Source organism: Heliconius melpomene, chromosome 11 (assembly GCF_056956725.1).
Source record: "Heliconius melpomene rosina isolate 202511_hmr_F chromosome 11, ASM5695672v1, whole genome shotgun sequence".
Taxonomy (NCBI): Eukaryota; Metazoa; Arthropoda; class Insecta; order Lepidoptera; family Nymphalidae; genus Heliconius; species Heliconius melpomene.
Window position 1 is genome coordinate 6,475,558 of NC_140399.1, and position 1,063,778 is coordinate 7,539,335.

General features: G+C 32.3%; 42 protein-coding genes and 1 non-coding gene across 80 annotated transcripts; 21 read left to right on the forward strand and 22 right to left on the reverse strand.

Annotated features, from left to right (window-relative positions):
- Positions 1-16,299: 16,299 nt before the first annotated feature.
- LOC146534634 (uncharacterized) lies at positions 16,300-72,096 on the reverse strand. Of its 4 annotated transcripts, none has more exons than XM_085192480.1 (10): positions 71,886-72,096; positions 39,386-39,610; positions 20,779-23,728; positions 20,192-20,430; positions 19,954-20,030; positions 19,497-19,860; positions 19,262-19,392; positions 19,004-19,159; positions 18,357-18,508; positions 16,300-18,130 (listed from the first exon to the last, which is right to left on the reverse strand). In XM_085192480.1, the coding sequence occupies exons 2-10, from the start codon at positions 39,474-39,476 to the stop codon at positions 18,010-18,012; spliced, it is 4,281 nt and encodes a 1,426-aa protein (XP_085048606.1). In that variant the 5' UTR covers positions 39,477-39,610; positions 71,886-72,096; the 3' UTR covers positions 16,300-18,009. The 4 variants fall into 4 exon arrangements, with proteins under 4 accessions (XP_085048606.1, XP_085048605.1, XP_085048604.1 ...); XM_085192479.1 differs by having other exon boundaries at positions 19,010-19,159; positions 71,886-72,090; XM_085192478.1 differs by having other exon boundaries at positions 16,300-18,133; positions 19,010-19,159; positions 71,886-72,090.
- Positions 72,097-155,988: 83,892 nt separating this feature from the next.
- LOC146534635 (E3 ubiquitin-protein ligase LRSAM1-like) lies at positions 155,989-159,438 on the reverse strand. Its single transcript, XM_085192710.1, has one exon. It carries the CDS (start codon positions 159,203-159,205, stop codon positions 157,082-157,084), a length of 2,124 nt encoding a protein of 707 aa, XP_085048836.1. The 5' UTR covers positions 159,206-159,438; the 3' UTR covers positions 155,989-157,081.
- Positions 159,439-159,563: 125 nt separating this feature from the next.
- LOC146534636 (seminal metalloprotease 1-like) lies at positions 159,564-163,502 on the reverse strand. Its single transcript, XM_085192712.1, has 7 exons — positions 163,095-163,502; positions 162,655-162,870; positions 162,245-162,354; positions 161,737-161,944; positions 161,279-161,415; positions 161,012-161,192; positions 159,564-160,926 (listed from the first exon to the last, which is right to left on the reverse strand). Exons 1-7 carry the CDS (start codon positions 163,219-163,221, stop codon positions 160,865-160,867), a joined length of 1,041 nt encoding a protein of 346 aa, XP_085048838.1. The 5' UTR covers positions 163,222-163,502; the 3' UTR covers positions 159,564-160,864.
- A 12,263-nt stretch (positions 163,503-175,765) lies between these two features.
- Positions 175,766-182,574, reverse strand: LOC146534637 (zinc metalloproteinase nas-4-like). Of its 2 annotated transcripts, XM_085193419.1 has the most exons (7): positions 182,380-182,574; positions 182,101-182,172; positions 181,098-181,262; positions 180,429-180,538; positions 177,927-178,149; positions 177,169-177,305; positions 175,766-175,990 (listed from the first exon to the last, which is right to left on the reverse strand). In XM_085193419.1, the coding sequence occupies exons 2-7, from the start codon at positions 182,165-182,167 to the stop codon at positions 175,910-175,912; spliced, it is 783 nt and encodes a 260-aa protein (XP_085049545.1). In that variant the 5' UTR covers positions 182,168-182,172; positions 182,380-182,574; the 3' UTR covers positions 175,766-175,909. The 2 variants fall into 2 exon arrangements, with proteins under 2 accessions (XP_085049545.1, XP_085049544.1); XM_085193418.1 differs by lacking the exon at positions 182,380-182,574 and having other exon boundaries at positions 182,101-182,360.
- A 414-nt stretch (positions 182,575-182,988) lies between these two features.
- Positions 182,989-214,434, reverse strand: C3G (C3G guanyl-nucleotide exchange factor). Of its 7 annotated transcripts, none has more exons than XM_085192500.1 (28): positions 214,271-214,434; positions 203,188-203,356; positions 200,633-200,738; positions 200,366-200,474; positions 199,653-199,964; positions 199,182-199,323; positions 198,205-198,282; positions 197,426-197,553; positions 196,852-196,948; positions 196,632-196,739; positions 196,155-196,268; positions 194,965-195,075; positions 194,686-194,783; positions 193,241-193,264; positions 192,403-192,523; positions 191,952-192,056; positions 191,617-191,716; positions 191,345-191,443; positions 190,889-190,996; positions 190,489-190,693; positions 190,107-190,118; positions 189,342-189,501; positions 188,721-188,859; positions 188,142-188,399; positions 187,710-187,963; positions 187,186-187,317; positions 186,765-186,991; positions 182,989-186,403 (listed from the first exon to the last, which is right to left on the reverse strand). In XM_085192500.1, the coding sequence occupies exons 1-27, from the start codon at positions 214,305-214,307 to the stop codon at positions 186,766-186,768; spliced, it is 3,552 nt and encodes a 1,183-aa protein (XP_085048626.1). In that variant the 5' UTR covers positions 214,308-214,434; the 3' UTR covers positions 182,989-186,403; position 186,765. The 7 variants fall into 7 exon arrangements, with proteins under 7 accessions (XP_085048626.1, XP_085048622.1, XP_085048628.1 ...); XM_085192496.1 differs by lacking the exon at positions 214,271-214,434 and adding an exon at positions 206,955-208,038; XM_085192502.1 differs by lacking the exon at positions 214,271-214,434 and adding an exon at positions 204,371-204,649.
- Positions 214,435-214,784: 350 nt separating this feature from the next.
- hyx (cell division cycle 73 hyrax) lies at positions 214,785-221,902 on the forward strand. The gene is made up of 12 exons (XM_085192432.1): positions 214,785-215,121; positions 215,207-215,312; positions 215,390-215,509; positions 215,599-215,744; positions 215,827-216,052; positions 216,411-216,582; positions 216,705-216,836; positions 217,255-217,426; positions 218,138-218,255; positions 218,629-218,770; positions 219,169-219,310; positions 219,682-221,902. The coding sequence occupies exons 1-12, from the start codon at positions 214,991-214,993 to the stop codon at positions 219,716-219,718; spliced, it is 1,644 nt and encodes a 547-aa protein (XP_085048558.1). The 5' UTR covers positions 214,785-214,990; the 3' UTR covers positions 219,719-221,902.
- Positions 221,903-222,188: 286 nt separating this feature from the next.
- Positions 222,189-250,641, reverse strand: LOC146534640 (b(0,+)-type amino acid transporter 1-like). Of its 4 annotated transcripts, none has more exons than XM_085192431.1 (13): positions 250,482-250,641; positions 234,423-234,532; positions 233,499-233,595; positions 229,500-229,601; positions 229,130-229,236; positions 228,620-228,755; positions 228,054-228,179; positions 227,508-227,655; positions 226,665-226,892; positions 225,709-225,805; positions 224,959-225,108; positions 224,493-224,661; positions 222,189-224,040 (listed from the first exon to the last, which is right to left on the reverse strand). In XM_085192431.1, the coding sequence occupies exons 1-13, from the start codon at positions 250,519-250,521 to the stop codon at positions 223,973-223,975; spliced, it is 1,578 nt and encodes a 525-aa protein (XP_085048557.1). In that variant the 5' UTR covers positions 250,522-250,641; the 3' UTR covers positions 222,189-223,972. The 4 variants fall into 4 exon arrangements, with proteins under 4 accessions (XP_085048557.1, XP_085048556.1, XP_085048554.1 ...); XM_085192430.1 differs by having other exon boundaries at positions 234,417-234,532; XM_085192428.1 differs by lacking the exon at positions 250,482-250,641 and adding an exon at positions 240,515-241,004 and having other exon boundaries at positions 234,417-234,532.
- A 905-nt stretch (positions 250,642-251,546) lies between these two features.
- On the reverse strand, positions 251,547-254,481 carry Rab7 (RAS oncogene family member Rab7). Its single transcript, XM_085192439.1, has one exon. The coding sequence runs from the start codon at positions 254,012-254,014 to the stop codon at positions 253,388-253,390; it is 627 nt and encodes a 208-aa protein (XP_085048565.1). The 5' UTR covers positions 254,015-254,481; the 3' UTR covers positions 251,547-253,387.
- Positions 254,482-254,561: 80 nt separating this feature from the next.
- Positions 254,562-264,555, forward strand: LOC146534642 (serine/threonine-protein kinase GL21140). 2 transcript variants are annotated; one of them, XM_085192427.1, is made up of 14 exons: positions 254,562-254,705; positions 254,859-255,077; positions 255,396-255,495; positions 255,583-255,780; positions 256,266-256,379; positions 256,879-257,066; positions 258,206-258,301; positions 259,194-259,339; positions 260,143-260,261; positions 260,371-260,470; positions 260,768-260,913; positions 261,473-261,622; positions 261,922-262,164; positions 263,063-264,555. In XM_085192427.1, the coding sequence occupies exons 2-14, from the start codon at positions 254,860-254,862 to the stop codon at positions 263,114-263,116; spliced, it is 1,872 nt and encodes a 623-aa protein (XP_085048553.1). In that variant the 5' UTR covers positions 254,562-254,705; position 254,859; the 3' UTR covers positions 263,117-264,555. The 2 variants fall into 2 exon arrangements, with proteins under 2 accessions (XP_085048553.1, XP_085048552.1); XM_085192426.1 differs by having other exon boundaries at positions 254,572-254,767.
- A 567-nt stretch (positions 264,556-265,122) lies between these two features.
- Trmt6 (tRNA methyltransferase 6 non-catalytic subunit) lies at positions 265,123-266,834 on the reverse strand. Its single transcript, XM_085192434.1, has 2 exons — positions 265,394-266,834; positions 265,123-265,258 (listed from the first exon to the last, which is right to left on the reverse strand). Exons 1-2 carry the CDS (start codon positions 266,624-266,626, stop codon positions 265,178-265,180), a joined length of 1,314 nt encoding a protein of 437 aa, XP_085048560.1. The 5' UTR covers positions 266,627-266,834; the 3' UTR covers positions 265,123-265,177.
- A 953-nt stretch (positions 266,835-267,787) lies between these two features.
- Positions 267,788-271,035, forward strand: ScsbetaG (Succinyl-coenzyme A synthetase beta subunit, GDP-forming). The gene is made up of 4 exons (XM_085192435.1): positions 267,788-268,658; positions 269,107-269,262; positions 269,961-270,195; positions 270,398-271,035. The coding sequence occupies exons 1-4, from the start codon at positions 267,984-267,986 to the stop codon at positions 270,598-270,600; spliced, it is 1,269 nt and encodes a 422-aa protein (XP_085048561.1). The 5' UTR covers positions 267,788-267,983; the 3' UTR covers positions 270,601-271,035.
- Positions 271,036-272,680: 1,645 nt separating this feature from the next.
- On the reverse strand, positions 272,681-278,308 carry LOC146534645 (mitochondrial-processing peptidase subunit alpha). The gene is made up of 12 exons (XM_085192433.1): positions 278,071-278,308; positions 277,630-277,868; positions 277,353-277,432; positions 277,105-277,245; positions 276,592-276,729; positions 276,242-276,379; positions 275,741-275,872; positions 275,269-275,341; positions 274,824-274,956; positions 273,935-274,100; positions 273,383-273,515; positions 272,681-272,894 (listed from the first exon to the last, which is right to left on the reverse strand). The coding sequence occupies exons 1-12, from the start codon at positions 278,127-278,129 to the stop codon at positions 272,731-272,733; spliced, it is 1,596 nt and encodes a 531-aa protein (XP_085048559.1). The 5' UTR covers positions 278,130-278,308; the 3' UTR covers positions 272,681-272,730.
- A 276-nt stretch (positions 278,309-278,584) lies between these two features.
- Positions 278,585-282,189, forward strand: LOC146534646 (small ribosomal subunit protein uS7). Of its 2 annotated transcripts, XM_085192438.1 has the most exons (5): positions 278,585-278,811; positions 278,888-279,044; positions 279,130-279,249; positions 279,321-280,259; positions 281,461-282,189. In XM_085192438.1, exons 1-5 carry the CDS (start codon positions 278,630-278,632, stop codon positions 282,127-282,129), a joined length of 2,067 nt encoding a protein of 688 aa, XP_085048564.1. In that variant the 5' UTR covers positions 278,585-278,629; the 3' UTR covers positions 282,130-282,189. The 2 variants fall into 2 exon arrangements, with proteins under 2 accessions (XP_085048564.1, XP_085048563.1); XM_085192437.1 differs by lacking the exons at positions 278,585-278,811; positions 278,888-279,044; positions 279,130-279,249; positions 279,321-280,259 and adding an exon at positions 281,237-281,374 and having other exon boundaries at positions 281,461-282,185.
- A 1,462-nt stretch (positions 282,190-283,651) lies between these two features.
- cm (AP-3 complex subunit carmine) lies at positions 283,652-288,184 on the forward strand. The gene is made up of 10 exons (XM_085192440.1): positions 283,652-283,932; positions 284,067-284,154; positions 284,244-284,387; positions 284,468-284,527; positions 284,637-284,758; positions 285,273-285,432; positions 285,976-286,089; positions 286,278-286,467; positions 286,727-286,878; positions 287,144-288,184. The coding sequence occupies exons 1-10, from the start codon at positions 283,898-283,900 to the stop codon at positions 287,327-287,329; spliced, it is 1,251 nt and encodes a 416-aa protein (XP_085048566.1). The 5' UTR covers positions 283,652-283,897; the 3' UTR covers positions 287,330-288,184.
- Positions 288,185-290,290: 2,106 nt separating this feature from the next.
- On the reverse strand, positions 290,291-295,360 carry LOC146534648 (odorant receptor 4-like). The gene is made up of 9 exons (XM_085193048.1): positions 294,458-295,360; positions 293,944-294,096; positions 293,510-293,692; positions 292,242-292,425; positions 291,750-291,846; positions 291,273-291,374; positions 290,968-291,056; positions 290,825-290,891; positions 290,291-290,599 (listed from the first exon to the last, which is right to left on the reverse strand). The coding sequence occupies exons 1-9, from the start codon at positions 294,726-294,728 to the stop codon at positions 290,540-290,542; spliced, it is 1,206 nt and encodes a 401-aa protein (XP_085049174.1). The 5' UTR covers positions 294,729-295,360; the 3' UTR covers positions 290,291-290,539.
- A 5,487-nt stretch (positions 295,361-300,847) lies between these two features.
- Positions 300,848-347,689, forward strand: tyn (trynity). Of its 2 annotated transcripts, XM_085192774.1 has the most exons (17): positions 300,848-301,076; positions 316,225-316,263; positions 324,321-324,398; positions 325,292-325,424; positions 330,251-330,341; positions 332,159-332,326; positions 332,847-332,975; positions 333,582-333,710; positions 334,133-334,358; positions 343,014-343,136; positions 343,501-343,676; positions 344,074-344,207; positions 345,356-345,495; positions 345,619-345,700; positions 345,851-345,995; positions 346,839-347,052; positions 347,414-347,689. In XM_085192774.1, exons 3-17 carry the CDS (start codon positions 324,332-324,334, stop codon positions 347,563-347,565), a joined length of 2,109 nt encoding a protein of 702 aa, XP_085048900.1. In that variant the 5' UTR covers positions 300,848-301,076; positions 316,225-316,263; positions 324,321-324,331; the 3' UTR covers positions 347,566-347,689. The 2 variants fall into 2 exon arrangements, with proteins under 2 accessions (XP_085048900.1, XP_085048901.1); XM_085192775.1 differs by lacking the exon at positions 316,225-316,263.
- Positions 347,690-348,611: 922 nt separating this feature from the next.
- Positions 348,612-350,122, reverse strand: Lipt2 (Lipoyl(octanoyl) transferase 2). Its single transcript, XM_085192776.1, has 3 exons — positions 349,820-350,122; positions 349,469-349,681; positions 348,612-349,058 (listed from the first exon to the last, which is right to left on the reverse strand). Exons 1-3 carry the CDS (start codon positions 349,974-349,976, stop codon positions 348,712-348,714), a joined length of 717 nt encoding a protein of 238 aa, XP_085048902.1. The 5' UTR covers positions 349,977-350,122; the 3' UTR covers positions 348,612-348,711.
- A 5,023-nt stretch (positions 350,123-355,145) lies between these two features.
- On the forward strand, positions 355,146-609,896 carry sick (sickie). 9 transcript variants are annotated; one of them, XM_085192441.1, is made up of 34 exons: positions 355,146-355,211; positions 434,928-435,110; positions 454,948-455,258; positions 484,252-484,355; positions 490,966-491,065; positions 491,227-492,981; positions 501,314-501,488; positions 502,155-502,292; positions 503,158-503,211; positions 503,687-503,861; positions 504,261-504,353; positions 504,885-505,029; positions 506,660-506,773; positions 507,226-507,402; positions 507,855-507,881; positions 508,338-508,444; positions 508,692-508,820; positions 509,386-509,468; positions 509,793-509,867; positions 540,403-540,486; positions 591,177-591,305; positions 601,104-601,265; positions 601,665-601,899; positions 602,729-602,871; positions 603,201-603,356; positions 603,466-603,763; positions 603,873-604,521; positions 605,042-605,191; positions 605,951-606,138; positions 606,970-607,078; positions 607,400-607,592; positions 607,847-608,005; positions 608,312-608,395; positions 608,543-609,896. In XM_085192441.1, the coding sequence occupies exons 1-34, from the start codon at positions 355,161-355,163 to the stop codon at positions 608,663-608,665; spliced, it is 6,858 nt and encodes a 2,285-aa protein (XP_085048567.1). In that variant the 5' UTR covers positions 355,146-355,160; the 3' UTR covers positions 608,666-609,896. The 9 variants fall into 9 exon arrangements, with proteins under 9 accessions (XP_085048567.1, XP_085048569.1, XP_085048568.1 ...); XM_085192443.1 differs by having other exon boundaries at positions 504,885-504,960; XM_085192442.1 differs by lacking the exon at positions 507,855-507,881.
- On the forward strand, positions 412,027-412,097 carry TRNAA-AGC (transfer RNA alanine (anticodon AGC)). The gene has a single exon. It is a non-coding gene; the product is annotated as a tRNA-Ala (tRNA).
- On the reverse strand, positions 609,359-613,816 carry LOC146534653 (uncharacterized). The gene has a single exon (XM_085192451.1). The coding sequence runs from the start codon at positions 613,692-613,694 to the stop codon at positions 612,258-612,260; it is 1,437 nt and encodes a 478-aa protein (XP_085048577.1). The 5' UTR covers positions 613,695-613,816; the 3' UTR covers positions 609,359-612,257.
- Positions 613,817-614,473: 657 nt separating this feature from the next.
- Positions 614,474-775,465, forward strand: GABA-B-R1 (gamma-aminobutyric acid type B receptor subunit 1). Of its 2 annotated transcripts, none has more exons than XR_014878399.1 (16): positions 614,474-614,811; positions 700,010-700,633; positions 703,238-703,372; positions 706,125-706,295; positions 721,479-721,695; positions 733,421-733,589; positions 735,149-735,264; positions 735,339-735,466; positions 735,711-735,852; positions 740,405-740,555; positions 741,281-741,521; positions 743,939-744,146; positions 761,631-761,887; positions 765,938-766,075; positions 767,486-770,578; positions 771,427-775,465. XR_014878399.1 is itself a non-coding variant. In XM_085192452.1 (16 exons), exons 2-16 carry the CDS (start codon positions 700,025-700,027, stop codon positions 771,447-771,449), a joined length of 2,781 nt encoding a protein of 926 aa, XP_085048578.1. In that variant the 5' UTR covers positions 614,474-614,811; positions 700,010-700,024; the 3' UTR covers positions 771,450-775,465. The 2 variants fall into 2 exon arrangements, 1 of the variants encoding a protein (XP_085048578.1); XM_085192452.1 differs by having other exon boundaries at positions 767,486-767,561.
- LOC146534655 (uncharacterized) lies at positions 665,763-669,903 on the forward strand. Its single transcript, XM_085193289.1, has 3 exons — positions 665,763-665,805; positions 667,512-667,673; positions 669,575-669,903. Exons 1-3 carry the CDS (start codon positions 665,763-665,765, stop codon positions 669,901-669,903), a joined length of 534 nt encoding a protein of 177 aa, XP_085049415.1.
- An 11,071-nt stretch (positions 775,466-786,536) lies between the features above and the next one.
- On the reverse strand, positions 786,537-789,966 carry LOC146534656 (1-acyl-sn-glycerol-3-phosphate acyltransferase alpha-like). Its single transcript, XM_085193377.1, has 5 exons — positions 789,712-789,966; positions 788,917-789,050; positions 787,893-788,074; positions 787,240-787,408; positions 786,537-787,112 (listed from the first exon to the last, which is right to left on the reverse strand). Exons 1-5 carry the CDS (start codon positions 789,900-789,902, stop codon positions 786,928-786,930), a joined length of 861 nt encoding a protein of 286 aa, XP_085049503.1. The 5' UTR covers positions 789,903-789,966; the 3' UTR covers positions 786,537-786,927.
- A 16,373-nt stretch (positions 789,967-806,339) lies between these two features.
- Positions 806,340-808,621, forward strand: LOC146534657 (uncharacterized). Its single transcript, XM_085193094.1, has 2 exons — positions 806,340-806,838; positions 807,687-808,621. The coding sequence occupies exons 1-2, from the start codon at positions 806,652-806,654 to the stop codon at positions 807,728-807,730; spliced, it is 231 nt and encodes a 76-aa protein (XP_085049220.1). The 5' UTR covers positions 806,340-806,651; the 3' UTR covers positions 807,731-808,621.
- Positions 808,622-819,452: 10,831 nt separating this feature from the next.
- LOC146534658 (uncharacterized) lies at positions 819,453-821,487 on the forward strand. Its single transcript, XM_085193416.1, has 2 exons — positions 819,453-819,954; positions 820,803-821,487. The coding sequence occupies exons 1-2, from the start codon at positions 819,768-819,770 to the stop codon at positions 821,183-821,185; spliced, it is 570 nt and encodes a 189-aa protein (XP_085049542.1). The 5' UTR covers positions 819,453-819,767; the 3' UTR covers positions 821,186-821,487.
- An 11,076-nt stretch (positions 821,488-832,563) lies between these two features.
- On the forward strand, positions 832,564-834,582 carry LOC146534659 (uncharacterized). The gene is made up of 2 exons (XM_085193681.1): positions 832,564-833,065; positions 833,914-834,582. The coding sequence occupies exons 1-2, from the start codon at positions 832,879-832,881 to the stop codon at positions 834,294-834,296; spliced, it is 570 nt and encodes a 189-aa protein (XP_085049807.1). The 5' UTR covers positions 832,564-832,878; the 3' UTR covers positions 834,297-834,582.
- Positions 834,583-846,394: 11,812 nt separating this feature from the next.
- Positions 846,395-856,477, forward strand: LOC146534660 (1-acyl-sn-glycerol-3-phosphate acyltransferase alpha-like). Its single transcript, XM_085192950.1, has 5 exons — positions 846,395-846,599; positions 855,173-855,306; positions 855,551-855,729; positions 855,988-856,156; positions 856,239-856,477. Exons 1-5 carry the CDS (start codon positions 846,433-846,435, stop codon positions 856,403-856,405), a joined length of 816 nt encoding a protein of 271 aa, XP_085049076.1. The 5' UTR covers positions 846,395-846,432; the 3' UTR covers positions 856,406-856,477.
- Positions 856,478-886,329: 29,852 nt separating this feature from the next.
- On the forward strand, positions 886,330-890,409 carry LOC146534661 (1-acyl-sn-glycerol-3-phosphate acyltransferase alpha-like). The gene is made up of 5 exons (XM_085192947.1): positions 886,330-886,622; positions 887,447-887,580; positions 888,308-888,489; positions 888,784-888,952; positions 889,938-890,409. The coding sequence occupies exons 1-5, from the start codon at positions 886,432-886,434 to the stop codon at positions 890,123-890,125; spliced, it is 864 nt and encodes a 287-aa protein (XP_085049073.1). The 5' UTR covers positions 886,330-886,431; the 3' UTR covers positions 890,126-890,409.
- Positions 890,410-892,272: 1,863 nt separating this feature from the next.
- Positions 892,273-901,091, forward strand: LOC146534662 (1-acyl-sn-glycerol-3-phosphate acyltransferase beta-like). The gene is made up of 5 exons (XM_085192948.1): positions 892,273-893,113; positions 893,321-893,454; positions 895,233-895,414; positions 896,361-896,529; positions 899,178-901,091. The coding sequence occupies exons 1-5, from the start codon at positions 892,923-892,925 to the stop codon at positions 899,348-899,350; spliced, it is 849 nt and encodes a 282-aa protein (XP_085049074.1). The 5' UTR covers positions 892,273-892,922; the 3' UTR covers positions 899,351-901,091.
- A 2,486-nt stretch (positions 901,092-903,577) lies between these two features.
- On the reverse strand, positions 903,578-932,062 carry LOC146534663 (1-acyl-sn-glycerol-3-phosphate acyltransferase alpha-like). Its single transcript, XM_085192949.1, has 8 exons — positions 931,856-932,062; positions 928,323-928,437; positions 924,223-924,311; positions 922,977-923,110; positions 914,281-914,459; positions 907,240-907,405; positions 904,072-904,235; positions 903,578-903,709 (listed from the first exon to the last, which is right to left on the reverse strand). Exons 2-7 carry the CDS (start codon positions 928,410-928,412, stop codon positions 904,075-904,077), a joined length of 819 nt encoding a protein of 272 aa, XP_085049075.1. The 5' UTR covers positions 928,413-928,437; positions 931,856-932,062; the 3' UTR covers positions 903,578-903,709; positions 904,072-904,074.
- Positions 932,063-933,439: 1,377 nt separating this feature from the next.
- Positions 933,440-934,562, reverse strand: LOC146534664 (leucine-rich repeat-containing protein 57-like). The gene has a single exon (XM_085193537.1). The coding sequence runs from the start codon at positions 934,390-934,392 to the stop codon at positions 933,676-933,678; it is 717 nt and encodes a 238-aa protein (XP_085049663.1). The 5' UTR covers positions 934,393-934,562; the 3' UTR covers positions 933,440-933,675.
- Positions 934,563-935,448: 886 nt separating this feature from the next.
- On the forward strand, positions 935,449-945,265 carry Pcl (polycomb protein Pcl). 5 transcript variants are annotated; one of them, XM_085192957.1, is made up of 11 exons: positions 935,449-935,807; positions 936,721-936,933; positions 938,928-939,242; positions 939,419-939,567; positions 939,978-940,031; positions 940,142-940,224; positions 940,648-940,843; positions 941,071-941,238; positions 941,711-941,817; positions 942,584-943,484; positions 943,723-945,265. In XM_085192957.1, exons 1-11 carry the CDS (start codon positions 935,792-935,794, stop codon positions 944,110-944,112), a joined length of 2,592 nt encoding a protein of 863 aa, XP_085049083.1. In that variant the 5' UTR covers positions 935,449-935,791; the 3' UTR covers positions 944,113-945,265. The 5 variants fall into 5 exon arrangements, with proteins under 5 accessions (XP_085049083.1, XP_085049080.1, XP_085049082.1 ...); XM_085192954.1 differs by having other exon boundaries at positions 935,450-935,807; positions 939,978-940,073; XM_085192956.1 differs by having other exon boundaries at positions 935,450-935,807; positions 939,419-939,558; positions 939,978-940,073.
- A 2,479-nt stretch (positions 945,266-947,744) lies between these two features.
- LOC146534666 (homeotic protein female sterile-like) lies at positions 947,745-964,719 on the reverse strand. Of its 3 annotated transcripts, none has more exons than XM_085192951.1 (21): positions 964,569-964,719; positions 961,238-961,308; positions 960,982-961,129; positions 960,843-960,899; positions 960,581-960,751; positions 960,304-960,498; positions 959,833-960,138; positions 959,412-959,510; positions 959,167-959,316; positions 958,402-958,578; positions 958,038-958,285; positions 957,573-957,904; positions 956,593-956,904; positions 955,987-956,145; positions 955,780-955,902; positions 955,119-955,235; positions 951,463-951,530; positions 950,337-951,389; positions 950,121-950,263; positions 949,388-949,574; positions 947,745-948,825 (listed from the first exon to the last, which is right to left on the reverse strand). In XM_085192951.1, exons 3-21 carry the CDS (start codon positions 961,024-961,026, stop codon positions 948,760-948,762), a joined length of 4,008 nt encoding a protein of 1,335 aa, XP_085049077.1. In that variant the 5' UTR covers positions 961,027-961,129; positions 961,238-961,308; positions 964,569-964,719; the 3' UTR covers positions 947,745-948,759. The 3 variants fall into 3 exon arrangements, with proteins under 3 accessions (XP_085049077.1, XP_085049078.1, XP_085049079.1); XM_085192952.1 differs by having other exon boundaries at positions 960,843-960,903; XM_085192953.1 differs by having other exon boundaries at positions 960,843-960,923.
- Positions 964,720-966,545: 1,826 nt separating this feature from the next.
- LOC146534667 (high affinity copper uptake protein 1-like) lies at positions 966,546-969,517 on the forward strand. The gene is made up of 7 exons (XM_085192960.1): positions 966,546-966,873; positions 967,004-967,240; positions 967,323-967,397; positions 967,476-967,588; positions 967,672-967,791; positions 968,828-968,857; positions 968,935-969,517. The coding sequence occupies exons 2-7, from the start codon at positions 967,109-967,111 to the stop codon at positions 969,134-969,136; spliced, it is 672 nt and encodes a 223-aa protein (XP_085049086.1). The 5' UTR covers positions 966,546-966,873; positions 967,004-967,108; the 3' UTR covers positions 969,137-969,517.
- Positions 969,504-970,370, reverse strand: LOC146534668 (uncharacterized). The gene is made up of 2 exons (XM_085192961.1): positions 969,968-970,370; positions 969,504-969,895 (listed from the first exon to the last, which is right to left on the reverse strand). Exons 1-2 carry the CDS (start codon positions 970,210-970,212, stop codon positions 969,571-969,573), a joined length of 570 nt encoding a protein of 189 aa, XP_085049087.1. The 5' UTR covers positions 970,213-970,370; the 3' UTR covers positions 969,504-969,570.
- A 1,868-nt stretch (positions 970,371-972,238) lies between these two features.
- Coq4 (Coenzyme Q4) lies at positions 972,239-973,773 on the forward strand. The gene is made up of 3 exons (XM_085192973.1): positions 972,239-972,867; positions 972,944-973,106; positions 973,252-973,773. The coding sequence occupies exons 1-3, from the start codon at positions 972,373-972,375 to the stop codon at positions 973,332-973,334; spliced, it is 741 nt and encodes a 246-aa protein (XP_085049099.1). The 5' UTR covers positions 972,239-972,372; the 3' UTR covers positions 973,335-973,773.
- csul (protein arginine N-methyltransferase 5) lies at positions 973,385-976,893 on the reverse strand. Its single transcript, XM_085192962.1, has 9 exons — positions 976,490-976,893; positions 976,147-976,422; positions 975,890-976,069; positions 975,567-975,732; positions 975,105-975,287; positions 974,569-974,722; positions 974,254-974,492; positions 973,883-974,140; positions 973,385-973,598 (listed from the first exon to the last, which is right to left on the reverse strand). The coding sequence occupies exons 1-9, from the start codon at positions 976,891-976,893 to the stop codon at positions 973,443-973,445; spliced, it is 2,016 nt and encodes a 671-aa protein (XP_085049088.1). The 3' UTR covers positions 973,385-973,442.
- A 204-nt stretch (positions 976,894-977,097) lies between these two features.
- On the forward strand, positions 977,098-979,029 carry LOC146534671 (surfeit locus protein 6 homolog). The gene is made up of 4 exons (XM_085192971.1): positions 977,098-977,412; positions 977,602-977,964; positions 978,236-978,444; positions 978,817-979,029. The coding sequence occupies exons 1-4, from the start codon at positions 977,289-977,291 to the stop codon at positions 978,985-978,987; spliced, it is 867 nt and encodes a 288-aa protein (XP_085049097.1). The 5' UTR covers positions 977,098-977,288; the 3' UTR covers positions 978,988-979,029.
- Positions 979,030-979,687: 658 nt separating this feature from the next.
- LOC146534672 (uncharacterized) lies at positions 979,688-983,619 on the reverse strand. Of its 6 annotated transcripts, none has more exons than XM_085192965.1 (2): positions 983,460-983,619; positions 979,688-983,217 (listed from the first exon to the last, which is right to left on the reverse strand). In XM_085192965.1, the coding sequence occupies exon 2, from the start codon at positions 983,202-983,204 to the stop codon at positions 982,050-982,052; it is 1,155 nt and encodes a 384-aa protein (XP_085049091.1). In that variant the 5' UTR covers positions 983,205-983,217; positions 983,460-983,619; the 3' UTR covers positions 979,688-982,049. The 6 variants fall into 6 exon arrangements, with proteins under 6 accessions (XP_085049091.1, XP_085049094.1, XP_085049092.1 ...); XM_085192968.1 differs by having other exon boundaries at positions 983,422-983,517; XM_085192966.1 differs by having other exon boundaries at positions 983,352-983,471.
- Positions 983,620-984,167: 548 nt separating this feature from the next.
- On the forward strand, positions 984,168-986,195 carry mRpL51 (mitochondrial ribosomal protein L51). The gene is made up of 4 exons (XM_085192974.1): positions 984,168-984,385; positions 984,459-984,578; positions 984,892-985,036; positions 985,434-986,195. Exons 1-4 carry the CDS (start codon positions 984,324-984,326, stop codon positions 985,575-985,577), a joined length of 471 nt encoding a protein of 156 aa, XP_085049100.1. The 5' UTR covers positions 984,168-984,323; the 3' UTR covers positions 985,578-986,195.
- On the reverse strand, positions 985,665-1,001,577 carry LOC146534674 (glucose dehydrogenase [FAD, quinone]-like). 2 transcript variants are annotated; one of them, XM_085192963.1, is made up of 7 exons: positions 1,001,336-1,001,577; positions 991,739-992,658; positions 990,744-990,960; positions 989,579-989,780; positions 988,976-989,187; positions 986,847-986,996; positions 985,665-986,193 (listed from the first exon to the last, which is right to left on the reverse strand). In XM_085192963.1, the coding sequence occupies exons 2-7, from the start codon at positions 992,638-992,640 to the stop codon at positions 985,993-985,995; spliced, it is 1,884 nt and encodes a 627-aa protein (XP_085049089.1). In that variant the 5' UTR covers positions 992,641-992,658; positions 1,001,336-1,001,577; the 3' UTR covers positions 985,665-985,992. The 2 variants fall into 2 exon arrangements, with proteins under 2 accessions (XP_085049089.1, XP_085049090.1); XM_085192964.1 differs by lacking the exon at positions 1,001,336-1,001,577 and adding an exon at positions 999,309-999,496.
- Positions 1,001,578-1,004,949: 3,372 nt separating this feature from the next.
- Positions 1,004,950-1,028,141, reverse strand: LOC146534675 (uncharacterized). Its single transcript, XM_085193168.1, has 5 exons — positions 1,027,956-1,028,141; positions 1,011,682-1,011,847; positions 1,011,084-1,011,189; positions 1,009,385-1,009,568; positions 1,004,950-1,007,129 (listed from the first exon to the last, which is right to left on the reverse strand). Exons 2-5 carry the CDS (start codon positions 1,011,836-1,011,838, stop codon positions 1,007,025-1,007,027), a joined length of 552 nt encoding a protein of 183 aa, XP_085049294.1. The 5' UTR covers positions 1,011,839-1,011,847; positions 1,027,956-1,028,141; the 3' UTR covers positions 1,004,950-1,007,024.
- A 4,751-nt stretch (positions 1,028,142-1,032,892) lies between these two features.
- LOC146534676 (cytochrome P450 6j1-like) lies at positions 1,032,893-1,038,259 on the reverse strand. Its single transcript, XM_085193046.1, has 8 exons — positions 1,037,864-1,038,259; positions 1,036,939-1,037,094; positions 1,036,223-1,036,407; positions 1,035,986-1,036,146; positions 1,035,541-1,035,659; positions 1,034,660-1,034,765; positions 1,033,355-1,033,603; positions 1,032,893-1,033,139 (listed from the first exon to the last, which is right to left on the reverse strand). The coding sequence occupies exons 1-8, from the start codon at positions 1,038,227-1,038,229 to the stop codon at positions 1,032,982-1,032,984; spliced, it is 1,500 nt and encodes a 499-aa protein (XP_085049172.1). The 5' UTR covers positions 1,038,230-1,038,259; the 3' UTR covers positions 1,032,893-1,032,981.
- Positions 1,038,260-1,063,778: the final 25,519 nt, after the last annotated feature.

The following is a 1,063,778-nucleotide window of genomic DNA, read 5'->3' on the forward strand; positions in this document are numbered from 1 at the left end:
AATGTCCTATCGTGTCGGGAAAAATCTATATATATAAAATCGAAAGGTCACTCACTCATCACGAAATCTCAGAAACTACAAGTGCTAGGAATCTCAAATTTTGCATAGGAGTTATTTATAGGACGTAGGTGCTCGCTAAGACGGGAATTTGCAATATTCGATTTCTAAGGGGTTGTTTTTGGGGTCGAAAGTTTGTATGAAACTTTGTTACTACAAATGCTAGGAGTCTCAAATTTTGCATAGACGTCATTAGGACGTAGTCATGGAGACAGAAACTAATAATAACATAGTTCACGCGGGTGTAACCGCGAGCAGGCCGCTAGTTAATAAATAAAATTAAATTCAATAACACGTCAATTGAATCATATGAATAAATTTTAATACAATATTTAAAACTACATACTATAAACGTTTATTGTACCTATATAATATAATATTTATGTAGGCTTACTAAATTTCTCAGTTTGACAGGTTCATTGATAGTTTAGGGAAGTTTTCCCTTTCTTGTTTAAACAAACCTTCCTTTGTTGGTCCCTTATATAGAATAATTAATTTTAGTTTTCGATAACTAACTTATTTTATTGTGCTTTTGTTTGTAAATAACATAACAGTGTGTTTTAATTATTAGAAATTACATTTTAAGATATTGTCAAATGTCTCCAATGTCTGACATTCGGGAAGTATTATATTATCTTAATGTTATTATATATCAATTCTACATAATAATCTAAAAGTAAATTATCTAAATTAAGAGGCCAGAGGCACAAAGCTTGCTACATATTCATTTCTTCGCTCTGGTGTCGAAGCAAAACACGGCGTTAAGTTCCGCCACACAACACGTAATGCCTCCTGAATTCGGCGTATAAAGCCTGACACAATAATATCATAAATTTTTCAATAATTCATAAGATTCTATAATTAATCTATATTCATCTTTTCAAAATACGACAAGTCCTACATCATGAGAGGTGATTAATCGAGGTGACATAAAATAAAGAGGAAAATTTAATTAAAAGCCCAAATTGGCTATTTAGATAATGTTCCTCGTAGTTAGGGGGTCGTCTCTGCGGGATCAGGAGTGAGGTACTAATGAAATCGTTACACCTACCTCGTTAAATGTAAAAATAACAAAACTTATTTTGTTAAAATAGACCGTATATTATATATAAAGGTTTTCCAAGTTTGAATAATCTATTTATATAAAATGTATGAACATAACACTAACATATTATATCTTTGTTAAAAAAAACCGTCGTGGCCCAGGGGCTCAAGGTCGTGACTGTAACGCAACGGTTGTGAGTTCGGTCCCCACTCGAGTAAATGAAATAATTATCCAAATTTATATTTCCATTTCTTCGCTCTGGTTTCGAGGCAAACGCGGCGCTGAATTCCGCTACTCAACACACTATGCTTAATATAAGGTTCCCTCAACCTACCCTGCTGTGTGCGGAATACAGAGTGAAGCTGAAAAAAAAAAATCTAAATTACTTAGCTTTGCGAAAAAAATGTAGACAAGAATAAATTACCCTTTTGTCTACTTTAAAAGTATCCAAAATACACTGTAGACACGAAAAAAAAGAATATAAAAAACTCACATGTGTTTTTTTATAAAGTTAATTTCACATGCCTCCGTGACAATGCGTCCTCTTTGTATTCCTTGATTTATGCGGGACAGCGTGACAGCTAAAAGTAAATTTAAATAGTATGTGTAGTGCTAGTATACAGTTTTTGTTTTCTTTTTTTTTTAGTTTCACGTTTTGTTCCTAGCGGAGTAACTAGAGAGAATGGAGCGCAAAATGGAATATTTTTATCGTCGTCATGAAATTGTTAATTAATTATTGTAAATAATTTTTCTTTACAATTTTTAATTATTTAAAAAAACAAGAATTTATTGTTAAACCACTAAGAAAAAGAAAACAGTTTTTCAGCAACGTAAAACATAAATTTTACCGTGTACCGAGATTTACCCCAATTTAGTACTTGCTTTGCAAAATTTACAGCCTAACCAATGACGGCTTATTTGGCCTTTAAACCGCCGGTTGTAAATCAAAGCGAACGACCCATTCATCACGGCAGGCCTCAAGTCTCGTTGTCTGATTTTATATATTATTGCTGATATAAGGATATTTTGCAGGTGAAACATAGGCTTTACAGTTACCTAGAATTCTTAAAGTAGATATATTCTTTTAGTTGGAGTAATTTCAACTAAAAGAATATAAATAAAATAAATATATTCAGTATTATTATCTAATATATGATTTATATTAAATATTTTATTTTGATTTTCATTCAATTCTATATTACAGATTTTATGAATAATAACTTTACAAAAGCAATCACTTATTTGCACTTTTTCATAGGATTCGCGTATATTGTATGTCTAACAATAATAAAAACTAGCATTCAAATAATATTCATCTACATATATATAAAAAATCTCTGTTAAGGTATAATTTTCTCTCGCATTATAGAAAATTCGACTTCCACTTTTCTGTGTCCTACGTCCTACATCCTATTCAGGCATTTCAAGTCAGTGTTTAGTCAATTACATAATTCTGAAAAATAATAAAGAAATAAAAAAAAATAATTCAGGCCGGTCATTCAGGGAAAAGAAATATTTCATATTTTAATTTCTTCGCTCTGATGTCGACGTCGACGTAGTCCACCTCCAGACTTCGGCGAATACTTGAGAGCGGGGTGTCTTAACTCTACTCTCCCTCTGTCTACACTTACGGATGCATGATACGAGGTGAAACTGAAAAAAAAAAAATGAGTTTAATTATCATTATTCAGCTCACGCAAATGTGTTTCATACCGGTAAAGTATAAAATACAAAACATACCATTTACAAATGAGAAAGCATGATTTATGAGTTTCCGCCTGATTGGGGTGAAGTTGTTTAATATTTTATGGGCTCGTGTACTACCATGTACAGTATTCATAAAATATTATTATTTAATACACTGATAGGATCCACCTTATAGTAATTTACCAATTCATCAAAATTTTTCACAATGCAATTCTATCTAAATTAATATAAAATAAATATTGGTTTTCATATTTTATTTTATTAACTTCACGCTGTATCCCGCAAATAGCTGGGGACGCAGGGACCTGGTAACCTAATGTTAAAAAATCCATTTCTATAAAGAGTTACTTAGTTACATACGCCACTTTCTGCCGAATTCTCGATTCATTGCCTGTTGAGTGGCGGAACCTAACACCGCGCTTTATTCAATTCTATGCCGCCAAATTAAATATTTATTTCCAATGGAAGTCGAACCTTATCAATAATTATTAGTTTCGTTGTATTTAATTGCTTTTTTTTAAATTTCTTTATTAAGAATTGCACCTGAAATTAAAAATCTAGCTGTTTTTATATACTTGCCTCTTATAGTATCGTGAAGTATTTGGAATATTAGTTTTAGTAGGTAATACCACCACCAGTATTGCGGACCACTACCAAATTTCTAGCTAGTTTCTGGCAATTAATCAGTGTCGCTATGTACCGTTCTTGATGACCTCGAGGTTCAATTAATTCGTTACCTCTAACATGGGTAGTTTCAAATTCAACTAAAAGTAGTTTTGCTTTATTATTTTGCTTATACAAAGTATGGTTTTGAATGTCTTACATTTAGAATGTATTAAAATTGTGAGGTGAGGCGTTGAGTTCCGCCACTCAACACGCATTACCTCCAGATTTGGTGGAAAGTGGGGAACGGTGTATCTTAACATTAGTTTCCCTCTGCATACCCTGCTGTCCGGGGGAAAGAAGCGTGAAGCTGATTTATTTATTTAAAATTATGTAAACAGACCTATATACAAAAAAGTTGACCCCATTTTGGTGAAGTTCATAATATACGATAGGGCACGCTGGCTGTCGGTAAATTTCTCTTCAAGGAATATAAATAAATAGGTACAAAAACAGCTTCACGCTGTATATAGCAGGGTTGGCTGAGAGAACCTAGTGTTAATACACTCCGTTCCTCACTTTCCTCAATTTTTCGTGGTATTGCGTGTTAAGTGGCGGGGCTCAACGTCGGGTTAATAAATAATAATTCTTTCATATTAAAGGTAAAGAACACATTGCCTTCTGCTACAAAGTACCAATTCAATGTTTCTAAAAAGTGTGAAAAATGGATAACCTTACATGATTCTTTAGAAAGAATCCCATGGAAAATATCATACATTTTTTGCTTATTCTAAAGATGTTAAGAAATGAATGACTAAATTATCTATATTGAAAATCGGATAAGTAATTGCAGATTCAAGATTAAGATGAACAGAATATTTCTCTTTCTATATACGAAACGCATGGAACCTATAAATAAAAATGGTAAGTACAGGGATGTAACGTAGACTCGTTTAAGGGGATTCGAATGTTATTTGAATAAAAATGTGAACCAAAACGAATATCCATTATTGTTTTAATGCTGCTGGCATAGGAATATAGAGTATACGAGATATAAAATTGATAAAATATTTTTTAAGTTTCTTTAAAATCTTACTAATATTATAAATGCGGATGCGGATGGGTCCGAAAAGCTGAGGATCGAGTGTGGTGGCGAGAATTGGGGAAGGCCTATGTCCAACAGTGGACAAAAGATGGCTGTTGATGATGATGATGATGATTATAAATGTTGAAGTTTATGAGGATGGATGCTTGTTCCACTTTCACATAAAACTACTGAACGTAACATACTACAAATTTCATTTTTCATAATCTACAGACAGGCAGCTACCTGTAAAATTTTTAGAAAGTAATATTTTTACAATAATTGAATTATTCAGCAAGTTCAAACTCGATCGGGTACCTAAGCAATGCTAATAACTTAATATAATTTTTACGTCAAAGTGCCTTTTAGAATATTGAATAAATAATGAAGAAAATTGAATTTTTAACACAAATTGGTACACACTTCGAGCCCACCAAGGATCCGTCGCCCATAAAGAAATATTCCGAATTAATATGACCTTTTCGGATTTATTGAAAAGTTCGCACACGTACGCTCGATGCTCGACGCGAATATAGATATGGAAAGGAAAATATTATTCCTTTGAACGAGTAATTTTATGATTCCTGTAATTCTCTTTAGATATGAACATTATACTATGATCAAAGTATTATGTTATTTTGTGTACGAAGCGACCCTTGACATTCAATCAACGTTATTAATAAAAAAATCATATAATTAATATTCATTCACGCCGTATCCCGCATATAATAGAGCAACTACAGGGAACCTGGGAATCTAATATTAAAAGACTGTTCCCATTGAGACACTTTCATTCCCTACTTTCCGCCTAATTTAGAAAAAAGACGAGATGAATAGCAGAACTCAACACTGCTCTTTTGCTCTGTCACTGTCTCACAAATGAAAAAAGGAAAATATTAATAAATAATTCCTCTGAGAGGGAATCGAACCTACATTCATCACGTTAACAGTCACACGCTTGTGCCACTGTACCGCAACGGCTTCCATTTTAATGTATTTAGAGTTTAAATTTGCTTTTATATATACATGTATTTAAACACACTCTGTGATCGACGGTTGCCCTGCTATTAGGGATGCTAACGAGATATTAAGGTCGCTTCGTTAGTCACTACAAGAGGCATTCCAAGTTTAATGGTAATTATTCTCGTGAATTGTAGATTATATTGTACATGCAAATAAATCAATAAAAACAAATATGTGGAAAATAATATTTTGTTTATAAAAAATATTATCTTCACGCTATATCCCGCACACAGCAGGGTAGGCAGAGGAAACCTAGTGTTAAGACACTCCGTTCCCCACTTTCTACAGAATTCTGGAGGCTTTGCGTGTTAAGTGGCAGAACTCGCCGCGCTTTGCCTCGACACCAGAGCGAAGAAATGGAAATATAAACGTAAATAAATATTTCACTTCCTCGAGTGGGGATCGAACCCATAACTGTCGCGATACAGCTACACGCTTGCACCACTTCAGCCAGCCCTAAATAACAATTATCATCAAAATTGTTTTACTGTAATAGACAAAACAAAAATATAAACAAAACAACAGAATCTGTATTTAGTTGTTTGTTTTTGCTCTTTAACAGAATGAATAGGACGGGAAACAGTTCGTAGGGCTTAGTGTAAGCCTGCTCGCGTAGCGCTCACTTACAGAAAGATTTACCGAATTGCCAGCTTTCTATGTGCTGTGCATGAAATTAAACTTTAGACGGATGGTTATTTGGTATTTTGCAAATGGTAATTAGAGATTTCGTAAAGTATATTTAAATGTTTTTTTGCTGTTTAAATCTAAATTTGGGCTGGTCAGTTATGCTGGGGGGTTAAAAAAAGTTCAAAAAATACCAAAAAGCTGACAGAGTTCATTGTAACCTGGTTCACGTTACTCACTTACAAGCAGATTTACCAAATTGCCAGCCTGACTGTACCTACGTCATGTAGAAAATCGAGCTTAAAATAGCTGTACACTATCGCTGCTTTAATATTCTATAGACCACTTGTATAGAGCTTTTGTTGATATTGGTTCACTGGTCATTTATTTGACTACGAATTCTATAACATTTAAGGACTACTCTCTCGATTTGAATTTTACATATGTGGCAAGTAGGGTTTGTAAATAAATTTTCTTAATGTTTAAATATTATCTGCCCCATAAGCCTTCTCAGTTCAATGGGCAAAATATACGAACGTATCCTCCTCACTCGTCTCCAAGCCGCAGTCGTGGCCAATGACATAATCCCCCCCGAACAATTCGGCTTTAGAGCCAAACACTCCAGCATACACCAGGTACACCGCCTCACGGAATTCCTGTTATCCCGAGCCAAATTAATGCCATCAGCGGCAATCTTCTTAGACATTGCAAAAGCGTTTGATAAAGTCTGGCACAATGGCTTGATTTACAAGTTACAAAAGACTAACGTACCTGACAGACTCGTGCACATCATTCGAGACTACTTATCAAACCGCTCATTTAGATACAGGGTAGAAGGCACCCTTTCCTCCAGTAGGCCAGTTAGAGCTGGAGTCCCTCAGGGCTCCATACTATCCCCGCTTCTGTACAATTTGTACACTCACGACATCCCCAAAACCCCAGGTACAAACCTAGCCCTTTTCGCAGAGGACACCGCCGTCTATACGTCCGGCCGTGTATCAGTCTGCATAGCTAAAAGACTCCAAAAGTCCATGGACCGCATAGGTCAGTGGCTATTTCAATGGCGCATAGAGGTCAATCCCGATAAAAGTAACATCATTTACTTCCCCCTTCGTAGGACAGACTACCTGCCACATGTCCGCCTTTTAGGCAAAATAATTCCCGAGGCCAAACAGGCCAAATACTTAGGTGTCATTCTCGACAGTCAACTGTCCTTTAAAGCCCACATTACTTATGTTCGCCGCAAAGCGGCCTACGTCCTAAGTTGTTTGTATCCACTCATTTGTGCTAAAAGTAAACTCTCACTTAGAAATAAAATCCGACTCTATAAAGCATGCGTCAGACCCATTTTCGCCTACGCCTGTGTTGTGTTCGCACAGACAGACCTTAGCCGTTTACAAGTAATTCAAAACCGTTTCTTGCGTAATACTACCGGTGCCCCGTGGTACATGCGTAATACCGATCTCCATAGAGACGTCAAATTAGATTCAGTAAAAGAGCACTGTCGCAAGCTCTCTAGTAGTTATTTCACTAAAGCCGAATCGCATCCGAATCCGCTGGTGGTAAACTCGTGTAATTACGCCAAACGTCGCCCGTGGGATCGCCGTCGACCCCGGGATATCTTAACCGATGATGCTGACCCCATCACTAAAGCGAACGACCCTAAATTTGTAGGTAGGGCCACACACAATCGCACACATACACGCTACGCACACCGTCCCCGCCGGTGGAGACGAGGTCCCAGCTTTACTGTGGCCCAATCGCGCCTCGGCGCGAGAGGAGCCCGCACTCACTAATCCAATAGGGCATCAAGAGCCCTCCCCAGTAGGCTTTGGTCGAACCGATCGAAGCAAAGCCCCCCACTACGAACGGTGTTCGCAAGTCGCGGTCCGAGTCTCAAAGGAGACGCCCTTGCGCCACTGTGTTCTCTTTTGTTGGTACCTTCCACGGTAGCCATGCCAAGGTCAGAGCTCGTCTAGCTCGGCCTCCCCAAGTCCGGTGACGCTGTAGAGGCCGATATGGCCAACAGCATACTGCTCAATCGAAAAACGAAAAAAAACGAAAAAATATTATCTTAGTGTTTGTTTTATTATATCTCTCTAATATTCATATTCCACTAATGTGAGCGTCTATTATAAATATAAAAATAATTAATATCCATACCTATATTATAAATTCGAAAGTCTGTCTGTCTGTCTGTCTGTCTTTTACACAATCAGGGCCAAACCGCTAATTTAATTGTGATAAAATACACATATAGAGATACATGAGGGTCTCGGAATGAACATAGGATACTTTTTTTCTCATATTTATAATATTTTCGATATATACCAAATTTATTAAAATACTTATTAATTTGACTTGCAATTTATTCCGCCATGTTAATAACAACCGTCGCTATGCGACCGTTGCTAAGCAACGATTTGCAAAGAATGTTGTTGTTAGAAAACGTCACCCAAAATGAGCTTGCTTAACGCATCTCTCTATTGAAAACTGAAAATAATTTCATAAATATTTTTAATAAATATTCGTATAGTTCAAGCGGGCGTAGCTGCGTTCGGGTCCACTAGTAATTTATAAAATTTAATTAATAGCATAGAAACAAATCATTATCTTTACAATCTAAATACAAGTATTAGTATTTGGATGAAAATAGAAACATTGGAGTATATTTCAATTATTTATTCGTACCTAAGGTATAAACTACTATGCACCGAGCTGTTCTCAAAAGCGGGGATCATGCTGAAAATTTGTGCTGTAAATGGAAATACGGGCGCGCGTGAAGCTGAAGTTGGAAGATAAATAAAAAACAATTCTGTTTGAACCGTCGGGTCCGGATAATTGAAGTTTGGAAAGTTAAAATTAAATACATGTATCGTGCCGTAATTTTCACGTTATAGTTGCCAGTGCATAAGAGACGTTTCTGCTTTCTTTAAATATATTGTTCATTTTGTATGTAGTTTGTGGCTTAGGCATATAAATAATTTTTAATGTAAAAAAAAGCGGAGACCTATTATTATTAGAGATGTAAACCAATAAATTAACATATTAAGTATTAACTTTAGGTCTAAAAATTACTTTTATTTTGATATTTTATCACAACTATATCTTTTTGTAAGGTCGTCCGAAACTGTAAAATGTAAAAAAAATAGTTATGTTAAAAAAAGATTTTTTCGTTTGTATAAAAGTACAAACTAGAAAAAAAAAACTCTGTTACATTTTTTATACATTTTTGCACAACGTATGAAAGTACAAACGTAAAAGAATCACTTTTCGAATTAAATTTGTAAAAATATTGTACAATTTTATAAAAATCCGTGAATTGGGTCAAAGCGACGGGGACGGGTCAGGAAATTCTATAATAGACGATTATACTTTTACATTTTTTCAGGTTTATATTCTCCCTTTTGGAATAAAACTTATAACCAATTTTACTAACATATCGCAATATAAAAGTTTTATAGCTTATTATTGATCGATGGTTAAAAAAATGCGTTTTCTAAGTTTTTTTTCGTTTCGAGTTTTCCTGTTACAATACCTAAAGTTTTTTATACCAAATTAAGGTTTAGAACCAGAAAAGGAAAGGTATATTTACAAAATTCCCTAAGGTAGTTTGGATTTGGTGAAGAGATCGTCAATAAATCAACGGGTTCTTTTTTCTTTATTCAGTTCTATGTTCAAATATTCGTACTTTATATGAAATGAATTGGAAAATTAAAGTTACTGATATTAAAAAAATCTGAATATTTAATATTATTTTTATTGTAATACTTCCACATCTTTTTAAATTCACGCTATATCCTAGTGTTAAGACACTCCGTTCCTCACTTTCTGCTGAACTCTGGAGGTACTACGTGTTGAGTGGAAGCTATCTATAACAACATAAAATATTCAAATTCCTTATTTCACATTAAATATTTCAACGAAATCAAAGTAGGTATCAAATCTGCCAAAAATAAACAGATTATCAATTAATTTTTCCATAAAACATTAAAGACAGCGAAAGATAGGATTATTTTCGATGTAATTAATAACGGGATGGGGATTACGGTATTTCATAATTTTCGGTAAACGTTTAATTAATTTTGTGAGCTATTTTTCCTAAGTCCTATGAATAATTGAGCTTACCAGATTTGAGTATAATTAATTTGAAGGAAACGGGCGTTCTCTACTACCGCAACATACATTTTCCATCAAAGGGATTACTCGAGAAATTCTCTCAACACGGTCTGTAATTGAAAACTACATATGCGTAACCAGTTTAGAGGCTGAGAAATTAATTTTGTACGAGAATGTTTGTATTATGGAACTGTTTTGTATTAAATGCTTGTTATTTTGTTTGTTAATTTAATTTTATTTTATTGCATCTGATATCTGAGCAGTTAAAAATCAATAAGTGAAGAAATAGTATATTTTCAGAATTAATATAAAAAAGAAATAAATAAATGAATCGGCTTCATAGTATACGGTAGCCAGAGGAAACCTAGCATTAAGACATTCCTTTCTCCACTTTCAAGAACTCACTGAGTAGCGGAGAGAAGAGAAGTTAATGGAAATGCACATAAGATACATTAGATACATACACACAAACACACACATTTATTAACAAACTACTTAAAGGCCAGATCACGCCTCCGGTCCGAATATTATCATTCCATTAAGAGTTCTCGGCAGTGGATTGCTTAATGGTAATTATCATTTTGCACGTGATCGAATTTACTATGTGGCTAAATATTTACCAAATAAATCATTTAGTAAAAATTGTTAAAGCTCGCTTACCTAACTGAGACTCTTTTACTTAGATTTAAATAAAAAATCTGCCAAGTGCGAGTCGGATTCGCTCACAGAGAGTTCCGTACTAATTTTAGGATTGTAGGTCGACGAATAGTACAACTTATAAAAATTGCAAAATTAAGATTGCAGTTATAAGTCTAACAAAGTCGTTTAATTATTTAATTTCACCATTATTTTATTTCGACTTATGAACATGATCGATATCTTACTTGGATAATGGTTAGGTGGTTGTAGGTGATAGATAAGTAGACTGTAATTCCCCTGGGACTTTGTAAGAAAGGGGATTTTTATATAGACGCCCGCTATTTTAGCGAGAGTGAAAAGAATTAACTGAATATACCCGATAATATTATCATTTCTATTTTAATTTATAGTATCTTAATATACTTTCATATTCTGACACACAAAGGAGGCGTTGGGTTCTGCCAGTAATGTCTCCAAAATGGATCTAAAGTATTGAAAAGAGGGAAAATGCTTAAAAATAAAATGCTTAAATTTAATTTTATTATGAGATTTAAGTAGATTTAAGTAGATACCAGTTTCACGCTGTATCCTGCTCACGATAGGGTAGGCAGAGGGAAGACACCAGAGGTAAGAAATGTAAATATAAATGAAAATATAAATTATATAATTTATACTATTTACGTACCTATTATGTAAATTCCAATAAAGCCTCTTGAATTATAATTTTTTGATGAATTAAAAAAAAATGTGTTCCCCAGAGTACTCGGCATGAAATGTCAAAGGATCGTTCCGGAGTTATCGCTATTCAAATGTAAATGGTTTTTTTTATAATACGAATTTGCGCACGTCAACCTTTTAATGGAGGTAAATCGATCGGTGATTTGGGAAAAAAATATGATAAAGAAATATGATTTGTTGCATAGTAGAACTGACTAGTTTAAAGTTTAGTATGTTTCCATAGATCACAGCTTCAAATTCTGAATGGTTAAGTTTTAAGTAATTTTTTTTGAGGTTATCAAGGCCTTTTAGGACAGCGTGGCTCTGATTTTCACTGGACAGAATAATTATATGGGAATTATATGGTTATGCACGAGTCTGGAGGCATCGATCACGATGTCCATGGCCGGATAAGCGCTGCCTGGGCCAAATGGCGGGAGGTCACTGGTGTGGTCTGCGACCGCAGAATACCGCCCAAGCTCAAGGGGCTGATATACAAGAGCATCGTCCGACCGGTTCTTTTATACGGCAGCGAATGTTGGCCAGCACTATCTCGGCACACTCAGGAGCTTCACGTCACGGAAATGAAGATGCTGAGGTGGATGTGCGGCGTAACGCGCTAAAGAGAGTCGCTTGAGATGGTTTGGCCACGTTACGCGCCGGCCTAAGAACTATGTCGGACGCAAGTGCCTTGCTATACCAGTCCCTGGGGTGCGACCTCCCGGACGCCCAAGGAAGCGCTGGTTGGATGTCGTGATGCAGGACATGAGAGCCAATGGTCTAACCACCGAGGATGCAAAAGATCGTGCAAAGTGGAGTAGGTTGTGTATGAAGGCAGACCCTGGCAATAGCCGGGATTAATGCCAGGATGAAGAAGAAGAAGAAGAATAATTATATGGGAATAATTAAATAATTTTCCTCCCACTTTCCTTCCTAATCCTCTCACTGGTAGGCCAAGATGTGGTGTTGATGATGTAATGTACTGATGATTATTTTATTCCTATTCTTTTATTCCTATATTGGTGTAACAAACAACATTTATTTTTAGATTAAAATAAAAAAAGATCATTTTATGCTAAAAATGCCTTCATTTTGGAAAAGAGCAGTCAGTACTCATCAAAATGTTAGACCGATTTATTCCATACGTATGTATGTAGGAATCTGTTCAGAGCTACAATGTCACAAACAGACACACATCTGTTCCAGAGCTCATCTGTTTCAGACTTACAATGTCACAAACAGACACACACAATCATCGACGACAAATCTATAACACAAGGGATATTATAAGTTTTTTGCGTCGTTGGTTAAAAAATCATCTTCACCCTCAATAGAAAATACATCCGCAATCCACTTATAGGTTACGTTCATTGGCGAAAGTTAGTACTTGACATCGGGTGGTCCTTCAAAACGGTTGACCATTTTTTGTCAATTAAAAAAAAACTAGAAAATGGTACTTTTCAAAAGAATATAAATTTGAAAATTTTGAAAATTGAATTGAATCCTAAGATACGAAATATTTTAAAACCTAAATAAATTCAATGCCTACTTTCTTTTTATTTGCATTAATTTTGTTTTGTATTCTAATGATCTATAAATAAAACGTTTCATTTACTAAATGTGTTGATTCTGAAGAATTTCTGTAGGTTATGGCTCATTATCTCCATCCCTGATTATTATGACAAGGGTCCTCATCTCTAGAGTTATTTCGCCGCAGAGATTAATCGTGAACTCAGTATTTATTTAGTTTCTAAATGTAGAAATAAGTGTGTCTAAAATTTAATTATAAAACTTATTTGTATATTTAAACATTTTTATATATATGTTTCAAGTAATTTAAATATATAAGAAATATGTATAATTATTCAAATTCTTGATTTGGTTGACCAAACAGAGACGTTGTTTGACACTATCATTTCTCCCTCCTTCTTTATCTCGTCAACTGCTTGTAACTTCATGATGCATCTCGCATATGGCAGGGTAGGCAAAGGAGACCTGCTGTTAAGATTATCCGTTTTCATACGTTCCACTGCATGAAACTCAACGCCGCTTCGTTTTGTTATCAAAGTGGGGAAATGAAAATAATTCGTCCCCCTGAATAGGAATCGAACCCACGATAGTCGCGCTTGTAGTCAGAAACTGCTGCACGACGGGCGGCCTCAAGTACATTTTCTTCAACAATATAATTAAACTTAATTGTCATAACTTGAGATAGACTTTAAACAACAATAGTATATTATATCTGACTAGCGGCCCGCCCGCGGCTTTGCCTGCGTGAACTATTTATTATTAATTTCTGTCTCCATGAGTATCTAAGTCCTATAAGTGACGTCCATGCAAAATTTGAGACTCCTAGCATTTGTAATAACGAAGTTTCATACAAACTTTCAACCCCAAAAACAACCCCTTAGAAGTCGAATATTGCAAATTCCCGTCTTAGCGTGCACCTACATCCTATAAATAAATCCTATGCAAAATTTGAGATTCCTAGCACATGTAGTTTCTAAGATTTCGTGATGAGTGAGTGACCTTTCGATTTTATATATATAGATTAAAGAAAACTAATATTTACGTCATCAATATACGCAGTGTAAGTGTATTTTTTTTAAATATGTATCGATATTTTTATAACATTAATACTCTATAACAAAAACTTGTGTAAGCCAAAGAAATATATAAATGTAATTGTGGTCCATATCCTTTAACATACTAAAATTTTATGACATGAAATACCCAAATCACCCCGGATTTTATTGATCACAAGCTACAAACCCAAATGCGGATGAGACAGAAAGAGGATATTAAATAAATCAAAGGTATTTTATTGAAAAGATTCTCCGGGGAAATGGAATAATACTTAATTAGTATAGAATGATAAGCCTGAAGAAGAAATTTTGAAGAAGAAAATATGTAACGACAAATAAATGGTCAATGCTAATGTTTAATCTAAGTTTCGTCTAGTGAAAAAAAATTGCAAATATATAGCATACTAGCGGACGCGCGCAGCTTCGCTTGCGTATTTAGGGCTGAATTCCAAGAAACCACGAAAGATGTGTTCAATGAAATATTTTTAAGAGTCTAAATTTCAAATTTTATAAAAATCGGTGGCAATTTAATGATTTTTCCATACAAACTTTCAACCCCTTATTTGCATACTTAGAGGGAGAATTCTAGAAAACTATGAAATACGTATTCAATTAAATACTTTTAAAAATCTAAATTTCAAATTTTATAACAATCGGTGCCGATTTAATTTTTTTTCCATACAAACTTTCAACCCCTATTTCACCCCTTTAGGGTTAAAGTTTTTCAAAATCCCTTCTTAGTGGATGTCCAGATTACAAAAGCAAATATCTGTCCAAATTTTACGTTTCTACACACAGCGGTTACGGCTGTGCGTGCGTCTTACCTCAGTCAGTGAGGACAAGTCCTTTTATATATATAGATTATTGTTTTTAAGTGGTTTTTTATCATTTCTTTTGCCTTAACCTTTATACGATTAGAGAGAGAACCAATACGAGATGAGGATATTGAGAGAGAACGTAGGTTGCTGGCAGTAAGAAGCAATATGGTCGCACGCAAGTTTGCCCGTGGTTTTACCCGGGTGGTCTGTGGGCGACCTATACGCGTCGAGCCTACAACTCACTACGCGTAAAATTTAATAATGCCGTCAGATAGTTTTCAGTCAAGTCAGTACAAGAATATGTAAGAATACTTGCTGACGCACGGGTTGACGGATTCCACGCTAAAATATAATTACGAGCAAATATAATCAATATAAAGAGAGATTGGATACTAAATGGTGGTATTAGCATAGTATTTTATCTCATAAAAATTAAAAAATCAGCTTCACGCTGTATCCCGCACACAGCAGGGTAGACAGAGGGAACCTAGAGTTAGACACTTCGTTCCCAACTTGTTGCCGCATTCTGGAGACATTGCGTGTTGAGTGGCAGAACTGACGCTGCGCCGCGCCGCGAGACCAGACCGAAGAAATTTAAATATAAACGTAAAAAAATATTTCACTTCCTCGAGCGGGGATCGAAATCGTCACCGGCGTCACGACGACGGTCTCAAAAAAAATAATTTGTATATTAATATTTTTATAAGTAAACTCTTTAGAAGATTTTCTATCGGAAGCCAGGAGTAAGTGTTTAAAGAATTCACGTCGCAACGACAGTTTTCCCTGGCAAATACTTGTTCAACTATGTAGAACATTGAAGCTCGGTGTTTTGAGCTGACATAAAAAAGTTTTTCTAAGGCTTTCATTGTCTTACGAATATATGTATAATTTTACTATAAATTAACCAGTAGTAAATAAACGAGTGTTTTATAGACAGTGATATGACTAAAATTATAACATTACATTTTATACATTTGGTACAAACTTTGCTCTCTACTTTCCACCATAGGAGGAGGCATTTCAGGAGGCATTGCGTGTTAAGTGGAGGAATTCTTAATTACCTCGAATGGGGATCGAACCCACAACGCCACGACTGGCCTCAAATACATAATTATGTTCTTAATGAGCTTACTAATACTTCTTTACTTTGAACATTCAGTTTGATTTAATGTTGGCACAATAGAATCCTTCCATTTTATCAATTTTATCAATAAATTATATTATATTAATATCTTTTTTAGGAACATGTTTAAAAAGTGGAGAGTAAAACAAAACACATTTTTAAGTACTTTATATACTATATTCAGGATCTTACAAGTTTAATTTGTAACTAATTATATTAATAATTAAATTAAAAGTCTAAATGTACAAAAATGTTTATATACAAGAACTTTCATGCATATACATATCCTAGTCTAAATCTGTGGGTAAATGTTCGACATTTCAGAAATATTTAATAAATTGTGGAAAAATTTAACGACAAACGTGAAAATACACAAACACCTAAAACGATTCATGATTCACAATAATTTTAGCCTTACGCAGCTTCCCGCATTTAGCTAGGTCGGCAGAGGGAACCTTGTCTGTTCCCAATTATCCGCCGTAATCTCAACTCATTGCGTGTTCTGTGGCGTAACTCAACGCCGTGCTTAGCTTTATTACCACAGAAAATGAAAATATTAGATAACTCTTTTCAAAAAATGGGAATCGAACCCACAACCATCACGACGGCTTCAATCTATTAATATAATCATTGTATTTACAATAAATTGACAAACATTCAAGAATGAACCAAATTTGTTTCTACTTGTTATTTATTTGAATTATCTGACTTTATAAATAAATAACTTTGGAGAAACTCATTCATGAAAAAGGAAACGGAAACGGTTAAAAGAATATCATTATTTACTATAATCGATGTCGATAAAATTAAAGCTTGTTATATAAATGAGTACATCGTTTGATTACTTTGGGTGGCACGATAATGGCAGTAAGCCACCTTTAACACAGTAATCGTTGAGTATGAAATAAACATACGAATATAATAATTAATTTAAAAATAATTAATCTATAAAGAACGAAACGGAATCACCAGGCTCAATTTTTCTCCTTTGCCATTTTTGTCTTCATAAGCGAACAGCTAAAACAATTCCACTCTTAGTACCACTATAACACTTATGGTATATAAAATCTCTTTTGATAATTACGATTTTACTATCCACGCGTTACTAACTTCATCCTATAATTTGTGCCAAATTCGAATGCCACACAGACTAATTTTTACATGTAACTCTAACTCCCATACCAAAGAAAACGTATAATTTTCCATATAATATCTAGCTGAACATTTAACTTGGCACCACACTAAGGCGTTTAACGCTGACACTCTGACAATACTACGGGTTCTGAGCAAATATAGGTATGCAAAGATATCTACAGGATTCTGTATAAACTCACCTATTATCTTAGAATACGGTGAGCCTTAAACCTATCTATCTATTTACATCTCACAATCAGTCAAAGTTACTATTTTGGCAGATTATCTTAAATTTTATAATCTAAACATTAAATCTTTTGTTTATACAAGTTTAAATAATTGTTTAAATTCTTAAAATAGCCAATAAACGTATAGGCCTTGTAGACTAAGTTTAGATCTATCATTTTTATTTCAATACAATATCGAAAGCTAACAAAAATATTTGTTTGGCACTAAAATAATTTCCCCGAAATAGGCCGGTCTAGAAGCAGCTAAAATATAGATAGACCTAGAAAAATTATATAACTGTTTTAAAGTCGTATTCATGACAATGATCCAATGAGAGCTATTTCACAACCTGTTAATGGTGTAAACTGGGCCTTTTTGTTTAGAGATTGGGTCACCCAGTTTCTTATAATATCTATGAGATTCTAAATAATTAGTTACTATAATCGAGGTTTAAAGATGATATTGTCAAGGGGTTAAGTTAAAGTTATAATAATAGGAAAATTCTAGAAGTTGCTGTCGTAGTCCGAGCGGCGTCGTGAGTAGTGCGAGCGCGGGTACTCCCCCGTGTATCCGTATACTTGCGATCCTGCGCCAGTCTGGCCGTATACTTGTGAACCTCCATACCTGCTTCGAAATGTAAACAAAAATATATCTCAGTTAGTATTTAGATGATATTAAAGTAATATAAAATTAGTATAGGAAGGTATATATAGCAAAACAATAACATTATACTTAAAACTCAAGGTAAGCTATTTATTTCACTGTGCTTTTTCATTACATTAGTAAGTGCCAAATTAAAATAACATAATATCATGAAATCATACATATAAATATTATCAAATATTTTTACCCGTTTCCTGTAGTGCCATAAATTTGTGATCCTCGACCGGAGTCGGGAGTGTAGTGCTGCATGTATTTCTGCAGCTGTGGAGTCCATTCTGATCGCCATGAGTCTCCAGGATTAGGGTATGCTAGTTGTTCAATGAAAGCACTCGACATTCGCTGTAGAAAAATATATCTCTTGTGAGTTGAATTAAAAATGGCATATTTTATAATTTTAATTTATAAACCTCAAATGTTTTTTTTAACTTCGTGATCCATCCCGCACATTTAGGGTAGGCAGAAGGAACCTAGTATTAACACTGTCTAAATCGATTAAGACACTTTCGTTCCTCACTTTCTGCCTAATTCTCAAAACATTGAGTATTGAGTGGCGGAACTAAACGCCGCGATTTACTTTCGTATCCTCGAGTCGAAATCGAACCCACAATCTGTTACATTAACAGTCGTAATTGGTGCCCCTGCGCCGACTGGCTATATAATTTAAAATTATTTATTTGCATACGTAAATATTTCTTTTTCCACATAGTTTGCTAGTTAGAATTACTTATTTGCTTTAAATTATGTGCAATAAAAATATATAAATAGATAATTATGTTATGTTTTCATGCTATATGCATTATATTTGTATGATGAAAATGATTTTTTTACATGTACCTTTACCTTTCCTGAAGGTAAGTAGGGGAGATCACGCTCTTTCAGTTGGTGCATGTCATCAAATCCACCCATATGGCTTTTATCAAGTTCTCTTAACATATCTTCACTAAGAGGAATGGGCTGCTTAGTTTTTGTACTTTTTTGGCGATTTACAAGCTGAAAAAATATTTCAAATAATTAATATAAAACTTTAAAAATAGTAAAAGCTTTATAAGTAATGATAATTTAATTTTTAAAATAAAATACTTTCAAACATACCACTGTAACACCAAAAATAATGACGAATAATAAAGATGCTAAGGCTATTACAATAACAGCAATGCCCCATTGTGGTAGTAAAGACTCTTCATCTGGTTCTATAATAGTTGGTTCTTCGTGTTTTGGTACAACTGTAATTTTTATAAGTAAATTAAATTTAAAATAAAGCATTCAACATTCATTAAAATTTTCTTTTTATGAAAAACAACTGAATCGTTATTAAATATTTATTTACCAATGAATTCTGTGTATGCTGGATCCATTACAAATTTGCCTATTTCTAATTTTCCTGCAGATTTGTCAATAGTTTTCGTCATTTGTTCATTACTCTTTTTCATTCTTTCTTCATCAGGCTGGTCTCCTAGCATTACATCTGGGTCAAACGTATCTGCTTGTTGCTCCTCCATAACGGAACCAGCTCTTGCCTCATTAAGAGATTTGTGAAAAAATCGTTTTAATTGTTGTGTATCAACTCTATCTTCGACATTGTTTAGTTCAATAAAATAATCGACAAGTACAGAGCCTTGACTGAATCCGTCTATGCGAATACCTTTGTACCATTTGTTTAGTATATCAGATTTTGAGTAGACGGAATTGAGCTGTTGGTGTAAAAAATAACAACAATTATTGAAATTATTAAAATATATGTATTTACTATCTTTATTTTGCTTAATGCTATTTTATAACCTTACCTCTTCTTTTACCTCCTTAGCTAGCTTTTGCCACTCTTTCGTATGTTGATCTAAAAATTCTGGAATCCACGATACTCCTGTGGAAAGAACATGAAATTACTTATTTGGTTAAAAATTATATTGTTATTATTTAGGGTATATTATGATTTTAAAGAGCAGCGTCAGTCGCCAGTGTAATACTGGTTTTGCCACCCACTAGGCGGTTAATAAACCCTGATATTTAAAAGATATTAATTACCTGAAACAATTTTAATAGTTGCTGCTATGTCGCACTCTTGACGACATACACCAGGAGTGGTTGGTTGAGGAGGTGCTGGAGTCGTTGTTGACGTTGTAAATATTCGTCGAGTCGTTGGTTCGGTATTAAGTTCTGGTAGCGCTGAGGTGGATGTCGCGTTCCTTTGTTCTTCCAAAAGCCTTTCTATTGAAAATGGTGTAGTTGAAGGAGAAGGCCAACCAGTGAATTCAGTTGAAGCTCTGCAAATAATAAAATTATATCATAAACTTTGTACAAATAATGTCTATAGAAATTAATAAACTCTAACTATGGCATGCATAGTTATATATTCTTTGGGAATATATGAATGAAAAAGCTAGCTAGGCTCGCTCTTTGGGAAGCTAGCTGCTAGCTCTTTGGGAATGTAAGATTAAAGAAATGTTTAAAATATTTCATTGAGCAATATCTTAAACAAAAATTTATATATACACAAACTTAAAAAAACCGTAAAAAGTTAATTAAAATCTCATTAAATATAGAAGATATTTAAATAGTATATAATATGTATATAATTTTGTTTTTAGTAATTAATTCATTTCAAAAATTACCTCGTTGGCCAGCCTTTTTGAATTTTTGGAGTTACTGCTGGTGGACCTATGCTTGACTTTTGTGTAGTACTTTTTCTTGAAGACTTTCCGCCAGGCCGTGAAGGAAAGACCAATTTAAAGCCGCCAGAAGAAGCAGTAGAGGTAGGAGTTGTAGTAGTAGTCACAGTAGTAGATTGTTCGGAATGTTCAGAATTATTTAGATTGAATCCTGGTGGTAACAGATTTGATATGTCGGCAATTTTCAATTTAATTATTGGATTTTCGGCTTTATCCGATTGATTTTTATTTAAATTAAAACCTGGCGGAAGCAAGGCTGATATGTCAACAGGTTCTGCGTTTATAGGTATCTTAGGAAGTGTTTTAGTCTTTTCTGTGGTGGTTGTACTTGTTGTTGATGAAATGGGACCTGAAGTATTTAGCTTGAATCCTTTTGGCAGAAATGCAGAGATATCTAACTTTTCTACATTTTTGAAAATATTTGGCTTATTACTCTCTTCTGTCTCGTTAGTTATATCGGGCTTGTAACCAGGAGGTAAAAATTTGCTTATATCATCCTTTTGAACTTTTTTAAATATATCTTCTTGACTTCTTTCTTTCGGCCTATATTCCTTTGGAAGCAACGATTTGTCATCTAAAATAATAACTTTGTTTTTAGAACTTATACCAGAAGAACGGCCTTGTGTGATATTTATTATATTATCTTTAATTGTCGATGGTGGGGCTTGGGTAGTAGTGGTAGAAGTTGTAGTTGTAGTCGTAGTAGTAGTAGAACTAGTACGTTTATCTTTGTAAGACTGTCTTGGCTTGTATCCTGACGGTAGTAATCCTGATAGATCATCCATTACAGTTACTAGTTTTTTCTTCGGTTTAGGAGAAGTTGAAGTCATAACTCGTGGAGTAAATTTTTTGATTTGTACTGGCAATGGATCTGGTGATGATCTCTCGGTTGCAACCGAGAATTGTGTGCTTTTTAGTGTAAAAAGCTTTACAGGTTGTGGAGTAGTACTGGTTGTTGTAGAAGTGCTAGTTTGTTCGGTAGTAGATTCAGTTATCAATTCTATATTTTTATTTACTTTATTTAAGTTTCCTGATAGTACTGCACTCGAGAGTTCCGATTGTATACTGTCTAATTTATCGTTGATATTTTCAGTAGACGATGAACTATTTAAAATGTTACTAGCATCTTGCATTGGGTTTTGTGTGATATTTTCATCATCATCATCATCATCATCGTCATCATCATCAGTTAGTACTTGTTTCTTTTCTTCTTGCTCCACTGTCGGGAATGGTAAAAACCGAGCGCCTGATACACTCCTACTTGTTTGAACAGATGCAACAACAATCCAATTTTCTGTTGTGACAGGTACAGAATCATTGGTTTCATTAGAACTAGATGGTGTTACTTCAGTCTTTGGTGTCGGAGGATAAGTCACATCTGGGATAGAAATAGTTCCATTAACTACGCTTTTTGTAGTAACAACAGAAACGACTTCTTGTCCTAAAATTGACGGTGCTTCCACTGATGAGACGTCTTCTTTAGAAAATGTGAACTTTAAGCTGGGTGAGCCAGTGTCGTTGTCGTGACCTGGATCATTTTGATCTATAACAGTTGTATCAACAAATTGCTTAAAGTTATCGTCTTTGACCATTGTGTTATTAGGTTTCATCGCTAAAATCTCAAATGATTTTGTAACGTTACTTTTAATATCAACACTTTCTTTTTCTGGTTCTTCTGAAGCATCGTATTCATCGTATATGTCTGTAACTGGTTCTGCATTTGTCTTGGTAGGCTTCGGAGTAGTAGTATGTTTTACTTCAGTTTCTTCATCATCCTCATAGTATTCGACATACTCTTCTCCTTCTTCTTCTTCTGTACCTTCATGAGTATCGTCTTCATGAGTTTCATTATTATGAATAATATTTTCTGTTGTTGTAGAAGTAGAAGTAGATGTAATATTAGACCTTTGCGGTAAGGACTTAACGGACATAGCCATTACGGCAGTATCATTAGGTACATTGTCAGTATCCATGGAAGTTGCGTCTGGTTTGCTATCATCTGTTTCCGTAGTTTTATTAGATTTTATGACTTGTACATCAAAAGAATCTTGAGTATTTTTCATTAATTCTCTGAATGAACTCATATCGCTGATGTCGTCTTCAAGAAGAGGTTCTATATCTAAGAGTGATTTATATTCAGTCGAAGAAGCTTGATATATATTTGGATTATTTTTTGATGGATTAAAATGACTTTCTATATTGTATTTATTTACTGGCACATTCTGGACAGCTTTCTTTATATCTGCTGATGCAGAAAATCTTGAGTTATTTGGCTTTATGTTGACTTTCTGTCTACTTGCAAGCTTAGTAGGATTATAAGTTGTTACTTTAATATGATCAAAAAAGTCTTGATCATCATTCTCGATCTCATCATCATGAGAAATGTGTCCACTTTGTCCATTACTTTTGAGACTATTACCATCGAATGGAATATTTTTGAACCTATTATTTTGTAAGTAATCTATATCTGGATTATTTATTGTTATTTGACCTAAAAATGTTTCTGGTTTCGAAGGATCATTCTGGTAAGCTACAGAATGAATCTGTGAGGCATCAGGTCTCTTTGTAGAGGCAGGATGAACTAATTGAAAGTTGTAAGGTAATGCAGGCCTAAACCTTTGCCGCTGAGATGTAAATTCGGGTTGGTTGATATAATATTGTGGAGCAGATTGACTTCTGCCAGTTGGTAATTGAAAGGGCGACGGATTTTGATCATAATTAGGACTTGGAAATCTTAATCGTCCGTCATTATAAAGCGCTGGTTGTTGCGCAGTAGGTGTTACTCTAAAACTATCACCGTGTTCGAAAAAACTTGATGGTCGATTATTTGGATAAATAGGTGGTTGAACTTGAGCAAAGTTTCTTTCTGGTGTGTAATAGAAATCGTTCTCATCTGTAACAAAATAAAAAATATATATGTTAATTCAATGTTTAGTCAAATATATGAAAGTTAAGTTTATTATTAAGAAGATTCCAGTGATGATCTTATTATTTTTATTTTATAATTAAACTTATTTATTGTAACCACAAGCAATGTGCTCCATTAGCACTTATAATTTGGTGCCATTATATTGTCGGTAACCCACTAAGAATGAACGGAATTTATTCTAGTAATAATTACAAGCCGGTTGGTGAACAATACTAAAGATAGTTTGGAAGTGACAGAATCAAATATTTTAAGATTATGAGAGCAGTCGTGGATTGGCAGAAACTATTTCTTATATTCTTGCAGACAGCATGCTAAAATAGAGCAGCGGATGAGTTTAAATATTTATTAAACTCAAAATTCTAAATAATAGAATAAAATGGAAAAAACTTTAGTGCACACAAAAATACAGATAACAGAAAAAAAAATATATTTAATTATTCTTCTTTATGTTAGGCTTATTATGTTTCTTGTAAAATCTGCTATTTAAAAGACATTACAATATACTCGAATAATAATGTATTGACATAAGGGAAACATTGCCTTATTAGGCGCAGTTGAATGAATGTACGTTTTATATATAGTCTTTAGTTTTATAACTGTAAGTACATGAAAATATGACATAAATATTAATAAAAGTATCCATAAAAATTATATATAAAGTATATCACATTCACACATATATATAGTCAAAGTCAAATCTTCCACTTTAACCTCTCTCAGGTAAGGCCTCCTCCAAATCCAATTCTATTTATATAGTCATATTATTGTCTTAAAATATGAACAATGACTAACTACCCAGTGATCACTAAAAGCAATGCAAATTGCGGTATTTGGACTATAAACTCACTTAGCACTACAAAGCTGCGACAAATTGTACGACTATAGCAAACAGAACAATAATATAATGGATTTCACGATTTCGTTCCGTACGAATTTTCCTTTGTTAACAGACAATCTTAATTCAATTTTTTTCCATAATAAAGTTTTCCATTATTTTTCTTTTGAATGAAGGTTGATTATTATGTTTACAATTACTATAGCAATTTAAGGAAGGGAATGTTAATTATTTTATTTGCATGCATATTACATAAATGCATGAATAATATATAGTAATATGTTTAGTAATAAGTAATTTTCACACATTCCACGCATTGTGAATAAATAAATATTACTTTAAGTGTTAAAGTTTAAGATATTTCGTCGTTTCTTGTTTTTTGGACATTTTTAGAAACACTGCTTGGTGGACAATCAATGTATTTTTCACTCTTTCATTATTTCCGTATATACCACAAGATAGGCATATTAATTGTGTGCCAGAAATGACAATAATTAAATATAAGGACTTCCTCGACGATCCTCTTCTTCCCCTTCCCCTTCCCGGATCCCCTTCCTGATTATACAAACATAGCTTCACGCTTTATCCCTAGCGGGGTAGTCAGAGAGAATGGAGCGCCAAAAGTACGGTCTCTACATGTACCTCTTTCGCCTCGTCCACTGTCATTAACCTCTTCATACATGCCCTCCGGGAGGTCCTCATCATAGTATTCAAATATCTGTAAGCTGTACTATATAGGTAAATTTATGTACAAATGAACTATCAACGTACAACTACACAAATTATTTAATAAATCTATATAATATTTAAAATAATTATGATATATTCTGGGAGGATATCTTGTCTGTCACTTGTCTTAGTTGAGCACGTAATATCAAAGTTACACACATGTGGTTCCCTTGCTTTGATGTCTATTGTGGTTTTCCCTTCAAATCAAACTAGAACCGTCAACAACGCGATGGTTTTATACCTATAAAATAACTTCGCGTATGATGCTATATATCTGCTCAATTACGTTTTTTTTATTTTTAGGAAGTAGGCAGAGGGAACCTAGGAACCTAGTATTAAGATGCTTTATTCCCATTTTGTGTTCAATGTTAGAACTCGTCGCCTCTGTCCACCAAACCAATCAAACCCCATCACTAAAAACCGCATCAAAATCAAACCAGACGTTTTTTATACAAACACACACACACACAAAAACGCACACACAAACAAACATCATCTCACCCCAAACGCATACCATCTCTTTTACAGTAGGTAAAAAATGGAATGCTATTTTAGTATGACAATTATGATAGTAGTACTATTCATTGTGAGAGCGTGATCTCGACCTAAAACGCTTACTAGTGCTCTCAGTAAGCACAACTTAAACGTTCATCGTTGGAGTTTGACCTGCTAAAGAGTTAAGTTGAAGCTATTTTTTTTTAAAGTAAATATTTCATATTCACGTGTAATTTTAAATAAAAAATACGTGTAGGTTGGTGTAGAGTGTAGTAATTAATAAATGATAGATGCGGAATATTAATATTGATTCTTTGAATATTTGGTTTTTATCTTTTTTATTATTTATTTTTCCATTCTATTATATTTAAAATGGTAAAGGTAGAAGAAAGAACACCGTGAGATGGAAAATTAGCAGTAAATATAATTGTTAGAGAGGACAAATATTATATACTTATTAATGTTAGTGGTGTTTCAAATATAAAAAAAATAAATCATATCAATCAATCACGGTGTATCCTGCACAGGGTAGGCAGAGGACACCTAGTGTTAAAACACTTCGTTTACCATTTACCGCCGAATTCTCGAAGCATTGCATATTGAATGCCGAACTCAACGCCGAGCTTTATCTCAAAACCAGAATAAAGCAATAAAAATATAAATTTACATAGATATTTCATTTCTTCGAGTTGGGATCGAACCCACAACCAGTCACACACTTGTGCCCCTGCACCACGAGTGTCCTCTGAGTGACAGTTGAATAATCCTATATATGTCCTCATACTCTTTGTACACCTTACAAGAAATCCACAATTTTTCAAAGGAGTAATTCATTTTGCATTATCTTGAGTAGATACGGAAACAATGTATTACGTGTTCGTGTTATTTCCTGAGAGCGATACAAACAGACGTGATAAAACTGCTCTCAAGACTAACAGATTGCATTACCTTGAAATTGTTGTGATTGCATTTTGATTCCTATATATTGTGACGTAAGAGCTAAATACGAAAGTTATAATATATTAAAGGGACTCTTCTGCCTATTGTTGGCGTGTAGAAATAATAAAGCGATTTACATGCTATGAATATTCATAAAATAGATATGGCATAAACATATTTTAGTAACATGGTTCGGGATTGTTGTATAATTAAATGATTATTTAAGATAAGTGAATCGGGAATGGTCTGACTCTATTTTTTTCTTTTTTTAATGGAAAAAGGACAAGGCAAACGAGCGTTGGGGTCACCTGATGGTGATCACCGCCGCCCACGATCCCGTGCAGCACCAGAGGAGCTACAGGTGCGTTGCTGGCCTTTATATTATATAATAGAATCATTTCCTACAGTGATATTAATAGTAATAATAGGGGAGAGCGGGGCCAAAAGTTCCGATTTTTTTTTAACCTCAAATATTGCTACGAATACTTGATTTTAGTATTTACTAGCGACCCTCTTGCGGCTTCGCCCGCTTTTACTACTGGATTATTCATATAATGTAGGTTTGCAAAGCACTAAGATAATGTGAAAATTAATTAAACCCTAATGCAACCCGCATTTTCGTAGTTTCAATAAGGATTTTCCAATTGTTTTACACAGCAAGGATTTTTTAGTAGGTACCGTAATTTTATATCTGTGATACTAATCTTTTCAAGTACTTATTAAAATATATTTAAATTACTATTTTTAGATAGTTAAATGACATTAAATAATACATTCAACTCGAATTATCCAATACGTGCAAACGCATCTAAACCTTCGTTGCTATAAAGGCAGGCGGGTTTTTTTTTTTCGAGCTTGTGGTTAATGCTGAAGAGGGTATTCTGTCCCTGATGAAAAGCAAGCACTACGTGGCTGCCTGTGACGAAAATTAAATAGAATGTATCGGCCGGGAACTGAACCCGGGCTGCCCGCGTGGCAGGCGAGCATTCTACCACTGGACCACCGATGCGTGTAAGGCAGGCGGGCGCGGCGCACTCGCTTGTATAAGCATAACGTCGCGAGGCGCGTTTCGCAGCAAGGATTTTTTGATTATTGTAACAACTTCTAAAGTACTTATTAAAATGAAAAACAGAAAAGACAGTTTTGATCTACATTAAATGGCCAACGTAACTAATTTACTTATTTATATGCTGAGAGTAAGGGATAAGTGAAACTTGACTCGATACAGTTGATGTGTGAACGGCGTGATGTGTCAATAATTAAATGCGTTTTTCTCTAAAACTATTCGCAATTTCGAAATAGTTTAAAAAGCAAACTTTATCTTCGTTTAACGTAGAAATTTAATAAAGTATTTTAAAGGATAAAGATTAATACCATTATGGAAAAATATCCCTCACAATAAAAAATATATTGAAATTACTATTTTTAGACAGAAATATGATCACTACACGTTATTCTTAAAAGATACGAATATGCCATCGCGGACTTTTTTGTAGATCTTATTAAGAGGAACAATACTCCAGTACATTTTTTTCATATAGTATTTAACATTAAAGCAGCGCATGCGCCAAAGTGTCTCAGCGGGTAGGACTTTATACACATTTATCGTATTTATGTTAATTTACATAAGAATGTACAAATAATAAACTATATATAAACCTTCCCTGAGAAATACTCGACCTAATGGTGAAAACCGCATCCAAATCCGTTGGGTGGTTTAGAAGAAGAAGAGTTAGAAAGTTCAGACAGACACAAAAAGCGACTTTGTTTTATAAGATATAGGATACAATATAATCAAATTAAACTTACATATCTAGACTTGCAATTAAAACAGTAATTTGGGGTATTCTTTGTAAGACTTTTTTATTATGAATTTTTTTATGACTGAAGTCGGAAAGTAACAACTTACCCCGACTTGGGGCAAGTTGTTAACAGACCGGGGTAAATTGTTACCATATTTTTAAAGCTATTATTTGCAAAATAAAAAACAATAAATAATCGAAAAAAGCCTGTTTATTTAAGAAATAATCAACAGTATCGTAATAATTACCAGGCGCAAAAACAAATCTTTTTTAACCGACTTCTGTAAGAAAAGAAGATTATCAATTCGACTGTTTCTTTTTTTTATGTATGTTACTTCATAACTTTTGATTAGGTGAACCGATTTTGATGATTTTTTTTTTATTTGAAAGGTAGTGCTTCCCGTGTGGGAACCAATTTTTTTTTGGTCTATTTTTGACAATTTTGTCTATGAGAAAATCACATAAGTATTAAATTTGTATTGGTACGTGTGCGACAAAATGACGAATAACTCAATATCACGCCAACCGATTCTAATGATTCTTTTCTTATACACTTCAAGGATAGTTTGATAAAAGTTTAGTTAGGTTCTGATTATAAAATCCGGTCAAAATTGAGAAAATTTGTTTTTATTTTGGTAAATATTGCTTATACTGGAATAGTTACAAGGGAAAACTTTGTTAAAATTATTGTCAGAAGTAAGATTCCCCATCGTTGCATTTCTTTTCAACCAACCTTAAAAAAAGAAGTTTTCATTTTCAACCGACTTCAAAAAAAGAGAGGTTCCCAATTCGCCCGAATATTTTTTATGTATTTTCTTGTTAATATACCCAAATGTTAGTTTCCACAAAAATAATACCTAATTGAGTCAAGTTTTACATATCACAACAGATGCCACTCGTTAACAACCACTACCACCACAACCAACACTCGTTTAAGAAGTATCCTTTTAAGGTTACTTATCACTTAAAATCGTGAAAGAATTAATTTTGAACAAAAAAAAACCGAGCCGAAAAACAACGGAAGTAAAAAGTAAAAGATAATTTTACATAAAATAAAACTTATTTTGATTTTGTTAAACCAAAATAATAAACAAAAAATTTATACCTTTAGGTTTTTGCACTTAATATGTATATGTAATTCTTTGGTAACAGTTTTTATCTTATTCCTGCAATCTTTGAGAACTACATCCGCTGCTTTTTGCATCAACTCATATGGCATATAACCTCGAGTTGATTTCCGAGCATAAGTCCGCATGTTACTAAATTGCAATATTTTTTAGTATGAAAAATTACAATATTTACATCCCATTATTGGTACAAATGAATTGGCGAAAGTTTTTCGTCACAACAATAGGTCACAACATGCCCCAAACAAAGGGAACATCTAGCCCCAAAAACACGTGTTGAAAAAAAATTAAATACAAATAAGATATAGAAAACATAAATAATTTACAAATAGTGTTCCGAAATAGTAGGTAATATAATGTAAAAAAAACACTAACATACTCGAGGCTAATCGTTAAAATTTGTGAGATAGACCAAAAATATGAAATGCAAAAATATTTACAAACGTGCACCAACGACACCCGTGTGCTATTCCATTGGTTTCGGATGCCACTGGATTGTTCAATATGCTGGCCATGGGTGCGCTATCACATTGCATTTCACTATATGTTTACTAAATATTCCTATCACTTTTCTCCGCGAAATTATTTCCATCGGAACAACTTACCTCGGTAACTTTTAGCCCCGCTCTCCCCTAATTATTTATATGTTATTTTATGCACTACTAGCTATTTTTTTTATTTCCACATTATAGAAATATTACGGATTAGTTCGCAAATTTTACTTTAATAGATAGAAATAACAATTTTTATAATAGTATAAATAGGAACGTAAGTTTATTTAGTATGGTTATATTCCAAAATTACTCAATCGATTATCACTAAACTTTGTTCACATTTTTTTAGAGGTATTATGAAAGACCATAGGTTAGATACTTTTTATTTAAAAAAAAATAAGCGAGCAAAATAATAAAGCCGCATTTGAATCTCTAGTATTTTAATATACAAACATTTCTTGGACTAGAAACTAAAACTCATTCATTATCATGAAACTATTAATTTAAAGTAAAAATATGTTTAATTTAGGTCATTCTCTATATATAGGCAACGTTGGTTAAGCAACGGAATTGATGTAAGTTACTTATTTATACTTGAAGAAAATGTATTTAGAATCCTTGGCACGAAAATTTTGTGATAGTTGTCTTGTCTAAAAACTGGAAACTAAAGTTTTTTGGGCGCGGCGGCCTAAATGTAAATCATTAGAATTTATTCGTATATTATATTTTAAACGTAGGATAAATACTAGGTTAAATTAGATAAGGTATTTAATTATTGCGTACTTCATATATATTCATAGAATATACTTTTATTAAATTAGTGAATCAATTTTACATTTTTAAATATAAATTATAGATTATTAAGAAATCAATTTAGACTGTTTTAGTTTAAGCAAAATTAATAAATAAATATTGTAGAGTTTTAATTTTATATTAAACTCTCCGCGTACAATTCGAATCCCTAATTATCACTGGTATTTACTTACATCCAAAAATAACGAAACATAAAAGCATCGAAGCATTCCGCACACAGCAAGCAGCGAAACTAGTGCTACGACACTTTGTTCCCCTCTTTCTAGACCCGAATTTTCAAGACAACCCATACAGGGTTAGAAAAAAAGTATATATTTCAAATTATACTTTTTATCTCCACTATTAATTAGGGAGAAGTACACCTCAAAGCGCTGCTGAAGAGCTGAAGATCGAGCTCAGTGGCGTGTCATTGGAGAGGCTTATGTCCAGCAGTGGACGAGGACAGGCTGATGATGACATCTCAAAGATCCTGTCTCATACTGTATTATGACATTACATCGTACATTTCTTTAAAAAACCGATATCTCAGCATCGCTCGCGTTATAAGAACAAAAAATTACGTAACTTATCTCAATCAAACCTGACAGCTCTTACGATCTTTCCTTTGTTTTCGACTATTGTTCAATGGAGGTGTATATTTTGTAATGTCAGACAATTTTTCCCTATCCTTTTATATATGGTCCCATATTTTATTATTCATAGGTTGTCACAATCGTAAATTTTATATTTTCCGAATTCAGGTTGTAAAAATAATTTTACTTTTTCGTTTTAAGTACCTACTTACTTGGTTCTAATTTATATTGTTTTCATGATTTTTGCATTTTTTATCTAGTCTCTTATGTGCCTATAAAACGTTCCAGACCTTTAATTTTTTCTTTATTGTTATTATATTTTTTATTTCTTTAATATTGTATTAGATTAATATCCATAATCCAAAAAGAGCAAAATATCTTTCCTATTTTACGAGGAAATAAAATATCAAAAATAAAATATCTTTTCATTGATTAACATCTGTACAGTGTATCTTTATACGTATTATGTAAATTTGATATTACATTAGGCTTGTTGTTAATATATGTACACAAGCTATAGACTTCAAAGACACCTAAAGATTTCCCTCGGGCTGTGTTAAGTTACCTCGTTCTATGTGTCAGTGCAAAACTAATGAATGTTGGAGTTTACTGAACTTTTCTTTCCCAGAAAAAGTATACTTTTCTATTGTTGCCTTTGGGATTCTGAGTTTTCCGAGTTAAAGTTGGGTTAAAGTTTCTGGACAAGGAACAGAAAATAAAAAGTTAAAGTTGTAGATTTAGGAAGTGAATTTAAAAAAAAACATGGAACATATTCCCTAAAGTACTTTTAGCTGAGATTTTTTATTTCATTTATACAGTATTAGGCTAGAAGATACGAATAAATAAAATAAATTGAAAAAAAAAAAAAGATTAAAGCAAATGTTATCGAAAATTTTCAAGTAATTAATATAAAGGTGTGGTTTGTCGTAAATCGTACGTAATTAGGCCAACGTGTGTGGGGCAGCGTGTGCGTGACGTGTAGAAAGGGTTTAAAAGCTCTTTATAACATAAAGGCCGTTCTGAAAACCATTCGGGGGCGTGGATGTTGAAAATTGCTTATCATAAGCGTTTTGCAGGTTTGGATAACGTGACCAGACGTCCCGTTTTGAACAGGACCCTCCCGTTTTTCGCATTTGTCCCCAAGTGTCCTCCTGTGTCCCCAAACGTGGCATTGGGACGTACAAATGTCCCGTTTTTTGAAATTGCATGAAAACATGGTCGATCGAATGATATTTCGCCGCGATTATCGCGGTACGCCATTGTCAATAGATAATTGAATGGAATATTCCGCTAAAAAAAACGAGAGAACAATATTTTTTTATTTTTGTTGCAAGCCATACTCAAAAACCCAAATAAAAAAGCACTTTTGAATACATTAGTAAAAAAATAAAAAAAGGAAGTTAACATAAAAAATACCGATGTCCTGTTTTGAGCTGAAAAAAGAATGGTCACGTTAGGTTCGAACCTTTACGGCTAACAATGTTTTATTTAGACATGAATAATTATTATTGTAATTAGAGTTAAGATATGTACCGAATGTTGAAAGCTTAGGGGGTGGTAGCGGTTAACCTATAAAAGCTTTATTGACGACAGAAATGGAAGAGGTCTTAAAAATTATTTGGTTATAAAATTTGGGCCCAAATGTAAGTTTTAACAGGGTTTACTCCATTTCGATACTTTTAAATTTTTTCTTTAAGTTTTTTATAGTAATGTACAGTTCAGTTCTTAGTTTATGGTGTTCCGAAGGTACCAGTTCAGCACTAATCAATTCGCCAATGTCACGTAGTATTATTTACGTGTTTTTTATTTCGAATAGAACTTGTCGTGTTGTTTGACATGTTCTTTACGGAGAAGCATAAAATATTTACACCTGAGCACAACGAATACAAAAGGCTCTTAAGAGCATGAGGGATTAATTTCCTTTGTTCAGCCAAATAATGAGAACTTAGTAAAGCATACTGGGCTCTTCGTAAAAATGATTATTTCGCTACATTTATTGCGATAGTTCTTTTTGTATTTATTAAGCAAAAAATAATGATATTGGACTTACAAGACTTATAAGTCTGTAATATATATTATTTTCGTTAACTGAAAGACAACGCGACGGTCTCGAAAGGTGATTCGATCGGTTCTTTTACTAAACAACTCCATATTAATATTGAAAACATTTTATTAAAATCTATAGTTGTTATTTCGAATATTTCATTCAAAGTTGGTACAATATTAAAAGTTTGTTTCTCGGGGTATTGGAAGACAATTGTTCTTCAACTTAGCAATGGGTCTGTGGGTGGAACAATTGAGGTGAGTAGCAAGTTTTAATTTGATTAGTTTGTTAATTAGAAAGTAGACATGTAACGCCGATTTAACAGTTTTTTTTATTTTAGCTTCACGCGGTTTCCCGCATTTAGCAGGATAGGTAGAGAGAGTGTGTAAGGGACAAATGCTACAGGTTGTGGATTCGATTCTCACTTAAGAAAATGAAATATTAAATATTTTAAATTCGCTCTGGCAAAGTTCCACCACTCACACTCCAGAATTCGATTGAAAGTGGGGAACGAAGTGTTTTAACACTAGGTTACCTTTGCCAACCCTGCTGCATGCAAGATATTAGATATGACTTCAAGCTGATTTGATTTGATAAAAATAACAAATACGGGATCAAATTTAATAACTTTTTTATATAAATAGCATAATTTAAGTTTCACATCACGATAGGTAGAGGATTAAGTAGAGGGTAGAAAAATTTATGATATGACAAGGATTCGGGTGAGATTAAGGTGGGAAAGAACTCCACGTGCGGAACATAAAATTCATACTTTACTTGGGAAAAGTAAAATTAGGGCCGTCACATGCTAGAGATGGCAGTAAAACGTTTTCAGGTCACTATTGCTTTTTTTTTTGTATTATAAATATATGTACAATGAAATATCTGGTGGTACAAGCGTGTGAATGTTTTGGATTCAATACCAACTCGGGGATTCATTCTTCTCTCTGTTAAGTTGGACCACTTAACACACAATCCGTTGAAAATTCGACGGAAAATGAGAAACGGAATGTGTTAACACTAGATTTCTTTTCTCTCCTGCAATCTTGTCTGCAGTTCCAATTCATCTAAAAATTTATTATTGATATATTTCATCGACCACGTCTCGGTAAAAGGAGCACAGGCCGCCCTCCAACCTGGTGGACCGACGTCCTTAAGAAGACAGCGGGAATCCGCTGGATTCAAAGGGCGCAGGGCCGGACGGAGTGGCGAGAGTTAGGGGAGGCCTATGTCCAGCAGTGGTCGTTGAAAGGCTGAAGGGTAGATGGATGGATGGATATTTCATATCTCAGCGATAAGTTGAAAAATAAATTCTCAACATTTTTTAGTTTCACAATGAAAAAGGTTAAAATAAATCTGTCACGCAGGGCTAGAAGCTTCTTTGGGCCTCATAATCTTAAAAGACTAGTATATATTATGTATTTATTAATATTTTATTTTATTTATTAGTATTATGTAATATTTTTCTAAGATTATAATCTAACACCAACATAAAAAAAATATTATAAATAAATTGGTAAATATCGTGGTACTGGGGGCTATGTCATGTGTCTGTGACTGCCAACCCGATGGTTGTGTGGATGGGTTTGATCCCAATTGGGTCTTGAATTGAACCCATTAATACCATTTTTAAATTTTTTTCGTGCACCAAATTTATTGTAAACTAGTCTATTACTTAATTAATATACCTACTGGGAATCTCGCCCAAGCCTGGTAAATTTTCATTAAAACTTAATTAAAATTTGTAGTCTATATAGAATTACTAGATTTATGAACGTTAGTTAATATTTTGTACCATATTTAAATTGATTTATTTGTAATTAACGTTTTTAGAAGGCATTTTATCCTTAAAAATATATTTTCGACGGTGGAAAACTTCATAAATCTACATTATAGTGTAATGATTTTATATAAATAGTTTTTATATTTACGATAATTTGTTATAGAAAAATGTAAATCAACCTTTGTTTAATAAAAAGATATATTTGAAAATTTATACATAGAACTAGCGCGACGCTTGATGTGTTGAAAATTCTGATGCGCATTATTAGATTTGGAGCTGAAGAGGAAAGTGGTCCTCTAGAATAAAATATTGTATTATAATTTAAGATATACATTGTACAAGCCTAATGGTATCTAGCCCTGGAAGAAGTATAAGTTCTGTAAAAGTCCTGAGATATAAATTGTACAAGCCTAATGTTATTTAGCCCTGGAAGAAATATAAGTTCTGTAAAAGCCTCGAGGTGTTTGATTTCTTTACAATAGTAATTAAAACTAAACTAAAATGAGAATGCAAAGCTCTTAAAAGCGTTTTTAATCAAAGATTTAAATTTTAAATATTTTATGTACTATTATTACTTAGGCAGAGATTTGGAAATGCCAAAAGGGCACTTTTGGTAATATGAATGTGGAATTTCAATTTATGAACGCTTTTACGATTGTCTTGGCGTAGGGGCACAAGCGTTTAACTGTAAACGGGTTGTGTGTTTGATTTCCATTCAAGGAAATTAAATAGTTAATATTTTCATTTCGTCAAAAGTTCGGCGTTGAGCTCTGCCACCTAACATGCAATTGCTAGAAAATGGCGGCTTATAGTGAAGAAAGTGTTTATAATTTACGTTTCGTGCGTAGAGCTGAACTAGTATTTGATTATGTATTTGTCGATGTGGACGTGGGTGGCGTTCACAAACAGGTCTAAAATTAAGTGAATAATGTACGTTTTAATATAATTCGAATTGATAACCGTCGTTATACTATATGATTTATTAGGACGAAGGTATAGGTACCTATGTTTTTTAATATAAAAATTTCCATTACCATTACAAGGCATAGAGAACAAGGATTATTATTCTTAAATTGCTTAATTTTGCACGACGATGGCGTTTTGAAAATTCGACAGATACTGGGGAACGGAGAGTTTTAACACTAGGTTCTCTCTGCCTATCCTGCTATAAGCGGAATACAACGTAAAACAGAGAAAAATAATTTTTAATTTTAGAATTGAATATCAGATCTTAAGAATAAGCCACTCCACCTATAAATACCTGAATTACGTAAATAACTCATTATTAAAGGATAGATTAATCTACTTTGCCAGCTCTAGTTTGTTACGTGGTTGTTTTATTGAAACGGATTCGTAGTACGAGTATATGGAATCTAGAATCCTGATTTTGGCTTAGACAGTATAACCGGTCTGTACATAAATACCTGTTTGCTAAACTACCTACGTGTTGTTTATTTGCATTGAATTGGCTTAAGTAATATTATTATAGTAATATATTTATTGTTAACATATGGATTTTAGAATAGTGTGAAAAACCTCCAAAAAGAACGGAAAGTGGAGAAATAGTGACTTATCATAGACTTTGACCAGATAATTCTCTAAAATATGAGCTTTATTAGCTTCACGTTAAGTCTATAATTCTAAAAAAAAGTTGGGATGATATGTAATTTCAATTTGATATTTCTTATGAGTTTTAACTGTTTAATATACAGTAAAAAACCCAAAACACAAAAGGAATAAGGGCAGAGAAGAGCATGGACAACAAATGTCCGTAGTGTATTTTATTGACATTCCGTTCCCAACATTCCGCCGAATTCTGAAGGCATTGCATGTTGAATGGCGGAACTAAACACCGCGTCTTGTTACCTAAGCGAAAATATTAAAATAATAATATTATTAATTTCCCTGAGCGCGAATCGAACCCACAATAGTCACGTTTACAGTCAATAACACGCTCGTGGCCTTACGGCACCACTGCCTCGTGTCGCCCGCGTACAATACATATTTCCAAATATAATCTATTTATATATGAAAAGCTTACATTGAATTTGAATACTTCGTTAGATATTTCGCAAATAATAACGCCGTCGCTATTTACGTTACAACTTTATAATCACCCTTCATTTGAACGTCCTTTGATGAAAGCTCGATACTAATTGCTCTATAGATGTTCTCTCGAAGAATTATTTGCCTTCGTTACTTGTGTAGAATGAAAAACAAGTTCAGAGGCAATTGGTTTCAAAAAGATATGGAGTCGGTGTTACTGTTAATATTTTGTAACTATATTTTTTTTTGTGTCACGTACAGAGTGATGGTAGGCAGGCATAGGGAACCTAGTGGGTAAGACACTACGTTCTTTATTTTCCACCGAATTCTGAAGCCATTGTGTGTTGAGTGACAGAACTCAACGCCGCACTTTGCCTCAAAACAGAGCAAAGTAAATGAAAATATTAAATTTTTCATTTCCTCAAGTAGGCATCGAATCCAGACGTTTACAGTTTATAGACTCATTTTTTTAGATGTTTAAAGTAAAAAAAAACTCATTTACTATCTTTCTTATAATATGTATTTACCAGTGCTTTTAAATACATTTCTAGATTCAATTATTAATTCAGTCAAAATTAGTCCAAAGTTAGCACAAAAATTGTAACAGAAATATTCCAAAAGGCTTTAAAACTTCCATTTAAAATCTACAGATTTTAAAAACTCGTCTCCAACACTTCATCGAAGAGTTCGTGAATGCACCAATGTTTGTGAAGATATTTTTGAGAGAAGCATTTTAGTAAATATAGGAGATGAGTTTACATTTCACAAGGTGATACCGTTCTATTCGAGCTTAGTTCTTGAATAATAAATGTATTGCCAGTCGACGCCAGGCGACACGTGGGCGGCGGCCCACACTGCAGGCATGTATTTAATTTATCTACTGTATATAAAATGTTCTTTTCATTTGCCACTTTTATTTTCTTAATCTGTGTTTGTATTTATATTAATGAGGCTGTTCTGTTTTTTTAGTTTATTCTCTTATATAATTAGTATATACATGTACCAATCCAATAATTGTAATGTATTTCCACGCGACGTAGTTTGTTACGTCTTTCGTTTAAGTATTTTTGGGTAAGAGAATAGTAGGTAGTCTGTTGTTTATAATTTCTTTCGTTTAAGTTTTCTGTTGTTTGTGTCATTTATTTAAGTGTTTTTTTTAAAACAATAGGAAAATCCTTATTGGAACTACGAAAATGCGGGTTGCATTAGGGTTTAATTAATTTTCACATTATCTTAAGTGCTTTGCAAACATACATTATATGGAAAATTTAGTAGTTAAAGCGGGCGAAGCCGCGAGCGGGTCGCTAGTATTTGATAAGTTAAAGTGATTATATGAACAAAAACATTTGGGGTCAAGCGTGTGATTGTAAACGCGACGGTTGTACGATTCCCAGTTCATATGTCTTGATAGTAGATATTCTATATGCATTTTTTAATATTTAGGATATAAAAGAAATTAAATATTAACAACACCAATTTCTTTTTACGTTAATTCGGAACATTTTCATATTTATTACTTTTAAAGATAACTGAAAATGAGGTTATATTTCCAGTGATCTTTAAGAAAGGTTGTCTAAAAGAGAACTCGGATCCAGTTTATAAAATTGTTTGTTCCTTCAATTTTTTACTATTGTTAAAAATTGTATGCTGTACGTTGGAAATTTTATATTTGACAAACGCATCCAAAATACCTCTATCTACTTAAAATTAATTACATATTTGTAAATAGGTATTTTTAGCTTCAGATAAAAAATAACCAATTTTAAAAAAAATCGTTATTTTATATATTTTTCTAAAAAGACAGTATTTTTTTCAAAATCTAATAGTACATTCATATAAAAATAGGTTTTATACATTACCTATCCTAAAAAGTATGACAACTTAGCCTAAAAAAAACTGGAATTTAAAATGAAAATTTAAAATAAGTCAGCTAGAATCTTACCTTGACACTGACTCTCTTTTGTTATAAAGAGCAGAAAAGCAGCGATTGTTGCAAATCTCCAACGACGCCCCCCCATTTTGTCCCGCTTCATTCACCTTACCATTGATAATTTTCTAGGGAGATTTTTTATTCATAAGAATATTCAAATGACTATAGTCCACAGATTTTTCTTATATTTCATTTTTTGGCACAAGTTTTAATTATATTACGGCGTCGGCTTTACATCTGAAACAATGGAAATTAAAAAATTAACGTTTATTATTACTATTGAGGGCAGTCGTGGTGCAGGAGCACAACCGTGCGAGTGTAAATGCGACAGGTTGTGGGTTTGATTCTCGCTTGGGTCTGGGTCTTAACACCAAGTTCCCAGGCTCTGGTGTTGAGTGGCAGAAGTCAACGCCACTCAACACGCAACGCCTTCAAAATTAACACTAGGTACAATAGAAGAGGAAATAAGGCTACTATTTCATGAAAATCACCAGAATTTAACGTGTTACGTAAAGGAAGGCAATTATCGAGTTTTTATTAAGGTTCAAATTAAGTTGCTAAATGCGATGCGATCTCGATGTCATCTGTTTTTTTCTCGTATCACGCTAATTAAGAACTCGAGGGATGAATCTTTCATTCATCCCTTTGATGGGATTTTTTTTCTATTTGAAAGCAAAGGTAGCAAATAAAGGCAATGAGGAACGATCACATAAGAGCTGTTGATAAGTATAATGTGGGCGGAATAGATAGGTTTTATTTTAGTTTATGATGGGTCGCATATTCGATTTTGGTCTCATTTTGTTATTTGTTCTTAGCATTTCATTAAAGCTAATTAAATAGAAATAATTATATAGAGAAAAAATGATATTTGTTTATATAATATTGCAAGTTATTCATCTTATCTTAGTCCATCCATCTTAGTTTAAATTGTTTGATTAATTCAAAATGGAACGGGTAACTTACATATTATATAAAGAAACATATATATATATTTTTCTTTATTAAATTTTAATTTAATCCTTCAGTATTATAGTCAAGTTTAGAGAATTAATAATATTAACAGAAATATAAGTTTGTTTTCGTTTCCCGCTTCACGTTATATGGTAGGCAGAGGAAGTCTAGTATTGGGACACTTCATTCTCCACTTTATATTTAGAATATGTAACGGGATAAACATAAAAAAATATATTAAAAATTTCTCTCATCTTTTTCATTTACGCACATGAAAGGCAAGAAGTCAAAAAGTATATTGTTTTATTACCTGATATTAAAAAGAAACAATTGAGTATCGACAATAAAGAAATAAATTACATATATATGTATATATATATCTATCAAAGGAAATTGTGTTAGGACGAGAAGGCACATGAGGAAGGTATATGTACATTCATCTCATGATCCTTCCCAGTCATCTTGTTATCTTGTTATTTCCTCAAGTCGTGTCTGGATACATCCTTGCTAAATTAGTTTTCGACCACAAGCTGTTTTGTACGCGGATTTTATATATTGAACCTAAGTAATAGAATGGTGAACTAGGGTAGGTTCTTTCTGGTTATGAAAGTGGAAATTATGTAAGGTTTTTTGGAGTTAAGTTGGTTGGCACAAACATGTGACTAAGCGCGACGATTGTCGGTTCAGTTCTCATTCAGGGGAAAGAAATATTTTAAATTTACGTTTGGGGTGAAGCGGGGTGTCAGCTCCACCTCTCCCTCGAAAATTGGATAAAAGTGCAGAACGGAAGTGTCTTAACGGGAAGTGGAACGTCTTAACGCTAGGTTTCCGGGTTCCCTCTGCATACCCTAGTAGGTGCTAGATATAAGGAGATAGAGATTGAGGATGGAGACTTAAAATATAAATTTAAACAAGTCTATTACTTAGATTTTTTGTTTTATTTTTTAATTAAGCATTAGGGATATTTGGAATTCTATTTATAAACATACTAGCGGACCTGGACGCGGCTACGCCTGCTTGAAATATAAGAATATAATTTCTAGAGAAATATAATTTCAATCTAGATAAAATGCTAAAAGTGACTATTATATTTATTTTCATAAGAATGAATATCAAAATGATGCGGTAACGAACGCGGTTGCGTAGCGACGACGGTTGTTATTAACATGGCAGAATAAATTGCATGTCAAATTAGAAAGTATTTTAATTTATTAGTATATATGTGTAATGTAATGTTATATAGCCTATAGCACTTCTGAAGAATGCAGCTTTCATACAAAACAAAAACAATGAAAATCGGACCAGTAGATCCAGAGATCTTAGCGTTCAAACAAACAAACAAACAAACAAACAAACAAACTCTTCCGCTTTATTATATTAAGTATAGAAGTATAGATATACATACACATACTTAACCTTTAACTATGGACGTGATTTTTTTATAACATACATATGGACGTCGGGTCTGTCAGACCAGTGTATTTTTATTGGTCATAGTCCGGCTGTTTTTTAAAGGAAGAAGACAATTTTATGTTTTAGTTTACATGAATAGCCTCAAATCAAGCAAAATCAATATAAATAAAATTGCTTTTTATTAAAGTTTACGCATCACAACGATTTAAGTAACTTAAAGTCACAATTTCAGTCTTTGGCCACATGGGATGACTCTTGAGAAAATAATACTATAAAAAAAAGACAGATAATAAAATAAATATTTTTTTAACAAAATATAAAGTCTAACAAATAAAAAAAAATAAAGAAATTACATCTTATGTTATAAAATAAAAATTTTGACAACACCTCAAGATAAGGTATTATTGAACATCGATACACAATGGCTTTCAACATTGCAGGCAAACAGGACGATTGCAGTCAACATAAGTATGTGTTGTGTTTCTGTATATCTTTTTGGGGCAAAGTGTACATGTTTTTCAAGATCCCAAAACTATTTTTTTAGCTTCATGTTCAATAAATGATAGATCAGATCGCGAAACGCGAGTCAAAGTCATTCTCAATTCTTAGAGTAGTTTAGTATACGAAACGCGTCTTTTTATTTGATAAAGTGCTATTTTCTTTATAAAATGTTGTCGTCCAATTCTTTTGTTTGATGTTGATTATAAAGTACCGATATTTTTGTCCCTGACGTACTAGGTCGATCATTTTTTTCCATTTTATCATAAAAACTAAAAAAATTGAATCTTTTTAGGTAAATAATATTTATATTACTAAAATATATAACAAACAATGCCAAATAATATATGATATAAAACAATAAAAACATTTGAATACAAATAATACAATTAAAATATTAAAGTATATTTTGTAATATTATAAAAATATATGGCGTTTTGAAATCATTCATGTATGGGAAACATGGACGTCGGGTCTGACAGACCCAGGCCCCGTTTAGAAAGTTAAATACTCACGTGTTTTGAACCCAGAGACACAACCACTGCTATCTACATTCATTTTGTCATTAACACGAAAGGTACTGAGAGACTCAGTGGCGGAGGTCACCGAGAAGTGGCCGATTTGTAGAATTCGTAGAACTGTCTGGTCTGTCAGACCCGACGTCCATACTTAAAGGTTAAAATAATTATTAATATTAAGTACATATATGTTTTTTCATTAATACATTTCGTTATATTTATTTAAAATAGCATAACCTTGACATACATAACACTTAAATAGCTATGTAAACAGAAAGCAGCTCAGAAAAATATTGTAACATGTTACGAAAAAGTTCTGGAAATTTTCATAAAAGAATCCCTTCGAGCAAAACAAACAAAAATATGAGAAAGATTTCTAAAAAGTTTTAAGAAACTCCAGTAAGCTTTCTACTTGTATAAACATAAACACTATCCGCACATGTCCAAATAAAGGTAGCGAACGATTGAAACGGCGATTTAAAATATTTTTATATAGATTTTTTTTATCTATTTCTCCCAGTTTCTATATTTTTTTGTATATTTTAACAAACATTAAATGGTAGGTATATGCATGCATATTTAATAAATAAAAAGAGAGAGAAAGAGAACTCCATCCGAGTTAATATACTTCTTGTAATTGAATTATTTTAATATTAATCATACAAATATTTACCCTAAATGAAAATCGAACCCAACCACCAGTCTGACCACTGTAAAAACCACTAAGCCAACAATGCTGATTAATTATTAAAAATGTTCTATTGGAATTGAAATATATTGTTTAACCTTTTATAAATTATTCATTCTTAATTAACCTTGTTTAAAGTTAAGCGAAAATATTTAACTATAGTAAACAGAAAGAAAATTGAACTGTATTATTTTTAGTTCTGTACATACCAGTATTTAATGCAGTGAGCAGTTTTTTAGTTTCACGCATATAGCAAGTTAGGCAGAGGGAACATGGGAACCTATTGTGAAGATACTCCGTTCTCCAAGTTCCACCTAATTCTAGAGCGCGCTGAGTGGCGTAACTCAACCCCGCGCTTTTCATTATATTAAATATTTCATAACCTCCAGTGGTAATCCATCTCATAATCTGTACATTTACAACCTCACGCTTGTGCCCTTCGCTACGGCCTCTAATATCTAATCTAAGCGACCAAATGAGAATAGAATAATCGAACCTGTTACACCCTACATAGAAGGCAGTGCCGTTAAGTAAGCCAAAAATCATAAAAGCATATTACATAACAAAAATGTTGATAATTTATTTAGGTTCTACGTAACGGCGCGTAGTGAAACGTGACGCGGCCTACGTCAGTGAAAGCGCGTTACGGCCGGCCGAGCAGTTTCTAGATACGTTGTTTCTTTATGTCTGTAGTATTGTACTAAGAAATTCAAGGTTGGTAATACTTAGATGTAATAGCTGTATATGTTTTTTTTTTCTTCACGCTGTTAGCTAAGCGGTATTATTTAGCAGGATGGGCAGAAGGATAAGTGTTAAGATATTCCGTTCCCCGCTTTCAGCTGGATGAGGTATTGTGTGTTGAGTGGCGGAACTCAACGCCGCGCTTTACCAAGGTAAAGTTTACCAAGTTACCAGAGGGAGAAAATGTAAATATTAATAAATAATAATACTGAGTGGGGATCCAAACCCCAACCGTCGCGTCTATTCACGGTTGTGTGTGTTTAAGTAGTTTTTTCAGCTTCACGCTGTATCCCGCAGGGATCTAGAGTTAAAACACTCCGTTCCCCATTTTCTGCCGAGTTCTGGAGACATTGCGTGTTGAGTCGCAGAAGTCAACGCCGCGCTTTACCTCGACACCAGAGCGAAGAAATAGAAAGAATTCACTTCCTGGAGAGGGGATCGAATCCACAACCGTCGTCAGGACGGCCTCATTCTATTCACATCTAATTATATGATAAAATTATTCATTTATATAGAATAGCTATGTTTATGTTTTGTGGTTTCACATTAATTATTCCCATCACAATTGAGCTCGTTTAAATTAATATAACACGACAGGCAAAGGGTTGCTATTGTATGGTACGTTTGTCATATTTATCTCCAATGGTTGTCGCTTTTGTAATTCTTATCATTTATAGGTGAACGAAATTTATGAATTCAATTGTGTGTTTATCTTTTATCTTTTGGTTGGCATGATGTCTGTATTGAATAAATTTGTATTAATTATTTTTTTTATTTTTATGAAAGGAAATATTGTTGAAATAATTAATTCATATTTAATTGGAACGTAGTAATAACATTAGACTGTTTGTTTGTGGGCCTGAGCCCCACTCGGAGGAACGTATTATCTTAATTTTTCCACTCAGTGACGATAAAGAGCGGTGTTGAGTTTTCCCACTTAAGATTCAATGTCTCTTATTTAGGCGGAAAGTTGGGAACGGAGTGCCTCGACACTAGGTTTTCTTTGTAAATCAAAAAATCTAGACACAGTAGTCAAAATAATAAAGAAATAAAGGAAAAAAAATTAAATCTCTATGAAAAATAGGAAGAGTAAATAATTATTAACGTCTTTAAACTGACTGAAGTCACGCATCGATTTTCATCGCATTCCGTTAGCTAGAAAACTTCTTTCCTTATTGCCGCTATTCAATCACATATCGTTAGCTGCTGTCTCATTATCCGTTTACAAAAAATGCTTAATGTTCGTATAAAATGTATGGTGGTTTTTATATGGAACCATTTACCGGCTTCGACCGCAAATGGAAACAACTAAAAGGTATGTGTGGATGTGAAATAACGAAGAGGTGTATATACTATTATTATTAAGCTAAATACCTAAAGACTCATTAAAGCTAAACACCTAAAGACCAAAAGGTTCATACTCGTATAATGTATAGTCGTACTCGTATAGTCTTCCTTCATATTTCTATCGGGGCTATATGACACAAGATTTTTAAAATTTAAATCAGTAGTTCTGGAGAACGCGCGTTCAAACCAACAAACTCTTGAGCATTATAACAGTAAGTATAGATTTTAATTTTACTATAAATCATGCAATAATAATCTAATACCTGTAGGATAAAGAAAACTTAATGCTAAGGCACTCTGTTCATCGGTTTTCCTCTGAATTCCAGACCCTACGTATTTAGTAGAACTGAATGCCGCGATTTATAAGACAGCTAAAAGTTATTTCCACCCGTCAGGCATCGAATCCACAATCCTCTCTCGATGCTGGCACTTTGCCACGGTGGCCTCTATATACTTAAAATTATATATTGTCAATTATATTTTTTTTAGCAAAAAGAAAAAAAAACGAATTAAAAAATTCCTACATTTCTATAAAAAAATGTCCATCGATAAATATCAGTTATAACGGATTCTCTGTTTTGATTTCATAAATAAAAAAAAACAACGATTACAGTGTTCAAATACAAATAGAACGATTGAACTGATTTTATTGTGGCTTTCATTCAATTTTATTCTTCAAATACGAAATGTTTATTTTGTATTCCAAGTTTTTGTTTTTCGACAAACTTCAAATAGATTTTTTTGATATATTCATGGTAAACAAGACAATTATTCTGCCAAATATATGGAATGTATACAAATATTTTTACCTATATTATTCAGTCTAAAGCTAAAATATGTCTAAATCTGTTGAAAGAAATTATTCGGGTTCAAATTTAGTAAACATTTAAGACATTTACTATTTTAGACATTTAAGACATTTACTATTATAATTATAATAGATTATGAATATTTACATAACAAATTACAATTAAAACTATAATAAAGTATTAGTTTTGAGAATCGCTCTAATTATTACCGTAATATAAACGTTTAAAAGTGTTATTAATTTTGAAATCAGCTTAATGGCCGTACTTTTTGGGTAATATACATCTAAATTTGAACAAGTGAGTTTTATGCAATGATCTAATTGCAATACGCAAAATTTTTATACAACTTTTACTTGTACCGAGGCCGAACGAGTAAAGCGGCACAAGCGTGCGACTGTGAACGACAGGTTTACGTTCGATTCCCACTCGAGTAAATTAAATATTAAACAAATTCATTTTTTCGCTCTGGTAACGAGGTAAAAGACGGCGTTAAGTTGTGTTACGATTCTAGAATTAATCTTTTAATCCAAACACTAGTTCGCTTACTCCTTTTTTATAATTTCGCAAACCAACAAACGAGACAGCCCTAAAAGAGAATTATTTTCCTTTTTATATATGTTACATATCAATAATTCATAATATATGTAGCTGTAACAATAGTATGCTTCAACAGTTATGTAGGTAAATGAAATGTACATATTTCTTTGTTATCATAGAATTAATTTTGCATTATTTTAACGTTTTTTCTCTATATTATTCATTTTAATACGTTATTATAACACATTTTTAAAGCACTTAACCTCTAAATGAGATTTTATTATAATCATAAATACATATAACGTAATACCTTTCTTATTATGAAATTTTAGAGATTTGATTTAGTTTTTATTTGATTTAATTTTACAATGTTAATAATTTTAATGTCAATATTTATTTATAGACTGAGATCCCAGATCCCCCAGAACTACGTCATTTTAGGAAAGCTGAAATATAAAGGATCATTAGTCTAATATGTAATTAAGACTGCATGCATATTCTCTAAGCTTTCGATATTAAATAAAATTAAGTTTGACTGGGAAAAAATTTGAAAAAAATATTTAGTATAGAATTAAGAAATCCTATTTGAAAACTATAAATACTGAAATAAATTTATTTTTTTGCTAGAACTTAATTATCTTAGTTGATTAATTAGAGTTTTTGTGCCAATAACAAAATTTATTTTGTAATTGTGACTAAAATATACATTTTGTAACTTAGTTCTAGGACTTATAGGTTTATACTTATAACATTTTGTTCTCAGTCTGCCTGTCTGCTTATTTATCAAGACCAATTTTCTCAAGACCGTAGACCATAGAGAAAATGAAATTATTATCAACTATCAACGTCTACAGTCCCTTGAAGCACATCAAAATTAAAAACAACAAAAATAAACAAATTTCGAGCTAAATTCGATTTTAAACTCAAAACCTAATTTGCACTAATGATTTCAATGTTAAAAGACAATTTAATATAAATAAAAGAAATGTATGAACAAATCCTTAATTGCTAACAAAATGCAATTACTCAACAGTATTGCATACAAACGCAGGTCCAAGTACAGCCAGATTTAAAATGCCACAATAGTAGCGATTATGAAACGCTCTCACGGCCGATGTATTGTCGTGTGTGGTAGCTTTAACTCAATTAATATTCAATTTTGTCTACAAACTGCCATTTTATTTTTTATTTCTTTGTACTTGCTCTCGTGTTACAAGTGAAGTGTATTTTCTTAGGCTATTGTTTTTGATTTCAATTGTATGTATATACGAGTATATATTTCTATGCCCCTATTATATATTTTTTAGTAGGCTCAAGCTGTATCTCATATGTTGCAGCGTAGGCAGAGAGAACTGAGTGTTAAAACACTGAATTCTGGAGGCATTGTGTTGAGTGGTGGGACTTATCGTCGCACTTTGCCTCGACACCATGCCTAATATATATTTCTATGGTTAGGTATATTATATGCTTATATCATAAACATAAACAAGTGTAACTTAAAAATATATATATAGTAAAAGTGTAGTAAAAATCATCATCCACATTTAAAACAGTTGTGAAATTATTTAAAAAAAAAAAGTGTGGCATACTTTTTAAAACGATAAAACAATAAAACCCAATCCACAACAATTGTAAGGGATCAGATACGTCCCGATAGAGCCACCACGAACATCAAAGCTCACTTCGCTTTTACAAAACAATTCAAAATAATTGTAATACGTTTTAATTAAATTCCAAATACTAATCTAAAAAGAAAAATATTTCTCTTTGCCCGTATGAAATATATTTACATATTTTTTAAAAGGAACAAATAAAGAGAGAGAAAGAATAAAAACCCAGTTCCAGATGTTGTTAGACATTAGAAATAGAACAAAAGAGTTAGCAATTCTACGTTCATGCGGAATGGGTATTATGGCCGCTGGACGCAATTAGTATGGGCCATTACCACCCTCAAGGTTTTTAGCCAAGTTACGCGAAGGCCAGTGACATATTGGAAACATATCGAAGCGGTCGTGACTAAATGACATAAATATTTAGTACCAGATAGAGGCCGTCCGATTGTAACGCGATGGTTGTGGATTCGATCCCCACTCGATGAAGTGAAATATTTATTTACGTTTATATTTCCATTTCTTCTCTCTGGTGTCGAGGCAAAGCGCGGCGTTGAGTTCTGCCACTCAACACGTAATGCCTCCAGAATTCGGCAGAAAGTGGTGGTGGTCTTAACACTAGGTTCCCTCTGCCTACCCTGCTGTGTGCTTACAAAAGGTTAAAATTAAAAAAAAAAACGAATGGATGTCAAATGTGCGTTGGTTTTTTACCTAATAAATCATAATAAAACCAGTATACATTAAATAATCGATTAATTAAACATTTATTAGTTAAATAATAATTAATTATGTAATATTAGTCATAATTTAATGACAAATGGTATTGTTATTATTTATTATCCTTATAAATTATTATTTATTAGTTCTTTATAAAGGCTATGTTCTATACATAGGTTATTTACAATTTTAGTTGGTAGGTTATCGTGGTACAGGCGAAAAAGCAAGTGACTTTAACGAGAGTTGTAGATTCGATTCCCACACGGGAAAAGCAACTATTATTTATTAATATTTTCATTTCTTTACTTTGGTATCTTGAAATGCAATGCCTTGAAAATTGGGCGAAAACTGGCGAACGGAGTGTTTTAACATTAGGTTCCCTCTATCCTGCTTTATCTACGGTATAAAGCGTGAAAAGGAAAGAAAAAAAAAACAATATTAGCTGGATTTGTACTTGCAATTCAGCCATGAAATATAACAAGCATACAAACAACTAATGTCACATTATAACAATTTGTATCTACTGAACTCTTTCTTTATAGAGACTTCATGTACGAATGTTATTGAACAATAAAATTTAATTTTCACATATACACGAAACCGTTAACAGATTTATTAAGGTTATAGTTATATTTATATACTTGTAAAATTTAATTTAAGGGTCATTTTAAATGTAATATTAATTACATCAGTTTTATATATTTAATTCGTCTTTCATGTACAAATTGATTGATCTATTGTCATAAAAAGTAACTTTTCAAAGTATAGAGTCAACTCTACATATTTAATTTTATTTAACAAATGTTTAAAATAAAAAACTTTATTACTATTAAACTTTAGTAGTTTAGTAGTATAGTTTATTACTTTTAAGAGGCGGTCGTGGTGCAGCAGCACAAGGGTGTGACTGGAACGCGACGGTTGCAAGTTCGACCCCCCAATCGAGGAAATGAAATATTCATTTACATTTATATCTTCATTTTTCAATTCGTCGGGAAGTGGTGAACGGAGGAGTGTCGTTACACTAGGTTCCCTTTGATTTATTTATTTATTAATTAATATTAAAATTATGTACCTAACTGTAATACACGATATGCAGTATTATGTTCTGCGTATATGGTGGAATATGCCATATGATGGAAGTGGTACAATATTTGTTTCCTAGTTTCGAGATAGAACGAGAAAAAATGCTCTGTTAGCACTATCCATGCAGCCAGCAAGCTTCTAAAATACACTTAGACAGTTTAAACAATCAATACACTCTACCAAACTATATGGAATATAACTAATATGTATACATAGTAAACATATTAGAATTGTAAATTATTATTTCTTTATTTACTTTATAGGCCCCACGATTCCCAATTGAGGAGATAAAATATTCATTATTTTCATTTCTTCGCTCTGATGAAATTTAAAGTGAGTTCCGTCACTCAACACGTCATGAATGTGCTACAAAAGTCGGCGGAAAGTGGGAAGCGGAGTGTTTTAACTCTAGGATAGGTAGGGACCGAACCTGCTTAATGCGGGATAGGCAAAGGGCAGCGTGAAGCCGATTTTTTCTTTGTTTACTACTATAAATCTATCTAGATATCAACTGTTATTCGATCTTAGATTGGTACTTTGATGTATAAAATTCGATATCGTAAAACGATATCTTCAATGAAATAGGACTTCATACATCAGTGACGTGCGTTGTCACAGTGAAAAATTTTTGCTACAAAATTTATTATACTTTTCATGAAAAATGGCTGTCAGCAGCTTGAAGTATCCATTTTTGTTACTGTTTCAATACACGAGTAAAAAAATATAAAAGCACCTAAGCCCCAACAACTCTAATTCATCTGTATCGTATTGTACTGGTTTTGAAATTGAAATTCAAACATGGAAATATTTTACTACAATTTTAAATAAAAATCTAAACCTAGAATATATATTTGACTATGAGATATGTACTTATTAATAACTAAGTAATAAGGGAAAATTATATGGCCGAACAGCCTTAATAAAATGTCCTACTAATATGATAAATGTGAAAGGAGGATGAATGTTTGTTCCACTTTAACACAAAAACTACAGAACAGATTTATTACTTGTATAGCAGAATAACATATAGGCCATAATTTCCTTAGCTACACCAATACGACTTCGCCTGCTTAAATTTATTATTATATTATAGCCAGTCCAGATTCGTCCCGGTGCTTCGCCCTAGTGGCGTTTTTGTACGAATATGTTGAAAGTATTTCATTCCCTTATAGTCGCATGCTTGTAGATAATAAAGATAACAAAGAAAAAACGTTAAGATTTGTTTCAACATAAAAATAACAAACAAGCAATTAACCGATTGTTTTACACAAAAAAACTTTAGATTACCGATTAAAATTAGCTATTAAATACGAATTACCCCACAAAATCGGTATAATATAAGAAAACCGATAAAAACTATACATTAACGTGGCATACAGAGCATAAACCGTACATATCTTTTACCGTCATTAGATAAAGCCTAGCATGAAATGTATCTCGTTTCAATGAACACGAGTACCGGTAATTGGAGCGTAATATGTTTTATAGGTTTAAATAACCGATTGAGCTGTTGTTTCTTAGTAAATACCTAAGTTAGTACAATTAGTTCGAAATTAAGATTATTTAAATATAATAATTAAAGCATTAACATTATATATTTATTGCACTACTTGCCACATCGTAGGATATTTATTAGTTTAATTTCTTTGTGAGGTGGTGACGAGGTAAAGTGCGGCGTTAAGTTCCGCCACTCCACACGCAATGGCTCCAGAATTTGGCGGAAAATTGGGAGCAGAAGTCTTAACACTAGGTTCCTAGGGTCCCTCTGCCCTGTTATGTGCGGGATACAAGCTGATTTATTGTATTTTTCATTATATTTTAATTAATAAATATTATCATATACATAGGATAAATTATGAGAATTATAATAAAGCTATATTTTATATTTCTATGAATAAATAATATGGTAACATCCTTAATTAGTAAAAAACGTTAATGGATAGAATAAAATTAATTAACGACTTTAAAACGCGTTAGAGACATGTCGAAAGGTCATCTCTTACATAATGATTGGGGCCCCAAATCTTCACGCAGATATCCCCACTTTTCACTGTTGAGTTGAAAAGCTTGACGTCTCGCTTTCCTTGTTACTAGAATGCAGATATGAAAACATCAATAAATTATAATTAATTCCCCCGAATAGGATTCGAACCCGCAACTGTCTCACTCCGACGGCCTCTATTAATTATATTAATTAAGTCATAATCCTTATTAATATTCCACATACGAAGGTCAATCAGCACCAACTATGAGACAGGAGTGTGGTATGTTTGCCGCATTCCTCGTTGTTATTAGTAATAGGCTTACAGGGCAAACAAGGCGAATATCCTACGATAATACAATTGTTATATATTATAGTGGACTTCGTAGTAGAGTAGGCCTATTTGTATTGAAGCATTAAGAATAGGAGTTCGTGTATTGATTATGAATACTTTTATTTTGGTTAAAAAAGACAAGTGAAAATTAAAATATTTTAAACGTGATAGGTGATTAATATTATTGAAATCTATATTTTAAAGTATTATATGTAAATGATATCTGGTTAGATAAAGTACTTGGAAGCTGGACAAGTGAAATTTAAGATAGATTTCTGTTACGTGTTACTTTAACGTTTTAAATAATTATTAGTTAATATTGTTCCACGGATCAAAGGGATACTAAGAATTTATTTATATAAACCAACAAATAAAAACACAACCAGCTATTCCAAATTGAGTAAAATTTAGTATCTCTTAGTTTAGTATCTCTTAGTTAAAACTTAGAACTCTATATTTGGATAATATTTAAGTCATTGAAAAATTTATGAATACTGCCAATATACTTCCCTCTTAACAACCCAAGATAGATTTTGGTGTTAGCTAGCTATATTGAAACATCGAACAGCTGTGACCTTTTATAACTTGGGAGAACTTGCTCTAAGTTACAAGAGTAACATCATATAAAGATAGATTTTATATATATACTGAACTCACCTTGGCTATTTACTTTATTCTTACGTATGTATGTTGAAACTTCCGTTTTTACATCCGCTTCCGAATTAAACGTATAAATAAATGGCGTTGTACTTGATAAGAAATATAAAAAAAACAATATGAATATGAGTTTTTAATAAAAAAACATAATTGCACCGAAACGATAATGTTTTACAATTTTATTTGTAAAATTGTAAAGATTTCGTTAGAAAATAACATTACATATAAATTTAAATCTATTCTTATAATTAACTCCTTTCCATATAAGTTATGAAGAATTGAAGAAAGAAGAAATTTTTTTTAAATATCTTTCCATATCACCTAAAATATGTTTCCAAATTCATTAAAACTGAAAAATTATTAAGTATATCTGTGTACATAAAGTAAACATTCAGACATAATATATCACACACAAATTCTTTTCTCCATTCTCTTCTACAAGCATGTGATTATTGTATTACAAATACATCTATTAAGCTGACTAACGCAATGGTTAATACGATTACTCAACTAGTATTTGGCACGGTGAGGTCGGTGCAATTCACAACCTTGCCTCCCCACCTCCACCTCCACCTCCTCGCCCCTACACTTTCACTAACTCCGGCCTTCCTCGTTTATTTTGGATATTAAATAGTATTTTTATCATTAATGGAAAAAATATATATAAGAAAATGTACTACTTTTATAACTATTATGCATTAATATTATATTTTTATTAGTGTTATATAATAGAACCATTTCCGTAAATGGTTATTTCTGAAATTTTATGTGAGTGAGTTATTAATATTTAAACTCAGCATAAATTCCAAGTATCTATAAAACGTTCAAAGTTTATGAACTATTAACTATACGTAATAATAATTATTATTATTATCAAACTTGAATGACTTGTTTGTTTACATTTTAAACTAGAAATAAAACCATTTTATGTGATCCTTAAGTAACAGCATTTTAATATTTTAAACTGTTTTATATAAACGTATTTTCTCTATGTTTATTTAATACCAAAATAATTCCTTATCTTAAGTTTTACATAACTACGAGTATAATAAAGTAAAAGTGAAAATTAAATGAAAAGTAATAAAAATTTGGCTAAGCTAAACGCTGTATCCCGCATGTAGCAGTGTAGGCAAAGGGAACCCAGTGTTAAGACACTCCGTTCTCCATTGCCGCATTCTGTAAGCGTAGCGTGTTTATTGGCGGAACTTAACGCCGCGCATGAAGCATCCACTGGCCTGTATTCATATAATGAACTTATAAAATACAATACAATTACCAATGATTTCCTATCAAATCAATAAGAAAAAAAATCTTTATTACTGGCGTTTCGAGCGTGCCATAACAAAAATAAAACAATAAGAATAAACAGCCATAAAAGATGTACACACGAACCTGTACCCAAGTGTGAACCCCACAAACCGGTTTAAATTTGCACTCAGACGGAAGAATTTGAGCTAAATATCACTTGATCACCTTCCAAAGTCGGATCCATGACAGGCATCCTACAAATGCGTAGATGCTATACATATTCATTGTTATTGTTAGTTTCAATGACAATGGTATTTTATGGAAATTATAATATTATTGTTATATTAGATAGGTAAATGAGGCCGTCGTGGCACTGTGGAACAATCGCGGCGTTAAGTTCCGCCACTCAACACGCAATGTCTCCAGAATTCGGCGGAAAGGTTCCCTCCCCCTTAACATTAGGTTCCCTCTGCCTACCCTGCTGTGTGCGGGATATAGCGTGAAGCTGATTTTGATTTCATTTATATGTATTTTATATAACTATAACTATGTATGCATGTATATAAAATTAAGTTATTAGATTTCTACAGTCTCTTTCACTTAGAGTGACGTCACGTATTTTGCAATTTGACACCGAGAAATTATTAATTAATAATTTCAGCTACCAACAACAGTTTTAAAATATATTAATTATTTTTGTTCACACAAATTTTATATTTCAGTTATTTCTCATATATTTCATTATTATATTTTAAATGTGACCTTATACTGTGTCATACTTCGTCGACCTCCTCCCCCCCATTAACGTATGACGTCATTTATCAATGCCCCCTAATAATCATAATACGAAGTTATGTATTTTAAAACACACACTAAATAAATAACATAATATGTATATTTAGCATTGATAAATAAACAAGCAAAATTTCAAATAATATAATTGTGTTTGTCGATTGTTATCATCAATTCTATTATTACGACGTACTAATAAGGTAATTTAGTGCTGATTCGAAACTAACAATTAATTAGTAATTCAATGGCAATAATTTTTTTATTAACATTATTATTATTGTGCGTTACTCTGTATCCTGCATACAGAGGGGCAAACAGAGAGAACTAGTGTTGAGACACTTCGTTCCCCACTTTACGCCCAATTTTGGAGGCGTTCCGTGTCGAGTGGCGGAACACCAGAACGAAGAAAATGGCAATATTAAATACTAGTGGACCCGTGCGGCTAGGCCCGCTTGAATTATACAAAAGTGTATTTAAGAAAAAACGACCTTATAAATATATTCATTCTACATCAATTTACATCAAACTATCTATATATTCTACATTAAACTTAATTCTAAATCAATTAAGCCACTTCTGAGATTATCGATTACAAACGCACAGACAAACAGACAACATTTTTACAAATCATTTTTTTGGCTTTGTTTTTGGGTTAATAAAGGTTCCCAATAACATTTTTTTTTAATATCTTCCAAGTACAGACACCGACCCTCTTACGATTTTATTATATGTATAGATTTGCCTCAAGCGGCAATCGAACCCACAATCCGTCGCATTTACAGTCACACTTTATTACCAATATTTTCATTCTTCACTTTATACTAATTATTCGAGTCCGTAGCGTTAATTTGATAAATGTCCATTTGCATAATAGCGGTCATTCTAATAGGAGACATTGTAAGCTGTGACGTCACTGGTCCCACACTAATTTGCAATTCGCCAAATGCTAATGTCTCCCATTCGTATAACGACCCCCCCTTGTTTAAAGTCAAAGGAATAGCTTTAAGCTGTGACAACGGAATTGGATCGCGTCATTTGTATATTCAAAACCTAGCAAGTGTATTACTTAACTATGAAAGTTCATGCGAATATATAAATTAAATTTATTTGGCATATTTACATATATATAATAATAATAATAATATATGTAGAACAATTTATAACGATAATAACCGCATTAGTTACAAACTATATGTAACTGGAGTGAATGTAAGCGTGATAGGTTGTGGGTTCGATTCACGCTAAGAGAATTAAATGTTTATTTTTCTTTTAATTTCGTAACTCTGGTGTAGAGGTAATTCGCGGCGTTGAGCTCTGCCTCATAACACGAAATGCCTCAATAATTCTTCGGAAAGTTAGGAGCGGAGTGTCATAACACTACACTCTCTATGCCTACCCTCATACATGCGGGATACAGCGTGACATTCAAATATATGGATTTATTTTTAGTTTTAGAATTTCATTGAACTATCTAAAGTTATCGCAAGCTAAATAAAACAAACTTTAAGGATAAATATTGAATATAAGCTAGAAACGTATTTGATATGAAAACAGAATACGAAACAACTTGTGAAGGCTTTGTAAGGTGATGACATGTTGTAAGGGTTGCCAGGTTTTCGGAAAAGGTTAGAGGAGTTTCGATTTTTTTTACATTTTTCTGGTGTAATTGTAAATACAATTATTAACATTATATTGTTAACAATTACTAAAATAAAAAAAAATATGTTATAAACCACACATCGCCTACAAAAATGCTATACATTTCTTAATATTGAATATATATTTTTTATAATCTTATTATTTTACACAAAATTAATATTAAAACATAATATTTTTATTCTGGTAACCCTAAGTAGAGTACTCCCTTTGTTCTAAGTGAAACGTATCTCAGGAATCAGCCAAAGCTATACGATAAGACTTTTATCAGATGTGCGTCTTAAAGAATTGCCGCAGTAGCCCCACTTCCTTTATACAAAAGAAGAAGATTCAATTTAATTTATCTTACCTAATTTGTTTATACTATTACTATAATTATAGAATAAACACAGGCAATTAATTTGAGAGTAGTTTTATTGTTATATGACAATATTAAGATTAGTCTAGTGGCGTGCCATTGGAGAGGCCTATGTCCAGCAGTGGACGAGGACAGGCTGATGATGATCATGATGATGATGAAGATTAGTCTATAGTTCTATACTAATATTATAAAGCTATTAAAATGTTTAAATAACCTTTAGCAATCTCAGAAACTACTTGTTCGAATTTGAAAAGTTCCTCTTTTTTTCACAAATCTATTAATAACGGAAGGCTATTCACGTTAAAAATTTAGATGCTCCGTACTAGGTATACCTGAGGCCAGAACTGCCTTCCGTACTTAGAATTAGCCTTGTTACTAGAGCGAAGAAATGAAAATATTTATAAATAATGTTTCAACTCCCCAAATGGGAATCGAACCCAAAATCATTCCGTATACAGTTACACCCTTGTGCCACTGTGCTATAACGGCCTCATATATATACTCGTACATATAAATATTAAATGTATTTTTTGTAAATAAATTGTCCATATACATTTGTCATATTTGCATAATTACAATCATTAAATGTGTCATTATTCTCCCACGTATCTAACAATGATTTTTATTTTAAAATTAGCATAATTTTAAATGCTAAAATAAAAGTTTTAATCGTCTTCTACCGTCATTGAGTGCTTTAAAGTTTGAAACTGAACTTTAGTTCATTACCATTTGTTAGCGCTTAGATAAATGTTATTCTTCTTTAGTGAATACCTGGAAGGTATCCAAGCTGAGTAATCTTTTAAGATCGTAGTATTTTTAAATACTAAAATTTTATAATTTAACTTTATATTTACATTTAATTTGAATAATAAATATAACAAGAAAAGCTTTTAATTTTATAGTTTTTTTTAAGAAACAACACTTTTGCAAGAAAATGTTTTACTGAAATTTGAAATTCCAATTCAAAATATTGTAAATAGACTTTTATATCAACAAAGGACAGGAAAGCAGTTCTGCTGAGAATAAAGGAAGTAGTCATCTTTAAAATTGCTTTTAGTTTTAAAACAGTTCAGATTTCTACTTATTTTACAGTATCCGCAATAAAAGATAACCTTTGTAAGGAAATAATGAATGAAAATAAAAATAAAATAATAAAATGTGAGCAAGATTTACTAACTTCCACTACATGTTGCAACCAACTGATATTAATGACAACTAGTTCACCTTATTGCGTCATGTCGATTATGAATGTACTCTATGATTAATTATTATTAAGATTTTATTATTGCTTTTTTAAAAAGATTTTAAAATTATATTAAAAAATAATAAAAGGATAAAGAAAACATTTTTATACGATCAATTTTGTATACTTAATTATACAGCGACAAATTCAACAAATTAATGATAAAAATCTATTGGAATTTTTAAACCTCGTTACTCATAAACCTATATGACTAAACTAAAAGGAATTTAGAATTATAAATTCATATATTATAACTCTAGGTTCATCTTACTACAAGCAAGCTATGTAAAGCTACAATAAAAAAAAGAGTCTTAAACGTTTCTTTTAGTGTCATTGTTATATATCTCATATCAAAGAAGCTTCTATTTACACTTGAATATAAAAATAACATTTTAACACAAAAAAATCGGCCATAATAACCACTCTATGTACACATTACACATTCGATTCGTTTTCTAATATCATTCGCCACTAGTGAGAGTTTCACCGCTCGACTTATGTCAAGAAGTCAGACGAAGACATAGCAAACAACTAGTATAGCTATACTTTCAATTTCTCAGCACCAGTCGGCCTCGCACCACGCCTAGCGTTGCCACTCACATACCAAACATGGTCGTGAACAGAAACAGGTTTGCCAACTGCTATGCGCGAAATTATCTATACATAGGTACTTATAATCACATTATATAGAATGTTTGGTTTTAAACTGGGAAAATATGTTATTCAAAACAATATAGTGAATGGACTCTTTAATTATTATACAATTAAGTTATGAAAATTAGTCGTAGTGTTATTTTATTAGAGAAGAATTTATAAATTTAGAATATTCTTCTTTAATCTTCAATATCTTCAATATTTAGAATTAATTACGTTCTTCTTAGAGTAATATCACACTATAACAATAATATTGTCTTTATTTAATATAGCGCAGTCTAAACACTAGGTTCCTTCTGCCTACTCTGCTGAGTGCGTGATAAAGCGTGAATCTGATAAAAAAAATTAAGCATAGTAAAAGAAAATCAGATATAGAAGTATGTAAATATACTGTCATTAATTGAATTTAATATATGAATAAAATAGCTTAAAACTCAAATAATATTAACTATGAAGTGTCAGAACAAACTTGTGGAAGGAAATTGGGTCAGTCCTCATTCGAGGGACACCAATAACGTCCTCGAGTCTCAAGAGAGGAAACGTGATCAACGCTCATAAGTTTTTAAATTGTATCTGTGAAGTGAAGTGCTATTGTCTGATGCTAAAGGCTTTTTGTTTGAAATTGTAATTGGATATATTGAACGGACGGACGTGCTTAAGATATGGATTTGGTTGGTTTGTTTTGGTCTCATTTGTGGGAAGTAATATTTGTTATTGATAGTGTCGTTATTATTGAGATTTATTTTGTTTAAAGTAGAAATATCGCACTTATTCTTAGTGTTAAAAGTCAATTCCTGGAGTGGGATCAACCCATAAAAGCTTTTCCACTACTTTATTTAAAGAGTTATACATTTTTTTTATTAAGAGTAAATGAAAGTTTTAATATTGCTTTAAAATTCTTCCTAATTTGTTACTTAAATCTAAGTAAATTTATTTGAACATCGTTTCTATTAATAACATCATCATAATAAAAATCTTATAAAGTGTAAAAAAAGACGTTACATTGGAATTTCCTTTAGACAAGAAAATATGAGAAAGACAAGTCATTTTTAGCAGGGCCGAACCCATGAGTCATATTTTTGGATGCGGTTTTGGGTCTTAAGCAAAAAAGTTATAGTGACTCACATTATTTATATTTTAACATCAACTTAAAAGAAAAATAAATAATGGACAGGCCATTGTAAATTATTAGGTGCTGATTCATATATGTCATTTCAGGTTGTGAGCATTTCCCATTCTTTAATATGTTCACTAAAAATAGCTCTCTAAAGGAAAAAAAAGTGTAAATTACTAGCGACTTAAACGCGGCTTCGCCCGTTAGTTACTATTACGTTATAGCCAAATTATAGTTTGTTTTACATAAATTGTCCTAAGTGTTATTATGATGTTGAAGCTGTAAAGTTTCATCTAAATCCGTTCAGTAGTTTTTGCATGCAATTGGAACAAACATCCATCATCATAAATTTTCACATTTATAATATTAGTAGGATATATTTGATCTTAAAAAAATCAAGAAAATCACGAAAAGTAGTGCCTTTTAAGCACTTGTATCGATGAAATAGGAATGAAGAGGAAGGAATTTCAATATCTGAGCGTCCTTTCCAGGGATTGGCGTAAAAAGTACAAAATAAGATATTTTGTGCCGACGACGGCAGCCTTGTCACGTACAATGAGGACGTATTATATAACATTCCCTTACAAACGTTGCGTAAGTACTTACTTCAAGTTTCCGGATCCGTATTTTTATTTGGAAATTAGCTTTGGAGCAGGATACACTTGTATTGAAGACCACATTCCTGCCACTTGCGTTAAAAGATCAAACAACAAACCCACCAGTTATAAGATGAAAAGAATACAGAAGATATTACGTAATAGAATTTTAAATATAACTTTATATGAAACTTACTAGTACTTGTAAAATATTTGTTATCAAGATATTATTATGAGTCTGGCATTTCATTGCTCTGGTAACGACGTGAAACCCGGCGTTGAGTTCTACCACTCAACAGGAGAATTTGAGGAGGAGAATTCATAATGAGAATGGAGTGTCATAATACTAGATTCCCAGGTTCTCTCGACCTACCCTGATATATACGAGATACAGTGTGAAGCTAAAAAAAAATAAAATATTTTTTCACTATGAAAGCCTAGAATATGAAGTGTACATACATACGCAAGCACAAGTAAGATTATAATAAAATTGTGCTAGTATTTAAGTAGTCTAAAATGTTGTCAAACTAAGGAAATACTATATAAGTTATTTTCATTTTCTCATTTTATCAGTGCGATTTGACAAATAAAGCTTCACTAGAGAGTTGACAAGTTCTGCCACTAGAGAGCTGAGTGACTAATACGATAACAACAACGTAAATAAAAGTTTCAACGTAAATAAAAGTGAGCAATGCATCCTTAAAAGTTATCAATTTTCAAATAAAAGTTTGAAGTTGAAGTCAGATTTTACTCTCATCTCAAATTCGAAGCGCCATCGCAAACTCGATATGCATCGACGTCGATTCAAATGCATTTGTATTGTAAAAAATTCCCTTTGTCAATAACATTCCATTTCGAATAGACCGTGCCTTGTAGTTGTGCCAGTGTTATAAAAAGATGGCCTTTGACGTATACACTTTATTGTGTTACTAAAACTAAAATAGATATTTGTATTCCTATAAAAACATTATTGTGAAATGAGAGCCAAGTTCAATATTTAATAATGTGTCATTCTCGACTTAACCGATAAAATAATGTGAGATCTATCTAAGGTATCGACTTTTGTTCACTCGAGATATAATTCAATCTCCAAAGTTTTTATGTACAGGTTTTTATTAAATTTGCAAGTCAGTATACTTTCAGTTTACCAGTGATTGCTTAGGTATTATGAAGGATTCAAAAGGTGGTTGAAATGGTTCGTATTAAATACACATTGTCCGTCTTCAGCTCTCAACTTGGCTGGGCTTGCTGGCGCGTGTCTTGATTAAATAATTTTTAAATTTTTTGTAACTGTGATGTATGAAATTATGTTATAATTTCTTGATGTGCGTGATGGGCCCTATTACTACATTATCGCTTTAGGTCATAAAAAGATATTGTGCTATTATTGCTATTTGATTTTATAGATAATTCATTGGTGATTATTACTCTACTATTGAAGTCATGACTTTAGACTACGTAGATCGTCGTTATAGTAGAATTGGAATATAATAGGTATTTGATTATATAAGGCGGTTAAGGCAGCTTCACGCAGTATCCCGCAGAAAGCAGAGAAAACCTAATGTTAACACACTCCATTCCCCACTTTCAGCCAAATTTTTGAGATGTTGCGTTTTCAGTGACGAAACTCAGCGCTGCGAAGCAATTATTAGTATAGTTATTATATATGCTTATACAAACTACTCGTAACTTGTTTGTAAATACATATCTACATAAATTATTTCACTTTTTATGATGTAACCTAATAAAATTATTTAAATGCTCCAATTATACAAATATACGACATTTTGAATTAGCATAAACATATCTATTATGTTTCTAGGTGCACTCAATTAGATATAATTATTCTCGCAATAAGATATTTCTACATATTCTATGTATTTTATTGTTCCAAAAATCGCTACAATTACGCAATCCGTTGCAATCTGCCGTTTCGACACGCTATTGTTTCTATAGCGGTAAACGTGCGGCATAGTTCACATTGCTCACTCGTTGCTAACATGTCGATATAACCAGTAACTGTAAAGCTTTCGGTCGTTATTGTTATACAATGTTTAAAAATTAAATCGATTTCACGCTGTATCCCGCGAAACACGCTGCTATGTTGCTATGTTGCTGCTACGTGATAGGCAGAGAACCTAGTAATAAAACACTCCGTTCTCCCATTTATAGTGTTGAGCCTTCCTTTGCCTTTGCCAGAGTGAAGAAATGAAAATATAAATTTAAATAAATATTTCATTTTCTCGGCAGGGGATCGAACCCATGACCAGTCGAGTTTATTGTCACACACTTGTGTCCTATACCACGACTGGCCTCATACAATACTTTTACTTACAATAATTATATCATTCAATAGATCAAAGATATTGCTTGAATTGGTGGTGGTTGGTGATATTATATAATTAGATTACAGTAAAACAAATATTTAAAAAGTCTAAATAAATGCGACGATAGTGAGCTAGATTTTCACTCAAGCTATGGTAACAAGGCAGCGCAGCGTTAGGTTCCGTCACTCAACAGGAATTGGGGAAGGTAGCTTAACACTAGGTTCCCCTGCTTTATTCGGAATATTGTTTGAAGTTATACATAGATATTTGCATAATCATAATAATTTCAGGTTCCCACATCGCTATTATAATCATTTATATTATATACAGACAGTCTCCGAAGTATTTTAACAAAATGCAAATTTTAAAGAATATAATAAAAAGAAATAAGCCTGAACGGAAGTTGCATTAGTCCACACTATGGCTATGCCACATTCCTGAGCGGTCGAGGCGTCGCATTCTTGTCGTACCGTCTCGCCTTTTGGCCACCATTTTATTTATATAAACTTCTGTGAGCGCACTGTGAAATTACTTTTTTAATTTTAATCTGTGGAAAGAATTATAATACTAACTTCTTTTGTAATAAAGATAATATTTTTATAACAATATATTTTAAAATAAAATAAGAAATGAATATACGCGAATGTATAAATAATATATAAACATTTCTCGTATAGCGAATTCGTATCCATTAATTTAATCTCAAGTTAATTAATGTAATGTATCGAAGTTGTTTTCCTTTGATTCCCCACAGATAAAAATAGCTTTTCACGCTTCCTCCTTTAATTGATGAACAAGATGAATGAAAATTCCGTTTGTAATTGAAAATCACATTATGTGAGGTATATTTAAATAATATTATGTCGTGATTTTAATAGAAAATATTTACAAATAAAATATAGAAGCAGGCATATATATTAAATAAATAAAAATAAAGCTTCCTCCATTCCCTATTTTCCGCAGAATTCTGAAGGCATTTCGTGTTGAGAGGCGGTACTTAACGCCGCCCTTTGTGTCACCAGAGGCTCAATATGAAGCATAAAAATAATAATAATAATACCTTAAAAACCTAATACAAACTCGTTTCCATCACTGCGTATATGTAAAAACATATAGAAATATAATATGTAAATGTGTATTTAGCTTTGGCGTATTACATAAATGTATGTACGAGCACCTTTCAATTAAAATTCAAATGTGTCACAGAACCCTACATGAATATTAAAGTAAAGCTTAAAATTATATATGGACATAATTATAAATACGATACGAATACGTTAAAAAAAAATATTTTGGAGAAAGTAAACGGACAAGTTAGTTAGTTATTAGCATCTATTGATATTTGCATTAGAAATCTGCTAACAGTCACTTTCTCACAAACAACGCACTGTTGAGATTTTTCTTACAATTGGCTAAGAGTTTTCCTTTAGATTATTTAAATACGTCTAACTAAGTGTTAAATACGAATTATTGAGCACTTTTTACATTTTTTTTTTCAGCTTCACGCTGAATCCCGCTTGTAGAAGGATGGGTAGTGGCTAGTGTTAAAACACTTCACTCCCCACTTTCCGTCGAATTCTAAAGATATTGCGTATTGAGTGGTGGGATTCAACGTTGCACTTTATCCCGACACCAAAGGGAAAAATGAAAAATTTTCTTCGAGTTGGAATCGAACCGACAACCTGTCGCATTTACAGTCACACACTTCTGCCTCTGCGCTACGACTGGCCTCAAATATTATTATTGAATAGTAAGAAATAAATATTTAAAACAGCGTGAAGAAAACGTTCAATGATTTTATAGGCTACGCAGCTGGACCGAAACGAAATCGCCCCTCGTACCTCTTGGGGTATAGTTTAATATTTACAGTTGACCTTTTTACTGCCCCGGAAAACCCATTAAAGTGATTTCTGTTATGACTTTGGAATAATCAACTCGGGTCACCATTTGTTTGTTTAAATAATATATATTAATATTTTTTTTTACGTAATTTAACACGCAATAACTTCAGAATTGAGAAAGGGGGGAAGAGATTATTTTGACACTAGGTTCCCTCTGCCTAGGTACCCTACTGTGAGGGGAATACAGCGGGAAGCTAATTTTTTTTAATTTAAATTGAGATCTATCCTGTCTGTTTCCATTATTATTTTGATTTACATCCTCCTACTTTACTCATAAATTGCTAAATTGATTCAAGTATTTTCCATGTTAATCACGTCATTAATTATGCCATTTTTGGCTAATTGAGAGTTGTCATCAAAAATATTTACAAAAAGTCAAAACATTCGTTAGAGTTCTTTTGATGGCGACAATAGAAGACGAAACTTCGAGGTCGAATTTAAGCAAATTTTATTTTTAACATTACCCCAGTTCGTGTTTCGGGCATTTCAAGAACAAAACAAATAGGCACCTAAAAGGGACAATTATTAGGTACCCGTGTTACAATTTTTGTGACATTTTTTTTCTTTACAACTGTACGCTTCGCTACAAAAAGCTTAAAAAAAACGTGATATTTCACCAAAAAAACATACTGAACTTAAAGAGAAGAGTTTACTCTTAAATCAAAAACCCTATTCCAACGAGCGCTTAAAAGCACAAAGACTTATTGAGAAGATCACTCTTCAACTACTTTACATAATGAAATACGAAAGAATCTACTGGGGAATTAAAAAGTCCACGGCAATGTTTTCCAAAATAAATGAGATTTGCCTCCGAGTGGCGTTTATTGCCGTATCTTAAGAATGATAGCTCTATAGGCGGGTTAAAAAAAACTGTTACTGTCTTTGAACTTTGGCAGCCAGCCTTGAAGTCAAGCCAATTTTACTGCATCGTAGGCAGAACTTGAATGTATTTTGCAAACTTCGAATCGAATAAAGCCATTATGCTCGAAATGAGACTGCTTAAGAATATTATCATTATATTTTATTGATTTAAGTTTTTTTTTTCAGCTTCATGTATCCCTCAAGTTGCAGAGTAGGCAAAGAGTGCCTAGTGTTAGGACACTACACTTCACACTTTCTCCCGAATTCTGGAGGCATTGCGGGTTGAGGGGCGAAACTCAACGCCGCGCTTTTGTTTCCAAACAAAAACGAAAAAATAAAAATCCTTAATATTTCATATCTTCGAGTGGAAATCGAATCGAACCTGTCGTTAAATTTAATTTGCTTTTGAACGTATATGTCACCATAGTACTTTAGACTAACAGAAATTAAAATTATATACACGTCGCACTATTTTTAAATCACAATACAATAAATTGAAATTTTTACACGTTTTAATTTTATAACAAAGGCATCAATGGCATGGCCGTTTGAGCCTAGCAGAACTAGAAAGTTCCTGCAACCTTATAGGATAAAGCAAGGTTGCTACAACCAACGACCTTCCATATGAGTAAGAAGTAATTAATCATATTCAATTCACATCCTAGTCCTTCGTTCCTATTCACTCACAGAAAGTGGTTCACGTAACAAAGAACGGTAACCTAGTACGTGACCAGAAAAATTATATATACTCTTTATATTATTCTATTGTGGTAGACCCATTTGCCGGCTAATTGGTTCTGTAGGTTCCCGATTCGTGACTTCGTGGCACAGTACGTGCAAAAGCGACGGTTTGTGGGTTCGATTCCCATTCGAGGAAATTAATATTAAATGTTTTCATTAGCTCTGGCATCGAGGCGAACACTCAACACGGAATACCTCCAGGACTGGGCGGAAAGTGGTGAACGGAAGTATCTTATTTGGAAAGAAGTGTCTTAACATTAGGTTCCCAGGTTCCCCTTGCCTATACTGCCATATGCAGGATACTGCGTAAAGTTGAAAAAAAAGTAGAAAAAAACTGAAATCTGGAATATCTTCGTATTTGAAAGTGTGTAATTCATCATGATCATCCATCCGACTTGTTTTAGTTAGCGTTTTTAGCTCAGAGCCAGCACGCAATCGATCACCGTGCTAGATACCACGCCTAGAGATGAGATTTTTCTCGATGTGATTCATCTTTTATCGATTTTAATACGATAATTGTATACTATAAAAAATATTGCGCATTGCATATATATTTTTAGGGTTCCGTACCTCTTAAGGAAAAAAAGAATGCTTATAAGATCCCTTTCTTGTCCGTCGTTCCGTCCGTCTATGTGTTTTTCTGTCTGTCGGTCTGTTAAGAGCGTGTATCTCAGGAACGCTTAGAGATATCGAGTAAAAATTCAAATAATTAATCCCTACGGGACGTTTGTATATCAAATATTTTTTCTTTAAGTTATACGTCTTCAATGTTTTTTTTATTCCTTTACCTCAAGAATTCCTTTCGAAGTAAATATAGAAATGCATTTATATATGCATATTTGTTTATAATTCCATAGTCACACGCCTTTGTGGTTTATTACCACAATATTTAATAGTTAGGGCCAATGTTATATAGTATGTACCTACGTACTTAATTATTTAAACGTCCTTAAAAATAAACGTGAGTAATTTATATTATAAGTTACTATTTTTATTAATAACTTACAAATATATATTAATAATCTAATAATAAGCAAATCGATACATTCCTTAAATAGCATAGCTAAAATTGTAAACCAATTCAAGAGCGTTCAGTTTTCTTGTTACAATTTCACACCAAAACTGCTAACCGATTAATTTGTACACATTTTCTTATAGGTGTTAGAAAGGACGAACGATATTTAAAAAAAGATATATTTGTCTAAATTATTATATTTTGGATGTAATATAATCTCCTTTTCTTACAGAAGTTACGGTTACGGTTAATAAAAATAGAAGCGAGCGAAGCTGTGTTTGAAACATTGTATGTAGTTCCATTACTAAAGCAACCTATATATGTAAAAGTTGGCATTATGTTTATAAAATATATGTTAAAAGTATATAATATAAATATTTTATTCTCAACACATCTATTTTGTAAGCTTATGGGCAATTTATCAAAGTTACCTCTAACTTTAAAATATAGTATAACATTTTAAGTAAAATAAGTAACCTGCGGTAGACGGTATCGGTGCAGAATTCGAAATTTCACACATATTAATATTAGCTTCACGTTCTCGGCAGGTTGTAAATGTGCTGAGAGAGTCTTGCGTAAGAATCGTGAAACGCGTGGAGACGGATGCCGAGGAGATGACCTCGAGAGACCTCTGAGTCATCTTAACAATAGAATTGGACGCGTTGTTTACCAAATCAAAATCTAGAGAATACTATATTTGTCTGTTCTTTAAAAATAATATTATCTAATTTTGTTTTTCTTAGTTTATGTCATTCAGCGGCTCAAAATCTATACTAATATAATAAAGCGGAAGAGTTTGTTTGTTTGTTTGTTTGTTTGAACGGTAAGATCTCTGGATCTACTGGATCGATTTACTTTGTTTTTGTTTTGTATGAAAGCTGCATTCTTCAGAAGTGCTATAGGCTATATAATATTATATTACACATATATACTAATAAATTAAAATACTTTCTAATTTGACATGCAATTTATTCTGCCATGTTAATAACAACCGTCGTCGCTACGCGACCGCGTTCGTTGCCGCGTCATTTTGATATTCATCCTTATGAAAATAAATATAATAGTCACTTTTAGTATTTCATCTAGATTGAAATTATATTTCTATAGAAATTATATTCTTATATTTCAAGCAGGCGTAGCCGCGTCCGGGTCCGCTAGTTTATAATATAATCAAATAATATGTACAAAAATTATACATAAACTGTAAAAATGTTTGTAAAAATTAAAATAAAACTTCGTCTAAATCTGTTCAATAGTTTCTACATTAAAGTGGAAAAACATCCATCTTCACAAACATTCACATTTATATTAGTAGGATCGGATAGGATAGGAAAGGATATTTAAAATTCAGAAGCAAAGTGGAGAACGGAGTGTCTTGACCTGAGGTTATCTCCATCTATCTTGCTATATACGAGATAGAGAGTATCAATAGTAGATATTATAAGCTTTTACTTATTAACAACGTAATTAAAGTATTCGCTTAGAATGTGTCATGTCACATGTGTCATACACAATTAATAATTATTTTCATCTGGCCAAAAGGGTAGAGTCGCAAGTGAAAACTCGTTTTTAACAAAATTGTTTTCTGTTTTTTGTTTTTAAATAAGGGAACTGAAGTGGACGAATTGTTTTCATCAGTAATTTTAAAATAAGGTTTTACAAGATATTTAAATTAGTTTTGTTTATTATATAATAATAAATTATAAACATTATTACAAGTTATTTACTTTATATTTGCTTGTAAAGGCTATAACCACAGGACGTCTCTTTCGCAGCAATATCTTATGATTCTTAGCGGAGCGCGCTGTCGCAAAGAATTCCACAGTGGCTACGAAATGCAAATTGTCTCGACCGAGCCGGATCTAAGTTACGACTTTAGTTTTTGTTTAAAACTATAAACTTGGGTTTTCTTTTCAATAGAATTAGAATTTTATTAAATGACTGTATATTTACATGTAGGAAAGAAAAATATTGTTTTAGAAAATCCCTCTTTGATGGTTTCCAAGAGACGTGGGTTGAAATCCCGCTACATTCGATACGTTTTTTATAATACATATTAATGACTCTATAGTATGGTAAGAAGATTAATTAAAATAAGTAATAAAATAGATAATAAAAAGAGATAAATATCCTTTTCCATTGAAATTATTTATATTTCAATATACTTTTTTAAAAGTATAATTTAGTTTAGTTTTATATTATTAAATTATTATTTTTCATGGTCTTATGTATTTGCATACATATTTAGTGTTAGGCAGCGACCCGTACCGCCCGGGCTAGTCGTAACCTGAATACCACATTTGGTACAGACGATCGTCTAGACATCGTTGGAATCTAAAATTATATAGAACGATACTTGTACTTAGTTCTTTTGGTAAAAATATCTTGTTTGTATAATTATATGCTATTTTTTTAACTTCACGCTGTATATGTAGTAGAATAGGCAGAGGGAACATGGGAACCTAGTGTTAAGATACACCATTACCATTAAAACACTTTCTTTGCCCACTTTCTGCCGAATTCTGGAACATGCATGTTGAGTGAAGGAACTCAACGCCACGCTTTGCCTCGACACCAAAGCAAAGAAATAAAAATACCAAATATTTTATTTCCTCAGTGGAAATCGACCCCCACAACCTATTCCATTTACAATCACATGCCTGTGCTTTTCTCTGCCATGCCTGTGGGCTCTGTCTAATATAATAATAATGTTTCTATATATGTAAGTTAAGCTACGTAATTATGTTATCGCCTTGCAATAAAACTCTACATTACTTAATATATGTAAAAGAAACTATTTAAACTAAAACAGAATAAGTTAAGTAATTAGTTAAGAAAGAATAAGTAATTAATTAAAATGAAAGTAATATTTGTAGTGAATTTTAAAATGGCCCATTATTTTTTAATTTTATTCAGAATTTTTCATAGGTATTAAATTGATCCGATATATTTTTTCACCCTCAGTTGGCAAGTAATTTTTTTAATTGAGTCGAGATCGAACCTAGAACCACCGCGTTTTAAGTTACGACCTTTTTCCCCTTTTAAATTGATGGCGAAACCTTGGTTATATCACTTTTGGTACTAAAATTCAAAACGATAATATAAAACTAGTTCAACTGTATATGATTGTGCAAGATTTACGATATTATAAAACCAAAAAAAGCCTTACATAAATTAATGTCGTTCTTGTTATGTTTATTTTAATATTAATTATTTAATCGACGAATATTTACAACAATTTGGATTATATATATTTTTCTAGATATATATCAATAGTATGTGTACTAGAATGTTCGCTTAACGTTTCATCCATTGTAAATATACGATTTTCAGATATTTTATATTCTTTTTCTCTACTATATACGTTTAATATAATAATATAATAATATAATAATATAATCCGCTGGATTCAAAGGGCGCAGGACCGGACGGAGTGGCGAGAATTAGGGGAGGCCTATGTCCAACAGTGGACGATAAAAGGCTGATGGATGGATGATGGATGGATACGTTTAATAATGTTAATAATATGGCTTTATAGATAATTTAAGGGAAGAAGGTTTCGTATTTTATTACTCTCCCTTTCCCCCTATTTTCCTCCCCTCTATTTTCTCTTACGCAGCTTTTTGACGTCCATAAAGATTTACTTCTAATTTATATTTTTTTGATCTCCGATAAAATTCCTATATAAAAAGAAAGCTTCACTCAAGTAATTAAGTTCGTTAAGGGTTTGGGGCGTCGTATTCGCGATTGCCCTTCGCCTTTATGTCCACAGCCTATACTTTTGGCGCCTCTCAAGTTTCTTATTACAGGACGAAAATAAAATCAGCATTATTTTATTATTTTAGGATACATTTATCTTGCGTTTACATTTATTTTATTTTTCTATATTATTTGTCAATAAAATCTATTTTCATACTGTTTCATTAGAATTATTAAATGGTTGATAATATCTAAAAAAAAATACTAAGTCTTAGTTGTGCTTAAAGAATATTTAAAAATGTTATTTTCAAATAAAATACGAATTCAAGTTAAACATAAATAATAACATAAATTATATGTATATTTTTCATATAACAAATAAACACTAAAATAATTTCAATAAGATATAACAAAACTTACCAAGACAGCCAATGACAATCCAAATGAGGCGAAACAACACAAGCACAGACAGTCCACCAAGAATTAGGGTTAGGAAATTATATAAAATTAAATCACCAGGGTCAAACAAGCAGCACTAAAACAAAACGAGGACGGCACTGTACCCAAACGGGGACTCGAACAGGTGTCGTCAGCTACAAGGGTGTCGTAATCCTTGTACTCTCTGGTAATATTTACGTAATTTTTTTCAGGCTGTCAGATGATCGGAACGATGTAGTGTAACGCCGACGTAGAGAACCACTCCTGGTGAATGGACGCACCGCACTGCTGCCCGTAACGGCAAAAGGTCGTTCGTTACCCACATTCTCTTTCCGCGCAAGCCTCCCCAAGTTGAAAAGAGATAGATGACGTTTAAAAGCACGTTTCAATAAGAACAACAGAGACAGATATAGTATAGCTTCGCAGAAAACCCGAATTCTAGTCTTGATAGTTTTAAGTTAAGATCATGCTTCGCCTTTGTGAATTATTATAAAGATATTTATTATTGCACAAATATGTATGTGAAAAATAAAATAAATGTGTTGAAAACTTATTGTTTCTAACCATAGGGAAAAAGTGACAATGAGATTGCGGTCCCACGTTACTTTTTCTCTTTTAAATAAGGTAAACAAAGCCTCGTCGGGTGTTTTACTTGGTAGGTACGTGTTTAAATGACTCTTAGTCTTATGTCATCATTGCGTTCTATAAATAAATTGCATTAAATTATAGTGAATAATTTAGAGAATTAAATTGAAATAATTATATGAAAAGCTTCTGTAGAGTTGTATCCCGTGTAAAGGAGGGTAGGCAGAGTGTTAAAATAATCCGTTACCCACTTTCCGCTAAAGATTCGAGAAATAACACGTTGAATTGGTACTTCAAGCCACGTTTCGCCTCGATATCAAAGTGAAGAAATGAATATAATAAAATTTCATTTCCTCGAGTCAGAATCGAACCTAAAACCTGTCACGTTTACATTCACGCTTGTTCCTCTGAGCCAGGACTGGCCTCAATCTCCTTAATATATATGCATAATACCTATAGGCTTATTGACAAGATAATTGACCTATCTCAATAATGAGATGTGCCTAATTATGTACATATTATAACAATACAATATAATACCATCTATAATATGAAGACAAACATCGTTGTGCAAATATTTACTTAATACATGCTTAAGATATGTTATGTTTATATAAATAATGTTTGACGCGGAGAATATTGACACTATTAGGGGTTATGTCCTTAAATTTGAAGTGTATGTATAGAACTACAAGGCCGTCGTGGATTAGTGGCATAAGCGTGTGACTGTAAACAAGACGGTTCTGAGTTCGATTCCCATTATTAATATTTTAATTTCTTCGCTCCGGTAACGAAGTAAAGCGCGGAACTTACGAGTAGTTCCAACACTTAGCTCACAAAATTCGGAGGAAAGTGGGGAACCGAGTGCCTTAACACTAGGTTCCCTCTGTCTACCATGCTGTATGTGGAATACAGCGTAAAGCTGAGAGAGAGTATATAGATATATACCTATAAGATATAATAAAGATTTAAATTTTAAGTTATTTTAAGCGAAGTGAAGATTAGATGAAGAAAATTAAATTTTTTTTATCTTTCTTTGGAAATTTTATATTAAAGTTTGGCAGACACCTACGAATAACAAAAAGGCATAATAGATTTAATATGCAAAAATCTTACTGGTTATCACCATGTACAAATATATTAAATATAATTTTCTGTTTATTTAAAATTATTATAAATTAAAATTAAAATCAGCTTCACGCTGTATTCCGCACATAGGAGTTTTACAAGGAACCTTATGTTAAGGCACTCCGTTTTCCACTTTCCACCGAACTCTGGAGGATTTTCTCTATTATAATTATAAATTAGTTTTATATTATGATCGAAAACAATTTGCGTATTGAAGTTAAACAATAAAATAATTAGCATTCACTAGGCTTTTCCAATTACTATATATTGTTCGCGATAAATCAATATAAGGCTAAACAAACGATACAAGAATAAGAAAATTGTGTTAACCTACTTTGGCCCGGCCAGTGATTTGGACGAGGAATTGTTTCAATAGAACAATGTCATATATTTAATTAGATTACTTAAGTAAAATTAAATTAAAAGATTTTTTTAATTATTATTATTAGTATTTATTAATATTTTGATTTCTTCGCTCTGGCACCGAACTCGACTCCAAAACTTTGGCGGAAAGTGAGAGTGTTTTACCACTAAGTTCTCTCTGCTTACTCTGCTATATGCATGGTACAACGTGATGTTAAAAAAGTAAATAAAAAATGTATTTCTTATAATAATATATTTATTATGTTCCACATATACGTGGTAAGCAACACACCCTCTCTTAATGAGCAGTGCAGTGAACTAGATCATTATAACTAGAGTAAAATATTGTTGCAAAGTACTATTAAACTTAGAAAAATGTTCTATAATTTTATTTCCATTTTAATTTCGTTCTGGAAATATAGATTTTATAATGCGGCGTTAAGCTCCGCTTCAAGCGGAAGGTAGAGAATGGAACTCTTGTTTCAGAGTAACATGCTTTTTCTTGGTATAGGGGCATTTCTTGGTGGTTCACCACGTACCATATCTAGTGTCATCTTGGCCATAAAGGAACCAATCAAGTCCAAGGTTCCAAAGTAACAGGACCAACACTGACTTCTGTGGACATCCTGCATCAACCTCAAAGGCCAATCGGACTCCAATCCCTACTATTTTCTGCCTTGGAGGTAGTCAGCTAATAGCCGTTGAAGATAAGGGAGATGTACTTCTAAATTGTTCTCATAAGTCATAAAATTAAATTCATAGATATTTAAATAACTATGTGTGTATTGTAACTATTTTTAGAAAACGTATAAAAAATCCCCGTAGCGGGATTTGGACCCGAGCCGCTTGAACAGTTTTCTAGACAATTTTCTAGAAAATATATTTCTTTACAAAGTGTGGAAGAACACTTAAAAATGTTAAAAACTATGTTTTTAAATAATATAATTATGTTAACCTGAAATAATCCATATATTGTACCCGATCTATTCACTAGATGTCTATATATGACTGGCGTCTCAATCACTTTCCGCTGTCGGCGACGTGAGATCAATTTCTCTATAATGATATCAATTTCTAGTATATAATTCAATTTAATATCACTACATTGTTTTTTATATACATAAATATATATAATATATAACTAACTTCGTATAGGCCAGTCGTACTGTAAACGTAACAGATATAGGTTCAATGCCTGTTCGGAAAAAAATGTATTAATAATTTAATTTCATCAGTTTAGTAAAAAGGTAAAGGGTGACGTTTAGTTCCGCCACTAAGCACGCAGTACTTCGAAGATTCGGTAGAATATGGGAAACGTAACGGAATGTTTTAATAATAGGTTGCCAGGTTCCTTCTACTTACCTTGCTATATGCAAGATACAACGTAAAGCTGATAAGAGCATTTTTTTACATATGACAATTTTTCTCAATGCATATGCATAGGTCTATTTGTTAACCTACCACGATTACATACCAAATAAAGTCATTCATTAAAACATTTTATAGCCTTCATTAGAAAAAGAGATGACGATAAGATATTCCAAGAACTTAGTCGATCCTTTAACGACATTTATTACGATAAAAGAAAAGAACTCATCGCGAGTTTTTCCTTTCTTTTTAGTTTTCCTAATAATCAACAATATATTTTCCTCATTAAGATTGTTTTATTAGAGGAATAATGGTGTTATCTCAGTAAAGAAAATAGAACAGCACTTTTTTTAGCTTCCCGCTGTATTCCGCATATTGCAGGATAGGGACAAGAACCTAGTGTTAAAATACTTCATTCTCTACTTTCCGCCGAATTTCCGAGGCATTGCATGTTGAGTAGCGGAACTAAACGCCCCGCTTTTCCTTGTTACCAGAGCGTAGACATGAAAATATTAATAGAAAATAATTACCTCAAATGGGAATCGAACCCACACTAGTTGTGCCACACAACACAATTGCCTATAACAAGTTTATTTTACACAACGAAGCACCACGTCTTCTCAATTAGGGGGTCGCGGAGCCCTAGCCTACGTTAATTATCCAGTTTGTATCGGCTCCCACGTAAAATGTCAATCTTATTATTTTGTGCTCCCTCATTAGTGTTTTCTAAAGTGCTTTGTGGACTGGTTGGAAATTCTAATGAAGGGTACTACAGTGAGGGGCTCAGAAAAGGGTTTATTAGAAACAGTTTTCTTTGACTGTATTCATTGGGGGAAACTATGCCTCCTTCTTTGCACGGCGCCCTCTTATTAAGACTTAACTGATTTTTTCTTAGACTTTTGTATATTGCTGCTTTTTCAAACTTATTCATTTTTAAGACTGTGAAAATTAAATGTACACTTCTCCATTGAACAGTACATACTTAGATATACGAAGGTAAAACGCTGAAGCCGTCGTGATGCAGGGGCACAAGCGTGTGGCTGTAAAGTGATGGTTGTGGATTCGATTCCCAAAGGCGGAATGAATTATTGGAACGAAGTTCCTTATGGCAGGCTTGGACAGGATAGGGATTTCGCTGCGTGACCAAACTGAAAAAAATGTGATAGTAAAACCGTAAGAAAAATGCGTGGAATAAAACCGTTAAATGAGACGTGCGCAGGCGCGACAGTCGCATACACAGACGAGTAGTGTATAATACCTTTCTCTTTCTCCCTCTTTCTTTTTTTAGTTGATAATTTGAATTACGATGTTTTTTATTTTAAGTAATTTATTATTTCCTAAAATACTGAATTAATAATTAAACTAATCAGGAAAATTTAAGAGAAAAATCAAGATTTTTTTGCAATTTGTGTCGATTCTACATTAGCCGAAGGACTCGTCGTTCCTACCTGATGTCCCACGACACCACACCATTTTTTTTTTAATATTTTCATATCTTCTTTCTGGTACCAAGGTAAAACGCGTTAAGTTCCGACACTCGTCACACAATGCCTCCAGAATTCGGCAGAAAGTGGGGAGGGGGGGGAGTGTCTTAACACTAGGCTCCCCCTACCTACCCTGCGGAATATAGCATATAACTGAAAAAAAAAATCACACACGCAAATTTTCATCCCGAAACATAATAAAACAAAGGATGGAAACAGAAAGTAGAAGTGTAAAGTTCAAAAGGCAAATAGCGTTTCAAAATTGTTCCTGAAATTCAACAAGCTTTGTTTTTCAGAGTTAACTTTCTTATTTTAGCCCGACGAAATGATGGTTTAAGCATTCTCATTGTTTCACGTGCATGCATTATGAAAAGGTCCCTTTCTGTGGAATAGGAATGCTTAACCAAGGTGTCGACGGTTCTAAAGTTTAATGATGAAATTTTGCTCTAGTTTTTGCAGTTTGGCACTTCTTTTCGTAACTACTCTGGTCTGGAATATTCAAAATGTCTCGCATATTCTTATTTCGTAGTTACGTACAGGATAGTTTTAAGTAAATTTTAACTAAATTCAAACTTTTGCTGTACTTAAAAAAAGGTAAAGTGCGTTTTATATTATTATCGAATATATTACACTTAACGTAGGTTGGATTGAACCCACTACCATCGTCTTAAGTCTCAACAATTTGCCCTTAAATAAAATTAGATTTTATATTTTATCTATTTTTATGCTCTATACATAGTTATCAAAATAGTTTGTCATCTTTAAAGCATAATACCTATTATGGTAGAAAATCGTTTACGAAAACCCAAGTAGGTACGGAAGTAGTTAACCTCTGAAACCTATAAACACTTTTATAGGTTCCGGGTCATGATGTGAGGTTCCCCAATAAAAATGAGTCTTCGATCGTGCCATAACTCTAGTAGTTACGCCAAAGAGATATTAATATAAATTAAAATTACTAGTACTGATATTATAAATATCAACCATAGGAGAGTTATAGGTTTTAATGGAGTGAATCATAAGTTCCATAATAAAAATATTTAGAAAATTGCTACGAATTTGATTTTATAAAAAATTGTTATATGAACGATGTTAGACATAAAAATACTTTTTACCATTTATGGTAATTTTGTATAACAAATAATATCCATATTAATACTCGAATAGACCCAGAAAATATATATATTCCCGATTTTTAATCAGATATTGAATCTAGGAATTGGAAAAGAGCATAAAGCATTTAATTCTATATTTAAAAATACGATGGGTACTCTATGTTATGATACTTATATCTCGATATCGAGGCCCTCGTGGCGCAACGGCACAAGGGTGTAACTGTAACGCGACGGTTGTGGGTTCGATCCCCACTCGAGGAAGTTAAATATTTAGTAACGGAGTGTCTTAACACTAGGTTCTCTCTGCCTACCCTGCTGTGTGCGGGATACAGCGTGAAGCTGACTTGATTTGATTTTGTCCTTCATCCAATACCTGTCATAACTTAAAAGCAAAAACGGCAACATGCGTTTTTGCTTTACCTATAATAACGTTTCCTTTAACTTTGACTTTATTTTACTGCGTTTATTCAATCCATACCTATATTATAAATTCGAAAGTAACTCTGTCTGTCTGTCTGTCTGTCTTTTCCGCAATCAGGGCCAAACCGCTAATTTAATTGTGATAAAATACTCATATAGAAATACTTGAGGGTCTCGGGATGAACATAGGATACTTTTTTTCTCATATTTATAATATTTTCGATATATACCAATATATTAAGATACTTATTAATTTGACATGCAATTTATTCCGCCATGTTAATAACCACCGTCGCTATGCGACCGTTGCTAAGCAACCATTTGCAAAGTTTGTTCTTAGAAAACATCACCCAAAATGAGCTTGCTTAACGCAGCGGGCGGGCGTAGCCGCGTTCGGGTCCAGTAGTATCATATATACGCGTATTTGTTAGAAATGATGACGCGAAATGCTGGAAATATACGAAATATAATTAATATAGCAAAGTTAAAATTTCTCTGTGACCCAATTCTATGTCGTTGGGACCTCATTTGTACTAATAAATTATATTATAACAATATGCTCATAAGGATGGTAATATGTCTTTGGTAAAAATTTATGAGGTAAACTTCCATTTACACATAGATATTATGGCCCAAAATTTATACTCCATTGTTAAACTTCGCTTCGCTTCGCTTTATTGTAACATTAAGCCAGAACTAATTGCGTAGTGTGCAATTTGAATATTCCAAGCCTAAGGGAGTTACAAACTTGAACGAACCTAATGACAAAATTTACTAGTTGACATAACAATTATAATGAGTTAGAACAAATTTCTATGAAATTTATGAGAAATATAGAAAAAGACAATTTATATTATTTAGAGTTTTGAATTTTTTAATTACTTATATTAAAATAAACGATATACAGGCACCCCTCCCTACGCAGTAATTGTACCTGAGGTCACTTTCACTTACCACCTGTTCTTTGGGTTTTGCAGCACTTAGGCTAAGAGAACTTGGTGTCAAAACACTGCGTTCCCCACTTTCCACCTAAATTTGAGATTTTTTATTTATTTCTCATAGTTCATAGTCATGTCTCTCCAACATGTGTTTAAAATTAATTTTAGACCTAAAACTATTAACGGTTAGATTATTATTATCTTGGAACTGCTGGACGGATTTGAATGTGTTTTTATGAATACGTACGGCTGTGAGCTATGACTATGACAACGTATGGCTTAGTGGTCAGAGGACGGTTTCCAAGAGGCGCGGGTTCAAATCTCGCTACGTTTTTTTATATTTTTTCTAAATAAGTATCACATAATGATGTTGGATTACTTTTGTATCATTACGATAAATGATTTTTTCATTCAAATATCTCAATCATAGTTCTTACTGTTCTATTATATCACAGACAACTACTTTCAAAATCAGTTCACAATAAAAATAACCAAATACACGAGTTATGGCAATTCGTTTCGTAGAAGCAAACTTCGCACGTATTGTTGATGCAACAAAAGAGCTTTGTGACGTGCTCCGAGCGTTTAGAGGAATGTGGCCATTCAGCTCAACCACGCATCAATCATGCGCTTTTGTACGCCGCGTACATATCAGAACTCGCGTTCACCTTTGAATATTCGCTTCGCTTCGCTTAAAATTCGCAATAAGTTTCTTTTTTTTTTTAAAGAAATTATTTTTCATTTTGTCTTATAACTATGCTGTTTTAGAGTTTCGTATCTTTAAAGAAAATTTGGTAAAAATATATTGGATGACTTTGTTGTCCGTCTATCTGTCAAAAGCACTAATATCGACATTTCGTGCAGAAATAAACTTAAAATATTCTTAATTTCCGGTCCCATAGAGCACAGAAAAAATCGAGCTTCTAAGTCAACGCATTCAAAAGATTCAAGCGTTTATACATCGTTTTTACTTATTTTGTATTTAACCCGCCGCGTAATCAAAGGGTACTTCCCGTGGACGAACAATTATGGAATTAGGCAAGAACTGAGTACTTCCAGTACAAATAAAATAAAAACATCTAAATAGTGGAATTTTATAGAAATTTCATAGAAAAAAATATTACAAACTTATAATTGTAGTTAATTTCAACATTTGGACCGTTTATTTTGAAAGTGGTGTAAGACCATTTTTGAGAAAAATGAGCTATCACGTAATTCATGCTTAATTTAATGTAATTTTTTTATATATAACTAGTCCGAGTGTAATTTCTCAAAAAAAACCCATGTTTTGAACAACTTAAAATCGGTCGGTAAATGAAATTGCATAATCATCGATATACTAACCTTTAATTTTCTCGAAACAAAAGAAAATGGACTTACACCACTCTCAAAATAAACGGCCCATTTATAAATTGGTCCGACTCGCACTTAACCGGTTTTTTATTGTAACATACTGTTCTAATATTTAAAAAAGAAAATTTGAATTCGATTAAAAAAATTAATATGGTACCTAATTGCATATTTTTAACCATTTTCTTTCACCTTTGTTGAAATGATAGTATTTTATAGATCTTATTATAAAGGGTAAATAAACTCTTTGAATCGATATTTATTTTATTTCCTGCGAGTAAACTTCATCTGCATTCGCTTTGTGGCACGTGCTACGGCCGTTTATACGTGGATCTCTCAGCTGTACGTGGACTCAGCCAGCCATCAATCATTGTGTATACAGTAGGATTTGCTCCCTATATAGATATATGGAATGGATAATACAAATTTAAATTAAAAGGAAAATATATATTTTACTTTACCTTTATGTATGAATACATGTGTTTGTATTAAACAAATGTAAGGTACAATTTCTGAACAGAATTTAATTTGTATACAAAAAACTACAGTACAGTACAGTACAGTACAGTACAGTACAGTTAATTAATTTTATGATTTATGAGCAAGGTAGGCAGAAGGAACCTAGTGTTAATACACTCCGTTACCCATTTTACGCCGAATTACGGAGGCATTGCGTAATGAATGGGGGAATTCTTTGGCTTTGCCCCGGTACCAAGGAGAAAATGGAGATATAAAATATTTCATTTCCTCGAGTGGAATTCGAACCCACGACACCACTACTGGCCTTAATATACGTTATGATGCACTTTATAATAAAATGTAAAATTTACGAGTGCCAACTTGTTAAAAGTTAATACTGAAAACTGCGATGTCAGAAAGAAAAAGGCTTCCGGTAATATCCTTCTTTAAGTTTGTGAAGAATTTTAAAAGGTTTCTTCGTACTTTGACTTTGTGAGAGCTTAATGGTTTATTCCCTTATATGCAAACTTTAAATAGAACAAATCGTAAAATTTCTTTAAAAAGTCTAACATTTTTACGAATCTTCGTGTAAAAATTCTTTATATAATAAAATAAAACTTATTGTGTGTCTGTTATTTATACTATGATAGTATGATTTCTATATCTTTATATATAAAAAAATAAAACAACTATAGATTTTTGTCTAAATTTATATATATCTAAATTTATTAGGGACATGTGTGTTGATTTTCGGAAAAAAATATTATCATTTTACTCCGAGAAACTAACTGCTTGCAAACCTTATTCAAATTGTATGTAACTAATAAATGTGTCATATGACTCTGGCTATCAATTTTTCAGTTATACATACCCAAATCTAAAGCAGTCATGGCGCAGTGGCACAAGACTATAAACGCGACAGGTTGTGGGTTCAATTCCCACTCGAGAAAATGAAACATTTAATAATTTCATTTCTTCGCTCTGGTGTCAAAGAAAAGCGCGGCGTTGTATTCCACCACTCAACACGTATGCCTCTATAATTCGGCGGAAAGTAGGACACATATACTAGGCTTCCCTCTTCCTACCCTGCTACATGCGGGATAGAACGTGAACTTCAAAAAAATATAAAGTTTAAAATTTCCATCAAGAAACCCAACAAAAAACTACTTTCCACCAGTATTTGTTCATAAAATATCAGTTCTGAATGGAATAAGAGCTACGTAAATATCCTTAAGGCTTACATTTCCATTATCAACGTTATTGAAAGAGTCAACAACCGTACCCGAACTAGTTTAAGCTATCACAAAGGAACCTGTAAAGGTATATGCGTGGGTATCTACCGCATTATAGTAGTCGTTTAAATATATTATAATATGGAATACATGGTGTTTGAAATATATAAAACAAAAAATTTGATTATATATATAAAAATATAGATATTTCATGCTATAATACATTCAGAGGTAAGTGCCATTACGACTGCACTCACATAAGTGCATATTACCCGTTGGGATGTCCTACTTCGTGTAATTGGAGCATCAATATTCGATCGTACGAGCGCTGTGCATCATTTACCACCTCCTCCTCCTGTGCCGCCGGACCTTCATATTTCTGAACGTTTACCATTTATTCTCATTCATGACGCATAAAATCCATATGCTTCTACAATTAGATAGGTAATATTTTTAACGAGATCTGTAAAATACCTCGAGTATACCCAATAACTATGTAGTTCTAGTTCGAAGTACAAAAGATATGTTTTCTTTTAATATACCGAGTAAATATGTGGAGATGACAAAGAGAACCTTCGGATTTCCACATTCAGGCATTTGTGTGAATATATCTATCAAAATTCAAATTTCTAAAATATATTACACAAATCTATAATTGAATGTATCCTATCCTATATCTTATAAAACAAAGTCGCTTTTTGTGTCTGTCTGAACTTTCTAACTCTTCTTCTTCTAAACTACCCAACGGATTTGGATGCGGTTTTCACCATTAGGTCGAATATTTCTCAGGGAAGGTTTATATATAGTTTATTATTTGTACATTCTTATGTAAATTAACATAAATACGATAAATGTGTATAAAGTCCTACCCGCTGAGACACTTTGGCGCATGCGCTGCTTTAATGGTAAATACTACATGAAAAAAATGTACTGGAGTATTGTTCCTCTTAATAAGATCTACAAAAAAGTCCGCGAGAGCATATTTTTATCTTTTAAGGATAACGTGTAGTGATCATATTTCTGTCTAAAAATAGTAATTTCAATATATTTTTTATTGTGAGGGATATTTTTCCATAATGGTATTAATCCTTATCCTTTAAAATACTTTATTAAATTTCTACGTTAAACGAAGATAAAATTTGCTTTTTAAATTATTTCGAAATTGCGAATAGTTTTAGAGAAAAACGCATTTAATTATTGACACATCACGCCGTTCACACATCAACTGTATCGAGTCAAGTTTCACTTATCCCTTACTCTCAGCATATAAATAGTATATTAGTTACGTTGGCCATTTAATGTAGATCAAAACTGTCTTTTCTGTTTTTCATTTTAATAAGTACTTTAGAAGTTGTTACAATATCAAAAAATCCTTGCTGCGAAACGCGCCTCGCGACGTTATGCTTATACAAGCGAGTCCGCCGCGCCCGCCTGCCTTACACGCATCGGTGGTTCAGTGGTAGAATGCTCGCCTGCCACGCGGGCAGCCCGGGTTCAATTCCCGGCCGATGCATTCTATTTAATTTTCGTCACAGGCAGCCATGTAGTGCTTGCTTTTCATCAGGGACAGAATACCCTCTTCAGCATTAACCACAAGCTCGAAAAAAAAAAACCCGCCTGCCTTTATAGCAACGAAGATTTAGATGCGTTTGCACGTATTGGATAATTCGAGTTGAATGTATTATTTAATGTCATTTAACTATTTAAAAATAGTAATTTAAATATATTTTAATAAGTACTTGAAAAGATTAGTAGCACAGATTTAAAATTACGGTACCTACTAAAAAATCCTTGCTGTGTAAAACAATTGGAAAATCCTTATTGAAACTACGAAAATGCGGGTTGCATTAGGGTTTAATTTATTTTCACATTATCTTAAGTGCTTTGCAAACATACATTATATGAATAATCCAGTAGTAAAAGCGGGCGAAGCCGCAATAGGGTCGCTAGTATCTTATAAAACAAAGTCGCTTTTCGTGTCTGTCTGAACTTTCTAACTCTTCTTCTTCTAAACCACCCAACGGATTTTTATGCGGTTTTCACCATTAAGTCGAGTATTTCTCAGGGAAGGTTTATATATAGTTTATTATTTGTACATTCTTATGTAAATTAACATAAATACGATAAATGTGTCTAAACTCCTACCCGTTGAGACACTTTCGCGCATGCGCTGCTTTAATGGTAAGTACTACATGAAAATAATGTACTGGAGTATTGTTCCTCTTAATAAGATCTACAAAAAAGTCAGCGAAGGCATATTCATATCTTTTAAGAATAACGTGTAGTGATCATATTTCTGTCTAAAAATAGTAATTTCAATATATTTTTTATTGTGAGGGATATTTTTCCATAATGGTATTATTCCTTATCCTTTAAAATACTTTGTTAATTTTCTACGTTAAACGAAGATAAAATTTGCTGTTTACACTATTTCGAAATTGCGAATAGTTTTAGAGAAAAACGCATTTAATTATTGACACATCACGCCGTTGACTCATCAGCTGTGCCGACTCAAGTTTTACTTATCCCTTACTCTCAGCATATAAATAAGTATATTAGTTACGTTGGCCATTTAATGTAGATCAAAACTGTCTTTTACTGTTTTTTCATTTTAATAAGTACTTTAGAAGTTGTTACAATATCAAAACATCCTTGCTGCGAAACGCGCCCCGCGACGTTTTGCTTATACAAGCGCGTCATGAGCAGTCATCGGTTGTTCAGTGATAGAATGTTCGCCTGTCACGCGGGCGGCCCGGGTTCACTTCCCGGCCGATGCATTCTATTTAATTTTCCTCACAGGCAGCCACGTAGTGCTTGCTTTTCATCAGGGACAGAATACCCTCTTCAGTATTAACCACAAGCTCGAAAAAAAAACCCGCACGCTATAGAGGCATAGCAACGAAGATTTAGATGCGTTTGCACGTATTGGATAATTGGAGTTGAATGTATTATTTCAGCGCGATATATTTGGTTTCATATTTTTTATAGTAGTTATTAGTTGGTAGGCTTTTGTTTATAATTTCTTCCGTTTAAAAATAGTCATTTAAATATATTTTAATAACTACTTGAAAAGATTAGTAGCACAGATTTAAAATTACGGTATCTACTAAAAAATCCTTGCTGTGTAAAACAATTGGAAAATCCTTATTGACACTACGAAAATGCGGGTTGCATTAAGGTTTAATTAATTTTCACATTATCTTAAGTGCAAACATACATTATATGAATAATCCAGTAGTTAAAGCGGGCGAAGCCGCAAGGGGGTCGCTAGTTTGTATAATATATTTACATTGGAACCTACAGAAATTGAATAAGACCTCGCTTGCTGTAAGTCAATATTGGTGGAAAATTGTGTCGATCGTCGTCCAGTAATTTAATTGTTAGATTTGACTCGACAGGCCCTCGTCGCCCGCAGTAGGTACAAGAGTGCGCGCGTACACATGTACGTAATGCTGATTGACTCATATTTACCTTTGTTAACTGGATTGTGTTGAATTATTACAGAATTCCTCATCCCTCGGGAAATATATTGAAAATATATGAATAAATTATGCTTCCAATATATCTGTAGAGATATTATGAAATAATTTTATATGATTATTTTTAATATATTCTAGAGAATGTAAGATATCAATAGTTATTAATCACTAAGTATTTTTTTTACATTAACCTGTGAAGACTAGTAATATAGGTATTTATTTTATGAATCAAGAGTTAATCTTATATTTTAAAATTATGAACGTAAAGAAATCAGTTTGATTTACTAAACATAGTTAGTTCACTTTGTTTCACATTCTCGTCGCATCCCGTACAAAGCAGTGTAGCCAGATAGAACATAGAGTGTTAAGATACTCCGTCCCCCAATTTCTCCCGGATGGTGTGTTAAGAGGCGGTACACAACGCCGTGCTTTGCGTAGTCGCTAGAGCGGGAAATCAAAGTGTTAAATATTTCATTTCCTCGAGTGGGAATCGAATCCACAACCTATTGCGTTTACAGTCGCACCCTTATGCCGTGCGAGTGATCTCCAAGTAAAACATTATTTTATATTTTTCTTTTGCAGCTTTAAGTTTAGGCAATTTAACTATCTTAAAAATTTAAATTTATTAGAAGTTTATTCTATTCAAATGTTTTATTTATATTTTCACTTTCCTCACATGAATGTCATGAAAGAGTTCTAGGGCGAGCGCTCTTGAAGCCCACTCGAGGAGCGAGCAAGTTAAGGTTGACGCAAACGTAAGAGTCGTTTGTTTACGGCTCTTTTGTATAAATTCGTGTACTTTTTTCTAAGAGGACCGTTTTCGTAAAAAAATATATAAATATATATAGATAACAATGAACTTCTTATGCATATATAGGTCGTTGGTTGATTTTTTTGTAGTTTATATGAATCCGCCATTTAAGTCTCGAATTCGGGCGGTGAGTAAAGAATAAAGAATAACTTGACTCTAGATTTTCTCCGTCTACTGTTCTATGTACAGAATATGGCGTTAAGGTGCTTTATGTGAGATAAAAATATATAAAAAAAGATAACATACCGCTTAAGCATATTGTTATATTATAGTCAAATTATGCAAAATTCTTACATAAATCATAATTAATATGTCATTCAGGTGTATAAGCTATGTTACTGTCAAATATTCTTGCCAATCCATTCAGTAATTTTTGCTTTAAAGTGGAACAAACATCCATCCTTACAAACACATTTATTATTATATATTAGTAGAAAGTAGGATAAACTGTAAATTAAATTCTAGCTAGCTAGTATAATAGAAAATAAGAACTATACGAGTAGAATAAGAGTAACGATTCTTACAATTGTATTAAATGGAAGCTTTGCTATTTCGAAGCTCGAGTGAAATGTGTTAAGGAGTGCTACATATATAAATTGCACATTTCTTTGTTTCTATAAACAATATATCATTGTGCAGTACCCACTGCGCTTGCATTGCTTCCTTTGTACTTGTAAGCCCTGAGCGTGATAGAGTTATTTATTTCTACAGTTTAATATAGTTTCAAGATATATAGATATGTTACTGGAATATCCATCCATCACCCTTTCAACGTCCACTGCTGGACATAGGCCTCCCGTACTTCTCGCCACTCCGTCCGGTTCTGCGCCCTTTGAATCCAGCGGATTCCCGCTGTCTTCTTAAGGTCGTCGGTCCACCTGGTTGAAGGGCGGCCTGTGCTCCTTTTGCCGAGACGGGATCGCCATTCGAGGACCTTTCTTCCCTATCGGTTGTCGGCAACTGGAATATACTTACTGGATTTATTTTATGTATATTTAACATTGAATTAAAAAGGATTTGGTTGAAAACTGTTGTGTAGAATTTAGATTTAAACAGATATTAGTAAAGAAAAAACGGACACTAAATATTATTTTATTAATAAGAATCTCGGTGCGGCATGCGAACGTCACCAAATGGGCAACGGAGTGTCTTAACAGTTTTCCATGTTTTCTCTGTCAACTTTGCTAAGGGCTGGTTGCTGTAATCGATAGAAGCTATAATAATGATTAAATCAGGTTATAAGTTTATAAGGATTCAACTCTGCAACTTTTCACATTGTCGTATATAAAGTTCGGAAGGAGAACACCACGTGTGCGGATATATTTGAAAACTGAGTAAGCGGTTAAAAAAAAGGGTTTTTTTTATTCTTATTGTGTAGTATGTATATTGGAAAATCGTTATAAAAAATATTAAGAATAGTTAGAGGTATTAATAATTAAATTATAATATAGCTATAGGCTATGGCAATTCAAATATTTTAGCTGAGCTACAAATTTATTTAGCTTATAATTTTTTTTTATAATTTCTCACTAGTTTAATCCCTAAATATTATTCTTATAATATACTAGCGACCCTATTGCGGCTTCGCCCGCTTTTACTACTGGATTATTCATATAATGTATGTTTGCAAAGCACGTAAGATAATGTGAAAATTAATTAAACCCTAATGCAACCCGCATTTTCGTAGTTTCAATAAAGATTTTCCAATTGTTTTACACAGCAAGGATTTTTTAGTAGGTACCGTAATTTTAAATCTGTGCTACTAATCTTTTCAAGTACTTATTAAAATATATTTAAATATTTAAATTACTATTTTTAGATAGTTAAATGACATTAAATAATACATTCAACTCGAATTATCCAATACGTGCAAACGCATCTAAATCTTCGTTGCTATAAGGGCAGGCGGGTTTTTTTTTTTCGAGCTTGTGGTTAATGCTGAAGAGGGTATTCTGTCCCTGATGAAAAGCAAGCACTACGTGGCTGCCTGTGACGAAAATTAAATAGAATGCATCGGCCGGGAATTGAACCCGGGCTGCCCGCGTGGCAGGCGAGCATTCTACCACTGGACCACCGATGCGTGTAAGGCAGGCGGGCGCGGCCGACTCGCTTGTATAAGCATAACGTCGCGAGGCGCGTTTCGCAGCAAGGATTTTTTGATATTGTAACAACTTCTAAAGTACTTATTAAAATGAAAAACAGAAAAGACAGTTTTGATCTACATTAAATGGCCAACGTAACTAATATACTTATTTATATGCTGAGAGTACGGGATAAGTGAAACTTGACTCGATACAGTTGATGTGTGAACGGCGTGATGTGTCATTAATTAAATGCGTTTTTCTCTAAAACTATTCGCAATTTCGAAATAGTTTAAAAAGCAAATTTTATCTTCGTTTAACGTAGAAATTTAATAAAGTATTTTAAAGGATAAGGATTAATACCATTATGGAAAAATATCCCTCACAATAAAAAATATATTGAAATTACTTTTTAGACAGAAATATGATCACTACACGTTATTCTTAATAGATACGAATATGTCATCGCGGACTTTTTTGTAGATCTTATTAAGAGGAACAATACTCCAGTACATTTTTTTCATGTAGTATTTACCATTAAAGCAGCGCATGCGCCAAAGTGTCTCAGCGGGTAGGACTTTATACACATTTATCGTATTTATGTTAATTTACATAAGAATGTACAAATAATAAACTATATATAAACCTTCCCTGAGAAATACTCGACCTAATGGTGAAAACCGCATCCAAATCCGTTGGGTGGTTTAGAAGAAGAAGAGTTAGAAAGTTCAGACAGACACAAAAAGCGACTTTGTTTTATAAGATATAGGATAGGATTGTAACAGGTTCAATTACTATGAAATAAAATAAAACAAAAGCACGTGAAACCATTTAAACATAATCAGGTTTAAAATCACAACATAATTATTTTCGTAAATGACAATGACATTTCTCAATTAATACGTTTACCATATAATACTCATTAATAAATTATAATTAAGCTAATTATAATTTATCCACGAAATCAACCGAATGCACTAATTCTGATAATAAATAAAAAGAGTTCTAGAGAAATTATGCTGCTTACGATCCTTAGTATTTGTTATCTAAATAAATATTATAAAATAAAATTTAGGGCTTGCAACATTTACAATAGCATCAGAAAGAACTCGTCATTAATTCTCACGGCAACTCTTCAACGAGGGCACAGCATCACTACAAACTTGCAGATGCGAGTGTTTTACAATTTTCACACCACATTTCACGCTGTAATGGCTACTGAACAGGTCTCGTTAAAAGAACTGGGTCCGGAGGGAGACCCGCGCATTGCCTTACGATGTACCGCTGTATGTATTACGTCGTGCATATTGCTTGTAATTTGTGTAAATAAATATTCAAAGCCAGTTGGCGCATGTGGATCAAATGCGATTATAAACGCGACAGGTTGTAGGTTCAATTCCCTCTCAATAAAATTAAATACGTTTATTGTTTCGCTCTAGTAACGATTCAAAGCGCGGCGTTGGGTTCCGCCATTCCACACATAATAATTTTAGTTCGGAAAGTGGGGAACGGAAGTGTTTTAAAACTAGATTCCCTCCCCTACTCCCTATACGATATACGGTATACAGCTCTCACAATTCTTATTAAAGAGATTCCTCAAAATTAAATTATCATCTAAGCCTATTTTATATTCATTAATAATTAATTATTTATTAGCAATTTGACATTCGAGTTGAACAGTGGAATATTCGAGGTAAGAAACCACTTGTTCGTGTAAACACTTTGAAAGAGATGTATGTATGGGATTTGCCACATGAAATCTTGAATTTGCACTCAAAATGTATGCAAGCAGCCCGGCAAAGGGAACTCCGGCTAACAAAGTGATTAATATTCCAGTTATTGTGCTATGTGCAGTACGTACAGGTCTACTCGTATGCAGTGACGCGGGGGTGCCTGTGGGGGGCGAGCGAGGTGGGGGCTGTATACACAATGGGGGAAAATGAGAAACTTTCGTGAACAAATATTGAGCTGGAAATCTGAACGAAAGTTGACCAAAGTTTAATTTCAGTTTAGTTAATAAATATTACATACGTATGTTTATACTATTTGGTAATTTTGAGTAACAATTTTTAAATATTAAATGTGATAGTTAAGTATTTGTTTACCCCATCTAAGCCATATATTTATTTTAATAATTATAGAATATCATCAAATATTTGATATATTTGGTGTTTCTCTATATTTTTATTTATTCAAATATTTAAAAAAATCGTATATGTAGTGACCTGAAACACAAAAATCTATTATTAAGAAAAAAGTTAAGCAATTATTAAAGCATTAAAGATTAAATCCAAATGAAAAAGAAAAAGAACTATTTATAATAAGCACTTGAGTGAACAGCCACAAGCCTTTCATTTTCATTCACAAGTTAATAAAGCGGGTGAACTGTGGCCCGAACCAGCTTTACCGCTTCACCCATCACAAAGGCACAAAGCGGAGCAACACAAGCGCTGTATGAGATCACCAATAGTTTATATTAGACTAGCGGACGCTCGCAGCTTCGCTTGCGTATTTAAGGGTGAATTCTAATAACCCATGAAACATGTGTTCAATGAAATATTTTTAAGAGTCTAAAATTCAAATTTTATAAAAATCGGTGGCGATTTAAAGATTTTTCCATACAAACTTTCAACCCCTTACTTGCACCCTTAGGGGGTGAATTCTAGAAAACCATGAAACATATGTTCAATTAAATATTTTTAAGAATCTAAATATCAAATTTTATAAAAATCGGTAGCGATTTAAGAATTTTCCCATACAAACTTTCAACCCCTTATTTGCACCCTTAGGGAGTGGATTCTAGAAAACCATGAAACATGTATTTAATTATACGTTTAAGAGTCTGAATTTCAAATTTTATAAAAATTGGTGACGATTTAAAAAAAACCTATACAAACTTTCAACCCCTTATTTGCACCCTTAGGGGGAGAATTCTAGAAAACGATGAAACACGTATTCAATGAAATACTTTTAAAAACCTAAATTTCAAATTTTATAAAAATCAGTGCGGATTTAAATTTTTTTCCATACAAACTTTGAACCCCTATTTCACCCCTTTAGGGTTAAAATTTTTCAAAATCCCTTCTTAGTGGATGTCCAGATTACAAAAGTAAACATCTGTCCAAATTTAACGTTTCTCCCATCAGCGGTTACGGCTGTGCGTGCGTCTTACCTCAGTCAGTGAGGACAAGTCCTTTTATATATATAGATAACATTGTCTGTGCAGCACCGCACTTTACCAGCAATGCCTTTATGTTGTTCTGTTTATGTTTCAGCTTCAGCTAAACGCCACACCACCACCACCACCACCAATTATCACATTTTGCCATTTTAAATATCTATCTCGCGCGTCTATCTCCACCTGAAAGGCCAGCAACGCACCTGTAGCTCCTCTGGTGTTGCACGGGGTCGTGGGCGGCGGTGATCACCATCAGGTGACCCGAACGCTCGTTTGCCTTGTCCTTTTTCCATAAAATAAATAAATAAATAAATAAATACCGTGGGTTGATATTCCTGTATTTTATTTGATCAGACAAAGATTCTTTCACTAAAACCTCTGGTCAGTGCTGGCGCAGGGACACAAGCGTGTGTGTGACCACTTTGAAGGCACCAGATTGAAGAAATGAAAATATTAAATATTGAATTACCTCGAGTAAGAATCGAACCCTCTACCTATCGGGTTTACTTTGAATTTGCTTTTATAATACAAATCGTGTATAAGTATATTTTTATATTATACGAATATTTTCCACATATTATATATTATATAGAAAATAAGTAGAAATGTAAGCGTAAATGTTTTGTTGTGAGCTTAGACCGACATGTTAAACGTAATGGGTCGTTATTGTAGCCTCAGGCGTGAATTACTTCTACAGTTACATTGTTAGCCTTATTTATAACGACAGAGCGTGTGCGAATCTGTCCAAGCTTAATTACTGTGTATAACATATATTATAGCTTATTATATTATTTTTTTGTATCCCGCAAACAGCAGGGTAGGCAGAGGGAACCTAGCGTTAAAACACTCCGTTCCCCACTTTCCACCGAATTGAATTTTTGTTGGGGTTGGGTCGCGGATCTCTAACGGCTATTTATCCTATATGTTAGTTACGTAACAATGGAAAGTGAGTGGAAAAACATATTTTTTGTGTTTGCATCGAACATACCAAGTGTTTCTAATAAATATATTATATATTACAATAACAAAAGATTTTCGCGGCGTTGAGTTTCGCCATTCAACTTTATTTATCAATATCTCGAATATTACGTATGTGAATGTCTTAATACTAGGTAAGCATTGTCTCTTCTACGAGACCTTAAAGTACGAATATATCGTGCATATAATAGTAGCGTAGTACAATGGAAAGTGAGTGGAAAAACATATTTTTTGTGTTTGCATCGAACATACCAAGTGTTTCTAATAAATATATTATATATTACAATAACAAAAGATTTTCGCGGCGTTGAGTTTCGCCATTCAACTTTATTTATCAATATCTCGAATATTACGTATGTGAATGTCTTAATACTAGGTAAGCATTGTCTCTTCTACGAGACCTTAAAGTACGAATATATCGTGCATATAATAGTAGCGTAGTACAGCGGGAAAATAATATAAGAAAAAATAAAAAATCTCCTGTAAAATTTATTACATTATTATTTTGCATAAAATTTTCGATATTTAATTTATTTTATTTTATAAAAAACAAAAAAATTATGGACAAAATGTTTGAATCACCTGTTTTTAAAGACCTGCACTCGTTTAATTTTGCCGACATAGGCTATGGTGCAGTTTTGTGAATACGTCAATTATTTTTCGTTTTCAGTTTTAACTTTTAAGTTAACATCACACTATATTTTACGATGATATTGATCTGGTTTTTTACATATTTTATAAGAATCTTTCGAGAAGTAAATCAAAATAAAAATATTTTTTTATTATACTGTAAACAGAAAGAAAGGGTGCTAAAAACTATTTCCTTATAGCTGGTGACTTGTAAAAAATACATATATAATAATTGTAAATACTATATATGTTATTTAGTTAAAGTAAACCAAAAATAGATAGATACCTAATGCGTTAAACCTATATAAATAGCTAAATGAGCTTTTAAATTTTCGTTGTGTATAAGTTAAATTTATTTCTGCTCTCCGCTCAATACGAGATGTTGACGGAACTAAACGCCGTGCTTGCCAGAACTAGACTGCCGAACTATGTTACCTAACAAACTAACATATTTATAATTTTTTTACCAATTACTTAAATCCGACAGAATTATTTTTTAGTTCAATTAGTTTTACTATAATTTTGTATACAGTAAACTTAAAGGAACACCTAAGTATTACGACAATGTCGGCTCGATGGAAGTTCAGCTTTAAGCTCCACAGCCTGCAAGACCTGCAAATATTTCGCACTACGTGTAATTGGAGCATCAATATTCGCTGTTGTAAACATTTTGCATATTTCACGACTTAACAGAGTTCTGCTGGTACTGAAAATGGACAAACTTTTCTAGTAGTTTCCAACATTTTGTTTCGAAATATTAGTAAACTAAATAATATTATTTTATGTACTAAGAATGCCCTAATATGTAAAGATTATAGCCACTAGTTTAATAATGTGGGGCACAAGCGTGTATTGTACTCGACGGTTGTAGGTTCGATTCCCATTCGGGGGAATGAATATATTTATATTTATTAATATTCAGATACTAATATCATTGTTTTATTACAAAGATGTATGTTTAGTCTTAAATTATACAAGTAAATGCATAAAAAAATATTATTTCTATCAAATACAAGACATTTCTCGTATTTCTTACTAAGAAAGAATATCACCGAATATAAAGCCACGAGCTCTAGCTTCTGTAATTGTGTCCCAGTGAGAGTAAAAATATTTTAACCTTTTTCCTTTTCCGATTTCTCGGCGTAAAAAACTGTTTGTTCAATATCAACAGTCAACCTTGTCCTACTTCCGGATCAGTAAATTACTCACCCTCTATTTATACTAAGATATATATTGATTATTATATATACAAAATATACAAAAGCTCTGGAATCGATAAACTCGCACAATATTAGTTTAACATTTCAGGGGATATCTAAATAATATTTATGTCGAAATTATTGCTTACTTTTCCAGCATGGTGTAAACTTTAGTTTTTTTTCATCTTCACGATGTATTCCGCAGCAGGGTAAGCAGAGGGAACCTAGTGTTAAGACACTCCGTTCCCCATTGCCGATTTCTGGAGGCATTGTGTATTGAGTATATACTTATATGTTATAAACTTATATGTTACTAAAATATACTTATATGTTATAAAATTTTATAATGTACCTACTTAGAGTATATATTATGTAAAATAATATATTATATATTTTATAATATTCTTTAGTAACTATCTAAGGCATACAGTAATCCCAATATAGTGATAAATAACAAGCGCAAACGATACTGGGAAAACTACAACTTATATTAAACTACGAAATAAAATTTAAATTGCTTAGAGAAACAAATTGCTTTTTATATCCTCTAACTTTAACTTATTGCTTTAGAGTTGCAGAGCGTGAGTATGAAAAATCTTAATTGATTTTATACTGAAATGATCGCATATGTGATTTAACGTTTCAATTTTCAATTGAAATAAGTAATTTTTTTAGTAAAACTAAATCAAAGAACTAAATTATACAAATGAATAAAAAATTCTGTAAACTTCGTCTATACATATTATACTTACTTTCATAACTATATTACGCACACCTAGTTCTAAAGAGTGTTAATTCAAAAAAAAACTTTTCAGAAGAGGGTGTTATCAGACTGTAAAAGTTATATTTCCTACTATTTTATTATTTTGACATGAAAAAAAAATAAACATTTGGATAACAAAAGTTTTGGCAAACCAATATATCAGTCAAACGTATAGCTCAACGATATAGAGGCCAACGAAAACCAATGTCCAAAAAGCTATGAGTCTCAATAGGACCGAAAAAATCTTTTTTGAGTCCAAGAAAGATGTATCAACTAAACTTTAATTTAGTTTAATATACTAGAGTGGTTTAATTTTTTTTATCACATATTATTTCAGAAAACGTCTCGAGATACTTGCCAATTCGACTAACCTTTCAACGAATTATGAATTCTTACCTGCAAACCTCTCTATGTCCACGTAGCGTTTTATGAAATTTGAAATTCAGACTCTTAAAAGTATTTAATTGAACACGTGTTTCATGGTTTTCTAGAATTCTTCCCCTAAAGGTGCAAATAAGGGGTTTAAACTTTCTATGGGAAATTTTTTAAATCGCCACAGATTTTTATAAAATTTGAAATTTAGACTTAAAAATATTTCATTGAACACGTGTTTTACGGTTCATTATAATTCACTCCTAAGGGTTCAAATAAGCAGGCGACGCTGCGCGCGTCCGCTAGTCTAATATAAATCTAAGAAAAATAACAATATAAAAGGAGATACGAGTGAAGTATAATAATATGAAAGCTTTTAACATAAAATTTTAGGAAAGAAAGAAAATTGAAGGTTACTTATGTTTAATTTCAGCTTCAATATCAATCACGTCGTCTCATGTGCCAATAAACACGAAAAGGAAATTGAATTGAGGGGCGCATCATATATTCAAATTTCACGAAATGCCAATACTTCGTATTCCTTTGTCATTGCTCATGCGGTATTTTAGGGATTGAACGAGTAAAATATTAAAGATGTCGATTATATTAAGATGAACAATTGTTTTAAGAAATATTTTTAAATTTTTTTTAAAGTTGATGACAAGTCAAAATAGATATTTTTATAGCTATGATTCACAGAATAACATTAAATTTTAGTAAAATCTTGCATTACTGTGTTAAAAACACTCGCCGTGTTATATTCATATGAATTAATTGTCACACAAAATTAGTTTATAATTTATATTGCTATTATATAGAAAGATATAATTATGCACCTAAAGTGTAGGTAGGAAAGAAATACATTTCTTGGAAGAGAAGCGAAAGAGAGGCTTCCGTACCAGTTTCAAGATTGTAGGAAGTATAACTTAGAAAAACTGAGAAACTTAAGTTTGTATATTGACACGTTTTGTATGATTTTGAAGAACAATGGTTCCATATAAAAAAATAAAAAATATTTGATGTTAATTCAGTGCAAATGTTATTTTCAATTAACTCCGTCTGTACATTATAGTACATAAATTAATTTTTAACAAAAACAAAAACCGACTTCTAACAACGAACTAAAAAGTGAAAAATAATTTAACAAAGATTTTATAATTTTGAAGTCGGTGCCAAGTAAAACAAACAGGCTTAGTAATTAGATATTGTAGTAAGGTTGTTGTGGCAGTAGTTTGACACCGACTTCAAAATTATAAAATCTTTGTAAAATTATTTTTCACTTTTTAGTTCGTTGTTAGAAGTCGGTTTTTGTTTTTGTTAAAAATTAATTTATTTTATGATTTTATGTGATGGGTAGATCTTAAAATGATGCTTCTTAAACGAGTGGTGTTGGTGGTGGTAGTGGTTGTCAACGAGTGGTTGTGGTTGTCCCATGTAAAACTTCATTTAATTAGGTATTATTTTTGTGCAAAGTTACATTTTGGTATATTAACAAGAACATACATAAAAAGTATTCGGGCGAATTGGGAATCTCCCTTCTTTGAAGTTGGTTGAAAATGAACATCCTCTTTTTTGAGGTTGGTTGAAAAGAAATGCAATCATCAGGAATCTCCCTTCTGACATCAATTTAAAAAGTTTTTGCTTGTAACTATTACAGTATACTCGTAATCAATTTTTTACCAAAAAAAAAAAACTTTCTCAATTTTCTCCGGATTCCATAATTGAAACCTAACCAAACTTTCACCAAATTATCCTTAAAGTGTATCCTTTCAAATAAAAAAAGAATCATCAAAATCGGTTGGCGCGACATTGAGTTATTCGGCTATTAGTCGCGCACATACCTAATGCAATTTTAAGACTTATGTGATTTTCTCATGGATACCATTGTCAGACATGGACCAAAAAAAATCGGACCATTCGGGAAGCTATACCTTTCAAATAAAAAAAAAAAATCAAAATCGGTTCACCCAGTTAAAAGATATGAGGTAACAAACATAAAAAAAAAATAAAAAAAAAAAATACAGTCGAATTGATAACCTCCTTTTCTTACAGAAGTCGGTTAAAAATAATAATTATTCATTGATAATTGAATTCAATTTTTTTAGAAATATGCAATTTTTCATCAATGTTATCCGTAAAACTATTTTTAAAACCGACTTTACAGACAAACAGTTTATTTATATTATAATACAAACGTCATTCGTCCACATCTACGCTTCTGTAATAAAATATTTATTTCTTTGTAAACAATAATGTTTAAAGCTATAGTAAACTCTGAATCGCAGTTAATTTTCATTTCATGTACATTTCGCGTGTCCCTAATTACACTGATTGATGAACCTGAAGTCCTGAACTGAGGTAGTCCTCATGAATATTGAGAAGAGAGGACGCGTCACACTCTATTACACAAGCCAAATAACGTAGCAGAAATTGCTGGATTTGGTTTTACGCATTTCTTTATCTATATATATAAAATCGAAAGGTCACTCACTCATCACGAAATCTCAGAAACTACATGTGCTAGGAATCTCAAATTTTGCATAGGAGTTATTTATAGGACGTAGGTGCTCGCTAAGACAGGAATTTGCAATATTCGACTTCTAAGGGGTTGTTTTTGTATGAAACTTCGTTACTACAAATGCTAAGAGTCTCAAATTTTGCATAGACGACACTAGGACGTAGCCATGGAGACAGAAATGAATAATAACATAGTTCACGCGAGTGAAACCGCGAGCGGGCCGCTAGTAAGTTTATAAATTATATATTTTCTTAACTATGTGTTAAATTAAAATGTATTAAAGAAAATTAGTTAGTCAGCTTCACGCTGTATCCCGCACACAGCAGGGTAGGCTGAGGGAACCTAGTGTTAAGACACTCCCTTCCCCACTTTCAAGATTATTAATGTGAACATTTACTTTTGTGCTTATATATTCGTACATTATTGATTGATTCGATTGCCATTCGACGGAGAGATTTAACTTTTAAAGTGAGCCATTACGTGTTGCTACCTACTAAACAATTACCTATTTAAATTGAAAGTGATGTTTTTAACTACAAGTGAGAGTTGTTTTTGTGTTATATGTTGAATTTTTTATTAAAAAAAAATAAAAGTTACGATCGCTAGGATTAATTTTCTTAAAAATTACAAAATGTTGAAGCTACTATAAGTTACTAGTAAAATAAAAAACTACAATTAAAGGAGGTGAGCGTCAAAAAATAATAATAAAAGTTAAGTTAACTATTCTATAGAACCAACTACGAGTATAAAAATGTATATTAAGAAAATCGTTTTTTCCGGCCAATGATTTCATTTAATAATTTTCAATTCAGTTTAATTGAAACTGTCACCGTCATTTATTTAAATGTCAAATTAATTTATTGTTTGCAGACTGCGACTTCCATTCACAGAATCGAAACAAAACAAAGAAAAATAAAAACAATCTTTTAATTGATTTCATTGAATAAAATTAACACTCAATCGTATTTTGGCAATTTCAATAAATGAATGTGTAAGTAAAAAATATAATTCTTTTTTTTATTATCCATACCTATATTATAAATTCGGAAGTAACTCTGTCTGTCTGTCTGTCTGTCTGTCTGTCTTTTACGCAATCAGGGCAAAACCGCTAATTTAATTGTGATAAAATACTCGTATAGAGATACTTGAGGGTCTCGGGATGAACATAGGATACTTTTTTTCTCATATTTGTAATATTATCGGTATATACCAATATATTAAAATACTTATTAATTTGACATGCAATTTATACCGCCATGTTAATAACAACCGCTATGCGACCGTTGCTAAGCAACGATATGCAAAGTTTGTTGTTAGAAAACGTCACCCGAAATGAGCATCTCCCTATTGAAAATTGAAAATAATTTCATAAATATATTTAATAAATATTCGTATAGTTCAAGCGGGCGTAGCCGCGTTCGGGTCCACTAGTTTAAATATATTTTTTATTTCCATACAGCGTGAAGCTGAATTAGTATATTTAGTTAACAATAATCACTAAATATTACTTGTAGCTTAATTTTATATACATCGCAATTACAGTCACAGCGCATTGGAATAAACGTATGACTGAAAATTTGGCGGAAAGTGGAGAAAAGAGTGACAGTGTCTTAAAACTATTATTCCTCTGCCTAGATAGAGCTTGAAGCTTAAATAATAGTAATACTCACAGTTAATTAATTTGTTATTATATAACAGACAATGACGAAGGAACGTGCTGAGTTAGACCTCACTCAACAGCAGTAATCCATTCAATTAGCTCTATACCAGGGATTAACAGAATTATACGTTTTAATGGTAGTTTGAATCTCGTCTATTTTACGATAATCTTATTTGCTTCAAGCGAAATTTTATCACCTAGTTTCTTAATTAAATAAATAAGAAATAAACATGCAGCGCTAAGTTCCGCCATTCAAAATGCAATGCGTCGAATATTCTGTGTGTGAGTGTTTGAACTCTACGTTCCCTCTGCCTTTTCTCTACTATATACTGGATACAGTATGAAGCTTAATATATAAAGGATATACGTCCTATCCTATATCTTATAAAACAAAGTCGCTTTTCGTGTCTGTCTGTTGTTTCTAACTCTTCTTCTTCTAAACCACCCAACGGATTTTGATGCGGTCTTCACCATTAAGGCGGGTGTTTTTCGTAGAAGGTTTATATATAGTTTATTATTTGGACATTCTTATGTAAATTAACGTAAATACGATAAATGTGTATAAAGTCCTACCCGTTGAGACACTTTCGCGCATGCGCTGCTCTAATGGTAAGTACTACATGAAAAAAATGTACTGGAGTATTGTTTCTCTTAATAAGATCTATAAAAAAGTTCGCGAGAGCATATTCGTATCTTTTAAGAATAACGTGTAGTGATCATATTTCTGTCTAAAAATAATTATTTCAATATATTTTTTATTGTGAGGGATATTTTTCTATAATGGTATTAATCCTTATCCTTTAAAATACTTTATTAATTTTCTACGTTACACGAAGATAAAATTTGCTTTTTTCAATATTTCGAAATTGCGAATAGTTTTACAGAAAAACGCATTTAATTGTTGACACATCCCGCCGTTGACATATCAGCTGTATGTTACTCAAGTTTCACTTATCCCTTACTCTCAGTATATAAATAAGTACATTAGTTACGTTGGCCATTTAATGTAGACCAAAACTGTCTTTTACTGTTTTTCATTTTAATAAGTACTTTAGAAGTTGTTACAATATCAAAAAAATCCTTGCTGCGGCTCGGCGGCTCGCCACTCGCCATACGTCCGCCGCGCCCGCCTGCCTTACACGCATCGGTGGTTCAGTAGTAGAATGCTCGCCTGCCACGCGGGCGGCCCGGTTTCGATTCTCGGCCCATGCATTCTATTTAATTTTCCTCGCAGGCAGCCACGTCGTGCTTGCTTTTCATCAGGGACAGAATACCCCCTTCAGCATTAAACACAAGCTCGAAAAAAAAAACCCGGCTGCCTCTATAGCAACGAAGATTTAGTTAGATGCGTTTGCACGTATTGGATAATTGGAGTTGAATGTATTATTTCATCGCGATATATTTGGTTTCACATTTTTTGTAGTAGTTATTAGTAGGTAGGTTTTTGTTTATAATTTCTTCCGTTTAAAAATAGTCATTTAACTATCTAAAAATAGTCATTTAAATATATTTTAATAAGTTTTTGAAAAGATTAGTAGCACAGATTTAAAATTACGGTACCTACTAAAAATCCTTGCTGTGTAAAACAATTGGAAAATCGTTATTGAAACTACAAAAATGCGGGTTGCATTAGGGTTTAATTAATTTTCACATTATCTTAAGTGCTTTGCAAACATACATTACATGAATAATCCAGTAGTTAAAGCGGGCGAAGCCGCAAGGGGGTCGCTAGTATCTTATAAAACAAAGTCGCTTTTCGTGTCTGTCTGTTGTTTCTAACTCTTCTTCTTCTAAACCACCCAACGGATTTTGTTGCGGTTTTCACCATTAGGTCGAGTATTTTTCGTAGAAGGTTTATATATAGTTTATTATTTGTACATTCTTATGTAAATTAACATAAATACGAAAAATATGAATAAAGTCCTACCCGCTGAGACACTTTCGCGCATGCGCTGCTTTAATGGTAAGTACTACATGAAAAAAATGTACTGGAGTATTGTTCCTCTCAATGAGATCTACAAAAAAGTCCGCGAGAGCATATTTTTATCTTTTAAGGATAACGTGTAGTGATCATATTTCTGTCTAAAAATAATAATTTCAATATATTTTTTATTGTGAGGGATATTTTTCCATAATGGTATTAATCCTTATCCTTTAAAATACTTTATTAATTTTCTACGTTAAACGAAGATAAAATTTGCTTTTCACACAATTTCGAAATTGCGAATAGTTTAAGAGAAAAACGCATTTAATTGTTGACACATCACGTCGTTGACACTTCAGCAGTATCGACTCAAGTTTTACTTATCCCTTACTCTCAGCATATAAATAAGTATATTAGTTACGTTGGCCATTTAATGTAGATCAAAACTGTCTTTACTGTTTTTCATTTTAATAAGTACTTTAGAAGTTGTTACAATATCAAAAAATCCTTACTGCGAAACGGCTCGCCACTCGCCATGCGTCCGCCGCGCCCGCCTGCCTTACACGCATCGGTGGTTCAGTGGTAGAATGCTCGCCTGCCACGCGGGCGGCCCGTGTTTGATTCCCGGCCGATGCATTCTATTTAATTTTCCTCACAGGCAGCCACGTAGTGCTTGCTTTTCATCAGGGACAGAATACCCTCTTCAGCATTAACCACAAGCAAAAAAAAAACCCGCCTGCCTTTATAGCAACGAAGATTTAGATGCGTTTGCACGTATTGGATAATTAGAGTTGAATGTATTATTTCAGCGCGATATATTTTTTGTAGTAGTTATTAGTAGGTAGGCTTTTGTTTATAATTTCTTCCGTTTAAAAATAGTCATTTAACTATCTAAAAATAGTCATTTAAATATATTTTCATAAGTACTTGAAAAGATTAGTAGCACAGATTTAAAATTACGGTACCTACTAAAAAATCCTTGCTGTGTAAAACAATTGGAAAATCCTTATTGAAACTACGAAAATGCGGGTTGCATTGGGGTTTAATTAATTTTCACATTATATTAAGTGCTTTGCAAACATACATTATATGAATAATCCAGTAGTAAAAGCGGGCGAAGCCGCAAGGGGGTCGCTAGTATATATATAATATCTTATTTATCTTATTTATCTGCAATCCATTTCAAAATACATTTAAAATATAAATGTATAATTTGTATACTTCAACCATTTCCCGTTCCAGACCAGGCCAGGCTTTACGTGTCAGATGCATTAACGTCAGACCGGCGGTCAATTGATACATTGCCAAGCGGAAATTTAACACGAGCATCTCCCACTGCAGAGAGAGCAATTGCTCTATAGATAGATGGTCTCAAAAATTCGTTTAAGGTGTAGCTGACATGCAATTTAGGTTGTTTTTATACTTTTGGTTTGGTCCCGTACTTTTTAAAGAAGAAAGGAACCCTTATAAGATCAATTTGTTGTCTGTCTGTCTGTTAAGACCCTTTATCTCAAGAAAGCGTGGAGATATTGGGTTGAAATTCAAATCATATTCAAATATCTACGGCCCCATGATTTCCTGATATAAAAAAGATATTTCCATATTTACTTACAAAAAGATATGGCCGTTTTTATCGCAAACAATACGTATTTCGATACTATAAAAGGAATCAAAATTAATAGGGTACTTCCGGTTGACTTATAATTATGAAATTATTATTATATACATTTAATATAGGCTAGTGGTAGCACAGAAACTCAAAGCCGCATTTTACTTCGATACTAGAGCGAAAAAATAAAAATATAAATTTAAATAAATATTGTTTTTCCTCAAGTGAAAGTCGAACCTACAACCTGTCGAGCTTACAGTCATACTTTGAGCCCATGAACCACGACTGGCCTCTTAAATAAATCCATACCTATATTATAAATTCGAAAGTAACTCTGTCTGTCTGTCTGTCTGTCTGTCTGTCTTTTCCGCAATCAGGGCCAAACCGCTAATTTATTTGTGATAAAATACTCATATAGAGATACTTGAGGGTCCCGGGATGAACATAGGATACTTTTTTTTTCTCATATTTGTAATATTTTCGTTATATACCAATATATTAAAATAATTAATTTGACAAGGAATTTATTCCGCCATGTTAATAACAATCGTCGCTACGCGTTGCTAAGCAACAGCTTGCAAAGTTTGCTGTTTTAAGAAAACGTCACCCAAAGTGAGTTTGCTTAATGCATACATGGTGCGCGCCGATATAGATTTGTATACATTAACAAAAATTAGATGATTTCTATAATTTGATATTCATCCTTATGAAAATAAATATAATAGTCACTTTTAGCATTTCATCTAGATGGAAATTATAATTTACTGTATAACATTCTAATAAATAATTAAGATGTGACTGATTCCAAATGACCTAGCCTTCGGGCGGCATAATATGAGTATGACCGACGCGAACGGGCAGATGACTTTGATGATTTTGTAAATTTTTATAGATTTTCGAATTACTATTATTTTTTATGTAATTATTTGCTGCTTATAATTAATTTATCTCAGTTCGGTTATCTATACCGATGTTATACACTTAAAATATCGTAATTTTAATAATTTGGGATTTTATTTAATATTGTTCGCAAAAATTAATAATTATTTAATATAGAAAAATGTATAGTACGCGCGCACGGCATACTTTAGGTACTTTTTCTAATATTAAGAATTTCCTTTAGTTACTTTTACTTCTTTTGTTTGTTCATTTCGGTTACTCAGATATTTTTTCTAATAATAAATCTCCACTTATTATAATTTTTAACTTATTTTAATTATTTAGGCTTATATTTTCGCGGGCGTAGCCGCTTCCGGGCCCACTAGTTATTAATAAATGAATGCCCCCAGAACTCGGCAGAAAGTGGGGAACGGAGTGTCTTAACACTGCCTACCCAGCTGTGAGCAGGATACAGTGTGAAGTTGATTAATAATGATTAATTAATCCTCCTATATCTTATAAAACAAAGTCGCTTTTCGTGTCTGTCTGTTGCTTCTAACTCTTCTTCTTCTAAACCACCCAACGGATTTTGATGCGGTCTTCACCATTAAGTCGAGTGTTTTTCGTAGAAGGTTTATATATAGTTTATTATTTGTACATTTTTATGTAAATTAACATAAATACGATAAATGTGTATAAAGTCCTACCCGTTGAGACACTTTCGCGCATGCGCTGCTCTAATGGTAAGTACTACATGAAAAAAATGTACTGAAGTATTGTTCCTCTTAATAAGATCTACAAAAAAGTCTGCGAGAGCATATTCGTATCTTTTAAGAATAACGTGTAGTGATCATTTTTCTGTCTAAAAATAATAATTTCAATATATTTTTTATTGTGAGGGATATTTTTCCATAATGGTATTAATCCTTATCCTTTAAAATACTTTATTAATTTTCTACGTTAAACGAAGATAAAATTTGCTTTTTACACTATTTCGAAATTGCGAATAGTTTTACAGAAAAACGCATTTAATTGTTGACACATCCCGCCGTTGACACATCAGCTGTATGTTACTCAAGTTTCACTTATCCCTTACTTTCAGCATATAGATAAGTACATTAGTTACGTTGGCCATTTAATGTAGATGAAAACTGTCTTTTACTGTTTTTCATTTTAATAAGTACTTTAGAAGTTGTTACAATATCAAAAAATCCTTGCTGCGAAACGGCTCGCCACTCGCCATGCGTCCGCCGTGCCCGCTTGCCTTACACGCATCGGTGGTTCAGTGGTAGAATGCTCGCCTGCCACGCGGGCGGCCCGGGTTCTATTCCCGGCCCATGCATTCTATTTAATTTTCCTCACAGGCAGCCACGTCGTGCTTGCTTTTCATCAGGGACAGAAGCATTAACCACAAGCTCGAAAAAAAAACCCGGCTGCCTCTATAGCAACGAAGATTTAGATGCGTTTGCGCGTATTGGATAATTGGAGTTGAATGTATTATTTAAGCGCGATATATTTGGTTTCATATTTTTGTAGTAGTTATTAGTAGGTAGGTTTTTGTTTATAATTTCTTCCGTTTAAAAATATTCATTTAACTATCTAAAAATAGTCATTTAAATATATTTTAATAAGTACTTGAAAAGATTAGTAGCACAGATTTTAAATTACGGTACCTACTAAAAAATCCTTGCTGTGTAAAACAATTGGAAAATCCTTATTGAAACTACAAAAATGCGGGTTGCATTAGGGTTTAATTAATTTTCACATTATCTTAAGTGCTTTGCAAACATACATAACATGAATAATCCAGTAGTTAAAGCGGGCGAAGCCGCAAGAGGGTCGCTAGTAGTTAATAAATTTAAAGTAAATTTCAATGTAAAAAATAAACTTTTCAGTCGTGCGTAGATTATCGAATAGTTACTATGAATGAGTTGCGGTAGTTATGAGTTTTAACGACGCAACTTAGTACAACTCCTCTCGTAAACTAGTTAAAAAGTACTTTAACTCACATTTTTTCCCATTTCTTTTATGCCAAAGGTATTATATAAATATTTTATAAATAAAAATAGTGTTTAAAATATGAATTCTAGGTGTTTTTTTCAGCTACACGCTGTATTCCGCTTGTAGCAAGATAGACAGAGAAAGCCTAGTGCTAGCACACTCCACTCTGCGCGCTTTTCCTCGACAGCAAAGCAAAGAAATGAAAATAGTAAACATTTCATTTTCTCGAGTGGTAATGGAACCCATAACCTGTCAAATGCGCGCGCCCATGCGCCATGGCTGGCCTCAAGTAAATCTATGGATATAAAATATAAATAATAAATTTCGAAATCCAATATTAAGGTTTTCGATATTAAGAGCCCTATTAAATTTCTATGTTCCATAAACTTAAATACGTCTGTTGTTTATTTTAGCTTAAATTACTGTTTGTAATAACAATATCAATATTATATTTCGTTACTAGAATCGCTTTCACTCTGAAAGTTGTTATTTATTTTTGGAAAGGTGAATCATTATTAAAATTATCACAAAAGTGTGATTTTGTAAATGAATAGTGAATAGTTTAAATTAAAAAGTGTGACTGTGAACCTGACAGGTCATGGGTTCGATTACCTCTCGGGGGAATGTAATATTTACTGTTTTCATTTCTTCTTTCTAGCATCGAGGCAAAGCGCGGCGTTAAATTCCACCCCTCGACGTGCAATGCCTGTAGAATTCAGCAGAAATTGCTTAACACCCTCACCCTCCTCCAAAGAGCCTATTAATACAGAGTGAAGCTGACCTAAACTAATATATATATATATATATATATATATATATATATATATATATATATATATATATATATATATATAAATTAAATGACTACTAAAAACGTCCAATATTATTTTTACATATATATTAATGACACGATAATATTTTTGTACCATCAAATGGGCAGAGACGTTTTAGCCATTTATTTATACTTCGGCCTTCCGAAATGGCTTGCGGTGGACTACCGTATACTGCAGTATACAAATGAAAACGTAATATCATTTTTAAGACCAGTACTCCTATAGTTTGCTTCACGCTATATCCCGCACATAGCAGGATAGGCAGAGGAAATCTGGGAATTAGTGTTAAGACATTCCGTTCCCTACTTTCCGGCGAATTCTAAACGCATTGCGTGTTGAGTGGCGAAACTCAACGCCGCCCTTTATCTCGTTACTAGAGCGAAAAAATGAAAATATTAAATATTAGTTTTCCCCGAGTGGGAATCGAACTTCAAAATTCTAATTAAATATTAGTTTTCCCCGAGTGGGAATCGAACTTCAAAATTCTACTTCTTGCGATTATACCTCTACACATTCTTACTAAATACATTTATGAAACGACATATTAAGAAATAAATAAAAAAATGCCTTATATAACATATTAAAAAATAAATTCAATTTATATCAAAATCTATCTATATTTTATACTAGTTAAACAACAAATAAAAACAAGAAAACAATGAAAATTAAGTTAACATCATATAAAATTTGAACTCACATCCACCTGTACCTCGATATCGATGAAGTAACAATATTAAATAATTTTACGTGGTCGACCCACAGAAACTTTATAGCTCTAGAAAACCGTTCACGTGAAATTCATTACCAATTGACCATAGAGTTTGTAATATATTTTGGTTAACTGTATGTTTTTTAATTTAATTTTACATATTAGATAATAAACGTATATATTTAGGAATAGCTTTAAAAAGAGATACTTATAGCTTATCATTTTTTTTATCAGCTTCACGCTGAATCCCGCAGACTGCAGGGTAGGCAAGGAAACCTAGTGTTAAGTTTCCCATTTTTTCCGCCGATTTCTGGAGGCATGGTGTGATAAGAGGCCGAAATCAACTCCTCGAATTTTTCCACCTGGTACCAGAGTGAAGAAATGAAAATATTAATAAACCGTAAAATTTACATTCAGAAGTTGCACTACAATTTCCAATAGATTTATTTCAATCAATAAACCTATGCAATACCAATACAACTACAGTAGGTACAAATATAAGAAAAAATATCTCAATCATAGCCAGAAATAATTTTAATCTTTTATTCTAAAAGGAAAACATTTTATTTTTTCCATTTGTAATAATCCAGCAATTGTTTCAGCATTTCTCGAGGCGTTTTTAATCTAAAGCAACTTGTGCGAGTTCGTAGGTTTATTGTTAAATTAAAAGACTCTTTCTGTAGATAATGTTTATAATAATGTAAATTTGAGACAACATTCACCATTCATTGAGGTCGTCATGGTGCAGGGGCACAAATGTGTGACTGTAACGCAACGGTTGTAGGTTCGATGGGATGGAATATTTTCATTTCTTCGCTCTAACACCAAGACAAAAGCTCGGCGTTGAGTTACGTCAACATGCAATGTGAAAAAAAGTAGGGAAGGGAATGTATTTACACTAGCCCTGCGCCACGACGGCTTCAGTTCAGTTAAGCCATACCTTTAGTTGAGATAACATTAAAATAAGTTTTCATCCAAGCAAGCATATAAATGACATTAAAAGAGCAAAACCAAAAAATTAAATGTACAATAATTTCTTATGGGCTAAGCTAATTAAGAAGTTTACCCTCATTTCATGTAAATTTTCTTACTTCGAACTTGTCACTCGTTCTTTACTAAAGTTTTAAGTAATTCAATTTTAAGAGGAAACTTTTAATGACGAATTAGATTTCTAATTTTAAATTCGAGCGGAGAGCTCCCTAATAGTCGTTAGTGGGAATAATTAAATCTGAGTGGTTGCAGACGCAAGACCTCATTTGATTATTTCCAATAGAAAGGAACGATTTTACTACAAATTGACATATCAGAATTAAAGAACTTTTAATATTCTGGATACATCCAGAGATATAATATTATTTTGGGTGGCATATAGTTTCGAAGCTACAAGGCCAAACTGTATGCCCCGATTGGGGTAGTTTGGGGGGGCATGGTAGCAAATCAGATTCGCGAATCGCTGAAAGTAAACCAATTAAATTATATAATGTAATATTAAGGTAAAACTCATGTTAATAAAAACTCATAATTGCTTAAATGTAATAAGAGAGCCTCGCTCCTGTTTTTCCTTAATTAACATGTTTGTACCTACAGCATAAATATTCATATATTCAAAGTACGTAGAATATTTATACATAAAATTTACTGGTTTTTCCGTAACTATATATAAACAAAAACTGTTATTATCGTTGTAGGTGATTAAACTTTTATTCCGCACGTATAAGTGTAGGCAGACGGAACTTCGAAACCAAGTGTTAAAACTCTCCGTACTCACTAAGACACTTCCGTTTCCCACTCTCCGCTGTATTCTGGAAACATTATGTTTTAAATGGCTGAATTCAACCGCGCTTTGACTCTTTATCAGAGCATGGAAAATAAAAATAATATGTAAGTATCATCATTTCATTTTCTTACACTATGCAGGGACTAGTTCCACCACTAAACAAGCGATGCCTCCAGAAAACGACGGAAAATGAGGTACGGAGTGTCTTAACACTAGGTTCCCGTTTCCCATAGCACGAAGAACAAGGCGATAGTGATTTATTTTTATATTTTTTTATTAATATAAGTTCAATATTTTGAAATATATATATATATGCTAGTCGTTAACGCTAACCGGAATACATAACGTGGTTAGCCCTATATGAGCAAGGCTGTCGCTCTCATTACGTAAACCCTCTAACTATATTAAAATGTTCTGTGATTATTACCAATTACTGTTAATTCAAAATCTGTTTTTATATAAATTATAACATAGTTTATACATATAATCTATATATATATGTAGAAGCATCAGAAGGGGCCTCAAAGCGGTCTTGGCTATCACTATTCTTTTGTGGGCGTTGTAGCAACAGAGATGTTTAAATAAAAGTCACACTTATATTCCACAATGTCTTATTACTCATTTACATAACAGTTTTACAATAAATCTCACAAGATTAACAAAATTACAATAGATTAGGAGCCAATAGGTTAATTGGTGAACATCTCACGCCATAGCTGTCAACCAATGACGTCTGCTATAACTCGTGGCTACACCTACTACCCTATTCGGGGTTACCCGCTCCATTTTAAATATTCTTCTAATATAATCCATTACATAAATCAATTAAAATCAAAATGCAATAATTGCGAAATTATAATTAAAACTAATACATAGCAGCGCGCCGTCACGGCCGTCCTGCATCGTCACACGTCCTCGTGTGCATAGGTTCAATCTGTGAACAATAAACATAGTGCTTTGCAATACGTCCCGTTCGGTCTTCCTGACCACACAATATCTCCCCTTAGTGGATGTAACAGTGAACTCATAGTGATTACAATTTTATAAGTGTATTACAAATACTACGAAATGTTTCGTATAAGGCAAACATAACAATCTTACAAATGTCAATACCACATAGGCTAACAGTCACACAGACAAGTCATTGCCTCAACGGTTAGTAATTGCCACACAGGCCAGTCATTGCCACACAGGCCAGCCATTGCCACACAGGCTAGTACTTGCCACACAGGCTAGTCATTGCCACACAGGCTACTCGTCGCCACACAGGCTACTCGTCGCCACACAGGCTACTCGTCGCCACACAGGCCACTCGTCGCCACACAGGCTACTCGTCGCCACACAGGCCACTCGTCGCCACACAGGCCACTCGTCGCCACACAGGCCACTCGTCGCCACACAGGCCACTCGTCGCCACACAGGCCACTCGTCGCCACACAGGCCACTCGTCGCCACACAGGCTAGTCGTCGCCACACAGGCTAGTCGTCGCCACAAAGGCTAGTCGTCGCCACAAGGGCTAGTAGTTGCCACAAAGGCTAGTCGTTGCCACAAGAGCTAGTCGTTGCCACAAGGGCTAGTCGTTGCCATAAAAGCTAGTTTTTCTTTTTGCTTTTTTTTTTTTTTTTTGTTTGTTTAGTTTGTCTTAGCTTTGTTTGTTTGTCTTAGCCACACAGGCTACTACAGGGTAAAAGGGTATGTAACTATTTAACATGGCCGTCATCGGCACATTCTGACTTTATTTTGTTGCTTGCAATCTCCGGCACTACTACGTGCTATTAGAATTGAAAGCCAATTACTACGGGCTTACGGGCTCTTTTAAGAGTCTTGAAAATTTTGGGGCAAGCTTGGTTTGGTTACAGCACATAATCACCTACTTAATTCTTTAACTTTGCTTTACGTTTATCAAACTAAACCTTCTCAGAAGAAGCATTAGCTTCTTTTGCTCGTGTCGATTGCTCGATAATAAGATTCAAATCAAATTCATCCGTGGCTAACTACATTAAGATTAGAGGCATAGGAACCTTTACTACTAACAATTCTAAAGGACTCGCCCTGGTTATCCTACTCATAATAGCTGCGCTAATGGCTAGCTGTTTGTCAGGTAGTGCATCTTACCATGATTTATTATTATCTATCTCGATAGAGCTGACTTTATTAAAGAGCATTCGGCAACAGAGCCGAAACAAAATGAAAACTTCTCACCAGATTCATCTAAGAACTGATCCACAGCTAGTTGAATGGAGTAAACATTCCACCATCGTTCAACCCGTTCATCGCTTGCCTTGGTATCCATACTAATGCAGCGCATTGCGATGTGGCCGCATTCACCACACGTGAAGCAAGCTGGAGTAATCACCTTCATCTGTACGCCAGCTTCCTTTGACTGTCGAGATGAGGTAGTATCTGAAATCTCACAACGTGAATAAGAAATTGCTATTACAACTACTATTTCCACAACAATCACTGGATACGTGACCCTGCTTGTCACAGTTATAGCATCTCTGTGATGTTTCTATTAGTGGCTTTTTCACTTTCATAGTCGGAGTAGTCTTCTCACCAATCGGATGTCCTCTTTTTCTTTGAAACAGACTGGAGCGAGCATTTCATTCCCAAGGTGTGTTATCATTTATAACATCATTAATTTGGTTATAATCTTAGCTGGCAGCTATTCTGCATGACATTCAATAGACATTATTTCCATACATGTTTATCCTATAAATATTTCTGAACAGTGTAATAAGCTGCGCCCGGCATACGCAGATAAAGCAGTCGTCCCTCCTTGGACCACTTGGACATCAACAGTATCAAATCTAGTTGAGAACAGATCTTTTAATTGTGGCCATTTAATTCCGGGAAAAACTAGATTGAGCAAGCCTTGATGACGCCAATCCCTTAGGTGCCTGAGCATTATAAAAGGCTTGATCCCAGGTTTCTCCTTTTGCCAGTAAAACGGTGTCATCAGCAAAAGACACAATTTTTCAAAAGTTTATAGGTAAGTTCAATACTAAAAATAGTGTTGGTCCCAATATACTTCCCTGTGGAATGCCATATTTGATAGGAAGGTTTATGCTGGTATTTTATTCTATTTTAGTGCATTGCATTCTATCCGTGAGATAGCTTTCGAATAGTTTGTGTTCGTTACCTCTCACACCAATTTCAAAGTCAGTTCTTTTTAACGAATTTATAATTATTACAACTTCAATTTCATCAGTATCAAATAAAACGAACGACGATTTAATGTTATCTATTTGTGGTTTTCCACTGATATTGGGAGACGTTTTTTTTTTATCTTCTCGGCAAGATTTCCACCAATGCTAACGTAATATTTATTAACTAAGTCAACTGAATCCTGCGAGAACTTGAGTTTCGCATTAAATCAGAAGCGATATTCTTATTGTCACGAATACTTAACTTATTTTTTAATACTTTCGATAATTTCTTATTATTTGATTTTGCTCTCACAATCTCGAATTTGTCAAATTCTCTCTTAACTCTTTTTGTGTCTTGTTCATTGTAATTATCATATCACTGCCAAAATAAGTTTTTCTTGTAAACATATGTCACACCAAGTGCGAGCGTCGTGGTCTGCAGCATCAGAATTAAACTTTCGTTACATTATTTTTAAATGTCAGATATTAATGGCTCCCGTAAAATTTTGTTTCTGCATGTCAAAAATAGATTTTCAACTTCACATTTTTTTACAATTTTCACATCTTGTCAAATTTTAACACTTTGTCCTGTATTTTATTCCTTATTCGTTGCTGGTAATCCCACTTCTGATGTAGAAGCATCAGAAGGGGCCTCAAAGCGGTCTTGGCTATCACTATTCTTTTGTGGGCGTTGTAGCAACAGAGATGTTTAAATAAAAGTCACACTTATATTCCACAATGTCTTATTACTCATTTACATAACAGTTTTACAATAAATCTCACAAGATTAACAAAATTACAATAGATTAGGAGCCAATAGGTTAATTGGTGAACATCTCACGCCATAGCTGTCAACCAATGACGTCTGCTATAACTCGTGGCTACACCTACTACCCTATTCGGGGTTACCCGCTCCATTTTAAATATTCTTCTAATATAATCCATTACATAAATCAATTAAAATCAAAATGCAATAATTGCGAAATTATAATTAAAACTAATACATAGCAGCGCGCCGTCATATATATAAAAGGACTTGTCCTCACTGACTGAGGTAAGACGCACGCTCGTAGAAACGTGGTATTTGGAGAGATGTTTACTTTCGTAATCTGGACATCCACTAAGAAGGGCTTTTGGAAAATTTTTACCTTAGAGGGGTTAAATAGGGGTTGAAAGTTTGTATGGAAAAAATTTAAATCTTCACCGATTTTTATAAAATTGTAAATTCAGACTCTTACAAATATTTAATTGAACACGTGTTTATTAGAATTCACCACTAAGGGCGCAAATAAACAGTCGAAGCTGCGCGCGTCCGCTAGTAGTATATAATATCAAAATTTAAATAAATTTTACTATTTTATATAGCATTTTGAATTACTTAATAAAAGAAATATTAAATATAAAATTTGTGTTTGAGATAAAAGTTATTGCTGCATATAAGAATTCACGTTTAAAAGTCCACTGAGCAATTTGAGAGTAAAGTTGTGAATTGAATTTTAAGAGGGTTGATGGAGGCACGTTTTAAACACGTAACGTTGTGCAGGAATTTTCAATCAGCGTCATCGCTCTCCTGCCAGCAATAGTTGCCAAATGTATAGAATTTTCCAGAAAATTCTGAATATTATAAAAATATGAAAGCTACCTGTTTTTCCATCTAATGCACAAGAATGAATATTAAAATCATATTTTATTTAATTTTATAATCTAAACTCATGAATTATATACGAAATATTTTGTTAATTCATATTTCTCAATCTCATCACAGAGAGATTCTGGTAACTACTTTTTGTAATTTTCCATAATATTTGGTTGGAGTATGTACCATTGAACCTGGTGAGATCCAACTAGACAAACATAACTTTTTTGGTTGTGGTTATTCAACTCAAATCAAGCAATTATTATGTATTTTACACTTCAATAAAATCTACAACTTTATTATTATTGATAGCCCCAACACAAATCATGTTTCTAATTAATTAACAATGTAGGATAGGACTTACGGTATAAATCTAAATATTTCCATACAACTTGCTACACTCCTTTGCATCTATACAAGTATAACACCACGCAGACGACAGCTCACAGGATGAATATTCGAATTTGCATCGCAACCCCGCTAAATGAGCCTATCGGACACAAAGCGACCGACATTTTGCACTAAATCTCGAAAATTGATCACAATTTGAATGGGTTCTTGGTACATACATATATACACATGGCATATATACATAGCTTCACGCTTTATCCCTTGCAGAGTAATCAGAGAGAACTCTACATATCTCTTTCGCCTCGTCCACTGTCTTACATGCCCTTCGGGGGGTCCTGATGCTTTTTACATGACCTTCCTCCAGTATCATTGATACTGTATTTTCGAAGGTCAACCGAGGTCTCCCCCTACCTCTCTTACCGCTCACCTTTCTATCATTATGTAGGGTTCTTGGTATTATATTTAAATAATTTAAACAAAATCTAAACAGTAAATAATAAAACTAGCTGTCATAACAGTAACAGAAGCATGTAAACGTTACAGCATATACTATAACAAATGTAAACGCGACGGTCGTGGGTTCGATTCCCACTCGGGTGAATAAATTTCTTAATAATGTTAATTTCCGTCAGTCTCGTATTATATATGTAGTATATGTGCATAAGTAAGCAAGTTATTTGTTTAAAAATATATTTTTTATTATCTATATTTTAATCTGTTTAAGCTTTTACTTTTAGTACCGAAATAAAAAAAATGTCTTCTTATATAATATTATTAATACTATATTAATAATAGTCCACCGTTTAAAAGCAATTTCAACGTCGTATCGTTTAGGGCAGTGCTATTAAATTTCATTCTAAAGCTAATATTTATGGGAGTACGAGGATTGGCAATTTCCTTGATATGAAGCGGCGCGGAGTTGCTACCTTAGTTTGGTTAGATAATATTATAATGGATAGTAAACATTTTATAAAAGTTATAGTTTAAAATAGGATTTTTAGCTTAGATCTTCAGCTTCACGCTATATCTCGCTTTCAGCAGGGTAGGCAGAGGGAACCTAGTGTTACTCCGTTCTCCATTTTACGCCAAGTTTTGCGTATTAAGTGGTTGAACTCTACGCCAGGCTTTGTGCCTGGCTTTGGTCCAGAGCGAAGAAATGAAAATATTGATAAATAATACCACCAAGAGGGAATCGAACCCATTACAGCCACTCAAGATGACCTCTGCGCCACCACTGGCCTTATGGCACAGCTAAAAAAAATCAATAGATAGATATAATTGTATATCAAATTTTTAAAGATTGTAAGTTCCTTTAGTCGGTCCCTGACTGGTCCTCTATACACAATGTTTATTATATTTCTTAAGCAACAATAGGCTACAATTTTTATATTTTAACACAAAAGTTTTCTCTGGTGTCTTAAGTAGCTCGGGACGCTAAGTGCATTAGGTTGTTTTAAAAATAAATTGCACTTTGTATTTACGCAAGGAAAACTTTATAAAACTACCTACTTCCATTCTTGTATTCTTCCTCGCATACGTGTATTACAAGACTTGAATTATTTATGTTTTAAACTTTCTTTCACAATATATTGAAGCCAGTCGTGGAAGATGCACAAACCAAAGACTGTAACCGCAACAGGTTATGGGTTCGATTCCCATTCGAAGAAATATTTTTTTTATTTTGATTTCCTCGCCCTAGTAACGTGGCACTCATCAGGCAATGCCTCTAGAGTTCGACAGACAGCGTGAAAGAAACTTTCTTACTGGGAACTGACTGTCAATTTCTCTCTGCCTACCCTGCTATTTGCGGGATACAAACGTAAAGCTAAAAATTAGCTATACATGATAATAGAAAATAGTCGAATACTATCATCAATTACAATATTTTATAGGCTTTCAGTACAAACATATTTACACATTATGTATAAATTAATTTTTAACAAAAACAAAAACCGACTTCTAACAACGAACTAAAAAGTGAAAAATAATTATATAAAGATTTTATAATTTTGAAGTCGGTGCCAAGTAAAACAAACAGGCTTAGTAATTAGATATTGTAGTAAAGGTGTTGTAGCATTAGTTTGACACCGACTTCAAAATTATAAAATCTTTATATAATTATTTTTCACTTTTTAGTTCCTTGTTAGAAGTCGGTTTTTGTTTTTGTTAAAAATTAATTTATTTTACGATTTTTAGTGATGGGTAGATCTTAAAATGATGCTTCTTGAACGAGTGGCGATGGTGGTGGTAGTGGTTGTCAACGAGTGGTTGTGATTGTTCTATATAAAACTTCATTTAATTAGCTATTATTTTTGTGCAAAGTTACATTTTGGTATATTGATAAGAACAAACATAAAAAGTATTCGGGTGAATTCGGAATCTCCCTTTTTTGAAGTTGGTTGAAAATGAGAACATCCTCTTTTTTGAGATTGGTTGAAAAGAAATGCAACGATCAGGAATCTCACTTCTAACATCAATTTAAAAAGTTTTTGCTTGTAACTATTACAGTATAATCATTTTTTTTCAAACTTTCTCAATTTTCACCGGATTCCTTAATCGGAACCTAACCAAACTTTCACAAAATTATCCTTGAAGTGTATCCTTTCAAATAAAAAAAGAATCATCAAAATCGGTTAGCGCGACATTGAGTTATTCGTCTATTTGTCGCGCACATACCTAATGCAAATTTAAGACTTATGTGATTTTCTCATAGATACCATTGTCAGACATGGACCAAAAAAAAATGGGACCATTCGGGAAGCTTCACCTTTTAAATAAAAAAAAATTTTCAAAATCGGTCCACCCAGTCAAAAGTTATGAGGTAACAAACATAAAAAAAAAAAAAAAAAAAAAAAAAATACAGTCGAATTGATAACCTCCTTTTCTTACAGAAGTCGGTTAAAAAAGCATCCCAATATCGCTTAGTTAGTAAGAAAAAGATAAGATTTAAAGCATACATATTTAGAGTCAGTCAGTCAGTCAGTCAGTCAGTCAGTCAGTCAGTCAGTCAGTCAATAATTTAAGTCATAATTTAAAATTATACTAATCTATTAAATGACATTATTACCGTATTAAAAAGTTAACAGGATGAAACACTATTGTGATGTATTGAAGCGTGATTCAATTATATACTAATTTAATAAACCAAAGTGCACTGACCATGTAAGCTAATATTGGCTTAATGTTTGTGGGCCTTGCCAACTTTTAAATGTAACGCATAATAATTATAAAAGTTTATATAATTTTATAATTATTAACTTAGAGCATGCTTTTATTATAACTACGAATAATATTAAAATTTTATGCCTATTGCCTAGCATTAAGACAACTCTTTTCTCCACTTTTCGTAATATTTACTAGGAAATTAATATTAACCAATCAACGCATGTACAGTCAATCCCCCTCCCGTCCAGACTTCTACAGTCCTTTGGAGTACATAAATAATAAAAGTTCTAAATTAACACCATCAAAAGATTGCGAAAAAAGATTTAGAAAGAGAAACGTTTATGCTTCGCTTTTGCAACGTTTTGTATGAAATCGGCGAATAATCAAAAGCTATAGAGTAGCTCCCATTGAGCTAGAGTAATGAAATTTGGCAAGAATTTAACCTATTATTATAAATATGTTAGACAACCAGAAGTTTTTGAGTCCGAATCGTAATAGACCGGATATTTAATTAAAAACATTAGTTTTTTAATATGAAATTTTTTTTGGTTAAGAAAAATATAAAAATTTTACATATTTATTTTGAATATTTGATTATTTTTAGTACAATAACGACAATAACGATTTTGCTGTCAAAGCTTAATTCTGAATTAGGACAATAAAATGTCACATCCACTTAAAATATAAATAAATTTCACTTTAATTGGCGCTCTTCATAAAATATTTTAGGGCCGCAGACAGCCAAGAGTAATTATTGTCAATTACAGCATTTATATAAATTAAGAATTTTCTAAGGTTGTTCCTTAAAGTCTTATTCCTCCTTATTATTTGACTAGTTACACACCGTTTCCATTAAAAAATTTCTATATCCCACTTTTCGCCGAATTTTCGAGGCATTGTGTGTTGATATGCGGAACTTAACGCCACGCCTTACCTCGTTGCCAGAGCAAAGAAAATAAAAATATTAAATATTTAATTTCTCCGAGTGTGAATTGAACCCACTACCGTCGCGTGTGCAGTTACACGCTCTTGCCACTGCACAACGACGCCCTCAACGAAATATTACTTTAGCAAGCGTTATATGACAAAGAAATACTACGAAATAACAACTAGTATATATAGTTACTAGAGCGAAAAAATGAAAATATTAAATATTAGTTTTCCCCGAGTGGGAATCGAACTTCAAAATTCTACTTCTTGCGATTATACCTACACATATTCTCACTAAATACATTTATGAAACGACATATTAAGAAATAAATAAAAAAATGCTTTATATAACATATTAAAAAATAAATTCAGTTTATTATATCAAAACCTATCTATATTTTATACTAGTTAAACAATAAATAAAAACAAGAAAACTATGAAAATTAAGTTAACATCATATAAAATTTGAACTCACATCCACCTGTACCTCGATATCGATGAAATAACAATATTAAATAATTTTACGTGGTCGACCCACAGAAACTTTATAGCTCTAGAAAACCTTTCACGTGAAATTCACTGCCAATTGACCACAGAGTTTGTAATATGTATATTTTGATTAACTGTATGTTTTTTAATTTAATTTTACATATTAGATAATAAACATATATATTTAGGAATAGCTTTGAAAAGACATACTTACAGCTTATCATTTTTTTTTATCAGCTTCACGCTGAATCCCGCAGACAGCAGGGTAGGCAAGGAAACCTAGTGTTAAGTTTCCCATTTTTCCCGCTGATTTCTGGAGGCATAGTGTGATAAGAGGCAGAAATCAACTCCTCGAATTTTGCCACCTGGTACCAGAGTGAAGAAATAAAAATATTAATAAACCGTAAAATTTACATTCAGTAGCTGCACTACGATTTCCAATGGATTTATTTCAATCAATAAACCTATGCAATACCAATACAACTACAGTAGGTACAAATATAAGAAAAAATATCTCAATCATAGCCAGAAATAATTTTAATCTTTTATTCTAAAAGGAAAAACATTTTATTTTTTCCATTTGTAATAATCCAGCAATTGTTTCAGCATTTCTCGAGGCGTTTTTAATCTAAAGCAACTTGTGCGAGTTCGTAGGTTTATTGTTAAATTAAAAGACTCTTTCTGTAGATAATGTTTATAATAATGTAAATTTGGGACAACATTCACCATTCATTGGGGCCGTCATGGGGCATGGTTACAACGGTGTGACTGTAGCGCAACGGTTGTGGATTCGTTGGGATGGAATATTTTCATTTCTTCGCTCTAACACCAAGACAAAAGCTCGGCGTTGAGTTACGTCAACATGCAATGTGAAAAAAAATAGGGAAGGGAATGTATTTACACTAGCCCTGCGCCACGACGGCTTCAGTTCAGTTAAGCCATACCTTTAGTTGAGATAACATTAAAATAAGTTTTCATCCAAGCAAGCATATAAATGACATTTAAGAAGCAAAACCAAAAAATGAAATGTACGATAATTTCTTATGGACTAAGCTAATTAAGAAGTTTACCCTCATTTCATGTAAATTTTCTTACTTCGAACTTGTCACTCGTTCTTTACTAAAGTTTTAAGTAATTCAATTTTAAGAGGAAACTTTTAATGACGAATTAGATTTCTAATTTTAAATGCGAGCGGAGGGCTCCCTAATAGTCGTTAGTGGGAATAATTAATCAAATCAAATCAAATCAAAAACACTTTATTGCACAAAGAAGATTTAAATTACACAATTAAATTTGTAATTTAGATACAGTGCATAGGCGGCCTTATCACTGTAAGTGATTTCTTACAGGCAACCCTTTTTTTTAACAAAAACTAATAGTATGATACAATTGGTGGCGGTTAACTTTGCATAAAGATATTTTGTACTTTATTATATCAAACATATAAACATACGCTATTCATATATAAATACATACATACATAAATACATACATACATTCATAAATACATACATATATACATAAATACACACATAGATACCACATATACATTCATATAGAGATACAATACTTACATATACTTACATATACATATGCACAAAACAGATACATAGATTATAACGATAGGTAGTACTCCTTTAGCCGGCGCTTAAAGATACCAACTGATGTCGACTGCCTGATACACCTGGGTAACTCGTTCCATAATTTCGCCGTTTTTACGGTAAATGATTCACTGTAGCACTTGGTGCGACATAGTGGAACCTCCAATACGTTGTCATATCTTGAACGGAGATTGAAAGACTGAGAGTGGGAGCCCAGGAAAGTGAATCTTTGTTTGAGGTATGAAGGAGTTAAAGGAAGATACAAGATAGAGTATAAAAGGATAAGTGCATGATAATTGCGTCGATGCATGATGGTCAACCATTTAAGTTGAACTCGATGTTGAGTAATATGGTCATACTTCCGCAATCCAAAAATGAACCTAATTATTACATTTTGAAGACGTTCGAGCTTGTTTAGCAATTGCTGTGACAAATCTAGGTAACAGGAATCTGCGTAATCCAGAATGGGAAAGAGAATGGATTGAGCTAAAGATATTTTGGTTTTAAGCGGCAATAAATTTTTCCATCTCTTTACCCTCCCAATAGCAGCAAAAGCTTTTCGACTTAACTCTGCTATTTGAGGAACCCATGTCAAAGAACTATCCATCCTGATACCCAGATTCCTCACGCAAGTACCAAACTCCATCTTGCAATCATCAAGCATTACGGAAGGAAGGAGGGAGTAGTCAATTTTGGAGAGTTGCTTTGAGTTACCGAGGATGCACAGCTGAGACTTGGTAGGATTTATCGACAGACCAAATGATTTGCTCCAGGTACTAATAATGCTTAAGTTAAAATTGATATGCCGTATAGCAACAGCAATATCATCAACTGCCGTGGTCGTATAAATCTGCAAGTCATCAGCGTAAAGATGAAAGGACAATGTCAGCAGTGGAGTTAAGAAGTTTATAAATATAGAAAAAAGTAACGGAGAATTAAATCTGAGTGCTTGCAGACGCAAGACCTCATTTGATTAGTTCCAAGAGAAAGGAGCGATTTTACTACAAATTGACATATCAGAATTAAAGATCAAGAATATTTAGAGGATAAGCATGTATGAAATTAATGTCTATTGAATGTAATGCAGGATAGCTGCCAGCTAATGTAATAGATTGTACCAATGATTTTGAAAAGAGCAACTGTTGAGTTTCTTGCCGGCTCTTCTCAGCAGAACTGCCTTCCGAACCGGTGCTTTTTGTTCATATGTTCATTCGACGATTCAAAAGTGCTTATAATAATTGACTATTTGAATAAAGAATATTTTGAATTTTGAATTTGAATTTGAAAAAGAACTTTTAATATTCTGGATACATCCAGAGATATAATTTTATTTTGGGTAGCATATAGTTTCAAAGGTACAAGGCCAAACTGTATGCCCCGATTGGGGTAGTTTGGTGGGGTATGGTAGCAAATCAGATTCGCGAATCGCAGAAAATAAACTAATTAAATTGTATAATGTAATATTAAGGTAAAACTTCATGTTAATAAAAATCCGTAATTGCTTAAATGTAATAAGAGAGCCTCGCTCCTGTTTTTCCTTAATTAACATTTTTGTACCTACTGCATAAATATTCATATATTCAAAGTACGTAGAATATTTATACATTAAAATTTACTGGTTTTTCCGTAACTATACCCTATATAAAGAGAAACTGTTATTATCGTTGTAGGTGATTAAACTTTTATTACGAATTAGTATGGAATGAATTTAATATGTGAGTTTTACTTTTTATTTTTTTTAGCGTCACGCTATATTCCGCACATAGAATTGTAGGCAGAGGGAACCAAGTGTTAAGAAACTCCGTGGTCATTAAGACACTTCCGTTTCCCACTCTCTGCTCAATTCTGGAAACATTGTGTTTTAAATGGCTGAATTCAACCGCGCTTTGACTCTTTATCAGAACATGGAAAATAAAAATAAAATGTAAGTATCATCATTTCATTTTCTTACACTACGCAGGGACTAGTTCCACCACTAAACAAGCGATGCCTCCAGAAAACAACGGAAAATGAGGTACGGAGTGTTTTAACACTAGGTTCCCCTTTCCCACAGCACGAAGAACAAGGCGATAGTGATTTATTTTTATATTTTTTTATTAATATAAGTTCAATATTTTGATATATATATATATGCTAGTCGTTAACGCTAACCGGAATACATAACGTGGTTAGCCCTATATAAGCAAGGCTGTCGCTCTCATTACGTAAACCCTCTAACTATATTAAAATGTTCTGTGATTATTACCAATTATTGTTAATTCAAAATCTGTTTTTATATAAATTATAACATAGTTTATACATATAATCTATATATATATATAAAAGGACTTGTCCTCACTGACTGAGGTAAGACGCACGCTCGTAGAAATGTGGTATTTGGACAGATGTTTACTTTTGTAATCTGGACATCCACTAAGAAGGGCTTTTGAAAAATTTTAACCTTAGAGGGGTTAAATAGGGGTTGAAAGTTTGTATGGAAAAAAATTAAATCTTCACCGATTTTTATAAAATTGTAAATTCAGACTCTTACAAATATTTAATTGAACACGTGTTTATTAGAATTCACCACTAAGGGCGCAAATAAACAGTCGAAGCTGCGCGCGTCCGCTAGTAGTATATAATATCAAAATTTAAATAAATTTTACTATTTTATCCGTCATTTTGAATTACTTAATAAAAGAAATATTAAATATAAAATTTGTGTTGGATATAAAAGTTATTACTGCATATAAGAATTCACGTTTAAAAGTCCACTGAGCAATTTGAGAGTAAAGTTGTGAATTGAATTTTAAGAGGGTTGATGGAGGCACGTTTTAAACACGTAACGTTGTGCAGGAATTTTCAATCAGCGTCATCGCTCTCCAGCCAGCAATAGTTGCCAAATGTATAGAATTTTCCAGAAAATTCTGAATATTATAAAAATATGAAAGCTACCTGTTTTTCCATCTAATGCACAAGAATGAATATTAAAATCATATTTTATTTAATTTTATAAATATTTTTTTATTGAATTATATACGAAATATTTTGTTCATCCATATATCTCTATCTCGTCATTTTATTAGATAAACGGAGAAATTCTGGTAACTCAAATGGCAACGGTTGAACTTGGTGAGATCCAACTAGTCAAAAATTAAGTTATTAATTGTGGTTATTTAATTCAAATCAAGCAATAATTATGTATTTTACAACAGAAATCATGTTTCTAATTTATTAACAATATAGCATTAGGAATTATGGTATAAATCTAAATATTTCCATACAACTTGCTACACTCCTTTGCATCTATACAAGTATAACACCATGCAGATGACAGCTCACAGGATGAATATTCGAATTTGCATCGCAACCCCGCTAAATGAGCCGATCGGGAACAAAGCGACCGACATTTTGCACTAAATCTCGAAAATTGTTCACAATTTGAATGGGTTCTTGGTACATACATATATACACATGGCATATATACATAGCTTCACGCTTTATCCCTTGCAGAGTAAACAGAGAGAACGGAGCGCCAAACGCTACGGTCTCTACATATCTCTTTCGCCTCGTCCACTGTCATCAAACTCTCCATGCATGCCCTTCGGGAGGTCCTCAAGCGTTTTACGTGACTTTCCTCCAGTATCTTTGATACTATATTTTCGAAGGTCAACCAAGGTCTCCCCCTACATCTTTTACCGCTCACTTTTCCAACATTATTTAGGGTTTTTGGTATTATATTTAAATAATTTAATCGAAATCTAAGCAGTAAATAATAAACAATAATTAAATATGAAATTTACTGCCGTAGCAGTAACAGAAGCATTTAAACGTTACAGCATATACTAACAACTGTAAACGACGATCGTGGGTTCGATTCCCACTTGCGTGAATAAATTTCTTAATAATGTTATTTTCCGTGAGTCTCGTATTATATAAGTAGTATATGTGCATAAGTAAGCATATATACGTTTAAATTTTTTTTTTTTATTATCTATATTTTAATCTGTTTTAACTTGTACTTTTAGTATCTAAATAAAAAAAATAGTCTCCTCATATAATATTATTAATACTATATTAATAATAGTCCACCGTTTGAAAGCAATTTCAACGTCGTATCGTTTAGGGCAGTGGTATTAAATTTCGTTCTAAAGCTAATATTTATGGGAGTACGAGGATTGGCAATTTCCTTGATATGAAGCGGCGCGGAGTTGCTACCTTAGTTTGGTTAGATAATATTATAATGGATAGTAAACATTTTATAAAAGTTATAGTTTAAAATAGAATTTTTAGCTTAGATCTTCAACTTCACGCTATATCACGGTAGGCAGAGGGAACCTAGTGTTACTCCTTTCTCCATTTTACGCCAAGTTTTGCGTATTAAGTGGCTGAACTCTACGCCAGGCTTTGTGCCGGCTTTGGTCCAGAGCGAAGAAATGAAAATATTGATAAATAATACCACCAAGAGGGAATCGAACCCATTACAGCCACACAAGAATACTTACCTCTACTTACTTCCTTTAGTCGGTCCCTGACTGGTCCTCTATATAAAATGTTTATTATATTTCTTAAGCAACAATAGGCTACAATTTTTATATTTTAACACTAAAGTTTCCTCTGGTGTCTTAAGTAGCTCGGGACGCTAAGTGCATTAGGTTGTTTTAAAAATAAATTGCACTTTGTATTTACGTAAGGAAAACTTTATAAAAGTAGCTACTTCCATTCTTGTATTCTTCCTCGCATACGTGTATTACAAGACTTGAATTATTTATGTTTTAAACTTTCTTTCACAATATATTGAAGCCAGTCGTGGAAGATGCACAAACCAAAGACTGTAACCGCAACAGGTTATGGGTTCGATTCCCATTCGAAGAAATATTTTTTTTATTTTGATTTCCTCGCCCTAGTAACGTGGCACTCATCAGGCAATGCCTCTAGAGTTCGACAGACAGCGTGAAACAAAACTTTCTTACTGGGAACTGACTGTCAATTTCTCTCTGCCTACCCTGCTATTTGCGGGATACAAATGCGTAAAGCTAAAAATTAGCTATACATATATTACGTGATAATAGCAAATAGTCGAATACTATTATCGATTAAAATATTTTATAGGCTTTTAGTACAAACATATTTACACATTATGTAAAAAGCATCCCAATATCGCTTAGTTAGTAAGGAAAAGATAAGATAAGATTTAAAGCATACATATTTAGAGTCAGTCAGTCAATAATTTAAGTAATAATTTAAAATTATACTAATCTATTCAATGACATTATTACCGTATTAAAAAGTTAACAGGATGAAACACTATTGTGATGTATTGAAGTGTGATTCAATTATAGACTAATTTAATAAGCCAAAGTGCACTGACAATGTAAGTATATATATATTTTATAATTCTTTAAACTAAGAGCACACTTTTATTATAACTACGAATAATATTATTATTTTATGCCTATTGCCTAGCATTGACACAATCTTTTCTCCACTTTTCGTAAAGTTTACTAGGAAATTCGTATTAACCAATCAACGCATGTACAGTCGATCGCCGTCCCGTTCAGAATTCTGTAGTCCTTTGGACCACAGAAATAATAAAAGTTCTAAATTAACGCCATCAAAAGATTGCATTTTAGAAAGAGAAACGTTTATTCTTCGCTTTTGCAACGTTTTGTATGAAATCGACGGATAATCAAAAGCTATAGAGTAGTTACCATTGAACTAGAGTAAGTAAGTTTATAAGTTATACTTCCCGTTAACCTATTATCATAAATTTATTAGACAACCAGAAGTTTTTGAGTCCGAATCGTAATAGACCGGATTTTTAATTAAAAACATAAGTTTTTTAATATGAAACATTTTTTGTAAAGAAAAATATAAAAATTTTACATATTTATTATTCAAAAGATTATTCAAAATAATCACGTCAAAATAACGATTTTGCTGTCAAAGATTAATTCTGAACTAGGACAATAAAATGTCACATCCACTTAAAATATAAATAAATTTCACTTTAATTGGCGCTCTTCATAAAATATTTTAGGGCCGCAGACAGCCAAGAGTAATTATTGTCAATTACAGCATTTATATAAATTAAGAATTTGCTAAATTTATTCCTTAAAGTCTTAATCCTCCTTATTATTTAACTATTTACACTTAGACACACCGTTTCCATTAAAACACTTCTATACTCCACTTTTCGCCGAGTTTTCGAGGCATTGTGTGTTGAGATGCGGAACTTAACGCCACGCCTTACCTCGTTGCCAGAGCAAGGAAATAAAAATATTAAATATTTCATGCCGAGTATGAATTGAACTTACAACCGTCGCGAGTACAGTAGCACGCTCTTGCCACTGCACAACGACGCCCTCAACAAAATATTACTTTAGCAAACGCGTTATATGACAAAGAAATACTACGAAATAACAACTATTTCTTATTCTGAACTAATTTAATTTCAATAAACTTCTTTAAAACAAACTAACATAACATATACTAATAGTATTTTATAAATAAATACAATTAACGACGAGAACAAGAATTAAAATGAGACGTAATTCTGTTTGAACATAATTATTTTATCGCGCAGAAAGCTCCACGTGACTATAAAAGCGTAAATAATCCATACAAATGGCACAGTTTACATATAATTATGCCGCGAGAGTTTGTACGACTCAGTTAATTAGTATAGAACTCCGCATTGTGATGTCAAAATACATCAGTAGCCCGTCGACTGTCGAGCCCTCACAGTGCCCCCCTTTTTGCCCCCTTAAGTAAACAATAAATGAAATTGGGACAAGGTCAGGATTGATGTCGAACAAACAAATCTCATTGCGTAGGCCCAATATTGAATTCTTTTGAGAGTGATATACTTGGAAATATATATTTTTTATCTTCCCCTATCTCTCGTGTTTGGAGACGTAGCCAGAAAGTATTGTTGTTATAAATCAAGCTGTTTTCCACTTTCTGTTAATTTAGAGACATCGTTTAATACGTATAAACAAAGCTTCTAAAGAGAACTGCCAGACCAAAACGGAGATGACGAGACAAGCTGGACCATTACAAGCCTGACTGGTACTCAATAGCACGAAATAGACCAGAGTGGAATAAATGGAGGGAGGCGTTTGCACAACAATGAGACAATATAGGCTAGGGAGAGAGAGAGAAGTTCTTCACACGTCCTAACTTCGATTCTTACTTCACATACCGCTTACATCTTATTATCGGCTACCAATGTAATCGCAATACATTTTTGTATGTAACATCACTTAAGATAAGCAGTTTTTCCTTCCCGAGTAGACACAAAGCATTGGTATAAGGAAAGGAAAATATTTTAGAAAACGTATAAAACTGTGAACGTAGCGGGCCTCGAACCCGCATTTCGCAATATAATTTTTTTATACGTTTTCGAAAATATTTGACTTTTTCGAGAAACACCAACCTACATTCAAAATTTAAAGTTCCTTCCAAACAACGCCCTCATCGTCTTTGATATCTGCAAAAAGACCAAAGAAGGGAAATCGAGCCTTATAAGACAAACTGGAAAAACTTATATGAAAGCTTTCTTTTTTACAAACTAAACTAAATGTTACCACGAAACTTTGTCTGGGTTTATAGGAACTAATGTTGACATATTTGCTGCTTGTCGGTAATAAAAGCTTCTTCTTGATATTCTTCAAACAAAATTATATATATAATAAACTAAACGTTTTCTCTGTGTGTTATTAGGTAAACAATTATTTCTTATTTAAAGACTATATTATTCATATTTTAATCAATATTATAAAATTTAGAAACCAAATTCAATTGGTTTCGTTCGTATAGTTTAAAAAGTACATTGTTAAAAGAATAAAACGCTAAGAGAATTTAGTCTCGTGAATTTTAATTTTCATTTGAATTCGCCGTTCAACTAAAATTCAATAAAGTAACTATCCTTTCACAGAAACACTATTCCTTTCTCCTCAAGTGACCGTAAAACAGCATTGAGTGGGATTGGCACAATTTAATATTCTGCGCCAGTAATTCAGAATAGAATGACTGTTAAGAGACGATTGTAAACGTCTTTGTAGAAATGTCTTTTTGTATTCCAATATTTAAATACTTAAAAGTTTCCTTAAAAATTCGATAAAATTACATAATTATTTTTTTGTATTTTTGGTTTGGGATAATTTTAGAAACTGTGAAAGTATCGATTTTCATCCATTTTTGACTAGACTAGTACATAAAGGGATCTAGTAAAGCTTTAAGAAAAATAATCTTTTATACAAAAAACCTCATATATCAAATATACTGACATAGGAAAAACATACGCATATTCTTCAGAATTGATAGACGACAAGTATTTTTTCATCTGTTCTTAATACAATTCTTTATATTTACATATCTCGCTGAAATAAGCATCATAAAGAATATCAGGCCATTTTGCCAGTATTACTTTATAGGGAAACCAAGCTCTAGTTTTTATTTCCAACATCCATTCGAGAAGGATTTAAATACACAATTTTGAATTATATATTTTTTATTTTAGTTTCTATTTCTACTGGGTGCTTTATTTCCAACGGAATTTACAGTTTTTAGAATATTTTTCTTACTAACGTATAGTAGAAATTTAAATATTCCGTATAGATATCGTCCTAAAATAACACATCTATTATTGTAATCGTGATATATTTCATGATAATGGATGGATCTTGTGGGACCTGGTGTACTTACTATATATAGATTTAAGTATCTTCATCCACCTTCCAAAACGATACCCTCTGCCCTAAATTGACATTCGTATAAGAAATAAAAACTTACTAATGTGATTCATTAAGTTAAAATTTATAAGAATATTTCTCAATAAATAAAATAAATAGTATTGTATTGTACGGAGTTGGAATATGGAATAAATAATATATTAAGTCTAAGCAATAGCTTTTTTACATGTAAGTAATAAGTTTAAAAGAATCCATTGAACTATATTATTAATTAAATATAATACATAAATTAAACTTTTAAAAGCAAATCTAAAACTTAAAATAAAACGGCGATACTTTTGTTCGCTTCGGTAGTAATTTTAGTAAAAGCTTGGGCGGTTTAATTAAAAATTTCATGACCTCCTGTGGTTTCTTGCGACTTTTAAATGCTCTCTCATAATTACCTTTTGCAGGCTGTACCCACACTGCTCTGGCTACAGAAAACTCTATTATAGTATGCTATGTTAATTAATATGACTTTAAAAAGTTATATATTAGAATTTTATATCAATAAAATGTTTTTTTATGTATTTTGAATCATGTTTGTGAGTAAATCTCATTCTCTCTCATTTATTTCTTTTAATAAAAAATTACAATACTAAGTTAGCGTTACTTTATATTTACCATAAACTAGAATATTAAGACTAGCAATCTCATATGGCAACATTATACTTATTTAAAAAAATCTGAATTTGACCCGTAGTGGTGAAGCAGTACAAGGATGTGACTCTAACGCGACGATTGTGGGTTCGATTCCCACTCGAAAAAAAAAAATATATATTTTTCTATTTCTTCGCTCTAGGGTCGAGACAAAGCGCGCCGTTGAGTTTTGTCACTCAACACGCAATGCCTCTAGAATTCGGCAGAAAGTGGGGAACGGAGTATCATAACACTATGGGTTAAGTCAAAATAACTGATACTGGTACAATTATTAACAATTCCACATATTATATTCAATAGGCAAGTGTTATGGCTTGTGATAAACATTATATTTAGTTCATTGGACTGCTTAAACAAGCAGAATGAAGATTAAACATGAAAGGACAATCAATAGTAATTAAGCTATGCTCTAATAATATTCGTAATTAATGAACCAGAAATTGTTAAATTGTTATTATTAGACTATACGTACATAAATACTATTTTTTATGAAATACAAGTGCTAATATACTTATTTTTACACTATCATATAAAAGAAAAATTAAATTGAAATACATATTAAATCATATAAAACCAAATATCACTTAATTATATAATAATGTTATCTTATTTTCTTAATAGCTATCACTATCAACCACTTTACAGCTACCAAAAATTGCAAAATGTAAAATGCACCCTGATGCACACCAGGAAGTTGGAGATAATGCACCTACTCCTAGTTACGATGCTGCCATAGCAACACTTCCGCTGAGGAAATTGCGACTCCTCGTGCTCCCATAAATCAGGTATAAGGTAAAACTTAATATCATTGCTCCTAACGACACAACGCCGGTATCGCTTAAAAATATCTTGTTTCATATTTCCTCATGAAATTTGCTTTAATTTCTGTTAAGAAAATCGCCTGAACAGTTTATTTTCTAAAACATTTATTTTTATGCTTTAGTTTTATGCGGTAGGAGTACTTACGTGTAATTAACTTCATTTACGAAGATAGAACAAATGAGGCCGTCTTGACGCAGGGATAAATGGATTTGACTAAAGCGACAGTTGTGAGTTCGATCCTCGAGAATGAAATATTATTTACCTCTAATATTTTCATTTCTTCGCTCTGGCACAAAGACAAAAGCCCGGCGCAGCGTTGAGTTCCACTACTCAACACGCAATGCCTAGAAAATTCGGCAGAAATTGGGTGTACTAAGACTAGGTTCCCTCTGCCTACCCTGCTATATGTGAGAATCAGCGTGAAGATGATAAATGACAATAAATGAACTACGAAAATCTTGTGAAAGTGGTGGTAAGTAATAAAGTCTAAAAATATTTATATTATTTTCTTTATTTACTAACTAGTGGACCCGGACGCGGCTACGCCTGCTTCAACTATAAGAATATTTATTAAATATATTCATTAAATTATTTTCAATTTTCAATAGAATTAGTAAGAAAATATAAGTTTAATAATCAAAAAGAATAATAAGTAGATACACATTATTAGAAAAAATTATCTGAGTTATTGAAATTAACCAACAAAAGGATTAAAAGTAACTAAAGGATAGATATTCTTAATATTAGAAAAAGTACCTAAAGTTTTCCGTGCGTGCGTACATAGATATCGACTCTACGAAATAACTAAACATTTCTCTCTATTAAGCAGGATAATTTTAGCGGGCAATATCAAATAAAATAAGAAGAGAACCAAAGTGTAGCTTAAATTAATTATAAACAGCAAATAATTACATAAACATTTACAATAGTTCGAAAATGTATGAAAATTTATGAAACCGTCAACGTCATCTGCCCGTTCGCGTCGGTCATACTCATACTATGCCGCCCGAAGGCTAGGTCATTTGGAATCAGTGACATCTCCTTAATTATTTATTAGAATGTTATACAGTAAACTATAATTTCAATCTAGATAAAATGTTAATAGTGACTATTATATTTATTTTCATAAAGATGAATATCAAAATGTCGCGGTAACGGTTGCGTAGCGACGCGACGGTTGTTATTAACATGGCAGAATAAATTGCATGTCAAATTAGAAATTTAACCCTAATGCAACCCGCATTCTCGTAGTTTCAATAAGGATTTTCCAATTGTTTTACACAGCAAGGATTTTTTAATAGGTACCGTATTTTTAAATCTGTGCTACTAATCTTTTCAAGTACTTATTAAAATATATTTAAATGACTATTTTTAGATAGTTAAATGAGTATTTTTAAACGGAAGAAATTATAAAGAAAAGCTAAAGCTAGCCTACTAATAACTACTACAAAAAATATGAAACCAAATATATCGCGCTGAAATAATATATTCAACTCCAATTATCCAATACGTGCAAACGCATCTAAATCTTCGTTGCTATAAAGGCAGGCGGGTTTTATTTGCTTGTGGTTAATGCTGAAGAGGGTATTCTGTCCTTGATGAAAAGCAAGCACTACGTGGCTGCCTGTGAGGAAAATTAAATAGAATGCATCGGCCGGGAATCGAACCCGGGCCGCCTGCGTGGCAGGCGAGCATTCTACCACAGAACCACCGCATGGCAACTGGCGAGCCGTTTCGTACAACTTCTAAAGTACTTATTAAAATGAAAAACAGTAAAAGACAGTATTGATCTACATTAAATGGCCAACGTAACTAATATACTTATTTATATGCTGAGAGTAAGGGATAAGTAAAACTTGAGTCGATACAACTGAAGTGTCAACGGCGTGATGTGTCAACAATTAAATGCGTTTTTCTCTAAAACTATTCGCAATTTCGAAATAGTGTAAACAGCAAATTTTATCTTCGTTTAACATAGAAAATTAATAAAGTATTTTAAAGGATAAGGATTAATACCATTATGGAAAAATATCCCTCACAATAAAAAATATATTGAAATTACTATTTTTAGACAGAAATATGATCACTACACGTTATCCTTAAAAGATAAAAATATGCTGTCGCGGATTTTTTTGTAGACCTCATTAAGAGGAACAATACTCCAGTACATTATTTTCATGTAGTACTTACCATTAAAGCAGCGCATGCGCGAAAGTGTCTCAACGGGTAGGACTTTATACACATTTATCGTATTTATGTTAATTTACATAAGAATGTACAAATAATAAACTATATATAAACCTTCTACGAAAAACACTCCACCTAATGGTGAAAACCGCATCAGAATCCGATGAGTGGTTTAGAAGAAGAAGAGTTAGAAACAACAGACAGACACGAAAAGCGACTTTGTTTTATAAGATATAGGACTAGCGGACGCGCGCAGCTTCGCTTGCGTAATTAGGGGTGAATTCTAATAAACCACGAAATATGTGTTCAATGAAATATTTTTAAGAGTCTAAATTTCAAATTTTATAAAAATCGGTGGCGATTTAAAGATTTTTCCATACAAACTTTCAACCCCTTATTTGCACCCTTAGGGGGTGAATTCTAGAAAACCATGAAACATATGTTCAATTAAATATTTTTAAGAGTCTAAATATCAAATTTTATAAAAATCGGTGGCGATTTAAGAATTTTCCCATACAAACTTTCAACTCCTTATTTGCACCCTTAGGGGGTGAATTCTAGAAAACCATGAAACATGTGTTTAATTATATACGTTTAAGAGTAAGAATTTCAAATTTTATAAAAAATTTGTGACGATTTAAAAAAAACCTATACAAACTTTCAACCCCTTCTTTGCACCCTTAGGGGAAGAATTCTAGAAAACGATGAAACACGTGTTCAATTAAATACTTTTAAAAATCTAAATTTCAAATTTTATAAAAATCGGTGCCGATTTAAATTTTTTTCCATACAAACTTTGAACCCCTATTTCACCCCTTTAGGGTTAAAATTTTTCAAAATCCCTTCTTAGTGGATGTCCAGATTACGAAAGTAAACTTTTGTCCAAATTTGACGTTTCTATCATCAGCGGTTACGGCTGTGCGTGCGTCTTACCTCAGTCAGTGAGGATAAATCCTTTTATATATATAGATAGGATACACAAACGAATTCAGTGTATTTTTCTTCATGATAATAGCCTTCAAATTCTAATGATAAAGTTTATACAAAGATCATACATTCAAAATTACATGACGCCGAACGTTACATCCATTGATATATTTTTAATATCAAGTTGAACTAGGACGAACTGCTAGTGTTTTACAAAATTCCTATAAAGAATCATATAGAAGGCGAGTAATATGTCGCTTGCTGAAAAGCGTTACATTCCAATGGATGGGGAACTACAAAATATTCTTTAGCAATATATTGCATTTCTTGCATATTCTCCAATATCGTTTTGAGAATATATACGACTAGCGGACGCGCGCAGCTTCGCCGGCTTATTTGCACCTTTAGGGATGAATTCTAATAAACCATTAAACACGTGGTCAATGTTTTAAGTCTAAATTTCAAATTTTATAAAAATCGGTGTGGATTTATAAAATTTTTCATACAAACTTTCAACCCCTATTTCATACGTTTAGAGTTAAAATTTTACAAAATCCCTTCTTAGTGGATGTCCAGATTACGAAAGTAAACATCTGTCCAAATTTCACGTTTCTACGCACAGCGGTTACGGCTGTGCGTGCGTCTTACCTCAGTCAGTGAGGACAAGTCCTTTTATATACGACATTTAACTTTTCGTAAATGATTTCTACTTTCATATAAATAAAATATAATAAAAGTATTAGCTGAAGTATTTAGCTCAAAGTGGCTTGGTAAATTTTGTTCTGAGGCCTGAAGAGGAGGGAGTAAGGGATTTCAGGAGTAATTGATATCAATTAGGGAAACATCGCGGCTCTTCACAATGGACCACTTCTAAGAAAGTGTCCGCAAACCTCGCTCTCCGTCATCAAGATTGTCACCTCGATAAATTGTCTTTGAGAAATTTTACTAGAAGTTATTGTCCTCGTCCGGTGTCCTCGACGACGCCTTGCGAGTCGGAGCGATCATTCCTCTCAATTACCGTCTATTGTGCATCCGTCAAACTCATTGAATTTACTAAGTGTAAAACTGAAAATAATATATTTATTTATTGCTTTGTAAATTGTGATGTTTTAGGGTTACGTACGTCAAACAGTAAAAACGGAAGACTTATTTGATCACTCAGTAGTTCGTCTGTCCGTCCATCAAGACCCTTTATCTCGAGAACGCGTGAAGGTGTCAAGCTGAGTTTAATATCAAATATTTAGGTCTATATTCTTCAATGGGCACAGAAGAACGGAAAAAAATCATGCTTCTAAGTCAACCGAATCACACTTAACCGGGTATGAATATTATATGTCTACGATGGTACTATGAAGGATAACGAGAATAATATAAGGAGAGTAATAAGTAGGTACTTACTTATAATTTTCTTTTTACCAATTCCTATATAATTATGGATATATGTTCATAATATGTTTATATATATGCTATGCATATATATAAACATATGCACGATAAGATCGTGGTATACGAGCAGGTTTTATTTTGTGTACGTTCTTAAATTACCTAACTTCTATGGGAAAATACAACGATTTATCCGAAGAAAAGTCTTGATGTTTTAATTATCTATGTGAAATTTGTAGTAAACTGTCAGTAGAACTATTATATTAACTTGACTGCCCATAATCCTATCATATTTCATAAATTTAAAAATTAATGGTATATTTAATGACTTTTGGAACCCAATTCTCTATAAAGTATGCACAAAGCGAGCGTTGATACCGAAATGATGGAAATTTAGCGGCCAGTTGCCTTCGATGTGGGGCGGCAATTGAGAACTTTAACGACAGGACTTAGTGTAACGGAGCAGCAATGGTTTAGAAATCTCCCTTTTAACTGAAACTTTTGGTACAAAATGTGTTAATTTTACATTTTATATGAGTCTTCAATATAATGTTAAAAATAATATACATATACTTACATTATATAAATAAAGGCAAATTAGTAAAGTTGTTTTGTTGTAAGAGAATATTTTGCAACTCGTCCTCCATTGTAATGTGACGCTTTTCAGCAAGTAACATTACACATCTTTCAAATGGAAACCACGGAAAGTGGGGAACGGTAATATTTTAATGGGAACGGAGTGTCTTAATAATAGGTTCCCGGGACCCCTCTACCTACCCTACTTTGCGTTACGTGAAGCTACAAAAATTTTACTACTGTTATTAGAAAACATACTTTTTGTATAATAATTTTTCAGATTTGCTTATTTTAAAATAATTTTTGTAATTAAATATTTTATTTTTAGACTATTATAAAATAAATATTGTAAGAGACATATTAATTAACTATCATTAGAAATTTTCCTTAATATTATAGTACCGTCAGTTACTTGGCAAGTTTTCTCGATACTCATTACTCTCCGCGAATGGGGTTCACGGAAACTTTTCGTTCGAGCATAAATTAAACGTCAAATTTCTTAGCCACTTCGAGTGCTTCCGTGACAAACTTTTAGGATTACAAACGTAGGCAATAAACAACGGATACTTAACGGAATTGACTTCAGTAATGGTAGTATTGTATCGATTAATAATACGAGTACTTTGCTGTTAAAATATTTAAATAATAATATTAATAGAGGCCGTAGTGGCGTTGTAAATATTAAATATGCTTTTTATATTATTGAAATGAAAAAATACGTTTCCTAAATTATTTAAAATATTGGCATATAATATTTTTAATAACTTAGGAAACAATATTTTTCATTTCAACACTAAAACGAAACAGCAGACATACAAGCATTATGCAAATTACGAATGTGTAAATATTATGTAAAGCTATAAACAAATATACATGTATAAATCCCGCAAGGTAGGCAGAGGGAACTTAGTATTGAGTTACCACTCCGCTCCCCACTTTCCGCCGAATTCTGGAGGCATTGCATGTTGAGTAGCGAAACTTAACGCCGTGCTTTTGCCTCGAAAGCAGAGCGAAGAAATGAAAACATTAAATATTTCGTTTCCTCGTGTGGGAATCGAACTGTCGCATTGCTTGTGCCCCTACGCCACGACTGGACTCTTATACATGTAAAAGTTTAATGGAAATCTATATGAATGTTTCAAATAAAAACATTTCAAAGTAATTCATTATTTTTTAAGGGTGGTGGTACTTTAAGAATTTTAAAGTCAAACACAAAAAGGCACCGTCGTAATATCATTCCTCCAACTTCCTTCCATACTTATGGGGTTGCGCTAATTAAGAAGTTTCATTCCCCTTCCTTGTAGATATTGCTGATTCTAACTTATCACGAAAAGTTAGTTTTAATGAAAATGATAACTTTAACTTAGAATTAGATTCTTAATTTTAAGTTTGGGGGGAAAAGCCTCCTTAATGGTCATTTAGGAATAATATATCCAAAATTATACTTATACAACTAAAAGACTAAAACATTAATTTTATTCTTTAAATTTACTTGTTGACTATTTCTATATTTTATTCAATTGTTATATATTTTTTTCTATTACAGTTTTAAAGTTTATTTGACGTACCTATATTATAAAACTAGACGTTGTCCTGCTATCCTGTAAAAGAAGCATCGCTTTATACATGATATACGAAGACGTATAATTTAGATAATCTTAGAAAAACTTACGCCAAAACGAAGAAATAACAGTTCTGAAAGCGGATAAAAGTAATCACCGACCAGTATATTAAAAATATAATAATTGCTATGGTATTGAAAATATTATTGGATTTGATCACTTACCATCAGATGATGATGATGACTCATATGCTCATTTGTCTTGTCTTTTCTATAAAAAAATATTGCCTTGTGGATAAAGAATTTTTACTGTAATTTTAAGAATTTCATGGAGAAAAACACATTGGTACTGAGACGGATAAACGTGAAAATGAAAAAACAATGTTTTTATTAAGTAAATAAGTTAAAAATTCTTATCGGAAGTTAAGCAAAAGAAAATGTAAGACATTGAGGAAATAACAAGAATTCAATTACATTTTTTGTTTATGGCTCTTGTTTGGAGAGAGTACGGTGTTTTAGAAATTTAATCAGAACTGACAAGTGTCACTTATTTTCCACGAGATGTATTAGATAGAAAGTCGCTAAGAGTAAAGTGAAAGTAAAGAAATGAATATATGCTAATGTAATTTGCTACAAATATTTCACACTTTGAAAAATTGCGACATACAAAATGAACAAAAAAATCTTTTATTGTAATTTATCATCTTCACGCTCTATCCCGCGGGTAGGCAGAGAGGATCTAGTGTTCTTAACACTCCGTTCCTCACTTTCCGCTGAATTTTTCGAGGCATTACGTGTTAAGTTGCCTTGATGCCGGAGCGAAAAAATAAAAATATTATAAAATAATAATTAATTCCTCCGAGTGAGGATCGAACCCGCAACCGTAGGGTCACAGTCACACTCCTTTGTCACTGCGCCTCGACGGACTCATTTATTCTATCGTTATATTTTTCTCTGACTACAGTATTATAAATATTTAAGAAAATAAACTATTCAGGCGATTTTCTTGACAGAAATTAAAGCAAATTTCTTAAGGAAATATGAAACAAGATATTTTTAAGCGATACCGGCGTTGTGTCGTTGGGGGCAATGATATTAAGTTTTACCTTATACCTGATTTATGGGAGCACGAGGAGTCGCAATTTCCTCAGCGGAAGTGTTGTTATGGCAGCATCCTAACTAGGAGTAGGTGCCTTCTCTCCAACTTCCTGGTGTGCATCAGGGTGCATTTTACATTTTGCAATTTTACGTACGTACGTACATATTCTAATAATAACAATTTAACAATTTCTTTGTCATTAATTAATATTATTAGAGCTCAGCTTAATTACTAATGATTGTCCTGTATTACAATTTTACCTTAAATACTAATATATATATTATTAAATACTAATACAATAAAATTCTAATATACATTAGATAATATACATTATTCTAATATACATTAGAATTTTACAAGCCTTTACTCATAAAATGGGCGCAGGTTAAACCTGAAGAGAGATATTTTAATATAGCATACTAAAATAAAGTTTTCTGTAGTCAGAGCAGTGTGGATACAGCCTGCAAAAGGTAATTATGAGAGAGCATTTAAAAGTCGCAAGAAACCACAGGAGGTCATGAAATTTTTAATTAAACCCAAGCTTTTACTAAAATTACTACCGAAGCTTACAAAAGTATCGCCGTTTTGTTTTAACTTTTAGATTTGCTCTTAAAAGTTTGCGAAAAGTGAGGGAAGCCGCGTGTGGGTCGCTAGTTTTTTATATATCCAATAATTCATCAGCATTTTAAACCACCCTCCATCCAGACCTGTGTTCTTTGGGTCCAGCGGATCTTATATATAGGTATCAGATTATTTAATAAGAAATATTAACGTTTTCGCTCATGCGAGATTTGAATAGGCCCTGCAATATTAATGATCTGGTGAAGTTTTCAGTCAATTTCCTTTGCCATTGGAGAATGTTACAACTGTAAAATGTTCAGAACAACTTTTACATGTTTTCTAAGAAACTGAGGTAGAAAGTTGGTACAGCTAAGTTGTTCACTGGAACTTGACCGGTGAAACCAGCGTGAACTGCTAAGTGATATTTTAGAAACTTTGAAATCTATTACAGGTATTTTAAGACACTACAAATAAAGAAGACTAAAGAAACCTAAGACACTAGATTACCCATTTTCCTGCAACTTCTGGAGGCATTACGTGTTGAGTGAAGAAGCTCAACACCACACTTTTCCTCGAAACCAGAATGTAGAAATGAAAGAAATAAATTTAAATAAATATTTCATTTCCTCGAGTAGGGATCGAACCCACAAACAGACACGCTTACAGTCACACGTTTCTGTCCCTCTGACTGACTCCAGCATTACATTTATATTTCATATTATAATATATATATATATATATATATATATATATTTATATTATGTATATTATCAAAGCTAAAATCCATAATCAAATACCGAAACCCAAGATTTCACAAATTAGCAATAACTGTACCTACCTACTGTAATTAGATTCAAATTTAATCGTACAGCACACACAGTACGAGTTAGTTTACTAATTTGGCTAAACCCATTTGGAGTTTAGCTCAAATGTTAGTTTACGATAATACATTCGTACGAGAGTATTTAACAATAGAAATAGAAAAATCTTAGTATTCATATTACATGTAATAACTACGCAAAAATATGAACTTGTTTTACTTTACAATCTTTCTTTATTATGTGCATAATAAATACCGATAATTGTTTTTTACGACTACAAAATAAATTATTTTATTATTTTCATTTCTGCACGCTATTAAGACTAATAGCAGCGTTTAGTTCCGCCTCTCAATAATCAATGTCTCGTTTTCCGGCGGAATGTGGAGAATGAAATGTCTTATGTCCGTTTTGCTTCTATTACATTAATAAAAAAAATGTCATAAACCGATTTTTCTGTTTCGAAGATGGATTTAGATGAAACTTTATAGCAATATATATAATACATATAGGCTACAATTTATGTAAATAATTCGTAAAATTAATTGTAATTATAAACGCAAAGCCGCGTTTGGGTCGCTAGTTAAAAATAAATTCGCTTTCTGGGTTTATTTATATAAAACACGACGTTAGGTCTGACTCCCGACGTGAAATATATTTAAATAAATGGAAATTAGACTTCAGAATGATATTCATTTCACATACTCCACAAAAATATGTTACTTAACATTATGGTTTTTATTTTAAAGAATTTAGTTTAATAATAAAATAAATAACCAATTCTCTTATGTTAGATAATAATATTTAAGACCAGTACAGGGGCAAAAATTGTGACTGTAAACGCTAAATGTTGGGGGATCGATTACCATTGGAAGAAGAACATGCAATGGTTCCAGAATTTCCACCAGGTTCCCTCTGTCTACCCTGCTGTGTGCGGAATACTGCGTGATACAAAAAAAAGTACAAATAATTCTACATTTTTAATGTTAGATAAAACAAGCAATTAATCTTCTCTACAGCATTCCCTCTCTAATGAAGTGGTTACAATGCACTGCAGGCAGTTAGTCCTATAAAGCTCGAGCACGGACTTGTGGTTTCATTTATTAATGACACGTAGACGTATGTTTCATTAGATAGCTATTTAATTAAGAAATATAATTAATGGATTATATTATGGTTTTTATATTGTTAAATTTAATTTTATAACAATTTAAATAGGTTTTCTTTTTCTATTTGGTGTTACTGTCGTGTGCATTATATACATATACTCCTAGCTCAGCATCTACTGATAAATATATATAACTAGCGGACGCTCGCAGCTTCGCTTACGTATTTAGGGGTGAATTCTAATAAACTATGAAACATGTGTTCAATGAAATATTTTTAAGAGTCTAAATTTGAAATTTTATGAAAATCGGTGGCGTTTTAAAGATTTTTCCAAAAAAACTTTCAACCCCTTATTTGCACCCTTAGGGGATGAATTCTAGAAAACCATGAAACAAATGTTCAATTAAATATTTTTAAGAGTCTAAATTTCAAATTTTATAAAAATCGGTGGCGATTTAAGAATTTTTCCATACAAACTTTCAACCCCTTAGTTGCACCCTTATGGAAAGAATTCTAGAAAACCATGAAACACATGTTCAATTAAATACTTTTAAGAGTCTGAATTTCAAATTTTATAAGAATCGGTGCCGATTTAAATTTTTTTCCATACTAACTTTCAACCCCTATTTCACCCCTTTAGAGTTAAAATTTTTCATAATCCCTTCTTAGTGGATGTCCAGATTACGAAAGTAAACATCTGTCCAAATTCCACGTTTCTACCAACAGCTGTGCGTGCGTCTTACCTCAGTCAGTGAGGACAAGTCCTTTTATATACATAGACTAGCAGCCCGACCGCGACTTCGCATGCGCGAACTATGTTATTATTAATTTCTGTCTCCAGGAGTACCTACGTCCTATAAGTGACGTCCATGTAAAATTTGAGACTCCTAGCATTTGTAGTAACGAAGTTTCATACAAACTTTCGATCCCAAAAACAACCCCTTTGAAGTGGAATATTGCAGTTTCCCGTCTTAGCGAGCACCTACGTCTTATAAATAACTCCTATGCAAAATTTGAGATTCCTAGCACTTGTAGTTTCTGAGATTTCGTGATGAGTGAGTGACATTTCGATTTTATATATAAAGAAGATTATATTAGCATTACATGTATCAACTATGTCGTATATGAAGCATATTATGATTATATTGAATTAACAGTGATTGGTAATAATCACAGAACATATTAATATAATTAGAGGGTTTACGTAATGAGCGCGACAGCCCTGCTTAATCAAAGGGCTAACCGCATTATGTATTCCGGTTTACGTAATGACTAACATATATGGCAAAATATTTTACATATATTATTAAAAAATATCAGTTTCTCGCTGAATCCCGCACACAGCAGAGTTAAAGGAAACCCAGTGTTAAGGCATTTCGTTTGCCATTTTCCGCCGAATTCTGAAGGCATTGCGTGTTGAGTGGCGGAATTCAAAGCCTCGCTTTATATCGACAGCAGAGCGAAGGAATGGAAATATAATCGGGAATAAAAATATCTTAACACTAGGTTCCCTCTGCCTACCCTGATGTGTGCGGTATCATTTCTATCTCTTTCTATACATAGTTACGGAAAAATAAGTAAATTTTATGTATACATATTCTCTACGTACTTTGAATACATGAATATTTATGTTGTAGGTACAAAAATGTTAATTAAGGAAAAACAGGAGCGAGGCTCTCTTATTACATTTAAGCAATTACGGATTTTTATTAACATGAAATTCTACCTTAATATTACATTATATAATTTAATTGCTTTACTTTCAGCGATTCGCGAATCATTTTTGAAGGGTGTATGTACAAATTTATTGGAAAAATAAAATAATAAAAAATCCTATATATATTTAACGTCTTAGTCTCTCAATGTAAATGCATATATATTCTTTAAAAGCATAGAAGATTGTTTTGCAAAAGAAGAATTAATATAAAGAATATCCATTTGCACAATATTTTCCTTAAAAGTACCTACACGAACTATTTTAGCTATCTTTTTCTCCGCAATTTCCCTCTGTGTTGTAATTTATACTGCGCCTGATGTGCGTCAGAGAACGTATTACAGTAATTCATAATAATAGAAGATTAAAAAAAATTAAATGAAAGTTTTTCCCGTGCATTTGGGTCGAAATAATAAATATCCGCAAAATGTTATTATTAAGCCTAAAAATGGACCGTATTACGTATAGGAATTTTGAAGATATTTAAGGTCAGAAAGAAACCAGAAAAATAAATAATGAAGTCGCTTCTTTCTCTTGGAAGTAATCAAATGAGGTCTTGCGCCTGCAACCACTCAGATTTAATTATTCCCACTAACGACTATTAGGGAGCTCTCCGCTCGAATTTAAAATTAGAAATCTAATTCGTCATTAAAAGTTTCCTCTTAAAATTGAATTACTAAAACTTTAGTAAAGAACGAGTGACAAGATCGAAGTAAGAAGAAAATTTACATGAAATGAGGGTAAACTTCTTAATTAGCTTAGCCCATAAGAAATTATCGTACATTTGTTTTTTTTTGGTTTTGCTCTTTAAATATATGCTTGATTGAGTGAAACCTATACGTTCTGTTTTTAAAAAATATATTAAACGTTATTCTATAATTGGCAATTAACCTTATTTCTCTAAATTTTGCCACCCAGGCAATCAGTGGTACCCGCTGCACCACTACACCATAATAAAAAACGTGTGATAAACGCAACAGGTTGTGGCTTCAATCCCACTCAAATCAAATCCCCACCATATATTTAATATTTTTCTTTCTTCACTCTGGTAAACGAGGCAAAGCAGGGCTTGCTTTCCAGAATGCGAAAAGTAGCGAGCGGAGTGTGTTAACACTATGCTCCCTCTGCCTACCCTGCTATATGCGAAATAAAAAAAATACAATGAAAACCAAAGCAATAAGTTCCTTGTGACTTTCTTAAGTATTATAGTCAAAGAATCTTGATCTGATCATATAAAATGCAGGAATATGACAACCCACAGTATTTAAAATGGCAAATTGTGATAATTGGTGGTGGTGGTGGTGGTGTGGCGTTTAGCTGAAGCTGAAACATAAACAGAACAACATAAAGGCATTGCTGGTAGAGTGCGGTGCTGCACAGACAATGTTATCTAATATAAACTATTGGTGATCTCATACAGCGCTTGTGTTGCTCCGCTTTGTGCCTTTGTGATGGGTGAAGCGGTAAAGCTGGTTCGGGCCACAGTTCACCCGCTCTATTAACTTGTGAATGAAAATGAAAGGCTTGTGGCTGCTCATCTAAGTACTTGTTCTTTTTTTATCAAAAATATAATTAAATTCTAATTTAAGAATTATATTTGAACAATGGCTTTTTAAGTTATTTTTGTGTTTCAGGTAATTGTATTAACTTTTTTAAATTAGTTTTGTGCATGTGTTTTGGTTGCAATTGTTTTTTTTTTATAATATTGCAATACATCGATGCATTTTGGTACTTCTCTACAATGATTAAAAAAAAAATAGAATAGATGATGATATTATATTAAACATTGTTATACAAAATTAGTATAGTATACACGTATATTTTAAACTAAAATTAAACTTTGGTCAACTTTCGTTCAGATTTCCAGCTCAATATTTGTTCACGAAAGTTTCTCATTTTCCCCCATTGTGTATACAACCTCCGCCTCGCTCGCCCCCCACAGGCATACGTCACTGCATACGAGTAGACCTGTACGTACAGCACATAGCACAATAACTGGAATATTAATCACTTTGTTAGCCGGAGTTCCCTTTGCCGGGCTGCTTGCATACATTTTGAGTGCAAATTCAAGATTTCATGTGACAAATCACATATATAATTATGTACATCTGTTTCAAAGTGCTAGCAAGCTTATATGAATATGATAGAATCAAGTGGTTTCTTATTAATTTCTTGAATATTCTAAGATTTAACGAGAATATAACGTTGCTTATAAATAATAATTATTTATAACGCTAAATAAGCTTACAGGATAATAAATTTTGAGGAAGAACTGTGCCAATGTGAGAACTGTATTACGAGTAGGCAAGGGGAACCTAGTATTATGATATTCCCGCTTCACATTTTCCACTGAATTCTAAAAGTGTGTGTTTTGCTTTATTGCCAGAGCGAGGAAATGTGCATATTAAATATATAATTTCTTTGAGAGGGAATCGAACCTAGAACCTGTCGCGTTTACAATCGCATTTGAGCCACATGCGCCACAACTGGCCCTGGTTTTTTTAACTACACAATTACAAGCAATATGCACGACGTAATACACACAACCGTACATCGCAAGGCAATACGCGGGTCTCCCTGCGGACCCAGCTCTTTTAACGAGACCTGTACAGTAGCTATTAGAGCGTGAAATGTGGTGTGAAAATTGTAAAACACTCGCATCTGCAAGTTTGTAGTGCTGCTGTGCCCTCGTTGAAGAGTTGCCGTGAGAATTAATGATGTTGTTTTTTTATATAGCTTCACGGTGTACACGTAGCAAGGTAGGCAGAGGGAACCTGGGCTCCTAGTGTTAAGACATTCCGTTCCTTATAAGATCACTTCCGATTCTTATTTTCTGCTGAATTCTGGAGGAATCCCGTCGAATTCCTTGCTTGTAATAACAACGTGTTTTGTTTTTGAGGCTATTGATTTTTTTTTTATATTGTTAATATATCCTAGCACAGCTATCCTAACATATCATTTCTTTTGGATTTTGTTATTTAGTATAATAATTATTGGATGCGGTTGATTTCGTGGATAAGCTAATTATGATTTATTAATGAGTATTGTATGGTAACGTGTATTTGGTAATCGTGTTAATTAAGGAATGTTATGTCATTTACGGAAATACCACTGTTGTGATTTTAAACCTGATTAAGATTAAATGGTTTCGCGTGTTTTTATTTTATTTTATTTTACAATAATTGAATATATTAAAAAATAAATAACTTTTCTTCTTTTTTTTGCTCTATGCTGCCTTAAAAACGTACAGGAAGACTTATCCTATTACTCATCTCTTAAGATGAAACCTTGAGAAGTGTTAAGACACTCCGTTCCCCACTTTCCGCTTATTTCTCTGCTCTGTGTGCGGGATACAGCGTGAAGCTGTTTTTTTTTATTAATATTACTAGGTCGAATATGGTTTATATCAAAATTGCTAAGATCACTAATAATTTACTTATACCTCTTTCTATGATATTAATCACTTTTGAAAGTTTTGACTACTTACTGCTTTTTTATGATATAATATCGAACATTTTGTTGTTTCGTGTTAACGAAAAATTTGGAAGTTGAAATAAGAGCACTGTTAATGTGAAAACGTTATGCGCACCTGTCCCCAAATCAGCCCGGGCATAAACAGATTTTGAAAGGAAAATTTCATAATTATAATAATATAATATTCATTTTATAACATCTTTGTTCGTTTAGATGCTGAATTCTAAAGCTTTTCTTAGACGAAATTGAGGTTAGAAGAGACTATTGATTTTAGACGAGATTGACAAAAGTGAGATTTTGACATAGTCATTTTATAGAGAACTTTATAAAAACTTGAAAAATCAAACAAAGATCAATATTTAAGCAATTCATCTAGTGAGAAATAATTAAAAAATGTTATAGACTAAAAACATTTGTAACTTAGTTTAAAATATTTGTAATTCGATAGCTATATAACTTTATTAATAAAACTTTTAACATTTTCTATAATATTTTCCAATATAATTCCATACTTTCGAAACTGAATAAGAGAGTCAAAAGTTGTTCATTTTTTTAATAACCGCTTACATTCAGTTTTCAAATATATCCGCACAGGTGCTGTTCTTCCGAACTTTACATACGACGATGTGATAAGTTGCGGAGTTGAACCCTTATAAACTTGTAACCTGATTTAACAATTCTTGAATATTGGTTATATATTTTATTGATTATAGCTGCACGCAGTATCCCGCCCATAACAGGGTAGAAAGAGGGAACATGAAAACCTACTGTTAAAAAACTCCGTTCCCCATTAAATCAATCCAATGCGTGTTAAGTGGCGAAACTCAACACCGCGCTGTGTATCAGAAAATATATGCATTTCCTCGAGTGGGAATCGAACCTGCCATCGTCCCGTTTACAAACCACCACAATGATGTTTATTAATAAAATAATATTTAATGTCTGTTTTTTGCTTTATTTACCTATACACAACAGTTTCCAACCAAATTATTATTAGTTCAATGTTAAATATCCAAAAAATACAACCGGCAAGTATATTCTAGTAAAATATCTATATATCTTGATATATCTTGAAATTATATTAAAGTGTAGAAATAAATAACTCTATCACGCTCGGGACTTACAAGTACAAAGGAAGCAATGCAAGCGCAGTAGGTACTGACTGCACTATGAAATATTGTTTATAGAAACAAAGAAATGTGAAATTTACTCTACTTAACTTTGAAATAGCAAAGCTTTCATTTAATACAATTGTAAGAATCGTTACTCTTATTCTCCTCGTATAGTTCTTATTTTCTATTATACTAGCTAGCTATATTTAGAACTAGCTTTTTTTTATATGTACTAGCTAGCTGGCTGTTTAGTAAGAAATGAATTTGGAATTTATATCAGCTTCACGCTGCGTCGCACACAAGATAGACCGAGGGAACCTAATGTTAAGGTACCCCTTTCCCCATTTTTTGCCATTTTAATAAATATTTCATTATCGAGTAGGAATCGAATCCACAACCAGTCGTGTTTACTGCGACTAACGAACGGTTTCCGATTCGTACAAACATAAAGACATTAATTATACATTAATAATATGTAGTTTATTTGAGAGTTTGGAACCCTAACCGTAATAGTTAACTAAACATCTTGTATAGAGCAACATCTGGTATCAACACTGAACTGTACCCAATTAGAGGAACCTGATACCCAGACCCTCACATACCCAATTTAAATTCCTTTTAACTAAAATCGATGGATGTCACTGTCCCTTCTTCTCAAGTGACCGTAAAAGAGTATTATACAGATTTAGTTATTCGCAAATGTAAATTCCTATATCGGAAGCTTATTAGGCAACCATCTGGTACAGTTAAAATATATTATCATTTTATTTTTTAGTATGTTATATTAAAAGGTCCTTTAATTTACTTGTTAATGTTTGCATCCTTAGCACTTCTTATTGTAGTCATTATGTACAAATTTAAAAACTAGTTTCATTTTAACAAAATTAAAAGGTAAATTATTTTAAAACGTTCATTTTCCTACTTTTTTCGAAAACGTATAAAGAAAATGAATAATAATGTAACAGGATTTGAACCCACGCCTCTTTAACACCGTCAAACCGCTAAGCTATATATTCTCATCAAGCTTGAGCTGTCTTTTCTTTAAACTATGAAATGAAATTATTTAAGTATAATTATTATTTAGCCTAGCTATCGTATAATTGAGCCAAAATTACACAATAAATATAAAATAAACGCATATACAACTAAGTAAATCCGTTGTTAAAGTTTATAAGGCCTTTAAAGTTAAAGTTTATATACAATTATATGGTTCACTTAAGTTTAAATGTACGTATAAGTCCTCCTAGGGCTTACTCCACTGTAGATACAAGTATCTGGAAATGGTCCAACAAATACAATATCCTCCTTGAGGCAGCGAGTTCCGCAACAATACTCTCTGGAAAATAAGAACATTGCATCATCCTCGAGATAAACCGCATCTTAAAATATATGGGCATCAAGTAAAACTATATATTTAATATTTATACTTATTTTTTTTTTATTTAGGCTTAATTGTTTTGTTTAAAATATTGCATTTATAATTTTTTAATACTGTAATAGACATTCGACCAGTTTTCAAAGTTAATTTATACCTTTATTTTGAAAGTAATAAAATTTCATGTTATTATAATATTATCAATTAAAATTTATTTAATAAAATTGGCAGGGGCACAAACGTGTGACTATAAACTGGATAGGGTGTGGGTTCGATTCCTACTCGAGAATTAAAAATAAATTTTATTAAAATATTTCCATTTTCTTCGCCCTGGTGACGAGGCAAAGCACGGCGTTGAATTGCGCTGTTTAACACTCAATAATTCGGCAGGAAGTCGGAAAGTGAATGTCTTAACACTAGGCTACCTCTGCCTACCCTGCTGCGTGCGGAATTCAGCGTTAAGCTGAAAGAGAAAAAAAAACGTTGAAGATCTTTACGTGGAAGATGAAAAAAAACACCTTCAATATTAAAAAAAACACTATTTTTTAACATAAGAAAATAGTTCATTGTTATCTATACATTTTTTTACGAAAACGGTCCACTTTACTTAGTAAAAAAGTACACGAATTTATACAAAAGAGCCGTAAACAAACGACTCTTACGTTTGCGCCAACCTTAACTTGCTCGCTCCTCGAGTGGGCTTCAAGAGCGCTCGCCCTAGAACTCTTTCATGACATTCATGTGACGAAAGTGAAAATATAAATAAAACATATATAAATTGAATAAATTTCGAAGAATTTTTTTTATAATCTGTTCATAGCTAAATACCACTCGAGGAAAAGAAATCTATATATATAAAATCGAAAAGTCACTCACTCATCACGAAATCTCAGAAACTACAACAGTTAGGAATCTCAAATTTTGCATAGGAGTTACTTATAGGACGTAGGTGCTCGCTAAGACGGGAATTTGCAATATTCGACTCCTAAGGGGATGAAATAGGGGTTGAAAGTTTGTATGGTTTTTTTTTAACTCAGGTGATTTAGTAACTCAGGGAAACTGATTTTTTATCTTTCAAAAAATATTAAGTTTGTTCATGTGCAATTGCTATATGAATAAAAAAATATAATACTTAATGACTAATAACTATTCACATCCTACATTCCCCACAATGCATTTAAAATTACCATATATAAATATTCCATAATATCTCCACAGATATATTGGAAGCACAATTTATTCATACATTTTCAATATATTTCCCGAGGGATGAGGAATTCTGTAATAATTCAACACAATCCAGTTAACAAAGGTAAATATGAGTCAATCAGCATTACGTACATGTGTACGCGCGCACTCTTGTACCGACTGCGGGCGACGAGGGCCTGTCGAGTCGAATCTAACAATTAAATTACTGGACGACGATCGACACAATTTTCCACCAATATTGACTTACAGCAAGCGAGGTCTTATTCAATTTCTGTAGGTTCCAATGTAAATATATTATACAAATACATTCAATTATGGATTTGTGTAATATATTTTGGAAATTTGAAATGAAAAATGTTTTTATTTTTGAGGCTCTCGTGGCTTAGGCACATCAGGGTGTGACGGTCACACCACGGTTATGGATTCAATCCCCACTCGAAAGAATGAACTATTAATTTCTTCGCTCTGTTCACCACTCAACACGCAATGCCTCCAAATATCGGCGGAAAATAGGGAACAGAGTATTTTACCACTATATTCCTGCAGCCAATCTGCTATATGGAATTATTGTTTTTATATACATAGATAGGAGTGAAATCTCTTGAAACCTCACTCAGGTCTCCATTTTTCGTCTCATTTTTATGCATTGAATTTTGATAGATATTTTCACACAAAACGTGTCGTTAAATTCCACAATCTAGCACGGAAAATCTATAAAACGGGCTGAATCCGAAGGTTCTCTTTGCGATCTCCACATATTTACTCGGTATATTAAAAGAAAACATATCTTTTGTACTTGTCTTCTTGTCTTTGTACTCTCTTGTCTTTGTACTCGAGGTATTTTACAGATCTCGTTAAAAATATTACCTATATAATCGTAGAAGCATATGGATTTCATGCGTTATGAATGAGAATAAATGGTAAACGTTCAGAAATATGAAGGTCCGGCGGCACAGGAGAAGGAGGTGGTAAATGATGCACAGCGCTCGTACGATCGAATATTGATGCTCCAATTACACGAAGTAGGACATCCCAACGGGTTATATGCACTTATGAGAGTGCAGTCGTAATGGCACTTACCTCTGAATGTATTATAACGTTAATATCTATATATTTTATGTATATAATCTTAAATTTTTATTTGATATATATAAGTAAAGTGAGTGTCAATATAAGTTAAGTTCTTCTTATTTCACTGGTGAAATGAAGAATATTTATAAAAAAGTAGGCTAGGGCTAGATACTATATGCATCAATAAAAATATTATTATATTTTTTTAAAAGTTGAAAAATAAAAATATTTGAAACATTTTTATAAAGTATTTTTTTGCACATAGTAAAGAAAATATTTTTTAGAAAACACATAAAAAATTGAACGTAGCATAATTTGAACACGCGTCTCTTGGAAACCGTCCAAGGGCTCACATGGTTATGGCTATGGCCTAGTGGTCAACTAGTTTTGACCACTAAGCCATACGTTCTCATCGAGCTGTTCATTTTTTTATACGATTATTATAATATTACGAGTATATTATATTATTATTGTTACTATCTATATTAATTAAAAAAACTTTTCTTTAAATCCACTACTTTCACACAATAACTACTGCACAGATTTAGATGAAAATTTTACAGTACTATAGCTTATCAGAATAATACATAAGCCAAAATTTACGTTAAGATTATAATATAGTTTAAGCAGGCGAAGCCATATTTTTACTCTAGTTTATTGTAAAATCAGATATATTTAAAATTACAACGCTTCTAAAACGAATGTTTCGAAGGGAACCATGATAATGTTTGTCGCTTTAAATGAACTGAGCCATTATGGCGGCAGTCCGGCTTCATCAGATAATTGGCCTCTTTGATGTAGCGCAGAGTATGAATAAGCTCGCTTAAACACGAACTCGAAAGGAATATAACTTAATTTTAATTTAATGTTAATATTTTAAAGTAAATTACTGAGAATTAGTAGTTAAGTAAATACTAAAGCATTAATGTTGGTGGTGGAACAAAGCAATAAATTAATCTATTATTTTCTGTTTTACACTTAATATATTCAATGAGGTTGACGGATGCACAATAGACGGTAATTGAGAGGAATGGTCGCTCCGACTCGCAAGGCGTCGTCGAGGACACCGGACGAGGACAATAACTTACAGTAAAATTTCTCAAAGACAATTTATCGAGGTGACAATCTTGATGACGGAGGGCGAGATTGGCGGACAATTTCTTAGAAGAGCTCCATTGTGAAGGGAGGCGATGTTTCCCTAATTGATATCAATTACTCCCGAAATCCCTTACTCCCTCCGCTTCAGGCCTCAGAACAAAATTTGCCAAGCCACTTTGAGCTAAATACTGCACCCATCTTTTATATTATTTATACGAAACGTATTCCAGAGGTTTGCGAATGTAAATGCGACAACTTGTGGGTTCGATTCTTACTCGAGGAAATAACATATTTAATATTTTCATTTCTCCGCCCTGATGTTCTAGGCAAAACGAAGGGTTGAGTGACAGTCACACCCTTGTGCCTCTCGTCCACGAATGACAGCCTCTAAATTGTTACATAAAGGGAAAGTAGTACTGAAATACGAGTAATAGTATAAAGTAAGCTTTAAAGAATTAACAAGGTTTTATTTAATTAAAACTTTAAACGTTTTATACGTGTATGCAGTAGTTATATAATGTAAACAGGCACCTTTAAGCCTTTTATCTTGTTTTCTTTCTAGAAAGCTTCGCCTCCTAAAAAATATTACAAGCTCATCGTTTGATATCAAGGTAATAATTTTATTATGTTTATAGAAATATTTTTAAACAGAAATAGACTTGCGTTTGATTGTATAGGAAATAAAGACGATGGCAATGAATACCATTCTCTCGTTGTGCGAATGAAGAATGTAGATTTAAAGAAATTTCCATCATATACGGATGGTGTAAAGCTGTGTTGCTAAAGATTCTAAGGTAAAATGGGGGAGGTATCAGGTTGTGCTATTCTAAGGAACACTCCCCAAATTTATGCAGTAAAAACAACGAGGCCCCCGCCCCGGCTTAACAGCTGAGTATCAACAAGGGTACTTGGTACTCGGCAGAGCCATACCAATAAGTAAGAGCAGTAATGCATACACAGTTACTTGTACGTTTTACAGTATGAGGAAATGTTAAAGTGTTTGTTTGTTTGTTAGTTGCAGAATTAGAGACGACTTACTCTAATCCTAAACTTAATACGGAACCCGATGATCGAACCGACTCGCACTTGACTGGTTTTTTGGAGTTTAGAGCCAATTCTAATCCCTTATTTTTTAATACCTATTTATTTTATATAAATAACAAATTTGGCTTTATCAAACATTATTAAGGTTCCTTGTTATAACTTGTATTGTTTATTACAACACCCTTATGAGCGTCGAATATGAGAATAACGCTAAGTTAAATATTTGCCAGTTATAGTAAACCTCCCTTCACGTCGTAAAATAAAATAGGTCCTCACCCGTGTTTTTATGGTATGTGTAAAATCGTTATTTAAAAGTTGATGTTAAAGTGCGCCATTGTGTCGTAGTCGGTAATAATATGGTGGATGAAATTTCAAATCGCTTAATAAATTTTAATTAGGCAAATATAACATTTTAAATTACCTACATATGTATTCAATTTATATATTTTTTAGCTTCACGCTGTTTACCGCAAACAGCAAGGTAGACAGAGGGAACCTTGTGTTAAGACACTCCATTCTCTATTTTCCAGAGAGGTGAGTTCCGGAACTCAACGCGGCGCTTTTCCTCGACGCCAGAGAGGGTAAATGAACCACACATCCCTCGTTTGGGGATCGAACCCAAAGCCTGCACGTTGACTGGCCTCACTAATTAAAAGAATTTTTATAATATTCACGAAACCTGTACGGTATATATATTCTCAAATTTTCTATTTCATGAAATTTCAATAGATTCCTACTCATTTAAATAAAAAATATTTACCTAGTTCGAATAGCGAGGAATATTTATATATTTATACCTGTCGAATATTGATGCCTCTCTGAAAAGCGATGCAAGAGCAAAACTTTTATCTTTGTTTTTCGCGTTTGCAGCGTTTCAGGCAGCTCAATAATTCCAGAGTCAATCTTTTTTAATTAACTGAAATATTACTTACAAATGCTTACTGAAAGTTAATTTGTTAAAAATACAAAGAGACAAATAAATAAAAATATTATTTAGCACAAAAAAGGTACAAATTAGTAAATGTAAGAACAGTTGTCCTAAGATTCGTATTTACTTTTTTCATAATAATATTATAAAAAAATTACAATTAAGTCGTATCAAAATTTAAGACAATTTTTAGACCAAACTTGTAAACTGTATACTTGTTTTTCCACCAATAATACTTAGTCGAACGGAAAGGCCGAGCGAACAGAAAGAATTGAAATAGACTCGTTCAGGTCTAGGGAGCGAAGCGAAGTAATTGTAAATTACAAAAGTCTTTGTTTTTGGAAATGTAAACCTATTTTATATAAAAGGAGTCCTTTCCGCCTAAGCATTACCCATTCATTCCTCTTTCGCGTTGAAAACCGTGCTTTAGTGATAAAAATATTAATTAAATAATGTATACAATAATGAATAGTGTTTTCCAATTCATTTTCCAATTATATTTCCTTAAAGCTGTTTATGTAAATAACAAGAGGAAACTAAGGCTTAAAATAAATCAAACAAAACTAGCATAAAACGATGAGGGCATTCGTATCAATTGTCATTACTATTTTAACAGCCTCTAATTGTATGATTGAAGGAAGATGATTCCTATTCCATTTGACGGGCCCTCACAAATTATGGCATACTTACTTAGTACCGGTGTAGCTAGATATACTTACTTATATAGCGTTATAGGTCCTATACTATAGAATATGGAACTATCAAGAGAATTAGTTAAATACTTGTATCCCGTTAAGCAGGACAGTACAGGTCTTCGGTGTGTCGATTTTTATTTGCTTGAAGTCTTAACCATTTATTAGTTTGTGTTATTTTTTCAATAACTAAAAAAGAAACTACCTAAATACTTTAAAAATATTTAAATTTACTTACCTCGACATCGATGGGACATCTGCATATTTCTTAAGGAACCTTAAAGCAGCTGTTAAAACCATTTTACATTTCTGTAGAGACTTCTTATTTATATTCCATAGATGGCGTTTACCTATAAATTGCTGTTACTTTACCATTACAACACTTAGGCCCAAAATCCTATTTTCCGATTGAATCAGCTATTACAATATCTAATATAAAAAAATATTAGAGGGTAGTTACGCGAAATAAATATCTTTCATTAGCTTTAGCTTATCAGTGTGAAAGAACTTGAACCGAGTAGTCTTTACTTTACAATCAGGCATAGTACCATTGAGTGACACTGGATGTTGTTCGTTTCTTAATATTCTCTATATTTAATTTAAAGGGACAAAAAATAATGCATATTTTTTTTTATGGAAAAAGGACAAGGCAAACGAGCGTTCGGATCACCTGATGGTAATCACCGCCACCCACGACTCCGTGCAACACCAGAGGAGCTGGTGCGTTGCCGGCCTTAGCCGCCGTTGTGGCATTAACAAGCGAAAATAAATGAAATAAAACCAAAAGATGTGCTCAAGCTATATATTTTTTAAACAGGTGGTAGGAAGGTATAATAAAAGGAATAAATATTTTATCAACTTACTTAATACTAATTATATTTTTATGGGTGCATCTTTAAATTATAATATTTTTTTAAAATAAAAAACAATGAAAATGAGTATATAATAATGGCCCCAGTAATTAATTTAAAAACAAACTTATTTGTAAACTCCTATAGAGTAAATTAAATAAAAACTAAAATATATAAAATTGTATAAACCAAAAGTAATTTACTTAATAAATAAAAACAATACCACATATTTTATCACAATCATTAATTAGAATTTAATGTAACAAATACATTACCAATTACATGTATTTTGATATAGACAGACTTTAACCTACAAAATAAAGGTAGACAATTCAAAAGGCACTTCTAAAACTATGACACTTGAAAAATCTTATGAAAAAGTCTCTATGAATATGAACAAGAGTTGGTTTCCATTAACATTAAATAAGAAATTTAATCAACTTTGCTAATCATAATAGAACTATTCAGTAATTAAATGGCAGTCCTCTTGACTTCTCTATTTCGTGGTGCATATTTTATCACATAAAGAGATACATAGCCTTTCCGTACATATAAAACGAAATATGAATAATATGAAATTATTAATTATTCTAAGAAACCACAATAAATAAATAATAATAGAAATTTTTTTTCCATTTCAATATAATCTAAAAATTATTGCACAATATTATTTAACCATGTCGCTGATAAAGTAAATAGACTATGGTTAGTTCTATGACATATATGACATATTTTACCTTATAAATACAACAATTAATTTATGACCAGTCATACACCATAGGTGCAAATCTTAATATTATACAATGTAAATATTTACATGTAACATTTTATAATTTTTAAAAAGTTATACATATAAAAGTCTTTTTTTGATATTTAAAAACATAAAGCTTAAATATTTAAAATTTAAAACATCAAGAGAAGTCAAATAGACAATTTCCAGATCATAAGAGAACTGGTACATTTTAAAAAATATTATTCATGTTGACTATCCAATTAACCAATGTTTTAAAACTTATTACAAATCATTAATTTATGACAATATAACTTTAATAGTTTTTTCTATATTTGTTCTACACATTGGGCAATCCTCTAAGTCCTTTTTAGAACAAGATAGGCAGCAACACATATGACCACATGGTACAAAAACTACTTCAGACTTGGTTTCCATACAAATAACACATTCACCCTCTGTATTTATTTCATCTTTTTCATCAATATTTAGAACACCAGAATAGTTTTCCTCATCAGATTCCACAGGTGGGGCAGTAGGACTTAAAACTTTTATATTTTGAAGCTCATCTGTCTCCAAATTTTGACTTTTTGTCTTAACATATAACATTAATGCTCTCAAGATACCCTCTCTGTCTGAGCTCAAAGATACACCAGCTTCTTTTAAATTTTCTTGAGTAATACTTAGTAGTGACTGACCTGAAAACAAATACTTTACTAAAAAGGGTAGGCAATGAATGACTTCTTCTTGTAAAAGATAATTAGCAAACACTGGATCGAGTTTTCTAATATTAAATAAAGATTTTGGAACAGAGTCTAGTAGTTTTTGATAACTTTTAATCCAAAAATCACTAGATCGATTGGCTTCATCCTCAGCTTCTTTCAAGGTGTCAATCAATTGTTTTCTTCTCTTACATTGTTGGTCTAATAGGTCATTTAGCAAATCCACTAATTTTAACCTTTGGTGTAGAAGCTCATTAAAATTGAAAGCAATTTGCATCTTTTTCTTTTCCTGCTCTATTATACTGAGCCTTGCTAAATGTGTAGAAATTAAGGATATTTCTTGGTTGAGACTCCAACTTTTTGCATCAACTTGATCTAGTAATGATGCAACAATAGCTCTTTGGATGTCTTGATCTTCTACAAGTTGTTGGACAAGAACTGAACGAGATTCATCTTTGGCATTTAAATGTTTAGCTAATTTTAATTCCCCTTCTAAATGTTGAGAGAGTAAATTTTGTTTAATATTATTCAAATCATCTCTATAATTATTCTTGTGTAGCTGCATAGAATAGTTATTTTCTAGTAACTTTTCCATTGCACATAATATATCAGCCTTTTTGACATTATCATAATTTTGTCTGGTAATCTCAAGTAAACGATTACGCTCAGCTTGTTCATAAGCAAGCTGTTGTTGTACGACTTCTGGTTCCAATCTGTCATTTTGAATGAAATTTTTGACTAAGCATTCAATTTCTTCTTCCTCTTGTTGTATTAATTTCATCATTTTCTGTCTTTCAATATCACGGTTTTCTTGTAACTTTGCTATTTCAGTGTCAAGTGTTTGTTGCTCCTGCAAAAATTTAGTTAAAAACTTTTCCCTTTGTTTTTGATTAGCTTTATGTATTTTATTTTCCTGCTCCACCATTGAAGCCTCTTGTTCTTCCCATGTTACACCTGCAAGTCTCCCGAAAATATTGTCATTTGTATTGGGTGCTTGTGTAGGGGATATATTTGAATCAACTGACGTTGGTTGTTTATAATCTACATTCATTTTCGAACATAAATATTTCATAATTTCTTGTGTTCCTTTAGAAGAGACTTCTGATGGAGGGAATATAAAGTTTTCACCATCTAACTCCAATGATATTAAATTAGTAGCTAAACATAATTCTAAGCAAAGTTTATTTAAATCTTTGTTTTCGTTAATCTTTAAGTATGTTAATGATTTTAATTTACCCAAAACTGGATTCAAAAGTTTTATTTTATTTTTTGACACATCTAAAATTTGCAACGATTCCAAAAATTTTATTTCATCTGGTAGAAATTCAAGATAGTTATTATGAAGATAGAGTTCTGTCAGGTTTGCTAAATATTTTATAGTATTAGGGATTCGACAAAAATTATTGCTACTTAAATTTAAAATTTTAATAAGTCTAAGATCTGACAACTGTCCTCCATCTTCCAGTGACTGTAGACAGTTGTTGTGTAAATATAAGTTATCTTTTCTAAACACTTTACAAATAGAATATATTCCAGAAGGCACTCGCCGAAGTTGACAGTCTGACAAATCAAAATCTGGTTCCGGAGATTCTCGCGCAAGGTATAATTTTCTTTCTAGTTTCGCTCGGACATCCTGAGAATTATTAGAATGTCTACCGAACAGAGACATTGTGCGTTGCAATCCTGATAATGCACAACCCATTAAATATTGAGTAAAAAATAATCACAGTATTAATAATTTTAAATCACTTCAATTTCAGTCTAGATGTCACCGTTTTAAAAAAATCATTGCGAATAATTTAACTGTTATCTCTTTATCATAGTCATATAACATTTTACATTAATCACATAATCGCTACCTCAATTTAAAAACAACAATGATGCACATCTACCTATTCATTCAATCCATTGTCATATTGTGTTTCTGTCAAAATCAATGTCAAAGGTTTCCACAGATAAACAAGATACGAAAAGTTACAGATATATTCAATTTAATAAGAGTTTATTAAACTGAAAAGTTAAACTAATTTTATAGGAACAATAAATCTTTACTCAAAAAATGCTTATGATAATTTTATTATCGTCTTAGAGTAATCGTGAAATGAATATTACAGGCAACTTCACATGGAGCTATTTAACATACAAAGCGTAGTAGACTTTATAGATTTTTTTTTATTTACAAAAAGAAAAACCATCTTACTACAAAACGTTATAAATAGATTAACAAAAATTGTACAATTTGTAATTATAGAATATCAATGTTACCGGCAATTTGTATAATTCAGGTACTCTACACAATGCCTTGGCAATGTATAAAACGCCTAAGACATCCAGGCAGCGAATGAAATGATATGAATGCCACACTAAAAAAGAAAAATGTAGAAAACTTTTTTTCTAATTTTTTCTCCCTCTTCTAAAAATCTGCCTTCCCGCACGTCTGCTCCTTCCTTACTCTCGTTTTTTACATACATTACTACCAGAGCATTCGGTATTGTATTACTTAGGCAAAGAATAAAAACATATTTAATTTATTAAATACGTGTTCTAGCCTAAAGCCTGTCTAACCTGTAGGTATAACAACTACATCTCGATAAAATAATACAGAATACTGAATTATATAGATGACCAGCGACATAAATAATAATTTAAAAATAAGTCTGGAAAATATAACGTATTCTTGAAGACTTCAACTTCACAACACATTTTTGAAGACAACCTAATGAGATATCACTCTCATATCGATAATTAAGACATTTTATGCCTCAATCCATTGATGCCTTTCTTTGTCAAGCCATACCAAATTGATTATATGGTTTTTATTTTCAAGTATTTGTTCTTATTATCAATTTTTTAATTCTAGTAAAGTTTTGGAAATTATTATTCTAAAGGTATAGGTCTAAAAACTATTTACTACATTTTTATCTATAATGAAATGACGGGGAGTTTCTATAAGTTTGTTTAAATGCATCACTATTGAACCATTTTTCGTTTCTTGGTATCTGTTCATCAAAAAAGGAAGTATGCTTAGGAAAGTTGTAGTTATTAAAAAAATCCTTATAAGTTTGGGGACTTTCGACATCTTCCGTAGAATAATCTTTAAAATTGTATAATTCTCTATTGTCGTCATCACTCTGTGACTGCTGGGCGCTTTTACGTGGTTCTTTTTTATGCGACATTGTAAAAAACTCTTCTTTTGAATCATCATCAAAATTTTCTGACACAACTTTTGTATTCTGGTTCTTATTTTGTATGATTAGTAAACCCTGATTTTTATTATCTATTTGTTGAGGTAATTTTGGTAAAATAAAAGGAATATATTCTTTTCTATTCCTTCTATCAAGTATTTCGTCATTGTTAATTATTATTTCTTCTCCAACTCCAGTTCCTTGAATAAGCGCTTGATGAGGTCTCTGTCTCGTTTTACTAAAATAATCAAACACAGTAAATTAAGGTGAGTCTTGGAATTGATTTGCTTCAGCCTTTGGCAATTTTATAATCACAGTTTTACCTTTTTGGTATCCTAGGCCATGGCCTTCAAAGGGCTTATTTTTTACTTTTTTCTTGGATACTTTTGGAATAGAGTCATTACTATCCGCTGGGAGATCTGAATCTACATCACAGTACATTTTGTTGAGTTTCTCGGTATCTTTATCGGACAACCCAATTCTTTGACCAATTTGGGCCCCAAGCTAAAAAATAATAAGCGAATTAATTATTTGTTGGAAAACAGAAATATACGGAAATCATATAGATTGTAAATAATTTAAGCATTCACCTGTTTAGGTACCAGTGTATCTTGCCCGTTTACAGAGAAAGCTTTTCGGCTATAATGAAGTACACTGTCGTAGTCGTAGCCAACGCCAAAGTCCGAAACCGAAAATGAATTGTATTTTCGAAAATTATGTCTCGCATCTGGAAATTACGTTGACAATAATTAGTCAACTTATTGAATATAAGAGCATCACATGGACTTAGGAATAGGGGGAACTGGTCGTCCGTGTCCATAGTACAAGGCTATACTGAGGATTACGTACCCCAGGAATTTTACTAGCAATTTGCATTGTAAATTAAAGAAAAAGCCATTAACGAATATATCTGACCAAAGTTAAAGTCCAGGCCCCTCCAAAAAAAATCTCTATCTGCCCGTGGCGTATCATCAGACAAAACTTAGAATATTATTTTGTCACAGATTAAAAAAATGTTCGTAATTCTATAAATAACACTTTTACTTACTTTTAACGATATTGGGCCATAATACGTCAATGTAATCGTCTCGGTCATGACTACTTTGCATATGATAGAAACCTAAAGTGTGCAACATTTCATGTACCACAGTTCCATGTCGAAAGCAGCCACGCCCCGCTGGATGGCGACTAGATAAATTCAAAATCTGATAACCTCCTTGGTATCCTACTTGAGAAAAACATCCTCTTCTGCTTCCCTAAAATAGTGATCAGAACAAAATTAAGATTAGATAATATTTTATGTATAAAAGTCTTGGTAAATAAGGAAATATATTTTTATTAATTTCACACTGTATCCTGCATTTAGCAGGGTACGCAGTTGGAACCCGGGAACTTAATATTAAGGCATTCCGTTTTTCTTTAAGACAGTTCGGACTTTCGGCACTTTTACTCAAAACGCAGTGTTTCGAGAATAATCTAGAAAGTAGGGAATGGAGTATCTTAGCACTAACTTCCCTCTCCCTATCATGATATATGCTATAAAAAATATTAAACACCTGTATAACGACTGCATCTCGATCTCCCTTTTTATAAGGAGTAAACTTCACACAGGAAACGCGAGCTAAATCATCTATACCATTCTGGATTGCCTGCATTTGATCACTTGCTAGAAACAGATGAAGAAATTTATACAAACAATAGAAAATAAATATAAATAAAAAAGGCTTTTATTATAGTAATATAACAATAGCTCTGGTTGGCACAGTCGTATTGACGACACTTGCGCGCTTAGGCGTTACTATTATGAAACAGTTTTTAATTTATGACATAAAATATATTTACTCAGGTAGCTCTAGCAAATTAAAACTGGTTACCAAAATATAGCTAAAACGATTTCTAAAAAGTGAAATCTCACTTTAGCGGTTTTTTGCGCGAATTTGAATTATACAATATAGAAATTACTCACAAAAGTGTTCAGCTTGTATGTAATATATAACTTCGTTGTTTGGCCACCGTTTTGTTGTATCGGCGATTCCATTTCGGGCCAGTCCCTCAGCAACACTAGCTACTATCATGCGTCGTTGCCGTTCATTTAGAACCAGATCGCCCTCAAATTTGCCGCTTTCTTCCCAAGCGTGGTCAGATATTGGTGCATCATCGTCGTAAACACTCGGAACGTTACCTTTTATAAATACTCTTATTTTAAAATCTTGAATATATTTAAATTTCTAGATCTGTTATTATTATATTGTAAAAAAATATTGTTATAATTTATATCATATTTAAAAGTAAAATACAAGGAAGCACCATAAAATTGCTTTTATGTTATTAAATGTATGCAATATTTTAAGGATTTTAATATAACGAAGATGCAAAAAAAAAGATAAATATAATAAAATGCCTCACTTTTGACACTCTGATCCAACCGCGAAGTTTCGTGTAAGAAATTACTAAAATCTTCCAATTCCGTTTGTGACATGGCCCAGCACATAACACACATACAATATAAACAAAGAAGAACGACCCACTTCATAATTAAAACGTCGATAAGTTAAAAGGTGAAAATGGAAAATAAACACATTAGTATTGTCCTCTCATAGGCGATGGCGTACACTTGGCGAAAAGTATGTCACTTTACGGTTCTACCACATTGTTGAACGTGAAGAGAGAACTTGCGAATTTAGATTTTTTTTGTGTCGCACTACAAAGATTTTATTAAACAAAACCCACCGAGGCGGGTCGGGAATTAATATAGTGTTAGATACGACCATTTCACAAGGTGTTGGTGTTGCTACTGCCGTGAGTTGCGACAGTCCGGGCGGCGAGCGCCACCCGTGCAAGAGTCAATTGCTAAATTTACCGTTGAACAGAGCCTTGGATACGTACAGTACTTGTATTGTTATACCCTTGTAACGTAATATGGACTTTTAAAAGATATTATCGAAAATAAAAGTTTTTATTATACTTATACAAAATATTATATAGATCTCATATAGAATATTGAAACTTAAAAAAAAACAAGAAGCGAGGCCAGGCGTAGCGCAGCGGTATAAGTGTGACTATAAACGCGACAGGTAGTGCGTTCGATTCCCACTCCAGGAAATGAAATATTTAATATTTTCATTTTTTCGCTCTAGTGTCGAGGCATAGCGCGGTGGTGAGTTCCACCTCTCAACACAGTGTCTCCAAAATTCGACGGGAACAGTGTTATTGCACAAGGTTCCCTCTGTCTACCGTGCTGTGCGCGGGATACAGCGTAATAAACAACTTTAGTAAATAGGCGTTTAATATACTTTATTATATAGAGTTACTAGCGGCCCGCCCGCGGCTCCGCCTGCGTGAACTACGTTATTATTAATTTCTGTCTCCATGAGAACCTACGTCCTATAAGTGACGTCCATGTTAAATTTGAGACTCCTAGCATTTGTAGTAACGAAATTTCATACAAACTTTCAACCCCAAAAACAACCCCTTAGAAGTCGAATATTGCAAATTCCTGTCTTAGCGAGCACCTACGTCCCATAAGTAACTCCTATGCAAAATTTGAGATCCCTAGCACATGTAGTTTCTGAGATTTCGTGATGAGTGAATGACCTTTCGATTTTATATATATAGATTACAAAACATATATACTTATAGTAAAGATTCATTTTAAATATACTTACAAACAAGTAAAATGGAATTTTATTTAACTTCGTTACGCTTTCACCGAAATTGGCATTGAAAAAAAATTGAACACAAGCTCAATATCTCCGAAAGTCGCAGATGATTGCAAAACATTATTATATTGTTAAAACTCACCTTGATTAAATTGAAAATATTGATCTTATTTTGCAGGTGTTTCTTATAACATTTTCTGTCTAACAATCCTGAATTGAGAATGCAATTTGGCTATCTTATATCCTACTAGCGGACGCGCGCAGCTTCGCCTGCTTATTTGCACCCTTAGGGATGAATTGTAATAAACCATGAAACACGTGGCACATGAAATATTTTTAAGTCTAAATTTAAAATTTTATAAAACTCGGTGGCGATTTAAAAATTTTTCCATACAAACTTTCAAACCCTTATTTGCATCCTTAGGGGATGAATTCTAGAAAACGATGAAACACGTGTTCAATTAAATATTTTTAAAAATCTAAATTTCAAATTTTATAAAAATCGGTGCCGAAATAAAAAATTTTCCGTATAAACTTTCAACCCCTATGTGAAATAGGGGTTTTACCCTTTAGGGTTAAAATTTTTCAAAATCCCTTCTTAGTGGATGTCCAGATTACGAATGTAAACATCTGTCCAAATTTCACGTTTCTACCATCAGCGGTTACGGCTGTGCATGCGCCTTACCTTTAAAAAGCGCGTCTATCTCCACCTCAAAGGCCGGCAACGCACCTGTAGCTCCTCTGGTGCTGCACGGGGTCGTGGGCGGCGGTGATCACCATCAGGCGACCCTAACGCTCGTTTGCCTTGTCCTTTTACCATAAAAAAAAAAAAAAGTCAGTGAGGGCAAGTCCTTTTATTAAACGGTTTATAAACGATTTTTATTTAGCTCACCCCGTTTGTTTATTTATTTATTTGTTTGGATCAAATTTAGTAATTTAAATTTAACCCTCTTCCCGTTAATCGATTGATTTGAAATTTGGTATACGCCTTTGATTCTGGTAATAATACAATTATCCATATTCAATATTATCGTGAATCCAAGATGGCCGCCGCTACAAGCCACTGCTACAAAATGGCGGATAATGTAGTTTTCAATCCCATCAATATGGGTATCAAAATAAAGGGCTTGGTAAGTATAATACAGTTTACTATACTAAATTACAATATGAATCTCCCACCCAAGTCATTTATTTATTATTTTATTTATATTCTTTATTGCACAAAAAAAAAATGTACAATAGGCGGGCTTAACGCTAAGAAGCATTTTCTACCAGCCAACCTGTCATGTGGGAGATCAAAATGAGTAGGTGTGCAAAAATTAAAAATTAAAAATAAAATGTAAATTATATAAAACATATATAAATATTTATGTGACCATAGATATTTTCAGAAAGTGAGTAGGTTACGAGTTATTTTATTTTGAAAATATAACAATATATACAAATTGGTACCCATGACTGTATCCATGAAATTATTTTTTAATGTACTAAAAGCTAAAAAATAATTTCATTATCGGTTATAACCGTTTAACTTATTTTTTTTTTATTTTTATATATAGATTATAATAGGTAAATGGTTTTATTCGTTAAGAGCTTTGGCTACTAATATTATGACTTCATTACGTAGAGTTTTTAATGAAAACATAAATTATGTTGCAAATTTGAACAAAAAATACGTTAGTACTTATTTATTGCAGAAATATAACACATATTAATATTAAACATTTACAAGAATTTTAATCGTCACTAGATTACCGATAGGCGAGTCTTATTGGCGGTAAAACGTTAGCTTAAACTTATTTGCAGTATAATAGATTTAATCTTTCTATATATCCCGCAGAAAAACCTTCCCTTTGGCCAATTATAACATCTGCCTAAAAGAAATCGAAAAAGAAAATCATGTAAATACATAGGACAAAGTTTAAATAGTATCGGAAAGTCAGTTAGCTAGTAATCTGTGTACGACAACATATAGATAAGCATTGTAATCCGCACACAGCAGGGTTGGCAAAGGGAACCTAGTGGTAAGACACTCCATCCCCCACTTTCCGCCGATTTTTTCCTAGCCATGTTCAGTGGTGAAACTCAATGCCGGGTTTCTGCCTTGGCGCTAGAGCGAAGAAACAAAAATATATTATTTTAAATAGGTAATGGTCTAAGCCTGAATGCAAATAAAACAATTGTTTCAATCTGGTATTTGAAAGAAATGGAGAAAGGACTGCAATATAAATAGTAAGATTTTAGAACAACTGAATGAAGTGATATATTTGGGAAGTATAAGTAGTAGTATAAGTAAACGTGGGTATTATAGAACAAGAACTAAAGAAATATGAATGCTGTGTAGATGCGATCTCTTCGTAGAATATGGGGAGTCAGCTTAGCTCATCGAATTCGCATTGAAGAGGTACACAGAATGGCAGGTACTAACGAGAATGTCACGGTGAGAATGAAGAAGAACGCGCTCAACTGGTTTAGGCACGTCGAACTAATGACTGATGAATGAATGGTAAAAAAGATTTAACAAATTTACTGTCAGTATCAAAGATAGATAGAGGAAGATCACGTAAAAAGCATGAGAATCCCCAAGAGGGCATGTATAAAGAGTTTCTTTCGAAGCGTTTGGGGCGAACTACCCTGCCAGGGCTGAATACAGCGTAAAGCTAAGTTAATAATTAATTGCCCCGAGTGGAGATCGAAACTACAACGATCGTGTTACAGTCACACCTTTGTGCCCCTGCACAATGACGGCCTCAATAAAGATACTTCCCATATTTAAGTGGTTGGAAATATTTATTTAATTAAGAATACTAAATTATTCTGCGATAAATAATTAATTAGATTACTTACCATTTTAGGCACAATCGTGTCTCGGCCATCTCTGCTAAAAGCTCTGCGATCGTAGTGCATGCAACTAAAATAGTCATAGTTTGTTACGTCATCTATGCCTCCTGGAGTATTTTTTTTGCGAAACTATTTGATAGACCTATCGATTTAAAGATAGATTTTTATATTATGTGTGTTCTTTTTAAATAACCCTTACTTAAATACGCACTTCACGCTGTAACCCGCACACAGCAGGGTAGGCAAAGTTTATCTAGTGGTAAGCTACTCCGTGTCCCATTTATCACTGAATTCTGGAGGCAAAGCGTGTCGGGTGACAGAATTCAACGCCGCGCTTTGTCTGTCGATGGAATAAAAATATTAAGCAACGCATTCTTCATTGAAATTTAATAGACTGGGAATCGAACCCACAACCTGTAGCGTTTACAGTCACACGCTTCTACCCCTGCGCCACGACAGGCCTCTAAATATTAAATACATATTAATTATTTAATAATAATTTTATAAAATAAATTTAATATAAAAAGTAAATAACCTTCTTGTATATTATCCCATATAATATCAACATAATCGTCTCTGTCAAGTCTTGCTTGAGTATGTTGGAAGCCAAGTGTATGTAGAAGTTCATGTAAAATAGATCCATGGCGAAAACAACCTCTGCCAGCGTCGTATTTATTAGACAAATTTATAAAATGCCTCTTGTTTAAATACCCAATATTGGAATAGCATTTAGAACCGTCTCCCTGTAAACTCATTTCGATTATAATAAAAGAAATGATGCATCTAAGTATATGTGTATGTACGTATATGATATACTCGTTGTATGATGCGCAAATCTTTAGAGTTCCTATATATTTTTAAGTAATAATAATTCTAATACTCGAGAAAATGACATATTTAATATTTTCATCTCCTCGGTCTGGAAACGAGGCAATGCGGCGTTCAGTATCGCCATTCAACGGCGGAAGGTGAACGGTTCACAGGACTCTTCTGCTTGCCCTGCTGTGTACGAGATACAATGTGAAGCTAAAAAAATACTTAAGAATTTTATAGATTTTTTTTTGGGGAACGGAATGTTTACACTAGATGAAAAAACGTGAAGCTGATTATTTATTAAATGGGGAGTGAGAAATTCACATATAATTTTCGATTTTTATTTCGACACATTTACACAAAGGAAATGAAAATATTAAACATGTAATTTTCTCAAATGGGAATCGAATCCACAATCGTCGCATTATTGTATACAATATGTTTATCTTTCACATGTACATTGTACATAAGTATATTATTAATTAAAAATAATTGTGTTTAAAAATTATATTATAACAAGGCTACGTAAAAAGAATATACCTTTATAACTACTATGTTTCCAGAGTAATATTCTGCAATTTCGTAGAAATTAAGGCATGACACAGAATTTATCTCTTCAATAGCCTGTGCGATGATATATGATTAAATACGGGATATCTTTGGTAGGCCACACCGATATAATCTATGGTTGTTCATCAAAATCATTATAATCTATATATATAAAATCGAAAGGTCACTCACTCATCACGAAATCTCAGAAACTACAAGTGCTAGGAATCTCAAATTTTGCATAGGAGTTACTTATTAAACGTAGGTGCTCGCTAAGACGGGAATTTGCAATATTCGATTTCTAAGGGGTTGTTTTTGGGGTTGAAAGTTTGTATGAAATTTCGTTACTACAAATGCTAGGAGTCGCAAATTTTGCATAGACGCCACTAGGACGTAGTCATGGAGACAAAAATTAATAATAACATAGTTCACGCGGGTGAAACCGCGAGCGGGCCGCTAGTTATCTATATATATAAAAGGACTTGTCCTCACTGACTGAGGTAAGACGCACGCACAGCCGTAACCGCTGTGCGTAGAAACGTGGAATTTGGACAGATGTTTGCTTTCGTAATCTGGACATCCACTAAGAAGGGATTTTGAAAAATTTTAATTCTAAAGGGGTGAAATAGGGGTTGAAAGTTTATATGAAAAAAAAATTAAAACGGCACCGATTCTTATAAAATTTGAAATTCAGACTCTTACAAGTATTTAATTGAACACATGTTTCATGGTTTTCTAGAATTCTTCCCCTAAGGGTGCAAATAAGGGGTTGAAAGTTTGTATGGAAAAATCTTTAAATCGCCACCGATTTTTATAAAATTTGAAATTTAGACTCTTAAAAATATTTCATTGAACACATGTTTCGTGGTTTATTAGAATTCACCCCAAATTACGCAAGCGAAGCTGCGCGCGTCCGCTAGTTATCTATATATATAAAAGGACTTGTCCTCACTGACTGAGATAAGACGCACGCACAGCCGTAACCGCTTATGGTAGAAACGTTAAATTTGGATAAAAGTTTACTTTCGTAATCTAGACATCCACTAAGAAGGGATTTTGAAAAATTTTAACCCTTAAGGTTCAAAGTTTGTTTGGAAAAACTCTTAAATCGCCACCGATTTTTATAAAATTTGAAATTTAGACTCCTAAAAATATTTAATTGAACATGTGTTTCATGATTTTCTAGAATTCACCCCCTAAGGGTGCAAATAAGGGGTTGAAAGTTTGTTTGGAAAAATCTTTAAAACGCCATCGATTTTTATAAAATTTGAAATTTAGACTCTTAAAAATATTTCATTGAACACATGTTTCATGGTTTATTAGAATTCACTCCTAAATACGTAAACGAAGCTGCGCGCGTCCGCTAGTAAAAAGATAAACTTACTTTAAGCAGCTTGTCATAATACAAATGAATTAAATGTATGAAAGTAGAACAAAAATAAAACACTAGAGCAGTGGTGGAGGTATTTTATTGCAAATCGTTACACGGTAAATTATGACTTAAAAATTACAAATAAATCAATTGCATACTTCTAACATTTTGTCCATATATTCTCTACGGTAGTTTTGCCAATATATTTTCAATTACAATCAGTTTACTCACACTCATACATTTTGTTGAGCTTCAGTATATCGCGTTCTGATAAACCACTTATTTGCCCTATTTCAACATTTTTCTGTACAAATAATAAATTTCATATTTTTCAATCTTTACAATTTCTGACAGCACCTGATTCATTCCATTAATAAACTGAAATGGGCATATCAGTTTTAAGAACCTACTATCTCAAATAAAAATAAAAAATAATAATACTGAAATACGCTCGGTGTTCCTTCAACCTTCCAGTTCTACCTTCAAAGGTCGTTATCAGGAGAAAACAATAGGCATCATATTCTTTCAAAAGTTATATAATTAATTCTTAATCTATGCTTTTACTTTCAGCCTGGACTCAAGCTAGATGCTAAGTAGCGTAGGTCAAAGGCAGGATTTTGAGATTTTCATTAGACTGTATTTGATATTTTTGTACAAAATGAAAATTTAGAATTTAAAAAATATATTTTAAGTTATGATTTTGAAAATGGTACAAAAGCAGCGTCGAAGTGTCATGGCATCGCACATAAGCGACGCCATGTTATCTGTTTCGTTGAATCGTTATATCGTTATGGTTAATTATTAAATTATAACAAACAGCCGTTTAGAGAGATTGATTGTGGACACGCTATACCTATTAAAAGTAATTGTAAAAGATGTGTAACTATAGTCGTCTAACATAATTGAAGTTTCTAAACATAAAGCAATTAAAAGTATATATCTACTGCAGCATATTGCGGTTGCCATTTTAGTATACTTATTTTAATTAAACTACTTTCCAATATAATAAGCAATAAAGACGGCAATTGTGTCTCTATTTTATTTTTAGTTTATCTATCTATATATATATATATATATATATATATATATATATATATATAAATATATATATATATATATATATATATATATAAATATATATATATATATATATATATATATATATATATATATATATATATATATATATAAAAGGACATGTCCACTCCACTGACTGAGGTACGACGCACGCATAGCCGAAACCGATGATGGTAGAAGGGTCATATTTGGACAAATGTTTACTTTCGTAATCTGGACATCCACTAAGAAGGGATTTTGAAAAATTTTAACCCTAAAGGGATGAAATACGGGTTGAAAGTTTGTATGGAATTTTTTTTAACTAACACTGGATATCGGATTTTATAAAATTTAATCGGATTTTTATAAAATTTGAAATTCAGACTCTTAAAAATATTTAATTGAATACGTGTTTCATAGATTTTTAGAATTCACCCCCTAAAGGGGCAAATAAGAGGTTGAAAGTCTGTACGGAAAAATCTTCAAATTGCCACCAATTTTTATAGCATTTGAAATTTAAACTCTTAAAAATATTTAATTGAACACGTGTTTCATGGTTTATTAGAATTCACCCCTAAATAAGCAAGCGAAGCTGCGCGCGTCCGCTAGTCTTATATAAATCGTATAATAGGAAAATGGTTTTATTCGTTAACGGCTTTGGCTATTATTATTATGACTTCATTACGTAAAGTTTTTAATGAAAACATAAATTATGATGCAAATATGAACACAACTACATTAGTACTTATTTATTGCAGAAATATAACACATTAATATTAAATATTCACAAGAATTTTAATCTTCACTAGAGCACTGATTGGTGAGTGTAATTGGCGGGAAAATGTTAGCTTAAACTTTTTTGCAATATAATAGATTTAATCTTTCGATATCTCCCTGAGAAAATTCTTCCCTTTGGCCAATTATAACATCTGGCTAAAAGCAATCGTAAAATCATGTAGGTACATGAGACAAAGATTTAAATAGTATTGGAAAGTTAGCTAGCTAGTAATCTGTGTAAATATAGATGTCTAAATATAGATAAGCATTGTAACCCGCACACAGCAGGGTAGGCAAAGGGAACCTAGTGGTAAGACACTCCATTCTCCACTTTCCGCCGATTTTTTCCTAGCCGTGTTCAATGTCGGAACAAGAAGAAGTAGTTTTAGAACAAGTCAATGAAGTGATATATTTGGGAAGTATGTTCAGTAGAGATGGATGATACGAAATGGATGGGCAAATGTAACAGATTTAATGGTGCCTTAGCCGCATTGACGTCAGCATAGCTGCACGTTTGGCCGTACATAATGCAGTGTTGGTAACACCGTGTCATACGGCAGCGAAACGTGGATATTAAAGAACAAGAACTAAGGAAAGATGAAAGCAGTGTAGATGCGACCTCTTCGTAGAATATGCGAATTCGCAAAGAAGAGATACACAAAATGGCAGGTACTAGCGAGAATGTCACGGTGAGAATGAAGAAGAATGTGCTTAGCAGGTTTAGACACGTCGAACGATTGAGTGATGAAAGAATGGTAAAAAAGATTTAACAAAATTACTGTGAGTATCAAAGATAGATAGAGGAAGATCATGTAAAAAGCATTAGAATCCCCCAGAGGGCATGTATAAAGAGGTTCATGCGAAACGTTTGGGGCTCAGGTCTCTCTGACTACCCTGCCAGGGCTGAATACAGCGTAAAGCTAAGTTAATAATTAATTGCCCCGAATGGAGATCGAAACTACAACGATCGTGTTACAGTTACACCTTTGTGCCCCTGCACCATGACGGGCTCAATAAAGATACTTCCCATATTTAAGTGGTTGGAAATATTTATTTAATTAAGAATACTAAATTATTCTGCGATAAATAATTAATTAGATTACTTACCATTTTAGGCACAACCGTGTCTCCGCCATTACTACTAAAAGCTTTACGACCGTAGTGCATGCAACTAATATAGTCATAGTTCGTTACGTCATCTATGCCTCCTGGAGTAATTTGTTTTGAGAAACTATGTAATCGACCTATCGATTTAAAGATAGATTTTTATATTTTGTGTGTTCTTTTTAAATAACTCTTATTTAAATAGAACGCTTCACGCTGTAACACACACACCAGGATAGGCAGAGTGTATCTCGTTAAGTTAGGCAGAGTTAAGCCACTCTATGCCCCATTTATAGCTGAATTCTGGAGGCAATGCGAGTCGGGTGGCGGAATTCAACGCCGCGCTGTCTGGCGACGGAATATTAATATTAAGCATTACATTTCTTTATTGAAATTTAATAGAGTGGGAATCGAACCCAAAAAATGTAGCGTTTACAGTCACACGCTTCTACCCCTGCGCCAAGACAGGCCTCTAAATACTAAATATATTCATTTTTTTAATAAAAAAATTATAAAATAAATTTAATTTAAATAGTACAAAACCTTCTTTTATATTATCCCATATAATATCAACATATTCATCTCTGTCAAATCTAGCTTGAGTATGATGGAAGCCAAGTGTATGTAGAAGTTCATGTAAAATAGATCCATGGCGAAAACAACCTCTGCCAGCCTCGTTTTTATTAGACAAATTTATAATCTGCCTCGTGTTTAAATACCCAATATTGGAATAGCATCCAGAACGGTTTCCCTGTATTATAATTAGGTATATTTCTATTATTCGATTATAATAAAAGAGATGATGCATCTAAGTATATGTGTATGTACGTATATGATATATAATACTCGTTGTATGATGCGCAAATCTTTAGTTCCTATATATCTCCTGTTCCTATATATTTTTAAGTAATAATAATTCTAATACTCGAGAAAATGACATATTTAATATTTTCATCTTCTGGGTCTGGTAACGAGGCAAAGCGCGGCGTTAAGTATCGCCATTCAACGCCGGAAGTTGAAGGTTCAGGTTCACAGGCCTCCTCTGCTTGCCCTGCTTTGTACGGGATACAATGTGAAGCTGAAAAAATACTTAAGAATTTTATAGATTTCTTTTTGGGGAACGGAGTGTATTTACACTAGATGAAGAACCTGATTGTTTGAACTGAAAGAAGCTGATTGTATATATTTAATGGAGAGTAAGAATTTACATACAACTTTAGATATTTTTGATACATTAGAACAGAGAAAATGACATATTTCATCTGTCATTTTCTCAAGTGGGAATCGAATCCACAATCGTCGCATTATTGTACACAATATCTTTTCCTTTCGCATGTACATTGTACATAAGTATATTATTAATTAAAAATAATTGTGTTTAAAATTATATAAAAACAAAGCTATATAAACAGAATATACCTTTATATATACTACGATTTTAGCGTTGAAGTCTGGAATTTCGTGGAAATTAAGGCATGACACAGAATTTATATCTTCAATAGCCTGTTTGATGGCTAGCGTTTGATAATCATCTGAATATATAAAATCAATGTAAATATTTGTTTTAAATATCTTTCTTTTTTTTTTCAAATTAATTAAATTCACACACAATAATAAAAAAAATATACGATGTATAAGCAAAATAATGGTAATTACATACCAAAATGCTCGTATATGATAAAATACGGGATATCTTTGGTAGGCCACACCGATACCATAAGTGGTAGTTTATCAAGTTCATTATAATTATTATAATCAATATTACGTCGTTGTGTAATGTCGAGAATAATATTCCCTTCAAATATATCTCCATTTTCATTAGCGCTACCTGTGTATAGAGTAAGTTTATTATTAATAGTTATTTTTTATATAGTTCATAATTGATAATCAGAAAGAGAGGTAAATGTTAAAAAAATAAGGCAAAACCAACGAATACCATATTTCTTCAGCTTCACGCTGTATCCCGCTTGTAGCAGAGCAGGATGGGAGAGTCCAGTGTTAAGACACTCCGATCCCCAGTGTCCGCCGAATTATGAAGGCTTTTTGTGTCAAGTGGCGAACTCAAGGCCGCGTTTTGACTTGACTGACATCAGAAAAATGAAAATATGAATTTCATTTCCACGAGTGGGAATCGAACCTGCAACGTTTACAGTGACATGCTCCTGCACCACGTCTGGCCATATAATAATTCTATGACTTGGCTATAATAATTTTTAAGAACATTAAAGCAAAATATTACTTATCGTGTTCTCTTCTGATATTGATGAACGTTTAAAAAATGTGTTAGACCATTTGACATCATTTATTGGAATAGGCACGTGCAACGCTACGCTAGCGTGATATAAAGCAAAAAACAAAGTAGGTTTCATATCTGGTACCTTAAAAATATAATGAAACGCAAGATTGTTTTAAAGAAAGTATAAACTTTAAAATATTCCCTAAAGTAGGTACAATAAACATGACTTAAGTCTGTAGTCTCATAAAAATCTAGAAAATTTATAAAATAAAATTATTCATTTATTTTATTTTATTATTTATTTATTTTATTTTACTTCACGCTGCATTCCGCACATTGCGGGGTAGGCGGTGGAAACCTGGACACCTGGGGTTAAGACCTCCGTTCTCAATAAGACAATTACGTTTTTCACTTTTAATTAAATCCTTTTTAACAAGAATCCAAATCCTTAAGTACATACTTCTTAAACCTAAAATACGCTTTAACCTTTCAGATGAAATAATTAAACATGAGAATGATTTCCCTTTATTTATAGCCACTTTCAGTTATTAAATATATATAAATGGGTACCTATATCTATAATAATAAAAAGATAAACTTACTTTAAGCAGCTTGTCATAATACAGATAAATTGAATGTATGAAAGTAGAACAAAAATAAAACACTAGAACAGTGGTGGAGGTATTTTATTGCAAATCGTTACACGGTAAATTATGATTTAAAAATTACAAATAAATCAATTGCATACTTCTCACATTTTGTCCATATATTTTCTACGGTTAGTTTTGCCAATAAACTTTCAATTACAATCAGTTTACTCACACTCATACATTTTGTTGAGCTTCAGTATATCGCGTTCTGATAAACCACATCTTTGCCCTATTTCAACATTTTTCTGTAAAAATAATAAATTTTATATTTTATTTTTCAATCTTTACAATTTCTGACAGCACCTGATTCATTCCATTAATAAACTGGTATGGGCTACTAAGTATTTATAAAATCATTTTCATTTATGATTTTAAAAATAGAACTATTGGCGTCGAATTGTCATGGCGACGCGTGCGTGGCGTGCGTGGAGTGCATGGCGTACGTGGCGTGCGTGGCGTGCGTGGCATGCGTGGCGTGGCATGTCATTGTAATACATGAAGACAATAGACAAATCATTTTAGTCATCTTCACGAGCAATCATCATTCTTATTGTCAAATTTAACTAACTATGCATATAAAGACTTAAAAATCTATCTCACAAAAAAATAGGATAGGATAATTATAAATTATTTTTCAATAATTTAAATTAAATACAATAATAGGTACATTATTTCTTAAGACAAATATTATTATATAGATAATATAATATCATTATCTGTTTCGTTGAATCGTTATGGTTAATTATTAAATTATAACAAACAGCCGTTTAGAGAGACTGATTGTGGACACGCTATACCTATTAAAAGTAATTGTAAAAGATGTGTAAATATAGTCGTCTAACATAATTGAAGTTTCTAAACATAAAACAATTAAAAGTATATAACTACTGCAGCATATTGCGGTTGCCATTTTAGTATACTTATTTTAATTTAGCTACTTTCCAATATAATAAGCAATAAAGACGGCAATTGTGTCTCTATTTTATTTGTATTGATTGTTTGTAGATTATAAAAGATAAAATAATGAAAAGTTAAGCAAAGAATGCAAAATTTTGCAACATAAGGTTGAAAACTTTTTTAAGCGTAAAGTTGAAAAATTAAGTTTTTTGATAATCTTCTAAAGCTTCACGCTATGTGTGGGACACGGCAGGGTGGGCAGAGAAAACCTTGTTTTGTTTGAAAGACACTCCGTACTCCATTTTCCGCCGAATTCTGTAGGCATTGCGTGTGCGGAGGCAAGTGGCGGAATTCAACGCCGCGCTTTGCCTCGACATCATACCAAAGAAATAAAAATATTAAATGTTTCATTTCCTAGAGTGGAGATCGAATCCACAACCTATTGTGTTTACAAACGTACGACTGACAGGGAGTCATACCGTACGTAGATTCATAGCGAGCTTATTTACTACTAATATGTTTTTACCTGTGAAGGAATGATCGTCTTTTCGCCATTTTTGGAAAATGCTCTGTCTGGGTAATGCATTACACTTGCGTAATCGTAAGGCACGCCGAAATCAGTTACAGTATCCGCTGTATATTTTGCAAAATTATATTCTTTGCCTGTGAAAATATCATAAAAATATGTCTTTCAATATTAACAATTATAATTTCAATAAAAAAAAATAAAAATAAAAATAATTTAAAAAGAATATTATAACAACACAATGGTTGTGCCAAAATAAAGTAGATTAGATTATTACTCGACAACGACGACGTCTATTATTATCTTTATTTACCCAATTTATGATGAAATTAATTTGTTAAAATACTAACAGAAACAGAACACTTATAAAATAGAATTTCACTTGTGGTACCAAATTTTACATGCCAGCTGAATAAAGCTTTAAATAATATCTGCAAAAAAATCTGCTACATGCTACATCCTGCATACTATAGGGTAGGTAGAGGGAACCTCCGTAAAAACTCCGTTTCCCACTTTCCGCCGAATTTTCACAGTATTGTGTAGTGACTCTCTCAACTCAACACCCCTCTTTTGTCTTGGTGCCTTTTGTATACTTGTACTTGAAAAAATTAAAATGTAAATAATTTATTGATTCATTCCCCCGAGTGGGAATGAAACTCACAACCGTCGCGTTACATTCACGCGCTTGTGGCCCTGCGCCATGACGGCCTCATACAATTTCAACTTGCCTTGTTGTGTAAAGTAGCAAATTCTATTACCTGATCTTATATTTTCCCAAATAATTTTAACAAAATCATCTCTATCGAAAGTACTTTGCATGTGATAAAAACCGAGTGTGTGAAGCATCTCATGCACAATTGTGCCGTGCTTAAAACAACTTTTGAACAAGTTTAATACTTGTTCACTTTCTTTTTCTCCATCATCTTTGTTGTCTTTGTTGAAAATAAATCCTACATTTGAGTAGCATCCATTTTCCGATCCCTGTAATCATTGTTATCTTAAAATAATAAAAGAATATGTAAAATTAGTTTAAAAATGTAAAAAAATCCTCTTTAATCTTTTGGTCCACCTGGCAAGAACCATATTGCTATTAGATCTAGACATGAAATTAGCTAATTATGATAGCACATACCTCAAATTGCTAGATTTTCTTACAAAAATACTAAACTAAACTGTGAGTATGTGTGTGTTTGTGTGTGTGTGTGTGTGATTGTAAAATTAAACTAATAAAAATATATCAATAAATACGCTGATTTATGAAACTCCTAGACGGATTTTACATATTCTTTTCTTTGTCCTTTCATGACGGAGGGTAGCTAGGTAGGTATAATTGATTTTGAAGATATGGACCGAGAAAACCCATAACTAATCGAATAATCTAGAACGAATAAGTAAAAATGAAAAAAAAAATTACAGTTCCGTACTTTTTAAGGAAAAAACCCTATAAGATCACATCCAGCATCGCGCAATGCCTCCAGAATTTAGCGGAAAGTGTGGAACTGACTCTCTTAATATTATTCCTCTGCCTAGCCTGCTGTGTGCGGGATACAGCGTGACGCTAGAAAAATAACAAAAAAGATATATATTATTTATACTCATTAGTAGTTGCCGCCTGCAATATCATTTGGATGGCTTTTATGGCCCTTGCCATGCAACTGCCATATACCACGCGTGAAGTAATTATATGCAATAGCTTATCATATTAACCTACTTATACTAAGGCGTTATATTAATATCTCTTATAGAGTAGATGGGCTGCTAGTTTTACATCAAGTATTCCGATATTCATATAAATTGAACATATGTGTTGGCGCTACTTAACAGCTTTAAAATAAAAAAAGTTGCATCAAAATATTAAAAAGTCATCTTTTACACTTAGATGTATATTTTTAACTTATATCCAATACTAGTGGACCCGGACGCGGCTACGCCTGCTTCAACTATAAGAATATTAATTAAATATATTCATGAAATTATTTTCAATTTTCAATAGAGTTAGTAAGAAAATATAAGCTTAAATAATCAAAAGAATAATAAGTAGATACACATTATTAGAAAAAAATATCTGAGTTATTGAAATGAACCAACAAAAGGATTAAAAGTAAATAAAGGATAGGTATTCTCAATATTAGAAAAAGTACCTAAAGTTTTCCGTGCGTGCGTAGGTACATAGATATCGACTCTACGAAATAACTAAACATTGCTCTCTATTAAGTAGGATAATTTTAGCGGGCAATATCAAATAAAATAAGAAGAGAACCAAAGTGTAGTTTAAATTAATTATAAACAGCAAATAATTACATAAACATTTACAATAGTTCGAAAATGTATGAAAATTTATAAAACCGTCAACGTCATCTGCCCGTTCGCGTCGGTCATACTATACCGCCCGTAGGCTAGGTCATTTCGAATCAGTGACATCTCCTTAATTATTTATTAGAATGTTATACAGCAAACTATAATTTCAATCTAGATAAAATGTTAAGAGTGACTATTATATTTATGTTCATAAGGATGAATATCAAAATGTCGCGGTAACGGTTGCGTAGCGACGCGACGGTTGTTATTAACATGGCAGAATAAATTGCATGTCAAATTAGAAAGTATTTTAAAATATATTAGTTTATATGTGTAATGTAATGTTATATAGCCTATAGCACTTCGGAAGAATGCAGCTTTCATACAAAACAAAAACAATGAAAATCGGACCAGTAGATCCAGAGATCTTAGCGTTCAAACAAACAAACAAACAAACAAACAAACAAACAAACAAACAAACAAACTCTTCCGCTTTATTATATTAGTATAGATACAGAAATGGCAATTTTTAATTTTGTTATACGTACTTATATAGTATGGCCAAGGAGTTGCGGCCGCTTTAAAGTTAGGCTTTCGATTTAATGCATATCACTCGAAAAGAAAATTATCAAAAGTAAAAAAGAATCCTAAAATCAATTCTTAGCAACCATCTACAGCTAACTTCAGCTGCCAGGACTCGTCGACCGAACTATCCGTTAATAAGTGTTTCTCTACGTAGCTGAACCTACTCTCTGAAGAGAGCAATATAAACGTCGCATACAGAACAGTTTGTTTACATAACATTAAGTTGTGATTATGTACTCCACAAAGTGCGGAAAATGCGTAAATATTAAAAAGTGAAAATAATTAATTATATTGAGACAAAGATAATTATATAAAAAAATTGTTAATTATATAAATATAAAGACAAAGAACATCTAATATTGGGCTAACAAACACACCTGTATCTTAACGAATTGTTCATCTTTATTTCCACTTTCACGAAATTTAATACACGACTTACTAGCTATGTCATTCATGCCATCCTCAATCATCTTCAACTGATCTTCATCTGAAAAAATTATATAAATGGTTTTGTAAAGATTTTAATGTAAGATTTTATAAATTTAATATTTATTTTAAAATCGGCTGCGCTACCTTATTTAAAAGAATAGATAAAAGAGAAAAATCAATAAAAATAAATTAGCTTCACGCTGTATCCCGCACACAGCACCCTGCTGTGTGAACCTAGTGTTAAGACACTACGTTCCCCATTTTCCGCCGAATTCACGAGGCATTGCGTGTTAAGTGGCGAAACTCAACGCCGCACTTTGCCTCCACATCGGGGCGAAAAAAGGAAAATGTAAATTTAAATAAATATTTAATTTCCTCGAGACAAAATCGTACAACCACCAGTCGCGTTTATAGTCACACGCTCGTGCCCTTGCACCTCGACTAACAAAAATTTGAATTGTAATTTTTATGTTCATTAGAATTATTGCAGACCAAATTTAATTTAAATAGTTACACCATACTCTTTTCCACATTAACCAAATTAAGTTGCCATAGCAAAAATAAAATAAATATTTATATATATTAAAAATAAAAATAAAAATAAAATAAATAATTACCAAAATCTTCTTTAACGATATGATATACAACAGTTTTATTAGGCCAGCGTGAGGTAGGGCTTATCAAGCCATTACGTATAAGTTCTGAGTCTCGCATAGCTTTGTGTTGTGACGGAGTCAACATAATATCACCTTCGAACAGTTCACCCAACTCGACATAAAAATCTGTAATGGTGCTTAAAATATAGTATATGCCTTTTAAGTTGCTTAAAGCTTATTGTTAGAATTTGTAATATATATGTCCTCTATATACCTTTATACATAGTGTTTTTGTCATCACCACTTTAAATGAAACCACAATTTTAACTACTCTATAAAAGCCTAATACAATTAAAACAAAATTGATTTTGTCAATAATGAAAAAGTGATTTTTTTAAACAAAATAATTAATAAAATTATCGCTGTAAAGTAGTAATTTTTTTAGTAGTAGAACGTAAACATACGTTATTGGTATCACTGTGTCACACGTAATACAGTGTGAAGAAACATCGTGAATTGAAAAAAAAATACTACGTCTAAACTGTTGACGTATCTTAATTATTTTTTTTAGGTATGGGTTTCAAATAATTTTCCCTATATTCTGCTCCCGTAAAAGGAGCGCAGACGCGTCCATTCTGTATATATATCTGTAGGTACTTTTTATGTAACGAAACTGAAGGATTGGAAATTTTATGTAACGTCCGTTAAATGAATAGAAAAAAATCATAATTAATATTAAAATCTAATAACTTATTATGTAAAGTCTTTTGTATATTCAAATTTATTTATAGACGAACTTTGTCAATAGTTAACAGAAACCTTAAAACCACCCAATCGTACATATTTTTGTCAACATCCTCCAAACACACTCTGTATATATGGAAAGCCTAATAGAGGTATGGTGGCAACGTTAAATATTTGAACATAATACTTAACTTCTACGGTTTGTGGTACACGATTAGATGTTATATTGGTAAAAAATCCATATTAAATTATAATATAAATATTTTAAAATTAAACATACCCAGAAATTCATTATCTATCCATATTTCTTCAACCTCCCTACTATAATCAACAGGAATAGCGTTCATCGGAACTATTAAAACAATAAATATACAGGGTAAAAAAAACATAATAACCGTATACATTCACAGAGTTCGCGTCTTAACAAATCAATTAAGATACGCAACATTGTTACTGCTTTTAAATACCAAACGATCGTGAAATCCACACATCACCTAATTAGATAGCTAATCTGGCGAAACAGAACTGAACACTATTTGTGATAGCAGTAATTACTTACTTCACAAGCACCCTGTAGCGCAACAAGAGGATGTCCTTATTCTCAATAGATAACCAACTTCACTTATATCTGTAAGTATGCATGTTCTGAATTCTTAATGCACTTGAACTGTTTCTGGAAGGTGGGGTGAATTTAGTTAACACGAAACATTGCTCGCCTTAAACACTTTAAGCTTTGCATAACCAATTTTTTTGTTTAAATGTTTCTTGGTTCCGCCACTCAACACGCAGAGCCTCCAAAATTCGGCGAAAAGTGGGAAGCAGTGTCTTAACAGCCTACCCTGCAATTTTTTCCAGTTATTTATATATTATTTAGTTCTAGATTATGACCATCTAGCAAATAAATATTTTTATTGCATCAATGTACGTACATACATTTTGAAATATAGCCATTACAATTTATTTTTATATATATAAAATTATCGTTTCAGTCATTAGTGAACAAGTGAAAGTTTGTCCACTAATGACTGTGACTAGCTAACCAATAAAACAGAAAAGTAAATGTCTTTAACATAGAATTACATATTTCCATAATAACAGAAACAACTATTAGTAGATTTTTTGAATTAGAATAATAACCAAAATAAACTCCAAGGATTAATAAAACAAATTATTTTCAGATTGTAAATAACGTGCTATATTTATATTACAAAATAATTACAAAGAAAATTTGACACACAAAATATAACTGTACAATACGCATGCAATTCAGATATAATGTTTATGCAAAATAAAAATAATAAAAAAAAATGTACAAATAAACGATTTTTAATGTATATATAAAAAAAATACTAAAACTGTATATGTAAACAATCGCATATAAAACGAAATAATAAAATCCATTTGATACAGTATGGCATTTCTTACAACATAATACTGAACTCGCTAATACAACAGTGTACGCCGTTCTACAGTGATATCTTCATATAAAATGCAATAAATATCGACATTGCTACCAAATAAACCACCAAAGTACCTATAAATACCAATTGCAACCGACGATTTCCACTATATAACGCAGTTGCACCACTACACTGTGATACGATGAAGACGTTCAAAAACATGGCTAGTATAGATACATATAAATTTACTGAGTAACTAATTTAGGCAGTCTTTAATATATTTCAATTATTTATATACCAAAACGTTACACAAATATATGAAACACTAAATAAATACAAACTATATCGGCCCGATTGCGTTACACTTAACAACTAATCATATTAATTGGCTACAGATTAACTAATTGTAAACATGATGATGTATAGAGGACAAGCCCAGCGGTAAGGTTACCAATGGACGCACGAATCAGGCCTACACGGAAAACAAAACAAAAATGGTAACACACCTACAAACTTAACTACAGATAGAAATTATTTTACAAATTACAATATCAGCACATACGTTTCAATAAAGCACTGTAAAATGTTTAAAATATTGGTCTAGTCATTTATTGCGTGGGATTACTGCGCCCCATACAGCCATAGAGACACACACCGACTACAGATCGTACACTGTGGAATACTATAATATAATTACAATATTAACTACGTCTAAACATTTCAAAGTATAGTGACAAACCTTGCATTATGTTATACGTACTTTAAATTTGTTAAGGCAAAAAATATGTGTTATTATATATAGAGTACCAATCAAATCGTGTAATATAGATTTAAATTATACAAGTAAAAGTATATTGCTTTTATTTTGTTAATATATTTTTTCGTAAACACAAGATTTGCCACACCTAAGACCAGCATGTAATTTTCGTTTATTCCATACATATTTTAAAAAAACACATCGACAAAACACAATCAGTAACGTATAACACGAGTACACCTGCCTCAGCAGACGTATGGGGTTTATATACGCTTAATGCTAATATTTGCCTAATATAATAATTTAATAATAATAATTTTATGATAATTAATACTAATTATTATTATTAATTTTTTATAATATTTTTTTATTCCATAATAATTTGTCTACGTATAAGAGGACGTCAACAGAGTAGTAAGCGGCACTCTAATGAGTGATCATTATCACAAACGTGCAGCAAATCTACGATCAAAAAATTATTGCTATTTTTTTAAAACTCGACCGTATTAAGGCAAATTAACTAAACCGCGTTCCTTCAGTGGCATTCTTCATTTATTTACAGTTTAGAAATTAATCACTGTACGAATGCGACTCTAAATAGGCTAAATCTAATTACAATATTATATGCAATTATAGACATTTGCTGCATCTTAAGCTTTTACATTAAAAATACTAAAATGACGAAAGTTTTGAAGACGACATTATAAACGATTTAAGATCTCAAAAGTATTCATACAATTCAGTAAACACATGCCGCCTTGTAGACGACATTTTATAGGAAAAATATAATTTCTGATATATCAAAAAAATATGTATCAAATTTTATTTAAGAATACGCGCAAAAGACTGCACCAATATATTTTAATGCGTAAATCATCAATATCTCAAAAACTACCGCATCAGCAAAGATCAGCAAGACCTTAGGAAGTAGCAGAATTTATAGTTCCATCATAAAAAGCATATTTTGCCACAATCAATGAATTTATTGAGATATTCCCTTTCGATAATTTACGGAACTTTTTATATTACTTAATACAAGTAATATAACAAGTGTGCGCATTCTTCTAATGTAATTTACATACTACTTTACATTTTATATTATTATTAATGATAAACTGAAAGAACGATATGAAACAAACGACTGAACGTAAAAAACGATTTTATTTTAATTTTTCTAATAAGTGGCTCAATTATAAAGCAACTCCAAACGATCGTAATAAATAAGGAAAAATTTCTTAATATTTCTAAGTCTTTCAAAATTATAAATTACTTCTAATTTTACATACTATGAAACGTCTTGTTATTCGTTGTAGCTATAGTCTTAATTATGGTTAATAATTATTATTATGATATCGACTACCTAATAAAAATTTCAAAAAACACGTCACTAAAAATAATTACTTAACATTAAAACTATTTGGTGTTGCAACGTCAATTCCAGATAATACAGAAATATTAAGAAATTTTCCATTTCTTTTGACGAACGGAAAACAAAAAAATAGCAACTACATAGTTGAAAAAAATATATATACGTATTTCTTCCAATATTTTTCTATCATGTCAAATTATTAGTGTACGAATAATATTTATCAAAAGTAAATACATATATCAAAAATCGCGACTACTACATGTTATTTATACTCGTTTGTATTTATTTCAATAATTACCTAAAAGAGTTTAAATCCCAAGACCAAATCGTAAATATCTCGCAAACCGAATGAATCGATTAGTTTCTGGTGTTTTAGAATCGATTCACCATACATTACCTAAGATTTCATACATCTACGCCTATCGCAACTCGCACTACAAATACAACTTGAAGTTTTTTTAATTCGATGTATAGAGATGTATTAGATTCGCCAAAGCTTATGACCTTTACGAACTTCGCCAGGGTCATGAAATTTGACTAATTAAGGTAATTTATTAAGCTTATTTCATAGAACGCTATACAACACCGACGAAACAACAACTAGAAGAATAGAATATCTAAGCATCGCCTGTTCTATTGTTATCTATGCAAGTCACGTGCTGATATGTATGACAGTATGGTAAGAATACTGATAAGAGTTATTTGGTTTCATATATTGTTTGTACGTAAAGCTAGGCTTGTTTATTGACCTATCATAATATAGTGTTATTGAAGATATAATGACAATATTCGGATTTTTTTTGTATTTCACGTTAAACAGTATAAAGATAGGTCCAAAGTCGAGCGTAAGCAAGCTAACGTAGCAGATCTCAATCGGATCGATCACAGCTGAAATCGAATTACCAATAAATACACTAAATATAATTAGGCCATTTTAGGACAGATAATCACAATATTTTTATCTAATTTAAACAATTCCTCGTCGATTAAATCTCCCATTTTTGTCGCGTCCTTTCTTCTTATTTTCTGTGTTTTTCTCTTTGGATAGACGTATTACCTGTAAATAGAAGAAAATATTGAATTTGTTATTGAACTAGGAAAAAATTACATTTTAATATTCGCAAATAAATGTTAACATTGCATATCATATTTTATCAACCGCTTATCCGAAATACTGTGTTCTTCCAACTAGCGCGTTCTATTAGAGTAGACCAATTGAATATTAAAAAAATCGAAGCATCATTCGTATGCATATTGCATGTACACTACATATTGTTACAAGACTACACTTTATGTTTAATTCCTATTTGTTATTAAAGATATATTCATGTATGAAATGACCATCATTTTCGTTTGAATAAATGTGTATGAAGTCAATCCCTATCTACTATAACGCATTTGCTTATTCGAACACCCACTTTACGTAGCGGCCGCAGTGGCGGCGGGCGAGGGCGCGGTTGCAGGTGCGGCAGGGGCAGGCGCAGGCGCGGGGGCAGCGGGCGGCGAAGGCGCGGACTGGTTGCGCGAGCGTCCACCACGAGGCTTGATCGTCTCCGATATCTGCCACATGGTCTCCTCGCTAAGCACGTCGTCGAACTCATTGAACATCGCCTGGATGCGCTCGTTCTTTTTGAATTTGTATTGCCTGTAATCAATATATTTTCTTTTATTTATTAATTTATTTATAAAATTTTACAAAATTATATTAGAAACAATTTGCATGATAATAACCGCATTAGTGAAACAATGTGTCGCATATTACAGTTAGTGATCAATATAAGACATAAGATACCAAACCACTATAAACAGATAACTAAGATATATTTTTTGCGAACTTACTCTTTGTGGAATCGCTTCATATTTTCCATTATGTTGTATTGTTGCCACCGTTTTGTGAAGTTGATGCTGCCATCGGATAGAAGATCTGGGTTACCGACGTGCACAAACGTTAGGTCTTGAAGAAATAGACCACTGCAAATATGAAAATATGAATATTTGAAACAACTGCCAAAATATATGAATATATAAATAATTATAATCAAGCTTTACATAACTTACCCTTCATTCATCAGTTTTCAAACTTTATATTTATAAATTAACTTTGCAAGTAAATTATAAAATTTATTCAGAACGGCACAGTGTGTGGATAATAAGGCGACGGTTATAAATTCGATTCCCACTTGAGGAAAAGAATTATTTTCATTTTCCCCACTCTGGTAACTGTCTCTTGTGGCTTTCTCAACACGAAATGTCTTTAAAAATTGAATAGAACATGGGAAACGTCGGGCTTTAACAACTTTTACATCGCAGTTATAAGCAGCTGAATCCAACATTAAAAATTACTATATTAAACAAAAACTTACATATAAGGTATACAGGGTGGCTGGGTATCGGCAAGCGCGTTCCTATACGCCCTGAAGGAGTGCGAGGAGTCGATGAGCGCGCAGTGCGCCCGCAACGCATCCGCAACGGCGCGCGGCCAACCCAGGCGCCGTACAGGAGGGCAATCCAGCGCAGACACCAGCGCGAGATACGAGTTGAAGTTGTTGAGCTTGCGGAGAGCCTTCATCACTTTTAGCACCTTGCTGGCGTACTTCTCACGTTCTCGAGCTTCGTACTGTAACGGTAAGAAGTATTTATATTTTATTAATTATTTAAATATTATATAATTTTGCAAATTTTAATTTCGATTATAAATTCCGAAACGGAATCCTTACCAATTTTCTCTATATTAAAAATATATCACTAAAAATAAATTAATAGTAAAGTACAAAAATTTTACATAATAAACCCACCTGTTCCAATATCCTTGACCTCGCCCAATAGCTCATCTTATTAAAATGCTCTGTAAACCTAGTCAGATTGGGCGAGCTCTCCTCAGATTGATCCCTTGGCCACGACAGCACCTCTGCGCTAGTTATACGCACGAAAAGAGCAGAGTCCAAGAGGGTCATCTGTTCCGCCAATTCACTGGCTTTGAAATCTAGGAGTGTATCGCGACGCAGCGACACTGTCCCGTAGCACGGGGTGTCGTATTCGTATCTGTTGTTTGTCTGTAAATGTTAAATTCAATAATTAATTCTAAAGCTAGGTAAATTGAAATGATAAGCTGTCCTCGTTCTTAGAGAACCTAATGTTAAAACATTCCGTTCTACATTTTCTTTCTAAAAGTCGATGGTTGAGTTGCGAAACTTAACACAATTGGTTTTGAAAATAACTAATTTCATTCTTTTCCATATATTTTTCTTGGGAATGAACCTAAAAGCATGATGTTTACACTCAGACGCTAAAATACTTATTTATGTTTCGATCATTTAAAAAAATAATAAAAATATTAACACTGTAACTTGTCCATTATTAAATAAACTACTTACGTTTTGGAAATGTAATTGTTTTTGTTTGTCGACGAGTATTTGTCTCAGAGCTTTTGATATAGGCAGTTCCTCTGCTTCAACTAGCCAGTAGATGAACTCCATAATTTCCTGCATTAGTTGTCGGTCTAATTCTGTCATCCTATATATATGAAAAAAAATTATTAAATATAATAACTTTCACATAAGCGAAACGGTTCTGATTATTGTATGTTTAATATTTTTCATTTTTCTTAGGGAGCACGACGACGTTTATATGTATAATATGTACTTATTGATACAAAAAAGCTGGGTCTGATTATTGTGTATGCTTTATGTGTGGCTGCAATGACCATTCGAAACTGTAGTGCTATAATCTCTCTGCTTACTCTAAAACGCGCAGAAGATGAAAAGAGAAAGAAGCCTTACATTTTTTTCCGCAAAGCAAGATAGGCAGAGGTTTCCTAGCACACACTATTACTTTACGACTTTCCGCCCAAATTTTGAGAAATTACGAGTCGAGTGACGGAACTCCGCGCAACGCTTTGTGGCATCGAATCTACAACCGTCTCGTACACAATCAACCACCGATCCACTGCGCCACAACAGCTTCACGATAGAAAAAGATATAAAAAAATATCTCACGTTAAATCAGCTACAACCCTCGTCAGCAGACTCAACGTGGATCTCAGCTCGTGCGGCCTCGGCCTGAAGTGGTTGGCGCGGCGCACCAACTTCTGCACGAGGTCGCTGGGAGACACCCACGTGCGGTACGTCGATAGGAACGCCTCTTGGTACGCAAAGTCTGTGTATATGAGTTTATTGTATATATTATTTTATTATTATATTTATTTACTTATAAGCTTATTGTGTGAACTGATGAAACGATTATGATAATGTAAATGGTTTTTTTTTGTTGCTATTAATAATCATAGTAAATACAGTTTTTATATTTTTTTAAAAAAGTATATGTTATTATTTTATAGTAAACAGTTCACACAACAATTAATTTAAGCCATTTAAATTGTATATTAGTAAATCTTTTGTTTGCAGCTAATCTTCTAAGCACAATACCAAACGAAATGTGTAACTAACTAGGCTGAAAAGCTGTGTACTTATTGCAATAGATATAATGTATATATTATAAATTTCAATTTATTAAATTATTTGCATATATTTATTTAATTTATCATGCTTATTGATTAATTGTTTAAGTGTACCAACGCTAGCAAACCGCGTGAATTAATATTTTGCAAGAAAATTTAGTATATCCCATATATTTAATAAAATAGTAAATACAATATAATAGTGTCTCTAATTTATATAAAGCGAAATCAGCTAAGCTTTAATAATATTAGTATTCAACCAGCTAGTGTCTGTCAGCCCCAACTCATATTATGATTCACTTACACTCGTCCGTTTCTGTAAAGTGAAAGCATGAAAGTTAAGTGTTAGAAGCGTTGTTTGACGCTATGTTTTTTACTTAATAGATAAAATTTAATAAAATTCTATAAATTACATAAAAATCGTCAAATAATATTAAATCATGCCTTTAATTCTCTAGTCACTAGTGTGTATAGAATTATTTTGACAGTGATATTTTTTTTTACTAAATTCACTCATTTACGTAATTCTGAATTTATATTAATAATATAAATTACAAATGACTTTAAGATAGTAAGATTGACATGCTTATGACAAAAATTACTTAGAATGGAAACCTTCTCCATTTTTGTTAAGATTACTAATATAGTATGCCCTTGACCCAAAATTGATATATTTTTATATATACCTTTGGTAGCTTTAGTGGCTAATACTATAAGGGCGTCGGGGTGTCCTCCGCGTACTTCTTTAACTTCTGTGTTTCCTTTGGCGGTTAACTTCAATATGAGCCAACTATTAACTTCAGTATGTAGGATAATGTCCTCGGAGTCAGACATGATAGTTGTGTTCGTGTCGTTTGTCGCTGGTGCAGGTTCTGTGCTACTCTCACTCCTCTGAAAAATAAATTTATAGTATAATGTAAACAACAAGAGATCTAAGGGAGAATTGTATTAGAAAATAGTATTTTGTAAACTATACATATACCACTACTATATATCACTTTCTACTTACTACTTTAAAAAGTAATTTCAATTCTAGAATATGTGTGTTCCTCTATAACATTTTTTAAAAACATAAATATATTGTACCTGTGAAGGCACTGGGGAGGGCACGGGCTGCACCAACCTAGATAGCTCTTCCTCATCTACAGGGAACTTGCCAGGCGAAGATAAACTAACATATAAATCATCTGAACTCTGTAAGAAAAATATTTTATATTTCATTAGCATTTACAATTCAACTCAACGCCGCACTTTGCCACGTTATAAGAGTAAGAAAATGGACATATATATTTCATTCCTCCCGAGTGAGAATCAAACCCACAACTATCCAGTTTACAGACGTACACGCTTGTGCCCCTGTGAGAGCGACGACAGCCTCAATATAATAAAGACATAATTTTTCTTTTTTTACATATTTACAATCTACCAATCGATTTTGAAATAGTACAGTCATTAAACAAGTATACCATTGAATTTTGAAACAAAATTTGAAATATACTATTTTCATAAATGTATAATTATTAAATAGTTCTAATAACTCACCACGTTATTCATAATAGACTCATCGGCCGAACTATTGTGAGATGACGGCCGCGGCGACGGCGGCGGTAATAACTCATTACTCGAATTCATTGATACATTCTGAAAATTAATAAATATTTTGTAGACATATAATGTATTTTTCTTATATTTTTACATTATAAAATTTCAAATGACAACAAACATTAACATAACAACCAGTATATTACATTATAGAGGCACCTAGTATTAAAACCTGTGTTTCTATTTGTTCAATATTAATAGGATATACATACCTGTTTGGTTTTATTCATCTTTGGTGGCAGTGCTGGTGGTTCAGGAGGCACCGGACTAGTTCTACTCGACGTCTTCATACTGACACTGTCTTCAGAACCACTACAAAAAATATATTTCCAGAGTAAGTTATGTGAAGATAACATAGTACCATACTATACATAAATTTTAGGTCATGATCAAAACCGAATAAGAGTAAAAATATAGTAAGAGTAACTCACAACCGTTGCGTTTACCATGCGCTATTGCCTCTGAGCCACTACAGCCTCTTCCTCAGACTTACATTGTTATTATGATAAATAAATGCGACATTAATAAATATTAATATTATTATTACCTTAAAGGTGGCGTGCTCAAATGTTGCACAGTGAGCGACGACGCCATCGTCCTCTGCACCTGATGGTGACCCACGCTTATCGTACCCGCGCTAGAATGCTGAGCACTGCAAAAAATAGCTAAAATTATGACATAAAACTATATATATGTTATTATTTTTTTTATTTTATAATTTATTAATAGATAGTACAACAACTTGTCTAGAAATAGATATGTGTGTTAATGAACACTCAGTATAAACTAACCTGATGTGCATGTCTATTAAGACATTGTCGTTTCTAAATTATTTCGGTTCTTGAGTTCAATAATATTTATTATGTCATATTTAACGATTCAACAACAAACCTATATTAAATTATACCAACAATATACAAATTATATTAACAAATATGACTATAGAAATAAGAAAAACACAATACAAAATATAAAAATTAATGATATTCAAGGTTTACCTCGTTAAATTATACGTGTGTATAGAATGCCGGAACATATCAGCCGGCGCTTCGGGATTTATAGGCGGATGAGCGTTCAGCGTGTGACTGCAGTTACCAAACATTTCCATGTATGCCATAACTGAAAATATCCCACAAATTCACTATCTAATTCACTTTAAACTACATTTGCTAAAAAAACGTATGTTATCTAAAAGGCGTAACAGGTACTTATGCCGCCAAATGAAATAGCCAAGGCGCTAAGTACACTCATCATCTCGTGTGATAATTAACTATGCGAAATTCCGTTTTGTTAATAACTGACACGAAATTAAGCGGCGTAAGGCATAAGTGAGAAGCAAGCTGTGTTTTGTATGAAAATGTACTGTGAAAGATTAAAAGCTTTTTGGTTCTTCTCCAAACAGTTCTAATCTTAGGAGTCGATTGTTGTCATTTATATATAGCATTTTGATATAAGAGAGCAAAATACAAAATAATTATGAAAAATAGCGTTATTATGCCTTCGAGTAGTCCCAAGTCAATATGGTGAATTCTAAAATTGAAAAGTTTTACAAGTGGAATGCTTATAAAAAGTTTATTAAAAATGACAGAAAAAGAAAATATAGATAAAAATTATGGAATGAAAAATGTAGGATTTTAGAACTTGACGTTATAATGACCTCTTATTGCGAATCTGGCTAATGTAATTAAATACTAAAATGTTAGGTGGCTGTTTTATTATATTGTATTTTAAATATTTGTTGCTAATAAAACAAACTATAACGATATTCAAATGCAAAACATAGCTATATTTAAATCGTAGATAGCGAGGCGTGGCGTTAGCATGCAATCCACTCACCGCTGTACGCGACGCTTTGAAACACTGCGGCGCCGCACCGACACAACAGACAAACATGCCGTTATAATCCCCATATTATATAATGTATAGAAAATGCAGCTTCACGCTTTTCCCCATATAGTATAAGTACACAGACGCAAAACATTCCCGTTCCTCATTCTCCACCCAATATTCATGACATTGTGTGTTGAGTATCGGAATTCAACGCCGCGCTTTGTCTACAAGAGTGGGGAGATGAAAATAATTTAAATTCGAGCCCCGCAGGGGGCGCCCTTGCGTCGTCGGCACTCCCCACAGGCAGCCACACAGTGCCTGCATATTTTCAGGGACAGAGTACCCTCTTCCCTACCCACCCGGTGTCGCTGTAAAGGCCAGTAAGGCTAACAGCATTAAAGTCATGTCCGAAAAAAAAAAATAATTTAAATATATTTTCCCCCTAGAGAGGATCATACCCAAAAACATCAAGTATACAGTCAGGCGCCCACTGTGTCACAACGGTCTCAATTCATAGAATATTAGAAACCAGATTAAAATGAATTTTATATAGATAAGGTTTGTTTCTTTCATTTATTAAAAATTTGTAAAATATATATAATAAATATTGAAAAATATATAGTAAAATTTAAAAGTATATTCTTTTAAATGATCAACCTTATCTACATATAATTGAATATTTATATCACCACTAAACAACACAATAGGGACATACATTCGTATAAAAAATGTCAACCGACAAACATCTTGGACTCATTGAAACGTCACATGGGAAGGCACTCATTATCTCAATATACTGTATATTAAATATTTCAAGTGCAGTCTTTAAACATTATCTTTTTTTGTGTAAAAGGTGCATTCTTCACATAAACATTCTGTTTAAAATACTACATGCACGAAATTCTATTGAGCATGAGACATTCATACAAGCATACACTGCATATATACACATATTGTCTTTATCCATAATAATGCATACACAGGTGTTTAATAAATTCAGTTCAGTCAATTTGAATAAAAATGTGCTAAATAAACCTTAGGAATTTCCCTGGCCTTGTGAAAGTTAATTAGGGTTTTATGAATATTACTAGTATTATTATTATTTTTTTTTATAATTATTAACACCAAAACCCATAAGTTATTTATAAGAAGGAAACTATGGTAGCCATGTAGAAACTATGAATAATAGTATCAAGGGAGGAAAATAAAAATTTGTTCATAGCTATGTCTTTAAACAGTTCTGGCATTTTTGTAACCCAGTAGTAAGTTAATATACATAATTATAACGAATATATATTTTTTTATATTTAATTCTATAAAAAAAATATTCTTATAAATAAGAATCTTCTTATAAATAAGACTTAGACTTAAATATTTAACTTATTGGCTTAATTTAAAAGCACATTAAACTAAAATCAAAACGGGTAAGTAGAAATTTATATAATACTGACTGTGTTTCTTTTTGAGCGGTAAAGGCGGCGGTCGCTGGTGATTGTGCTCCGCTAGAGTGTGCGGACGCGCATCGTGCAACGAGAATGGCGGCGTTTTTCTGTAAAAAATTGTAATTATTGTATATTTTTCGAATAGATTGAAATTTGTGTAATTTTTGTGAGTGGCGTGGTAGTTACAAAAATGCACCCTAAGGTTTTAATAATTTTCAAATTATTTATTTTTCATACTCGTTCGTAAAAAAATATAGCAACCAACCAAATTATACGTATAAGTCTCACCTAATCTCAACATTGGGGAAGTACTGTTGCATATCGGCGCGTATATTGCGTCGGGTCTTCACCGGCAGCTCGGGCGGCGTCTCGCTCTCGTCCGACGTGATGCTTGCCAATCTGACGGAATTAATTTTTTTGTAAGGCAAAATCATATTATCTTTAGTTTTACACTTTATCCCGCATAGAGCAGGAAAAGTAGAGGGAACTTAATAAAATAGAATTCAATCACGGCCCATGTTTTGATACCAGCGTGTACCAGCATGAAAATAATTTATTTCTCCGAGTGGGATTTGAAACCACAATTGTCGCATTGCGCTCGCCTCAGTTCAGAGGCTGCGCCACAACGGAATTGATTAAGTTCAAACAAGCTAGATATTTTGTTAGAATAGAGACAACATTGATTTGACTTGAAATTGCCTTTTATATCTACTTTTGAATTAATGCTCCCCAATGCTACAGTACTATTAATATTTATTAATATTTTATTTGTTCAATACAATATACTTAAATTATTTAGATATTTATAATTATTATATATTTTTGTGTTACATAATTCAACACATACCTTAACCAACAAATTAAAACTAAAATGTGACAAATAACAATAAAAAACATACAAATAGCAACATGCCATATGTGCATTAGTGACGTTTTCAAAACATTTAAATAATCAGTTCACAAAAAAAATAATTATAAAAAAAAATGATCATTTTTGTTTAATAAAGCACAATATAATTTGTATAAACTACATTTACTATTATTATAATAGTTATCGTTGTCCTTTTATAGAACACAGCTGCTTTATTGCTAGACTGCATCAGCCTCACTCTGTTCTATTACAGAAGATGGGAATAATTATTACATTTACACCACAGAAAAATGGCACTAATGTAAAATCTTAAAACTCATCATAAGAGGTCATCCGGGAATTACGTCACACGAATTTCATAATTTATTGATCTCTCGACCGTCCTTGTCGCAGCTAGTCACATTTGGGAGACCTTGCCTACTGTGACATGTATTTTGCACTTTAAAAATAATAAATTAAAACCGCAGTTCCGTAACTGTGATATCTATAAACAAAGGAGCCCAATCCGCTTGTCACATAATAATAAACTTAATCAACCCCTAAACGTGCGACGTAATTTCAGGACGACCCCCAACAAATCCCATAGTAAGGGGCACAGTGGACTCACTTGGAGCTGTGCGCGGCGGCCGCGTTCGCACTGAACATATTCATGTTCATGCGGCCCTCAACGCTCTGGAGAGTGCACTTCATTTCGCTCACATACTCTGTACTTTCAAAAGTACTGCAAACAATAACATCAAGCATCACATCGACCATACAAAATACTTAATGGGTGACAGTATTATTGTGATTTAGGGTGCTACTATGGATTTTGATTTTGGTTTCGACAGACAGATTTTTTTTGAAAAATTGCGTAAGAGTAGTTTCGGTTTAGTGTATTGTGGAAAATTTGTTTTTAAAGTTATTATTTAATACAGTGCTAGAAGAAAGAGATAAATCAAAATAAAAATAAACAAAAACATGCCAAATCAAAGAACCATAGTGCTTAGAAAAAAATGCAAACAAACAGTGAGTGTACAAAACAAAAAAAACAGAACACAAGTGTTGTAGTGTTGTGAAAACGTGACGATTTGAGTTATGTCACCTGTCCGTATGACTAGAGTAGTGGTGCGACGAGAACGTCGATGTGAAACTGTGTTCTGTAGATATCTCCGAGTGACCGACCGACACAAAACCGGACTCGTTGGAGAAGCTTGAAATAAAAAAAATCACAATAAATAGATAAAAAATCAAAGAGGGAAGAGAAATAGGTCAGTAAATAATACCTAAGGTCGAATGTTATACTAGGTAATACGAGTACTCACCGATTGTGGTTGGAGTGGCCGTGGACATTGTTCATATGAGACTCGTGAGACTCCACCGAGGTTCGCATTTCGCTCATATTATTACAACTGCATATACCTGAAAATATTTTTATTTATTTCTACATTAACCGTTGTGTTTATTTTAAATATAAATTTTAAGTACTACTTCTATCTTAAATATATTTTTAAAAAGAAAAAAAAATGTAAGCTGTCACAAATATATTTGTCACTATCATACCATGATCATAAGTAATTTAAGGACATTTTATAATTTTAAATATTACACGGGAAATGCATATATAATTATTAAGCTAATAATATCCTAACTTAAAGGATAATCAATTATTTTTTGAGGAAATAAAGACCTCACTGAAAAAATTAGATTCACGTTATTTCCCGCATAACAAGATAGGAAGGGGAAACCGCCAATTGTGTCTCATTACGAGAGCGAGGAAATAAAAATAATTCGAATAATCGATTGAACCCACAACCGTCAGACGATGTTTAAGGTCAGACGATGCGCTACGGCCTCAGTTAAGTAATATATTATTATATTTTCCTTGTATATAAATACCTAAGTCAGAGTTAGGCGCCGTCACGAACACATCGTGATTCATTGAATCATGTGTATTTCTGTCCTCGTCGTTGGACACATTGAGCATCGAGTCTAGAGAGCCGCTGCTATGAGACTGGAGAGATAGCCTGAAACATATTATTTCACTGTATCCCATATATAGCAGGGTAGACAGAGGAAACTTAGCGTTAAGACACTTCGTTTTACACTTCCTACCCAAATTTCGAGATATTGCGTGTTGAACAAGAGCGAGGAGATTAAAATAATATATTACCCCGATTAGAGATCGAACCCAAAACCCTTGTGTTTACAATCAGACCCTGTGCCGCTACAAAAGCTTGAAACAGAATTGACGTTCAGTGTAGTTAATACTGCAAAATAGTGTTTTCCTTATAACCGACATAAAATGGCATATCTATGTATAGAAACAAAGTGTATTTCTGTTAAGTATTATTTATTAATTTATATGTAACATAATTAAACCAAAATTTATAAAAATATAATAGGAATAAAAGAGTAAAATATTCGAATTTTATCATTCTATTAACAATAAGATATGTTAATAATTATTTTAAGTTTATTTATAATTATTATTTTAATTCATGTTCAAGTAAAGCATCCATACTGTAGTTATTTAAATAAGAATATCCAAATAGGCCACTAATATAAAATCAATATTAATCCACTGTACGAATGTTAACATAATAGTATCTACTTTCCCTAAAAAAGAGAAAGTGGTCATAAAGATATTAAAACGCGCTATTAACTTGTAATTATACCTGTCTATGGAGAGCCCTTGTAGGGAAGTGTCGTTGGACTTGCGCTTGGGCGGCAATGGCGGGGCCAACTCGATTTTCCTGCAATAAACTTTCACTTTTACCAAACATACTTGATATCCAAACTATAAAGAAAGTGAAATGAAATGTTTATATTCATTTTTAATATATTGCAGGTATATAGCAGCTTTTCACTAGATTACAAATGGATTCTAATGATTTTTTTAGATTAGAGATGTATTTATTATTTATTGACCAAGATTATGCATATGCAATCGATTATTTTACCGTTTCGATGTTGATGAAAGTTTAGAAACTAATGAAATAATAAATAAATATATTTGCTTTATCATTTTAAATAATATAAATGTAACTTTAATATGCATAAAACACATAACTTATTATGCAAATTTAAGATTTCTTTTATTAGTATTAATATTATTGGTAAATATTTATTATAACTTGAAGAAATTAAATTTCACATATGATATTATTTCACATTCATCGTTATGCTTTATATATTTATAATGATTTCCTTTATTACAACTAAAATGCTATTCAGATAAGCACCTCAGGTGAATGTAACACCTAAATTAAATAAACTATCATTTGTATCGGATGGCTAATTTGTTTCCACATTCATTAGTTTCATTCTTGAAATGTTACACACAGCATAATTAATTTAAATTTTGTAACATTACGTAAATCCATTGTTTATTTAATTATCGTCGCAATTCAAATGTTTAAAATACGCAAATATCTATTTCGTTTTGTAAATTACAATATTTAAAGTGGTAAATGATGTAGAGTTTAATGGCTCAACATTAGATTATCTCTGTCTGCCCATCACGCATATTTTCCTATTAATATTTTACGCCGCTATGTTAAAATATTAATAGGAAAATATGGGACGATAGTATGAATGCTCTCATAGTTTCTCATATAAGAATATTTAGCACTATATTAATAAGTTAACTTACTGGTTGGGCCTGGCGGGCTTGGGCGGTGGCGTGTCGGGCGCGTCCAGTACGGACTCGGACGAGTGGGAGGCGCGCACGCCGCTCGTCTCAGTGCCAGAGTCGCCCATCAACAACGACAATTCTTTGGGTGTTAGTGGTATATCTGGAATATATATAAGTTAGTTAAGATATTTCATTTAGTATTATCATTTTAATACTGTAAGTTATACTAAAGTTCCATCTTTACTAACTACAGTGTAAAATAAATCAATAATATTGTTAATGTAATTTGTAGTAAAGTCAAGAGCAAACTGCGCCATATATTGCAATATGTAGTATATTATATAAGGAATTTGTTTGTCATACGATTACAAATGTTTCACCCGAAAAGGAAACTAACGTAGCGTTATATGTAACATTGACATATACAACACAATATTATTATTTGCAGTCGATATTTACAATATAATTACACATATAAAACAAAAATACCTGGCAAAGAATTCCTCTGCGTTGATCTCGGCGAGACCAGAGCTGGTCGAGGGGACAGGGCGGGTCTGGTCATATGCTGTTGAGCTAAACTCGCGACCTCCTCCACCGCTGATGTCACACCCTTCACCACTGAGCTCACGTGTTCCGGGGACAATGCGGCTGTTGACACTTCAGTTTCTGTGTCATCTGCATCAGCTCGTAAGCTAACTACAGTTACTTCATCGCATAGCCGTATTAACATAGCTAGTGAAGAACATAGACGTTTGACAGCGCTGGTTAGTTGCGGCGACCGACTGCAGTATGGTTTTATTGCTGAAATTTAATTGTAAATCGTAATATTAACAACAATATCGCAATTACGACGGCGGCGTTGTGTTCCACCACTCAACACGCAATGCCTCCAGAATTCGGCAGTAAGTGGGGAACGGAAGTGACTTGATTGGAACGGAGTGTATTAACAATAGGCTCCTTGGTTCCCCCTGCCTACCTGGACACAGCTCAAAGTTTAAAAAAAAGAATATCGCAACTAAATAAATGCATTATTATATTTCTTCAGTTGCAATATTTCATAATTATAAATACATTTAGGTACAAACTACGAATTCGATTTACAAATTTAAATGCAGACGAGAACAATGCTACGTTTTTGTTTTATTTAACAAGAAAAACACAAAAAAAGATCGTGCACTGATAAAAATTGCATAATGTAGTACCTTTGTGTATATTTGCGATCGATTCGAAAACAATAGTGCCGTTGTCGGGCAACATTTCGAGCTTCCTTTTTGTAATGACATCAGAGAAATGTTTTAATCCAAATGTAACCTGAAATTATTAAAAAAAAATTATAAGCAAAAAGATAAATAATAAAAAAAAACATTAATCATTAAAGGTTTAAACTATTCCAGATTGATTTTTCATCTTTTTTTCTTGTAATCGGCAGTCGGTAATTTATAAACCAAGTTTCATAGGTAAAAACAGACCTCTTTGACTAGCCGTTCCAGTTCTTTGGCCGGCGTGATTTCACCTTCCTCCGTGACCGTTTTTGCGCCCATGTTCCGAGGTTTCGGACTAAGCGGGGAGTGAGATCTGAAAATAAACAATAATAATTTTCACATCGTTCTGTAAATATTAAGTTTTAAAAGTGAAATGTTAATGTTATTATTTAAATAGACGAGAAAACATAATGAATGCTAATTTATTACATGTTGCAATGATGACTAATTTCTAATATGTACAACATAATTTATAGTAAAAGTACTATGGCGTTTATAATAAAAGCGAGGCCAGTCGTGGTACAGGGGCACAACTATTAGATATTTGTGATATAATTAGATATTTAATATTTTCATGTCTTCTCACTCGTTTCGAGGTAAAGCACGCGTATAAGCAAATTATAAAAACAATCAGAACTCATTATAATGAACGAAATTGTAAATAATAAGAACTTATGTATAAAGATATCATATTATTTTTTATTATTCTTCCAAAATATATATAGACGCGTAGAGTTCCACAAAAAAAAAAAACAAAATTCATATCGCAACAAATGGTCAAACAATTACATAAAATATCACCCGAAATACGCCACTGATTGGAATGCCTAGTATATATTGCGAAAGAATACATACATTCTGTATGCGAGGCGGGTCGGCGCGAATAACAAAGCTAAGCTATATTTGATATTCAAAGTCCCGGTTCAGTTTTACTATACATACGCATGTTTAAATAAAGTACGAGTAAATAAAATTACATATTTATATAGAATAAGCTTTAACGTTGAGTGTGCTGTGAATTCATTTTTGTCATTAGTATAATTGTTACTTAAAAATCACTTAAATTAATGAACTATTAATTGATAACCTTATTTTTTTAACAATTAATACTAGTTAAAAATTAAGCCATTTTGAAAATTTACTAAAAAGCGAAATTGTAAACAATTGATCAGTTTCAAAGCTTCACGCTTTTTCCCGCTTTAGTAGGGTAGACAGAGGGAGTTAAGGGTGTCTTAAATTGCTTGCTCCCCATTTTCTGACGAATTCTGGAGGCATTGCATGTTGAGGGGCGTAACTCAACGCCATACTTTTCGACACACAAAGTGAAGAAATGAAAATATTAAATAAACTATTCTTAGTTGGTCCAAAATGTAAAATATACAGAAATATGATTGTAATGTAAATTATTTTAAAACGAGTAATTACATACACAAGTTTTAGAAAATAAACAAATACCGCTTTCCATTGTAGATTAGGCGTCGATGAAGTTTACTAGTGCGCTTGTTTATCCAAAAACCAACGGGTGATCGCACAACGTTCGCCATTTAAGACGGATGTAAAATCACATGTACCTAAACGAGATTCGAACCCACACTTACAACAAACACACTGGTCCACTTTCAAATGAACTCACGTCCAGAGCACAGTAAATAAAACGATACACAAACTGACAACGGCCCGGTGGCGGACATTAAAATGTAATCACTCGACATTGCACGCACAGAACTAATGAGATTTCAGCGGACAATGTCATTAATGCGCGCGACAGTCTAGCCGTGACTCACAACAACCGCTACTTTTAACGTATTAAATACTGCACTAAACGTTTGTACGACAGTACAAAGGTTGATGGAAACTCTTTTTTCTCTCTTTTCTCTCTTCAATGAAATCTCTTTTTATGAATGTACTTATAAAAAAAACTTATTATCGAGCTACAATTAAAGAAGTGATCGACTTTCTTGAATCGCTGCCACTAAGATAATAGACTTATGTATAAGCAACATTATTATCATCTCAGATAAGAGGCAATAGCTGACGGGTTGATTTCATTGCTATGTACACAACTGTGAAAGATAACGTGTTGCGATGACAAATACGGGCAAAAGTTGTACGATAGAACAATAGTCTACTTGTCATAGTACGTCATTTGTACCAAATATGTGTATTATTTTCAATAGAATTCAATGGGAAATTATAATTTGTTAAGAATTCATTTATAGGCAAATTACCCCTACAATTTTTGGATAATTAAATATGGTGATAAGAAATCATGTAACAAAGTATCTAATTAATAATTATAATAGTTACAATATCATTTATAAAGGCAGTAGCTTGTGTCAGTTTACCATAAATGGCCAAGGTTAATTATAATTAGTAATCATTAAAAACATTTATATGAAATAGATGACTAAGAATAAGGTCATTACAATTTTAGCAACTAGTAAGCAAGGCCTTAAACGCAAAATTTACATCAAAAAACGTCATCACCCTTATTATAGTCCAAGCGGCAGTGGACGGACGGACGTGCTAACTGTTACTAAAACAAGGCCTTAAACGCAAAATTTACAACAAAAAAATGTCATCTCCCTATATATATTATAGTTCAAGCGGCAGTGGACGGACAGATGTGCTAACTGTTACTAAAACAAGACCTTAAACGCAAAATTTAAACCGAAAAACGTCATCACTCATATTATAGTCCAAGCGGCAGTGGACGGACGGACGTGCTAACTGTCAGATAACGTGCCAGATAACGCACTGACCTGATATTGGTGGCTAGATGCGGCGGATGTTGAGGCTGCGCCGGCGAGCGCATGTTGGAGATGCGCTCGAGCAGGTCGTCCTTGAAGGAGCGCGCGCGGCGAGCTAGCTTGTTGGCGCCGCGCAGTGATCCCCGGTGCCCCGAACCCGCCTCGCCGCAAACCTCGTTTTCTGCAACCGTTTACGGGCATGTGTAATGATTAAAAAATAACTATCAAGTACTTTTTTTTGTATAAAAGTTAAGCAGGTTCATTAGATCGTTTCTATCTATTACTCAGTGGATATTAACTATAAGTAATTGGTGTGCTTGTCACTCATACTTTAAATGCATTTCTAGTTACACTGTAATAATTTTTTTAAATACAATTATATTAAACAATGAATTTTGTTCAATAATTGTAAGATATTACACTTCCTACTAAAATATTAATTACAGTGTAAAAAAATATTTCTTTATCTTTAGTTACCTATAGTTACCTATACACAAAATATTTCAAAATGTCCACTTCAAATAAATATTTAAAAATCAATTTAATTTCAATATAAATTTTGACAAAAATTGGTCCAAAGTGATTCCGCAAATCAAAAACAGGAAGTTTTACAAAAATGTCACAAAACCCACGCGAAAACCCATAATATAAACTCTATCTTTTAAATCACACACAGTTCACATCACCTAATTAGAATATATCACACCAAATATAGACATAAAATAGAAATAGTGTCACCGCTCTACTTTTGAATATTTTCTCTTATTTTAATCAAAGTGTTACAACTCTTGAATCACTTGTGGACACTTTATAACTTGGTAAGTCTAAGTCTGCTATAATAATAACGCTACAAATTATAATTAATTATCCAAAGGATTGTTGACGTAATAGCTACGTCCGACAAATACGCCCCGACCCAATACTTATTAGTTGTATATGATATCAGAGTCATTGTATTATCCTTCTACAATGCTAACATTAAATATTACAGTTATGAATTTGTTTTGTGAGGTAAAATAAAAGGTAAATTGTTTTTTTTTATGTTTAGGTTGAATCATTTAACAGTTATTTTTAATATCTACATACAAAAACGATACAAGGCTATATATAATATGTAAAAAATGACCAAATAGGTCAATCTTCCATAAAACTTTGATACATTTAACATAATTTTCATATATATAATTAAGTTTACCTGATTAGGATGCACTTATTAAGAGTTCGTCAATCAATGCACAATAGACAAACACAACTAACTTATGACATCACCAGAAACACAACATAAAAAAACAACACTTCCACTAAGCTTCTATTGCTATAAGAAGCGTAGGAGGACAGACAACAAGTAAACACAGCACAGCTTTATCAATGACGGTGGCGTTTAAAAATACACGCGAAGGCGACAGCAGGACGCGCCCAGTCCGCGGCGCGTGACGACCGAGACAGGAGTGAGGACCGAGGACTGAGGAGCTGAGGACAGCGCACCGTCCCGCGCCGGACGGACGCCGGGTCGTGCCCGCTTCCTGGGCCCGAGTGCGTCATACATATCGTAAACACAAACTAAAGCTGGTCGTCCACAACGTTTCATATGCAACGTAAACACCTTGAATCTGTTTCTATATTAAAAGTGTGGCAACGAAATGTTGAAGTTTGGTTACAATATTATTGTTCTCTTTTAGCTTCACCGCAAATAGCAGAGTCGCCAAGCAAGGGGAACCCTAGTGTTAAGGCACTCCGTTCCCTACTTTCCGCCAAAATTGTAGAGACATTGCTTGTTGAGTGGCGCAACTCATGAAAACAATATGATTCATACCCCCAAGTAGGAATCGAACCCACACAACCTATCGCGTTTACTATCGACACGCTTGTGCGCCACGGCTGGCCTCTTATATTATTTATTTAGAATTAATCTTACGATAAAATAGCACGATTTCTTTGAGATATGTAAAATATTTTTATTTTAACTACAATAAATAATAGGACCTAAAAAAAATATACCTACAATTTCATAACTACATCTAATTATATTAAACAATTTTCTCTCTCAAAGAAAGCTAGCGAGTGTGTATTGTAATTTATTAAGTTATATAATTTTTGAATGTCCGAAGTGCGCGTAACATGTTTCTATTTCATTGCTTAGGCTAACGTTAACAAATTTATTTTATTATAATATTAGCAAAATAAAGAAGTCCTTATTTATCTGAAAATATATTAGGATTTTTATCAAGGCATCCAAGTTAACCCTAATTTCCGAGTAAATTGATTTTGGAAACTTGTTTTCTTAAATACAGAATTCTCGGCAATAGGCTGGCATAAGATTCTGATTATGCAATAACATTTTTAGTACGTATAAGTAAATCATATTTCCTATCTTATAGCAATACTAAAAAAGTATTTATTTGTACAAAAATTCACCGTCCAAGTAACTATTACTGACGTAATTAAATGACTGTAATGAAAGTTTTGAAAAAGACTTATTAAATTCTTATTTCAAAATTCATTTTAAGGTTTAATATATTCTTATTACAAAATTCAAACATAACTTTAAGAATAATATAAATATACTATTTGTGTCATCCACCATATAAAAGGATAGATGAGATAACTTTAAGACAAACGAAATTTAAATGCAACAAAGCACCATATTTTTTTCTAATATTTAAAATATCTAATAATCAGTTAGATATAGCAAAGTATCTTTAAAAGGCATAGCTGAAATGGCGACGTAAATATTTGAAATAATATCATTTATAAAGTAAAAAAAAAAAACAAAGAACTATAAGAGATGTTTACACTTCGATATGTAGATTGACGCATGAGCATGTCTGGTATTCCATATTGCATATTAATTCAGTCGCAAAGTTGAATTCGCCGGACTCTGTTACGGTCTGGTTAAATACGGTAATAGGCACGAGCTCTCTATCTCTATCTACATATAATATACTCGTCCAGGGTGACAGCCAGTGCCACATCTCTAATAACATACATTTGTAGATTAGATATAGGAAATATTTTTACTCTTTGAGTCGGCACTTCCTATTTATGTCAAAGACCTCGAATAGAATGATAACTCATAGAATAGAATAGGAATAGAATGATAACTCATAAGGTCCTGCCACGTAATCATAATTATGTTATCCAAGATATAATCTATCTCTATGCTAAATATTAAAGAAACAACCAAATTATAAAACAAACGTAAATTTAGTAAATATTTAAGATTTCATTAACGGCCTTAACATTACAACAACAATAGATACGAATAGACAATAGATTGTTCCCGCGTCTCTTACGTTCTATTATACAATATCAACGACTCCATTATATACAACTCCACTAATAAATGCCTAGGAGAAAAACCGAAAGCACTTTACATTCTCTTCCGTTTGTGCAATGGAAATAATTTTAACATTTATCGATGTTGTAAAAATTGTTATTAATAATCATATAATAAACTAGCGGCCCGCTCGCGGTTTCACCCGCGTGAACTATTTTATTATTAATTTCTGTCTCCATGACTACGTCCTAGTGACGTCTGTGCAAAATTTGAGACTCCTAGCATTTGTAGTAACGAAGTTTCATACAAACTTTCGACCCCAAAAACAACCCCTTAGAAGTCGAATATTGCAAATTCCCGTCTTAGCGAGCACCTACGTCCTATAAGTAACTCCTATGCAAAATTTGAGATTCCTAGCACTTGTAGTTTCTGAGATTTCGTGATGAGTGAGTGACCTTTCGATTTTATATATATAGATTAATAATACGGTAAAATAGTATACCATTATTGCGGTTTTCACATCCATCCAAGTAAATTTTTCTGTAAACTCCAACACCGGGATTCGCTGTAGTTCGGGAAAATCGACGTTGTATTGGCCTTCTGCGAGCTTCTGCGACCGAATAAGAGTTTCTCACATCTCCTTTTCGAGCCACCTGGCAATCTTCGATCGGAGAAATAAAATGCTTCAATCTATCCTCCTGCATTAAATTTTGAAGACTTGATCCATTTCTCATTTTGTCCTTCGATATGTCTCGCTTACCATGTCTCAAGGTTAAATTATCAAAACTTTTACATGGCGTTAGAGAAACCACATTATTATTTCTTATATCATAAAGTTTTCTGGGATCGAAAACACTTATAGGCGGACATCGACTTACGATTAAATCGGTTCTTTTACATTTAGTATTGGAATTAGATTGTGATGTCGATGCCTCAGGTTTGTATCGGCCACGTTGTTTAATGTTAATAATATTTCTTTTGATAACATTATTCCCTCTTCCATCAAGGGCATGAATTACGTTGTTAGATTCTATAAAACTAATTGGACTCAGTCCCGTTTTATATACGTGATAGCTACGTTTGTTCCGTTTTTGATTCTGATTGTCATCGTGGATAAAACTCTCGTCGTAATGAGGCATGTCGGCACAATACATATTTAAAATCACACAGTCATTTTTATTACTTTATTAAATTGTTAAAAATACACTTTTCTGCTATTCAATAAGTAATTTGAAGTTAGACATTCAGAATATCTGGGAAAAAGGGAGTGCCTGTCCTTTAGAAATCTTCGAAAGTTCGCACAGCACTAGCGACAAGTTTCTCTCTGAATATGTTATTCCGCACTATCGTTACAGGGTATTATGAGACACTGAGGGTATCGTGACATTCAAAATCAGATTAACACATGACGATCATTCAAGAACCGAAATAGCAAAGACGTAAGGTACAATTAGGTCATTATTTATTTACAGTAAGCGTCGTACCGAGCTTTATGCGATCACATGATATTGTACTAACATTTCTCCAAATTATATTAAGAAATTGAATTTTTATATATAAAATCGGATAAAAACACGAATCCGCATGTAATCAATTAATATGTAGGTAAGACTAAGTGGAGAAATTTATACACAAAAGTAGGTATAGAAAGCTATTAGGTATACACCATAAACGATATAGTGAAACTCATGTTTATTTTAAAACATTAAATAAATTTTCTATGGGGTTTTTCTCTTTAATTTATAAGTAATAGATTATATATTATTTAACAAAATATTAATTAAATGCATAGAATGAAATAGAGACTCTCTACTTTACAAATCGTTGGACATGTTGCAGTATATTACGAAAATCCACAGTTTAGTCGGCACAGCATCGAGATAATTTGGTATTACAACGTGCACTTTGTGAAATATTCTAAAAATATCTAATAATTTTTCACAATAAAATTTCAATATCCCAATGAACAACTAATATGCACTGTAACAAGTCAATGAGGCATACTATTGACACAGGACGTCGGTCTTCAATTCGGGCGAAATATATACGCGTTAGAACGTGCGAACCAGTGCGAACGACAGCACAGACGCGACGGCACTGCGCCGGTCTGCCTAGAGCCGCTGCTGTCGCACCATCGAGAGTGAAAGTCACAAAACCAAGCATCTCCTCGGCTGCGCCTGCGCACCACACACCTGCCCTCACATATTCTAGTATAACTTAACCAATCCAAAACAATAATTAATTACATAACAACTGTAATAGAAGTATGCGTAATTTATTGTGCTCAATAAATGGAAATTGCAAAAATTTTAGCAAATGTGGCCAAAATCTGTTTTTGGTTATATTCTCGTAAATAATAAGTGCCAATATAATGTTAAAGATTTATATTCAATTCAATTTAAATTCAATTAAAATTGCATTTTCTCAAAAGTCTAATTGGTCACTTTGTTAGGTAAATTAAAAGTGTGCCAGACAACTGTGTCACTTGACCATTAACAGATAGTCAGGGTTACACGCAAGGCAGCCGTAACTGTATTAAACATGCAACATAATAAAAATGAAAAATAATTAGAATGATCAATTTTTGTTCTAAAACTATCTTTAAATTGATTTTAAGTATCTGTAGGTACGTATCATTTAATATACATAACAGCCAAAATATATTTATTTCATATTCCTTCATAGATAAAGAAATGTATCTGACCTTAAATATATACAAAAATCATTCGATACATGCATAGTCTGTGATGGTGATATTTTCTCAATTTCACGTCGTATCCCGCATATAGTATGGTAAGCAGAGTGAACTAAGTGTTAAGATATTCCGTTCTCCACTTTTCCGCCGAGTTTTCGAGGCATCGCGTGCTGAGGTCAAGCTCACCGCCCCGCTTTGGCCTTGGTACCAGAGCGAAAAATTAAAATATTAATAAATAATAATATATTACCGGAATTGATAATCGAACCCACCACCGTCGCGTTACAGTCACATTCTTGTGCCCCTGCCAGACGACAGCTTCATATAATAAGTATTATTATAGGGAATTAATTATTATTTCTAAATATTATCATTTATTCTTCTTTTTTTTATCATTATTGCCAAGGCAAAAGCCCGGCCTCGAAAGTGGGGAACGGAGTGTCTTAACGCTAGGTTCCATCTGCCTACCCTGATGTATGCGGGATGCAGCGTGAAGCTGATTGGATTTTTTGAATATATGATACAATAGACAAACAATAAACTATAAATCTCCTCAGCAAGGTTGCGGCGAACCATAAAATATCACCTAAAAACATTACAAGCGGATACAAATAGAAAGAAGTGAGTATTGAAGTAAATAATTTTCGATTGAAACTTTTTCTTCCGATTGCAGAAAGCACACACAGGCGCACACCGGCCACCGGCCACGGTCCAAGCAACTCACTTTCCAATAAACTAGCCCGATCGCGATACCTAATCTAACGGGATCGTATTACTCCTAACCTTCTACTTATCACGTCCAGCCATTGTATCTGGACATATTTCAATTACTTTACTATTCATACATTATAAAAAAATATAAATCTTATGAAGCATAAGCGGACTATTATTTGGTAAAATTGTCTTATTAATTAATATTAATTGGATTTTTTTATCATCAGAAGAATTAAAATATATTGAAAATACCCATAGGAAATATTAAATTCACATTTGTTATTAATTTTAATATAGATAATCTCATTTTTATGTATACAAATATATTAATGTCATGTGAAACCCAATTAAACATTACATATATACGACTTCTGTTTAAGAATTAAATTTCACATTTTCTTTCATAAATGCTAGTGGCCCGTCTAATCTATAAGACATATTAATACTGCTTTAGAAAAGTTGGTCAACAGGATGAGCACTTTCTGTTGACATCGACATGACAAAAAAACGAAGATGTGACGTGAAAACCCTCGCTAAATCTTAAAGAATTATATAACTCCTCAAGATTGAGCTGGGCTGCCAGGGCGTTATTAGGATGTTAGAAAACTGTATGTGTTGATGTTGAACATTGAAAAAAACTAAGAAAGCTCGTTTACGCGGCCGCTCCATGAAAATATGCCGCTTCTTAAGTACCTATTAAAATATTAACTTTAAAAAGTTTATGTGGCATAATTGAACTAAATTATTGCATACATTCCACCACTATCATTGTTTCCTTTGAAACTAAATCCTAACACACAAATTGTGCGGCATGAGGGATGGTCAATGTAAGTGAATGAAATACTACATGTGGATGGATATGGAATAACTCCAATTAGTTTTATAATTAAAATATAACAAAAACATCAACAATAGAACCATTTAATTTTTATTAATTTGTTACAACGTTTTCAAATCACGAGAACAACTGACCAAACAACCAACCAAAGGTCAAAATAATATAAAATCATTTAAGAGAGCCGCAATTCTGCACGCCAGCCAGCAAGCATGAGCTTAACGCCACATAGTACTAACTACTAAATCTATCAAAACGACGAATGATTTCGAGACGAGCTATTTGGACTGGTCGGGCCTTTCACTTTTGCTAGTAAAAACGACATTCAACAGATCCTTATGCCATGGACGGAGTCAAGGTAACCCAATCTAGCACCTGCACCAACAAATGTCTTAGCCATAAATCAAGATCCTCACGTGAACATCGCAACACCGCTTGCAATGTTTGCGCAAACGGACTATGTGAATAGCTTAGGGTAATTGAGGAAATAACAACTTGTGCACGGTGCAAATTGGTTCCCTATAACGGATCTTCAGCCTTAAGCTTTATGGTGGTCGAATATTTTTTTATAAAATGGTGTCATATTATTTCAGTGAAACGAGAATCAGATTTAAGACATATTTCATACTGTCTTCTTATGAATGAGGTTCACTCTGTATCCAGCACACAGCAGGGTAAGCAGACGGAACCTTGTGTTAACACACTCATCATCACAAACATCATTTTCCACTTTTGTGTTACAAACAAAATGTAATATTAAATCATATTCCATAATAGTGTTATTGTTTACAATACTACATTAGATAATAATTTTATATGGCAATATTCAGTATTCAAAATATCTAAAACTAGTTACATTTTCAAGCATTTGAGTAATAAGAAAATAAGACGCTGGGCACTTGAACTCTTGTCGACTGACGAGGTCCCGTTATTTTGCCTTAGCAGATAGGCCAGAGCATGCAGAGTTAGAAACTATCTGTACACCGGGGCTTTATATATTTTATTGATAACTTAGAATTGATATAGATATATTTTTAAAAAGTCTCCCGACTTTTTATTCATTTTTTCAATTGTATTTAAACAAATAGGTATTAAGGAATAATTGATATATGATATAAAAAAATATGTCCATTTTGCGTTTACGAAGTCGTTTATCATTTATGTTATTAAAATTTTAGTAGTAACAACTAACAAATAAATGAAAAATAAATAACGGAAACATTTTTATGTCCCATAATTAATTTTAAATAAAGATGCCTTAAGAAAATTTAATTAAAATTATTTTATATTCACCTGTATTATCCATATATTAAATCACGATTAAACTCAGCTTTTCATATCATTAAATGCAATAATACGAGTTCAAATTACTTACTAACTTAAACGTTGATTATAAACATAAAGTAAACAACATCTAATGAAAAGTCTACTAGACCTAAATATACGCTGGTCTCAAAGATCTGCTATGAAGAGACGCTGCTGGTCTCAAACGTGTGCTAACACGACCCTAACCTCGATCTGCCAAAATAAATCGGGAAACGAAAATAATATAAAATATATTCCTTTCATCAGAATCGAACCTATAGACTGTGTGTGTACAGTACTTTCCAAGTGTATAACAAATGACAATAAACATGGGAGTTTATGTAAAATATTATTTATAAATTATTAATATTTAAAATTTGCAGAATACTCGACCTCTTTTAGTAGAGAGCTGAACGACTCGAACGGCATTATACAAGCTGCTCGGTGGTTTTCAGCATTAACCGCAGGAATATTAATAAAATAAGTCGGACGGACTGCGCTCCGGAGCGAACTGAATAGCATACATAATATCGCGTCTTCAACCTCAGAAGTAATGTATGGTATTCTAAATAGTACTGTTATATATTGAGAACAAGTATTAGAGTTGTTTGTCGCAACGTAATAACTATAATAAAATAGGCACATTAAATATAGGTACAACAACATCAGTTTTCATTTTATTTAAAGAAAATTATTTTAGCGACATTAGAGTAGGCAGAGGGAACACAGTGTTAAGACACTCCATTTCCCACTTTCTATCCATTTTTTCGTGACATTACGTGTTGAACGGCGGAACACAACGCTGGGCTTTTGCCTTGGTGCTAGAGTGAAGAAATGAATATATTAATAAATAATAAATCATTCCCTCAAGCAGGGATTGAATCCACAACCATCACGTTACAGTCACACCCTCATGCCCCAGCCCCACGACATACTAGAACTTAAATATTCCAACTATTTCCTGTGCACAATATTTGACTCGCTTGAATGCTCAATTTGTTTAACAAAAAATAATAATTTTTTGTATGCAATAAAATATATTTGTCTATCTATCCATAAATAAAATTGGTCCAATTAATTTGTAAGAAAATTTTTATAGTAAATTTCTATTTTTTCCCCCTAAATAGGGTACCCCAAAACAAAAGCATATTAAAGTATGATATGCACACATAACATACATATGTATACAGGTGTATGGGTTATGTATGTTTCTATAGGGGTACGAGTGTTATTAGTCATGATTCAAGAAATATGTTCAGCTGTTTAGAAGATTATCATCCTACATTCTTTTGTGGTGGTTTGTTTACTTTTACAGCAATTAGTGTTGTAGTTTTAATTATCAACTATTATTTATTATATTGAAAACATAAATATATTATTGGATTATAGATTCAATATATATATGGATATTTAATTACTTTAAAAGTGGAATATAAACATAGACATAGTTAACAACTTAGTTCCAAGAAATCTACTCAGCAAATAATATTCCTGAAAAAATATTAAACAATTTAATGGAAGATTATAACTTGATTTATTTATATAACAATAATAGATAATTAAGCTGTCAGAGAACTTATGTCCATGTTAGTTTTGTTAGGTAAAATCGAAACAATACTTTTACTTCTTTTCTGTGGTGATATCATAATGATAATGTGTGTATTATTGTAAATTTAGAATAAAACAAATGCTTTTTATAAATCTAATTAAATTAGAGTTTAATAATGTTACACATAAAATAATGATACAAATTTTATTGATTAATTAAATTTCTTTCATTTAAAAAGTTAATGGATTAAAACTTTAAACACTAAAAAAAAATCCACATTATATCTTAAAGGTAAATGTAGCATACCTAACAATTTTAATATTAATATTTTTAAGTTAAATATTGTTGGCATTAAATATAAATAAGGACCAAAATAATTATTAATGAAATTATTTATTAGTCTTGTCAAAGCAGTTTTGTTTTGCTCGAGGTATATTGTTCATTAACGCAATATTTTTTTTAATTTTCACACTTTTCTAACAAAAAATAAATTAGTTTGAAAACATTAACTAAGAATTCTATTGCGTTATTTTACAATGAACGCTAATTTAAAGTGTAAAGCACAAAGGATTATAAACCTGTAACTTAATACACCTTTAGAAATTGTCACATATTTTAAAAAGTCCTAAATATTCAAATTTTATTAAGATTTGCTGTGAATAAATAGTATACTACTGAATATTAAATATTGAAATGGAATGTAAAAAACGCGTTACTTACCTTGTGTACATTTCTCTGACTTTGGAGTAGAAGTCATGATTTTCTTTATATCAGTTCTCTGTCATATTAACACAGTAATAGGATCTAAGGGAGTTATTTATAAAAAAATTAACAATAAATGCTAATAAAATAAGAATCGACCGGCAGCCATATTAGACACAATATTTTATTTTTAATCTGTCAAGTCTTTTTATGCTAAAACCATAGCTAATATAAAATTTCTATAATCTGAATAAAAAAATGTACGGTAACTAGAAAGAAACTAAAGCATTTTTTTATCTCTCGAATTAATTATATCTTTGAATAAATTGTTCATGTTAACTATTGTCATTAAAATACACAAAGTTATAACATTTTTTTTTTTAAATTTCTGTACCTTAATTATAATTATACTTATTTAAAATCATTAAGTAATGAGTTATAGTAAAAGCTATTAAAGTATAATAATAATGTATAGTTACAACAAATAAAACTTACCATTCACTTACTTATCTATAATTATGAATCGAATTCTAGAATAATTCTTTGACAGCTGCATTTAAACATGGAGTGTTTGACACGGTGCCAGAGTTGAATATTAGTGCATTATTATAAAACAATCATTTTAAATGACATTGTGTGCTTATGGGATTATGTTTGTGCAACAAATGAGTGTTCTTTAATATTTGTATATAACAATAAAAGTGCAGTTTCTCTCGGCGACAATAATACGACGTAATCATGGCGGACCCCCTTAGTTTACTTCGTCAGTACAACGTAAATAAAAAGGAAATTATAGAACGTGATAATCAAATAATATTTGGCGAATTTTCATGGCCCAAAAATGTTAAGACTAACTATCTTATGTGGGGGTAAGTAGTTTTTATATGTATATATTATGTGTATTTGATGTTTTTTTTTAGAATTTGTTATTATTGTAACTTTTTCGTTGTTTAGATCTGGAAAGGACGGTTGTGACAAGGAATATTACACGCTAGAATGTTTGCTGTTTATACTCAAAAACGTACCCCTGACTCATCCGATTTATGTTAAGCAAGCAGCTGTAAGTAAATTTTAATATTGTCATGAGGTTATGTTCTGAGAATGACACTTATACTATAATTTGACTTTCCTTCGCAGGCCGCAAATATTCCACCTGTTAGACGTCCTGACCGTAAGGAACTACTTGCTTATTTAAATGGCGAAACTGCCACTTGCGCTTCTATAGATAAAAGTGCTCCATTAGAAATATCAACTCAGGTGAAACTTTATTAAATAACACTGAAACATGGAAATAACTGAAAAATAAATTAAACGTAGAAATATATTGATATTTAAAACAATTGTAGGTTAAAAGAGCACATGATAATGATGGAGGAGAATCGGCAGCAAAAAAACCCCGCATTGAGGAGACTCATGTTCAAAAAGTACGAGAACAGTTGGCAGCTCGCCTTGACGCACCTAAGGAAGCTTCAGTTACAGTTGATAATATAAAGTAATTTATAAAAATTTTAATCATGACATAATATACTTTATACTTATTTTAAATCATAATATGCTGTAATGTGCCTTTTTAGATCACTCTCAGAGGCTATGTCAGTTGAAAAGATTGCTGCAATTAAAGCAAAACGATTAGCAAAAAAGAGAACAACAATTAAAAGTAATGATTATTCTGACACTTTAGGAGTTGTTGGTTCAGACCTTAGAGCAATATTAGACTATGATGTTGATCTAACCAAAGATATTATCAGTCGAGAGAGACAGTGGAGGACCAGGACTACAGTATTACAGAGCAATGGAAAGGTTTGCTATTTGGTTTAAGTATACTCGATTGACATAATTTTAGCATCAAAGTGTTAGTGTAATTTCTTACTATAGTGTTAAAAAAAGTTATGTGGCAGTTAAATGACATTTTCATTGTTTCATCACCTTTTTCACATAGCTGAGGAAACCTAGGGTGAAGACACTATATTCCTCACTTTCTATCTTATTTTTGAAACATTGTATGTTGTATAGCAGTACTCAACACCCACTTATTAAGAAATTAAAATTAGACTAGTACAAATTCAAAAATCTATACAAGCCAATCCTATTAGAAATTTCAATTGATTAGGCAATTTAATTTGATTAAAAAAAATATTTTAATATTTAATGTTTTTAGACTTTTGCGAAGAGTATTTTGGCCCTTTTGGGTAGTATAAGAGCAAGAGAAGAGGGAAGGCCCGGAGTACCTCGTCCTCAACCTGTAGTAATGCCCCCACCATCAAGCATCCCAGCGCAACAAACTCAGTATAACAGATACGATCAGGAAAGATTCATCAGGCAGAAAGAAGGTATAATTACAATTCAATTATTGTTTTTCTTTAGCTTCATATATTATTCTGCATACTCTGTTAGAATAAGGAGAGGGTTGAGATGACCTAGTGATGTATATGTACACACATTTATTTTTCAGAAACTGAGGGCTTCAAAATTGATACCATGGGTACCTATCACGGTATGACATTGAAGTCGGTGACAGAAGGCCCAAGTGCACCAGCTCCAGCCCGAGCTCCTCAGACACCAAACCACCCTCGACAAATGACTCGTAAGTTTGTTACTTATCCTTTCTTCTGAGTTATTTTTATAAAATCCCTTTTATTTAGAAAATATTTTAAGTGAAAGAAATGAAGGCCAAATTTTTTTACAAGTCTCCTGTACCCTCTGATATTAGCCAAAAGAACATGTGATTGTATCTTGTCAATTTGAAAATATATAGTAAAAAACAGTGTGTAGGGTGTTCTAGTAGTCATATTAATATTATGTTGTGACACAAACATACTAACATAAAACAATTTTTCTTGCTACATAGATTTGGACAACCAAATCTTCTTCATTGTAATGTTTTATCGAAGGTCCATGTCATTTCAGAAAATAAATTTTAATACTACTATTTTTTTATAAAACATACAACAGTGAAATTTAGAACTATTTTTAATAATAATAATTAACTTAATACAATACAGAAAACGGCCCCATCCCTGGTACTCCGGGCCGGCGTGAGCTGCTCCCTGTAGCGGCGGCGCGGCCCCCCTCGGGCGGCAAGCGCCCTTCCCGCACACCCATCATCATCATCCCCGCCGCCGCTACCTCGCTCATCACTATGTACAACGTCAAGGATATGCTGCAGGAACTCAAGTGGGTATTGTCTTTTTTGATTATTTTTATCTATATGTAAGAATTGGACAGTCGTGTTGCAGTGGCACAAGTGTGTGAGTGTAAACGCGACAGATTATATAGATTATTGCGATAGATTCGATTCCCACCCGAGGAAATTAAATATTTTCATTTTCTTCGCTCTTGTTGAGGCAAAGCGCGGCGTGGAGTTCCGTAACTCAACAGGTAACCTCCAAAATTCGGCGGAAAATGGGCAGCATCCATCTTAACATTAGGCTCCCTCCGCCTAGCTGTATGTGAAATACAGCATGTAGTTGACAAAAAATGTAATGTCCAAAGGCGGTTGTGATGCAATGACACAGTGGTCTGTATTTAAATGGGACGGTTGGGTTCGCTTCCTTGAATTGGAATGATTTAGTTTCATTTCCTCACTCTGGTAACAAGATGTCTCATATATTTCAGATATGTGACATTGTGTATTTATTATTCACATTTGTTCACACAAAATATTTACATATTATAGGCATATATATAAGATATAATCATATATATATGGCCCATATATAAGTTATTATTTTTAATCACTATTGTTTACTGCTGTTTATAGCTATAAATATGCTACAAAGTGAAACTGTGGTTACTACATAATGATGTTATATCATGGTTAACTAAATATACTATATTATTACTTAATTCTAGTAGAATCAATTATTATTATTAAATTTCTCTAAGGTTTGTACCAGTTGAACAGAAAAAAGCAGAAGGAGCTGCTCGTGAAAATGAAGTATTATTACAGAGAAGAAAAGGTCCAATGGGTGACCAAGTACCTAATAATGCTACCACAATGACAGTATGAATGTTAATTATTAATTATTTTTGACATGCATTCTCCTATTGTGTAACATAATCTCTTTTTTACCGTACAATCTCCTTTGTGTGTTCTCCATACAATGTGACATTGGCGAAGTGAATAGTGCTCAACTGGCACGCTCGAAGCGCCATAAATAAAGAACCGAACTGATGTATTTTAATGTACCTATTATAAGTCCCAGAATAGTTATTTTTAAGATATTTGTCTGTTTTTCTTCGCGTTTATGCATGATAATCTCAGAAATCGCTTAACAAATTGGTTAAGTTGAAGAAATCAGTTTTTACTATAATATTTTGTAGCATTAACATATTATATTTTTTTAAGATTTTCAATAAATATCCGTCCTTGCTAGGTACCATATCGTGTAGTGGATAATCCAGGGCGGTTGTCAGCCGCAGAGTGGGACCGAGTGGTCGCGGTGTTCGTGCAAGGACCCGCGTGGCAGTTCAAAGGCTGGCCTTGGGATGGCAATCCTGTTCAAATTTTTGCTAATAGTAAGTTCATTTCTGAGGCCGACGTAGCGTTGTTGGTTGTGGGTTCAATTCCCACTCGAAGTAATAAAGTATATACTTTCGTTGCTTGCACTGATACAGATAAAGCGCTGAGTTACCAATTTTCGACATGTTGAGTGTCGGATCCCAATGCCTTGCTTGAGCCAGAGCGGCGAATATAATAATATTCACCAATTTTTGAGGCATTGCGTGTTGAGTGGCGGAACCCAACGCCGTGCTGGTCTTATTACCAAAGCTAAAAAATGTAAATACTAGCTAGGCAGTGGGAACCTTGTGCTAAGACACTCTGTTCCCCTAATTTCTTGCAACTGCCTGTTGAGTGGCGGAAGTAAAGGGCGAGTGAGGTTTGCCTACTATATTTTTATGTTTGTTCTGTGCAGTCTGCGCGTTCCACCTGAAATTTGACGAGATGAAGCTGGATGGCAACGTGGCGCGCTGGGCCGTCACCGTGCTTAACCTCAGCCGCACCAAGCGCCACCTCGACCGCGCCGCGCTGCTCGCCTTCTGGGAGACCCTCGACAAGTATGTCATAGCAACCCTACTATTACTATGAAAATATAACGTCACTCGATCTAAAATCAAACCAAGTACAAGAGGCCATCGTGACGCGGCGTTAAGTTCCGCCACTCAACGCGCAATGCGGTCCGGTGGAGAATGGGAAACGAGTGCTGGCACTGGGTTCCGAGTCTGTCATGGAATAAAACGTGAAACTATGAAAAATGTAATTAATTAAACGTACATTTATCTTTTGAACAATTTGGCAATTGAACTCACAACCGTCGTGTTACAATCACACGCTTGTAACCCTCCGCCACGACGAATACACTTTTATATATATATTTTTATGTTTACCTCTTTTATAATTGTGTTTTAACTTTTTTTATTTGTTACAGGCACATGATGAAAAATAAACCTCACCTTAGGTTTTAAGTTTGTTGTAGAATTATAGAATTTATCCTATAGATTTATTATATACGTGTGAGTATCCAAACGCCTTAAACGCAATGAGAATCTAAGTCAATTTATACCATTTAAATAATATTTTGGCTGAACATAAGAATAATAATAATTATTACGATAATATAATAATCACTATTATATCATTTTACAATTAAACATCATTTTGTTCATGTCTATTGTATAAAAAAATACAATATTAATTTGTGTTCACTTTCTTAATTCTATATGTAGGTTTTATATTAGTTTGACCAATGACAATAATTTTCTTTTTGAAGCTTTCTTAAATTCGCCATATTAACCCTTCATTTTAGGTTAGTGAGAAGTAAGCCTGTGATAAATAACACTATATAATTAAAGTGTTCCGTAGATTCCGCTGTATTTATAATAAATATTCCTACTGCCTGTCGGGTTCATTAGATCTTTATACAATTCAAACAAGGGTTAATATTGTGATTCAAAATTATTATCATAGTTTAGATATAGAAGAGTATAATTATGCTTTATAACGCGACATAAGAAAAAGTTATATTTATTTTATAAGAAACGAAAGTGTGTAGCCGTCCCTTATGTTTCCTTATTTTTAAAATAGACCGCGTATAGTGAGAGTGTTGTTTTTGACTAAAACCTATCTTTTATCAGTGTATTAATTATTATTAAAATTACGACTATGTGATAAACATAACAACAACACAAGCATGTGACTCTAAACGCGACATGTTATGGGTTCGATTTCCCATTCGAGGAAATTAAATATTTAATATTTTTATTTCTTCGCTCTGATATCGAGGCGCAGCGCGATCAGAATTCGGCGAAAAGTGGGGAACGGAGTGACTTGTCACTAGGCTCCCTCTGTCTACATTGCTACATGCGGGATACAGCGTGAAGCTGAGAAAAAACTAGATTACACTATAAATAAAATCCATAAAATCTTATTAGATATTATTCTACATTCCTTGTAGTTAGCCATATTGTCAATGCCGAAACTAATTTATTAAGCAAAATATAACTGCCTGTACCGTCAGTCATTGAACGCATAGCAATAGTAATTACGACGATGCTTTACGGCCGAATGTCAATTGAGGTTGTTTATGTTATAAAATGATCCAAACAATAATATTTAAGGCTATTCGCGCGTTGGTACAGCGTGTTAATAGTAAACGCGATGGTTGGTGGGTTCGGTCACCATCCGGGGAAGTGAATTAATTTCATTTATCCACTTGGAAGAAAGTCTCTAGGTCTCTTCCTTGCTGTGCGTGTAGCTAATTAATTTATTGTGATCTTGTCATTTTAAATTTTGATCTATGATATGATTATGAAAAACTTTTATATAAATTGCTTGTATAGCTTCCACGTGAGAAGGGAAATAGTTCTCAAGTTTTCTAAGTGTCAAATTTCTATACCTACTATATTTATTGTTATTTCTTTAATATAATGCGTTATTAAAAATATATTTTCATATAAAAGACGATAGAAAAAATATTATAATACGTAATATTACAAAAAATGGATCGCAATCTCTATATCTGCTTACCACGAAACAATGCAAATCGAAAAAAAAATATAAATATAAGGCCTTATTGTCAGCTAATCATTAAAGTTTTGTATTCGTTCGGTAGAGTAGTCTATATTACCCTTCTTTGCATATCGCAGTCGGGTAAAAACAATAAGCTACTTTCAATATACATCGACGTTCTCAATTGGCGACCCCTCGTAACGAGTCTTAATCGAATAAATCATCTTTCAATTTTAGGACGTTGCTTATTATTGTATTTACTGTACTGTGTGTACACGTGCCTTTTTAATGTCACGTGTGAGGCAAATAAATTTTTTTATTTGTTTTTAATATTGTCAGAGCATAAATTGCTTAACGAATACTCAATGTTAAATATTTTCTAAAGGCAATATTTAAAATTTGTGGGACTTAAGCCATTTTTGCACTGAAAGTATATTTGAAATATAATTGAATGTATTTTAATAAAACACGTAGTAGCTTTTGTACATATAGTACATGCTACATATTTGAAGACCATATAAGTAATAAATTTAGGTTCCGAATATAAAATAAAAGCCAAAATATTTTGTTAAATGGTATAGAAATGTTCAAAGATCTGTGATCTTTGTTTATTGACAACAATAAATTGTTAAAGATTTTAATTTATATCTTTAATTTCCGAATTCCTTGACCGACTTTTTTGTAATTTTTGAACATTATTAAGAGTTTAAAAATAAATATTACATTTTTTATTTACTTGAGTGAGAATCGAACCCACAACCTGTCGCGTAAACAGTCGCACGCTTGTACCCCTACGCCACGACTACCGTCATAATAGTAATTACATCTCTAGTAATAAAATATAAACAAGGTATTTAACTTAAAAATAAATATTTTTAACAATTATTAATTACTTATCATTTAACGATATAAAATAAAACGCACAGCAACAATAGATTTCACATGTCTTTATTAAAATTTCATTTAATTCAATGGTAGTGTATAACAATAAATAAATCTGTCCTCTATTTAGAGATAAGTACATAGGTTATTTTATGTAAGTATAGGTTCGATTTCCGATATTTTAAACAGTAAGTAGTTACACAAAATAAAAACCATTAGGTTTACTTACCCATTGCTATCACATAGTTGTGTGTATTTGTGTGCCCAATTTAGAAGATATAGACAATAGACGTATATTATAGTAATTGATATATGTAGATATCTACTCTACAGAAATAGGTCAATAAAATGGGGGCAATTCATTTAATAGCTATTGGTTATTTTGGACATACTTATAAGCTTTTTTCCAACTTCGTACGTCAGTCGTCTACCCTAAAAATGGCAAAATTAAGTACGTTTTATGAATCATATTTTTCTAATACTTTAAAAGAAATACAGATGATCAACTTGACGTCCTAAATTACGAATAAGGTAACCTATAAAAATATCTCCTAATATAAAAAATAGATCAATAAAAACAACGTAGAAGACAGTTTCCTTTTGCCCCGGTAAGGAATGATAGGACCAATTTTTACCGATCGCAAACACCCGCTGTCCATTTGTTAATTGTTAGTTAGAAACCACACTTTAGTCTTTAATATGGGATAGTGTAACGAGCATTACTTCAATTTTTATTCATAATTAACCCCACAACCTATTAGGTAGGTACTCCATATAAATTCTATTAAAATTAGAATATTTTAAACTTTTAAAAATGCAAGCAATTATAAAACATTACATGTAAGATACCCATATAATTTTCAGTACCATCATATGTGGGGCCCCTTTAAATACCTTAAAAATAAGAAATAGATATAACATTTTGATAAATTCTATTCTCTCGTCTGTTTTATTGAAATTAATATATAAAATACTAAATTACATTTCGCTACCTATCCCTTGTAAGTAAATATATTGCAAAAGAAAGTACATAATAAAAATCGATTAACACAATCTAAGTAACTTACTTCTAAACTAAGGTTAACTACGAATGAAATGAAGTCTATAAACTATGAGTTTAGCACAATCACTCATAGTGACGCGAACAGGGCTTTGAGCCAAGAGATTTGCCACACTTCACAAATATTATGTTTTATAAATTTTATATAAACAATATAAATATTGGATATTTTTCAATATTTTTAACTTTATAGAAGAATTAATATTATATTGGCAGTCCTAATAACAACGATTTGGCTAAATCTCACTTCAAGTGCCCACAGGAATGATTCGTGCAAACTAATGAAATGAGAAGTGAACAATTTCTAAGCAAAAATAAAAAAAAAACTGAAGCCCCTTAGACTTCGATAAACATTTGGGAACACTGTTACACAATATTTTTGTATATTGTAAATAAAAAATTATCGTAGGTACATAATATTTTTCCATTTCATAAGATCTTTGTAGTCAAAAATTATAAAATAACAATACAAACTATTTTAATTCATAATATAAGTAAATTTCAATTTTGTAAACAATTATTATAAAATACACAAAGGAACCAACCTGTTACATCAGTCAAAAAATAATGAATTCATCAATACTTTGAGCCGGACTTTTAAAACATCTTGAATGATAGTTGATTATTCCTTATAGATAAGTATTTAGTTCTTACCATTTTATATGTAAGTCATATCATTCAATTTAAGACTCAATTACATAAAAATATATTATAAAGAGCCAATTTTGTTTTCAAATATTCTAAAATGCTTTTTTATAGTCCAGCGCGACTAATATTCGAAAGTGGTCGATGTTGGCACCACTTCCAGCACCATTTGCAAGAAAACAGTTATTTTATCTGAAAAAAAAAAGATTCCATAAAAATCTAAAGAACTAGTACTTATTAGCTACTGATCATTAAATATATTTATTGAGTTATGTTGATATATTTATTTCCCGAGGGGAAAACGAAACCACAACTATCGCGTTTTACAATCAGATACTATGTCACTAATTATTTTCTTCACGATGTTCGGAAAGCCTTAAAGGGTGGGCGGACACAAGTCGCGACCTTACGTAGTTACGTAAAGCTAAAGAAGAGACAGAGAGGGAAGAAAAGAGGTTTTGTGTTACTAAGTGGAAGAACTCGACGCTGTATAAATATAGAGGTCCTCATGGCGCAGTGGGGTAGAATCTAACTGTAAGCGCCACCCTACTGTATGGGAAATGATTAATTTGTATCACTTTCATATCGCAAAAAACACGACAACAGAGAGTATAAGAAATATAGAATAAAACAAATTGACATACCCATAAACGGCAAAGAATACCCCCACTTGACAAACGGCACGTACACCAGCAGGCCGGCCAGTATGAACGCGCCCGCGTACAGATACTCCCACTGTGGCTTGTCGACGATGGGCGCCACCACCAGGTACGTGGACACTATGAGCACCACGTACGGGATTATTATTGGCACCTGATAAATAAAGAGACATGTTAGAATTATCTTATATTGGATTCCCACTTTTAGGAACGAAATAGTTAACATTTTTATTTCCTTTCTCTTGTAACGAAACGAAAGATAGCAAAGAAAGAAAGCATAGTTGTTCCGCTCTGCACACTATTTCTGTCTGCAGAACAATTAATATTAAAAACTGTTTTTTTTAATTTAGATAATAATAAACCCAAGGCCCCCACAATTACCGCTCGTTCCTGCTTCTATGTGGAGGCGAGACGTAAAGTTAAAAAATAAGTAAAACAAATATAAACCCACCTTATATGGTCGCGGTGCATGCGGCTTGGTGTGCCTCATGACGATTAAGGCCAGCATGGCGCCTCCATAGAAAATCCATGCGGTGAACGAGAAGAAGTCGATCAGAGAGTCGATTGTGCCGTACAACACCATCGCCACAGCTATCAAGGACTGTAACAAACATTTTTAATTAAATTATCATTAGATTTACATATGGGCTAGTGACTGTAAACGACGGGTCGTGGGTTCGATTCTCACTCGAAGAAATAAAGTGGCGGTAGTTCCGCCACTTAAAACGCCAGGCTTGCAGAATTCGGCGAAAAGTTGTAAGCGGAGTGTCTTAACACTTAACACTAGACTCCCTCTGCCTAACTTGCTACATGTGGGATACAGCGTGAAGCGTGAGAAATGTAGACTATCCTGAATTGTCCATTTTCCGCCTAAATACGAAAAAACACGCGTCAGTCATTGTCACGGAGGTTGTATTAGGCATACACAGATATTTTGTGTTCTTACTACCAAGTAAGATCTCAAATCTTATTCTCTTTAATTGATTTACGGAATAATTAATATCTCGTACGTTATTATTTATTTTTATTTTTTTCACGAAAAAGAAAGAAAGCATCTTCTATCAGAGCGAAGAAATGAAAAAATTAAAATCACTCCACTAGTTGGGATCGAATCAACTATCTGAATTTATAGTCAGACGCAGTTCCATTGCGCCTAGACGGCCTCTGAACGTTACCATTTTAGAAAAGTATAAATATTTACGTGAAATATCAATCCTGGAGCTGGCGTAAAACGTCTGACATGTACATAAGACAGAATATCCAGCAAATGTCCTTCACGAGACGCGGCGAAGCATAATCTGGAAGAAAATCAAAACAATTTCGTTTCATATATGTATTTTTTTATTAACTTAATTGTTTAAAGTAATTATAATATAGTAGGTATGTTTTTTAAATATTTTTTCATAGATACCTACTCCATTTTATGTTTTTGTAGGTCCTAGTAGTATATGGTCGCATTAAAAAAAATAATATCGTAAATGAAATCACACGCAATTTTCAACCTTCACGCAAAACCGCGGTTCCGGGTGAAGTCCAATTTAATAAGTATTTATATTGGTGTATTGTTAATAATGATATGATTAGATTAAGCAATAATAAAAATAAAGATATTTTGTATTTAATCTTGAAAAATACCAAATAATAGTAAAAAAACATCGGTCATGTTAATCAACATTCATAATACGAATCTACATTCAAAGACGTCAATTAACAATGACGAATGTGTGCACCGATTTCAATTAGTAATGTGTGTAGTGTGTACAGATTTAATCGCATATTTCTAGCGATTTAATGTCAGTTGAACATAAATTGTTAACCCTAATTGCGGATGTCAACTAAATAATTAAAATATGAAATTCTTCAAATAGAATTTACCTAAAATATTAGGTATTATTTTCTTTACTAAACAAGATACCTGGGTAGTTTAGTTTGTGGAAATCCCAATAATAATAAGTATGTATACTTTTAAAAACGCTAAAATCAAATGTGCTTAGCCATCTACAACCTCAGGGCGGCTACGTCTCGTCATCTATACTGTATAATTGTAGTACCTAATACGAAATTGGACTAACAGCGCAACCTGTATATTTCGAATTTTATTATTAAATACATTATAAAAACAATATAATTTCAATAAAACAACAGTACGTGTATTACCTGCCAGCCACAAAGAGCGTGCCGTTGGCGGAACCGAAGGTGGATATGGTGACCGCGAGCGGCATGAGCCAGGCCATGGGGCCGAGCAGGCGGTTGCCGAACGTGACCGCCACTGCCTCGCTGTCCGCCATCTCGCTCACCGACATCACCGCCAGGTACGACACGTTCACCAGCGCGTAGCACAGCGTCACCAGCGGGATGCCGATTATTATGCTCAGTGGTAGGTTCCTTTCAACGTTTACATTTCATGAATATAGCAGACAAGCAAAAAGGTTCCGAAAGGTTCCAGTATTGAGACACAAAATCAAACATTGGGAAAACGAAAATATTGAAAATTTAATTAATTATAATCTAATGATCATGGAACTCATAAATATTAATTATACGTGTAAAGACACATAGTACTGACCCACCAGCGACGGTAGCATCGTTAGCAATTTAGTTACAAAATTTTTACATCAAAATTTTTGCACGTGAAAAAATGTGAAAGAAAAAAATACTTTTGGACTGATTCCAAAATGCGTAGGTTCAAAATTTCCAATTATACTACTTTCATTTTTATATATTTTGATTAACATAAAAAGAAAATATATGTATTATTTAGCCTTATTTAATGATATCATTAATTAATGATAAATATTCAGACAGTATTTTTGACATTGAAATACAAGTGGAAATTTGCATTTTGTAATGATAATGATGTTTTGCCAAGTGTGTTAAATTTGTAAATAATACAAAAATACAATTTGCATATACCCAGCCTAATATAATTGTATAATTACTACTAATATAATTATAAGTAAATGGAATATTAAAAAACATTATTATGAAATGGCAACTTACTTGGAAGGATTTTTAATTTCCTCAGTAACATAGTTCAGATTGTTCCAGCCGTCGTAAGCCCACAGTCCGGTGTAGAACGCCGTGGCGATGTTGCCCAGAGTCGCGGTGCTACTTGCGAAGTTGGGCTCCTGTAAATGTCGCGTATTACCTGCACCATACGGACACAACCTACTGTCAGTCTATTCACAATCTGCCTTTATTATTAGTACTATGATCGACAGTGATGTAGCGGGAAATGGTTTTACATAGGTTGTGACTTTGTTAACAATGTACGTAAATACTACATGCAACTAACAAGCTCTAAATATATTAGTAGTGAGATTTAATTATAGAAAATGAGACATGTGCTTTGGCTATTAAACTATAAGATATTATTAAGAATATTATATGGTAAAGAATAAAGTGTATTTAGGTATAATTATATTATTAGACATATTTACTTCGATTTGGTCTCGGCCAGTCCGGTCATCGCCTAACTGTTGTTGTTTAACAACGTAAAGATATGTGTGATGTTAATAATATAATACAAATAATGTTATTTATTACCTAATATCAATTTATACGCGCCCCCGCAGACTATGATCGCAATGGCTACCAATTTGGCCGCGGTGAAGATGTTTTGAACGTTTGTCGCCAAGTTTACACTGTAGCAGTTTACCGCCAGTATCATAACTAGAAAAAAAAACAGCTATTAATATTGTAAATAATGTTTAAAATATTGCTTTAAAGTCAAATAAATTTATTATCATTTAGCATTCAACAAAATACGACGAAATTAAATATTAAATATTTTCATTTCCTCGCTCTGGTAACGAGGCGCCGCGCGGCGTTGAGTTACGCCACTCTAAAAGCCTCTAGAATCCTGCGGAATATTGGGGAACGGAAGTGTCTTAAATGGGAACTGATGTGCTGTGTTCCCTCTGTTCACCTATATGTGGATTACAGCGTGGAGCTAATAATACAAATACTTAACGAGTCATTTGATATTTTTAAGAAAATCTAATATTATTGTATAAAAATATACTAACAAAATAAATTCATACAATTTTCACCCAATATATATATTTGAAATGATGAAAAAGAAAGTAAATCAAAAAATAAGTCAACATTACCAATGGATATGACCGCCACCAACTTGACCAGGGCGTCCGGTGGCTCACACTCCGACACGAATGGTTCCACCGCGTACTTTGCGAAGCTCAGGCAGATGATAGCCATTTGAGAAGGTTTTAATACCAATGTCGAAACCTATGGATTAATAAATTAGATGTATTTTTAAATATAATGATGTTTTATTATATTTTTTATATATATAAATGAAATGTAGGCTCTATCAAATATGGAATTGTAAACAAATGCATAAGGAAGCAATGGGTACAATTTTTTTAAAATTGATTGCAAGGGCACTAAGTGAAAAAAAACGAACCAAACAAAAAAAAAAGATTATTAAAAAAAAAGTTTTATATTTCGTCACATTTATATATGAAAATAAGAAAATAAGACGACTCTATGCCCTATATTTTATTCCGACACACCCATCCAAATTCTACATAAAATTAAAATTACCATATAATAAGTGAATTCAAAATCCTAACGATAAATAATTTTTTTAAGTAAATTACCCATGAAAACAGAAATGCAGGAGGTCCTCCAAATGCGTCCATGAAATACGCGTATTCAGCGCCGGAAGATGTATTCATCGTTCCTAGCTCCGCGTAAGCCAGAGCACCTGTCAGTAAGAAACAAATACTAAGTATAATATATTGTGTTATTTAGGCCCTCGTGGCGAAGGGACCCAAGAGTGCGACGATGGTTGTGGGTTCGATTCCCTTCCCGGAGGAAAAAAAATTATTATTTATTAATATTTTCATTCCTTCCTCCGTTGACTTCCGCCATTCAACACGCAATGCCTAGCGAATTCGAAAAGTGGGAAACGTGCCTTAACCTTACTTATCTTCCATACAGCATGAAGCTGAAAAAAAATGCACTTACCGAGCAACGAGAGCAGGCCGCATGCCATCCAAATGATGAAGCTTATGCCCACTGAGCCAGTGCGCTCCAAAAGCCCAGAGGGCGAGACGAATATTCCAGAACCTGTGACACCCAGTTTTTATTCAATATAGATATCGGCTTACGCATAAACGTAATTTAACTAAAATATTTAATTAAAAAAAATTAGGAGCATAAATGTTGTTTATTTTATTTTAAGTCAATAAAATCATTAATGTTTTACGCTAATTTTATATTAATCTATACTAATATAATAAAGCGGAAGAGTTTGTTTGTTTGTTTGTTTGTTTGTTTGTTTGTTTGTTTGAACGCTAAGATCTCTGGATCTACTGGTCCGATTTTCATTGTTTTTGTTTTGTATGAAAGCTGCATTCTTCAGAAGTGCTATAGGCTATATAACATTACATTACACATATATACTAATATATTTTAAAGTACATTCTAATTTGACATGCAATTTATTCTGCCATGTTAATAACAACCGTCGTTGCTACGCGACCGCTACCGCGACGTTTTGATATTCATCCTTATATCCTTATGAAAATAAATATAATAGTCACTTTTAGCATTTTATCTAGATTGAAATTATAGTTTACTGTATAACATACTAATAAGTAATTAAGGAGATGTCACTGATTCCAAATGACCTAGCCACCTAGCGGGCGGCACAGTATGACCGACGCGAACGGGCAGATGACGTTGACGGTTTTATAAATTTTCATACATTTTCGAACTTTATTTGTTGTTTATAATTAATTTAAAATACACTTTGATTCTCTTCTTATTTTATTTGATATTGCCCGCTAAAATTATCCTACTTAATAGAGAGAAATGTTTAGTTATTTCGTAGAGTTGATATCTATGTACGCACGTACGGAAAACTTTAGGTACTTTTTCTAATATTAAGAATACCTATCCTTTAGTTATTTTAATCCTTTTGTTAGTTCATTTCAATAACTCAGATAATTTTTTCTAATAATGTGTATCTACTTATTATTCTTTTTGATTATTTGAGCTTATATTTTCTTACTAATTCTATTGAGAATTGAAAATAATTTCATGAATATATTTAATAAATATTCTTATAGTTGAAGCAGGCGTAGCCGCGTCCGGGTCCACTAGTAGAAAATATATAAACATGTAGAATTAGTGTGTTTAGTAGTTCAGATAAAATAATTAGTGCTATGACCGTGCAAAACGCGCCGTTGAGTTCTGCCACTCAACACACAATGCCTCCAGAATTTGGCAGAAAGTGAGGAACGGAGTGTGTTAAGAAACACAAGGTTCCCTCTGCCTATCCTGTTGTGCGCAGGATATAGCATAAAGCTGATTTATTTTAATTATTATAACTTAATGACGTCAAAGTAACAATGTGGAATGAATTTACCAGCTGAATCTGATTGCTACTCGTGGGAATGTTTACAATAATGAGTATATGTATAAAAGGTACTCCCCGGTCGTTGCGTAATGACGTTAGAATTAAAGTATCTTGTCTTATTTGAAAGTAGCGGATAGTTGGATATGAAGAAAACTTCACTATACACATCCACAAGAAATGGTAAATGTATAAACATACAAAGGAACGCATGAATTTATAATATATGTCTTAAATGAATTAAGACATATATTATAAATTCATGCGTTTATAATTTTTTTTACAACTACTTTTTTTGTACTATTAGTAGATTGGCGAACAGCTAATAAAAAGTTTAAAATACGTAGTTTACAGAGAGAAAATGATAGTGTGGAATGTCAGTCACTACTCTCTGCCCATTTACTAGATCATTTTCTATTGATATAGGTACGAGTATCTAAAGTAAGCAAACTGAGCACTTTGCAAGGTGTTACATTCTATAATATTTACAAAAGGTATCGTCTTCGATTACAAACTTCTGCGTCATGTTTTAATATGATTCAGCTATAGGTACAATACATCTATTATGTTAAAATAAAAAATAAATTAATCAGCTTCACGCTGTATCCCGCACATAGCAGGGTAGGCAGAGGGAAACTTAGTGTTAAGATACTGTGACACACTCTCCGCCGAATTCTGAAGGCGAGAAGAAGCGAAAACAGCAAAGCAGAGCAAAGAAATTAATATATAAATTTAAATAAATATTTCATGTTCTCGAGTGGGATTCGAACCCACAACCAGTCGCTTTTACAAAACACACACTTTTGGCCACTTTGCATCTATGTAATGTCAAAACTTCAAAAGTTTTAAAATGTTATTAAGTTTGACACTTGTTTAAATATATTACTTACTAGTGGACCCGGACGCGGCTACGCCTGCTTCAACTATAAGAATATTTATTAAATATATTCATGAAATTATTTTCAATTCTCAATAGAATTAGTAAGAAAATATAAGCTCAAATAATCAAAAAGAATAATAAGTAGATACACATCATTAGAAAAAAATATCTGAGTTATTGAAATGAACTAACAAAAGGATTAAGAGTAACTAAAGGATAGGTATTCTTAATATTAGAAAAAGTACCTAAAGTTTTCCGTGCGTGCGTACATAGATATCGACTCTACGAAATAACTAAACATTTCTCTCTATTAAGTAGGATAATTTTAGCGGGCAATATCAAATAAAATAAGAAGAGAATCAAAGTGTATTTTAAATTAATTATAAACAACAAATAAAGTTCGAAAATGTATGAAAATTTATAAAACCGTCAACGTCATCTGCCCGTTCGCGTCGGTCATACTCATACTATACCACTCGTAGGCTAGGTCATTTGGAATCAGTGACATCTCCTTAATTATTTATTAGAATGTTATACAGTAAACTATAATTGCAATCTAGATAAAATGCTAAAAGTGACTATTATATTTATTTTCATAAGGATGAATATCAAAACGTCGCGGTAGCGGTCGCGTAGCAACGACGGTTGTTATTAACATGGCAGAATAAATTGCATGTCAAATTAGAATGTACTTTAAAATATATTAGTATATATGTGTAATGTAATGTTATATAGCCTATAGCACTTCTGAAGAATGCAGCTTTCATACAAAACAAAAACAATGAAAATCGGACCAGTAGATCCAGAGATCTTAGCGTTCAAACAAACAAACAAACAAACAAACAAACAAACAAACAAACAAACTCTTCCGCTTTATTATATTAGTATAGATTTGTAATAGACAAACGTGTTTGTAGACAGATAAATAATAATTTAAAAGTATAATTAGCAAATTAATTTAAAATTGAGTTATTTGCATTTTAAGTAAGATATTGCAAATGTTTATTCATTTTTGCTAAAGCATAAAATTTTAAATATTGCAGTTTAACGTGATAGGTATCTTCAAGGAATATTTTTTTCATTACATTTCACGTAGATTATATATTAAAAATAATAATAATATATATAGTTTTATTAAAATAATAATTTTTGTAGGACATTTGTGACACACTGTGTACTAAACTCATAAACGCTAAGTTAACGTTTATTCAATAGTAAAATATTGATAATTCATTACATTTAATATTTAAACACTTAACAAACTATCAAAGTTATAGCAATTCTAAGAACATCTCAGGTAACAAATAAATATTATAATGTATGTTAAGAATACAAAACCTATCATGTTTTATATTTGTTAGAATATAATAGATTTTTGTTCCGCTTCACGCTGTATCCCGCACACAGCGGGATCGGCAGACGGAACATAGTGTTAACACACTCCGTTCCCCACTTTCCGCCGAATTCTGGAGGCATTGCGTGTTGAGTGGCGGAACTAAACGCCGCAATTTTGCTTCAATATCAGAGCGAAGAAACGGAAATATCAATTTAAGAAATATTTCATTGCCTCGAGTGGGGATCGAACCCACAACCATCGCGTTACAGTCACTCCTGCGCCACGATGGCCTCAATGAAGATATTTTAAGCATAATAAATTAAGTTTCATTTGTCAGAATTATCACGTTCATTCATCTAAATTGTTCAAAACAAATGCAATTCTACATACCGATCATAGTACCAACAATTAGAGCCACCCCACTGAAGAGTCCCACCCGTCTCTTGAGGTGAACAGGGTCGTCCTGAGCTGCGTCCGACCCCTCCAGCTGCAAATAGATTCACGCAAACCACTCTTACCAGGAAAATGGTACAGAAAAAAGTACTAAAACTAAAATATTTATAATTTCATATTATAATTTCCCTAATGATACATTTTAAAGAATCGAAACAGCAATTTTCATTGAAGTTGTTGTTGAAATTGATTCGAAAGACTTAACCTTCGTATTTTTATAATGCCAATTTATTTTTCATTGAACGTACGAATATATCGTAATCAATCCTTCTGAAAGCAGACAGAAAATGTAAGCATTTTTAATGTATTTAAAATGTGCGATATATTTTCGTAGCACCCACACTTGCAATATAGCGCGTAACAACCCATATAATAAATAGTAATAAGCGAAGATCAGAGAAACTAATATTGTTAGGTACAACCCACATCGTTTTTTTTACATGGAATTTAAAATACAAAAAATAAAACATATACTTTAAGTTTGATTAAGTCTTTTTTATTATTTTAAAATGAATATAATGAATCAAATCAGCTTCACGCTCTATCCCGCATACAGCAGGATAGGCAGAGGGAACCTCGTGTCCCTCCGTTTCCAACTTTCCACCGAATTCTGGGCGACCTCAATTCAACTCAAAAGAAATGAAAACATAAATTAAATAAAAAAAAAGTCAATTCCTCGAGTGGGGATCGACCACACCAGTCCCGTTTACAGTCAGACTTTGGGTTCCTGTGCCATAACTGACCTTAGCGTAAAGCTGATTTGAAATATAATGAAGGAATCAGTTACACCATACACCCCACAGACCATGGACAATGGACAACTGAACACTTGTCATTAAAAGAGTAATTAACGACCTGTACCTTGTCTCCTGGGTTGGCGTTGCCGTCGGCGAGCGCTCCCGCCGCGCCGTCTTCGGCGTCGCAGTCGGCGGCGCACCCGCGCCACACCAGTCCGCCTTCGCGTGCGCTCCCTGCGCACACCATCATGTTACCATAACTACACATCACGACTGAGTGAACGTAACTTCCATGCCGTTACAATATTTACTCAAATATGTTATCGGTATTAAGTGACGAGTACATTAGATGCATTTAAATATTTTATTATGGTTTGTGAACGTCAATCAATGGGTTTGTTATGTTAATTAATCTATCTCTGACAATATAGTCAAATACATGGATTATGATGTTCTTTGAAGGCCATAACCACGTCGTCGTCAGACTACATTTAGCAAAATTATTGTTTTTCGCTGTCGAATTTACGTTTGTTTAATACTGTCGAGAATGTGTTACACACTTAAATATCTTCTTATTGAAATACAGTGACAATTGTAACGACTTGATAATTATAAATTCTAAATGCGATAATACGTACGTAAGCCGTTGAAAATGTTGGGAAAATACAATTCTCAAACACTTGCCAGAATATAAATTTTTCCAGATATCTTTATTTTGCGATAACTTTAATGTTAATTACCACACTACACTTTAACCGCTATACATGTAGTATGGCGGTTAAAGTATAACATGAACTTATTTTAGATTAAATTTTTAATAAAATAAAGTTATGTGAAAATTATTATTTTAGATTAAATTTTTAATAAAATAAAGTTATGTGAAAATTAAAGTTAAAAAGTTGAATTAATAGAAGCTGATACGCAGTTTTTAAATAATTTCAAATATTTGGCAGCAGCATCACGACGGATCAAGCCCCCATGACGTCACGAGGCCCGCGTCAAAAATAATCTGTGATCAAAATCGTCACGACATTTTACATACATTCCAGCATTTTTTAAATGTGAATTTACATGATTTCAGAAGTTATTTTTGTTTACAATGAATATCAATCAAGCTGTAATTTCGTTTGTCTTTTGCCAAGCGTAAAAGAATAGATTTAGTTACATAAGTTATAAAATGCTAACATTTTAAATGTAATATATTTTTAATTATTTTATTTTTTTATGATGTTACTAAGGTAAAACCTTAGAAAGTATAATATGCCTATATTGTTTTTGTCATGATAACATCTTATAAATCGATGAACACCGAATGCAAGCTCGATAAAGCATTACTCATTGTCACGTTCCACATGAGCCGAGCGAGCAAGCGAGAGAGCGGAACAGACGATAGAGAGGCACTATCGGCCTTAGCGTTCGGCTTGTGACGAATAAGTATATATCCCTAATTGTTATTTCTAATTAAATATCATATTGTGACTTATAATTAATCTGTATAATTTAAGCAAAAACTATTTAAATTAACGAGTGCAAAATGTTAATTTATCGAAAAAATAATAAATTTTAATTTAACTCCTTCCTTGTATTATACAAAGTAATTATAATTCAGTGATAATAATTCAATTAAATTTATATAGGTACGTATGCAAATTTTCATCAATGTCTTGATGACGTTATCACGTGACGTTGTTCGTGTACCGACTTTACAGACAACCAATATTTTTTACAGTTCGCAATCAATTGTCTACTAAAGTGGTAAATTTTCAAAATATGTAGAAACTATCTAACAAAGAAATATAAACCACAACACTAAGTCACAAAGATTTCTAAAGTAAGTTATATATATAAAACAAAAAAATATAATATATAAGAAGACATTACTAGGAAAAACGATAATTCTTATAGTTTAACTGGACTTAATCTGTAAGAAATAACAAAACGCCGCGTTAGCAATAGATTTTCAATACGATAATTATTTTTTTAAATTTTCTAGTAAATGAAAATTAAATATCTTGAGCATGTAAAGATGAACTATAATACTCCATTCCAGCACAATGACAAGAAATAAAAAAAATTAGCATTAGTAGTTATTTTTCAGTAGGTATGGATTCAGTTTTCGAATTATTGAAAATCGTGGCAAAGTATGTAAAAAATATAGTTTGGCGTTTACAGACGTCTGACTGTAAACGTGATGGTTGTAGGTGCAAACACTGCTTGGGGAGCACATTATATTTAAATTGTTCTAGTTTCAGCGGAAAAACAGCGACGTTGAGTTTTGCGAGAATGGGTAGCGGTGATTGGAGTGTTTTGGTTTTCTCTGTGCTTACCTGCTGCGTGTTCCAATGACAACAGATGATAAATGTAAGAAGCTTGGCAAGAGTCATAACTCATAAGTCCCAACAAACGAAGTTGCGGGCAGCACTAGTTTATTAATACAACACGTGTGGACTAAAAAAATTTCTATGAAAACTTTAAATAGTCAATATGTGAAAGCTTTTTACAAATAATATAGGTAGCTAACGAAAATATTTTATTCTTTTCTATTTGTATAAATTTGATATTTTAATTTATATTAAATCAATTACCTAACCCAATTGATGATGTCGTAATGTCGTATTAATATACTTATTCAGATAATTTAAAGGTGCACAATTATCTTGCTGCTTTGTGTTATAAAATACGTACTATAATTTAAATTAAGTTAGTTAATTGGATTAGTACATAAGAAATGTTCATATTTTACCGATTGCTACGGTTAGGTCATATAAGAAGCCTCTATATACACGCACGGCGCTACTCTAAATACTAATTGGGTCACCTTCATTCAGGGATGTCAAACAAACAAGGTTTGGCAAGACGACTTTTGTATTATTTTATAAGAATTTAGTACTTTTAATGTGAAATTGAAGTAAGAAATAAATGTTTGGCACAGAATAATATCGTTTATTTTAAGTAAAGTTCAACATATTTTAGTAGTAATTAATTAGTACCAGATAAATTGATGAGGTTATTTAGAATTTTCAACATATATTTCTTGTATGTAATAATATTTAATAACTGCATATATGAACAAAACAAACTCTAACACAATGAAATTGCCATTTAATTAGAATGATATAGAATTATTAGTTTTGTACTAATGGTTGTTTCTAGGAAACTAAAAATGGACACTGTAAATTGATAATATATGATTATATAATCACATATATATGTAGGTTTCTCTAATGACAGCGCCGGTCAAGTTCTCATTTGATGATACATACAAATACATATACGAGTAATGTAAGTCATCCAACACGCCGGATGCCACGTAACGAAAACATCACGTATACCGGAGTAAGTACTATTAATAGATACCACGTACGCATTTTATATGTATTTTATTATTTTATGAAAAGAGAAATTAAATTTTAGGTAGGAAGTACGAAAGAAAAGAAGAAAAAGCTTGAGAGTATTCAAAAAATCAGCTTCACGCTGTATCCCGCACACAGCAGGGTAGGAAGAGGGAACCTAGTGTTAAGGTATTCCGTTCCGCAATTTGATTATTCATTTATATTAAAGTTTTGATTCAGGCAGTTTGTTTATTAATTTCATAAAACGAATAAAATATATTACTGTTATAAAATATAGAAAAAGTTCATTAAATATGAGTTTAGTACATATTTCGAGATTTATACATTTTATTATTTTTTAAGTTAATTCGCTAATTTTGGTGAAATTATTATTATCCAGCTATTATCGTTTACTCTTAAGTCGAAGGTTCTCGCTGTATCCCGCATGTAGCAAGTTAGAGGGAAACTAGAGTTAAGACATTTCATTCTCCACTTTCCGTTACATTAATTAAGAAATAATAATTTATTCCCTAGAGTCAGGATCGAACAGTTCGCGTTACAGTCGTGTCCACTGCGCCAGCACGGCCTGCTTTCTATCTTATCTTTTTACTAGCATAATAAAATTAATAAAGTTTAGTTCTTATAAAAGTATGAATGTCAATATCTGTAATACTTTTGTCGGTTGTTATGTATTAATTCCTTTGACAATATGATAAACACTTATACAAAATATTAATCCGTAACACTTAATGAATGTGACATAGTCATGTGTAGAAAACATAGAGTTGACATTTTAAAAAAATACCCTACTATAAAATAATATTTTTATACTATTATATGACAAATATTGAATTGCTATATGCAAATATCCTTTTGTTATGTGTTTTAGTATCATCGTCAAGAATACAGATTTCCTATTTTGATTTACTTACGTAGTTATGTTGGCTCATGGCATGAGTACGGTCCAGGTAAACGTTTGATCAGCGTTCGGAGTATGTAACGCGAATCCACTCAAGTCATGGGAATCAAACATTATGTATTTTAGCATTAAATATTCTTTATATTATTTTTTAATCGACAAGAGCATGCGCTTCTGTTTGGTCGATTCACTAGTTAAGTTTAATTATATAAGAACATGAAATACTGTTCAAGTATTAATTAAAATAAATTTAAATTATTATTTTTAAAAAAGCCCACTCGCGCTCCCGTAAACTTGTCTACGTCGTTATTTAAGCAAAATATTACACGTGTTTTATATTTCTTGTTATAGAAATATCTACTTAGTTTGAATATTCCCATCCTCTTGTATTCAATAATAAACTTGATTGTTAAGTAATTAAGTTTCTTATTAATGAAATAAACGTATAATATGTGTTGTAATATAGGGGCCGACGTGGCCGGGCGGGTTCGATCCCCACTCGACTGAATAAATTATCATTTATTAATATCTTCATTTCGTCCCTTTGCCGCCGCCGACAAAAACCCAGCGTTAAGTTGCGCCGCTCAACACGCAATGCCCCGAAAAATTTGGCGGAAAGTGGGAAACGGAGTATCGTAACACTAGTTTCCATCTACCTCTCTGGGAATGTGAAGCATGCAGCGTGAAGCTGATACGTCACATTTTACGAAAACTGTAAACCAGAGTATTCTGAGATCTATCTATAGCGTTGCTTTATGTCCTAATGTTTTGTAATCACGTGCCCGGCACCAGAATAACACCCTCGCTACGTTGTTACATACGTACAGACGTAGGTACCTACGAAAAGTTTATACAATAAATCAAACAACCGTATGTCGTGAATTTTATTTTCCTTGTCGACTAAACATATAAAAACCCCAAATAGCATCATCTCTGCTCTAAATGCAAAGTAAATTTTTAGATTTTGTACTGTAATATGTAACTAAGTGTAAAAATAAATACTGTAGTGTAAATAAGGATAATTCTCATATTTTTTTTGAAAAGTAATATATCTGGAATATTTTAGTTAAAATTTAAGATTTTTGGTAATCAAAAGTATGTTATATAAAAATAATATTGTTTGAATTGTCTTAACACAGTTCTTCAGCTTTAAGCTTGCAACTAAAAAGGTAACTTATTTAATCATGATTTTATCGATACGTACTTATACTAGGCTACAGGAGAATTGTCTTTGAAAATTTTGAATTGGAATACTAAAGTTAAACAACTAACTTTAAACTATTATCTATTACAAATTAGAAATAATTTGACACTAACAACAAGAGCTGTAGGAATTTGGGCATCTAATTATAATAAGGTCAAGGGAAAGGCCGTGTGTTCTACAGCGTCTACGTCACGTCTACGAGCGTCTACAAATATATCCCAAGTATAAAATATGCAAAGAAATAATCAAAAGGATGTACAGAAGGTAGGCAATAGAAAATAATCAGAAATAAAAATAATCACGAATAACCATTAAGACTATACGAAATTTTCACATAACAATGACGATTCAGTTATTTTGTTCTTATGAAGTTTTCCACTATAGCGTTACTTTATTATCGTCGTTTTATTTTAAAAATATTTATAGATTTAAATTGTTTTAAATTATGTCTCACATCAGCAGATACAATATATGTTTATAAAATTTATAATAAACATCATTGAAAACTTGCGTAATGATTTGCCTAGTAGCATTAATTTAATATAATAATTAGTTTTGAAGGTAGCATATTTAAGTTTATTCAAATATGCTTGCTTCAAAAAAAAATTCTACTTATTACTTATTATATAAAACGTAGCTAACTGTTGTTTTTCATGATTAAACCTTAACTTAGTTCTCTTATCTCGCGATTATTTTTTTCAATGAAAGTTCATGAGAAATTTGTTAAGAATTATCGTAATATAAGATGAATAAACATAAACCTTCATCTCCATAAAGCAGTACAGGGGCGAGCGCACTGCTATGCAATTTGTCCGTGTTATCTGTACGTGCCTGCGCACGAGCCGAGCTACGCAGCAGTGCCGCGAGTTTGTCGCGCATCGCATCGCACATGGACCCCTCCACAGCGCCGGCCCAGAACCAAGGAACACTACCCCCAAAAGATCACCTGGATCTCTCCTCTTCAAATATTCAACGCCAACCGTATTAGTCCAGTAATAAAATCTCACTTCACTATCACAATTTATTTTCCTTGCATAATATCACACTATATCTTAAAATTATTTTTTCAATAACAATTAACCAATAACAAACATTATATAAAAATATCATAAACAGAATTAAACGTTAATTAAAATTAAATATTAAATTTGTGACGTTTGTGTTTATGATTATATTTTAGTGATTTTTTTATATATCTAAAGGCACTTTGATCTGACTCGTATAACATTAAAAGAGAAGAATGTCTGCAGTGAACGATGGCTCAGGGCGGACTGGCTATTCCCGGCGCGAGCCAACACGTGGGCGGAAAGCCGCCCGCCCCCGCCGATCAATGGATGAGATTCGACACCTGACCCCTAAAATCTACAAAGTAATTTCACTTATCAACCACTAAACAATACGTACGACGCAGTGTGACTCTACCTTCTGTTCCCGAAATAAAAAGCTGCGCATATACAAGAAGCAGAAAGATTTATGATGTTATTTGTTGGTAGTATATTTTTTATTAAACATTGTAGAGACAAATTGAAGAGCTTATAAAAACGTTGTAAAATGTAAATTAAATGGAAGCTGCCTGTTGTACCTAGTTAAGGATTTTTGTAAACAAGTAATTTCCAAATAAAATAAAATATTAAGAATATATCAATAATATTTTTTTAAAATTGAATGTCATTAAGAAATATAAGTATCTTAGTTAGAATGTATTTTGGTTCTAAAAAAATACTAAATAATATTATACTTGCTCTATCTATATATATAAAATCGAAAGGTCACTCACTCACGAAATCTCAGAAACTATAAGTGCTAGGAATCTGAAATTTTGCATAGGAGTTACTTATAGGACAGGTGCTCGCTAAAATTCATCAATCAAAGTAATTTATAATATTCGACTTCTAAGGGGTAGTTTTTGGGGTTGAAAGTTTGTATGAAACTTCGTTACTACAAATGCTAGGAGTCTCAAATTTTGCATGGACGTCACTTATAGGACGTAGGTACTCATGGCGACAGAAATTAATAATAACGTAATTCACGCAGGCGAAGCCGCGGGCGGGTCGCTAATATTATATAAGAATGTAACGCAGTATAATAAAATAATAATTACGAACGCCAAATTGACCAGTCATGAATTTACATTGCAATGCAATATGCATAGATATTTAGATCAAAAAGTTGATTAGATTGCATTTTTACTTGTAACGCAATTTAAAATTCAGCTTTATAGCATTTAGGTACCTATAAACATTTTAACAATATGAAATAAAATTGTTTTAGTACATGTAAAAAGCAATTTTCTCAAATAAGTTATATAAGATATTTAGTGGTTATTATTTATATTATTACATAGATATTAAAGAACTAAAAGAGTTTGAGGATAGTCATGGTGTAGGGGCACCAGTATGTGACTGTAAACGCGACTGGTTGTGAGTTCGATCCCAACTCGAGCAAGTGAAATATTTCAATATTTCAATATTTTCATTTCATCGCTCTGGTGTCGAGGTAAAGAGCGGCGTTGAGTTTCGCCACTCAACACGAAAAGCCTGCAGAATTTGGCGTAAAATAGAAACAGATTTTAAGTTGTCTCTGCCTACCCTGCTGAGACGCTAAAAAAGAAAAAAGAAAGGGATGCAAAAAGTATTTTCTCATTTTACTAACAGAAACTTATACTTAAGCGAAATATTTAGTGACAAAGTTATTGGACGAGGGTATTAACCTTGATTCTTATCCCTTAAATGCTAGACTTGGTGTCGCCGAAAAATGTTTCTCGTGCCCTTGAAATGACATTTAGGTACCTACATGGATTTTATTCTTATATATACTTTTCGAAAACTTCTGTTTTTATGTTGTTGAGAGGCCACCAATAAATGAAAATTAAAAAATACTAATATTATAAAAATAATAAAAGACAAAACCGAAAGTTTTCATAAGGTTAATGCATTATGATAATGAAGTTTTCGAAATTTTATCAGATATTGCATAGAATACATCTCACTATGAAATTTAAGGCCTATAAATTACATTATAAAAATAAATAAATCAGCTTCCGACTGTATCCCGGACACAGCAGGGTAGGCAGAGGGAACCTAGTGTTAATACACTTCATTCCCCACTTTCTGCCGAATTCTGGAGGCTTTGCGTGTTGAGTGGCAGATCTCAACGCCGCAAAATTACTTTGTATTATTTTCCATTATAACATACATAATAATTAATAACAATCAAAACAACAATATTAAATTATTATTGAATTCAAAAACCACCACATTCAAATCTCCGTACCAGTTTGACACGTGACAAAAGCTAAAAATAAAAAAAGCATATGATCGTGTTACGTCCATACATGTAGACGATTATGGCATTAGCGTATGACGGTAATTAAGAATTCAAGGAATTTGAATTTATCAATGTCATATAAAAATAATTTGCTTCACGCTGCATCCCGCAAATATAGTAAACACATACGGAACCTGGGAACCTAGCGTCCACTCCGTTCCATTAAGATACTTGCGTTCCCAACTTTCTGCAGAATTCTCGAGGCATTGCATGTTGAGTCGTGAAACCTAACGCCGCGCTGTTGCGCGTTCGTTACCAGAGTGAGAAAAGAAAATACTCAATATTTAATTTCCTCGAATGGGAATCGAACCCACGACGACAGTTTCGTCGCGTTTACAGACGCACTTATACCTTCGACTGGCCTCGAAAAAATAATAAACTTAAGATAATAAAATCAAAATTAACATAGCCATCGGTCAAATGTAAACAATTGTGTGTATTTTAAGTATTATTTTTTAAGATATTAGGTGCAGCTACGTACTCATGATGTACCTACCTAGCCAGTTATAATTAGAGATGACCGTCGTTTATTCTTAGATAACTAACTACGTCACAGGACATCACATAACACGTTCTTCTAAAAAGTCTACTTATCTTATGAAAGCGCCATTCAAATATGTGTATTTATCGTATTAGTTCAAAATTTAGTACGATAACTCTAATTACATATATGCCAATTATATTTAATGATTTTAGTAGCAAGACATGAACTGAAGCCTAGTTACAAAAACACTGGAGGCGTTGATAATTAGACTAAAATATTTATTGTATGCAAATAACCTTCAAAGGTGTCTATAACAAGAAACGAAAATTAAATGAGATTAGCTAAACAGTACATCTCAATATTTGAAATAGTAAATTTAGCAGTATCCATTTTGACGAAGTTAATGTTTCTATTGATTTGTTTGTTTCTTTTCAAGGTCGGCCAATTTTTTTCTCAATGAAGAGTCAAAGTACTTACGTCTACGTACGTCCGTTTGAAAAATGTATACGTAAAAATAATATGGATTGTCCAAGACTCATATTATATAAAGCCTATCGGTGACAAAATAACTTATTCAATTAAAAAAAAAAACAAAATTAATCAACTTTAATATTTAATAAAATGTAATGTAAAAATTACACCAATAAATTCTTAAAATGATATAAATTTATATTTATTATTTAATTTAAATAATTTGTCAGATATATTATCTATTTATCTGTGAGAGTAATAAAAAAAGAACATTTTCAAAGTCACTCGTAGGAGCGGGATTCGCTACGGACCAATCAATATGTTTCACGCATGCGTCAAAATGAGTTTAAAATATTTCTACAAATTGAAAAGCGTAGGCGGCAAATTGTACTACTTTTGAGTTGTGATTGAAAATATGTTACCGTATGTGATATTTAGTGTTAGATGTAATCAAAAATTGGTACTTGCGTAACGGACTTAAAGAATACCTAGGAAGAATACCTAGGTACCTATTATGTTTAGTAATATTCCCTTTACTGTTTTTCGCTTCACGCTGTATCCCACACATAGCAGTGTAGGTCGAGGGATTCTGGGAACCTAGTGTGAAGACATTCCTTTTTCATAAAAAACACTTACGTTTCCCACTTACTACCGGAATTTGGGGGCATTGCGTTGAGTGGCAGAACACAAGGACGAGCTTTTGCTTTTGTTTTGTTTTGTTTCGTCATCCGGTGACGGATATGAAAATATTAAATATTCCACTTCCTCGTGTAGGAATTGGACTCACTAGCTTGTCTCCCTGCGCCACAACTGGCCTCTGGTACTGTTTACGTTTTAGAAATTAAATATCTATTTAATTACCAACCTAAAACAAAATCTTTTAACTCACCGACGATAAATGTAAAATATATAAGCAGAATATAACTATTACTTTCATTAATATATTTCAATTAAGAAAAAAATGCTATGTGCTCTAACTCGGACCAAACATTCGATTGATTGATATTGCCAGTTCTTTGACAATGACATGAATTGTCTGTAAAGGCGAACGCTTATCCGATGCGCTTCACTCTCATAGATTTAGTTGTAAATCATTCATTGTTTTTACATTATTTCTTTGTTATATAATATTATAATATATTTTTAATAAGATTTTCTCAATAAAACTTGAAAACATAAGGCTTAACGCTTCTTCTAGTTGCTTTATATGTAGGCAATGTAGAGATAGAGTTTATACATGAACATGTAGATTATTTTACTTTTTATTTTGAACTAGTGGACCCGAACGTGGCTACGGCCGCTTGAACTATACCATCATTTATTAAATATAATAATGAAGTTATTTTCAATTTTCAATAGAGAGATGCGTTAAGCAAGCTCATTGTTATTACAAATATGAGAAAAAAAAGTATCCTATGTTCATCCCGTGACCCTCAAGTATCTCTATATGAGTATTTTATCACAATTAAATTAGCGGTTTGGCCCTGATTGCGGGCCTGAATTAAAAGACAGACAGACAGACAGAGTTACGTTCGAATTTATAATGTAGGTATGGATTACAATCTAGACACGTTTTACTTTTTTCCGGTCAGGGCCACAAAAATACGCGGCGCATAAAAATAATCAGGAGGAAATAAACTTTATTCGTCATAATATTTGTTAGAAATCGTTTGATAAAGCCGAAATCTAATCTTATCACTAATTTACAAGTATATTGGCTAAAATCGTTAGGTACATATTAACGTTTACATCTCTACGCTCGAAGTATACTTTCAGTATAGAACATCATTAGAATTATTATTATTAAATTATTAAATTGTGATTGTAAAGCGGCAGGTTGTGGGTTCGATTTCCACTCTAGGAAATGAAATATTTAATATATTTTATATTTTAATTTTTTCAACACAAGACGGAATGCCTTGTTTTGCTATTTAAGAGATACAGTGTGAAGCTAAATAAAAGATAAAAAAATACTATTGAATAAAAATACTATAAAAAAATACAATGTTTTTATGAGGAGAATGATCGAGTTTCTGGTCAAAGATCTAAGTACAATAAGTACCTTTACAATTAGTTAACAAAGTATAACGTGGATTATGTGACTTCAGTGATTTGGGTGGGATAAATTATCAAAAGTTACTTGACAATATTTCTTGTAAAAGGGTAGCAAAACTTGGGCATTATTGTATCGAAAAAATATTTCAAAGATCAAAACATTAAATATTTCATCTCGTCGAATAGGAATCGAACCAACAACCTGTCGCGTTTAAAGACACGCTGGCGCAGGGGCATAATAAAATTTTTGTGCGACCTCCCGTTGTGCATCACTATAAATGAAAGAAATTGTTTTGTTTTTAAAATCATCAGTTAAAAAACGACCAACGAAACGAACACGCTGTACGTTCCATGTCATCTTTTTAAGTTTCCGACATAGCTATAGGTGCTATATTAATTTCCCGAGTTAAAATATTTTGATTTTGGATAGGACTTCTGCGAATTCTTTATTCTTAAAAATTCTTCATTATTTTGACGGCCATTTTAGTAATACCTACGTGGACACTACTCACAGATTATCAAGGAGGCCTTATAGTACCTAACAATAGCCTGATAGACAAATATTAGACTAGAACTTACTCAAAAGTCTCCAAGCGGATGGAAAATATTAAAAATTGTACTTACATAGAGAATAGATTTAGATTAATAGATCATGTCGTATAAAATCGTATACCTTCGTAATCGTAACCTTTAATTAGATTAAAAAAAAAATCGTATTCTGTAAAAATTAAAAAAAAAACAATCTATTTGACAATTACACTGAAACAAATAATATTATTACAACGTACAAAAAGTTACAGTTTTTTATTATACAAAGTATCTGATTAATTATAATTAATTAAAATCAATTACACTTATAAGTCCACCAGCAATGAATCTACTTATGTAGAACGAACAATACCAATAAAATATCTTAATTAAAATAGACGGTAGCTATTTGGCGCCTACTTTATTCACAGCACGTCACTCATCCGTGGCATTTAGTCTCATTTAGTCTACAGAAGTCCACGCGTCATAGGTATCAAAATCAATATTTAAATACCAGGTACTATTTAAATATTAAATATTATGTATAAACAAACAATTTCTATCAAATACTTCTTCATGTGCACCTAGAAATGTAGCGTAACTAAGGATTATAAATATCTGTACGTTTATTTAGGTCACCTGTCTATTTCTATTTCATGTGGATTTACACGTATTTAAAATTACAAAATTCAATTAGAATTTCCTGAAACTGTAGATTATGTCTTCTTACTCTATATATATAAAATCCAAAGGTCACTCACTCATCACGAAATCTCAGAAACTACTTGTGCTAGGAATCTCAAATTTTGCATAGGAGTTACTTACAGAACTTAGGTGCTCGCTAAGACGGGAATTTGCAATATTCGACTTCTAAGGGGTTGTTTTTAGGGTTGAAAGTTTGTATGAAACTTCGTTACTACAAATGCTAGGAGTCTCAAATTTTACACGGACGTCACTTATACGTACGGACGTAGGTACTCATGGAGATAGAAATTAATAATAACGTAGTCCACGCACGCGAAGCCGCGGGCGGGCCGCTAGTGTTTTATATATACATATATATATTCTAGTATTATGAGAATAATGGCTGAATCCTAACAATGTATGCACTTTATTTTTTTGGCAACAGTATAACTGGCAAAGTAGTGGTAATAAATAAGTCATACCGTCAAAACAAAGAAGCAATATAACAATCATCATATTTTTATTATTTAAACTCTCAATCAATGCGTACCAACCAATAAATTCACCAGTACCTACATATATTTTCCAATGGTTGAATATATAAATGACTCATAACAAGAAAAGGAAGGACAATCACGTAGATCTATTCTAAGTATTTAGATAGTAAATACCAGGTATTATATATTTTAGTAACGATGATTTAAGTATTTATGATACAGGTAGAAACATTTAAGTATATAATACATATATCGTTATAGTACTAGGATCGAAATTCAACAGATGATGCAATATCTCCTTACAATTTCGCAGTACAGAAGTCGGAACAAATTCATTATACCAAGTTGGGTTAGGCGAACGACATCTACCCCATTGTAAAAAAATCATTAGTAGCGTAAAATTTAAATAGTATAAGTACTTTTATAATTTTTAATAAATTACCTTCATAATATACACATATACCTTTAAAATACACATATATACATTTTTTCCAATATCTAAACGAAGGTTAATAATTAAATACAAGTATGTATATCTTCATATACTACAAGTCGTATATGGTACAAGCCAATTTCAATAAAATCAATGAATGCATTGAAGCATACGAATGTGTGTCGACGTATTTTGATGCTTGATAGTTATTATAAATTTTGTATAGATAAATTTTGTATGTAATATATATTATTTTCGATAAATTTCTGTGGTTTCGCTTTATTACATTTTTTGATAAAACTGAAACGCTTTTATATCCAAGGTGATAGAATAAAAGAAATATTGCGGCTTATAAAACACCTGTATAATTCGTGGATGTTTTAGAACAAGACACAATAGGAGTCATATTTTTTTTACATTTATTAGTTATAAGAATAATTAGTTTTTAATTATAATAATAGAATTTCGAATTGATTGCATCGATGATCGATTTACCATATTTCCTCTTTTTAAGCTTTAGCTTAAAGCTGTTAATATATTCAAAGAACTTTTTTTTTAATAAGTATTCTAAAGGAAAGTATAATTTGTGAAATAAAACTATTTTTAACGGAATCATCGTAATTATGTATAATTTTGTATTAAATAAATCCATCCTGCCCAGGGTCGGCAGAGGGAACCTAGTGTTAAGACACTCCGTTTCCCATTTTCCTTTAGTAAAATTGTGAATTAGTTAATTTTGTATTAGAAAACTTGAAATACAAACGGCTAAAACTATAGAACTTATAATGTGAGTTGTGAAGCATAACTGAAAACCTTATTACGTTTTAGTATCAACTTGCCAACCTATATCTTTCTATTATAATTTTTAATTAATCCATTACCCTGCGATAAGTACAAAACGTCTCATTAAGTAGTCAGTGATAGTAAGGTGACAAGAGGCGTAAGGAAATTATTATTATTTGAAATTCTTAATTTTTATATGAAATTCTTGATTTTTATTAGAAATTCTTACTTCGGTTTTAAATGGTGGCTACGAAGTACGAACCTAATGAGTAAACAAATAAATATTTTTAAAATATTTATTGAAAACATGAGACCGTAATAAATATACGTAGCTTTATATTTATAAATAAATTGTGAGAATTATATCGAAAATCATCAAAGTAGATAATTCTTCACATTTCGATTAATGTAATTCTATAAAAAGAAATAAGAATAACTTTTTTGTGGTGTTCATTAATATTTCTAAGTATCCTTTAAAAGCGGGAAAATATGAAATGTTACACAAAGATGCTTTTTTATTAAAAATTTTAATATTTCAAATATATAACTATGGTTAATTAATCGGCCAAACACTCAAATGTTAGATAGAGTTCTTAGAAAGTGCTGAGCGAGTTTTTCCACATAATCAAAACATTCTATCGCAATAGTATGCAACTTCTGCATTCTCTTGTTTCAATAAAAAATTAGGTAATTTAATAATTGAAATTTAAATATTTAATTTTTCTTTTAGAATTTACTTACAAATTCTATATATATAAATCTTCTAATTTCTTCTTCTTTATTTACAAATTCTAAGTATAATAAAAAATATTTTACATCTGTATTTTATAGGTAGTTTTATGAAAATGTCTGCTTTCCCTATTTATGATTGAAAATAGATTTATATTATATTATAGGGCTTTATGATTGGCATTGAAGCAACTTCGCGATAATTTATCCCTTAGCATACATCACAAGGTCAACGAGGACACAGGGAATAAGAAAATCTAAAATGATCTCTACAAATCATTAAACTTTACTCATTAGATATATTTTAAATTGTAATATTATTATGAAAAATAAGATATAAACAGTATAATAATTATATATATATAACAATTACAGAAAAAATGGTGAAATTTCATGAGAATTTTCACTAAGTTGTTGCACGATGAGAAATGCAGTTATTGATTTAAGTATTTAATTTTCCGAAATTTATGTTATTTTGCTGCAAGAAAATGTATAAATAATATTATACGATATACGTATTATGATGTTATCATATATGAAAAGAGTAAAACAATGTGACATTAGCAATATCTTGCATGCTATTCTTAATTAGTGTAAATAAAAAAAAGAAAAGGATCTTGTACGTTTTGTAATATAGGTAATATTTCAAAAAAGAAATGCTGTACTTCCATACATTTCAATAAATATATGCATACAAAATTTAAAATTTTAATGAGGACCTACCAACTCGGACTTACCATTACATGCAATCCCAGGAGGCTGTTCATTGTAATGCATTTCTCGGAGCACCGTGATGCGTGTGAAGAATCGCGCCCTTTCATGTCACAAGCGAGACTGACTTCGCTACAGGCCTGCAGGCCGGCTGAAACGCTGGAGCTTCGTCCCCTTCCCACAGCCGCCCGCGCCCCGCCAGGCATGCGCACACTGCTTGTAATACCTATACCTTTAACAAAATCTACATGATAATATAATATGATATGTACTACCTTATACTGACATGAAGACTGAAGATTATTTGATCTGAATTTATATCTACAATTATTAAGTTTAAGAGCCATATTTCTTTAATAAGCTTTTCATAAATTTATACTTTTAGGAGTAGTCACCCTAACGTGACCAGACTCCAAGGAAAAAACGGGACGGTCCCGTATTTCGATTGTGTGTCCCGGTGTCCCGAAACATGCCACTGGGACGTACAATGGCCCCTGTTTTTCGGTTTCGTGATTATAGCAGTATGCGATTTTTCAAAAAAGAAAGTATTAAATTATTTATTAAAGGTGTACTTTAAAAAAAACGAAAACACCGTATTAGATATCGAGAAAAAATAAAAAAAAGAAAAAAGCGGGTGGCTTTAAAAAAAACGAAAGGTACTTTATACCTAGACACACGAAGCACACCTCTAATAAAAAGAACCGAAAGCCATCCTAGTTAGTGTCCCGTTTTGAGCTGACTGAAAAGTGGTCCCTTGAGCCATATCGATACTTTAATTTTTTAAAATATATTTTAGTTATCAGTCTCAGAGACAAAAATATGGTTATTAGTAGGTACATGCTTTACATTGTTTGCACATCACTTTAATTTTGCAAGGAAAGCTTCTTGTGTAATTTAATACACCCATTTAAAAATATTGGATATCAGGTAGCGGCGCCACATACTTACTTATTATATTGCAATTTATTACGTAGGCTTACGGTAACACCAGTAGAAAGAAACACCAATCGAATTAATAACCTCCTTTTTGAAGTCGGTTAATAAATATGAATATATTTGATACATTTAAGGTTCCATATAAAACAAGATTCTGTTGTTTATGTACTTTTATTAATTAATATAAAATTAAAAGCAACCATTATTACAGCATATCATATTATTTTATCTAGACCTTAGAATTTACCTTTTATTATATCTACTAATAACAATCAAAAAATTATATCCCATTATACCAAAGAAAAGATTGATATTAATATTTCCCAAACATTACAAGGCAAGAAGTTAGTTTAAAATATAATATTTTTTTAAGTTATTTTTTAATCAACATCATTCCAATTATAGGCCATAAATTAAATATTGTTTGCTTAAATTATTATTTTTTATTATTTTATTAAAACTGTGAAGCTCATCAGCGATAGCAGTTTAAGGACTCATACAATTCTAATTTTACTACTAATTTATAGTAGTAAATAATCATAATCCTGAATTTTCATGAATATACAATGGGATATAGGAAATATTTATTTAAATTTTTATGTTTTCTAATATTTTAAGCTTAAAGTATAACTGTAACATCACATATTAATAAGCAATGATGTACATGTATGTATTATACTACTATAATTTCATGAGATGAGTTAACAATAAAATAATAACATATGTAGCAAAATGTTTTGCAGTTTTATTTAAATAATAATAAGTGTATTACAAAATGCTGAGTACTAACCTAGCGTGTATCTAGATATATTTTCTGGGAGGCGAGAGCTGGACTTGAGGTTTGAACAGGTATGTTTGTGTAAAGATTTTAAAATTTTTCAAGGCAAATTTTTTGTTAGTAAAAATTCTGGGATAAGCACAAGACTATTATGGGATGAGAAAAAGCCACCATAGGGTGTAGGAATAGGGGGAGGGGTCACCCCTATTCCTACGCTCATGGTAGTAGTCTTTCAATTTATCTGCTGTATCATTATCTACTTATATCTAACAATAAAAAAAATTCAAATATATACAGAAATATAGTGTTTACTAAAGAAACAGTTGTTAATTTACTTGATTTATTACAATAACAAATGATTTTAAAACATTTTTTTAAGTTACTATCACTCCATAATGATCTAATTAAGAGTTTTATCAAAATTTTACTTTGACAATAAAACATGAGAAAATATAAATCAGCTAAAATTAAAACATCAAATATAACTCGGTAAAATATTGTAAGATATGTATATAATAGTTGCTACGAATTTTGCAGTCTTGCTGGCAAATTACACTTATGTATGTTATCTTTAATCCAGTAATATTTATTTTAAAATATGAGTCAGAAAGAAATACAAATTGTTGATTCATATGAATGCTATAAGCTTTAATTTTTTGCATTGACAATATTTATAAACTTTTTTTGTATTTAAAAATTTGAACTCAATAAATATAAGTATTTCAACAAAAAATAACTGTTTATAAAGATTATATTAAAACTAAATTAAAATGAAAATATGTTAAATTATAGAAATTAAAACTAAATATAGTTGTCAATTGGTCTTTGCTAGATTAATGAAATAAAATATATCACACAAACTAATTTAGCTAATAACTTTACACATATAATAACTTTACTCATAATTATGATTGGAGTATCTATTACATATAAAAAGTTTTCCTCTATTTAAACAGATCCAATTGTACTTTACATAATACAAACCAACTCTTTTTAGCAGTGACAGGTATCCTTATATAAGTGCTAACTTACAATAATGCAAGTGCATAAAAATCACCAAAACAAAAGTGAAATTATATCATGGCTATACAGATTTTTACATATGATTATAAATCAAACTAACTATTACTTAAATAAAAATTATACTCTATTGTTGTATTTTTTATATAAAATAAAGAGACACTAGTATATTGCCATTGTTTAAAAGTGAAGTGGAATTTAGCAAGCACAGTTATCTCCATCCCTGTTGCGGCCATTGTCATTAGCATTCAGCTTAATTTGATCTGGGAATTCATTATAGAGCTCTGCTTCAGTTTCTTGAGCCAATGCATTGCGTGCTATGGTCTGGAAAGCAAGTTCGACGTTCACTGCTTCTTTGGCACTTGTTTCAAAATAAGGAATGTCGTTTTTGCTTTGACACCATTGCTGTGCACGCTTTGCTGACACAGCACGGTTATCCAAATCCACTTTATTACCTAATATAACAAACGGAAAGTTTTCAGGATCGCGTGGTGATGCCTGTATCAAAAATTCGTCTCTCCAACTCTCCAAGGACTTGAACGTGTTAGGGGCAGTTACGTCAAAAACTAAGACGCAACAATCCGCCCCGCGGTAAAATGCTACCCCCAAAGATTGGAATCGCTCTTGTCCTGCTGTGTCCCAGATCTGCATTGTGACGATCCTGTCATCGACAATTACCTCTTTCGTGAGAAAATCAGCTCCTATTGTTGCCTTATATTGGTTGGAAAATTTCTTGTTGACAAACTGATTCATCAAAGATGTTTTTCCAACACCACTATCGCCAAGGATGATAACTTTTAGAAGAACTTTTTTACGTGAAGACATGATGTACAAAAATTTATATAATTATGATGAAAAATAAAAATAATAGTCACTCTTTGTCTGTAGGTACGTTTTGACATTAAACGGAATTGATAAATGCGTCACCTGTTTAAGATGTTGCCATTGGTAAAAAATTTAATCTTGTTAAACAACATCCAATAGTTGCATCATGCCTCGTAGCATTTATAATTAAATCTGAAACGTAAATAATACAGTAACTACTGGCTTTCTAGAATAATCTTTAGACATTTATTAAATTAAAATATATAAGCAGTTGTGAAATTGTCTATAATATTTTATTTTTATTTATCTACTACATTGAGCATTGAATACGGTAAACGAATAAAATTGTCATCAATCAAATTTTCACATCTAGTAAATTATTTTTTTATTGTTTGCTTGTTAACAATTTATTAAATATTATTATACTATACAATACCGTACTATTCCGTTACCTGTTGAAAAATAAAATAACTGAGTTTATGACGGACGAGGGTACGCCACAGGCTAGTAATGTCAATACTTCCATTACACATATATTATTTATTTATCTATATATTTTATATTATCTATAACCTGCGCTGATTTCCGCAGGTTTCCGTGTTTCATGAAATACTTTAATCATTGAATAAAATATTTCGTTAAACATATATTTCATAGTTTTCATAAATTTCATAAAATGAGAGACGATTAAGTAAGAAATATAATTATACTAAATAATATTTAATAGTTTCTATTAAGCACCGAAGAACAGATGTGAGGACAATATGAATTTTGTTGTTTGATTTTTGTTCGTTATCGAAATTATAAGTTTACAAAACTTTACTCAACTTTCCCAATGTTACAGAATGGAGAACAATTTAAGCCGTAGTGGGAGCCACTCAAGCTCCGTATGCGAATTAGAAAAGGATTTAAGCGATATGGAAATTATGAAATCTAGGACGAATCGACGTAACGTAATGACTCGATCTCAACCAGCACGTAAAGCAAAAAGGATCAGGTTTTTTCGAAATGGTGACAAATTTTATTCAGGAGTAATAATTCCAGTCTTGCCAGAACGATACAGGTGAGAAATTGTTAAACTAGTATACAAGAAATTGTCAGTAATTTAAAATTACTTTCACTTTTGTATATATGCAAATAGTACATATACACCAAATTTAATTCAATTCTGCATATTAATATATTTTGTTACACATTTATTATGACTAACTAGAAAATATTTAAAGCCTTAAACTAAATATAGTATAATAGTTCTGAAGATCCATTATTATTTTCAAATTTCTCATTCAAGTTTGTATTTTACATGAATAATTTTGCTAATTTATATAGTATGACTCATAGCTGCTAATGTAAATCTTATTAAGTTCAAATTATTTTACAGATCTTTTGATAGTTTAACTGCAGACTTAACTAGAGTGTTAGTTGATAATGTAACATTGCCCAGTGGTGTTAGAACAATATATTCTTTAGAAGGTAGAAAAGTAAGTATAAACACAAATGATGATTATTGTACAAATTATTATAATATGAAAGAAGCAACATTATTCTTTTTGATTTCTAATTAACAGATAGGAAAAGTGGATGATTTAGAAGATGGTCAGTCATATGTTTGCAGCGGGGTTGGTGAACCTTTTAAAAAGTTGGACTATGAAGCTAGTGCTGTGACACCTCAGTCATTTAGGCTAAGTGGGCCCGAGTCTCTGAGTGACAGTGCAAGTCCATCACCAGCAAGAGCTAATAATCGACCTGTGTCCCGATATTTGCAAGTGAGTAGTTTAATCTATATGTATATTTTTTTATTAAATAATTTTCCATACATTTCAAGAACTTCACATATAAATTTCCCTACTTGACTTTATTGACTAAAAAAGAAAACATTAGTCCAATTAGAATTGTTTAATTGAATTGTCTTAGATTCTACTACATAATTCTACTATATAATCTAAAGCAAACCTGTTCTTCATTGAAACATAAAAGTGAAATGTGTTGGATATGATTCAAACAATTATTAAAAAAATATTTTAATTAGATCATTCCTTAAATTCAAAAAATTCGAATTAAAAAAATCATTAAAAAAAAAATACAAATCTAAAATAAATAAATATATAATTTCTTTTTATGTGCATTTTCCCTAAAGCAAAACATAAACAAACCTAAAACAAAATTGTCTACCTCTGTCCAGAGTGTCTACCTCTTCATACCCTGCTCTGTATGGGATACAGCATGAAGCTAAAAATATATATAATTTCAGACTAATGGTAGCAATTCCACTGGCAATGGCTCACCAAGAGTGAGTCCAGCAGGTGATAATGTGATCCGGCCACGCATAGTTACTCTTATTAGAAATGGGGTGAAACCCCGCAAGGTAAATATGCACATTTAAATGATTTTAAAAATTGCTGTTAAGGCAGTGTGACTGCATTTTTACTGTTTGCACAATGAATGGAATCAAACCTCACTTGGGGAAATAAATTATTATCAATTTGGCTGTAGAAAGCTAAGCATCAAATTCCACAATGTCTTGAATTTGTTCAAAAATAGAGAATGGAGTGTAATGGTGCTTGTGGGGTATGGTAATGGTGTACGATTGTATACACGGCGGTTGTGTTTTCGGATCCCACACCAGTACTAAATATTTAATATCTTCATTTCTCCGCTATGGTACTGTAGGAATTGAGTTCCGTCCCTCAACACATAATGTCTTCAGAAATTTGGCGGAGAGTAAAAGTGGGGAATGAAAACGGAGTATAATAACATGAGACTTCCAGGTTTCCTCTGCCTACCCTGCTATGTGCGGGATACAGCTAAAATAAAATAAATAATAAATCTATTTTTTAAGTTATAAAAAACCATTATTCTTTCAGGTTTGCAGATTGCTATTGAACAAACGCAATAGTCCAACTCTGGAACACGCGCTTGCGGCGATCACTGAATGTATAAAATTGGATACTGGCTGTGTACGAAAAGTGTTCACGCAAACTGGCACACCAGTCACTGCTTTACACCAGTTTTTCGAAGAAGAAGATGTATTTTTTGCATATGGAAACGAAAGGTTTGTTTGTAATGATAAGATAATTTTAGGTCTTTTAAATCAGAATTAAAAGAAAGATGAATGTTGTGGAGGAAAGGAGGAGGGTGGTGGCTTTGTAGTAAATGAGGAATCAGATTCGCTGACCAAATCCACCATGAAAAGATACACAAATAGGCACATTAGTACCAGGGAGGATGTTAGTAAGAATGGAGGATGTGCTTAGGTGGGTTGGGCAGGTCAAGATAATGACTGATAAAAGAACAATAAAATATTTAAGAAGAAAATGTGTGAGAGAGAGGGGGGGAGACCTCAGTAAACCTTCAAGTACTCAGTATTTGTGATACTGGATACTCCACCCCAGTACATCAACCTCTCCATGTATGAAGAGGTTGATGACAGGGGATGAGGGAAAAGAGGTAGACAGAGAATGTAGCATTTAGCCCTAACAAAAAAGCATAAATTAAACAAAAGTAACAAAAAAGCGCACTTTGTTAATCTATTAAAAATGTGTGTGAATGTGGGCCATTTTAAACAATGGGTCATTTTTAAATGTAAATAAAATGAAGCTGTAATAATATCTTATCTTATATGTAATACAATTTTTTTTATGAGTAATCTTTTAATTCCACTTTTTTTTCCTATTACTAACTGAAATTACGTATTTAAATATCTCAAGAATATTAAGACATTTATTCTAATTATGAATATTATTTTTTTTCTGTTTTTCGTTTCTAGCTTTATGCCATATATAGTATAGTAGGTAGAAGGAACCTAGTGTCAAGACACTCTGTTCTCCTCCTTCGGTTTTTATTATTATGGAGAATGGAATGTCTTAACACTAAGTTCCCAGGTTCCCTCTGCGTACTCCATTATGTGCGGGATGCAGCGTTAATCTAAAAAAAACATTTATTTTTAGCCAGTCGTGGCGTAGGGGCACGAAGTGTGACTGTAAAACCGACTGGATGAGAGTTCGAAATTTATTTAAATTTATATTTCCATTTCTTCGCTCTGGTGTCAAGGCAAAGCGTGGCGTTGAGTTCCGCCATTCAACACGCAATGCCTCCAGAATTCGGCGGCCTACTGCGCGCGGGATACAGCGTGAAGCTGTTTTATTTTTTGTTTTCTTTTTTCATATTGTTATCATTAATTATTCTTTACAGAGTTAATCAAGAAGACTTCGAACTCGAATTTGAAGAGAGCAAGGCTGTTTTACAATGTAGAAAAAGTAAATGTAATGCAATATCTAGGAATTCAAGGTATTTTTTGTATTTAATGTTTAGATTATGTACATATAATAATTACCAGTTTATTGAAATAACTATTTCTTTTTGGTGAATGATTTGTGAGTTTAGTAGGTCAATAAGTACTTGTTTTAATAATTAATAATTTGTATTGTTAGATTTTAAAGTAATTCTTATCAATATAAATAAATTATATTATATAAAAATAATTTTATATAAAATATTGTTCTGAGAAAGCATTTAACAACACAATGCTTGAATTAGTAAAATTAATTGCTTTTTCCAAGAAAATGTAAAGGATATAGATAACTTGGTGGCTATCCTTCAATAATACAAACAATTGTATTATTGTATTAAATTTGTTATTCAATTGTAATTTTTATACTAACAAGAACAATTATTGGCTCTCTTGGTGGCTCTTCTCAGTGCTCGAAAATATTTTTTTCGGCCAACAAATTAACTTAGACAAACATACATATTACGACACGGAAATGAAAATCATATTAACATACACGTCTTTAGTGACAAAAAGGAATTAAAAATAATGACACAAGAGTAGCCTTGTACCAAAATATATTCAAGTGACTTCCACTAATAGAAAGCGAGAGTTGGGCGAATATTATAGTTCGGATAAATAGGTTAATAGACGTTCAAATAATAGACGTTGTTGTTTTGCAGAGGGAACCCAGTGTTCAGACACTACGTTCCTTTCCGTCGAATTCTGGATGCATTGCGTGTTTAATAGCGGAACTCAACGCCGCCTTTTGCTCGACACCAGAGCGTAATGAAAATATATTTTTTTAAATAAATATTTAATATCCTCTAGTGGGGATCGAACCCACAATCAGTCGGCATACAGTGACACTTTGTGCCCCTGCGTGTAGTGTATGTTGAATGTGACCTCCAGGAACGGTCCCAAGCCCCGCATGCCGGTGCGTCCGGCGGCGCGCGCAGCGGCGGAGGGCGGCGCGGCGGGCGACGGCGATGCGTGTCCGCTGGCCAGCCTGCTGCCGCAACCCCTACGGCTGAAGTACAGCGTTGGGAAGATTATAGGTATATACTTTTTATTTATTAAGTTGTGGTAGTACTTGCAGGTTTTAGAAAAAAAATAAAAAATTAAATCTAGCGAGATTTGAACCCGCGCCATTTGTGAACCGTTCAAGCGCTCTGACAACTAGGCCAACGTTTTTATCCAGTTTCTCATATTAAACCTAGTATTTACCTCATATGTATGAATCTGTTGCGTAATATCATATTTAGTATTTTAACAATATCTTAAAAGATTGTATGAAATGATGTAGGAATTTATTCCAAAAGTCACTTTCTTTAACCGTTACTTAAAATGTTAATGTTCTTATTAAAATAGAAGAATGTGTACTTCCACATCATACATAACACATTAATCATAGTCAATGATAATATTTAATCTTATTCATACTCAACGAAAGAACAATGACAGTCGTATGAATAATCATTAGACGTACATTATGTCTTCGAAAATAAAATAGTCAAGAAATTAAAAAATATATTTATATGGATACAACTTAATGTACTTTCTCTTTCAATCATTAGTAGGTATATTCCATTGAAGTAGAGATTGAATTAAAACCAATTTTTTTAAGCTTAGCAGGATAGGCAGTAAGAACCAAATCTTGGAACACTCTGTTCCCTACTTCGCCGAATTTTCGAGACTGCGTGTTAAGTGACGGGACTCTGATTTTGTCTTGTTACCAGAGCGAGAAAATGAAAATATTAAATTCCTCGAGTGGGAGTCGAACCCACAACCGTCTGCGTTGCCACAAATGGTCACTAAATATAAATTAAAAGATCCCATTAGAAATATTGCTTCTTTTCAGGTGACGGCAACTTCGCGGTTGTACGGATATGTAGGGACAAATCATCTGGAAAGGAATATGCTCTCAAAGTTATAGATAAAGCAAAATGTAAAGGCAAAGAACATTATGTTGAGGCTGAGGTAAGCCTATGACGTATATTATATACTAAATTATTTTAAAAAATATTATTATATGAACTATGAAGCCACAGACAGCCAATAAAAATTGTAACTTATTTCTTTTTCAAAGGTTCGCGTAATGCGAAAGCTGTGTCACCCTCGCATAGTGTCTCTCATAGAAGACCAGGACAGTCCTGAGTGGCTGTTCCTCATCATGGAACTCGTTGGCGGTAAGCTATAACCTTAACTAATAATCCATTGAATAACGATTCATTAAACCTCTCTAACTTTCACTTTTAATTTCGCCACTTCGATACACATAGTAATATAATGTAATATGAGATAGGCAAAGCTAAATGACAAAATATAGCTAAATTTTAAAGTGAAATGGTGATTTTCATATTTTTATTAAATAAGAACAACACTATTGGTAATTGTTAATTCAGACACATATTAAAATGTAAATTAATAAAAAAATACTTATTTTATGCCAGAAGTTTAAAGATAAAATCTACATATACTTTTAGGTGGAGATCTTTTCGATTGTATCGCGGCCGCTTCTAAATTTTCGGAGCCGCAAGCGCGCTTGCTAATAGGTCACCTAACATCAGCTATCGCATACCTACACTCGCTTTCTATCGTCCATCGAGACATCAAACCTGAAAACCTTTTGGTAAGACGTTTAACAACCGTTTATTCTTACTAAAAGAATAGCACAACCCTAGTAAAAACACCTTTTTCCAATAAATTTAGAATTTTACTCCTTAAAGATATATTATTGGTTTTAAATGCGCCCTGTTTATGTATATTGTTAAAATGTTTTTTAATAATGCTTTTTTATATCTCATTATGAGTAAGGAAGTCTGTTACATGAATTTGCTAATGTTAAATTTTTAAATTAAATTTGCTAAATAAGTATCTCTTTACTTGGTCTCTATTTAGTGACCCACAAATATAATTTGAAATATGAAATATTTTTAATAATAATAAAAATATGTTTACTTAATTTTATAATTGTATAATATTTGCCGCCGAATTATCGAGGCATTGTTTGTTTAGTGGTGGACTTAACATCACGCGTTGTCTTGTTACCAGAGTGAAGAAATGAAAATGTTAATACATAATTAATTCCCCCGAGTGGGAATCGAACTGACAACATTCGTGTTTACAGTGCATCTGTACAGCGCCCCTGCGCCACAACGGCTATGACTAATTAATTTGTGAATATATAGGTGGAAGTAGGTGCAGACGGCAGTATACGCGGCCTGAAGCTGGCCGACTTCGGTCTGGCGGTGGAGGTGTGGCGGCCGCTGCACGCCGTTTGCGGCACGCCCACTTACGTGGCGCCTGAGATACTGCTAGAGACTGGATATGGCCTTAAGGTTAGTTGCCTATATCTTATTCATTTTGCTTTGTGTTGTATCTGTCGTGTAGGGGGCGGTGTGGATATGAAGAGGGAACTTAGTGTTAAGATACTTTGTTCCTGATTTACTCTCCAATTGTTGAGGCAGCGTGTGTGTTGGGTGGTGAAATTTAACACCGTATTTTGTAATCTTATCAGAGTGAAGAAAGAAAAAAGTATGTTCAGGCAAGCGCTGTCCCGCTGTGTCACGACAGACTCAAAATTTAATAGTAGTTGGTTATAAATGTAGTATTTATAAATAAGTGATATTCCATTTAGATCGACGTGTGGGCCGCGGGCGTGATCCTATACATCCTGCTGTGCGGGTTCCCGCCGTTCTCGTCCCCGGACGGGGACCAGGAGAAGCTGTTCGACGCGATCCTGTCGGCGCGCCTGGAGTTCCCGGCGCCGCACTGGGAGCGCGTGTCGGCGGCCGCCATCGACCTGGTCGCCAACATGCTGCGCCCGCAACCCGAGCTACGCTTCGCCGCCGAGGACGTGTTCGACCACGCCTGGATGTCGGTACGTCTTATGTGGCTTTACTTCAGGGCTTCGATTAAATGAACGTCGATTCACCGAAATACCGCTTATCCGGATTACTATCCGTCAAACTCGCTCGTTTTTAGTCGCTTTTCGTCCTTCTTTCACATTCGTATTTTTATTTCAACTTGTTACATATACATTACGTGATACTTAACGTGACCATTTTTCGGTCGGCTCAAAACGGGACACTGTAGAATGGCTTAGAGGAGTGCTCTCGTTTTTTTTTAGAAAAGTGTTATCGTTTCTTTTTTTTTTAAGTATAATTGACACTTCAATAAATAATTTAATACTTCCGCATATTAAAAACTAGGTTACTATAATCACGGAGCCGACCGACCAAATTTACATGCCATTTCGAAAAACTACACATTTACTACGTCCCGGTCCCGGGCCCGACCCGACACCGGGACATACAAGTGAAAAACGAGACCTGTCTGGTCACATTAATAATACCTTATTTCTATAAGATCGATCGACTCAATTTGATTAACTTTATTAAACAACTAGCGGCCCGCTCGCGGTTTCGCCCGCGTGAACTATGTTATTATTAATTTCTGTCTCCATGACTAGGTCCTAGTGACGTCTATGCAAAATTTGAGACTCCTATCATTTGTAGTAACGAAGTTTCATACAAACTTTCGACCCCAAAAACAACCCCTTAGAAGTCGAATATTGCAAATTCCCGTCTTAGCGAGCACCTAAGCCCTATAAATAACTCCTATGCAAAATTTGAGATTTCTAACACTTGTAGTTTCTGAGATTTCATGATGAGTGAGTGACCTTTCGATTTTATATATATAGATTAAATAAAAAAAACTCTAAAATGAACTATCATTTACAAGTTATGATAGTTATTATAAAATTTGTTTTATTATAGGAGGACTATGATGAAATATGCGATCGTTCGTGGAACGGGGAGGACTCGACATAGCCACGTCACGCTACAAGCATCACGCCGGCTCACAGCTACGCAATCGCATGCCTTCTTATTGACACCAATACCAAAGTTATTCCATACTATATATAATTGTAAATTATCCATGCAACGCTGCACGTGTGTTCAATTAAAAAAAAACTTTCTTTCATACAAATTATTGTGCTGCAGTGCCAGTTGATGTTCCCATTTTGATACAATGTCTTTGGGGTATATAATAATATGTTGATAATAATCATTAAATGAATTCTCTATTTATTTTCTTTATGCAATCAATTATTATTCTTTAAGAGATTTAGCCTTAATTAGTATTTATGTGGCTGTAAAACCAGTTTTTATATAATATTATTTAGGTTTATTTTTTTATACGATTGGCCGAAAAAATATATGCATTTATATGATATAAAATAAAAACGATCTCCAATATTGCAATTGTAGGCCACTAATATATATTTCTTAACTGTGTTTATTTATGGCTTGAATTAGATTTATAGTCCTAAGTAGCTTACACGCAATTTCCTAGAGGCCTACAGCACCAGGAGTGAAACAATGTTGAGAAAATGGCTGCTGAAAGCTGTTTATGTAAGTTAAAAATATACCAGTATCATAATAATAGGGCTTAAAACTTAGCATGGGCTCTTATAAATGGTGCATATCTCCAATTTCATAAGTGTTAAAACTTAAAACATTTAAGTGCTATAATTTATGTTTACCTATTTTTAATTTTCTTAATGAATTGTTTGTTTATTTAAAGATCTTTGCACATGATTTAGTAGTAATTGTTGGTTAGATACAACATATAATTTAGTACAATCACCACCAGTCATAATATATAGAGTTTTTATTGTGGGCATTTGGTTTATTACTACAAAAAACAAGTTATATAAGAAATTGGCGATTTAAAGAGATATATGTATCAAAAAGACTTAAGAATACTCAAAAATATCCATAAGCACAAGAAAAAAATATATTCAACAATATATTTGTTTTAATTGAATATTGCTTAGTACTGCTTCATTTAAATCATTAGATAAATAATTGATTTTGCTTCAATACAATACGGCTTATAAGAAACAGTACAGTGGATTTATTCCTAGTGCCAAATTTTTTAATAATTTCATATAACTCCATTATAGTTATTCGTACACGTTTTCTTGTATATTACATTTCAATATTATAAATTCAGATGGTGTTAATTTTACTTTGCATTTTTGAACAGAGATCAGACTGAAACACATTCCTTTATTGTTATAATATTTAATGCTTGATGGATTTTTAAAGGCAGATTAAAATGTATAAAATACCAAATGCTTTGATATGCCTAAATGCTCTCTTTATTATTTGTTCATCGAACCTGTATGTTATTTTTTCCTGTGTTTTATTGAAGCGATCTAAAGATTTATTTGCTTTTATAATAAATTATTTATTAAAAAGAACTTTTTTGTTTGTTTTATTTTTTTAATAATCATTGCCAATTTTTTTAATGTTTTTTCCTTGCTTTTTTTTTGACCCCAAGAGACATTACTTTTGTAAACATTTTTCGAGATTTATATTTTGTTATATCTATTTTTTAAAAATATACAAATTGACTATATTTTGCTTTTTAAAAATAAAACTTTGTCATTAGTATTTAAAAATTTACATATTCATATAGAAATAATGACAACAGGCCAGTCATGATGGAGGGGGGCACAAGTTTGCAACTGTAAATGCGACAAGTCATAGGTTTAATTCCCACTTGAAGACATGAAATATGTAATATTTTCATTTCTTCACTCTGATATGCAGACAAGACAGTGTGAAGTTAAGAAAAGATAAGTATATAATAAAAAATATATAATATGCATGATATAAAAAAAGAGCTAAGATGTGTACTGCATAAAATTGTCATATTTGCTTGACTTGGACAGCTAGAGATAGTTATTTTACACAATTAAAAAAATGGCAGTTTTCAATATTATTTATAATTTGTATGATATTTGTATAATTAAAAAAGCTTATCACAGTGTGGGATATTAATTTTAATATGTTTTTATTTGTTACCTATATAAATATATTTCACTTTAGAATATATCCAGTTAACAAAAAGCCACTAGAACCACTCATCATCACATCTGGGTGTGTTCTTTCAGGAAGTATCTGTAACCATATAGTCAATTTTAGATTTTTATAGTAATTAATATTGCATATAATTAATGAGAAGTATAGGTTTATAACTAAATATTTTAAGGATATTTAATATTCTTAATACTTGAGAGATTTATATATGCTAACCTGATAATTTCTCATCCAATTACAAGTTAACTTCAGAGCAGCTACTTTACTCATAGTCTTGAGGGTCATATATAAATTTTGTAGAGGCTCAGCTACACCATAATAAACAACAAATGGCCTTCCAGGTTTGACAAAGTCTATAAGTTCCATTAATATATTATAAGGATCTTCCTTGCAGGCTATCACCAAAGAGTCAACCCTATTTGATAAAACTGCAGAAGCGTTAATGTTATCAAAATGCCATTTAGGTTTCTTTTTCCCATTTTCCATATTTTCTTCATCCTTTTCTGCATCATCACAGGTAATATGATTTGTATCATCAAGTTTAGGCATTTTACTTTCATGTTCTAAATTATCACAAGCTTTCCGTTTTAAATTTTTGACAGATGAATCTGAATCATTTGAATTAGTATCACAATCTTGATATGTTTGCCTTAAAACAGAATACACATTAACAGATATACATCTATTATACTGTTCAGGAGAGAAGTTCATGGCTAATAAGGCTTGTTTTTGTGACATATTACCTGGATGCATATGTATAAGTTTATTTTCGCCCTGTGGACCCATTGCACTTAATAAAGCAGCCGCAAGTAACCCATTAGAACCAGAGTCATAAAGTAAATGATTGCCTTCACTACTTATGTTTGACATTGTCATTATTTGTGATAATGTGTCTACACGAATGCCCTGCACTTTGCCTGGGTCTAACTTGTATAATACTTCTGAAATATTTCGCAAGTTTGGTTTTAAAATTTGTATATATTCAAAATATTTCTTTTCTTTTTTCTTTAAATATTTTTCTTGTGCAAATCCAGTTTTACTATTAAAAGTGTTTGAATTACTTATTAATGTTTCCACTATATCGGAAGCTCTTGCAGAGTCACTTTTAAGTTCATCAATTTCAATTGCAGATAGTTTTTGCGATCTACCATCGTCGTATATGTTTCTATTATCAGTACCTGAAGCCTTTAAATCAATTTCATCAATTAATTTAACTGTTTCCTTTGACAATTCTAAATCAAATTCTTTGTGTCTCCTTGTGCCTCTTGCGACCATACGAAATATAGAGAAGTACGGACAGTTCTCAATGCCGCTCAGATTTATTGTATCTTTTCCAAAGCTCACTGACGATGTCGGTTTGTTAAATTTGTGTAACTTTTTATAGTTTTGCTTTTGAATAATGATATATTCTCCAACTTTTATAACATTATCGTCAATATCGTTTGACATGTTTTCTTAAGTTTGGATACTAATTTGTAAAATTATTTGGGGTAAATGTTATTATTTATTAGCGTGAAATTTACTGTAAGGTTATCTCTGGTGTTTACTTTCCCAGACGTTTGTTTATTTTGAGGTTAGTACGCTTATGTTGTCAATTGTCGATGTCGTGGGTCGTGGGCCCAAGGGCACAGAATACATATACTTTTGACATATAGTACAAATACGAAACCCTGTGGACGATGAACCTTTTACTACTTTTTATACTGTCTCTTTACCGTACACTCTCCTTTGTGTGTTTTCCATTCAACGTGATATTGGCGAAGTGATTAGTGCTGAACTGGCACGCTCGGAACGCCATAATTAAAGAACAACAACAACAATGAACTTTTCTATTAGCCCAAGATCCCAGAGCCGCCAGACCAACGTCATTTTGGCAACGCTGAAATTTTGAGGTCTATTCGTCTAATATGTAGTTAAGACAGTATGCCTACTCGCTAACTCTTTCAGAGGTAGCGCCCAATAACGGTATATCTCTGTTTAAGAAGATGATTAAGTCGAACGTTATGGTATTAATTTTCTAATCTAATGTTTATTAATAAAAACTTGAAAGTTCATTTTATATGAATTTAGTTTTTGAATTTCCTACAACATTTTTTTTGTCAGTCCTTGAAAGTTATTTTTAAAAATAATAATTATCTTTTTAACAATAAAAATTGCTGCAATTGCTAGGTGTTAAATATATAATCCTCCATCCTTAGATTACCGTTAATGCGTTAAATAAGTTCTCCTGTATATTGAAAGAATCACTGAAGCTATGGTAGATAATATTAAAATTAATTTCATTTTCATGGGAAAATTCATGAATTAATAGTAACGGGACGTACTTGAATACACCGCTCCATATTTCTTTCTATTAACTCTGATCCTGTATTTCTATTAAATTTCATTTTTAATGCAATGAATAAATTTGCCTTAAAAAATAATTAATTTTGCTGACATTACACACTATATGATATACATATAGTGTAGTAGTCAGCAAAATTACTCTACAAATTATTTATAAATTACCTGCATAATTTCAATTCACTATGAAGATAATTATTAAATCGTTAATAATTTATCTGTACCTCTGTAATGTAACACGATAGAATGTCTTTTGTCAGTGTCAAGTCAAGCTGTCAAGCGTCAATTTTAAGTTAACTTTTGCTCATTCAAGTTCATACCAATTTATTGCAATTAATAGATATAAGATTGACATTTAACGTTTTTTTTTATTGTAATCAGTGGAAGTGACTTTTGATCTTTGCTTAAAAAAAATATTGTAATTTCAAAATTTATTTACTACATTTTTTCGAAGTAAATAACAATGTCTGTTATATCCAAAACTAGAAATTTAAAAGTATTTAGCGTGTTAACCACAAAATATTGTCCACGAATTGTTTCAAGAAGAAATTTAAATCTTCAAGAATATCATAGTAAGGATTTACTAAAGAAACATCAAGTATCTATTCAAAACTTCCGACTTATTGACTCTTCCTTAGATCCAAAGTCCTTATCAGATTTTAAAGCTGATGAATATGTTGTAAAAGCTCAAATTTTGGCTGGTGGTCGGGGAAAAGGCCACTTCGACAATGGATTCAAAGGTGGTGTTCATTTAACCAAAAATCCTAATGAAATACTAGGTTTAGCCAAAAATATGATTGGACACAAATTGATTACTAAACAAACCCCAAAAGATGGTATCCTTGTTGACAAAGTAATGGTAGCTGAGAGTGTAAATATAATACGTGAAACTTATCTGAGCATTGTGATGGAAAGAACCTACAATGGTGCAGCATTAGTAGCTTCACCAGCTGGTGGCATGGACATTGAGGCTGTTGCAGAAAAAACACCACATTTACTTAAAACAGTTCCCATAGATATACACGAAGGAATAACAGATAAAGTAGCTATAGAAATTGCTGAATTTCTAGAATTCAAAGGATCTTTAGTACAAAAATGTGCTGAAGAAATAAAAAAAATGTGGCAATTATTTTTAAAGGTATAAAATTATGTAATTGCTTTAAATTATGTAATTTGATTTACATAGTTCTTTTAAGGTATAGGACCTCTGTTGTGCAGTGCAGCAGCATCTGACTGTAAATGCCACAGTTGCGAGTTAGGTTCCCACTCAGGATATTTAATTACTTTGCTCTGGTAACAGATTTAACCATGGCATTTAATTTTACCATTCAATACCCAATGTCTTAAAAAATCTGGTGGTGCAATATAATGTTTTGACAGTAGTTTACCTTGCTATATGTGGATACAATGTGAAGTTTAAAAGATTTCTTTTGTTTTACCTTTACACCTTGCACATAGCAGGGTAGGCCTAATTAATCTGGGAACCTACACACCCTTCCTAATTCTGGAGGCATTATGTATTAAGTTTTTAGTCAAACACTTGTACCACTGTGCCACAAATGGCTTCATGTATTTCTATTTTATAGGTTGATGCTACTCAACTAGAAATTAATCCATTGGTGGAAACTGATGATGGAAGAGTGGTAGCAGTAGATGCAAAAATAAACTTTGATGACAATGCACAGTTTAGGCAAAAGGAGATATTTGCACTTGATGACACATCTGAAAGTGATCCAAGAGAAGTAATATTAACATTTATATATTTTTAGTTACTTAAATTACATTATATTTTATATTTTTCTTATTTACCATATTCTGATTATTTCTTGTGATAAGATATATCCATTCATATACATTTTAAAATATTATGTATGGACATTTATAAACATACTATCTTATCATAAATTTGAAGTGAACAAGGGCAAGTTTTTATCATTTACATTATGCAGCAAAATAATGATAGTTAGCAAAAGTTAAGATTGTTTATCTTATTGTGCGTAATTTCGTATCTTTGACAAACAACTAGTACTTGGCACTACATTTTTTGTATGAGCAAAGAATCTGCTAGGGATAAGACACAGATAAACAAAAACAAGATTATTATGAACTGTGAGCTGCAAATATGATTATATAGAAAATTATATTAAAAAAGGCCATCGTGGCGCACCAGAGTGATACTGTAACTTGGCAGGTGTCATATTGATTCCCACTCAAGGAAATTAATTATTTATTAATATTTTCATTTCTTCACTGGTACCAAGGTACAAAAGGCCCGGCATTGGGTCCTGTCACACAACACGCAATGTCACAAAAAAATTCTGCAGAAAGTGGAGAATGGAGTCTTTTAACACTCGGTTCCATCTGCCTATCCTGCTATGTGCGGGATACGGCGTGAATGTCATTAAATGAAAACGAATTTTGTATTTAAATATATTTTTAGAGAGAAGCAGCATCCCTTAACCTAACTTATATTGATATGGATGGCAGTATTGGGTGCATGGTCAATGGTGCAGGCCTGGCTATGGCCACCATGGATCTTATCATGTTAAGTGGTGGAAGACCCGCAAACTTTCTTGATCTTGGTGGCGGAGTAGGGCAGTCTCAAGTGTCTGCTGCTTTAAGAATCCTAGAATCAGATCCTAAAGTGAAATCTATATTTGTCAATGTATTTGCAGGTAAGCAATTTTTTGTATTTATCGAAAGGCAAAGTTATTTTGTTTAATATTAACATTTAATTTAATTTTAAAATAATGTTATAACAAAATTTAACTTTTTAATAAATTAATAATTGGATTCAGAATTATTTGTATTTTAAATTTTATGGTCTGGTGATTTTTTAAAAATAAACTTGAATATGTATTTCTTTTATTATTTCAGGTATTGTAAACTGTGCGACGGTAGCTAAAGGTATTGTGGCAGCATGTAAAGAGAACCCACCGAAACATCCACTTGTAATCAGATTGGAAGGCACTAATTCAATTGAAGCAAAGAAGATTCTTGAAGAATCTAAATTGCCTTTGAAAATTATCAATGATGCTGATGAAGCTGCTAAGACTGCTGTTAAACTGGCACAAAATTAAAATTACACTTTTTTAAAGTAATATAAAAATTAAAAAATACAAGTAAATCTTCCATTAAGTATTCTAGTTGAAAAATCAGTAAATATTTTATGACATAGTGCATCAATTCACAAATTTGTGCTGGAATTTCTTTTTTAATAAAATATACAGGGTTTAAATGCACAATAATGACATAAATAAATAATTAAACCTATCCAGTTTACTAATTATATTTATAGATAGTAGGCGGATGTAACTTTAAATATGAATAATATCATTTTAATTAATTCTTGGTCATGTAAGACTGACTATTCATTTTGTTTCATTATGATTTTAAGATTTAATTCCTTTTATATAAACTTACATGGTTTGATTTTCTTGCCATATTTTATATTTTCTTAGCTCTAGATCTAAGTGTTATTTGTACATAAATAAATGAATTATTATATAAATAAACTTTTATTTGCCCTTAAAAGTGAAATATGTAGATGTAGAAAGTTGAACTTCAGTGACTTGTATGGAAGTATTTCCCAAATTTTATTCAGATTTATTTACCAACAGTTTAAAAACTTTTAAAGTTTATTATTGTTTCTATCTTCTACAACTGGGTTTAGTATGCGTTGATTTAACTTGTATAAAGTGATATACCAAAATAATATTCATCAGTGAATTGTTATACATACTGGACCTTCATGAATGTTTTAGGTTCATATCTCATGGGGGGCTGTTTTTATTTATAATGTTAAATATTCGCCATAGCGAAATAATTCTAAATTATATCTTTCCTTAAATCCCTATATTAAATGTATACATTTTTTTATTATTATATATATAGTTTATTGTATTCAACATTTATTCTAACATGATGGTAAATAGTTCATATCCTATATCTTATAAAACAAAGTCGCTTTTCGTGTCTGTCTGAACTTTCTAACTCTTCTTCTAAACCACCCAACGGATTTTGATGCGGTTTTCACCATTAGGTCGAGTATTTCTCAGGGAAGGTTTATATATAGTTTATTATTTGTAAATTAACATAAATACGATAAATGTGTATAAAGTCCTACCCATTGAGACACTTTCGCGCATGCGCTGCTTTAATGGTACGTACTACATGAAAATAATGTACTGTTCCTCTTAATAAGATCTACACAAAAGTCCGCGACGGCATATTCGTATCTTTTAATAATAACGTGTAGTGATCATATTTCTGTCTAAAAATAGTAGTTTCAATATATTTTTTATTGTGAGGGATATTTTTCCATAATGGTATTAATCCTTATCCTTTAAAATACTTTATTAAATTTCTACATTAAACGAAGATAAAATTTGCTTTTTACACTATTTCGAAATTGCGAATAGTTTTAGAGAAAAACGCATTTAATTGTTAACACATCGAGTCAAGTATCACTTATCCCTTACTCTCAGCATATAAACTTACGCTGGCCATTGAATGTAGATCAAAACTGTCTTTTACTGTTTTTCATTTTAATAAGTACTTTAGAAGTTGTTACAATATCAAAAAATCCTTGCTGCGAAACAGCTCGCCACTCGCCATGCGTCCCGCGACGTTTTGCTTATACAGATAGTGTTCAGTGGTAGAATGCTCGCCTGCCACGCGGGCGGCCCGGTTTCGATTCCCGACCGATGCAATCTATTTAATTTTCCTCGCATGCAGCCACGTAGTGCTTGCTTTTCATCAGGGACAGAATACCCTCTTCAGCATTAACCACAAGCTCGAAAAAAAAAAACCCGCCTGCCTTTATAGCAACGAAGATTTAGATGCGTTTGCACGTATTGGATAGTTGGAGTTTAAAGTATTATTTCAGCGCGATATATTTGGTTTCATATTTTTTGTAGTAGTTATTAGTAGGTAGGTTTTTGTTTATAATTTCTTCCATTTAAAATTTAACTATCTAAAAATAGTCATTTAAATATATTTTAATAAGTACTTGGAAAGATTAGTAGCACAGATTTAAAAGTGCTTTGCAAACATACATTATATGAATAATCCAGTAGTAAAAGCGGGCGAAGCCGCAAGAGCCGCATTATCGTCCATCAATAAAATATTCTAAAACAACAAAAAATAAAACAAAATACATATATTCTAAATAAAATAATGTTATTTAATAATTAATACGAATCAAAATGCTACATCCGGAATAGCTTCATACGCCCAGGCGTCTCGGGCGCCATGCTGCCATGTATGTCAGCGAGGGAGGGCAGGTGCGCCAGCTTGCCGCGCGCCGCCACCGCCGGCGGCTTGCTGAGCATGCGACGCGCTACCCGGATTATATCTTCTGCTTGGATTTTTTCTACAAATATATTGTTATTTGTCAAACCCGGATAAAATATTTATGAAATTTGTAAAAAACACTTGCATGTCAAATTTGGGCATGTACACTCAAAATTGTTGTGTGGAAATTACAAGATTCGTAAAAAACTTAAAAGGTTTGGACAGAGACATCTGTCTCTACTTATAGATGTTATAATTTTTTACATCAGTATTATTACAAAGGCAATAAATGATAATTTGGCCAAATTACATACTAATTACTTAATAAATTATTAATACTTGTTAAGTGTTGTTTAGCTAAAATATTATCTATCTATATTGATTAGTTGAGTTGGACACCTATATTGCATGCACTTAGATTCCTAAGAAATAACAAAATAGTTTACCATATTGGAAAATATACAATTTGAAATGATTTGAGTCTCAATTATAGTACTTGATGTACATATTACTAAATTTAAGTGTATCTCTCATACTTATATAAAGGCGTATATATATTAGACTTACCAATTTCATTAATAAAGTAGGATGGTGGTTTTCTCTTGCCCGTCGCTAATACTTGTCGGCCGACATCTTCGAACACTACAGGCCTCGCTTCGAGATTCATTAACAGCATAGACTGTAGCTGCGTCTTAGCTCTCTAATAAATAAAGAAGTGTTTTATTTAGTTTCTTTTATTTTTTAAAGATATATATGTAAAGAAATTATAATATTTTAGACCTGAATAAACCTCGTCTACAATACTTATAGCAATGATTATATCGCACTAAGGCCAGTTTTGGCGCAGAGGCTCAAGCGTGCGACTGTAAAGGCGAGAGATTGTGGTTTCGATTCCCACTCGGGGCAATAAATTACTTTCATTTATTAATTCTAGTAAGACAAATAACGCCGATGCGATCCGCTACGCAGCTCCCAATGTATCGCAATTCTTCTCTCTGAAACTACACTGCTGTCTTCTTCCTCCTGGCATTAATCCCGGCTATTGCCAGGGTCTGCCTACTACACTGCTGTATACCACGTTAACTAAAAAAAAAACTATAATAACAAACAAATACCCACCCTCAGCTCGTTAGCGGACACGGAGCCGGCCATGGCGGCGAGCTCGCGCGCTACCACGAGCGCGGTATCGTGCAGGCGCGCGGGCGGCGCGGCCGCGTGCACGCACAGCAACCCCGTGTCGCCGTACGCGTGGTTGTACGCTGTTGCGTTGAACATCCAGTGGTATCTGTTGGAGTGAGGGGACTTGTGTTTTATATGTGTAGTTTAATGGAGTTTACATTTTTAAATAAATAATAGTTATAAATTTCAATGAGGCCAGTCGTGGCCCAGGGGCACAAAGTGTGACTGTAAAATTAATTGATTGTGGGTTCGTTCCCCATTCGAGGAAATTAAATACTCTAATGTCGTGGCAAAGTGCGGGGTTGATTTCCGCCACTCAACACGCACCGCCTTCAGAAGTCGGCGGAACGTGGGGGTCGAGGTGTCTTCCCACTAGGTTCCCTCTGCCTAACCTGTTGCGTGCGGAATACAGGGTGAAGCTGATAAAAAAACAATTAATAATGTACAAAAGCGGCGGGTCCTAATAATTGAGAATAATTAATTAATTGAATTGAGAATAATGTAAAACTATCACTTTTAAGTGTTCGTTTAAAATTAAAAAATATATTTTTAGTAAAGTTTTTCACAGAAGCGTGTATTTTTAAAATATTGTTTATTATATGTTATACCGCCGGTGGGCGAGTCCTTGATAGATTTTTTTATATTATTGCAATGTTATCAGTCCTTGATAAGTACGCAAAGTTTCAAATCGTTCCGACGTTTCAAAGTCGGTCAAAATCATGTTTAAAGTTTCCTTTAGTACAAAAAGTCTCAACGAAACAAAACTATCAACCTAAATAACAGAAAAAAATCTAACCAATACAATTAACAAAAAACACTAAACACCCACCTATTCAGCACATTAGTGTATAACCGCGTGTACATGCCCTTGCCGGGGCCGCCTGCGGAGAAGGAGCCGCCGCCGCCCATCATCATGTTGAGGACGCATGTCGCCACGAAGTCAGGGTCGCTGTGGGAACAGCCTGGCCAAATAACAATTAGTTTTTATAATATATTATTTCTAATACTGTTATACATAAGAAACGTTAATTTTACTTCACACTTTACCCCTAGTGAGGTAGCTATATAAAATAGACGCCAAACGCTACATGGAGTTAAACATGTTAGGCATTCTCACAATGACCCCTGCCAGCCCATTCATGAACTGCTACATTCCATTTGCAATGTTATCTCATATATCTCCGAGGCGACTTAATGCACACTGTATAGCAGGATAGGCAGAGAACCTAGTGCCACCAGAATTTAAATATATACCAAGAGTTTGTTGTACTTACTTTCTAACCCTATAACAATATGTGATAATTCGGGTAAATCTGAACCAGGATACAAAGGTATTTCACATTCTTCCTGAAAAAATAAATAGGTTTCTTTAGTACAACTAACTACACACACATTTTAGGAAGTACTAATACAAATTGAAAGATTTTATTAAATATTGAATATAATACATGTTAATTGAGGAATGTGAAAGACAAACACACATCACATTTTGATTAACAGGAGAGAAGTAACAATGGAAAATGTTGCAAACATACAAAAATTGTGAGTGTCTTAAGATTTTGATATTACTGTCTTTTTTTGGTAATTAAAAATTACTTCTAAAATAACTCCTTATTTTGAAGGTGTTTTAATTAACACATATTAATAGCTATTTAAAATAAATGTGTTATTCATCACAAGAAATATGAAATAAGGTGTGTTATCGGCAATAACATTTTTGGAGATTGATACAGGTTTTTATCTCACCTGGACTATTCCACCTGTATATTGAGCGAGAGATTTGTCTGTCTGCGGAGAAAAACTTCCTTCAGAATGCCAAGTTGGTTTCATATCAACAAAGTATTTTTGCACATACTCTACAAAAGGACCATGCTCTACCTGTAAAAATAATGTTATTTTATTATTATATTTTTATTTTATGATAATATACAAATATATTCTTTTATTTTACATTTGCCTATAATATATAATAATATTACTCATTTAATCCTATATTATTATTCTAACTACACATAGTAAAATTAAATGTTGAATCTAATCACTAAGCCAAATTTTACTTTCAATATCAATGCTGGTTATCCTACATTAAATGCAATAGTTATTAATTCTTTACTTCTTTACTCTTTAAATAACAATATTTAAGAAGTAAGCTTTATAATGTGCCATGATGATGAAGAAGAAGAAAAAGAATTATTTCTGTAGGCAAATTTTAAATAGATACATAAATAAAACATGTAATAAACTTACACCAACTGCTGCAACAACCATTTTATCTGGGGTGTAGTGGTTCTTTAAGTAGTTCAAGATGACATCTCTGTCTATCTTCATCAAATTCTCCGTTGGACATATTTTTGGTAGTCCCAGAGTATTTTGTTTATATGCAGCCTATAATTCATTAATATTTTAAAATTTTAAATTTATATTATTATTATTTATATATTCCATAATACTTTCTTTCTTGGGGCTGTCATGACGCATTGGCACAATGTATGTGACTGTAAATGAGACAGTTGTGGGTTCAATCCCATTCTAGATTTATAGTAACATAATCAAAACAAAATCAAACATCCAAATTAAATTTACATTAATATACATACAGCATGTATCATGTCCATCAAAATTGTTTCTTGTTCAGGCCTCATGGACAAAGTCTCAAGTTCAAATGCAACAGCTTGTCTCGCTCCTTCAATTTCATCTGTTGTCAACTGGGGTCTTAATGTCACTTCTGCTAAAACCTAACAGTAAATTTATTATAACACCTTTTTAATGTATATTAATATAATATTACTACTAATAAGCAATAAAAAAATAAGAAATATCCAACCGAGTTCTAAGTGTCAGTTTTATTTAGATAAAAACGGAAAACATACCTTTTTTATATAAATAAATATATAATAAACAAGATCATCATACTGCAGCCACATATTGACTGATTATAAATGTGACAGTTGTGACTTTCATTCTCTATCTGGGCAATGACATATATTTTTTTAATAAGACAAATTGATCTCTGCCATTTAAAACATATCTGGAAAATTAGTATGAAAGTGGGAAGTGGAGTATCTTAACACTAATATCCCTCTTCAAAAAAAACTAGTAAAATTTATTACCTGAGTAACAGCTTCCAGCCCTCTAGAATCAGCACTGGTAGCATAAACAGTAGTGTCTCTTGAACCTTGACAGTCACATATGCCTCCATGGCGTTCTAATTCTCTTAACATCACATCTCGAGTAGGATATTCATGAGTTGCCTAATAATATTTAATAATTTCAATATCAATTTAAATAATTTAATAATAGAACAATAATATTGTAATTTAAAAATAAATCATATATTATCAGTTTCAAACCAACTTACCCCAAAACTTAGTTTCTCTAGAAAATGACAAATTCCATTAGGGTATGCGACTTCATATCTTGGTCCAGAATCTATGACCACTGAAATTAAAAATGGAAATCCATTGTCATTTTCTAATTAATGTATTTCTCATTATACTTTCATACATAGTATTAGATAATTTTGAAATGTTACATCATTATATTTTTTGCCATGTGCTCAAACAATAAATCTTGTTTATTAAATTATAAGATACATTAAGGAAAGATATATATATATTTTTAATAATATAATTTACCTCCAGCAGTGCAGAATTGACCAAATTTCTTTTCTGATGCAACTCTTAGACCATTGCTCAGTACAGTCACTTCTGTAGTATAGTTTTCTGATTTTGAAGATGCATAAGTTACTGGTGGAAGATTGGGCATTGATTCTGACAGAGGAGGCAAAGGTGTGACACTACCTTTGGGAAGTGGCTGTTGTGGTTTATCAATATTTTGGCTAAAACTTCGGCTGCCATATTTGAATGAAGGTAAACTAAAAACATATTTAATATACTTCATTTTTGAAGAAAGGTTTTAAAGGTTTAACTTAACATTAAAATAACAATTAAAACTAGAAAATCAAATAGTGTTAATTGTGACAATGCCAATTTAATATAACTTTTTATAAGGTTCTGTAATTTTTTCATCTGAACTAACGTATGTATATAATAATTATTATTTATCATTATACTAACCCATTTTTCATAGAACACAACCTAGAAAATAGAATTTTCATGTCTGTTACATGAGCCATTACAACTTTTTACATATAAATTCAGTAATATTTATGCTAGAGAAAGACAATATAGCTATATGGTACAAATTGGATTTTCTCTCAATAGTAATGTAATTTTTATGTGTATATATTTTTTAAATTTTAATTTTTAAGACAAATAATGACAGAATCACAGTAAGTTCAAAGTAGAACAATTGACAATCAAGTTCAATGATTGCCATAGATAATAGAGGGACTACAACAGAACCACCACATAACACTTTTACCCAAAGGACTACAAGTTACAATATATCTTTAATTTGTATTATTTTTCATTGTTTTGATTTAATTAATCAAATATATTTTATGTAATCCATTTCACTAACAAATAATTTTCATATCGTTAAATGGAGTTTAATTTATTTTTATCTGACATTTCATCGACAGTGTTCTTGTTTACTATTTACATATTTTCTAATTCCCCAAGATATTGTGACTAAACTTTGTATGTTTTTTGTAATAATAAAATTAAGTGAACAATGACTTTTAAAACGTTTAAAATGGCTAAACGATTAGTTTCTACTATTAAGAGTGTACCCCGTGTTTGTGTAGTAGGCGCTGGACCAGCAGGTTTTTATGCAGCAATGCATTTAAAAAAAAAACTTAATACAGTAGAAATTGACATAATAGAGAAGTTACCTGTGCCATTTGGATTAGTACGGTAATATATTTCTTGTATATGTGATAAATTTGGTATTATATAGGCCTTAAGTTTGGCTTTATTTATTTTTTTAAAGATATGGTGTTGCTCCTGATCATCCAGAAGTCAAGAATGTTATTAATCAGTTTACTAAATTTGCTCTACAGCCAAATGTAAATTTTTATGGTAATATAACTTTGGGAAAAGATGTAAGCTTGAATCAACTAAGGCAGTATTATGATGCTGTTTTATTGGTATATTTTTTATACAAATATATTTATAAATTATTCTGAGTTGTTTACAAGTAAATAATTATAAAACATTGTTGAATGATTTCAGACATATGGAGCAGAAGAAGATAAAACTCTTGGTATTGAAAATGAAGATGCAACAAATATTATTGCAGCAAGAAATTTTGTAGGATGGTATAATGGGCACCCCCGTGACAGAAATCTTAAGGTATAAATAAAGAAAAAATCAATTACCACCAATACCTTAAATTGTTTTAAAGTTATTTATATGTTTTCTAGATTGATCTATCAGGACACACAGCTGCAATACTTGGACAAGGAAATGTTGCTTTGGATGTGGCTAGAATATTATTATCACCCTTAGATCAGTTAAGAAAAACAGATTTAACGGAATATGCGTTACAAGAGTTAGCAGATTCAAAAATTAAAGATCTTTTCCTTATAGGAAGAAGAGGGCCCCTACATGTTGCATTTACAATTAAAGAATTACGAGAACAGGTGAAACTTAAAAATTGTACTACTATTTGGAGAAAAGAAGACTTTTTTGGAGTTGAAGATGCTGTTAGTAAGTTACAAAGACCTAGAAAAAGACTAACAGAACTTATGCTATCATCACTTAATGAAAGTACACAACAAGCCAATAGTAATCATCCAAAATTTAGACCCATTTTTTATAGAAGTCCTCATAAATTTTTAATAAACAAGCAAAGATCTTTGATTGGTATTGAATTGTCATGTAATAAACTTATTGGTGATAGTATTGAAGAACAAAAATGTATTTCAACTGATGAAAAAGAACTATTAAATTGTAGTCTTGCATTTCGGAGCATAGGTTATAAAAGTATTAAAGTTGATGATGACTTGACCTTCTCTAATGGTGTGGTGGCTAATGATAAGGGTAGGATAATTGATAATAATGCCAGTGATAAAGCAAGACTGTATGTAGCAGGATGGCTAGGAACTGGTCCTGTCGGAGTAATATTACATACAATGGGTAATGCTTTTCAAGTTGCTAAATTAATGAGTGAAGACCTACAAAGAAATATTCAAAATGATTCCAAAGGTGGCTTTGAGCAGCTAAAGATAGAAGTTTTGAAAACAAGAAGTCCGGTTATTGATTGGAATGGTTGGGAAAAAATAGATGCATATGAAATTGAAGCAGGTAAAAAACTAGGAAAACCTAGAGAAAAATTAACTACAATAGAAAAAATGATAGAAGTAGCCTTGTCATAAGTAATTAATTGAAATAATATTTTATTTATTACATTTTTTGATTATGTATAAATATATAGAAAAATACAGTATAGTGGTTAATGTAAGCAGAAATTTTATATAGTTACTGTTGTAAATTTTATTTTTATTTTTATGAATGTTATTAAAAATATCAGTCTGACAATTTTTTTACTAGCAACCCACTTGGCATTTTAGGAAAAAGAAAAACTTCACGCTGTATCCCGCACACAGCAGAGTAGGCAGAGGGTATCTGGTGTTAAGATACTCCGTTCCTCACTTTCTGCCGAATTCTGGAGGTGTTGAGTGTTGGGTGGCAGAACTCAACGCCGCGCTTTGCTTCGACACCAGAGCGAAGAAATAAAAATGTAAACTTAAATATTTCACTTCCTCGAGTGGGGATCGAACCCACAAAGTCACGTCACACCATTGTACCGCTGCGCTACAACGGCGTCGACTTTGTGCAAAATTAGTGAAAACTATATTTAAACCAGTTAAGCAGTTTCTAAGATTGGTGTGGAAAAACGCACCGCGCCAAATTTAATAAAAAATATTTTGGTTTCTATTACATTGATATATGCAATAATATATTATCTCACATATCAGTTACAATTTTATTACATGGATCAATGTTATTAAATTTGAACAGACTGAAAAAACCTGCATAGAAACTTTTTATTATATTTTTGTATTTTTTTAAGATATTACAATTATAGATAAGATTATAAATTTCAACCTTAAAAGTCAACCAATTTTTTTATTGTGAGAATAAAGAAATGGTATGGTTGGCCTATTTCTACTACAATGTACGATACGCTACCACCGTGTATATTATAATAATTGATATTGATTTATTGATAAAATTTTAGTAACAATTTGCAAATTAAAATATTATATTATAATATTATTTTTTTATTATATTATAATATCATAATAATATTCAAAACTTTATCTTGTGCACTTTTCTTATTTATCTATAATATTTTTATTATAAACTGGCAATAATTGCGATATTGCCAACAACAAAATTCTACCCAATGCTAACTTCCTTTTTCTCGTGTTCTTTTGACAACGCGAGGTTATAATTTTCAGTTTGTGAAAAGGTATGTTAAATATTTACCATTTGGTGTCACAACTTACCCTTATTTATAATAAACAGTGTAAAGTGAAATTGTCTTTAATATTTTAGGTGTTCACAATGGTTGAGGAAAACTGGAACGAAGATGGCGTGGAAGCGGGCAGCATGGCTATCGACAGCATGCCATTGCCACAACCGGCTGACATTCCCGAAATCAAATTATTCGGAAGATGGAGCTGTTATGATGTCCAGGTCTCTGATATGTCCTTGCAAGATCATATTTCTGTTAAGGAAAAATTCGCGAAATATTTGCCACACTCTGCTGGTAGATACGCACACAAGCGATTCCGTAAGGCCCAATGTCCAATCGTTGAGCGTCTCACTAACTCTCTGATGATGCATGGCCGCAACAATGGCAAAAAGCTCATGGCTGTGCGTATTGTCAAACACGCTTTCGAGATCATCCATCTCCTGACAGGAGAAAACCCTCTCCAAGTTCTTGTGACAGCTATCATCAATTCTGGCCCTCGTGAAGATTCTACTAGAATCGGCCGTGCTGGTACAGTACGTCGTCAAGCCGTGGACGTTTCACCTCTACGTCGTGTGAACCAGGCTATCTGGCTGTTGTGCACAGGAGCACGAGAAGCAGCCTTCAGAAACATTAAGACCATTGCTGAATGTGTTGCTGATGAGCTCATTAACGCAGCAAAGGGTTCATCTAATTCTTATGCTATCAAGAAGAAAGACGAGTTGGAACGTGTTGCTAAATCCAACCGTTAAGTGTTTTTAAGAAAGGGACAAAATAAAAGTGTAAGAAAAAATTGTGTTTTATTTTATTTCAATAACTTTAATCTCTATTGTAGATTTTTTATTTGCTTAATGATTTAATACTTTTTTAAATATGTTTTATGATTGGTTGTTTTATTATTATAAGACAATTTTATTTAGTTATAAACATATGACATGTTTATAACTGTGTGCAGTGCAGTGCAAAGAAAATGATTTAAATCAATAAATAATAATCATTGAACTATATGTAATATTAACAACAAATCTGTAATATGATCATACATGTCATATAATCACATAAATTTATGAATACTTTGAAATTTGAATACTTACTAAGATAATTCTCAAATTTATATTTGTAATTCAGTTTTAGTGTTAAGATTAATTTTACATCTACATCATATTAAAAGAAAACAATATTTGGCTCAGCTCTTCATTACTAGGTGTTTTGAAAATGAGTGCTGAGTGTCAGTCGAGTACATTGCATTCAGAAAAGAATTAAGAATATCATCAATGTCAAAATGCCAGCCATATTTGGTTATTTACCTATAAAAATGAATGTTTCATTTTTGTTTTAAATGTGTAATTATAATTTTTTAATGATTATCTGTTCTAGCTTCTTGTTATACACCACACATAACAGAGTAGGCAGAGGGAACTCAGACTGTTGGTTGTTTGGACGATTTCCAAAGGCGAGGGTTCAAATCCCGCTACGTTAAAATTTTTATATGTTTTCTTAATAATTATATTAAGGAAAACAAGTGTTAAGACACTTCGTTCTCCATTTTCTGGAGCAATCGCGAATAGTGTGGCAGAACTCAACATTGCTCTTTGCTTCGACACCAGAACGAAAAAAGAAAATATTAAGTTATTTATATCCTGGGGATCAAACCCACCTGTCGCGTTTAAAGTTCCAACTGTGCCTCTGCGCCACGACTGGCCTCTGATATCAAAATGATATTTTTTAAGAGCAAGTACCATTTTGATACCACGGGCCAGTCTACTGTCTAGAGTGTCTAGTATACTAAAATTTAGGATTGATAATGTACTTATTTATTATTGAAATATAAGTACGCTATCCATAATAGTTTCGTTTAAGATTCCGTCTATGGTTACACTTCTAGTCCCTGTTTTTATGTGGGCATGGACGTAAGAATGAGGGAGCTGATGGTCTTTGACCCCACCTTCCCCAGAGTTTTTACTAGCCCAAAATTAAGCCCAAAAAATATGAAAAAAAATCCACTACACAATATCAATTCAAAAGTAAAGACAAGGCGCCGTCCTTGGGAAATATCTCTAGGTAAGGCTTCCCACCGTGAAACCAACTAGACGATACCATATTATTAGTGTAGTCACTAATAAAATCGCTTCCATGCATTCGATGGTTCTTGATTTCATTAAATTTTCTGCATTATTTTATTTTTGCATTTGAATTTATAAAAAGTTAAGGTTAAAATGGTAATACTACTGTATGCTACGTCAAAGTCAACGTAGACTTACAACTTTAATGAAAGTTTTACATTGACTGATTGACATATATCATCAATAAAGAAAAAACACCTATATTTTACAATTTCACTTTGTGTATTGTTTTTATGAGTGTTAGGATTTTAAATTTTAATGTAAACTCTATAGTTTAAAATACAAACGTGCTTTAGTTTACATAGGCTTTTGCAAAAATAATAGAGAAGGTTAGAAATGTATTAAATAAAAAAAACATCAAATAGAAGAAAGTTCTGTTCACATATTGTAACTTAAAATGATCCACAGTTTATTTATTATTAATCCTTCTGGGTAAGTTTCCAAGCAATAATATATCACTAATATGTAGTATACGCACATTATAGTGTTATACTTGCTTAGATTATACACAATATTCCTATGGAGATTTTGAATGAAATGATTGTATTATGTTTTATTTACCTTAGGGATGTTTTTCTTGAGAAGCATTGGCGCAGTGTGATTCCAAGATCAGTATGTGACTACTACTTAGAAGCTCAGAGGGCTTCACCCAATGTAAGTTTCTTAAATGTGTAAAATATTCAACTGCATCTTAAACTTTTATTCATAAATATTTTAATATATTTTATTTGTTTTAAATTTAGGATGTTCCTCCTGTACTAGCTGCACCTCATCATTACTTAATATCTATTCAAAGAGGAGGAGTGGCACTTGTGGCAGTTAGTAAACAAGAAGTTGCCCCTCTTTTTGTCATTGAATTCTTACACAGAGTTGTCGATACATTCCAGGTTAGACAAGTACAATTAAAATCATGTTTATTACTATTTACTTTGATGATTTAAGTAACAGAATAAAAAAAATGTTTCAGGACTATTTTTCAGACTGTACAGAAACTATTATTAAGGAAAATTATGTGGTGGTTTATGAGGTATGTTTCTTTCCTATTTTTCTCTTTCGAGTTTATATCAAAAACATTTTCTTATAAATTTAATAAATGTATAAAATAAGGGAACTAATATATAAATAATATATTTTAGCTACTTGATGAGATGTTGGATAATGGTTTCCCTCTAGCCACTGAAAGCAATATCCTCAAAGAGCTGATTAAACCTCCTAATATACTGAGGACTATTGCAAACACGGTCACTGGTAAATCAAAGTGAGTTCTACATATATTGTGTTTTGAATAAACATATGTTGCTGAATTCTAAATAATATCATGTCTCCACTTTAAAATTTTAAAAAAGATTTGAATTTAAATTGAAAGAGGACATTTGTTATCCAGGAATAATATAATTAAAATTATTAAATCAGTAAGATTTACACCCACTACCAGTGAGAACAAAGTTAAAGTCCGATGTGACAATGTCATCTATGTGATATCCTACAGGATTACATGTTAGGATACATGTTATTACAAACCAAGGCCCATCTATTGCCCATGATGCCAAGCCAGGGTATGAAAAAATCCTCCAAGTGGAAGTGAAACCCACAACTTGCGTTAACAATCAGGCAGAAGTTATGACAATTTGCCACAATGGCTTTGGTCTAATACAATATTATCTTAGTAATTTATATATGTTTTTTGAAATTGAACAATCCAATAAGAGAATTGTAATGTTTATCATCTCTATGTGGTTTTTAATTTTATTCTATCTACTACTACTTCTTAGTGTGTCTTCCATACTACCTTCTGGTCAGCTTTCTAATGTACCATGGAGACGATCTGGTGTAAAATATGCTAACAATGAAGCATATTTTGATGTTATTGAAGAAGTAGATGCTATTATTGATAAGAGTGGTGCAACAGTATCTGCAGAAATACAAGGCTATGTAAGTTTATACTATATAGGAATAATTTTATCACATATTTATAAATTTTATCATAATTTAGATTATTTTTCTTATTAGATCATGTAATCTGCCATAGTAGCTATGAGGTTGGTGGTAACAAAAGGTTTATATTAATATATATTTTTTTAGCGTCACCTGCACAGTCACAGAAAGGTAGGTAGAGGGAACCTAGTGTAGAGACACTTCTTTCCCCATTTTTCATAAAATTCTGAAGGCATTGTGTGTTGAGTGGTGAAGCTGAACGCCACACTTTGCCTCTACATCAGAACAAAGAAAATAGAAATATTAAATATTTCATTTCCTCAAGTGGGCATCAAACCGACAATGTGTTGCATTTAGAGTCACACTTTATGTCCGTGCACCATGACTGGCCTGGAATATAATATTTTAATAATGTTAATAATAAAGTCTGCTCCTTCATTCTCCCATATACATTTTGTTCTTCTTTTTCTGGCCATTTTTGAGATAATATGTTTTTATTAGAAATTATTCCTAAAGATAATTGTTGTAATTAATTTATAGATTGATTGCTGTATCAAGTTGAGTGGTATGCCAGACCTAACACTTACATTTGTTAATCCTCGTCTATTTGATGATGTATCTTTTCACCCTTGTGTAAGATTTAAGAGATGGGAGGTAAGTTGATGTTTTTTCCAAATTTAATTTACTTGCTTAATGAACATTGTAAATAAAAGATTTGAAATTTCTAAATGTTTCTTGTATTAATATCAGCTATATAACTGTAAGAAAAATCTTTAACCATATATATATATTTTTAATATTATGAAGTTAATATTTTTTAATAATAAATATTTAATTTTCAGTCTGAACGAATATTATCATTCATTCCGCCAGATGGTAACTTCCGTTTGATGTCCTATCATATTGGGTCACAGAGTGTTGTAGCTATTCCGATATATGTGCGACACAATCTTACGTTGAGGTCAAATGGCGATCAGGGAAGAATTGATTTAACTGTTGGACCTAAACAAACTATGGGAAGAACTTTAGAAAGTTTGTATATTTCGTTTGGTATCATTAATAATTATCAAGTAATAGTTTCTTACAAACGACACATTGAACCTAACTTAGGAAGTTTGCATAAAAAGATATATTTTCTAGATTTTATTAGTGATAAGGGTGGAAGACAAGATTAAGAATAAATTACTATAATTTTATTACAAAGTATTTTTTTGTATTAATATAATATACTATTGTTCAATAACCCTTAAAAAGTGAATTGCACATTCAAATTAATTGTTTTTTGTTTTAGATGTAGCTCTAGAAATTTGTATGCCGAAATGTGTTCTGAACTGTTCCCTGACAGCTAATCAGGGGAAATACTCATATGATCCAGTCAGTAAAGTACTGATGTGGGACATTGGACGCATTGAATTGCCTAAACTGCCTAATATTAGAGGAAGTGTGAGTTTTAGTTATTTGTAACATATTCAGAGCCGAAGCTAAAAAAGAAATAGCAAAATAGCGAAAGACACACGTACAATAGGCTTGCGACTGTGTCCTGAATTCGGCGGTAAAAATGGGAAGCAGAGTGTCTTAACACTAAGCTCTCTCTGCCTACCCATAAATAAATACAAATAAATGTTCCCAAAATAATATGAAATACACAATGATAATGTAAGAATCTTTACCATTATGTTACCCTAACATTATATTATCTTCTTTCCAGGTGTCAGTAACATCAGGCGCGGACACAAGTGGTGCCAACCCGAGTATCAACGTACATTTCACAATACCTCAGTTAGCAGTGAGTGGGCTCCGTGTCAGCCGCCTGGACATGTACGGAGCTAAATATAAACCGTTTAAAGGAGTCAAATATGTCACTAAAGCGGGAAAATTCCATGTTAGAATGTGATTAATGTTAATACTATAATACATATTGAAATTGAAACTATGTAAATGTAGAGAAAGAAAGTTTATTTAAGAAGAGGAAGAAAGTTTATATTATTTTTCATTTCTAGGTCATTAAATGTTTTTAGTAGATAAATTTTGTACTCAAATTATGAAGTTTTATGTCATAATAATTTTGATTTAAAATATATTATTATTTCATTTTAGTTAAGTTTGTATTAAAATGAATGGTAAAGTGCAATGAAAATATTTTACGTCGCTTTTGTAAAGAATTTGAAAATACGGAAAAAAGAATTAAAACATATTAATGTAAAAAAGATAAAACAGCTAATGTCACAAGTTTCAAATTTGTATAATTATGTAAATTTTTTGAAAAAGATAAAACATACATTTAATTTCAATTCTTATAAATGAATTATCAGAATTTTTTAACCTAAGTTCTTTAAGTCAACATCACTTTTTCTAGTAGACAGGGATATTACAAAAAAAAATAATCTAGTTTTTTTTTATAATTTTAAATATCCATTATCAACTGCTTTTCAAAACAAATGGTGATTATTTCTATTTGCAGGATTATAAGAGAGCACCATCTATTCATTATAATAACCGAATTGTTAAATATATTTAAGCTTGCATTAGCGTTATTATTAATTATTTTGTTATGGTAGGTATATGTAGTAAAATTGTTAATGCAAATGATAAGGGTGTTAATGTTTACTTTCACTAAAGCACCAGTTATTTTAAACAAGATCTGATTGTTTCGTTAAATTTTTTTTCATATTATCTTCATATATTGTACTTATATTATATATTATGTTCTATGTATAATAATATAATGATAAAACTTTTTTTTTATTTTTGTCTTTGTTTTTTTTACCCGTTTCCATCATGGACGTATTAAGAGATATTTTCTAGCAATTCTTTGTCTTTTTTTATTTTTAGGGTTAATTTGTTAGTCAAATTTCTGGAGTTCAAGGCTATCGTACAGCAGGCACGTCCCAAAATTGAATGGATTCTTTTATTAATAGTAGCGTACTTACAAATGACAAAGGGTGGTAGGTAAATGGAAGAAGCATATGAAAAGGATCATGTTTTCAGACAGCAATCATTTAATCGATAAAATTCTGTTATTGCGTTCCAACAATAAATTCTTAGAATCGTATTAAGATTCCAATAAAATCAATCGAAATAAAATGATAAAGGAATTTTAAGTACTATTGTTATTTAAAACCGAAATGTGAAAGTTCTACATAATTGTGCGTCTAAAGTTTCGTTACCGTTTAATGACACATGAAGTAGTGACCCAAAACGAGAAAGTGAGGGCAAATAGCGCGAGTTATCATTACAGCGCGAATTCATCGGTTCAAAAATAATGCTTGATTTTTTAGTCACGTCATACAGATAGTTAGCTATCTGTGGGCTGGGTCGCTTAGATAATATAAAATATTCAAGTTTAGCTACAACAGTTAACATATTGAGGCTAGTCGTGGCGCAGAGGCGCCAACGTATGCTTGTAAACGCGACAGGTTGTGGGTTCGATTTGCGCTCGGAAATAAAATATTTTATATTTTCTTTCCTTCGCACTGGTATCAAGGCAAAACGCGGCGTTAAGTTCTGCCACTCAACGCGCAATGCTTCCAGGAATCAGCGGAAATAAGGAAACTCTGACTACCCTGATATGTACGGGTAACAGCGTGAAACTAAAAATGATTGTCATATTTTCGTATTGAAATCTTGCTACCTTATTTTATATTTTTTTTAAAACATATTTTTTTAATTATATTGTAATTATCCTAACTATTAGTCAAAATAATTATTTTTATGTAAATATTGGCTGATTGTTTAAGTGGTGGTTGTCAAAATGGAAATTCTTATTTGTGTTATCTGTTTGGTGACTTCTGCGAAAAGCTTTTGCCTGAGGCCTAACAAGTAAAATATACTCTGGCATTTTCATTTTAGTCGCACGTAACATTACTTTATAATAGGATAAAATTAAAGTTACTTTTTGTTACAAGTTTTAAAAATTGTACTGAGAAATAAAACCGTACAGTACGACATTTAAATATTAAATTACGTTTGGAATTTTAAGTATAGAAGTTAAAGCTTGGATTTTTTTACAATTATCGAAATATAAAAAAAAACTGATTTACGGTTTTTATGCGCAAAATAATATTTATTAATATCATATTATATTATTTAATAAAATATTTACTTATAAACAGAGGAAATGCATGTCAACATTTAAAGTCGTCTCACACGTTTATCTCAGACATACATTTTTAGTATTCTATTTAAAAAGTAACTTATGACCTGTCACGCTTAGTTAAATTTTTGTAGTTGCGTTACGGTCAGTGCAGGAATAACAAATGTGATATTATTTTATTACAGCTAGAATGTCTTGCATTTTTGGAAAAACACAGAAAAATATTTATATATTTTTTAAAAATGTAAACTTGAGATAGATTTTGACCGATGTACGCGCGGTAATTTGTCATTGAGAATTTTCTGTAGGTGAGCGTTTCCTTAATTTATACGAATACAGCAGTTATAATATGTAGTTATACTCATACTTAGCTTCTTGCTGTATCCCGCAGGTTGTTAGTATATATTTGATTTTTTTTTATTTTTGATTATGTTCTTCTCCAGTTTACAATGCGCAAAAGTTCAAAAAGCTTAAAGGCATCAATCAGCACGACTCGTCGATCGTACTGTACATATGTGAAGAAAATATTATTATACGAGTATATATCTACTTCCCCATGTAGGTGCTTATTTAATTTTAAATAAAAGGAGGTTAAATCGAGTCAAGCGTAATGATAATAATCAAATGAAAAAAATCCGCTATGTGCTCAGGTATATATTTTAACATTGTGTGCAATTTATTGTCACTTTATTTTAATTGAATTAATTAAGCTGAGAGAAAGTAGAATGAGAACGATTGTAAGAGATTAAATCAAACTTTGATTTATTTTTTGAAATACTAAGTAAATTAAAAATGTTAGGGGCAACTACAGCAAAAAAATGAAGTTCAACAACTTAATTAAATTGTAGCTTAGGTAGGTAATAAAAAAGATGTCATGTTTTATTCATTTACTCACTATATAGATAGGTATATTGTACTAAGATTTTTTTTATTTGTGTTTTGAAACTTAATTATAATAATAATCATTGGACACACGTGGTAGGCTAAAGAATCTAATTTCTTTTATTTAAATTAATTATCGCTATACATAGTATAAAGTAGAGCGAAATAAGAATATGACCTGGTCAGTATCTGAAAAAAAAAGTAAAAAATTATACTCAAAATTTACAAAATACTCTATTGAATAAAAAACTTTGAAACTGTGTAATAAATGTAAATAAATAACTAACCATAGGTAACATTTGTAAATGTCAAATAATAAATATTTTCAGATTAACTTTATAATAATATGATTTACGAGAAAACAAGTTTTAAAAGCCATATTATATATTTGAATTAAAGACCTCAATCGCTTACCGACGAATAAGTCACGAGGGAAATGTTCGTAAATTTCATTGCGGTGAACGCAATAGGTTTCTGACACCTGCGAAAGTAACATGAAGAATGTATAAACCGTAGATGTTGAATAAAAAAGTAAGACATTCCTCATAAACACTTACCTCAGAATGAGAAACAGTAAAGCTCGTCGACAGCGAGGACTCATTTTATACCAGTCACTGCTGTACACCGCAGCAGCTATATTGCCATTCTAAAAAAATAACTAAATGATTGGCATTGGCAAAAATTCGGTGGAAAGTGGGGAACAGGTTACTTAGGTTCCCTCTGGCTACCTTGCTGCGGGTTGCGGGATACAGCGTAAAGCTGATCTGTTTTTTTATATTTAAAAAAGTAACTGAGTTAAGAAAAAATAGGTTTTTAATTTTATTTCGTGCAGTTACCGGTATATGAAGCATAATATACAAACCGCATGAAAAATGTCATCCGCATACCAGCACATTGCTCCGACTTGAATTAGAGCTGATCCAAGAAACAATTTATTGCTAATCGCCATAAACGGTTCTAGTAACTAAAATAGATATAGTATATTTATTATTATAGTCTAGACATCTAATTAGGTATCTATATCAAAATAAACAAAAGATTTAATAATTTTAAATGATATTTTAGATACATAAAGCTTTTAAATAAAATCGAAGTCAGTCGTACTAACTATTTACTTAAATTTATATTTTTTTCGCTCTGGTGACAAGGCAAAGCGCGGCGTTGAGAACACGCAATGCCTGCAGAATTAGCTTGATTATGGTGAACCCATTGCTGAGGCACTCCTCAACACTGGGTTCCCCCTGCCTACCCTGCTGTGTGCGGGATACAGAGTGAAGTAAAGTTAAATAAAAATATAGGTAGGTACCATATATTAATATATGTAATAGATTATACTTACCACGATTACGAAAACAACACAGCAAATGTTTATAGAGCTCATTACAATATTTATAAGATTACAAAGAGAGAAAGCATCTTCCAAATTGTTGCAATAGCTGGAATTAAATTTCGAATCAATTTTTTGTAGTCGACGATCAGAACAGGAACAATAAAGAATTTTAAATGATTTTTAATAGTTACAAGTTTTTCATTGTAGAGGCCATCGTTATACTAGTCACTGCTGTACAGGGCACACTCGAGGGAATGAATTATTGTTTATTAATATTTAAATTCTGTTTCGTTCCAAGTTCCGCCACTCAACCCGCACTATCTTGATAAATTGTGTGGAAAACGGAGTGTCTTATCACTAGATTCCCTCTGTCTGTCCCTGCTGTGTGCGAAGCTGATAAAATCTTTCTTAATTCGCCAGAAAATTATGCAAACTATTAAAATTTAAATCTAAAAGAAAAATAATAGCAATTAAAAGATTTCATAAGTGAAAACAAAATACCTTATAAGCCTTTGATGTAGTTTAATATTAGAGCGAATTTCCTCATAATTTTCCTCATCTGTTTGTTCTGTAGAGGCTAGCGATTCAAGACGCCGTTGTAGAATCCGCATTAGTAGGGCAATATGACTCGCCATACCAAAGAATAACATATCCGATGACACCATTATCCAAACACAAGTGACTCCTAAATAAGGAATAGTCCGGTTATTTTATGCCTATATATATTTTTAAGGTCATTGCAGTACAAGTTTGATGTAGTAAACATACGTGTTGTATAGGAGGAATAAGTTCTCATCGTACGTTTGAGACTTTTTAAAAAGGGGGTAAACTTTAGTATTAAAGCCGCTAGTTAAAGTGAGGTATCAGATGAAAGGGGATGATTTTCTGAAAAAGCTCGAAATCTCCAATTTTTGCAAGGAACCCTCGGTGGACGAGCCCGACTCGCGCTTGTACGGTTTTTTTAAACATTTTCTATAAAATCCGAAAAATGAAAATTTCATAGAAAAAAAAATCATTACAACTCGTGTCCGACTCGCGCTTACCGCTTACCGATTTTTTATTATCTATTTTCAATTATATGTTTTAAATAACAGTAGCTAACAATAAAAATTACCATTACAAAAATAACTACTTCCAATTCCATATGATCTAAATTACAGACAGCTAAACGATATTTGTTTTGAGTTCATCACATAATAATAGCCATACAAAAAGCTCCAGGCTATGTTTTTGTAACTACTGACCGAATAATTAATATATATATATGTATATATTATAATTTGCGTTTAGCAAATACTTGCGCTTGCGTGAATTTAATAATTATTTATAAAGAAGACTCATTCTGGTGTATCATTATCTACTTTCGTTCTAAGTTGCATGTCAATATAATTAAATGTATACTTTCATTTATTTATATTTAATCGTCGTGTCGTCCTTGAAAGTGGTTTTAGAACGAACATTTAAATTTATTATTAAAAACATGTTTATATATACTTTCCAATTTCTTTTAAGATATTAAGGATGGGGTGTTGTTTACTACGCGACTTGTAAATGCTAAAAAATATGTTAAATATTTTATTTTGTTAATTGAGTAGATACTTGAAAGGCGATGTAAATTGTTACATTTATTGTGTTGTTCTCATTCAATTCTCGCGAAATTGTATTTCTTTTTGAGAATAAATTCTTTGAACATGAATAATTTATTTATCTGCAAAATGAAGACGATATGAAATAAAAATAACAAAAAAAATCATATAATCATTTCTTACCGGCGAAAATTTCAAAGAGGTAAACGGCAACATGCGCAAATGGTTGGTGTTTGTCAAAGGGATACCACGACACCCACACGAACCCGACTTGCGCGTCCTGACCCTGCCATACTCGGTAGAAATAAACAATTATCGGCGTCAAATTGTAGAACCACACACCCAAAACATTTACAGAAAAATACCCTGAAATATATATTTTTTACTATTAACCAGGTAAAAAGAACCTAGTGAAAAGACACTTCGTTCTCCATTTTCCACCGAATTTTGGAAACATTACGTGTTGTGTTGCGGAAATCAACGAAGCGCTTTGCCTCGACACCAGAGTGAAAAAATAAAAATATAAATAAATATTTCATATCGAAGTGGGAGTCGAACCCACAATCCTCCACAATTAGGCTCAACAAAATATAGAAATATAGTTAAGTAACGTTTACAGCGATGGCTAATGCGTAGAGCAGTTAAACTTTTTTCCTTAATTCCAAGCGCGTCTCCGTCAAGAGGTGGCATCGGCCATATTCCAGTGAGTTCTTCAATTAGCTCTCCGAACACTTTGTTTTTATACCATAAAACAAATACTTTTGCAATACCTGAAATAATTCATAGTTTGTGTAGAAATATGTTAGGAATATTGTATTTAAAGATTGTTTTTTTATGGAAAAAGACAATTTAATCTATCGATTCAATAGAGTGTGACATAAGAATATTTGTATAATTTAGTATTTCAATTCAGTGAGCTGTTGCCATTTTGCTATTTAAAAAATCATTAAATATCTAAATAAAACAAAATCCAAAACATTAAAACCTACTCCAATACAAAATTTACGAATGGTAGCTGTAATTGTGTAAACAAATATAAAATTACCTAATCGATCACGTCCAATAATAAAAAAAACAGTCATAATAAATACTATAACAGTTAAAAATTCAATATTAAGTAAAAAATCTTACTCAAAGCGCCGTAGCCAAAGGTATGAAAGAGCGGAACGACATCTTCGACACGAGGCGAGCTGGCGAACGTGAGGACTATGTTAATAAATTCAGTAGAAACGTGACAGCAGATACCGCAGATGGACAGAGAGAAAATAAGTTTTTGGAGAAAGTAATCTGTGGCATTCCGTGGCTTATCAAAGGAGAGACCTATTCGTCTCATGCTGAAAGTGCTCAGCATCAGTGATTCATCAATTTCCATTTTGGCTGCTTTTTTTGTGGCTTCCTCCATTTTGAAGTATGGACAATGACGATATGGTTAGAATAACTAACAGTGGTATATTAAACTGTTGATATCTATCTATATAAAATTAAATCATTATTTTTTTGTTCGTGCATATGTAAATGACTAACAAATAGATGTTATATAAATCAAATTACTAATCTTATGACTTTTATGTCTATAGGTTTCGAAAATATTGTTCTTGGATGACAAAGGAAGTGCTTTTTATTTTTTTTTGTTTTAGTTCACTATGTAATGTACATATGACATCTATTTATGTATTTTTATATGTTTAAATTACTTTTTAATATTTTGTACCAAAACGTTATAAAGACTAATAAAATACTAAAAATAAAGTCGGAAAAGTCGGGAATTTTTCATCGTTGCCGTCGTATAATTTGAACTTTGACAAGGGGCGTTATTTAAAAGTTTAAAAAGTTACAAATTCTATTATTCAAAAGACAAGGTGTGATAGATTGAAACCGCCCAGTTTGTTTTAAAATATAGTAAAACTTTCAATATCGTATGACTGACTGAAGGTGTATTTAGACGTAAAAATAACTTAAAACCATGAATAAAGAATTGACTTCAGCTTTTTCTTTATGAAATTATTAATTTATGACATTGTAATAATTATTAATTATATAAAATTTATTTTAACTTAAAACAAAGCAAACATGATAAGAAAACATTGAAGTATTTAAATGTTTGTTCTAAATGATTTTACTTGCATGTCATCACAAATACACTACAAAGGTTTTATGGCTTTACATATTAACATTAAATTGATATTTTTAATTGTCCATTTTCAATTATAAGCGGCCATCGACACGGGTTGAAGTGATTTAAAAATTTCCCGCTAGAGAAACACCGCCATGTTTCGGCAAATTTAGCACGCAGCCGCGCTCCGTGGCGCACTTTACAGTTCGCCACCGTTACGCGACGATTAAGCTGCGCACGCGCACCAAGAGAGGTACCGCGCGCCGTCCCAGCGATTGCACCTTACACATGTCATTCGATTGTATTGATACGTATCTACTTGTATGGAAGTTCCATATACGAGTATAGCCTCAATACTAGTTCATTCAAAACAATATAAAGTGAATTCCTAAAGCTTTAAGTAAGCACTTTTATCATAATTCTATATCATGTCGCAATTTTTTGTAATTATTTTAATAATTGTAACATTGCGGATTGTCTATATATATAAAATCGAAAAGTCACTCACTCATCACGAAATCTCAGAAACTACATGTGCTAGGAATCTGAAATTTTGCATAGGAGTTATTTATAGGACGTAGGTGCTCGCTAAGACGGGAATTTGCAATATTCGACTTCTAAGGGGTTGTTTTTGGGGTTGAAAGTTTGTATGAAACTTCGTTACTACAAATGCTAGTCTCAAATTTTGCATGGACGTCACTTGTAGGACGTAGGTACTCATGGAGACAGAAATTAATAATACAATAGTTCACGCAGGCGAAGACACGGGCGGGCCGCTAGTAATTCTATATACCTAATGCCCCAATTTTTTAAAATTATTTTATTAATTGCTACATTGCGGATTATAATCAATAAAAATTGCTTTTAACATTATATTATGATGTTTACTATGTCATCACTAGACCAATCGAGGTATAGCGAGGTGTTGAGTTCCGCCATTCAACACGTAAAGAATTCGGCGGAAAACGGGAATCGGAGTGTTTTAATAAAAGGTTCACTCTACCTACCCTGCTACGTTAAAAAACATATATAAAAAATATTAAATGAAGAGATTTATTTATATGCAAATATATTTTTTCTACCAAAGCCGTAACAAACAAAATCCAATTATTTTCATGACTACGAAATTGCATTACATTGTACATTGCTACGTTCTACTATTGCTGTACTATGAATGTTATATTCAAATTTCTCTTTAGCAATTAACATTTATTTACTTGTTATTTGTTTTATTTGATTTGCTTGCGTCTTCAATTACGATATTCGATTTTATTTAGTTGCCTGACAGAAATCGGTTAAGTATATTTCAGACGCGAGTTCAGTCCAAAATAAAATTAATAATCGACGATCTCTCCAAGTAAAAGTGCTTCGTATTATCAGTGTTTGGACGGGCGACCCAGATCTGCTCGTCGAGCACGCAGTTCAAGCAAAAACGTCTTACAAATAAATGCAATATAAAAGGTGTGAAAAAAAGTAAATTAGTTCAGGTGTACAAAAATCTTCGAAGAATTCTATTGCGTATAGAAAATTGTAATATTTTCACAATATTTATGATTTTTAATAACTGAGTTGAAACATGTGCTTAATATGTATATAAAATATTATTGCATTTAATTTAAATGAAATTTTACTTGAAAATTTAATGAATTTCAATAATAAATAAAACTGACATTAAATAATTTTGTTTACGTATATAGTAAGTAAAATGAATATCCAGAACCTCATACTCATTTGCTAAGGCGCTTTGATCTTATCTTAATCTGATCTTTATCAATTTTTTTAGCCAGTAGATTTTTTCTAATTATATCTTTACCTAGAATATTTTGATGAGAACGGAGTGTCTTAGCACTAGGTGCCCAGGTTGCCTCTGTCTACCCTTCTATCCAGAATGCAGCGTGAAGCTAAAGAAAATCGTCACAATTTAGAAGCTATTCCTAATCATATTGTAAGGAAATAAACAAAAATATATAGAAAGCAAGATAAAGGAATATATTTTAATATGATTTTTTGAATACTTAAGTACTTACCTAGTATCCAAGAAGGAATGTAATCAAATATTATGGAAAAATAACATTTTCATTAAAATTATTTTTTTATTTAGTATGATAAGGAAAAAATAAAATATTTAAGTAGTCAAGAAACAGCTTCACCAAGCCGGTACAGGATGTAAATAGATTAATATTTTTCAAGCGGTATCATAAATACTATGCAGAGCGTATAACTTACAAGTTTTACTAGAATTACACTAACTTCTTATTATCCAGCATTGCCATTGGTTTGCGATCGTGTCGTTATGTTAAATGCCACAACGTTAACACAATAACCCACATGGCTAACATTAATATTGGAAAATTGCTTCTAAACATTAAGTAGGCTGACATCAGTGCTAATTTCGTCTCTATATCTGCATTTATGCTAATGGTCCTCAATTCAAATCAAATCTATTTATACGTTTATTGTAAAACTAGCGACCGTCTCGTGGTTTTGTCCGCTTGGACTATACAGTTGTAAAATAACTTCAAATCTATTTATACGTTTATAGTAAAAACTAGCGACTATGTCGCGGTTTTGTTTTGTTTTGTCAAGAATTGCTTGTGGTCTGATAAAATTATCATGTCAAAAACAATATACCTGTACATGGTAACCAAAGTTTTAGCTTATTCCATATAACAGCTATTTTGTAGCAATTTTGGCGAATAAAATATGTACTATTAATTGCTTAAAAAAAGGTTTAGTCATATAAAGTATTTAGAAATAAAACAATAAATATTGAAGGAAGCCAAAACACAATAGTGAAAACTGCATTTAGATCGGTTAAGCCGTTTCTAAGATCAGCGTATACAATATAATATTTTTTTTACTATACATTTTTACAGTACATAGTTTTGATTTTTTTATGCCATGGATGCTGTCACTTCACGTTGAACAGTATATGAGCTAATTTTAGATATCCTCCTATTGTAATAACTACGTTTTTCTGTGATATAACAAGCACAGAGCTTGGACCGGAATGTGCACAAACAGTCATGCACAACTATATGTGTGCATCTTTTGTGTGCTCACGAACGCAGACGGGTCGCCGTTTATTTTGCCCCCGGGAGTCTTCCATATGTGTTGAATACCTTATCCTATTTCATTATAAATATTTGGTACATCTAATTATATTGATTTAGTTAATATAATAATTTTGGAGTTATTATCATAATTTGGACAATTTTCATTAAAGCATATGATAAAAGAAATTGCAATTTATGCGAGTGTTCTCTTAGCATTTACATTTATTCATATTTCACAATAAAAATATGTTTTAATCCATCCTAAAGATTATATTAAATGAATAACAAAAAAAAAGAAGAATATAATCTAGCGGTAAGACATAATGAACGTTACGGTAAACGCAAAAAAAAACGACACTATCAACTTGCAGTGATAATGCAATAGAGTGAGAATAGCCCCACTAATTTTAAAAGATTAAAAAGCTGAGAAACAATTTAGTCTTTTCTGACACTGCCGCGCTATCAGCCTCATCTTATTGCTTTACTGTCACAGAGACGTACCAGCTCATTATACTTGCAATGACTTACAATCTGGCTTCTATACAAGCCTTCGTAGTAATTATTTTAGTTTAGACGCGAGTAATTGAATCCCATTCAAATAAAAACAGACTGAGAGTTGCCGCGTTGTAATTTAAGATTTTCATCTTGTATATAAGTGGATGAGAATTACGCGAATCCACACATTAACTTTCACTAGTATATCGTTCCGAACTTGGCCTTAAATCCTCTTTGGGAAACCGCAGGAAGTGAGACTAAAAAAACTTTTTCGTCTGGCAGTCTCACGTTTTATATTGTTTTTATTGCAGCACTAATGCTATTAAATAGTGATAGTACGCATATAGAAACTATAATTTTTGTTTGTATCATGGTTGGTATCTTTTTTAATGTTTTATTTTTTATGATTTTGGATTGGTTGGATTTGATTTCGATTTGTATGATTGTTGGGTGTGAAATGGGGCGTTTAGGAACTTATCGTTTCGTATCGTTTTTCCGTCAGGATTCATTCTGTGTATTTACATTTTTTTTAGAAAAATATTAATGTTCTTTCTTATTTTTTGGATATTTTTTTCTAAATACTCGTATATGTCAAATCATAGGAATAAAGAAACTTTTACAATTTAATAAATTTGTATTTGTAAAGTACGCAAGCAGGTACCGTAGCAAAAATATTTTCATTTCGAAAAACTCAACGCATTAGCTTATCATTCAGACAGGGAACTATTTTTTCTTAAACATAATTTCCTACAGCTACATAGAGATACCATAATGTTAAGATGAAAAAAATAGATGAACTATGTCAAAAAGAATATGACAGTCAACCGATTAAGATTCAAAAATTAATTTTAGATTTATTTCATCACTTTTAAAAATCTGACTACATAAAAGATTACAAAATAAAAAATACAAACTTATTAGTTTTCAATTTTATCAACAGTAATATAGAACCATTGCATCATTGAATGAAATAATTTTATAATAGAAAGGGCCTGTTCTTCAGCAAATCACTCGTAAATCTTCCCAGCGAGACAATTAAAATATTTTTTAATATTAAATACTTTTTACATATTATTTTTCATAATTAATGAAATTTATTAGTAACCAAGTCTACAACGTCGTCGTAGCGAATTTAAAATATTCTGTATTTATTTATAGCCATCTCTTTTAATTTGTTTCTTGATTGTTTGTAGTTAAAAGACATCGTGCTTGAAACTATTTTTCACAGCTTATTAATAATACATTTTTTAATATTTCCGAATTAAAATATTAAACAATTTCATACATTTAATTTCTTAATCTGAATTAAAAAAAAAACAAAATCATTTTTAAAATCATGCTATAGATATTATATCTTTTTCCAGAATCCATAAATAAAAGTAGACACTAACATAATGTAGTGTATAATTTAGAATTATGCAAATGACACTACGTTTTCCCTTAAAGGTTTATATTTCTTACGTCTGGACGAATTGGATTCGAGCAATTGCCTCCGATGCAGTGATCATAAAGCCTAATTAGGTCTATTTTTATCCATCATACTAGTTGAATACATCTACGGAATGTCGCGGTCGCTGCCGTGCTTCAGCATCGATAGCAAATCTAGATGACAGTCTCCGATCCCATGTCCTATTCAGGCTTTACCATCTCCAGATAGCAAATTGCAGTATTCAACTTCGGGCGTTTTATTGAAAATTCGATGTATCTGTTACAGAGGGTTTTACAAGATTAACAAATATAAAAGCTATGCGTTCGATTGAAGATCTAAAGTTGTGCAGGTTCCGCGCTGGCTGGAGTCCGTTATCCGGCGTCAGGTTACGGCCATGTCTATAAAAGACGGCTGCATCTTCATCACCGTTTCATTCTGTTTGAGACGCCCCGGCTGCGTGCCCCCGTGTGCGCGCCTGTCTCTTTAGCCTGTCGGACTCGCCAGTGCCGGTCTCGCGAGCTTTGCTATTTCCACTTGCTATTAGATAGATATAGGCTTTAGTGCTTGGGTTGAAGTCTTTATAATATATAATAGAACTCTATTGCGTGTATTTACTTGAACTTGCTCTTGTTATTGGTGTCCGTGACGTTTGAACAGGTATGTTTTGTGGTTTACTATTAGAATTAAGTTAATCTTAAGTTGCTATGAGAATTCTTGTAAGAATTGTATTGGTATTTTAAGTTAAAATACTTTTTTTTAATTCATTTTTTTTACATTCATCGAAAAAAGTATTTAGAAATATATATGTAGGTATATATTCCTATAATTATTGCTGATAGTACATATTAGTTCAATAATTTAATCTAATTTTGATTTAATTATTATTTAAAGGCATATATAATTTTAATAGGAACTTTCAGAGCATAAAATAAGAATTAAAGAAAATCTGTGATTTATTAATGACATGCTTGATAAATTAATAGCGATTACGATTATTATAATTATTATACAAGTGATTACTTTTAGGCCAACTATTTAATATAAATAAATTAAAACAACTTAATACATTAACGATATTGAACTTTCATTTTGAAATGGAAGAAGATCAAAGCTCATAAGAATAGCTTAGCCTTATTTTAGATAACTATTCTTACTAAAATAAAAAAAATATATAAACCTTATTCGCACGGTGCACTCCGCTCTACCCGGATAAGTAAACGTACATTATTGGGACGAAGATGGTAAAATGATTACTGTCATTACCGCAGAATTACGTGACGGGCTCGCCATTACATGCACTCTGGACTGTTATGCTGTCACGCTATTGTTGATTAGCCTTTCTGTAATAATAGAAAATGGGTTTGAGATTTTTCTTGGAGAAAGTAAAAGTTTTTTCATAATTTATATGTTAAAACTATAATTTAGATGTATGTGTACTTTCATTAGGGCTGGGTTAACCTGTTTGTCCAGTGGGGTCCACGATTAAGCCGGAGAGAGATTTGTATTTATTCCTGTTATAGATTTTTGTATGATTATCTTTTTAGTATCTTTATGATTCTGAGTCTCGGTATGACCTTTTAATTGCCTTCTCAAAATAAATGATGAAAATAAAATAAATGGTTAAATTGGTAGCGACAACTTCAATTACCCAAATCCTTATGAAATATTAAGGAGTTATATATAGTTATAGTTATATTTATGTTATAAAAAGGCAACTAATGTTATACAAAAGACTCCAGGTGCCTTAGAGTTGTCGTTGCTGTACAGCATTATATGTATTTTATTGCAAGTAATAATAGACGGAAAAGAAATTAATAATATAAGGACCTGTCCTTCGCAACAGGTTTAAAACAAGTTAGAAAGAACGTGTATTAGTTTAAAAAAAGGATCTCCATAGGTTCAGAACTGCCTTTTTTATTAAAGTTGCAAAAATATCTATAATCCGTATGTTTATCTAATTGATTCATATATCAAATATTTATTTAGCAAATACAATTAAGCGATGTTTTTTTATTAGTAAATTTTAGTTTTAAAGCCAATCCCAAAACTTGCTGTTGATAAGCTTTGAGAAGCATATATTATTATATTTATATGAATGTGGATTAAAAGGCGATCAAAATAAACCGTTCATTGCCCTCGAGGTATGTCAAAGACAGCAGTCATACGCGTGAACATAAAGACTCATAACCTGTTAGTTTTTTGCAGAAGTGCAGGTGGCCTTGACCGTATGCACGCCTAAATCACAGAGCGGCCCAGTTTTTAATAACTTAATAATAGATTTTAATCTGTAGTACTTCTGGAGCAAAAAGTACCATAAATTTTTATTACGCATTTAAATATAGTATATTTTAGCAAGATTCATTACTTTTAAATATTTAACGAGTTTTTACTTTTATTTTTTTTAAACACTAAATATGGAGCGATGCTTTTTACAGAACACCATTCAATGGTTATAATTTGAAGAACGTATTAGTCATGTTGGAACTCGTAAAGCGAATAATAATATACCATTTACTTTACATAGAGACGTAAAGCTTCATGTGTATCCACCTTTAGAAGTCCTTCTCGTTCGCTTCACAGTATGTTTATACTATGATTGATTGCCTTTCCAATGGTGCAATTTTCAGCAGCCCCATCTGAGGTTCTCGGCGAGTTGAGTGTCACCTGCCACTATAATTTATAGCTTGTTGTTACTGGATCTTTGTTCCTTAGTAAATATAAAATTACCCTAAGGCGTTTTTGCAGTGTCGTTAGATATAGATGCATGTTTTTTAAAATTTATTCGAGTAAATTATAAAAAGATAAGATTATTAGATTTTTTTTCTTTTTTGTTGTTTTACCTTCAGCCGGTAATAGGCTAGGCAGAGGGAGCCACACATATCCTGAATTTATAGGATTTATAGAAAAAGTCACCGCCGTAGTTTTCACTTTTTCTGTCATCTAAATTAACGTAATAGATTACAGAAAAAATTAAAAATAGCATAACACGATTTAAATAAAGTCTATTTACAAATTTTGTAAGCTTTTCATTTTAAATGTTTTGGTTGCTTAATTGTTAAATTATCTATTATTTTAAATGTTTTGGTTGCTAATTGCTAAATTTTCTTTTATTTTAAATGTATTTTGTTCATTGTATTAGTGGGTCGCATGAGTATGAGGAGGACTATAACGAATTCATTATGCTATACAACACTAGTGTTTCGACTGCTACGTGATACAAAACGTCAGTGAAAGTTATATTTTTGTAGTTTTGTCAAATGTAATTCCCGTTATAATTTATAAACTTCGATTACCACTCGAGGAAATGAAATATTGCGGCGGGACATTGAGTTCCATCACTCAAGACGTAAAAGCCTAAAAGGAGTGTTAAAAACACTAGATTCCCAGGTTCTGACTACCTACTCTGCTAAAAAAAGCAAACTTCAATAATCCATGTAAACTCATTAATATGTTAAACTTGGATCTGCTTTTTACCATAACGGTAACATTTTAACGTTAGGGTTTCAATTTCATTACAAATCTAAGCCGTGGACATTTATATACTTTTGATACTTATTATACATATATGTGTTATATGTTAACTTAGTATATTATACTAATATTATATACATGAATGTTTGTTTGAGACTCCTTAACGTCAAAACTATTCAACCGTTTATCATGAAACTTTGTATGTATATCCTTAGAGATATAAGAAATGACATAGGCTTAGGCTTAGGCCTTTGCCTACAATATAAAAATAAAGTTAACGAGCGAAGCCGCGTTTGAGTCTCTAGTATATTCTAACTAAACTTATTTTATTTAATGCGATTTATAACAATATGCAATATATATTTTCGTGTAAAATTAACTTCTAAAATTCTAAACCCCATAAACTTATTAAATTAGACATTTGATTTGACGTCTTCCTATGTACCTGGTGTTTGACCATGCGCGTCGTCACGACCTGAACGACCCACGCTCACGAAACGCGAAGTATTGTATCGCACAAACGAAAACGGCGGAATTTCAAAAAATTTCGTCTAACTGTTCATTGTTGGACACGCGGCCGCGATAGGAAATGAATGATGGAACGTACATATGACAGAACCATGTAGATATTTTTTTATTTTTATTCAAATTAAATTAGTTAGTGTCTTAACACTATGTTCCCTCTGGCTACCCTGCTGTGTGCGCTTCCTGCTGATTCCTGCTTACCTGATATTGATGACATGAATCATTTATTAGGACGAAACTTGTATTTAAAATGAAAAAAAAAAGAAATTAAAAAGAAATTATATATTGAAATTAGTTATATGTATGTATTTATAATATTAATGTTATCTAATATATTGCTTAGTCAATTTAGTTAGTGGAGTTATTTACAACTAGGTAGTTTTATTACGAAGAAAATATGCAATTCAATTGCTTTATTATATAATATAATACACTCATCTTGCAGATTGAAATGGTTCAAAATTACAGTAATTTATTCCTTCTTGCATTCTATTCTATGATTTACGGTGGTAGGCTTCATTTTTTTATGAACTTATATATAGAATATTTTTAGAAATTAGCTTCTGCAAATGTAAGTTAGTAATTCCATTTGATGATAAAATTATATAGCTTATTGGATTGCATTTGATATATCTTAGGTCGTAATATACATTAGGTTTATACTACTACACTACTTCTACTTTTTATTGATATATTTCTCAGATTTAATTTAAATCAGTAGTTTTTGAAAGTAATATGACACAAAATTCTACAATTTATTTATCGTGTATGTATTAATTTGAAATAGGCTTAGATATGTATGTCAGCTTGACAGTATTATCTTTTTATGTCAATTCGAAAAAGTTTAGATATTTGCTGTTTTTTATAAAGATATATTGATATATTATATTTAAAAAAAAAATACAGTCGAATTGATAACCTCCTTTTCTTACAGAAGTCGGTTAAAAAGTAATAAAAATTATAACAATATAAATAATCGCTAATAGAATAAACCAAGTAGTTTTAGATATGACGATGGCGGATAGCTCTATAAACATTGTCAAGTGAGTTATTGTGTGGACTGATTATACATACCGTATGTATGTAACGTTTTCTGACATTGTTTTTCTGAAATAGAGCCGATGATAAAAAAAATCATCAACAATAATAAAATTTAAATCAGAATAACCACTTTTAATGTGAAAAATTGAAAAATACAAATAAAATAACTAAAAACAAACTCAATTTTATCAAAGTAGGTAATACTGTAGTGGTAATATAACTTCGAAACTGTCACTGCTACTACTTTCACGTAATAAGGACAAAATAACGAAATACTAAATTTATAAGTTAAGTATGAAAATTAGGGCAAATAGTTTTTAAATAACTTTAAATTGTTATATATTCTAAACCGTTAATTAAAATGAACAATGATATGAAAGGTATTGCCATTATATTAGGCCATTGTATATTATATTTTATTGTTTATTTAGCAGAAACTAACTTAGTCGTTTTTTTTATTCTGACAATATGGCGTTTAGTTATTAATGTGGCGAATTTTGATTAGTGCCATCTTAAGGGTATTTTTTCCCATTTGATTGACGTAAGAATCATCAAAATCGGTTAAGCCATTTGGTCTCTACTACGTTATATATGAACAAATATACATATACACACACTGGTAAACATATTACCCTCCTTTGCGCAGTCGACTAAAATATTTACCTGCATATATATCCAACATCCATCCGTAATTATGTTAATTTGATTTTTTTATTATTATTTGTATTTTAAGATTAATAACATATAATCAAATAAATGTATAGTTATTTATTTTTTCCCACAATTACATATATTTCCTTCCAAGGCTATACTTATCGTTTAAAACGAGCAACTTACGGAATTGCAAAGGTTGTGAGTCGAGCTGGCACTGCCGGCAGAGAGGGCACTGGGTCGAGGGAAAGTAGTGGGGACGTACGGTGCATACCACAATTACATCCGCGCGTTATGTTGTATTCAGATTAAGGTCGCTCTCCAATGACACGGTGCTATGAGATTTAAACGTTGCTACTGTCTTATATAGGAATTTTGTCCTTTTTTGCTATAAAATAGTAGTTATATGGAAATAACCATCCATCAGCGTTTTAAGGTCCACTGCTGGATATAGGCCTCCCCCAATGTTCGCCATTGCTATGGAAATAACAGCAAAATTAATTTCACTTAACTTAACTTAGCTTTACGCTGTTTCCCTAGGGAGAGAGAACGGAGCGCCAAAACCTAAGATTTTGGACATACTTCTTTCGCCACATCCATTATCATCAACCTCTTCATAGATATGCTCTAAGGGGGTCCTCATGCTATGAAAAAAAATGGAACTTTTATAGCAGAGATAATCAATTGTAAAGGTAAATATATATATATGAAAATATAGGGGATAATGAAATTTTTACAGTTCGTAAAGCATTTGTTTGTGCGAAGTTGTTCTAACGACATGATGGCAGAACAGCTTTTACTAAATAATACATGTTAACATCTTCATAAAATGATGAATAGGCGTGTCAAACAATAACACAGGAATGCTTACAATGGCCTACGATGTAGACCGCTCTCACCTGAAAGGCCTAAGCAATCACAGGTATAGAGAATAGGCCCACTACACAGTTGTACCCACTTTCCAGAATAGATTATAGGTTGTACGAACTTTTATGCTTATATACCGAGTTAGCTTTTTCCAGAAATATACACATTCATTTATTACTGTGAGAATTAATATGGAATATGTAAAAGAAAATATTTTTCCAGTCACAAAATATAAAAATCTTTTTTAATATAGAAAAATTTATTAAACTCCATTTTAAAAAGAAATCGAACCATTCGCTACCATTTTCTCACTGGTTCTATAATTCACACTTTTTTTATACATGACGGTATCGGATTCCGAAGCAATTTACTATTATGGAAGGCTTCCTAGCAATCAATGTATTTTACTATATTATATATATTCTATATATAATATTATAAATATAGATTTCTAATACGAAACATTTTTATTTAAATTACTTTTATACTTAAAATTATTATTAACCCTTTTGGTAAACACAGCATCTATGATATTTTAATTAAAAAAATAGTTTGATTGATAAATCTTTTTTAACCATATATCTTCTATATATTTCTTCGTTCTAGTATCGAGGCAAAGCACGGCGTTGAGTTCTGCCACTCAACACGCAGTGCCTCCAGGATTCCGCAGAAAGTGGGGAACGGACTGTCTTAACAGTAGTTTCCCTCTGCCTACCCTGCTGTGTGCGGGATACAGCGTGAAGCTGATTTATTTGATTTATTTAACCATATATTTAGATTTACTTTATTATTATTCCATGGCAATCAGCCGGCAAAAGTGGTATCTATTAAAATAAAAGCAGCATTCTAAGTAAGGAAGTGTGACGCTACGGTTGCATAGCAGGCAGTGACGCGTAGCGTACCCTGAGAATGGTGTCTATAGAGTATATGCAGGAATATAGCCCTTATGTGATAAGCTATAAGAGCCAATGAGTTAGTTCCGAGTGCCCTCTGCTCCTGGCTCTGGCCAACTTGTAGGTAGAGCATGACCAAATTGACCGCCCTCCTACTATTACCTTATAGGAAGGTTGTTAATTATGTACTAGATGAATCTTTTATTTGCATTTTCTTGATTTTTTAATAAATATATGATTTAGATTAATTTTTATTGCGGAAATATTTTAATCTTTGAGGTGAATGTCGGGTTAGTTGAATATTTTTTTTATTTCAATAATGTAAATATTGAACAATATTAATTCTGTGCTTTAATTATATTACTTGGATAGTCGCCGTAAAGCAATATAAAAAATACATTTAAAATAATTGTCAATAAAAAGTGTTTATTCAGAGAGTCTTTTTGAAATAATGAAGAATTGTTAACTTCTCCTCTCCTTAGTTCACAATTAACTGTAGCTATACTAATAATTATTTAGAAAAGAAGTAAATCTAAAAGAAAAAAAAAGTTTGTTTGTATTGGATACGTTCTTGTATCATTGATTGCTTTGATATTAAAACTATATATAAAAACTTTTTTTATACATTGTAAACGATCTTAGAACGAGTTTGAGCAGAACATCGACAAATAATTCTCACTCAATGAACACAGATATTATAATAGACGTTTTTTTTTCTTTTTGCTTACATTTCTTCCTTGTAATATGAAACTATGTGGTTGTGAGACCGCATTTAGTTTTTATATTTATGAGAACATTGTACTGTGTTCATATTTCTTGTAAACATAATAACTAATTTTTATTATCGTTAATTAGAATTCTGAGCGCTTTCCTATTTGTTTATTATAGTTAATTTATTATAGCAGAAGTTTAGCAATATATTTTCTTACTATAAAATGAACTACTATTTTATAGAGACCACAGCCTCTATGTACACTTAAGGTTATTTATTGTCGAGACTTATTTTTTACTATTGTTGATTTTAAGGTAAGGAAAGCTTGTGTCTCTATAATAAAATATAATAAATTATTAATGTGTAGTCTTTTATACCATTTGAATTAACATCTTCTATTTAAAACGTTTAGTCCTAGCGACATAGAGTTTTAACACCTTAATAATATACAAACTTTGGACTTTAAATTAATTTGATCACGTCCACAGATTTGTATCTATTATAAAAGGAACGGCCTTTATTAGTTTTAACTTGATGATATTGTGCGAGTGGCAACGTGAGCGGGGTGCTGGTGCGGTAGAGTCGATGACCTCAGGATGTTCCCGCTCCTGATAGATCCGATTGCTGAGTAACAAGCCTTGTCATCTGCAATTACAAATGTAAGAAGTAATAAATGGTACTTTAAATTATATTAAATAATAAAATACTGTCAGTATTCTATTTAAAAATATAATACATAAAGTAAATGTGATATAAAATGTTTTATTGGATATATTGCGGCCGTCGTTGTGAGTTAGATCCCCACTGGGGGAAAAACCATTGAAAAGCTTTGAAACCAAGGCAAAAGCTCGGCGTTAAGTTCCGTCACTCACTGCCCCAATACGCAATGCCCTCGAAAATTCGGCGAAACGCAAATGGAATGTCTTAACACTCCCTTAGGTTCCCTCTGCCTACCCTGCTGATACAGCGTGAAGCAGAATTAATTGATCGAATATATTGAATCTCTTTAAAATAATATATAAGAAATTAATACAAACCATGTCAGTTACTCCAATACCAGAATGATAGTAATTTATGTAAACTAATCGTTTATACTTAATCATCCGTTAGACACAGAGGTAGGTCATTATAGTTTTGTTTATAAGCTTAGACTCTAAGAAAAGCTATAGCTGGTGTATAGGAAAGGGGCTATAAAAAGATCCAACGACGTCTTGTACCGAATGACAGAGACATTAGCCTTTAAAACAACTATGAACACTTTCCAGAATCTATTTAACTTAATATAAATTTAATGATTAGAAAATTTATTTTAAGTTAGTTAAGTTAAGTGTAATGGGTTAAAACTTTCTCATGTTTAATAAATAATATGCATAAATTTGACTACATTGAAGTTAATTGCGCCTTAAGTAATCTTTACGGTTTTATATTATGTGAACGTTAACTTGTACTCTCCATACAAAAGACATCAACGATATACTTATAAAATATTTTAAGTATTTTATTTTAAAAATTCAGCTTTATGCGGTATCCTGCACATAACAAGGTAGGCAGAGGGAACCTAGATTAATATACTCCCTTTGCATTGCGTGTTAAGTAGCGGAACTTAACGCCGGGCTTTTGCCTTAGGGCCAGAGCGAAGAAATGATTGATTAATAAATAATAATTATTTGCCCTGAGGGGAAATCGAACTAAGAACATCGAACCCTTGTGCGCTTGCGCCACAACGACCTATAATTGACAAAAAACTTATTTATCCTCATATTGCCAATTATATAAGACGTGCCTGTTATATAGAGATTTAAAATATAATTAGATAACAATGGTACTAAGATGAGGCGACGATAAAACCGTAATCATTTTAATTTTTTATCCTCTCCTCGTGGACAGTCCACTAATTCGTAATTACAAGCGTTAAATAGATGATAGCGTCGCAGTGACGAATGTTCGCAAGAATTCTAACGGGTTTTTATTAAAAAATTTAATGTATGGCGAATAATTAGGATAATTGGTTATATTAATATTAAATAGTGATTTTTAAGTGTAGGTCAAATTTTCTATTTAAATTATTTTTTTTAATTTGGTTAAAAGCATATAACTAAAATTGTATAAGGTAATTTTTTTTTTCTTTCCTCGCTCTGGTAACAAGGCAAAGTGCGGTGTTTGGTTTCGCCACTCAATACGCAATGCATCTAGGGTTTGGCAGAAAGCAGGGGACGAAAATGTCTTAATGGGAACACAGTGTTTTAACACTAGGTTGCCAGGTTCCCTTTGCGATGGGTGGGATACAATGTGAAGTTAAAAAAATCATATAAATAGAAATGTCGTTGTAACGTACTTTAAACGAGTTTGTCTGTAGCTTTGAATTCCAATTATAGTAGCAGAAGTATTATAAAATGCAATTGGATGACATCTCGATTTTCGTAATATGAGAAAAGTGGAGACCGACTGAATTTTAATAATAACGTAATTTATTTATCTAAATCTACCAGTCATATACAAATATTAAAATTGTTAAACTAAAGATATTTACATTTTATCTATGAAAAATTCATTTAAGCGCTATCACTGACTTAATTTATATTTACATGGATGACCTGCACAATTTTCTAAGTTTATTTTATTTTTTGTACATTTTTCGAAGCTTAGAACGAAGTGATAATAATAAATTTTGACATTTATTACCCTTAACTGCCACTTCTAATATCACTTGTAGAATTTATTTACCTATTAGCTTATACCTTTACATTCTTCAATTATTCATTCCATTCCCTTTGAGAAGGTGTTATTTAAAATTATTCTTCAAATAATAATTACATCCAGCCCTAGTCTAAGATATGTTAATTGCAATCATAACTTGCATCTAATTGTGCAGTAATTGTTGTGACTCGTATATAAAGTCTCATTTATTAGCTCTATTCCCATACTATTACAATAACGTGTGCACATTTCTTTTAGTATTGATATGGGAATGTTATATAATTGATGTCTAACTGTGCTTCAATATACAGTGGTAATTTATGTAAAATTTTAATTATATACTCAGAACTCATAGCTTTTTCATATTATTATAATGTTAAATATTATTGTTTCTTTAACTTTTCACTATATACCGCAAACAGCAAGATGGGCAAAAGGAAACCTAGTGTTAAGACGTTCTGTTCCCCATTTTTGCACAGAATTCTGTACGCATCACGCGTTTAGTGGCGAAACTCAACGCTACGCTTCGAAACCTAAGCAAAAAAAAAATGAAAATATGAAATATTTGATTTTCTCGAATGAGAATCGAATCCACGACCTGTCGCGTTTAAAGTCACCTGCATATGCCCCTCCACCACTACTGGCCTCATTTATATAAAGATTAAATAATTTATTTATATTTAATTTATTTTCTTTGCCAATAATTATTATTATATTTATATTAGTGTTTTTTTTATAAAATATTTATCTATATTTTTCCTTTGCGAAGTTCAACAAACGATTATGTTGATATAGATAATTATTCACAACTAGTGGTTAGAGTTGATACGTAATTGATGTAATAAAAACAGGTTTCATTCTTAAGTCATAGATAGAATCGTAAAACACAAGTGTACGTAACTGAGGAGTTGTGCATTTTAAATAATAAAAATGATAATAACCTTATTTGAACTTAGCTGGTAAATTTACTCGCTTTTTAATGAGGTTAGTATTCTACTCGTACATAGGAAAAATTACCTCTAAGAACAATAGAATATAGCTACATATTTATATCTTTTTGTGATTGTGGATTCGATTCCCTCTCGATAAAATGAAATATTTTATATTTTTCGAAGAATAGAGCAGCGTTGAATTCATCGATCAACATACAATGGCTCTACAATTCGGCATAAAATGGAGAGCAGAGTGTCTTAACACTAGGCTTCCTCTGTCTACCTTGCTACATGCGAGATACAACAGCATGATGCTAAAAAATGTTATATACAATATTTTTTTTCCATTTTTTTTATTTATAATGCAAAGAGAGCAACTATTATTATTAATTGCATGCTTTACTAAGAACTAATTGAGTTCACACTTAGTCTGCCTCATTGTCTACAGAAATTGTCGTCTCAGTGTAATTAATGAGATAGAGAAAGATAAAGATAAAGAAAAAAGATAAAGGTGTTCCATTTATAAAAACACTGTGACACTTGTCAGTTGTTGTCACGACTTCACTTGTCGTCGATGTCGATGTTTCTTTTTATTTCTAAAGGTCCTTGATTGCTTCATAATGCTATATTTTTTGCACGTGCTTATAATACTATTATACATTAATATAGATTAAGTTTTATTACTGTTTAAAAGTTTTTTACATTTTTAAATACCGTTTAAAAGTTAATAAGGATTGGTATGTTTTTAATTTAAAACTGATTTTGACTTTTATTTGTATAGTTTCGATATAGGCAATATCTTATTATGTTTTTGAATATTTTTAAAATACTTAGTAAATCCCAACTTACTTATATGTAAATTTATAGTTCAACTATTTTTAAAAGCTTAAATTACTGATAATTTTGTGGTTTTCGATGACCTAGTATACTTTAAGTGCTTTAAACTGTTCGTGTTTGTCAGTTTGAAGGCAATTTGGCGTTTGGCCCGTTATGTCTATTGTTTTGTGTAGGTTCAGTTTTATCGATTAGTTCCATATACATAGGTGTCAATTACAAAGTTAAAATTTGTTGTTAATAAATATATATTTTTTAAAGATTTTATTTACGCGACTGGTTCTGGGTTCGATTCCCGCTCGAGGAAAAACACGACGTTAAGTATCACCACTCAACACGCAATGCCTCCAGAATTTGACGGAAGACAGGGTACCGAGAAGTGTCTTAACACTAGGTTCCCTTTGCCGTGCTGTGTGCGGGATACAGCGTGTTTCTAATTTCACATACTGGATAAATTATTATTAGAAAACACAAATTTGGCCTATTAAATTGCCTTGTATGCCTTATCTGTATTATGAATTTTTCCTATTTACTCAGCCTGTTTACTTTACAATATACACTCAGAAAGGTTAATAACCCAGTTTTCCTTTCTCATGTATTGTTTGTCTTTCATTCAACGATTTATTCTCATGTAGCGGGCTTTGCATAATCTCCGTTACATTATGGAAAAGTATATAAAGAAAAAAAAATAGTTTATAATAGAAATTAAGAGTATTTAGGGCGGTATATATATTTTTTAATTTATAATAACCTAGAATAATATCGAATTTGCGAGTTAAATTATATTATCTATTCTATTTTCTAAGGTTTTATATACCTTATTGGTTAGACTCGGGAGAGTCGCGGGAGTCTTAGGAAGAGCGGAATGTGCGCACAAGGTCATTGCGCCCTGCGCGGTCATGCACGTACCCCTCCCGGCGGCATCCCCCTCGCCCCCCACACCCGCGCACCCACCCCGCGCACCACCACACACACACCACCACCACATTGTCTAGCCCGATCAGCGGGATAAAAGCGAACGAGCGAAAAGCCGATAGGAAATGTTTCAATGCGAAATATCTTTTTATTTTAGCTATCACGACCGCCGCCCGTGGTTGTGTACGCTCTAATCCCATTTTCTAAGCTGCAGAGCAAAAAGGCCGGGTCCTTGATTTATTTACAATGGTCGCCCTAACGACTGTTTATGGTGAGGCTTATGCGTCGGGCTCGCTTTATGTTCTGTACCATTAAGCATCAAAGATTGATAGTTGGATATTATGCTCTACTAATGTTCTGAACAACTTTCACATTAGCCCATTAAGTATCCTTAAAATGACAAAATATTTTTTATTTCATTTGCCTTTTGCTTTTTTACTGCTTGCTGTTTTTATGGTATATTAAAATTTTTCTAAGCGATTTGCATGTGATTATCTGTTATCGTCGAGTTAAATCAGTATATATTTAAATTCATACCGTTATATGTTTATTTTTGTTATAAAAATGGAATAACATATGTATAATGGCCGTAGCAATATACAAATATTATAATTGTATTTATAGACTACTAGTTGACCCGAACGCGGCTACGCCTGCTTGAACTATACAAATATTTATTAAATATATTTATGAAATTATTTTCAGTTTTCAATAGAGAGATGCGTTAAGCAATCTCATTTTTGGTGACGTTTTCTAACAACAAACTTTGCAAATGGTTGCTTAGCAACGGTCATATAGCGACGGTAGTATCCTATGTTCATTCGGAGACCTTCAAGTATCTCTATATGAGTGTTTTACCACAATTAGATTAGCGGTTTGGCCCTGATTACGTAAAAGACAGACGACAGACAGACAGACAGAGTGACTTTTGAATTTATAATATAGGCATGGGTTGTTGGTGATTGGTAAAATTCATTCAAATTATATTTTTTGTAAGAATAAATACAAATTATGTTTTTTAATCGAATTGGCTTAATACGAATAGACTTAAATACATATTTGGTTAAAAACATTTTTGAACCTGAAATTTTTTAAATAACACGATATACTCGTATATTTATTTTATAGAGTTAATCTATATATATAAAAGGACTTGTCCTCACTGACTGAGGTAAGACGCACGCACAGCCGTAACCGCTGATGGTAGAAACGTGGAATTTGGACAAAAGTTTACTTTCGTAATCTGGACATCCACTAAGAAGGAATTTTGAAAAATTTTAACCCTAAAGAGGTGAGATAGGGGTTGAAAGTTTGTATGGAAAATTTTTTAAATCGGCACCGATTTTTATAAAATTTGAAATTTAGATTTTTAAAAGTATTTAATTGAACACGTGTTTCATCGTTTTCTAGAATTCTCCCCCTAAGGGTGCAAATAAGGGGTTGAAAGTTTGTATGGAAAAATCTTTAAAACGCCACCGATTATTATAAAATTTTAAATTTAGATTCTTAAAAATTAAATATTTTATATATATTGAACACATATTTCGTGGTTTATTAGAATTCACTTCTAAATACGCAAGCGAAGCTGCGCGCGTCCGCTAGTTTATATATAAAACAAACTTGTTTCTATCTGCAAAATTGAACTGCACATTGAATCAATAGAAAGTACAGCTTTATTGACTTTTGCGTTCGAGAAAACATGCTCTACTTTTAATTCGAATGCTTAAATAGTCTACGATTGCCCAATGTTTTGTTGTAACAGTTGTTACTATAATGTGCATACGAGTATGCCCATTCTGTAGGAGAAAGTTTTCATTAATGTTGAAACTTATCGAAATTCTATTAGTGATTAATTATTTAATCAATTTAATATGTGAAAGTATGATTATTTGTGATTATTAATATCACGTTTCTACCTATTTGTCACTTCTTAACTGTATATTAAATAATGTCATGTAGAGGGAAACTGTGCTGTTGGTTTAAGTGGAAATATCTGTTGAGGCGGTCATGGCGCAGCGGCAAAAGGGTGTGACTGTAACGCGACGGACGTGGGTTCGATCCCCACTCGAGGAAGTGAAATATTTATTTATGTTTATATTTCTATTTCTTCGCGCTGGTGTCGAGGCAAAGCGCGGCGTTGAGTTGAAAGTGGGGAACGGAGTGTCGTAACACTAGGTTCCCTCTGCCTACCCTGCTGCGTGCGGGATACAGCGTGAAGCTAATTTTTTAATATGTTTTTTATATTTTTTTATTTTTTATTGTTACAGATATAATATTTTGAAAACCGTTCATCAACAGATTATTAAGTAAGTTAAAGCCAATATAACGATTTTTGTTAATATTTTCTACATCAATAATTTGCCATTGTGTCTATGTCTACAAGGCGAATCAAGTATGCTTAAAAAACAAGTGTAGATTTTTTAAAATTTAACTTGTTTGTTTGTTTATTTAAGCACGTTCTTTTATGTTTCTGTAGTTCGTTTAATCTTTTCATATTTCAAAATAGTTATAATCCAACCTTTAAAAATGGTTCCTGTGCGTGACAGTATTCCCTGTCAGTGAACGACGATGAACTTTGCCCTCGCTTGTTTCGCGACTTTAGATATTCGCTCTACGGCTCGACCAGTTGGCTGTCCAGACGTAGACATTATAAGACGAAATTGTCGACGATAATTTCTGTCTTATATAGTCACGTAGAATTGTAATAAAATGTTCTCACGTACACTCGTATATGTTCGTTTGACACTTTGTAATTTTTATAAATATTTTTGTTGAATGTCCATGTTATACTCGCTCTCTACTAGATTTAACCTAACTGGACTGTTTATCTACATGGAATAAACAGTTCCATCCATCCATCAGCCTTTCAACGTCCACTGCTGGACATAGGCCTCCCCTAATTCTCGCCACTCCGTCTGGTCCTGCGCCGTTTGAATCCAGCGGATTCCCGCTGTCTTTTTAAGGTCGTCGGTCCACCTGGTTGGAGGGCGGCCTGTGTTCCTTTTGCCAAGACGGGGTCGCCATTCGAGGACCTTTCTTCCTCATCGGTTGTCGGCCCTCCTGACAATATGGCTTGCCCATTGCCACTTCAGCTTGCAAATTTTGAGAGCTATGTCGATAACCCGCGTTCGTCTACGGATTTCATCATTACGAATTTTGTCGAATAAACAGTTCAGTTACGTTAAATAGAATAGAAAAAGAAAAAGAGTTGTTTCATCGAATCTAGCTCGTATTGGGAGAGTTCGGAAAGCAACGACAATTTTTTCCTGTCCAAACTATGTTGAAGAAGGCTCAGGGACACATAGTCAGCAATGCAGAAAACAAATGAGAACAATTCGTATAAGATCAAAATTAACCAACATATTTAAAGAATTGCTCAGCTAAATATTAGTGCTTGGGACACATGATGAGGAGAACCAATGGTTGTTAAGGTGGAAATGTTGGCGGAGAGCTGGATCAAAGATCCATTCAAGGTCAATGCAGGCGGCTGAGGCAGGCTTGTGGTCAGCTAGTGGGCGTAAAAATGGGTGTGATAATGATATTTTACCAGAATTCATTAGATTCTCCAACATGACAAACATTAAGTAGGATACTTGTTGTCTACTTTCCGCCGATTTTGTTCAATATTTTCTTCATTTTTATATTATTAGCCTAATAATATAAACAAAACAATTCATAACTATATTTATAATAAATTAAAACAAGAAATATATTAAATATAAATATTTATATAAACCAAAAAAAATATCTTGAAATAATTTATAACAAGTCATGCCCATTACAGCGAGTACAAGGTGGGCGGTGCGCGTAGCTTCCATCATGATTAATCGCGATCGAATTTGCACTTGTATGCTGTTGTTGAGATAGATAGATAGATATATTTGACGTTTGATGGCCAGTGAAAGTAAATATTGAAATAATTTTATTTTGTTTTTAAAAACTTTTATACTTTATGTATATGTCTTTGACACAGGGGTAACGATAGGTTGTGAGTTCAATTCTCATTCAAAGAAATGAAATATTTAATAATTTCCTTTCCTCGCTCTGGTAGCTCTGGTGGCAAAGCGCGGCATTTAGTTCCGCTAGTCAACACGTAACGCCTCTAGAATTCGGCGGAAAGTGTTTTAATGATAACTGAGTGGCTTAACGATAGGTTCCCTCTTCTTCCTACCCTGCTATGTGTGGGATCTAAAAGAATATATATAAATATTATAAATAAAATTAAATTAATAATGCATTATATTTTACAGTTATCAATAAACAAGTAGGTAGAGCTACCGTAGTAATTTTGATTTAGTAATTATTTCACTGATAATATCTATCTCATTGTCATGATTTCTCACGCACATTAATAGCGCACGAATTACGGCATCTACAGCAAAAATAGTTTTTGTAAGTTCGTTAACATTTATTATAAATTTCGCTATAGCAAAAGGGTAGTTTTGTTTGTTTTTATATCAGCCTTTCGTAAATATCAGTTTATAAGGATATACATATTTTTTATTCACGTACACATTTCTCGCAAGGTACCCAGAGGGTATCACAGTCTTAAGGTATTCCGTTCCCCATTTTCTGCTTAACTTTTGTAACATTATATGTTGAGTGGAAGAACTTACCGCCGCGCTGTGATGTCCAGAAACAATGCGACGCCGACTAAAATATATTTTTAGCAGATAATTGAGATAAAGAATTAAGTACTAGTAGTACATTTCCTTCACTTTTCCAAGTTTTTACTTTAAAAACTAATTTTAAGACTCTATCATATTCCTAGCACATTCACATATCAATATTGATATAACAAATAGTAACTAAAAATTCTTCTTTTATTTTTACCTTATAATATAAGAGGATATAAAACACTTTTTACGCCCCCAAGAAATCCCTAACCCATTTATAAGTGTCAGTACTATCACTGGTAGACTTTAAGCCACGTGTTAAGTACTGACAGCAACAAGCACTGCATTCCAGGCCTCGCCACAAGATAAACACGCGAGCTCATTGTATGAAATAAATAAGTCCTACACAATGCGAAAACTGGCTCTAAATATTCTTTGCTTATTCTGAACTTGCTGTGTTGTTTGTATGTTATAGTAGGGTCAACAAGTTGTGACCCTGAAGTTTTCATTGACTTAAGCGCTTTGTTCACTCGTAAAGGTGATATTCAAAAGTAAGAAAAATCCTAAAAATTAATTTGTGAATCCTTAACAATTATTTATAGGGTGGCCACAACTTGTTGGCCGTATTGTACACTTATAAATTCTTTAAAAAAAAAGTCCCTGGGGCGTCCCTTTTATGCGAGTGATTTGTATTGCAATAATATTTGTATGGAGATTTTACAAAACTCGTTATAAAATAGCAGGATATTTCGAATAAAGTATTACTAGTTGAAAAAATTAACCTACTTATCATATATATATATATATATAATTGGGTCAGACGCAACCTGCCTCATTCACATTGTCTCGCGGTAACATTATACCGTTATCTTTGAGTCATTGTGACGCTTCATGTGACTTCTGTAGGGCTTCCGCTCACGGCAGAGTATTCAGAGAGACCTGGTGTTGAGACACTCCGTTCCTCCCTTTTCGCCGAATTCTGGCCGATACTAAGTTGATTAAACACAAAAAGAAAAAAATAACAGAAAGAAAATCGCAATATTTGTGTAATATTACCACAGGTGTTTCTTTTCAAGCAACCCCTTAAATAAAAAGATAATATTCATTTAAGTTAGATAAATTTAATTATAAAATAATAAAGTTTTAATATCATTTTATATGGCTACTAAACAATAAGCATCAAGTAAATTGACCATAAGCTGTTTTATCTAGATGCACTTTGATCTCGGAAAATATCAAACTCGTAGAGCTAGAAATGTATGAATACAATCTTTACATAGAGGCAATTGAGTGTGTTCTTTGTTAAACACAAAGAATTTACACGGCTGACATACTCGTACATTAGAATATTTATTACTTTTAGCGTTAGTGGATATAGGTTGCCTTTATGTGTATCTTTTATAGCTGATATCTATTATTTTTGTCTATTGATTATTACTTTTTAATTTGGAATGATAAAAGTAATTAACCGATTAATGGAAAAAAGTAAAATATATTCTTCAAAAGATAATAAGTCTGGTATGTTGATATTATTTGACTCTTTGTTATAGAAAGTTTTTTTTTGACATTTTTCCAATTATTTTTTAGTGATAGAATTAAAATATTTAAATTTCATGATAATATATTTACATTTTCATTTTTAATTTTATCTAAGCAAATAAAGCAACTTATTTATATATTTACGAAAACCAAATCTTTTTAGATTTGATTTCGTTTTTGTTTTTCATAGAAAATTTAAAACCAATCCTAGTAAATTATGTTTAAGGATATATTTATAATCCCATCAGCTGAATGGCCGTGACCGCTACCGTTCTGTGTGCCACTGACCGCTAACACACGGCCGGCACCCGCGGCCGACGGTCACGGTCACTAATTGGGGAGTCATTTATCAATATAAGTTTATCTGGAATTTTTGGTTTTATTTAATTAAAGAGTTAAGAGAGGTCAAGGTTTTAATAAAATCTTGTTTTAGATTTTCCTTCTTCTTTTGAACACATAATTTATTGAAATCTATTGGAATAGGGGATTGTCTGTAAAATCGACAGTTTACATTTAAATTTTTTCGCTCTGGTGTCGAAGTAAAGCGCGGCGTTAAGTTCCGCCTCTCTACACGTAACGCTTCCAGAATTCAGCGAAAAGTGGGGAAGAGAGCGTCTTAATGCTAGGTTCTGAAGCTGATTTTAATTTTTTTTATATAATTGAATACAAAAAAAAGAATTTACGTTACAATGATAATGCGTAGGTATAGATTAAAAAAGATATTATAGAAATGCTAGTCTCTAATTTTAGGCAATTTGATCAAAAATAAATGCTCATTGTAAGTTCTATAACAAAAGAATTCGATGTGAAGCTAATTGTTGATAGATTTGACCTTTTAACTTGTACAATTTAGCTTTGAGGTATCATGTAGTTTTTTTAAACAGAATTTTATTTATTGTTATTGTAAGTATTGCCTTAGATAATGATTGAAACCCATCGTTGTGCAGGGGTACAATCATGCAAGCCGAAAGCGCCACAGGTTCTAGGTTCAATTCCCAGTTGAAGAAATGAAATGTTAAATATTTTCATTTTTTTCGCTTTGGTAACGAAGCAAAGCGCGGAAGAGTTCCGCAAAGTAGACGGAAAGTACTTTAATAGGAACGGAAGTATTTTAATAGGAACGGTGTAGGATCTTAAAACTAGGTACCCAGGTTCCCTGTGCCTAGCCTGCTGTGTGGAATACAGCAAAAATTATAATAAAAAAAACTTTGCGTATAATTTTTACAGCTTACAATAAGTCATCACTGATTCGTAACGCAGAAAGTCTTTAGTAACATTTACCAAATAACTTCGAAGTTGGTTTTACCGTTAAATTGGGTAATTTGAAAGCGCACCTACACGGTGGTTGCATATACGAGTACCTACGTTACGGCGTTTCTGTGTTTGTAAGGAACGTCGTGACATAACTGTGAAATAATAATTATTATTTAACTTCACTTAGATTACTTACTGGAACCAAATGACATTTCTCCAAATTGACTTCCCGTTGTACAAAGTGGTTCCATAGAATTCAAGACCAAGATTTAAGGAAGTAAAAAAAGATATTTTCATTTCTTCACTCTGGCATCAAGGCAAACGTTGAGTTGTGCCACTTAACACGTAATGTCTCGAAAAAATGGCAGAAAGTGGGGAACGTAGTGGTTCCCTCTGCCTGGTGTACGAAGGATATAGCGTGGAGCTCTCTCTCTCTCTCTTTCTCTCTCTAGATCTGTATTCCAAATATTAGTAACCTGATCCAATGCGATTTCTGAGATCTAGCACCTCTGGAAGTTACAAATACAATTTAAAAATAGTTTTTATACATACCTAACACGTTAATGACATCTCCATTAACGATTGTGCACTATATAACTGTTACTCACCATATGTGTATTATGTGAGACAAGTCATACTCGTTAATTGCGCTTTAATATTACGACGGTGACACGCCCTAGTTCATTTTTACCTTAACGGTATGTGAATCTGCTACAGTCGTTTATTTCGTAATATGGTGCTCGTAGGTACTTACTTGGTTCCGCATTGTTTACATTTGGATAACTATGTTAGATTGTCTAATGAGAAAATTAAAGATTAATTAATTATATTTTATTTTTCTAAGTTAAGAGAAATTAATGCCTTTTTTGTTTTGTAACAAAATGAACAAGAGAACTAAAATCTACTGCAAGCTTTATTTCTTATATTATTAAACTACAAGGAATATATAAAAAACGGTGAGAGACATCTTTTTCTTTTTTCTTTTTGATCTTTTTTCGGACACTAATTAAACAAAAAAAAGCTCTGTTATACATTTAGGGAGATTAGTAAGTCTTGTAACATTTTTGGAGCTAAAAAACAAAGAAAATAGATTGTATATGATTTGGATCAAAGGTTCCAAATGGGAGGATATTGCGGTTAAGACGGTTCGGTGATACGTTTAAAGATTGTGAAAAGTAACTGTTTTTTTATGTTCATCCTTACATTATAGTAGTAGGCTAAGATAAGATAGAATTAGATTAGATATAACATACGAAATATGGTAATTTAATTAATTTTCTGTATATTTCCGATGTTTTAAAAATTATATTTAGAAAATACAGTTTTTTTACAACAACTTTACCTATAAAAATATAAAGACAGTGGATACATATTTTATTTAAGAAATTATTTTAAAACAACGGTGGTTTTATAGCCAATTAGACATTTTACGATAATACTATTAAAATACACTCTCAATAACACAGATTAAAAGAGATTACGTTGCATTTTATGAAAGTGCTTGCACTCTACTTACGATAAACTCGTTATCAGTTTATTGAATGTGTTAAACCGCGCAGACATGGGTGTTGGGATAGAGGTGGCTGGTTATCCGAGCCCATCCCAGAATTGTCCTGTGCCCATCCCAGAAATTTTAGTAATTAAAAATTTTACCTCAAAACTTAAAAAAATCTGTTGAGGCCTGTGATGCAGTGTACGAGCGTGTTACTGTAAACACAACTGGTTGTGGGTTCGATATTTTTTATTTAATATTTTCATTGGTTCGCTCTAACCTCTTCTCGCAAAGCGAAAAGCGCGGCGTTGAGTTCCTTCACTAAACACGTAATGCCTCCAGAATTAGGCGGAAAGTGGGGAGCGGAGAGTCTTAACACTAAGCTCCTTATGCTTAACCTGCAACATGAAACGGAATGATATAATTCTTGATGTAGATGAAGGTCAAGATACCCAAGCAACAAGGAAAGCGGTGACACAAATTTTCATTATTTTTTTGCATTGCAATAACGCTTTCACTAGTCTTTTTGTAAGCTGTCCAATGATCATCCGTGAACGTGAAAGTAAGGCGATTGTCGTATTCTTTACATCGAGTACAGCTGGAATCATTCTTATACGTGTTTAATGAATCGAAAAGCTTTCGATTGCTTTTATAATGTTCTGCGAGCATCGGCGTGTGTAAAGATATTTTCTGGGCTTTGAACAGATATGGTCGTGTAAACGTTAGTTTTTCTACAATATTTTTTCAGTCTCACGCTACATTCCGTACACAACAGGGAAAGCAGAGAGCCTAGTGTTACGACACTACGTTTTTCATTTTTCGACATTTTTGGACGTTTATTCTGGAGGCAATGCATGTTGAGTGGTCACACTTTGTGTCACGCCTCGATTGGCGTCATTAATATCATTATTGTACTTAAATATGAAATTTTATGATAACTCTTAATTAGCGGTAACTATAAGATAAAAATCTTCTAAGATGCTTATAGAAAGACTATCATTATCGCTTAGTGTATCTGATAATGTTAATTTCAAAGGCCATGTCAGGTCTCTTATCGCTGACCGACTTTCGATTTTATTTCTTTATTATCTTTCATACTATTGTGTTTTTATATTTGAATAGAATGTGAATTTTTTTAAGTTTCATATCAAACAAAGATAAATGAGAATTGTTTTTTTCTTTGCTTATTTAGACATAATAAATCATTACATTTCTTCTAAAACTCACCACGCAATGCCAAATGCAAGAATTTGGCGGAAAGTGGGGAACTTAAGTGTCTTAATGGGAACGGAGTGTCTTAACACTAGGTTCCTAGGCACCCCTTGTCTACCCTGTCATGTTAGACATACAGCGTAAAGGAAAATATAAATGTCTAGAATTTTAAAGAATTTGATCTACATGATGTTTTTATAGTGGAGTTAGAAATACTATAAGATTTTTAACATTTTCTTATTTGTTACAGATATATACACCATGAGGAACAAAGTATTTGATCTGACGAGGCTAGCTTTGCTTTTGCTGCAGTCTTCATACGTTCTCAGTAAGTGTTCATTAATAAATTTAAATTATATTTATGAAGTTCTAAAATTGAGGTCTATCCTATCGACTGGTTGTTGGTTCGATTCCCACTCGAGGAAATTAAATATTTAATGTGTACCGCTCTGGTAAAGAGGCAAAAGCGCGACATTAAGTTCCTCCAAATAGGGAACGATGTTTCTGGTATATGCAGGATAGAATCTGAAATATGAAAAAAAAACATACTATTAATATAAAATGTTATTATGAAAATGTTTATCTTGGAGATATAACACTTTCTAGTAGTTAACAGCACTACAGTCAACATTACCATTAATAAGCCTTGTGAGACCATACATATATATATATAATATTACCGTACGTCCGTACGTCACTTAACACACAATAAACGAGAGAGCATGCAGGGAGCTATTTGCCAGCACTTCATTGTCAATGTGTGTAACGTAATTGTTTAGACAATACCATTGCACTCGAATCTGTGCTAGTCTTGTATTCCCAGAGAAACTTCCGTAAGCAGCCGTTATGTTCCCCATAGTGTGTGCTCTTCGTATTGTATGGTGTTTACGTATTTATGTATTTGTATTCTTGTTGGTATTCTAAGAAGGAAATTAAATAATTATAGTGATTTTGTTCTACATTCGGTTTCATATAGAAATTGAGTATGGTGCATTAGATTAGTTTCAAAAAGAGGGTATTTCTAATAATGATTATCTTTAAGTACTGCCGCTTTTGGTGCGTGAAGGTAATTATTAGGGATATCCGCCCTTTGAAATTACACTAATTTGCACCTTAACCATAAATATATTTTTAAGTTATACTTTTCTTTTTTTTGTTTTCACAACGAAGTATCATTAAGTTTTAGTAATTTCTTTTAAAAGAGATTATATTTTCTTTTAGGTCGACTGGCATTTGAAAAATTAACGGATGTGGATTTTGCGGGCACAGCGTACTATACCGTACGTAACTTGTCATTATACGAGTGTCATGGGTGGTGCCGAGAGGAGCCGGACTGCCAAGCTGCCGTTTTCAGGTTTGTCTAATTAAATTTGTTAATATAAAACTTTATGTAAAATCCAATATAATTGAATGTTTTTATTTTTTATTGAATCTAGCCACCGACCCCAATTAACGTTCATAAATATTTTTGATTGTCAGTTATAAAAATAAACGATAGCCAGATAAAATTGCAATTATTTCAACTTCTGCTTGAAAGTTGGACTCCAATCAAGAACATGACTTGTCATTCACAAGTAACTAGCAACGTATCGTAAATATTGCAGATCACGCTTAACCCAAATGTCTCAGATAACATCCGATTGACGCGAAGATTCACTAATCGCCAGCTATCTGAGGAAATCAGATGTAATGGCATGACCATTTGTGTCAGTGTCAAATGTGTGTCAGTCAGGCAGTTCAACCAAATCTCAAGTACTCGAAGCATTCCAATGATACGGTGCTGGGCCATAACAATGTAGACCCCGTCGCCACAAACCGTGTAAAAGCGGAAACCAACACTCGCTCCAAATTGGATAACAGTAAAAGTGTTCGCATACGTCTTCTATAGAATATTGCCATTGGACTATTTATTTGCATTTCATGTCTATTGGTGGTTTGGGCTCATATTCAATTTAAAATTATTATGCGATTTTCTAACGGATATTGATTGGTTAAGAAAGTTGATGGTACGATAGTAGAGTAGAAAATATATATAAGTGATTTGCAGGAAATTTGACGATAATAATGGTATTTGTTATTATTGATATTCGTTTAAAGTATTATTTTAAAAGAATACTTTAATCCTCCAGAATTAGTGGAGTGTCTTAACACTAAGCCCCTTCCACCGTGCTGCATGCAGGATACTGGCGTGAAGCTGAAAACAAAATTGAATCTTCTTCAGTAAAAAACTGTAAATTCATCTGTTTCGTCCATTACTTCATTTTCTATAATATAATTAAAAGATATGCAATACCACGGATTTACCAAGATATACAACAGTTATCCGCATCCCACTAAACCGATCTTAACGGTAACGGTATCAAAAATAAAACCAATTCAAGTAGATATTCAATTCAATTAAGCGACCAATCTATCCTCTTCTAATTTGGCATTGTGCTAATACAGCGTATCTCAAATCAAACTGTCCAAAGAAAAAGAGACCTGACAATAGAATAAGAGGAAGACGATATTAACAATTGGTAACTGTTCTACGGTGCCACCGTTCTGAGCCTTGTATCAACCATGGACGAGACGATCGTTGTTAGAATAACGCACTATCTACTTTATCTCACACGTTATAATGAACTTTAACTGTTATGCCAGAAATGCAGGGGATTTTAATTTATCCATACCTATATTATAAATTCGAAAGTAACTCTGTCTGTCTGTCTGTCTGTCTGTCTTTTACGCAATCAGGGCCAAACCGCTAATTTAATTGTGATAAAATACTCATATAGAGATACTTGAGGGTCCCGGGATGAACATATGATACTTTTTTTTCTCATATTTGTAATATTTTCGATATACATATATCAATATATTAAAATACTTATTAATTTGACATGCAATTTATTCCGCCATGTTTATAACAACCGCCGTTGCTAAGCAACGATTTGCAAAATTTGTTGTTATAAAACGTCACAAAAAATGAGCTTGCTTAACGCATCTCTCTATTGAAAACTGAAAATAATTTCATAAATATTCGTATAGTTCAAGCGGGCGTAGCCGCGCTCGGGTCCACTAGTTAAGAAATATAAACATTTTATTATGAGGCCAGTCGTAGCAGAGGCATAAAGTATGACTGTAAACACGATAGGTTGTGGGTTCGATTCCCATTCGAGGAAATTAAATATTTAATATTTTCATTTCTTTGCTCTGGTTTCGAGGCAAACCGCGGCGTTTAGTTCCGCTACTAACCACGCAACTAGGTTACCTCTGCCTATCCTGCGGGTACTACCTGTACGGGATACAGCATGACGCATTACATTCATTGCCTTTAAATTCCTCATTAAAAAGATAAATTACTTATTGATTTCTGAAATAGATATTGGATTAAGTTTATTTTTTATTACATTTACATTTAAATTCCATTACTACAATTGCCTTTTCTAATCTAAAGGAAAATTGATCTAAGTTATAGTCTATTATTTTAAAGGATCGTGACCTGCTGTACATTTCGCTGTCAGGGTTGATAGCATCAGAAAGATGTACGTGGTCAGATTTTATTGATTTCTTTTATATCTGATCGAAATTTTGTTCCGTTATTACATGATGTGGGTAACTAATTCTATGTTATAGATAAATGCTTAAAGTTCGGCACTCAACAGGCAGTGATTCTAGAATTTCGCGGAAAGTGGAGAGTGGAAGTGTTTTAATGGGAAGAGCGGAGTGCCTTAACACCAGGTTCCTAGGTTGCCTCTGCTTCTCCTAGTAGATCGTGAATCTCAAAAAAAACATATCCAATTACAATAAAAATTAAACTCGAGAGACTTGATCAATAAGTCATTTATTACAGGAAAGTAGTCATTAATTTACTTTCAAATCAAAATATATCGAAGTATTTAAAGTATAAGATAACATACACCGATGCGCGAGCTACTTGTACTTACTTTACTTACAATTTCACCGGTTCATCTTTGATTGATGCTATGCTCGGTGCTGGATCTGGCGCCGGTAATGATGGGTGATTTAATACATCTCGTAGAGTTGACTGACGACTGCTGTCTTTTATTAGTATGGATTAAGTACAGTTTTATTTGCATAGAAGTATATAAGTTAACACATGTTTCAATATTTAAATTATGTACTTATTAAATTACAATTTCTGTTTGTGATTTTAAAATGTTTTTGGTTTAAGGTTTATAAAGTTTAAAAAGATTAAAAAATGTGACGTTTTATATATTTTTATTAATAGATACTTTGTTAATTAAAATTAGAGGATTATGGTTAATTTTTGCATAATAACTTATGCCATGAAATATACCTGTAAAATATCATATAGCAAAGAATAGCAACAAAAATGCTAAATTTGAGAAGCGCACATGACGTTATCAGCAATTTTTTTTTTCGTTTTTTCTCTTGCTTTAAAATAAAAATGTTTTGATGAAATAACATAAATTATCAAAAATTCAGTGGAAAGTGGGGTACAATTTCTTAGCACTAGGTTCCCTCGGTCTACCCAGCTATATGCGGGAAGCTATATATATATATTGACTAAGTAAGTATACTGTTAGTAGAATAAGATTTATTAAGCTTGTTTCGAAATCTTATAATATTCACTATCATTAGTTTAAGTTCTTTGTGCATTAATCAAATTTCCACTGACACGTTAGTATTTTGTCTGTACTCGTAGGTACATAATCAAATTTGTTACTTATATATAATTTATAATTGACAAGTTGTTATAGTTGACGCTGTGTGAAGAATTTACTTTCTTAACATTTCAAATATTTACAAACCGCGGCGTTGAATTCCGCGGTAAAACATACTTTGGAATCGCCATTTTAATAACTCAATTCTCATATGATGTTGAGGAAATATGTAATTATAACTAACGTATTCCTCAATTATTGCTGTCACCGCCAATTTACAATAACTGTTATTTGATTTAAAAAATATAAATTGTAACTAATAATTACATGTAATGCTAATGATTACGAGAAATGTACTTTTTTTTGGAAATTATTAAAATTATCTCAATTCTCATTAATAATATTCTATGTTACATTTTATGTCGTTATCAGCTTCATGCTATAATTCGCATATAGAAGGGTCGGCACTTCCTGCACACAAGGCTAATGTATTGGTGCTAGAGTAAATAAATGAAAATATTAATAAACAATAAGTCATTCTCCGAGTGGGGAACGAAACCACAACTATCGCGTTACATTCACACCTTTCTACCCCTGCGCAACGAGGGGTTCCTGACGAACTTCTATTTATAAATATGTTATTAGGAATGCGATATACTATCTATATCGATTTAATTTATCCGAGTTAAGTAACACGTAAGAAACACGTTATTTCCCGTTTTGACTTATTTTAGTTACGATAGCAATTAAGCTGCAATATTTATATCCCTGGATAAAGATAGATTCGCTTTAAATATGGATTAGAATTCCTGTTAGGTTCTTAGATATAAAATAACAAAATATCAGGTCGAAACGGTAAACAGCCCGTTATGCACTCTGTAAGTGTAACGCGCGTCTAGTGTCATTAAGATGAATGCAACCCATTAATGTATAGCCTTTTAGTTAGAACAAATTGGAAATATATAGGAATTTTATGTTTTTAAGATGGTAAATTTTATTGGATCTGGTTTAAGCGAGGCTTTTGTATATTGCATATTAATTTTGTTCTATGTTAATTAAAAATGTTTTTATTTTTTTTGTATTATTCATTCATAATATTCCTAATATATAAATATTAAATAAGAAACTATTTAAGCGATCTAATTTAAAAAATATATATTAGTAAAAATAAAATTATTTTTAATCAGTATCTTCAATAATAAAATTGGTATCAAAAAAATATATTAGTGAAAAATTTACTAGTTTACTAGAATTTCTGTTAGTTTATTTTTCAATACGGTGACCGTTCCACTGCGGTAGCCGGTCCCACTTCCCGGTGCATTGCTCTCTATCTCGTCTAGTAAATGTTAAATGGCACTCTTCTAAATTATATCTTTTACAATCCAGAGATAAATTTCATATAATTTCTGCACTTAGTGGGTACTTTCTTGGATGTTTTAGATACGTCTTATAAAAGTTTATATATATACATTGAAAAAAATCTTTGAATTTACTATTTTCCCGTAGCATATATAAGTGAATCTAATTTTATAATATTTTTTTGTTTTAGTTTCGTTCTAAATCCCCTGACTCCAGTCCAAGAAACTCGTTGTCTGCTGCAAAATGATACGCAAGCTAACAACCCTATGGCCATACCACAGGTAAGTAATATTTGGAATAAACTCCCATTATCATACTGTATTTTATTAATATAACATCAAATATTAAATTAGTGGTGGCACAGCGGCATAAAGGTGTGACTGTAATGCGACGGTTATGGGTTCAATCCCCACTCGAGGAACAGAAATATTTATTTACGTTTATATTTCCATTTCCTCGCTCTGGTGTCGAGTTGAGTTTTGCCACTGCAATGCAATGCATCCAGAATTCGGCAGAAAGTGGGGAACGGAGTGTATTAACACTAAGTTCCCTCTGCCTAGCCTGCAGTGTGCGAGATATAACAGGAAGCTGAATGTAAGCAGAGCAGCTTAGATCTAGATATCTATTAGTTTACTCTAATATACAGGTAGATTTTTTGTATAAAAAAAATCTTATTTTGCTAAACTAAGCACTGTTGGGTAGCTTAAAGCTCTAAACGTACGTCCAGTTGGTGGGAAATTTATTATATACTATGAAAACATTATACAAGTAATTTTTTAATAGTTAGTTATTATAACGTGTTCGTTTTAGATTACATACTATGATAGACTATGAACCCATACAGTATATTGCATATAATATATATTATGCTGAGATACGGCAGTTCATGCCAATTAGCTGCTGTTGCCATGCCAAGATTATATTAACAATTCAGATTAAATCGGTTAACAAGTTTTAAGATCCCGGAAAAGGATTGCCTGTTTTGAAGATATATATATATATATATGTAATACGTACTACATTTGTATTCATTCTAAGCCATTTCTATGCGTTTCTTGCTATAGATAAATCTGTGGCACGCTGGCTGGTGATTTGCTCTAGTAATAATAATAATAATATATTTCTCAGTTTATCAAAAATCCAGAGGCCAGTCGTGGCGCAGCGAAGCGATAGGCTGTGGGTTCGATTCCCATTTGAGGAAAGGGAATTTCCTGCTGTTGTGTTCCACCACTCAATATACAACGACCTGAATTAGGCGGAAAATGGGGAGTAGAGTATCTGAGTCTTAAGGGTTCCTCTGCCTGCCCTGCTGCTGTACGGAATACAGCGTCAAGCTGAAAAAAAAATTCATAGACTAATCTACCTAATATATTTAAATTGTCTTTAAATTGTGCCAAGTGCAAGTAAATATATATACTTAAATAATGACTTCAATTTCATTTTGTAATTTAATCGTAACTACAAAAAACATGTTCATATAATAGTTCGTGTTTTTACCCAAGTTAATGTAAAACTCATTAACATCATATACTATTTCAAATTGCAGTAAAAAAGTAGTGAACACACACTTTCAGAACTAATGAGTGCGGTCCGCCGGTAAATCCTATGCTAAGTGATGCATCTCGACGTATTACATCTTTTGTTTATTTTATGCTAGATTAAGAAAAAAGGAGAGATGCACGCGTGGGTACTGGTTTTATTACGTGTCGTGGGTAACTTACGAAGCAGGTTTTCGCGTTGATATAAGATAACTTTTACAGCCTACTAAATATATTTAAACAATAAGCTGAGATAAAGTTTTTTTCTTTCTTTAGTTTCGCGTATCTATATAGGCATAGCGAGTCTAGTGTTAAGATACACCACTTCTCACATTCCGCAGAAATCTGGAGACATTACGTGTTGAGTAGCGGAACTTACCGCCACCAGAGTAAAGAAAGAAAATTCGAGCAGGAATCGAACCCACACCCTGTCGCGCTTACGGCCACACGCTTGTGCCCCTGCGAATTTTCATTTATATTTACAATGTTATTTTTTGGCACTTATACGGCCAAATACTTATAAGAGAATAATAAATATTTATATACTGTTTTTGTTACAGCGGTCCGTGAACACTTATTATATGGTGAAGCTACAAGTGAGATCAGAAAACTTATGCTTGAGGCCTTGGGCATTTGAAAGAGTGCCTGGCAAAGCGCTTCGAGGGTTCGACAATAGTATAATATATACTTCTACCAAGGAGGCCTGCCTTGCTTCTTGCCTCAGTGAGGTAAAAATCCAATTACTTGAAATTACTTTAATATTAATATATATAATATATAACGTTTCCCGATATATCTATTCAATTTAAATTTTATGTGTTCGTACTACTTAGAAAGATAAAGGAAAATGATACGGGTTTTATTAGGAACGGGGTACCAAGCGACGGGCAACTTTGTAAGTTTATGGAAAATCGATTGTAACTTTATGGGACCGCTTTAGTGCAATGAACTAACCCATTGTTTGCTTCTTTAATAACATATCTTATGTTGAAAGAATTAGAATGAACATTTTAGTACAAGATTCAAAGTTATTTAAGGGACCAATATGTCTTTAAAAAAGATACTGGACTAAAACGCATACCTACATATATAGATATTATTTGCAGAAAAAGGGTACAAAATACAATTTATTGCTCACGCTGTGAACCCTTTTCCACTTGACAGATTTGGCCCCGACTGTAAAAAGACAAAGATTTTTTAATTATAAATGCATTATAAGTTTTTAATCTTTATTATTTATGGTAACAGAAAAAATTCGCGTGCCGGTCCGCCGAGTACGAGTACGGGAGTATGAGATGCTCTCTTAGTGATTCTGATAGGAGGACATCTCAGCATATTGCTCCGCTAGTGGATACGCCAGGCACTGATTATTTTGAGGTATGTAATAAATCATATGTTAATAATACTGTAGGTATTATTTTTGATTGTTCATTTTTTTTTTAGCTTAACCTTGTATCCCGCTATAGCAGGGTAGGCAGAGGGAACCTAGTTCCGCTAGATTTAAAATACTTCCACTGAGTTCGAGGAATTGAGTGTTGAGTGGTGGAAATCAACGCCGTGCTTTGTTACTAGAGCGAGGGAATAAAAATGTGAAATATTTAATTCTTACGAGAGGCAATCGAAAACACAATATTTTATATAGCCTATAATTTATTGTACGTGAAAAGAAGTGCGTTTTAAGCATAGTTCTAAAAACGACGTATCTGTCAAATTATTATACGAGTAAATAATTTTTTAAAGTTCATCTACGCCGTTAAAGTCCATAGAACAGAATAGAAGTCTTTACTATGGGAAAATAGACAACATATTACCACGCGAACTACCTACTTTATTTCGTAGAAACAATAATAAAAGGCAGTGTTTAACCTTATTTTCTTGTAAAATAGGTTCCAAGAACGTTAACACATTCCACTAGCGGTGGTGTGAAAACAGTGTTTATTCACTATTATATATATTTTAAGTGATTTGTGTGTGGTCGTGCAGAACCTATGCCTGAAGGGGACGCAGGCGTGCAAGGGCCAGAGAGTATTTACTGCTCCTCGTATAGGAGTTGCTGAGGACAAAGTGGCGCAGTACGCTGGTCTACATTATTACACCGATAAGGAGCTCCAGGTAAGATATAGAGATAGCTTCGGTATTTATAGAAAGTTAATTAAGTGGAAACTATGGAATGTGACTTACTAAGTATTTGTATGGTATTTTAGTTTATTTTAAGTATAATATTGGCGCTGGTGGTTCGTAGTTAATGATTGTGAGTTTATAATCTATATTATGTTTGGGATAGTGGGTTCTTTAAGCATAATCCAAAAGGAGATAATAAGAGTTTAAGAGAGATAAAAAATATTGATTTGATATTAATCTGTTAAAAAAGTATTTTTTTTTACTTTTATTTATTAAAATTTCATATTAAGCAGTATGCCACTTTATTATGCTTGCAAACAATAAAAAAAAATGTTTTCATCCTTATTTTTTAAATCTTTTAAAAAATAAATTGAATAAAATTAACATAAACAAATTGCCTTGTTCCTTGCCAGGTGACATCAGAATCAGCATGTAGATTGGCTTGCGAGATCGAATCCGAATTCCTCTGCCGTTCGTTCTTATATCTGGGCGCGCCACACTCGGCCACGTACAACTGCCGATTATATCACCTCGACCACTTCACCTTACCAGATGGACCCTCAGCGTATTTGAACGCTGAACGACCCCTGATCGATGATGGGGAACCAATTGGGAAATATTTTGAAAACTTCTGCGAAAGTAAGTAACAATTGAATGTATTCGTGAAACTAACTTATATATGTGGAAATTAAATTAAATTTTATTAATATTAATCTAAAGCTATAGTTAGATAATATTTTAAAAGAAACTATTTATATATCATAGTATTTTTTATGAAACATGTTCATGGTATTTAAAGTTTTTATCTGTTCTAATTCCATTACACATATACTTAATGGCAAAATAATATCATAGAATCACTACCATAAAAACTAGTAGTACTTAATATTAGATATAATTACGTGGCCACTGGCGCCTGCGCATCCGCAGTTGCCCAGTAATAGTCGTTTGATCTATATGAGAAGATTTTAAAGTAAGATTCACACGATGTTCTGTACTTACAAATAGATTTAAAATTTTGTTATTATATAGATTTCTTCAACTCAAAATTTAACTCAAAATTTAGTAAAATTATTTAGTTTTTCTTATTTTCTAGTACTAAATATGCATCGAAAACTTTTAAAACGTTTATATTCGTTGTCCGTTTAATTTTTATCACTTATGTTTTACGGTATCGCTAATGAAATACAGATGCTATAAATAGTTCAAATTCTATTATACCGTAGTAGCAAAAATAGAAGCAAATCGAAGTCTAGTAAAGATAATAACACAGTCTGGGTAATAATATAAGTGAAGTAGAAAATTAATGTCTGAATACTTGTACGAAGGTATTATATTGCTAAATTATTTAACTGCTTGTCAGATTTTAATTGAAATATTTTTATTTAACTTGAAGTCTCACGTGTTTAATTCAAAATTTTAAATAGGTACAATAAAATAATAAAATGATTGTTCATAATTTTAACTGGTCTTCCAACAGGGGCTTTCGAACTTTGAGAGTCGGCAATATTGTTGAAACTAAATTAAAATTAGTTGTCATTTATTGAGTCGTTTTTGCCAAATCACTAAAGGTGGATATATAATACAAACTGTTTCGAAACTTAGATGGAAAATGGGAAACCGATTGTCTAAATACTAGGCTCCCTCCTCCTATTTTGCTAGATTGCTTAAATATAGATGACACTTCTATATGTGTATATAGACAAGAGCGTGTTAGTGATTCCCATCTACATCTAACACAGTCAGACCAATTAATAATTCCAGTGCGCAAATCCCGGATGTGGCATAGAACTACCTGCAATACGTGGCTTAAATTTATAACACCCGCTTTTGTTGGGGAAGTTATATATCCTTTTTCTAAAATGCTGTCTTACAACAATTGATCTAGTTGGAATGGGGGTATTCCAACGTGAACGTGATGATTGTGGGTTTTAATCCATTTCGGGGAAATATTTATATATAAGTTCCAAAATATCATTATCGTAGATCTCATTATTTAGTTTAATATGACATATTTAGTTTAGCGTATAACTTGAATGAGCTGTGCAAATGACAACTAGCCACAGATAATTAAAAAATTCTACGTAGAATTATAACTTGTCACTTTAAGTTGCTAGTAGTAGTACCTAATGGATATTATTTCTTAGATACTAAGAAATTACAGAGACAATCAAACTTAATAATTACGAAAGCATTTCTTAGATAAATCATAAATGTGTGCACGTACAAAAATTAGTTCCAGACCGACCACAGCAATGATACCACGGCTGACAATAGCGAGCACGGTGGTCCGCAATTAACGGTCCACGTTTGTGCACTACAGAAATTGTTTTCCAGTAGCACGAACCTGAGGTGAACTTAAATGAAATTGCATTTTAGATACTCTACAGGTACCTATGTAGAGGCAGTCGTGGCCTGGTTGTGGGTTCGATCCCCATTCGAGGAAGTGAAATATTTATTTACGTTTATATTTCCATTTCTTCGCTCTGGTGTCGAGGCAAAGCGCGGCGTTGAGTTCTGCCATTCAAGAAAGTGGGATACGGAGTGTGTTTACACCAGGTTCCCTCTGCCTACCCTGCTGTGTGCTGGTACAGCGTGAAGCTGATGTATTGTTAGGCGAGATACATTTTATAGCGTGTAACTTTTACAGTTGCTTTTTTATTGGAGAGCAAAAAAATTTAATTGATGACTTTTCCTTTTTGAGAGCTAACACTCTTTTAATTGAATAAATTAATTATTTAATTGCTATGACTCTTGATGTAGATAGAGGAAATTATGTAAAAATATGTCCATTATGTATGAGCCTTACGGTTATAAAACTGGAAGGTATATCTATATTTGTACTAGAATACTTAAGTGAGGTTAGGTTACCAGGACGGATATATATAAATATATAAGTGTATAATATACGTAATTCGTCCGGTGGTCTAGATTCAAATGTGATAATTGTTATATTTTTACTTATAACAGTAAATACTGTTGAAAAGGAACGTTGAGATAAGTGCTAATGACTTCATTAATTCACCGTAATCTCGCGGAAGTTACTGTTAAAGAAAGCAATTACATACTCACTTTACGGGTTTGTGGGAAACGTAAATTTTTGTTCGTTATAATTACATTGAGTGTTATAATTCTACGTTTTACCCACGACAGAATAGAAACGGGTTGTGTGTTTACGGTGAGAGTATGTTTGTTTGTTTGTGTTACCATTTATCTCCAAAACCATTTGTTCCATTTGTGGATTTTATTGGTGTATGGTCTTAGATAGGTGCTATGATAATAACTCACCAGGAGGTGCTGCAGTAAATTTTCATTTGTGCAGACCAACCAGACCTTTGCGTATAAATTCATTTTATTGGCCTTAGAAATTTAAATAAGTAATAATTTTATATTAATATTGAACTATTAATTTTCACAATATTTCTGACTAAAGGTACCATATAATGTGATATTTTCATATGAAATAAAAGAAATGTATAAGATATAAACATAGAATCAAATTATCCTTTTTGCATTTCCACGGTGGTCTGTATAGAATCCATTAGAACGTAATGACGCGTTGAAATGCACTTATGTATGTGTGTCCTACATCTATATACTAAGTATTATATATATAAGACACACATATAGAGGTCGTCGTGGCCTAGGCCACTGAACCCCTAGGGGTTCAGTGACGTTATTGTAACGCGACGTCTGTGGGTTCGATTCCCACTAGAAAGAAAGAAAACCAGGGCAAAAGCCCGGCGTTGAGTTCCGCCACTCGTCCGAAAGAGGGGAACGTAGTGTCTTAACACTAGGCTTCTATGTCATACATACAACGTAAAGCTGTATAGATCGGGAAATAGATAATGAGAATGTATAACCAGTTGTGTCTTGTCTAGGTAGATAAATGTTATTTATACAGTAAATAACAACTGAAATCATCGACTGTTTATCTTTTGATTTATGAAGGAATGCAGCTCGCTATATCGATATCGTAAATATGGTTGGATGGAGATAAACTCGGGTGAATCTCACGAACGAGGGTCAGGGTCATGGAGCTGGCAATCATGGGTTTGAGTAACGACGGACAATTTAAATTGAGGCGTTGCTATATAAATATGATTTTAATATACATTTTATAAATAAATCAGCTTCATGATGTACCCCGTACACAGCAGGGTACGGAGAGGAAACCCAGTGTTAACCTCCGTTCCTTTGTTTTCCCCCGTATTCTAGTGTGTGGCGGCGGAACTCAATCCCGCGCTTTACCTCGACACCAGAGCGAAGAAATAAAAAAATATAAGCATAAATATTTCTTCATGTGGGGATCGAACCTGCAACCAATTGCGCTATATTCACACTTGTGCCTCGGCACCACGATGGGCCTCTTAATGGATATTTTTACTATTTATAAATTCAATAGAGTATAATATTACATATATGAATAATGATAAAGCCTCATTTAAATAATACCGTTATCATGTTATGCTAATAGATATATGATATGGTTTAAAGCTTAAAAACGTTTGGGCATAAAATAAAAAAGAATTAGATATGTAAATAAAAAAAACATGTAAATTCTAAATATAGGAAGCGATTGGAGGTAGAACAGTTAGATGCCGCTACAAGAAAGCTTGGAAAGCTACTCCATTACGTGGGCCAAATGGAACGACATTTAGATTGCCATCTGTTGCTGAAGGCAGGCAGAGAATACTGAATAATATTATATATCAAATACTCTCAATACCGTTATGTTAGAATGTCATCCCTTATATGCAATTACGTTTATCGAACGATCTAAGTCATTTAAGGGTGTGACTGTAACGCAAGGGTTGTGAGTTCGACCCCAATTTGAGGGAATGAATTCTTATTTATTAATAGGACTTCGCTTTAGGACTAAGGCAAAAGCCAGGCCTAAATTCCCCCACTCAACACGCAATGTCCCGAAAAATATTGTGGAAAGTGGAGAATGGTCTACACTAGGTTCCCTCTGCCTACCCTGCGTGTACGGGATACAGCGTGAAAGCCAATTTAATATATTTGATTTTCCATCAAATATCCCACTTAATAAATTAAATAAACCTCGACAGCGTTCACAAATTGATCAAATTAAAGCTGAATAGACGCATCGCTAGCTATTATTACATGTCGACATAATTTCGTTATGTTTACAATGCACAATATGCTGAATCATGGCAAGAGTTGCATTTTGGTGCAAAAACTTCTATAGCTGGTCGCCGTCGCCGCTCGTGCGTGCCTTCTAACGGTGGTAACGTGGTGGTACACGAAATTGAAAATTAGTTTTTGCGGCGCCCGAGAGCTCGGATCCATCTTCGTCTTGCTCCAGTCCTAATTTGGCTATAATTGAATCGAAATGGATATAGAACGATCGACTTCATAGTTAATTTACATCGCGTGGATTGTAAGTGAATATACGATACGAGGTGGTATGCCAATATAGTTCATTGCTCGATGAAATATATTTATTTTTTTGTAAGAGAAACGGGACTTCCCTTTTTCAATTAACAGATTTGTTTATTCAATTATTGTAATAAGCACGTTTCATTTGCATACTGTATTCCGTATAATGACAGCCCAAATAATACGTGTAAAGATTAAGATTTTAATTTAAAATCTTTTTTATACCTTATCTTTTATTGGCTAGTCTTGGTGCAGTGGCACATGTAAATGTGGGTTCGATTCCGACTCGACGAAACGAAATATTTAATATTTTCATCGCACTTAACACGGAATGCCTCCGTGTTTTTCGGCGGAAAGTAGTTAGTGGAGTGTGTTAACACTAGGCTCCCTCTGCCTATCCTGCTACATGCAGCATATAAGGTAAAACTATAACAAAAAAAAATATCGACATATTCTGCACAAATTAACCATTAAAAATTATAAAACTTATTATTCATAGTTAACTAGCGCGCCTTTGCTTATGGCCTTGTCTGGCCTTGCAACCAGTAATACAGGTCAGTGTCCGCGCCATCCATCTCATGTATTACAACAATAACGACTATGTTACAGCCTCAATTATTGCATCATTTTATGTTAAATAATATGCTTACGACGTCCTTATCTGAGAAAAAATATACTATATAGATATTTAAGCGTTCAGGATTCTTACAAAAAAATAACTTCAATAGTAGAAAATATTAGTACGATAATTTAATATAATTTAAAAAATATATAAATAAACACGTGTGGTGGCAAAAAAGTCAAGATTTATTTAAAAAAATGTTTTTTTTTTTTAATTTTTAATTTCACACACTATAACAACAGACTATAAATAAATATTAAATCATAAAATGTGCCTAAAATATTGTCATTGGTATAGTCTGTGACGTTTATTGAAAGACAAAGATAGAGGCAGTCTTGGATCCCAGCAACATTTTATTAGCATTTTCTTAATACTACCCCTAGCACAGCTTTGATAGGTTAAATTGCCTTTTTACTTCAAACCATATATTTAGGTGTCTATATCGTGTGGTTGAAACATTTGTAGATTCTTTTTCAATTATGAAATCCGGTTGCATGGTAGACAACAGTAGACAAGTATTATACATTAGGTTATAATTACGTTTTTTAAGATGCTTTAGTACTTTAAAAATAGATTTTTACCTGAGCACTTATTGTAAATATAAGAAAAATAAAAGAAATGGCATATTATTGTAAAGATAGATAATTAACCGGTTTATTTCCGTTTGTTTGTGAAACAAGTTAATTTAACGGAAAATTAAATTATGGTAATAAAAACTGAATAAATTCAAGAGCTAAATATTTATTTGCAAATAATTTTATAATAGATCATAATTATATTATAGAGCATTACTTTCACAAATGAAATAAGTTCTTTTATTAGCTTGTCAAACTAGAATCGATATGCTTCAAATTATGGTTATAGTAGTAATATTCATTACGTAACAGTAGCTAACTGTAAAATAGTTTTCTCAAGCACCTCATGTTTATTTCTTTAAAAGGTTAAGTGAAATTCTATGGAAATTCAACAGTAAAGAAAGATCATTCATCATATTATTTTTGTTAATTCATTTAATATCATATACATATATTTAAACATTTTAATGGGATCCTAATTTCCATTTTCATACTCTCCTAGGTGTTCTACTCTAGATTCTGAACGCAGCTAAGTCTAAAAAATATACGAACTGATTATCTAGATTACAAAACGTCCCATATATATAGAGAGAATAGAATAACAGTTTTCCCAGTTAAATAATAGATCTATTAGACTTGAATGGTAGTCCGCAGTCCGTAATCGTAACATACCTAACGGCAAGCCATTTTAAGTGAACAAAAAGGGGAATTTTCTATTGTAAAACGATGATCGCTTCCATAAAAACGACAACTGACTCACTTTCAAATCGTAGGCGATTTCTAAAGTTTCTAAGAACGCCGAAAAAGATGATAACAAAACTATTAAGGCTCGAATGGACTATAATCATACGGAAGATGGCATTTTTTTTTAACGTAGCGAGCGGTCTATAAAGTATGACCTTATTGTTCATTCTTTGCGTTTCGCAGTATTTCTATACATAAAGTAAAAGTTCTTTTAAGTATTTTTTGCTTTGAAATCATCTACAAATATTATTTGTAGAGCTTATTGACTCGATCTAGGTAACATTTTTAGATTTTTTTCACTTAAAAATTGCCTTTATAAATATAAATATTACGTCCTATTGCAAGTCGTGCCTGGAAATTTTTGGTGCTAAACGGACATTTAGACGAAAAGCCATTTTGTGAGGTTTTAAATTTAATTCATAACAATCCTAAAGCTTAATGTTTAAATTAAGTTTGTTTTAAAATATTTCCGTGGGAAAAATTCATTTAAGCTACTGAAGCGTTACTAATATAAAACGGAGTGAAGTCATCGACATTTATCTAGAAAATACAAGCGTAAGAATAGGTTTTACGTGCGAAACGTCCAACATAAAAACAGTTTATAGCTTGGGGTGACTATTTGCTAGGAATTTAGCTGACAATAGTAACATATAGACGTTGAAGACATAAAAGGCAGTTCTTGTTACTTTACAATTAAATTAATTTTATACTTGCCCGATGTGTTCGTAGAATTAAACTGAAATAAGTTTTTGTTGAAGTTGTACAGTCGAAGAAGTTGGTAAAACTCTTATATAGAAGAGATCTGATATTGTAGCTTCCAGACATTGGAACTATATTTATTTTAATTTCGACTAATGTTCTGGAAAGCGTTATTTAAGTGGTAGCTATATTTTAGCTGGTATTATATGAAAACAACGAAGGCGACGGACCTTCGCGTGACCGGTCAACGGCCTAAATCGGTTCACGTCATTTTATTGGTGGCATGCCGTATACGAGACATTGGCACTCTGCTAACGAATCAATTCGGGATGCCTCACCGGCGCGGGCGTTCCGCTAAACGATTTTGTCATTAACACCCTTGCGTTTACTGTTCTACAACGGAAATATAGTTACAATGACGTTTTTTACAATATGCTTTTGTTTGTATTTATTTTTATTACTTTCTTACATATATTGAGGGTTCAGTATTATTTATTCTTATATTATACTAGCGGCCCGCTCGCGGCTTCGCCTGTGTGAACTGCGTTATTATTAATTTCTGTCTCCATGAGTATCTACGTCCTATCATTGACGTCCATGCAAAATTTGAGACTCCTAGCATTTGTAGTAACGAAGTTTCATACAAACTTTCAACCTCAAAAACAACCCCTTAGAAGTCGAATATTGCAAGTTCCCGTCTTAGTGAGCACCTACGTCCTATAAATAACTCCTATACAAAATTTGAGATTCCTAGCACATGTAGTTTCTGAAATTTCGTGATGAGTGAGTGACCTTTCGATTTTATATATATAATATAGATTTGCTTGCATCTAATCTAACATCAGTCTCCGTGTGAGGTATAATATATAATGATTTCCGCCGCCATGTCCATCGAAGGTTAAAATAATTCTTCCTAGCAACTGGCGACATGTAGTAAATCACAATTTAATAGTATGTTAAAATAGCATATAGCGTTCGTTAGTGCTAACCCATAGAGAACGTTAAAGCTCCTAAGTATTCACATGTGAATTGCGTGTGAAAAATCTAGAATTGCTCGAAGCGGCGAGCTTTGCTTCTCTTTGTAATTATAGTGGCCACGTTACACTTGGAACCATCCATAGCGGCAATCTTCCATCGATTATGATCCTATACGTCGAACGCATCCGTTTCAAACTAATCAAAGGTCTAAAAATATACTTTACTTGTAAGTATTGAGAAATGCAGTAGCTAATTGTCTTCTATTTGTTACAGAACCACCAGCCAGCCCCAGTGGGGAGCTGCCCGTGTCTATAGATCACCAGCAAGATACGAACATGTCCAGCAACTTAACGAGGAACGACGCTAACTGCGACAAGACGGGAACTTGCTACGATGGTAATTACATTTCTACATACTTCGTGTGCTAGCTATGGCGTTAGTTTAAGTAATTAATTGAAATTTGTTTTCGTTTTAACGCCTGTTATTGATGGTCATCGTAATGCAGTTTCACAAGGCTGTGAATGTAACGCGATGGTTGTGGGTTCGATCCCTACTCGATGAAAATTAAAAATTAAATTATTATTTATTAATATTTCTATTTCTTCGCTCTAGCACCAAAGCAAAAGCCCGCCGTTGATTTGACGAAAAGTAAGGAACGGAGTGTCTTAACACTATGTTCCCTCTGCCTACACTGGTGTGTACGGGTTACCGCGTGAAGCTGATATGATTTTTGATTTTAACTATTGATTTAATATTTTAGTGTCAGTACATTGCAAGGATACAAGGATCGCGGTGCAAGTGCGAACAAATAAACCATTCAATGGAAGAATCTACGCTTTGGGACGTTCCGAGACGTGCAACATCGATGTTGTTAATAGCGATCTATTCAGATTGGACCTGACTATGGCTGGGCAGGATTGTAACACGCAGAGCGTTGTAAGTAAATTTATTATCAGCTAAAAAAGATAAACGACTATAAAATTTTAGTATAAATTCATATTAGTATTTCTTAGTAGTATTACATTTAAATTTGCATAAAAATGAATGGAATCTTAAAATGGAAGGATTACTTTTTTAAACCTTTATTTAAATTTTTCTAGTCCTAAGTGTACTAATAATATGTATAAAAGTTTGAACGTAGCGGGATTTGAACCTGTGCCTTTTGGAAACAGTCCAAGCGGTTTGATCAATAAGCTATACGTTCTCATCAAACTACGTCGATTTTTATAAACTCGTTACAGCTTATTTATGTTGTTTTCTAAATAAGTAATTTTTCTTTCTCAAATATAGAATAACCCTATATAAAAAATTAAATATTTTCATATTATTATAGACTGGCGTATATTCCAACACGGTTGTGCTCCAACATCACAGCGTAGTTATGACGAAAGCAGACAAAATCTACAAGGTGAAGTGCACATACGATATGAGTTCGAAGAACATTACATTCGGAATGGTTCCCATCAGGTCGGTAACAGTAAATCCGCATAATAATATATGTTTTTAGGAAACCATGGCGGCCACGCAAATCAGCGACGAGATCTACGTGATAAAAATATAACTAAGCCAGCCAATATTTTCGTCGACTTAAGTTTTAACAGCACTTTTTCTAGATAGTTTTTATAACAGGTGCTTTCTAAAAAACCTTTTGTGGTTTTTTTTGCAAAGAAATTTTTAGTGCATTTCCGTTTTTGCCACAGTTAGATTTTAATTGGATTTAAAAACAATAAAAGAGTGTTTTAAAAAAATAAAAATATATATAATAAATTCGTAGTGTCACTAAATAATGTCAATATAACAATTCACATACCGACACACGCGTTCACTAATATAAAATTCTATTGACCCAATATCGTCTCTGAATTATACATACAGATAATAAAACAATTAGATTCCCCTCACTGGGTGCGGAATGTAAACGTGGTGTGCATTATAAACAACTTTTACTACTTTGTATGGATTTTTAATAGCCGCACTAGATGTGCGATTAAATCATGATTGCTGTCAATGATCCCGATATGGAAATTTCTAGATGCATTGTTTTAATGAAATGACGTGTTGAGTATAAATTATGTTATATTTTGAGGTCAGTAATGGCTCAGGGACTCGAGGAGTATCTGTAAAGGCGACTGGTCGTGGGTTCGGTCCCCACTCGAGAAAAAGAAATATTTATCTTAATTTGTATTTTCATTTCTTCGCTTTGAAGTTGAGGCAAAGCACGGCGTTGAGTTCGAGAGGAACGTAGTGTCTCAGCACTAGGTTCCCTCTGCCTACCCTGCTGTGTGCGGGATACAGCGTGAAGCTATTTTTTTTTCTTTAATCAACATATATGAATGACTAATGAGTAATAACTATACTTAAGCTTCTCTACTTTGTTGCTTTGTAGCTAGCGACGCTACATTGTAATTATAGCGTTAATTAGCATATTTAACGTATTAATAAACAACTCGTATAGTTTCATTTTCATCTTGTTGCAAAATATTTCATATTTTATAGCCTCATATTTCATGTTTCATTGAAATTTATTCACCTAGGAAAGTAGTTAAAATGTCGTGAAATCTAATTAAGATATATTAAGAAGCTAGCTTATAATATTTATTTTTTAATATTATCAGAGATCCGGAGATGATTTCCATCACTGCCGCCCCCGAGGCTCCTCCTCCACGCATCCGCATCCTGGACAGCCGCCAACGCGAGGTGGAAACGGTCCGTATTGGAGACCGTCTCACTTTCCGTATCGAGATTCCAGAAGACAGTAAGTTTATATTAAGTACTTTTACCTAACAAGTATGTTCTTAATTGTAGGAATATTTGTTTTGTTGATTTATAGTTCTTTTATTGTTTTTTTTATATTTAAACTTAATTATAACTTTTGCAGCTCCCTATGGAATCTTTGCGCGCAGCTGTGTTGCTATGGCCAAGGACTCGAAGAGCACATTCCAGATTATCGATGATGAAGGGTTTGTATATTGTTACAGTATGAATTTCCTAATATAACCTTAGTGCCACCGGGCCATAACGGTGGAATTGTATTTAATTTTACAAAGTATCTATGAGTACTTTAAATGTCTAAGTTAAATCAAATTAATACTTTTCCTACGTTTTGTTAGATGTCCAGTTGATCCATCAATATTCCCGGCCTTCATTCCCGATGGCAACGCGCTACAGTCAGTGTATGAGGCCTTCAGATTCACTGAGTCATATGGAGTTATATTCCAGTGCAATGTGAAATACTGTCTTGGACCTTGCGAGCCTGTAAGTGTTGACAAACTAAAGTATTACAATTAAGAAGTTAAAGTTTAAAATTAATCACGTAGTTTCTAAATATGAAAGAAAAGTACCTACTTTTATAGATATACCTACTCGTTATTATATATTTTTTTGTTTCTGTATCCCACACATAGCAGGATAGACAGAGGGAGCCTGGGAACGTAGTGTTAAAACACTCTGTTCCCATTATGACACTTCAGTTCTCCACTTTCAATCGAGTTCTTGAGCTCCAACGACACTGTGGAATAAATTTTGTAGTATAAAAAATATTATACTAACATTGAACTTTCGACTCTAAAGTGTTCAGCTATATTAACGGGTTCCAAGGTTATCATAGATTAAGCTCAATAAGGCTAGTCAACTTTAAACGCTTTTCCGTGCACAAATTGTAACGCCTGTAAAATTCTAATACGGTACTTAGTCACGCCGATTTAGTTAATATTCGCTGACTAAATTTAATGTAGAATTATTATTCTGGATATTTTTCTCATGTCACGGTGTTTTAGAATATTTAAGGTTCTAATATTATAATCATGCTGTTTTTCACTATATTTCAATAAAGTATCAGCCTGTATACTCATTTAAATATAGTTGGTGTATCATTTTTATTTACTTTCGTGCTTACGAAATTTATTGATATTTCCTATTTTTTTTTTATTTTAGTTATTCTTCTATCTTATTACAGCTAATACAAGCTTATTGATATGTGAAACTTTAAATAACATGTTCATAATCCGAAATTTATTGAGCTATCATTATTTTTTTTAAGTACACTAATCCTAATTTCAAAATTGTAAATTTAATAAATATTTTAATCCATTATCTTAGGCTGTATGCGAATGGGGCAGGGAGTCCATAGAGTCCTGGGGCAGAAAGAGGCGTTCGTTGCCTATCAACGAGACCGGCGAAGCTCACAGCCAAGAAGAAGACATGAATATCTCTCAAGAGATCCTCGTCCTCGACTTTGGTGATGAGAGACAAAGTACAGATTTCTTACGTTCTGACAAACCTGGTGGTACCGCCAGTGAAGCTAACTTTGGAGGTAAGATTTTATGAATTGACCCTAAATGTTTAAATACTCTATTCTACAGTAATATCCTTGTAATAAAATATATTTTGAATATATTTAAATTGATACTTTATAGCAGGTAATAAAAGTAAATTAAAGTAACAGTATAATAACTGTAATATTTAAACTCTATTATATACTATTTAACGATGAACGAACTACAACGCGGTGTAATTTAGTTTTTCAGATCCTATCTAGTTTATTTTTTTTTAATAGATGGAACATTTTTTGCCTGTTCGTAATTGGTAGCCTGTAGTTTTTCTTTTCATTGCCTTCTTTTCAGTGCATTGACGTTAAAATTTTATTTTTTAAAAATCACTTTGTTTTTTTGCAGAAAAAACCGTGACGATTGTGGAGCCGTGCCCAAGCAAGTCTTCTGTCCTGTTACTAGGAGTTGCTTGTGCTCTCTTGGTGCTGCTTTACATTGCCACTATCTTCTGCTACTACATGCGGAAATGGCTGGCACCACCTAAGCATATGTCATAATTTATGAACATCCTCAGGCTGAGTAGTTAAACATTGACAACGGAATTTCAACGTTCAAATCTTGATAAAAACGATATTGTATCCAAAAAATATGGCGCGAGTAATTTTGGTATTGAACATTTCGGTTAACATTTCGGTTGGTATTGAACATCATTTCATTTCGGTTAACGCTTTAAATAGTCATGAAGTTGACAACAGCCATTTTGAAAGACAACGTTTACACTACAAGAAGTAAGTTTTAAAAGGAAATTGTGATATAAATGACTGATTCGAAATTTCATAATGTTCACGTCATAATATCCGTCCATTAGTTTAGTATTTATATCGTGGTGAAGAGCCTTCATATTTAATGTAACCACCGCGTGTCTAGCATATGCATACCTGACGGTAATCGATTGCATTTGAAAGCATTTACTATTTTCTAAGTAGGTATACGACTGTAGGTACAACATACTAATATTAAAAATTAGATATTATACGATGATGCTTGTTATGAACATCAAATTAGATAAGGTACTTTTAGCGATAGGATAGAATTCAGAAATTGCATTTATTAAGCAATAAGTAGCTAGGTCAATTGGAATTATAATTGAGATTTCTTTTTTTGGAATAATCCCTGAAAATTATTTCTTTCTGTACCCCATATATTTGAAGGGAGTATTCTGAACAATGTTTCATTTATTGCTTTAGTTATTATAGATCGGCATACATTTAACTTAGGCATTAGCATTAAGTTGTCGTAATTCATGTTATTGTGCCCATTGATAACATTATTAAGGCATTTTAAATCTTCTTCGAAATTAAATTAAATATTCTTGTAAATATACTGTTGTGTCACTATAGGCGCTAACAGTTTTATTTCTCTTATATCTTGGTGAACTTTCAGTTGGGTTCTGTAGAAATATGACTTAAATTACATAGTATTTTGTTACATTTTATTGAAAAGCATTTGTTTCTCCTAACCCAACTTGAGATTTCTACTTTATTTATTTAGACTTACTGTAACATCTATTTATTTTTTATTACATTTAAATAAATGAAATAAATTTGTACAAATCAAATGATTGTTTTATTTGGTAACATATGTATAAAAACAAAATAACTATATAAATATCCTACAGTATATGATGAAATAATGTTGCACATTTATCCTAATTCCACCATCAATTTACTATAAATGTTACTAAGAATTTCTTGTTGGGCGTCTATTTCTATGTCTTCTGTCTCACAATTAAATACTTTTTGAAAATGTTTCACAAATATTGGAGTCATTTCGTCTATTGTACAGATTTTGCCGGTTTCATTTGTTAAGGAAGTTACACCTTTATCAGGAATACCACAAGGATCAATATGGGTGAACCAAGATAAGTCAGTGTTACAGTTCAATGAGATTCCATGAGTTGTGATGTACCTAGATGCATGTACACCTATTGCTGCTATTTTATTGTCCCCGACCCACACTCCTGTATGGGGTGATCTGTTTGCACTTATTCCTAAAAAAAATACATGATGATAATTGATTTAGCAAAATTTATATATTGGTAAATAAAAAAGTCAAGAACTGTCTTGCTACAGAGGAACAAGTACATGTGACTATAAACCACTCAAGGAAATAAAATAGTATATATTTTAAGCACACAATGGATCCAGAACTCTAGCAGGGTGGGATGAGTACCTAGTGTCAAGCCCTACAAACCCAATGGAATTTGAGCTATTGCAAGTTGAGTGACAGGACTTAATTCCGGACAGTGTATGTACTATAGTAGGAAAATGAATATTGTTTGCCTTCATTAATGGGGATCAAACTCACAACTATTTACAGCTTGTGTACCACTGCACTACACTCGTCTCTTATTATGATATGTATTAATTTCTATTGTTACTGTAAAAAATGAAAAGTTACCTAATTCTTCACACATATTTATTACAGTTGCTTCCAAACTACAAACATACCACTTAACGCTAGGTTTATAGTGTTTCAAATTAATAATAGGGTATGCAACAAGCTGTCCTGGTCCATGGAATGTGATAAGACCTCCTCTATTTGTTTTTCTGAATTCTGCACCTAGACCCCGAAGTCTTAGTATTTCATCATTGGGAGTATGGTCCCTTATACCTTAAAATGGATAAAAACTTATCATATATAATATACAAAGTGATAAAGTTTCTAAAAGAAAACATTTAATCATTAGATAACCAAGTAGAGTAGTAGTAGAATAGTAAATTATATAAATTTCATGAAATATATTCATACCTACAGTATAAACTGGTTTATGTTCAACCAGTAAAATAGTATCATAATTTGAAGATATTCCTTTTCCTATTGCATCTAAATGTTTTCGAGCTATGGTAGACTGGATTTTAAAAGCTGTGTCATAACCTAATAATCCTAACCTCCAAATTTTTACCATATTATTTTCAAATTTGTATCTTAATACTAACAACTATTATAGATTTTATTATATTACAATATCTTGTATAAACACTAAAAAATAAAACATTAATATTAAAATAAATAAAAAAGACTTTTATTAAATTTTATGTCAAAAATTTTGACAATCACATTGACGTTTATTAATACAAATAAAGGAATAAATCCAAATAAATTAATGAATTACTTTTAATAAATCTTTATTATATAAAATATATAATGTAAAAAAATATGAAAAACATAACTTATTATTATATATTTTATGAAATAATAAAACATTTAATTACTTATTAAATTACTGCCATCTACAATATATGAAAGGAACTACCACGTTTTACAACATACATGTACGTGGTCAGTGTCGCTATCAATCGTTACATGGCGTTGTAAATAAACTTCCTTCAAGTGGATTTTACCGTGTTAAAGTGTTAGGTTATAAAATAACATTTCAGCCGGCTTAGTTCCTCCTTGTTCCCTGTTCGTAGGGCGGTGTTTCGTTCATTACGTAAACAACTTATAACATAAACATTGGATTTATTATATGAAAATATCTCTAATTATTAAATAAATACAGTAATTTAATATTTTAAAACAATTCGCAAACAAAGTAATTTGAGTGGACTCTATCATTAAATGAAATTTTTCGTAATTAAACATAATATGATACTGTAGGCGCGCTTTATACTTTTGAAATATAAACCTTATGATATTAACGCTATCTTTCGTAAATGTCGTGCTTGGACAAAGTGTTAGTGAGGTCGGAGATGTGGAGTTCATTAAAGCGATGACAACAGGGGTAAGTTTTTATTTCCAAACATAAAATTATTTTAATTGCATTGTTTTAGATTTAGAGGATATTTAATTAAAGTTTTACTTTATTAACGTATAGTTTTCCAATTTTTTTTTCTCGAATAACTATTAAAAAATAAAAAATGGTTTCAATTAGTTATTCTTACTTAAATAAACGTGTTAGGCGTGGTGGGTGAGAACGCCGCAAGTCGCAACTTAAAAAATGATTTTTTACATTCGTTATTATGTACATTCGAGTCACTATAAATTTAGTATTAAACCCCAGACGACTACAGTAATCACAGAACTGAATACACTTGTGGAAATTTCTTATGAAATATTTTACATTTTAACGTAGAAAGTTTTTAAAGAGCACTTTTCTTATACTCCTTAGAAATATCTTTTAAATATAAAACATATACTAATGTGGGTAGGTCTAAAATAAATTGACAAATAGATATTTTCTTTTCCTATTTATTATTTTCTCGTAATGTATCTGTGATCAGATCTCTAGTACAGTTTGAAATTTTTGCTATAGTTTCTCGTTGTATCTCATCATCAACAGAGGGAACCTAGTGTTAAGGCACTGCGTTCCCTTTTTCCAGTTGAATTCTGGGGGCATTGTATGTTGAGTGGCGGAATTCAACGCCACGCTTCGCCTCGACAGCAGTCAAGAAATTAAAATATTACATGTTTCATTTCCTGGAATGGGGATCGAATTCACGACCTACCACCGCTTACACAGTGCACAGAATTCAATTATTCTTATATTTCTTTATAAAATATATACTAAAATATAATATTTCGCATGAACTTAACAATGAACTAATGTAATGTATGAACCCTGCTAATATACTAGATATGACATCCAGTAAAAGTGACATTAAAGTACGTACTTGGCGGTAACCCTTGTTTAGTTGAAGTACTTGAAGTGGTATCGACAGTATACCTAGAGAACCTGGGTAGTCTGTACAGTTTTTTAGGTAGGTATATGCTTAAAATGTATGAGTTAGCTTTATTCACTTATGAACATGGGGTATGTCTAGAAATATTTTCCAGGGAGGTGGGCTTGGGTTAGCTTTGAAGGGGGTTTCAGTGACTTTTTGTTTGAGGCTAATTTTTTTGGTAAAAATTCTGTTGTATTGGGTAATTATGGAATAATTTGACACCTGAATATAATTTCCATAATACTTATTTGCTATTAATGTTTGCTATCTTTAATAGCGTCACATGTTATTAAATCGTGCAATTAGGTAGATTTCTACCGTTCTGACATCCACTTTCCACCGAATTCTCGAGGTATAACGCAACGGCTCGTTATCATAACGAGGACAACATTCAATATTTTTTCCTCCAAGTGGAACCACAGGTTCCCTGCGCCACAACAATTTCAACTTGAAATCAATTAGAAAATCTATTTTATACCAATTTTCATAAAATAGATTACTAAATAAATATTTATTTATAAAAATAAATTTGCTTACTTAACACGAGGAGAGCAAGGGTTAAAACCACTAATAAGGTAAACAAGTGTCTAGTAGCTGAAGCAGGAAGGCCGGTGCTTCCGTCCGGGCTATTTATAGACGCTAGGGTGGTGGGGTGCGCGTACGCGATGTATCCTCACGAAAACTACTTACGTAATCTAACATCGTTGAGGAAATCATATTAAATAATAGTTTTATATTTATTTATGAAAATTAAAATGGCCAATAAAATGCCTAAAAATAAGTAAATCTTTGACTTCATTAGAATTTATTGGATTTTTATGTATGTAATATTAAGATACAAACAATGTTTTTTAGCTTCGCGCTGTCTCGCACTTAGCATAGTGTTAAGACACTCTGTTCTCATCAACTGTGTGACAATTTTCCTTGTTACCGAAGTGAAAATGAAAATATTGAATATCTCATTTGCTCGAGTGGGAATCGAACCCATAACCTGTTGCGCATACAATCCCACACTTGCGCCATTTAAATTGATCTTATATATTTAATAACTAACATAAATGGTTATGTGTTTATACATATATTTACAATAGAAGAAACGTTTATATTTTTTTAGGCAGAGACCGGTTGGAGATTAAATATGGTTTCATGTTCCATATTAAAAAACCGTTTAAAAAGAATATGATGCTTTTGCTCGTACAATCTCATTTGAGATTTCAATAAAATTATATAAGAATCACTAACATAAAAATATATTTGTTTCACTTTGTAATTGTAGTAAATGTCAAACATTTCAACTTATTTATTGTGTGAACGTAACATGAGTTAAATACGCCACTGCGGCGACTCTTGTAGGGCTTTGTACCAAGAAAGCACTCGAGCATAAAGTTAATAAGTAGGTCCTTGAGGCTTGTTGAGAATTTTCAGAGAGAATATTTAGAATATTTTCGGAGAATAATGAAATTAATATAACTCTTAAAATGCATTTTTTTAACTTGACGCTGTATTCCGCACATAGTAGGATGGGCAAAAGGAACCCTATTTTACGTAGAATTCTGAAGGCACTGCGTGTTGTGATTCTGCGTTTTGAGTCGGAAAACTCAACGCCGCAAATAAAAATGTTAAATAGTTCATTTCCTCGAGTGGGAATCGAACCCACTACCTGTCGCGTTTACAGTTAGGTACATACTTGTGCTTCTGCGCTACGATCGGCTTCTTAATATCATTACCTTTTTAAGTTTAATATTATTGAAGATTTTTATTTATTTAATTTCTACTTTCACTTTCTTTCTGTTAGGTAATTGGTATTGAACGCGATGTATTAAAAAATCTACTTTTGCGGAATTTGAAACCGAGACTACATCACAAGGGAATTGTTTATTCGTCTTTACTACAAATAAATATTATTTATAACAAACAAAAAAAAATGTATTTTTTTAAATAATATTTTGTCTGCGAGCTCGTTGCCATAGAGATGGCGCAGTAGGCTGCAGGCCGTGACAGGAATGACAACGCGTGGATCGATGTCGGTCCACACTTTTTATCACCGCCTTTGATCTCCTCTAAAGCCTTCTCGGACCGTATCCTTCGCGTTACCAAATTTTGAGAGATTTGCGGTTTCTTATTATGGGTTCCTTGTAAAAGGATCAACTTTGACTTGTAAAATCTCTCTCTCTCTCTACTCTTTACTCCCATTTACAAATTCTTAAAACCTTTACAAGTCTTGTAATTAACTTATAATTAAAGAGCAGGCCCAGACAGGCACTAAATTAGGACCAGGTAACATAATTAAGACTGTATTTTCAGCTTTAGTATTCACTAGAAGCAAACAAAAACTGTTACATAAAAATTTCTCCCCTAGCTAAGAAGCTAAAAATACTGGCAGTGCTTATTTTTTTACTGGGCTTTTTATACTGTTTCTTTAAATAAACGTTCCCGATTTCCGCTTTTCTTGGTTTAATTTGGCCGTTAAGTTTCTTTAATTATAATTAGGTTTACCTCTGTGCTGCTTGAGCAGACCAGACATTTTTCGTCTAAAACTGGTGTTACTTACTATATTTATATTTGGTAATAATTATAAAATTTTTCATTTTTCCATGTTTTTAGTATTACTTATAGAACTGATGTAATAGTTTAATTTATTATAATTAGATATAGCATTAGAATTAATATTTTAATTGCGATTTATTCGAGTAGAATGCCCTCCACCTGTTTCAATATTGAAATTATATTAGATACAGTTTAATATAAAAGGAAAAACTTAACGTGTTCTAATATATTTATGTATTTCGTTTTTATTGACTCAAAAGTAACGACGAAAGACATAATAGTCTCCGACACACATATACTGACAATACTGACAACAAAATGGATGGTTAAGTCAGTAACATCAGTTCTGTCGAGATGTAACTAATTAAGCCATAAAAACCCCGTTTCCTCGAGCAGTTCTGCTCCGGCCGGCGCGTGGCGGTCGCAGACCCAGTGAGTTATCGCCTTAGTTTAATTATTCATGAGCCCTCGGACAAGTTTCAGCAACTTTGAACTGGCATCTGGCGCTATGTTTTAATTCGCACTTGTTAAATTTTAAACACGATATTATTTGGTTAAAAGGATTTTTTTGATGTTTCAGTTGCTATATTTGGATGGTTACAGAACGAGTTTTTCCGCTCGACGATTGCAAGGCGAGGTTCGAGTCCCGTAGGGGGCGCCGCCGTCGATTTCCTTACAAGCTGCCACATAGGGCATTTCTTCAGGGACAGAGTCCATCCAGTCGAAAACGTCGGATTGAACCCACAACCAGTGGTGTGTACAGTTAGTTACACACTCGTACCCCTGTGCCAGAACTGATCTCATAATGTTACTATAGAAAATATTAAAGGACAGCATATTGTTACAGATGTGGCCGCCGCAAACGAGCGAGCGCCAGTGAGATGAGCTCTGCGGCCACCTGCCGCAGCTACTCATATGATGAAACCATACAGGTATGCCAAATCTAATAATAATACTATCGATGGTAAAAATTTTATTATTTCAAATCCTGAAATTTTAATACGAAATCTACGTCAATCAATGTTCTACAGGCACAAATATTGTGAGATTTTTTTAACATAAAATTTTCAAACATTTTTTTTCTGCTTTGCCTTATAGGATCCTTAAAGGCCAAATCTATCGCTTTGATAGTATATTTTGAACTAACAAGAGTAATCTAGTTTTTTTTGCCTCGATAGGCATGTACTGGAAATTTATTAAATTATTATAGAAATATTTTATATTGTAAGCATACTTGCATATAGTAAACCTACAATATAAACTTTCACACCACGTATGCCAGTCAAGTTTCATGCACAGCAGGTACAGGGTTAACTCTGAGCCTAATATGTAAATATATACAGCATGTTCAGCGATCGAAACTTAATGTGACAAGAGAATAGAATCCAGAAGATTATAGCAGTAAGAGCTTGTTTCGAGTGGAAGTAACAACACTGAAACATCAGGTTGTTATGCGCGATACATAATGCGATTGAGCGAATCTTTACTATTATCACCTGTATGGTTATAGAAATAAGGTAGTTTTTTCAGTTTGCATTATTATTATTGGGGTGAGATGAAATTTTTCAGGACAGGTCATAACGACACATTAGCCGAGGTGGGCTTTATTAATGTGGTACACAGGTTCTCGCTTACATACTATGGGTTTCTTGCCCCATACAGGTCAATGGAAATTGTATACAATTAACTGTTCATTATTCCGCCATAAACATGTGTCAGAGGACGGCGTTTAATGGCGTAATATGATTTAGCTAAACTCTCTTAATAGTGAGTATTCACTCGCTTTATCATGTTGTAGTGAGTGATGAAGCACTTAAAAAATCTATTAAATCTACAATTACATATTCATTTATTCTAGCTGATAGTACAAAATTCTCTATTGTAGTTGCAAGAAGCATGTTAATAAGTACTGGTACTAGTATTCCGAATAATTCACAATGCCCACCAAACATTTAGAAGCTTCCGGCGATGTTCCCCAACGTAGCGTCGCCAAGCCTTTATTTCGCAGATACAACCCATTATTTCCTAGATACGGTATTCCCTCGAGCGGGAACATTTATCAGCGTACGACCCACATAGCAACATCTGGTGATACCACCCCAATATTGGACGCGAAAGAGATTGTGGAATGAAGTTTAGCTGTTCACAGTACTTATGGTTGTTTACTGGTTTTTTGTTCATTCTAACATATGAAACGTAAGTTGTTTTGATATATAAAAGAACTCAACATTTTTTTTTATTATATCTCGATTTCTTTCTTTTGTAAGTTCTAATTTCTTTGGTTTAGGGTATATTAAATATTTATTTGATAAGACTAGTGGAAAGATTATATGATATACGAGCTCTCCGCCTGCGGCTTCGCCCGCTTGATCTACATGATTATTCATTTAATAAACAGAATTGACTGACAGTCAAATGTGTTGATGTTAATGAATAAGCTACGATATTAAAATAAGCTTCACGCTGTATCCCGCACACAGCAGGTAGGCAGAGGGAACCTAATGTTAAGACACTCCGTTCCCCGCATTCTGCCGAATTCTGGAGTCGCGTGTCGAGTGGCGGCGATCAACGCCGCGCTATTCCTCGACTCCAGAGCGAAAATATTATTTTAAAATTTCATTTCCTTGAGTAGAACCTACAACCAGTCCCGTTTTACTGTCACGCACTTGTACCTTGCGTCATGACGGGTCTCAAATATTTCTATACAATAAACTGAAATAAATGACTATTTCATCTGCCTATAGAAGTATATACATGTAGATATAGATTGGCTTAGTGATGTTGATTAGATTAGTAGAAGGGTAGGGCCTAATGTGAAGCGGGCACCATAGAGGCGCGGGCCAGAAAATCGAATTTTCTGCTCTATGCCTTCGGGTCTTTGTCGGGCTTTTCAGAGCGTGACGCAAACATAAACATTGACACACTTCCGCGTGTCACGCCTCACGGTGGAGAATACGTGAAGCACGTTTTATTTTACAAAATAAATATATTTTGTACTAGCGGACGCGCGCAGCTTCGCTTGCCTATTTAAGGGTGAATTATAATAACCCATGAAACATGTGTTCAATGAAATATTTTAAGTCTAAATTTCAAATTTTATAAAAATCGGTGGCGATTTAAAGATTTTTCCATACAAACTTTCAACCCCTTATTTGCCCCCTTAGAGGGAGAATTCTAGAAAATGAAGAAACACGTGTTCAATTAAATACTTTTAAAAATCTAAATTTCAAATTTTATAAAAATTGGTTCCGATTTAATTTTTTTTCCATATAAACTTTGAACCCCTATTTCACCCCTTTAGGGTTAAAATTATTCGAAATCCCTTCTTAGTGGATATCCAGATTACGAAAGTAAACTTTTGTCGAAATTTAACGTTTCTACCCTCAGCGGTTAAGGCTGTGCGTGCGTCTTACCTCAGTCAGTGAGGACAAGTCCTTTTATATATATAGATAGTAAAGAGTTGATTTGGTGCAGGTTAAACATGTTTCATGTGATAGTCGTACAGTGTTGTCATATTTTAGCCAGTCGTGGTGCAGGGGTACAAGCATGTGGCGCAGGTTGTGGGTTCGATTTCCACTTGAAGAAATGGTATCGAGGCAAAGCGCGGCGTTGAGATCCGCCACTCAATACCCAATGTCTATAGCCCTGCTACAGCGGGATACAGATGACGCTGAAAAAAAAACTGTAATATTTCTTCACATATTATAGGTATTGCAGGATAAGTGTCATTTAAAAAGGTCCTGATTACACCAATATAGCGATTTATGGCCTTATTTTTTATGTATAAAAAAAATAATAATAATAAAGTTAATGCTATAACAAGATAACATTGACACACATTCAAATCCAAAAACAAATAACAAACTTTGCCAGAAATTGAAAATGCTGATATTGTTCTTGCCGCCATGTTTAAAGAGTAAACAGGATATAGCAATTTCAGGAGCTGAATTAACGCAGTTTACATAGATTCGGGAGGGCCTTTTAATCCAAATTCAAATTTTCCGAAAGATAAAGCATTAAGGCCTTCCGAGCCTTCTGTGTTCTCTACTGTGATTATTTTAAAAACACGGGACTAAAAATAAACGAGAAAGTAAAGTTGTTAAATTTCACAGGTATTTTAGCTTGTTATTTTAATAAGCTTTTCGTTGTAGGTGAATAAAAAAAAGCTTTTTTTTAAAAAAAAGGGGAGCAGAGTGTTTTAGCACTAGGCTCCCTCTGCCTCTACTCTGCTAAATGCAGGATACAGCATGTACCTCAAAAAAAGATACAGAAAACTAATTGTAGCTATGGTGGTGTGACTGTGGACATGGTGTTAGTTCTGCGTTATGGTTTAATTTCGCTCAGACACACCCCATAACCTCTGTCTAGAGCGAATATGCGCCTCCAACACGTGTGCTCATTTTAGTTTGTTTTGTCTTTTATTTCAGTTGTTCTTGTTACAATCATTTTAATTGTAGTTGAAATACGATTTTAAAAGTTTATGAGCTTTCTTATTTGAGTTCTTATAGTTTCTAGCTAGAAATTTTACTCGCGTGCTAAATATTCCTACATATTTTTTCCACTTTTCACCGAATTCTGGAGACATTGCGTGTTCAATGGTGGAAACCAGATCGAGGAATTTAGAATATGAAATAATTAATTTCCTCGAGTGGGAATTGAACCAATAATCTGCTGCGTTTACGGTCACACTCTTGTGTTCCTACGCCACGATTGTCCTGTTTTCTCTATAATATATATAAAAAAAAATGTTTGATTGAATTGTGGGTAAAAGTAAGAAATCAATAAATATTCGTTGTAATTATTAAAATATAAATATTATAAAAGAATTGGATGTGCCATCTAGTGTTGAGGTGCAGTAATAAATTTCACGTTGATAGCGCATTACACTACTAGATGGCAGACTAATGAGTACCTAACTCCTAATAAAAACGCATTTGATTATTTTATTATTTGCCTTGTATAGTATATCTGAAAGAAAAATAATCATTGATCTATGGAGATGCTTTAATTCTAAAATCAGCTTCACGCTATATCCCGCACACAGCAGGATAGGCTGGGGGAATTCGGGAACCTAGTGTTAAAATACTTGCGTTCCCCTACTTTCCGCTGAATTTTAGACTGCGTGTTGAGTGACAGAACTGAACACCGCGCTTTGCCTTATTACCAGAGCGACAAAATTAAAATATTGCGTATTTAATTTCGTTGGGCGCGTGACGCTAAACAAAAAACAGAAAATACCAAAACGCTAAACAAAATGTATGTGTAAATACATGCCTCGTTACGTACTCGATACAGATAGCCAGAGCCAGGCCAGAGCGCTCATTGGCCGTTTGTCGCAATTAACAGGCGAAAGTTAATCTGGCCGCGTCGCGACGCCCTAAATCACCGGGCACGCTGCAATGTCACGCTGCAGTCCCACCAGCTACGATGCTCTGCCAATAAATAGTACTGCGATTCTAGATTTTGATATCCTGGAATTTTTTTTTAAATTTTTTTTGTGTACTATTTATTTCGTGTAATGGTATACACGAATTTATGTAACCTTAATTTATATTTTTTGAATGGCTTCTTATATTTTTTTCTATAAAGTGTCTTTTTTGAGACATTTATAAATAAATGAATTCCCATATTAATTATGTAGGAATATCAAATTTTGACACATGTAAATGTGTACTTTTAATATAAAAATTACCTTTATTAAAAAGGTTAAATGGTTTTTAATATAATAAAGTACTAAGATCTAAATTGTATAGAGAAATAATATTTTAAGATTCTCATCACTGGTTCCTCAAACTCAACATTTTTCTCTACATATTTCTCTACATTTTATTAATTTAGAAAATGCCTTATCAGGGGATCCCAAGTGACTGACGGCTACAGTTGAAGCTCGATTATTTAATTATAATTAAGTTTTATAAGTAGCTTATCATATAGTTATTATTCATTGTAAATAACGTGGAAATTTAGAAATGAAACACGTGTGCAATCTTATTACAGTCCAAAATTCATAAGAGGTGTATGACGTCATCGCCCTCAGGAGTTCCCGTATTCTTTCATCAAATCCCGAATAGCTCAGTGCGATTATTCACACGATGAGCAAGTGCTTCTCAAAGTTTTCAGAATCCTAAATGCTTATCAAGTGACTCATTTTGCTGTATAAAGAAAATGTAGTGTATGAAATATAAAGGAAGTCTATTTAAATCTCCTTTTGTTTTCATTCCGGTGTCAGATTCCAGAAAGATGGAAATCTTTCATAAAAAAAACTTCCATCGTTCACATTCACTTGTATATTTTATACTGAATACATATTTTTTTGTAATTTATATATTAAATTATTAATATTGTACATATTAACTTTATTAGACACTATTTTGTTTAATACTACTATTAGCTACTCGCTCGCGGCTTCGCCCGCTTCAACTATACAATTATTTATTTACTAATCTAAATAACCTTCGTGTTCTAATAACATTATCACTTTAAAGACAATATTTATATATTGAAATTTCAGCCAGATTAATTAAAAAATTGTAGAAATTTTATCGTAGAAAATACTTTAAGTTGATATATTTTTTTATTTATATATATAATTTTGGAAACATCCTGTTAGAAAGAAATTGTAGAATCCCCTCCTTACAATAGTAATCCCGAAAGTAGACGGTAATGTGATGATATATACAGCGTGTTAAGAAATTACAGCTGCAATAATTTTATATTTTTAACTGCTTTCGTCTTAATATATTTTTTGGTCACCAATTAATATATTAATTATTATTAATAAAATAATCATTATTATTAGAATAAAATTATTTGGTGATTTTCTTAGAAACGTCAATTAGCAAACAATACTTTTTAAAAGCTTTTTTTTTACTCTACATTTAAAAATGTCCTGTAGTTTTTGCATTTGTTCGTAAAGCACACGCACGATCGGTTTTCTAAATTACGCTTACCTGACACGTTTAAAATAATAAAATAAATAAAAACAAAAATATATTTTTAATATCAAATACAGTATTTTCCAAACATCCTGTATCGTTATAGACGATGCATCGATGCACCGGGAGGAGGGCAGCGCCCACTGCAAGCGCCTTAATCAAACCGAGCAATTTATGATCGTCGCACCACGCCTGAAGTGTTATTCTAAAAGAATTTGAGACTTTTCGTGTATTTATTTAAAAAATATATTAAATTAAATATTTATTTAAAGGTGTATTTGATATCTATATATTATTTAAAAGTTAATTATTAATTTCGTAAATGTACATAGAGATTAAGCTTCAACTTTCACTAAGGGAATTTAATATTTTTCGTTGACTGCAACAAATATGTTAAATAATAACATTGCGTTGCTTCAAAATAATACGAACATATTTTAATAGAAATTTCTGTTTATATTATTTTATTATGTATGTTTTATTATATAAATTATTATTAAAATAAAATATCACAAAACAATAATAAACGATATTAAAAAAATATATTCAAAAAATAAATCTACATTTTTTTATAATGTAAATTGTTGTAGAACGGCGCACCACAAACGTATTGTATCTTAACTTATAGGGCGGCGCCCCCATAGAAAGTGCTTACATTGGGACTTACACTTGTGGGCTGTCGATATATCCGGATATTACACTTTTACTTCTACTACAAACTAATTTTATATTTCCTCCTATATGGCATATGCTGCTGGGAAAAGGTTTAATAAAATACTAGTTAACGAGTATTTGCTAATATCGATTTAGTGGAATAAACTTTTATATATAGACGCCAGTCGTGACGACAGGTGCACTAGGGTGCACTGCACTGTAAAAACGACAGAATGTGGAATCTGGTGTTGAGTTACGCCACTCAATAACCAATGACTCCAAAATTAGGCGGAAAGTGGGGGGCAGAGTTTTTTCATATTTTCTCCCTCTGCCAATACTGCTACATGCAGTTAAGTAAAGTTCTTTTATAGATAAAAGAGTTTCTTTTATATTATAAGGGTAGCATATAAGACCAGTTTTCTTCACACAAAGTATAAAGAGACTGAAGTGTTAGAATTTGTATCCATTAGAACATGCAAAGCGCAAGTCATTTAGGGTGGAACACTCGCCGGGATGCACGCAGTAATTTATGCAGGCGACGATGCGTGTAATGGAGTGTGTCTCTATAATCAGTGAAAGTATATGTAATATTTTGAATTTTTAGTTTTTTAGTGGTTTTCATTATTTTATTTTATAACAAGTAACAGTTTAAAGTCAGAGTAACATATTAAAGTCTTTTTGATTAAAGTTTATAAGTTGTTTTAGTAGTTGGGCTTTCGATTCATGTTACATGTATTCGTTTTTGCTTAACTTTCCTATTTTAGATTCAGAGGGAACCTAATGTTAAGTTCTTTCCCCATTTTCCTCCAGGCATTGACGGCGTTTCCTTCGAAATATTTATATTTAAAAATAGTTATAGTAATATAACAGTTTATTAGCAAAAAGCTCCTCTTTGGTGGTTCTATAGGTGTTTAAATACAAATAGACATGTCACAATAAAAAACAATTTTAAATCGATTTGACATTTGTATGCTACTACAATGTAGATATACTTATTTGAACTTGCATTTTCCTTTATCCTAAAACTTAAAGCAGTTATCTAAAAGGATCAAAGAGATGGTTCTAGCGCTTTAGACGTCAATTCAACTTAACCAACTCTACCTGACTGAACCAGCAAAGAATTGAATAAAAAGTAGAAAAGGTTTTTACACACAAACCCGTATAGTCGAAAGCTGACAGCTTATTTCTCCAAAGAAGATATAGTGATAAAATAGGGAAAGTACTGTCTTAATACTAGGTTCCCTGTCCATGCGGGATTCAGCGTGATTTAGGATCAAAAAGAGATAAAGGATCAAAAAAAGAAAAATTAGCAGAATTTTAATCTGTTTAAGCTATCAATATTGTAGTACCTTTTTCTATCTTTTCCTGTTCTCATGCGTATAGTAGAGAAGGCGAACACAAACTAATAATTACTGCTTTCCAGTTCCTTACGAGACACTGCGTGTTTAGTAGCGAAAATCAACACCGCATTTTCCAGAGCCAAATGGAAATGTTTCATAACGTCGAATTTAAAATCGAACCTATACCTAACCTTCGCGTGAACAGACAAACGCTATACCACTGCGCCGTCGTGGTCTTAAGCAAATATAATTTTAACACAATAAATATATATCATAAATTTGACTATATTAAATTTCAGTTCATATGTAACATGTTCAATAAGCAAAACAAAGCTGGCGTCGTATGGGAAAATTTTGCGCCTACGTAATGAATTTTCCCTCTCCGTAATACCTATAATGGAGAAATGTGATAATGCGATATATTTAGCAGCGGGAGCTTATTTATTCAATTCTTTTAATATTATTACAAATTTTGAAATAAATGCTTACTTATCGTTTTTGGTTGGTGCTCTTAGATAAACAAATATATTTTATTTTAAGTTAAGTAAGTAATTTGCAACAAAATAATAGCCTGTTGAGGCCCGTCGTTGTCCAAGCATATGGGTGCGATAGGAAACGCGCAGAGGGAACTTGGGAACCTAGTGTTAAGATATTTTGTTCCCTTTCGAAACTTTCTGTTGAATTCTGGTGGCTTTGCGCTTCTCTTAATCTTATTACGAGAGCGAGGAAATAAAAATATTAAATATTTCATTTTCTCGAGTAGGAATCGAACTCACAACCTGTCGTACTTACAGTCGCCGATGCGCCACGATTGGCCTCAATTAACTTAGTTACAAATATATAACTTAGCTATGATAATCTCTTAAGGTCGTAGAGAAGTCAGGCAAGGCTTTGCCAATTCCTATTTCTATAAAACCTCCGTTGCAGACTATTTAAACTGGGATGTGTAACTACGATAAGTTCCTTAAGTGCTAGTGCTGGAACGTACTTACATTACAAATAGTCTAAAGTGCCAATTTTGGCAGAATTCATTTAAATTCTTTTGATTGTAGTAAGCACATAAATATAAAACGAATTACTAGTCGATCTCAATTCGTAGGAATGAATTAATGAACTCTGAATTTATTTATATTTTCATTTCTTCGCTTTAGTAACAAGGCAAAGCGCGGCGTTAAGCTCTGACACTTAAAACGGAATGTCTCCAGAATTCGGCGGAAAATGGAGAATGGAGTGTCTTAACACTACGTTTCCTCAGCATACCCTACTATGTGATACAGCGTAAATGCTCAATAATAATATGTTTAAATAAATACACACATAGCACCTATAGGTACTCTTCATACATTTCGAACTAATCTCATCATATATGCTAGCTTAGCTTTAAGGCTTATTATTAATGGATTTCACTTTCACCAGCACTGTAATCCAGTAAGAGACGAACAATATTAAACGTTACATGTTTATACATCTATTTTATAATTTAAGTTCATTTAAAACATGTAAAAATCATTGGCCATGACGTAAAGTAGAAAACCACTAAAGATTTTCACTACAAATTACATTAAAACACGAGAAACCATGTACAACAGAAGAAAAAATTTTAAACTTTCGAATACGGAAAATCATTTGAAGAAAGAAACAACAATCCAGACAGAGGTGTTAAATAGGTTAATAGACCTATAAAGTCAGTTAGACTTTCAAGACAGGAGTTGAAACTGCAAGTGCGCATCTCGGGCGTCGGGGGGTGGAGGCTGCTTGTTTTCCCGACGACGGCAGTGCGCCGCGCGCGCCCACCGCGTTCACCGGCACCCCCGAGACGGTCCAACCCTTATTTCTATAGTCCTTTATATACGCGATAATAATATACGTAATTGAGTGATTGTGGTATGTGAAACAGTGTTAGTGCTAGCTCTATAGTGTGGGTGTTAAAATTAAGGTTTTTGAAGCTTTGGGTAAAAAATACCTAAATTATTTGAGGATTTGTTGGAAAAGCGTGCACGCGGGATTATTTATGTGTCATATTTCTTTAACAGTTTTCCGGGTTTTCCTTTCATCTGAAATGGATTGGAACACGTTTATATTTTTTTCTCTTATAATTCTATTAATATATATTTTTTTGTTGTGTACAATAAAATTGTTGTTACTTATATATTGGTAAACATTTGTGTATGGTCCCGGCGTTGAGTGTCGGTACTTAACTCTGCAATGCCTCGAAAACTTAGTGCCTTAACTGTGATATGTTTTTTTAAATATTTATTTACTATTTTACTTTAAAAGCTCTGAAAAGCTTTTAAAAGCTTTTATATGAGTCACTGTGAATATTATTCATGCCATTTTATTGTCATTTTACTATTATTTAGCAGTTATGTTGTTGGCAACTGCCAGAACGAGCGTGTGTCGCGCCCGGCGTCAAGTCCTTATCTTGTTAAGATCCATATCATTTCATAAAGGCAAGTGGGCTTTAATTTTAAAACACGAATTATAAAGAAATAAATTTTAATTATTATTTAATTAATGCAATAAGCTTTGTATATTGTAAATATTTATCAATGGGCTACAAGTGTAGGAAGAGTACGAATAAAACTACAAGAGTACGAATACTAAATTCATCCTACCTTGAAAGAAACATTTATTTTTTTATTTTCTTGAATTCATCCGTTTCATTTTCTGAGAGAATATGTAGTCACTTTCCATTGCCTATAATGACAAAATATCCTTTTAAAGATGATATGTGCTGTTCGAAGAAATCTAAAACTACATTTAGTCTAAGCAGTTTAAATGTTAATCCCTTCGAAAGGAAAATCAACTGCACACATTATAATTTATATTAATAAATTTACAATTTAATAGAGACCGTAGTAGCGTAGAGCATAAACCTGTCGCGCGACAGTTGTAGGTTCATTCCCACCCGAGGAAATGAATTATTATCTATTAATATTTTCATATGAACCGCGGCGTTGAGTTCCGCCACTCAAAAACACACACAACCGAATAATAATTTTAAATACACAAACAGTATCTACAGTGTAACCAGAAGCATAACGATCGAATAACCACGTGTACAACGCCGTAACCCCCTTCTTCCATACCCATTTAAATAAACACCGCTATGTATGTGTTAATCACTTAATTTGTTTTACATACAAAAATATGAAAATTTATAGCTTATTTGATATTCTCAAGTGAAAATTGCGGGACGAGCCTCTGTAGAATTATTCTATGTAGACGTGACTGTGCCTATGTGAACGGAATAACAATACGGCAATATTTGCTCCCCTGAAAAATATATGTGTGTTTGTTACATGCACGTTCCCTCGTTACTCCTAAATCCGCTTATATAGTTTGTTTGATGAATATATGGGATTGGAAAGCTTTTTGTGCCGGTTTAAATGAGTTTTATTTTTTTATAACAGAAACTCATAATGGAAAGTAAACTACACTTTAGTTATATAGAAATAGTTTAATTAATTCGACTAATTTGATTAATTTGATAGGCCGTCGTACGCAGCGGCATAAGGGTGTGACTGTAACGCGACGGTTGTGGGTTCGATCCCCACTTGAGGAAGTGAAATATTTATTTACGTTTATATTCCCATTTCTTCGCTCTAGTGTCGAGGCAAAGCGCGGCGTTGAGTCCTGTCACTCAATAGGCAAAGCCTCCAGGGTTCGGCAGAAAGTGGGGAACGGAGTGCTTTAACACTAGATTCCCTCTGCCTACCATGCTGTGTGCGGGATACAACGTGAAGCTGATTTAATTTTAATTAATTTAGTAGTGAGTATTTGTGTAGTGTTTCGTTGTTTATTTATTCGTGGATGTTTTATGTGTTAATACACTTCAAAGTTTTACAAAACTATTAAACATTATTTTTATCGATTCCTAAGGAAAAACTTTTTCTAAAAGAAAATCTAGCAAAATAAAAAATGTTACAAATATATCAACGTCGCTGTGGTTGATTAATTATTCCAAAAGGTTTGGGTTCCAACTGTGTTGCTTCTACTGCTACCTTCGATTTCTTTTACATTACTCCGAACATTCAATTGCAAATTGCCATTCCTATCGTAAAAAGAAATTTGAGAGAAATAATTTTAGAAGGAGAATTTTTCTCTATTTATTTTTAAATTTCTCCCAGCTTGAAAATAAGGAAATACTAAAAGGATGAACACCTATTCTATGCTCATTTTATCTAATAATGCTTGTTTGCTTTAAAATAGCGTCGGATAGTAGAATAGACAATGTAATTGCATCAAGTTTTCTTTTGTCCAAGTTAATCGAAGTCTATTTAGTCTTCCGTTCATTTACTAAGCTTTCATTGCAGTCGGCGTTTCTATAGTAATATTTCTTTCCGTACAAAGAATTGTATTCTCCCAACCATCTTTTATAGTGGTAAATGAAGAATTTCTTGTTTCTGACGTTTCACGATAGTTCTTGTTTTGTATTTTATTAAGATTTCATAAACAGACTATATAGTAAAAACTGCGCTGAATGTTCATTCTGTAAGACAAATTAATATTACTCGTATAATATAATATTTTTAACAATATTTTTACACAAAAATTATAAAAATATATAAGGTAATTAATATTTATGCAACAGTTTGCTTGTGAAAAAATATGTGGCGGAGGGGCATGAAGTGCAAGTGCAAGTGCAAGTTTCGATCCCCATTCGGGGGAATGAATTATTATTTTTCCTAATATTTTTATTTCTTCTTATGGCACCAAGGCAAATGCCCGGCGTTGAGTTGCGCTACTCACACAATGCCATAAAAAATTCTGCGGCAAGTGTTGAACGGAGTGTCTTAACACTAGGTTTTGACCCACCCTGTTATGCGGGATACAGCGTGAATCGTTATTTTTTCTATGAATAATGTAAAGGATAACATAAAATAAACTTTTAACTTATTTCTATGTAAACCATATCTCTGACTACCTAATAAACAAACACAACAAATCTAATCGTGACAACGAAACAAAAACAAGAAAGAGTCAGGTTACGATCGGGGGGAGCTACATTTGTTTTTGATTAAACAAATTGTCCACGCAGTTTATAGCTCCCCAGTGCACGTCCTCGCTCTCATCTGAACTTTTATAATTTACTTTGATAAGACGTGTTTGTAGAAATAATTGCACAAAAAAATTATAACTTAAGGCAAGGTTATGTAAAAGTGCTCTTGAAAATCTTTTTACCGATTCCTATCTCATCCTTTGCTAATAATATTTAATTTCACATTAATACTTGAACGAAACAAGCATAGACCCTATACTACAAGTATAAATATTAAAAAAAATAGCTTCTTACTGTATTCCGTATGTAGGAGTAGGGTGAACAGACTGAGCGTAGTGTTAGGACACTCTGCTCTCCACTTTCCGCCGTTTACAAGAGACATTGCGTGTTGAGCTAAGAAAATGAAAGTGAAAAGTAGTTTATTTCTTCGAGTGGGAATCGAACCTACAATCTCTCACGTTTACACAACTAGCCTCAACAACTTTATTGACATTCATAAAAATATCAAAATCAAATTATTTTCCATAGTAATACTCAAAAATTCATATCAAATTGGAGTGGACATAGAGACCGATAACAAAAATGTAGTGTACGTTGTATACAAAACGAATGCGTCACGTTTTCGCCCGGTTCTAACCCTTTACTACATTTGTCACAGTCGCTTGAATCGCTTAAAACTTTTATATTCTGCTTGGTAAGCTGAAACCGCTTAGAAATAGGCTTACCTCAAAAGGATTCATGTAAAATGCTGTATAATTTTCATGGCCGCTTTTGTATTCATCAGTTTATCATATGAATATTTTCTTGTATCTTTCAAATATAAGATATATGATCTTTAAAAGTTTTGCCAGCCGTGGGGCAAGTGTGGCAGTTTTCAGGCCAATCGTGGGCCAAAGGCACCAGCATTCGGCAGTAAACGCGACGGTTGTAGTTTCGATTCCATGCGAGGAAATGAAAAATTTAATACGTGCATTTCTACGAGGCAAAGCGTGGCGTTGAGTAGAGCGGAAAATAGGGAATGGAGTGTCCCAACACTGGATTCCCAGATTCTCCTTGCTCTCCTGCTGGTATGTCTAGTATACTGTGTGAAACTAAAAAAAAAAAACAAAGGAATTATCTAAAACTAGCGGCCCGCTAGCGGTTTCACCCGCGTGAACTATGTTATTATTAATTTCTGTCTCCATGACTACGTCCTAGTGACGTCTATGCAAAATTTGAGACTCCTAGCATTTGTAGTAATGAAGTTTCATACAAAATTTCGACCCCAAAAACAATCCCTTAGAAATCGAATATTGCAAATTCCCGGCTTAGCGAGCACCTACGTCCTAAAAGTAACTCCTATGCAAAATTTGAGATTCCTAGCACTTGTAGTTTCTGAGATTTCGTGATGAGTGAGTGACCTTTCGATTTTATATATATAGATATAGATAATAATTACGAGAGATAAAATTTCGTGAAATTGAATCCAGAGACAATTTCTTAATATAATTATAACGTGCCTGCCCTTTTCGCTAATGCTGAATTCGACAATAAAAATAAAGGTATCGGTTAAATGGTTCGCAAAAGGACAGTCTGGGTCCCTCGGAACTTCGGTTCGAAATTGCCTTTGCACCTGACAAGCATACGGAAAATATAAAAAGGAACAGACGAACTCTAACAACGTAACATATGTTTTGGTTTCTTAGATAATAATAAGTATAACAAGTTACTAGCGGCTTGCGGCTTCGTCCGCCTAATCTATTGGAAATAATTAAGACTTTCGTATAAGAGACGATACAAAAGTAATTCTGAAAGCAGGTACAGTGAGTGGGTTACTAAATAAATAAATATATAAATATTTATTTATACAGAGAGTGGCTTACGTTGAAATAATTAATGTGGTGTACGGAACATAGCCGTTCTTAAAAAAGTTACTATCAAAAAATAAATAACATCAAAATTATTTAGATTTTCGATAATTGTTTTTTTGAATGAAATAATTTTTCTAGTCCAGACTTATAAAGCCTACAAAATATAATAAAATATTTTATACTTTGTATTGAGCTTCAATATGTTACACGATGAAGACGGTGCCAGTGAAAATGTATAGCGACAATATTTGTCGACCCTTAGCGAACGATCTAACTTTGTAAGCACGTATTGTGACAATTTATCTACGAGTATATTAATATCGATTTTCAAACTGGTACTTATTATATTTTCGGTATATGCCTTTTTTAATATTTATATTTCTATTTTTGTCATAAAAAAACATAAGTATTACAAATATATTTATTTATCCAGTGTGATATAAAATGACCTGTGGGTCACAGACACAGGTTTAAAATTTTTTTAACTATCTACGTCTACACACAACGCGGAAATTCTAATTAAAAAAAATATTTTAGCAATACATACTGTTTTGTAAAAGAACAATGTTTTTCAAATTAATAATTACGTGTTCATATAAACCAAGAATAAGTAAAATTTGGCAATGAAGGAAGTAAAACATTAATTTTCCAGAAACTGCTCAATTACTTAGGTAGAACCAATTAAGTACGATTTACAGTGCTAGTATAAAAACCACCTTCCTGCGTAAACGTGAAATGTGAAGTTAACAAGACCTGAACGAGAGGGGAGAAGCATAAAGTTTTCTTTGAAATATATTATTCTTTTTTTTAAGTTTTGTGCTTTTATTTGTGCTTGGTAGTAATAGATAATTACTACCAAAAAATCAAAAATTGAGTATGTTTTGTAATTATAAAATAATTATCACTTATTCTATTATATTTATTTTATAATAATTTATGTTTAAATATATATTACACTATAACCCCCAAATATTATAACCCCCAATATATAATACTAAATTATATACTAAATAATAAATGATATAACAGAAACTAAGAAAAATATCTTCTACCATAAACAAAACCGAAGGCCTAATATTCAGTAGAGCTACGAGGCACGAGCATTGCGAAACACTCCGTCATGAGGTCGCGTGAGGAGGCGGCATTAGAGGGAAAATGTCGTGAAAGTACAACCCTTTGGTGTTATTTATTGAGAGCAGCCGGCTCTAAGCTACCTTGAACGTTATAGATATATTATAGAGATATACCTATGGGAAGTATTGTGTATTGCTAGTGAACCTATGGAGGGCAATGGGGGCTAAATATTATGTCAATTTTGTTTGTTTCCTTTTGTTGATGTTACTGCCTTTTATATACGACTAGCGGATGCGCGCAGCTTCGCTTACTTATTTACGGGTGAATTCTAAGAAACCACGAAATATTTTTAAGAGTCTAAATTTCAAATTTTATAAAAATCGGTGGCGATTTAAAGATTTTTCCATACAAACTTTTAACACCTTATTTGCACCCTTAGGGGAAGAATTCTAGAAAACTATGAAACACGTATTCAATTAAATACTTTTAAAAATCTAAATTTCAAATTTTATAAATATCGGTGCTGATTGAAATTTTTTTCCATACAAACTTTCAACCCCTATTTCACTCCTTTAGGGTTAAAATTTTTCAAAATCCCTTCTTAGTGGATGTTCAGATTACGAAAGTAAACATCTGTCCAAATTTAACGTTTCTACGCACAGCGGTTACGGCTGTGCGCGCGTCTTACCTCAGTCAGTGAGGACAAGTCCTTTTATATATATATAGACAATGTACAAATAAGTAAATGGACATAGGTATGATTTTATTTTTCTGTTTTGCTTCTAAAGACAGAAGAGAGAAGAGGAACCCCACCAGAGATCTGAACTTAAAACCATCACTTAATAGCGAGTTTAGATTTTTAAGCTTCACAGAAAAATCTTGCATAAATTTAGTATTTAAAATTTACTTGAGACAAAATGTACTTGGAAATATGAAAAACAAGAATTTAATCTTGTACTTTACTTCGCTGAAGTTATTCATCAATAAATAATTAAGCGGAACTTATTAACCCGCAACATTTATATATTTTACTACAGAAATGTTGGTATTTTATAAGTGGAAATAAAAATGTAATAAAATTTTAATTAGTGCTTGAGTTTTAGTTAGAAATATTTTATGATAATTTTTCTGCTTTACCATGAAGGTTTCTCTGAAAAAATTTTTAATAGAAGCTGGTGTTGTGATATAAGGGTCTTTCTAAAGTAGAATATGAAACATAATTTAAAAATTAAAAAAATATATACCTGCTTATGCTTATGGAAGAGTTTGCCAAACATTATGATAAGCTTTATTCAATTTCATCTTTATTTAGATAGAAAATAGAGACAGACTCAATTTGACTTTCCGGGCTCTCTGTCTCTCTCTACTTACTTTGCAAATTACGACAGTAATAAAAAACTAAACATGTAATTTTTTTTGTAGAAATGTATAAAAATTTTTACGAAGCGGGATTTAAACCCTCACTTCTTGAAAACAACCCTTCTTTCCTAAGTGTGGAATAACACTTTAAAAATATTAACGAAATTCAAGTCACTTGTAGACATAAGATTAGGAACAGTAAATACGTCTGCACTGGCGATGCCGGCATATCGATTTACCATCAAGAAGCGACCCGTTAATTTTTAATGACAGTTCTACTCCCTAATTCTCTGTCATTATATCAACATTAACGACAAATGACAATATTTATCTAAGTTATTTATCTGTTCGAAATTCTTTATTAATATTTATATGACATTGTTTCCTTTTTTACTTTTATATATATACTAGTGGACCCGAACGTGGCTACGCCCGCTTGAACTTTAAGAATAATTAATAAATATATTTATGAAATTATTTTCATTTTTCAATAGAGAGATGCGTTAAGCAAGCTCATTTTGGGTGACGTTTTCTAACAACAAACTTTGCAAATCGTTGCTTAGCAACGACGGTTGTTATAAACATGGCGGAATAAATTGCATGTCAAATTAATAAGTATTTTAATATATTGGTATATATCGATAATATTACAAATATGAGGAAAAAAAAGTATCCTATGTTCATCCCGAGACCCTCAAGTATCTCTACATGAGTATTTTATCACAATTAAATTAGAGGTTTGGCCCTGATTGCGTAAAAGACAGACAGACAGAGTTACTTTCGAATTTATAATATAGGTATGGATGGGAAATATGCATATGTATGTACATCTAATAGATAGACTTTTTTCATTAACCTACTTACTTTGGTTTGTTAATTTAGTATAGAATTTTCAATAGGTAGGTTATTGGTGTTTTAGGGATGCCTTGAAGAAACATTCACCTTACGTCACCCTTATAAAATATTTTACAGGGGTATTGAAAATATATGATTAAAAGTAACATATTAAAATTGAAAATGAGGCATTGAATGACCAACACGCAATGTCTCGAAAATTGGGCTAAAAACGGTAAATTCCCTATTAGTTTAATAATTGTATCCTTTTTATCTGTCCTCTGAATGTAGGGTAAAGGATTTATCTAGTTTTATTTATTATAATCTATATACATTAAAACGATTACTTGTTTTCACTTTTTTTTAAATATTATGAATACACAGTAAAGATATTTTGCTTCTAGCGGCCGCTTTGACGATTATTTATGAGTTCTGATTTGGCGGACATCGGTCAGTCTGATCAGGGTTAATGTCTGTTGAGTTACTGCTGGGATTACTTGCCTTAGGAGCCTATCTCTGAAATTCAATGTAAGGATCTTTGTTTTCATACTATTTATTTTATACAATTATTCTTTTTAATTTGATATAGTAGAGGTTTTTTTTTATAATATATTATATGTATTTTTACATATAAGAACGTTATATGAGCGTTAAGTTTCATAACTTAAAGCTCCTTTCTCTATATTTTTAATTCATCTCAGTACAAACTTTTACTTCTTTTAACATTTTTTTTGCTATAGAATATTGTCTAATATTCTTGAGGCCAGTCGTGGCGCAGGGGCACAACGTGTGACTGTAAACACGACTGGTTGTGAGTTCGATCCCGACTCGAGGAAATGAACTGCCAACTCTGCTGTGTGCGGGATACAGCGTGAAGCAGATTGATTAATAGAATATTCCTCTTTTAATCAATATTTTTTGGTAACCAGCTCAAACCACCAATATTTTAAATTTTAAAATACTTTGAACGAAAAATTACACTTAAAAATTGGTTTTAAAAAAGTTAAACTTAAAAGCTTTCAATTTAACTGAAATTGTAAATAAAAACTCTTCACTCACTACAGCGTTGTACCATGTATCCATTTTGATATCCGTAATCCTCAACTTCCATTACGAGAATCATGTTATCTCTAACAGGTTAAAAGTTTTCCGTAGTCCGCGCGCGTAGTATAATTTACGGGCTGACGGGCACCGGTCAGGCGGATCCGGGGTAATACCTGTTGAGTTACCGTCCAGATATAGTGTATCGATTATTGTTCAGTCTATATATAGGGACTTCCCTATACATACGAGACAACCATATCTTCTAGACAACCTCTAGAGCGAAAAGAAGCTGTCATAGTTATGAGGTAGTGAATAAATTAATTTTTAACAAAAAGAAATACCGACTTCTAACAACGAACTAAAAAGTGAAAAATAATTATATAAAGATTTTATAATTTTGAATTCGGTGTCAAGCTAATGCTACAACACCTTTACTACAATATCTAATTACTAAGCCTGTTTGTTTTACAACATAAAAAAAACAATAAAAATAAATAAGTCGAATTAATAACCTCCTTTTCTTACAGAAGTCGGTTAAAAATATATATATTATACCTATATAATATTTTTCTAAGAGTATTATAATAAAATTTCAATAATGACAAATTAATGCAATTAATACTTAAATTTAATATTTTTTTAAACTTTAAACTATTTATATTTTTGTTTTTATTTAATATCAATATATTTCTTTGGCTGACAGACAGTATTTGGTTAGTAAGTACTAACAGCTAATGCACCAGTGATTTCTTAACTTTTACTTCTGAAAAGTCAATTTGTTATTCTCTGTCAGTTGTAAAGCAATTTCCTTAACGGACTGGACTTCAGTTCGAGAGGATTATCCATCTTCTTGAAGTTAGAAGTCTAATAGCTCGCTTAGACAAATTATCATATATTTTTCTCTTAAAAAACCGATTTTTCATTTATTTTTAAGTTTTCCGTCTTCAAAATAAAGTTATTTAATATATGCATACATACTGTAATATAATTTATGCAATGTCTACTTAGGTTTTTTTATTATATTTATCAAAATAAACAAAATATAAAGGCAGTGAATACACAAAATAATACACAAAAGTGAGTGGGGAACGGAGTGCGTTAACACTACGTTTCAACTACCTTGCTATATGCGAGATACGGCGTGAGGCTAATATTTAAAATATTCAAAAAATTTCATTACAATATATAATTAACGTTATAATGGTTCATAACCTCATTAGGCCATATTTTCATTATTGCCCCCAAAATGTTTTCCCCGACTTATTATCTCCTAATTTAATCAAAATCTCCTTACAGCTGGCAATTTTCCAGACAATATTCCATACTGGATTTGTTATCCACTTAAACAGGCTTATTTTATAATTAATGTGGAATCGATATTTATTATCCTATTATCGCTTTTGAAATTGTGATGAATAATTTGAATAATTCATATTTGCATATTTAAAAATAGTATAGTAGATATGTGTAGTTTAAATTAATTAGCCAAAACTCTATTCAACAGAATTAATCTATTAAATTATATTTTATCTGTAAAAATATTCATAGATAATTTGTTTGTTTGTTGTTTTGTTTGTACGCAAGCTTTTTATTTCAACAGTTGAGAACGATTTCTTTTTTTGATATTATTTTTTTATTTTGCAAAATATGGAAATAAACAACTTGTAAAAATCTTATTGGTAATTCTTAATATTTATTATGGCTTAGTAAATAAATACTAGCTTAATAGAATCTCTTTATTTTACATCTCTACCGTCTGTAGGTATATAGGTATTTACGGGCTGTACGCGACAGGCTGTGGATTCGATTCCCACTCGAGGAAGTGAAATGATTAATATTTTCATTTCTTCACTCTAGTGTCGAGGCAAAGCGCAATGCCTCCAAAATTCGGCGGAAAGTGAGGAACGGAGTGTCTTATCACTATGTTCCCTCTGCCTACCCTGCTGTATGCTGGATATAACGTGAAGCTAAAAAATAATAATCTAACTCTTTCAAAGCAAACATCACCAAATGTTACCATTGTAATTAATGCAACCAATCCCCACATCAAATTTTATTAATAAAATGAGGCGACACTATTAATTAATTCTGCACGGATGACTCCTATTCGCGTATTCCGACAGAGTTCTATCTGAGTACAAAAACACCCTATCGTAATACTTTTTCCGTTTACACGGTAGTCATTAAGGGAATGATCCGGTAGCTTGAACGGATAACTTATGGTCGGCTCTGGAATCTGCATATAAATAGGAATGAGGTTCATATCAGAGGGATTACGAAGGCACTTTCCGTACTCCGGCCGAGGGTAGCGTGGCACTGTGCCAGCTAGGGAGGGTCGAGCGTTAGAAAGTTCTTTTATTTCGTCATTTCAGTTTTAATAAGTTCTATTATTAATGTTTTATACAGCTAACCGTTTCATAAGGTAGACTAAGATATTGTTTTATCTTCACACATCTTTGAGGAAGAAGAACCTTTATAAATTTTTGTTTTACTTTCACGCTGTATCTTGCTTATAGGCATAGGGTAGGCAGAGGGAACCTGGGAACGTAGTGTTAAGTTGCTCTATACCGATTAAGACACTTCCGTTCTCCATTTTTCGCCTCGACTCGCCTTCGCCTCGGACTTACGATCTGTCGCGGTTTCACGAGGTTCGGAGTCACACGCCTTTATCAAATTATTTTATTTAGTTCGTCTAACTTTGGTCTAGTCAAGTCAGGTAGGGCCGCACTGCTTGCGTCTTCTCTCTATCTTTATCTTATGTAGTGAGCACTCACTTTCTGAGTATGAAGGAAACCAAGTTCCTTTTAGAAGTTGCTTTTAGGTCGACGTTTGTTACTTTATAAAGCGATTTCTGCTTAGAATTCCAGAATGGGGACACTTACAGTATAGAAATGGGAACACCAATACTTACGTTCAATAGCGTGAATATTTGCCATTCCAATAGTATCTACTACAAAAATGGTTTTTTTAGCTTAGTGCGGTATTCCGCGCCAAGCTAAAAAACCTAGTTACTCCTAACTAGGAGTTTACTGTTAAGGCACTCCGTTCCCGTTAAGACACTTCCGTTCCTACTTTCCGCCGAATTCTTGAGGCATTTCGTGTCGAGTGACGTAGCTCAACGCCTTCGCGCTTCGATACCAGAGGCAGGAAATGAATATGTTAAATATTTAAGTCCCCCGAGTGGGAAATGAACCCACAACTCTCGCGTTTCCAGTCACACGCTCATGCCCTTACGCCACGCTTGTCCTCAATCAATTATAACATATTACTTTAACAATTAAAATTAACTTTAATTAAATTGTAAAAGAAATAAGAACGTCATCTCATTAGACTTCACACAAGCACTAACCTTTACGTAAAAACTTTCCACCAAAGATGATAAGGAATTCCTTGTAATGGAACGAACGGGGCGGGAAGAAAAAATAATTATAGGGTGGTTTGTAGCAATTTCGCGCTTTTGCTCTTTTAGTAATGCTATTTTAAAAGTACACTGAATAGACTTTTCTAATCTTTTAACTTTTTTAAGGGTAGGTTTTATATGCAATTGTGTTATGTTTTTGATTTGTTAAATTTTCTTAGTGGGAATGGTGTGTCTTAACTCTAGTTCTATGTTCTCTCCGCCTACCTAGTTAAATGCGGAATATATTATGAGCTAAAACAAGTTATTAATTATATAACTATAATATTTATTTTGTTTTCCGTTTAAGAAATTTCTTAGGTAGTTAATTAAGAAATTCGTGTGTCAAAAAGATTGTACCGATTCTGATGTGTTGACGGCGTTGTAAAGTTGATAGCACGCTAAGTTGCTAATAACTCTACAATTTCGAAACTTCAAAAGCCATTATCATTTTTTTAATTATAGAGCACAAAAGAACAAAAAATACCTTTGTCTGTCATAAAGGTTAATTAATTTAATTATTATCAAGGGAAGGGTACAGAAAATTGATTTTTTTCTTTACTTTTGTGGTCCAAATATCTTATAATTAAGTTTTTCAAACATCTATTTTTAATCACATAAGGTCTGATCACTTAAAAACATTATAGACAAACTTATTGTTAACAATGGGGTAGTTTTAAGACCCTTAAATGGAAATTAAAATAGAGTTGAAATTTGGAACTTAACAATAAAAATATGTCAACTTCTAGTAAGTTTTTTTGGCTTCACACTGTATCCTGCACATAGCAAGGGAGCAGAGGGAACCTGGGATCCGTTCCCCACTTTTCACCGAATCCTTGGACATCACGTGTTAAATGAAAATATTAAATTTTTCTTTTCCTAGAGTGAGAATCGAATCCACAACCTGTCACGTGTACAGTCACAAACTTGTGCCACTAAGCCAATATTGGCCTCATTCATATTACTTTGCATATCTACAATGAATTCAAAAGTCAACAGTCCTGCATACATCTTAACACAAACCCAAGAGAATAAACTTGGCGTTTTTCTTATTACATTATCATATGAAAAGATTAGTAAAGCTTCGGTACCTTCACTTGGCAGAGAAACCGTCAACCCCCATACAATTAGACAATGATAAATGGATCATACAAAATCTCATCTAAATATTTAATCGAAAATTCCCCTACATGCATTTCTGCATAGGGTATGCATAGGGTGCAGCTCTGGGTGAATGGTGTTGCAAGAGGAAACTGTTGAAGTTGGTTAAGTGACTATAATTGAACTTGAGTTATATGACATTTATTATGTTTTGCTCCTTTAATAAATGTTTACAAAAGATAATATGAATAAAACAATGCAAGTTAGTTTTTTATTAGATTTTTTTAAGTGTGGTACCGCGCAACCCTCGTAGTGGCAAATAATAATACGTAGTGACAAGTAAGATTTTGCGAAGACGTTTTCTAAATTAATAAAAAGTATTTGGATATTTGGAGCTAATTGTTATAGAGTGGAAGTCGAAAGGTCTAGAAAGTTATTACTAGTTATTTACCTATTAACGAAATTTCATATTCCCTGATAGTAGGTACTTACCGGTGGTATGAGTACGCGTAGAGAAACTTCCAGGTCTTATAACATGAGGAAACTCTGGCTGCTTCCGGCTTTTAGGATATTAGAGAGAAACCAATATTCAATCATAAAATCACTAATAACTAAACGTTACGTGCCTAATAATAATATTCTAAATTCTAGTTTAGAGATATTTTAAATTTAAATAAGTACATCTAAGTAATTTTCATATTGGGTAAACTAAAATAATATAATTGTAATTTTCTTCTTGCTTCATAAATTATTCTACTATTTCCAATATTTTTCTATAGTACTAAAATGTCACACAGATATGTAAATATTCGCTTAACGTTATACCCCGCACACAGCAAGGTAGACTGAGAACGTAGTGTTAAGATACCGACAGAAGGAAGAAATGAAAATAAAAATTTCAATATTTTTTTTTTTTTTCGAATGGGGATCGAACCCACAACCAATCGTGTTTACATTCAAACATTTTGCTTACACTACATATTACTAAATATGTAAAATAATATTGTCAAAATAGTAATAATAGTTCTTCTAAAACAACTTACATATATTATACGATATATAAAGCTAGAAGACAGAACAGTATTCACCAAAGGCAGCATGTGTGCATCGTGCATACGTAATTACTTAAAACGAACGGAGAAAGTGCACAAAGTGACGGCACTCAATGGGGTGGTGTGGCACCACCGTAATAGGCGCTTATCGATGAAATACTCGTACTGCAAAAATAGAATTGTGTTGTGCTATAAAATTGACGTTATTTTTTATTAAAGTTTAAAGTTTTAGGTTGTGGTCTCGTATGATTGTTAACGCGACAGTTTAGGGTTCGATTCTCACTCGGGGGAGTTAAATATTTAATATCTCCATTTCCTGTTCTGGTTACAAGTTTTGACATGCAATGAAAGCCTCAACAATCTGTAGAAAGTGGAGAACGGAAGTGGGTTAATGGGAAACGGAGTATCTTAACACTAGATTCTCAAGTTCCCTCTGCCTACCCTGCCAGGGATACAGCATGACTAAAAAAAACTCTAATATTTCATTTCGTCGAGTAGAAATCCATAACCTGTCATGCATACACGTGGGCCTTAGTACCACGACTGCCTTTACCTTTCTAACCTTTATTATTAAAATAAAGTCATTTATCTATATATATACTAGCGACCCCCTTGCGGCTTCGCCCGCTTTTACTACTGGATTATTCATATGATGTATGTTTGCAAAGCACTTAAGATAATGTGAAAATTAATTAAACCCTAATGCAACCCGCATTTTCGTAGTTTCAATAAGTATTTTCCAATTGTTTTACTCGGCGAGGATTTTTTAGTAGGTACCGTAGTTTTAAATCTGTGCTACTAATCTTTTCAAGTACTTATTAAAATATATTTAAATGACTATTTTTTAACGGAAGAAATTATAAACAAAAACCTACCTACTAATAACTATCTAACTAACTACAAAAAATATGAAACCAAATATATCGCGCTGAAATAATACATTCAACTCCAATTATCCAATGCAAGTGCAAACGCATCTAAATCTTCGTTGCTATAGAGGCAGGCGGGTTATTTTTTTTCGTTTGTGGTTAATGCTGAAGAGGGTATTCTGTCCCTGATGAAAAGCAAGCACTGCGTGGCTGCCTGTGAGGAAAATTAAATAGAATGCATTGGCCGGGAATCGAACCCAGGCCGCCCGCGTGGCAGGCGAGCATTCTACCACTGAACCACCGATGACTGCTCATGACGCGCTTGTATAAGCAAAACGTCGCGGGGCGCGTTTCGCAGCAAGGATGTTTTGATATTGTAACAACTTCTAAAGTACTTATTAAAATTAAAAAACAGTAAAAGACAGTTTTGATCTACATTAAATGGCCAACGTAACTAATATACTTATTTATATGCTGAGAGTAAGGGATAAGTGAAACTTGAGTCGGCACAGCTGATGAGTCAACGGCGTGATGTGTCAACAATTAAATGCGTTTTTCTCTAAAACTATTCGCAACTTCGAAATAGTGTAAACAGCAAATTTTATCTTCGTTTAACGTAGAAAATTAATAAAGTATTTTAAAGGATAAGGATTAATACCATTATGGAAAAATATCCCTCACAATAAAAAATATCTTGAAATTACTATTTTTAGACAGAAATATGATCACTACACGTTATCCTTAAAAGATAAAAATATGCTCTCGCTGACTTTTTTGTAGATCTTATTAAGAGGAACAATACTCCAGTACATTTTTTTCATGTAGTACTTACCATTAAAGCAGCGCATGCGCGAAAGTGTCTCAACGGGTAGGACTTTAGACACATTTATCGTATTTATGTTAATTTACATAAGAATGTACAAATAATAAACTATATATAAACCTTCCCTAAGAAATACCCGACCTAATGGTGAAAACCGCATAAAAATCCGTTGGGTGGTTTAGAAGAAGAAGAGTTAGAAAGTTCAGACAGACACGAAAAGCGACTTTGTTTTATAAGATATAGGATAGGATATAGGATAGGATAGGATAAAATCGAAAGGTCACTCATTCATCACGAAATCTCAGAAACTACAAGTGCTAGGAATCTAAAATTTTGCATAGGAGTTACTTATAGGACGTAGGTGCTCGCTAAGACGGGAATTTGCAATATTCGATTTCTAAGGGGTTGTTTTTGGGGTCGAAAGTTTGTATGAAACTTCTTTACTAGAAATGCTAGGAGTCTCAAATTTTGCATAGACGTCACTAGGACGTAGTCATGGAGACAGAAATTAATAATAACATAGTTCACGCGGGTGAAACCGCGAGCGGGCCGCTAGTATTCTCATATATACCTACCCGCAAACTCACAATAAATAGAACGAAGATCAATAAACACTATGCAGGAATGCAAACTGCAGGGTGGGGGCCGCCCTGTAATCCGATGCAAATATTTCTTTCTAACAAAATATTGCAGTGTTAATACCAAGCTAGAATACCACACAATACCACCCCATACCACCCCATGTTTACTTTGTCCATTGGGTTTTATTAATTTCTTTTATTGGCCGCAAATGTTTATAAGGTGAATCAATATTGTCGATATTGATATTAGAGTATTAGAGAAGTTGTTTCAGTTTATTTATTCGGTTATTGATGTTTTTGAGTATTGGTCTCTTTGTTATGTTATTTTTTGTGGTTTTAGTGATATTAAAGTAAATAAAACCGGTCAAGTGCGAGTCGGATTCTCCTACCGAGGGCTTTGAACCAATTTCAGGATTGTATGCCAACGGGAAGTACCTACATAAAAGTTGACAAATTTAAATTTGCGGACGTATGCATTCATTTTTACATTATGGTTAGTCCGATTTGCTCTTGACCGGTTTTTTTCTAATCAAAATCCGTTTTTTTTCTAATCTTATCTTTTTTTCTAATAATATCTTTTGTATGTATATGGCGGTATATTAAATTTATATGTAGTCTATACATATTAACTATATTTTTTGCAAAATTAAAATGAAACAAAATTAAACATTTCGGCATTACAGTAAATTTATTTTATTATACAATTTCCTTGTATATAACTTTACTCCTGAATAATTTTCTAATTCAGCCTCTAAACCGTAGATTTTATTGCTTTCGGTTTCCCTAATGCCAAATGGCGACGTAAACTTCGCCTTCCTGACCTATTTAAAGGATATCGTCGTTTCAAATTCAGTTCCTTAAAATTTGTGTCCCTTTTCTACTTGATATATATGAGAGGGAGAGAAGACAGGTTTACAATAAGCCTGGTAAGTAATCTCATTTCGCACAAACTGGATTTTCAAGTATAAAATGAATTTAATATATTGCTTAGTATAAAAATATGCACTTAGTATAATTTTCTTGTCAAAAATCCAAATCGAGTCTAAAATCATCAATATTATTATTTAGAAAACTTTAATTTTTTGGGACAGAATTTTTTTTATTTAAATTTTAGAAATGAAAATAAACATTTTGGCTGAAAACACAAAATATTTTTCTGTTCCATAATAAATTTGACCTTAATCACTTTACCAACTGTGAAAGTTCAGTAGGGCTTTATGTGGAACGTCCATAAAAGGCTGTGCCTTTGAGGGTGTACTGCGAATGGGTCACAGGGCGCCTCTAAATCACTTAGAAGGAGAAGGAGGCAGTGAAAGTTTCTATTTCCACACAAATGGAAACGCAAGATAAAAAAAACATAGAATACAAGAATTAGATTGCTGAAATATTCTTATTATTTTACGTACATAGTACCTACTTACTATTAACTTATATAATAAGTACGGGTATAAATAAATAATTAAAGATATATCTATATATATAAAATCGAAAGGTCACTCACTCATCACGAAATCTCAGAAACTACAAGTGCTAGGAATCTCAAATTTTGCATAGGAGTTACTTATAGGACGTAGGTGCTCGCTAAGACGGGAATTTGCAATATTCGACATCTAAGGGGTTGTTTTTGGGGTCGAAAGTTTGTATGAAACTTCGTTACTACAAATGCTAGGAGTCTCAAATTTTGCATAACGTCACTAGGACGTAGTCATGGAGACAGAAATTAATAATAACATAGTTCACGCGGGTGAAACCGCGAGCGGGCCGCTAGTATTATTATATATGTTATGATTTATATGTACATTATAATGTACATATAAATCATAATATACACATATATAATATTACTCTCTATATTTAATGAAAGTATTAAGAAAAACGTACGCAAAGTTAACAGCCTTCGTGAGTTTCCATCAATTGGAATATCTATTCAATATGCAGACGGCACAAATCCCTTAGTTCATGCACCAAGAATTTGAACAAAGTTCAATTGCGAACTTCTCCATTGTGAAATACAGTGGCTAAATAAATATCTTTAGTTAAGTTAGAAATAGTGACTTTTTTAGTATAGGATATATGAATATTTTTTATTGACAATTAATAATTTTTGTGTGACAATTAATATTTAACAACAGCCTGTCGTATGTATGAAAATATTTACACTGTACCTACCTACTAACGCACAAATTTCAAGTTATCATCTAAAGAAATGTTTAATACAAGCTCTGAATCCAATATTTACTTGCAATCCTATAAAATTATATTATTTTGAAAATAGCAAAAAATATAGATTAAGTTATAATATAAAACGGTAGAGAATACTCTAAATATTGTTGTACGAGTATAGTAGAATTAAAGTTCGTACTTCTTGGATGGAAACCCGGACGCTTGAACCATTTAAATAATGCATTTATGTATATCTAACTGCCAGGATTAGCACCTATTTTCACCTTAATATTTTTGATAATGCTTTTTTTATACAAAAAATCTTTTTTTTTGTTGGTAATAATTGAGTTTTTTGGTGCAGGGGCACAAGGATGGGACTGTAACGCCAGGGTTATTGGTTCGATCCCCTCTCCCGGGAATAAATTATTATATATTATTATTTTCATTTCTTCGTTCTGGCACGAAGGTAAAAAGCTCGAGATCAGTCCCGCGTGAACGGAACGTGAACGGAGTTTCTTAACACTAGGTTCCCTCTGCCTACTAAATTGTACTGCACTTGTACCCTTTGTCAACGCAATGTGTAAACAATGTCACGACCGTAGTCGGTAAAGTTATACTGCCCTTACTTTTCGGGTAATTAGGTTACCTAGCCCCGCCAGCGGGACGCTCTCGGGAGTAATTTGTCAAAATTTCTTACCAACTTCGCTTGAAAGTTGTAGTTTATTTAGTTTTGCTCCTGTCGTAAAGACCAAAGAATAATATTAGTTATGATTTCACTTAATGTCATTTGAGCATACAATTTTGGAATAAAAGTTTGACAAAGAATTATACAAATACTATTTGTGTGGAAAAATAGTTTTTTTAGAAATTTAAAAATAAGCTTAGTAATTTCATTAAGAGCATTAAATATAAAGTAGCCAGATTTTTTTTTATTTATTAGAATATACTTTTATTAAACAAGTAAATAAATTTTACATTTTTAAGTATAAATTATTATAAAAAAATACATTTAAAAATATAAAAAACCACTCTTCCGAGGCCGGGACAAGGGTCCAAGCCATCGGTGGCTAGGGCTCCAAGTAAAACTGTCTTCTGCATCCGGTTCTTGATCCAACAGCTAAGCTATTATATTATTAGTGTCTTATTTATTATAACATTCAGATAAAATTTGCCGCTAATGCCCTAGATTACTACGGCATTAGTAGCATTAGCTACCCAATCCCTATCATAGATTCTTTAGTACATTCAATTATTATTGAGAGAAATAGAGTTACTTTTAAGTAAATTACTTTTACAATAGTTACTTTACTGTTACCCTTATTTTTACGATTAAATATTTCTGAGCTTATAATATTTCTATTTGGTTTTTATGCTATTTTATTACATTTATACATGTTATTTGCTTCTATATATTGTTTGGATTTATGAATAAATTCGGCTCCCAAACCGACAAGGGAATAGTTTAAATTCAGGAAGTGTATTGCATCGTACGGTAGATAGGTTTGTGATGCAAAACTTCATCCGGTCTCGAAACAGTCTAGAAATAGAAAACGCGTGAATGAAAAAGAAATACGTTTTTACCTTTCCTTGTTACTTTGTGCTTATTTAGTATGGCAATGTAAGTGTACTGTTGTTTCGCGTTTACACAGTTATATATCTCGGTTCTTTTATTATATTGATGATTGAGTGACGAAGCTCAACGTCTCGCTTTCGCCCTGTTACTATAGTGATAAAATGTAAATAATAATAAATGATAATTCGTTCCTCTGAATATGAATCGAACTCTCAACTGTCGCGCTTACAGAGACATTCAGCTCATAATGGCTTGTACCACTGTGCCAGAGCGGCCTCAGTAGTGATAATATACGGACTTAATTACCGCTTCCCTAAATTTCACATACCTCCTATAGATAGATAGTGCCCCATACCTATCTACATAGTGCCCCATGTGGCATTTACATCAAGTTCGTAATTAGATAACAATCGAGCTCGGCGACCAGAGGCATGTTCGTGCTCGAAACAACTAATGACCAATATGTAACTAGACCATTATCTCTTTCAAACTATTTGTTCATATTGTACGCTATTCCAACATCAATTCCGAATAATATATAATTAATATTAATTACTAGTACTATCAGTGATATAACAATGTAAGACGCCAATAATGACTAGTCCGAGACGATCTAAAAAGAGTGGCCAGTGTGTTCTACAACACTTAGACTGGGATTCTCCGTCAACGGCAACAGGCACAGTTAAAAGAAGACGATCCTCGTGTCCGGAGAATTCTTCAAAAAGAAACGTTGTGAGTGACGACGGTACTTTTGAATCTCATACTACGTCTGACTATGGCAGTGGCACATCAAGAACTCTCAGTGAAAGTGATAAATCTGACTCTCTCATTGAAGTAGAAGAAAGAATTTCGTGCATACTAAATGAAAACAGATCATCTCAGAGTAATTCTGAATCGGGTGATGTAGATATCATTATAGATAGTTTTTTAGAAAATCCTATTGATGAAGAGTTGTTAGCTCGAACTAATTTACTAAAATCTGATAGGAGTAATACTTTTATCAGAACTCCAGATGGTCAACTAGATAAGCAGCATTTACATTCCAATCAATCAACACAAAAAAGTAAAGAGAAGAAGTTAAAAACTCCCATTCCAATTAAAAAACTTAATAAATCTCTAGATGTTGTGAGAAATACTAAAAGTACAAACACTAAAGTGTTAAGCGACAAGTCTAGTGTTCTGCCTATATATAAGAGTAATGTTCGGGATTGCGATGTAGATTTAAGTAATAGCCAGAAGAGAAAAAATTCAAAATTAAAATTACCATTTTCACCTGCAAAATCTATGGAGAAACCAAAGCCCAATTTTTTCCAAAATAAAAATATTTCGCAAGAAGCTAAAACACCGCAATTGTTATCATCACCTGTACGAAGAACAATATCAAATGAATACGTTCGTTTAAAGTTTACAAACGATACGGTCGTGCGACGCACTATTGATGGCAGATCGATAAAGAAAATTACTCCAAAAATACAATCCATAATACCTGAAAGTCCGATAGACAATGAAGATCCCTTTTTGAATTTAAGTCCTAACAAAAAGTACACTGTAACAGTGAACAATAGAGTGAGATGTGATAAGGATAATTATGTTATCTTCGATCCAAGCACCGGATTTAAGCCTGATGAAGCACCTAGGCAGTCTCGAGTCCCGTGCAAAGCTTCTGAAAAATGTAAACTACCCCCAAAATCAACAGTAGGCGAAAAATCAACAGTAACATCAAAATCTGTGAGTGTAAGTGATACGGATAGTGGAATTTTATCACCAAATTCACCTTGTGAGACGAGTGAAAAAGTGAATCCTTATTATGTGAACGCTGCAGTTTTTAGTGACACAGCAAAAAGATATACATCGGACTTAGATATCAGAATACTCGATCCGGCCGTAGCGAAAAAAGCAACTGAGCAAATAAAGGTAAGTTTTAGAATAATGCTTATTTAATAATACATAAATTCAAATTCAATTCACATAACTTGATATTTTTTTTAGTTCTATGATAAGAATAAAAAAAATAGTATACACTGGCGCCATCTCTCGGGGAATAGTGAACAGCGCATAAAATATATTTCGTGTAGAAATATAAAAAGAAAATATTGAATCTAAAATATATTTATATATATATTTTTTTTAATATATTTAAAAAATAGTAAAACACTATTCTCTATGTCTATACTATTTTACGAATATTAGGGACGTAGTGGTTTATTTAAGTTGAAGCGCTTTCTATTGCTTTATTTGTGTACTAGCTCTGCTAGCCTTAGGTAGTCTCACTATGTTTCACTAGATGGCGCTAAGAACAAAATAAGACTAAATGAAATACGATCTATGAAAGCTTTTACCCTTTATAAATTCTCAATAATTTGTTTTAACGCTTCCCTTTCTCGTTTCATATATCTCTCTGCTAAGCTCATTATTCGGGAGCAATCGTGCAGTTAATTTCCAAATGGGCCCATTTAACGCAAATAACGAACAGCGGCCACGCACTGAGTTTTTGTATTATATTGATGGCATTTGCGTTTATACAAGCAATTACACTACATTACTGACAATTTTACTTTATTAAATATTAATTTGTTTGGAAAGTAAAATTAGTTTTTGATTATTTATCTTTTATTGATTGCTTGTAATTGTTCCTTACGAATGTGTAGAGTAGGTAACTTTAATAGAAGGTAAATTTAAGAATTCGTAAAAATATTCTAATAAGGGCTTCGACAAAATAATCGATTCGACAAAAAATCTACATTAACAAATGCATTTTGGTGTCGCCACGGCGAAAAACAATGGTCGTGAATGAACATGCAATGTGAAATATCTAATGATAAATTAAAATTTCTAAAAATACAAACCCTAGGTTCCATCTGCCCATTCACCCACGCTTTATCTAACAGGGTACGCAGAGAGAACCTAGTATTAACGCATCGTTCCTCATTCAGACACTTCCCTTTCCCTTCAGCTGAATTCTTGAGGCATTTGCCTGATCACCAGAGTGAAGAAATGATAATAAGAAACATTTTATTCCCCAAGTGGGAACCGTAGCCACAACCGTCACGTTTACAATCGCACGCTCGTGCTCCTGCGACGCGGCGGCCTCAAAAAGTATTTAAAACTAATAATAACTGTCAATGCTAATACAAAACCTATAAATGCACCTTTATTCATTCATTCGTTCGTTCATTCATTCATTCATTCTATTCATTCACGGTCTAAGAGACCAGGGCAATGAAAAGTTAACAAATTAAACGTCACATAAATAGATTGTTTCTGTGCAATAAAGTGTTGAATGCATGCAAGATTTCTAAATAATCGATTGCCACTCAAATCACATTCGATGCGAGTCGATGAGAACCCGAGCCTGATTATTGCGGGCCTGTGTTTTGAATGCCTGATATAAACGTGACTCTGGAGAAATGGAATCAGATCCAACACTTGCGATTTTGTTATGATAATACTATAGTGTCTTCTTATTACCTTAACTGAGACATGGTGGTGTTTGTGGATTGTGGAAATTTTTGTTAACCTTTAAGTATGGACGTCGGGTCTGACAGACCAGACAGTCCTACGAATTTTACAAATCGGCCACTTCTCGGTGACTTCCGCCACTAAGTCTCTCAGTACCTTTCGTATTAGTGACAAAATGAATGTAGATAGCAGTGGTTGTGTCTCTGGGTTCAAAACACGTGAGTATTTAACTTTCTAAACGGAGTCTGGGTCTGTCAGACCCGACGTCCATGTTTCTCATACATGAATGATTTCAAAACGCCATATATTTTTATAATATTACAAATATACTTTAATATTTTAATTGTATTATTTGTATTCAAATGTTTTTATTGTTATATATCATATATTATTTTGCATTGTTTGTTATATATTTTACTAATATAAATATTATTTACCTAAAAAAGATTAAATTTTTTTAGTTTTTATGATAAAATGGAAAAAAATGATCGACCTAGCACGTCAGGGACAAAAATATCGGTACTTTATAATCAATATCAAACAAAAGAATTGGACGACGAAATTTTATAAAGAAAATAGCACTTTATCAAATAAAAAGACGCGTTTCGTATACTAAACTACTCTAAGAATTGAGAATGACTTTGACTCGCGTTTCGCGATCTGATCTATCATTTATTGAACATGAAGCTAAAAAAATAGTTTTGGGTTCTTGAAAAACATGTACACTTTGCCCCCAAAAGATATATAGAAACACAACACATACTTATGTTGACTGCAATCGTCCTGTTAGCCTACAATTTTGAAAGCCATTGTGTATCGATGTTCAATTGTACCTTATCTTGAGGTGTTGTCAAAATTTTTATTTTATAACATAAGATGTAATTTCTTCATTTTATTTATTTCTTAGACTTTATATTTTGTTAAAAAAATATTTATTTTATTATCTGCCTTTTTTTTACAGTATTATTTTCTTAAGAGTCATCCCATGTGGCCAAAGACTGAAATTGTGACTTTAAGTTACTTAAATCGTTGTGATGCGTAAACTTTAATAAAAAGCGATTTTATTTATATTGATTTTGTTTGATTTGAGGCTATATAAAACATAAAATTGTCTTCTTCCTTTAAAAAACAGCCAGAATATGACCAATAAATACACTGGTCTGACAGACCCGACGTCCATATGTATGTTATAAAAAAATCACGTCCATAGTTAAAGGTTAATGGTGGGGTTTTTTTGACAATTTTTTATGGTTGTTTATAGCCTCTAATGAATGGAGAAATTGTTTATTGTTAGTTTAATTGTAGTTCGGTGATCTGGTCTGATTCTATGTTATCTTTGTTAATTTATTTTGAATAAGCTTGATATTAAAACTAAAAGCCCTCTCTCTACTTATCCATCCAGATTAAAAATAATATTTTATCAGAGAACCGGATTTAAATCCAAAATTATCAAACAAACATTATTTAACTATGCCAACATAATGTCTAAATGATAATAATCAAAAATTACAATTGAACAGTTTATAAAACTGAAAAAAATAACCAAAAACAGTTCCACTAATATTTAAGTGCTTCCACCCAGTAATGAGTACCCGCTGGAGGCAAACAGTCAACACTGGTGTTGAGGCGCGCCTCTAGAGGACCCTTGTCTAAACGCTTTACAGAGAGTGAGCACTGAAACGTTTACTTCCTTTACGTGTGAAACATTGTTGCTGACTGAAACTTTGTCTACGTACGTTATTGACGTTTGTAGACTATCTTAGTTTGTTTATATGTTGCATTTTTTAATAAATTTTAATATAAGAAAAATAGCATAATATAGCATTTAATTATAGGAAGTATTTTTTTTGTGTTTAGTAGTGTTGAGAGTGTAACGCGACGGTTGTGAGTTCGATCTCACTCGAAGTAATGAAATATTTATCTAAATTTATATTTCCATTACTTCGCTCTGCGAGTTAAGAGGCTAAACTAAATGCCGCGCTTTGCCCGACACCAAAGCAAAGAAATTAAAGTGTTAAATATTTCAGTTCCTCGAGTGGGAATCGAACCCACAACCTGTCGTGTTCACATTTACGTGACTGGCCTCAATTATATGATTTCTTTTATTTACAATCCTAGATAAGTTTAATTTATTGACTTTAAATTTAATTTAGGTCTTTAATGAGTGCGTCCTACCAATTATGACATACGGAGCCGAGACGTGGACACTGACAGTGCGATTGGTCCACCAGCTTAAAGTCGCTCAGCGTGCTATGGAAAGGGCTATGCTTGGAATATCTCTGAAGGATCGGATTCGAAATGAAGTTATCCGACAGAGAACCAATGCTATCGACATAGCCCAAAGGATTAGCAGGCTGAAGTAGCAATGGGCTGGTCACATTTGCCGCAGAACCGATGACCGTTGGGGTAAGCGCGTTCTACAGTGGAGACCACGCCTCGGCAAGCGTAATGTAGGACGTCCTCCAGCTAGATGGGGTGACGATATTCGCAAAGTAGCGGGCAGCGGCTGGCTGCGAAGAGCTGAAGATCGAGCTCAGTGGCGTGCCATTGGAGAGGCCTATGTCCAGCTGTGGACGAGGACAGGCTGATGATGATGATGATGATGATGAAATTTAATTAATTACAATAATCTAAATCGTCAAATAAATACAATTAATAGTAGCTAGGTATAGTATGGACATCCCTTGAAATATAAGAACACGACGCTTACGTTAGTGGTGAGAAACAACCCTTCCCCGATCTCGAGTCAAGGAGCCTTTCGAGAGCTCTACAGACTTAGGGGGTGTAAATTTAAAAATGATCATATTTCCAGAATATCACATTGAAATTTTAAATATAGAATATGCTTAGTAAGATTTTTTACTATCATAAAACTTTGAAAAAGTCTATCGATCAAGAACTTCTATATTTTGGCGTTAAGATATAAGTTAATGTTATAATTTAAAACTTTAAATAAATCAGCTTCCCGCTGTATCCCGCACATAGTAGGGTAGGCAGAGGGAACCTAGCGTTAAGACACTCCGTTAAGTTAGAAATGAAAGCGTAAAGAAATGAAAATATTAAATAATCCACTTCCTCGAGTGGAAATCGAACCAACAACTTGTAGCGTACACGCTGCGCCATTGCGCCATGACAGTTTTTATAATTTAATTAATCGTAAATTAATAATATGGGAAAACACAGTAATTGCAATTTTGAATTTTCACTGAAAAATTACGTATCGGTTTTAAGACCCGCAGGCGAAGCGGCGGTCACGGGTTTAACAAGCCGCTCACGCGCGGGGTGCGTAACCTAATTACGAACTGTTCGTTACTGATTGGACCGAGAGTTTAAGGGATATTTTCTTATTTTTTCTTATCCCAATATTACCCTAAAAATTTTTACCAATTTTACTAAACTTTTACAAGGAAGCTTTCTTTTTCGTAAACAAAAACAAATTAGGAAAGCATCAATTGGAACTAAACTTATACGTTGATTTTTTACCATGAATCTTTTTTGCCATATTTTAAGACACTCATATTAAAATGTATATAATTAAAATAAAATTGATTTTATTTTAATTATAAATTAAAATTGATTTGAGTTTCTATTAAACTACAAACAGGAAGTCCTACGTTTTTTTACTGACGTACGAAGCTGGGTAAATAATGGGAGCCTAGTGTTAAACCCCCACTTTCCGCCGAGTTATCTTAAAATAATAGAAAAAAACCAACCAAGGGAAAATTTAAAGTAAAAAAAAAATGGTGCAAGGAGCTTTCCAAGCACCGGCACCACCGCCGTTGTTGTAACGCCGCGCACGCTCTACACGTAACCTAATTACTGCCTGCAGACTTGTTACTGATTGAGACAGGGAATTGATAAATACTTTATAGTATTTAAATCTATCTTTCTATATCTATATGTTTATTTTTACATTTTTTTTAGTTTATTTTCCTCAAAAGAGGCCGAGACGTGAAGGTTGTGAGTTCGATCCCCACACGGGGGAATGAATTTTATTTATTAAAATTTTCATTTATTCGCTCTGGCAACGTGAAGCTGATTATTAAGAAAATACGCAATTCTTTTTCGGGATCAATCATTATAAAAAAATTGTACTAAAATAAAACATCAATTATAACTTATAGCCTGATATTATATCAAATATAATTTAATTTTAAAATAGTGACATATTACTATAACACTATTCATTCCGTATAATATTTAATGCACGCGCAGTTCCCTTTATAATTTGCGGTTTACAATATAGTTTGGCAACGCGAATCGGTAATAAACAACGAATTTAATATGTAACAGACATAATTAATGGTTATAATTAATAATGTATGCAACAAATAAAGGGTGTATGTGTAATTTTTACCTGTTATTTTTTCACAATTGGAAAACTCTCGAAAAATTTGCTATTTTCCGAAAAGAAAAACTATATTTGAGGATTATTCAATTTATTTCAATATATGTATGAATTTATAGTGGCTAAATAAAATATTTAAATAATAAATATAAATATTTCAAAGTTTATTTAACTGAGTGACGTACTAGGCTCTGTCTGTATGTATGCAATGTCTTACAATCAAAATATAAAGATGGGTTTTATGTTGTGGGAAAAAGGAAGGGTATGTGTAATCAAATTGTTTTTAAAAAGAAAGAACTGTACTTTCTTTTATTTTCCAAAATAAAAAAATATATAATACACTTCAATATTTAATTGTTAAAAATCATTGTTATAATATTCAAAGCCATTACTATTCGTTATATATTCTGTGGCGTCATCAATTTCCTTCCGGTCGAATCTTGGACCCTAAGTGCCTATTTCTCGATTCAGCGAGGGTGCATCCACCTCGATGTGAAACTTCCTCTGCAAACTCCCGCACAATATTGCGTTCAGAATAAAATATATGAAATTGAAATTATCTGTTGCTGAAACTGCTTTTAATTGAGATTAAAATAGAGTGAAATTTATGTATATTGATTTTAAATTATCCTTTGAAAATATAAAATGTAATTAAAACCTCGTTAAAAATTAATCATTTCCGCATATAGCAGAGTAGGCAGAGGGAACCTAACCTCAACTGTGGAATACAACAGGCAATGCCAGGCTTTTACCTAAGTGCCAGAGCGAAGAAATTAAAATTTTCATTAATAACAATTAATTCCCCCAATTGGGGATCGAACCCACAATCATCGTTTTACAGTGACAAACTTGTGCCCCTGTGCTACTATGGTAGCAACATATTATATATACTTTCTACCTATGTAATCTATCGTTGCCTAGTTGGAAAATTTCTATCAGAAACGTATAGATTCTGGGAACGATTTCGTATAATGAATTTAAAGTTTATAACTAAAATATTGGCGTACCCTGGTCTGATTACTGCATGAAATGAAGGTTTAGGTGCCGTTGTGTAAAACGAAATATCGCTAAGACATACAAAAAGTAGAGAACAAAGAGATATATCACAAGAAACTCTACCCTAAAAAAAATACAGGTAATTCTGATATGTTACAAAAAGCGTTTTTTTGCCGTAAAAAACCGCCGTAATTTTTTCCCAAACTGGCAGATACGAATGTCAAGCAGTTTTAAAATATTTCTATTCACTCCGCATTCAATATTTCACTGAAAAGCCAAAATAAATCTATGTTAGAGGTGAGAGTCGAAACTATGGGGCGTTGGTTAATAATGCATAGAGTTTACTTTGCGTATTTGTGTAGGGGACAATCTCATACTTTATTAATTTTGAAGACCTTATACTGTGTGCCGACTTTGCTTGTTTTTCTTTATTTATGATAGCTTCGTTAGTTCTTATCTTCATATGGGTATTAAAGTTCATAATTAAATGCGAACATGTATTTATTATAACTAGTGAACTAAACGCGGCTTTGCTAGCTTATACAAAATATTTACTTGCTTATACAAAATAATTGATTTTAAAGTTTCACCTAAAGCTGTTTAGGAGTTATTGCATGAAAATGGAATAAACATCTATCCTCACAAACTTTAACATTTATAACATTATACTATACTTGGATTATTAGGATATTTAAAAAATATTAATTTCTTTTACAAAGAAAATATTTTCTAAAATTGAATCAAACTCAACTAAGACAACATTTATTTCATAACCTCCTTATAAAATATATAAACATTATATCTTTAACATAAATAAATAAATAAATAATAGTAATATTTTCACAGTGACATATCTACCGCTACGACTGCCACGTGTGATCGACGCGGTGTATTTACGGAGTTCTCGACTGATATATGAAGCCGCACTTCCGGTGACTGTTAGTAAAATAGACACATTTTGTTTTTCTCTTCCTATTTTTCTGTTCGTCTCCCTCTTTTCGTTTTTTTTCGTGGAAAAATAGCAGGATGCGTTTTGGTAAACTGAATTGGATATTAAAAGTTTGTACAATTTTCTTTTAAATAGTTTAGTTGGTAAATGATAACATTGATAACGTTTATTTAATTACATCGAAAACACATAAATTTGCAGATTATTTATGTATTCGATTCCCATTCGAGGAAGTGAGATATTTAATATTTTCAATTCTTCACTCTGGTGTCGAGGCAATGCACAGTGTTGATTTCTACAACTTAACAAGCAATGCCTCCAGAATTCGCTGGGAAAGGGGAACGGAGTGTCTTAACACTATGTTACCGCTGCCTACTACAATGTTACCCTTATTAAATTTAGACTCTGGTAGCAATAATATTAATTAACTAATTATTTATTAATTTAAAAATTTAATTTAATAAAAATATTAAAAGTTTTACAAGTAAAAATACAGATACAATTTACGTTCAATACATTTTCAAATGTACGCAAAACACTTATAACGCCTCGTTTCTTCCGTTAATTGGATGTAGCGTAGTGCGGTTTATATCGACGAGCTTTTCAATAAGCTTTTCCGATTTGCATGATAGTTATACCTTTCCAAACACCTATATTATAAATATAGGTAAAATTATATTTTATTAAATGTATAGGATTCAATGATTATCTATGGAATGGAGTGCCTACTCAATAATTAAATTCTTGTTTGTTTTTTAAGATAAAATGTTTTATTATTTATAAAATGTATATTTGAAGTATATTATAAAAAATTTTACACGTTTTCTAAAATAATTATACATTGTTAGGTTATATTATAAATAATTATATATATAATCTTCTTCCTCTTGGCATTAATCCCGGCTATTGCCAGGGTGGCAGACCCTGGCAATAGCCGGGATTACTACTCAATCTACTCCACTTTGCACGGTCTTTTGCGTCCTCGGTGGTTAGACCATTGGCTCTAATGTCCTGCATCACGACACCCAACCAGCGCTTCTATGGGCGGCCGAGAGGTCTCACTCCAGGAACTGATATAGCGAGGATAATTATACATAAAACTGATTATTAATATTAATATCTCAATCTGAATTAATAATTAATTATAACGCAATGCACTCTTACAACCGACGCCGGCGTTAATTGTGTAATATTTCATACAAATCGTCCACGAATTTATCTAGATCCCTCTCGCGTTTGACGCGAGTGATAATTAGAATGATCGTGCTATTCTAGGCGTCCCTTACAAATGTAGCTAAAAATGGATGGAGCTTTCCGAATGCTTTTAAGTGTCAAGTAGTAAATGAAATGTCTGTTCCTGCATTTTAAGCATTTTAAAACTCTTTTTTCAGTATTTATATATATACTGCTTCACGCACGGTAACCCGCATATTTTGCAGGTATTGCGTGTTTAGTGCCAGAATTCAATATCGCGCTTTGCCTCGACCATAGCGAAGGAATTAGAATAATTAATCTATAAACAAATTATAATTCTTGTACTAGCAATCTTATATGTAAAGGTAGTTGTAGATAATATCAAATTCCTGAAACTGATTTTAAATAATATTTAAATTTAATGCTTAGGTAAGAAAAATGTACATTTTAATATTTTTTTTTATTATAGCCTAAATTATGTTGTAAGAACAACAATTACTCGCATTTATTTGTCGTCGGAATGGAGAGGGTGATGATTGGTATCATTATATTCTTCTGGACTTTTCTTTCGTTACAAAAATGGCCGAATCAGTCAAACGATATGGCCTTATTTAAAAGTAAAATAGTTTTTTTTCGTTTCACTTATATTTTATTTCTAAATTCGCTTTTGTAGTCATTTATATATATTTAATAATATAATTAAAAATTAAATACGTCTCATATTTCTTTCCTGTGTGATGATAATTTTAGTGAATTAATGTTAAAACCAGTTGTTTCATGTAGTTTAAAAGTCACAGCTTTTGAGAGCACAGCACTATTTTGGGCGCACGGAAATATATTCCTCGAAACGAAACTCTTTGAGGCTCTATTCAAGAAGTTTTTATTGGAAATATTATTGTTAGAAATACATTAACCGTTCTTTATATTACTTGCTTAACTTATATGATATTTTTTCCTATTTAGAGAAGTATGAATGGCAGCTAATGGTACTTAAAAACATATAATAAAATATTTTTAAATATTTATCGAGACCAGTCGTGGCGGATGGGCACAAGCGTATGACTGTGAACGTGACAGGTTGAGGGTTCGATTCCCACTCGAGGAAATTCAATATTTAATATTTTCACTCATTTCTCACTCTGTTGTTCAGGTAAAGCGCGGCGAAAAGTTCCACTACTCAATGAAAGTGAGAGGCGGAGTGTCTCAACACTAGGCTGCAAGCATTTAAATCTATACTAAAGTCTAACATAAAACAGGAAATGATAGTAACAGAATACATGGATTCTATAATATTATGTAAATATCTCTATTGTACTCATATACCCTCGTTCTAAGCTACGCTACAAATATGAGACGCGTTTGAAAATGTTAAGTAACAAGGGGATTGAATTTTAAATGAAGTTTGCGGCGGAACGTGTATGTACTCGAATTTTGATTAGCAGGTTAGCGTGTTAATGCTAGGAATGGTTATTAATGGGTGCTTTACAATAAATTATATATTTTTTTGTAAATTTGTATTTTTTAAATTATAATTGATAGTTTGAAGCAAGTAAAATCTTTAAAAACTCTATTTTATAACGGGAGATTTTAAATAAACATACTTATATATTTTTTAGTTAAATATTAACTTATTACTACAACTTACTTTTATTTCCTTTCAAATTTTAACTTGTATTAACTAAACAAATATCACTTATAATATTTTACTATACGACGAATAACTCTATCTTTTTGTAGACTACCAATACATAGAGTTTACCTTAATACAAAATAGAAATAAATTCTTATTGAGAGATCCTCTTTCAATACAAATTTCATAAGAGTATAAGATAGTAAAATGTTATAATTTATAGTATTAATAGAAAATATACATAATTTTGTAGCATATTACAAATCTCAACAGAGAGAGAGTGTTAAACAGAGAGTCTATCCATACATTCTCTCTCTCTTATATCACTACATACAAATAAAATGTATTTACTGCTAAGGTAGAGTCCACAAGATACATTGTCAATCTTATAAAAGAAAACATTAGCTACCCTCGACTTCGCGTAATTCAATACTATTTTCAAAGGGACATTCAGAATAGATGGGCCGTCGTTTCTAGAACTCGAATTTGTGGATCTTCCGTGAGGTTATTTAATTTGTTCCTTCATGTAGATACTCTCTCTCGTGATTGATGGATGTAGAGCATATGGTTTAACAAAGCGTTTGGTTTCTCTGAATTTTCGATTTATTTAATATGGAAGAAAAACTTGATGAGTTAGAGGTTTTTTTTTATATATATTTAATTAATTTAATTAACAGAGTTATTTATACATCAATAGATTTCAAATTTAAAAACATAATACATTATTTTTTTATCTTCTAAGCTCATGCAGACGTTATTTCAATCTTGATTAAATATAAATATTTTTTATCGGATAATTTTTGTATATATTGATGAACATCAGCTTCACGCTGTATCTCGCACACAGCAGGTTAGGCAGAGGGTATCTGAAAATGAAATTTTTTTTTTTTTTTAAATATTTCATTGTCATCACTGCGCCACGACTGGCTTGTATTTATTTTTATCTATGGCCTTATAATATAACTTTAATTATAAGAATTCAGTTCATACTTCTACGCACAGAAATAAACATTAAAAAAAATAATAATAATAAATTCTAAAATAATTTAAGAATAATAAAATAAAAACCACCATAATTTGGTAGTCACATCCAGCCAGTACCACCATCTGCATCCCCGCGGGAGAGGGCGCCATCGATCCGCCCCGTACGAGCCCCGTTACCGTGCAGTCGCGAGTAGTACGTACCGACGCGCGCCCGCCCGCCGCGAAGCCTCCGTTTAGGCGGGAATTGTTTACGTCACATGTTTATTTACTTAATTTTACCTGTAAAAGCAGTTTTTACCGGTTTTTTACTTGTAATTACTTGTAAAAGAAAATTATTATTTTTTGTATTAGAAGTGAAATTATTATGTGATTGTGATTAACTTTAATATAGTGGTAAATGTTGGATATTAATTAGGAACTGTATTGGTATTTGGTGGTTTGGCAATTTTATATTTATTATTTAATTATTTAGTTTAGTAATTTATATGTAATATTTTATTAGTTATATATAGTTTGTGTATTTCAGTATGATATAGTATGTATATTTATGTAATATTTGTTTTAAAATCCATGTAATATAAGTATATTATGAATTATGTATTTATATGTGTATTAAAATTATTTATGAATATAAATAATTGTTTTATTATTATTATTATTTATATATTAAGAAGTTACTAGGAACGATATTGGCCTTAGTAGGTACCTCTAGGTAGGAAGGTAGCTCTACCTTTCAAAATCGACCGGTGTTATTGTTTCCATAAATAAAATAAAGTTCTAAGGTTTATTTATGTTTCGAAAAGTTAGCGGTCTCTTTTGCTACGAAGTTCATTACAGTACGACTAATATTGTAAATAAATTTTGTTCTACGTCTGAAGGGAGGAATGGTTTATAAGGTTAAGTTTTTCCTACCCTACCCTACCCTAAGGCGACGTGTTTCAATTTGTGTTCTTGGTTTCCAAAATTGCTTACATTTTATACGTACGCACAGTTATAGAATTAATGTATTTATTTATTTATGCTTATCAAATAGCAGTATCTTATTCTTAAAAAAATAACCTAACTTAAACGAAAAATAACGAAAACATAAGAATTTAACAACCTACAATTCCTTAATTATCCCCAAAACTAAAATATATATTAGTATTATAATATAATTTGATATTCTCTTTTAAATTAGTGAATCAGGAAAGGCATTTCTCCATAAGTAACATGTCAGGGCGATTAATCTCCACGTTCCCTCTAATACTGTGCACGCGAGCCCGCACCGAATTACGAACAATATAATTTTATTTATTAATTTAATAGCATTAACTCGTATCTGCCTTCGTGCTTAAGTATCTTTGTCAGTTGCTATTTCTAAATTAATATGTAAATATAATATTATTATTGTTATTATTTTTCATATATTTTAGCATAACTTGTTTTTTCTAATCTATATATATAAAAGGACTTGTCCTCACTGACTGAGGTAAGACGCACGCACAGCCGTAACCGCTGTGCGTAGAAACGTGAAATTTGGACAGATGTTTACTTTCGTAATCTGGACATTCACTAAGAAGGGATTTTGAAAAATGTTAACCCTAAAGGGGTGAAATAGGGGTTGAAACTTTGTATGGAAAAATCTTTAAAACGCCACCGATTATTATAAAATTTGAAATTAAGACTCTTAAGAATATTTCATTGAACACATGTTTCGTGGTTTATTAGAATTCACCCCTAAATAAGCAAGCGAAGCTGCGCGCGTCCGCTAGTAAATGATATAGGTATAGTACTATATTTTTTCTAGAGTATTACAGTTTATTACATACTAGCGACCCTATTGCGGCTTCGCCCGCTTTAACTACTGGATTATTCATATAATGTATGTTTGCAAAGCACTTAAGATAATGTGAAAATTAATTAAACCCTAATGCAACCCGCATTTTCGTAGTTTCAATAAGGATTTTCCAATTGTTTTACACAGCAAGGATTTTTTAGTAGGTACCGTAATTTTAAACCTGTGCTACTAATCTTTTCAAGTACTTATTAAAATATATTTAAATTACTATTTTTAGATAGTTAAATGACATTAATTAATACATTCAACTCGAATTATCCAATACGTGCAAACGCATCTAAATCTTCGTTGCTATAAAGGCAGGCGGGTTTTTTTTTTTCGAGCTTGTGGTTAATGCTGAAGAAGGTATTCTGTCCCTGATGAAAAGCAAGCACTACGTGGCTGCCTGTGACTAAAATTAAATAGAATGCATCGGCCGGGAATTGAACCCGGGCTGCCCGCGTGGCACGCGAACATTCTACCACTGAACCACCGATGCGTGTAAGGCAGGCGGACGCGGCGGACTCGCTTGTATAAGCATAACGTCGCGAGGCGCGTTTCTCAGCAAGGATTTTTTGATATTGTAACAACTTCTAAAGTACTTATTAAAATGAAAAACAGAAAAGACAGTTTTGATCTACATTAAATGGCCAACGTAACTAATATACTTATTTATATGCTGAGAGTAAGGGATAAGTGAAACTTGACTCGATACAGTTGATGTGTGAACGGCGTCATGTGTCAATAATTAAATGCGTTTTTCTCTAAAACTATTCGCAATTTCGAAATAGTTTAAAAAGCAAATTTTATCTTCGTTTAACGTAGAAATTTAATAAAGTATTTTAAAGGATAAGGATTAATACCATTATGGAAAAATATCCCTCACAATAAAAAATATATTGAAATTACTATTTTTAGACTAAAATGATCACTACACGTTATTCTTAAAAGATAAAAATATGCCGTCGGGGACTTTTTTGTAGATCTTATTAAGAGGAACAATACTCCAGTACATTATTTTCATGTACGACTTACCATTAAAGTAGCGCATGCGCGAAAGTGTCTCAACGGGTAGGACTTTATACACATTTATCGTATTTATGTTAATTTACATAAGAATGTACAAATAATAAACTATATATAAACCTTCCCTGAGAAATACTCGACCTAATGGTGAAAGCCGCATAAAAATCCGTTGGGTGGTTTAGAAGAAGAAGAGTTAGAAAGTTCAGACAGACACGAAAAGCGACTTTGTTTTATAAGATATAGGATAGGATATAGAGAGAGATCATGTAAACCTAAAGGGCGTGGATTTAATTTAGACTGTGTTATGTTTCAAAGCACGGCGTTGTGTTCCGCCACTGAAAATACAATTCTTTTAGAATTCAGCGGAAAATGAGAAGTACTACCTTAACATTAAGTTCCTTCTGTTTACCCTGCTGTGAGCATTTAGTAGCAACGAATAGTCAATGTGGTATTCAAACACGTGGTAAAGTATGCTTAGCGATAGAAAACAGTAAAACAAAAATAAATTTATGGACACGTAATAAACGTCTTCTAGTAATTAACTAATTATAAAATAGGCCCGGAAGCTGGAGGAAGTTGTACTGTCATAATGAAAGAGTTTTATTAAGAGAATAAATTAAAAATATATAAGTTTAACAAATATCACGTAGGTTCTTTTAATATTCAAGAAAGTATTTTCTGTTGAAAAAAAGAAAAGTTAATGATAACTATAAATATACTAAATTACTGCTATTTAAATTCTTTGATAAAAATTCTCTGAAAATGCTACTAAATTACATCATCAAAATTTGTTACAAACATCTTTTTAAAGATCTGATACACTATATTAATTAAGAAAAAATGATTTAGATTTTTAACCTTGAATGGGAATCGAACCTACAATAACACGCAAAGAGTTACCAGTCACCTCTGGTTTTTAAGGTTCTTAAAATAATTTTATATTATTTATACGAATTAGCATAAAGAGGAAGTATTAGAATTATGTACTTCTTGGGCGGTGCTGACATAACCGAGGCGTTGAACGAATAACAATTTTATTATTCTCAATACCAAATGCTAATAACATTTATACAATGGATTACTTCTTGCAAATAAAATTTTATAACGAGTTTTTTTTATTAAATAAATCGTGATAAAGACATCTATGATCGAATGTGAAATCGATTTATAATCGATACGGGTTTTAACAGAACAAGCTTTTGTACTTATCTGTAGATAAATGATAAATATAAAAAAAAATACTTTAAGTATAAAAGATAAATATGAAAGGTGTGGTTGTGCTACAAAAAATGATGACTCAATTGTAAATTTGCGATATTTATCTAATGATTTATATTAATAGATAAAATTGGTAAAAGTAGGAAAATTATTGTGATATTATAGTTATTTACGTTTTGGTTTTGATGATAAAGATTTAGGTTATAATGGAATAATATCGAAAATAAATCATGTTCACGCTGTATCCCGCACACAGCAGAGGGAACCCAATGTTAAGACACTACGTTCCCCACTTTCAGCCGAATTCTGTAGGCATTGCGTGTTGAGTGGCAGAACTTAACGCCGCACTGTCTCGACACCAGAGCGAAGAAATGGAAATATAAACGTAAATAAATATTTCACTTCCTCGAGTGGAGATCGAACCCACAACCATCGCGTTACAGTACAAACCCTTTTTTATTAAATTAACCGATTATAAGCCTATTTAGCGTGTTAAAATTAAAATTACCAATGTAAGTAACGTAGCAATTAAGCTATACCTCACCACGTATCACACGTCAGACGTACTAAGCTGACCAGCAAATCCCCACTTTGAGTTAAATAATCAGGTACAGCCCTACCAGCATAGGGCTATTTGCATTTTAATGAGGTGCTGATTTGAAGCAATGCTTAACTAGCATAATTGCATATATTATGATTTATTTATACTTAGGGAAAAGGTTATTGCAAGTTTTATTCCGAATTTAGCGAGGTAGGCAAAGGGAACCTAGAATTAAGACTCTCTGTTCCCCATTTTCCGCAGAGAAGAAAGGAAAATATTAATAAATAATAATTTGTTCCCGAGAGTAAGAATCAAACGCACTACGGTCGTTTACAGTCACACGTTTGTACCACTGCGCCATGATGGCCTCAAATCAGTTATTCTGTTTATCTTTTAATATAGATATACGAGATATATAGTTCAGTTGTGTTATCAATTCTCTATATTTATTCCCGATTTAGAAAATTGAGGCTATCTTAAGTAGTTACCGCAAAATATATATGGAAGACCTGATTTATTTAAAAAATAACTTTATTATGTTTAATAAAAACTGCTTTGAAAAAAATATATGCATTAGAAATAGGTCTTTCTCTCGAGTTTTTTTTTGTGTAAAACAATTGGTAGCTCCTAAGATACTTTGCAACCCGTTGGATACTTATATTAAAGCTAGTTAATATTTACTTCCTCCTAATTCCATTATTTGTTACTTCTATATCACCTTTCATTTTTAAGTTATGTTGATCCTACTTACCCAGTAAACTCTGACAATAATTCATATTGGACCAAACCTACCGCATTGACTAAGCAGCTCTTTTTAAGGTAATCAATTAAAATCCTAATATCATAGGAGATAAAGATGATAATCGTAGAGCATTGTACATTTCTATGACAGTTATGTGGGAGCAAAAAGGGTTCCCTTGGGTTGAGAAACATAATTCGGTTCTTGACGCGACATCTTAATTAAACTTGCCGTGTCAGCACGCGGGTTACCGTTATATTGTATATCCAGTCAGCTCTTCTTATTATTTATGTCTATATATCTTTAAGATGTAAACAGACAGGTTGTGAGTTCGATTCCCACTCGAGGAAGTGGAATATTTAATAGTGCTTCACTGTGGTATCGAAGCAAAGTTCATCCAGAAATCGCCAAAAAATTTGGAACGGAGTGTCTCAGCACTTATTTCACTCTGTCTACCCTGCTGTAAAACAGATACAGCATGAAGCTAAAGTAAAGTAAAAAAGTATATCGTGAATTAATTAATTGTATACAGAATATTTTTCAATTTTCTTATTTGCTCGTATTGTTTATCTTAACGAATTATTCAATCATCTACACAGAAATTGCAAATATTGTAAAGGTATGATATGTAGCTAGATATTGTAGATAGAAAGATAGATAAGAGAACATAGAGGTAGATTGTAAATATTGTAAAAATAAGTAAATCTTTGATCATGACAGCTAAAACAAAAAATGTTTAAATATACATTATAGGTAAATATTAGCGCATCAGTTCTCCTAATTAACTTCCTAACATTAATTTGGATGTTTAGAATGCCTTTCAAACTTAGAGAGCCATCAAAGGGATCTCGACGGCTGTATATTTCCTGTTTATTTCCGAATACAATGAGATAGTGTAAAAATAACATGAGAGTAGATTGTCAAGTTCACGTATGGGGTACGCGGGCTATTTCTGTATGGGTGGTTATAGAAACATTACCTTTCTTTTCAACGTTGACATCTACCCAGTACGGGCAGGTTCGTTGAACTAGCTGACAGAGAAAGATCATTGAATTCCTTAAAAACATGCTCGATTGATACTAAAGTACGATCAAAATTATTTTGAAACATAATATTAATACATTTGATTTTTAATATAGTATTTATTGAATATAAAGTCTAAGGTTCGTATTTATAAGCCGCTCTCAACTCTGAGATCGATCTTGAGATGTCGTTTTTATTCATAAATGATATATCTATGAATAATGACGCAGTATCTCCAGAATTCTAACGGATCACATCGGAAAATGGAGAACGGAGTATCTCAACACTAGGATCCTTCTGCCTACCCTGCTGTGTGTGGGATTTAGCGATATAGTTATGAAGCTATTTATAAAAAATAAAGAAAGCGGCATCTCAATATCGATCTCAGACTTGAGAGCGATCTATAAATACGGGTCTAAGAACGAACACTGTAAAGTCTGTCTGTAAATATAACGAAATATTTTCTGGAAATATAACGAAAAAGTTTTCTTTTCTCCTCCCTAGCGGTCAACGCTATGGGATACCTATCATATATGTCATCTCCAATTCGTCATGTCATCGAAATGTAATAAGTTCCCCTCTTATCGAGAAGCTATTTACAAAGGCAAGGGGAAGAAGCTGAAAATAGAGGATCAAATGACTCGATTAATATACCTGAAGTTGTCTCTGTGCATAGTCAAATCTTCAAAATATATTTTTTATTTTATATTTACAAAAATATTACAAGTAAAATATTTATTGTAAGCATAATTAATAAATAAAAGTATTGTAAATATATAGGAAAAACCTATTAGACTGTTTGACTATAGATAAATTATTGTTTTATATAAGAACCAGTCAGCATTGAATATATTTGATTTCAGAAAATGGATAAAGCGATAATAATCACAACCTACGGATACAATTTAAATCATATAAAAGCAATAAAATTTTGAATATTATTCCATAGAAATTTTACTCAAATACAAAGTTAGCTTCCAACTTGTATTTATGGTAGTAATAATATGGTTATGTAGGACTGACCGCCTGCACCCTCACAGATAATATACGTACGACCCGGACGACATTGCGAATCTCACATGTAATAAATGAAACGTGTAAATCTAAGAAAAGCCTTTTATTGTTATATTTTTATCCGATTATATCAATTTATTATTTATATATATGTAAATATTTTACGGTCAATTGGTTCTACCTAAGATATTATTAGGAATGAAGTTTTGTAATTGTTTTAATAACGCAATTCCAATTTCAAATTAAAATCAAATCAAATCAGCTGTCACGCTGTCTCCCAGCAGTGTGACAGAGGGAACCTTCTGTTAAGATACACACGACACGAACTTTTTGAGACATTGCGTGTTTAATGGCGGAGCTTAACGCTGGCATTTGCAACCAAGGCAAAACCTTTGTGCCATACTTAACAACTTCATTTTCCCACAATCCCTTAGGCGTTTTTAATAAATGCTATAATATAATATATATTTACATTGTATAGATCTATTTCATAATTATGTGATTATAGGTTCACTTCAAAGCAAAGAAGCTAACCCTTCTAGCAATTGATTACCATTTTTTGAAAGGAAATACGTCGTAGCGGAGTAAGATGACAGTTAAATTGCTGGAAAGTTGGGTGCGTGCTAATAAATAGGAGGGGAGCTATAACTTTGAAGTAACTCTAATTTGAAATTAATATTCAAAAATTAATGCAAAATACTTTATTATTATAACAAAATTGTAATTTTTGTTATAGTAAGATTTGCAAGTAGTTTTTCTTCTCATCTAGGATGTCCTGTTTCTCACTTTCTTGTGGTATTTTTATTTCAATTGTAAGATTATTTCATCTCCTTAAATAGGTATCTCGTAGATAGCAGAGTAGGCAGAGGGAACATGGGAATTTAGTGCTTAAACACTCCGTTCCATTTCATTAAGACATTACCGTTCCCCAATTGCTCTTTGAAACACTTTGCCTCGTTACCAGAACCAGGAAATGTAAATATTCAATATTTCATTCCCCCGAGTGGGAATCGAATTCACAACCGTCGCGTTTACACACGCTTGAGCCTCTGTCTCAATTCGAACTCTTTCATGGATCTATTCAGTATGTAAGACATGTTTATATCTTACACCGAAAGAGTTCTCCTAACTTTCAGTTACCTAATTTTCCCTGAAGTGAACTTTTCTACGTTGCAATAAAGATCATTTTAGTAATTTGTAACGATAAGATAAGGGTACAATGTTTACCCACGCACAGCGATCGATCGGCCTTCGCGTGAAAATTGCAACCTGTAAGGCTGTGTTGCCAAACGGAATTACTGGAAATGATACTTGAGATTGGTAAAATGGATATATTTATTTCAATATATGTATTTTTTTTACATTAAATGTATTATTTAGAATTAGCCTAAAATATACTGTATTATTATGAAATATGAATATATATATTTAATATATTTGTATGTAAAATTATATCTATTATATATTTTAGATATTGCCTCATCACAAATTCAATTAAATTTGGTAGAGATCATTATATTAAAATAACATTTTAATAAGTGTATGGTGAAACAAAAGAAATTCATGGAGCGAAGATTCACTAAGTCGCATCGTACTACTATACCAACAAGTTTTAAAATCCCCGAACCCTACGAGTTTTACAATAAAGCTACACCTTTCGTGCAGCGTACTTTGCTATTTGTTGCCGACGAAAGTTCAGGACCGAAACCAAGTTGTAGTGCACCAGAAAACTTGGAAGCCATTCAAAATGTACCAGATGAACCGAATACATCAAAACCAAGCGAGGCGCAAGAAAAATCACCCAAGAAAACGTCATTTTTCTTTTCCCCCTCGAAAAGTTGTAAGATTCACGGCCGCAGCTTTTTCCGACTACAGACGAGCCCCAAAAAAAAAGCCGAAAGTGATGTGGCTTCGGAAAATAAAGCGGGGGCATCGGGGAGTCTAATAAGCTATGCCCCCGGCTGGTCTCTGAAGGGTGAACATCTTATGAAATGGCAAGCCTCTGGAAAAACAACTATTGAGGTAACATATAATATAATATTTTAATTTAGCAAAACATGTATATATTTAAATTTTGATTGAAATAGGTTAAAAGTAAAGAACTTATTGCATAGCATATTAGAGAAAGATGGAAAAAAATATAGGTTATAGGTTATTATTTTCCACAGTATCTATCAACACATCTAAATGCTTATTTACATTTAGTAATTTTTGTTTAATCTTATAAAGGAAAATAAAAAAAAAAACTCTTATTATTTTCAATTCTAACTTGAATGGCACACAGCCATAAATTTACAACAGAGATGATGATTATAAGAATATGGCAACATTTCCTTTTCTCTCCTAAACGTAAAAACCATCTTCAATGCCCACTTTTCATGTTTTTCAAGCGGAAACCATTTATCTTATAAAACATTTCGGATCCTTGCAAAGTAGAAAATTTCCGAATAAATCTATGTTAAGGGTGAATGGGGGTGTGGAGGCATTAGAAATACATAGATAAACTCAATTTACATGAACCAGGTATTTCGGAAAAGATTACACAAAATTCCCTTTGTTTTTTTGTTGTTTTGACAAGTATAGCAAATCTAAATTATTCTTTATTATTATAAAAATTAGCTATACAAAAGAATTAGTGCATTAAAAACTATCTATATATCACACGCCACCATACAATGATCGAGCATTACATACACCATTGCAGATGTAATAGTGCGTAAAGCGTTTTCGCCTATTACGAGACCCTTTGTCTCCAGCTGTCGGATGCTGAATAGATGGAGCCGAAAATGAGACAATCATTGAATGTGTTATTATGAAACTCTGTAGGTCTGATATACGAGGTAGTTCAAGGCTAAGTCCTTGATCTGGAAATGGAAAGGTCAATCGTAAATGTATAAAAAAAGTATTCTGTTTGTTCTGTTTCTTATTTAGCTTTTAGACGTGCCAGTTGAGCACGAAAAATTGATATCTTTATATATTATAGTCTATGTAAATTTAGACAAATAATTAAAAGTTTTATTGTGTTGTTTAATTATTATATTTGTATTTTTCTTAAAGAAAAACCATTTAACTTGTTTTTTATTCAAAGATTCAAAATCCACAATTCTTAAATCTGCATATAATTTTCCATAAACGTAGAATCTGTCCGCAAATATTAAAAGATTCATTCCGACATTTTCCTCCGCCGTAATATCGAATTAGCTGGCTCGCCACCCCCGCCTTTCTTTTCGTCAGTGAGACAGAAAAGTAGCAAGATTAGTATTGTAAATGCAATTTCACAGAAATAATGGATTCGTTTGGTATTTATTGGATCATTGTTATAGCATAGTAATTGTTGAATGATAGTTATTAAAACCAAATCAGCTTCACGCTCTATCCCGAATGTCTGGTACATTATGGTAGGCAGAGAGAGTCTAGTGCTAATACCCTCCGCTTCCCATTTTTCACCTGAATTCTGAAAACTAATTCCCACACTTTTCCTTGACTTGTGTGAGTGGGAATCGAACCCATAACCTGTCGCCAAGACTAGATTCTAAGAAGTAATTGATTATAATAGTTACTAAGACAAAATTTATATATTGGATATTATTATGATATATATATAGTATCTAAAATAGTATTATACAATAGGATTGCATACTCGTATTGGAATACGTTCGCTTTAATAACACTGTGGGGGGAAACACCGCACGCCGAAACTTTCCCATTGTGTTCTCAACAAGCCGAGCAAACCAAAGTACATTTTGCAAAATTAACTCAACGCAAGTTCTATTTTAGAGGTAGAACACCAATTTAGATGAAATATCTAATATATCGTTTACAGAACTCTACGTAACTCTTATTTTCCTATACAGAAAGACTAAAATATGATATATTATTTGTGTGTGGTCCTTGACAATTTTGAATGTGGATGAGGTATGGGATATGAGTGTTGATGACGCGTTTCACTAGTCCGGATTTGGGGGTTTATGATATCTATATATAATGAAATATTTATTTAAATTTATATTTTCATTTCTTCGCTCAGGTGTTGAGGTACACGGCGTTGAGTTCCGCCACTCAACACGCAATGCCTTCATAGTTCGGCGAAAAGTGGGCAATGAAGTGTCTTACCACTAGGTTTCCTCTGCTTACCTTACTATGTGCGGATGATTTTTAATTTAGCTGTAGGATTTTGAATGGCCGTCGAAATTAATTGCAAATTATTTTTTTATTACTACGGTACTAATAATTATTGAAAAGTTACGCCATTTCCACGCAAACATATTGGATCGACTCGACCATGTTTTCTAAAGTGTTTATTAAATTTTTTATTAAAAAATTAAACGTAATAAATTTAACTTTTTTCATATATGCTGTATAAACGGCATGCATCCTATCCTATATCTTATAAAACAAAGTCGCTTTTCGTGTCTGTCTGTTGTTTCTAACTCTTCTTCTTCTAAACCACCCAACGGATTTAGATGCGGTTTTCACCATTATATCGAGTATTTTTCGTAGAAGGTTTATATATAGTTTATTATTTGTACATTCTTATGTAAATTAACATAAATACGATAAATATGTATAAAGTCCTACCCGTTGAGACACTTTCGCGCATGCGCTGCTTTAATGGTAAGTACTACATGAAAAAAATGTACTAGAGTATTGTTCCTCTTAATAAGATCTACAAAAAAGTTCGCGACGGCATATTCATATCTTTTAAGAATAACGTGTAGTGATCGTTTTTCTGTCTAAAAATAATAATTTCAATATATTTTTTATTGTGAGGGATATTTTTCCATAATGGTATTAATCCTTATCCTTTAAAATACTTCATTAATTTTCTACGTTAAACGAAGATAAAATTTGCTTTTTACACAATTTCGAAATTGCGAATAGTGTTAGAGAAAAATGCATTTAATTGTTGACACATCCCGCCGTTGACACATCAGCTGTATGTTACTCAAGTATTACTTATCCCTTACTCTCAGCATATAAATAAGTATATTAGTTACGTTGGCCATTTAACGTAGATCAAAACTGTCTTTTACTATTTTTCATTTTAATTACTTATTAATACTTATTACTTTAGAAGTTGTTACAATATCAAAAAATTCTTGCTGCGAAACGGCTCGCCACTCGCCATGCGTTCGCCGCGCCCGCCTACCTTACACGCATCGGTGATTCAGTGGTAGAATGCTCGCCTAGCACGCGGGCGGCCCGGGTTCGATTCCCGGCCGATGCATTCTATTTAATTTTCCTCATAGGCAGCCACGTAGTGCTTGCTTTTCATCAGGGACAGAATAACCAGAAGCAAAAAAAAACCCGCCTGCCTTTATAGCAACGAAAATTTTGATGCGTTTTGCACTTATTGGATAATTGGAGTTGAATGTATTATTTCAGCGCGATATATTTTTTGTAGTAGCTATTAGTAGGTAGGCTTTTGTTTATAATTTCTTCCGTTTAAAAATAGTCATTTAAATATATTTTAATAAGTACTGGAAAAGATTAGTAGCACAGATTTCAAATTACGGTACCTACTAAAAAATCCTTGCTGTGTAAAACAATTGGAAAATCCTTATTGAAACTACGAAAATGCGGGTTGCATTAGGGTTTAATTAATTTTCACATTATCTTAAGTGCGTTGCAAAAGATACATTATATGAATAATCCAGTAGTAAAAGCGGGCGAAGCCGCAAGAGGGTCGCTAGTATTCTATATTACGCATATTTAAAGACTATATTTACATAGTGTTTTAAAGAATAATCCAACACTAATCTTCGGTATTGAATCCTGTCATCATATAGTTTGTAAATATACCTACATAAAATATTTGTGATATGACAAGTGTCCTAACACTAATGTTATTCTAATAAAGTAATCACGCACGAACAATTGTTTGTACTCGCATCAACTATTCACCCCATTCTCCAAATATATTTTTGAGACGCGTTCAAGGGGCGATTGATGAATAATAGTCATGTTCTCGTAGAAGTAAGATAAATTGGGGGGCATTTACAGAGAAATGTACTCTCTTTAATAAAACTGATGCGGTATGTATTGAATTATTATGATATTTCGGAGAAAATGTAAGTTATCGGAACGGGGGACGGAAGTGTCTTACCAGGAACAGAGTGTCTTAACACTAGACTCCCAATTTCCCAGGTTCCCTCTACCTTCTCTGTTATGTGCAAAATACAGAGGGAAGCTAAAAAAAAGTTTAAAGATTTATAGTTGTATGTTATTCTTTCTTACTTATCAGCTAAACGAAATTTTCTAATAAGTAGATAATGCACAAATACATAAATTTCATAGTAAAATTGACATTTGTAAGAAAATGTTGTTATGGAGATTAAAAGTGTCTTAATTGGAACGGAGTGTCTTAACACTAGCTTCCCAAGTTCCCTATGCCCACCTTCTTATGTACAGGATACAGCGTGAAGCTAAAAAAAAAGATTTCTTAAATAAATAAACAATATTCATTGCTCAATAAATGATTTAGGGCAACTTATTACCTGGCTAATTATAAAAAGGAAGTAGTTAGGGCGCTACGGAAGGAGGGGCCGCTCGCCTTCTGCTAGTGGCAGTAGGGTAGGGGTAGGGTAGAGGACAGAGGTACTCTTTGATTTTCTTGCCTCAATTACAAAGGCTTGTCTTTACAGTGCACACTCCATTGGTATTTCAAGGTAAATGTAATTTTCAAAACATTGTTAGCGACATGTGAATGTTGATGTTGATATAAATTGAATTATGATTTTTTTACTTGAAGCTCGGCGTTACTTATCCTATAACAACTATTCTGATATTTACTTATAGTATTTTTTTTGTAATTCTATTATATTATTTAATATAAAAGAGTATTAATTAAGTTATACGCCGTCGTGGCATAAGTGAGGATTCGATTCCCACTCGAATATGTTTGAATTGCTCTGGTACGCAGCGTTCAGTTTCCTGCTATATATGCAGTTTAAAGCAAGCATTTGCTTTGGTTCATTTCTGACAATGCTATCCATGAGAAAGTCACATAAGCTGTGCTGTGCTGTCACTGTGCGGTTTCGTAGGAATTTCCTTCCACACGCCACCGAACTGTGGAATAGCCTACCCGCGGCAGTGTTTCCAGGTCGGTACGATATGGGTACCTTCAAAAAGCGCGTCTATCTCCACCTCAAAGGCCGGCAACGCACCTGTAGCTCCTCTGGTGCTGCACGGGGTCGTGGGCGGCGGTGATCATCATCAGGTGACCCGAACGCTCGTTTGCCTTGTCCTTTTTCCATAAAAAAAAAAGCCTAAAATTTGCATTAAATATGTGTGCGACAAATGGACGAATATCTCAATACCACGATTTTGATTTTTTTTTATTGGAAAGGGTAGTTTAAGAAGCTTGAGAAGCTAAGTTCTGATTATTTAATTTTTTTTTTGTTTTGTTTGGTTTAAAAATTATATTCATCTTTTGCTCATACGAGAAATACCTAGAGATTAAACACTATTTTTATATATTTAAAAAAAAAACAATATATCGTAAAGCTATACGGTGACAAACTCACAAATGACGTCACCATCACGTTAAGGCCAGGGACACCGTATAAACTGTCTGGCATGTTCGGATTGTGGACAGGTGAGCTGGTGGTCCTCCCAAAATTACATTGGAATGCATCGCCACGGTTGAATAATGGTCGTGACAGACGTGCGGGGTTAAAGAGCTGTGAATTTGAAAATGTGAATTAATATCGATTAATATTCGTAGGTTATGTGTATTTAAGATATTATGGGAATAATATATGCTTATGAAATATATTTAAACATAAGAGACTGTTTGTAACTGTGTCAACTTTCTATTATTCTATTTTTTAGCAATTATATTGTAGAAATCTGCATTTTTTGATAAGAAATAATTCATTTACCTTCTACTTTATGATGGTCGATGAAAGCAAAGCTCAATGACGTGAGCCGAAAAATCGAATGAAACAAAATTACTACAAAAATTACCCTAGTGAAATTTAAAGCCCTAAACATAACGATATTTATTGTTTTTTCTTCATGCTATAATCCCACATAGGAGAGTTGGCAGAGGGAACCTGGGAACGGACGGTTAAGGCACTCCCCGTTCCCGTTAAGATGCGTTCGTTCCCCAGTTTCAACTCTATAATGATTTAATTCATATTAAACTCAAATATATACCTTATAAATAATATTTAACATATGGTGAGGGCTTTAGTGCAAGTTCCATTTAACACAGGATCGTGAACATCTTTTTACACGCGTTGAATTAATTTGAGTCGACGTATGCGCATGTTCACGAGAACAAGTTTAAGGAAAAATATTTTTAATTGTATAATTTATTTATAGGATATAAATTATATTAAAATCTAATTGTATAGGAACATAAAATATTTATTTAAATAAAAGCAAAAATTCAATAACAACTTTTCTTCTTTAATGTAGTATCTACTTTAATAGGGAAATAAAAATGAAATTATATCTCATAGATATTTTAAAGCCAATCAGCAAAAGCCGTCCAATTTTAAGAACATTGCGAGGGTGGCGGAGTTCAACGCCGCATTTTGATATTAGAGAGAAAAAAGCGAATAATTGATTCATGTTTAGTCCGAACCTTTGACCTTACTTCATGGCAGCCGCGATAAGAAAAAAACAATACTTGTTAACCTAAAAAATATATCAAAAAATACTATATCAACTTTTCCATACATAGCTGTAAATCTTACTAAAATGACAAAATAAAATTGACTAAAACGCGAGCATAAAATGACTAAATATTTTCTCCCTTTTTCATAAAAGAACAGCGAGTTCTAGTGTAATGGATGCAACAATTCGATACTAAAGTCTGTCCTTTCAGCTAACCGTTTATGAGGGGAAACCGCGAAAAATCCCTTGTTATTCTTACATTATGGCGAACAAAATGTACGTAGAAATGTATTTTTTTCCTTTGTTTCAAAGCAGTGAGTGATGAATGGAAAACAATAGTGGTTTCTTCTATGTGAAATATTTAGAGATATATTGTATTAGAAGAAATTTAAAGCTATTCAAATCAGCATCATTCTGTATCCCGCACACAACAGGGTAGGCAGAGGGAACCTAGTGCCTAGTGTTAAGACACTCTGTTCCCCACTTTTCGCCGAATTTTCCGTTGCTTTACAGTCAAATCTTTGTGCTCCTGGGCCACGAAAAGTTATTATGTAACTTTAATAGTGAAACAACCCGTTGGGTAACGTATTTCGATGTATAATGTGCATATAAAGGATATCATCAGATTAAATGAATGCATTTTGTTTAAAAACATATTTTAATAAACAATCATATACAGAATGCTCTTATTAAATTTTATTATAACTTTTAAAATTTATTTAAAATCTTATACCTTTACAGAATTTGCGAATACACACTATAATTTAAATGACCTCAACTCAAAAAGCTAAGGTAGAGAATGTTATAGATATTGAGAAAATATTCTAATTTTATAAGCATTTACATTTGTGAAACTTGACACTTTTCATTTTATTTCTGTAATATTTTAAGAAGCTTTAAATGAAAGAGACCCTGACGTGATGGGGTCAGGATTTCGATTCCCTGTTGGAGGAATGATTTTTTTCATTTCTCCGCTAAGGTAGAGAAAGTGCGGCGTTGATTTACGCCACTCATCTATCAATATCTCGAAAATTTAATGGAAAGGAGATAAATGGGGAACGAAGTATCTTAACATAAGAATCCCTTTGCCTACCTTGCTATTTGCGGGAAACCACTGCCTAATTTTTTTTTAATTAAATGATATTTAAAAAGGAATATATTTTAAATTAAATAATTTATTAACAAATCATAGATCTAAAATAAAATAAAATTTGAACGAAAGAAAGTTATAGTAACCATATTATTGTATTATATCAATTACGAGTATGTCGTCATTGCATGTAAAGAACATCATTTAATTCACTAGAATGGGGTTTTATTGCAGTGCAATGAATATTAACTGCATCCATTCACGAGCTATGCAGATTGTCTCATCGTAAGGAAGGTTCCTTGGAGCTGGCCTGTGAGTAATGGGGCACGTATTTGTTTATGTATATATATAACTTTATTAGTTTAATTAATACTGGTGTTTATTTTACGTCTGTACGTAATTTGTTTTTTTGTATATTTTTAAATGTATATTTTTATTTTTTTTAACCAATAATATTGATAATGAAGTGGTCGTAATAATCAGCTTCACGCTGTATCCCGTACACAGCAGGATAGACAGAGGGAACGTAGTGTTAAGATACGCCGATCCCCTTTTAATAATTTATTGTAGATTTTTATTACTTTTGTTTTATTTCTCTTTACTAATTTTTAAGACAAATATCATCTAATACGTGTATTGATTTACTTTATTTTGAAATTACTTTTTACATGAAGACTAATAATACCTAAATATAATCCAGCTCTAGCCTGATAACCTGATATCAAAAGAAAATTACAAGAATAAACATTTTCCACTATGTGGGACAAATCAATGTAAATCTATATAGAAATTTCTTATACGAACGTTACGCCTACATCGTTTATAATCTTAATTGTTTTGAGCCACCCAAATTATTTTGATTTATAACATTATGATTGTTGCAACTCGATTTAGAGGGGGCTTTGGGGAACCTTAAATTGAACGAAATGGAATATAAATTAAATCTGTCGTAAAGTAGAACAACGGGTCAACGAAGTGTGTTTGTTTGTATTCATTGACAATAAAACTAATGAAATCGAAGACAGAAGTAGAACAAGCGATAGAAAAATCATAATAGATTCATATGTTATGTTTGGCGTAGAATGCCCTAATTTTTTATTTATTTTAAAAAGTGCGTATTTTATTTACATTAATAAATTTAAAGATCTACGTAAATTTAAGCCGTAAATTACAATTTTAAATAGAACGCCAGTTATCGAGGCCAGTCGAATAAACGCGAGAGATTGTGGGTTCGATTCCTACTAGAGTGAATGAAATATTTAATATTTTCATTACTTCGCCGTGCTGTCGAGGCAAAACGCAATGCCTCCAGAATTCGGTGGATAATGGGGAAGGGAGTTTCTTAACACTAGGTTCACTCTCCTGCGGGATATATCATGAAGCGGAAAAAAAAGAAATCTGATATATCATTCTACTTTTACACTGTGAATTACAATTTTAAATGTATCGTGTGAAAAAAAATTATACTGTATAATTTAAAATAACGATTCTCATATATCTTTTGTTGAGATTTTCCATTATAATTCTGTAATTGGAAAGAGCATTGATCAGCACGTTGTATTGCGGTTTATACAGATATTAAAGTTTCAATTTTGTATACCTACCATATGAATTACTCTGAATATTCTACTATAGACTTCATAATTATTTATCTATTGTATTCTACAATAAAAATGTAATTAATTACTCGTGTTATAATTTATTTAAAAAAATATGTAAAATATTACATAATCAATAGGGTTCAGTGCATGAGGCTCAGCTATCGCCACAGTACTACAGGTGCAAATCGGTTGTCGAAAAACATTATAAACCAGTTTAGGCCAGAAGAAGGTGGAAGAACTTCCACGCTTTACGGCTGACGTCACATCTACACTGTTCTGTTCTGTTCTGTTCTTTCTATTATGGCGTTCCGAGACACATCTACACTATATGAACACTCATACAAATCCAAAGCTCAGCTTAGATCATCGTCATCACGTAATTCTTTGGATCGAAAGAAGTATTTAAATACTTTCCTTGTCCTCGAAATCTCTTTTTAATATATGGTAAGTGGATAAGGGATTAATACATATATGATCTCTCTCCTTATTGCTAAAAATACACTGCTAAATAACAACTGCGTTTCTTATATTTCATGAAGGTCAGAGTACTGAAAGATTTATGGCTGTATGGAGATATTTAACAAAAGTGGGTACAAATCTTAACGTTCAATTAGGCCAGCAGGACATTAATATTGCTGAAATATGGCATTAAGTTACACTGAGTTATGATGGTTGCACAACAGAGGAGATTAAAGTGTTGTAAGTTTAGTATGAAGATCTGAATGTAAATAAAGGAATTGGATTTTGATGTGGTAATCCTACAGCCACTATATTCTTCAATAGTCAGACACTATATATACAAATATTATAAGAAACAGGTCAAGTGCGAGTTGCGCAAGGTGCGAGGTGTTCCGTATTAATTTAAAGATTGTAGGTTAGAGGAAAGTACAATTTCTAATTAACTTGTGCGCCAATTAACTTTAAACATACTTATAATAATATTTATAACCAATTTTAGGAATAAATCCTCTATTTGTATTGCAAGTTCAACAAGTATAGGTCGATAAGAAGTGCTCTATATATTTTGTTTAGGCGCCGACGTTAATAGATACAATATGGATCGACTTAAAAGATTTTTTTGTGCTCCAAAAACCTGTAGACCTGGATATTTGATATTAATTTCTCAATATTACGAGTTTTTCATAAAAAGCGTATTAACAGACGGAAAGACATACAACATAGTGATGTATATATATTTATAAGGTTTACTTTTATTTTGAAATACGGAACCCAAATTAACAATAAATAAAAAAAATGAGAAGCGTATTGTGCACGTTTAATTTCATTTGTTCTTTTATCTTCAGAAATAGTACTAGAGCTTAATTCAGACTAGTTGAGTCAGTGCGTGACTCACCGATACCGCTTACTCGCAACATCGGGACGACCTATAGCGCTGTACCAGACGTGAATAAGCGAAAAAAATAAATTTCCAGACGACATGTGGCCAGATTTAATCCTATATTAGACGGAGAATAGTAAAAAAATGGAAAATCTTTTTTATTTTCTTACCGATATTAAGGTTTACGAGGCCGTCGTGTTTTTTTTAAGCATATTTTATTTTAGTTGTTTAATTATATTTTATACTAAAGGTCATAAATCAACAATATATTTAGTTGCTATAAACCTACTCGAGTGCTATCACCAACTCAATCACAAGAAACCGACTGCGGTAATAAAAGTCGAATTTATCATCAAACCTTAAGCATTAGGTTTAAAATTCTCATAAATTACGAATTAAGTCGATGTATTTAGGTAGCAGGTTACATCAACTAATACAAATACCCTACCAAAAATAAAAATATGTAGATATTGAATGTTAGTAGGTAAATGACTTACTACTTAACATACTTTTCTTATTAGTATAAAAAAAACAGAGTTCGACTTCTCCACTTTCTGCTCAATTTTCGAGACATCTTCTAAGTGGCGAATTTCTATATCTTCCAGAGTGGGGAAAATAAAAAAAAAAATAGCTATTCACCGATCGAACTCACAACCATCGTATTTACAATCTGTTGCGCCATGCCGGGCTCTTATTATAATTTATTACGTTTTGTTACTAAGACTTATTACTAATTATTTTACTCGATTTATCAAGCTCTTATCACAAACATATTACACAAAAAGAAATATATAAAAAAATACTTTTCATATAACTAAATCAGACTCGACTCCTAAGTTTAAAAAAAAATTAAAATACTAAACATAATATTTTAAGGTAATAAATATCAAGATTACCTATTCTATAAGCAGTAATGGTATTGGATTCGCCTATATAGTAGAAGTAGAGCGACGTCGGGCGCTCGTGGCGAAACGAATGTGCTTGAAATAGTTCCATGCACCTTTTTAATTCCGTACCTGCAACCTGGAGCCCGGAAACCTGGCAGAAAGTAGACTACGTGATATTTTTATATATTACTGCAACGTGGCCTAAATTATGGTTATTAATTAAATTATATATATTTTTAGTTATTTAGTTTTGAGGTTATTGTGGCGCAGTGGCTCAAGGGTGTGACTCTAGACGTGACATTTGTGGGTTCGATTCCCGTTGGGAGGAATGCATTATTATTTATTAATATTTTCATTTCCTCGTTGCTGCCAATATATAATAGCAATGCAAATCGCGGAGCCATGAGTACTTCCACTCAACACGCAGTGTCTAATCTGGAATAAAGTGGGACATTAGGTTCCCTCTGCCTACCCTGCTATAAGTAGAACACAGAATGAAACTTAGACATATTTTTAGTTTAATTATAAAAAATATATTATTACTTCACGTGGGGATGGAACCTACAACCAGTCGGGTTTAGAGTCACAAATTTCTACCCCTGCGCCATGACTGATCTCCTCTATATAGCCACTATAATATAAATTTGGCATCAAGACCAGGATGCAAATGACAATAAACTTATTTTGAAAAGGGGTATATAGGAATACTAGCGGACGCGCGCAGCTTCGCTTGCGTATTTAAGGGTGAATTCCAATAACCCATGAAACATGTGTTCAATGAAATATTTTTAAGAGTCTAAATATCAAATTTTATAAAAATCGGTGGCGATTTAAGAATTTTCCCATACAAACTTTCAACCCCTTATTTGCTATATTAGGGGGTGAATTCTAGAAAACCATGAAACATGTGTTTAATTATATACGTTTAAGACTCTGAATTTCAAATTTTATAAAAATTGGTGTCGATTTTAAAAAAACCTATACAAACTTTCAACCCCTTATTTGCACCCTTAGGGGGAGAATTCTAGAAAACGATGAAACACGTGTTCAATTAAATACTTTTAAAAATCTAAATTTCAAATTTTATAAAAATCGGTGAAGATTAATTTTTTTTTCCATACAAACTTTGAACCCCTATTTGACCCCTTTAGGGTTAAAATTTTTCAAAATCCCTTCTTAGTAGATGTCCGGATTACGAAAGTAAACATTTGTCCAAATTTCACGTTTCTGCCATCAGCGGTTACGGCTGTGCGTGCGTCTTACCTCAGTCAGTGAGGACAAGTCCTTTTATATATATAGATTGACAATTTTGCAGGGGTGATAGGGTTAAGTAATAAACGTCGTCATAAATGGATATAGGGCGAGGTGTCAAAATAAAATAGGTTAGATATAACCTGTCGCTTTATATAACTGATATTATCCAACGTAATATAAAATTACATTTTTTTAGGTTCACGCTGTATCCCCCACACAGCAGAGGAAGTAGTGGGAACCTAGTGTTAACACACTCAGTTCCCCATTTTTCACTGAATTCTGGAAGCATTGTGTGTTGAGTAACGTAACTCAACGCCGCTCTTTGACAATATAACATTTCTTCCAGTGGAGATCGAACCCACAACCTGTCGGGTTTACAGTCACACTTTGTGCCCTTGCATCACGACTGGCCTCCTAAAAATAAAATTACTGTTAATTATAATTAATTTTAATCTTAATTTAAAGAAAATTCTCTTAATTAAAATAAGGTTTTATCAGTTAGTTGAGCAACGTCCGCTTCTAATTAAATAAGCATATCTATAACTAATTAGTAAATAATAATTAAAGACAAAAGTTTATAAGTTTTTGCGTAATATATTTAAACTATTATCGACAGCATTAAAAATAGTTAGTTATACTTGCTCTATGTGTTCTTAGAATATTTTGTTTTACTTGGTAAATATTATAACGCGACTGTCATGGGTTCAATTCCCACTTTAACTACCACTACGGGTAAATTAATTATTATTTATTAATAATGTATTTTTAGCTCTGTAAACAAGGCAAAGCGCGGCGTTAAATTCCGCCACTCAACACGTAGTGCCTCGAATTCAGCGGAAAGTGGGAAACGGAATGTCTTACTAGTTTCACTCTGCCTAACCGCTATATGTGGGTAATAATTTGAAGCTGAACAAAAAATACAAGTTATAATATTCTAAGAATAGAATAAGACAGATATTTGCATACTTTTCTGTTTCATCTAATAAAGTAACTGTCACACGTGTCCCATACAAAAGGTCTAAAACGGTAGGTCAAGAGCTGGTTTCCCGGAGGTGAGGTTCTGACAAAAGGAATATTTTTTTAATTAATAGGTACGTGACACGGGTGAAAGGGTGTGAATGGCGCTTTGGTGGGAAAAAGAAATGCCAATTAAAACTATTTCTAGATTTGCATAGATTGTAGTGGAGTAAAAATATGTTTAAGAACTTATATATATTTTTGTAAGTTTTTATATGTTAGATATCCAATAATAGTAGAATTTTAACAGTATCATTTTTGGTTACAATTAAAAATATATATATATTTTAGCTATTATTTATTTCTTATAATATATCTATTAATATTTCCTTTAAATCACATTTTATTGATTAAAAACCGCTTAATTAGCGTAAAACACGCACTATTCTTCAATTTTCCTGTTATCCCTAACACTTCTCCCATTCAGACAAGGGCTTTTGTGGAACTTTGAGCTTTCCGCTTAGTCAAAGGAGCGCGAGCGCACCGGCCGCGCGTGCCGTACGAAACTAATATATGAGACGTTACATCAATAGACGCGAGTGGTTTTCATTAGTGATTGAGCAAAATCTATTTTTTTTAGTTCATATAAATATTTACAAAAAATTAACTATTATTTAATTTACGCATATTTTTTTGGTGATTTTCATGGTAGTGTTTATTATATAATAATCTAACATTATATATTTAAATCGATATTAATAATTTTAATGTCCGCTTCAAATTAAATGTTAATAAAAGTCTTTAAATAAATTAAAAACGGCAGGTCGTGAGTGCATTCGGACGATTTATTGTAACGTCTTTTGGGATCTTCTTTTTATTTTGTAGTGTAATACCAAACGGTTTTTAAATTAACAACTAACAAAATGCGTGCTCGTATAAATATTATGGATTTCTTGTGGTTTATTTTGTCTTTTGTATTGTATTGTGTAACTTATCATAAATAATTATACGTTCAAGATTCAAAACGAATTTTTAGATTTATTTCTTAGAAATTTTATTAATATACCGCACGTGGCAGTACTTAACGCCGCGCTTTGCCTTATCAAAGAAATGAAAATATTAAATATTTCAATTCCTCGAGTGGAAATCGAACCCACCACCTATCGCACTTATAGTCACACGCTTGCATCTCCGTGCTACAACCGGCCTCATAAGTTACGTATTATTAATATAATTTATGTTTTATTATCTTTTTTCATTTATTTAATTTTTCAAAATAGCTAATAATAAGACTAGAGAAAATTCATACTATACCATTTTCCGTCAAAACAGAGAGAAGAAGAAGAAATTTCTAAATTTAACTTCTAAATAATATACCTTAAAACATATTAAAATAATAACAAATATGTCATACAAATACAAACATTAGAAATGTAGTTGGAATATAGACACCGATCTTACCTACATCGAGATTGGAGACTATTTAAAGATGTCGACGGAAGCTACTACCGACCGTCGAGGACGGGCTTCTTCATACTTTTTATTTGACTTCTTAACTTCACATGATTTAGGTTTAGCTGTCCAGACTTAATAGATTTTCTTGATCTTAGTTAGTTATTAATTGAAGGAATATGTTAAACAACTTTATAAATAAGTTAAATTACTTTTGTATGTTAAATTTAAATTTAAATGACGCAAATAGCTATATTTGATAGAATTATTATTATGTCTCATTCATATTAATCATATTTCATTTTTTTTGTAAATGCGACAGACATGTGGGTTTGATTTCCACTTGAAGAAATTAAATAGTTCATGTATTCATTTCTTCGCCTTAGTGTAATAGGCAGAAAATGGGGAACGCAGTGTTTAACACTTACATTTATAATTGAGCACTTAAGACATGTTATTAAGATGTCTAGAAACTTAGATTTTTTTGCTGTTCAATGCAAAGTTTATTAGCAATCATTAATGATGTTTCATTTAACAATTTTCTGTTAAAATACGTTATTTACTCTAATTATCATGTATAGTGAAGTTATTGTAGTAACATTAGTATGTGTTGAAACATACCTCAAACATTCCCCGAATGAACTTGTAAATTATTACGCAACTAACGATATTAGATATAAATTTAAAAAAACTAATATATAATACAAAATAAATATACCTACATACTATCGACTATCGTTTTACAATTACAACATTTATTCCATTCTCTATATTTAGATACAAACAGAACTCATTAAAGAGATCTGAAGAACAATAAATTTGAAATTGTATCTAACAGAACTAAAATAGAATAGACTGTATAAGTAAATTTACGAACTCTCCTCTCCTCCTCCTCTCCTCTCCTACCTCTTGTGACGTTTGTATAATAATGTAGAACGTAATAAAACATGGATAAGTGTCTCGTAAATCCTTTTATGGTAATTTCACACTATCGCGTTTATCTAATCCTTAAAAGCTGCTTTGTTTCATTTAAATACCATAGCCCATGATAGAGTGTGGTAGCTCGTTTATATTTTATTTAAAATAGTTAATTTTGAAAGTAAAAGCGTAATTTTAAATAATAAATAATGATTTTTAATAAGTTCTATGCAATTTAGTTATATTACATTTTTTTATTTAACAATAAATTTTACTATAATATATTTAAAATTTCCTAAATTTTTGTTATTATTACTTAAAGTGATATAGTAGAGAAGTTACACATGAATGTGTTTATATCAATGTTTAGTGTGAAAATGCTCTCTTTCCACTTTTTGTTGGGTGGTAAGTTAGTGACATAGAACCTTTTTTTTAAAGAGATAATTATTAACTCCTTTAATTTCTGTAGTTCAGAATCACGATTTCGATGGTTTAAGAGTAGAAACTATTAAACCTGTTGGGTGAGATCTCAGTAGGTACACGTCATTGACTACCGAATTTGCAATATTAGAACAATTAGAAAAATCAAAATCAGCTTCACGCTGTATCCCGCACGCAGCAGGATAAACAGAGGGAACCTCTCAGACTCAACAAGTCAATTAAAATATAAACACAATTATAAACTTTTTAGGTTCCCTACACCCTAAACGTAAACGAGCTGTGGTAGTCTCGTTTTACGATTGTCACAAGTTCGTTGCTCCTGCGCACCTTCCGCGGTTATAAATACTCACGTCGAAGTTTTGACACGAGTAAACAAACACTGGTCGGATGTGTAACGTACCTTTTTTATGAGTTTTACGCATCGTTGCGCCATTTTAGCGGTAGCTTTAAATATGTTATATACCGAAATTAGTACTCTAAACGACTAAATTATTGGTTCTGATAACTAGGAGTAAGTTGAGATAGCCTAGTGTTAAGACACTCCGTTCTCCACTTATAATAAATACTTTCAAAATAAAAATTAATTAGTTCTTGCAGGTATTTTGCTTCACAAGTAAATATCAATTTCTGTTAATTATAACTAAGAAGAAAGTACAGATTATACAAAAAAATATTGGAATTTGAAAACTAGTAAGTGTCACTTTTAGCTTTGACTGCTTAAGACAGCTCAACGGAGTTCAAAGAGGTGCTAGAAACGCGTCCTCTTTGCTCTTCCTTTGACGGTTTTCTTTTTATAGAGACCATTTTCAACCAGTAATTCTATACACAACGTGAACGCTATATAAATAAAAGAAAAAGTTTTCTTTAGGGTTTTTTGTAGTTTTTATATGGAATTTTCGTTCTATGTAGAAATTTACTTTCGTTGATATAATAGCAACATTGCAGTTAAAACAAATATATCACTATCATTTACTTATATTTTTAAAACATAAGTTTATTAATACACTTTCTATATATATTAAGCCGATGAACAATTACTTCATAAATAATATTAATAATAATTAATTGTGGGAATATTGGTAATACTATTAAGATGAAAGATTCAAAATTACCTGACACCCCACGCAGCTTTCATAATTACTATACAAGCTTAAATATCACACAAGTACCGTGAGAGAAATCAGTGTTGTTGTAGATTAAGTAATCGAATTTAGTACTTTTATTTATTGCATCTAGATTTTTCTCTTCTTTTCTTTTAATAAAAAAAAGCGAAGTTGATGATGAAATGATAGATTAGACATGATGGCCTTGGTTCCATAGTAAACTAGGGGTCACTAGTTTTATTTAAAGCTGTTGCATAATTTGCTAGTTTAGGAAATTTTTCAATTGTACTTTACAAAACGAAAAATATTAGACATAATAAATAGATACTCGTATATAGTAAAATAATTATCTAATTAATTATCGTTCTATTGCACTAAAGCAATGTCACAGCCATTAACAAAAGAACTTTAAAACCAATGTTAACACGCCTAAACTCGTGAGTTAGAACTAATAAACAAAATAATTTTCCTCCCACTAAACGTTACTAAGTCATTGTTTTAAGCATCGCTAGTTCATTTCAATATAATCGTGAGTACAGCGCCTACACGAAAATTATGCATATGTAATTGTAGGCACAATAGGTGTTTTGCTATTACACTGAGGTATGGTATTTGATTACCTTTTGTTAGGAACTTGTTTCTACCTTTCATTTTGATTGGATTTTAATTTAATTGTGGGTGGTGGTTGTGGGTTCGAATCCCATTCGAGGATATGAAATATTCAATATTTTCATTTTTCACTCTGGTTTTGCGGCAAAACGCGGCGTTGAGTTCCGCCACTCAACACTCAATGAGTTACGATTTTAAAGCAAAATTGTAAAATTAATCTTTACATACAGCGTGCAGCTGATTAAAAAAATTATATTTAGCTTATTACATAAATTATAAAGCACCAGATATGGCAACTAAACTGTTCTACATGTACATACATTTTCACGCAAAACCTATTAAATCCCCATGCTTCCTCTGGGGGGTCTACTCCGTATCTCGTTCGCACGACTCATGACGCAGTCTCCCGTGGGCGGAGGCGCCGCCGATTGCTATAGTAAATATTCTTAGAAGACTCTATCGTATACGTTCCCATTCATTCGTGGACCATGACGCACGGTTATACTATAGCTGAGTGACGGATCCCTCTTAGACACTTAAACCACATAGAGATCAGCCAATATTGGTTGTAGTTTATCAAATAGTGTATAAATACTATTTAGAGTAAGCTAAGCTACTGATTGAAGTAAATAGATTTGTGATGGATGTGTGTAAGAGCCTGGAGTGGCACAGTGGCACAAGTGTTTGACTGTAAACGCGGAGGATGTGCATTGGATTACTATTCGGAGGAATGAATAATCATTTATTAGTATTTTCATTACCTCGAGTGGGAATAAAACCCACTACCTATCACGTTTACAGTCCCACACATGTGCGCCCTGCGACTGGCCTCAAAAAAAACTTAATCAAAAATATTAATTTTGCTCAGCAATTGAGATAACACCAGATTTTGTCTTCGATATTTATTTTTGGATTAAGAAAAATAGTGATAAAGATGTGCTTGTGACAAAATGATACCAACTTGCATACGAGCCCCCCGGTCTATACAGGGCTCGACTGATGACGTCACGCGACAGACGCGGTCCATTGTCCAGGTACAGTAAAATATTGTTTTGTTAAATCTTCCTTAATTCCTGTAACCTTTAATTATTATTATAATAACCTTTAATTATTTCATGTATGTATTCGTATCTGTATACTAAATATTCTTTGTACAATTTAACAATTTTACTGTTCTATACATTTGTATAAGTGTGTAACAATTTCTTTGATTAATTCTTCTTCTACTTTTAGAAATTAACACTTTTAATATATAGATATCGAGAGTGGCATAAACCTGCTCTCCTAGTTTCTTTTGAGGTCCTGAGCTCTCATATTAGGTGTTCTAAATATCTCTTAAAGATCAGCTGAACTAGGTTTCCATATCAGACCTACAAAAAAGAAACCATTTTGAGCATTATACGCCTAAGATTTTACAAGAAAAAAATTGTTGTGAATATTATAATTTTATACGGATTTTTTAAAATTATGTATTAAAATTAATATAAATGTATCATAGCATTTCAATAGCCTACTAAATATGTAATGAGATGCTTATTTTAAAAAAATGATTAATTTAATATTGACGGCATCAACCTTTCAGCGAATTTCCTTAGGCAACAAACCATTATTCTAGTTGGCAATTCGCCACGGTGACTTCACTAGACCTACTACTAATATAATATCGAGAATAATATAACGAAATTATTACTAAATATAATGAGAATTGAAATGCATTAATAGATTATTTTAAATTTGCAGTGATTTTCATAGTTTTGATTTTGGGAAATTTAATGTCTCATTCAGTATTATAATTTTCTAATTTTGTAGTATCAGTTAACCACTTTTATTTACAACTTCTAGGAAACTTCGTTCGAAATTGGAATTCGCGTTTAAAGCGGAGAACAAAGAGTCCAGACTCTTCTGTTCCCTCTACCTACCTATTCGGGAAAAAGCGTAAAAGGAAAAAGAGAAGAAACAATTCCTCTTTCTTCATTACAGCATATTAACATGGTTTTAACGGTGACGTATATTTCCAAATTCAATACGTTGCCGTTACACCGCCCGCCTAGCCCTAGAGATATTAAAAGCTTGCGACCTCATTTCCATTCCAGATTTGCGTTAACGTTAACGTTCGTTCATTTGTTTTGTATTTACGTTTGGCGTACGGTCTGTAAGCCCGTTTGTTTCATGTGCTAGTGTTAAATCGAATGAAATTAAAGATAAATTATGGCGTTCTTAATTTTAAAGTAGATTTTGACTTTTTACATATTCGAGTTTTCATAATCATCAGATATATGTATTTTCATACACTATACTATACATTTTTTTTATCTTTAACGGGGTAGGGAGGTTCATAGTCCTAGACAATTTTTTCCCCAATTTTTGTCTATTTTAGATAAACCTCATGCATTTTGGACAAAAAGACGCTTCGCCAAAGCAAACAAAGTAAATCTTTATTCACTTGATTGAAAATCGAACCCATAACCATCAAGATTACTACAAAACAAACCTAATTGTGCCATGTATGCTCTAAACTTTCAACAAACACTAAAGTTCAAATGGTATACGGAAGGAAGTAAATAGTACAAAGTGTGAACCGGTTTATAGTGACACTACTAGTGTTAGCACAAATTAGTCGTAAATTACAATTAATGAGGAGGAACTGCTAGAAGCGTTAAGTATCCACACGGTCTCTGTTATTTCCTTAACAGATTAAAATACTTGAGCATTAAAATATCTTGTTTGAACCATCCTTTGATTGAATGTGGGTGGATTTAGTTATGCACTAGCGATCCACTCGCGTCTTCGCTCGCTTGTACTGTACAATTATTTATTTTCTCACCTAAATTACTTTCGTCTAACCTAATAATATTACTATTTTATTTAAAAATATTATCCAAACATTGAAAACTTCAGCTAATTCAATAAACCCATTTTTTAGCAGTAATGACATTAATTAATGCAATAAATTATATTTCACTACAGTTATTTATTTATGAACCAATTTAATAAAACTAACACTAAATGTTATCCCTTCACTTATTCAGTTTTTAGTATTGTTGTTTGCAAAAATACAATAGTGAAAACAATACTTTAATTAAATTCTAAAATATATATAATTTTGGATTCTATTACTGTAATAAATGCTTTCAATCACAGATTTTCTCAAATATCTTCCATGTAAAGACAACAATGATGTACAGTTTTATTATATGTAGATATTGGTATAATAGATTATTCCTGATTTAATATTATGAAATTATCACGCTATTCGCCTTCAATTTGCTTAAGCTTCTATACCACCCTGAACCTATTACGATGTAATTATCTATGAATTTCCAAATAGCTTAACTGAAAGAAGCTATTAACATTATTGACACGGATGAAGTCAAATTTTACGTTCGAGAGAGAGTTTTCTCTGCTTAGTGAAGTATATATTTTATATAAGACTAATATAAATAACAAAACTAGTACAACACAATTATATCTTCGATATCGTAGCCACATAATTGATTAAATATTTTAGAAATAATTGTGAAAATACACTTTTAGTTAAGAACTTGTTTTACTTTAAAATAAATTCATCGATTTCGAAATTATTATATACAATCCACATATAAAAATTTTTTTTGAAAAGATTTAATCTTAATTAAGCCATTTAATTTAAAGATGTCATGTGCATAGATAACAGCGAAATTCGTTAGAATTCGGAGGTCAAAGACATGCAAGCCATTTATTGATTACCTACAAACGCTATGAGTTTAAATTGACCCAATTGTTCATATATAGACTAATTCCTATACCTAATTGTATTTAAATTCGTCTATTAAATCTGTTTGTCATTTTTATTATCTGTGATTTTGTCTCTATTAGAGCAATTTTGAACTTGTTCTTGAAATGAACTTGTTTCTCAGTATGCTTTAAATATGGTGGAAAAGCTAAATTTTTATTGTTGTTTTTCGCAAATACGATTATATCATGTTTTAAAATAGTTTTGCGTAGATAAATAGAAAAATATGTATTATTAAATATAGGTTATTTACTATATTTATATTGTAAATTTTCTTGAATTTCCATACATATTTATTTGTTTCTATATCAAAAACACACTTAGTTTCATAAAGAATTACCTGTAAATCCAAAGAAACATAAAAATATGATATCTATTTTAATTTCATATTTGAATTTGCATCATTTGAACGCGTGACAAGTTTTTTTTGTTTAACTTTAACAATAAAACATTAATATTCATTAAAAACACCGCCATTTAAGATATAAATGTCAGGTTTAAAACAGTGTATCGTGTAAAATTTTAATGAAAACAAGTAACAAAGCAAACATATTTAAATATAGCCCTTATACAGTTGCAATAAGAGCTACATTTTGGAAATATGAACGTACAGAGCACAGTTGATTCGCTTGGGAAATAAATGATGCTGCATGTTGGATATTGAGGACCATTTGTTTATTTTGGGCTGCCGTTTCAGTGGTGTATTTACAATACAATTAGATTGTTAACAAAAATAACGTATGCCTAAAGCAAATATTAATTATATTGTTAACATTTATGTAAAATATGCTTAAAATATATTGTGATTTTTCGTTTTAAAATATATTGTTAATGTCTGCTAGCAATCAGCTACACGCTGTATCCCCCAGGGTATGCAAAGAGAACCTAGTGTTAAAACACTTCATTCCCCATTTTTCGTGGGTTTTTGGAGGCATTGCGTTTTGAGTGGCGGAATTTAACACCGCGTTTTGCCTCGAAACCAGAGCGAAGTAATGAAAATACAAAATATTTCATTTCCTCGAGTGGGAATCGAACCCACAACCCATCATGACACGACTAGCCTCTATAATACTTTTTTTATAACAATTCAAAAAACTCTGGCTCTTTCTAAGAGAGGTCTGAGATACCATCTCGGAAGATACCATCTTCGGCATCTTAGAAATATTGTATAGGAAAATATTGTAAGCCGTTCAATAAAGCGATAAGATATTTGATTTGTTATGGTAATACACTCGAGTAACGTCCGTACTATAATATTTCGGCTGTTATTGTAATTTTGAAACGAAACGGTTAAAGTGTTTAATATTATCATAATTTATGTCATTCTTATAGTAATATTGATATTGAGTTTAAGAATTTTAAAATTTGAATATAATTTACTAATACTATAATTTGAATATAATCCTTATAATATATTTTAAAAAATAAATAAATCGGCTTCACTCTGTATCCCACGCAGATGCCTGCAGAATAGGCAGAGAGAACTTAGTGTTAAGACACTCCGTTCTCCACTTTTAAAATTCAGGAGAAATTATATTAAAGGCCACGTGTAAATGCGATAGGTTGTGGTTTCGATTCGCACTCGAGGAAATTAAATATTTAATATTGGCAGGAAGTATTATAATATTAGGTTACCTCTACCTTCCCTGTTGGAAAAAAAAGAAAAAAAAATGTTAACTTACTTTGTGTGCTATGCACAATGATATAGAAAGATTACATTGTATTAAATAGGTTCCCATAATGAGAAAAATCCGCGTGTCTAAGACAGACGTTTGCGGTAATTTCCCACAAGGCTTCTATTACGATATTTCCCTTAGGTGAAAATTATGTGGTTTATGAAAGTTACAATAATAAGGAAGAAATTGTTTTGCAACCACAATAAATCTTGGAATAAAGGTAAAGCTTATAGATAATAATATTAAAATATATATATTTTTTTTTATTTTTACGCATCTATCGGCTATGAGAGAGAAACAGAGAGCTAAAATGTATACCCTTAGCTATTATATCCAAATCTCATCACGGTAGTTTTAGACCTGTATTTATAAACCGATTTCAACTCTAAGATCGATCTTGAGATGCCGTTTTCATTCATAAATTTCATATTTGATGTTAGAATTGAGAGCGGTTTATATAAATACGATAAATACCTTTATTGGGAATGTTTCGAAACTTCGGCTTCGGTTGCGATAGGTTGGAACTTCCCATTGATATAATACCGCTGACTCCGAACTTTTCACGGTTCCGGCACTATCCAATCTGAGGTGGTGCGGAGCTACCTCGGTGAGCTGGTGCAAACAGGTATAAGCTGGTAGCGTGGATACCTCATCTCATCTTTCATCTCTATTATATAATTGAATAATGGGGCAAAAAATATTTCTGAAATTAAAGGAAAAATTCATAAACGAATATTCCGGGTTCAGTCCTATTAAATTATTTCCGTTATACCTCAGCTATAATATTAAGGTAACCCTTACAACTCTAGTATACCATTTTTTAAGGCTTGATCTCCATATGATTTCTAATAAAAATAAAGCATCAAATTCGTTCACAGCCAAATTAATTGTTACAGACGTTAAAATGAATATATTAAATTTAAAATTCTGATAGTTATTAATGGTACCCATCCTTCAATTAACGAGTGCGATGAATGAGTAAATGACTCCACAGTCCACACCGAGGTCTGAGTGGCTCCTGCACCGGCTCGCGGCGTCGCACTGTCGCGACTCCCCACTTGTCCCCATTCTTCTGCAAATTGACGCGAATATGACTTAATCCTTTTAAGAATTCATCTCGGTAGATTGCGCTCACTAAGTATGACCTCACGCGTGATAAGTGTTTATGCGTGAATATATAACAATATCCCATCAATTACCTCCTAAGTGACGATAATGGGGCAACAAAATAAAAACTAAAACTTGATACATTTTTCTTTTATGATTCAGTTTTTACGGACAATGGAATGCAAAGAAGCTCAAGAATGTATGAACTATTTATTTGTTATTTTTTTCATTTCTTCGCTCTGGCATCAAGGCAAAAGTTGGCCCCACTCAACATGCACTGCCTCTAAAAATTTGGCGGAAAGCGGGAACGGAGAGTTTTGATATTAGGTTCCCTCTACCTAACTTGCTGTGTGAGGGATACAGAGTGAAGCTGATTTAATTTAATCTTAGTTTTATGTACTAACTATAATACAACAAAGAATATGCCATTAATAACTTCGTAAGTGACGATAATGGGGCAGCAAAATAAAAACCTGATACATTTTTCTTTTATTCGTATGATTCAGTATTTTCAGACAATGGAGTGCAAAGAAGGCGTTTGATATTATATTGTATTTGCATTCTTTCTATAAAACTCTCATGCAGTTATTTACATGGGCCATGTCGTAAAACTTTAAGTAGCAATTTCACATCTTACGAGCTTCGTCTTATCTACCGCTCTTTGTGCGTCAAGATATCTTGGAGACCTTTGATACCTAACTACGGGCATGTCGCAGCTTATTTCTTAGAGATAATACTTTCAATAAGGAAAAAAATATAAAATCCTACAGGTAGCTATTGGATTTTCCCTCCCCATTGTCCTCTCGGAGAATAAAAGGAAACTATAATAAAAAAATGTGAAAGTTAATCAAAATAGTTTTTCATTGTTCGGTTAAGAAGTTGCACTGTTGTTTTAAATAAAGCTTTCGTAGATATTTAAAAAATGTTTATTATTAAAAACTTTTTTACAGTTTTACATATTGTATTATTAAACTAGTGGACGCCCGCAACTTCACACGCAAGTTTCAGCTTGTCAAGTTTCAAACTTCAAAGTCGTTGTCGTTATAAAGACAGCAATTTAAGAAAATCGGTCAAATACGAGTAGGGCTCGCCCATCGAGGGTTCCGTAAAAAAATAGTATAGAAAACATAATAATGAGACCTTTATTAGTACATTTTTTGATTTACTTATAATATTTAAAATTGTATGAAAAAACATAACAAAAAAAATCTTTTAATTAATTTTAGATTTACACGGACTGGGCGAACCACTATCTGGAGCGCGCTCGCTCGCGGCGCCGAGCAGGTACTTCCGGCGGAGGCCTGGCCCGCGATTGTGCGGACGGGTTATTGTTAGCTGATGTGCTGGAAGGCGTCACAGGTCAAAAGGTGCCACGAGCTCATCGTAAACCACGAAATCCTCAACAAATGGTAAGTTTTTAGTTTGTTTTTAATATTAGCATTATTTTCGTACCCACTATATATTTCTACTACTTAAAGATAACCCGCGAAAAAATTTTTTTATTAATTATTTAGTTTAACGATTTTGTTTTACGACAGTAAATTAACTAATTTTCTTTCATTTAAAAAATAAACTAAGAAAATAAAATATATTGATATATAAACACTATTTACAAGTAGAAATTTAACTAACAAACCAATTGTGTGTCACATCATTAGTGTTAATGCGGATAATGTTCATGACACTAATATAAAGAAAGTCTAATCGGTAGAGTGAAATCAAGTTGTTGACTAACCTAGGCGAGTACTTATTTATTTATTAGGTTTATTGTAATATCTACATTATAATATTTAAATATTTATTATAGAGCCTAATAGTTTTAGAATAATACATCTAATAGATCAATAATAAACAAGGCCAGTCGTGGCGCAGGAGCAGAAGCGTGTGACTATAAACATGACAGATTGTGGGTTCGATTCCCAGTTGAGAAAATGGAATATTTGATATTTATATTTATTTGCTCGGGAGCAAAGGCAAATCGCGGTGTTGAGTTCCACCACTCTACACGCAATCCTTACTGAAATGCTAAAAAAAAAAATGCAATATAGAACTTTAACGAATGCTTGTATCGTATCATAAATATTGAACACTAATTATATTTCTAAATAACCATTAAATCAATCGTTAACGTCAAACACAACTCATCTAAATATCCGTTTTGTTTGTTTATTATGAAATCTAAATCTAATCGAAAATGAAAGCAACACATGTATATTTATTTGACTTAAAATAGCTATCGGCTCACAAATCATATGGGCAGGTACATCTTTGCCCCGTATATGGTTGTACAGTAGGCAACATGGTAAAGTTAAAAAAATGTAATAGTGCTTAACCAATATGAACTATATTACTTCAGGAGAAAAGGCTAAAATAGCATAATATAATAAGATGGTTCTCGTATGTCAGTTCAGATACATTTATAGGATAGGTAGCCCACAAACCCGAATCCTGTAGTAAACCACGGCGCTTCCGGTATGAGTTTATGTTTGAGAAAGTGCTGATAAGATTTATTGGTGTAGGCAACATATTAGGTATAGTTAATGGATGTCGTTACAGACACTGGTACCAGAGAATAGTTGAAAAATCTTTATATTTTAATAATTTTATTGGTTTTTTACATATTACAGTTGTTTACGTTAGCTTTATGTATTTTTTTAGAAAAATCAGGTATCGCTGCATTCCGCACACAACAGGGTAGGCAGGGAACCTAGTATTAAGACCTAGTGTTAGTGTTGAGTGGCAGAACTCAACGCCGGGTTTTTGTCTTGGTGCCAGCGAAAATAGAAAATATTCATAAATAATAATCCATTCCCTCGAGTGGAGATCGAACCCACAATCATTGCGTTACAGTCACACTCTTGTGATAATACTGTACACAAAAAAAAAATAGTACTCTTTTAAATTCAAAATATATTGCCTTTTCTACAAGATGTTTAAAACCGCAACCTATAAGAATTAAACGTCATAAAGAGTCAAAGTTGGGAAAGGTTTGCGCTTCCATGTTTAAAGTTCAAAATTTCCATTAAGTATGCGAATACAAGAAGCCGCTACTATAAAAGTGCTCAGCATTTTTGTAATTTAATCTACCTGTGGCAAACCGAGGCATATAATGCGACCACATCCGCAAAGGGCATGGTCGTGTGGACCCCCTGATAGGTTTGAATACTATAGAAAAAAAGCGAAAAGCGACAAAGCGTAATCGACAATTTGATATCTATATATTAAACTAACTATTGATTCGCGGCTGCACTCTTCTATTTATTAAAATTTAATATTCGACGAAAGTTATGACCTAAGCAATGATGTGCATCATCCAAAGTTTTGAGAATTAGGTTGAACACATTAAATTATGTAGGTACCAGCATTAACTTAACTTCACGCTGTAACCCTAGTAGGGAGAAAGGAGCGACAAACGCTACCGTCTCTATACGTCCACTTTTATCGATTTCTTCGTACATGCTCTCCGGGGGATCCTCATGCTTTTTACGTGACCTTCCTCCAGTATCTTTGATACCACGTTTTCGAAGGTCAACCAAGGCCCACCTACCTGTCTTACCACGGAATATTCTATCTATTTATTATCAGTTTTGGATATTCAATTCAAGAATCTGTCATTATTTTCGTAGTTTCATCACAAACGGTTTAAAATATTTAATTAGTTAAGATCATAATGGATCGCGATTGTTATTAATCTATACTAGTTCGTAAGCCAACAGATTGTCATTGACTCGTAAACCAATTAATCATGACTCAATTCCATACTGAACACTGTATTGTGTGTATTGCGGTTGCGTGTATTTGTAGGTACCTATATAGTACCAGTACATGGATACAGATAAATAATTGACAAGCTCGCTTGCTCCAAATCGATTAATCTTAATAGGGGTGAATAGAGATTGAATGCCAAATATGATATGATATAGATAATAAATAATTTCAATTAAAATACAAAAATATAATTAAAAATAATTTAATTTAATTCTGTATATTTATTTTATAACGTCCTGAATTTTATTAAATTAAATAACAATTTATACTTTTGTCATGTTTATAATAGTGCATTCATACGTTGTAATGGGACAGAAAACTATTTGAAAAGTGATTCACCTGTTTGTCTGTATGTCTAGACATGGTGATAAAAAGTTAAATTTTAATTTGCTGTATTAATAAACCATAAAATAAAAAACTACACCAATATTGCTTGTATGTTAATCAAACAAAAACTTTTTACATTTTTGTTGTTCTTCCAAAATATTTTGCTAAGAATATTATAGATCTAAGAAGTCACCAAACTACATAAACTGGGAAAATTACAGAATGATATTGTATCATCACTTCTGAAAGAGAAGTATCCCAGAGCTCGAGTCAAGACTTTAATTTCGGTAATTATGCTAAATCCTTAATGGTGGTTTTGAATGATCTTCAAAGATGGTCTGATTTGTTGACGTTTTGTTATACAGACCAGAGACATTTCTACTCACTACAGTTCCATAGAAAACAAATATATCGAAGGACTATGATTAAAAAATAAATAAGAAGGTACTTTGAACTCATGAACGAATTGACCAGGCTTAGAGTTAATTTTTTTTGGCTCAAGATTGGACTTAATATAGGTGCGACACATATAACAGCAAGATCTCTATATAGTATTTAAAAAAAACTTGGCCAGTAGAACTAGAACTATCGTTAATTAATTACTAGAACGCAATATAAAGGTGGAACTAGTGGTATCATTTCGAAATTGGATAGTTAGAAAAATGAATTAAGAGAGTGGAGACGAGCGAGCTAAATGCACTTGGGTCGCAAGTCCCGCACGGCGCATCCAAGTCCTAAATAAATTCTACTCACTTTATAATAATTTCTACATTTACTTAAATACCCAATTTTATTTATTTTTAGACAAGATTTAAGAGGAAATTAAAATTTTAATTACCAAAACATAATACCTTAGTTAAAAAACAAAGAATTGTTTATTACTTCAATAAAAAAGTAGCTTTCCAAGTTTGAGTAATGGCCTGTAGGTGCTTACATAAAGTTCAATGTTCAAGTTTAAACAACATGTCAACTTATCGCTACTTTAACGACGTATTCTTAAGGCCATTCCATGTTGACTTATGATGAAGTAATGTAAACTGTGGGAAATATTCGAAGCCGTTTAAAATAGTTTGTTACTTTTGTTTTAAAAACTTTCTCGATTAAGAGTTATGAGGCTAGTGAAAACTGTTGTTAATTATAAAAAAATGAAATTCCAAAGCCAGGTTGATAAAAAGAATAAGAACCAAAAAAAACATTTTTAATACAAAAATATTTTTAATTATTTTGTCAACAAAATTCTTTATAAACAAATTCAATTTTAGTTTCATAGTATCGTATAGCTGGACAAAGTACAAATCATTGTTATTTCCTGATAAATGTATAATTAAATTGGAAATGTACAAAAAACCTCTTACTGGTTTAAGCGAAGCCTGGGCCTTCTACGTTGATGAAAAGATGATATTCTAAAAAATCATTTTCGAAATTCCATAGAAACTCTGTTAATCAAACTTCAAATATGGTGTTAATTTACTACTACAATAAAATCAATTTAAAAACTATTGAAAAAGATTGATAATAATACATCCTATTCCAAAGATGACTTTTACAAAACTTTGAGAACTTTATAAAAATCTTTTTAAGAAAAGGCTTCACATACAATAAATACTTAATTGTTTAGAACTATAAAAAAAACGGAAATAAATAATAAAAAAAATTGATGAAAGGACGGGTTTGATTATATTATTGGGCCGTTAAAACAGTAATATATAAATTAAGTTTTATGGCATATAACTTTTATTAACTTCAAAGGTAATTTTCATAATTAAAAAAAGCTTAACAAAAAAATTTGGACGTTACATATAATTTGTTAAATATAATATTCTATATGCTACTTTAATTATATTATCCCTATTATTTTCCTTAATATTCATCTCAAATTCTAAATGAATATCCTTGGTCTGGATCAATCATTTGAAATTACGTTTTGTTAGTTGTATATTTACAAATAACGTGTATGTGTACATATACACATATATATATTTATATGTTCTTTGAGAAACATTTGCATTTTCTTATTACGGTATTTAATGATTTATTGCAATAAAAATAAAAAATAAAAATTAAAATTGATATACTTAGATACATACGTCGTTTCGCTCTTACCACAAAAACGGTCAACGCACGACTGAATCGAGAAATTATATAAATAAATTATTGTTATCATTGAAAAATTAAAAATATAAATTATAATCAGAAAGCTATCAATAATAAATATATGAATAAACCCATCATAGGTTATAAATAAAATTAAAAAGTTAATTAACGAAAATAAATCAAGAATATAAATTAAGTGCTAATAAATAGATACATTTACATTTTACAGTCTCGTTCATTTCATTCTTTCACGTTTTAAAAGTCAAGTCAAGATTCGAATGTATCGCGTGTGTAACTTGTATGTCATTCGAGCGCTCGCCTCGCTCGCTTACGGTAGTGTTGTACTAATCGAACGATTATAAAACATTATTCGAGTTATCGATGTTTTTTTCGATTTAAACGTTCAAACGACGTTCGACTTATATGAATTTTTAAATTCATTTTGACAGTTGAATAGGCACGTGTTGTGATTTAGTGATTTTTTTTTAATTTTATTTATTAAAACTAGTGCTTTTGTAGTGAATACTTTAGGAAGTTTTTTTGTAAAGGATAAAAAATATGAGGTTAGTATTTGTTTTTTATTATTTTCTAGGTGTTACCTACGTTTTGGTGTCAACACCGTTGACTTTAATAAACTAATCTCGTCAATAGACTGGTGCCGTTAATTCTATGAACATCCATGTTTGATTTATGAAAGTGTTGGCGGATTTATTCTTTGATATAATATAATAGAAATACAGACACACTTCCTTAGTGTTTTTTAAGTCAATGGTTTGATGGACATCAGCTTTACTTATAAAAAAAGTAAATTTAAATCTTTCAATACCGACATATAAAATTTTAATTGTTTATAGTTTATTATAAACCCACATTAAATGTCGAAATATCATATAGTTTCACAGTGTAATTAAGCTATTATATTCTTTATGAATAGAAAAAGTAATATATTACACATAATAATCATTTCGTATTATTTAAACAAATAAATAAATCAGCTACACGCCCTATCCCGCACAAAGCAGGGTAGGCAGAGGGAACCTAGTGTTAAGCCTCCTCTTCCATTCCGACTTTTTTTTGCGCGATTGCGTGTTGAGTGGCAGAACTTAACGCCGCGCGTTGCCTCGATACCAGAGAGAAGAAATGGAAATATAAACGTAAATAAATATTTTAGTTTCTCGAGTGGAGATCAAACCCACAACCGTCGCGTTACAGCCACACCCTTGGGCCGCTGCGTCACGACGGCCTCGTATTATTTAAAATTATAAAACTAGATATCAAAAACGATTGACAGAGGATTATTTTCATTCATCTCATTCTTCATTCTCATTTTGCTTGTTTAATTAATTACCAAATAATCTGAACAACACTGATCCTTTATAATAATTTTCTTATATATAAAAAAAATATTATATATTTTTTACACAATTAAAAATTAAATTAGGATATTGAAATAATACCTTATATTTAATCCCGTCAAAAACAACTCATTAAATAATAATAAATATTTAGCCAGCGCATACTGCAACACTAACACAAACAAACTTAACAATGTATACTAGTAACATAAGTTGGCGCTATCCCACATAAATAAACCATCGTCTAATTTACAAGACGATGTATTTCCAATATTACGGAGCCAAGAAGAATACAAATGAAGAGTGGAAGACCGATTTGCCATGCATCAGATATAAATCGTGAGGCGTGAGGAGTGCAGCTGTAAAAATGATGATACGGTGCTCGTTTTGTTGTGCTAAGTGACTTTTCACACTTGTCCATTGGGTGGTCGCCTGTTGTTCTGATTGCAAGCCGACAGCCCGCACGTGATTTCCGAGAACGCTATTTGTTATATCTTTTGCTGTCAACCCGTTTTTTTTGCAATAATAAGATTAAGCATATTTTCGGGTATCTTCAGCACGTTTAAGATCTGATAAAATTCATTTAAATTTGGCTATATTTAGATATCAAAAAATATGGAAACGAAATCCTTCCTTCATTTCATACAGAATTACAAAGAAATATGAATTGGGATAAAAAATATATCTTGTAATATAATGAAAGCCTATCGTGCATCGTGTGAACAGCCATTATCACATGAGCAGGCGCCACATGCACGCTTCGTCGCCTTGAACTGTCGCCTCAAGTTGAGGAGAAACGGATTTAATGCCGGGAGCTTTACATACATACATGTCTTCATAATAATCGTAATTGCCAAAACCAGACCCGAACTAGGGCGCGGTGACTAATTCGTTTTTTTTAACTCATCTACGGAGACGACCAGCTCGACATGATGCCGTTAATTATGTTAATAACTGATTTTGATTTGCTAGTGCTGTGATGGTTGCCACTTGTCTTCTCTAAAGCGTTAATATGAAACAGTTTTTTGTAGTTGTTTTTTCATAATTTTATTTCACATATAGATAAAAAAATATCCTTTACAGTTTGCTAGTAAACAGCACAAATTTTAACTGCAAATATTAATTTAAGATGCTTAAAAATCATATAAAAATGTAAATAAAATGTTATCAGCGTATTTTGCAATTGACGACACCTTATCTTTCTTTTATTAATAAAATTTGTTTTATGTTGGTTGTAAGTTTCATTTTTATTGGTTGCTTGTGGCTTTTAAGATTTAATCAGTAGCATATAGCGGGCATGTCGTTTTAATACCATGAATCGTGATTCATGCCTCAAAATCATCTTGCTCAACGGATTGCTCATAGATTTTCATTGTCAATAACTTGTTTTTGTTCAATTCAATTACTTTGGGCCACAAGAAATTGTTCTACGAAATGTAGGGTAACTAGTGATGTGTCTACAACTAAATTATCTCTTTATTCGAAGAACGTGATGTCAGAATTACTAAATATAGATGATAACTATTACCAGGGCTGTCAACAAATTGAAAACAATTATGATTCAATATTTCATTATGAATGAACGGGTTAAATGTTTAATTATATAGTGTTTTCTTGGAAATCTTACAGCGGTTTTTGTTGTCATTCTATTATATTATTATAGCATATTTCCTCAAAATTAAATTTATGGTTTTGTACTATTAAAGCTTCGAAATCAAATTATATTTTTTTTTTCTTAGCAACCTAATGATTATCCATATGCTGCATATTCCGGTGTCATAATTTTTCATCCAGACTAAACAATGGATATGGAAATAAGTCTCTCATGTCTAGACATCTGACAGTCCCGACTATTAAAAAGTAATTTATCAACACATATCTTTCACTTCAGAGGCCGTCCTTGCTTAGTGGCACAAACGTGCGACTGTAAACCCGACGGTTGTGAGTTAAATTCCCACTGGGGGAAGTCAATTATTATTTTTTTCTGGTAGCTAGGTGTTGAATTTCACCATTGAAAATTTGGCGTAAAGTGGGGAAACGAGTATCTTAACACTACTTTTACATTTCCCTCTATCTACAATGATATTTGCAGGACAGCCTGAAGGTGAAAAAAAATCTTTCACTTAAGTAGCTACGTCGTTTATTTTTTTATAATCAGATTTTTCAATGGCAACATAGCCTCTCTTAATCGACATAACCGCGGTTTTGTTTTGGTACCAAAACAAAGAAATAAAAATATAATAATTTATTTCTTTTAGTGGGAATCGAACCTACAACCTTCACGTTACAGTCACACGCTTGTGCCCTGCGCCACGACGGTCTTTATAACAATATTCAATTATCTTCCTTTATACATTTATCGTATAACTTCAATTGTTTTTGATAGTGAACCAATTATGGTTTTAATTGATGCAACTTCCTATGCAATACGGCAACGGTGTCCTTTTTAACCAAATAGTTAAAAAAAAGATGTATTGTATATATCTATATTTATTAAAAATAATATTTATTTTTACTTTTTCCAATAATTCATATTACATTTTCAAACTTTATTCGTAAATGTTTTTGTAATAACTTCCAATAATTATTTAAAGTAACACGCTTGCATACGACGAAATATGTAATCGAACACGTATTGGATAGCCTTAAAGAACTAGACCAAGGCTGCAAGTCTTATTGTCTCGCAAATTTTCCCGTTTGAAATTATTGAGGCTATCAGGAGATGACTTGCATATGAGATCAGCGCGTTGGCGGACCGTCTATCCTGTCGCCACAGCAATTGTCACATCCTTAGGATCTATGGATCTATCCTTGTGTTTTTTGAATACGTCTAAGCTATTTCTGTACCGTTAGGGCGAAAAGTTTATGCGTTTGTTATAATTTTTTCTTTGCATCTCTAGTTTTTATATTTTGGGAATCGTTTAGAAGAGTGCCATTGAGATATACGTTAAAAACAGAAAGTTAATTTCCATGTATATATAAACATATTTATGAGGCCAGTCGTGATGCAGGGGCACAATTGCACGAGGATAAACACGACAGGGTTCGATTCCCACTTCAGGAATGAAATACACGCAATGCCGCCAGAATGCGGTGGATAGTGGGGAACGGAAGTGTCTTCACATTAGGTTTCCAGGTTCCCTTTGCCTACCTTAACGATAAAAAATAATTACATATTTATCATGATAGAATAAGGCATATGATTTTTTTGTATATGTTAGTTAACTATAGGTATATAGGTTACCTATAACCCAAAACAAACATTTACATTTATACAAAAGTTCGTTTACTGATTTGTCAACGCCCCATAAAGGCCTGAAGCGAGTCATGTTATTCGGGGAGCAAAGCTCCGTTAATGAAAGCCTCGTAATGTAAAAAAAACAAAGAATTTTGCGAAATGAAAAATTAAAGCTGCATCTAAATTTAGTTCAGGGCGATAAAATTTGAATATGAGTTCACATTTAGCAATTAGTTTAGTCATTATGTTACTAGATGTACCATTATTTGTATGCAATTATTGTTTTGCATCTGTTCTTGATTTTTGCAAGACCAAAGTTGTTGTTAATTGAAATATTGTTAAAAATTATCTTATAGCTAAACTCTCCATAGAGGCCTATGTCCAGCAGTGGACGAGGACAAGCTGATGATGATGATGATGATGATAGCTAAACTAAAGAGGAAAGCCATGTATATAAAATTGCATGGACTAAACTAAATATAAATAAAAACTAAATATAATATTTATTCTTTTAATACGTTCTTATTTATTCATATAACACACGCCTGTCGCCATAGATGCACCAAAATATTTTTAATATATTATTCTATTATACATTCATACATGCACAGCTTAAATCAACTACGGTACCCAATTTAGTGTTCATTGTAATTCTAAATTTGCTCTTTATATCGTTATTGTGGTATAAATATTAATAGATTTTTAATATTATGTTTCATACGCCTTATTCTTTTATTGGCCAATATAATTAATCTGTTTGACACACATATTAATGAATGTGGAACGTAATTTTATGCTTAATTAATATATATATATTTTTTTATAAAAGAATTTGCTTTACGTGCTTATGTAAGTTGTTAATAATATATGAGATATTCGGTTATAACGTGGCCTTGAACTTGTCATTAAATTAATGTCAATTTCGTTGAGCCTTGGGTTTTTTTTATATTTTTACATAACTAATAGCATTCAAAGAGAAACAAGACGAGAAAAGTTTTTAGAAAAACTTTTTAGAAAACATATAAAAACTTTTTAGAAAACATAAAAAATTTAACGCAACGGGGTTTGAACCCGCGCCTCTTGGAAACTTTTCTAAAACATATTTTTCTGTCCTGGTGCGTGGAATAACACCTTAAAAATGTAAAAAATAAATTCATTTTAAAAGTAATAACTTTCTCATATATCTTCCATGTACAGGCAGCGATCAGTTAGATTTTTAACAACTTTTTTTAGTATATGTTTAGATTCTTGTTTCATTCTAAATAATTGAGGTATACATATTATTAAAAATAACAATTTATTAAAATATTAAATATTAAAAATAATTATCCAAACAAATATTTACATTTGTTTGGATAATTATTTTCTATTTATTTGCTTTAATAATTTTACAATTATCCTTGGGTTTAGTACTCAATACACGTTGCACTTGCAGTGGCAGAGAATGTACCGCAAACAAGGCGGTGAAACTATGAAATGGGAACGAAACCATTCGCTTTATTGTTTTGGATTTCCGGGGGTCAATTACAATTTTTCCTTTGTTTATTGTTAGGCGACTTTCGGTCTTGTCACGAATTAGGGCTTATTGTTAAAAGTTTTCGATATTTTCATATTTTGAAGAAATTTAAATTATGAACCGTCGTATGTGTTTATTTATATTATGTTTGTATCCTATAACGATGTTTGGATAATAGATATAATTACACTTTAAAATATCACATTTCATCCACAATTATAAAATTTTTCAACAAATATTTTGTATTTTTTTTTTTATTTAATATTTAATATATATTTTACCTCTTTCTAGTAACGACGCAAACGAACAGAAATGTCTTAATGGGAATGGAATGTCTGAACACTAGGTTCCCATGTTCCCTATACCTACCCAGCGTACGGGATACAGCGTGGCACTAAAATAAATAAAACATTCACTTACGTTATATTTAATACGATCACAATTACTATGACAACAATTTTAAAAGAGCGCAACGGATTCCTTACATTTTGACGGTCGTAACGACTTTAATGCCTTTAAAAGCTATATGCCCACTACATTTACCAAAGTACCACTAACAGTTACAATTTTAATACCGCTTTCATAAGTACATATAGCACTACTTATGACTAATGTTTGTATATTTCTCACGACACTCGATCGAATACATTGTAATATTTCTAACAATTTTAAAGTGTTATTCCGCAGTTAGTAAAGAAAAATAATTATTTGGGAAACGTTTAAAAATTTGATTGTAGCGGGCTTTGAACCTGCGCCTCTTGGAACTCGTCCACAGGTGAAAACCGAGGGGCCCGGGTTCAAATCCCGCTACGTTAAAATGTTTATACATTTAATAAGCAAGTCCAAGTAATTGAGGCCGTTGTGGCACAGCGGCACAAGGGTGTGACTGTAACGCGACGGTTTTGGGTTCGATCCCCAATCGAGGAAGTGAAATATTTATTTACGTTTATATTACCATTTCTTCGCTCTGGTGTCCAAGCAAAGCTTGGCGTTGAGTTCTGCAAATTGGCAGAAAGTGGGGAACGGAGTGTCTCAACACTAGGTTCCCTCTGCCTACCATGCTCTCTGTGTGCGGGATACAGCATGAAGCTGATTTATTTATTTTATTTTTACTAAATAAGTATACATTGTAGTATACAATACAAGTCAGTCATTCAGATTTGTTCCGGTCATCGGGACCGCGCCTCGCCCGAAACGTAAGTGGGTTAATTTGTTTTACGACAGATTTACGAGTTTCAAAGAAGGGTGTTATTAATGGTGAGTGAATAAGAAAAGCAACCTTCGAATTCATTACATTTTCACCTTACTTATGGGACATGTTGAGGTAATTTGAGAGTGACAAAAATTTAAATAAATTCTAGTAATTTGTTAAGTAGTGGATTATGAACTGTCTGCAATATATATTTTTTAATTTAATTATACTGTTAACACACTCCGGTCCCCTGGAGCAATTCTGGAGCTGGACACCAGATCGAAGAAATGGAAGGATAAACGTAAATAAATACTTCACTTCCTCGAGTGGGGATCGAACCCACAGCCGTCGCGTTACAGTCACACTCTTGTGCCGCTGCGAAACAACGGAAATTAAATATTTAATACTTTAATTTATTTAGAAGATACGTAAAAAATTGCTTCAATTTAATCCCGAGTGAAGACAGAACTCGGCACCCATAGATATCTCTCATTCTTTTGCCAGCAAGTTAAAAACGACGCATTAGTTAACATTTAACTTGGCTTTCATTTCACATTTATGTTTTGTATGGGATAAATAATTTTAAATCGGTCACATGTTTAAGTGAAACTGCACATTAAAACAGTAACGAGTACATCACAAAGTAAAAATGCACATTTACTTAATGGAAAAATAAAAAAATGTATGTTAAAGGAAAACGAGAAAATTACAATAATAATTTTTCTTTTGTTACCATTATCAAAGGAACACATAATAACGGGTTATTATGCTCATATGTGATCGCGTGACCGCTTTAAATGTTATTCTGTTAAATTGATATCTTTTCACTTCCACCATGGAGGGGACTTATCTTGATTTATTACTAGCTTTAATAAGAAACAAAATTTTAGACGTCCACGCGTTTACGTGAAACAGGCGGTAAATCAAGGATTCATCTAGCTATGTTTATATTTAAAATCACGTTTATTCTTAATGGAATTTAAATATGTAATTTAAAGATTTTTAAACATGATGGCGATAGTTCGAATACTATTCGAATAACATAATATTTTTGTCATTATATTGAGAAAAAATATATATTTTCTCGAATAATTGATAAAATACGCAATAAAATGTACCTAGTATTTTAGGCAAGTAGAGCAAGTTGAAATTGTTTTATTTGCTAAAAATATATTTAAATGTTAATGACATATTTAAATTTTAATTAAATATTTTCAGTGAGAGTTTATTAAAAAAAAAATACTTAAAAATAACATTATAAATTCACTTTTAGTTTGTAAGATATGATATCACAACCAATTTACATAATAACATGTCTCATTGGCGAAAGTTAAAAATATATAGGACTGATAGCTTATCAGCTACAACTTGGTTATTAAAATTGACCAATTTTAAAGGTAATAACACCGATATGTCCAAGTTGAGTGTGAAATTACGAGGATAAGAGATTTCTTATAGGGTTGGGAAATTGTTAATATTTATTTATTTAGATATCGAGGTTATGGGTTCGATTTCCACTCGAGAAAATGTGATAATTAATATTTTCATTCTGGTATCGAGGCAAAACGCGGCGTTCTACCACCCAATGCAATGCCTCCGGAATTCGGCAGAAAATGGGGAGCGGAGTGTCTTAACACTAGGCTCTCCTACCCTGCTTTATGCGGGATATACCGTAAAGCTGAAAACACCTTCTTAAAACATTTAGTAAAGACCGACCATTTTACACGAGTTTAATTTTTAATGCGATTGCGTGTGTATGTGGTATGTAATATGCACGTTCGACTTTTATTAATAATATTAATATTAATATTAAATACAACCCTGATCAGAATGCTCGTAGGCCTCGACACACATCGGCCTCGTACGCCGTGACCTAAGCCTGAATAACGGGATGCACTTGACTTTCAGTGTTTATTATCCAAATTATAATGTTTTTGACATTATTGAGCTTACTTTAAATTTTAATGGCTTATTTTTTATTATTATTATATAATACTAGCGGACGTGCGCAGCTTCGCATGCGTATTTAGGGATGAATTCTAATAACCCATGAAACATGTGTTCAATTAAATACTTTTAAAAATCTAAATTTCAAATTTTATAAAAATCGGTGCCGATTTAAATTATTTTCCATACAAACTTTGAACCCCTATTTTACCCCTTTAGGGTTAACATTTTTCAAAATCCCTTCTTAGTGGATGTCCAGATTACGAAAGTAAACATCTGTCTAAATTTCACGTTTCTACCATCAGCAGTTACGGCTGTGCGTGCGTCTTACCTCAGTCAGTGAGGAGAAGTCCTTTTATATATATAGATTATGAAATTAATAACGATAATGTTAATAATATTTAAGATATACTTTTTTATTTTTAAAGAATAAAAGCCATTTTACAAATGACTTTACGTCATGCATTTACTTTACATTATCTGTAAAAGTCGTTTTAAACAAAGTGTAAATAGAAACAAAGAAAAATGTGTAGAATATTGTATTTAAATTTTATAAAATAATAATGTTAGACTACTAATTCTATTCTATTCTAAACGTCAATAAAATTATTTTTTTGTATTTTGTAATATACTAATATACTTTTATAATTATTCTTTTGTTGTGTTGAATTTTGAGGAAAAAACATTATGCAATATTATATGGGTAAAAATTAATGTATCTACAATTCAAAAGTTACTTTTTTTATAAAATTGGCAAAAAGGTTTAGAATTTAAATTTTATACTCCTGAGAAAGAAAACTGAGCGCAGGTTTCTTTATGAACGGCACGTGCCTGGTTTCCGATATGCTGCGTTTAGTGCCTATTTATGCCCTTTCCAACAATGGAAAGTTGTAAATAAAAATTCACCTGTGTAAAGAAACGTCAATTTTGTATTTTCTAAATTGAAATAGTTTTTTATTTTTAATTTAAATCAAAATATTTTACCTGATTAATCGTGTTAGTATAATACAGTGTTCGAAACGTGGCATTTCCAAAAATTTATAAATAAAAATGAGTAATAATCGAAAAAAAAATCAGCTTCGCGCTGTATATCGCAAATTAGCAGGGTAGGCAGAGGGAACCCAGTGTTAAGACAATCCGTTCCCCACTTTCCGCTGAATTCTTGAGGCATTACGTGTTGAATGGCGTAACTCAACACCGCGTTTTGCCTAAACACATTTTGTGTCCCTGCGCCATTACGACTGGCCTCTCGAGAAAATCAATTTACTTTTATTTCTTAATAGATATTGTAATTTAGCTTCTATATCTAGCGTATTTCCTTACATGTGGACTAAAAACGCCAAGCAATTAAAACTAATTGTTTTGTCGAGCACTAAATTGGCAAGTGTCCGCAAATGTTAGAGACATTTCAGATTTAAATGTCTACATGAATCTGACATTGCCGGATGATTTGGCCAATCTAACAATTGAATTTGTCCCGGTACCTACGTACCTAGTTAGTACGTAATTGTGCCTTTGTTAAACTAATGTAGCGTGGTCCGTTTCCTCGCGGGTCTGATGATGTGCAGGATACATACTTGCAAAGCCTGTAAGAATTGATATATTATATTTATTTACATGGTTATTTAGGTTGGCTAGATTGGTTCTTACGCGCTAGGCGTATATTTAATGTTGAAAATTTGAGGCTATTGTGACGCAGGGCACGAGTGCGACTGTAACGTGACGGTTGTGAGTTCCTTATCACCCGGGACAATGCTCTGCCACCACTCAGTGCCTCGAAAATTCGGCAGAAGGGGAACGGAGTGTTTTAACATTAGGTTCTCTCCCTACCCTGCTACATGCGAGTTATAGCGTGAAGCTGAAATAAATAGTCATTGAAAATATTTTTATAAATTTTAATTAATTATAAAAGTATATCCGTTTTTGGGTGTAAATAAGTTCTTTTAAGAAAGCTGAGATCTGATCTTATCTCGTTAAGTTACTTTGGGGCCACACTATTGTCATGTCGCGACGTCAGCTGTCAGACGCACACGAGAGACATGTAAAGTGCGATCCTAACTATAGATATTGATGTCAGCCGTGACAATATTTATTGTTAGCGTATAGAAAAATGACATTGTATTTAAAATTACGTAATTGCTTTTTTTACAATAAACTATCGAATAATTTCGATATGAAAATATTTGTTATACTGTCGTTGTTTACTTGTTGTTACTAGTACTAGTAAATTTCAGTACTAGTAAATTTCAGATTATTTTAAACAATTATATATTTCGGAAGCCTTCGTGGCGTAGGGGCACAAGCGTGCCACTGTAACGCGGCGGTTGTAGGTTCGATTCCCACTCACAAACAAAAACCGCGGCGTGAAATTCACTTAACACGTAATGCCTCAAATATTCGGCGGAAATTGGAGAACGGAATCTCTTAACACTAGATTCCCTCTGCCTACCTATACTGATGATACAGAGTGAATCTGAAAAAAAAATATTAAAAAAAAACATATCTCATATATATCACAGATTATAAAAAAAAACAAATATAATATTTTTGTTATTGTATCTGTGAAGGGCGTTCACCGATGAGGAAAACATATGGTCGTATTTACATTTTACGTTACAGGCTATATTGTTAACATCTTGACTCAAAAGCGGTCGAGTCAAGCCTGAGCCCGAGTGCCGGTGACCTATGAGATGTAGGCAAGCCTTTTAAGGGCCGACGCCGACCCTTGTGACGCAACGAAATGAACTAAATACTGCAGTATGGTATCACCTCGACGTCCATTTGGCATTGTGAGGATGAAGCCCTTTATTAGAACTCCAGTCATGCGTTGGCTATAGGTATTTTAAATTAGAACAAAGGAATTTTAAAATGTAATTTTCGAACAATTCTAAGCTATTAAGGCGTGTGAAGTATTGTTTATTTGAATGTAAGTTTAAGCATTAATTTGTTTTTAATTATATTTTCATAATTTTTTAAAGAAAACCTATAAATATAGACACCCTACTGTAATCTTTTTTTTCCGTACTTCTCCCAAAAATAGCTTCTTGGGTACATATTCGTACATATGTAGGTATTACTTTTAACCAAAATTTTTTTGTTTTGTTATGCTTAAGACAAGCATAAGTACTATTACAAATTTCTCTTTAGCTCTAAGTCTTCATGTAAATTTATTTACGTACCTAGTTAGATTGTAATCGATCGACTTGACAGAAATCGATCTTCATCGTAAAATATAAACGAAATGCACCGTCTTAAAAATCAAATACAAATAATTTAAATTTTATTGTTTTGAAACATAATTATTGCATTTTAAAATGTAAAACGTTTCTTTCTCACAACAAAATTTTTTCTTTACGCTTTCTTATAAACTGCCACATTAAGAAACTCATAATATTCTTAACTTTCAAAGAGTTTTGTTTTTTAGTATGAATACATTATAACATTATACCTCAAAGGCATTTGAATGATATTAATGAAATTTTATGTATCCATACAACCGTTGTTTAGTGAGGACGATGCACAAAAAATGTAAAAGAAAGGATCACAATTACTGCCACATTCAAAATGAACACAAAAGAAACTTATAAGAAATATACATTATTGAAATATTAACTTTAAATTTTCGTTGATTTTTTATGGAAGGTTTTGAACTTTTTATTATTAAAATTGCTTATTACGTGGACTTGTAACATACTTACTAAGTGCAGAAGAAGTATATAATTTATGAGTTTAATTATCTTTAACGTATTGCCTTTTAAGTAAGAACTGACCTAGTTCTAATTTAATAAGCTGTCTTGTTAAAGTTTTTTTACTTTACATACATACTTATTTTTCAGTCGTAAATTTAAATTTTATGTTATATTTTTAACGCATATGCGAGGACAGTCTTGGCCCAAGGCATATGCGTGCGACTATTAACGCTACAGGTTGTGGGTTTGATTCCCACTCGAGAAAATGAAATATTTAATATTTTAATTTCCTCCCTCTTGTAAAGAATCAAAACGCGTAGTTGAGTTTCGCTACTCTTCACACAGTGCCTCCAGAATTTAAAAAGAAGAATTTACGAAAAGAAACAGACGCGTGTTAATGGGAACACCTATCTTAACACTAGGTCCTCTCTTCCCTGCATTGTTTGCTATGTGCAAAATACGGCGTAAAGTAAAAAAAATAGTTATTAATACCGGTTTACTAATTACCATAGGAATAAAGCCATCAATTTTATACAATCTTGCAAAACCCTTACAAAATAAACTATCTTAATCTTTTACAATTTAAATATATAAATACATCAGACAATATGGAAATATCAGTTTTATCACCAATATAAGTTTAATTGTGTTTATTCGAGGGTCACCTAAGTGATAAACTCATTGTGCAGGCTTCGCACAGGTACGGCCGGTGCCCATATGGCACGCACGTCCCCTTCAATAGAATAAGTATGCGGTGCGCGTACGGTGCACGTCAAACGATTTTATACCGAATTACTTTCCATTTTAGAATTCGCGAATCGGACCTAGAAACAATGTAATGCGAATAATTATGTTAATTTTATATTATCTACTGTTATGTTATTATTTATAAAATATAAAGAAGAATATCATTCATGTTGAAGGTGTTCGAGGAAACTAAAAATTATTTTTTTTAATTTCGTTATTTAGTGTCGATCTACAGGCTAAGCGCGACGTTAAGCTCCGCCACGCAATGGCTCGTAAAATTCGGCGGAAAGTAGGGAACGTAGTGTCTTTACACTATTTTCGCCCTATCCAGCTATATGTGGGATATAGCGTGAAGCTAAAGAAAATTATTTTCCTACTGTTATATTGTTATTTGAAATATATTATCTAATATTATATTCATATTATAATGATTAATTATAACGTGATATAATTGTGATAATAAGTAATTATGAATCGAAGTCGTGCTCCGATTCCAGCATTAATGCGGAACAATGTCGGTTTAATACGTTGTATTAATAGTTTAATTATTAATAGTTTAATTATTATTATTTAATAGTTTAATTTATACGTTTTGCTGAAATTTTGTAAATAGAATATTATATTTACCTTACTACCTATCTATGTTGTAATTAGGTTCCATTGAAGCATTGAAGTTTCTATGATAAAGTTTTTTTTTTATCTTCACGCTCTGTACCTCACATAGCAGAAGACGTAGAGGGAACCTGGGAACCTAGTGTTAAGACACTTCCGTTTCCCATTTTTTGTTGAATTATCGAGGCATTGCGTGTTGAGTCTTAATTTTTATAATCGAAGGAATTGTTTCTTATAACCGAGCCCAATATATTTAAATTTAACAATTATTCTTTAAAAAATAATTTTGAGAAACTACAAAAATATTATTTCTTTCCAATTAGAAAAAAGAGTTCAATAACAGTTAAAAACTAAATATATTTCTAAGAAATTTAATATTTTGTTTTCAAAGAAATACGAACATAAAATAAGACTGAACGTGTTTAAACTGTAATTACTTCAGCCTTTTCGAACGAAGCGTGAAATAATTTCATATTATATCACATACTTAAATACGTGAGACAATGCTATTATAATTAATGAACTGTACTGATATTTTAATTTATTATTACTTAATTTATTAGTTATTAATTCAAATAGAAAAGGGACTATTTATGAAGTGTTCTCCGCTTATTCCGCTAACTATGAGACGTATAGTCAAAAAATATGTTATGTTTTCAAATACGTTCATAATTTGGGGGTAGTTCATGCTAATTTCTATGTTATAATATTATATTATTGAAACATGAATATTAACATTATTATTATCTACTTTCTTTCAGTTGGAAAACGTCCAGTGTTGTTTAGACTTCTTACACGCCCAAAAAGTCCAAGGATTGGAACAGGTGACCGCCGTTGATATTCGAGACGCGAAATTAAAAGCGGTTTTGGCATTATTTTTCGCGTTGAGCAGACACAAACAAGCTACAAAGCAAAGAGTGCCATCTAGCGGTAATGCTGCGAACGCAGGCAAGAGTTCCAGTGAGGATGTCTCTTTAAGTTCCGTCCAACGGATAACAGGTGGCAGCAGTTGCGATGAAATATTAACGGCGTGTGGCAATAGCGTCGAGATGACGACGTTAACAGCTAACAGGTATGTGGAAATCATATTCCTCAATTATGTTTTTGTCTTAGTTTTGCATATTAAATAAAACAAAAAGAGGAATTTACTTCAAAATATTTTACACTTTTTAACGCCATCTTAATCAATACGTTACATCGCTCATCAAAAAGTTCATTTTGTTCCATGTAGATGGCGCTGTATTCTTTTTTTTAATATAATTATAATTCATGTAGTAAATAAACCGTCCACTCTACTCTATCGTCTTGATTATTCTCTTTTCCTAAATATATATTAACTAGCGGACGCGCGCCGCTTCGCTTGCGTATTTAAGGGTGAATTTTGAATAACCCATGAAACATGTGTTCAATCAAATATTTTTAAGAGACTAAATTTCAAATTTTATAAAAATCGGTGACGATTTAAAGATTTTTCCATACAAACTTTCAACCCCTTATTGGCACCCTTAGGGGGTGAATTCTAGAAAACCATGAAACATGTGTTTAACTATATACCTTTAAGAGTCTAAATTTCAAATGTTATAAAAATTGGTGACGACTTAAAAAAAACCTATACAAACTTTCAACCCCTTATTTGCACCCTTAGGGGGAGAATTCTAGAAAACTATGAAACACGTGTTCAATTAAATACTTTTAAAAATCTAAATTTCAAATTTTATAAAAATCGGTGCCGATTTAAATTTTTTTCCATACAAACTTTGAACCCCTATTTCACCCCTTTAGGGTTAAAATTTTTCAAAATCCCTTCTTAGTGGATGTCCAGATTACGAAAGTAAACTTTTATCCAAATTTAAGGTTTCTACCATCAGCGGTTACGGCTGTGCGTGCGTCTTACCTCAGTCAGTGAGGACAAGTCCTTTTATATATATAGATTATTTAGTGTTTTTAATATTTTATTAGTTAATGTAATAGTTATTTATCTTTATATCGTTTTTTAACAATATTTTAACATTTGTGCTATGTAGTTTCCTACTGAAACATGTTTTTACGACCGAAAAACCTTGTTTTTTTGGAAAAAAACCGAAAATTTAACGATCTGTATCATATCAAAATGTATCATAGATGATTGTCAAAATTATTCGTGTTATTATTCGTGTCAAAATTAAATTATTTCGATTTAAAGTGCTATGATTTTATACAATACAACTGTAAAAATTTCTATTACGAACTACAATATTAATTGAATCCTTACTAGAACGAAAACCACCGAAAACTAAATCGAACTTTTGGTCCGACACAAGTGCTATGTTAAAGCTATTTTTAACGTAAGGCACAAAAATAGGACTTTAATGTTGTTAATATAAATTATCTATAAACGATTGGTGCTCACGGTGATTTCTCAACGAGGCATAACTCGTTGCGTTCGTATAATTAGTTAAGCAAGGGTTGACAACTAATTTATAAGCGATAGTGTTCAAAATAGATTTGTCATAAGTATTATTTATAGCCCTTTGGTTTTAAATGATAACAATTTATGTATGTTATAGAGAAAATATTACATATTATGAAAATGATACTTAGATTTTCTTATATGTTATGATTATTATTTTATAAATATAAATATTTTAATAAAGGTTTTAAAGGTATGTTTATAAAATGTTAGACTAGACAGTGTAACATATATATAAAAGTTAATATTTTTAATGCTAACATTAGTCCATAAAAGGACAGCCCTAAAAAAGCACGATAAATCCCGATCTATAAATACTCGCGTTCTCTAAGCTTATTTCGCTCGGAACACGGTTAAAATAAATATAAAACTACGTTATATCTGTCATAAACTATCTATATCCAAGCATTTTTTCTAATATTTTATATCAAAATTTTCCAAATAGAAATATAAATTCAAGATATACATATTTTTAAGTCTAAGCATATACCTATTAACTTCCAATATTAATTTATTTTAAATCACTTCTAAATTATGTAGGGCAGAGAATTTTGTAGGGCATGAAAATATCAAACTTGACCACAACAAAATAACAAACTTAAGCATTAGAAATATAAAGTTTGTACGTATAGAGTAACATTGATACTAAAAAAGCGATTTATCGCTTTTAGTTTTAATTAAATACGTTATACATATTATTTGTCCCAATAAAATTAAATAATATGGCCATATTAGTTTGTAATTCTTGTAAACTCCACTTCGACGTTCAGAACGACAATCTATTTTGGTCTAGCGCCCTCTATTGGCGAGTTGCCGAGCTATTGCTGAAGCGGATTTACTCACGATCTATGTTTGTAAACAAAGAGGTCTAAAGTGCAATATGAAACTTTTCTTGTTTAATTATATGCCTTATTACACAATGATTTAAGGTGTATATTTATTATGCAGATATTATAATATTTTAGCAAATGGAAGCCTGTCACAACAGTCGAGTTAACGCATCTCTTCACGTAAGCTTTTTATCAGAATTGCTTAACCCATTTCAAGCTAATGAGAATTTCTCATAAATTATGTTAAATAAAAAATATAAACGGGTTCGTCGCCTTTAGTCGCCACAAGCAGAGATTTTTGTGTGGCATTAACAAAGGCGTATTAAGTCGTTTTTAACTCTTGGGAATCAATTATTATTTATTAATAAAGTCATTTCTACCCTCTAATATTAAGGCAAAATGCGGAACGTGGGAAACGGAGTATCTAAACTACTTTATTCTCTCCGCCTTCTCTTCTATAATACAGAATATTTCGACTAAAATGATATGCAGTTGCTTACCCGCCATCGAGCCCCTATGCCCGGTCATTGCTTTGATTATGAACAGACAGACGGATGTCATGCCCGCCCAAAGCTCACGACAAAAGGCCTAACAAGCTATTGTTTGTCATTTTCCTCGCTTCAATGAACGGTTGTCTCACGACCTTTGTACTTAAAAGAAATATAAACAACTTTGAATGCGTTTAAAATTAAAATTAAAAATAAGTTTTTATTCATATTGCTGATTACTTAAGAACATGACAAACAAATAACCTAAAAAAAGGACAAAAAACGTCACAAAAAGTCTTTCACAATGTTTCTCCATAAAGAGGGTTTCTTGCTTCGTATGTTTGTTTTCTACTGAGATAACATTATTTTGGTTTTTACCCAAACATGTTTTGGTCGTTAAAGTGTTTTATTTTGTCCATAAATTACGCTCACGTTCTTTTAATTTGGCAAATAAATATACTTAATTATTGTTAATAATAGGCACGTAAAATTTAATACAGATATTTATACGTATTTATTGTTTTAATTAAATAAATCAGCTTTAGTAGTAGAATTTTTTGAGGCATCGAACTCACAACGGTTGCGTTACAGTTACTCTTGTGCCACTGCGCCCTTACAATCTAAATATATCTATTAATTATTTTATAATTATTTAAAATCTGTTTAATTCTTGCATATTATTTAAGAATTTATATAGTATTACAGTGTAATTGGCGACGACATCATTAAAAAAAAATCATAATTACATTTTGCCCACATTCAGTCGGTATACGCTTAAAACTCCCCTCTGCTCAGCAATTTAAAACCGCAACCTGTTTAGTACTTAAAACAGGTTGACTAAGTATTGTCAAGGAACTTGGTGTTTATACTTTTTAAATTTCCACGCGAAATTAAAAGAATTCTTCAATGTCTGGACCAGTTTCGATTTAGAATTCAGTTGGTTCTTATAGGTGAACAGAACTACACAATGGGTTCACTTTCCTTAGAAGGATATACCATGTAGGGAAGTCGTCGACTTGCAGTTGGAACTGGCATACCATAGCTACGAGTATAATACGTGAACTTTTAAGTGGTCTTATAATTAAATGTCATGTTGCATATATCGCTCAAATGCATCTCGACGTAAAGTGAAGTGGAAATATGGAAGTGGTTTAGCTCTTTGTTATATCTATATAGAATAATCTTTATATAATTGTGAGAATACGCTATCCATACCTATATTATAAATTCGAAAGTAACTCTGTCTGTCTGTCTGTCTGTCTGTCTGTCTGTCTGTCTTTTCCGCAATCAGGGCCAAACCGCTAATTTAATTGTGATAAAATACTCATATAGAGATACTTGAGGGTCCCGGGATGAACATAGGATACTTTTTTTTCTCATATTTGTAATATTTTCGATATATACCAATATATTAAAATAATTAATTTGACAAGGAATTTATTCCGCCATGTTAATAACAATCGTCGCTACGCGTTGCTAAGCAACAGCTTGCAAAGTTTGCTGATTTAAGAAAACGTCACCCACAGTAAGTTTGCTTAATGCATACATGGTGCGCGCCGATATAGATTTATACAAATTTCTTTATACAAATCATTAACAAAAATTAGAGGATTTCTATAATTTGATATTCATCCTTATGAAAATAAATATAATAGTCACTTTTAGCATTTCATCTAGATGGAAATTATAATTTACTGTATAACATTCTAATAAATAATTAAGATGTGACTGATTCCAAATGACCTAGCCTTCGGGCGGCATAATATGAGTATGACCGACGCGAACGGGCGGATGACTGATGATTTTGTAAATTTTTATAGATTTTCGAATTACTATTATTTTTTATGTAATTATTTGCTGCTTATAATTAATTTATCTCAGTTCGGTTATCTATACCGATGTTATACACTTAAAATATCGTAATTTTAATCATTTGAGATTTTATTTAATATTGTTCGCAAAAATTAATAATTATTTAATATAGAAAAATGTTTAGTACGCGCGCACAGCAAACTTTAGGTTTTTTTTTCTAATATTAAGAATTTCCTTTAGTTACTTTTACTTCTTTGGTTTGTTCATTTCGGTTACTCAGATATTTTTTCTAATAATAAATCTCCACTTATTATTATTTTTTAACTTATTTTAATGATTTAGGCTTATATTTTCGCGGGCGTAGCCGCGTCCGGGCCCACTAGTACAAATATAAAAGAAGAATATTGTGTCAGCTTTGTCTTAAAAGATTAAAACTAAAAATGAGGCCAGTCTGGTGCCGAGGCGAAGCGCGGCGTTAAGTTCTGCCATTCAACATGCAATGGCTGTAGAATTCAGAGGAAAGTGGGAAGGGGAATGTTGTAACACTAGGTTCCCTCTGCCTATCTCGATACTTGTGGGATACAGAATTAAGCTGAAAAAAAAGGAAAATATATATTTCTACACAAACAATAGAAGAATATTGTGTTTCCTTTGTCTGGAAACATATTAAAAGTAAAAATGTCTAAAATCTTTATGACATTATCAGCGGGCGGCACTCTCAAGCAATTCATTGTGTGCGTTAAAATGCAAATTTTTATTTTAGTGCACTGCATAATACTTTATCTTGATTATATTGACGCGTTTCGCCGTTATAAAAATGCGGTTGCCTAACGGTACAGTCGAGTTTGGAACATCCCTTATTGTATACACTTAGTTATGGCCAAACTCGTAATATCCTTTTGTTTAAATATAATTATAAAAAATATAAATAAAAATACAAGTGTGGTAAGTGAGGCTGGTTGTAGGTTCGATTCCCACTCGAGGAAGTGATTTATTTATTTACATGTATATTTTCATTTCAACACTCAAGGATTCGGCAGAAAATGTGGAACGGAACCAATTATTACCAATTATTAATTATTTTGAATGTCATATCAAAAAAATGTATTTCCTCTCGCGTTAACCTGAGATAGGTTTCAAGTTACATGGGGTGTTTTGAAAAACCAATTATCAAGTAGGGTCGAGATTAGACTCCTCGAGAGCAGCTGATTTGTAAAGGAGCTAATGGGGTGTTAACGTCGTTCGTCGGAGCTCTCTAACGGAAGAACGAAAGATCAATTTCGTTAAATATCTATTTTTGTGTTTATTTGGGACGTGTTTGTTGCAAACTCGTAGGGTTTGTGACAGTTGTATAAATAATCTTAGGCAATAAATAAACATATTATGTAAATAAATATAGCAAAATCCTATAATCTGTAGCTTATTTTAAAATTTATTCGTTTGACGAGGATAATTGATAGTTGTGATGTCACGGTATATGTACCGTCTATACCGAGGCCGTCGTGACTTAGTGGCACGTGTGACTGCAATGCTACGTTGGTGGGTTCGATCTCCAATCCAGGGACTCCATTATGTATTATTATTCTCATCTCTTCGCTCTGGTACCAAGGCAGAGAGTCGGGAACGAAGTGTCTTACGCCAGGTTCCCTCTTCCTACCCTGTTATATACGGGAAAATGCGTAAAGCTTGTTTCAATAACAACCAGCTATGATAATTTCTCATTAATTTAAACATGACTAAGAATTGATTAATCTAATGTATCTCTGTCTACTACTGAATTAGATTGGTGTCCCTTCATAAATGAGAGAGAGAGAGAGAGAGAGAGTGAGACGAAAAAAAAGTAAAGTTTAGAAATAGTAAAAAAAAAATGAAATGCGAAGTTAAAAGCAAATATTTGCCCTCAGGCCTTACGCCATGTTTGAGCTTCATGGTGACCGCTTCACATCGATGTATTCAGTCAACAAACGATCTATACAAAGTTAGAGCGTCCGTATTATGCAAACAGTTTGATATTATGCCAATAAATAGTTCACTAGTTCACTGGAAGCTCATCCATTTACGTTTGAAGTACATTTCTATTGTAATACGAATAATCATGATTTTTTAGACAATGATTTATGTAATTAATAAAGGAAAGTATTATGCTGTAAAATCGTTTATTCTATTAACAATTAACATTTTTTTGTTCATTTATTTCGGGTTTAGGTGAAAGAAATTATTTATTCAAGGTAACTCAGAAAATTAATATTTTTTTTATACTTGCTCAACAATTTACAATTAACAAATTTACAATTTCCGAAAACGTAATCATTGCTTATTTTCACTAATTTTGGTATTATTCCTACTCTTAACCTAAGAATTTCTTTACTAGTAAATTCAGACTTCAGTTTTTAAGCCTATTATTGCCAACCACTGTACCTACCAGTAAACACGCTGTCTTACTAGAATCCTATGCAGCTTAGCGAGACAGATATGAATCAGGCCGTTCCTTTCACTCACTAATCCCTTGAGCTATTTCGACATATTTTATTATTAGATAAATACAATTATTTAAAAAAAAATCTTTTGAGGCTGTTCCTGGCGAAGGAGCGCCAGCTCGTGATCGTAAGCGCAACAGATGGTAGGTTCGATTCGTAGTCGAAGAAATTGACAAAAGCTTTTACTTTTAGACAACTGTTTAATAATTCAGTTCAGTATAAATAAAAATGAAGTCGCCTGTACTTTGCTAATAGCGAACTGCCTGTTTTGTATACGACGACGTACCCATTTAGTTCTGTGTGCATTTCTTTCGCTTTGCGGTAGGTCTTTGTGAGCTTCCGCGTTACATAAAGGAGCTTTATTATGACAATATTTTTCATGGACCTCGTATTTGTTTACGATTGTACTTCTGTTCTTGAGCAGGATATTTACGATACTGGTATCAAAGCAATCTTTCCAATTTCTTATGGGTTTTATAAAAAAAAAATTTTCTTTTCTAAGTGTGGAATAACACTTCAGAAATGGTAAAAGCGTGTTAAAAAATTAAATTTTATTATTAAATTAAATTAAATATTAAATTAAATTAAATTTTATTCCTTTTTGTAATTAAATTATTATCTATTAAAATAGTTAAAGAATATAAACGTCAATGTTTCTTCTAAAAAAATTTCTATTGCAACGCTAGAAATTCGTTTACGATCTCTTATGCTTTGGCCCCACAAACCCCCACTTATTATTCTCCCTTTATGTCCTCATAAATAACTGGTTATGGGTTCAATGCTTCGTTAAGGTCTACTGTAATTCTGTTTGTTCATTATTAAAAAATGCAATTAATCTGTTCTTAAAAATATTAAACTTGAAACCAGAATATTACTGTAACAATGTTTATTTTTCATTTAATGCCTAAGTTTTTTGGAAATTATTTTTACAAGATTGGCTTGCTCTTCTAGTTTTTATTAATACATTACATTTTGAATTGAGGCCATCGTGGCTGCTTGCTTGGTGGGGGAATGAAAATTTAGGAAAGTTTATTAAATTGTGTAGTGCTATGAGGTGCAATAAAGAAAAACAAAGTACTTAGTAATACACGAGATATTATATAAATCTTTTTGAAGTTAGTAGCGTCCGATTTCCTTTTAAAAACAGCATATTTTTGTATGAGAATAATAAATAATAAATTAGCATAATTCAGCCATTGAAGGTATTCACATATGTACGTATCGAAGAACATCTATCTATATTTATAGTCTTCCGTTTGGCAAAGCAATAGATCTTACTACCCCAATAGAAATTTTGTACGTCGCATCTCGTATATAGATGTGAATTATATTTTTAAATAAAGAGAGAGAGAGAGAGAGAGAGTGAGATACTCATTGTAGTTACTTGATGAAATATGGATTCTTTTGTTAATTATAAACAAATTATATTGAAAAATTGTTTTGTTTAAAAGTATTATCTTGTTAGTTTTACCTCCCTATGCCTACCAAGGACGAGAGCAAAGGCTCATGATAATGATATGTTATTTCAATTTTTACGAATATCCGATAAACAAATCTGGTGGGCGGAGTGTCGTAACACTAGGTTCCCTCTGCCAACCTTGCTACATCCAAGATATAGGTATAGGTATTTAAAAAGAACACAAAGGTAAATGAACCATACGCCGCCATGAACGTACCGACGTTGATATTGATAGGCGATACATGAGCTATCATGACAGTTTAATTGAAGCATATTCTGAGGAGCATCTCGTTGCTCGTATTTCTTCCTCGCATCGATACGCAAACGAAGCGAACATTCGAAAGTTTTCGTTATAAATCACTGGTTACTTTTAGACTTACCACGAATTGTTTAATCTTTTACAAGCGAATAGGGAATTCGTCGATGCTTAACAGTTTCGGTTCGTTTCCGCGTTTACTCTCGTTATATAAATATTTGTACCGATTAACTCAGTAAGGCCACTAGTGGTGCAGGAGCACAAGGGTCTGACTTTAAATGGGTGACTGGTTCGACTGGTTGTGAGTTCGAATCCTACGAGGTAATGAAATATTTAGACTCGTCGTGTAAAATTTAAACTGTCAATATTCGTCTTACTTTTGTAAATCTTTTTGCACATTACGATTTGAAAATACTTAGTTGCAGTTAACTATGTTAAACTATTTATTACTATAATAAGCAAACACGCTTGACATAATAGTTTTTTTAAAAGCTTTTATTTATATTAAAAGTTTTATTTACTAAAAAAAAACAATTTTATAGCCGTAAGTTTCTTAAAAGTCTTTAGTAAAACAAAAGGCTACCGATGCATAAATTCAAACATATTAATTATAAAAAAATACTAAGAACACGGTAGCCACTATAGATGACACTATAACTTGGCATAGCTTGAGCAAGAACAAGCACTTTAGATCTGCAATTTCTATCTGCACTGCAGCAAATACTAGTCTAACTAACTTCCTTTGTTTACATCTAGCTTTTGTTTTTAGTTAGCAATGTATCTAATAAGCCTTTTCAATGAATCCTATAGGAAGAGGACTAGGCAAGAGGCATATGCAAAAGGCATATGCAAGAGGCAAAGGCATGAGGCATAGACAAGAGGCATAGACGAGAAATAGTATTCATGGCTAGGAGGCCTTGATTGTTAGTCGCGAATATTTTATAATAGCTTATACTTTATTTATGTTAACAATAATGTAAATATCAATTTAATGACAAATAAATTTTCTTTTTCTTAGTTCTTCTTAATAAGGCTTTGATTAAGTTAGTTTTAATTATAAATTTCAATTGAAATCTCTTGTGTTTCACAACATTGATTATTTATTATAAGTGTCACTCACTGACGCAAAAGCAACAGCAATTAAAACAAGAAAAACTAATAAAAAATATATTTGATTCTTGTTTTTTGCATCCAATCCTGCAATTTTAAATGCAAATTTATTTATAATACCTATATATAGTATATAGTATTAGCTAGCAATTTTCGAACTGTGTCCATATTCAAAGAGAGAGAGAGAGAGATCCCGATTCACTTTGAGGGAACTTTTTTCAATGTTGAACAACCAGCACACCCACCAGTAATCGTTAAATCTTAGGCAAATGGATAGTGTTAAGACAATCCGTTCCCATTAAAACACCCCCGTTCCCAACGTTCCACCAAATTCTTAAGGCATTGCGTATTGCTTATTTATTGCATTAAATTTGAAAAAAAAACATTTATACATTTAGATATAGAATTTGATCGTACTATCATAAACAGTTCGCCCAAAATAATAGCAGTCATTATCAATAATATGAATAGTGTGCGAGGATGGGGCGGACGTACCACCCTCTTATACAATACACAATTATATTTCCATGCGAGATAGAACCAGCAATATTTGATGTAAATAATTAAATAAATAGCATGTTTTAGTAGTTAATATAAATAATATTTTTTTAGAATAAATATTGGATTCATTAATAATACCAAATTAAAAGAAAATAAAGATACACCCTGGTTAAAGGTGGTTGAAGGCCCCACATGATCGAAAAGAAGATCCTTTATCAGCAGGAGATTGTTTACTTAAGCCCTCAGTGTAAATTATTTCACCGAGACCTGGCGTAGGGACTGATTTAACGAGATAAGCCGCGAACCCTTCTAAAGGTGGTGCATAATGTCATCCTACTAATGCAAGGGCTTCCCGGCACAGATGGCACCAGTTTTTGTTATACAGGATGCTAGGAACTGCTCTTTTGTCGTTTACATCTCTATTTGAAATAAAATTAATAATCGCCTAATGAATCAAAATACATATTTAACATATTTATAAAAAGAAATAATTTACAATTCAAATATGTATATTATTCAGTAACAATTAAAAACCTCGTTCCATAACGAGGCAAAATATTCGTGCCAAAAAATATACGTCAACATCAATTGTGTAATTACGAAAAAAATATTAATAATTATTATTTTTCCATTCGCCCCTAAGAAATTGTTTGAAATCTACAAGTATTTCCTGTTTCTTTTCAATACATCGATTAGTACTTAAACTCTCATTTGTTTAAATAATGGCCGCGCAGTTCAGCTGACGATGAAAGGTTCCAACGTCCACATCTTTTGTTTACACCCTGTGCACTCGAATATGGCATTAGCATTCTGCATCCCGGGCGATCACTCGGAAGGGGAAGGCCCTTTCTGTCGAACTCCCGTCTTTCATGTAGACGCGATGGTCGTGCGCGCACGCGGTGCTATGCGCTGAGCGCGTTCCCCGACTTCCCCGCGACTTACCAGTGCATGTGACGAATTGTGGTCTTTTTTTGTGTCGTGCGAAGCCCTATTTATATAAGTGAAACGTGCCTAGTCCTCCAGTTGAAGTGGTCGCAATGAGAGATGGTTTGATGTTTATTTTAATACGAGTTCAAGTTAATTCCAGTGTGTGTCGGGTCATTTTGTTTACGTTGTGGCGTGATTCACGTCAAGTTTTCTTGCTATGTTTGACGTTAATATTAACAAATTTCGGTTTGTTTAAACTTGAAATTGATTTTATGTACATTTTTAATATTATAGATATTATTTATTATTTTAAAAAATATCTATTTTGTTGTCATTGCATTCATAATATTTTAAAATATGGTGCGCTCTTTTTAGTTTTCAATTTTTTTTATTATTATTATCACTATTCCATTTATATGATTTTAAAATCTGTGAAAATGCTGATTTAACTATTATAAGATCTTTGCTAACTATATAAGATACTCAGTATAATCGAGGATATTTCAATATTAAACATTTTAAAAATTCTTTCGTTGCAATTAAAAAGTTTCATTTAAAATTCTATAAGACTGGTCGATATACAAAAGTAATAAATAGAATAAAAATAAAACAAAAACTACTGGTTGGAGCTTTTAATAAGATTTATTCGTTTATTTGTTGTGCGAACACTGAAGGACCAAAGCTTGTTTTGCAATATATAAAACCGTAGGTGTAAGAAACTCGTAGGTGTATTATAGTATGATCATGATTAACTGATTGCTTCCAATGAGGTTTTACAATTGGTTCTGTGAATGATATGTCTGAAATAATTAATTAGGATTTCTATTATCAAATAGTAGCTAAAGTTATTTATATTATGTACATAAATAATTATTTTTTATTTGCTTACTATATATATCTATTTGAAACTTTTTACAAAGCTTTATTTCTTCTATAGGTAAAACTAACGCCAATGATCTTCTCTACTGTGGGTACTTGCAAAATATCATTACTGAATTTGGGAATGTAATAGATTATTAAATTTATATTTAAATTTTAACTTACATTAAAATTGATTATGATTATTTTAATAATCCTATAGTTACTTTTAACTAGAAAATATAAATAAAATATCTGGAAGCTATAAAATTCTTCGGCTTATCAGCCCCTAGCCATTTTGAACGATATATGAAATTGAAAATTTAGCTTATTCACAAGGTTAAACGCGAGTTCAGACCACCTGTGGCACCGTTACATTCGCTATCGAATTAAATGTCTGCGATTAGGAAATATTGCAAGTATAGTAATTTTCTGTAGTCGTTTGGTATTTAATGTTTAATATGTATATTTGTAAACTGCATTACATATCTATTTTATATTAATTTATGACATCTGGTTTGAATTTGATAAGAAAAATCAAATACCAACATAATTTAATATTAGCAATTGACCTTTTCGAATTAAAATTAAAATATTTTTTACACAATTCCCATTACAAGCATTTTTGGATCGTCAAGTTACTTAAAAATGTCAGTAATGTCAGTTCTACAAATAGTTAACATCGGCTCTGAAGGTAGTTCTACTTTTCAAAATATAATTTACAATTTTTTAAAATATAAACATAATTAGGTTCCCGAGTGAACATTAACCGCACTTAGTTCCACACATAATAGTTTATTATTATAATAGTCTTGGTTTGAATAGTATGCTTTACTTAATAATAAATATTTTTACTTTAATTTTAATTTGTTCTAGTGGATTACTTGTAAAATTTTAATAGGCTTAGGTACTATATAATTCAGTATTGAGACTCTTTAAATATTGTAATAATCAGCTTCACGCTGTATCCCGCACACAGCAGGATAGGCAGAGAGAGACATAGTGTTAGTGAATTCTGGAGGCATTTCGTGTAGAGTGGCGGAACTTAACGCCGCGGCTTTGCCTCGATACCTCGAGTGTGGAATAATGTAGTTACACAAATAATTACTTTATCTAAATTTTATTTTTTACCGCTACTCGCATATATTCAAATGGAAATAATCTACTTAGATAAAGAGTATTAGTCATTATTTATGTCATTTGAGTCGACCACGTTTAATGAGTTTTTGTCCGATAACGATCGGATCTATGTGATTTATAGATTTGTGCAAGTGTCCCATTTATTTGATGTTTTCAATATAAATCGACTTTGTCCTAATGATGAATGGTTATCCATATAAACAATTCTAAGATCCATATTTTTAAATCGCACTCAAGTTTGAGATCGATCTTGAGATGCTGTTTTTATTCTGCTGATTTTCCACCTGATTCTTCCATCAACGGTTACGGCCATTCCATACAGATTCCATATAATCATTATCAGACTTAGTAATAATTAAATAATAAAAATTCCATTTTTATGGTAAATGAAACCCACAAACAGCAGGTTATCTAATAACACGGGAACACAACTTCGCTTTCACAACGCTTTATCAAATGCCATGCCAGATCTTATTTAAATACTCGGTTTTAATTAAATTCACGTGGAGCATATATTCCTACTCGTACATATACTTTTATTTTAATGTTGGTAATTTGGTATGTTATTTCAATGTTATCTGTATTTGTAAGTCAATATTATCTTTTTTGTTCTTAATGAGTTTCTTAATGATATAAGTAATTTTATTAAGATATGCAGGTATATTAGAATCTTATAACTTCTTGATATATACTAATTAAAAAAATGTTGTAAGGTAAAGCGCGGCGTTGAGTTGCGCCACTCAACACACAATGGCTGGAAATTTCGGCGGAAAGTAAGGAATGGAGTGTCTTAACACTAAGTTCCCTCCGAGTGTCTTGCTGTATGCGATATACAGCGTGTAGCTGAAAAAATATATAATGTTGTTTTAAGACAGTATTAGTGTTTTTCATAAGCGATAACTGAAGAACGATACGAACGATCTTAATACAAGGTTCTTCTTGCTTACATCATCTTACTCAGAGGACACAAGCAAATAAAAAAGGTAAATGATAAAGTTTAGTACTTTTAGTGAACAAACCTTTTAAATTATTTATGGAATATATTGTTAATCGTTATCTATAAACAAAAAGAACTATTTTGTTTTAATTTATAATTTTGACTAAAGTTAAAAGTTTTTTGTAATAACATATCTCGATCACTATTTAGAAAAAAGCTCAAAAAATGAGCTTGCCAAGTATTTTGCTGTTCTGTAAGAGATTTTTCATATGAAATGTGAAAGCTTACACTTGAATGATATACTTTGAGCTTAAAAGACGAAGCGACGCTTGCTATTATAGAAGAAAAAAAATCTTCTGTATATTTCTTGCTTTGTATATCTAAAGGAAAAAGTACTTAACGTAGGATTTCATATTTTTATGCATATGCATAATATTTTTATGCATATGCAAAAAAATCCCTGGATGGTTCAACTTTGATTGGAATTTGCGATTTCGAGAATTGTTACTATGTTAAACAGTTGGTTGGCACTAGCTAAACCTGTTTGTAGAGCCAGGAGACGTGGGTGCAACTGCAAAGTGAGTCTGGTCTATCGAAGCTATGCTTAGTACTCGTTTGCTTATAATATTTTACTTGTTTTTATATAAGCGCTTTAATAATAAATAATAGTATAAAAAAAATTAAAACCACGCTTTGGTAAAGAAATGAACTAAAATGTATTTTTTATTTACATTAAGGATGATGTAAAAAATATGCACCCCATGCTTTTTTGTGTTATTCATAATTTAGATGTAAATAATACATTGTATACCTAGGCTTTGAAAATGATCCTTTCGTTATGATTTCAATAGTTTTGAGAACTATTGATTGAATAAATAATATAATATTGAAACTTGACCAAAAAAGAGACAAAAAAATAATAATTTTGTTCATATGTATATAATTAATAAATTTTGTTTATATGTATATATTTTCTGTAGAAAATCGATATAATTTCAATATGTAGAAGTAACGCAAAACATTTTCTATATACGGGGCGCCGAGCGTACGTGTAGCGTGTCTCTTTATTGTTCCATAATATTTCTTTAGTAAACCACACTCTCATTTATAGTCAAGAATGAAATGTTTATGGCAGTTTTAAAAAAGTAGTCAACAAAAAGTTAAATGTATACTTTTGGTAGTTTAATTTTGAGGGGAGGGCGTGGGGGCCGCCACCCTAAGGATTCTGTACCCTCGTCGCACAGAACAATAGTTCACACGAAATAATCGATAAATACCATACTTCTAAAAACTGGCAAACGCTTTAGGGACAGTACTCATGGAATTATTACAAGAAATTGTAATTATGATATTTTCTATGACATATTTATATATTATATGCCAGCGTGGCACAATGGCACAAGTGTGGGATTGTCAACGCGAGGGTTGTGGGTTTGACTCTCATTTGGGAGAATGAAATATTTAATATTTTCGTTTCTTCGCTTTGGTAAACAGGCAAATCACAGTGATAAGTATCGCCAATGAACACACAATGCCTTGAGAATTCGGTAGAAAAAGAACACTGAAGTGTCTTAAAGGGGAAGTAGGGTCTTAACACTAGGCTTCCAGGTTCCCTCTACCAATCCTGCTATGTGCGGGATACAGCGTGAAGCTATAAAAAAAATTATTCGTATGTAGGTGTATTTTCTGTCTAACAAAACTGATTAGGTTATACTTAAACACTGTACATACAAAACTTGTGTTTACTATTTACGTAAATAGAAATGCATCAATGTCAATTAATTCTAATTGATATAAATGTGGTGGACGCGTTTTAATCTAATATACGAACGAATACGACCCACGCGACCGCACTATCTGACATAATGTGCGAAAGCACTGAGATATCAATGATTTGTTCATCGGAGAGCTTCTTTGTTTATTGTTTTTGTTTTCCTTGTTTGTACGTATTTTGTTTTTCAGTTTCACGCTTATCCCGCATAGAGCAGGATTGACCTCTGCCCATAAAAACAAACATAGTGTTAGGACACTCGGTTCTGCACTTTCCGTCGTATTTTCGAGGTTTTGTGTTTGAGTGATGGAACTCCAATGTCACCGTTGTACGTTACTAGTTGTAATAATAATAATGTTAGAAATGTCTGAATTTTTAAATATATATATATATATATAGAATAGGTAAGCTATACTAAAATTAGCAGAGTAGGAATGTTATAACCATTTTTATTTAAACATATATTATAAAGTATTTATAAAACAGAAGAAAAGTATACCTTTAACTTCAAAAGAAAATAAAGAAAAACGTTTTGAAAGTATTAGATAATGGTAATTTCCGAACATATTTTAAGCATACCACCCATTTTTCATTCTTAATTCAACCTGTTGGGTCATTTGTCTTGAGACTCGAGATCTATTACGGGGGCTTGAATAGCAAAAATAGGAGGAAAAATAGAAGGGGGAGTGTGTGATAAATCTGAATCAACGTTGCAAAGCGCTTATTCTTGCAGCAGTCAGGTAGCAGACCAACTTAATGAATATATATCGATTTTCTATTCTTTGAGTAAAATTAAACTTGGCTACTTTTTCTACTTAAAATATTTTCTTTTAAATTCTTCATACCTACCATAGATTTAAAATAAAAATTAAAACTTATAAAAATAATTATGGTGCAGTTGAATGGTTTTGGTTATGTGCATTTAAAATTTTTCATAAGGTATTTAAGAAACTTCATAAAGACGCATAGTTTATTAAAAAATGTATCATTCTCATTTAAAATTTATCATTCTCGTTTCTGGTAAGAAGCAGAGTGTTTTTGTACTAGGTTACATTTGCTTACCTTGCTTTGGGTAAAATGAAGATTTTTAAAACATGGCCAAAAAATAAACGTGAAAATTTTGGCTAATTATTAAATTTATATACCTAATAAATAAATAAAATAAGCTACTAATTTAAGATAAAAATAGGAAAATCAATTTAATACAGTGTACAATAGAGATTTTTCACAGTTAGAATTTCACACAAAAGACTTTACAACATTAACAGACTATATATAATGAAAAGAGATTTCGCGACATAACGGTGCAGTATAAGTTATAAGCGGATTACTACAATTTTTTTAAAAGTTTTTATTTTATTAATTTGACTTCCTTGATGCTAACTTGTAACTAATCTATATAATATATTAGGTTATATATGTTGTTATAGTATACATTTCATTTTCAAGATATTAAGTTCCGTCGCTCGATTCTCCTCCAGAATTCTGTGGAAAATAAGGAACGGAGTGTTTTAGCACCAGGTTCCCTCTGTCTACTCTGCTGTATGTAGGATATAGCGTGAAGATAACAACATACTTTTTATAAAGATAAATATACTGTAGGTGTAACTTCTTTTATTAGGTGATATTTCAATATATTCCCCTAGTCATCATCTTAAATTATGCAAGATTATTGCTATATATACCCTTTGTAACAAAAATGATTTCTCTTGTAATTTACACCACATTACACGAACAATCCCCGCAACGTACCCTCCCCAACTCTCCCCCTTTTCAGGCGGTCTATTGTATGGGCTTAATTAATTTGCTTCTATGGGAACAATCTTTACAATATTTGTTGAATCATCCGTTGAAATAAAAGGAGTGCTTAGCACTCCTTTTTGCGTTCGATAAATGTTACCAATTTTATTATAAGTACCTAATTGTTAAAATCTATTTTGCTTCAAATAAGCGAATATTTTTCTTTTACTAAAGCGGAGAGAATCTCTTTATATTTTGGGCTATATATATTAAGAAGTTTTAATTTACTAGAGGCCGTCGTGGCGCAGCGGCACAAGGGCGTGACTGTAACGCGACGGATGTGGATTCGATCCCCACTCGAGGAAGTAAAATATTTATTTACGTTTATATTTCCATTTCTTCGCTCTAGTGCCGAGGCAAAGCGCGGCGTTGAGTTCTTCTACTCAACACGCAAAGCCTTCAGAATTCGGCAGAAAGTGGGTAACGGAGTGTCTTAACACTAGGTTCCCTCTGCCTACTCTGCTGTTTGCGGGATACAGCGTGAAGCTGGTTTAATTTTTTTTAATAGCACGTATTTAATGCATGTACGTACATATTTAAATATAGTTATAAAGGGTTATTTTTACACTTTTAACCTTACTACTAGACCAAATGAAATCATTATATATGTTCAAATCGAATATCTTTACAAATGAACTTGTATAGATGCTATTTACATACAATACTCAATTCGTTGTATAATTTCGATGTTATATTGAATACAAATAACTAAACTAATGTTATACAGGATGCGTGTAGAATTGATTTATGCTAAGAGAAATATTAAATTTATTATCGGCTTTACGCTGTATCCCGCACACAGCAGCGTAGGAGGGAACTTAGAGTTAAGACACTCCCCTCTCCACTTTCTGCTGAATTTCTAGTGTGCATTGTGTTTTGAGAGACTTTTTGCTTTGGTGTCAGAGCGGGGAATATTAAAAAATAAAAATTTCACATCCTTAGGCCCCTGCACCATGACAGCCTCAAGATAAAATATCTGAGGAACATTTGACTCTAAGGATAGTACTTGATCACAACACGAGTAATGAAGTGCCTCTCGAAGCTCGACGCGTCGAACTTAAGGACATATTCGCACATAATATATATGCCTATACCTAACTTGATGTAACTATTAAATTTGTCCTAGAACAACAGTTATTCTTGGTTTTTTTTGCTAAAGGAATGTGCTCTAAACTAATTACGGGATTTTTTTTAAAAAATGGCTTACTTTCGAAAACGCGGTTTAGTCTTATTGGTTACGAAGCATCTTAAGGTTCCTAGGTTCCCTCTGCTTACCCTGCTCCGTGAGGGATGCTGCGTGAATCTAAAAATATGTTACTTAATTGATAATAGATAAATTGTTAATAATTTTGAATGGTATTATGTTTATTATTAATTTTATCATACAAAATGATTCTATTATATGTAATACGAAGTAAACATATTAATAAATAACAAGACAGTACCCGATATATATTAACTTTACTTGCCCTAAGGTCGAGGTAATACTTGCAAATAAGTATAGGTATTGCATTTGAAAGTAAATTTTACATTAGCATCTATTTCTGTACTCGGTATCGTAGTTTCAATGAGAATATGTTCGTGACATTTATTTATGATCTAAGCGAGCCAGTGAATTATTTCGTGATAGCAACTCTTATATTAGGCCTGTTACACACTAGTATTTCTATTTAATTCCCCTTTTTGTTTTTTTTTCTATTTATATTTTATTTAGGATGATTAAACTAATCTTATATTTATGTAACCATACAGTATACTGCTATAAAACTTTTGTTAATTTAATAAATATTAAGTATTAATAAAAATCTTTATCGATATACAGTAAGTTAAAAGTTATTTTTTATATCGAAATAATATAAGTTAAATCGCGTTAAATGTTCCTATCACTCCGGTGGACAGCCTTGAGAACAGAAACGACTCGGTCGCACTAAATCTGTCAACCGATCATTTACCTTTGGTCTTATTGGTTTCTGAGAGAACACTGGCTATTGTCGGTACTAATGGCGCAATAAATATGAATTACACATCTGTTGGGTATTTATACTAAAGCCGTAAATGAAATACCGTAAAGAATGATAGTACCGTAAATGAAATACCGTTAAAAAAGCAATTTTTTGTACCTCAAGGCTTAAGTTGACGTAATAAATTAAATAAATATATAATAATTGAATAATTAATGTATATAGTATAATGTGTAAAGTCGCACTTCTATTATTCATAGTAGGTACATGCTATAAGCTAGTATAATAATATTAATTCTTTTATTAATAGTTTTCATATTATTAACAATTTTTTTTTTGTATATTAAAAGCATTTGCACGAATCCATATACTCAATTCCACAAAATTATATATTGCTTAAAGTATATATTTAATCTGAAGATAAACAATTACAATTTTACTGATGTTTAAGTGCTAGCAATAAAGATCACCGTACACTGTATCTATTGTGATCTTGAAGTGGAGTATTATTCTTTGCCAATGTGCCTTGTCGGCACGTGCTTCTCCGAAATGTAATTCTCTGTCGAATACAAGCGGATAAGTCGTTCGAGGACCTTACATCGCATATTAAATGTTATGTAAATCTTAAAAGTAAACTTTATATTGAGGCCAGTCGTGGCAGGTTGTGGGTTCGATTCTCACTTTTTGCCACGAAGAAATAAAATATTTTTTTAATTCTTTGCCCTGTTGAGACTTCACACTAAAGACTCAATGCCTTCAGAGTCCAAAGAATAATGGGGAACGGAGTGTCTGCTATGTGCGATATGCAGTGTAAATAACTTTACATTATAAAGAAAAAAATAAATAATAATTATATATAACATTTATATATATATATTACTAGCGACCCGCTCGCGGTTTCACCCGCGTGAACTATGCTATTATTAATTTCTGTCTCCATGGCTACGTCCTAGTGACGTCTATGCAAAATTTGAGACTCCTAGCATTTGTTGTAACGAAGTTTCATACAAACTTTCGACCCCAAAAACAACCCCTTAGAAGTCGAATATTGCAAATTCCCGTCTTAGCGAGCACCTACGTCCTATAAGTAACTCCTATGCAAAATTTGAGATTTCTAGCATTTGTAGTTTCTGAGATTTCGTGATGAGTGAGTGACCTTTCGATTTTATATATATAGATATACTAGTGGGCCCGGACGCGGCTACGCCCGCGAAAATATAAGCCTAAATAATTAAAATAAGTTAAAAAAATAATAATAAGTGGAGATTTATTATTAGAAAAAATATTTGAGTAACCGAAATGAACAAACAAAAGAAGTAAAAGTAACTAAAGGAAATTCTTAATATTAGAAAAAGTACCTAAAGTTTGTTCATTTTTCTATATTAAATAATTATTAATTTTTGCGAACAATATTAAATAAAATCCCAAATGATTAAAATTACAATATTTTAAGTATATAACATCGGTATAGATAACCGAACTGAGATAAATTAATTATAAGCAGCAAATAATTACATAAAAAATAATAGTAATTCAAAAATATATAAAAATTTACAAAATTATCAAAGTCATCTGCCCGTTCGCGTCGGTCATACTATACCACTCGTAGGCTAGGTCATTTGGAATCAGTGACATCTTAATTATTTATTAGAATGTTATACAGTAAACTATAATTTCCATCAAGATGAAATGCTAAAAGTGACTATTATATTTATTTTCATAAGGATGAATATCAGATTATAGAAATCATCTAATTTTTGTTAATGTATACAAATCTATATCGGCGCGCGCCATGTATGCATTAAGCAAACTCACTTTGGGTGACGTTTTCTTAAAACAACAAACTTTGCAAGCCGTTGCTTAGCAACGTGTAGCGACGATTGTTATTAACATGGCGGAATAAATTGCTTGTCAAATTAATTATTTTAATATATTGGTATATATCGAAAATATCGCAAATATGAGAAAAAAAAAGTATCCTATGTTCATCCCGGGACCCTCAAGTATCTCTATATGAGTATTTTATTACAATTAAATTAGCGGTTTGGCCCTGATTGCGGAAAAGACAGACAGACAGACAGACAGACAGACAGACAGACAGACAGACAGACAGACAGAGTTACTTTCGAATTTATAATATAGGTATGGATAATAAAAATAATTACAATATATGTTATTGAGGTAAGAAAAATAAGAAATATTTCTTTAAATGTCTGAACGGTGCTTAATTAAACTACGGTTATTTATTTATTTTATTTTTGTTTAGTATTGCTTTGATATTTAAGATATACTTTTATATAATTATTTTTTTAACTTTTAAAATGAAAAAAATCAGATTTTTTATACAAAAAACATAATATTTAAAGTTACGTTTACCGCAACCGCACTTCCGAATTCCTTTTCTATATGCAACCGAATGACATCATCGAGTAAATGATTCAAGTTTAAACTTCTATGATTCAAATTTAAATTTAAACTATTTAAATCACCCAAATCTAGATTTAGTCCCGTTACCATTTCATATTCCCCTAGGATTTATCAGTTGTCATTTCGGGTAAGTGTACCGACTATCGACGTAGTACAGGCCAGAGCAGGCATGAGCTTAGGTGAGCTTCATGAATTATGTAGGTTCGTAATATATAACTTAAACTTTTGCAATTCTTTCTTCTATGTAACGCCTTGATGTTGTTTTTATACAATTATTGTCTGTTATTTTTGTATTTACTCGGTGTATTATTTATATAAGATTCAAATACTATGTAGGCGCTATGTAAGACGCAAGGGCGCTGTAATCGCGACTGGTTATGGGTTCGATCCCCACTCGAGGAAATAAAATAATCATTTAAATTTATATTTTTGCTCTGGTGTCGAGGCAAAGCGCGGCGTTAAGTTTCAAACATGCAATGCTTAATGTACCATAAGTAACGGATGCATGTACCTGGATTTTAATAAAGAAAATAAACAATACCAAATATTACTATCTTATATCATATACTAGCGGCCTGCTCGCGGTTTCACCCGCGTGAACTATGTTATTATTAATTTCTGTCTCCATGACAGACCTGACCATTCCGACACATGACCTAGTGATGTCTATGCAAAATTTGAGACTCCTAGCATTTGTAGTAACGAAGTTTCATACAAACTTTCAACCCCAAAAACAACCCCTTAGAAATCGAATATTGCAAATTCCCGTCTTAGCAAGCGCCTACGTCCTATAAGTAACTCCTATGCAAAATTTGAGATTCCTAGCACATGTAGTTTCTGAGATTTCGTGATGAGTGAGTGACCTTTCGATTTTATATATATAGATAGAATGAAACTTGATTAATTTTATCGCAGATGCAATATGTCAATAATATCTTGACTGTCTAGATATTTTTAACTTCTTTTTGTACAATTAAGTATATTAGTATTTATATTTATAAAACAAAACTCTACAATAGACAAGTATGCCTCAAAATCAAAATATCAAATAACGTAAAATCAAAGTCTACGCCGGGAAGTTTACCTTTGTATTGGCCTAAATACGGTTGGCTGAGCAGTGCTCGAGTGCGGCGTCGTGATAATTTCGATAATACTCTACTGTTTTACTATTCACTTCCAATAGGATAGCGTGTTTACACAATCAACGTTTAATAGTAGCTATTATCAAACAAAGTTTATTTGAAATATAGATTTTAGACTGTAGTACATGATTCTAAACATTAGCTTCACGCTGTATCCCGCACTTAGCAGGGTAGGTAGAGGGAACCTAGTGTTAGGACACTCCGTTCCTTATTTTCCACCAAAATTTGCGAAGTAATGAAAATGTAAATTTAAATAAATATTTAATTTCCTCGAGCGAAGATCGAACCCATTACCGATCCCTTTTACAGTCACACACATGTGCTCTTGCGCCACCACTGGCCTCATGATCATGGTATATCATAATTGTAATGATTAATTAATGTGAATTTGATTCCCGCTCTCGACAATATTTCCAAGTGTTTTTAAGTCTAATTAAAAGTCCAGTGTTTTACACATCCGAATTATATGCAATTCCTCTAATCTTTTAGAGTCGGAGAGTTGAAAGGAGTGGCTTATCATAAAGCCCTATTTAAAGTATTTAATTGTTGTCTATAGGTACATTAAGTTTACGATTATTAGGTTGAATTAATTAGAAGATACAATGTAACATACTATATGGAACAAAGATCAATGAACTGTAAGCTCGGTGTGTTATCGTTAATGTACCTTCTTTACGCCTTTAATTCTCGGTACGGGGACAATGTTCGTAATTATAGGTTCCCCTCGAACAACGACTATTAGCTAAATTGTTGATTGTTATACAACGTCTTGTTTTACGTCTAAGAATATGTTTTCTATTACTGGCGTTTATTTCCTTTATTGAAAACTAGCGGACGCGCGCAGCTTCGCTTACGTATTTAGGGGTGAATTCTAATAAACCATGAAACATGTGTTCAATGAAATATTTTTAAGTCTAAATTTCAAATTTTATAAAAATCGGTGGCGATTTAAGAATTTTTCCATACAAACTTTCAACCCCTTATTTGCACTCTTATTGAAAGAATTCTAGAAAACCATGAAACACGTGTTCAATTAAATACTTTTAAGAGTTTGAATTTCAAATTTTATAAGAATCGGTGTCGATTTAAATTTTTTTCCATACTAACTTTCAACCCCTATTTCGCCCCTTTAGGGTTGAAATTTTCTAAAATCCCTTCTTAGTGGATGTCCAGATTACTAAAGTAAACATCTGTCCAAATTTCACGTTTTTACTATCAGCGGTTACGGCTGTGCGTGCGTCTTACCTCAGTCAGTGAGGACAAGTCCTTTTATATATATAGATTATGTAATTTCAATTAAGGAACCTTTAGTTTTTATTTATATGATATACTAGCTTTATTTGCGGCTTCGCCCGCTTGGTCAAATGAAAATAACTAAATGTAATAGTTTTCATCATGCTCTCGGAATCTTTTCCCGTTTATGCAATAGCTTTCATTATTACTTCAATTTTATTTGTCGTAAGGTGATGTCATATTCTCCAGTAGTAGAAGTAGTCTCTGGATTTTAAATGGACAATCCAAATAAATATTTTTTCATAAATATTAATCCAAATATTTTTTCAATTTGGATCAGTAGTTGCTGAGATCACAGCGTCAAAAAATTCTACGTTTTGTAATATATATTAGTAATAATTATATAATAAAAAGCTCTGATATTTCTTTCTCTGTGGATTGCTGGTCAATTTGTATTTAAAAATCTACCAAAATATCAATCATAATATTTTTTATAGCGACATTAGGGTTATACTGATTCAGAATCGTCTGAATCGTTGCGAATACTTGAAGTTAAAAAAAAACGACATTATAGAAACTCAGTACATTCATCGAATGTTTTAATAACTCTCGCTTATAATACTTCAAATATGTCTAGACATTCTTTATAGATACCTCTTAGGTATTTCACGTCTTGACCGATCTGACCTTTGAAATTCCTTCGAAGTTCAATCGATGGTGAACGATGGCATTTGTGGGGTCGAGTTCTGTTTTAACTATTTAATGAATGAGCAGTAGCAGGAAAATTTTCAATACAATTAAATTTATTTAAAGGATTACAGTTTGTAAGGATGTATTCTCGTTACACTTTCACACAGAAACTACTGAAAGGATTTAGATGAAACTTAACAGTGCTATAGCTTATACATTAGAATAATTAGCTATTAGCTATTAGCTATCTGTGTTAACATTTAGTGCATTTTGGCTATAACCACGATTGGGTCACTAGTTGATAAGAGACCAAAAATATTGGCTAACATCGCCTAACATCATCGCCCTAACAAAATCAAAATTTATTTATGGAATGACATACAAATAATATCCAACATCAAACCAATCTCTTACAGTGACCATTTGTAAAATAATAACTAAAAGATTATTTACGTGACACAATGAAATATAATCAATTATAATAAAGTGAGTTTGATCACTGTGCCCGTCACTCTCCACGACACCCGTCATGGGCAATACGAACTCAGGTCAGGGGCACTCTCGTCAGAACAGCAAGAGTAGGAAATGTAGGAGTTTGCCGACCTCACCAGAAGTGAGAAGGTAAGTGGTCGTTATTTAAGTATAATCGTTCATTTAGTTTGTAATATTTATTTTATATATCCAAATTACTTTTTATATTATAGAAAAATATATATTTAAAGTATTTCTAAGCTGGGTAAAAATTATAGCGGATTTATCCACGTAAATGTCTCGTTAAGTTCCAATAGCATAATAATATTGAAGTGAAAATAGGAGCGACCATTTCACTTAGCCTGTGTTCTAAAATTGGCTAAACCTGATCCAAGTAACAGTTCGTCGATCTTTTACGATCATCTGTATCATAAATATCGTAAAAGAGAGATATCTTTGATCTTATACCAGGAAGATGTATCCTAAACAAGGATCTGCCTTTTGTTATGTAACACGTTATTTATTTTTTTACGTAAAAAAATTAAATAGTTTAATTAAAATAAATCTTTACAAAAAATTTAAATTTTGCTGATAACTTTTATGAACACAGCGAATTTGCAAAATTATTAAAAAAATTCAAAATCAGAGAGGCAGAGGGAACCTAGTGTTAAGACACTCCGTTCCCCACTTTCCGCCGAATCTGGAGGCATTGTGTGTTGAGTAGCGAAACCCAACGCGTTTTCCCTCGAAAAAATAAAAAAATATATTAATATAAATAATTATTTCATCTCCTCGAAAAATTCAATTATCATTATATCATTATTAGGTCCATAATATGTTATACGTACATATGGAGAACGTTACAGTACTTAATAGTATTTTGTACTAGCAATGCCTATCCCAAACACGACAGGTTTAATTTCCGAACCGGCCACCCCGGAAGTTACCGTCACGCTTACCCTTGTTGACGCCGATATTTGTTAAGATGAAAATAATATTAGTATGGCAAAAGGTATATGAACCATTTGAATATACGATCTATATATACTATAGAATATATTATACTAGCCACCTAGAATTCATACCTATAGATTTCAATATAATAATTCTCTCATAAAGACTTTATAAATTTTAAAAAGAAATTAAAAAAAGACTTTATAAAGAAATTAATTAAATATTTAATTTCTTCGAGTAGAAATCTAACAAACCTGACGTGTTTACAGTCAAACGCTTGTGCCCCTGCACTACGACTGGCCACTAATAAAGACTGATTTATGACTCTTTGGGCTTTCCATTTTTACATTTCACCTATTATAAAGATAAGATATAAATATATTCAAATATCCTTCTACCCTTGTGGTTCCCGTGTCACACGCGTGTCAAGTATCCATTACGCAGACTTGTCATATGACACACTGCGCGCGCGCCAGATGTTCATTGTTTAGATTTGCCCTTCTTTATTTGTATAAAGTTCCTTAATCACAAAGGAGATTGGATAAAAACAATGTGAGAAACATATAGAATCACATCATTATCAATCATTAAGGGTTTTTGATGTTTGAAAAACATAGGCCGGTGTTTATAAACCGCTCTCAAGATCGATCTCAGATTTGAGAGCGATTTATAAATACAGGCTTCAATTACACTTAATAAATTGAATGAAAAAAAAAACACCAACAGTGTTGAGAATTTTAACGTCATAAAACAAAAAAGTAAGCATTTTTACGACTGTGATAAAAAAATATTTCTCATTATGTTGTTAAAAATATTCTTAATTTTATTGTAATGCGAGATAATACATTAACTGGAGACTTATAACAGCTAGTGCCATCTCGTGAGGAGAGGCAGTACTAAGTTGGTACAAATTTAAACAGCGTATGCGCACAATACGTTTACTTTTTTATTGCAAATATTATAAAAAATAAATATATTACTAAACTATACTAAGATATTTTCTAATAGGTCAATTGCAGTTGATTGTATTGTATTGATAAGAAGCCTGAAGAAGATTGTAAATATATTCTAATCAAAATTAAAATTACATTAATTTTGTTAATTTTGTTAATCAAAACAATAAACATAATTAAAAAATAACGTTACTCATACTAAAAAAACCTTAAACTTGTTAAAAAAAGATTTACTACTGTAAAAAATAATAGGAAAACATTTATAGTGAAGTATTAGTATAAAAAAAATCTAATTATATTTCTGAGTGAATTCTAAACCCTCGTCTACCAATTTGCTAAGTAAAGCTGTCTGCACATTTCGGCTCCTTCTATATCAAAGTACGTAATTAGCTTATTGATAGTTAGCACACAAAGCTTTTAGGATGATTAAGGCTTATTTTAGATTAACATTTCGTTCATCTTAGTTGGATATCGGAATATCATTTGAATTTGTATATTGCAGGGTTTGGTAGAGGAAACTTAGTGTTAAGACACTCCATTCTTCACTTTCTGCCAGATTCTGGGGGTATTGTGTGTTGAGTGGTGGCAACTCCGCCCTTTCCCTACACCAGAGCGAAGAAATGAAAATATTCAATATTACATTTCCGCGAGTGAGAATCGAACTCATCAACCTGTATAAAATTCTTTGTTTATTTTATACTATCTACTTCATATGTGGAGATAAAAATATAAACCATATACGGTTTTGACGTGAATGACCTTAGTGTGATTTATTTATGATATAATTCTTTGATTACGGTACACAAAGAAATTAATCTTTCAAGTTGTAAAGGCTTTATGCATTTACATGAACCGAGTAAGCCCTTAAAGGGCATGAATTATATTACCTTATTCTAATCAGTGTAATTTTATCTATAGAGATAAAAGCTTAAAACTTAATAGTAGAAACATACATAAATCTAAACGTGACGATTGATTTAGTTGTCATGTCAAGAAAATAATATTAAAATCTTAAAAACATAAACGTGAGCCAAGTTAAATATTTAGTAATGTCTTCTCGACTTCATCAACAAAATAATGGGTAATCTATATGGGTGCCAAGTTCTGTGGTCACTCATTTTAAAAATGAAGTTCTAAATTTCACTCGACATTTTGTTACGTATAGGCTTTGGTACATTTGCAAGTTAGTGTACTTCCAGCTTGTACTCGACTTTGGTTGGGTGCCTGATGGCATTAATAGCATACAAATTTCATTTTTTTTATATCTTACAATTGCTATTTTTCACTCTCAGGCGCTTCTAATAAATACTAACTACATTTCATAATTGAAATTTATTGAATTACCAAGAGTACAAGAACTTATTTTGTATTTATATTTAACTATAGTATTCTATATTGATCCAGTTCCTTTGTCCGCAGACAAGTATCGGTGTTGCAGACGTCGATACCGCTGCCGGCGTCGGCGGCGGCGGTCCGACGCGCTCCACCGGACAAACGACCCCTGCCAGCTACCCCGATTCATGGTAAGAGTTTAATAACATATAATTATTTACTTAGGTCGTCGTAGTGCAGTGGGGAAGCTTAACAATAACGGTGGGTGTGGTTTGAATTCCCATTGCAAAAAATGATTAAATGTATTAAAATAAATTTTCTTTAATTAATTTTAATACATTTAATAAATTTATCTTATAAAATAAGGCGGTTACTGGTTCAGTTTAGTTCTTTGTTTATGTCGTTTCGAGCGTGCCAGTTGAGCTCTCATCACTACAATAATGTCAAGTTATACGGAGAACCCACTAAGGAGATTGTACGGTAAATAAGAGACAATATTACACAATAAGGACGACAAAATGATCATATAAGGGTTCCGTTTTTACCATTTAAGGTAAGAATTCCTAAAAATCATCTGAAAACACACATACAGCGTCAAAACAGTCAGCAACGTCTTCATAAAGAATATAAGAAAAAGATTGATATCTTACTGGGATCCCAGTAAGATCTCTGCCTAGGTACATGTAACTTAAATGTACTATACCTTCATCGCCCCATTGTTGGCTTTCTCTCACAGATAGATGAGAATAAATCTAAGTCAAGATAGCGAAAATAAATTTTCTACTTTAATCTGATAACGTTATTAATCGCTTACACAAAGTGTAGGGCAAATATTGTAGAAATTAGAATAAAACAGGAGAACATCGTGGTGCAGGGAGACTCTCATGGCGCAGGAGCACGAGCATGTGACTGTGGGTTCGATTCACATTTGAGGAAATTAAATATTTAATATTTTCATTTCTTGGATCTTGATTTGATCTGGTATCGAGGCAACAATCCGCGGCATTGAGGTCTGTCTTAATACGTGCAATACCTCCAGAACTTGGCGGAAAGTGAGGAACGGAGTGTCTTAACACTAGATCCCCACTACCTACCGGGTTCACTCGGGTTCAAGCGGGTTCTAGGTACACCCAGTGTGCGGGATACAGCGTGAACTGTCTTATATCTATATATATAAAATCGAAAGGTCACTCACTCATCACGAAATCTTCGAAACTACAAGTGCTAGGAATCTGAAATTTTGCATAGGAGTTACTTATAGGAGGTAGGTGCTCGCTAAGACGGGAATTTGTAATATTCGACTTCTAAGGGGTTGTTTTTGGGGTTGAAAGTTTTTGTATGAAACTTCGTTACTACAAATGCTAGGAGTCTCAAATTTTGCATAGACGTCACTTATAGGACGTAGGTACTCATGGAGACAGAAATTATTAATAACGTAGTTCACGCAGGCGAAGCCGCGGGCGGGCCGCTAGTGTAATTATATAGGTAAATAATGAAATTAGCCCTTTCACAAGCCGTCCTTGGAAATTCACAGGGTTCAACAAGAGTTAGTTTAGGATATGATTCACAAAGCGGGATTTGCACAGTGACAAATACAGAAACTACAAACAGACTCGCAAATACTGTTATACAGAGTGGACTGCACGTGTACTTTGATATTGTTACCAGCCAGCTGTGTTATTGTATTATAAACCTGGCTTTCGCAAAACTTGAACTGGTCTCTTAATTTACTATTGAGTTAAATTATTAATTATTATTGTTAAATGAGGTGTATTTAATAATGAGCGAGGATGTCTTGGTGCTGGGGCTAAGCGTACGATTGTAAAAGGAAAGTTAGTTGGTTCGATTATACGGTTCGAAATATGTTATATTTTAATTTTCTCGATCTGGTGTCGAGGCGAAGGTAAGTTAACCTCGAATGCCTCGAAATTTTGAAGCAATATGGGGAACGGAGTGTCATAACACTAGATACTTAAGTTCTCTTCTCTGCCTGCCCCGCACATAGTAGTGTAGGTAGAGGGAACCTAGAAATCTAGACTCAAGATACTCTGTCCCCGTTAAGACACTTCCGTTGCCACACATTCTCTTCTCTTTCTTTCAATTCTCGAGTCATTGCGTGTTAAGGCGAATCTCAACATGGAGCTTGGGATCGTTGTCACTGCGAGAAAATTATTATTAAAAACTTCATTCCCCCAAGTAGGAAGTGAACCCGCAATGGTCGATCTTTGTTCCTCTTCGCCACGACAGCTACAATTTCATTTTATTATTTATTAGATAAAAGTGATATATCGCTTAAGAAAATCCACTACATTTCATTGGTCTTAAAGTAGCCGCTTCAGAGCACTTAGTGATGAGACACAATTGAGTGAGATCGAGTGGGACCACATACCTAAAGCTTTATTCACTTAATAGATATCTATATCCATTAGTGTGTAATTTATATAATACTAGCGGACGCGCGCAGCTTCGTCTGCTTATTTTCACCCTTAGGGGTGAATTCTGATAAACCATGTAACACGTGTTCAATGAAATATTTTTAAGTCTCAATTTAAAATTTTATAAAAATCAGTGTCAATTTAATTTTTTTTCCATACAAACTTTCAACCCCTATTTCAGCCTTTTAGGGTTAAAATTTTTCAAAATCCCTTCTTAGTGGATGTCCAGATTACGAAAGTAAACATCTGTCCAAATTTCACTTTTCTACGCACAGTGGTTACGGCGGCGTCTTACTTCAGTCAATGAGGACAAGTCCTTTTATATATATAGATAGCAAATTATCTATGGATTTTCTCCTAAATGAAATCAAAAACAGTTTCACGCTCCTGCACACAGTAGGGTAGACAGAGGGAACCTACTGTTAAGACCGTTCCCAGTTTCCGCCAATTTTTTTTAAATATTCCTTATTTTTAAATAAATATTTCAATTCGATCCAACCCACAAACTTTATTAAACACTTTATTAAAAGCCTATTATAAAAAACTCTGGATATTTTATTTCACCCAATATTGTAGGAGTATATGTACCTGTAGCCAGAGAGCTATGTATACATACATATTGACAAAAAGAAAAATATTAAATATATATATATATATATATATATATATATATATATATATATTTCTGCTTCTTAAAATTAATTAACCGATAATAAATATTAACACAATCCTTGTTTACGATTACTTTATTCAGTTAACGTCCCTATAATCGTTTACTTACGATGTAAGCGGATGCAATGTCAGTCAATGTCCACTTCTCGTTGAGCGCGCTCCTGTAAGGCGATCGATATAATCAATTAGAGAAATAATAAATAGAGAATTTAAAAAAATGGTGTAATTTTGTTCTATGTGATAGTTTTGTTTATTAAAAAGTGGAGAAATTATTATTTTTTATTTATAATGTGGAAATAGTGACTCAGTGTCTTCCCGATGGAACAGATAAGCTTATTGTAAGTTTATTTTTAGATAACATGTGTGTTGGGTCTAACGCATTAAGTCATATTATCATTGTTGAATTATTTTATTGTTATTTTGTTGTTTTTGTTATATTTCAATTAATTTCAATAATTATTTGAGTTTATTTAATGTTGTTAAACTAAGAGGTTATTTTTTTTTAAATTTTTATGTGGGTAGTTGAAAAAATAATATAAATAGTTTTATGACAGCTCGACTATAATCAAATTATTATTTCTGAAAGTTGAGGCCATTCATGGTGCAGGGGCACAAGTGTGTTTACGCGACTGGTTGTGGGTTCGATCCCTATTCGAGGAAATTTCAATTCAAGACATTCAAGATTCAATGCCTCCAGAATTTAGCGGAAAATGGGGGACTGAGTGTTTTAACTAGGTTCCCTCTGCCTACCCTGCTATGTGCGGGATACTGCGTGAAGCTAATTTTTAAGATTCATAAAGTTCAAATATAAGGTAGGTACTAATTTCCTGCTTACACAGCCAATTGGGTTAAAATGGTTAGCGATGAGTCGCAGCTTTCTCCAAACGAATTCCTCACTCATTAACAATTGCATCCAATTATGAACCTATATCTACCTAGATGAGAATAAAAGTACTGTTTTGTATTTAACGAAAACATCTTTTACTTAATTTTACTTAATATTGAACAAAAAAAATATATTTTATTTTCTTTTCTAAATTCTAATAAAATTTACATTGTTTAATTATTATAATAATCTACATAAATATGTTTTTAACATTAATTTGTTTTTATCAGCTTCCCGCTGTATCCCGCACACAGCAGGGTAGACAGAGGGAACCTAGTGTTAAGACACTCCGTTCCCCACTTTCTGCCGAATTTTGCAGACTTTGCTTGTTGAGTGGCAGAACTCAACGCCGCGTTTTTAAATAGGAAAAAAAATACATTAATAGTGAAGCCATTTTCGGCGCTAGGGCACAAATATGCTTATACTGTAAACGAGACTTATTGTGGGTTCGATTCACACCTGAGAAAATTAAATATTTATTTAAATTTATATTTTAATTTCTTCGTTCTGATAATGGAGAACGGAGTGTCTCGAGTTTTTAAGCGAAGCCGCGTTTGAGTCTTTTTTTACTAATGACTATGATTTTCAGTACATATTCTAATAGCAGAAGTTTCGTTTGATATCGTAGGATAAGACTAAGAGATATCTATTCTAGTATCATTTTATTAGATGATCTAGCTTACAAGTGGATGTTGTTATAGTGATGGATGAATGGTGAATGAACGGATGTAGTGCGCTCTTGATTGAGATTATTCGCTGATGACGTAGGACTTCCTTTATAGTCACTGGCGTACACTCTTTGGATTATATCTTCTAGAAGTCAAGTGGGTATCTATATAAAATTGCACGTGTATAGCAGGGTAGGGAACCTGGTGTTACGATACTCCGTTCTGCCACTTTCCGTTGAATTTTCGTGGAGTGTTGCCAGAACAAATAAATAAATAATAGTTCATTAGGTCCCCCGAATCGAATCTACAACCGTCGCTTTACAGTCGTACGTGTTAGGATACTGGATGAAATGATGAATAAAGATTGTCTTTTATATATTTTATTTAGAACAACACATTACAATCACATTATACTTAGTTCAGCCATTTTGGAAACACAACACAGACAGCTTTTAATGTTGCCACTATAAACACTAACATAGGACTTGCCAAGTAAATATAAATGTACTTATAAACTAACAGTACGCTTGTGTCCCTGCGCCAGGGCGGCCTAACTACTAAGAAAAAAAAATCAGCTTCACGCTGTATCCCACACACAGCAGGGTAGTCAGAGGGAACCTAGTGTTAAGACACTCCGTTCCCCAGTTTCTGCCGAATTTTGGAGGCATTACGACACCAGAGCGAAGAAATGGAAATATAAACGTAAATAAATATTTCACTTCCTCGAGTGGGGATCGAATCCACAACCGTCGCTTTACAGTCACACCATTGTGCCATGACAGCCTCAATTGTAATTTATGCGATTGCAAAATATGCAAATATAAGCATAGTTATCGAGCTATTTAATATACACAGTATTGAGATCCTCTTAAGACGTTCATACATTTTGTATTTTCATATTGCTAAATTTAACATGAGTTTATTGACTAAGTTTGGGATTTTGATGCAATTACTTCTCGCTGCAAGCGTAACGACCTTCGTGCTTATTGCTTTAAGGGTCGCAGATTCAATAGTGGCTGAGGTCATGTAAATCGATAATTTTATAAAATTCTGATAACTAGGTCATGCTTATGTTATGTTAAAAAAACTTAATTTTTGTTAATTTAAAAATTAATTGCGATGATGCAAAGTAAAAAATATGACAATTTAAAAATAAATAGGTAGATAATCAAATTTAGATATATTTTTTTATTTATGAAATGCCTGGCTATGCCTATGCCTAGTACTAGAAAATATAACAAAAAAAAAAACAGTCGATTTGATAACCTCCTTTTCTTACAGAAGTCGGTTAAAAAATAAAACGAAATTGCTGTTAAATACTTTATTTATTTAATTGACTATTTAATTTCATCGCACATACGTGTAAAACACGAAAGCGTAATCAGCAAGGAATGTCTAATTGTAATATAATAACATAATTTTATTTTATAGTCTCCGATTTCATAATTTACATTACGGCAGTTTATGTAGTAATAAATAAACTGAATTATGTGTAATTTTTATTTATTCGTTCTGCTGTCAAGTCAGAGTGCGGCGTTGAGTTCCGCTACTCAATACGCAATGTCTCCAGAAATCCTCGGAAAATGGGCAACGTAGTGTCTAAACACTTGGTTCCTTTTGCCTACAACAAAAAAGTCACCTTTTTGTTTTGTCTTTGATCAAAATTTAATAAATTCATGAGCTTTCCCAAAATAAACAACTTGTTATTTCCAGTTAGGGAAATCAATAATGAAACTGTTTATGGGTCGTATCCCTATTGTGCCTCACATGTGCCGTATTGGGGTCCTGTGCTTATATGCATGACGTCAATTTATTATTACTTTTTAGACATTACACCGATCAATAAGGCCAACCAACGCTGCTTGGCCTCATATGGTCAGCTGTCTATACTTAAAAATAGTTGCTTTTGAAAGGGTCGCAAAGGGTCGTAGGGGTCAAAATAAGATTGTTTACGATAACACAGTATACTTTTTGTGACCTAACAATCAGTTTGTTGTGATAGTTGTGAGTGCCACCCGTGTTGTATAAAGGCACACTATTCTACTTATCATTTAAGTTCAGGGTACAGAAAATAATATTTAACAACCGATAACCTTTTACGCTGTCGTTGAAGATTTACTAATGACTATTTTCTTTACAGGAGGCAAAACTGGATTTTCAGCGAGCTCTAGTCGGTCGACGAGTCCTCTCGGTCAGGGAGCAGTCAGTTTTATACCACGGGTACCAGCATCTTCATCAGGGTAAGTATTTATTATTATTTCGTTTACATCTAACGTACAGTTTAAATATTAATGGAATCAATAAATAAACGAAAAATGACAATATTAAAAATAATGTTCTGAAATATAATTGTTATGGTGTTTACTTTTTAGAGAAATATAAAGTTTTAATCTTTTTTTAGGTCGAGGCCCAATTCGTCATTACTAGCTCCTGGGAGTAAAATTCCATCCACGTTAAGTCAATCCCAACAACACTCTCAAAATACAAGTAGTCAAAATGGCACACCTACAAAACAGTCAATGCTAGATAAATTAAAACTCTTTAACAAAGACAAAATAAGTAGTGAAAAACAAAGTAGTAAAAGTACCGCAGTGTCAAAGCGCACTAGTTCTTCCAGTGGATTTTCATCTGCAAAGAGTGAAAGGTCCGATTCTAGTTTAAGTCTTAATGAATCCGCCAATGCAACAAACACACATATCAAATCATCTAATTTAGTGGGTCCTAAGAGTGTGAGACAGCAGAATGATACCTTATCTAAAGATAAATCAGGTAAACATGTCAAGTCAAAGTTAGTTAATACAAAGGTATCAAAAGAATCTTCATCAATAAGTAAAACAAATATTAAATCAAGTAATAACGAAAAGACCAGAAACAGTCCAAAATTACCAGCAAGAGACAAGGAGTCAAAACTGGCAGCCCCTAAATCAGTTAGTAATACTAAATTAAATCAAATAGACGACCATTCAAGAAGTTCAAGAACAAAAATAGAACCAAAAATGGTAAAACTTTCAGGAAGTCAAATGAAACTTAGTGATCAACGTATGGACCCTAATGCAGAAAGTAAAGCATATGAAAATTCAAAACATCAGTCTAATCAAGCGCAATCTCCTTCACTTTCAAACGGCCCACAAGCACCATTGCAAAATCACACTGGGATTCCAAAACCAACGGCTGCTGTAAAAGGAACAACAAAAATGTCAAAAGACGAGAGACTTATTCTAAATAAAAGTACAAATAGTCAATTAAGCCCTATACAAAGCAACTCTAGTTTAAATTCTGCAAATAATATCAATGCTCTGCCATTCTCTAGGGAACAATCTAATGTAAGCAAAGAAGTATCTCAAAAACAAACATTAGCAGTTTCCCCGATGCCGGTCGTCAATTCTGGTAGTCAAAATCCAAATTCCCAAATGTCAGAAAGCTTCCATTCCAATTCCACACACAGCACTACCGGCCAACAGTCTAATTCCAGTGATGGCAGTGTCATATACCGTCCATCCAGCGAATCCGGCTCGGAGGTGTCAAAAGCGACTAATTTAACCACAAACAAGAGACTAGACATGAATGCGGCTTATATCAACGATGTTATCAACGAAGCAGAGATATCAGAAAAGGCAGCGGCACAAAAAAGGACAATCGATCGGTCTGCTCCAAAACCTATGTTTGATCCGAATAGAACATTAACAGAATACGAGAAAAACGATAGCCGTTCGAGTACTCCGTCGCATTGTCGCGATAATTCGCTTGGGGATGACGAGAACCCATTAATGAACGTCCTGCCTATGAGGCCATTGCTTCGCGGCTACAATAGTCATCTAACTTTGCCAATGAGAACGTCCGGCTTAACGCAGAAAAACGTACCAGGTTATACACATCACGCGAACACGGTGAAAGCTAATTTTGGAAGGGAAAACATGAGTTTGCGTGAGCGTATGAATTACGGGGCGGGGTTCTCCAACCCCGACTATTGTGACCTTGAAATCGCCTCCGGTTACATGTCCGACGGCGATTGCTTAAGGAGAATAAACGTAAGCGAGATGGACCGCGGCCGGAACAATGATATGATGGATGGATATATGTCTGAAGGTGGAGCCTCATTGTATGGTCGTAGGATGAATTACCAGCAACCTTCGCAGTTTCAACAGCTCGATGAAAGGTACGTTTTTATTGAAATAGTATTTTTTGTCTTTTCATTTCTTATATGAACATTATTATTGATAAAGCGCTTGTTTTCAAAATAGTTTTTCATAGGATACAATCCTTTAGGCGTTAGATTGGCATCCACAATAATTTCTTTTATATTTTACTGCAATGGCGACATATATTTAAATGTATAATAACAACAATAGGAAGAAAACGACGGCTATGTAAGTTCGTTAAGCGTAGGACTCGCTTATAATTGAAATTAAAACGGTCCCTGCAGGCATGAGATTCATTGCCGTAATGGGAACACAGGAGTAATGTTATTCGCTTTTGTGTTTTATGACCTAGGAATTTTATATTTTTAAACCAAAATTAATTCCTAAAGATATTTTGCAAATATCTTGCTAGGTTTTAAGTTACGATGACGTATATATGTATTTCATTTTATATCATTGCATGCAATCAACAAGTGGTTGAACCCGCCTCCCTTATTTTTCATTTATATTATGGTTGTGTGCATGATGCGCGTTGAAAGAATTTAATTACACTGTAATGACACATTATCTAATGCATTGCATCTCGTGGAATATTTAATTAAATCTGTAAGCTAGCTAACCCTATAAATGTACGTACGGTATATTTGTGGTTCAAAGAAAAATATATTGATATAATCGAATAAAGTTACTAGTTCTTTTAAACTAATCATTACTTTAAAACTTGTAGTTAAAGTAAATAATTAATTTAATTTCATCAATTATTATTAAATATTTGCCATATGAAATAATATGTCATGTCATTAATTATATTTGAGTTTTAAGTGTAATGTAACGTTCACAATAAAAGGTTGCCAATTTTAAAAACTATTTGATCCAAATTTTCAGTCATTTCCATTAAAATGGGGCGTATAAACAAATGATCCTGAAACTACTAATGTAATTTAGTGCGGTTATTGCGTTGACAGATTGTTAGTATTGAAACACTCGTGGTGTACCAATGGTCTCTCCGTGAGGACTCATATGGCGCACTCACACTGTCGCATCGCCAGGGGTGAGGGTGAGGTGGCCAAAATCGATACTCCTACGTCTCACCCCCCGCTCACTATTTACCACGCCTCGACCCTAACCACCCCCAACATCTACATACAATTTAGAACCTTATTCATTACAACATAAAAACCCACTTCCTACGTTAGATAATTACATTATAACATTTTTCTTTGTGATATATTTATAATCGTTACTGTAAGTTAGGTTTGTTTGTACAAAATATTAAACGAATTAAATTTATTCCTCGAATCGATCACTGCCGACGCGCAAGGATTATATAATATAAAATGTAAAATAGGACACTGAAAAGTAGGAAGCTAGCTATTAAAAGTAAAAAAAACGTAGATAGGAAGATTTAAGTGATTATGTAAATGGGTAGTGGAGCTGTTCTGCTGCGCGCGTACTCCGGCAGGCGCGGCGGGCGCGGCGGGTGCGGGCAGGGCGGGCGGCATTCGGCGCCGCGCACTACGAGTGTGCGGGCGCGCCGTATCACCCGCTCTGGAACCCACGTGACAAACTTTCCCGATTTTCTATACGGAAAATGTAAATCTGTTAACGGCATCGATCGTTCGGTCGCCAGACGCACGCTCGAGCTGCGATCACAGCTGGCGCCGCTCATCTGGACCGCGCGTAACAAAGACTTGACGAGAACAGATCGCGCCCCTCGCGACTCCTGTGAACTGTGGATTGTAGGTGTCATGCTGGACCCTAGTGTGCGCTGTGCCTTGCCGTTCTGAGCGGGAACTTTGACGGGAACTGTTCATTTGCTAAAATATTTTACTTATGCTATGATAATAATTTTGCAATTAGTGTAAGAATAAGTGTTGCCTTGCTATGTGTCTTCGCTTCGCTTTAGACGTGTTATTATATACAACGGTGCTTATACCTTTAGATTCGAAATCGTTTTGTATTGTAACGAAACCATTGAACTATATTTAGGAACTTTTATACTTACTGTTTTAACGGGATATGAGGAATAATTGGTAAGATATAATCATTATTATTAATTGTTATAAGCGTAAGGCAATAACCCTGTGAACATCTGGACAATTGCGAGCTCGAGGAGTTGCTTAGTGACATGTGTTAGCCAGTCCTAGCAAATTATTTTAATAGACTTAATTATGTCATATAGTCGCCTCATTGTTGTATATTAATCAAAGCAAAATCTTATTACATAAAACAGAGTATAACACAAACTGAGTATTTCAATCAGTAAGGGTCCATTGATCCATGGTTATTACTTCGGCATTTGCAGGGTTATGGGTTGGGGCGGAAATCCCTAACCTCGACTAGAAACTATTATAATAAAACTATTATTATTCAGCCTTTTTGTAACAAAAATGTATTTTTATAAAATCGCGTGTAAATTAATTAATGAATTACTCTTTAAATACTCATAAATTTACGTTTCGTGATGCATGCTTTAAAAAAATATGGTTTTTGAACGAGGCCGGGGGTAACCATTTAATAAAATGCTTCTCGGGCTTGGCTATTAAAACTTTGTTTGTGTTAGTGTGTAAGTGCATTGTGTTAACGTATGTGTGGGGCTAGCTGTTAGTGAATCATTGTTTGTTGAAGTTCTTCGCCTTCTGTGCTCTCGATCGATCTCCAATATTAAGTTAATTTCAAAGGACTATTATAGCATATACTTCATACTTTTAATCGATTGTCTTATAAATATTTGAAATAAACACGTCTGGTTTGTATAAATCAATTTTTAACAATATCTGGGGCACGATAATTATATTGAATTAAAAAGTGTTTTTTTATTTTGTATGGGTATAATATGGGTTCGTACGCTCTAACAGGGTTCTTTATCAGCTTTCGTATCCTCACAGGGTAAGCAAAGGGAACCTAGTGAACTGTGTAACTAGATAAATTATACAATACGGTCATAGTTGTTGAAAGTTTCGTCTCCGTATATACAATAGCAGTATGTTTACCAAATTAATTAGCGGTAGAGTTCCGTTTAATGATATTATGAAACTAACTATAAATAGGCGATAGAAGTAAATATAAGTACTTGCTATCATAAATCGTGTACTTTATAACTTAGAATTTGTTCTATTTAGTTTTAACGAATATCTATTGTATAGGTATATTTTTTATTTTCTTAAAGTATTTTCACGCTGTATCCCACGCGTGGGGAAGGGTAGGAAGAGGGAGCCCAGTGTCAAGACACTCGGCTCTCCATTTTCCGCCGAATTCTAGAGATATGGCATGTTTCGTTGTAATTATAATTTTAAATTATTTTCTTTCCTTTCTTATATTGTTATTAGAGTCAACTTAAAATTTAATAATAATAATCACTAAAAGACCACATTTATTAAAGGACAGATTACGGAGTGGAGTATGCTCAAGGTTTTACACAGAATGGGTTCTTTAATTCCGGAAGCTTTTCGTTCTGGTGAAACTACGGCGAAATTTTTACACTAAAGCCCACTGAGAGAATGGAATCATATTTTTAATAAAAAGGTTGAAATTGTAGAGGACAAATAAAAATCCGGTGTCGGATATTACAGAGACTGCTTGTTCGTCTGAAATATTAATGAAAAACTCGACTTTGAAATAAAATGAACGAGAAAATTGCGAATACTCTCATAGTGTTATTTTGAGTTATTACTTAAGCACCAAAACTTAAATACTGTTTTTAATTTTAATTTTTGAGTTATAATAATAGAAAATGTTTTAAGTAAACAAATGAATATTTAGTATCTTTTATAATATACTAACTAAGCTACTATTTAAAATACAGACAGGAAATTTCTCGTGTTCTAGATGTCCCTCATTTATTTAATATTTATCTTGCAAACAAAAAAAAGGAATTAATAACTTGAATTAAAAATCTAATAATAATGCTAGTAGATGCCTAGCCCTAACAATATAGAGACATTCTTTGAATATACTAACTGAGGGGACGTCGAATACACGCATAGCTACATACGTCACATATGCGTCGTGATGACGTCCATATACTGTTTATAATATCTTCTATAAAACAATTAGATTATAGAACGGCCATTGACTGTAGAATGTCATTACAAAAAATAATCACGCTGTATCCCGCATATAGCAGAGAGAACCTAGTGTTAAGATACTCCGTTACCCAGTTTCCGCCGAATTTTTCGAGGCATTGCGTGTTGATTAAAGAAATGAAAATGTTAAAAATAATTAATTGTTCTTCCCCCGAGTGGGGATTGAACCTACAACCGTCGCGTTATAGTGATAGTCTCGAGCCCCTACACCACGACGTTCTCAATTTAACGACCAACTCAATAAACCATTAAACAAAAACACCCAAATCCCATTGATAATGCGATAAAAATATTTCAGACGCCTCTCTGGAAAAATGGGGGTGCTAAGAATAATGAGATGCTCAGTTCACATAATGAGAGGCTCGAAGGAAACTACCAGTTCCTTTCAGATCTGTCATCATTAGTAAGGGCTCGAGGCGCACCATTTTCATTAAGACGCCAATGTTTCGTGGTACAAAGCTGTGGGGGGGATGTTTGGATTGACATCTTGTATATTGCTACATACGTGTTCAGGCATTATTGTTAGGAGATAATAGAGAAGTTTTGCCTTTTGTTATTTTTTATCACTTTGAACGTAAATAGTTTAGCCTTATTTTGTTGTTTTTGTTAAGATACTGGATGAAATGATGAATAAAGATTGTCTTTTATATATTTTATTTAGAACAATCACATACAATCACATTTTATATAGATCAGCCATTTTGGAACACAACTGACAGCTTAATGTTGCCATAGACAAATCCAATTAAAAACAGTAAATATAAATGAACTTACAAACTAACAGTTTTAATAAATTTTGTATTTTTGAGATAAAAAAACCTGATGGCCTAAAACTACAAAAATATTATAGAGCTCCTTGTACGGAATAGGATCAGATAAAAAATAATATTATACTTCTTAATGATTAATATTATTATCGTTTCGTCTGCTATCGTTTGATTTATTGAAGTAATGAAAGTCACAGTTTATTATAAAAAACTAATATAAAAATAATATATTTTAAAAAAATCTAATCATATTCTTGTAAGAAAAATTTAAAGCGGCATTGCAGTCTCTTACGTTTTATTTTTAGCTTTAGGTATATAGGTCAAATCTCCATCTTTAAAAAGTCGTTTAAGGTTTTCACTCGGTCGATTCAGGTACACTGTCCGCGGCAGTAGAAATAAAGGCGTCTTTACTCCTATTATATAACATTCCTTTAAGGAAAGGAAGCATTTTGGGACCGAATCGCGAAGGATGGATTTTTTAATTTCAGTTAATGGATGCCAGGCTCGCGCTTTTGCTTCGGATTATTGCCTTATTCTATAAAAATACGAAAAACTAATGTATATATTGTAGACGTGTATATTAGTTATACAATTTTCCTTTACATTGACAATATACATTTACATAATTATATTCCTATCAGTTGCAAAGAATTTAAATAGTCTTCATAGAGGTATAAAAGTTAGTTTAGTTCAGTATTTATTAATCTTTTGCATCTTCTTTATTTTCCTCTTAGACCCAAATCCCCCAAATTCAATGTTATACATTATATAACTCGTTAGACTGAAAAATATTTTTACAATATTAATATTAACATAATTGAAATTATATTAGTCCAGTTAGATTATACGAAGAAATATTTTATTTCTTAATTTTATTTAACAAAAATTGTTAAACATTTTAGATTGATATATAAAAGCTGGAACATGAACGAAGATCCTCATTTGTCAAACTGTAAGAAATAGTGAAAATACGTCTTAGCAAAAGTTTTTTCAATGTAATAAATATTTACTTATTGAAAATTGACGAATTCTACTTAATTAAATAAAATGTCATAAAATAGTTTTAACATTAAATTTAATTATTAATTTAAACATTTAACCTTAACACTATTAACCTCAAAGTGAAAATGGGCTCAGTTCTTCATATGAAAGCTTCATTGATCTTAAATGACATGCAATAAGAAGTGATTGATGATGGCTCTGAATACGTATATTATACGTTTTAATTGTATTTATTATACATTCTTTATGCCGTCTTGGCACAGTGGCAGTAGCGTGTGACAAGCGAGTTCGGTTGTGGGTTCGATCCCACTAGAGAATTAATTATTTAATATTTTTATTTCTTCCGTCAATTCCGTCTTTTTAACATACAGTGCTTCAAAAATTTGGAGGCTGGTAGGAAGTGGTGTGTTTTAACACTAGGTTCCCTTTGTTTTATGTCATATTTCATTATATATATTTTTAAATTATTATGACATTTGTCGTAAATGTTCAAACTATATGTCCTTTTACATTTTATTAAAATTAAAAAAATATTTATGTATACACATAAAATGTAACCTTCTAAAGGCCTTTTGACCTGATTGCATTATTCAAACTAGGTACAACGAGATTTTTATTGATATTTAAAACTGCTGATATTTAAAAAATAGACTTACTTAAGAGATCTCGACCGTGAGATTAGCACCCTGTAGAAACTAGGCCACAACGTGTTGCATGTAGGATGAACACCCTCTATCAGCCGTATCAATTGCCTTTGTTTTACCACCCCAGGCATAAAGCACCCTGTAGAAAGAACACTTTCATCCCCAACAAAACATACTTTTTAAAATTGAAAATAAACAAGGGAAGTCTTTTGCAAGGATGTAAACTCTATGTCAGTAAAGAATGCTTATATTTTAAAAAAGAGTAAGTCACAAAATGAACACCTCTAAAATAAGTAAAGAAAGGGATTGATCATTTTAGTAGGACTATAACGCCTTAACTTTTTGATATAAGATTTTTTTATTATTTTGATAAATAAAGGAAATATTGTTATAAGGTGTGCTCGTAAAATATAATTTCTAATATGAAATTCATATGCTCAAACATTATATTAACTACAATCGACCACCTTCTACGAAAGAGTCGACGTGGAATTCCACCACTGAATATGCGGAAAATGGCGAACGGAGTGTCTTAACACTAGGTTCCCTCTGCCTTAACACTAGGTTCCCTCTGCCTACCCTACCGCGTGAAGCTGATGTTATAATAAGTAATATACATAGTATCGCAGTACTTCATTAACTCAAGCGGCACAAGCTATTTGCATGATTAGGATCACTGTTACGCAATGGAAAATAAACCTACCGATCGTACTCTGGTAATAGAAATAGAAAAATAGTCAATACTCCTGGGGGTATCTATTCAAGACAATTTTTTATATTAATATTTTTTTTGGGATGGGCACAAGACTATTTTGGGGTAGGCCCAGGCCCACTCAGCTTTATCTATTATTTAAATTCTATAAGTTTTGTCTGCTATGTATTGAATAATGTATCTAAAAATATACAACAGCTTTAGCTTATTTGATTTTATTCACAGTAATGAGTCACTTGTTAGGGGTTAATATTTGCAGCCCTTTTTGTGAGGTTACTTACTCATCAAGTTTCCTTTAAAAATGATTCACAAATAAGAATAGGTTGCTATTTTAAGGATAACATAAAGCTAAATATTTACATAATAAAATAACTTGTAGTATGTAGTTTTCCTAAAAATAGTCGAAATCCTTCTTTTGCATGTAAACAACTAATAACTCAATTGAAGAAAGATTGAAGTGAAGTTACCTTTTCAAATACATTTAATAGAAAGGACCTATATATAACCTACATATATAAAGTAAATAAAGAAAATTTTACGCACAAATAAATAAAAGTAAAAGCTAAATTGAAATGGGAGGTTAATTTGCACAGACCACTGGTTCCAGTGAATGACGTCGAGATTAAATCGTTAGTCCGTACGACCCATAACCACGAGGTTGGCCATTTCTTTAATGGTTTTCCACGTGCGTATATGATGCTATTGGAAATGATCGTTTGATTTACAGAAAATAATTATTTTATTGAATAGAAAGAATTTAAGATATTTCGTGAAAATATCTATTTTAAATGGTTTTTTTTTCTTTAAAGCATATTTTTTTCGTCTTACATATTATTGATGGGAAGGTTTCTTTTTTTCTATAACCCTTGTTTTCTTCGGAGCTGTTTAATAGCCCATGATCCCAGAGGTCCTCACTTACAAGTTAGAGAGTATGCATACAGTCTTAACTACATATTAGACCTAATCCTCAAAATTTCAGCTTTGCTAAAATGACGTAGGTCTGGGGGCCCTGGGTTCTCAGTCCATAACAAATCTATCAAACAATTGTAGCAATAAAATCGACAAATAAAGTTATTATAAAATTTAAGTAATATATGTCATTTGTTTTTCCTCAACTTATGTAATAAAAATAATTTCAGACGTAGTGGTATACGTAGAGGCATGGAAGGCGGTAGCGGTGTGGTGTACCGAGTGGTTGGCCGGACACGCAGTAAGGCTGACTGCGGACAACAAACCGAAAGGCAACCGCCGACCTCCAGACAAGACACTACTTGGAAAAAATACACAGATTCTCCAGGAGTTGGAGCTCCACCGGTAAATTTAGTTTAAAATGTCTTAACACTAGATTCCCAAGTTCCTTCTGCCTACCCTGTTTTGTGCGGGATAAAGCGTGAAGCTAAAATTTACAAAAGAACTAAAAAAAACATTTGCTTCATCAACAACCACTGTTCCATTAGGACTACTATAGTTGTAAATACTACAATATTGTTATATTAAACTATACTTATGTAATGATTTTATATAAATAGTTTTTATATTTACGATAATTTGTTATAGAAAAATGTAAATCAACCTCTTTGTTTAATAAAAAGATATATTTGAAAATTTATACATAGAACTAGCGCGACGCTTGATGTGTTGAAAATTCTGATGCGCATTATTAGATTTGGAGCTGAAGAGGAAAGTGGTCCTCTAGAACAAAATATTGTATTATAATTTAAGATATACATTGTACAAGCCTAATGGTATCTAGCCTTGGAAGAAGTATAAGTTCTGTAAAAGTCCTGAGATATAAATTGTGCAAGCCTAATTGTATCTAGCCCTGGAAGAAGTATAAGTTCTGTAAAAGTCCTGAGATATAAATTGTACAAGCCTAATGGTATTTAGCCCTGGAAGAAATATAAGTTCTGTGAAAGCCTCGAGGTGTTTGATTTCTTTACAATAGAGACACATTTTTAAAGGTTTCTTGATTTATTACAGAATCAACCGGCACCAGCTCCACCGAGTCCATCGCACAGCAGAAAAGGTGAACGTCGAACTGGCCACCATTCTCCACAGCATCATAAAAGAGAGAAATTGACTGCTGCACAGCAACTTGGCATCGCTCCACATCCTCAGGTACCTACTCATAATGTCCCAATTTATTATAATTGGAATGCCCATTTTTCATTTATTACAAAAAACTCAGCTTCATTATATATCCCGCACGCAGCAGGTTATGCAGAGGGAACATAGTGTTAAAACAGTCCGTTCTCCACTTTTCGCTGTATTTGTCCGTTTTGCCTCGACACTAGAGCGAAGATATAGAAATATAAATTTAAATAAATATTTTATTTTCTGGATTGGGAATCGAACATGCAACCAGTCGCGGTTACAGTCATACCCTTATACCGCTACGCCACTACCTCTATTTACTCATATAATTCAAATCCACATTTTTCACTGATTCCTATAGTAATGTATTCTAAACATGATGCATTATCATCATTTTTGTTTTGTTTGAGCATGTGTTGCCATTTCCATCAATACTTTTTTTGCTCATTCATGCAGAAGGCTTTGTACGCGCACTAGAATTTCTAGCATTGTCATTTACATAGAATACCTACTACACTAGTTGCGTAACTAAAAGCACACGTTCTTTATAAGTAAATGGGAAATGTGACAGCTAAATGCTACCCCGAGTGATAATAATTATTTAGTAAGTTACTTAAATAGCTTTGTCCTACTAAAGCATTTTACGTCGTCTATGTAAATTTGGCAAAAGTAATTTTTAAAACACCTAAAAACACTGCGGAGTTGATTTTCGCCGGAATTTTTCATAAGTGGGGAACGAAAGTGTTTTAATGGGGACGGAGTGTCATAACATTAGGTTACCAGGTTCCCTCTACCTACCCTACTATGCGCGGGATACAGCGTGAACTTAAATGTAATTTTAATATAGTGAAGTTATGAATAATTTTAAACTCGTTTTACTCTGTTCCAGTACCCTGCTCCAAATCCATCCAGTCAGCATGCTTCACGGAGTGGCGGCTCTCAGGTATGAGAAAGCGTTTGCAAGTCATTATTTTAAAAAACTTTTCATATTTAAATTGGCTTTTTTAAATTCTACCATATATTGTAACTTCATAAAAATATAATTCATAAAATTTTGTAATGTATATTGGTTCCTGTAAACAGTCACAGGTATTTTACAAACATAAAATTTCGATTTATAGTAAACTACTGATAATACAGAGACCAGACGTGGATAAAGGCAAAAGCGTGTAACTGTGATTACGACAGGTTGTGGGTTCGATTCCCATTCCAGGAAATGAAATTTCCATTTATTCGCTCTTGTGGCAAACGTCGTGTTGAAATCCGTTACTCATCACGCAATGTCTTCAGAACTGGCTGGAAAATGGGAACGATACTGTCGTAATGTGTTCCCAGGTTCCCCTTCCCTATTATGTTAGGGATACAGAGTGCACCTAAGAAAAACTACTGTAAATAATTTATCATACCTTTGCCTTTAGTTACAATCGCCGAGTGGGCCGTCTTCACGTCCGTCAAGTGTGTCAAGCGGTGGGAACGGCAGCACGTGCTCTAATAAAGCTAAAGTGCCTCAGAGCTTTGGTTACGTGAAGAGACAAAATGGCGGGCAACCACCACCGCCGCCACCAGCAAACGGCCCACCACAGCATGGTCATGGTAAGCATTGAATGTATTAATTTTTTTTTTATTTAGTTAGTTTTTGTTTATAATTGTTTGATCATTTTGGTTGCCAAAAGACTAATAGAATAAAAAGATATTATAAGATATGTATTCTTTTTGTTGCATTTTATATAAATAGGGAAAAACCTATACCGGTTTACCGTAGCCCTACAATTACGAGTTTTGACAAGGAGTTTCACACAGGACAGCTTTCACGACAAATATAGGAAAAGATTCGGAAAATTTTTATTTATTCTTATATTATAGTTACTATTACTGTTACTGTTTACCTAAAATCTTGAAATTGATACGGAACCCTCAGTGGGCGATTCCGATTCGTACATGACACCGGTCAAGTTCAATGTTTATTTACTTATTATTTTTTGCTTGTTACAGCTGGACGAACCGCTCAAGTTTCAGCAGTGCCAAGAACTAAAGTTAAAGTATCGGGAGGAACACAGACCTGTACTCAAGACTTACAAATTCACAGTAAGAATTAATACTGATGATTCTTACTGTTACTTTATTATTATATAATAAAATTATACAATTAACATTTATATAATATGCCTCCACAATTCGGCAGAAAGTGGGGAACGGACTGTCTTAACAGTAGTTTCCCTCTGCCTACCCTGATGTGTGCGGGATACAGCGTGAAGCTGATTTATTTGATTTATTTTATTTACCTATATAAGGTTGTGGATTTTCACTGATTTGTGTTAATATGTTCTAATAATGTAGTGTTAGAATTTTTACAGTATTTTTGATATGTAGCTTATCTTACTTGGGAAAAAGCCTATATAAATGCTTACATTAAGGAGAAATAAAATTTATTATGTTATGTTTTTTTTTGCTTCGCATTGTATTCCGCATACAGTGTGACTAGTGTGGAGTGGTGGAACTTAACGCCGCGTTCTCTCTTTTTATTAGAGCGAAAAAGGGAAAAACGCAAAACCCGAATAGAAATCGAAATCACAACCGTTCCAAATGGGATACCTCAAAGTTCCCTTTTTTTTTCAGAAAACGGTATCGGCCCGAAGTCGTATTCCCTGGGTGGCACCGCCGCCGCCCAGCTCTCAGCATCAGTACGGGAAAGGTTACTGGGCTCACAATCACTTCCTAAGCCTGGCACGCACGAATTTGCCGCTTTGTTTCATCATCATAGGTTCGCTGGATTATATTATCTGTATCGTAGTATTCTCATTTTAACATTTCTTTTAAAAAATCGATTCGCTTTTTTTTAGAGATATATTAATTTAGATGGAAATTTATTTTTTAATTTTTTTTTGTGTTTATTTAAAAAAAAAAGTTGAATTTCGTGTTTCGATCCTATCTTTTTTTCATGATCATGCAAATCTCATTATTTTAAAATTAAATTATTAAAATGAATTTGCAAATTTCAATAAAATATATTTTCCGTGCTTTCTCCATAGTATTTATTTAGAAACTTAATGAGAATTCAATTGGACCTTATATTGTTTGCATGTTGAAATTTATTTAAAACTTTAGTAACATAATTATAATTAAATGTAATGTAATAATTAATTTGTTATTTTCTATTTATTGTTCTATGGGTAGGCAAATGTTTATTCTATTCTTTTTCTTTACTTTCACTTGCACTGCGCATTTTAAAGGCATTGCATGTTGGTGGAATGCTATCTAATCTTTTGTGTGACCACATAAATATTTTAGTAACATAAATTATACGTAAATACGTATGTTACATAATATTCACTCGGCCTTCGATTTCTGTGTTGGGTGGCGGAACTCAACTCCGCGTTTTGTCATCTTAGGAAAAATTTAAAAAATCATAAATCCGAATGAAAATCGAAAGCAGGGCCGTTTTCATCAAATCGTTTTTTCTAATTGGTCGTCTCAAAATTAATTTTAGTTTCAGTAAACAGTATTGGCCCGAAGTCCTATTCAATTAGTAACAAATATACCTTTATAATAAATAGTTTAAATACTGTTATACATTTCTTATATAAAACAAGTCTTAAATAGGAATTAATTTTATTGTTTGTGCATCTCGTGTGACATCATCACTTCGAGACCAGATCACATAGCTTAAGAGCCGCCAGTAATTAATGATTGTGTCAAACTCATATATAGTGTAAACAGAGCCGTACTCTGCACTTTAATTATGTGAATAAAAGAAAAAAATATATTTATTAATAAAAATACCAGATAAATATGTCATTATTTTATATTTTTTAATTTAATTCTGATACTTTAACTGTAAATATTTTACAAAAATATATATTTTTTAAATATATCTATACATTTATTCGAAACGCATTATTTTTTAAATGGAATGCAAAGTGGAGAATGGAGAAACGCAACTACATTATATACTCAATTTTCTATGCTGTTTGCCTGTTTGCTTATGAAATATGTAAATATATATCTAAGCATCAATTATAAAAATATAATGTTTGTATGTTGCATCGATGCGTTAATTAAATTCATTTATTAATGACTAACTACGTATCTGTAGCCTGTTAAATTTAAACGACGTCTTGTCATTTTCAGTATACTCGTAGGTTTAATGTAGAATAGTGCTTTTATAATTTCGAAATATTTAGTTTATATTAAAAACGAAATATGTAATTCCATTTTTATAGTAAAATTTTAAATTTGCATGTTTACATTTATTATCTATACAAGCTGTTGACATGACCACAAACAGTCTTATCATTCTTATGTTTATTTAGATATAAAATTTGTGGGTAAGTCAGGATCAGTTCAAATTCGGTTATCGTAGCGATCGTTAGTTTCAAGTGTATTTCTTGCAGGGCAACCCCAAGAGGTGGTATGAAAATTAGCGATGGAAGCCTTTCTGATACCCAAACGTATTCAGAAGTAAAATCCGACTATGGAATACCTTACGCACCGTGGTTGAGACACAGGTAAATTAATTGTATATTAATAAGAATGCGAGTTGATTGAATAACCCCCCATATTTATATGTTAAATTGTTTGTAGCATCTTCAATCATTCATCCCCCCCAGGTGTGCATTTTGTGTGCATTTTTATTGAGGTGACACAAAGTGTTTCACTATCATGCTTTCGCAGTCCTTTCCAGCCAGTTGTAGCTAGAGATATACTACTTACTATTAAAAAAAAAATTTTTTTTTGCATTAGTTAAATATCTGTTATTTGAATAAACAAAGTCGATATCACAGATAAATAAATTTATTTATAATAAGCTTCTTTGGTAAACATGAGCTCTAAGATAGAGTTGTTTAAATTTAAATATTAATTAAGTAAAATAAAATCGACATTTCAATCTCTAGCTACACCCAATCATATACAAGTAAACATAGGTACAACTGGTCGCATGTGTTGTATCGCATTTCAGCAACACGTACTCGGCGAGCGGGCGCCTCTCGGAGGGCGAGTCCATGGAGTCTCTCACGTCGCTCCACTCCGCGCAACACACCTCCCCTAACTCCCACCGCAGCTCCCTCACACACAATAAGCTCATCCTGCACCGTGACGCACAGACCTCCCGGCTCAACAGAAGCAACAGTATTAGGTAGGTACAACACTGGTTGTGGCGTAGCTTACTGTTGATTAGGTCCCCATTGAAATTTTGTATATAATAATAAAATTAAATAAAAGAAAGATTTCATATAACATGTTATTATATTACTAGCTAAATTTTCGTAATTTTGTATAACAAATAACTACAAAAAAGAAGAATTAAAATTTTAAAACGGTAAAACGGTCCTTGATTAATATATATGAAACATTAAAAAATATAAATGGGTAACTAAAATATAGTTAATTTTGAGTGTAGGTTCATATCCAAATGTGAGCTACGCCACTTCCATTACCATATTCATCATCAAATCGATTCCGTTATTTATTTATGTAGAATACTATCACTATGCTTTAAAGCTCTTCCTCCCTCATGCATATATGTAAGTAACATATAACCTATTATATGTAAATATTTGATATTATAATATTTTAATTAATTTTTAGCTATCTCAGAGATAGGACGTTCCCAAGGTATGCCACAAGGTTGACAAATATATGTATTGGCTTCAAAGTGGGCACGCTTCATTAACTGTTGCATGTAGGACAGTGGGCACGGCTTACTTAAAATATATCGAATTTGTCGTTAAAAATATATATTCGCTATTCATTATTTTGCAATGACGAAGGAGAGAAATCATTAAAATGATTATAATTATAGTTTATCATTAAAATTGATATCAACCATAAAATAACTTATTATTTGCAATTGTAATAATTATTAGGCTATTTTACGTTTTGAATATTATTTGCTTACGTCATTATTGCAAATTGTACAGTGTACGCTAAATGTTGATTATACCGTATAATAAATTTGGCTATCGTCTATTATATGAGTTAGGCTTCGTTATACGTATTGTATATTATATTATAAAAATGGTTTATATGTAGCTTATCTTTGTTTCATTACTAAGAATACATTGATTCCAGGTCTACGAAATCAGAGAAACTGTACCCGTCGATGCTGCAGAGATCTTCAGAGAGTGATTATGAGCCGTATTATTGTTTGCCGGTGCAGTACGGACCAGCAGGACAAGGTACGAATTTAATATTTTAGTTTTGTATTATTGTATTAAATAAAATAGAAAAAAGAGGTTATTTTTTGTTATTTTTACTTGTAGAACGTAGATATCCTTTAAAGGCTTATAACAAATTATATAATTTTGCAAATGTACCTTCCATAATTTTACAAAATTAATGAATAAACAGAAACTAGTAGTTTAGTTAATCCATTTGCATTAAATAAATTAAATAATTAATTTATACAAATAATTTTCAAAACAGGTCTGAACTACGGTGTATCGGAGCCACCGTCCCCGTCTCCGCGGTCGGCGTTGAGCCCCACGCACCAGCCCGGCAACGTGATGCACACGCCGCGCCACTCTCATCACTATCCTAAGAAAAATGATGAAGGTAGGATTATGATATAAAATAATATGCTTAGGAGTTCTTATTATGATGAATCCTATACAATTATGAAGTAATAAGCTAAAGCCTTATAAGGAAAGCGGAAATACTTTTCTAAATAATAATGGCGGTACAGTCACATATCAAAATTATTGATGCAAGTCATGTTAGTCTTATTAGGCTTTTAAACTATAATGTTTAGCTGTAAATTAAATAGAACTGCTTTTACTAGTACTGTTTATGTTATTTAAATTATTATTATAATTATATGACAAATATTAACATAAAGATTTTCTTACATTTTCCAAAGCATCTTCAATTAATTATAATATTTACATACAAAAGGTCAATAAATTATTGTAGGTTCTCTAATATACACTAACATAATGAAACGTACAATTAAAACTAAATATAAAAAAACACCAATATATAAATGCATCTATTAAAAGTCTTTATTACTTAATAAATATTTTACATAAATATTAATGAATCAATAAAGTCATGTGTCTATACTTTATTAATATTATATACTTTAAGTAGGTTACAAGTTAATTTCTTTCTTGTTTTCTAGTTCACGGTTCAACAGCGTCGTTGGTATCGACGGCGTCATCGCTAGCAGCTGGCGCCGGATCCGACGAGAGACAGGCACACGAGGTAAGTAGATGTAGATATTAAATTTGAATTAAATTTTTACTTAATTAATAAATTAAAATCTGTTGTGAAAGTTAATGGATTCAATTGTGGCTTTTTGTTTCTATGCAATGCTTTTTTTTTAAATAATATTCCATTTATTTTCTTTTAAATAAAGTCCTTCTTCTACTTTATTAATATATAGCTATTTATAAAGCTTCTTTATTCTTTGTAAATTTTCCTATCGAAAGGTGTAAAAAAGAAATAAAATCCATAATTTATTATTGACATAAAATTAATTACATATAAAAATTATAAATAAATATTTAAATTAACGTTACGGTTTAGGTGCGAAAGCTCAGACGAGAACTGGCGGATGCAAAGGAAAAGGTGCACACACTGACAACCCAGCTGACCACTAACGTGAGTACTTTCTAGTAATAATTTAGAAGGTTTCTACTATTACTGTCTACATATTTGTATTATATGAATTTGTTATTATATATTTCTAGGTATACCTTTAAGATTTTTATTGTTTATAGAAAATAAATAATTATATTTATTTGTAACATAGGTAAATAGTTTTTTTTTCAAATGCTAGTCTCAGTCGATTATAATATGATGTATATTTAAAATATAAATTAAAAAGTAATATCCAGCATCCAAATTTAAGCAAGATTCAATTACGATAATTAACTATTATTAATAAATTAATTTTTAACAAAAAGAAAAACCGACCGACCGAAATGAAAAATAATTTTACAAAGATTTTGTAATTTCGAAGTAGTGATTATGAGGTAACAAACTTCCTTAAAGGTAAAAATTCCTTTTCTTACAGAAGTCTGTTAAAAAATGTAATTGCACATTCCGCCGAATACCTAACGTAACTCAACACCGCGCTTTGTCTTGGCACCAGAGTGAAGAAATTAAAATATAAATCTAAATAAATATTTAGTTTCCTCGAGTGGAAATCGAAAGCACAACCTGTAGATTTTACAGACAAGCTTATATCACTGTCTTTTAATAAAAATGAATATTTTTATTAACACCTTTCCTATAATTTATTTATTTGAATTCTAATGAATTCGACGGCACATTGACCTATAAAAAACCGTATAAATAGTAAATAAAAACCCGTTGACTAAGATCACATTACTAATAGGGAGCGATAAACACCGTTGCTTCTATAAACAACGGAACATTATACGTTTTCGATAACAAATTATTAATATGTAGTCATGTTTACAAAATGTAATGGACAGACAGATGTTTTACGTGTCATCTAATAATATTTCTGATAAAGAAGCGAGCGCAGCTTTCTAGTAACTTCCTATAAATTAAATCATATGTTTTTTTTTATCAGCTTCACGCTGTATCCCGCACACAGCAGGGTAGGCAGAGGGAACCTAGTGTTAAGACACTCCGTTCCCCACGTTCATGGCTTTGAGTGTTGAGTAGCAGAACTCAACGCCGAGCTTTTGCCTCGACACCAGAACGAAGAAATGGAAGTATAAACGTAAATAAATATTTCACTTCCTTGAGTGGGGACCGAACCCACTACCGTCGCGTTACCGCCAATGCGCTACGACGGCCTCAAGTCATATGATTAAAATATAATCGGAATAAAATTCGTTTATATAAGTTATTTTTGCATCCAATAAAAATATTGTTTATGTATGAAGTTTTATATTATTCAGGGGGAGCAGGTTCGAATTTCGTTTGTGATTAGTGTAATGAGAATAATGTAAAGTTTCTAGATTTTTTTAGTTACTTTAAGCTACAAGCTTTGATAGCCTGTGCCTTTCTTTTTCCTGCGTTTTTTTATTAACCTGGTATTCGTAAAGTGTGAAGTTAACATAATCGGCCTATCATCGCTCGTGTCAATATTCAGGGTGGTTGGTTGGAGTTGGTTATCCAATATCCTTATTACCTCCTCATCTCTATAGGAAATGGCAATTTTGATGTGGTGGTTCGCTATATCAGTCACGGAACCTTCATTATATTAACCTGGAGAAAAAACCCGCTGATAGCATGCTCCTCGGAGTCAGAGGAGCGTGCCTGCTGTAGAGTGCTCTTGATGACCTTAGTTTGAATCATCACTACCGACCGATACCGATACCTCTCTTATAATGACGTAAATGACATTAGAATAAAAATAATTTAAAAGATATCGCCCTGGAGTTGAAGCATATTACATACATTTTCTTATCACAATCGATCTAAAAATACAATTTCTCATACATTACACCGTTGTTAAAGTTCATCATCAAGTTCATCACGAAAACCCAATTACATATAGAAGAGATGAACTGTCTCTAGATCAGATACAGCATGTTATGGGTTCGAGTCACACGGCCGAGTGCGGTCGCGCCATATCGGGTGGTAGGAATGTGTGGCAACAGCTAGCACTGTCTTTGACCTGACTGAAAATTATTTATGGGGAATGTACATGGGTTTTTATATATTTTTTTTATTGGGTTATGATATTTTTTAATGATTTTGTAATTTTTTGTGATATTTATGATAACGTTTGGTTTGTAAAGTCTAAATACTGAAATCGTACGATGAATGTTCAAAAATTTGTTGAATATCTTAGTTTGTTATGTTTTAATGGCGTGGACGATGAAACCCCATAAAAAGTATAGTATTAATGTAAAGATGAAAGAAATAATTATATTTATAATTATAATAATATATTACTTTAGATTTTGTTTGCCTCTGATTCTAACAAAAACGTACTTTTATTGCTTAAAGCTAAACTTTAATGGAAAGTGTATTAAAAGATTTTACCACGTTTGTAAAAACTAGTATGTAGTACTTACTCGAAAATACATTTCAAATTAAAACTGTTATTAACTAGATTAGCTAACCATTTTTCTTCATCGAGATATCAATTATTATACATTTATCTTTATTTATTAATCTAGCCTTATTTTAATAATAATTTTCTTCCGTATACGAAGAATTTCATGCAAAAGAGTACATTTGAATAATTATCTGTAATAGCGAAGTGTAAAAGCCGCTTAGCGTTTGCGGTGTGATAAAACAAAATGCTTTTCCTTACTCAGAAATAATGCATACAGCGGTACCATTCTCTGGCGCTTTTCTGAATTCCGCCATAAATAATTTTTAATCTGGCATTTTTCGCATTTTCCGCATTTCATAAAAAAGTTTAAAGTATTTTAAAGTGCACATATTTTTCGTAAAAGTACATAGCTATGTTAAAATTTAACTTGCATACTTAATTTATATTTTTATAGTCTTGAAATGTTGGGAAATTTATAGCTTTTATAAAAAAATCTGTTCACATGCAACTTAAATTTATGTATCGCTCTATTCATTTAGAAATTCGATATTGCCATGTTCATGGCGTATAAATAAATGATAATGTTACAGCTATTATAGATACTACGTGGATTTTTGAATAAAAATAATATTAAACCAGCTTAGGCGGAGAGAACCTAGTGTTAAAACACTCCGTCCCCCAATTTCCATTGAACTTTTCGTGGCATTGTGTGTTGAGTGGCGTATGCCAGAGCCAGAGCGAAGAATTTAAAAAAAATAATTGAATTCCTCAAGTGTAATTTTTGAATTAAATAAGCATTTGGAAATTCCGATTTTGTACTAAACTCATAAAAATAAACAGAACCAACGTGACAGTCTTTAATAAATCAATGCCCTAATCTTTAACGGGGAGACCGTAAAAACTCATGTTGAATGCGAAACCCTCGAGCTCGTAGTTTTTATCGTTTAGTCCTAATAACGTTTTGCTTTGAATTTGTTATATACGAGTATAGGGACTTTGAAACAAGTGGGTACTTTTATTGTTGAGTTTAAATTAACTATTTTTGTCAGTAGGGTGGATTATAGAAATTATAATAATTTGTTTTTACATAATAATATAATATCTTTTTTATTTTTGAGATTTATCCGAATAAATAAAAATATATAAAGATATTTTAGATCGTACCATCATTTTTATTGAACATTTTGATTATTTTAAACTCATCTAAGAAAGAAACATTTCCTACTAATGCATAAAGAATTCCAATCATGCATCACGGAACAGCAAATGACGTTCAATTAGACCTTGATTATTCTTTTATACCGTCATATTACTTTACTAGGACACAGGTAAAATGTAACTTTATCCATATCAGATACAAATATGGTAAATTAAGACTGTTGCCTATTACTATCCTATATATATTATTATAACTAACGTTTTGATGTTGCCGGTTCAGCTTCAAATCAGCTTTACGCTGTATCCCACAGAAAGCAAGGTAGGCAGAGGGAACCTAGTGTTAAGGCACTCCGTTCCCCACAACAGGACAGAATCAAAGTAATAAATTGATATTATATCATGACGGAATGAAACAGTTCCTAATTGTTAGGACGTGCGGTAGTCTACGTAGCGGGGCGTAGGTTGGAACTTGAAATATACTGAATGATTGATTTTAAATCTTATTTTAATTTCTCAGTTCTGGTAAAATGAATCCCTCTAACTTAATAACACCAGTCGTCGCACAGGGTTTAAGCGTTCGACTGTGAACGGGATAGATTGTAGGTTCGATTCCCACTCGACAAAATTAAATATTTAATATTTTTATTTCCTCGATCTGGTAACGATGTAAAAGTACAACGTTGAGTTCCACTACTGACACGCAATGCTTCTAGAATTTTGGTTCTCTCTGCCCACCCACAAAATAATTTTAGGATTTCTTAGGAAAGATTAAAAAACAAGCCTTATACATATACGGAAATTTACGAAATAATGTAAAACTTAAAAAAGATCATTTTCTGTAAACTATATAATATATCTTTATTTATAATTGACAAAATGTTTATTGATTTCATTAACGTATACATCCCTTTGTCTCCATCCCAAACAAAAGACAAAGAAGTGCACTTTTCAATAATATTAGCCGGTGTTGTTTTTGTACGTCTAAGTAATTTACTGTAAAAGCAGTGCCGCCATAAATAATTCAACACCAGAACTAAGCGCGGACATCAATCGTTGTTCTTACGATACCATTCTATTTAGGACGTTATAAGGGCAATTTTAATATATTGTTTTTATTTTCTTTCTTTTTCTTAATTAGAGAAACCAATAGTACAAAAAAATATATAAAAGTTATTGATGTTTTTGGAATAATCGATCGATTGAAAGTTTTGTGACATAATTGGATTATAAAGCATTTTAAAACATGTTTTAGACCAATAAAAATCTAATCAGTAATGTCAACTAGGGGTAGAAAATGGGCCTTAAAAATTATTATAAATTAATTGGGGTAACTACGAGACTTATTTTTTTTTGCTTCCAATTATTTATTTATTTAATTCACAGTCATTAAGAACGGTGTTTAGCATCCCCATCCACATAAAAAAACTTAATATAAAACTTATAACTTAATGTATAACTTATTTACTATTGAGGTCTAACTATTTACTTATGTCTATGAATTAATTTATATAACCCGTCGTAGTATATTTTATTGAAGCAATCGTATAGGAGGTTTCCATCAATTAGGTTCAATGGCAATATAATTTACGTTTCGATTTCTAGTTCTTCTCGTTTAGGTCAAATATTGAATGTTATATACTACTTATATATATATTTAATTTTTTTATAGGTTGTGGTTACAAAATAGTAAATATTATATGAAGAAATTATTTATAATGATAACAATATGTGTCTCCTGCTTAAAGGGAAGAGAAGGGAAGGTGTTGGAACCTTCTATGTACATAATTTTAACACAAATACGTAATGTCCACAAATGTTCGGAAGGAAAGTCGATAATGGATTTAAGTAGCAGTACCTGTTTTCTCCGTTTACTATTCGAATTTAAAGATATGCAGTAAGCTGGAGTTTAACTGGTTCCTGTTTCCTAAGCCTAAAACCTAGCGTTAAGACACTTCGTTCCCATTAAGACACTTCCGTTCCCACATTCCGTCGAATTCTGGAGGCAGCACACCGTCCCTAAACTTACACTATATAATTATAATAATTGGTAGTGCACAAAAACAATATATCTTACTGGCTATATCTACATATATATCTATATGTAAATTCGTAAGTAGTTCCTACAACCTCAGAAGGAGCATGCGTTGGCAATAATCCAATGTTAACAAAGGGATACACTGTTAACACTTGCACCTTGAGTTAAATTTTACGAGCCGTAGTAATTTGCAGTGTTGGCACTTAAAAGTGAAGTTTATCAATCAGTAAGTTGACATCAATCTTTGTTTTATTAACCACCGATGTGAAAAAGAGGTGTTATAGGTTTGACGTGTCTGTCTGTCTGTCTATGTCTAGCTCCTGAATCAATGAAACTATTTAAGTTCCCTTTTTTTAATTGTAAGCCATTTCTGGTGGTTATGTTTTAGGAAAATCAAATTAGTAATTTAAGAGGTACAAGTGCTTTGAAAAGAAGTAGTAAATAAATATTTATGTAATATTTTTGGTTAGGCGTTTTTTTTGAATTTTTTTTGGCTATATTATTTGTCACTTAAATATTTAACATTAAACACCAAGGTCTTGGCTTTTATACTAAACTTTACTGAATAGATATTCTCTTTGTTATTGCGACATTTAAGAAACTTTTTATTAGAACCTTATTGCTAATTTTATTCTATTAAATTCTGTATACAGAGTGTTAAGATATTCAAGGCTTTACTACTGTTGCAATTACAAAAAATAAACACTAATTGTTTACACTATAACATTTTTAAAGCTGTCGTCATTTCTTTGTATTTTAGTATAAAAAATCTTAGGTTTTTATGTACGCCGCGTGCGCACTAAGAGACGTTATCACAAGTAGCTCGAACTCTTGCCCCATAAATCCTCAAAAGTGGACTCGCTTACGCAATAAGAACGATGCGACATTTTTTTATATTTTTTTTAACTTGGCTTTATTTTTTACATACTTATGTTAAGTTTTTTTACTAATTTTCCTTCTTGTTTTCAAAATATTATGATTTTGATATATTTTCAAAACTTTTCATAAAAAAAATCTTATACTCTAATACTATTTTTTTCGTACATTTGCAGTACATATTACTAAACTGTAAAGTTAATTTTGTAAACAACAATAACGATTCTATTAAAATTAAGAAGCAATATCAGTACAATGAATCAATGAATACAAATCTTACATTAAATCGAATACAATTTGTAACAAACTAAAGTTATGAAAGGTCCCGTCCCCCTCATATGGGCCCTATAGACCGTAACTTATGCTTTTGATCAGCGTTCACTCCGGGTTACTCAGGGTTCCGTGACTCAGTTGTATTTAGTAGTTCACTTCACTATCGTCGCGCCAACCAGTTTGTTTTGAATCTCGTAGACGGACGGACGTACGCGCGGTACTCTACCTTCGTATCGAAGATATCGAATTATATAAACATACATATTATATAAATATACATAGTAAAACTTTTAACGTGGATTTCATTGTGTTGAGTGTAGTTCTGTGATGCGGAAGAGGTCAGCAGTGTCTCGTATAAACGTATTTGGTACTTATAAAGTGGTATAAGAAGGGCCCACTCCTGTTGCAAGTTATAGGAGTCTAACATGTTTGATTACAGTTTGTTTTGTTGCTAAGACATTTGTGTCATTGCTTATTATTTCGAATATTCGATTTTTTATTATAAATTTATTATTAATTAAGTTAATTTATTGAGAAATGTGAAAAATATGACTAGAAAACTTTGTTTTCGTACTAAAACTACTTACTTATCATAGCATTGTTTAATTATTATCAGTACACGAGTATGTTAAACTGATGTCATTCTAGATAAAATATTATTGAAATTACAGAAAAAATATCAAATATAACGTAGGGTTATCCATTAGCCGTGTTTTTCGACTGTGAAGGGCAGGTATTCGCATCCCCTTTTTTCTGACGTTTGTGGGACCTTTAGTCCTTTTTACGGGCAAAACTTATTCTACTGCCCCTTATTCTTTAATTTCATTGTTGTTCTGCCGGATTTTCGTCTTGTTACAAGGCCAGTTCCAAGTACTATTTATTTTTTTATATTTTTACTGCTACAAGATTTGAATTTACATGTATATTATACAAATCATTTAAAAATAATAAATTCAATTTTCGACTTTCTCACTAGATAATAGTACAATTGTATATTTCTCTTACTAAACTAATTGACAACTAGTGTACTTTCACATACGTTGATGAACCTACCATTCCCAACAACTATAGGGTGTCAAACAAATTAACGCAAACGTATTGGAAGCCAAGAAGCCCAGAAACTTGCTAATAACGAAAAACAAACTAAAAATAAACATCAAAGAAATCTGTTTATGGTTGCTTCTGGTTCAATTGGTGTCAAATGTTTGATATAAATTCTTTTGATGTGTTTTATAGTAGTAGGTGATAGGGCATCTAGCTAGTCGAAATTTTATTACGCTACTAGCAGCCGTTACGCGGCCTTGCCCGTGTACTAAATAAAAATTGAACAAAATATTTACATGGATTGTAGCCAATGTGGTATTTATTCTATATTACTGTAAAGTTTCATCAAAATCCGTTCAGTAATTTTTAAGTGAAATTAGAATAAACGTCCCTAATTTTCATATTTATGGTATCTCATGTCGAAATATTAAGCAATCTCTTTAATTACAGCCAGCGAGATTATCTGACGTAAACAGTTTATGAGCTTTCTCACATTTACTTTCTTTAGAATCCAACGTTTATTATGTGCATTAAAATACTGTGGAACTGTTATAATTTAATTAAATCTTCTTCACGCTCTAACCCGCACACAGCATGTTGGCAGAGGAAATCTAGAGTTAAGACACTCCGTTCTTCATTTTTCGGGACCTTGAATTCTGAAGTGAGGATCGAACCTACAACCATTCGCTCTTACAGTCACAACAGTGCCTCTGCACCACAACTGGCCTAACAATTAAAATTTGATGATGAATACATTAAAAAGTTGTTCTGGAAATAGATTATGTCAACGATGACCTTTTGTTGAGATCATTCAAAGTGCTGATAACATTTTTTCATATCTGGTTTATCGTGATTCGAGTCTACAATGCTCGAATAAAATAACAATGCTTCTAAGAAAATAATAGAATAGATTATTTTATTTGTATAGAAAACCAATACACTTTACAATATGAATGTTTCTATATAAATAATTGTAAAAATTAACTTCTACTACTTATACTTCTCTAAGTAAATGGTGGAATCATCAATGGGATTAATGGTAATTAAGACGTTTAAGAAGAAGAAAGTAAATTGGAGAGTATTAAAGATATTATAATAAACTAATTGTGAAACGTGTATATATAATAAACATGAGAAAGATTATATGTGATATAAATATGTATAAAAAACTTATTCACTTTTTCTTTTTTATCATATATATATGTAAATATGTCATACATATGTATGTATGTGTATATCTCTTTGTATATAATTCTTATTAAGACGCTGCAGTAAGTCGCATTAAGATCTTAGAATATTATATAAGAGTAGTGTCGTCATCTTGTCACCGTTGATGTCTTAAGTAAAATTAACAGGTTTTTCTTAAACGCTACAAAAATATATACATTTATAAATTATGTTTTCTATTAATAAGTATCCCTCATGAAGCAGGGTAGGTAGAGGGAACCTGGGAATCTAGTGTTAAAACACCTCGGTTCCCACTTTCCACCGAATTCTGGATACTTACGTGTTGAGTGTCGTAAGTAAAATTTACCAAATATTTTATGACTTAAGACAAGGCTACAAATATTGCACGTGGTCGTTCCAGATGAATATCATGAATAAATAGACTATGTAAATAGTAACCTACAATTTCATCATTTGGTCTATGTTTGTTCGCTCGTTGTTCGAATTATTCAAGAACATTATGTATGTATATACCCTTATCAATTAAACCAAGAATACCTGTAGAGCTTGATAACAGCTCCAGCGAGCTGTTATCTCTTATCACCAACATTAACTACTAAACACTCCTAGGTTATCAAATTATCATTCCTATTGTATATTCTTTTTATTTAGTTTATAATTGTCGTTTTGTTAATAGAGAAAATGTTATTAATTTAGTCGAGGCCGTCGTGGTGTAAGGGCACAAGGGTGTCACTGAAACGCGGTTGCGGGTTCGGTTTTCACTCGAGAAAATTAATTATTAGTTATTGATATTTTTATTTCTTAGCTCTGGCAACAAGACATGAGCTCAGCGTTGAGTCCCACCACTCAACACGTAACGCCTCGAAAAATTCGCCGAAAAATGGGGAACGGCGAGTTTTAACACTAGGTTCCTATTGCCTACCCATCTATATGTTTGAAATAGTTATTTTTACAAGTTTTGTTTTTATATAAACGATAGGAATATTCAGTATAAGTATAGCGTTTACTCGCAGTTAGAATACGCCATCTTCAATCAACCAAGCGCCTGTACAACGTTCTCAATTGAGGTTAATTTATACGGAGACGGAGAGATATGTAGCGAGCGCCCCTGTTGTCCAATAAGTTAAATGGCCTAGTGAATTTATATTACGTTTATAAATATTAAGAAATTATTTTAGATTTTTTTTTGATAGAAAATATTCATAGACGAGATAAAATTTTGAAGATGTTTTGAAACATTAATGTATTATATTGATTCGAAGATTTGGGGCCAGATGGGCCCTGGCGAGAGGGGCAATATGTGTGGGTTCGGTTTCTATTCGAGGATATGAAATGTTTAATATCTAGTGTCAAGACAAATCGCCGCGTTAATTTCCGCCACTTAACCCGCATTGCCTCCAGAATAAGACAGAAAGTGGAGAGCGCAGAGTTTTAACACTAGGAACCCCGTGTCCTGCTGTGATAAGAAAAAAAAACATATTGATTTACCATACTAACGTTTATTAGATGCTGCTTTTCTTGACTAATTGGACGTATTTGAACTAAAGTATACGACAACCAAATGACTATTATTTGTTCTAACGCCTACTGAACGACAAATTTACTTAAGACATTGTTACTTACGCGTTGCTACCACTGTAGTTTACGAGCAACCTTTCAAGTCTTAACCCTTTTGGGTGCAAATGAAAATAGCACGCTTGTTTACTGAACAAAGACAATGAACTCGTAAAAACTATATAAAACAAGAACTTCAGTTACTTTAGATTTCATAGCGACGTTTGTTTACACAGTGTTAAAGGTCGGGTCATACAACTGAGGTTTCTAGGATATGTAAATAAGAAATAAATTAAAATAAAGTCAGCTTCACGCCAGAGCGAGGAAATGAAAATATTATCTAACTAGCGGTCCGTCTGCGGCTTCGCCTGCGTAAACTACGTTATTATTAATTTCTGTTTCCATGAGTACCTACGTCCTATAAGTGACGTCCATGCAAAATTTGAGACTCCTAGCATTTGTAGTAACGAAGTTTCATACAAACTTTCAACCCCAAAAACACCCCCTTAGGAGTTGAATATTGCAAATTCCCGTCTTAGCGAGCACCTATGTCCTATAAATAACCTCCGTGCAAAATTTGAAACTTCTAGTTCTGGTAGGTTCTGAGATTTCGTGATGAGTAAGTGACCTTTCGATTAGAGATAAATAATAATTCATTCCCTGAGTGGGAAACGAACCCGTAACCGTTGCGTTACAGTCACACCCTTGTGCTCTTTCGCCGCGACGACCTCATAAATAAGAAATGTAGTAAATATTATATATAAAAGAGGAAATAAAAACACAGTTTCCGTTGACATTGGTAAAGTTTAATAAAAACATCCTCTATTCATCAATTATCTATAATATCGCGCTTGTATAACTCCGGAAAAACTCATAACCTAACGTTCTTGGTGTAACTTTCTAATCTTACCAATATTTAAAATAAAACACCTTGCGTGCACGAATGTACCAAACATATGGTATTTAGAACATTTTGTTAAATTTCATACAAATTCCATAATTTACGTAACGTTATTGAAATTGATATTTTATATTAGTTAACTTTTCAGAGATTTTTGATTTTTTTCTTGTTATTTTAATTGTCCAAGATATTTATTATTATATTCTATACTTTTAATAATAACATCTTGAAAATTCTGACGTTAAATAGTTTATTGTATTATATTATTTACCTCATATCATAGATTTTTTAAACAAGAACAAAAAAAAACTTATATACACCAATTTACCTATACATTACACAGAGTGTCTTGACACTAAGTTGACTTTGGGATGCTGCGTGAAACTGTTTTTTTTTGTATATTCTTACTCAATTGTAACTTATTATAGAGTCCATTACTAATATAACATGCATTGCAATGCAACGGGAATCACTTTCAGCTATTTGAAGCAATCAAATCTTGTATAGTTTTAACGTCCGCTATAGTTGTGATAGGTAGATGTTTTACGACAATCTATTATTAGAACATATCATACAGTCTAGCGGTTTATTAAGACAATGGCTGTGCAAATATTTCTTCTTATATTAGTATACTAGTGGACCCGAACGCGGCTACGCCCGCTTGAACTATATGAATATTTATTAAATATATTTATGAAATTATTTACAGTTTTCAATAGAGAGATGCGTTAAGCAAGCTCATTTTGGGTGACGTTTTCTAACAACAAACTTTGCAAATCGTTGCCTAGCAACGACGATTGTTATTAACATGGCGGAACAAATTGCATGTCAAATTAATAAGTATTTTAATATATTGGTATATATCGAAAATATTACAAATATGAGAAAAAAAAGTATCCTATGTTCATCCCGAGGCCCTCAAGTATCTCTATATGAGTATTTTATCACAATTAAATTAGCGGTTTGGCCCTGATTGTGTAAAAGACAGACAGACAGACAGAGTTACTTTCGAATTTATAATATAGGTATGGATAGGAAAGTTTCGTCGTATTAAATTTTTTTTACTGCAAAATATTTTAATCTTTCTAATATTTGGACATTTAACCTTGTTATTCATTTTTAAATTGTTAATTTTGATATTCTTGTTTATTTAATAATAAAGATTGTAAAACTTATAATAAAGACATAAAATGGAAGGTGTTTCGTCAAAGATATTTCAATTGTTTTCCTACTATAGATTTAATTGTTTACTGTTAATTAGTCGTGTAGCCCGCATACAGCAGGGTAGGCAGAGCGAACCTAGTGTTAAGACACTCCGTTCCCCAGTTTACGCCGAATTCTGGAGGCATTACGTTATGAGTGACAGAACTCAACGTCGCGCCTTGCACGAGCTAGTATAATTATTTAATATGTCACCAGGAAGTGCTTTGAATAACCATAATAAAATAAGGTCGATAATAATTCCATATGTAATAGTAAAACAATCGACATATAGAAATGCTCCGCTGAACAGAAATATAAGATTCGTATGTACATATACTATATATTTATATATTTATGTGTACACATACTTATCATAAACAATGGGGTCTTCACGTCCTAAAGGCTATTGTATCATTCCGACTTAGATTTCAATGACCAGTAATTTTTTTCCATTATTTTTTTAATGACACCAATCGTGGCGTAGGGGCACTGTAAACGTGACAGGTGTTGGATTCGATTCCCACTCGCGTAAATGAAATATTTATTATTTTTATTTTTTCACTCTAAAATTGCAATCTACCTACCTAGCTAACATAATTATTTTTTTATAAATATGTTGAATTTTAATAATTAAAATAAATTGTCAAAGTTCCCCCATATCTTAAACTTCACCAAATGATATCAAACGCTCGTGTCAATCTGTTATCAATGAATTCCATAACAAACTCGTAATACTCGAAAACCCGTTTCCAACTTGCGTCACCAACGGTCTACGTTGACCTTGAAAGGATACTTAATTTTACTACAAACGACCAAAATTTATGTCTTCCACTTTATATTCTTTGTAAATAGTATTCCGCATACTTAAATATGCAGATGGCATTTGGTCAAAATTTATATTCCGCTCGACACATGTTAACGTGCAAAAACACATAAAATTGGTGACATTAAATAATTCATACAATTGCTTTTATAAATATCTGTACTTATTCTAAAATATACCTATAATATTATGAGAAACCAACGAGAGGTTTTCCAAATAAGCTCAAATTAGCAGCACGCAGGTTCCGAGAACATCCTCACACGGCCCTTCCAACTGGTTTGGAAGTAAACAGATGATGTAGGTATCCTTAAGTAGTTTATCCATTATCCTGAGCATAGTGAAGTACGGAAGGAAGCTCTACAAGCGACCACGTGGTATCTAGGCGGGAAGTGCCAAGTAGTTCATCCACTTATATAAGATAAGCTGGTATCAGAGTCAGGTTACAGTAAGCATAATTAGAATTTTGCTTGTGAACTGTAGTAGGTAGGTGGTCTTAACTGAATCGGCTTAAAATTGTAGATAATGGTATGACGCGTGACGTGTGTCCGTCCGTTAACGTTTACAGCAATCTTAGAGGTATTTTATCATTTTGATATGTGATAACGTTCTATTGTTTTAATACTTACCTCGAAAATATGCGTTTTTTATTATCTTAGTTAGAAAAAAAGTTAATATTTTGTTTAAAGGGTTGAGAAAAAAAAAAATTTTTAGAAAACATGTAAAAATTTTGAAGAAGCGGTATTTCAACCAGCTCCTCTTGGAAACCGTCCAAACGCTCTGACCAACTAAGCCATAGGTTCTCATCGGGCTACATCGATAGGTGTTCACGAGGATGTCAGTAAATTAGAATTAGTATTTGATTTGGCATTCTGCATATACGTTCCAGTAGATTATTGGCTTGTGATTAGCATGACAATGGGGAATGGATGTCAGAGGTTACAGCGATGCCCTTAAAACCCAATGCCTCGTACATGAGATATTAGGCTCACAAGCCAAGCAGACAATGCCCCTACCCTACAGTATTAGTTTTATGAGCGATGTCTAGATTATTCGTTCATTCTTATGTCCCATTATTGATATAATAGATTGTTCGTTCGTTTGATTGTATCGATTCTTGTTATTGTTTACAGGAAAATTAACAATATTAACATATGTTTTAAATATTTTAAAATTTCAATAGTTATTTATAAATATGTTTTGTATGCTAGGAAGGCTCTAGTCAATTCAGTGATGCTTAAAAATTATTTGTGGGAGTTTAGGTATGGAATGTTAATTTTTATAAGATAATTTAGGCTCATAACAAACCAATACCGATAAAATTAAATATTTATTCAAATAAACATAAAACAAAAATATTAAATGCTTTCTTCAATATAAAAAAAATGTAATTTTAATCGGGACATTTTCTAAATAAATTTAAATGCCAAATGATGATAAAACCTTGAAAATTATTTTTTTATTGTTTTATTAAGCTAACTTACTTACTTGACCGCGTTTTTAAAATTTAAAATTTAAACATATGACGCTGTTCTCGTATCGAATGTCTAACCGTGCTCGCCGCATCGGCCATGTGCTCAACAGATGCGCTCCTTGAAACTACTAAATTGTTCCACTTTAGTTCCTCTATATGTTCCATCCATCCAGTCGTTCAACCTTTTAATTATTTTCAGACGAGTACTTTATTTATATAATGTTAATTAACTTTCATTTTTAATTTTGTAAATTAAATTTTATCCTAATATTAATTATCATTAGCACCAACCTTCTTTCACAATATATCCATACCAGAGCGAGAAAATAAAAATATTAATACTCATTTGCTCGAATGGGAACCGAACCCACAATCCGTTGCGCTTAAAGTCACTCTCTTATGCTTCTGCACTACGACTGGCCTCGCCAGCGTTCTTATTAATTTCTTCAAGTTTTTTCTTCATTACATACATATAATATGTACCAATAATTTATTTATTTTCCTCATAGCCAAAGGTCGTTTATAGTGTCTGATTAGATCATCATCACCCTTTTTGCGCATCACTCGTTTATTGTGATGCTCTGTCGCAACTTCAATGGAATATTTCCTCGCCACTATATAAATATTTAAATAAGTGATTCCTTTCGAATATATAAGTAATATAAGCCGCACCTATTTTATTTTAAATTATTTAAACAAAGTAATTTGAAATCGTACTACGTAACTCTAGTAAATTATTAGATTTGGTATGGCTGTATGTTTCGTACCTTCGGAACCTGTTCTTATACTTTCTATCGGAAGATATAAAATATGTATACTTGAACGATGACGCTGCCAATTTTGCTAATACAACTAAAACCCTTATATAATATTCTTATTCTTTTCTTATTAATAAGGTTTATAGTACTATATTTTTTTTTATTTTTATTACTTTTTTACATGTTCAATTAATAAGTGTATAAAATCAAAAACAAGTATTTTTTCAGTTCGTCACAATCTGTTATCATTATTTAAATAACATTTATCAAAGGTTAAAGATTTTTGTGTTAAAATTGATAATAATTAATTGATTAATTTTCTGTTGATATGGTTAATGTTATAATATTTTCATTTCTATTGCTAATAATAAGTACGATTTCTTACTTATTTCTTCACTGTGAATTAAGATTCTATCAAAGTAAGAAAAAACAGTTTCACGCTTTATCCCGCACATATAATGATAGTCAGAGGGAATCTAGTGTTAAGACATTCCGTTCCCGATTTCCCGCTGAATTCTGGTGACATTACGTGTTGAATGGCGGAACTTAACGCCCCGTTTCGCGTGGACACTAGAAGCGAAGAAATATAAATTTAAATAAATATTTCATTTCCTAGAGTGGGGTTCGAACCCACAATTGGAATGGGCACAAGTTTAAAGTCACACACTTGTGCCCTTATATATAAATAAATATTGTTTGATTTTAAAATAACTAAGCTTTCAAGCCAATTTAAATAATTTATTTATACCAATAAACAAAATTTCCAGACATATACCTTTCAAATGAATGAAATGAATCATTCTTTTTACCTTTTGTATTTGTTTTACACATACAAAAGACGTTAATAGTTCACTTATTTCTATTCTTAACCGATCCCTATATGAAAGTTGAGTATGAATAAAAACCTTTATGTATGCGTATATGGTCGTCTTTAAAGCGCTCTTTAAAAGGCTATTTAAAAAAATGCTGAAGTGAAATTACTTTTTTGTGTGGAACCTACTTAAATAGCATATAAAATATTATTATAGTAATTTAAAAAAATATTATACTACTATATGTAAAATATAAAATATATTATATCTATAAAATATATTTTAAAGTAAAAAAATTAAAAAAATTAACTTCTGGTAAAAACAAAAACTTTTAGAAGATCTTAAAGTCACTAATAGCAGATAGAAATGAACTGATTAATAATTTTATGTCACCCAATGCCTCCAGAATTTCGTGGAAAGGTTCCCAGGTTCCCTCTGCCTACCCTGCTACATGCGGGATACACAGTGAGGCAAACATATAAATTATTTCCAAATTATCATTATAAAGATAAATCCTATAAATCGTACATTATCAACTGCACTCAGCATAATGTTACTTTAAATTAGACCATAGTCCATTATCAGTTCTTGTTATTATTTATTTACTGAGAAGGCTATTAGGAAACATTACGAAATATCTGTGAAATGAAAATATTAAACTCACTTGTACTCTACATCCCGTACTACGATAAAACCAAGCTTCGAAACGTCTTCTTATATTGTTTTAGACCTTATTTTCTGCCCCCGAGGACCATTTTGAAGGTATCTCTTATTATGTCCATAGAACAGGTCGTTGCTCGGGAGCAAAAAGTCGTACTCTACTATTAGGTGGAGCGAGATGGATACATAAACATTTTTCTTTCTCTTCTTCTCTAAACCCTACCTATATGTAACCTATTGAAAATATTTTTAATTTATTTTCCTATATCTCTTAGTAAAACGATTTCGATATAATTATTGATTTTAAATCTATACATGTTTTTGCTCCCCCACAAAAAGGGAAACATATTGGACCCCGCATAATTTATTAGTCAACCCGTATTATACTATAACCACTATATAAAGGATTGAATATCATATTTATAAAATAGGATCAAATTTTTATGAAAAGAATATGAAACATAATAGATTTTCAATTGTCAACCCAATTTAGATAAATTAAATTTTAGTTGTAATAGTTAAAGCTTTAAATATATTATGTCAATAAATTAGCCTCACGCTATATCCCGCACTCAGTGGAGTAGGCAGAGAGAAACTAGTGTCAAGACACTCGATTCTCCATTTTCCGCCGAATTCTGGAGGCATTGCGCGTTGAGTAGCGGAATTCAACACCGCGATTTGCCTATAAAATATAAATTTTAATTAAATATGTCATTTCCTCAAGTGGGGATCGAACCCACAATTATTTAAATAGGAAACCTCTAAATTAACTATTAATTGGCGTCCAAAAGGGACAAGCCGAGTAAAATTAGTTTCAATTACTGAGCCTAACTTAGGCATAGTGCACTCAGAGTATAATTGTTTGTTACTTAAAATAGTATTTCTAAACATATACATAAGTTATGTATAGACTTACTCTGTGTGCATACCGAATCGACTATTGTTGTTTCTCTTACAAATGAATAATTCAAAACTCATAATTCTCAAGCTTAAAGCTTATTTATCACCGATGAATCACATTTCTATTGAAAAATATTTAAAGAGTAACGCACCGACCACTCTCTTTTTATAATTATCTAATTTTAAAACGTTGGCTTTGTTAAAGAAGTCAAATAACTTGAAAAATATTATTTTTAAAATCTTGAACTAAATTCGTCCAAAAGTAATTATTTCTTTATTATTTTTATAATATTTATACTTCTATATAAGTTTTATTAACTAAGAATAATAAAAATATGGTTAGGTTTTATTTGGAAACACAAAAAAATGATAATTCAAAAGCATTTTAATGTTATTTAATACTATGAAAAATTATATCGTAGTAACACAAGAAGTAAAAATTCGACTCGCTCGCCGCTTGAATACAAAAAAAACTTCATTGCGGTTATGAAGGTTGTTTTAGGGTAGAGTTATTGTTCCGTGTAAACAAAAATAAATGTCCCTTTTATGGTATCATAAATTTTAGTTCATTAGTCGTGGTACAAAATAGCTGTTGGTATTTACCCTGGTTTAAGATTTTTCATTTACAAGAATGTTCTTTAGTTTTTTTTTTGTTTTAGTAATAAATGCATAGTTATATCTTAAAGTAGTAAGTAAATCGAAGATAATTTTTTACTACAAATTGTTCAATTGCTTCAGATTTCTAAAAATTCTTTCTGTATGGCTAAAAGGAACTCTTGGAATCTTTGAAATTGATAATTTTTCACAGCAAAAGCTAAGAATTCCATAGTCTATCGTTTAAGAAACGCCTTCGCAGGGTACAACTGAGGTAAAACTATCAAAATTGTATCTAATAGTCAATATTTCTCGACGTAATATAGAAAGTGAATACGAATATATGTTCATATCTGATATAGTTATCAACATGAGTTAATTTAAGAATAATTACAAACATTTTGCACCATCACTCCCAAATACATATATACATATTTGATATATGAGTTTAGAAAGCTGACGTCGTACTCTAACTAGATAATAATACTATTCACATAGTCAATACAATAGTCTACTCTAGTGGCTAACCGACCAAATTAAATTATGCAGAATGAGTTCTAGGGGCTATACAATAGTTAAATTTACAAATTTATTTCTAAAAACGTATATAAATAGTAGGTACTGTAGTGTATTCACGGAATACCATCAGAATACCATCACGAAATAGATGAATCTATAATTTTTGTCGTCATTAAAATTTGATTAAATGTTTATAACAATTCATATTTTATTAAAATGTGAGTAATGTTATTTTTACCAGTAATTTAAATGAGCATTAATATTTTAGAATACGGCATTCAAGAAATAAAAAAATTATAGATCACGCGGGCGAAGCCTCTAGTGGGTCGCTAGTACTTAATATATTTAAAATAACATATTACAATAATTTATGGATTTATAGTATTTTTTTAATTTCATGTTATTTACAAAATGATCTTGAAAACATATGCCTTAACAGCTTTACTGCTTAGTGTCTATAAATAATAATTTTATTATTAGTCTATTTTAGTTGTTTCTACAAGTGCTTTTAATGAATCCGTTGCATTCATTGATCTTTTGATGATGTAACTAAAAATAATATATAGGGTTGTTTCGGTAGCAGAATTACAATCTATATTGATTAAGATTTATTATATCTTTCGTATGATAAGCCATGAATCCTAATTAAAGAACCCCTTATTTTTTTAAACTTATAAGTACCAAATATATGTTATAATATTTATTTATAAATATAGAATAAATGGCGAAATATCACAAGAAGCTACAAAAATGGTATTACAAATTCAGTGAGTGATTATAAAAAAATAGTGATAATGTTTGTTTAAAAAGTGTATTTAATATGGCGGTAACAACATCGCAAACAACTTACTACGGATCCCCGATCCACGATGGATTCGCAACTATCCGTGCCCCGAGAAGTCGAATAAAGATAAGGAATCTAGTTGAACCAAATAGTGTTTCTAATCTACCTCAAAGGCATTCGGAATATTTTACATTAAATAGAACAAGCAAGAATAATTTCCTAGAGAGCAGTTGTGGTGTGCAATATGCAACTGGCGAATCACAAAGTATATACGTAAATAGACCATCAAGAATTAGCTTTACTGAACCCATTTATGCCAAAGTAACTCCACCGCACTCTAAGAGCAACTCTCCAGTAAAATCTATTAATGGTCGACATGAAAGTCATTACGATTCAATAGACACAAAACCTCGCAGACGCTTAAAAAGCTTGGAACTGCCGAGAGAAACGGAATCAAATGAGAAAATGATTGTACCAACTTTAAGCAATGGAGGTCATTCTCATGAAACGTATGCAGTGAAGCAGGATGCAGCAGAGCTACACTCCATACGTACTACGGGTTCTTCCGTCGACTATCGAAAGAGAAGTAGCGATCGGGATAACTGTTCTGAATCTTCCTCATACCTTACTGACAATGATCGACCTATTTCCAGTTACAGCGACAACTCGACGATACCGTCAACTGACACAGAGGACGTTTTGAAAGAATTGCCAAATAAATCGAGATTTCATAAATCTCCTCAAAAATTCGCTACACTTAATATGAGAAGACCCAAATTTATCGATATTAAGCCACCAATTATTTCGGAAAATCCATTCTACGGGAGTCTGCATAGGAATAAAATTGGATATCATTCTGAACCAAATACTCCTATGAATGGCGACAACTATGATTTGAATAATACAAATAGTATTTCGAGCGACGTGCAACAGATACCTCGAATGCCATTGCAAAATAATCGAAATGGTTTTAAGAGATCAATAAGCGAAACGAACGGTTTCACAAAACGACTTAGTTACAGACATTCTTTTAGCGTAGACTACAAGCCACAACCGTTCACCAAGAAACCACATAAATGTTGCGAGTGTGTAACTGGAATACCAGCTGAAGAGGAACGAGATCCTTCACCTTCATCGAGAACATTGGGAACGCTGTACGAATCTCAAGATCCTAAAGTTGGATGTCAAACGATTCTTCGGCCCAAACCTCCTGTGCCTTGGTGGGAACTTGCCATCAAAAAGTCACGATACAAAAGTTGTCCTATACTAGAAGAGGTATGTACGAATTTTATTTGTATAAATTTATATCTAAACATGTTTATTTAATTTCGCAAAGGCATTGCGCGTAGTTGAGTTCCGCGCAATACCTTCAGAATTTGGCGGAGAATGGGGAATGGGGGTTTCTTAGCTCTAGTTTCCCTCTGTCTACCCTGCTATGGGATACAGCGTGAAGGAAAAAAAACATATTTTTTTTATAAATTATCATTATAATAATTACATTATATAGTTATAAAATTACGGCCTTTAGCTCTACCGTAAGAATACAATATATATTAAACACGAGTAATAAGCGAGTAATTGATTTCCGCTTGTAAAAAATGTAATTGATTCAGCTGTCGTAATCACTTAGTAGCTTATATTTATTGTATCTATATGTAATACTAGCGGCCCGCCCGCGGCTTCGTCTGCGTGAACTACGTTGTTATTAATTTCGGTCTCCATGAGTACCTACGTCCTATAAGTGACGTCCATGCAAAATTTGAGACTCCTAGCATTTGTAGTAACGAAGTTTCATACAAACTTTCAACCCCAAAAACAACCCCTTAGAAGTCGAATATTGCAAATTCCCGTCTGGGAAAAAAATTTGGGATTCCTAGCACATGTAGTTTCTGAGATTTCGTGATGAGTGAGTGACCTTTCGATTTTATATTTTCGATTTTACTCGTATGTTCACAGCTAATAAATAACTTAGGACGTTGATAATACTAATGGCGGTGTTCTAGTTCACAAACATTTTAATTTTTAATTCTTGTTAATTATTTATAGTAATAGGTTTTTTTTAGAATATTACGCTACATTACGTCAATTAAATGGAAATTCCCACTCGAGGCAATGTTATGTTTAATATTATTTAATTGAGCGAAAAGTGATAAGCGGAGTGTGTTAACACTAAACTCTCTGCCTACAGTGTTACATACGGGATCCAGCGTGCAGCTGCAAAAAAAATCTTAATATATGAAATTTGATTATATCAATTTACATGAAGATTTAGAAGATCTTATTTGAAAACGTTCTTTAGGATAGTTCCTACTTCTTCTTCCCCCTGGCATTAATCACGGCTATTGCCAGGGTCTGCCTTCCTATTCAACCTACTCCAGTTTGCACGGTCTTTTGCGTCCTCGGTGGTTAGACCAAATATTAGTACAGGTGAAATCATATCCGAGTGACATAATTTTCGCCTACTTTAAAACTTAATTGATTTTTAATCACCTCAATTAGTTTGCATGTTAACAGTTCATATTTTTTGTTTAGGAATGTGTGTAATTATAACGCGATAATATATTGGTTATTTTTCCACAAGCCATTATTCAAAAGCTTCCGGGCGTTCAACTCATTTGTTTTCTATTTGATTGTACTAGTAAAAAAATTATAATAGATAGGTACATGAAAATAATAGTAGCTTCAAAAATAATTAATGATAGGAAGTTTATAACAACCTAATATTTAGGCTATATTTTAAAAGTTTTTACAAAAATTTAAAGTTGAAAGAACTAAATTATCATCCTTCACGCGCGAATACAGCTATTTTAAAACAAAATGTATTTTACATAAATGTTTAAAAGTATTACATACTAGCGGCCCGCCCGCGGCTTCGCCTGCGTAAACTACTTTATTATTAATTTTTGTCTCCATGAGGAGTACCTATGTCCCATAAGTGACGTTTATGCAAAATTTGAGACTCCTAGCATTTGTAGTAACGAAGTTTCATACAAACTTCCAACTCCAAAAACAACCCCTTAGAAGTCGAATATTGCAAATTCCCATCTTAGCGAGCACCTACGTGCTATAAGTAACTCCTATGCAAAATTTCAGATTCCTAGCATTTGTAGTTTCTGAGATTTCGTGATGAGTGAGTGACCTTTCGAATTTATATATATAGATTAACTACATTTAGTGTGGAATATTAATTATTTAATAATTTATTAAAACTGTATCCGAACTTCAAATCACTTCCAATTTCGTTACAAAGTTGTTCTCGAAAACTTAATTCTAAACGACAGGTGCATTATTAACTGCTGGACTGAGATTTAACCGGAGCGCTCATATATAAAAACCCTTATAAGTTAGTAACAAAAAAAACAGCTACCTGGCCAGCTACCAAAGTAGTTCGCATCAGGTGATTTTAATCTTGATTCAGAAATATATTTTATACAATAAAATATTCTTTCCCACGGTAACAAAACTAATACAGAATAGTGTTGACAGAAATATTAAAAGCTATAAATAATGTGAAATAATAATTGATTGCTACATAATTTTTATTTATTAATAGTTTATTAAATTAAAAAAATAATTAAAACATTTTCACGCTCTGTATCTCGTACACAGCACAGTAGGCAAAGGGAAACTAGTTTGAAGTTACTCTGTTCCCCACTTTCCGCTGGATTCTGGAAGCATTGCTTGTCGTGTGACGGAACTTAACCCCGCGCTTTTGTCTTGATGACAGAGCGAAGAAATGGAAATATAAATATTTAATTTTCTGGAGTGGGGTTCGACCCAAAGCCAGTCACTTTGTGCCCCCTGCGTTAGGACAGCTCTCTTATTAATAATTAATTCTATTAATCCTATCCTATATCTTATAAAACAAAGTCGCTTTTCGTGTCTGTCTGAACTTTCTAACTCTTCTTCTTCTAAACCACCCAACGGATTTTTATGCGGTTTTCACCATTAGGTCGTGTATTTCTCAGGGAAGGTTTATATATAGTTTATTATTTGTACATTCTTATGTAAATTAACATAAATACGATAAATGTGTATAAAGTCCTACCCGTTGAGACACTTTCGCGCATGCGCTGCTTTAATGGTAAGTACTACATGAAAATAATGTACTGGACTATTATTCCTCTTAAAAAGATCTACAAAAAAGTCCGCGAGAGCATATTTTTATATTTTAAGGATAACGTGTAGTGATCATATTTCTGTCTAAAAATAGTAATTTCAATATATTTTTTATTGTGAGGGATATTTTTCCATAATGGTATTAATCCTTATCCTTTAAAATACTTTATTAATTTTCTACGTTAAACGAAGATAAAATTTGCTTTTTACACTATTTCGAAATTGCGAATAGTTTTAGAGAAAAACGCATTTAATTGTTGACACATCAGCTGTATGTTACTCAAGTTTCACTTATCCCTTACTCTCAGCATATAAATAAGTATATTAGTTACGTTGGCCATTTAATGTAGATCAAAACTGTCTTTTACTGTTTTTTCATTTTAATAAGTACTTTAGAAGTTGTTACAATATCAAAACATCCTTGCTGCGAAACGCGCCCCGCGACGTTTTGCTTATACAAGCGCGTCATGAGCAGTCATCGGTGGTTCCGTGGTAGAATGCTCGCCTGCCACGCGGGCGGCCCGGGTTCGATTCCCGGCCAATGCATTCTATTTAATTTTCCTCACAGGCAGCCCCGTAGTGCTTGCTTTTCATCAGGGACAGAATACCCTCTTCAGCATTAACCACAAGCTCGAAAAAAAAAACCCGCCCGCTATAGAGGCATAGCAACGAAGATTTAGATGCGTTTACACGTATTGGATAATTAGAGTTGTATGTATTATTTCAGCGCGATATATTTGGTTTCATATTTTTTGTAGTAGTTATTAGTAGGTAGGCTTTTGTTTTTAATTTCTTCCGTTTAAAAATAGTCATTTAACTATCTAAAAATAGTCATTTAAATATATTTTAATAAGTACTTGAAAAGATTAGTAGCAAAGATTTAAAATTACGGTACCTACTAAAAAAACTTTGCTGTGTAAAACAATTGGAAAATGCTTATTGAAACTACGAAAATGCGGGTTGCATTAGGGTTTAATTAATTTTCACATTATCTTAAGTGCTTTGCAAACATACATTATATGAATAATCCAGTAGTAAAAGCGGGCGAAGCCGCAAGGGGGTCGCTAGTAATATAATAAATAAATAAAAACATCATCTCCTAATATAAAATATAAAATATTTACTAAAAATATAAGTCCAAACGTGAGATAACTACCAGCCTCGCAAGTTCTGTAACATTGTCCAGCCCCGCTATAACAACGACACACTTTCCTAACATAGCTGCATCCGCCTATAGGTACCTCTTATATTTGTCTTCGGTTAAGGTCCTGCTACAGTTAGGGCTCCATCTGTGAATGCTATGATTGCTGTGGAGATGTAACTTGGAGATAGCTTCCATTTTTGTTATAAGATTATGAGATGAACTGCCTTTTAATATTGTATTTTCGTATTATATTATTGGGGCCGTGGTGCGACAGGTTGTGAGTTCCCACTCGAGGAAATGAAATATTTAATATTTGGTGGTTTCGCTCTGGTGTCAAGGTAAAGCGCGGCGTTAAGTTCTGTCACTCAACACGTAATGCCTTCAGAATTTGACGGAAAATGGGGGAAGGAGTGTCCCTGATACAGCTTGACGCTGAAAAAAAATTGTTTGGACATTTTTTATATATTAAAATGAATGATTGGGTAGATAAGTAATCTTTATTAAGGAATTAGGGCATCCATAATTTAATAACAATTTGAACCTCATATTCAATTTTATTTATATACAAATACATTCGAATTTAATAAGCAAATGCCAGCCACAATTAATCGTATAAAAAGCCAAATACTGTAGTAGTATTTTTAATTGAATTTTTATATTATTTCTAAACTAAAAAATACAAAATTTAGCTCGAACCTTGTTATATTAACGTTAGACAACATATTAATATATGAATATTTATGTCAACGAGTGCTCGAAACAATGCAACCAAAGAGGAAGAGGGCAGTTGAACAAATATTTCTTGTTAAGAATATAACAGCTACTCTCGGAGCACAATCGCTTAGTGGGTTCCATATCTACATTTTATTGTGAGAAAACGTATAAGTTTGATACAAAATTTCACTGTGTAAAGGAACAGAAGTTTTAAATGGTGCCAAACAGTTGTTTAAACAATAAAAAAATGTTTTTTTTTAAGCTTCATTCTATATGACGCAGAGAGAGCCTAGTGTAAAGACATTCTTTTCCCTTTCCATCGAATTCTGAAGGCATTGCTGTCTTTGCCTCGATGAAAATATTAAATATTTTATTTCCTCGAGTGGGAATCAAACAATTAGAATGTAACTATTATATTATAATAGGCAAAAATAAAAAAAACTGTGGTGACATTTTTTCACGGAAATTCTATTTTACGTTAAATTTTAACTACGGTTAACGCACTGTAACAACAGCTTTATATTGAACCAGGATACTATACTTTCTTTATTATTACTAGCTATTGTAACGGATCTACCTGCATGACTTGTACTAAAAGTAAATAGCTTTATTTGTTATAATACATGCATTGTTTAAGCGATGATTTGTATGAAGGAGGATTAGGTTCCTAGGTTCCCTCTGCGTACCCTGCGTGTGTGCTAAATATGAGAATTTCGTATTTAATAATAAGTTTTGCTAAGAACTTTAAAAGATTATTTTAAGTAACGTCAAAGAAAATCGTAATAGAATAAACATTTTCATAGACCATTTAGTGTACGACTAAAACCAAACAAATTAAAAAAATACATATACCTCTAGTGGGAATCGAACCAACAACCTAACACGTTAATTATTATTATTAAAATGAAATAATGGAAGTTAAATATAGTTAAAATTTCTACGTAATCTAACTATGGACACGTGTTGCGTGATGTCCATAGAGGTGGCCGTTAGGGCCCATTGTACTTTGTTTTAATGTATTAGTTAATTGTTTCGCCTTTTTGTTGTTTTCCTTTATTTTAGCGCATATTGCGTTAGTTCCTGAGTAATTATGTAATTTTGATTATGGTATATAATAACTTTATTTAATATTGGTAATATTACTTAAGATATATATAAAGAAAATATGTGGAATTATTTTTATTTTAGCTTAGTTTTTACAATTTTTTAAATTTTTGTATTTGTTCTAGGGATATGGTTGGTTTGTTTATTTTAAAATTTTTGTTCCAATTCCAAGCACATAATAGTCTTTCAAAGTAGTGTTTAGTCTTTTCTAGGTTAGACGTACAGCTGTGGAATCTATTACATAAAATTATACACATTCATTTTGCTTACAATACACCTGCTCTTATTTCGTTTTGAAAGCCAACACAAGTAAAATATTTTTTTAAAATACATATTATATTTAAAGCCAATAGTGGCGCAGGGGCCCTCGTGTGTCACTGTAAACGCGACAGATTGTAGGTTTGATTCCCATTCGAGGAAAAAAATATTTAATTTCAAAGGAAATTTTTCATTAATAACTCTACTATCGAGACAAAGGGCGCCGCAATGCCGTCTGAATTCAGCGGAAAGTGAGAGAGGATTGTCTTAACATTGGGTTCCCTGAAAAAAAAATATAATACATTACATATGTAATAAACAAAATATTTTTCTACGGAAAACATATTTGATATTTTGAATTAAACTAATCAAACCAGTCGTTTTTGATGTGCGGGTGGCACAGGTGCTGATGGTGAAGGTAATTATCCTACACCTGCTTCGCAACCTGTGCGGTTATTGTCACCCTACATAGCTATGTTTAATAGGGAACCTAAGTGGACCTGTACAGGCGAATAATCATATTTCCATATTCTTGAAGAGGCCAGTCGTGGCTCAGGGGCAAAACGCGACTGTTTGTGGGTTCGATCCCCAATCGAGGATATGGAATATTTATTTTAATTTATGTTTCCATTTCTCTGCTCTGGTGTCTGGGCAAGTTGCATTCCCCACTCCACGCGCAATGCGTCCAAAATTCGGCGAAAAGCGGGGAATCGTCGTCTCTTAACACTTTGCCTACCCTGCTTTGTGCGGGATAGAGCGTGAAGCTGATTTAATTATTTTTTCAAATTCTTAAATATCGATTACGGTAACAGGCAGATGGTAGAACAAACAAGTCTTGGTTAGGACTCTTAGACAACTTGCTCCATGTATTTATTCGCACAATCTTAGTAAAATTAATTAGGTACTTCATAGCCAACACCTGTAGAATAAAACGGAATATTTCTTTAACCGTATAAACGTATACAGGTGGTCACAGGTTCACTTTTTACTTGGCACGCGCATATGCAAGAGATCTATCAATGGAGTGGACGTTATAATTGGTGAAGAAGCAGGTGGAATACCCTAATAAGAGAATAGTTGTATTTTTAAATTAGTTTCACATTCAGAACGATCATTATGTACAATAAATTTTATTATGTTTATAGTTTTTTTTTCGTATATCTGCAGCCGCTTCTTCGAATGGTTAAGCTGGTAATGCTGGCAATTATAGTTTTTCCTGCTGTTTGTTTTTGTATAACATGAACATATCTTTATTTTAATTTACGACTTACACGCCAATATAAGTATGAAACTATATGAAAATCATATATTTAGTAGTCTATATGTTAGTGAATGTTAATAAAGCTGAAAAAAAAGTTTAATCAATAAAGTTAAGCTGTTTACGAGCCCTCTATCATAAGAAGCATTGACCAGACTCTTTAAGTATACTTAAAGGTATCGATCGATAAAACAAATAGTAAAATTGGTTTTCCCAGTAACGTTTATAACATTAATATGTATTAATTCAGGACCTGGGGAACACTCGCAAGCACGCGCTAACACGATGTTAGGGATTGGGGCCGTTGCCCTTTTTAATTTAGCAGAGTACTCCTGTGACGTAGCAAACAGAGGGTTGCCTGTCCAGCTGCACCCATTTCACTTGGACTTTGTATGACTCATTTGTCTTTTACAGTAAGGTGTAAGCTAATATAATTTAAATATTTACTTTGTTAAGAATTTGTTTAGCGTAATACTGCAATGAACGTGACTATAGACGACGGTTGTGAATTTAAATCTCAGTTTGAGGAATTTCTTCTATTATCTAGTAGTTTTTTTATTAAAATTGTGGCATTGAATGTAAGTTCCAATACGCAATTTCTCTAAATAGGTATGCCTTGCAATATGCAAAGAGAAACTATAGCTGATATAAAGTTAAATGAATAACAAGGTGCTATGGAATTCATTAATAATATCGAAGTGAGTTTTTTAGCTTTACACTGTATCCCTAATGTAGCAGGGTAGGAAGGGAAGTAGAAGGGAGCCTAGTGCTAAGACACTCCGTTCGTCACTTTCAGCCAAATTATGGAGGCATTGCGAGTTGATTGGTGGAACTCAACGCCGCGCGAACAAATGAAAAGTGAGAATCGAACCCACCCGCTTCCTTTAAAATCACAACATTCTCCTCCTCAACAATTTAAGTGCTTTATTTTTAGAAACATAATATTCTTCATGTCTCATATGAGTTCTTTCGGCTCCTCACACATCCTCCCACATGTTTGCTTCTGATATATTAATGAAGATGACAGATTCATAGCTGATGAAGTCATATTTAAAATTGAAATAAGTACTTACGTTACATCATTATTATATCGATGGGAAGCTCATGTTTACGATCTTTTTGACAGGTTATTACGTTTTTATCGCATCTCTATAGAAACCGGTTTCTCATATAGTAGAGGCTATTTAAATAATTATCGGTTCTGGAGTTACCGTTATCCGAAAAAACCTATTTGGATACATTATCTGTTTGTGGTCGGCTCTAATTTCGAAACTAGATTTCTACATATAAACGAGCTTAAAAAGGAAGTAATCTGTGATTGATCGATAAACAAGGCATTCGATTCAAGTTCTCAAAGTTTACGTCAATAAAGCGTAAAACAAAGCTAATGAAGTATATATTTAACGTTGTTAGCTATTACAGCAAATAGAGCACTTTTACTATGTGTAAGTATTAAAATAACTTAGAATGGTAGTCTAAAAGTTCAACTAATATTAACTTAATATCGTTGTAAATATGCTAACAAATCAATCACTCAACAATAATAAAAATATGAATATAATTAGAAGATAAGAAGATCTTTACAATTTCGATAATTAATTTATATTCTCTACTATATGAAATAAAATAAAAGTAAATTTTGTATTACTTACTCTTTTGAATGATATGAAAATCTACAAAACGAAAAAACAAACAGATTTCGCAGATTCACATTAAATAAACGATATGTTAAAGCTTGATGCGTTAGTTAATATTACGTTGAAAATAAAAATGAATACAAAAAATACTTAAGTAACACGTGATATAACGACGGAAACGGTTCATTTTTTGCTGTTGTTCCTGTTTGCGTGTGTTTACAAGTCAATCAAGTTCCTTTAAGAAGTTGTAATGCTATTCTTGAATGAAGATATCCAGACCATACCTATTCTGTATCCAGTATTTGCTTTGGTTATAATAGCAATTTATTTTCTCCATGATTAATAGGTTTTTTCTTTTGTTTCAGGCACATGTGGTCTCAGCCTTCGAGCAGAGCCTGTCAAATATGACGCAGAGATTGCAGCAACTAACTGCTACAGCCGAACGAAAGGTAAACCTCCTTTCCTTTCTTGTTATAATTTCAATGTTATTTTACATACGCTGGCATTGTACTGCTAGGGAAACCTGATTTATAAACAATAGAAATTCCAATTAAAGCACAAGGATCGGTTTCATCTTGAGGCCGTCGAGGTGCAGATGGTGTGGGTTCGATCCCCAGTCGAGGCAATAAATTATTCGTTCTGGCATTAAGCTCGACATTGAGTTCTGCACTCAACAGCCAATAGCTCAAGCTGATTTAAAATGACATCTTGACCTTTCTAATAATGAGATTAATTTATTATGTAAACGACATGTTTTGTATCTACGTCAGTTTAGTATAGAATGGGAGTGTTATCAGTTACAGAAAGTCTCACTAACGAATATTTCACTCCAATAATCACTGACAAGAGAGATATTGTAGAGAAAATCAGTATTAATATGGAACAACTGGTATGGTTGTCCGACTTAATAACTAAATCAAGACTAATTGAAGAATTAAAGCTTCTAGATAAGAGCAACTTGTTCTTGAAGGCAACAACCACGTTTACAATACCGGTACAATACCGGTTGAATGGTTGGATTTGATCACCGAGAATTCAGTTTGTGCGTGACGTATTTGTCATGGATAAAGTTTAACTTTGGTGTACTGAAATGTAAATTGAGCTATTATCTGTTCGTTTTATTGTGAAATATTATTATAATAATATATGATTTAAGTAATTTTCGATGTATGTTGATTTTAATAATTTAAAATTCGTGGTGCGTTCAGGAAGTGCTTAAATTCTGGCAGAATTTGAGCACTTCCCAACTTGCAAATTTTATAAACGAAAAAAAATGGAAATGTGAAATATCTTTTTACTACTTAAAAATAAAGTTTCAAATACGTGTGAATTTAATATGTTATTTAAATATAATTCCAATAATCCACATTGAGTAACTCTCCTAAATGCTTTCCCTATTTAATCTGTACCCAATAATTTATTTTGCTTATAATGACATAGTGGTTAGGAAATTGCATTAAGTTGCGTGAATACAGGTTCAGATCAAAGCTCATTTCACCGAGCACAGCTTTCCTAAACAGCTGTCTGCCTTGCTTGTATTATAGTATAGGGTGTGACAGCGACCGTAGTTGGCTCAGCCAGTAAGATATGAGCTCCTAATTAGCTTTGTTGGGAACTCTCTTATGATTTAATTAACTCTTTAGATATTGTGTAGAAAGTTCATTATTATAATACTATAGATAGTGTTTCCGTCTTCTGACTTTATAAATTGTATAAATATTATATAGAAATTGTTAATTAGTGTATTGAAATATTCAACAGGTGGTGCACTTTGCATTCATTGTATACCCATTTTTAAAGTTTTTTTGACTGAACGAAGAAGTTTAGTTAGTCGAGTTCAATAACTAACAAATTGTCCGAATAAATGTACTCGTATATTAAATACAAGAAAGAATTAAAAGAAAAATGTTGTAAGACAGCGTGAGAAGTCATGATAGAAACAGTTGGTGGAATTTAAAACGTTGCATTAATCATTGTAATTAAGTTTTATGGTAAATGTTTAAACTTTCAAAATGCAAATTACATCCCGGGAATAGAAATGAATGTCCATTATCTTTTTGGGCTTTTTTCTTTAAGTTTTAATTTAGTTCTTTTGCCATTCAAATTGCATGGAAATAGGTTTTGTGATAAATAAACAGAAATTATTAATAGTAACGAGTAATTTTATTTGACGAAAATCAGAAAATATACACATATTGAGTTGAGTAGCGGGACTCAACATTGAGCTTTGCCTTGTTACCAGAGCAACGAAAGGAAAATATTAATAAATTATTATTTTCTATTATTCATTCCCCCAATGGAAATCGAACCCATAAGCTTTACGTTTGCAGTCACACGCTTATGCCCCTGTGGCCTCAAATACATACATATGTATTATATATAAATATTCAACGTATAATATTTAATGCGCTCTCCTAACCTAATTCCAATCAATCACAGACCTTCTCCTCACATTGACTTTTCCTTATTTTATCAGTGAAAACATTGTGAATTTTGTTCGGCCCTCATCTTTCTTGGGTTTGAACGTATATATTTGATGAGTTTTAGAACTTCACACTTAAATTCTAGCTTCTGATCCAAATTGAACTCCCGGACAGCAGGTAATAGAGAATTGAAGAAGGATCTGTCCTCGTCTTCTCCAGAATGATGGAAATCGGGCAAGCTGGTGACTAGGTTTGGGGTATCAACGAATTCGATATTCGCTCTCTTCTCAGTTCTCTGCCTTTTAACACTGACTATAGTAGGTTCGTCGTCACTTTGACACGATAATTCAGTGTTTTTTGTTTTGCCAGTTATTTTGTCTTCGTCCGACGACTCATCGTCGGTCTGTTCGTTCGTCTGTCCCAGGTATCTACTGTTGAGGAATGTTAGGTGTTTCGCGTACATGTACTCTCGTTGGCCCGACTTCCGCTTCAGATTTCTGACGTAGGCGTCCCGGATGTTGCGCCATTTGCTATGCAACTTGCGAACTGAAACAATTATCACACGTTATAAGCATTGTTATAAATAATTCCTTGAAGTCGATTACACATTGCTTATAATGACATAGTGGTTAGGAAATTGCATTAAGTTGCGTGAATACAGGTTCAGATCAAAGCTCATTTCACCGAGCACAGCTTTCCTAAACAGCTGTCTGCCTTGCTTGTATTATAGTATAGGGTGTGACAGCGACCGTAGTTGGCTCAGCCAGTAAGATATGAGCTCCTAATTAGCTTTGTTGGGAACTCTCTTATAATTTAATTAACTCTTTAGATATTGTGTAGAAAGTTCATTATTATAATACAATAGATAGTGTTTCCGTCTTCTGACTTTATAAATTGTATAAATATTATATAGAAATTGTTAATTAGTGTATTGAAATATTCAACAGGTGGTGCACTTTGCATTCATTGTATACCCATTTTTAAAGTTTTTTTGACTGAACGAAGAAGTTTAGTTAGTCGAGTTCAATAACTAACAAATTGTCCGAATAAATGTACTCGTATATTAAATACAAGAAAGAATTAAAAGAAAAATGTTGTAAGACAGCGTGAGAAGTCATGATAGAAACAGTTGGTGGAATTTAAAACGTTGCATTAATCATTGTAATTAAGTTTTATGGTAAATGTTTAAACTTTCAAAATGCAAATTACATCCCGGGAATAGAAATGAATGTCCATTATCTTTTTGGGCTTTTTTCTTTAAGTTTTAATTTAGTTCTCTTTTGCCATTCAAATTGCATGGAAATAGGTTTTGTGATAAATAAACAGAAATTATTAATAGTAACGAGTAATTTTATTTGACGAAAATCAGAAAATATACACATATTGAGTTGAGTAGCGGGACTCAACATTGAGCTTTGCCTTGTTACCAGAGCAACGAAAGGAAAATATTAATAAATTATTATTTTCTATTATTCATTCCCCCAATGGAAATCGAACCCATAAGCTTTACGTTTGCAGTCACACGCTTATGCCCCTGTGGCCTCAAATACATACATATGTATTATATATAAATATTCAACGTATAATATTTAATGCGCTCTCCTAACCTAATTCCAATCAATCACAGACCTTCTCCTCACATTGACTTTTCCTTATTTTATCAGTGAAAACATTGTGAATTTTGTTCGGCCCTCATCTTTCTTGGGTTTGAACGTATATATTTGATGAGTTTTAGAACTTCACACTTAAATTCTAGCTTCTGATCCAAATTGAACTCCCGGACAGCAGGTAATAGAGAATTGAAGAAGGATCTGTCCTCGTCTTCTCCAGAATGATGGAAATCGGGCAAGCTGGTGACTAGGTTTGGGGTATCAACGAATTCGATATTCGCTCTCTTCTCAGTTCTCTGCCTTTTAACACTGACTATAGTAGGTTCGTCGTCACTTTGACACGATAATTCAGTGTTTTTTGTTTTGCCAGTTTTTTTGTCTTCGTCCGACGACTCATCGTCGGTCTGTTCGTTCGTCTGTCCCAGGTATCTACTGTTGAGGAATGTTAGGTGTTTCGCGTACATGTACTCTCGTTGGCCCGACTTCCGCTTCAGATTTCTGACGTAGGCGTCCCGGATGTTGCGCCATTTGCTATGCAACTTGCGAACTGAAACAATTATCACACGTTATAAGCATTGTTATAACTAATTCCTTGAAGTCGATTACACATTGCTTATAATGACATAGTGGTTAGGAAATTGCATTAAGTTGCGTGAATACAGGTTCAGATCAAAGCTCATTTCACCGAGCACAGCTTTCCTAAACAGCTGTCTGCCTTGCTTGTATTATAGTATAGGGTGTGACAGCGACCGTAGTTGGCTCAGCCAGTAAGATATGAGCTCCTAATTAGCTTTGTTGGGAACTCTCTTATAATTTAATTAACTCTTTAGATATTGTGTAGAAAGTTCATTATTATAATACAATAGATAGTGTTTCCGTCTTCTGACTTTATAAATTGTATAAATATTATATAGAAATTGTTAATTAGTGTATTGAAATATTCAACAGGTGGTGCACTTTGCATTCATTGTATACCCATTTTTAAAGTTTTTTTGACTGAACGAAGAAGTTTAGTTAGTCGAGTTCAATAACTAACAAATTGTCCGAATAAATGTACTCGTATATTAAATACAAGAAAGAATTAAAAGAAAAATGTTGTAAGACAGCGTGAGAAGTCATGATAGAAACAGTTGGTGGAATTTAAAACGTTGCATTAATCATTGTAATTAAGTTTTATGGTAAATGTTTAAACTTTCAAAATGCAAATTACATCCCGGGAATAGAAATGAATGTCCATTATCTTTTTGGGCTTTTTTCTTTAAGTTTTAATTTAGTTCTCTTTTGCCATTCAAATTGCATGGAAATAGGTTTTGTGATAAATAAACAGAAATTATTAATAGTAACGAGTAATTTTATTTGACGAAAATCAGAAAATATACACATATTGAGTTGAGTAGCGGGACTCAACATTGAGCTTTGCCTTGTTACCAGAGCAACGAAAGGAAAATATTAATAAATTATTATTTTCTATTATTCATTCCCCCAATGGAAATCGAACCCATAAGCTTTACGTTTGCAGTCACACGCTTATGCCCCTGTGGCCTCAAATACATACATATGTATTATATATAAATATTCAACGTATAATATTTAATGCGCTCTCCTAACCTAATTCCAATCAATCACAGACCTTCTCCTCACATTGACTTTTCCTTATTTTATCAGTGAAAACATTGTGAATTTTGTTCGGCCCTCATCTTTCTTGGGTTTGAACGTATATATTTGATGAGTTTTAGAACTTCACACTTAAATTCTAGCTTCTGATCCAAATTGAACTCCCGGACAGCAGGTAATAGAGAATTGAAGAAGGATCTGTCCTCGTCTTCTCCAGAATGATGGAAATCGGGCAAGCTGGTGACTAGGTTTGGGGTATCAACGAATTCGATATTCGCTCTCTTCTCAGTTCTCTGCCTTTTAACACTGACTATAGTAGGTTCGTCGTCACTTTGACACGATAATTCAGTGTTTTTTGTTTTGCCAGTTTTTTTGTCTTCGTCCGACGACTCATCGTCGGTCTGTTCGTTCGTCTGTCCCAGGTATCTACTGTTGAGGAATGTTAGGTGTTTCGCGTACATGTACTCTCGTTGGCCCGACTTCCGCTTCAGATTTCTGACGTAGGCGTCCCGGATGTTGCGCCATTTGCTATGCAACTTGCGAACTGAAACAATTATCACACGTTATAAGCATTGTTATAACTAATTCCTTGAAGTCGATTACACATTGCTTATAATGACATAGTGGTTAGGAAATTGCATTAAGTTGCGTGAATACAGGTTCAGATCAAAGCTCATTTCACCGAGCACAGCTTTCCTAAACAGCTGTCTGCCTTGCTTGTATTATAGTATAGGGTGTGACAGCGACCGTAGTTGGCTCAGCCAGTAAGATATGAGCTCCTAATTAGCTTTGTTGGGAACTCTCTTATAATTTAATTAACTCTTTAGATATTGTGTAGAAAGTTCATTATTATAATACAATAGATAGTGTTTCCGTCTTCTGACTTTATAAATTGTATAAATATTATATAGAAATTGTTAATTAGTGTATTGAAATATTCAACAGGTGGTGCACTTTGCATTCATTGTATACCCATTTTTAAAGTTTTTTTGACTGAACGAAGAAGTTTAGTTAGTCGAGTTCAATAACTAACAAATTGTCCGAATAAATGTACTCGTATATTAAATACAAGAAAGAATTAAAAGAAAAATGTTGTAAGACAGCGTGAGAAGTCATGATAGAAACAGTTGGTGGAATTTAAAACGTTGCATTAATCATTGTAATTAAGTTTTATGGTAAATGTTTAAACTTTCAAAATGCAAATTACATCCCGGGAATAGAAATGAATGTCCATTATCTTTTTGGGCTTTTTTCTTTAAGTTTTAATTTAGTTCTCTTTTGCCATTCAAATTGCATGGAAATAGGTTTTGTGATAAATAAACAGAAATTATTAATAGTAACGAGTAATTTTATTTGACGAAAATCAGAAAATATACACATATTGAGTTGAGTAGCGGGACTCAACATTGAGCTTTGCCTTGTTACCAGAGCAACGAAAGGAAAATATTAATAAATTATTATTTTCTATTATTCATTCCCCCAATGGAAATCGAACCCATAAGCTTTACGTTTGCAGTCACACGCTTATGCCCCTGTGGCCTCAAATACATACATATGTATTATATATAAATATTCAACGTATAATATTTAATGCGCTCTCCTAACCTAATTCCAATCAATCACAGACCTTCTCCTCACATTGACTTTTCCTTATTTTATCAGTGAAAACATTGTGAATTTTGTTCGGCCCTCATCTTTCTTGGGTTTGAACGTATATATTTGATGAGTTTTAGAACTTCACACTTAAATTCTAGCTTCTGATCCAAATTGAACTCCCGGACAGCAGGTAATAGAGAATTGAAGAAGGATCTGTCCTCGTCTTCTCCAGAATGATGGAAATCGGGCAAGCTGGTGACTAGGTTTGGGGTATCAACGAATTCGATATTCGCTCTCTTCTCAGTTCTCTGCCTTTTAACACTGACTATAGTAGGTTCGTCGTCACTTTGACACGATAATTCAGTGTTTTTTGTTTTGCCAGTTTTTTTGTCTTCGTCCGACGACTCATCGTCGGTCTGTTCGTTCGTCTGTCCCAGGTATCTACTGTTGAGGAATGTTAGGTGTTTCGCGTACATGTACTCTCGTTGGCCCGACTTCCGCTTCAGATTTCTGACGTAGGCGTCCCGGATGTTGCGCCATTTGCTATGCAACTTGCGAACTGAAACAATTATCACACGTTATAAGCATTGTTATAACTAATTCCTTGAAGTCGATTACACATTGCTTATAATGACATAGTGGTTAGGAAATTGCATTAAGTTGCGTGAATACAGGTTCAGATCAAAGCTCATTTCATCGAGCACAGCTTTCCTAAACAGCTGTCTGCCTTGCTTGTATTATAGTATAGGGTGTGACAGCGACCGTAGTTGGCTCAGCCAGTAAGATATGAGCTCCTAATTAGCTTTGTTGGGAACTCTCTTATAATTTAATTAACTCTTTAGATATTGTGTAGAAAGTTCATTATTATAATACAATAGATAGTGTTTCCGTCTTCTGACTTTATAAATTGTATAAATATTATATAGAAATTTTTAATTAGTGTATTGAAATATTCAACAGGTGGTGCACTTTGCATTCATTGTATACCCATTTTTAAAGTTTTTTTGACTGAACGAAGAAGTTTAGTTAGTCGAGTTCAATAACTAACAAATTGTCCGAATAAATGTACTCGTATATTAAATACAAGAAAGAATTAAAAGAAAAATGTTGTAAGACAGCGTGAGAAGTCATGATAGAAACAGTTGGTGGAATTTAAAACGTTGCATTAATCATTGTAATTAAGTTTTATGGTAAATGTTTAAACTTTCAAAATGCAAATTACATCCCGGGAATAGAAATGAATGTCCATTATCTTTTTGGGCTTTTTTCTTTAAGTTTTAATTTAGTTCTCTTTTGCCATTCAAATTGCATGGAAATAGGTTTTGTGATAAATAAACAGAAATTATTAATAGTAACGAGTAATTTTATTTGACGAAAATCAGAAAATATACACATATTGAGTTGAGTAGCGGGACTCAACATTGAGCTTTGCCTTGTTACCAGAGCAACGAAAGGAAAATATTAATAAATTATTATTTTCTATTATTCATTCCCCCAATGGAAATCGAACCCATAAGCTTTACGTTTGCAGTCACACGCTTATGCCCCTGTGCCCTCAAATACATACATATGTATTATATATAAATATTCAACGTATAATATTTAATGCGCTCTCCTAACCTAATTCCAATCAATCACAGACTTTCTCCTCACATTGACTTTTCCTTATTTTATCAATGAAAACATTGTGAATTTTGTTCGGCCTTCATCTTACTTGGGTTTGAACGTATATATTTGATGAGTTTTAGAACTTCACACCTAAATTCTAGCTTCTGATCCAAATTGAACCCCCGGACAGCAGGTAATAGAGAATTGAAGAAGGATTTGTCCTCGTCTTCTCCAGAATGATGGAAATCGGGCAAGCTGGTGACTAGGTTTGGGGTATCAACGAATTCGATATTCGCTCTCTTCTCAGTTCTCTGCCTTTTAACACTGACTATAGTAGGTTCGTCGTCACTTTGACACGATAGTTCAGTGTTTTTTGTTTTGCCAGTTATTTTGTCTTCGTCCGACGACTCATCGTCGGTCTGTTCGTTCGTCTGTCCCAGGTATCTACTGTTGAGGAATGTTAGGTGTTTCGCGTACATGTACTCTCGTTGGCCCGACTTCCGCTTCAGATTTCTGACGTAGGCGTCCCGGATGTTGCACCATTTGCTATGCAACTTGCGAACTGAAACAATTATCACACGTTATAAGCATTGTTATAACTAATTCCTTGAAGTCGATTAAGATTTTTTTAGTTACATAACTATTAATTAGATAATAATAGTAATCGAAGTATAGTTGTATTTTAATCTAAGCAAGTGTTGCATTACTAATTATAAGAGATAATAATTAAATTTCTTTACAGAAAGTCGTCTCCTTAATTGAAACTGCATGTAAAATAGAGTTTGAAAGGAAAAAAAGAATAGAATATTGAACAGAGACGAAAATAGTTAATGTAAACACAACATTAACATTCAAAATACTTTAAATAATAGTTTTTTATTAGTTGTTTAACATTTTATTGTTAATTAGCTACTAAATACAAGAAACTATTCTTAAAATGTCCCATTTCTGTCGCTTTTCCCTTTTTCTCGCAATACTCATAAACTACAGCTGTATAATGTGAAACACGTTTATATGACTCATATTAATTTTACGACGTAACCGTTTCTTGAAATACTTATGCCAGCATTCATTAACTTAATAGAAAAATTTATTTACCTGCTTTACTAACTTAAACTTTATATATAGAGGATATATATAATATTTTATTAGCAAAAGATATTTCTTTTGAACATCATTATTGCCCATACTGTTACTTATTAACATGGCGACAGAAGATCTAGATCAACTTGAGCTTGTTCCGCTATTGATGCTATAGATTTACCAGAGTAGAATAGACTGGTATCATCAGCATATAGTGTTAAGTCACCCTTCAAGCCTGCTTTATGGATGTCATTTATATACACCAGAAAAAGCAAGGGGCCGAGGACTGATCCTTGGGGAACGCCATAGGTTATCAGCTGGGGTGTACTTTGAACTCTATCTATTCTCACAATTTGGTATCTGTTTGAAAGGTACGATTCAAATATTTTATAAGCAGATCCTGCAATTCCTAGACTTTTTAACTTAGTTAAGAGTTTTTCATGGCTCACGGTGTCAAAAGCTTTTTTCAAGTCTATGAACACTCCTAAAGTTATTTTCTTATTATCTATGTTGATTTTGATTGTTGTAACTAAATCAATAGTAGCTGCAACGGTATTTGACTTCGGTCGGAAACCATACTGTTTTTCAAAGAGAATTTTTTTTGATTCAAGGAACTCATAAAGGCGATTATGCAAAATTTTTTCGAAAACTTTAGATAAAATCGGTAGTACAGATATAGGGCGATAATTTCCAGGGTCTAGTTTACTTCCTGTTTCATATATAGGATTAATTTTAGCAATTTTTAAAGAGTCTGGAAATTTTCCTTCTTCAAAGCAGCTGTTGATGCATTTTGTCAGTTTCTCAGCCAACAAGTCTTTTACACATTTAACCACCTTAGTACTAATTCCATCTATACCAGTACTTGTGTTTGAATTAAAGTTATTGATTATTTTAAGGACCTCGTTCAGAGTAGCAGGTTTTAGTTTACTTAATACGTTATCATCATTGAGTTGGGTATGGTTAAATGTATTACTTTGTTCCACATAAGATATATTATTTCGGTTTGTGATCGGGAATTTACTTGCCAGCTCAGCACCTATTTTCGAGAAAAAAGCGTTAAAACATTCGCATATTTGTTTTGTGTCAGTGATTTCACCTGTAGAGGTATTAAGCTTTAGAGGAATTTGGTTACTTTTTGTTTTATTGCTAGTTAAATTGTTTATGAGTTGCCACACCTTTAGAAGATTATTCTCACATTTTTTAAAAGCTTCGTAATAATGTTTACTTTTGGTGTTCTGAATAAATTCGTGCGTTGTACTTTGTTGCTGTAAAAAGTCGATTTTCAATTTTTCATTATTAATTATTCATATATTAGTAATAGATTTTATAAATATTCCAACAAAGAAAAGTTTTTTACAACTTATATGAATACTAGTGGGCCCGGACGCGGCTACACCCGCGGAAATATAAGCCTAAATAATTAAAATAAGTTAAAAAATAATAATAAGTGAGATTTATTATTAGAAAAAATATCTGAGTTACCGAAATGAACAAACAAAAGAAGTAAAAGTAACTAAAGGAAATTCTTATACATATATGATTGTTATCATAGATTGATTGATTTCTCGAAATATGGCGTTTCGAGCGTGCCAGTTGAGCACAATTCATTTCGCCAATGTCACGTTGTATGGAAAACACACGAAGGAAATTGACCGGTAATAAAAAAGATAAATATACACAATTATAGAATACATGTAAAAAAAAGAGATCCTGTGTATTGTTATCATATATAATGTTTTGTAATTGACATTTGACACTTGTCATTGATTTGGCGTTTAAAATATCCGTCTATGATTTGGTAGTTAAGTAATGGATTACTATAGAATTATGATTATATTTAATAGATTAATAAAGGTAATAGTAATTAAATAATAAATAATACATATATGATAATTACAATAAATAATATATTATAATTGATAATGGATACTTGTCTAGGATTTGTAGTTTGATACATCTGCCTATGATTTGCTGGCTGGTGATATAAAACAATGGAATTACGATAATATTTGACTTATAATATTATTGTAAATGTATTATATATCCTCGGCTATCTTAATTATAAATGTTAATAGATTTATCATCAATATAATCAAATATTACTGTGATTGCAAATGTGGTAAGTATAGTACAGGTAAATTATATGTAATTACACTGGGCTGGAGCAGTGAAAGGCGAGTGCAAAATGCAAATTACATCCCGGGAATAGAAATGAATGTCCATTATCTTTTTGGGCTTTTTTCTTTAAGTTTTAATTTAGTTCTCTTTTGCCATTCAAATTGCATGGAAATAGGTTTTGTGATAAATAAACAGAAATTATTAATAGTAACGAGTAATTTTATTTGACGAAAATCAGAAAATATACACATATTGAGTTGAGTAGCGGGACTCAACATTGAGCTTTGCCTTGTTACCAGAGCAACGAAAGGAAAATATTAATAAATTATTATTTTCTATTATTCATTCCCCCAATGGAAATCGAACCCATAAGCTTTACGTTTGCAGTCACACGCTTATGCCCCTGTGGCCTCAAATACATACATATGTATTATATATAAATATTCAACGTATAATATTTAATGCGCTCTCCTAACCTAATTCCAATCAATCACAGACCTTCTCCTCACATTGACTTTTCCTTATTTTATCAGTGAAAACATTGTGAATTTTGTTCGGCCCTCATCTTTCTTGGGTTTGAACGTATATATTTGATGAGTTTTAGAACTTCACACTTAAATTCTAGCTTCTGATCCAAATTGAACTCCCGGACAGCAGGTAATAGAGAATTGAAGAAGGATCTGTCCTCGTCTTCTCCAGAATGATGGAAATCGGGCAAGCTGGTGACTAGGTTTGGGGTATCAACGAATTCGATATTCGCTCTCTTCTCAGTTCTCGGCCTTTTAACACTGACTATAGTAGGTTCGTCGTCACTTTGACACGATAATTCAGTGTTTTTTGTTTTGCCAGTTATTTTGTCTTCGTCCGACGACTCATCGTCGGTCTGTTCGTTCGTCTGTCCCAGGTATCTACTGTTGAGGAATGTTAGGTGTTTCGCGTACATGTACTCTCGTTGGCCCGACTTCCGCTTCAGATTTCTGACGTAGGCGTCCCGGATGTTGCGCCATTTGCTATGCAACTTGCGAACTGAAACAATTATCACACGTTATAAGCATTGTTATAACTAATTCCTTGAAGTCGATTACACATTGCTTATAATGACATAGTGGTTAGGAAATTGCATTAAGTTGCGTGAATACAGGTTCAGATCAAAGCTCATTTCACCGAGCACAGCTTTCCTAAACAGGTGTCTGCCTTGCTTGTATTATAGTATAGGGTGTGACAGCGACCGTAGTTGGCTCAGCCAGTAAGATATGAGCTCCTAATTAGCTTTGTTGGGAACTCTCTTATAATTTAATTAACTCTTTAGATATTGTGTAGAAAGTTCATTATTATAATACAATAGATAGTGTTTCCGTCTTCTGACTTTATAAATTGTATAAATATTATATAGAAATTGTTAATTAGTGTATTGAAATATTCAACAGGTGGTGCACTTTGCATTCATTGTATACCCATTTTTAAAGTTTTTTTGACTGAACGAAGAAGTTTAGTTAGTCGAGTTCAATAACTAACAAATTGTCCGAATAAATGTACTCGTATATTAAATACAAGAAAGAATTAAAAGAAAAATGTTGTAAGACAGCGTGAGAAGTCATGATAGAAACAGTTGGTGGAATTTAAAACGTTGCATTAATCATTGTAATTAAGTTTTATGGTAAATGTTTAAACTTTCAAAATGCAAATTACATCCCGGGAATAGAAATGAATGTCCATTATCTTTTTGGGCTTTTTTCTTTAAGTTTTAATTTAGTTCTCTTTTGCCATTCAAATTGCATGGAAATAGGTTTTGTGATAAATAAACAGAAATTATTAATAGTAACGAGTAATTTTATTTGACGAAAATCAGAAAATATACACATATTGAGTTGAGTAGCGGGACTCAACATTGAGCTTTGCCTTGTTACCAGGGCAACGAAAGGAAAATATTAATAAATTATTATTTTCTATTATTCATTCCCCCAATGGAAATCGAACCCATAAGCTTTACATTTGCAGTCACACGCTTATGCCCCTGTGCCCTCAAATACATACATATGTATTATATATAAATATTCAACGTATAATATTTAATGCGCTCTCCTAACCTAATTCCAATCAATCACAGACTTTCTCCTCACATTGACTTTTCCTTATTTTATCAATGAAAACATTGTGAATTTTGTTCGGCCTTCATCTTACTTGGGTTTGAACGTATATATTTGATGAGTTTTAGAACTTCACACCTAAATTCTAGCTTCTGATCCAAATTGAACCCCCGGACAGCAGGTAATAGAGAATTGAAGAAGGATTTGTCCTCGTCTTCTCCAGAATGATGGAAATCGGGCAAGCTGGTGACTAGGTTTGGGGTATCAACGAATTCGATATTCGCTCTCTTCTCAGTTCTCTGCCTTTTAACACTGACTATAGTAGGTTCGTCGTCACTTTGACACGATAGTTCAGTGTTTTTTGTTTTGCCAGTTATTTTGTCTTCGTCCGACGACTCATCGTCGGTCTGTTCGTTCGTCTGTCCCAGGTATCTACTGTTGAGGAATGTTAGGTGTTTCGCGTACATGTACTCTCGTTGGCCCGACTTCCGCTTCAGATTTCTGACGTAGGCGTCCCGGATGTTGCACCATTTGCTATGCAACTTGCGAACTGAAACAATTATCACACGTTATAAGCATTGTTATAACTAATTCCTTGAAGTCGATTAAGATTTTTTTAGTTACATAACTATTAATTAGATAATAATAGTAATCGAAGTATAGTTGTATTTTAATCTAAGCAAGTGTTGCATTACTAATTATAAGAGATAATAATTAAATTTCTTTACAGAAAGTCGTCTCCTTAATTGAAACTGCATGTAAAATAGAGTTTGAAAGGAAAAAAAGAATAGAATATTGAACAGAGACGAAAATAGTTAATGTAAACACAACATTAACATTCAAAATACTTTAAATAATAGTTTTTTATTAGTTGTTTAACATTTTATTGTTAATTAGCTACTAAATACAAGAAACTATTCTTAAAATGTCCCATTTCTGTCGCTTTTCCCTTTTTCTCGCAATACTCATAAACTACAGCTGTATAATGTGAAACACGTTTATATGACTCATATTAATTTTACGACGTAACCGTTTCTTGAAATACTTATGCCAGCATTCATTAACTTAATAGAAAAATTTATTTACCTGCTTTACTAACTTAAACTTTATATATAGAGGATATATATAATATTTTATTAGCAAAAGATATTTCTTTTGAACATCATTATTGCCCATACTGTTACTTATTAACATGGCGACAGAAGATCTAGATCAACTTGAGCTTGTTCCGCTATTGATGCTATAGATTTACCAGAGTAGAATAGACTGGTATCATCAGCATATAGTGTTAAGTCACCCTTCAAGCCTGCTTTATGGATGTCATTTATATACACCAGAAAAAGCAAGGGGCCGAGGACTGATCCTTGGGGAACGCCATAGGTTATCAGCTGGGGTGTACTTTGAACTCTATCTATTCTCACAATTTGGTATCTGTTTGAAAGGTACGATTCAAATATTTTATAAGCAGATCCTGCAATTCCTAGACTTTTTAACTTAGTTAAGAGTTTTTCATGGCTCACGGTGTCAAAAGCTTTTTTCAAGTCTATGAACACTCCTAAAGTTATTTTCTTATTATCTATGTTGATTTTGATTGTTGTAACTAAATCAATAGTAGCTGCAACGGTATTTGACTTCGGTCGGAAACCATACTGTTTTTCAAAGAGAATTTTTTTTGATTCAAGGAACTCATAAAGGCGATTATGCAAAATTTTTTCGAAAACTTTAGATAAAATCGGTAGTACAGATATAGGGCGATAATTTCCAGGGTCTAGTTTACTTCCTGTTTCATATATAGGATTAATTTTAGCAATTTTTAAAGAGTCTGGAAATTTTCCTTCTTCAAAGCAGCTGTTGATGCATTTTGTCAGTTTCTCAGCCAACAAGTCTTTTACACATTTAACCACCTTAGTACTAATTCCATCTATACCAGTACTTGTGTTTGAATTAAAGTTATTGATTATTTTAAGGACCTCGTTCAGAGTAGCAGGTTTTAGTTTACTTAATACGTTATCATCATTGAGTTGGGTATGGTTAAATGTATTACTTTGTTCCACATAAGATATATTATTTCGGTTTGTGATCGGGAATTTACTTGCCAGCTCAGCACCTATTTTCGAGAAAAAAGCGTTAAAACATTCGCATATTTGTTTTGTGTCAGTGATTTCACCTGTAGAGGTATTAAGCTTTAGAGGAATTTGGTTACTTTTTGTTTTATTGCTAGTTAAATTGTTTATGAGTTGCCACATCTTTAGAAGATTATTCTCACATTTTTTAAAAGCTTCGTAATAATGTTTACTTTTGGTGTTCTGAATAAATTCGTGCGTTGTACTTTGTTGCTGTAAAAAGTCGATTTTCAATTTTTCATTATTAATTATTCATATATTAGTAATAGATTTTATAAATATTCCAACAAAGAAAAGTTTTTTACAACTTATATGAATACTAGTGGGCCCGGACGCGGCTACACCCGCGGAAATATAAGCCTAAATAATTAAAATAAGTTAAAAAATAATAATAAGTGAGATTTATTATTAGAAAAAATATCTGAGTTACCGAAATGAACAAACAAAAGAAGTAAAAGTAACTAAAGGAAATTCTTATACATATATGATTGTTATCATAGATTGATTGATTTCTCGAAATATGGCGTTTCGAGCGTGCCAGTTGAGCACAATTCATTTCGCCAATGTCACGTTGTATGGAAAACACACGAAGGAAATTGACCGGTAATAAAAAAGATAAATATACACAATTATAGAATACATGTAAAAAAAAGAGATCCTGTGTATTGTTATCATATATAATGTTTTGTAATTGACATTTGACACTTGTCATTGATTTGGCGTTTAAAATATCCGTCTATGATTTGGTAGTTAAGTAATGGATTACTATAGAATTATGATTATATTTAATAGATTAATAAAGGTAATAGTAATTAAATAATAAATAATACATATATGATAATTACAATAAATAATATATTATAATTGATAATGGATACTTGTCTAGGATTTGTAGTTTGATACATCTGCCTATGATTTGCTGGCTGGTGATATAAAACAATGGAATTACGATAATATTTGACTTATAATATTATTGTAAATGTATTATATATCCTCGGCTATCTTAATTATAAATGTTAATAGATTTATCATCAATATAATCAAATATTACTGTGATTGCAAATGTGGTAAGTATAGTACAGGTAAATTATATGTAATTACACTGGGCTGGAGCAGTGAAAGGCGAGTGCAAAATGCAAATTACATCCCGGGAATAGAAATGAATGTCCATTATCTTTTTGGGCTTTTTTCTTTAAGTTTTAATTTAGTTCTCTTTTGCCATTCAAATTGCATGGAAATAGGTTTTGTGATAAATAAACAGAAATTATTAATAGTAACGAGTAATTTTATTTGACGAAAATCAGAAAATATACACATATTGAGTTGAGTAGCGGGACTCAACATTGAGCTTTGCCTTGTTACCAGAGCAACGAAAGGAAAATATTAATAAATTATTATTTTCTATTATTCATTCCCCCAATGGAAATCGAACCCATAAGCTTTACGTTTGCAGTCACACGCTTATGCCCCTGTGGCCTCAAATACATACATATGTATTATATATAAATATTCAACGTATAATATTTAATGCGCTCTCCTAACCTAATTCCAATCAATCACAGACCTTCTCCTCACATTGACTTTTCCTTATTTTATCAGTGAAAACATTGTGAATTTTGTTCGGCCCTCATCTTTCTTGGGTTTGAACGTATATATTTGATGAGTTTTAGAACTTCACACTTAAATTCTAGCTTCTGATCCAAATTGAACTCCCGGACAGCAGGTAATAGAGAATTGAAGAAGGATCTGTCCTCGTCTTCTCCAGAATGATGGAAATCGGGCAAGCTGGTGACTAGGTTTGGGGTATCAACGAATTCGATATTCGCTCTCTTCTCAGTTCTCTGCCTTTTAACACTGACTATAGTAGGTTCGTCGTCACTTTGACACGATAATTCAGTGTTTTTTGTTTTGCCAGTTTTTTTGTCTTCGTCCGACGACTCATCGTCGGTCTGTTCGTTCGTCTGTCCCAGGTATCTACTGTTGAGGAATGTTAGGTGTTTCGCGTACATGTACTCTCGTTGGCCCGACTTCCGCTTCAGATTTCTGACGTAGGCGTCCCGGATGTTGCGCCATTTGCTATGCAACTTGCGAACTGAAACAATTATCACACGTTATAAGCATTGTTATAACTAATTCCTTGAAGTCGATTACACATTGCTTATAATGACATAGTGGTTAGGAAATTGCATTAAGTTGCGTGAATACAGGTTCAGATCAAAGCTCATTTCACCGAGCACAGCTTTCCTAAACAGCTGTCTGCCTTGCTTGTATTATAGTATAGGGTGTGACAGCGACCGTAGTTGGCTCAGCCAGTAAGATATGAGCTCCTAATTAGCTTTGTTGGGAACTCTCTTATAATTTAATTAACTCTTTAGATATTGTGTAGAAAGTTCATTATTATAATACAATAGATAGTGTTTCCGTCTTCTGACTTTATAAATTGTATAAATATTATATAGAAATTGTTAATTAGTGTATTGAAATATTCAACAGGTGGTGCACTTTGCATTCATTGTATACCCATTTTTAAAGTTTTTTTGACTGAACGAAGAAGTTTAGTTAGTCGAGTTCAATAACTAACAAATTGTCCGAATAAATGTACTCGTATATTAAATACAAGAAAGAATTAAAAGAAAAATGTTGTAAGACAGCGTGAGAAGTCATGATAGAAACAGTTGGTGGAATTTAAAACGTTGCATTAATCATTGTAATTAAGTTTTATGGTAAATGTTTAAACTTTCAAAATGCAAATTACATCCCGGGAATAGAAATGAATGTCCATTATCTTTTTGGGCTTTTTTCTTTAAGTTTTAATTTAGTTCTCTTTTGCCATTCAAATTGCATGGAAATAGGTTTTGTGATAAATAAACAGAAATTATTAATAGTAACGAGTAATTTTATTTGACGAAAATCAGAAAATATACACATATTGAGTTGAGTAGCGGGACTCAACATTGAGCTTTGCCTTGTTACCAGAGCAACGAAAGGAAAATATTAATAAATTATTATTTTCTATTATTCATTCCCCCAATGGAAATCGAACCCATAAGCTTTACATTTGCAGTCACACGCTTATGCCCCTGTGCCCTCAAATACATACATATGTATTATATATAAATATTCAACGTATAATATTTAATGCGCTCTCCTAACCTAATTCCAATCAATCACAGACTTTCTCCTCACATTGACTTTTCCTTATTTTATCAATGAAAACATTGTGAATTTTGTTCGGCCTTCATCTTACTTGGGTTTGAACGTATATATTTGATGAGTTTTAGAACTTCACACCTAAATTCTAGCTTCTGATCCAAATTGAACCCCCGGACAGCAGGTAATAGAGAATTGAAGAAGGATTTGTCCTCGTCTTCTCCAGAATGATGGAAATCGGGCAAGCTGGTGACTAGGTTTGGGGTATCAACGAATTCGATATTCGCTCTCTTCTCAGTTCTCTGCCTTTTAACACTGACTATAGTAGGTTCGTCGTCACTTTGACACGATAGTTCAGTGTTTTTTGTTTTGCCAGTTATTTTGTCTTCGTCCGACGACTCATCGTCGGTCTGTTCGTTCGTCTGTCCCAGGTATCTACTGTTGAGGAATGTTAGGTGTTTCGCGTACATGTACTCTCGTTGGCCCGACTTCCGCTTCAGATTTCTGACGTAGGCGTCCCGGATGTTGCACCATTTGCTATGCAACTTGCGAACTGAAACAATTATCACACGTTATAAGCATTGTTATAACTAATTCCTTGAAGTCGATTAAGATTTTTTTAGTTACATAACTATTAATTAGATAATAATAGTAATCGAAGTATAGTTGTATTTTAATCTAAGCAAGTGTTGCATTACTAATTATAAGAGATAATAATTAAATTTCTTTACAGAAAGTCGTCTCCTTAATTGAAACTGCATGTAAAATAGAGTTTGAAAGGAAAAAAAGAATAGAATATTGAACAGAGACGAAAATAGTTAATGTAAACACAACATTAACATTCAAAATACTTTAAATAATAGTTTTTTATTAGTTGTTTAACATTTTATTGTTAATTAGCTACTAAATACAAGAAACTATTCTTAAAATGTCCCATTTCTGTCGCTTTTCCCTTTTTCTCGCAATACTCATAAACTACAGCTGTATAATGTGAAACACGTTTATATGACTCATATTAATTTTACGACGTAACCGTTTCTTGAAATACTTATGCCAGCATTCATTAACTTAATAGAAAAATTTATTTACCTGCTTTACTAACTTAAACTTTATATATAGAGGATATATATAATATTTTATTAGCAAAAGATATTTCTTTTGAACATCATTATTGCCCATACTGTTACTTATTAACATGGCGACAGAAGATCTAGATCAACTTGAGCTTGTTCCGCTATTGATGCTATAGATTTACCAGAGTAGAATAGACTGGTATCATCAGCATATAGTGTTAAGTCACCCTTCAAGCCTGCTTTATGGATGTCATTTATATACACCAGAAAAAGCAAGGGGCCGAGGACTGATCCTTGGGGAACGCCATAGGTTATCAGCTGGGGTGTACTTTGAACTCTATCTATTCTCACAATTTGGTATCTGTTTGAAAGGTACGATTCAAATATTTTATAAGCAGATCCTGCAATTCCTAGACTTTTTAACTTAGTTAAGAGTTTTTCATGGCTCACGGTGTCAAAAGCTTTTTTCAAGTCTATGAACACTCCTAAAGTTATTTTCTTATTATCTATGTTGATTTTGATTGTTGTAACTAAATCAATAGTAGCTGCAACGGTATTTGACTTCGGTCGGAAACCATACTGTTTTTCAAAGAGAATTTTTTTTGATTCAAGGAACTCATAAAGGCGATTATGCAAAATTTTTTCGAAAACTTTAGATAAAATCGGTAGTACAGATATAGGGCGATAATTTCCAGGGTCTAGTTTACTTCCTGTTTCATATATAGGATTAATTTTAGCAATTTTTAAAGAGTCTGGAAATTTTCCTTCTTCAAAGCAGCTGTTGATGCATTTTGTCAGTTTCTCAGCCAACAAGTCTTTTACACATTTAACCACCTTAGTACTAATTCCATCTATACCAGTACTTGTGTTTGAATTAAAGTTATTGATTATTTTAAGGACCTCGTTCAGAGTAGCAGGTTTTAGTTTACTTAATACGTTATCATCATTGAGTTGGGTATGGTTAAATGTATTACTTTGTTCCACATAAGATATATTATTTCGGTTTGTGATCGGGAATTTACTTGCCAGCTCAGCACCTATTTTCGAGAAAAAAGCGTTAAAACATTCGCATATTTGTTTTGTGTCAGTGATTTCACCTGTAGAGGTATTAAGCTTTAGAGGAATTTGGTTACTTTTTGTTTTATTGCTAGTTAAATTGTTTATGAGTTGCCACATCTTTAGAAGATTATTCTCACATTTTTTAAAAGCTTCGTAATAATGTTTACTTTTGGTGTTCTGAATAAATTCGTGCGTTGTACTTTGTTGCTGTAAAAAGTCGATTTTCAATTTTTCATTATTAATTATTCATATATTAGTAATAGATTTTATAAATATTCCAACAAAGAAAAGTTTTTTACAACTTATATGAATACTAGTGGGCCCGGACGCGGCTACACCCGCGGAAATATAAGCCTAAATAATTAAAATAAGTTAAAAAATAATAATAAGTGAGATTTATTATTAGAAAAAATATCTGAGTTACCGAAATGAACAAACAAAAGAAGTAAAAGTAACTAAAGGAAATTCTTATACATATATGATTGTTATCATAGATTGATTGATTTCTCGAAATATGGCGTTTCGAGCGTGCCAGTTGAGCACAATTCATTTCGCCAATGTCACGTTGTATGGAAAACACACGAAGGAAATTGACCGGTAATAAAAAAGATAAATATACACAATTATAGAATACATGTAAAAAAAAGAGATCCTGTGTATTGTTATCATATATAATGTTTTGTAATTGACATTTGACACTTGTCATTGATTTGGCGTTTAAAATATCCGTCTATGATTTGGTAGTTAAGTAATGGATTACTATAGAATTATGATTATATTTAATAGATTAATAAAGGTAATAGTAATTAAATAATAAATAATACATATATGATAATTACAATAAATAATATATTATAATTGATAATGGATACTTGTCTAGGATTTGTAGTTTGATACATCTGCCTATGATTTGCTGGCTGGTGATATAAAACAATGGAATTACGATAATATTTGACTTATAATATTATTGTAAATGTATTATATATCCTCGGCTATCTTAATTATAAATGTTAATAGATTTATCATCAATATAATCAAATATTACTGTGATTGCAAATGTGGTAAGTATAGTACAGGTAAATTATATGTAATTACACTGGGCTGGAGCAGTGAAAGGCGAGTGCAAAATGCAAATTACATCCCGGGAATAGAAATGAATGTCCATTATCTTTTTGGGCTTTTTTCTTTAAGTTTTAATTTAGTTCTCTTTTGCCATTCAAATTGCATGGAAATAGGTTTTGTGATAAATAAACAGAAATTATTAATAGTAACGAGTAATTTTATTTGACGAAAATCAGAAAATATACACATATTGAGTTGAGTAGCGGGACTCAACATTGAGCTTTGCCTTGTTACCAGAGCAACGAAAGGAAAATATTAATAAATTATTATTTTCTATTATTCATTCCCCCAATGGAAATCGAACCCATAAGCTTTACGTTTGCAGTCACACGCTTATGCCCCTGTGGCCTCAAATACATACATATGTATTATATATAAATATTCAACGTATAATATTTAATGCGCTCTCCTAACCTAATTCCAATCAATCACAGACCTTCTCCTCACATTGACTTTTCCTTATTTTATCAGTGAAAACATTGTGAATTTTGTTCGGCCCTCATCTTTCTTGGGTTTGAACGTATATATTTGATGAGTTTTAGAACTTCACACTTAAATTCTAGCTTCTGATCCAAATTGAACTCCCGGACAGCAGGTAATAGAGAATTGAAGAAGGATCTGTCCTCGTCTTCTCCAGAATGATGGAAATCGGGCAAGCTGGTGACTAGGTTTGGGGTATCAACGAATTCGATATTCGCTCTCTTCTCAGTTCTCTGCCTTTTAACACTGACTATAGTAGGTTCGTCGTCACTTTGACACGATAATTCAGTGTTTTTTGTTTTGCCAGTTTTTTTGTCTTCGTCCGACGACTCATCGTCGGTCTGTTCGTTCGTCTGTCCCAGGTATCTACTGTTGAGGAATGTTAGGTGTTTCGCGTACATGTACTCTCGTTGGCCCGACTTCCGCTTCAGATTTCTGACGTAGGCGTCCCGGATGTTGCGCCATTTGCTATGCAACTTGCGAACTGAAACAATTATCACACGTTATAAGCATTGTTATAACTAATTCCTTGAAGTCGATTACACATTGCTTATAATGACATAGTGGTTAGGAAATTGCATTAAGTTGCGTGAATACAGGTTCAGATCAAAGCTCATTTCACCGAGCACAGCTTTCCTAAACAGCTGTCTGCCTTGCTTGTATTATAGTATAGGGTGTGACAGCGACCGTAGTTGGCTCAGCCAGTAAGATATGAGCTCCTAATTAGCTTTGTTGGGAACTCTCTTATAATTTAATTAACTCTTTAGATATTGTGTAGAAAGTTCATTATTATAATACAATAGATAGTGTTTCCGTCTTCTGACTTTATAAATTGTATAAATATTATATAGAAATTGTTAATTAGTGTATTGAAATATTCAACAGGTGGTGCACTTTGCATTCATTGTATACCCATTTTTAAAGTTTTTTTGACTGAACGAAGAAGTTTAGTTAGTCGAGTTCAATAACTAACAAATTGTCCGAATAAATGTACTCGTATATTAAATACAAGAAAGAATTAAAAGAAAAATGTTGTAAGACAGCGTGAGAAGTCATGATAGAAACAGTTGGTGGAATTTAAAACGTTGCATTAATCATTGTAATTAAGTTTTATGGTAAATGTTTAAACTTTCAAAATGCAAATTACATCCCGGGAATAGAAATGAATGTCCATTATCTTTTTGGGCTTTTTTCTTTAAGTTTTAATTTAGTTCTCTTTTGCCATTCAAATTGCATGGAAATAGGTTTTGTGATAAATAAACAGAAATTATTAATAGTAACGAGTAATTTTATTTGACGAAAATCAGAAAATATACACATATTGAGTTGAGTAGCGGGACTCAACATTGAGCTTTGCCTTGTTACCAGAGCAACGAAAGGAAAATATTAATAAATTATTATTTTCTATTATTCATTCCCCCAATGGAAATCGAACCCATAAGCTTTACGTTTGCAGTCACACGCTTATGCCCCTGTGGCCTCAAATACATACATATGTATTATATATAAATATTCAACGTATAATATTTAATGCGCTCTCCTAACCTAATTCCAATCAATCACAGACCTTCTCCTCACATTGACTTTTCCTTATTTTATCAGTGAAAACATTGTGAATTTTGTTCGGCCCTCATCTTTCTTGGGTTTGAACGTATATATTTGATGAGTTTTAGAACTTCACACTTAAATTCTAGCTTCTGATCCAAATTGAACTCCCGGACAGCAGGTAATAGAGAATTGAAGAAGGATCTGTCCTCGTCTTCTCCAGAATGATGGAAATCGGGCAAGCTGGTGACTAGGTTTGGGGTATCAACGAATTCGATATTCGCTCTCTTCTCAGTTCTCTGCCTTTTAACACTGACTATAGTAGGTTCGTCGTCACTTTGACACGATAATTCAGTGTTTTTTGTTTTGCCAGTTTTTTTGTCTTCGTCCGACGACTCATCGTCGGTCTGTTCGTTCGTCTGTCCCAGGTATCTACTGTTGAGGAATGTTAGGTGTTTCGCGTACATGTACTCTCGTTGGCCCGACTTCCGCTTCAGATTTCTGACGTAGGCGTCCCGGATGTTGCGCCATTTGCTATGCAACTTGCGAACTGAAACAATTATCACACGTTATAAGCATTGTTATAACTAATTCCTTGAAGTCGATTACACATTGCTTATAATGACATAGTGGTTAGGAAATTGCATTAAGTTGCGTGAATACAGGTTCAGATCAAAGCTCATTTCACCGAGCATAGCTTTCCTAAACAGCTGTCTGCCTTGCTTGTATTATAGTATAGGGTGTGACAGCGACCGTAGTTGGCTCAGCCAGTAAGATATGAGCTCCTAATTAGCTTTGTTGGGAACTCTCTTATAATTTAATTAACTCTTTAGATATTGTGTAGAAAGTTCATTATTATAATACAATAGATAGTGTTTCCGTCTTCTGACTTTATAAATTGTATAAATATTATATAGAAATTGTTAATTAGTGTATTGAAATATTCAACAGGTGGTGCACTTTGCATTCATTGTATACCCATTTTTAAAGTTTTTTTGACTGAACGAAGAAGTTTAGTTAGTCGAGTTCAATAACTAACAAATTGTCCGAATAAATGTACTCGTATATTAAATACAAGAAAGAATTAAAAGAAAAATGTTGTAAGACAGCGTGAGAAGTCATGATAGAAACAGTTGGTGGAATTTAAAACGTTGCATTAATCATTGTAATTAAGTTTTATGGTAAATGTTTAAACTTTCAAAATGCAAATTACATCCCGGGAATAGAAATGAATGTCCATTATCTTTTTGGGCTTTTTTCTTTAAGTTTTAATTTAGTTCTCTTTTGCCATTCAAATTGCATGGAAATAGGTTTTGTGATAAATAAACAGAAATTATTAATAGTAACGAGTAATTTTATTTGACGAAAATCAGAAAATATACACATATTGAGTTGAGTAGCGGGACTCAACATTGAGCTTTGCCTTGTTACCAGAGCAACGAAAGGAAAATATTAATAAATTATTATTTTCTATTATTCATTCCCCCAATGGAAATCGAACCCATAAGCTTTACGTTTGCAGTCACACGCTTATGCCCCTGTGGCCTCAAATACATACATATGTATTATATATAAATATTCAACGTATAATATTTAATGCGCTCTCCTAACCTAATTCCAATCAATCACAGACCTTCTCCTCACATTGACTTTTCCTTATTTTATCAGTGAAAACATTGTGAATTTTGTTCGGCCCTCATCTTTCTTGGGTTTGAACGTATATATTTGATGAGTTTTAGAACTTCACACTTAAATTCTAGCTTCTGATCCAAATTGAACTCCCGGACAGCAGGTAATAGAGAATTGAAGAAGGATCTGTCCTCGTCTTCTCCAGAATGATGGAAATCGGGCAAGCTGGTGACTAGGTTTGGGGTATCAACGAATTCGATATTCGCTCTCTTCTCAGTTCTCGGCCTTTTAACACTGACTATAGTAGGTTCGTCGTCACTTTGACACGATAATTCAGTGTTTTTTGTTTTGCCAGTTATTTTGTCTTCGTCCGACGACTCATCGTCGGTCTGTTCGTTCGTCTGTCCCAGGTATCTACTGTTGAGGAATGTTAGGTGTTTCGCGTACATGTACTCTCGTTGGCCCGACTTCCGCTTCAGATTTCTGACGTAGGCGTCCCGGATGTTGCGCCATTTGCTATGCAACTTGCGAACTGAAACAATTATCACACGTTATAAGCATTGTTATAACTAATTCCTTGAAGTCGATTACACATTGCTTATAATGACATAGTGGTTAGGAAATTGCATTAAGTTGCGTGAATACAGGTTCAGATCAAAGCTCATTTCACCGAGCACAGCTTTCCTAAACAGGTGTCTGCCTTGCTTGTATTATAGTATAGGGTGTGACAGCGACCGTAGTTGGCTCAGCCAGTAAGATATGAGCTCCTAATTAGCTTTGTTGGGAACTCTCTTATAATTTAATTAACTCTTTAGATATTGTGTAGAAAGTTCATTATTATAATACAATAGATAGTGTTTCCGTCTTCTGACTTTATAAATTGTATAAATATTATATAGAAATTGTTAATTAGTGTATTGAAATATTCAACAGGTGGTGCACTTTGCATTCATTGTATACCCATTTTTAAAGTTTTTTTGACTGAACGAAGAAGTTTAGTTAGTCGAGTTCAATAACTAACAAATTGTCCGAATAAATGTACTCGTATATTAAATACAAGAAAGAATTAAAAGAAAAATGTTGTAAGACAGCGTGAGAAGTCATGATAGAAACAGTTGGTGGAATTTAAAACGTTGCATTAATCATTGTAATTAAGTTTTATGGTAAATGTTTAAACTTTCAAAATGCAAATTACATCCCGGGAATAGAAATGAATGTCCATTATCTTTTTGGGCTTTTTTCTTTAAGTTTTAATTTAGTTCTCTTTTGCCATTCAAATTGCATGGAAATAGGTTTTGTGATAAATAAACAGAAATTATTAATAGTAACGAGTAATTTTATTTGACGAAAATCAGAAAATATACACATATTGAGTTGAGTAGCGGGACTCAACATTGAGCTTTGCCTTGTTACCAGAGCAACGAAAGGAAAATATTAATAAATTATTATTTTCTATTATTCATTCCCCCAATGGAAATCGAACCCATAAGCTTTACGTTTGCAGTCACACGCTTATGCCCCTGTGCCCTCAAATACATACATATGTATTATATATAAATATTCAACGTATAATATTTAATGCGCTCTCCTAACCTAATTCCAATCAATCACAGACTTTCTCCTCACATTGACTTTTCCTTATTTTATCAATGAAAACATTGTGAATTTTGTTCGGCCTTCATCTTACTTGGGTTTGAACGTATATATTTGATGAGTTTTAGAACTTCACACCTAAATTCTAGCTTCTGATCCAAATTGAACCCCCGGACAGCAGGTAATAGAGAATTGAAGAAGGATTTGTCCTCGTCTTCTCCAGAATGATGGAAATCGGGCAAGCTGGTGACTAGGTTTGGGGTATCAACGAATTCGATATTCGCTCTCTTCTCAGTTCTCTGCCTTTTAACACTGACTATAGTAGGTTCGTCGTCACTTTGACACGATAGTTCAGTGTTTTTTGTTTTGCCAGTTATTTTGTCTTCGTCCGACGACTCATCGTCGGTCTGTTCGTTCGTCTGTCCCAGGTATCTACTGTTGAGGAATGTTAGGTGTTTCGCGTACATGTACTCTCGTTGGCCCGACTTCCGCTTCAGATTTCTGACGTAGGCGTCCCGGATGTTGCACCATTTGCTATGCAACTTGCGAACTGAAACAATTATCACACGTTATAAGCATTGTTATAACTAATTCCTTGAAGTCGATTAAGATTTTTTTAGTTACATAACTATTAATTAGATAATAATAGTAATCGAAGTATAGTTGTATTTTAATCTAAGCAAGTGTTGCATTACTAATTATAAGAGATAATAATTAAATTTCTTTACAGAAAGTCGTCTCCTTAATTGAAACTGCATGTAAAATAGAGTTTGAAAGGAAAAAAAGAATAGAATATTGAACAGAGACGAAAATAGTTAATGTAAACACAACATTAACATTCAAAATACTTTAAATAATAGTTTTTTATTAGTTGTTTAACATTTTATTGTTAATTAGCTACTAAATACAAGAAACTATTCTTAAAATGTCCCATTTCTGTCGCTTTTCCCTTTTTCTCGCAATACTCATAAACTACAGCTGTATAATGTGAAACACGTTTATATGACTCATATTAATTTTACGACGTAACCGTTTCTTGAAATACTTATGCCAGCATTCATTAACTTAATAGAAAAATTTATTTACCTGCTTTACTAACTTAAACTTTATATATAGAGGATATATATAATATTTTATTAGCAAAAGATATTTCTTTTGAACATCATTATTGCCCATACTGTTACTTATTAACATGGCGACAGAAGATCTAGATCAACTTGAGCTTGTTCCGCTATTGATGCTATAGATTTACCAGAGTAGAATAGACTGGTATCATCAGCATATAGTGTTAAGTCACCCTTCAAGCCTGCTTTATGGATGTCATTTATATACACCAGAAAAAGCAAGGGGCCGAGGACTGATCCTTGGGGAACGCCATAGGTTATCAGCTGGGGTGTACTTTGAACTCTATCTATTCTCACAATTTGGTATCTGTTTGAAAGGTACGATTCAAATATTTTATAAGCAGATCCTGCAATTCCTAGACTTTTTAACTTAGTTAAGAGTTTTTCATGGCTCACGGTGTCAAAAGCTTTTTTCAAGTCTATGAACACTCCTAAAGTTATTTTCTTATTATCTATGTTGATTTTGATTGTTGTAACTAAATCAATAGTAGCTGCAACGGTATTTGACTTCGGTCGGAAACCATACTGTTTTTCAAAGAGAATTTTTTTTGATTCAAGGAACTCATAAAGGCGATTATGCAAAATTTTTTCGAAAACTTTAGATAAAATCGGTAGTACAGATATAGGGCGATAATTTCCAGGGTCTAGTTTACTTCCTGTTTCATATATAGGATTAATTTTAGCAATTTTTAAAGAGTCTGGAAATTTTCCTTCTTCAAAGCAGCTGTTGATGCATTTTGTCAGTTTCTCAGCCAACAAGTCTTTTACACATTTAACCACCTTAGTACTAATTCCATCTATACCAGTACTTGTGTTTGAATTAAAGTTATTGATTATTTTAAGGACCTCGTTCAGAGTAGCAGGTTTTAGTTTACTTAATACGTTATCATCATTGAGTTGGGTATGGTTAAATGTATTACTTTGTTCCACATAAGATATATTATTTCGGTTTGTGATCGGGAATTTACTTGCCAGCTCAGCACCTATTTTCGAGAAAAAAGCGTTAAAACATTCGCATATTTGTTTTGTGTCAGTGATTTCACCTGTAGAGGTATTAAGCTTTAGAGGAATTTGGTTACTTTTTGTTTTATTGCTAGTTAAATTGTTTATGAGTTGCCACATCTTTAGAAGATTATTCTCACATTTTTTAAAAGCTTCGTAATAATGTTTACTTTTGGTGTTCTGAATAAATTCGTGCGTTGTACTTTGTTGCTGTAAAAAGTCGATTTTCAATTTTTCATTATTAATTATTCATATATTAGTAATAGATTTTATAAATATTCCAACAAAGAAAAGTTTTTTACAACTTATATGAATACTAGTGGGCCCGGACGCGGCTACACCCGCGGAAATATAAGCCTAAATAATTAAAATAAGTTAAAAAATAATAATAAGTGAGATTTATTATTAGAAAAAATATCTGAGTTACCGAAATGAACAAACAAAAGAAGTAAAAGTAACTAAAGGAAATTCTTATACATATATGATTGTTATCATAGATTGATTGATTTCTCGAAATATGGCGTTTCGAGCGTGCCAGTTGAGCACAATTCATTTCGCCAATGTCACGTTGTATGGAAAACACACGAAGGAAATTGACCGGTAATAAAAAAGATAAATATACACAATTATAGAATACATGTAAAAAAAAGAGATCCTGTGTATTGTTATCATATATAATGTTTTGTAATTGACATTTGACACTTGTCATTGATTTGGCGTTTAAAATATCCGTCTATGATTTGGTAGTTAAGTAATGGATTACTATAGAATTATGATTATATTTAATAGATTAATAAAGGTAATAGTAATTAAATAATAAATAATACATATATGATAATTACAATAAATAATATATTATAATTGATAATGGATACTTGTCTAGGATTTGTAGTTTGATACATCTGCCTATGATTTGCTGGCTGGTGATATAAAACAATGGAATTACGATAATATTTGACTTATAATATTATTGTAAATGTATTATATATCCTCGGCTATCTTAATTATAAATGTTAATAGATTTATCATCAATATAATCAAATATTACTGTGATTGCAAATGTGGTAAGTATAGTACAGGTAAATTATATGTAATTACACTGGGCTGGAGCAGTGAAAGGCGAGTGCAAAATGCAAATTACATCCCGGGAATAGAAATGAATGTCCATTATCTTTTTGGGCTTTTTTCTTTAAGTTTTAATTTAGTTCTCTTTTGCCATTCAAATTGCATGGAAATAGGTTTTGTGATAAATAAACAGAAATTATTAATAGTAACGAGTAATTTTATTTGACGAAAATCAGAAAATATACACATATTGAGTTGAGTAGCGGGACTCAACATTGAGCTTTGCCTTGTTACCAGAGCAACGAAAGGAAAATATTAATAAATTATTATTTTCTATTATTCATTCCCCCAATGGAAATCGAACCCATAAGCTTTACGTTTGCAGTCACACGCTTATGCCCCTGTGGCCTCAAATACATACATATGTATTATATATAAATATTCAACGTATAATATTTAATGCGCTCTCCTAACCTAATTCCAATCAATCACAGACCTTCTCCTCACATTGACTTTTCCTTATTTTATCAGTGAAAACATTGTGAATTTTGTTCGGCCCTCATCTTTCTTGGGTTTGAACGTATATATTTGATGAGTTTTAGAACTTCACACTTAAATTCTAGCTTCTGATCCAAATTGAACTCCCGGACAGCAGGTATTAGAGAATTGAAGAAGGATCTGTCCTCGTCTTCTCCAGAATGATGGAAATCGGGCAAGCTGGTGACTAGGTTTGGGGTATCAACGAATTCGATATTCGCTCTCTTCTCAGTTCTCTGCCTTTTAACACTGACTATAGTAGGTTCGTCGTCACTTTGACACGATAATTCAGTGTTTTTTGTTTTGCCAGTTTTTTTGTCTTCGTCCGACGACTCATCGTCGGTCTGTTCGTTCGTCTGTCCCAGGTATCTACTGTTGAGGAATGTTAGGTGTTTCGCGTACATGTACTCTCGTTGGCCCGACTTCCGCTTCAGATTTCTGACGTAGGCGTCCCGGATGTTGCGCCATTTGCTATGCAACTTGCGAACTGAAACAATTATCACACGTTATAAGCATTGTTATAACTAATTCCTTGAAGTCGATTACACATTGCTTATAATGACATAGTGGTTAGGAAATTGCATTAAGTTGCGTGAATACAGGTTCAGATCAAAGCTCATTTCACCGAGCACAGCTTTCCTAAACAGCTGTCTGCCTTGCTTGTATTATAGTATAGGGTGTGACAGCGACCGTAGTTGGCTCAGCCAGTAAGATATGAGCTCCTAATTAGCTTTGTTGGGAACTCTCTTATAATTTAATTAACTCTTTAGATATTGTGTAGAAAGTTCATTATTATAATACAATAGATAGTGTTTCCGTCTTCTGACTTTATAAATTGTATAAATATTATATAGAAATTGTTAATTAGTGTATTGAAATATTCAACAGGTGGTGCACTTTGCATTCATTGTATACCCATTTTTAAAGTTTTTTTGACTGAACGAAGAAGTTTAGTTAGTCGAGTTCAATAACTAACAAATTGTCCGAATAAATGTACTCGTATATTAAATACAAGAAAGAATTAAAAGAAAAATGTTGTAAGACAGCGTGAGAAGTCATGATAGAAACAGTTGGTGGAATTTAAAACGTTGCATTAATCATTGTAATTAAGTTTTATGGTAAATGTTTAAACTTTCAAAATGCAAATTACATCCCGGGAATAGAAATGAATGTCCATTATCTTTTTGGGCTTTTTTCTTTAAGTTTTAATTTAGTTCTCTTTTGCCATTCAAATTGCATGGAAATAGGTTTTGTGATAAATAAACAGAAATTATTAATAGTAACGAGTAATTTTATTTGACGAAAATCAGAAAATATACACATATTGAGTTGAGTAGCGGGACTCAACATTGAGCTTTGCCTTGTTACCAGAGCAACGAAAGGAAAATATTAATAAATTATTATTTTCTATTATTCATTCCCCCAATGGAAATCGAACCCATAAGCTTTACGTTTGCAGTCACACGCTTATGCCCCTGTGGCCTCAAATACATACATATGTATTATATATAAATATTCAACGTATAATATTTAATGCGCTCTCCTAACCTAATTCCAATCAATCACAGACCTTCTCCTCACATTGACTTTTCCTTATTTTATCAGTGAAAACATTGTGAATTTTGTTCGGCCCTCATCTTTCTTGGGTTTGAACGTATATATTTGATGAGTTTTAGAACTTCACACTTAAATTCTAGCTTCTGATCCAAATTGAACTCCCGGACAGCAGGTAATAGAGAATTGAAGAAGGATCTGTCCTCGTCTTCTCCAGAATGATGGAAATCGGGCAAGCTGGTGACTAGGTTTGGGGTATCAACGAATTCGATATTCGCTCTCTTCTCAGTTCTCTGCCTTTTAACACTGACTATAGTAGGTTCGTCGTCACTTTGACACGATAATTCAGTGTTTTTTGTTTTGCCAGTTTTTTTGTCTTCGTCCGACGACTCATCGTCGGTCTGTTCGTTCGTCTGTCCCAGGTATCTACTGTTGAGGAATGTTAGGTGTTTCGCGTACATGTACTCTCGTTGGCCCGACTTCCGCTTCAGATTTCTGACGTAGGCGTCCCGGATGTTGCGCCATTTGCTATGCAACTTGCGAACTGAAACAATTATCACACGTTATAAGCATTGTTATAACTAATTCCTTGAAGTCGATTACACATTGCTTATAATGACATAGTGGTTAGGAAATTGCATTAAGTTGCGTGAATACAGGTTCAGATCAAAGCTCATTTCACCGAGCACAGCTTTCCTAAACAGCTGTCTGCCTTGCTTGTATTATAGTATAGGGTGTGACAGCGACCGTAGTTGGCTCAGCCAGTAAGATATGAGCTCCTAATTAGCTTTGTTGGGAACTCTCTTATAATTTAATTAACTCTTTAGATATTGTGTAGAAAGTTCATTATTATAATACAATAGATAGTGTTTCCGTCTTCTGACTTTATAAATTGTATAAATATTATATAGAAATTGTTAATTAGTGTATTGAAATATTCAACAGGTGGTGCACTTTGCATTCATTGTATACCCATTTTTAAAGTTTTTTTGACTGAACGAAGAAGTTTAGTTAGTCGAGTTCAATAACTAACAAATTGTCCGAATAAATGTACTCGTATATTAAATACAAGAAAGAATTAAAAGAAAAATGTTGTAAGACAGCGTGAGAAGTCATGATAGAAACAGTTGGTGGAATTTAAAACGTTGCATTAATCATTGTAATTAAGTTTTATGGTAAATGTTTAAACTTTCAAAATGCAAATTACATCCCGGGAATAGAAATGAATGTCCATTATCTTTTTGGGCTTTTTTCTTTAAGTTTTAATTTAGTTCTCTTTTGCCATTCAAATTGCATGGAAATAGGTTTTGTGATAAATAAACAGAAATTATTAATAGTAACGAGTAATTTTATTTGACGAAAATCAGAAAATATACACATATTGAGTTGAGTAGCGGGACTCAACATTGAGCTTTGCCTTGTTACCAGAGCAACGAAAGGAAAATATTAATAAATTATTATTTTCTATTATTCATTCCCCCAATGGAAATCGAACCCATAAGCTTTACGTTTGCAGTCACACGCTTATGCCCCTGTGGCCTCAAATACATACATATGTATTATATATAAATATTCAACGTATAATATTTAATGCGCTCTCCTAACCTAATTCCAATCAATCACAGACCTTCTCCTCACATTGACTTTTCCTTATTTTATCAGTGAAAACATTGTGAATTTTGTTCGGCCCTCATCTTTCTTGGGTTTGAACGTATATATTTGATGAGTTTTAGAACTTCACACTTAAATTCTAGCTTCTGATCCAAATTGAACTCCCGGACAGCAGGTAATAGAGAATTGAAGAAGGATCTGTCCTCGTCTTCTCCAGAATGATGGAAATCGGGCAAGCTGGTGACTAGGTTTGGGGTATCAACGAATTCGATATTCGCTCTCTTCTCAGTTCTCTGCCTTTTAACACTGACTATAGTAGGTTCGTCGTCACTTTGACACGATAATTCAGTGTTTTTTGTTTTGCCAGTTTTTTTGTCTTCGTCCGACGACTCATCGTCGGTCTGTTCGTTCGTCTGTCCCAGGTATCTACTGTTGAGGAATGTTAGGTGTTTCGCGTACATGTACTCTCGTTGGCCCGACTTCCGCTTCAGATTTCTGACGTAGGCGTCCCGGATGTTGCGCCATTTGCTATGCAACTTGCGAACTGAAACAATTATCACACGTTATAAGCATTGTTATAACTAATTCCTTGAAGTCGATTACACATTGCTTATAATGACATAGTGGTTAGGAAATTGCATTAAGTTGCGTGAATACAGGTTCAGATCAAAGCTCATTTCACCGAGCACAGCTTTCCTAAACAGCTGTCTGCCTTGCTTGTATTATAGTATAGGGTGTGACAGCGACCGTAGTTGGCTCAGCCAGTAAGATATGAGCTCCTAATTAGCTTTGTTGGGAACTCTCTTATAATTTAATTAACTCTTTAGATATTGTGTAGAAAGTTCATTATTATAATACAATAGATAGTGTTTCCGTCTTCTGACTTTATAAATTGTATAAATATTATATAGAAATTGTTAATTAGTGTATTGAAATATTCAACAGGTGGTGCACTTTGCATTCATTGTATACCCATTTTTAAAGTTTTTTTGACTGAACGAAGAAGTTTAGTTAGTCGAGTTCAATAACTAACAAATTGTCCGAATAAATGTACTCGTATATTAAATACAAGAAAGAATTAAAAGAAAAATGTTGTAAGACAGCGTGAGAAGTCATGATAGAAACAGTTGGTGGAATTTAAAACGTTGCATTAATCATTGTAATTAAGTTTTATGGTAAATGTTTAAACTTTCAAAATGCAAATTACATCCCGGGAATAGAAATGAATGTCCATTATCTTTTTGGGCTTTTTTCTTTAAGTTTTAATTTAGTTCTCTTTTGCCATTCAAATTGCATGGAAATAGGTTTTGTGATAAATAAACAGAAATTATTAATAGTAACGAGTAATTTTATTTGACGAAAATCAGAAAATATACACATATTGAGTTGAGTAGCGGGACTCAACATTGAGCTTTGCCTTGTTACCAGAGCAACGAAAGGAAAATATTAATAAATTATTATTTTCTATTATTCATTCCCCCAATGGAAATCGAACCCATAAGCTTTACGTTTGCAGTCACACGCTTATGCCCCTGTGGCCTCAAATACATACATATGTATTATATATAAATATTCAACGTATAATATTTAATGCGCTCTCCTAACCTAATTCCAATCAATCACAGACCTTCTCCTCACATTGACTTTTCCTTATTTTATCAGTGAAAACATTGTGAATTTTGTTCGGCCCTCATCTTTCTTGGGTTTGAACGTATATATTTGATGAGTTTTAGAACTTCACACTTAAATTCTAGCTTCTGATCCAAATTGAACTCCCGGACAGCAGGTAATAGAGAATTGAAGAAGGATCTGTCCTCGTCTTCTCCAGAATGATGGAAATCGGGCAAGCTGGTGACTAGGTTTGGGGTATCAACGAATTCGATATTCGCTCTCTTCTCAGTTCTCTGCCTTTTAACACTGACTATAGTAGGTTCGTCGTCACTTTGACACGATAATTCAGTGTTTTTTGTTTTGCCAGTTTTTTTGTCTTCGTCCGACGACTCATCGTCGGTCTGTTCGTTCGTCTGTCCCAGGTATCTACTGTTGAGGAATGTTAGGTGTTTCGCGTACATGTACTCTCGTTGGCCCGACTTCCGCTTCAGATTTCTGACGTAGGCGTCCCGGATGTTGCGCCATTTGCTATGCAACTTGCGAACTGAAACAATTATCACACGTTATAAGCATTGTTATAACTAATTCCTTGAAGTCGATTACACATTGCTTATAATGACATAGTGGTTAGGAAATTGCATTAAGTTGCGTGAATACAGGTTCAGATCAAAGCTCATTTCACCGAGCACAGCTTTCCTAAACAGCTGTCTGCCTTGCTTGTATTATAGTATAGGGTGTGACAGCGACCGTAGTTGGCTCAGCCAGTAAGATATGAGCTCCTAATTAGCTTTGTTGGGAACTCTCTTATAATTTAATTAACTCTTTAGATATTGTGTAGAAAGTTCATTATTATAATACAATAGATAGTGTTTCCGTCTTCTGACTTTATAAATTGTATAAATATTATATAGAAATTGTTAATTAGTGTATTGAAATATTCAACAGGTGGTGCACTTTGCATTCATTGTATACCCATTTTTAAAGTTTTTTTGACTGAACGAAGAAGTTTAGTTAGTCGAGTTCAATAACTAACAAATTGTCCGAATAAATGTACTCGTATATTAAATACAAGAAAGAATTAAAAGAAAAATGTTGTAAGACAGCGTGAGAAGTCATGATAGAAACAGTTGGTGGAATTTAAAACGTTGCATTAATCATTGTAATTAAGTTTTATGGTAAATGTTTAAACTTTCAAAATGCAAATTACATCCCGGGAATAGAAATGAATGTCCATTATCTTTTTGGGCTTTTTTCTTTAAGTTTTAATTTAGTTCTCTTTTGCCATTCAAATTGCATGGAAATAGGTTTTGTGATAAATAAACAGAAATTATTAATAGTAACGAGTAATTTTATTTGACGAAAATCAGAAAATATACACATATTGAGTTGAGTAGCGGGACTCAACATTGAGCTTTGCCTTGTTACCAGAGCAACGAAAGGAAAATATTAATAAATTATTATTTTCTATTATTCATTCCCCCAATGGAAATCGAACCCATAAGCTTTACGTTTGCAGTCACACGCTTATGCCCCTGTGGCCTCAAATACATACATATGTATTATATATAAATATTCAACGTATAATATTTAATGCGCTCTCCTAACCTAATTCCAATCAATCACAGACCTTCTCCTCACATTGACTTTTCCTTATTTTATCAGTGAAAACATTGTGAATTTTGTTCGGCCCTCATCTTTCTTGGGTTTGAACGTATATATTTGATGAGTTTTAGAACTTCACACTTAAATTCTAGCTTCTGATCCAAATTGAACTCCCGGACAGCAGGTAATAGAGAATTGAAGAAGGATCTGTCCTCGTCTTCTCCAGAATGATGGAAATCGGGCAAGCTGGTGACTAGGTTTGGGGTATCAACGAATTCGATATTCGCTCTCTTCTCAGTTCTCTGCCTTTTAACACTGACTATAGTAGGTTCGTCGTCACTTTGACACGATAATTCAGTGTTTTTTGTTTTGCCAGTTTTTTTGTCTTCGTCCGACGACTCATCGTCGGTCTGTTCGTTCGTCTGTCCCAGGTATCTACTGTTGAGGAATGTTAGGTGTTTCGCGTACATGTACTCTCGTTGGCCCGACTTCCGCTTCAGATTTCTGACGTAGGCGTCCCGGATGTTGCGCCATTTGCTATGCAACTTGCGAACTGAAACAATTATCACACGTTATAAGCATTGTTATAACTAATTCCTTGAAGTCGATTACACATTGCTTATAATGACATAGTGGTTAGGAAATTGCATTAAGTTGCGTGAATACAGGTTCAGATCAAAGCTCATTTCACCGAGCACAGCTTTCCTAAACAGCTGTCTGCCTTGCTTGTATTATAGTATAGGGTGTGACAGCGACCGTAGTTGGCTCAGCCAGTAAGATATGAGCTCCTAATTAGCTTTGTTGGGAACTCTCTTATAATTTAATTAACTCTTTAGATATTGTGTAGAAAGTTCATTATTATAATACAATAGATAGTGTTTCCGTCTTCTGACTTTATAAATTGTATAAATATTATATAGAAATTGTTAATTAGTGTATTGAAATATTCAACAGGTGGTGCACTTTGCATTCATTGTATACCCATTTTTAAAGTTTTTTTGACTGAACGAAGAAGTTTAGTTAGTCGAGTTCAATAACTAACAAATTGTCCGAATAAATGTACTCGTATATTAAATACAAGAAAGAATTAAAAGAAAAATGTTGTAAGACAGCGTGAGAAGTCATGATAGAAACAGTTGGTGGAATTTAAAACGTTGCATTAATCATTGTAATTAAGTTTTATGGTAAATGTTTAAACTTTCAAAATGCAAATTACATCCCGGGAATAGAAATGAATGTCCATTATCTTTTTGGGCTTTTTTCTTTAAGTTTTAATTTAGTTCTCTTTTGCCATTCAAATTGCATGGAAATAGGTTTTGTGATAAATAAACAGAAATTATTAATAGTAACGAGTAATTTTATTTGACGAAAATCAGAAAATATACACATATTGAGTTGAGTAGCGGGACTCAACATTGAGCTTTGCCTTGTTACCAGAGCAACGAAAGGAAAATATTAATAAATTATTATTTTCTATTATTCATTCCCCCAATGGAAATCGAACCCATAAGCTTTACGTTTGCAGTCACACGCTTATGCCCCTGTGGCCTCAAATACATACATATGTATTATATATAAATATTCAACGTATAATATTTAATGCGCTCTCCTAACCTAATTCCAATCAATCACAGACCTTCTCCTCACATTGACTTTTCCTTATTTTATCAGTGAAAACATTGTGAATTTTGTTCGGCCCTCATCTTTCTTGGGTTTGAACGTATATATTTGATGAGTTTTAGAACTTCACACTTAAATTCTAGCTTCTGATCCAAATTGAACTCCCGGACAGCAGGTAATAGAGAATTGAAGAAGGATCTGTCCTCGTCTTCTCCAGAATGATGGAAATCGGGCAAGCTGGTGACTAGGTTTGGGGTATCAACGAATTCGATATTCGCTCTCTTCTCAGTTCTCTGCCTTTTAACACTGACTATAGTAGGTTCGTCGTCACTTTGACACGATAATTCAGTGTTTTTTGTTTTGCCAGTTTTTTTGTCTTCGTCCGACGACTCATCGTCGGTCTGTTCGTTCGTCTGTCCCAGGTATCTACTGTTGAGGAATGTTAGGTGTTTCGCGTACATGTACTCTCGTTGGCCCGACTTCCGCTTCAGATTTCTGACGTAGGCGTCCCGGATGTTGCGCCATTTGCTATGCAACTTGCGAACTGAAACAATTATCACACGTTATAAGCATTGTTATAACTAATTCCTTGAAGTCGATTACACATTGCTTATAATGACATAGTGGTTAGGAAATTGCATTAAGTTGCGTGAATACAGGTTCAGATCAAAGCTCATTTCACCGAGCACAGCTTTCCTAAACAGCTGTCTGCCTTGCTTGTATTATAGTATAGGGTGTGACAGCGACCGTAGTTGGCTCAGCCAGTAAGATATGAGCTCCTAATTAGCTTTGTTGGGAACTCTCTTATAATTTAATTAACTCTTTAGATATTGTGTAGAAAGTTCATTATTATAATACAATAGATAGTGTTTCCGTCTTCTGACTTTATAAATTGTATAAATATTATATAGAAATTGTTAATTAGTGTATTGAAATATTCAACAGGTGGTGCACTTTGCATTCATTGTATACCCATTTTTAAAGTTTTTTTGACTGAACGAAGAAGTTTAGTTAGTCGAGTTCAATAACTAACAAATTGTCCGAATAAATGTACTCGTATATTAAATACAAGAAAGAATTAAAAGAAAAATGTTGTAAGACAGCGTGAGAAGTCATGATAGAAACAGTTGGTGGAATTTAAAACGTTGCATTAATCATTGTAATTAAGTTTTATGGTAAATGTTTAAACTTTCAAAATGCAAATTACATCCCGGGAATAGAAATGAATGTCCATTATCTTTTTGGGCTTTTTTCTTTAAGTTTTAATTTAGTTCTCTTTTGCCATTCAAATTGCATGGAAATAGGTTTTGTGATAAATAAACAGAAATTATTAATAGTAACGAGTAATTTTATTTGACGAAAATCAGAAAATATACACATATTGAGTTGAGTAGCGGGACTCAACATTGAGCTTTGCCTTGTTACCAGAGCAACGAAAGGAAAATATTAATAAATTATTATTTTCTATTATTCATTCCCCCAATGGAAATCGAACCCATAAGCTTTACGTTTGCAGTCACACGCTTATGCCCCTGTGGCCTCAAATACATACATATGTATTATATATAAATATTCAACGTATAATATTTAATGCGCTCTCCTAACCTAATTCCAATCAATCACAGACCTTCTCCTCACATTGACTTTTCCTTATTTTATCAGTGAAAACATTGTGAATTTTGTTCGGCCCTCATCTTTCTTGGGTTTGAACGTATATATTTGATGAGTTTTAGAACTTCACACTTAAATTCTAGCTTCTGATCCAAATTGAACTCCCGGACAGCAGGTAATAGAGAATTGAAGAAGGATCTGTCCTCGTCTTCTCCAGAATGATGGAAATCGGGCAAGCTGGTGACTAGGTTTGGGGTATCAACGAATTCGATATTCGCTCTCTTCTCAGTTCTCGGCCTTTTAACACTGACTATAGTAGGTTCGTCGTCACTTTGACACGATAATTCAGTGTTTTTTGTTTTGCCAGTTATTTTGTCTTCGTCCGACGACTCATCGTCGGTCTGTTCGTTCGTCTGTCCCAGGTATCTACTGTTGAGGAATGTTAGGTGTTTCGCGTACATGTACTCTCGTTGGCCCGACTTCCGCTTCAGATTTCTGACGTAGGCGTCCCGGATGTTGCGCCATTTGCTATGCAACTTGCGAACTGAAACAATTATCACACGTTATAAGCATTGTTATAACTAATTCCTTGAAGTCGATTACACATTGCTTATAATGACATAGTGGTTAGGAAATTGCATTAAGTTGCGTGAATACAGGTTCAGATCAAAGCTCATTTCACCGAGCACAGCTTTCCTAAACAGGTGTCTGCCTTGCTTGTATTATAGTATAGGGTGTGACAGCGACCGTAGTTGGCTCAGCCAGTAAGATATGAGCTCCTAATTAGCTTTGTTGGGAACTCTCTTATAATTTAATTAACTCTTTAGATATTGTGTAGAAAGTTCATTATTATAATACAATAGATAGTGTTTCCGTCTTCTGACTTTATAAATTGTATAAATATTATATAGAAATTGTTAATTAGTGTATTGAAATATTCAACAGGTGGTGCACTTTGCATTCATTGTATACCCATTTTTAAAGTTTTTTTGACTGAACGAAGAAGTTTAGTTAGTCGAGTTCAATAACTAACAAATTGTCCGAATAAATGTACTCGTATATTAAATACAAGAAAGAATTAAAAGAAAAATGTTGTAAGACAGCGTGAGAAGTCATGATAGAAACAGTTGGTGGAATTTAAAACGTTGCATTAATCATTGTAATTAAGTTTTATGGTAAATGTTTAAACTTTCAAAATGCAAATTACATCCCGGGAATAGAAATGAATGTCCATTATCTTTTTGGGCTTTTTTCTTTAAGTTTTAATTTAGTTCTCTTTTGCCATTCAAATTGCATGGAAATAGGTTTTGTGATAAATAAACAGAAATTATTAATAGTAACGAGTAATTTTATTTGACGAAAATCAGAAAATATACACATATTGAGTTGAGTAGCGGGACTCAACATTGAGCTTTGCCTTGTTACCAGAGCAACGAAAGGAAAATATTAATAAATTATTATTTTCTATTATTCATTCCCCCAATGGAAATCGAACCCATAAGCTTTACGTTTGCAGTCACACGCTTATGCCCCTGTGCCCTCAAATACATACATATGTATTATATATAAATATTCAACGTATAATATTTAATGCGCTCTCCTAACCTAATTCCAATCAATCACAGACCTTCTCCTCACATTGACTTTTCCTTATTTTATCAGTGAAAACATTGTGAATTTTGTTCGGCCCTCATCTTTCTTGGGTTTGAACGTATATATTTGATGAGTTTTAGAACTTCACACCTAAATTCTAGCTTCTGATCCAAATTGAACCCCCGGACAGCAGGTAATAGAGAATTGAAGAAGGATTTGTCCTCGTCTTCTCCAGAATGATGGAAATCGGGCAAGCTGGTGACTAGGTTTGGGGTATCAACGAATTCGATATTCGCTCTCTTCTCAGTTCTCTGCCTTTTAACACTGACTATAGTAGGTTCGTCGTCACTTTGACACGATAGTTCAGTGTTTTTTGTTTTGCCAGTTATTTTGTCTTCGTCCGACGACTCATCGTCGGTCTGTTCGTTCGTCTGTCCCAGGTATCTACTGTTGAGGAATGTTAGGTGTTTCGCGTACATGTACTCTCGTTGGCCCGACTTCCGCTTCAGATTTCTGACGTAGGCGTCCCGGATGTTGCACCATTTGCTATGCAACTTGCGAACTGAAACAATTATCACACGTTATAAGCATTGTTATAACTAATTCCTTGAAGTCGATTAAGATTTTTTTAGTTACATAACTATTAATTAGATAATAATAGTAATCGAAGTATAGTTGTATTTTAATCTAAGCAAGTGTTGCATTACTAATTATAAGAGATAATAATTAAATTTCTTTACAGAAAGTCGTCTCCTTAATTGAAACTGCATGTAAAATAGAGTTTGAAAGGAAAAAAAGAATAGAATATTGAACAGAGACGAAAATAGTTAATGTAAACACAACATTAACATTCAAAATACTTTAAATAATAGTTTTTTATTAGTTGTTTAACATTTTATTGTTAATTAGCTACTAAATACAAGAAACTATTCTTAAAATGTCCCATTTCTGTCGCTTTTCCCTTTTTCTCGCAATACTCATAAACTACAGCTGTATAATGTGAAACACGTTTATATGACTCATATTAATTTTACGACGTAACCGTTTCTTGAAATACTTATGCCAGCATTCATTAACTTAATAGAAAAATTTATTTACCTGCTTTACTAACTTAAACTTTATATATAGAGGATATATATAATATTTTATTAGCAAAAGATATTTCTTTTGAACATCATTATTGCCCATACTGTTACTTATTAACATGGCGACAGAAGATCTAGATCAACTTGAGCTTGTTCCGCTATTGATGCTATAGATTTACCAGAGTAGAATAGACTGGTATCATCAGCATATAGTGTTAAGTCACCCTTCAAGCCTGCTTTATGGATGTCATTTATATACACCAGAAAAAGCAAGGGGCCGAGGACTGATCCTTGGGGAACGCCATAGGTTATCAGCTGGGGTGTACTTTGAACTCTATCTATTCTCACAATTTGGTATCTGTTTGAAAGGTACGATTCAAATATTTTATAAGCAGATCCTGCAATTCCTAGACTTTTTAACTTAGTTAAGAGTTTTTCATGGCTCACGGTGTCAAAAGCTTTTTTCAAGTCTATGAACACTCCTAAAGTTATTTTCTTATTATCTATGTTGATTTTGATTGTTGTAACTAAATCAATAGTAGCTGCAACGGTATTTGACTTCGGTCGGAAACCATACTGTTTTTCAAAGAGAATTTTTTTTGATTCAAGGAACTCATAAAGGCGATTATGCAAAATTTTTTCGAAAACTTTAGATAAAATCGGTAGTACAGATATAGGGCGATAATTTCCAGGGTCTAGTTTACTTCCTGTTTCATATATAGGATTAATTTTAGCAATTTTTAAAGAGTCTGGAAATTTTCCTTCTTCAAAGCAGCTGTTGATGCATTTTGTCAGTTTCTCAGCCAACAAGTCTTTTACACATTTAACCACCTTAGTACTAATTCCATCTATACCAGTACTTGTGTTTGAATTAAAGTTATTGATTATTTTAAGGACCTCGTTCAGAGTAGCAGGTTTTAGTTTACTTAATACGTTATCATCATTGAGTTGGGTATGGTTAAATGTATTACTTTGTTCCACATAAGATATATTATTTCGGTTTGTGATCGGGAATTTACTTGCCAGCTCAGCACCTATTTTCGAGAAAAAAGCGTTAAAACATTCGCATATTTGTTTTGTGTCAGTGATTTCACCTGTAGAGGTATTAAGCTTTAGAGGAATTTGGTTACTTTTTGTTTTATTGCTAGTTAAATTGTTTATGAGTTGCCACATCTTTAGAAGATTATTCTCACATTTTTTAAAAGCTTCGTAATAATGTTTACTTTTGGTGTTCTGAATAAATTCGTGCGTTGTACTTTGTTGCTGTAAAAAGTCGATTTTCAATTTTTCATTATTAATTATTCATATATTAGTAATAGATTTTATAAATATTCCAACAAAGAAAAGTTTTTTACAACTTATATGAATACTAGTGGGCCCGGACGCGGCTACACCCGCGGAAATATAAGCCTAAATAATTAAAATAAGTTAAAAAATAATAATAAGTGAGATTTATTATTAGAAAAAATATCTGAGTTACCGAAATGAACAAACAAAAGAAGTAAAAGTAACTAAAGGAAATTCTTATACATATATGATTGTTATCATAGATTGATTGATTTCTCGAAATATGGCGTTTCGAGCGTGCCAGTTGAGCACAATTCATTTCGCCAATGTCACGTTGTATGGAAAACACACGAAGGAAATTGACCGGTAATAAAAAAGATAAATATACACAATTATAGAATACATGTAAAAAAAAGAGATCCTGTGTATTGTTATCATATATAATGTTTTGTAATTGACATTTGACACTTGTCATTGATTTGGCGTTTAAAATATCCGTCTATGATTTGGTAGTTAAGTAATGGATTACTATAGAATTATGATTATATTTAATAGATTAATAAAGGTAATAGTAATTAAATAATAAATAATACATATATGATAATTACAATAAATAATATATTATAATTGATAATGGATACTTGTCTAGGATTTGTAGTTTGATACATCTGCCTATGATTTGCTGGCTGGTGATATAAAACAATGGAATTACGATAATATTTGACTTATAATATTATTGTAAATGTATTATATATCCTCGGCTATCTTAATTATAAATGTTAATAGATTTATCATCAATATAATCAAATATTACTGTGATTGCAAATGTGGTAAGTATAGTACAGGTAAATTATATGTAATTACACTGGGCTGGAGCAGTGAAAGGCGAGTGTTAGTACTGTAAAGGGATCCCTTAAGCCTACAGATGTGGTCACAAGTCCACGGCACTGCTCCAAGCTTCAGATCATTTAAAAGGTAGAATAACATTACTTATAGCTACCAACTGCTTCTGATGTTTGATCGATACGACAATCCTATTATTCATTTAGACAATTATTCTAATTTATCATTATTTATTATATCTACTATCATGATTCTAACATCAGAAGTGGGATCAGCTCACTCTCACTCCCACTTTCAAGTGAAATGATATCCTGACACTTCAAAGTTTTAATGTTTTGTAATTGTGTAATATGTAAATTACAATGAAATCGTAGTAAAAGGAAGATAATAAAAAAGGAGATGGATTGACTTTGTTTGTGGCTAAATTGTCTGGCTCTATGTTTAAAGTTAAACAGTCAAATCATATTCGAAGTGATGGAATCAATCATACAACATTAATTTACTAAAGTTAATTTTTAATTCAATAATAAAAAAAGGTAAGTAATGTGTGATAGATCCTGCAGTAAGTTGTATAGGAAAAGATTATTAGTTACAGTTTGAAGTATACATGTTAACAATTGTAATTATATTATATTATTTTTATTGTTGAAATGGCATCTTACAAAAGCAATGTTAAAACTATACCTGAAGTATTATTAGTGTTATATAGTATTATTATAACTCATTAAGAAAAAAAGACATTATAAGAATTTTAATTCTAGTTGTTCTAAAGCACCTTAAAATTTTAAAGTAATTCAAAGAAACAACTATTATATTTATCATTTAAAATAAAACCCTCATAAGATTATTTATTATAGGAAGTCAGAACTAAAGTATCCATATGTTAACACATTCTCAATACCAGATTTACATGATATTTTAATGAATAGAAATGTTAAAATACTAATATTGAAATAGTGAAAGATTTATATTTATTGGAAACCATTTAGAATTTGCATTAATATTACTTCTATTTGGAAAAATTGTTACAACATAGCATTATATTTGTTTTAAAATCAGAAACATTAAGTATAGCGAATTTCAAGTAAAAATAAGAATAAATTTCCCTTTTCAATATGAATATTATTAATATTATATTTGAATTATATGATTGGTGACATTTAATTTTCATAAAGTTTAATTAATATTGATTTTATACATTTTTAATCTGAAAATATTACCAAATTATATAAAAGGTTTGCTGTACTATTAGGTTACTTAATTATTATTTGTTATTACAATACAACATGACAAAGTAAATTATGCTATGTCTTACATAATGGTTTAATCAGTTTGTGTGTAGTATTTCAGCAGTCTTTTTATTCAAAGAATATTATAATTTTTCAGATACTTTCTATCAACATACAGAAAGTATTTATTAAAAAATATTTTAATATCAACTTTTTAAATTATGACTTAAAATAATGTAATAATGTTAATTGTTGTCTTTAATTATGTTTTTCAGCTACTTTGAATTTCTGTAGTGACAAACTTAGATTATATTATTTATTCATATATATGTAATTCCACAGGGAATAATAAAAGTTTCAATACTAATTGTGGAATTTAATTAAAAGACATGTCACATATGCCTCAGATCCATAAATGATTTGTTAACTTTTTGGAGGCAATTTATTGGAGTTAGTAACTTATCTTATTTTTTTGTTTCTGTTATGTCTGCTACTAATATTACTATACAATATGAATATATTGTTGTTGAATATATTGTTGGACAAATAAAATATTTTGTTTATTTATTCTGTAAAGATAATAGTATAGTAAGTATATGAGATCAGAAATCCAAGTTCTTATTATTGAAGATTAAGTAATTCACAAATTGAGTAATTTTAAAGTTTTCTTAGCAAACAATAGAAAATGTTTTATTTTATTAAATATCTACTTCTGGTAATTTTATTAAATAAATTGTTTGTGAGACATCTAATAGACATTTAAATAAAATGAACAATTTCGGCCTTTAGTTACAATGAATTTATCATGAACCTTAAGTAATGTTTTTGTCAATAATATTTCATTTGACATGTGTTAGGTTTACTTATTTAAATGATGCTGCTTCAGTTAACCTCTCCATGTCTAGTAATATTAAACCAATAAGATGTTTTATAGGGTTCATCAAGGGACTTTCGTAAGTCACGATTTTGTTTTACGAACTGTCAGATTTAGTAAATTAATGGAAATGAACCGAAAATCTTATTTTAGTAGTAGAGCTTTGAGAGAGGTGTGGTTAAAGACATGTAATGGTAACTTGATGAAAAATGGTAAATAGAACAAACATATCAATTGTTTAGCCGGAATATCTAAGCATAGGCATATAGCATTACTTTCACAGACTTAAGTATCATATGTAATGAACCGTCAGGTTAGCCGAACGGATTGTGAGAAATTAGGCTTTTTCATTTCAAATACGACAGTCTTTTCTTCTCTTCTCTTTCTTTTTTTGTATATTCTGATAGTCAAATCAAATGAGTTACTTTTATGTCATATTTGTATATGAAGTAAATGAATTTATCCATTTATTATATACAAATCAATGTGTTAATTAATTAAAATCTTTTATTTTACTAGCTATAAATGAATTGAGATGAGAATGACGTATTATTTAGAGGTATTAAAATAATAAAAGTTATGCAATAGGAAATAAAATAGATCTATACAGTGTTGCTAATACGATTTAACGGAATTTATTAAATATATAAAATTCATGAATCTATTCAAAATACAAATTAAAGTGTCATTACTATTGAGTAAAATGATATGTTCTGGAAAATGTGTAGTTGAAATATTGCTGTTGAAAATGCCATATTATAAAAAATATTACATTTAAAGATTACACCATTGAACTGAATTTTTATTAAATATATTTTCATATATTGTGTTATTCATATATTATATTTCATATATTATGTTATTCTTATATTATATATCTTCTTCTTCTTCTTCTTCTTCTTAATGTGCTTCTCCAATTAGTGAAGGTTGGCAGTCAACTTCGCATACTTAGTCCTGTCCCTAGCCAAATGAATCAAATCTACGGCGGTTTTAATTCCAGTCCATTCCTTGATGTTCCTTAGAAATGACTTCTTTTTACCGCCGGTTTTCATATACATTGGTATTGTTATTGGTTATATATACATTGGTTGGTTTAACGACGTTACGCGCCGGCCTAAGAACTATGTTGGATGCAAGTGCCTTGCTATATCAGTTCCTGGAGTGAGACCTCCCGGATGCCCAAGGAAGCGCTGGTTCGATGTCGTGATGCAGGACATGAGAGCCAATGGTCTAACCATCAAGGACGCAAAAGACCGTGCAAAGTGGAGTAGATTGAGTAGGAGGTCAGACCCTGGCAATAGCCGGGATTAGTGCCAGGAGGAAGAAGAAGATATTATATATACATTATGTTTTCATATCTATACTAATATAATAAAGCGGAAGAGTTTGTTTGTTTGTTTGTTTGTTTGTTTGTTTGTTTGTTTGAACGCTAAGATCTCTGGATCTACTGGATCGATTCACTATGTTTTTGTTTTGTATGAAAGCTGCATTCTTCAGAAGTGCTATAGGCTATATAACATTACATTACACATATATACTAATAAATTAAAATACTTTCTAATTTGACATGCAATTTATTCTGCCATGTTAATAACAACCGTCGTCGCTACGCGACCGCGTTCGTTACCGCGTCATTTTGATATTCATCCTTATGAAAATAAATATAATAGTCACTTTTAGCATTTCATCTAGATTGAAATTATATTTCTATAGAAATTATATTCTTATATTTCAAGCAGGCGTAGCCGCGTCTGGGTCCGCTAGTAATATATAAATATTTTATTTATCCGCTGGTCGATCACATACTTGGCATTAGCTGGTCGCACTAGCAGCGGGTGAATGCAGTTGATGTGTCTATTTATGTGACTTATGTATTTTAATATATTTTATCTATCCGCTGGTCGATCACATACTTGGCATCGGCTGGTCGCACTGGCAGCGGGTGATTGCAGTTGATGTGTCTATTTATGTGACTTATGTATTATATACTTTATCTATCCGCTGGTCGGTCGCTTATTTTTTATTCGCATTTCGCATATAATTTATCATTATTTATTATATCTACTATCATGATTCTAACACGCGCGTACTATACATTTTTCTATATTAAATAATTATTAATTTTTGCGAACAATATTAAATAAAATCTCAAATGATTAAAATTACGATTTTTTAAGTGTATAACATCGGTGTAGATAACCGAACTGAGATAAATTAATTATAAGCAGCAAATAATTATATAAAAAATAATAGTAATTCGAAAATCTATAAAAATTTACAAAATCATCAAATTCATCTGCCCGTTCGCGTCGGTCATACTATACCACTCGTAGGCTAGGTCATTTGGAATCAGTGACATCTCCTTAATTATTTATTAGAATGTTATACAGTAAACTATAATTTCCATCTAGATGATATGCTAAAAGTGACTATTATATTTATTTTCATAAGGATGAATATCAAACTATAGAAATCATCTAATTTTTGTTAATGTATACAAATCTATATCGGCGCGCGCCATTTATGCATTAACCAAACTCACTTTGGGTGACGTTTTCTTAAAACAATAAACTTTGCAAGCCGTTGCTTAGCAACGCGTACCGACGATTGTTATTAACATGGCGGAATAAATTCCTTGTCAAATTAATTATTTTAATATATTGGTATATATCGAAAATATTACAAATATGAGAAAAAAAAAGTATCCTATGTTCATCCCGAGACCCTCAAGTATCTCTATATGAGTATTTTATCACAATGAAATTAGCAGTTTGGTCCTGATTGCGTAAAAGACAGACAGACAGACAGACAGACAGACAGACAGACAGACAGAGTTACTTTCGAATTTATAATATAGGTATGGATATTTCTGTCTTTTAATCAATTTTTTTTTAATCTTAATGTCGTAAGATCACTATTAAAAATTAACGTTTTAATATTAACATTAATATTATTTTGATTCATATATTTGTCACCAGGATTCAGAGCTAACAGAGTTGCGGCAAACCATCGAGCTTCTACGAAAACAGTCGATACAAGCAGGTTTGACGACGGCGCACATGCAGTCTATGGGCATACGTGCTGACGGAGTCAATGTTACGGGCGCCGTAAGTACATATTTCAAATTATTTTATATACTGTTAATTATAAACAGGCAGGGAACCAGGAGGGAACCTAATGTACACTTCGTTCCGTAGGCATCCGCCGAATTCAAGGCTTTTCGTGTTGAGTGGCGGAACTTAACGCCTCGCTTTTACTGGTACCAAGGCGAAGAAATGAAAATAGTAATAAATAATAATTTCCCAAATGGGAATTGAACCCATAACCAACATCATAAACTTTTATGTTGTTTCTTAGTTGATTCCACTTTCAATTGCACATAGAGACGTCATTTATTGTATAAATTTAATGTTAGTTTAATTTAATTAAACTTTGAGCCTAAATATTTAAAAAAAACTCTTAGTATTTTATTTCATTAATGATCTGTTAAGGTATTTAGAACGAATATTAGTTTTAAATTAACATATTAGTAATATAAATAAATTTGTGTCGCTTAATGTAATTACTAATATTGTTAATAGCTTTGTTTTAAAGCTTGTATCTTATAAATGCATATCATTTGACATAAAACAACCTTTCCCTACGAGTCGACCTTTACTTTTAATTCCATTGTTTTTGTTTATTTCAAATGAGATGCTATGCTACTATTATTACTATAATAAAACCATATATGTACATTTAAAATCAAAATTTCTTAAAAACATATGCTGAAATTGAAAGTTTCATTTATTTATATATTCTCATTAAAAAAACATGTCAAGGATGTTCGTTATAATCTATATATCTATATATATATATATATATATATATATAAAAGGACTTGGTCCTCACTGACTGAGGCAAGACGCACGCACAGCCGTAACCGCTGTGCGTAGAAACGTGAAATTTGGACAGATGTATACTTTCGTAATCTGGACATCCACTAAGAAGAGATTTTGAAAAATTTTAATCCTAAAGGGGTGAAATAGAGGTTGAAAGTTTGTATGGAAAAATTTTTAAATCGGCACCGATTTTTATAAAATTTGAAATTTAGACTCTTAAAAATATTTCACTGAACACATGTTTCGTGGTTTATTAGAATTCACTCCTAAATAAGCAAGCGAAGCTGCGCGCATCCGCTAGTCTATACATATAATATAATCGTAAGATAATTTTGTTTAAACTTTATCTTATTCTGTCACCTGCAATTAGGCTAGGTACATACGCTCGCGTCTAATATCGAGCCTTGTAATTAAATTAACGTTATGTAGGCCAACCATCAATCTTTGCGTAACATCATTAGACTTCGTAAAATGAGATCATGAAGAGCTGCTATAATTGATATTAAAAAATTAAATTACATTCACGCTGTATCCCGCACACAAGGGTACGCAGAGGGAACCTAGTGATAAGACATTCTGTTCCCCATTTTCTTAAGTGGTGGAAAGAGTAGTGGAGACGACGCGCTTTGCCTAGATATCAGAGCGAAGTAATGAAAATATAAGTTAAAATTAATATTTCATTGTCTTGAGTGGGAATCGAACTCACTGCCAATCGAACTTACAATCACTTCCTCGGTGCGATTGGACTCTTTAATTTAATTGTTGATGCTTCTTAAACTACAGAGACTTGCGTGTGTTAACTATAACAATAACTTGAAATATATTTTTAACTATCTATATATATAGAAATACAAAATAATAAACATGTCCAATTTACCTTTATAAATTATACAAAATAGTTTCTTTATTTAGTCTTAAGTACTTATTGACTTTACATCTAATGTATAATGTATGGGCTATAACATTTATTTCTTGCTTTCTATTACTTTACCATTTGTAACTGCCAATATTCACTTCATATAGAAAGAAAGTAAAAAGTCTATAACAGAATAATTTTATATATCTAAATTGTCTTAATATCTAAAATAGCAGAGCCGCGTTCGTGAGAAAACACAGTTAGACCATACATACACCTAGTACTAATCACACGCTTTTTAGCGATACATTAAATAGTACAGTACAGTTGTGAATGCACTCGTGAAAGTTCAATACAAACTTACATATGTATTTTATGTATGTAGGTTTTACATATATTGTGATTTTGATATAAATGTGAAATAAAATTTGTATTTTAATTAATATTTCGCGAAATTTCAATACTAATATTGTTTGAAACGAAGTCTTGGCGGCAATAGCACAAGCGTATGACTGCAGTATCGGTTTTCTTTTTTTTTTTATCTTTATTTAAAGGACTTGTCACATAAAAGTAACATGTCGTCCTGTAATAACTACTATACATGCACCTTATCTATATTAAAACTTAAACTCTGACATTGAACATAAAAAAAACCCCAAAAACTAAACTAACTAAACAAAAGACAACAACTAAACATAAAAAAAAAAAAAACTATTACAATTCAACAATTCTCTTATCCAAACCTAAATTTACTAATTTATACAAGCTAATAGCAGCATTAGAACTAGGGTAAACTAACATACTATTACAAATACCAACGTTCATAGTGTCATCAACAAATGTAAGTTTCCTCAAAGATTCGTTCCGAGCACATTTCATCAACATATGATATACATCTTCTTTTTTTTCCCCACATACCGTACACATTGGCGACGCAATTCCATTAATTGTAAAAGCAAAAAGATTGAGTGGAATGTGCCCGGACCGAATTCTAAAAGCTAGCACAAGAGTCTTTCTACTAAGATTACATGAATCAAACCAAGGAAAGCGAGAAGGCTCAGGACAGAAGGTTCTATACCAAACTCCTTTATCCCGCGATATCTCTCCATAATGCTGCACCCACATTTTACGCACATGAACTCTCAAAACCGGAAGCAAATCATTAAAAAATGGCGCTATGCTAAGGGGCACTCCGTCATATGCAGCCTCCCTTGCAAGGTTGTCCACGATTTCATTGCCTGCAATTCCTACATGGGACGGAATCCACTGAAGTATCACGTGTTTATTTACTTGTTTCAACTTCTGAATTATTTTCAAAATATTATAAGCTATCGGTGTGCCTCGAAAATTCGAGGTGCACCGAGCTACATGTTGAAGCGCACTTCTAGCATCGGTCAAAATAACAATTTTGTTGTGACCTATTGTACTAATATAGGAAAGTGCATATGCTATGGCAAACAACTCAATGTACATAATGGAAACACTAGTTTCAATTTTAAATTTGAAACATTTTTTCTGCTGTTGGTCTAAAATAGCTGCCCCCAAACCATTAACTCCTTTGGATCCATCTGTATAAATTTTGTAATAATCCTGGTATTTGGTGTTGATCAGTTCTAAGCACTTATATTTGCAGCTATTAAGTTCTACATATTTTTTTGATTCAATAATGCCATCAATGAAGCAGAATATATTATTTTCCAAATTTATATTTTGTACCCACGTATCAAGACTAAACATATCTAATTTGTTTGAAGAATGAATAGGTAAAGATTTGAAAAGGTTATAAATATCCACTAGTATAGGCTTCTTTTTAACCTTCCAATATCCATTACGAATACATTGAGAATATAACTGATTAACTAACTCAACATTTCTATTATTACGTAATGCCAGACTTCTAAGCCAAAATTTTCCTCCTAAAAATAACCTTCGAAGAGAGAGTGGATGTAAATAAAGTTCACTTTCCATGACATGCAAAGGAGTCGTTTTGATGAAGCCACCAATAATACGCATACTTTGATTTTGAATTTTGTCAATTTTATATAAATTTATTTTAGAGCTATTGTCGTACAGAAAACAGGCATAGTCTATACGGCTCCGAATCATAGAAACATACAATCTTCTTAAGTGCTTAGGATGAAGGCCCCAAACTGAACCTGCCAAAATTTTGAAAATATTCAAACATCTTTCTGATTTGAGTAAAATTTCATTAACATGTCTAGTCCATTTAAGACCTCTATCCAACCAAAGACCTAAATACCTTACACATTCGACTACTTGCAACTGATTTCCTTTCAACTCTAAATTAAGATTTACCGGATTTTTATTCTTTCCTTTTCTAAAAATGCAGACTTTAGTCTTTTTATTAGATATATTCAGACCTAAAGATTCTATTAAATTACTAAATTTGTCTAAAGCTAATTGTAATTTTGATGAACACTCCTCCAAAGACTTGTAAGAACAATACAAAACAAAATCATCAGCATACTGAGAGATCCAAACATTATCTATCTCTTGACATATAATCATCGTGACCACATTAAATAGCAACGGAGACAAAGGATCTCCTTGAGCAAGCCCACGACCTGCATTTCTTGAAATAGTACTATTATTAGAATAACGTATACTCAATTCTCTTGATTTCATAAATTCCCAGAGATAAGAACAGATTTTTGACCCAACACCAAGACTATCCAATTTTGCCAATAAAATTGTGATGTCAACATTATTGTACGCGTTCTCAATATCCACAAAACATCCCACAGTAAACAAATTGTTCCCAAATCCTAATTGTATTTGAGAAACCAAGCTAGTCAGACTATCCAGACATGAGTGGCCTCTTCTAAAACCTATAGTATTCCTAGAAAAACAGTCTGACTTTTCGAAAAACCATTCTAAGCGATTTTTTAACATTGTATGAAAAATTTTACACGGACACGATAAAAGAGCAATAGGTCTTACATCCAGGGATGTCTGTCGTCCAGGCTTAGGAATAGGTACTATAGAAGTCTTCCTCTACTGAACTGGGACATATCCAGAAGAAAGAAACATGTTATAAATTTTAATCAAAACCTGTTTCCCATTCAGAGGAAGGTGTTTAATCATAGAAAAAGAAATAGAATCCTCCCCAGGAGCAGTATCTTTATCTTTTATAGCTCTATTTAATTCATGTAAGGAAAATAAACCTTCGAGAGAAGGGTTATTGGAATTAAATGACGGACAACTTGGTAAAACATAGTCTGGAGTTAAACTACACAAAAGACTTTCAGCAGAGGCGTTATCAATATTAATTTTTGGTAAGCGATATCCTTTCAACCATCGCATTCGACGACACATTTCGCCCAGAGACAAAACTTCGTTTATACTATCGCAAAACTTTCTCCAAGCTTCTCTCTTAGCATTGCGGATAATTCTTCGTGCAGCAGAAATTTTGGATTGAAGAATACATAAATTATGAGGCGTAGGATTTTTCCTAAAAATAGCTAATGCAAGTCTCCGTTCTGCTATAGATCGAGATATGTCTACAGTCCAATATGGCTTAGGAACAAATTTTTTAAGTCGCATCGGGTCCTGACATATATTTACTAAAGGTATATATAAATTAGCAGCGGATTCAATAATATCGATGAATTGATTATATGCATCCTGAGGGCTAACTGCCAATATCAAGTGAGAAAAAACATGATGAAGAAAATTTTTATACTCATTCCAATTAGCTTTTTTAAAATTCCTCTTTTTGAGGAAAGTAGGACTATGATTATATTCATTATACAAGGAATGCTTTATGATAAGATGATCACTCCCGAGCGATTCATTTGAAACTTTCCAAGAAAATTTTAATGATATGTCACTTGTTGCAAATGTGATATCAGGAGATGACTTTTGAAGATTGCTATTAACCAATTTCATTCTTGTAGGAGAACCGTCATTTAGAGGTACGTAATTTTTCTCTAACATTACATCAAAAATCTGGCAACCCCTAGTGTCGGTCTTGTAAGACCAGTTACTATGATGAGCGTTAAAATCTCCAGCAATCAGAGTTTTATTATTAAAACAACTAAAAATGTAATCCCAGTCACTATCTGTAGTTCGCACAGATGATGGACAATAAACAGCGATAATGTTTTCAATTGAGAAGCAATTTAATAATTTTAGATGTAAAAGTTCGATTCCAGGATTTGAGCTACATATAAAAGAATCTATATATTTAATAGAAGAGTGTACCAAAATTGCTACTCCACCATATCCATCGTTTCTATCTTTGCGTATCGTATTATAGCCAGAAATTCTAATGACAATATTAGGATTTAGCCAAGTTTCACATAATATTGCGATATGTACTTTCTCTTGACAGAGAAATAGCTCTAACTCAGATAACTTTGGGCATATACTTTGACAATTCCATTGAATAATATTAACAGAACGGACAAAATCACTATCCATTTTGAAATAAATTTATAAAGTTAGACCACTGTGGTATATATTCTACAATTGAGTCAATAAGCCAGTTGTAAATAACCTTACCACACAATTTGAGTTTTTTTAAAAAATTAATTTTTCTCAGGAATATAATGTCCTTGATTTTTTTTAACAACTGGTGAACATCAAATTTATTAAATTTTTCTCTTTATTGGCCATTGATTTCATCGCGTGCCGGCATTTCTAAATCAATATCAGAGTCAAGTTCTACGGAAGAATCTTCATCCGATTGGACTCTTCCTTTATTTTCTTTGGGAGTTTTCCTCGCTTTCTTTATAGTCGAATTAGTGGGATTTAAATTAACGTCTTTTGTTTTATATACTTCAGCTGTAGTTTTTAACACTTCCGCGTACGTTGTACCAGTATTAGAGTAAGTTCTTCCAAATACATTATCATTAATATATTCATCTTGACGCACTTCATACTGAGGAGAAGGCTGTACATAAATTGTAAGAGCTTTTTTATAAGTACAATTATAATCGGCCATCAATTCCCTTATTCTCCTTTCCTTTTTATAATGAGGACAAATCTTTGCTAAAGCCATATGCTGACCTTTACAATTCACACATCTAAATTTTGTAGTTTCGCAATTATTATGAAATTGCCCACACTTAGGACATATGATCTTATTTCTTGAACATTCTTTATAATTATGACCAAAGCGCCAGCACTTAGAGCATTGCGTAACGGGAAAAACAAATGGATCTACTTTTATTCGAGTTCCAAACGTATATATGTATGGTGGCAAGGACGACCCCTTAAAACATATCCTTACACATTCACTATCCTCAAATCCATCATTGTCGTAGTTGCGGCGTTTTAAACGTTTCACATTTAAGATTTGAATAGGGCTTTCTAAATCTTCTAAAATATCCGATTCATCTATTCCTATATCAATATTTCTGATGACTCCATAAGAGGCACCAACTTCATAAGTTTTTTGGCATCTATACTCTTTATCAATAAAAAATCTGCACTGCATCAACTTCTCTGCGCTTTCGCTATTACTGAACTTTAACATTACTTTAAAGGCATTAATATATTTCACTTCAATAATATCTAAAATATTCTCCTGCTTGAGTATACGGGCTAGTCCTAATTGTTTAGGTAACTTCTCATTCTTCGATGTCATACTTATTTCGACTTCGTCCTTCGGTATTCTAACCATATCATCTGTGGATGCACTGCGCACTTTCACTTTTCCTCTTCTCCCAATTTCTGCCCAAACTTCTTCCTCATCTGGCACTCGACTTCTCTTCTCTGCTCGGCTACTTTCCATTTGTCCACAAAAAATTGAACTATTGTCGACACGGTTATTATTTACAGTTATCTCATCCAACAAAACATCCACTTCATCCCCTTGGTCTACGTGTAACGAATGAACACTATCCATAGCCACAAAGTAAATGAAACATCACAATCTATAAAGTAACAAATACGCGTACGCTTAGACAGAACCGATTCCAAACGACCGTCAACAACAAGCGAACGTAAGCCACTGCAGTATCGGTTGTGGGTTCGATTCCTACTTGGGGCAATCTATTATTATTTATTAATATTTTCATTTCTTCGCTCTAGTAATAAGGCAAAGTACACACACGCAATGCCTTGAAAATTCGGTGGAAAAACTGCAATCCTGTGAATATAGATATTAATAAATAAAAGTCCATTTCCCCAAATTCGAGTCGAATCCACAACCACCGTGTTTCTACTAACACTCTTGTGCCTTTGCGCAACAATGATCTTAATTTAATAGGTATTATTAAGAGAAATAATGTCATTTATATATATATATTTAAAACTATAACTATATTACAGGACTTTTAAAATATCATTTGCTTAGATATAGTTATTATTATTTTTTCTTGTCGGTCTGTCAAAACGTCGATAGTTGAGAGACATGACGTCCTGTTTGTAATGATTCGTTCGCGTGTAATTATTTTAATGGAGCATCTAATTTTATTCTCAACTGAACATCTAGAAGGATAACAAGCATTTACTGACTGAGTAGTAATTATGATATGTGCTGGTATAATTTATGGCTTTATTATTGTACCTATTAGTATTGATACAGAAACTACTTCAGCATTTTATAAGAGGTTAATGATATAAATAAATAATTTGAAGGGTGGAGAGCGTAGTGTCTTAGCACTAGGCATATCCTGCTTCAAGTGGGAAACGCTGAAAAAAATAATAAATTGAAAATATTACCAAAATATAATATAATATTTCATCCTATCCTATCCTATATCTTATAAAACAAAGTCGCTTTTCGTGTCTGTCTGAACTTTCTAACTCTTCTTCTTCTAAACCACCCAACGGATTTTTCTGCGGTTTTCACCATTAGGTCGAGTATTTCTCAGGGAAGGTTTATATATAGTTTATTATTTGTACATTCTTATGTAAATTAACATAAATACGATAAATGTGTCTACCCGTTGAGACACTTTCGCGCATGCGCTGCTTTAATAGTAAGTACTACATGAAAATAATGTACTGGAGTATTGTTTCTATTAATAAGATCTACAAAAAAGTCCGCGACAGCAAATTTTTATCTTTTGAGGATAACGTGTAGTGATCATATTTCTGTCTAAAAATAGTAATTTCAATATATTCTTTATTGTGAGGGATATTTTTCCATAATGGTATTAATCCTTATCCTTTAAAATATTTTATTAATTTTCTACGTTAAACGAAGATAAAAATTGCTTCTTACACTATTTCGAAATTGTGAATAGTTTTAGAGAAAAACGCATTTAATTGTTGACACATCACGCCGTTGACTCATCAGCTGTGCCGACTCAAGTTTTACTTATCCCTTACTCTCAGCATATAAATAAGTATATTAGTTACGTTGGCCATTTAATGTAGATCAACACTGTCTTTTACTGTTTTTTTTTAATTTTAATAAGTACTTTAGAAGTTGTTACAATATCAAACGCGCCCCGTGACGTTTTGCTTATACAAGCGCGTCATGAGCAGTCATCGGTGGTTCAGTGGTAGAATGCTCGCCTGCCACGTGGGCGGCCCGGGTCGGACTCCGGCCAATGCATTCTATTTAATTTTCCTCACAGGCAGCCACGTAGTGCTTGCTTTTCAACAGGGACAGAATACCCTGTTCAGCATTAACCACAAGCTCGAAAAAAAAACCCGCCCGCTATAGAGGCATAGCAACGAAGATTTAGATGCGTTTGCACGTTTTGGATAATTGGAGTTGAATGTATTATTTCAGCGCCATATATTTGGTTTCATATTTTTTGTAGTAGTTATTAGTAGGAAGGCTTTTGTTTATAATTTCTTCCGTTTGAAAATAGTCATTTAACTATCTAAAAATAGTCATTTAAATATATTTTAATAAGTACTTGAAAAAATTAGTTGCACAGATTTAAAATTACGGTACCTACTAAAAAATCCTTGCCGAGTAAATCAATTGGAAAATCTTTATTGAAACTACGAAAATGTACGCGGGTTGCATTAGGGTTTAATTAATTTTCACATTATCTTAAGTGCTTTGCAAACATACATTATATGAATAATCCAGTAGTAAAAGCGGGCGAAGCCGCAAGGGGGTCGCTAGTAAATATATATGACGGAAGTTGAATAACAACATGAAAACACTAATCCTATACAAAATTCTCAAATCTAAATCTCTCCGTATAAAATTAAATCAAATTCTCTCCAATCCACAGGAACCTAATACGACACAAACCCAGCAATCTTCACCGCAGCGGCTGGCCCAGGGCAACGGCGCGATCACGAGGCACCTATCAACTGACAGCGTGTCTAGCATTAACAGTTTAAGCAGTGGATCGTCTATGCCTCACGATAAGAAACATAAAAAGAAAGGATGGGTAAGTCATTCGTTTTGTTTCTATATACGTTCAATATTTTGTTTTCTAGTGCTTGTAAATTTTAAAAACAAAACAGAAAACATCCTAACAATGGTATCAATAATGCATTTATTCTCACGACTGTGTTTGTAAACTCTTACTGCTTGGAAATATTATTTAAAAGTTTCAATTCCGTCGGTTTTCATATTTTCTTTGATATTTTATTTATCCAGATTTACTTTTTAAATTATTTAAAGCTTTTAAATTAAAGCTAGGAATTAGTAACAAATGTTCTTGTTAAAATTACATGTTAGTCGCTGCAAGGTTTCCTCATACGTTTTTTCTATTAATATACAATACGACAGATTCAAATTTAATCTAAACTCAACCTCCATAATTGAATAAACAATTCCCTTACAGCTGCGCTCATCATTCACAAAAGCCTTCTCAAGAAACGCGAAGATATCTAAAACGGCGAAGCATTCCTCCCTCGGGCAGCTATCATCTCAGGACAGCTCGTCCGGCTCTCACCACTACGACGACCCGCACACTATACGCGAGGGAAGCAACGAGAACAGTCTAGAACATTCCCACGAAACTCTTGACAATAGCAAAGATAAAACAACATGCCCCCCAGCTGAGGAACAAACCAAAGGTGAATGTTACAAGCACTCGTATGCAATTATTCTGACTATTTTAGACGAATTAAGGATTTAGCTTGAGTTTATATTAATTAGTTAGTTATTTTTCCTTTTCATTATTAAAACTTTTCTTTTAAATGTTATAGTTATTTGAAAAAATCATTGACGTTACTAAGTACTCGAAGTAACGGGTTCAATCGTTATAATGTTTGATTAAATATCAGAATAAAGTGAGAGCATCTAATGAAAAATCTGATAACTTTCCATCTTGACTATAACAATAGGTTTTAAAGCAACGACTACAGCTTATTTTTCATGCGCTTGAAACTGCAAGCGATTTGTCAAAACAAAGTTAAAAAATATATAGAGCCTACAACAAAATAATTTAAATATAAGACACCGTTATAACAACTTTAGAAAATCTTAATTTTCAAAATTGCTTTGCCTTACGTAACGTAAATAACTTGCATCGCTACCGATGTCATACAAGTTGAAAGTGAAACTTTGTAACCAACTTACATATTTACTTAACAAACCAATAGAAAATATCACAAATACCTATTATGAATTAGTTTATCTTTTTAGCTTCATACTGTATACCACACACAGCAGTGATAAAACACTCCGTTCCTCATTTTTCTCCGTATTCTGGAGGTATTGTGTGCTGATTGGCGAAATTCAACGCCGTGCCTCGATGCTAGAGTGAAGAAATAAAAATATTATATATTTAATTTCCTCGAGTGGTAATTGAACCCACAACCTGTCGCGTTACATTCGGACGTTTGCTGCTTCGTCATGGAATTGACCTTGGAATCGTTTCTTAACTAATATTAATTGTTTCAGAAAAACCAGATCAGTCCGGATTAGTAGATGAGTTAAAGAGGCAGTTACGAGAAAAAGACTTAGTATTAACAGACATAAGGCTCGAAGCACTAAGTTCAGCTCATCAGTTAGAAAGTCTGAAGGATACTGTTATCAAAATGAGGGTATGTATTTTTTATTTATTTATATTATAATATTTTTTTTTTTTTTGGTTTTTATAATTTTATTGGCCAAAGTTCGTTTAAAATTTTAATAAAATATTTTATATTTATTTTCTTTTTGTTTGTTTATTTCATTTTAATGCTCTAACGATTACCTACATGAAACAAGTATACAGAAATGATATTAATACTGCAATATGATATATTTACATGTGTAACCTTTAATGCTTAACCACATTTGTATATCAACCATTATTATATTTATATACTTATTTTAAAAAACTTTACTACAAATAAGCAATATTTAAATTTTATGATATTTTTGCTACCAGAACGAAATGCTAAATTTGAAGCAAAACAACGAGCGGTTGCAGCGAATGGTGACTTCCAGGTCGTTAGCTGGCAGCCAAAGCTCGTTAGGTACTGGTGGTTCTGCAGTAGAAGATCCTAGGAGGTTTAGCCTTGCTGACCAGTCTACTATGCATCAGGTAAGAAGTAATAAAAATATATTTTGCGTCGGAATTATTAATTTATTATTTTATTTTAAATTGTGTACTTGTTTTAAAAAAAATGTCTAACACAACATTTTATTTCCAGGCCGCAATAGATATACACTCTCAGCCTCTAGACCTAGATTTTAATTGTATGACGTCGACTCCATCTAAAAAGGGATCACCAAAATCCAGCATCGTCGAGCCGATATACGGAAACAAAGCTGTATGTGAACTTAATGAAAACAGTGAAGCCTTACTAGGAGCTTTAAATGGCGCGAGTGACATATTTACAAATGGTCTCAGCGCTGGTGAACGGTTGAGTGGGGATTACGATATAAATACAGTTCTACCTCCACCTAAAAGTAGAGAATTGGCGATAGGCGAAAGTTATTCTGATATCGGTAAGCATGCTATTATTTTTGTGTTTTCTAATTTTTAAAGCATAATTCATATTTTAGTTTTTTAAAAATTTACAATATGTCGATGAATACTAAGAATTTTGTCTTTCAGGCGTAGCTGATAGTCAAGGTGACACGACAGATGGAAAGAAAATAGCAATAGCAGTGTATTTGGGGCAACCGGAAACATTCCAGAGATATTTTGAAGAGGTTCAAGATACGCTCACCGAATCTGAATGTCGATTTTATTCGAAACAAGCGTCCGCCTTCAACCATTTCGACAAACAGCCCAGTTTCGATTCACCCAGAATATCCCAAAACCACAGTCCAGAAATAGAAAACCAGGAATACCCTCAAAATATTAATAAGTCAAACACGAATAGCCTTAAAAGCAATAAATCTACGCACAGTAATTCATATAAGAACGTATATAATAGTGATTCGACAATAAATTGCAATGAGTTTACCATAGCTTTTACATATATATCGGGTAAGACGACATGGCAGAACTTGGACTATATAGTTAGGAAAACATTTAAAGACTATCTGTCTAGAATAGATCCGGGGACTAATCTTGGACTAAATACGGACTCTATAACGTCGTACCATTTGGGAGAAGCGACCAGGGGTCCTGAGATTGGGTTCCCTGAATTGTTGCCTTGTGGTTATATTATTGGAACTGTGAATACGTTGTACATTTGTTTGCAAGGAGTCGGGAGTTTGGCGTTTGATAGCCTTATACCAAAAAATATTGTATATAGGTAAGCGTTTTTTTAATTTTTGATTATTATTTTATTCTTTTTTTACATCTATATTTAAAATTTTCATGACAACATTATGCCTTCTCTATTCGTATGAAATTTTTGGAGTACCAGCTAGACAAAAAATTAAAAGATGTATTGATTTCCTTATTCCATAACTAAATTTTTCTACCAGTACAATTAAATATTTCTTGGAATTTGAAATATCTAACATATATTTTATATATTTCTATAGCACGTACAATAAAAAAATAAATATCAACATACAAAACTCGAATAAAAAATAGTTGCATTTCTTACTGGAGTTTTTCCCCTTTCCAATTCAAAACTAGGTAGATTTCTAGACGTGCATCACCAAAGGGAGGAAATGAAAATAATCCTTGGAAAATAAAAAAACAAGGAAATCTTTGAGTGAAAATCGAATCCACAACCGTCACGCTTACTATTAGACGCTGTAGTCACTGCACAACGACAGTCTCACAACAATTTCTCCCCAATTAATGAATATTTCCCTTTACAGATATGTATCTCTTCTATCAGAACACCGGCGCGTTATCCTCTGCGGCCCGAGCGGCACTGGCAAGTCATATTTAGCGGCTAAATTGGCGGAATTCTATGTACAGAGAACGCAGCGAAGAGGAAATCCTGTGGAAGCAGTCGCTACCTTCAAGTTAGTGTTTTTATTTTATTTCCTGTAATTATAGAGTAATTTGAAACCAGACGTGGCTCAGGGCACAAGCGTGTGACTGTTAACGCGACTGATTGTGAGTTCGATTCCCACTTGAGGAAATAAAATATTTAATATTTTCATTTCTTCTCTGGTATCGATACAAAACACGGTGGTGAGTTTCACCACTCGACACGTAACGCCTCTAGAATTCAGCAGAAAGTGGCTAGCAGAGTGTCTTAGCACTAGGCTCCCTCTCTCTGCATGGGGGATACGGCGTTAAGATGAAAAACAGAATAATGAGATTACCGTAGAATAAATAGGAAATTTTACAATGGTAAAATTACACACAGTAAATAACTGTATTTACTGTAGTGCATATTCACTTAATAGTTCTGAGTGGAAATCGCATGAGCGAAGGTCAGTGAATGTATTAAATAAAATTACTTTTAATGTGATTTGGAAAATAACCCTTGAACTATAATCTTGCACGCATTGTTATAATAAGAAGAAATAGAAAGAATAATTGTCTTTGCCTAATACACGTTGAAATGAAAATATTATATATTTCATTCCCCGAATGAGAATGGAACCCACACCGTCACGTTTACACCGGCATCCCTGTTCCTCTGCGCTACGAGAGCCTTGATTTAGTAAATACATATTGGATGAACGACTTTATTTTGAACCAATAACTTTCACACTTATTCAACACTGTAATACTACTTTTTATTTACACAATATTTAACATTTTATTACCAGTGTCGACCGAAAATCCTGTAACGAGTTGAGAGCCTACCTCGCCAACATAGCTGAGCAGTGCGGAGGAGCTGGTGAGGAATTACTACCGGCTGTCGTCGTGCTGGACAACTTGCAACATGCTAGTGCCCTGGGAGATGCCTTCGCTGGGCTATTGCCTCCAGATAATAGGAACATGCCTGTTATTATTGGTTAGTATTGGTTTTTAACTTTTTAAAAGTCTTATTCAAGACTTAGAATAGCTTAGAATAGCCAGTCGTGTGGAAAGTTAGGTATATGAATTTTCTTATGAAAATGATATCAGGACATTTCACAAAAGGGATAGATGGAATCTGACTACTTTTCGGGAGAAGAGAGATAGAAGATATTGGGAGTTGAGAAGCCGAATCTATTTTGCCAAATCAAAAATATGTAAAAAAAATTGAGCTTGTAGATTATCTATATATATAAAAGGACTTGTCCTCACTGACTGAGGTAAGACGCACGCACAGCCGTAACTGCTGATGGTAGAAACGTAAAATTTGGACAGATATTTACTTTCGTAATCTGGACATCCACTAAGAAGGGATTTTGAAAAATTTTAATCCTAAAGGGGTGAAATAGGGGTTGAAAGTTTGTATGGAATTATTTTTAAATCAGCACCGATATTTATAAAATTTGAAATTTACATTTTTAAAAGTATTTAATTGAACACGTATTTCATCGTTTTCTAGAATTCTCTCCCTAAGGGTGCAAATAAGGGGTTGAAAGTTTATATGGAAAAATCTTTAAAATGCCACCGATTATTATAAAATTTTAAATTTAGACTCCTAAAAATATTTAACTGAACATGTGTTTCGTGGTTTATTAGAATTCACCCCTAATTACGCAAGCGAAGCTGCGCGCGTCCGCTAGTACGTGTATAAACGCCAATACTTTCTAATAGAGCAATAAAGCAGCAGCTACTAATGGAGAAGTTAGGTTCTGGAAAAAGCTTTTTAAAAATATATTTTAGTTCTAATAAAGCTTTGATTTTCTTTTAGGTACAATGTCGCAAGCAACGTGTAATACAACAAATCTACAACTTCACCATAACTTCAGGTGGCTCCTCACTGCCAATCACATGGAACCCGTGAAAGGATTCTTAGCAAGGTTAGTTATTTATCTTTCAATAGCGATCTTCCAATTTGTTCAATCTCATCCATTTTTTTATTATTTCATTTTACATTTAAAATTATTAAATTATCTTTCATATCTTTAATGTAAATAAAATATGACAATATAACAAAAGAATGCAATGCATAAGCATAAGAAAGTCATACTATTTATTTCTTTGACTTAAAAGTTCTACCAATAAAGTTCAGATATTAGAAAAAAACTTCTTTTTTTAACTAGTACTAATATTGATTTGACTTTTAAATATACAATATTAAAATATATTACAACTAAACTAAACTATAAAACCTTACACAGATATCTCCGTCGAAAACTCTTCTCGCTAGAACTAAGGCTGGGTCGTCGTGAACCGGCATTAGCAGCTGTATTAGAATGGTTGCCGGGCGTTTGGTCCACGTTGAACGCTTTCTTAGAGGCGCACTCCTCTAGTGATGTTACTGTCGGACCTCGGTTGTTCCTCGCTTGCCCTATGGACTTAGAAGCTAGTCAGGTAAGGACATATAGAATATAAATGAAGAAATTATTAAATTTTAATTCTAAGTTAGAACTCTAAAAGCGATATTAAAATTCATCTCAATATTATTTTTATAAATTTATTAATTGTAAGTAATGCATAATACATTGTTTATATCTTTTTAGGCATATGTAATAAGCTGCATCATTTTGCAAATATTAAAAATACTAAAACTACCTAACCTACCTTTTTTAAACTAATTAATAAAAATATTGTTTTCTTCGAAACAGGCATGGTTCGCAGACGTATGGAACTACAGTATAGTACCATATGCCTCGGAAGCAGTAAGGGAAGGCGTAGCGTTGTACGGCAGGAGGCGACACGCCGCCGTCGATCCGCTGCAACATGTAAAATCCTCTTACCCGTGGAGAGAACCTAATCATTCACATGTAAGTTGTTTTATAGTTTCACGCTTTAACATACCTATAAGGAGAGAAAACAGTAGATGAGTCTAGGCCGCCCTAAAATTAAGCTCTATGAACTTTAGTAAGAAAACTTTAAACTTTAGTTCACTTAGGAAGAAAATAATCAAAAGTAAGAAAAATGCTAAATTGAAATCTGTGCAGTCATCTATAGCTAACTTCAAGGCTGCCACCGTCGACCGTACTGTAGGCAGAGAGAAGAAAAAAACAAATATAACTTTTATATTATGTGATTATAAATAATAATTAACGTATATTTTTATTTTATTTTAGACTCTTAGACCGATAACAGTTGAGGATGCGGGTATGGAAGAAACAAATCAAGATGCGGGTACCAACAACAATCAAGATCCTTTGGTAAATAGTTATTTTTGTATATTATTTTAAAATGCTTAATTCAACTGATTACCTTTTTATCTTTGATATTTGAAACAAAGGCCTTAAAAATATCATTTCTCTAAACAGTCTATAACATTTTAAATATTATTTTAATATTTTTTACAGTTAAATATGTTAATGCGACTCCAAGAGGCGGCGAACTACAGCGGCAACCAAAGTCAAGACTCTGACAACGCGAGTATGGATTCAAATCTCACACACGACAGCTCAATGGGCAACGAGCTTTAAAACTTATATTTATTAAAAAATATACGCCATATTATAAAATAAAATGGCGCTATTCTTTGACAGGTGAAGCGCCATTTTAGTTTAACTAATATGGCCCCTGATAATTGTGCCGCCATGTTGGTACTACTTATTTATATTTGGAATTTCAATACCAATTAAAGCAATATTATGGGAAAAGTTGTATTTAGCTATGAATCGAAAAAATAATTTTTTCTACCTTTATTATTTTTGACAAAAAAACAAATTAAATAAAACTTAGTATTACTTGAATTATACTAATTTGATTAAGAATTTCTTGTTATGATTCATACTGCTAGATATAACTTTACGGAAGATCTACAATAAAAATGTAAAATTTTGACATGTATACAATTTATAATACTTTGTTCCTTTGTTTTCCCAAGATATATTATATCGATTATTGCTTCATATTTTATTTACATACTTCTTAGTCTATATAAAAGTTTTGGACTAAAAATAAATGCATTTACTTGTTAACTATATTATACTAAGCCAAAAATTTGCCACGTGTATATTATTATTATTTATTTATCAATTTAGATTGCTTTTTTTTTATTTTAGTATACTTACTTGTTTTAGGTGCTGTAAATTGGTATATTCAAAAATTATATTTTATTTATCGTTGGGAAAGGATTTGCTCTGCATATTTGTTAACAGCAAATATCATAAGCGAGAGTACCAGCCTTTCTTTATTTTCAATGTTTAATGTGAATTTTTTAACATTTGTGTTAAAAATTTTGATACGAAATGAACTCGATAACTACTAGTGCCTGGAGCGAGGTATTCCATGTTTGTGAAATGTTCGAACAGTTTAGGACTGTCGATGTTTATATGAAGCATTGTGGCTTTTACTATTGTTATATTTTTTCAAAGATAATATGATAGGATATGAACACATTTGTATTACTATGATATTGTATGTAATATATTATTATGAAAGTGTAATTTTTATACCATTTTCATATAAAACTCATGTACCTAATAAAAATAAATAAGCTGTAAATAAAAAAAAATGATTAATATAATTTTTTTCTATGTGACTACACTAACCATTATGCCATAATTATACAGCATTAATTTTGTATAGAAATATGTAATGGCATGTTGCAGTGTTTGGTATGGATTTATCTGTGTGCATACTGAAACGTGATATCTACAACTTATGCTTTACAGAAATTGTGAAAATAAACATTGATTACATTTAAATATTGTTTTATTTTCTTTAAATTGTTATACTTATATGTGTTCTTTTAAAAATATTATATAAGTAAAAAAAACATACTGTATTAATTCGCCCTAAGCTGGCTAGATAGGTAAGTAACTCGATTGGGTCTGACACAAGGTGTGCCAGATATTGTGTATTATCGGTTCAATCACTATTTCATCAATAAATTTCTGTCGCCTCATAGTCCGGTTCTTCAAAAACCATAACTAATTATCTTATCAACGTTACAATGATGAAGATGATGATAAACAGATAATTTAATAATTATTTGTAATGAAGTATGTTCATGTAGGACATTATAATTAAATTGTAATTCTTTCCCTAATCAAAAAGAAATTAAAAATGTCTTTAAAAAGCCATTTATTTTGTGGGTTTTTTGTATTTTCTCATATGAATATTCCCAATCGCGGATAATTTTTGAGGGTGAGGGGAATTTGAAGACGAAGTATTAAAAAGGCACGAAGAATTTTCAAAAAAATTAAAGAAAAAGTGATGATTTATAATTATAGCAACCATGCTGGACAAAGGGAACCTTGAATTTACTTAAGACACTGTCCCCTAGGTACTTTCCGCAGAATTCTTGGGTAGGAACTGAATCAACAACCAACAACCAACCAAAGGAAAAATAAAAGAAATATTCAGCAAATAAAAGAGCATTTATTAAATCCTGTTCACATAATTGTTTCCATTATAAACAATACCAGAAATGGTTATGAAAACTGAGTAATTTGGACGGAACTCTGTGTTCTCAAAAAGAACCATAGGACTAGACTTTAGTTGACTGAATATTTTTGAGGAACATGTTGAAAATTGTTTTACATAAGGCACAACCATCAGCAAAATAAATCACAATGAATTGAGTATACTATACTGTAGAAACAATGCGTTTACACTAATTATAATATGGAATGATATCTAAATGCTAACAATGATAATAACCTCACAGTAACTTAGGTTTGTAGTGTAATTGTCTCAATATCAAGCACTAAATTACCTAAAAACTTAATTCTATTCTCTCTAATCTATATATATAAAAGGACTTGTCCTCACTGACTGAGGTAAGTCGCACGGCACGGCACGCACAGCCTTAACCGCTGATGGTAGAAACGTTAAATTTGGACAAAAGTTTACTTTCGTAATCTGAACATCCACTAAGAAGGAATTTTGAAAAATTTTAACCCTAAAGGGGTGAAATAGGGGTTCAAAGTTTGTATGGAAAAAAAATTAAATCGGCACCGATTTTTATAAAATTTGAAATTTAGATTTTTAAAAGTATTTAATTGAACACATGTTTCATCGTTTTGTAGAATTCTCCCAAGGGTGCAAATAAGGGGTTGAAAGTTTGTATAGGTTTTTTTTAAATCGGCACCAATTTTCATAAAATTTGAAATTCAGACTCTTAAACGTATATAATTAAACACATGTTTCATGGTTTTCTAGAATTCACCCCCTAAGGGTGCAAATAAGGGGTTGAAAGTTTGTATGGAAAAATCTTTAAATCGCCACCGATTTTCATAAAATTTGAAATTTTCACTTAAAAATATTTCATGGGTTATTAGAATTCACCCTTAAATAGGCAAGCGAAGCTGCGCGCGTCCGCTAGTTAGTAATAAATATAATGTTAAAAACTGTTATACTAAATCTTTTGTACACTCTATTTAAATGTGTACAAACATTATTTGAGAATCATCCAAAGCCATCGGAGACAAAAATATTACAATATTATTTTGTACTTGTAAAACATATTTCAGTAAAATTGTATAATTTTAAAGGCAATATTGGAGGAACCTGAATGGATAATAGTTGCAATTTTTTTAATATGGGTTCTACATTTATTTATTTCTTACAGTCTTTTTGAAATAAATAAAATACATTTCCAGAACATAATATGGTTCATTTTGTAAATTTGTACTCAAAGTTTTTAAAACACTAGTATACCAAATTGCTTTTTTATTTGGTTTTAGAATTCTCTAATACATGATTGTAATAAATACCTGGCGACTGATATTCTTTTATTTAGTATATTTTTTTCACTATTGCCAAATTTTTATGTGCGATATTTACAATTACATTTTTATAATTTAATTGTAAATATTACAACAAAAAAAATTACAATTAAATTTTGAATATCAATTAATAAATCAAATTTTGTTTAAAAGTTCCAATTAAAATATTAAAATTTTTACTTCTACTAATTCAAATTCACATTGTTTTGTTTGTTTAAAATAAATAATAAAAATATCAAATTACTATATAATAGTAGTATCTGTAACATTATTTTCTGAAAAATTACAGTTCTATGAGACAAGAACATGTCTAATTAAGTTTATAAGAAAAGTTTACAATTTAGTCACTATGAATATCAAGACTAAGATTAGAAAGCGAAGGTATTGGTGAATCAGAGAAATCACCTGAATCATCGCTAACATTTTTAATTAGATTATTCCCATCTATATTCTTATTTAAGCTACGGCTTGCAGATAATTGATGACGGTTAGAATTATTAGTACTAAGTTTATTACTACTCCTCTCACTTATTAAATCAGCAACATCAGATAATGACACAGAACTTTGAGAGCTGGGTGATGTTTGTTTGTGACTTTCAATTGATGAATTATTTGACTTATTCTTTGTATCTTCTTGTACAGACCTATTCCCTAGTTTATTTTTTTCGGATGTTTCCTTTCTTGCAGATGCAGGAGGTGACATAAAATCATAACTGTACTCTGTTCCTTCGGCATCATATTTAGCTGATTCAATCTGTGAACTTTTCTGGCTTGCTTTAGATTTTTCATGACTGCCTATTGATATATTTTTTTCTGAATTAGTGTTTACTTCACTTTTGGAAAGAGACTCAAGTTTAGAACTAGAAATGGAATTTTGAGGAGACATTGATTTTACATCAACCTTTTCTTCTGTAAGTGGCAAGCCTGTGGTATTCAGTAGGACAGAGTCTATTGGATTAAACGGTTTTAATTCTATGTAAGATGTAGAGTCACTGCTATTGTTTAATAATTTTAAGTCATGTACATAGTTGTTAATAATATTGTTTTTATTAGAGTAGTTTGAGTTTTGCTCTGTTTGTTTCTTTAATTGAGAATGTAAAATGTCATCTCTATTTGCCAAATTTGCTTTAGCATGATTGTTAACAATATACTCTGATCTAGTTCTGCCTCTTGTTGAACCACTTGAGGTATCTGTATCGGAGTTATCTAGTGTTAGCCTCAGATCTAATTTATTTTTCTCATCTGAAGAATTATCTGAATGGGAATGGCTTGAAGTTGTACTAGAATCTTCATTTACAATATAAGTAGAGTTTTGATCTAAATAATGGTTCTTTCCTCGGATTTGTTTCTTTGAATCATTTTGTTTTTCATTTTGGTTACATAAAGACCTCTGATTTAGTTTTATAACATTTTTAATGAGAGTCAATAGTAAAGGTTCTTTATCATTTTCATTTCTTAAATTCAATTTATCGGCGATTGTGCTTCCACCATCATATGTGTACTCCCTGCCTTGTCTAGTTTCAGTTTTGTATACAAACAAAGTATTTTTCAGATTACAACAATTTAGGAACTCGTGTACAATGGAAAGACATAGCTTACCTTCTGGTAAGGCTAACATTTTGTCTAAAGTTTCATTTTGTTTTAAATTTTCGCAGTCATCTTCGAAAGCTAAAAAAATATTAGCTCTCAGCAATGCTCGGATTTTTGCAAGAGATCCGTTCTTTTCTAGTGCATCAACAACTAAATCTGTTAGTTCTGTATCTTCAGATTGGGCCATTGTAAAGCTATATTCTGAATAACACTAAAGGGATCTGTGTATGTTTTGAAACACATAAAATCATAAACATAAACTCCAACACGCGAAGTTTGACATTTGTCATCTGTCATGTCAGAATGCAAGCGTCCAGTTGTATGAAATTTATTTCACAGACAATACTAAATTATAAATATTTTATTATGTACTGTATGATTGCTCTATTTATTCTCTATCTATTTTTATTTTACAATAATACAAATATATACCTAAGGAAGGAATCATGTTAACATATATATTTTTGTATATTATTAATACGCTAAATAAGTAAAATTTAGCATATTAATAATTTTAACTCTAAGATACTTAATTGTTATTATTTTTTTATTTCATTTTATTATATTAATTCAATTATTTTTATGTAGTACTAAAATATCTATGATATTATGAAAAATATAAAATAATAAGCAATTTTAGATCAATACAGAAGATAAATGGCGTTAATTTGTATAAAAATAGCAAATTCTTGCTTATATAATTAAATACCCAATAAGTGAAAATCATATTGACACGAACATCCTAAATTAATTTGATTATTTTTTTATTAATATATTTTTAATTTTCAATAACATTATTTAAATATAAACAATTATATATATAACAATTTTATTCTAAGTTAAAATGTGAAGTAACACTGATATACCTATACAATTCTAGTACTATACTTTACGAACGTGCTCGATTACAGGGGGTGAAGGTTTGCGCCGGGAAAATGTAGGAAATTCAGTCAGTTGGGTCGAACACGCGCGGGAGGTTGTTACAGTAGTCGCCTTTACGTTCAACGGCATAATGCAACTTTAAGTCTGTTTTTCTATCATACCTTAATGTGAACAGTAAAAACTAATTTCATTCGAAAATTATCACTTGATTTCTTTACATTTTAACTGAAAATTAATAAAATATAAGTGAGAAATTCCAGTGGCGGGAAACAGTTTCATATCTCGCTTGACGTGTTGTGTCCTATGTGTACATAGAGAAGAGCCGTCTGCCCTAGAGGGCGGCCGACATGCTGGATTCGTCGTGAATCGATATTTTTGGAGCGTTATAGAGCAGAAACCATGAGGTTTTCAGCTCAATAAAGGTAGGAAGAGTGTTTCATGTAATATATTTCAGTTTAGGATATTTCTGAGTCTGTAATTATACGTAAGGACTTGCCCACGTTGGGCGCCAATAATACGGATAATGCATTGTTGCATATAATCCATTGCTTACATATTTCATGTGCTACTTAGCTTCATTCTTTAAATATTTTAGTAATTTATTATTTTCAATTAATGTTAAAAATGGGTCAGAAAATTTAAAATACATTTAATAGGTAATTAGATAGTTAATTAAAAATAATAATTTGAAACACAAATTATAGATATTATAATCTATTCCATATTGATTCCCTATTTGCTTATGTACCTATCAATGAAAAAATATATCTAAAATAAAATTTAATATAAAAATGATTTAATTTACCATATAATTATAAATAGCGTATATAGTGTTCCACAGGTATATTAAGATTACCTCAAAAGATGTTCAGATAATACTTGTAATGAACGGTAGAATAGTTGTATTTTTACGAGGGAATAAAGTAGGCGGCCTCGGGGAACTTAAAGAAATGGGAACACCGGCTGGTTTTACAAAGCTGGCAAGAAGAATAAACAATAAACGAGTGTAAGAAATACAAATGTGTACGTTTAACCACAATTATTCTTTCTCATGAATTCCAAGACAAGTAATCTTGAGAATTTTTATTAATGAATAAAAATTTAATTGTGATCGTAAATTATATTAAAATTTCGACAATTTTTATGTGAAATAATAGAACAAAATTTCGAGAACATTCTGTTGTTTTTTTAATTAATTCTTGATTAGGCATTATAAAATAAAAATTACATACTAAAACTATACTTATATATTACAGTTGAAAATGAAACGCGCTATGTTAATAACTTCAGTTATTTCATTTACAAAATGAAAGTTACAAAAGCTCTCGAGGCGAAAAATAATTCAGCCTGCCCAAAAATAACAAATTAGTCAGACTTTTAGAAGCTAGACAACGACTAGATACACGTTTGTTCTACAAATATACGCAATTTATCTACATAGTGTTTTTTTCATCTTTACGCATTTTCGCTGCCTACCCATCTGTATTTATACAGCAGAGGGAACCTAATGTTAAGATTGTAGTGTTTCCCATTTTTATCCGAATTCTGGAGACACTGCGTCCTAAGTAACGGAGCTCAATGTTCCGCTTTGCCTCCACATCAGAGCGAAAAATATGAAACTATTAAATATTTTATTTCTTCGAATGAGAATCAAATCATCAAACCTATCGTGTTTACAATCACACGCTTCATATAGTTTAAAAAGTATAGAAAAAAATATACTAGGATCTCACTCTCTTCCCTTCAAATTGAGGGTGACGCGTGAATATGAACACACGAGCCCCAGAGTTCCGTCCAACACGTAGTGTAACCGGAAGTCCGATATAAGCGACTAAATTGTCAATATACGGTAGGACGTAGGACGTAAAATTTTAAAAATTATGCTCAAAGTTTATTATAATTTTTAATTAGATATTTTATATACCGCATTAATGTTCTACGATTTTTGTTGTTTAATTTAATAACTTTTTTTTTAGTTTTACACTGTATCCCGTACATAAATGGAACCTTACAGAGAATCCGGTAACTTAGTGTTAAGACACTCCGCTCCCATCAAGATACTCCCTACTTTCCAGAGCCAGAGCAGAAAATAAAAATATTAAATATTTCATTTCTTCGAGTGAAAATCGAACCTACAATGCCGTATTTAGACGCCGCCATGACTAGCCTGTTAAGTTGTCCTGTTAATTAATAATTTGATAAATATTATTATTTTTATAAATTTCCCAAGTAGGTATGTAGAACTACAATGACTTTAATGTTGACATAAAAGGTGTAACACGCCAAAATGTCTGCCGTTTCCGTCCGTGCTTACACGGATTTAAGTATGGCTTATAGCTGCTGTGCATTCGAGGCCTTGGAACACGTAGCTTTTGTCATATGAGCAAGTAATGTTGCACGTACAGACCGAATGTTAATAAAGACCCAACTATAATCCAAAGTTATATTAAGAGGGAGAGGGTTTGGGAAGGGAAGATATCGAAATAGTTTTCTTTCTTGCCACTAAGCCGATGTAAACAAAAAGTCATATTTATATTATTATTATTATCATTCTTTTTATTTGTTTTTATATTGATTTGGCGCACGTTTTCTTTTTTTCTTACATGTATACATATATATTTTTTTATTTTAGTTAATAGGAATGCTTTTTTTGACATTCCCTCTATATCCCTAAAATGCCCCTGTATTTTTTTATAGGCGACGTAACAGTTTGATGACTATATCAATAAGTTTTAAATTATACATATAAAAAATACAATAAATAAACAAAACAAAGTGAAGAATATAATAGAATATAATAAAAGATTTATTTGAATTAAATTTCGGTATTTTCTATTTAAAATATCTATACATATCATAATATAGGTATTTCCTTTTAATTATATACGACTTAAAAATGTTTTCAATTTTGTTATCGAGCAAGCTTTTACCTACTTCTTCAGTTGATAAATAACCGTTGTCTATACGATAAATCTGAATTACCGTTGCTTTATATCTAAATTTATGGCATCGTTTTCTCCCTGCATTTTATTAGTTTATGAGGTCAGCCTTCGTAGGTTACAAGTTTTAACAAAATTACTGCAACCCGTGAAGGCTACTGTTAATTTATACGCTATGTTGAATAGCTAAGATTACATGGAGAATATTTAGAAATGTACACATACTTTCATTTTAAATGTGTATAAATACTGAAATAAATGAAAAAATAAAATTTATAGCACTATTGTGATATTGAGTTCAATTTATCGAATGAAATGAATGAATCAAAAAAATGAAAATACTGAATATATAACATTTTTATTTGCGGTTTATTTCATTTACTTACAGAACTGGAAAAGATTGAAAATTAGTTTCCAATTTATAACTATTATTTAAGTTTAACTAACTCTAACTTAAAGCAAAACTAAGTTTCTTTAGAAGCGTTCAAGTTGATTCGAAGCAATAATTAGAGGTAAAGATTCTCTACTAACAAAGTGTTATTTTGTGGTTCCGCATATAATTTATTACAACAAAAAAAAGTATATTCAGTTTTTGATGTCATTCATTTAATGATTTTATTTTTAAACGGCTTTATTTACCTGGCCTTTAAATCTAGTACCTTATGGAAATTCAATCCCTTTCCTGTTGACCGATTGACTTGAAATTTGATATATGCCTTTAGTTCTAGTGACAATATAATGATGTTATATTATAGTCTATAGTATTACAAATCCAATATGGCCGCCGTTATAAAATGGCAGATTTTATATCCTTTTAAACCTTTCTTGCCATTAAAAAAAAATCTAATTCAAGATGGCGGCCACCAGAAAATCGTGGAATTAATATTTTATATTTAAAACCCCGTTTACATAGGAAAAATAAAGAAAAGGTTTAACTAAAAGAAAAAGGCACACATAAGGCTTATGTAGCACTTAGTAGTGTAAAATCATTGGAAAATTTGCGCATCCAAGAGCCAGACTGCAAAATAATATCGGTAACGAGGTAAATAAATATTAAATATCCTCCATTTTATTTCTTATACAAAATCAATGTTAATACAATATAAACTGGAGTTAGTTGCAAGTACAAGTAATCAGTGAAAATTAGATTGTTTTAAACTTGTGACTGAGATAGAAACTTAGCTTCTAGCTCTGCCAAGTTTGCATAGAATTGCTGAGACATAACTAAGCATTAGACAGCCGCCGTACCATTAGAGTCAAGTTTAATAGCGCGTTAATAATGCTTATATATTACAGGTTCGAATCGTGATTGGGGTGACCGTACGTCACAAATGATTGAAAGAGTGATTACATTTCAAAATCAAAAAGGAAAACATCTTTATACTATAGTAGGACTCGAACAGTACACGCGATTGCCTTGATTTCGTTCGTTTCGCCCTGAGAAAATGGTTATAGTGAAATTATCAGTTCAAATTATAGTTGGGAAGTTAAAGAGAGATGAAAAATAGAGAAAAATGCCCATAAATCAGTCTCTCTACTCATTTAGCTAGTTACGGGATGAATAGGGATAAAAAACAACGAATTTAATTATCCTCTTTCTTGTCTAAGTATCAAAGCTACACCTATTTAGAAAAACGAAGTCTAGAAAGCGAATTTTACACAAAAAAAAAAACTTAAAAGCGAGAGTTACCAAATTTCACTGCTACCTTTGATGTAATTAAAGATTTGTACAAATATAACCGGTTGGCTCGTAGGGCAGTGGGCGGTTCAGGGTTTCCCGGCGATAGGGGCGTTATTCTTGGAGACAATCAATACAAGCGTCTGCATATTTAAATCAGTAATGAGGTGAACAACTTTACGCGTGATTTGACGTTTGTACTTGAAGGGAACCTTCTTGTACAAGGTGTCTCACGAGGAATGTACATATCTGATAGCTAAATCTAAGTTAAACATTAATAGAATATTCTATGCATTTTAAATAAGAGTACCTACCTACGTCCGCCCGGCCCAAGGTCACAAGGGTGTGATTGTAACGCGATGGATGTGGGTTTGATCCCCATTCGAGGAATTGAATTATTGATTATTAATATTTTCATTTCTTCGCTCTGGCACCAAAGCAAAAGCTAGGCGTTAAGTTCTGTCATTTAACACGGCTTCAAATAGGAACGATGTGGCTTAACGCTAGGTTTTCTCTGCTTACGATGCTGTGTGCGGGATACAGCGTGAAAGTCACTTAATATAGTACTATAAATATGATATAACCTCTGAAACTATGAATGATGAGCAGTCTGAGGTTCCAGTACATAAATATGCAGTACAGTGGCTGGTGTTTCATAGTGGCTCCAACATTATTCTGGCATGACATGATTCACTAAGCTACGAGTACGTCTCATCTTGAAGTATGTGTATGGAATATATGAAGATATGACGTCGCGCTTCGTTGCTTAAGAAGTAAGCTTCAAATTCTAAAAGTTTAACGTCAATGTTGGGTTCAATCTCTAGAATAGATAATATATTTATGCAAAACATTTTCTTTTTTGATAACAAATATATATATATTTTAGGGATAATAAATAATTAAATTTTTTTAATTAATTAATATTTTGACTATTAAGGTTATAATTATGGAATGTGAAACTCCATTTAAACTTCCATAATAAAGAAACTATTTCATCTTTTTGTCACAAAATATTTTGTTCCTTTTCCATAAATAACAGTGAAAAAAATTCACCATCACGCTGTATCCCGCACACAGAAGGGTAGGCAGTGGGAACCTAGTGTTAAGACATTCCATTCCTCATTTTCTGCCGAACTCTGGAGGCATTGCGTGTTGAGTGGCAGAACTCAACGACGCGCTTGCCTCGACACCAGAGCGAAGAAATGGAAATATAAACGTAAATAAATATTTCACTTCCTCGAGTGGGAATCGAACCCACAACCGTCGCGTCACATACGATTAAATACTAGTTATAACGTTATACTGTCCTGTACTCGTTAATGATGATCAAACGATCCAGCAGTCATAAATATGCAGCTCAGCTGAGGTTGACTGGCTTCAAATACTATTCATCTGAGACGTGCCACGCCAAGTCACGTGTGTTCTGAAAAATGTTACGGTCTTGCTTCTTGTGTGGGGAATACAGAATGACACGCTGGAGCTGTCTTGTGGGAAAATAACTGTTGGCCCAAATAAATACTAAATAATTCTTTGTATACTTTATTAATGAAATATTTGGACATTAGTAGTGGATATGTAACAGTAGTGGATATGTAAAGGTCTTCTTCTACCTATTAATCCCGGCTATTGCCAGGGTCTGTCTTCCTACTCAACCTACTCCATTTTGTACGGCCTTTTGCGTCCTCGGAAGTTAGACCATTGGCTCTCATGTCCTGCATCACGACATCCAACCAGCGCTTCCTTGGGCTACATGTAAATGTAAATAATAAATAAAAAATAATAAAGAATACTTTTGATATTATATTTTATATATATGTTAGTATAACTGTACATGAAAACGAGACAAAAGTCAGTTTTATTATGAAACATTCGTCTGCGTTGTAACAGTTAAAATGAAAATTGTAGTGCGAAATATTTTAACTTTAACTTTTACTATAATAAAATGTTACAATTTTTTCACGGTAATATTTTGAAAAATATTCAGTGGAATTCCATATTTTCGTATCAGTACGTTTCCAATGTCGATACTTCAGTGTAACCAATAAAGCTTGTTGACGGCACCCAGTGCCGGCTGTCACCTAGCAAAACTAAAGTTATGAATGTTCTGTAACGCCTGTCGAAAGCTAACTGAAAGTTGTTAGCTTAAATGAAAATTGTGTTGCTGGGGGAGTGAAATTCAATTTATCATTATGAAAAACGGCCCATTCCTTGTATTGGGAACCCTAAACTTATTAACTGAGTAATAGAATAACTTACAAGTTCTTTATTACTTTTTTTATTACATTTAGCTATCGCTATCTATTATTTTAATACAAAAATGAATTGTGAATGTAGATATCTAAATCTAATTTAAAACATCGTATAATGATATTATTTGCTTATAATAAATTATAATAAACTAAAAAGTAATAAATTTCAACAGACAAATATACAAGACAGATTATTTCAAATTAATAAATAACAAGTTACAGGTGACACACCCTTCAGAACGTAGATCGAACATTTTTAATATAAACTTCAACACAAACGAGTTTCGTTAATCCCATGGCTTACAGGATGTTACCCCAAGTTTCTTCCAAGTATATTAGATTAAGTATTGGGAACCCCTTACGGTATATAGAGCCAAGTTTACGTAGACGTAATTAGTCAAAGTTTTAAGCGAGTGTATGAACAAAATGGGGTATCCTCAACTTATCCAACTTAAACGAGGTTGTGAAGTTTTCAAATGTTTTATAAGCAGCGAGCAAGTTCATTACTGAAATCCGATGTTTAATTGAAATGTCACTAAACTTCAGCTCCATTCGCGATAGGTAAGAAGTATGAACCTCAATCAATAATTGAATCGAATTAAGGTAATTTAATTATAATTCAATTATATTGTTAATTGACTTTTGGCTTCATCTATCTATATATATAAAATCGAAAGGTCACTCACTCATCACGAAATCTCAGAAACTACATGTGCTAGGAATCTCAAATTTTGCATAGGAGTTACTTATAGGACGTAGGTGCTCGCTAAGACGGGAATTTGCAATATTCGACTTCTAAGGGGTTGTTTTTGGGGTCAAAAGTTTGTTTGAAACTTCGTTACTACAAATGCTAGGAGTCTCAAATTTTGCATAGACGTCACTAGGACGTAGCCATGGAGACAGAAATTAATAACAACATAGTTGACGCGGGTGTAACCGCGAGCGGGCCGCTAGTAATATATAATTTTAAACAAATAAAGAATTGACTTCAAACAGTCAACTATCCAAATTTAAAACTTATATGATTTTCTCATGAATGGCATTATTAGATTTGGACCAAATCAAAATGGGACCACATGGGGAAGCACCAGCTTTCATATAAAAAATATATCAATAACTCAGTCCACCCAGTTGCAACCTAGCTAGCTAGATTAGAGCTAGCTAGATTAGAAACAAAAAAATACAGTCGAAATCAGAAGAGAGAGAGAGAGAGATACAGAAAACTCTTATTTTTACACAAGGCGTTTAAAATGCAAAGGTTTAAATTAGATATTATTAGATGAATTGTTTACAATAACTGAATCTCATACGTAACTATATCATTACACATTAAACCATCTCTAATCTATTTATGACACATCCAAATTAGATATCACAGCCAGTTTTAACCAAGATAACGACATTAGCCATCCTTATATAACTTTTGTAACATTTTAATTAAATTTCGGACAATTTAAAAGGGTCCTGGCGTCCTGACCTCTTCACGGCTGGCAGCTTTGATGCAAACAGGGTACCCTGAGCCGTGAGGGTCTCTGAGCGTTAAATTCCAATTATCACGTTTACTGCGCTGCGATGCTCCCTCAAGCGGAGGACCTGTTTTAATATCTCAGAATTTTGTCGTAATTGACTCACACTTTGAAAAGCTCTTCTCTTTTTGTGGAGTTTTCTAAAAAAAAATTTTCCGTCTTCGTTTAAGGCTTTATTCGCATTATAGTAAGCGTTAAGCTATACTAATATAATAAAGCGGAAGAGTTTGTTTGTTTGTTTGTTTGAACGCTAAGATCTCCGGATCTACTGGTCCGATTTACTTTGTTTCTGTTTTGTATGAAAGCTACATTCTTTAGAAGTGCTAGGCTATATAATATTACATTACACATATATACTAATAAATTAAAATACTTTCTAATTTGACATGCAATTTATTCTGCCATGTTAATAACAACCGTCGTTGCTAAGCACCGGTTTGCAAAGTTTCTATGTTGTTTTAAGAAAACGTCACCCAAAATGAACTTATATTTTGATATTCATCCTTATAAAAATAAATATATTATATAATATTTAATAAATATTCTTATAGTTCAAGCAGGCGTAGCCGCGTCCGGGTCCACTAGTTCAAAATAAAAGCAATTAAAAGTTTGTGATAGTATAATTTATACTATGTGTAGGTACGCCCAACAATTTTTGTTGACTAGCAATTAGTCTTTTGACTAGCAATTAAATCGAATACTTAATATATTTGACTGATCTTTATACTAAAATGCAGATTCAAGTTATTGTTATTATTTATAACAATAACTTGTACCTGCGTTCAAGACTTAAGGATTTATATATAAAAATAAGAAATAGAAATCAGCTTCACGCTGCATTCACACAGCAAGATAAGCAGATTGAATCTAATGTTAACACACTCCGTTTTCCATTTTCCGCTGAATTCTGGAGGAAATGATTTATTTAATATTTTCATTTCTGAGTCCTGGTGGAAAAGCATTTAATGTCTCCAGAATTTGGCGGAAAGTGAAATCTTATCACTAGGTTCCCAGGTACCATCTGCCTACCCTGCTACGCGTGAAGCTGAAAAAAAAGTATAATTATAATTTACATACATTTACAACATTCCTTTTGAATTATAGTGAATGCAAAAAGTTATTCTATTTGTTTTTGTTTCAAAGGCGAGAACTGCTCGTACAGTCTCACCAGCAAATGGCTCCATAACTCACATTCTTTCTGACCGCCTCTTTGTCCGTACAAACAAATCCTACCCTTTCTTCTTAACATTTTACGGGTTGAATTATAGCTGGTCTTGTTCCCTTCGTGTTTATGTTACAGTTCTTACAGCACCGGGGTGTGAATCTGGAGATTAAATAATCTATTCACGATTATAGCCATCGTTACGTTTCTTTCGGAATTATTTTTCGTTTTTATTGTGATTTGGTTTCTTTATATTTCTGTATGTTGTTCTGATTCATAGAAGGTTTGAGGTATTTTTTTTTCCTTGACGCTGTATCCCGCACATAAATGGGGAGGCAAAGGGAACCTGGGAATCCATTGTTAAGACACTCCGTTCTCATTCTCCACGTTTCAATGATAGCGCCGCACTTTGCCTCATTACCAAAACGAAGATATAAAAATATTAAATTTCTCATTTCCTCAAGTGAAAATCGAATCTACAACCTTTCTGCCTTTAAAGCTACACGCCTGGGCCTTTGCGCCACTGATTTCTTAAAGGTATTATTGGCGTTAAAGGTTAGGTTAAAAATAAATATTAACTGCATGCCAGTCTAAAACCTATGACATAGTTACTATTTGAAGTTAAAAAAACCACTCGTTATATCCATTTCACACTTGAAGGAACGTAGAATTTGTTCTATTGCAGAATTTTCTGTAGCAGCAACAAAGCAAGGCTCCGAGGACCTTTATGTTATAAAATAAAAGGAAACTGAACGAAATCTTCTTTTATGCGTTAGTCAGCAATAACATTGTTATATGTGTTCCAATGGTGGTACAAAATAACACCATATAATGTTTGCTCAAATAAAATGGATACTTTTCTTCAAATACACCTATGAACATCATCACTATCGATCATGCTATATTTTTTTGGATTAGGCATATATTGTTTTATCAGCTTCACGCTGTATCCCGTATGTAATAGGGTAGTCCGAGAGAGCTTGATGCTAAGACACTCCGCTCTCCACTTTCAACCGATTTCTGATGATATTCGAAGAAATGAAAAATTTAAATATTTCATTTCTTTGAGTGGAGATCGAACTTATGACCTGTCACGCTCACAATGACACGCTTGTGCCACGACTGGCATAATTTTATAATGACCAAAAACATAAACAAAATCCATACCTATATTAAAATAAAAATTACCTAAATTCAAAAGTAACTCTGTCTGTCTGTCTTTTACGCAATTAGGACCAAACCGTTAATTTAATTGTGTAAAATACTCATATAGAGATACTTGGGGGTCTCGGGATGAACATAGGATACTTTTTTATATTAAAATACTTATTAATTTGACATGCAATTTAAACCGCCATATTAATAACAACAGTCGTTGCTACGCAACGATTTGCAAAGTTTGTTGTTAGAAAACGTCACCCAAAATGAGCTTGCTTAACGCATCTCTCTATTGAAAGCTGAAAATAATTTCATAAATATATTTAATAAATATTCGTATAGTTCAAGCGGGCGTAGCCGCGTTCGGGTCCACTAGTAATAAATAAAAAAAAAAGGACAAAAATAATAATTTAGAAAATACAATCGTAAATTAGCAGAGGCCGAATCGCGTGACTAACTACTAACGAGGTAATGTACGTTAACAAGCGGTCGCCTTTGCGGCCTGTCGGCTTAGCGATAGTTCACTGATAGCCACCTAAAACTTGGAACTCTCCAATGATGAGTTGCCTCTTTAATCGACGTAGCTGTTAAACCGTGAATATGGAAACTCGGAAACAAGATCTATTTTAGAGGGTCAATCTGTTAACTTTAGTTTCTAGCTATTTTCAAATATTACACTGATTGTATGGGGTGAACTATTAAAATCAATTTAACTGCTTTCCAAGTTGAAACTAAAGGCTTATCGCCTCGTGTTGTTAATCAATTAATATTATTAAATTTTGGAAAGCTGCTAACTTTTTTATATATTTTCATGATATACCCAGCATGTAGCAGAGTAGGCAGGGGGAGCCTAGTGTTAAGACACTCCGCTTTCCACTTTCCGCCGATTTCTGGAGGTATTGCATTGGCGCTTTCCTTTGCACCAGAGCGAGGAAATGAAAATAGTAAATATTTCATTACCTCAAGTGGGAATCGAACCCACAACCTCTCGCGTTTATAATCATACAGTTTATTAGTTGTTTTAATTTAATATTTAAAGACTGAACTGAACTGAGCTTATTTATGAATATTATGTTTATCTTTGTTCACAAGATAAATAATTTTAATTGAATTCTGTGTTTATTACTCTATGATTAGAATAATCCTATATCTTATAAAACAAAGTCGCTTTTTGTGTCTGTCTGTTGTTTCTACCTCTTCTTCTTCTAAACCACCCAACGGATTTTGTTGCGGTTTTCACCATTAGGTCGAGTATTTTTCGTAGAAGGTTTATATATAGTTTATTATTTGTAAATTCTTATGTAAATTAACATAAATACGATAAATATGAATAAAGTCCTACCCGTTGAGACACTTTCGCGCATGCGCTGCTTTAATGGTAAGTACTACATGAAAAAAATGTACTGGAGTATTATTCCACTTAATAAGATCTACAAAAAAGTGCGCGACGGCATATTCGTATCTTTTAAGGATAACGTGTAGTGATCTAAAGGTAACTTTAAAATACTTTATTAATTTTCTACGTTACACGAAGATAAAATTTGCTTTTTACACAATTTCGAAATTGCGAATAGTTTTAGAGAAAAACGCATTTAATTGTTGACACATCACGTCGTTGACACTTCAGCTGTATCGACTCAAGTTTCACTTATCCCTTACTCTCAGCATATAAATAAGTACATTAGTTACGTTGGCCATTTAACGTAGATCAAAACTGTCTTTTACTGTTTTTCATTTTAATAAGTACTTTAGAAGTTGTTACAATATCAAAAAATCCTTGCTGCGAAACGGCTCGCCACTCGCCATGCGTCCGCCGCGCCCGCCTGCCTCACACGCATCGGTGGTTCAGTGGTAGAATGCTCGCCTGCCACGCGGGCGGCCCGGGTTCGATTGCCGGCCGATGCATTCTATTTAATTTTCCTCACAGGCAGCCACGTAGTGCTTGCTTTTCATCAGGGACGGAATACCCTCTTCAGCATTAATCTTTACTACCAATTAAGGTAGGTTTTTGTTTATAATTTCTTCCGTTTAATAAAAATAGTCATTTAACTATCTAAAAATAGTCATTTAAATATATTTTAATAAGTACTTGAAAAGATTAGTAGCACAGATTTAAAATTACGGTACCTACTAAAAAATCCTTGCTGTGTAAAACAATTGGAAAATCCTTATTGAAACTAAAAAAATGCGGGTTGCATTAGGGTTTAATTAATTTTCACATTATCTTAAGTGCTTTGCAAACATACATTATATGAATAATCCAGTAGTAAACGCGGGCGAAGCCGCAAGGGGGTCGCTAGTAAAAGAATAAACTCAAAATTCATTATTAATATATTTTTTTATATATATAAAAACAAACTTGACATTTTTAAAATTACAATGCGGCATATTTTTATACCTTTTATTGAAGTTTATGCGGGCAATATACAGGTTCGATAGTCGTAAATATTTCCGGTGTATAAAAACAAGTAAAAGAGTTGAACAGAAAGCTCTTAAAAATATGAACGAAAATCCATTTGTATAAGCTTAACACGGTAAGTGGTAGTGCAATAAATGAAGTTGGCCCATATGCACAATCCAAAAATATTAGTCTTTTATTCAGAATGAACGAATGAAAATCCCTTTATATGTTTTTTTAATAGATTTAAATTATGTTTTTTAAAATATCCAATTCTGGGTTAAAATTCTGGCTGAAGATCGAACTCGTTCGCGTGGCTATAAGGTGCTTTGTCCAGTTCAGCTTGAAACATGATGATGATGATGAGGACGAAAAAAAGTAAACATGCTAGGTTGGTGGCAGCAGGCGAGCAATTATCTTTCTTTCTAATATACTCGTATATCTCTATTAGGACGAGGGTCCTGTACTAATTTCATGATTGTAGGTCGACGAAAACGTGACTTATAAAAGTTAACAAACTTAACTTTGCGAGCGTAAATGTACTTATTTTATACACAATAAATTACAAATATAACTTTGCAGTGATCATTTTTAATTATATTCCTATAAAATTTAATTTTCAGCTCTCACTTGCCAAGTTTCATAATTGTATAGGTTTGTATTCATGGGGAATTTAATACAAAATGCACCAATAAAGATGTATATATATCATATCTTTTGATTGCGTTGACATAGAAGTTTAAGTTTTGTTTGCTCTAAAAAACCGTAAACTTGGCTATTTGATACCTCCTCCTCTTGACAGGCGAACAACAAAAGTGATCTCATGAGACAAGATCTTTATATTTAAAGCTACAAGTAAGTAAGAATAAATGAATTTGTCCAAAAAAAAGGATTTCTTAAGATTATGTCAAATTAAATTAACAGAATGAAAATAAATAGAAGTGATATATTTAAACAAATACCGATTTAGTCTATACTTATAATAAGAATCTTGAACAAACCTATTTCTATATAATAAACTTCTTGTCTATAAAAAAATAATTGCGGAAAAATGTTAACAAAATAGCGATTTATGTTTTGCAATAAACACAATGATGATAACATTTAACTAACTTATGCAATGTCTAAAGCAAAGAAATAAATTATAATAGTAATTGAAAGAGAAGCTAAAGCGTGAATTTGATTAGCCCAACGCCACCGAGAGAGCTGCTTTAACTATTCATAAATTATATCAAAATATTTCGCTCAAATAATTTCCGCTTATTTCCGAGATAAACCTAAGATTTTCGAAAATGTCACCGAAATTTAATTGTAATAACAATGTTGTTGTTCGAATTAATGTATATTTAATCTGTAATTGACGTCGTTTTAATATTAATATTCAACATAATTAATAAAAACACTTTTTTTTTATTCATCTAAAATAATATACATTTTAATTTCTAATTTTACAAAGAAATGAAATTAAGGTGTAATTTTCTGAAAACCAATGAAAAGGATTAGGCAAAAATACGAAATATTAATAAGTTTTTTATTTTTACACATTTCTTTTTAATTTTCCTGACTGCCGAAATCATTGTGCGTTTATACGAGTATTTTCTTTATGAACCCTGCTTCTAACCCTGCAAAAGGATTAAATCTGCCCTGATAATCACATGAGGAACGTGAGGTTATCCTGTTCATTCTCAATTTCAGTTTTTCAGTATGAAGAATATTTCACCCTATCCTATCCTACTCTCCTTCAGTGGGATATTGTATCCTCGTTGTTGCTAGTCAATAACCATAAAATCTTGAAATTGAATGAGGGAATGATTTTATTTTATTTATTTTCATTTTCCCGTTTTGGTAAGATTGCTCAGCATGTATTCCGCAATATCATAAATTTGGAAGCATGGCTAGAAAAAAGGGTAAAAGTATCTAAAAAGTTTTTTTTTTTTGTGAAAATATAGAAAATGTTATTTTCAGCTTCACGCTGTTTCCCGCGTTTAGCAGTGTCCGCAGAGGAAACCTAGTGTTGAGCTACTCCACTCCCCACTTATCTAATTCTGAAGGCATTGCCTGCTATAAAATATTCAATATTTAATTTCCTAGGAATCGAACCTGTCGCGTTTAAAGTCACACGTTTAAGGCACTGTGCCACGATGGAAAGCGATTAAAAGAGAAATGAACGAAACTCTTCGCTATATAGGTAATGAAGAAGCTTCCGAACATTAATCATTACAGAAATTCGATTTACTTATTCTAAAGACATTGCGGATGTCATATCGGCTTACCACCCGATTAACTGTATTTAGTAAACGCTACGTTTAACTTAAATTTAGAGGTGTAAATAACATTTTCTGTGAAATATCTTTTTTATTTATTTTATATGGGTATAGTAGGGTAGCCATAGGAAACCTAGTGTTACTAGAAAGAGAGAATAAACTAGTCACTCTGTTTCCCACTTTTCGCTGAATTTTCTAAGTATTGCGTGTTGAGTAGCGAAATTCAACGCCGCGCTTTGCTTTTGATGAGAGCGACTAAATGAAAATATTCATAAATAATATTTTATTCTGCAGAAAGTGGGGTACTGGGTGTCCTAACACTCGGATCCCTCTGCCTATCTTGCTGGGTGCGGGATACAGCGTGAACGCGTGACTTATTTTGATTTTTCAAGTCCAATATTCTTTTATTCGACTAGGAAGGTAAAAGATCGTTTTTGTAATACAATATAAGACGACGTAGTTTATTTAAATATTAAGTACACTTTGCAATTTTTTTCTTATAAATTATTTCTTTCTCATTGTACTGTATCAAAGTATTTGTAAGGAGCCAAGTTTTGTATTCCTTTGCTCCTAACGATATCTAATAAAACAACAGCGAAATCTTATACAGCTGCCTGGAAGCTGAAACCAATCGTAACTTACTTATCGGGTGAGGGTGTAATATCTGTTCGTCAATAAAGTGTAGGCAACTTTGTATATTCCCTTTACTCACAAGTTACTGATATACGTACGAGTGTGTGTGTTCGTCTGTACATTGAGGACGTCGTGATACTGGTCGTGGGTTCGATTCCCACTCGAGGAAATGAAATATTTAATATTTTCAATTCTTCGCTCTGGTAACAAAATAAAGCGCGGCGTTGAGTTACAACACTCATGCTATGTGCTTAGTTACGTACGTTTTAGGACGACTTCTGCTTAACCTGAACAAAATGAAAATATATACATATATATAAATATATTTATGTAAACTTAAAAATATTTAAAATATTATAATTAATGTATTATTAAAACGACAAGATCAAAATTCATAAGCATGTCAAGTTGATATTTGTTAAACTCTAATTCGGTTCGAAGTGGTGGTTTTTGGCCTCATTTAATATTTACATACAAAGTAGTACTCGGCTGACCCTTTATTTAACGCCCTTTAAGGCTTGTCAGTCTCAATTATTGCCACAGATACAATATTTAAGACATATTTCAAGCTTAACACCGAAAATAAATATACTAGAAGTAAGGCATGCTTGTAAATATTTGTCTGATTTGGTTTTTAAGTTCATATACTTATATATTTACTTCTGCTGAGAAAGAATTAGCATAGCTTAAATGCATCGTTACATTATCGTCGAATATTTTTTTATCTTTTACTATTGAAACAATATGTCACACTGATAGTCTACAGGGTGGAATTGTCAGCACCACTTTAAATGAAACCACAGTTTTAACTACTCTATAAAAGCCTAATATAATTTGGAAAAAAAATAATTCCCAAAAATAAAAATGTTATTTTTTCAAACAAAATAAATAATAAAATTATAATTTTAAAATAAAACGCCATTTGTAAAGTATAACATAGGCACGCACACACTTACCTGTCAAATCGGAAACGTCGCACACGTATGTGTGCGTCACACGAAATACAGGTATGGATAAAAATCGTGAAATGAAAAAAATATACTACGTCAAAACTGTTGAGGTACCTTGATTAATTTTTTTAGCTCTGAGTTTAAAATATTTTACCCTATATGCAGTTTCAGTAAAAGAAGCGCTGCCTCTTCCACCCTGTGTATATATTCGACTCCTAAGGGGTTGTTTTTGGGGTTGAAAGTTTGTATGAAATTTCGTTACTACAAATGCTAGGAGTCTCAAATTTTGCATGGACGTCACTTATAGGACGTATGTACTTATGGAGACAGAAATTAATAATAACGTAGTTCACGCAGGCACGCGGGCGGGCCGCTAGTTATTTCTATAAGATAATCGTAAACGTCCTATATCTAAAAGTATGTAGATATCATGCAAATAATATCCCACTTGCAACTTTTTATTTGTATTTTTCTTAAATAATTCATTATTTTTTTAAAAAATATGATTATTCCATATATATTATGTTTTATTATTACATAAAATAAACTACATTCGCTAGTAAAAGATAAAAGAACAATAGAAAAGTATAAGAACTTAATTCCATCAAGTTAATTAAAATTGTCGAGCTTTTATGATAGACACAATAAACTATAATGATTGTCCAACTTATATTATCATTAATGGATTGATTTGTGCCGTCATCGAAGTTTAGCTATTATAATCTACTTTCTCCCTTCCACTACTTCCACTACTTTACCCGCATTGAGTGAAGGTCATTCATTCACGTTAACCTACCAGCCTCGTAGTGCTAAATTGACCTTAATAGAAACGCTACGAACTTTGTTTACTAACTTCGCCATAAGTGAGAAATTATGTAAATTTAACCATATAATGTATGGAACATCAAGTTTACCATGAAATGCTTGTATTATCTTTGTGTTTTCATTTTACCATAGCTTGTAACCATGAAATGAAACTTAATGGTTCCGACCTTCGGGCGCAGCATTGCTCGATTTTCCCTTTCTGTGGCACAATGGCGGTCGCATGGAAAATATCAAAGCGCTACAGTTATGTAGCTACTAAGGCGTATTTTACTTTTTAAGTCATTATTCTTTATTGATATAGTATAAATTCTATTTTAAACATTTTCATATGGTTTATAACAAGTATTTTTGTAGTTTCTGACGGTTAATTTTGCTCAGAGTATGAGTGTAACTGTAATACAATGCTTGTGGGCCCGACTCTCTTTGATTTTGGGATTGGCCATTTCAATCAATCAATCAATCAAATCAGCCTTTTTGGGTCCACTGCTGGACATGGGCCTCTCCCAGGGTGCGTCAAAGCTCCCGATTCTCCGCTTTCCGCATCCAGTTGAAGCCAGCAACCTTCTTCAGGTCGTCCGTCCATCGAGCTGGAGGGCGCCCGACGCTACGCTTGCCGATCCGCGGTCTCCACTCAAGGACTCGTCTGCCATTCATCTTGGGATAATTGGGGTTGGGGCTTTTTACCATGTGACCTAATAAAAATCTAAAAAAAAAGAACAACTATATAAAGAAAAAGTAAAATTTAATATATCCGACCTTCATGTACAGCACTACCTGACTTTCGCTTTCTATGGAACAATGAACATGAAAAAGGAATAACAGCGATATTACAATTGTTTGCCTTCGTTTTTCCTAAATAAACGTTTGTAAAGATTAATGAACTTTAATATATTTCATATATTATTATGTATATTAAATGCTTATATTGTAGGGACATATAAAAAAATAATAATAACCGAAATTTTTATAATTTTTATCATAGCAGGGTAGGCTAGTATTAAAACACTGCTTCCAATTTTACGCCGAATGGGAATCGAACCCGTAACTTGATTCGTTTACACACACTTTATGCCTTTGCACTACAAATGGCCACAATATTAAATTAATAATAATTGTATTTTCTTTTATGAAAAGTATTTCCCGTTCTAAATTTTGAATATAAATGCTATACAATCTTAATCAGACCATAGTGAAGCACGCTCAGGTTCTATTATGCGATTGAATAAATCTGGTAATTTATTTTTCATTCGGTAATAAACAGATTACTCACAGGTACGCGCATAAATTTTAGTAATCAAATTTTATAGGCTATAAATGAAATTTTTTTTTGCTCTTTTAGTATTTTACTAACGTGTTAATTGTTAAGATCAGCTAAAGAATATATATGTTCTATTATTTTTGTCATGGATTTTTGTTAATATACAATTTTCATTAAAAAAATACAATTTTCCTACAATTCATTTTCATCTCATTCAAACAGGAACGTCTTTAGAATTCGGCGGCAAGTGGGCAACGAAAATGTCTTAATAAGAAGAGATTTTGAGGCAATGCGCTAATTTACCCAGTGCGCTTACTTACCCCAATGACTATTAACTAATTTCTTTTAAATACTATATTTTATAACATTCCATAGATTTCTACACAAAATTCACATTTTATTTGATCATTTTGAATAATATAAGCTTGTAATAACAATTTCATGACAAATTCAAAATTTACCGGCTATAAAGATTCATAATACCTCAGTTGACAGTCACAGCTGGTATTCGGGCGTGTTAACACAGTTTATTATAATAATATTATTTGCGTAACTCAATTTTAATTTATTAATAAGTCCAACATACCATTCGTTGATTAAGTTATATAACATTTTCAATATAATTAAGTGTGCTGTAATAAATTCTGCTTCATGGTGTATCCCGCATGTAGCACGGCAGAGTGTTAAAGGGTTTAAACACTCCGTTCCCCACTTTTCTGCCGAGTTCTAGAGACACGACTGCCCTGCCCTCATTTCACTGGCTTTCATCAGGTGCAATAGATTTAAATATATAAAATATAAAATAAACAAACATATATATAGTTACAATATATATACTTTATGTAGAATACTTGGCTATTTACGTACAACTTGTGGTATGGTGGCAAGAATGTTCGCTGCATTCCTCGCCGACTCGCATTGCTGATTCTTTGGCCGAAAACGAGCCAACCCTTTTGTAAAGTGGAAGCAACGGCCAATATTATGTTTAATTTTTTTAGTATTTAACAAAAAAAATTGGACATGAAATCTCCTAGAGATAGGAATCTAGGTTACGAATCTCACAAAAAGTTGCTGGTTCACCGCCGGATTTATTCTGCTTGCAATTTTGTGTACACTGCAGTATAAATCAGGTTTCCGATTTATATTACCAAGCACAAAGTAAATCTCATAAAATCTAAAGAATTAAATCAAATCCCAAACACAGTGGGGAAGGCAGAGGGAACCTACTTTTAAGCACTCCGTTCCCCACTTTTCACCGAATTCAGAAGGAATTGCGTGTTGAGTGTCTGAACTCAACGCCATTATTTGCTTCGACACCAAAGCAGCGGAGAGAAATAGAGAGAAAAATATTTCATTTCCTCGACTGAAGATTGCACCCAGAACCACTTAAATCTACAGAAGGAATATGTAAAACCGAATAAAGACAAATAATATTTGTAATATAAAACTTATTACTACACTTAAAACCGTAATATCGCGTAAGTAATTATAACCCCCAAATACAACCCCAACGTATTTTGTACGTAGAAGATATACCTATGAGCTCACATCTTGTTCGTACCATCGTACCATAACCATAAAGTTTACTATCTAATAAACGTAACATCCATCAGGCACTACGATTAATGATATCCCCTACGATCAGTTGCGATTTAAGCCTACATTATAGGGGTTGGTTTAATTGATTCTACTTATCCCAGTCTATGTTTGGCTTTTCGCTGATTAAAAGTGGGTTGTTTTTTGTTTACTATGTGTTTTTAATTTTCATTTATATTGATTTGTGTGTAGATATATAAATGTATATAATATTTTGTGTTTTTTGTATTATAATGTATTAGACTTGGTAATTTGGTGATGAATAGCTTTATCCAAGACAGAATTTTGTCTGTTTCCAATTAGATAAAACTCTACCCTATCTTACCCTAGCTAGCCGTAGCTCCCTGAGTAGAGAGCTAACGATACTTTAACTTTGCTAGAACTATAATAGGAAAAATTATAAATATGTAAATCTATCTAATATCACATACTAAGTAATAGTTTGATACGACTAGAGTTACATAAGCATAAGGATACATTCCGATGACGCCGCACTTGCACCTCGCGGAATCGAACAATAGTGTTTTAGTATTTTGCTGATTTAACTGTTTCGAATTATATAAAATTTTAATAAAGATTCTCTGTCTTCAACTTGCTTTAAAACAGAAAGGTTGTTTATAAAATTAAATAAATAATTTTTAAAAAGCCTTTTTCTCGCCTGAGTAATTTAACTGGCGCAGTCGGTAGGATCGCGGCGTGTTTGGCTTTAATCAAACTCTTAAAGCCCGCGAACGGTTTCTATCGTTATCACCGCGATCTATTAAGAAGAATCTACGACGGCGAGACCGGCGGAGCACCTAAGCATCGGAGGTTCTGCCAAGCAGTTGAGTCCCGGTTGGAGATGCAGAGGTTTCTTTGGTGAGTACTTTTGTTATCCAAGTTCCTATGCTATATTTCCTTCCGTATTTTTGTATCTGTCTATATAGCTCAAATCGCGATAGGCATTTACTATTATTGAATAAGTTTATGAGAAATAAATGAAATAATAAATAAATGAAATAATAAATGAAATGAAATAATAAATAAATGAAATAATAAATGAAATGAAATAATAAATAAATGAAATGAAATAATGAATAAATAATTAAATGAAATAATTAATAAATAATTAAATGAAATAATAAAATATTATTTTAATAAATATTATATTGAATTGAAATATTTTATTTGTTTGAATTATTTTGTTAAATAGGTTAGTCGTGATTAAAAGATAAAATGTCTTTTGAAAATTGCGAGAATTCTAGTTTTAAGTTAATTTCAGATTTTATGCCACGTTACGATGGTAATTCAAAAATTTTGAATTTTTATATTAGAAGAGTAGATAATATATTAAGCTTAATAGAGGGCGCAGCGAAACACCACCCCGCTATTGTGTGTTTAATCAAAAGCAGGCTCAGTGGAGCCGCAATTGATGCAATAGCATACGAAGAGTCTCTAGACTCTTGGGACGCGATTAAACGCGCTTTGATTAGAAGAATAGGTGAACCTAGGAACGAAATACAACTAATGCAAGAGCTAACTCGAACGCGACGTAATAAAAATGAAGACGCGGAAACTTTTGGGAAACGCCTTCGAGACATACTTGACACCCTTTTGTCCGTAGGTAAACATAGTAACAAAGAATATTATGAAAACATGGTTATAGAGCAATATACGAACCAATTAGACTTTCAAATTTCAATAGGTGTGCGTCTAGCCAGGCCTACCACATTAGAACTAGCAATTGTACAAGCTAGGCAAGAAGAAGCTAAGCTCACATACAATAGATTCGATAATAATTTTAATATGTCAAACCCCCAAAGTAAGGTTAAAGAAAATCATAGAAACTTTATTCCATTTTCAAATTCACAATCTAGATTAAATAATCCACCTATGCACGTAAATTCAAATTTTACCCCTAGACAAAATAACTGGACACCAGAACAACGTCAACAATGGGTTCAGTCAATGCTACCATGGAAAAACCGACAACCCTCAGGTAATTATAGACCTTTTATTTATCATAGAGGTAACATCCCTCATCAGCAAATAAATCCACCCCAAAAAATATCAGATGTAACTATGAGGTCAACAAATAAACCAGAGAAGCCGCAGTTCGCAGTGGAGGAACTCTTCTACACAGACGAGCCACAGGAGCAACAACTCAATGAGTATTCCCAACACTACACCCCAGGTGAGTATTATTATGATAATATACATATACCAGACGAGCAGGATACTTATGAACCAGTTAATGACGAAATAAGTAACCAGCAGGATTTTACGTTAGGCATAGACCCAGACGTAAAGAGATAGTAAAAATAAATAATCATGATAAAGATCATTTACCCTACATAGTAATTCCCGAATTTAAAGGTAAGTTTTTAATTGACACAGGAGCTTCGAGATCCCTTATCTCACCAGAAGTTATACTTAATTCTATTTTTCAAAATTGTGTAGAATATGAACCATTTGAAATAAAAACAGCTCATGCGACAACACAGCATAATCATGTAGTGAATTTACCTTTACCCCCAATCTTTAATAGTGATACTCTTCATAAATTCCTTATTTTTGATTTCGACCCTAAATACAAAGGACTTATAGGTCTAGATTTATTAAAATCATTATCTAGCAATATTAATTTGAAAAATAAAATACTACATACAGCGACAGCCGACATACCTATTTATTTCGACTATAATAAGAAACTTATAAAAATAGAACCAAAGTGTGAAAAACTTATCACGTTAAAAACAAACTATACTGACGGATTTTATATCTACGACGACTATATTTGGTCTAAGGGATTAACATCCCCTGCTGCTATTATTAATGTTAAAAATGGAAAATTTATAACTAAAGTCATTAATACCAATTCAGAAGGACGAACCATATGTAACATAGGTACATTTAAGTTACGACCATATAATGTTATATATAAAAAAGGCAAACAAAATATAAAAGCCGACGCCTTTCCTATGAATGGAATATCTCACAAAAATGTAGAATCATTATCAACCGTAAATTCTAATAATAATAAAGTCGACAATATAATTGACAGTATATCCCAAGACTTAAGTGCACAAACTAGTGAAAACGTAGCGCAGGTACCCCTTGTATCTAGTAATAATAACGATAACAACATAGAGCCTGACAATGACAGACATAAGATTCTCACATCAGAGACTGACAGTACGAGTATCAGTGCTATTGTTCCTAATAGCTTAGTGTCCACTAACCATTCCCAAACAGATAACAAAAATAAAGGCTTACTAATTAAATATAACGATAATGACAGACAAGTTAGGCAGTTTAACCCTAAAATAACGCCCAGTTCGAAATATAACCCTAAAATAACACCCAGTTCGAAGTACAGAGTTGATAATAGAGTAACTAGATCATTGATAAAGGACGTATGTACCAAAGTAAATACTACTGAGAAGAAAATAGTATCATCTTTAAGGAAATACATAAGAAGACCACATAAGGTAGGTGAAACAGTCTATGAGCAAGTAGCTAAGACGGCGCTCAGAGATGAAGCCATACCAGATTTCAAAGGTCCGTATAAAATAATTAATTTGCACCCTTACTATATAACGGAGATTATAAAAAATCATCCAAACTCTAATTCTAATAGAGTTCGTTATAAGTTGCATCGAAGGCCTAATCTTATTTCAGGTCCCTCGTGTTCTACACAAGAGCCAAAATAACCCTACATCCCATACATAATGGAATTTTATTATATTATTATTATTTAGATTTTATTAATTAAAGAATAACTCTTAAACAAAATGATATGTTTAACCTTGCTTTTACTTACTTAATAACGAATAAATATTATATATAATAGTTCTATATACAGATAAATATTATATATAATAATTTTACATACAAATAAATACTATATATAATAATATATAATTATTTTAAAGAACTTATTTTGTTGTATGCGAGAATACTTCATCTTAAAGGATATATAAGGTTTATAGAAATAAAATAGAATATAAGTTAGATTTACTTATAAAAAAAAACAAAAAAAAATATTTTTACTATTTCTAGAGTTAATCATGGTATTATATATGGTTTAGTTTCGATAGTAGTTAGATACTACTAATTATTATAAGGAAATTTATTAATTCATAAAAAATATATGTAGTTTTAATTTTGTAAACATTAAACCTATTCAAATAAATAAATCAAAGTGTCTATTATGATGAAAGCATATAGTACAGAACATTTCCTAATTTCCATCCTAGAAATTCCTTCCATTTCTAATGATAAATATAACCTAGTTATTCCTCATTCCAACCCTTATACTTGGTAACAAAGGGTACTCTTACCTAAAAGAAGGATTTAGAATATATACCTCTCGATTATATACATCAACTTGCATATAATATCCAAACCCTAGAAGAAGAGGAGAAAATAAAGAAATAGAGTATTATCCTGGCTGTTTCAAGCTGATCTATGATTATTATATACTACTATAATAAATGTTATTTTTGGAAAATCTACGAGCATTTTCCCAGAGTCCCGGAGGAAACCAGCAGCGAGGACGCTTCAGGAACCTGCAGGACCAGCTTCCATCTTAAGGAGGGAGAAGTTACATAAGCATAAGGATACATTCCGATGACGCCGCACTTGCACCTCGCGGAATCGAACAATAGAGTTTTAGTATTTTGCTGATTTAACTGTTTCGAATTATATAAAATTTTAATAAAGATTCTCTGTCTTCAACTTGCTTTAAAACAGAAAGGTTGTTTATAAAATTAAATAAATAATTTTTAAAAAGCCTTTTTCTCGCCTGAGTAATTTAACTCTAGACAGACCATTTTACTAAAAAAAATGGTCTTATGCATACTTATCTAATATCTATATATATAAAAGGACTTGTCCTCACTGACTGAGGTAAGACGCACGCACAGCCGTAACCGCTGTGCGTAGACGCGTGAAATTTGGACAAAAGTTTACTTTCGTGATCTGGACATCCACTAAGAAGGGATTTTGAAAAATTTTAACCCTAAAGGGGTGAAATAGGGGTTCAAAGTTTGTATGGAAAAAAAATTAAATCGGCACCGATTTTTATAAAATTTGAAATATAGATTTTTAAAAGTATTTAATTGAATACGTGTTTCATTGTTTTCTAGAATTCTCCACCTAAGGGTGCAAATAAGGGGTTGAAAGTTTGTATGGAAAAATCTTTAAATCGCCACCAATTTTTATAAAATTTGAAATTTAGACTCTTAAAAATATTTCATTGTACACATATTTCATGGTTTATTAGAATTCATCCCTAAATAAGCAAGCGAAGCTGCGCGCGTCCGCTAGTACCTATATAAAATACAATGTTTTACAGTAAAATAACTATGTTACTTAAGACATTATCTACTAGATACATATATTTAAATAAAAAAACTGAAAATTAATCTCAAAATCCAAATTTAATTTCACAAATGTCTAATTTGCAATACGAATATGAAACATTTATTACACAGAATAAACGAAGGCACCCGAGGAGCTTACAGCTTAACCAACGCTAAAATATTTCAGGAGCTATAAGACAGAGTGCTATCGTAATATTTTATACAAACCTTTATATCTTTTCTTAGCTATTAAGCTTATATGTACATAAAGTATCGTAAACCTCGGTGTTTGTAGCGTGAAACAGAACGTCACACACCAGTGACGTCATCAGTTTAGTACTCGATTTCATTTGTTATGAACCAATGCACGATACGTCGTTTTCAATAGCTGGGGTACGGGTTAAAATTGTAATGTTGCATATATTATTCATTATATTTGGAAATTTCTATTTAATTATGTGTATAAATAGGTAGGTACTTGAGGAATTTAAATTAGGTGAAAATTATTGTATCTATAATTTAACAGTATAAAAGTAAAAATAAGTTATCGTAAACAAATTAATTATAAGAATGGTGAGTGTTTAAATTAAACAATAATTGAAGTTAAAAGTGATGTTGTTTTAACTTTTTTAGATATAGATAAGGCAAAAAGTTCTAAAAGATAAGGGCTATTCCCTATTGTTTACATGTGACCACAGACTAGAGCAGCAGTTCAAAATCTCAATTTTCAAAATTATTTTGTCATTAGTCATAAAAAATGATAATCATAAGTTATATTTTATAACTTGCCCATACAATAAATAAAGAAGTAAAACAAAAAGTAAATACAAAACGTTGCGAAGAAAAATCTTAGAATTCCATACACATCCAGCAACGTCAGGTAGAGTCCTTGTAAACTTAAGAAACGTTGAAGGTTCTGAATAAATAATGGTTCTGCGCATGAAAACTTTTAGTGATATTAGACGCTGTTCCAAGCGGACAAATATTAGCGTGAGCCAGCTGCGACAATACAGTGTTGGCGGAACTCTGTATGTACGTATGTATAATGAATGAGCTCATAAACAAGCATTCAATATAAGCAATTTAGAAATTCTCTCTCATTTAGTGGACATTACTTTCAGCTTCGCGTCATATCTCACATGTAGCAGGGTAGGCAGAGGGAGTATAGTTAAAGACTCTGCTCCCCACTTTTCACCAAATTCTGGGGGCATTGCGTGGTCCTCAACACCTTGACAGCAGAGGGAAGAAATGAAAATATTACATATTTCGTTATTATATAGTACTAGCGGCCCACCCGCGGCTTCGCCTGCGTGAACTACGTTATTATTAATTTCTGTCTCCATGAGTACCTATGTCCTATAAGTGACGTTCATGCAAAATTTGAGACTCCTAGCATTTGTAGTAACGAAGTTTCATACAAACTTTCAACCCCAAAAACAACCCCTTAGAAGTCGAATATTTCAAATATCCGTTTTAGCGAGCACCTACGTCCTATAAATAACTTCTATGCAAAATTTGAGATTCCTAGCACATGTAGTTTCTGAGATTTCGCGACGAGTGAGTGACCTTTCCATTTTATATATATAGATTAAATAATGCATTTACACGCTTGTGCACCTGCGCCACGACTGGCCCCAAATCTTTAAAGGACTTTAATTTGAAATAATAGATACAAACTATCAGTTTCAAAACATTATACTCGAGTCACTTTACTTACTTGCGTAGATGCCTCGTTTAACGTAGGGATTTGTCTCGTCCATTCCAGTTAATTTCCCGAAAAGGTCATGAAGGGACTCCAAGTCCACAGCCTAACGAAACTCGTCGCAAAGTAAATAGGCACTTATGTTATTTATTAGCCAGCTCTCTTTACTCCAATTACGTGGATGGTATTTGAATTGCTTTATTTATTTAAACTTAACTCGCGTTGGAGGTGTGCTAATTCAGCCCAATATCTCTTGGTGCTGGTAAATTTGGCAATAAAATCTTCTAATTTTTATTCATGCCTGTTTCTGTAGCCTGATCTTTTATTAACCATAAATATGTTGAACTAAGTAAAGACAGAGAAGATCTAAGAACAGAGAAAATCTTTACTATGCCATTAATTTACCTTTTAATAATGACAATAATTAATCAAATTAAATCAGCTTCATGCTGTATCCCGCACACAGCAGCGTAGGCAGAGGGAACACAGTGTTAGGACACTCCGTTTCCCACTTTCTGCTGAATTCTGCAGGCATTGCGTGTTAAATGACCAAACTCAACGTCGCTGATAAAAAAATATCTTAAATGCCTACATGTAAACTAGAACTTCGGCACAGTCAGTAAAGAATATTTCTATATAATAAATTTATTAATAAAAATATTCAAATCTAAAGCTACTAAAGCCAACTAACGGATATAAAGAGTATTAGTTTACATATCAATACCAATACATTTTTATAATCCACTAACGCCCAATATTAATAATGTATCTCCTATCTCCAGTTAACGTCTATCTCGTACTGTCCGACATATCTATCCAATCACTAACCTGCATGCCTACCTCCATCTCTGTCTATTTCAATCTATGGTAGCAATTTTTGGATTAGGATTGGTTATTAACATTGGGCGTGAACCACTAAACCGCTAAATCCGAATAAAAGAAGACTATTGATTTTAGCATATTTTTCGACAGATTAAAAATCGGCCTATATTTTTTAAACGTGGTGTGATTTGAATGGATAATGAAATTAATTTTCTACCTCAGTGCAGGTAATTGGTCTCGTTGTGACTGCTTAATTGCCTCGTATATCATCTGCTATTATACTAATTGGGGCTTATCCTCCTGATGCCTTACAATAACTTTTTTAAAATAAAATATTCTAATTCTCTTTAAAATCTAGTATTTTCGTCAGAAAGTGGGGAACACACTAGGTTCCCTTTGCCTACCCTGCTGTGTGCGGGATACAGCGTGAAGCTGCTTTTTTAAAATAATATTTTGAAAGAGACTATCTGTTATTTAAAATTACGGTACCTACTAAAAAATCCTTGCCGAGTAAAACAATTGGAAAATTCGTATTGAAACTACGAAAATGCGGGTTGCATTAGAGTTTAATTAATTTTCACATTATCTTAAGTGCTTTGCAAACATACATTATATGAATAATCCAGTAATAAAAGCGGGCGAAGCCGCAAGGGGGTCGCTAGTATTTTATAAATTTATTTCTGATTACTCTGTACACTTCTCATTTGTACTTGGTAGGTATCTATTGTTTCATCTCTAAAAAAACTATAATTGTTTTTTTTACTTCCTAAGATAAAGTTGTCATTGTCATTAAAAAATACTAATTTCGATATATACTTAGTTATTTGTTTAGTTAAATATACCTAATTTAAATGCAAGTACGACTTTATACTTTCTGTTGACCTACTTATAATTTAATTTGGTATGGAAGCCTCTGTGACCAAATCCGACTCGCACTTCTCCAGTTTTATTAACCAATTATTATCCAAATAAATCTTTATTCGCTTCGCTTCAATTGGAAATAAACAACATTCAAATGCCATCGGTAGGCCAAAGTAGATAGCGGATATTGCAACCGATATTCTAGCCACAAATATTTGTGTGACATACAGCGACCTAGATAGATTGGCCTAAAGCCATAAAAATAGGTTGATTAAGTACAAAAATGAAATTTGATTAGCTACTTTTATTAGGGAATATAAAATTTTCTTGTAACTGAAGAAAAATGCTTCACGCTGTATCCCGCACACAGCCGGGTAGGCAGAGGAAACGTAGTGTTAAGACACTCCATTCTCCAATTTCTCTCTCTGAACTCAACGCCGCGCCTTGCTTCGACACCAGAGCGCCAGGCCAGTCATAGCGCAGAACAGCGTTAGCGTGTGACTGTAAAAGCGACAGGCTGTGAGTTCGATTCCCACTCGTGGAAATGAAATAATTACTATTTTCAATTCTTCGCTCTTGTCTCGAGGCATAGCACGGTGTTGAGTTCCGCCTTCTGTCCTTCTTAATGGGAACGAAGTATCTTAATAAAGGAAACCCAAGACGGTTACAAATTAAACCTGTCCTTTATATATACAGAAAGGCGTAGAACACGGCTAATTAACGTAACAATTGTTCTTGAAGTTAGATTGCCTTGCTAAACTCAGAGATAGTTTCGATTAAGCATCTTATTTGGCTTAGTTAGTCTAAATTACATTCGTTACAAATCTAAAATTTTCGAGAAAAGAGAGAGAGAGAAAGAAAAATACATCGATATAATATATAAACATGACCTAAAATAAAAAAAAAACACAGGCTTATGGCATTACAGAAGACGATATCATGAATAAATTGATTCCCAATACCGTTCTTGACAGAGATTACTATTCAATTTAAAATATTTATGGAAAGGAACTCCGATGACAATTTTCCAGGAAAGAAAAAATCTCACTTCTAATCCTGACTTCGAAAACAAAGCAAAGAAATAGAAAATCAATAGACGTTTCACACGTATCTCTTAAATAATGACATTGTATATAAGAAAAGAAAATGGCGTAAAATTATTTTTACTTTGTAGCGAGCGAATTCAATCGCCTGTCTCAACAATTCATTATTTTGGAACAACCTTTTGGGAGAGGTCGTCGTGGCGCAGCCGCACAAGGGTGTGACTGTAACGCGATGGTTGTGGGTTCGATCCCCACTCGAGGAAGTGAAATATTTATTTACGTTTATATTTCCATTTCTTCGCTCTGGTGTCGAGGTAAAGCGAGGTGTTCTGAAACTAAACACGCAATGCCTCCAGAATTCAGCAGAAAGTGGGGAACGGAATGTCTTATCACTAGGTTCCCTCTGCCTACCCTGCTGTCTGCAGGATACATCGTGAAGCTAATTGTGAGAGAAATTCTAAGAGCTTGATGGAGAGCTGTGTATTAACCAATTTGCCAGACAATTTTACTTATCTAATGTATATTACGTTTCATGGGTGCCATTAACTTTCAGTTCGTAATTTATGCTGGTTTCGTAACTTGGAGCATTACCAAATTAACGTGAGTGCGAGACCATATATGCTAACTATGAAACTCAAACTTTTTTTATTATTCGGAAATGAGGTCTATTGTTTTTTTATATAACAAAATATTTCAACAAGCTTTTTAAAACTAAATGGTATAGGTTTCTATAATATTTTTTGCAACATATTATTTATTTCAATTAGAGATATGTACCACGGTTCCGCTTCCATTGGCGACGATGCTAAACCCTTTCAGGTTGGCGCTGCGCTGGCCTAAATGCAAGAGCCTTGCTATATCAGCCCCTGGAGTTAGACCTCCTGGACGTCCAAGGAAGCTCTGGTTGGATGTTATGACAGGACATGACAACCAATGGTCTAACCACCGAGGACGCTAAAGATCATGCAAAGTGGAGTAGGTTAAATAGAAAGGCAGACAAATCGTAAAATCCGGGATTAATACCAAGACGAAGAAATTACATCTTTTACTACGGAACCCTACGGAAATTCATGAGTGAGTCCGCCCGGCATTTTTCTTGTTTAAGCTAAGTGATGTTACACAAACTAGTGTCACTACGCCATTAGGGTATTTTTATATACCAGTTTTATATTTATTATAGTCGATAAAGGAAACCAGGCTATCAGATTAAGGAAATGTTTAAGTTAATACTACTGATACGAGACCTAGACATGCGATAAGTTAACGTTTCCGGAAGAAGAGCGATCCGAAATCGGTGTTTTTATTGTGTTTTAATGATTATAAAAGGGAACCTTTTAAGGTTCCTATCAATCTCTTACTGGTAAATGAATTAATGCATTTATAATATTTACGAGGTCGTCGTGGTGTAGTGCAAGCAAGCGTGTGGTTGTAAACGCGACTACAGTGGGTTCGATACCCACTCGGGGGAATGAGTGAATAAAAATATTATTTATTAATATTTTCATTTCTCTGGTACCAAGGCAAATGCGCAGCATGGAATTTCGCATCCGTACTACACGTACTTCCACGACATTCAGTGGAAAGAGGGTAACGGACTGTCTTAACACTAGGTTCCCTCTGCCTACCCTATTATAAGTGAGATACAGTGTAGTAAAAACCGTGGCATTGCGTGTTGTATGGCGGAACTAAACGCTGTGTTTGTCTTGCAAATATCCATTACGTTTATGTTCAAACACCATTGCACTAACTACAACATAGGGATTCGCGTTTGCGGTCACACGCTGCCCAGCTGTGCCGCTATAGTCTCAATTATTTTTTATTTTGATCATAATATTACGTTGAGGCTAGTCGTAACGCGACTTGCGGTTGTGGGGTGGAACCACATTCGGTAGAATTAATTATTGTTTATTAATATTTTGATTTCATCGTTCTAATGCTTAGTCAAAAGCGCGGCGTTTAGCTCCGAATACTCTAGGCCTTTACCTATCCTATAAAAAAAAGAAAACATATTCAAAAACATGAGACAATTCGTTTAAATTCATTCTGCGACAGACACTAAATTTTAAAATAACCAAACGTTTAAATAATAAGATTTTCATTCTTTGTTTAAATTTAAATACAATTTCCTTAATTATACTAGAAGTATCCCTGAAAGAATAAGCCAGGGGCAAGACGTCGAGTGGCCATGGGCGGTACACCGTGTACCTTGGAATATTAAGCCATGTAAATTATAGTCTTTATTATTGAATCAGTAAAGACTATTATATAATATCTGGTGAATAAGTTATGAGTAAACAATGAGTTACACTTGGAAAGAAGATCATAAGCAGACTTCAAAGTTATGCCGGCGGCCATTAAAGTACGTACTGGCGAATGTTTCAGTTTATATACAATATAATTAAGTATGAAAATTCTTATCAAAGGAATGTATATATACTTTAGTTCTCCGTTTTCAGTTCAGATGTTAGGAATTTCGATTTTTTTTTCATTTATATTTGTTTTTTTTTATTATTTATGTGTTTTATGACCTTAATTCAATCAATGTCATATTGCCACGGCCAGTCGTGGTGCAAGAGCACAAAGTAACCGCAACAGGTTGTGGATTCGATTCCCATTCCAGGACTTTTTTAATATTTTCATTTCTTCGCTAAGGTGTCGAAACAAAGTGCGATCTCCGCTACTTAAGAGGGTAATAGTGATTCAAATTCAAATTCTAATTCAGGGTGAGACACTTCAAATATTGTAAAATTAACCTAAATGCACCTTAAAATTAAAAATAGAAACCAAATATAACATATACCTAAAAGTACTCAATTTAATCATGTAGAAATGTAATTGCGCAAGTAAACCTTCTCTCTTGATGCTTCTTGCCAAGAATTTTATGACGAACTCTGCTCGCAGCGTATCGACTGTAAAAATGGAATTGAAAAATTCTTTGTTACAACCCGATTTTACTAGCTTTCTTGAACGTTGACCTACTTTTTTATGTGGAAACTTATCTGGCGTTATCTAGAAATTAGTTTAATATAAATGTAATACAGAAATTTATTGAAAACAATAGTTAATCACTGGATCTGAATAAAAACTGAAATTAATCAAAATATTATTTTTTTAGTTTCAAATATGGGACTTTCTTCTTCAAATGGATATACCATGGAGAACAAAGTACCTAAATTATTAATCGGCGTTCACCGTCACCTAGTAATTTCATTAATTTAAATACTGCCTTCACTTATAAAATAAAAATCATTTTACAATATTAAACATTAAATTTCTAAGCTTGCTTGCTGCTTGCAAATTGCAATTATGGAGGCCAGTTATGCTGCAGAGATGTGAGTAAGTTTATAACTGGTAATGCGATAGGTTGCGGGTTCGATTTCTACTTGAGGAAATAAAATATTTAATATTTTCATTTTTCCGCCCAGATATCAAGGCAAAGCGCGGAGCTGAGTTCAGTCACTCATCACACAATGCCTTCAGAATTTGACGAAAATTGAGGAACGGAATGTCACACTGAGACCTCTGGCTATCCTGATGCATGCGGGATACAGCGTGAAAACGAAAATATATGCAATTGGCCATTATTGGGCGACGCTTTCCTATATTTAAAATAACCATATTAGTAAGATTGTTTCTAAGATATCCAATGTGATGATGGTATTCAATGTATACAAACTAGATTTTAATTATTTAAGTTTTGAAAATAATACGCACTAAAATACACATACGAAGTATAATTAAATATTTTATAATTAAATTTGTTCAAAGAGTAATTAAAGAAATTAATTAATGAGGCCCCAAATCTGCTCTAATTCGGTTCTCGATGACTGAGTTAACGCATAATTAATAACAGTAGAAATGAGGTTAAAAATTAACCTATTTTTATTCACATAAGGCTTTTTTCAAGCATAAAATAATAAAACAGTACCGTTAAATTTAAAATCGTTTACAAACATTGCTTATGGAACATTGTTTTAATTACAATATTTTTAATTTAAACTATTTAATTATGGACAAACTAATAACAACTTATATAGTAGTGGGATTACGTTCCCTAGTATCGTGGGAGTGGTTATATTAAAAAAAGTTACCTTGGCCTTTAAATTCCGCCACTCAACACACATGTGAGGGCGGAAAGTGCAGAACTTGAGTGATCTATCATTAAATACAGACAAAGAGTACCTAAGCTTTCAAGCGATGAATATGATTTATTATTTATTTTATTTTTAGGGTTCAGTACTACAAAAAAAATCTAAAAAATGTTAGTTTTTCAGTCTATCCGTTTATGAATATAATTTTTTTATAAACTTGCACAGTTATATCAAGCTGAAATTATTATGAAATGTCCGGTTCTATCTATATATATAAAATCGAAAGGTCACTCACTCATCACGAAATCTCAGAAACTACATGTGATAGGAATCTCAAATTTTGCATAGGAGTTACTTATAGAACGTAGGTGCTCGCTAAGACGGGAATTTGCAATATTCGACTTCTAAGGGGTTGTTTTTGGGATCGGAAGTTTGTATGAAACTTCGTTACTACAAATGCTAGGAGTCTCAAATTTTGCATAGACGTCACTAGGACGTAGTCATGGAGACAGATATTAATAATAACATAGTTCACGCGGGTGTAACCGCGAGCGGGCCGCTAGTATCAAATAAAATAATCTTCTTAAGTCAACCCAATAAAAAAATAGGAGGGTTTAAGCTTCATCTTTATCGCATATTGTATAAGCGCTGCGTAAGGAAAAGCTCTAAGCTACTTGACTGGGAAATTATATTGCAAGTAAAGAAAATAATCTGAAAATTTAAAATTTAAAGTTCTGTCACGAAAAAAACCAGTTCAAACTGATTTGAAATTTGTGGTTCATCTCATACAAAATGCCCGCAATTCCATACATATCATCTTTTGTAAGTTATACCTCCCATCTACATACAACAACGAAATTGATACGGAACCCCTGACAAGCCAGTCCTACTCACACTTGACCAAAAATGCTCAACTCGAAACAAAGCAAACACCAACATAAAAGCAGCAATATTTCAACAACCATACACAATTATAAGCAAAATATCCACACAGCCTCCCATCTGCTGTTTATTCCATATACTCAATTAAAGTTCCACCAGATCGATACACTTGTAGCGAGTAGGCTCTTGACCGTCGTTCCATCATTGTATGTCACTGGCTGTTTACTAATGGCTGACACACTGTGAGCCACAAGCATCCTTAAAATAACTTCACAGGATCAATATTAGCTGTAATAGTTATAAATATTAAGAAACCTTGTAATATTAATATGATCTTATGAAATATATGAGTTTTTTTTGTATATTTTACTTACTCAGTGGGTTCGATCCCCACTCGAGGAAGAAAATAGGGAACGGAGTGTCTTAACACTAGGTTCCCTCTGCCTGTCCTGCTGTGTGCGGGATACAGCGTGAAGCAATTTTTTTTATTTTTTAATAATAAGTAACATTAACATATATTGTTTAACGTAATATCAAAAGAACAATCTTTTTATAATTATGAGAACTAATCGATTCTGTATTATACCGACATACCTACGTGATATTTCAAATTGATATTTTGGAATAAGATTGAAAGGAGCTAGTAAGGGCAAAGGTGAGTTAAATCCACTTTATAGGTTATAGTATATTCTGTGTGAATGAAATTGAAAGCTATTTTCGTAGAATTAAATACAATTTTCGATAACAATTTCAATATCAACTCGTATAGTAGAAGGGCGTGGCTAGGAACAAATATAATTGGTAAAACAATACATCAGTTATAAATAGACACAAGTGCTGGTCTTAAGTAAACATATTAACCTTTCAGTAACGTAATCAACACACTGACACTCGAAGCTGACCTGACTGACTGTACGTCTCATGCATATTGATTCCAATGGGGAGGAAATGGGGAGGAAGTAAGTAGTTTCCCCATTTTGGCGAGTTTGCAATGACTTTTTGGGGGTGCGTGTTAAAAGGGTGCCTGCTCGCCCTTGGCGCTCAGTAATCGTAAATCTGTGCTGTGCGGTTAATATCGTTCATTTAGTGTTGTTTAAGAATATTATATGTATATTAGAATTAATATACCTAATATACATAATTATATGTATGTTAAAATCAATATAAAATTTCAAACATTATTTATATATGGATATATTACATTTTTATGTACATATTTAGATATATGATTTAAACGTTGAATAAGCAATAATATAAAATGAAAAATTAAATACTTATTCAAGTTCTATATTACAATTTTAATTCTAGACCTAGGCCAAAACAAATAAGGCCTTGTAAGTATTGGTTGGCAGTATCTTTCTTATCAGAAATACCTATATTGGAACAAAATACCCCACTCATTGTAAACGAGGCCACCCCTCTCTAAACTAAGATGTTCAGAGAGCATCCATGACACTAAGCCGATCCCACTGGCAGGAGCTTCCTTCACTAGAAAGTTTAGTTTAAGGATTTCCGGAGTTAAATACGATTTGGGTACAAATTGGCTTAATTTTATGCTATTTAAAGTATTACTTTAAAAGATGTCTTATAAATATATTCTATTATTTAAAAGAATTAGTCATAAAATACATTTTACCAAGCCTTTTCAAATACAATTAAATTAAATTAAACTAAACCATAAAGAATGGATTTGCAACACTAGGTTCCCAGGTTCCCCGTGCCCACCCTGCTAAGTATTTTCTATTAATTTAGAACAGGCATTTAAAATATGGAATAATTGCAAATGTTACAATTACATGCAAGCTTAGAGCATTATGTTAATATTATATTTAGTATGTTAATTATATACATGAATAATACTAGAGTGTTCAATTTGTGTAGTATGAGCCAATAATTAATTTGTAAGTAATTACTTAATGTTGAAGCTCTCTACGGTCCATATTGAAATTTAGAATTAAACATTTACGGATTACATTACAATTGATTTAGCTAAAAAGAGAATTAAGTGATTTAGCATTTCATTCTCCTTTTCCGATTAAAAAAATTAAAATATTAAAAATAATGGCTATCATATGCAGAAGAAGAGAAGAAGAGGACCAGGCATGATCTAATTACGTTACGACAATCTTTAAACGAAAGGGATATTAATTTATTAACCATAAATTGATTTACATAATAATTATTGTAATTTTTTTTTAAACTGTATATCCGTATTTAGAAAAAGGAGTCTAGTGTAAAGACTTGTAATTGTAATTATTGATAACCATAATCGTCCCGCATATAGCAGGGTGCCTACCGTTCTATATGCGGAAACCTAGCTGAGGCATTCCGTTCCCTACTTTCCGTCGAATTTTCGAAACATTTGGTGTTTAGTGGCGGAGCTCAGCGCCGTTATCGGATCAAGGAAACTCTTATTATCAGAGCAAGGAAATATTAAATAATTCACTCCCCCGAGCATACGAAGCCACAACCGTGTTACATCTATGCCAAAAGAATAAAGCTAAATAAATATCATTTAAACAGCATTAATAAAGAAACGTGGTTATGTACGTATATTATATTTATTTTCAAAAATATCATTTCATAGGAGATTAATGTTATTTTCTACTTTGAACCGAAATGCTATTGCACCAATATTGGATTACGTCATAGAGAGGAAAATTCAATCGAAAATACGTGAGTTTTCGTCACTCAAAGAGCATTTCGTTGAAGCTGCCAAAACTTGTGAGAGCCTACTCGTATTTTTAAGCAAGCCTTCGATTTACTGTGGGCTGTGGTTTACAATTACTTATACATTTTTATTTTGACATGTTTGTGCATGTTCTAAATTAACATGTTGAGGAATTTTTGGGGGATTTTTATTAACAGTCTCATGTTGTTAAAATCTTTGATTTTCGATTTTTCTTTTTTTTTTATTGTAAATTATATGCCCCATATAGCAAGTTACGCTGAGGTTCCCTTTGAGGTTCCTAATGTTAAGACACTTCTCGTGGCATTGCGTGTTGAGTGGCGGAACTTAACGACGCGCCGCGCTGTACCACACTAATAAACAGGCAATGCATCAAAAGTTTGGAGTAATGTGAATAACGGAGTGTTGTAACACTAGGTACCTCTGCCTATCCTGCTTTATGTAGGATACAGTGTGAAGCTAAAAAAACATAATATAAGTAATTTATTATTTTTTAATATACGGAACCTTTTAAATTAAACTTGTAAAGAATAATATTTTACAAAAATAATTATTCCCGCTATGTTAAAGAAAATAAAATTTCCTTAATAAATTCTTTAGAACAGATTATAATATAAAATATGTTAATTCATGAGCAAAATTTTAATAGAGTTGTTTATTCTTTTAACAAGATTGAGATTAATCTTAATAAGTTATGGAAGCATGTACTCAGCTTCACGCTATATCCCGCACACAGCAGGGTAGGCAGAGGGAACTTAGTGTTAAAACACTCGGTTGCCCACTTTCTGCCGAATTCTGGAGGCATTGCGTGTTGAGTGGCAGAACTCAACGCCGCGCTTTGCCTCGACACCAGAGCGAAGAAATGGAAATATAAACGTAAATAAATATTTCAGATCCTCGAGTGGCGATCGAACCCACAACCGTCGTTACAGTCACACCCTAAAAAAAAAACTAAAGCTTGTACTCGTACATCGAATAAATGAAATCAATCTTTAGAGTAGTAAAAAGAAGCAATAGTACGTGCCTCGCTGCTCTAAATTAATACGGAGTATTTACTTTTAGATACATGCATATGCACTGCATGGTTTTTTTAGAATTTAAAATAAAATAGTTTTTAAATTTGATTGGATTTTTCCATTTTCACGTATCTTTGGAATGTAGAAATATCATTCATTCATCATTCAAGTTTACTTTTAATTGTAGAGGCAGTAATATGCCTTTAATAATAAAGTACTATATCTTATGAAAATGAAAAAGAAATGCTGTTATATGATAATATATTAAATATTTTATACATAAATATACATATATATGTATAATATTTGGGTTGTGAAGGGAACTAATTTTACAGACCGAAGAAAATTCAAAATTCACCACTTTCACCACTCAACACGCATTGCCTCTAGAATTAAACGGAAAATAGGGAACAGAGTGTCTTAACACTATGTTACCTCTGTCTACCCTCTTGTGTGCGGGATACAGCGTGAAGCTGATTTAATTTTGATTTTAGAAAAATATATATTTACACAATATTTTTTCACAATCCCTTCTTAATTAGATTTATTCCTCTATTGTCCCATTAAGAAAACATTAAAACCAGTGTTTGCATCTAGTATTGCCATTTGAAGCAGTGTTAGTGTTGAGTAAGAGCAAAATGACAAAGCAACCATTAATTTGCATACAGCGAATGCGACACTCACGTCGATTTTCAATTGCAACAGTTCCAGTGAACTGCAAACACTACGCCTACGTTTTGGAATATTCTTTCTTTATTTATTTACTAGTGGGCCCGAACGCGGCTACGCCCGCTTGAACTATACGAATATTTATTAAATATATTTATGAAATTATTTACAGTTTTCAATAGAGAGATGCGTTAAGCAAGCTCATTTTGGGTGACGTTTTCTAACAACAAATTTGGCAAATCGTTGTTTAGCAACGGTCGCATAGCGACGGTTGTTATTAACATGGCGGAATAAATTGCATGTCAAATTAAGAAGTATTTTAATAAATTGGTATATATCGAAAATATTACAAATATGAGAAAAAAAGTATCCTATGTTCATACCGAGACCCTCAAGTATCTCTATATGAGTATTTTATCACAATTAAATTAGCGGTTTGGCCCTGATTGCGTAAATGACAGACAGACAAACAGACAGAGTTACTTTCGAATTTATAATATAGGTATGGATATATTGTTATAAAATACAAGGCCGTCGTAGCGCAGTGGGAAAATGCTGACTGCAATCACGATGTTTGTGGGTTCCACAGTCGGGTGTGGTAATGACACCAGGACACCCAATTTTCGATACAAGGGAGATGTCTCGTTCTTTTAAATTGCTTTCATTTTGCCTATGATAGATAAAGAACAGCGTTGAGTTCGACCACTGAAAACACAATGTCTTGGTAATTGGATCGGATAAAAGAGAACGGAGTGTTTTAACACTAGGTTCCCTCTGCCTAGCCCTGTATATGTATATAGCATGAATTTATTTAAATTACGAAAGATGTCAATCAATGTCCGCTATTCCTATCGGCCTGAGTGTATACTTTGTCGATAATCTTTATACACTACCTATGTATGTAGATTATAGATATTGTATGAATAGCTTCATATGGCCTTTGAATGTGGAACGCTATTAAAAATAGTTTCCATATAATATATTACTAACATAACTTTTTCTTTTTTTTTGCAGCTTCACTCTGTATTACTCATATAGCCGTATTATTCGAGGGAATCTAGTGTTACGATATTCCGTTCCTCATTTACTGCTGAGTTTTTAAGACATTGCGTGATGAATGGCGTAACTCAACGCTGCGCTTTTTAGCCTTGGTGGTACCAGAGTGAAGAAATGAAAATATTAATATCTTGTTAATGATTTTTCTCCTGAGTGGGAATCGAACTTGTGCTACTTATTGACATTTCAGCCAATGGATCGAAGTTTAATAAAAAGAAAAACTGTATTAACACAAAAGAAAAAACAATTAAAATATATGAAGAACTACTTTATACTAAATATTTAATAATAAAAGGTGATCTACTTACGACTGTATATACGAGTATATTTTGAGGTCGAATCTATCTCATAGGTTCCATGCTAATACGATCAGCACACTATGACACCTCACTGATCGAACTACGCCTTCAGCATACCGTTTCTGGATAGCATACGAATTCGACTGTTAATTTCAGATGTGGACTTAGTAACTATACTAAACGCATTTGAGAGTTTTGCTGAAAAACAAAGATATTGGCTGTAATAATATTTGGAATAACTAATATTTACTAAGGTTGGTTGTAGGTTCGATTCCTATCTGTGGGAGTGAATTATTTTCATTTTTCTGCTCTGGAATTTGAAACGCAGAATTGACTTTCACCATTTAATAAACAACGTCAAGTAAACCTGTGGAACGTTCGTTTTTCGTTCTCTCTTTCTACCACTATCTATATATACCGGAAAAAGATAAAAAATACTCAATTTCTATTTCTATAAGAAATAAAGTAATATAAAATAAATATGGATACGATAAACATTAGCGTGTATAGAAGTGCTTAACTTTGATACATTAAAATTATTTATGATTTGATATTTACTATAGACTATAATTATTATATATATAGATTTTTGTACTCGATTATTATTTGTTCGGTACATTATGTTTTTATATGCCAATGTCGTAATTATGGATTTCACCGATGAATCGTCAATACAACGAATGTTTCTTTTTTTTTTTTATATTTTCTATTTTTTATTACTGGTAATATTACTCTTTATTATCCATATTTAAATGAGTGAAATTATAAAATCAACGAGAACAATGCGTAATTTTTTATTTGGCTTTAGGTGGCTAAGTTTTAAAATATACGCTATGAGCTTTTCTCCGAACTCATAGGAACTTCAATAATGGGTACTATTGTAAAGGATTCGTTGAAAAAACAATTAAACTTTTCCTTAACAGTAAATCAACTCGCTAAATGTAGGAAATTACCTTAATAATAAAATTCTTTCACGCATTAACTTCTAATATTACGAGTATACATTGGGCTTTGCAATAAGCTTACAAGGAGAACTTGGTGAAAGACAGTTGATATACAATTATATAAGAAACTAGCGGCCCACCCGCGGCTTCGCCTGCTTGAACTATGTTATTATTAATTTCTGTCTCCATGAGTACCTACGTCCTATAAGTGACGTCCATGCAAAATTTGAGCCCAACTTCAACCCCAAAAACAACCCCTTAGAAGTCGAATATTGCAAATTCCCGTCTTAGCGTGCACCTACATCCTATAAATAATTCCTATGCAAAATTTGAGATTCCTAGCACATGTAGTTTCTGAGATTTCGTGATGAGTGAGTGAGTGACCTTTCGATTTTATATATATAGAAATACAGAATTTCAATGACAATTTTCAATATAGAAGAAGATAACAATAGGATATCGATATACAGTTTAATATGTATTTTGAAACTAATACATCAAGTACTACAACAATTATATTATAATAAATATTTAAAAAATGTTAGTTTTTCTCTTTTTATTACTAGAAAAGCGACGTATACGGGTGTAATGCAGCGGAAAACGGTAAAAATCGTATTTGCCATGAAACATAGTGAAGGAATGCGAGTCAATGTGAGCACGAACTCGGGTCACTTTGCCTTCAATAAAATGCTTCTATTTCCAATACTGTCCATTCTATGTTCCTTTATAAATAGTCAATTTTATTCTAAACATTTAAAGTTTATCTTTTAAACATGTCTTAATGGGAATGATTGTTCCTTGCAATTCCCGCTCTCAAGTTTTGACTAAGATCGAGATCAAGATCTGAGATCGAACTTGAGATGCCGTTTTCATTCATTAATATATAATTTATAAATGAATATGTCATCTCAAGATCGATCTCGGATTTGAGAGCATAAATTTTAACGTGTTAACATTCTTAACACATACAAATTTCGTTCATAATATACTTATCATAAATTATTAATTATCGTATGTTCCAATACGTGAAGCTCGGTACTCTGCCCGAAAAATCCGTTTTATTTATATACCTAAAAATAGAAAAAAGAAACTTTGAAAATACGTATTATTTTAATATTCCCAGCACAACGCGACGATTGTGGATTCGATTCCCACTCAGGAAAGTGAAATATTTATTTACGTTTATATTTACATTTCTTCGCTCTGGTGTCGAGGAAAAGCGCGGCGTTGAATTCTGCCACTCAACACGCAATGCCTCCAGAATTCGGCAGAAAGTAGGGGAGTAAGCAGTGTCTTAACACTAGGTTCCCCCTGCGTACCATGCTGTATGCGGTATACAGAGTGAAGCTGATTTTATTTAATTTTTTAATTTATTTACTTAATACATCCCACATATATGTAACCATTTCTTTAAACGTTTTAAGTGAGCAAAATTTTAAGAATATCTATAAATTTAGTTAATATATCTTATGGCAGAGCAACTCTAAACTTTTGCTAGTAATGCTCTCAGTCGTTTTTCTCTGTTTCAACCCCTATCATTTTAAAGTTTCAAATTGGTAACCTAGCGTTAACTTCTAGAATATTTGATATAAACACTTCAGTCTGTTCTATAACACTATTACGAGTTCTAGAAACCATTTAATACGTAAGAGGTTATTAAGACTAACCCGTATGCTTTACATTAGTGTAGATTATAATTTGAAATATATAGTACACATACCATTCATTAGGTATTGTCAACTATTTGCTCCCTAAATCAAAAAAATATAAGCTAAAAAATATTGATTAAAAAGACATTTTAATTTGTTTTCTTTTTTTCTTTTTTCAAGGTGTATTACTTATGTTTTACAAATCAATCCTTTTCATTTGATATCTATATTAGGTGGTAAAATTGAGTTTTCAATATTCATATACACTAATAATTTAAGTTAAATAAAAGCTGTAAATAACAATTCCTGCAAGTAACTAATCAATAAAAAATTAAATAAGTTTTGAAAGGTTTACGCAAACAGAATTATTTATCGTCAGAACTCAGAAGTGCTTTGATAACTCAAGTATTTCTAAGAGACTAAGAAATTTGTGTTGAATGTTTTCTCCCTGTTTTTATATCATTTTAAGTTTTGTTTTTTAATATTTTTGTTTTACATAATGTTGCTAAACGTGATCCTTATGTCAATAGTTTATAAAATATCATCAATTAAGCTATTGAATGACCTAAAAACCGGTTAAGTGCGAGTCTGATTTGTTCATCGAGGTTTCGGTTCCCATTTTTAGGATTGTAGGTCAACGGGAAGAATAACTTATAAAAAATTACTAACTTATATGAACTCATTTTTTTTAAATTAAACTACAATAATTATAAGTTTATTATTAATTTATATGAATACCTAAAAATTTTGCACTTTTCGATTTTTTTCCTTTATATATATTACTAGCGACCCCCTTGCGGCTTCGCCCGCTTTTACTACTGGATTATTCATATAATGTGTGTTTGCAAAGCACTTAATATAATGTGAAAATTAATTAAACCCTAATGCAACCCGCATTTTCGTAGTTTCAATAAGGATTTTCCAATTGTTTTACACAGCAAGGATTTTTTAGTAGGTACCGTAATTTTAAATCTGTGCTACTAATCTTTTCAAGTACTTATTAAAATATATTTAAATGACTATTTTTAGATAGTTAAATGACTATTTTTAAACGGAAGAAATTATAAACAAAAGCCTACCTACTAATAACTACTACAAAAAATATATCGCGCTGAAATAATACATTCAACTCTAATTATCCAATACGTGCAAACGCATCTAAATCTTCGTTGCTATAAAGGCAGGCGGGTTCTTTTTTTGCTTGTGGTTAATGCTGAAGAGGGTATTCTGTCCCTGATGAAAAGCAAGCACTACGTGGCTGCCTGTGAGGAAAATTAAATAGAATGCATCGGCCGGGAATCAAACACGGGCCGCCCGCGTGGCAGGCGAGCATTCTACCACTGAACCACCGATGCGTGTAAGGCAAGCGGGCACGGCGGACGCATGGCGAGTGGCGAGCCGTTTCGCAGCAAGGATTTTTTGATATTGTAACAACTTCTAAAGTACTTATTAAAATGAAAAACAGTAAAGACAGTTTTGATCTACATTAAATGGTCAACGTAACTAATATACTTATTTATATGCTGAGAGTAAGGGATAAGTAAAACTTGAGTCGATACTGCTGAAGTGTCAACGACGTGATGTGTCAACAATTAAATGCGTTTTTCTCTTAAACTATTCGCAATTTCGAAATTGTGTAAAAAGCAAATTTTATCTTCGTTTAACGTAGAAAATTAATAAAGTATTTTAAAGGATAAGGATTAATACCATTATGGAAAAATATCCCTCACAATAAAAAAAATATTGAAATTATTATTTTTAGACAGAAATATGATCACTACACGTTATCCTTAAAAGATAAAAATATGCTCTCGCGGACTTTTTTGTAGATCTCATTGAGAGGAACAATACTCCAGTACATTTTTTTCATGTAGTACTTACCATTAAAGCAGCGCATGCGCGAAATTGTCTCAGCGGGTAGGACTTTATTCATATTTTTCGTATTTATGTTAATTTACATAAGAATGTACAAATAATAAACTATATATAAACCTTCTACGAAAAATACTCGACCTAATGGTGAAAACCGCAATAAAATCCGTTGGGTGGTTTAGAAGAAGAAGAGTTAGAAACAACAGACAGACACGAAAAGCGACTTTGTTTTATATATATTATAAGTTCTCACTACGTACCACATTTCATAACTGTAGGTCCACGGGAAGCACCCTATAGCTTTTGATCACGTGGCGAATTAAATATGAAATGCACGAAAATCGATACACAAATGCTCGTACCTTTTAATTACGTTCAATTGATTTTTACCGTCATCTTTAATCTTTAATAATAGTTGTTTTGTTATAAACAGAACTATATATATAACGATATTTTATATGTACATAAAATAGTATGCAATGAATATTTATTTTATAATTAACAATGTAAAATATCATTAAATATTGCTGTTTCGTCGTTAACAATGCTAATGATAGAATGTCAGCGCGAGAATAATTATATAATAATCCAATTTATATTAAGCTACTACTTTAAAATTGATATTAAAGTTAATGACATTAATTTAACACAATTATCATCAATAACCTTCTGATATTATGACAGTGTATTGTTATAAATGAGATAGAGACAATATTTTACCCGACTGCAGCCAAGCCCAAAAGGAGGGTTGTGTATTTACCGCTAGTACATGTATATCTGTTCCTTTAGTCCCTTGTAACTATTAAACTAGTGAATCGTTTTTGCTAAATGAGCGCGCATTTTTGGTTTATGCGGTCGGTTTTTAGTTTTTTTTATATATATAATTCACCTGTTTCCGTTTGTATTTTTAAGAATAATGCCAAAATATTTTCTTAAAACATACATATATTCTAATTAATTTATTATATTATTTATTTTGATTTTTTAAATTTATTATATTAATGGAGAATTCATACAACTGATATAGCTCTAAAATAAAACCGCATACAAAAAACATAAACGTTTTCTAAAATGTATGTACTATAAGAGCTTCACGAACCCATATGTAAATATGAATGTACGAATCGAGAGCAAACACCCATACATACCAATGTGGTATGTAGATTAGAAGTAAACATACTATATTTTAGTTAAATTGTCTCATTCAAAGATCTCATACAATTTCCTCTCAGTATATTTCTATAGTAAAACAAGGTAATGGCGGTAGATACATTTCGCATCAGCCATTTCAGCAAGTTTCAGGCAGTCGAGCTCCACGGATTTGCGTACTCATCAAAATTTATTAAAAACAACGTTTGCAGAAAGGGTTCTAATCGTGTTAATAAAACATTTTGTTTGTGTTGATATTGCAATTGTATTTTGAAATTGTTTTCGTCCTAGCAAAGTACTCTACAAGGTACCTATATGGGGGAACAAGGGTGTGAGTGTAACGCGATGGTTGTGGGTTCGATACCCATACGAGGGAATTTATTAATAATATTTTCATTTCTTCGCTCTAAGGCCCGGTGTTGAGTTCTGCTCAACTCACTCACTCAACACGCAATGTGGACAATCGAAATATTTCACCGGAAAATGAGGATATTCATTTTCAGATTTTTTCGTATTTTCTATTGTAAATTTTCACAACTTGCCCAATTTCAGTTTAGATTAAGTTACGAATTTCATACAGAATTCAGCAATAACGATGCATAAACATTTGTAACTTTTGATTGCATTCACTTAGAAGCTTAATATTTTATGTGCTCTCAGGAACCGTAGACCTGAAAACTATTAAATATGATACACCATACTTAACAGTATTAACAGTTTGATACCTTCTCTTGATCTTAAGATAAATCTGGAAGGACGGACATACAGACATACCAGCACATGGAAAATTAACTTAATTTTTATGAGATATGGGACCTTAAAAGAAAAAAAGCATCTGGATAAGTGTATTTTATGATGGTACAAATTATAAAGCCGTGGGAGTCGTGGGAAGATGACGAGAGACGACAAGTGACACACAGGTTCTCTTTTCAATAAGCACAAAACGAGGAAAGCAGAGATTAAGTATTTTCTGTAATATTTCACGTCCATTTATTTGAAATTATTGGGCAATCCATATCGGCTACATTATATATCGATAAGCCTACTCTGGCGGTATGTGTGATGAAAAGCGGCTTTTACTGAAAATTGAACATGGCAGTACTGTAATAACCTTATTTATTTAGTACGACGCCTTCACTTCTCAAATAAATTATGTCTAGTTATAGTACCACGTTATAGTAGTAGGTTCATAATATTTTTAACATTTTATTAAATTTTTAATAAGTAAGTACTTAAGAAACGTATAAAAGTTTTATCGAAGCGGGATTTGAACACGCGTATTTTGAAAACCCTTCAAACGCCCTAACCAGTAAGCCATAGGCTTTTATAATCTTTATAGTAAAAAAAAAGGATTTAATGACTGAAATGGAAGAAAATTTTAAATCAAATGTCTTTCATATATATATCTTTATAATTGAAAATACGATATATAAATATAATGAATTAAAAATTATAAGAAACTTCCACAGTTTCGTTGTATAAAGAAAAAACTTATTTTATAAGCCATAAATAGCTAAAGGTTAGTATTGAGTTAAATAAAAATAAATTTACCGTACTCCGCCCCGCGACGATAAGCCTGTAATGCGTTGAAAGTATGTAATTATTTATGCACGATATACTGCTTAGTCAATTTACTAAGTGCAGTATTGCCCTACATTACGTGCTATGAGCATAAAAGAAAGATATAATTATTTCATAAGGGGTTTTTAATTATTTTATAAGCATTGTTATTTTTCAAAATATTATGTAGGTATGTATCTATATATATAAAATCGAAAGGTCACTCATTCACTCATCACGAAATCTCAGAAACTACAAGTGCTAGGAATCTGAAATTTTGCATAGGAGTTACTTATAGGACGTAGGTGCTCGCTAAGACGGGGATTTGCAATATTCGACTTCTTGGTTGGTTGTTTTTGGGGTTGAAAGTTCGTATGAAACTTCGTTACTACAAATGCTAGGAGTCTCAAATTTTGCGTGGACGTCACTTATAGGACGTAGGTAGTCATGGAGACAGAAATTAATAATAACGTAGTTCACGCAGGCGAAGCCGCGGGCTGGCCGCTAGTACTCGTATATTGCTAACAGTTCACGCATGTAGCAGAGTAGGCAGAGGAAGGGAGCCCAGTGTTAAGATTCTTTGCTTTCCACTTTTCATCGAATTCTTAACGTATTGTGGCTTGCGGAAGTCAACACCGCGCTTTGCCGCTACACTAGAGCGAAGAAATGGAAATATTAAATATTTAATTTCTTTAAGAGGGAATCCAGCCCCCTGCACCACGACCAGCCTCAACTATGTTTTGTTTCTCATTATCGCATCGAGAACTAAACTACGAAGGGAAAGGTTCCCTCGTCTCTTACTTCATCATTTGTCTTCAAAGTATAATCGCCTGACAAGATCGACTCGACACAATTAGGGACGACGCTGCAATAGCAATTTAAACAAAACTTCGCTGTTTATTCCAAATAGACGTGCCCATTTACAATCATTAATCAACACCTCGTTATAATCTTAGCCTTTGTTTTGAAGGAAAATGTAATTTAGTCTTATTGTTTCTTAGTTTATACAAGTGTACGCCTTCAAAAATAAAGGAGAAAATGGGGAACGGGGTGTTTTAACACTAAGTTAGGGAACTGCCTATTCTGCCATTTATTTTATTTTGATTTACAAGTGTATTAAATATCTAATTGTAAGCATTTAAATCACGAAATAATAGTAGGATGGTTTTTTTTAGGGCTTAAAATAATTATCTAAATATATGAAAATGCATGGAGATATAAAGCTGCAATTAATATCAAATGCCCAGTCCAGGTGTATAGTCCCAATCAATGAAAAGATACGAGTATTTATCATTGATTTTGCCGTATTTTGCATTAAATTCGCTAAGTAAATACATTTTGTAAATTTGGCAAAAAGTTACAACTTACAGTATAAATAAAGGAAAAAAGTCTGAAAATCCATTTCTTATAAGTAAACCATAGAAAAACTCATTACAAAGTGCACACGTCCTCAAACTTAACGGAAGGACGGTCAATTAAAATAAAAGTTGTTTGTACTTCACAGGACATGTAGGGAGAAAAAGGTCGTATATAATTCTTTTCTTTTGTAGTGAACCATAGAGAGGCTACTTGAAGTGAGAAAGAATTATGTTATTAATATTAGGATTTATAAACAAAAATATTTGAAGCGCGGTCTTTAATAATAACTTTACATTGTAAAAAACAATATAAAATGAAATTGTAAAAAGTTGAACAGAATTTATAAACACTACTCTAACGATAAAAGTAGTTTTGTAAAGGCAGAAATATTTTATCCTCGCTGCAACGAACGTTTAAAAAGTAAAAATGATTTAAGAAGAATACCTACGAGCAAGCTTTAATTTTAAAAACGAAACCAACGTTTTAAAAACAGAAATGGCAAACTGTAAGCAAAATGAGGCAAATAAAGATGATCTCGTGAAATTTTTTATCTTCTTATTCGTTTTTGCATTTCGTTAGTTCAAAATTTAATTTAAAGGATCGTCCACAGATCTTTAGAATATATTTTTGTTTAACCAAAATTCTATAATGATAGTTCTTTTGAAATTCCCGCACACAGCAGGGTAGGCAGAGGGAACCTAATGTTAAGACACTCCGTTCCCCACGATACGAATTAAACACCCCTATTATACGAATAGATATGAATGAAAACAGAAAAATAACATTTAATTGTTTGAAACGATGAAATTTCTATGGCCTTTTAGGTTCCATTGAGTGTGAACCTAGTTATGCAGCATTGTTAACCTAAACACGTCGTGACAACTCTGTTAACCCCTTTCAGTAATTGAATAGACATGAGACGGCCCTTTGTCTAGCATCTTGTAATTCCAAGACGATAGCTACGTCTTGTGTTAAACATTTATGCATGCATATATTAATTAAACGCTTAATAATTATTGATTTATTTGTTTAAGCATAAATAATATTTATAACTAGCGGACGCGCGCAGCTTCGCATGCTTATTTAGGGGTGAATTCTAATAAACCATGAAACATGTGATCAATGAAATAGTCTTAAGAGTCCAAATTTCAAATTTTATAAAAATCGGTAGCTATTTAATGATTTTTCCATACAAACTTTCAACCCCTATTTCACTCCTTTAGGGTTAAAATTTTTCAAAATCCCTTCTTAGTGGATGTCCAGATTACGAAAGTAAATATCTGTCCAAATTTTACGTTTCTACACACAGCGGTTACGGCTGTGCGTGCGTCTTACCTCAGTCAGTGAGGACAAGTCCTTTTATATATATAGATGATTCGATTCGATTCGATTCCCACTCGAGAAAATTCAATATTTAATATTTCCATTTCTTCGCTCTGGTGTCGAGGCAAAGACGCGGTGTTGAGTTCTGCTTCTAGGATTCGGCGGGAATTTGTCTTAAAACTAGGTCCCCTTTACGTACTGTACTGTCAACGGGAACCAGCGTAAATTGAAAAAAATACGAATGGGAAGTATATAATTAGGTATATGTACCAGTTTACTATAACAAAAAATTGAATAAAATTTACCATACACAAGTGCATATCTGAAGAGATTTAAATTTAAATACAAAGGACAATTCGTTTTGTGAAATTCTATATAGACGTGACACTGAAATGGCTGAAAAAATATGCCCGTCGCTGAAAAACCTCGGGATCCTTTTCAATACGAATGTTTGCAAAAAGCTTTATGAAAATAGAGTGACGTCGGTGGGTCGAACGATTCTACGGTCTCAATAATTTAGTTCAGTTAACAGGCATTTTGTAGGTATGATTCAAATAAATACTATAGTCTATACCAGTGGCCCTTTTGGGCTTCGCCCGCTTGTACTACACAATTATGTATGTCTCATCTCAATTAGTTTCGTGACCTAAAAAAATTATAATTTTAAAAATAATATTGATATTACATTAAGAGCTAAAGTTTTATACAATTCAATAAACTTATTGATATTTTTTTTTATTTGTGAACCGATTAAAATAAATTTAACACTAAATGTTAAGTCAAGCTTGCCAGAATCTAATTGTGTAAACTGCATTTAAATCAGTTCAGCAATTTCATTCATTTGCGTGAACAAACTCCCAGGCAAGCAGATAAAAAAAAATGTTTTGGGGTCTATTACATTGATAAATGCCCCTCCTAATGCTAATATATAGTTCGTTTTTGGAACTGCAAGAAAATAAAAAAAAATCACTACCACGAGTGGGATTCGAATCGTAAATAGTATTTTATTACCATTATTCCGTTATCTTAACAGGAAACATTGTAAGAACCTAATTCCCTAATATATATGCGAGATAGATATATAAAGGACATTATACCCAAATTTCGATACAGTTTATTGTTTTTCTGATAGACAAATCAAATAAGGAGCTTCATTAAGCGGCCGTTATAAAAGGACAGAGAAAATCTTTTGATTGCCTATTTTGGGATGATGCGGGTAGAAATAAAAGATAAAAGAATATCCAATTGAATTACTTAGGAAAGGCGATAATAAACAAGTTTGCAATGTTGATAACATAAATAAGAATATAGTCTCAATTTAAAGCAATTAGGACGAGTTCCACATAATATATAATTAAGGGAGCTGTCATATATTTTATGTAACTACAATCAAATTAAATCAGCTTCATCAGTCAGGGTAGGCAGAGGGAACCTAGTGTTAAGACATTCCGTTACCCACTTTCCACCGTATTCTGGAGGCATTGCGTGTTGAGTGACGTAACTCAACGCTGTAACATATTAAGTTAATTTTGTTTTTCCCCTGCATGTATTAGAGTAGGTTAGAAAGCCTAAGATAAGACACTCCTCGACCTTCTTCCTGCTAAATTTGAATACTTCCTCTAGTGGAAATCGAACTCACAACTTTAAATTATTACTAAGTTTATAAAACAAAAATCTGTACTATATCTAACATATGGTATCTATATATAACCCATAACCTCACCGAAGGTACTAAAATGAATAGCTAATTATTATTTACACGACCAGACACTGTCGACGAATTGATTTGCAGGAATTCATTAGTTAGTCTACCATAGTTTCTATTCAAATTTACCTAGCTTATGAATAATATTTGCCTTCACAGAAAATGGCACAATATAATCGACTATAGAGACTCGAACAAAACTAGAGTTATTGAATGTATTATTACAATATTTCGAGAACAACTATAAAAATATATTTCAATACAAATAAAATGTGTTTAACTTTCGTCGTTCGTTGTGAATTCTTAAACAAGCTTGTCGTTGGAATTTATTCAATTTCAATAAAAAAATCACCGTTAAGTGAAATGACGATAAAATTTATGTAGATTTTTCGTGAGTTTTAAGTAAAATGCTGGCATTTATTTTAATATTAATATGCTTAAATCTTGTAGTAGAGGATGTCGATCTGTCGGAAGGTACAGAAAGTGACGAGGCAAGTTTGATAGCATCCCTTAAGAATGATGCAAATCTAGATCTTTCTGTTGATGAAGAATATGAGGATTTAAGAGCTGAGTTATTGGCTTACCAGAGCGCGCTTGCCTCTCTGTCTCGAAGTGAGTTTATCTTATTTACTTTTAAAAACGCATTGGTATTTGCTGAATTTGAAGAATTTTAAGTTGCAACATACAGAGGTATATTGTTATTGTTTTTTTCAGCTTGATGCTGTATTCGCCATATAGCATCCTGGAGACATTGTGTATTGAGTGGAAGAATTCGACACCAGAGCGAGGAAATGAAATTATTAAATATTTCATTGCCTCAAGTGGGAATTGAACCTCAAATCTCACACGTAGACAATCACACTTTGTGCCCGCCACAACTGGCCTCATATATTAATTAAGAACACTATACAATCGTTTTTCTTATATTTTTGTTATTACAGTTTACTTACATACAGTTATTTCTCTTTTACGCTTAAAATTCCAAGCATAAAATTGAGAAACTTGTGATAATATTCCATTGTGTTACCGGGAGTATGTAAAACTCATCTATCGTCCCACCGATGTTTAATATCGATTGTATAAAAATTACACACTTAAGTATCTCTTCAATGGTTGGTTTACCTGGAATATTGTTACTTGCCGGCATTAAGTACTGGCACTCAATAAACAATATCTCAAAAAATCTGGAAAAAATGGAGAACGGAGAATATTAACACTAGGTTCTCTCCGCCTACCCTTCTATATACGGGATACCACGTGAAGTTGAAAAAAATAAATAAACACAGTATGTTCACAGTCATATAAAATCTCCATATATGTTAAATTCAAAAAATTCGTACCCAAAAAATGCGACCTCTGAATAAGTACCAAAGGATTACTGTCATATATTTTTCATTACCATATGTGGAGAGACATTAATTTTAGGAATTTACTCCTACAATGTGTTCAGTAGCGAATGCGCACATTTTACTGTAGACCCGTATTAAATGGTCAGCTTCACCTCTCCCCAGTTCCCTAATTTCCACCGAATTCTGAATGCATTGCGTGTTGAGTGACGGAACTAAACACCGCGTTCTACCTCGACATTAGAGCGAAGAAATGAAAATATAAATTTAGATAAATATTTCATTTCTCGTAGGAATCGAACTTACAACCACTCGCGTTTACAGTCACTTTGTGCCCCAGAGCCATGACTGCCCCCATTTTACTGTACACCCATATTAATTGATTGAAACGTGTCAAATTCTCTCGCAACATATGAATGTAATTAATTACACAGATTTTCCGCCGAACAGATTTCCATCAAAACATATATAGGTATGACAATGACAATATGACAGTATTTGTTTTTTTACTTTTCTCTCAAATTCACTAGAATACCGTTCATATCGATAAATGTCAGAATTTATAAGCATTTTTCGATCACAGCGACACATTCTATTTCAATATAAACAACATAAATGTGAATATTTTATTGCATTACATTATTTCTTGTTACAAGTGTTGAGGCTAGTTGTAGCGCAGTGGCAATGTGTGTGACTGTAAAAGCGACAGGTTGTGGATTCGATTATCACTCGAGGAAATTAAATAATTGATATTTTCATTCGTTAGCTCTGAGAAGCCAATCGAATATCTATAATCTCGATAGGAATAATGAAATAATTATTTTATTTAAATTTATATTTCCATTTCTTCGCTCTGGCGTCGAGGGAAAGCGCGGCATTAAGTTCTGCTACTCAACACGTAATGCCTCCAGAATTAAGAAAAAAGTGGGGAACGATGTGTCTTAACACTAGATTCCCTCTGAATACACTGTTGTCTGCGAGATACAGCGTGAAACTGTTACCTCTGATGAGAAGTGAAACGCGGCGTTGGGTTCCGCCGCTAAACACGCAATGCCTATGAATTTTGGTGGAAAATGGGGAGCGGATATGGGGAGCCTACCCTGCTAAATGCAGGATATAAATAAACATTTAATAGTAAAGAATCAATACTTTAAAAAAACTTTTTAGGATCATTGATATCTACTCCGTGTTGGCATCATGGTGGTATTTGCATAAACCACAAGCTCTGTCCTGGCTACCGTCAACTGACTGAAGTTCCTGGTTGTAAAAATCGATTAAACGTTTGCTGTTTTGTATGGAATCAATACGAAGTGAGGGATTTCAAAGACAAAGGAATAGATACGGCCGCTTTTCCTTGGAGCTCGCAGCATGAGTTCGGCGGCGAGGGAGTTGTCCAAGTCAGTCCCAGTACGAAGAAAAAGAAACATCGCAACAAAACAGAAAAGAATACAGAGAAACCGTTGTCGTTTCTTCTCAGAAACTATGTTCTTGTATAGATTTTGATTTTGAAACTTCGCTTTTTCTTTTTTATTTCTTACCTTAGTAAATGTATTTTAATTAGAATCCTTTGCGTCCTTTTTATTAGTTATAGAGTTTTGTTATTGATTTATCTATATATATAAAATCGAAAGGTCACTCACTCATCACGAAATCTCAGAAACTACATATTCTAGGAATCTGAAATTTTGCATAGGAGTTACTTATAGGACGTAGGTGCTCGCTAAGACGGGAATTTGTAATATTCGACTTCTAAGGGGTTGTTTTTGGGGTTGAAAGTTTGTATGAAACTTCGTTACTAATGACATTTGTCTTTGTCATTCGTTACTAAATGCTAGGAGTCTCAAATTTTGCATAAACGTCACTATGACGTAGTCATGGAGACAGAAATTAATAATAACATAGTTCACGCGGGTGAAACCGCGAGCGGGCCGCTAGTCTATCTATATATATATAAAATCGAAAGGTCACTCACTCATCACGAAATCTCAGAAACTACATGTGCTAGGAAACTGAAATTTTGCATAAGAGTTATTTATAGGACGTAGGTGCTCGCTAAGACGGGAATTTGCAATATTCGACTTCTAAGGGGTTGTTTTTGGGGTTGAAAGTTTATATGAAACTTCGTTACTACAAATGCTAGGAGTCTCAAATTAATACTAGTTAATATACGAGTGGTTAAAATATATATACGGTGGAAAGTGGCGAACGGAGTATCTTAACACTAGATTCCCTCTGCCTAGTGTACTGTATTTATTTATTTACTGTATGCGGAATACAGCGTGAAGCTGATATAAAATATACATACGAGTATATCACCCAATAAATCTCCAGTATAACATATTTATGGCAACATTATTGAGAAATTCATATATATTTTTACATAGTAATGATTTTCATAAAAAATGTGACAAAATATTATGATGTACTAAAATACTGTAAAAGTAAAATATTTTTAGTATTTATAGTAAATATATTTTTTTGATAGAAAAAAAAACTTTGAAATCAAACAGTGCCTTGCATATAAGCATCATAGAGGCACCAAAGATATTAACCATTATTGACTTCTATCCTGAATTTCAAGCAAAAAACCGGTCGTACAAGCGTATGTGATGCTAAACGCTCTGGTCGAGCTAAATAGGAGAGTGCTCTAGAAAAATTAGAAATTGTTCACGAAATAGTTTTGTGAAACTGTAAAATTAAATTGCATGAGATAGCTGACTAAAAATTTTTAGATGTTAGTGTCTTTACAATTTTACACGGCCAATTGGGTTTGCGAAAGTTGCTTTTGAAGTGTGTGCTGTATTTGCTAACATCGGACTAGAAATATCAATGAGTCGACGATTTAGGTCGTTCTTCTTAAAATTAGATGGGCATTGGAATGAATGTATGACTCTTGAAGGAGAGTATGTTGAAGATGAGTAAGTTAGTATTACTAAAAAATATACAGTAAAACCGGGATAGATGCCCCATTGGGACAGGCCTATCCCGTTCTAAAAGTCCTATTTACAAACATGAAAATTGAAAATACGTATAAAATAAAATTACTAAAAATAAACTATATTTCTTAGCCCATCCGCTTCCAATAAGTCCTTATTGAGCTATGTATTGCAAGAATGTAAAAAACCCAATATCTTTTGAAACAAAAATGTATACCTTCAATCATTGTCAACATCGAATAGAAAAGCTGTTGAGACGGCTACATCAGACGCACCTGCGAAGATAAAATGACAGCCTCAATTTTGCTCTTAGATAGATTTATATTGACTTCACAATTTAAATGATAAATGACGTGCTTGCAATTTTAAATCATTATATAATTATATTTATTACAATATGTATTATTGTTTACCTAATCTATATATATAAAATCGAAAGGTCACTCACTCATCACGAAATCTCAGAAACTACATGTGCTAGGAATCTGAAATTTTGCATAGGAGTTACTTATAGGATGTAGGTGCTCGCTAAGACGGGAATTTGTAATATTCGACTTCTAAGGGGTTGTTTTTGGGGTTGAAATTTGTATGAAACTTCTCTACTACAAATGCTAGGACTCTCAAATTTTGCATGGCCGTCACTTATAAGACGTAAGTACACACAGAGATGGGAATTTCCAATACTCCACCCCTAAAGGGTTGTTTTTAGGGTTGGTAGTTTGCATGAAACTTCGTTACTATAAGCGCTAGGAGTCTTAAATTTTCTATGGACGTCACTTATAGGACGCAATTACACACGGAGACGGGAATTTCCAATATTCCACCCTTAAAGGGTTGTTTTTAGGGTTGATAGTTTGTATGAAACTTCGTAACTATAAGTGCTAGGAGTCTCAAATTTTGCATTAGCGTTACTTATAGGAAGTAGTTGTTAACTAAGACGAGATTTTGCTAAATTTGATACCTAAGCATATAGTTTTGGGGTTGATATTGTATATGCAATTTCGTAATTACAAGTGCTGGTCAAAAATCTCAAATTTTACATACGAATTATTTTAGTGTCTACGTGCTACCCTAGATGGGATTTTGACATGGATTTTGAAACAAGTTTTTTTTTGGAAATTCGACCCCTAAGGGTGTGTTTTTCGGGATATAAGTTAAAACATCTGTTAACTATATAATGCATTTCATATTCTACACATAATTAAAGGATATAAAAGCGAAATCTGCACATGAAAAATATATAGGCCTTCGTGGCACAGGGGCACAAGGGTGTGGGTTCGATTTCCACTCGAGGTAATGCATTATTGTATATTAATATTTATATTTTTTCGCTCTAGCAGCAATTCAAAAGCCAGGCGTGAAGTTCGGCCACCCAACACGCAATGCCTCGAAAAATTTAGTGGAAAGTGGGAAAAGGAGTGTCTCAACGCTCGGTTCCCTTTGCCTATACTCTGTGCGGAGTACAGTGCGTGAAGCTGAAAAAAGAAAGATAAAGAGGCCAGTCGTGGTGCAGAAGCACGAAAGTGTTATAGTAAATGCGACTGGTTGTAGGGTTTATGTCTACTCGAGGAAATGAAATATTTATTTAAATTTATATTTTCATTTCTTCGCTCTGGTGTCGAGGCAAGGCGTGACGTTGAGTTACATCACTTAATACGCAATGCCTCCAGAAATGGGCGGAAAATAGGGAACGGAGTATCTTAGCTCTAGATTCCTTCGGCCCACCCCACTGTGCGCTGGATGCAGCGTGAAGTTGATTATAAAGATATAAAAACTTAAGAATTAGGTCCATTAATATATCGATAATAGAGGCTTAAAACTACTTTTGTCTCCGATTGCGAATCATGCAAAAATGACTGGTATGATGGATGCTGGCAAAACCCAAGTGTCAAGCCTTTTACAGAATATTGGATGCTCACCGATTCAAATGGTTCTAAGTTGTCTGCAAACATATGGTTCCAAATGATACTGGGGCGCATGCCTCGAGATGAGAACAGTACTTTATATGAGGGCGATCTTGGGCTCTTTACATTACCAATCGGTGTTTTGTCGTAAAGTAATATCTCGCTCTGCCGGTGACTCCCAGTGTCTTTGATACCAACTTGCTCTTGGTTTCCGTATGATCGCGATACTGACTGATAGTTACTCGAAACGTTAAAGCCCATCATGTTGATGCTGGGAGTATATGAGAATAACATTTTTTTTGTTTAAATTAATAATACTCTATAACAAAAATTTACATAAAAGTGATAAGAGCCCTATCAGGAATGAATCCCTGTCAGGGCCAGTTATTTCGTCTTTAAGTCTGTTTATGCAATTTTAAATTATTTGAATAGTTCAAATTAATACTTATATTTCTTTTTAACATATGGTGAAAGTAAAAAAAGAAACAAAAAAATAACCATATCTTTGCGTATATTTTGCAATATACGCTCTAAAAAAATCGGTAATATATATATATATTTACAAAAAAAATCTTATAACTGATCTTAAATAGTAGGTAATGTAGGTTGCATTCTTTTAAACCATTCAAAATTCTTATAACAATTACGCTAATACGGTACCAAAGTTATTAAAATGTGCATATTAGAAATCACAAAGTGCGCTGCAAACATGGAATATTAGAACATAAAGTAGTTCAGTATATTGAATTAAAAATTGTGTAGTATAAGCGGGCGAAGCCGCTGGCGGTTGCTAGTAATCAATAATTTTAATTAACTAAGTAACTAAATTTTAATTTGTTATCAGTATTTTCCCGCACACGGTAGGGTATCCAAAGGGACCTTAGCGTTAAGGCACTTTCCCATTTTTCGAATTCTGGAAGTATTGTAATTAGTGGCGAAATTCAACTCCGAGCTTTGTCCCAAAACCAGAGCGAAGAGATGAAAATATGAAATATTCTATTATCTTCGAGTGGGAATCAAACCCACAACCCGTTCTGTTTTCGTTCATAGGCTTGTGCCTCCACGGCACGGCTGGCCCGTTATCATATTAATTAGCATATTAGGTATATTAGAATTTTCAAACGAAAACAAAACACGTCTACAGAACGCTATTCTACATTAAGAAAAGAAAAATATTTGTAAAAACACATATTTTTAATCTGTTACTTAACTCTTATGATAAATAACTACCTCTCCCTCCTTTACCAACCCTTGCTGAATAACAAACTCAGACTACTTTATCTCACTACATCTTAATGATATCCCACTTTATATTAATGATCACAGGGGAAAAATACTATTACCGTCATAGTATAATTAATATTGATATATAATGATATTTAATAATTACATTAATATAATTACACGTTTTATGTAAATTCTAATAAATAATTTTGTAAAATGTCCACCTTTTTCATACAAATATCCAATTAAATACATTTTTATGTAAAATGTTGCCAATATAATGGCTCGCACACTCAAAAAGTTCTCCGTCGCATTGCTAATAACATTGGAGGATTTTTCCTCCTAACACCCTTATTACCATGTTTGTAGTAAGCATTGTACTAAGCTAAAATTATAATATTTTTAATAAAGTGTAGTTTTAAAAATTAGAAGAGCTTATAGAGCCTATAAAGCTAGTGTATAAATAAATAATGATACTAAAATCCACCAAATTTTATATATCTGGTATTAAACCCAAATCTAAGGGTTAATCTATGGGTTTAAAAAAACGATAATAGTGCAGAGATACTTTTCTTGAAGAAGTATTTCAAGAAAAGATTGGTAGTGCCCCTTTGCTAGCCCGTATCTTACCCTACTTTGCTGCCCGTAGTTGGTCTTCATCAGATTTTTATCACCTGTTTCCATAACGCCCTATAGATTATAAACTATAATAACTATAATAAATTTAATTTAAAATTAATTATAAATAACTAAATCCACACAAAGATAAAACCAATAACAAAACCTATACACATTATCGGCTGTGAAATCGATTACTAAGACAATAAGACCTGCAAGCACGTTACGTTAAATCAATTAGTAATTCCACGCAGACCTTCGAGGAGCCATGCTGTTTATCATTGTATTCGGTGCGGCAACTCTAATCAGCTTTACGTCGGGAGACACTGATAACGAATACCCCCCCCAGATACCAAATACGTACAAAGATGTCTTCTCAGAGAACAAGGGGAAACCAAGACTTGGTTAGTTTAAGTAAATATTTATTATCGCTTATTTAATATTTAATGATTTATGTATTATTTATATAGAAGTAAGGAAGAACGTAAAGGTTTTTAGGGTAAGCACACATCAGGGTAAGCAGAGGGAACCTAGTGTTATGACATTTCCCTTTTTGTGGAATTTTGAAAGCATTACGTGTTGTGTGGCGTAACTCAACGCCGCGCTTTCCCTTGACACCAGAGCGTAGAAATGAAAATATACATTTAAATAAATATTTTATTTCCTAGAATGGGGATCGAACCCACAACCAGTGGTGTTTGCAGGCACACTCTTGTGCCCCTGCGCCACGACTGGCCTTAAAGATCTTTAATGCCAGTTAAAATGTTAAAAAATACCTTGTAAATTCATAAATTGACCCCAAACGAACAATCCTTTGAGAAACAAGATAATGAAATATTAAATAACAATTGTTTTGTGAAACAATGTTAACATTTTCAAAGGTACAAAATACTTCTTAATTAGAGTCTAGCAAAATGTTATAAATTCGTAAATTTCATTAAACTTTATATAAAACATAGAGCTTATTTAAGAACATTCTTTTTTAACTTTTTCTCCTTTTAGAAGGTACGGATTTTTGCGATTGTTTATTTAATTTTCTGACCAAACGCCGTATTTAAGGTATATCTAAATATGTTTATATCTGTCTTATACAATTTTTTTGATTCCAGTAAGTTCAGACAGTTTACATTTCCAAATGGGATATCTATTGTTTTTCCAAAACAAAATATTTCGCAAAACAATGAGAAACACCAATACTGCCTTTAATGCGCGTACTCGTGCAGATAATAATAGATTTTGTTTAATCAAAATCGGGCCAGGATTTCCAAAGTTACAACGTTCCAAAGTTTCACCGCTTATAGGAAAAAAAACAGAGACTTTTCGAGTTATCTATTTTTTAGGTAGGCTAAAAAAACGTTGGCGTAACTCATTGTATGTTTTCTTATACATTTCAATTGTAATTTATCTCTTTTTAAAGGTATATAGATAATACTTCTATCTCAGCTTCAAAATTCTGAAGGCAAAGAGGATTAAACTACAATAGTAAATTAAAAATTAAACTTTACTGACAGACAACGCACTACCAAGCTTAGGAAATTGTTAGCACGGCGTGTTGCATTAGAGAGTGTAGAGGGCTGCTAAGATAATATTTCTGAATATTCTTATAGGAACGGGATTTTTCGTTTTTTTTAAAGCTCACATAATCAAAGTTGCGAGTTACTATTTACTTATAAAATACTATTTATGTATATACTTATACAGGTACAGGTAAAGCCTCGTGCTGGGCGAGAGGTGGCATGTGCGTGCATATACGACATTGCCCAGATCTAAATTTTGAGACATCTGTAAGTGGATGCTCTACGAATTTCAAGGTTTGCTGCAAAAACTTTCAACAACTACCACCCACTGTTGGTGTTCTGAGAGCCAACCATCATCAGGATTATCCAGAAGATTGGGAAGAGGAACATATATTATTATGGAAATTATAGTTAGTTATTGAATAAACAACATGTCTAATACTGCTTTGTTGATATCTCAAGACTTACATCTTAATCCGTAGTAAGCCCTAGCTAGTAATGCATAGGCATGAACTTTCATATACATTATATAGTACAGTATATCGAGGTACATGAGCGGAAAGCCATTTGACCACGTAAAGTGGTGATTTGTGGCATATATTATTATAGGATTTATAAATAAAAGATATGAAAGATATGAAATTTAAAATTATTTTAGGTCTAATTCAATTGAATTATTATTCATATTTTTTTAAATAGTCTCATAAAAAGAAATCTAAGGGTGAGAGCTCTTTTTATTTTACTTTTATATGTGTATAAATCCTACGTCTAAACTGTTGAGATATCTTGATTAATTTCTTTAGGTATGAGTTTGAAATATTTTACCCTACATGCTGTTCTCGTAAAAGGAGCGCTCACGCTTCCATCCTGTATAAGAAAAATTATAAACTAGCTGGACTGCAAAACCGGCCATAATTTTCTACACTAATACATTTACAGTTATTAGTAAAACCACATCCTATTAAGTAAAAGCACCGCACAGTTTCGACATTTTCCCGAAAATAATTTTCCAGGGAAATTTTAGAGGATATTACGCGAGCATTACCATAATTTCAACGTCTACATTGAAACTAAGTTAAGCAGTCGAGTTTAATTAACCTAAAAGAAGTTTAAGTGTTATAAATTACGTAACACCGCCGCCATCCGCACTATCTCTGAAGATATTAAGGAGTTTTGGTCAAAGACGGTATTTAGCCTGAACGTGTGCCAAATTAGTTCGCCAGCTACCTCATGTACATAACAAATATACCTGATCCAGAAACTAGCATATTTCTTTATGATTTGTTTTGCCATTCTCCAGAATAAATTATATTTTGTTGCCGTAAGCGTTCTTTCCTTTGAATAATGTTATGGAAATTGTATTGAAATTATTAATATACCAAACTACTTAATATTCAATTATTATATAAAAGACTATTTGTTTTTTATTGTTTCATAAGAAAAAACCATAAAAATGTAGACTTATATAAGATTTAAATACTTACAAAAACTAAATTAGTTCACCCGATGTAATTCCAAATCTTTGCTTCCCAGTTCAATATAAAAATTCTAATCATCTCCAACAGCCAGCTCTCAGTTTAAAGAAAATCTGTAATACCGAGAAGAGAACAATGGAAAAACGTGCCAAGTTTACAGCTGGAAATTGAAGTGATTGCTGTCCATTCGAACGCTACGGACCGACAGTTATAGCAATTTTATTTAGAAACTCACAATAAAATTGTACAACTTTATTAAATAAAACCATTTTTAATGGGCTTATGGAGCATAGTTTACATTTTTGGATATTATGGTAGTTTGTGAGAGACTTCTATTCAGATTTATTCCTGATGAAAAAATAATTAAAGAAGAAAAAATGTTTAGACTTAAGAGATTTAGAACACTACCTACTTAAGTGTATTTACATTTATTATCTTTACACGTCATCGTTAGCAGGTTAAGTAGTGTTGTAAGACGATTCGTTCTTTATTGTTTGAAATAGTTATTTGTATTTATTGTTTAATAGAATTTGATATCTACTTTACTTGGAAGTGTATTACTTTTAATATTAAATTATTTGGAGGATGACGATAATGTTGCCAGCACAATTTTATTTTCATAAAAAAAATATAGTGATAATTGCAAGAATAAAAGAAGAAAATAAGACCAGTCGTAGCGCAGGATGTCCAGCATGTGACTGTAAACGTGACAATTTGTGGGCTCGTCTCCCACTCAAGGAAATAAAATATTTATTTATTTTTTCCTTGCTCGGGCAAAACACAATGCCTCCAAAATTCGGATGAAATTGAAGATCGGAAATGTCTTAATGAGAACGGAGTGTCTCAACACTTTGTTCCTAGGTACCCTCTGCTCTGCTATATTTAGGATACAGCGTGAAGCAAAAAAAACTAAATAAATTCATAGCACTTTCCCGGTTACCTTTAAAAATGTATTATTCTCTAAGGTGATTTACGGTTAACACCACAGTCAATAAAGGTTGAGCGAAATTGCTCCGAGACATCTAAGGGTTCAGTAATAAATCGCGGAATAGGCAGGTTAATTAGACAATCCCTCCAAATGGCGGCACGTAAATTGGAACTGCGTGAATGACGAAGAAACGACCCGCTCTAAACAAATTACCTCTTTCTTAAGGATAATATGGAATAAGTTATTTACACATGTAAGTAATATGAGATGAAAAGAAATATTTATTTAAATTTATATATATTTATTACTTCGCCCTGGTGTCGAGGCAAAGTGCAATATGCAATACCTCCAGAATTCGGCGGAAAATGGAGAATATGGTCACATGTTAAATGCTTAAAAATCTTAGGTATTATATAAATTGCAAAATTAAACCAAGTATGTAGGTACACAATTAATAATTATCTTGAATAAGTAACATAAAACCTGAAGCCTAAATAAAGTAAATATTTCGTATAATAAAGGAAAATAACGATGACAACTTAAATTACAATGCTAATTTATTAGGGACGCTTAAACAAAGTCCCGTAAAAACACCATTAAAAGTAGAGCCATCTTTCGCCTGACGATGAAAGTTTCAGCATAAACTAAAACAACCCCACGGATTTCCGCCCGAAAGCTTTACGCTGTATCCTGAACATAGAAGGGGAGGCAGAGGGAACCTGGAGACCTGGTATTAAGATACCCCGTTCCCAATGAGGCACTTTCTTTCCTCAATTTTGCTAAATACTGGTGACATTGTGTCTTTAGGGGCGAAAAAAAGATAATATTTAATGTTTATTTAAATTAATATTCTGGTACCAAAGCAAAGCGCGGAGTTAAGTTCCGCTATTCAACACGCAATGCCTCCAGAATTTAGCGTTAAATGCGGAGAGTGCCTTAATAGTACTACCCTCTGCCTGCTCTGCTGTGTGCATAATATAACGTGAAGCTGATATATTTTTATTTATGAAATCCTCAAGAAAAAATCGAATCTACAACCAGCAAACTTTTAGTGGAGCCATCTTTCCAGTGAAAGTTTCAACGGAAACTAATACAACCCCTCGGAATTCCGCCCTCCGTCGTTTTCTATGCAAATGTGTCGAGCGCACTACAATACATTTCGCCATTTACATTCCAGCTAATTGCTTTCCTTTCAGCGAGTGAACAAACGATCACTTATTTCTTTGACCGCAACACCTTATCGACGTTGTGAACCATTTAAATTACTTTACTATGGAATATTTTAAAATATTATAGATTTTATTGTTTTTTTTTAGGTGATATTTTTTAATAGAAAAAAGAATTTTTTTGAGACTAGAGATATCATCTATTATATATTTTTTAATTTCATATGATTTAAATGAAATAATGATATTAAATTAAGACAATTTCACCTGGGAACCTAGTGTAAAGACACTCCGTTTCCATTAAGACACCTCCGTTCCCGACTTTCCGCCGAATTCTGAGCGACGAAAGGAATGAAAATGGGGAACGTGGAACGTGTTTTAACACTAGGTTCCCTCTGCCAAGCTTGCTGTATGCGGTTAAAACATTTTTGAATGAGCCACGACTAGTAACATAATATAAAAAGTTACCCTACTAACTTTGTCTTTGTTATTTATATAATCAGTTTGAGATAAACACGTGAATATTGAATCTATTAAGTTCCCCCAACGGGGACTACTTCGCGAGTTTACTTAACCCAGAAGCGAGGCAATTTATTTGAGAGCTAAGATAATTACCAACTCATCATCATAAAAGGAAAGTTGTAATCACATATAAGATTATATATTATACTAGCGGCCCGCTCGCGGCTTCGCCTGCGTGAACTACGTTATTATTAATTTCTGTCTCCATGAATACCTACGTCCTATAAGTGACTTCAGACTCCTAGCATTTGTAGTAACGAAGTTTCATAAAAACTTTCAACCCCAAAAACAACCCCTTAGAAGTCGAATATTACAAATTCCCGTCTTAGCGAGCACCTACGTCCTATAAATAACTCCTATGCAAAATTTGAGATTCCTAGCACATGTAGTTTCTGAGATTTCGTGATGAGTGAGTGACCTTTCGATTTTATATTATATAGAAGACAAGGCTAGTCATGGCGCAGCGACACGAAGTGTAAAATCTGTAAGGTTGGTTGGGAGTTCGATTCCCACTCCAGGAAATAAAATCTTCGCTCTGGTGTCAAGGTAAAAGGTGGCGTTGAATTCCGCCACTCAACACGCAATGCTTCCAGAATTCGGCGGAAAGTGATAAACTGGACTGGACTGGGAGTACTTAAACACGAGGTTCCATCCTTTCCACCAGCATGCTATGTTCGGAATACAGTAAACTGATTTAATTTAATGTATGAACTAACAAGGTTCCAGGTTCCATTTACTACAATATCCAAAGTTGGCGTTAGTTAAATAGGTGCAATCAAAGTTGTAAAGACGTGTTCTCAAACAACATTTGATATTCATGCTTGGCGGGTGCGTTGACCGGCCCTACCCTACAGGCGTCTAGAGGCATCTCATTATTACTGTAGTCTCAGAAGCATAGTCCTGAAACTCGACTGAGGTTGTTACCTTTTATAAAATTTTAACTAGTTAGTTATCTCTGATGTTCTCGATATGAAATATGAAGGATTTTGTTTTAAATATACATTGAAATGAAATTATTTCTCACTTACATTGAATAAAATTTCGGCAAAAAGTGAGGAACGGAGTGTCTCGGCACTAGATTCACTCTTTCTATCCTGCTATGTGTGGGATACATCATTAAGCTATTTTTTTATTTAATTATTTTTCTACGTTTACACATATTACACGTAAATATACTTTACCTATTTACCATTTTCCTGCTAAAACCTTTCGAATTAATTAAATTATGATCTCAATTTGTATGTTTAAACGCGACTAATTGTGGATTCGATTGCCACTCGACTAAATTAAATATTTAACACATAAAATTTTTCCGCGGCGTTAAGTTCCACCATTCATCAACAAGCTGTGAAATCAGCGGAAACTGGGGGTCGGAAGTGAAAATGGAAGTAGAGTATCTTAACACTTAGATCCAGGTTCCCTTTATTATCCTACTATGTGCGGGATACAGTGGGAAATTAAAAAAAAAAAATGTTACATACAAATTACTAACATGGTAAATGATATATGGGCTGGCTTCGAGTACAGTAAATAGCGTTAGTTGAACATAATTCCCGCTGCGCTATGACAGGATGGTCACGTAAATAATAGTTATCTTTGAATCTGGCTTTATAATTATTTGCTCAGCTTTTGGTCCTTTAAATTATGCCGCTACAGTCCAAATAAAGTACTTATTAGTCATTTTTTTTTGTCAGCTTCACGCTGTATCACGCATGCAGCATGGTCGGCAAGAGCAGCTTGAGAAAAGTAGTGTTAAAACACTTCCTTCCCCTTTTTCCGCCGAATTCTGGAGGCATTGTTTATTGAGTGGAGATAGAAATTACATAAATCAGCCCGACGTTGTCGTTGTCGTCCCGACAAATCGCATAAGCAAAAATAAGCTTATTAATATTATCTTTCCACATTTACGTACAAACATAACTAAAATATTATACGAAAAATAATAGAAAACTAGCCGTATGACTAAAGTTTGAAGTGTACCTAAGAAACTACTTACCATGTAGTGTGGAGGGAATTTAATTACAGTACATTTGTTCCCACTGTACGGTACCAGTGTTGCGGTCACGTCTGAGCTGAGGCACTAACACTGAATTGTCCAAGTCCGAACTAAATGAAGCTATTAATATAAGTTCACGATAAATGTTAATTTTAGTTATAGTTTGAAATAGTCTGTTTACATATTTTACTGTATATTCAAATAAAGGAAGCCAATCGTTATATTATATTCATTTCTTTGCTCTGGTGTCGTGGTAAAGCAAGGGTTTGAGTTCCGCCACTCAATTGGCAACACGCAATGCTTTCAGAATTCGGCGGAAAATAGGGAGTGGAGTGTCTTAACACTAAGCCTTCTCTGTCTACTCTATTACGTGCGGTATATAGCGTGAAGCTGAAAAAAAATTATATACAAAATATGGAATTCATTTCAAAAATGCAAAGATATTTTATTATAGTTAAAATTTAATTATCTTTAAGATTATTTAAAAAAATATAGATTTAATTGATTTTTTAAATTCGTTACAGGCGCAAAATAACCAAAAAAAAAACTACTTATAAAAGAAATTCATAAAAAATCTTAATTATTATTATAGCTAATGAATCCATCATATGGTTGAAGATAAAGGAAGTATCAAATGGTATCTTATTCAGTTTTTATCGTCATCAATCTTCGCATACGCTGCGTGAGTTTTTATATGACCGTCATTGCGTTTCATTCATCTCCAGGTCCTCAAAGGTTAGTCCCCTCTCCCCTATTTGGCCATCTATTCACCTTATTGCTTTATCACCCATCGTCCATCATTTTCGTATATAAAATAGTTATATCCCATTTATATTAACTGTGTTAAGTATAAATGGGTAAAAAATTATTATATTTACACCTAAACTAATAAATTTATGTTACAAGAACCTGAAAACAATGTAACTAATTGCCTTTACTAAGCACGGCGTGGAATTCCGCACCTTATATACGGAATACAGTGTAAAGCTAAAAAAAAGAATTTTGTATTATTCGTTTCGTTTTTTTTAATAATGATTAACCAGTAAATCCGTGAATAAATAATGTTTATTGCCGATAAATTAATAATTGATAACTGATATAGTTACGAATATTTATTGACTTTAACGTAGAAGCGAACGTTACAGTTCATTAATATTCGTAATTCGTAAATTCCAACGTGTGAAGCAAAGTGTTGGAAGGAACACCACTTCCGGCGTTATTTATTTACAAAAATTATACCAATATTGAGTTTTCGTTAACTTTTAGCTTATGCTACGATGAGATAATTTATCTTGTTAAGAAATTTCGCTTTGGAAGTGAATAAGGGATTAGGGGTAATAAACAGACGCCATCGTTAACAAGTAAAGTAAGTCAATACTCAGGAGACCTATTATAATAAACATATCTACTTTAATTTATTTTGTTGGAAACTATGCATGGGGTAAGCGTAGGGTTGTGCCACTCATCTACTATGGGTAAAAAGTATAAGGAGTTGCAAACGTATGAACGGATTGCAAGTGTTTTAAGAAGGAACTTTTCAGGTAACTAAAATGCCCGTCAAAACTAAAACTTGCGACTAGATAATATGATCAAAAATATAGCAGTTACTCATAAATCTAATTTAGTTAAAATAGAAAAAGTCTTGAAAGGATTTTTAGAGTTCCGTAACCGAAAAGAAAAACCTCTTATATTTTATTGTCCGTCTGTCTATCTGTTTTGTTACGGAACCCTCGGTGGACGAGTTCAACTTGAGCTTGAACATTTTTTATTCAAGCGTATATACAAAATTGCAAAATTTAAGAGTTTTTATACATTAAAATTTCGTGAAATCTGACATAATATTTATTTTTAAAACTTGGAAATATTAGTTTACTGTAAAGTCTATTACTTCAGCATTTCAGAAATATTTTTACTATCGTAGCACATCATAAATATTAATATTTTATATGATAAGCTATTGAAAACTCTTAACATTCAAGGAAGCGAAGTTACTTTGAAGATTTCCAAGTGAGTAAAATTCTATATTTTAAAATCATGCTATATAACATATAAGAAAAGAGAAAAGTAAAGTTCTTATAGGAATCTTAGAGTACGTACTCTAAATACCTTATCTAAGTATTTACAGCACACCCAACGAACAATATCCTTTAAGTACACTAAATAACACAATGTGGTAAGCTGTGCACGTGCCTCTTACAGCTTCACTAGGATAAAGGTCACCTAAATAAATAAAAAAAATATAGGATAAAATCCTATAGTATTTAGTGCAAATAAATAAAAATATGAGAAATCGATATGCTATAAACTGGTTTCTATCTATACCTTAATTAAGCTAATCATAAGGTTTCTTCGTTATAAAGTTAGCTTTTCTACAAATTATGTAAAGATTTTAGTAATTCCGTTAAGTACTGTTTACGTATCTACATTTAATTAAATAATAATTAAATTAGGATAATGAACTTCTATTAAATAATAATAATTATTAAAAATAATGATAATCTATATCTCTATATACAGAGTGTCCCAGGAGTCAACGATAAAACAAAAACAGGTGACCAAGTCGTGACAGTTATGAGAAAAATATCAGAAAAACCGACACCCTGTGATGATTTTTCAAGTCCTAAGACTACAAATATTACTCTTTTTTTTTATGTAACGTAATCATGAGTAATCCTTCTGTGAATTACTCATGATTTTCATTTTCAGTTCAGAAAACTCATGATTTCAGTTTATGATTGAAACATACCTGCATCGGTTTTCAATAAAATGCCGTGTTTTAGCCAAACATTAAATTCAAAATATGTAGTACACCCAACTTTAACCGACTGTACTATAAAAAAAATGTACTACACTGTTTTTGCAAGTAACTTTAGAAGTTGGCGCATTTAATTTAGATTCCGAAATGGTACGATACTTGCTGGATTACTTCTTTGTTGAAGAGAGAAAAATCTAAATACACAATAATCGGGATGACGTTCAGTGTTTTGGTATCTTTTCCGATACATTCTAGCTGCAGCATTAGCATTACATAACTACTCTCCATGAATGAAATACATATTGGCAATGTGTCAAAGACCGAGTATATGGCCTAAATGAGCCCGGACTCGAGCACTATCCTTATAAGTCCTGGGCCAGCCCCTAAGTCGGAAAAGGTTTGGACGGTATCCTGCGATCACAGACCACACCAGTGACCTCCCGCCACTTAGCCCAGGCAACGCTTATCCGACCATGGAGATCGTGATCGATGCCTCCAGACTCGTGCATGACGGATCTAAGATACCTGAACTTTCCGACTTAGGGGCAGACCCAGGACCTATATGCTCGAGTCCGCGATCTCGCAGGCCATATACTCGATACATTTACTTTAGATTTAGGCCATATACTCGGTCTTTGACACATTGCCAATATGCATTTCATTCATGGAGAGTGGTTATGTAATGCTAATGCTGCCGCTATAATGTATCGGAAAAGATACCAAAACGCTGAATGTCATCCCGATTATCGTGTATTTAGATTTTTCTCTCTTCAACAAAGAAGTAATCCAGCAAGTATCGTACCATTTCGGAATCCAGATTAAATGCGCCAACTTTTAAAGTTATTTGCAAAAACAGTGTAGTACATTTTTTTTATAGTACAGTCGGTTAAAATTGGGTGTACTAAATATTTTGAATTTAATGTTTGGCAAAACACGGCATTGTATTGAAAACCGATGCAGGTATGTTTCAATCTTAAACTGTAATTCACAGAAGGGTTACTCATGATTACGTTACAGAAAAAAATGTGAAAAAAGAGTAATATTTGTAGCCTTGAACTTGAAAAATCATCACAGGGTATGGGTTTTTCCGATATTTTTTTAAATCAATATAATATGAAAAATACATGACACAGATTTTTTTTTATATTTTTCTCATAACTGTCACGACTTGGTCTATCACCTGTTTTTGTTTTATCGTTGACTCCTGGGACATCCTGTATAATAAAACTGTAAGGGGGGTAAAATCTGTACATTGAATATAAACTAAAAAAAAACACTTCAGGGGGACTCAATACAAGTAATAGAAGGTAAAAATATGATTTTTGGAATTCTTGTCTGTCTGTCTGTTGTGGCGATTTAACGCAAAAACTACTGGACGGATTTAAATGAAACCTATTTTGTTACATAGCTAATAGTCTTCGGCAACATATAGGCTATAATTTATTTTGATAGTCCGAATACCTGATGTGAGACCCTAGCAGCCCGCCTAATCTATAAGAGATATCAATACAACGCTTTAGGAAAAGTTATTCAGCGTGATGAGCATTTTCTGTTGACATAAAAAAAAATTGGATCTAATGTGGAACCCCAGTCACCCAGATAAACTTTATAACATATAATTCGTCAGTCGTCTTAAAATAAATTATTCTACGTAATAAACATTTGTTTTGATGCTTACGTAATACCATAATTATTATTTAAAATGGTTCAACACCAAATGATATAAATTTATATAAATATATACAATTTTAATATTTTTTTAAAAAAAAAACCATAAATTGGTAACATATATGTGTATCACAGAAAAATAATATTACATTCTTATAATTTTGAGGCCCGTTGTGGCGCAGTGGCACAAGCACGGCACTATATACACGACAGGTTCTGGGTTCGATTCCTACTCGAAGAAATTAAATATTTATTATTTTCATTACCTGACTTGGAACGAGGCAAAAGTAATTTTATAATATCAAAAAAAATATACGAAATATCTTCTTTTTAATAAAAATGAATCGCTGAATGTGTTGCTAAGCGCAAATCTTGAGAGCAGCTGAACCGATTTCGCTAATTCTTTTTTTATAATATTCCTTGAAGTACGAGGATGGTTCTAACGGAGAGAAAAAAATTAAAAAAATACTAGAAGAGGTCCAAAAACATGACTTTTCTATATTCCCATACAAAAGATTCGTATTGATATCTACTTAAAAGTCAATTTGGATTTTAATACCCCACTATAAAGTTTAAATGTTGGTAGCTGGATTCCTGGAAGGCAAAACAATTGAGTGACGTTAGTATCGTATAACTATTATAGCCCAAGATCCCAGAGCTGCCAGACCGACGTCATTTTAGCAAAGGTGAAATTTTGAGGACTATTAGTCTTACATGTAGTTAAGACAAGTATGCTTACTCACTAACTTGAAAATGGGATCCTTTCAGAGGTGGAGAAAAATAACGGTATATCTCTTTCTGGGACAATGATAAAGCCATCGGATTGATCTGGTTGCTTAGGGTCTGGGGCTAGAGGGGTCTTGAAATAGTCCGTAAATAATAAATTTTAGATTTACTTTAATGTAATTTGCCCCAATTTTAAAGAACCTCTATGACGTCTGGCAGAAGTAAAGGTCCACGTGAAAGAATGTGGAATATACATTTTTTACTTTAAAACATATATAAAAACTCTCTTCCTTACTTAAGGGAGCGTTTTCAATTGACACTTACAAGTGAAAGACCTGTACGCTCATGTGTAACTCTAAGAAAGCTTGAGTGCCCTATATTTAATACCTCTGTCTATGAAAAATCCTTCACAGTTCAAGCAGTGCACTTATGGAACTCACTACCTATCTCTATACTGTCGGGCAATCCATCTCTAAATACTTTTAAAATCATATTAAAACAACATTTCTTAATCTCAATTAGAATCTTTAGTAGTCATTTTGTCTTTTTTTTATTAATTTTCTTTTTCTGTTTCAAGTCTTTTATGTCATTGTATATATTTATGTAGTTATAGTAATATTAATTAATATTATGTATATTTGTATGTAGGTTTATTATTATTATTAACATTATATTAAAATACCGCACCCGAATCATTTCTTTTAACATCCCCTACATTCAAGAGTTTCTGGTAGAGATCTCTATTAGCGATAAGTTATCCACTTTCTACTTTAACACAACTGGAAGTGTGCTTTAAGTTAGCACTATCTCTGAAGGTTTTTTAAGTTACAGAGGATGTATTGTGTACATATTAAACTATCAATCTTCAAAATTTCAGCTTTGCTAAAATCATGTAGGTCTGGGGGCCCTGGGATCTCAGTCTATTAATGTCAATATTTGTCAATATTTCTATGGCGAAATGTCACTTAAAATGTAAACGTCTCTTTGTGCATCTATATTATTAAATCTAAAAGCCACAAATTTCTATAATATTAATAAAGTGTTGTATATTTCTGACTTACTAAATATGCCTTCTATAAGGCGGTGGACAAATTTAGGCAGAAGAATATAATCATACTCCCAGAACGTGAATATTGCAATGAACCTGAGCACGACAGTTGTCTGATAATGGTGCAAGTTTGAATCGAGCTGCTTTTTGTTACGATATATCAATTAATGCCAGCAGTGCCTACAGCTGTGTTGCTATTGGATCTATAAACTCAGCTTGCCAATATTGTAAGGTTATTGTAAAAACTCAGTTTGCCATTCAATTTGGTGGCGCAATGATTTTATTATAAGGAGGAGGATTTCCAGTGGTTCCACGTTCAATGCAAGCTGATGAGCTGAATTCATGTTTAAAGTCCTCCAAACTGTGGAAACATGTCAAGGTATTACATTTAAGCAAGAATATGCGTGTCATGTTGCAAAATGATCAATCTGGAGACATATTCTCTAAACAACTCATTGATATTGGTAATGGCAAACTTCCTATAGATGCGCTGACTGGCTGCATCACCTTTCCTGATCGTTTTTGTCAGTTAACGTAATCAAAAGATGAGTTCATTCATAAAGTGCTTCCAAATGTTGCTGAAAAATATTTATTCCATGATTGGTTGAGCGAAAGAGGTTTACTGGCTGCCAAACACACTGATGTAAATAATTAATTTTCAATTTTCAAGATGGAATTCCTGGCGTAATGAAGACATATTATCATCAGTTGATACGGCAACTAATGAAGATGATGTCGTGAACTATCCACTGGAATTTTTAAACTCACTTGATTTGCCAGGATTGCCGCCTCACAGACTTCAATTAAAGCTTCGATGTGTAGTTAGAATATTGCGAAATATCAACCAACCAACCAAAAAAAAATAATTAATAACATAATAGAAACAATCATATTGAAAGGAAAGTATAAAGGAGAAGATTTTTTGACACCCCGCATCCCAATGATTTCAACTGACATACCATTCGAGCTTAAAAGACTACAGTTGCTACGGCTACGGCTTGCTTTCTCAATGACTATAAACAAATCCCAGGGGCAGTTATTAAGTGTTTGTGGTATTAATATAGGAAACTCATGTTTCTCGCATGGTCTGGTGTATGTTGCCCGTTCCCGTGTTGGAAAACTATCTGCTCTGTTTGTTTACGCGCCAGATAACCAAACAAAAAATAACGTGTACCATTAAGTACTACAATGAAAATGAAACTGAATTTAGAATAAGTAAAAATGAAATAAAATATAATAAGTAGATATCACAATAAGATATCGGAAATTGTTATTTTTATTGTCATTTTTAATGAATATTACGAGAATTTAGTTATTTAAATTTTTTTTTGACATTATATAATTGTTGACTTATGAACTTTCTTTATTTTTTTATCTTACTAGCTGACCGGGTCTCCTGAATAGCAGAATACATATTAAAAAAAAATCGACTGTTAGGCGATACGAAGTTCGCGGGTCTGCTAGTGTTAAATAATTTATTGGTTTGGGTAAAGATTTATAATATTTTTTGTAAAATAATTCTAATGATTGATGATCGAATCCACAACAGTCACGTTTACATAATACGTTACCACTGCGACATGAAGGCCTCAATCCTTTTTTCTCTAGCTAACCAAATTCGAAATAGAAATTAAGTCGGCATTCATAAAACTTCGTGAAGGAAGGAATTTCAAGCCTGGTCCAAATCGTCCATAATAAAATAAACTTCCGAAAAGAAAACTAGATGGCGTTGTTTGTAAGTTAGATCGCGCTATCGTTACGTTCGCTTTGAATGCGTGATATGGTAAACAACTGGCTGGTCGATCATTAAATGAAGGAGCATTAATTTACGACATGTAAAAATTTTTGAAATGCATACTCTTGTGGTATGTATATATATGTAACTAGAGGACACGCGCAGCTTCGCCTGCTTATTTGCACTAGTGGGACTTGAAGTGTAAATCTTTATTAATTATTGGAAAATCACATAGTTTTTAACAAAAAAGGGGTTATCTATATATATAAAAGGACTTGTCCTCACTGACTGAGGTAAGACGCACGCACAGCCGTAACCGCTGATGGTAGACGCGTGAAATTTGGACAAAAGTTTACTTTCGTGATCTGGACATCCACTAAGAAGGGATTTTGAAAAATTTTAACCCTAAAGGGGTGAAATAGGGGTTCAAAGTTTGTATGGGAAAAAAATTAAATCGGCACCGATTTTTATAAAATTTGAAATATAGATTTTTAAAAGTATTTAATTGAATACGTGTTTCATTGTTTTCTAGAATTCTCCACCTAAGGGTGCAAATAAGGGGTTGAAAGTTTGTATGGAAAAATCTTTAAATCGCCACCAATTTTTATAAAATTCGAAATTTAGACTCTTAAAAATATTTCATTGTACACATATTTCATGGTTTATTAGAATTCATCCCTAAATAAGCAAGCGAAGCTGCGCGCGTCCGCTAGTTAAAAAATATATTTGTTAAAACATTTTTTTATATTTTTAAAAGGATGGTGAGTTCCTAATTTATTCCACACTTTGGAAAGAAAAATACATTTAGAAAATATACTTAAAAAATTCCGCTACGTTCTAATAGTAAATGTACCTAAGGTTTTATAAAAAATAGAAATCAACAAAGAAATTGAATAAGTTCAATGAAAAAGACTCAAAAAAAGTCAATACAGTTGAGCGTAACAATAAATAAAAATTACATATAATATTAATAACTAAAAAGCCGTTAATAAAGCTTATGGTTCTTCATACAGTGTTTATTATTTCCACAAAATCCTAGTGATTTAAATTATTTATTTCCAGCCGTATATTGTCTATGCTCATCCTCGGTGAGCCGTCCTAATCCTCCGTAGTTTCCACAATGAAGGAAGAGCTTTTAAGTCCTCATTAAATATTTTATATTACTTTTTATTACCTTCTGTTATCGTCATAATGTCATTTTAAATAGATAACTTTAATATGAATGCTGGGAGTTTATAATAACCGTGGTTATAATTTTAAAAAAAATTTAAAGAAATATATAATGGGAAACGGAATGTCTTAACGGTTCCCTCTGTGACAATCCAACCTGCCCTGATGTAATTTAGTAAAACGTAACAAAGTTACATAATGTGAATGTTATTTTTAAATTAAGTTTTATATATTTTATATTTGGCCGAACAGTGTTAAATTAAGAATAAAAACTATTATTTAAAACTATTACTATACTAATAACTATTACTATACTATTACTAATATTATTTGGATCTATTGTAGTGCAGTGAAGTGTATTTAGCTAGTGACAATGGTTGCTAGTTCAATGCAAAACAATTTTATAACTACGTTAATGTAAAAGATAAAATTCTTTTTTTTTCAGTTTCACGTTATATCCTGAAATTCATCAAAACACTTTCCGGAGAATTTCCGAGACTCTTTTTTTCTTGACACCGAGAATTGGCGAAACTTAACGCCACGCTTTGTCTTGCTACCAGATCGAAAAAATTAAAATATTAAATAATTCACTCTCTCAAGTGGAAATCGAACCTACGACCGTCTCGCTTACACTCACAATTTTGTACATATATATATATACAAACTAAAAACTCTCCTAAACCACAGTGTGACATTCTTTGAATAAATAAAAAAAGACAACAGATAATAGATAAAATAGTTCTTAGATAACTATCTTATATTTAAGACAATTTATTTTTCTACCATATTCTAAAGTGCTTCTTACAGACCGAGCACTACTTGAGTCTGAAAGTCATATCGGATATCAAGATCGTTCAGAATATTCTAAGATAGGAATACTAATACAATAAGTATAGGGAAATCACAAAGGCTCTATTGAACGGCCTCTTTACTTAATGATTGCGCATTTATTTTTATTCTTCCTCAACTAAATAGTGACTCTTACCGTTAACTTTGACGAAATGGTGACTCTTATCGTTAACTTTGACTAAATGGTGACTCTTACCGTTAATTTTGACTAAATGGTGACTCTTACCGTTAACGTGGACTAAATAGTACCTGTTACCGTTAATACTCTAATATAATCGTGTTTTGTTTTCCGTTTTAAAATAATCCGACATAACAGGAAGGAAGATTGAAACATGAAACGCTGATTAAGGATTTATATTTCATTATAATTTATTATAATATTAATATTAATGTTTTTTGTTTGGTGACTCTTACCGTTAACGTGGGCTAAATAGTACCTGTTACCGTTAATACTCTAATATAATCGTGTTTTGTTTTCCGTTTTAAAATAATCCGACATAACAGGAAGGAAGATTGAAACATGAAACGCTGATTAAGGATTTATATTTCATTATAATTTATTATAATATTAATATTAATGTTTTTTGTTGTGCTGTTTTTGGGGAGAAAATTGAAAACAGTTTTTATCATTTATGATATTTTTGTCAATATTATGTTTTAAGCGGCATTAAAAGCCACCACTCAACACACAGTGCCCCTAGAATTCGGCGGAAAATGGAGAACGAAAATGCAATGGAGTCTCTCAACAGTAGTATCCCAGGTTCCCTCTGCCTATCCTAGTATGTGCAGGATACAGCGTGAAAATAAAAAAAAAAAAAATAAAAACAACATTCGGACGTTGTAATTGCTTTGTTTTTATGACAATATGTTATTATTGAAGTAGAATAAAATTAACCGCACCACACCCAATCATAGCAGTTGTATTGCGAGTAGCTTCAGTAATGTCATCGAGCGCTGTTCGGGGCTTTCATTAAATAAAATTAAGTCTATGAAAAGCTTGTTTAAATATAGATATAGCATGTATTGAACGATTATTACTTTTTTCGTTCAATAATAAAAATTAAAACGAATTATTACAAAAATCATGATTATCAAAACAAACGACAAAATTATGTCTTATATTAATTATAGCTACGTAAATCTTGTTTTTTTCAGTTTCACGCCATATCCCGAACACAGCAGGGTAGGCAGTGAAAACCGAGAGTCCACCCCGACACTCCACTCTCCACTTTCCGTTAAATCCTGAAGGCATTTCGTGCCTTGTATATTACGTATTTTCAAAATATCAGTGTGTTCATTCTAAAATAATGACTTAGAAACTCGGTTGTAATGTCAATTAACCAGCAATATACCATGTGGTTGGAATAATGAAACCATAAATTACAATGAACAGGAGAATGGTGACTGTCTTCAAAATTAATATATACGGTTAGCACGCTCGTGTGAGCACACCGTCTCTACAGTTGTCGAACTAAAGCTAATAACTTTAATATATTCAACAACTGTATGAATATTTATTTTGTATTTAAGTATGGAATATAATATAAGCAGTTTGTATTTAATTTATATAATATTTTTTAGAAAGCATATGAAAATTGTGTTTTTAGCTTCACCTGTATTCCGCACACAGCAGAGTAGGCAGAGAATCTAGGGTTAAAACACTCCGTTCTCTATTTTTCGCCTAGACACTAAAAAGTGAAGAAATTAAACACACAACCTGTCGCGTTTACAATTACTCACCACGATCGACTAATAAATTACTGATATACAAAATTAACAATTAACTTAAAGTTTCCAAAAATGTTTAATGAAATTGCTTTTTAACCTATAATAAATTAATTTATGAACAAGCGATTCTTCTTTTATTTCTATCTTTTATCATGAATTCGCTTCATAATATAAGTTTAGTGAACGTTTGTAAATTCTTTTTAGTAATTCTAATCCAATAAGCATTCGTAAATTTCTTCACCCTTTGTATTTTTAATGGTTTTTGTCTGATTCGAGAGGGTGTTACAGATGACTGAGCTAAGTGCCATTTCGATAGTTGAGAGACGTAATTGGTTTCTGGCTGAGCTAAAGTGGCAAAGTGGCTTCGGGAAATTCAAAATACTATGCTTGCGAGATAGGGATCACTGAAAATAGAAAATAGTTGGATATTTCATTTTTAAGAGTATTCTAACAATTTTTAAGTGTATTTTAATATTGCTATAGAATATTGGTTTGTGCCCATGTGCGTGCAACTGTTAACATGACATTTGGGTGGGCAACATGCAATTTTCCAGAATTCAGTAAAAAGTGGGGATCGGAAGTGGCTTAATGAGTGTCTTAAGCGAGGTTACCCAGGTTCCTTTTACCTCCCCCTGCTATGTGCGGGAACAGCGTGAAGCTGTTGAAATAACAATAAGAAATAAGGTGTTTATGCGATAATAACATAATTTGAGATGAAGGAGGATTTGAAAGGAAGATTGATGTCATACTTATTTCAAATAAGACTAAGCAGGAAATACTCCTCGCGGGATTCCGCGGGATGCTAAAAAATCAAACAAAAAGGAAACGCCACAATTATATTCACAAAATCTGTATACATTTAACATTAAAGGCCGGCATAATGGAGTTTAATCTAATGGAAAATTCGGTATATTACACGTTTTTCTCCGGATATACATGCTTTTCTTTTTATAAAACTCACTCGTACTGAATATATTTAGCAATATCGTGGGTTTTTATCTCGCATATATTATTTCCAAATGAATTTTAATGAGAGACACAAAAAATATATATACAGAACTTCGTTAGTGTTGCTAAAGAATTTTAATGATGCAAGGGCAAAGCTTTGAACGGTGAACATTCAAAAAGGCTAAATACTAAGTGTATGTATGTAATATTGTTTTAAATAACTTAGAAACAAGGCAATTATACGGATTTTAAATATAACATACATCTCTTATTCACTTGTCACGTTTTTAGGGTTCCGTACCTATATGGTACTTCCAGTGAATCTACAATTATGAATATGGCCAGAAGTGGGAAATTGTAGTTCAAAGAAAGGTAAAACAAAGAATATTTATCGATATTTCATAGAAAAAAACATAACAAACTTATAATTGTAGTTCATTCCAAGCAAAATGAATGTAGACGTCCGCAAACTTAAGTTTGTCACGTTGTAAAAATGATACGGACCATGTGTATGTCAGGTCAGGTCAGCAGGTTTTAAATAATGCGAAAAAAAATTACTATTCTTATAAACTGTACATCGTGTTGACATACCTCCAATATAAATTCTGAATTTGGTACGGAACCCTCGGTATGCGAGTCCAGCTCCCACTTGACCGGTTTTATAATGAAACAAAGCTTTTGCAAAAAAGCACTGGATGCTCCGCTGTCACACTGCATGTAATTGCAAGTAACCGCTCGACTGTTACATTCATATAAATGATGTGTCGTTTTAATATAATTATCCTCATTTAAATTTATGAGATATTTTTTATTTGAAAATATTATACATAATTTTTTGACGAAGTTAGACATTTTAATATTCTTTTTTTTATTCTTCTCCCAGTGGAAGGAAAAGTTTCTATTAATTATACATTATGCTATCTTAAATTTGTTATTTCTTTGACGCCAACTTTTATTATCTTTTATTTTCATAGTGATGTAACACCACTTTTGTCTTTCTCGATAAATAAACTATCCAATACAAACAGATTTTTTTAGTTAGAACAAATAGTTCCTGAGATTAGCGCGTGGAACCTAACAAACTCGTTGGTTTTATATTATTAACATTGATTAATTTTATTTACATAGTCATAGCATATAGTAACTTGTGGCTTGTTATTTTTTTAATATTATAACAAAGAAGTTATTAACGTATCTTAACATTTTTCTACCTCTTTGGAAAATATTCTACTTTCTCATTATTATTTTCATTTAGGTCAACATCCTTATTAAGGTATTTTTTTGTTAGCTGTGAACTTAAAAAAAATAGTCCTACAGAATAACTTTCGCTCGCCCACCTCGATTCTTAAGTATTTTCTCTCCAAGCTACGAAAATACTGGTATTGATTTTGATGTGTACCTATAATATATTCCATCTCTGTCTTAAACTTGTAACCCTAATACTTACATTATTATTACATAAAGTATATCCATATACAATAAGAGGTCAGTCGTGGCGGGCAGAGGAGAGAGAGAAGTTTCGATTCCCACTCGAGGAATTGAAATTTTTCATATTTTCTTTTTTTCGCTCTGGTGTTGAGCAAATACGCGGCGTAGAGTTCAATACGTTGAGTACACAATGCCTGTAGAATTTGGTGGAGAGTGGAGAGCGTAGTGTCTCATCATTAGGCTCCTTCTGCCTCAACACTAGACTCTTCTTAAGCAATTACATACAATACATTAATTAACAATATTATTTCCATTAGCAAAACTAAATATTACAACATTCCGAATAGCATAAAACAAAAGCATCTTCTCATTTCATTAAGTAAAACCCTGAAAGGTTAACAGCGATAAGTATTAGGGGAAATAATCAACGAACCATTAAGCTCATTTCATTACAGCCGATGCCCTGGAGAGACGATTATCGGTCCTTTGTTCCTGCGAATACTTTTCGATACTGCATACGTACAAAAGTCGATAGATATATGGTTTTTAATGATTCATTATATAAGACCGTAGCTTTATATCATTATAAAATACTAGCGGCCCGCCCGCGGCTTCGCCCGCGTGTACTACGTTATTATTAATTTTTGTCTCTATGAGTACCTACATCCTATATGTGACGTCTATGCAAAATTTGAGACTCCTAGCATTTGTAGTAACGAAATTTCATACAAACTTTAAACCCCAAAAACCACCCCTTAGAAGTCGAATATTGCAAATTCCCGTCTTAGCGAGCACCTACGTCTTATAAATAACTCCTATGCAAAATTTGAAATTCCTAGCAATTGTAGTTTCTGAGATTTCGTGATGAGTGACCTTTCGATTTTATATATATAGATAGATAACTGTAGTTAGACTAAAGACAAGTTACTTTATTAATACAATAGATAAAACAAATCGTTTTTTACTTTTCCCATTTAGGAGAAAATAAATAAAACATTTTCAGGCCGCTATCAGAGTAAAAAACCGAAATTGTCAAGTCATTTGTTAAAGTTACTTAAACGTTTCTTTCATTCCTTGACAAAATAAGATATACTCAAGATTCCCCTTTCTAAACTAAAAAAGGGCTGATGTCTGCCCAAAAATAAGGCTAAATTTTGAGGTGAATTTTTCAGTACGCATTTATTTTTCTTTTTAACCGACTTCTGTAAGAAAAGGAGGTTATCAATTCGACTGTATTTTTTTTTTTTTTTTTTTTTATGTTTGTTACCTCATAACTTTTAACTGGGTGAACCGATTTTGATAATTTTTTTTTATTTGAAAGGTATAGCTTCCCGAATGGTCCCATTTTTTTTTGGTCCATGTCTGACAATGGTATCCATGACAAAATCCCATAAGTCTTAAATTTGCATTAGGCATGTGCGCGACTAATAGCCGAATAACTCAATGTCGCGCCAACCGATTTTGATGATTCTTTTTTTATTTGAAAGGATACACTTCAAGGATAATTTGGTGAAAGTTTGGTTAGGTTTCGATTATGGAATCCGGAGAAAATTGAGAAAGTTTGTTTTTTTTGGCCAAAAATTAATTATACTGTAATAGTTACAAGCAAAAACTTTTTAAATTGATGTCAGAAGTGAGATTCCTGATCGTTGCATTTCTTTTCAACCAACCTCAAAAAAGAGGATGTTCTCATTTTTAACCAACTTCAAAAAAGGGAGATTCCCAATTCGCCCGAATACTTTTTATGTGTGTTCTTGTGAATATACCAAAATGTTACTTTGCACAAAAATAATACCTAATTAAATGAAGTTTTACATGGGACAACCACAACCACTCGTTGACAACCACTACCACCACTATCACCACTCGTTTAAGAAGCAGTATTTTAAGATCTACCCATCACTTAAAATCGTAAAATAAATTAATTTTAAACAAAAACAAAAACCGACTTCTAACAATGAACTAAAAAGTGAAAAATAATTTTAAAAAGATTTTATAATTTTGAAGTCGGTGTCAATCTAATGCTACAACACCTTTACTACAATATCTAATTACTAAGCCTGTTTGTTTTACTTGGCACCGACTTCAAAATTATAAAATCTTTATATAATTATTTTTCACTTTTTAGTTCGTTGTTAGAAGTCGGTTTTTGTTTTTGTTAAAAATTAATTTATCTAACAACAAACTTTGCAAATCGTATATTATTTACGGTCGCATAGCGACGGTTGTTATTAACATGGCGGAAAAAATTGCATGTCAAATTAATAAATATTTTAATATATTGGTATATATCGAAAATATTACAAATATGAGAAAAAAAGTATCCTACGTTCATCCCGAGGCCCTCAAGTATCTCTATATGAGTATTTTATCACAATTAAATTAGCGGTTTGGCCCTGATTGCGTAAAAGACAGACAAACAGACAGATAGAGTTACTTTCGAATTTATAATATAGATATGGATATTGAGAACTGCCATTTAAAAACATACTTAGACAGACAAACATAGAAGCCATATTTTAGAGAGCATCTATGTTTGTGTAACCTCTTATATTACCCCAATCGAGTGTCTCTAGACTCCCATTCTATAGAACATCCAGTTATTTGTTAGCTGATATCATCGAAGTCTGCAATTGTTCTCTTTGACAATAGTTGAACTTTGTCAATATAGAAGGGTAAGTTAAGTTCAAACATAAGTTTGAGGTACGTAACTAATAGTATGTGTTCTTAACCAGGTATAGCCACCGGCTGTTATTCCAAAACTTGGATTTCAGTTGAACAGGTCACATATTAAGGGAAATGTTATGTTAATATTACTTTCTCCTTGCTTATCGTATTAAGTTAGAGAAAAACATATTTCTTAAATGTTACATATTAAATTTCTACATAATATATGTAAATTATGTTTTTTTTGTTTCGTTTATTTTGATCAGGTTCAGGCTGTATCCCGCACACAGCAGGGTAGGCAGAGGGAACCTAGTGTTAAGACCCTCCATTCCCCACTTTCTGCCGAATTCTGGAGGCATTGCGTGTTGAGGGGCAGAACTCAACGCCGCGCTTTGCCTCGACACCAGAGCGAAGAAATGGAAATATAAACGTAAATAAATATTCCACTTCTTCGAGTGGGGATCGAACCCACAACCGTCGCGTTACATTCACACCCTTGCACCACTGCGCCAAGAAGTCCTCATTTTTTTTAAATCTTGATTGACAGTATTGACTTTTTTGTTTAACGAAATTAATACATGAAACTTGTTGCAGGAGAGAAGATGGAAAATGAGAAAGGTGAACAATGACAGCATGTCCCCGCCGCGAGCGATGACCCTGCAGGGTGCCGGGGATCGCGAGCCACAGGCGGGGCCCGCCCGGCACCACGCGCCCCTCACCCCGCCCTCGACGTATTTTATAAAACATTTCACGCTTATTAGGCTATATCTACTATTTCTACGGGTGATATCTTATTTACACGACGCCGCTATACCTCGGACGGGCGCCATATTTAATTTTCCAAAGCGTCCACTAGTCAAATTAAAAGCGGCCGCGAGTGTGTTTTCTAGAACTAGAATATTGTGTTGCAATGTTATTACTTTGTTAGTGTATGCTGTAGAGCAATTCTTCGTTGTTGCCAAGTGTATAGTGTGCGTGACGAGAAGTGGCACCCAGACAGTCCTACCGATGCTGCTTTTGAGTGGACTCTTGAGATACAGCGATTGTAGACGTGATAATGACTTGCATATTGGTGGTATATTTCCGATGGAAGGGGAAGGGGGCTGGCAGGGTGGGCAAGCGTGTAAACCTGCTGCTGAACTAGCACTCGCCGATGTTAACGCAAGATCAGATCTGTTATCTGGATTCAAATTACTACTGCACAGCAATGATAGTAAGGTAAAGTATATTTAAATATTTATATTATGCAGTTACGACACTAATTTGAAGGTTAATTATAAAAACTTTATAAAATAATTAAAACAACAAAAGAATTGAAATACAAAAATAATAATAAACCTTTTAATTATTAATTAATATAATTATGCTCTTAAACTATTGTAATATAATACCTTAGCGCCAATTCAAAAGTTTAATAAAAGATAAATAAAGATATAATAAAAGATATAGGATAATATTTGTAGGTTAATAACGAAAATAGTCCATTAAATTAAATAATCCCCTTAAATATTATTAAGATTAAACGAAATAGGTACGAAAACGACGACAGTATTTCTAACGAGGCCGCCACAGAACGAGAAGGCGTTACAATCTTGGGTGGCGGACCGCGATAGCGGAGAGTGAACCTGACATTCGATTCAATTATTGAAAATTTATGAATCGCTCACGAAAGAAAATTTTATTGGATAGAATATCCGAGCCGGATGGAAGTGATTTCCCAATTTATACATTTTACCTCTTAGATAGAATTGATGATTTCGTTCGTTCTAATGTTTGGTATCGAGAGCTTAATGGTACCTAATAAGTAAATCGGAATTAATTTGTCTATATATTGTACATGCACATGGTAAATTTAAATTAATTGATAAAATTTTACTTTTACATAAAGTTTACTTCCAAATAAAACATTCAATTACTTCAGGTTATTGAGTTCATATCTCGTTTTATATTTTTATTCAGGCTAGTCTTTCTCTTTCGCTTTCTCAAGAAAGCACATACACAACGCCCTAAGTTCAGAGTTAAAACATTTTGTAAAATTTTTGACGTGATAACATCTTATAAATCGATGAACGCCGTTGAAAAAGTGTGACTGATTGACACGTTCCGCCTGAGCCGAGCGTGCGAGCGAGAGGAAAGAACAAACGATAGAGAGGCGCGATCGGCCTGAGCGTACGGCTTGTGACGCATCTATCTATTATAACCTGTAATAAAGAAAAAAATAAAATTAAATCAGCTTCACGCTGTATCCAGCACGCAGCAGGGTAGGTAGAGGGAACCTATTGTAATACACCGTTCCCCACTTTCTGCCCAGTTCTGGAGGCATTGAGTGTTGAGTGGCAGAACTCAACACCGCACTTTACCTCTACCCAGAACGAGAATCTGGTATCAACACTTTAGTAGTAGATATATTATTTACAAATTCTACCCTTATATATTAAAATACCATTCAATTTATTTAAGTATACCATTTCCTAATATTCTCCAAATTTAAGATATTAAATAACCGACGTAGCCTGTCACTCTCTTATAGTAGGTAAGAACGTCAACGTTAATTATTTAAGCCGGCCCTTTCATAAGCTTGACGGCTCTTTCTGACAAGCAAAACTGAATTTTTAATATCCAATTAATGCGAATTCAAGTAAAAGGTTATTAATTATACAGTTTTTCTATTTTTGTATGAATCATCATGTTTAATATTGAATAAGCGATCAAATAATGTAAGACGTGAGGCTAGTGGCACAAGCGTTTGATATAGATAAGTTGTGAGTTCGATTTCCACTAGATATATAATATTTTCATTTATTCGCTCTCGTTCCACCACTCAACACGCAATGCCTCCAGAATTCTGAGGAAAATGAGGAACGGAGTGTATTAACACTAGGTTCTAGGCGTAATACGATACGCTGGGAAATAAAAAAAAAAGAAAATGATTGATAAATTAATGTTATCACTACGGTTCGTAGAAGTAACATTTAAAAAGTATAACTCGAAAAATAAACTTCCCAATTTTTTCGGTTTTCATCCGCAACGGAAACCCTTTTAATAGAGCTCCATTGTCTGTTTTTTCGCTGTTCTGTGCAAAATTCGAAAACTATTCAATCTATCTAGGTCAGATAATAAATAGAAGTTTAGCTTCCAACGTTTTCTTTTTCTAACCTTCAGTTTTAACGTTATGATATGGTTAATTAAATAAAAAAAGCTTTTTTTTTATTTTTACAATATTGTCAGTGATTACTAGAACAAGTTTTATGTTAATATCGACGGTTCTGAGTTCGATTCCTACTTGAGGCAAAAAGCCGGGGTTCAATGCCTCCAAAAAATTGGCGGAAAGTGGGGAACGGAGTATCTTACTACGAGTTCCCTCTGGACCCTCGGCACGAAGCTGATTTTTTCATTTGAAATGTAATATTTTTATATTTACCAGTTACATTATTTAAGTAAAAATTAAATTCATTAGTATATTAGCATAAAATAAAGACGCCATCGTTATTCACTTGGGAAGTATCTAATTGTAAATGCAATGGTAAGTTACTTTCCAACTGGGAACAACATTTATATTTAAAAAGTATCTATTTTTATTTCTCTTGTGTGTAAAAGTAGGTGCAGCTACCTTGTTTATTATCATTTCTTACATTTCATACTCGTGATTTCATTTAAAACGTAAAAAAAATCCTATAAGTGTTACTTAAAATTATAATTTAAATAGAGAACGGAGTGTCCCAGAATTGGGTTTTCTCTCCCTAATCTACTAATACTAAATACTACTATAGAATGCGAAAGGAAAAAAAATAATAATACTAACTATTCTGATTTGTTCTACAGTGTGAACCAGGTCTGGGAGCGAGTGTTATGTACAACTTGTTGTACAATCCTCCACAAAAGCTGCTTTTACTGGCGGGGTGCTCGACTGTGTGTACCACTGTCGCTGAGGCAGCAAAAATGTGGAATCTCATGGTGGTGAGTATCACCTTATTAATTAATGCTTCTGTTAATTCAAATTCAAATTCAAATTCAAATTCAAATTCAAAATATTCTTTATTCAAATAAACTTTATAAGCACTTTTGAATGGTCGAATGTACATGTCAACAAAAAGCTACCACCGGTTCGGAAGGCAGTTCTGCTGAGAAGAGCCGGCAAGAAACTCAACAGTTGCTCTTTTTAAAGTCAATGGTATATTTTACTATTACATTAGCTGGCAGCTGTCCTGCCCGACATTCAATAGACATTAATTCCATACATGCTTATCCTTTAAATATTCTTGAACAGTGTAATAAGCTTTACTTACTGATTTACTTACTTAATAAAGCAAAATGCGGCATAAACCTCCGCCAATGAAGACATAATGCGTCCAGTATTCGACGGAAAATGGGGAACGAAATTGTCTAAATGGGAACGGAGTGTATTAACACTAGGTTCCTAAATGCCCACCCTGCTGTGTGGGATACACAGTGAAGTTAAAAGGAAATATATATATGAAAATGACAATTGATTCTTAATTATATATTTATTATATTTGATAGTATTTAAATCAATTAAACTACCAATTCCTCTAACTTGTTCTTTTTTGCATGAAATTATTTTATTTTGTGGATTTTATACTAAATATTATAACTTGAATGTGGAACAAAAAACACTTCAAAGTTGTTGGATCTAATTCCTACTGAACTGAACGACTATTTGAATGACAATAGCATTATAATAGCTTCTAAGAACGGTATACGTTTAAGTACTGTATAGAAATCTCTGAATGGTACTATCAATAGGTTATATATAATTGACTTTAAGAATTTCCTTGTTTAGAGGAAGTTTTATATATTTTTTATTGAAATATATGTAAGCTGTTGAAGCCAATTGTGGAGCAGAGGAACAAGCACGTGACGTGGGCGTGGGTTCCATGACACGAGGAAATGGCATATTTAATATTTTCATTTCTTCGCTCTGAGGTCCAGAATTCTGCAAATTTAGGAACGGAGTGTCCTATCACTAGGTTTCCTCAGTCCATCCTGCTGTAAGGATACGCTAAAAAAAGATTATGCCATTCTCATAGCGAACCGCTTTCGCAACAGACTTAATTAGCAGTAAGTAGCTTACTAGTAATTACATCCAGTGTGAAACCACAACACTGGGTGGAAAATGAACATTTTTTTTTAAATATATGTAAGTTAAAGCATTGTAAACGAATAAAGTATTTTAAGTAACTCTAATGAAATTTTTACATTTTATATTTCTGTCTGCTTTCGTTTTTTGTTTTTTTTCTATTCATGGATGTATTATGTTTAAAAACTGGTGAAGTGCGAAAGGAACTCGCCCACAGAGGGTTCCGTACTATTTTCAAGATAGTAAGTTAACGGAAAGTACAATTTGGTAAAAATTACAAACCTAAGCTAGAAATGAACTAGTAAAATCGTAGTGCAATTTCAAGTTTGCAATACTTTTTTTTGGATAACATGTCTATAAATTTTTACTATTCGATTTTTTTCCTTGTTTGTGATGTAAGTTTCCACAACTAGAGTGTAATTTTAACCGATCAAATTTCATTAAGTATATACATTATCAGCTATAGAAGTATATGTATATTGTCATCTTAATCTCATTAGTTATAAGTAAAATGTAAAACTGAAGTAACAAAATCAAATGTTATACATGCAAAGTTTGAGCAGAACTCTACCTGAAGCTACTAGCTACTAAAACTGTGTATCTTGCTATTATAAAACTTTATACCAAATCAGCTTTGGGGCACTTACCTTAAGTATATTTATGTGAACCAGAATTATTTTAGAGAAAAAAAATCTTTACTAAAAATCTAATAAAGAAGAAATTGTTGTAAAATGATGAATTTTTAATGATATATAAAAAAAGTTCGTTACAATCATTTATTTCATGATAAACTATACCTATTTGATAATAATATAATGCATAACATTTTTTTAAATATATATTTTTTAAACTAAACATATGGCAAGTCGCAAAAGACCCGTAAGCCATCAACCAAAGGGAAGTGAGGAACCTTAATATCCGTTGGTTATTCCACAATAATTAAAAGGTATGATATTATTTTTCTTCTTTCAAAATGCAATATCTAAAATTGGTGATATTCGTTCATAACAATATTAGAAATTATTTTCTTTAGACTTTTAAATAAACCCTGTGTTCCAAATATATCTCACTCTTTATACTAAAGTTATGCACACAGATATGAAAAGAATATTCATTCATCACTACTCGTTCTAAGCTGGACCTAAAACAGAGCACTGACAGCTTTGTGACGTAACTACATAAGAGATAGGAACGAAATTTTAAAATATGATTAAAGATATTTAAAATATGGTTTTTTAAAATATGTAAAATACGTAAGCTCTGGTAACGAGGTAGAATTCGGCGGAAAATGGGGAAGTTGGGGGGCGTTTTTTTCCCGACCATCAGGAACTACCTTAATGAAATAAAATTGAACTAAATTAAAACAATTCAGTTCCCACTATCAGCATAATTTTCCAAAATTTTGTTTTGAGTTGAAGAGTTATGTCTGCATGACCGGGGGTAATCAAAATGGTTTAAATATGGTAATTCTCAACTCAACCTACTACAATCACACTTACACTCAGACGCTGCTTCTATTTCATTAAAAACATTTCTCTCATTTTTGAATCTATATTATTTAACATATTATTTTAATTATTAGGTTTCTATTAAACTGCATTTTTTTTCTAGTTGTGTTACGGGGCATCATCACCAGCGTTGTCAGACCGAGCGCGTTTCCCAACTTTGTTCCGAACGCATCCTTCAGCAACAGTCCATAACCCGACCAGGATAAAGCTGATGCAGAAGTTCGGATGGTCCCGTATAGCTATCCTGCAACAGGCAGAAGAAGTATTTATATCAGTAAGTAGTTGCAAATTTATGCTATTATTATTTTTAGAGAGAATCTCACAATGTTAGAATCGCATTTTATAATTAAACTGTAAGGTATTTTTAACGCAAAAAGTATTTGACGTGTGCGTGTTTGTCTGTCGCACTATAGCTCCTAAATCAATAAACCAATTCGAGTGCGGTTTTGTTTAATCTGAAACCTTGTTCATCGCGGTAGTTTTTAGCTATATTGTATGAATATAAGATTAGTAATTTAAGAACTACAAGCACTTTGCCAAAATGAGATAATGATATATTTGATCAGAATATCTTTTAAAATTTGATCTTTATTTATCAATGTACGAAAAGTACAGAAATATATAGGCAGAACTCAAGAGTACTTATGTCTTCTAAAGCCAGAAAATGCCCGTTTGTCCCGAAGTGGGGATCGAATGCTTACAATCAGATAGTGTCCTGCTGCGCCACGGAGGCCTTAAATAAGTCTTAGCCTACAAACCAAACTAAAAGTAAAGTTAAATTAAAGATATTTCTTAGATAAAAGAAAGGTATATGAATTAGTAATTTCTATTTAAATTCTACGACTGCCAAGGGATTTTTCTAAAACCCCTGAAGGTCTAAAATGGAGTATCAAAATTTAAATAAATCCGTACCTCGATACCCTCGAAAATCCGTGCAATAAATACAAATATCATAATTTCAAAACAAATTCTCATGAGGATTGAAGTTTATGTTAACTTTTTATTTATGTTTTCAGAAATAAAAAAATATAAAATTAAAAAAAAAAATCAGTTTATTATATAGCGACAACGTAGCATTGGATATATGATATAGGCATATACTTTGATAAATCATTAATGAAGGACGTCCTCCAGTCAGAAGTCAGTAGTAATTAAAGCCCTCATTAGTAGTATACAGGTGTGCTACGATTATTATTTTATATAAAAACATTATCAAGTAACTCTAACATTCATTTGTTTTATATAAAGTTAAAATAGAGAAAAGAGAAATAACCTAAATGTGTTTTGAAAGTGAGAAAGAATGACATTTCTATTGTTTTTTATAAAATTACTTACCTTTGGAGACCAGTCGTCCACAATAAGCGACCATAAACACGATAGGCTGTGGGTTTGATTTCCACTCGTAGAAATGAAATATTTAATATTTTGCTCGCTTGCATCGCTCTGATAATGAGGCGAACAGCGACATTAGGGTTTGCCACTCAACGCAGAATTTGGCGAAAAAAGTAGTGTCTAAATGGGAACGGAGTATCTTAACACCAGGTACCGTCGATAGAGTGTGATGACCCATCACACGTCTATCTTCACTTTCCCACCCTTTAAAAGACATTTCTAGTGCTATATGGTAATTCAACTCTACACCTTAGGTTTGATGGATATTTATCTATCGATGTTTATCAAGAAATCCTCGTTGTCTTGTTATTGATGTCGAGTCCTTGATAACCTCGACATGTTAGTATTACGAAAATAATATCAAAACTCAACAGATGGTGTATGCTTTCATTTTGGCTCACTAATGATACTTTGCTACCAGCCATCATTTGAAAAAAATCGATATTTAGATGGTTTTTTTTTTCATCCAACATTCCTACCATATGATAAAAAGTGGCATTAAGACCTGGATACATTAATCTAGAAATAAACCGAACTTATATTTTTTTATGTAAATACAGCTTAATTATTTTAATTTCTACACCACAATGAAAATAATGTAAATATATTCTACACTAAAGACCTTGAACTGTTTATTTATAAAAATATCAATAATATTACGTCAGTTAAATTTAAAAATAGCTTAAGGTTTGAAAATATTTCTTCTAATTACGTAATACACGCTATAGCTAAAACGAATTAGTACAATGTTTAACAAAATATATTATTAAATAAAAATAAATAAATCAACTTCACGTTGTATCCCGCACACGTTCCCCGGCAGAGGGAATCTAGTGTTAGGACACTCCGTTCTCCACTCTCTGCCGAATTCAAGCAGTGTTACAACGTAAAGCTGAAAAAAAAACTACGTTTCTTAAATGACATTTCAATTATAATCTTCTATTTCGTATATATGAAAAGCTTATTCGAGATGATATTGTTCTTGGCATTTTTCAACAAACACGCTACGAGATATGGTTTTCCTGTATGCTAGTGCTGGCGATAACGAGCTACTTTGCCACTCTTATGACATTAATTAAAGAAATTAAAAAATGTACGTGTACTGTACTTTTAAACTGAGAAATATTATGGTTTTTTTAGCTCTACGCTGTCTCCCGCACATAGCAGGGTAGGCAGAGGGAACTTGGGAACCTAGTGTTAAGACATTCCATTCCAATTAAGACACTTCTGTTTCCCACTTTCCACGAGAAAGAAAATGTAAAATATTAAATATTTCTTTTTCGTCGTACGGGAATCGAATCCACAACCAATCGCTTTTACAGTTACGTCGTGCGATACATACATACAAATAAAACATAAGAAATAATGGAAAACCAATAATAATGTAGAACCGCAAGGTATGTAGGTCGCAACGATCTTGCATGACTTACTCTAGTCGATTTGCGGTTAGATACATCTTTGTTCCAACATCAAGTGGGATTTGACACGCAGATCCCTTTGGCTATGTACATGCCAATATATGAACATGTTTGAAGTATTCTCATGGTCATTTTATATATAGATTTTACTATAATTTTATGTAAATAATATGATAATATAGAGAAAAACATTTTTTTATGTTTAACCAAAGACGAAAAAATTATCTAGCGACTATAATCATATACATATATAAAAAAATCAGCTTCACGCTTTATCCCGCACACAGCAGGGTAGGCAATGGGAACCTAGTGTTAAACACTCCGTTCCCCACTTTCTGCCGAATTCTGGAGGCATTGCGTGTTGAGTGGCAGAACACCACGCCGCGCTTTACCTCGACACCAGAGCAAACGCCAATACCTCAAAAATTCAACGAAGAATGGGGAACAAAGTGTCTTAAAACTAGGTTTTTTCTAGGGAGAGAAAGACAGGAAGCAGCGTGAAGCCGAAAAAGATTAGCTATCTAAGAATAAAACGATGATTTTCTGAAAACTGCTTAGCCAATTAAGGCATTGATTCGCCGTTGGTTGTCTCAGCTTACGAAAACAAAACTATAATTAATTATCCCCATTACCACTTCTTTATACGATTAAATAAGCCATTTTGTTCATATCATTTTGTATAGCTAGAAGCTACTCATATAAGAACTCCGAGGCCTACTTACACCAGCGAGAACGAAGTGATGAATGAGGCGCGAGTCTTTCACGCTGGCTTCAATGTAATTAGGACAGGGTTTTGTGTATAAGTGGTTGAGGTATCGTGTTCCCATTTTGTCAGTTATGTCAGTCGTGCCAGTGTCCAAATATTTGCGGATCCCAAACAAAAAGTATGAAATCTAACGAACCAGGTGTTAAAATAAACGATTCAAATGTTGAATTAACACAGTTTAATGGCTCGATCCAACGTTCGTTATGTGGGCTATTTGTTTGTTTTGTTTGTGTTGGGTAATATGTTTTTATTTTTGCGTGTTGAATTTTCGATGATAAGGCTTTTTTTTACATTTTTTAAAATGTTATGAATCTTTTTTTATAATATAACTAGCGACCCTCTTGCGGCTTCGCCCGCTTTTACTACTGGATTATTCATATAATGTATGTTTGCAAAGCACTTAAGATAATGTGAAAATAAATTGAACCCTAATGCAACCCGCATTTTCGTAGTTTCAATAAGGATTTTCCAATTGTTTTACTCAGCAAGGATTTTTTAGTTGGTACCGTAATTTTAAATCTGTACTACTAATCTTTTCAAGTACTTATTAAAATATATTTAAATGACTATTTTTAGGTAGTTAAATGACTATTTTTAAACGGAAGAAATTATAAACAAAAACCTACCTACTAATAACTACTACAAAAATATATTGCGCTGAAATTTAAACATGTAACTCCAATAATCCAATACGTGCAAACGCATCTAAATCTTCGTTGCTATAAAGGTAGGCGGGTTTTTTTTTTCGAGCTTGTGGTTAATGCTGAAGAGGGTATTCTGTCCCTGGTGAAAAGCAAGCACTACGTGGCTGCATGTGAGGAAAATTAAATAGAATGCATCGGCCGGGAATCGAACCCGGACCGCCCGCGTGGCAGGCGAGCATTCTGCCACTGAACCACCGATGCGTGTAAGGCAGGCGGGCGCGGCGGACGCATGGCGAGTGGCGAGCTGTTTCGCAGCAAGGATTTTTTGATATTGTAAAAACTTTTAAAGTACTTATTAAAATGAAAAACAGTAAAAGACAGTTTTGATCTACATTAAATGGCCAACGTAACTAATATACTTATTTATATGCTGAGCGTAAGGGATAAGTGAAACTTGAGTAACATACAGCTGATGTGTCAACGGCGTGAACTACGAAAAATACTCGACCTAATGGTGAAAACCGTATTAAAATCCGTTGAGTGGTTTAGAAGAAGAAGAGTTAGAAACAACAGGCAGACACGAAAAGCGACTTTGTTTTATAAGATACTAGTGGGCCCGGACGCGGCTACGCCCGCGAAAATATAAGCCGAAATAATTAAAATAAGTTAAAAAATAATAATAAGTGGAGATTTATTATTAGAAAAAATATCTGAGTAACCGAAATGAACAAACAAAAGAAATAAAAGTAACTAAAGGAAATTCTTAATATTAGAAAAACTACCTAAAGTTTGCCGTGCCGTACATAAACATTTTTCTATATTAAATAATTATTAATTTTTGCGAAAAATATTAAATAAAATCCCAAATTACGAAAATTACGATATTTTAAGTGTATAGATAGGAAGATAGATAGATGGATTTGAAAATATATTTTAAGGTAGTATAATTATTTTGTTATAAACGCTACAGGTTGTAGGTTCAACTCTCAATCGAGGATATGAATTATTTAATATTTTCATTTCTTCGATCTGGAGTCGAGGCAAAAAGTGTCCAAGATTAGGCTAAAAATGAGGAACGGAGAGTTTTAACATCAGGTTCCCTTAAAAAAAATGTTCTGTGAAAAACGTAGTAAATTTTGTTCGAGTAAGTAACAACCGTACATTACGTCCATCTGTCTTGCCTTTTGTCACCATGTAATCTACTAATACCGTGAAATATACAAATGGGGAAAAGGCGTTGATGGAATGGATGTCGTTGACTCGTCTGAGTACTTCTCTAAAGAGACATAATAATATTCGACAGAAAAATGTTGAATTTACGTTCTTTTCGTAACGCTTTTTTAATGCGTCCATTACTTTAATGATTTTAGGAAATAATTGTGTTTAAAATATTATATAAACTTAAAAGTGGAGAATCGTGATGTTTGCAAAACATATTAAAATTAGAGTAGCTGTAGAAAAAATATGGCTTAAGCAGAAAGTGGAGAGGAATATTCTCTAAATATATTTGAATAAAACACGAAAGATATTATGCGAAGATGAAATAAGTAAAAATCAATATAAAAACTGTTCGTAAGTTTTTCTAAGTCTTCTTGAATTATTGAATACGTGGAAGTTCTTCTTTTAACAAAGACAACTCTTGGGATCTTTGCTATTCATTTCTATATTGCTATTGATATATTTTATTCATTTCAAAGGAAATTTAAAGTAAGTTTACTTTAATAACTTTCTTTCCTTTTTCTTTCAAAAATGTATATAATAATAATAGTTAAATACATTAGTACTTAATATTGAAATTATATAATAGTAGTATGCGTTAGATAAGAGTATCTATCGGGACAGGTTGTGGGTTCGTTTCCCGCTCGAAAAAATGAGATATTTAATATTGCGCAATGATTTCAGAACTCGGCGGAAAGTAGAGAGCAGAGTGTCTTAACACTATGCTGCCTCTGAAGCTGAGTAGTATAGCACATATTAAAACTAGATTTGAAATTTAATTTGCGTAAGACGAAGTACATTATGTTCCAACAAGTAGTGTAAATAGAGATCTACCTACTACGTAAATACATACATGCATACGTCTATGTAGATATAGGTATATGACGATACGTGAAAAAAAATGAAAAAAAAAATCATTAGCCTTAGTGTACAAGTATATCTTCTTGACGGCATAACCCCACTCGCATATCTTATTATTCTTCTTTTCTCGCTATGGTACCAAAAATATAGCGTGATGGGTTCCGTATTCAAGCAGTCTCAAAAATTAGGCGGAAAGTTGGAAGCAGAGGTACACCGCGTGAATCTCAAAGAGAAAAATATATAGATATATAGTGCCTCAATGCTTAATTGTATATGAAAATAGAAAATATATAAACATAATTATCCTATATCTTATAAAACAAAGTCGCTTTTTGTGTCTGTCTGAACTTTCTAACTCTTCTTCTTCTAAATCACCCAACGGATTTGGATGCGGTTTTCACCATTAGGTCGAGTATTTCTCAGGGAAGGTTTATATATAGTTTATTATTTGTACATTCTTATGTAAATTAACATAAATACGATAAATGTGTATAAAGTCCTACCCGCTGGGACACTTTGGCGCATGCGCTGCTTTAATGGTAAATACTACATGAAAATAATGTACTGGAATATTGTTCCTCTTAATAAGATCTACAAAAAAGTCCGCGATGGCATATTCGTATCTTTTAATAATAACGTGTAGTGATCATATTTCTGTCTAAAAATAGTAATTTCAATATATTTTTTATTGTGAGGGATATTTCTCCATAATGGTATTAATCCTTATCCTTTAAAATACTATATTAAATTTCTACGTTAAACGAAGATAACATTTGCTTTTAAACTATTTCGAAATTGCGTATAGTTTTAGAGAAAAACGCATTTAATTATTGACACATCACGCCGTTCACACATCAACTGTATCGAGTCAAGTTTCACTTATCCCTTACTCTCAGCATATAAATAAGTATATTAGTTACGTTGGCCATTTAATGTAGATCAAAACTATCTTTTCTGTTTTTCATTTTAATAAGTACTTTAGAAGTTGTTACAATATCAAAAAATCCTTGCTGCGAAACGCGCCTCGCGACGTTATGCTTATACAAGCGAGTCCGCCGCGCCCGCCTGCCTTACACGCATCGGTGGTTCAGTGGTAGAATGCTCGCCTGCCACGCGGGCAGCCCGGGTTCAATTCCCGGCCGATGCATTCTATTTAATTTTCGTCATAGGCAGCCACGTAGTGCTTGCTTTTCATGAGGGACAGAATACCCTCTTCAGCATTAACCACAAGCTCGAAAAAAAAAACCCGCCTGCCTTTATAGCAACGAACATTTAGATGCGTTTGCACGTATTGGATAGTTCGAGTTGAATGTATTATTTAATGTCATTTAACTATCTAAAAATAGTAATTTAAATATATTTTAATAAGTACTTGAAAAGATTAGTATCACAGATATAAAATTACGGTACCTACTAAAAAATCCTTGCTGTGTAAAACAATTAGAAAATCCTTATTGAAACTACGAAAAAGCGGGTTGCATTAGGGTTTAATTAATTTTCAAATTATCTTAAGTGATTTGCAAACATACATTATATGAATAATCCAGTAGTAAAAGCGGGCGAAGCCGCAATAGGGTCGCTAGTGTTATATATTTTCATAATTTTAAACTAAAAATAAAAACTAGCTTATGGAGAGGTCCTAATAAGCCAACACTGTAAAACGTCCAACTGAAATTATACTTAATTTTTGCAAGTTGTTATCAACATATTCACTTTTTATTAGGTAATTAATTTTAACAATAGTTTTATTATATGAACATTTTATAAAATTATTTAATTGTTTTTTATATTCATTTATAAAAACACAGTTTGCGTTGAATATTGGAAGCTTTCACCAAAATTGCTGATCGCCATCGGTGTCACTACGCTTGATGAAATTTGAACATGTTAAAAATTAATATTTTTAACCAGAAGGTATTTTTAGAGTATATACAAAATAAACAGCACAGTTAAAGTAAACATTTAACTTTCCAAATCGAATTTTAATATTAAGAAAACCCAAAATCTCTACATGCACCATGTTGACAATATCTGTTCTACCACAAAGCAAACGATCAATAACAGAAACTAATTTCTTTTAAACGTTTCAGCTAACTCAGTGAAAAACAAATAAGATATTTATGATATGTTGAGTCCTGTCACTCACGTACGGAAACGAAGTGTGTTAACACTAGGTTCCCTCTTCGCACCCTGCTGTGTGCGGGATACAGGATAAAGCTGATATTTATTATAATTTTCATCCTGGTTTCATCACTGTATGCAATATTTCAACCTTAAATCGCTGAAGCGCTTTAATTTCTGTCCTAGGTATAAGTCCTAGAGATGCATTTCCAAGGCTTTTAGTACTTATAAATAAGTTTGTACCACTTCAGAGTTAGTAACCACGTGCAAATTTCTACGCTGATGTAATTGCGTTGAATAAAAGCCAATAAAGCTGCTTCTGGGAATAAAATTTACTCAATCAACTCACTATTTCTTTTAAATTATCAAAACTTTAATGATAATTAAATGATGATATGTAATCTTACTTTATTACCTTATAGTTTTCAACTAAGATAAAAATCTGATTTTAGAATTCGTTGAATATTTTTAAGATAGATGTGTTTAAGCGATTGTTTAAAATATTATCGTAAAAATTAATTTCTTTGCTAAAGAAAAAATATAGAAGTATGGAGAATATTGTTATTTCTTTTCGTATCTCTGCTTGCACTCTCTCACACAGCATGGTAACCAAAGAGTACCTCGTGTCAAAATGGACACGAGGTACTCTTTGGATATTCCCGCTGTATTCCCTACGAATCACTTAATTTTCAAAACTTTGTTTATTGTGTCGTCTCACACATAAAAGGGATTGAATCCACTACCACAGCACACCTCACACTAACAGCAAGAGCAAAGAGCAAGCTGTACCAATATAGGACGAATTGTCAATATTAATTAAATCCTAATAATATCATATAAATTGAGATTGTAATAACTTCGGTCGACATCATTCTTAGTAAGATTTAATCTCAAACGATTGTTTAATTCACTAAAATATCGATATCAAAGATCCGTTCCATCCCCAAAATGTAATCAATTGCCACCAATTCCAATACATTATCTTCGCGTTACGGCACTTCGCACTAATTTAATTTGTGGTCTACCGAAGGGAGAGATATTATCCCAAAACTATTACAGACGTCATTACTAATATTAGTTTATTGTTAACTAGCGAGACCTATGGCTTTGCACGCAACTATTTATGTTCTAAATAGACAATAAATTAATTTTTAACAAAAAGAAAAACCGACTTGTAACAACGAACTAAAAAGTGAGAAATAATTTTACAAAGATTTTATAATTGTGAAGTCTGTGAAGTTTAAGACTTATGGGATTTTCTCATAGACACCTTTGTCAGACATGGACGAAAAGAAATGGGACCTTTCGGCACTACCTTTGAAATAAAAAAAATATCAAAATCGGTTCACCCAGTCAAAAGTTAAAAAAATACAGTCGAATTGATAACCTCCTTTTCTTACAGAAGTCGGTTAAAAATAGTTTTCTTTTTTTGTATAAACATTCACAATGCACAAATTTAATAGAATATTTTATAAACAAAACAAGTAGTAACAAGATGTAGAAGAAAGAACCTGAACCCCCTTATTAAGGTTTGCCCAAAATTTACATGCTGAAGATTTCAATACAGTATGTATGCAATAAAGTAAATATACTTAGAAGTTTGCAATAGCCGGTATGTATAAATTCATTCAAAAATGTTATAGAAGAAATTACAAAAAAGTAAAAAATAATGAGTATATAGATTAAATATATCTATCTATATTATCTAGATAAAAGACGTTCAAGTCAAAAGAAATTCAATTCCTGATAACTTTAAATATCTTATTATAAATCATATAAATATAACATTGAAATAAATAAATTGTAAGCTAATTAACTCAATTTATCTATCGCCCGCACTAAATTACGGCCGCGCATTTAGATGGAGATGAAGTAGAAGAGAAAAAAATATAAATCAGTTTTCATTACGCGTATTCCTTTAATTAGTACGTTTCCTAAATATTAATATATTCTTTTTGATGAAATATTAATCTATTCTTTTTGTTAAGTTTTTTTGTTTTTTTAATTCATTTTTTATTTTAGATTTTTTGTTTTACATTGTATGCAGTATAAAATAAAGTAGGAAGAGGAAACCTATTGTCCACACTTCGTTCTCCACTTTCCGCTTAATTTTCGAAGCATTGCGTGAGGCAAAACTCAACGCCGCCTTTTGCCTTGGTACCAGACCGAAGAGATGACAATATTAATAAATAATAATTCATTACCCCGAATGGAAATCGAACCCATAACCTTCGCGTCACATGCTTGTTCTATTTTTCCTAGTTAGTTTATTTCTGTAACTGTTTTAATATTTTAACTGTATGTATGGAGCGATAAACCGTACCTAAACTACGTGGGTGTATACGCTTCGTTGCAGTTTTTAATTTTAGCAGTCGACAATGTATTCTTTGTTGATCTTTGTTTATATTGCTTCTATATTTATTTCTATTAAATGTTATTTTATTTAAATATACTTTAATGTCTTTTTAGCAGTTATATAAAATGCATTTTTTAACTTTGTTTTTAAAGAATATTGAGTACTAAATGAAGTAGTAGTAACTTTTATAAGTTTTAAGAATAGTAGACTTCTTTGAAGATCTTTATTGAAGACTTATCAATTGATGCTCCTTGTGTGTACATAGATTGGTTTTTTTTAATTATTTAAAGTTTATTTCAATTTAAAAGGGGTTTAATCTTTTTTTGTATAAAAATCACAAAGCTATTCACAAGATAAATTAACTTACCAGATTTCAATGTTCAACGTAGTCTTCATAGCTTTGAAATAAAGTGGATTTCACATACGAACGGACAAGCAGACTGATCTATAACAATTTTGTTCTCCATTATATAAAACAGGAGAAGAAGAAACAAGGAGAAAATCCACTATGGATCTTTTAGTCTATTTCTTAATACCATGGGTAACATGGCTGATGATGATGATGATGATGCGTAACATATATTTCAATATCCAAATAACCATGATAGACGTCATAATTTTATATGATTAATAAAAAAACCGACTTCAAACAGTAAACTAAGAAGTTGAAATTGAGTTATTCGTCCGTTTTTCACGCAAATGTTTGAATTAGACCAAATTAAATATAGAATCATCAAAATAGGTTCACCCAGTCGAAAGTTCTGAGAGTAACAAGCATAAAAGTCGAAGTCGAATTGAAAACCTCCTCCTTACCTCCTCTTTACCTCCTCCTTACCTTATCTTACCTCATCCTCACCACCTCTTATGGAAATCGGTTAAAAAAATAATAAAATGTACCTACTTACATACATAGCTTTAACTCAAACTAATAACATTATGTTGTCAGAACTCAGAATGCGATATATTAATATGAACAAGCACGAACCCGACATGACAACAGGTGAGGAATCGTCCCCATTTAGCTGAAGTTCCTGAATGAGGAGCATTAATCTTGCAGGATGCATGTGGCATGTGTATGTGACTAGATCAGGTCTGTGCTTAAAGTAAAATAAATTTAGGATGTAACGAAATATGAGTATATTTTAGTAATGTTAAATATAATTTCCGTTTAAATATGAAATATGTATAGTGATACTACCATCGAAGTGCAGTGGAACAGTGTCTAACTGTAAACTAGAAGGTTGTAAGTTCAATCCCCCAATAGGGAATGAATTACTTTTATTTTTCGGACGGAAAAGGGAGAGCGGAGTATCTTGATACTTAACTTCTCTCTACCTTCCATGCTATGCCAGAAATAACGCAAGCCTGAGGAAATATGAATAGATACAGTGATTTTTCAATGGTATATAGAAATGATGAAAATTATGTAGACACAAAATTTGAACATTTGTAACATAAAAGTTGTGCTCATTAAATCTCTCTACTAAATTGAAATTACTATACAAATTACATAATATATATTTTAGTTATACATGTATTTTAGTTATACATATATTTTAAAGGTTTTAATATTATAAGCGAGGAAATGAAAATATTAACTATTACTAATTTTAACATTCACCGAATGGTAATCGAACTCACAACGTCGACCTTACAGTCACACCCTTATGCCACAGACCCCCTACGACCTCAAAATACTTACAAAGCTAAAACAATATAGATTACCTCCACTAAAAACCTTAAGCCGGCATGTTAGTGCATGTCGGGCCGATATCGCCGTCCTAGCGTGACTGAAATCAGTCAATTGGTGCTGAAAGACTTGTTCTTATCAATATTGAGGGGTTCCACACGCTAAGAGCTATGTCTGCCGATCGACAAACTTTTATGACCGACCTTCAATATTCTATTTACATAATACATTTTGGGTGAACGATTGGTCTAGATAGACCTCATGAAGTTATTTTAGTCTTCAGTACTGATGGTAGATCGATATTTATGAATTTTAGGCAGTTTTGTGTGAGGTTAGTTAAAATTATTTAAATTACACCCAAAATTGAAAATCTGAAATGGTTCGTAATATCTTAAATGTTTCATTCATTCACATATACGTATTTGTTTTCTTTGATTTTGATGGAATTAAATATATTTTTCATTCTAAGAGTTGTTCTTTACTAAACTGTGGTTTTCTGATCTTCTATCGTATTATATTAAAACGTAATGTACATTTATCTGAGACCACTCATTCGTCAGGGCTACAAGTATGTGACTATTACGCGACTGGTTTGGTTACATCCTTACACGAAGAAATGAAATATTTATATAAATTTATATTTTCATTTCTCCGCTCTAGTGTTGAGGCAAGGCGGGGCTTTGAATTCCCCCACTCAACACGCAAATGCTTCCAGAATTCGTCGGAAAATATGGACGTAGTGTCTTACCACTACGTTTCCTCTGTCTATCTATGTATATGTCTGCTGTACGCGGGATACGGCGTGAAGCTGATGTATTATATAATATCCAACTTAATGGTTACGAGCTATGAGACTCATATATTACCGATTTTGAATATGTTTCTCGGCTACGACAAAATAGAAAGGACATGACTTTAGAGGTACTTTCGGAATTCAATTTCCGCGAGTCGGTTGAAGGGTTTATTATCTAGCTTTACCCAAAAATTTTCAAACCATATAATGCGAAATAAAATTTATTCATTGAATACATAATCCTGAAAGCGTGGCAACCTTTTCAATATACGTTTATTTGAGCTAAAAAATACTTATTATTATATATAAATAAACATGTTTCTTAGGTTGGGATTAGTTAAATAAAATAAAAGAACGTTCCCTATAATAAATATTAAGTAAAATAATATATAACACGACATTATAATATAGGGGAAACTCGCTCACGAGCTCCTCGTGAAGACTCTACGTGTTGGAACTGTCTCTACACATGTCTTCCAAAAGACCGCGTTCCTTTGAACCATAAATACATTATAACTAAATACATTATAAGTAAATTACTATTACCTACTAATTTTCGGGGAATTTTAATCACTGCTCTTGACTTCTTACTAGATGAAGAAATGAAAATAATCCAAGTGGGAATCTACCTCGTAATTGTTGCATTTACAGTTAAAGACTGTGTCGCTGCCGATTTAATAATTTCATCATCATCATCATCAACAGCCATCTTTTGTCCACTGCTGGACATAGGCCTTCCCCAATTCTCGCCACCACACTCGATCCTCAGCTCTTCGAACCCATCCGTTTCCCACCAGATGCCAGATGCCAGATGTGCCGACGACATAAAGAGATTTAATAATTAACTACATTATTTTATTAAACTTTGAATAGTAATGTAAATTGTATATGATTTTCATAATTAAATAACTCCAGTTATTACTTTAATCAAACAAAAACAATATGTATAAATAATTAATTATATTAAAATATGTTATTGAAATCGAATGACCGAATTGTATTAACCTAGATACAAAGCTAGCGAAAATGAGGGTGCAATTGAGTAAATAATAATTAAATTCCACGTTTTTAACCTGAATAAACTAAAAATAACACAGAAGCTAGTATCTAAATATCTTCAAATATATAACGAAATGCATAAAAACTAAAAACGTAGCATATTTTCCTTTCATATATTCATCATACCTTTGTATGGAACTTCAACTTCAGCGGGAGTAAAAATTCATTTATGGTGGGATGGTAGAAACTTTTTTATAAGGTTACGGCTGTGTACAGTGTGTTTGTCCGAAATGAATGAAGTCGAGCCTTTTAAGCTACCTCAATGTAATTAGAGCATCCGCCTCCGCTCTACGTAAGTGCTGAGCGCCGTGTTATATTTATTTATATTTGTTGTTTACTGTAACTGAGGTGTCCGAAAAGTTCACCTAATTTTATTAGTGTGTTTTTTTTTTAATTTTTGCTATTATTATTGTTTAAAAAAAAAACATTTTTTAGTTTAGAGTCCAGTCGTGCGATAGGGGTACAAAATGTGAATGTAAAATCGACTGGATGTGAGTTCGATCCCCACTCGAGACATTATGAAATTTGTCATTTAATAAAATTTGTATATTCATTTCATCGCAATCCAATACGCAATGCCTGCAGATTTCGATGGAAAGTAGGGAAGGGAGTGTCCTAATACAAGTGCGGGTTAAAGCGTGAAGCTGATTTTTTATTATTGTTTCACATTACTACAATATATCACTAAATTATTCATAAACCTTACCTTATCTTATTAAGTTTTACAACTTACATAAAATTATTATGGCTATTTAAGTAGTTTTTAGACTTAATAATAAAATAATCATTGTAAACGTCTTAGTTAAAGATATAAGTGAGAAATCCTTAAATGTTATCTTTACAAAGACTGTGTATGCTTACTAAAGTTACTATCTCCTAATTACTTTTCTATGCTTAAAACTTTGAATACTTTTATATATTTTTTAGAAGTGGCATAATGGACACGAATTGTTTTAACATTAAGTTCCCAGGTTCCCTTAGCCTACTCTGCTATGTGCGGAACAGTGAATAATTTAAAAAATCTTGCACGATTTTTTTTGCTATAATCGACATTTCCTTTTGATGTTTAAAGAAAAAAAGATTAAACCATATTTTTTTTATTTGATAAAATTTATCTGAACTTAATATCTATGTTACAGACTGTTGAAGATTTAGAAGCTCATTGCAAGAAATCTGGCATAGAAATAGTGACGAGGCAGTCCTTTCTATCAGACCCTAGTGATGCTGTACGGAACCTAAGACGGCAAGATGCCAGAGTCATCGTTGGACTTTTTTATGTGGTGGCAGCCAGGAGAGTCCTCTGTGAAGTATACAAACATAAGCTGTATGGGAAGTCATATGTTTGGTTTTTTATAGGTGAGTACAATTTTATAGGAGTATTTATTTGTTTACCTGTGAAGATTATTGAAATAAAAAAATATTTATATCAGTTACACTCTCTATCTCGCACACAGCCCAAGGGAATCTAGTGTTAAAATACTCTGTTCTCCACTTTCTGATGAATTGTGAAAGCAAGCAGATTGTGCATGTTAAGTGGCGGAATTCAACGCCGCGCTTTGTCTCGATACCAGACCGAAGAAATATAAATTTAAATTAATATTTCATTTCCTCGGGGGGGAATGGAACCCACAACCAGTCGTGTTCACGTCTGATTGTGATCCTGCACTACGACTGGCCTAAATATTATTAAGGTCATATTATTTTTAATTTATTTTATTTTCCACAATTAAATACATTATATTAACTAAAAACTTTCACATTTCAATTGAAAATATTTGTACCGTGAAATATCTTTGAGGTTTGTAAAATTCTATTTCCGTATCCGTTTTCCACTGTGAACACTGATTTTATATCGCCATGTAGCAAATCACATCACGGTATTACGTTTCCCGCGAGACTAAAGGCGAAACTGGCTAATGCTTTTAGGTTGGACGTCAAGTCGTATAAAATGTGCTTAAAAGTTATTTTTATCAAATAAATAAATAATATATCAAACTAGCGGCCCGCGCGCGGCTTTGCCTGCTCGAACTACGTTATTATTAGTTTCTGTCTCCATGAATACCTACATCCTATAAGTGACGTCCATGCAAAATTTGAGACTCTTAGCATTTGTAGTAACAAAGTTTCATACAAACTTTCAACCCCAAAAACAACACCTTAGACATAGATTATTGCAAATTCCCGTCTTAGCAAGCACCTACGTCCTATAAGTAACTCCTATGCAAAATTTGAGATTCCTAGCACATGTAGTTTTTGAGATTTCGTGATGAGTGAGTGACCTTTCGATTTTATATATATAGATATAGATAGATAAAACAAGCAAAACAGCAGGGTAGGAGGGAACCTAGAGTTGAGACACTTCCTGACGAATTTGCCGGCTTTGCTCGTTAAGTGGCGGAACAAGGCAACACCAGAGCGAAGAAATGCAAATATAAATTTAAATAAATATTTCATTTCCTCGAGTCGGGAATCGAACCCACAATCAATCTTGTTTACAGCCTCACTTGTGCTTTTTATTCAAATAATACACGTTCGTAATATTATAAATACAATGTGGATTATATTACATTATAAAAGTTGTGTTGTCTTTAGGGAGATATAAAACGTTGCGCAGTTGTTTTAAAAGCAAGTAATAAATGAAAAAATTGCATTAGATTATACACTGGCTTATTGTTTTGTTCCTTATAAAGTAATATAAGTTTCCTTTTTATACAAACATTTATATCAAGTAGTAAGAATAATTAAATTAACTTATTATTTTAGTTGAAGCCGTGATTGTAAACGCGAAAGGTAGTGGGTTCGACTCCCACTTGAAGAGATGAAATTAAATATTTCGTCATAGTATTGATTTCTTCGCTCTAGTAACGGTAACCCAAACGTTGAGTTTTAATGCGCATTGCTTCCATAATTCACCGAACATTGCTTCCATAATTCTTCCAAAAGAGAAGAACAGAAGTGTCTTAACACTAGTAGAGTAAGCACTAAGCAGTAACTTACTCTGCTATGTGTGGAGTTACTCTGCTATGCTGCTTGAACTTGAACTTATTTGTTAAAACACTCCGTTCCCCAATTTCCGCCTAATTATTCGAGGCATTCGAACTGAACGCCGGGTTTTTTACCTTGGTCCCAGAACGAAAAAATTAAAATATTAATACATAATAATTAATTCCCCCAAGTGAGGATCGATCCCATAACCGTCACGTTACATTTACACTCTTGTGCCGTTGCTCCACGACGGTCTTAATTAATGTCATACATATTTATTTGTTCCCATTTAGATAATAACGCTGTAACTATATTCTAACAAAGTGGCACAAAGATAGAATGAAAGGACAGTTTGTTGATAATTACATGTATACAACATTTTAAATAGCTTTATTAACACCACTAAAAAAATAATTTAAAGACATTAAGGCTTTGGTGAAATATAACGACACAGATTTACCAAATCAATAAGAAACTTATACCAAAAATCCACAAAAAAAAACTCAATAGATTTCTCTCTCGAATTCAATTTAAATTTAGTTCTAATCAATTTTTTCTAATTACAATTCACCCATCCATCCATCAGCCTCTCAACGTCCACTGCTGGACATAGGCCTCCCCTAATTCTCGCCATTCCATCCGGTCCTGCGCCCTTCGAACAAGCGGATTCCCGCTGTCTTCTTAAGGTCGGTCCACCTAGTTGGAGGGCGGCCTGTGCTCCTACAATTACAATTACTTATTTGAAAACAAAGAATAGAGCCTTTCTCCGTGTACTATTAAAAACATACTAGTAAATAGACAAGTACCTATATATTTATATCTAGATCTATTCTGCTATCAGTCCAAACAATCTTTCGTAGTTTATGTCATACATAGGTCGTGTTGCTAGCTCGTCAACCATCGCGCATTGCTATCCTTGCACACGCAAGGCCGCGTGAAATCAATAAAGAATTGTGACTGGCATATATAATATCGCTATTATCAACTTTTATGTAGATTACACAGACAATGTGACCTATTTTCTATTTTAATCTAGATTTTCCGTTTTGATATTTTTCTAGTTTAAAAAATTGTTAGTTTCACGCTGAATCCCGCACACAGCAGGGTAGCCAGAGGGAATATAGTGTTGAGATGCTCCATTCCCCAATTTCCGCCGAATTCTGGAGGCATTGCGTCTGTTGAGTGGCGGTGCCTGGACACCGGCGAAGAAATGAAAATATAAAATTAAATAAATATTTCATCCTCGAGTAGAAATCAAACCCACCAGTCGCATTTACAGTCACATACTTTGTGCCACTTTGCCACGACTGTCTCCTTTTTCTGTATGTTATATTTACCCATAAAAAATTATATTGGCTCAATGTACCTATAATATTTAAAAAAAGTACTTCCAAAGGTATAATTTCTATCCTATTCAATTTATTTTAAGCTGTCATGAGCGTGCTTCCAATAGAATTCTAAAATATTTTTTCGGGATCCAGAAGGAATAAAAAAAAGAATATACAACTATAAAACTATTTTTTTATTAAAAGCACCTAGGCCATAATCTATACTTATAATAAAATCGTAAGAGGGTCGGTTTCTGTACTTGGAGGATAGTTTAAAAAAATGTTATTGGGAACCTTTATTAAAGTAATAGAACCAAAAACAATAATTTTTGTCTGTTTGTCTGTGCGTTTGTTATCGCTATTCTCAGAAGCGGCTTAACCGATTTAGATGCGGTTTTCACTATTGGATTCTGGAAAGTTTCTGGAAAGATTACAAGCGGGCGTAGTCCCGCACGGGCCCACTAGTCTAAAATAAAACGATATTGTCTATTTCTGACGTTTTCATCTAATATATTAAACGACAAATTACTAATAATGACAGCTTGATTTAATTAATTAAATTTAATTAGTACTAATCATATTAGGCGGTAATTAGCTTAGATTGTGGTAGATTGCTCAATCGATTGTTAACGTATAACGTGTAAATCAAATAATGCATCAATCAGTGATCATGTGTTTAGTTACTACTACCTTTTTGTTTTTTTTTTTTAAAAAGGAATCTAGTGTTCAGACACTACGTTTTCATTTACCGCGTCGAGACATTGCTTATTAAGTGGTGGATTTCAAGGCCGCGCGTCGCCTCGATACCAACGAAAAAAATGAAAATATTAAATATTTCATTTCTTAAAATAAGAAATATTTAATTTACTTTTTTGTTAAAAAAAAAACTTGCAGTATTAACTTGTTGAATTTTATTTAAAACTAATTTAATTCTTTTACTTCTACTATAATAGTTTTTGACCGCACTCTACCCGACCGCTTAGATAGCAGACTGCATTGTAACCTTTTCAAATGCCCTTTAACCTTTCGTCGCAAATGTCACTTTCAAATATATGAAAACGGTGGGTCTCCTATCTAATAAGTTCTAAAATTATTATCAAACGTCACAAAATGGCTCGAGTTAGGTAACGTCAAGAGAAATAGGTCACCTTAATCATAATTATATGTTTTATGAAATTCTACTTCCATTGGAATATATAGCGACATAATGAATTATTTAAATTATATTATATTCAAATTGAATCGGCAGAAAGAGGGGAACGGAGTGTCTAACACTAGGTTCCCTCTGCCTACCCTTCTATGTGCGGGATACAGCGTGAAGCAGATTGAGGCCAGTCGTGGCGCAGCACAAAAATTGACTGTAAACCGACTGGTTGTGGATTCGATCCTCACTCGAAGAAGTTTAATATTTATTAAAAGTTATATTTCAAGGTAAAGCGCAGTTGAGTTCTGCCACTCAACACGCAATGCCTCCAGAATTGCCTCGACACCAGAGCGAAGAAATGGAAATATAAACGTAAATAAATATTTCACTTCCTCGAGTGGGGATCGAACCCACATCCGACGGCCTTATTAGTATAAATTAACTTTTAATTATTATTATAGAAAATTTAAAGTATTAGAAAAGCTTATTGTTTGAAACTTTCAAATGACGCCTGCATCTGTTACTTGTTTATATAAACTTTGACTTTTCAGTTCCTCCTAAAATGAAACATCAATAAAAGCTGATTTGTTTATTCATGAGGGTGGTTTGAAGCGCTGTTATGTTTTGTTATGATTTTCTTTGTTATCAATTTCAATATTATTACAAGGGTACATTGGGATTGGTGAATGTTCATATATAACGACTAGCGGACGCGCGCAGCTTCGCTTGCGTATTTAGGGGTGAATTCTAATAACCCATGAAACATGTGTTCAATGAAATATTTTTAAGAGTCTAAATTTCTAATTTTATAAAAATCGGTGACGATTTAAAGATTTTTTCCATACAAACTTTCAACCCCTTATTTGCACCCTTAGGGATTGAAATCTAGAAAACCTTGAAACACGTGTTCAATTAAATACTTTTAAAAATCTAAATTTCAAATTTTATAAAAATCGGTGCCGGTTTAAATTTTTTTCCATACAAACTTTGAGCCCCTATTTTACCCCTTTAGGGTTAAAATTTTACAAAATTCCTTCTTAGTGGATGTCCAGATTACGAAAATAAACATCTGTCCAAATTTCACGTTACTACCATCAGCGGTTACGGCTGTGCGTGCGTCTTACCCCAGTCAGTGAGGACAAGTCCTTTTATATATATAGATTTGAAATGTGGTAATCTCACACAGAGTCAAATATCGAGATATCGCTTTTTAGCTTCACGCTGTATTACGCATACAGTGGAGTAGGCAGAAGGAACCCGGGAACCTTGTGTTAAGACACTCCGTTCTTATTATAACACTTCCGTTCCCCACTTTCCGCTAAATTCCCGAATTCGCCTCCAGAGACATTGCGAGTTGAGTGGCGGGACTCAACGCCGCGTTTTGCCTTGATGCCTGGGGAAAGAAATGAGGATAAATATTTTATTTTATCGAGTGGGAATCGAATCCGCAACTTATCCCGTTTACTGAGACTTACTTAGTTATTTTCAATTACTCGCAAAGTAGAGAAAGTCTCGAAAACTTGGCGGAAGCCGGAAATTGAAGAACAGAGTGTCTTACCAATAAATTTCATTTGTTATCATTAAACATACATAAGTTTATGTTTATATAAATAAAAAACTAATCAAAAGCTGCTTAAATTTCTTAACTAGTATTATTTCTCTATTAGATTGCATTTTTTCTCTTCACTACAGAAAGTCTTGTGATAATCTAATAATTGTTTTTCATTAGCTCTCTCCAAGCTTACTCATCTATCCACGTTCCAGTGACCAAACTCAATGGAGCGCATTAGATAAATGACTTGCACAGATCGTATATTACCTAATGCATCAGGAATAAGGTCGGATGGAATTAAAAATTAGTAAAAGCTAAAATTTTATATATGGGGGGAGGAAATGAAATATTTAAAATTTTCTTTTTTTTGCTCTGGTGTCGAGGTATATCGCGGCGTTGAGTTCCGCTACTCAACATACAACGTCTTCACAATTTGATTGCAAGTAGGGAGCGGAATGTCTTAACAGTAGCTTCCCAAGTTTCCTCTGCCTACCCTGCTACATTCCGGAAACAGCGTGAAGCTACAGCGAAGAAATCAATATATTAAATATTTAATTTCCTCGAATGGGAATCGAATCCAACCGTCACCGACCGAACAGTTTACAGTCTAATACTGAATAATGCTAGTAAAACTTCCGTTTCTGAAAAGGAATTTACGAGGCATAAGCATATTACGGAATTTGAATAGAAGAAGTGCAAATAGCATATTGGTTGCCAAAACCTTTTAATCATCAACTGGATGTGCAAAGCTCGAATAAAGTTTCAATAAATATGTATGAATGTACTAACGTTCTCGTTCAGTTCGCTTTAAGTATTTAAACCCAAAAGTGTTACGACGGACTCCATCATAGAAATGAAGAAGAAATATCCTGAAACTTTATGAAACATTTTTATTGTTTTTATTTTAATGTAATATAGGAAATACTTGAAAATTAGATTTGTTAGTTCTCCTGCCTTCATCTACTCGTGTACTGTTGAAAAATTCTTTTATTTTTTGTTAGTTTTAAAAGTTACAAAGAAATACATATATTTTATATTGAGTTATAGTCTGCTAAAACCAATAAATATACTTTCCCAATTAATTAAATAATAACTCTTTTTTTTTACACATCAGCTAAGAATAAAATAAAGAAAAACAAACCAAACGTTTGTAACACCAATTTACCCTTATAGAGAAGTAAATACAATAGGCACTTTGTGTTCAATGAACGGCTCCAGTTCCTCTATGAACAATTGTCTTTAAAGACTTAGTATAAACGGAACAATTTAATACATTACCTACAACAAAGTTATGCAGATGCAGTATAACCATTTCCAATGGTGATTTTAAGCTAATGAGTTCCAAGTTTTCATATTTACCAATATCCTGAATATTTTTTATGATGAAGAGATCTCTAGATATATTTCTTCCGCAAGTTCTCAACTGTATTACTAAAATAATTCACGAGGCCATTGCAAACCATCCTAATTTCGACAGAGAAGACGATTGGGAGCCTGGGATTTGATCCCATTATATCAGAGGACAAGATACAATCAGCTCATTTTGCTAGACTCCAGGGCAGTACGCGATTCAATTTATAAATCGTTGGCGGTAGTTCAGTATAATTTTGTCAACTAAAAGACGAATGCCACCTCAGTCTACCTCCAACGAAGTATTCGATAGCATCGGGGTTTTCAAAAATGTGATAAAGAAATTTGAAATATTTTTGAAAATAAATTAATTAAAAAATAAATTTAAATTATTGTATCTTGTGTATCAGAGTTTATTAAAAAATATTTATTGATTAAAAAAATCTCGAATTTAAAAGAGTTAATTAATTTTAAAAAATAATGTTGATTAATAATTTTAAATAACTAATTTAAAATGAAATGTTAATCGTTTTTAACATTCATTACTTGCTTACAATAAATTACTTACAAACTTAATTATACTTAACTATATTTAAAAAAAAACGAATATTTTTTTCTATAAATACACACTAAAACTAACATAATAGAGAATGGGACAGAAATGATTAGTGGACTAAGCAATATGATACAAATTCTGTCTATCTTGTAATCCTATAGCTGTATGAATTGTCCTATAAGATATTTATTATTATGGTTATTGTTTTGATTTTCGTCTCACCACTATATTCTCGACTAAATAACTACTTACTTATTTGTTATTAAGTAAATTTGATATTTATATCCACTTGACTTTGTGAAGTCTACACCAAAGTCGAGTTAATTGATTCGTCTAAATTTATCAAACTTTATAATTATTCTTAGCTTTTAACAGATTATTAGATACATTTGTATATTACATTTTATTTAATCTTAATGACTAGATACACTAATATATTTGAGATTGATATTAGTTTCGTACTAATCCTAATCTATTAAAAATCTCATTACAACCTCCTCAGGTTTGGGTTCTAAACACTTACATATTTTAAAAAACTGGAATGGGAATACAGGTCCAGCACATAAGTATCCATCCCTTCCAGAATACAATTTTATTAATGTTTTAAAAACGTCAGCTGGGTTCTATAATATAATAATTATTATGAAGATGCAATGTATAAATTTATAAACTTTTTCACATGAGCGTGCCTCATAATGTCGTCAACATGTTAAGTAATAAATTTTCTTATTAAAATAAAAGAATGGAATATATACAATAGCAATAGCAATAGCAATTTTATTTATTCTTTATTTTAAAAAGATAAATCTACCTTTACGACTTTAAACACATTTGAAATGTACTGTAACATTTCATGGACATTGGAAGACAGCATGAACGATGTAACTGAGAAGTGTACTATTTTGGTTGAATGCACATCTGGTTCTTGTATTCGAATCGGATATCCGTATCTGGGATCCGTAACACGATGTACGTTTTGGGTTAATACCACGAATTCCCAGTGGGATTTTCTGGTATTCTGCCTTCCTATTATATAATACATTGACATTTATACATTTATTCTAAATATAACTATTAGCAATCTACTACTATTAGCGTCACGCTGTATTCCGCATGTAGCAGGATAGGCAGAGAGATCCTGGTAACTCAGGGCTAAGATACTTCGTTCCCAATTAGACACGTTCCCGCTTTAAATCAATCCTGCATTGCTTTTGAGTGGGAAAACTCAACGACATATTTTTTATTGTTTTATATTTTATTTCCTCGAGTGAGAATCGAACCCCCAACCTGTCATGTTTACAGTTACACACTTGGGCACCAACCCTAGTAGCACAGGAGCACTAGACAAAAAAGTGATATCTATTTAAAGTATTTAGTTCAAAAAATGTAATCTTTTATTATCATAACATATTGTAGGCTACCTTTACCTTTCTCCGCGAGAAGTGTGACGATAAACGCTATACTTTTACTTATTTAACTTATATTGTAATTAATATTAAACATCAATTTTAATTAATATTCAATATCTCAATGCATATAATACATAAAAGCTATTTTGGGGGTGTTAATTAAATTTATATTCGCCTCGCCATTACATATTCTGTTCACGACCCCGGCTCTAGTTCCCAGTAGATAATGAAATATGTCAACTTAGCGAGCACGGGGCCAATAACCCATATTATACTATTCCATAATTCCTGTTCTTATTAGTTTATGTAGAATTCATGAGTGAGAAGACGTTGAGATTTACCTATGTATATATGAGTATTTGCATATACGAATATGAAGATATGTATTGGAGCTGTTAGGTCTATTGTCTTTGAAAAATGGGGGGGGTCTTTGAAAAAAAATCTCTAGGTCTAACTAGACCATAGTATTTATTCAAATTAATTCAAAATTCTACACTATTAAAATTAATAGTGTAAAACGTACATGTATGGTTTTTTTAGTAAATTTTTTTTTTTTTACGAAATCGGTTGTTTGTAATTTAAAGATTCTTAAGGTTTCGAAACAAAGTAATAACGACATCTTTTATATTATGATTCTTTATATAAAACCTTATATATCTGTTAAGATGTATTTTTTACTACCAATTTACATAATGTTAATTATGACATTGTTAGATTGGTGTCATAAGTCAAACATTAGTACAAAATAATGATTATTTATTCGTTTATTAAGGAAGATCTTTACAAATAAATTATATATATACTAAACTATCGTATATTTTTATATTCACCATATAAGTAATTGATTCATATAAGTAATTCATAAAATTTACCGTTACTTCTAGTCTTAAAGAATAAATATTCAGGAAAAATATAAGCAAAGCTGTCAGCATATATTTCAACTGTGAATGTTTATTCCCGCATAGGTATTACTAAGGGCAAATATTCTTGGAGTGGTAATTTGGCTTTAGTCCAAAAGTGTGTATGTCAACTCCACCAGGTTATCAGCATCCGGCTGACCCGAATAAATATAGACCTCGAAATCTTTTCTCCTCTTCTCATCCATTCATAAAATTTTATTATACTCTATAAAATTTCCTCCCAAGAGATCAATTCATATAAATATAATCGACACATTTACTGAGATGAAAATGAGAGATTTTTTGCAATTTACGACTTTTCGCGATAAAAGTCCCATTGAAAGTTTGAGAATGACATGATATAGGCTAGATAACGGGCGTATATCATAGATTTTACTTCGGCGGAAAACCTTTTTTCTCATGTAGAATTTACTATGGATTTCTATGTTTGCTATTGTAGTTATTTAACTTTAGTGATTTATGAATAAACTATAGCTTTATGTTAATTTATAATACTCAAAATGATAGTTATTTTTTAATACTTAAAGTAGTACCCGCTTACCGTTCGATTTTTGAAACGTTGCTTACCATCTTACTAGAGTTAAAAAAGTTTAATTTGTAAATTTAATAAAAAAACACATTAAACAATATTCAAATTTAAGAAAAAATAAATAAAATACATACTGACCAAAAATTGCATTTACGTAGTTTTTTTTTAGTATATTTTTTTTATTTTTCGCAGTGGAAATAACCATAAAAAATATCTATTTTAATTTATAATGTTACAATTAATCAAATATAAAAACTAAGCAATATCACCTTCTCAAATAACAGAACATTTTATCGAATATATTCGATTATCTTTTAAACTGTTCTCCAAAATATATTTTAAACAAAAAATTTAAAATCCCTACCAATATGTAAAAACATTATATTTCATTATATTACTTAATTTAATATATCTGAATGTGCATAAATTAAAACGTACGAGCAGAAAATACCTTGAAAAACGCTTTCCATATTGCTGAGCACCAAACTGTTATTACATTTGCTTACCCACCTAGAAACTAGTTTGCATACCGTCGAAAGAATAACAAAGCGATGGAGAGCATCGCTTTATAAAATTTAATTATAATATTATGTTCATATGTGGAAATTTCTCAGAGTAAGCAATTTAATTTTAAATTGTTTGAACCATAGACATATATTTTTTCAACTTGACGATGCATCCCACATGTAATAGGATGAGCAGAGAGAGCATAGAGTTAAGATACTTCGATCCTTATTTTATAATTATCTTATTAAGTGGCGGAGCTCAGCGCCGCGCTTTGCCTCGACACTAAAGCGAAAAAACAATTTCCTCAAATGGAAATCGAACTCACAACCTGTCGCCTTTACAGTCACGCGCTTGTCCCCCACACCTGGCCTCACTAAAATAAACTTTATAACTAAAATTTATATCTCTGTTTGTGTATTATTACATTTATTTTAATTATCTTTTTTTTATATAATACTAGCGGCCCGCTCGCGGTTTCACCCGCGTGAACTATGTTATTATTAAATTCTGTCTCCATGACTACGTCCTAGTGACGTCTATGCAAAATTTGTGACTTCTAGTCTTTGTAGTAACGAAGTTTCATACAAACTTTCGACCCCAAAAACAACTCCTTAGAAGTTGAATATTGAAAATTCCCGTCTTCGAAAATTCCCGTCTCCCGTCCCGTCGTCGGTTCCTAGCACTTGTAGTTTCTGAGATTTCGTGATGAGTGAGTGACCTTTCGATTTTATATATATAGATATATAGAAGAGAAAATAACATTGAAGAAATTAAACTAAAAGTTTATTTTATTTGATATAGGTTGGTACGAAGATAATTGGTTCGAGACAAACTTAGAGCGGGAGGGCTTGGAGTGTACACCGGAACAAATGCGGGAGGCGGCTGAGGGTCACCTCACCACCGAGGCCCTGATGTGGAATCAAAATGCCAATCAAACGACTATCTCTGGCATGACTTCGGAAGACTTCCGGTTTGACTTTTTTTTACTTTGATTAATCTGTCTACGTCGTTAGGGGAAAAGGTTAGAGGTGAATTATGTGAGAGTAAAATGCCATTTTGCTTCAATTAAATGTTACTAATTAAAGGTCACAATTCGAATATTCGTATGCATGAAATTCGTGTTCTGATTCTAACAAGCGGTATCGTTAATACCAAATTTAAAAATTTATTCAAAGGTTGAAAATTATATTATATTTTTTAAATATATACTGTAAGAAAGAATTGTGAAAATATTTAAACAAAGTGGCATATACATTGCCTCTTACTATGAAAAAATTAGCGTGTTTATGGGACCTTCCTAATTCTATATTGGTTGGCAATCGGTCTCAACACTTTTAATATCTGATTTAAACAACATTTTAATTAACTTTACTTAAATTTTTTAATATTTCGTGTTCCTTTTTCTTAATTATTTTATTAGCACATCTTCTACATTGAAGAGTTTCTTGTAGAGATCTCTTTTAAATATAAGTTTTCCGTTATTCCTACATATATCTTTGTTTATATACTTTCTTATGTGGTATACATATATGTAAATCAATGAAAGAAAAATATTTATGTATTCTATTTGCATTTATCTAAACATACATTGATAAATCCTAAATTTCCCTCATAAATGTTTCTATTTATCCACGCAAAGTTGTGAAAACCCAATTTTATGCGACAACGATTTCTTTTGTACGTATCCAGAAAGCGGGAGACAAGACATTCAAGTGGTTCGATCCTAAATAAAACCGCTTGTCAAAACTTGTACGTCTTGAGTGATAATATTCTATTCTTTCCACAAGAGACATTCAATAGGAATACCTCTTGGCATCTCTTCGTGATACCAGTCTTCGAAACGTGACTTTATCGGTATGTCGCTTCATCAAATAAGAATTTCACGTTTATCTGAATATTTGTATGTACGTATTTCCAACGAAACGTCAAAATGTAGAAAACTCTTTTGGCGCGCGTGTTTTTAACAGACGCGGACGCCCCAAATGCCGAAATACTTCACAAAGCTTTTGTGCATGATGACAGGTCGGACACAAGTTACTAAATTACGGAATAAAATATTTTTGCTTTTGTTTCTTTTAAACAATGTTGTTTTAATATTTCGCCAAATATTTGAGTTTTTAAATTAACTATGTATTTAGATAATAATTAAGTTTTAGTAATAGCTTATTTAGTTTTTCATTGACTTTAAAAGAATAATTGTTATGAATTACACATTATCTTAAATATTTTTTCCAGCTTTACGCCCTTTATGCTCTGTTCCGATCGTAGCAGGGTAATCAGAGATAGTTAAGACACTCCGCTCCCCACTTTTCGCCGAATTTTGCCTCGACACTAGAGCAAAAAATTAAAAATATTAAATATTTCATTCCCTCGAGTCGGAATCGAACCCACAGCCTATCGCACTTACAGTCACACGCCTATGGCCTTGCGCCACGACTGGCCTCATACAATATTTTTATTCAAATTAATTTCACAGAATAAATATAAAAAAAAACAAGAATATAAAACGATTGCTTATATAACAAACAGATCCCGTTTAAACGAAGCACTCCGTGAGGCCGGCTATAACATTGATGGTGAGAGATTTCCAGAGGGATATCAGGAAGCGCCTTTAGCCTACGACGCTGTTTGGGCCGTCGCGTTAGGTAACCTCTATCCATGAATACAAAATGACTGAAACTAATGAAAGGATGGCGCTAAAAAACAGTTTATTTTCCAGCTTTCAACAAAACAATGGAGAAATTAGAGAAAAATGGTCTAAGCTTGAAGAATTTTACGTACACGAATAAGAAAATAGCAGATGATATTTACGAAGCAATAAATTCGACGTCCTTTCTCGGCGTTTCGGTGAGTTGGCTCGAGAGAATATTGTTTTATGGTTTATATTGATTATGAGATATTGCGCTCGTCATCCTAACGACTTTGCCGATTTCACTTCGGAAGACTTCATTGAAATTAATATTACATTTTTCATATCATTTACATAATTATAGCTTGTAAAATTTTATGTTTAATTAATAGAAATGTATAAAAAAATCTTTTTTTACTATAGAAGCTACGTCAAAATGTCTAATATCCTAACAATTTCTAGGGTTTGGTCGCGTTCTCTTCCCAAGGTGATCGCATAGCGCTGACACAGATAGAACAACTCACGGACAACCACTACGTTAAGTTGGGTTACTACGACACCCAGGCTGACAACCTTACATGGCTCGATAGGGAGCGGTGGGTTGGTAAGTACACGATTCTTTTCAAATATATATGGGCGTGCTACGTGATCGCATATTGGAAGTAAAATAGTTTAAAAACGATATCGTTTTTAAACATTTTCAGTATATTTTTACCTCAAAAAAAGGTACGAAACTCTTCTAGAATTACTTTGAGATCCGTCTGTCAAGACAAGCTGAAATAAATATCATATATTTAGGTTTAAAGATTTTCTTAACATTTTTAAAAATTTGCCGATAAATCAAAATCTATAGAGTACTTCTCACGAACTTACAGTTATGAGATTTAAGACTTACAATATAAATAAAGGAAAAATTAAGAAAAGTTTAAATTTGAACTAATACGATTGCAATATAAGATTTTCCAAAGAAATTTATTTAAAAACCTTTATCAAATAAAATCATAATCAAAATGTACACAAACAGGAATAAATAGAAACGAAAAAACGATGTCGTCGGACTCTTTTAATTTACTTGCGTGTTGGCATTCCAAGATTTTATCTTTCCTTTACTTCAGCGCGACGGAGACACTCGGAAGAGTAATTACACCCCCCACTTTGACTGTTCTCTTTGAAATTTTGGTGGATATTAGCCAAATGGGCCGAAAAACATTTTAATTTCTATCTTTACTTCGATTTGCCGTCCCTGAATAAATGAGAAACAATATCATTGATGCTGAAAGTTTTAAGTGCAGTGTATTTACACGACGGGGCACTTCCATTAATGGCTCGAATTCCTTAGATCGTAAGCTTTAAGTGTGCAAATGTTTTTTCTACATTAATAAAAATAATGTTTTTTATATCTAACATTTAATTTTATGCTTTTAAATTTTTATGACCTTTTTTTAATTTTGATTAGAATACAGCTTCACGCTGTTTCCTGCACACAGCAGGATAGGCAGAGGAAACCTAGTGTTAAGACACTCCGTTCCCCACTTTCCGCTGATTTTTTCAAGGCGTTATGTGTTGAGTGGCGGGTTTCAATGCCTGTTTTTTTGTGCCTTGGTGCCACAGCGGAGAAATGAAGATATTAATAAATAATAATTCAGTGCTCCTCTGAATGGGGATCAAACCCACTACCATCGCGCTATAGTCACCTTTGAATCTCTGCGCCACGGCAACTTCAATTCATCAAACGTAATTCATATGATTAATATCTTTGTTTCTGAGTTACAAATGATAATAATGGCTGACGATAAACAAAATATCTAAACTTTTTATCCTATATCTTATAAAACAAAGTCGCTTTTCGTGTCTGTCTGTTGTTTCTAACTCTTCTTCTTCTAAACCACCCAACGGATTTTGAAGCGGTTTTCACCATTAGCTCGAGTATTTTCCGTAGAAGGTTTATATATAGTTTATTATTTGTACATTCTTATGTAAATTAACATAAATACGATAAATGTGTCTAAAGTCCTACCCGTTGAGACACTTTCGCGCATGCGCTGCTTTAATGGTAAGTACTACATGAAAAAAATGTACTGGAGTATTGTTCCTCTTAATAAGATCTACAAAAAAGTCCGCGAGAGCATATTTTTATCTTTTAAGGATAACGTGTAGTGATCATATTTCTGTCTAAAAATAGTAATTTCAATATATTTTTTATTGTGAGGGATATTTTTCCATAATGGTATTAATCCTTATCTTTTAAAATCCTTTATTAATTTTCTACCTTAAACGAAGATAAAATTTGCTTTTTACACTATTTCGAAATTGCGAATAGTTTTAGAGAAAAACGCATTTAATTGTTGACACATCACGCCGTTGACTCATCAGCTGTGCCGACTCAAGTTTTACTTATACCTTACTCTCAGCATATAAATATGTATGTTAGTTACGTTGGCCATTTAATGTAGATGAACTGTCTTTTACTGTTTTTTCATTTTAATAAGTACTTTAGAAGTTGTTAAAATAGTAAAACATCCTTGCTGCGAAACGCGCCTCGCGACGTTTTGCTTATTTATACACAAGCGCGTGATGAGCAGTCATCGGTGGTTCAGTGGTAGAATGCTCAATTTAGATGCGTTTCACATATTGAATAATTTCAGTTAAATGTATTATTTCAGCGCGATATTGGTTTCATATTTTTTGTATTAGTTATTAGTAGGTAGGTTTTTGTTTATAATTTCTTCCGTTTAAAAATAGTCATTTAAATATATAATAATAAGTACTTGAAAAGATTAGTAGCACAGATTTAAAATTACAGTACTAAAAAATTCTTGCTGATTAACGGTTCGCCGCCCACCACGCGTCCGTCGTGCCCCGCAACATTTTGCTTATAATAGTGGATCCGCCGCACCCGCCTGGCTTCTTTCCCCCGGGCATGGAAGGAAGGCCTGCTCATTATGCTGCTGAGGGATATCGATCTATAATCCTTCTTAGTACGGTCGCCAAGTTGTTCGAGAAGTTACTCCTCTCACTTCTTCAGTGACACATCCACCCACAAAGTGAGCAGTTTGGCGAGCGGGTATACCACTCTGGTGGTCAGTGATCAACCGAGAGAGAGTAAGAGTGTGCAATAGCAGTCTTCCTTTACGTAGCACGCGTATTCTATCGCGTCTGGCACCCGGGCTTACTTCATAAAGTGCTCAGAGCGGGCACCCCCCAGCACGTCGCGCATGTCTTTGCCGCTCTGCTTTGTAAGTGACAGGACATTTTGCTAGCACTCTCAACTCTCACGAGTTGAGAGTGCTAGCAGCGACCCGATCGCTGCCGTTGTCCCAGTCAGAATTTTGTCACCTGCTCTCTACGCACTATACATTGATGACATCACAATGCCCTAGCGAGTATTACTCAACGAGGAATCCTGTAGGTCGTACGGAACCTCACACACATTGGTCGCCTCGCGTCCAACGTATTCCGTTGCGCCGGTGTATCGGGTCACCTGCACCTAAGGAGCAGCACTCCGCATACCCGGCCGCCCGAGGTCAGACGTCTTCTTCCGAGGAACTTTCTATCCTCCTCCAAATCCGACTCATGAGCAGTCATCTTGGTCGTTTAATCTAGGCCTTCCTCAAGAAACCGATTCAATTTCAATCCCCTCCCCTTCCATGTGTCTGCTCTAAAGCAGGTTTTCGCCTGGGACCACGCTCGGACCAACGCTCTGATGTCGTTCTGAGCTACTACGGAGATGGCCGAGAGAATGCTTCAATTCTGCGCCTGGCAAAGTAAATTTAGAAGTGATTGCACGTATTTTGGAGTTATCCAATAATTATAATGTATTTCCACGCGACATAGTTGGTTACATCTTTCGTTGAAGTATTTTTGGGTAAGAGAATAGTAGGTAGTCTGTTGTTTATAATTTCTTTCGTTTAAGTTTTCTGTTATTTGTGTTTATTTTAAAACAATTGGAAAATTCTTATTGGAATTACGAAAATGCGGGTTGCATTAGGGTTTAATTAATGTTCACATTATCTTAAGTGCTTTGCAAACATACATTATATGAATAATCCAGTAGTACAAGCGGGCGAAGCCGCAAGAGGGTCGCTAGTTTATTATAATAATCATAATATTTTCCTAGTCCTTTGAAGCATTATAATAAAAAAAAAACAAAATGACCTATTATTCTCTTTAGTATCCTTTTACGAGCTTTTATAAAAATACTTTTTACACCAAAATTTCGTAAGCGATCCACAAATTTTACCCCCAAATGCCATTACGGTGAGCAGGGATGATTAAAGGCAGTCGTGTGAATAAAAGGTGGTGCTATAGCTTATGTTAAAACGTGTAAAATAGTACATTCTTTGTATACAAAAATCGCAGTTTTTAAATAGAACGTACGAAAATGAAAAATCTGAGATAGCGAATGGGAACGTTACAAAGCAGCTTAGCTTGTTTAAAAACTGAATAGCTCCGAATTCTTTAATTCTTAAGCACAGAACAGAAGAATGTTTTATTAATCTTCTTAGTGACAGCAGAATGGAGTGATAATAAAAGAACGAAACCCCTCATTCTCCTTACTGCTGCATTGGTTTTACAGCTAAAGTTTTACGATCAGTGGACAGACAGTTACTATATATTTTTGTTTAATGTCGTATGTAAAATGGACTGCTTGTTTTTGTTAGAATAAATGATATTAAATAATGTTAGAATTTTTAAATCTTCATTATCATACTTCTCTACTAGGATTTGATAACATAAAAATTAATGATTTGGAAGTAGGGAATGACAACTTAGCATTAAGTTTCCTCTGCCTACTCTGCTATATGCGGGATATAGCTTGAAGAAGAAGAATGATTCGATATCCCGTTTTCGTACTTAAATAAAACCAATTTAAGCATTTTTTTAGGGTAGATTGAGGGAGCCCAGTGTTCCGGTCCCCATTTTCCGAATTCTAAAGGCATTGCGTGTTGAGTGGCGTAGCTTAACGCCGCGCTTTGCCTTGCCACCAGAGCGAAGAAAATGGAAATCTAAAAATTTTTATTTCCTCGACTGGCAAACGAATCCACAACCTATCACATTTACACTCACATTTATGACTCGCGCCACGACTGGCCTCAAAAGCCAGCATTAAAAAGTTTCTAAAATATTAAAAAAAAAAAAAATATTCATTTTGTAAGGTGGTAAAGTCCCGCCCGACCGCACGGTAGTGGTAAACGAGCTCCGCACAGTGTCACTGTCTCTGTTCGCCTGCATGACAGCTCTCTGCATCGCCGGCATACTGGCAGCCATCGCTCTGATCATCTTCAATATTCTACATAGACACCGACGGTGAGTTGTTTTAGTGGAGAATTATGTTTGAAGGGTTTTGATAGACTATTTGCTAGCTGATGTTTGTTGGTAATGTATGTGCAATATTTTAGCCTATTTAGTATACTTAATATGTTTTTTCTATTGTGGAGTCACTCTGTAATCTGCAGCAGGGTAGGCAGAGGGAAACTAGTGTCAACATATTTCGTTTTCCATTGTTCTCCGAGTTCTGAAGGCATTGCGTGTTGTGGTGGCGCTGCGCTTTGCCTCGACACTAGAGCGAAGAAATGAATTCTCATTTCTTTAAATTTATATTCATAAATTTAAATAAATATTTTATTTCCTCGTGGGGTAATAATGGGGATCAAACCTACAACCAGTCACACTTTGTGCCCTTGCGCTACTGGCCTCTATAATAGCATGTACATTTTCTGTTAAGTTTTAAAACAAGAACAACTTTTTAAAGTATAAATAAATTATACGTATTGTGTGTATTTTATACAATTGGAAGACCAAACTTAATTAAAATAATTGAAATATGAAAATTTCTTACACTCTTGAAAATACAAATAAAAGCCCATCGCAGTTAACGCAAAGAAACATAATAATTATATTCATTTAAAATGTATATCTTCTCAATATATTAAATTTTTAACACTCTAAAAGCCCATTATCTTTGTCTCTGTATAAATCAACTATAGAAGATATTTAATGAAATAATAACTTATTGGTATATTTCACGACAGAGTTATCCAGTGGTCTCACCCAGCATGCAACACTGTGATGCTGTGTGGCTGCTGCATATGCTTTGCGGCAGCAATTGCACTAGGAATCGATGGAAGATGGGTCCAGCCCCAACACTTCCCTGGACTATGTGCAGCAAGGTCTTGGCTTCTCGCGACCGGTTTTTCAATGGCATATGGTGCCATGTTCACCAAAGTATGGCGCGTACATCGACATACGACGAAGCCAAAACCGGAAACTAAGGTATTGTATTGTTTAAATAGAAAATCATAATTTATAATAATAAAGTCATTAAATGCTTTAATTTTTATTTAATTGAAGTTATTTAACCGGATTAATTGCGTATGTTTAGTATTCGGGAATCTCACGACACCCTACACAGTTATCAACCGTTGGCAAATCTTTGTTTCAGTACATCTACCATAAGTAAAAGGGGTTTCAGACAGGATTGGCAACAAATTTCCATTTAAAATATATAACATACGCAAAAATCAAAGATCTTACTAAAAATAAGATTATAATAGCCGATTGAAGAAATTATTATCTTCAAATTACAGACGTACATAATTTTAAGTAGACCAAAAGAACAAACTGGGTAAATATCGTACCGGAAAAAATAAACTCGCTTTATCAGCTCACAAAAAGACAAATTGTCGCTTGTTTTCCGTAAATCTATGGAATGGAAAGACTTGAAACGTTTACAAGGCTCTGTTTCCTGAAACAATGTTTTATCTTTTAGGAGGCATTTGTTTTCTTTATTTATTTCATAACTATACTGGTCGTAGAGGCGTAGGGGTACTATAACACGACAGTCGTGGATTCGATCCCCAGGAAGAATGAATTGTTATCCATTAATATTTTTATTTCTTCGATCTGGCACCAAGGCAAAAATTAAGGTGTTGAGTTCTACCACTTAACACGCAATGCCTCGAGAAATTCAGCGGAAAGTGGGGAACGGCTTATCCTGCTATATAAGGGATACAGCGTGAAGCTGAAAAAAAAAACTTGTTATAATATACATTAATGACACAGAAAATAGATTTATTTGTATTTTGCTGGTATGTATTTTCTAGCCATTGGGCATATTGTTACCAATACAACGATTCACAATAGCCTATAGGATATTACAAACAAAATATATTCGGAAAACTGAACTAGGGTGGTTTTCGTGAATGTCAATACAAAACATAAATCTAAAGGTGAACATCCGTTCCACATAATTTACACAGTCGATACTAAAACCGCATTGATATGCAAATTGCTCGTACATTACACACTGTGGGTTCAAATCCCGCAAATAGTAATTAATTTTGTTATTTATTTTGGTTGGGTTGGACTATTACTTATATCACCTGACAAACCCTAGTTCACGCAGTATAAGTAGGAGAGAAGACATAGAGAAGACTCTTCTAGTTAAATTATCTTTGCCAAACAAGTTGCTGTTCCATGTCAGCTTTAAGAAGGATTCACGCTATAGTGCCAGTCATGGCTAGTCCTTAGTCCGATATCAGTCTGTTAAAAATATTCTTCTTTACGTTCTATTTAGTAGTAGGGTATAGTAGAGAAAACAGAGGAAATCTAATGTTAAAACACTCCGTTCCACATAAATTCAAGACATTACGTGTTGAATGGAGAAAAATAAAATAATTCATTTTTCTGGGTGAGAATCGAACCCAAGATCATCATGCTTACATTAAGATACTCCCACTACCATCCAGTGGTAACAAAATACACCCCAAAAGGATTGTGTAAAGAAAAGGATGAAGTTCTAGAAATAAAAATATAGTAATTACCATCGTACTCTTCCGGAGCATGTCCCTTGAGTCGCTCATTAAAATCACTGGACCGGAAGCCCTATTCTTCTCAAAGCTAATAAACAACGTTCAATAAAGAAGCTATACCTATTTTAAACATACAGAGGAGAGACATCTCTTATATTTTAATGAAAATAATTAAAATACAATACGTGTATATATATTGTATACATTTTTGCCTTTTAAAAAAACACATAGAGAGAAAAATTATTGAAAATAAAATAATATTTCATAATAACAGGGAAAACGAATAAATTGTAAGTGTTTTTATAAGGAAGAGAGAGTGAGTTTCAATTTTCATTCTCTTATAAACAGTACTTTGACAAAATATTTGCTCTGTGATGTCTAAATGCGTGAAAAATATTATATGTGATGGTGAAATCCTTATAGAACCCCCCTTATTGACCGCGTCTCCCTACATCCGAATATTTGCTCATTCTTATAAGTTTGCTTTTTATTACAAGTAAGGGAAAACAACCGAAAATATTTGTTTAGTAAACCATGCGCTGTAACTGCTTAGATACTTTTGTGTGACCCCATTCGTTGATCCAATGAAATGTTACGTGTTTAGAAATAGAATCCGTATGTGAAATAATGGTAGCCTTTTTTTAGTTTTTAACGAGATATTTATATTGAGAATTCTGGAGGCAGTGTGTGTTGAGCGGAGCTTAACGCCGTGCTTTGTTTCATTACCGGAGCAAAGAAAATAAAAATATTAAATATAAATTTTCGTCGAGTGGGAATCGAACCTACAACCTTTCCTATTTACAATTACATGTTTGTGCCACTGTAGCATAAGTAAAAACCTTTAAAATAATTACAACATATAATTTTCATTTAATCTAGAATCGGATGCACGGCTGGAAGCTCTACACCATGGTGGGTGGTTTACTAATGGTTGATGCAGCATTACTCACAGCGTGGCAGCTTAGAGACCCCCTGCAAAGACGAGTGGAGATCTTCCCCCTGGAAGCCCCACGGCACCACGATGATGATGTCCATATACGGCCAGAGTTGGAACATTGTGAAAGCGAACACAATACTGTTTGGCTAGGTAAGTTATACCGATATTTTTTGCATATTTTAATATATTAGTAATGTCTTAAATAATCAAAATGAAGGGCGTATAAAAAAGTTGTTTTAGATATTCATAGATTCTGTATGCTCTACTATGCCTTAATCTAATCTATTAGAAAGAAATCATACTAAGTAAAAATCGATATTATTTATTAGAATTAAATATAAAATAATGAATTATATTTTTCTTTCTTTCTTTATATTTGAAAAAGAAATATGGGAAAGATGAAAACAGATTGCGAGCTAAGTATGACGTCATATGTATCACTTCAAACAACACGCTATGATTGTTCAATGAAAACAAATAGGGGGGAAAGATAGTTACGAGCAATGTTTACTGTAAACCATGAATGGGTGAAGTGTTTGAGATTTTTCTTTACGACTTCACGCTGTATCACGCACACAATAGGGTAGGCAGAGGAAACCTAGTGTTTCCGTTCCCCAATTTCCACCGAATTCTGAAGGCACACATTAAATATTTAATTCCTTCAAGTAGAGATCGAACCCAGAACCCAGCCCATTGCCTTGACTAGACTATATGATATATATATAAGAATAACAACGTGCACTCTGTTGAAGCGTACAAGCTGCCGTGACAGACGTGACAATACGGCCATTCTATAACTTTTTCAATTTCAGCGTCACCGTATGTGGCAGCTACTGGGCCACAGCTGCAGTTTCACATTTTTTGCGCCAGCCCGATGAGATTTTATAACTATGCTCTAAAATACGCTCGATACATTTTTTCAGCTTATTTCCACGTTTTATAGAGGCTAAACTTTTTAAAATACAAAAAAAATTGACATAAATATTTTCAACGAGAATAATGTTTCTGCGTGGAAAAGTTTTAAAAAAATGATCATATCGTTTATTTACTCGTATATACACTATATGTAAAGCATTTTTATAAAAAAAAATACTTTCACGCTGTATCCTGCATATAGCAGGATTTTAATAGACTAAACAATGTTATATATTAAAAATCCGCTAGTAATATATAAATTTATATGAGTTTAGTAACTACTTTTATACTGACGCCCTAAAATCTAGGCCTTGAATATGTAGTCTGAGTTAGGAACATCTTAAATCAAATAAAATCTAAAAATCCTTTATATTCCTTCGGCAAATATCTTGTGGCACAGTTTCTTTCAATTTGTTGTACGACTTGGAGCTTGTTACGAATGATTCTAACTTTCTACGATTTGTTATAGTAAAATCACTTGGAATATATGTATGTAAATATGTGAAACTGTTAGATATTGTCAGCGTACATTAGAACTAGCGCTTTATAAATTTTAAAATAGTATTATCTATATATATAGAAAAGGACTTGTCCTCACTGACTGAGGTAAAACGCACGCACAGCCGTAACCGCTGTGCGTAGAAACGTGGAATTTGGACAGATGTTTACTTTCGTAATCTGGACATCCACTAAGAAGGGACTTTGAAAAATTTTAACCCTAAAGGGGTGAAATAGGGGTTCAAAGTTTGTATGGAAAAAAAATTAAATCGGCACCGATTTTTATAAAATTTGAAATTTAGATTTTTAAAAGTATTTAATTGAACACGTGTTTCATCGTTTTCTAGAATTCTCCCTCTAAGGGTGCAAATAAGGGATTGAAAGTTTGTATGGGAAAATTCTGAAATCGCCACCGATTTTTATAAAATTTAAAATTTAGACTTTTAAAAATATTTAATTGAACACATGTTTCATGGGTTATTAGAATTCACCCTTAAATACGCAAGCAAAGCTGCGCGCGTCCGCTAGTCTATCTATATAATAATATTTTATAACATCAACACTAAATTCTTGAAACCGGCTTACACAAGGGTATGACTGTAACGGCGGTGTTGAGTGCTGACTCAACACGCAATGCTTCGAAAATTTCAGCCGAAAGTGGAGAACGGAGTGTCTTAACACTACATTTTACCTCTATCTACCCCGCTGTGGGAGGGATATAGCGTGAAGCTGATAAAAAATTAGGAACCTTAGAATATTGGATATTTAAACGAAATTAATATAGTGTCGGCGATGGTCACTTTTAAAATTTCAACATTTTATATTTGTTTAAGTTACGATACATTTTTATTTTATGTAAATATATTTTTAAAAAATCCTACTGGTCTTAACAATTTGAAAAGAAATGAACGTGTATATTGGAAGTACTCTACGGCATTTTTTGTCAGTTAACTGTAAAATACATATAAAATGGCACAAAAATGTAACTACCAAGTCTGAAATACGTAATGGTTTCATGTACTCTTTTAAAAAATTCACCTATCCACTCAATTTATCATTCGCTGCGGAAAAGAAAATATTGTGGAAATTGTGGAAAATCTGAAATTCTTCCTGCAATATCATTTTAAACTCTATCTATTATTAAAATTGCTTGCTGTTCCAGAACTGTACTTACATTGTACGCTAGTCGTGACCTGCAACTATTCTTACACGAATATAAGCAAAAATACGTTGTTTTTATTTTTTATACCTTCACGTTGTATTCTGCACAAAGCAGAGGGAAACTAGTGTTATGACACTACGTTCCCCATTTTTCACCGAATTCTGGAGGCATTACGTATTGAGTGGCGGCACTCTGTTACCAAGGCAAAGCGGAAAGAGAGAAAAATGAAAATACTAAATATTTCATTTTCTCGAATGAGAATCAAACCCATAACAGTTTGTGTTTGCAGCTACACGTCATGGCCCCTGCGCCACAACTGGTTTCATATATCAAATACTTTATTTATTGAAATACCTTATTTCTTATTTTTTTTAATTTGATATATGCCTAAAATCCGCCATAAGAAGTAAATTTTTTCCCTGACACGAATCAGGGAGAACTCACTGAACCCCCAAATGAATTTGAAGTTTAACATACAGATGGCGGAGACATCCGCAAAATAAACAAAATTCAACCCGTAAAGGAGTGAATACAAATGACAAATCTTTTTTAAATGAGTGTTGAGGAATGTTTTGTTTGATCCGCTCTCATGGAATTGCTTATACTTAAAATATGGTCGTTACCTGATTTGAGGCTGTTGGGGCACAGTGGTAATGGGTTCGATATTCACTCTGGTTATTATATTTAAATTATTCTATTTTTTTCTCTCTGATAAGCATTAAAATTGTATTTATTATCTATATATATATATATATATATATATATAAATAATATTCTTTAATGGAGAGCCGTAGTGGTCAGTTTCAACTGGAACGTGACGGGTTTTGGGTTCAATTTACACTCAAATATTTTTTTGGGATCAGATTGGGTTCACACTGGGTCCGCTCTGCCTACACTGCTATAAAAATATAACAGATTGAGAGGATTTACATATATTAGGTACCTGTAGAACATCTTAGACAGTTACAAAAATAATTAGTCTACTTGTAAACAATAAAAAAAGATTTATAGAACCCTGTCAAAGTCCACCACATTTGCATCCCCAAGTCATCCCTGGCTCGGCCACGAAATTCTGACTCGAAGTTGTTAATCACATCTGGCCCTTCATTATACTGTTTTACATTTATATTTTTCCGCTCACAAATTTTATGGGTAAATTATAAGATACGCAAATTTTATTGGGCTTGTAAGGAGCTAACGTTGAATGCGTAAATGTAAGAATTTCAAAAAGAAATTTAATAACATTTTTTTCTGAAAATTTTTGCTTAAGTAGAGAAATAATTCTTAAACTTTGAATAATTTAAAAATTTTAAGAGATACTAAATTTACTACTTTTAACTACAGTTTTACAATACAAGAAAATAGTATTTAAAATATTTTAAACGTTCATAATATACAATATATAATGTTTTAATTTTATCATAAACAAATTACTTATAAGCCTTCACGCTGCTTGAATAAAATTTAATTAATTATACAGAATTAATGTAATTTCATAAGCAAATAACGCTGTCTTCTATCGCGTCAAGTACCATTATTTCCAAACGACAACATAGCAATTACAAACGTCACGTCGCGTTTGTGGGGAAAAATTCAATCTCACTGACATGATCTCTCTCTCTCTCTCTCGCTCGCTCGATGTTGCTTTTTATTATAAAGATCCATGTATTATGTATATTGCGTTATTTATATTCAAAGCCGTCGCCAGGAAAAAGTCTTTAATTTTGAGGTTAGGCAGGTTAGGCAGAGGGAATCTAGTGTTAAAACACTCCGTCGAATTCTGGAAGCACCTACCTACGCGAGGCAATTAAGAAATCGTTGGCGGTAGTTTGATAAAATAATTATACCAACTGATAGACGAAAGCCATCTCTGTCTACCCGTGACTACTGCAAAGATTCGAGACGTCGAGTTTCTAATAATGTAAACTAACGCCCAATGTTAATAATCAATCCTAATCCATAAATTGCAACCATAGATTGAAATATCAATCCATTTTTTGAGTTTAGCTTGCCAATAACCTATCGAAGTACTTCATTTTCAATCTATAACTTCAATCTATCGTTGGGAAGACTAACTGGAGATTAAGAGGGAACTTTGTATGAAAATTACAGCTTGTGCGTGCCAATAAACGATCTGTCCATTTTGACATTACGTTGGATAGCAAAAATGACAGCTAATTGCGATCCGACATATTTTGGGGTTTACTTTATCATATCCCCGGATTGCAAAATTGCATTTATATTATATTTGATTTTTAAAGTAAATAAATATGTGGAGTGACATTTCTTCGAGTGATAGTAATGATAGTGTTATGTAGTTAGTGTCAGCAATTACAAATATTTGCAGTGAGCATATAAAAATATATCAAGAGAGTGCTAAAAACTTCTATCAAGTTGGTGCCTTTCCTGGAGTTATTGCTGCAATTGATTGCATTCGCATACCTATGTGTTTAATCGCCATGTGAGTATTATTAAGTTATATAAAGTTTTCTTTACAAAAGCAGGCAAATTATGGAAACTTTTTTTTGTATAAGTCTCAGTTTAACTCAGTTACAAATTACCATATCATTTCTTAATTTGAGCTCTGGGCTTATTAATTTCAGTTGCTGATTTTCCAAATTACTATCTTATATATTTGTAAAATAATATTTTATATTTTATTATAGGCAGCAAAATGTGATGCAAGACATTATGGTAATCAATGGAAGTAAAGTACCAAATAGACCATATTTATTAACACAAGTTCTTAATCCAAGTGCTGAAGCAAAGCTGCAAGCAAGCATATATTAAACCAGGAACATAATGGAAAGGTATTATGTTAACCTAATATTACCTATGGTATGGAAAAAAGGGGACGGACCATATAAAAAAAAATCTTATTATAATTTATTAGTTTGATGTGTAAATAGTATTAAACTTATTCATATTCATGAATTATATACCTAATATACAAATTTTATATTTTTAGTTTATTTGCCATAATATGAAATTTTATTTCATATTATGGCACTCCATTTGCAGAGATCTTAATTTGGAGGAAGTACCAGGAATGGAAATACCTTCATGACATGATAGATAATGAGGACAGTGCTGCGATATAAGATATCACAGAAAGGACATAAATAATTGTTTTATAAGATGAATAATTATTCAAATATTTTATATTTATTAATTTCTTAAGTGAGAAGATTGTTAGTTTATCATAGTTTTACTTGTTTTTGGGGGTGTGAATAAGGAAAACAATGTGTATTGTAATTTTTTTATTATTAAAAAAATGTAACCTATTTTTTTATTTGTGTCTTTATATAAATATTTTTTATTTCTTAATTCTAGCTTGCTCCATGTTTAGTAATTTTATCAGCTTTATTCTCCATACATTTCTTATAAGCTACAAAATATTTAGTGAATTTCTTGTAATGGTGACCATCACTGTTTTGTTTTTACTAAAAAAAATAAAGTATTTATTAGTTCATTGTTCAATAAAGTATTTATCAATATAAGTTAAAATAATAATCTTGCACTTAATCTCAAATTTTATTCTTTGTTATCCAATGTAGCAATAAACAATATGAAATTGAAATAGCCAAGCAAAACGATATTAATATTATTATGAATTCAAAAATTCTATAGAGGCTAACGCCCTTATATAATTTTTTGCATGTACATTTAAACTTAATAAACAAAATTATGAATACATACGATACTTACCTTACTATGCCGGACTCCATTAATTAAATTAAAATAATTATCTTTAGTTCAGTTTAGTTGTAATTTTATGGCGTTTTAAGTTATGCCTAATAATTTATACATGAAAATGGGTTAGGAATAAAGTATCTTAAAACTAACAATTAGTTATTATATTATAAAAACATATGCTGTCAAAATGACATGGTCGAGTTCCACTGTACGCACCTAAGCATATTACATTAAGTTTTAAAAAGTGTTTTAATATTATTAATTTTTATTCTTTTTTAATATTTTGGGACTTAAAGATTTATTATTTTATTAAAAATAGTTTTGATAGGACTTTTATAAGTAACTAGCGACCCTCTTGCGGCTTCGCCCGCTTTTACTACTGGATTATTCATATAATGTATGTTTGCAAAGCACTTAAGATAATGTGAAAATTAATTAAACCCTAATGCAACCCGCATTTTCGTAATTTCAATAAGAATTTTCCAATTGTTTTAAAATAAACACAAATAAATAACACAAATAACAGAAAACTTAAACGAAAGAAATTATAAAGAACAGACTACCTACTATTCTCTTACCCAAAAATACTTAAACGAAAGATGTAACCAACTATGTCGCGTGGAAATACATTATAATTATTGGATAACTCCAAAATACGTGCAATCACTTCTAAATTTACTTTGCCAGGCGCAGAATTGAAGCATTCTCTCGGCCATCTCCGTAGTAGCTCAGAACGACATCAGAGCGTTGGTCCAACCCTGGTCCCAGGCGAAAACCTGCTTTAGAGCAGACACATGGAAGGGGAGGGGATTGGAATTGAACACTCGGTTTCTTGAGGAAGGCCTAGATTAAACGACCAAGATGACTGCTCATGAGTCGGATTTGGAGGAGGATAGAAAGTTCCTCGGAAGAAGACGTCTGACCTCGGGCGGCCGGGTATGCGGAGTGCTGCTCCTTAGGTGCAGGTGACCCGATACACCGGCGCAACGGAATACGTTGGATGCGAGGCGACCAATGTGTACCTCTAGGGTTTCTATTTTTAGGTTGCGGTGAGTGGCGCGTGGTGTTCACGTAGTATGGTGCCTGCGTCACTCGCCGGAGGGTGAGGTTCCGTACGACCTACAGGATTCCTCGTTGAGTAATACTCGCTAGGGCATTGTGATGTCATCAATGTATAGTGCGTAGAGAGCAGGTGACAAAATTCTGACTGGGACAACGGCAGCGATCGGGTCGCTGCTAGCACTCTCAACTCTTATGCAAAATGTCCTGTCACTTACAAAGCAGAGCGGCAAAGACATGCGCGACGTGCTGGGGGGTGCCCGCTCTGAGCACTTTATGAAGTAAGCCCGGGTGCCAGACGCGGTAGAATACGCGTGCTACGTCAAGGAAGACTGCTATTGCACACTCATACTCTCTCTCGGTTGATCACTGTTGCGTAGTTTACCCAGAGTAGTATACCCGCTCGCCAAACTGCTCGCTTTGTGGGTGGATGTGTGACTGAAGAAGTGAGAGGAGTAACTTCTCGAACAACTTGGCGACCGTACTAAGAAGGATTATAGATCGATATCCCTCAGCAGCATAATCAGCAGGCCTTCCTTCCATGCCCGGGGGAAAGAAGCCAGGCGGGTGCGGCGGATCCACTATTATAAGCAAAATGTTGCGGGGCACGACGGACGCGTGGTGGGCGGCGAACTGTTAATCAGCAAGGATTTTTTAGTACTGTCATTTTAAATCTGTGCTACTAATCTTTTCAAGTACTTATTATTATATATTTAAATGACTATTTTTAAATATTTAAATGACTATTTTTAAACGGAAGAAATTATAAACAAAAACCTACCTACTAATAACTAATACAAAAAATATGAAACCAATATCGCGCTGAAATAATACATTTAACTGAAATTATTCAATATGTGAAACGCATCTAAATCTTCTTTGCTATAGAGGCAGGCGGGTTTTTTTTCGAGCTTGTGGTTAATGCTGTTAAAACAGCGACACCGGTTGGGTTGGCACTACGTGGCTGCCTGTGAGGAAATTAAATAGAATGCATCGGCCGGGAATCGAACCAGGGCCACCCGCGTGGCAGGCGAGCATTCTACCACTGAACCACCGATGACTGCTCATCACGCGCTTGTGTATAAATAAGCAAAACGTCGCGAGGCGCGTTTCGCAGCAAGGATGTTTTAGTATTTTAACAACTTCTAAAGTACTTATTAAAATGGAAAAAACAGTAAAAGACAGTTCATCTACATTAAATGGCCAACGTAACTAACATACTTATTTATATGCTGAGAGTAAGGGATAAGTAAAACTTAAGTCGGCACAGCTGATGAGTCAACGGCGTGATGTGTCAACAATTAAATGCGTTTTTTTCTAAAACTATTCGCAATTTCGAAATAGTGTAAAAAGCAAATTTTATCTTCGTTTAACGTAGAAAATTAATAAAGTATTTTAAAGGATAAGGATTAATACCATTATGGAAAAATATGGCTCACAATAAAAAATATATTGAAATTACTATTTTTAGACAGAAATATGATCACTACACGTTATCCTTAAAAGATAAAAATATGCTCTCGCGGACTTTTTTGTAGATCTTATTAAGAGGAACAATTCTCCAGTACATTTTTTTCATATAGTACTTACCATTAAAGCAGCGCATGCGCGAAAGTGTCTCAACGGGTAGGACTTTAGACACATTTATCGTATTTATGTTAATTTACATAAGAATGTACAAATAATAAACTATATATAAACCTTCTCTGAAAAATACTCGACCTAATGATGAAAACCGCATAAAAATCCGTTGAGTGGTTTAGAAGAAGAAGAGTTAGAAAGTTCAGACAGACACAAAAAGCGACTTTGTTTTATAAGATATAGGATAGGATAGGATAAACGTGTGACTGTAAACGAGACGGTCGTAGATTCGATTTCCACTCGAGAGCAAGACAAAGCGTGACGTTAAGATCGCCAATTCTCGGTGTCAAGAAAAAAAGTGTCTCGAAAATTATCCGGTGAAATGGCGGGCGGAGTGTTTTGATACTAGATTCCCTCAGCTAACCTTTGCTAATTTCAGGATAAAGCTAGAAACTAAAAAAAATATTTTTATCTTTTACATTTTACAGAGAGAAAGAATAAAACTTTACTGCACTACAATAGATCCAAATAGTTTTAAATAATAGTTTTTATTTTAAATTTAACACTTTTCGGCCATATATAAGAAATATTAAACTTAATTTAAAAATAACATTCACATTATGTAACTTTGTTACGTTTTACTAAATTACAGCAGGGCAGGTTGGACTGTCACAGTGGGAACCAGTGTTAAACTCCGTTTCCCATTCTATATTTCTTCTATAAAATATTTTTTAATTATAACCACGGTTATTATAAGCTCACAGCATTAATATTAAACTTATCCATTTAAAATGACATTATGACGATAGCAGAAGGTAATAAAAAGTAATATAAAATATTTAATGAGGACTTAAAAGCTCTTCCTTCATTGTGGAAACTACGGAGGATTAGGACGGCTCACCGAGGATGAGCATAGACAATATACGGCTGGAAATAAATAATTTAAATCACTAGGATTTTGTGGAAATAATAAACACTGTATGAAGAACCATAAGCTTTTTTAACGGCTTTTTAGTTATTAATATTATATGTAATTTTTATTTATTGTTATGCTCAACTGTATTGACTTTTTTTGAGTCTTTTTCATTGAACTTATTCAATTTCTTTGTTGATTTCTATTTTTTATAAAACCTTAGGTACATTTACTATTAGAACGTAGCGGGATTTTTTAAGTATATTTTCTAAATGTATTTTTCTTTCCAAAGTGTGGAATAAATTAGGAACTCACCATCCTTTTAAAAATATAAAAAAATGTTTTAACAAATATATTTTTTAACTTTAGGGATGAATTCTAATAAACCATGAAATATGTGTACAATGAAATATTTTTAAGAGTCAAAATTTCAAATTTTATAAAAATCGGTGGCGATTTAAAGATTTTTCCATACAAACTTTCAACCCCTTATTTGCACCCTTAGGTGGAGAATTCTAGAAAACAATTAAACACGTATTCAATTAAATACTTTTAAAAATCTAAATTTCAAATTTTATACAAATCGGTGCCGATTTAAATTTTTTCCATACAAACTTTGAACCCTTATTTCACCCCTTTAGGGTTAAAATTTTTCAAAATCCCTTCTTAGTGGATGTCCAGATCACGAAAGTAAACTTTTGTCCAAATTTCACGCGTCTACGCACAGCGGTTACGGCTGTGCGTGCGTCTTACCTCAGTCAGTGAGGACAAGTCCTTTTATATATATAGATAATAATTAATTTTAAATTTAATTTAGCATATATATTATGATATTGTTAATTTAAAAAAGATACGTAAAACGAAACTATCGTTACCGCAGGTGGGCCCTGCAATCCACTATTGACGATAAGTTGACATTATCCGAATTGGTTATTGGCAAGCAGGTTAGAGATTGAATAGATATGTCGAACAATACAAGATTGACGTTAACTGGAGATAGGAGATACATTATTAACATTGGGCGTAAATAAATACTACATATACCCCGGTAATTATTCCGGTTAAAAAGTAAAAAAAAAATTTAAGTTAAACGGTTTTATATTGCAGATAAATGTACTAAAAAATAAAAAATAATTTCATGGAAATTATGATTACTAAAATAAAATCGTGGGGACACTTTCTACTTACCACTAGGTGGGTGAAGTCTCATGCCATGTCTTTCGATTGTAGATATTGGACGTGCCCCACGATTTTATTTTAGTAATCATAATTTCCATGAAATTATTTTTTATTTTTTAGTACATTTATCTGCAATATAAAACCGTTTAACTTAAATTTTTTTTTTTACTTTTTTATTTTTAAGTTTTTAGTTTTTATTTCTCCTAGTATTCAATTCGTTGAGTGCCTCATTATTGCAAGGTTAATGGAGAATGTTACGATCGACCCCCCAGAGGTCCAATAGAGGAGCAAGGCTATGTACAACAAGATGTGCCTGAATCTTGAGGGGAAAACGCTAACGACATATCATTTTTATCCACCTAGTGCCATACAGTTCTCGGCGCGCTTTTACCTTTTACCTTGGGTGGTGTACCCCTAGCGACGTCTCATTTTTAGGCACCCTATAGCCACACAGTCCTCGACAGGATACCAGATCTTGACTTAGGTGGGAGATTCATATTGTAATTGTGTATAGTATACTGTATTATACTTACCAAGCTCTTTATTTTGATACCCATATTGATGGGATTGAAAACTACATTATCCGCCATTTTGTAGCAGTGGCCATCTTTGATTTTGATTTTGTATAGTGCCCTGAATTCTACTTGACAAGCCCTTTCATTTGATACCCATATTGATGGGATCGAAAAAAACTAACTTGTCCGCCATCTTGTAGCGGCGGCCATCTTGGATTTTGATTTTGTGTAGTCCACTGAATTCTACTTGACAAGCCCTTTCATTTGATACCCGTATTGATAGGATTGAAAAAAACTAACTTGTCCGCCATCTTGTAGTGTTGGCCATCTTGGATTTTGATTTTGTATAGTCCACTGAATTCTAATTGACAAGCCCTTTCATTTGATACCCATATTGATGGGATTGAAAAAAACTAAGTTGTCCGCCATCTTGTAGCGGCGGCCATCTTGGATTCACAATAATATTGAATATGGATAATTGTATTGTCACCAGAATCAAAGGCGTATACCAAATTTCAGATCAATCGGTTAACGGGAAGAGGGTTAAATTTCAATTACTAAATTTGACCCAAATAAACAAATAAACAAACGGGGTGAGCTAAATAAAACCGTTTAATAAAACCGTTTAAAAAAAATCAAAGATACTACTTTAGTTAGTTTCTCTCTTCTATTGTAGCTTTAATCACTTAAGAAGAATATTATTCTATACAAATTTGAACCTGCAACATTTGTCTATGTGGTCTAATTGCAATCTATATAAAGCTTCATAACGTCACGCCAACATTTTGGCAATTAACTCTCAAAGTTTAACAACAGGAGGTTTTTTGTACATTCTTTTATTTTTTATTTTAAATTAAATGGATGAATATGCAGCCGCTGGCACACATATCTAAATTGCATCTCGAATATCGATAATTAATGTTTTTTATTGGAAAATTTTACGAAATATAATCCTTCGTTCAAATTTTTTCCGTTTTATTAATAAACCAGAATAGTCTTGTATATTTTTTCTATTCAGATACTTTATGAGCATATGAGTTTCCTTAACTTTTGTAAGGATTATTGATAATAGTAGTTTTGAGTTAATTACCGTAATAGATATCTAAGTGCCAAACTATACCTTCAAAAAACAAATTTACCTAATGATCATTCGCAATTTTTCTCCTTTGTATATATAAGATTGTTATCATATTTTTACAAACTGCTTAATTATATATCGAGTACTACAAATTAATATTATGATCTTCAATCAATCAATCAAAACAGGCTTTTCGGGTCCACTTCTGGACATAGGCCTCTACTAGGGTGCGCCAAAGCTCCCGATCCTCCGGCTTCCGCATCCAGTTGAAGCTAGCAACCTTCTTTAGGTTGGCCCATAGAGCTGGAGGGCGCCCTACGCTACGCTTGCCGATCCGCGGTTTCCATTCAAGGACTCGTCTGCTCCAACGGCCATCGGTTCTTCGACAGATGTGTCCAGCCCATAAATTAGATAAAATCGATAAGCTAAAGAAAATACAAAAATGAAATCAAGTAAATCCCCATAATATGAAAAGTTTGTTACAGAAAAAAATATTCATCCATCTATAAAAAACGCACAATACCTTCAAAAGCAATTTTTATACAAAAATTTAACTTTTACAAACATTTCGTTTCACTTCTTATATTCCTCAACAACAGAATGCGCACAAAACTTTTGAAATATGCAAACTTTCAGTCTCGTAGACACTAGACCAGCTTAAAAATTAAACTTACTTTGCTTCTTACAAGTTGGAAAAGGTTTTAATTACAATTGTAAGTCTTAATTAATAATAACTGGCAAGAATTAACTCAGGAAAGTCATTACGCATTTATAAATCTTAAATTGTTTACGTTGTTTGTTTTTTATTTTTCTTTAAAGGACGTTAACTAAATGATGCTTTTACCTACTAAGTAACCAAAATTATAATTGATTATTATTTGAATTTAAATCGATTCAAACGTGGCTTCGTTTTTTTTTCAATTTATTGTTTATTTAAATAATATAATAAAATAGCCAAATATATCCAAATATATAGTTTGGCTATCATCATAGTATAAATAATATAATAGCGAAATTATACAAAATGTTTACATAAAAATCTATGTGTTATTCTGATTTAATTTTAATTCGTTCAGTATCTTTTACGGGAAAGTGGAACGAACATTTTCACAATCATTCTCATAAACTTTCATATTTATATCTTAGAAATATAATAATAAATACTTTATTAAAACACGTCATGTAACATAGTGGCTGAGGGAGTTTCTAATCATAAGTAATATAAGAATTTAATTATTTAATCCCAACCCGAAATCGATGATTTAGACATATACATACGACGTTTGCATATTTATTTTAAATATAAATGTATTGTATTTAATGTATTGTATTGTATTGTAGTGTATTGTATTGTATTGTAATACATATGTATTTATAAATGTAGAAAACATTTCTAGTTTCCTTATTTTTGAGGGCAAAAAGGCTGTACGCTGTTTTCTTTTTTCACGTATGTACTATGTAGGATTTGCTGTTTTTTGAAACCTTTTATTTTTAGCAGCACTCACCAATCAATTCCCTGAACTGAACCTGATGCATATTTTGCTGCTATTTTATAGCTTAGTTTATTACTTCCGCAGCAACATATAGAGTTAGGATCGATAGTTACAAACATTGAGTGCAGGAGCACAAACGTGCGACTGTAAAAGCGTCAGTTTGTGAATTCAATTCTCACTCGAGGAAATTAAATATTTAGTATATTCATTTACTCGCTCTGGTTATGAGGCAAAGCGCTGAGGTGAGAGGATGCATGCAATTCAAATTCTAGAATTCAACAGAAAATGGGAAACATAATCTCCATGTTTTCTCTGGATATTGATGTACTCCGCTATGATCGGGATATACCGTGAAGCTAAGAAGAAGAAGACATGCTCCTAGCTATGTTATCTATACTAATATAATAAAGCGGAAGAGTTTGTTTGTTTGTTTGTTTGTTTGTTTGTTTGAACGCTAAGATCTCTGGATCTACTGGTCCGATTTTCATTGTTTTTGTTTTGTATGAAAGCTGCATTCTTCAGAAGTGCTATAGGCTATATAACATTACATTACACATATGTTCTAATATATTTTAAAGTACATTCTAATTTGACATGCAATTTATTCTGCCATGTTAATAACAACCGTCGTTGCTACGCGACCTCTACCGCGACGTTTTGATATTCATCCTTATGAAAATAAATATAATAGTCACTTTTAGCATTTTATCTAGATTGAAATTATAGTTTACTGTATAACATACTAATAAATAATTAAGGAGATGTCACTGATTCCAAATGACCTAGCCACCTAGCGGGCGGCTCAGTATGACCGACGCGAACGGGCAGATGACGTTGACGGTTTTATAAATTTTCATACATTTTCGAACTTTATTTGTTGTTTATAATTAATTTAAAATACACTTTGATTCTCATCTCTTATTTTATTTGATATTGCCCGCTAAAATTATCCTACTTAATAGAGAGAAATGTTTAGTTATTTCGTAGAGTCGATATCTATGTACGCACGTACGGAAAACTTTAGGTACTTTTTCTAATATTAAGAATACCTATCCTTTAGTTACTTTTAATCCTTTTGTTAGTTCATTTCAATAACTCAGATATTTTTTTCTAATAATGTGTATCTACTTATTATTCTTTTTGATTATTTGAGTTTATATTTTCTTAATATATTTCATGAATATATTTAATAAATATTCTTATAGTTGAAGCAGGCGTAGCCGCCTCCGGGTCCACTAGTTAGTATATATGTGTAATGTAATGTTATATAGCCTATAGCACTTCTGAAGAATGCAGCTTTCATACAAAATAAAAACAATGAAAATCGGACCAGTAGATCCAGAGATCTTAGCGTTCAAACAAACAAACAAACAAACAAACAAACAAACAAACAAACTCTTCCGCTTTATTATATTAGTATAGATATATATATATATATATATATATTAAAACAACATATCTATCTATACTAATATAATAAAGCGGAAGAGTTTGTTTGTTTGTTTGTTTGAACGCTAAGATCTCTGGATCTACTGGATCGATTTACTTTGTTTTTGTTTTGTATGAAAGCTATATATATATATATATATATATATATATTATATATACTAATATAATAAAGCGGAAGAGTTTGTTTGTTTGTTTGTTTGTTTGTTTGTTTGAACGCTAAGATCTCTGGATCTACTGGATCGATTTACTTTGTTTTTGTTTTGTATGAAAGCTGCATTCTTCAGAAGTGCTATAGGCTATATAATATTACATTACACATATATACTTATAGCGGTTGAGATGTCATACCACTATTTAATATGATGTTATTTATTTTACACTAAATGAGTAAAATTAAAAATCCAAATTTTGTGGAGAAATTGTCCAAATTTATTTAACTCACAGATACGTGAAGAGAAAATAATCACAGAAGGAAATAAAGAAATTTAAATAAATACCAATAGAAAATACAAGCTAAACTAGCACGTAATAGCAAGAAGTTAAGGTTGAGAATTGAATGCAAGCTAAGAGAGCAATGGATACACAAGTGAATGTCGCAAGCGATTCTAGCCGACTCTTTAAACGTGGCGATGCTAGCTAGCAGCCTACGACACGCATAGCAAAAAAACTCGGAACAGGTTTGAATTGTTCCAATGCGCTGCGTGCGGATGATTTTAGTAAATGTAATAATATTAATTTAGAATAAATAATGTTCCCTACATACTAATAAATTAAAATACTTTCTAATTTGACATGCAATTTATTCTGCCATGTTAATAACAACCGTCGTCGCTACGCGACCGCGTTCGTCACCGCGTCATTTTGATATTCATCCTTATGAAGATAAATATAATAGTCACTTTTAGCATTTCATCTAGATTAAAATTCTATTTCTATAGAAATTATATTCTTATATTTCAAGCAGGCGTAGCCGCGTACGGGTCCGCTAGTTATCTATATTATTTATAGCTCTATTTCCGTATGTCCTATAGTTTAGTTTTCTTTTATTTTATGAACTCATACGTGGATTACTATGTAAGTTTCACATTACATGTGAAATGTATTACATAGTAAAAAGTAAGGAAACCACACAACAATAACACTCTACACCACTACGAGCTCACGAAGTCCATTACAAAGAGGACTGCACGGTAATAGATAGTGTTTTTTATGAGTCCATGTCTTTCTGAACTAAGAATATGGGGATTTTCTTACAAAAATATTATATTTGTTATAAAGAAAGAATACATCGAGAAGAAGAAGACTATTAAAAATAATATATTTTTTTTATAAAGTCCAGGTTACAAAAAATATTTTTCACTGGAAGATTTCTAACGGACATAAGGAAATTGAGAATTTTCATAATACTTATGATTAATTACCAAAGTTGCAAAGTATTAGAGACCGATAGCTGTTATTTTCATGGACGTAAGAGATGAGGCGATATCCTCTTATTATAATGAGATAAATAAAATTTCTGGTCTCATAAACAATAAAGAACATTTATAAATCCTCGTCAAAGTCAACCGCGTCTCGTTAGCGTCGCTAACTTCGACAACAACTTTTTGGTCGTTAAAAACATTTTTATGAAGAATTAAGAATTTGGCATAATTGAAAATCTATAATGAAATTACTTTATGCATCACACTCTACTTTTTAATTGTCCTATGGAAAACATAAAATGTCTCGCATTCGAGCGGAAAATTGAGAACGAAGTGTCTTACTACTAGGTTGTTATTGAAGTTGCCAATTTGAATTGAGTGGAGATTGAATTCAAAATCAACACCCTAAGTTACACGCTGTTCTCGTACGTAGCTGGATAGGCAAAAGGAACCTGGGAACCTAGTGTTAAGTCACTCATTTCCTATTAAAAGACTTCAGTTCCCCATTTTCCGCCGAATTCTGAAGTATAGAGTATATTAAATATCTCATTCATCCTATGGGAATCGTACTCACAACCTTTGAATTCACACGCTTGTACCCCGATTGGCGTCGTACTGACCCTACAATATACTTTTCAAATTTCAAAATTTATTCACTATATTAAATTGTTTCAGGTGTAATGTATGGATATAAAGGACTGGTGCTGGTATTTGGGCTGTTCCTCGCCTACGAAACCCGTTCAGTGAAGGTTCGCCAAATCAACGACTCAAGATACGTCGGCATGAGCATTTACAACGTGGTGGTGCTCTGCCTCATCACTGGTCCGGTGACACTGGTGATAGCCAGTCAGCAGGATGCCGCGTTCGCCTTCGTATCGCTAGCTATTGTCTTCTGTTGTTTCTTGAGTATGGCGCTCATTTTTATTCCCAAGGTATGGCTTATGTTAGATTATATTTTTTTTCTTCATATTAGCAGAGGTAACCTGGGAACCTAGTGTTAAGACACTCCGTTCCCCACTTTGCGTCAAATTTTCGATCATAAATTTACTATCATATGTAACACATAAAATCATAATAACGTTTTAAAAGAATAGAAAAAAGGAAAAAAAGATTTTCACGTTGTCGCGTCGTCCAATTTCATTTTCCGTCAATTATTGATGAAATCTACCTATCTGACTTTTCTCTTATTTTAAACTGTAATATTACGGCTTCATCGTTTACTTAAAATATATTTATAATTCTATAAATTATAATTTCTTAATATTTTTATGACTAATATAAAATTAGATAATATTATTTGAAAAATTATAAAATAATATAACAAGATATAACATTTAGAATGACATATTGCAACAGCACGAGCGCGTATTTACATATATTATATGTTATCATAATTCTCTATAATCCCGTAAAGTATCTAATTTATATAAAATTCAGCACAAGACGGGCTTTTAGGGGAAGTACGTCCTCACGTCAGTAACACTCAAGCTTAACATTGGAAAATATCTTATTTAAGAGGCAGCTATGATATGTTTCACTTTTGTTTTATCTACCCCCCCTCCCCCCCAAAAGTTCAAAGGTTACGTTAATATTATACGAGATTACAGTATATTTTAGATGGTTTCCGGGAACTTTAGGTTCCACTGACTTCACCATTTTGTTTAATGTTATCATGTTTCGATTCCATTCGTGTTTTGAATTACTACTCTCGAGAAATTGTGGTCTTCTCTATAATAATATGACAATCTGTCATACCATAGGCAAAGGGAACCTCGAATAACTCCGAATTCTGGAGGCATTGCGTGAGTGGCGGAACTCTACGCCGCTCAAAACAAAAGCGAAGAAATGAAAATGTAAATTTAGATATATATTCCATTTCCTCGAGCGGGATCGAACCCACAACCAGTCGCGTTTATAGTCACACACTTGTGCCTTCACTTTAGATAAAAAGTGAATTACAGCTTCTCTGAGTGAAATAAGAACAAGCGAACTTTTAATTCTTTGGTTTCTAGTAGTTAAGTCATTACTAACATTTTGTTAAAACAAAGTCAATTACCGCGAGTTCGATTTCATTACACTATAAACATGTTTTTTTAAATTAACCTTAAGGGGTAATTACGAAATTGATACTTCCCGGCGTATGGAACCTTTATACGATGGTATTTATTCAATTTTGAATGTCATAGAGCGTACTAATTTATTCCAATGTAAATAAAACGAGATAAATTAAACAAATAAGCCATATTTGTTTTTCTCTACATAAGTAAACATGTAAAAATTTACGTATTTATTAATATTTATTCAGCTTACCGATGAATTGTTTGTTTTTAGTTATAATATGAGTATAGATTTAGTTTCATAGCGGAAACCAACTTAATTGAAGCCCCAAATTATATTAGTTAGTAGATTAGTTGCTAAAGTTGGTAATGTAATGAAAATGAGACAGGTGTCTTAGATTAGATAAGTTTGTGATGTGAGCTTTCTATCTTTGTTTTAATTGTATTATTATTTTTTTATTTTTGATCTTTAACTTAACTTCACGCTTTATCCCTAGCGAGGTAGTCAGAGGGAATGGGGTCCCTAGATACCTCTTTCGCCTCGTCCACTGTGATCAACCTCTTCTTACATGCCCTTCAGGGGGTCCTCATGCTTTTTACGTGACCTTCCTTCAGTATCTTTGATACTGTATTTTCAAAGGTCAAGCGAAATCTCCCCCTACGTCTGTTTGGCCATTTGATCTTTGAGATACAATAAGATACAATAAATAAATTGAGGTACGGGATTCTATTTTTTTTTGAGAAAAAACAAAGAATCCCGTACTTTAATTTACATTTACATTGTAAGGGTTCAGTTTTAATTTGTCACTATTAGCATATTTAAAACATTCAGGGCCCCTATCTCTAAGGGTCTATCTGATAAAAATCGGACATTAATGACAATTTATATTCCAGACTTACAGATATATCATTATATTTTCAGCTGCACGCTGTATCCCAGCTGTAACTTAGTGTATAGACACTCCGTTCCCCATTATCCACCGATTTCTAAGGGCATTGCGTTTTCATTTCTTTGCGCCGGTGGCGAGGCAAAACGTCTTGATAATTCAGCGCAAAGAGGGGAATGGACGGGTGTATCTTAACAATAGGTTCCCTCTGCCTACCCTGTTATATATGTAATACAGCGTAAAACTAAAAAACAATGACATATTAAAATACAAATACACAGAAAAATAAGTTAGTAATCTTTAAATGCTTTGACTACCAATCGATGAGCTGTTCCATTTTAATTGGGATCAGAAAAGTAATATAATATAATTTTAAGATTAAGCTTTTTCTAAGAATATAATTACGATACAATAGTTTCAATTTATCTTTTTCCTTCCTAGCACATCATTAATTCGAGTGCCTTTAAGCCATTGTTATCTGACTCGGGTTTGTTAATTACATAAAAGGAGCTGTTTTTCTTTGTGTTAAAGTCTTTTGTTTTAGATTTAACCTGTCGATATCAACGATTCGTTTTCAACCACCGCCAAATTTAGAAGGGTCAAAAAGGATAAAAGGGACCTTCATCAGAATTAAATTTAGCATTAACTTCAATTTCCAAAAAAAGATTGAAATTTTAAAAGCTACGGGAAATCATTAAACTTATGACCTTATCTCTAGTAATAAAATGGGGCGTTTAGCGTTCAGTCCGTTTTGATTGGTACTTAACGACAAATTTCCCGCAACGATCGCGTTCAACGGTTGCGTTTACGTCTTTTATTTTTATGATATGATTGGGAACGCTCGAACGGTGTTGTTAGTTGATAAGATTTCATTTGCAGGTAAACATGTGTATTTATATCTTTAAATGGTACATTTGTTTATAGAAATGTCTTTATAATTTATGCTTATACTAATGGACCCGAACGCGGCTACGCCCGCTTGAACTATATGAATATTTATTAAATATATTTATGAAATTATTTTCAACTTTCAATAGAGAGATGCGTTAAGCAAGCTCATTTTGGGTGACGTTTTCTAACAACAGATTTTGCAAACCGTTCCTTAGCAACGACGGTTGTTATTAACATGGCGGAATAAATTGCATGTCAAATTAATAAGTATTTTAATATATTGGTATATATCGAAAATAATACAAATATGAGAAAAAATTATCCTATGTTCATCCCGAGACCCTCAAGTATCTCTATATGAGTATTTTATCACAATTAAATTAGCGGTTTGACCCTGATTGCGTAAAAGACAGACAGACAGACAGACAGACAGAGTTACTTTCGAATTTATAATATAGGTATGGATTTTATTTTTTTCAACTTTACGCTGAATCTCCCATATCCCAGAGTAGGTAGAGGGAGCCTAGAGTTAAGCCATTCCGCTACCCACTTTCCGCCAAATTCCGGAAGCATTCCGTGCTGAGAGAACTTAACGAGACACTTTGCCTACATACTCTAGTATTCACTCTAGTGAAGAAATGAAAATATTGTATTTCCTCGAGTGGAAATCGAATTCACAACTTTCAACTCCATATTATTATTAAAGATAATAAAAAACTAACCAATACAAAATATATAAAAATCTACATCAATCCAAAAATCCACGTAAAACCCAATTTTTAACAGACTTCTGTAAGAAAAGGAGGTTATCAATTCGACTGTATTTTCTTTTTTTTTTTTTTTTATTTTTTTTTTATGTTTTTTACCTCATAACTTTTAAGTGGGTGAACCGATTTTGATAATTTTTGTGAAAAAATTTTGGTGAAAGTAAAACAAACAGGCTTAGTAATTAGATATTGTAGTAAGGGTGTTTTAGCATTAGTTTGACACCGACTTCAAAATTATAAAATCTTTATATAATTATTTTTCACTTTTTAGTTCGTTGTTAGAAGTCGGTTTTTCTTTTTGTTAAAAATTAATAAATAAACCAACATTTATTTAAAAATATAATCTTTAAAAGGTTAAAAGCCAAAATGTTTTTAAACAGGTGATAGAGGTTATACGACACCCGACGGAGCGCGTCGAGAGTGGTCGGGGATCAGGTTCAGGCTCCGCCCCTGCAGACGAAGAGAGATACCGTGAATTAGTAAAGGAGAACGAGGAATTACAAAAGCTTATAGCACAGGTAATGTTATTATATTTTCTTTTATTATTTGAATAAATATAAATAAAAGTAATTATCTAAGGAATTATAAACGCCATGTTCGTAGATTTGATCTACTCGGGGGAATAAATTTTATTTCCCCGTTTTGGTTGATGAAAGTGCAGTGTTGAGTTCTGCTATTCAACACATAATGTATCGAATTCAGGCGGAGAACGGAGAGCGGAATGTCTTGATATTAGGTTATCTCTACCTACCCGCAAATAAGGCGTTAAGCTGAAAAACGTAAAAGAGAAACACACATCACTCTACGCTGTATATATTATGCAATGAATACTAATTATCTCTATAGCTACTCATTTCATTGTATACGATAAATCTGAATGCAATAATTATGGAACCAAATCCTTTGAGTTAGCTATTTTTGTTCCTATAAAAGTTTTCACTTATTTTAGCAGGGTTTCATTGAATTTCGCTAACTAGTTCATAATATGTAGATACGAAGGGTCAATTTTTGTTCTGCCTAGTGTTAAGAAACTCCGTTCCCCACTTTCCATCGATTTCTCGAGGTCATAGGATCTACAAGTTAGTACATTTACTCAGTGGCGTAGCTAGGGTATTTACTGCCCGGTGCGGCTTAGTGGACTTGATGCCCTTTAAAATGGTCTAAGGTCTAAAAAAAAAATCCAAAGTATCTTCTACTCTCACGTAGATCAAGTGTCAGGCACTAAAATGTGACATTGGCTACCTTTAAAAAAAAATTATCGTCGACTTGATGCCCCTTTCCTTTTGATGCCCCTAGCTACGCCACTGCATTTACTATATTTAGTAAAAAGAAACTCTGAAAATGTTCTAAAATATTGTTAATCTTTGTAAACACTATTATATCTCAGTGGCGTGTTTACTCGCTATTTTTGAGATATTAGATAACTGCAACAGATTATATGGTTTTAGCGCCAACAGTGTCGGTGACTACTGGGAAATATTACCTCTTCTGGGCAAAAGCCAACAGTTTTAGTTCTAAAATATAACTATGCTTTGGTATTGAATTCTACAGCGATTTATTACATACATTTATTTATTACTTGTGTGAGGTTCATAAATATTAGCGTTATATTTATTTATATTTATATATATTTATTAATTATTTACTGTTTTTAAGTATACTGACAATAGCTTATTTATTTATATAGTCAAGTTAACATTGTATTTTTTTTTTTATTTTAACTAACTCTCATATGTTTTTTGCATTTTGCCTATTATAGCTATACATATACACATATGCAATATATTTAAATAAAACCATAAAACCAGAACAACGAGAAAACAGAAAAAGTCACTTCTTTTAACGAATCATCTGTTTAAGCAAACACATTCAAAATTACAAGATATCAACCTAAAAAAAGTAAATATTAACCCAACTTAAACCCACAGAAAGAAGAACGAATCCGAGTCCTAAAGCAGAAACTGGCGGAGAAAGAGGCAGCGGCTGCGGACGGAGTGACGCAAGGTACGGGCGGAGTGATCGCCGACCTGGCCACGGCCACCTCCGACTATGGCACATCCACTAATTACACGAGATCATCCCGAGCATCTGTCTCCGACTTAGATTTCTCTGAAAGCTACCTTTAAGATGGAATAGGCGGACGTTATTTGTTATAATATCAGTATTGCAAGGAAACAAAACGATAGCCAAAATATAAGATTCGTATTATTTTATCGTGTTTTAATGAGATTTTGAATGAGAATTTTTATTCAAGTTTTCAAGTAAATTATTTAGAAAATGAATTAATATTATATTAAAAGTAGAGACCGTCTACTCTAAAACTAAACTTACAAACACATATTAATAAGTGTAATTGTAAATGTAAAGTTTTCATTTGTCAATCAGTAAACGTTGTAGCAAAAAACAGCATGTTATATAACAAATTATATATAACAAATAATACTTAAGTAGTATAATTTTAAATCACATTCGAAAAAGAAAGGAGTTTGCCTCAAATCGACTTACAAGAACTGTTATGTTCATCCGAAATTCAATGGGATGCTAACATTAAAACACATTTGCAACTTTTGTCCAAAAAAAAATTACGCTTGTATAGAGTTCTCACGATAAATTTAATTAGAGTATAACTAGTTGGCCCCTAATGAAAAAATCCTTCTTTGAAAAATAACAGATGGTACTTTTGCTCTTATGAATTTAAGTTAATAAAAAATATATTTCAAGAAATTGTATTATCTATAACTATATATTTCTTACTGGTGCTATTTTATTTCATTCTGTTATAACCTACATATTTGTATGAGTTTGTAAGTTCAGTTTTAAAGTAGATAGTCTATAATTAAAAAATATATGAATTGTTTACTTAAAAACATTCATATGTCAGGTAAAAAAATCTTAATAATTTTTTCCAATAACAGGTCGCATTTTTCATAGATCTATTCAAATTGCAAACAGAAAAGACGTCTGTATTTCTATCGCTCTAAAATTAAAAAAAACTTGGTTAGATTCTCTAAGCATTTTTTTCAATTTTTTTCTTAATATCCGCTATCAACTATGATATGACTCGTTTTATTAGAGTCTTGATATTGATTCGTGTTTTTTCTACTTTATTCTTTCATTTTAAAACGACAGAAGGCAGCCATTATCAAATTCTTCTCTATTGCTCTCTCTCTAGTAATAAAACGCTTAATAAAAATATTATTTTCACCCGAGGTGGAATTTTAACGAAAAAATAAAACCATATTTAATATTCTTTTAACATTTTCGTATTTATTTTATAACATTTATGAAGGTTTTAAATGTCAACTTTAGACTGCAGTAGTAGATACTAGCTTGTGATTATTAAAAAAGCATCAAGAAATTGTTATTTAATTAATTTTACCTACTTAAAAAAGATTACTTATTTAATATATTAATTATGAAATAATTAATATAAAATTTACTTTATTAAACTATACATTAAAATGGACAAATCTGTGACATTTTCTGTCTGTCAATCTAATAACGTCCGCTTATTTGCATTCATTACTGTTCATACATTCAATTAAATAAAATTAACAATTAATTTTATTTCAAATAATTTCACCGCATAAATGAACGTGACCTAAGCATATTATAAAATGAAATTGCAAAAAAATCCTTTCTGTTTCCTAATTAACTGAAATCTCTTGGTTTTATTCATTTGCATATTTTTGCACTTCGTACGTGGATAACTTAACAAAGGTTACACTTTAAAAAATGCTGATAGAGTTCGTATGCTGTTACAGAGATTTTGTTTTTTTGTTTATAAAAAGTAGGCGGCTTTATTTAAAAATTTATTATTCTTCATTTTACATTAGCAACTCATAGATAAATAATATACAATAGTCGTAAATTTATTTTAAAAATATATTAGAAACTAAAATTTCCAATATCTCATTCCTATACACTGGTTAAAAAAAACACATAATATAACGTAATAAAGTAATAGATGTTTTAAATATAATAATTATGATTAATGAAACTTTACTAAATAATATAAAATTCTATTTCTATTAATTTACACAGATTAATAATAAAAATAATCAATATAAATAAGACTGCGTTCACATCTATGCTTTGCTCTATAAAAATAATAATTTCTAATAAAAAAAACTAATTTATATCAGACTTAATTAATTGATTGAATAGGGTAGATTTATAGAGTTAAGCCTTTTTATTACTTTCTTACACATACCTACCCCCTTTTAATCCAGTCTCTACCTCACAATTCGTGGCATACGCACGTTACCTTATATATTTGTACATATATATTACATATATATGGTGTAACCCTACCTTTAACTCTCACTAGACTGACTTAGAATTACTATTAGATTATTATTACAAATGAATCGTTTTTGAGCGAATTTTCTAGCTCCACCTTTCTGTCGCCTCTCTAAGGCTCCTATCGGACTAGCAAGTATTTTTTTTATTTATAATTGTTAAAACTAAATTAATGGTTATATATATATATGTGTAAAAACAATTTACCTTGTCAATTTGTATAAACAAATATGGCAAGCAAGTTTATTAGATGGGTTGTAATAAGTACCCTTCGTGGAAATATATGAAGGATTCCGATTCTAATATTAATAAGTCACTACAACGATACGTCTTCATGCTTCTTTAATATTAAGATTATACGAATATCTTCGAATTCGTCACTTTTAAATATAATTGGCACAAACTTAGATTATAGATATTGTACGTCGTTGACAGATGACATTTTATGTAAAACGTTAATTATTTATAAATATTATATTATTATTATTATTAACAAATAATTGAATATTATCATCGAAAAATTAGTTTATGCCTATTCATATTTTTATTTTAGCGTAGTTGGATTCATGCAGTCAAATCTCGTTAAATGCATAACATATAAACGAATACTGTACATAATTTAAGTTATATTATTAAATTAAATTATTAAATTAATTGGTAATGTTTTCTTTTCAAAATTGATGAATGGGGAGATAATTGCAAGAAGTGTAAAACATATTGTAAGTATATAGAAGATGTTGTCAGTTTCCCGTAGCAATATGTTCGTGTTTGTGCCCGACCTCGCATGGACCCCTCACTGCACCGCTAGCGCCGACACCTTGTACGTACCCGCTTCATCGAATACTTTCATTCATATTCAAAATCATTATTTCAAATTTAACCTTATATATATATTAAATGTGAACATGTGAAAACTATTTTTTTGTATAATAATAATTAATCATAATTAACTAACTTTGCAGTTATACAATTTAATAAAACACGTGTCTGTTTTTAGTGAAAACGTACTAAAGTGGTATTTATTAAATTAAATACTGCTGAAAATTGTGGAAAAATTTCTCTGGAATCGTTATTATACCTTGCGGCCCAAATATGTTTCAATTTCGTATATAAAAAGACGAGAATCTTGGCAACAGTTTCACTAGAAACTCACTACCGCTAAGCATCGCTACTACATTTAAACGTACTTACGACACATTCCTCTACTTTGTTGTATATGAAAATTACTTATACGAATGTAAAATGTAAATATTTCATACATTTCTTTCAAAGTTAGCGATATTAAGATATAAGCTGTGTAACGAGATTTCCTTGCATGAATATTACTGATTGTACTTAAATGGATTTACTGGCTTCGATTGGAGACTGCAATACAAAATTATACTTTTATTTAATGAGCTTGTAAAAATATGAATATACTTAATATTTCTGCTTTCAGGGTGAATACCGCTTTATTATTTATTTTGCTGGTAGCTTTTAATACAAAATTATTGTTTATGCTTTTGTTTCTGTTGTTTAAAGACATAAATAATGTAGATGTTTCATTAATGTTTTCTTCTTTCAACAGATGTTCAAGACGAACAGATTTAATCACGGCCGTCGTTCTGCGATCAATTATACTGTTGGATGTAATGATTGTTTATTTAATGTTTCATTAAAATATGTATTAAGTGTGTATTTATCATTAACACGCATTGTTTTACACTTAAGCGTAATGAATTTGATATAATGATATATAACAGAAGATAGAGGCAAGGGCCAAAGGTTATGGGTTCGATTTCTTCGCTCTAGTAGTAAGGCAAAGCCCTTGAGTTTCGCTATTTAACACGCAATGCCCCCAGAATTCAGGGGAACATAGTGTATTCTTAACACTAGGTTCCCACTGCCTACTCTTCTATCTGTGGAATACAGCGTGAAAATTTTGTTGTTGTTTCTAAATATATTATTATGTATACTATTTTGGCGTGTACGTGTCTTAATTAAGTTTTATTTAGCCAACAGACCCAGTGGAAGATTTAATATTTAAGGAATTACTTAATATTTAAGTGAGAATTCGTAGACTTTAAAATAAATCTTTTGTTAGGTTATAATTTCTATATCCAAAAAAAGAACAAAACAATTAAATATTAAAAAAATATTATCTTATATATGAAAAATAGTTGTATATTACGTTCAACTCTAATAAAAAAGAATTTTACATTTATGCCTCTCATGATTATTATTGAAAATCTCATTCAAAAGTGTAAAATGGTGTGTTAATAAAATTTCACTCGCTTTAATATGAATGCCGTAGTATTTTCATTTACGAAAATGATACTTAAATATATGAAATAAAAGTGTTCTTATATAATAGATTTATTTACTAATGTAGTAGGTACAGTTAGAAAAATATTAAGGACTGTTATTATAAAAAAATTAATGTAGATATTATTGGATATTTCATAATTCAACGGAAAGCGGGGAATAGAATGTCTTAACACTAGGTTCCCTCTGCGTATCCTGCTGTTTGCGGGATAAAGCGTGAAGCTGATATTTCATAATTGTGTTACTATCTGGTTGTATATTAACGATCATTGCTCAGTATTAAGTTAAGGCATTATTTTGCTTATTTATATATTTTATGTAAAATATACGAAATGAGTTGTTTATAAAAGAAAACAAATATTTATTACATTTTATAGTTCTTGTTGAAGAATATTTTAATATATGTTATTAGGTCCAGATTAAATTATTATTTTCAAAATATACAAACAAAATATATAGCACTTAATGTCGATTGTCTATTATAAATTAATTAAACTTTAAATTAAAAAAAATACTAACAACTGATAATATTTCAGAAAATACAAATTTCTCAAAGCTTCGTTTTTTCGTAGAATGATAATTTTCAAAATTACCATTTTTTTATAATGGAATTGAAAAACACCAATAAAATACAAAATAATTCATTAATCAAATTTACTTAAGGAATTAAAATTAGTACTGTTAACTCAATTTGATGTTACATATCACAATTAACAGGAAGTCCACTAGATAATAAATTACTCATATATTGCATAATATAATAAAGAAAAAACAATATTTATATAGAATATTTCTCTTTCTAACAATTTAACTCCTACAGGAGGTAGTAAATTCGATTACTGACGTATTGTAACAGTTTTTTTTTGTATACATTATAGGTGTCGTTTAAACAAAAGTTTTCAGCAGATTAGTATAAAAAATTACAGTTTCCTTAAAAATCAAGAAAAGGCTCATAATTTTATGAAACTTATCATGTATATGATTTTATTCCGTAAATTCGAGTCTTATTTTGTAAAAACTATTATGCCGAATATAACGAAAGATGTGCTTAAAATATGTTTAATAGCCTGAAAATTTCAAACAAGCTAAAACACAGATATTTGAAGGCGTTAAACCACCCTGCCTCAGAAATACGTCTAATATATACACTAAATGACAGAAAACTGCTCCATTGACCGAAAATCTCTGTAAAAATTTTCTTTTACACTAGTGGACATATTACTATTACATAATAATATGTAAAATATAATGTCAGTTAACCTAATGTGGCTCTCTAAGTGATAAAAGATGCCAAAAAAATGTAAATAATAGAGTACCGTTATTCTGTATTTCATTTTATTGTAGTGATATAAAATGTCTGTTTTAGTAATTTAGACATCACAGTTCACAGCACTGCCAATTACGTCAAGTTACAAAGTTACTATATTAGACGTAGATTAGCTTAGAAGGTCTTTTGTTTTCGCTTTATCGTTGAAATGTCAATTTAATATTAACATTGTCAGTGTGGAAGTGGGTTAACAGGATATTTTTTTCAATTATCCTTTTTTTAAAAATTATTCTACCCCTTAGTTTTTTTATATACTTTAAAAAAACGACAGAGAACGAAAGTGGGGAACGGAGTGTCTTAACACTAGGTTCCCTCTGCCTTACCCTGTTGTGTGTGGGATACATCGTGAAGCTGATTGATTGATTGATTGATTTACATAATCTATATATATAAAAGGACTTGTCCTCACTGACTGAGGTAAGACGCGCGCACAGCCGTAACCGCTGTGCGTAGAAACGTGAAATTCGGACAAAAGTTTACTTTCGTAATCTGGACATCCACTAAGACGGGATTTCGAAAAATTTTAACCCTAAAGGGGTGAAATAGGGGTTCAAAGTTTGTATGGAAAAAAAATTAAATCGACACCGATTTTTATAAAATTTGAAATTTAGATTTTTAAAAGTATTTAATTGAATACGTGTTTCATCGTTTTCTAGAATTCTCCCCCTAAGGGTGCAAATAAGGGGTTGAAAGTTTGTATGGAAAAATCTTTAAATCGCCACCGATTCTTATAAAATTTGAAATTTAGACTCTTAAAAATATTTCATTGAACACATGTTTCATGGGTTATTAGAATTCACCCTTAAATACGCAAGCGAAGCTGCGCGCGTCCGCTAGTATAATATAATTGAGGCCAGTCGTGACACAATGGCAGCGTGTGACTATAAACGCCAAAGGTTACGGGTTCGATTTCTATTCGAAGAAATGAAAATATTAGATATTTTCATTTCTTCGATCTGATGTCAATATGGCGTTGAGTATTGTCAGTTTTTAGGTTCCCAGGTTCATTCTCCTACCCCTCTATATACGGGATAGGTACAGCGTTAAGCTACAAAACTATTGACAAAAAATATAATTAGTATAAATATTTACATTATATACTAATAATTATATTAAAAAACATATATTTCACAATATGCTTGTACAATTTTAAGAGTTAAACCACTTTGACACTGGCGTTCTTATTGTTTACTAAAAATATTATGTAGGTATTTTAAATTAAAATTACTTGGTAAAAAATACTTTTTTTTTATTTATGTATAGTAAAGGTGTTATAGTTAAAATTATAAATCAAAAATTGTGTAGATCATTAAAAAATATTTATATTTAATTTTACATGTTTGTTTCTTAGCGTGTTCATCTTGAGAATTGTTGCGAATATTTTTATATTCCATAGTGAATTTTGTTTTATGGCAGAATTCTAAACTTAGTTATGAAAAATGGCAATAGTCTATATCAAATAATATGAAAAAAAGAAAAATTATCTGTTTATCAAAATGGGTGTTTTACGAACATAATTTTTTAATATTTTTACTATTTGGTAATTTTGAAGAGAAAAATAACAAAAAAAAAACGCAACCCTCGTAGTTTTAGCTTTATAGTTTAAATTTAAATGAATTATAGAATATGTATCGTGTTGTTTAACTTGGCCTTAGTCAAAGATTTGACTGCATAGAATTAAACATTGTTATTGTTATTATATTATAAGTTTAAATGTTAAAGTATATAATATTTTAGTTTTTCTTTTTAAATTTTATTGTTACCTAATAATAATATTGTTTGTTAAAATTTAAACCATGCTTATATGTATATGTCTGTCTATATACAACTATTGGGGTCCTAGTTGGAACCCCATAAAGAATTATATAAGTTAGCTTTGTAAATTAATTATTTACTTTTCTGTGATCTGTACGTTTGGTTGTAATTTTCACCACTGTGTAAATAAAGAGTCATTGAATGATCTAAATGTATAAAATATTTTATTTATTCAAACCTTTCCTTTTTACTAGAAGCTATAACAAAACTATTAAGTGACAGTCGTCACCCGTAAATGTCACGTCAATTCAAAATCCCGTTTTTTTCCGTTTTCATAGCATTTTTTCCCATAGTATGAGAACGGCAGTAAAAGAACAGGTTCACGGTGTATCCAGCACACAGCAGGGTAGGCAAAGGGAACCTAGTGCCGTTCTCCACATTCCACTGAATTCTACTACTACTAATAGAATAGAACTACTACTACTATACTATACTACTTCTAATAGAACCGTCGCATTACTGTCACACTCGTGTGCCTCTGAACCTCGATGGTTCCTAAAAAAATGCTTTGAACGTGAATCTCAGAATTCAAATGTGTCTCATCGCAAAAGGCATTTTTACCTTTAAATTCTTATCTCATTTACAAAAGAATTCATTACTGGAATATTTTTAATAATTAACAATTTTGAATTCATCTAGTGTAGGTGTTCTGCCAAAAATGTTAAAGCTAACGACGTATAAAAATTGAACAAAAAACTGGAATGCGCTCTGTGATTTTGCGAGTGTTTTAAATAAAATGCTAACTTTAAATTTTAACGAAATTCTTTAGTTATAATTTTAAAAGATATGATTTGCTAAGTACCAACGATGATTATGAGTTTGATTCCCAATTAAAAGTGAAGAACTGAATGTTCCACTGTTACTTCCCTAACCATGTTATATGCAATTTCTCTTCTTTCTTTTCTTACAAATTAATGACATAAACATTAAACGTTAAATCATGATAGATGCCCCACTAATGAAATAAGCCTCCTTGTGTCAAAAATATACATAAAATCACAATTTTGTGAGCTAAATAAGTTAACTTTTCGTGGAACCTTTTTTTATAGACTATATGGACCTTCCTATATGGACTAAGAGATAGATGCCTTTTATGTTGTGTAAACGAGAAATACAACCAAATCTAAGAGTTCAAATGTCCGATCAAATGTCCACATGTCTCGAGACATATGTAGTTATTAATTATAATAATAATCAGCTTCACGCTATATCACGCATATAGCAGGGTAGGCAGAGGGGACCTGGGAAACTAGTAAAAAGACACTTCCGTGCCTCAACACTAGTGAAGCTCAAAAAACCACTACTTCTTCTGAACCTGCCAAATATTTTTTTTTCTCAAAGAAGCCTTTTTTATTCAATAGCCTTTAATGGACATAACTTAGAAATGATATTACAATTGCAAATTTGAGAAAATTACGTTGATTCGCGCATAATAAAATTTCATTTTGTCGTATCATCCTCTTACATCTTGAAAGCTTTGGAGCATTATCATTTTGCCTTTGAATGTTATAAGGATCAAATGAGGTTGCTAAGGAAACCTTTCAATTTTATATATCAATATTAGTAAATGAAAATTGGTATTATATTTATAGCTGTATTTGTTAATTTTATTTTTATATTATATAATTTATTTTTTAAACATCTTCACGCTTTATCCTGCAAACGGCAGGGTAGCTAGGGGGAGGTATTGCGTGTTAAGATAATGTAAAAAACCATAGAAAATGTAAAGAACCACAGATAATGTAAAGAATTTCCTTTACATGATTGTATTACATGTGTCGTTACTTGCTATCAGACTAGTTTAATATCAGATTTAGTTTCTGTAATAAACATCATAATTTAAAAAACCGTTACTTCAAAGAAATAACAAAATACTAAATGTATTTACTATTTATTAACACACGAAATTTCCATTTTGAAGTTTGCCGAGAAGCAGTCTGCATAGTTATTATTCGAAAACCCCTCTTTTATCCTTTATGTAACTGATAATGGAATTTAAAAAAAAAACACATTTTTCCAAATAAAACCGAACCCTTTAACCAAACGCATTCTGACTCTGTCATATAAAAAATAATAAAATAAAATCTTAACAATATTTAAAAAAAACTATACTAGTCTACTTATACGAATTCACCCTTTGCACACCCGTTTAATCGATTTCGAGTTAGAAAACCTAAAATGCCGTCACAACGTAATGCCGGAAGATAAGTGTTGACCATAATCGCTACATGCATAACAATTAAGCCTAGATGTTCCCTTTAGATGCCTCTTAGATACCTCTTAGATGCCTGTTGAATATTACATGAACGTAAAAGGTTTATTTGACATTTGAAACATCTCAATGAGATAAAATTCAAGTGGGATCGAGTTGGTGCTGTAAAATGAGTATATTTTTAATGAAACAACGAAAAACGAAGGGATTTTGTGTCATAGCACAGTTTTATTAAATGAATAAACCATTTTAATATTAATCAATTCTTCCTTTATGTTTATTTTTATTTTTGTAAATTTTTCATAATTTCATACAATTTAATGAGATAAGCCCGTGGTAGCGCAGGAGCACAAGCTTGCGATTGTAAACGCGATGGTTGTGGGTTCAATTTCCATTCGGAGGAATAAAGTATTGAATATATCCTCGCTCTGGAAACGGTGAAAAGCGCGACATTGATTTCGGCCTCTCAACATACAATGCCTCAAGAATTCGCCAGAAAGTGGAGAACAGAAGTGTCATAATGAATATCTCAACTCTAGGTTCCCAGGGTCCCTATTACCAGGGTACTTTGCTGATATAAAAATATAATATAAAAAAGAGAGAAATAATTTAAATATAGCTGCTTACTTAAAGAAATAGAATTTTATGATTCTTTGCTTTGTTTTATTTTTACTCATTTACAGCATTACTGCAAAGGATGTTAAATAATTATTATCAGTATATTTTATGTCATATTTTAGTCCCAAATAAGATTTAACTGCTTACCTCAAACTGATAAATAATTTAGTTTAGTTAAATAGTGGTGGACTAATTAACTTATTACTGTTGATAACATTACTGCAGTAATGATATCGGTAATCGATTCTGCTATAGTGTGTATGTTAACATACATTTCAAATACATTGGAAGTGGGTTCAATAAAACAGTATCTAGAAAAGACACATTTCTACTAAGTCTTTTTTTATATAAAAGAACTATTTTAATTATTCTATTTATTGATATTAATTTGTATTTGAGACTTAATTTAATACATTAGAAAGTAATTAATTAATTTGAATTTGTTTACACATAAATTTCCTACACCTACACTGACTGATATTATAAGCAAAAAAATATCAAATAGACAATCCTATATCTTATAAAACAAAGTCGCTTTTCGTGTCTGTCTGTTGTTTCTAACTCTTCTTCTTCTAAACCACCCAACGGATTTTGATGCGGTCTTCACCATTAAGTCGAGTGTTTTTCGTAGAAGGTTTATATATAGTTTATTATTTGTACATTCTTATGTAAATTAACATAAATACGATAAATGTGTATAAAGTCCTACCCGTTGAGACACTTTCGCGCATGCGTTGCTCTAATGGTAAGTAATACATGAAAAAAATGTACTGGAGTATTGTTCCTCTTAATAAGATCTACAAAAAAGTCCGCGAAAGATACGAATATGCTCTATATTCGTATCTTTTAAGAATAACGTGTAGTGATCATTTTTCTGTCTAAAAATAATAATTTCAATATATTTTTTATTGTGAGGGATATTTTTCCATAATGGTATTAATCCTTATCCTTTAAAATACTTTATTAATTTTCTACGTTAAACGAAGATAAAATTTGCTTTTTACAATATTTCGAAATTGCAAATAGTTTTACAGAAAAACGCATTTAATTGTTGACACATCCCGCCATTGACACATCAGCTGTATGTTACTCAAGTTTTACTTATCCCTTACTCTCAGCATATAAATAAGTACATTAGTTACGTTGGCCATTTAATGTAGATCAAAACTGTCTTTTACCGTTTTTCATTTTAATAAGTACTTTAGAAGTTGTTATAATATCAAAACATCCTTGCTGCGAAACGGCTCGCCACTCGCCATGCGTCCGCCGCGCCCGCCTGCCTTACACGCATCGGTGGTTCAGTGGTAGAATGCCCGCCTGCCACGCGGGCGGCCCGGGCTCGATTCCCGGCCGATGCATTCTATTTAATTTTCCTCACAGACAGCCACGTAGTGCTTGCTTTTCATCAGGGACAGAATACCCTCTTCAGCATTAACCACAAGCTCGAAAAAAAACCCGCCTGCCTCTATAGCAACGAAGTGTTAGATGCGTTTGCACGTATTGGATAATTGGAGTTGAATGTATTATTTAAGCGCGATATATTTGGATTCATATTTTTTGTAGTAGTTATTAGTAGGTAGGTTTTGGTTTATAATTTCTTCCGTTTAAAAATAGTCATTTAACTATCTAAAAATAGTCATTTAAATATATTTTAATAAGTACTTCAAAAGATTAGTAGCACAGATTTAAAATTACGGTACCTACTAAAAATCCTTGCTGTGTAAAACAATTGGAAAATCCTTATTGAAACCACGAAAATGCGGGTTGCATTAGGGTTTAATTATTTTCACATTATCGTAAGTGCTTTGCAAACATACATTATATGAATATGAATACATTACAACATATATTATATGAATAATCCAGTAGTAAAAGCGGGCGAAGCCGCAAGAGGGTCGCTAGTTTCCATATAAAATTTAAAACTGAATTTACTTTAACAACCACATTCAAATAGTAATTATTGCCCTTCATATATATACGTCTGATTCTCTGTGAAGAACTATAATAGGCATCAAGTTTTTAGTTTAATTTATTATTGTATCTAACAGTTACTACTTTGTTATTTTTATATGTTAGCATTCTTTTGCTATTTTTAATGTTCTTTAACAAATTCGTACCTTGGCTATTGTATTTACATACAACATTTACATACAATAGTCAAATAATTTTTATATATTTTAAATATTCTATTAATTTACATGTTTTTTTTTTAAACTTTTTCGTAGTTGTTTAGTTTTGACTGTGTTATAAAGATTTTTAAAAGTGGTTGTATTAGAGGCTTGCTTACTATTACTTTTTTAAATTTTATTCTAAAATAAAAAATAGAGAAATTTTCAAATATCTACTAAACAAGTAATACATGGAGGACGTCAAGATAGATCCCAGATGTGAGTTAATTTTCCTCATATTAATAGCCTCGTTTTACTTCCAAAAATCACATGTCACGCTGACACCAAAGAAAAATAAGAATGAAAACCCAAACCAGCAAAAGCAGGATAATCACAGTTATTTGACAACGGTCTCGACACCAGTAACAATAGAAGGTCTCATTTCCAAAGGCCACTGCGAGGGACCCAAGTTCAGCAATGTTTATTTTCGTCAGGCCCAACCAGATAGATATATAACATATAAATATTTATGTATGTTTGTCCATCATGTGGGTTTTATTGCGAACCAATAAGGACTAGTTTAGAAGAAATTTTAAAAGTTCCTTTAACTTCATGTGTAATACTCTTTTGGAATTCTAGTCTCGATTCTACCACCAAGCAAATATTAAAGTTTCAGAAGACCTCAGAGTGTTTCTTTGTTCACTCGACTAAATTGAGCTGAGATTTTAAGTAACATGTCTTTTATATATAAGAAGATCTTAAATACGAGTATGTTACTCTAACAGCACTTAATACATTTTTCAAAATTGGATATATATAATTAATTATATTAAATGTATGAGATATACATATAATTTAAAACTTATCACGATGTTCTATTAACCTACCTTCAAAAATTCTGATAATAACTGGAAATAAATTACTAAGACTTTGCACCTATTTTTAAGACATCCTGACCTCCACTTTCAGACCAATTTTTGCGACATTGGTCGTTGAGAAGTGAACTTTGTCTACCGGAGCGAGGACAAGTAAATAATTGGAATATTATCATTGCTCCAAGTGGGCATCGAACCTACTACTACTAACTAAATTACTATATACGATAATTACCTAGAGAATTATAAATAAAGAAACTTATTTTTATGTATTTACTTAATAGTTATTTATTAGATAAAAGTCTAAAAATCTTTGCTTAATTTGGATTCCATATAAATTTTAACAACATTTATAATACTAAAACTAATTTAAAAGTTAAATAAACTTAAATTCAACTTTAAATGTAGCTCTTCGTATAATTAACGAATGTAAAAAAAAATACAAAAGCAAATCGTATGGAAAGTTAACAAAAACCTGACGATGACGTCAAGAGTTGTTATTATGTAGATATTCTTTTTGCCGGCGCGGCGCAAGCGGAACCGACATCTGAATAAATAACCGGTTTTCCAATATAAGTTTAGCTGAGGTTTCTCCATGCATGAAATTTTCCCATCAAATATGTAATATTTATAGAGTACATAACACGTTTGTGTGTTTACTTATTTACTTTCAGATATTATTTAATTATCTTAATCATATGTATAATAATCTACTTTAATCAACAACAATCAGCTTCACGCTATATCCCGCATGAAGCGGGGTAGGCAAAAGGGACCTAATGTTAAATCATTCCGTTTCCCATTTTCCGAATTCTGGAGGCATTTATAGCTGACAGAGCGAAGAATTCGTAAAAAAAATAAATTCTGGGCTCTCTACCATATAATGTAAACGACAACTTAAACTAAATTTCAAAGAAATCCAGAGAAAATTAGGTCAAAAACTCGAAATTTTAACCGCTTAGAAGCGTTATGCAAATACACCACTAATGTTATTGAGAGGGGCAACAAACAGTTGAGCAAACCTTGACAGCGCGCCAACCCTCCGCTAACGACTTATTTGATAAGCCACCCTTAGAATCAAAAGTTAATAGCAATTTAACTACTATTTATTTATTCTTTATTAGAGTAATTTCTTTACTAACATAGTTTAGAAAGCTTCATTATAATGTTCTTCAAGAATTTGTGACACAATTAGTACAAATTCGCTAATATTAATTCTTTTAAACGAAGAATGTTTCGAATTCGGGCAGAAAACGGAGAAGGGAGTGACTAGACACTAAGACATCTCTACCTACTCTTTGGAATACGATGAAGGTGAAAAGTAAGAATATTCGACATAATATACTATTGAGCACAATACCAGGCTGCACACGGGCTTTGCGTAGAGACATCTCATCGCTGTGCGTTCTTTCTTCATCGTATTTATCATGGCGTGTTCTGGAAAACTGTTTTACCTGGTACCTGCTGCTGACCATCTAACTATTTTTTTTTATAAGACAACTTTTCCATATAAGAAAATTGAACTTACTTAAAATCCTCTGCTGCTATTCGGTTACAGTATCCAATAAATATATGAAATAAAGAATATATAATATAATGGAATTATATTAAAAAGTAATTTAAGCCATTCAAATATATATTTAATAGAATGATTCTAAATAGGAAATTGGATTAAGATCGAAGCTCAGTCAGCCAGACTTGTAAAATAAGCCAGCTACGACGCCAAGAATGATTGCTTTCTTATCGACACCGAACAGACGTCCTAAACAAATATTAATCAAATGGAGAACTAATACAGATTTATATTGTATATGTTTTTATTTCATAAAGATTTTAAATAATTGTAAATAGATTTTGTGTATATTCTTAATATAATATCAAGTTCTTTATATTTTTTTTTAGTGTCACAAACATGACACTTCGTTCTCCAATATTGGTCCAAATCCTTACTAGGCCGGAGTAATGAAAATACTTCTTACCCCCGAGTGGTGGACTAACACAATAAAAAAGTTTTTGATACGGTTTTAATTAATCGCATAAAAAAAATATATGTATATTATTTATTTTATGCTTATTATATAGGTAGGTAAAATCTAAGCCAACGAAACCATGATCGGATGACTAGTATATAATTAATATAATTTCAATTGGGTAGAATTATAATACACAACCACAAGGATGTCATCGAAATGGGGTAATTATTTAGAAAAGCCTTCTTATCATTACTCCCAGTTTTATTTTCCTCTGTAAAATACTACCTTTCCCTACAAAATAACTTTATTGCAAGCTGATACGGAGGTTTCAAGTGGCAATATGTACGTAAGACGTATAGAGAATGTGCTCATACGATAAATTAAATCTTAAAACTTCTTTGTTAAATACTAGTAAACTGACGCCTGGCCTGGCCACTGACGCAGTCGCATAACGTCTGCCTATAAGCGGGAAGAGTGTGGGTTCGATCCCAAACGGAGGAATAAATTATTTTCATTTATTTTTGAAAGTGTAACATTGGGTTTCCCCATTCGATATCCAATGTCATTAAAATTGGGTGTAAACTGGGGAACAAAGTGACTTAACATTAGGTTCCTACTCTGCTCTATATATATACACCGTGAAGCTAAGAGAAAGTTTTACAGTGACAGAATTTCACGGAAGAAATTTCCAAAGAACGATATTATTTGGATGGCGCGTCGCTATTACGAAGTTTGAAGTTTTTTCAATGGTTATAAAAAAAGTGTATCCTCAAAACTTTTTTACCTGCATCATGAAATAAGGGAGAAAAAGTTATAATTAAACATTTTCAAGTTGCACTTATCAAGTTTCAAATAAAATTTTAATTAAATCCGACAATAACATGTATGACATGCAAAAGATTAAAATGATGTAAATAAATATAAAAAATTTGTGTACGTATACAGGTTGGAATTGTAAGCACCACTTTAAATGAAACCACAGTTTTAACTACTCTATAAAAGCCTAATATAATTCGGAAAAAAAATAATTCCCAAAAATTAAAAAGTTATTTTTTCAAACAAAATAAATAATAAAATTATCGTTTTAAAATAAAACGCCATTTGTAAAGTATAACATAGGCACGCACACACTTACCTGTCAAATCGGAAACGTCGCACACGTATGTGTGCGTCACACGAAATACAGGTATGGATAAAAATCGTGAAATGAAAAAAAAATCCAACGTCCAAACTGTTGAGGTACCTTGATTAATTTCTTAGGTGTAGGTTTGAAATATATTACCCTATATGCAGTTTCAATAAAAGAAGCGCTGCCTCTTCCACCCTGTATATCATTAAAAGACAACATATTTCTCGAATTCTTATAATATATATAAATCGTTAGTAATACATTTGGATTATTATTTTATGTTATTTATTTATTTATTTCAACATTATTATCATTTTATATTCATTTAATTTAAGTTAATGTTTATACGTACTCAAAAAAAAATATTGGATAAATAATTTTAAAAAATATGAATACAAAACCTAAAGCCAATTTAAAGAGAGTATGTTTTTAATAAGAGATGAAGTCGAGAACTGTTTGGACAAACTGTTTGCCCGAAATCTAAGAGGTACATTTAATTAACTTATTATGCTAAAATAAACAATTATTTATTAAGTATTTAAATTTAATAAGGGATGATTCAATAATTTTATATTTATGTAAACTTATTTTGAAACTCAAAATTTACTTTACTCAGGCAGTACTAGGGGGGTTTTAACCCCCATTTGCTTCGATCTTGATTATTATAAGACATTGTTAATTATTATTATTATCAACAAAATGAAGAATAATTAATATTCTTTGTCTTCTATCGTTCATTCTTTAACAAGTGAAATATTTACATAAATCCTGGTAAATACTATGTATGCTCGAAGAAGCCATTTGCTGAAGATGGCTAGCTATAGAGCTAAAAGTTATAGAAGTTATGCTGCTATGTGATCGTGGATTAACTTAACGGGAAAAGCAGCTTACCGCAGCCTACACAGCGACATATAAAAATATATATCTCTTAGTACTTTGTGTATGCGTTGTCTATATTTAATATAGTTAAATACAAAATAGAGTAAAAACAGATTTTATAAAAAAAAATCAGTGTTAATTAAGAGGCAGTATGTGCGACAGGTTTTGGGTTCTTATCAGTTTTCATGAAGTGAAATTTTTCATATTTTCATTTCCTCGCACTGCTCTTTCGGTGTCTTGTTAGGCGAAGCGTGGTGTTGAGTTCGGTCTTTCAACACGCAATGCCTCTAAAATTTAGAAAATTGGAACCGAAATTCTCTTAATGGAGGATAGATTGCCTTGGATTCTTCTATGGGGGTGGGAGTTAAAGCGTAAAGCTAAAGAGATAAATAAATTTAACAAACAATTATTAACGTTTACTTTAATCAAGGTTGTTCAAGGACTTCAACTAGAGACTTCTTAAAAACACGTCCTGTTGTGAATCACGTATACTTACATACTTCTTAATTATGTATCTGAGATATGGCGTTTCTTATAATTCTCTTCATATTAAACTGTTAAAATCAATACAAATATATTATATACAGGATGCAACTCGATCGAATTTAATTATTTTTCGATCTTATTGCCAAGTTTTATAGATCGATACTTTTTGACTCTTATATGTGATGGAAGATCTATGTGAGCTATATTCAGGAAATTACGAGCGCAGACACATCAGTCGGTCTGTATTTGCGAATTTTGTCCAATAACACTTTTTTTATTAAAAAATAAGAAAAAAATCCATATATTTACTGAACCATGAAAGCCACTACATTAACGTGAGGGTAAAATGGATAGGCCTACCTATGCTACCGTTGATCTGTCGATTGAGTTACATCCTGTATATAATATATTGATTTTAAACTTGCAAGATTTACGACAGATATTTATTACTTAAGTAAATTTAAAATTGTCCACTTTATTACCTACATAATATTTTTATACGAAAAATATTTTTACATACAGGTTAAAATAAAAAATAAATTACTATTTATATTAATAAACATCACGAGAATTCATTTTAATAAGTAATGACGTTAAACATTACACGTGTATGGACAAGGCTATGAGAAAACAGGATTAAACGTTACGGTTGTTGGTTGTACGATTATTGTAAAAACAAGTAAAAAAAATCAAACGTTGAAACGTGTTGAAACTGAACAAGGTCTCGATGAAACAAGAATTATTAATTATTTTTTTTGTATTTTTTAACGTGTTAGTGTATTGTATTGTATTGTATTGTATTGTATTAGCGGAGTGTCTTATCACTTAGGCCCACAGCCTACCCTGTTACAAGTGGGATACGGAATGAAGCTGAAAAAAGATAATTTATGGTTTCAAATCTACTTTTAATTGAGGATTGGCATTAATTAGTTCATAGAGAAAAAGATAATATATTTATATTCTTTTTTATTTCGCCTACATAAAAATAAATTACTTCTACATATAACACAGTTACTTATAACCTACGGCAGACATGACTATATATAAAAAAAATATCTCTCGTCGTAACTTTCACAGGATGGCCAGAGGCGTATTTTGTATATGTTATAAGAAATTAAGCTTAAGCCCGTAATATTGGGATAAATATATATGTTTAAAACTAAATTACTTTACGATATCTATATTACACGTGTTTTATTTAATATTTTTAATGTATGTAGCATTTAAGGAACCAGAGTTCAAAAACATGAAAGAAAATAAGATTTCCTTTGCATTTGTCTGTATAAAAAATACATAAATAAATCACGACTAAAAATAATCATATATATCTAGTTTATAATATTTAATCGATTTTGGCTTCTGGTAATGTAATTGGATAATCTTGGGGCAAACTGGCCTTAATTTCCACTAACAATTCTTTATAAGTGCGGCTCATTTTTGTTTGAACACGTTCTATTAGTTCTGGAAGATCTTCCATCGTTAAGCCTTCAGTTGGCACTGGCTCTAAACATTGTATTATCATATTACCTGTAAAGTACAGATAAAGTGGTAATTTATATAAGATAAATAATATTAAAAGAAGAAGAAGAAGAAGAATTAAGAAATTTTAATTTTATATAAATGCAATAGTACATATATTTTATGAAGTTCTTACCTTTATTGAAAATTTGTTTTTCACTATTTATGAAATAATATGGTGAAAATACAACAGGTATAATTGGTACTTGTGAGGATATTGCAAGAGCGAAGGCGCCTTTCTTGAAAGGTAAAAATTTCGATAAATCGCTGTTCCTCGTGCCTTCAGGAAAAATAAATATTTTTATCTGTAAACGAAAATAGCAGAATTGTTAAACGTGCTGTTATTTTAAAGTAAGTTTTTTTAGGGTTCAGTAGATTAAAACATAGAGACGGAACTCTCATAGAATCATTTTGTTGTTCGTCTGCCAAGACACATACTACTATACTTCCTGTTGAATTCTGAAATTGGTGCAAAAGTCTCAGGAGGCGAGTCCGACTTGCATTTGACCGGTTTTTATTTATAATAACTTAAACATTACATAGATATTATACGAATAATACGCTGTTGAGATAATCATAGATAAACAGTAAATAAGTACGGTCTTACTCGTATATAATAACTCTGTAATAGGTACAACGAAATCAGCTAAATGATATAAAATTGCTTTTAGATGAAATAGACAATACAGTAAATAGCTATATGGAAATTTACAGCCTGGAACCATTTCTGGAACCAAATTCGTCCTACGTCTTGAATGAGATATAAAATAATAAAGAAGTAAAACTTACCTTATTTTTAAAAGCCTTTGCAGCGCTAGTTTCTAATTGATTGTAAGCATCTTTAGGATTTTTTCTGTCAATGAAGATGGAACCACACCAGTACATGCACAACCCACTTGGAAAAATATACATCATTGCCTTTTTACTTACAATAATGCATTTAGACGCCACTTTCCATACATTACTTAAGCCTGTTAACAGATTTTAATTATAAAACAACAGAAGTAAATTAAGAATATATATATATATATTTTAATAAAGAGAGAGAGAGCTTCTAATACATTATTAAAAAAGATTAATTAATCTTAATTAATTAATTAATTAATAATTAATAATTAATAATTTAATTAATCTTTGTTAATCTCTTCTCTTCTCTCTTTAATTAATCTTAATTAATCTTTGAACACGTCTAATTAGACGTGTTCAAATTTATTAGTATTTTTCCTAATTTCTTTTGCATGATTTAAATAATTATTCAGTTACTTAACGAATAGAGCTTAATATTTTTTTTTATTATTTGTTTAATTTGTTATGTATGTTAATTTAAGTAACTAATTACACTTTTTTCGCCGATTTTTTGTGACCTTGGGTTGATTGAACCCAACGTCGCGCTTTGTTTTAATCAGAACGAGAAAACAAAATATTAAATAATTTATTTCCCAGAGTGGAAATCGAATTCTCAACAAAACGCAGTAGCACTTGCTAGTTATCTTGCTAGCTAGTATTTAAAACCCTGCATTTGTACATATTTTTTTACTTTTTTATCGCACATAGCAGGGTAGGCAGATGGAACCTAGTGTTAAGACACTCCGTTCCCTTTAAGACATTTCCAGTCCCCACTTTCCTTCAAAATCTGGGGGCATTGAAATATTATTCTTCATTTCCTCATGTAGGAATCAAACTCCCAATCTATCGTAATTACATTAGCACGATTGTTCCCCTACGCCATATTTGTTATTTATTGATATATACATATATGGAAATATTAAAAATAAACAGAAAAATTAATATGTAAGAATATTAAGAAGATTACCTAAAATATCAACAGAGGACTGATGGTTCCCCACAATGACAGCACCTCTGTCTTCGGAGAGAACACCACCGTTGCGTAAATGCCACTTTATGCCAATTACGTGTGTTACTAAATTCATTCCCATACATACAACACTGAGAAATAAATTGTTCAAATAAGGGCCTAGTAATAAATTTGTTTTTTTTAATCACAATATGGCGATACATTGTAATTTAAAAAAAAACATACCACTAAACCATCAAAAGTAATTTTCTATGAACCATAAAATATATTTTTTAGTTACCCACACGTAATAGGGCAGGCAGAGAGAACCTGGGAGCCTCGTGTTAAGACACTCGTTCCCATTTTCTGCCGAATTCTCGTGGCATTGGGTCTTAAAAATTGGAAATCAACGCAGCCTCGTTACTAAACCGAGGAAATGAAAATATTAAATATTTAATTTTCCCGACAACAGTCGAGTTAACAGTCACACGTTTGTACTCTTGCGCCATTACGGCCTCTATCGATTTAATGTCATAAAAAGAAATAAATACATAAAAGAAAGTTATTCGGTTGTGAATACAATCTCTGAATTATATTATTATTTTATTATTTATTATAACTATTATAACAACAATTATAACTTACATTATTTGTTTAATACTGTACTGATTATAATTTATTAAATAATTAAAGTATACGATCGACTGTCAACATAAAATGATAAAATCTATAAATCTACGATTTAAAGTGGCTTCCAATTAAACAAATTTAATTAAATTGAAATATATATTTGTTTATAATTTTCATACTTACGCTCCATTTCTAGGGTTTTTTTGTCGAAACAAGAAAAATGGTAACAGAATTAAACACCAACACATCGTCCAAGCATAAAATATCCAAAACTTATATTGAAATCTTAAATATTTAAAACATTTTTTAAAAAAATCCCTACATACATATATTGCACTAGCAGGCACGAAAACATAAAATAAAAAATTCCACATTTTTTTTAATTAACACACAAAACTCGACTGTACTTCTATTTCGTTTCTGCAATACTAAATACAAACAAAACTTCCTTTCAAACAATTCTTACATTGATGTGTGTGACCTTACATAAAAAACCGTAGTACCTACTCGTAAATAATATATTAATAACTAACGCCCCCGCGCGGCTTCGCTTGAACTATACAAATATTTATCGTAGTAGCGAAGTGTATTTAAGCATAAAATATTAATTATTTTAGTATGGTTATCTCTACTACGATGCACTTAGTAAATCGTAATTTAAGTCTTTTGGGATTAATTATTTTAAAAACAAGAATTGTCTCACATCACATCTATTTAGCTAGCCTAGCGAAAATTCCAACCCCGCCAGAAATTCAGTATAAAAAATAGCCTACAGAAAAATTGCCCCACAATCCTCTCTAACTTTTAATATTAGTTCCATGAAAATCAATCAAATAGTTCGGATAAACAGAAAGACAGACAAACAGGCAATAGGTTTAATATAGCTAGTTTCTGTTTTGGTACCTTGTAAATAAAAAACACATTATTTTGAAATAACACATTATTCACACATACTTACCTCAATGTTTTTTATCATTAATTTTTTACAATTTTCTCTATCTTATACGAATAATAATTTTATAAGCAGTACGCACACTAAAACATCGAAAATTAAAGACAGACTGACAGAATTAATTTTCAGGGAGGGAATGATGTACCTGAAACTATTAAATCATACCATTTAGTCTACTTTAGATATTATTTTATAAATCAATTTTGTAAGTTACACGGTATTTTAAAACAATCAAATATATATTTAATAGAATGATTCTAAATAGGAAATTGGATTAAGATGGAACTCAGTCAGCCAGACTTGTAAAATAAGCAGCTACGACGCCAAGAATGATTACTTTCTTATCGACGCCGAACAGACGTCCTAAGCAAATATTAATCAAATGGAGAACTAATACAGATTTATATTGTATGTATTTTTATTTCCTGAAAATTTTAAGCAATAATAAGTAGATTTTTGTTGGTTAAGTGATGTTTATTAATTATATAACCACGTGCGTATATAACAGCAGGTACAGTTAAAGAAATAAAAATTATCCCAGTATAATGGATACACTCAACAGGAGCCAAGAGGATCTGACGAAAGAAAGTTCCAAAGAACATTATTATTTGAATGGCGAGTTGATATATTACGAACTTTGGAGTTCTTTCAATGGTTGTATTGAAAAAACTCCAAATCCTCAAAAGTTTTTACCTGCATCATGAAATATTGAGGAAAATGTTATAATTAAACATTTTCAAGTAGCACTTATAAAGGTTAAAATAAAAATTTAATTAAATACAAACATCTATGATACGCAAAAGATCAAAATGTCGTAAATATTATGAAAAAATATGAATATATTTTTTAAAATAATTACTCTGTTGTTGTAGTTGTCGGACATTTGCATAAATAGATATTTTTTTATTATATCATAGAACCATAAACTTCTTTCTTTTTTAAATATAATAATTACATTGCAATTAAATTAAAAATGCAATAACAATTTGAAAAAAACATTTTAATATTACTAAATATAGAATAGGCATACATTACATATGTATATAAAAATATGTATTTTCATATGTCGCTGTGCAGGCTGCGGTAGGCTGCTTTCCACGTTAAGTTAATCCACGATCATAAAACGGCACAACTTATAGAGCTAGCTGTCTGCAGCATTTGCCTCACTGGAGCGCACACAGCATTTATCTGGTTTTATATAAACGTGTTAAAGAACGAACATACATTTATTTTTCAGAAAATATTTCATACCAACCAACCTTAAGAAAAAGTTAGTTGGCATAGATAAACAGAAGACACAAAATATTAATTATGCTTCGGTAATTTGTTAATAAACATAAATAACAATGTCTTAATAATAATCAAGGGGGGGGGGGGGGGGGGACCCTAAGAGGTTTAAACTCCCACTACTGCCGTAGTAAAGTATATTTTGAGTTTGAAAATAAAATTACATAAATATAAAATTATTGGATCATCCCTTGTTTGTAACAAAATTAAATACTTAATAGATAATTATTTATTTCTGCAATTTTTTTTATTAAATGTACCTCTCAGATTTCGTGCAAACAGTTTATCTAAACAATTCTTCGACTTTATCTCTTATTAATTAAATTATTCTCTTTAAATTAACTTTTTGTTTTGTTATCATATTTGTTTTTTGTAATTTATTTCAAGTGAATATTTTTGAGAACGAATAATAGTAAATTGAATTAAATTAATATTTTATTTAATGAACATAATATTAAAAGTAATAAATAAATAATACACATTTTAATTAAGACTTAAAAATAAACATGCTATTGAAATAAAAAAAAAACAACAGTATTTGTAGTTAATAAGACAAAATTAAAATTAAACTTTCTGTCTCAAACTTTTCCGTTCTGAGTGAATGACAGACAGAATAGACATGTAGATAGGTTAGAAATCTACAGAAAAGGAACACAGGAATTTCCATTTTACATCTAAAGGACACGTCCACGTCCCAGGATCACAGTCTTATGTAATACATATTTAAAATTGTCCTGCAATTTTTTAAATAATTTCTTATACAATAGAATAGTCTTTCAGAATAATCAAGTCGTTAAGTCAAATAGATGATTGTATAATGTCTTGTTTAGAATAACATTACCTACATACATACATGTGATACTGGTAAACAATAAAAACGACTTCTAAAAACATTTTAAAGGTTTACCTCATGAATTTGATAAAATTAAACTCTTAATTTATTGCGGCGAGTATGATTTTAAATTAAAAAGATAATATAGATATAAAGAGAATAAATATTATTATATATATTTAAAAACTTTTTATATTTGAGCCGTCGCACTATGGGAAATCGAGGACTGTATCAGATCAAAAATCGATAACTTTTTTATTTGTTAAGATAAACAATTGAATTTTTGCACAGGCATAGAGTATAAAATAGTGCGTTAGGTGATGTTCAGATATTATACTTTTATTGGAGAATATATATATAAAAAAATAATGAAAAGAAAAGTTTTCAGTAAATAATAGTAAAAATTAAAGGAATAATAGTAAAAATGTATTATTAAACTAGTTTATTATTATTCCCGACTGCTAAGAAAGGGTTATGTTTTTCCCGCGTATTTTGTATGTATGTATGTACGTATGTATGTATGCAATATTCTTTATTACCTTGTATCTCCAGAACCGCTGAACGGATTTATATAATTGAGGTATCGTTATATTCGCTTTAGCAGCCCAAGTGTTCTTAGATAGGTGACGTTAAAAAATAATAATCATGGCGGCTGTGGGACGCCATTGGACTTAGTGAAAAAAAAATTTTTGGTTTCGAATACCACAATATGGGTATCAAATTCAAGAGCTCAACACGAGGATTTCAAAAAGGTATATCATGATTATCATTACCATAATGAATCCTAACAAAAATTTGAAAAATAAAAAAATATTTATTAAAAAACATACACGCCGACTGCATAAATCTGAAAAGAAATTAACAAGCCCAATAGTTTATTAGGATGAACAGTCGGGACCTATAAGTAATTCTTCAATCAATAAAATCTTTACCAGGAACCTCAAATAATTTAAAGAGGATTCTTCTCCTATTGAACGTAAACCCTGCACCTTCAATGTATGGGAGTAATAATTCACGCTTGGAACACTTAAAAGTATTCGTCATTTTGAAATTTAGTGAAAACACTTAATAATCAAACGTCTGTTAGTAATTTTATTACTAATTTGTAATAGTTTTTTTAAATTAATTCACTCTTCATATAATTTCATAAATGAGGGTAGTGTTAATAAATGATTGTGCAAAATGCGTGCAAAATGAAGATAAAACGTCCTTTTATCAATAAATAACAATAATTTAATGGAAATTTACCGCAATCTAATCAATTAAATAGTAAAACATTAGAAACTACAATAGATAGAGTTTTCGTGTCCCCTGACTTGTATCGCAGTTTTCGTGATAACTTCTCAGTCTGCAGGTCTCTGCAGCTGATTTTTAATAAATGTTATTTATGAATATCTGGACTATAAAACAATATCAAATATAACGCGTCAGGAGACGTCGGTAACTGTTAAAAGTCTCGATGAACTTTAAACACGTACCTTTTTTCTCTTCACTTATTATTAATATTTTTTATAAGAATATAGTCACGATATCCACAATATAATAATTGTTTTAAAATCTACATACTATGGGCTCTTCAAAAATATATAACACTTTATACCTACTTGCACATTTTTTTAAGGAAATTATGTTTAAAGCATCAAAGTGAACAACCTGAAATAGACATTCTCACGAATGACAATTTTTCACGATGAATAAATATATATTCCAAATGTAATTCACGAAAAAATAATACATAACATTAAAGTTCCACTCTTATACTATTAATTAAAAAAAAAATAGTGCGTCAGGGACGACTTTGAAAAAATGACTTTTGATCTGCCGTTGTTCTACCATTGTCCATAGTGCGTCGTCGGCGTCGTGGCGTAGCAGCACAAGAGTGTGACTGTAACGAGACGGTTGCGGGTTCGATCCCCACTCGAGGAAGTGAAATATTTATTTACGTTTATATTTCCATTTCTTCGCTCTGGTGTCGAGGCAAAGCGCGGCGTTGAGTTCTGCTACAAAACACACAATGCCTCCAGAATTCGGCAGAAAGTGGGGATCGGAGTGTCTTAACACTAAGTTCCCTCTGCCTAACCTGCTGTGTGCGGGATACAGCGTGAAGCTGATCTAAAAACTATTTCGTTACGTACGGTTCTAGCATCACAAATATTTGAACGTGAATAAAGTATAAGCACATTGTAATCAAGCGCCTGACTTTGACTCTGACTCATTAAGGAGTCACAATGGGCCGGACGAGATTGTTGGTAGACTATGTTGCTATTAGTGTTATATGAGACCTTCTAATATTTATAAATAAAACAGGAATTTATAAAGGTTTATTACATTTATAAATTTCTTCTTTATATAACATTTCGAGGAATATAATATTTTAGAAGAATTCGGCAAAATGTGGGGAACGGAGTGTTTATACACTGAGTTCCCTCTGCCTACTCTGATGTGTGCGGGATACAGCGTGAAGCTGACAAAAAAAGTATTTAGTATTTAAAATGAAAATATAAATCTTTATACAATCATATTAAAATCTGCTCTGTCTCGAATTCTGCCGGAAAGAACGGTATGTTTTACATTATTCTTTGTGCCTATCCTTTTATATGTGAAAGAGAAAAAAAACATATATATGTCTATTTCTTAGTCTATTTCTTTTTATTTTTGTTTAAGATTCAGGCGTCAATAATACTATTAAGTCGGAATTTTTAATAAGACAAGATTATTCATTCCATAAGCTCATAAAATTGACAGACTTATATAAATAATATTATAACTTACAAGATATAGGTGAACTCGAAATCATTTGTTGTTAAAGCCTCGAGTACTTGCGGAAGTTCTAGACGATAACTTCAAATTCAATTACTCGTGCTTACTTTACATAGCACGTCCTAGTTTACCAATTTTTTTTTTTTTTTTTTTGATTTATTGAGGTAAACTAACAATATCACAATAACATAATTTATATATAATATAATTTATACATATAATAATTGTGAAATCAACATCGTTTACCCTAGATATAATAAATAAGTTTTAAAAGTTGAGAGTCGATTGTACATTATAATTCTGTAGTTTATTAAGTGTCATCATACAGTTCCTCAAATAGCAGTCTTTTGTAAACGCTTACAGTATTTGCAAAGATGTCGATATGGCTAAAGTTGCTGTTGTAGGAATTGAATGTGTGCTGAATGGGTGCACGTAGGCCTGCATTAGTACGAGTCGTTCGTGTGGCAAAAAGATGATGGGTGGAACGACAGGCCCGCCTATATGATCTAGTAGGCACTCCATAGCTTATACTATTCACAATATCAGAGCAATCGTATCTGTTATGGCAAATGTCATATAAAAACATAGCTTGCATTTGTATTCTCCTAGACTTTAACTCTAAAAGATTATATTTCTGCAGTAATTGATAGTATGGTTTATAATTACGACAGGATTTATAGTGCATGCAACGCAAGAACTTCTTTTGCACTCTCTCCAGGCAGTCTGAGTATTTGTTATATAACGGATCCCAAATACACACACCATGCTCCAATTGTGAACGGATCAAGGTTTTATAGAGATGTAGATATGTGCTTGGACGGACGAAGTCATTACTAGCTCTCATAACAAACCCATACATCTTGTAGGCCTTACTACATATGTTATCAACATGTGCATCCAGTGTCAGCTTATTATCTAATGTGACTCCAAGGTCACGGATGGTTTGAACTCTACTAAGGTTATGGCCACCTATGGAATAATTATAGGTACTAGACGCTTGTTTTCTAGTAAAGGTAATAATTTTACACTTGTCAAAACTTAGCTGTAGTTTGTTAGCAATGCAGTAATTATTAAATCTATTCAGGTCCTCCTGAAAATCCAGATGGTCATTAAAATTAGTTATTGTGCGGAAAATTTTTAGGTCATCTGCGTATAGTAAAAAATCACAATGCTGGAAGCACATATGGATGTCGTTAATGAATAGGATGAATAACATCGGACCAAGGATCGATCCCTGGGGCACCCCAGACGTTATAATAACCGTACCTGACTCATATCCATTAATGACAACCTTTTGTGTTCTGTTTGTTACGTAAGATTTAAACCACCTCCAAAGATTGCCACGAATACCGTTGAAAGCCAGTTTTTCTAAGAGTATCCTATGATCTACTCTATCGAACGCCTTCAGAAAATCTGTGTAGATACTATCCATTTGAGCATTAGCATCAATATTTTCAAACAGTTTAGAAGTATAAATAAACAGATTAGTGATAGTAGATCGTTTACGAACGAAACCATGTTGCTCTGGAAGAATAGCTTTATGCAACAGTGGATAGACGTCATTACGCACCAGTCTCTCTAGAACCTTGGATAGTGTTGATAGGATTGAAATTGGTCGATAATTAACTACATCTTTTTTTTAAGCCTCCTTTATGTATTGGTGTAATTCTAGCTGATTTCCATAAAACTGGGCATATACCCTCTTTTAGGCATTTATTAAACAACATGGTCAAAGGTTTACATATAGACATAGCAGAAGTTTTAATAAAAATAGGAGGAATATTGTCAAGACCTGCGCTTTTAGTATTATCTAGAGACTTTAGTTCCTTAAAGACATCTGATTCCGATAGATGTATATCACTAATAACAGTGTCGTTACTAGTGTATCTGTCTATGTCATCTATATCTTCCATACAGAAGGAGTCACATACGTCAGAAGGTTGGAAAACAGATTGAAAAAAAGAAGAAAACAGACTACAAATACTTTCGGGAGTATCTGCTTTTGTTCCGTTATAATGGACACTGTTTGGTATATCTGATTGATTTTGACGATTTTTTATATAAGTCCAAAAGTATTTAATATTTTTGAGAATACTGTCTTCCACAGAGTTGATATATTTATTGTAACAAATTTGTGATTCTGTCTTGAATCTATCACGATACATTGAAAATATAGAATAATCGGATTGGTTTTTATATACTTTCCATTTAATCCAAGCTTTCTTTTTATTCTTAAATATGTGTATTAGTGCTGGAGTAAACCATACAGGAAATTTAAAATTGTTGGCTCTTTTAAAAGGAACGCGTTTCCGTATAATATGGAAAATATATTCATAGAAGATGTCAACACTTTCTTCAACAGATTTATTTTGAAACAATTTACACCAATTAATTTCCAAAATGTCGCTATTAATTTGCTCATAATCGGCATTCTTAAAACAGTATCTAAAACATGGACTTTTCGGTGTAGGTTTGGATGAGTTTTTATCAATAAGTATTAAAATATAATAGGGAGGATGCAAAACGTCAGGTGGAACCAGAGTGATTGGCGCCGAAAATGACTCAGTATTATATACGCTAGTTAGGCATAAGTCAAGTATTCTATTCATATTGTTTTTAAAAATATTTATTTGTATGCAATCTATGATGGACATGAAGTTTACTAAGTGAGTATACGGTGGCGTAAAATTGTCTATGTTTTTAATTTTTGCTCGTGTCCCATCAATACACCAATCAATATGAGGCAAATTGAAATCACCTATCAAATAAAAGTGATCGTATTCATGTATGTAAATAATTTCTTGTAGTTTATTAAAAAAGGCAACATATATCTCAGAATCTGTGGCGGGTGGTATATAAATGGCACTTACTAAGTATCGAGAGTTACCGATACGCAATTCCAATAGTACATGGTCTACGATCCGTGGGATGTCGAGAGGGGCGGTAGCCAGTGCAGGCGTGCAGACTACGGCACATAGCGAGCGCAGCACAGCCACTAACACTCCGCCACCGTCTTTGCGTTTTGTTGCTACGCGATCACGGTCGCATCGGTACACGCTGTAACGGGAATCTATGAATTCAGTATTTACAATGCCATCGTGGAACCAAGTCTCGGTTAATATAATAATGTCATAATTGTGCGACAATATATTCATGTAAATAGTATTTAATTTAGTCCTTAACCCGCGGCAATTTTGATAGTAAATTGAAAGTACATTGTTATTTATGCTATTGAATTTTACGTTTAAAAATATAAAGAATTATGTACAAGTAATTAGGTTCATAACTGACAAATCGGTGGATATTCAATGTAGATGCACATGTTGAAATATATAAGCGGCGGCTTTGTTTATTAATTAAAAAGAATAGGAATGACAACAGTAACAACACATAAAACATAGTAATCATTATCTTTGCAACACAGTGTGTATCATTATTATTGATGAAAGCTAAAAATATTTCAAGGTTATCAGACGTGCAGTAAACTACCCAACACACATACCCTACATATACATTTATTAGTACACTAATTGGATTTAAAATAATGCTTTGTAGATGTGAGAAGCGATAGCATAGTAAAGTATTATTACTTTTACCTACTTTTAACCAAGTACTGGTTTCACTTATGCAGGTGTTATTAATTAGAGCATAGTGTGTGAAGCTAGGACATAAAATACATTTATGAATTGTGTCTTTCATATAACATAGATAAAGATACAAACTGTTGAAAGTTAGAATAACCCGAGCAAATAATATAATTTGAGACATGTTTCTAACTTTGCTAGGCTGTTTATTTGATGCGCACGATGTCTTGGAGTGATCACCAATAGTACCTATAACTTGAACTGATATCGATATAAACTGCATTAAATTATTTTAACATTTATTATTAGAAATTTCACACCACCTAGATATTAAGCAATATCTTTGTATCTGACAAAAAATTATTAACCATTTAATTTTCATAATAATATATATCTAATAATTTGCAAAATATTTTTTATTATTAAATGTACCTACCTATCTTCAATTCTACATAAGTTTAGTACCTAATAGAATATGTAAGCTGATTTTCTTTAAAACCGTCTTTGCGGGCATTACTAGAAAATTAGTAAATAAATCCTCTGAGACATTGCCAAAATTCTTAGGTACACCAGCAAGAGTCGATTGTGGACTGGCACGTTAGCATATATTTGGCACATTTTCTCATCACTACTTCGTAAGTATAGAAATAGGTGTGCTTTATCTAATTTATTATACAGGGTAATAGATAGATTATTTGAGACCAGTGGTAAAGGAGAACACTATTTTTAATCCATATGACATGTTCCGAAATTTCACCATATTCGAAATTTTGGCCGTTAATTTTTTTTTTTAATTTTCCATAGATTCTTCCATCGCATCCAGGAAGAGGAAGTCGGAGCAGACTGGAGACCCAAGTGTTGATTTTTGCCTCTTGAAAATGCGCATTAATGTTCGTACTGTTCCAGCTGATACTTGTAACTGGTTACTGGAACTCGGGCAATGGCAAAACAAATTTTGAAATGATCATAAATTTTTTTTTTCATCTTCAGATGTGTCAGAATTCAACGCCGTGCTTTGCCTCGACACCAGACCGAAGAAATGGAAATATAAACGTAGATAAATATTTCACTTCCTCGAGTGGGAATCGAACCCACAACCGTCGTGATACAGTACGTACACCTAACCTAACTCACCTAAAACAGATAGAATAGAGAGTTTAAATATGAATTTTATATACTTGACCTTATTTCACTTTATAGCAACGGTTACATTAAGGTGAATTGCCAACAATTTTAGCTACTCGCAACTGCAATCGACTATGTTACGTGTATCAATTATCTAAGCAAATAGTACTTCAAATAGAAAATTTCCTTTTATGTTAGATTGTCCACTTATCAAGAAAATATATATATCAGAATATTACTTTAAGGAATAAGAGCCTGTTGCAGCCAGACCTTCGTTATTTTATACAAACTGAAAGTTTCTCTTTGCATATTTATTGACTAGTGATTACTGTAAATAAAAAAGTACTTTATTCAAATTACATTATATATCATATATACATATATTTATTTTTTAGAACAATATAAAAAATAATGTATTGCTCCTTTTTTATTTTTCATCACAATAGTAAATATTATTTTTCTTATTGTAACATTGCTCTCATGGTGTTCGTAGGCGCTTATTAAAATTTAGAATTGCCTGGCACGAAATTAAAAACGTGCTTAGTATCTGGCAATGGATTACATCATTTCTGATACTTATTTCCAACAAAATACACAAATTTCTTAGTTATTCTCACTTGACAGCAGGTAAAGCTATTATTACTGAAATTATTAAAGACTGATAAGTACATCCTTCAAAGTGCGCCATATTAAAAACAATATATCAGAAATAATAAGAAGATTAATAAATATGCCTAATAAAATTCAGTAGAACATTCTAATATCAGACAGCTGGTATTGCCGAGTGCTAGTTTCCGATAGGCTTCCGACACAAAGGAATGCTGATTTTATCGAATAATGAGTTATACAAACGAATATTATAAGTCAAATATAACTGAAACTGATATTTATATTACTTTTTCTTTGTAATATATATTTTACTAGCGGACGCGCGCAGCTTCGCTTGCTTATTTAGGGGTGAATTCTAATAAACCACGAAACGTGTGTTCAATGAAATATTTTTAAGAGTCTAAATTTCAAATTTTATATTTAATTTAAGATTTAAAGATTTTTCCATACAAACTTTCAATCCCTTGTTTGCACCCTTAGGGGAAGAATTCTAGAAAACGATGAAACACGTGTTCAATGAAATACTTTTAAAAATCTAAATTTCAAATTTTATGAAAATCGGTGCCGATTTAATTGTTTTTCCATACAAACTTTCGACCCCTATTTCACCCTTTTAGGGTTAAAATTGTTCAAACTCCCTTAGTGGCTGTCCAGATTACGAAAGTAAACATCTGTCCAAATTTCACGTTTCTACGCACAGCGGTTACGGCTGTGCGTGCTGCGTCTTACCTCAGTCAGTGAGGACAAGTCCTTTTATATATATAGATTACATTTACATTACTTATAATATTTTTTTTATGTACATTTACTTTATTATCTATATATAAGGACTTCTACTCACAGATTGAGGTAAGACGCACGCACAGCCGTTACCGCTGATGGGAGAAACGCGAAATTTGGACGGATTTTGTAAAATTTTAACCCAAAAGGTGTGAAATAGGGGTTAAAAGTTTGTATGTAATTTTCATATCATAAAAATATTTCATTGAACACATGTTTCGTGGTTTATTTTAAAGAAAGAAAGAAAGAAAGAAAGAAAAGAAATATAAATCTTATATTTTCAGTAATGTTTGCACCAATCCATTTGAGAATAGACGTATAGTATATTAGAGGGCACGCTTCGTTTTCCGTTTGTCAGATTTTTCTCAATTATATATGAGTTGAAATTGAAGTTGGCGAACTCAGTTTAATATCCACAGGTAAGCATTTCCTGTGGGACCGCCGCAGTTGTTATAACCTTGTTTTAGATTGGAGCTGTGTTCAACTCTAATAATGTTGTTGAAGCCCTGGGATGGTGTATTAATTTCTTTTTTCCTGAAATTTCGCAACAAATAATGTAACATTATATTTGACAAATATTAATTTATTTATTTTTTAATTTAGGCTAATGAGAAGTCCTTGCATTAATTAGCAAATTCTTTTGAAGTTTTATACAAGTAGGTAAATAACCAAACCCAGCAAATTGTATGAATAATAATAATATGTTCTATACATATGTATGTGCATAACGAGTTCCGTAGCAGCAATTCCAACTCGGGAGAATAAAGCTTGACAGGCAGAGTCTTACATCAAAGAATATTTAAGCAATGTTAGACTTAGCATATAAAAAAAGCATATAAAAATATTGAGGAAAATGTTATAATTAAACATTTTCAAGTAGCACTTATAAAGTTTAAAATAAAAATTTAATTAAATACAAACATCTATGATACGCAAAAAGTTTAAAATGACGTAAAAATTAATGAATATATATATCACTAGCGACCCCCTTGCGGCTTCGCCCGCTTTTACTGCTGGATAATTCATATAATGTATGTTTGCAAAGCACTTAAGATAATGTGAAAATGAATTAAACCCTAATGCAACCCGCATTTTCGTAGTTTCAATAAGGATTTTCCAATTGTTTTACACAGCAAGGATTTTTTAGTAGGTACCGTTATTTTAAATCTGTGCTACTTATCTTTTCAAGTACTTATTAAAATATATTTAAATGGCCTATTTTTAGATAGTTAAATGACTATTTTTAAACGGAAGAAATTATAAACAAAGACCTACCTACTAATAACTACTACAAAAAATATATCGCGCTGAAATAATACATTCAACTCTAATTATCCAATACGTGCAAACGCATCTAAATCTTTGTTGCTATAAAGGCAGGCGGGTTTTTTTTTTGCTTGTGGTTAATGCTGAAGAGGGTATTCTGTCCCTGATGAAAAGCAAGCACTACGTGGCTGCCTGTGAGGAAAATTAAATTGAATGCATCGGCCGGGAATCAAACACGGGCCGCCCGCGTGGCAGGCGAGCATTCTACCACTGAACCACCGATGCGGGTAAGGCAGGCGGGCGCGGCGGACGCATGGCGAGTGGCGAGCCGTTTCGCAGCAAGGATTTTTTGATATAGTAACAACTTCTAAAGTACTTATTAAAATGAAAAACAGTAAAGACAGTTTTGATCTACATTAAATGGCCAACGTAACTAATATACTTATTTATATGCTGAGAGTAAGGGATAAGTAAAACTTGAGTCCATACTGCTGAAGTGTCAACGACGTCATGTGTCAACAATTAAATGCGTTTTTCTCTTAAACTATTCGCAATTTCGAAATTGTGTAAAAAGCAAATTTTATCTTCGTTTAACGTAGAAAATTAATAAAGTATTTTAAAGGATAAGGATTAATACCATTATGGAAAAATATCCCTCACAATAAAAAATATATTGAAATTATTATTTTTAGACAGAAATATGATCACTACACGTTATCCTTAAAAGATAAAAATATGCTTTCGCGGACTTTTTTGTAGAGCTCATTGAGAGGAACAATACTCCAGTACATTTTTTTCATGTAGTACTTACCATTAAAGCAGCGCATGCGCGAAAGTGTCTCAGCGGGTAGGACTTTATTCATATTTTTCGTATTTATGTTAATTTACATAAGAATGTACAAATAATAAACTATATATAAACCTTCTACGAAAAATACTCGACCTAATGGTGAAAACCGCAATAAAATCCGTTGGGTGGTTTAGAAGAAGAAGAGTTAGAAACAACAGACAGACACGAAAAGCGACTTTGTTTTATAAGATATAGGATTAACATCAAGATATGATTATCTTTTTTAAATAATTACACCGTGGCATAAATAGATATTTTTTATTATATCATAGAACCATAAACTTCTTTCTTTTTTAAATATAATAATTACATTGCAATTACATTAAAGATGCAATAATAATTTGAAAAAAACCTTTTAATATTACTAAATATAGAATAGGCATACATTACATATGTATATAAAAATATGTATTTTCATATGTCGCTGTGCAGGCTGCGGTAGGCTGCTTTCCACGTTAAGTTAATCCACGATCATAAAACGGTACAACTTATAGAGCTGGCTGTCTGCAGCATTTGCCTCACTGGAGCGCACACAGCATTTATCTGGTTTTATATAAACGTGTTAAAGAACGAACATACATTTATTTTTCAGAAAATATTTCATACCAACCAACCTTAAGAAAAAGTTAGTTGGCATAGATAAACAGAAGACACAAAATATTAGTTATGCTTCGGTAATTTGTTAATAAACATAAATAACAATGTCTTAATAATAATCAAAGGGGGGGACCCTAAGGGGTTTTAACCCCCACTGCCGTAGTAAAGTATATTTTGAGTTTGAAAATAAAATTACATAAATATAAAATTATTGGATCATCCCTTGTTTGTAACAAAATTAAATACTAAATAGATAATTATTTATTTCTGCAAATTAAATGTACCTCTCAGATTTCGTGCAAACAGTTTATCTAAACAATTCTTCGACTTTATCTCTTATTCATTAAATTATTCTCTTTAAATTAACTTTTTGTTTTAAAATTAATTAATACACTTGAAATAATTAATTTATTTCAAGTGAATATTTTTGAGAACGAATAATAGTAAATTGAATTAAATTAATATTTTATTTAATGAACATAATATTAAAAGTGATAAATAAATAATACACATTTTAATTAAGACTTAAAAATAAACATGCTATTGAAATAAAAAAAAAACAACAGTATTTGTAGTTAATAAGACAAAATTAAAATTAAACTTTCTGTCTCAAACTTTTCCGTTCTGAGTGAATGACAGACAGAATAGACATGTAGATAGGTTAGAAATCTACAGAAAAGGAACACAGGAATTTCCATTTTGCATCTAAAGGACACGTCCACGTCCCAGGATCACAGCCTTATGTAATACATATTTAAAATTGTCCTGCAATTTTTTAAATAATTTCTTATACAATAGAATAGTCTTTCAGAATAATCAAGTCGTTAAGTCAAATAGATGATTGTATAATGTCTTGTTTAGAATAACATTACCTACATACATACATGTGATACTGGTAAACAATAAAAACGACTTCTAAAAACATTTTAAAGGTTTACCTCATGAATTTGATAAAATTAAATTCTTAATTTATTGCGGCGAGTATGATTTTAAATTAAAAAGATAATATAGATATAAAGAGAATAAATATTATTATATATATTTAAAAACTTTTTATATTTGAGCCGTCGTCGGCGTCGTGGCGTAGCAGCACAAGAGTGTGACTGTAACGCGACGGTTGTGCCTTCGATCCCCACTCGAGGAAGTGAAATATTTATTTACGTTTATATTTTCATTTCTTCGCTCTGGTGTCGAGGCAAAGCGCGGCGTTGAGTTCTGCCACTCAACACGCAATGCCTCCAGAATTCGGCAGAAAGTGGGGAATGGAGTGTCTGCCTGCTGTGTGCGGGATACAGCGTGAAGCTGATGAAAACTATTTCGTTACGTACGGTTCTAGCATCACAAATATTTGAACGTGAATAAAGTATAAGCACATTGTAATCAAGCGCCTGACTTTGTCTCTGACTCATTAAGGAGTCACAATGGGCCGGACGAGATTGTTGGTAGACTATGTTGCTATTAGTGTTATATGAGACCTTCTAATATTTATAAATGAAACAGGAATTTATAAAGGTTTATTACATTTATCAATTTATTCTTTATATATCATTAACATACCATTTACAGGAATATAATATTTTAGAAGAATTCGGCAGAAAGTGGGGAAAGGAGTGTTTTAACACTAGGTTCCCTCCCTCTGCCTATTCCCTGTGTACGGGATACAGCATGAAACTGAAAAAAAAAGTATTAAGTAATTAAAATAAATCTTTATATAATCATATTAAAATCTGCTCTGTCTCGAATTCTGCCGGAAAGAACGTGGTGTTTTACATTCTTCTTTCTGCATAGAAGATAGACTCTGCGTAGAACATAGAAGGATAGTTCTATGTGAAAGATGATGTGAAAGAGAAAAAAAAACATATATACGTCTATTAGGTACTTAGTCTATTTCTTTTTATTTCTGTTTAAAATACAGGTGTCAATAATAGTATTAAATCGGATTTTTTTAATTAGAAAGTGGTACTTCATTCTATAAGCACATAAAATTAACAGACTTATATAAATAACTAGTGGACCCGTACGCGGCTACGCCCGCTTGAACTATACAAATATTTATCTATTACTAATATAATAAAGCGGAAGAGTTTGTTTGTTTGTTTGTTTGTTTATATATATATATATATATATATATATATATATATATGATAATGGATGAATATATATATATATATATCAGTTCATATTTCCTCTCAAAATTTACTGAACCATATCATTCGTGTGTTTTCTACTATACGTGACACTGGCAGATTATTTTGCGCCTGTCATCGCAAAATCAGGCCATTAAAACAAAAAACAAAAAAAACAAAAAAATAGTCACTTTTAGCATTTCATCTGGATTGAAATAATATTTGCAAAAAGAAAATAAAACTAGGACCAATATAAAAACTGGATATTATATTATAATTTTTTCTCCATAATATTCTCAATCAATTTAATCAAAATTTACATTTACAGCAAAAATATTACAGCCCAACGTTCAACATGATGGAATATTCACTGGACGGGGAGGCTTTTGTAGGTGAAATAAAGAAATATGAAGAGTTATGGGCCGCGGGGAGTGAGGGTCACAGGTACAAGAGCGTAGTCAAGCGGACGGCCTGGAGCAAGGTGGCCAGGGTGTTCATAACAGATTTCGATAGTATGAGCGAATTAGAACAATGTGACGTTGGTAAGTTTGTTTTCTTTTCAATTGCATATTTAAATAAGTTGCACATGTCCATAGTAAATATTAGTTCATTATTTTTGTACTAAGTAACTCAACATTTCATTGGATAAATAGACAGAGACTAGAAAATAGATTTTATGTAATTTATTTTGTCTTATTATTAAAATAAAAATAAAAAAACTTTGTTAGGAATTAGTAGCGTTCGCCATGTTAATAAGTAACAGTATGGGCAATAATGATGTTCAAAAGAAATATCTTTTGCTAATAAAATATTATATATATCCTCTATATATAAAGTTTAAGTTAGTAAAGCAGGTAAATAAAATTTTCTATTAAGTTAATGAATGCTGGCATAAGTATTTCAAGAAACGGTTACGTCGTAAAATTAATATGAGTCATATAAACGTGTTTCACATTATACAGCTGTAGTTTATGAGTATTGCGAGAAAAAGGGAAAAGCGACAGAAATGGGACATTTTAAGAATAGTTTCTTGTATTTAGTAGCTAATTAACAATAAAATGTTAAACAACTAATAAAAAACTATTATTTAAAGTATTTTGAATGTTAATGTTGTGTTTACATTAACTATTTTCGTCTCTGTTCAATATTCTATTCTTTTTTTCCTTTCAAACTCTATTTTACATGCAGTTTCAATTAAGGAGACGACTTTCTGTAAAGAAATTTAATTATTATCTCTTATAATTAGTAATGCAACACTTGCTTAGATTAAAATACAACTATACTTCGATTACTATTATTATCTAATTAATAGTTATGTAACTAAAAAAATCTTAATCGACTTCAAGGAATTAGTTATAACAATGCTTATAACGTGTGATAATTGTTTCAGTTCGCAAGTTGCATAGCGAATGGCGCAACATCCGGGACGCCTAGGTCAGACATCTGAAGCGGAAGTCGGGCCAACGAGAGTACACACACGCGAAACACCTAACATTCCTCAACAGTAGATACCTGGGACAGACGAACGAACAGACCGACGATGAGTCGTCGGACGAAGACAAAACCCCAAACCTAGTCACCAGCTTGCCCGATTTCCATCATTCTGGAGAAGACGAGGACAGATCCTTCTTCAATTCTCTATTACCTGCTGTCCGGGAGTTCAATTTGGATCAGAAGCTAGAATTTAAGTACGAAGTTCTAAAACTCATCAAATATATACGTTCAAACCCAAGTAAGATGAGGGCCGAACAAAATTCACAATGTTTTCATTGATAAAATAAGGAAAAGTCAATGTGAGGAGAAAGTCTGTGATTGATTGGAATTAGGTTAGGAGAGCGCATTAAATATTATACGTTGAATATTTATATATAATACATATGTATGTATTTGAGGCCACAGGGGCATAAGCGTGTGACTGCAAACGTAAAGCTTATGGGTTCGATTTCCATTGGGGGAATGAATAATAGAAAATAATAATTTATTAATATTTTCCTTTCGTTGCTCTGGTAACAAGGCAAAGCTCAATGTTGAGTCCCGCTACTCAACTCAATATGTGCATATTTTCTGATTTTCATCAAATAAAATTACTCGTTCCTATTAATAATTTCTGTTTATTTATCACAAAACCTATTTCCATGCAATTTGAATGGCAAAAGAGAACTAAATTAAAACTTAAAGAAAAAAGCCCAAAAAGATAATGGACATTCATTTCTATTCCCGGGATGTAATTTGCATTTTGAAAGTTTAAACATTTACCATAAAACTTAATTACAATGATTAATGCAACGTTTTAAATTCCACCAACTGTTTCTATCATGACTTCTCACGCTGTCTTACAACATTTTTCTTTTAATTCTTTCTTGTATTTAATATACGAGTACATTTATTCGGACAATTTGTTAGTTATTGAACTCGACTAACTAAACTTCTTCGTTCAGTCAAAAAATCTTTAAAAATGGGTATACAATGAATGCAAAGTGCACCACCTGTTGAATATTTCATTACACTAATTAACAATTTCTATATAATATTTATACAATTTATAAAGTCAGAAGACGGAAACACTATCTATTGTATTATAATAATGAACTTTCTACACAATATCTAAAGAGTTAATTAAATTATAAGAGAGTTCCCAACAAAGCTAATTAGGAGCTCATATCTTACTGGCTGAGCCAACTACGGTCGCTGTCACACCCTATACTATAATACAAGCAAGGCAGACAGCTGTTTAGGAAAGCTGTGCTCGGTGAAATGAGCTTTGATCTGAACCTGTATTCACGCAACTTAATGCAATTTCCTAACCACTATGTCATTATAAGCAAAATAAATTATTGGGTACAGATTAAATAGGGAAAGCATTTAGGAGAGTTACTCAATGTGGATTATTGGGATTATATTTAAATAACATATTAAATTCACACGTATTTGAAACTTTATTTTTAAGTAGTAAAAAGATATTTCACATTTCCATTTTTTTTCGTTTATAAAATTTGCAAGTTGGGAAGTGCTCAAATTCTGCCAGAATTTAAGCACTTCCTGAACGCACCACGAATTTTAAATTATTAAAATCAACATACATCGAAAATTACTTAAATCATATATTATTATAATAATATTTCACAATAAAACGAACAGATAATAGCTCAATTTACATTTCAGTACACCAAAGTTAAACTTTATCCATGACAAATACGTCACGCACAACTGAATTCTCGGTGATCAAATCCAACCATTCAAACGGTATTGTTCTAAACGTGGTTGTTGCCTTCAAGAACAAGTTGCTCTTATCTAGAAGCTTTAATTCTTCAATTAGTCTTGATTTAGTTATTAAGTCGGACAACCATACCAGTTGTTCCATATTAATACTGATTTTCTCTACAATATCTCTCTTGTCAGTGATTATTGGAGTGAAATATTCGTTAGTGAGACTTTCTGTAACTGATAACACTCCCATTCTATACTAAACTGACGTAGATACAAAACATGTCGTTTACATAATAAATTAATCTCATTATTAGAAAGGTCAAGATGTCATTTTAAATCAGCTTGAGCTATTGGCTGTTGAGTGCAGAACTCAATGTCGAGCTTAATGCCAGAACGAATAATTTATTGCCTCGACTGGGGATCGAACCCACACCATCTGCACCTCGACGGCCTCAAGATGAAACCGATCCTTGTGCTTTAATTGGAATTTCTATTGTTTATAAATCAGGTTTCCCTAGCAGTACAATGCCAGCGTATGTAAAATAACATTGAAATTATAACAAGAAAGGAAAGGAGGTTTACCTTTCGTTCGGCTGTAGCAGTTAGTTGCTGCAATCTCTGCGTCATATTTGACAGGCTCTGCTCGAAGGCTGAGACCACATGTGCCTGAAACAAAAGAAAAAACCTATTAATCATGGAGAAAATAAATTGCTATTATAACCAAAGCAAATACTGGATACAGACTAGGTATGGTCTGGATATCTTCATTCAAGAATAGCATTACAACTTCTTAAAGGTGAAGGTTGACTTGTAAACACACGCAAAACAGGAACAACAGCAAAAAATGAACCGTTTCCGTCGTTATATCACGTGTTACTTAAGTATTTTTTGTATTCATTTTTATTTTCAACGTAATATTAACTAACGCATCAAGCTTTAACATATCGTTTATTTAATGTGAATCTGCGAAATCTGTTTGTTTTTTCGTTTTGTAGATTTTCATATCATTCAAAAGAGTAAGTAATACAAAATTTACTTTTATTTTATTTCATATAGTAGAGAATATAAATTAATTATCGAAATTGTAAAGATCTTCTTATCTTCTAATTATATTCATATTTTTATTATTGTTGAGTGATTGATTTGTTAGCATATTTACAACGATATTAAGTTAATATTAGTTGAACTTTTAGACTACCATTCTAAGTTATTTTAATACTTACACATAGTAAAAGTGCTCTATTTGCTGTAATAGCTAACAACGTTAAATATATACTTCATTAGCTTTGTTTTACGATTTATTGACGTAAACTTTGAGAACTTGAATCGAATGCCTTGTTTATCGATCAATCACAGATTACTTCCTTTTTAAGCTCGTTTATATGTAGAAATCTAGTTTCGAAATTAGAGCCGACCACAAACAGATAATGTATCCAAATAGGTTTTTTCGGATAACGATAACTCCAGAACCGATAATTATTTAAATAGCCTCTACTATATGAGAAACCGGTTTCTATAGAGATGCGATAAAAACGTAATAACCTGTCAAAAAGATCGTAAACATGAGCTTCCCATCGATATAATAATGATGTAACGTAAGTACTTATTTCAATTTTAAATATGACTTCATCAGCTATGAATCTGTCATCTTCATTAATATATCAGAAGCAAACATGTGGGAGGATGTGTGAGGAGCCGAAAGAACTCATATGAGACATGAAGAATATTATGTTTCTAAAAATAAAGCACTTAAATTGTTGAGGAGGAGAATGTTGTGATTTTAAAGGAAGCGGGTGGGTTCGATTCTCACTTTTCATTTCTTCGCGCGGCGTTGAGTTCCACCAATCAACTCGCAATGCCTCCATAATTTGGCTGAAAGTGACGAACGGAGTGTCTTAGCACTAGGCTCCCTTTTCCTACCCTGCTACATTAGGGATACAGTGTAAAGCTAAAAAAAAGTATCTTGAGAAAACGATAACTAACTGTAGCACAGTTTCACTTCGATATTATTAATGAATTCCATAGCACCTTGTTATTCATTTAATTTTATATCAGCTATAGTTTCTCTTTGCATATTGCAAGGCATACCTATTTAGAGAAATTGCGTATTGGAACTTACATTCAATGCCACAATTTTAATAAAAAAACTACTAGATAATAGAAGAAATTCCTCAAACTGAGATTTAAATTCACAACCGTCGTCTATAGTCACGTTCATTGCAGTATTACGCTAAACAAATTCTTAACAAAGTAAATATTTAAATTATATTAGCTTACACCTTACTGTAAAAGACAAATGAGTCATACAAAGTCCAAGTGAAATGGGTGCAGCTGGACAGGCAACCCTCTGTTTGCTACGTCACAGGAGTACTCTGCTAAATTAAAAAGGGCAACGGCCCCAATCCCTAACATCGTGTTAGCGCGTGCTTGCGAGTGTTCCCCAGGTCCTGAATTAATACATATTAATGTTATAAACGTTACTGGGAAAACCAATTTTACTATTTGTTTTTTAGATCGATACCTTTAAGTATACTTAAAGAGTCTGGTCAATGCTTGGTCGTTAAATATATTTATGAAATTATTTTCAGTTTTCAATAGGGAGATGCATTAAGCAAACTCACTTTGGGTGACGTTTTCTTAAAACAGCAAACTTTGCAAGCCGTTGCTTAGCAACGCGTAGCGACGATTGTTATTAACATGGCGGAATAAATTGCATGTCAAATTAATTATTTTAATATATTGGTATATATCGAAAATATTACAAATATGAGAAAAAAAAGTATTCTATGTTCATCCCGGGACCCTCAAGTATATCTATATGAGTATTTTATCACAATTAAATTAGCGGTTTGGCCCTGATTGCGTAAAAGACAGACAGACAGACAGACAGACAGAGTTACTTTCGAATTTATAATATAGGTATGGATATTATAACTTACAAGATATAGGTAAACTCGAAATCATTTGTTGTTAAAGCTTCGAGTACTTGCGGAAGTTCTAGACTAGACGATGACTTCAAATTCAATTACTTGTGCTTACTTTACATAGCGCGTCCTAGTTTACCAATAGTATCTACAACTTGAACTGATATCAATATAAGCTGCATTAACTTATTTTAACACAAGCGGCCTGCCCGCTTATGTTGTACTAAAGTATTAGAATGTTTAAAAGTTACATGTGTCTATTTCTGCCATCTCAAATATGAACTTCTTAAAAACTTAAATACTTATATCTTTTGATAGAGTGAAGCGATTATAATGAAATAAAAACTAAGTTACTTATAATTTTCTCGTAGTAACTCTGAGTTATAATTTTTATGTATAAAAGTTGCTTAAATTTGTTTTACGTGATACGTTTTCACATAAACAGACAAACAGATAAAAATTCTAAAAATGCTGGAAATGGATTCTGTTAGTTATCATATAACACCCTGGCTAATTTTTTTTAAGTATTTTCAATGTACAGAAACGACTTTTCTACAGATTTAGTATAAGTTTAGAATAGATTTATAATTACAAATTTTACACTACCTAGATATTAAGCAATATCTTTGTATCTGACAAAAAATTATTGACTCTTTAATTTTCATAATAAGACATATCTATTAATTTGCAATATATTTTTTATTATTATATGTACCTACAATTTTAAGTAGCTTCATCTATATATATATAAATCGAAAGATCACTCACTTATCACGAAATCTCAGAAACTACATGTGCTAGGAATCTCAAATTTTGTATAGGAGTTACTTATAGGACGTAGGTACTCATGGAAACAGAAATAATAATAACGTAGTTCACGCAGGCGAAGCTGCGGGCAGGCCGCTAGTATCTAATAATTTGCTATACATTTTTTATTATTAAATGTACCTTCCTACTTTCAATTCTACATAAGTTTAGTACCTGATAGAATATGTAAGCCAATTTTCTTTAAAACCGTCTTTGCGGGCATTACTAGAAAATTAGTAAATATATCCTCTGAGACATTGCCAAAATTCTTAAGTACACCAGCAAGAGTCGATTGTGGACTGCCACGTTAGCATATATTTGGCACATTTTCTCATCACTACTTCGTAAGTATAGAAATGGGTGTGCTTTATCTAATTTATTATACAGGGTAATAGATAAATTATTTGAGACCAGTGGTAGAGGAGAACACTATTTTTAATACATACGACATGTTCCGAATTCTTCACCATTTTCGAAATTTTGGCCCTTAAATTTTTTTTAAATTTTCCATAGATTTTTCCAGCGCATCCAGGAAGAGAAAGTCGGAGCAGACTCGAGACCCAATTGTTGATTTTTGCCCCTTGAAAATGCGCATTAATGTTCCTAGTGTTCGAGTTCTTCTTCTTAAAGTGCCTCTCCGACTAGTGAAGGTTGGCAGTCAACTTCGCATACTTAGTCCTGCCAAATGAATCAAATCTACGGCGTTTTTAATTCCAGTCCATTCCTTGATGTTCCTTAGCCATGATTTTCTTCTACCGCCGGTTTTCCTTTTCCCAAAAATTTTTCAATTATTATAGTTTGAACTGGTTACTGGAACTCGGGCAATGGCAAAACAAATTTTGAAATGATCATAAATTTTTTTTTTCATCTTCAGATGTGTCAGAATTCAACGCCGTGCTTTGCCTCGACACCAGACCGAAGAAATGGAAATATAAACGTAGATAAATATTTCACTTCCTCGAGTGGGAATCGAACCCAAAACCGTCGTGATACAGTACGTACACCTAACCTAACTCACCTAAAACAGATAGAATAGAGAGTTTAATATGAATGTTATATACTTGACCTTATTTCACTTTATAGCAACGGTTACATTAAGGTGAATTGCCAACAATTTTAGCTACTCGCAACTGCAATCGACTATGTTACGTGTATCAATTATCTAAGCAAATAGTACTTCAAATAGAAAATTTCCTTTTATGTTAGATTGTCCACTTATCAAGAAAATATATATATCAGAATATTACTTTAAGGAATAAGAGCCTGTTGCAGCCAGACCTTCGTTATTTTATACAAACTGAAAGTTTCTCTTTGCATATTTATTGACTAGTGATTACTGTAGCAGTAAATAGATAAATAAAATGCATAAAATAGTACTTTATTCAAATTACATTATATATCATATATACATATATTTCTTTTTTAAAACAATATAAAAGATAATGTATTGGTCCTTCTTTATTTTTCTTCACAATGGTAAATATTATTTTTCTTATTGTAACATTGCTCTCATGGTGTTCGTAGGCGCTTATTAAAATTTAGAATTGCCTGGCACGTGATTAAAAACGTGCTTAGTATCTGGCAATGGATTACATCATTTTTGATACTTATTTCCAACAAAATACACAAATTTCTTAGTTATTCTCACTTGACAGCAGGTAAAGCTATTATTACTGAAATTATTAAAGACTGATAAGTACATCCTTCAAAGTGCGCCATATTAAAAACAATATATCAGAAATAATAAGAAGATTAATAAATATGCCTAATAAAATTCAGTAGAACATTCTAATATCAGACAGCTGGTACTGCCGAGTGCTAGTTTCCGATAGGCTTCCGACACAAGGGAATGCTGATTTTATCGAATAATGAGTTATACAAACGAATATTATAAGTCAAATATAACTGAAACTGATATTTATATTACTTTTTCTTTGTAATATATATTTTACTAGCGGACGCGCGCAGCTTCGCTTGCTTATTTAGGGGTGAATTCTAATAAACCACGAAACGTGTGTTCAATGAAATATTTTTAAGAGTCTAAATTTCAAATTTTATATTTAACTAGCGGACGCGCGCAGCTTCGCTTGCGTATTTTGGGGGTGAATTCTAATAAACCATAAAACATGTGTTCAATGAAATGTTTTTAATTGTCTAAATTTCAAATTTTATAAAAATCTGTAGCGATTTAAGAATTTTTCCATACAAATTTTCAACCCCTTATTTGCACCCTTAGGGGAAGAATTCTAGAAAACCATGAAACATATGTTCAATTAAATACTTTTAAGAGTCCAAATTTCAAATTTTATACAAATTGATGCCGGTTAAAAAAAAATCTATACAAACTTTCAACCCCTTATTTGCACCCTTAGCGGGAGAATTCTAGAAAACTATGAAACACGCATTCAATTAAATACTTCTAAAAATCTAAATTTCAAGTTTTATAAGAATCGGTGCCGATTTAACTTTTTTTCCATACAAACTTTCAACCCCTATCTCACCCCTTTAGGGTTAAAATTTTACAAAATCCTTTCTTAGTGGATGTCCAGATTACGAAAGTAAGCATCTGTCCAAATTTAACGTTTCTACCATTAGCGGTTACGGCTGTGCGTGCGTCTTACCTCAGTCAGTGAGGACAAGTCCTTTTATATATATAGACTATAGACATGGGCGTTATCGTTTTTTTTCGATAACGGTTATGTAACCGATATATGGTTTTCATAACGATATCAAAAACGGTTTTCAGATATTGATAATACAGTTTACAAACGTTAAATCATTTTTAACGATATAAAATGAAGGCAAATTGACATTAAACGCTGGTTGCGTTTTTTAAAAGTATTATGAATATAAAGTAAATCACCAAGTATACAGAGAGATGAGACTTTACGACATTTTTAAGAAAAAAGATATGTCTATATACACTAATATATTTAAGCTATACACTAACACTAATTAATTTTAAACTATATAGAAATTGTTGTTAAAAAAAAGTATATACACACACTGAAATGCACAATTTTTAAGGAAACCTCGTCCGCAATACGTATCGCAAAGGACTAAATACAATACTAAACTATTTCTAAAATATTAAAAATTTTAAAATAAATTTCAAATAAGCATTTGTCACTTAAAAACAAACGTTTAGAATTTAAAAGTCGAATCCACTCAAGTGTGAAAATAATATGAATATTTTAACCAAATTTCAACCTTATTCCCATTATATAGAAGTTCTTTTTTGTAACGTAAAGTAATAATATCTTATAGATGCAAGTTATCGGATATTCGCTTCATTTCTTTTACACTCGTGAGAAACATATAGTTAGAAAGAGAAGTAGTTACTTAGTTCGTGTTATGCGAAGTTTTCGTTTTTACGTTTTCGTTGCGATAGTTGCTGTGTGTGATTTTAAGTTTTAATACGCATCTGATAGTTTTGATAAGTTTCTATGATAACGGTTTTTTAGAAACAAATATCGATATGGTATGGTTTCGGCATCGTATCGGTTACAAGTTACGTTTTGTTATATCGAACTCATCCCTAATAGACTAGCGACCCCCTTGCGGCTTCGCCCGCTTTTACTACTGGATTATTCATATAATGTATGTTTGCAAAGCACTTAAGATAATGTGAAAATTAATTAAACCTTAATACAACCCGCATTTTCGTAGTTTCAATAAGGATTTTCCAATAGTTTTACACACCAAGGATTTTTTAGTAGGCACTGTAATTTTAAATCTTTGCTACTAATCATTTCAAGTTTTTATTAAAATATATTTAAATGACTATTTTTAGATAGTTAAATTACTATTTTTAAACGGAAGAAATTATGAACAAAAACCTACCTACTAATAACTACTATAAAAAATATGAAACCAAATATATCGTGCTGAAATAATACAATCAACTCCAATTATCCAATACGTGCAAACGCATCTAATTCTTCGTTGCTATAAAGGCAGACGGGTTTTTTTTTCGAGCTTGTGGTTAATGCTGAAGAGGGTATTCTGTCCCTGAAACGTGGCTGCCTGTGAGGAAAATTAAATAGAATGCATCGGCCGGGAATCGAACCCGGGCCGCCCGCGTGGCAGGCGAGCATTCTACCACTGAACCACCGATGCGTGTAAGGCAGGCGGGCAGACGCGCTTGTTTAAGCAAAACGTCGCGGGACGCATGGCGAGTGGCGAGCCGTTTCGCAGCAAGGATTGTTTGATACTGTAACAACTTCTAAAGTACTTATTAAAATGAAAAACGTAACTAATATACTTATTTATATGCTGAGACTAAGGGATAAGTGAAACTTGAGTAACATACAGCTGATGTGTCAACGGCGGGATGTGTCAACAATTAAATGCGTTTTTCTGTAAAACTATTCGCAATTTCGAAATAGTGTAAAAAGCTAATTTTATCTTCGTTTAACGTAGAACATTAATAAAGTATTTTAAAGGATAAGGATTAATACCATTATGGAAAAATATCCCTCACAATAAAAAATATATTGAAATTACAATTTTTAGACAGAAATATGATCACTGCACGTTATTCTTAGAAGATACGAATATGCTCTCGCTGACTTTTTTGTAGATCTTATTAAGAGGAACAATACTCCAGTACATTTTTTCATGTAGTACTTACCATTAAAGCAGCGCATGCGCGAAAGTGTCTCAACGGGTAGGACTTTATACATATTTATCGTATTTATGTTAATTTACATAAGAATGTACAAATAATAAACTATATATAAACCTTCCCTGAGAAATACTCGACCTAATGGTGAAAACCGCTTTAAAATCCGTTGGGTGGTTTAGAAGAAGAAGAGTTAGAAAGTTCAGACAGACACGAAAAGCGACTTTGTTTTATAAGATATAGGATTTAAGATTTAAAGATTTTTCCATACAAACTTTCAACCCCTTGTTTGCACCCTTAGGGGAAGAATTCTAGAAAACGATGAAACACGTGTTCAATGAAATACTTTTAAAAATCTAAATTTCAAATTTTATGAAAATCGGTGCCGATTTAATTGTTTTTCCATACAAACTTTCGACCCCTATTTCACCCTTTTAGGGTTAAAATTGTTCAAACTCCCTTAGTGGCTGTCCAGATTACGAAAGTAAACATCTGTCCAAATTGCACGTTTCTACGCACAGCGGTTACGGCAGTGCGTGCGTCTTACCTCAGTCAGTGAGGACAAGTCCTTTTATATATATAGATTACATTAACATTACTTATAATTTTTTTTTATGTACATTTACTTTATTATCTATATATAAGGACTTCTACTCACAGATTGAGGTAAGACGCACGCACAGCCGTTACCGCTGATGGGAGAAACGCGAAATTTGGACGGATTTTGTAAAATTTTAACCCAAAAGGTGTGAAATAGGGGTTAAAAGTTTGTATGTAATTTTCATATCATAAAAATATTTCATTGAACACATGTTTCGTGGTTTATTTTAAATCACCCCCTAAGAAAGAAAGAAAGAAAAGAAATATAAATCTTATATTTTCAGTAATGTTAGTTAGTTAGTCTATTTCTTTTTATTTCTGTTTAAAATACAGGCGTCAATAATAGTATTAAATCGGATTTTTTAAATTAGAAAGTGGTACTTCATTCTATAAGCACATAAAATTAACAGACTTATATAAATAACTAGTGGACCCGTACGCGGCTACGCCCGCTTGAACTATACAAATATTTATCTATAAAGCGGAAGAGTTACTAATATAATAAAGCGGAAGAGTTTGTTTGTTTGTTTGTTTGTTTGTTTGTTTGTTTGTTTGTTTGTTTGTTTGTTTGTTTGTTTGTTTGAACGCTAAGATCTCTGGATCTACTGGATCGATTTACTTTGTTTTTGTTTTGTAAGAAAGCTGCATTCTTCAGAAGTGCTATAGCCTATATAACATTACATTACACCTATATACCAATAAATTAAAATACTTTCTAATTTGACATGCAATTTATTCTGCCATGTTAATAACAACCGTCGTCGCTACGCGACCGCGTTCCTTACCGCGTCATTTTGATATTCATCCTTATGAAAATAAATATAATAGTCACTTTTGTTTTTTTCTTAGTGTTTATTTTTATCTGTACATATGTGTAATGTAATATTTGTTTGTTTTAGGTTATTGTTCCAGTTCATCCATTATCATGTATATATATATACATGATATATATATATATACACATGATAATGGAATGGATACATGATATATATATATATACATATATATATCAGTTCATATTTCCTCTCAAAATTTACTGAACCATATCATTCGTGTGTTTTCTACTATACGTGACACTGGCAGATTATTTTGCGCCTGTCATCGCAAAATCAGGCCATTAAAACAAAAAACAAAAAAATAGTCACTTTTAGCATTTCATCTAGATTGAAATAATATTTGCAAAAAGAAAATAAAACTAGGACCAATATAAAAACTGGATATTATATTATAATTTTTTCTCCATAATATTCTCAATCAATTTAATCAAAATTTACATTTACAGCAAAAATATTACAGCCCAACGTTCAACATGATGGAGTATTCACTGGACGGGGAGGCTTTTATAGGTGAAATAAAGAAATATGAAGAGTTATGGGCCGCGGGGAGTGAGGGTCACAGGTACAAGAGCGTAGTCAAGCGGACGGCCTGGAGCAAGGTGGCCAGGGTGTTCATAACAGATTTCGATAGTATGAGCGAATTAGAACAATGTGACGTTGGTAAGTTTGTTTTCTTTTCAATTGCATATTTAAATAAGTTGCACATGTCCATAGTAAATATTAGTTCATTATTTTTGTACTAAGTAACTCAACATTTCATTGGATAAATAGACAGAGACTAGAAAATAGATTTTATGTAATTTATTTTGTCTTATTATTAAAATAAAAATTAAAAAACTTTGTTAGGAATTAGTAGCGTTCGCCATGTTAATAAGTAACAGTATGGGCAATAATGATGTTCAAAAGAAATATCTTTTGCTAATAAAATATTATATATATCCTCTATATATAAAGTTTAAGTTAGTAAAGCAGGTAAATAAAATTTTCTATTAAGTTAATGAATGCTGGCATAAGTATTTCAAGAAACGGTTACGTCGTAAAATTAATATGAGTCATATAAACGTGTTTCACATTATACAGCTGTAGTTTATGAGTATTGCGAGAAAAAGGGAAAAGCGACAGAAATGGGACATTTTAAGAATAGTTTCTTGTATTTAGTAGCTAATTAACAATAAAATGTTAAACAACTAATAAAAAACTATTATTTAAAGTATTTTGAATGTTAATGTTGTGTTTACATTAACTATTTTCGTCTCTGTTCAATATTCTATTCTTTTTTTCCTTTCAAACTCTATTTTACATGCAGTTTCAATTAAGGAGACGACTTTCTGTAAAGAAATTTAATTATTATCTCTTATAATTAGTAATGCAACACTTGCTTAGATTAAAATACAACTATACTTCGATTACTATTATTATCTAATTAATAGTTATGTAACTAAAAAAATCTTAATCGACTTCAAGGAATTAGTTATAACAATGCTTATAACGTGTGATAATTGTTTCAGTTCGCAAGTTGCATAGCGAATGGCGCAACATCCGGGACGCCTACGTCAGACATCTGAAGCGGAAGTCGGGCCAACGAGAGTACACACACGCGAAACACCTAACATTCCTCAACAGTAGATACCTGGGACAGACGAACGAACAGACCGACGATGAGTCGTCGGACGAAGACAAAACCCCAAACCTAGTCACCAGCTTGCCCGATTTCCATCATTCTGGAGAAGACGAGGACAGATCCTTCTTCAATTCTCTATTACCTGCTGTCCGGGAGTTCAATTTGGATCAGAAGCTAGAATTTAAGTACGAAGTTCTAAAACTCATCAAATATATACGTTCAAACCCAAGTAAGATGAGGGCCGAACAAAATTCACAATGTTTTCATTGATAAAATAAGGAAAAGTCAATGTGAGGAGAAAGTCTGTGATTGATTGGAATTAGGTTAGGAGAGCGCATTAAATATTATACGTTGAATATTTATATATAATACATATGTATGTATTTGAGGCCACAGGGGCATAAGCGTGTGACTGCAAACGTAAAGCTTATGGGTTCGATTTCCATTGGGGGAATGAATAATAGAAAATAATAATTTATTAATATTTTCCTTTCGTTGCTCTGGTAACAAGGCAAAGCTCAATGTTGAGTCCCGCTACTCAACTCAATATGTGCATATTTTCTGATTTTCATCAAATAAAATTACTCGTTCCTATTAATAATTTCTGTTTATTTATCACAAAACCTATTTCCATGCAATTTGAATGGCAAAAGAGAACTAAATTAAAACTTAAAGAAAAAAGCCCAAAAAGATAATGGACATTCATTTCTATTCCCGGGATGTAATTTGCATTTTGAAAGTTTAAACATTTACCATAAAACTTAATTACAATGATTAATGCAACGTTTTAAATTCCACCAACTGTTTCTATCATGACTTCTCACGCTGTCTTACAACATTTTTCTTTTAATTCTTTCTTGTATTTAATATACGAGTACATTTATTCGGACAATTTGTTAGTTATTGAACTCGACTAACTAAACTTCTTCGTTCAGTCAAAAAATCTTTAAAAATGGGTATACAATGAATGCAAAGTGCACCACCTGTTGAATATTTCATTACACTAATTAACAATTTCTATATAATATTTATACAATTTATAAAGTCAGAAGACGGAAACACTATCTATTGTATTATAATAATGAACTTTCTACACAATATCTAAAGAGTTAATTAAATTATAAGAGAGTTCCCAACAAAGCTAATTAGGAGCTCATATCTTACTGGCTGAGCCAACTACGGTCGCTGTCACACCCTATACTATAATACAAGCAAGGCAGACAGCTGTTTAGGAAAGCTGTGCTCGGTGAAATGAGCTTTGATCTGAACCTGTATTCACGCAACTTAATGCAATTTCCTAACCACTATGTCATTATAAGCAAAATAAATTATTGGGTACAGATTAAATAGGGAAAGCATTTAGGAGAGTTACTCAATGTGGATTATTGGGATTATATTTAAATAACATATTAAATTCACACGTATTTGAAACTTTATTTTTAAGTAGTAAAAAGATATTTCACATTTCCATTTTTTTTCGTTTATAAAATTTGCAAGTTGGGAAGTGCTCAAATTCTGCCAGAATTTAAGCACTTCCTGAACGCACCACGAATTTTAAATTATTAAAATCAACATACATCGAAAATTACTTAAATCATATATTATTATAATAATATTTCACAATAAAACGAACAGATAATAGCTCAATTTACATTTCAGTACACCAAAGTTAAACTTTATCCATGACAAATACGTCACGCACAACTGAATTCTCGGTGATCAAATCCAACCATTCAAACGGTATTGTTCTAAACGTGGTTGTTGCCTTCAAGAACAAGTTGCTCTTATCTAGAAGCTTTAATTCTTCAATTAGTCTTGATTTAGTTATTAAGTCGGACAACCATACCAGTTGTTCCATATTAATACTGATTTTCTCTACAATATCTCTCTTGTCAGTGATTATTGGAGTGAAATATTCGTTAGTGAGACTTTCTGTAACTGATAACACTCCCATTCTATACTAAACTGACGTAGATACAAAACATGTCGTTTACATAATAAATTAATCTCATTATTAGAAAGGTCAAGATGTCATTTTAAATCAGCTTGAGCTATTGGCTGTTGAGTGCAGAACTCAATGTCGAGCTTAATGCCAGAACGAATAATTTATTGCCTCGACTGGGGATCGAACCCACACCATCTGCACCTCGACGGCCTCAAGATGAAACCGATCCTTGTGCTTTAATTGGAATTTCTATTGTTTATAAATCAGGTTTCCCTAGCAGTACAATGCCAGCGTATGTAAAATAACATTGAAATTATAACAAGAAAGGAAAGGAGGTTTACCTTTCGTTCGGCTGTAGCAGTTAGTTGCTGCAATCTCTGCGTCATATTTGACAGGCTCTGCTCGAAGGCTGAGACCACATGTGCCTGAAACAAAAGAAAAAACCTATTAATCATGGAGAAAATAAATTGCTATTATAACCAAAGCAAATACTGGATACAGACTAGGTATGGTCTGGATATCTTCATTCAAGAATAGCATTACAACTTCTTAAAGGTGAAGGTTGACTTGTAAACACACGCAAAACAGGAACAACAGCAAAAAATGAACCGTTTCCGTCGTTATATCACGTGTTACTTAAGTATTTTTTGTATTCATTTTTATTTTCAACGTAATATTAACTAACGCATCAAGCTTTAACATATCGTTTATTTAATGTGAATCTGCGAAATCTGTTTGTTTTTTCGTTTTGTAGATTTTCATATCATTCAAAAGAGTAAGTAATACAAAATTTACTTTTATTTTATTTCATATAGTAGAGAATATAAATTAATTATCGAAATTGTAAAGATCTTCTTATCTTCTAATTATATTCATATTTTTATTATTGTTGAGTGATTGATTTGTTAGCATATTTACAACGATATTAAGTTAATATTAGTTGAACTTTTAGACTACCATTCTAAGTTATTTTAATACTTACACATAGTAAAAGTGCTCTATTTGCTGTAATAGCTAACAACGTTAAATATATACTTCATTAGCTTTGTTTTACGATTTATTGACGTAAACTTTGAGAACTTGAATCGAATGCCTTGTTTATCGATCAATCACAGATTACTTCCTTTTTAAGCTCGTTTATATGTAGAAATCTAGTTTCGAAATTAGAGCCGACCACAAACAGATAATGTATCCAAATAGGTTTTTTCGGATAACGATAACTCCAGAACCGATAATTATTTAAATAGCCTCTACTATATGAGAAACCGGTTTCTATAGAGATGCGATAAAAACGTAATAACCTGTCAAAAAGATCGTAAACATGAGCTTCCCATCGATATAATAATGATGTAACGTAAGTACTTATTTCAATTTTAAATATGACTTCATCAGCTATGAATCTGTCATCTTCATTAATATATCAGAAGCAAACATGTGGGAGGATGTGTGAGGAGCCGAAAGAACTCATATGAGACATGAAGAATATTATGTTTCTAAAAATAAAGCACTTAAATTGTTGAGGAGGAGAATGTTGTGATTTTAAAGGAAGCGGGTGGGTTCGATTCTCACTTTTCATTTCTTCGCGCGGCGTTGAGTTCCACCAATCAACTCGCAATGCCTCCATAATTTGGCTGAAAGTGACGAACGGAGTGTCTTAGCACTAGGCTCCCTTTTCCTACCCTGCTACATTAGGGATACAGTGTAAAGCTAAAAAAAAGTATCTTGAGAAAACGATAACTAACTGTAGCACAGTTTCACTTCGATATTATTAATGAATTCCATAGCACCTTGTTATTCATTTAATTTTATATCAGCTATAGTTTCTCTTTGCATATTGCAAGGCATACCTATTTAGAGAAATTGCGTATTGGAACTTACATTCAATGCCACAATTTTAATAAAAAAACTACTAGATAATAGAAGAAATTCCTCAAACTGAGATTTAAATTCACAACCGTCGTCTATAGTCACGTTCATTGCAGTATTACGCTAAACAAATTCTTAACAAAGTAAATATTTAAATTATATTAGCTTACACCTTACTGTAAAAGACAAATGAGTCATACAAAGTCCAAGTGAAATGGGTGCAGCTGGACAGGCAACCCTCTGTTTGCTACGTCACAGGAGTACTCTGCTAAATTAAAAAGGGCAACGGCCCCAATCCCTAACATCGTGTTAGCGCGTGCTTGCGAGTGTTCCCCAGGTCCTGAATTAATACATATTAATGTTATAAACGTTACTGGGAAAACCAATTTTACTATTTGTTTTTTAGATCGATACCTTTAAGTATACTTAAAGAGTCTGGTCAATGCTTGGTCGTTAAATATATTTATGAAATTATTTTCAGTTTTCAATAGGGAGATGCATTAAGCAAACTCACTTTGGGTGACGTTTTCTTAAAACAGCAAACTTTGCAAGCCGTTGCTTAGCAACGCGTAGCGACGATTGTTATTAACATGGCGGAATAAATTGCATGTCAAATTAATTATTTTAATATATTGGTATATATCGAAAATATTACAAATATGAGAAAAAAAAGTATTCTATGTTCATCCCGGGACCCTCAAGTATATCTATATGAGTATTTTATCACAATTAAATTAGCGGTTTGGCCCTGATTGCGTAAAAGACAGACAGACAGACAGACAGACAGAGTTACTTTCGAATTTATAATATAGGTATGGATATTATAACTTACAAGATATAGGTAAACTCGAAATCATTTGTTGTTAAAGCTTCGAGTACTTGCGGAAGTTCTAGACTAGACGATGACTTCAAATTCAATTACTTGTGCTTACTTTACATAGCGCGTCCTAGTTTACCAATAGTATCTACAACTTGAACTGATATCAATATAAGCTGCATTAACTTATTTTAACACAAGCGGCCTGCCCGCTTATGTTGTACTAAAGTATTAGAATGTTTAAAAGTTACATGTGTCTATTTCTGCCATCTCAAATATGAACTTCTTAAAAACTTAAATACTTATATCTTTTGATAGAGTGAAGCGATTATAATGAAATAAAAACTAAGTTACTTATAATTTTCTCGTAGTAACTCTGAGTTATAATTTTTATGTATAAAAGTTGCTTAAATTTGTTTTACGTGATACGTTTTCACATAAACAGACAAACAGATAAAAATTCTAAAAATGCTGGAAATGGATTCTGTTAGTTATCATATAACACCCTGGCTAATTTTTTTTAAGTATTTTCAATGTACAGAAACGACTTTTCTACAGATTTAGTATAAGTTTAGAATAGATTTATAATTACAAATTTTACACTACCTAGATATTAAGCAATATCTTTGTATCTGACAAAAAATTATTGACTCTTTAATTTTCATAATAAGACATATCTATTAATTTGCAATATATTTTTTATTATTATATGTACCTACAATTTTAAGTAGCTTCATCTATATATATATAAATCGAAAGATCACTCACTTATCACGAAATCTCAGAAACTACATGTGCTAGGAATCTCAAATTTTGTATAGGAGTTACTTATAGGACGTAGGTACTCATGGAAACAGAAATAATAATAACGTAGTTCACGCAGGCGAAGCTGCGGGCAGGCCGCTAGTATCTAATAATTTGCTATACATTTTTTATTATTAAATGTACCTTCCTACTTTCAATTCTACATAAGTTTAGTACCTGATAGAATATGTAAGCCAATTTTCTTTAAAACCGTCTTTGCGGGCATTACTAGAAAATTAGTAAATATATCCTCTGAGACATTGCCAAAATTCTTAAGTACACCAGCAAGAGTCGATTGTGGACTGCCACGTTAGCATATATTTGGCACATTTTCTCATCACTACTTCGTAAGTATAGAAATGGGTGTGCTTTATCTAATTTATTATACAGGGTAATAGATAAATTATTTGAGACCAGTGGTAGAGGAGAACACTATTTTTAATACATACGACATGTTCCGAATTCTTCACCATTTTCGAAATTTTGGCCCTTAAATTTTTTTTAAATTTTCCATAGATTTTTCCAGCGCATCCAGGAAGAGAAAGTCGGAGCAGACTCGAGACCCAATTGTTGATTTTTGCCCCTTGAAAATGCGCATTAATGTTCCTAGTGTTCGAGTTCTTCTTCTTAAAGTGCCTCTCCGACTAGTGAAGGTTGGCAGTCAACTTCGCATACTTAGTCCTGCCAAATGAATCAAATCTACGGCGTTTTTAATTCCAGTCCATTCCTTGATGTTCCTTAGCCATGATTTTCTTCTACCGCCGGTTTTCCTTTTCCCAAAAATTTTTCAATTATTATAGTTTGAACTGGTTACTGGAACTCGGGCAATGGCAAAACAAATTTTGAAATGATCATAAATTTTTTTTTTCATCTTCAGATGTGTCAGAATTCAACGCCGTGCTTTGCCTCGACACCAGACCGAAGAAATGGAAATATAAACGTAGATAAATATTTCACTTCCTCGAGTGGGAATCGAACCCAAAACCGTCGTGATACAGTACGTACACCTAACCTAACTCACCTAAAACAGATAGAATAGAGAGTTTAATATGAATGTTATATACTTGACCTTATTTCACTTTATAGCAACGGTTACATTAAGGTGAATTGCCAACAATTTTAGCTACTCGCAACTGCAATCGACTATGTTACGTGTATCAATTATCTAAGCAAATAGTACTTCAAATAGAAAATTTCCTTTTATGTTAGATTGTCCACTTATCAAGAAAATATATATATCAGAATATTACTTTAAGGAATAAGAGCCTGTTGCAGCCAGACCTTCGTTATTTTATACAAACTGAAAGTTTCTCTTTGCATATTTATTGACTAGTGATTACTGTAGCAGTAAATAGATAAATAAAATGCATAAAATAGTACTTTATTCAAATTACATTATATATCATATATACATATATTTCTTTTTTAAAACAATATAAAAGATAATGTATTGGTCCTTCTTTATTTTTCTTCACAATGGTAAATATTATTTTTCTTATTGTAACATTGCTCTCATGGTGTTCGTAGGCGCTTATTAAAATTTAGAATTGCCTGGCACGTGATTAAAAACGTGCTTAGTATCTGGCAATGGATTACATCATTTTTGATACTTATTTCCAACAAAATACACAAATTTCTTAGTTATTCTCACTTGACAGCAGGTAAAGCTATTATTACTGAAATTATTAAAGACTGATAAGTACATCCTTCAAAGTGCGCCATATTAAAAACAATATATCAGAAATAATAAGAAGATTAATAAATATGCCTAATAAAATTCAGTAGAACATTCTAATATCAGACAGCTGGTACTGCCGAGTGCTAGTTTCCGATAGGCTTCCGACACAAGGAATGAAGGAATGCTGATTTTATCGAATAATGAGTTATACAAACGAATATTATAAGTCAAATATAACTGAAACTGATATTTATATTACTTTTTCTTTGTAATATATATTTTACTAGCGGACGCGCGCAGCTTCGCTTGCTTATTTAGGGGTGAATTCTAATAAACCACGAAACGTGTGTTCAATGAAATATTTTTAAGAGTCTAAATTTCAAATTTTATATTTAACTAGCGGACGCGCGCAGCTTCGCTTGCGTATTTTGGGGGTGAATTCTAATAAACCATAAAACATGTGTTCAATGAAATGTTTTTAATTGTCTAAATTTCAAATTTTATAAAAATCTGTAGCGATTTAAGAATTTTTCCATACAAATTTTCAACCCCTTATTTGCACCCTTAGGGGAAGAATTCTAGAAAACCATGAAACATATGTTCAATTAAATACTTTTAAGAGTCCAAATTTCAAATTTTATACAAATTGATGCCGGTTAAAAAAAAATCTATACAAACTTTCAACCCCTTATTTGCACCCTTAGCGGGAGAATTCTAGAAAACTATGAAACACGCATTCAATTAAATACTTCTAAAAATCTAAATTTCAAGTTTTATAAGAATCGGTGCCGATTTAACTTTTTTTCCATACAAACTTTCAACCCCTATCTCACCCCTTTAGGGTTAAAATTTTACAAAATCCTTTCTTAGTGGATGTCCAGATTACGAAAGTAAGCATCTGTCCAAATTTAACGTTTCTACCATTAGCGGTTACGGCTGTGCGTGCGTCTTACCTCAGTCAGTGAGGACAAGTCCTTTTATATATATAGACTATAGACATGGGCGTTATCGTTTTTTTTCGATAACGGTTATGTAACCGATATATGGTTTTCATAACGATATCAAAAACGGTTTTCAGATATTGATAATACAGTTTACAAACGTTAAATCATTTTTAACGATATAAAATGAAGGCAAATTGACATTAAACGCTGGTTGCGTTTTTTAAAAGTATTATGAATATAAAGTAAATCACCAAGTATACAGAGAGATGAGACTTTACGACATTTTTAAGAAAAAAAATATGTCTATATACACTAATATATTTAAGCTATACACTAACACTAATTAATTTTAAACTATATAGAAATTGTTGTTAAAAAAAAGTATATACACACACTGAAATGCACAATTTTTAAGGAAACCTCGTCCGCAATACGTATCGCAAAGGACTAAATACAATACTAAACTATTTCTAAAATATTAAAAATTTTAAAATAAATTTCAAATAAGCATTTGTCACTTAAAAACAAACGTTTAGAATTTAAAAGTCGAATCCACTCAAGTGTGAAAATAATATGAATATTTTAACCAAATTTCAACCTTATTCCCATTATATAGAAGTTCTTTTTTGTAACGTAAAGTAATAATATCTTATAGATGCAAGTTATCGGATATTCGCTTCATTTCTTTTACACTCGTGAGAAACATATAGTTAGAAAGAGAAGTAGTTACTTAGTTCGTGTTATGCGAAGTTTTCGTTTTTACGTTTTCGTTGCGATAGTTGCTGTGTGTGATTTTAAGTTTTAATACGCATCTGATAGTTTTGATAAGTTTCTATGATAACGGTTTTTTAGAAACAAATATCGATATGGTATGGTTTCGGCATCGTATCGGTTACAAGTTACGTTTTGTTATATCGAACTCATCCCTAATAGACTAGCGACCCCCTTGCGGCTTCGCCCGCTTTTACTACTGGATTATTCATATAATGTATGTTTGCAAAGCACTTAAGATAATGTGAAAATTAATTAAACCTTAATACAACCCGCATTTTCGTAGTTTCAATAAGGATTTTCCAATAGTTTTACACACCAAGGATTTTTTAGTAGGCACTGTAATTTTAAATCTTTGCTACTAATCATTTCAAGTTTTTATTAAAATATATTTAAATGACTATTTTTAGATAGTTAAATTACTATTTTTAAACGGAAGAAATTATGAACAAAAACCTACCTACTAATAACTACTATAAAAAATATGAAACCAAATATATCGTGCTGAAATAATACAATCAACTCCAATTATCCAATACGTGCAAACGCATCTAATTCTTCGTTGCTATAAAGGCAGACGGGTTTTTTTTTCGAGCTTGTGGTTAATGCTGAAGAGGGTATTCTGTCCCTGAAACGTGGCTGCCTGTGAGGAAAATTAAATAGAATGCATCGGCCGGGAATCGAACCCGGGCCGCCCGCGTGGCAGGCGAGCATTCTACCACTGAACCACCGATGCGTGTAAGGCAGGCGGGCAGACGCGCTTGTTTAAGCAAAACGTCGCGGGACGCATGGCGAGTGGCGAGCCGTTTCGCAGCAAGGATTGTTTGATACTGTAACAACTTCTAAAGTACTTATTAAAATGAAAAACGTAACTAATATACTTATTTATATGCTGAGACTAAGGGATAAGTGAAACTTGAGTAACATACAGCTGATGTGTCAACGGCGGGATGTGTCAACAATTAAATGCGTTTTTCTGTAAAACTATTCGCAATTTCGAAATAGTGTAAAAAGCTAATTTTATCTTCGTTTAACGTAGAACATTAATAAAGTATTTTAAAGGATAAGGATTAATACCATTATGGAAAAATATCCCTCACAATAAAAAATATATTGAAATTACAATTTTTAGACAGAAATATGATCACTGCACGTTATTCTTAGAAGATACGAATATGCTCTCGCTGACTTTTTTGTAGATCTTATTAAGAGGAACAATACTCCAGTACATTTTTTCATGTAGTACTTACCATTAAAGCAGCGCATGCGCGAAAGTGTCTCAACGGGTAGGACTTTATACATATTTATCGTATTTATGTTAATTTACATAAGAATGTACAAATAATAAACTATATATAAACCTTCCCTGAGAAATACTCGACCTAATGGTGAAAACCGCTTTAAAATCCGTTGGGTGGTTTAGAAGAAGAAGAGTTAGAAAGTTCAGACAGACACGAAAAGCGACTTTGTTTTATAAGATATAGGATTTAAGATTTAAAGATTTTTCCATACAAACTTTCAACCCCTTGTTTGCACCCTTAGGGGAAGAATTCTAGAAAACGATGAAACACGTGTTCAATGAAATACTTTTAAAAATCTAAATTTCAAATTTTATGAAAATCGGTGCCGATTTAATTGTTTTTCCATACAAACTTTCGACCCCTATTTCACCCTTTTAGGGTTAAAATTGTTCAAACTCCCTTAGTGGCTGTCCAGATTACGAAAGTAAACATCTGTCCAAATTGCACGTTTCTACGCACAGCGGTTACGGCAGTGCGTGCGTCTTACCTCAGTCAGTGAGGACAAGTCCTTTTATATATATAGATTACATTAACATTACTTATAATTTTTTTTTATGTACATTTACTTTATTATCTATATATAAGGACTTCTACTCACAGATTGAGGTAAGACGCACGCACAGCCGTTACCGCTGATGGGAGAAACGCGAAATTTGGACGGATTTTGTAAAATTTTAACCCAAAAGGTGTGAAATAGGGGTTAAAAGTTTGTATGTAATTTTCATATCATAAAAATATTTCATTGAACACATGTTTCGTGGTTTATTTTAAATCACCCCCTAAGAAAGAAAGAAAGAAAAGAAATATAAATCTTATATTTTCAGTAATGTTAGTTAGTTAGTCTATTTCTTTTTATTTCTGTTTAAAATACAGGCGTCAATAATAGTATTAAATCGGATTTTTTAAATTAGAAAGTGGTACTTCATTCTATAAGCACATAAAATTAACAGACTTATATAAATAACTAGTGGACCCGTACGCGGCTACGCCCGCTTGAACTATACAAATATTTATCTATAAAGCGGAAGAGTTACTAATATAATAAAGCGGAAGAGTTTGTTTGTTTGTTTGTTTGTTTGTTTGTTTGTTTGTTTGTTTGTTTGTTTGTTTGAACGCTAAGATCTCTGGATCTACTGGATCGATTTACTTTGTTTTTGTTTTGTAAGAAAGCTGCATTCTTCAGAAGTGCTATAGCCTATATAACATTACATTACACCTATATACCAATAAATTAAAATACTTTCTAATTTGACATGCAATTTATTCTGTCATGTTAATAACAACCGTCGTCGCTACGCGACCGCGTTCCTTACCGCGTCATTTTGATATTCATCCTTATGAAAATAAATATAATAGTCACTTTTGTTTTTTTCTTAGTGTTTATTTTTATCTGTACATATGTGTAATGTAATATTTGTTTGTTTTAGGTTATTGTTCCAGTTCATCCATTATCATGTATATATATATACATGATATATATATATATACACATGATAATGGAATGGATACATGATATATATATATATACATATATATATCAGTTCATATTTCCTCTCAAAATTTACTGAACCATATCATTCGTGTGTTTTCTACTATACGTGACACTGGCAGATTATTTTGCGCCTGTCATCGCAAAATCAGGCCATTAAAACAAAAAACAAAAAAATAGTCACTTTTAGCATTTCATCTAGATTGAAATAATATTTGCAAAAAGAAAATAAAACTAGGACCAATATAAAAACTGGATATTATATTATAATTTTTTCTCCATAATATTCTCAATCAATTTAATCAAAATTTACATTTACAGCAAAAATATTACAGCCCAACGTTCAACATGATGGAGTATTCACTGGACGGGGAGGCTTTTATAGGTGAAATAAAGAAATATGAAGAGTTATGGGCCGCGGGGAGTGAGGGTCACAGGTACAAGAGCGTAGTCAAGCGGACGGCCTGGAGCAAGGTGGCCAGGGTGTTCATAACAGATTTCGATAGTATGAGCGAATTAGAACAATGTGACGTTGGTAAGTTTGTTTTCTTTTCAATTGCATATTTAAATAAGTTGCACATGTCCATAGTAAATATTAGTTCATTATTTTTGTACTAAGTAACTCAACATTTCATTGGATAAATAGACAGAGACTAGAAAATAGATTTTATGTAATTTATTTTGTCTTATTATTAAAATAAAAATTAAAAAACTTTGTTAGGAATTAGTAGCGTTCGCCATGTTAATAAGTAACAGTATGGGCAATAATGATGTTCAAAAGAAATATCTTTTGCTAATAAAATATTATATATATCCTCTATATATAAAGTTTAAGTTAGTAAAGCAGGTAAATAAAATTTTCTATTAAGTTAATGAATGCTGGCATAAGTATTTCAAGAAACGGTTACGTCGTAAAATTAATATGAGTCATATAAACGTGTTTCACATTATACAGCTGTAGTTTATGAGTATTGCGAGAAAAAGGGAAAAGCGACAGAAATGGGACATTTTAAGAATAGTTTCTTGTATTTAGTAGCTAATTAACAATAAAATGTTAAACAACTAATAAAAAACTATTATTTAAAGTATTTTGAATGTTAATGTTGTGTTTACATTAACTATTTTCGTCTCTGTTCAATATTCTATTCTTTTTTTCCTTTCAAACTCTATTTTACATGCAGTTTCAATTAAGGAGACGACTTTCTGTAAAGAAATTTAATTATTATCTCTTATAATTAGTAATGCAACACTTGCTTAGATTAAAATACAACTATACTTCGATTACTATTATTATCTAATTAATAGTTATGTAACTAAAAAAATCTTAATCGACTTCAAGGAATTAGTTATAACAATGCTTATAACGTGTGATAATTGTTTCAGTTCGCAAGTTGCATAGCGAATGGCGCAACATCCGGGACGCCTACGTCAGACATCTGAAGCGGAAGTCGGGCCAACGAGAGTACACACACGCGAAACACCTAACATTCCTCAACAGTAGATACCTGGGACAGACGAACGAACAGACCGACGATGAGTCGTCGGACGAAGACAAAACCCCAAACCTAGTCACCAGCTTGCCCGATTTCCATCATTCTGGAGAAGACGAGGACAGATCCTTCTTCAATTCTCTATTACCTGCTGTCCGGGAGTTCAATTTGGATCAGAAGCTAGAATTTAAGTACGAAGTTCTAAAACTCATCAAATATATACGTTCAAACCCAAGTAAGATGAGGGCCGAACAAAATTCACAATGTTTTCATTGATAAAATAAGGAAAAGTCAATGTGAGGAGAAAGTCTGTGATTGATTGGAATTAGGTTAGGAGAGCGCATTAAATATTATACGTTGAATATTTATATATAATACATATGTATGTATTTGAGGCCACAGGGGCATAAGCGTGTGACTGCAAACGTAAAGCTTATGGGTTCGATTTCCATTGGGGGAATGAATAATAGAAAATAATAATTTATTAATATTTTCCTTTCGTTGCTCTGGTAACAAGGCAAAGCTCAATGTTGAGTCCCGCTACTCAACTCAATATGTGCATATTTTCTGATTTTCATCAAATAAAATTACTCGTTCCTATTAATAATTTCTGTTTATTTATCACAAAACCTATTTCCATGCAATTTGAATGGCAAAAGAGAACTAAATTAAAACTTAAAGAAAAAAGCCCAAAAAGATAATGGACATTCATTTCTATTCCCGGGACATTTACCATAAAACTTAATTACAATGATTAATGCAACGTTTTAAATTCCACCAACTGTTTCTATCATGACTTCTCACGCTGTCTTACAACATTTTTCTTTTAATTCTTTCTTGTATTTAATATACGAGTACATTTATTCGGACAATTTGTTAGTTATTGAACTCGACTAACTAAACTTCTTCGTTCAGTCAAAAAAACTTTAAAAATGGGTATACAATGAATGCAAAGTGCACCACCTGTTGAATATTTCATTACACTAATTAACAATTTCTATATAATATTTATACAATTTATAAAGTCAGAAGACGGAAACACTATCTATTGTATTATAATAATGAACTTTCTACACAATATCTAAAGAGTTAATTAAATTATAAGAGAGTTCCCAACAAAGCTAATTAGGAGCTCATATCTTACTGGCTGAGCCAACTACGGTCGCTGTCACACCCTATACTATAATACAAGCAAGGCAGACAGCTGTTTAGGAAAGCTGTGCTCGGTGAAATGAGCTTTGATCTGAACCTGTATTCACGCAACTTAATGCAATTTCCTAACCACTATGTCATTATAAGCAAAATAAATTATTGGGTACAGATTAAATAGGGAAAGCATTTAGGAGAGTTACTCAATGTGGATTATTGGGATTATATTTAAATAACATATTAAATTCACACGTATTTGAAACTTTATTTTTAAGTAGTAAAAAGATATTTCACATTTCCATTTTTTTTCGTTTATAAAATTTGCAAGTTGGGAAGTGCTCAAATTCTGCCAGAATTTAAGCACTTCCTGAACGCACCACGAATTTTAAATTATTAAAATCAACATACATCGAAAATTACTTAAATCATATATTATTATAATAATATTTCACAATAAAACGAACAGATAATAGCTCAATTTACATTTCAGTACACCAAAGTTAAACTTTATCCATGACAAATACGTCACGCACAAACTGAATTCTCGGTGATCAAATCCAACCATTTAACCGGTATTGTTCTAAACGTGGTTGTTGCCTTCAAGAACAAGTTGCTCTTATCTAGAAGCTTTAATTCTTCAATTAGTCTTGATTTAGTTATTAAGTCGGACAACCATACCAGTTGTTCCATATTAATACTGATTTTCTCTACAATATCCCTCTTGTCAGTGATTATTGGAGTGAAATATTCGTTAGTGAGACTTTCTGTAACTGATAACACTCCCATTCTATACTAAACTGACGTACATACAAAACATGTCGTTTACATAATAAATTAATCTCATTATTAGAAAGGTCAAGATGTCATTTTAAATCAGCTTCACGCTGTATCCTGCATAATACAGGGGAGACAGAAGGAATCTAATGTTAAGACACTTCGTTCCCCATTTCTCGCCCATTTTTTTGAGCTATTGGCTGTTGAGTGCAGAACTCAATGTCGAGCTTAATGCCAGAACGAATAATTTATTGCCTCGACTGGGGATCGAACCCACACCATCTGCACCTCGACGGCCTCAAGATGAAACCGATCCTTGTGCTTTAATTGGAATTTCTATTGTTTATAAATCAGGTTTCCCTAGCAGTACAATGCCAGCGTATGTAAAATAACATTGAAATTATAACAAGAAAGGAAAGGAGGTTTACCTTTCGTTCGGCTGTAGCAGTTAGTTGCTGCAATCTCTGCGTCATATTTGACAGGCTCTGCTCGAAGGCTGAGACCACATGTGCCTGAAACAAAAGAAAAAACCTATTAATCATGGAGAAAATAAATTGCTATTATAACCAAAGCAAATACTGGATACAGACTAGGTATGGTCTGGATATCTTCATTCAAGAATAGCATTACAACTTCTTAAAGGTGAAGGTTGACTTGTAAACACACGCAAAACAGGAACAACAGCAAAAATGAACCGTTTCCGTCGTTATATCACGTGTTACTTAAGTATTTTTTGTATTCATTTTTATTTTCAACGTAATATTAACTAACGCATCAAGCTTTAACATATCGTTTATTTAATGTGAATCTGCGAAATCTGTTTGTTTTTTCGTTTTGTAGATTTTCATATCATTCAAAAGAGTAAGTAATACAAAATTTACTTTTATTTTATTTCATATAGTAGAGAATATAAATTAATTATCGAAATTGTAAAGATCTTCTTATCTTCTAATTATATTCATATTTTTATTATTGTTGAGTGATTGATTTGTTAGCATATTTACAACGATATTAAGTTAATATTAGTTGAACTTTTAGACTACCATTCTAAGTTATTTTAATACTTACACATAGTAAAAGTGCTCTATTTGCTGTAATAGCTAACAACGTTAAATATATACTTCATTGGCTTTGTTTTACGCTTTATTGACGTAAACTTTGAGAACTTGAATCGAATGCCTTGTTTATCGATCAATCACAGATTACTTCCTTTTTAAGCTCGTTTATATGTAGAAATCTAGTTTCGAAATTAGAGCCGACCACAAACAGATAATGTATCCAAATAGGTTTTTTCGGATAACGGTAACTCCAGAACCGATAATTATTTAAATAGCCTCTACTATATGAGAAACCGGTTTCTATAGAGATGCGATAAAAACGTAATAACCTGTCAAAAAGATCGTAAACATGAGCTTCCCATCGATATAATAATGATGTAACGTAAGTACTTATTTCAATTTTAAATATGACTTCATCAGCTATGAATCTGTCATCTTCATTAATATATCAGAAGCAAACATGTGGGAGGATGTGTGAGGAGCCGAAAGAACTCATATGAGACATGAAGAATATTATGTTTCTAAAAATAAAGCACTTAAATTGTTGAGGAGGAGAATGTTGTGATTTTAAAGGAAGCGGGTGGGTTCGATTCTCACTTTTCATTTCTTCGCGCGGCGTTGAGTTCCACCAATCAACTCGCAATGCCTCCATAATTTGGCTGAAAGTGACGAACGGAGTGTCTTAGCACTAGGCTCCCTTTTCCTACCCTGCTACATTAGGGATACAGTGTAAAGCTAAAAAAAAGTATCTTGAGAAAACGATAACTAACTGTAGCACAGTTTCACTTCGATATTATTAATGAACTAGCGGCCCGCTCGCGGCTTCGCCTGCGTGAACTACGTTATTATTAATTTCTGTCTCCATGAATACCTACGACCTATAAGTGACGTCCATGCAAAATTTGAGATTCCTAACATTTGTAGTAACGAAGTTTCGTACAAACTTTCAACTCCAAAACAACCCCTTAGAAGTCGAATATTGCAAATTCCCGTCTTAGTGAGCACCTACGTCCTATAAATAACTCCTATGCAAAATAATTGTTACTCGCGTTTTTTAAAATATGCAAAATTAAATGTACATTTTTCAATATTTCTGAGAGATTTTCTTAATATTTTTTTTCGTAAGAACCTTCTCCTAATAATAACAAATACAACAAAAAAAGAATTAGTGAAATCGGTCCAGTCATTCACGCGTGATGCCGTGACCAAGGAAAACGGGTTTCATTTTTATATATATAGATTCCATAGCACCTTGTTATTCATTTAAGTTTATATCAGCTATAGTTTCTCTTTGCATATTGCAAGGCATACCTATTTAGAGAAATTGCGTATTGGAACTTACATTCAATGCCACAATTTTAATAAAAAAACTACTAGATAATAGAAGAAATTCCTCAAACTGAGATTTAAATTCACAACCGTCGTCTATAGTCACGTTCATTGCAGTATTACGCTAAACAAATTCTTAACAAAGTAAATATTTAAATTATATTAGCTTACACCTTACTGTAAAAGACAAATGAGTCATACAAAGTCCAAGTGAAATGGGTGCAGCTGGACAGGCAACCCTCTGTTTGCTACGTCACAGGAGTACTCTGCTAAATTAAAAAGGGCAACGGCCCCAATCCCTAACATCGTGTTAGCGCGTGCTTGCGAGTGTTCCCCAGGTCCTGAATTAATACATATTAATGTTATAAACGTTACTGGGAAAACCAATTTTTCTATTTGTTTTTTCGATCGATACCTTTAAGTATACTTAAAGAGTCTGGTCAATGCTTCTTATGATAGAGGGCTCGTTAAATATATTTTAGAAATTATTTTCAGTTTTCAATAGAGAGATGCATTAAGCAAACTCACTTTGGGTGACGTTTTCTTAAAACAGCAAACATTGCAAGCCGTTGCTTAGCAACGCGTAGCGACGATTGTTATTAACATGGCGGAATAAATTGCATGTCAAATTAATTATTTTAATATATTGGTATATATCGAAAATATTACAAATATGAGAAAAAAAAGTATTCTATGTTCATCCCGGGACCCTCAAGTATATCTATATGAGTATTTTATCACAATTAAATTAGCGGTTTGGCCCTGATTGCGTAAAAGACAGACAGACAGACAGACAGACAGAGTTACTTTCGAATTTATAATATAGGTATGTATTATAATTATAACTTACAAGATATAGGTAAACTCGAAATCATTTGTTGTTAAAGCCTCGAGTACTTGCGGAAGTTCTAGACTAGACGATGACTTCAAATTCAATTACTTGTGCTTACTTTACATAGCGCGTCCTAGTTTACCAATAGTATCTACAACTTGAACTGATATCAATATAAACTGCATTAACTTATTTTAACACAAGCGGCCTGCCCGCTTATGTTGTACTAAAGTATTAGAATGTTTAAAAGTTACATGTGTCTATTTCTGCCATCTCAAATATGAACTTCTTAAAAACTTAAATACTTATATCTTTTGATAGAGTGAAGCGATTATAATGAAATAAAAACTAAGTTACTTATAATTTTCTCGTAGTAACTCTGAGTTACTTATAATTTTTATGTATAAAAGTTGCTTAAATTTGTTTGACGTGATACGTTTTCACATAAACAGACAAACAGATAAAAATTCTAAAAATGCTGGAAATGGATTCTGTTAGTTATCATATAACACCCTGGCTAATTTTTTTTAAGTATTTTCAATGTACAGAAACGACTTTTCTACAGATTTAGTATAAGTTTAGAATAGATTTATAATTACAAATTTTACACTACCTAGATATTAAGCAATATCTTTGTATCTGACAAAAAATTATTGACTCTTTAATTTTCATAATAAGACATATCTATTAATTTGCAATATATTTTTTATTATTATATGTACCTACAATTTTAAGTAGCTTCATCTATATATATAAAATCGAAAGATCACTCACTTATCACGAAATCTCAGAAACTACATGTGCTAGGAATCTCAAATTTTGTATAGGAGTTACTTATAGGACGTAGGTACTCATGGAAACAGAAATAATAATAACGTAGTTCACGCAGGCGAAGCTGCGGGCAGGCCGCTAGTATCTAATAATTTGCTATACATTTTTTATTATTAAATGTACCTTCCTACTTTCAATTCTACATAAGTTTAGTACCTGATAGAATATGTAAGCCAATTTTCTTTAAAACCGTCTTTGCGGGCATTACTAGAAAATTAGTAAATATATCCTCTGAGACATTGCCAAAATTCTTAAGTACACCAGCAAGAGTCGATTGTGGACTGCCACGTTAGCATATATTTGGCACATTTTCTCATCACTACTTCGTAAGTATAGAAATGGGTGTGCTTTATCTAATTTATTATACAGGGTAATAGATAAATTATTTGAGACCAGTGGTAGAGGAGAACACTATTTTTAATACATACGACATGTTCCGAATTCTTCACCATTTTCGAAATTTTGGCCCTTAAATTTTTTTTAAATTTTCCATAGATTTTTCCAGCGCATCCAGGAAGAGAAAGTCGGAGCAGACTCGAGACCCAATTGTTGATTTTTGCCCCTTGAAAATGCGCATTAATGTTCCTAGTGTTCGAGTTCTTCTTCTTAAAGTGCCTCTCCGACTAGTGAAGGTTGGCAGTCAACTTCGCATACTTAGTCCTGCCAAATGAATCAAATCTACGGCGTTTTTAATTCCAGTCCATTCCTTGATGTTCCTTACCCATGATTTTCTTCTACCGCCGGTTTTCCTTTTCCCAAAAATTTTCCAATTATTATAGTTTGAACTGGTTACTGGAACTCGCGCAATGGCAAAACAAATTTTGAAATGATCATAAATTTTTTTTTTCATCTTCAGATGTGTCAGAATTCAACGCCGTGCTTTGCCTCGACACCAGACCGAAGAAATGGAAATATAAACGTAGATAAATATTTCACTTCCTCGAGTGGGAATCGAACCCACAACCGTCGTGATACAGTACGTACACCTAACCTAACTCACCTAAAACAGATAGAATAGAGAGTTTAATATGAATGTTATATACTTGACCTTATTTCACTTTATAGCAACGGTTACATTAAGGTGAATTGCCAACAATTTTAGCTACTCGCAACTGCAATCTACTATGTTACGTGTATCAATTATCTAAGCAAATAGTACTTCAAATAGAAAATTTCCTTTTATGTTAGATTGTCCACTTATCAAGAAAATATATATCAGAATATTACTTTAAGGAATAAGAGCCTGTTGCAGCCAGACCATCGTTATTTTATGCAATCTAAAAGTTTCTCTTTGCATATACCCAACTGGTGGTTATCTATTTACTCTAGTAGTCAATAGATATATAAAGTGCATAAAATAGTACTTAATTTAAGTTACATTATAAATTTATTTCTTTTTAACAGACTTCTGTAAGAAAAGGAGGTTATCAATTCGACTGTATTTTTTTTTCTTATTTTTTATTATTTTTTTTTTTATGTTTGTTACCTCATAACTTTTAAGTGGGTGAACCGATTTTGATAATATTTTTTCTTCTTATTAGTTAATGATTATTTTTTCTGTATTGTGACATTGCTTCCATAATGTTCGTAGGCGCTTATTAAAATTTAGAGTTACCTGGCACGAGATTAAAAACGTGCTTAGTATCTGGCAATGGATAACGTCATTTCTAATATTATTTCCAGTAAAATAAAAATAAAATATCCAAATTTCTTAGCTATTTAGCTCAATTGACAGCAGGTAAAGCTATTATAACAGAAAATTGATAAGTACATCTTTCAGTGTGGGCCATATTAAAAACAATATATCAAAAGTAATAAGAAGATTAATAAATATGCCTAATAAAATTCAGTAGAACATTCTAATATCAGACAGCTGGTATTGCCGAGTGCTAGTTTCCGATAGGCTTCCGACACAAGGGAATGCTGATTTTATCGAATAATGAGTTCTACAAATGGTTAATATAAGTCAAGTATAACTGAAACTGATATTTATATTACTTTTTCTTTGTAATATATATTTTACTAGCGGACGCGCGCAGCTTCGCTTGCTTATTTAGGGGTGAATTCTAATAAACCACGAAACGTGTGTTCAATTAAATATTTTTAAGAGTCTAAATTTCAAATTTTATATTTAATTTAAGATTTAAAGATTTTTCCATACAAACTTTCAACCTCTTGTTTGCACCCTTAGGGGAAGAATTCTAGAAAACGATGAAACACGTGTTCAATGAAATACTTTTAAAAATCTAAATTTCAAATTTTATGAAAATCGGTGCCGATTTAATTGTTTTTCCATACAAACTTTCGACCCCTATTTCACCCTTTTAGGGTTAAAATTGTTCAAACTCCCTTAGTGGCTGTCCAGATTACGAAAGTAAACATCTGTCCAAATTTCACGTTTCTACGCACAGCGGTTACGGCAGTGCGTGCGTCTTACCTCAGTCAGTGAGGACAAGTCCTTTTATATATATAGATTACATTTACATTACTTATAATTTTTTTTTATGTACATTTACTTTATTATCTATATATAAGGACTTCTACTCACAGATTGAGGTAAGACGCACGCACAGCCGTTACCGCTGATGGGAGAAACGCGAAATTTGGACGGATTTTGTAAAATTTTAACCCAAAAGGTGTGAAATAGGGGTTAAAAGTTTGTATGTAATTTTCATATCATAAAAATATTTCATTGAACACATGTTTCGTGGTTTATTTTAAATCACCCCCTAAGAAAGAAAGAAAGAAAAGAAATATAAATCTTATATTTTCAGTAATGTTTGCACCAATCCATTTGAGAATAGACGTATAGTATATTAGAGGGCACGCTTCGTTTTCCGTTTGTCAGATTTTTCTCAATTATATATGAGTTGAAATTAAAGTTGGCGAACTCAGTTTAATATCCACAGGTAAGCATTTCCTGTGGGACCGCCGCAGTTGTTATAACCTTGTTTTAGATTGGAGCTGTGTTCAACTTCTAATAATGTTGTTGAAGCCCTGGGATGGTGTATTAATTTCTTTTTTCCTCAAACCTCGCAAAAATAATGTAACATTGTATTTAAGCATTATTTTTTTTTATTGTTTAATTTAGGCTAGTGAGAAGTCCTTGCAATTGTTGTAATTAGCAAATTGTTTTGAATTGTTTACATCGATAAAAGCTCCCAATAATATTTCTTGTCATATATATCACTAGCGGACGCCCGCAGCTTCGCTAGCTTATTTAGGGGTGAATTCTAATAAACCATGAAACATGTGTTCAATGAAATATTTTTAAGAGTCTAAATTTCAATTTTTATAATAATCGGTGGCGTTTTAAAGATTTTTCCATACAAACTTTCAACCCCTTATTTGCACCCTTAGGGGGAGAATTCTAGAAAACGACGAAACACGTGTTCAATTAAATACTTTTAAAAATCTAAATTTCAAATTTTATAAAAATCGGTGCCGATTTAATTTTTTTTCCATACAAACTTTTAACCCCTATTTCACCCCTTTAGGGTGAAAATTTTACAAAATCCCTTCTTAGTGGATGTTCAGATTACGAAAGTAAACATCTGTCCAAATTTCACGTTTCTACGCACAGCGGTTACGGCTGTGCGTGCGTCTTACCTCAGTCAGTGAGGACAAGTCCTTTTATATATATAGATTACATTTACATTACTTATAATATTTTTTTTATGTACATTTACTTTATTATCTATATATAAGGACTTCTACTCACAGATTGAGGTAAGACGCACGCACAGCCGTTACCGCTGATGGGAGAAACGCGAAATTAGGACGGATTTTGTAAAATTTTAACCCAAAAGGTGTGAAATAGGGGTTAAAAGTTTGTATGTAATTTTCATATCATAAAAATATTTCATTGAACACATGTTTCGTGGTTTATTTTAAATCACCCCCTAAGAAAGAAAGAAAGAAAAGAAATATAAATCTTATATTTTCAGTAATGTTTGCACCAATCCATTTGAGAATAGACGTATAGTATATTAGAGGGCACGCTTCGTTTTCCGTTTGTCAGATTTTTCTCAATTATATATGAGTTGAAATTAAAGTTGGCGAACTCAGTTTAATATCCACAGGTAAGCATTTCCTGTGGGACCGCCGCAGTTGTTATAACCTTGTTTTAGATTGGAGCTGTGTTCAACTTCTAATAATGTTGTTGAAGCCCTGGGATGGTGTATTAATTTCTTTTTTCCTCAAACCTCGCAAAAATAATGTAACATTGTATTTAAGCATTATTTTTTTTTATTGTTTAATTTAGGCTAGTGAGAAGTCCTTGCAATTGTTGTAATTAGCAAATTGTTTTGAATTGTTTACATCGATAAAAGCTCCCAATAATATTTCTTGTCATATATATCACTAGCGGACGCCCGCAGCTTCGCTAGCTTATTTAGGGGTGAATTCTAATAAACCATGAAACATGTGTTCAATGAAATATTTTTAAGAGTCTAAATTTCAATTTTTATAATAATCGGTGGCGTTTTAAAGATTTTTCCATACAAACTTTCAACCCCTTATTTGCACCCTTAGGGGGAGAATTCTAGAAAACGACGAAACACGTGTTCAATTAAATACTTTTAAAAATCTAAATTTCAAATTTTATAAAAATCGGTGCCGATTTAATTTTTTTTCCATACAAACTTTTAACGCCTATTTCACCCCTTTAGGGTGAAAATTTTACAAAATCCCTTCTTAGTGGATATTCAGATTACGAAAGTAAACATCTGTCCAAATTTCACGTTTCTACGCACAGCGGTTACGGCTGTGCGTGCGTCTTACCTCAGTCAGTGAGGACAAGTCCTTTTATATATATAGATTCTTATAGAATATATTAATATATTTAATAATAGTATATTTATACAAGTAAATATATAAACAAACCCAGCAAATTGTATGAATAATAATATGTTCTATACATATATATGTCCATAACGAGTTCCGTAGCAGCAATTCCAACGGGAGAATAAAGCGCGACAGTACACATTTGAGAGTTGCATCAAAGCAGGGGCGGATTAAGGCGTAGGCGACATAGGCAACCGCCTAGGGCCCGTTATTTTTGGGGCCCGAAAATTAGGTTTTTATTTTGTACTTAATTCTTATTATTATTTAACAGAAAAACGTAATTGTATATGATTTTTTATATATTTATTATATAGAAAACAACAGTATATTATTAACTACTAATACCTTTTTTCCTTTTTTCTTAGGTTCCGATAATTAAATAGAACATACTAACTATATCATTTAAAACCGAAGTACCAAACGCAAAGTATGTGTCATGACATAAGGGACCGGAATTATAATGTTGCCTAGGGCCCGTTTTAGCCTTAGTTCGCCACTGCATCAAAGAATATATAAGCAATCGTAGACTTAGCATATAAAAATATATAAAATTCTCAAATATTTATGCATACACATACCAGAAACGATAAAAGCGATAACAATACAAAATTAACACATATTACGTAACTATTATGTTAACAATACTATTAATAATAGTTTTTGTCTATATATTGCATCATTTCCGAGGAATTATTAAAATGACTTGTAAGCGATTTTACTGTCCTTTTACTATATACATTAATAAGAATTATAAGTCCCTTTTTTAATCTTCACGCTGTTTCCCGCACACAGCAGGGTATGCAGGCGGAAAATAGTGTTAAGACACTCCTTTCTCCATTGTCCGTCGAATTCGGAGGCTTTGCGTGTTGAGTGGCGAACTTAATAATATTATTAGTATTAAATTATATATTTTTTATTACGTTATATTAAGCAGAATAGCCTTCTTATTCAACAACCAATGAAAAGGCAAAGTTACTAATTCAAGTTTAAGATTAACTCCATAATAAAACGATTTTATATAAGTGGATATGTAAAGTTAGGATTAAATTTAAAGTAATTTAAATAATTCCTTAACCTTCTTCGATGTACAATATAAATATTTTTATTTTTCTTAATTATATAGTTTTTTTTTGCGTACCGCTGTACTCCTCACATATCTGCAGGATAGGGGGATGGAGCCTGAAACCTAGTGTTCCCTTCCGTTCCTCACATTCTGCCGAATTCTGAATACATTGCATTTTGAGTGGCGAAACATAACGCCGCACCTCGTCTCTTGTTACCTTTTAATAAGCTACTAAATTAATATATTTTGGGACTTGTCAATATGATGAATAAAAAAAATATTATAATAGGTTGAGATCATTAGTCCGTTTCTGTTCCGTCCGTTTATTTGAAATATTATTTGAAACTTGATTTAAGTTTAAAAATCCAAGTTGGTTTAAATGATTATCATCATTTTGCTAAAATAATGAATTGTTTCGTCTTTTATTGGATGTAAGGAAAAAAGGCAATTCAGTCTTCGTTGTGATTTATGGCGTCACCTACCTATATTATCTAAGCACTAAAGTTTTAAAATAAAATAATTATCTGGGCAATGGAAGCTGTAAGTCTTGTACGAATTTTAAAACAAAAATTTCAAGAAATATCTGCAACTGTCAAATTTCGATATAAATACTGGATCTTTTACTACTGGTTGACGCTTGTCAGTCTCATTTTGGTTCCCGTATTTGCACTTCGACCTGGGAATGTTAAAAATACAAAGTAAGTTTTCATTTTTTCTTACATTATTAAAATATTTTTATCTTCATGTTGTATCTCGGATAGGAAACCTAGTGTTAAGACACTCCCTTGAATCTCCGTTGAATAGCGAAACTGTACGCTGAAATATCTTTCGCCCGCACCATGGTTTGCGTGGACTTTCTGATACTTCCATTTGCAATTCGTGAAAATTTTATTCTTCTAGCCAGCACATAGCTATAGACCAACCTTCTTAATTCTTTGGGTCCTGGAGTTCCACATCAGGTGTTCTTCAATTTTCTATAAGTATCATATATATTAAATGTAATAAAAAATACTTGTATATGTATAAATACTGTAGATAATTTTACTTTAAGTTTTATTATGTTTATCAAGCTCTCTGTCAAATAACTTGGCAGAAAGCTATCTCCTCGGAGAGCTAACTCGACGTCGCTTAAGTTTGTTTCCATGGAATTATTACTTCAACGGAGTTGCATAGTTAACGATAAAACTTTAAAGATCTTTGTTAGGTATATCTTAATATGCAACTAAGTATATTATCTAAATAAAGAACTCTAAAATTAAAACTTATTAATTAATTGAAGATTTAAAACATAAGCTGTTAGTAAAAATATGCAAATCTTAATATGTTTATATTTGTTTATAATCTGCTTATATCTTAATATTATGTATTTAATGAAATTACAGAGACCCATACAAATCTAAAACCGTATAATACATTACTTATAGAGAATTTGACGGAAAGCGGGGAACAGAAGTGTCTTAATGGGAACGGATTTTCTTAACACTAGGTTCCCAGGTTCCCTCTACCAACCCTACTATATGCGAGATATAGCGTGAAGCTAAATAAACTTAAGCTTATTTCACTTGGAAATCAATTAAACAGCATTAGCCATTTACATACATATATATTTGCATATAACAAGAATGTAACAAGCCAGTACAGACAATGATGATAATTACAGCATGAATAATAATAGCACATATATTAAAGCACAGTGTATAGAGTTAAATAGTTAAATTTAGGTACATTTAACTAACTAACTAGATTATTCTGCATACATAGGGAACCTAGTGTTGAGACACTCCGTTCCCATTAAGACATTTTAGTTAAGTGGGTAGAACTTTAGAAGATAAATAACTTCTTTAAAACTAACAAGTTAATATAATGACATAATGGTCTCATGTCGGAGTCTAAGAAGAGAGCCGAGCTTCTCAAGCGCCTAAGTACACCTCTCTTATTTCAAATCGTCATTTTATAAGTTAACTAAGAGAAAATCTCTTAGTTGGTGATTTTTTAATGTAAATATGTTATTACGACTGGAGGCATTGCGTGTTGAGTGGCGGAACTAAACGCCACGTTTTTGCCTCGTTACCAGAGCGAAAAAAAGGAAATATAAATTTAAGTAAATATTTCGTTTATCAAGTGGGGATCGAACCCGTAACGATCGCGTTACAGTCACACCCTTGTGCGCCACAAAGACCTTTTATTTTCTTTTTCTTTTTAATAACAATAAAATATTATTTATTATATATGATAATATAAGATTCAACCCAATGTGATGCTATAAAAGCTTCGGTCCCCTTCAAACGACGGTAGGGCTCTACCCTAGCCTCATCTGTAATTCAGATTCAGCAGTTGAACGCTATTGCATGCCTGTTGCCTACGCCCACCTTCATGTTTTCACTTGGTCTAACCAAAATATTCGTATCTAAAACTACATGTGATATTGATTTTAGAAATCAGTAGAAATTAAACAATTGTCTTTAATAAGAATTGATTGAAAATATTAATATATTTGTTTGTGATATCATCTCATAAAAATTGGTTAAGTGCGAGACGGAATTATTCACCGAGGATTGCATATTTCACCTTAATATCTCCACGCAATCTTGACAAACCGACAACTAAACAATTGATCCTATAAGGGAGCCCTATTTTTCTAGACCCCTAAAAATAAGGTGGTTTTCTTTTCTTACACCTGAAGCTATTTTAATATGTTTAAAAAAAAGACAAAGACTGAAAATGATAAACAGAGCTGTATCTAAATAACATATTATATTTTAATACATCAATATTAAACAACACACAGACGCAACCGCGTGTGGATACATGTATGTTAATAATAAATTAATTAATGGTAAAACCTTTTAATTTGAATCACAATTATTACTGGCCCATACGAAATATTCACATTCAAAATCTGTCTGCACTAATTTGACCGCAGCTTTAATTTCGCTCACCTGCTTTATAATATTTTACATTTCAATTAACGCCCCACACATGTCGTACAGTGGAACAATTGCAACTACCCTTTATTACCAATCTTTGTTTAGATTTAGATAAAAAATTACAGATAATAAAAACTATAAAAGCATAATTTATTCGTATTAATTATGCTAAAATAGGCTAGTCGTAGCGCAAAGACGCGACAGGTTGTGGATTCGAATTCGATTCGAAAAAATTAAATATTTATTAAATTTTCATTTCTTGACTGTTTCATTGTCTTGAGTTCCACCACTCAACACACAATTCCTCCAGAATTCGGTGAAAAATGGGGAGCGGAGTTTCTTAACCCTAGGCTCCCTCTGCCTACCCAGCTACATTTTCGGATAGCTTGAAGCTGAAAAGCTAAATAATAATTATTATAACTTAAAAACATCTTGCTGCACTAACAACACTTAAAAAAATTTAAAAAAAGTTTTTACCCACTATATTAAAATTAACTGCGCAGAAATATTCATCCTGTCAAATTCCTTACAATGAAATTTCCATATTAAACTGTTAATAAAATTCCATAACAAAATTTCAATACAAATATTGAAAATCCTATAAAGACGTAGACGTAGCCCCGTTATTGTGCAGAGGTTCAAGGCGGATCCCTTCGATCTCAGCCTCTATTTTCTCGCAGACATGACTTGAGAATTTGCGGGGGTAAATAGGCTATCGACGGCACGACATCCTCATACGTGAACACTTTAGATTTATAAACGCTCGTCATGCTCTCTTGATTAAAATGGCTTTATTGGATTGAAATTCTTTCAATATCATAGATTCGTAAATAAATTCGCCTTTTATTTCTTTATTGAAAACAAGAATTTATTGATTTATATATATATATATATATATATATATATATATTAGTTTTTAAAGGGCTGCAGCTTCACGCTGTACATGCATATGCTGTAGGTATGCTTGCAGCAGGGTAGGCAGAGGGGGGGGAGGTCTAGTGTTAAGACACTGCGTTCTCTTCTTTCCATTGCTTGTTGAGTGGGGGGATTCAACGTTGCCTCGACACCAAGAAATGAAAATATTAAATATTTAATTTCTTCGAGTGGGAATCGAACCCACAAGCTGTCTCACGTTTACAGGCTAATGCTTGTGGCCCTGCTCCATGACTGGCCTCGAAATAGAATATATGTCATTGTATAAATTACATTTTATAAAGGCACTACTTTCTGACGCGTTTGGATGTAAACCGACACTTTTTACGTACTCGTAGGTTTTATTCAGAAATTTCATCTCAGTATTTTATTTTCATACGTATTTTTATATTAAACTAGCGGACGCGCGCAGCTTCGCATACTTATTTGCACCGTTAGGGGTGAATTCTAATAAACCATACCAAACCAACCAACCAAACACGTTTTCAATGAAATATTTTTAAGAGTCTCAATTTCAAATCTTATAAAAATCTGTGGCGATTTAAAGATTTTTCCATATAAACTTTCAACCCCTTATTTACACCCCTAGGGGATGAATTACAATAAACCACGAGACATGTATTCAATGATATATTTTTATGAGTCTAAGTTTCAATTTTTATACAAATCGGTGGCAATTTAAAGATTTTTCCATACATACTTTCAACCCCTTATTCGCACCCTTAGGGGATGAATTAAAATAAACTACCAAACATGTGTTCAATGAAATATTTTTAAGAGTCTAAATTTCAAATTTAATAAAAATTGGTGGCGATTTAAAGATTTTTCCATACAAACTTTCAACCCCTTTTTGGCACCCTTAGGGGGTAAATTATAAAAAACCGTGAAACACGTGTTCAATTAAATATTTTTAAGAGTCTGAATTTACAATTTTATAAAAATCGGTGCCGATTTAAATTTTTTTCCATACAAACTTTGAACCCCTATTTCACCCCTTTAGGGTTAAAATTTTTCAAAATCCCTTCTTAGTGGATGTCCAGATTACGAAAGTAAACTTTTGTCCAAATTTAAGGATTCTACGGATTTAAGGATTTTATTCATCAGCGGTTACGGCTGTGCGTACGTCTTACCTCAGTCAGTGAGGACAAGTCCTTTTATATATATAGATTACGTACATTCATGAATAATATGTTCGTAAATTTCTTCAACTTACTACACTTATGTCTTCCAAGATATCTACTGCAAAAAAACGGTTGTGGGTTCGATCCCCACTCGAGGGAACGAAATATTTATCTTATTTATAATTTCATTTCTTCGCTCTGGTGTCGAGGCTAAAGCGCGGCGTTGAGTGCCGCCACTCAACACGCAATGCCTCCAGAATTCGGCGGGAAGTGGGGAACAGGGTGTCTTAACACTGGGTTCCCTCTGCCTACCCTGCGGTAAGCGGGATACAGTGTGAACCTGATTTTTTTTGTATAATAAGGATGCTTAAAGATATAATGTGAACAATGTACATACATATATGGTAAACCCTATGTTGAATGAAGGATCCCATGCAGAGGATGATCCAATTTTGTCAATAACGATAAGTAAATACGAACCGTTGAGTCAGTTCTCGCTCCTAACAAATAAAATCCATAGAAAACACCTGAGAATATTTGCATTAGGTTTCGTTATCCAAAGCTATGTTCTCTCCGTTAGGAATAAAATTAAACGAAGTGATCTTATAAGGGTTCCGTTTTTCCTTAAAAGATACGGAACCGGAACGGAATTATAGAAAAGAAAAACTCTACGTCTACGTCGAAATTTTAAAGCATTATTCTATCTACTTCTAATAATTTAAATTCTTTCTCAAAATTTACAATATACAATATAAAATTCAAGTTATCCTAATCTTTATTTATTTCTTCCTTTTAAAATTTCAACTTTTCTACTATTTCCTAAATTTAAGTTATACAAATATTCATCTTAATAATAATAAATAAATAATTTCTGCTTCAAGGAAACATTGATGAATAAGAAAATTAACGGCAATTGGACAAATTTGTAATTGAATTTTAACATGAGTCGTGTCCATTAGGCAGATTTGTACAGAAATTGAATTGCAAAATATTATAACTGTGCGGACGGAATTATATCTCCAGTCGAATTGGCCTCGGCAATAGTGAGATGAATATTCAACGAGTCATTTTTAACATTATTATACGTTTATGTTAATTTTATATTAATTTTAAAATATTTTTATAATATGTGTAGACATTGTAGATGTTAGTTTGAGAACATTTTGGTTAAAAGTTAAAGACTGGGAACACTGGATGCAGTGTATTGTTAAAATAGAAAGATATGAAAAATATATTTTATATCTATATATTAAAAAGTTACCATTATTTTTGATTGTAATGCTTGCAATCAAAAATAATGGTAACAGTTGTGTAATAATGGTAATAGTAGTCTTCAATCCCCTCTCGAGGGATAGTTGTTTAATTCATTCTCGTTTCTCTACTATGTTAGACAAAATGCAGCGCTGAGTTCCGCAATATAATACACAATGTCTCGAAAAGTGGGTTGATAATGAACAACGAAATGACCAAAACGTACAATAACTATAAATAAATAATATGACTCTTCTTTAATTTGTTATTTATCTCTATAATTTTTCCACAGTTTTTATTATATATTGAAATCCTTTACAAGCATGGCAATGCTTATGTGTTAATCTTTTAGCAATTGTGGGCAGTGACAGTAACGTAAAAAAGAAATTGTATATTATTTAATTTTATAAATTTTACTCTGTTTATATGTTGCCCAGCCCAGCTAAGATCGGCACTAGGTTTAAGTTTTCCGACAACTCAGAAGTTTCACCAGTACAATAAACAATTATATATGTACGTCTCGTACGAGCACTTACATTGAAACTACTCTAAGAAGTTATTACTTTCACAACAAAAGACTGAGAGATTTTAAGATATTAAAGCTGTTGGGACTAAAATTAAATTTTAAGTGTGGAATTATATTTTATTTTTTTATGGAATAAGAAAAAATAGCCAGAGCTTGCATGAAAATAGAGGAAAAGACAGTACGATGGTAATCCGAGATCCTAATTTGCTGTATTTGTCAATTTTCTTCAACAACTACATGTCATGGGGTGAAACGGAAAGGTACTGAGGTCCTATACCCATAGACAACCGTAGATCCGTTATCCATACCTATATTATCAATTCGTAAGTAACTCTGTCTGTCTGTCTATCTGTCTGTCTTTTACGCAATCAGGCCCAAACTGCTAATTTAATTGTGATAAAATACTCATATAGAGATACTTGAGGGTCTCGGGATGAACATGGGATACTTTTTTTTCTCATATTTGTAATATTTTCGATATATATCAATATATTAAAATACCTATTAATTTGAAATGCAATTTATTCCGCCATGTTAATAACAACCGCTGTTGCTAAGCAACCATTTGTTGTTAGTAAGTTTGTTGTTAGTAAACGTCACCCAAAATGAGCTTGCTTAACGCATCTCTCTATTGAAAACTGAAAATAATTTCATAAATATAATTATTTAATAAGTATTCGTATAGTTCAAGCGGGCGTAGCCGCGTTCGGGTCCACTAGTCCTATATATTAATCCTGTATGTTTGCACTCCGTTAACTGTGCTATATTGTTTATCAATTTTAATTAACTATTTGACTTTTTTATTGTAGATATATAAAACTTAATGGTATAAAAATCATGAGACAGAAAAAAATGGTTATTCTTATTACGAGAATTGACTACATTTAAATCGTTTTATTTTTATATTTTGCACTTTTGTGTAAGTGTTTTTACTTTTCTCAGTCTACTAATATCAAACAATATTTAGCTTTATAAAATTTAATGATCTAAAAAACAGATCATATTTCAAGTAATTTATTACTTAAACTTCATGGATCCTTACACGTATGACGTAATTGGTGGAAATAAATTTATGAATAGATTTTTTTTTTGTTAAACCGTCAGACTTTCAAAAAAACTGCATAAATTAAGAATTTATTACACAAATTTATTTTATAAATATGTTTATTAACCCTGTGTTGCTATGTTAAGATATTTTTTTAATTTCAATTATTACTAATTTTAAAGGATATTAAAAACAAAGAATTGCCGGTCTCTGGGATAGAGTCGAGTTCATTCCGTTCGTCTTATTTTGTTAATATTAAGAATGTTAATGTTTTTAAAATTAATATACTATTTTAAAAAGATAAATATAGTTATTGGATATTATTTTTCTTAGTTAATTTTCTATGATGGCCCATTTACCTATACATTATTAAAAATCTATGCTAAGGTATATAATAACCATAATCCTCTTTTATGTTAACCCCGGGGTAGGGTTAAGCGATTATTTTTATTAAGTAAAAAAATGCTTATAATTTAAACACATTTACATTATTTGCATTAATAATACTTATTCGCTGTAAGGAAGTTAGCGTGGTCACGCACGTTTCAGCGTGGTTCACCTTAAATATTATCAAAAAATTGTATATTTGAAAGTTAGGTTTAATCTGATCATGGAAATCGTAAATTCAATTCGGACTTTAAAGCAACGAAGTTTAGAAACATTTAAGAAAATTAAATTTCAATATAAATTCTGGCTCTTTTATGCCTGGATGTCATTTGTGAGTTGCATTGTGTTACCATTATTTACACTTCGGGGCAGGAATGTTAATAATTCTATGTAAGTATATTTAAAAGAAAAGTAATTTTAGAAATATTTTATACTAGCGGCCCGCCCGCGGCTTCGCCTGCGTGAACTACGTTATTATTAATTTCCGTCTCTATGAGTACCTACGTCCCATAAGTAACGTCCATGCAAAATTTGAGACTCCTAGCATTTGTAGTAACGAAGTTTCATACAAACTTTCAACCACAAAAACAACCCCTTAGAAGTCTAATATTACAAATTCCCGTCTTAGTGAGCACCTACGTCCTATAAATAACTCCTATGCAAAATTTGAGATTCCTAGCACTTGTAGTTTCTGAGATTTCGTGATGAGTGAGTGACCATTCGATTTTATATATATAGATAACGTTTCTGAGAAGCAATGTATTTCAAGCAAGCAAGCATTTCTTTATCCAATAAAACAGCATTTGAAAATGAGATGAGATTTTCATCAGTCGTCGCATGGCTATTCGAATAAACTTATCTTGTGTATCTCCCCTGGACATGGTATTCATTCTATATATCATCGAGGATGCAAATGGATCTTAATGGTATAAATCCCATCTTCTAAATCATCGTCAGGGAATGGAAAGAGAATAGTAATATTGCCTGTAGAGACAGACATAGGCTTCAGAACCTTTATGAAAACCGCTGCTAGAATTACAATCTAGATTTACTTGACCAATAAAATGTATTTATTTTTCAGCATTTTAACAGAACTTACAAAACACGTGTCAAAATTGATTGGTGTAAAATGGTACTTACGAAATCAGAATATAGTTGGGGAAGAGAAAGGAGCTGTTCTTGTATCGAATCACCAGTCTTCTCTTGATGTTTTAGGTAAGTAGTATTAGGAGGTACTTACAGAATAAAAATGGCTAACCCGAGGCATGGGTGAAAATTTTACCCAGAAACTTCAGGGAACGGTTTTTCAATTCAAAGCTGCTGAAATATTGTAAACCCCTATTGTATAAATTTTTTTCAACATTCAGAAATTACTATTATTATATTAAAATTATAACAATATGGTAAATTGAACTAATAAAAAAATCTTTAACCATTAACATTTAGTTTCATTTTTCAGGTATGACAAATGTGTGGCACGCATTGAATAAATGTGCTATCGTCTGCAAAATGGATTTATTATACTCCCCTATTGGGCCAGCCGTATATCTAATGGGAGGTATTTTCCTTAACAGGAAGTTAAGGAGAGAGTCTCAAATTAAACTAAAGACTCAAGCAGACAACTATTTGAAAAATAAGGTCTTGTGCTCTTTATTTACATATCATAAAGTTAAAGTCAAATAAGTTTTAACGTCAAATAATTTAGAGAAGTACCGACCCGAAAGAATCAATGGGGCATTTTTTAAAATCAATTTTATACAAATACATATTTAATTATTTCTGACAATAATATTTAGTAATATTTCATACTAATACCATTATTACTCTAAAATTAATTAATATTATAGTTATAATATGTTAAAATATTGGTATATTAAAATAAACAATTTATTGCAGACGAAAATATGGATTTACCCTGAAGGAACAAGAAATAGCGATGTTACGAAAATGTTACCATTTAAAAAGGGTGCTTTTATCACTGCAATAAGTTCACAAGCACCAATTATACCACTTGTTTTCTCGCCATACTACTTTATAAATAAGAAAGAGAAAAAATTCAGAAACGGTAGTAAATTACTAATATTTAGAAATTTAATATTATTAAGTCTATTTACACTAAATGCTAAGATTTTTTTTTCTCTTCATAGGCCATATTATAATACAATGTTTGGATCCAATACCGACTGAAGGTTTGACTCTGGATGACTTACCTGAACTCATAGATCGCGTGAAAGAAACAATGGAGCGCACATATAAGGATTTGCTATCTGAAGTTACAAGGGACCTGCCAGAAAATTATCCGTTAGTTAACTAAAATGCAACAAAATGATAGTTTATATTATTATTTCTTTATTAATATTATGTTAAATAAATTTAACGTCATTTCGTTGTTTTTTTGTCTATAATAATAACAGAAGGCAGCTTGAGACGGCGCGTATTCTGCGGAGGTTCCTCTCTCTGGAGCCCTAGCCACCGATGGTTTGAACCCTTGTCCCGCCCTCGGAAGTGTGGTTTTTTATATTTTTAAATGTATTTTTTTATAATAATTTATATTTAAAAATGTAAAATTTATTTTCTAGTTTAATAAAAGTATATTCTATATACATGTAGATAATCAAAATATTTAAAATTTTAATTTCCTCGCTCTGGTAATGAGGCAAAGCGTGGCGTTTAGTTCCGCCACTCAATACGCAATGCCCAGGATTCGGTGGAAAGTGAGGAACGGAAGTGTGTTAGTTGGAGCTGACTGTCTTAACACAAGATGCCTAGGTTAGGTAAGACAAAATCGTGGTCTATTGTCGAATTTTAATTTTAAAATATAAAAGAGATCAGTATAGGAGCGCATCATCTGAGGAGTGCTACGGACGCGGTTCTAACAATTTCCTTCCATAGGGTCGAAGTCGACAGCCGCATGGGTTTTAGTGGGTAAAAATCCTACATCTGGTCCTCCCCAAGGATTGGATATCTTTTAAAGATTTCCCCTGCGAAAAAAAAATGCCTAGGTTCTTTTTACTTACCCAGCTATATGCGGAATACAGCGCGAAGGAAAAAAATAATATATATTATTTTATAAGTGCATATAAGATCACCTTAGTTGCTAATTACTTGCAGGCATGACTAGGGAATTTGCAGAGTTAATAGCCTATCGCCGAGACATGATAGACTCTTATATGTAAGAACACATTAGATTTATAATCGCTCGTCATTCTCGCTCCATTAAGAATATGTATGTTTAAAATATATGAAACAAGCCGACTTATTCAGTAAAAAATAGTTAAAAAACCGGACAAGAGCAAGTCAGGCTCGCCTACCGAGGGTTCCGTACATTGGAGGTTTCGAGCTTCCTCTGAAATTCAAGCTTAGCTTACCCTTTTACCTTTCATTTGATACCTCACTTGAAATTACGGCTTTAATACTTAATTTTGCCTCCCTTCAACCTAATATTTTAACACTAGGTTACCTCTGACTACCATGCTGTTTGCGGGATACAGCGTAAAGTAGATTTTTAAAGAATCGGATTCAATGTACGAGTAGTTGCCCAAAAGAGTTCCGGGTAACAATCAACCGCTGTAAAGTTTTGCAGAAATAATTAAATATACAAACCCGGACTCTACGTCACAGAACAAACTGAGGTTTTATATTAATATTGCACTTTTGCGAGAACTTTTAGCGACCCAGAATCCAAAGCTTTGTCTTAGTTGGTCAAGGACTTCAATCATTTATATCGTTTAAAATTTCGTTATTAAAAACTGCACAAAGAAATAACAAATTATGAAATAACGGTGCTATATTACTCAATGAGAAAACGTTTATATTTTCAAATACTTTTATTACTAGGGTTCAAATAAAAAAATAATCTGCTTCACGCTGTATCCCGCACATAGCAGGGTAGGCAGAGATCCGATATTTAAATTATAAATTGATTTTTTTGCTAGTTTTAATTGAAATATACAGCAATTACGATCATTCAAAAAGGTGAATACTCAATTTTATAATACTGTAGAAAAATCCGGATAAATATTATTACATTATTTCATTATAGTATCTAGTCTTCTCATATATACCACCAAATAAAAATATTTTAATTCTGCCTATTTAGATAAAAAATAAATATTACTTACCGGCACAAGGGTGTGACTGTAACGCGACGGTTATGGGTTCGATCCCCACTCGAGGAAGTGAAATATTTATTTACGTTTATATTTCCATTTCTTCGCTTTGGTGTCGAGGCGCAATGCCTCCAGAATTCGGCAGAAAATGGGGAACGGGGTAACTTAACACTAGGTTCCCTCCGCCTATCCTGCTGTGTGCGGGATACAGCGTGAAGCTGACTTACCGAGCACTGGTATGTGTATCTACATACATGTAATAAAATAGTAATTTGTTTGCGTCAGTTGTCAGATACGAATTTTCGGAGTTTTCCAGGTATAGCCGGTGAAATCCCGTCAAGCTCGCTGAAATTAAAAACAAACTGTCTGCCGCGTAACGAACTGGAACTTTCTGTTTTTATGCCTCCCAAAATTCACAATAAATAACTGAACAACGACATTAATATTTTACTATAAAATATTTTTTGTTCATTTATATTTTACATTTTTTTTTATATTCCTTTATTTTTTTTCGTGTTTGCTTGTAATTTTTCCCTACAAATGTAAGAAAAGGGTACCTGGGATTCCACCGAATTCCACCGAATTCTGGAGGTACTGCTATGCCTCAAAGCCGAGCCTGACCTGGTTGCCAGCGAGAAATACGGCCGTTGTGACGCAGTTGCACAAGTGTAATAATAATAAATAATAAATAAATAAATACTTTATTAAGCAAATTTCTTACAAAATCACTAGTGATTGGAGCCTCCTTTTAAGCATGTTATTGCCTGTACCAGGAGACTCCGCTCTTCCATTAACATTTAAAAAAAACCATAACAATGATAGATATAGTCTGGCAAATATGTTATTGATAATGGGAAGCACGCGCGGCAAATTGCGCAGAAAGCGTATTTTGATGTCTGCACATAGACACCCGCTCACGCCGGACCGATTCCCCGTTAGGGCTCGCGGGGAATCGTTGCGGGGTGTGACCGGGCTACGGTACAGTCGAGTGCAACGCTATCAGTTCATTACTATGAAATATGAATATAATATCATATGATAGCATCATATATGCGGAATGGCGTAGTAGAGCATATTTATCTAGTAATATTATAAAAATTAGTAAAAAACACCAAAGCAACATGCAAATTGAAGATATGGTAAATTGAAAAATTAAATAAAAAACTGAATTAAATTATTATAATGAGGCCACATACAAATCTTCTCAATCCAAATTCAATAAAAAAAGTAAAATTTAAAAAGTAAATTTAATATATAAAACAAGCAAACAAATACAAGATTTTGGCGTTAAGCAACATGCAAAATCAACTTATGGGTAAGTAAAAAATTTTTTAAATAATGGAAATAGAGGTCTTAACAAATAAATGATGTTAATAAATTATATCTCCAAATTAAATCAAAATTTTATTACCGTTTTATTTAAAACGTTAATTAATGCATGCAAGAAAGTAAAAAATAAAAATTAACAAATAATAAAGCAAATAATCAAAACGGTAAAAGGCATTTTTGTTTACAATTAATTATATTCTTGTTTGAACAATATAGTGTGAGCTCGATTGTACCTATAAAGATGTGTGGGTGCGAATTTCCTGTAAGGACGTAGCGCTCACACTGACGCACAGTAACTTGTATGGCAAAGGGATACCTCACTCTCATTTTTTTTTCCCCAAAATTTATTTAAATAATTTACCCAATATTTTTTTTATATATATAATCTTAAATATTGCCACATATTTCTTTATCCATATTGCATTGTATATAAGCTTGTATTATGCATACTGAATGTTTATGTTGTACACAAGTGTATATATATATATATATATATATATATATATATATATATATAGATAAATATCATGTGCCATTAGATATATAAGCAGAAGCTTAGAATTGATTAATTATTTATTGACAAAAAAAATGATTATACTTTTCGGGCTAGTCTTGATTTTATTCTCGACAACAATGTATGGAACAGCTGATTATTTTTCGATATTTACGTATCCTCATAAAATTTTCGTTTTGTATAATTAACTACAACATAAACATGATAGACAGATATTTTAATTATCGTATAGGTAAATGTGATTTGCAAAGCGTGGGGTAAAACAACATAACAGGGTAACACTGATCGAACGTTCTCTGCGCATAGTATACTGCGCAATTTGCCGCGCGTGCTTCCCATTATCAATAACATATTTGCCAGACTATACCTTAAGTTAAAGTATATTATTTTACAATATATATTTACTTATTATAACATTTCCTATTTGTTTATATTTTTTCCTATTTCTTTTTATTTTGTTTATCTATTCCAAATTATGTTGTGTATTTGTAGCTGTTGATTATTATATAATTATAGGTGTATGTATGTATGTATATAAATATATTTAGTGTAATGCTACCTGGCATGCTCAATAAGTGCTTCAGTTTCCTCGTATGTGAGTGGAGTCAGCCATCCCTTAAGTTTCTTTTTACACTCATAATATTGCATGTGATATATATTTATTATTTTATTTAAAACGCGCGGAAGCGCGTGCCAAGTTCTGGGTTTCAGAACTGGCGAGCAGCACCGTGTGTTATTTTACACGAACCATTTGAAGCCACTTTTTACCTATTCGTAACTCAAAAACTATTCCACCTAAAGCTGTCATATTTGGCTCAAATATTTAGACCCCCTACCTGTATACGTGCATAAAATTTCATAAACACAGCTCAAACAGTTATTTAGATAATGACGTCCAAAAATCGTAAATTTTTAGGGGGGTGACTGACCTATAGATCTTAATGTTAACCAAGTTCCAGATGATCTAGAATGGTGAAATTTAGCATCCGGTTAAGTAATTGGGTGTATGTCAAGGGAAAAATCCGAAACTAGTATTTTTTTAAATATTTTCTTATAATTTTTCAATAAATAGATTCAATTAGGAACATTTACTTATAGCACCTGTAATGAAAGCATAGCAATCAAAATTAATTATAACTGATTTTTAGGCATAGCGCCTGCCAACAAAATAAGAGCAATGCATTATTTATATATATTTGCTTTTATTTATGTCACACGTTAGTAAATATTTTATTTGTTTTGTAGACTAACTTCACTATTACTTACGTAAGCCATTTCAAACAACACGATGCTTTCAAGTATATTTTAAGATAAGATATGTCTCCATTTGTAGCTGAAAATGACTCTAATTTATGTCCTGAGAAAGCCTGTCATCATGTGGACTTCAAGGGCTTCACGTAAAAATATAAAAATATAATAAATGGATTAACATCCTTCATTATTATTTATTACTAGCGGACGCGCGCAGCTTCGCTTGCCTATTTAAGGGTGAATTCTAATAACCCATAAAACATGTGTTCAATGAAATATTTTTAAGTCTAAATTTCAAATTTTATAATAATCGGTGGCGTTTTAAAAATTTTTCTATATAAACTTTCAACCCCTTATTTGCACCCTTAGGGGGTGAATTCTAGAAAACCATACAACATATGTTTAATTATATACGTTTAAGAGTCTGAATTTCAAATTTTATGAATATTTATGAATATTTGCACCTCTAAAGGTTCTCTTTAGGGGGGGAATAATAAGAGGGGAGAATTCTAGAAAACGATGAAACACGTGTTCAATTAAATACCTTTAAAAATCTAAATTTCAAATTTTATAAAAATCGGTGCCGATTTAAATTTTTTTCCATAAAAACTTTGAACTGCTATTTCATCTCTTTAAGGTTAAAATTTTTCGAAATCCCTTCTTAGTGGATGTCCAGATTACGAAAGTAAACTTTTGTTCAAATTTAACGTTTCTACCATCAGCGGTTACGGCTGTGCGTGCGTCTTATCTCAGTCAGTGAGGACAAGTCCTTTTATATATATAGATAATTTAAACATTTTAGTACTTATTATACTAAGAGCATTTGCATAGTCGATTAACGTATTTGATATTAAATACCTGAAGAACTTTTATTAAATTAGTGAATCACTTTTACATTTTTAAATATAAATTATTATAAAAAAGATACATTTAAAAATATAAAAAAACCACTCTTCCGAGGGCGGGACAAGGGTCCAAGCCATCGGTGGCTAGGGCTCCAGAGAGAGGAACCTCCGCACAATACGTGCCGTCTCAAATAATACTGCCTTCTGTATCCGGTTCTTGATCCAACAGCTAAGCGATAGCCTCTTAAGGTGTTGGTCGAGGCTTTTCGCTATTAAACCGTTAACCGAAACCACTATCGGCACAATGATAACAAATAACAAATTATTATTACAATATTTAAGTACTAAGTCCTATAAGGGTTCTGTTTTATTGCTTTCGAGGTACAGAATCCTAAAACAGAAAAAAATACACTAAAAAATAAATATAAATAAAAGCTTTTAAAAAGTAATTATATTGATAGAAATATATATAAAATTTTATAATAATACACTATCTGTAAGGTCAGTCGTGGCACAGGGGCATAAAGTGTGACTGTAAAACCTGACTGGTTACTGGTTACTAGTTACTGAGTGTTTTAACACTAGGTTCTCTCTGTCTACTCTTCTGTGTGCGGGATACAGAGTGAAGCTGATTTGATTTTTATTTTGAAACATTGTCAGCCTACCAGCTATCTTAACAGAAGTAATTATAAAGTAATTGTTAACAGTAAAAATTTAAGTAATTGTTAATAAAAAAATAAGAGAAAAAAAGAGAAAATTAAAAATTACTTAAACAAAATAATAAAAAAAACCAAAATGTGGTGTCGTGGGACACCAGTTAGGAACGAAGTTCGACGAACGACGAGTCCTTCGGCTAATATAGAATCGACACAAATTGCAAAAAAAGTCGTGCTCAATTTTATGTAGGTTTTCTTGATTTTTCTCTTAAATTTTGCTGATTTGTTTTTATTTAAGTACAAGAAAGTATTTAGAAAATTCAGTATTTTAGGAAATAATAAATTACTTAAAATAAAAAAAACATCGTAATTCAAATTATCAACTAAAAAAAGAAAGAGGGAGAAAGAGAAAGGTATTATACATTACTCGTCTGTGTATGCGACTGTCGCGCCTGCGCACGTCTCATTTAACGGTTTTATTCCACGCATTTTTCTTACGGTTTTACTATCACATTTTTTTCAGTTCGTTCACGCAGCGAAATCCCTATCGCTTCCAAGCCTGCCGTAAGGAACTTCGTTCCAATAAATAAATCTGCTTTACGATGTATCCCACACATAGCGGGGTAGACAGAGGGAACCTAGTGTTAAGACACTCAGTTCCCCTCTTTCCATCGAACTCTGGAGGCATTGCGTGTTGAGTTATTCCAACAAAATAATAAAATTAGAAAAAAATAATAATAAATTTATCAGATTTCTAAACGCAGCATACATTAATTACTTTATAATCTGACAACTGTCATTTAATCAACAAAATAAAAACTATAGTCGAGATTCATAGATAAATATAATCTAAATTCATATATAATTAAATATCATCTTAAGAGTAATAAAACATAATATTATTGACTATAATAAAAAAAGTAAATACCTAATTATCTAATAAATACATTTTATTGTACGAAGGCGCTCATATTTTAATGGTTTTTTTGGCCTGGGTTTCATGATTTTACTGATTTTAGGAACACTTGTGAAAACGGCAGAGAACGAAGTTAACCTTGGGATCATATCAATTCAGATTGGTACCGTCAGCACTTAATAAACTTATTGTTTATATTTTTTCCAAGACATGTTGAACAATGAGTCGTTCAATAGAATTGCTTGTGGGTGAAACAAGAACCTTACACCGAATTGTTCCAATGCCTCCCGATGGGAGCTGTCTCTTCCATGCTTTTGCATATTCTTTGTTTGAGCGTATTGATATACAACAAACTAATAAATTGCGCGAGACTATAGTAGAGTACGTATGTCGTAACTGGAATGATTTAAGTATCTACACTAGCGCTCGAAACGGGAATCCTTACTCTTCTAAAGAAGACATGCTTTGCTTAACTACGTACGGAGCTACTTCCGAAATAAAGGCTGCAGTAGATTTGTACAATATTAAGATAGAAGTGTATTTACACAATGGTGTCCTACTTGGTTTATTCGGCGAAGAGAAATGTCCTATGAAGCGCTTACTCTAAACTATGTTTTAAAAAGAGCAACTCTTGAGTTTCTTGCTATAGTAGCTTCCTATAGGAAAAGTACTTGTAATGGCCAAATTGAATAAAGAATATTTTGATTTTGATAACATTATGAACCTTCCTACTTATAATTTCTGTACAAAAAGTAATGATATCCCATCAAAAACATAAATGTAAAAAGAAAGCCAAGTTCTGTAATAAAACGTATGCTTTCAGCGATAAAAGAAGTGAGATGTAAATGTATGCCAAGTTCAATGGTCAGTCCTGAAATTTATTTTTAACAATATAAAATATTTTATAACAACTGAAAATGCCCATTCTTCTTACGACTTGGAGACTTTATTTATGTGTAATATCTGACTTGGCTAGTTTTCATATGAATTTACAATAGAATCTGAATAGAATAGAATAGAATTTGAATACATTCATTAATATCGATGTAAATTAATTTGAAAACTAGCCAAGTCAGATATTACACATAAATGAAGTCTCCAAGTTGTAAGAAGAATGGGCATTTTCAGTTGTTATAAAATATTTTATATTGTTAAAAATAAATTTCAGGACTGACCATTGAACTTGGCATACATTTACATCTCACTTCTTTTATCGCTGAAAGCATACGTTTTATTACAGAACTTGGCTTTCTTTTTACATTTATGTTTTTGATGGGATTTACTTTATTATACAGAAAGCTTGAACGTGACTCATATTGAATGCTAGCGAAAAAAGTTTTTGTTGCGAAGGTACGTGCTATTATTATATCTTTCCTTCTTTTATTGTTTAATTGTGGGTCATAGGGTAGGGATTTGTGTTTCTTTAAAATTACGTGCAAAAAGTATAGTTTCCTAACAGTCAGTAAGCCACTTTCTTGATACAATTGGTCCGTCGGAAACCTTACATTTTTAAAATACATAACCTTGATAAGAGCTCTTTGTGCACGTTCCAGGGTAAGAAACCTTGTTTTTAGAGCTCCTCCCCAAATGGGAATACAATAAATAAGTACGGATTGGGCTAGGGCGATATATATTTCCGACAGAATATTTCTTGTGGTTAATTTACCATTTATATCAGCTTTCGGAGCAACATGTCGAAGGGTACGAAATATAAAAATTAATTTTCTAATCCTACTCGAGACTTCTTCTAGGTGGTGATACCATGATAGGCTTTGGTCCACAATAACACCCAAATATTTTATGTTTTTGACTCTTTCTATAGTGGGACAGTTACATTTACTGTTTTGCGCGTCTCCACATGTGTGTATTTTTATATAAAAATCTTTATTGGGCTGTGTTTGATTATTTATTGAGAACGAAATATATTTGGTTTTATCTGTGTTAAGTGTCAGTAGATTACTGTATAACCATTTGGTTATACGAGCCATACCTTCCTCAGCACTTTTCCTGACATTGTTCCAAGTATTGCCAGTGAAGATAATCACAGTGTCATCTGCATAGGACAGGATTTTTGTTTGTTCTATCTGCATATTGCACAGGTCGTTTATATACAATAGAAATAAGGTAGGGCCTAAAACACTTCCTTGGGGTACGCCAAACGTCACGGTAGCTTTGTTACTTATATGTTCTCCTAATTTGACCATTTGCTTCCTTCTTGTAAGATAATCTCTGAACAAAGATAGCTCCTTTCCTCTAATTCCAGCCCTTTCCAGCTTATGTACAAGGATAGGAAGAGAGACAGTATCGAAAGCTTTTTTGAGATCCAAAAATATAGACAGACACTTATTTCCTTTGTCGAGTTGATTTGTGACCATTCCAGTGAGAGCCGTTATGGCATCTTCTGTTGATTTTCCTTGTCTAAAACCAAATTGGTATGGAGATAGTATACTAAATTTATCTAAATACTTAAGTAATCTGTTATTGAGTATTTTTTCTATAATTTTGGATATTGCTGGTAACACCGAAATAGGCCTATAGTTGCTTATGTCATCTCTCTTCCCTCCCTTGTATACTGGAGTTATCAGGGAACATTTTAACGGAGCTGGAAAAACACCAGTTCTAAAACAGAGATTTGTTAAGTGAGTAATAATCCCATCAAAAACATAAATGTAAAAAGAAAGCCAAGTTCTGTAATAAAACGTATGCTTTCAGCGATAAAAGAAGTGAGATGTAAATGTATGCCAAGTTCAATGGTCAGTCCTGAAATTTATTTTTAACAATATAAAATATTTTATAACAACTGAAAATGCCCATTCTTCTTACAACTTGGAGACTTCATTTATGTGTAATATCTGACTTGGCTAGTTTTCAAATTAATTTACATCGATATTAATGAATGTATTCAAATTCTATTCTATTCTATTCAGATTCTATTGTAAATTCATATGAAAACTAGCCAAGTCAGATATTACACATAAATAAAGTCTCCAAGTCGTAAGAAGAATGGGCATTTTCAGTTGTTATAAAATATTTTATATTGTTAAAAATAAATTTCAGGACTGACCATTGAACTTGGCATACATTTACATCTCACTTCTTTTATCGCTGAAAGCATACGTTTTATTACAGAACTTGGCTTTCTTTTTACATTTATGTTTTTGATGGGATATCATTACTTTTTGTACAGAAATTATAAGTAGGAAGGTTCATAATGTTATCAAAATCAAAATATTCTTTATTCAATTTGGCCATTACAAGTACTTTTCCTATAGGAAGCTACTATAGCAAGAAACTCAAGAGTTGCTCTTTTTAAAACATAGTTTAGAGTAAGCGCTTCATAGGACATTTCTCTTCGCCGAATAAACCAAGTAGGACACCATTGTGTAAATACACTTCTATCTTAATATTGTACAAATCTACTGCAGCCTTTATTTCGGAAGTAGCTCCGTACGTAGTTAAGCAAAGCATGTCTTCTTTAGAAGAGTAAGGATTCCCGTTTCGAGCGCTAGTGTAGATACTTAAATCATTCCAGTTACGACATACGTACTCTACTATAGTCTCGCGCAATTTATTAGTTTGTTGTATATCAATACGCTCAAACAAAGAATATGCAAAAGCATGGAAGAGACAGCTCCCATCGGGAGGCATTGGAACAATTCGGTGTAAGGTTCTTGTTTCACCCACAAGCAATTCTATTGAACGACTCATTGTTCAACATGTCTTGGAAAAAATATAAACAATAAGTTTATTAAGTGCTGACGGTACCAATCTGAATTGATATGATCCCAAGGTTAACTTCGTTCTCTGCCGTTTTCACAAGTGTTCCTAAAATCAGTAAAATCATGAAACCCAGGCCAAAAAAACCATTAAAATATGAGCGCCTTCGTACAATAAAATGTATTTATTAGATAATTAGGTATTTACTTTTTTTATTATAGTCAATAATATTATGTTTTATTACTCTTAAGATGATATTTAATTATATATGAATTTAGATTATATTTATCTATGAATCTCGACTATAGTTTTTATTTTGTTGATTAAATGACAGTTGTCAGATTATAAAGTAATTAATGTATGCTGCGTTTAGAAATCTGATAAATTTATTATTATTTTTTTCTAATTTTATTATTTTGTTGGAATAACTCAACACGCAATGCCTCCAGAGTTCGATGGAAAGAGGGGAACTGAGTGTCTTAACACTAGGTTCCCTCTGTCTACCCCGCTATGTGTGGGATACATCGTAAAGCAGATTTATTTATTGGAACGAAGTTCCTTACGGCAGGCTTGGAAGCGATAGGGATTTCGCTGCGTGAACGAACTGAAAAAAATGTGATAGTAAAACCGTAAGAAAAATGCGTGGAATAAAACCGTTAAATGAGACGTGCGCAGGCGCGACAGTCGCATACACAGACGAGTAATGTATAATACCTTTCTCTTTCTCCCTCTTTCTTTTTTTAGTTGATAATTTGAATTACGATGTTTTTTTTATTTTAAGTAATTTATTATTTCCTAAAATACTGAATTTTCTAAATACTTTCTTGTACTTAAATAAAAACAAATCAGCAAAATTTAAGAGAAAAATCAAGAAAACCTACATAAAATTGAGCACGACTTTTTTTGCAATTTGTGTCGATTCTATATTAGCCGAAGGACTCGTCGTTCGTCGAACTTCGTTCCTAACTGGTGTCCCACGACACCACATTTTGGTTTTTTTTATTATTTTGTTTAAGTAATTTTTAATTTTCTCTTTTTTTCTCTTATTTTTTTATTAACAATTACTTAAATTTTTACTGTTAACAATTACTTTATAATTACTTCTGTTAAGATAGCTGGTAGGCTGACAATGTTTCAAAATAAAAATCAAATCAGCTTCACTCTGTATCCCGCACACAGAAGAGTAGACAGAGAGAACCTAGTGTTAAAACACTCAGTAACTAGTAACCAGTAACCAGTCAGGTTTTACAGTCACACTTTATGCCCCTGTGCCACGACTGACCTTACAGATAGTGTATTATTATAAAATTTTATATATATTTCTATCAATATAATTACTTTTTAAAAGCTTTTATTTATATTTATTTTTTAGTGTATTTTTTTCTGTTTTAGGATTCTGTACCTCGAAAGCAATAAAACAGAACCCTTATAGGACTTAGTACTTAAATATTGTAATAATAATTTGTTATTTGTTATCATTGTGCCGATAGTGGTTTCGGTTAACGGTTTAATAGCGAAAAGCCTCGACCAACACCTTAAGAGGCTATCGCTTAGCTGTTGGATCAAGAACCGGATACAGAAGGCAGTATTATTTGAGACGGCACGTATTGTGCGGAGGTTCCTCTCTCTGGAGCCCTAGCCACCGATGGCTTGGACCCTTGTCCCGCCCTCGGAAGAGTGGTTTTTTTATATTTTTAAATGTATCTTTTTTATAATAATTTATATTTAAAAATGTAAAAGTGATTCACTAATTTAATAAAAGTTCTTCAGGTATTTAATATCAAATACGTTAATCGACTATGCAAATGCTCTTAGTATAATAAGTACTAAAATGTTTAAATTATCTATATATATAAAAGGACTTGTCCTCACTGACTGAGATAAGACGCACGCACAGCCGTAACCGCTGATGGTAGAAACGTTAAATTTGAACAAAAGTTTACTTTCGTAATCTGGACATCCACTAAGAAGGGATTTCGAAAAATTTTAACCTTAAAGAGATGAAATAGCAGTTCAAAGTTTTTATGGAAAAAAATTTAAATCGGCACCGATTTTTATAAAATTTGAAATTTAGATTTTTAAAGGTATTTAATTGAACACGTGTTTCATCGTTTTCTAGAATTCTCCCCTCTTATTATTCCCCCCCTAAAGAGAACCTTTAGAGGTGCAAATATTCATAAATATTCATAAAATTTGAAATTCAGACTCTTAAACGTATATAATTAAACATATGTTGTATGGTTTTCTAGAATTCACCCCCTAAGGGTGCAAATAAGGGGTTGAAAGTTTATATAGAAAAATTTTTAAAACGCCACCGATTATTATAAAATTTGAAATTTAGACTTAAAAATATTTCATTGAACACATGTTTTATGGGTTATTAGAATTCACCCTTAAATAGGCAAGCGAAGCTGCGCGCGTCCGCTAGTAATAAATAATAATGAAGGATGTTAATCCATTTATTATATTTTTATATTTTTACGTGAAGCCCTTGAAGTCCACATGATGACAGGCTTTCTCAGGACATAAATTAGAGTCATTTTCAGCTACAAATGGAGACATATCTTATCTTAAAATATACTTGAAAGCATCGTGTTGTTTGAAATGGCTTACGTAAGTAATAGTGAAGTTAGTCTACAAAACAAATAAAATATTTACTAACGTGTGACATAAATAAAAGCAAATATATATAAATAATGCATTGCTCTTATTTTGTTGGCAGGCGCTATGCCTAAAAATCAGTTATAATTAATTTTGATTGCTATGCTTTCATTACAGGTGCTATAAGTAAATGTTCCTAATTGAATCTATTTATTGAAAAATTATAAGAAAATATTTAAAAAAATACTAGTTTCGGATTTTTCCCTTGACATACACCCAATTACTTAACCGGATGCTAAATTTCACCATTCTAGATCATCTGGAACTTGGTTAACATTAAGATCTATAGGTCAGTCACCCCCCTAAAAATTTACGATTTTTGGACGTCATTATCTAAATAACTGTTTGAGCTGTGTTTATGAAATTTTATGCACGTATACAGGTAGGGGGTCTAAATATTTGAGCCAAATATGACAGCTTTAGGTGGAATAGTTTTTGAGTTACGAATAGGTAAAAAGTGGCTTCAAATGGTTCGTGTAAAATAACACACGGTGCTGCTCGCCAGTTCTGAAACCCAGAACTTGGCACGCGCTTCCGCGCGTTTTAAATAGGAATTATTTCCTTTTTTATATGTTTCAGAAATTTAGTGGAAATTTTATCCCAACCAGGGGCACTATCAGATTTGAGATTTGTCAGGATTCTATTTACTTCTGCTATATCAGTTTCCATAATAACAAACGACTGTGATTGGGTTGGAATTGCTTTTAACTGGTTTTTATAGTTATTATCCATATTAGGATTAATTTTTTGAGCAAGGTCTCTTCCTATATTCACAAAATACTCATTAATTGCATTGACTGATTTCATTGGTGTTGGTTTGATATTTATTAGTTCCATATTTTGACTTTTGTTATTATTTGTATATGTTATATTTTTTATGTTTCTCCAAAGTAGCTTATTATCTTTCATAGCCTCAGTTAACGATTGTCTTTCATGCTCTCTTTTCATTTTTTTAATTAAGTTGTTACAAAAATTTCTATATCGCGTGTATATAACTTTCTTTACATTATCCTGTGGGTCTTTTTTTAAATCTTTCTGTAATTTGTTACGATTATTAATACATCTTAAGATTCCAGGTGTAATCCATGGCTTAAGTATTCGTTTACTTTTTGGAATTTGTCGAATCGTAGTATTCTCTACAATAGCCTTATTTAGTTTATTTATTAAACATTCCGTTACTAGAGTTGGGTCGTTACACAAAAGTAATTCAGTTAGATGTTGTTCCTGTAAATACATTAGCGCTTTATCAAAATTGACAGTAGTGCATGTTCTTTTTATAGAATTAGCAGGTTTTTGCTTAGATAGTACTAACATTATAGAATAATGGTCGGTAATAGTACTTTGTAAAACAGCTATGAACGCTTCAAATTTCTTTTTATTAAACTTCATCATAAAATGATCTAAACAATTTTTATTTCTAGTTGGCAGCGTATGTCCAGGTAAAATACCATACGTTGACAACATATTAACGTAGTTACTTCTATTATTATATTCATATGTTTGTTCTCTATCTTTACTTATTAAATTTATATTAATGTCTCCTGTAATAATTATATTTTCCGATTTGATAGTCTCCAGGTACATATTCAAGGAATTTATAAAGCTTTCAGCATTTGTATTAGAGGGTGAACGATAGATGCATACAATTATATTATTTAAGACCTCCACTTCAAGACAGGATGCTTGAGAAAGTCTAATTTCTTTGACATTCGATTTTAATGTATTTTTTACATAAACCACAACTCCGTCATTCTGATTTAACTGATAAGTAGTTGCATATAAATTATAATTTCTAAGTTGGGGTATAGTCTTATCAGGAGTTAGCCGACACTCAGTAAGAGCAATTATATCTACATCAAAAGATAAAGAACCCAAATTAACTATAAAGTCATCAAAATTACAATATATACTCCTAATGTTCTGTGAAATTATTGTTAAGTCGCTTTTATTTACCTGTACATATTTTGATAGATTACAATAGTCACATTCAACACTTCGCGCTAGCGTAAATTCGTCTATTTCGTTTAAAGTTTCTTTATTATTATCCATTACGTAAAGTGAAAGTGCTAATAAGAAGGCGTAAAATTGATAAGTTTATTTTAAAATAATCAAACCATTTGAAGAAACATGCGTGATGAGAGTATGGTGCAGGTGTATAACTTTTACGGCATGCATATACAAAGCTATGTATGTTTTTCGGCAAGTAAGTTATTTGGAAACAGAGGCGTAATCTAACATTGAGAATAAAGTGTAAATTACAATTTTTGAGAAAAATTACAAGCACAATTTTACGGCAAATATAATATAAAGATAAGATAATAAGCAAACCCAAGTTAAGTAAAGGAAGCAAGTGCAACAGGAACGATATACCATATATTATTGAGTTATCTTTGAATAGTCAAATCAGCTGCAAAGTTTGGGGTTCCCTATTTAGAAGTTGATGTATTTGGCTTTCATTTTTGATTGATATAATCGGCGTGTGTTCATTTTCTCGCACGTATACTTTACCATAAGCAGTCCAACAAAACTTGAAATTTCTAGTTCTCGTCAAGTCTCTGGCCAGGAAGTAGAGGCGCGCCGCTTTTACAGTTAAATGTTCAGCCAAATATACCGGGACATCTTCTTGAATGCTGCATCCCAGGTGCCTGGCACAGAGCTTGCTTGTCCAGTTTAAGTAGATCTCTGTACACTTAAGCTGTTTATTAGTTGAATTCGCTCACTGTTAGAAGTTGCACTCCGCCCATAAACCCGCCCCGGCTGTGTGGTTGGTCGCCTTTGCGCAACAGGTGGGCAGTTGCTGCTGTTGATGACGGATGGATCCTCAGGTAGTCATCTCTTCGCATGTATGCACTCCTATTATTAATACTCGACTTTTCTTACGCGAATTCACTATTTATTACAAAATGAAACGAACCGCGGATTACTGGTAAACACATCTGAACTCCTCAGAGGTCCGGGCGGAAGAGGAAGTGTGTGACTATAACGTGACAGTTGTAGGATCGATCCAAACTCTAGGAAATGAATTAATGTTTGTTAATATTTTCATTTCTTCGCTCTGGCACCAAGGCAAAATCCCGGCGTTAAGTGCCACCACTTAACAAACACGTAATGCCTCATAAAATTCTCAGAAGCTGAAAAAATGAAAATATTAAATATTTCGTATTTGAAATACTTATTAAAATAAATTCACCATTTTTGTCACCATCGTGTGAAAACTCTTCGAAATTTTAAATTCTATAGAATACAGGTAACAAATTTGACGGCACTTTGCTTAAGAAAACTGTAAAACGTGAGCATGGCCACGCGTCCAAAATCATTAATCTTCGGAAGAAATATATGGAAAGATCGATAGGTGCATAAGACACAAATGCCATTTTACAACCGCTAAGTATGAAACTTGTGAATGTAATAATAATAAAAAGATTAAATCAAATTAAATTAAATTAAATCAGCTTCACGCTACATCCCGCACACAGCAGGGTAGGCAGAGGGAACCTAGAGTTAAGACACTCCGTTCCTCACTTTCGGGTGGGTTCGATCCCCACTCGAGAATTTGGCGGAAAGTGGGGAACAAAGTGCCTAGGTTCCCTCTGCCGACCCTGCTGTGTGCAGGATACAGCGTGAAGGTGATTTAGTTTTGTTTTTTTTTATTAGATAAGTGATTAACGGAAAAAAGCTTGGAGGATTGTTGAGGTTTACCAAGCTGTGGTCAGTTCTTGAACTTAGTGTTGTTTTAAATGTTTTGTTTCTATTCTATTTATTTTTAGAATAATATTTTAAATATGAACAATAACAAACATTTTAAATGTTTACATAGAATTTTCAAATTGTTAATCTGCATTTTCTTGCTAATTCTTAGTGCTTCTTGTTTCTGTTGGCTTTTTAAAAGCTGATTTAATAATGCTCAAGAAATATATATACAAAAAACGTGTACATGTATTGATTCATTTGTTATCAGTGACTGACAATTAAAAACAAATTAACCTACTTTGCAACAAAGAAATACGTCAACTCTTATCATGTTACATAAATCGCAGTAAAAATAACAGTTATATTATATTAATAAAGTTTGCTTTAAATATGTAATAGTTTTTAACAAAAAAAAACCGACTTCAAACAGTAAACTAAAAAGTAAAAAATATAATTATGTACTTAACGTAAAGTAATAAGCATAAAGTAATACATATTTTGATTTAGTTGAACAAAATATATTGTAATATAACAATTTTTATTTTAATTTTGAAGTTGGTGTCAGCTAAAACAAACAGGCTTAACAATTTTTTTCCGATTTCAAAATTCTAAAATACTTATATATTTGCTTTTTGTTAAATTAAATCAAAATAAGTATTATGTTAAGTATATTTAAAAATTAAATCAGCTTCACGCAGCAGCACACAGCAGGATAGCTTCTGCCTATCTTCTCCGTACACCTCCGTTATCCACTTTCTGCCGATTCTGGAGGCTTTGCGTGTTGATTGGCAGAACTCAACGCAGTTGCCTCAACACCAGAGCAAAGAAATGAAAATATTAAATATTTAATGTCTTCAAGAGAGAACCGAACCCACAACTTATCACGAGGCTGAAAACTGGACTTAAAGATGCAATAATTTCACTAAAGCTAAATAAATTTATGTAAATTATAATTTGACGGCATAATTTACTGTTTCATAATATCAATTAAAATACATAAATAAAGCAATCAACTTAACTAAATTACATCGCTCTCGCAGTTTGCAGTGGCAAGCTACAACCGTATATGAGGTTTGCTCTCATACAAAACGATACTATACCCTATATAAGCACATTGTATATACAGGCTGCTCTACTTTCTGTATCGCGCTTTAAGATATATAACAATATACAGCTAAACAACTTTAAAACATACTGCCATACCTGTATCACACAGTGCCCATCTTTTCACGATAACGAGCAAAACTTACGGTCCAACTTCTCTAGAAAATAAGCGCAAAATCCTGCTTAGAATGTCGTATGAAATATTTTAAATTTATATTTCAAAACTGAACGCCGTCAGTTTGTTAGAAATAACAAGCAATTATAATTTTGATGAATTTTTTTCGTGTTATCTTCGTATTTAAAAATATTTTAAAAAGTTTTTTATGTAGGTACCTACACATAAACGTAGCGATAATTTTATTTGAATTTGAATTTTATTACATACTTCCTAAAATTGTATAGTTAACATCGAGATATTATATTTTTCTTTCATTTTTAACCGACTTCCTTAAGGAGGAGGTTATCAATTTTTAAGATTGAAAATTATTTTTTAAGTTTATGGTAGAAAGCCTGTCTATCCCTAAGAAATTACAAGCGCTACGTGACTGATGAAAGGATATCATTGGCGGCCAGGGCGTCCCCTGCAAGACTCGCTACGCTTGCGTCCAACATTTTGGGCTGTTTACAACCATGGGAATAGGGTTAGGGGGGGGCCAGGTGGTCCGTGCCTACCCTAGAATAATCTGGTGCCCATCCTATAAATTTTGTAACAAAAAAATTTTTATCAACTTTTATTAAATCAACATTTACACGAACATATCTGTGCAAAGCTAAAGAAGTTATACTTGTAATGTTTAGATGTAACAAATGGTGAATAAAAGGCCTTTTATTTTATTTATTTATAAATAATGAAATAAAAAAAAATACAGTCGAATTGTCCTTCTTTTTGAAGTCGGTTAAAAATTAACACAAAAATATTAGTTTCGAATGTTTTGCGGCAAATATCTACCGAATATAGAATCTCTAATATTTAAGTGTCTATTTTACAAAGAAAAGACTAAAAGTAACGTAAGTTTAGCCAACCAATATCAGATATTTGTTTGTGTGAAAACTATTTTGTAAAAGTGCGCGACGTAAAAAAATAAACTACTTGGTGTTTTTCGCATATATGGAACTCCACCACAACGTTAAAATGGCCTGGAATTCGTCCCAGCTAACCACACTGTATCGACGTTGTAAATGGACGTTATTTATTTAAAATAATATTTTGAAACCCAACTGTTGTTGATACCTATTATGGAGCAGCGGGACTAGCGTACAGCTGTAATCACGACGGGTTGTGAGTTCGATTCTCTCTCAAGGAAATGAAATAATGCTCTAGTAATGAGGCGGCTCTAGTAAAGTGCGGTGTTGAGTTTTGCCATTCCACACGTAATGCCTGTAAAAATTGGGGGAAAGTGTGAAACGTAAATGTCTTAACACTAGATTCCCAGGTTCCTTCTGTCTAACTGGTTATGAGCGTTCGGCCGCGAACATGTATCTAAAAAATATATAACAGTATAATATATTTATTAATATTAATAATAATATAATTACCGAACATCCATCCATACCTACATTATAAATTCGAAAGTAACTCTGTCTGTCTGTCTGTCTGTCTGTCTTTTACGTAATCAGGGCCCAACCGCTAATTTAATTGTGATAAAATACTCATACAGAGATACTTGAGGGTCTCGGGATGGACATAGAATACTTTTTTTCTTATATTTGTAATATTTTCGATATATACCAATATATTAAAATACTTATTAATTTGACATGCAATTTATTCCGCCATGTTAATAACAACTGTCGTTGCTAGGCAACGATTTGCAAAGTTTGTTGTTAGAAAACGTCACCCAAAATGAGCTTGCTTAACGCATCTCTCTATTGAAGACTGAAAATAATTTCATAAATATATTTAATAAATATTCGTATAGTTCAAGCGTGCGTAGCCGCGTACGGGGCCACTAGTATTATATAATTCCGAGTTACTTCTAATATAATACTTTAGTTTTATTTAAAACCTCCAATATAGACGCACAGTACTCTAGTCTAGGCTAATCTTTTTTTCCAATAGAACGTGATGCATTCCGTCAGTATCAGTAACTCTATATACCAATAAAGGTAGGTACTCGTACTTCAGAATAGTTTTTACATTCCCCTTTTTTTTATATTATGTGAATTTCTAGTTCTCTACCTTTATAGGGTTCGATGTACTTTCAAAAGTATATTAAAAAAATAATTTATACAATTATTAGTACAAACACTAAATTACCTTCCACAACTTTCAAAACAATCAAGAAGAATAAAAACGTCAGAAGTGCTTCAAGTGTCTTCTATTTCATTTATATATGCAGAGTATTAATATTTAAGGAACGGAAGTGTCTAAATGGGAATGAAATGTACTAGGTTCCCAGGTGGCCTCAGTTAAGTGAAGGCTACAGCGTGAAAAAATATTATTATTCATTCTTGTTGCAGAGTATTAATATTTAAGGAACGGAAGTGTCTTGATGGGAACGAAATGTCTTAACACTAGGTTCCCAGGTGGCCTATCCAGCTAAGTGAAGGTTACAGCGTGAAACTAAAAACATTAATAATTCTTGTCTATCCCTTGTAGGCTAATTTAAGTATATAATAAATAATTTTAATTGTTTCTATCTATTAAGCTCAATTACGATTTTTTTAATTCATGTCACCTCAATTTCCTTTAAAATTGGTATATCCAGTCATTAAAATTTTGAAAACATTTTAATTCTATAATATAAAGCAGTCCAAAAATGTAAACAGAGAGATGTAACGAGGCAGATGTGATTAACAACTTGAGAGTTTCAAATTCGTTATAAGTTTGGGAAGCGGTGGACTTTGAGGATTTATAAATGTTCAGCATTGGTAAGAACACCATAAATTATAATTACCGTTAGAATTCTCTTCGTTAATTACACTTCGAGATGGCAGTAGGCGACGATTTGAGTTGAATTCTATGGTGACTTAAATGGAGACTTAAATTCTGTAAAATTAAACTTTTTTTTTTAATCTGTTTTTATTTAGGGACTTTTTAAGTAAGTACTTTTTAAGTAAGTAGACACTAAAATACTAAAATACATAATAATAACACATACTTGCCAAAGTAAATTATAACCTTATTTAAATACACTATTTAACCTTAAACCTATACAACCATTTAGCTTCAACAGAATTTTGTTTAGAAAATTAAACTTAAGAAGAGTTTTTTACTCATATTTTTGTAATTAATATTTTTATAGTAAGTGGAGATAAAAGAGAGCTGATTTTAACTGCCGCATATTGCAAAGTAGAAAAAGAAAAGAAAAAAGCATAGTATAGCTTTAAAAAATTTAATAGTATACAATAGAGTATGGCTTTATAAGAAGTATTTTATTCTAATAATAACCTTGGACATTACTTCGTAATCTATATTCGGCCGTGACTGATAAACAATATATATAATACCTACATTTAAATTTTATTATTTAATTAATTTTTATTATAAAATTTATGCTAATTTTAATACATAGTTATATTCTTTAAATGTAACAATTGTTGCTTGAGAGCGTCGCCTTTTGTTATTTTCTTTCACAGCAATGTTCTACTTTTAAAGTCACATCGTCTAACACTTGAATATGATTCCATCTCGAGAGACAAGTATGAAATATGTCGTAGATCTCTGTAAGCCCCTCTGAGGGAGTTCTACTATTCTTGTGAGGGTTTAAATGGGTGCGATACATTATATATACGTATATGTAACTTAAAAGTAAAATCAAAATGTTATATTATTTATTTCTCAAAGAGAGAAAAGAGTTATTTTAAATAGCTACATATTATTCATTCAGCGTTGGAATCAAGCAAGTTATATTAGGTAATATTAAGTCTTTAATTAACCCATAATAAATAAAATTACTTTTATACAAATTAGACACAGAAATAAAAGAAATAATATACTAATAATAGATTTCATTTTCTTACTCTATGTCTATGTCACATATTAAATTAAGTAAATCAACTTCAAATATCGCTCTAGTATCGAGGCAAAGCACGGTGTACAGTTCCACTCAACGTAATGCCTTCAGAATTCGACAGAAAATGACGAACGGACAGCTTCCCTTTTTGCTTGCTTGCAGAATATATGATAGCATAAAGTTAAAAAAAATAAACTCAATGAACAAAATTATCTTAACTTGTCGGCGTTAAACACTTTAGATATACTTATTGATTTATTTTTATTTCTTTGACTCTTTAGGACAGAATTATATGTATATAAGCATAACAGTTTGTTTTATTATTACATTTGTATTATATAAAAAGTAATACTCTTCCTGTTTATTAAGATAACAATACAGCTATTTCAAGTTAATAATGCATATCTTTTAAGCGACAATATTTATTATGATAAAAATTTAAATGAAAACTATTATACATTATAAATAAATTAAACAATAAAACGGAATTATATTATTTTAGGTTCACGCTTCTAAATATAGCAGTGTTAGGAATACAGAACGTAGAATCAAGACACTCTTTCTTAATAAAATATTTTTAAATTAATACGTCTTTTATGTTTTAAAATAAATTGTTATCCATCCATACCTATATTATAAATTCGAAAGTAACTCTGTCTGTCTGTCTGTCGGTCTTTTACGTAATCAGGGCCAAACCGCTAATTTAATTGTGATAAAATACTCATATAGAGATACTTGAGGGCCTCGGGATGAACGTAGGATACTTTTTTTTCTCATATTTGTAATATTATCGATATATACCAATATATTAAAATACTTATTAATTTGACATGCAATTCATTCCGCCATGTTAATAACAACCGTTGCTAAGCAACGATTTGCAAAGTTTGTTGTTAGAAAACGTCACCCAAAATGAGCTTGCTTAACGCATCTCTCTATTGAAAACTGAAAATAATTTCACAAATATATTTAATAAATATTCGTATAGTTCAAGCGGGCGTAGCCGCGTTCGGGTCCACTAGTTTTGGATAAAACTCTTATGTAATAAAATACTTTACTTGTTTACTCTTGTCTGAACATTATATAGGAAAATATAATAAGACAATTCAAGTGATGTTCGATACATAGGTAAATTGAATTTATTTATAATAAATTGATTCATACCGTAAAAAATTGAATTGAACGGATAATATTTATATAATATCCCCTTCCATTAGGACTCGGGCCGCGCGTGACCGAAATCGGGAAAAACGAAGAAATATCCACTTATTTGTTGCCGCTGTCAAAACAAAAACATAAATATTACATATATTGCTGTTTTCTTGTGTTAGTACTGTTTCACACTTTGTATAATGGAGGGAAAGAGTTGATTAAGTATTAAACATATTTTATATATAGGTATTTTCCTATATAGATGTAATTATTCTACACGAATATTGAAATAGTTGTTTTTTTTAAAGCCCAGTCCAGAAATGAAATATTTATTTAAGTCTATATTTCCATTCTATATTTTTTGATTTATAATAATAAATCTGTGTTTATAACCAGAAATAATTCTCCATAAGTATATCAATACTTTTGAATTATATATATTGGCAATATAAAGAAAATTCAATAAAAATGCATGTAGGTACATGCGTGATTGGACACGTAAAAAGTGGAAAAAATTATCTATATATATAAAATCGAAATGTCACTCACTCATCACGAAATCTCAGAAACTACATGTGCTAGGAATCTGAAATTTTGCATAGGAGTTACTTACAGGACGTAGGTGCTCGCTAAGACGGGAATTTGCAATATTCGACTTCTAAGGGGTTGTTTTTGGGGTTGAAAGCTTGTATGAAACTTCGTTACTACAAATGCTAGGAGTATCAAATTTTGCATGGACGTCACTTATAGGACGTAGGTATTCATGGAGACAGAAATTAATAATAACGTCGTTCACTCAGGCGAAGCCGCGGGCGGGCCGATAGTACTATAATATAAGATGGATATATTACCGACAATTTGTATAATTACGGTATTCTATACAATATCTCGGCAATGTATAAAATGTCTGGGCGTCAAGACTATGTATGAAATTATTTCTATAGAGCACCTAAGCAAAGTATTAAATAAATAAAATTTTAAACATTACACATCTTTGGTAATATATACATTGTCTATGTTTTATATAGAATACCCATTCATACATACTGAACATAGTTCATATATATTCATATTCGTTGAACTATAAGTACATACTAATATTTTTCCTTTTATTACAATTTTATGTGATATACTCGTATTTCAAATAAGTACCTACTAAATGGACCAGCGAAGCTAAAAAACAAGTCATTTGTTTAAACAGAACTGATTGGAAAAAGTTTTTAAATCGAACTTTATATCGCATGAAATGGGATCTCGTAGCTATAATTGCTCACCCAGTACGTAATCAAAGTTGTAGTAGTTTTTTTATTAACTAGCATATACTTTGGTTTTACACATTTATGTTCTTTTAAATGTCACCCAATACAAAGTCAAGCATATTTTTTAGCTTACACAGAAGGGTAAGCAGAGGGAGAATAGTGTTAAGACACTATTTTCCTCATTTCCAGAAGCAGCCGCACAAACGCCTCGTTTGTTATAAAAGGTTAGTAAAGTTGAGATACGCGTTATAAAAAGAAGCATTCTAATGTTTGTACACTGCAACGGCTAAAGCAGTGTCATCTTTATTTTATTTCTTATAATTTATTTTAAATAGATTCAAAAAACCATTTTATTATTAATAATGTTTTCTTATAGAATGAATAATTTACATATAACATACATATACATCTACAAACAAACAAAATACTCATAATAATTTTGCTACGATTGCCAACTCTGCTACAAACTAAAACAAAATAAAAGCGTACTTCCAATACACATCAATAGAGTAACGGTTGTTAATTGCTAATTATATGGACGTTTATGTATTACTTTTTAAAAGCTTTTTTATATTTTTAAGTTGTTTTCAAATAAAATATTATTTTCCTCTTTGGAAATTAACTGATTGTTTAACAAAAGTATCTAACTATTATAAAAAAAACACTAGATCCTTTAATTCCATCATTATAAAGTATTTATTTCACTCCAACTTTCAAAATTCGGTGGAAATTGGAGACAGAAGTTTCTTAGAACTGGTCTCCCAGGTTCCCTCTACCTAACCTGATATGTATGGGATACAGTGTTAAGCTAAAAAATTTGGAGTTTAAATATTTATTCTTAATAGAGAATATTATACTAGTATCACATACAATTTTAGTAAAAAAAATATTAATTTTTCGAACATTAAATTACATTATGCAAAAGCAGCGAGCTACCACAAAAAATAACTGTACCGTCTTTAAAATAATGACCTTTTAATACCTGGGCTCTAAAATGATCATTAACTCGCGCAAGGCGGAAAATTGTTTCACTTATAATTAATACTCGTTTAACTAAAATTTATCTTTAATATATTTTGATTTAAACAAAAAATCAAAATTAAATGACGTTTCACGCTGTATCCCTCATATAGCAGGTTAGGCAAAGAGAATCTTGTGTTAAGACACTCCTTTCCCAACTTTTAGCAGATTTTTTCGAAGCAGTACGTGTTAAGTGGAGAACGTCAACGCCGAGTTTTTGCGTTAATGCCAGAGTGAAGAAATATATTATATTTCATTTTCTCGAGTGCGGATCAAATCCACAACCATCGCGTTACAGTCACACCCTTATTCCTCTGCACCACGAAGGCCTCAATACTTTGATTTAAAGCTTTGATATTTGAAAAAGAAAATATGGTTTTAAAATTGGGTCCTCAAATATAGAATTAACAATTCCAGTGACGCAGTGCGACATTACCTATACCTTGGAAGCTCAATCTATGAGAAAGCTTTTCTTAAAATGTAACGTGAGTAGTTTGCTAAGACTGATCTGTTCTTAGTTAAGATTTACTCTGTTTACTCTTTTCTTTTCTCTTTTATTATAGTGGGAAACCTCCACTTATTGAGGCCAGTCGTGGTACAAAGGCACAAAGTATGGCTGTAATCGCCACAGGCTGTGGAGTCGATTCCCACTGGAAGTAATAAAATAATTATTTAAAAGTTTTCTTCGCTCTGGTAGTTTGGCGAAGTGAAACGATGAGTCCCGGCTCAATGAGGTCTTAGTGTTAAGATACGGTTCTCTGCCTATCCTGCTTAATTAACGAAGTTTTAAAATGTTTAAAACTTAAATAATATATGTATAAATACTAAAGCTATTATTGGATACGCATTCGTAATAATAAACCTACGCGTACAATATTTTTCACGGTACGTGAATATTAAGATAAATGACTTACGAATAAAAAGTGAGCTCAAATATCCATTATTTTCCGTGGTCATAAATCACAGGTTAACGACACGTTAAACTCATCAAGTTAGCAAGAGTCATTAAATTGCAGGGACAATATTGAAAAAGATACAAAAATATATTTTCATTACTAATTTTCATTTTAATGTTATTTGGAATAAGTTATTTAATTCATACAATTACTTTTGAGTTATTATTGTAAGTATATTTTTGAAACAAGTTGCTTATCACGCAATGCCTCCAAAATTCGGTGGAAAGTGAGGAACGGAGTGTCATAGCTCTATGCTCCGTAGGCGGAGAATCCCTGCTGTGTGCGGGATACAGCGTGAAGGTGAAAAAAATAAATAAATTACGTTAAAAAAATTTCAATTCATTCACAGTTAATCTGAAACGGGTAATATAAAAACTTGTAACTTCCAAAGCAAAAATTCAAATAATCGTTTCGGTAACATTGAGATATTAAATAAGTATATATGTATATGAATTTATATTAATAATAATCAATGAAATTGCACTTAGTTATTATCTGTAATAATAACTACAAGGATTAGTGATGGTTTAGTAGAGCTAGATAAAATAAACAATCAATTTATTAAAGTAATGCATATTTTTCAATTTTTATTCGTCAAAAATAACAATTTTACACTACAAAATTCATCATTTTAAATATCAAATTCGTCATTTTAGACCTCAAATTCGTATTTTCACTCCTGATATTCGTCCAAGGTACAAAAATTTAAATTTCTATTTGAAATTAAAATATTTACTATCAAATTTCTAAGTCTTACTTACTTTCAAGTCTAAAGACTAAAAAATAATTCTATTAGGCATAATTTACGATATTTTAAATGTCAAACATTATTTGTCTTTTTCGTTAATACACCTTTTCTTAAATGTTGTATATCTATTTAAGCTTATTTTTAGGATTCCATTTCTCAGAGTAAAAACGGAACTAAGAATTACGTCTTCTAAATCAGTGCAATCAAAAATTACAGACATTTATGCTGCCTTTTTACTGCATTTGCAACCCGAGTAAGATATTACAATACAAATAAAGGAAAAATCCGAAATGTGAAAATTTATGAGTATTTTATAGAAAAAAAGAATTAAAAAGAAAAAAATATATTTATATTTAATTTCATACTCATTTTGCAAATTAAGTTTACACATAAACTTAATTTGTCAGTTTTATAAGTTGTACTACTCGCCTTCGCCTACAATCTTGAAATTAGTACGGAACCCTCGGTGGGCGAGTTCGACCACCACTTGACCGATTTGTTAACAGTTTCATCATTTATTTTGTGTGAAAATAATACATACAGTATACCAAAGTGCTAAATAATATTATCATCCTAAATACATACAATTTAAACAGTGACGACTTTTGGACTTTATTCTATTGCGTAGGTTATTATTATTATTATATTATTGGCAATTCTATTTTTTTTGCTCTCAAGGACATCACCATATCTCTACTAATGGTATTATTTAAATTTTTACATAACATGTTAAAAAATCATAGAATTTTTTTTAACGTTTTCTTTTTAAAAATATTTTTCATGTGGGCGATTTAAACGATTTAAATGATTGAATCTGTATGTAATGCAAGCACGTAACCCCTTCTTTGCTCTCGCCTTATATCTATGTGCATTACCAGTTACGCATTCGGTATTTGTATAGAATACCTAGGCAAAGTATTAAATAAAATATTGTACAGAATACCTGAATTATACAGATGTGAAGAATATGAAGAAAGCGAAAAACAAAGAGATAGAAACTAGTTCTAATTTCTCTATTTACAATCGCGAATGTGAGAAATGTAAAAGATTAAATTTTACTTCCCATATTTTTTAATTCGTTATAATTCAAATTAAACACATTTAATGTCTATTTACTAATTTTAACACAATTTCAACAAAATTGGTATATCAATAGTAAATATATAAGTCATAGACAAAATCTCAATGTTAATGTGCAAAACTGATAACACGAGCTAGATAAGCGTTATCAGAGCTGAATAACTTCATTATAGTTCTATAATATTGATGGCAAAATAAACTTTTTAATAGCTCTTATCTGCGATTGGTAGCCGTGTAATCTATAGCGATAAATAAATAAAATTAAAATGTCTGTCTGTGATTTAAAAACACACAACCCAAAATATTATTGTCTGTCGGTTTGTCAGGGGTTATTTATACGCGTCTACCGCCTATATATGTAGATATGAAATAATAAAACAATTTTCATTAAAATACGATAATTTTGTTTCCAAACCGATAAAAGCCCAAAAGAAAGAAAGTGTTTGTCATTTAAAAATAATGTTGATTCTTTAAATGCAAGACATGAAATAAGCAAAAAATTGTATCCGTCTGTTTGTCTGTTTGTTCAGGAATATAATATTTGGAACAGCGTGAACGATCTTTATGGAGTTTTCATTAAAAGATAGAAGAAATTGTGGGGCAACATATACGCTATTTTTTATTATAGAATTGCTACCTAAATAGATAATTATAAAATTAATAAATATTTTACTAAGAAAAATTGCGATTTATTTAATGCATAACTATATAGATAACCATAAAAATAATTAAGCATTTTTTTTAAAAGTACAAATATTCCTTTACATAGATTTGAACCGATATCTTTGTCACTTGGGCGATATTAGTCATGCAATACCTATGCCAGGCATTATCTATATCTAATCTATAATATAATACCTTAGATTTATTATTTTTACATTTTTAGTTGACACTGTATCCTGCATATGCTATGCAATGATACTATAAATAATGCTAGAGGTAGGCAGAGGCGACATAATTGAACAGACAAGCCATTCCTTATTTTCCGACGATTCTCGAAGATATTTCTCGAAGTATTGCGAGCTGAGTGGCAAAACTCACCGCCGCTTTTAGCTTTGTTGCCACATCGGAAAAATTAAAATACGAAATATTTCATTCCCTCAAATCGAATTCACAACCGTCGCGTTTAGCCACACGGTCGTACCACTGCGTCACTAGAGCCTCTAATATTTAAGTAATATGATAAAAAATCGATTAAATATATTTTATTATATGTGTGTATATATTTTCTTATCAGAAGACGACTCCCTAATATTTTGTATACGACAAATAGATTTATGTATGTAGGGACAGTCGGTTTGCAAAGAGTGTTAGGAACGGTGTCGTATTGAAGCATGTGTTTTTATTAGTTTTTTTATTTATTATTAAATACAAAAAATGTTGTATAATATATTAATGTTCGTTTCAGTGATTGTCGTCACTTATCTTTTAAAAAAGATAAGAAGTAGTGAACCAAATAAGATTAAATATTATTCTAATTATTTTATTTATTATGTGTATGGATCGTTTTTAGCGTGTATTGTATGGCCTTTCTTTTTGTTTAGACCAAAAAATGTTGATAATGCTAGGTAAGTTTTATATCTATTATAATTTATATATAATACAAAAAATATATTTATTATATTACCACAAAACAACAATTAAGAGATTTTCAAACAAACGTCCTTATATTATTGTATTTTAACTTTTTTATATATTTAATTGATACAAATTAAATATATAATATTCCTAAATGATAGGACTTAAGGATTATTTACTTAGGTTGACCTTATGTTTGTGAATCTAAGTATGATATTAAATATAAACTAGTTGATAAATAATAGTGATAACACACTATTATTCATTTGACCTCGCTTTTATCCGTTTTGTAGGTTTAACTATCGCAAGATAAGCTATAATTAAACACCTAAAGTAAAATATAATTATTACACTATATTATGATTTTGCTAATACAAGATTTTAATTAATTCCTATTCACGCATTTTCACATGTATTTAGTTCTTTTTAATCTGTGTCATCTGTAATCTGTAAATATAACATTACTCTCTATCTCTATAATATATGCATAGAAGTTTTTGTAAAAGAAAGAAGTCAGACCTAGGAAATACCGTGTTCCTTCTTTACCCCACCTCCTTCTTCCGACCTTAGGAACCTAAAGTGTTTGTATATAACTAGAACAATTGGTTTCATATATTACTTACGAATTGGACTTCAAATTCCCAAAGGCCCAACATAGACATCCGGCCTGTGCTCAACATGGCTTAAGACGGCTGTACACACCTATACTTAATATATTAATAAAGATAAACATTCTCCTGAATAAAATTTAAAATAATAGATAAATATATAAATATATATAGAAAATATTGTATTGTTTACTTTTTTCCTTTAGGTTTGGAGCTCGTCTTTTAAGTCCCATAACTAAAGTTCTGGGCGTACAATGGAATTTACGGGATGGCGAGAGATTATCCAAAGTAGAAGGGGCAGTTATTGTTTCCAATCATCAGTCATCCCTTGATATTTTAGGTAGATATATCAAAAGTGCTACTGCTTCCATTTGTTATATGATAGTATTAAAAACTCATTACAAAAAGTCGTCTGCTCCAGTAGGGGAAAGAGGTGGCCGAAAGAGCCGGGGGTGAATAGAAGTTTTTATTAACAATAAAAATTTTAAAAATTAAATAAGAGACGCAGTATGATAATTGTCTGAATAATGATAATTATTCAAACAATTATCATTATTTTAATATGTGGTCAGAAAAAAATAATACTTTTTGGCAACGTTCTTGTAAAGTTCACGCAGATGGAGTTTGATTTTTTGCACGAATTAAACTACCGTTATGTTAAAATTACAGGTAAATTATATAAATTTACACACGCAATAAACTAATATATTTTTTTGATTGACCATAATTTAAAGATATTGTAAATTTTATACACTTGGTGTAAATATGTCTATGTTAAGTAAAGATTTGTCAAAATCGGCACATTCAGGTCCTCTCTTCCATACTAATCGGGTAATCAAGAATTTTTTTTTGTTATTTTTTATTGAAATTCAACAAAAAGATTTGGTAGTTTCTAGTTTCAATTCTTTAATTTAACCTTCGTTTCCAAATTTAAGGAAAACTTGAGTCTGAATGTTTAGTAAAAAGCATAATATATTAATAATTTAGCAAAAAAACGACTATTTCAGCTTTAAGAGAAAACAATTAATAAATATATGTAACAAATGACCATGTAAGTATTGTTTTAGGTATGTTTAATATCTGGGACAAGGTTGGTAAATTAGCACCTGTCGCGAAGAAAGAATTATTTTATGTTTGGCCATTTGGATTGGCAGCGTATCTAGCTGGAGTAGTATTTATAAATCGAAAAAATAGAAAAGGTGCATATGAGCAACTTCAAATTACTTCGGAGGTTACAGTCAAAAATAAGGTACTTACGTTACTCGTATTTATGTTTCAGAAATATATTGGTGTTACATAACTAATAATCTTTGGATATTATATAGCTGAAGAGTAGTTCATCTTCGATTGGAAAATTATTTTTATATTAGTTACTTTAACTAACGAGGTCCAGTTATTGGCTATATGACTCGTGTCATACAAAATTCTTTATAGTTATTTTCATATGAGCACTACGGGAAACCGCCATTGAAATTAGGCGAGACGTAAAGACTCGTTCGTATGTACGTCCGGATAATTGAAAATATTTTTCCATGTTTTACAGACCAAAATATGGCTATTTCCTGAAGGAACAAGAAACAAGAACTGCGATAAGCTGCTGCCTTTTAAGAAAGGTGCATTTGCAATCGCAATAGCAGCCCAAAGGCCCATCATTCCTGTAGTATTCTCTCCGTACTTCTTCATCAATGAAAAGAAATATATCTTCAACAAAGGTAACTACTATAAATTATAAATAGAGCTACACTATTATATGGAATCTGTAACACAAATTTATTTATATAACAAACTGCGTCGTAATGGTTTTTTGTTATAATTTTATAATTTGCACAAAAAATACAATCATTTAGACATCATCATTTTGAACTTGAGTCAAAAACATACGCCTTCTTGCACGCGCGGAACATATGGGAATACTAATTAGGTATGAGGATTGTAGACAATTTAAATACTGTCATTTCGTACACCCGTTGCTTGATTTAATATCATAATATTTCGGTATAAGATTAATGTTTTAATGTTTACCATATTATATATCAGATATTAAATATTTAATTTCCTCGAATGCGAATCGAACATACAACCTGTCGTGTTAGCAGTCACACTTTGTGCACCTGTTCCAAGACGGATCTCATAATTTAGATTCATATATTATCGTCGCTCCTGAAAGATAAAACGAATAATACCTAAATATATTAACTTAAAACGCTTTTCCTACTCTTTAAATAATATAACAATTTAAGAAGATAATTAATTTATAAAATAAATGTTGTGAAATAATTTTCATGTCCGACGCACCAAAATACACACAAAAAAACACTAAAATATTATGTTTTCCTTTTGTTCTATTTTAGGGTTCAGTTCCGTTTTAAGGAAAAAAGGAACCCTTATAAAATCACTCTGATGTCTGTCTTTTAAGACCCTTAATCTCAGGAACGCTTCATATCGAGTTGAAATTCAAACTATACACCTACTCAGATTCTGAGAAAAAACATATTCCTATAGTTTTTTAGTATATCATGAGACCGACTCAGAAAAAAGATATGACCGTTTATATAGCAAAAACGCTTATTTCGACACTATAATATATAGGGAATCAAAATCCCCTTTTTTGGTTTCCTCTGTCTACCCTGCTGTGTGAAAGATACAACGCGACGCTAAAAAAGAAATTAAATATAACATCCATATAACGTGTCACAGGTCACGTGATCATCCAATGCTTAGAGCCAGTTTCAACAGAGGGGATGTCAATGGAGGAATTGCCGCAGCTACTTGATCGAGTCAGGAATGAAATGGAAAAAGTATACAAGGAACTAACAAAAGAGGTTTATAGTAGTTTACCGGATGATTGCCCAAATTATTTGGCCGATATGATTAGAAATCAATAAATCAAAGTACGATACCAGGCTAATTCAAGTTTTGTTGTAATATTTGAAACGTTAATTTACTTTTTTCTATCTTTGAAGTTGTACCACAGAAGGCGACGAAATAAGTTGATATTTTATAAATTTGTAGATATTTCTAGATAAATGCTATGTAAGTAAATACTATTTTAAACAAAAGTATTTCAGATTGTAAATATATTTATACTAGTGGAAATAATAATTTTTATACGTAAAGAATTCACGATTGTATCTCACACATGTTAGACAAACAAAAGTTGTTTTTCATAGAGATAGGGGAATTGTGCTCAAGATGGCATACTATGATAAGATGACACACTACCAATCTTGATGAAACTATTAGCGCTAAGTGCGATCTTGTGACGTTTTAGAGAGTGTCTGTAGATGCAGCTAGTGCTTAAATTCAGTATGGGTGCAAATGAATGCAGATGGGCAAGTAATTTATGTTTTCGTTAATTTCAATTGCAACAAATTTTTCTTTCGCTTTTGCTTGATGGTGAAAAGACATGTAAGATAACAATTTTCTATTTGAACTAATTATAAATGTAAAATAGGAATATTATATGACACAACTTACGCTAAAAGCGCATCCTAACCTATAAACTTTCGTCACAACGGTTAAAATTAAATTCATATATCTATTGGGTAAGATGACATACATAACGTGAGTATAAGATGGCATACTATCTTACCCTTATAAATAGAATCGATATATTTTTTTGCTTTACCTACAAAATGCCTGGCAATTACAAACGAATATATATTGGTCACAAGAAGACATGGATAAGGCTGCTAAAACAAGGGCATTCAATAGCCGCAAGTGACGAAGCTTATTTCCCTTTTGGAAAAGGAAGTGACTGATAACGGAATCCCACCTCATAAAATTTGCAACATGAATCTGGACTTAATACTTTATAAAAGCCCCCCAGCAAAGAAGAAACTATTTATTTGTGAACTATGCTCGACAAATAATGATGGCGTTTTTATGCCACATACTAAGTATGTCATTTTACCCTGTAGATATATCGTCTTACACTGATCGACCTAAGTGCGATTTTTGTTTGTTTTTATGATGTTTGAAAGATGATTGTTCTGAAACTAAAATAATTTCGTTGATTGTGAAATATATAATAGTATACGCAATATGCTGTTCTCAGATGACTTTATTTATTTGAAATATTTGTCTTCAAACAAAAAGTATGTCATCTTAAGCACAATTCCCCTACTAGATAATCTTTCGGGCCTTAGATGACGCTATAGAGATTACTATCTAACACTTTAATAATGGCTCATCTAGATAATTTAACTAGTGAATTATAGGATTTCTTTATTTAAATACCATGCAGATTTTTATATTAAATATTTTACACGAAAGAAGGAAAGAAAATTTGTTTAATAAAGAATAATTATTTTTTTACATTTTGTATGAGTAGTCATAATAATAGTCTAAATAATATTTATTTCTAATGTAAAATAAACCTTTACAAAAATACTGTCTATTAATCAGAGCTCTTCAGATATAATCTATACCTATTCAGGGAGCCGTGAGATGAAAAGTAAACAAACCATAAAAAGGTTACTTTCTAGCTTAAGGTTGCATTAGGTTCAGGTTTGTGGGGTCGTCACTGTCCGGTTCACCCCCGGGGCTTTCTTGGTAAAAGATGTGCAAAGTTTGCACTGCAAAGTTTACGCGCTGTGTCTCTTAACTGGCAACCCTACAGATATTTTTTTAAATCATGATTTTCACCACAGCAATTTAATAATTGTCTATAACTATGTTCCCATTACCAAAAAGCCTTTTTTATCTAAAAATAGAAAATAGAAAAGCTATAAATGTAATTTGGAATTTTCTTTATCATGTATTTTGGTAATTTTAGAATAACAATAGAACAATCCTATAGATGTTTATCCAACGAATAATTCTCTAACTATAATAATTAATTTTTATTATGTATTTTTTTATTCTTCATGTATATTACTATTTATAATATTCTTAACATTATCATAATTTTCGTTAATATAATTAGAATACATATCTTAATACTATATCATTAGAATATAAGTAGCAAAAATAGTAGTTATAAAACAACGCAATCTTAAATTAAATAGGTATATGGTTATCATAACTATTTAAATTGATTTATTACTTATTGCTAATGACATTTTTACATATCATTTTATTTATTAATAAAATTAATAATTTCTGCCGTAAATAACTTTTGTAACGTATGTAAATTTCGGTAGGTCTCACAGTAATTTATGTACGATATCTACGCAGTCTATATAAACATTTATAATCTGTAGTCAGTCCGCTGAAGTTTTCAATTTCATTCTACTCTTATCTATAGATTGGCTTGATGCGGTAAAGCATAAACAATTAAACACAAAACATTGTAAACGTACAGCGCGGTGCGGTCTATTTTATTAAATTAACAAATTATATTATTTTATTAAATACATAGCGATCAGTTAAAGTGCTTAACAAGTGTTTGAAACGAAATCTTTTATGGAAATTCAAATAGTTTTATATAATGCTAACTTGCGAAAACTAATTCTGTTTCTTTACTGATTTCACTGTTTCTATTAAAATGAATTTATTTTTAATAATACAATAATAAAGGAAGATTGCATCGATGTGGGCTTGAATTAAACAATTGCCGATGTAAATTGAAACAAATTTAGACACAAAATTAAGGACGTTGAGTCACGCATCTTGATTAATTTATTAAGAACATTTACTCGGTCGGTGTCATAACAATAAAGAACTTCTTGGAGTTTAAACATGTGGGACAAAATAATATATATGTTTATTATTATGTTAACAACATATATATTGAAACAATTATTCTCTGAAACTCCAAATTATATTAAGTTTCAATCTAAATTCCTTGTGTTTTATATTTGGACATCTATTGCCTCAATATTTCTGATGCCCTTTTTCGTCTTTAACCCAAAAAATGTGAAGAATTCTCTGTAAGTATTTAAGTTTATCTTCTGCAGCTATATGAAAAATATTTTACTAAAAGAATATTATGCTCACTAACTGCTATTACATCCACTTATTACAATATAATTTATAATTTTGTTGATAAGAATTTGAAGTAACATAATTATACAATTTTTACATTAATAATAATTATAAATTTTAGTTAAGTAGTCTAAGATGTCTTAACTTTGCAGGCTTGGTGCACAACTTGTAAAACATATAACAAAATTTATAGAAGTCAAATGGCATTTAAGAAATGGAAAAATTCTTAAAGAAGATAGAGGAGCTGTAATTGTATCAAACCATCAATCTTCACTTGATATATTAGGTATGGCTTTGTTGATATATAATATTTTGCAGCGAAGTCTGCGATTAACTACATCACAATCATCTTTTTAAATTTTTATTATACTACACACAATTAAATAAACAAATGAGTGCAATGCTAAAAATCATTCTACCAGCAAATCTTGTCACATGGAATATGTAAAAATAAATAAGAATATGTAATCTTAAATTAAATAAATAGCACCAGTTATGGTGGAGGGACAAAAAGAGTGACTTTAAACACAACCGGTTGTGGGATTGATCCTCACTCGAGGATATGCCTATATACAATTCACCTTATTTTTTTTTCTTATTGTTGATAACTTTTTTATTAATAAAATTATAAAAAACATAAACATTCATACTTTTTTTCTGCACTTATTTTTTTTTTTGTATTTTATAAATATATAAATTAAAATATATGTAATCTTTCAGTTTTACAAGGAAGTTATTAAATTCTCTTGCTTTTATTTATATACTCCAAACTTTTTTTCTGTGTATAATTTGGTGACTTTTGCTAGTTTCCATTATTTGCCATAAATGCTCTATATGATATAGGAAGCTCACACTCAAAATATCAATCTGTGGTTGCTTTTTGCATTGGTTATTAAAAAGGATACTTATGCCTTGGACACTTGTTACTTTAATTTAAAAAAATATTACATATTCATTTAGATCCAAAAACTTAATTAATATTTAACAAATTTACTAGGTGATTTATTAATAAAAGCCTTGAATTTTGAAAGTGTCTCTAGATATAAATATTAACATCAATATTTTGATCTCTTCATTTGATAAAGTTATCCTTGCTATTTTAAATGAAGGTTCTTTTGTCTAGGAGAATGGAAAATATAACTTTGTTAGTAAGAACTTGTATTCCAATTTTTAAATAAAAGTAGAAGCTAATGTAGCTTACACCAGGGATGGCGAACCAATGGCACGCATGCCACAAGTGGGAAATTTGAAAATTGAACACACAAAAACAAAATGGTCCGCCATCCCTGGCTTACACTATACTAATATTTATATAAATATATATATATATATATATATATAATGTTATATAATATAGAGTATTAATTCAAGCTTTTCAAAGTCGCCGAATTGAGTTTGAAATGGCGGAACTCAACGCCGCGCTTTGTCTCGTTACCGATGCTACGAAATGAAAAAATCAAATATTTCATTTCCTCGAGTGCGTAACGAACCCCCACAAACTATCGCGTTTGCATTTACATGCTTGGACAATATGCTTATAATTTTACTAGCGGACCCGGACGCGGCTACGCCTGCTTGAAATATAAGAATATAATTTCTATAGAAATATAATTTCAATCTAGATGAAATGCTAAAAGTGACTATTATATTTATTTTCATAAGCATGAATATCAAAATGACGCGGTAACGAACGCGGTCGCGTAGCGACGACGTTTGTTATTAACATGGCAGAATAAATTGCATGTCAAATTAGAAAGTATTTGAATTTATTAGTATATATTTGTAATGTAATATTATATAGTCTATAGCACTTCTGAAGAATGCAGCTTTTATACAAAACAAAAACAAAGTAAATCGATTCAGTAGATCCAGAGATCTTAGCGTTCAAACAAACAAACAAACAAACAAACTCTTCCGCTTTATTATATTAGTATAGATTTTATTTTTTTAGAGTAAGACGAATTCTGTTTCCCTAATCTTCCCTTTTGACACGTCCGTTTAAACGTAGGAACCATTAATATATCTTTAAGTAGTTTTCTTTTATATAGTTTGAATATGTTACAGGTATGTTCAACATATGGCATGTGGCCGACAAAATATCGGCTATTGCTAGAAAGGAATTATTCTATGTTTGGCCGTTCGGACTCTCAGCTTATCTGGCGGGAGTTGTTTTTATTGATAGAAATAACTCGAAAGACGCTTATAAAACTCTCAAGGCCACTTCCGAGGTCATGATCAAAAACAAGGTGAAGCTATGTTTTATTCATTAAGATATTTTTGCATGTTATTGATTGAATTGAATTTATTAATTACGAAATATAAAACTAATATGGATCATCCAATGATAAAAATATTAACTTTAAATTTATTTATCTTAAAGGCCGTTGTGGACCGCTGTGGCACAAAGTGTGATTGCATCGTGGGTTCGATCCCCACTCGAGGGAATGAGTTGTGAGGATAGGCAAAAGCCCGGTGTTTAGTTCCGCCACTCAACACGTAACGTCTTAAAATTCGGAAAATGGAGAACGGAGTTTCTTAACACTAGGTTCCCTCTACTGCCTACTGTGTAAGGAATACAGCATAACGCTGATTAATATTTTTTTATGGAAATATTGTATTGTCGAGGGCATTCACGTCCAATTTTTTTTTTCTCTTGCCGTAATTATCTCTGACGATTTATTATCATCAACGAATAAACAATAATGATATTTATATTTAACAAAAGCCGTGAGAAATATTATTATTGCGTTTTCAGAAAATAACATATTTTTTTATTTAAATGAATGTATATTATATTGATGAGTTTTCCGAGTTGTAATAAAAACTACTACAATATTTTTACAACATTTTATATATTTACTTACTTCACACGATTTCGTAGACTATAACTATAATTTTTATTGTACCTATAGCTAATTAAAATGTACTATTAGTTCTTATATAAATAACAAAGTCGTAATAAAAATGTACAAGAAATTGACTAGAAGACCATTAATTAAAGATAACTAAATAATATATGAAAAGAATACATTATTTCTTATTGTTACCTTGCAAGAAAACAATATACATATATTTGTATATATACGTAGTCTGTACTACCAAAAATTGACACAGAATACTAAATACAATCAAGTGGCAGAAAGACAACTATTATACTGCTTTGGATTATTATGTCTTTTTAAAACTTTTCAGACTAAACTATGGCTGTTTCCTGAAGGAACAAGAAATAAAGATTTTAGGAAATTGTTACCATTCAAAAAAGGCGCTTTCAACATAGCCGTAGCAGCCCAAGTGCCCATTATACCAGTTGTCATCTCGCCATACTATTTTGTAAATAGTAAAAAATATATCTTCAATAAAGGTTTGTTTTTTTTTATTTTACTAGCTTTTACGTATGGCTTTGCCTCTGTGGTCAAATGAAAGTAAGCAAGAGATCCTGAGATTAGCGGTTTTATCCGAACAAGCTTTTCAGCTATATTAGTTATTTTTTAAGAATAAGTAAAATATGTGATGTATTTTAGGTCATAATAAGTGCATTGTTATTGTATTATCTTGCTAATATAACTATATATATATTTATATATTTTTACGAATTCTGGTATTCTTTGTTAACAAAAGATTTACAAAAAAGTGTGGATACGCGTCTGAATCGTAAACAAAAGTTCATATCTTAGTAATTACTGTTTTATAATGATAATCATATTATACAGATTTAATCACACATAAAAATATAATAATTATGATGTAGCTGACAAGCGTATGACTGTAAACGCGACAGGTCGTAGGTTCCATTCCCATTCGAAGAAAAGAAATATTTAATATTTTCATTTCTTCACTCTGGTAACGAGGCAAAGTGAGGCGTTGAGTTCTGCCACTCAGTGTACAATGTACTTAGAATTCGATGGAAAGTGGAGGTTCTTAATGGTAAGAAAGTGTAATAACACTAGGTTCCCAGGTTCCCTCTGCCCACCTTAAGGTAAAAAAATGAAAAAAATAAATAAAACAGCATCTCAAGTTCGATCTCTGACTTGAGAGCGATTTTTAATTATAAGCCTTAGTTTGATAAACAACACATCTTGACACCAAAAGCCATAAAGAAAAACAGACAGAAGTTCTACTATGATATACTGTATTTGTTATTTTGCAATTGAAACAATTTTACGAATAAAAATTTCAAATAAAAACATCCAACCACAATTGGTTGATATGATATTTTATATAGGTAAATATAAAATCGTCATTGATGCAAAATGTAAAAAAAGTAATGTTTGTGACATGTATGTGACATTTATGTGAATATGGGAAGAAAAAATGGCGTCCTTTGTTTTATTACTTGTTTTCAAAGGTAGCATCTTGCAAAAATTTATTATTTAATTTATTTATTTGCTTCGAGGTAACAACTAAGCCATTTGGCTGTACCTGTTAAATGCTTTAAGGTGGCGGTCCACGACACAAAGAAAATAAAAATTTCAAGACAATTGATACACTGATAAGAATTTTAATTGAAAAAATTACAGGCGTGTTACGAATGAATTTAAAAACCTAATGTATAACTGGGGCTATGAAAATATTGAATATTATTTTTAAGTGACACTTTCGAAACGCATTTGACATAAATAACTAATTGCATGCGACGTTAGTACTTTCCAATCCCAATTAAGAAAATGTTTATATATAAAATAAATTTTACTTGTGGGCTCGACCCTGAGGTCTAATAGAATGAAAAAATTTAGTAGTTATATACTACACTTAAGAAAAAAATACTAACATATAGTGCGTTAGATATAACAACAAATTTATATTTATCGTAAACTAAAACAATACTCGATTTGGGTTCATAGAGCGAGTCTATAGGTCAATTACTATAATGCCTCTGGCTTATTATATTGAAATTGAAACGTAAGTAATTGTAATACGGCCATCGAAATCCAAAATTAAGGTCAATCAATTAATTAGAATAGAATAAAACGAGTCTTTGGTATGATGTCGCCTATTCCAGATAAAACGAATTTGATTTCTTCTTCGGTTTTTTAAAAGCTTTTTTTATATATATATATATATATATATATATATATATATATATATATACAGTTTCACACTGCACTGCATTTGTTTCAGCAGAGTAGGCAGAGGGAACGTAGTGTTAAGACACGCTGTTCATCGAATTTTCCGAATTTTCAGGCATTACATGGCGGAATTCAACGCCGGGCTTTTGTCTTAGTGCCAGAGCGAAGAAATGAAAATAATAAATAACAATAATTAATTTTCTTTAACACACCCTTATGCCCCTCCGCCACGACGGCCTCTCGGTTTGTTTTTTTTTTCCTTAAATAGTCATATGGAATACCGTTAAACGTATAGCTAAAACAAGTGTTCATTTAACAAACTACTTCAAAAGAAGTCACGCAATATATCGCAGTAACTCGCCCTGTCTCAAAGATTTTTATCACGTAATGATGATTAGAGGAACGAATCAGGTAATTCCGTCGTGGTTCAGTTGAGACGTGGGATGGTTGTAGGTTTATCTACCATGTGGGAGAACATATACATTTACATATTTGCCGTCATCATCATCATCTCACAGGATAGACCTTTGAGACAAATATAGTATATTCAGTTCTTATATTCAGAAAACAAAGTAATTAAAAACAAATTAAAAATCTAATACTAAAGATACTTTTTGCAAGTTTTGAAAAACACGAAAAAATTCGGCAACATCATTATTTTGGTTGAATTTTTTATTTAATATTTTAATTTATTTTAGTTGTGGCTTCGATTCCTACTCGAGGGAATAAAATGATTCATTAATTTCATTTCCTCGCTCTGTTAACGCAATATCTCAAGAATTCAGCAGAAAGTGGAAAACAGAAATCTTATTAAGATTATCTTAACATTAGGTTCCCACGTTCCCTCCGCCTACTATACTGTAGGTGGAGTACAGCGTGAAGATAATTTAAAAAAAAAAAAAAAAAGCAAATTTTTTAAATGTTACTTTTCTGTCAATTTTAGGTCACGCAGTAATCCAATGCTTAGAACCAATCCCCACCATTGGTTTAACAATAGACGACGTACCACAGCTCAAGGACAAAGTCCAAAATATTATGGAGAGAGCCTTCCAGGAGCTGTCCAAAGAAGTCCTTAGTGTCTTGCCTCCAAATTACCCTCTAGTGAGTCAAGAATGAGATGGTAATGTTCAAATATTACCCAGAGTGAACCTGGTCCTAAAATAGTCTTTGGTGTTTAATTTATAGAAATTAATATTATTTGTTTTCGTGAATGTTCATTTAGAAACATACTTCATTACTTTTGCTACATTTAATTTATTTGCATATTCTAAGCTATTAAATAAGATACTTTGTTCATGCCATGTAATTTAATTATATTATTAATTTGTCACTCATTTTTTTTTATACTTTGACGTCCTAAAGATTTTAAGATTCTAAATTTTACTATGAACGAAATTCTAAATGTAAATTTTATAAAGATTTTTTAAAAAAAATCTTTTTTTTTTTCAACAAGATGAAGACAAATAAATATAAAAAGATGATAAATTGTATAATTAATGATAATTGACACCTCATAACTAATGTTTAATTTTATTCTTGATTGAATAAGTAAAAGCAAATTTTGAACAATAAAAATTGTACAAATTATGCAAATATATTCGCCAAAAATTATGAAAATATTTTTTAAAGTACGCTTAGCTTTAGATATTAAGCTTATATAATATATTTTATGGAAAACATAACAATTTTATTAAATATTCTTATGTGTATCATTAAGCATTGTGATATCTTTGTGTCGACCACAAAAGTATAAGACATTTTAAAATTTCTATAATTATTTATAGCTTTAAGGTAAACTGCTGACAAAACTTAATCAAAAACATTTATTTATATTTGTATATATCTATACTTATAATGAAATTGTAACAGTGCGCTGTCTGTACATGGAAAACATATTAGAAATTCTATTGGAGGATATATTATTGGATTTATCAATTTAACTAAACCCAGAGCCAAGATTTTTTAATTTTTTGTCTGTGAATTTTTCCACGCTTATTTCAGAATATATTATATATTCTAATATTTATAATGGGATCAATTATATAAATTGTATATCGCCATCGGTCTCTAGTTTATAATTAGAACTAAATATATACTATTTGTGTGTTTTTATCAGTAGTTTTAAATATTTAACCAATGTATTAATTAAACTATAAGCTGATATTATGCTTTACTTTTAAACTATATGTGATTTTTACTTTATTTTTTTTTATATTATGTAATATTAATAATTATTTTGTAAGTGTTATTATATTCTTTTGCCATAGTTTGTTTGTATCGTATGATTGGTAGATTAAAACTGTAAAAAGAAACAAGCAAAAAATTAAAAAGAGAATGAATAAGTCGTTTTTCGCACATAATTTGATTTATTCATTAATTTCTAAAGAATTAACTAAGAAGAAGAGGCAGCTCGTAATTTAGAAATTGGATTATTAAATTTTATTAGTATATTTTTATTATGGATTTTAGGATGCTTGCAAAATTTATAATTAATTACATTAATCTATTAGGCTTTTAGCAATAATCATTTTTATTTGATATTGAACAAAGAATAAACAGAAAATTTGAATATTAACAATTCGCGCAAATATTATTGTTATTTTTTGTAATGAATAGTTTCCATAATGAAACTCCACTTGTATCAATAAATAAAAATTACATAGATTCATTATTGCTACTTTATTTATTTTCTTTTGACACAAAGTTGCAAATTTGATAAAAAAATACTTGTTTTTTAAAAGTATTACTTGCATTTATGATGAAATTATCTTTTTCTCAGAATATATTTTCTCAAATTACAATAAAAATGGGAATTATCTCGATTTACTCAATTTTACCCAAAAAAAGAAAAATAAAATCCGTACAGTTGTACGATTTCATGGAAGTCTAAAGTAAAAGTTGTTTATTATGCGTTCGTAGCGTATGATTCGGATCGAGAAAGTTGTAAACAAATGTTACGCAACTTGTGTTCAATCACGATCGCTTTGTAGACGGTAGCACCGACAGGGAATAGTAATCAACGTTATATTGTATTTTATAGAAATTACTTTTTTATTCTTTAACTTAAATACTGGAAAATTATAGCAAGTAAAGTAAACTTAATTTCTATAAAAATATTTTTTTTTTTTTATTAATATTTACATATAAGTTTTAGTTGCCATTAAAAATTCTCTAACTAGTTTCGAACAAATTAAATAATTATTGGAATATTTTATATAATAACAGTTAATAGGTATTTTTATATATTCTAATTCTAAATAATAGGACTCTCAATAAAAGGTCCGTAAGTCTATGAAATTTGTGTATGTATATCTTATGTCCAGTTGAAATTCACCCTTTTTAAATTCGTCAACGCATTTTTAATGTTATTTAATTGCAACCATTTTTGGTTATATAAATCATCATTTTCATCTTTTAAATCATAGTAAAAAATTACTTGTGTATTTATGTTTGGAATGCCTAACTAAGTTCATATGTGTAAATTAATTTTAAAATTTATTGCTATACTTATATTATGTTCACAGGCACAAATATATGAATATTGATTGATTTCTCGATATATGGCGTTTCAAGCGTGCCAGTTGAGCACAATTCATTTCGACAATGTCACGTTGTATGGAAAATACTCGAAGGAAATTGGCCGGTAATAAAAAAGATAACTGAATATTGATTACTTATAATAATTAGCATTGATGTTTATGTCACATAGTACACAAATATCATGGAAGTTTTGTCATAATTGCAAATAATCTAAAGGTATGCAATATTACTTTAAAAATTGTGAAAAAACCATAATTTGTTGCTTGTGACTTCTATTATTATTTCAATAAATTTAAATATTGTATATACTATCCAAAAAAAGTATTTGTAATTACGAATTTACGATTAAATTTATCTTCATTTTATTTTGTCTTGTAAAAACTTCATTGTGATATAAAATAAAACAGCTGATGATTTGTTATGAACTCAGTGTTGCCAGACGTCCCGCTTTTACCGAGACATTCCTATTTTTAGCCTAAAAATTAAATGTCCCTACCGGGACAGGCCTAGGATCTGGCATGGTCGCTTTTCGCTGCTTTGCTTTTCAGGGATTACTCCACGTACTTTGAGGAAACTTTTATTTTGAATTACTTTTTTTAGAAAGTTACTAACAATTTCAGAGATAAACTCTGAACGCTTAACTGCCTTGGGTATAGAGTAAACCATACAGTTATAGTTATCATACAATAATTGGGGAGTAATAAAAAATCCTGAAATTATTTTGTTTTCTATATCCTGCTTTTTATGAAAGTGTTGTGATATTTTACTTAAGATTTAACTTTTCCCCGAAACAAATCTGAAATCTGGCAACAGTGAATGAAGAATTAAAAACACATTTTGGCTTTTTTTATTTATGTATAGTTTGTATAATATAAATCTTAGGAGACTATATGTATAGTTTTATACATAAAGTTTTAGCCATAATGTAACATTTTGTCATATCTTTTACACATTGTATTACTACACTATAATATTTTAACAAGACTTTTACCACTTCTTTGTATTACTACTATACATATAAAATATTTTAGATAATTGTATATTATAATTATTTGAACTATCTCAACTTTTTCGAATAAATTTAATATTGCTATATTCTAAGAAAATTTTTGAATCTTTTATAAGATTATGGAGTGTGGAACACATATTATAATGTGTATTTTTATTTGACAACTATTCAAAATTTCTAGTCTTAGGCAGTTCTTTTTTTTTTAATTTATAAAAAAAAATAAACTAAGACTTTATTTGAACAGAAATTTGTTTGATATTTCTTTAATATTAAAGAAATATACAACATTTTGTTTATTGTAAATGATTTTAACTTACTGATTCTTCAAATTGAATGTTGACGTTGAAAACATTAAACATTTATAGTAAGTAGTGTTTATATTCTTTAAAATAAAATAAAATTATTTCTACTCGTAATAGAATATTATAAATATGTACTATATTTGTAATAAAAGATGTTTACAATCTGGAAAGAACCTTCAATAGAAATACGACAAAATCGCTACCAGCATCGATATGTTCTATAATAATGAACAATTTAAACAGTAAATAGAAATTTATGATGTAATCATTTCAATAAAGCTTAATTTATTGTAATTTAAAACAATGTTTCAGTTATTTCTGTAAAAATTAGCTATTTTCAATTTGCTTTTTAGTAATGTGATATATATTAGTTTTACACTTGTATTATTTCATGTAAACAAAATGTATACTATTTTTTCAATAATTACTCATATATAATATTGTGATTAAATGTTTATATACAATTTTCGTTGTATTCAATTAAAACATACATTTAGTTCATTAGTAAATTTATTGTATAGTAAAAAGATACAATTTTCAACAAATAATGTATTAGTGTACACAATTATCTGAATTTATCACAGCCCCGAATTATGTCTATTTTCTAATTCTCAATAAAAATTCCTGAAACAAAAGTTCATATGTTATAAAAAGGTATCGGATTTCTTAGCTTCACGCTGTATCCCGTTAATTATTTGTAATAATTGTCTCAAAAAGATTTTTTAAAAATATAATTGTAAACCAATAATTATCATTAAGATTTATTTTCTTTACGATTATGTAGATTAATAGCCCTAATTAATGCAATCAATTATGATTTATGTCAACGAGGTGATAATATACGATTCTAGTATTACTCGATGCCTGTGAAAATCTTATAGCAATTTTTCTTTTAAATCTAATAAATATTAAAAATTGACAAATTTGAAAAACCGAACTGAGTTGAAGTTAAAGTTGAATATAAAAAAGAAATAAGAAGCACATACCTATCAGTTCATTTTCTTCATGGACAGTCTTTTTAATGTCTCCGTTGACGTTCTTGTAAATTCCTCTTGCATTTTATTCTGCACGCTGTCGACTAATGGGGAAATGTCTTCTTTATTTAAACCTTCAGTCTCGACGAGCGGCAAAACTGTTATAATTATTTCACCTGAAATAATATAATAAGAGTGATAAAATGTTCGTTTCTCATTTTCCACAATATTTTAAAATATTACTAGTCAAATAGCAGAACTTAATGTTGTCTTACAAGATTGCAAAAAATATCATCTTAATTAGTAAACGTAAATATTATAGATACGAAAATGCAATTATAATTTTTTTAATAAATTTTATTTTTAAAAGTCTGTCTACTTTTAGAGACACGTACAAAATGCCTCCTGAACTGTATCAGCTTCACGGTGTATCCCTCACACAGCAGTGTAGACAGGGGGAACCTAGTGTTTAGACACTCCGTTCCCCGCTTTCTACCGAATTCTGAAGGCATTGCGTGTTGAGTGGCAGATCTCAACGCCGCGCTTTGCCTCGTCACCAATCACGAAGACATGGAAATACAAACGTAAATAAATATTTTACTTCCTTGAGTGGGGATCGAACCCACGACCATCGCGTTACAGTCACACCCTGGTACCGCTGCGTCACGACGGCCTGAACTGACTACCTAGAATATACATACCTACAAACATTCTGATATACGATTTAATTATTTAATGTTTTCTATGTCAACATTTCCAAGGAACGTTACGTGAAATGCAAGACGACACTATACGCCCTGAAACCTGTTATCTTTTAGCCTTACGTAACTTCAGTACGTATCAGATATCGGAACGAATGTTTGCGCGTATTACTCAATAAGTACTAAAAAACTAATCTAGTGTAATTTTGTCTACAACTACCTACTTCGATTTCAAAACAGGTTATATTAAAAGATCATTTAGATAAGGATTAAAAATTAAAATGCCTCAATAAAAAAAATATTATGAGAATTATTCTTCATCATATTTATTTACATAATTAAAAAACATACAATTAAAATACCCTGTCTTAATTTAATAATTATACGTTTATTACACGTATCTACACTAAAACAATCTAAATTGGCTAAAAATATAAAAAAAACAGCTTCACGCTCTATCCCGCACACAGCAGGGTAGGCAGAGGGAACCTAGTGTTAAGACACTCTGTTCCCTATGCACCGAATTTTCTTTTCCTGGCAAGGCCTTGGTTAAGAATAATAGTTGTTTAAGGTATTTGTGGTATTAATGCTAATTCTCAACGCCTTCCTTAAAATGTTTGTATTAGCAAAACGTTAAATGCCACAAAGGTTTTTCACAAGTATGATATCACTTGGTAAGCCCTTTAAATTCAATATTATAAAAGTAAACAAGAAGTGAGAACAATATGTTACGAAAATAACACACTAATAGCAACGTTTATCTCTATCCGTATAAAAACGATTAATAGATTTGCGTATAAGTAGTCCTAATGTTTTTATCGCGAAAGTGATATAATAATAAAAGAGGCTATCATATTTCTATTTATTTTACATTGTTAAGGAATTTAAAAATTATATGTTTAGCTATTTTTTATTTGTGAACCCCCAATAGGAAGCTAAACATTTTAAACATCTAAAAAACGTATAAAAAATACGAACAAACCAATGATATAATACCTATATTTACAGAAATCAGACAAAAATTCTTCAAAAACATTTATTAAACTATTTTTTTTTTTTCAATTTCTCATTGTATCCCGCATATAGCAGGATAGGCAGAGGGAACCTAGTGTTAAGACACTCTGCTCCCTTCTTTCGACAGATTTTTTAAGACAGCCTCTAAACTATTATGCTATTCGGTTAGATAATGTAGAAAAACAGAAAACTATATATTTCTTTTATGTGTGCAATAAAGTATATTCTATTCTATTCTATTCTAACTTTACCAGAAAACTCCACTAGGGTCTTGACAAAAGTTCCACTAAATCTTCATTAATTTTAAACTATTCATAAAATTAATGAAGATTTAGTGTAACTTTTGTCTTTTGTTTAAAATTTCAAATAAGTCCTTTAGTTAAAATTCTAAACAATTTAAACCTTTTTTTATTCTTGTTATTTGTTCTCTTCAACTTATAATTATGGTACTTAGTACTTATGAATAATATTTAATGTTTATGGTATTCTTATTACAGAATCGTATTTTGTTTTGTTAGACTATTATTACTTTTTTTTCGTCATGTCGCGTAATGTTATAATCGACTAGCGGACACGCGCAGCTTCGCTTGCGTATTTAAAGGTGAAAATTCTAATAACCCATGAAACATGTGTTCAATGAAATATTTTTAAGAGTCTAAATTTCAAATTTTATAAAAATCGGTGGCGATTTAAAGATTTTTCCATACAAACTTTCAACCCCTTATTTGCACCCTTAGGGGGTGAATTCTAGAAAACCATGAAACATATGTTCAATTAAATATTTTAAAGAGTCTAAATATCAAATTTTATAAAAATCGGTGGCGATTTAAGAATTTTCCCATACAAACTTTCAACCCCTTATTTGCACCTTTAGTGGGTGAATTCTAGAAAACCATGAAACACGTGTTCAATTAAATACTTTTAAAAATCTAAATTTCAAATTTTATAAAAATCGGTGCCGATTTAAATTTTTTTCCATACAAACTTTGAACCCCTATTTCACCCCTTTAGGGTTAAAATTTTTCAAAATCCCTTCTTAGTGGATGTCCAGATTACGAAAGTAAACTTTTGTCCAAATTTCACGTTTCTACCACCAGCGGTTACGGCTGTGCGTGCGTCTTACCTCAGTCAGTGAGGACAAGTCCTTTTATATATATAGATAATATAATATGTAGAAAAGAGAGTTTATAATCGACAAATCGTATATTAAACAAAATGTGACCTTGTCTTACTTCTCTATAGAACAAAAAATATAATATAAAAAAAAACGGTCACGGTACGGTTGTTGGTGCGATTCCCACTCAAATATTTTTTATTTACTCGCTTTGGTAACAAGACAACAACAGGAACAGTTGAGTTCCGCCACTAAACACGTAATCCTTAACACTAGGTTCCCTTTGCCTACCCTGTCACAAGCAAGATTTCACGTGAGGCTAAAAAACAATAAAAAAAAACATTTTTATACCTGAACCAAATCTACGTCGTTTCGCATCCAAGAAGTGGTATTTGGAAACCACTACTGGTTGTATGGGGGCGCCAGCGTTGACTGCTACGTGGAATGCACCTTTGCGGAACGGCAGAAGCTTCTCTCCAGAATGGCGTGTGCCTTCAGGGAACAGCAACAATTTACGCTGGAAATGAAAACCATTGGATTAAATACTATTAGGGCCGTCGTCGCGCAGGGCCTTAGGGGTTCGATCCCCACTCGAGGGAATGAATTATTATTTATTAATATTTTCATTTCTTAACTCTAGCACCAAATTAAAAAGCTTGGCGTTGAGACTCGAAAAATTCGGCGGAAAATGGGGAACGGAGTGTCTTGACACTAGTTTCCTGTGCCTAACCTGTTGATTGATTATTAAATTACAGTTACAATTAGCAGATCTGGCACATATTAAATATAATTTAGAGTAATTATAAATGTATATTTATATAATTACTTTATCGTCTATTTTAAATGTTTTAATTAAAAATGCAATTAACTCTTTTGAATTTATAAACAAAATATTAACTTAATTAGCATATTTCATATAATGTTACGGTATTATATTTTTTGCTTACTAAAAATTGTAATACTAGGCGCCGCTCTAGTTACAAATGAAATTATACTCTATCCTCAGCCTTGTTTTTTAATACTAATACGCATTAATAAGATTTACTTATAAAAATGCATTTTCAAATAAAAACATCACATAAAATCTATCTCCTAATATTGATTCATTTTTATAGTAACTCACTTTATTTGCGAAATCGTAGAATTGTTAGTATATTTGAAATAAACTGTTTTTGTGGTTTTACTTTGAAGATACTCTCCAGATATCCAGCATAATACGAGAGGTGCGCAATTGTGTAACGCATATTTTCTGGGAGGAGTCTGAACTTTAGTCTTGAACAGATATGTTCGTGTAAAAGATTTTTTTTTATTTTCCAGGCTCCTGTTCCTATGCTTATAGTAGAAATATGAACAAAATTCAAAATTATCGAAATTGTTTTATAGAAGTACTAGCGGCCCGCCTGCGGCTTCGCCAGCGTGAACTACGTTATTATTAATTTCTGTCTCCATGAGTATCTACGTCCTATAAGTGACGTCCATGCAAAATTTGAGACTCCTAGCATTTGTAGTAACGAAGTTTTATACAAACTTTCAACCCCAAAATCAACCCCTTAGGAGTCGAATAATGCAAATTCCCGTCTTAGCGAGCACCTACGTCCTATAAATAACTCCTATGCAAAATTTCAGATTCCTAGCACATGTAGTTTCTGAGATTTCGTGATGAGTGAGTGACCTTTCGATTTTATATATATAGATTATCTATATAAATGTCAGTAGCTACCAATAAAGCTTAAATAAAATAAGACAGCGCAGTAAGCGATTTCAAAAACTAGATCACAATTGACGCACAATCGTGCAACTAACAAGTTTTATTAAAAAATTAAAATCATGAAAAAAATGTCCACATTCTAAAGATTATTTCATACATTTTTGTTTAAGTCCATTTGCCATGACAATATTGTGTAAATTGTACAAATTGTCGTTTTACGCTGTTACGGCAATTATATTGTCATAAAGATAAAAACCATCAAGTTAAAGGCATAATGCCTTTTAAAACGTAGTTAATACGTTAGGTACTCTGAATCTCTGGCGAGCTGACGAAATATCTTTGCTTCTGTCACACCTTCATTTATGAAGGTGGCTTGACGAAGGAGGAAGTCATTGAGGAAGATTATTGTCTTGCATATTGAAATAAAAAATAGCATTGCTATAGTGCTTAAGTGCCACATCTTAAATGGTAGGTTTTATCTGCTTCACGCTGTATCCCGCACACAGCAGGGTAGGCAGAGGGAACCTAGTGTTAAGACACTCCGTTCCCCACTTAAATGGTAGGTACTCTACAATTATTGCACTGTACATTAAATAATGCTTAAGTATTTTGACATTTTTATTACTACCTTTTTTTTAATTTGGAATTTAAACAAATATTAGTAGACAAGAACATTAAAAAAATAGTGTTGTTTAACAAGGGTGCGTCGCTTTTGCAGATTACACTAAAACGTTAACAAACATTGCGTAAACGTCGGCCTCTTAGGTAACTAGTACTTAGGTAGAATATCTAGGTTACTTTAAAAACCATTAAAAAAGCAAATATCGTAACACGTAGTTAACATCCTCGACGGGATGTAAGTAAATAACATTTCCTAAAAAAATGCGCTTATATTATGTTTTTCTGAACAATAAGTTACATAAATAGAAAAACATCACTAAGTACAGAGGTGAAGGTTTGTTATTTTTAGGGTTCTGTACCTCGAAAGAAAAAACGGAAAACAAGTCCGTCCAAACCGGAACAACGTCCGTCAAGTGTGAATGAAAATAGACAGTATAAACTGACGCAAAAATCTAAAAAGGGCAAATTTATAGGTATAACATAGAAAAAAATAACTTTTAAAATTCATTTCATACAAAATAAATGATGACATACGACGACTGCAAATTGAAATTTATAAATTTTTACGAGTCTCTATCCCGTGGACCTACTGATAGTTGACCTGACTGACCTAATAATTAAAAAAAAAATGGTACGTCACTCTCGGCTGGCGAGACCAACTCGCACTTGACCAGTTGTTTTTTTTGCATTAAAAATATATAAATATAAATTATATTTTCTTTTTAATTAAAATATAATTTTTAATTAGACTTGCAATTAAATACTATGCCATTTGAATATCTTTGTGAGTATAATATTCAAGATTAATTATAATTTTTATTCACAAAAGTTTAAATTCTCTATACCTTCAGAAAGGTAGGTAAATATATGGAAGTATAATTTTTAACCTTTGCCATTGTACGTTCTGTTTGTACTGTTGTCGAGAAATAGTGTAAATAGCACATACATACCTACATACACACGTCATCGCAAGGTTGAAGGATAATTGAGCAAACACGGCGAAAGAACATGGACTGGAATACACTTCATGAATACACAATGCTTATAAATATCGACTTTGACATACTTCTTGAAAGGACCTAGGTTACTGCTAGCTTAATTTATTCTGTTAAAATCAATGTCTGGTTTTTATATTTTTAGTATAAGTGAACAATGTTTTTAATAGGAAAGATAATTACAATTTTTCAGAATCACGCTGTATCCCGCACTTAGCGGGAAAGATAATAGGAACCTAGTGTTCAGACACTCTGTTCTACATTTTCCGCCGAATTCCGAAGACGCTGCGCCACGACTGGCCTCAGGAGCACTATATGGACTTTATAACTAAACTAGCGACCCTCTTGCGGCTTCGCCCGCTTTAACTACTGGATTATTCATGTAATGTATGTTTGCAAAGCACTTAAGATAATGTGAAAATTAATTAAACCATAATGCAACCCGCATTTTTGTAGTTCCAATAAGGATTTTCCAATTGTTTTACTCGGCAAGGATTTTTTAGTAGGTACCGTAATTTTAAATCTGTGCTACTAATCTTTTCAAGTACTTATTAAAATATATTTAAATGACTATTTTTAGATAGTTAAATGACTATTTTTAAACGGAAGAAATTATAAACAAAAGCCTACCTACTAATAACTACTACAAAAAGTGTGAAACCAAATATATCGCGCTGAAATAATATATTCAACTCCAATTATCCAATACGTGCAAACGCATCTAACTAAATCTTCGTTGCTATAGAGGCAGCCGGGTTTTTTTTTTCGAGCTTGTGGTTAATGCTGAAGGGGGTATTCTGTCCCTGATGAAAAGCAAGCACGACGTGGCTGCCTGTGAGGAAAATTAAATAGAATGCATGGGCCGGGAATCGAACCCGGGCCGCCCGCGTGGCAGGCGAGCATTCTACCACTGAACCACCGATGCGTGTAAGGCAGGCGGGCGCGGCGGACGCATGGCGAGTGGCGAGCCATTTCGCAGTAAGGATTTTTTTGATATTGTAACAACTTCTAAAGTACTTATTAAAATGAATAAAATGAAAAACAGTAAAAGACAGTTTTGGTCTACATTAAATGGCCAACGTAACTAATGTACTTATTTATATGCTGAGAGTAAGGGATAAGTGAAACTTGAGTAACATACAGCTGATGTGTCAACAATTAAATGCGTTTTTCTGTAAAACTATTCGCAATTTCGAAATCTTGTAAAAAGCAAATTTTATCTTCGTTTAACGTAGAAAATTAATAAAGTATTTTAAAGGATAAGGATTAATACCATTATAGAAAAATATCCCTCACAATAAAAAATATATTGAAATTATTATTTTTAGACAGAAAAATGATCACTACACGTTATTCTTAAAAGATACGAATATGCTCTCGCGGACTTTTTTGTAGATATTATTAAGAGGAACAATACTCCAGTACATTTTTTTCATGTAGTACTTACCATTAAAGCAGCGCATGCGCGAAAGTGTCTCAACGGGTAGGACTTTATACACATTTATCGTATTTATGTTAATTTACATAAGAATGTACAGATAATAAACTATATATAAACCTTCTACGAAAAACACTCGACCTAATGGTGAAGACCGCATCAAAATCCGTTGGGTGGTTTAGAAGAAGAAGAGTTAGAAACAACAGACAGACACGAAAAGCGACTTTGTTTTATAAGATATAGGATGTAAAAAATATATGTATATTAAAATAACGTCCGTATCGTAAAAAATATAGATATCTTTTTAATTTTATCTGAGGTACAAATATTTCTAACTAAAAATATGACGATAGCACTAAGATATTTCTTTTTCTATAGGTACTAAAACTTAAATAGAAAAATATTTAAATTCAAATACATTTTTCCCACGTCGATTTATAATATTCAGGTACATATTCGAAACAATGAACATATTCATTATAAATTTAAATTAGGCTACCTAAAAGTCATATTGAATTTGTATCCATTTTTTAGTTAACTTCATTATGTTAACGCATCTCTTGTACCCTGAATAAAGATTTAACGATTTTTATTCTCTACCTTTTTTCGTGTCCGTTATCTCTCTGTACGAGTATCTTGTCAGTATCATAACATCAACGAATACACAACCATTACAATTAAAGTTAGTATAATAAGCTAGTATAAAGTTAGTAGTAATAAGCCTTTTGCTCGGTCCCTTGATATCTTTCGGTTGTACGGTCCCTTGATATCTTTAAATTGTAATCGTATTTCTAAATTTACTTTAAAATAAATTTATGGTTAAATAATTTATGGTTAAATAGCCAGTTGAAGTGAGGTATCATAAGTCCTGAGCCAGCCTCTAAGTCGGATAAGCGTTGCCTGGGCTAAGTGGCAGGAGGTCACTGGTGTGGTCTGTGATCGCAGGATACCGTCCAAACTCTTATCCGGCCAAGGAGATCATGATCGATGCCTCCAGACTCGTGCATGACGGATCCAAGGTACCTGAACTTTTCCAACTTAGGGGATGACCCAGGACTTATAAGGACAGTGCTTGAGTCCGAGCTCTCGCAGGCCATATACTTGGTTTTTGACACATTGCCAATATGCATTTCATTCATGGAGAATGGTTATGTAACGCAAATGCTGCAGCTAGAATGTATCGGAAAAGATACCAAAACGCTGAACGTCATCCCGATTATCGTGTATTTCGATTTTTCTCTCTTCAACAAAGAAGTAATCCAGCAAGTGTCGTACCATTTCAGAATCCAGATTAAATGCGCCAACTTTTAAAGTTACTTGCAAAAACAGTACATTTTTTTTATAGTACAGTCAGTTAAAGTTGGGTGTAGTAAATATTTTGAATTTAATGTTTGGCAAAAACACCACATTTTATTGAAAACTGATGCAGGTATATTTCAATCTTAAACTGTAATTTACAGAAGGGTTACTCATGATTACATTACAGAAAAAAAAATGAAGAAAGAGTAATATTTGTAGTCCTGGGACTTGAAAAACCATCGCAGGGTGTCGGTTTTTCCCATGTTTTTTAAAATCAATATAATATGAAAAATACATGACAAAGATTTTTTTTTTATATTTTTCTCATAACCGTCACGACTTGGTCTATCACCTGGTTTCATTTTATCGTTGACTCCTGGGACACCCTGTATATGTTAAGCAATATGGTTAGCAGAGGTCAGTTAACAATGGGCGTGAAATGAGAATAGTTAATTATGTTTAACTAGCGAGCGATTGACTCTGGTATGTACAAATCGTCTAATGAAGTGACACAAATAGTATCGAATCGAGAACTCGAGTGTCAGTAGCGTAGCAAGTTTGATTCCCACTCGAGGAAAATAATTTATTATTTTAATGCCCTAGCTCTGGTGACAAGACAAAGCGTGGCGTTGAGTTCCGCCTAGAATACGCCACTTAATTATATTAACAACTAGTGGGCCCGTGCGGGGCTTCGCCCGCTTGAAATAGAAATATTAATAAAGAAATTGAAAACTAAAAATTCAGTCAATTCAGTAAAACAGTTGTATAAAATAACTGTTACGGCAATTAGCAAATTTGTCGAACTAAATACTTTAAATTGACATAACTTTTTTATTTATGAACCGATTGTTATATAATAAACCCCATATGATTTCGGAAATGTGCCAGAATCCAATAGTGAAAACCGCATCTAAATCGGTTAAGTCGATTCTGAGATTGGCGATAACAAACGCACAGACAAACAGACAACATTTTTAAAAATCATTAGTCATAGTTCTATTAGGTCAATAAAGGTTCCCAATAACATTTTTTTTTAAATATCTTCCAAGTACAAACACCGACCCTCTTACGATTTTATTATAAGTACCTATAGATATAGATTTAAGTATTATTTTTTAAAGTTTGCGTGTAAAAATCATTCTTAGATGCTTACAATTCATTTTTAAACATCATTTATATATAGAAGGTATCATCAAGGTAACATTTATATATATAGAAGGGCTTACATCTACGCATTCCTGAATATTGCACTTCATTGATTTGATTTATATTAACGTTTATAATTTTAATCAACAATAAGCATCAGCAAGCATAATATTTTGACAGCTCACCTTCTGATCCTTAACAGCATCCGTTTGTTTGTTTAGTACAGACTTCGCAGAATTCGCGCCTCGATCTATAAAGACAGTACCCCACATCCAGGTGGCAGTTCCAAACGGTACCAAATATTGCAGAGAACGTTTCGCCACGACCGTGCATCTTTCCATTAACGGCCAAAGCACTGCTAGGACTGTAAAATATAATTACCTTAATTAATAAGCAAACATCTTTATGGTTTGTTTATAACAAATAGGCAAGTGAAATCTTTAAATTAGGTTGCATACGGAAGAGACAGATATTAATTAATTAAATAATGTTTAATTTTGTAAAGAATTCGTATAAACCTTATTTAATTTTGCATTAAAAAAATATTAACTATTTCTTTAACATAATAATAAAATTTTTAAGCTTACAAATATGTGAGTGTTATTTAAGATTGTCTAAGTTTATGATTTGTGTCTTTGTTTTCTAATTTTTTCTCTTTCTGTTACTTTATTTTTGTACTTTACACTTATTTCTTTTATTTCTTATATCAAGTGTTTTGTTACACTACATTAAGATCTGTCATTGTTTTAAGTGACATGCTTAAGAAAGTAATAATAATGTATGACAGAATTTAATAGGCTTCTATAGCATTATATAACTGACTTTTGTCTCATATTTTATTTAATTATTGTAATGGTTTAAAGAATTTTAACTTTCTTTTTGTTTTTTTTTTCTTATTAGTGTTTATTTATTTATTTATTTTTTTTCTTTTGTAATTCTGTCGTTAGTTTTTAATTGTACTTGTTTTTTTTTCTTTTTTTTTTTTTTCTTTCTGTCATACATTGTTTTTATTTATTTATTTTTAATTATTTATTAATTAAGTATTTTTTTTTATATATATAGGTTTCGTTCTTATTAATCATATTTCTTTGTGTTCATGGTACCACTGAATTGTTTATATTGTTTTTATTTAATTTTTACTTTTTTTTTTATTTGTTTTATTTTTATTTTTCTCTCATTTGGTTTCTCTTTGCAACTAGCGGGTGGATTAGCAAATTTAGTAGCTAAAACGGGTTATCGTTATACTTTTTACATTTGTATTTTTTTTTATCATTATTATTATTATTATTTTTACCTTATTTTTTTTATTTTATTCATATTTTTGGTTATTTATTATTATTTATTTATTTATTTATTTAACTTATTTATTAGTAATATATTTTTTTATATTTATAATGGCAATCAACAGTAATACTTCCAATGATTCTTTCCTTTCCTTTTCGGCTATTTCTGATGGACTGAGCAGTAATGACAGCTTTCTAAGTATCCCCACGCTAAGTGAAACATTAGATTCAAATTTCTCAGATGTACTGAAAAATTTTAATATTATTCATTTGAACGCACAAAGTATTCCTGCACACTTCCCAGATTTCTTATCTTCTTTCAATAATAATAATGTACATGCTATTTTAGTGTCAGAGACATGGTTAAAACCATGCCTCCCTTCGGCTTCTTATTTACTACCTGGGTTTCATTTGATCCGTAACGATCGTTTAGGCCGAGTAGGAGGTGGCGTTGCCATTTATCTACGCACACACATTCCTTATAGCTTAGTAGACTTTTCCAAAAGTGACCCAAGCTCTGGACCTGAACATCTTCTTATTGAAGTCTGCTTTACTCATACTAAGATTCTTCTTGGTGTTTACTATAATCCTAACCTTGCGGTCGATTACTTTATATCATTTGAAACCCTGTTAGAAAACTATAAACCTTCCTACGATCACACTATTATAATGGGCGACTTTAATACTTGTATGTTGAAGAAAAATCATCGTTCGTCCCGCTTAAAATCTATAGTTGATGGTGCTAACTTACATCTAAGGTAAATGTACGGGAGTTCGGCAGTTTAAGGCTCTCATGACTTTAAACTATTATAAATACATTATTAAAGGTTATATGAATTTGCAAATTTTAGTGTGATCAAAGTGGGTCTTTTGGCAGTAATTTAATGTGTGAATTATGCGGTTTAACTTAACCTTAATTTTTATATTAATTTATTTGTGGACCTCTAATTTGAACCCTACTTCGTGATAAAATTTAGCTTTGTTTCTAACTTCGTGAGTTTGTGTCCCCTATTTCGGGTCACAAGTTTTTACCTCGCGAGTGAGGTTTTATAATAAAAAAAATTAACACCTTTATTGGTTTTGATTGTAAATAATTTGTAAATAAAAAAAAATAGGTAGATCAGCTTAACGACATTAAAACTTTTATAAAAAAAATCAAATCAAATTAAATCATCTTCACGCTGTATCCCGCACACAGCAGGATAGGCCTAGGTAGGTAGGTAGGTAGATAGGTAGGTAGATAGGTAGGTAGGTAGATAGGTAGGAACCTAGTGTTTTTAAAACACTCCGTTCCCCACTTTCTGCGGAATTCCGGAGTCACAGCATGTTAAGCGGCACAACTCAACGCTGCGCTTTGCCTGAAATATAAATTTAAATAAATATTTTCTATTTTCTATACTATTCCTATTTTCATCTCCTGGAGTGGGGATCGAACCCACAACCAGTCGGTTTTACAGTCACACTTTGTACTCCTGCGCCACGAGTAGCCCCAACTTTTATAATTTACAAATTATATAAGCTCAGTTTTAAAAAAACTACATTTTTGAACTTTTATATATTTTTTTTATAAAAAATATATAAAAAAACTCAAAATTCTAGTTAAATTTTTTGAAGCTAGGTATGCCAGTTTATAGAACTATATATTTTCGCAACCAGTTTGTACGGCGTTTTGTGTTTAGTAGGTATATATTATATTCTTGAAAAATTCTTGAAAAAATAAAAAGATCTTTATTTAGACTTATAACAAGACTAAGATAAACACTATTAACAAAGACAAAGAAGTCAATGTGCTGATTTTACGTAGATTTATTTGTCACGAAGTTAGAGAAAATAATGAAATGTATGGGATCTTATTTCGTGTTACTGATTTTAGTAACTTCCGCAGTTCTGTTTATTCAGTATTTTTTACATTATGTAAAGTAATCATTAACTACCACGTATATTCGATAAAATACGCAAAAATAAATTATAAAGGTTGATTAAAAAATAAAATTGCATTGGCAGTACCTATACGAATTTAGCTTAAAATTACCAATTCAGGTTACCTTTAAAATAGTAATATAGAAATTTAAGTGGACAAAACATATACCGAATTTCGATCACGAGAAACTTTAATAAATACAGTAACTGATTTTAAGCTTTAAATTTAAATTATCTTATTTATAACATAAATATAAATTTATTAAAAAGTATCTAAGATTTCCCTAATTCGGTAGTAACACGAAATAGCGGACACTTGATAAATAAAATGTCTGCTATTTCGTGAATCGATTTATTGCAATTTTAAAAGAATTTTATGCTTCCATCTATTTTTTTTTTCAATAAAATGTTTTTTTATAGAATACAAAAAAGCATATATTCAATGTTTTATTCGAATAATTTACCTTTGTCTTTCTACAACCTTAAGAAATTCTTACGCTAGTCTTACGGTCGCAAGCATCGCAGACACGTTACAATGCAGTTTGTAGCCAACTCTGCGTTTAAAATGTCGCTATACGCTCAATTTTATCATTAAAATATTGTTACTTAGTTTTTAGACAGTTGAAAGTATAAAGATTATATACCAATATATAGTTTCCGTAAATAATACTTAAATTGCTTATTATTTTTGCCAGAAGCAAAACTCACGAAACCACGTACTATCACGAAGTTACCGTCACTTACCTTACTCCCCCTATCCGCTACTCATAACTTCCCTAACTGTGTTCCCTCATTACTTGATCTTATGATTGTTTCTTCTATTGACCATGTTGAGAAACATGGCCAATATCCTGCCTTAGCATTCTCTTACCATGATCTCATATATTTATCTTATAAAATTAGGCCCCCTAAAGCTAAATCAAGAATCCTTCTGCAACGTAATTTTGGTGGTATGGATTTAAATTGCTTGCGTGAGGACGCGGCTGCAATCGATTGGTCGAGTGTACTAATCTGTACTGAAGCTGATGATCAGCTGGCTCTTTTCAATTCGCACATAATAAAATTATATGATCATCATGCTCCATTGCGTCCCGTACGAATAAAACATTATCCTGCTCCTTGGCTAACAGACAAAATTAAAAAGCTGCAACACAAAAAGAATACTGCAAAAATGAAACTCAAAGAAAATCCTAATGACATCATTCGGCAAAAGTACAACAAAGCTCGCAATCGCTGTAATATGATGTGTAGAGATAACCAACGACGCCATATACACAAATCTGTAATAGAGGAAAAAGACTCATATAAAGTTTGGAATTTTTTAAAATCTATCGGAGTTGGAAAAGCGAAACAATTTATAAATCCCAATAATATCAATTTAAATGAACTCAATAGACACTTCTCTTCTTCCTGTGTTATTAATAACGCAACAAAATTATCTACTATTAACCATCTCAATGCTTTATCCACTCCTTGTGTTCCTAGTTTTTTCTTTAGTTTAATTGCAGAAAGTGATGTTAAGAAGACAATTTTAGCCACTAAATCTGATGCTGTTGGTGCTGACGGCATTAGTCGGAAAATGATCAGTCCCATCCTCGATATTTTATTACCTGTGATTACATATATATTTAATCATTCTATATCATCTAAGCAATTTCCTTCAATATGGAAAGATGCACAAATAATTCCTTTACCCAAAAAACCTAATCCTGTTGATTTCTCTGATTACCGTCCTATTTCTATTCTTCCTTTCCTATCCAAAGTCCTTGAGCGCTTAATTCAGACCCAACTCACTCAGTTCCTTTACCAACATAACCTTATGAACCCTTTGCAATCCGGTTTCCGTCCTGGTCATAGTACGACAACGGCATTAGTAAAAATTACTGATGACATTCGTTCTGGCATGGAAAGGCAACAAGTCACAGTCTTGGCGTTGCTGGACTTCAGCAATGCCTTTGGCTCCGTTGACTTTGATATCATGCTGGCTACTTTAAAGTCACTTAACATATCTCCTGATGCAATTAACTGGCTTCGTGAATACCTGTACGGACGCCGGCAACGTTTGCGAATACAAGATTCGTACTCTGATTGGTCTCCTGTCGTTGCTGGTGTTCCGCAAGGTGGCGTGTTGTCTCCTTTGCTATTTTCTATGTTTATAAATACTATTTCTGGTACTATTTCTTCTCTCTACCATTTATATGCAGACGATTTGCAGATATACAATCAAGCTAAAATATCTGACTTACCTACTGCAATCAAGGACATTAACAAAAGCTTGGAGAGTATATCTTCTTGGAGTAAGTCATTTGGTCTGCATCTTAACTCAAAAAAAACTCAACTGATTTTAATTGGTAGTGCAAAACTTATTTCAAAAATAGATGTATCGACTGTACCACCAGTACTTATTAATAATGATATTATACCATTCAGCAAAACTGTAAAAGACCTTGGTATCACTCTGGATAATAATATGTCTTGGGATTCACAGGTAAGTGAGGTTAGCAGAAAGATATTTGCATCCTTAGGTTCTCTTAGACGTTTGCGTAATTTTCTTCCTATACTAACTAAGATTTCGTTAACAAATACTCTCCTTCTACCGATTCTTGATTATGCTGACACTTGCTATCTTGACTTAAGAGAGGAGCAATTAAACAAACTTGAGCGTATTCAAAATTTATGTATTCGGTTCATATTTGGCCTTCGCAAATTTGATCACATCTCTGATTTCCGTAAAAAACTCAAGTGGCTCCCTATTCGCCTTCGCAGGAATACTCACATCCTTCATCTTCTTTACTGTATTCTGTTCAATCCAATTTCCCCTCCTTACCTTAAAGAACGTTTTGAGTTTTTGGGCGACACACATTCTCGCTCTCTTCGCTCTGGACGTAATCTTACCCTCAAAATACCTTCTAACTTTTCTTCCTTCTACAGCAGTTCATTTACTGTAACTGCGTGTAGATTGTGGAACGCCCTTCCTTTAGATGTCAGAAATGCCAAAACATTTCTAACTTTCAAACGTCGTTTAAAGTTACACTTCATGTCACTTTAAGATTTAGGTTCTTTTCCTTTTTTTTTTTGTTTTTTTTTTCTGCCATTACACATTTTATTCTTACCATTTAGTTCTTATCTTTATCTATGTATGTATGTAGTAGTTATATATATATTTATTTATATGTATGTATATTGATACGGCTATATGTATTTATGTATGATTTGTATGTGTTATGTATGGTAAATATATTCTTATTTATTTTATACCTTTAATTATATATATATATATATATATATATATATATATATATATATATATTTTGCACCCTACCCATATCTTAATTTACTATTTCCTCTGCCTTAAGGTTGCCTGGCAGAAATTGCTATTAAGCAATAAGGCCGCCTTTTGTACATTTATATAATTTTATTGTATTTTTTTTGTATCTTTTCCTGGGTGTACAATAAAGAGTTATTATTATTATTATTATTATGTGTTATTATTTTATATGATCCAGGAAAAGGCAAATAAAAGATATATTTGCATAATTACACACTTTTATGTGTAATAAACCTCATATTAATATACACAAAATATACACACTGTAATTACAATCGTCTAAAGCTCGAACACAACGTAAAGCTCAAAAGAAAAACAATTAGCAAATTAAATGGCATTTTCACACAGGTCTCAAAAAAACGGTTTAATAGTTTTTGATGGAAATACATTTTTTATAGTAAACATATCGAAGTAATTGATTCATTTGGTAAGTATCTTAATGAGAACGAAATGAATTCACACTAGGTTCCCTTTGCCTACCCAGCTATGTGCGAGAAACAGCGGGAGACTAAAATAAACAAAAACAAATAAATATTGAACGACTCATGTTTCACACATTTCACGCATTTAAATTGAGTTGATAAGTAACTTCTAAATACAAAATAGCTTAGACCTAAGCCCTCCCATACAAGTATCACGATGAAACTGATAAACCTTAACTACTTAATTATGACGTCAACCATGACACATTGTATGAAAAAATAAACAATATAAAATAAAATTGCATCAGTCTCTCACTTAGTTTGCAAAGCATGTACAAAATATATATAATTTATCTAATTATAAAGCCGTTCACACAGATTTTTTTTAACTGTAAATATCTTAATTATCTTGCTTATGTTATATTATTATTATTTTTTTATTAATTAAACTTGTAAAATATAGTTGTTTCCTGTGCTGTGATTTTGAGATTTAATTTTTTTGTAATTTTTACGCATTATATGTAGACATAATATACGTGTTTTTCTGTAACACAAGAATTCAATTTATTTGAATAATTAAAGGTTATCTATTTTAATTATATTTGTAGTTATTTTATTGTATGTAGTAAAGTAATTAGTTACATTTTTTTATAGCGAGGGGAGCAGAGTATTAGATAAATTCGATAATTACGACTATTGAATTTCATCCTGGTATATCTGATAAAAAAATCTATTAGAGAACAAAGCTAAAAAAAAACGAAGAAAATTGTATTTATCGACTCACGTGCATCTTCTTTAAATCCAAAAAAACTATTTTCTTTTATTTATTATTTTAGCTTTACGCTGTAACCCGATATAGTGAAGGGAACCCATTCCCCACTTTCCGTTGACCTTTTAAGACATTGTGTGTTGATTGAAGGAACTCAACGCTGCGCTTTGCCTTATTACCAGAGCGAAGAAATCCTATTAAAATCACAAATGTCGCCTTTGTGTACACACGCATGTGCCACTGTGCTACGCCCGACCGGCCTCACTTGATACATTGTCACGTTCCGTCTGAGCCGAGCGTGTGAGCGAGTGAGAAGAACAAACGATAGAGAGGCAAGATCAGCCTGAGCATTCGGCTTGTGACGCATTTATCTATTGTTACTTCTAATTAAGTAGCTCATTGTTACTTGCAACTAATCTGTATAATTTAAGTAAAAAAAAATGGATTAACGAGTGCAAATAAATGTTAATTTATTGAAAAAAATATAATTTTTCAATTAACTCCTTCTTTGTATTACACAAAATTCTTTGTATGATAATTAAGTGATCATATTAATGTATGCAATTTTACATCAATGTTTTTTATGACGTTATCACGTAATATTATCGTCTGCAAACCGACATTACAGACAATCAGTTTTTTTTCTATATTGTAAAGTTTATTTTTTGCAAGTTGGGGAAAAAGAAAATCAACAATATACAATAAGAAAGCACGACCAAAAAGACTATGTTATTCTTTAAAATGTAAAATGTTTTGCTATAACAGCGAGCAAATTGAAAACATCGCAAAGCTTTATAGTATTCTAGTAAGTATAATATACTAATCTAATCCAGGTTCACGCTATATCCCTAGCAGGGTAGGCAAAGGCAACATACCTCTTACGCCTCGTCCACTTTTTACATGACTTTCCTCTAATATCTTTGATACTGTGTTTTCGAAGGTCAAAGGAGTTCTCCCTCTACAATCTCTTACCGCTCACTTTTTTTTCGTAAATCAAAGTAGAAATAATATACATAGCATTATATTGTATCTACATAGGAGTTTTTTAAGCTTCACGCTATATCTCGAAGCAGCAGAGCAGAGTAATCCGTTCCCATTAAGACACTTCTGTACCCCAGTAGGCATAATAATAAATTTCAAAGTAATTGAAAAAAATTACCGTACAAATCCAAGCCGCTTTGGTGGTTCAGCAATACAACGGCTCCTCGTGAGTTGTCCACATTCTCCAGACCACGCACTGTCCACTTGATGCCTAAGAACCGTGCTGTTATTCGAAGTAACAGTGCTGGTAATCTATAGTATATATAACATATTTTATAATATATTTTAAATAAAAGTATGTAAGTATGTATATTTATAAAAAAAATATTATAATATAATTATTAGTTATTGTCGGATGATTCAAATACATTTTTGAAAATAAATAAAATAAATAAATTTATAAGGAAGTGTGTGTTTTTATTTTTTATGTTTTATCAGAAAGACGATAACAATAAACTGTTCTGCAATATTTAATTTTCTGGACTGAGAATCGAACCCACAGCCTGGCGCGTCAGCCTTTTGTTATGTAATAAAACATTTTAAGTATTTTTTTTTAATCTTAGTTTCAAAATAAAATAATGTAAAAACACAAATGTTTATTTTCCTTTTACTTAACATATTACATTTATTAACCAATCCAAAAAATATACAATATCGCTACTTTGAATGCTATTTCAGAATCTTATCATATTTTTATTAGTGTTTACTCGTTTAGTCATATTTTACCTGAAGTATTCAAGTAAATATAATATTATCAGCTTGTAAAAGATGACTCATTACATTATTATTCTAAATCCCGTAAATCTCTTATGGATAAAGTCGCGGGAAAGACATTTTAGGTGACCCGTACGCTCGTTTGCCTTGTCTTTTCCCATAAAAAAATATATTTTATGATTTCCCCGAGTAGGAATGGAATCCAAAACCGTATCACTGCATTTTTTAAATATTGCAACCACAACTGAGTTTGTAAATAATAAAAAACGCATACGACGACATATTTAACTTGTTGTTTTAAATGCAATTATGTCATTGTTGTGCCAAATGAGTGAAATGACATTCCTAAACCAAGATTTTGTAATCAAAGTTATATCTACAATACATTTAATTGTATATATAAGTAGTTAACTATTAAATTTTTGTACTTATTATAAAAACTATTTTATGTTTATTATATAATAATATTATAAATTATTTATAAGCGTTTAACTACGCAATTTTTTCCTACAGGATCTAATTCCCTTATGGAACTACATAATACAGTTGAGAAAGGATTATATAGAGTTAGACTTAGATTTCTCTGCTTACTGCGTGAATTAAATAAAAAAATAAATAAAATGAAAAATAATAAACATAAAGGTACTTACAAAGCATTTTTGGGGCTAAACGGTCTTAAGAACATCAATGGTAGAGGAGCAGTCGCAAATATTAGTGACAATACTATGAACAGTGTAAACTGCAAATAAAAACAAATATTAGATATATATACGTACAAACAGAAAAAACAAAAGCAAGTATTTTTACATTCTTATTTAGATCATTAATTATTTATTTTTTTAAATTTCTCCTAATTAAATCGTTGTCGACACTAATGTAATTATTGAAGAGTTGCATCTCTTATCATGCGACTACAAGAAGTAAATATATGATTATGATAAGAAATTATAAGAAACACTTAGTATGCACCATGCATAATATTAGGGGAATTTCCTCAATTTCCATGGGATTCCATCATCAGACCCTGACTTAGTGGTAACGAAAACAACGGGAAAGAACGAAAAAAAAAATAAAATCTATTAATAATTGACCGAGATATCGACGGATATATTGCTGCTAATATAGAACCTCTTCCTTTTTGAAAATAGAATTCCGTTAAAAATATATACAGAATAACATTTAAATTAATATAGGTATCTACCCTCTCATTAATGGAGATTACCACATTATGCAAATATTATTTTATAATTAGATTTTCAACGAGGCGTACAAATTACATAAACATAATAAAATAAATTTGTAAGTAATCAAATTTAAATATTTACATATGTAATATCATTGTTTTCCCTCAAAGTTCAAAATAAATTACTCATATAAATTACTAGCGGCCCGCGCGCGGCTTCGCCTGCGCAAACTACGTTTTTATTAATTTCTGTCTCCATGAGTACCTACGTCCTATAAGTGACGTCCATGCAAAATTTGTGACTCCTAGCATTTGTAGTAACGAAGATTCATACAAACTTTCAACCCCAAAAACAACCCCTTAGAAGTCGAATATTGCAAATTCCCGTCTTAGCGAGCACCTACGTCCTATAAATAACTCCTATGCAAAATTTGAGATTCCTACCACTTGTAGTTTCTGAGATTTTGTGATGAGTGAGTGACCTTTCGATTTTATATATATAGATAAGTAATAATGTAATTTATTACGACAATTTTAATAAAAGTAAGCGAATGGTAAGTCAATTTATGGAATAGTGATAAAATTTTATAGTAATTTACATATACAGGGTGTCCCAGGAGTCAACGATAAAACGAAACCAGGTGATAGACCAAGTCGTGATAGTTATGAGAAAAATATTTAAAAAAATCTTTGTCATGTATTTTTCATATTATATTGATTTTAAAAAATATCGGAAAAACCGACACCCTGTCAAGGTTTTTCAAGTCCCAGGACTACATATATTAATTTTTCTTCATTTTTTTTCTGTAATGTAATCATGAGTAACCCTTCTGTGAGTTACAGCTTAAGATTTAAACATACCTGCATCAGTTTTCAATAAAATGTGGTGTTTTTGCCAAACATTAAATTCAAAATATTTACTACACCCAACTTTAACCGACTGTACTATAAAAAAAATGTACTACACTGTTTTTGCAAGTAACTTTAAAAGTAGGCGCATTTAATCTGGATTCCAAAATGGTACAACACTTGCTGGATGACTTCTTTGTTGAAGAGAGAAAAATCGAAATACACGATAATCGGGATGACGGTCAGCGTTTTGGTATCTTTTCCGATACATTCTAGCTGCAGCATTTACGTTACATAACCATTCTCCATGAATGAAATGCATATTGGCAATGTGTCAAAGACCGAGTATATGGCCTGCGAGAGCCCGGACTCGAGCACTGTTCTTATAAGTCCTGGGCCAGCCCCTAAGTCGGATAAGCGTTGCCTGGGCTAAGTGGCGGGAGGTCACTGGTGTGGTTTGTGATCGCAGGATACCGTTCAAACTCTTATCCGGCCAAGGAGATCGTGATCGATGCCTTCAGACTCGTGCATGACGGATCCAAGGTACCTGAACTTTTCCAACTTAGGGGATGACCCAGAACTTATAAGGACAGTGCTTGAGTCCGGGCTCTCGCAGGCCATATACTCGGTCTTTGACACATTGCCAATATGCATTTGCTTCATGGAGAATGGTTATGTAACGCAAATGCTGCAGCTAGAATGTATCGAAAAAGAAACCAAAACGCTGACCGTCATCCCGATTATCGTGTATTTCGATTTTTCTCTCTTCAACAAAGAAGTTATCCAGCAAGTGTCGTACTATTTTGGAATCCAGATTAAATGCGCCTACTTTTAAAGTTACTTGCAAAAACAGTGTAGTACATTTTTTTTATAGGACAGTCGGTTAAAGTTGGGTGTAGTAAATATTTTGAATTTAATGTTTGGCAAAAACACCACATTTTATTGAAAACTGATGCAGGTATGTTTAAATCTTAAGCTGTAACTCACAGAAGGGTTACTCATGATTACATTACAGAAAAAAAAATGAAGAAAAATTAATATTTGTAGTCCTGGGACTTGAAAAACCATCACAGGGTGTCGGTTTTTCCGATATTTTTTTAAATCAATATAATATGAAAAATACATGACAAAGATTTTTTTTAATATTTTTCTCATAACTGTCACGACTTGCTCTATCACCTGGTTTCGTTTTATCGTTGACTCCTGGGACACCCTGTATAAGTATCATTTATGACCGACTCTTGTAAATATCTAACAATAGTCGCTTAAAAAATACACGGAAGCAGATTTTAGCCTTGTGAAGGTTTGTGCAAGCAACCTAGGGGAATCATGCGGTTTTTTCCGAGTAGGTTTGACTTCTTAAACAAAGTTGTTAAATTAATCCATATGTTCATACTAAAAGACCCTTATAGAATGTATTCTGAAACTTGTATTTTAATTTACCTTCCACAGAAGTAATGGGAAGTTGGGATTTTGCAGATAAATGATAAATAACAACAAATAGGTCCAAACCAAGTAAAATCAAATAAAATCTCAAAAAAGGTTAAGTTAAGTTTAAAAGTTATTAAAAAAATATATTTTGTGTACTACAGTTTTTTCTAATTACACTTACTACTTTAGGCAATAAGTACATATATTATATTAAATAATAACAAATAAATAATCGTACAAACCAACAGCCGAAAGCGGGCCGCTAGTTTAGAATCAAATTTAACTCACAAAAAATGGTGGAAAAAATGCATTTTTCTAGTTACATTCATAAAGGAAAATGTGGAAATAAAAATAACATTCTATGTACTACATACTTATATCTAAATTAAAAGAGCATCACATACGTCCAATATTACGTCATAGACTGATATGTACATGAATCATTTTTTCTGTACTTTTCTAGAAACGCTTATAAGTGACATTAGGGAGGATTCACACTGAAGTGCCGGTCAAAGTTCGTTCTCGGTCCAATCTCATATTCTTCTCTAAGAAATATTATTATTTTTGTAAGTGACTGGACCGAAATTAGATCGGAACGATAGTGTGAATGCTCTCGTTGTTTTTTTTTTATATATAAGCTTTATTTTAACAGACTAAATAATAAGTCCGTGTGATAATAAGATAAGCGCGACGGTTGTGGATAAATTATTTAATATTTTTATTCCTTCGCTCTGTTGACAAGGTAATGACAGCGCGGCATTGAGTTCCGCACTGCATAGCTAACACTAGCTTCCCTCTAGCTATCCTGCTATATGCGCGATACAAGGTGAAGCTAAAAAAAATACTAACGCATCTATGTATATATATATATATATGTATTTTATGTAGATATCGTACCTACGATAACAAATATTTACTACATATTATAAATTTATAAAAAAATATAATACATGGCGGTATATGAGTATATGTCACGTATATGATAATATTATGTAGAAGAATTTAAAAAATCTAAAATATACAAATTGGAAATATAAATTCAGTCTTTTTTCCTCACAACACTAATTTCATGGTGTTTGTTTATGGTTTTTTCCTCACACTGTGTGCTAAATGTAACACTCAATGCAGCATTTTAAACAGACCGGAAAAATGAATATAATTAACTGCTCCAAACGAGAATCAAACCCATAGCCACCGTGTTTAGAATAATACAGAGGTTGTCCCTACTGAGCCCACGACAGCCTTATTTAATATATAAAATAGTACATAAATCCAATTATAGCATACCTTTATATAATATCTGGCAATAGAGCTGATTGTGAACAATATTAGTAAAAGGGCCATCACGCAACCAAGTACGACGTTAAAAGCTGCCATTTTCTCTTAAATCTTATTTACAAATCTGAAACAATGCACAAATAATAAATAAAATATTTTTGACATTTTTAAAGCGTTATTCCCACATTTACGGAAGACGGAGGGTTTCCAAGAGGCGCAGGTTCAAATTTTTCTACGTTATCTAAATAAATAATAAGTAAATAGTCCTCATTTCTTTACTCTGTTGTCCAAGCCTTCAGGAAATAAAATAAAAATGATTTCAAAACTACCAGCATGAGAATATTATAAGCTTCCCAAATACAATCTCGGTGAAAGTCAAGTCGGAACCGGTTATTAACCTTTTTAAAGGTTGAACATTGAGGTCAACAATCAGCATACATTGTTTTTTCTTCTTTTTTAGCGCCCCACTGTATCTCACAAAGGAAGAAGAAGGATAGGCAGAGAGCACCTAGTGTTGAGGCACTCCGTTCCCCATTTTCCGAAAGCATCGCGAGTTGAGCTTTACTTGACACCAGAGCGAAGCGAATGGAAATATTAAATATTTCCTCGAGTGGAAATCGAACCCATAACCTGTCGCGTTTACGGTCACACTTTGTGCTCTACGGCTTCTTAGTTATAAAGAACCTAGTAAGTACATATCAAAATAAAAAATGATCCCATAGTTTTATTATCTTATTTTCCACGTAAAAGTAATTATAGACTTAATTAGACATATTATTGCCTTAAGTATAAATAATTATAATTTAAGCTTTATAATTAGACTTTATCAATTAACAACATTTTTTAAATTAAAGATATATATTACAAAAAACATGTTTTAACAGATTAAAAGTTAAGTCAATCTAGTTGCTAGGTGAGAATTTAAACATTCAAATAACAATATTAATAATTAATGTACAGAAATTCAAGTAAACTGCAATAAATTTATATAATGCTAAATATGCACTATTAAATAATCCTTTTATGGACCAAATATGTAAAAAAAATATTTGGCCAGCTTTTGAAATACGTATCACTAAGTTACTGGAAATGCAAACGTTTTCTAAAGATTATCGAGGTATGTGTTATGGTAAGCTAATACAAATTGCGGTGTTAAATTGCGCCACTCAACAAAAATATGATCCATCACATTCTTTTATTTATTTCGTACTATTAACTCCTTATAAATCCAGTTGGAATATTTATTATATAGAAATGTATCATTGTCGTAATATAATAAATATTGTAATACTGCCATGAACTTGTTGAGGGTTAAACAAAGGAAAACCATATTACATCACAACAGGACAATAATTACAAGAATGATTGCAATAAATCATTTAATAGTATCTATATATTATATAAAATATTTAAATAAACATAACTGCAGAATCATTAGTTTCCGTATTTCTCGTTACCTCAATGGAAAAATGGTAGGTTGATAAATCATGTAGTACCTAATACTAGTAGTACTAATTTATGAATAATACAATGAAAATTAAATCAATTTAAATCCACTTCACGCTGTATCCCGCACACAGCAGGGTAGGCAGAGGAAATCTAGTGTTAAGACACTCTGTTTCCCACTTTCTGCGGAATTCTGGAGGCATTGCGTGTTGAGTGGTAGAACTCAACGCCGCGCTTTGCCTCGACACCAGAGCGAAGAAATGGAAATATAAACGTAAATAAATATTTCACTTCCTTGAGTGGGGATCGAACCCACATCCGTCGCGTTACAGTCACACCCTTGTGCCACTGCGCCACTACGGCTTTGATAAACATTTTTATTAAAATAATCTAAGTACTTTAGCAGCACTCACGTAGAGCCTTTTGAATTATCTAAAATTTTATTTAAAATTAGATTATTTGATTATGATTACAAGATAGCAATTGTTAAAAATATAATATTACTTAATTTTTATGTTGCCATGCCTCAGAAATGTGCTGAAAATGTAATGACTATAAAATTAATGGAAAGCGAAACACTTTAAATTTATTATTAACTTTTATCGATAGATATATTAAAAATATATTTTTGTAGGTAGAGTCCTATTTCCTTATTACGATCATTTGGTATCCAAGGAGAAATATTAAACAACCCATTAGTATATATTCCAAGCGAATCTACGATAAGACCAATAAATAGTACCAAACAAACACACAGTAATTTAACATGAGTAGAACATTTCTAGCGCACCAATATATCACTTAATAGATGTCACTAGAATAGATCGTGCTCTGATTCGCAAATGGCAGATTTTAAATTATGTATTTCAATGCAATGATAACGATAACCCTGTAACCTAACTATTTACAAACACGCTGGCGGTTGAAATTTATTTAAACACTAACGTTAAGTTTTAGGACTTGTAAATACTGTTTACGCTTCTATATTATAATTACTTTTATAATAAAATTGAAACCGATCGCTAATGAAATTGATATATTATTGGGGCCATTTATAAATGTAATAGAACCCAAAACAATTAAGTATGACTTTCCTTAATATTTAGTGTTTGTTTTATTACAATCGGTTCATATATAAATAAAAAAATATTTAAAAAATTAAAACCCCGACTGCATAAAACTAAAAAGAAAAATAAACAAGCCCAATAGTTTATTAGGGTTAACAATCGGGACCTCTTTAAATTATGCGGCTTTCCTGGTAATGAAATCATTCATCATCACATAAATTAATTAAATTATTAATTTAAGAATTACTTATAGGTCTCAACTGTTAATGATTCCCTCAAAATGTGATAAATAAAAAAAATCATATAATAAAGATTTAGACTTGACGACGTCACTTTTGTATAAAGTACTTAAATATCTAAGTATAACACTAAAAGCAGGTCGAACAATAAAATTCTCCTATCTTCATAGCTTAGGTAGGTAGGTCCTAATAAGATTATCATGCAATACTTAGATATTTTAATAAACTTTGAACCGTAAACAATAAGTCTATCTATAATATACCTACGCCTAATATTAACTAGAAATATAATCAATATCCACTTAAATATGTAACATATAGTTTATTAAATTCTGAAAGCCATATAATATACGATATAACTATGAACCTATAGGCACCTAAGATTACAGAATTCCACAACCTAAATCAATATAATGCGACCGACAAATTTCTAATATTCGATTGATCGATTGTACAATATTTGATTGGAAAATCAATTTTACAGTTTATGAATTAGTATATATAAAATTCTATTTGAAAAGAAAATTGAACATATTCGTATTTTTCAAATAATTTACAACATTAAGTATTTTATAATATAGGTATTTGTGTAATTTACAGTTTTATAATTTATATAAAACATTTCAATCGATTAATCTCTAAGATTAGTCGATATTTAAAAATAACATCAACAACAATACCTTATCGTCAATTTATAAAAAAAAAACAAAAATACCTCGTATTTAAAAAAGTAATTTACTAAGCATTTAAGTATCGTACATAAATTTTAAATAGTAACACTTTTACTCACGAATAAAAAAAGGCAGTTCCATTTATTGTAAAACTGAATGTAAATAGGTCAGACACCGACACGTGCGCGGTCCACGGTCCAAACAACACTATTCATTGACAATTTAATATTAAGAATGAGATGCCATACGAGCATACGAGCATACGACGCGGACGCACACCACGCCCGTCGGCCACCAGCGTACGTGCTACGTGCACAACAACTGAACGATTGTTGCAGCGCCCGTCGCGTCAGCGATAAATGTAGGCGAGCTGACTTATAGCAAACAGCCTGATTATAGCAAGTTTGCTATAATAATCACAAAATAATTATGATGGAAAAGTGAGTGGTAAGAGAGGTAGGGGTAGACCTTGGTTGACCTTCGAAAACACAGTATCAAAGGCAATGGAGGAAGGTCACGTAAAAAGCATGAGGACCCACCCCTCAGAGGGCATGTATGAAGAGGTTCATGACAGTGGACGAGGCGAAAGAGGTTTGTAGAGACTACCCCGCTAGGGATAAAGCGTGAAGCTATGTTATGTTATAGCAAATTTGCACTTGAGGCCCGCCGTGACGACACAAGCGTGTCTGTAAAGCGATAGGTTGCGAGTTCGATTTCCACTCGAGGAATTGAATTATTTAATATTTTTATTTATTCCCTCTGATGTCGAGGTGTTGAGTTGCGCCACTCAACACACAATGCCTTTAGAATTCGGCGGAAAGTGGGGAACGGAGTGTCTTAACACTAGGCTCCCTCTGCCTATACTGCCTACATGCGGGATACAGAGCGAGACTGAAAAAAATTGTATATTTGATCTTATTACTTTCCAATATCAGTCACTAGTGAAATATTTTTTTAAACATAGGAGTATAATAATTGCTTCATTATTCTCCTATATTTAAAAAATATTATTCTAACAGAATGTACCATAACGACAATTTGTTTTTGTGGAAACTTCTGACAGTTGAAATTTCTCATAATTATATGAACATAATGCAAATGGCATGACCATAATGTCTGTCTTTTAAAAAAAAATGTATATTATATAAGTCTCCCCTATATATACATTATAGAAGTATGTTTTCATTATATTTTGTTTTATGTATGCTATAGTAGTATAGATACAACCATAACAAAATACAAAAGTTGAATATATAGGTCAACTATATAACTTTCCTTACATCCTTCTTTGGAATGAGGGATGTGATGGAGAATCTGCTTTCTCTATATATGCCACTTCTAAAATACACTATTTGCTATTTGAACTCTACACCATTTAATGATAAATTGATATTTTTTTAAATAGAGACAAAGACTCAAATTATAAAGCCTACCATGAATTTACCAGCAGAACCTGATGCCAGGCCCAACCTGTTGAGGTCTGAGTGGGCAGGGCCTGAGATTTACGACCCAAATATAAATTGGAAAGTGCACAGAGTTTGACTCTTTACCTAACCAAATGCAAAAAGATCAATACTAATGTATTGATCTTTTTGCATATATAAATTTTTCATATGTAGAATGATTGCTCGTACAATTACTCACTAGATTGTGGGTGAGATTTTTTTATTTGTTTAGGTTAAAAAAATAAATAAGAATAAATCTTTTTAAAGATTTTAATAGGATAAATAAATTATATTACATCATAATAAATTTTATATTAAGCTAGTATTATAAAAGATTGCAAAAATATAACAACATTGTAGAATATAATGATCACAAGTGATGTGAAGTGTGTTTTTAAAGCTGATATTTTATTGACATCCATAAATATTTCTAATCATGCATTAAATCAGTGTAAATAATTTGTTATTAAATATTTTAAATTATGAACAGTGCATTAAAACATTTTCTTCTTCATAGCAGTATATCTTTCTGTATATTCATTATATCCTTCTACTGAAGCTAATTGTTTTGGTTCAAAGAGATTACCATCTACATTGATGGTATGTATTTTAGAATCTCTTAATAAACTAGGTAATATAGCATCTAAACTTAAACAATTTTCTTCTAATCTTAATATTTTTAATCTTGGAGCTTGATTTAGATCCTCGCTTAAAATAGAAATCTCATTTTGACTCACATTTAATTCTGTCACATATAGATTAGACATGCCACTTGGTATCTCTATTATTTTGTTATTAGAGAGATCTAAGACTTCCAGATTTTGAAGACCAAGTAACTGTTTAGGGAATGTTTTAAATTTATTTCCATTTAAGTAAATTTGTTTTAAACTACTTAAATTTGAAAATGAGTCTGTCAATGATGATATAGAATTGAAAGACACATTAAGAAGCTCTAATTTCTTAAGATTAGTTAATGATCCTGGTAAAGAATGTATATTATTTGTTCCTAAATTGAGTTGTTTTAATAATTTTAATGAACTTATACCTTCTGGTATTTGAGATATTTTATTTTTAGATAAGTCCAAATTTCGTAAATGTTCTGATAATCCAAAAACATCTTCAGGTATCTCCTTTAACTTGTGGTTCGATATTTGTAAAACACCAGTCTTAGATGCAGTTTCATAATGTTGTTTCAGAACAGAATTGCCCATTGAATCAACTATTTGGAGAATTAGATAATTTATAAACGTATTTTATAGTGAAATAACAAAAGACACAATTATTTACTTTCCTTAAAGTCGATAATGTAATTTAGTATTTTCTCCATTTATAGCTTTACATTTGACATTTGTCAGATAATAATTGTGACAAACAACTTCGTTCGCCAGATGCCACTTTATAAATCTTTAGGCTACACACACACACACACACACAATATTATTGTCAATACCTTATTGACAATAATCTTGTTCAATATATAGCCCCGCATACTACACAGTATTATTGACAATATTTCGCCGTAAAATCTGACGCAGTCGCTCAGTAGCTTTATTTGTACGCGATCGTATTGAATCTAAAATGGATAGAAAACCATTGCTTTAGTATTTCCATTTCAATTTTTTTATCAAGGACTGGATGAGAAATAAAACCGAGCTTGATCTATTTAATATTATTATAAGTACTAACTACAACTAACAGAAGTCATTCAAGACCAGGGGCACAAAGTATGACTGTAAACGTGACAAGTTGTGGGTTCCATTCCCGCTGGAGGAAATAAAATATTTAATATTTTCATTTTTTTTTCTCGAGGCAACGTTGAGTTCCGCTACTCAACACGCAGTGCCTACAAAATTTAGTGGAAAATGGGGAACACAGCAAAGATATTGTTTTCAACGGACCACTGCTTATTACTATGGTGAAGAATGTTAGCCGCTTTATTATGATAATCAATTAAATTATATCCTTAGCTTGCTCTGTGCGGTATACAGAGTGAAGCTAATTTTAGTAACAAAGGCTGATTTAAAAATATATTATTTTATTAGTCAATATTATTTTGTCAGTCAATTCTGTTTATTAAATGAATAATCATGTAGTTCAAGCAGGCGAAGCCGCTCGCAGGCCGCTAGTATTTTTATATTTGATTTAATGACAAATTCCATTACCATACGGTAATATTTCTCTTTATTGATAGTTTGTCAATATTTTTAAACTGTAGAATTTGATATTTATAATCTATATTCTATAGAAATATAATCTGTATACTTTGTTATCTGTTAAGTATGTCTGTAGATTTTTCATATTCGACTTTAGGAATTAGGGTTTATAAATGAGTTATTTTATACATTTTTTTACTCAATTTGACTTTAATTAATGATTTGTTTGTAATTTACTCAACGAAATGGTCTTGTAGATCTGTTAATAATAAAATCATACCCATGTTCATTTAATATTTACAACTACTAATTTCGTTACCGCGGGAAAACAGCGATACGTTTGACTACTATAATGGCCGCAATAGCGCCAATGCTTTTAGTGTTTGTTCTAGTATGAATTATGAAATTACGATAAAGTTGTTACGTTTTTATTATTATACGTTAAAGAATTTTTAAGATGGACATTAACGCTGGTAAGTGCCGGTTTATTGTCAAGCTCAAATATTAAATAAACTAAATTACAAAAAACCTATCATACTGTATTTTGATGTCGTTACAATTAAAGTTAATGTATAAATAAATTTAAATTAACTTTACTATTACAAACAATATTAATTCTTACAAAGACTAGTAATAAACAAAAGGTTGAATTAAATTCACTTCACTTTTTTACACGTCAACTTTCCATTTGTATCCATTATATCAAATTTTGTACTAGTGTTTTCGTTTCGAATAAACAACATTTGGAAAATACTTACTGAACAATTATCTTCTCTTCATAAAGCAGCCATGCTTGACATTTGTTTGATTAAAGTGTGTATCAAAAACAATAACTTAAAAACTTCTTGGTTCATTTATACAAAGCATATAATTTTTTAAGTCAACTAAGCTATTTATTATTTGACTTTTTTAATGACTGATTTGTACTATATACAAGAAAATTAATGTTTATTTTTAATTAGCATATACATACTCTAAATGTATTTACCCTTACCAGTTGTTTAAAGAAATGTTCATATTGTAAAAAAAGTTAAATCTAATCTGTAAGTTTTGACAACATTTACTTGTGTGTCAATTTATTTAATAACACTTATGATTTAAGATTTAGAAATATAAATACATATCTTCTATTTTTTTGCTGACTTTTTATGGACTCATGTTACTTCAAGTGAGTATAAATATAATTATAAAATAAATAAATAATTTTATTTGACACATTTAAAAAATTTTTCTAATGAGTTGTTAATTTTTTTAGACAAATATGTATCTAAATAATTATCCTTAAAGGAATTATTTAAATTTTACAACAACTTTAATACATTACATCTTAGGCAAAAAAAGAACAAATAAAAATGTAAAGTAATAAAATCAATTTTTTTTTCAAAGAGGTATCAACACAGTTGTCTCTGATCGATGTTCTTCTAAGCGACTTTGACAAGACAATTACACCATGTGCTAACAAAAAGAATGAGAAAAAAGAAGAAGAAACACAGGATGCCATGCCAGACTCTACAACCAACACTGAAAAGAGTAATGCAAATCCCTTCCACTGTGGCGATGATGTGCTTGTATCAAACAAGGATGGAAGATATTATTTAGGTTTGATTGTGTTTTACATACTTAATTGTAACTATGCTAATTAAAATATTGCAGGTAGTTTAAGTTACATAAAGTAGTCCCTGCATTAAACTCTAATAAGATCTATATTCATCAAGCACACTAACTGATATCCAAAAAGTTTGGTCATAGTAAAGTACTATACAAAGTTTGTCATAGTAAAGTACTATACAAAGAAATTATGAAGTTTTGGTTTTTATATATCCATGAAAATTGGCCATCATACCATAGTAGAGTTTAGGTTAAAACTAAAAGTTATTCTTTAAGTACTGTGACATTTTTTCATTAAATAACATGTCATAATGCTGTCTATCACCATTAAATCTCTATTTAAAACTCACAAGTAATAAAAACTACTTATTATTTATATTTTTTGTTATGTTCTGCTTTTGGGCAAAAGAATACTGCTTTTTTAACTAACCCCTAAGGCTCACTGTATATGCAATTGATATGGGTTGTGGTTATGGCCACTAGGGAGCATTAATTATTTCCATTTCATAGCTCTGGAAACACGACGTTGAGTTTCGCCACTCAACATGCATTGTCTCAGAAATTGAGGAATTGAGTGTCTTAATATATACCACTAGGTTCCCTCAATCTAACCTTCAATATGCAAAATACAGCATGAAACAAACAAAAGAATGTGTGCTTGGTGGATAAAATGCGGCAGTGTGGGATACACACCATTCCCCACTGAGTGCAGGATACAGCGTGAAGTTGATTTATTTTTATTTATGTGGTGGATAAAATCAAGCACACTTATATTGTTTAATAATATTAACTTAAGAAAAGTCAATAATAGTGCAATGGAAAACAATTACACTCTGGAAAATGACTTATTTTCATAACTCTGTTTTGAAACAAAGGAAAGTGTGAGATTCTTATTTACACACCAGGTCTCATATTCAGTTCAAAAATTTAAAATGGTGTATTTTCACATTAGGTGTTATCTGTTTAGAAGAATATATAGGGTGTCCCAGGAGTCAACGATAAAACGAAAACAGGTGATAGACCAAGTCGTGACAGTTATGAGAAAAATATAAAAAAAAATCTGTGTCATGTATTTTTCATATTACATTGATTTAAAAAAATATCGGAAAAACCGACATCCTGTGATGATTTTTCAAGTCCTAAGACTACAAATATTACTCTTTTTTCATTTTTTTTTCTGTAATGTAATCATGAGTAACCCTTCTGTGAATTACAGTTTAAGATTGAAACATACCTGCATCAGTTTTCAATAAAATGCCGTGTCTTTGCCAAACATTGAATTCAAAATATTTACTACACCCAACTTTAACCGATTGTACTATAAAAAAAATGTACTACACTGTTTTTGCAAGTAACTTTAGAAGTTGGCGCATTTAATCTGGATTCCGAAATGGTACGACACTTGCTGGATTACTTCTTTGTTGAAGAGAGAAAAATCGAAATACACGATAATCGGGATGACGTTCAGCGTTTTGGTATCTTTTCCGATACATTCTAGCTGCAGCATTTGCGTTACATAACCATTCTCCATGAATGAAATGCATATTGGCAATGTGTTAAAGACCGAGTATATGGCCTGCGAGAGCCCGGACTCGAGCACTATCCTTATAAGTCCTGGGCCAGCCCCTAAGTTGGAAAAGTTCAGATCCGGATCCAGATCCTGTATATACAGAAGATACATTTACCTGTTATAGAAGATACATTTTGAAGCTATAGAAAAAATAAAATTGCAACCTTTAAAAGTATATGATTGTAACTTTTAATAGTATATATACAGAACATATTTATTGTTCTTCATCTACCTGACATAGCTCTGGCCCTTTTTACTACGTCTGTATATAGCAGGATAAACAAAAGGAACCTAGTGTTAAGACTCAATTCCCCAATTTTGGAGACATTACGTGAGGAATCGTACACACAACGGTCGCGTACACCATCAGCCTCAGCGATAAGTACGTTGTACTAACAAGCAATAATGTTAACAGGTACAATAGTAGAACTCAGCACAAACAATGACAACGACTCGTGCGAGGTCGGCACGGGCACCGCGCGCTGCCTCGTCAAGTTCGGGGACGGCACACACGCGTGGGCGCCAGTCGCGTCGCTTAAGCTGCTCAGCGCGCCGCCCGCCGACGACGGCCGCATCATGTGCGTGGTGTGCAAGAGGCGCGAGGAGGGCGCCGGGTCGCCCGCCGCGCCCTCCGGGCCCCCTGCGCCCCATGCCATCGTGGCCTGCGACATGTGCGGGCGCGGGTACCACGCCAAGTGCCACACGCCGCCCGTTGAAGCGTGGATTAGTGGTAAGTGGGTTGTTTGGTGAACAAGTTGTGACCGCTCTGAAGTTGCCTGTCGAAGGCATTTTTAAATGTTGATGGAAGGATGATCCTGTAGCATAACAAAGTTCTTTTGTATCCTATCTTATAGTGTTCACGTTACAAGAGAAAACAATTTTAATAAAAACATTTCTTTAAATTAGGTGCATCATGGCACTGCAAGCGGTGCGTGGACCAGCGGTACCGCGTGGCGGCGGCGGAGAACCGCGCGCTGAAACGCTCCGACCTGTTCCGCTTCAAGGGCCAGCGCCGCCAGCAGCAGGACCTTACTCCACCTTGTGATGTTGGTCTCGTAAATAAACATGTTTTACATTAATTATTTTACATTAAAGTATGACAACAGTGTTAAATGCCACCACAAATGTTCCAAAAATTGGGTGGCGCCTGAGGAACTGAGTGTTTTAACACTTGATTTGCTCTGCTTAACCTGCTGTATGTGGGGTTAAAGTACATTATCAAACCTAGCCTAGTGTAATGATACTCCGTCTCTATTAAGACACTTCTGTTCCCATTTATCGATGACTTCAGGTGTATGGCGTGTGGAGTGGCGGATCTCAACGTCGCCCTTTGCCTCGTTACCAGAAGGAATTCCTTGCGTCTATACTTGCGTTCTGACATGTCTGCAATACTAAGTTATTACGTCGTATGTTACGTTATATGTAATAGTAATAAAAAATTCTAATATGATATTTTTTTATGTAGACGGCGTCGACAACGTCATCAACAGCGTCCGAGGCGGGGAAAGACCAGAATGAGGTACACTGTTATTGTGGTGAAAAGAGTGATTGGCTTGCGCAAGTATGTCCAATACCATTTGATTATAATTATAAAGATAGAACCATTTTATAACTGTTATTTGATTACAGATGTTGTTATGTTGCCGTTGTTCCCGTTGGTTCCACCAAAGATGCGTGTCGAGTTTACAGTATCCATTGTATGCGGGTGATAAGTGCGTATTTACAATATTTTTATATTTCCCAAAACGTAATGTCTGTATCTTTGTGAAACGGAATGTACTAACTAATACTAACTAAGCTAAACAAAGTTTAAAGTGATTACTTAACTACTATAAGATACGTTGATATCAGCGTGGAGGCCAATCGTGGGCACAAAGTGTGACTAAGGCTTAAGGCCGATTGGTTGTGAGATTGATCCCTACTCGAGGAAATGAAATTTATTATTTTAATGAAATTTATTTATTTATTAAATTTATATTTTCATTTCTTCGCTCTGGTGTCGTGTCAAAACGCGGCGTTAAGTTTCGCCACTCAATACGCAATGCCTTAACACTAGGTTTCCTCTGCCTACCCTGCTGTGTGCGGGGTACAGCGTGAAGCTGATTTATTTTTATTTATATACGTGGACATGACAGGTTATACATATTCGCGTGTGCGAAGTGCAACGGCGGCGCGGAGTACCTGCGGCGGCTAGAACTCTGCTGGCTGGAGCTGGCGCATCTGGCGCTGTACAACCTGACCGCCTATAACGCACCCAACTACTTCGACCTGGACACCGTCATCATGCCGTACATTATGGACAATTGGCACGCGTTGCAGTTGCCTGAGAAGGTTGGTGGGGCTTTTTTAAAGTTTTTATTCTGCATAGCAGTGCTGAGGGTTTATTTGGATATGTTATCTTACGTTTAGAACGTCATATAATTTAACACCTATCCACTAAAGTTTCTGTCTTAGATTTGAGAAGAACCGTCGCTAGAAACTCAGCGAAACTTTTTTTACATCATTTATTTACAGAATCACAATTATGTATTAATTTAAAAAATGACCATTCTATATAGATGTGGCGAACGCCGGTGAACGAGAGGCGCGAAAAAATTCTCACAGCGCTAACGTCGTCACGCAAACGTTTCAAGTGCGGGCGCGAAATGAAGAAGCGCGCCACCATATGGGGACTGCGGCTGCGACGCCCACCGCCACCGCCCATGCAGCTTTCTGCTTTAGAACAGGTTATTTTTTTATTATATATTTTTTTAAAAATATAATATAACAGAAAGTTGAGTGAGGCCAGTCGTGACGCAGAGGCACAAAGTGTGACTGCAAAATCGACTGATTGTGGATTCGATCCCCACTCTAGGAAGTGAAATATTTATTTAAGTTCCTATTTTCATTGTTGAGTTCCGCTTCAACAGTAATGCATCCAGATTTTGGCGGAACGGGAACGGAGTGTCTTAACACTAGATCCCTCTGTCTACCCTGCTATGTGCGAGATACAATGTGAAGCTAATAAAACAGAAAGTTATCTTTGTGTTTCTTAAGATTTTATTTACCAAAACTCAATTAAAGTTCGTCGCTTTTTGAGATATTTCGTAAGAAATTCAACTTCATTTCATTATTAATACTCAATTTTTTTTACATATTTTTAATAGCACAACAGATATTAAACATGTATAAATAATTATAACATGTATAACTAATCAGGTTAAAAAAGGGGAACCATTGACTGATGAGCTTGTACGAGAATATGCGCCTCGGCTACGGTTTCTGTCCAGAGCACCCTCGCCACGCACAGTCTCTGTAGATGATAGGTAATTTTATATTTATTTTTGTATTTGTTGATTCAAGACTTGTTAAAATAAAGAAAATTAAATAGTTGTGGACTCTGTTTAGTTGAACTTTCTAATGGCAGTAACTATTGGTTCGAATTGAATTTTTTTTTGTCATGGAAATTGTAATGGTATAACCTAAGGAATTAAAATTAACTAAGTGGGCTCCGTTCGTGTATTTATCCACTATAAAAACAAACTAACACAGTTATTGAATAGATAATTGAAGCTGCAGGCCAATTGTGAATATAAAGTACTAGCGGCCCGCTCGCAGCTTCGCCTGCGTGAACTACGTTATTATTAATTTCTGTCTCCATGAGTATCTACGTCCTATAAGTGACGTCCATGCAAAATTTGAGACTCCTAGCATTTGTAGTAACGAAGTTTCATACAAACTTTTAACCCCAAAAATAACCCCTTAGAATTAGAATATTGCAAATTCCCGTCTTAGCGAGCACCTAATGTTCTAGACGAGTTTCTAAACGAGTCTTATAAATAACTCCTATGCAAAATTTGAGATTCCTAGCACATGTAGTTTCTGAGATTTCGTGATGAGTGAGTGACCTTTCGATTTTATATATATAGATAACAAAAACTAAATGCTGTAGTAACCTAGTGGTTACTGTCTATATGGTCAAAATCAAAATATTATTCAAAGATTGATTACTAATTTACCTATAGTATTAGATATATTTTTTTAATTTTTTTGTATTTTTATTTTTTGTTTAGTATATACTTTTATTTTCAGTTTGCAGCCTTCCAGTAGTAACAACGAAAAAAGTTCCTATAAAAATCACAATCAACATATGATAGTGCCTGTAGATGGTCACTGGTTGAATCTGATGATGGGGAAGAGGTTTCATGAGAACCTTAACTCGAATTCTAATAGTGAAAACGATTCAGCCAGTTCCTACGAATCCGTTAAAACAACGGAACGCGACGAACAACCGTCGCCTTCCGTTTGTACGTCCACCGCTAGAAAATCCGATGCCAAAGAAGACGCTTTAGAAAAAATTACAGAAATAAATGAATCAGAATCGAATGAAGCGAAGTCTACCTGCGATGTATCTCCCGTGCCATCACTCGACACATCTTTAGTACGGTGCGCCGCCAACTTAGACAATGTACCCAAAGACACAGATGTCAATTCCAGTTATAATGAGTGTAATATCAATATAAACACACATACCTCTAGAATAGCTACTATGAACCTAGAAGTGTCCAAGTTGTCCACTAAGAACATTATAGAACATTCCAAAATAATGTCGCTCCAGCACATGGATAGTTTACCACCGTATAATAGTTTCACACACGATATTGAATCGTCGGGCGACGAGACGTCTAGTAGGGGCACTTTAGACGCCATCATACCACCGCTGAAAGACTTTCAAGGAAAGAATAATCCATTTTTGATGCAAAACACATATTCATCGAAAACGCCTTTTACCTCAAATATGAATTTATATAATAAACAAAATGGTAGACATTACCATTCACGATTTTCACTGCCAAATCAATTAAACCCACTTATGGGGCCAATGGTGCGGCCTCTAAAGAGGAAACTTAGCGAAAAAGATATTGTTATAGGACCTAATGGAGAGGTGAAAAGAAGAAAGTACAGACGGCCTCGGAAGCATTTGCAGTTGCAGGTAAAGAATAGATTTTATATAATATACTTGTTGCCATTACAGAAAATGTTTTAAAGAAGTGCCATTTTTTGTTAATAGTATGCCAAGAAGTTTAGCGCGGCAGTTGCGAATAACCCGCAACTTGTCGCGTTGTATATACTACTTTTTTTTTTTAAAAGTCGAATACAAAATTTGGTTATATGTAGTTCCTAAAAGATGCTATTGCTCTCTTAAATGAACGATTGTAACTTATTTGCAGCTCAACAAATCATGTCCACTGCCAGACGAGGCGGGTGTAGGGGGCGCGGCGACGGCGGAGGGCGCTTTGCCGGCCGCCGGCAAGCTGCACGGACGGCGCCTGCGCCAGCGCCAGGAGAGGAACTACTACGAGAGTTCGCGCCGAGCCGGCCCGCCCCCCGCCGCCGTCAACAGCGTGCGCAGCCTGCAGCTGTCCCCGCACAAGGACGCGGGCGCGGGGGGTGTGGCGGGTGCGGGGAGCCGCGGCGAGGCGGACGCGCGCCAACTGTCCGCGCTCAAGTCGCGCGTACACTCGTACTTCCGCGCCGACCAGACGTACCGCGTGCTGGCGCGGCGCCGCGCGCCCGGACACGCGCCCGCCTACCTCGTCGAGTGGGACCCCGCCTCCTAGCCTCCTCGGCCGCACGCGAATTTATTTAAATATACATATTCATGTAATTCTAATGTGTAAGTGCTTGTCTGTAGCCCGATTTAGTTGTACAGTAAGATCGAGGAATGTGATATATTATTATTCCAACCAGACCCTGTTGTTTTATTTATGTTGTGAGGTGTTATGTTGTTATGAATAAGTGGGTAATTAAACGTGTAAATGGTACTAAAGTATGTCTTTTGAAGACCTTTTTCTACTGTATTTTTTAATTAGTAGTTGATGGTCCCTATTTAAGTTTTTTTTGTAATATCATTTTAAAATAAAAAAAAATATTTAGTTTACACGCAACGTATTTTCATATCATATAAATAGTGCATATCGAGGCCTAGAAACATCAAACAATTCAGTATGCAAGGTATTTTAACACATCATTTGTTGCATTTATATAAATACTTTTATATGCATTTAAAATTATATATAAAAATATTTTATTTTCTCGTGTTAAGAATTTTATCCTTAGATGTGAAACACTTCTACCTTTTTTATTATTTAAAATACTTCAACGCTATCCATGGGATTGAATTCTATTCCAGTGTTCCATACACTTAAATGCAACGTTTTCAGAATAAGACTTAATTTTCAAAATTTTCTTTATATATTAAAATTCGTTTATGTATCAATAGGAAATATGTGTCAAATAATCCACTGAACTAAGATATTTTTATATGTACTAAGTACAAATATATACTTTTCTATTTTCTGCCAAAATCTGTCGGTACAGTTTGCGTGCTTAAGTAAAAATAAATGATTATATTTTTTGAAAAATGAATGAAGTACTGGAAATCGTAATTTTAAAATTTAAAAATATATTTTTAAAATAAAGAATCAAATTTGAAAGTTGATCCCCTCAATGAGTGTTGTGACTACAGTACACTCGACGAGTCGCGGCCGCCCTGAAGTTCGCTGTAGATGGCTGCGCAAATTTGATTTTAGGACTTTTATTACTTATCATTATTTACTTTCCTAGTAAAGAATGTGCAAACGTTCAGAAAAGTTAATTTTAGGGTAGCCGCGACTCGTCAACTGTACTTTATGTAATTTTATATAGTCGATTTACAACAATGTATGTATATGTATTATTAAAATGACAAAGTAATAAAAAATCTAAAATTTATATTGCCTTCTATTGTTTTCATTCGATTATTTTATCTTACTAACATGTTAAGCAAAGCATAATTTTCTTCTTAATACCGCAACTTTGAAGTGATATCATTATTAATTAAACAAAAAGAATTATGAATGTTGTTTTATGACATCTAGCATTAAATTAGTGTTAACAAAAATGAGTTATGTTTAAATACAATGATGTGTCTATAAGAGCTTACGTGAGAAACGACGTGTTTACGAGCAAACATAACTCGTACGTAAACTTGTCATATGGACAAGACCTTAGACTATGTTAAAAAAACCGGTAAAGCGCGAGTAGGGCTCCCCACCGAGGGTTCCCTACAAAAGCTCACCCGTCTCGAGCCTTTTCTGAAATTCAAACTTAGCTTAGAGCAAAGCCCTTTCATATGAAACCTCACTTGAACTAGCGGCTTTATTATTAAATTTTGCCCCCCTTTTAAAAGTTATTTTTTAGGATTTAATGACAACTGTATACTGTTCAGAATTTTTCTTACTGCCTATAGATACCAGCCGCCGTATTTCATAATTATATGTTAAGCGGAAGTATCTTATTAATTTAAGTAAATGTAGAAATACATTTTATTCATGAAATCAAGGAACCTTAATCTGAGTATACCTATGGTTTGAATTCCAATTCGTATTCACTCTTTACTCGCAATCGCTATCTCCAAGCATTCCTGAGACAGACAGACAAAGTGATCTTATAAGGGTTTCTTTTTTTCCTTAAAAGGTACGAAACCCCGTTTTCAAATATTGACTATTCAAGTTTTTTAAAATTAAAAAAAATCGTATAATAACGGTTTTAATTGAAAGTAATATTTAACCAAAAACATAGTTATTGTGAAATCATTTATTTGGAACCTTCTCAGGTGTGCCAATTGCCAAATTTTATAGCCACTTCAAACATTGTTACGAACCAAATTCTTACTAATTTAAGGAAATAAAAGAAAGCACTAGTTTTTGTATTTTTATAATGATAAATTAGGACAAAATAAAAGTAACTTTAAATCATAATGAACACAATTGAGGTTATGGTGGCAGTGTCAAAATGTAAACGTAAAGATTGTGGGTTTGGTCCCATTGCACTCGGAAATGACTATATTTATTTTTCTGCCACCCAACGTCTCTTTAATTTTGCGTAAAAATGGAGCAGGGAGCGAAAGAACATGTGCAAGCTGAAAAATAAACATAATATTGAATTATATATATATTACTTATTTTATGGTTTTATCTGTTGTCGCTTTTGAATAAATTAACAAATAATCAAACTTATTAATACCAACAATCCGTGGTGACGATCATATAAAGAATTATGTAAAGTTCGATGTGAAATTATTTGAAGTTTTCTAACAATCTGTACAGGTTCGGTATTGTACTATTTATTTATTAAAATGTTTTTTCTTAAGCAATATATTTTAACTTGTAACAGTATGTGACTATTGAAATGAATAAACTTTAATGTTTTATTGATTTATTACAAAATGACCATAATAAATTCTTGAAAACTGAAGAGGTTCGGTTAAGACATCAAATGAACACAGAAACATATCGAGGATAAAAAAAACTTTAGATACAATATCAACAAAGAAAATAATTTGATATTTATTCCAGTGAGACAGATTTCTAAGTAAAAACATTGAATATGGTTAATGTATATATATTATGGGCAATTTTTTCGTACGTATACACTGAATGTTTTCATCTTCAAACTGTTATTTTTTACTTTTTGGAGAAATTTTGGTTTAAAATAAAATTAAACTGGACGGAATATCTTCATAAGGAATATTTTTATCATTATATTCTTATAATGATAAAAATTAGTAGAATTGAAATTTTCGCGGATTTTGTTAATTTATTTGTAAATAAATAAAATAAAATAGTGCGATACCATGTAACCTACTGTATAAATTGCGGGTGATGCCTATTATATTACGTGTTATCTTAAAGGATAACGGTCATATTACATTTAAATGTTTGTGTAGTAAAGTCTGCGTTAAATGTTTTCGCTGGAAGCAGTGGCGTCAAAATTTCGAGGTATTGATTTTTATAAAATAAATGATACAAAATGATTATTTAACTCTTTTTGTTCGTACATTCACATTGAAAGTCAATTAGGGTAGTCATTAGCGATGATCTTGGTATCGCTTTGTCTTATGTATTTCTTTGTGCAAAAATGTATACACTGTATTTTTTAAGAATCATATATTAAAAAAATAGTTTTTGTATTATTGCAGGAAGACAGGTAAAGCATATCGATTGTGGAATAATATTCGGAAAATACAATGCACTTCAGCAACTTCTGACTAGATGATACTGGTGGTACATCACTAGTTGTCACCGTCATAGCGCTTCTCAGAAACATGAATAAAAATTTTTATAAGCTTGACTAAGATTAGTTAGTATAAGTACCACATTGAATAGGTGAACATTTTAACTAGACTGGCTCAGGTATAAAATAAATGAATTTTCATCTGAAACATGTAGATATAAGATTTATTCAATTGATGTTTAAACCAGTACGTGTGGGTTGAGAGATAGATATACATGTCGTTTTAAAATTATACATTAATTTAAACAACACAGTACAATATGGAATGTCAATATATTTTACTTTATATCTACATTTTGATTTGAGGCTGTAAAACGGTTGAAATTATAATATGCTTAACAATATACAATTTTATTAAGGTGTGATACTCCAACGAGGTATCTTCCTATGAGTATGATCATGATTTTTCATAATACTTTAAATACATTTCCCACTGGAGTCAGCTAACTACAAAACATAAAAAGACATATTCCAATGTAAAATAAATATATTTCAAATCAAATGTATGACATTTGATCTGTTTCCTGTTGACAGACTGATAAAAAATCTACTAACATTAAGCAATATTCATCGAAAATCGAACACGTAACAGAAATTTCATTTACTATTAAATACATAACGTAAACCGCCGCCGGCCGACTCTGCGGCGCTGTCGTCTATACGACGCGGGAAGAATAACAGATTTCATGGTTAAAGTACATTGTCTATTCATTATTACATAAAATAAAACATTTTTTGATTTTTTTTTTCCCAATGTCAATTACTACCATACTATTTATTAGTACATACTATAAAACAAGTTCGGAAGGTAGACGACTTCTAGAACAAAATATAAATATATTATAGGCTTACGAATGTAAAGAGAGTTTACAACGAGAACTCGCATACAAACTTATTATAATACAATTTATGTTAAAATGCAACCCCCCTCGTAGCACGAAATCCAGATTGATGGTACAACAGTTTAATTTATAATAAGTATATCTATTCACAGCACTTAACCACATGTTAGTCCACACAGTAGTAGGTTCACACACAAAACGATCACTACACCACTTCGGCGCCATACATAATCATATGTATAAATTGCATTGACGTTATATTTATATATTCAATATATGTACAATTAAAAATAAAGTCTGCGTAACGCACTACAACGATTCTTCGAACGCTGCCATCAGGTCACTTTGCATGTTCATGTCTATTTGGCCGGCCATCTGTGGTAATAGAAGAAAATAAGGATAAATTGTAATACATACAATAATTAAAAATCAAAATTAAATCAGCTTCAAGCTATATTCCGCACACAGCAGGGTAGGCAGATGTTCCCCACTTTCTGCCGAATTTTGAAGGCATTTCAAAATTTATTGTGTTGGTTGTGCGGGGACTCAATGTCGCGCTTTTGCCTGGACATCAGAGCGAACGGAAACGGGAACGGAAATGGAATATTAATTTAAATAAATACTACATTTCCTCCAGTAGGGATCGCACCCACAACCAGTCGCGTATTCAGGTACACTTTGAGCTCCTGCGCCACGACTGGCCTCAATAATAAATTAATTAAATCACATATAGGAAATTAACTACAAATATAAATACTATATTTAATTATTTTTTTTTCCTTTGTTTGTTTTAAAACTGTACGCCCACGGAAAGAACCCTGGTTTTGATTACGCGGTGAATTTCATATAAAATGCACACTTTTAATTTTCTGAGCTCTAAGAGACCGTAAATGTGGTTTTTATGTGTTTCAATATATAAATGCGTGTGTGTACTGACCGCCTCGCGGCGCCGGCGTTCCTGCTCGCGCTGGCGCAGGCGGTCGCGCTCGGAGGCGGGCGGCTTGTCGGGAGCGGCGGGCGCGGGCGGCGCGGCGGGAGCGGCCGGCGGCGAGCCGCGCGCCACCGGCGACACCGACGGCGACGATACCTCCGCGCTCTCCGCCTTGCGCGCGCTCACCCCCACCCTGCGAGGACAATACCACAACTATAACGTACTGGACTCCTATTCTAGTCCTACATTTTAAGACTTTTATTCCAATATTTATTATAATATATAAAAATAATTTAGAAAATGTATAATTATTTTAATGTAGCGAGACCAGAACCCGGATTTTTGGAAACCATCCCAGCACTCTCACCATTAAGCTGTTCTCATTAAGCTACCTCCAAGCGTATTTATGTTGTTAGCATCTTTGTACCCCTCTACTTCGCTTATATATTTAACGAGCGACCATCTCTTTAAAAAAACGTGTTTTTCGAAAATTTGAAAGTTGAAAATCTTGAAGAAAAAATGAGATATTCGAGCAATCTCAACTGCATTTAAAAGGGCTAGTTATGTACTCTAACCTCTATATAGACTTAAAGAAAAAAAATCGCATTGTGGTAGGACCATAAATATCGGTTAGGTTATCTCAAAAACCAGAGCTAATGGAGCAATTCTGGGGTCGGATTCGTGTTCAGCACAAAAAAACCATCGGAAAAGTATATTAGTAGTGTTTATGTTATCTTACCTCATTTTGTCATCTTCAGGATGCCGCCTTTCAGTTTCTTGGCGTTGTCTTTCTTTTTCTGCTTGCTCTTTTTTCCTAAGTTCTTGTTGTTCAATAAGAGCTCGTTGTCGATCCATTTTTTCACGCGCTTGTTTTTTAAATGCCTGTTCAGTAAAATATAGGGTAAGTAAACTTTTTAAAAAAATACATACTTAAAAAAATTATCACGCCACTTACTTGAAAACTGTCCATTACAGGTTTTTGTTTAATTTGATTATTGGTACCCATATTAGGTATACTTTGTGGACTGCCAGCCTGTGCTAACGAGGACCAAGAACTGGCATTCTTTAAATTCTGTTCTTGTTTAAGTTTAAAGGCTTGAGCAAAATGTGAATTCTTATTATCATCCACTTTTTTATCTATTTCATATTTTACTCTATCAGGTAGTTGGTTGTTCGAGACCATGTTGGGCACACCCATGAGATCTTCGATTGGTTTGGGCGTGAGTAGGGGCTTGATCTCCTCCTTCTTTATGACGGTCTGCATCATGCCGGGGGCGCCGGGCGCGCTGAGGTGCGGCGGCGCCGAGTACACGGGGTCAAAGATGGATGCTACGGGCGGCGCCGGCGCCTCGGAACGCAGCAGCTCGCGCTCGTGCGCCGGATTCTTATCCACGAAGCCGTTGTGAGGGGGCACGTACAACTCGCTCTTTATCTGCTCGCTCACGTGCGTTATCTCCGAGAGCCCGCCCAGCTGGGCCATGAGGTTTTGATGGGCGGCGTCCGGCATCATCGAGGGCTTGGGAAGGGGGAAGTCGTCGAGCCGCATCGACGCCTCCGCCGCGCCCACGCTCACGTCCATCGGCACATCCGCCTGCAGGCTGCGCTCCAGGCTGGCCAGGGAGCGCTCTATGGGGTCTATGTAGTGCGACGTGTCCACTTTGTCGAGGCCGTTGCGGGGCTCCATTTTGAGCGGTGGTTTGATCAAATCGGGCTCCCTGAGCGTGGGGACGCTGGAAGAGTCCGGTGCAATAGTGGCGGGCGGGTGCATTGCGGGATGCGGCGGGACCTGCGTGGCGGGATGCGGCGGGGGGTGTGCGAGGGGCGCTACGACAGCCGTCTTCTTGGGCTCGAGCGGGGGCGAGGGCGCCGGCGCTGGTGGCTCAAGTTTGGGCTCGGGCGTCGGGTCGGCGGGCGGGGGCGCGGGGGCAGAGGCCAGGACGGGCGCCGGGGCGGGCGGCGGAGCGACCGCGGGTGTCGGCGCCACAACCGTACCTGGAGGGATCTGTTTCTGGAAAAATATTTTACTTATTAAGTTTCAGTTCAGCCTTTTTAGAAATAAATTATATTATAAAATTAGTTACATTTTGCGATGGGATTTGTAGACCCTGTTTTTTGATTTTCTTCTTAGAAGGTTTGCCCGCACTCGTTCCTGTAATTACAAAACAAATGAATAAAAAAGGTAATTGAAAAACAATACAAATTTTGACTACAAAATATATTCACCTACCTAAATGTGCTGCAACAACATTTATATAAAGATCTTCCCAGACCTTCATAATTATTTCTTCTTATCAAAATTCATTACCATTTATTATTTCTTGTCTGCTCGAGTCAGAGATATATTCTAAATGGTTTTTGTTATATTAGACAAAAATTATCAAGTAATCCAGAAAAAGGTGCCTCTATATCTTTATCGTTATTAGAATAACAAAGAAAATATTCCTTTTATAGACAAAAATATATGAACTATTGTAATTGAAATAAACTGTGCTGCAATAGTCTCATGAAAACCACAAACAAATATATACTAGGCACTACCTTAACCATTTCAAATATTATAAACCATATTCATATTCGACCTTGTAGCAGTCTGTGGATATTGAAAAGAAGGTTATTTATATTATCACGTAATTCATAGGAAATACCTTAAACGCATGCATTAGAACACTATCGGAACTTCAGATCTCAGGGTGGAAAATAAAATTCAAAATATGTTACTTAAAAGTTTTACTTAAATTTCTGTAATATACTGAATTATATACAAAGTTCTTTTATTACCACTCATTCTTACAAACTAGTCAATTTAAAGTCGTGAGGGTCGATTAAATAAATCTTATATAAAATTTACACATGGTGTCTCTGTTTACACACATCAAAATCTACATCAAATAAATCGTCGCATATTTAATTGTACAAAACATTTACTTAATTTCTTAAAAACAAAATCAAAAACATCTATACATGTCATTTTTAGCAAATTAATATCAATGTTTGTAGTTTTCATCATAAACATTTCACAATAGTAATCTCCATAAACTTATATGCAATATTCTAACAAGAGTATACGATCGACTAATTTGTTCTATTATCTCGGCCCTAGAAAAAGCGAGGATTCAAACATAATACATAATGTGAGGCAAAGGCAATATGCATAAGATGTAAAAATAATTGGCAAAAAGGATTTAAAGCTAGAGTAGTTAGTTAGATTGAAGTGCAAGAAACAAAAGTAAAATAAACAAAATGCCCTTGCCTACTTTTGTATAATGTAAGACTTCATCTTTATTATAAAAAAAAAACAAATTGTACTTGCAATAAACTACTGTTTTGTTTTATTTTTATCCTATTTCTTAGAAATGGCTAGGAATGTAACAAATGTCAATTTTCTTTAACAGCTTATATTAAAATACTGTCAGCCAAATTTTATTTAGTCTTACATTGAAGCGGTTTTTAATTCGAGTAACATTATATAAAATAAAATAAATATATTATAAAATCTTCTAAAACTGTAATAAAACAATGATATATATTGAGCTAAATCATCAAGTTTCTTCTTGAAAATGAGTTACGATGCCGACTATGTGGTGTCACATGAGTATGTATAACTTTTAACATTTCATTAGGCCTAATACAAGATGCTTTTCAGAAAACAAAAATTACAAGCAATAGCTAGATTTTTAAAATAAACTATATATTATATATTTCACATATTATTATTCTGCAACAAAAAATACGTTGACTGTAGTCAAAAAAATAAATTAGATTAATTGAAATATTACAATACTCTAAAAGATGCTATATATATAATATTTATTTGCATTTTTATAAAATACCTATAAACCTAAAATTATATTTATCAATTAAGCTAATTAAAGTAATATTTAAACGTATATAATAAAAGTTTTTTTTAAATTCCCAGTCATAGTCAAGACATTTAATTTTTTAAAATCATTGACTACATTGCTCAATAGCCACAGATAGAGAATTGAATTGACTTGTATTTTCCATTTTGACATAAACGTTTAACGCCAACAGATAATTAATTATATGAGATAAATGATACTTTCGTTATGTACCATAAGAAAATCTTAGCATATTAATCTTGTTCATTAAAACTGTTGACTATCTCAAGAAGTTTACATCATGATCATTAAAAATTTAATAAAAGATTTCTAAAAAATATGACAAAAAGCATGTGTTCTGCCAAGCACCTGTCGTGACACACGTATATTATTGCACCATCTTCCTCCCTCCTCCAATAGGATATTACACAAATTACAATTTGGTGGCGAACAAGGCTAACTATTAAAATTACAATTATTCAGCTGCCTAAAGTAAGATCACTAACGACAAATGTAAATTACAGCAGTAGGACCTAACTCCATAACATAGTAGTTGACGGTTTCGCACTATATATATATGGTATACAAGTTTGCAAACAATTTGTGGAAGGAAGGAGGCCAGCTTTGGGTGGTCGTGGTACAACGGGCGGGTCGCGTCGCGTGGGAGCCGCAGTCGGGCGCAAGTATCGAGTAACAAGCGTTCAACCAATAAAGCATACCTTTTCAGAGAATTAAATTTTTAACTACACATGTCACTAGAACGCAGACGCACCTCCGCTGGGGTCCGCCCTCACACAATTGTTTGCATACCGTGGCGCCGGCTCCTGGCGACGCGACGCGACCGACGTCGGCTACGCGAACTATACTTATTTAACGTGAGATCTGAAGTTTCCAATATATATATATACCGAGAGATCACAATTTCAAGGATGCAAATGAAACGAATTCGCACTCGAGGACATGATATAGTTAAAAATATTAATGTGAAAAGGTATTTCCTATCGGTACATGAAAGCACACCATGTATACACTCTTACCGGCACCAGTTACGAGCGTCGACGGACACCAAAGCTGGCTTCTCCTCCTTACTAGCGACTGGCCGTTTGTGCCTTTACCAACATTTCTTATTATGCTCGAGCAATTGTTATTTTATTCTGATCGAATGTAAAGAGTAGGATCCCTCTTTCCAATATCACAGTAATATAAATCATACAGAACTACTTCTGCGGCACACGCACGCTAACTCAAGCACACAACTAACCCTCTACTTTCAAGAAAACATAAGTACTAAATGTCTTGTAAACAAGCATTTATTGCGAGGTGGTTCCACCTGAACTCGTTTCACGTAAGTGATATTCATTTATAAGCTACCAACCAAGAACATTGACAAACTATTATCACTCCTCACAACAGACAGCATTCAACATCCATTCTTTGTAACTTTCACGTTTGGAGCATTCATGGCGTATCACACGATCCCTTTCAGTTAAGTGGAATAATTGTGATCATCGCACAATATCGAAGTAATAAATTAATTCATTTTAAAGAGTGAATGTCTATAAATAAAAAAATATACAAAAGTATAAGCATCCACTGCTGGGACGCAAAAAGCCACTACATACGTAGACTTTGTGAGCTAACTAGTCTCTCAGGGTCGTAAATCGCAACCATTCATTCTGTCACTTACGTTCAGACTAGAATAAAATATTTAAAAAAAGTCGTCATCCCTCTCCGCGCCAAACGACGGGCGCTGCGCGATCATCAGTCACATTTTTAAAAAAAATACTGGCAAAGGTAAAAACCTGTCAGATTTGATTCTCGGATAAGAGGTCGTAATTAAATGCAAGTAACATAATATCTAAGTGTAAGTCGTTTAGTAGGGCGCCGCTAAGTCTAACCTGCTTCACTGTCACTGCTGTCGGACGAGCTGGTGTCGGTGCTGGAGGACGAGTTGGACGAGTCGGAGGACGACGATGAAGACGACATGCCGCCGCCGAGCCCCTCCTTGCAGCCCTCTGCGCACACAACACACGACACTCATTTTAACTACCTATATTTCATAAAGTTGACACTGTCGTGGCCCAGTGGCACAGACTCCGACTGTAAACGAGACGGTCGTGGATTCGCTTTCCTTACTCAAGGAAATTAATTATTTTCATTTCTTCGGTCCGGTAACAAGACAAAATGGAGAATAGTGTTCCCTCTACTATATGCACACACAGCGTATGAGATAAAATTATAAAAAAAAATATATTTCACAAATATTTTTGAAAAATTAAGCATAAAGCTAGATATAATATATAAATAACACATATGCTACAATTTATGTAGAGATAGACTATAATATAACAATAAGTTTAAGCGGACGAAGCCGCCCAGGTCAACCAGGTAATTAAATATATAATAAATATCAAAATAATATAAGTTATGACTAGCTGCCACATGACTAAATTTATTTGTGTTGGATTGGCTATACACGGATGTAGGACTCGAACCCACAAATAAATACAAACTTCACACTATAAACACATTTGTATGAATTACATAAATGATACATACCTTTTTTAGGTTGCTGTTTCTTATTTGTTCCTAATTGGCCTGAGACATCTTGCAGTCGTTTTTCTAATTCTTGTTTCTTCTCAGCCATTTGTTCATCTTTAGATTTACCAGACACTTTCCGATCTAAAAGATTTTATTATAATGAGATACTGCTATTTAATAACAAAACTATGGTGTGAATTTAATGTTTGAAAAGACGAAACTTACGTGTTTTTTTCCGAAGACATGAAGCAACATAATTTTCTAATTCCCTAAGCGTTGAAGGTTTTAATGTTTCAAAGTCAATTTCAATTTCATCAGGATTGGAATCTCTTAGTGACGGTTCTCTGTTTTGAATTATGTGAACTACTTTGCCGAGCTTATCACCTAAAGACAAAAAGAAAAGCATATAATAAATAAACTTAATTTTATAGATATAGAAAGAACATATTTTTTAGCTTGACGCCGTATCCGGCACATACCAGGCTAATCAAAGGCGACCTGGAACTGGCCGAATTCTACAGGCATTGCATATTGCCGTTACCAGGCCGAAGAAATGAAAATTTTTTAAATATTTAATTTCTCGCTCACGTTTGTATTTGTAAGCCACGGCTGATCTCAAAATAAATATTTTGTTATAGAATATTCTACTATAACAAATAGAATATTAAACTATTGTTATTGTACTGCTAATGTTTATACAGTAATCCAACCACGCTACTGTCACCACACAAAGATTAGGTTATCACAAATGGAAAATTCCATTATATCAATTTAGGATACTACAATCCAATATAAATTTACAATAGCGCTTTAGAAACATATAGTAAGTACCAGGCAGCTTGTTGATATCGAGCGAGAGCTGGCGCTTCTCATCGTAGGACATGGGCTTGGCGAGGTCCTCGTCATCGGTATCGGGGTGCGCGTGGTGCGCGTGGTGGGCGTGGTGCGCGTGATGCGCGGGCGCGTGGTGTGCGTGGTGCGCGTGATGCGGCGGCGCAGCCGTGGGTGTGGAGCTCTTCTTCTTGGCGGGTGGGCGCGCGGCCGCCTTTGTGGCAGTGGTCGCGGCCGCCGCGCTCGCCGCGCCCGTGCTGGCGCCGCGCTTGCTGCCCGCCTTGCGCACGCCGCTCGTCGCCGTCGATGACGCTGTCGTAGTGTAAGGAATTGTTACTTTTGTGTTTTTATTTGTTTTTTATTATTTATAACCAGAGTTAAAAATTTTTTTCAACGAGAGGGTTTATATGCCTAATAAATGCATATTGTGCTAACAATTCGTGTAAAAGAGGGTCATGTACCCTCTAGATGAAAAAGACTATAAAAGCTATGGAATTGTGTCAATCGGGGCAGTTGTAGGCAACAGCCCTTAATGGAAGGAAACTTCTGTGAATGATTGTTTTTGGGGTGTTACATATCATCTATTCCAATTACATATAATCTCTTTCCGAATAATTTAGAAACATATAGACAATGTGTTTTAATCTTATTTTTAAAAACATTCCAATTTCTCACAATATATTATAGAAACAGCTATAATTGAGTACATAGCCAAAAGAGACAGCGTATGTTGATTCTCATGCAGATCTTTCTTTAAGATTGAAGAAATTACTATGATGGGTTGTGTAAGGTGACAGAATAAATTACCTTATCTCCAGAAAGTATAGCCTATTTTCTTAAGATGATAAAATTTAATTAAAGTTATGTTCAAAATATGTGATTAGCGAGAGCAATATTTTGGTCAACAAAGTGTGAAATAATATCAAGTATCATGTTCATATCATGCTCTCATATTCTCAAACATATGTTTATTGACTCACCTAGATTTTCCCCAATGTTGTTAGCTTTCGCGCCATACCCAGCAACTGCATTTGCTTTTGGAATAGCACTATTAGGAATCTGTTTCTTTTGTTTGTCCTTAATTTTCTTCTTAGCCTTTTTCTTGTTATTTGATTCCTCAACAAGCTTCCTCATTTTCTCTTGAAGTGCAAGCAGTTCTTTCTCCAACAATTTGACTTTATTATTTCTTTCCTCATCCGAGTCATCCGATTCAGAGTCAGACTCGGATCCAGATTCAGAACTTGAAGCAGAACTGCCTTTATCAATATGCGGCATCCCTACGTGACTCGGTTCATCGGGAATTTTCGCATATCTAATGAACAAAACATAAAATTAATACATTGAATTATAAAGTGTTATTTAAATTGATTGATGGCTATTAATTTAAATAATAAATTAATTTTAATAAATTATTGATTTAAATAATATGTAGAATAGTTTCTCACCTCATTTCGAAGACGTCCTGCAACTTACGCGCCATGGCGACAACGTCATGATCGGGAGGGTTATACTTGTAGCAATTAGTGAATATTAAACGCACATCAGCCGCAAACTCTGCGGCTGTTTTATAAGCTCTATTGTCCATCTTTTGTTTTACTGTCCCTAGATCCATAGGTTTCTTGATGATATCAAAATAATCGTGCAGACCTAGCAACTCTGCGTCCACGGGTTTATAAAACGGCCATGCGTAACCCTAAAGAAAATATTTGTAAATAAATTATAAACATATTTACATGGTAATAATAAAACAATGGAAATAAAATAAACTAATACCATATTTGTATTTAGTGAAATCAAGTGCCAACTCACAGAGTGCTTTTTGGAGAACAGCTCTTTAAGTATTTCGTTGCAGCTCTTGAGCGCGTCGGACAGCTTCTCCTTGCTCTTGGCGAGTTGCGGCGTGAGCGCGGCGTGCGACGCGCCGGCGCCACCCACCGACGGCGACATCCCGCCCATCTTGAATCCGTCGTCGCCCACACGGCTGGCCTGAGCGGACCAAACAAACTTACTTACTTACTTCATACTTCTAAATCGATTCTTAATTTATGTACATCTTTATAAAAACTAAATAGAATTGTATAATTGATTGGTGAAAAGTGTAAAATTTGCAACTTAAAGAGATTCATTGTTATTTTAGTTATTTTAGTTATTTTAGTTTAAGTCAAATGAACATGAAATTTGTATAAAGTGAAGTGGCTATTTAACGATGTACATAAGACCTGGTGATCATTTGATAACAGCATAAGATTTAATAGATTTATTATAATTCATGTAATTAATATTAAACCAATTTTTACTAATATTAATATTATAATAAAAAAACACATAGCAGGGTAAGATTCTCCGTGCCCATTACGACATTTCCATCCCCCACATTCTATCGAATTCTGGAGACATTGCGTGTTGAATGAAATCAAAGCCGCGCTTTGCGTCGTTACCAGAGAAATGAATAGAAAATATAAAATGTTTAATTTCCTCAAATGGAAACCAAATCCACAACCTATCGTGTTTACGGTCCCCGCTTTTGCCCCTGCGCCACGACTGGCCTAAAAATTTAAAACTTAAGCTATTTACCTTTTTCTGTCTACCACTTTCTCTTCTTGTTGAAATTTTGGCAGGTTTGGGTCCACTCTGTTGGTCAATAGTAGGCGTTGTATAGCCACCTTCAAAGGAGCTACCCATAGGCGTAGTAGTATCGGCTTTTCTTTTAACGCCCTTTTTTACCTACAAAAGTAATTTTATTAATAACAAATTATCATATATATGATATCATTGAAATATTTATTTGTCACTTAAATGATAAATAATTGTTAACTGACCTTAGCAGGTTGAGTTTGTGATAGTGTAACAGCTGGTATAGTGGATACTGGAGGCGCAGCAGCTTGGTTGACATGAAAGTTTGAAGGTTGAGTTGCCACCTATAGACATTATGCATTTCACTATAATACACTTAAATCATTATACATATATACTCTTGGCATCTATTCTGGAACCTATTAACTATACCAGACTGGATGCAGGTGGTTATAAAGAGAAAAGTATATAGCGGATTGGAGGAGGTGTATACCCAGATACAATCCACATTGAAAATAATTAATCCTAATATAAATAAACTATTGAAAAGGAAAAAAGAGAACATCTCCGACAGAGACATGGTATTTTATAAATTTTCATTTGAGGAAAAGTACAAAGCCTTATTATAATCATTATATAATATATAAAATCAAATAAGAATAGAACCTGCTGAGGTAGTCCAGTATGGGTGGCCGGCGGCGTAGCTGAGGGGGCAGTGAGGGTGGGCGTTGTGGTAGTATTCGTAGAACCTACGAAGGCAGGATGCGGCGCCGGTGCTAGCGGCTTAACAGCGGCGGTCCGCGCGCCCATCGCCGCCACGGCCGCGCCTGCTGCGACACCCGCGCCCGCCGCCACCACGGCTCCCCCCGCCGGCACGCCGGTACTCGGCCCGCCTGTGCGCTTCTTCACCGTACCTTTCCCACTGTTAGATGGCATGTCCATCTCCTTCTCCTCTTTGTCCATTTGCGCTATCTATTATGAAAGATAAGATTCATACATTTATGAGATAAACCAAAATATTTAATTAATTAAAAAAGTTATTCCTAGTGTATTAATGCTATAGATTTATATGTATTAAGATATATATAAATTATTTATTTTTATTGATTTAAACTTAAACTTCAAGCAAAACCTTACCCTATTTAGAAATAGTTTTTCTAATGTTTGCGCCATCACAACTACATCTTCTCCTGGTTTGTTGTAGACATAACAGTTTGTAAACATTGTGTTGAAGTCTTGAATACATTCTTGAGCTGAGAAGTAATAATTGGACTCGAGGCGTTTTTTGATAGTGCCCAAATCCATGGGCTTTTTTATGATTTTGTGATAGTCCTATAAAATAAATTGTTAATGTACAAATTTAATTTTAAGGGCACTCAAATAACCATTAAAAACATATAATTATTACACTTACAGGAAGGTTCAGTTTTTTTGCATCTACAGGTTGGTGAAAAGGCCAGGCAAATTTATGTTTCCACACAGCCTTAATCACATTCTTTTGGAGGAATTGCAGCTGATTGGTCACCCGCCCTTGCCGACGCTGGACATCCTCCGAGGACGCGCCATTGACAGTCTCCGCCGTCGGCTGTTTGTGATAAAAAAAAATTATAAATATAACATATATATATAAATATAATATGATAGAAATAAATATACATAATAAATATACAGCTTACAGTGCTTGTTGTAGCAAGAGGATCGACTGCCTGCTGCATTGTGCTGGAGTCTGCAATCTACCTGCCAAAATGATGCAGTCACTACAGAGTATATTACACATTTAGCAAAAATTTTAAAGTTTAGTTAATATAGACTCACCTCAATTGTAACAAGAGGCTCATCCAATCTCTGGCTCAGAGGCATCAGCTATAACCTCTTATAACATATAACCATTCTATCATAATATAATGTGGTGCGGTGCATACGCACCTAGGTGTACTTCATTTTGTTCTCCTAATAATTAGATCTGAAAAATATTCATATTTTTGACATATACATATTGAATATATATTATATATACATATTATATAAACGTATATACATATTGAATTGATAAAACATATAAAATTAATACCTGCATATATGCCTGCAGAGTTGATGCTTGTAGTGAAGATACTGTTATACTTAATAAAAAATCTTCCACACCTGAAAATTATTTATTATTAATAAACTGAAAATTTATACTATATTACTACTACTATATTACTTAAACAGGCATTTTTATATATTACTACTAAAACATCAAAATTTTATCATATAAAAAAATGGTAATGAATAGTTTTTATGAAATATATATTTTTATTTTATATATATATATATATATATAATAATAATAATAATTGTAAAAGAGAAATATCAGAAAATCAAACTCTTTGTATTTCCCTACAATCTCAAAAGAACCTACTATGTTATATACATATCGGCCTTCTATGCACAGTAGATTTAACTGTGTAATTCCAGCAGTCACACAACACATTATACATACACATGATACTCAAAAATCTACAAAATAAAATTTTCTATATATTTCAATGAGTTCATAAATGTTTAAGACCTACAAATAGACCGTGTACCACAGTGATTTTGCTTGAAAAAGTTATTTAGTGTGATGAGTATATTTTGATATTATAAATAAATCAAAAGTCAGGAACAATCTAATGTGAACCTCTAAGAAAACAGCCACAGTATTAATATATATAAATCAGCTATCTTAAGAATGTTATTCAACCTAATTTATAGTTTTCAAATATAAATCAAAGATCAAAAGCATTTTAGATGGAATACAAAAAGACCAACTTAACTACAAAACATTATGTAAAATACAACAAGGAATACAGTAAATAGTGAATTTCAAAAATGAAAACAATGTTTACACATTATAAATGAAACTGTTCAACAGGATTATTATAGGCCTGTGTTTTAGTTAAAATATCAAAGTCACTGTGTGTGAGTATGCAGCAGATAAGGTCAACAATTTCATCAGGTTTGCTTAATTTCATATCCTTGTTATGTAAAACAGTCCAAAAAAGAAATTGATAGTGGTAGCTTCATATAATAATTATATCAACTGGCAAAAAAATGTCACCTTAGAAGCTTTGATTTTGCATAGTTGTATATAACTTAATGTATGCTATTAATTCAGTTTAAGTAATCCATTTAAGAATTATGACTGAAAGAATTGTTACTAGTTAACTTTGGAAGCATGAAATAACTTATTTTTTATTTATTGTGACTATTCCAAACATGACTATGCCTGCTCAGCTGAGCTAAACTAGCTGTAGTTTGTATTTATAATTTGTATATGGAGGCTTTATCTATATTTTTTTTCTTTGGCTTTATATTACTAATGATATAGAACTTAGAGGTAGATGAGCCTCATGTTGTATCTCACACAAAGCAGAGTAGACGATTTAGTGTTAGGACACTCGGTTCTCCCCTATCTGGCGAATTCTGGAGACATTTGCAGCAGAGCTAAACCCCGCGCTTTGCCTTCACAATAGAGTGAAGAAATGGAAATTTACATATTTCATTTCCTCAAGTGGGGATTGAACCCACAATCAGTTGCATTCATAGTTACACCTAATGCACCTGCACCATGTCTAGCCTTAATATGCATTTAATACACAAGCTCAACATATATGTATTCAATATAAATTTTAATTGTCTTTTGGCATTCATTCTAACCTACCCTGAACTCTCCAACCAAACGCTCCAACCTTTGCATTGAACTAGCATAGTTACTTTAGAAAGAATTATGAAACCACTATTTACTACCTATTATTTACTTATTTATTTCTGACAAATATTTAAAAAGAAACATTGAGTTTCACATTAATATGAATATATTTAAGTTTAACCTGCAATGTACAGCACTGTATATTAGGAGGTTAAAATTGTTACTTAACATTTTTTAATGAGGCTACTATGATACAAAGCAGTGTCTGGGTTTAAGCATGGGGTATTAAATTCAATTTCCATGAAGATTCCAGAGAATGAAGTATTTTCATTTCCTTGCAAACAAGAAGTACTACTTGTAACAAGAAGCGCAAAGCTCAACATCAAGTTCCATCACTAAATATACAGTGTCTTGAAAATTAGGTGTAAAGAAAACAGTATATTAACACTAAATTCTCTCTGCATATTCTGCTACAGGCCAGATACAGCATAATTTAAGAAAATATATACATGTGCCTCATCAACTTTTTTCCAGTTAGAGAAACTACTATGAATTTTTCTGTATATATTGTTTTCTTGTGATATGTTTATGAATTAAAAAAATAAAATTGGTATATGAAGAATTTTGATATTACTAAAATATGTTATAGTGAACCATTTTATTTAATTTTATTGGTTAAATTTCTTTCTTTAAAACCTAAAATACAATATAATCTGAATATTTACATTATATTTATAACACCATTAACATTTTAACAAGATTTATTTTAGTTACTTGGTGTTAAAGTTAGTCATTAGGTTTACTTTTTTATCATACTTTTAACTATTTTAATATAATCATGTCAGATCTAAGAAAGAAGCCTGGATATCAATCTGTTTTTAACTGTCCGCCCAAACAACTTGTTTTCCAAATTGATTTAATACTTTAAAAAAACTAAAATACTCATTGTTTTATTCTAGTTAAAGTAAATGTACAAAGATATATATTTAAAGAATTTAAGTTTTATAAATGGAAGTCAAAGTGATACACTTAAATTTCATGAATCATGCACTTTCACATAAAATCATGCATTGACATAGTTTTATGATCTACCTTTACCCTTTTACTTATTATAAATAATCTTACAGATATTTGGTGGCAATGTTTGCTATTCATTACCTGTCAAAACAAACTGTTATCACATATAAGTTATAAAATTTTGCTTTGAGAGAAACTTTGGAGAGTGTAGAAGGTATTTTTTAGATCTAGAACATTCTTTAGCTGACCCAATAATTGGCTTAATAAGAGGGTGTAAGGGATAAAATTTTAATAAAAGTTGGTTATTTATTGTAATTTCTATATTTAGGCTAAAATATTATATAAGACAACGATTTTACATTGAATTCATAAAAAGATTTTTAACATAATATGTGGAAAAATAGGAAGTTAGTAATAATTATATCAACATCAATAAACATTAGGCAAGGAAAATATTAAGTTCCTATATAAGAAATATCTTTACTTACTCTACGTTTAGGCACTTATATAAGGAGCCCTAGGCTCGCGAAAATAAATAGGTGAAACCCTTAGTCTAGAGGCCAAACCATTTATGATGAAATATTGCTTAATAATCAAATCATGCAAACTTTACTATAATCCAGGGAGTAGACCACATAGAATACTATCAAAATAACAAAAATAAAGAGTAACTATTAAATATAAGCGAAGATATTATGAAAAAAAGACTTACGAAGATATATTAACGCCAATATGGCGGATGAACTAAAAATACGATGTTGGAGTAACTTCTGCAGAAGCAAACTCTATCGATTTGCTCGACTTTGTAAAACACTCCACAATTAACAAAGTTCATAGTCATTTATAATAAATATAATATCATTGTCTGGTAGCAACAATAACCACTGTCTTTTTTATACAACAAAGAATAGCACAACACGAACTCTCAAAGGTCCAAGCGGGCTTCAGACATGGCCGCCAAGCATGAAGCGAGTGACGAGCGTCTTTAGTCATACCTAAAATTCATTTAGCACTATATCTTTCTGTAAATCAAAATAATACAATAAAAGCATAGAAAAACGTGTAAAACATTAATATTTCAGATTTTGGTGAAACAATAATATAAGATTTCATAGTATTCATAGGATTCAAAAGAATGCACTACGAAAATTAATACAGTTTGCATAAGCCATTTGCAGGCAGCCACTAGTGGCGCCCTCACATTTCGAGTCTACTCTCCCGCGTACGCGAGTGTGGAGCGCGCTGCCTTCCACTTTCCATATCGAAGCGTTTCGTTCCATCGCAGATTAAATAAGCTTACATTATGATATATAAATATTATGTCAATGTTTAAATATATATTTTTTATTTATCATAATGAATGTTTATACTTTTAAATTATTATAACCAAAAAAATAAATAATAATTAAATATAGCTTTGTTTTGATTTAAGTTTAAATTTATATATTTAAATTTAAAATATGTACTACTCTACTGTACTTATATAAAAATAATGACAAAGTTGTAAATTTAAGTTGTTAATTTAAGAAGTACATTTTAATAAGATGAATATGTACATGTTTATATAAATATTTTTTTTGCAGTCTGTAGTTTGATGCTGCAGTCAGCAGAGTCATATCGTCGGCTTGCCAATATATATAGCTTATTAAGCAAATAATCAGGAAGGAAAAAACCTTTTTACAAACTATGAGTATGCTTATATTATCAGCAGGTTTTTACATTTTCGAATTGATTTGCATTCTCTATTGTATTAAATAAAGTAAAGGTCAAGTTTGCATGACGATAATTTTAAATATTTAGTAAAATAGACAATTTAAGTTAAAAATGTATGGGATTTGTAGATTAATATGAGATACTATCTGTAAAATTGAGTACGGTATTGGACACTTCCAAATAATGGTCAACTTGCAAAGCAATTAATGATTTAGGGACGTAAATTAAGAGAATATACAACTTAAATAAATTCATAAAATAAATTTTACCTGTAAGCAAATAACTAAATAGACAAAAGTGATTGTAAAATATTCTTTACTTCTAGTTTTAACGACTACCTAGTGGCTATACTTTGGTGAAATTAAGCTAATATTAAATCAATTAATCAGCTTCACGCTGTATCCTGCACACAGCAGGGTAGGCAGAGGGCATCTAGTATTAAGACACTTCATTCCCCACTTTCCACTCAAACTTTGAAGGCATTGCGTGTCAAGTGGTGGAACTCGACGCCTCGCTTTGCCTCGACTTCAGAGTGAAGAAATGGAAACAGAAATTTTAATTAATATTTCATTTCCGCGAGTGGTGATCGAACCCACAACCAGTCGCGCTTACAGTCATATTTTGTGTCTCTGACTGGTCTCTCTAATAATCTAATATTAACTCTTGTTAAATAAAAAATAGAGACCACTTTTTTATTCTAAACAACCGCTATAAATACAAATAAAATCTGGGAATATTTTTAAAGAGAATTAGTAAAGAGAATATTTTTTTTACTCAATTTTTTTTTCAGTATAGAGAAACTTTAATTAGCAAAGTACTCGTTATGGTAAATTGCATCGTGCAATAAGAATTAATGATCTAAGACCACACTATAGAAGAAAAATATTGAAAAATAATAGACTGACGTACTATAATGACAATTTTATTGTCACTTGACAATTAAAGACAAATGTCAAAAAGTAAATCTTAACTTAAACATAATTTTTTTTGCATCTAGTTCGAAGAATTTTTACTAATTAAAAAAAGTTTAACGTTAATTAATTAATTAATCTTTCTTGTTCTTTATAGCTGAACTTTTAATATTTATATGATGTACCAATGACATTCTTCATATTAGAAATCTGAGAGTAATATTATGTAAACTATTATTTTCAACTACTACAAAAATGATACAGTTACTTGAATACAGAGCATTCTAAAACCTCTTAAGAAAGTGAAAGTGCTAACGCGTGATTAAATTTTAATCTTTTAGGTTTAACTTTCAAAAGTTATTCTATCACAGATATATATTATATTATTTGTTGGTATGTATTGAATATTGTAAACGTATTTAGGCTGAGTTTTATTACAAAACATATTTAATAAAACTAGTTGATGTTTCACAATGTTGTTTTTGATTCGAAGCTGATGTTTAATAAACTTTTTTCTTTGCAGCAACTGTTTGATTGTATAGTTTTAAAAGCAAGTGATCTGAAAGTAAAAAATTGTGTAGTGTATATTTGTTATAACGATAATTGTACTTAGTTCTGAAGGTTTACCATGGAGGAACATAGTCACATGGATCATTCAAGTCATAAGATGAGTAATATGGATCATAGTATGGTTCACAACATAGTTCATGGAGTTCATCAAACTAATGTGAATGAAACAAGTTTTTTAGATAATTTTAATGTAAGTTTAAAAAAAATTGTATTTCTACCAAGTTACATTATTAGTTAATAAATACATTATTTTTATATTTCTTACTTTTTAGGGAAATCATTCAAATCTTCGCGATCATATTCATGGTGCAGGTCCAAATGTCCATGATATGCATGGAGGCATGACAGTAAGCATATTTATTTTTAGTTGACATTTCTAATATGCAACAGCAGTTAATATATAGTATACAATAATATTTTTTTAGTTCCATGGGGGATATATGGTGACAATTCTTTTTTCATGGTGGGAAGTAACTGATATTGGCGAGTTTATTGGATCTTTTTTGGCAATATTTATATTAGCTCTAATTTATGAGGGGTAAGAATTACCTTACAAAATTTTATTAATTATTATATAATTATATTTGCTATTATATGCTTTTATCTATTATTTACTTTTAGGCTTAAATATTATAGAAAACATTTACTTTGGAAAACTTACACAGGACTTCAGTATTGTGCAGTGGCACCACCTGATAAACGTGTTGCAAATATTTGTGCAGATGAACCTCAAGTAATACAGTATGTAAAATATTATAAAATTCTAACAAATATTTAAGCCATTTTAGTACCATTTTTTGACTATAAATGTGATGGTTATGGGCACAATACAATTGTATTGTGCCCAATTGATTGATCAATGCCCGCAAGTCAAGGTTTGTATCCTGCAGAGGAAGACCATTGCAACCTTCAACTTGCTCTCAAGCAGCCACATAGTGCTTGCAATGAGAATTTGTACATTTTGGAAAAGAGTATACTTTTCCCTACCCATCTGGTGGCGCTATAAAGACCAATATCATTAAACTATATACTTCGAAAAAAAGAAAATCTTACTTTTTCTTATATATTCCAGATCTTTAATTTTAATTTGGCAATGGTAAATACTCAAATGTGTAAATCATGTTCAACAAGGCAGCATAAATTTATACCATTATTTTTATGTGTTAGTTTGACTACTGTGTTTACAATTGTTTTTGAATTTAAATTTGAATTTGGACTATAATTGATTTTGAAGACTGGCACACTTGATATACTTTATATCAATTAAAGACTAGATCATATACAAAAATAGCAAATATCATATTCTATATTTATAATTATATAATTTTTTTCATTACCCCAAATTATTTTTCATGAAAATATTTAAACCCTTTTTTTATTTATAGTTTTGCACAGTTACTACTGTTTGTCTATTATTGAAACACATTTTTCTATATTTTGTCTATTTATTTGTGATTTAATAAACTACTTCTTTTTAATGTCACATTGTGTCTCGCATTCAGCATAATAAACAGAGGGAATCTATTATTAAGACCGTTCATTCCCCATTTTCTGTCGAATTCTGGAGACATTGTGTGTTGAGTTTTGGAACTCAACGCCACACTTCGCCTCAACACCAGAGTGAAGAAATGAAAATATTTTTAGTTCCAGTGGGAATCAAAACCACAACTTGTCGTATTTACACTCACACTTTGTGCCCCTATGCCACCATTGGCCACATAAATGACTTTTTTTTTAATATTCTTAACAATGTTCACTACAATATTTTTTATTTTAGGCCTATGCCACATGTCCTAGAGAGAAATATGTAAGTATTATTGTTTAATGTTCTCTTTTTTCATGTAGTATGTAATCAAGTATATTATAGTAATTTTATCATTTTAGACCAACAATGCTCAGTATGGAACACGCATGGCAGACTATACTCCATGGAATTCAAGTGCTTGTAAGCTACATGTTAATGTTGGTTTTTATGACTTATAACACTTGGTTATGTGCTGCTGTTGTCCTTGGATCTGCAACTGGCTATTTTCTCTTTGGCTGGCGAGAATCAGTGGTGGTAGACTTTACTGAACATTGTCACTAATGTAAATACAACAAGACAAATATATTACTTATTCCTAAATATATACATTTATATATAATATAAAATATATTTTTCAAGAGTACTTAGAAGTGATAAGCAATGTGATGTTGACAACACCAATTTAGGAGTAAGTAATATATAGCATAGCTGACAATAACAATAAGGTCAAATACCAGTATAGTATTATGATTACTATTATTTTATAACCTCGCTTATAAAGAAATAAAAATGGTTATGTGTATGTGGTGGTGTTATTGATTATCATCATTATATAATTAGGATGACCTTTTTGGGTTAACATATATTTATATCATTTTAATAATTCTAAATAAGGTTTTATTTAGATAACTAGAAAAAATATAAATGCTTTGAAATATTTAAGATGTTTTTTATTTCCAATTTAAACAAAACAAATTATGTAAATAATAGCTTATTTACTTTTTTAAACTATCTGAGTGTTTACGCATACAGTGTTTCTTTAAATTAGAACCACTGTTACATTTATATTTACAGTACTGACAAGCAAACGGCAACTCTGCTCTGTGTAGACGCTTATGTGATTTTAATGAGTTTATGAAATTAGTTCTGAAAGTACATTCATCACATGCATATGGTCTTTCTGCAGTATGTGTTCTCTTATGTGTTGTAAGATTTGAAGAAAACTTTGTGACATATGAACAATTGTCATAGTCACAATGGTAAACTTTATTTTTGTGTAATAATATATGATCATTGTAGTCATTTTGATTGTAAATAATTCTGAAAACAAAAAGGAGTTGTTAGAAATATAAAAAAAGATAAATGTATATTAAATATTAAATTATTTTATACCCATCAGAACAATCTTCACAAGTTCTCTTTTCTTCAAAAGACTCATTGCTACATAAATCTGATTCACAGACAGAATTCTCTTGTATTTCTTTTTGTTCTTGACATAGAATTGATGATATTATAGATTTTGGTGGTGGGCTGAATATAATTTCCGCTTTTCTTTTTGGTCGACCAACGTTATTTTTAAATACTGGAATAAATGTTTTGTTTTGTGTTTGCAAAGGATTTTCTTCGTGGTTTGCCATCGTTTGAAGGGTTGTGAAAATATATTCGAGATTATATTTTAGTTACAAATATAAATTCCAAACACATTTTCTATATTTTTAACTACGGATAGTACATTTATTAACGATAATTTTTATGAATCTACTTTGAGATTACTGTCAATAAAATTACTCAAGAACTATATAAATATATTGTTTTGATGTTTTATATTTTACATATTACTACAAGGAACATATCTATGTAATACTAGTACAATAGTGTTGTTACTTCGTAACAATAATCGATATTCCAACTACGATATTGGCCGATACTGTTAAATATGGTGGATATGGAATATTTATAGAAATAAAAAAATTCTTTTACTATGCTTTACTTTACAATAATTTATATAAAAATATGAATTGATACTGGTTTTATATATACTATGCATGTACAGTCATGTGTTTCTATAATCTATACACGATATATAGTTAGGAGACTTCTGTGCTACAAATGTCAACTGTCAAATATAGTACTGCAATGTGTCAATGTCACTGTCAATGTCTTCCGCTCCCGCTCTTTTCATTTTATTATTAAGTTACTAATTTAAGCGGGTACCATAAATAAAGAGCAGCAGCAACAACAACAATTTAAGCGGGAAGACATATTTGGCCCTCATATACTTGAGGTTACACGTGTTGTAGTCGATGTGATTTGTTACTAGGTTGTTAATAGATCATTATTAGCAAGTTATAAAGTAATTTAAATGTTTTAATTAATAAATAATGTGAATTGGTTAAAAGAGCTGCTATAATTAACACTGAGTAAATACCTATATGTGTTTTCGAATGTTGTTGGTGTTTTATATGAGTTTCTAGTTATTTATACTTCATTTTATAGTTATTTAGATTTTTAATAAATAAGATTGTATTTGTAACATTAGTGTTGTATAGTTTTATTTTTCATATTTCACTTCTGAAACCTAATTATATTATAAATGAAAAAAAAAATAGGTCAGATCACCTATAGCTTAGGGATAATGTGGGGTTAATAGATACACCTACCACCACATGGGGTGAAAAGAAAAATACTAGGAATTAATTGAATAGGCACTCCGGAAATTTTGTTTATATACACAAAAGATAATCCCTTAACTTAGCTAAGATGTATTATTTACCTATTTTTGTGAAATATGTGAATATACAAATATTTTCATCAATATCCATATATTTTTACCAAAATTAAATTTACTAATGCATAAAATCTGTCCCTTATTTATCAAAGATTACAATAAGCAGCCTTTTGTCACTTGAACAATACCTATAATTTATAAAATAAACAACTTTTCAGCAGCACAAATTAACTATCCATAACTTTAACGTCAATTGAAGATCTTCCATTATAAAAAAAATCTTTAAGTAACAAAAAATATTTTTACTGTTTTTATATCTCTTTCCTCCGTTCTACCGGTATTAATATTTAGACTTAGAGCCAATTAAGGTTAACAGTACCTTTCAAATAAGTACAAAATGAGACGTGATTAACTTTGTCCGAGTATTGAAAGTGTAAACATAATAGCGTTCTAATATAGAAATGGATCAGTTACTTATAACTAATTTTGTTAATGTTGTAAATTTTCGTGGTAGAGGACCAAATTCAATATTTTGTTTTAACACTTAAGCCTTATTTATTTAAAAGTAATATATTGGTATATTTACTTAAGCGTTCTTGTATTTACACAAAAATATTTATATTGATAAAACTTTTGACCAGATATACATTACTTACGTTCACGAGTTGGTATCGAAATATTCGGTTTGCTGGTTGCACATACAAAAATATATATTAATTGGGTATAACCCATTTTAATGTTCACTTTCGGATTTGTTTTATTTTACCGCTACTAAAGATTATTTGACTATTCGAGTTCAATGATATCAATCAACGTTATTAGATTTTCACTATATATAACTCTATGTCAAGGTCAATAGGCAGACTAACCTGCTAAGTGTTACATACTCTATGAATCATAGAGTATAAATGTTTTTTGCTATGCAAGTATGCAATATGCATTGGTTATCAATCAAATGTCATTTGTCATAAGTGCTACAGCTGATACTATTGTATTATATTAACATATTTAATTATAAATGTACAACGCTTAAGTATATATTTGACTACGTTTTTAATTTACGTATAAAATGCGTACACTACTTTTTTTAAGAAGAATGGGCACCTGTGCGAAAGGTGCAAACTTCAAGGAAGAACTAGAAAAACATTATATACCTACTAGCTTATTTCAAAGGACATTACTATCTATTGGTTCAGCATCTGTAGCTCTTCTAAATCCTCACAGGGGTGATATGATAGCTTGTTTAGGGGAAGTAACTGGTGATACCGCTCTAAAATCTATGAGAGAAAAGATGTTAGCAAGTGAAGAAGGAATTGAAATATTGAGAGATATGCCGAGAATCAATAGTCACACTGTTTGCTTTGAAACACTTTCGAATTTACCAGAAAATACACTCGGTCGTGTATATGCCGATTTTATGAGCGATAACAAAATAACTGCAGATTCAAGATTACCAGTTCAATTTATTGGTGACCCTGATTTGGCGTATGTAATGCAAAGGTATAGAGAGGTTCATGATCTAGTGCATGCTACATTATTTATGAAAACTACAATGCTTGGTGAAGTAAGTTACAATACATGAGACATCTTATTATTTGATATTGAAGAGTATTGTAATATTTTAGACCAATTAATTAAAGGTAACTGTTAAATGGGTAGAAGGAATTCAAACAAAGCTACCAATGTGTATTGGAGGTGGAATCTGGGGAGCAGCACGTCTAAAACCTAAACATAGACAGTTATATTTAAAATATTATTTACCATGGGCCATCAAAACAGGCAAATATGCTAAGTTCTTACAAGGTATGTCTTACTTATCTCTACTACATTGCATATTTATATATTTGAGTTGATCTTTTTAAATAGAAAAATGTAATAAAAACTTAAATGTTTTTAAAATTATCAAGATTAATATAATAATTAAATTCTTGTTGTTTTTTTATTGCAGGTATTTATTTTGAGAAAAGATGGGAACAATGTATTAATGATTTTCATAGAGAAATGAACATAGTGAAATTGTCAGTGAAGTAAATTAGCTCTACTTTATTTATGGAGGACTTTTAGAAGTAAAACACATAAGAAAAAATTAACTATATAAAATTTCTTTTAATTTTTCATTTTATCATAATGATAATTGTCTTATAATAACATTTCTGCACTCCGCCCGTTAGAATTGTGTAAAGGTGTAACCATATCACCTACTTCAACTATCCATTCATACCAAACCCGTCGAGAACTCACACATCGCCAAAATGTTGCCTTTATAATATCACCTTTCTTGACCCGGAGAGGAGTCTGTAACAACATGTTTTGTTAACATATACCTATAATATTTTTATAGCTTCATGGTATATATAGCAGAGGCATAGAGAACATAGTGTTATAACACTTTGAGTGGCAGAAACTTATCTGAGTAGTGAAATATTTCTATACCCCCAAGTTTGTGATAAAGCAGATATAATTGTAGATATGTGTGTTGTTTTATTTACTTTTTTATGAAAAACACAGGTTTAAAAATTCATATATTTTGTACAAAGAATAAATTGATTTATTGTAAAAATATCATATTTAATACATACTTTTATAGGTATGAAAACTGGAAACCAAGATATCATTCCAGGACTGTGAGTAGAGGGTACTATGCTTATCATTTCATTTTCATATAAGATGCAGTCAAAATATCCTCCGAACCCATGCATTACATTATCTTGCTTTACATCCCATGTTAGTGTTGCACATCTCCTGTTATCTGTTACTGGCAATCCTCTAAAATCTGTTAAATCTTGTCCTTCATGATTTCTGGCAGCTTCAGAGGGATGTTCAAATGTAAATACCACCTAAAAAATTATTTATTTAAAATTGTTTAATAATATTATTGAGCTTTTAAACTTAAATACATAAGCATGTCTTACAAAAGTTAAAAATGTTATTTATGAAACAATTTAATTACTTTTGTGTCTCCAATAATGTGTTTATTTTGCATATAAACAACCCATAAAGTTTCAAGATTTTTTTCAATCTGGTTGGCATTTCCTGGTGTAGCTAATTTGGATGCTGCCCATAGTCTGGGTGATGAAACAGGTGACACATATGAAGAATATTGTTTAGGTATAGATATACCCCCAGGTCTCAGTAGACCCATTGCACCATCCAAACATTCTGGTGAAAGTTCATTGTCTCCCCAAGACCCTGTGGGCATAATATGTTATGAATTTTTCAAAAGCTAACCAAATAACTGATAAATAGTAATTATTTTTATGAATACCTAATAATTCTGACACAATAATATCTGCTTTAGGTGATAGATTTAAATGCCTCATATCACCAGGTATCACGACGACATTGCGATCGCGCCACACCTCTCGCACTTGAGCCGCAAGCACTACGACTGCACATGGATTTTTTTCTACTGCTATTACCTTTGAAAAGAGCTTACTATACAATAAAATAACTTAGAAAAGCTCATTCAAATTTTAATATAGTGTATACTTAAAATGTGAAAAATGTATTATTTCATACAAAATTATAATTTTATTAGTGATAATATCTTCCCACTTGGTCTGATACACACAGAATGATACTAAATATAATTTCTTACTTCGTTTTTCACTAGTTTATTATTAAAGCATTATTGTATACTAATTGGTACAAAATTCAGATCTATTGAGTAACATAGATTATTTATATATTTTAAAAAAATATAAAAATAAGTAGGTAACAAGACACAAAACTGCACCCTTTTTCGTATTTTTTTTTATATATGATTAAAATATGTTCAAAATGTATATTTGTATTGCTTACTTTCACTTTAGTTCCAGTTATGTCTGCTGCATTTAGTGTGGCTCTCACAAGAGGACCTCGGCCAGCTCCTAACACCATTACAATAATTGGTTTGTTATCATCCTCCTGTACCTTGTCTCCTTGACCTGTTTCAGTTTTGCTTTCAGGTCTTGTATTAATTATACAGGCATCTGTATGTGATGTCTGAAAGTATAATGTCAAGTGTACTCTTACTTATATCCTTACATAGTATATAACAAAAACACTTCCTACCAATGTGCTCTTAAATATTTCAAACGATCAAACAATTTTAATGTGTTTTTGACTAATATACAGAGTAATTCAAAATGCATATTATATTAGAATAAAGGCAAAAAAGGTGTGGCCCGTGAAGTCTACTCTGCAAGCCAATTATTTATAAACATGAACACATCTTTTAAGATAAATTATAAGCAAAATATAATTATATACATTGCTACTAACATTAGTATCATTTTCTTTTCTTTTCTTCTGTATGTCAGTTAGAGCTTTAGCAATTGCTTTTTGATATTGATCATATTTCACTGGGTCTTTTTCAAAAACATTATATGTGTGAGTATCTAAGTTATCAGCAAGAGGCTGCAGCGGTGTCTGAAGATAGTCTTCCCACCTAAAAGATAATGTAAAAAAAGTTATAAGTGGTCTTTATTAAATATTGTATTTGACAGTTAAAAATGCACAGAATAGCAATTTGATTAATATATGTTCTTTATAAATTGAATATGTTTTAACTAAATCAACAAAATACAGTAAATAATAATATATACCCTTTGGCATAACTTAACATGGGATCTTCAGCAAAAAATGGCCTCCTTTTCCAAAGCCTGTACAGATATTGCAAATAATATTCAATGTTTGATCTTCTTGCTCCACTTACAATAACCTGTGCATCATGTTCTATCATACTAACTACAACTTGCTGATGAGCTCTAGACAACACTGGATACCTAAAATTATAATATTTTTATTCTTGTATTAATAGCTCATGAAACTGATAATTTAAATTTGGATATCAAAAGCTTACCCTTTTTTATTGTTATGAAAAAGGGATGTAGGAACTACTATAGCTCTCACAGGTTCACCAAGCCATCTGTTCACTATTTCTTGGGATGGTAAGTCTGCAGATATTTCCAATACAACACCAATTTTTTTATCAAATTCCATGCGTTCATGAAATTTGGACCACCAATGCCAAGGTTCGTTCCACGCATCTTCATTATCATTGTCTTCCTCAGTATTAGCTCGTAATGTTTTGTGACATAACATAGACACTGAGACCCATATAAGTGTTGGATGATGACTGTAACAATAAAAAAATATTTATTCCTCTATAATTTTTATATTTTATAAGAAAATTTAGTACTGACCTTGTCTCAAAGTAAGTTTGTAGAATTCTACATAAATTATTGTTATTCTTAGAATGCAAAGCTAATATTACAGCTGGAAGCCCCAATCCTCGGCAGTATAAAAGTTCTTCATTAAGTAAGTCTTCATGGCGCTGACGTACAATATCGGATGATGAGTCTGGATCCAAGTATGCTGATAATTTACCAACGATCCTACTATTCCAATCTTGAGGAGACAAAATCATATCAGACCGCGTGAAACCACCGACTACAGCACCGGTTGGAAGAACTGTTCGCCGAAAACGTGGGTGAACTATTGGTGAAACAATAAAGGCATAATTAGCATGTAATGCTTCTGTAAGACACCCCTGTAAATCTGAGGGTGTTATATATTCTAAGCCACACGATATGTCTTGTTGAGACATAGTGGTTAATTAATGAAGAATACTTTAAAAAACTTAACGAGTCTTTTCAAAACAAAACTGTCATTTGTCAAATTGTCATAGATCAATCAAATCCTGCCTCAGGTTAGCCTATGGACTTCAGAGACCACTGTTTTCGTATATTATTAATCTGTAATTTCTACTAAACGTAAATTTGTCAATGTCACAGAGATAGAGGTTATGTATTCGTATTGTATGGTATTAAATCTTGTTAAAACGTGATATAAATACTTAAAGAATATGGAGTAAAATATTAAAGTACACTAGTTTAATACTTACTGTTTATATTTTATAATAAAGATTAGAATCACTTCTAAAGTGAAGAGAATAAATGAACATATTAATAACATAATTGAACAATTTCAATAAACATAAAAATGACTGTTCAGGCAGCAAATAAAAAGCCAATAAAAAGTAATCAAATAAGGAAGGAAATTGCTAAGGAGTTGAATTTTATGAAAAACCTGTTTTCATCTGTAACAATTCCAGTACAAAAGAACGGTAAGATATATACTAAACTGTACCTTTAACATTTTTTACCATACAATCTCTTTTGTGTGTTATACAATGTAATATGAAATGATTTTGTACTAAACTGGCACGTTCGAAACACCACAATAAAAGAACTGAACTGAACTAATTGAGACAAAAAGTTAGGGAAAATATTAAGTTAATTATTTTACATTTCAGAAGATGAAGAAAACCAAATGGACATTGAAATAACAAATAACTTTAAGAAGCCAATTGAAAAAGAAAGGGCTCGTAATATTATGGAATTAGAGGAAAAATTGGAAAAAATTAAAGCTGAAAATAAATTTACCCTAAAAAATAAATTACTTAAGAAAAGTTTAAATAGTAAATTAAATAAGAAAATAAAGAAAAAAGAGAGAGTGAAGCTAAATAAGCATAAAGTAAAAGCTACACTTGAAGCTACAGAAACTGGTGAAGATAATATAAAACCTAAAATAAAACTTGATGCAGCTAAACCAATATTCAATAATGATGGCAAATTGGTATTTTCCAAGTTTGATTTTGCAAAGCTTGGTGATAAAGGTATGTTGTATACAATTCCAATTTTTCTTATTAAAGCTAGAAGATAAAAATGGTGAGATTGATCCCACTAACATTGATATTTACACTTAAAATAAATTTATAAAGTGGGGAACAGAGTGTCTTAACACAAAGTTCTTTTATTTTATTCAAGTTGTAATTTAAAACTTTGTATGTTATTTATAAAAATTAAAATATATAAATATAAAAAATGTACCAGTATAAAGTTTCTACATAAGTTATGTCTGGCTTATCAAATTGTTTTGTATTTTAGAAAGAGGGGCAAAATCTAAAAGAGATCCTAAGAAAATCCTAGATGAAATTCAACAACAGGAAGAAAAGTTTAAAAAAATAGCAGAAACAGACAGCAACAAGGCTAAAGAATTAAAAGAAAAAATGGCATGGAAAAATATCCTGCAAAAAGCTGAAGGAGAGAAAGTTAAAGATGATCCAACTCTATTGAAAAAATCTATCAAAAAAATGGTAAATAAATTATAAATATTTTTTTTTATTATATTCAATAGAAAATGAAATTGTTTTATAACTTACTATATATATTATATTATAATCAAAAGTACATTAATGTTTTTTCTCTCATATTGTACAGCCTCCCTAAATTTGAGACATTGTATTTTGAGAGTGGGAACAGCAGCAGCAAGCAGGGTATATAGTGTATACAAGTGGGAATCAGATCCATAACTATTGGATTTGCTGTCCCAGGCAAATTCATACAGCACAACAATAGCCTCATTATTATATTGAGCTGAATATAATATTCTTTTAACAATCTTCGCACCAACAAAACATTTTTTTATAATACATTCATTCATTCATAATTATTTTTCAATATTTCAGGAACAAAAAAAGAAGGTCAGTAAAAAGAAATGGGATAACAGGATTCAAGGTGTAGAAAATAAAAAGGAGGAGAGACAAAAGAAGAGGAAAGAAAATATTGCCAAAAAGAAAAAGGAGAAGAAAACTAAAATTGTAAAAGCAGCCGCTAAAAGAGGCAGGGTTGTAATTTAACTTGATTTGTTGTTTCACAATAAAATAGTGTAATTATTTGTACTTATTTTTTATTTTCTAAATAATTTGATATTCTTATTACCTACTCATTTACCACACTCGCTATAAGAGTACAATGTATGTTCCATAATGAATGAATAATCCTGAAATGTCTTTTAAAAGATCTATTGTAAAGGTGTTTTTCAAATAAATAATAAAATTATCGTTGTAAAATAAAACGCCATTTGTTAAGGACGATGGACGCACACATAAACCTATCAAAGTTGTTTAACCTTTAGTAGTATTTTTGTAGTAGTAAATGTTTACGTTATATACTGTTTCCGTAAAATGAGCGCTGACGCTTCTACCTGTATAAGAAACACGTGGCCAAAAAATACCTTTATTTTGCATTTAGTCAAAGTTAATACAGAATGTATGAACATAAGAATGTAGTGCTAAAACACTCCGTACCTCACTTTCCACCGATTTCTTGAGCTTTGCCTTGTCATTAGAGCAAGGAAGTGAAAATATTTAATTTCTCCGAATGTGAATCGAACCCATCAACAGCGTTTGCAGTCGCCCGCTTGTGCTCCAGCGTCACGATGGCCTGTATATAATTACTTATCTGTAATTGCATAATATAAGTTGTATTGCTAAGTTAGTAAGCACAATTCTTGTAATTTGCTATTTGCAAAGACAAAAACGGGAGATTGAAACAAAATTTAACGGAAATTAATTTTGTTTATTCGTGAAGACCGTTTTCTTTACAATATTTTAGTTTGTAAGCTAATATCTATCATCTTAACCGAGGTGTTTACCTAATTAGGTAACGGTAGCAGCTAGCTCGCACGATTACCCCACAGATGTTGAAGTCGCATACATTGGTACAATATATTTGGCTTAACAATATCCATACTGCAACTAAAGGTAGCGTATATTTCGGTGGCAATACAAGATATTCCTGGCGGAAATTACACTGTTTCACAGTCTACAGCACTACTGTAATAGAGATATAACTAGGTATGCTCTATTATAACTAAATTCATATGAACACATTTTTTCTTACTCTAGGTGCATAAATTATTTATATGTAACACCATTCTAAATTCTACAATGAAAATAAAAATATACTGTAAAATTGTTTGAATAAAATGATACATGAGAAATTCGTTATGTTAAGTTCTGATTATTATTTGTACTGTTGCACTACACTAGATAATTAAAAAAATAAAATAATAAAGTCACTCATATTATTCCGTAAATAATATGAAATATAATTATATATACTCAGTTATAATCAAACATTCTGTAAAAATTCACAAACTGAAATTTTAGCTCTTTGGAAGTAACAAATCTATTTTTTATAACATTAACATATGCAACATAAACTTCATCAATATGTAAATATAATAATTGAACAAGATAAACAATAATATTGCCATTGTATTCCTATATGACTTAACAAATAAGGGGTCATTTAAACTAAAATTTTAAATTAGAGATTAAATAATTATAATTTGTCCTATGCGTAGCAACTTATTATACCCAAAATTAAATTGTTTTCAAATACATTTTCAGTTTTTTTGATTTCTTTTCATCCAAAGTTCATAAAAAATTGTAAGTTATTGTCTTTGTTGTAATTGACCTATAACTCTTTACGTGAAGGTATAAATTGTGTACTTTCTTCAGAACTGAGTAACAATTATATACCTTTGATTAAATAATAATTGTCACATGTATATAGATTATGTATAATAATAATAATATATAAAACTAAGCTATTCTAATATTAAAAAATAAACACATTATATGTAAAAACAAATGTAAATAGCAACAACTAAACACAAATATAAAGCCTCAAAATAGAAGTCTTATTTTTTTGAATAACTTGTAATAAAATTAAATAAAGCAATATGATTAAAACATAGTCTGTTAAAGAATATGAAACATGAAAATATAATATTTGTCCACTATATAATTGTTATTAAGATTTTTGTATACTGTAAAATCTTACTATAGATTCCTATCAACATTTTTGTATAAAATGTAATTTCCAAATATTCGAGAATTTCTTTCAATGAGGAAACCAGATCTACAAACAGATTTATACTTATATTTTGTAATTACTTTTTACTTATACACATAGGCCTAATAAACGTTTAAAATATATTCCTATGGATATAAGTAATAGTTTTATGTGTATAACACTTCAAGAATAAATATTTTGAGTTTCTAGACTCAACAACACTCATTACCACATTATGTTCATGGCTTAGCCAAAGGTCATTGCACTTTAAAGTTAGTTATTCTAGTTTTAATGATTTGAAACATAATAGTTTTAAGTGTAGTTGTCTTTAGTAAATATTTCCATACATAATAATTATAAAGAATATAAACTTACATTTAAAAATGTATTTGGAGAAATGTACTTCAGAGCATTGGAAAAATAGAGCATGCTTCTCATACTACATACGTCGTCTCCATAGAACGCCACCCATTTATACATAAAACTTAGCTTCTAAAAGTTCTAAAAATTATAAAAAAAATATAGCTCTTACAACTTTCCATAATAGAAAAATAAAAAAAAATGTTTAATGTAATACTGCACACTAATAGTCATTATTCTAAATCAGTCAAGGCATTGTAACATTCAAATAATAAATAATATCTGCCATTTTAAAAAGGTACATACTTTAAGTCTGGTCTTGTTTTGTTATTAGTAAAGCTGGTTTGTGGAAAAACTTACAGGTGTAATATAAAATTATGGTACAAAATAAGAGGTGGGCAACCATTTGAGCACATTCCTCTATAAAACACAGAAAATAGGGAGTTGTCACATTACAGCATTAGCTCTGTTTAAATATGCTCAAATGGTAATTCTTATTAAACTAACTGTATTTCTTAATCTACATCCTAAATTTAAATGGTAATAATAAAGCAAGTTGTGAGGCGGGATATTTGCATCAGTCTTGTGAAATTTTCAATTGTGTAAATTATTACTGTCATTGATTATACCATTTGGTAATCTGTATAAAATAAAATCAGAAAATTTTCCATTTGTATACCAAAGATGGCAAATGCCATCAGTTCAATTCAGATTTTACTGAAGATAGTGAAGAGTCTAATACTCTGCCAGTAGCGTAACTAGGTATGTTCAAATAGGCAGGTTTATCATGCTCGCATAGACCAGGTTGAGTACAACATCGGCCCATCACAGAGACACCAGTGTTTGCAGAGCTACTGCCGGCTTCTTGTGAGCTTCCCATACAGAGCATTTTATGATTGTTAAACTGGTCCAAGGAGCGGAGTTGTTCTCCACAACTTTCACATTTTAATTCTCTTGCATGCACTTTCTTGTGACTATTAAGAGACCTTGAATTATCAAAGACTTTAGTACACATATCGCAATACTTCAATACTTTCTCTCCTGTACATACCACTCTGTGATTATTGAGTCTTTCTAATGACATATAGCGCTTATTGTTACATAAATCACATTTGAATTGTTTCTGAGGCACACGACCCGTATGAACTTGCATATGTTTACGTAAGTTACTCTTATCTTTTATGTATTTAGAACACACCGAACATTTGTTTACATCTTTTCGAGTATGGCTTGCATCTAAATGTCGCCGTAAATGAGATTTTTTGTAGAAGGGCTCCAAACAGATTTGACATCTGAAAGGTTTTTGAGCAGGATGCACACCTGTGAGATGGGTATTGAATTCGAGTATAGTAGGATAACTTTTTCTGCAATGTGGACAATGAAAAAGTTTACGACAGATTGTCACACTAGAATCACAAAAAGGATCTGAGCAATCGTCACAAAATGAGTCCAATCCCGCTGGAGGCGGCGGCGTAGGAGTCGTTTGGAATTGGTCTAGGTCACTTTGTAACGGATCTGGATCAGGAGTTCCTGCTCCGCTGGGTTCTTGTTTCACTTTAGTTTGATCACTGTTTTCCGAAAAATCGTCTTGCGATGGAACGCTACGTGATGTGCTGGCCAGCATCCACCAAGGGTTGTAATGCCAGGCACCAAGTCCGCTTTGTAAACCTTGAGTCTTTATGTCACTTGATTTTGTTTGAGTTTCTGCGTTAGAAAATCCCGGAAAGCTAGGTAGCTCTTGTACCTGATGCTTAGGTTTAGCGTCAAAGATACTATGTTGTGATATTAAGTTTTCATAATCACTTGAATCTAGTCTTCTCTCGTTTCGATCATTTGGATCTTTTTTAGACATATTTCAAAAGTTTCTGTAAGCAAAAGATAATATTTTAATAAATCACAAACTCGTAAAATATAATGAAGTAAATAATGTGTCGATATTGTTTGGGTAAACTTTTGAGCAAAAACATAACAAGTAAACAAACAACGCAAATGCGCGCACTATTTGTCTCTCACGTGAAATATATAAGTTAATTATAAATTTACACACTGCACTTTATTTTGTTACTCACAAAAACCCAAATTTGACATTATATCTATTAGTACCTACTTATGTTAAACTTTTTCTCATAAAATTCAATAATTTTCAACGCAATTCAGCCATTTTGTTTAATTGAAATATAGACAAAAATAATTTAAGATTTATAGATAATGACAAAATTTTTGTAATCTTAAAGAATATTGATTCGTGATTAAATAATTTTAAAGATAATATCAAATACTTATAATATATCTTCAATTACTTAATTCAAATTCTTAAATTTTAAGCTATTGAAAATCAAATCGAATATGAACTACCGTACGTTACGATACCGGGTCGGGTAGGGTACCATACCGTACGTTCGATGCTATGCTTACACGCTTGCCAAGCGTTCATCAACTCAAGCGTGCAATGGTGCTTGGTTTCAAAGCTTGCAAGATTTTGTCACCGATCTGGACCAGTGTCGGTTTTTGAACACAGATCAATTACCGTACAATCTCCTTTGTGTGTTCTCCATACAACGTGACATTGGTAAAGTGATTAGTGATCAACTGGCACGCTCGAAGCGCCATAAATTAAGAACTGAACTGAACACAGATCAAAGGGAGTTTGCAGCAAACACTAGCGAGGTTTTTACACGTTTGGCTTTGTAATTTATAAGCGTTTGTCGAGCCATCACAAGCGTATAAATCACACATTACAATTTACATAAGATACGGTACAATTTTCACATTACGATTTACAGTAAACGTTAATGTTCTATAATTTTTGTGTATGGCAACAAGTGTCTAAAGTCAACAGCAAATAGCCAAATAGCAACATTTCTACATATTTTTAAAGTTAATAAAATATTTAGCTTTGAAGAAGTTAACTGAAAATGCTCTTTACGTCAAATTAAAATAGAAAAGAATTAAATATATTCCTAGTACTATAATGGAGTGGCTTAGTAAGACAATTCTAAAAACATTTTGGCGACCAACGATCAATATTGTTAGGTTAGAAACTTATTTTAGTTATTTTCTTTTAGTAAATATTTTGTTTGTAAAATATATTATTGTTATTTTTTAGAACAAGATATCATTCTGAAAAGGAGAGATTAGTAAGGAGATATGGTTATGAGGAAAAAATTTGGAGTGGAGGTTTGCTCCCGAGGTCTGAAGGAAGACGGTTGCCAATGCCGGAATATAGGTGAAACAACCAATACATATTTTACTTTTTTAATAACAGAAAAAAATATATTTTACAGTGACCATGATTTATTATACAGTATTCCAAATCTATTTCATTTAATGTGTAATAATTGCAAAAAATGTAATAAAACATAGTATCACTTAGGGTAGGCAGAGGCAGTCTAGTGTGAATATTTCTTCGTTTCCCATTGAAATTGCTGCACTTTATTATACTATAATAAATTTTGGTATTATATTATTTAATTGGTGTCTTAATATTTAATCTTTCTAATTATTTTATATTATTTACAATAACTTCATATTTTTTTCAGACCAGTCAATGCTTGGACTGAACGTCGAGCACTATTTGGTCAAAATGATTACATAGATATACTAGGCTCTGGAGAAATACATCCAGTAACAATTTTGTACACTGTTCCATCTTGGATTAGAGGTGTGAAAGGCCATGAATATCATGTAAGTTATTTTACATGTTATTATTTTTAGACTTCTGAATATATTTATACTCATTGTAATTAAAGCATTGTCTTTCCCATGTCTCAATTTAAACAGGAATGTTGTTTGATTGATTCATATTCAAGGGAATATATGATTTTTATTTTGTACTTGATACCAATGTTTCTAAAAATTGGGTGGAAACTGTGGAACACACTTAATTTAACTAGTGTAGCTGTAGGAAACTTAGTAGTTTCCTATAGCCATAGACAGTAGTGTGAAGCTTAAAAAATATATCATATTCATTCACGTTTCAGAGTGAAACACAGAAAAATATATCAAGTTTTATTTGATTTATATCTAAGTTTCTATCTTTTGCAAAAAACTTTGTTGAGTGATTTCTTTTTTTATATTGTAGATACTACTAAGGAAAAAGAAGATGTTTGCCCATACGGGTACCCCTCGACTCAGGCCAACAAAATGGAAGGAATATGAAAAACGTTTATCATTTTTGTATAGAAAACTCAATAGAAAGACTAAAACTGGAATGTCTTCAGCTTAATAGATTAGTTTTATTTAGATTTAACAATTAATATAAATGTTGAATGTTATATTTCTTTTAGATAAGAGGATAAAAAATAAAAAGTAGTTTATTTAACAATGTTTTATTACTATGACTAGGTTGAAAAAACCACATAATTTTTTATTCCATACTTATAACAATTAATAAGTTTAGTGGACTTACTAAATATTCATGTGTGTTACTAAAACTAACTAAAACATAGTTTATTGTGATAGTTGAAAGTTTGTAATAAATTAAAACTGCTCTCAAATCTCAATGTTAATGTCATAAATATAAAAAAATGCTACAATATCTGTAAAATGTAATATTAAATACAAATCAGTTACATGGCCACTATTGACTGATATATTAAAATTATTCTTTGGACTTACAAAACAATTATAATATTTGCTAGTTAAAGATTATTCCAGTCTTCTTTAATAAGGTCTGAAGCTTTTTCAGCAATCATAACCACCGGAGCGTGTGTGTGTGAAGCAGGTATTCTAGGTATGATGGATGCATCTACTACTCGAAGTCTTTGGATTCCATGGACTAGTAATCTTGGAGATACAACTGCTGTCGGGTCACTGGCTGGTCCCATCTTGCATGTACCCACCTGATAATATAAAGGTGATTAATAAAATTAAATATAATGTCTGAAGTTATTACTATCAAAAGCAAATTTATTAAAAAAAAAATTAAATCAGCTTCACGCTATATCCCCCACACTGCAGGTTAGACAGGGAACCTAGTGCTAACACACTCCATTACCCACTTTGTGCTAAATTCTGGAGGCATTGCGTGTCAACGCCTTTGCCGAGCACCAGAGCGAAGAAATGGAAATATAAATTTAAATAAATATTTCATATCGAGAGGGGATCGAACCCACGACCAGTCGCGTTTACACTTGGTGCCCCTGCGCCATGACTGGCCTCGAAATTATTTGATTTTATAAAATATCTAAACCCACTGTAGGTCATAAGTGAGGGCTAACTGTTGTAGTGATAAAATCCATCTATCCATCCATCCATCAGCCTTTTAAAGTCCACTGCTGGACATAGGCCTCCCCCAATGCTCGCCACTCCGTCCGGTCCTGCGCCCTTTGAATCCAGCGGGTTCCCGCTGTCTTCTGATAAAATCCGCCGGAATGGAATCGAACCACAACACGTCGAGCTAACAGTGGCACGCTTTTGCCCCTGCGCTACGAATGGCCTCAACCTATTTAATGTCCTTAAATAATATACTTATAACTTAAAAAAAATCACATACCTGATGATCTAAAGTACTCGATGTTTGCATAATGGCGCAGTCCCAATACTCATCGGAATCGAATTGGAAGCTCTCGCAATTGGGGAAGGGCGTGTCGTGCAGCTTTGTTCCGTAACGTTGAAATGCTTCCGTATTTATTATTCTTTGAGCCTGTAAAGAAAAAGAATAATTGGTAACAAAACTTCGCACATTAGTGAGTTTCTTATGAGTTCTTATTTGAGCTATAAGTTTTAAATTAAAATGAGATTGCAAAACGTCAGCATAGATCATATAGATAGAATACGGATGAATATTGTGGAGATGCAACCTCTAGATGCGACCTCTTCGTAGGATATACACATTCCTAGAATATCAGCTACTAGCGAAGATGCCACATTGAGAATTAAGAAAAACGAGCGACGAAAAAATTATAAAAAAGATTTATTAAACGAGAGTCACTTGTAAGAGAGGTAAGAGAAGTCCTCGATTTTAGAGTAAGAATAAATCTAAGTGTTATCACATTTTCAATTCTATAATTGTAACTAAACCAGAACAAAATGTGGCAAGTTGCAAGACTGAAGTTTCGTCATATGTTATAATATCTATGTAAGGTCACAAAAATTCGAACAAGTTTATAATAGTGACCTCGTTCGGCCAATCTAAATTGATGATCAACCGTGTTTTGTTTAATAACATTATATGTATATATATATATATATATGTCTTCGCCTCTGACTTTGTCGTTGTCGATTTTGGACTGCGTCTCTGAGAAATTTAGGTCCCAAGCTATAACTAAGTAACTGCCATACCTATTTTCAGTTTGATGAACCTTTTTAAAGTGTAGTATGTACTTAAGTTAACTTAACATATATTAAAATTATAACTGCCAAAGTGTCTAAACGATAATTCTTTTATTCATCTAAATTTTAATGTGATATCAATTTATATTTGCAGTAGAATTTGCTGTAAAGATTAATCTATAGGTTTGTGGTTCTGTACGTCAAAAAAATAAAAGAACCCTTTCCGCGCAAAGAATATAAAAACATATTTAGAAAACGTATAAACACTAACGTAGCGGGATTTGAACCAGTGCCTCTTGGAAGTTGTCTAAACGTTTTTCCTACTAAGCTCGTTTTTTTTCAAGTAGTTTTAGTTTTTCTATTTAAAAACGCAAAGGAGATACAAACGTGGGGCTATGAGAACTTAATTGGCTCAAGCCTTGGTTTGTTAGATTCCACTTGGCGAGAATTCAATTAGTTATATGGAATTTCCAGTAATTCTAGTAAAGTCCATTGTATTGTATTCTATTGAATACATTTAAGAGAAAACAGGAAATACAGAAAGAAATATAACAAACTATTTGTATTAGAAGTATTTAACCATTTTTTTCCGCACGTAGAATGGTAGGCAGTGGGAGCCTAGTGTTAGGACACTCCGCTCCCCACATATTTCGCCATCATTATAAATTAACACCTTTGGAGAACTCGTGATATACCTATATGACGATGGCTTGGCAATTTTATGTATAGTTGATTCATACATAGGTAGATTTTTCCTTCAGATTGTAATATAAATATGTACATAAGTGTTTAGTATTTAAGATATAAAAGCGTTTGTAGGTTTATTAGTCAATTAATTATTTATTCTGTTGTAACAATACACCTCTCATAAAACATACAGCACGTATATAAAATACTCTTATAAATATCATATTGTTTATGTTTATTATTAATAAGTATAATTTGATTCTGTAAAATAGTATAATAATTATCCCAGTTATGGCGCATCGTCTCCAATAAGCCGGCGGAAAATGAGGAATGGTGTGTGTGGGATATATCGTAAAGCTGTAAAAAAATGTAAATATGTGTTCTCTACTATTGTCGGTTTGTTGGTGAAGAGAGTCAACCCATAATAAAAATACATAAATCAAACAAAAAACTAAATCGCTTGTTTAAGGTAGCAGACCATTTACTTTTTTGATGCTTGACTCCCTTCGTTTTTCTATTCTTCTTTATTAGGTATTATAATTATGATAAACACGCTTACTTTGTAATTTGTGTTCGTCCATAAAAATCTATAAACTTATTTAACTTATTGAATTTTTAATTTAATTGATATAAAAATGTCTTAAATAATATAATAATACTTACAAATCTAATGCCCTCTTTCAAAGCTAGTAAATCTTCAGGATGATCGAAGTAGTTCGGCTGTATCCTCGGTTGGTCGGTAAAGTTTGACGAGCGTAACGTTAAACGACCGACGCTGCGGGGCCGAATGAGTATGGGGTTCAGCGCGAAGGAGTTCTGTCGGTCCCGTAGTGGTAATGACCCATAAACTTCTTTGTACCACTGATCAGTTACACCTGTGATATTGGTAACATGTTAATAAATGTTTTACTTCCACATAGCAGGGTGGGCCGAGGGAGTCTAGTGTAAACACACTTCATTTCCTACTTTTCGCCTTATTCTTGAGACATTGCCTGTTGAGTGGCGGAGCTCAACGCTGTGCTTTTCCTATTTAAGTATTTACCAGAGCAAAGTAAAGCAATATTTCACTTTCCCGACTGGGAGTCGAACCCGCAATCTGTCGCCTTTATAGTCGCACCCTTGGGCTCCTGCGCCATGACGGCCTCAAAATTTTTATTCGTTATCTAACTTAGGGAAGTAGATATGTATCTAGGTAAAATACAATAATAATAATATTAAATTCGGTTTAAATAATTCTTATATATTAACTGACAATGTATTACATACCAAGCATAGATCTGATAATTCCTAGGAGGTCCCCAGCAAGGGACCCAGCACCCATAACCAGCTCCATATCGGGGCGGCCTTCTGCTAAGTCTCGTCCATACTTAGTTTGAGTGAAGGCAAGTCCCGCAGCACCGCCCGGGATTGTCAGAGGACCTTGTCCCAGCATATAAGCTGCCGACGCTGCTGGTGACGCCGCTGTAATCTAATTTAGTTCTATTAATTGTTTAATCTTATAATATTTTGTAGTCATATGTAAAAAGCTTATTTAATGTTCTATTCTTGAGCCCGGTTTCCACCAAAAGAAGACAGAAGAAGATAACCTAATATAAGCGTATCCGCCTAGGAATATAAACGTAAATAAATATTTCACTTCCTCGCGTCGTCGTCGTCGTCGTCCACTGACCGTCGCGTTGCAGTAACATCGCATCCTTGTGCCGCTGCGCCGCGACGGCCGTCTACCAAAACTAGCTTATTTCATTCAATTGTGTGAAAACAACGTGAAATTCTCTATTTTCATTTAAATAGCATTGTTATATGTACGGATAAACAAATTTGATTGGTAAATAACAATTGAATATTAATGAAGTTACTGTCAATCGATTGAGCTGAAATTTTGTATATGGCTAACGTTGGATATCATAAATCATTCTAAATACGATGTGGCGTGCAGGATGTTAAGCTATGTGGAAATAAAAAAAGAGTAATTTAAAATTATTAGTTAGCAATTTAAATAAATAAACAGAATCAATAATAATCAATTTTTTTTGCTTAAAAATATACCGGTGTAAATTATTGGCGAAAGTAGTAAATTATTTTAAAAAATAGTAAGAGAAACTAGGCTGAGAGTTCAGATAGCAGATATGTCTTGGCGCTACTTTTATTTATAATTACTTTTTAATTAAAACAACTTCTTTTAATTTGTTTTTATTTAGAAACCTTATAAAAATATAAACGTAGCGGGGTTCAAGCCTGCACCTGGACTCTAACGTAGGTTCAAAGCATGGTTTAGTGGCCAGAACCCTTAAGCGTTTTCCAAGCAGCGCTGGTTCAAATCCCGTTAGGTTCAAATTTTTATACGTTTTCTAAATTATCATTTTTCTTTCTTAAGGAGGGAATAAAAAATACTTTAAAAATATTAAAAACAACCTGTTATTACATAACTTACATCGTTTACACAAAGTCCGGTGGTATTAACAATAAATGCGTTTCCAGAGAAAGTTATGTGATCTTGCAGATTGTATCCTACAGGCAAATCAGCTATAGTGTTGATGCCCAGCTCTCGCAGATGTTCCCTTGGTCCAACGCCGGAGAGCATCAGAAGTTGGGCAGACCCAACGGTTCCTGCTGCTAAAATGATTTCGCGACGGGCGAATATATTTCTCCTATAAAATAATCAATTTATATGATTTGTATATGTATTTAAAATTTTGAGCCGTTTCTATATCCACATTCCACGTAAAAGTAAGAAAAGACAATTTGATATTTGTATAACTAATGACGAATTTTATTTACGAGTAAGTTTTCTAGAGACTTTCACATGACAAGGAACGGAGAATTCAACAATATTATTTAAAAATAATTTATTTTGGTAAATTTTTATGTAACGTTTTTATGTTGTTATTGTCTAAATTCAATAAAAATAGTAAAGACTTGGCAAGTATGAGAATAAAACAATCCCTTGTGTACTCGCATGTGTTAATTGAAAACGTTACTTAGTTGCTAAAATATTATTTGGTATTGCTTCATCATAAGGTGGCTTCAATAGAAGTTAGCTTCAAAGGTTTATTGTTCCTCGTTGCGTGTTAAGGACAAATAGCAAAAGAATATGAATAATTACTGCAATTTTTTTCAGCTTCATTCTATATCCCGCATGTAGCAGGGTAGGCAAAGAGAGTAGTGTTAAGACACTCCACTTCTTACTTTCCGCCAAAAATCTGGAGGCGTTGCATTTTGAGCGGCGGAACTCAACGCCGCATTTTGCCTCGACACCAGAGGGAAGAAATCAAAATATTAAATATTTCATTTCCTCACAAGGAAATCGAACCCACAAACCGTTGCGTTAATAGTCATACGCTTGTGCCCCACGCCACAACTGGCTTCTACTGTAGAAGAGGTCGGTCGCGGCTTTTGAATATGAAAATAAAGTAAAATAAGTAGTACCTTCGATTATTTTTAACAAATTCGATGCCATTAGCTATTTTAGAGACAGGATCAATGAGAATTTTCGTTACAGTAGAATATTTTGATACTTTTAAATTTTTTCTCTTCCTCACTGGCTCTAAAAATGCCTTGGACGTGCTACATCGTCTACCATTTCTTACAGTCGCCTGAGGTTTTGAAAATCCAACCACATTTCTTCCATTTGGATCATTCCACTCATAGCCAAGTTCTTCGCCAGCACTTTTGAAAGCTTCATTTAAAGGTGAGTTAAACGTTGCTTGATCTATATCTAAATATCCACCAATTCCATGAAAAGTGGAATTGCGTAATTCAGGTATTTTCATATTTTCGGATTTCTTGAAATATGGTAGAATTTCATTATAACTCCAACCTTCATTACCCATTTTGACCCAATCATTGTAGTCGTCGGGATGGCCACGTTGGTATATCAAAAAGTTTAGTACACTGCTTCCTCCAAGCACTTTACCGCGGGGCATATAACAAACGTTTCCTCTTAGATCCAGACATGCTCTTTCCTGGGGTTCTGCAGTATAACCCCAATTCATGGGAGTAATTGAAAGAAAGGGTGCGAATATGGGTATATCTGAAAAGAAATTTTCATTACCGCCAGCTTCTAAGAGTAAGACTTTCCATTGTGATATTTCCGAAAGTCTGTTAGCCAAAACGCAACCCGCTGACCCAGCCCCGACGATGATGAAGTCATAAACTTGACCGTTCTTTGGTGTGTAATCTGGTACAAATCCTTCTTTTATATTTCGGGGTAATGGTCGAAATAGATTGGTCCAAATGTCGATGAAATTGTACGTCTCTAGAGATGATCCGGATATGAGTAGCGAAATGTACATAAGTGTGTGTGAAATAGAATATATAGAGCAGCGCATTTTGTTTTTTTCATATATCTGAAATAATTTTTAAAAATAAAGATAAAATAATAGGTTTTTACAATTTTTTATGGCTGGATGCGAAGAGCTGAACGAGCTCAGTGGCGTGCCATAGAGAGGCCTATGTCCAGCAGAGGACGAGGACAGGCTGATGATGATGATGATAATTTTTTATAATTTATAATATAGTTTAAGTTATAAAATGTTATTTTTAGTAAGTTTAGTTATTTTTTAGTATCTATAAGTACAATATGTGAAGGTCGTCGATTGTCATAGAGATGAGTACATTGTAGCTTGAATACAGATGGAACTAATTAATAAACCAGATCAGGTTCCGTTTGATTCACATTATCTCGAGAATGGATGAGACTAGCATACATGTACTATTATTTTATAGTATTAATAAGTTCTTACATATATTTGAAAATGTATAAATACATATCACTTTTAAAGGGGTTAATTCTGTAGTCGAATAAAAATAATTCTATGGGTCTTCTGTAATAGAAACCAAAAATATAATTTTAGTAATTTTTGCCAGTCTGTTAATATAATATGACTGTTTGTAATGCTACTGGAGAGATTTTGATAAAACTTTTGTTTATATAGCTATACATCCTCGGTAAAAGTTTTACCCTTCACTATTCAATAAAGATATGCACCACACGTTTTTAGCTGTCATAATTATTACTAATAATATTGTTACTAGAAACGGCGCGTATTGTGCGGAGGTTCCTCTCTCTGGAGCCCTAGCCACCGATGGCTTGGACCCATGTCCCGCCCTCGGAAGAGTGGTTTTTTTATATTTTTAAATGTTTTTTTTTTTAATAATATTTTATATTTAAAAATGTAAAATTGATTCACTAATTTAATAAAAGTATATTCTGATTGTAATTTTTATGAATTATTAAGCAATGTGTTTTTATATTTCTAAGAAAACAATAGAAAATATAGTGCATATAATTTTTTATAATATTTTTAAAATTTTATTTAGTTAACATTGTTAAAATAAATGATTTAGAAATGTTTGGAATTTCCGTGAAAAATTTTCAATTTATTTTGGTTAGTTTGTCTCAAAATCAATACTTACCTATTTATTTTTAAACCTGCATAATATTCAGAAGGCGATATTTTTTTAATTTATGATTTGTTGCAATTTGAATACGAAACCATTGCGAATAAGCTTTTAACTACTACACTACTATAGAATTATTATGCTTCCCCAAACGAATACCATGTTTTGATAAGATTAATAAAATTAATATTCTCATTTTGAGGAGGAATCGACTTCGTAAAGAATTTTGTTAATATTGAATCATTTATTGACCTTCACCTAGCGTGTGAAGGATTTTAAAATCATTATGTAGAGAATAATAACTATGAAATTAAGTAACATATTAACTTTGCCATTGAGTTAACTGTAGATGATAAATATCTACATAAATTTGTAAATTTATGTTGCACAATGAGTTACGAGTAGCTGCTTATTGCTAGATATAAAACAATACAAATTCATGTTAAAATAGGATCAATATATGTATGTATGTGAACGAATCGTTACGTGAGGTGAATTTGAAGTAGTTTGACTGATAGTATAAAAGTTTTACAAACATAAGGTACGGAGATTATTATATACGAGGAAGTATTATAATTTAAAAAGAAACATTTTTTTCGATGTTAAAATATGCACAGACGCAACTATTTAGGTATTTATCGAAAGGTCTCACTCATACTCATACTCACTCGTCACGAAATCTTAGAATCTACATGTGCTAGGAATCTCAAATTTTGCATAGGAGTTATTTATAGAACGTAGGTGCTCGATAAGACGGGAATGTGAAATATTCGACTTCTAAGGAGTTGTTTTGGGGTTGAAAGTTTGTATGAAACTTTGTTACTACAAATGCTAGGAGTCTCATATTTGCATGGACGTCACTTATAGGACGTAGATACTCATGGAGAGAGAAATTAATAATAACGTAGTTCACGCAGGCGAAGCCGCGGACGGGCCGCTAGTTCTATATATTTTCAAGATCATCCTAAAATTTAAGGCCTAATTAAATTAAAACATTTGTATTTTTTTTTATTTACGCAGGAATCATATTTTCGAAGTTCGTAAGAGAAAATGTTGATGGACCACTCTATTATACACTAGTACCAAATATAATTTTATATTTAAAAAAAAGTTTTAATTGTAAAAAAGTCTCCAGACAAATTGAATCCCACAAAAATGGGAAATTCATACCAATATAAACAAAAAGCCTTCAGCCAAGCTAATCAAATGAAAGCCTATTAAATTAATGACATATAGATATATTTCAATGCATGAATGTTGCACAATTATAAACACAGAACAAGCGTATTTACTTTGTTTATATTCATTTCATGCATGGTTAGTGATTGAATAGAAACTTTTAATTAGTTTTACCTGATAATGAAACATATGCACATATGCTTCACGCTTTTCCCCCCATAGCGGGTAGAAGAGCAGTCAAGAAGATTTGATTAATTTATTATTGAATTAATTAACGAGCCTTATTAGGCTTTTATGATATATCAATTGTTTTCTCATCCGATTTTCATTTGAAGGACAGCTTTTATTATTTCCATTGCTCTGGTTCTGGTTACATAATATCTAAATGATAAGAAATTTTCGGTTGTATTTCGTTAAAAAAGTGGATATATTTTATGAATAGTGGACCCGAACGCGGTTACATCCGCTTGAACTATACGAATATTTATTAAATATATTTTTGAAATTATTTTCAGTTTTCAATAGAGAGATGCGTTAAGCAAGATAATTTTGGGTGACGTTATCTAACAATAAACTTTGCAAATCGTTGCTTAGCAACGGTCGCATAGCGACGATTATTATTAACATGATAGAATAAATTGCATGTCAAATTAATAAGTATTTTAATATATTGGTATATATCGATAATATTACAAATATGAGAAAAAAAAGTATCCTATGTTCATCCCGAGACCCTCAAGTATCTCTATATGAGTATTTTATCACAAATAAATTAGCGGTTTGGCCCTGATTGCGTAAAAGACAGACAGACAGACAGACAGAGTTACTTTCGAATTTATAATATAGGTATGGATGGATAGCTACATGACAGACTCATTTCGGCTTAGAACGACAGAAAAATGACAAAAATAATTTCTACGGTCATTTATATGCTCCCTTATTTGACTTGCGAAATTTATTAAAGATTTGTTACCACAAGTGGGTCACGACCCCGTCGACAAAATATAATATCAACGTAATCGCTTATTGTTTTGGCGGTTAATCTTTTATTTTTCGGTAATGAGGTTGTGTGGAGATTTAATTAATGCTATTTTTCTTAATTAATGTTTGAAGATTTGTGAAATAAATATAGATTAGTAGATAATAATATTATTCTCTTAAGAGCGGAATGGTTAAAAAATTATCGTGATATACTGAATCATAAGCAAAAGGTGAGACCAGGTGAAAACAATTATAAACAGTGGAGACAGTAAAGTAGAGCTAAAGAACTACTTTTTTGAAACTAAATAGTTTAACATAGAGTTAAATTTAGGTTTAAAAATTGCGAGCTGGCAACACTAATAGGCAAAGTAAAAAAGGAATAATAATATTTCATATTATATTACCTACACGTTTTAGGTATTTTATACATTGTCGAGGAAATTATTAGAATACCGAGTTATACAGATTGCAATATTTTACAGATACTACATTTTTAGAAACAAATCTATGTAAATATATTTTTAGCAATAATATATAATTATTACTTTTCACTTAAGATTATTGAATTCATAGTAATTATTGTGATATCGCATTCTTGTTTAAGATTATTAAATGTATGAATATTAAATGCTATTTTTTATGCTTAGTGGCTTATAATGGGATATTATAAGATCGGTTGATGCTGCCATCATTAGCCGCAAATTGCTTGAGCTAATGCCACTTAATAACAATCATAAGAGTCAGCTCGTTTCATTTTAGGATATTATTAATAGTAGCTGTCATAATGTTTTGTGGTTAACACAAGTTTGTTTATATGAATTATATTTTTATTGTGAAAAAAAAAGTACCTTTAAAAGTTCAAAAGTAGAGTATGCCTCCTTCATATATGTACACGATTTTTTTACGAATTCTAATATTTTTACGAAATTTATTTTTTTTTACGAAATTCTAATATTAATAATAAATATCTCCGTAGACCGTCTTTGACTTTCAAACTAATAAGGACCCAGATCTCTTTTTAATGACATTATATTTTCTTATTCTTATTATTTCATCGAAATAATAATACACTAAGGTGTAGACTCTATCCACTATTATATTTAACAGTCAGAAATTCCTCTATTGCACTATTTTACCGTCAAAATTCGGAGAAGGAGAGTTATATTTTGTTAAAATTACACCTGTAATTAAATTGTCAAGTTTGTTTAGATAGACTACGTAATAACGAGGACTTCATGCTGTTGTTTCTAAACTATAACCTACTGCTGTATTACAAATCTTGAGATAATGTGCTGAATAAATAAATGTGTCTATTAAGACATTTTAAATGGTGAATCTTTGAAGCTATAATTATCTAAGGATTTAAGTGAATTATAATTGTTAAAGATAGTACTTACAATTAGTTTTATGGATTGAGAAAATTATATTTTTTAATATTCATTATTATTCTTCTTAGGGTTCCGCCGTCGCCCGCAAGAATTTAGTACAACAAAATAAAAATTATCTATAATGTTATGCTTATTTTCATGTCATACAATTGATAAAAATAATGCGTATTTTTCCTTTTCATAATTAAATAAACATCAAAAGCTTTCGCCAACGAGAGTTCGCTTTATACTCGTATTATTTGAGGTCGAGGATCTCGTTAGGTTTAGCATTAATCCCAAGACTTGTACTCTTCACTGAATTACTTTCCAATACACGTACAGAGTACTCCTCCGGATACCGATTCGTTGCTTTAATTCGCCGTAAAATTACATCAAGAAGTGCCTTTTGTATACAAATTGTCTTTTTTATATAAATAAACTCATTTGCTGTTTCATTAACGATATATTTGTTCATTTGCCTCCCAATAATGATATTGTTAAAGCCAAAATGACATTCATACAGGTTTAAATTGGGACAAAAATGTTGAATAATGCGAAATTACTAGTGACGGCCCTGTACCAGATTCTTTTAAATCAATGTATGCAGGTCGGTAATGTACGCCAGTGTGATGTTTTTTTTAATTAATTACATGTTAATAATAAGTATTTGTTTTTAGATATTGTGGAACTATAATTAAATTGATATTTTACTTATTATTAACACGGTAGCACCAAATCCGTTAGGATTTATTATTTGTATTTGAAATTGGCGTATATGATGAGTCAAAGTGTCTGTTAGTTTGTCCGTGTATATTTTAGAAAAAATTCAAAACTTATAATATATAATATAATATAAGGCAGAGAGAGTCTAGTGTCAAGACACTCCGCTCCCTGATTTCTGCCGAATTCTGGAGGCATTGCGAGTTGAGGGGCGGAATGCTTAACGTCGCGCTTTGCCTCGATACCAGAGCGAAGAAATGAAAATATTAAATATTTTATTTCCTCGAATGGGAATGGAACACAGAACCAAGAAAATCACAAAAATTTTAAGTGTTTATTTTTGATTATTTTTCATGTAATATACAAAATCCTAAATTTTATTTACTATATTTCTTTGTGAAAGCACGACTCATTTATTTTCAGAGTATTATTTCAAAAGTCCAAATCAACAAAGCGAGCATGTAATGCAAAACTATTTGAATAGAGAACAAACATAACCTCTGTTTGAGTACTAATTGTAAACACTTCTACACTGCAGTAGTAAATATACCTAGCAACACCACTCGTTTTATTATTTATTTATTATTTTATTATGGTGTAAACATATATCATAATATTTAATTTCAATTTTATAGCATAAAAATAAAAAATACAAGCAGTTTTTTTTTTTAAATTACGATGTTTTGCGGGGTAAGCCACAGTACTTTAATTAGTCAGTTAATTTTGCAACTTGTTATTGTCTAAAATATCGTAAGCCGGGTCTATATAACAGAGCTGAAGGTCTTCTTTCTATTTTTTTAAATCCACGATTTACACCGTTTTTAAAGATTTATAGTATGTTTTAATTTAAATTAAAGTTGGCAAATATTGTAGCGATCTAGAGTAGGACGTGTTTATAACGAAATCAAAAATCAAGGTTTTCTTAAATATGTAACTTTGTTGTGACACAAAAAAATATACTTGTAGTAAATATTTTTTTCTCTTTTATAGTTTTTCGTAATTTTTAAAAAAAAATCAGCTTCACGCTGTATCCCGCACGCAGCAGGGTAGGCAGAGGGAACCTAATTTGTTAAGATACTCCGTTCCCCACTTACCGCAGAATTCTATCAGCACTGTTGAGTGGCGGAGCTGAACGCTGCTCTTTTTCCTCATTACCAAAGCGAAGATATAAAAATATAAGTATAAATAAATACTTCATTTCTTCGAATTGAACCCAGAACCAGCCGCGTTTACAATCACACTTCATACCCTGCACCACGACTGACCTCAATTAAATAAAATATAATTATATTACAAAAAACCTAAGGATCGTCTTTTATTCCACAGGCACCTTTTTAAATGGCACCTACCTACTTTAAATGAGTCACGATTTTGTCTTCTTCTATATAATATATAAACTAATTTCGTAATTGGTTTAAGTAAACAGGACACAGCATTAGCTAGAGTATGTTAAGGATTATTGCCTTTGCCGAGACTTGATGAGATATATGTATGACAGCCACGGTGTGAACACTGTCGATAGAATAATATTGAGTTAGTGTTAGTCGAATATATAGAAGACTAGTGGACCCGAACGCGGCTACGCCCGCTTGAACTATACGAATATTTATTAAATATATTTATGAAATTATTTACAGTTTTCAATAGAGAAATGCGTAAAGCAAGCTCATTTTGGGTGACGTTTTCTAACAACAAACTTTGCAAATCGTTGCTTAGCAACGACGGTTGTTATTAACATGGCGGAATAAATTGCATGTCAATTTAATAAGTATTTTAATATATTGATATATAGCGAAAATATTATAAACATGAGAAAAATAAGTATCCTATGTTCATCCCGAGACCCTCAAGTATCTCTATATGAGTATTTTATCACAATTAAATTAGCGGTTTGTGCCTGATTGCGTAAAGGACAGACAGACAGACAGACAGACAGACAGACAGAGTTACTTTCGAATTTATAATATAGGTATGGATATTGGACCAGGCGCGCTTGCGGGTTCGATTCCCACACGAAGGAATTAATTATTATTTAGTAATACTTCGATTTCTTTATACTCCAAGGCAAAAGTATGGAGTTCCGCCTCTCAACACGCAATGCCTCGAAAAATTTGGCGGAAAGTGGGGAACGAAGTGTCTTAATATTAGGTTCCCTCTGGGTACCCTGCTGTATGGGCGATACAGCATGAAGGTAATTGTAACTATGTCGAATATGTAGAAGCTATAAAGATTTGTTTGTATCTTTTAGTTTTTCCTATATTTTCTTGAGTAAAACTTGTTATTTCAACATATCCTTTAAATGGTTGTCATACCTTAACTAATTAAAAGGGTTATCGAATTTGAATAAAACTAGACACAACCTTAAAATTGAGAAGACCTTCGCTAGCCACGAGAGCGTTAACTCGTAAAAATGCCTATTGCCTAAAGTATTCTAAGGAATCTAGTAAAAAACCACTCAACGAAAATTTAATGTAAATATTATAAGCAAATATGTGATGCTATTGTATTAGAAAATAAATTGTTTTAGTAAATTTATTTTTTAATAAGTTCAATCAAGAACTTCATAACATAATTTGAATAACAAAGTATTAAAAAACAAGGCTTAGTTGTGAAATAAAAACAACTTTCGGCTGTAGGTCAAGTTCGCGCTCGTGCTCGTGAATTTTATAGAGACACCTAATGATATATATTTAATATTTGCTAAGTGACTAGAGCCTTACTTGTGTACATTGTACTCTTTAAATGAATAAGAAAATCCCGCCTAGTAACTATATGCTAATATATTTACTTACGCATATTTGTTTTGCTTTTGGTTAGGTTTTTGTTATGGCCTAAGATCCCGCTGCAAAAACTTTAATCTTTTTTCAATAAAACATTTTTTATTTTGAATGATATACGGTAGTAGAGTAGGTTAGTTTTCAGCTTCACTTTGTATCTCGAATATAACAGCAGGGTAGGTATAGGGAACCTGGGAACCTAGTATAAAGACCTTTGCCACGTTCTGGAGGCATTGAGCGGCAGAACTTACCGCCCCGGATTAAAAAATATATACGTGCAGATTTTTAAAGCTAAATATCGTACTACTAAAAGCCACTGTAATATTTTTTTTAATTTTTTTTGATGTACTTTTAATTTCACACATTTTTTACTAAGCTAATAAATGTAATTTCTTATTACTGATCCAGTTCAAAATTCATTGTTTTTAATTTTAAACGTTAATTATCAAATATTTATTGCAGTTTGGATCAAAAGAATTAATTTAAAAAAAAAATGAGAAAAGTTGTTCTACTAAAATTAATTAAAATGCTAAATGAAATAAATAAAAATAAACTTAAAATTTACACTTTTTGTAAATATATTAATAAAAATATCTTACCTTAACACAAAAAAAAAAAAACCAATGTTATATGTTTCTCTATTATATTAATTATCACCACATTTTTTTTAAATAATAAAATTTTATTCTATTTCACAAAAAAAAAACACTGCAATACGAATTATATAATCTGTTACAAATATATATTATATTTTTTTTATTTTATTTTTTTTCACACGCACGGTGCCCGCGCAAAAGCGTAAAATGAATTGGTCATGGGCTCGCGTTTTCAGTATAATTTAGTGTTTAAGGCCTCGATGGACTGACCTTGTTGATTGACCATTAATACTGGTAATTGTGCGTGTTGTTTTAAAGACAGCTATTTTTATGCATAATTAAATTTAGCAAAGAGAGTAAGATATTATAATGACTGTATCTTTCTTAAGGCTTATTTTATATTTTATTTGACACGAGAAGGCACTAGCGTGTAACTTTACAGGTAGTGGTTTCGATTCTCACTTGAGTAAATTAAATATTTAATATTTTGATTTCTTCGCTCTAGTCTCGAGGCAAAGCGCAGCGTTCAGTTCCGCGGAACCACACAATGCCTATAAAATTCGGTAGTGAAGTGTCTTAACACTAAGCTCCCTGTTACATGTAGGATGCAGTGGGACGCTATAAAATATATATTATGTATTCACTTTTTGAATGTTCACGAATTTTACTAACGTTTTATAAATAATATGATGGCTGAGGGAATATGCGTTCGTTCCAGTCTATTATTTTAGTAGTAAAGTTAAAAAAAAACAAACTCCAGCTAAACATCTTTTATAGAGTCTTGTCAGGAACCATCATACATTATCTGTAAGAACCGATTATAGATAAATAATTTATAGTTCATAAAATTACTATTCTTATTTTAAATTAAATAATTTAACTATGACATTGACTTTGACATATGTTTTTATGTCAATTGTTTAGATATGTTGACTATATTATAAAAGTAGTGCTTATTACGCAATTAAATATCATTTTAAACACAAGACAATCAGATTTAAAAATAACAATCCTCGAGCCTGACGTCTTGCAAGCCGTTGAAATTGAAAATAAGACTCTTAAATCGCAACTCCTTTTCAATTTGTTAAATTTTACGACACATAAAGAGGTAACCGGGTCGCCAGCGTTCCAAATAAGTTCAATCCAGGGTTTGCGAAAGAACACGAATTTTATAGTTTTATTTAACATATTATTCGGTACTTTAATGCATATGCATCAGTTCCAATTACTCACTATAAGTAATCCATTGGTGTCACATTATGGCTTATGTCTTATATTTATAAATTGCTCTGAACTCTAGATCGATCTTGAAATACTGTTTTCATGACGAGCTGAGCCGTTATCATAGCTAGGGTTCAAAATGTGTTCAAATGAGGGCTGTTTCTTAAAAGAAAATAAGAGTTTAAGATATATGTCAGGATGGAAAGGTACAACTCGGCATACGTTGCTATACACGGGAAGTCTTATATAATCCAATTGTTTTTTATTATAGCCATAAGATATAAATTAAATATCTCTGTGTCATTCCATTTGTATTTGTTGAACATATAAAATATCAGTTTTTTATTTATTAATTACATGAGTAGATATTTTATATTAATGATATTAGTTTATGGACGAGGTTTACGTTTTACGCGTCGTAAAACAAAATGGTTATTGCTGCAATAAGTAAGATTTAAGAGTTAAATGTTTAAGGAGGAACATCGAAGAACATTTTGTCACTTTTATACACATAAATATTCTTAAGTAAAGTGGGTTTAAATGGTAAGCTTAAACCAGGCTTTCACCAAAAAATAGATTGTTAAAAAATAAAGTGAAAATTTAAATGATAAATTGCCCCAGGTAAAAAGTGTTTTAAGAGCCTTACCATTTCTTAGATAAAGATATCGATCATACGACGATGTGAATTCAATTCCCTCCTAAAAAATTCTTGGTTTCTTTAGCCGCTCAGGGCTGTTAGTTTCAGAATATTTACAAGTTCTGTTATAAACTTATAAGTAAATGTATAACAGAGTAAAAGCAGTCATCGATCATATCTTGCAAGTAATTATGAAGTTAGAGAATGTAGTGTGAGAATCGATCTGGATGGTAAAACTTTACGTCACCTTTATATTACTTGATATATTTAAACTGTAAGCATTACGAAAAAATGATAAATATTTGTAGATTAATAATTCCTAAAATCAGAATAGAATCTATACCCCTTCTTTACAGCACAATATTGCCCAATAAATATTAATACATTACATACTTAGACTTATATAGCGCTTTTTCCACATACTATTAAATAATCTAAAAGAACTGAATGTAACCAGTAAAATTAAAAAATATTACATAAAAATATTTTTTTATTTTATATTCGGTTCAAATGTATGATATTTAATCTCTCATGCAGCAGAGAGGGCCCTTGACAGCGGTAAGCGTTGTTTGGGGTAATTGTTGCTGGCTGTTCCACTTGATGTCCTTGACCTTTACTCCGTAATTTCTACGGTCACGTCACCTCGCTCTCTTATATAACGAGAAGTCACGTCACAATGGGAGGTGCATAGACGAAAATATAGTCCGGTTTGTACGAAAGAAGACCTATATAAGCTTAAATTATTCACTGGTATGAATAATTTTCTTTGAGTAACACCGACATGCGATTTCAAAGCTTTTATGAAAGTGTAATGTTTTCCTTTGAAATAATATTTCATGCTTTCAATTAAAAATGAAGGGAATGAAATGTACGTTAAGTGTGTTTTATCTTTTTATTGTTGTTTTATCTTATTTCTGTTAAGTAATTATTTTAAGAGGAGAATTTGGATAATAAATCAGCTTTACGCTGTATCTCGCACACAACAGAGTAGGCAGAGGGAACATAGAGTTAAGACACTCTGTTCCTCACTTTCCGTCGAATTCTGGAGGTATTTCGTCTTAAGTGGCGGAACTCAACGACTTCGACACCAGAGAAAAGAAACTGAAATATAAATTTAAATAAATATTTGATTTCCTCGAATGGGGATCGAACTCACAACCGCATTACAGTCACACACTTGTGCCTCTCCGCCACGTCTGGCCTTAATTTATTAATTCTTTATTATAATATTTTTTCTATGTAAATTAAATACTATTTCAAGCTCCAATTTGATCATTCTAGAAAAACTTTCCAGTACCTCTACTTTGTTTATCGTACATTTGTTAAATAATTACGCTACTTAAAATATAGGCATATTTTCTAAAAATATTGTGTAATTAGTAGATTAAGTAAGACGAATGTTAGTTAAATTCCCCACGGCAAAATATTTTAATAAAATCCAAATAAATAAGTTACTTAACGCAAGCAATTAAAACTAAGCACCATTATCATAATTTTTATATAAGATAAAGAAATTTAGGAAAAAGAAATAAACAGTAATAATTTACTTTTACTTCTTATTTATTAGTCGATTTTTGGCTTCACTAGAGGGCATTGATTCAGTGTAGTATTAATATTAAATATTTACAAATAAATTATACAAAGTAAATGGCCTTACTAATTAAATATTATTAACTAATTTAAATATTTGAAACTTAATATTTCTTTACAATATTTAAGTTTGTTAAAAATTCCATTGTTTTTATAACATGAGTACCTATTATATATATAAAATATAAGTAAATTAAGATTATTAATACATTTGATTAGGTACTTACAAACATATCTATATGGGCTATTCAATATAATTCGGTAATTTCCGATCTAAATTAGTGATTCTTCTCTTGACTTCATTTATATAATTACGAAATACATACTCTAGTGGAAATAATACATACTTCGCTTTGGTGTCGAGGTAAAGCGCGGCGTTGAGGTCCGCTACTCAACATGCAACGCATCCAGGATTTTGCGAAAAATAGGGAGTGGAATATCTTAACACTAGGTTCCCTTTGCCTACCTTCTTTTTATTCTTAATTATATTTTAGTTTAGTAAATGTAGCAATTATTAAAATAAATCAAGAAAATATTAATCCTACACAATAAGCTGTTATATTTATGTTAAAAACATTTAAATGAATGTCTAGTATAACTGATTAACATTTATCAGTGAATGTCTTAGGTAATATTCGACCTTAATAAAAGAATAAAAAATAATAAATTTAGTTTTATGATACATCTGAGTCATAATTAGGCTTCTGAATAATAATAAAATAATTAAAGTTTTATCTAGTATAATTGCTATGTGATTTATGTAATATATACATATATTACACAAGTACAGTTGCGTAATTTTTTTTTTATAAAAGTACTGCTTGCCAAGACATTTTGCAACAAAAATGTTATTAATTTTGGTGTAAATGATAAAAAATTCATTATGAAATATATAATAAGTACATTTCTTTGCTCTCAACTCTCAATCAACACGCAATACCTCCAGAATTCGGCGAAAAGTGGGGAGCGGAGTGCCTTAACACTGGGTTCCCCCTGTCTACCCTGCTACAGCGGGATACTGCGTGAATCGGAGAAAAAAGTCCTACCGTGAGGACAAATTTGAAAACATAACAAAAAAGTTTTTAAACTCTCTTTTTAAAATTAAGAAGTGATTAAGCAGAAATAGTCGAGTAGGATTTATATTTGAAATATGTTTAATTTTAATATTCTACACATTGTAGAATATTATTGTATCTTTATAGATATGTCAAAATCACTTAAAGTATTTTTTTATCATCTAATAATACTTTCGGTGTATCTATTCAGCCTATAGTTAGATCAGGCCATGTGTACAAAATTTCTATGCCTACTTACTACTATTAAGTTTCATTATTAATTTTTTTAGAAATATTTTATTAATCATTACATTTCGTAGATAATACTTCCATTGAAAGCCAATTGTGCGTAAAATATATTAGATTTCTATTGTGTATTAATTATTAGAATTTAAAATTAAATTTTGACAAATATGTCAAAATAAATTATCTACATAAATATTTTATCTATATTTTAATAACGAATAACATGCACAAAATAGTTTACGGTTATATGAAGTCTTTTTCATAAAATCGTCAAATTTACAGATTTTATAAGACTATTGTCTATAGATATTTATTTTAAAATAACAATTTTAAAATTTTTAAATATGAATTGTATTTACATTAATTAATATATAAATAAAACTATCATAACAATTTAAAAAAAAAGAAACCACAAGCGCAAAATAAATATTGAAATATTACAGTATTATTTATAATAAAAAAACCTACAGCAATGAATTACATTTTTCGAGGGTAACAAGAACCTTTAATAATAGAACAGCCTACGGCAAATTTCTCTTCATCCAACTTATTAGCGACTCCCTTCTGGGCCGGCTTTGATGTTCGATAACACACAGAAAATTGTTGTTTATGAAATACAAATCAAATTTTTCATTTATAAAACAAGATTTTAATGATATTACGAATAAAATAACAATATATTTATTAAGTATAGGAATTCGATATAGATCTCACGATCACAGGACGAAAGTTCACTTAAATGATATAGTTATTGTGTCACAGATTAAAACCTAAGAGGAATGTCCAAGAACAGCTTCATGCGTTCACCTATATCGGCGACGATGTGGTCTTCCAGCATCTGCTAGCTGTCCGTATCAGGCGGGTCCTCGATGTCGTCTATGGGTTGGCTGGTCAGCGCAGCCCAGAGCGGCGAGCGCGCGCCGAGCTGGGCCGAGCCCCGCCGCTAGCTGTCCCGCGCGCATGCCGCCGCCGACACCGCCGCGCTGCCCACTGCACCCATTGCGCTGAACAAAATTGAACCTACTTCTCGATCTGGTGTTATTTCCACCTGTCAACATTGTAAGTTTATATTAGTTTTAGTATGGCAGAGATTCCTTCTAGCGAGATATTTTGTGGCAAACATTGTTTTAGTTTAAAGGGCACTGAGTAGTAAGTTACTAGTTAGTAAGTTAAATTACTTTGTGCGAGGCATGTTACATGACAGATTGACTCGCGGTCGCCCCTGTAGATTTATATACCGTAATAATTTGTGTTTAAATTAATAAATATTAATACAATAAGAATTTAGTGGAAATACAACTGCTAAGAAATATGCCTTTTATATTTCATTAACTATTTTTTCTTCGAAATGAAATGTAATCAGTAAAATAACAGTTTATTCTATTTGCATTTTAAAATCTTAATTAATGTTGCAATATAAAGGTTGAGTTTCTATGCACACATTTCTTTATAAAACAACCATAAAAAAACATGATTTTAGAACTTAAAACATTTTGCAATTAATATTTTTAAGCCGTCGTGGCTTAACGCACTGTACGTCTACAAATGCTGTCCCAATATCGTTTGACTGTAAATCTGACGGTTGTAGGTTCGATTCCCATTAAGGACGATGAATTATTTTCATTTCTCTGTTCTAGTAAGCATGTCTTTGAGTTCCTCCGCTCAATACTCCTCGAAAATTGAGCGGAAAAGTGCGATACAGCCTACTCTACTATTGCTAAAAAGATTTTAAACCTCAAGCTCTATCCACCACCAAGCTATTCACATAAATAGTTTTTTTATGTATTTAGGACAGTAATAGAAAAATAAATCGAATAAAACTCTTTCGTATTTTGTTTTCCTTTTATTTGTTTAATGTAATTTTGCAAATGGTTTCTCTATACAGGCTGAAACGGCATGTGTACTGATAACTGTGAAAATGAACAATTATATTTTCTGAGTTACTTGTTGTATTTACCATACCTTAAATATATTACTAAATTATGTTTACCAATATACTTACTTACAGAATAAAATGTTATAAATTTATTTTAAATATATTAGGTACTAGCGGTCCGCCCACGGCTTCGCCTGCGTGAACTACGTTATTATTAATTTCTGTCTCCATGAGTACCTACGTCCTATAAATGACGTCCACGCAAAATTTGACACTCCTAGCATTTGTAGTAACGAAGTTTCATACAAAACTTTCAACACCAAAAACAACCCTTTAGGATTCGAATATTGCAAATTCCCGTCTTAGCGAGTACCTACGTCCTATAAATAACTCCTACGCAAAATTTGAGATTCCTAGCATATGTAGTTTCTGAGATTTCGTGATGAGTGAGTGACCTTTCAATTTTATATATATAGATAAACCATCTTTACCTACAAACATCTCTAAGAAATAGCTAGGATTATTCCGACGATATTCCACCGCTTCCGTTATTTACTAGGTAACAGAGCAGCAGATGGCGGATTAGGAACCTTCTTATTTATTAAGCGAGGCTGCCGTTCTCTGTGACATTTAAAGGCTATTATTTCGCGCAATATTAGCTAATGGATACAGTATGTTTTAATTAATAAAAACTGAAATGGGTACACGGGTTTTTATTTCTACTAAGACTAACATTTGCTGTATTATATAGAATTTTTGTTATTTTTAAGTTCGGTATATTTCTTATATAAATTTTACGACGACATTAAACAAATTTTTGCTTTACTTTGTTACTAGAGCGAAAAAATTTAAATATTCTATACTAGCGGACGCGCGCAGCTTCGCCTGCTTATTTACACTGTTAGGGATGAATTATAATACACCATAAAACACATGTTCAATGAAATATTTTTAAGTGTAAATTTCAAATTTGATAAAAATCGGTGGCGATTTAAAGATATTTCCATACAAACTTTCAACCCCTTATTTGCACCCTCAGGGGGAGAATTGGAGAAAACGATGAAATACGTGTTCAATTAAATACTTTTAAAAATCTAAATTTCAAATTTTATAAAAATCGGTGCCGATTTAATTTTTTTTCCATACAAACTTTCAACCCTTTATTTCCCCCCTTTAGGGTTAAAACGTAACAAAAGTAAACATCTGTCCAAATTCCACGTTTCTACGCACAGCAGTTACGGCTGTGCCTACGTCTTACCTCAGTCAGTGAGGACAAGTCCTTTTATATATATAGAAGAAGATTATAAATAACATGTCATTCCCTCGAGTGGCAATCGAACCCACAACCATCGCGTTTGCGTGCTAAATTACACCACAATGGCCTCATGTTCTGTTATGGTAAAGAAATGCTCTAATAAAAACTTCACCTGTGAAAGCGTAGTTTGTTCAGGATCTGATCGTTCCTCCAAAACGGTGTCAAGTTCCAACGTGGGGGGAGGTCTGGGTGACCTGACGAGGCTGACTGCTCTTGGTCTGTTCTTCACCGGCGATAGTCTTACTACGGAGAGTTCCCCTCTGTCCAATTCGCAGTTACGTCGACGTGCACGTTCTCTGTGATGCCATTTGTACAATAAGAAAAAGAAAAAGAAGCCGGGTAGGCAGAGGGAACCTAGTGTTAAAATATTCCGTTTCCCATTTTACACCTTATTTGAGGCATTGCGTGTTGAGTTGAAACTCAACGCCGGACTTTTGCCTTGGTGCCAGAGCGAAGAGATGAAAATATTAAAAAAAAAAAAATCCTTCGAGTGGGATCGAACCCACTACCATCGCGTTACAGTCACAGTCTTGTGTCCCTGGGCTGCGGCGGCCTTAATATATAGCGTAGATTAATATATAACCCAATATATAGTAAAGATTAATAGAAAAGTGAAAATATAGCATACTTTATGCAAATATAAATAAATAAATAAATAAAATAAAAATACTTTATTTGTTCAACAGATTTTACACAAAAATAATTGTTACAGAGATATCCTTTTAAGCAAGTAATGCCTGAAATAATATAAATATGACATACCTATGAAACATAATTAATTAGCTTAATAATCAACATTACGAGACATCACTAGTTCAAATATTAGTAGATATTTTAGTCTACTTTTTAATATACCAGCAGGTACGATAAAAGTTAAAAATTTGATTGATTTCAGTAATGAAAATCGCAAATAAACTTTACGTTTTCAAATTTTATGCACGTTCTCGCCGCCATATTGTCGGTACAAATAAATCTAATTTCAGATTCGGGCTCGGTATTTCGTTTAAAAATGTAGGCGTACTGACAACAGCAGGTAAACTATTATGCTCCAATTTTCAAACCAAATGTTTCTGTGAATGTAGTTTCTGTACCAATCTCTCTGAATTACCTTTAAATATATCGTAAATGGGAAAAGTTTTAGGTGCACATTTGATTAATTATTTCCCGGGTCGTATACGTTTCTACCGGGGCTGTAGCGTTTCATTTGGACTAGGATAGATTAGGGAAAATTTCGCTATTAATCATAAAAATTACAAATTATAGTTATATGTAAACTTTGTGGGCATAAAATTATATTACATTTACTTTTTATTTGTTATATTTGTTCGGAAATTGGGTTGACCTAACTCTATCAAATTTTAAAAAGCTCAGTTATCAAATATTTAGAATAAATTGCAATTGCTAAATTAATTGACACCCTCGTGGCGCAGTAGCACGAGAGTGTAACTATAACGCGGTGCTTGTGGGTTCGATCCTCACTCGGGGGAATGAATTAGTATTTATTAATATTTTCGCTCTGGCACCAAGGCGAAAAGCCCGGCATTAAGTGCCCCACTCAACACCTCAAAAAATTCGACAGAAAGTAAACGGACTATCTTAACACTAACACCATCTGCCTAAGCTGCTGTATGCGGGATGCAGCGTGAAGCTGAAGTTAGTGTTATAATAAGATTTAGATAAAGCTTTATTACTTTAATAGTAGTACCTATGTAATTGAGATTTTCTCAACACTTCTTGACTCATAAATATTAGAAAATTACACTAAAACACGTATTGTTGACGTGACATACGAATCAATGATTTATAGTTACCTGGCCAATTTAGCTCGTCGCCGTAGACAACATATCACTGTGAGCGCCAACAATGGGAACCCGAAAATACATGATACTATCGGCACAACAATCGACTCGGGTGTCACTGAAATAAAAGATGATGTCATTTGATGACATCCATGGACAAAGAAACAAAGGAATGAGGGTATTTGATACCAAAAATATATAAATTTACAATATAATAATGCTTGCGGGTATTTTAGTAAAATTTTATGTGGTCTGGTTGATCGCAAGGGTTTTGCGGTGGGGGCGAAATATTGCGCACGCAAATATCAACAATGTGATAGAAATTTATTTATGTTCTACAATTTTGTTAATTAAATGAGATTTTAATTATATATGGAAAGTTTAATTTTCGAAAATGGAATAGATAATGTTGTTCTATTTTCGAAAATTTCTCTCTGCCTACCCTGCTGTGTGCGGGTTACAGCGTGAAGCTGATTTTATTTAATATTTTTTTAGATTCGAAGAATATGTAAGTAAGAACTGATATACCATATTATGCTAAGGAAATTAGTTATTTATATTAGTGACAGTGCATTGAATAGTCCATATTACATACGAAGCTACTTCTCACCAGTTGGATAAATGATGATAGGCGGTCGTTTGTTGCCATTGCCTGATTTGGAAGCCACAATGATGTTGCTAGGAGCCGCCGTTGATGTAGATGTTGTGGTAGTCCCAGGAAATCTTTCTAGAAGCGTCGATGAGTTTACCGTCGGTGTCCGAGTCATATTGCTTGTCTATGGACAATTACGAAATATGATAATAAATTTGTACATATTATAACGATAAAGGAAGGGTTTCGTGAGAAGGATTTTTATTTGTGGCATGATGAAGAAATTAAACGAATATAAAAACAAATAAATAAAATATTTAGCCTTATTTTTAAAACAGTATTATATTTACGAGTATAATCAGTGCAGATTACTTAGAGCTTAACTGTTATAACGTTCAAACTTCATTAAATTATAAACGCGCAAAGATTAAACGATCTTTCTTTTTAGTCTTCAGGGTATTATTTTCTTTAATAATATGCCCATTTACCGATATAAGAAAAAAAAATAAAGATATGAGTAAAAGAAAAAAAATATAAGTATTTATTTAGCTGGTTACTTGGAGTACAGCTCTTAGATATGCTCCACAATAATAATGATATAATTATCGATAAAAATTTGAAGACAGAAAGAAATACAACTATATATTAGAAACATATTTTTTTATCTAAATGTTGTAAGACGAATGGAGAAAGAAACAAGAGAGTCTGTTCTTCATTATCCACTTCAATAGACTAGTAACTTTTCTATTTATTTATTTATTTATTTAAAGTTTGCAAACGGTTATTACATTGTAGAAGTTATTCAAATTACGAGAAATTCTTAGCTATTATGCTTTGGGTAGAAAGCCGGCAAGCAGCCGGCTTTCTACCCAAAGCAAACATTTGCTGTGTTCGGTGAAACAATAATTGTAATTAAAAAATAATTTTAAAATTATTTAATAAACTAAGAAAATATAGAAATTAGACATTTACATAAAAAAAAACAACTGTATAATACAGGATAGAAAATAACATATATATTTTATATATATTTTTTCTTATGTTAGTATTAAGGTCAAATAGTAATAAAAAGAAAACTTCATTTATTATAAGTACCTTATCACGTAAAGGGTTCTTTGTCAATGCGAGCTCAAAGCCGACCAATATCAGTATCGGAATGAAATGGATATTTACTTTGATATCTATAACGCTGGTTGTTAAATAATTTTATTTGCTAAACTTCGGGAGAGACAGTCAAAAATTTTTTAGTAAGTAATATTTTACTTACTTTTCGTTGATAATATTGACAATATCATATTATCTTAAATTGGCATAAAGCTACACAATTTTTTCTTTATTATTTTTATTTATTTTGAATTAAAAAATATTATTTACAGCTTCATTGTGTATTCCCCGCACAGCTGGGTAGCCAAAGGGAACCTAGTGTTAAGACACTCCATTCGTCACTTTCCGCCGAGGTATTGCGAGTTGCGTGGCGGAATTTAACGCCATGGTTTGCCTCGACGCCAGAGCAAAAAAAGTGAAATATACATTTATATAAATATTTAATTTCCTCGAGTGGGGATCGAACCCGTAATCAGTCACGTTTACAGTAACACTTTGTGCCCCTGCCCTACGACTGGTCTCAATCATACAGTATTATAACAAAAGTAAAAATATATAAAACTTAATTGTACAGACATAAATTTATAGTGTTCAAACACTGCGGTCGCCAACTTTACCAACAGTGCTCACAACGTCGAGTGGTGGTCGTTTACGCCGCACCTTTTTTTATAGAGAGGGGAAATAAAGAATGAAATAAAATAATAATAACCCTCCTATAAATAAAAAGAATTCACATCCATCACTTTTAAAGTGAGATACGGTCGAGCCAGTGACATGCAAAAACTTATGCAGATTGGAAATGGAGAACGAAAACTTGATTTTACAATCAACCGAAACAAGACCAAGCTAATGAAAGTAGATCGCGACGGCCTTCTGTCTGAAACTCATATAATCAAGGACATTTTGTCGACAATTTCATATATTTGGGTTCAAAGATATGCAACGATAGCAGCTGTGTCGAGAAAATACAAAGACGCATAAGTATGGGGAAGGATGCCATGACATGCCATTTCCAGGGACACTAAAATGCGACTTGTGCGAGCTTTTGTGTTTCCAGTATTTAAGATAACATAAGATAAAAAGTCTTTATTGCACACTTAATAACAATAATTACATTTTATACATAAAATGCATTAAGGCGGCCGGAGGAGGAGTATCGGGATGGAAAAGGATGAAATAGAGGAGCGTGACAGTGTGGAGGTACCGACGGTTTTCTAACGGCGGTTTTCAGAAAGCCATTGCAGCCTAACGCGGTACTGGCGATTACCTATGGAGCTAAAATTTGGACCATCAAAAGTAAAGAGAAGCAACGCATTGACGCCTTTGAAATGTAGTGCTGATTGTAGAGCGCACACGAATACCTTGGACTGCAAAACGCACAGGCTGCAGGAATCCATTCGTGCTCGTAAGATGACCGCCAACCACGATCATCAGTTATGATGGACACAACTTGCAAGAAGACCCACGTATCTAATATAAAATACGCTTTTTTTTATTCGTTTTCTTAACCCAGCAACGTCCACGTATGTGGACTAATTTAACCACGAAGCTAGCAAATGACAGGCATCGATAAAAAGCATCGATCACATTAATTATTTATTAAGAGATTATGTTTATCTAACATCATTAATTATCATACTTGGCAGTTCTAATATTATAATCTCGTGTGAATTCCCGTGTTTTTGTGGAAACTATGGAAACGTTACATTATTTGTTTTAATTAAAAAATAAAAATTAATGCTTATTTAATGTTAATATTAAAAATAGTATGTGGATACATTATTATATTTAGGGTTGTGTACCTTAAAAGGAAGGAATGGAATTCTTATAGGACCTTTATTTTGTACATTTTCCAGGGTATATGCTTATCCACCTGTCAAGGATTTATCAAAAAAAAAATTTAAGGCAGAAATTAATATCAAATATCCAGATCTACAATACACTGACTCATAGAAAAAAAGGTTCAAATCAACACAATTGAAATATCAATTTATGTTTTGTTTCTGCCAACCAATATGAAATGAAATTCGCCATATTTATCAAACATAGAGCATGCACGCGCCCACAAACTTCATCAACTTTTGTAAGTTGCAATTTCCGACTCGCACTTAACCGGCTTCTTAATTATTTAAATATCATTCATATACAAGACGGGAGACAGAAAAAATTATGAATTAGTATAGTGAAAAAGATAGGCCAGTATTATAGATAATTATCACCACTTCAGAGAGGTCACTGTGATGGAGAGCCATTAATTGGAAGCACTATAAATAAGCAGGCTATAGCTAATAGCCTGCCGCCATAAATCCTCCATTAGCACATACGCAGAAACATAACTAGCATTGGTAATATATGTTTATCTAATGTATGGCCAAGGATTAATTATTATTATCTATATATATAAAAGGACTTGTCCTCACTGACTGAGGTAAGACGCACGCACAGCCGTAACCGCTGTACGTAGAAACGTGAAATTTGGACAAAAGTTTACTTTCGTAATCTGGAAATCCACTAAGAAGGGATTTTGAAAAATTTTAACCCTAAAGGGGTGAAATAGGGGTTCAAAGTTTGTATGGAAAAAAAATTAAATCGGCACCGATTTTTATAAAATTTGAAATTTAGATTTTTAAAAGTACTTAATTGAACACGTGTTTCATTGTTTTCTAGAATTCTCCCCCTAAGGGTGCAAATAAGGGGTTGAAAGTTTGTATAGGTTTTTTTTAAATTGTCACCAATTTTTATAAAAATTGAAATTCAGACTCTTAAACGTATATAATTAAACACATGTTTCATGGTTTTCTAGAATTCACCTCCTAAGGGTGCAAATAAGGGGTTGAAAGTTTGTATGGGAAAATTCTTAAATCGCCACCGATTTTTATAAAAGTTGATATTTAGACTCTTAAAAATATTTAATTGAACATATGTTTCATGGTTTTCTAGAATTCACCCCCTAAGGGTGCAAATAAGGGGTTGAAAGTTTGTATGGAAAAATCTTTAAATCGCCACCGATTTTTATAAAATTGTAAATTGGGACTCTTATAAATATTTAATTGAGCACGTATTTCACGGTTTTTTAGAATGTACCCCCTAAAGGTGCCAATAAAGGGTTGAAAGTTTGTATGGAAAAATCTTTAAATCGCCATCGATTTTTATAAAATTTGAAACTTAGACTCTTAAAAATATTTCATTGAATACATGTTTCGTGGTTCATTTTAATTCATCCCCTAGGGGTGCAAATAAGGGGTTGAAAGTTTTTATGGAAAATCTTTAAATCGCCACCGATTTTTATAAAATTTGAAACTTAGACTCTTAAAAATATTTCATTGAACACATGTTTCGTGGTTTATTAGAATTCACCCCTAATTATGCAAGCGAAGCTGCGCGCGTCCGCTAGTCTATATATATAAAAGGACTTGTCCTCACTGACTGAGGTAAGACGTACGCACAGCCGTAACTGCTGATGGTAGAGACGTGAAATTTGGACAGATGTTTACTTTTGTAATCTGGACATCCACTAAGAAGGGATTTTGAAAAATTTTAACCCTAAAGGGGTGAAATAGGGGTTGAAAGTTTGTATGGAAAAACATTTAAATCAGCACCGATATTTATAAAATTTGAAATTTAGATTTTTAAAAGTATTTAATTGAACACGTGTTTTATCGTTTTCTAGAATTCTCCCCCTAAGGGTGCAAATAAGGGGTTGTAAGTTTGTATGGAAAAATCTTTAAAACGCCACCGATTATTATAAAATTTGAAATTTAGACTTTTAAAAATATTTGATTGAACATGTGTTTCATGGTTTTCTAGAATTCACCCCCTAAGGGTGCAAATAAGGGGTTGAAAGTTTGTATGGAAAAATCTTCAAATCGCCACCGATTTTTATAAAATTTGAAATTTAGACTCTTAAAAATATTTCATTGAACACATGTTTCATGATTTATTAGAATTCACCCCTAAATAAGCTAGCGAAGCTGCGCGCGTCCGCTAGTTAAATATAAGTGGAGTTTGATATATTACTTATATAAATGAAAATAACAGTTTTTTGTCATTGAGTTTTTACTCTTTAGTTAATTTCGTTAGTGCTAGCAATTATAAATATATATTTCGTATTTTAAGGTCACGCTGTATCTCGCACACAGCGGAATAGGCAGAGGGAACCTAATGACTATACCTAAACTCCCCCATTCTTCGCCGAATTCTGAAGGTATTGCGTGTTGAGTAGCAGAACTTAACGCCACACTTGACCTTGACACCAAAGCGAATAAAATGGAAATATAAAATTTCCTCGAATGGAAAATGAATCCACTACTACGTTTACAGTTACACACTTGTGTCCCTCAAAAACCAACAGGTACTATTGTATTATAGCGTGATATCCAATTTTAATTAAATTTTCAGTTATGCTGGATGCTCCAGTAAATTTGATTTTTTCTGTCACAGTTCAAACGAGATATGTATGAAAGCACCAAAAATAGTTTTCGTATCACAGAGTAATATTCGAAATATTTTTTTTTATTCTATAAAACATAAAAGACTATAGTATAAAGAGTAAAGCTTCACGAAATTTTATTGTATGAGGGATCATTTTAATGTCAACCAGCCAAAAGTAGAAGTTTGACCTTTACAGACCAGAAAAGTTCAGTCTGTTTTATAGATAAACTTTTCTAATTTTTTTTACTTGATGATTTTTTCCGGCAGAATATATCCAAGCGTTAAATCGTTCTTTTATATTTACTAATATTTGTGCTTTATAATTTAATCACCTAATTAAGATACGGATGACGAAATTATTTTCTAATAGATATAAAAACCATCATGAAACCATAGTTAAAAAGTGTCCGAATATAAACGCAATGATTTCTAATTCGATTACCGCGTTTAAATTTTGAACATATTTTCATTGTCTTATAAATTCACATAACATTATAAGTATCATCATCATCATCATCATCAACAACCATCTTTTGTCCACTGTTGGACATAGGCCTTCCCCAATTCTCGCCACCACACTCGATCCTCGGCTCTTCGGACCCATCCGCATCCCGCCAACCTCTTTATGTCGTCGGCCCATCTGGCAGGGGGTCGTCCCACCGGTCGTTTTGTACGGGGTCTCTGCCCCAGCGGCCGTCGGCTCAACGACAGATATGGGGTAGCCCATTGCCACTTCAGCTTACCAATTCTTTGAGCTATGTCGGTGACTTTGGTTCTCCTCCGGATATAAGTATGGTTCATATAAATATAAGCGGCAATAGTAAAACTGTCCATAAAATTGTATATACTCTGCCTACGTCGTCAACAGTCAGAGATGCATGAGGCAGAGAAAAAAAAAATAACGAACGGTGACATTGATATCAATAAGTGACTTTTCGTATAAACATTTAAACAATAATCTTATTTGATAAAAAATATATAAAAAAATAAGTAATGTTTTTTATAATTTTTAACATAAAATTATTTACTCTGTCTACGTCGTGAGCCAGAGAACGAAAAAGAAAAAGATTTAACGGACGGTGACGCTCATTGATATCAATAACTGATTTTTCGTACAAAACTTTAAACAATAATCTTATTTGATAAAAAATATAAAAAAGTAAGTAATGTCTTTCTATATATTTTTATCAAATAAGATTTTATTTGACAGTTTTTGACATAAGGAAGTTCAGAATTCAATTCATATATGAGAATAAAATCCTTATTTTATAAGTGTAACTTTAGCTCGAAGGTTAATTTAAAGTTAGCAACTCAAATAACAATAACTTTTCGGCAGTATTGAATTTCCTTCTTTAGTTCCTGCGTAAATAATATAGTTAATATGTAGTGCTACGAGAAACAGAATATGCAACTTTAATTTAATTTAAATAAATTAAAATAAAAACTAAAGTAGATAACTAATGACTTTTATTTCAACTGCATTTTTTAAAACAATTTTAGATTAAAAATGTTATCTTCATTGTTTGTTCATTTTAAAAACCTTTTACAGTAGACAAAAACTAAAGCTGAAAGGTTAGATTATCGTTTTGGTTTTTGTTATGGCTTTCGGGGCAGGTAAGCTAATGTAAGTCGGTTATTTAAAAGTGTTGCCTTATTTACTACGTAACTAGATGTATTCTGTCACATCCATATATCTCTTTTGATGATCGTAAGGATAGAGGGTTCTTTTAAATTTTTAAAGTAGGTATACAATTATTTTCTTTAACTAATACTTTTAGAAGGAAAAAATAGTTTGTTTTCATTTTGTTGACGTAATTTGCTTTCAGTTGTCAAATTAAAAATTATTACCATCCATGAATTATGTAGCGTTGAGATTTACAATGATTAAATATTTTCTACGATTTCTAGTTTTTAAGGTAAATGTAACATGTTAATTGTACTTATTTAGATTGGTAATGGAATAATGGTAATGGAATTACCGTATTTCTTTTTTGCCATTCTTTTTCTACTGGGAATTTATCAGTAACCTATTTTAGGGATAAAGAGTTTAGCTTAGTTAAATGTTTCTATATTAGCATCAATGTTTTATAATGTTAAATTTTAAATACATTTTTTGTTGCTTCACGGAGTCTAACAAGGTCGGCGATTTACTTTATAAATATAAACATTCCCCCACTGACATATTTTAACTGCATCATGAAGACTATTTATAGAAACTTTTAGTTCCAATGTTGTTTAATTTTTTTTTCTAAGTCACTCTATTCCCTCGTTAAGACACTTCGTTTACCATATTCCGCCTAATTTCGAGACACTGTGTGAGTGAAAACCTAATGCACCACGATTCACTGCAAAACTATGTTAGCTAGCTTACAAAAAGAAAATCTAAATTTCCTTAATATTTATTGATATACTAGCGGACGTGCGCAGCTTCGCTTGCGTATTTAGGCGTGAATTCTAATAACCCATGAAACATATGTTCAATGAAATATTTTTAAGAGTCTAAATTTCTAATTTTATAAAAATCGGTGGCGATTTGAAGATTTTTCCATACTAACTATCAACCCCTTATTTGCACCCTTAGAGGGTGAATTCTAGAAAACGATGAAACACGTGTTCAATTAAATACTTTTAAGAGTCTGAATTTCAAATTTTATAAAAATTGGTGCCGATTTAAAAAATTTTCCATACAAACTTTGAACCCCTATTTCACCCCTTTAGGGTTAAAACTTTTCAAAATCCCTTCTTAGTGGATGTCCAGATTACAAAAGTAAACATCTGTCCAAATTTCATGTTTCTACGCACAGCGGTTACGGCTGTGCGCGCGTCTTACCTCAGTCAGTGAGGACAAGTCCTTTTATATATATAGATATTTAATTTCCTTGAGTGGTAATCGAACCCTTAACCTGTCACGTTTACAATCACAATTTTTTATATACACATATCTTGAACTTTTCACATATTACACTAGAGTGTGAATTTTCAATTCAGGACTATATTGTGAGGAAACTAATTTTCATTTTCTGCTTTACGTAACAAAGCACTTACTCGAGGGACTCGTTAGCTGTTTCGGAAGTATAACCCTGATTTGTGCATTACTTATTAGGTTAGGAACTAAAATGGACGTTACGGTAATCTTGTTTAAACTAAAAATGGTAGTTGAAGTTACATTAACTTTTATATTTATAGGTATGTATTAACAATAAATATAAAAGTTAATGTTAATTCGAATTTTAGCTTTAGTTTTTTTTTTCAGCTTCACGCTGTATCCCGCATGTAGCAGAAGAGGCAGAGGAAGCTTAGTGTTAAGACACTTCGCTCCCCATTCCGCCGAATTTGCCTCGACACCAAAGCGAAGAAATAAAATTATTAAATACTAGCGGACGCGCGCAGCTTCGCCCGCTTATTTGCATCCTTAGGGGTGAATCCTAATTAACCATGAAACACGTGTTCAATGAAATGTTTTTAAGAGTCTAAATTTCAAATCTTATAAAAGTCGGTGGCCATTTAAAAAAATTTTCATACAAACTTTCAACCCCTATTTCATCCCCTTAGAAGTCGAATATTGCAAATTCCCGTCTTAGCGAGCACCTACGTTGTATAAGTAACTCCTATGCAAAATTTCAGATTCCTAGCACATGTAGTTTCTGAGATTTCGTGATGAGTGAGTGACCTTTCGATTTTATATATATAGATTACATTTTCGTCGCTAACATCTTTCGTCTTCCTTTTAACACTTTATTTTGAGATATTGCCTTTTGAGTAGCGAAACCCAACGCCGTGTTAAGGAAATAACAAAAAAATATTCCTTCAGCGTGAATCGAACCCACAACTATCTTTCGTTCTTTAATTTACATGTAATAAATATACTATGTTTTCACACTCAACGAAGCAATTCTTTTAACAAGTTCTATAGCGCTGAAAAGGTAGTAAAATTTATTTTAAGTTCGCGAGTTAAAAGAATATTGTAGTCTCTAAAATACAATTTTACCATTATGTAAACGTTGAAGTTATATAGCTTTTTAATAACACGAACGCCGTAAAAGACTGAAAAGGACGTGAGATTTTTCGTAAATATGCTTTAAATTGTACTTTTTAATATTAATATGTAGTGGTAGAGCAGAATGGTAGAGCTAATTTTCTAAATTTGTAGTTTTTTATTTTTTAGCTTCACCTTGTATTCAGGGTGGGCGGAGGGAACGTGGGAATCTATTGTTAAGACAATTACGTTTCTATTAATCACTTCTGTCCCCTATTTTCCGCCAATTTCTTCTTTTGTGAGTTGAGTGGCGGAGTTCAACGGTGTTAATTTATTTGTAAAATTAAATACAATTTAATACAAAATTTTAATTTCATTTGCAATTACACAATAATTGAATTACACTTAACAACAATCTCTTTTATAGATTGCATAATCACAAATTAGCTGAAATATTTTTTATATCAGTTCTAAGCGTTTAATCTTTTAAAACAGTTTGTGATAGATAGAAGAAGCATTTTTTTTTAAATAAAATATATTTTTAAAAATTTATATAATTGAACAATTTAATGTTATGTTATTAGCAACAATATGTTTTAATTAAGTATTTTATTAGTTTTGAATCTGTCAGTTATTCTTGTAGGTTTAATTCCCATTTGCGGAATAAATTATTATTTATTAATTTATTTGCTCTCGTACTAAAGCGCGGCGCTGAGTTCCGCCATTCAACACGCCACGCAATGCCCTAAAAATTTGATCGAAAGTGGGAAATGGAGAGTTTTAACACTAAATTTCCTCTGCCTACCATGCCATATGCGGGATACATACAGCGTTAACCTGAAAAAAAAATCAATAATTTTTATAAATATCAATTAACATTTTCAAACTTATGTATTTTGTAAATAACTTATTTCGTCCGTTTCCAATAGATTTAATAAGGCAGTAAATATTTATTGTTTATTTGCCATACCAAAGCTTCTATAACAAATAAAGTATAAAGAGTAAAGCTTCACGAAATTTTATTGTATGAGGGATCATTTTAATGTCAACCAGCCAAAAGTAGAAGTTTGACCTTTACAGACCAGAAAAGTTCAGTCTGTTTTATAGATAAACTTTTCTAATTTTTTTTACTTGATGATTTTTTCCGGCAGAATATATCCAAGCGTTAAATCGTTCTTTTATATTTACTAATATTTGTGCTTTATAATTTAATCACCTAATTAAGATACGGATGACGAAATTATTTTCTAATAGATATAAAAACCATCATGAAACCATAGTTAAAAAGTGTCCGAATATAAACGCAATGATTTCTAATTCGATTACCGCGTTTAAATTTTGAACATATTTTCATTGTCTTATAAATTCACATAACATTATAAGTATCATCATCATCATCATCATCAACAACCATCTTTTGTCCACTGTTGGACATAGGCCTTCCCCAATTCTCGCCACCACACTCGATCCTCGGCTCTTCGGACCCATCCGCATCCCGCCAACCTCTTTATGTCGTCGGCCCATCTGGCAGGGGGTCGTCCCACCGGTCGTTTTGTACGGGGTCTCTGCCCCAGCGGCCGTCGGCTCAACGACAGATATGGGGTAGCCCATTGCCACTTCAGCTTACCAATTCTTTGAGCTATGTCGGTGACTTTGGTTCTCCTCCGGATATAAGTATGGTTCATATAAATATAAGCGGCAATAGTAAAACTGTCCATAAAATTGTATATACTCTGCCTACGTCGTCAACAGTCAGAGATGCATGAGGCAGAGAAAAAAAAAATAACGAACGGTGACATTGATATCAATAAGTGACTTTTCGTATAAACATTTAAACAATAATCTTATTTGATAAAAAATATATAAAAAAATAAGTAATGTTTTTTATAATTTTTAACATAAAATTATTTACTCTGTCTACGTCGTGAGCCAGAGAACGAAAAAGAAAAAGATTTAACGGACGGTGACGCTCATTGATATCAATAACTGATTTTTCGTACAAAACTTTAAACAATAATCTTATTTGATAAAAAATATAAAAAAGTAAGTAATGTCTTTCTATATATTTTTATCAAATAAGATTTTATTTGACAGTTTTTGACATAAGGAAGTTCAGAATTCAATTCATATATGAGAATAAAATCCTTATTTTATAAGTGTAACTTTAGCTCGAAGGTTAATTTAAAGTTAGCAACTCAAATAACAATAACTTTTCGGCAGTATTGAATTTCCTTCTTTAGTTCCTGCGTAAATAATATAGTTAATATGTAGTGCTACGAGAAACAGAATATGCAACTTTAATTTAATTTAAATAAATTAAAATAAAAACTAAAGTAGATAACTAATGACTTTTATTTCAACTGCATTTTTTAAAACAATTTTAGATTAAAAATGTTATCTTCATTGTTTGTTCATTTTAAAAACCTTTTACAGTAGACAAAAACTAAAGCTGAAAGGTTAGATTATCGTTTTGGTTTTTGTTATGGCTTTCGGGGCAGGTAAGCTAATGTAAGTCGGTTATTTAAAAGTGTTGCCTTATTTACTACGTAACTAGATGTATTCTGTCACATCCATATATCTCTTTTGATGATCGTAAGGATAGAGGGTTCTTTTAAATTTTTAAAGTAGGTATACAATTATTTTCTTTAACTAATACTTTTAGAAGGAAAAAATAGTTTGTTTTCATTTTGTTGACGTAATTTGCTTTCAGTTGTCAAATTAAAAATTATTACCATCCATGAATTATGTAGCGTTGAGATTTACAATGATTAAATATTTTCTACGATTTCTAGTTTTTAAGGTAAATGTAACATGTTAATTGTACTTATTTAGATTGGTAATGGAATAATGGTAATGGAATTACCGTATTTCTTTTTTGCCATTCTTTTTCTACTGGGAATTTATCAGTAACCTATTTTAGGGATAAAGAGTTTAGCTTAGTTAAATGTTTCTATATTAGCATCAATGTTTTATAATGTTAAATTTTAAATACATTTTTTGTTGCTTCACGGAGTCTAACAAGGTCGGCGATTTACTTTATAAATATAAACATTCCCCCACTGACATATTTTAACTGCATCATGAAGACTATTTATAGAAACTTTTAGTTCCAATGTTGTTTAATTTTTTTTTCTAAGTCACTCTATTCCCTCGTTAAGACACTTCGTTTACCATATTCCGCCTAATTTCGAGACACTGTGTGAGTGAAAACCTAATGCACCACGATTCACTGCAAAACTATGTTAGCTAGCTTACAAAAAGAAAATCTAAATTTCCTTAATATTTATTGATATACTAGCGGACGTGCGCAGCTTCGCTTGCGTATTTAGGCGTGAATTCTAATAACCCATGAAACATATGTTCAATGAAATATTTTTAAGAGTCTAAATTTCTAATTTTATAAAAATCGGTGGCGATTTGAAGATTTTTCCATACTAACTATCAACCCCTTATTTGCACCCTTAGAGGGTGAATTCTAGAAAACGATGAAACACGTGTTCAATTAAATACTTTTAAGAGTCTGAATTTCAAATTTTATAAAAATTGGTGCCGATTTAAAAAATTTTCCATACAAACTTTGAACCCCTATTTCACCCCTTTAGGGTTAAAACTTTTCAAAATCCCTTCTTAGTGGATGTCCAGATTACAAAAGTAAACATCTGTCCAAATTTCATGTTTCTACGCACAGCGGTTACGGCTGTGCGCGCGTCTTACCTCAGTCAGTGAGGACAAGTCCTTTTATATATATAGATATTTAATTTCCTTGAGTGGTAATCGAACCCTTAACCTGTCACGTTTACAATCACAATTTTTTATATACACATATCTTGAACTTTTCACATATTACACTAGAGTGTGAATTTTCAATTCAGGACTATATTGTGAGGAAACTAATTTTCATTTTCTGCTTTACGTAACAAAGCACTTACTCGAGGGACTCGTTAGCTGTTTCGGAAGTATAACCCTGATTTGTGCATTACTTATTAGGTTAGGAACTAAAATGGACGTTACGGTAATCTTGTTTAAACTAAAAATGGTAGTTGAAGTTACATTAACTTTTATATTTATAGGTATGTATTAACAATAAATATAAAAGTTAATGTTAATTCGAATTTTAGCTTTAGTTTTTTTTTTCAGCTTCACGCTGTATCCCGCATGTAGCAGAAGAGGCAGAGGAAGCTTAGTGTTAAGACACTTCGCTCCCCATTCCGCCGAATTTGCCTCGACACCAAAGCGAAGAAATAAAATTATTAAATACTAGCGGACGCGCGCAGCTTCGCCCGCTTATTTGCATCCTTAGGGGTGAATCCTAATTAACCATGAAACACGTGTTCAATGAAATGTTTTTAAGAGTCTAAATTTCAAATCTTATAAAAGTCGGTGGCCATTTAAAAAAATTTTCATACAAACTTTCAACCCCTATTTCATCCCCTTAGAAGTCGAATATTGCAAATTCCCGTCTTAGCGAGCACCTACGTTGTATAAGTAACTCCTATGCAAAATTTCAGATTCCTAGCACATGTAGTTTCTGAGATTTCGTGATGAGTGAGTGACCTTTCGATTTTATATATATAGATTACATTTTCGTCGCTAACATCTTTCGTCTTCCTTTTAACACTTTATTTTGAGATATTGCCTTTTGAGTAGCGAAACCCAACGCCGTGTTAAGGAAATAACAAAAAAATATTCCTTCAGCGTGAATCGAACCCACAACTATCTTTCGTTCTTTAATTTACATGTAATAAATATACTATGTTTTCACACTCAACGAAGCAATTCTTTTAACAAGTTCTATAGCGCTGAAAAGGTAGTAAAATTTATTTTAAGTTCGCGAGTTAAAAGAATATTGTAGTCTCTAAAATACAATTTTACCATTATGTAAACGTTGAAGTTATATAGCTTTTTAATAACACGAACGCCGTAAAAGACTGAAAAGGACGTGAGATTTTTCGTAAATATGCTTTAAATTGTACTTTTTAATATTAATATGTAGTGGTAGAGCAGAATGGTAGAGCTAATTTTCTAAATTTGTAGTTTTTTATTTTTTAGCTTCACCTTGTATTCAGGGTGGGCGGAGGGAACGTGGGAATCTATTGTTAAGACAATTACGTTTCTATTAATCACTTCTGTCCCCTATTTTCCGCCAATTTCTTCTTTTGTGAGTTGAGTGGCGGAGTTCAACGGTGTTAATTTATTTGTAAAATTAAATACAATTTAATACAAAATTTTAATTTCATTTGCAATTACACAATAATTGAATTACACTTAACAACAATCTCTTTTATAGATTGCATAATCACAAATTAGCTGAAATATTTTTTATATCAGTTCTAAGCGTTTAATCTTTTAAAACAGTTTGTGATAGATAGAAGAAGCATTTTTTTTTAAATAAAATATATTTTTAAAAATTTATATAATTGAACAATTTAATGTTATGTTATTAGCAACAATATGTTTTAATTAAGTATTTTATTAGTTTTGAATCTGTCAGTTATTCTTGTAGGTTTAATTCCCATTTGCGGAATAAATTATTATTTATTAATTTATTTGCTCTCGTACTAAAGCGCGGCGCTGAGTTCCGCCATTCAACACGCCACGCAATGCCCTAAAAATTTGATCGAAAGTGGGAAATGGAGAGTTTTAACACTAAATTTCCTCTGCCTACCATGCCATATGCGGGATACATACAGCGTTAACCTGAAAAAAAAATCAATAATTTTTATAAATATCAATTAACATTTTCAAACTTATGTATTTTGTAAATAACTTATTTCGTCCGTTTCCAATAGATTTAATAAGGCAGTAAATATTTATTGTTTATTTGCCATACCAAAGCTTCTATAACAAACAACAGACAACACAGGTATAAACGCTATGTTTTTTTTATAAGTAATTCAATTTCAGTTTCCATTATACTGGAATATTGAGAAAAATGCATACTTCGTTGAATAATTTTATACTGAAGTTAGAAGACGATAATTCCTCTTCGGTACGTAGAAGTGCCTACCTCAGATTTTAATTGAATATGCTGTCTCGCCGAAGCAAACAGCTCATGAATATGCAATTTTTTTCTTTGTGAACTTCTGTAGGTAATATCAAGGAAGCATAATAAATACAATAGAAACATTACGAATGGATTTCATAGATATGTTGGTTAGTATGTACATACATACATACATTTATATGTACTTATACATATGTGCGTGAACACTCGTGTTGCGGGTTTGAATACCACTTAGATTCAATTAAGCTAGATTTGAAAAAAACAGATGGAGAGCACTTTATTAGCTTTTTTCCATTTTTCTAATTTTACTTTTCCCGTTTTCTAATTTAATAGTGAATTAATATTTATTATTATTAATACAAATACATACAAATAAATTGTAGTTTAATTAATTTAAAGATTATCAAGGTATTAAGTTGGTAATAATAAATTTATAATGAATATTCTGTGTTTTATAAACTAATGCTTAAGCCTTTTATTGTAAAAAAATATATTTTTTCAAATTAAAATACTTAAGGCTTAATTATTTCAAAAGAAAATAACTAATAAGTAATTTTTCAGTTTCTTATATTCTCATAATCAATAAATAGTAAACTTATTTTAAAATTGTGTTCCTAGAAAAATTGAGGCGTTTACTAAAACATTTTAATGAAATCCACTGATAGATATTCACTGCAGATATATTTACATATTTCATGCAATATTTACCACCTTACTCTAGTTAAAAGCAGATATTTGAAAGCTTATGTACATTCCAGTATGAAAAAGAAAACTCACCGATAAAAGAGACGTTATTAAAAATAATATATTTCTATCAATAATAATTAAGAAGCACTGCCAAATAGAAATACATTTTTTTAACTTAACATATCATACAAACGAATGTATGTCGCGATGGTTGGGAACGGCGAAAAGCGAGCGTCCCGATGCTCAGCCTTCGGTGAACTGGGGCTCAGTAGTCAGGAATGATAGTCAGACCGACTCTATGGATGCATTTCGACCGACGACCCGGATTCTTACTCTATTAATACAAATTCGAATTTTTGTCCAAAACTCTCCTCTAATAGAAAGATTTAGAGCGGAAGGCGTGAAAAAGTTTATCGTTTGTTTTTATTGGGGGTGCCATTGTTTATTGAAGGGGTTCGGGTTAGATTAGACGAGTTCTGCGATTGGTAAATAAATTTGGCTGTCGATATACAGGATTGTGTTGTTTCTTTTCTTTTATTTTTTAACTTCCATCCATTTTCTAGTGTACAGTTTATTGCCAATTTCTTTTCTGTTAATAAAACTTGTTTTTGTAGATATCTTTTTAAAAGATAAAGAATAGCTTTTCTCAGTATATTAAAATAAATTTCTGTCGTTGAATATTGAATGTACATTTCACAATACAACCGAGCAATAAGCCTTACAAAGTAAGAGATATAGGCATCTAGTACTGCATTGTCTGGATAGACAGACGACTGCTGCAATGACCGTATAGACTGTAGTATTGTAGAGCAAGAAACATTTAATATGTTCCTATTGTTATAGAGATAGAGAAATTAAAGCGTGAAATCACAGCGGGTTCCGTGATTGTTTTTTATTATTTTTTATGGCCATGATTAAATGCAGGCAAATTTTTCTTGTAAAATTTTAACATTAATATTAAAGGAAACCCTCAAACCTTTTAATCACATATAATAATCTGATTTAAGAAATTCATTAAAAGTAGGTTTTCTTTTTAAATAAATTTATCAATGTATTGTATAATTTTCTTTTTAAATTATATTGTAAGGTACTCTTTTAAGTTAATTAGACGGTCTAATAAAATAAAATGCATCACTACCATAATGCAGTTAAGCTTCGGTTATCCTTCTTACGTGGAGACATTTTGTGTTTTGTTGTAGATATATTTCTACTTTGTTCTAAAAAGAAAATAGAAGTATTTTTTTTCCTTCATGCTGTACCTCGAACATAGCAAAGTGTTAAGACACTCCGTTTACTTAAAAATTCTTGAGACATTGTGTGTTGAGTGGCGGAACTAAACGCTGCGTTTTGCCTCGTTACCAGAGTGCGCAAATTAATAAATCAATGTCATTCCCCCGAGTGGGACACAATCGGCGTATTTACAATAGCATTAGAACCTTGCGCGACTATAGCCTTTTCTAAACATCATACGATAAATTTATATATAACTAGCGACCCTATTGCGGCTTCGCCCGCTTTTACTACTGGATTATTCATATAATGTATGTTTGCAAAGCACTTAAGATAATGTGAAAATTAATTAAACCCTAGTGCAACCCGCATTTTCGTAGTTTCAATAAGGATTTTCCAATTGTTTTACACAGCAAGGATTTTTTAGTAGGTACCGTAATTTTAAATCTGTGCTACTAATCTTTTCAAGTACTTATTAAAATATATTTAAATTACTATTTTTAGATAGTTAAATGACATTAAATAATACATTCAACTCCAATTATCCAATACGTGCAAACGCATCTAAATCTTCGTTGCTATGGAGGCAGGCGGGTTTTTTTTTCGCGCTTGTGGTTAATGCTGAAGAGGGTATTCTGTCCCTGATGAAAAGCAAGCAATACGTGGCTGCCTGTGACGAAAATTAAATAGAATGCATCGGCCGGGAATTGAACCCGGGCTGCCCGCGTGGCAGGCGAGCATTCTACCACTGAACCACCGATGCGTGTAAGGCAGGCGGGCGCGGCGGACTCGCTTGTATAAGCATAACGTCGCGAGGCGCGTTTCGCAGCAAGGATTTTTTGATATTGTAACAACTTCTAAAGTACTTATTAAAATGAAAAACAGAAAAGACAGTTTTGATCTACATTAAATGGCCAACGTAACTAATATACTTATTTATATGCTGAGAGTACGGGATAAGTGAAACTTGACTCGATACAGTTGATGTGTGAACGGCGTGATGTGTCAATAATTAAATGCGTTTTTCTCTAAAACTATTAGCAATTTCGAAATAGTTTAAAAAGCAAATTTTATCTTCGTTTAACGTAGAAATTTAATAAAGTATTTTAAAGGATAAGGATTAATACCATTATGGAAAAATATCCTTCACAATAAAAAATATATTGAAATTACTATTTTTAGACAGAAATATGATCACTACACGTTATTCTTAAAAGATACGAATATGCCATCGCGGACTTTTTTGTAGATCTTATTAAGAGGAATAATACTCTAGTACATTTTTTTCATGTAGTATTTACCATTAAAGCAGCGCATGCGCCAAAGTGTCTCAGCGGGTAGAACTTTATACACATTTATCGTATTTATGTTAATTTATATAAGAATGTACAAATAATAAACTATGTATAAACCTTCCCTGAGAAATACTCGACCTAATGGTGAAAACCGCATCCAAATCCGTTGGGTGGTTTAGAAGAAGAAGAGTTAGAAAGTTCAGACAGACACAAAAAGCGACTTTGTTTTATAAGATACTAGCGACCCCCTTGCGGCTTCGCCCGCTTTTACTACTGGATTATTCATATAATGTATGTTTGCAAAGCACTTAAGATAATGTGAAAATTAATTAAACCCTAATGCAACCCGCGTTTTCGTAGTTTCAATAAGGATTTTCCAATTGTTTTACACAGCAAGGATTTTTTAGTAGGTACCGTAATTTTAAATCTGTGCTACTAATCTTTTCAAGTACTTGTTAAAATATATTTAAATGACTATTTTTAAACGGAAGAAATTATAAACAAAAACCTACCTACTAATAACTAATAACTACTACAAAAAATATGAAACCAAATATATCGCGCTGAAATAATACATTTAACTCCAATTATCCAATACGTGCAAACGGGTTTTTGGGTTTTTTTTCGAGCTTGTGGTTAACGCTGAAGAGGGTATTCTGTCCCTGATGAAAAGCAAGCACTACGTGGCTGCCTGTGAGGAAAATTAAATAGAATGCATTGGCCAGGAATCGAACCCGGGCCGCCCGCGTGGCAGGCGAGCATTCTACCACTGAACCACCAATGACTGCTCATGACGCGCTTGTATAAATAAGCAAAACGTCGCGGCGTGTTTCGCAGCAAGGATGTTTTAGTATTTTAATAACTTCTAAAGTACTTATTAAAATGAAAAAACAGTAAAAGACAGTTCATCTACATTAAATGACCAACGTAACTAACATACTTATTTATATACTGAGAGTAAGGGATAAGTAAAACTTGAGTCGGCACAGCTGATGAGTCAACGGCGTGCTGTGTCAATAATTAAATGCGTTTTTCTCTAAAACTATTCGCAATTTCGAAATTGTGTAAAAAGCCAATTTTATCTTCGTTTAACGTAGAAAATTAATAAAGTATTTTAAAGGATAAGGATTAATACCATTATGGAAAAATATCCCTCACAATAAAAAATATATTGAAATTACTATGTTTAGACAGAAATATGATCACTACACGTTATCTTTAAAAGATAAAAATATGCTCTCGCGGACTTTTTTGTAGATCTTATTAAGAGGAACAATACTCCAGTACATTTTTTTCATGTAGTACTTACCATTAAAGCAGCGCATGCGCGAAAGTGTCTCAACGGGTAGGACTTTAGACACATTTATCGCATTTATGTTAATTTACATAAGAATGTACAAATAATAAACTATATATAAACCTTCCCTGAAAAATACTCGACCTAATGGTGAAAACGGCATAAAAATCCGTTGGGTGGTTTAGAAGAAGAAGAGTTAGAAAGTTCAGACAGACACAAAAAGCGACTTTGTTTTATAAGATATAGGAAGAAGATGAGTATTATATATAAAGAAGATGAGTATGAGTATGAGATGAGTAGTACTACTAGTAATAGTACTAGTATATTTTAGGCCGTCGTGGCCCAGGAGCTCAAGGGTGAGTCTGTAAAGCGACGGTTGTGGGATCGATCCCCACTCGACGAAATGAAATATTTATCTAAATTTATATTTGCATATCTTCGCTCTGGTTTCGAGGCAAAACGCAGCGTTGAATTCCGCTAGTCAACACGCTATGCCTCCAAAAATTAGGCGGAAGAGGGGAACGGAGTGTCTCAACACTAGGTTCGGGATAAAACGGGAAGCTGATTATAAATAGTATTAATACACACACATTTATACGTCAGATATTTATCGTCCTTTGTTAACATGATTGGACTTTTTTTTCTGTTTATCTTTATTATATATATATATAGATCTAGATATAAAATACATATATATATATCTTTCATTTTCTCGAAGAGATATTGTATCGTTTGCAAATATGAACGACGATGAGAAAACAATGTTGCGAATATATGAATTCGAAAACGTTTATTGTTTTCTTTAATATCTATATTGGTTTGGAAAATCGAATTTTCTAATAGAATTATATTTATTCCGACTAAATATTACTTCATTTTGTGTAGAAATAAGAAATTTTGATAATTCCAGTTGCAATTTATATTAAACTGCATCATCAAATCCTTATACTTATTTCAAATTAAATCATTCTTGGTATATTAGAACAATTCAATTAAATTCTCTTACTAAACTAACACTAAAATAATATACGATAAGAATGGTGTGATACACATAGTTCTTTTTTTTTAGTCTTTTTTATTTTATAAAAAAGTATTATTATATTTTTTATTGAAAGTTGGGTTTTTAAATATATGTTTTTTTATATTAAAATATTGTTTGTCTTTTATTTCTTATGCGAATTTATTATGTAAATAAAAAATGTAAATATTTAAAACTTATTTTAATGAAGTTTCAGAACTTATTTTATACGACAACATACAATATATCTAAAGAGTATATATGTCCTTTATATGTTTATCTTGGAACGAATTTCACACTTAAACCGTCTTCTGGTGCAAGTATCACAGCGTAGGCTTCATTTGGCACGTTATAGGGTACTACAGGTTCTAATTTGTATTTGTGAAGTATTTGAGCTAGCGATGCTCGCAATTGCATCATCCCGTAACGTTTTCCTGTAATATATATATGTAAATATTATTATTACGTTGTTATTAGCATTTGTAAGTTTTTTAACCTAAGGGAACCTAGTGTTAAGACATTTCGTGACATGAAAATATTAAATATTTTATTCCCCTGAGTGGGATCGAACCCATAACCATCGCGACGCCAAAACAAATTTATGAAATATGATTTTTGTTTTAAGTACAATTAATTAAAAATAAATTACCTATACAATATCTAGGTCCTTCACCAAAAGGCATGAACGTATATTCCATATTATTGCCTTCAGATATATCTCTAAACCGTTCAGGGTTCCATTTCTTGGGTTCTGGGTAATACTTTTCGTTATAATGCAGTGCAACGAGGTTCACAAACACTGGTGTTCCCTTCTTAACTGTAACTTTATCGTTAAGTTTATAATCTTCTGCACAATATCTGTCTAAATATGAAACTGGTGGATATTTTCTTAGTGTCTCTGTAACAAATATTTCAAAGTTAGTTAGTTAATTCCAGTTCTCATATAATGATATACTATTAGTTATTTTTTCTTTTTTTCCAGCTTCACGTTATTTGCCGCTTGTAGCAGAGTACGTAGAGTTGATCCTGGTGCTAAGGCACTCTGTTCCCCACTTTCCGCCGAATTCTGGAGGCAATGCGGGTTCAGTGGCTCGCTGTATATGGTTCGCTATATAATAAATATAATATTAACGTAATTATTTATCTGCATTTTGAAGATTAACTAAAAAAAATCCGTCTCATAAAAATGGATAACGAATTTTCCGCTTATTGAGAAACTCAACTTTTATACACTTCAACAAGCTATAGTCGAAGATTCGAGGCGATTACCTCTATCTATATCTATCAAAGTTTTTTTTATCAAAATTTAAAAGCATCCAAATTTTCAGTCTGAGCGTATTAGGCTATCTAAATTCTAAAGAAATGAGATAACATGATAATAATAATTACCTAAATAACGTTGCATGTGATAAGTACAAATGACATAATAACGATAGCAATGAGGCTTAAAAAACTGTATATTGTACAATATATGTATAACATATAAATAAACTTAAAGGCTTTTTTTTTAAAAAAACTGTGTTTTTAAATTTTCGCTATTGGATTCTGCAAGCTTCACTTAACATGTACTGGTTCACAAATAAAAAATAATAAATGTCAATATAAATAGTTGTATGAGACAGTATTGTTACAAAATAAGTATTTTATTGAATTGCCTAAAACTTTAGAAAATCATTAAATCGAAATCTTCTACCAGGTGGATTCCGAGCTCTAAAAGGAGAATTGGCAGACCAAAACGGAGATGGACCATTATAAGCCTGAATGGTGCTCAATAGCGCGAAACAGACTAGAATGGAAGAAGTGGAGAGAGGCCTTTGCCCAACAGTGGGATAGTACAGGCTAGGGAAAATAATGCTATTATATGACGAAAGTAATCGAAATGAGTGTTGTACAAGCAGGCGAAGCCACGCGGGGGCCACTAGTTATAAATAAAAAAAAAATAAGTGTATCGTACCATGAATGCAAGCTGTTAAATATTTCAACTCCATTAATTCACTATACTCCAGAACGTCATTTCCTGTTCGCTCGACTGCTTTACTGATTTCTTTATGAAGCTCCTCCTAAGAAAAAAAAGAAAAATATCTATTTAGTAATAAAATGTAGGTCGTAAGTAATTATAATATATATTTTTTTGCATTTTTATATTGTCCAGCTAATATAGAGAAACTTTGGGTAAATATCATACATGTTATTGCTTTTTAAATGGGAAATATTTGGAAGGAACATATAGTTATAACCTAGTGTTAAGACACTCTATTCTCCATTTCATGTCCTAATTGAATTGCGTATTAACATCGCAACGCCTTACTTCCTTCCCGCTAGAGCGGGAAAATGATACTTTCATTTCTTCCATGATACTCACCTATCTCTGTGGATCTCAATCGATTTAATAAAGCAAAAGGCACTATCACATTACATTTCCTTCGCTCTGCACGATTTAAACTATTAATTATTATCTGTAATTGATATTATAGATTTTAAGTACTTTTGTACTTGGTACAGAAAAAATGTGCAATACAATATAACAACGAGGCCAGTCGTGGCCCAAAGTATGACTGTAAACCGACTGGTTGTAGGTTCGATTCCCATTCGAGGAAGTGAAATATTTCTTTAAAATTTATATTTCAATTTCTCCGCTCTGATGTCGAGGCAAAGGGCGGCGTTGAATTCTGCCATTCAACATGCAATGCCTCCAGAATTCGACGGAAAATCTTAACACTAGGTTCCCTCTGTCTATCCTTCTATGTGCGGGATGCAGCGTGAAGCGAAAAAAAAGTGAAAAAGTGAAAAAAAAATATAACAAGGAAACTTTATATAATTATAAAAATAACTGACCTGTTCTTCAGGATGGTGTGCCAGTTCATGGAGACAATAGCTAAGCGTCGTTGAGGACGTTTCGATAGCACCAAAGATAAATACAGCCACTTGTGCCAACATTATATTATCAGCTAATTCTGTCATAAAATAGTAATTATTACTTGAAGCATTAATGATAAGTTAAATATACTAATATATTAATTATTCTTAGAGGATGTCGTCGGCCAGTGGTATAAGTTTGTTACTGTAACGATGGTTCTAGGTTCAATTCCCATTCGGAGACGGTAAAAATATTATTTATTTATATTTTCATTTTCTGGTTCTGGTAATATAGCCTCATCCCGCGGAAGGTGAGGAACGGAGTCTGTCTTAACACTAGGTTCCCTCTGCTTAACCTGCCAGAGGCGGGATACAGCGTAAAGCTGACTTTAATTACAATAATATGTATTGCATATATACTTACTTGCATCACCACTATCAGGCAGTTTGATACTATCTCTAAGTTTAAAGAGATGATTGACCAGATCTTTGTCCTTAGATTGGTCAGTGTTCTTGCGCTTTTCGACGACATCCCAAAACAGTTTTTTTATATAATCACTGGCAGCCGCAGAGAAGAATTGAAGTCTATCATATAAAAAAATAATTATTAAAAAAGGGGGATCCCATTTAAAAGAATTTATGGTAGTAAAAGCTGCTGGACCTCAATAAGCTTGCCAAAGCAGGTACGAAAAATATCAGAGTGAATTCCAGTCCTCGTCGGAATGTCCATTTGACCATGTGACTGGTGATGTTCCACAGCGGTGATGGCTTGTCGCTGAGAACACTGACACGGATACCAAACACGCTGTAAGCTACAGTGTCGGACGTGTACATGGAGAAGAGATTCTGTAATATTTAAAATTATTAAATTCTTAAATATTATTTTTGCTTTTATTGTTAGCTTCACGCTGTATCCCGCATGTAAAGAGCAGAGTAGGTAAACGGAGCCTAGTATTAAAACACTCCGCTCCTAAGTTTTCGCCTAGTTCTGGATTTTTTATTCTGGTGGGAATCGAACCCATAACCTGTCAAGTTTAGTAACACGATTGTGCCGCTGCACCGCGACTGACCTATACAAATAATGTAATACAGTTCATATCCGTAGTGACAGATAGAGAGAGAGTTGAGAGTTTAAGTTATAGATCTATTTATGCAGAACTCTACGCCGTGCTTTGTCTCGACACCAGAGCGAAGAAATGAAAATATAAATTTATATAAATATTTCATCTCCACGAGTGGGGATTGTACCCAAAACGAGTCGGTTTTAGAGTCACCCTTTGTGCCTATGCGCTACGACTGGCCTCTTATCCATTATATTATGTAATGTATACGTTTAAATGAAATAAAAACACATTACGAATAATTTAACACCAGTACCTTTAGGTTGACAGCTTGGTTGCCGTCGATATGGTCTCTCTTAATTTTTTTTACAAGTTCCACAGCATTAATGTTCATAAGTTCAGTTATGGACTTTAAGCGAAGACTGGTAAATAAAGGAGTAAGTTCATTTTTCAATTGTTTCCACATGGGATTCTAGAAAAATTAAGATATAAACTCATATTATTTGTTTATTATAAGTCTGAAATAATAAAGTTTGTTATTAGAAATGGAATGAATGGATGGATGGATGACATTATATTATTTCTTGTTTTTTTTTTTATTTCTTAAGGATTACTTTTTTGCGTCCATGCAATTTTAAAATTTTTAAATATTTTTACTTGCCGGCAGGTTCATTCAAAGGGTAAATGAAGGTTTCGTGACTAACACCAAAATACTTATTTCCTACAGCGAGGAGGCAATTATCATATTACATGACCAATTAACTGCAGCACCATCAACATGGTCAACGATCACAAAACTCGAATATGGACAAAACATTCAAAATATAAAGGTTCACTTCACATTTTAAAGAAAAACCTAAACTTTAATAACATAACAAGAACAAAAAAGGCACAGACGACAAAACTCTGTGACGCTTAAAGGATTTTTACCTAATTATGCACAAAAAATATATCTTTGGATTTTTTTTAGCAAAATTAAGGAAATGGAAAATTTAAAATATTTTGGTAGGTATGCATGTACTGTTAATAAAGGGAAGTGGTGAATTTAAATTGATAAATTGTGCGAAATAATAAAATGTAATTTGAATTTATTTTTTACAATATCTAGGTAGTTTTTAAAATTCGTAGCATTTATTGTAACAATTTATTGATATTTTAAGTATTTTAAGAAATTGAAACTTTAAGAAATAGTGAACAAGTAAACAAGTAAAACGTTATTTTCAACAAATTAACAAACTTACCTTTACAGTGAACAGATTAAGCCATCCAAGAGGATCTGAAGAACTGCAGTACAAAAACCTATCTTGAAAGTTATCGAAATCCTTAGTAAGTATATTTCTTGCTAGTTCCGGTGATTGCACAACCAGAGTAGGAGTCCAGCCGAGGTATATTCCAAAATAATCTAATGATGGATATTTAGATTTTAATTCGTAACAATAATCCCAAAAACTTTGTCTCATAACAAACTTCAAATTTCCAATAAATGGTAATGGTTTATCGTAAGGAATTCCATGGTCTTTCCAATATTGGAAAACTTTACTCGAATAAAGGTACACAAGCAAAATAAATAGTAGGATAATTCCTACAATGATGGAAAACACGTCCATCTTCCTTGCATTCAGTTGTACTTGTGTATAAAATATAATAAACTGCTATCTCATTGTATTCAATAATCAATAGATAATAAAATTATAAAATAATCGCTCATGTCTCTGGGTAATGTCATTTTGTTTATCTTCTATGCTATGTCTAGTAATTAGAGATATAAATGTTTTTTTTTAAATATTAATGTCTGTCTGAAATGTCTGTAATTTCCATTATAATGTCCATTTTTTTTAGACTAGAAATCTTAGTGGCGCCGTCGTCGTGGCGCAGCGGTACATGGGTACTGTAACGCGACGGTTGTGGGTTCGATCCCCACTCGAGGAAGTGAAATATTTATTTACGTTTATATTTCCATTTCTTCGCTCTGGTGTCGAGGCAAAGCGCGGCGTTGAGTTCGGCCACTCAACACGCAATGCCTCCAGAATTCGGCAGAAAGTGGGGAACCGAGGGTCTTAACACTGGATTCCCTCTGCCTACCCTGCTATGTGCGGGATACAGCGTGCTAATAATAATATTCACGGTGGTATCACAATTATTCTTTAAAACAAATAATTCTTTGAGCTTGATAAGAATTTTCTACTTTCGCTGTTCACATGTAACGGCTGAGCTGGTGTGTGATATCTATTATCTATTGAAATGATTGATATATTATGAATGATTTAAAAAGATTAACAGAAACAATTAAGTAATAAATGTTAAGAAATATTATATTTCTGTATAGAAACTCATATAAAGTTTAGAAGGCTGACGTTATTACCAAGAAAAAAGATATATGTATATATATGGATGAACCTACCTAAAGATATCTGAGATTCGGGATTTTCCCTATATATCTGCTGGTCATAAGAAACTGATTATTTATTATCACTAGACATGCTCATTGTTAACATAAATAAAAGTAACTTTTTTTTTCTGTAACATAAATAAAAGGTTAAGGTCAGTCGAGTCATGTGGGCACTAGGGTACGGTTGGAAACGCTACAGGCTGTGAGTTCGATTCCCAATTGACGAAATTTGCAATGTTTTTATGCTTTGGTAACGAAGCAAGAGCGGCGTTCAGTTCGGACACTCATCACGCATTCCCGCAATGCCTCCAGAATTCTGCGGAAAGTGGAGAACGAAGTGTCTTAACACTAGGTTCCTAGGTCCCCTGGGAACCTTGTGTTATTATATAAATCATTTAATATTACATTTTTTATATAATATAAGCACCATTATGTTTTGGAGTGATAGGCTGCGGGTCAACGGATTGTATTGAATTTATCATCCACACGTGGACTGTTGTAATAATGAGTTAAGATAACATACTATATTTTACACTTCATTAAATATTATATATAAGTACCTAGAATAATAAAAAATATATATTTGGGAAATACCAACAAAATATGGAGATTTTTTTATATTTTCAATTGTATTAAGGCTCTAGAAGAGCTCTATTTTTTCCCTTATAATAATTATCTATACAATATAATGAAAGAGTGATATCACTATCATAAAAACACTAACAAATATTAAAGTAGGTTATAGCACAGAGGTCACAATTTAGTAAAATTCATTACACAGCGTAGTGAGTCGAGAAGAAATTGGAGAAGTTTCGGCAACCACTTATTTAACGGTTGGAAAAACCACCCTCGCTTGGTGGAAGATGCTGTTTATTGTGGAATAAGGAACCATTTATATTGTTATTTCTGTTATAAAACAGTGAAACCAAGTGCTACAAGTTTAATGTTTTATACAGAAATATATTTAGAGTATACAATTAAAGCGTTTGCTTATATAAATCATAAAATAAAATATACATTGTAAATATTTTAAATCTGTTAAACATTTTAGCATTATTTCTTTTCAGCTTCACGAGGTCTCTCCTATGTAGCAGGTTAGACAGAGAGAGCCTAGTGTTAAAACACTGTTTAATTAATTCCCTGGATTCGGGATTGAAACTATTAATACGTTACGTTTTCAGAAAACTATATACATACATATATTCTTTTATGTTTATAACGAAATAGAATATACAAAAATGTAAAACTATATCCAGGAAGTTTTACATATTTTTAAATTTGCGATATTTCTGTTCTATTTGTGTTCTTTTTGAGTATTATTAACCAAAACAACTCTTGAGACAAGCAAAGTCGAGGGTTTTGTTAAATTATGAACCCCTTTCTCTAAAGTAGCGTAGCTTGTTTACTAATATATTTCTAGCTTAAAATTTAAAGGTAGTTTAATATAATCAACACTACGCAGGTCGCTCCAAAAGGGCAATTTTCACAGTATATGTTCATTTAAGTATGCCATTAACTTAAAATAGATGTTTACTTTAAAAGATAAATATCTATAATTGTTATAAAGGAGCCTAATTCAGTACTATATAGTTATTATTTTAAATTTAAATTCAATAAAGAGTAAAATAATTTAAAAATTTACATTCAAAAAAGAGAATAACAATAATTTTAGTAACAATTTAACTGATGAAATTTCTTCAGTCTAAAAATGAGCCTAATTCCGATACCCAACCTGAGGTCAGGCTGAAAGTTACTCCGTTCGTCGTGATCGTAGAAGACCGTCAAAGATCAAAGGGTTCATATACAAGAACATTTGAATTATGTTTTTATACAGCGCGATTGCTGGTCAGCACTGTCTCGGCACACTCAGGAACTTCACGTTACGGAAATGAAGATACTGAGGTAGATGTGAGTTTTGATAAGCCATCTTACGCGCCGGCCTTGGAACAATGTCCGGAGTAAGTGCCTTTCTATTTCTGTCTCTGGAGTTAGACTACCCGGACGTCAAAGGAAAGGACGGTTGGATGTACAGGACATGAGAGCCAATGGACTAACCACGTGTGGTGTGGCGGTAGAAGAAGAAGATTTACGGATATTTTATTATAATATACTCGTACACTATTACAGATAATTGAACTGGTATGGTAATATGGTATGGTAATACTGGTATGGAATATGGTATGGTAATAAACAATAATAATATTTGTAGTAAGATAAGTTGTTCTAACTACAATAATGAATAGTTAAATATTTAAATGTATAATATAAATAGTCATTAATATGTTGCAAGCATTTAACAAAGTAAAGTATCTGGATTATTACAACGATCTTAAACAATTTACTTTACGTTATCAGCAAATTGTTAGTGTCAGAAGTAGGTATTTAAATATTATATAAGAAATTAGCTGTTTTAATGATGATTAGGTGCATAATAAAATTTGTAGAACTGAGTAACTGATTTTCCGGTGGGCCTTCTATCCCATTTGGGCCAAGCCGAAAATCAGGAAATCTGTAATTTTTGTTAATTTTTAATTTTTATTCTAATGAAACTGATGGTTAATTAGCTTGGGCAGTAAAATTTATGAAAAAATTTTAAGGAATACAATTGATGATCCGAAAGGGTCGTCGTCTCTTCTCTTCTCCTACAAGATCCTGCAGGAGAAGAGAAGAGACGACCTGGAAATGAGTATATAGATTAGCCTTTTTCGCTCCGTATGATTACGGAATATTTTCTTGGCCGTAAGCTGAAAAGATTTCTTGTAATTTTTTTATATCATCAGCTTTACGCTTTATCCCGCACACAGAAGGGTAGGCAGAGAGAAACTAATGTAAAGACACTCCGTACCCCATTTTCCGTCGAATTATGGAGGCAGTGAGATATAGTGTGCGATATAAACGTCCACACCAAAATGTTAATGCCAATAATTTGCATATATGTAAATGCTTATCAATTTGCTGTCAATTCAACGCTAGACAAGAGACAATCGATGCGGGTATTGGTACTGACTCGCATCTCTCGTGTGTCAGGCAAACAAACCTTTATGTAAAACTAGCGACCTGCTCGCGGCTTCGCCTGCGTGAACTACTTTATTATTAATTTCTGTCTCCATGAGATACCTGCGTCCTATAAGTGATGTCCATGCAAAATTTGAGACTCCTAGCATTTGTAGTAACGAAGTTTCATACAAACTTTCGACCCCAAAAACAACCCTTTAGAAGTCGAATATTGCAAATTCCCGTCTTAGCGAGCACCTACGTCCTATAAGTAACTCCTATGCAAAATTTGAGATTCCTAGCACTTGTAGTTTCTGAGATTCCGTGATGAGTGAGTGATTCGATTTTATATATATAGATGAAAATTGTGTAAAGTCAAAATCTATATTAATTAAATTGAATATACTTTTACTAAATTAGTCAATAAATTTTACATTTTTAAATACATATTATTATAAAAAAATACATTTAAAAATATAAAGAATCACTCTTAATTAAACATCTTTATGAACTTTTTATATTTTCCAAAATATGGATATTGGAAGATATGGAAGAATTATACATATAATATAGATATTGTGTGTATTGTAAAGAGGCAAAGCGCGGCGTTGAATTCCGTACACGCAACGCCTCAAGAATTGGGCGGACGACAGAAACAAAAGTGTCTTAATGGGAAACAGAGTGTTTTAACACTAGGTTCCAGGTTCCCACTATCTACCCTATCTATCTAGAATGCAATGTGAAAATAAAAAAAATGTAGAAAAACAAAATAGAAATAAGATCTTTATTGTACTGATCGATTGACTCAATTATTTGTATCAAATATTATAAAAAAAACATTCTTATAGTATTTAAAATAATGTAACTATATATGTATACAATATATAGGATATTTAGAGTTATATTATTTTATACTGTAATGTACTGAGACATTAGCGAAGTTAAGATTGATAGGTATGAAAAGTTGGTGGTGGCGCGCAGCAAATGGGACTTTAAAAGCGTCTTTACCGATATTTATTGGCATCGAACTCGTATTTATTTTTATTGAACTGAAATTTCCCCAAAGTTTAAATTTTATAACAACTTTCGTATAAACATTTAAATCCCTTAAGTATTATCGATTTTTATATTATTTTGAATCATATTCCTTATAAATAATATTAATATAGATTAATATAGGCACAAGCGTGTGGCTCCAAAGGATATGGCTGTATGGGTTCGTTTCCCACTCGGGGGAATGAAATATTCAAAATTTTTATTTCTTCTGTGGTAACTAGGCAAAACTCAGGTAACTACGCAAAGTGCGGCGTTTAGTTCCAGTCGACACGAAATGCCTGGAGCATTGGGCGATTTTTTAATTAAGGATTGATTGTTGATATAATTTTTTTTACTAATCACATTTGTATATTCAAACTTTTATTTCTATTTTTTATTTCTATTTTTAAGCATCATCCTACCCTCGAAAGAGAATCGAACCTAGAATAATGTTTTAAATTCCGATGTTTCCTAAACATAGACTTTTAAATACTAATACAGTAAATAATCTATTAATATTTTTAGTTTTCTTTCGATGGACATAACCCACAAGAAAAAAAAAAATCTATCTATACTAATATAATAAAGCGGAAGAGTTTGTTTATTTGTTTGTTTGTTTGTTTGTTTGTTTGTTTGAACGCTAAGATCTCTGGATCTACTGGATCGATTTACTTTGTTTTTGTTTTGTATGAAAGCTGCATTCTTCCGAAGTGCTATAGGCTATATAATATTACATTACACATATATACCAATAAATTAAAATACTTTCTAATTTGACATGCAATTTATTCTGCCATGTTAATAACAACCGTCGTCGCTACTACCGCGTTCGTTACCGCGTCATTTTGATATTCATCCTTATGAAAATAAATATAATAGTCACTTTTAGCATTTCATCTAGATTGAAATGATATTTCTATAGAAATTATATTCTTATATTTCAAGCAGGCGTAGCCGCGTCCGGGTCCGCTAGTCTTATTATAATTTTAAGTAAACGAGGCTGTTAGCACAGGCGTCCTGCTATTTATTACGATCATTTTTCTCTCAGTATCACCGTCTGAATGTTATATTTTGTTCAACCATTTATCTCACTAATTATCCAGCACCTTGTGCTTCCCTCTCGTCCGCGGCTTAATTCGTCTACACTCATTAGCGAGACGTGCCGTTGAATAATCTGAGGCGAGGCATGGGGCAGGTACTAGTATGTCACTGTAAATGCGACTGGTTGTGGGTTCGATCCCCACTTGAGGAAGTAAAGTGTTTATTTAAATGTATATTTTCATTTCTAGTTCTACCTAACACGCTGTGTGCGGGATACGACGTGAAAATCGAGCTCTAAGTAATCTTGTAGTAAGATAAGTTCAATTGTGTGTCATATTTATCTATATATATATCCGATTAACGATTGTATTAAGTACTTTTCCAGTGGATTTCAAATAAATACACAAATGACATGTGCTTTCTAAAATATGCTCAAGGAAAGCTGTTATTGGAATTAGTTTTAAAATTATTGCAATTATAAATAGAAATAAATTGCGTATAGCAAAAGTAAGTAAAATAATTACAAAAGCTGGATTCTGCGATGCATATCTATTACATTAAAAAATAAATAAATCATCTTCACGCTGTATCCCGTACACAGCAGGATAGGCATAGGGAACCTAGTGTTAATACACTCCGTTCTCCACTTTCCACTGAATTCTGGAGGCGTTGCGTGTTAAGTTTTCTATTATATTATTTTCATAATTATATTTTCAATAAATTAAACACTAGTCGCATTAGTGCAAAGGTTAAGATGATTACGATAGCGTTATTTACATTATCGTGGTAGGTCTTTGATATATGTATATACCTAAATGTGGTTTGATAAGCATTTATAAAATATATTGATAACAATTATATATCCGTAATTCATTTATATGTTACTGAGTTAGCTACAGTTTTCAGTTTTTTAATTTTATATTTTTGTTATTTAATTTTTTTTTCTTTAGCGTAAATTAATCTTTGTTATTATTGATGATGAATGATGTGTTATCCTATAATCAGTTGTACATAATAGTATAAGTATATCCTAAGAATGTATGTAATCTAAACCAATATGTACGACAGTTGGAGATCCGTATAAATAAATAAAATAAATAAATTAAATTTATATTAGCATTATAAATAAGTTACATGACGCAGGGGCTCAAGTGTCGAGGAGATGAAATATTTTCATTTAATAGTTTCATTTAAAAAAATCATCTTCACGCTGTATCCCACATACAGCAGGTTAGGCAGAGGGAACCTGGTGTTAAAACACGCTGTTTCCAACTTTCCGCCGAGTTTTGGAGGCATTGAGCGAATAAATATTTCATTTCCTCTAGTGAAGATCGAACCTACGACCAGTTGATTTTACAGCACACTTTGTGCCCCTGCGCCACTACTGGCTAGTTTCATTTAAAATGTGTAATAGTCGCGAAAATCGAAGATCTTACTTTTATTTTAATTTCTCGCTCTAAAAACATATAGGGTTTTCTAGTGCACACGTTTTATGCAAGAAACCATATTTATTGCATTCATTTGTAAACATGTGCATAACCGCGAAAACCTCGATTCGCGGGATATCTGTGCGTTTTGCGACAGCAGCAGAACCTACAATGATGGGACAGATGCATTCCAGTGCAATGATTTTGCCGTAAGAATAAAAGAAAGAATATTATATATTAAAAAGAAGAATATAATAGATTAGATAGAGAATATTGTTTTTAATAATAAATTATGTAAATTTGTTATGCATGACCATTGATACTGAATAAGCCAGAGTAAATTTGCATGTAAAATTTCAAGAACAATAATTTTTGAAAGATTCAATAACCATACATAATTTTAAAATATAGCAAAAATTTTAAATATTCCATTTATATATAGCATGTAAGCTTAATTAATATAGCGAAAATATTAATTAATCACTCGGTTAAGACGTAGGACAGCAGGCTTAATGTACAAAGATTAAATTGCTTTAGATAAATAAAAATTATGACATTTGAAATATATGATACTTTCTTCATTTGTTCGTTTTAACGTTTATATTAAATTCTAAGTATCGTAAAATAATTTGGATTTTAAATAACATTATTTTTGAATATTAAATAGAAAAATAATAGAAGTGCCAATTAAAGTTATACGGAGAGAGCTCCGTCTACATCATAAGTTCGTTCGTTCCGTTCTGCCATTCAACGCAGTCTCCAGAATTCAGCAGAAAGTGGGAAACTCTGCCTACGGGTTTTAATAATAGGGTTTTAATAATACGGGTTTGCGGGTTATAGCGTGAAGCTATTTTTTTTATATTATTAATATATAATATACTTTTTATATTTTATATTAGATTAATAGTAATTAAATTATATCACAACACCTTATATTAATGGTGGAGCAAGATTCCATTAACAAAGTTGAGACGGATTGGTGGCAAAAGTTAGGCTCAACTCCAGATGGAAACCATAGCTAACGTTGTAGAATAGTAATGTTGATTACTTATTATTTTTTTACTCCTTATTTTAATGACGTCTAATGAGATATTAATGAAATGAACAATGAGTTATTAATTGATTATTAATAATTTCATTTCTTCGCTAAGCTAATTCATAATTTGCCAATCTTTTTCTGTTGTTCACTTCTATAATTAAATAATTATTTATTAGAATTAATTAATTAATTAATTATTAGAATAGTTTATACTTAACTGAAAATTACACAGAATATATTAAATCTTTGCTGAATTTTAGAAAAAAATATTAAAAAATACTATAAATTTTAAAAACGTACTAGAATATGTATTTAAATTACGATTTTACATTGTATAATAATGTTCACCCTCAAAACCCGTGGATTTCGGCACACAAACCATAAAGAACATGTTTTATCACCTTCCATATCCGAACCCTCATTTCAGATAACCATAAACTTTAAGCTAACAATAAAAGGCACCGGTAATGGTGCAAGAGGTGCTCGATGTAGAAATCATTGTTACCTTTAAGAGAATTTTAGTGAATCAGCTCGTTTTAAATGTAAATTTTTGTTAGACAAATATGGGGGCTACTATTATACTTTATTAATATTTCTAAGTTTGTGAAAATAATTTCATACTTTTGGTGTATATTTGAGAAAAGGAAATTATAATTTCGAGAATACAGCGTAAAGATAAAAAATTTTTTTTAATAATTATGTGAATAAAGTTAAGCTTGAAAACCAAATTAGTACAAAATAAATTTTGGCAAGCTTAGTGGTGAGAAAGTAAGAAGTAGAAATCCGACAAAGAATTGCGCACTGCGACGTTTACTTTGGATTAACGCTAATTCAGTGAGATTTTATTAAAACAATAGACAATAGTGCAAACGAGCCTTTTATTAAGTGACCAAATTCTGTATATCACGATGTTGTTAGAAATATACTCGTAACAGAAACCTTTTTATATTGTAGCTTTTTTGATATAGTTAAAAAAAAGAAAAAACAGCTTCACGTTGTATCCCGCACACAGTAGGACAGAGAGAACATAGTGTTAACACACTCCGTTCCCCACTTTCCGCCAAATTCTGGAGGCATTGCGTGTTGAGATACCAGAGCGAAGAAACTAAATAAAAAAAATAAATAAAGGAAAAATAAATTTAAGTAAATATTTCGTTTGCTCGAGTGCGGATCGAACCCACAACCATCGCGTTACAGTCACACCATGGTGGGGCACCACGACGCACCACAAAGGCTTTAAATTTTTTCATTTACTGCTCAGACCTGAGCATGTGATAGACAGTGATGGATGACTAGACATGTTGAAACTATTGAAGCCATGTGTTAACTTTGTTTTAATTATTACTGAAAGATATACCTATAAGTACTTAAAAAAAATACTTTATTAAAAAATAACAAAAATCTTTCATAAATAAGTGCGTCTAATATAGGTAATTGATGTTTTTTCAGCTTTACTCTGTATCCCGCACACAGCAGAGTAGGGAGAAGGAGCCTAGTGTTAAGACACTCTGCTTCCCACTTTTCGCTGAATTCTAGAGGCATTGCCTGTTGAGTGGCGGAACTCCAAATACCAAGCTCCAAGTTCACCGCTATAGACACCAGAGCGAAGAAATGAGAATATTAAACAATTTCATTACCTCGAATGGGAATCGAACTTACAACTTCGTGTTTCCAGTTACACGCTTAAACCCCTGCGCCACGACTGGCCTAAAATAACTGATATTCCTTTTATTCGTTATATCTAATGGATACATCCATCAAGCCGTAATCTTCATTCAGAGAAAATGTAATGCCGTTCCATACTACGAACCGACACAATGCAATTTTATAAATGTCGAAATTTAATCCAAGTTCAATCATTATCCGCACTGCCGTATCTGTAATCTATTCTATTAGGATATTTTATATTGTTAGTTTTATTATTATTTCGCATTACATCGAAAAACAGGATCTAGTTTTATTTAATAAATACTTAAAAATTGCTTTAAGTTTCCCGATATTTATGTATATATTTTGTATGTAATGGACTACAAATATAAGTTTGTAATGATTTTTTTTTTATGAAATGCTTGTAAATTTTCACTTTTAGCATGGTTTCCTTTATTTAAATAGTGAGATTTCACGTTGTACCAAATTTCATAACTGTAATTTTAAACAAAAAACAGAAAAAATTATGCATAAATGGTCGTATCTTTTCATTGCGTTGACTTACAAGCTTGATTATTTCTGCGCTTCAAGGGATCATAGACCTAAATATTTAATATTAATTTCAGCTTGATATCTCCACCCGTTCTAGAGATAAATAATTTCGACAGACGGACAGACATACAACAAAGTGATCCTATAAGGGTTCCGTTTTTAGCTCTTGAGGTACGGAACCCTAAAAATAGCTAAACCCAGGCGAGTCGATCTGTCTAGTAAAAGAAATATTTCATATTGACGTAAGTACTTATAGTGTAGGAAATATTTACTTATAGCGAGTACCGTGAAATTAGAATTTGCCAGCCGAATAGAGACTTCACAGAAATAATTAATCAGATGAAGGGGAGATATCGGAGACGTAGCTAATCTTGGAATATAAAGTGCTACTTAATGTTTTACAACCTACAAATATAATATAGAGAGAGCATTAAGTGTGACTGTTGTGGCCTCGATACCCGTGGAGGGAATGAAATATTAAATAGTTCTAATTTCTACGATCTGGTGTCGGGGCAAAGCGCGGCGTTTAGTTCCGCCAGTCAACACGCAATGCCAGAATTAAGTGGAAAATGGGGAACGGAGTGTTTTAACACTAGGTTCCGTCTGCCTACCTGCAGTGTACGGGACAAAACGTGATGCTAAAAAAAGTGTAATACAAATAACTACGAAAAGTATTAATTTGCTCTGAAAAGTATACCTAATTAAATACAGAATGATATTAAAAACAGTTTTTTAAGTAAAATACTTTTATTTTCTATAAAAACTAAAATAAATTTCTCTTAAAAACAAGTAGGTACATAAGCTTAAAGAAAATAAGAAACAAAACAATACAGGCATTCGTATTTGTATATGGGAGTGGCTTTTTGAGTTGATTAATTGTAAGTATCCTTGTGTCTGCCATGATACGTTCCTAAGTAAAGAAGGCCATTTGTGGGCGAAAAAGATATTTTTTGCCAAAAAATTCTAGCATTAATTCTATTGACATTATTGCTTTCATCAAGCATAAACTGTAATTTAACTAAAATCCACTCCATGGTGTACTTGTACGCTCAGGGTGGAAAATTTCGCAAAATTTAGCGAAATTTTCTGTTTTCTCCGCACGCGCTGGGTTAGGTTAGTTAAAGTTCCACAGCTTAACTCTATGGAACACATTTTGACCATTTACTCCAAAATTACAATTATCACCAAATCTTCGCTGGGTTCACCTAGTCGTTCACAACGCCCTTTTGATCAGTAAGTGATATCTTTTTCCCAAAATATGACTCTGTCACTCCCTCATAGCTAACACCCCACTAAACCATCACTGAAGTAGGAATACCACGTTATAGAATGCTGACTAATTGGGAGGCTTTTTAGGAGCTTTCAGCATAACTATAATTTTGTTTGTTAAACTATAGGCCAATTGTAAAAATTTTCTCCGCCATAATCAATTTTTTTCTGTGTCTTCTCACTATTACGAAGAACATGATAAAAAATAATAGAATAAACAAAGAATGCATTAAATAAAACGGTTTTTTAACATAAAGTTACAATTGAAAGTTTTTATAGCTAGTGCGAAAATTATAAAGGCGTAACTTTAATGGCTTTTATTGGGAGAGCAAATAGTGCCTCTAATTACAGAGAAAGCACTTTACGCTGCCAGCTTTAAGGCAATCAACCTTTTTTAACACAGCGATTCCTCGTTTTTACATAAATCTCGGTGTAAGGTTGGAAAAATTCTAAAGCCTTGCATCGCTTGGTTTATAAATAAGCCGGCCGCTTTTTCCTGATTCTTTATATTTACTTTATACTTTATAGTAAAACCTTACAAAATTGTAAGAATTTTTATATGATAGAACTGTAACTATGTTGAAAATATATGAGAAAATTTATTAATGGGGCATTTATCAAATGAGAGAGGCGGAACTTAACGCCGTGCCTTCACTTGCCAGAGCCTGTAAATGTAAATGACAATCAGCTTTTCAGCAAACAATTGAATATCGCGTAAAAGTAGTTTTATTAAAAACAAAAGAAAAAACTTCTTCCATATCTAGTTATTCTGGAAGATATTTACCATTTCTGCATTTATGTAAGTTTATAGCCTTTACTTTGTGAAACTAAACTCTACTCGGGTGCCAACGAAACTCGCGCAAATATCAATTTACGTGACAGCGGCGTGCAATACTCTCGGTATGTGCTCGTAGTGCGCTATTTAAATGTTCTCCACTCATGTTTTAAACGAAATATCTTCGTATTTGACCAGCAAGTACACTACCGTTGAAATTACTGCAATAGATTTTTTTAATATTAAAACCTTTGCCAAGTGAAACAAGAAGATTTTAAATATCTAAAAATTTTCGCTTGTTGGATTTTTTCCTTTATTTGTATTGCAAGTTCTCACTTCTTGCCAAATTTCATAATTATACGTTCACGAGAAGTACAGTATGAGTTTTAATTACGCGGCGAATTTCATGCAAAATTCTTACTTAGGAGCTTCGTTTTTTCCTGTGCTCCAAGAGACCACAGACCTGAATGATGGACAGACGGAGAATAAGGTGATCCTACAAAGGTTCCACATTTACCTTTTGAGGTAGGGAACCCTAAAAATGATTTCAGATTTAATGCAGCGATAGCAGTCTTTGTGGGGCGTTCCCTTCATTAGCGTTCGCTCGGTTCTTATCGACCATCAGATATCCACAGTTACCAACTTATCATTCAATTCTATTTCAGCAGTCACTTCTTTTATTTTTAAAAGAGGCTTTTGAAAGTAATACTTGATAATATTAACAGTATTTGGAGTAATTTGAGTTATTAATCAAGAGTTTATTGCATTTTATCTTACAAACTTAAAATATATTATACATGAAATGTAACTAATTTTCTTACAAATATGGAGGAAATAACCATTTTTTCTTAATTAAATAAATAAATTAATTTTTAAAATATTGAATATTAAAAGAAACATTTTTTTTCATTGATTTTTTTTATATTTATTTGACTAACAACCGTCTGTTAGAAACAAATAAAATAACTTGTAGAACATTACAATTTAAAAATTAATACCATACCATAATTAATACCATACCATAATATTAATACAATTTAATTAATTATTTAAGCAAATATTAATTTATTCTGTCTCATAAATTAATATTTGCTTAAATACTAATTCGAAGCTTTGTCACGTTGATTGCTTAATGAAACTGGACTTCGAGTGTCATTGTACGGACGAATGATAACGACTTTCAAATAGCCCTAGAACACTAGAATATAATAGACTATTGATTATCAAATGATATGGGGTAGAAGGGTGTAATTAATAATACATATATATATTTATAGATATATACATATATTTTATGTATGTATGATTCAATAAGGGTTCCATTTTTACCTTTTGAGGTACGCAACCCAAAAAAAATATTATTTTTGTTACTTTTCTAGTATATCTTTAAGAGTTCGCTAAAACGTTTAAACTTTGAAGCTTCAATTTACAATATAGCCTTGTAGTTGTAGTTTCGATTAATTAACAACATGACAGAACTACTATCGCACTTTATCACCCACCCTTCCTATTCCCCAGGCAAGTTCTATCAATAACGGCCATTGAATAATAATCAATTTGATATGCAGCACATATTGACGTAGAATCTGTAGTAATTGCACTTTACTAGACGTAGAGTTAAGGCACTCCTTTCTCGACTTTCCGCTGAATTCTGGATGCTATGCGTGTTGTGTGGCGGAAACTATCGCTTCGCTTTGTCTCGTTACCAGATCGAGAAAATGTAAGTAAATAAATATATATTTCTTTACCCCCCACTCGTGGAAATCGAACCCATAACCAGTCGCGTTTACAGTCCTTAGGCCTCGAACTAAATATGTATGTACATACGTTTTAATAATCAAACCTTTCGAAATGAAAGCTTAATTTTGATTCGAGAGATAATCTTTTCAATTAATAAAGCTGTGTTGAAATTTGTCATTATATTACGAGGACATATTGTGCGTAATGGAATCAACCATTCTTAATTTTACGCGTATGTTTAAATTTATGTAATTTTAAATAACATTATTATTTTTTTAATAATAAATGCTTTATTCAGTAATTAAATGTTACATATGGGTATATGTCTAATTTAGTTGAAATATGGAAAAAACAATACAAAAATTTAGTAGAGGTGAGCGTTGGCAGCTACTAGTGTAGACTGTGTCACAGCTGCCACCATCTTTGCCACTTAAGACACTATTTTGATGACAAACGTGAAAATACTTATCAATTACATATTATTGTGTTGACATAAGCAAAAATAAAACGATATAACAAAGGGTTTAAATTAAGTATTGAAAAAGAAGAAACAAACAATGTGATTCAAATGTATATGTGTGAATTTTATTTATTTAATTTTATTTATAAATATTTGTATAATAATTTCTATTACGCTTTTTTCATGCTGTCAACACACGAGCGGGTAACGAGTAACGTTATCCTTTGACACAATCTAAAATGACGAAGGTCCCAGGCACGTTGTTAATTTAGAAGAATATAAGCTTTGTGTTGAAATCAGATGGTAGATTAAATTAAAAAAAATATTTATTATTTTACTAAATTACTCTGTTTTAACCCTCTGTCTCTGTCTGTCCCCCCCACTCCCTCCTTTACTCTGTGTTCCCCGACGTAAAAAAAAGATGTGTTGTAAGTTTGATCTCTCCGTCTGTCCGCATTCTCAGTATCTGTCTGTGGCACCGTGAGTTTTTTTTAAATCATTTATCTCAGTGGTTCTTAGCTATCTATATATATAAAATCGAAAGGTCACTCACTCATCACGAAATCTCAGAAACTACATGCGCTAGGAATCTGAAATTTTGCATAGGAGCTACTTATAGGACGTAGGTACTCACTAAGACAGGAATTTGTAATATTCAACTTCTAAGGGGTTGTTTTGGGGGTTGAAAGTTTGTATGAAACTTGGTTGCTAATGACATTTGTCTTTGTCATTCGTTACTAAATGCTAGGAGTCTCAAATTTTGCATAGACCATGCCTTGCATGCATTGACCATGCATGCGTTTGCCATGGAGACAGAAATTATTAATAACATAGTTCACGCGGGTGAAACCGCGAGCGGGCAGCTAGTATTCTATAAAAACGGATTAGGAGTTTTAGATCTACAAGCACTTGTCTAAAACGAGAAAGTGAGGAGTTTGGGTCATCAACACATTTTAAGGCAAAAATGTCGCAGAAATATTTAAAAAATTAAAACGTTAATATAACAATATACGAAATAACAAAAATATAAGAAATTGATCATTTAATTCCGTAAAGTCCACTTGCATCATTAAACATTATAGTAGTTCCTTTTATATTAATTACACTCTAGGGTGTAATTTGTGTCTTCGAATCGGTTCTTGTAAGGGTGTTTCATCAAAGCCGATGGAAATGCTGCGTAGGTAATTAATGGAAAACACAGCCATGGATAGGGAAGCCATAGGAATGGTTACATAAGATTACATGGTATATTGGTTAAGCTGGAATTATTTTTTTATATATTATCAGCTTCCGCCTAATTCTGGAGGCTTTGCGTATTGAGTGGCGGAATTCAACGCCGCGCTTTGCCCCGACACCAGAGCGAAGAAATGAAAATATAAATTTAAATAAATATTACATCTTCTTGACAACCAGTGACGTTTACAGTCCCACTTTGTTCTCCTGCGCCACGACTGGCCTTAAAATGTCTGATATATTCGTATTTGATTTTATTCATTGAGCTCAAACTTTAACTGTATATTAAGGGTGCGCGACGGAGTCTACTACACCTTTTCTTCAACTTAGGTACCAGATTTTTACTAAAAGATATTAGCTGGTCTAGATTCGTTTATTTGTAGAAAATATTTCGAGGGCGGTATTTGTGGGATCATTTCAAATTTACTTAAGCGAAGAGAGAAAATTGGGTCGTAGCTGACGCATTTTAAAGGGAAGTCCCTTTTACATTTAGATCGCCCAGTAACTGCTCTGATATGCAGCGAGGTCGGCCTCGTAACCGCGAATGAATAAGACATTAGTACTGCGCCTTGCACATTGTAAAATCATCTATTAGTTCTTTGAAAGATTTGCCGCCTTCGTAGAAATTGATAGTAAAGGTTTCCATTAATTAAATCAATTAATTAAATAACACATTCTTTACATATTGTAGAAACTTAGAAATATCCCTAAAATACTCATATATTTATTTACCTTACGGAAGTGTGTTACGCAATTGTGGTTAGAGGTTCCAGGATACAGGTTGTCGGGTCCTTTATTTGACTGTCCCTTGTTCATTCGGGCGCAGGTGTTAAAAGAAATTCAAATTGTAATGTAAATATACATAGGTGCTCGGACTAAAGATTTATTACATTATTTCACAAGTGCTTTAATGTAAATACCTATATAAATAAAAAACGTACGACTGTAAATACGACTGGTTGTAGGTTCGATACCCACTTCTTCGCCTTGGTAACAAGGCAAATCACGACGTTCTGTAAACAACACGCAATACTTCCAGATTTCGGCAAAAAGGGGGGGAACGGTAATATCTTAATAGGGACGGTTGGCTTATAAATGGTGGGGATTCTTTTTTGTGTTTCGTTTATATAAACCCAAGGATCATATATTTGCTGATAAAACTTTCATATGAAATAACTTTAAATGTCGATTTCATGTTTCAAAGTTACCAAAATATGAGCTATATTGACTAAAAAAATCATGTTTCTAATGATTTGTCGCCGGTGAACATTTTGTATGCCAATAAAAAATCTCTTCATATCCTTAACTTAGATCTTTGCTTTTTCCTTTGGACCAGCGCGACGAGCTGAAAATATTATTCAATAAAAAAATCAAACAAACTCTCAAATATATCTTACCTAATATTATAAATATAAAGTTTATGAGGATGGATGTTTGTTCTATTTTCTCGCAAAAACTACAGAACGAATTTAAATGAAACTTCACAGTGAAATAGTTGATACATCAAAATAACACATAGGTTACAATTTATGTGTTTTTTTGTATTTTAAGCAGGCGAAGCCGCGTTTGGGTCGCAAGTGTTAGATATAATGATAAGGTCCAATGAAGCGCACTCTAAAAAAATCTTGTCTATCCAAGCACTCGTGGCCTAAAGCGCTAATGCGGCAGTAATTAACGATTAAAATCTATTATACTCAACTATCACCAATCTAGATATGCCGGATGCTTGACATGAGTAGCTCTGCTTAACTAATGAGCTTTCATTTATTATTAATATAATATATCTAATTTTAATTCAGGCCAGCCGTGGCGCACAGGCACGCGTGTGTAAGTGCGACAGGTTGTGAGTTCGATTCCCACTCGGGAGAATTAATTATTATTTGTTTATAATTTCATTTCTTCGCTCTGGTGTGAGGGCAAAGCGCTCTATAGGCATAAGTGTTCCGCCACTTAACACGCAATACCTCCGGAATTCGGCGGAAAATGGGGAACGGAGTGTCATAACACTAGGTTCCCTCAGCCTACCCTGCTGATAAAAAAATTATATAACTTACAAAGCAATGACTGAGAGGTTCCTATATAAACTATATGAGTATAAATCTTGCAAGCAAGTAACCCTAACGTTAGCGTTGCCCGCATTTCAAAGCTTATCTACTAGCGAAATGGTCGACATTGTTTACCACTCTAAGTTTATTTTAACGAGCTTACGTAACTTGGATTTGAATTTTAGTAATTCAACTAATTTTTAATTAATAAACTATTTTTTATTAAATATTTCAGCGGCATTTTTACCTTGAAATGTATTGGTTTATAATTCAGGTTGTCCTCATTCGTTACCTATTTTATATTTTACTATTAATGAATAATATTAGTATATAGAAAAAGCAAACAAATTTAATAGTTTAAGAATCCGTCGACCGATAATATCGCTATCTCGTTATGGAAAAGTGCTTTTAGATCTTAACCTGCTAAACCTATTATGATTAAACACAGCTAAGAATCACTGAGATGAACAAGGATTTCGCTTAAAACAAACCACACTCAAATGTTAATAACTAGCGGCCTGCCAACGGCCACGCTCGCTTAAACTACACGATTATTCATTTAATAAAATGAAATATAGGATGATATGGGAGCCCCGGTGGGCGGGTCCGACTCGCACTTATTCGGTTTTTTTTGAGATACAGAATAACCGAACAAGAGAAAAGAAAAAAAATTAAAAAAATATACTATAGTATAATATCATAGCCACATATGTTAATAATACAATATTAATAATACAATATTAATAATCAAATATTACAGCAAAATTGATATTGATATAACACAATATGCTTATCACGGCACACATACGGGAATGGGATTCAGAAATTCGAATTATTCGTCAACGTTAATTAATTCGGTGTTATTAGCAATCATTTACACAGAGAGGGAATTTAAATTAACTAGCGGACGCTCAGATACGTACAATTATGTATGAATTAACAACTTGACAACCTTTATTAAAAATATATACGAGTATATACAAAGGGAAATTACCGTACACAGTGATGAAAAATGTAATTACAAGCTTCAGCCAGTTTAATTAAAACCTTAATTGCATTTTCATTTCTTACAATATTTTTTAATTTATTAATCTGTGTCGTTTCTATATTTTTAAGTGAATAAAAAATAGGTTTATTAAACGTTTATATATTTGTTTATTTATATGAATTAATAATTATTTTTTACAGCGTCACGCTGTATGTCGTTACTAGTGTTATTACACTTCGTTTACCATTAAGATACTTCCTTTCCCCACTTTCCACTGAATTCTTGAAGTATTGCGTGTTGGGTGGCGGAATACAACGCCGCGCCTCGTTCTAGAGCGAGGGAATAAAAATGAAATAATTGTTAATTATATGCTAAATTAAATGCTATTGAAAAATAGATAAAATTAAACATACGCGTAAAATTAAGAATCATTAATACACCTTTATTATTTGAAGAAATTATCTCTCGAATAAAAATTAAGCTTTCATTTTGCAAACGTATACAGTATATGTTTCTTAGCGTTAAGCCCGCTTATTGTGCATTTTTTTATTTCTTATTTTGTGCAATAAAACATATAAATAAATAAATATATATATATATATATATATATTTGATTTTATCATATATTGTGGTGGGACATTTCAAGTTTACTAAAGTGATTTTCTCTAACCGCAAATGGTAACTCCAAAATAAAATTTTCTTGAAAAGAAAAGAAGATTTTATATTTTCGAAGCTTACTCTATATTTTGAACTGTTTTATTAGAAAATCTATCGCTATAACAAAGATTTTATTATCAATAGAGTTTTATTTTAAAAGTCACCAGATAATAGTTCCAAAGTACCTTTTTTATAATCTCGTAATAATATATTAGAATTGTAACAAAAATAATCGAAAGCGGGGAACGGAGTGTCTTAACAATAGGTTCCAAATAATGTACCACCAGTTCACTAAAGTTATCGCCCAAACCTGATAAGAACTGGCGCAAGAATTCAGCGGGACTTTTTTTTAAATCAATTATATACAAAAACACATTTAAATATTTTTAGCAATCATTACTTTGAAACAGACTGAAGCGAGCATTTCATTTCCAAAGCATGTTATCTATATATATAAAATAGAAAGGTCACTCACTCACTCATCACGAAATCTCAGAAACTACATGTGCTAGGAATCTCAAATTTTGCATAGGAGTTACTTATAGGACGTAGGTGCTCGCTAAGACGGGAATTTGCAATATTCGACTTCTAAGGGGTTGTTTTCGGGGTCGAAAGTTTGTATGAAACGTTTGTACGAAAATAGACGTCACTATGACGTAGTCATGGAGACAGAAATTAATAATAACATAGTTCACGCGGGTGTAACCGCGAGCGGGCCGCTAGTCATTTATAACACAGAAATAAAACTATCACATTTGGCATAAAGGTGGGAAAATGTATTTGTGGAAACCTTAAGTCGTTTCATCGGATGGATCCAGAAATATTTCATCTCCATTTTTAGATTTCAGTCACGTCCTACCTTTCAATGTATATGCTCACAGCAAGTTGGCGCTCAGTTCTACGACTTCCTTTACATCGGGTTAGGACCGTTCACAAAAAAAAACCTTCTATTATGAGGGTTTGACCTAGTTCTACTATCTATGTCGGTAGATACGTTGGCCAAAGTTGATAGATGTCCTACTAGCCTATTTGGTAAGATGAGCTTTTCCTACCTTTACTATATAATATGATTAGTTTCATATTAAAATGTTTAAAACGTCGTACTACCAAGTCTCTTTATTCATTTTAGGTCTCACTTAGAGGAACTCATAAGTGCTTGGACAAAATTGTACACTTATACAATAACATAAAAATTTAATTCTTTCATTTGGAATAAGTTCTAGTATTAAAAAAATATTGCAGCAATTTCAGCGGTAGTGTACTTGCTGGTCAAATACGAAGATATTCCGTTTAAAACATCAGTGGAGAACATTTAAATAGCGCACTACGAGCACATACCGAGAGTATTGCACGCCGCTGTCAAGTAAATTGATATTTGCGCGAGTTTCTTTGGCACCCGAGTAGAGTTTATTTTCAAGTAAAGGCTATAAACTTAAATAAATGCAGAAATTGTAAATATTTTTCAGAATAAGTAGATATAAAAGTAGGTATTCCTACTTCTTAAATTCCGTCACTTGAGTAGAAACCGTAGAACCGTCACTTGAGTAGAAATTTTCTGTTATATCTTTCGCATACTTATTTAAGCACAATGCAAGGCCTTTTAGATTCTTTAAGATTTAATTACTTCGAATTGTTTCACGCTAATTTAATCGAATTGTTTCACGCTGTATCCTGCACACGCGTGGTAGACAGAGGGAACCTAGTGTTAAGACACTCCGTTCCCCATTTTCCACCGAATTCTAAAGGCAGTGTGTTTTAAATGGAACTAAACACCGTCTTTGTTTCGACACCAGAGTAAAGAAAAAAAAATTGAATATTTGATTTCACACCCTTGTGCCCTACACCACGACTGACCTCAACCACCATATTGATATTATAATTATTAATAATTATACTATATTACGAAAAAACCCATAAGAAATAATAAATCCTATAATATATATTTCATAATAACACAATATATACAATAATAATTAGTTTCTAAGTGTATAGTTAACGAGAGCAACATGCTCCCTCGTTCTGCTAATGAGAAAAGGATTCCGACTGTCACGTGTTAAATAAGTTTGTTGCGAACATACAGAAAGTTGTGTTTACTTTATATTAGATACTAATATATTTTGATATGGTGAAGCCTGGTGAGATTAAAGTAGAAATATTATGACTCTAGTATGGAGTGGTTTTGACTAAGGTGCTCGTGTAATAGTGCATATACTTTTATTTATGTATATAGAAATATTTTTTGTTTCAGGTAAACATATTAAATTTATATTATAACATTACTGGATACACAATTATTTATTTACTAATTTAAATTATTTTCGTGTTCTAATAAAGTTATTATTAAAGGCAATAAACGGAAATTGAAAACTAAAATTTCAGTCAATTCAATACTAAAAATATTTTCTTAGCAATTTTATCGAATCAAATACTTTATATTGATATAACTTTTTTATAACACTAAACTATAAGGGAAGCTTGTCTTAATACAATAGTGAAAACTGCACTTAAATCGGTTAAGCTGATTCTAAGAATGCACAGACAAACAACAAAAATGTTAAATATATATATATTTATATATTTATTACAGTACATATAAAGTAATAAAATAAATTAAATATAAAGAAAAAAAACAATCAAGCGGCTTATTCATAAATCAACGGCACGGCTTTAGAATTCCAACATTACCTTTGCCGAGATTTATGTAAAAAACGACACGAGGCATCGCTATGTTAAAAAGGTTGATTGCTCTAAAGCTGGTAGCGTGAAGTGCTCTGTAATTAGAGACACTATTTGCTTTTTCAATAGAAGCCTGGGAAAATGAGTTACGCCTATATAATTTTCGGAATGGTAATAATAAATTCCGAGTTGACTCATTTTCAATTGTCATTTTTCATGTTAAAATACCGTTTTTTTTATTTATTCTATATTTCTTTTATCACGTTTGTACAAGTTGAGTTAAACTTTTTTTATACTTTAAAAATAATATTTGTAATGAGCTCATCAAAATACAGTAAACTGCATCTCAATTGTTGAAGCCATTTCTGATATTAGCATGCACAAACACCAAGCCAAGCGAAAGAAACAAACAAACATTTTTAAAATTATTGTGATTTTTTATTGTGTTGTCTATGTATAGATAGCGACAAGTTACAATTAAATATATAGATCTATAAATTACTAATAACATAGGCATAATAGTTACACATCGTCAATTATCTGAGATTTCTTTTTAAAGTAAACTTAAATTGGCGAAATAATTAAAGAATGAAATGAACTTCACGCTGTATCCCGCACACAGCAGGGTAGGCAGGGAACCTAGTGATAAGGCACTCCGTTCCCGACTTTCTGCCGAATTCTGGAAGCATTGCGTGTTGAGTGGCAGAACTCAACGCCGTGCTTTGCCTCTACACCAGAGCGAAGAAATGGAAATATAAATGTAAATAAATAATTCACTTCCTCGAGCGGGGATCGAACCCACAACCGTCGCGTTACAGTCACACCCTTGTGCCGCTGCGCCAAGACGGCCTCACGAAATTGTTAATATCCTAAAATGTTATTACTGTAGTGTCAATATTTCAACGAAACAATTCTTTGTGGTGGGGAATTTTAAAAACAAACCAAATACGTATTTGTACTTTGAATAATCAAATAAATTATCATACCTTTGAAAGTTTAATGGTTTATTTTTGACAGGTTTCGTAACGCTACACCGAATATCCGCTTTATTTATACTTTTTTGTTGTTTCGTTTTCATAAAAGAGTAAAAGCGATCGGATTTAAATATATATATAAAGGACCTGTAGCCCTTATCTTAACTATTTGTTCATGTTACACCTGTATGCTGAAGTTTTTGTTTATATGAAATAATTGAATCCATACCTATATTATAAATTCGAAAGTAACTCTGTCTGTCTGTCTGTCTGTCTTTTACGCAATCAGGGCCAAACTGCTAATTTAATTGTGATAAAATACTCATATAGAGATATTGAGGGTCTCGGGATGAACATAGGATACTTTTTTTCTCATATTTGTAATATTTTCGATATATACAAATATATTAAAATATGTATTAATTTGACATGCAATTCATCCCGCCATGTTAATAACAACCGTCGCTATGCGACCGTTGCTAAGCAACGATTTGCAAAATTTGTTGTCAGAAAACGTCACGCAAAATGAGCTTGCTTAACGCATCTCTCTATTGAAAATTGAAAATAATTTCATAAATATATTTAATAAATATTTGTATAGTTTAAGCAGGCGTAGCCGCGTTCGGGTCCACTAGTATAGAAATATTTGAAGCCTTCGTGGCGCAGCGGCAGAAGGGTGTAACTGTAACGCGAGTTGTGAGTTTGATCCCCACTCTAGGAAGCGAAATATTTATTTACGTTTATATTTCCTTGTTACCAGAGCTATAAAAGAAATATTATTAATATTTCATTCCCTCGAGTGGGAATCGAACCAATAACCGTTTACAGCTGCATGCTTGTATCATTATTTCACAGAATATATGAAAAAACAAAACGTTATAACGTTTCATACATTTTTAACAACACGAAGGTGACAAAATTGCCACAACCACCTCCACCACAATGGAGCAGGTGCTCCTCACTCGGACAGTGCAATATCCGCACTTCACTCCAGCGAACACCCATCGATGCAGGTACGCCTGGAGCAGTCAGGTCACAATTTCAATTTCCTTTAGTCATTCGTTTCTATGGTGAATATCATAGAAGGCGTGATATATTGAAAGAAAACTAAACTCTATTAAATGTTTTCTTAGAGTTCCGTAACTAAAGGGTAAATTAGGACCATGGGCTTAGTAATCTAGGTAATATTTTATATACATTTTTCAGCTTGATATCACCTCACAATCTCGAGATAATACATACCGACGATTTTCCTTTTGAGGTACGGAACCCTAAAAAAGATTAAGCAGATATTATCCTATAAGGATACACCGTATGTGCTTTAAGTAAGCCAACATGTATATTATATAGGCCTAAATTCATGGGTACAATAAGCCGTTCAGAGGGTCTGGTGGTCCCTTGTCATTCCCATACCGTTCCCAAAATTTGTATAGCACCAGAACGTGCTCCATAAATTAAACATTTTATATGAAATTAAGTGCTTATTAGTCATTCAACCCTAGCACTGTAGTGTTTTAATTAACTTTATCTTCGTTATTCAGTACTGATTATGTACATGATGAAGTAAAATTTAGTGTAATTTTGTGTTTTAATTTGACAAGCTTATATATTTTGTTAAATATATTGCAAAAGATGGCAAAAGAAACCTAGTGCTAAGACACTCTGTTCCCATTGAGACACTTCCGTTGCCCACATTCCGCTAAATTCTGGAGCGATGCATTCCCTCGTCACCAGAGCGAAGAAAATGAAAATATGAAATACCAAAACCAACCACACAAAAATTATATTATTAATTTAAATTAATAAGCTTCAGTGTATAATATAACCTGTAAATTATAATATAAGTGAAGTAAGGAGTTACCAAGGAGCTTTCTAAAACCTTGCTCTTTGAATTTGAAAATAGAGTTCAATCGAATTTACTATGAAAGCCTTTTCACGTGCGTGATATAATTTCTTAATGAAATTGCTACTAGAGACACATACATGGCTTAGCAGGTCTTTATGTTATATTAGAATTCACATAATATACCTATTGCAGAGAATATATTATATTCTTTTTCTTCTTCTTTATATAAAAGATGTGATACTGCATTTTGTGGAAAGGCAAGACAGATAAATAAAAAATATGGTGTATATTTGGTCATATGAAAGTTTGAACTCTACTTAATTTAACATATTCAGCAAAAAAGCCTGGTGAGGCTGTTTTGTTTTTTAT

Excerpts from the sequence above, each read along its gene's own strand:
- LOC146534676 (XM_085193046.1), bottom strand. The coding sequence starts at position 1,038,229 with ATGGACGTGTTTTCCATCATTGTAGGAATTATCCTACTATTTATTTTG. Across the intron at positions 1,037,095-1,037,863 it reads TTAATCTGTTCACTGTAAAG|AATCCCATGTGGAAACAATT; the intron begins GTAAGTTTGTTA and ends TAATTTTTCTAG. Across the intron at positions 1,036,147-1,036,222 it reads GCTTTGGCAAGCTTATTGAG|ACTTCAATTCTTCTCTGCGG; the intron begins GTCCAGCAGCTT and ends TTTATATGATAG.
- LOC146534656 (XM_085193377.1), bottom strand. The coding sequence starts at position 789,902 with ATGTGGAATTTTTTATTTTATGTTTTCGTGCCTGCTAGTGCAATATAT. Across the intron at positions 789,051-789,711 it reads AAAAACCCTAGAAATGGAGC|TGTTGTATGTATGGGAATGA; the intron begins GTAAGTATGAAA and ends TTTATTTCTCAG. Across the intron at positions 787,113-787,239 it reads AAAACAAATTTTCAATAAAG|GTAATATGATAATACAATGT; the intron begins GTAAGAACTTCA and ends TGTACTTTACAG.
- C3G (XM_085192496.1), bottom strand. The coding sequence starts at position 207,606 with ATGTATTGTGCCGACATGCCTCATTACGACGAGAGTTTTATCCACGAT. Across the intron at positions 193,265-194,685 it reads ACCGCTCAAAAAGAAACACA|TGTTTCAAAGCGTCGCGTAC; the intron begins GTCAGTATTATA and ends GCGGCGCCGCAG. Across the intron at positions 186,992-187,185 it reads ATGAAGCGATTCCACAAAGA|GCAATACAAATTCAAAAAGA; the intron begins GTAAGTTCGCAA and ends TATTGATTACAG.
- LOC146534635 (XM_085192710.1), bottom strand. The coding sequence starts at position 159,205 with ATGGGTTGTGCATTATCAGGATTGCAACGCACAATGTCTCTGTTCGGT.
- LOC146534660 (XM_085192950.1), top strand. The coding sequence starts at position 846,433 with ATGGAAGCTGTAAGTCTTGTACGAATTTTAAAACAAAAATTTCAAGAA. Across the intron at positions 855,307-855,550 it reads GTCTTCTCTTGATGTTTTAG|GTATGACAAATGTGTGGCAC; the intron begins GTAAGTAGTATT and ends TTCATTTTTCAG. Across the intron at positions 856,157-856,238 it reads AGAGAAAAAATTCAGAAACG|GCCATATTATAATACAATGT; the intron begins GTAGTAAATTAC and ends TTCTCTTCATAG.
- LOC146534634 (XM_085192477.1), bottom strand. The coding sequence starts at position 39,476 with ATGAAGCGGGACAAAATGGGGGGGCGTCGTTGGAGATTTGCAACAATC. Across the intron at positions 23,729-39,385 it reads AAAAGAGAGTCAGTGTCAAG|ATGAGAACGATTTCTATTAC; the intron begins GTAAGATTCTAG and ends ATTTTGTTACAG. Across the intron at positions 19,861-19,953 it reads CTAAGGAGGTAAAAGAAGAG|CTCAATTCCGTCTACTCAAA; the intron begins GTAAGGTTATAA and ends TTACACCAACAG.
- GABA-B-R1 (XM_085192452.1), top strand. The coding sequence starts at position 700,025 with ATGAGAAAGGTGAACAATGACAGCATGTCCCCGCCGCGAGCGATGACC. Across the intron at positions 735,467-735,710 it reads CGTCCTTTCTCGGCGTTTCG|GGTTTGGTCGCGTTCTCTTC; the intron begins GTGAGTTGGCTC and ends AACAATTTCTAG. Across the intron at positions 767,562-771,426 it reads TGCGGACGGAGTGACGCAAG|ATGTTCAAGACGAACAGATT; the intron begins GTACGGGCGGAG and ends TTCTTTCAACAG.
- LOC146534648 (XM_085193048.1), bottom strand. The coding sequence starts at position 294,728 with ATGGAGGAAGCCACAAAAAAAGCAGCCAAAATGGAAATTGATGAATCA. Across the intron at positions 294,097-294,457 it reads CTTTGGCTACGGCGCTTTGA|GTATTGCAAAAGTATTTGTT; the intron begins GTAAGATTTTTT and ends GAATTATTTCAG. Across the intron at positions 291,375-291,749 it reads GTGTTGTTTTCGTAATCGTG|TTACTAGAACCGTTTATGGC; the intron begins GTAAGTATAATC and ends TATCTATTTTAG.
- LOC146534672 (XM_085192965.1), bottom strand. The coding sequence starts at position 983,204 with ATGTCTAAAAAAGATCCAAATGATCGAAACGAGAGAAGACTAGATTCA.
- LOC146534664 (XM_085193537.1), bottom strand. The coding sequence starts at position 934,392 with ATGGGCAATTCTGTTCTGAAACAACATTATGAAACTGCATCTAAGACT.
- LOC146534671 (XM_085192971.1), top strand. The coding sequence starts at position 977,289 with ATGACTGTTCAGGCAGCAAATAAAAAGCCAATAAAAAGTAATCAAATA. Across the intron at positions 977,413-977,601 it reads AATTCCAGTACAAAAGAACG|AAGATGAAGAAAACCAAATG; the intron begins GTAAGATATATA and ends TTTACATTTCAG. Across the intron at positions 977,965-978,235 it reads TGCAAAGCTTGGTGATAAAG|AAAGAGGGGCAAAATCTAAA; the intron begins GTATGTTGTATA and ends TTTGTATTTTAG.
- LOC146534655 (XM_085193289.1), top strand. The coding sequence starts at position 665,763 with ATGCCCGTCGCTGAAAAACCTCGGGATCCTTTTCAATACGAAT. Across the intron at positions 665,806-667,511 it reads GGATCCTTTTCAATACGAAT|TAGAGGATGTCGATCTGTCG; the intron begins GTTTGCAAAAAG and ends TAAATCTTGTAG. Across the intron at positions 667,674-669,574 it reads GCTTGCCTCTCTGTCTCGAA|GATCATTGATATCTACTCCG; the intron begins GTGAGTTTATCT and ends AAAACTTTTTAG.
- LOC146534668 (XM_085192961.1), bottom strand. The coding sequence starts at position 970,212 with ATGGCAAACCACGAAGAAAATCCTTTGCAAACACAAAACAAAACATTT. Across the intron at positions 969,896-969,967 it reads TGTGAAGATTGTTCTGATGG|AATTATTTACAATCAAAATG; the intron begins GTATAAAATAAT and ends TTTTGTTTTCAG.
- LOC146534666 (XM_085192951.1), bottom strand. The coding sequence starts at position 961,026 with ATGCCTCTGAGCCAGAGATTGGATGAGCCTCTTGTTACAATTGAG. Across the intron at positions 956,905-957,572 it reads CAACATTGGGGAAAATCTAG|CGTCATCGACGGCGACGAGC; the intron begins GTGAGTCAATAA and ends ACACTACGACAG. Across the intron at positions 950,264-950,336 it reads CTGTAATGGACAGTTTTCAA|GCATTTAAAAAACAAGCGCG; the intron begins GTAAGTGGCGTG and ends TTTACTGAACAG.
- LOC146534667 (XM_085192960.1), top strand. The coding sequence starts at position 967,109 with ATGGAGGAACATAGTCACATGGATCATTCAAGTCATAAGATGAGTAAT. Across the intron at positions 967,398-967,475 it reads ATATGCATGGAGGCATGACA|TTCCATGGGGGATATATGGT; the intron begins GTAAGCATATTT and ends ATATTTTTTTAG. Across the intron at positions 967,589-967,671 it reads TTAGCTCTAATTTATGAGGG|GCTTAAATATTATAGAAAAC; the intron begins GTAAGAATTACC and ends ATTTACTTTTAG.
- LOC146534661 (XM_085192947.1), top strand. The coding sequence starts at position 886,432 with ATGTTGTATAATATATTAATGTTCGTTTCAGTGATTGTCGTCACTTAT. Across the intron at positions 886,623-887,446 it reads AAAAATGTTGATAATGCTAG|GTTTGGAGCTCGTCTTTTAA; the intron begins GTAAGTTTTATA and ends TTTTTCCTTTAG. Across the intron at positions 887,581-888,307 it reads GTCATCCCTTGATATTTTAG|GTATGTTTAATATCTGGGAC; the intron begins GTAGATATATCA and ends GTATTGTTTTAG.
- csul (XM_085192962.1), bottom strand. The coding sequence starts at position 976,893 with ATGTCTCAACAAGACATATCGTGTGGCTTAGAATATATAACACCCTCA. Across the intron at positions 976,070-976,146 it reads TTTCATAACAATAAAAAAGG|GTATCCAGTGTTGTCTAGAG; the intron begins GTAAGCTTTTGA and ends TTATAATTTTAG. Across the intron at positions 974,141-974,253 it reads ACATTATTGGAGACACAAAA|GTGGTATTTACATTTGAACA; the intron begins GTAATTAAATTG and ends ATAATTTTTTAG.
- mRpL51 (XM_085192974.1), top strand. The coding sequence starts at position 984,324 with ATGGAGTGGCTTAGTAAGACAATTCTAAAAACATTTTGGCGACCAACG. Across the intron at positions 984,386-984,458 it reads CCAACGATCAATATTGTTAG|AACAAGATATCATTCTGAAA; the intron begins GTTAGAAACTTA and ends GTTATTTTTTAG. Across the intron at positions 984,579-984,891 it reads TTGCCAATGCCGGAATATAG|ACCAGTCAATGCTTGGACTG; the intron begins GTGAAACAACCA and ends TATTTTTTTCAG.
- LOC146534640 (XM_085192428.1), bottom strand. The coding sequence starts at position 240,644 with ATGTGCGATGCGATGCGCGACAAACTCGCGGCACTGCTGCGTAGCTCG. Across the intron at positions 228,180-228,619 it reads GGTGGCGGTCATATCCATTG|TTATGATACTGGCGGTAAAC; the intron begins GTAATGTTGACT and ends TTTTTTTTCTAG. Across the intron at positions 225,109-225,708 it reads CTCCAGGATTGATATTTCAC|TCCTTGATAGCTGTGGCGAT; the intron begins GTAAATATTTAT and ends TGTTTGTTACAG.
- ScsbetaG (XM_085192435.1), top strand. The coding sequence starts at position 267,984 with ATGTCTGTTATATCCAAAACTAGAAATTTAAAAGTATTTAGCGTGTTA. Across the intron at positions 268,659-269,106 it reads TGTGGCAATTATTTTTAAAG|GTTGATGCTACTCAACTAGA; the intron begins GTATAAAATTAT and ends TCTATTTTATAG. Across the intron at positions 270,196-270,397 it reads ATTTGTCAATGTATTTGCAG|GTATTGTAAACTGTGCGACG; the intron begins GTAAGCAATTTT and ends TTATTATTTCAG.
- tyn (XM_085192774.1), top strand. The coding sequence starts at position 324,332 with ATGAGGAACAAAGTATTTGATCTGACGAGGCTAGCTTTGCTTTTGCTG. Across the intron at positions 345,996-346,838 it reads GTCTTGGACCTTGCGAGCCT|GCTGTATGCGAATGGGGCAG; the intron begins GTAAGTGTTGAC and ends CCATTATCTTAG. Across the intron at positions 347,053-347,413 it reads CAGTGAAGCTAACTTTGGAG|AAAAAACCGTGACGATTGTG; the intron begins GTAAGATTTTAT and ends GTTTTTTTGCAG.
- Rab7 (XM_085192439.1), bottom strand. The coding sequence starts at position 254,014 with ATGTCTTCACGTAAAAAAGTTCTTCTAAAAGTTATCATCCTTGGCGAT.
- cm (XM_085192440.1), top strand. The coding sequence starts at position 283,898 with ATGATCCACAGTTTATTTATTATTAATCCTTCTGG. Across the intron at positions 284,388-284,467 it reads GAGTTGTCGATACATTCCAG|GACTATTTTTCAGACTGTAC; the intron begins GTTAGACAAGTA and ends AAAATGTTTCAG. Across the intron at positions 284,759-285,272 it reads ACGGTCACTGGTAAATCAAA|TGTGTCTTCCATACTACCTT; the intron begins GTGAGTTCTACA and ends ACTACTTCTTAG.
- LOC146534663 (XM_085192949.1), bottom strand. The coding sequence starts at position 928,412 with ATGGCAGCTTTTAACGTCGTACTTGGTTGCGTGATGGCCCTTTTACTA. Across the intron at positions 924,312-928,322 it reads TTGCCAGATATTATATAAAG|TTTACACTGTTCATAGTATT; the intron begins GTATGCTATAAT and ends TTTTATTTGCAG. Across the intron at positions 904,236-907,239 it reads ACGACGTAGATTTGGTTCAG|GTGAAATAATTATAACAGTT; the intron begins GTATAAAAATGT and ends ATATTATTTCAG.
- Trmt6 (XM_085192434.1), bottom strand. The coding sequence starts at position 266,626 with ATGTCAAACGATATTGACGATAATGTTATAAAAGTTGGAGAATATATC. Across the intron at positions 265,259-265,393 it reads ATTGGATGAGAAATTATCAG|ATACTTCCTGAAAGAACACA; the intron begins GTTAGCATATAT and ends ATATGGTTACAG.
- Coq4 (XM_085192973.1), top strand. The coding sequence starts at position 972,373 with ATGCGTACACTACTTTTTTTAAGAAGAATGGGCACCTGTGCGAAAGGT. Across the intron at positions 972,868-972,943 it reads AAACTACAATGCTTGGTGAA|GTAACTGTTAAATGGGTAGA; the intron begins GTAAGTTACAAT and ends AATTAATTAAAG. Across the intron at positions 973,107-973,251 it reads ATATGCTAAGTTCTTACAAG|GTATTTATTTTGAGAAAAGA; the intron begins GTATGTCTTACT and ends TTTTTATTGCAG.
- LOC146534645 (XM_085192433.1), bottom strand. The coding sequence starts at position 278,129 with ATGGCTCATGTAACAGACATGAAAATTCTATTTTCTAGGTTGTGTTCT. Across the intron at positions 276,730-277,104 it reads GGCTGGAAGCTGTTACTCAG|GTTTTAGCAGAAGTGACATT; the intron begins GTAATAAATTTT and ends ATTTACTGTTAG. Across the intron at positions 275,873-276,241 it reads TGGTTGTTGCAGCAGTTGGT|GTAGAGCATGGTCCTTTTGT; the intron begins GTAAGTTTATTA and ends TTATTTTTACAG.
- LOC146534659 (XM_085193681.1), top strand. The coding sequence starts at position 832,879 with ATGATGGAGTATTCACTGGACGGGGAGGCTTTTATAGGTGAAATAAAG. Across the intron at positions 833,066-833,913 it reads ATTAGAACAATGTGACGTTG|TTCGCAAGTTGCATAGCGAA; the intron begins GTAAGTTTGTTT and ends TAATTGTTTCAG.
- Pcl (XM_085192954.1), top strand. Across the intron at positions 939,243-939,418 it reads CGTTGAAGCGTGGATTAGTG|GTGCATCATGGCACTGCAAG; the intron begins GTAAGTGGGTTG and ends TCTTTAAATTAG. Across the intron at positions 940,074-940,141 it reads AGAGTGATTGGCTTGCGCAA|ATGTTGTTATGTTGCCGTTG; the intron begins GTATGTCCAATA and ends ATTTGATTACAG.
- LOC146534675 (XM_085193168.1), bottom strand. The coding sequence starts at position 1,011,838 with ATGACTCGGACACCGACGGTAAACTCATCGACGCTTCTAGAAAGATTT. Across the intron at positions 1,011,190-1,011,681 it reads TATCATCATTTATCCAACTG|TGACACCCGAGTCGATTGTT; the intron begins GTGAGAAGTAGC and ends CTTTTATTTCAG. Across the intron at positions 1,009,569-1,011,083 it reads CGACGAGCTAAATTGGCCAG|AGAACGTGCACGTCGACGTA; the intron begins GTAACTATAAAT and ends ATGGCATCACAG.
- LOC146534636 (XM_085192712.1), bottom strand. The coding sequence starts at position 163,221 with ATGAAGTGGGTCGTTCTTCTTTGTTTATATTGTATGTGTGTTATGTGC. Across the intron at positions 161,416-161,736 it reads ATGGCCCAATATCGTTAAAA|ATGCGAGACATAATTTTCGA; the intron begins GTAAGTAAAAGT and ends CGTAATTTCCAG. Across the intron at positions 161,193-161,278 it reads ATACACTGGTACCTAAACAG|CTTGGGGCCCAAATTGGTCA; the intron begins GTGAATGCTTAA and ends ATTATTTTTTAG.
- LOC146534662 (XM_085192948.1), top strand. The coding sequence starts at position 892,923 with ATGTGGGACAAAATAATATATATGTTTATTATTATGTTAACAACATAT. Across the intron at positions 893,114-893,320 it reads AAAAATGTGAAGAATTCTCT|GCTTGGTGCACAACTTGTAA; the intron begins GTAAGTATTTAA and ends TTAACTTTGCAG. Across the intron at positions 893,455-895,232 it reads ATCTTCACTTGATATATTAG|GTATGTTCAACATATGGCAT; the intron begins GTATGGCTTTGT and ends AATATGTTACAG.
- LOC146534642 (XM_085192427.1), top strand. The coding sequence starts at position 254,860 with ATGGAGAACAATTTAAGCCGTAGTGGGAGCCACTCAAGCTCCGTATGC. Across the intron at positions 259,340-260,142 it reads CAGCGTTGGGAAGATTATAG|GTGACGGCAACTTCGCGGTT; the intron begins GTATATACTTTT and ends GCTTCTTTTCAG. Across the intron at positions 260,914-261,472 it reads TCAAACCTGAAAACCTTTTG|GTGGAAGTAGGTGCAGACGG; the intron begins GTAAGACGTTTA and ends GTGAATATATAG.
- sick (XM_085192441.1), top strand. The coding sequence starts at position 355,161 with ATGAGCTCTGCGGCCACCTGCCGCAGCTACTCATATGATGAAACCATA. Across the intron at positions 603,764-603,872 it reads CGAAAGTTATTCTGATATCG|GCGTAGCTGATAGTCAAGGT; the intron begins GTAAGCATGCTA and ends TTTGTCTTTCAG. Across the intron at positions 608,396-608,542 it reads ACAACAATCAAGATCCTTTG|TTAAATATGTTAATGCGACT; the intron begins GTAAATAGTTAT and ends TATTTTTTACAG.
- LOC146534657 (XM_085193094.1), top strand. The coding sequence starts at position 806,652 with ATGATGGAATATTCACTGGACGGGGAGGCTTTTGTAGGTGAAATAAAG. Across the intron at positions 806,839-807,686 it reads ATTAGAACAATGTGACGTTG|TTCGCAAGTTGCATAGCGAA; the intron begins GTAAGTTTGTTT and ends TAATTGTTTCAG.
- LOC146534658 (XM_085193416.1), top strand. The coding sequence starts at position 819,768 with ATGATGGAGTATTCACTGGACGGGGAGGCTTTTATAGGTGAAATAAAG. Across the intron at positions 819,955-820,802 it reads ATTAGAACAATGTGACGTTG|TTCGCAAGTTGCATAGCGAA; the intron begins GTAAGTTTGTTT and ends TAATTGTTTCAG.
- LOC146534674 (XM_085192963.1), bottom strand. The coding sequence starts at position 992,640 with ATGCGCTGCTCTATATATTCTATTTCACACACACTTATGTACATTTCG. Across the intron at positions 990,961-991,738 it reads TTTGTTAAAAATAATCGAAG|GAGAAATATATTCGCCCGTC; the intron begins GTACTACTTATT and ends ATTATTTTATAG. Across the intron at positions 986,997-988,975 it reads TGAAAGAGGGCATTAGATTT|GCTCAAAGAATAATAAATAC; the intron begins GTAAGTATTATT and ends TTTTCTTTACAG.
- LOC146534637 (XM_085193418.1), bottom strand. The coding sequence starts at position 182,224 with ATGTATACGGTTATTATGTTTTTTTTACCCTGTATATTTATTGTTTTA. Across the intron at positions 181,263-182,100 it reads GATAGATAATGAATTTCTGG|ATTTTTATGTCGAGTTGGGT; the intron begins GTATGTTTAATT and ends GCACCATTACAG. Across the intron at positions 177,306-177,926 it reads TTGGGAAAATATAAGATCAG|GCAAAGAATATAATTTTGCA; the intron begins GTAATAGAATTT and ends ATATTTTCACAG.
- Lipt2 (XM_085192776.1), bottom strand. The coding sequence starts at position 349,976 with ATGGTAAAAATTTGGAGGTTAGGATTATTAGGTTATGACACAGCTTTT. Across the intron at positions 349,682-349,819 it reads TAAACCAGTTTATACTGTAG|GTATAAGGGACCATACTCCC; the intron begins GTATGAATATAT and ends ATCCATTTTAAG. Across the intron at positions 349,059-349,468 it reads AAATATGTGTGAAGAATTAG|GAATAAGTGCAAACAGATCA; the intron begins GTAACTTTTCAT and ends TATTTTTTTTAG.
- hyx (XM_085192432.1), top strand. The coding sequence starts at position 214,991 with ATGGCGGACCCCCTTAGTTTACTTCGTCAGTACAACGTAAATAAAAAG. Across the intron at positions 215,122-215,206 it reads ACTAACTATCTTATGTGGGG|ATCTGGAAAGGACGGTTGTG; the intron begins GTAAGTAGTTTT and ends TTCGTTGTTTAG. Across the intron at positions 217,427-218,137 it reads GATATGCTGCAGGAACTCAA|GTTTGTACCAGTTGAACAGA; the intron begins GTGGGTATTGTC and ends AATTTCTCTAAG.
- LOC146534653 (XM_085192451.1), bottom strand. The coding sequence starts at position 613,694 with ATGGCCCAATCTGAAGATACAGAACTAACAGATTTAGTTGTTGATGCA.
- LOC146534646 (XM_085192438.1), top strand. The coding sequence starts at position 278,630 with ATGACTTTTAAAACGTTTAAAATGGCTAAACGATTAGTTTCTACTATT. Across the intron at positions 279,045-279,129 it reads ATTATGATGCTGTTTTATTG|ACATATGGAGCAGAAGAAGA; the intron begins GTATATTTTTTA and ends GAATGATTTCAG. Across the intron at positions 279,250-279,320 it reads CCCGTGACAGAAATCTTAAG|ATTGATCTATCAGGACACAC; the intron begins GTATAAATAAAG and ends TATGTTTTCTAG.